The sequence below is a fragment of the Ambystoma mexicanum genome, chromosome 1p (genome assembly GCF_040938575.1).
Source record: "Ambystoma mexicanum isolate Mex_15411 chromosome 1p, UKY_AmexF1_1, whole genome shotgun sequence".
Lineage (NCBI taxonomy): Eukaryota > Metazoa > Chordata > Amphibia > Caudata > Ambystomatidae > Ambystoma > Ambystoma mexicanum.
The window spans coordinates 1,267,150,100-1,268,057,754 of NC_090921.1; the positions used below are offsets into that span (position 1 = coordinate 1,267,150,100).

The following is a 907,655-nucleotide window of genomic DNA, read 5'->3' on the forward strand; positions in this document are numbered from 1 at the left end:
GAGGAGGATAGAATGCCGGAAGAACAACCTTCTGGGCCAAATGAAATCATGTCACTACCTTCGGAAGAAAAGAAGGATGGACTCTAAGGACAACCCTGTCCTTATGGAAAACAGTGAAGGGAGGCTTAACTGAAAGTGCCTGTAACTCACTCACTCTGCGAGCAGAAGTGACCGCAACTAAAAATACAGTTTTAAGAGTCAACAGTCTCAAAGGACAAGAGTGCAAAGGCTCAAAGGGAGCACCCGTTAGAAACCTGAGAACAAGGTTCAAATCCCAACCGGGCATCAGGAAAAGCAAAGGAGGGAACACATTAGTGAGCCCTTTCAGAAACTGTGAAATTAAAGGGATTTTAAAGTAGGAACACTCTTCAGACGAGCACTTAAAGATGGACAGCGCCGCCAGGTAACCTTTAATGGTACCCACTTGCAAGCCCCTGTGGGCCAAAGAAAGTAAAAAGGACAGAACCATGAGGGTCGCATGCAAAAGGATCCACATTCTGAACTCTGCACCAGTCACAGAACTTACGCCAACGGTACAGAGACTTTGTTGCTGGCCGTCGGGCCGAGAGCAACACCTCCATCACGTCTTCAGGGAGGTCCCAATCCTTATACCTCCACCTTTCAGAAGCCAAGCGTGAAGGTTGAGGGATCTGACCTCTGGATGGAGAACCTGTCTGGATGGAGAACCTGACCCCCCTGCAGTGAGAGTAGATCGTCTCGGTAGGGAAGACGACGTGGAGGGCAGATGGACAAGTCGAGAAGGTCCGGGTACCACGTTCTCCGAGCCCACGTCGGAGCAATGAGGATCATCCGGGAACCGAACTTCCGTAACCTCCGCAACACTTGCGGGATGACGGGGACTGGAGGAAACGGGTACGGCAGTGGGAATGACCACTCCACCACAAATGCGTCTCCTAAGGCTCCTTTTGGAGGAAATTCCCGCGAGCAGAACCTCTCGCACTTCCCGTTGACACTGGAGGTGAAGAGATCCACTTGAGGGGTCCCCCAAAGGGCGAAGATCTCCAGGAGAATCTCCTGAGCCAACTCCCACTCGTGAGAGATCGTGCTCTGCCTGCTCAGAGCATCCGCCGTCACGTTTTCGTCTCCGGCCAGATGAACTGCCGAGATCGAAACTTCCTGCTGGATGGGCCAGAACTAGAGCTGCATCGCCTCCCTGCACAGAGGAAGTGACCCTGCCCCCCCTTTTTGTTGCGGTAGTGCGTGGCCACTGTGTTGTCCGTCAGGATCAGGACATTCTTTCCTCGCACAGTCGGCAGAAAAGCCTTCAGGGCTAGCTTGACGGCCCTCAGCTCCAACAGATTGATATGGAGTCTGGACTCCGACGGAGACCAACGACCACTGACTGTCAGCTCGTTGGCATGAGCTCCCCATCCCGTGAGGGATGCATCCGTCACGATCGTCACCTCCGGCCAGGGAAGCCAAAACGGAGCCCCCTTCATCAAGTTGCCTTCGACGGCCCACCACAGAAGGTCCTGGGCGACCGAGGGCGGCCCCTGAACCGGGTCCGACATCCTGCCGGAGGACTGGGACCATTGCATCTTGAGTGCCCACTGCAAAGATCTGATCCGCAGGCGAGCCTCTGGCCCCAGAAGAATGCAGGATGCCATGAGGCCGAGCAACCTCAAGAACTCGAACGCTGGGAGCGTCTGGGCATGCTGAAACCTGTGCACCATCCTGTATGTGAAGAGCCCTCACCTGGGGAGGAAAACACTGCCCCAGGGAAGTGTCGAGCACTGCTCCGATGTACTGGAGCCACTGTGTTGGCGTCAAATGGAGGGAGAAGCCCAGCCTGTGAAGGGAGTGGCAGGCAACTGACAGATGATCCAGGACCTGCTCGGAGAGAGCGCGCCCTGATCAACCAATCGTCCAGGTAGGGGTAGACGTGAATCCCCCCCTTGCCTGAGATGCGCTGCCACCACCACCATGAGCTTGGTGAAAACCCTTGGGGCGGAGGTCAATCCGAACGGCAGGACCCGAAACTGAAAGTGCGAGTCGCCAACCGCGAACCTCAGGTACTTCTTGTGCTTGGGATGGACCGGCACATGGAAGTAAGCATCCTTGAGGTCGAGAGACACCAACCAGTCCTGAAGCTGAAGGGCCTGGAGGACTTGAGAGAGAGTAACCATCTTGAACTTGTCCTTCCTGAGGAGTTTGTTCAAACCGCGCAAGTCCATGATGGGTCTCAATCCCCCGTCTTTCTTCGAAATCAAAAAATAAGGGGAATACTATCCCTTGCTCCTCTCCGCTACAGGCACCAGTTCTATGGCGCCTTTCTCCAGCAGGGCTTGAATTTCCTGCGCAAGGAGCGGATCCGGACTCTTCAAAGAGAGGTTCCCTGGTGGATTGTCGTGAGGCCTCTGCCGAAAGGGCAGACAGTAGCCGTGGGTTATGATCTCCAGAACCCACACATCTGAAGTAATGGCACCCCACTCTACAAGATGCTGCGCCAGCCTTCCCCCAACAGGCGAACCATGGGACATGGCCTCATGACTGAGTGGTAGCGGCTGCGGCGTTACCTGAGGGCAAAGAGGCAACTGCCCGAGCGGCCTTGGCACCACGGGTACCCTGTCGTCCACCTCTGGTACCCCTGCGTTGGCCTCTTTGACTGCCAGCTCCTCTCGCTTTACCAAAGGAGGAGTAATAACAAAAGGAACCACCCCTCCATTGCTGTCCCCTAGGACGAACAAGCTGAGGTTGCCTTACTGCAGCACCTAACGATTTGGCTGCAGCTTTAGAGGTCTGCAACCTCTCAAGGCTCTCGTCAGCCTTGCTGCCAAAAAGGTGTTCACCGTCAAAGGGCATATTGAGGAGCCGGGATTGCACATCAGGAGCAAAACCCGACTTCTGCAACCACGCAAACCTGCGTATCACGGTGCTCGCCGCCATGGACCTGCTGACGCATTCAGCCATGTCCAAACCCGACTGAACGGACTCACACATGGCATCCTTATCATCCTGGACCATAGCAAGGAAACCATCCCGTTCGTCCCCTTCGGGAATATGTTCAGCCGCTAACGCAACACAGTTCCACAGAGTGTGTGTGAAACGAGACAAGGCACATATGGAGTTGGCCGCCTGAAGCGCAATACCACCCGAAAAAACCCTTTCTTCGCCCAGCCATCAAAACGTTTGTCGTCCCTATCAGGAGGGATGGTAGGGTACGACGCCTGCTTTGCCGTGGCCGCCTGCACCACCAAACTCTCCGGAGTGGGGTGCCTGGTCAAGTAGCAGGGGTTGCTACTGGCTGGATGGTATTTTCGCGACAAGGACCTGCCCACTGCCGGGAGACTCTCCGGAGCAATCCAAGCCGCTGCCACCCTTCTCTGTAGAGCCATATGAAACGGCAGTACCGGGTCAGTTGGGGGACCAACATCAAGGATGTCCGTGAGATCATCCTGCACAAACTCCCCTGGGGGAGCAGACCATCCCAAGTACTCGGGAGACCCTAGCCATAAGGCGCCGGTACGAGGAATCGGCATGAGAGCCAGGCTCAGGCCTACAAAACTCCACCTCCGGAGAGGTGTCCAGTCCACTGGCATCATGCAGTGACTGCCTCAAATTGTCAAATTGGCTATGGCCCGAGACCATCTCATCTGGAACCTGACTAGGAACCAGGCCATCAGAGTCCTCATCCACCTCCGAAATATATTCCAGGTGGTGAAAAGAAGGCACTCGAGAGTGCTTGCTCTTAGCCATAGCCTTTCTAGGGGGTTCCCCCGTGCCACGGGGTACCTCCGACACCCCGGCCTCGAAAGGCGTCAAGTGAAACGGTGCCGGCGTCGAGAGAACAGGCATCGGCACCGAGAGGATCGGCGTCGACGTCAGATGCAGCGTCGCCAGCATCGACGACGTCGACACAGTCCTCGAAGCCGGAGCTCCGAGCGTGTCTTTCGACGACCTGAGCGTCGTCGGCTTCGACGACTTCCTCGGAGCCGGAGCCTCGAGAAAGCCTGTCGACGCTCTCGACGCCTCAGGCGTCGATGTCTTCCTCAAAGACATCACAGGTGCACACGGTCTCGAGCGCGTCGAGGACCGGGACCTGGAACGGGTACGTCGAGAACGAGTCCCCTTGTCCGAACGGGACCTCTCCCGTGACTCGTGCCTACCACTCTTGCGAGCGGCCTCTGGTGACTCGGGGGCGCGGACGGCTTAGTACCCTGCGACTCGAGAATCACCAGCATTTTCTTCCCGAAGGAAGCCCATTTCTCCGGCGTCGCACGGTTGGTGGGGTAAGCGACATGCCGGGCAGAGTCCTCAGAAGAGGACCTGGAAGACGACCGCTGTCGGCGCTTCCGAGAATGCCTCGAAGAGGCCGAGGAGTGACGAGACCGACTCCTAGAAGGAGACCCACGAGACTTCCGACGACGACGCTGAGAGTCACCTCTCGAATCATCCGTCGAAAGCCCCGCAGACTTAGACTTCCGGGGCTTGGACACCCGACCTACCGACAACTTCTTACGTTCCCGTAAGGCTTTGGACGTGAGCGACTGGCAGTCGATACAGTCATCCGTGTCGTGGGCCTCCCCGAGGCACCAGAGGCAGGCGTCGTGCGAGTCCGTCACCGACATCTTGGACCCACACTCCCCGCACTTCTTGAAGCCCGGACGCGGGGTCGAAGACGAAGTAGAAGACATCTTCTTACGAAGGATTTTCTCACAAAACCGAACAGGTTCGAAGAACCGAGAAGAACAGAACTCCAAAGAGTCGAGGCGTAACCGAGATTCACAAAGCAACACGTTCGCGGAAAAAACGGAATTGAGGCTACGGGCGTCGTGCGTCCTACTTATCACATCGGATGACGTCGGAGGAGGTCCTCGACGACGGCGCATCGACGCAGACGCCGAAAAAAGTTTCCGAAGCAGCACAGCTGTGGTGATTACCTGTCATAGATATGGAATACGTCGGAGGACCCAATCCCCTCGAAATAACTTTTCCTGACAAATGACAGTCTCTCCTTCCAGCACGTTTCCATGAAAAAAAGGAACAGAGGAAAGTCCCGCCATCGGCTGTCTGCAAGCACGGCGACTACAAAGTTGGGGTACGAAATAGTCGATAAGATGAACAGAGTAGAGGACAGAGCAGATAGGTGCCCCCTTGTAGCTTACTAAACGTTTTTCAGAGCAGACTGTCGACTAGCTATTTCAGAAGATGGCGAGTAAGTGGGAGGAATGTGTCCATTAGAAGGATGAGGATTGAAACCCTTTGTAGAAGAAAATCTAGTCGACAGATGCGTTTGACCTTTAAAAATAAACTATGCCCAGTGAGTTCAAAAGAGAACACATTGGACATTGTTTGTGGCTATCGGAACAAGCGAAAGGATGATTTTATACACGCAGCAAAAGCACTATTTGAAAACATACCACCATCCAATTGAAGTTCCAATAATCCATGTACCTTCAAGATTAAACTGCTTATCTACATATTCAGATGATTTACTAGGGCAGCGCCAAAACACAATTGAAGCTCAGAATAGTACAACACTTAGATGCACACCCAATCACAACATATGGTCACCAGTTGCTATGCACTTTGCTGCCTTACACCAAGCCAACACCTTGGCATTGGCATTTTTTAGCTACTGAAAGAATCAAAAACAGCTCATGCGGAAGCAATTGAGAGATTAAAATTGACGAGGAGAAGCCAGATGGCCCTTTTTCCTTCACTGCATGGTCTCAACCCAGACCGGGAACTCATGAATTTCCCTTTACAATTCTGATCTCCTTTTTGCCAATTCAGGAAGCAATCTGTTCCCATTTGGGTTAATTTTCTGGTTGATTCCATTTCAATCTTCCTTTAATCCCACTCGCTCTTCCCTTTTTTCATTTGATCATACAGAAAAGGCTTACCCCTGTAGCACTCCCTAATTTGCTCTAGAATTTCTAACTGGCTGTCCCACAGTGGGTTCACCTTTAATCCCACTCGCTCTTCCCTTTTTTCATTTGATCATACAGAAAAAGCTTACCCCTGTAGCACTCCCTAATTTGCTCTAGAATTTCTAACTGGCTGTCCCACAGTGGGTTCACACTGCCCGTTTATTTCACTCTTGTCTTCTGTAGGTTTGTCTTCTGATGGGTATAGCACTAAATCCAATACTTGGTACCACATTTCACTATTGTAACGTGCCATAATTGCAGACACATTTGCAGTCCTAAGTGATGCTGTGGGAGAAACCTTACTCATTTTGTCCAATTTGATTCCTTCAATATCTGAGCAATCATTATGGTGACCTGGGACAGGCACAATTCTGTACATTGTTACTGTCATGGCCAAGCCCCGGTTTGGTGTGACGTCGCATAGTGGAGTCAAGTTTGTTGCCTTGTAATTTTTCCTCCAGCATCACCAGCTCTGGCGTTAATGTGAGGGGGGTTGGGATACTTCAGTAGGCGGCTGCCTGTTTCTGAGGTTTCATCCGGAATATGAAACACCCTTGTGATCCTCCTCTTTTCTAGGCTTTGACAGATTTATTTTCTTCAGTTTGAACTTTTAGGTAAAAAAAGACTGCTGCCTTGCCGGTCATGTGATGAAAGGCAGCAATAATGTATGGCAAGGGGTCTTCTGCTGCTTTTCAGCTGTGTAGTCATCCCACTTGTCGCAATCAGGCTGTGGGATTTCACCTTCCTCTTGTGAAAACCGATCACCTTGGCTATTGGGTACATCATCATAGTCACCCGACTGTCTGGAGCTTGATACCTTCTTCACAGAACTTTCAGTTCTGGAAAATCCTTCCTGAAAATATTGTATATGTTTTTGGAACCTTCTATGTTAGTGAGGCTGTCAAGTATTCTTGTCCCAGCATAATCAAAAGACAGGATCTGCCTTTCACCCTTGACATTTGTGGAAATGGACTTTTAAAGGCTACTGCTCTTCTGAAGAGGAATCTTTGCCCAATTCTTGTAGAGGGTCGTGCCCAATTCTTGCAGAGGGTCCCACACATTTTCTTTGAACCACTGTCTGAGTCACTTCTCTTCTTTCATTTTGAGTGGTCACATGGTACCACAATTCTTTGAAGAGATTGCAATGATTGGGGGTTTATCCTAGTCTTTTTAAGATGAACTTTTCTGTGACATGTGGCTGTTCTGCTTCCTCGTCAGTTTTGATTGCTTCTTCAACCATGACGACCTTGGTAAGAACTTTCCTTTAAGGGACTGATATGTGTTCACTCTGCCTGATATGACTGACGAAATGTCAATTGCTCTGCAGCAGTACAGGGAGGAATAGTGAATAAAACACCCACTCAGCCCCACACCACAACTAAACTAGCAGTGATCCTAATCATAATGGTGAAACGGTAACAGCCCAGCAGGTATACCTCTTTCGCATCTGAGAATAGATAGCACAGACTGGGAGCAGGCCTAGCTGGTACAGCAGCAAACAAAAAAAAATGATATCAAAATAAGGGAATGACCAACCGAGGTGCTAGAAATAAGAGTTTTTTAAAATAAAATTGTATTTACATTTTGTTCAAAACAATGGCCATCCACAAAACTTTCCCCCCTTGTCCACATTTGACCAAACCCTGAAATACTTTGCCCCCCCCCAGCAGTCAAGTCCCAATGACTCCAGATAATTTAAACAGAGGTTGACACCCTTTTTCCGACCAAGTGTCTTTGAAGGTACGCTTGTCCAAGAACTGGGAGAGCACCTCCCAGAGTGCTCTTGGCTCATCCCTGGACAATGATCTCTACGTTACCATACCCAGGTCAGCTCTTGGTAATCCCTGCCTCCCCATCCTCCCCTTTCCCCCCTCAGGCACCTCAACCATACTTTTCAAAAAAGGGGAGCCATATGCCTTCAATGTCAGATCTAGACCCATCCAAGAGGTGAGTGAGGTATGCCATATCATATATAGCCCATGTTTTCAACACCCAATTCCTTTTCCCCAGGCACAACTGGGCCAGGCAGCACAAGGCCGAGACCAGCATAACCTGAAACATATGCCCCCTCTCTGACCCCTGCCAACCCTCGTCGTCCACCCCAAAAAGGAGGAGCCACAGTGAGAAATCCCTCTGTATTACATCAACCCCTTTTATCCAGGACAAAACCTCCCTCCAATACGCCTTCACCTTTGCACAGCCCCACCACGTGGCACTTCCAGCAGGTTGGATCATACCCCTCTCTTATTCTGGCGATTCTCACTGGGGCGTAGTGCTACCTATGAACTTCACCTATATTGGTGTGACAGTGTTGAATGGTTAGCCCTTCAACAGGGCCCATAGGGGGTCTCCAATATCCCTGTCTAGGTCCTGCCCCCACTTAATTCTGGATATCAGGGGGACATGTGGGGCCTCTAGTAGAAGCCTCTTATACACCCCGGCTATCAGCCCCCTAGAACCCCGCTGCGTCAGCAGAAAGTTCTCGAAGCTTGTCAGTTCCCTCCTCAGATTGGCCCTCTCACTGATCCACCAGTAGTACTCCCTTGAGTTGCAGGAATCAAAACGGTGACAAGTTACGGAGCCCCAGGAGTTCCTCCAACATCCCCAGAGATAAATGTGTCCCCCTCCCACATTTGGCCCGCTCTGCTCAAACTCGCCTCGTACCAGGACTGACAGGCCAGCGGCTATGTAATTCCATCTCTCAGCAGAGGGGCCCAGATACAACTCAGAGGCAACTGCCACGACGTGAGCATCTATTATCACTCTCCTCCCTCCATATTGACCATAGAACGCCTAGGACCGGGTGGTTTAAGACTCTCCTCGTGAGACGTGCCTTGGGAACCCACAACCATTCCTCCAAAGTAACTGGAGAAAAATGCAATAGAGCGCGACACGCAAGGGGGACCGTGTTTCCTCAGCAACATGTTTCCAGTACGCAGACCTCCGAGATCTTTTCCGTACGGGAGACTGGCTTGCTCGCTTAGATCTCAAAGATTTGTATCTAGCGATTCCAATAGCGACTGCCTTTCAAAGGTTTCTCCGATTCAGGTGGGAAGGAGAGATATGGCGCTTTACATGCCTCCCATTCGGCCTAGCGTCGGCCCCCTGGGCGTTCACCAAGTTGATGAAACCAGTGGCCGCAGCCATAAAGGAGCGGGGTATTCGCATTATCATCTATCTAGACGATATCCTCGTGATGGGATCCGACAAACAAACCCTGACAAGGGACGTGCAATGCATTTTCAGGCTTCTATCCTCGCTGGGCTTGCTAGTGAATCTGGAAAAGTCTCAGCTCGTACCAGTTCAGAAAGTAGAATTCTTGGGGTTCACTGTAGACACTGTGAAAGAAGTGCTAGAGCTCCCTGGTCTCAAAGTGAGAGCAATAAAGAAAGAACTCCGAGCAGTGATTACAAGAGAACTATTTCGCTTCGGAATCTCGCCAGAGAAGTGGGTCTACTAGCGGCCTCCATCCAAGCTATATTTACAGGGCCACTACATTATCGAGCACTGCAGAGGCTCAAAATCAAGCACCTTCGGGGAAGTATAGGTTACCATCAGCTAGTGAGTCTGGACCAGGAAGCCATTAACGAGCTTCGATGGTGGTTGCAAAATATGGAAGCCTGGAAAGGGCGAGCAATATTTGGAGACGTTCCAGATCTTATCATAGAGTCCTACGCAAGCAGGACAGGCTGAGGAGCCAGGTGCAACCAGATCCAAACAGGAGGAAAGTGGTCAAGCGAAGAGCTGAGCTTGCACATAAATTGTCTCAAGCTGCTAGCAGGCTCTTTCACAGTTTGGGCGTTCACAAAGGACAAGATAAGGTGCTGCTTGCTGCTGAAGATGGACAATAGATCAGCAGTACGTTACATAAACCAGTTAGGGGGAACAAAGTCCAAAATGCTAGAGGAGTTAGCAAAAGACTTTTGGCATTATTGCCTGCAGAGCAAGATCGCTGTCGCAGCACAGTACCTTCCGGGGATTCAGAACAGAGTAGCAGATTGGAACTCACAATGTCTTGTAGACTCCAGCAATTGGAGACTACATCCTCGGATTGTCAGACAGTTACAAGACTTATGGGGGCCTCTAGATACAGATTTATTTGCGTCCAGACTGAACGCTCACACGCAGAAGTACTTCAGCTGGAGGATCGACCCGGGTGCAGCGGGTACAGACGCCTTCCTGCAGCCGTGGAACGGAGCAGTGCATTATGCCTTCCCGCCATTTGTGATGATCACGAGAGCCTTAGCAAAAGTCCGAAGGGACAAGGCGGAAGTGGTTATGGTACTACCGTGTTGGAGATCCCAAGCCTGTTTTCCAGTAGCGATGGAACTTTCTACGGATTTCACGAGGATCGTTCCGAATCGCCCGGACCTTCTACTCGACCCTTTTAAACGGGAAATGATATTGTGCCTCCTTCCGTAATATAGATTGGCCTAAGCCCAGTCGCTCTGTGAAGAAAACCTTGTTTCAAATGTGCCGATTTTAGATCGACTTCGCCGCCATTTTGATTTCTGTTCAAATGTAACTCTGTGTTCTAAAATGGTGGACTGTGTTTCCAACTAGTAACCAAGCCTTCCCGAACCTTGCACTTTAGTTAATGTTTAGACTGTCCGTTGGCCGAATGTTTAGGCTGAGTAAAGAGACCTTGTCCCATGCCTGACTTGTGGTCTAAGGATTGTCTGCACCAATAAGCCTGATCCACGGACATACATCGACACAATGGAATGCAAATATCGAACGTGGACACTGGCTGAACTGCATTGTGAGGGACATGTGCTAAGGCTTGCTGCTAAACCTGGGAATACACTGTTTCCATTGTGACTTATTTGTATGTAAACTAAATGTAATCCGTGTGCATATTGTCGTACAAGCCATAAGTGAACTCGGCATGAACTCTAGAGCATGGATCATTAACTTGCAGTGGGGCTGGACATTATCACTGAAACTGTATAAATGTATGAATGTCTATGTCCAGTACCTCTCACTTCTCACACTGAAGGGCTGGTATTCACTGTGATGTACTGAGGGCCAGATAGCTATCCGATTTGTTTCTCTGTAAACTGCGCAGTAGTAATAAAGATCTCTGAATCTTTATAAGCCCGTGTTTGGTGTATTTCCTTTTGATGGTACTCCGCCTCGATATTTCCTTGCTTTTACAGATGGCGCCCGAATAGGGACCCTCAAGAGTGATGCCATCTCGTTGAAGGTTGACGCGGTTATCGGACCGGGATCGGACTGTGAAAAAGGGGGCCCCTTTCTTTGATGAGAAGCGATACCTCAACAGTATTGCACGACCCGATCACTGGACGGTGAGCCCGCGGTTCGAGACGGCATCTTGACGAGGGTCCATATATCGAGGCGGGCAGTTTTGCCGAAATCACCAACCACGTGGGTCCTTTGTGTCCTTAGAAATCCGATCGGACCTCCTTAGTACTTTGATCAGGTGAGTCGTGACCCGATTCTGAAGTATCCTGATCATTTGTTTTGGGGCATTGCACACGAGAGTACAATTATTGACCAGGTAACACCAGTAATCTGACATGCCTGATAAATTGTCTGCCTGTTTCAGGGCGTTATTCCGCAGTGACAGACAGTCTTTGGAATTTGGCTGACCGGCGCCAATGGAGGGGTGTACTGTAAGCACAGCATTGGTAGTATAGTGTTTAATGATATTTGGCACAGACAAACTAGACATACTTCCGAACTTCAGTGGCCAACCAATGGTAGTTTTGAAATTCCTCGTATAGAATACTTAGAGTCCATATAATTAAAGAAAAAGGCTAGACCTGCAGCATTTGATGTAATACAGAATTGGAAGAAAGAAGCTATGCAGCAACTTAAAAGTAGGGACAAACATGCGCGCCATCATATGTCCAATGCCGAAAAAGCATTGTTATACGATCAAAATAAACAGTTTGAGTCGGTTAGGAGTATGGATAGGGCTTTTTCACTTGGTATCCAGAAAACCTATCCGTCTAAAGACTTTCATGTGTCTGATGAGCTAATTGATAAACTTCTAAATGAACGAAGGTCTGTTGCCACTGCGCCTCCTCCGGAAGTACCTATTCCTGCTGTTTTTCCTCTTCCTTCTGCCGTTCCTCCTCCCGTAGTTGTTCCTGCTCCTCCCATCGTTCCTCTTAATGTTCCTCTTCCTCCGTCTGTTATTCCTCCTCCTAATTTTGCTTCGCTACTTGCTCCTCCACCTTTGCCTACTGTTATGGGCTTGGTAGATTTGGCTTCTGCACCAGTGAGAGCACCTTTGTTACCGATTGTACAAGATTTGTCTACTCTTCCTCTTTCGAGTGGTTCTGTCCAGCTTGTAGTTGATTAGGGAGCGGAATCAAATATTGTAACTCGTAATACTGTACCTAAAGAGAGAAAGCATGATTTGACTGCATGGGCTAGACAATGCATGGATAAGGGTGAACAAGCTGATGTTTTTGCCACACTCTAATCTAGCAAGTTTTCCTGAGAAAAACGTTTTTATTGAAGGGTTGGGAATTCATTTATGTGTAATGTGGAACAGACTAGATGATATAGATCGCCCACAAGGGTTGAGGGATCTGAATGTTTTAGCATATTCAAGAGATACTGCTGAGAAAGTACATGAGAACGTCGAGAGGGTTTTTGAGCATAGAAGGGAGTTAGAAAGGTTATGGAATGAAGAAATTGATGGTGATAGTTTGGACGCTATGTTTGTACAGAAACGGTTTCTTCCTTGTTGTAAGTCGATAAATGAGGAAACACGAATTTGCACAAAGGATGCGATTAGGTGGATTTCAGACATGTCGATATTTCCCGTAGAAGTATATGACACGCATAGTCAGTATACGCCAGAAATGCAGAGGAAAGTGATACAGGTAATGGTAGAATACCTGCAGGATGAATGCATAAAAAGAAAGATTTGTTGTCCCGCAGAATTATTGAATATCTACAAGAGAGCTTTTTCGTCTAATACTCCTTCAGCTGCTTAAGCGCTCGATTTAGCTCTGCTGCTCAGTAAGCGTTCGGAGTTTCCCATCTCTCAGTTGCCTATGAGAGAGGTTCCGCCGACATTTGTCCCAAAAGTTGAGATTCCAGCGGATCCTGCAACAGGTACTGCTGCGCAGGATATTCCTGCACATTATTTGTCGCAGTTTGTTCATGTCCCGTTCTCGAGACAGGAAGTGAACACCATTAAACAATCCATTCCCGATATTAGAAAGAATCCAACAGGGTTCTATAAAGAGATAGAATCTGTCTTGCAGTCATCAGTATTTACCTTGAGCGATATTGATTTATTTCCCGTGCACCTAACTGTTGATTTGTGGAAACAGATTGGGACTGTAGATGATGTACCAGGGTTAGGAGACACATGGGTTAATATAGTTCGATTAGATAGAGAAAGGCCAGCTGGCGAGAGACTGCCACAGGTAATACTGACTCTGCCTGTTAGAATAGTCACGAAACTAAAAGCCATAATTCCTGGAAGAAGGATTATTTGGAACAAACTTACTGTCTGTGTCCAAGGGAAATCTGAGGGTGCTACCGAATTCTTTAATCGGTTCGAACAAGTGTTTTCAGATTTCAGTGGACAAGATTTGAGCACAGAATCTGGAAAATGACTTTTTGTGGGCAAATTTGTGCGTGGATTGTTGCCTGACATCCAGTCGCAAATTATGTCTTCGAAGAACGCTTGGCAGGCTAAGTCTTAGTCTGAAGTATTGCATATGGCTCAGTACTATGAGAACCGAGTTAATAACGAGAATGAAAGAATCGAAAAGAGAAAGGGAGCCCTGAAAACTAAAGTACTATTACAGCAAATTGTTAGAGGCCCTAGAGGGGGTACTTCACAATTTAGGGGACAGTATGCTCCACAGGCAAATGCGCCGTTGGGTCCTGTAAACGTGAACCAGTGTGCTTATTGCAGACAAGAAGGTCATTGGCGTGCACAATGCCCGATCCTCCAGCAGAGGTCGAATAACGCATTTGGTAACATGGGTAGACGATCCAGAGGCTGCCCAGGAGCATGTGGTCCTGGTAGAAGTCAGTTTTCTCAAGATTCGCAACCCTTTTCACAGGATAATCAGGCACAGAGTGTGGATAATAGGAACATTTTTGATCATCCTTCTGCTGCATATATCTCTGAAGAACTTCCTTTTGATGACATTCTGTTTCGCTAGGATTGCCCGAAGCAGGGTTTGGAACCGATGCCTATTCCCGTTAATCAGAAAGGTCCCTACGTTGAGATGATAGTGGGAAATAGGAAACATCTATTCTTGATAGATACAGGAGCACAGAAGTGTTCCACTGACCATTCACGGGTTCCAAACATTCCACTGTCAGGGCAAACCAATGTTTCTGTAGGGTTTTCTGGTATGCCAGTAGTCTATCCGGTTTCTTCGCCAGTACCGATTACATTGGGTCCATTCACGGACCACTGTCCATTTCTTTTGATTACGTACTGTGGAGAGAATCTGTTGGGGTTGAATCTGTTAAAGAATTAAATGCGGTAATTCATTGTTCTCCTCCCACAAAAAGAGTGAAAAAGTGCTATACAAGGTTCCTCAATGTATCCATCGTGAAACTATCCTAAAATGGTTAAGAAAATAACAGCGTTTGCGTTTGACGATTTCACCACAGCAACTTTCTGTCGCTCAGATCTTGACTAGACCTTCGACGCCAGAATTTAGCGATGTTCCGGAGTGTTTGTGGGCAATTGATGACAATGATGTCGGTGTTCTGCAAATTGAGCCTGTTAAGACTATTTTGAAGCATGGAGTAAAGTTGCCACGCATTTCTCAGTATAAGATTTCAGTCGATGGTGAGCAAGCTTTGAAATGCATAGTCTCTGATTTTGTAAAATTGCAGGTAGTTTGTTCAATAGTCTGATTTGGCCTGTGTACAAGAAAGGCGATAATGAAATTTCTTTTCGTTTCATCATTGATTTACGTGCCATCAATAAGATTGTTGCTCCACAATTTCCTATTGTGCCTGATGTGACAACAATATTAACCATGATTCCGGCTTCTGCTACTTTCTTTAGTTATGTAGACCTTAAGAATGCTTTCTTCAGCATTCCTATACACAAGGATGCAGATATCTGTTCGTGTTCACCTTAGGGGGACGCTCGTTTACATTTACCTGTGCGCCGCAAGGTTACCCGGAAAGTCAGATTATCTATAGTAGGGCTTTGAAAGAGCAGCTTTACGCACTCGAGTTGCCTACCACTTGTACACTGCTCCAATATGTGGACGATCTACTTTTAGCTGCTGACTCAGAGAGTGTTACGCTCGCCTGGCTCCCACATGGGCGTCGATCTGACCTGGACAGCTGCGGTCTCCATCAATGTGACGCGTAGTGCCGAGATGACGGACTGGACTGGCCCACCTAGCTTTGTTTGCTTGGCCCGTAGGAATATTCTTCTGATGGTTTGGAAAGATGAGCTCTCCATCCTGCATAGAGAGCAGGGGCGCGTAGATAACCAGTTGCTTCACTGGCTCGAAGGAATTGGTGAGTTCCAGAACAATATTGACTCCGAGATTCCCGGCAAGACGCCGTAAGTATGTAGTTCGTAAGAGTTCAAATGTCTGACTTTCACTCTTGTCCGATTCCTTGCAGGTCGCAGCTTGACCCTAGCGAAGAGTTCCTCGTGGCAACCGGTAATATTCAGGTAAGGATTTGTATTATCCAATACAGTTCGATAAAATAATGTCAATATGTAACCTGTTGCTTTCTCCCTTGTTAAGGCGCTGAGAGAAAGTATGAAGTCTCAGGGAATAATGCCTCTGGCGGTAAAATCAGGTAAGTCTATTGTGGTGAGGAGGTTTCCCCTTGTTTGTCCCTTTGTTCACCTTGCTGTCCTTTTGTTTCCCCTTAGGGGCCGGGGTTTGGCGAAGATGCAGTGGAAGCTGCGCCGACCCGTGAAGAGGAATAGTACCCCCAGTGGTAAAATCAGGTAAGTCTATGGGGGGTAACTAATATTACCTCTGTGTATTCCCTTGGCTCACCTTGCTGTTCTTGTCTTCCCCTTAGGTGCCGGAGTAACATGCAGGTGGATGCGGTGGAATGTGAAGATGCTGTGAAGGCCGGTGAGTTCAGTGCGGCGCTGCAGCAGGCGAGGCGACGCGCATAAAATAACTTCTTTCTCCCAGCTCGAAGGCGCGATGGATCGGGAATTCAGGTAAGGATTAAAGGTATTTCTTTTGTTCTAACCTTTTCTCCTTCTTTCTCCATTTTTCTAGGAGCTCCAGAGTCGAGGCGGGCGTGGCAGAAGACTGGATGCAGGCACGGTGAGCGTTACGCTGCTGGATGCAGAATAACGCGAAGCGTGTGCTGCTCTTCGGTGTGGTTTAAATAGCCTCCAAAGTAGTCCCAGGTAAGTATTCCTCCCCAGCGCCACCCGAGTAAAAAATAGTCCCTAGGTAAAGTAGTCCCTTCCAAGCCTCCTTTGGCTTGGAGCTCTTGGAGCATGGTCTGCATCAGGTAAGTTTGCAGCATGGTCTGCATCAGGTAAATTTTAATCTATGAGCCTGGCGCCTATGGCGCCAGGACTGACTCTCCATATGAGCCTGGCGCCATAGACGCCAGGACTGCACCCAACTAGCCCCTAGCAGGGGTTGTTGGGCTTGCTTGGGATAATTTGATGCCTGCTTCCGGGGTTGCTGGACTTGGTCTGGGTCCCCGGGGGTAGGCATCATGACAGCGAGTGCCTGTAAGGAGGGGACTGTGTTGTTGCTTATTCATCTAGCAAAACATGGACACAAAGCTTCACTCAAAAAGTTTCAGTATTGTCGACAGGAGGTTGCCTATTTAGGCTATCTCCTGTCAAAGGAGGGAAGGTGGTAGACGCCTGAGCAGATCAAAATTATTTCTAGCATGTCTGTCCCAAATACACCGAAGGAAGTCCGAGCCTTGATAAGAATGGCTTCTTACTGTAGGCATTGGATCCCGAACTTCTCGTTGACGATTAAACCAATGTTGGCTTTGACAAAGAAGGGCATTTTTTTTGCCATTGCCATGGAACTTGGAACACCAGCAAGCGTTTGACCTGCTCAAGACTGCACTGTGTTCGGCACCAGTTTTAGGCACATCAAATTATGAAAAGGCCTTTGTGCTGTATGTGCATGAACATGATGGATGTGCTTTGACTGTATTAACGCAGTAACATGGAGGGAAGAATAGGCCCTGTGGCTACTTTTCTTCCGCCCTTGATCCTGTTGCATGCACTTTGCCAAGATGTTTGAGAGCGGTCAATGATGCTGCTGCGTCTGTAAAACAGAGAGAGGGAATGGTCTTAGGCCATGCTTTAACCCTGATGGTACCTCACTCTGTAGATGTTGTATTAAACACAACACAAACGCAACACCTCACCTCCGCACAATTAACAAGATACAAATTGATCTTGTTTGCTCCACACATTTAAAATTCAGAGGTGTTGCGTTCTGAATCTGGCTAAACTTTTACCTTTCCCACAAGGTACTGCTTGCAGTGACGAAGCGTCACATGACTGCCTTTACACCACAGAGCAATAGACTAAAGGCAGAATCGATCTGAAAGATACTCCTTTGAACAATCTAGAAGGGGAGCTGTTTTGTGATGGCTCCTGTTTCAAACTTCCGGATGGTACATCCACGGCTGCTTATGCAATCACCACATTTAGCACGATTGTGGAAACCAAGAGAATCATGCATAACTCCGCGCAGGCCGCAGAGATTATAGCATTGACTCGAGCTTGTGAACTTTCTGAAGGGCTTACAGTAAATATATATACTGATAGTCAGTATGCTTTTGGGGTGGTTCACAACTTTGGCAGACTTTGGGCAGAACAAGGTTTCTTGACCTCGCATGGAACTAAGATTCAGTACGGCTCCTCTATAGTATGGTTACTCTCAGCGCTTGCACTCCCCACTCAGTTAGCAAACATGAAATGCGCAGCGCCTCAGAAAATCATAGATGATGTGGGAAAAGGGAACACTTTCACTGACCAGATAGCCAAACAGACTGCCACTGATCTCTATTCAGAAATGCATACTTCAAGGGAAGCCACTAATGTTTGTACTTTGGATGAGGGTATCGAATCTATAGAGTATTCAAGCTGATGCCACATTAGAGGAATCTAAGAAATGGGCCGAGGGTTTGGCAAGACTGGATGATGACGGGTGTTGGGTGGACAAGTTGGAAGGGAAATGGTTGTTGCCAGACGCGTACATTACAATGATGGTCGCTATGGCCCATGGCCCCACATCTGTGCACGGAAGATTACCAAAATGTTACAAAATGTCTGTGTGAATGATAAAATCTCCAAAGTAGCTGAACGTTTAAGTTGTATGATTGGTTTGCAGCATAATATGGGAAAGGGCACATCGACTCCAAGGAGTAGTTTTGCTCCACCTTCTGTCCCCTTTGAGGTTATCCACTTTGATTTCATTGAAATGGAGCGTTGCAACAATTATAGGTATGTACTAGTTGTTATCTGCACCTTTAGTAAATGGGTTGAAGCCTTTCCTGTTAAGGATGCCACAGCAATGACAACGGCGAAGACCATGCTTAAGGAATATTTTTCTTAGGTTTGGTTTGCCAAGGGTCATCTGGTTGGATAATGGTCCACATTTGATTGTTGCTGTAATTCTGCAGATATGCGCGGGATTACAGATCGATAAACGGTTCAATTCGGCTAGACATGCTCAAAGTGCTGGTTTGGTAGAGAGACATAACAGAATCATAAAGAACAAGCTCGCTAAAACGTGTGCCGGCACCAAACAAATGGCCGGACCCCTTACCGATCGTGTTGTTGTCAGTGAGAACGACCCCACAGACTAAGACTGGGCTCTCCCCATTCGAGGTGGTTATGGGTAGGACAGCTAACATTTGGAACCTACCTAAACCCCAATCTTTGCGTGACATTGAACATGTACTTCTTTCCGACTAGTGTGGCCAGTTAACTAAAAATTTGTATTTGATTTATCAACAGGTACGAGAAGCCCTCCCCGTAAAGTACGAGGGCCCAGGTCACAGCATACGGCCTAGAAGCTGGGTTCTCGTCAAATCGTTTGAAAGAGCATCCTGCCTCGCACTGCGTTGGAGGGGCCAGCGCCAAGTTCTATTGGCCACACAGACCGCAGTACGAGTGTCTGGGCAAAAGCATTGGATCCATGCGTCACATATTAAGAGGATTCCCTTCCCTTTGCCACACGATACAGAAGACACAGAAGTCCTTACCTGCGCTGCACCCAACGATCACATAGCATCGAGCAGCAGAGAGTGCGTCGGAGACTCTCCCTGAGCCCGTGGGGCCTGGGGAAACAGCCGCTTTATCTCCACTCTCCTACAGATCCTTTTTCGCCATTGTCCGGGTCTGTCACAAATCCGCCACTTCCATCAGGAAGCAATGACACGTTGTTCGCAGATCACGCAGTACCAGGAGTCACAAGGTATGATCTGTGCCCAAGGAGTTAGACTTACTGCATGGTTCGGCTGTGTCACCAGGAAAAATCATCGGAGGGCTTGTCTTTTTGGCCCGTTCTTTTGTACGTAAGGAATTCTGTTGGCTGGGGTTAGGGAAGGACTAAGAAAATGCACGATCAGGAGATCGCCAGCAAACGAACTCTGGAGTATTCGTTTGAAGAAACAATGCCTGCAACCGCTCCCACTCGTACGGAACAAATAAAAGACTGTGGGCCTGATAGTAGTAATGAACAATCGAATGCGTGGGACCCGAAAACGTATTGTTGTCTTGTGATTATGTTAACCGGCTTCACAATAGTAATTGTCTTATGATTTTGGTATTAGGAGGAAGTAAATCCGCTTGAAATTTTGTTACCCACTGAAAATGTACCTATTGTTTCTACACCTTTTGTGCATCTGCACACTCTATCTCCTAGAGACTCTCAGCACAGACAGTTACCACAACAACACTTTATTACTCATAATGAATGCCACACATGCCATTTTTAATAGATCTAATTGTTGGGTCTGCTCGCATTTACCGCAACACAAGGGGTTGGGTTGGTATATTCATCCTTTACCTCCGACTACTGCATGCTATGCATCTTTAAGGGCACTATTCTTTGGTCGATGGAACGATAGCATCTCAGGGAACTTTGATAGAACTAATTTGAATGATTCTGAGAGACGAGTTCTAACGCCCCTGGGAGGCTCACTTTTTGCGAATAGGAGCAAGCTTAATGTTGCTTCTATTAGGCCTTCTGATAAACTGTCTCGTCCTTTTCAATCTCTGATCTCTTTCAAGATGGCTCCTATAGGCAATAGGGATGCCACGCCACCTTCCTACACTGTTAACCACAGCCCCGATTCAGTTTCTTTCTGCATACAGAGGAATGGTACTCAGTCAATGGGTGATTTCAAGGGTTGCGCCAACGTTGCAAATTTGACCATTGAGGACAGACCTTTGTATTTAGGCGAACCGGTCTGCTTTGTTTACGGTAATGAAGCTTTCCCTTGGTTACCTAGGAATTGGCAGGGAACCTGTTATTTAGGGATTCTGTTAGCCGGGGTATTCATAGCAAGCAACATAGAAATCTCGAAGGCTCATCCAAGGCGGGACGAGAATGGCGATACTTCAGCACAAGTTCTGAGTGACGTAGCTAAATTCTTTGTACCTTTTTGGGGGGAAATATTAAATTCTGAGGGTATATGAAGACTAGCGAGAGTACTGGAGAGGACCATCAACCGGACCACTGACATACTCTATAACATGACTTTAGAACAAAAAGCGATAAGGTTAGTGGCACTTCAGAACCAGATGCCCTTAGACGTCATCCTGGCTGAGCGTGGTGGAGTATGTAAATTAGTGGGGTCCGCTTGTTGCGTTTTCGTGGCAAATTCCTCCCCAACCATCTTTAAGGCAATACAAAATCTGCACGTCCTAAGTTCAGAAGTGCACATTCCCGAGGGAAACTGGGATCTTAGCGCTTGGTTCTGGGACTTCTTACGATCTTGAAGATGGAAGCTACTTTCAATCTTGCTGATCATTTTGGGTATAGTGTTGTTTTTCTGTTGCTGTATACAGTGTCTTCCTGGCATATGTTCGGTGTTAGGAGGATGTTGTGCGCAGGCGATGGGAACGTTAGGACAAAAGGTACGCGGCCCAGAGAAGATGACAAACGAATTTGTGTTGAAAGAAATATATGTTTCCGACCTCATGGCGATCGATATTTCTGATAGTGATTCAGGGTGTATGGACATTGAGACATGGAGTTACTCGTAAAGTGACTAGAAGTAGTTTAGCGCTTGGCTTAGGCCAAAAGGAGGGTTTGTTAAACGGGAAATCATATTATGCCTCCTTCTGTAATATATATTGGCCTAAGCCCAATCGCTCTGCGAAGAAAACCGCGTTTCAAATGTGCCGATTTAAGATCGACTTCACTGCCATTTTAGGATCATCCGCCATTTTGATTTCTGTTCAAATGTAACTCTGTGTTCTAAAATGGTGGACTTTGTTTCCAACTAGTAACCGAGCCGTTCCGAACCTTGCACTTAGTTAATGTTTAGACTGTCCGTTGGTCGAATATTTAGGCTAAGTAAAGAGACCTTGTCCCATGTCTGACTTGTGGTCTAAGGATTGTCTGCACCAATAAGCCTGATCCACGGACATACATCGACACAATGGAATGCAAATATCGAACGTGGACACTGGCTGAACTGCATTGTGAGGGACATGTGCTAAGGCTTACTGGTAAACCTGGGAATACACTGTTGCCATTGTGACTTATTTGTATGTAAACTAAATGTAATCCGTGTAAATATTGTCGTACAAGCCATAAGTGAACTCGGCACAAACTCTAGACCATGGATTATTAACTTGCAGGGGGGGCTGGACATTATCACTGAAACTGTATAAATGTACGAATGTCTAGATGTCCAGTACCTCTCACTTATCACACTGAAGTGCTGGTATTCACTGTGATGTACTGAGGGCCAGATAGCTATCTGATTTGTTTCTTTGTAACCTGCGCAGTAGTAATAAAGATCTGTGAATCTTTATAAGCCCGTGTTTGGTGTATTTCCTTTTGATGGTACTCAGCCTCGATATTTCCTTGCTTTTACAACCCGACCGAGCGAGTTCACCCATTGATACAGGCAGGCTCGCTGCATCTGATCGCCTGCAGGGTTTCAGGAGAAGATGGGAGTTGCTGGGAATTTCGGAACTCGCTGCAGACTGCATCAGAGACTCCTGGGCGCCTTCCGCTGCTAGGAGCTATAGTGCAGCTTGGAATGGTTGGTCTCTATGGTGTGCGTGATTCCGCTTGGATCCCGTTTCAGCCCCTTTAGTGCAAGTGTTGAATTTTACAGCCTCAAAGTTCCAAGAGGGCAACGCCTACAGAACCATAGGGGGTTTTCAGATCAGCAATCTCAGCCGTACACAATAGAGTGGAAGGTGGTGCTATCGGGGAACATCTAGCAGTTTTACATCTCCTTAAGGGTATGAAGTTAAAAAGGCCTCCAGAACCTAAATATGCGGTTTTATGGGATGTTAGAGATGCGTTTCATCTATTTGTAAGGTGGCCAGAAAATGCACATTTGTCCCGGTCGCAGCTGTCAGGGAAGCTAGCTATGTTATTGTGCTTGACAGTATGCCAGAGAGTATCGGATGTTAAAGCTCTAGCGGATGTTAAAGCTCTAGAGATAGATAGGAAAATCTAGCTTTTACTATCGCTTAAAGAACTAAGACCGATTCCAGAGTTATTTCAGACCCATACTTTACAGAGAATAAAAAGTTGTGCGTGGCGCAATGCATTAAAGATTATGAAGCAGCAACAGACCAGCTTAGGCCACAAGGAGTGACCCAGCTGCTAATAGCGCATAGAAAACCTCACCACACGGTAGCTACGGCGACTATTGCTAGATGGGTGAGGGAGATAATGCAATGGGCGGTGATAGACTTATCCTTATTCGGGGCGCATTCTGCTAGGTGGCAATGGCGTCTAGGGCTTTTGCTGCAGGAGTTTCTTTCCTAGATATTATGAAATCGGCAGACTGTTCCTCTGAGTCTTCCTTTAAGCCATTCTATTTCAAGACTGTTTCGGATATTCCTAATAGGGTGGTTGCAAGCTTTGAACAAGCATAATGCGAGCCTCCTGTCTTGTCATAGAATAAAGATTGCCCACGCTTACAGCTCAGGAAGTCTTCATTCTATTAAAGACGAGGAGGCGAGCATTATATCCCGCCCGGAATGGCAAAAGTTGATGACTGTTGTAACTTACTATGTGCTCATTTTTGATCACTCCCACCCTCATCTTAAATTCTCTATTTCTCACAGGAGATGACCAGAAAACGGCTTGAAAGGAAGAAGTGATGTATGGAAATTGCGTTCACTAGTTGTCCCTGTTGGACCATAAGTTTTCTCCTAGCAGAACAATCCTCTAATCTAGTTTGGATCCGGGTGTTGGAAAAGGACGATGCTCTTTTCGGATCAAGACCTACTGTGGCGAAGAGAGAGGAAAGAACCTGGTGGGGAGAGTAGATATACCCCAGGATGGACACTGATAGGTGGAAAGGAGAGGGTCAGGACTACAAAAGGACTGAAGTACCATGGGGGTCGTAGTGGTTACTTCATTGGTGGAACTGTACCGGATTCAAAAACTTTAACTTGAGATTTCATTTTTTCCGAGCTTACGCAGTTACAAAAAAATAAAAATGCGATGTTAAAGTTTGAGATTTAAAATGCTGAAATGGCAGTATTAAAGAAAGTTAAGCATAATGCTCACCTCCTCGTCTTTAATAGAATGAAGACTTCCTGAGCTGTATTCTTAGGTCTATACTACTTGCTGAAAAATATGTTTTCCTTTCCCACACAGACAGTTTTTTAGATTCACTACCTTGTGGTACTGGCGAGAATGCGGTTGTCTTAGAGCTTGCTGTTGCCTCCTGGATTACCAGGCTATCTGCCGAGGAGTGCAAGGTTAGAAACAACGAATCCCAGAGTCCTGCTCTGTTTCTGGGCAATATACTTATTCACAATAGGTGAGGAAACTGGCGTCCCCCAAACCAGTTTTTGGACATCTACCAGAGCCCCGCTAAAAGCTAGGACTGGTAGCTTTGGTTCCTAATGTTTTAAGAGGTATGTGATACAGTGCATAACTTCCTTCTGAACAAATGAAGGGTGTCCGTTGCCCTGGTTACCATTTCCCTGAAAGAGCCAACATTGTGACCAAGAACTATTCTAGGTTTAAGACCTTTTTCTGAGTCAGGGGATGTATGTAGCCCACTCGCCTCTTGGATGTCTTTTTGTAATTGTAAAAGTGAGTCCAAAGACTGAGTGTTTAAATGTTTGCTTCTCTGTGTGGTGGTCTTTTCCTAAACAAAAGAGACACAAGGAGTGCACAACCACCACAACAATAACCAATGACAGGTTTTACAGGCTGTGAAGCCCAATTATAGTTGAGACATTATGAGGAATAACTTTTCCTGACAAATGACCGTCTCTCCTTCCAGCACGTTGCCATGAAAAAAAGGAACAGAGGAAAGTCCCGCCATCGGCTATCTGCAAGCACGGCGACTACACACTTGGGGTACGAGATAGCCGATAAGATGAACAGAGTAGAGGACAGAACAGATAGGTGCCCCCTTGTCGCTTACTAAACATTTTTAAGAGCAGACTGTCGACTGGCTATTTCAGAAGATGGAGAGTAAGTGGCAGGAATGTGTCCATTACAAGGATGAGGATTTGAAACCCTTTGTAGAAGAAAATCTAGTCGACAGATACGTTTGACCTTTAAAAATAAACTATGCCCTGTGAGTTCAAAAGAGAACACATTGGACATTGTTTGTGGCTATCGGAACAAGCGAAAGGATGATTTTATACACACAGCAAAAGCACTATTTGAAGACATACCACCATCAAATTGAATTTCCAATAATCCATGTACCTTCAAAATTAACAACTGCTTATCTACATTTTATGTTCCTCTCTGATGATTGACTAGGGCAGCGCTAAAACACAATTGAAGCTCAGAATAGTACAACACTTAGCTGCACACCCAATCACAACATATGGTCACCAGCTGCTATGCACTTCGCTGCCTTACACTAAGCCAACACCTTGGCATTGGCATTTTTTAGCTACTGAAAGTATCAAAAACAGCTCATGAGGAAGAAATTGAGAGCTTAAAATTGAAGAACAGAAGCCAGATGGCCCTTTTTCCTTCATTGCATGGACCTAGGCCTCAACCCAGACCGGGAACTCATGAATTTCCCTTTACAATTCCGATCTCCTTTTTGCCAATTCAGGAGGCAATCTGTTCCCATTTGGGTTAATTTTCTGCTTGATTCTGTTTCAATCTTCCTTTAATCCCACTCACTCTTCCCTTTTTTCATTTGATCATACAGAAAAAGCTTACCCCTGAGGCACTCCCTAATTTGCTCTAGAATTTCTAACTGGCTGTCCCCCAGTGGGTTCACGCTGCCCTGCTACTATGCCATGCTAAGGTTGCCAGTTTCTAGGCCCTTCCTGATTGCTGTTTTTGTTCATGACTTTCCCATGCTCTGCTACATTGCTTCCATTTTGTTTTTGTAACGGTTGAACAATTTAATAGAAATTACTAGCTTGATATTTGTACTCTTACTCAGTTTATCATAGAATACATGCAGACAATTCCATTATTTTCAAACCCTGTCTCCGACACTCACTGGTGGATACATCGGTAGCTACATTCTACACACATTGAACATTGACTTTGTCTTCTTTACTTTCCTGTAATTCACACGTCTTGTTAGATTTCTCTTAATCGTTCTAAACAACCACTGCACACGCAACACATTAAATCAACATTGCTCTCTGAAGTTGTGTGTGGTTGCTTAATTTTATTTTTGCTAGCTGTAATAAGGCAGAGCAGATCTATTCACTGCAAATCAAGTGTGGATTTCACACGTGTTCGGCACAAACCATCTGAAGTATGGGGAATATGTTTTAACATGTTCCGTCCACAGTATCAGAAAAATCCAATTTCTGGACTCGTGGATATTGTAACACAAGCAGCCTTTAAGCTGGAACTTTGGTATGCATTTGTCCTCTTCATGAGAACAATAGAACACATTTTGGTACCAGACCTTTTGCGCACATCGAGGAAAACACAACGCTATTAGTCCTTTCGAGAAACTTAGACCAGGGCCTGGTATATTTAGAAGCCATTAAGGGCTGGACTATCAGCTCAGGGCTAGCAGGGACATCAGAATGTTTCTCAGTACTATGGGTGAAATCTTTGGCAGAATTGTGCTTTTGATGATAGAAGCACAAGACTTGGGGTACAACTAGTACATATGACTAGGATCATTTTAAGCTATAGGACCGTCACCAACCAGTAATACTGCAGTTTTTTTAAAATGTCCACCTGAGAAATGTATCAATCTGCTCTATAGTATGTTTGATGCTCTTTATATCAAAATGGAATTGAGTTTGCTTGAATTTGTACTATAAGTGCATGTAATATTTATTTTTATGTAAAGTTATCTTATGTGTTTCCAGAACATGTCTTGTCAGTGGCCATGATTCGCCATAAAATTGATATTTGAAGACAGCAGGTCAACCCCGTAAACATGCGAAGGTGGCAATCCTCACCATCAATCAGCCACTCTACTCATTAACAAAACAAATCCAGTTGAACTGGCCAACAATTCACAGCAAGGAGAACAGTATGGTAATGTATGGTGGGTTTCACATTGAGACAGCAGTTTAAGGTCCTTTACAATCTTCTGGGTGAAAATGGGCAGTACAGAGCTTGTTCTGGCTGGTGTTACCAAAGCTGGAAAAGTGGAAAGCAGAGTTATCAAAACATCCCATGTGACATGCACCCAAAGGGCTCAAACCACAGCCAGTAGTCTATGTACTTCTCCAGTAGGCCTCTAAAGAGTGCAACCAAGCTTTGACTACTATCTAGTCAAATAACATTGTTAGAAGGCTGGTGTAAGGAAAGAAGTGAATGTCCCCAGTTCCAATTTTGTTACATCATTCTACAGATGAAACTTCTCTTGATCATTTATGTTAGCGATATGAGCAAGAGATATCATGCTCTATGTAGATGACCTATTCAAGATTGTTTTATGGTCCTTTTTTTCAACCATAGTCAATATACATTCCTGCCCATATATGTGATACGATCTCACTTAAAGAGCATCATTGTAACACCCACAAAGAATTCATGCAAGAAAAATGTGTCAAAGTCAAAACATACACACTGTCCTCTTTCCATAGATCAGGCTCATGAGCACAGCAACACATCCATTAAAGATGATGGTCAGGCTGTGGGCCTGACACAAAATCCAGCAGCTCTGAGTTGTTGGAAGGTCTTTGGTCCTGAGATGACCTGGTTATTTGAAGAATTAACAATAGATGGGACATGGGTGAGCAACACCATGAGGTCAAAAAGCGTTCACAGATGGTGTATGCAGAAAGTGACTTTCAGCCGAGCAGTATACGATTTGGGAAATCCATTTAGTGAAACCTGCTGTGATCTTATTTTACTTGATAGTTAAAATATAGCACATCCAGAAGTGTCAGACCGTGAGCAAGCTTGAGAAATGTGGAGTTCAACAATATGTTAACCAAACTTATCACACCCTATAAACCAGAACAAGCACCATATCTTCAGCCGCACTTCTAGCAAAGAAAAGTCAAACTAACAGTTACAATTGATTACACTTAACAATGACTGCTCACTCTTTCCTAGGCTTTACATTGCATCCCAGATATGTAATGGGGACCTGGTTGACATCGTTCAGCATAAAAATAAGGCCTATCCTCCAGCACTTACAAAGATGGGGAGCCTGAAATCCTGTACAAGTCGGATTTACTGCACTACCTGGAAGAGCTCACATCTAGGAAAGAAGGTATTTCCAACCCTATGGGTTCAAGTTGCCATATTGAAGGGGCAGCCATCAACCTGCTGCAACCGATGCAAAAACACTCCAAGATGATGTGACTAATGTTTTCATGCTCTACATCAAATCACAGCTTCAATCTGTATCACAATTAGGCATTACCTCGGATGTGCATAAGCCTGAAGGATTGAAGAGTGATACATGAAGCAAAAGAGAACAGGGTTTTCGGAAGAAAATGGTGCCAACAAGTGCAGTTCAAAAAAACAGGCAAGAGTTTCTCTAAATTGAGGAAAACAAGAATGAACTGTTCTTCTTGGCAACAACACCTGCAGCCGCCATTGGCACAAACAGGTGATAACCACAAACTATACCAATGTGCTTTGTATCAATCATCAAGACTTCTTGATACTAGCCCCATGTTCACATGAAAAGGCGGGCATTTGTGTGATGCTGTGAGTAGGGGTATAATAAAGCCCTAATTACTTAGTTCAAGCCATAGCATCGGCATATCTGAATATTTAGACTTGGGAAGAACTTCAGGTTCTTTCCTACTCGGGTAATAAAGAGCTCTGGGTCTCGATTGCTGGATCGCTTGCAGGTGCTATCCACAAACCGGTGCAGCACTGTGCCCTTCTTTGGAGGAAGAGGCAAAAGGACTGGCTGGGACACCAGGAACACAAATGGAGATGTCACCTCAACATGCTGTACATTCATTGGCTGATAGGCCAACTCAACAGTCACCAGAAGAATCGCTCAAGCCAGAGTATTGCTATATAATCATACCAACAGCAAAGAGTATCACAAAAAGGTAAGAAAGCCGCTGTAAACACAAAAAGAACTGGCAATCTACTGCCTATACAGGATGTGCCCAATCGGCGTAGCAAAAGAACCGCACACCAGGCTGGTCACTACTGGGCCAAAATGATGATAGAATGACCGCAGCTCCCTGGTCGACTGATTGGGGTCTGAAGTGGCATATGGGCGGATGGGAGGACGGGAGATATGCAGGCGTATAGGTAACTCGCACCATTTGGTTGCAAGTAAGGCTGTGTGGGACATTAAAAACGCCAGAAGGCTGATCTACAGAGTACTGCAATTTGGAGCGCACTTCATACTGACTAAAATAAAGGAGAAACATAGCAGCCCAGTGTGTTTTGCTTTAAAATATGCATTTACTCTAGTATAGTCTGCTTAGAAATCGTTTTTTACATGGAAAAAACAGCAATCATACTTTATTTTTTCGCTACAATGCCTAATTATTGAAACCAATACAAGTCTATGTTATGGTATAAGACTGACAAATGTAATTTGCTCATATTTGCCATTAGACATGTTTACACTTCTAAGATCTGAATGAAGCTTCACAAGCATATATGCACGATCCTTCAAAAATAGAGGAAGTGTAACAGCAATTGGACAACATGTATTTATTTATTTATTGGACATTTGTATCGTACCTATACCTACTTTCCAGGCGCCACATGTCAAAGAAAAGGGTGGGGCAGGACTACATAGGAATAGTAAACAGTAACGGTCGTACTATGCCTTGTGACATTCTTACCGTGCAGGTATAGAGATGAAGAAGTGCAGAGGGAAGTAGGGGGGGGGAGGGCTGCTGGGAAGAGGGGAGGAATGGTGGGGGGTGAAGTGCTGGGCTCAGGGGGCTGAGCAAGTGTGGAGGGGAGCCGCAGAGGACAAGTGCCGGATGATAAGTGGGAGAGGGAGGACAAGTGCAGTGAACATGGTACACCAGATTTAAGCTAGTCCGGGAAGGGTGCCCAGAGGAAAGTGCTGGTTAGGGATGCTGGGGGAAACTGGTCAAAGGAGGGCCTGGCCCCTGAAGACTCATAAGGGACCAGACAACAGTCTCAATGGCAGAGGGGCATTAGCAAGGGAGGGCGAGAGGAAAGGAGAAGAAAAGGAAAGTCTTGGGAAGTTTACGGAACTTAGAAAGATCCGGCTCAAGACTGAGGGGGCAGGGCAGCCATTCAAGAGGGAGCTAGCACCCACTCCCGGCTCAGAGAAACGTCTGACCTGCAGAGATCTGGTGCTAGAGTACCAAAGGACTGTAGCAGGGAGGAATTTAGGGAGAGAAAGCTGGATGTGGAGAGGTCCCAGGTCCCAGACAGCCTTGTGGATGATGCAGAGGGTCTTGAATTTGATGCTTGCGGTCATCGGGAGCCATGGAGGTATTTTAGGGCTGGAGATGTGAGGTCCCTGGGCTTGAGGCCAAAGATAAGTCTTGCAGCCCTATTCTGGATTAGTTGCAGAGGGCAAATGGAGGATAGAGGCAGATTTAGGAGGAGGCTATTGCAGTAGTCCAGCTTAGCAAGATTCAGAGCTCTGGAGACATTGCGCTTCTGGGGGAAGTAAGGAAAGGGAGAAGGCCTCTGAGGAGGTGAAGCTGAAAGTTGGACTTCTTGGCAGGGTTGGTGATGTGCAGGGAATGGGACAGATGGGAGTCAAGGATGACCCCACGTTTTTAGCCTCACAAGAAGGTGAGGGGCCCAAGGAAGTAGGCCAGAGAGTGGGGGAGAAACATGGAGCAGACGTCCCAATGAGAAGGATCTCTGCCTTACTGGTGTTAAGGCAGAGATCATTAGCAGAGCACCACACCTGAATAACAGTCAGGTATGAGAGAGGAGGAAGAGGATGGAAGCATAAAGGAGAGCTGTGTGTCGTCAGCAAAGCACTGGAAGTGAGGGGAGAAGATGGCGATCAAGTGGGACAGAGGGGCAAGATAGATGTTCAAGAGCCATGGCGATAGGATAGAGCCCTGAGGGATGCCACATGTAGAGAATGAGGTGGAGGATAGGAAAGGGCCCAATTGCACTTGGGAAGGTAGGGTTGAGAGGAAGGAGGTTAGCCATGCCAGTCAGTGCCCCGTCTGTGATACCAAGGGTGTAATGGAGGCGATTTAAGATGATGGCATGATTGACTGTGTCAAAGGCAGAAGAAAGATCAAGGAGGATCAGAACAGAGGGGGGAGGAGTCCAGGTTTGAGATCAGGTCTTCACGGGTGTTAGGGAGAGCGGTTTCCGTGCCTCTGGATGCTTTAAAGCCAGACTAGTGGTCTTGGAGGCAGCCAGACGAGTCAGTGTGATGGGTCAGTTGGGGGGATGAACAGCTTCTCCATGAGTTTGCCCAAGAAAGGGGTGATCGAGATAAGGGGATAGTTAGCCGTGCATGAAGGTTCTGCAGAACGCATTTTCAGGAGAGGGTGCTCAAGAGTGGTTGTGGGAAACAGCCAGTGGCGAAGGAGTGATCACAGAGGCCAGCCAGGGAAGGGGCGAGAGAGGAGATGCTGTGTTTGATAGTTCTGGAAGAGCAGGGGAGCACCTGTTTGGAGGAGACTTGTCAGGTGCAATGGGAGAGGAGGAGGACAGAATGAGAATGGGGCAGGGGCTAGAGCGGGCTAAGCGAGGCAAGAGAAAGGGGGGTGAGGGGGAGTCTATGACAGTGAGTACAAGATGTCCTGAGATTTGGCGAGAAGTGGGTGACGTACAGTGCAGAGGCCTGGGAAGGAAGAGTAGAGGAGGAGACTGCAGTAGGATTGGCAAGTTCCTTGCAGATTTTGAAAAGTTCAGCCATGTTGTTGTTGGCCCCGGCGACGCAGGCTTGGACATGAGCCCGCTTCTTGGAGCAGATGGTGAGACGATACTGCCTTTGGAGCAGGTGGCAGGCCAGTTTGTCTGAGGATGTACTTATTCCAGCCACTTCCACTCAGCAGTCTTGCACTTGCATTTCAAAACTGCCAAGTCAGAATCATACCAAGAGTTGCATTTGGAGGCAGGCTTCATGCGGATCCTCATGAAAGGGGCAACGATGTCCAGAGGGTTAAAGATGGAGAGATGGAAGTTAGCCAGTGCAGAGTCGGTAGAAGAGTCAAAGGTAGGGGACGAGGAGGGATGAAGGAGGCAGCAAATGCAGCGACTGACACACGTATAACATAGTTAAAAAGAGCAGCCAGGGTTGTAGAGGAAAAACTCAGATGGCCTTATAGCCAAAAGTCCACAATATGGAATGGTCTAAAAGCATGCCAAAGGTCATGCTCCTATCAGAGGCGCAATTGTTTAACCTAGGTGCAGGATTATGGTAACAGTAATTGGGCACACCACAGTTGTTTACAGGGATGGTTCCTAATATGTACTGGGGAGGAATTGTTTAGAAACAACAGATATCTCAATCTACTATACTGTGAGTCTTCAGGATTCATTCGCTGGAGCTCCACTCACATTTTAATTTTTGGAAACTAAGCAAATAATGGATGGTCATAGCAAAATACTGAAACAAAAGAGCAGAGAGGCCAGGAGTTCTCTCACACTAGGAGCTGAAGGCATAAAGAGTACTGGCCAGCCTTAGAAAATTGCAACAGGAACACATCTTAAACCCAGGCAATAGTGGTGAAGGAAATTGGGATATGTTCTGAGGAGAGTCAGCAGGGTAAGGATAAACACCAAAATGTACACATGGAGAAAGAAAATGTTCCCGGCGAGTAGAATGAGAAGAAAAAGTTACTTACCAACTGGTAACGTTCTTTCGACTGGATTTTCCTCCAACGTATTCCACGTCTTTTACATGTAATGTCCACAGCTGTGCACTTCTGAAACTTTCGGCAGAGGGCGTCCTGCGTCAATGTCGTCTGGGCGATGTCCCTCAAAGGTTTCCGTCGAGGGCGACGTCACCGGATGTTATAAATAGGACGCACGGCGCCCGTATTCTCAGTTTATGTTTTTTTCCCCCAGAACGTGTGGCACCAGTCCAATGCCTGCTTGACTGGACATAGCCTTGCAGAAACGTAAACTGTAATAGTATAGGAAATTCTCTTGAGGGGCAGCCTGGGAGGGCGATGTGGAATACATTGAAGGAACATCCAGTAGAAAGAACGTTATCATTTGGTAAGTAACTTGTTCTTTGAATGGATTGTGTCCTCCAACGTATTCCACATTTTTGACAGACTCCCAAAGCAGTACCAGAAAATGGAGGAGGGAAAAGAATTTAGAGTACCCAATCAGATGGCGGAATAAAGAACCGCCTTACCAAAGGCCACATCCTGACCATGGATAGTATCCAGGGAGTAATGTTCAACAAAGGTGTGGATAGAAGCCCACGTGGCTGCATCACAAATGTTCCTGATAGGAACTCCCCGCTGCAGGGCTGTGGAAGTAGCCACGGCCCTAGTGGAATGAGCTTTCAACCCTTCAGGAGGGTCCTTACCCGCCAATCGGTAACACTCGGTAATAGTGAGTATAATCCACCTGGACAGGGTCTGTTCGCTAACAGCCTGGCCCAATTATGTCCAGCATATCCCGCAAAGAGTTGATCGTCCACTCTGACCCTGGAAATCCTAGAAATATAAAAGCTCAGAGCTCTCCTAGGATCCAACCTATGGAGTTGCTCCTCTTCCTTACCAGGATGAGGAGGATAGAAAGAAGGAAGAACCACTTTCAGACTCAAATGAAATTCAGATACTACCTTAGGTAGAAAGGAAGGACGTACCCTTAGTACAACCCTGTCCTTGTGGAACACAGTAAAGGGCGGTTTAGAGGAAAGTGTCTGCAATTCACTCACTCTGCGAGCGGATGTAACCGCAACCAAGAACACTGTCTTGAAGGACAATCTCAAGGGACAAGAGTGCAAAGGTTCAAATGGAGCACCCATGAGAAATTTTAAAACCAAATTCAGATCCCAAACCGGCACCTGGAAAGGAGACGGCAGGAACACATTAGTCTGTGGTTTAAGAAATTGAGAAATCAAAGGAATCTTAAAGTAAGAGCATTCTTCAGACGAGTGCTAAAAGATAGAGAGACAAAACCATAGGAATGGAGCACTGAAAAAGATCCACATTTCGTCCTCTGCACCAGTCGCAAAACCTACGCCAACGGTACAGGGACTTTGTTGATGGCCTGCTGGCCGACCGCAACACCTTCATCACATCATCCGGGAGGTCCCAATCCTTATATCTCAACCTTTCAGATACCAAGCGTGAAGGTTGAGAGTTCTGACCTCTGGATGGAGAACATGAACACCCTCTCGTGAGAGCTGATCCTCTTGGTAGGGAAGACGGTGTGGAGGGCAGATGGACATTTCTAGAAGGTCCGGGTACCACGCTCTCCTGGCCCATTTGGGATCCGAACCTCCGTAACACTTGAGGAATGACGGGGACTGGAGGAAATGCGTACAGCAGTGGGAATGACCAATCCACCACAAATGCGTCTCCTAAGGCTCCTCAGAGAAAATTCCCTCGAGCAGAATCTCTCGTTCTTCCGGTTGGCCCTGATGGCGAAGAGATCCACTTGTGGGGTTCCCCAAAGGGCGAAGATGTCCAGGAGGACTTCCTGAGCCAACTCCCACTCGTGAGCGATCGTGCTCTGCCTGCTCAGAGCGTTCGCCGACGCATTTTTTGTCTCCAGCCAGATGAACTGCCGAGATCAAAATTCCGTGCTGGATAGCCCAGAACCAGAGCTGCATTGCTTCCCTGCACAACGGGAGTGACCCTACCCCCCCTTTTTTTGTTGAGGTAATGCATGGCCACTGTGTTGTCCGTCATGATCAGGACACTCTTCCCCCACACAGATGGCAGAAAAGCTTTCAGGGCTAGCCTGATGGCCCTCAGCTGTAACAGATTGATGTGGAGTTTGGACTCCGACGGAGACCAAAAACCGCTGGCGGTCAATGCGTTGGCTTGAGCGGCCCATCCTGTGAGGGTAGCATCCGTCACTTCAGTCACCTCTGGCCATGATTGCCAAAACGGCTCCCCTTTCATCAGGTTCCCTTCGTCGGCCCACCAAAGAAGATCCTGGGAGACAGAGATATGAATCTGAACCATCTTGCCTGAGAACTGCGACCATTGCATCTTGAGGACCCATTGCAGGTATCTCATCCATAACCTGGCCTCTGGCACCAGAAACATGCAGGATGCAATGAGGCCGAGCAACCTTAAGAATTTGAAAGCCGGGAGACTCTGGGCGTGTTGAAACTTGTCCACCACCTGCACAATGTGATGAGCCATCACCTTGGGAGGCGAGCACTTCCCCAAGGACGTGTCCAACACAACCCCGATGTACTGGAGGCGTTGGGAAGGTGTCAGATGCGACAGGGAGAAGCCCAGCTTGTGGAGGGAGCGGCAGGTGAGGCCAAGGTGATCCAATGCCTGCTCGGGAAAATGCGCACGGATCAGCCAGTCGTCCAGGTAGGGGTAGACGTGAACCCCCCCCTTGCCTGAGATACGCTGCCACCACCACCATTAGTTTGGTGAAGACCCTCGGGCGGAGGTCAATCCGAAGGGCAGGACCCGAAACTGAAAGTGCGACTCGCCAGCCGCAAACCTCAGGTACTTTCTGTGCTTGGGATGGATCGGCACATGAAAGTAAGCATCCTGTAGGTCCAGAGACACCAACCAATCCTGAAGTTGAAGGGCCTGTAGGACTTGAGAAAGAGTGACCATCTTAAACTTGTCCTTCATGATAAGTTTGTTCAACCAACGCAAGTCCAGGATGGTTCTCAATCCCCTGTCTTTCTTTGGAATCAAAAAATAAGGGGAATACCATCCCTTGTTCCTCTGCGCTACAGGCACCAGTTCTATAGTGCCTTTCTCTAGCAGGGTCAAGATTTCCTGCACAAGGGGCGCATCCGGAAGCTTCAAAGAGATTCCCCGGTGGATTGTCGTAAGGCCGCTTTAGGAAGGGAAGACAGTAGCCGTGGGCGATAGCCTCTAGAACCCACACATCCAAAGTAATGGCTTGCCACTCTTTGAGATGTTGCGACAGTCTGCCCCCAACCGGCGAACCATGGGATATGGCCTCAACTGTTTTGGAGCGGCTATGGCAGTGCTCCTCATATATGTTATCCAGAGGGAGGTAAAAACCCTGCTTCGGGACAGAAGAGGGTCTGGAGTCCACCACTGGCGTCACAGACTTAGCAGTAACCTTCTTTGGAGGATCCACCATATCAGGGAACTCCAACAGCAAATTTCGGGCAAAAATCCCCAAAGGCGTCGAGGGTGCCGAAGGCTTCGACGCTGAGGGCGTCGAGAGCGCAGAAGGCTTAGGCGTCGACAATGGTGCAGATGGCACTGAGGGCTGATAAGGCAAAGTCTCGATGTCCGAGTAAGACAGACACGGCGCCGACGGAGGCTTCGAACCCTTAGCAGGTTTCTGCGGTCTCGCTGGGGATGAGGACCAAGACCTGGAAGCACATCTCTTGCGACTATCCTGAGCCTTGTCCGAACGGGACCTCGAAGGTTCCCGATGTGAGTCGCGTTGAAGACCCGAGCCTGAAGGCGTGCAAGCCACAGTACAAGACCGTTCCTTGCCGGCTTCATTAGAAGGCACGACCGGACCCGTGCCCTGCGATTGGAAAATCGCCAACATCTGCTCCTTAAAGGCAGCCCATTCCTCCCGAGTCGGGGACTTTGTCGGGCATGCCACTTTCCTCGCGGCACCATCCTCCGAGGAGGACGGGGAAGGCGATCGGTAATGGCGCTTCCTAGAATGCCGAGACGAGGAAGAAGAATGGCGGGAACCACTCCGGGACCAAGATCCCCGGGCCTCCTCCCGATGCGGAGAAACGCCTCTCGAGTCGTTGGTGGAAACCCCCTTGGACGATTTACATTTTCGGGACATAGAACCCCTATCCACCTGAAGCTTCCCCTTATGCTCCCGCAAGGTCTTGGCAGTCAGCGACTGGCATTTTGACAGTCAGTGATGTGACTCTCGCCCAAGCACCACAAACAAATGCGATGCGGGTCGGTGATCGACATTTTAGACTTGAAGTCCCGGCAAGTCTTGAAGCCAGACCACAGAGTCGGAGGGGTCGAAGAAGAAGACATCACTACGATGAAACACACAAGGCGCGCCGAGTTCTCAAAGCAAACACGTTTACGGAAAAAAAAGGAACAGAGGCTACGTGCGCCCCATTTATAACATCCGGTGACATCGCCCTCGACTGAGGCCTTCGGGGGACATCGACCTGATGTCGATGTCGCAGGACACCCTCCGCCGAAAAAGTTTCCCAAGTGCACAGCTGTGGACGTTACATGTCAAAGATGTGGAATACGTTGGAGGACAATTCTTTCGAAAAGGACTGCTGTACAGAGCGCCGACAGGCACACGAGGTGTCAACCTCAACCTATGATGTGCATGAAGGACTTGTAAACAATGATTTTTTTTAGGTTTTCTTACGGACGGAAACATAAGTGCTGCGCGACACAATAAGAGGCTGGAGAAAGGAACACCGGATGTACCAGCAATGTGTTAGTCAAAGAAAAAACAGACATATGTAACTCAGGTGCTGTGTCGATATCACTTTCCGGTCAGCTGAAAGGGAGAAAATGAGAGCACTGTATAAAGATGTGTAGGGTCAGATAGAAAGGACTGTTAACCAACTGTTTTAAAGATGCATGAACAGTTCCCAATGTGCCCAGGTGATGCAAGTGTCTCAAGTTGGAAACAGGGAAAACTTGACGACCAAGTACAAGCAGAAAAAGAGGAAATATCCCCCTTATGTACGAATGAAATTAAACACTACAGTTGAGCAAGATCCAGCACCGACTGATCAGTTGGAAAATAGGGACCAGGCGTGAGGCAGGCTTCCAATGCAAATAATCTGGGCAAAGGCATGTTTGCTGGTATTGTGTGCCCGCCAGCCCTTTTATTTTGATGAACACTGGAAGTCTGCTCCCACAGTCCTCTCCATAAGATGGGTAACTTTCCTGGCAACAAGGACTAAGCAGTAACAAAATATTCTGTCTATGCAGTACCAAAAGACATCACTATTCCCAAATGAACAGAAACAGATGCAATTCTTAAAATATAAATAGTTTATTTGCCAGATGAGATGTTTTATAATCAGTATTACTATTTCAGACAAAAAGCCTGGGGGCCACCAAACCCCAATAACATGGGTTTTATTTGGTGATTCTGTGACCTACAGTGATTCTATTTGACATTTTATGCAAATATTTAAAGCACTCCTATATTACAGTCGAAACATTCCTTTAAAACATGCATTAAACAATATAAATCAGAGATGGGTTTCATGTTTGCATTCATCTCTTTATGTCCTTTGTACACAATCTTTGGTTTCAGTTTAAATGACCTTCCAATTTAGGCCTCATGAAAGTATAGTTTCTCTCCCCACTGAAAGTTGAAAACCCCCTAGGGAAACGAAGGGTGCAAGGATGACATAACTAAAGGCAGATCCCTATTCACTTAGCACCAGGAGGGAAGACAGCATGACTGTAAACTAGGTCCATTTCATGCACATCACAGCTTCAAGATAGCTATCACACAGCTATCAAATTATGAACCAGGTTCCATTCCCTACGATACTGCAAATCAAAGGGATGGGGCACAAAAAGAAAAGCCTATGAAAAGTATACACCAATCATAGCCACCATACAAACCCGTAGATTGTTTGAACTGCATATTTCCACACTACAGACTTGTATCCAATGCAAGCCTCCACACTGAGGGAAATCCCAACCTATGTTTGGAGAATCCAGGAAACTGTGTTCAGATACAGCTGATGAGATGGTTGGACATGCTCACTCATCACTAAGAGGAAACTGATATTAAATTAGGTTTTATATGCTATTCCCCGACCAGTTTAGTAAAAAACGTGTTTTGCTGTCCTAAGCCTAAAGCGAACAGACCTGTATAATTCATTTGAACCCCTGACAGACCCACTCATTTACACCATGCATCATTTTAATTTTTTTTCCTCGCAGAAACAACTAGTGTGACATTTCATACCAAAAGGACCTTCTAGAAACACTTGTGTACAGGGGTGTTAAAAATTACTTATCTTGTCATATCATTCTAGGGCCACATATGAATTGACAGAAAATAATTTTGCTAGTATGGTGATGATGGTGCATTAACAGGGTCCCCCAGCAGTACCCCATGTATGCTTGTTAAATACTGCATTGTCCTCTGCAAAGCAGGGGGATGGTCTAATGCCAAGTGTTTCCATCAACCTATATTTTGATGCAAATGGATTTATTATTCAATGACCTTCCATCCCTTACCACCCACCAGAACGTATCTGTGGCAAGAGGTTGATGTTCCTTTTCTGAAGAAGATGTAGTCTGAAGATGTTATTGTGAATAAAGAATCACTAATCCAATGGTTTTGAAGATCTCGAGGTGAAAAACTGGAGGGAATTTTGCACCAAATCCATCAGTGGCGCAGCATAACAGACACATAGGTACTACAAGTCGTTCAGCGTGGGCACCTGCTAGAATTCACCATGCGACCAAAAGATAACCCTCCATTGAAATGTTCAACACTGCATCTAAGGCTACTCAGGCAAGAAGTAAAGCAAATGCTGGCAAAGAACACAATACAAAGGGTGCCATAGCATCTTCAGGGCAAGGGAGTTTACTACTTTGTAGTAAAGAAGCCAGATGGAAAGTGGCGCACGATACTCTACCTGCGTAAATTAATCAAATTCTTCAAAAAACACTAATTCAAGATGGTAACACTGCAGCAAGTCATACAAGCGGTACAAACACATGACTACCTGGCGTAGTTCGACTTGAAAGACACATACTTCCATATCCCAATACATCGGAAACACCGGAAGTATCTGCGTTTTGTGGTAGGCAACCAGCACTACCAGTTCAAGGTTCTCCCATTCGATCTGAAGTCTGTGTCTCGAACATTCATCAAATAGTTGCTGCAGCACTCAGAAAGAAAGGCCACCATGTCTATTCACAAGCACAGCAGTCCATCTTGGAAACCCAAATCCTACTTCAGCAGCTTGGCTTTACAGTGCACTTCAAGAAGTCTACATTAAAGCCACCAAATAAGCTTGAATTTCTTGGAGCACACTTCTCCACAGTCAAAGCTCTAGTCAGCCCCGCCCAAGACCGAGTGAAAACAGTCACATCGCTGATGCCCACTTTCAAGCCTTGAAGATGGATGCGAGGAAGTGCATGGGGCTGCTGCGGACCAGGTCTTCTTGCATCCTCCTCATCCCAAATTGCAGGCTGCATATGAGGCCCTTACAGAAGTTTCTCGCCAACAAACGGTCCCAAGTCACAGGATCCTGTGAAAACAAAATGCAAATCGAGCCCCATTTCACACGCAAGCTACAATTGTGGTCACGCACACAAAGCATAACCATAGGTTGCCCATTCCAGGAACCAGTACCACAGAATATTCTGGTGACAGATGCCTTGCTATCCGGCTGGGGAGCGCGCACGTGGCGGTTTCTCCACGTCAAAGGGCAGTGGACACCCGACAACACTACCCTGGACATAAATGTCCTGGAGCTAAGGGAGGTCGAATGGGCTCTCAAATTGTTCCTGCCAGCACTCCGGAAATCCATAGTCCGAGTCCTCACTGACAACACCACAACAATGTACTGCCTCAGAAAGCAGGGAGGAACAAGGTCGCCTACACTGTCCCAGGAGGCATAGCAGATATGGTGCTGGGCCATCACCAACAGGATTATGCTGCAAGCGCTTCACCTTCCGGGCGTTCAAAATTAAGTGTCAGACAGCCTCAGGAGAACGGGCACCCAATGTGGGAGCTAAACAACAGTTATCTCAGTATTGGCCCAATGGGGTCATCCCTCTGTGGACCTCTTTGCAAACAAACAAAAATGCAAAATGTGCAGAGTATGCGACCAGAACGCAGCAGAAGGGATCGATGGGAGATGCCTTCTATTTCCCATGGATGAAGCAATTTGCCTATGTCTTCCTGCTGATTCCAGTCATTCACAAAACAATTCAAATGATACGAGCGTACCCCTGCACAGTGATCCCGATAACACCCAACTGGCCGTGACAAACATGATTGTCGGACCTCCTGCTGCTGTCCCAATGCTGTCCAATTCACCTTCAAGGCCACGCCGATGTAATCTCCCAGATCAGAGGCACAGTACACCACGATCCACAGCGACTCAAATTGACGGTGTGGCTCCCGACTTTGCTGAATTGTGCCATCTGCCCATATTTCAAGAGTGTATGAACATCCTCGAGCAGCAAGGGCACCATCCACCAATGGCTCCTATCAGAGCAAGTGGAGGAGATTCCACCGGTGGTGTGCACAGCAACCCAACACACAACCTCTATCGGCATGCACGGAGAGCGTCTTGCCATATCTTCTATTGTTATCAAAAGGAGGCAATCAAGGTACACCTAACGGCCATCTCCAGATACACCAGGAGGAGAAGGGCTAAGCCCCTCTGCAGCGAAAGGTTACTCAACTGCAAGTGTTATTTCGATCATTTCCTCCAACAAAGAAAGTACCTTCACAATAGAGTCTCAATATAGTCCTTGCGGGACTCATGAAGTCACTGGTCGAGCCGTTGGCTACAGCTCACCCGAAATTCCTATCACAGAAGGCCGCTTTCTTAAACACCATTACATTGGCAATTAAGACTCTAGGAATAACAAGCACTTATGGTAACATAGCCATATCTCTGGTTCTACAAATATAAAAGGAGGTGCTTAGAACCAACTCTCACTTTATACCTAAAGTGACCTCAGAGTTCCATAAACATTTGACATTATAATGCCAATGTTCTTCAAATGCTTACAAACCCCAGCAGAAGTTGCACTGTACTCCCTGGACGTTCGGAGGGTACTCAAGTACTACCTGGACAGGACCAAGTCTTTCAGACATTCTACACAACTATTTCTCGCTTATGGACCTTCGAACAAAGGGAAGTGATTTCTAAACAAGGCATAGCCAGATGGATTTCCTCAGACATCTCCCTTTGTCACACAAAAGAGAACAAGCCCTTAAGCGGAGCAGATCATGCCCATTCAACAAGGGCAACTGAAGCATCCACAGCGATGTGGTCAGGGATTCCCCTGGCGGACACAGGCAGCCACCTGGACCGTCCCACACACGTTTACGAAACATTACTGCCTCCAGGAGCAGCATGCTGCAGACGTAAAAACAGGAAGAGGGGTCCTTCAGCGTCTATTTCAGTAAGGTATGCTTTTCCAATGATCTACCGCCAACTAAGTGTATAATGCTATATATTCTATTCACAGCATGTGGATCTATGAAAGATCCAATGCTGGAGAAGGGGTACGTTTCTTACCTGTAACTCATTGCTCCAACATTGGCATCTTTCATAGATTCACATGCACCCTCCAGTAAAAGCCTACTTCGAACAGATCAGGTACCAGCACGCACTGATTCTGAAGAGAGGCTGCAGGGGAGGGGCTTTATACTAGATGTCCCATTGTTGGGGATAGAAAAACTCATAAGGGGATTGATAGGCTATATAATATACACTTGATTTTTCATTTTTTAAATAAATTATTACTATTGAAAAAGGGTTAAAAAAGGATTCCCAGACTAACAACGGGAACATTCATAGCATGTGAATCTATGAAAGATCCAATGCTGGAGAAGGTCTAATGCCAAGAGTTTCTATCAACCTCTATTTTGGTGCGAATTGATTTATTGTTGAATGCTATATGCATGCCAAAAGAGTGATCAAGCAACGACTCTGATTTGAAGGCAGTGGGTAAACATGAAGGTCATGCTGTTATAGGTAACGGTGAAACTGGCTTTATACATCTTATTGGTATTGGTAGCGCTGAAAACCTTAGGGTTTAAATGTGGCCCAAACTGTTTAATTCCAGCGGTCATAAGAACATTGGAATGGAGAGCAAAAGGTTTGGTTCCAATATGCTGTTCTATTGTGGGAAGAGTGGTACTGAAAATCTAATTTTTACTTAACAATACATGGTCTTCAGAAAAGTTCGACTTTCATTAAGAAATCAAGGTGGAACAAACAGGCTGGCCTTGAAGAGAAGATGATGTAGAGGAGCACCAACAGCATAAGCAGCAGCCAGAGGTCAGTTTCAGTTTTAACAGATTACATAAGGTTTATTCGCTGGCAATGGTTGCTTTCGCTGTGCCTGTCAAGAAACTCCATATTCCTTCACAAGAACTGGATTGAATTTTCACCGAAAACAAAGCAACCCTTAAAAAAATTTTGAATAATAAAGGCTGTGAAAAAAATGTAACAAGCAAAAAAAAAGAAAAACAGGGTTCCTCTGATTGGGTAACCTGGGGTAGGCATCAGGATAACCGTTATATTCCTTTGTATCGTCTCGCTTGTTCTATGAACGTTTGCAGTTTTGTTTTGGCTTTTCTTTTTACCACAATGGGCTGAAACCCCCACACACTCCCTTCCACCCCAACCCACCTTACTATATGCCTTACCCAAACTTACCATCTTTAAGTTTGTACCATCTGTAAGTTTGTGTAAAGAAAAGTGTTACAAAATAGTCGGGAAAAGAAATTTGATGATTTGCCATTTGGCAAAAGTATGCAATACCGTCTCACATTCAAAGACAACAGATTATCCGGAAATAAGGGGTGAGGCAGGACAACCACATTAGCTAGCCACAATCAGGCCATCAAGAAATCATTTTCTTAAGGCCATCCTGGTAAACACAGTCCTTGTTAGAAGATGGATTTAGAGCTCAATGCCCAAATAAATGTATGTGTGTTTAACATAGCTGCTTTACACATGTCCCTTATTTTATTAAATATTTTTGCTTTTTTTAATTTTCATTTAAGCGCTCACAGGAATTGTTTGTTTTTTAGTTGCGTAATTGTTTTTCTTTTCCTTAGTTGCGTATTTATAACGTGCTTAAATACCCATAGGTTTCCAAGCGCGGACCCGGGGATCGAACCCGCGTTGCTTCGTGTCGTCTTGCTTCCAAGGCAAATACGTTGCTGCTGAGCTATCCTCCCGGGACAGGATTTATGGGCAAATGTCTAGAAAAAGATGCAGATGCCGGATTCGCACTGGCAGAGGAGGTCAGCACTTAACAAGAGAGAGATGAGTCAAAGTGCTAAGCAGTATTAACAAATATGAAACCTGTCTCATATCCCAATTGCAAAACATCTCAGTAGTGGAGGAAAGGAAATGTAAAAAAAAAAAACGACAGGAAGTCAAAGTTCCTCATTAACATAAATATCAGAAAAGTTGTTGGGCATATCAAAGGGCGAGTTCTAACTGTAACCCAAAAAAACTAATACAATTCTAAAAGCATTGAGGACATATAATTCACACATCTTTGGCAAAGAAGGATTAGCTATTTGGAAAGGTGTCATCTAAACAAGAAGCATAAGATCACAAAAACACAAAAAAAAACTTGCAGCTACAGAATTTAGTGCCTCATGTTTGTTGTGATTAGCGTGGCACAAGCTCCTACCCGGTGTTACTTTTGACTCTTGGCATTTTTTCAGGCGGCATAGGTGGCAAAAATAAACGTGTGACATTAAGCCTGTGTTTGGGAATTTGTATTGTGTTTCTTTTGGAAACCAACATAAGATGTAGCATAATACGTCACAGGCAACGGACAAAATGTTACAGTGTGTATTTTTATGTGCACGTTAGATTCACGGCACAAATGCATTAACTCCTAATTTTCGAGAGATAGCTTCTACTTACTGTTTGAGGCCAGATAATACAGCTTCCAGTTTAGCTCCTGCAATATTTAGTGATTCCCATCAAATAATTTACGCACGCAAGATCAGATCGAACTGGAGCAATGGGAAACCTTCTTAACCTGCAAAGGTAGTTTTCCAGCAAGGGTATAACTTGCTGTTTTTAAAAACTGCTCGGACAGACCCAGAACACTTTTTATACATATTTTAAAAAACAATGAAACAAGTGACAAAGTAGGCAGAGGCAGTGACACTCCAGCAGTTGGAATTCACTTTGTGACTAACTGAAAAGGATGTGGAAACAAGCATGACTAAACAAATAGAATTTAGCCGAGATATAGTAATTTGCATTATGTCTCCGGGTATTCCAAGGATTCACTAACAATTGCCATCATTTGCCCAGGACGTACCATCAATTGTCATAAATAATATGCTCTGGTCCCCTACGCCAAATATTACTATGATATACCAGGTAATGCCATCAAAGGGGCAGGTGTTCAGAGTTCTTCCAATGAAGAGAATTCTGAAGCTATACTCTAGATCTCGTTACATTCCAAAATGAACGATTTTGTGTTTGCTGTTTAAGCAGTGGTCTGCCTCATGTCATAAAGAGGAGGTTATCCCATACTTGTTACACCTTCAACAATAAGATGTTTAAAGCTACTTGCTGGGAGTTCCTCTATGTTAGGGTTTCTCAATCAATCTCCCCTGCATCCCCCAGACATCCTCATTACCCCCACATTCACCAACATCCCTTCCATGTTGCCATGGTGAAGAACGGGCTGGTGGTTAAGGCCATCCTGGACCCTGTCTGGGTTTCGCTGGCAGAGCGCTCTGGGGAGACGGTCATGAATGGAGCTGTCCATTAGTGCCAGGTCCTTATGTGATCACAGGACTCGGGCACACCTGCAAGCACTGAGGCACCTACTGCAGTGGTGCACCACATTCTGTAGCTCTACCAATGTGACGTATGTTGTCACCTCCTTGCAAACTCCCACTTTTGAGCATCGGCTCCCACACATCAAGGGAGGAAGCTGCCAAAGCACAGATGAGCCCTTGATGTGCAGCTGAGCCCACAAGACCGGTTTGCAAACTTTCTATTCAAGCAGTTCCATTTAAAATTGTGATTTACATCTTTTAATAGAGAAGGCGATTGTCCACTATGCTACACTTGGTGGCGATACCTCGTTCCACGTCGGCAGAATTTCCACAGATTTCACATACCCAAAGGTATTTATTCCAGCATACAAGATGTCTTACATTACTGGGCACACCACACTATACAGAAATTAGAGAAGGGAACTGGGGTGAGATAAGAAAAAAGGACAAGTGTAGATTCATTGCCTGCAAACCACCCGTTTCCCCACCCTCGCAGTGCCAGTGGTGGCAGCTCATGCCACAAGAGCTTGATGCTGGGAGAGAGAAGACTGAACACCATGTCTCTTCCCTTTTATAACACCATGATTAGTGCTCTAATAGTAGCACTGGGCCCAAGCAGGGCTAAATATTGCTAACCTTCCGAGTCAAAATAATAAGCCTACGCAGCTGCCCCCACTCATATTATTATCACCATTGCCTAAAGGCACAAGTTAGAAAAAAGGGGGCAGCCTTTGAGGAAGGTCAGGCGGTTTGGAAATGAGCTAACAGAGCAGAGCGAGTGATGTGAGAGAAGGAGGCAAGGGGAACGGGAGGAAGGAGCTGGAGGAAGTAAAGACCAGAAGAGTGAAGGAAAGGGGCTAGCCAAGGGTGAAGGAGCCGGAAAAAACAGGAGGATGAAGGAAAAAGGCAAGCAGGAGAAAGGAGACATTGGAGGATGGGAGTTTGGATCATAAGATCCAGAATGAGGAGGCAGGTAAAAAGATGTGGTGGCCAACAGGTCCATAGATGACACCCAGCACTGGCTAAGCCAAGGAGGACAGAGTATAGAGAGTGAGTGTCTATAATTATAATTGGTTATTTATAATGCGCCTACTACCCAGAGGTTTCTAAGTGCGGTCCCAGGGATCAAACCTGTGTTGCTCCACATCGTCTTGCTTCCAAGACGAGCATTTTCCCCCTGAGCTATCCTCCCGAGTCTAGAGATGGAAGGCAGAACTAGTGGAGCACAAATTGGAGAGATGGGCTGAGAACCTTGTTATTCTGAGGCTGGAGAGTTCTTTGCATATAAAAAAAGGTCCTCCCTATCCACATCTTCTATGAGGGATTTCCCTGCCTCAAAACTAGAGGAGTCTGTCAGAATGTCCGTCAAATTAATCTTCATAGTCCTGCGTCACAACCTACTTCTATCCCTCACACTAAAGGATAAAGTAACAGAAAGTTCCTTCATCAGGAGAACGGCTCTTCTTGGATAGTGTCCAAAAGATGCTCTCTTACAACAAAAATGCCATAACGAATCACTTTGTTGCCATGGCTTGCGGGTTTCACCCAGTCTTTATACAATATTACATCCCAGAGAATGGCTCCCTTCTCTCCTGCTGTAGATCTTTACAGTTCCCAATAAAACTAGGGGAATGACTCCCTTCTCCTGGTATTGCTTGGCACAGTTCACAACAAGGCCAGGGGTGGAATGATTTCCTTCTCCTGGCATCTTTAACAACTACTGGTTTGTTAGCAGGTGAATGACTCCCGTCTCCTGGTATTGCTTGGCACAGTTCTTTCTGACTTCTTTCAGCTTGATGTACACTTTGCCACATTGGTTTGTTGTTAGCAAAGTCCCAAATCGTGTTGGGGGTCCCAGACCAATCTCTGGTGGACAGTGGTTCTCCCTTTCCGACTTTGACGAGGAATATGTCCTCTAGTGCTTTCAGTATCTGCTTTCGGGTCCCACTCTTTTTTGGTTATACCAATTAGCGAGCTTCCCACTACTGAGGCGAGAGAGCGCTTCGTGAACCAGCCTCCCTTCTACCGTTGCATCCCCTCTGGGTCTCCCGTACCTCCCGTTACCTTGTGTGGTATGTCATTGGGACTTCCTAGGACCGCAGGTCTTCTCTCCGGCACTGCTAATTCACTGCAGTTGACAGACATCCTCTTCCCTCAGGTCATTTGGCAGCACCTGGATCTCCCACGCTGGTTTGCCTCCACACCTGCTGCCAGACCCGGTGGGGTTTGACACGGCCGAGCTTGACACATTTGATAGTCCTTTGTTCCTTTTTATACATTGTATCCAGTTCCTCTCATGCGGATTGTAAAAACATCTGTTAAGAACTTAATCCGCCTGTCTCCTCTGGGCCACCGCGTACCAATACTAACACAGTCAATGACCTTCATGTCTCCTGTGTTCTTCCTCGTCCTAGTACTTTTGGCTTATCTCCTATGTTGCAACAATACATAGGTTTGCCTTCAATGTAGTGGTTCTGACCAGTGGTGAGGGAATGTTGGGGGGTGAACCTTCAATGGGCTGTACCCCAGGTGATCGTCCCTGTCTCCAGAGGGGCAGTCACTCCCCATGAGGTCCTCCTGCATTCAACCATCCGTATACAGACTATTGGGTAGCAGCCATACCGCGCTAGCCTCATGGGAAAAGGCTCCCTCTTGGGAGAAGTGACCACACCTTGTGAATCATCAAGATACGCTAAAGATAATAAATTAGAAAACAAGAGGAAAAGGAAGAAAGTGTCGGAGTGGCTCAAATGACAGAATGGAGACGATAGGGAGGATAGCTCAGGGGCAATGAGTTTGTCTTGGAAGCAAGACAACGCATAGCAACACAGGTTCGAATCCTGGGCTCGCACTTAGAAACTGGTCCTCGGTATTAAGCGCATTATAAAAGAACAATTATATTTATAATTGTATATCAGAGCAAGAAATCCATCTGGAACGGGATGACGTGGCAAAGGTTTTGAAAACAAGTTAAGTTGAAAGAGGTGACTGATACAGACCATCAGTACTAGAGGAAACCGTAAATTAATTGGAAAAAAAGGTCAGGTATCATGGTTAGTAAATAATTTCTGGATTGTAAAGGACAATGGGCAATTATACAGGTCACTTTTTTAAGGAGCCCTTTTCTGTCTACACCATGGGTCTAATGCAGATGATGGCTATTTTTTAAGATCCAGAGGATGATGGTACAATGTGCAAACCTTATTTTATAACAGGGAACTTTAATATAGTGCTTACTCCTAAATGGGGCAAAGCAAAACTCCAGCAAATTGAACAGCTTTTCTAAGTCCAGAGATATTGCTTGTCAGCTAATTATGGACATGGGTCGAACAGCAATCTGGAGTGACAAAAATAAGCATAAGAGGGAAAACGTATATATACTTATTTATTCAGCGGTGCATCCACGTGTATCCAGACAGATCTCTTTTAATCATCAACGCAAGTAGAAGTTATGTTCTGGAGGCCACATATAATTTCAGACAATTTTAGACCACTTGGCATTAAATCCTGAAGCAAAGCTGTCTAGTACAAACGTGGGGACTAAGAGGTAGAGCATAAGCATCCCCTTTCTTGAATATAGTGGATTTCAGAGATTCATTACGGAGCTAACACACACATTGTGGCCCTAAAGAACGAAGTATGGACTTGGGGATTTTCTGGACCACATTTAATGTGGTATGCAGTAGTCTCAAAGTACAGCACCAAACGTAACAACATTATCAGGGCTATGGTAGGTGTGATCAAAGAGGGTAAATAGAATTCCCAATTAATGTATGAAATGTGGGAATCAATAATTGTTGCACTTACACAACTCTGAACCTGAATCATCATGGACATGTTAATGATGCCAACCTTTCCAAACTTCTTCCTCACTTCCGTCCGGCCATAGTAACATTTTAGTTAGCAGTTTTCCTTTCATAAACATGTCACAAACTTTCAACTGCTGATCTGAACCTTAGATAGTTCAGACACTGTGACTCTGAAGGTCACCACTGTTACAACTCTACCCATGCATGGAAAACCCCTAAGGCCCTTCCCTAATCTGCATTAGCACCCAAGGAGGGGGGGGGGTGACCAATCAGGTTGCTCCAATCGTGGGCTGAATCCCACAATCAAAGACTGCGTTCTGAGCAATCGGACAGCTGCTCCCCTCACCCTCCTGTCCCTTAATTTCCCTCTCCCTCTCACCCACACTTACCTGATTCAACGGCGCCCCTGCCACTGTTGCTGCCACTCAGTCTTCCTTCTGGCAGCCATGGAAATGGAAGAGGGTCTCCGCTTGGAGCCCAGTATTTCAACCTATGTGGTAGCCATTTTGAAACAGTCTTTTGAATTTATTTATTTTTACATTTGTATAGCGCACAAATAGCCCTTGGGCATCGAGGCGCTGTGACTTGTGAGGAACTTAGTTACAAGGAAATGGCAGTACAAGTTAGCTACTACAAGTTAGCTATATACATATAAACAATCATACATTCTTATCTCTCTGGTATAGGTCAGGCTTGCGGTGGTGTGGTGGATGGTGGTGCTTAGCTGAAAAGCAACGTTTGGACCGCTTTGCGGAATGCCAATTGCGAGTTTTCTGCTCGTAGGGGTGGTGGCAAGGCATTCCATTGCGGGGCTGGCGTCCTGTTCATTCATCCAAGAGACAGCTATCAGCACCCTCGGTGACCAGATTGGCAACCTGGGGTTTGAATAGCAATCACCCGTTCCACGGGCTGGAACGGGTAGTAACGGTCCGGGGCAGAGTTAAAGGCCAGAGAGTACAGGCAATTTATTGCTAAATTAACACACTGCACACTACTGAGCAGTTTAACTCTATCCCAGAAAAGCATTTCTTTTTGTTATGTTTAATAAGGTAAACTGGCTGAGTAACATTTTCTTTGTGCACTACCCACTTCACATTTTCATTCAACAGCCTGTTTTCAACCAGAGCAACAGATCTACTTGATGAAAGTCTTGTGACTGTGTTTGAGATAAGTTCCTATTTTAGAGATACTTACATCCTGCACATCTCGACATGTCATTTAAACCCTCCGACCGTCCATTCTAGTCTTAAACTATGGATGGCTGCAACATGTGCTGCTGTGATCCCCAATCCCTCCTTTGGTTCCTTTACCCATTTCCTCTTCGTTCATCAGTACATTTATCACACTGCCCCTTTTCTTGGAAATGCACAGGCACAAAGAATATTTATTCCGGTTGAATGTGCACATTGTCATTGTTAACAATTAAAATGTAAATGTTAACATTATGGAGTATCAATTCTGTGACCCCATAAAACAGTATTGATATGAGATTTTATTTATATCGTGCTCCTACACACGTTTCAGACACGTGTTGACGCAAACAGCTATATTTTCTCATGTATGAAAATGCAGGTACTTCCAGCTACCATATGCACTGCTGGATTTTACTGAGAAGCCAATATTGGCAACTTCCATGTTCCCTAAAACAAATTGCTGGCTCCAACATGCTCAGCAGCAGAAGTGGCCTTTCCCATATAACCCTTTGCCAGCAACCTCAACATCCACCCTGCCATAAGGGCCCCATCGCTGTGCTGGTGCTACCTCTGCTCATAGAGGCCTCAAGAGATAACTTACTTCCAGGCACTATATGGCACCTTTGAGCGCTAGCTAAAGGCTGGGACATCCTGAGCATGTGGCTGTAAAAGGGCATGCCCAGCTGTTGTCAATATGCAGGCCCCAGGCTGCACTCCTTACTGGTTCTACTTTCTGTGACTAAGATTGTATGGCGCACACATAGGGTCAAAATATTACCTAACAGCCAACTATGAAGTAGAGAATGCCAAATAGCCTGCAACCTAGTCCCTGGCAGCAGCCATCGAGCCAAAAGCGGATTATCATAGTCATGAGAGGCTATGGTACGGCCCGTCAGTAAAAGCATTACCACGGATACAGCTTGTTGGTGGCATACTGTAAAAAGCACTCACTTCTAGAAGCACACGTGCAAAATAGGCTTCCACCAAAAAGAGGATGCTTTTGGTGTGCACTGAAAACTGTCACAACATAATTTCTCCTAAATAGATTTTTTTTTTAACCAACTTTATTTCCTTCTCATGGACTCAAGTTACAAACATAAATGTAAGAAACAGTATACATTATTTTCGTCTTTGTTCTTGTTTTCAGTTCTCATTTCAGTCCTGTAGGAAGTCCATGAGTTTTAACATTTGTAACTCCCCCCCACTCTGTTTCTGCCATGGAACGAGTAACAATTGTCCCCTTTCATCCCTTCCTTCCCCCAACTGGGCTGGTTCCGTTTTTTACACCATTAGCCAATGCAGATGCAGTTCGGGCATTGTTGGCCTGTGTTAGCGATTGTTATGGGCCTATTCGAGCTTCTGTCCTTCCAGGCAGTTTTAGTTCAGGATTGTCCTCATCAAGTTTGGTCTATGAAAATAGGCTTCCTAGTCTATGAATAGGTCCCACACTTCCCTGAATTTCAAATATCTGTTGTATTTTATGGCTCCCACCTTATCCATTGCCAGTATGTGCCATATTTTAACCCACCAGCATGCGACCACTGGGCTCCCAGGGTGTTTCCATCCTTGGGCTAGTGTTATTTTTGCTGCATTTAGTATTTGCGTGATCAGGGATGCATTATTGCCTGTCTCTGCGTACACTCCTTCAACTGCAGTTCCCAACAGTATTACCTTTTGGTCGTATGGGAGTTGTCGCCCTGTGATGTCTTTTATATGTCCCAATATTTCCTTCCAGTATATTTCAGCTTTAGGGCAGGTCCACCGCATGTGGTATAGGTCCCCTCTGTTACCACATTGTCTCCAGCAGTTGGGGGGGGGGAGGTGGTATGCCGGATTCATTTTGTTTAATCTATGTGGGGTTAGGTACCATCGTGTGTATAGCTTATAAGAGGTCTCTCGAATTGTGGTGCATTTGGAAGCTTTCTGGGCTCTCTTCCAGATTTGCCCCCATTCCTCCTCCGTGATTGGGGCTCCCAGGTCTTTCTCCCAGTTGTCCCTATATGAAATTTGATCCTCAATTTGTGCGTTGTCTAGCAGCTTGTAAATTCTTGTTATTGGTTTGTGGGTCTGGCCTTCCTGTAGGGTGAGCTCCAATCCTGTGGGGGGGGTCCTGGTGGCTGCTTTCTTAACCCCTTCCTGGGAGATCCAGTGCCTAATTTGTATATATGTGTACCTATCTTTTTCCCCTATCCCGAATTTCCATTTGCATTCTTCGATTTGTAGTGGGGTTCCTTCCTGGTAAAAATGCTTACAATAACAACTGATTGTTAATTATGTACTCCCAAGACAGGAGGGTGTTTGAATGCAGAATTGTAATTTAAATAGAGCCTTCAGATTGTTTGTCCAAACTGCTCCCAAGCAGCTCTGGGAGCTCCAGTGCATATTTCTCTTCCTGCCAGGTGAAATCTATGAATCTGCATTTGGACCAATCTGAAGGCTTATCTCATATGATACAAGTAATTTATAACGCGCCTGTACACAAGTGTTTCTAGGCACGACAAAACAAGGTAGGGAGACATAGGGAGGACAAAGGGGTGCAAGCAACAACAGAAAAGCAGCACAATAACATGGAGTCCGTGAAAAGTCACAGGTCCCGTTAGGAATACTCACTGCACCGAACATAGGATCTCACGAGGCCTCAAGTACGGTTTGAGCGACTGCACCAATAGGCCCCCTGCATTATAATCTGCAAACAATTTCGTATCATCAATCCTACAACAGGATCAGCCCAAACAGATGTGTCGTTCCTCATGGCCTTTAAGACTCAGAAATTGGGATTGAGCCCCGGTCCCTGACATGGAGCCCTAGGCCGGCGAAACGTGAAGTTCTAAGGAACCACTTAAATTTAACTAATTCCCCAATTTGAGATCCGGTTAATTAGATCCTTCCACATTGGCTATAGGCTACAAGAATACTGATTAGGAAAATATTCGCCAAAACGAGACCCTGACACAATACTTAACTTCTGTTGGGTACTAGTTAGACCCTGATCTTTCTAGAATCAACAATAGGCACTGGATATACACAATTTGGTCAACTACATCCGAATTCTATCAATTACCCTTTAATGTTTCTCCCCAATTGGTCTTTTTATTGACTCTTTCATATCTTAGGTTATCTATATTTTATACTTTATGGTTCAAAATTATGATGAAACTTTATATCTCATCATTCAACTGTTCACTCTAAAAAAAGTTTTCTTTTTGACCTATTAATCCTTAAATTGTTCCTTTCATAAGTACTTGCCTCACTGTTATAACATTTGAGGCTATCAGAGCCACCATTGAGCATCACACACAACTACCGCTTTAATTGTACAAAATGTGACAATTGATTTCTCCTGATTAAGAATTGTTGTTTTTATGTCAGTGCAACTATTACTATGCAACTGGGATTCATATTATGTTTTCTCGTATTTAAATTACTTTCTTGTCAAATATTATGTAACTGATTCACAATCTATGTTCTCTTGTATCCAAAATACTTTTTGTGAAACAATAGACAAATAATGATGGTGGGTACCCATAGACCCCATTCGATGATCTCGAACTACAGAGACTCGACAATTTGATTTATCAATAGCCCAAAGAGTGGTCTATTGGGTGAGCTTCCTTTTTTCAGCGTTTGGAGAACTTAACAGAGATACATCTCCTACATGTTTATGAAGGCCCAAGTATCTCGGTTGATATGCCCCCCAATAACCATAGGTTTTTTTAAAAAATACATAACGATCTTACTAGGCCTTGTGCCATTCAGATCGTGCAAGTGAAGGGGCCAGGGGGAAGGAGAAATGCCAGGGGTAGGGGAAACAGAAGTGCAGTCAGGGCAGCATTTGCTCTAAGTAAGTGCAGCCTGGGGAGCCAGCTATGGGAACTGCAAGGGGGTGGGGTGGGACTGTTGGGTTGCATATACAGCCTCAAAGTGCGCAAGGCCCGGTGGCAGTGCAGGCTGCCTGCAGGTCGCAGAGGAAGCCTGGTGCCCGTTGAGTTCATAGGGTAGCCAGGCGACCAGCTAGCGTGGAAGACAGGTGGTCAGCAAGAGAGAAAGCGGAAGCAAAAAGGAAGGTCTTGAGTTGCTTCCCGAACCCGAGGTGGTCCTGCTCGAGTTTGAGATGGGCAGGGAGACCATTCCAGAGTGAGGCCCCTGCAGAGGAAAGGGATCTACCTCCAGCTTGATGCCTGGAGAAACGTCTGACCGTCAGAGTTGGAGGTAGCTGAAGGAAGATTTTAGGAAAAGAGTTGGATGTAATGTGGGGCCCTGGCACCAGATAGCCTTGTGTACAATGCAGAGGGTCTTGAACTTGATCATTGCAGCCAACGGCAGCCAGTGGAGAGATTTCAGGGCTGGAGAGATACGATCCCTGTGCTTGAGGCCAAGGACAAGTCTCGCAGTCCTGTTCTGGAAGTTGCAGAGGGCGGAGAGAAAAGGAAGGCAGGATGAGATGGAGGCTGTTGCAGGAGTCCAACCTAGAGAGAACCAGGCCTCTGAAGACGTTGAGCTTCTGGGGAAAGTGAGAAAAGGAAGAATACCTCTGAGGAGGTGCAGCTGATCGTTGGACTTGTTCAGGCGGTCCGTTTTGTAAGGGGAGAAGGAGAGAGTGGACTCGAAGGTGACCCCAAGGTTTTGTGCTAAACAGGAAGGCGAAAAGAGAGGGCCCAAGGATGTGGGCCAGAGTGAAAGCGGGAGCAGGAGTGCCAATGAGGACAATCTCTGACTTGCTGGCATTGAAGCAGAGATCGTTGCAGGCCCACCATTCCTGTCGCGGATAGAAAGTCAGGAATGGGCGAGAGAGGAGAAGAGGCAGAGGGGAGCCTGAAGGAGAGCCGAGTGTCATCCGCATAACACTGAATGTTAGAGGAGAAAGTTAGAGGGGCCATGTAGAGGTTGAAAAGCAGGGGAGAGAGGTTGGAGCCCTGGGTAACACCACATGTGGAGAGAGAGAGGTGGTAGAGAGAAAGAACCCCAGTTGGACCCGAGACGGAGGTTCCAGGTGGAAGGAAGTCAACCATATGAGGGCCTGATCTGTGATGCCTAGGTTGTCACAGAGACGATTGATCAGGATGGCATGGTTGACCGTGTTGAAAGCAGAGGAAAGATCAACGAGGACACAAGGAAGACTAGAATCAAGAATAGTGAGCAGGCCTTCACGGGTGTTCAGGAGAGAAGTTTCCGTGCCTCTGGCTGCTTTGAAGCCAGACTGATGGTCATGGAGACAACCAATAGATTCAGTGTGGAGAGTGAGCTGGTAGATGGCCAGCTTTTCCAAGAGTTTGCCCAAGAAAGAAGTGATAGAGATCTGGCAGTAGTTTGCCGGACAGGAAGGATCGGCGGAAGGTTTCTTCACGAGGGGATGCACAAGGGAGTGCTTAAGGGGGAGGAAATCAGCCGAGGGTGTGAATGTGGTCCTTGATGGTTCTGGAGGAGCAGGGGAGCACCTGCTTGGTTGACACTTTCATAGATCGGACGTGTCTAGAAACATCATCAGGAGTGATCACAGAAAAAGAGAAGGGAGGAGAGGGAGAGACAACCAGAGAGGGCCAGGAGAGGTAGCGGGAGAGGAAGAGGAATTACCAGGTTACTCACCGTAGTGACCACCTTACTCCTAGTCCATAGTCCCCTGATGCGCTGGGCAGAGCTGAGAAGCGCAGGGTTACGGCCGTATGCGGTACCCCGCATAATAAGAGAGGAAGGACACATTTTTGAAAAATTTGATGCTTTTTACAAAGTGCTCCGGGTCCCGTCCCACAGGATGGACGAGTGTCCCATAAGTATGGAGGAAAGGGGACGGGACGTAGGAGTAAGAGAGGAGGCGAGAGAGTACAGGATGCCCTGCGGAAAAATGGGAGGCCAGAGCCGTGCAGAGGGCCTGGGAGGGAACAGGAGAGGTGGAGACTGCAGCAGGATTCGCCAGCTCCTTGCAGTTTTTGAAGAGTACGGACGTGTTAGAGAGACGCAGGCTTGGATGTAGGCTCTCTTCTTGGACAGTACAGAGAGTCTGTATTGCCTTTGGAGCAGGCGACAGGCCAGTTTGTCAGAGGATGTGCCAGATGCCCTCCACTTCCTCTCAGCCACCCTGCAATTGCGTTTTAGGCTGGCGAGCTAGGAGTCATACCAAGAGTTGCACTTGGAGGCAAGCTTCAGGCGGATTCTCATTACGGGGGCAAGAACCTCGAGAGTGTTAGTGATAGAAAGATGCAGGCTAGACATGGCTGTGTCAGAGTGCGAGTCAGCCGCAGGAGTAGGAGGAGAGAAAGCAGCAGCAAAGGCCTCCACTGACATGTGCTTCATGGGCCGGATGACCGAGAAGGTTGGTGGCAGTGCTGGGGTAGGATGCACTTGGGGACAGAGTGTCATGGAGGAGGAGAGCAGAGTGGTCAGTCCAAGAGAGAGGAGTGGTGAGAGGGTTAGACAGAGGGATGTCAGAGGAGAAGGGGACATCCGAGGTGTGCCCATCAGAGTGTTTTGGCTCAGATGGTGGGTGGGAGGGGGTGGGGGAGGAGAGAGGGAGAGTTCTCCAAGTAGGAGAAGTTGAGAGGTAGAGGCACGGAAAGAAGAGAGGTCAGCCCATTCAAAGAGGAAGAGGGCAACCTGGCCAGGTGGCCTGTAGATGGTGGCCACAGTTAACAGAGGAGGGTGTTTGAGAGGTGGTGGAAGGAGTAGCAGGAGAAGGGAGGATGTTGATATGACACAGGAAACGCCTATTTAAAAGGAGGAGATTGGGCTGGTGTCCATGAACCAAGATGGTGCCATTCAGATGGATATTAATGATGGTCTTGGAGGAGTGGAAGGAGGCCAAGACCACCTAGTGCCACCATTAATGGGAGAGGAGGAAAATGGAGGGAAAACAGAGACCATATGAGGGTTACATAGGTCTGGAGAGGGAAAAATAAAGAGGATGTCGGTCTATCTGGAGGAAGCACTGGTGTAGGTATTAGCGATAGGGAGGCTTGGGTTAGAGACCAGGAGGTCCCTCTTGAATTTCTTCTTCTCAGACTTAGTGAGAGGGATAGGGGTCGGAAATGGAGTAGCAGTTAGAGAAGTTGGGAGAAACACAGAGAACCATAGGGGGTGAGAGGGAGGTAGTGGAGGTGAGAAGAGAGAGACGCACAGCCCAGTGCCACACAACTCAGAATGCGCAGGGGAGCGGTGGGTGAAGGGGCTGCCGTCTGCTTTCAGAGGAGTTGCAAAAACTTCATATTTGCACCATTTGCTTTCAAACTAGATCACCGTTCAGTCTGCAAACACAACCTCTCCATCAGGGGTCAAGTCATGAAGGGGGGGGCTCATTAACATGCAAACTGAATGTGGCGTCACCAGAAATTAGCATTTCAAGGTGCCCTCTGAAAAAGTGTGGGGACGCCTGAAAAAAGTGGGGGGACTCAGTCCACATGTGTGTACCCTTGACTTGAGCCCTGCTCTCCATCTCTCTCAGCATGCACTTAGAATTGGATTCTGCAAATGGTAGATGTGTGCCCTCTTTTGGAGTTTAATTTCTTAAGCATTAGCGATCAAGCCAAGACGTGTGCATCTTATGATCATCCTGGTAGATAAATCTCAAATTGCAGACTCACTGAAGATCTACTTGCTCGAATGGACGAAAGTGGACATTGTAGAACCATCTTTGGGCCTCCTTATCGGTTTGGCGGTGCAGGACGTAAGTGGTGATAAATTCTGTTACTGACACTTTTCTGCACCGTTAAATTATCATTTTGGCAGATTTACTGCAGAGTGGAGTTGCCATGAGGTAAATTACTCGATTTCCAGGGGTTAAGTGGCTTGTTGCTGGAGGTAAATCCTCCACTTTATTGGGACTTCATCTCTCAGCCATGTTCGCTTTGGCACACCCACTGACGCGTCATTTGCGTGCGAAGCGCTGACGCGACACCCATTTATGCCTGTTTGCAATGCTGCTGGTTTTGTATTGGAACTTGTTTTCTATTTTGGCTAACTGATGTTGTGCCCAGGAGCTGTCATTATGATGGGTCATTATTATGATGGCCCAACGTTACGAGAGTTGATCAATAATGAGGGTAAATTCTCTCTCCGAGCCCTTAATAAATTGTGTGCTTTAGGGATTTCAAATTGTATGTCGGGTGAAAGCCAGATTTCTCCTCTTGATCTTAATGGGCTAAAAAAGGATGGCTTGCTAAAACGTAGGTCTGCCATCGCCCATGCAACTGAAATGCACAATTTTATTGAGAAGCACGACATTGATATTTTATTTGTAAGAGACATGGCTTTCGGACAGCATCTTTTCCTCATGATTCCAGATGGTTTCTCAATACAATTCATCAATTAGGAGGGGATGAGAGGGGGGCGGTATAGCAGTGATTTATAGAACCTCACTGCAAATTTATCATCTAGATTTACTGGTTTGGGACGGGGTGTCAGAAGTTGGTCATTTGAGCCACTCCCACTTGCTCGGTCAAAGTTGTATTTGGTTTTAGACCCCCAGGCCCACCTAAAGCCCTTCCTGCAACAGTTCGATCTGTTTCTCTCCTCTAGTAGGAACAAACAGAAATAATCTTCTCTTAGGCGATTTTAACATATGGCTAGACGATCAGTCAACTTTAGATGCCAAGGACCGTTGGGAGGTCATTGATAGTAACGGAGATGAATACTGAAGAATGCCCCACAGTCACGTAATGAGGGACAGGAAATTCTCAAGTGAACAAGATAAAAGAGGAGACCTCAGAAAGAGAATCCATGACAAGGAAGGCCTTAAAAAGATCAAGACAAACCCAAATTAGGAAAGCCTGAATTGAAAGGCTGGGAAGAGTCTGACAAGAGTGTGAGAACATACCTGAAAGAAAGATATTTTAAGTACAAGGCCACAGAAAGCACAAAACCTCTGCATTTTGGAAGAGCTGCAAGAGTTGATCAAAGAGACTATCCAAGAAGGCTATGTTAAGAAACATCTTTACCAAGAAGAAACTTGTGTATAAAGAGACTACCAGAAGAGAAGACCAAGGGAAGAAATACATTCTCTTGGCCTATTTAATTTAGTATAAAAAAACGAATGAGCAAGGTCAGATCAATCTCTGCTGAAGAGTAACCACTGCTACACCCTGAGTGGGTGACCCCTTGTGTGGGTGGTCACAGAATTCTCATGAAACTGTTCTTCTGCACAAAAGGATTTTATTTTGAGGTGCAGTGGTGTAGTAATACACTGGTATTTTTCAAAAAACGTAGGACATTCACATTTGAGGACATACAAAGTGTAGTACCCAAGTACGAATGATCAAGTAGTCAATATTTGAGACATCTACTTGTACAGTTTGTTCATTCTCTATAGGTTCCTTGGGAAGGAAGCTTAGAGAATTCAGTGGAATCGTAAACAGGTGGTGGGCCCATAGAGTGTGGGCACAATCGAGAGTTGAACAACGACATATAATACATGTACCCTTCAGAATACTATTTAATTTAGTTATATATAGTGGTAGGGTCAGGTAGAATTTGTTTGGATGGAGGACATTTTTACTTTTGACTTCCTGACAATTGACAAGCACATATAGTTCCTTTAGCTAGGCACGGTATTTCCCTCTAGTAACAGGTAAAGATAGGTTTTATTTCTATAATGACATTACAGATAATTCGGAATGTCTTCTATGTGTCTGACTCCTTCCGACCCGCCAGAGTCCGAGACAGAGACTGGTGGCATAGTATTATTTGTATGGAAATAGAGAAATGATGGCCGTGGCCCTGTGAATGAATGTTCAGTAGGAAAAGATGCAGCGAAACATGCACATCTGGGAGAAACAACTTATGACTGTGGCTCAGATCTGCGGATCAAGAGTGAGTGTTGTCCATTGTGGCTCCAAATTCCTTACTGTGGTCGGTCGGATTGTGCAAGGGCCCATCTAGCTAGGCCAAGGAGCTGTGGTGGAGTTAGAACCCATGGTATTGCAGAAAATCAGTTCAGTTTGGCTAGGGCTGAGTTTAAGTCCATTTGCTGTAATCCACCTGGGAAAAGCAGTTTTTAATGTCTTCAGCGTTTGGTGATGGATGGGTCATAAATTGGTAAACTGTGTGTCAAACCGCACATTAGTAGCAGCAGATACCGGATCTATTGTAGAGGTCTAGTAGGGATGTCATGTAGATGTTGAAAAGGAGAGGTGAGATTGGGAATCCTTGGGGTACTCCACAGGTAGGTGTGTGATGTTTGGAATTGTAAAGGCTCAAGATAGTGGTTTTAGTTCTACCCGTGAGGAAGAAGCTGCTCAGTGTAAAGCGGTTTCTTTAATACCAATATCTTCCAATCTTTTAAGAAGGATCTTGCGATTGATGGTGTCAAAAGTGGCTGAGATGTCTAGCAGGATGCACACTCACAGTTTTCATCTGCATTGTTTTTTTGTGTATCCCAGAGCGGATTGTGTACTTCTAGAAAGTGTAAATCGATGAAGTGCATCATTCAGAAGGTGGTTTGTTTCAATGTAATCCCAGAGTTCACCATTTAGGATTCTTTTCCAGAAGGTTTGCAATCAAAGGTGTGTTTGATATAGGGTGATGCATGGCTCTGTCATATGGGTCTGCTCTGGGCTTCTTAAGCAGCGGTCGGATGTATGTACATGTCAACAGAGCTGGCACTCTTCCGGTGCTAATGGAGTCGTTGAGGAGGGATTGGAAGATGAGCGTTAAGTCTGGAGATTTCATGATGGTTTGGTAAAGATTGGGGGAACATGGATAATCAGCAGATCCTGATGGGTTGCATGTGTCAATGGTAGGTTGTAGGTCCTCTGCAGACAGAAAGACGATAGGGAGGTGGTAATGGGAAATGTTGGTGGTGTGCAAGTGCAAATGCCATTCACTGTTAAGGTGATCCTGGATGTTGAGGATCTTTTGGTTGTAGTGTGCAGCAATCTGGTCATCCAGTGTGGTTATTGATCCATCTGAGGCGGTGTGTTGATTTGGTTGCATTTAGTCTTTCTAGTAGTGAGTTGGTGTGTATTTCTTTCCATGGTGTGGTCATGGCTGATGGTTATTTTGATGGTACTGCAAGGCGTGGTGTCTGTGAATATTGTGAACAGAATAGATAAGTGATCTCCCCAGAAAATGTCATCTAGAGGTTGTCCGACTATGAGGGTTGGACCATTAACCATCTCTTTGAGGTGTATTGCAGCAAAGTTAATTCCAATTTACTTTGTAATAGCATTGTCTTCTTTCTTGAGCCAGATGTTGAAATCTCCAAGTATAGCTAGCAGTTGACGATCTGTAGCCAAGATGGCGATAGCATCAAGCTCGTCAGCAAACTGTGGGCTGTAGGAGAGAAGTCTGTAGATTAAGAGGAAGCTTAGTACAACTTTGGGAGAGATGAACAAGTTACTTACCAACTGTAACGTTCTTTCGACTGGATGTTCCTCCCACGTATTCCTCACCTTGTGATAATTCGTTATCTCCAGCTTCGCTGCTTCGGAAAAAAAAATTCTCGGCAGAGGGCGCTGTGCTCGAGGTGGTGGCGTCGATTGTCCCTCGACGTACTCCGTACTCTGTCGACGTCACTTCAGTTATTTTTTTTCGATGAAATATATATAGGAGGAACACCCAGGCGTGACCCATGACCAATACATTCTTCGTGAGAGGAAAGTGTAAGAAAACGTAAACTGTACTGTGGGGTAGGATGGGAGGGTCGATGAGGAACAACGTTACAGTTGGTAAGTAACTTGTTCTTCGAATGGCTTGTGTCCTCCCATGTATTCCTCATCTTGTGATAGGCTCCCATAGCAGTATCAATTTTTGGAGGCGGGAGTACTAATTTCAGTTTTCGTGGACAGAATGCAGAACCTCCTTGGCAAATAAACCCTCGTTAGAGGAGGCAGTATCAAACAATAATGTTTAACAAAAGTATGCACCGTTTTCCAGGTTGCAGCTGCACAAATATCTGCTGCTGGGACTCCCCTCTTTAGAGCAGCAGAAGTAGCCATTCCCCTTGTAGAATAGGCATGAAGCCCATCTGGTGGTTCTTTTCCCGCTAATCTGTAGCATTCAACCATGGCTAATATGATCCACCGGGAAATGGTCCGTTTTGTTACAGATAAGCCTAATTTATGACCAGTACAACCCACAAATAGTTGGTCATCTTGTCTCAATTTAGCCATCCTTGAGATGTAAAAACTAAGAGCCCTCTTGGGATCTAATCTGTGTAATCTCTCCTCTTCTTTGCCCAGATCAGGAGGAGGATAAAAGGTTGGTAGTACTATTTTTTGTGACAAATGGAAGTCCGAGATTACTTTTGGCAAGAACGAAGGTTTAACTTTAAGGACTACCTTATCCTTATAAAAAATAGTATATGGTGGTTTGCATGAGAGAGCCTGAAGTTTGCTAACCCTGCAGGCTGATGATAGGGCCACAAGGAGGACAGTTTTTAGAGTCAAAAGCCTCAATGGATATGAGTGCAGAGGCTCAAAAGGTATGGAAGTCAAGAATTTTAATACTAAATTTAAGTCCCAAGTTGGTACATGAAAAGGTACTGGAGGGTATACATTAGTAAGCCCTTTTAAGAATTGAATTATTAACGGTATTTTGAAATATGAAACCTCTTCCGAGGAGCGCTTGAAAATGGACAGCGCAGCAAGGTATCCTTTGATTGTTCCTATCTGGAGCCCCAGATTAGCTAGATGTAGTAGAAAAGAAAGCACCATTGGGGTGCCACACTGAAAAGGGTCCACATCCTTGTCTTTGCACCAGTTACTAAACCTGTTCCAGCGACATCGGTACAAAGATTTTGTTGCTGGTCTTCTGGCTGAAAGCAATATTTCCATTACGTCATCTGGAAGATCCCAATCCTTGTATCTCAACCTCTCAGAAACCATGCGTGAAGGTTGAGTGTCTTGACCTCTGGATGGAGAACTCGACCTTTCTCTTGCGAGAGAAGATCCTCTCTTTGCGGAAGACGTATTGGAGGGCAGATGGACATGTCCAGAAGGTCCGGGTACCACGTCCTCCTGGCCCAATCCGGGGCAATTAGGATCATGGTTTTCCTGAACTTTCTCAACCTCCTGATTACGTGAGGAATCACGGGGACTGGCGGGAAAAGCGTACAGCAGTGGAAACTTCCACTCCACTACGAATGCGTCTCCCAGAGCTCCTCTTTGAGGAAATTCCCGTGAGCAGTACTGATCGCACTTCCGGTTGATCGCGGTGGCAAACAGATCCACTTGAGGGGTTCCCCAAAGGGCGAAGATCTACAAAAGGACTTCCTGAGCCAGCTCCCACTCGTGAGAGGCCGTGCTCTGCCAGCTCAGAGCGTCTGCTGCCGTGTTCTTCTCTCTGGCTAGGTGAATTGCTGATAGAGAGATTCCTTCTCGTATTGCCCAGAACCAGAGCTGCATTGCCTCTCTGCACAGTGGCAGTGATCCTACTCCTCTTTTGTTGAGGTAGTACATGGCCACCGTGTTGTCCGTCATTATCAGGACATTCTTTCCCTGTACAGAGGGCAGAAAGGCCTTCAGAGCTAGTCTGATTGCCCTCAGCTCCAACAGGTTGATGTGTAGTTTGGACTCCGATGGAGACCAACGACCGCTGATTGTCAGATCGTTGGTGTGTGCTCCCCACCCCGTGAGTGAGGCATCCGTCACTACCGTTATCTCCGGCCATGGTTGCCAAAAAGACTCTGCCTTGCGAATGTTGTTGTTGCAAGCCCGCCATAGAAAATCCTGAGCAACTGCGCTGGGGACTTGCAGAAGATCCGACATATTCCCTGAGAACTGGGACCACTGAGTTCTGAGTGCCCATTGAAGGGATCTCATTCTCAACCTGGCTTCTAGCACTAGGAAAATGCAGGATGCCATGAGGCTGAGCAACCTGAGAAAATCGAAGGCCGGTAGACGTTGGGCATTCTGAAACTTTGTTGCCATCTGCTGGATGTGGAGAGCTCTCACTTCGGGAGGCGAGGCTTTTCCCGATGAAGTGTCCAAGACTGCTCCGATAAACTGGAGCTTCTGGGATGGTATCATGTGGGACTTCTTGAAATTGAAGGAGAAGCCCAATTTGTGGAAGAAGTGGCAGGTGATCGAAAGATGTTCCTGAGCTTGTTCTGGAGAACTTGCTCTGATCAACCAGTCGTCCAGGTAGGGATATATGTGAATACCTCCTCTCCTGAGACTTGCTGCCACAACCGCCAACAGTTTGGTGAAAACCCTCGGGCGGAGGTCAACCCGAATGGCAGAACTCGAAACTGATAATGAGAATTGGCAATCACGAACCTCAGGTACTTTCTGTGCTTTGGATGGATTGGCACATGAAAGTAAGCATCCTGAAGGTCCAATGATACCAACCAATCTTGGAGTTGGAGAGCCTGAAGGATCTGAGAAAGAGTCACCATCTTGAACTTGTCCTTCCTGAGGAACTTGTTCAAGTTTCCCAAGTCCAAGATGGGTCTCAGTCCTCCGTCCTTTTTTGGGATGAGAAAATATGGGGAGTACCAACCCCTGTTCCTCTCCGCTACAGGTACCAGTTCTATGGCACCTTTCTCTAGCAGGGTTAAAATTTCCTGCAACAGGAGCGGATGCGGAATTTTGGCGGAGTTGGCACCCGGTGGATGATTCTGAGGCCTTTTTAGAAAGGGGAGACAGTAACCTTGGGCTACTGTTTCCAGTGCCCAAGCATCTGAGGTAATGCCCCGCCATTCCTTCAGATGTTGAGAGATCCTGCCTCCCATTGGTGTTTTGTGTAACAAGGTCTCAGAGGGATTTGGAGGCGGCTGCAGGAGTGGCCGAGGGTACAGATGCCGCTCCTGAGGCTGATTTTGCACCTTTCCTTGTGCTCCACGAGGGAAGTTTCTTTTGCCCCTTTGAGAAGCTGGTCCTCTTCCTCTACCAGAAGAGGAGTAGTATCGAAAAGAACGACCCCTCCAGGAAGATGAGCCGGAATAGGGTTTTAGAGGCTGGCAAAAAAAAGAAGCCAAGTGATTTAGCTGCCGCTTTCGAGGTCTGAAGTTTTTCTAGGCTTTCATCAGCCTTTCTGCCAAAGAGCCTCGAGCCATCAAAGGGCACGTTGAGAAGTCCTCAACCACGCAAATCTGCGTAGCACAACGCTTACAGCCATGGATCTGCTGATACTATCAGCAGTATCCAGTCCAGACTGGAGACATTCTCCGATTGCCTCCTTCCCGTCTTTGACTATATTCAGGAAGCCTTCCCTTTCCTCGCCTTCCGGAATATGATCAGCCGCCGCCGAAATACAGTCCCTCAGGGTATGGGTAAACCTGGCTAGGGTACAGGTGACATTTGCCGACTTAAGTGCCATACTGCCTGACGTGAAAACTTTACGTGCCCAGGCATCAATTTTTTTATCCTCTCTAGCTGGAGGGATAGTTGGATAAGCAGTTTGTTTTGAAGTAGATGCTGCCTGAATGACTAAACTCTCTGGAGTCGGATGTTTATTCAAATATCAGCATCCGTTCCAGCCGGTCTATATTTTCTTGGAAAAGTGCTATCTGCAGCAGCAATAGTTTCTGGCTTCTCCCAGTTTTTCTCCACAGTCCTTTGGAGGGCTCTGTGGAAAGGGAGAACAGGATCTTTCTGAGGTCCCTTGATGATTATATCCGTCATGTCATCTTGTTAAAAAATGGGTGAAGTATTAGCCCAACCCATATATTCAACTACCCTGGTCATAAGACCCTTGTACCCAGCATCTGCATGCTCTGCAGGATCAGGTTTGGCGAACTCTAATTCTGGGGATGTGTCAACTCCACTGGCAGAATGTAGAGTATCACTCAGGTCTCTCATTCTAGATTCCTGGTCAATAAGTTCCTCAGGAACTTGTCTTGTACCATAAGTAACTCCCAAAGGAGTAACCTCGTCTTCTTCTGAAGCAGACTCTTCATAGTTTGCTGACATAGATTTGAAAAAGTCTGACCTGGGCAAAGGAGTGAATCTCCTTTCTTCCTCTTCCATCTGCTTCGAAGGAATTGGCAAATCCTTCGAAGTTGACTTTGATAATGGCGTCGAGGATGTTTTTTGCTTAGGAGTCGAAATTATCGACGTCGACGAAGTTGTCGAGGTCTTCCACGACTTGTGTTTCTTGTATGGCACTGGAGAAGTGCTCGACTCTCGAAGAGTCTTCAACGGTTTTACGTCGACTCGAGGTTTTTTGGATTCCTCGACGCTACCGGTCTTTGCCATGGTAGCCTTGGACTTCCCTTTGTCATCCAATTGAGCGACTTTAGGGATATGGCTTTTTCAAGGGTCTTTCGAGGGGGCCGGGGCCGCATTCTCGAAAACCTCCATCATCTTTTTGCAGAATTCTTCCCACTTACTGGAGAATCCGATTTAGTCAGACAACGAATTTCTTCGGTCGACTCTGAAGAAGATGATGATGATGAGGGGGATCTGTGTCTCTTCTTCATTTTTTTCGATGATGACGAAAAGTGTCTTGATCTACTTCTAGATCGAGATCTCTTCGAGTGCCTATGGTGATCCGATTCCTTAGAATCAGTCGCTTTCTTGTGTCTTTTTGACGAAACCTTTTTTGAGGTCTCCCTCCCCACCGACAGTTTACCTCTCCTCTCACGAAGAGCTTTTTCAGTCATAGATTGGCAGGACCCGCAGTCGTCGGTTCGGTGACTGGAACCGAGTCACCAGAGACAAATCCGGTGGGGATCGGTGAACGACATCTTAGATCCACAATCTGCACACTTCTTGAACCCAGTCCTGGGTGTCGAAGATGACATTTTCTTCACAGAAAATAGAAGCGCGCCATTCTCGATAGCGAAGCGATCGGAAAAACGGAACTGAAGCAACGGGCGCGGCTCGAGCTATTTATACCATCGGTGACGTCGACAGAGTACGGAGTACGTCGAGGGACAATCCACGCCACGACCTCGAGCACAGCGCCCTCTGCCGAGAAAAATGTTTTCCGAAGCAGCGAAGCTGGAGATAACGAATTATCACAAGATGAGGAATACGTGGGAGGACACAATCCATTCGAAGGATCAGGTCGATTTACAGTCTGGTATGAGTGTGTTGAGACTATGAAGGAGCCACTGTGCACCAGAGCTATGCCACCTAATCTCCGATTATTGTGATGAGTATAGACATTCTTGAAGCCGGATGGGATACTCTTGTGTATAACTAGCTACTGATCATTGTTGAGCCAAGTTTCTGTGATGAAGAGTAAGTCTAACTGGTCTTCAGAGAGAAGCTAAAACATGTCCGAGGGGTGTTTGGAGACAGATCGTGCATTGATCAGGAGGAATCTTGTGCCCGTCTTTTTTGGGTGGGTTTATCTGCTTAGACGAGAGACATTGGGTTGTTCAAGGTTACTTTTGTTAGTTTCCTAGGGCTCCACGTTAAGGCTTTCAGATTCAGAGGCTTAGCAAACTTTTCTTTGGGTATGGCATATCTAGAAGTTCCTGCTGCATGGTTGTGGTTGATGGTGCAGGGAGTGTAGTGATGAATGGACTAACCAGCATAGTTTCTTGTGGGTCTGGTCTTATAGTTGGTTGGATGGCTGTCTGGGTAGATGGAGGCAGGGGTGTTGGCGAGTCCTGTCTCTTCGATCAATGTTTGATCATAGTAATGTGATTCAGATTGGTGCTTCTGGAGGCATCATAAAAGCAGTCATAAAAATGGTAAGCCTATAGAGCAGGATTTGAAACCTTGGGCTCTCCAGATGTCACGGACTAACGATTCAAACAGCCCAAGCCAGCAAAGTCAATGGTAAGGGATCAGAGGAGATGAAGTCCAAAACATCTGGGGAGCCAAAGGTTGCAGACCCATGCTGTAGAGTCTTGGGATGACTAATCAGAATGGCTAGGGAGTCCTGCTTCTTAGTCTCTTTTTTTTTTTTTCCTCCTTTCTGATTCTGCTATATTTGTGTTTTCTAGGCATCTTGTTAACCAGTTCACCTGCAGTTGTTAAGAGTCGGGCAGAGGGTTTGATATGGTGGGGAGAGATGGGAGGGAGTGATATTTACCTTTTGCTTTTGTCTGGGCCTGCATTTGTGGATGGTTCATTTTAGAATTCCCTAATCCCTCTATGATGTTGGTTAGCTGGAAGATTATGGAACTGTTCTAGCAGTACTATAGACTAATTAGCCTTTAGGGTATACAGATGAGATGATTTATCAAGAGTCCGGTTATGTAAATGACTGCTTCAGTGTAGCAGTCTATGTGGCTATGGTTATAAAGACTACAGGATTTATGAGGAATTGTTTGCATCTGATACTCTATTTGTGAGGAGCTAGTTTCGTTGAGATAGGAATAGGTATGACAGATTGGAGGATTAATTGGTGTGTTGATTTAGCTTGGTGCCGCTTGTTTACGCAAATTTAGGGAATCCACCAGTTATGCATAGGGGTTTTAGACTAATACCATGAGCAATGGTGTTATTATGGGGCCACGACAAGGAGTTAAGGTCTGAAGGTGAATGGAATACAAAGGATTCACCTCTGTCTCCCTCCACACCTTCTGCAAATAATCTTGCTCTCTACTTTGCATCTAAAATGTCTACCATTCACAATACCCTTTCTGATTACCTTCTATCCCCTCCTCCTGCTCACCTTTCTCCATCACTCCTACCCTTCACTTTCACTGCTATGTCTTCCTTCACCGCCACCAACCCTGATGAGATGTTTGGCCTTACTCCTCAAGGCTAATCCTTCCTGTGCGCCCACCATCCCTGCAAATTGTGAAGCACACAGCTCCCAGTGTTGCTCCACATCTCACTTCCCTCTTTAACTCCTCACTTGACAATGCCACTTTCCCTCATACTATAAAACAGCTACTGTAATCCCTCTCCTTAAGAAACCTGGTCTAGATCCTAACTGTCCTGCCAACTTTCGCCACGTCTCACTTCTACCACACTATTCCAAAATCTTAGAGTGAGTAGTATTTAATCAACTTACTGAGTTCCTTGATTCCCACAACCTCGGGACCCTATTCAATCCGACCTCCAACCTCTGCATTCTACCAAGACATCTCTCCTCAATGTCAGCAACTTCATCTCTTCCGCTCGCCATGCAAACCTTTAATTTATTCTTATTATTTTCGACATCTCTGTTGCCTTTGATACTGTTGACCATTCTGACCTTCCCTCTACATTATCTTAACTTGACATCAGAGATAAGACCATTGCTTGGCTTGCTTCATATCTTGCCCCCGAACACTTTCAGGTGTCCTGGAACAGTCTTAACTCCACACTCAGCCCCCTTACTGTTGGGAGTCCCAAACTGTCTGTCCTTGGTCCGCTTCTCGTCACTCTCTATACTTCAGCTCTTGGTGCCCTGATCTCCTCTGACACCTTCCCCTATCAACTCTTCGCTGACGACACTCAAATCATCTTCTCCTTTCACTCCTTATCTGATGAGCTGTTGCCAACAATTTCAAACTGTCTCTCCACTATCAAATATTGGATGGCGTCTCCCTTTCTGCTCATGCTTAACTCCACAAAGACTGAGGCGCTCTACTTCCCAAACAAACATACTATAATACTATTCCAACTCTACCACTATTTAAAGCCAACCTCAAAGCTCACCTTTCTGAAGAACCCGTTTCCTAACACTCTATGCTACTGCCTCACCCTGTTTTTCACGCTCAATACCCTTGAAGGACAAACCTACAGCACATCCATCACCCCTTCATCTGTAATTCAGCACTTTCTCAACCATCCCGTTCCTGTCATCCCGCTCTATGCCGAGACACATTGCCTCACCCATTTTTAAAGGACTCATGAGCTTCGCTCTGTTATCAATGGCAAATTCTGTAAGAGTCTTTGTGCCAAAAATGCACTGCTTTCCCTGCGATTTTTTAACAATAATAAATGTGTTTGGTACATAGGCACAACTTAAAAGTAAACTCGTTATGTATTGGGTATAGAGGGGGCAGTAATAAGTCTGCAGTTAATGTGAAGGCACACTGATTCAATCTTCCTAAAAGCTATGTATGCAGGCACATGATGGAGCTATGCAGTAGATAAGCAGGTGCAAGATGGGTCAATCCCTTCATGCAGATGTTATGAGCAAAGCACTATGACACAGACCTGTAATGGATAAGGTATGCAGGGAAGTACAAAGCTTCAAATCCGGTTGTGTCCTGGGTGTTCAGTTATTGGTATCAAGTTAAACAATTGTTTTGTTATGGACGCATGTATAAGGGCAATTGAGTTAGATAATATAGCTATGTGCTAGGTAGCAGGCAACACTGAGTCAACTATGCAGTTATGGTCCCATATACATAGGTGGTAAAGATAACATACGCAGAGTCCTGAACTTAATTGAAATTACACAGCGAGACTCACGAAAATTGGCAGTCCTGGCCTTGGATGCGGCCAAGGCCTTCGATAAGGTGGACTGGTCGTTCCTCCGGCTCACCCTGGAGTCCTTTCACTTTGGTCCCACTTTCCAGAAATATATCCTAGCGAACTATCAATCTCCGAAAACTTTGCTGCGAGTCAATGGGCTTCTATCTAACCCGATACCCCTATCATGTGGAACCAGGCAAGGATGTCCCCTATCCCCCTGGCTGTTCGCTTTGTTCATGGAACCCCTGGCCCAACGAATCCGCCTTAACCCCAGAATCAAAGGCCCCCAAATAGGCCCCTCCCAACATAAGATAGCGTTATACGCGGACGACGTAATGCTAACCATAATGGACACCGCCCAATCGTTGAGGTCCTCCTTGGCAGAAATTCACGCTTTTGGCAAGGTGTCGGGATTTGCCATAAACTTTACGAAATCAGCAGCCCTAGGGGTGCGAATGGACCCGCATGATAAAACATCCTTCAGAACCCTCAGTTCGATCCAACTGTCGGAAGTGGCTATACCCTATTTGGGTGTCCGGATTCCAGCCCGCCCGGAAGACACTTATCGGACGAACTTTCAGCCGTTATTCAAGACCCTAGAGGAGGACCTAGAGCGCTGGCTCCCGCAGGAGATATCGCTGCTAGGCCGCATAACGGCATGTAAAATGAACCTCCTCCCACGACTTCTCTATGCTTGCTCAGCCCTCCCAATTATGATTCCCCGGCCCCCGCTTCAGCGCCTCCAGAGGAAGATTTTGCGGTTCATTTGGAGGGGGAAAAAAGCAAGGATCCCACTGAGAACGATGCTAACTAATTCCAACTTAGGAGGCCTAGGGGTCCCAGATCTCCAGAAGTATCAGATAGCGGCACAATTAGCCCGCACTCAAGCTTGGACTATTAGCTCGAACCGACCCCGATGGGCAGAGATTGAGCAGTCCCGCTTACCCCTCCCTCTCCGTTTCCTTCTGCATCTGCCCCCGGCCGCACAGAGAACATGGCCGACCATGCAATCCTCCACCAAGCATACCCTGAAAGCATGGGAATGGACTCGCAAGCACAGGGGTATCCCCCCGAGACATGAGCCCAGCAGCCCCAGTGTTTCATAACCCGACAGTCTCGCCGGGAGCCCACCCCGCAAACTTTGAGAACTGGATTGCAGGAGGCCTTAGCACTTTGGGTCAGCTCTATGAGGGGGATACACCACTCACCTTTGATCAATGCAAGAGCTCCTTTAGCTTACGGGAAACGGATAGATTTTCATATGCTCAACTGAGACATTGGTGCTCCCATCCATCTACTCGCACTGCAGCCACACGAGACCTGGACCCCACAGAGCTGACAATTGCAGATCCCCCACACCGAGGACGAATCTCAACGTTCTACAAACTGTTGCAGACAAGCGCCCTAGCGGTCAGGACAACATATATGGCCCAATGGGAAGCGGACCTGGGACACTCAATAGACGACCAGACGTGGATAGACATTTGGTCCTCCTCCTATTGTATCGCTAACCGAGAGTGCGCCCATAAACTACTTCTAAGATGGTACTATACGCCGCTCCGACTGCACTTCATTAACCAAGCCTTAGATCCCCGATGTTGGCGCCAATGTGGCCATCCGGGATCATATGGTCATGCCCTGTGGTCGCAAACTTCTGGTCTCAATGCATCCTGGCCATTGAGGACGTAACGAAGATAACATTACCCCTGGAGCCAGAACCAATCCTACTAGGAGCCCCGATCTCTGGCATATACCCAAGGTCTAGCAGAGTGGCTGCCCTCCTAACTCACTTGCTGCTAGCCGCTAAAATCACGGTGGCCCGAACGTGGAAATCTCCAGAAGGCCCCCTGATGATCCTATGGTGGCTGAAAATATGGGACATATTCATAGCACAGAAAATTACGGCGGCAAGCAGGGGTCTCCTTCACCGCTTCACGAACATTTGGGCTCCATTAATAGACTACGACAGGAGTTATCCAGCCCTAACATACAAGCCACGCTCGGTGGCAAACGCTCTAGCGGCCGAGTGCACGGACATGGTGCGGTGGGCGGGGGAGCGAGAGCTGGATCTAGACTGAGGGTTAAGGGGAGGGGGATTAGCCTAAAGTAAAGGGACTAATGGGCTGGACAATTGATGATGAGTTAATAACCTGTAATGTAGGATTCTCCTATGTGTCGACCAAAAATAAACATGTTTAAAAAAAAAAAAGAGTGGGACTTTTTTCTAAGCAAATTTAATTTTCTCTGAGGCTTTTTGTACCTATCTTATCATTTTTACTGCAAAATGGCAGGGAAGGGAGGGGCACAACCTTTGCCCCCCACCACCTTGTGCTCCCCTACACCCCCCGTCTATATACATTGTTCTAACTTACCATCTGCATGTCGGAGGTAAAAAGGTGCCAATAAACGCAACAAAAAACTTGGCGAAAGTGTAATTCAGTGAAAGTGGGAAATACCATGACCACAGGGGCCTGGTGCTGCCACCCGCTATGCAGGGCACAGGCTGGTATTGCAAGGATCCCCTGGCCTACCACCACTGTGCCACAGTCTATTGGCAGAGGCTTGTCACCTAGCAAAGGAAAATGTCCCTTTCCCTTTAAGAGGAACTCCAAGTTGGGGAAATACATCTAAACGTCAAACATACCCTGCGTATAAACATTCCCAAAAGTTGTTCCCTACAGCAAGTTAGGCAACCCCATCTCTGTAAGGTGTTTTTGCATGCTTGTCACTAACTCTTGCCTGGCTAACTATCGCCCAATCTCTATCACTTCCTTCCTGGGCAAGCTCCTGGAGAAGCTGGCCATCTCCCAGCTTAATCTCCATGCTGAATCTGTTGGTAGTCTTCACGACCATCAGTCTGGCTTCAGAGCTGCCAGAAGCACGGAAACTGCTCTCCTGAACATCCGTGAGGACCTGCTCTCGAACCTTGACTCTAATACTCCATGTGTTCTCATTTTACTTGATCTCTCTTCTGCCTTTGATACTGTCAATCATACCACCCTGCTCAACCGACTCCGTGATAACCTGGGTATCACTGGTCAGGCTCTGGCGTGGCTGACCTCTTTCCTCTCCAATCAACCCTCCCAGGTCCAACTGGGGTCCTTCCTCTCCGACATCTTTTTCTCTACCTGTGGTGTCCCCCAGGGATCTAACCTCTCTCCCTGGCTGTTTAACCAGTACCTGGCACTTCTTGCCCACCGCATCGCCGCTCTCTGCCCCAATTTTCAGTGCTATGCGGATGACAACCAGCTCATTTTCAGGCTACCCTCAGCCTCCTCTTCTCCTTCCCTCATCTCGGACTGTCTTTCTGCTATCCAGGAATGGTGTGCCGCCCATGACCTCTGCCTTAATGCCAGTAAGACTGAGATTTTGCTCATCGGCACACCCACTCCCTCCTTCCCTGCAGCTCTCTGACCAGCATCTCTTGGCCCTCTTCCTGCTCCTACCTGCAAGGCAAAAAACCTTGCGGTCATCTTCGACTCCACACTCTCCTTCTCTCCTCACATATCTGACGTCTCTAAGAAGTCACACTACCAGCTACACCTCCTCAGAGGTATCCTTCCTTTCCTCTCCTTCCCCCAGAAGCTCACTGTCTCTAGAGCCCTGGTTCTCTCGAAGCTGGACTACTGTAACAGCCTCTATCTAAATCGGCCTGCATCTACTCTCCGCCCTTTACAACTCATCCAGAACAGGACTGCGAGACTTGTCCTTGGCCTCAAGCCCAGGGACCGTATCTCTCCAGGACTGAAATCGCTACACTGGCTACCAGTGGCTGCGAGGATTAAGTTCAAAACCCTCTGCATTGTCCACAAGGCCTTCTGGGGCCAAAATACCTTCAACTCTCCCTTCCAAAGTATCTTCCTTCTCGAACTCTCCGCTCATCCGCCTCCAAATGCCTCAGGGTCAGCCGCTTCTCCAAGCAACGAGTTGGGGGTAGATCTCTCTCCGCAGCAGAGGCCTCCCTCTGGAACAGCCTTCCTGCCTCCCTGAAACTTGAGGCGAACCATCTCCGGTTCCGGAAGCACCTCAAAACCTTCCTCTTTGCCTCCGCTTTCTCTCCCCCTCTCCCCTGCTAAAATTACTGAAACTGCACTGAATCTGCTACTGGGCCATCCACCGAACTCGGTCCTTGGCCCAGCCACTCTCCCCTGCACTGCCTCCCTGGCAACCCCTGCACTGTGGGACTGTCTCTGTATCCCTACAGCTCCCCTTCCCAGCACTTGTCTACACTTACCTTGCACTTGCCACCAGCTGGCCCGTATTATTTATTTTTTGCTATTCTACTAACCATATACTGCACTTCCCCTCTCCCTTTCCCCCTTGCACTTTTCCCCTCCCCTCTACCCTTGCACTTGTGCGATCTGAATGACACCTGGCTTAGTAGGATCGTTGTCTGGCTCCCTTTGTTCCCGCCCCCGCCTCGTCGCACCTTGAAACACTTGTGTATAGGCGCGTTATAAATGCCATATCATATCAAGAGCACTGGGGCCATCAAGGAGGAAGGGGTTGACAAGTCCAGCAAATAAAGATAAGATTGTGCATTCTGCTTTTTTCATGCAAACAGTGTTTGTTGGCAGCCATGCGCCAAGAGGCTTTGGTTCTACTTCATCTACAGAGCTACACCACTATAGATACCACAGGCTTGCTGATAGGAAGGTGGGCGTTTGGAGGTAGAACAGGAAGTGAGGGAGGTGGTGAGGAGGAACATCAGAAGCTGAAAGGACGGTTGAGGGCGAGCTAAAAAATGAGAGGGAGGGGTATAGATGAGGTTGGAGGGGACATCAAGGGAAAATATGAATGAAGTGCTAAGAGGGATGCTGTGAAAGACATGGAGGATATTCAGAAGCACGATAGAGGAGACATTAGGAAAGAAGGAATACAGAGCAATAAGGAGAATGGGTGAAATATTTGGAGGTAGGATTTGGGGAGCATGGAAAAAAATTGATACGCCAGGTTAAGACAAGCATAAACGAAGTGGAAGAGGAGGAAGGTGGAGAGAAGGAAGAGAGGAACAGCAGAAAGGAGGTGAAGGTCTGGCAGGAAGGAATCTAGGAGGTGAGGCACGACAGGTCGTGAGAAGTGCACATTGGAGAGTAGAGGGTAGGAGGGAAAGGCAAGGTCTCCAGATATGAAACTGTTGTGACTCGTCTAAGGCAGGCGAAAACAGAGTGTGTGGAAATGGAGCCAGGACCCGGAGTCAAGCCTGTGAAGAGACTAAATTTGCCTTTTCTTTGCCGAGACTAAGGCGAGGAGTATAGTAGAGGATGAGAAGCAGAGTAAGTCAGTCTACAGATCAAAGAACCAAGCAAGACTGAGCATTTCATATAAAGAGGATATTCCACAAAGGTATTACTGGATAGACTAGTATGACTGGAGGTAAATCTCCAACTTTTCGCCCATTTTCGGGGCTATTACAGTGCCGAAAAACCCCAAAGACCTATGGAAACTAAATAAATGGGGAATTACAGCGCCACTGCAATTCGGGATTCAGCGCAAATTGCGCGGGACCGAGTTGCAGTAGCGCTGGTGGTATCCCGGCGCAGTTACCGCTGGGATACCACCAAGGTCCTGATGAGGCACACGGTCAGTAATATCTTGTTTATGTTTGCGGGAAAGCCCCAAGAAGATCTGTGCACCAACACTTCAGGGAGAATTCCTCCCAGGTCCTGACCAAATCTGGAGTGACTTGTGTCTCCAACCATGACAGGCCCTTGTGCCCTGAACTGATGAAAGAAAATGACTCCAAGAATAAAAGAACAGCATAAATACAGAATGTTAACATGCAACAATTTCCAACCACAGGTTGTGGGCTCTAATGGGCCTCTTTTTGATACTCATCTTGGCTAGGACGTTACATCTCTGAATGAGCAGAGAACGAGCACCTCAAGTGGCAGCAAGTTATTCTACTTCAACCACCATTTGAAGTCAATAAGCACTTTACTGGAAAGGCAGCTGAACGACTTGGATTCTTTTTTCTGGTCCCAAAGTCACACAAGATGAAGGAGCAGGTAGTGAAAATTATTTTGGCAAGGAAACAACCTGAAAATAGGAGGCCCCAAGGCTCAATGCCATGTGGCACTACCTTTCCTTTATGAAAGGACACTCTAGTTGACCACTCTAGGGCGTGAAATCTAACAAACGAAGATTGCACAGAACCCACACTTAAAGAGAACAGGAACATGAAATTGAGGGAGCGAATCAGTAAGGATATATGTAATCCCGACACAGACAATGTGATGTCGCTGGGGATAAACTAGAAGCAGGTGATCCCAACACGAGGGGGGTGGGGGGTTAGTCCAAGGGACTGGGTGAGAAATGCACCAGACAAGTAGAAAGGCACCAGACAAGGAATGTCTGTTGGCACAGAAATGTCACTGTAATACACAGGAGAAAAGCAAGAAGGAAACCTCAACCACAAAGAGATGACTGCTATTTATTGAATTCAAGTTTTTTATTTAGTGAGCAGCAGTGGAAGCAGTTTAATGGTATCAGACGACATATGGGTGCAGAAATGAGGAACATCTAACTCTTCAAATTCGTTTCTTATTTCTGTGGTCCAATTCTTAGACCAAAGAGTATTGAAAATCCATTAATTTGAAGGAACAAATACCTGTACATATAAGTACAACGCAGGTTTTTCTGACAACCTCGAGACATGAAGCCATTCATTTCTCAGGAATTCATGAAGGCGACACTTATAGATCAAGCTGTCGCATCCAGGGAATTCATCTTCTCCCCCTCAAGGGGGGAATCACCTCCTTTGGGACTGCCAAGCTTAACGACTCTAGGGACAGGGCAAGCAGGGTCCTAATGGGGGTGACCACTCCTTAGAGAACAGGCAATCACTATAGAGGAATAAGTTCCATCTTCCCTTGTCTCCAGAATCCCATTCAGTGTTTGGCTATGTAGGGATTGACCAATGTATAATGGGTTCTCAAGGCATGTATCTAAGAGTGGTGTGGTTTCGGACCCTCTGTAGGTACCGTACGGAAGAAAACCTCGAGAAGCAGTCATAAGCCATCCTCCTCGCTACAGTAAAAAGGAAGAGCCCATCCATGTTGTTGGCAGGAGAGAGAGGCCTGCAGAACCCGACGGAACAGCTTTTCCAAGAAGTGTAATAAAAATGTAAGTTCAACACGGTATGAAGGAACGCACTTAACAGGTGCGAGAGTAACACTGTAAAAGGGGAGGTGGCTCTTTCTGATATCTGTGAAATAAAATCCTTAATAAAAACGAACCCATATATACAGGAACACAGGTAAGTAAAATCAAACTTAGAGGTAGAACAAAAGACGTTAAATAGGCCTTAAAAGCCTGCTTTACTTTAAAGGTTTGCTAGCATTTTCGTGCACGACAAAGGCCGCTGTGTCTAGTGATTTAGTGCAGAGTCTGCAATCCCAGGCCAGGCCAGCGATGAGAGAAGTACAAAGTGGTTGTTATTTTTCGAGGTCACAGATTAGAGCTCACAGGTTTCGCCAACAAAAAAGTAATGCATGACCATTTTATAATTCGAAATACAATTTTCTAATGGAGTCGAAGAAATAAACTGTGGTTTCAAATTGCCCCACAGGATATTGTTCCTGGGAAACAGGTTACAGTGTACCCGATAAGCAACAATTTTATGTTAAAATGTCCATGATTCAAGGCTTTGATAGTGTCATGGTGCAGGCCCATTCTCATTTGAATTAGGATGAGGCGGCAAAGGCAGTTGAATAAAGTTCCGCTGGTCGCCTCAAATGTTTCAATGATTTAACTTTGTGCTGTGGGAATTGGGGGTGGATTGTGATGTCAGATGGAGTAAATGAGGGCAGTTTGGGAATGTCTGTGAAACCAATCATTGATTGCAATGTATGCTTTTCTATATGGGTTGTGCAAAGTCCAATCAAATGTGTGTGAGGAGATTTTTTCATGTTGCACGCTTACAAATAATGAAATACTTGCATTGTATAAACGTTCTAACCTTAGGGGCATTTCTTTGACAGCGCCTTTTCATGCAGTTCTGTTCTGCGATCTGTTTGAATTTGCTGTCCCAGCTGCATCTGGGGCCCTGAATAAAACTTATTTCTTGCACCGTCGTACACTCCATTTTGAGAACTTTTGTAATTTTTTGGTGAGTTCTACAAGGCAACCACAGATACAGAATCATGGCCCAATACTGAGAGAACACACATGACATGGTGTTTGTGACTGAGGTCGAAGCTTTGGAGTTCTCAGACGACGAGCTGCAAGCGAAAAGCAGATCTCACACAGGCAGTCCAATGGGGAATGTCGGAGTGTCCGGGATGAGAGGAGTTGCGATAGAGAACCCGCTAGACACCTGCGAGGAGGGAGCAGCCGCTCCAATGAATGCACAAGAAGACGACCAGACGAAGACCTCAAGAAAGGGTGAAAGCGAAAGCACCCCAAAGCGGGGTGAGAAACAGAGCCTGAAGGGGTTGGGGGGGGGGGGGTGAAAGACAAAACCTAACTAGGGTGAAAGCCAAATCACCCAGTGGTGGGCTGAGATGCAGACCCCACGAGGGGGTCAGAGAGGATAAAGATCTCACGAGGGGGTGAGAGAGAAATGACCCCAAGAAGGGGTGAGTTCAAAAAAAACCGAGGCGAGTTGAAGAAAAGACCCAGAGTGGGGATGAAGAGAAAACGGACCTAAAAGGGGCAAGACTCCCCTGAAACAGTAAAACCCAAGCGACCAAAAGGAGGGATAAGCAATCAACAAGCCCAATCCGGGACAAGAGAGACTCAGGTCTGAGTAGGCCCACAGAAATAGAAAACCCAATGTATGGGGGGAAGATCCAAGGCACAGCAAGAAGTAACCACCGCCAAGAGTGGGAAAGACATTCTGGGAACGTTTCCAGTATAAAACCCTGGAGGCAACCAGGAATTGGATTTACCAAAATAATCAAATACTTTGAACTGGTATCAAGTATACAAAGTTAAGACAGGAAAACCCAAGAGAGGGAAAAGACACCAAAACTGAAGAGAACTCTTTATCCAGTGCTGAGGAGGTGAAAGAGACGAGTTGACTGGACATTGGGCGAATGGAGCCCTCTCTGAAGCAAAGACAGGAAAGGGGGTCGGAAACCAATCACCATTCAGTCCTTGGGACAAGAAGCCATGTCTTTCTTTCTTTGATTATTCTTTTTTTCCTGCATTAGTGGTAGGGATAACCATCAGGGAAAAGTTAGGTTCTGGACAACGGACAAATCTTATGTCAGTGGACATACTGGTGTGAACCTTTTGACATATTTTCTCTCTTTGGGCTAAGGCAAAGACAGACAGGAAAGGAGGGGAGTCTGAATAAATAGATCAGTTATCAAACAGGTCATCTTGTCCGTCTCCCGATTTCGACTTGCAACAGAGTATAACTAGGAAAGTAGTCCAGTCTGAAATGTCTTGGCCCACTTTGAAAATAAATATTTTGTATGCGAAGGACTTAGAACTGCATTCTGACAGGACACACGTGTCAAACATTGTCCCTTGAAAGGTTGTGTTCAATGAAATTGAAAAATTCCAGGCGATTCAGCACTCATATTGAATGTTCTAGAAATATGGAGGTTAACCCATAAGATAAAGCCCCAGTAACCCAGACATAAAGGTAAAGGACATCTTGCTACTTTCTGTGCCTTTTTTAAGCCAGAAAAACTACCTTGAGTTGCCAGAGGACTTCACACTGCACTAGTACGTAAAAAAAATAAAATAAATTACTCTAGCCTGGTTTTCTATGTTTACAGCAGAAAAATATGCATTGGCCAACATTTTCCCATTGAATGCTGAAGAGGATGAGACTACCATAAATACGATGTTGAACTGCAATTCAAGATTAAGCATTGTGTATAGTATTTTCACAAGGAACGCACTGTCGTATTGTCTACTAGGGTGCAGTCAGCACACAGGGCAACCACCTCAGTCTTGTTAGACAGCAGAAAATGATCGTTAACAGTAGATTCTCAGGCAAAAGTATTCTCCTCCGATAAATAACCAATGAACAGCCCATTGTCCTGCAAGACCACAGAATACCAAATTACAAAAATTAATTTAGACTAGTGACTAAATAGAGAAATCTGTCCCAGATGGATCCCATATTTGGCGTCACAGCAGATATTCTGGTTCATTTAGCAACTGTTCTAGCAAAAAGTAACATCCCCAATATGGGTGAGGAGTGTGAAGCTTATGCATCTTGTCTGATGGCACTGTTCTATCCTCTTTGGATTCATGTCCTTTGCAAAGATTAGAGAGCAGTAACACACCCGGAGTTGTCTTGGTTGAGGATATTTGTTTAAAATAAATTAAGGGGCACTGTTTTGACTTAAACAAGCAAATCCCAAATGGGAGCCTAATTATCAACATTTTCAAAAATGATGGATAGATTTCACAGTAGTTGTATTGCAACTTTGACAAAGAGGTTTGGCGTAGCTGCATTTGCAGCTTACCCAGCCACACCTCCCTGACCACAGAAATGCGTGAATATAAACCGGCTCAGCTTGATCAGTGACAATGCAGTACACTTGATAAAATAAAGCATATGCTTCAACTCTGCTCCTGAAAGGTACATTGTAAATGACCGAAAACACCAATGTAACAATATTGGACTAAAACTCGCAGTAATCCATGAAGCCACTGCAGAAAAAAAAAAATGCTAAAGATCTGCAACACAGCAGTAGGCAATGCAGTTACAGAATGCACAAAGTCCATAGACATCGCTAGTGCGTGCCGTCAAACTCCAATAGTTGAAGGTTGGCCACCCGATCAAAATCAAAGTTGCCACAATCTTTCCCCGACTTACTCACAGCCCAAAATTGCTGAACCTAAAACAAGCTAAATAAACATCCCATTTATTCCTGCATGCCAACTATGCTTGGTGCTACAAGCCAACATGGAAATGCCTGTCTTTAAACAACTGAACACTGTTCGGACATTCATAGTAGACGGGCCAAATCTGTAGAAGGCATTATCATTCGCACTCAGGACAGAATTCAGGATTTTGGAAATCACTTCCATCACACCTTTATACCTAAAATTGAAAAAGCTTGTTCATTATAAATTAAAGTAAAAAGAATAACACATGCGTTCAGGGGTAGATAGGGCTTCTAAGGGCCCGTCAGCCTAAGTTAGGCCTGAGTGAAGTGAAGGACTATGCAAGGGGGTTGTTCGTGGTGGGGGGAAAAATCAACCAGGGGACCGGCTAGGAAAAAATGGCGGACCCGGGGGAGAGGCACAGAAGACTCAGAAAGAATGTGGGCGGTTACTGGCAGATTCCACATGCGTTCTCAACCTGATTGACCAGCACCTCTCCCTGGGTGCCAAAACTGGATCTCTTTGGGTCTCAGTGCTAGCAGAGACTACACCACAAATACAGAATCCCACAGGTATGCTGTCTATTTCTATGGCACTGTTCATGTTCATGCTGCCTTGCCAGATGGTGGGAGCACTGCTAAGGCAGTTTCATTTGCTTCTGTGATTGCAAGATGCGATGTTCCTGCTTAGAGAAACAGGAAATACCAAAAAACATTTATAACATCAGGAATACCTAACAAAACATTGACAGAGCTCAGCGTGCAGATAAAAGCAGAATCAAAATGCAGCAAGAAGGTGGTTCATCAAGATTCTCAGAGGGGCCCACACAATGTCAAGTACAAGTTTAAGGGTGGAAGAGGGCCCCTACATTGAATGGGTTGAAGCCATTCCCATTGCATTTTGCAGCAGACCAACAAGGATCCATGCTCAAGAGAAGAGGTAACTGGACCCTAGGTACCACCTTGATATGGGTATTTTGTTGTGTGGCTGCATTCGCTTTTGATTCTTCTTCAAGTGCCACTGGATTCGTTTCCCTTTCCATGACAGCCTCAAGAGTCATTGCACCAATCAGAAAATTACATCTTCCAAACCCTTTCCCACCTAACAAAACAGGATTTGAATCTGGGTCAGTTGTAGATCCAGCAAGAAAGACATTAATGTAACACAAGCTTATAGACTATGAAGAATGTTAAGGTCTTTTTTTTGTAAAAGAGCAGTAAAGTAAAGCACATAAGGCAGACAATAAAATACATGAAAAAATCAAAACTAAAATGAACAAATATGAAACCGATAGAAAAGAAAATATACTAACTTAAGAGAACTTCTCTAAAACAGTCTTCGTTCCACACTGGTAAAGAATGAATGGAGCCAATAAAGATGGTGCAGGGCATTTTCGAACATGTAATTCAGCAGAACCTAAAATTCTGAAACCATAGAGCTCTGCTGAAGTGCATATTTTAAGCAGGTGAATGGGAGAAAAGAGCTCATTTTGGAGTAACACATGCTTGAGTCAGAAAAGGGGAATCTAAAACAGAACAAAGACAAAATAAATTAGAACAATAATATTAAAAAATATATTACCCAGCTCATAGGTACTTAGCACTGTAGAAAAAAAAACACAAACCCATCAAAACCTAAAACATCTCAGAGGCAATGTGCAATCTGTTCTTTAACAGCAAATAAATAAACAGCTGGCTACTGGTGGTGCACCAATCTTTTAAGGTTTCAAAGGCTCAAACAACATGAAGGAACCAAATGATGTATGCAAGTTTGACAGTGTTCTGTGGATCATTAGGAAACAATTGGCAGCCAGGGTTGGGCCACGGCACTGCATGAGCAGTTTTTTCTTTTTATCAGGTTGCCTTTACAAAACGTTTGAACTGTTATTGCAGTTTTTGGTTATGCCATAAGGAGGTCAGTCATATCAAGTTTTTGATAAGTGGAAAGCTCGGACTTGGCAAATCTGCCAATGTGTCCACTTTCCCATTCTACGCAGTGAAACAAGAACATGTAATCTATTGCACTTATTCTAGCACCTTCTTGTTTTTCTAATAGAGACGTAAATGTGTTTGCAAAGCAATACTAAGAATTTCTTTGGTAAAGTCCTTACTATTGGTGGGGCCCAACCACTTTCCTCGGCAGTAACCTACAATCTCTCAAACAGATATGAGTTTCTCTCCACTCCCTCATTCAGCATGCCCACATGTATTCTGCTCCAGATTCTCAGACATTCAACGCATCCACACCTTTCCAGTCACTCCTTACAAATGGGCCAGAGACTTATTCATTCTATACATACTGGCATTTTCCACAAAACATGGGAGTCCAGTGCAACTATTCTCTTTTCAGACATGCAAAGGTATTCACATTTTTCATCAGACAAGAAGGGTGCATTCAATTCCTTTGATAAGTGCAAAAATATGCTCCTATACAGGCACTCCACAGAGGAGAGTAAGAGATGGAGAAAGAGAAAAAAGGGAAGTAGACATATTACCTCCTGCATCCACTTTTAAGTGTGCTCACTCTACTGTGTTAATGTATGCACAAACCTACGGTAACATCACAAAATATAGGCACACAAAATTAGACTCTGGCAAATACAAATGGGAAAAGAAGGCTTACAAAAGCACAAAGCACCAACAACCAATCAGACGTTCCGCTAAGAGGGATCAGAAATCAATCATACGAAGTGACACCATGGGGCCAAACAAAAGATGCCCCAGCCAATGTGCTTTAATGCCGAAGTAGAGGAAAGGAGATTGGCAATGGTCTGTTCTTGCAGTCACTAGCACGGAACTGGACGTTAATGGCCCGAAAAAACAGGTCTTAAACAACAAGCTGCCCCTCCCTTGGCCTGAGCTATATGGCATGTAGGGGAAGTGCATAGAGCTGGGGTCCTAATGGAGGAGTGCTACTTCCCCAGAGGCCACAGGATTTGAAGCATGATCTCTCGTTATGCCTAGCTCAGACAAAGCACTCCATTCAGGCACCAACAACAGGAAACGAGAGGCACAAATGTGAAGGCCCAGTGAGCTTTGCTTCAGAGAATAGAACGATTACCATTTAGAAAAATCAACATGTCCACATGCTCCGGTGTAAGTGCTGATCGCTTCTTGTAAACTGCTACACCAGTCTCTGTAAAGAGCCAGCTTGTAGGTACAGAGGTGGCAGGTATGGCCAGAAATTTACGAGCCGCTCGAGCCAACAATGGATACTGGGTATGATGCATCTTCCACCATTGCAGTGGATCCTGGCACAGTGAAGACGCCTCACTAGTCTGAAAGCTGCTGATCTCCTGTTCTGCCTGCTGGTTTATAGAATTGGAAGCAGAATTACGTACATTGCAGAGGTCTCCCAAGAGGAACTCAATTCCAGAGTCCTGCTTCACCTTCTTGGCAGGCGGCCCTTGACTTACAGGTTCTGGGCTACTGCTAACATTATCTGGGGAATGGGTCTTGGCTAAGCGCGATGCTTCTAGTTTCAGCAAGTGCAGAGTCTCCACTCGGTCAGGTTGACTGAGGAAGTCCAAGCCACGGAAACGGGGATCCAAGGCACAGGCCAGGTTGAGCACCTGGTTGACCTCAATGTCTGAATACCGGAAGCTCAGGTCCTCATGGATGGCTGACTTAATATGTCTTGAAAACTCAGAATCCCAGTCATTGGGTGCTAAATGCTTATAGAGGAGGCTTGTAATCACAGGTTTTACCAGGGATAGTCCTGCAAAATAATCTTTGGTGAAGGTAGAGGTAGCAATTGCTAATGGTTTCAGGATATCAACTACATCTTGGAGAACTGACCAATTGTCATGCTGCAGTGAAACGTCCTTCTCACTGAGTGACTCACTCAGGTCCATGAGGAATTTCGAGTGATCAACCATACCCTGCAGCAGGCTGTAGATACTGTACCACTTGAACCCATCTCGAAGAAACATTTTCAGGTGCACCTTCAAAACTGGCTCTCGAGTGGCCAGGTCCTCACTCTGTGGAGATAAAGAGAAAACTGTGGTCACCAGTCTCCGACATTTGTCCAGTGTGCCTTGAATAGTAGGATGCTGGAGTACTGCTTCGATGCATCCCTTTAACACTTGCCCAACGCAGGGAAGCGATTTCCACCCCAGCTTGGAAGTAGCAAGCCTCACAGTGGGGTTGTTGAGGCCTACCGCATAGGATGTGCACTCTCGTATTAGCCATTCATCTGTAATGTCCAGTAGGACCTTCTTCAAGCTTTCTACAGAGAGCTCATCTGACACTGCTCTACTAGACAAAACTTTGTTCCTTGAATCGAATGCTTCGTCCACATAGTGCACAGTTAATGTAAGGTAGGAAACAGTGCTGCTGTGTTTCCAAAGATCCAGGCTTACAGAGCACTGTTGTTGGACTTTTACCAATTCTACCACCTTAGCCTTGGCCTGAAGCTGCATGTCTTGCAGGATCGTGTGGGCCAGAAAGGAGGCAGCTGGAATTTTATAGCTGGGGTCCAAAATACCAAGCATCTGGTTAAAGCCTTCCCCTTCAATAACTTCCACTGGCATCAGGTCCCGGACAATGAAATCAGCCACTGCTCGAGTGGTCCTTCCAATGGTAGGAGTTGCTACAGCCCTCGCCGCCAAATCCCGGGAAGGAAGTGTTTCCACACTCTTCTGGGGATCCACGACAGCTCCCTGAGTGCCAACCAGCTCATTGTACTCTCGCCTGTGTTTGTATATTAGGTGCTGTCTCAGGTTAGTGGTATTTCCACTGTAAGAGAGACGGACACCACATAGCTTGCAAATGATCTTAGTTTTGTCGATAATACGGCCGTACGTATCACCTTGAAAACCAAAAAAGGTCCAGTATCTGCTTTGAGCTCTACCCAAGCTGACCAGATTCTGTGAGCCTTCCAGAAGTTGAAACCCTGAAGAGGAGTGACCCAGGTTTCCAATTGGGTAGGTTGACTTGTGAGATTGCATCAGGGAAGAGACCATATCGCTGCAGATATACGGACTACGGGATGTTACATGGTTTGGCAAGGTCTCCAAGGTTTTCAGGTGCAGGTCCTGGAAAAGCTTCATCAGCAGCTCTTTCTCTCCAAATTCATATTTGAAATGTTCTCCTAAAACGAAATAAAAAATCATTAACAATAATGCAGGCACACAAATCAAATAGTTATAGATACAGGGATTATACACAAAGGTGCATGTATATACATTCCAGTTATATAGCTTTTAACCAGACTTAAGAATCTGGGGATGAACCAAACACTGTACAGTGGGGAAAGCTCCAGAGCATGATATGTAGTCCCATAATGTAAAAAAGACAACCCTATCACGCAGCTTCTTAAGTATTGGTATCTTCCTTAGAAGCTTTCAAATGCACCTGCCCTTCCCAAGAGATGAGGTTATGCAGCACAGGACGAAAGCAGGTTCATTCTAATGCTTCCCATCATCGGTCAGCTTTTGTGCTGTAAATTATGACTTCTAAAGGATCTGGCAGAAAGTCTTGGTTTAAGGGCTTCAAAATACTTCTTTAACAGATAATAGTTCAAACGTCATGCATTTTCCACAGATTGTAACATCTTTTCAGTGCTTAGCAACCAGCTAGTCCCAGATAAGGAGATCTAAAATGGCCCTCACACTGAAGAATCAAGAGGTTAAGTGGCTGCAGTCTTTTCGTAAGAAATGTGGACCAGGAGCAGTTCCAGGAAGTAAAGAATGTTAACAATGGATACCCCGAGTTGTGTGCGAAACACAGTAATGAATGATGGTAGGCTAGGGGCACCCCAATAGTTTCTACAGAAGAATTATTACCCATACATACTTACTAATCCAGAATCCGCTGAGACAGCCACCTTAGCAGAGCAGGGGACTATATACTGTGTGAGACCCTGTGCCCAGACAAAAGGTGAAGATGTGGGAGTCTCACATGATTGCAAACAGGAGTGGACATGCTGAGTCTGCTTTGAACACTTCTGAGGGGGAGGTTTGTTGTGTGGCCATTATTGAAGGGGATGGCACTGATGGCACAAGTGAGGTTTTAGGGATGACTATTCTGTAAGGGAAGGACCCGATTCCAGTACAGGACTCGGAAGCCTGTAGCTGCATAAAGAAAAAGTTGTGCCAGTCATATGGCATACATTACTCACCGTAATCGTATTTCTGATGCTTGTATATGCTTACATTCAAATGCTGTGCATAGGCCGACATCTAGTGGAAGCTGCAGAGTATTACAGTTGTTTTCGAAACTCAAATAGGGCGTGCCAGTAATACTATCCCTGGTGTGACTTCGCCTGTACCCATGATCCCTCACGCGTGTAGGTCCCTCAGATTGTATTTTTCTGACATGAGATAGCATGAGGTGTAGCGCGAGTACAGTTGTATCCAAGCAGATATGATAGACAAGCTCATAAGCATCCATGCGCCTTCTCTCCGAGGGGAGGGAGGGCAGGTTGCATGTGAATCTAATGCTGTGCATAGATTAGTGAGCAGTGGGAGGAGGAGGAGGTGGGATGTGAGAAGGTTCATGAGCGAATAAATGTCTTAGAACTGCTTGTCCCACTTGTGTATCTGTCTTGGAATGGGTGTCAAGTGAAAGTATGTATAGAGCTCCATGTAGCTGCCTTTCAAATACTGTCTAAAGGGACATTTGCAATGAAAGCCAGAGTGGCTCCAGTACCTCTTGTGGAGTACGCCCTGGGCGTGAAAGGCAGTGTCTTATCTGATAGGGAATAGCACAGTTGGATACATCTGACTATCCACTTAGAGATGGCATTCTTAGAGATGCAGTCACATTCTTTGCCTGGCGCTATGGAGATAAACAGTTGATCTGTTTTTCTTAGCGGTCTGGTCTTGTCTACGTAGTAGAGGACCGCTCTTCTCACATCTAGTGTGTGGAGTTTTACCTCAGCTGAGCTTTGGGTTCCTGGAAGAAAGCTGGTAGCTCAATTGACTGGTTTACATGAAATTTGGAAATGGATATAGGGGAGAACCTAGGGTGAGTTCGTAAAACCAGCTTGTCTTTGTGTACAACAAAGAAAAGATCCTGCACTGACAAAGCTTGAATTTCACTGACTCTTCTTATGGAAGTGATAGCCACTAAGAAAGCAGTTTTATAAGTCAGGTGTTTGAGAGTAGACTTGTGCATAGGCTCGAAAGGGGGTCCCATGAGCTTAGCTAGTACTACATTGAGGTCCCACCCTGGCAGCGGGTTAGAAATTGGAGGGTGGAGTCTCTTTACTCCTTCCATAAAAGCTTTGATGACTGATACTTTCCACCATGAGACCTTATTGTGAGAGGTCGTGTAGGCTGACAAAGCCGCCAGGTGGACCTTTAGGGAGTTAAGTACTAACCCTGCATCTAGCAAATGGAGCATATAAATTAGAATGTGTGATGGAGTACATTCTATAGTGCTGATTTGTTTAGTCTGGCACCAAATTACGAATGTTCTCCATTTGTCAAATGAACAGTGCCTAGTGTTTGGTTTTCTTGATTCTTTCAAGATATCCATACATCTCTGTGGTAGATTGAGATGTCCGAACCCTATGACCTCAGGAGCCATGCTGCCAAGTTCATTGAGTGCGAGTTTGGGTGCACTGTTAGCCCCTCATGCTGGGTGAGTAGGTTGTACTGGCACGGGAGTTTGATGGGATCGCACATCTCCAGTTTGTGCAGATGTGGATACCATTGTTGTCTCGCCCACATCGGAGCAACTAGGATAAGCGGCATCGGTTCATTGTGTATTTTGTTGACCACCTTCCTCATTAGAGGTCGGTGGAAAAGCGTAGGCAAATATCCCTGATCAGTTCATCCATAGGGAGTTCCCCATGGAGCCTGGGTGAGGGAACCAGGACGCGAAGTCTGGGCATTGACTGTTTTCGCTTGTGGCGAATAGGTCTATTGTGGGGAAACCCCACTGAGAGAAGAGGTGTTCTACGACGTCTTCGTGTAGCCGTCATTCGTGTTCCTCTGGAAGGGGATCTTTGCTCAGAGAGTCTGCTAGTGAGTTGAGTTCCCCTGGAACATGTTGGGCTGACAGGTAAATCTTCCGTTTGAGTGCCCATTTTCAAATTTGTTGGGCAAGCTTGGACAGATTTAGAGAACGAGTGCCCCCCTGCTTGTTTATGTAAAACATGGCAGTTGTGCTGTCTGTAAGGATCTGCACTGACTGGTTCGATAAGAGGGGTTTGAATGCCCGAAGCGCTCTGAATACTGCTAGAAGTTCCAGCAGATTGAAATGGTTCTGAGCGACCTTGCGAGGCCAGAGACCCCGAGTTGTGTTGTGAAGGTAGTGAGCTCCCCACCCTGTTAACGAGGCGTCTGTTGTGACGATGGCCTGAACCTCTGGGTCGTAGAAGGGTGTTCCTTTCTTTAGATTCTCTCTCGCCCACCAGCGAAAATTCTGTACTAGTGTTGGCGAAACGACCACTAGATCGTCCCACTGACCACTTGCCCGAGACCACTGTTTCGCCAACCACTCCTGCATGGGTAGCATGCGCAGGCGGGTCTGGGGAACCAAGTAAATGCAAGACGCCATCATGCCTAGCAAACGCATAGCTTTGCGCACCTTTATTTGGCGACCGGCTTGATATAGAGGAATTAGCATCAACAAATTTCGAATTCTTTCCTCTGACGGAAAGGTCAACCCCTCTTGAGTAACTGGGACAACTCCTAGGAACTGTTTGGAGGTGTTTGGCACAAGCTTGACTTTCTCGTTGATGGAGAAACCCAATTGAAAGAGGAAGTTGATGGTTCCTTGGATGTTTTGTCTGCAAATTAGGGGGGAGGGGGGAACTCCCCTGTAATGAGCCAGTCGTCTAGGTAAGGGTACACACTGGGATTGCCTCCCAGCGCAGGTGCGCTGCCACCACCGCCAGTACCTTGATGAACACCCTTGGAGCCGAGGCTATTCCAAAGGGCAACACCTTGAATTGGTAGCGCGGTAGTGCTGGTTCACCATCTTAAAACGCAAGTATCTTCTGTGCTCTGGGAACATTGAAATATGAAAATAGGCATCTTTCATATCCAGTGTTCCCATGTAATCCCCCTTTCTTAGTAGGGGGATTACCTCTTGTAGTGTAGTCATGCAGAACTTTTGTGGATTGACATACTTGTTTGCAGGGCGTAAATCTAATACTGGGCGCATTGTGAGATCTTTCTTTGGCACAAGGAAGTAAGTTGAATAAATACCCCTGTTTACCTGATGTGCCGGGACGACCTCTATGGCGTCCTTTAACAGCAGAGTGGCAATCTCCTCGAGGAGGATCCGCTGGTGTTCCTGAGAGTGTACTTTTGTCGTGGAGGGTGGTCGTGGGGGCGCTTGAGTAATTTGATGCAGTAGCCGCCGATAATGTGGACAGTATCCATCTGTCCGAGGTGATTCCCTCCCATGCGTGGGTGAAGTTGGTAATGCGCCCCCCCCGTACTGGGGAAGCATGGGAGGGTACCTGAAGCGCAACGTCACTGTTTGGAAGGTGGCGTAGCACCTCTAGCGGGGCTGTCGCTTCCCCACCCACGACCCCTGCGCTGCCCTCTCGGGTAGCCTTGGGAAGATTGTGATTGGCTATTCCCCCATGATGAGCTTTGATTCTGGCTATAGCTAGACACTCTTTGGGAATTTGGGCCTCTAAAGCGGCAAAAATTACCGCTTCCCCTCTGTCCAGAGGGTTTGTTAGTGAGTTGACCAAGTCATCTTAAAGTGTAATACTCATCTTTTGCAGTTTTGAGTGCATCTTCGACAGCTTTGCCGAATAATACGTTAGGCTCGACCGGCATGTCTATTCGAGATGCCCGAGTCTCAGGCTTAAATCCTGATTGTCTCAGCCATGCATGCCTTTTAATGATCGTACCCTCAGCGATTATTCTACCGGCATTATCAGCTGCGTCGAAGTTAGTTTTAAGGAGGCAGCCAGACACTGCCCTTCCCTCAGCTGCCACTTGTGATAACTGGGTTTTTAAAGGTTCTGGTGTAGAGGTGAGTAAAGCAGAAACTTCCTCCCACTTGTGGCAATTATAGTTTGCCAAGAGGTGGCACTGTTGGCTATCCTAGCCTGATAAGCCACAGAGGAGGCGACTTTCCTACCAAGGCCATAAATCCTCTCGCTTTCTTTATCTGCTGGAGCCTCTGAGGAAGCAAGTGGGGTGCCCGCTTTTTTTTTATCGTGGTGGTGACAACTAGGGAATCTGGTTTTAAATTGTCCCCTGATATATAAAGGGTCAGAGGGAGCGGCACGAAACAACTTCTCGACATGCGGATTAACTGCACGTGTGAGGTTAGGGGTTTGTAGAGATGGCTGAATCTTGCGATGGATAGATTTTAGTAGCGGGATGGACTGAGTTACTGCCCTCTTGTCCCCCAGAATTAGCTCTGTGAAATCTTTGTCCCCGTGAACTTCCAGAGTATCGATTTGGAAGTGTTCAGCAGCCTTTGCCAACACCTCATTAAGGAGGGGTTGGTTATCGACTGGGGAATCATTCACAGGAGGGTCCTTAGGAATTGGTGAGTCTAAGGTGAAAGCGTCAGCCTCATCTTCAGCCTCCTGTTCCTCATCATCCCCGTAATAAGGGTCTGCATCCTGGTCCTCATAACATTGAGGGTCAGGGTCTTAATGGTATGAAGCGGAGTCATAAGGTTCCACAACAAAGGGGTCTATGAAGGGGGTCTCAGTTCGAGACATCTTAGGAGGGGGTTGAGGAGACACAGGAGTGGCTTTGGAACCAGACGGAGCTGAGGTGGGAGGGGTGCTCAGACAACTTTGAAAATTATTTGGGTCCTTTTCATAAAAGTTGGCCATAAATGTCATCCTTTTCATTACTTTGTCTGCAGAGCTCCATTCTTTGGAGCTTCGTATAGTAACATTTTGAGGGGTTTGGCCCATATACACATCTGTGGTAGGTATAACCTTGGTTTTAGGGGCGGGCTGCGGTTCTTTGGATCTTTTTGAAGCCTTGTCATCCCCATGCTTCTTTCTTATGGTGTTTACCCCTCCCCCATGGCCAGAAGTGGTCTCTCCAGATTGTTTGGGGCCTTCCGCCTGGTCTGACGCAGCGCGTTGTCTTTCAGAGGCGGGATGTGAAGCGGAGCGTCGAACTTCGGATATGGGATTAGATGCGGCGCGTCTAGATTCGGAAGTGGGTTGGGACACGGCATAGTCAGACGACTGGGTCTCGACGGTAGTTTGATGGGCGACACCTTTTCCGTCCGAGGACGGTTGGGCCCTGTCCTGAGGCAACCGCAAGCGGGAACGCCCAGAGTACAGAGATTCGGTGGACCGCTCCCTAGGTTTCGACCGTTGACGATCACGCGAAACACGTGTTGAGTCCCAGCCGGGGCTAGTGTGCTTGGTGGTGGGTTTACGTGTTGCGCTTTTGCCAGCGGGTGTGGTCCCAACAACATGGACGCCAGCCTGTCCTACGGGGTCGGGGGTCTGCGCCTGGGTAGCTGAAGCTGCCCTCACCGTCCGATTCGGCGGCGTTGCTGCCATCGCTGAAAGCGCCCTCTACGTCCATGTCTTCGAGCTGCCTGGTGTAGTGGGCCCAGCGCTTCGTGGAGCTTGAAGAGCCTACAGGCCCGACAAGATGCCTCGATATGATCTCGAGGGACACACAGATTACGAGTTAAATGTTTATCTACCCAAGGGAACTTTCTGTTACACTTGGGGTAGAATTTAAATGGAGTACTCTCCATATGGACATATTATGGCAGCGGAGCGGATAAAATGTAGAAAAGGGGATTATAATCTATATATGACGTCCCCCCACTCTCCCTACTGAATGGGCTGAGGCCCGGTGTGGCCTTCCAAGGCCAAGGGTCCGTTGCAGCAGTCTCAGATGGAAGTCTCTCCGATCCTCACCGCCGTCGTTCTTCATCGTTTGGTGGACAAAGGGTAGGAAGAAATCTAACGTAATTATTACAAGACAATGGCTTTACGCCGAAAGGAACTCCGCACACATGTGTCTTGACTATTATGGCGGAAAAGAACAATCTGAGGGACCTGCACGCGTGAGGAATCATGGGTACAGTGGACGTCACACTAGGGATAGTATTACTAGCACGCCCTGTCGACGTCCCTTTTTGAGTTTCGAAAACAACTGTAATACTCAGCAGCTTCCACTAGATGTCGGCCTATGGACAGCATGTGATCTAAGCAGATTCCACAAGCCTCAGAAATATATATATATTTTAACATCTGTTTATTGCCATTTTCAAATAAAACAGTAACAGTTGAATTCAAACCCCCCCGCCCCAATACCCTCCACCCTCGACCCCAATACCCCGCAGAGCCCTCCACTTCCCCACGCCGCAGGTGTAGATGGGCTTCTGGAGTGTACTGCCAACTAATTAATGTGGCAGAGTGTTAATTCCCAAGATGCGCTGTTTTTTGCAGATAGTAAGCTTTGCAATAGTCTTTGTGCAGGAAGGTTAGAACCACCCTCCATTCATCTGAGAACTTAGCGCCCTCCCCTTGAAGTGAGTATGTCAGCCACTCCAGAACTATGAAATGCCACTCTTTGACGTACCAGTCTTGTTAATTTGGAGGATCCTTCGCTTTCCTGTGCTGTGCGATCAACAAGAGAGCCACCAGGGTTAATATTGCATATGCCTTCCTCTGAGGTTTTGGCCAGGCTTTGTTTGCAGAGTCCCCCAGACCCAATATGCTTTCTTTTATGCCTCTCTTGGTCTGATTGCCAAACACCATCAACACATTGTTATTGACTGCTGCCCAGTATTTTATTTTGAGAGTTTTGGACAGTTCCACCAGATATGGTCCCAGTCTCCCCGTCCCACACATGCCCGCCAGCAGGTTGAAGCTGTGCTGGCGAGTAGTGCCATTGGGTCATAACCTTGTAACATAATTCCCTTGTTTGGATCACCCATGTGAGCTTCGGGATGCCCCTCCATAGCTGCTCCCACTCCTCCATATCTATATTCTCCGTCCCCCCCTTCCCCCATCCTGTGATCGTTCCCATTTGGCAATGTATGCATTAGGTGGTCTAGGGGTTCCATCAGCCAGGAGTTCATACATGTTGAAGGCTAGTTTCCTATCTCCAGTGCTGCTAGTGAGGTATTTCTCAAATGGTTTAAGGGACCTTGTCGCGGCTTCCTTGTTAGAGGGGGACCTTAACCAATGCCTGAGCTGCATATATTATAGCCTATCGTTTTCCCTCAGGTCCAACTCCCCCGTACACTGTCCGAACGATGTGAACTCCTGGCCCGGAAACATATCTCCCATCTTTGTGCACCCCATGGCCTTTGTAAGGAACTCATGGCGGCAACAGTAAAGACAGATACAAGTGATCACAGTTCAGGGGTGTTTATTAAACTTAATGCAGGGATGAGAAAAACACCTAAACTAAAAGCTAAGATGGGAGCAAGCAACGACCATCAAATAATAATAAGGCTGTCCTAGTAGTGTCTTGTCAAATAAAAAGGGCCTATACTAAAAAACCTATTGCCAATCCTTGACACTAAGTTACAAAAAGAGTGTGGGATAATGTTCACCAGAAAAGAAAGAAGTGTTCACAAAATGATAAGTCAGGATGGCATGGCGGGGTCTCCCTTTCCCCACGTTTTTAGCACGGGACAAGGCGGGATTCCTGAACGAACCTTCAAGGGTCAAGTCTCTTTCCTCAAAGTCCCTTGCCTTAGAAGGCCTGCTGGATCAAAATAACAAAAGGTTTCTTTGGTAGTCTTGCACCTTTGGGCCATTGCTCTTTGCTCCTAGGACCTCCAGCCGCCGGCTCGGATCCTCTTTGCAAAATGGGCCTCCTTCCATCAGGTTCACTACAGCCTTCTTTAACACAGTTCATGATTTGTTCATTTTCATCAGAAAGCGTGGGTTGCCTTCTACTAGCTTTCTTTCGGCATCCCTCTGTTGGGTTCACACTTGCCTTATTCCACAGTTCACAACCTTATCAGAAAGCTGGGGTTCCCTTGCCCTAGCTTTCTCTTACAATTGGTCACAGACTTTCAATTATACAAGGGATTTGACGTGACCCTTGTAGCACCACTCTGACATTTCACACCGCTCTTTTCTCAGGCCTTCTGGTACTTGCAGTTTCAACACGAAACAAAAGGGGCCAGCGAGAGTCCTTCGAATTATCACTCTTGTGGGGCCTGACCACTCTGCAGCTGGCCCAAGTTCAAACACACACACACACACACACACACGTTCTTTCTTCTCAAGTTCCTTGCGTTCATATAATGTTGCGACCTTGGGCTCAACACAGTTTGGTTTGCCATCAACTTCCTCTGACTCACCGGCTGTGTTGAACCCGTTGGCTTGTCTTTCTTCTGTATTCAAGGACGGTACCATGGTAGCCATTGTGTCTCCCCTCCTGCGTTATCATGCAGGAGGCCCACTTGCACCATGGACCACTGTTCCTCCACACGCCAGCTGTGACTCCCGATTTCCTTTTCGGAGGTTTCGCCGGTCTGAGTTGAAAAGGACAAGGACAGTTCTACCTTCATCGTCCGTCCAGGTCTAGCCGCCTTTCTCTTCCGTTTGAACTGCCAGTCTGGTACAGCTGTGTCTTTGTGCGCTCAGCCTTGCTCGTAGTGTGCTCTCGTGCTCTGCCTTTTATCCCTGTGGGAAAGGTAAAGGCCCTTAGGAGTACATGGTTATTGCCAATTGCCTGACTCTACCTGACATGTCCCAACACACGGATCAGGCAAACGGCTCTAGTGTTAGTTCGTTATCTGTTACGGTGTAAGAAAGTGTTTGTGTAGGAAAGGGGGTGGGGGGGAAATAGAGCTTCTAAATGTTCTACAGGGTAGGATGGGGAAATGGTGTTACAAGTAAGGGGTACCGCGCCTCGCCCGTCGTCGTCCCAAGTCCACTCCCTGAACTGGATCCAATAGCTACGGCCATGTCCTGGCCACCTGGATGAGAGATCTCTGGGGACTAGCGGGTGAGACACCGTCAGGTTTCTAATACCTTCCACCGAGCGAATGCTACCGGTTCCATCCCTGGGGCAAACTGGGGGTTTTGAAATAGTGGTGTGAAGCAAGATGGGAATGTGGTGGTGCCGCACTGGTGTGCCGTCTGATCCCAAATATCCAGCAGTAAGCCAGTGATGGTGCCTTTAGGCACATTTGGAGGTCTATTTCCTCTGCTTAGCCATAGAGGTGCCCGTCACCGATTTGTTAATTCGCAGCCAGATGTTTTCAGGGCTTCCCGTGAACTAGTCTTTAATATACCTCAACTGAGCTGCTTTGTAATAGAGAGAGAGGTTCGGCAGACCCAGCCCTCCCTTGTGTAGCGGGGGCATCATTGTGTGTAGGGCAACCCGCGGTGCCCTGTTACTCCACACGAATGCTGCTAGGATTTTATTTAACGCTCTGAAGAAGTGTTTGGGGATGAGGGGGTGTTAGAGAGCCCGACCAAGATGGCTGCGGACTCGTGGAACTCCTCAGCACCCTGTAGATCCGGTCTAATCTCTGGCGGTCTCCGCGATATCTAGGGAGAGCTGATTGCGTGACCTGATCCCCCGATCGCCGTGTGTCCTGTGGGGAGCAACTTTAGACGGAGTGTGTGTCGGTATTGGAGCGAGCAGTGGAGGGGAGCTGTGGCTGGCCTGGCGAGTGGACTGCGGTGGTGCCCGGCTCCTGTGTCGGGCATCGGGGGGGACATTGCAGAGCTCCGGCGGAGGAAGGTGGCGATTCAGAGCCTGTGGGCACTCTGAGGATAGTGCGATCCTCGGTGTTGTGCCAGACAAGCGGTGAGGAGCTGGTGTGTGGCCCGGGTGCTTGGAGGTGTGGACCAGGGCTCTGCTCCGGGGGGGGGGCCCTCTGCCGGACCTGGGGTGCCTGCCTGGCAGGCCGCTGGAGCGCCGGTAGTGGAGAAGGGAGGAGGGAGAGCCGGCGCCTGGAGGAGGGAGCGGGTCTGCGCTGGAGCGGCGCGGTCCTTAGCTGGAGGACCTGCGCCGGAGGAGGCTGGGGGCTCTGCCGGCTGTGGAGCTGTGCCGCGCACAGCGCGGTTCTGAGCGGACTTCGGCGGCACTCCGGGCCTGGGGACAGCGTTGGGCCCATGTTTGAGTAATTGCTCCCGAGTAGCGGGCAGGACCCACAGGCGAACTGGTGAGGGTACCCAGCGGCCGCACACCTGTGATTTTTGGGCAGTTGCTCCTCGCACAGCCCGGAGGATAACTTGAACATTCACAGCTAATTCATTACCATTGAGTGCGTTACGTGGAAGGCTGGCAACATTCCACTTCACTGGGCCCCAACCCTGAGGCATGCACTGATCCTCGGCCTGGAACGAACTGGGAGGGGGTGCGGTGTACTCATCGGTACTGCACCCTTTCTTGCTGGGGCGTATAATACCTCGCTCACCAGCAATTTCTACGGAGTAAGACCATTATTAAATTTGCCAGGTGAATGTTTTGAGAGGGGTGGGGCGAGTCTGTTGGCCCCTTCAGTCGCCCGCATCCAGGCTCTGGTCCAGGGGGTGACATGTCGGGGCGCACTGGATCTCTTCTAGCCCGCGGCCGGTCGTCGGGGCCCCTGTGTGTTTTCTGAGCACTCTCGGGCGCTGATGGTTGGGTGCCACCCCGCCTGGCCGGTGTGAATGGTCTGTGCCTAGCTGAGGAGCTCTGCAGTGTTATTGGTGGTGACTGGGCAGGGCGCCTCCGGCGGCTCTACGGGACTGTGCGGCGGTGCTGGTGTTGTGGGGGCCTGCACCCGCGCCCTACTGGGGGAAGGAGTGGGACGGTCCTAAACGCAAATTGTGCTTGGACTCTGCCGCTTTGCTCATCATGTCTAAATCTAGTAAAGGTGGGAAACAGCAGTCAAAGCTCAGTTTCGAGCCGTCTGGTCAGGTTAAAGGCGGCGGACCGGTGGAGGATTCAGTTGCTTCCCGGGCTTGGGGGATGGATTCGGACCCGGCGGCTGCCTTTCAGGATATTAAAGGCATGCTCTTGCAGCTGCAGTCCGGGATCCAATCGCTGGATGGGAAGCTTGACACATTGACGTGTAAGGTCGACCATATGCAGGTTCGCTTGGATAAACATGGGGATCGGCTGGATGAGGCGGAGGGGCGGATCTCCGGGGTCGAGGACACAAAGGCATCCATTTCAAGTGTAATGCCTGGAGTCAGGAAAGCTCTTAAAGAGCTCAGGGAGAAGCTGGATGATCTTGAATCCAGGTCGAGGAGAAACAATGTTCGGATTGTGGGCCTGTCCGAGTCGGGAGACCAGGGCAACTTGGAGAGACTGGTGGAAGAAATACTGCAAGAGACTCTGCGGTCGGACGGCTTCTCCCAATACTGTGTGGTGGAAAGGGCGCACAGAGTGCCGAGCGAGAGGAAACCGGTTCCAGGGGCGCCACCACGCCCTGTGATAGCCCGCCTGCTGAACTATCGAGACCGGGATACTATACTTCGGAAAGCCAGAGAGAAGGGGACAGTCTCATATAAGGGCAACGCCATTACATTTTTTCCAGACTTTTATGACAGGGTGCAGGCAAGCAGGAGAACATTCCTGGATGTTAAGAAGAGGCTCAGGGACAGAAATATTAAATATGCAATGTTGTTCCCTGCTAGGTTGCAGGTTGAACACGACGGCAAGACGCTGTTTTTTCAAACACCCGATGAGGCTGCTTTATTCCTGGATATGTTGCCGCGAGCCACTGGATCACGAGGGAACAATGAATGATTAGCTATCAGGTTACGCTTCGGCCATGATACAGATTCATCTCCATTTGTGTTTCGGTTTGTGTACTGATTGGGAGACAACACATTTATAGTGGTGCTGTGGAGGGTCGGGCTTGTAGCTACCCCTAGAGCGGAAGCTATGTTGCTTAGGGGGGTGATGGGGTTTTGTAGTTGGGGTTCTTTGGATGGGTGGGTTGGTGTTTCTTGTTGGGTGAGGGGGATGAAGGGAGGTTGTGGGTGGGATGATCGCCGACAGGTTAGGGGGTTGTTGGGGGATGGGGTGTCACTGGGGGCCGGGGAAGGAGGTGCAGCAGGGCGGTGGATGTGGGAATCCGTACTGTGAGAGATAATTGGGAGGTCCAGGGCGCAAGCGTTTTTTGATGGCAGCTCTAAATCTCATGTGTGGAATGCCAGGGGTCTTAACGGCCCACCTAAGTGTCAGAAAGTCTTGCAGTATCTAAGGCGACATCAGATAGGAGTGACGTTTCTCCAGGAGACCCATCTGACGGCTGAGAATGAGTCTAGATTCGGTAGGGGCTGGGGGTGCCACAGATATTTTTCCTCCTACTACTCCTATTCCAGGGGGGTGGCCATTATGATACACATTTCGGTGGGATTTCGACTGACCAGGGTCTGGAAGGATCAGGAGGGCCGGGCGCTGATAGTGCAGGGGATCATCCAGGTGAAACCATATACACTCATTTGTTATTATGGGCCCAATACGGATACCTTGGACTCGTTGCAGTGGGTGGAGAGGCAGTTGGGGGATATTTCAGAGGGGGAAATCCTGTGGGCCGGCGACTTTAACATGGTCCTAGATGTAACCCAGGATTGCACAGGCAGTGGCCGACATTCGGGCAGTAAGTGCTCAGGGAAAATACGAGGTATGCTGGAGGTGTGGGGGCTGGGGGACCCATGGCGGGTGAGACACCCCGGGATCCGCGGCTATACGCATTTTTCTGCTCCACATGGTTACGCAGCACAGTTGGACTTTATTTTAATATCTCAGGTGCTTTTGGGACAAGTCCGAGGGGCTGAACTTTTAGCTCGCACCCTGTCTGATAATGCTCCGGTTTTGGTGTCCATTCATATACAGGGGCGTACGGGGACACGGCCACCCTGGCGGTTTAGAAGCGAGGAGCTCACAGATGTTGTTTTCAGGGAGGAATTGTCGGCTGCCATAGACACATACTGTGCCGACAATGAGGGGTCAGTAGACTTGGTGGCCACCCTGTGGGAAGGATTTACGTATGTGATGCGAGGGGTGTGTATAGCTAAGGAATCTGGGATTATAAGGCGGATACAGAGGGAATTGGCGGACAAAGAGGAGGAGGTGCGCCTACTCCAGGAGGCAGCCCCCGCTCTTACGAGGCACCAGCAGGGGGAAATAATGCAGAAGCTTCAGGAATTTCAGGATCTGGCTCAGAGGGAGGTTAAGTATCTGTGGGACAGAGTAGCTCCTCGACGATATGGAGAAGGGCAGGCCCCGGGGCGGTCGCTCGCCAGGCCTATCCAGGCACGCGAGAGGGCGAACAGAGTGGTAGCAATCACTGATGAAGAGTGGAGGGATTGTTTTGAGGACGAGAAAATAGCCCTTGCATTTCATAAATACTATGGCGGTTTGTCCTCCTCTCATTCGCAGGCCACTCAGGCAGTGATAGAAGCTTACTTGGACGACGTGGGATTATATTGGTGCTCCGATGAGCAAAGGGAAGGGTTGAAAAGGCCACTGACTTTGAAAGAGGTAACTGGGGCCATTAAATTGCTGAAAGGGGGGGAAATCTCCGGGCCCGGACGGCTTTACAGCCGAATTTTATAAATGCTTTGCTGATAAGCTGGCACCGCACCTATTGAGGGTCTACCAGCATGCAGTATCTGAGGGGTGTCTCCCTGAGTCCCTACGGGAGGCGGTGGTGGTTGTGTTGTTGAAACCTGGGAAACCAGCCGACGATTGTTCCTCATATCGCCCGATTTCGTTGCTGAATCTTGATAATAAGATACTAGCCACAGTGCTGGCTGATAGGTATGCACCGTCGATGTCTATGATGGTTAGGGCCAATCAAGCAGGATTTATCCCGGGATGTTCCACGTCGTTCGGGTTGCAAAGAATGTTCGGTCTAATGGCGGCGCTACCCGCGGATGAGCCGGTGATAGCGGCCCTTTTGGATGCTAATAAAGTGTTCGATTCTGTAGAGTGGCCGTATCTCTTTTCGGTTCTAAGAAGGTTAGGGTTGGGGGAACATGTTTATTTCCTTTATATCCTTGCTATATAAAGAGCCAGTTGCTAGGCTTAGGGTGAATGGGCTGACTACTGAACCTATCTCACTGGCGCGTGGGACACGCCAGGGGTGCCCGCTGTTCCCACTGTTGTTCGCCCTGGCGATCGAGCCTTGGGCGGAGCGGGTGAGAGACCAACATATACACCGAGGTGTTAAGCTGTATACTCACCGGGTGGTAAATTCATTGTACGCGGACGATATGGTTTTGTTCATTCGTCAACCGGAGACCAACTTGGATCCGATTATGAGAGATGTTTTGCTGTTCGGGGCAGTATCTGGGCTTACAGTTAACACTAGCAAATCGGTTATTTTTCCGTTGACGGCGGCGGCGACCCAATTTTCTGATAATTGGGGGTTTCAGTGCGAGCTGGTTAGTACCCGATATCTGGGGATTGTAATAGCAAGGGAGGAAGGGGTGGTTTACCGTAGGAATTATCTGAGATGCTGGAGTTGGCTAAGACGGCACTGCTCAGGTGGGGTTCGCTTCCGCTTAACCTATATGGTAGGATTTCGGTGATTAAGATGGCCATCCTCCCTAGGTTTCTCTATGTATTCCTGAATGCTCCGATTCCGGTGCCTAAGAAATTCTTCCGGGATGTTCGGACGGCGATACTAAATTTTATATGGGCGGGTAAACAGGCCAGGGTCTACTGGAGACAGTTGGTGGCGCCGGTCCGGGAAGGTGGACTTGCACGGCCGGATTTTGAACTATATTATACGGTGGCGCAGACTAGTTATCTGCGCTATTGGTTCGGAATGGCGGCGGAGCGACGACATTTGTGGAAGTGGAGAGGGCGCTTGCGTCCCCCGCCTTACTGCGGGCCGTTATCCTTTTGGCACCAAGCCGGTCGGGCACACCCCGGGACATGGTCGCTCTGACATGCAGGTCCTGGTCCCGCCTGGAGTGGAAAACAAAGGGGGAGGTAATATACTCTCCAGAGCTACCGGTCATATTTATCCCGGGTATCCCCCTGACTAGTGAGACTAGTTATGTTACTTTGATGAAGAGGCTGGGAGTACACAAATTTGGGGACCTGTTTCCGGGCGGCCGGTTTATAACTCTTGATCAGCTGAAAGAGAGGGGGGTGCTCTCTGCACTGGGCATCTTTCTATATTTTAGGTTACGGGTGGTATTGAAGCAACTATTTCCGTTGTTCCCTGCACAACCTTGCATAACTGATATGTTGGATAAGCTGATACGAGGGGAGGTGGGACGCCGGGTGATATCTGAATTGTATACGGCGGCCGTCCAGAGTGAGCTGAGGGCTGTGACCACATCACGGGAGCGGTGGGAGCGGGAGCTGGGTAGGGAGATACCGGGGGGCGTATGGAGCTACTTCTGTGAAATGACTAGAAAGGGGGTGGTCTGCACTAGGTTTAAACTGATACACTAAGTTTTTGCATCAGTACTTTTACTCTCCTGTTCAACTGAAAAAATATTTTCCCCAGCGGTCTGATGCCTGTGTCAGGTGTGGGTCATCCACTGTGGGGTTTTTACATGTGGCATGGGAATGCGAAAGGCTACAGCGGTACTGGACTCATATCTTTGGTGTGCTCGGGGGCATAGTGGGGAGACCTGTATACCAAGCTGCTACGAGCTGGGACCAGGAAGCTGGTGGGCCTTCTCCTGATACTGGTGAAACGAAGAGTGGCTATGGAATGGGGCGGGGAGAACAGTCCTAAGGTGGTCTAGTGGGAAAAAGACGTTTTGTACTGTTATGATATGGACTCTAGGTGGGGTGCGATGCAACCTCAGCGGGGAAGGGACCACAAGATGTGGGACACATACTTCATACCTTCTTCGACAATCGACGGCGGTAACTGCCGGACTTTCCTCGCCATAGATCGCTGGCATAGCACCCTTCATGGGGGTGGTGGTCCTGACTGCGCCGGGGGGAGAGCGGGAGAACCTGAGAGAGTGGGAGAGACACACCAAGTCGGATGTTCTGCTGAGATGCGGGTGGTCGGGGTGTTCTCCGTGCACTTGGGGACCTGCAATTCAAACTGTATTGCTGCCATGTTCTTTAATCTGCTGCTTGTCAACCTCTTTCCATTGCTGTACCTTCAGAAAGTTACGGGAGGGTGGGAGGGGGAGAGGGGCGGGAGCGTTGGATTGTTATTTGAAATGTTAATAAAGAAAGTGTTTAAAAAAAAAAAAAAGAAGTGTTTGGGAATAGGGATTGTGAGTGCCTGGAAGTAGTTCTAGTAGTTTGGGCTAAATCACCATCTTGATGCCGCTAATTCTCCCAAGCCAAGATACTGAGAAGGGGCTCCGGGGGGTGGGAGGTCCCAGCGACGTATCTGGGTTTTGGTTGTCTCTAGCAGTGGTTTATAGTTTGCATCGTATAGCCCCGCCAAGGATCTGGTGATCGTTACCCCCAGTAGCCTTATGCCCTGCAGTGCCCACAGCCCGCTGCAGTGAGTCGCCTGGGAGCACCAAGTTCAGGATTTCATACTTTGCAATGTTAACTTTTAGTCCCGCCACTGCCCCGAATGCTTCTATCTCACGTACTATGGTCGGAAGGAAATGTCCTGGATCGGTGAGAGCGATGACCATGTCGCCCACGAACGCCATCACCTTGTGGTCCTCGTCCCCAAATGGTATCCCTCGAATCACCCCCCAGAGATCTGATTTTACTCAGAAATGGCTCTAAATGAATCGCATAGAGCAGCGGGGACAGGGGGAAGCCCTGCTTGGTTCCCCTTTTTAGCGGGATGGTCTTGGATAGATGTCCATTAACTGACAGTCTGTCGGGTTGCTATAGTTAGCCTGCACCTTCTGCAAAAATGACACCCCAACCCCATCAACTCCATCGTGCGGAACAAGAAGGACTACCCCAGGTGGTCAAATGCTTTTTCTGCATCAAGCGAAAGGAGTACTGATGGAGTGGTCTTTGCGGCTTTCTCAATTAGGTGGCACACCCACCTTATATTGTCAAACGATTGCAGTTGCTTGATGAAGCCAGATTGGTCTGGATGTATAAGTCTGGGGAGACCATCTATCTGGTTTGCCAGGACATTTGCATATAGCTTGGCATCTATATTAATTGGGGCAAAAGGTCGGATCCACAGCGCAGGATCTTTGGCTGGTTTCGGAAATAGGACCAACTTCGCCTCTTCCATTGTTGCGTTTATAGGGTCGGGGTTCCCGAATATGTTAAAAAGGCTAGTTAGTCTGGGGTGAGTTGCTTCTGGAAAGTTTTATAGAAAATGGACGGATAGCCGTCTGGGCAAGGGGATTTGTTGGGCGGAAAATCCCTAATTGTAACTCCTCAACAGAGATGTCTTTCGCTAGGTGTTCTCGCTCTCCTAGTGTAATCTTCTGAAAGGGAACTAAGTGTAGGAATGCGTCTTGAGAGGCGGGGTTGGGGCAGTCAGAAGCATATAGGGAGTTGTAATATGTACCAAATTGTTCAATAATGTCCTGTGTGGTAGTAGCTTTGAGCCCCCTGGGGGCTCGGTCTCGTATGGTCTACAATGCTGCCTTTTGTTACAGCAGTCCCTGCTCTGCCCTTTTTGTCTGGAGGAGTTCAAGCTTACCGCAAAGACCCCTATATGCTCTGCGAAGTTGCATCCCTGCATCGTCTCCATTTTGAAATGCATGAAGGCATGTTTCTCCCTTGCCACGTTCATTGTAGTAGGTCTTCCACGGAGGGTCGACTTGAAGGCGTCCCAGAGGCAGTGCTCTGTGGATTCTGGTGTGGCATTGATTAAAAAAAAAAAAAATCTATAATCTTTGATTCGATTTCTTTCCTCAACACCTGGTTCGCTAGTAGCCCCTGGGAGAATGACCAGTTCCAAAGTCCTCTCCTCATCCTCTGCAAGTGCAGCCTTACCGTCAATGGATTGTGATCGACCTTGGGACTATCCAGCTGTCTGATCTTCCTAATCGAGCCCAACAGGGTAGTCGAAGACCAGATATAGTCCATAAGGGAAAAGGATTTGTGGATATGTGAACAGAAGGTGTATCCCTTCTCCTTCCCCTTTCGGGGTATCCAAGAGTGTCAGGGCCAGTTGGTCCATCTTAGCATGAAGGGCCTGCGAGGGAGGGGGCTGCCCATGATACGTATGTGCATAGCTTCTATTTCTCCCGGGTCTCATGCCAGATTAAAATCCTCCATCAGGAGAAACTCCCCTTTCTCAAAGGCCTCTAAATCCGTTAGGACCATTCTAAGAAAGACACCCTGTCCTGAATTCGGGGCACAAATAGTTACCATTCTAAGTGTTGTTATACCCAGCTGAAGAATCAGGAGAAGCAACCTCCCCTGGCTATCCGCCTTCGAATCTAAGATCCGGGTGTCAGGATTCTAATGGAGAACTATAAGAACCCTGGCCACCTTACCCCAGGCATTAGATTGGTAGATGCTTGGGTAGTGACGCAAATTGAATCTGTGCATTTCCTAATATGTGTCTCTTGGAAGACAAAATCTTAGCCAAAAGAAAATTACTAGCTAGTAAAAGCTCATCTCTCCCACTCCTGGACACAGACCATGAAAACATAGTAACACAATTCAAATTTTCACAGGTCAGCCAAGATCAGGTCCTGGACACCATAGCTAGGCTAAAACCATGCAATTGCAAAGGAGATTGCTTCCCTGTCTAGCTAGTCAAACTTTGCGCACCTACACAAACTCCCATCATCACCAAATTTGTCAAGGCCTCTTTTTTCACTAATGTTGTCCCTGCCAGTATTAAAGAAGCATGGGTTACCCACTTCTCAAAAATCCATCGCTAGACCCTACCGCACCCACAAATTAGCGCCCCATAACCACAGTTCTTTTTGTTGAAAATAATCAATAAAATTGCCTATTCACAAATACAAAACCATCTTGAAAAGAACCACCTCCTAGGAGCTAGACAATCTGGCTTCCGGCCCAGCCATAGAAACCGAAACGGCTTTACTGGACCTTAAAATCCAGATGGACACCATAAGAGATGCCGGTAAACTGTGTATCCTACTTCTATTAGACCTGTCGGCCGCATTTGATTTGGTAGACCATGACAAACTTTGTAATACTCTGTCAGATAACTTCAACGTTTCGTATGAAGCCACCCTCTGGGTCAAATCCTTTCTCTCAGAACGTACCTCAAGAGTTTCAATAGGAAAGGAAGCCACTGACCCCATACCAGTCCCCATAGGGGTACCGCAAGGCTCATGCCTCTCGCCCACCCTACATAATGCCTACATTAAGCTGTTATTTGCAGCACTGGACGCCATGAGTGTCATCTACACAAAATTTGTGGATGATGCTCAGATTCTCATCGCCATCACTGGTAACCATGAGCAAGACAATCACTGTAAAAAAGATACATGCCATAATCTAAAACTGGATGGCTACCAACAGTCTATGCCTGAACGATGAAAACGCAGATTCTCACCCTGGGCTCCCCCGCCAAAATGAAATCTCTCCACCTCAATTATTCATCTATCACTATCGATGGAACACTCATAGCAGTCCTCAAGCAGGTCAAAACGCAGGGAGTTCACTTAGATACTAACCTAACACTGACCAAATGGGTCAATGCCCTTTCGTCAGCCACCTCCAAACATATTGTGTTAAGTCATCAATTTCTGACCCCACAAAACTGTATCGCACTTGGCTGTGCTCTCATTTTGTCTAAATTAGACTACTGCAACGTACTACTGCTAGGTTCCTCAAATACAAATCTGGCCAAACTCCAACCATTGCAAAATAAAGCGCTGCGAGCAGCCCTTGGCATACAAAAATCTGACCACATCTCCAAGACCAGGAGGGAAGTACACTGGCTTCCTCTTAAAGCAAGAATTGTCCATAAAACTCTCTGTATTACCCACTAATGCCTCACTAAAACGGCACCCATCTACCTTAACAATGCCATTACGGATAACAGGGCCACAAGAACATTGAGATCCAACAACAGTACCCAACTCCTTGTTCCACGATTCAAATTCAGAAGGGCAGGGGGAGCAGTTTCACAGTGATGGTGCCTAAAATCTGGAACTCCCTCCCCTTGCACACCAGAAACGAGCCTTCCCACAAGAGATTTAAGAAGTCGTTAAAAACTTGGCTTTATCAGTGGCAGGCACTCCAGCCTGACAAATCATACAACCCTGGCTACGCATGATCTATCCCCCTTACTTCCCCGACCTACCTGTATGTAACTATACTTGCGGTTTATACTTGCACTGGGAATTTAGCTGTTTCTATTTGTAATTATATCACTGTAACCAGAGATTCAAATGTGTAACCCATTATGTACTTTGTTTATCTAACCCTAACATATCTGTATGAAACGTAACTATTTTCTCACTGTAACCAGAGATTCAAGCCTTCTGTAACCTACACTGCGATACCCCCGGGATTGGGCGTACAACAAATGCAAATAATAAATAAATAAATTGAAGGCCACTACGTCCGGTTGCTCGCTCAGTAGAAATCGCTCTACTTTCTGTCGTTTCAATGGGGAATTTAAGCCCCTAACATTTAACGTCCGACATTTGAAAGTGGTCTGATTTATGTATAAGTGCTGTTGCCCCCCGCCCATTGTCTCGCGCTGCCTGTTGTACCCCTCTTGCCTATCTGCCCCCCCACCCCATAACACCCTCATCCATGCTCTCCTACACCTAACCCCAACCCAGCCTTCCACAAATCCTTAGAGCGGGCCAAAGTTCCTAAGGATTCCTCGGGCATGTTACCCGCAGATTTGACTTGCCAATGATTCCAGGATAAACTAGCAGGGTAGATCTATAACCCCTTGTGCGATTCTAAGTGGATTCCGTCAAGGTGGACTTCCGCCCCCACAGTCCCCATGCAGTGACTCTGACGCAAACTGCCGACATCCCGCTGTGTTGATCGGCATTATGTGGACGCAGGCTGCGTGTCATTTGTGGGGCGCATGTACCAGGGGCCAGCGCTCGGGCACCGGTTCTTTCTTCGTGGTCTTCTTACTTGCAACCCTTCCCAAGGCCTTCTTCTTACAGGTGCCTGCCTACCCACCGCCATATCTAGGTTGTGTATCCTCTCCGTTCAGCTGGAGAACATGGGCTCCATCAGCACAGGTGGTGATTCTGTGCTGGCGCCCTTCCTAGGTGAAGAGGAGGCCAAAGGGGAAGGCCCATTTATAATTGACCTGGTTCGCCTGTAGGGCCTTTACGACCGGACCCATCTCTCTGCGCTTCTGCAGTGTTTATTGGGCCAAGTCCTGGTATAAGCAAATTTCAGCCCTGTTGTATGTAATGGGATCGACCAGGTCGGCTGCTCTGAAGTGAGTTCCTTCTGGGGGTAGCTTGTTAGAGCTGCAAGTGTGTTTCTATGCCGCGCTCCCAGGTCTCGTCGCCTTAGGCCGGTCCTGTGTAGTCAGTCAATGAGCACCTCCTCCGCCAGCTCGTCCCCCAGGAGGTCTGTGTCCCCCACCTCCTCCGGTAGATTGCAGATACAAATGTTAGACCGTCGGGACCTGTTCTCCATGTCGCTGCATTGTAGATCTAAGTTGTGGGAAATCCTGACCAGGTCCTCGAAGGTTTCGTCTGTTTTTCGGTTGTCTTCCACTATCTCCTGTAGCACCCTTTCTGTAATGTCCATCCGCTCCTTCAGGCTCGCACCATCCTTTTTCAAGTCCTGGATCGCTTGTTTTACTTCCGAAGTGAATGTTGCAAACTGGGTTTGGAAAGGAGATGTGAGCTGGTTCTGGAAGTCTGAAGCACAGTTCCAGAACCTCCTCAAACAGGTGCTACTGTGGGGGTGTGCGTCTTCGAAGATCTGGTCCGGTGCAGGGGTGAGGGCAGCTTCAGATGCCCTTGCCCAGCACTGGCGGAGGGTGCCTTCATGCAGCGTGGGCTGTGGCGGTCGCTTGCTGGGAGTACTGTGCCCTTTATTTCCCGGCATTTGGGAGTCATGGGCACAGATCTGCAGGTGGTCTTATGGTGGAGGGTTGCAACTCTGTTGCTAGCACTTTGAGCTCGAGTTGTACCCTTCCCCGATCCGCCGATTGCCCCTGGGGACTGGGGCAGCCAGGAGCCAGGACTGTTGCTGCTGGAGGAGGGAGCAAGCCCTTAGTCTGCAATGCCGTTGGCCAGAGGTGGTTATAAGCACGCATGTGTAAACTGGTGGGGGGGGGCCTCTTCCAGGGGTTGCTCTTCCCCTCGATAGCCGAGTATTTGACAGGCTTGTGGGTGCTTTGTTCTCCTGTGGCCAGGAGTACCCGGGAATTTCTCTTTTCCCCTGTAGAGGTTTTGGGGCACTGTGCAGCGGGCGTCTGCTGTGCTAGGGCCCAGCCCTGGGACTTCCTCTTGGCTTCCTAGCCGTTCCCTCGGCAGGGCCTCCCCCATCAACGTTCAGGGACACCCCTCGTGCAACCAGGCCCGCATTGAGCGCTGAACGCTCTGGTGTCAAAAGCAGGTTGGCGGGGAGGAGGCCTGCCCAGCAGCGCACCCTGTGCTGGTCGGGGTTTGCCTTCCTTGTTAGCCTACAGCTCCACCTGTGGTTTCCCGGGCGGGCCCCTGCCGGGCTAGGCCGCTATAATTGACGGTTCCAGGCAGCACGCCCCTGTGAACCCTGTTCCAAGCCTTGGTCTTCCCAAGTCACGCACCTGGTGTGCCGGTTGCATCAGAGGCTCCCGTTCCTCGCCCTGCCTCCCAAGCGGGGCAGCCACTCCACTTCAGGGATTCCAATGTGACAGGGGCGGCTGATGTAGTCCGCCTCATGACGGGGCCTGGAGAGGCCGGCACAGTCTGCTCCCTGTTACTCCCGCACAGCGTTGAAATGGGGGCTCCTGGGATATTTCAAAGTCTCTGGCGGGTACGCTGCATTTGCAGAGGCTGTTGGATAATTTTCCACTCTCGACAGAGATATGGATGCCCGTTCTTAGCGCATTACTGTGGGGCTGTGGAGACGGAGCTCGCAGTCTCTCTTCCTTCCACAGTAAGATCCCATCTTGGAATCCCCATTTAAATATTAACAGTAATAAGTCCCTGAAAAAAACAAATCAGTGACATGCAGATCAGGTCCACCGAGGCACACTTCACCATCAGATGATCTGTTGCTGGAGGCACTGGAGAAAAACAGTATCAGGGGACAGTGAGGCCTGGAGAGACCGTGACAGTGAGCTGGCAAGCATTGCAATCCGGGCGTTGTGAACAGGCTCTTCCTTCTCTCACCCTTAAAAAGTGTCGCCTAAGCATACCTTGGGAGTCAGACAGGGGCAGAATGCTAATAAAGCATCAGGTATTGGGGCCAAAGAGTTGTAATGGGCATTTTATGTCCCCTCTTCATGGAAGCCAGAACATAAAAGCGAATTTCCAGTGTGTAGTTCAGAGCAATTTACAGAACTGACATTACACTTAGTTTGTGATTTTGCTGTATGACTCTTATAAGACTACCTTTTATTCATATACATCATAAATATAATAAATATAAATACAAAATATAAACATATATATATACTTGAAATTCAAGGAAAAAACTTTAGTGCAGTTATGGTGACTAAACACAAGGCAACAAAACACTTGAAATTCAGCGCAATGGGAAACTCAGGACCGGCTTAACTTGGCGCCTTCCTGTTGATCTCCCCCAAAATGCCATTTTGTATGGCATTATGAATCTCAGCTCTTATAATATACATGTACTATTGGCTTTGCAACGAGAACACGCCGAATTAAGCCGGTCTTGTGTTTACCAATGCGCTAAAAATGTCAAATCAGTAATGGGCCACTAGCCATGTCCTTCGGGCATGGCCACTATTTTTATCACTCCCTAGCCACGTCCTTCGGCCAAGCCCACTGTATTTTAAAAGTCAATCCCTGGCCACTAGCCCTGGCCTTCGCCCACAGCCTTTGGCTGTGCCCTCTTTCAATTTGTTTTTTTACACTGATAGGCCACTGGCCACGGCCTTCGGCCATACTTACTGTATATTTTACAACACTACCAGGCCTTCAGCCATTTAAAATGTTACCAAGCCACTGGCCATTGCCTTGGACCATGGGCAGTGATTTTTCACCCCAACCTCACTGAAGCTGTATGAAATTTGTTTTTATGGTGGACTTTTCCCCCATAACTGCGGCTATAATAACCATGTACTACATATAGCCACGATTATCGGTAGTTTCGGATAGCCGCGATTAGCGGCTAAAATGGCGAAAAAAAATAATGTTCCTCCGGACCCCCCACTCACTCACCAAGTGCCTTCTACTCATAGCAAGGATCCCCAACTCTCACTTGCCTCCCTATCCCTCTCCCATACCCCCTCAAACATTTGTTGTTCCGTGTGACTAGCTTTGATTTCTTGATCTCATTTTCTCCGGTAACCAAGTTTATTGGATCACTGCGGCTACGGGAAAACGTTTGTGCTGCAAACTCGGTCCCTAGCCCACCTCCTAGTCCCAAATTTCCCAATAATGTTTTAAGATAACCAAAAAAAGCACTTTCAGCATACCCCCCATATCAAAATATATTTATGCCATTCACAATATTGTTGCTGCTGTGAGATGGTGTCACAGATGAGGGACAATGTACCATGAGCTTTTTGAGTTTCATGAATAGAGGAATGGCAATGCAAAGAAAGATTGCATAATGTATAGTGCTTTGGACCCAGACATGCTGGTTTATTAGGCACTATGTTGCACAAAATGCTCTCATACCTCACAATTTACATACAAAAAACCATCCCACAGTAGCGACAATATTGTGAGTGCTCTAGACTCAGGCATGCTGTCGTATTAGCACTATGTTGCACAAAACACGCTCGTACCTCACTATTTACATACAAAACACCATAACACAGTAGTGATAATATTGTGAATGGTACATATATATTACATGGCCACGGTAGTGGTAGGAAGAGCACTTTTTGGGCGGCTTATAGGTCGGCTCCCCCTGGACGAATCCTCACCAAACTTTGCAAAAAAAAGTGTATGGGCAACTCTGATTTTTTTCGCAAAGTTTGGAGATGTTTGGGCCAGGGGGGCAAAGTTATAGGGGGGTCCCAAAACGTCTTTTTTTCCCATAGACTGAATGGGGGGAAAAACTTTGCGCACGGCTACAGGTGAAACTGCGGGACGGATTTTGACGAAATCTGCGGCAGGTGTAGGGGCTTGGTCCAGAAAGCTTTTGTAAATTTGGTCACCATACGTGCAGTATGTTTCTTTATAATTATGAAAAAGTACGTCTGAAATCATTAGTGATATCTATGTCGCTCTGCGGTCACACTTCCCTGTTCGGTCGACGAACAAGATACCGATTGGCTAAGGGGCTGGCGTCATGAGCGCGGACACGCGACGTCTCTGCTCATTGGCTGCTGCGAGACGTGTTCTGCGTCAGATGGTTTGGATGCGCCCGACATCTTGGATACGCGGAAAGCAGAGCAACAACCAGCGTACACATGCTTTTTTCATGAAACTATTTTGCTGTGCCACAGAGCATTGGGAAAGGTTCAGACAGTAAGAAATGGGTGATCTATGCATTTGTTCTTCGGTCGTCATGATGTAATTTCTATGGACACCTTGTACGTACAGTAAATGTGGGGTGTAATAAGGATAGCACTTCAGTCCATGTAGTGGACAGGAAATTTGTAACTGTTGAAAGCACACGCGTATAGGTAGGCAACATTGAAATTGACAACATGCTGTGAATGCATTATTTTTTCCAATGCCTATTATAATATTCATTATTACGCCGCCATGGGTGGCACATGCTACAGTGGTTGTGGCCAGGGCCTAGAGTCTTGGATGCATGGCCTCACTCCCAAGACTGTAGGCCCTGGCCACAACCACCGCCGCATGTGCCACACATGCATACACCCGTAGTGTTGCGTTTTGATTGGCAAGTTGTGGGGAGTGCGTGCAGTCTTGGGTGCATGGCCGAAGGCCATGTAACCAAGAACAAAGTGCTAAGTACTAGACTTGGAAGACAATGCACACCCATCCCATGTAAGATCTACAGACATACAGCTGGGAGGGAAGCCTCTGGGCAGAGGTACTGAAGGATAACACACCTATAGAATAACCCCCACTACCACACATCACTGAGGTGGTTGTGGAGAGACCCTGCACTCTTGGGTGCATGGCTAAAGCCCATGCACGCAAGACTGAAGTCATAAGCAGTGGAGTTACAAGTAAATATAGGTGTGGTGGAATGTGGTAGTTGTGTTGATGCCCTAGTGTCTTAACTTCATGGCTGCAGACGATGGTCCGAAAAGTAAATTTATAAGCAGCTAATTCACAAAGACCATGGTTTCCATTTTCAGTGATGGTTGTGGATAGGAACTATACTCCTTGTACCTTGGTTGCAAGGCGTAGGTGGTAGGTTAATCACCGAAGATGGAAGGGCAGCCTACAGGCACTGCAGCATATTAGTACCATAGATTAGACAAGTACATTCCCATGTGTAGAAAATGCCTGCCAATATACTTACTCCTTACTTTGTTCAGAATCCATATACTTTTTTTTAGTTGGATATCGTACATGGCGGAAGTATCACTTTTTCCATTTCTGTGATGAAAGAAAAAGGTGTGTTAGTGTTTGCATTTTTTTAATATGTACTACATTGCATAATAGACAGTTAACTTTTTTTTTGGACCCTCATATTTAGTTTACAAACCAGTGTACTGTGCTGCATTGCGCTCAGTTTATGTGCTTGCTTTTGTAATCCTTGGGTCTGGGGAAAAAAAATCCTTCTCGGATTAAAAAAAACCCTTCATTTCTTATGGTAGTAGGTACTTCATTTTTTCCTTTCAGTTTTTTCTTCATTTTTCTGATCAATGTTATGTTTGTTACCTTCCAGCCCATTTTTAACAACAGTTAGATACCTGTAGGCGTATTCTAACTGTGCATTTGTTCCTTCACATTTGTGATACTCCTTCATTTGTGTCGTCGTTATATCCGGTTTCCTTCATCTTTCCCATTAATGTTTTCTTTGTTGCCTTCCTGCTGATTTTTAACAACAGTTAGATACCTATATGCGTATTCTACCGGTGCATTTGTTTCCAACGATCTGTGTTAATCATTTATTTCTGTCATTCTTCCATCCTGTTGGGTAGTTAGATACCTGTGGGCGTATTCTAACTGTTTGCAGTCTTTCACATACTTTGTTGACAATCTTGAAGTACACATTATTTTGTAAATTTTGGCTTCATGAACATTAAATACACATTTGTTAGGTTAGCTGGGAAACTCTGCTTTAGAGTAATGGTGCTATCATTACATTCAAACCATCCAGAATCCTTTTTAATGTATGCAGTGTAGTGACCTGCATTGATTGTAGCTCCTGCATGATAGATTATTCCTACTGTTGTAAAGGTTTTCTTTCCAAGTGACACTTGACTGTGTGAATCCAGTCAGTTGGCAGTTGTTTTTGGTGCCATCTGCATTATAACGTAGAAGCATAAGTATTATGTAGGCACTATGTGATTGTATCAGTAAGGTGGAGCGATTGTCTGAATTGCAAATACTACATAATCTGCCATGGTTTGCATTTTGTACAAGTTGCTGAAATGAAATGCTGTCACTATTTGGTATGGAAACATACACAAATCGCTCATTTGGGATTTCTTCCTGTATCACTTTGCTACAGAGAGTGCATCTATGTTTCCACGTGTACGATATTTGGAAGATTTCATTTACAGGTATGCTTTTGTTTTCCAATACTAATAGTATGTACATTAAAAATTCTTGTGGATCTTCTTGCGAGTTCATAGTGAATCTCACCATTCCAGCACAGTCGTCCAATTGTTGCCTTACTCCATGAACACTGTATGTGTTGTCAGAATTGCTTGTTGCATTTCTATGCAGCATTAACATTTGCAAACACAATTGGTCTGTACTGTGCAGGTAAATATTGTTAACAATTGGTGGCAATTGAAATAGAATATTCATTGCTACATTTGCATAGCAACTTAACCCACTTTCATTTGTAAATTTGAATGGGCCAGCAAGTTCTGTATCTGAGTGCATTTTTCGGTTTTTCTGTTGCTTCTTTGCCGACGTGCCTGGTTTACATTCCCTAATAGGTTCTTCTATGTTTGCGGCAATTGATGAAACTTTAGCTTCTTGTCTTTGCGGAATTTGCTGTTGCATTCTTTTGAATTTCTGTTTCATTTACTTTTCTTTTACCATGTTTCACTTTATCTGGAACAGGGTATTGTTTCAGATGAGGGGTGTACAGTGAACGCAATCTATTGTATTCTAGAATGCAAGGAATATCAGCTTTGACTTTACTTGAATCAAAGTTTATTAGCAATAGACCGTCAAGTGTACGTAAGCGTGATAATGCTACGTAGCTCATGCCTTCCGTAAACACTGTTTCCTATATCTATCAATGCTTTCTCTAGGGTAAGACCTTGGGATTTATGAATGGTAACTGCATATGCAAGAGTCAGAGAAAATTGCTCTCTACGTACATACATGTCTTTGAAGAGAAGGAATCGAGCAATTGAGTGCCCTATCCTTTTCACTTCTGAAATTTTATCAAAGCGAATATTTACAAACTGAATGTTGCTATCATGTGGGTATGATTGAAAGCCAACAACTGAGCCCAGTGCTCCATTAACTAGCCCTTGCTCTACATCAAAGTTACGTTTAAGCATTACTCTACAATTTAATAATTTCAATATTTTTTCCAACCCAGCTGGTTGGAGATTGAATTTTCTAAACTATTTAGTCTTGTTGTGGCTTGTACACACATGGGTACTGTCATACCATGTACGTCTAGTTTGTCTGTGGCGCTATTTTCTATTATTGCTTGCATTTCTTTCTTTAACATTGTTTCATTGAATTTCAAACAGCTTGCAAGAGTTGGCAATTGACATTTTTGTGCGCCATTTGCTCCATAACATCAGTTGCACATGCATTATCGCCATAAAGTGCATGTATATGCCAGTTTTTCAATACAGCTTGTGCTTCTTGCGATAATACACCAACTCTAATACTTTTTAAGATGTTGGCATAAGTGCGATCTGCAGATTGCCGCATGTTCTCAGTTAATTCTCTGTATTGGAAATGTTGCCAAAGGTTAACATTACCTATGCTACCAACAGTTTTCGTGCAGAGTTAATGATATGATATGATATATGATATTTTATTGGTATCGCGCTCGTACACAAGTGTTTCAGAGCGCGAGTTTGTGGCCTAATGTTTTAAAAATCGGTTCACCTTTCACTGGTGTCAATTGTAGAAGATCTCCGAAAACCATAATGTGTTTTCCTGCCAGAGTTCTTCGTTATTATTTTAAGTACGTCTTGCAATCTGAGACGAATCAAAGCGAACATTAGGTTGGAGACCATGCTCACTTCATCTATTAGTAGCATTTTCATTTGTTTCAATACTCTACGTAATTCCATTTCAGCTTCTGCAGAAAGTTTGTAGTAATCTTAATTTATTTTGATGCTCTACTGGAAGCAGTAGTAATCGGTGTAAAGCTAAACCTGTAGGGGCTGTTACAACAGCTGACAGTTTGTTGTTTGTCAATTGTTGAAGGAACTTGCTGATGATTTTGATTAAGAATGTTTTCCCTGATCCAGCTTCACCACTGACGTACAGCAGTATAGGTTTGTAATTTTGGTAGGTACATTCTTTATTTTCGTGTTGTACACCATGTACAATTTATTTTGTTACGTCTTCAAAAATGGTGCGCTGATCGTTGTTAAGTTTTGCTTGTTGTACAGTTAAGTCTTGTGTATCTTCTTGATACTGATACATGGTGTTTTCTACTTCTGCCATAGCTACTTCAGCCTCATTTGCCATTAGTGGTTGTCCTAATGGTTCTGGACTTCCTGTTACAGAAGGTTGACTACTGTCGGAAGAGTCTTTATCTAGTTGGGCCTGAAGTTCTTCTTCCTGTTGCTGCTCATTGTGTAACATTGTTTTGTACTGCGTAAAGTTCACATTGATGATAGTGCTTTCATTTGCTTTGAAAGCATCTTCATAGCACTCATAATTATCTAGTATGTCTTCCTCTTTTCTCCATGGTTTGAAAAGTTGTAACAGACATGTAATATAGGTCTTTCTGTTGAGGAGTTTTTAATGACAATTTCACATGATTAATTAAGCTTTGTTTGTTAAGTTTCACTAAGCTCCCTTCACAATCGGTCACTCTATATCTACGTTTGCTTTCAACGGGTTTTACATTATTTTCGTATGCAAAGTTTTGCGCTATGTGGTATAGACACATGCTTTCCAGAGTGGTATTCCTGTTCGGATAGTATGTGCCCAGTAAATTGTTTTTTAGAATGTCTTGGCTGTTGGTATCATTTTTGGCAATTGTCTCTATGTCGTCATATGATTTTAGCACTCTTTTTCTAGATTTTGCAGGACCAAGACTGAGCCATATTATGTTGTCTGATTTTCCATACAAAGCAGTGCCAGTTAAACAATCTGCTGCTTCATAGGCCCCACATTCTCTATGAGAGAGCATTTTATGCCTAGGCTGTACATTTTCTGTGATAATGTTTTGTCTGATGCTAGGTCATCCCAGAGGTCTTGAAGCTCTGTTTTTTCTGCCTTTGTTAAGTAGGCTGTAACATATCGTGCAACAGCAGTTGAATTGTCTGTAATGTACTGCATATCTATGTTTGTATTCCATAATAAGGCAATGATTGCATTATAATCATTGATATATTTTGACTCTTCCCTTCTTTTTATGTAATACGTGTTTTTAGGTGATTTACCTTTACCACTATGTCGAACCGAAGACATGAAGTTGTTTACTTCACCCGTTTCTGTAACTGGTCTATGGAAACCAAAGCGGCATTTGGTGTAGTATTTATCTTTCTTTTTGTATTTGCGACGACAATATTTGCCACATTTGTGTCTTTGAAATTGTAAAATCTGCCCATGCAGCTCACTATGTGTCTGTTGTGAAGGGATTTCACATGTGACATATTTTTGGATTAACTGCAAAACAGTGCTATCACTGTCGTGCCCAAATTTCGGTGCACCTTTGATCCATAACAGCATGTGAATATGTGGTGCTCCTCTCGCATGATATTCTTTTCTCCAAAAGAAGTGTTGCACTTCTCCAAGGGGAGGAAAAGTTTTATTGCAAATAAAGTGTAGCATTGCAATGAAACGATGATGGAAATATCTTGAGACATTAACTGGATCTAGAGAGCAAAGTTCTCCAGTTGTTAATATATCCATGTTGTTTTTGTTGCTGTTTGCTATGCGTAGGAACTTATGTAAATCTTCCCATGCATATTCTGCACAACTTAGCGTAACAAACCAAGTTGGTGGTCCAAGGTTTCTGATCATGCAACGCACGTCTCCGTGCCGTCTGAGCCAGTATTCCTTTATACCACTCATGTTTGCAAACAAATTTGTTATACTTGATTGTAACACCTCATCTTTTTCTTGTACTTTTTGTATTAACTGCGTAGCTGACATATTTTGAAAGTGCGTTCCAGATTTAAGAATGTGTGCAACTCAATAACATAGGGCCTCATTACACGGAAGGCGGTGAATCCAGGGTGCTATTAGCACCCTGGACCATGCCGGTAAATTACCGGCACCGCCTTGGCGGTAAGGGGATTTACCGCCCCATTCCAAGGTCGGTGGGGCGGTAAATCCCCCTTCCGCCATTTCCCTTCCCCATTCCCATTTCTGCCCCATAGGGCTCTATGGGAATGGGGAAGGCGCTAATTACGGCACCGCAATTTTGCGGTGCCGTAATTAGCTCCGAGGTCCCTTAGCAGGTTGGTTTTTAACGCCTGCAAAAAGCAGGCGTTAGAGCACCAACCCGCTAAGGGACCCCGGAGTACGGCGGTAAGGGTTAACGGTCACCGTTGCCATTAACGGTGACCGTTAACCCTTACCGCCGTCCGTGTAATGAGGCCCATAGTGTTGCTAATTCACTTTCATAGAGTAGGTGGAATATGTATTCAACCTTTTGTCTAAATCTGGGATTTTGCAAATACATTCGTAATGAGCGGTATTCAGATGCCCCAATCTGAGTGGGTCTATCATCATAGTTTCCACCTTTGCCAGTAGGAAATATCAGTGGGAAAGCACGTGCTTCTATACTTTTTTCCCAAATACTCATTGGTGACCCTTTGGTTTGTCGCATTTGGTAAGTTTCTAGTGCATCATCTATGCTTTCATTGGAATGCAATGGATGGATTGTGTAATGGTCAAGAGTGGATACTGTAGCTGGATCCAGAAGTTCGAATTGTCCAGTTTCTGATGGCTCTTGAATTATTTCAGTTGTTTGCCTTAAGCTTTCATAAATATTTATTTCCTTGTAGTACTCATTATTGTCTTTTAGATATGGCAATGCTTGTCTAACTTTGTGTAAATCCACTAATTGTTGCCAAATTTTTTTGTCCTTTGTTGGTACTCCATTTACTAAGACTATTAAAGAATGCTCTATTGAACGTTCCACTCCTAGAGTGTGTACATTTTCCGTTAGATCTAATGGCAAGTAAACTACTTTGCCACGAATGCCTTTCACCAAATCAGAGGAAGGTAATTTTGCTGTTTTTGGATGAAGGCGTATAATTGCTTGAAATGGGTGAACTGTTTGAATTATTATGCTCTCATATAAATTGAGCTGTTGCAGGATTTTTGGTAATGGAAAGGATTCCAAATGATTTGTAATAGCACGTGAAGGCGTGTGGTTGTTGTCTAATTTTGCAGTACAGTAACTGCAACATATTAGGCGTTCAGTTATTTCATATTTGTTTTCAGCTAAAAGGTGCAAAGCTAATTCAAACCATTTAGAGTCTTCATTGTTTTCTATTTTGTATGCTATGTCCACATTTTTTGTGTTCCTTTTGTAAAACATTCTGCGGCAACACACACATGGTTTGGTACTTCAGCCGATGACCTTTTAAATTTTACTATTTCTTTTCTGTATGTGTGTAATAGAAGGTTACTATGTGCAGAATTTTCGCTACTATGTTCTAAAACTGTTGCATTTTCTAAGTGGCTCTCACTTCCAAAATACTTTTTCTGAATACGGCCCATTTCTTCTTGTAAGTATTTGGGTGTATCATGCAGAAGAGTGGTATTTAAATTGCCTAATTCTGAAGTTGGACTTTTTGCATAGTATATTTTATACACTAAATTTCTTACTTTGGAATGACGTACTGATATTCTTTTGATATCATGGAAGGTACTTTTGCAAATAGGCCCAGAAATGCAGGCTAATGAATGTCCTTTTAGTCCTGTCTCTTTCCGCACTGCACAAATATCCATATTTTGCAGCACTTTTATTTTACTTTTGTCTTTACCTTTTACATATTGATTGAGGAACTGACGTAAAGATTTGAAAGCTTTGTTTGGAATGGCATAAATTGATGTGCACGGCCATTTGTATACTGGACGGTGTGGTTCTGCTGAATCAAGAGGCAATTCTGAGTTTTCAGGAGATAGTATTGTAAGCAGTGTTTCTTGTTCCATGATGGTAGTATTGATTTTCTCATACCCTCGTCCACTGCTATGGGTGCTTGTAGAATTAACTTTCTACGGTACGTTTTAAGGGGCGAGGATAATTTTGGTCCTCTTCTTAGTAGATTCTGAAGGACTCTGCGACGAAACATTTTCTCTAAAATATTTTTTTTTACTATGGGTTCCTCTTACACTATCAGGATTATTAGGAACATTGTTAGCTGCACTGGCAGCCGTTTTTTTGACAACATTTCAGTGTTTTGTGACACTTTTTGATGGAGGAGGTACAGTTTCGGTAGTTGAGACTTCCTTTATTATGTTACCTAGCTGCATTAGCTGGTTTGTACCAAGATTCTCTACAAACTCTACAACGAGTGCATGCTTACATTGGGCTCCTTTATTTTTATTTGCTCTAATTCTGCGTTCCTTTCTACGGAGTTGCTTCTTGGTGGGCATTCTTTGGTGTCTGTTGAGAAAAAAAATACTTTGCTCTGTTGTCCAATGTATGTGTTCAGTGTGCATACGTTTGATGGGCAAGCTCTTTGGCATGGTGTATCAACGTACAGTGAACTGTAACAATTATTTGGTAAGGCTACTTTACTGTTTGTATACTACTACAATGTGCTTCAGATGAGAGTACAAAGTGCCCTACTTGTGACGAGAACCATTATTAATAACCGAAATGCCAAAAACTTGGTACAGTAACTTCTTTTCACAATCTAACCTTCTAAGGATTACCTATGTTATTCCAGTACCAAACACACAGGGATTTGTCAGCCATTCTGCCTGTTATTCTTTGTTCAATAAATGGATATTTGTAGATAGAATGGTTTACAAATCAATGCTTGCTTTGGTGCCCAAAATAAAGAAATAACCCACGCAGCCTCTTTAAGGAGTAGTTCCAATATAAAGGTTGTACTGTACTTACTTTTTTGTGCAAGATTACCAAGTTTCTTCGGATATGTCGTCTGCAGTGTAGATGCTGTTGATTCTCAGGAGTGTAGTCTTCACTGCGAATTAAAAAAACAATATCAATTACTTTGTGTGTTTGCAGCAGTGATGATACTGCAGACATTACGTGTGCTTCTTTCGTCAGAGGATTGAACTTTCATATTTCAACCCAGTGCAAGTGCACATTTCACTTCACTCTGTGCAGTCTTTGCCTAGTACTTTCAATATGGTACTTAAAAGTCCTTCAAAATAACAATCTTTTAAGGGTATGGAAATGCCTTGTTCTTTACAAAGTGTACTATGCATAGGAGAGAGGTTTGTAAGCGATAGGGCAAAGTACTATATGGGGAAACATTTTGTACTTGTTAATGAAAAGCACAATGTCGAAAAATCGGGAGACCCTCAGAAGGACGTGTCAGCACTACAATCGGGAGCGCTTACTATTCTCATACGATCACATTGCAAGTAGCATTACTGTAGGCAGTACAGAGTACAGAACTCCAACATTTTCACATACAAAATTGAGGTCTGCCCTAAATAGGCATGCTTGCAACATATGTACAGGTTATGCGGAAGACAGTAAGCAGTCGTGCGATTTGTGAATGACAAATCGGCAATCTTGCACTTTAAAGGGGGAGCGTTGTTATGTATTCCCTATGGACATTTAGCTGCATTATTTTGTCTATTTTAAATCATAAGGCTTCCACATGTTCTCTGATTAAAATATACAAATCGGCAATTGCAAGCTCCATCCAGCGCTTCACGCTCCCATCCCCTTGTTCATCAATCCATCCCTCGACCTTGCATAACAAGAGGGCACCCCCTATCTCTTAGCTCGGCTGCCCCAAACCAGCCTACCACCCAGGGCTTCCACCCCTGCACCCCCCTCCTTCTCTGACCGACCTTCTAAATGCCAACCCAACCACTCGGATCATGCTCATGTTCCCCATTATTAACGCAACATCACAAAATCCTTGTCTACATAACCCTGCTTTCCAATACTAGCTGTACCAATCCACGTACCCCACGCGGACCCTCGTCCACCCAGCAAGCAGTCACGGCAAGCTCTGCCCCGTGACACGCTCTACGTGGCCACCCAACCCGGGGGCTTTTCTCTATAGACCAATCAGATGGTTAACCCATTCAAGCAATGAAAATGAGGGTTACAAATTGTCAGGAAGTTCGGGACAGTCTATGCTGTCTCGGCTGGTGACAACTCGTCCAACGTCCTGCCTGCCGAACCGGGCATCGGTAAGCACTTACAGGATACGTCCTGACAAGGACATCTCCCTCCTTTCCTTCTTTCCTTTCATAGCACCGGCACTGCGACCTGACACCACCCTGGTCTCGTCCCTCACCCTTCTCACGAGTTCCAGACCGTCACCACATGTGCTCATTAGGCACCAGCCCACTCTCCATAGCACATGCTCGCGGGCACGACTCAGCTCACCGCCCTTCGACTCCATCCGTCCGCTCCGTCCGCTCCGAGATCAATGTTGCCTCATTTTCACCTCCACTCGCGGAGGCAATCCGCGCACCTCAATCAAGATCACAACCCTACCTCCAACCAATAGATAGGTGACCCACTCCGACCTTGACACAATTGTCCTTTTCCATTCAGGACCCACAATATAGCACTTCTAAGCCCATTATCATACTCCACTGTTTAGGCAACTTGCAGCCCACTACCGCTCGCATCGACAATACATCTTGGGACCTCCCCCTTGGTGGCTCCCTCTATTGTCACCTTGAACCGATTGCGTGATCCCATTCTCACCACCAATTACTTCTAAACCCAGCAAACCTCTCATCTATCGTTTCAGAACCGGCTATTCAGCCCCGCTGGAGCCCTGACCTGGGAGTACCAGACTACAACTCACCACGAGCCCACCCTCTAACTCAATTGGGTAAGACAGAACCAATTATTCTGTCTCCCCCCCCCCCTTTATTCTTATTGCCTTACAACTTTTCTTGGCCCTCATTCTTAACTAACCACTTGTTCTTCTTCCTCTTTCTCTTCCTTGGTACATTGTTCATGCCCTACTGCAACTATTGTTACAATGTCAATATGCTCAAATACAATTATCTAAACATATATACCTTGTAAATGTTATAACCACCACCACCACTCACTATCACCAATGTTTAATTGTCATCCTGCCATACTACGGTTCAACTATCATAACTACAACTACCATTTACTGTGTGTTTAATTTAATTTATGTTTGCCTATGTGGCACATATCTGTCTCAACCAATGTCACTGCACTGTGTGCATCACTTCTCCACCAACTCACAAATCACAGCCTTGAAAAAGACTTAGGTTGAAACGCGCGTCGGCTGTTTGCACTTAACCATGTTGAATACTTGGCAATCATTGCCACCAAGATGTTTTCTTTATCTTTGATCAAACCAAAAAATGTACAAAAAATAAAAAATAACATGCACCGAAAATCCCTGGTCTGTACCAGGATTAGAAACCACCAGCATAATTGCAACCTCGTGGACTAATATATCCAACCAGCGCCCACACTGATCCACGGATTTGTCAACCCTACCGATCTTTGAAACAATCGGGACCATGGAGTCGGTCCCCAGACAAACCAAGATCTAGGCTGCAGGAAGACTCTGTAACAAAGTTAATAGGAGGTGCGCAGGGGATAGGAAGCCCCGACATTAATAACTCCAATCAACAAATACCTTAAAATATACATATCTGTACTCTATACTGATGCTTCTGGACATGTATGGAGCTGTATGTAGAAATTCGCAATCCTTGCACAGTAGCTTGTAAAGTAGGTGCTTTGCAATCGTATGCGATTTCCATTAAGAATCATCGACAGTAATTTTGAAGTGCGCAATGTTGATGACGGAGTTGAAATTAGCGATGTTCTATGTGAGTGGTGGATGATTGTGCGACCGCTTAGTTGTGTCCAATGAGGGACTCGCTTTGGTACCGCTGTAGAAAGGGTGGAAGGACTGGGTAAGAGTTACGTGCCGCACGTAGCCAACGCTTGTCCGCTAGTAGGGCGTGTCACATACGGGTTTCTACAGCAAATCCTGCATGAAAAGGCGACTGTAGGCATCAGCTAATCAGATGTTCACAATACTCTTTTGTGTCGAAAGACGGTGCGCGCACTGAAGATGGCAGAGGTGGAGAGGGTCAGGGTTTTGATGCTTGGAGACATTTTTGTACTAGACTTACAACACTATGCCGAGAGTAGGCATGTGGCACACCATTTCAATGTGCGAGGAGTGGAGGTGGTGTGGTGCTCTGACACTGATGCCAATGCTGCGGCAATTCTGCAAGTTTGTAGAGATATGCGTAGAATGACCACTCCTCATGTGGTAATTTTGCACTACGGTGCTTGCCATTTGGGATACCTGACTTCACGTACTTTGTTGGCAGATTTGGCACAGTTGGTTGAAGCACTCATGACCATCTTCCCAACAACTAAAGTCATTTTTTCTGCTTTACTCCCGAGAGTACAATGGAACAACACTTCTGTTTTCTGTCTAGATCAAAGCATCGGGAGGTGTATCATCAATCGCGGCATGCGTGCATTCACGCTACGCTTTGGTATGTTTTTTTGTAGCCACAATAACATTGTTCCAAGCAATGCACTTTACTTTAAAGGAGATGGTGTTGCGCTATCTTCTTTGGCAAATGCAATGTTCTTTTTGGAACGTAGGATTGCTTTAGAGAAGGTTCTGTAATGTTTGCAAGAGTAAAGCAAGGACAAAAAATACCAAAAAAAATACATAAAATACCAGATGTCTGTACGGTATCTGGCCAAAATTTTTAAAAAACGGCCCTTTTCAGAGCCTACCTTAAAGGGGAAAAAGGGGAATAGCACTGTAATGTACCGTTGTCACGCTCTGATCCTGTACATGTCCGCGAACATGGCGGTAGTTAGCAGCCAGCACATATGACCACCGGGTACTCAAGGGTGGAGCCGCATGTAAATGAGAATGAGCGGAGCTAGGGATTGGTCCATAAAGTTCAGTAGATGTGCTCTGACCAACGTACTTTGGTAAGACCCTCTTCTCCCTCACAGGAGACCACACAGCCATGGCTTTCCATGCTCGAAAACAGATTATCTGGATTTTGGGAGACTCATGGATACATTGGTTGAAGGTGCATGCAGAAAGCTGCAGTTTATCTACAAATCTCGGATTTTCACATGCGGAAGTGCACTGGCATGGCGTGCATGGCATGAGATGGCTGGACTTGGTACCTCTTTGTGTTACTTTACTGACAGAGCCTCCTCCAGATATACTGATCATTCACTGTGGAGGAAACAGTTTAGGCCATGTGTCTGGAATTTCTTTGCAATTTGCAATGAAGGAAGGACTCGCGAAGCTCATGGACATGTTTCCAAATGGTCAAATACTTTTTTCCCATATTGCCCAAAGACAAATATGGCTGCGTTCTTCTGCATTTGGTCCACAAATGGAGAAAGCGAGACGCAATGTGAATAAGACTGTGTGCATTTTTAAGAGATGTTGACATGTCCTCTTTCCACAATGAAAACATTTCATTTCGCAGCACTGTCATTTTCCGCAGAGATGGAGTCCACCTCACATATTTTTTTTTTTTTTTAAAAAAGTTTATTGATTTTTCAACACAAACAACAATACAAACCAAACCGTAGTGCAATTAACAATATTACAATAAAGCATTTAATCATTAGTGCGCACTACCTCCCTGATCCCTCCCCCCTCGCGAGCCAGTTTCCATGTCACATTCCGTATCTGCCGCACATGAGCGGGCCTCGTTGTCATCCGACCCTCCCGAAGCCATCCCTGTCCCAAATATGCAAGATATCAAAGTCCTCCATGCCATCAAAGAGGCCAGTTCCTCCTCCCAAGACATACAACTCGCCTCCTGCCACACTGCTGTCTCGGCCTCCGCCCATTTCTGTAGGTCATTCCACCACACCTCAACCCGTGGCTTGCTACATTTTTTCCAGCCCATGGCTATTCTCCGTTTGGCCAGCACATACGCCAAGTCTTTCAGTTTACACACATGTTTCTGCTTCCTAGGTCTGGAAAACCCACCCAGCAGGCATGCCCAGGCGGTGTCTATGGCAAGCGTGACCCCTTTCTCTCCTAGCTTGCGCGCCACCTCCCTCCAGAACCCCTCGATCACTGGGCATGCCCAGAACATATGCGTCATGTCCGCATTTTCTTCGTCGCATTTAGGGCACGCCTGTCTGCCCGCATTCCGGAATTTGGATATCCGCAGTGGGGTCATATACGCTCTGTGCGTGACATATAGCTGTACCTGCTGCAGTCTGGCATTTCGAGATACTTTCCTGTGGTATCTTAGAGCCCGTTCCCACATCCCATCTCCCATCTGGGTCCCCACCTCGCACTCCCATTCCGATCGTAGGCCTGTCAATTCCTTCCCAACCTTCAACATCACCATCTCATACAACCTAGAGATCTCATGTCCCCCTTCCGTCGTGTCGTATATCCCTTCCAGCGTAACCTCCGATTCGTCTGCCAAGGTAAATTCAGGCCATAGTTCCCGAATTTTCCTCCCCAATCTGTGGTATGTTACATATTGGCCTCCATGTAATCCAACCTCCCCGCTAAGTTCCTCAAACGCTCTGATGGCACCCTCCTGCCACACATCACCCAATGTCACCAACCCCACAGATTCCCAATAGGTCCTAATAATCCCCCTCAGCTGTCCGTCTAGCCCCGCCAGGGCAACTAGTGGAATCTGCGGAGAACACGGGAGTGGGTCTCCCATCAGTTTGCATGCTCGTCTCCACATCTTCCATCCCAGCCTCACCATCGCCGGGTACTTTCTCGTAACAGTTTCTGGCAACCAAATGACTTCCTTCAGGAAAAATGGGGCACAATCATGCCCGAATAATCTAAGTTCTGGGGTCTCTTCGTCGGAAAGCCATTTGGATACAAACTGTAGTTGGCTCGCTATGTAATAAGCCTCAAAGTTTGGGAGTCTAACTCCCCCTTTTTCATGAGAGTTCTGCAACTTCCAGAGTGCTACCCTGTTTCGAGTGCCATGCCACAGGAACTCTCTGCAAACCCCATTTATTTTAGCAAAAAAACCCTTAGGGATCATATATGGGATGTTACTAAAGTAGTGTAGCAGCCTAGGCAGAACCACCATTTTAATCATTGCTCCACGCCCCATCATCGCCAGGGGCAACTTCTGCCAGAAACTCATGCATGCGCGTATCTTCTCAACAGCCATCTCAGTGTTACACTTATGTTCTTTCTCTACCGTGTGGTAGACATCTATTCCCAGGTAACGAAACGTGTTAACTGCCCAGGGCACCTGTAGCACCGGCAGCCTCTCTATGGGGACACCCGTATAGCAGCCCAATGGGAAAATGTTCGACTTCTGGGGGTTGACCGCTATGCCTGACAACCTCGCATATCTCCCCATCACGTCCAGGATATACTGTAAATTCTCCTCCGGATGACTCAGGTACAATAACAAGTCGTCCGCATACAGGGATATCAGATGCTTTTCCCTCCCAATCTCAATACCCACAATGTCGTACTGCTGCCGCAGGTACAGTGCCAGGGGTTCCAGGGCCAGGATATACAGCATCGGGGACCAAGGACACCCCTGTCTAGTGCCTCTGCTGAGTTGCCATCTCTCGGATATGATTGCCCCCGTCCGGACCCTGGCCAGTGGAGCACTATACAGCAGCTCCGCCCATCTAACGTATCTTGGACCCAGTCCGTATTCTCTCAAGGCCGTCAGCAGCCACCCCCAATTAACCGAATCGAAGGCCTTTACAGCATCCAACGACACTATCGCCATTTCCCCGTCGCTAATGGATCCCATCTCTATCACCCGGTGGAGGCGTCTGTGGTTTTGGGTAATATTCCTCCCCGGGACATACCCTGTTTGGTCCGGGTGTACCAGTTTGCCTATCACCCTCCGCAGTCTGTTTGCCAGGACAGCCGTTAGTATCTTGCTGTCCTGATTCAGCATAGATACTGGCCTGTACGACCCACAACTATGCCTGGGTTTATTGGGCTTAGGGAGCGGTACAATGACCGCCTCTCTGAGCGATTCCGGCAACCTCCCCGTCTCGAACGCCTCATTGAGCATATCAAGCATCGGGGGGAGCACTTCCGCTCCAAAGGTTTTGTAAAATTCGCTGGGCAGGCCGTCCGTCCCTGGGGTCTTACTAGTGGGTAGTTGCCGGACAACCGCCTCCAACTCCTCCAATGTTATCGGGGCATCTAATTCCTCTCTTTCTTCCGTGCTTATCCTGGGCAGCCCAATATCTTGCAGGGTCTCCAGCATATCCTCCCGGTCACCGCCACCCGGATCCCCGTACAATTCCCTATAGTAATTCACAAATTGTTCGTTTATGCCCTCTTGGGTATCTATCTGCTTCCCATCCTCTCTAGTAATCGTCCTAATCGGGGGTCTCGGGGTTTCTTTCTTATATAGCCATGCCAGGAGACGGCCCGTTTTGTCTCCTCCCGCGTGTTGTCTCTCAATATATTTTTTATAGTTTAGGTTACAGAGCCTCCCCCAATGTTCCGTACACTGCTGTTGCAGTTTAAGCACCAGCTCGTTGTCTATGGGCTCGCTCTTCAACGCCCGTTCCAACTGGCTTTCTGCCCTCTGTAAATCAACCAGGACCCCATTCTGCAAGCCTTTCGATTTGGCAATCGCCACCCCTCGCATCACAACCTTAAAAGCCTCCCACAGAGTTCCCGCCGAATCAACGCTGCCAGTATTGGTATCGAAATAACTAGCTATTTCCTCCCGCATATCTTCCCTGAAAACCTGGTCTTTAAGCGCCTCTGCGCGCAGACGCCACGTCGGGATCCGCGCTCTGGGGCGGCCATATTGCCAACCCACCACCAATGGCGAGTGGTCCGATAGGACCCTCGCTTTATATTCCGCCCTGGACACCTCTGTCAAGACATCCGATGTGGCAAAGATATAATCAAGCCTGGTGTGCAACTGCTGCGGGGCCGAGTAGTGTGAGTACTGTCTCACATTGGGGTGCTTAGTCCTCCACACATCCTCGAGCTCGAAGTCTCGCAGCAGCGTCCGCAGCGCCCGGGCTGCCGGGGCGGGCCTAGTCACTTTATCGTCGGATCTATCCATCCCCGGCTCCAACACACAGTTAAAATCCCCTCCCCAGAACACCGCACTCCCAACACACCAGCTCAGGCTGGCACTCATAGTCCGATAGTACTCTGCCGTGCCCTGGTTCGGGGCATACGTGTTCACTACACACATCTCTTTATTCTCGATTGCCCCTCTTACCATAGCCAGGCGCCCCTCAGTATCCAAGATTTCCTGCCTCAGTTGAAACGGGACATGTGGCGCCACCCAGATCAGTACACCTCTGGCATAAGCCGAGTACGTGGATCCCACCACCGTTCCACCCCACTTTTTCTTTACCAGCTCCAGTTTATCTCGGGTCAAATGCGTTTCTTGCAACAATGCGATGTCTATCTTTTGCCTTCTCAAGTATAGCATGACTTTATTCCGTTTTAGATAGCTATTGAGACCCCTGACGTTCCATGTTAGCAATTTTAGCTCCCCCATAATTCACTGGTATCCTGCCCACTCCCCCCCAACCCACCCCGCTCATCCGTGCCGTCCAGATATCTCATCCAAAATGTACTCCCAGGGCTCGCGGTCAAACTTAAACTCCCCAACGCTATGTACACCCCAACTTTCCCCGCACCCCCCATTCCCCCCACCCGTCCCCCCAACACCCTCCCCAACTGTTGCCCAGCTCCACCTCGGGAACTCAGGCCCCCCCACATCTAGTTCTGGCTGTTACACACAGAGCCCAGTAGGGTAAAGTCGCCCTAACGGCCACTTAACTAAAAAACACTAAATGGGGGTGAATGGACTAGCCCCGAAAGGCTCCTTCGTATAACCACAGGTACGGTGCAAACAGTGCATTGATCATTCAGTTCCAGGCCCGACCTCCCCCGGCCATAACAGTAACTATATTCAAGTCCCATAGTCTTCTGGCTGCACTCTTTATCGTCGTAGCGCACTTAACTCTTATTGCCACCTTCATCAGCCTGGACCTCCGGCTCCTGGGGGCTGCCCTGCATGTCCAACCAACCCATGGCTTCCTCAGGCGACTCGAAAAACAAGGATCTGTTGTTGTGGATCACCTTCAATTTGGCCGGGTAGAGGAGCATATACTTCTTCCCCGCCTCTCTAAGTCTCCTTTTGACCGCTGCAAAGTTCATCCGACTCCTCTGCACCATCATGGTGTAGTCTGGGTAGGCCGTTATGGTGGCCTCCCCCCTCTTGATGGTTCCTCCTTTGCGAAAATGCTCCAAAATCCTCTCTCTGTCTCGGTAGTTAAGGATTTTGGCTATCATTGGCCTGGGCGGACCGCCCGGCGGAGGCCTCCTGGCCAATGCTCTATGCGCTCGCTCCACCGCAAAACCCTGCGACAGCACTCCCCCAGTGATCTCTTGGAGCAACATATTCTCAATGAAGTCCGTGGGGTTGTGACCCTCCAATCCTTCCGGGATGCCCACTACACGGATATTATTCCTCCGGGCGCGCCCTTCTGCTTCTTCGGCCCTGTTCTCCAGGTTGCGCACTTTCTGTTCCAAGACATGCAGGTCGGCCTTGTGTGAGGCGCAATCTGCCGTGTTGGCGCTCCCCTCCTTTTCCAGGCTCTCCGTGCGCTCCGACAGAGTCCTCACATCTTGTCGAAGTAGGTTCACCTCCTCCCGAACTTCTCCCACTTTGAGGTCAAGCACTGTTTTCAGGTCCGCCACCACCATTTCGAGCTTGGCTTCCCAAGCGGTTTTCAAATCCGCTTTCAATTCTGCGAGCGCAACTAACACGTCCTGATTTGGGCTAGCGGCGGCCATGCCGCCTGCAGATGGCTTCTCCTTGCTCCGAGCACTTTCTGGGCCTGGTGGTGTCTTGGTAAACTCATCCAATGTGGGTTGTTTCACTTTCTGTCTGACGGATTTATTCGCCATTCCACCACCACTGTATGTCGCGGGTCCGTACACTCCCGCCTCACCCCCACCCCGGGAGAGAGGAGCCCACCTTCCGCTCGCAATGGAGCGAGTCGCTTCTCCCGCACCAAGTGTACCTCCGCAGTCACTCCTTCCGCCACTCGACTGGGTCCCTACCAGCGAGTTCCTACACAATGTGGGCCCTCCGTCCCAAGGCTGCCGCTTGACCAGCACGCGATGCTCCGGCACCCAAGGCGGGTGGTCAGCTCGGGTGGGTCCTAGTGCCGACCACTGACCGTCACTGTCCAAAGCCCGTGATAAGTAATCGGTGCCCACCGAGACTCGCCGGTTCTCTCCCAGAGGCCATTCTCACACTTCACAGCTTACTTTGCCACCGATCACTACGAGAATGCCTCTTCATCGCCCCGCATGTATCTCCTCCGTTGTCCGGCATGGCCGCCATCTTCCCTCCGTCCGGGCCGTGACTCCCGGATCTTCGATCGCAATTTTTCTGTTGTTGCCGGGCTTACGAAGGATTCAGCTCCTCAATATTTATGCAGCATACATTCATGGACGGGTTCCTTCGTTCCTGACTCGCGAAAGTTAGTCTCAATGCACTTTTACACAGGATAAATGCAGGATCTTCAGGAGCTCTTCCAAGAGCGCGTCCTCTCACATGGCTTCCAAGCCACGCCCCCGTCCACCTCACATATGCTGGCAATCAGATTTTTCTTCGCAATGTCCAAAATGCATTGCGCCCTCTTTTGCAATCACACTAACCTATCTGACAATCCGTTTTCCCCAATCCACTTTTTTTGACCAACACAACACACCACCGAAAGGCTCTTTTCAGAGCCGCCACTTACTCCCAACATACACTTTATTGCGTTTGCTCCACTTGCACCCTCACTTTTTTCCTCCACGACTGTCCGCAAACTTTTTCAGAACTCTGCAGGGGTCTACGGCCGGCACTTCATAGTTCTATTGTTATACTGAGAGAGGCGGCTGTGAAAAGAGCCTTTTCTGTAATTTTTGTTGTTTTTACTTTCATTGTTTAACAGCACACGACACACTAGGAGAAGAGGCGAAAGGAGGGTAAGGAAGGGACACCAGCCACCGGGATAAGAAAGGGCAACTGAACAGAGAAATATTTAGGGTGAGCTTTATTTAGGCAAGGAGCAGATCTTCTGGTGCTCGGTGACTGCAGCCTCAAAAGCACTTCGAAAACTCTCCCCCCTGCAGAGTACTGCGTCACAATATGTGCACACTACTGTCACCTTTGAAAGTTAAGGGTCAACAGCATTGCGAATGGCTTGTGAGGCAGCTGGAGGAAGGCACTCCCCCACAGGAGTGTCTCTTGTAGTGGGAGGATTGGATACCGAGGATGCTGTGGAGGAACTGAAATGACTACGCTCTTCAAATGGCACCACCTTGCGAATGTCCACAGTGTGGAACGATGTGAGGTGTCGCTTCATGGTTGTCGTACCAAAACTACGCTCCAAATCTCCCAGAACTCAACACCACCTCGCACTGGTTTCACTTCACCAGGTTTGCACGTGCTTTTGGTACATTCACATAAACGGAAAACAACCGCCACACCCACGACTCCTGCCGAGTGCTACTAGTGCGTAGTTCCTCCACTTCATTCTCTTCCTCCTCTTCTTCCTCGATCTCTACATTCTCACCCATATATTTCTCTGCAGGCCCTTGGTGAGGTGGTGGTGGTGGCGGGTTTGGGGGTGGTGCAGAGGCTAATGACCCAACAGCAGCCATGGAAGCCATACCGATTAGTTTCCTTTTGGTCACTACAGCAGTAAAGGCAACACACCTCAATCTGTTATATCTAGTCTAGAAGGACAATGAAGATGTGCTCGGGGGTATGACCTTTTGTAGGGGTGGAGGGGCGTGCCTCGTGACCGTCTTCATCCCTACAAAGCCGTCCACAAATTTTACCCAGCAAGTCCTCAGGTGGCCTATTGTTTGGGATGTGTGAAATTACATTTTTACACTCTACAATACTTTGCCTTGTGTCTACAAGGTCATTTGTATTGTTGCGGAAGCACACCAACTGCGGAAATTAGTCCCCACGCTCAGCTTAGGCGAGGTCACATGATGACGTCCTCAACACATCCACCCCAGTAATGAAAGTCTCCTGGACAGTAAATGCGAAGAATCAAATGTGAGCATGCGCACAAGTGTCCCACGGACAGTGTTCGGGTTCTCAAACTACTTCCAAGTGTGACACAAGACGGACAGTTAGGAACAGGCGTGATATTCGCAATACTTCCGTTTCTACTGCGCCTGTGCACGCATGCTATGTTCACTGTACAGACAGTTCCTCTGTCCTTAGGACAACTCCATTTTGTTTGCCTACGAACTTTCCGGCACCCGTGCCTGTTCTATGGACGACACCATTTTGGCTGCGCCCGATAGGGACCGCTATACTGTCCTTCACACACTCCCATTTTCCGCATTTACACCCATTCCGGACATCTGGTGCGATAGTACATGTCTACGAGCATGTACTATCTCGTTTCCAAGCGGTACGTCAAGGTAGTATATCCTTTGGACACCCCTTTCTGTTTATGTACGCACAATTTCAACAGATGGTGCAGTCACACATCACATCCATCTTACTTGACATTACACAGCACCCACATTCCATTCCTTGCGGATAGGTCGAACAGGCGCGCTGTTCGCGAACATTTTACGTCTTTTAAAAAAAAAAATCTACACAAACTTTTTCTCTACAACTACTGCACAAAAACATTTCAAACACACCCACACATCAATCGAAAGAAGTAGCAGGGGAAGCGGACACTGAAACAAATATGGGGGAATTAGGATTCAACATGGGCTGGTTATGAGGAGATTTGTGAGGGGAAGAAGGGATGGATATTTTGTCAAAACGTCTATTTTCCTGTTCAAGATTTGAGGATGGTTCACTAGGGAATGGAGAAGCAGGGCAGGTGCAGGTGGGGCAATGATAAACTTTTCCTCTCACACAGTCCTCCACAAACTCCCGTAAACTTTGAAAATTGGCGTTCAATATGTCCATTTTCTCCTCTATCCTCTTTATCCTGTCTTCTTCTGTCTCGTTTGTTACCCTTTCGTCTTTTTTTTCCTGGTCTGTTCAAAACAAAAATACATAAGTTTCATGCCTCTAAAATACTGGGCACTATTTTGCATATGCAGAGCAATGTGTACCATTATTGTCGCTGTCTTCAGACATTTCCCCATGTGGGAAATACTCCTCCTGCCACTCCAAAGTACTAGCCATTTCTGAGTCAAAACAACAGAAAGATTATTATTTATGCACCACATCCCAAAAGAAAAACCTCACGCATATAAAAATAATGATCTGCACTCACTCTTTTGCTGTAATCTCCCTTCGTCCTACTGCGTCCGTCCACTGTCGTTCCAGGCTGCCGAGTTTCTGTGAAGTGATTACGCTGGAGGCATCCTTTTTTTTTTTTTTTTTTAAAATGGTACGATCCACTTAATTCTACATGCTAATTAATTTTTTTTTTTCTTTTCCCAGCTTCAGGTTTCCATATTTACTTATTACTACTTATAATATCTTTATGTCCTTCTTTTACGTTGAACACTTTTTGTGTAAGACTATAGTAAATTTTCTACTATCCCCGCCTCTTTCGGTAATGTTGCTCCTGTCCAACCCCGTCCGCAAACATGCGCTCAGTCCGTTCCTTTCCAATATCAATAGGGAGGGGGTTCTGTATGTTCCATGTTAAATGTATGTCAAGTACGTAGATTATACTACATATCTCTCAAAATCACATGATTTCAGTGTATATTCTGCTCACCAACTTCATTGCCACAATTTCATGCTTACCTTCCAAAAACCTACCCACTTCCCTACAACAACAAATAAACGTGGCTAAGGGGACGTTATGGTTAAGTTGCCCTCCCAAAAACCAGTAAAATAATATATAACCAAAATAAGTGAGGTAAACATGTGATGTCATCAATGATATGTGTGATGTCATCTTTGATGTCCTGAGAGTTAGTCTTAGCAATGCACGTAGATGGTGCGAGTTATGGTTGCTTAGTTACTATAATGGGGGAATGTGCAGTGGTCTTTGGTTGCACTGTGAACTATAACATTCCTTTAGTGAAATTCTTTCACTGATTGTACATATATATGTATGGCAGGGAAGGAAAAAAAAGGGGCTAAACAAGTGATGTCGTCATTGATGTCAGCATTGACATTTGAGATGACATCTTTCATGGTCTGGGTGTTAGTGGTAGCAGTGCACAGGGGTGGTGGCAGGGTTGGGGGCTTAGTTTACCAGAAATGGCGAATTTCAGGGGTTTTTGGTTTTAATTTGAAGCATAAAGGGGAGGTGGAAAGTTTTTTTTAGTGAAGTGTACAGGTTTTTGTTAGGGCAACTTAACCATAACGTCCCCTCAACAAAGTTTTTTTTGTAGTGAATATATATCTATATATATATTTGTTATGGCAATAGAAAAGCCCTTAATAGCCACAGTTTCAAAGCTAGTGTTTTAGAACGGCAACTGTCATGCCCATCTCCCTTTCAAATGACTTGCATCCTTTCCCAGCCACCAGCTTCACCACCCACTCCCTATACTCCTCTCCCCACCTGGGCCTCTTCCTAAATCCAACCCAGTATCTGGGCTATATTCCCCTTTGGTCCTGTGCCAGTTGGTAAGACTTCCACGCATTTCTCTGCATTTTGTAATGCGATTTTCATTTGGTTGTGGAGGAATGAATGGACATACCTCTACATGGTGCCACACAGAACAATATATATATATATATATATGGGATACATTACTCACCGTAATCGTATTTCTGATGCTTGTATCTGCTTAGATTCACATGCTGTGCATAGGCCGACATCTAGTGGAAGCTGCGGAGTATTACAGTTTGTTTTTCGAAAATCGAAAAAGGGCGTCGACACAGGGCGTGCCAGTAATACTATCCCTAGTGTGACGTCCACTGTACCCATGATCCCTCACGCGTCTAGGATCCCCAGATTGTGTTTTTCCTGACATGAGGTAGCATGAGGAGTAGCGTGAGTACAGATAGTCCAAGCAGATAGACAGAAAGGTAAGAACTACAAGCAACCATGCGCCTTCTCTCGGAGGGGAGGAAGGGTGGGTCGCATGTGAATCTAAGCAGATACAAGCATCAGAAATACGATTACGGTGAGTAATGTATCCCTTCTGAGGCTTGTGGAATCTGCTTAGATCACATGCTGTGCATAGATTAGTGAGCAGTACCAGAAGCAGGAGGTGGGATGTGAGAAGGGTCATGAGCAAACAGGTGTCTTAGAACCGCTTGTCCCACTTGTGTATCTGTCTTGGAATGAGTGTCAATGCAGTAATGCTGAGTAAAAGTGTGAATAGAGCTCCAAGTAGCTGCTTTGCAAATGGTGTCGAGGGGAACATTTGCAATGAAAGCCAGAGTGGCCCCAATGCCTCTAGTAGAGTGGGCCCTTGGTGTAAACGGCAGAGTCTTTTTAGAAAGAGAGTAACACAGCTGTATACAGTTGATAATCCACTTAGAGATAGCGCCCTTAGAGACGCGATCCCCCTCTCTGCCTGTAGCTACGGAGACAAACAGTTGATCTGTTTTCCTTAGCGGTCTGGTTTTATTTACATAGTATAAGACCGCCCTACGCACATCTAGGGTGTGTAGTTTCACCTCAGCCGAGCTTTGTGGGTTTTGGAAGAAAGCCGGAAGCTCGATGGACTGGTTTACATGGAACTTGGATATGAATTTTGGTGAGAACCTAGGGTGTGTGCGTAAAACCAGTTTGTCCTTGTGGATAGTAAAGAAAGGATCTTGCACTGACAGAGCCTGAATTTCACTGACCCTTCTTATGGAGGTAATGGCTACTAAGAAGGCCGTTTTATAAGTCAGGTGTTTGAGACTACTTTTATGCATGGGTTCGAAGGGGGGCCCCATGAGCTTAGCTAGCACCACGTTGAGGTCCCATCCTGGCGGTGGGTTCGAAATAGGAGGGTGAAGTCTCTTTACTCCTTCCATGAAGGCTTTAACCACTGGTACTTTCCACCACGAGACCCTGTTATGGGATGTGGTGTAAGCCGAGAGGGCTGCCAGGTGTACTTTCAGAGAGTTAAAAACCAACCCTGCATCCAGCAGGTGGAGCATGTATGTTACAACGTTGGAAGGAGTGCAATCAACCGGGTTGATTTGTTTATTCTGGCACCAGATAACGAATCTTTTCCACTTGTCAAAGTAACAGTGTCTTGTATTTGGTTTCCTGGACTCTTTTAGAATGTCCATACACCTCTGTGGTAATTTGAGATGTCCAAACTCTATGACTTCAGGAGCCATGCTGCTAGGTTCATAGAGTTGGGTTCCTGATGCAGTGTTTGACCTTGTTGCTGGGACAGAAGGTTGTACCAGGCTGGGAGTCTGATGGGCTCGCACACCGCCATCCTGCGTAGGTGTGGAAACCATGGTTGTCTCGCCCACATGGGAGCAACTAGGATGAGCGTCATTGATTCCTTGTTCATCTTGTACACCACCTTCCTGATGAGAGGAGTTGGTGGAAAAGCGTACGCAAACATCCCTGACCAGTTCATCCACAGGGCATTCCCCTGGGAGTCCGTTTGGGGGAACCTGGATGCAAATCCTGGGCATTGTTTGTTTTCGCTTGTGGCGAATAGGTCTATAGTGGGGAAACCCCACTGAGAGAAGAGATCTTCTACTACGTCTCTGTGAAGGACCCATTCGTGTTCTTCTGGGAGGGGGTCTCTGCTTAGAGCATCCGCTAGGGAATTGAGCTCCCCTGGAACATGTTGCGATGACAGGAAGATGTTCCGTCTGAGTGCCCATATCCATATTTTCTGGGCAAGCTTGGACAGATTTGGCGAACGAGTCCCTCCTTGCTTGTTCAGATAGAACATGGCTGTCGTGCTGTCCGTCCTGATCTGCACCGACAAGTTCAGTAGATGGGGCTCGAACGCCTGCAGCGCACGGAATACTGCCAGAAGCTCTAGCAGATTGATGTGGTTCTTGGCTACTGAGTGAGACCAGAGACCCTGAGCTGTGTGGTGGAGATGGTGAGCTCCCCACCCAGTCAGGCATGCATCTGTAGTAACCACTGCCTGTACTTCGGGATCGTAAAAGGGTTTCCCCTTTGCGATATTCTCTCTTGTCCACCAGTGTAGGCTCTGTACGAGTGTTGGCGAAACGACCACTAGATCGTCCCACTGACCACTTGCCTGAGACCACTGTTTCGCCAACCATTCCTGCATGGGACGCATGCGCAGACGCGCGTGGGGGACCAGGTAAATGCATGACGCCATCATGCCCAGTAACCGCATAGCTTTGCGTACTGTTATCTGTTGACCTGACTGATAATGCGGAATTTGCAGAAGTATATTCCGAATTCTTTCTTCCGAAGGGAAGGTCAATTCTCTCTGAGTATCTAGGATAGCTCCTAGAAACTGTTTTGAGGTGCTTGGCACCAGACTTGACTTCTTCTCGTTGATAGAGAAGCCTAATTCGTGGAGGAGGTCGATAGTCCTCTGAATGTTTGATCTGCAGAATTGGTAGTGGCGACTGTCCACCTTGAAGCGCAAGTATTTTCTGTGCGCCGGGAGCATAGAAATATGAAAATAGGCATCTTTCATATCCAAGGTTGCCATGTAATCCCCCTTTTTTAGGAGTGGGATTACCTCTTGTAGCGTGGTCATACGGAATTTTTGGGGCTTGACATACTTGTTGGCAGGCCGTAAGTCCAATACTGGGCGCATTGTTAAATCTTTCTTTGGCACAAGGAAGTAAGTTGAATAGATACCCTTGTTTACCTGGTGTCCTGGGACGAGTTCTATCGCGTCCTTTAGGAGCAGATTGTAGACTTCCTCGAGGAGGATCTTTTGATGTTCTAAAGAGTGGACTTTTTGTCTTGGAGGGTGGTTTCGGGGACGTTGCAGTAGTTCTATACAGTACCCCTTGGATACTGTCGACAGCACCCATCTGTCGGATGTTATCCCTTCCCATGCCTGGGTGAAGCTGGATATTCGTCCCCCTACTGGGGTTGCATGGGAAGGGACCCTGAAATGAGCGTCACTGCTTTGGTGGAGGCGTGCCGCCTCCTTTACTGGGGCTGCCTCTGCCTCTACCACGTCCTCTTCTACTAGCCCTACCATACCCCTGGGTAGACTGTTGTGAGTTGGTGTTCCACTGTGTACCCTGGGTGTGGGAATAGCTATTTCCTCTACTGGAATTTTGGCCGCGGGGGCGACGAAAATTGGCGTTCCCTCTTTGGTTAGGTGGTTTTGTAGTTAACTGGCCAAGGGATTTGAGGGTGTCGAATTCCTCCTTAGCGTTTTTTAGTGCGTCCTCGACTGCCTTTCCAAACAGGAGATCACTTTCCACTGGTTTGTCTAAGAGTGCAGCTTGTGTTTCTGCTCTGAATCCCGACTGCCTCAACCAAGCATGTCTTTTGATGACAGTCCCCTCTGCTATAATTCTACTCGCATTGTCTGCGGCGTCTAAAGTTGCTTTTAAAATGCAGCCTGAGACGTTTCTTCCCTCTGCACAAATGCGAGATAGCTGGCTCTTAAGGGGTTCGGGAGCGGAATCTATTAGTGCTGCCACTTCTTCCCACTGATGGCAGTTGTAGCTGGCCAACAGTGTGGTGGAATTCGCGATTCTGGTTTGGTAGGCTGCCGTGGAAGCTACTTTTCTACCAAAACCATAGAGTTTCTTACTTTCTTTGTCGGGGGGAGCCTCCGAGGAAGATAATGGGGTTCCAGCTCTCTTGCGGGTGTTAGTTACGACTAGAGAGTCTGGCTTAAGTTGGCCTCTAATATATAGAGGGTCCGACTGGGCTGCTTTAAACAGCTTCTCTACTCTCGGGTTTACAGGTCTTGTCAAGTTTGGGTTGACAAGGGATGGTGCTATTCTGCGTTGAATAGATTTCAGGATGGGAATGGTCTGGGCTACTGTCTTCCTTTCCCCTATTAGTTCCTCCGCGAAGTCCCTCTCTTCTTGGACACCTTGTGTGTCTATGTGGAAGTGGTTAGCTGCCCGAGAGAGCAGTTCATTCAGGAGGGGCTGATTATCTATTGGGGAATCAGACACTGGGGCTTCCCTTTCGACTGGTGAGTCCATTCTGAAAATATCTGGGCTATTTTCTGGCTCATCCTCGTCTTCGTCCTCCCCGTAATAATCTGACACTGCGAGAACTTCTGGTGTGTCAAAATCCTGGCCCTCTATAAGGGAAGAGTCTCCTTGGCCTGTAGGGAAAAGGCAAGAATAGGGTTGGACCTCGAAGGGTTCTGAAGCCTTTACTGGTGTCTCGACCCGGGGCCTTTTATTTGAAGGGATAGGGTCCCTTGAACCTGAGGGAGAAGATTCCTGAGGGTTTAAAGCTAGTAGTTGGTCAGGGTGTCTTTCGAAGAAATTTGCTAAGGAGGACATCCTTGACATTACTCTGTCAATGTCCTCGCATGACCAGAGTTTTGAGCTTGGGGTGACCCTGCTGGAACTCTCTATGGACTGTCCCTGAGAAGACTTGGACGGGGAAGTCAGTTCTATTGTTGTGGGGGATTGCAAGGGTTGTTTCCTTTGTTGCTTACCCCCTTCCCCGTGGGTGGAAGTGTGTTTACCCTTTCCCTTATCTTTCGACGCCTGGCGTCGAGGATCGGAGGTGGAAACCCTGTGTTTCGAACTAGGCTTTGAAACTGGGCCCTCCTCACTCCCAAGTGATGTACCCTTTCCCTGGGGTGCAGGCTGGGGATGGAAGCCGTGTTCGTCTCCGGACGAGTGATCTTCCGTGATGTTAATGGGCGAGGCACTATGTGCAAGTGTGGAGGCTTGCCTGACGTCGTGCGGCGACCTCGACCGGGACCGCCCAGAGGACGTCCTTTCGGACCGCTCCTTTTGTGCCTCTTTCCGAGGTTTCGACGACGTCGAATCTCGGGTGGGTTTTTTGTGTTTAGCGTGTGTATGTGTAACGCTCTTGTCGCCGGGGGACTTCCCCATAGTCGCCGGGACGGACGACCTTCCGAGGCCGGGGACGTGCGTTAGGCTGTCTTTCGACGCCTTGGTGCCCTCGCCGTTCGAAAGTCCGGCGTCGCTGCCGTCGCTGAAGGTACCCTCCGCCTCCATAGCTGCTAGCTTGGCGTGGTGGGCCCAACGCTTGGTGGAGCGGTCCTTAAGAGTTTTTGTCTTAAACCTGCTACAGGCCCTGCAACCCGCCTCTGGGTGGTCTCTGGGCAGGCAAAGGTTGCACGTAGCGTGCTTGTCTACCCAAGGGTATTTTTTATTACACTTGGGGCAAAACTGAAAGGGCGTACCCTCCATACGCGCCTGTGGGCAGCGGGCAAGTGTGTGTAGGTAAGAAGGTGTTTCTAACCGAGTGTGGAAGTGTACCACCCCCCACTCTCCCTACTGTAGGGCCGAGGCCAGCGGCCCAGGCCCGAGCCGAGGCGGAAGCCTCAAGGCCCAATCCGTCGGGTTTCGACGTTGATCTCCTCCCCGGTTCGGCGTCGAGGTGAGAAATGGGGCAAATTAGAATTATTTTTAAGTGTAAATATGGCAAAGCCAGGGAACTCCGATGAAGTGCTTCCGACCAGAATGGCGGAAAAAAACAATCTGGGGATCCTAGACGCGTGAGGGATCATGGGTACAGTGGACGTCACACTAGGGATAGTATTACTGGCACGCCCTGTGTCGACGCCCTTTTTCGATTTTCGAAAAACAAACTGTAATACTCCGCAGCTTCCACTAGATGTCGGCCTATGCACAGCATGTGATCTAAGCAGATCCACAAGCCTCAGAAGGCATACATTACTCACCGTAATCGTATTTCTGATGCTTGTATCTGCTTAGAGTCACATGATATGTTTTTTATACAGGCTTAATACCCAGAGGTTTTTAAGCGGGGACCCGGGGATCGAACCTGTGGCGCTCCGTGTCATCTTGCTTCCAAGGCGAGCACGTTGCCCCTTGAGCTATACTCCCAAGACTATGTGTTATGCATAGGCCGACATCATGGGATCGCAGAGAATTATATGATTTGATTTTGAAACTCGAAAACGGACATCGACTGGGTGTGTTAGTAATACTATCCCTAGTGTGACGTCTACTGTATCCATGGTCCTTCATGCGTGGAGGTCCCGCCGATTGTTTTGTTTCTGACATTAGGGTGCACGAAGTGTAACGTGAGTACAATATACGTAAGCAGAAACGTAAGGAAAGAGAAGCAACTATGCACCTTCGAACTCCAGGAGGCGTGGAAGGGTGGGCGCATGAGAGTCTAAGCAGATACAAGCATCAGATATACAATTACGGTGAGTAATGTATGCCTTCTGAGGCTTGTGGATCTGCTTAGATTACATGCAATGCACAGATTAGCAAGCAGTACCTGGAGAAGGTCAGAAGGTACAGTGGCAAATAGATGTTTTAACACTGCTTGTCCCACATGTGAATCTGCTTTAGAGTGTGTGACAATGCAGTAGTGCTGAATAAGGTATGAATGGAACTCCAAGTAGCTGCCTCACAAATTGTATCTAAGGGAACATTTTCAAAAAATGCCAAAGTAGCTCCTGTACTTCGTGTAGTGTGAGCTATTGGTGTAAAAGTGAGTCTTTTTTGATAGTGGGTGTCAAAGTTGTATGCATTAGAGATTGCGTTTTTAAAAATATTATCTCCTCTGCCAGGTGCTATGGACACAAAGAAATGATCTGTTCTCCTTAGCGCTTTTGTTTTGTTTATGTAGTACAAGGCCACCCTCTTTACGTCTAGTGTATGCAGGTTTTTTTCAGCTGACTATGATGGTTTTTGGAAGAAAGAAGGAAGTTCAATGGATTGGTTAACATGGAACTGAGATATGAATTTTGGTGACAACCTATGATATGGCTTATCTTTGTGGATGATAATGAAAGTGTCTTGTACTGAGAGTACTTGTAGTTTAATGACTCGTCTTACCGAAGTGATAGCTACCAGAAAAGCAGTCTTGTAAATTAGCTCTTTTAGGCTGGCTTTGTGCATCGGCTCAAAGGGTGGACCCATGAGATTTTTGCGAGAACAACGTTAAGGTCCCAACCTGGTGGAGGATTTGAAAGGAGAGGGTATAGTCTTTTTACTCCTTCCATGAAAGCCTTGATAACTTGTACTTTCCGCCATGACACTTTGGTTTGAGACGTAGTGTAAGCAGACAGAGCCACTAAGAGTACTTTGATGGAATAAACTAAACCGGAGTCTAGTAGGTAAAACATACAGTGAAAAATGTGAGATGGTGAGCAGTCAATTGGAGTTTATGTTGTGTGATCTGCACCAAATGACACATCTTTTCCACTTGTTAAAATAACAGTGTCTAGTGTTGGGTTTCTGTGCTTCTTTGAGGATGTCCATACAAGTTTGTGGAAGATTAAAGTGCCCAGATTCTATGACTTCAGGAGCCAAGCTGTCAAGTTCATAGTTTGAGGTTATGGATGAAATTTTGTCCCTTTGTGTTGGGACAGTATGTTGAAAGGGCACGGAAGATTGATTGGTTTGAACATTGCTAGTTTGAGAAGGTGTGGAAGGAACAAGTTACTTATCTGTAACTGTTGTTCTCCAGCATGGGTCTGGCATGGATTCACATGCCCATAAACATTCCCCGTCATCAGGCTGGGAATCCTCAGTAAAGAAAAAAATCAGTTTCTGTTTCATTTCTGAACTGTCTTTCTACTAATAACCAATCACTGGTCTCTGGGTCATACTGCCCCCCGCCAATGACTGCCCTCTACCTAAGCCCCTCCTCTGGCACCCATCCTCAGATTTGGTAGCATGTAAAGTGGCAGTAGGACCAAGAGAAGAGCTGCAGAAAGGTTGGAGGGAGGGTTTGCATGTGAATCAATGCCAGACCCATGCTGGAGCACAACAGTTTCAGGTAAGTAACTTGTTCCTTCTCCAGCATGGGGTCTGGCATGGATTCACATGCTCATGAATGACAATGCATTACTTACCATAAAAGCATTTCTGATGGTTGTATCTGCTTAGATTCACATGCTGTGCATAGTGCGACATCCAGTGGTCACTGCGGAGTATTGCATTTTGTTTTTCGTAGTCGAAAAGGGGACGTCGGCAAGGCGTGTCTGTAACACTATCCCTATAGTAACTTGCAGTGTACCCACAATCCCTCACGCGTCGAGGTCCCTCTGTTTGTATTTTTTCTGCCCTGAGGGAACCTATCAGATGTGCGTGAGTACAGAAAAGAGAAATATAGAAGAAAGTCCATGTTCCTTCCATCCAAGCGGGGAGGAAGGGTGGGCGCATGTGAATCTAAGCAGATACAACCATCAGAAATGCTTTTACGGTAAATAAGGCATTGTGTTCTGATGTTTGTTAATCTGCTTAGAATCACATGCTGTGCATAGACTAGCGAGCAGTACCCGGAGTTGGAGGTGGGTTGTGAGAAGGAACAGTAGAGAAAAGATGTCTTAATACTGCTTGTCCCACCTGGGAATCAGATCTAGAGTGGGCATCTAGACAGTAGTGTTTTGTAAAGGTGTGAACAGAACTCCAGGTTGCCGCTTTGCAAATGGAATCAAGGGCGACATTTGCAATGAAAGCTATGGAAGCCCCGGTGCCTCGAGTGGAGTGTGCTCTTGGCTTGAAGGGTAGTTCTCTCTTAGCAAGAGTGTAACAGAGAGTGATGCATTGTACAATCCATCTAGAAATAGTGGATTTCGAAACTGCATCTCCTTCTCTTCCTGCTGCCACCGAGACAAAGAACTGATTAGTCTTTCTCAATGGTCTAGTTCTTTCCATATAAAACATCACTGCTCTGTGAACATCCAATGTATACAGGCTCTTCTCACCTAAGTTTGAAGGATTTTGAAAGAACGTTGGTAGTTCTATTGACTGGTTGACATGGAATTTAGAGATACATTTTGGTGCAAACCTAGGATGTATGCGTAGAACCACCTTATCCTTGTGAACTGTAAAAAAAAGGGGTCTAGTACAGAGAGCGCTTGTAGTTCACTTACTCTCCTAATGGAGGTGATAGCTATTAGAAAAGCAGTCTTAAGAGTGAGGTCTTTAAGTGTTGCTTTGTGCATGGGTTCAAAGGGAGACCCCATGAGCCTGGTTAGTACCACATTTAGGTCCCATCCGGGAGCGGGGTTAGCTATGGGAGGGTGGATCCTCTTCACTCCTTCCATGAAGGCTTTAATAACTGGGACTTTCCACCATGACACTTTAAGTTGGGAAGTGGTGTACATGGAAAGTACAGCTAAATGGACTTTAATAGAGTTAAACACCATGCCTGAGTCTAGTAGGTGAGTCAGGTACAGAACAATTTGTGTGGGAGAGGAGTCAACTGGGTTGATGCTCCTTCCCCTACACCAGATGACAAATCTCTTCCATTTGCTAGAATAACAGTGACGAGTGTTAGGCTTTCTAGCCTCCCTGAGAATGCCCATGCATCTCTGCGGGAGTTGTAAATGTCCACATTCTATAATCTCAGGAGCCAGGATTCTAAGTTCATGGTCTGAGGGCATGGATGTAGTGTCCTGCCCTTGTCCTGTGACAGCATGTTGTACGGGCAGGGAAGTTTCACTGGAGGAGATGGGGACATCTCCATCAAGTGAGCGAACCAAGGTTGTCTAGCCCACATAGGGGCCACCAGTATCATGGTAACTTGTTCCTGGTGCATCTTGTGCACTATCTTGTTGAGAAGGGGAGTCGGGGGGGGCATAAACAAATTTCCCTAACCATGGTATCGATAGACCGTTCCCCTTGGATTGGTTCTGGGGGTACCTGGAGGCGTAATCTTGGCATTGTGAGTTCTCCAGAGTTGCGAACAGATCTATTTCTGGGAATCCACATTGTGTGAAGACGTCGAAGACGATGTCTTCGTCTAACCGGCATTCGTACTCTGAGGGCAGAGGGAAGTCTCTGCTGAGTTCGTCTGCTAGCAGATTGAGTTCCCCTGGTACATGTTGTGACAGTAGGAACATGTCGTGTCTGAGAGCCCACTTCCAGATGTTCTGGGACAGCTTGGACAGTCCTGGAGAGTGAGTGCCCCCCTACTTGTTGAGGTAGTACATGGCTGTGGTGCTGTCCGTGAGGACCATCACTGTCTTCCCTTGTAGGTGTGCCTAGAAGGCTTATAGTGCCTTGAACACAGCTAGTAGCTCCAGTAAGTATATGTGTTTGGATGCTACGCTCGGAGTCCAGACTCCGTGAGAAGTCTGATGGGATAGGTGAGCCTCCCATCCTGTGAGGGATGTGTCTGTGGTTAGAGTGGCTTCCACTGCGGGGGTGGCGAATGGTTTCCCTATTAGCAGGTTTTCCTTCGACCACCACCGTAGCGAGAAAACCAAGGCCTGCAAGACCACCAGTAGATCGTCCCATTGTCCGCTGGCCTGACACCACTGGCTGTTGAGCCACTCTTGCATTGGGCGCATGCGCAGCTGCGCGTGAGGTACCAAATAAATACATGACGCCATCATTCCTAGTAAGCGCATTGCTTTGCGTACCATCACTTCTCGACCAGCCACATATTGAGGGATTTGAAACAGCATGTTTTGGACCCTCTCGTTGGCGGGGAAGACGAGGCCGTCCTTTGTTCGAATTAGAGCCCCTAGGAATTGTTTGATCTGGCTGGGGTCTAAGCTGGACTTCTTCTCGTTGATGGAGAAGCCCAGTTGAAGCAAAAGGTCTACAGTCTTTTGGGTATTTGAGAAGCATGCTTCGTAAGAATCCCCTGTTATGAGCCAATCGTCGAGGTTAGGGTATACCGGGATGGACAACCTGCGCAGGTGGGCCGCTGCCACTGCCAGTACCTTCGTGAATACTCTCGGCGCTGATGCTATGCCGCAGGGTAGCACACTGAACTGGTAGTGTTTGCCCTCTATCATGAACCTGAGGTATTTCCTGTGCGCTGGCAACATTAAAATATGAAAGTATGCATCTTTCGTGTCCAGTGTTGTCATGTAATCTCCCTGTGAAAGCAGGGGGATTACCTCCTGTAGAGTCACCATACGAAACTTTTGAGGTTTGACAAATTTGTTCTCTGGGCGCAAATCTAGTACAGGGCACATGGTTAAGTCCTTTTTGGGTACAAGGAAGTATACTGAATAAATACCTTCTGTTACCTGGGATAGAGGCATGACCTCTATAGCTCCTTTTTCTAGTAGTTGGTCCACTTCTTGAAGAAGGATGGCGAGGTGTTCTGGTGACAAGCGTCGTCCCCTTGGGGGTCTGTACGTAGGGGAACTGTTGAATTCTATACAGTAGCCGCGGGCTATGGTTGATAGTACCCAGCGGTCTGATGTTATACCCTCCCATGCAGAAAGGATGTTAACCGGCCCCCGACCGGCGAAGCATGGGAGGGGACCCGAATCTTTGAGTCATTTGGTGTTGGTGGCTTGGGAACCTCTAGGGGTGGGACCCCGACCTCTTCCCTTGCCACGACGTTGTCCTCTTTGGTTATATTGTCCACTGGTGCCTTGGTTAGAGGACCAGTTACCTGCAGAGTATTGCTGCTGATGTTGTTGCTGCTGGCGTTGGCCTAAAAAAAAAATGTTTGTTGCCATAACCACGTTTGTTGGGAGGCCTTGAAATTTGATCTACTGTCTTGATTGTGTCAAATTCCTTCTTTGCGGTCTCTAGTGCCTCATCCACCGCCTTACCAAAGAGGTTTGCATCTTCTATAGGTTTGTTAATAAGAGATGCTTGTGTTTCAGGTTTAAAGCCTGAATTACGTAGCCATACATGGCGTTTGAGTAGGATTCCTTGGACTAGGGAACGCCCAGCCGTCTCTGCAGCATCCAGAGTATTTTTAATGATGCTTTGGTTGACTAAGGTCCCTTCAGTCGCTGTAGCTAGAAGGCGAGTACGTAGGGGTTCCGGTACCTCCTCAATGTCCTTACGTAGTTTGCTCCATTGTGCATCTGTGTAACTTGCCAGCAAAGAGTTGTTGTTGGCAATTCTTGCGGAAAAGGCAGCCGAGGCTGTAATCCTCTTTCCTAGGACATACCATTTTTTACCCTCTTTATCTGGTGGTGCCTCGCTAGTTAACAGCGGGACCCCTGCTCTCTTCCTGGTATTTGTCACCACTAAGGAGTCTGGTACAGAGTGGCCCCTGATATATAACGGATCCGATGGAGAAGGACTAAATAATTTTTCTATCCTCGGGTTGACCCCCTCTGATCAGCACGGGAGTGGATAGTGAAGGAATAATTAATCTCTTTACTGAGGCGAGGACGGGAATGGTTTGGCTGACAGGGGGTTTCTCCTTAATGATCTTTTCTGCAAAGTCGATGTCAGGAGAAGTTTCCCCAGTCTCGATCTCGAAATGCGCTGCTGCCTTGTGTAGGAGTGCATTAAAGGTAGGTTGATCGTCTTTAGGAGATGTATTCCTAATAGGTGAGTCTTTGGGTGGGGACAGGTTTATGGCTTCAGGGTCTGAAAACGCTGATGGGGACTGCCAGGGCTGTGAAGCGCCTTCTTCTGGGTCTTCTCCGAAGCCCCCAACACCATTATCCGGGGTTGTCTTCAAAAACTTCCTCCTCTAGGTTTTGTTACCCTTCATTGCCTAAGAATTCGTCATCCTCCTGAAAGTGGGGGTCCTCTCCAGTGAGGTCATATAGATCTACATCCTCTTGGGGGGGATCAAACAGCCTGGGGTACTTGGCCCTGGGATCCTCCTGGGGTCCCTCTCTTGATCTCTTGGGTGTTTGAAGGTTCTGAGTCTCCATAAACCTCTCCATTTTTTCCATACAAAACTGGAGTCTCTCTAGGGTTTCTTGAGGTACCCCGGAGCGGTCAGGGGGAGAAAAGGGAGGGCCTTCCGTTAGAAAACACTTCGACCTATCCCATAATGTCGAAGAGAGGTTCCCCTCGCCTTCTAAAAAGCCTTCCGGTAGGCTAGGAGGCCCTCTCGACGGAGCGGGTGGTTCCTGCCTTCCTTCTGACCTTTTCGGCGTTTCCCGGGCCTTATGAGCGGTAACCAACATCTCTTTCGCCGTCAGTCTCTGGCTATCGGTGGAAATAATCCTCGCCAGGCTCTCGACAACTAAACTGTCTGTCGAAGGTACCTCCGGCGTCGATGTTACAGGCGTCGCTTGCTCTACGCTGACGGGCACTCTCTGCCGGTGCGCATCGTCTGGCGGTTTAGTGATAGCGCCCTTATCTGGGGGGTAGCCCAGTCGCTAGTCGCGTTTGCGAGGGGGGCTTCAGACTCTTACGGTCTGAGGAGGCCGCCGGTAGGACCTGCGTCTCCGTTGGTGCTAATGCCCTCTTCGTCTTCGACGAGGAAGAGCCGTGGGTTGTATGTTTATGGAAGTGTTTTCTGTGTGCGTCCTTGTCGCGGGGGTGTTCATCCCCATAAGCAGGGCGTGAGCCGAGCTTGTCGGGCCGGGGACGGATGACGAGGAGGAGCGTGAACGCTCCTTAGAGAGGTCTACGACTTCCGAAACAGACGTCGGGTTGTCACATTCCTTGTCACTTTCTGCGGTGGCGGGTGATGAATCAGACCTAGACATGGCGTAGGCTGCCCACCTCTTGACCCTACGGTCTACGGTTACACAGTTTATGTTCGTCTTTTCCAGGTAAATTTGCCTTTGCAACGCGGGCAAAACCTAAAGGGTGTCATCTCCATAGCTGAGGAACAGATTGCATGTGACAACAACCCCGAAGGAAAGGGAGGGGAAAGGGAAAGGCATTCTCAAAGAGAAACCATAAATGTCCGACGACCCCACTCTCCCTACTGTATTTGGCCTTCGAGGCCAGGCCACGTGTCCGGCGAACGCCGAACAACTGCCGTAGGAGATCTTGATCGGCGGTGAACAGCTTTGCAGCTACGACGCCGAAGGAGGGATGTAAGTAATAATATAAGTTAAGGGCGACCAAAGGTCGAATAAAGTTTCTTGCAATGTCTCTCGAGGAGCTCCGTGTATAGGCAACCAATATCTGGGCGTAAAAAAAACAATCTGAGGGACCTCGACGCGTGAGGAATTGTGGGTACACTGCACGTCACTATAGGGATAGTGTTACAGACACGCCTTGTCAACGTCCCCTTTTCGACTACGAAAAACAAAATGCAATACTCTGCAGTGACCACTGGATGTCGGACTATGCACAGCATGTGATTCTAAGCAGATTAACAAACATCAGAAACAAGAATACATAGCAGTACACACATGCACAACCACGGGAGGTGGCAAGGCTCAACATTAAGCATTTCAACAACTCAACATTAAGCATCTCTTACTCCTCACCAGGCTCACCTTCAAGCGAACAGGTTGCGCAGCACTGCTTGGCTGACTCTTGACTCCTCCCTGGAATCCTGATAGACGCAGTAGAATTTCCTGAAAGGTGTGCGTCGACATCCACGTAGCTGCCCTGCTGATGTCCAGCAGGGGCACACCAGACAGGAACACTGTAGTAGCAGCGGTCGCTCTGGTCGAATGGGCTCTCGGATGGCTGGCAATGGTCGGTTTGCCAACCGGTGACAGTGCATGATGCAGCCAGAGAGCCATCTGGAAATGGAAGCCTTGGAGAGGGCCTTTCCTTGGTTCATAGGGCCAAAGTTCACAAATAGCTGTGATGTCTTCCGAAAATTCTTTGTGCGGTCCACATAGAACTTCAGCGCTCTAGCCACATCCAGCGAGTGCAAAGTCCTCTCAGCCGGCGACGGGAAGAAAACAGGCAACACCAAGGGCTTGTTGAGATGGAAGACCGACGGCACCTTGGGTATGAAGGAGGGGTGCGTCCTCAGCACTGCCCTCGTCTGGTGGAATGTCAGGTACAGCGGCTTACAGGAGATGGCCTGGATCTCTCCCACACATCGTGCGGAGGCGATGGCCACAAGAAACGCAGTCTTACACGATAGGAATTTCAGCGGCGACGAATGCAAAGGCTCGAATGGTGGGCCCTTGCACCGGCGGGAAGGAGCGGAACAGTCCTTTCATGAACTCCTTTACCAGGCGATGGGACCACAGCGACAACTGCCCCGGAGTTCTGGTGTAGCGGGAGATAGCCGCCAGATGAATTTTGATGGAGGCATGCACCAGCCCCGCCTTGGCCAGCGACAGCAAGTACGGCGGCACTTGAGGGGCCGTAATCCATTGGGGGTTGATCTTCTGTGCACAGCACCAGACAGAGAACCTCTTCCATTTATGTCCATAGCACGTAAGAGTCGAGGAAGCCCTGGCCTTGGCAAGTACCTCCTTGCAGTCCGCCGGGATCTCCTAGCCTCCGAACTCTAGTGCTGCAGGAGCCAGGCCTGCAGGTTCAGAGATCCTGGGTCGTACTGCAGGATTGCGCCTCCTTCCCTGGTGAGCAGATCCGTGTCCGTCAGTAGCTTGACTGGAGGGGACGCTGACATGTCCAGAAGGTCCGGGAACCATATCTGCCTCGGCCACGCCGGTGCGACGAGGATCATCCTGCACCGGACCGGCTGAGTTCCAGGAGCAATGGCAACGGTGAGAACGCATAGAAGAACAGGGGAAAGAGAATGCATCCCCCATGCTCCCCGGCTGGGGAAACCTGCTGGCGAACCTCCGGCACTTGTTTGTCGCCGTCACGAACAGATCGATCTGGGGATTGCCCCATCGACGGTGTTCTTCACTCTTGCCAGGTGAAAGGGTACCAGGAACATCCCCTGGGCGACGGCTCAGTGCCACAGATCCTGTGCTTCCTTGGAGAGAGCTGGGGATCTGGTGCCCCCCTGCTTCCGGATGTAGAACATCATGGTAGTGTTGTCGGTGAAGACCCATACCACTTTGCCCTGGAGGGACGGAAGGAAGGACCTGAGGGCCCAAAACACCGCCCGGAGCTCCAGGGCGTTGAGGTGCAGTGACCTCTCCTCCGGGAGCCAAAGGCCTCTTGCGTGGAGATCTCTGGTGTGCACGCCCCATCCCTCCAGGGAGGCGTCCGTCGTCACCGTCTCCTGATGCGCTGGGGTCTGGAAGTCCATGCCCGCCGTGAGATGCACGCGGATGCCCCACCACCAGATCGCTTGACAGAAAGTCATGTTGAGGGAGATCTTGCCTTGAAGCTTCCAGCCACTTGTATCCACCGGGCGTCGAGGAACTCCTGCAGTGGCCGCATCCGTAACCTGCACAGTCGCACAAGGTAAATGCATGACGACATCATGCCGAGCAGGGACTTGATGGACCTCACCCTGGCTACTTCCATGGTCAACAGCTGTTGTACCTTGCCCAGGATGGCCTTTATCCTCTCCTCCGATGGTGAAGCCAGTCGCGCCGCCGTGTTGAGCCTGGCTCCCAGGAACAGGGCGTCCTGCGATGGCACCAAGCAGGACTTCAAAGTTTATCGAGAACCCCAGTTCCGTGAGCAGGCGGACGGTCCTCGCTGTGTGGTCGACGGCGAGTTCCCTTGACTGGTGCCAGGCACTTGGTAAAGACCCTTGGTGCTGACTTCAAACCGAAGGGCAGTGCCTTGAACTGATAGTGCCGCCCCTGGACCACGAAGCGTAGAAACTTTCAATGTCCTTTGTGTATGGGGATGTGGAAGTATGCATCCTCCAGGTCCAGCGACGACAGGAAGTCCCCTTCTTCCAGCTGTCCCAGCACGTGCTGAAGAGTGACCATCCAGAATTATTGGGATTTTATGTATTTGTTGAGGCGGAGGACGTCCAGGATAGGCCGCCAGCCGCCGGTCTTCTTTCAGACGAGGAAGTACCGCTAGTACACTCCGGAGTCCCAGAGGCTCTTCAGGACAAGCTCTATCGCGCCCATTGCCAGCATCGCTCGTACCTCCAGAAGTAGTTGTGGGATGTGGTCTTCTTTCCTGGCCACCAGTGGAAAGTTTGGGCACTTCCTTTGGAACTCGAGTGTGCCCATGGGCCGGGGCATCCAGCACCCAACGGTCGGTGGAGATGGATTCCCACACGCTGACGAATTTTGCCAGCCGGCCTCCCACTGTGGTGCTCGGGTGGGGGCCCGACGTAAAGGCCGGTTCAGTCCTGCTTCGCCGAGGCCTTGCCACCTTGGGCCCCTTGGCGACACTGTCCACCGGCCTTGTTGCAGCCTCTGTAGGCTTCCTGGGACGAAGAGCTGCCGCTGAATCCTTTGGAGGCATCTTGAGACTTGCCTACAAAGGTCAGAAAGGACGGCCTTTGCTGGTGTAGCGCGCCCAAGGCACGGGCCGTCTCGGTGTCTGCCTTGATGGCCTGCAGTGACTCGTCCACTGCCTTGCCAAACAGGTTGTTCCCGTCGAAGGGCATGTCCAGTACCCTGGTCTGTACGTCCTGACTGAAGTCGGTGGCCCTGAGCCAACCGAGCCGGCAAAGGCAAACGCTGTTGCTCATCTGGCGAAAACCGGTGTTGGCGATGTCCGTGGCTACCGTGATTGCGTGGTCCGACGCCACCACGCCCTCTTGCAGGATTTCATGGGCTTGCGCCCTCTTGCTGTCTGGAAGGAAGTCCAGGAGGGGGGCGATTTTGAACCACAGCTCCCTATCGTAGCGGGCCACGATTGCAAGAGCTTTGGCCGCCTTAATGGACGTCGCTGCCGATGAGATGACCCGACGTCCCATGGCGTCTAGCTTCTTCCCCTTGCCGTCTGGCGGAGAAGAACAAGTTACTTACCAACTGTAACGTTCTTTCGACTGGATGTTCCTCCCACGTATTCCTCATCTTGTGATAAATCGTTATCTCCAGCTTCACTGCTTTGGAAAAAAAAATTCTCGCCATGGGGCGCTGCGCTCGATGTTGTGGCGTCGATTGTCCCTCGACGTACTCCGTACTCTGTCGACGTCACCGATGGTATAAATAGCTCGAGCCGTACCCGTTGCTTCAGTTCTGTTTTTCCGATGAAATATATATGGGATACATTACTCACCGTAATCGTATTTCTGATGCTTGTATCTGCTTAGATTCACATGCTGTGCATAGGCCGACATCTAGTGGAAGCTGCGGAGTATTACAGTTTGTTTTTCGAAACTCGAAAATGGGCGTCGACACAGGCGTACCAGTAATACTATCCCTAGTGTGACGTCCACTGTACCCAAGATCCCTCACGCGTCTAGGATCCTCAGATTGTATTTTTTCTGACATGAGGAAGTATGAGGAGTAGCGTGAGTACAGATAATACAAGCAGATAGACAGAAAGGTAAGACTACAAGCAATCATGCGCCTTCTCTCGGAGGGGAGGAAGGGTGGGTCGCATGTGAATCTAAGCAGATACAAGCATCAGAAATACGATAACGGTGAGTAATGTATCCCTTCTGAGGCTTGTGGAATCTGCTTAGATCACATGCTGTGCATAGATTAGCGAGCAGTACCAGAAGAAGGAGGTGGGATGTGAGAAGGGTCATGAGCAAACAGGTGTCTTAGAACCGCTTGTCCCACTTGTGTATCTGTCTTGGAATGAGTGTCAATGCAGTAATGCTGAGTAAAAGTGTGAATAGAGCTCCAAGTAGCTGCTTTGCAAATGGTGTCGAGGGGAACATTTGCAATGAAAGCCAGAGTGGCCCCAATGCCTCTAGTAGAGTGGGCCCTTGGCGTAAAAGGCAGAGTCTTTTCAGAAAGAGAGTAACACAGCTGTATACAGTTGATAATCCACTTCGAGATAGCGCCTTTAGAGACGCGATCTCCCTCTCTGCCTGTCGCTACGGAGACAAACAGTTGATCTGTTTTCCTTAGCGGTCTGGTTTTATTTACATAGTAGAGGACCGCCCTACGCACATCTAGGGTGTGTAGTTTCACCTCAGCTGAGCTTTGCGGGTTCTGGAAGAAAGCCGGAAGCTCGATGGACTGGTTTACATGGAACTTTGATATAAATTTAGGTGAGAACCTAGGGTGCGTGCGTAAAACCAGTTTGTCCTTGTGGATAGTAAAGAAAGGATCCTGCACTGACAGAGCCTGAATTTCACTGACTCTTCTTATAGAGGTAATGGCTACTAAGAAGGCCGTTTTATAAGTCAGGTGTTTGAGACTACTTTTATGCATGGGTTCGAAAGGGGGGCCCATGAGCTTAGCTAGCACCACATTAAGGTCCCATCCTGGCGGTGGGTTCGAAATAGGAGGGTGAAGTCTCTTTACTCCTTCCATGAAGGCTTTAACTACTGGTACTTTCCACCACGACACCTTGTTATGGGATGTGGTGTAAGCCGAGAGGGCTGCCAGGTGTACTTTCAGAGAGTTAAAAACCAATCCTGCATCCAGCAGGTGGAGCATGTATGTCACAACGTTGGAAGGAGTGCAATCAACTGGGTTGATTTGTTTATTCTGGCACCAAATAACGAATCTCTTCCACTTGTCAAAATAACAGTGCCTTGTGTTTGGTTTCCTGGATTCTTTTAGGATGTCCATACACCTTTGTGGTAAATTGAGATGGCCAAACTCTATGACCTCAGGAGCCATGCTGCCAGGTTCATTGAGTTGGGTTCCTGGTGCACTGTTTGACCTTGTTGCTGGGACAGTAGGTTGTACCAGGCTGGGAGTTTGATGTGCTCGCACACCGCCATCCTGCGTAGGTGTGGAAACCATGGTTGTCTCGCCCACATGGGAGCAACTAGGATGAGCGTCATCGATTCCTTGTTCATCTTGTACACCACCTTCCTGATGAGAGGAGTTGGTGGAAAAGCGTACGCAAACATCCCTGACCAGTTCATCCACAGGGCGTTCCCTTGGGAGTCTGGCTGGGGGAACCTGGATGCAAATCCTGGGCATTGTTTGTTTTCGCTTGTGGCGAATAGGTCTATAGTGGGGAAACCCCAGTGAGAGAAGAGGTCTTCTACGATATCTCTGTGAAGGACCCATTCGTGTTCCTCTGGGAGGGAGTCTCTGCTTAGGGCATCCGCTAGGGAATTGAGCTCCCCTGGAACATGTTGTGATGATAGGAAGATGTTCCGTCTGAGTGCCCATATCCAGATGTTCTGGGCAAGCTTGGACAGATTTGGCGAACGAGTCCCTCCTTGTTTGTTCAAATAGAACAAGGCTGTCGTGCTGTCCGTCCGGATCTGCACCGACAAGTTTAGCAGATGGGGCTCGAACGCCCGAAGCGCTCGGAATACTGCCAGAAGCTCTAGCAGGTTGATGTGGTTCTTGGCTACTGAGTGAGACCAGAGACCCTGAGCTGTGTGGTGGAGATGGTGAGCTCCCCACCCAGTCAGGCATGCATCTGTAGTCACCACTGCCTGTACTTCGGGATCGTAAAAGGGTTTTCCCCTTGCGAGATTCTCTCTTGTCCACCAGTGTAAGCTCTGTACGAGTGTTGGTGAAACGACCACTAGATCGTCCCACTGACCACTTGCCTGAGACCACTGTTTCGCCAACCATTCCTGCATGGGACGCATGCGCAGACGCGCGTGGGGGACCAGGTAAATGCAAGACGCCATCATGCCCAGTAACCGCATTGCTTTGCGTACCGTTATTTGTTGACCTGACTGATAATGTGGAATTTGCAGTAGTATATTCCGAATTCTCTCTTCTGAAGGGAAGGTCAACCCTTTTTGAGAATCTAGGATTGCTCCTAGGAACTGTTTTGAGGTGCTTGGCACCAGACTTGACTTCTTCTCGTGGATAGAGAAGCCTAATTCGTGGAGGAGGTCGATAGTCCTCTGAATGTTTGACCTGCAAATTCCTGGGGTTTCCCCGGTTATGAGCCAGTCGTCCAGATAAGGGTACACTGGGATTGCCTCCCTGCGTAGGTGTGCAGCTGCCACCGCCAGTACCTTGGTGAACACCCTTGGTGCTGAAGCTATCCCGAAGGGCAGTACCTTGAATTGGTAGTGGCGACTGTCCACCTTGAAGCGCAAGTATTTTCTGTGGGCTGGGAGCATGGAAATATGAAAATAAGCATCTTTCATATCCAAGGTTGCTATGTAATCCCCCTTTTTTAGGAGGGGGATTACCTCTTGTAGCGTGGTCATACGGAATTTTTGGGGCTTGACATACTTGTTGGCAGGCCGTAAGTCCAATACTGGGCGCATTGTTAAATCTTTCTTTGGCACAAGGAAGTAAGTTGAATAGATACCCTTGTTTACCTGGTGTCCTGGGACGAGTTCTATCGCGTCCTTTTCTAGCAGAATGGCGATCTCCTCGAGGAGGATCTTCTGATGTTCTAAGGAGTGTACTCTTTGTCGTGGAGGGTGGTTCCGGGGACGCTGCAGTAATTCTATACAATATCCTGTGGACACTGTTGACAGCACCCATCTGTCTGAGGTGATCCCTTCCCAAGCCTGGGTGAAGTTGGAAATGCGTCCCCCTACTGGGGTTGCGTGAGAAGGGACCCTGAACTGAGCGTCACTGCTTTGGTGGAGGCGTGCCACCTCCCTTGTTGGGGCTGCCTCTGCCTCTTAAACGACCTCTTTTGTTACCCTTGCTGTAACTCTGGGTAGACTGCTGGTTGTTGTTCCATTGTGTACCCTGTCCTTGGGCATAGTTGCCTCTTTGTGAATTTTGGCCGCGTGGGCGACGAAAATTACTGTTCTCCCTCTGATTAGGGGGTTTGTTGGTAAGCTGGCCAAGGGATTTGAGAGTCTCGTACTCGTCCTTGGCATTCTTAAGTGCGTCTTCGACCGCTTTCCCAAACAATAGATCGGGTTCCACCGGCTTGTCTATTAATGAAGCCTGTGTTTCTGTTTTGAACCCCGACTGCCGTAACCACGCATGTCTTTTGATAACAGTACCTTCTGCTATCAATCTTCCTGCGTTGTCCGCGGCGTCGAAAGTTGCTTTTAATATGCAACCAGACACGGTTCTCCCTTCTGCCGAGATCCGAGCCAACTGGCCCTTTAACGGTTCAGGAGCAGAGGCTATGAGCGCCGCGACCTCTTCCCATTGATGGCAGTTGTAACTTGCCAATTGGGTGGTGGAGTTTGCAATCCTTGCTTGGTAGGCGGACGTTGAGGCTACCTTCCTGCCAAACCCGTATAGTCTTTTGCTCTCCTTGTCGGGAGGAGCTTCTGATGACGATAAGGGTGTCCCAGCCCTCTTCCGAGTGTTGGTAACCACTAGGGAGTCTGGTTTAAGCTGTCCTCTTATATAAAGAGGGTCAGACTGGGCTGCCCGAAAAAGTTTTTCGACTCTGGGGTTGACGGCTCTGGTGAGGTTTGGATTCACCAGGGATGGATCTATTCTACGTTGGATGGATTTAAGGATAGGGATGGTTTGAGCGACCGGCCTCCTTTCTCCCACCAACTCTTCTGCGAAGTCCCTTTCCTCCTGTACACCGTGGGTGTCGATGTGAAAATGTTCTGCCGCGCGAGCGAGAACTTCATTAAGGAGGGGCTGGTTATCAACTGGCGAGTCGGTAACTGGGGCTTCGCTTTCTACGGGGGAATCTACTCTGTATATTTCCTGCTCGTCTTCTACCTCCTCCAGGTCCTCATCATCCGCATAGTATTCAGTCCCGGTTTGTTCCTCCATAATTGTAAACTCCTGGTCCCCTTCAGGGAAAGGCTGTCCTTGGTATCTGGGGTGTGGAGTAGAATATGGAGTAGAGTAAGGCTGCACCTCGAAGGGTTCAGGTCTTTCGAACCGGGCCTTTTTACTTAGGGGGATAGGATCAGAGGAGCCTGAAGGTGTGGCCCATTGAGGGTCATACGAAAGGAAATGTTCTGGGTTCTTGTCATAAAAATCAGCTAAGGAAGACATCCTTGACATGACCCTGTCTATGTCTTCACTGGACCATTCTTTGGAACAGGGTATGGCTTTAGTAGGCAACTTAGAGGACTTATCAAGGGTAGCCTTGCTGGATGTTGATGTCCCAGTAGATTTATGTTTGACTGTCTGCTGGAAGGATGGTCTTACAGGAGTGGAAGGCTGTGCTTTCCGCTGTTTCCCCCCCTCCCCGTGCGTGGAAAAATGTTTTCCCTGCCCCTTGGAGGCCTCGGAGACTTTCGACGCCTGGCGTCGAGGGTCTGGAGAGGTACCTTGTTTTGAGCGTGGGGCCTCGCTGGTGTTAACTGCGGCCTCGGTCTCCTGGAGCGCGGCCTGGGGGTGGAAGTCGTCTTCGTCTTCCGACGATCGAACTTCCGTTAATCTAGGGAGCGAGGCACTCTTGGCAAGAGTGGATGATTGCCTTGCGTCATGCGGCGATCTCGATCGAGAGCGCCCAGAGGACACCGAGTCAGACCGTTCTATCTGTGCCTCTTTCCGAGAAGTCGACGTCGTCGAGGTTCGGTTGGACTTAGTGTGTGTAGGGTGTGTAGGGTGTGTAGCGCTTGCGTCGCCGGGGGTCTTCCCCATAGCCGCCCTGCCGGACAACCTTCCGAGGTCGGGGACCTGCGCTCGGCAGTCTTTCGACGCCGTAATGCCCTCGCCGTCCGAAAGTACGGCGTCGCTGCCATCGCTGAAGGCGCCCTCCGCTGCCATGGCTGCCTGCCTGGCGTGGTGGGCCCAACGCTTTGTCGAACGGTCCTTAAGTGTCTTAGGCTTAAACCTACTACACGCTCTGCAGTTCGCTTCGGGGTGGTCCCTCGGCAAGCAGAGATTGCACGTGGCGTGCCTGTCGACCCAAGGGTATTTGCGGTTGCACTTGGGGCAGAATTGGAAAGGGGTACCCTCCATACGCACCTTGAGGCAGCGGGCTGGTAAGTGTAGGAAATATATAAGGTGTACCTATATACTAAGAGTGAAGAGTATGTACCACCCCCCACTCTCCCTACTTGCAGGGCCGAGGCCAGCGGCCTACTAGGCCCGGGCCGAGGCCAGCGGCCTTCCGAGGCCCAGATCCGTCGTGCAGCAGCCGACGGTCGATGTCTTCTCCAGCCGTCGTCGAGTGTCGAGGGTCGACGTTGGGGTGGGGAAGGATGTCAATAAATAATTTTACTTCAATATTTAGCAAAAGTATGGCTAAGGCCAGGGAACTCCGCAAGATGCTTCCGACCAGTATGGCGGAAAAAAACAATCTGAGGATCCTAGACGCGTGAGGGATCTTGGGTACAGTGGACGTCACACTAGGGATAGTATTACTGGCACGCCTGTGTCGACGCCCATTTTCGAGTTTCGAAAAACAAACTGTAATACTCCGCAGCTTCCACTAGATGTCGGCCTATGCACAGCATGTGATCTAAGCAGATTCCACAAGCCTCAGAAATATATATATATAGGAGGAACACCCAGGCGTGTCCCATGACCGATACATTCTTCGTGAGAGGAAAGTGTAAGAAAACGTAAACTGTACTGTGGGGTAGGATGGGAGGGTCGATTAGCAATACGTGGGAGGAACATCCAGTAGAAAGAACGTTACAGTTGGTAAGTAACTTGTTCTTCGAATGGATTGTGTCCTACCACGTATTCCTCATCTTGTGATAGGCTCCCATAGCAGTATCAATTTTTTTGGAGGTGGGAGTACTAATTTCAGTTTTCGTGGACAGAATGCAGAACTGCCTTTGCGAATAAACCCTCGTTAGAGGAGGCAGTATCCAAACAATAATGTTTAACAAAAGTATGCATTGTTTTCCAGGTTGCAGCTGCACAAATATCTGCTGCTGGGACTCCCCTCTTTAGAGCCGCAGAAGAAGCCATTCCCCTTGTAGAATGGGCTTGAAGCCCATCTGGTGGTTCTTTTCCCGCTAATCTGTAGCATTCAGCTATGGCTAACATGATCCAGCGGGAAATGGTCTGTTTTGTTACAGATAAACCTAGTTTATGACCAGTATAACCCACAAAATCTTGTCTCAATTTAGCCATTCTTGAGATGTAAAAACTAAGAGCCCTCTTGGGATCCAATCTGTGTAATCTCTCCTCTTCTTTGCCCAGATGAGGAGGAGGATAAAAGGTTGGTGGTACTATTTTTTGTGACAAATGGAAGTCCGAGACTACTTTTGGCAAGAATGAAGGTTTAACTTTAAGGACTACCTTATCTTTATACAAAATAGTATATGGCGGTTTGCATGAGTGAGCCTGAAGTTCGCTAACCCTGCGGGCTGATGATAGGGCCACAAGGAGGACAGTTTTCAGAGTCAAAAGCCTCAATGGACATGAGTGCAGAGGCTCAAAAGATATACAAGTCAAGAATTTTAATTCTAAATTTAAGTCCCAAGTTGGTACATGAAAAGGTACTGGAGGGTATACATTAGTAAGCCCCTTTAAGAATTGAATTATTAGCGGTATTTTGAAATATGAAACCTCTTCCGAGGAGCGCTTGAAAATGGACAGCGCAGCAAGGTATCCTTTGTTCCTATCTGGAGCCCCAGATTAGCTAGATGTAGTAGAAAAGAGAGCACCATTGGGGTGTCACACTGAAAAGGGTCTATATCCTTGCCTTTGCACCAGTTACTAAACCTGTTCCAGCGACATCGGTACAAAGATTTTGTTGCTGGTCTTCTGGCCGAAAGCAAGATTTCCATTACGTCATCCGGAAGATCCCAATCCTTGTATCTCAACCTCTCAGAAACCATGCGTGAAGGTTGAGTGTCTTTACCTCTGATGGAAAACCCCGAACTTCCTCTTGCGAGAGAAGATCCTCTCTTTGCAGGAGACGATGGACTTGTTTAGAAGGTCCGGGTACCACGTCCTACTGGCCCAATCCGGGGCAATGAGGATCATGGTTTTCCTGAACTTTCTCAACCTCCTGATTACTTGAGGAATCACGGGGACTGGGGGAAACGCGTACAGCAGTGGAAACTTCCACTCCACTACAAATGCGTCTCCCAGAGCTCCTCTTTGAGGAAATTCCCTTGAGCAGTACTGATCGCACTTCCGGTTGATCGCGGTGGCAAACAAATCCACTTGAGGGGTTCCCCAAAGGGCGAAGATCTCCAGAAGGACTTCCTGAGCCAGCTCCCACTCGTGAGAGACCGTGCTCTGCCTGCTCAGAGCATCTGCCGCCGTGTTCTTCTCTCCGGCTAGGTGAATTGCCGATAGAGAGATTCCTTCTCGTATTGCCCAGAACCAGAGCTGCATTGCTTCTCTGCACCGTGGCAGTGACCCTACTCCTACTTTTTTGTTGAGGTAGTACATGGCCACCGTGTTGTCCGTCATTATCAGGATATTCTTTCCCTGTACAGAGGGCAGAAAGGCCTTCAGAGCTAGTCTGATTGCCCTCAGTTCCAACAGGTTGATGTGTAGTTTGGACTCGGATGGAGACCAACGACCGCCGATTGTCAGATCGTTGGTATGGGCTCCCCACCCCGTGAGTGAGGCGTCCGTCACTACCGTTATCTCCGGCCATGGTTGCCAAAAAGACTCTCCCTTGAGAATGTTGTAGTTGCAAGCCCACCATAGAAGATCCTGAGCAACTGCGCTCGGGACTTGCAGAAGATCCGACATATTCCCTGAGAACTGGGACCGCTGGGTTCTGAGTGCCCATTGAAGGGATCTCATTCTCAACCTGGCCTCTGGTACTAGGAAAATGCAGGATGCCATGAGGCCGAGCAACCTGAGAACATCGAAGGCCGGTAGACGTTGGGCATTCTGAAACTTTGTCACCATCTGCTGGATGTGGAGAGCTCTCACTTCGGGAGGCGAGGCTTTTCCCGATGAAGTGTCCAAGACTGCTCCGATAAACTGGAGTTTCTGGGATGGTATCATGTGGGACTTCTTGAAATTGAGGTAGAAGCCCAATTTGTGGAGGAAGTGGCAGGTGATCGAAAGATGTTCCTGAGCTTGTTCTGGAGAACTTGCCCTGATCAACCAGTCGTCCAGGTAGGGATATATGTGAATACCTCCTCTCCTGAGACTTGCTGCCACAACCGCCAACAGTTTGGTGAAAATCCTCGGGCCGGAGGTCAACCCGAATGGCAGAACTCGAAACTGATAATGAGAATTGCCAATTGCGAACCTCAGGTACTTTCTGTGCTTTGGATGGAATGGCACATGAAAGTAAGCATCCTGACGGTCCAATGATACCAACCAATCTTGGAGTTGGAGCACCCGAAGGATCTGAGAAAGAGTCACCATCTTGAACTTGTCCTTCCTGAGGAACTTGTTCAAGTTTCTCAAGTCCAAGATGGGTCTCAGTCCTCTGTCCTTTTTTGAGATGAGAAAATATGGGGAGTACCAACCCCTGTTCCTCTCCGCTACAGGTACCGGTTCTATAGCACCTTTCTCTAGCAGGGTTAAAATTTCCTGCAACAGGAGTGGATCTGGAAATTTGGCGGAGTTGGCTCCCGGTGGATGATTCTGAGGCCTTTTTAGAAAGGGGAGACAGTAACCTTGGGCTACTGTTTCCAGTGCCCAAGCATCTGAGGTAATGCCCCGCCATTCCTTGAGATGTTGAGAGATCCTGCCTCCCACTGATGTTTTGTGTAACAAGGTCTCAGAGGGATTTGGAGGCGGCTGCAGGAGTGGCTGAGGGTACAGATGCCGCTCCTGAGGCTGATTCTGCACCTCTTCCTCGTGTTCCACGAGGGAAGTTTCGTTTGCCCCTTTGAGAAGCCTGTCCTCTTCCTCTACCAAAAGAGTAGTATCGAAAAGAACGACCCCTCCAGGAAGATGAGCCGGAATAGGGTTTTAGAGGCTGGCGCAAAGAGGCGCTAAGTGATTTAGCTGCCGCTTTCGAGGTCTGAAGGTTTTCTAGGCTTTCATCAGCCTTTCTGCCAAAGAGCCTCGAGCCATCAAAGGGCATGTTGAGAAGTCTGGCTTGCACGTCCGGTGCAAACCCCGACTTCCTCAACCACGCAAATCTGCGTAGCACAATGCTTGCAGCCATGGATCTGCTGATACTATCAGCAGTCTCCAGTCCAGACTGGAGACATTCCCCCATTGCCTCCTTCCCGTCTTTGACTATATTCAGGAAGCCTTCCCTTTCCTCGCTTTCCGGAATATGATCAGCCGCCGCCGAAATACAGTCCCTCAGGGTATGGGTAAACCTGGCTAGGGTACAGGTGACATTTGCCGATTTAAGTGCCATACTGCCTGATGTGAAAACTTTACGTGCCCAGGTTTCAATTTTTCTATCCTCTCTATCTGTAGGGATAGTTGGATAAGCAGTTTGTTTTGAAGTAGATGCTGCCTGAATGACTAAACTTTCTGGAGTCGGATGCTTATTCAAATATTCAGGATCCGTTCCAGCCGGTCTATATTTTCTTGGAAAAGTACTATCTGCAGCAGCAATAGTTTCTGGCTTCTCCCAGTTTTTCTCCACAGTCCTTTGGAGGGCTCTGTGGAAAGGGAGAACAGGATCTTTCTGAGGTCCCTTGACAATTATATCCGTCATGTCATCTTGTTCAAAAATGGGTGAAGTATTACCCCAACCCATATATTCAACTACTCTGGTCATAAGACCCCTGTACCCAGCATCTGCATGCTCTGCAGGATCAGGTTTGGCGAACTCTAATTCTGGGGATGTGTCAACTCCACTGGCAGAATGTAGAGTATCACTCAGGTCTCTCATTCTAGATTCCTGGTCAATAAGTTCCTCAAGAACTTGTCTTGTACCATAAGTAACTCCCAAAGGAGTAACCTCATCTTCTTCTGAAGCAGACTCTTCATAGATTGCTGACATAGATTTAAAAAGTCTGACCTGGGCAAAGGAGTGAATCTCCTTTCTTCCTCTTCCATCTGCTTCAAAGGAATTGGCAAATCCCTCGGGGTCTTCGAAGTCTTCAAAGATGACTTTGATAATGGCGTCGAGGACGCTTTCGACTTTGGGGTCGAAATTATCGACGTCGAGGGCATCGACAAAGTCGTCGAAGTTGAGTTTCTTGTATGGCACTGGAGAAGTGCTCGACTCTCGAAGAGTCTTCGACGGTTTTACATCGACTCGAGGTTTTTTGGATTCCTCGACGTTACCGGTCTTAGCCATGGTAGCCTTGGACTTCCCTTTGTCGTCCAATGGGGCGACTTTAGGGGTATGGCTTTTTTGAGGGTCGGGGGTCGCGTTCTCGAAAACCTCCATCATCTTTTTGCGGAATTCTTCCCATTTACTGGGAGAATCCGATTTATTCGGACAACGAATTTCTTCGGTCGACTCTGAAGAAGAAGATGATGATGATGAGGGAGATCTAGGTCTCCTCTTCATTTTTTTCGATGATGACGTAGAGTGTCTCGATCTACTCCTAGATCGAGATCTCTTCAAGTGCCTATGGCGATCTGATTCCTTAGAATCAGTCGCTTTCTTGTGTCTTTTTGACGAAACCTTTTTTGAGGCCTCCCCTCCCCACCGACAGTGTACCTCTCCTCTCACGAAGAGCTTTTTCAGTCATAGATTTTCAGGACCCGCAGTCGTCGGTTCGGTGACTGGAACCGAGACACCAGAGACAAATACGGTGGGGATCGGTGATCGACATCTTAGATCCACAATCTGCACACTTCTTGAACCCAGTTCTGGGTGTCAAAGGTGTCGAAGATGACGACATTTTCTTCACAGAAATAGAAGCGCGCCGTTCTCGATAGCGAAGTGATCGGAAAAACGGAACTGAAGCAACGGGCGCAGCTCGAGCTATTTATACAATCGGTGACGTCGACAGAGTACGGAGTTTGTCGAGGGACAATCCACGCCACGACCTCGAGCGCAGCGCGCTCTTCCGTGAATTTTTTTTTTCTGAAGCAGCGAAGCTGGAGATAACGATTTATCACAAGATGAGGAATACGTGGGAGGACACAATCCATTCGAAGTGGAATTCGATGCCGTTGCCCCTGCCGATTTCTTCTTGGCTGCCGCGGAGACCACCGAGTCCGGGGACGGCTGTGCCCTGAGGCACATGGGTGCAGAGTTAGGGACCCAGTACTACTTCTCGTACCGGTCTCTCTTCGCAGAGGCCGTGGAGGGGTTCCACCGAAGGGACAGCCCTTCGTCCCAGATGTCGTCCAACAGTGGGACTGAGAGGACGGTCTTCCTCTTGGACTCTCCGTTGTTGATAAAGGAACCCCTCCTTCTGTTCTTCGGGGCATAGCTGGAAAAGTTCTGATACCCTGGCGATCATGGGGTGAAAGGAGCCAATTTCGTCGGGAGGGGCAGCCCGGGGAGGGGGCAATGGGAGATCTGTTCCGTCTTCTTCCCCGTCATCGCCGTCTCTGTCCCATCCCTCGGTCGAGGGGATGGAGGTGAAGGATGGAAGGGTGGGGGAGGATGGACTCGCCTCCACTTGGCTGCAGGGCTCCCTGACAGTCCAGGCGCCGCTGGATTGTCCGCTGGAGGCAAGGGCAATCTTGTCCTTATCTCTGTGCACAAGGTGTGCAGTGCCAGCAAAAGGTAATCTGACCTGCCCGTCGGCAGTGGTATCGGTTGCCACGGGAGCGTCGGCAGAGGCGTGGTGTCCGGTTCCTTGTCGATCTGCCGTTCTTCATTAGCTCCACTCTCGCTCTCCATGTCTGCCTCATCGGGATCCTTCCCGTAGGCCCTGACCTCGACAAACCTCTTGTCGAGGACTGCCTTGAGGCCAGACAGCTTGTCCTCGGAGAGGTAGCTGAGTCTGTTAGTTCTATCGCGCCCCACCCTTCTCAGCCCGGGGTTTCACAGGGGTCTTTTTCGATAGGTTGGAAAGACGATTCCCACCTGGATGGCAGGGAAACTCTAGGCCTGGAGATCGTCTCCACTGGGGTCGCCTCTGCGGGCTTTGCTAGGGCCGTCACGACTCCCTCAATTGAGACCTTAGCTGGGTGAATCTGGGCCTTCACGACTTTAGACGCGTCTGAGCTTGTCACTGTGGAGTGAGGGTCACCGTCTCGCTCCCCCTTGGCTTTCTCCGTCTGGGCCGACCGGGGCTTCTCCCAAAGCTTACCCGGGTTGTCTGACTTCCTCTTCGAGCCGGAGCGTTGGCTCATGGATGATGGCGTCAGCGATGTTGCGCCCGGCCTGGCAGCCGAGGAGCCCGAACCAACGGCGCTCCTGGTGCCCACGGACTCGGAGTGCTTTGCCTTTTGATGGGCCTTCGTCGCCGGAGCGCCCTCAAAGGTCTTAGAAGACCGCTCAGACTTCTTCTCACCTGCTGCTGGACTCTTCGCTTCCAGCCAGTTAGCGAGTCATGTACGACGGTCCTTCATGGTCCGGACTGACATGTTCTTGCAGAACGCAGTGTCCTCCTCCACGTGCGACTTGTCGGAGTGCAGGCAGTAGAGGCACCGGGAGTGCTCATCCTCCTTGAAGACTTTCTGTAGTCCACATCCTGGGCAGATCCTAAACAGCTTGGATCCAACGGGCGTCGAGTCCCCTTTGTCTTGGCCCATGTCCATGCGGGGTAGGCCTCAAAGATCTTCTGGAATCCTCCAAGAAGTGAAATTCGATGAAATTCGGCCCTTGAGGGGCGTAGAGATTTCCGAAACGGGTGCCCGTTGATCGGAAGATGAATCAGTGGAGCTTGAGGCTTTATTTGAATTCTTTTTACAATGCAATACGCAGTACAAGGTTGAGAGCTAAGCACGAGGACTCCGAACACTTGAACGTGCGGTAAACATCTGAAGATGGCTGCCAGAGGAGGGGCTTAGGTAGAGGGGAGTCATTGGCTGGGGGCAGCATGACCCAGAGATCAGTGATTCCTTTTTAGTAGAAAGACAGTTCAGAAACGAAACAAACTGATTTTTTCTTTACCGAGGATTCCCAGCCTGACGACGGTGAATATTCATGAGCATGTGAATCCATGCCAGACCCCATGCTGGAGAAACCATGGTTGTCGTGCCCACATTGGAAGGATTAGAGTGACTTGTTCCTGATGCATCTTTGTTGGGGAGTAGTATTGGTGGAAAAGCGTACGCAAATTTCCCTGACCAACTTATCGTACTGGGGGTTTCCCTTGGAATCTGGTTGGGGAAACGTGGATGTGAAGTCTGGGCAACGTGCGTTTTGCTTTGTTGCGAACAAGTCTAGAGGTGGATGCCCCCATTGGGTGAACATATAGTCTAAAATACCTGAATTAGCCACTGGTGTTTTGCGGCTAGTAGTGGACTTCAGCTCAGAGTGTCTGCTAGAGCATCGAGTTCCGCTGGAACGTGTTGTGTGAGATTAGGACCATGTTCCGTTTAAGCAACTACTTCCAAATCTTTTGGGATATCCTCGACAGACTTAGAGTGTGTGTCCCTCACTGTTTGTTTAGATAAAACATGGTATTGGTATTGTCTGTAAGGACTTGCAGTGTTTGACCCACTAGGTGTTGTTGAAAAGCTTCTAGTGCCCAGAGGACTGCTAGCCATTGTAGTAGGTTTATGTGATTTTTTGCGGCATGTGTCCACACGCCGTGTGCCGTACGATGAAGATAATGGGCTCCCCATCCTGAGAGTGAGGCATATGTTGTGAGAGTGGCTTTTATTGATGGGTTGAGAAAAGGTTTCCCTTTTAACATGTCTTTTGTCCACCAGTGTAATATTTGTACTAAGGTTAGCGAAACAACCACTAGATTGTCCCACTGAGCGCTTGCCTGAGACCATTGTTTTGCTAGCCGCTCGTGCAATGGGTGCATGCACAGCCGTGCGTGTGGAACCAGATAAATGCATGAGGACATCATCCAAAGCAGGCGCATTGCCGTGCGCATGGTTATCTGTCGACCGGCTAAGTATTAAGGTACTTGAAATAATATGTTTTCTACTCTCTCATTTGAGGGGAAGTCTTGCTCCTCTTGAGTCTTTATAATTGCTCCCAGGAATTGTTTTACTTTACTGCGGATGAGACTTGATTTTTTCTCGTTGATGGAAAACCCAGATTAAATGTTCTTTGGGTGTTGAGTTTGCATATTTGTGGTGTTTCTCCTGTTATTAGCCAGTTGTCCAGATAGGGGTACAGTGGGATTGATTCTCTGTGTAGGTGCGCCGCCACTACTGCTAATACTTTTGTGAACAACCTTGGAGCTGATGCAATTCCGAAGGGGACTGCCTTGAATTGGTAATGTTCTCCCGCTATTTTGAAGTGCAGGTATCTTCTGTGCGCTGGGAACATTGAAATATGAAAGTATGCATCTTTCATATTCAGTGTTGCCATGAAATCCCCCTGTTACAACAGTGGGATAACTTCCTGTAGTGTTGTCATCCAAAACATTTGAGGTTTGACATGTGTTTGTGGGGCGCAAGTCTAGTACAGGGTGCATAGTTAAGTCTTTCTTTGTGTCAAGACTTGATGGTCGTGTAGGCGATGATACCTCTGTCCCCAAGTTCCACTCGAGCAAACAATCAATATACTGCTCAAGCAGCCCTTGAGGCCACAGGTGGTGAATGTCGTCAGCCGGAACCAGGAATGCCGGAAGATGTTCCCCAGACCACTGTAAGGCAAACACGCGGGTTAGATAACAAATACACCCTGTACACAATCCTTAATGTTTATCTACAAGGGATCTTACCCTGAGTGGTTGTTTGGAAACCAATGTTGAGGTGGGGTGTTTGTCTGAGGGAGCCAGCAGGGTTGACGACAAGGTAGCAGCCTGGCAATGCACTTGAAGGATGGAATCACCACCTGATACGGAACCTGGTACTGTGAGCCAAACAGTATGGCACGTTATCCAGAGAGCAGAGTCTAAACCAAGGGGCAATCCAATTGTAGTCCAGGAGGAAAGCCGAGGTCGTGTCCAGGGGAAGCGGTTCAAGACAAGGTACCAAACAAGGGAAATCCAAGAAGCAGTCCGTGGGAGTAGCCGAGGTCAAAGCCAGAAGGAAGCAGGTCCAGGCGAGGTACAAAAGGGGAGGCGAGTCGGAATCCAAGGGCAAAATCCAAGATCAAGAAAAGCAGCGTCAAGTCTGTACTCCGTAGTCCAACCAAGATCAGCTGTGAAGCGCGGATGGGAGTTTGCGCGTCGCTTTTGAACGCTCGCTCCAGTGATCACGTGGCTCACACACGTGATTGGCGCACACGAAATTGGACACGTGGAGGAAGAGCGTCCAAGCGCCGGCAGCGGAGACGCGGAATGCCCGTGGCGCGTCTCCACGGCAACCGCCAATGCAGAAATGGAGAGCGAGGCAAAAACCAGCGCCGCTGAGTTCGGCCAGCCCCTTGTCGGCAAACCTGCAGGTGCGAATGTGCAATGGTGCGTGTGGGGACTTGCTGTGCTCTATGTCTCTGCAGTGTATTGATGGGAATACGGGGTGCAACAAGAGGGCTTGTGGATGTGGATGTGGATGGGGGCGTGACAGAGCCCCCCCTCAAAGGCCCACGACCCCGTGGGCTTGAAGGGTACTCCCTTTGGAACCGAGCCACCAACAACGGAGCATGGACGTCAGGAGACGGGACCCAGGACCGTTCCTCAGGACCATAGCCCAACCAGTCTACCAGGTACTGCAACTGCCCTCTAACAATCCGGGACCACAAAATAGCGCTAACCTCATAATCCTCCTGGGAGGCCAGTGGAACAGGACCGGGAGTGGGCGTCATGCGAGTGGCATCGAGGCAGGGTTTGAGAAGGGACGTGTGAAAAACAGGGTGCAGTCTCCATGAAGCGGGGACAGCGAGCCGGTAAGCTACCGGGTTCAGGACCTTGGAGACCCTATATGGGCCGACGAAACGGGGTAGTAGTTTACGTGAACCCGGTATGCGTAGGTGACGCGTAGACAACCACACCCGATCGCCCGGTGAGTATGAAGGGGCTACCTTTCTCCTTTTGTTAGCGGCCGTCCGCATCGACTCCTGTGCTTCCCGGAGATGGACCAGGGTTTGGGCGTGTATGGATGCGAGATCCCGGGCACAGTCATTTGCCGCAGGGGTCCTGGTCTGTAGTGCGGGGGTTTTGGCAAAGTCGGAATCAGAAAAAAGGAGAGTACGTGGATGTTGGCCGTAGAGTGAGTAGAAAGGGGAGAACCCGGTGGATGAATGCAGGGTGTTGTTATAGGCAAATTCTGCGGAATGTAGTGAATCAAGCCAGGTGTATTGGAACTGCAAGGCTAAACAACGTAGGTACTGTTCCAAGGCCTGATTCACTCTTTCGGTCTGGCCATCGCTTTCGGGATGGTAGGCCGACGAGAAGCGTGCGTCAATACCCAGTAGTTTGGTAAGGGCCACCCAGAAACGTGACGTGAACTGTGTTTCACGGTCTGACACAATGACACATGGCAGACCGAACAGACAGAAAACAGACCTGAAAAACATCCGGGCCAAGGAAGGAGCGGTGGGGATGCCTTTACATGGTACAAAGCGGGCCATTTTGGTGTACGAGTCCACTACTACCCAAACTGTCATAACCCCGAATACGTGGTAATTCTGTTATCAAATCCATGGACACCGTATGCCAAGGTCTCGGGGGTATGGGTAATGGCTGTAGTAATCCCAATGTACGGCCTCTCTGTGTTTTGCACTGTGCGCATGTAGAGCAGGTGTTGACATAAGTCTCCACATCTCGTCGCATCGATGGCCACCAGCACCAGCGTTTCAATAATTCCAGGGTTCGTCGTTGACCTGGGTGACCATTGATGAGAGCATTATGGGACAATTCCAAAGCCTGGTTACGAGTATCATTGGTGGGTAGGAATAATTTCCCTTGAACAAAAGGCAAGCCGTCTTGTATGTCAGGGTCCCAGGCAGCTAGTATCTGGGGATGTTGTGCAACGCATTGTCGAATAGCAGTCAACATAGGTGGGGGTGGAGTGCAAGCACAAACTACATGGCCTTCGCCTAGAAGCATTTCAGGATACGAAGGAAGGGGTATCCCCCCTGGTGAACGAGACAAGGCGTCAGCTTTTCCATGGATCGCCCCAGGTCTATGCTTGACAAGGAAATCATAGGCAGAAAAGAAGAGATGCCAACGAACCTGTCTACTGTTGACACACTTCAATGACGCTAGGTCCTGTAGGTTTTTGTGGTCAGTGTAGACTGTGGTCTGGTGCTTCGCCCCCAGGAGATGATGTCTCCAGACCAGAAACGCATCTCTGATTGCTAGGAGCTCTTTCTCAGTGACCGTATAGTGTGTCTCGGTCGGTGTGAATTTCCTGGAATGGTAGGCCACCGGGTGTAGTGCTCCGGTGGAGGGACATGGTTGGGACAGGATGGCCCCCAAAGCGAATGAAGAGGCATCTGCTTCCACGACATATGGGAGTTCTGGGTCCGGGTGTTGCAAGACAGGAGCCGTGGTGAACGAGGTTTTGAGGGTATCAAAGGCTACTTGATGTGTAGCGGTCCAGTCAAACAACACTGCGGGACTGGTCAATGCGGTTAGGGGTGCCACAATGGAAGAGAAATTCGCGATGAATCTCCGATAAAAGTTAGCGAACCCCAAGAAAGATTGCAGTTGTTTCACAGTGACAGGGATCGGCCAATCTATGATGGCTTGGACCTTGGACTGGTTCATAGTCAGCCCCCCAGGGGATATATGAAAACCCAGGAATTCGACTTCGGCTGTGTGAAATAGGCATTTCTCGGGTTTGGCATATAAGGAATGTTTTCTGAGTCGTGTGAGTACTTCCCTAACATGAAGGACATGCTCGGCCATAGTTTGGGAAAAGACTAGTATGTCATCCAGATATACTACGACATATATGTCCAGAATATCACTGAATATGTCGTTTACGAACCGTTGGAAAGTGGCGGGGGCATTGCAAAGGCCAAACGGCATCACCATATACTCATACAACCCCTGACGGGAGCAGAAGGCCGTTTTCCACTCGACACCAGAGCGCATACGGACCAGATTGTATGCTCCCCGGAGATCCAACTTGGTATATACAGAAGCATTAGTCAGCTTGTCTAGCAAGGTCGATATGAGTGGGAGAGGGTAGCGGTTTTTTATGGTGACCGCATTCAGGCGTCTGTAATCTACACAGGCACGGAGGTCACCCTCCTCCTTCGGAACAAAGAAAATGGGACTAGCCACAGGGGAAGAAGAAGGCCTGATGTGACCTAATTGAAGGGCATGACGTATGTTTTCCTTCAGGGCCATTTCTTCTGATGGTGATAGCGAATATATGCGCCCCTTGGGAAGCGTTGCCCCATCGATCAAATCAATGGCACAATCATACGGTCTGTGGGGTGGTAGTACTTCGGCAGAGGCTTTGTCAAAAACCGAATTCAAAACGTGGTATTCCGGGGGTACCCCTGACACAGTGGCTCCCACTGTGTGTGCCCCTTCGGGAGGACTCTCATCCACTATGCGTAGCCCCCCCGAGTGCCCTTGCGGGACTGATGAGGACATCGTCTTCCAGTAGGCAAAAATGTTGGCATACCTCTGATTCAAATGAGACCTGACCAGTACCCCAATCGATGAGAGGGTTATGCTTTTTCAACCAGGGAAGGCCCAAGATTATCCCGAACTGTGGTGTTGATATCAGATCAAAGGACAGTTGTTCCTTATGGTTGCCCTGGATGGTCACGTCCATTTGGGCGGTCTGTTGCTTGATCGGACTGGATACCAGGGAGGACCCGTCCACTGTCTGGACTGGTTCGGGATGTATCTTGGTTACCAGTGGAAAGTTCAGTGATTTGGCCAATGATATGTCGATGAAGCAACCGGTAGCTCCTGAATCAATGACGATGTGGACTTCATGTGAACACTCCCTGGCCGGTTGAAGAACCGCTTGAACAACTACTGGCCTTACTGGACCGAATGAAGGAACCCCGGGGTTATAAACTGAGCTCGCCTTGTCCCCCGTACTCAAGGGCGAGCTTACTGAAAACCCAAAGCCTTGTTCTTCGGGATTCGAGGGCACTCCTTGACAAAATGTCCACTGAGGCCACAATAGAAGCATGCGTTGTCGGTTCTCCGATGCTCTCTTTCGGTTTGGGTAATAGGGCTTCGTAGACCTCCTATTTGCATGGGTTCACCAGCACCATCTGGGGAAGAGGGCAAGGGTTTTACAGAAAGGCCTGACTCCATCCGGCGTTCGGACTTCCGAGCGTCTACCTGTAGGGCTAGGTCTACCAGATTAGAATAGGTGTCAGGAAGGGAAGGAACAACAGAAAGGGCGTCCTTCATAGTGTTACACAAACCTTTGTAGAACACCACGGCTTTCTTGTTTTCTGGCCATGAGGTTTCAGCCGACAACTGGTTGAAGTGTGTGATGTATTCTATCAAGGATTGTCTGCCTTGGGATAGCTCTAGCAGCTCCAGGTCCTGGGACTGGGCTTTATACCTGGTGTCAAATATTTTAGCCAACTCACTCACCAGGAGGTCGAAATCATAAGGGTGATCGTTTTCAAGGAAAGGATTAGCCCAAGTAGCGGCAACCCCGGACAGATGGGAAAGCAGAAAAGCGGCCTTTGTGGTGGAATCATGAAAGACTAAGGGCCGACAAAGGAAATTAAGCTTACACTGATTGATAAAGGTACGGTATTTTCTGGGGTCCCCCTGGAACTTCTCAGGGGATGCCAAAGGAAACTGGGTGGGCAATACCACGGGAGCAGGTGGTGTGAGAGGTGCAGAGGGGCCCGGGGTTGGTGGTGCCGGATCCCCAAATTCGGCATCTGGCGGTAAAGGGTTGCGATTGCTCTGGATGTTGTCTAAGCGATGATGAATCGCGGTTGTGGCAGCCGCCACTTCCGTTCTAAGGGATGCAACCGCTTGCATTAGAGCGGCCACGGGATCCCCGGCAGCGGGTTCCATCGCCTAAACGACCAGAAGGGGCTTCACAGTCTGTCAAGACTTGATGGTCGTGTAGGCGATGATACCTCTGTCCCCAAGTTCCACTCGAGCAAACAATCAATATACTCCTCAAGCAGCCCTTGAGGCCACAGGTGGTGAATGTCGTCAGCCGGAACCAGGAATGCCGGAAGATGTTCCCCAGACCACTGTAAGGCAAACACGCGGGTTAGATAACAAATACACCCTGTACACAATCCTTAATGTTTATCTACAAGGGAGCTTACCCTGAGTGGTTGTTGGGAAACCAATGTTGATGTGGGGTGTTTGTCTGAGGGAGCCAGCAGGGTTGACGACAAGGTAGCAGCCTGGCAATGCACTTGAAGGATGGATTCACCACCTGATACGGAACCTGGTACTGTGAGCCAAACAGTATGGCACGTGATCCAGAGAGCAGAGTCTAAACCAAGGGGCAATCCAATTGTAGTCCAGGAGGAAAGCCGAGGTCGTGTCCAGGGGAAGCGGTTCAAGACAAGGTACCAAACAAGGGAAATCCAAGAAGCAGTCCGTGGGAGTAGCCGAGGTCAAAGCCAGAAGGAAGCAAGTCCAGGCGAGGTACAAAAGGGGAGGCGAGTCGGAATCCAAGGGCAAAATCCAAGATCAAGAAAAGCAGCGTCAAGTCCGTAGTCCGTAGTCCAACCAAGATCAGCTGTGAAGCGCGGATGGGAGTTTGCGCGTCGCTTTTGAACGCTCGCTCCAGTGATCACGTGGCTCACACACGTGATTGGCGCACACGCGATTGGACGCGTGGAGGCAGAGGGTCCAAGCGCCGGCAGCGGAGACGCGGAATGCCCGTGGCGCGTCTCCACGGCAACCGCCAATGCAGAAATGGAGAGTGAGGCAAAAACCAGCGCTGCTGAGTTCGGCCAGCCCCTTGTCGGCAAACCTGCAGGTGCGAATGTGCAATGGTGCGTGTGGGGACTTGCTGTGCTCTATGTCTCTGCCGTGTATTGATGGGAATACGGGGTGCAACAGGAGGGCTTGTGGATGTGGATGGGGGCGTGACACTTTGGTACAAGGAAGTACGTTGGATAGATACCCTTGTTTACCTGGTTTGCTGGGACTAGCTCTATTGCGCCTTTTTCCAGTAGGGACATTACTTCATGTAGAAGAATTTGTTTTTTCTTGTGGGGTCATCTTCCGATGTTTTGGTGGATTAATTTATTTTTCCAGAAGCTTGATGCAGTATCCCCCAGCCACAGTGGACAACACACACTTGTCAGATGTGATCCCCTCCCCTGCGTGGGTGAATTGACAGATACAACCTCTGACTGCAGTTGTTTGGGAGGGAACCAGAACCGGGGCGTCATTGATTAGAGGCAGCAGAGCTTCTAGTGGTGGAGGCTCTACCACTACTTCTAGATCTTTTATACCCTCTTTGAAAGTTTCCCCACACGAACCCTGTGTGTTACCGTGGGATGGGGACTGGCCTCCTTGGTTACACCCCGTGGAATGTTGGGAACCGGGGTAGAATCGCTGGGTGTTAAACACCACTCGTTGGACAAAGGGCTTGGTAGTAATTTCGTTGGACAAAGGGCTTGGTAGTAATTTGACCAGGGATTTTAGAGTGTTATACTCTTCTTTAGCACTCTTTAGTGCATCCTCTACTGCTTTGCCAAATAATACATTTGGTTACATTGGCATATTTAGACGTTTGAAACCCGACTGTCTCAACCAGGCATGCCGTTTGATTAGGGTGCCCTCTGCTATAATGCATCCAGCATTTTCAGCTGCATCTAGATTATTTTTTAGGATGCAATTTGCAACCTATTTCCCTTCGGTGAGGGTTTTTAGAGAGCTGAGCTTATAAGGGCTCAGGGATGGCATCGATTTGCTGTTGGAGTGAATCCCACACATGGCAGTTATAGCTGGCCAATAAGATGGTGTTGTTTGCAATTCTTATCTGATATGCAGCAGAGGATGCAAACCTCCGGCTGAGTGTGTAGATTTTGTTTACTCTCCTTGTCTGGAGGTGTTCTGTGGAAGCTAGGGGTGTGAACGGGGTCTGTTGGTGCTGACATGAATATTTTTCCGATGTGAGGATTGACCTCTCGTAAGGTTAGGCGCAAGTAGAGATGTGGCTGGATTATTCTCTGCATTGACTGTAGAATAGGGATACATTGGGTTACTAATCTTTTGTCCCCTAGAATGTCATCCATAAAGTCTGTTATGTTGGACCTCCTGTCTGTCTTTTAAAATGTTGTGCAGCCTTGAGAAGCAGTTCATTGTATTGGAGCTCGTTGTCTATGGGGGAGTCAGCCACAGGCTGATCTAGGTTGTCCGGGGACGGCATGATGTAAATGTCAGGGTCGTCATCATAAAATTGATCTAGAATTTGATTGTACTGGTCATCTTGTGATCCTGGATCCTGCAGGATGGAAGGGTCAACAATATATAGGTTCTGTGAGGGGACTTTGCCGAGTGTAGCGAAGACTGTTTCAGTGGAAGTGCTGGGTTGAGAGCTATCCAGTCTTAACAACTTTGAAGGTGGTTCCCCAATAGTTCCGCCTCCATCCTGTGAAGTACCCTTGAGGGTGTCTAAACTACTCTGGATGGTGATCCATAAAGTCTACAAAGCAAGAGATTATTCTCATTACCGTGTCAAATTATTCTGGTGTCCATTATGTAGACCTTCGAAAGGGAGATGCTGAGGGTTCCTGAAAAGGAGTCTGCCTTTTATGGTGTAAAGCCCCTGAAGGGTATCCTCAGAGGGTGTATAGTCGGTCTCCTGTGTTGTGTGTGATTTTTGAGTTTTGTCCGTCGAATGAATAGAGTATTTTGACGCCTTGGCTTTAAAGCAGCGATTTAGGGACATGTTTATGAATAAGTAGAAGCATTTTTGACATGCCGGAAGAGTGCGTCAAAAGGTTTTTCTTTCAACGTGTGTTCTTCGGCGTGCAGAAGGAGGGGGGCCTTTTTGGGCACAGTGTCAGCGCCTATTTAAGCGATCTGTACTGAGGTGAATGGGAGCACAAGAGCCCAGAGGACAGAGTGGGTTTAAATGTGTACGTCTCCTTGGACACCGCATGGGCCGTGAACTGCCGACTGGAGTTCAGCTTTGGGTTGTGATTTTAGAAGTGTGTGTGCTCTTGCCGCCATGTGTCTTCTCCGTGGCAGGGCCGCTGGCCTGCTTATTGGAGTCAGGGGCTCGCACTCTCTGGTATTCTGTCAAACCTCGATCGTCTTCAGCGTCACTAATAACGTGGGCGCTATCGTTGGATTCACTCGTCACATCTATGGAGGCCTCGGCCTGCATGGTGTGGGCGGCCCAACGTTTTGTACGTCGATCTTTTAGGGTCTTAGGTCTGAAAAGCTTGCAGGACTTGCAATGCTTCTCGACATGATCCTGTGGAAGACAATGGTTGCATACCTGATGTGTGTCTTTCCAGGGATACTTTCGACCGCAAGAAGGTTAAAATTTAAAAGGTATATTTTCCATAGTGGAAGAGAAAGGCAGCACAACGATAAACGGGAAGGAAAGTTGGGGAAATAGGAATTCTCTAAGATAAAGAGCATAGGACCTCCCACCGCTCTCCCTACTGTAAATAGTCGAAGCCCAGTGAGGCCTGCGTAGGCCGCAGTCAATGCCTGTCGAACGAGGGCTTCTCTTCGATGTCCGTCGAGCACCATCAAAGAATTCTTGGAGGTGGAAGACGAAAGATCGATGAATATAGAAATATAATATTAAACTTGTAGTAATAAAAGGCATATAGCCAAAAGAACTCCACAACGCGTGACCGACGATGATGGTGGAAAAAAACAACCTGAGGGACCTCGACACATGAAGGACCATGGGTAAAATAGACGTCACATTAGGGATAATATTTACTTAGATGCCCAATCGATGTCCCTTTTTGAGTTTCGAAAACAAATCATGTAATACTCTGCGACTACCACTAGATGTCGGCCTATGCATAGCATGTGATCTAAGCAGATCCACAAGACACAGACACAGACACACACACATACACACACCAAACTTTAAACATTCAAATAAATTAGGCAACTTTGTATAGCATATTAATATGTTGATCTTTGTGGCACCATGTAGAGTTATAACCAGGTTACTCACCGTAGTGACCACCTTACTCCTAGTCCATAGTCCCCTTTCCTCCATACTTATGGGACATTCCTCCGTCCTGTGGGACGGGACCGGAGCACTTTGTAAAAAGTATCAACTTTTTCAAAAATGTGTCCTTCCTCTCTTTTTGCACAGGGTACCGCACATGACCGTAACCTCGCCCTTCTTAGCTCTGCCCAGCGCATCCCCCATCAGTCCTTTTCTATCGCCAGGTCAGAGACCTAAAAGCAATAATAGAGGAAGCTTATTAGAGGAGACAGCAGGCAGGCGTATGGAGAAAAGGGGACTATGTACTAGGAGTAAGGTGGTCACTACAGTGACTAATCTGGTTATACTGCTACGTCCCGTCCCCTTTCCTCATACTTATGGGAGATTCCCAAGCACTCCTCACAGGAACTACGGGTGGATGGAAACCCCCTTACTGAAAAAAGATTTTCAGCACAGCCTGGCCAAACTGAGGTTCAGATCTGGAGCTCAAGTCCAAGCAGTAATGTTTACAAAAAGCCGATGGGGAAGCCCAAGTAGCCGCTTTCACGATGGTCTCCCAGGAGAGATACTTTTGAAAGGCAACAGCAGCTGCCTTGCCCCGTACCAGATGTGCATGGATCCCTTTAGGAGACTGTAGACCCTGAATAGTGTAAGCCTCCGAAATACAGGCAGCAATCCATCTGGAGATAGTCGCTTTGGAGGCCTGCTTGCCCTGCGGGTTACCAAAGGTCACCAAAAGCTGATAAGAACTCCTAAGTTCCAAAGTTCTATCCAGATAGAACTTAAGAGCTCTTCTGACATCCAGGCAATGCAAACCCTGCTCAGTTTCCGAAGCCGGGTTTGGAAAGAAGACAGGCAGTGAGACTGACTGATTGAGATGGAAATCGGAACCCACCTTTGGTAAGAAAGAAGGATTTGTCCTAAGGACAAACTTATCCTTGTAGAAAACCAAGAAGGGATGCTCCACCGACAGAGCTTGGAGCTCACTCATACGCCTTGCCGAGGTAATGGCACCCAAGAAAGCCAACTTCCATGAAAAGTGCTTAAGACCTACCATAGCCATTGGTTCGAAAGGCTTATGGCACAAGGCCGTAAGAACCATGTTCAGATCCCACGTCGGATGCGGTTTGCGAAGAGGAGGGTAAAGACGCATTAGACCCGCAAAGTGCCGTTTAATCACTGGATTAGACAGTGAGAAAGAGCACTGGTCCTTGGATAGGTAGGCGGCCACAGCCGAAAGATAAGTCCAGCATGACGAGACATGAATACCCAATTCTGCTAGGTGAGAGACGAAGGACAACAGTGTCAATCGTAGCCACCTTGGGGTCCAACTGTTTGGCTAAGCACCAGTGACAGAACCAAAGCCACTTACTCCTATACTGAGACCTCATCGAGGGCTTCCTGGCTGCCTGAATAATGCACATGTTGTCAGCGGACAGATTTAGATGTCCTAAAGATCTGAACTCAGGCACCATGCCGCCAAGCTAAATGATTGTGGGAAGGGGTGCCACAGTGGCCGATCTCTCTGGTGAAGCAGATCGGAAACTAGCAGAAGCCTTATCGGTGCACACACAGACAGATGCTGAAGCTCTGAAAACCAGAACCTGGCCAGCCACCACAGAGCTATGAGCAGAGGAGAACAATTCACTGTGTTCTTCAGCTTGAAAATCGTCCAATGAATCAGAGGCAGAGGCGGGAAAGCATAGGCCCTCATGTTGTGCCATGGAATCTCGAGAGCATCTCCCAGCCCGTTCCTGGAGGCATACAAAGGACGTTTCTAGTTTGCCGATGTCGCGAAGAGGTCCACTTTCGGAGTGCCCCAACACAGGAATATCTTCAAGAGGACCTCCGCTTTCAATTCCCACTCGTAGCTGACCATTGTTTGTCGTCTGAGGGCATCCGCTGTGACGTTCAGATGGCCCGGGATGTGTACTGCTACCAGCCAAACACCATGCTGAACCACCCAATCCCAAATCTGAATGGCCAGATCTACAAGAGGCGGGGACTTGGTGCCCCCCTGCTTGTTGATGTAAAACATGGACACCACATTGTCCGTGCGAACACGCACTACTTTGTTGGCAATGACCGGACTGAACGCCTTGAGTGCCAGGAAGATCGCCAGAAGCTCCAGATGATTTATATGAAGGAACTTGTCTTGTGGCGACCAGAGGTCGGAGACCTGAAGAAGATCCAACGTTGCACCCCATCCCAGAAAGGATGAGTCCGTCGTAATCCTCACTGTCGGAGCGGGGTCTTGGAAACCCGCACCCACTGGCAGGTTGCTGAGAGACAACCATCACGCCAGGTCCACTCTCATGAAAGCCGGAATCTACATTATCTTGGAAGTCCGGACCCACAGCCTGATGCCAAGAACTTCGAAGAGCCATTTGCGTCCGCCTCATCTTGAGCCGCGCAAGGGGAAGAGCCAAAACGCACGAGGCCATGAGGCCCAGAAGCCTCTGGAACCAACAGGCCGACATGCTCTCCGACTGCACAAACATCTGACACATGGCCAACAGATCTGTCATTCTGTCCTCGGTCAGGTAAACTCTGCAGTCGTTCGTGTTCCAATGAAAACCCAGGAAAGTCAGGTCCTGAGAGACCATCATAGAAGATTTCCGTCAGTTCACCGACAGCCCAAGGTGAAACAGGAGCTGGAGGAGAGACTGAAGATTGATCGCGGCTTTCAGAGGACAAGGACTGCGCAGCAGTCAATCGTCCAAATACGGATACACATGGATACCCTGTAGCCGAAAATAAGCTGTGATAACCGACATCTTCGTAAAGACACGCAGTGATGAGCTGAGGCCAAAAGGAGCACTCGGAACTGGAAGTGCTCCTCCCCCACAGAAAACCGTAGGTATCTCCGATGCGGACTCCAGATCAGGATATGCATATACGCATCCTGGAGGTCCACCACGCTTAGCCAATCGCCCTTCTGTAAAAAGGACTTCATCTGACCGAGCGTGATCATCTTGAATTTCTCTTGGGGTAGAGAGAGATTGAACTGGGAAAGGTCTAGGATGGTGCGCAGGGAATAGAAGCCCTCCCCTCGCTCCCCTAGAGGAACGGGTTCCACCGCCCTGAGATCCAGAAACTTCTGAATCTCGGCTCTGAGGGAGGGCGATCCTGACTGCTGGAAGGGAGGATTGATGGGTGGGGTAGGGGGAAGGGGGAAGCAGAAGCCCGCCCGAGCGACTGACAAGACCCATCGGTCCTCGGTGATGGTCTGCCACGCCTCCCAATGAGACGCAATGCGTCCTCCCACCGGGGTCTCATGCAAGCGCAGAAAACCCTCCTTTTGCTGGTTTGTCGGTGGCAGCACCACCTAAGCATGAGGAAGAGGCTGAGGAGCGGGAGAAAAGCCGACTCCATTGCCGCCTTCGGCAGGAATTCCCCGAAGGAGTGCAACCCTGCGGATTTCCGATCTAAAAAACCCCTGAAACCAGAGGAAAGCCGAGTGTTTGACAACGATCTATGTGCCCTGAAAGGAGGTTTAACCAGGACAGACAAGGATTTGGTGGTCTGAGTGCTGTCCTTAGTTTTGATGAGCTCCACGTCTGTTGTAGAGTGAAAAAGCTCCTTGCCATCGAAAGGCAGGCCCAAAACCTTATCCTGCACCTCCTTGAAGAACTTGGTGGTGTGCAGCCAAGCTTGACGAGAGGTATCCACACCAAGCATAAGGCCTCGGGCCGAGGTGTCGACGTGGTGCGCCGCAGCCTCCAGGAGATCCTGTGCCAAGACTCTGGCATCCGACAAAACCGCTTTGAAATCTTCCAACTTTTCAGCAGGAATAAATTCCTCAAACTCCGACAGACCTTTCCACATTTTCATATTCGCCCCCCCGCTAACATCAGTTCTGCATTGGCTTGACGCAGCTGCAGAGCTGAGTTGGCGAAAATCTTCCTCCCAAGGGAATCAAGAAATGTATCTTCCTTGGCCAGAACCTGTGTAGCCATCGAAGAGGAGGATGACGCAGGTCTGGAGTGCAAAGTGGCTGCCGCCACTACCGTGGAGGAGGGGGGCGGACACGACACTAAGGCCACTTCTTCCAAAGAATGGAGCCTGTAACACGCGTCAATCTTCTTATTGACAAACAGTCCAGAGTGTGGCTTCTCCCAAATTTTACGGACCTCGGCCAAAACGTCCTTCTGTAAGAACAAGCCGGTACGCTCCAAAGGAGAGAAGGTGAACGCCCCCGAAAGCACGCCCTCCTGCGGAGCGGGTGCCTCAGGCACTGGAACATCCAACAGACACATGTCCAGCACCCGGTCATGAAAAGCTCCAACAGAGCGGGGCTGGTCTTTGCTGTCCTGCTCTCCCTGTAGATCGTCCGACAGGTCCGGATCAGGTTGAGTCACATCAGGCACCTCAACAGCCTTGTCCACTGGGGACAAGGGAGGCGGGGGTGGAAGAGTAGGGGGAGGCCCAGCCGGTAAAGGCGGTGCCGGTGGAGGCACAGGAACCGTAGTCGGGACAGTCGGCGCAGGCGGGCATTTCTCCCTGAACAAGGCTCGAAAGTACTCCTTCATGGGGTCGGAATGCATCAGTTTTTGAAACTTGCCGAAAAAGGCGTCCTCCGCCAATGACTTAGGCGTAACAGGAGGAGGTCTCTCATGAGGGGAGTAATTCCAGGGGTGTAAGGGATAGGGTTGCCAAGAGGGCCCTTCCCACTGTTGTCTACATAAATCAAGGGCGCAGATGCCGCTGGCAGCGAGACATTGTGCGGTAGAGCAGAGGCGGATCTAACGGTCGCCAGGCAGACCAATGGCGACCGGGCCCCTGTGCCAGGCCCTGCCCCCTTCACGGAGCACAGGGCCCTTTCTGTTGGTGTCTTGGACGTCACTCCAGAGTCCAGTCTCCTTTCTTTCTCCCTTCCAATCCTGGGCCAGTGTAGGCAGTGGTACCTGAGAGATGACCCTGACGTAGACACGTCTCGTGACGTCCCTACACTGGCCCAGGATTGGAAAGGAGAAAGAAAGGAGACCGTTAGATCCGCCTCTGCCAGGTGACTCAGTGTTATGTGCCGGTGTGGTGGTGCCACGAGGGGCCCACCTCGTTGCCTCTGTGTCTCTATCTGTGTTTGTTTCTCTGTCTTTCTTTCTCGTCCTGTCCGCCTTCTTCTCCCTTCCCCTCCATCTCGTTCATCTGTTTCTCTACAATCCTCTCACCTGCATTCTTATCTCACCCCATCACCCTTCCCCTTTACCCACGACTTCCTCTTCCATCCATGTTCTGTCTTTCTTTCTCTTAACTCATTTTATATAATCTTTCTCACTCCCTCTTTGACTCCCTGTTTTTCCTTATTCCTTTCTCCTTCGTACTCATCCCTCCATCCCACTTCTCACTTGCCCCTCTTGTTCCGCTTTCTCATCGCCCTTCTCTAGCACCCATCATTACCTTCCTGCCTTTCATCGTATTCCCCTCGTCCCCCCTCCCATCCGCCTCAAAAGCACTCTTTGTCCCCCTTTGTTTTTCTTTTTCTTTCCACCTAGCTTGCACTCTTTCACTCCTCACTCCACAGCCCCCTCCCCTTTCTTCCCCCATGGATCTTGCACCAATCTGGTTTGAAATGATTGGCACAAGACAAGCAATGCCATACCTGATATAACTAGAACACATCTCCCCTTTCTTCCCCCATGGATCCTGCACCAATATGCTGAATCTATCTGGTTTTAAATGATTGGCACGAGTCAAGCAATGCCACGCCTGATATAACTAGAACACATCTCACATATATATCTGTTGCAAAGAGCTAGAAGCTCAGAGGCTACAACCAAAAGGCTAGCTAGCCTCGAGTCCAGACAGTGCCGACATTAGCATAGCTCAGATCTTTTCCAAATCTAGCAACACCCCTGTCTGAAAGGGTGGACTTGTGGGGATAGATGGGCCTCTGTGAAACGTGACTATTTAGGGATCAAACACGTGACTTGCCACCCTAACTTGCTGTTGAGAATCAATGGGTGTACAAGGGCATCATGCGCATAGTGCAGCAGTTGCTACCCTGGGTTGCTGCTTGTCAACCCCTCACCCCCCCAATGAAGCATAATCGGGACACTGATAAACTAAAGAGAAATCTGCTTTTGTCTTTTTTCAAATGTTACTGTCTGTGGTCAAAGTTGAAAGTCATTAGTTTGAGCTTCAGGAGGGGTCCGAGAGAGATTCAAAGTTCTGAAAGGTAAAGCTCGACTGGAGCGTAACTGACCCCTAGGTAACTGTAATAAAGACAACTTCACAAAAAATAGCTTTCGTCCCTAAAGTTTGCCATTGTGCACTTGTTACCACAATTGACTCCGCCCACCCAAAGCTCCGCCCCCATGACCTGCCCACCTAGGGCCCTGTGTCAGGTGCTGCCCACGGGGCCCTTTGCCTTAAATCTGCCACTGCGGTAGAGGCATCCGAGCGTTCCAGTCATAAACTGGACGAAACGAATGTGCACAAGGAAACCTGAAAAAGCACCCCTTACACCTAGGGCCGATGGCGTAGTAGTAAAAGTTGTATTCAAAATGGCCGCCGTGGTCTTGGCGGGAACGGGCCGCAATTTTGTTGGCACCTGAGGAGAACTGCGACACGTGTGGAAGTCAAGCAGGAGTTACCACAGGTGGGTCAGGGGTCTTCATTTTAGCCTTAACACAAGGAACCTCGGCCGAGCCGGTACTTTGTGGCCTAGAATGTTTCTGACATCGTAACAGCCAAACTAGCCTTCAGAGGAAGAACCTTGGCACTGCCGGTAACGGAGGGATTACAGTCCAAAACCTCACTCCGTGCCCCCTCAACAGAACTGGGATCACCGCAAGAGTGGGAACGATGAGGAACACACCTCACTGACAAGACCTTAACAGGCCTCTCAGAACTGTTGGTCACCTTAGCCTCTACATGACGGGCCTCGAACCAGAGTCTGGTAAAAGCCTCCTCAGGAGGGGCCTCGAACTTTCGTTCTGTGTCAATAACCTCAACTGAGGTCTCAGGGCACACCCCAGTGATTTAACGGGAAGCTCCAGTGAAGGAGACCTCGGAGCAAGATCCGATACCCGATGCTTCAGTAGAACTGGGCCCACAAACAGCCCACACAGGAGGGGCCTCGGAATGCAATCCGGTGACAATAGGCCTCTTACGGAAGCCCTCAGAGAAAACTCTGGTAGAATTTTAAGGCCTGGAAGGCACCTCAGAGCTAGCCCTGGTAATAGAGCTATTGACGCTCCTCCCGGACCGGGAAGACCCTGGGAAAGCGTCCCCCAGCCGGGGTGCTCTAAAAAATAAACAAACTCACCGGGCGCTTCTTTTTTTTCGTCGATGAAAGTTTTAAAATGCGCTGGGGGAGTACGTTGAAAAACCTCCTTCCACCGCTCCAGACGACATTGAAGCGCCCGGACCGAAAGGGAGTCACAGTAAAAACACGAGTCCCACCGGTGGTCCGGACCCAAACACTCTAAGCACAGAGGATGGGGATCCACCCTAGCGAAGCATCGCTGACAAGAACAACAATTCGGAAAGTCTAGCTGAAACGGCATAGAGAGACTACCACGCGACCGCTAAGCCAGAGCAAGAGAGGAGGAACTGGAAGGAAAAAATCTTCCGAAGATGCAAGTGTGTCCATTCCTAGGCGAGCAGAGAAAAAGACTGATGGGCGATGCACTGGGCGGAGCTAAGAAGGGCGGGGTTACGGCCGTGTGCGGCACCCGCGTAAAAAGAGAGGAAGGACACATTTTTGAAAAATGTGATGCTTTTTACAAAGTGCTCCGGTCCTTTCCCGCCCCACAGGACGGAGGAATGTCCCATAAGTATGGAGGAAAGGGGATGGGACGTAGGAGTATGCCTATCACCAGAGTCCATTCATTCCTCCACAGCATCTCATTCGCCAACCTATATGTAAGGTGAAACCTTTTCACATAGTGTTCTCAAAATTCTCTCAACTATTGACCTGCGGGATGGATTTGGATGACATTTTACCAAAAAATGCTCTTCATGCCCCTCACCCCAAACTTGATATTTTAGGAATGATTTGTTAAAGAAATGAAGAAATTATTAAGAAAACAAAAAAACACTTATCGGCCTACTCCCATTCACTTTCCCATAGAGAAAAAGTGCATTTTGTGAACAGCCGTAGCACAAAAAACATTGGATGGATTTAGACCATACAAGATACAACTTGGGCACAAAGCGTTGACTAAATTTCCTTGACTGGCTTGGCCTAAATCGGTCCAGTAGTTTTTAAAATATTCGACAGAGAAGGGGGTGCCACCTGCTCCCAATTTGTTTCATATATTTCCCATAGGGCTAAGAAGCAGAGAGGCTTTTCAGAAATGAAAATACGCTTTTTTTTACTTGATGCAAGATATTCCCCGCAATAATTCCCAGAGGAAGCCAAAAACAAAAAGTGCTCAAAAATCTATTTGAAGGAGGAAAAATGATGCAATTGCATAAGGCTAGAGTTTTGGAGGGGGAAAGAGGACTCCATGTGAGGCTGGGCATGGTCTGGGGATACAGTTATAGTTAGAACAGTTTTGGCTTATCGGGTGAATACCAGGGGAATCTCACGAGATTACTGCAGCAATGCCACAAGATGCACTCATAAAAGAAACTATGTGACACGAACGAAGAGTGATAGGGGTATTGAGAGATGGTCAGGGAGGGGGAAAAAGCAAATGAGTGGAGTGGCGGGACCAAGGAAAGAGGAGGGGGGCACATGGCGAGTGCCTGTGAGGACAGCTAGCAGTTTTTAAGTTTCAAGTGTTATTGTGGGAATACTGTGGGAATCTCGAGAATCGGAAGACCGAAGACCATTACATTACCCTGGGAATCGGCATAAATCGGGAATAGAGCGTGAGAAGAAAAAATAAACCTGCAGTGATCACATCTACTAAGCAGGGGGGCAATGGGTTTTCATGCCACTGGCTATAGAGTTAAGGTGATCAGGTTTAACACAACAAAACCCCTGAAATTCAGCGGTTGTAGGAAGTCATGACCTTCTTAACTCAGCATCATCCCGTTGCAAAGCCAATCATACATTTCGGAAGAGAAATGAGTCACAATGACATAATTACATCAATGGGGGACATTGACCGAGGAACACAGTTAGGATGGTCATTACTACTATATTACACAGCAAGCGGTAGCAGCCGTGTAGTTATGGTTAAGTTGCTCATCTCACAGGCAAAGCACTTTTTGGGTTTTGGGAGGCTTATAACTTCGCTCCCCCTGGACGAATCTTCACCAAACTTTGCAAAAAAAGTATATGGCCCACTCTGAATAAACCACACGCCAAACATACGCAAACACCCCAACTGCAACCATATGAAAACGCAGGCAGCACACACACACACACACACTACAGCACACACTAAAAGTGCAGCACACTTTACCTTGAACAATGGTTATTGTGTTTTTAATAGTTTATAATTACAACACAGACAAAAGCAAAGCAGACCATCACTGCAATACATTGCATAGGCCTTCAATAATATTCCCTAAAAATAAAACAATTCTCCTCATTTGTTAAATGTACTCCAACTCTAAAAATGCCTGAATGTTTACTTTTGATGTTGTGGTGCCATATACAATATTGGCCATGTTGAAGCAAATATGTTGATCTATTTACAGTTTTATTCAAGATTTTATTTCTAGGAAAAGTACTAAATTTAGTCAGTCCCTTTGTATTTGTTGACCTAATTCCTCTCCTGTACACTAAATTATTTCCTCCAGCGTTTAACAACATTACATCAGGTATTTTGCCTCTTTCATGATAATTAACAAGATTGCTATACAAACACTTGTGTGCATGTGTACTGTGATCATGGTACACCAATAAAGTTAATACTAAAATTTTAAACGTGTTATTACTGAACAATAAAAGCAAATGTTAAAAGCATGCACAAAATTAACTAAAAACTAAATCAAACTTAAATTGTGTTAGTAAACAACTACGATAGTAATTATTTAACAAACAACTATCTACACATTGCTTATGTTTGTCCTTTTTCAAGAGTCTTCTGGTTACAGGTTTGCTTCATAGTCTACAAGTCCTTTAAAAGATTTAAAACAGGGGGGCGTGGCATGACCATTGAACATGGTGGTCGCAATCTGATCTAGCTCTGTGGAGCCCACTGGCAGAGGCAGCCGGCAAACAATATAATCCAGAGAAGAGTTGCTCAAAATACAGGGAAACAGTGCAGGAGCCCGGCAGTAGCTGTAAAGCCAGAATAAGGTTTAAGTTACTTACCTCTAACTATTGTTCTCCAGCATGGGTCTGACATGGATCCACATGCTCATGAATATTCCCAGTCGTGAGGCCGGGAATCCTTGGTGAAAGAAAAAAACGTTCATTTTCACTTTAAAACTGTATTTCTCCTGTAAACCAATCACTGACCTCTGGGCCATACTGCCCCCATCCAATGACAGTCCTCTCCATAAGCCCCGCCTCTGGCAGCTATCTTCAGATTGTGCAAGCATGCAAAGTGGCAGTATGACCAAGAAGAGCCGCAGAGGGGCCGGAGGGTGGATTTGCATGTGAATCTATCCATGCCAGACCCATGCTGGAGAACAATAGTTAAAGCTCAGTAACTTAAATTTCCTCCAGCATGGGGTCTGGCATGGATTCACATGCTCATGAACAACAAATACACAGCAGTACAACATTAAACAACCACGGGAGGTGGCAAGGCTCAACAGAAGCAATTAACACTTACCCCTGGAGCAGACTCAACTGAATCGAATAGGTTGCGTAGCACTGCCTGGACGACTGACTGACTCCTCCCTGCAATCCCTTTCGACACAGTAGAATTTCGTGAAGATATGCGTGGACCTCCATGTTGCAGCCCTGCAGATATCGAGCAGGGCACACCAGAAAGGAACGCTGTCACTGCAGCGATCGCTCTGGTTGAGTGGGCTCTCGGACGTCCGGCAGAGGCCGGTTAGCCAGCCGATGATCGTGCATGATGCAGCCGGAGAGCCATCTTCAGATGGAAGCCTTGGACAAGGCCTTGCTATGATTCACGGGTCCAAAGTGCACAAACAATTGAGAGGTCTTCCAGAAACTCTTCGTGCATGCCACGTAGAACTTCAAGGCACGAGCAACGTCCAGCAAATGCAAGGTCCTCTCCACCGGTGACGAAGGGGTCGCGAAGAAAACAGGCAACACCAAAGACTTGTTGAGGTGGAATTCCGACGGAACCTTCAGCATTAAAGTTGGGTGCCTACGCAGTACCACCATTGATTAGTGGAAAGTCACATACGGCTGTTTGCAGGATAGGGCCTGGATCTCACCCACCTGTCCGGCTGAGGTGATGGCCACAAGGAATGGAGTTTTCCATTGTGGGGCTTAATGCATAGGTTCGAAAGGGGCCCCCATGAGTCTTGTCAGGACCACATTGAGTTCCAATGCCGGGCCAGGCGCCTTTACCAGAGGGAAAGATCGAAAAAGCGCCTTCAGAAACTCCTGGACGAGTCTGTCGGACCACAGCGAGGATCTTCTTGGGATCTGGTGTAGCGTGAGATGGCCGCCAGATGTACCTTGATGGATGCGTGAGCCAGCCCAGCTTTTGCCAAGGAAAGAAAGTATGGACGAACATGTGGGGCTGTGACCCTCATATGAAAAATCTTCTGCGACCGGCACCACGTAGCAAAACACTTTCACTTATGGCCGTAGCACTTCAGAGTCGACAACGCCCTGGCTTTGGCTAGGACCTCCTGCAGTCCGCTGGCAACTCATAACCTCCAAACTCTAAGGCTGCAGGAGCCAATGCTTCAGGTTCAGAGATCCTGAGTCGTGATGAAGGATTGCGCCTCGCTCCCTGGTGAGCAGATCCAGAAGTCCTGGCAACGTGATGGGAGGCGACACTGACAGCCTGAGTAGGCCTGGATACCAAATCTGCCTCGGTCACGATCATTTTGCACCGACACTGTCCGAGTGCGTTGATCACACTTAGCAGGAGAGGAAACGGGGGAAATGCATACAGAAACAGACCTTCCCACGGGACGGAGAATGTGTTCCCCATGCTCCTCGGTTGGTGGAATCTGCTGGCAAACTTTTGCCATTTTGAGTTGGCCGATGTGGCAAAAAAATTGATCAGAGATCTGCCCCATTTGATGAAACGACAGTCCACCCGATGCTGCCAAAGTTCCCACTCACTGCAGGAGCGCAGATCCCCGCGGAGGGAATCGCTGATGGTGTTCTTGACGCCCGTCAGGTGGAATGGAACGAGGAACATCCCCTGTCCGATGGCCCAATGACAAATCCTGAGCTTCCTTGGAGAGTGCTGGGGATCAAGGGCTCCCTTGCTTCGCGATGTAGAACATGGTGGTGGTGCTGTCTGTGAAGATCCTCACCACGACTTGAGGGACCAGAACACCACCCGTAACTCCAGGATGTTCATGTGCAGATCTTTCTCCTCCAGGAGCCACAGACCTCCGGCGTGTAGATGTCTGGTGTGAGCTCCCCAACCTTCTAGATAGGGGTCTGTGGTGACCATCTCCTGGATATGGCAGGGTTTGAAATCCCATCCCCGATGTGGGCAAAGACTTGATGGCCCGACGAACTGTGGCCGTCTTCGCCGATGACAGCCGCTGTGTACCTTTCCCTTGAATGGCCGCTAGCCTCTCCTCCGATGGGGATGCCAGGAAAGCCACTGTGTTGAGTCAGGCGTCGAGGAATGGTTAGTTCTGCGATGGAATTAAGCAGGACTTTGGATAGTTCACAGAGAACCTCAGCTCTGTCAGTAGGCGGACGGTCTCCTTCGTGTGCTCATTGGCCAGTTCCCGGGAGCCGGCTTGTAACAGCCAATCGTCCAGGTACAGGTATACGTGCACTCCCTACAGATGCAGGTGGGCCACCACCAGGATCAGGAATTTTGTGAACACCCTTCGGGCCATGAACGGGTAGTGTTGGCCTTGTACCACGAACCGTAGGAACTTCCGATGTTTCCTGTGGATGGGGTAGTACGCATCCTCTAGGTCCATGACGTCAAGAAATCCCCTCCCTCCAGTTCGCCGAGCCTGTGTTGCAATGTGACCATCCTGAAATTTGGGGTTTTCAAGCACTTGTTTCGATGGTACAGTTCCAGGTCGGGTCTCCAAGCCCCCACCTCCTGCTTCTTTCTGACCAGAAAGTATCTGGAATAGACTCCGGAGCCTCCAGAGCCTTTCAGTAACATGGCCCGCACTTCTTCCAGGAGCTGAGGAATGTGCTGCCCCTGATGGGGAACTGGTGAGATACAGGGGCACCTGCGTTGGAACTCCAAGGTGTGTCCCTGGGTGAGAGCGTCCAGCATCCATCTGTCGGTGGTGATCTTCTTCCACTCCATGTCAAACCTAGTCAGCCGCCCGGTGCACGAGTGGCGGCCCAACTTCTTGGCTAGTTCAGGCTTGCTTGCGAGCCGGCACCCTGCCCTTTGGGCGACTGAGATGCGGACCTCTGCTACCGTAGGCCTGGGAGTGACCCCTGCAGGATTCCTGCGTGTAGGATTGGGGACATTGCCTGTTCGACGTGGAGTCTCATGGATGATCTGCTCGATTTTCCCCTGTAGGAGCGAAAAGATGCTTCTGCAGAGTGCCAAGGGAACGTGCCGTCTCCGTCTTTATGGCTTGAAGGTATTCGTTGTCAGCCTTCCCGAACAGATTTTCGCTGTTGAAAGGCATGCCCAGCACCTTTGCATCAACATCCTGGTGAAAGTTAGTGGCCTTCAACCATCCCTGCCGACGTCACCTCCCCTTCCTGAAAGAGGGCGAGAGCCTTTCCCCAACCAGGGTTGCCCGCAGCCTTCGCCACTGTCTCGGCAATCATGTTGTGCCTGGGAGGCAGGAATACTCTCTGCGCTGTAGGGACCACCCTTGTCGGGTCAATACCACCCGCCGTAACAGTCCCTCCAGAGGATGTGGACGTAGTCTTCGGTTGCACCTGATGAGCCTGCTGTGAGGCCGCCTTCTCTTCCTCCGGCCTTTGTTTCACTGATTTGTGCCTTAACTTGGCCGGGAACCCAATGGCAGGCTGGCTGATGAGGCAAATGGCGATTGCGGTTTATCCGACCTGGGACCCGCATCTGCGGTGAACCGAGTGGAATTGAATGGTCTTGGGTGAGGCATGACCCTGCTCGGAGCACGAGTCGTAGGCCTTGTTCGACTTGAGCCATGCCACCAGCCTGTTAATACCTGTCTTTCTTCGTTTTTTTCGACTTTGCACTCATCCTCGTTGTGGTCCGGGTGCAGGCAGTACATACACTTCTAATGTTTGTCCTCCACAAAGACGTTCCTTAGCCCACATTGGGTGCAGGGCCTGAAAACTGTCCTTCTCTCCTTTTTCTCCTCAGTCATGGTCGGTGGGCGCGAAGTAGGCCCAAGACGGCCTTCCAAAAACTTTGACGAACAACCGCCCTTGAGGGGTGTGCAACTCCACCGACAATGGATTTCAGTTACCGGCCGATGAAGATAGGAGCACACGGTCTCCGATGGAACAAAAATAGAACCTTTCCACGAAAAACCTGGAAAAAAAGTACAATAGCTCAGAGAGTAAATCGCGGACTCCCAACACTGAAGCATGCAATAAAAATCTGAAGACCGCTGCCAGAGGCAGGGCTTAGGGAGAGGACTGCCAATGGATGGGGGCAGTATTACCCAGAGGACAGTGATTGGTTTAGAGGAGAAGAACAAGTTACTTTCTTACCTGGTAATGCTCTTTCGATGGGATGTTCCTCCAGCGTATTCCACATCTATGACAGTAATCACCACAGCTGTGCTGCTTTGGAAAATGTTTCGCCGTCTGCGTCCTGCGTCGATGACGTCGATACGCTGTCCCTCGAGGGCCTCCATCAAGCACCGACGTCACCGGTGTTATATGTAGGACGCACAATGCCCGTAGCCTCAGTTGTAGTTTTTTTCCAGAACGTGTGGCACCAATCTTCTGCCAGTATGACTACAGAAAACCTTGCGGAAAAATTAAGCTGCAATCGCATAAGAAATTCTGTAGAGGGGCAGGCTGGGAGGGTGCAATGTGGAATACATTGGAGGAACATCCCGAAAGAACGTTACCAGGTAAGAAAGCAACTTGTTCTTCGAGGGGATTGTGTCCTCTGACGTATTCCACATCTATGACAGACTCTCAAAGCAGTACCAACGTATGGAGGTGGGAAAAGAATTTAGAATTTTAGAATGCCCAATCAAATTGCAGAAAAGAGGACCGCTTTACCAAAGGCTAAATCTTGCCCATGGATGGAATCCAGGGAATAGTGTCTGACAAAGGTATGGGCAGAGGCCCATGTGGCTGCTTCACAAATATTACAAATGGGAACACACCTCTGCAGAGCAGTGGAGGCAGCCACACCCATAGTAGAATGAGCCCATAAGCCCACAGCAGGGTCCTTACCCACCAGACGGTAGCATTCAGAGATTGTCAAGATGATCCAACGAGACAAGTTCTGCTTAGAAACAGCTTGACCTAAACGCCTTCCAGCGTATCCTACAAATAGCTGATCGTCCACTCTGACCCGGGACATGCGTGAGATGTCGAAACTTAAAGCTCTCCTAGGATCCAACCTATGGAGCCTCTCCTCTTCCTTACCAGGATGTGGAGGATAGAACGCCGGAAGAATTACCTTCTGGCTCAAATGAAATTCCGACACAACCTTCGGAAGAAAAGAAGGACGAACCCTAAGGACAACCCTGTCCTTATGGAACACTGCGAAAGGTGGCTTGGCGGATAGTGCTTGCAACTCACTCACTCTGCAAGTGGAAGTAACCGCAACTAAAAATACAGTCTTAAAGGACAACAGTCTCAATGGACAAGAATGTAAGGGCTCAAACGGAGCTCCCATCAGGAACTTTAAAACTAAGTTCAAATCCCAACCGGGCACCTGGAAAGGTGACGGAGGAAACACATTAGCTAGCCCTTTCAGAAACTGAGAAATAAAAGGAATCTTAACATAAGAACACTCCTCAGACGAGCGCTTAAATATGGACAGCGCCGCCAGGTAACCCTTAATGGTACCAACTTGCAGGCCCTTGTAGCTAAGGAAAGCAAAAAAGACAAAACCACAGGAATGGCACATGAAAAAGGATCCACATCCTTTACCCTGCACCAGTCGCAGAACTTTCTCAAACGGCAACAGTACAGGGATTTTGTTGCTGGCCTTCTGGCCGAGAGTAACACCTCCATCACATCTTCAGGGAGGTCCAATCCTTGTACCTCAACCTTTCAGAAAGCAAGCATGAAGGTTGAAAGACTTGACCTCTGGATGGAGAACCTCCGTGAGAGCAGATCGTCTCGGTAGGGAAGACGACATGTCAAGAAGGTACAGGTACCACGCTCTCCTGGCCCACGCCGGAGCAATGAGGATCATTCGGGAACCGAACCTCCACAGCACTTGCGGAACAACGGGGACTGCAGGAAACATATACAGCAGTGGGAAGGACCACTCCACTACGAACTCGTCCCCTAAGCCTCCTCTGGGAGGAAATTCCCACGAGCAGAATCTTTCGCACTTCCGGTTGACACTGGTGGCGAAGAGATCAACTTGTGGGGTCCCCCAAAGGGCGAAGATCTCCAAAAGAACTTCCTGAGCCAGCTCCCACTCGTGAGAGACTGTGCTCTGCCTGCTCAGAGCGTCCGCCGCCTCGTTTTCGTCTCTGGCCAGATGAACTGCAGAGATCAAAATTTCCTGCTGGATTGCCCAGAACCAGAGCTGCATCGCCTCTCTGCACAGTGGGAGAGACCCTGCCCCCCCCTTTTTGTTGAGGCAGTGAATGGCCACTGTATTGTCCGTCAGAATCAGGACATTCTTCCCCCGCATAGATGGCAGAAAAGCCTTCAGGGCTAGCCTGACGGTCCTCAGCTCCAACAGATTGATATGGAGTCTGGACTCCGACGGAGACCAACGACCACCGACTGTCAACTCGTTGGCATGAGCTCCCCATGCTGTGAGGGATGCGTCCGTCACGACAGTCACCTCCGACCAGGGAAGCCAAAATGGAGCCCCCTTCATCAGATTGCCTTCGACGGCCCACCACAGAAGATCCTGGGTGACCGAGGGCGGCACCTGAACGGGATCCGACATCCTGCCGGAGGACTGCGACCACTGCATCTTGAGAGCCCACTGCAGAGATCTCATCCGCAGCCTGGCCTCTGGCACCAGTAGAATACAGGATGCCATGAGTCTGAGCAACCTCAACAACTCGAATGCCGGGAGACTCTGGGCATGTTGAAACTTGTCCACCATCTGCAGAATGTGATGAGCCCTCACCTGGGGAGGCGAACACTGCCCCAGAGATGAGTCTAGCACTGCTCCAATGTACTGGAGCCGCTGGGTAGGTGTCAAGCGGGACTTCTTTAAGTTGAGGGAGAAGCCCAGCCTGTGAAGGGAGTGGCAGGTGACTGACAGATGATCCAGGACTTGCTCGGGAGAGTGCGCCCTGATCAACCAATCATCCAGGTAGGGGTAGACGTGAATCCCCCCTTTCCTGAGATACGCTGCCACCACCACCATTAGCTTGGTGAAGACCCTCGGGGAGGAGGTCAATCCGAACGGCAGGACCTGAAACTGAAAATGCGAGTCGCCAATCACGAACCTCAGGTACTTCCTGTGCTTGGGATAAATCGGCACATGAAAGTAAGCATCCTTGAGGTCGAGAGACACCAACCAGTCCTGAAGTTGAAGGGCCTGAAGGACTTTTGAGAGAGTAACCATCTTGAAATTGTCCTTCCTGAGGAGCTTGTTCAAACCACGCAAGTCCATGATAGGTCTCAATCCCCAGTCTTTTTTCGGGATCAAAAAATATGGGTAATACCATCCCTTATTCCTCTCTGCTACAGGCACCAGTTCTATGGGCACCTTTCTCCAGCAGGGATTTGATTTCCTGCGCAAGGAGCGGATCCAGACTCTTCAAAGACAGCTTCCCCGGTGGATTGTCGTGAGGCCTCTGCCGGAAAGGCCTCGAGGGCGTGGAGGACCTGGATCTGGCACGGCTAGTGCGAGCAACATTTTCCGATCGGGACCTCGACCGCTCCCGATGATCGCGCCGACCACCCGAGCCCGAAGGCGTGCGAGCGGTGGCCCTAGCGCGTTCCTTGCCGGCTTCTCTCGAAGGCGCAGACGGAACTGTTCCCTGCGATTCGAAAAAAATCGCCATCATCTCCTTGCAAAATGCGTCCCATTCCGCCGGAGATGAATGCTTGTTGGGACAAGCTACCTGCTGTCTGGCGGAGTCCTCGGACAAGGACTGCGACGGTGCTTCTGCGAATGTCTAGAAGAGGCAGAGGAATGGCGGGAACCATTCCGGGACCGAGACTCCCTGGACTTACGCCGACGCAGTGAGTCGCCCCTCGAATCGTCGGTCGAAAGCCCTGCGGATTTCGACTTACGGGGTTTAGAAACGCTACCTACAGACAACTTCTTCTTCCGCTCCCGCAAGGCCTTCGACGTCAAGGACTGGCATTCATCACAGTCACCGGTGGCGTGGCTGTCGCCGAGGCACCACAAACAGAGATCGTGCGGGTCCGTCAGGGACATCTTGGAACCGCAGTCCCGACACTTCTTGAAGCCCGACCGCGGGGTAGAAGACGAAGACATATTTCATAATATACCAAGTTAGAAGAACCGATTCAACAGGAGAAGAACCGAGGCGCGCCGAGATTCCGAAGCGAACACGTTCACGGAAAAAATGGAACTGAGGCTACGGGTGTCGTGCATCCTACATATAACATCCGGTGACATCAGCGCTCGACAGAGGCCCTCGAGGGACAGCGTATCGACGTCATCGACGCAGACGGCGAAAAATGTTCCCAAGCAGCACAGCTGTGGTGATTACTGTCATAGATGTGGAATACGTCGGGGGACACAATCCCCTCGAAATACAGTTTTAAAGTGAAAGTGAAACTGTTTTTTCTTTTACTGAGTATTCCCAGCCTGACGACGGGGAATATTCATGAGCATGTGAATCTATGCCCGACCCCATGCTAGAGAAATAAAATACAGCTCAAACAGTAATTGGAGCCCACCGAATGTGCTGGAGAGGTGGCGGAGGGCAGACTGATGGACACAGTGAGGGACACAGCCAGCGGGGACTGGACTCCGCTCTGCAGTGAGACAAAAGCACCTGTGGTGGAAAGCAGATAGAGCAGTGGAGGTATTCACAGTCCGCTGTAAGTGAGGTGAGATGCGCACCATGAAGTTGGAACTGACCGCACAGTGCTGAGGTGTGCTGGATCCACCTTGACTGGGATCGGTGATCGCGGCCGAGCACGAAAGTAGCAGTGGGAGTCGATGAACGAAGTCCAGCCGGCACAGATGATGTGGCATAGCCCAGGTTAGACCAGGGCCTGCTGAAACCGAGGACGACAGAGGGAGGAACGAAGGTAGACAAGATTGTAGACTGCTATAAGTAGGGTGATGGTAGGCTAGGCGGTAGAGTTGACAGTGCAGCGCTGAGGTGCACCGATCTCGCCTTGATCAATGCCCCGCCCATGTTGGACTGGAGGTGTTCGGGGGGCTGAAGCACTGCATAGTAGGGGCTAAGCCTAATAATTCAGTGGTCCTGGGCTGAAGTCTCACATGTCAGAAAGGAGAAAGGGAGACACTGCATTTTCCAAGTATGATTGATTGAGGTGCGGGCCCCACGCAACGCGAGAAACATCTGCATTGGCGAGTGGTGCACATGAAGCACACTAGTGAAAGTAGGACAATGCAGAGCACAAATCCTAAAGCACAGCTGTGCGCAACACCAAATCAACTGGGGCCACAATAACATCAACAACACAAAAGGGTCCTGCTATAATAACAGAAACCAAAGGACATACAGCTCCCCTTTTCCCTCACCTGAGCTGATAAGTATAGAGGGCAGACGCGCTTACATTAGTTGATTGGTTCTCAGCTCTCTCGTGCTAAGAGCGGGCCCTTCCAAGGAAAAAACCCTGATCACTGACAATGAGTCATCTGGCCTCACCTGTTACAACTACGCTGACGAAACATAAATAGTCTATAAGATAAAATACTCACAAGAAGAAAACTCAACACTAGAGAACTGCCTTTGTGAAATATACAACTGGGTGTACTCAAACTACCTCAAACTCAACCCAGGCCAAACAGAAATAAAGATCATCACAACAAACAGAGAAGATAACCTCTACATCCCATGGCCAACTGAACATGGTGAAACCCCTGCCCCATCATCGATTGTAAAAATACTTGGGAGTCCTGATGGATAATGAACTCACTATAGAGCCACAAGTAGACTCCCTAATCAAGAAATGCTTCTTTCTCCTGCGAGCTACTAAAAGGATCCTACCATTCCTCTCATTCACCAATAAAACTACTGTCATCGCTCTCATAATGTCCAGATTAGACTACGCCAATAGCTTATATCTAGGCATGCCTGAACGACTCCTAAATAAACGCCAAAGCATACAAAATGCAGCAGCCAGACTGCTCCTTAAACTACCTTAAAGAGAACACATCACATCAGCGCTGAAAACGCTATACTGGCTACCCATCAAACAGTGGATCAAGTTCAAATCAAAGTTCATAACGCACGGAGCAATCCACGATCAAGGCGCAGAGTTCCTTAGAAGAAAAATTAACTTACATCACACAACAAGGCCAGTCCGATCCAGTAGCGACATCCGTTTGGAACCCAAATCATACATCAAAAGAAAACTCAGAGGATCCTCTTTCTCCAACCTCGCACCAAAAACCTGGAAACATACGGAACACAAGAGATAACCTACAATTCAGGAAACTCCTCAAATCCTGGCTCTTCACCCCATAACTAGAAAGAATGCCCATAGGGGCATACACAGCGGAACTAGGCTAAGAGAGGACCCCATCTCCTATTCCCTAAGCCTTCGACCCTTAATAGAAGTAAGGATATACAGGTACACAACATACCGACTTATCAACTGAAAGATAGACCACCTAGAATCATATCAAAGAACGTCCACAGATCAATCGGAAACGGTGGCAAGGTATGAACTAGCAATAACACCTTGGCCCACATTGTAATCACAAGTAGCAATGGACCACCAACGGTAAATAGATAGGAAGGAGCAGGGGAATGATAATATAACACCACTAGCTAAGTAGGGGATAAAGCTCGCCCACCCGGCTGTACTTAGCTCAAATAACTACCTGTGAACCAGCCACGCCATCGCCCTAGAAACTAGGCAGTCAGGAAAGGTACCTACCAACGACCCACCAACAATAAATAGATAGGAAGGAGCGGGAAGTGATAATATAACACCACTATCTAAGTAGGGATAATGAACGGCCAACCAGGTGTACTAAACTCAAATAACTTAGCTGGGAACCAGCCACGCCATCGCCCTAGAAACTAGACAGTGAGAAAAAGAAAGAGAAAGAATATATGTACCCCGCATTACAACTGTATAAATAAAACAAAACTACAAGGATTAAGAGACATATAACCCACTAACCAAAACCTCAAATTTCTGCATCCTTAACTCACACAAAAACCAACACAACCCCTTCTCTCACAGCAAACTGCATGCACTTCACCACACCGCAACAACAATCAACACATAAATCGCAACAGCACATGAGGACTCACTTCGATCCCATATTCACACCCAAGCTCAGCGCACTGTGAAAACCAAACTGAGCTGCCAACAGGACACCACCTTCTCACTTTCTACGCCCACTTCACCCACTAACCCAACGCCACCTCTTTCTTTGCAGATCCGCCTGAGCGCATACAGACCAACTCTGTTGGTGACAGTGCGCTATATAAATACCTTTAACATTAACATCTGCCATGCACCATTTTTTTTTTATGTGATGAAAATTACAGGGAAAACATTGGCACAAATATGCTTACAAAATGTTTTAACATTGATTTACAGAGCGGAGGATCAGTGTCCTTAACAATGGGTGAGAGGATGTGGATATAACACCAGATAATACAGGGGAGGTAGAAACATGAACCAGGGAAAGGACAGTAGAGCATGATATAGGATAGGGGAGGAAGTGCTAAGTTTTAGGAAGAAGGGGTGAGGGATAAGTGCCATGGGAATGTAGGGGGAGAGAAGAGCAGGGGCGTGTGGGGGCACAGAATTCTAAGCAAGTGGTTCTTCAGAAAAGTGGACAGCTAGGTAAGGAAGCGGGAAGAGAGCAGAAATGAGAGGGAGCGGAAGGAGCACAAGAGGTGGTAAAGAGGTGAGAGTAGGGAGTGAGATGGGCCGATGGGTATGGTTTGAAGATGATGATGAAGAGTTTATACTTTGCCCTCTGTCTCATAGATAACCAGTCTGAAGATGGGCTGAAGGTGGTGGAGGCGAAGCGGGAAAGGCTGAAGAGTGTACGGACAGCACAGTTGGAGACTTTGTCGAGAGGTGAAAAAGCATAGTTGGGAGACTGGCACAGTAGTCAGATCGAGAGAGTACTAAAGAGGAGATCATGTGCTTAGCAGTGTTAAAGAAAGGGAAGAAGAGATCTAATTTTTCTGATTTTGAGGAGGTTAAGTCTGGCCGCAGTGGAAGATTTGGAGATGAAGAGGGAGAAGTCGTGGGAAGGGTTGAAGACAACACCAACGTCGTGAGTAGAAGCAGGGTATGGAAGGTAGTCAGGAGAGACTAATAAAAGGATGGAGAGATGGCCTGCTTGGATGGGAAGTAAAGAACTTCAGTCTGAGAGGAGTTGAGCAAGAGTAAGTGAGATGCCATCCAGAATTTTATGACAGACGGCTAGAAATTGACCATCGCTCGTCAGATAAGGCAGGAAAGGAGAGGAAGATCTGAGTGTCATCAGCTAAGAGTTGATAGAAGAAGCCATGGGAGGATATCAAGGTGCCAAGAGTAGAGGTATGTCGAGAGTGAACCCAGGACTGGCCCTTGGGGAACACCAAAGGGGCGTGAATGGGAAAGGAAGGCTTTTCCGGGACACCTGAAAATATCAGGGGGCAGGTGTGAAACAAACCAAGCAAGGTCATTGTCCCTGATACTTAGTAGAGAGTGTTGAGAGAAGTTCAGAATGCTTGACAGTATCGAAGTCAGTAGAGAGGTCGAGAAGAAGAATAAGAATAGATTAACTGTTGCATGACAAAGGGGAGAGTTGGAGTTGTTGGCATTGAGGAGAGCTGACTCAGAGTGCAGAGGTCAGAATCGAGGTCAAAGAGGATCCCAGAGGCTGTTTATGGCAATGAGTCAGTTGAAAACTACACGCTCTAGGATTTTGGAAGAAACACAGGATGAAAGTTGGCAGAACAGCTAAGATCTAGGCCATGTTTCCTAAGACGTAGCCGACTTGCAGGATGATGGAAAAGTGGCAATGTCAAGAGGGGTTGAAGAGGGAAGTAATATATGGAGCAACACTGGGAGCTATAAGTTTCACTATGTAGAAGGATGAGGATAGGGGGTTGATGGGGGCACATGAAAGGTTAGGCATAAGGAGAAGGTCAAACATCTCAAAGGTTAGTGGGGGCAAAGGGAGAGTGTCATAGGAGAGGAGGGTAGAGGTGGTGGAGAAGATAGAGCAGGTAGGGGGATAGTCATTTGTGAGCGATTTCAAATGTTGTAAATATTTGAAGCAATGTAGAGAGCTAGATCATTAGCAGAAAGTAGAGGAGAGGGAGGAGGGTTTAGGAGGTTAGAGAATTGAGTTGAGAGATTTTTGGAGGTGCTGAGGTTGAGAGGATTGAGACAAAATGAGAGATAGAAGTCACGTTTGGCAGAATCAAGAGCACAGGAGTAGTTTTGAAGAGCAATCGGGTAGAGTTGGAGATCCGAAATGGTGTTAAAATCTTTGCCAAGTGCAAAGGTTTTTCTTCATTATTGCTTTTAGTGTGTGGATGGTAGTTGTAACCCAAGGTCATAGAGGGGAGGGTTTAGGAGTAAATATAGTAAGAGGGAAGTGAGAGGAGAAGCAATTGTTAAGAGCAGCGTTAAAGTTAGTGAAGGCTTTATCAGTGGATGGAACTGTGAATTTTGTATTGCCGGAGAGAGAGTGGTGTAGGTAGGGGTAGATGGGGAATTTGGTGGAGGAAAACTTGTGCTTGGTAATGGAAGTGGTAGATGGAGAGCAAGGGGTGGAAGTAGGAGTGGAGATTGAGGCAAAGGTGAAATTATCAGAGGGAGAAGGAGAGGTGGAGATAATCGAGGCAGAGAGTTGAGAGGAGAGGAGAATAAGGTTAAGGGAGTTACCATTTGAATGGGTGGACAGAAGAGTGTGAGTGGTTAAGGAGAAGAGCTAATGTCAGTGGATAGAGGAGCAGAGGTTAAAGTTTACCTATCACATGAGGTGATAATGGGGAGCAAGTGAGTCAATTAGTTGTGAGAGGTGGTCAATAAACCGACCAGCTGATGCAACTGGCAGATAGAGAGATGTTATATGAATGCCATAGGGAGCAGTGATTATGGAGATGGTGGGCTTCATTACTACTTCGGCATTCCAGCTCCGGCAGACCCAGTAACTGTCCATTGCCGGGTGCTGCTAATTATTAGTCCCCATTCCCATTGAGCCCATTAGTGCTCAATGGGAATGGAGAGGCCGGATGCACCGGCACCATTCATGAATGGTGCCGGTGCATACGTCAATGTCTGCTTGCGGGTGCCGGTCCACCCGCCAGGTCAGACCTGGTGGGCTGAAAGGCACCCGAGAGCAGAACTCAGTTTGCTGGTTCGGTAACAACGGTACCAGCAAGCTTACCAGTACCGTTATTACCGGACCGGCAAACTAGTAATGAGGCCCAGTGTATTTGAAAGATGGAGAAATAATGGGAGTAGAAGAAATAGGAGGTTTGGAAAATGCGAACAGTCCTACACCACCACCCCTACCAGTTTGGCGGGTTGTGTGTGTGAAGGTGCAGGCAGGGTCGTGAAGGGCAGCAAGAGCTGAAGAGTCTGAGTGAGAAATCTAGATTTCTGAAAAGGTAATGAGGTTAGGAGAGAGAGAATGGGAAAGAAGGAAGTCTGAGGTAAAGGAAGTCTTGTTACAGACAGATTGTTCATTCCTAAGATAAATATAAGGAGAGTGAGATATAGAAGCATAAAGTAGAGAAGCTTTCGGGGTAGATGCTAGAAGAAGTCTGATGATGATAGGGTTGGACTTTTTGTGAAGAGAGAGAGTAGGTGAGGGAGAAGAGGCGTGGTGCCCTATCATATCAAGCCCTTCCAAGTGAGGCACCTGATGAGCAGGCAAAATGTTAAAGTTGACTTTAGTCAGTTATATTACAGCACTGGATCACCAACCCAAAAATGGAACAAGGAGATGGGAGGGAGCTAGCAGCAATTGAGTTAATAAGACATTATCCAAGAAGAGGGATGATATCAAAATGATATGCACTGTGCGAGGGAAACAGGGCGAGAAACACTCTTATATGAGAAAATGGCAAGAAAATCTGGGAGTGGAGTTTTCAGGTGGCACCTGGTCTTGGATATGGGCGAAGGCACAAAAGAGATCTAGTTGTACAACTGTAAAATAATGTGCATGTAAAATTCTAATAAGATTCTTCAGCCCTGTAATGCCTAAACTGACTTACAGTCGCACACCCACCACAATGATGGAGAGGGTGCACAGATATAGGCATAATGGGTCACATGGGGTAGGCATGAAATGAAATCCTTTTCAGAATGAGGGACATTACTGCAATACAGCTCCCATTAGACCTCTAAATTGTGAAACAGACCAAAAGGGCATGTGCGGGGTGTGTAGCTCATCAGCTGCGCTGATTAAACAACTTCTCAATGTAGCGAGGAGAACACTGGCGCAAGCATGGAAGAGGGCCTGCACATAGCAGTGTGGTGGGGCAATGTATGGGGGATTTGGGCCATGGGAAAGGTATTTGCTTGTGAAAACAATCAAATGTCTGAATACAATGCCATATGAGAACAGTTTGTTACCTACTGCCAAAGTACACTAACAAACGCATACAGACCTACTTCGTTAAAGTACTTCGCAATGGTTTGATGCAGAGACAGTTGGAGGGGTAAGGTAGTCATGAAATATGGAGCGAAACCTAGTATTAGGGAAATGCAATTGAATAAGCAATATCAAGGCATTGTACTTTGTGCGTTTAATAACCAGACTCTAATTGGAATGTAAATGATGGGTGATAATGAAGCCTGTTGCTTGATTATGGGCCTCATTACAAGTCTACCGGTTCCGGAATTAAGGGTGCCGGTAGCAGCATACCGGCACCCATTCCAGACCAGAAGACTACAACTGTGCCTGGCGGGGTCTCTGCGCCCGGCTGGTCTGACCTGGTGGGCGCATCTGCCCCTGTAGGCACATTTTTCACGGAAGCACCGGCACCGTTAGCAACAGTGCCGGTGCTTCAGTCTCCCCACTCCCATAGAGTTCTATGCGAAAGGGGACTTACGAGTTCTTCCGCCACAGATCCCAGGCCGCCGGGACTTTTAATGTCCTAGTGGCACCAAGATCTCAGGCTGCGGAAGCGGTATTACGGGGTTGGCGGACGCACTAGCGGGTTACCGCCAACCTCGTAATGAGGCCTGATATCGCTCTTCTTTTTAACATCTGTAATGAGTGCCTTACTGTTCATGAATGGTGCAAAACCTTTGTTTCCTCTTAAAAAAATAAAAATAAATTTGAGGAAAAAAAAGATTTAATTACTAACTAAAAATAGTAATATACTTGTAAATACTCCTAATGTTACTTTTGAGCCTGTCAGCACTGCACCGCATCAATCTGTTTCACCATGGCAAACACCTAAAATCAACAAATTTAAATGTATTAAAAAAAATCAGTCAAATCAAAATTACAATTTTGGAGTGTTTCAATAATCGAAACGGCTGCTATACAAGAAAATGAAAAAGTCAAATGACCTTGTACTGCAGCTAGTAATATCCCAACAGTCCAGTCATTCTGAAAAATAAAACAAGTACATTCCCCTTCTACTATTTCGAAGGTGCAAACGTCTGTTAGTGAGACCCCAAAAAAGATTTCTTGCCTACCACTATTAGTACTATTTCACTGATGCAAAGCCCCCTAAGTCCTAGTGCGGCTACTACATGTATTTCAAATGTTAAAACTCCCGTTATACATAAAAGCAAAACAACTAACCTAGTGCTATTGTAGCAGTGTAAACTCAGGTTACCTTGAAGAAAAAAGCGATTTAAAACACCTATATTTCTAACTAGTAGTATTTTGAGGTTTAACAGTTCTGGTGTCTAGAAAGGCAAAATAAATAATTACTGGTACTTGTTCTCGATGTACATCTGACGTTCACCTACAGAGAAAACACCAAAACAAACGTGCCCTTGTACTGACAGTAATACAAGCATTTTTACTGGTGTTATTAGTAAGAGCAAAAAACGACAAAGTGTAACAAACTCTGGAACAATTCCATTTGGCAACTTAAAATCTCATGTTTAGGACTACTTCGAAACTCTGCAGCCAGGTGATGTGCAAAACATCACTCAAGTAAGTTTCACCATCTGCAAAGCATATTTAAAAATGAGCAACCCAAATTAATATTCAGGAAATTCTGCATATCGTCTTATTGCGAAATAGACATGAGCAGATATGTCTCAACAATGTTTATAGAAATAAAATAAATGGACACAAACAAAAATGTCCAGTTCTACTGTAGTTAGTACAGGTAAAAAAAACACTACTAAAAAAAAATATGGAAAGTCTAACAATCCAAAAAGTATATGAACCTGTACCTTCAAAGGTTCCACAAAATAAATCAGATTTGTGATTCTGTGGTAGTTCTAACTTTACAAAACACTGATCCTGAATATACACTTCAATCTTTGAGTTCCAATATGGCCGAAATTAAATTATGCTTTATCGCAAAACTTTGTTACCCTCTCCGCCGCTGATCCTGAAGGAAATACATCAGGAAATAATGTCAGGATCGTGCAAAATGTTGTCGGATTGGTCACTAAGGATACAAACTTTGCTACACTGGGCGGGTAGTTCCAATGAGGAACTCGTCAACAATCCTGTAAAGGTAAAACAGCGTATTATAGAAAGAGACTGGATTGATACGCTGGACAAGGCTTCGACTACAAAACTGATACACGATTTACCTTTGATCTGGCCGAAAGTCAACTCTCTAAAACCTTACTTGTCAAAATGTCCTGACAAGAAAGTTCGAGAGTGTTTCCTGAGAATTCGGTTGAACATCATACACACAAAGGAAGTTTTGTCAAGATGGAAACAGTCTGAAGAAAAATTTTGCCGATTCGGCCAGCTCCGGGATGAGGTGGAAACCATCAAACACCTGCTGATGAATTGTCCAGGGGTGTTGGCTTCTCGCACATTACATCTCGGACCCTTGTTCAGAAATGTACATGCTTACGATGAAGATGAATGGTGGTGTCCACTAATCAGTGGAGAAAAGACGACTTGGGTCATCGCAGTGGTGGGCTTTTTCCGAGATATTGGATTAATAACTCAATAAGAAAGGGATAGTAAAAGCCCACACTGCTCACACTGTTTGCTTCTGTTGGAGACACCAAGAACATTGCATTCAAAAGAGACTTTGACTGAGAATCGAATAGGATTTTATTTTTCATGGTTTTATCCTCTCCTCCTGTTATTTAAGGGAACCAATCTTGTAAACATTGTTTTTAACAATTAAATCAAGTAACAAAAAAAACAAAAAAAAAAAACACTGATTGATCCTGAATATAACCACTCTTTTTTAAGCTGCATGAAATGTGGAACAAAAATTGCAGTAGGAGAAACAAGCGCTGCTACTCGTCTGCAACAATTAAAGTATCATCAATTCCGTGTCATGAGCGGAGGCGAGCATTATGCTTCAAACTTCTTTATTCTCACTCTCCAGTATTTTCACCACTTCTTAAAACTTTAGTACAATGTTTCCATTTATTTTCTTGCATCAATGCACTACAACTCCCTGTGTCCTGTCCTTGTTGTGTAATCCAATAGACCACGTCCTATCGGCGCCCATCATGTTACTTCCTGTACCGGTGCCTTCCTCTTCTTTTTTTGCTCTTCAGCAGGGAAAGTTGTTCTAATGAGTATATTCATCAGTGGAAAGTGGTACATGTTATGTTTTCATACAGCCAATTCTCCACACGCGAGGGCGGCGAGATTATGCACAGTACCCGGAGTGTTGGTCCCCGGACAGTTCAGCGCGGTCTGCGCACAGGGCTGCATCGTTCCCATGGTCAAACGGGGAAGCGCGATAGCTTGCAAGAGCAAGCGGGGTCTGTGAGCCACTCAGCCCACATTATGAGACCTGCTCGCCCTTTTGCATCACAATTACACTAGCGCAGATGCCGCGCAGGTCCCAGCAAAGCATCCGTACATCAGAGGCGCTGTACACAGAATGCGCACGCGCGACCACTAACAGGCGCTCACACCAGACTTGGACAGCGAAGAACGCTCACTAAGAGGTCTCAGCACGGCTTGCATGTGCAGTTGTAGAGTGTGTGCTCTTCTACCCGTGCACTACGAGATTGAACAGATTTGCTCAGCTGTTCAGGAACGTTGGTGACCAAATGAAATTACTGACTATTTGAGCAAGACAGCTGGAGTGAGGAAGGTGAGGACCAGGAGGTAGAAAGCAAATACCTGGCCCTAGCTTTAAAAGGGTGCTGGGGGACTACCTAGTCCAGGAAGTGGCCCAAGGGGTCAAGCCCCTGCAGGATAGGCTTGACTTGCTGGAGTCCCTGATTGGGAGCAGCGAACAGCTAAAGGCTAAAGGCTAAAGGCTGAAGGGAAGTGCACTCTCACATAGATATGTAAGAACAAGGGCGTACACAAGCTCGGAAGAGTAAACACTAACTCTCATGAGCCAAGCTAAAGGGGAAAGTGTGAGTACCCCAGAGGCGACTAGTGCATTTAAAAAGCTTAAACAGGCTTTGATGCAAAAGTCAATTGTGCCAAGCCTCCAACCCCCTTCCCCAGGGGAAGAGAATATGACAGACAGACAGCGACAACTCTGCCCCGGCCACGCCAGCAGACAACAGTCTGACCCAACCCCAAGATGCGGAGGAAGGAAAATAACACAGGGGACACGGATGCTGAAACGTCTCACATGTTCAACCCTGATTCAATAAGGCACCCACGATCCACAGAAGGGCAGCCTTGTCCTAGAGTGGCCAAGTTCATGGCGCAGAGGCTACGTAAGCCATTGGAAAAGGAGACCTAACTGAAGTCTGAATGTCTACATCCAGAACTCACAGGAAAAGTGGCAGAGACCCCAGAGCGCGACCCACGGATATCATTTGAAATAAAAAGATGTGCGCAAGGAATAGACAGGTATTGGAGGAACTGCCAGGAGAAGGACCTGGTAGGACCGATTGCAAAAATTATGGACCTGGCTGAAAGGTCCAAAGACACAGGGGAACCTGTGGATGTAGAAACACTGGGCAACTGGGCTCAGAGGGCAGTTTGCTTACCAGGCAACGCCAACTGCAGCCTATCCTCAGAGGGCAAAAGAGGCTTGCTGTTGAAAATTGCCAGCAAGCTAGGAGACCTCATGACGTACGAAGCTGGGGAGGGCGCAAAGGAGTTTTTGCTGGGACCAGCCTTTATAAAGGCTGTTTGGCACAGTTCCCAAAGCAGACCCCAGGACCACAGAGCCCAATATTGTAAGTTCTGGCAGCAGAACGCCATCTTCCCGGTGAGAGGGAGATCTGCCAGGAACAGCGGAGGACGTGGCTACACCAGATACCAGTCACCTCAACCAGGTGAGGACAGTAACAGGGTACCATCTGGTGGGTGGAAGGACAAGTATGTGTTTAAGCGCATGGCGCAAGCTATCAAGCGATGCAAGGGTCTTGCAGACAGCGGCAGGCTTCTGGCTAGAGTATATGGGCTAACCCGGACAGACAAGGGTGTCAACAGAGATTGTGCCATCTCAGAGGGAGGAGAGCATCTTCCAGGAGGAGCTTTAACACCTCATGCGCAAGGTAGCAATACAGCCGGCAGCGACAGGGGGCCTCACGTTTCCGAGACAACCTTTTCCTGGTACACAGGAAGGACAAGGACCAGTCATAAATCTAAAGAGCCTCAATGGGTGGATTCCCTACAAGCACTTCAAGATGGAGGGCATGCACACCCTCAGTGATATCCTCTGGAAAGGGGATTGGCTGGCGAGAATAGACTTGAAAGACACGTACCTCACTGTGCCGGTGGCACCGGAGGATCACCCCATTTTGAGCTTTCTGTGGAGGAACCGCGCATGGCAGTTTGGCACCATGGGTATTTACTAAGCTCATGAAGCCTGTGGCAACAGCGGCCAGAGGAACGGGTATTTCGATGATAATTTCCCTGGACGATACCCTGGTTCTGGCGGTGAAGAAAGAGATGCTAAAAGAGCAGACCTGGTGGTTGAGTCACATGCTAGATTCTCTAGGGTTCCTGATCTATTAGGAGAAGTCAGAATTAACCCCCAAGAAAAGAATAGTATTTCTGGCCTTCGCAGTAGATACCAGAAAAGCTATGCTGGAACTGCCAGCGCAAAAGATAAAACACCAAGAAGGAGATCAGGGAGTGTCTCAAGAATGAGATGATATCACTAAGGAATTTAGCGACATTACTAGGCCTCTTAGCGTCCTCCATTCAGACTACATTCCTGGGTCCCCTGCATTATAGGGCCCATCAAAGGTTCCAGGTACTGCACCTTCAACAGGGCTATGGTTATCGCCAGCTAGTTCCCCTGGGTAAGGAGAGCAGGAGAGAACTACACTGGTGGCTCCAGACCTTGGAGGCCTGGAACGGGTGAGCAATCTTCAGAGACGTTCCAGATCTAGTTATAGAGTCAGACGCCAACAGATCTGGCTGGCGTCCAGAAGAGTTGAGTCTTCATATTTACTGTCTTGAACGCTTAGTAAGATCATTCGTCGTCAAGACGTTCACAAGGGAAGAAATAAACTGCTGCATCCTCCTTAAAATGGACAATGTGTCCGCCGTAGGATATATAAATCACCTAAGGGGGGATGAGGTCTAGAAAGTAGGCGAAGGTAGCTAAAGACTTCTGGCATTGCTGCCTGATGAAGCAATTTTCAGTCACTGCAGAATATCTCCCGGGAGATCAGAATGTCGCTGCAGATAGTCCAGACACCTTCTGGGCTCCAGCGACTGGATGCTCCAGAGGGAGGTTTTCAGGAAGATTGCAATGCTTTGGGCCCACTGGACATCGATCTGTTTGCCTCCAGGCTGAATACTCCGTGTCCCAGGTTCTTCAGCTGGAGGTTGGATCTGGACACCCTGGGGGCGGATGCGTTTCTACATCACTGAAGGGGGGAAGCGAGACATTATGCATTTCCCCCGTTCGCAATGATAGCCAGGGTCTTGGCCAAGATACGCAAGGAGGAAGCAGAAGTAGTTATCGTTACCCCTGCCTGGAAATCGCATTCATGGTTTCCAGTTCTGATGGAAATTTATTCGGATTTCCTGCGGACTCTTCCTCAGAATCAGGACCTGCTACAGTACCAGACGGGTAAGTGTTATCCTCCAAGGATGACGGGCGCACTTCCGCTGCTTGCTTGAAGGGTATCAGGAGTAAGTGGAGCATGCCAGGCATTTCAGGACACGCTGCACAGCTCATCCAGGAGTCGGGCCGCCTCTACACTGAGGAGCTAAAGCACAGCAGGGTGCAAATGGGAGTTCTGGTGCCGCCAGCACAATTTTCATCCCATTTCTGCCCCTGTAGTGCAAGTTATGAATTATTTAGCAGCCTTAGCAGAGGAAGGCAGAGCCTTCTGAAGTCTGGAAGTGCATAGGTCAGTGATTTCAGCAGGTCACGGGATGGTGGACAGGAAGCCTGCAGGGGAATGACCTGCGGTGGTGCAGATTTGCTGAAAGGGATGAAATTTCGGGCGCTGCCAAAGTATGCTTATCTGTGGGACGTCAACAGGGTTCTGGAATTATTCCTACATCGGCAACGCAACAAGCATTTGTCCTTTGTACTTTCCTCAAAGCCAGCATACATAGGACAACAGCAACCCAAATCCAGCCTAAATAGGACAACAGCAACCCAAAGACAGAATGAGATACGACGCAACAACCTCCCTTACTCCAAGCATTGCGGTTTTATATAGAAAGCTTACATGTATCACAATAGAAAAGACCAGACACCACACAATGTAGTCAAGAAACAATGTTTCAGGTGAATGAACAATGTCTCAGCATACAGGTTTTAGGCAGAGGCTGCATGATCATGCTCAGGAAGGCATAATCAAGATGTAAGGCAAAGACTTTCACCAATCCACTGGAAGAGTCGGTGGTTGTTTTTCCATGACCTAACCAGTAAGGGTTGCGACCGATTACTCGCCCATGTGGCGTTTGGATTTTATGGAAGATTCCTTGAACTCACCCAGGTTTCAGAAACAATGCATCGGGTGAGTTTTGAGGAGCTTCACCATATTATATTGGTTGGTTACTGGTAGGTCAGGAACAATTGTCACTCTGTGAACAGCAATTGGCAGTGGGGTCTTTCAGTGCTGTTGTCGTACAGTGCCAGCAAGAGGGGGTTCATATTCCCCTTATATAATTTTAACTTTACATGATCTAGTTGAACTATACATGTTGTCTTAGAAACCACCTCCATGATATAGGCAGCATGCCATCTCGCCAGAAGTTTTTTGCCCTTGGTAGAAGGATCATTGCCTTATTCCCCACTTGACATGTTTTTAGTTTTGCCTTTCGGTTATATGATTTTTATTCTATTGCTTGAGTAGATTGGAGAGAAGGTCTCAAGAAAGCCCCGACTTTCTCCATGCATTCCCCGGTATTCTTTACCATGGGATGATCACTGGCGGTTATTCAGTTCTTCCCTTTCCTCCCGCTTTATGACAAGTACAGGTCTGGGCTTCCTCCCATTCACTAGTTGGAGAGGAAATAACCTTGTGGAGGCTTAGGGAGTCTTCTGTATGGTGGAAACTGCCTAGGGGATTACTTTGTCCCAGTTCTTCCCCTCCTCTTCCACTATTTTCAGCAAATCCTTTCCAAAGTTTTATTAAATCTCAAGTTGATCCCATGTGTCTGTGGATGATTGACTGATATCCATAGCGTCTTGATGCCCAGGAGCTCCTTCATCTCGCCCATCAATTTAGACATGAAGCAGATTCCTTGGTTGGTCAGAATCTCCTGACGGAATCCCAGCTGGGTGAAGAAAGGAATCAATATCATCAGGATGGCTTTGGGGGTATTTCTCCTTAGTGGGAAGGCCTCCGTTTACCTGGTTGATTAGTACATGAGAACCAAAATGTATCAGTTTCCCATTCTAGATGTTTCCAGGGGTCCTACAATGTCCATACCAATGCAATGGAATGGGATGCTGATGAGGAGGTGTGCAGCGGGGCTCTAGGCACAACTTCTAAAGACATCTTATGGCATACTGGACACACAGAGCATAACTTAATGTGGGAGTAAATTCCTGACCAAAAGAATTGACTAAGCACATTCTGTTGGATGACCTCCAGCCCCAGATGTCCTGCAGGAAGGTTTGCATGGGCCAGCATCACTCACCTTCTGGCAAGGTTCTGAACACAACAAGTTGATATAGGTTGATTATGTCCCCTTTGGTTGATTATGTCCCCTTTCAGGTTTACATTTACTCTGTACAGGGGTCTTCTTCTCTCGAAGTGTGTGGTCTGCCATGTCTGGCTCTACTCTTCAGAGATTAACACCTTCCAGGACTGCTCCAGCAAAGGGTCTGCCCACTAGGCTTATGCAAATTCCAAACAAGCGGGTCCTGGTACCCCCAGGTGAAGTTGGTTCTCTCTGGGCTTCGATCACTTCTCCAAATTCTACATCATCGCTCTCCGTCTGCTCTAGGTCCTCAGCTTCGGGACTATGATCTTCTAAAATATCACCACTGGTGCTATAGGTTTGACGGGTTTTATAAAATGGTTGTTTGTTTCACAAGCTGAAGAGGATGACCTTGATTTCTCCTCGGTAATCTCAGTTTATGACTCTGGCTCTCTTGTCTAAGGAGTGCTTATGTGCCGGCCCTGACTTCGGAGTGATTCTCCCATATGTACATTTGAAATTTCCCACACAGAGGCCCATCTTGACTAGTGCCTTCCCCCTCAGTAGAACCACACCACCAACTCTTCTTCTCTGTACAGGTCACAACTGGCCATTCTGGATGTAGCCATTGTTAGTAATCAGGTGGTCTTGGTGATTTGAGCCACTTTCAACATGCTCATTGGTTGTAGGTGGTCTCTGTATTATGGCCTGAATGGTCCCATAATGACACCACGTGTCATGGATAGCAGCACAAACTCCCAAACTTCAAAGGTCTTTATTTCACAAATCAAGAAAAATATAGCGGTGGTCAAGTTGCGGGACGGGTTCAGTAAAGGGCTTTGCTCTCTCAAAACTTCCCACAGGCCCCCTCAAACCTTGAACCGAGGTTTTCCAACTAGCGACCAGTAATACCTACTATGCAAGGCTTTATAGGGGGGGAGCCTAAATGCCAAGGCCTTATCTATCCGATTCCCTCGATGGTTCTTTTAATGGTTCCCTAACCTACCACTCACCGGGTCTTCTCAACAAGAATGGTGTGGTTCTTTGATTTTATGCCAATGACAGACACCCTGGTGCTTTTTGTTCTTCAGTGAGGCGTGAAGGATCACACCAATTGTTTTAACCTTTGCTGAGCTTTAATGGTATGGCCTGAAAGGGTAAAATCAATCCCCACAAATATTTACAAAGCAGGGATTGCTACCAGCAGATTTTAAGTTCTGCCTTTATAGAGGCCCAACCAGTTCTGTGCCATCCATTGCTCAACATGGGTAGAGATAGATTGGATCTGGTTGGTATTGGAGTCATGATCTACAGCAAGGTGCAAAATAATCTGTGTATCATAAATGTAGCAGACTGCACCTAGATTTATTAAAAGGTAATTCCATGGCTTTATGTAAATATTAAAAAGGTTGGGAGATGCACACAAACTTTGTGGTACTCCATATTTGCCAAGCTCAGTGTCAAGACAAGTTTACCAAATTTTAATATCAGACGTTTGAGTTCTTGCGTGGTCCAGGTGCCTCAAGAGAAATGTAATATTGGTGATGGGACAAAAGCTGGCATGGTCATCCAGGTCTTGGAAGGGCTTTTCAAATGAAGCGTTTGACCATGCTCGCTTCAGCGCGCCAGTGACAATACCATGCAGGGATGAGGAGGTAATCATTTTGCTGATCAGGTGGGATAGGGGGTCAGCACAGTCCTTACTTAATGACCTGGGCCCAAAAGGAGTTGCCATGACAATTACATGCTTTAAGAGACTTAAGAATAGTCTTGACATTGCTGGAGAAGATGGGGTGTATATTGAAAAACAGAGTTGCGATCTGCTGTCATGCAGTTTGAGGAGGCAGTAATAGAAGATATAGGATTAGAATGTTGGCTCAAAGTGTGTAACTGTCAGGTCTCTGGGAAGGTTACTTGCATGTTTAATCATAGTTAGGGTTCCCAAAATTATATGCATATTAGATCACATTCTCTTTACTGTACATTATTTACAATCTTTCTGTAAGTTACCTATTAGTTGGTTTGGGGCTTGGCTTAGATGGTCAGAGTGTTGGTGGGCTCCCTGGCCTAGATGGAGGAAAGGAACAGGATTCGTGATTGGAGGATGGAAGGTCAAAGGGCAAGGCAGAACATTCTAAATTGCCTTTTATTTTAGTTTGCTTGTGAGCAGGTCATGTTTTTTTTGTTCCTAAATTCCCCAGACAAACAAATTATTTTCAAAAAGAAGAATTATGTTTTGCTGAAGAGAAGAAGATTCGATATTGAAAGACATTTCATTTAAAGCTAAGTTACATTTTTAGCTGTTCATTTTGAAAGCCTCATCTGAACAATTTATTTAGAATGCTTTTGGGGAGACTCTTGTGAAATCATTTATCAGATTCAGTGTCTAAAGGGTATCGCCGGGTTGACTTTTATGCGTGCGAGTGTTTGAGCTGAGGAGATCTTATTGGCTGTGCGGTAACTTTTTCACTTGTACCTTTGTTCAGACGGCTTCTGAATTCACCGGAAGAGGTCAGAAGCTGTGTCACGGACAGCAGAGGGCATTGGAGGTGAGCAATTCAGGCAGCATTTTGTGATGGTGGCATGACTTCCGAGGTGAGATTAAGGCTTTTGAACTGGATGGTCTCCAGCCAGCCCTCTGACTCGGGATCTCCAAACAGCCCTTTAAGATGAGTAGCAGTACCCTCGAGATAGATGGGGATGCAGATTCATACTCGTGCATCAAATAACGATAACAACTCAATAGTTTGGCAAAGGTACTCTGTTTAATGACAAGTACATAAAACGGGGAATACAATGAACATCAGCAACCGCTCGATCTTCTCTCTCGCTTCCAACTCCAACTTAATTTCAGAAAAAACACAGTATTTATAGCAAAAACTTGTCATCACTGACGTGCAATCTTAAAAACCTAACATGCAACGTGATTGGTTATAGGAAGGTAACTTTATCATAGGTACTATATCTGTATGTAGTAACGGGGAGAGGGGATTGGATAATCAATGTCAGGTGGGGCAACTAAGCCCTTCCTTCAAAATATGTACATCACTAAAAGTACGACGTCCCATTGGCTCTACTCTCTATCGGACCCTAGATTACACAGTCCACTATGACTGGGTTGGCATCAACCCCACTCATACTTTTCCACTTATGTCTAGCAGCATGCAGAATGACCAGCCAGGTGCAGGGAGTTTGTCTGCACCCAGCTTCCTTCCCATGATGTTACAATCAATCATCACCTCAGTGGTCATGTGTCAATTACTGCTTTGTAGTTTGGCCTCGAGTCTGCTTCTTGGTCTGAGAACTTTTAAGGAGTATGGGCATGGCAGAGATCCATGTGTAGGTGTGAAAGTCTCACTCTTCCAGCCTGCCTTGTCACGTGACTAGGACACTCTGAAATCGCGCTCTTCTTCATGTATTTTCATGTATTTGATTTAATTCTACCATCTGTGGCTTATCTTGACCTTTCTGAACAGGATACTCTGTTCTTTTCTCCTTAATTGTATCTGTCAGCCTTTTCCAACCAGATACGACCTTGGCATCTTGGCATGGTTACCTTCAGCTGAGTTTCGCTCCGTCTTAATTCTTGATTTGTTTGCTGCAACACTCTCCCCTGGATACCTTTAGTAACATTTGTTCAATTCTGCTCATGTGCGTAGTGGAATTATACCATGTATAAAGTGCTTTTGAGGTATATATATGTATATATTGGTGCTTGCCGTAATCTATTTACTACTAAGCATAAGCAAGCTTCACGATTTCTTTGCTATTGCAGTTTCTTGCATCTGTACATGCTTAAACTAACTAAATATCTTCATCGTGTATATTAGTTTCTTCATCTTGGGTTCAAGATGTCATTTATCCATAGTATCTCCTTTTGACTTCGTTTTCCATCAACATTCTCTGGTCTTATATCAACTATGTGTGTGTTTGTCCAATGTCTTATGATGTCACCATTCGTCTTCCTTTATTATCTTCTCGGCTTCTTCGGGTATTCCATTTTGACAACAGTCATTTTTTCTTGACTATAGATATGGTTTTCTCAATGGGTACCTTACTGTCCAGGTTTTCTTAGGTGTCGGTACTTCAATAGGTGCTGTTACTCTAATAGGCAATGGGCAGAGCCCAACCGCTGCTCGTTGCTGGTTTATTTGTTCTTCATACGTCACATACTTTGGCGTGAAAGTACTGGGTACTACGAAGGGGGTGGCTGGAGTGTGGATGACACTTGGCACTTCCTTTTCACTTTCCAGACAGAGATCTCTGCTTTCTACAAAACTAAGGTGAGCTGAGCGGGTTTCCTTTTTTCAGCGCGGTGTGTAATATTTTCTCTCCTTTACGTTTGTTGCTCAGTGTGCGGGGTGACATGGGGGTGCCATGAAAATAAAATGGACAGGATTCGTTTTCTTTGTTTGAATGCACAGCAACAGAGGGGTATGCAGATTTCATTCAATACTGTGAGAACTTTGTTTAAAGGAAACAAACACATTTAAGAGTCAAGGCATACAACTACTGAGCACTTCATGATATTACCATGAGGTAAAGACGCTTGAATTCAGTGGCAAATCCATGGACAAAAACAGAGTTCAGCATCCGAAAGGATTAATTACTTTTTTAAAGCAATGGAAATTGCAGAGTTGATTTGTTTTAAAGGTTCTTTTGACAAAGAGAAAGCATTTTACTCTTTCTAGAACCAGATAGGGAATACTTCACATTAAATAGCATTTTAGGAGTTCAGGTTGTTTTCTAGTTTTGCAAGTTAAGAAAAAGACTGGGAACCTTTGTTGCAATAATAAAATAAAAGTTCTTAAGGAAAAGTAATTCCCACAGGGAGTCTACTATCATCTCCCATTTCAGTAGGAAAAGGTTTACCAGTTCCTCTGCGGTGGTGTTTCAGGTTCAGGAGCTGAATGTAATCCTCTAAGCTGCTGCAGAGGACTTTTCAGGTAATTAATCTTTAAAGGTTAAGAAATATATATTTAGGAAGGGAAGCTGTAGGATAAACATTGAATGCAATCTCTCATCCATGCAGAAAACAGGATGAATTTGGAGATCCAGTGTCTGAGTTTGTTATTTTATCCACTTCCCCTTCCCTCAGCAGCTACTGTGATATTCAGAAGATTGGACATGATGGAATGAAAGGCCCAATTAAATAGCTTCGCCTGAGCTAATACCCCCCCCCACCCCACCCAGAGACCACCATGGAAGCCTTGGGGGAAATGATTAAGGAATTAAGAGAGGAGCTGAGGGCGGCTCTAAATGAGAATCTGCTTCTTCATAAGAAAGTTGAAGAGATGAGAATTAAGGTGACTCATATCCAAAAGATTACGGAGGGAAGAGTTCTTGGTAAGAGAGTTGAACTCAATCAGGAAACCCCAGTGTTGGTTAGAGAGGATAAGAGGGAAGGACAGACAGTTTTGGGAGCAGTGGCAGGTTTGAGATCTAATTGTTCCTGTTCCATTGGCGCCTCCTGAACAAGTTCCACATTTTTTTAACTCAATGTAAATTACATTTTCTTAGTATACCTGTGAGTTTTCCTCCGATAGCTCTAAGATAACTTGTTATCTTTCCTTTCTGGGGAGGCGGCAAGCTGGGCAGGGATGTTTGTCAAACAAAAGGACCCGCCGTTGCATGATTTCAGTCTCTTTAAGGAGGGGTTCAGTAAATTATTTGACAGGTGTCAAGTTTATTTACAGATGGATGGAGAGTTAATAGAACTAAAACAGGGTAACCGGGATCTAGTTAGTTATATTACCCAGTTCAAGACTGTAGTGGTGGAAAGTCACTGGCCTGAGGAGACGAGAGCTTCACTATTTTACAGAGGGTTGAGAGATGAACTTAAAGATGCCTTGTCTGTTGTGGTTAGTAGACCTACTACTTATGCGGCTTTAATTGACTTGGTAGTACAGTTGGATTTTCGCCAGAGTGAAAGGAGATTGGATCGTAGAAGGGTATTTGGAGAAGGTAGACCTAATCCTAAAATTGATAGACCCCAGATGCAGTTTGGAAATAAGGATTTTAAGCCTAGGGCATCTGAGGCTTCAGAAATAGTAAGAGGACCTCTTTCAAAAGAAGAAAAGGAAAGACGACGTGGAAACAATCTGTCTTTGTTGTGGTAGGAGTGGTAATTTCCTTGGAAACTGCTGTTGTAGCCCAGAGAGATTCCAGTCATCTGAGAACAAAATACATCAATTCGCCAACACTCTCCTGGCGGCTGTTCCACATATTAAAGTAAATGTATCCTTTTTTCCCCCCAAAGAATTTAGTGGGAAGCGGTCCAGCGGTAATTGATTCAGGGGCAACTGGGAACTTTATGCACTGGGGGTGGCAAAGAGTTTATGCACACTGTTGGTTCAAAAGGTTTTGGTTGAGCAGGTTAGAGCACTTGATGGTTCGGTTTTAACCTCCGGACCTATTACCCATGAGACTTTGCCTTTGACTAGAATTATGGCAGGGGACCATGGAGAGGAATTAGTTTTTGAGCTCATTGATGCACCATAATTGAAAATGATCTTGTGTATACAATGGCTTACTTTTCATAACCCTATAATAGATTGGGGAAGACAGGTGATTGATTTGAATTCTGATTTTTGTAAGGAACACTGTTTGGGATCTCAAAACAAAGATAACCCTCAAGTACTAGAAGACTCAGTTGTTAAGAAGTTGGGGGAGGTAGGCAAACCTTTATCACCCACACACTATTGGGGGAGTTGTTGGGGAGTTACCTGAGTGTTATAAGGAGTTCATACATGTTTTCGATGAAGCGGTGGCTGGGGAATTTCCCCCTCACAGGCCTTTTGATTGCAAGATTGAGCTGCAGCCAGGCGCTAATTTACCTTGTAGCAGAGTATACACTCTGACTGAGAAGGAGAATGATTACCTTAAGGAATATTTGTCAGAATGTCTAGCTAAGGGGTTAATTAGAAACTCACAATCCCCGGTAGCGTCTCCTTTATTTTTTGTTCTTAAAAAGAAGGGCACTCTGTGAACTTGTATAGATTATCGCGCTCTCTACATGGTAACTGTAAAGAATCGATATCAACTTCCATTAATTTCAGTAATGCTTAATCAGATTCAGGGGGCAGAAATCTTTTCTAAATTGGATCTCCCAGGTGCATACCACCTTGTTAGGGTAAAAAAAAGGAGATGAATGGAAGACAGCTTTCAAGACTCGATACAGATTATATGAATACCAGGTGATGCCTTTTGGCCTTTGCAACGCCCCAGCTGCAATTCAGTACTTCCTTAGCAAAGTCCTCTGTGAATTTCTAGACAATTTTTGGCGTGGTCTACATTGACACCATTACATACTAATCTATTCACAGAACTCTGAACAACAGGATCATGTCGGGTTAGTTCTTAAGAAGTTAAGAGAACCATTTGTTGGCTAAATTGGAGAAAAGTCAGCTCCATACAGAGACTGTGGAATTTCTTGGATTCGTGATTTCACAAAGAGGCCTGGAGATGGATTCGAACAAGGTTCAGGCAGTTAGGGACCAGCCTTCTCCATGAAAGTGAAAGAGATGCAGAGTCTTCTAGGTTTTGCAAACTTTTATAGAAGATTTGTCGAAGGCTTCTCGCAGATCATAACTCTGATTACTAAACTTCTCAGAAAAGGAGAAAGGCTTGTCTGGCGTACTGAGGCAGAAGAACAAGTTACTTTCTTACCTGGTAACGTTCTTTCGATGGGATGCTCCGACGACGTATTCCATATCTATGACATGTAATCACCACAGCTGTGCTGCTTCGGAAACTTTTTCGGCGTCTGCGTCCTGCGTCGATGACGTCGATACGCCGTCGTCGAGGACCTCCTCCGACGTCCGACGTCATCCGATGTGATAAGTAGGACGCACGACGCCCATAGCCTCAGTTGTAGTTTTTTCCCCCAGAACGTGTGACATAAGTCAACTGCCAGTCAGACACAAAGCCTTGCGGAACGTAAGCTGCAATCGCAAAAGAAATTCTGCAGCGGGGAAGGCCGGGCGGGAGCGATATGGAATACGTCGTCGGACCATCCCATCGAAAGAACGTTACCAGGTAAGAAAGTAACTTGTTCTTCGAGGGGATTGGGTCCTCCGACGTATTCCATATCTATGACAGACTCCCAAAGCAGTACCAAAGCAAGGAGGAGGGAAAGAATTTAGAATCAAAATGTAGAATAGCCAATCAAATAGCAGAGCAAAGGACCGCCTTGCCAAAGGCCAGATCCTGTGCCCGGATGGAATCAAGGGAATAGTGACGTACAAATGTATGTACTGAAGCCCAGGTGGCTGCATCACAGATGTTGCGAATAGGAACACCCCTCTGCAGGGCAGTAGACGCAGCCATACCCCTGGTAGAATGGGCCCGCAAACCAGCCGGTGGGTCCTTACCCGCCAAACGGTAGCACTCCGAGATGGCCAAAACAATCCAGCGAGACAAAGTCTGTTTCGTCACAGCTTGCCCCAAACGCTTTCCAGCGTAACCAATAAAGAGTTGATCATCCACTCTGACCCGGGACATGCGCGAAACATAAAAGCTTAAAGCTCTCCTAGGATCAAGCCTATGGAGCCTCTCCTCTTCCTTACCAGGATGCGGAGGAGGATAGAATGCCGGAAGAACAACCTTCTGGGCCAAATGAAATTCCGTCACTACCTTCGGAAGAAAAGAAGGACGAACTCTAAGGACAACCCTGTCCTTGTGAAATACAGTGAAGGGAGGCTTAACTGAAAGTGCCTGTAACTCACTCACTCTGCGAGCAGAAGTAACCGCAACTAAAAACACAGTTTTCAGAGTTAACAACCTCAAAGGGCAAGAATGTAAAGGCTCAAACGGAGCACCCATAAGAAACTTAAGAACCAAGTTTAAATCCCAACCGGGCACCAGGAAAGGTGACGGAGGGAACACATTAGTGAGCCCTTTCAGGAACTGTGAAATCAAAGGGATTTTAAAGTAAGAACACTCTTCAGACGAGCGCTTAAAGATGGACAGCGCCGCCAGGTAACCCTTAATGGTACCCACTTGCAAGCCCCTGTGGGCCAAAGAAAGTAAAAAGGACAGAACCATGGGGATGTCACATGCAAAAGGATCCACATTCTGAACTCTGCACCAGTCGCAGAACTTACGCCAACGGCAACGGTACAGAGACTTTGTCGCCGGCCTTCGGGCCGAAAGCAACACCTCCATCACGTCCGCAGGGAGGTCCCAGTCCTTATACCTCAACCTTTCAGAAGCCAAGCGTGAAGGTTGAGGGATCTGACCTCTGGATGGAGAACCTGACCCCCCTCCCGTGAGAGCAGATCGTCTCGGTAGGGAAGACGACGTGGAGGGCAGATGGATAAGTCGAGAAGGTCCGGGTACCACGTCCTCCGAGCCCACGCCGGGGCAATGAGGATCATCCGGGAACCGAACTTCCGTAACCTCCGCAGCACTTGCGGGATGACGGGGACTGGAGGAAACGCGTACAGCAGCGGGAATGACCACTCCACCACGAACGCGTCTCCTAAGGCTCCTTCTGGAGGAAATTCCCGCGAGCAAAACCTTTCGCACTTCCGGTTGACACTGGAGGCGAAGAGGTCCACTTGAGGGGTCCCCCAAAGGGCGAAGATCTCCAGGAGAATCTCCTGAGCCAACTCCCACTCGTGAGAGATTGCGCACTGCCTGCTCAGAGCGTCCGCCGTCACGTTTTCGGCTCCGGCCAGATGAACTGCCGAGATCGAAACTTCCTGCTGGATGGCCCAGAACTCGAGCTGCATCGCCTCTCTGCACAGAGGAAGTGACCCTGCCCCCCCGTTTTTGTTGAGGTGGTGCATGGCCACTGTGTTGTCCGTCAGGATCAGGACATTCTTCCCTCGCACAGACGGCAGAAAAGCCTTCAGGGCTAGCCTGACGGCCCTCAGCTCCAACAGATTGATATGGAGTCTGGACTCCGACGGAGACCAACGACCGCTGACTGTCAGCCCGCTGGCATGAGCTCCCCATCCCGTCACGACCGTCACCTCCGGCCAGGGAAGCCAAAATGGAGCCCCCTTCATCAAGTTGCCTTCGACGGCCCACCACAGAAGGTCCCGGGCGACCGAGGACGGCACCTGAATCGAGTCCGACATCCTGCCGGAGGACTGCGACCATTGCGTCTTGAGTGCCCACTGCAAAGATCTCATCCGCAGGCGAGCCTCTGGCACCAGAAGAATGCAGGATGCCATGAGGCCGAGCAACCTCAAGAACTCGAACGCTGGGAGCGTCTGGGCATGCTGAAACTTGTGCACCATCTGCTGAATGTGAAGAGCCCTCACCTGGGGAGGAAAACACTGCCCCAGGGAAGTGTCGAGCACTGCTCCGATGTACTGGAGCCGCTGTGTTGGTGTCAAATGGGACTTCTTGAAATTGAGGGAGAAGCCCAGCCTGTGAAGGGAGCGACAGGCGATCGATAGATGATCCAGGACTTGCTCGGGAGAGCTCCCCCTGATCAACCAATCGTCCAGGTAGGGGTAGACGTGAATCCCCCCTTGCCTGAGATGCGCTGCCACCACCACCATGAGCTTGGTGAAAACCCTCGGGGCGGAGGTCAATCCGAACGGCAGGACCCGAAACTGAAAGTGCGAGTCGCCAACCGCGAACCTCAGGTACTTCTTGTGCTTGGGATGGATCGGCACATGGAAGTAAGCATCCTTGAGGTCGAGTGACACCAACCAGTCCTGAAGCTGAAGGGCCTGGAGAACTTGAGAGAGAGTAACCATCTTGAACTTGTCCTTCCTGAGGAGTTTGTTCAAACCGCGCAAGTCCATGATGGGTCTCAATCACCCGTCTTTCTTCGAAACCAAAAAATAAGGGGAATACCATCCCTTGTTCCTCTCCGCTACAGGCACCAGTTCTATGGCGCCTTTCTCCAGCAGGGCTTGAATTTCCTGCGCAAGGAGCGGATCCGGACTCTGCAAAGAGAGGTTCCCCGGTGGATTGTCGCGAGGCCTGTGCCGAAAAGGAAGACAGTAGCCGTGGGTTATGATCTCCAGAACCCACACATCTGAAGTAATGGCTTGCCACTCTACAAGATGCTGCGCCAGCCTTCCCCCAACCGGCGAACCATGGGACATGGCCTCACGACTGAGAGGGAGCGGCTGCGGCGTTACCTGAGGGCAAAGAGGCAACTGCCCGAGCGGCCTTGGCACCACGGGTACCCTGTCGTCCACCTCTGGTACCCCTGCGTTGGCCTCTTTGACTGCCAGCTCCTCTCGCTTTACTGAAGGATGAGTAATAGCGAAAGGAACCACCCCTCCACTGCTGTCCCCTAGGACGAAAAGGCGGAGGTTGGCGAACTGCAGCGCCCAACGACTTCGCTGCAGCTTTTGAGGTCTGCAACCTCTCAAGGCTCTCGTCAGCCTTGCTGCCAAAAAGGTGTTCACCATCAAAGGGCATGTTGAGGAGCCGGGACTGCACATCAGGAGCAAACCCCGACTTCCGCAACCACGCAAACCTGCGTATCACGGTGCTCGCCGCCATGGACCCACTGACGCATTCAGCCAAGTCCAGACCCGACTGAACTGACTCACACATGGCATCCTTACCATCCTGGACCATAGAAAGGAAACCATCCCGTTCATCCCCTTCGGGAATACGTTCAGCCGCTAACGCAACACAGTTCCACAGAGTGTGCGTGAAACGTGACAAGGCACAAATGGAGTTGGCCGCCTGAAGCGCCATACCACCAGAAGAAAACACTTTCTTCGCCCAGCCATCAAAACGCTTGTCGTCCCTATCAGGAGGGATGGTAGGGTACGACGCCTGCTTTCCCGGGGCCGTGGCCGCCTGCACCACCAAACTTTCCGGAGTGGGGTGCCTGGTCAAGTAGCAGGGGTCGCTACTGGCTGGACGGTATTTACGCGACAAGGATCTGCCCACCGCCGGGAGACTCTCCGGAGCAGTCCAAGCCGCCGCCACCCTTCTCTGTAAAGCCATATGGAACGGCAGTACCAGGTCAGTTGGGGGACCAACATCAAGGATGTCCGTCAGATCATCCTGCACAAACTCCCCTGGGGGAGCAGACCATCCCAGATACTCAGACACCCTAGCCATAAGGCGCCGGTACGAGGAATCGGCATGGGAGCCAGGCTCAGGCCTACAAAATTCCACCTCCGGAGAGGTGTCCAGTCCACTGGCATCATGCAGTGACTGCCTCAAATCGTCAAACTGACTATGGCCCGAGACAATTTCATCTGGCACCAGACTAGGAACCAGGCCATCAGAATCCTCATCCGCCTCCGAAATATATTCCAGGTGGCGAAAAGGCACCCGAGAGTGCTTGCTCTTAACCAGAGCCTTCCTAGGGGGCACACCCGTGACACGGGGCACCTCCGACACGAAAGGCGTCGATGGCGTCGAGCGAATCGGCAACGGCGCCGAGAGGATCGGCGAAATCGGCGTCGACGTCAGATGCAGCGCCTCCAGTATCGGCGGCGTCGACACAGCCCTCGAGGCCGGAGCCCCGAGCGTGTCCCTCGACGACCTGATCGTCGACGGCCTCGACGACGTCCTCGAAGCCGGAGCCTCGAGAAAGCCTGTCGACGCCCTCGACGCCTCAGACGTCGATGTCTTCCTCGAAGACTTCACAGGAGCACACGGTCTCGAACTCGTCGAGGACCGGGACCTGGAACGGGTACGGCGAGAACGAGCCTCCTTGTCCGAACGGGACCGCTCCCGTGACTCGTGCCGACCACTCTTGCGAGCGGTGTCTCTCGACCTCACACTGCCGACCCCACTCGGGGGCGCGGACGGCTGAGTACCCTGCGACTCAAGAATCGCCAACATTTTCTTCCGGAAGGAAGCCCATTCCTCCGGCGTCGCACGGCCGGTGGGGCAACCGACGTGCCGTGCAGAATCCTCGGAAGAGGACCTGGAAGGCGACCGGTGACGGCGCTTCCGAGAATGCCTCGAAGAGGCTGAGGAGTGGCGAGACCCACTCCTAGAAGAAGACCGACGAGACTTCCGACGATGACGCGGAGAGTCACCCCTCGAATCATCCGTCGAAAGCCCCGCCGACTTCGACTTCCGGGGCTAGGACACCCGACCTACCGACAACTTCTTCTTACGTTCGCGTAAGGCCTTGGACGTGAGCGACTGGCAGTCGATACAGTCATCCGTGTCGTGGGCCTCCCCGAGGCACCAGAGGCAGGCGTCGTGCGAGTCAGTCACCGACATCTTGGATCCACACTCCCCGCACTTCTTAAAGCCCGGACGCGGGGTTGAAGACGAAGTGGAAGACATCGCCGAAGGAAATTCACAAACGAACAGGTTCGAAGAACCAGAAAGAACAGAACTCCAAAGAGTCGAGGCTTAGAACCTAGAAACACGAAGCAACACGTTCGCGGAAAAAACGGAACTGAGGCTATGGGCGTCGTGCGTCCTACTTATCACATCGGATGACGTCGGACGTCGGAGGAGGTCCTCGACGACGGCGTATCGACGTCATCGACGCAGACGCCGAAAAAGTTTCCGAAGCAGCACAGCTGTGGTGATTACATGTCATAGATATGGAATACGTCGGAGGACCCAATCCCCTCGAAATTGCATTTCGATTTCTCAAGGATCGTTTTACTTCAGGTCTGATATTGCTTCAATCCAGACCCTTCTAAACCATTCTTTGTGGAAGCTGATGCTTCTAACCTTGCAATGTGAGCGGTTTTAGCACAAAGACATCAGGCTACCGGGCAATTGCATCCAGTGGTGCATTTCTTACAAAAAATGTCTTCGGCTGAAGTAAACCATACCATCATGGACGGAGAGCTCTTTGCGATAAAGTCAGCTTTTGAGGAATGGTGCCATTATCTAAACGGAGCGAGACAGACTGACAGTTTTGACGGACCACCGTATTCTGCTTTTTTGAAAGTCAGCAAAGACATTAACACCTAGACAGTTGAGATGGTCTGTTTTTCGCAGATTATGATTGTGTTGTGACGTTTAAACCCGGAATATTAAATGGGAAGGCAGATGCATTATCCCATCTATTGCCTGGTTGTGAACAAGAAAAGGAAATTGATCAGCAGCCTCCGATTTCTCCAGAACGTTTCATTTTGGCTGGAACATTTGATGGAAGTCTTTCCAAGGAGATTTAAAGTTGTATGACCCAAGACAGATGGAACGTTGAATGCGACAGGATCTGGTCAGGAGGATTAAGGAAGAAGAACAAGTTACTTTCTTACCTGGTAACGTTCTTTCGATGGGATGGTCCGACGACGTATTCCATATCAATGACATGTAATCACCACAGCTGTGCTGCTTCGGAAACTTTTTCGGCGTCTGCGTCGATGACCCGCCGTCGAGGACCTCCTCCGACGTCCGACGTCATCCGATGTGATAAGTAGGACGCACGACGCCAGTAGCCTCAGTTGTAGTTTTTTCCCCCAGAACGTGTGACATTAGTCAACTGCCAGTCCGACACAAAGCCTTGCGGAACGTAAGCTGCAATCGCAACAGAAATTCTGCAGCGGGGAAGGCAGGGTGGGAGCGATATGGAATACGTCGTCGGACCATCCCATCGAAAGAACGTTACCAGGTAAGAAAGTAACTTGTTCTTCGAGGGGATTGGGTCCTCCGACGTATTCCATATCAATGACAGACTCCCAAAGCAGTACCAAATCAAGGAGGAGGGAAAGAATTTAGAAACAAAATTTAGAATAGCCAATCAAATAGCAGAGCAAAGGACCGCCTTGCCAAAGGCCAGATCCTGCCCTCTGATGGAATCGAGGGAATAATGCCGTACAAATGTATGTACTGAAGCCCAGGTGGCAGCATCACAGATGTTGCGAATAGGAACACCCCTCTGCAGGGCAGTAGATGCAGCCACGCCCCTGGTAGAATGGGCCCGCAAGCCAGCCGCTGGGTCCTTACCCGCCAAGCGGTAACACTCCGAGATGGCCAAAATAATCCAGCGTGACAAAGTCTGTTTCGTCACAGCTTGCCCCAAGCGCTTACCAGCGTAACCAATAAAGAGTTGATCGTCCACTCTGACCCGGGACATGCGAGAAACATAAAAGCTCAAAGCTCTCCTAGGATCAAGCCTATGGAGCCTCTCCTCTTCCTTACCAGGATGCGGAGGAGGATAGAAAGCCGGAAGAACAATCTTCTGGGCCAAATGAAATTCCGTCACTACCTTTGGAAGAAAAGAAGGACGAACTCGAAGGACAACCCTGTCCTTGTGAAATACAGTGAAGGGTGGCTTAACAGAAAGTGCCTGTAACTCACTCACTCTGCGAGCGGAAGTAACCGCAACTAGAAACGCAGTTTTCAAAGTCAACAGTCTCAAAGGGCAAGAATGTAAAGGCTCAAACGGAGCACCCATAAGAAACCTAAGAACAAGGTTTAAATCCCAACCGGGCACCAGGAAAGGCGACGGAGGGAACACATTAGTGAGCCCTTTCAGAAACTGTGAAATTAAAGGGATTTTAAAGTAAGAACATTCTTCAGATGAGCGCTTAAAGATGGACAGCGCCGCCAGGTAACCTTTAATGGTACCCACTTGCAAGCCCCTGTGGGCCAAAGAAAGCAAAAAGGACAGAACCATGGGGATGTCACATGCAAAAGGATCCACATTCTGAACTCTGCACCAGTCGCAGAACTTACGCCAACGGCAACGTTACAGAGACTTAGTTGCGGGCCTTCGGGCCGAAAGCAACACCTCCATCACGTCTTCAGGGAGGTCCCAATCCTTATACCTCAACCTTTCAGAAGCCAAGCGTGAAGGTTGAGGGATCCGACCTCTGGATGGAGAACCGGACCCCCCTCCCGTGAGAGCAGATCGTCTCGGTAGGGAAGACGACGTGGAGGGCAGATGGACAAGTCGAGAAGGTCCGGGTACCACGTCCTCCGAGCCCACGCCGGAGCAATGAGGATCATCCGGGAACCGAACTTCCGCAACCTCCGCAGCACTTGCGGGATGACGGGGACTGGAGGAAACGCGTACAGCAGTGGGAATGACCACTCCACCACAAACGCGTCGCCTAAGGCTCCTTTCGGAGGAAATTCCCGCGAGCAAAACCTCTCGCACTTCCGGTTGACACTGGAGGCGAAGAGATCCACTTGAGGGGTCCCCCAAAGGGCGAAGATCTCCAGGAGAATCTCCTGAGCCAACTCCCACTCGTGAGAGATCGCGCTCTGCCTGCTCAGAGCGTCCGCCGTCACGTTTTCGTCTCCGGCCAGATGAACTGCCGAGATCGAAACTTCCTGCCGGATGGCCCAGAACTCGAGCTGCATCGCCTCCCTGCACAGAGGAAGTGACCCTGCCCCCCCCTTTTTGTTGAGGTAGTGCATGGCCACAGTGTTGTCCGTCATGATCAGGACAGCCTTTCCTCGCACAGTCGGCAGAAAAGCCTTCAGGGCTAGCCTGACGGCCCTCAGCTCCAACAGATTGATATGGAGTCTGGACTCCGACGGAGACCAACGACCGCTGACTGTCAGCCCGTTGGCATGAGCTCCCCATCCCGTGAGGGATGCATCCGTCACGATCGTCACCTCCGGCCAGGGTAGCCAAAACGGAGCCCCCTTCATCAAGTTGCCTTCGACAGCCCACCACAGAAGGTCCCGGGCGACCGAGGGCGGCACCTGAACCGGGTCCGACATCCTGCCGGAGGACTGCGACCATTGCGTCTTGAGTGCCCACTGCAAAGATCTCATCCGCAGGCGAGCCTCTGGCACCAGAAGAATGCAGGATGCCATGAGGCCGAGCAACCTCAAGAACTCGAACGCCGGGAGCGTCTGGGCATGCTGAAACTTGTGCACCATCTGCTGAATGTGAAGAGCCCCCACCTGGGGAGGAAAACACTGCCCCAGGGAAGTGTCGAGCACTGCTCCGATGTACTGGAGCCTCTGTGTTGGCGTCAAATGGGACTTCATTAAATTGAGGGAGAAGCCCAGCCTGTGAAGGGAGTGGCAGGCGACGGACAGATGATCCAGGACTTGCTCGGGAGAGCTCCCCCTGATCAACCAATCGTCCAGGTAGGGGTAGACGTGAAACCCCCCTTGCCTGAGATGCGCTGCCACCACCACCATGAGCTTGGTGAAAACCCTCGGGGCGGAGGCCAAACCGAACGGCAGGACCCGAAACTGAAAGTGCGAGTCGCCAACCGCGAACCTCAGGTACTTCTTGTGCTTGGGATGGATCGGCACATGGAAGTAAGCATCCTTGAGGTCGAGTGACACCAACCAGTCCTGAAGCTGAAGGGCCTGGAGGACTTGAGAGAGAGTAACCATCTTGAACTTGTCCTTCCTGAGGAGTTTGTTCAAACCGCGCAAGTCCATGATGGGTCTCAAACCCCCGTCTTTCTTCGAAACCAAAAAATAAGGGGAATACCATCCCTTGTTCCTCTCCGCTACAGGCACCAGTTCTATGGCGCCTTTCTCCAGCAGGGCTTGAATTTCCTGCGCAAGGAGCGGATCCGGACTCTTCAAAGAGAGGTTCCCCGGTGGATTGTCGCGAGGCCTGTGCCGAAAGGGAAGACAGTAGCCGTGGGAAATGATCTCCAGAACCCACACATCTGAAGTAATGGCACGCCACTCTACAAGATGCTGCGCCAGCCTTCCCCCAACCGGCGAACCATGGTACATGGCCTCATGACTGAGTAGGAGCGGCTGCGGCGTTACCTGAGGGCAAAGAGGCAACTGCCCGAGCGGCCTTGGCACCACGGGTACCTTGTCGTCCACCTCTGGTACCCCTGCGTTGGCCCCTTTGACTGCCAGCTCCTCTCGCTCTACCAAAGGACGAGTAATAGCGAAAGGAGCCACCCCTCCACTGCTGTCCCCTAGGACGAAAAAGCGGAGGTTGGCGAACTGCAGCGCCCAACGACTTCGCTGCAGCTTTTGAGGTCTGCAACCTCTCAAGGCTCTCGTCAGCCTTGCTGCCAAAAAGATGTTCACCATCAAAGGGCATGTTGAGGAGCCGGGACTGCACATCAGGAGCAAACCCCGACTTCCGCAACCACGCAAACCTGCGTATCACGGTGCTCGCCGCCATGGACCTACTGACGCATTCAGCCAAGTCCAAACCCGACTGAACGGACTCACACATGGCATCCTTACCATCCTGGACCATAGCAAGGAAACCATCCCGTTCGACCCCTTCGGGAATATGTTCAGCCGCTAACGCAACACAGTTCCACAGAGTGTGCGTGAAACGCGACAAGGCACAAACGGAGTTGGCCGCCTGAAGCGCCATACCACCAGAAGAAAACACCTTCTTCGCCCAGCCATCAAAACGTTTGTCGTCCCTATCAGGAGGGATGGTAGGGTACGACGCCTGCTTTGCCGGGGCCGTGGCCGCCTGCACCACCAAACTTTCCGGAGTGGGGTGCCTGGTCAAGTAGCAGGGGTCGCCACTGGCTGGACGGTATTTTCGCGACAAGGATCTGCCCACTGCCGGGAGACTCTCCGGAGCAGTCCAAGCCGCCGCCACCCTACGCTGTAAAGCCATATGGAACGGCAGTACCGGGTCAGTTGGGGGACCAACATCAAGGATGTCCGTCAGATCATCCTGCACAAACTCACCTGGGGGAGCAGACCATCCCAGATACTCAGACACCCTAGCCCTAAGGCGCCGGTATGAGGAATCGGCATGGGAGCCAGGCTCAGGCCGACCAAATTCCACCTCCGGAGAGGTGTCCAGTCCACTGGCATCATGCAGCGACTGCCTCAAATCGTCAAATTGACTATGGCCCGAGACAATGTCATCCGGCACCTGACTAGGAACCAGGCCATCCGAATCCTCATCCGCCTCCGAAATATAATCCAAGTGGTGGAAAGGCACCCGAGAGTGCCTGCTCTTAACCAGAGCCTTCCTAGGGGGAACACCCGAGACACGGGGCACCTCCGACACGAAAGGCGTCGATGGCGTCGAGCGAATCGGCGCCGACGTCGAGAAAACCGGCAACGGCGCCGAGAGGATCGGCGTCGACGTCGAGGAAATCGGCGTCGACGTCAGATGCAGCGCCTCCAGTATCGGCGGCGTCGACACAGCCCTCGAAGCCGGAGCTCCGAGCGTGTCCCTCGACGACCTGACCGTCGACGGCTTCGACGACTTCCTCGGAGCCGGAGCCTCGAGAAAGCCTGTCGACGCCCTCGACGCCTCAGACGTCGATGTCTTCCTCGAAGACATCACAGGTGCACACGGTCTCGATCGCGTCGAGGACCGGGACCTGGAACGGGTACGGCGAGAACGAGCCCCCTTGTCCGAACGGGACCTCTCCCGTGACTCGCGCCGACCACTCTTGCGAGCGGTGGCTCTCGACCTCTCACGGCCGACCCCACTCGGGGGCGCGGACGGTTGAGTACCCTGCGACTCAAGAATCGCCAACATCTTCTTCCCGAAGGAAGCCCATTCCTCCGGCGTCGCACGGCTGGTGGGGTAACCGACGTGCCGGGCAGAGTCCTCTGAAGAGGACCTGGAAGGCGACCGGTGTCGGCGCTTCCGAGAATGCCTCGAAGAGGCCGAGGAGTGGCGAGACCGACTCCTAGAAGAAGACCGACGAGACTTCCGACGATGACGCGGAGAGTCACCCCTCGAATCATCCGTCGAAAGCCCCGCCGACTTCGACTTCCGGGGCTTGGACACCCGACCTACCGACAATTTCTTCTTACGTTCGCGTAAGGCCTTGGACGTGAGCGACAGGCAGTCGACACAGTCATCCGTGTCGTGGGCCTCCCCGAGGCACCAGAGGCAGGCATCGTGCGAGTCAGCCACCGACATCTTGGACCCACACTCCCCGCACTTCTTGAAGCCCGGACGCGGGGTTGAAGACGAAGTGGAAGACATCGTCGAAGGAACAATTCACAAACGAACAGGTTCGAAGAACCGGAAAGAACAGAACTCTAATGAGTCGAGGCTAGAACCGAGAAACACGAAGCAACACGTTCGCGGAAAAAACGGAACTGAGGCTACTGGCGTCGTGCGTCCTACTTATCACATCGGATGACGTCGGACGTCGGAGGAGGTCCTCGACGGCGGCGCATCGACGTCATCGACGCAGGACGCAGACGCCGAAAAAGTTTCCGAAGCAGCACAGCTGTGGTGATTACATGTCATTGATATGGAATACGTCGGAGGACCCAATCCCCTCGAATTACCCTATCTGGATACAAAACTATTCCTACCCGCAGAAAAACTTAATAAAAGGGTGTTGATGGAACGTCATGAGTCCATCTTGTCAGGTCATCCTGGTTTTAGAAAGACTCTAGAATTGGTCAGGAGGGACTTCTGGTGGGATACCATAAGGGTGCATACTTTGAATTTTGTAAAAATGCGTGAAGTCTGTGTGAGAAAAGTCTCAAGTTGGTAAGCCTCTTCCCATTCCACCCCATCTCTGATCGATTGGAGTCAATGCGGACTATCGGCAGTTGTTTTTTGTTTTCTTTAAAATGCCTGGATATTATTAGGCCATAGCAGAGGATAAAATGGGGGTGGTGGTGTTGTGGTGTTCCAGTTTGTGAGATTGTTTAATACAGTACAATTCCTTACAAGAAATAGATGCAGACTCATTAGAATGTGCAAAGAAGCATTTCTTGGTTTCACTGACTGCTGATGTATAAACTGATCTGGCATCTTCAAAGATTCCCAGTGAACCAGTAGAGGAGCAAGAAGCATCACAACAAAGAAAGAGTGATTCTGTGACTCCAATGGGTGACATTTAAAGCTTCACATACAAATTACGGTCTGTTGAAATAGTAGCATGTTAAAAGTTTGGTTATCACAGTCTATTTGTTCTTACTGTGTGGCTATTATCTCGCTTCACCATTGGTTAATATTGCATGCTTCATTTCCTTTTCATACTTTAGGGCTCCATGAAGTACATTTTTAGTGTTGCCTGGATGTCTGGTCCTGTTCATTCACTTGCACATTGGCTTGTCTGCAATGCAGATTGCCAAGGTGTGGGAACAGGATGCTGTTCTAAACACATATGCGACTGACTCATATGGGGCAGTGCACTCGGTTGATGCCTGCAACTGTTGTAGCTATAAAGATCGTGTTTTGGCGGGGCAGGAAGTAATTGCATTTATTCCCACTTCACTTGGGGCGTAGTTGGAGGGGTAATCCTAATAATCTCAATACCAATCTGAAACTTGGCAGATCAGTTTATACATTGGCGGTCACTGAAGCCAGAAAATGCTTCTTTGCACATTCTATTGAGTGTGCATCTATTTTCTTGTAGGAACTCCTCAGAATATTAATTCTCAGAAACTGGAACACCTCCTCCATTCTGTCCTTTGCTGTGGCCTAATAAAAACCATATGGAATACAAATGTCTGCAGAATTAGGACACTCAGTAATGCCTCACCCCCTGCCAAACTCCTGACTGCACTTCATGTGCTGTGGAAACAGACATATTCACTCTTGTAACTAATTAGCCAACTGTTGGGAGGCAGATGAAGAAGTCATCCATAGTTTCTGCCCCTCCCCCAGCCCAATACCACACAGGTGAAACACCTTAATAAGACACCTGTACCGCCCTTATACCAGGGAGGTGCAGCAGGACACAGACAATTCTAACTGAAAATGGCAAAGGTAGTCAAACTAACTTTATAATCTTAAACGTGCATGCATTAGACACAATGCAAATGTGCACTCAACACGAAAAACACAAACAATAGGTAATCTATCCACTAGGCATGAAGAAGACTAAAACAACCGATGTATAAGGTGAATGCAACATGAAAGACACACAAATACCGTTAATTGACATAGAAAAACAGGTATAGTCGGGCAGCCATCTTCTCTAAAATGGAAGCCACAGCATGCTTTTAAATAAACAAAGGCCCCAAAACTTCTAGAGAACTCAAAATGCTAAATGCACAGAAATACAGATTTGTGCATAACTCAGGCAGTAGTTAACAATCCGAGCCAAGGTTACAGTGGAATAAGGGAGGATAGGAACAGCAGAGAGAAGGTATGAGATACCCAGGACGCAAGCAGTATACTGCCAGATTAATGTTTATAAAAAGGCACAACACGACACTTACAATATTAGCTAAATTCTCAATAAATACAGGCTAAATCTATTCCCAACCCGGTGCCATTGCACGTGACCCATATATGGAGAACACTGTCTATTCATTAGAAGTGAATACAGAAGGGAGACCTGCCGTACTCTCTAAACGTACACACAGACATGAAAGATTGCACAAGGCCAAGTGCAAAGAGATCACGCTGGCTCATGGCCTAAGAATAAGGGATGGCAACTTTCTTTTTTTTTTTAAACTTTATTTTCCAGCTGACAAACAGAAAATTAGCAACAGTAATCGCTTAATACAAAGCAGTAGTTAGTTAAACAGTTCAGACAAACGTTATCAATCAGTTCTTAAGGTCGATGTCCCTATGCTCGGGGATCGGATCTGACCACATCATTGGTATTTTGTGTTGTGGCGTTCAGGTATCGCCTCAAGGGGGCACATATGTCTCTTGGTCGGCTTGTGGGGATAATGCCTCTTGCGTACGATTCTTCGCATTCGGATGTGTCTATTAGGTTGTGGAGCCAGGCTTGAATTGTGGGTGGTGTTTTAGCTTTCCATTGTCTAAGAATGTTGCGCTTGGCAACCGCTGTTGCTACCGAACAAAGTCTGCGTTTCCTGACTGGAGCCTTGCCAATGTCGCCCAGGAGGTACTTTAGTGGTGTGGCTGGTATGTGAATTTTCAGTATATCACTGATGCAGGCTGCCGCCTTTCCCCATAATTGCTTCGTTGGTGGGTATTCCCAGTACATATAGAATGAGTTGGCCTCACGTAGGCTACATTTGGGGCAGAGGGACTGCGTGGTGCGATCATATTTGGCAGTTTTAGCGGGGGTGATGTGTAGATGGTTTAACATTTTGTATTGGACAAGTCTGGGGTTGGCGTTTAATGACACCGACTTGGTGTATTGGCAGTATCTGCACCATTGCGTGTCATCAATCGGTGTATTGGCAGTAGCTGCACCATTGCGTGTCATCAATCGCAGTTACCAAGTCTCTTTCCCATTTAGCTTTCATGGTGTTTTGTGAGGGGGTGTGAGATTGGACTTTGCTATAAATTTGTAAGACGCTGCCTTTGAAGCTTCCCTGACCCATTATCTCAAGTATGAAGGGATGTGCCTGCGGCTCTGCAGGCAATGATGGGCAGTTATGCTTGAGCGTTGCCTTCAGTCGATAATATTGCAGAGTGACCATGAGGCCTTGACCATATCTACTGTGAGCTTCATCTAAATGTAAGAACTCACCATTTGGAAACATGTCTCCCGGTGCCAGGGTTTTATCTGAGTCCCACAGCAATTGCATCGCTGTGTCTTGAGCGTGGGCAAGTCTATGTGGTGCCATAGCGGGGTGTGAGACCAGTATGGGTATGTGCTCCCCACCCTATGATGCAACTCTGCCCATGCATGGACAGTACAGGTCACTAGGTTAAGGCCTGCCGGCTTCATGCGTGATCTGGTGAATATCATGGAATGTATGTCGTTGGGGGCTGCCAATTGTTTCTCGACTTGTATGTGGGCATATGCTTCGGTGTCAGAGAACCAGAATTTGGCATAGTGTGCCTGTGCCGCATAGTAATATAGGATGAAGTCTGGTGCAGCCAAGCCTCCAGCATCGAAATTCTCACATAGTTTAGCCCACGACTGTCTGACCGGACCCCCACCCCATATACATTTGGACGCCATTTTCTGTAGCTTTTCAAAGAGGGCCCTACCTGGCCATATATGGACATTGCTAAAAAGGTAGAGTAGCTTAGGGACCACCACCATTTTGAGGAGCGCTATGCGTCCGTATATTGAAATGGAGAGCTTATTTCATAATGCTAGCTTAGTTTCTAACTGTGCTATGCAAGGACCATAGTTGGTCTCGTATAACTTATTTCTTTCCGTGGCTATGAGAATACCCAGGTATCGGGCGGAATCGGATGACCACGGGAATTGAGCCATGGCTGGCAAGAATTTGGCTCGCGGTGTGAGAGGGATGATTTCAGATTTGGCTTGACTTATCTTATACCCCGAGAACTTGGAAAATTCTGTGACGTCTTGTATGAACAGCAACAGGTTAGTTTCTGGGTCTAGCAGGTACAACAGGGTATCATATGCATAAAGTGAGATGAGTTTGGGATATCCACAAGTTTGAATACCCCGGTGTGTATGTTTGTGGCGCAGATATGCTGCTAGTCCCTCTATCATGAGAGCAAAAATTAGGGAGGGATAGGGGGCACCCCTGCCGCGTGCCTCTGTGTAGGGTGAAGGCCGGGGACAAGTTACAATTAGTGCGTACTTTGGCTTTGGGGTCTTTACATAATGTTAGGGAGAATTCTCTGTTAAGGCTAATTTCCCAAACCTAGTGAGTCCACCAGCAGCTTTGCTGAATTTTTGGGGTTTATTTTTTTCTCCTGCTAAGAGTGAGACTCTTGGGGAATGATCTAAGAAGTCTATGAGTAGTATCCAGTACCCCCAGGCCTCCCAGTATGGAGACCCAAAACCAAACCAAATTGGCTAGAGAGGCCACCTTAAGGAACCACTCTAAGCCTGGGGGAACCTCTACTGAGAGCCCCACTACAAGCCCTGGTGTTGGTAAGTTGACCTCTGACACAGGCAAATTTCAGGCTAAAAATGTTAGGGAAATGGGAGCCCGAACCAAGATCCATCATTATTCCCCCAGTTTTAGAGTCTGTGACTCCCCCTGCTTCTGAAGAAGAGGTGGATAGACCAATTGGACCCCTAACTAGGCCTAAGAGAACTGGTAATTCTCGGTGCTGGTGGAAAACCAGAAAAGAAAAGTCTAAGCCCAAAAACCTTCAGACTGTTGGACCTTCTACTGAAAACCCCAACTCAAATCCTAGTCTTGGGAATAAAACTCCTAAAGTAGGTAGGTAAGGGTAGATCTAAGAGGAAGGAGAAGCATGTACCTTGCTTATCTCCATCCCCTCCAACCAAGAGGCCCAAACCCCAACCTTCTCCCAACAGAGAGATGGTGAGGAACTCTGGAGGCCCCTCTAGATCTAAGGGAATCCTTTATAAGGGCTCCTTGAAAAAGCCTAACAGGTTCAGAAGTTGTACCAACTTCTGAGGGACTAATCACCCAGATCCCCTATAGTTTTAAAAAGACTGATGTTCCTCAAAGGGTTTGTAGGTCATATAGCTTACAAAGAAAAACCTTTGATTTGACCATAGAACATAGGTCAGGGTGTCACCACCAAAATGCTGATGGTCTCTCTAGGATGTATGTCATCGACTAGAGGTATGAGATTCATCCAGGAGTGGATTAAATCCTCCTGTCCCTTAGTCTGGGGGGTGGGAGGGCGAGTGTTAGGGAGAATCCTCTGTTAAGGCTAATTTCCCAAACCTAGTGAGTCCCCCAGCAGCTTTGCTGGATTACTGGGGTTTATTTTTTTCTCCTGCCAAGAGTGAGACTCTTTCTCTCACACTCTTAGGCATGATTTGAGAATGTCCTTTGACTATGTAATGTGTTTTATGGGCTATGGGGTCTTTTACTCCATAGGGCTTCATGTGTTTTTGGTAAGTGTGTTACACAGCACCCTCAGTGCAGTAACACAGGGGTGTCATAGTGACCCCCAAACATAGACTCCATACCCTGGGACTGACTACTGTCTCCCAGGGCATGTAAAGTCACCATTGGCTTTACTAGTCTTAAATTGTGAACAGAACCAGTACAAACCATCATATTGTGGAAGTACTGGTAGGGGTAATTCGATTGCCCCAGGGTCTGTTTTCCAAGGGGGGGCACTGTCCAGTCCCCCCTTGTCGAGTTTCTGGCTGGTGGCAGTGGATACCACGCAAAATATTCCACCGGAATATTTCCTATGGGATTTTACCATTCATTTTAAACGCACCACTTTTTGGTGCAATGTTAAAGATACCGCCGGGTTATTTATTTAATATTTATTCCCCGGTTGGGTCTTTTTGCCAGGACTCGGTTTTAAAATGGCTTTGTGTTCGCCTCTGAAACTCCAACCCAAGTCGAGCCCTTTGTTCCACTTTTGCCGGGCTTCTGCACAGAAGCCTCCCCAAGTGGTGCCACTCTGTCTGGGTCTACAGGATGTGTGGGAGCGGGGAATAGGCACCCTGGACTGAGTTGCCTTGGCAACTCAAGTCGCACTCTTGTGTGATTGGCCCAGTGGTGAGCCGCCCCGGCTCACCACTTAGCAGGTTTGATTGACAGCTAGGCGATGAATGGGGGTTTTCTGCATAAAAGCAGGGCTTTGGGGACTGGAACTTCAGACGTCGCCACAGGACCTAAAGAATCCGAAGAGGGGAGAAGCTGAGCCATCTACAACACCACCACCGGTGGAGCCCTGCTGTACGAAACTCACCACTTTCCCGACGACAGAGAAGATCTTCTTCCAGGAGAGTCTTCTTCCCTTTGAGCTGGTGGGACCAACCAGTTCGCCTTTTTCGGCTTCCTGGATCGTCTCGTGGTCGAATCGCCCGTGCCAAGCACCCTGGTGCCAGGATAGCCACGCTTCACTACCGCGAATAAAAAGGGTAGTACCTTTTAACCGGGAAACTCCGCGGCTGGTTTCTTCCCTGGCAGAGCAACAACCTCCAGCTTTACTCCACATCCAGATCTTCTCTTCCCCTGGACGAAGCCCCGACTTGCACCGCTGCCAGGAACAACTGCCCCCGCTGGAGCTTTCTCACCATTTCAGGTACTGTGTCCCGCCTGGTCTCCCTTGCAACAGACTGTCCAAGGTGTCCCGTAAATCCTTGACTCTCTATCCTGGGGTGACCTCGGACCTGTTAACATTACCTTTCTAACTTGATCCAACCTCGTTTTGACTTTCCTGCAAAGACTTCGAGTGCATTTCCACTGTGTGATCTTGGGCACATTCCGCCTTGCTCTCTCCAAGAGTGGTCCTGAACTATGACATTTTTGCTCTACAGTAGACCCTGCCTTTCTTGACTTGATGGGGTGTCTTAAAAGCGTTGGTACTGTGTGATTTTCCTATTCTGCCTTTTCTCTCCTTTTTTTTTTTAACAAATTATTGGAGTGCCATCTATGGTTAGGCGCTCACCTATGTTTTGCTAAATAAGTGGTGTCTTAACCTAGACTGGTCAAATAATTAATTAGGGAGGTGTATATATTCCTAGTGACTGTGTTTGAACTTGCTTGACATATTAGTGCCAGTGTATTCTTACAAGTGTGTTTTTAAATAAATAATTATATACTTTTATACCAAAGCTCTGGTCAGTGTTTGCTTGTGCTACTGTATTTTTAGCCCTATTGTGTATACTCTATGTACTGCCTAACTCTTCTTGAGAGAAGTCTGACTGCTCAGCCACAGCTACCAGGTAAATCTGGGTGGTACAGACTGCTACCAATTGGCTTTACTGCTAAAACCTGTAGTCTTAAACTTTTTGCAGTGGTCCCTAAGGGAACTGCACAGGTTTCTGCCTAACACACAACAGCTGAATACATCTTCGCAAATGCGGGCCAAATCCCATGTGTTTTAGTATTGAATACATGTATGCCCAGGACACAGAGTCAAATGCTTTTTCGTCGTCGAGCAACACAGCTACTGCATCTGCGTTCGGGTCAAGCTGTGCAAAGAGTCTCCTAAGGTTCAGGGATGTAGATCTGGTAGGTATGAAACCCGATTGGTCCGGGTGTATCAGTTTGTTCATGTGAGGGAGTAGACTATTCGCTATGACTTTCGCCTACATTTTCGTGCCAGTATTGATGAGTGATAAGGGACGGTATGACTTGGGATCCTGCGGGAGTTTATGGAGTTTTAGTAGTAAAGTTATAGTGGCTTCTCACATAGATTCAGGGAGTATGCCAGTTGACAAGGATGTTTCCCATATCTCGAGTATTTTTGGGGCTAGTTCAGCTAGAAGCATTTTTTAGAAGTCCGCCGGGAGGTCGTCCGGGCCCCTCTCTGCAGTCAACTCCTTGATTGCTCGGACAATTTCTTCTAGCGTGAAGGGGGTTTCAAGGACCTCCGCCTCAGCGTGTTATAGCCCGGACAATGGGAATGAGGACATGTATTGGTCTAATTCTGGTGCCGACACGTGATCGGTGTTCCTATACAGCTCGGAGTAAAAATCTGAAGATTTCATTGATTTTGTCTGGTTTCGTGTGTATTGATTGACCCATCCCTGCCTGTGATGGATGTGAAACCCCGCTCCAGTTTTATTAGGGATGCCAACATCTTTCCGGCTTTGTTACCCTCACAGTATCTACTAGCTCTGGAAGGTTGTGCTGTGTATTTAATCTCCCTTTCTGCAAGGGCCCTGAACTTCTCAATCTGCTCCTGTAGCGGTTTAAGGGTCCCTCTGCCAGGTGATCATGTATGTGCAATTTCTAACGAGCGTAGAGTATTTTCATCTTGATTGAGGTCGTTTCTAATGGATTTAAGAGTGCCCACTGTTTTGGAAACAAGATTCCCTCTCGTCCAAACTTTGAATGTCTCCCAGATTGTGGCCGGTGAGCAGACAGACCGTGTGTTGTGCTAAAAAAGAACAAGTTACTCTCTTACCTGGTAACGTTCTTTCGATGTGATAGTCCGACGACTTATTCCATATCTATGACAGTAATCACCACAGCTGTGCTGCTTCGGAAAATCTTTCGGCGTCTGCGTCGATGACGTTGATACGCCGCCCTCGAGGACCCCCTCCGACGGCCGACTTCACTGGATGTTATAAGTAGGACGCACGATGCCCGTAGCCTCAGTTGTAGTTTTTTCCCCAGAACGTGTGGCACCAGTCTGACCACCCAAAGCCTTGCGGAAACGTAAGCTGCAATCGCAAAAGAAATTCTGTAGCGGGGAAGGCAGGGAGGGAGCGATATGGAATACATCGTCGGACCATCCCATCGAAAGAACGTTACCAGGTAAGAGAGTAACTTGTTCTTCGAGGGGATTGGGTCCTCTGATGTATTCCATATCTATGACAGACTCCTAAAGCAGTACCAATGCATGGAGGTGGGAAAAGAATTTAGAATACAGAAATTTGGAATGCCCAATCAAATTGTGTAGCAAAGGATCGCCTTGCCAAAGGCCAGATCCTGCCCACGGATGGAATCGAGGGAGTAGTGACGTACAAAAGTATGGACCGAAGACAAGGTGGCTGCATCACAGATGTTACGAATCGGAACACCCCTCTGTAGGGCAGTACAGGCAGCTATACCACTGGTAGAATGGGCCCGGAAGCCGACCGGTGGGTCCTTAACCGCCAAGCGGTAACACTCAGAAATAGCCTGAATAATCCAGCGAGACAAAGTCTGCTTAGTCACAGCTTGTCCCAAACGCTTTCCAGCGTAACCAATGAAGAGTTGATCGTCCACTCTGACCCGGGACATTCGTGAAATATAAAAGCTTAAAGCTCTCCTAGGATCGAGCCTATGGAGCCTCTCCTCTTCCTTACCAGGATGTGGAGGAGGATGAAATGCCGGAAGAACAACCTTCTGGCCTAAATCAAATTCCGACACCACCTTCGGAAGAAAGGAAGGAAGAAAGGAAGGACTGTTATGCACGATAGGTCAGTCACACACCCACACAACACCCTGCATGACACTCCGATACAAAATACTGTCAGGCTCCCCGGTTCACCGCCCAACCCTCCTCATGTCCCATCACCTAGGGTGCAGGGGAGTCGCCATCACCGATGGTTGCGGATCACACGAAGAGGACAGTGTGGTCTGTTTCCTCGTCTCCAATGGCAACTGCCATGGAGATTGCGATCGGGCTGGAACAGCCGATCGCGATCGCTTCCTGGTTGCACATCAACTTCCCGATCACGTGCACGGAGCTCCACTCACGTGATCGGGAGGCGGCTCGCATAAAAGCCGGGAGCTTTGAAACACTCGCCGCTTCACAGCTGTTCTCCAACACTGTTCGGCGTTCTTGACTCTCGTTTTTGACCTCATCGGATTTCGACCTCAGGCTTACTCTCACGGATTTGATTAACTCTTGCTCCTTGGATACGGTTGCAGATACTCTGCACGGATACTGGTACTTTGGACCCTTTTACGCTTAACGGACTGCTTTGGATTTTCCCTGTCTGTTCACTTGCTACAACCTGGATTTCGACCCTGTGAAGGTTCAAGACCTTCCTTCTGTGCAGTCTTGGAAACCATTACGGATTACTGGTGGTCAGCTCGTACCCACCTCCAGGTACTTGCCGGTTTGAATCATCGGCGCTCCCTTGCACCAATTCCTCAGGCTCCCTTCCATTGAACATAGGTAAGAAAGTATCCTTTCTTTCCTCTTTACTAAAGCACTGTTTTTGCCTGTATTAACCCCGACTTCCTTCCAACAGCCTCTGGAGTCCTCGGCGCCACCTGATTCTACAACCAACAAACCACCTGTGGCCTCAAAGCTCGCACAGGGAGTGTTTATCTCTCTCTCCCTGTGGGTGATTTGTGGACAGAGGCTCAATACACTTCACTACGCGGCAAGTCTCGACAGACTGTGAAGCCACGCGTTGTGTTGAGTATGGAGCCTGTAGCCGAGGACCCCGTGGCTGCATTGATACAGGCACTCACAGTTTTGAGGGCAGACATGACAGCCGCCAACGCGGCTATACATCAGAGGTTAGATTTAATCCAAAGTGTACAACACCCATTACCCGCTGATGTAGAGTTTGGGGAAGCTGCTGCCCAACCCCCGGTTGTCCAACCTATTACTCCCCCTGTAGCGGCACAAATTCCTGTACTCATGCCTACGCCTTTTCCCTTGGCAGCTCCAGAAAGATTCCACGGAGACCCCAGAAAGTTCCGCACTTTTGTGAATCAATGCAAGCTACATTTTCTTTGTAGACCTCAGGCCTTTCCCAACTCCACCACAAAGGCAGCCTTCACCTTGTCCCATCTGGCCGGCACTGCGGCAGCATGGGCCAATCCCCTACTGGAAAACAATAGCCCTGTCCTATATGATTTCGAGTTATTGGTCACAGAAATGTCTCATGTATTCGACACCCGTCACAAAGCCCAATCCCGGGATCTTGAATTGTTGGATCTAACTCAAGGAAAGGGGTCACTCATAGAGTACATTGCCCGATTTAACCAATTGGCTGCTGAAACATCTTGGCCTGAACCCAAAAGGGCAGTTGTGTTTTACCGGGGGCTTAATAGTACCATGAAGGATGCTATGTCCGTTGTTCCTTCTTTGCCCACATCTCATACTGACTTAGTGGATCTCGCCCTACAGATCGATGCGAGGCGTTCCGAACGCAGGTTCGAAACAGGGTTCCCTACTCCTAGTTTATCCTCCCCCTCCTCTGATACCGGTGGTGAACCTATGCAAATAGGCGGTATTCGTAGCCCGATCACACAACTAGAAAGGGACCGCAGAAGAACCGACCATGCCTGCTTCTATTGTGGCCTGAGTGGGCATTTCATAAAGTCCTGTCCCAGACGCCCCAAGTTAAAAAATCCGGTTTTTCGGAATGCTCGACCCTAGATCCGGGGGCCGGATCGAGCATTCCTTCAACTCCCTCGGACAGGTTCCCCACATTTGGCAGGATCAGGCCGGTGATGGTAAAGGCTACGTTAAAACCCACACCCGACATCGTTCATGTTGTATCGATCTATATCGATTCTGGTGCCACTGGCAATTATGTCGATATAAACCTGGCCGGATCATTGAATCTGCCCCTGATTACCAAACAACGTCCGGAACCAGTACAGGCGGTGGATGGCACAGCACTGATTTCTGGCCCAATTCGACAACAAACTGCCCCGATCTCCCTAACTATACAGAAAATACATCTGGAAGTCATATCCTTTGATTTGATTACGATGCCCCAATTCGGGATTATACTAGGGCTCCCATGGTTACATCAACACAACCCTTTAATCGACTGGAAGTCTGGGCAGGTTCACTTTGAATCGGAAATCTGCCAGAATTTTTGCCTCACCGCACCTGACGACACCGAATCTCCTTCACGTGCCTTGGGGGCCGTCGCACAACTTACCCTACACGAGGAAGTGTCCACGTCCTTGGAGTCTCACGTAGTGGGGGTGGTGGCGACAAATATCCCTATGGAATATAAGGACTTTCATGAGGTCTTTGACAAGGGTTCTTCGGAGGTACTACCACCACACCGTTCTTACGATTGCCCTATTGATTTCATCCCTGATTCCAGCATTCCCTCAGGACGTATTTACTCCCTGTCCCCCTCAGAGGAACAGGCATTGAAAGAATACATTCAAGTGGCTCTAAAGGTTGGCCATATACGTCCTTCCACCTCTCCGGCAGCTAGCCCTATTTTTTTTGTCCCCAAGAAGGAGGGCGACTTACGTCCTTGTGTGGACTACCGACGCTTGAATGCTATCACCATAAAGAACCGGTATCCTATTCCCCTGATTACACCATTGTTGGACAGATTGAGTCACGCCAACATCTTCACGAAACTCGATCTCCGCGGAGCCTATAATTTAATCAGAATTCGGCCCGGAGACGAGTGGAAAACGGCTTTTTGCACTCGTTACGGACTGTTTGAGTACGTAGTCATGCCCTTCGGGCTTTGTAACGCCCCTGCCACGTTTCAGCGTTTCATGAATGAGATTTTTCATGATTTGTTGGACATCTGTGTAGCGGTATATCTCGACGACATCCTAATATTTTCACAGGACCTGAAAGAACACGTACTACATGTCCGCGAGGTATTATCTCGGCTTCGCCATTTTTCACTCTATGCAAAACCAGAAAAATGTCAGTTCCATACTGGAAGTGTGGAGTTCTTGGGATTCCACATTACCCCTGGGGGTTTAGCAATGAATCAATCCAAGGTTCGTGCAGTTTTGGACTGGCCAAAACCCTGTAACGTTAAGGCATTACAATCATTCCTTGGGTTTTCGAATTTTTACAGGCGCTTTATCCAGGATTTCTCGTCTCTTGTATCGCCTCTTACTGCCTTGACCAGCCCCAAGTTGCCTTTTATCTGGTTGGAACAACACCAAAAGGCTTTTGATGCGCTAAAAGCTGCATTTACTACCGCTCCTGTACTGAAGCATCCCGACCCGGAACTCCCCTTCATTGTAGAGGCGGATGCATCCTCCTTTGCTCTTGGAGCGGTATTATCCCAACATTGTCCTTGTTCCGGTCGGCTACACCCGGTGGCGTTTCACTCTCGAAAGTTTACCCCTACAGAAACGCACTATACGGTCACGGAGAAGGAATTGTTGGCCATCAAGGATGCCTTTCAGGTCTGGCGGCATCACCTGTTGGGAGCAAGACATGCGGTCACGGTATACACGGACCATCGTAACCTTCAAGATTTAGCCTCACTCAAGTGTGTCAATAGTCGGCAGGTGCGGTGGCATTTATTCTTTGCAGCCTTTGACTTCCAGATTAAACACCGGTCGGGTCTGTCCCACGGGAAGGCGGACGCTCTATCGCGTTCTCCTGGTGGGGTATCCTTGCCTGTTTTTCCTGAAAAACTATTAGATCAGCATGTCATTTGCCTCTGTACTCCTCCTTTACCGCTTCTAGAGTCCATTCGCGCATGGGTTTCGTTACATCCCGAACAGACCTCTGAGTGGGATCCGGTGTTACATGATGGGCTGCCGTTCATACAAAACAAATTATGGTTACCGACATCCGACACTCGTAATCTTGCACTAGAATGGTCCCACGACAGTGCCATTAATGGTCATCCTGGACAGAAGCGCACGCTGGACCTCCTCAGGCGATGGTGTTGGTGGCCCTCCATGAAGCGCGATGTTGAAGGGTATGTCAAAACGTGCGCCGTGTGTGCCCAATGTAAACATCGCCGGGGACGTCCGGTGGGGCTCTTACTTCCCTTGCCTATACCTCCTAGGCCCTGGCACACAGTGTCGATGGATTTAGTGACAGACCTACCTCGAACCAAGGGCTTCGACACCATTTGGGTAGTGGTCGATTCTTTCTCTAAAATGGCCCGTTTTGTTCCCTGTTCTGGCATCCCATCAGCACCGGCTCTGGCCGACCTTTTCTTTAGATCAATCTTCTGTCTTTTCGGGTTACCCACTATCATAATCTCGGACAGGGGACCCCAGTTCACTTCTCGGTTCTGGCGGGCGCTCACAGGCCTCTTGGGCATTGATTCCCGTTTTTCCTCCGCATATCACCCAGAGACAGACGGCCAGACGGAGAGGGTGAACCAGGCCATGGAGCAATATTTACGTTGCCTCATTCTACAGCACCAACAGTCCTGGCTGAGTGTACTTCATCTCGCTGAATTCTCGTATAATAATGCTCTGCATTCTTCTACTGGCTTTTCTCCCTTTTTTGTCTTATATGGCCAACACCCCCGCACCTTACCTGTTCCAGACCTTACACATTCCATTAACCCTGCTGCTGTTTCCTGTGCACGTGACCTATCGGCCGTTCATGCCCGGACTCTCGCTCACCTTCGTGAGTCCCAAGCCTCTGCTAAATCCGCGGCTGACCGGCGGAGGGCCGTTGCACCTTCCTATGTTGTGGGGGACAGGGTGTGGCTTTCCTCTCGTCACCTCCGGCTGCCCGGTTGTCGCAAGTTGCTACCCCGTTTTGTGGGTCCGTACAGGATATCTGCTGTGATCAACCCGGTGGCTTATCGCCTTTCAGTTCCCGCCTCCTGGCGCCTTCACCCTGTATTCCATACATCTCTGCTAAAGCCTTGTCCTGCTCCTACTCGCCTTAGGTCTACACCTGGCCCTGTGTCTGTGGGTGACTCTGTGGAATATGAGGTGTCGGGTGTACTGGGTTCTCGTATGGTTCGTGGTTGTCTCCAGTATTTGGTGGACTGGGTGGGTTATGGTCCGGAGGAGCGGTGTTGGGTCCCCGCGAGTGACGTCCATGCTCCGAGGCTTGTCTCCCGTTTTCATTTGGACCATCCCACCTGCCCACGCGGTCGTGGGCCGTTGAGGGGGGGCTCTGTTATGCACGATAGGTCAGTCACACACCCACACAACACCCTGCATGACACTCCGATACAAAATACTGTCAGGCTCCCCGGTTCACCGCCCAACCCTCCTCATGTCCCATCACCTAGGGTGCAGGGGAGTCGCCATCACCGATGGTTGCGGATCACACGAAGAGGACAGTGTGGTCTGTTTCCTCGTCTCCAATGGCAACTGCCATGGAGATTGCGATCGGGCTGGAACAGCCGATCGCGATCGCTTCCTGGTTGCACATCAACTTCCCGATCACGTGCACGGAGCTCCACTCACGTGATCGGGAGGCGGCTCGCATAAAAGCCGGGAGCTTTGAAACACTCGCCGCTTCACAGCTGTTCTCCAACACTGTTCGGCGTTCTTGACTCTCGTTTTTGACCTCATCGGATTTCGACCTCAGGCTTACTCTCACGGATTTGATTAACTCTTGCTCCTTGGATACGGTTGCCGATACTCTGCACGGATACTGGTACTTTGGACCCTTTTACGCTTAACGGACTGCTTTGGATTTTCCCTGTCTGTTCACTTGCTACAACCTGGATTTCGACCCTGTGAAGGTTCAAGACCTTCCTTCTGTGCAGTCTTGGAAACCATTACGGATTACTGGTGGTCAGCTCGTACCCACCTCCAGGTACTTGCCGGTTTGAATCATCGGCGCTCCCTTGCACCAATTCCTCAGGCTCCCTTCCATTGAACATAGGTAAGAAAGTATCCTTTCTTTCCTCTTTACTAAAGCACTGTTTTTGCCTGTATTAACCCCGACTTCCTTCCAACAGCCTCTGGAGTCCTCGGCGCCACCTGATTCTACAACCAACAAACCACCTGTGGCCTCAAAGCTCGCACAGGGAGTGTTTATCTCTCTCTCCCTGTGGGTGATTTGTGGACAGAGGCTCAATACACTTCACTACGCGGCAAGTCTCGACAAGGACGAACTCAAAGGACAACCCTGTCCTTCTGAAATACAGTGAAGGGTGGCTTAACTGAAAGTGCCTGTAACTCACTCACTCTGCGAGCGGAAGTGACCGCAACCAAAAATACAGTTTTAAGAGTTAACAGTCTCAAAGGGCATGAATGCAAAGGCTCAAACGGAGCACCCATCAGAAACTTGAGGACAAGGTTCAAATCCCAATCGGGCACCTGGAAAGGTGACGGAGGGAACACATTAGTGAGCCCTTTTAGAAACTGAGAAATTAAAGGAATTTTAAAATAAGAACAGTCTTCAGATGAGCGCTTAAATATGGACAGCGCCACCAGGTAACCTTTGATGGTACCCACTTACAGGCCCCTGTAGGCCAAAGAAAGCAAAAAAGACAGAACCATAGGAATGTCACATGAAAAAAGATCCACATTCTTAACCCTGCACCAGTCGCAGAACTTTCTCCAATGGCAACGGTACAGGGACTTAGTTGCAGGCCTTCTGGCCGAAAGCAACACCTCCATCACGTCTTCAGGGAGGTCCCACTCCTTATACCTCAACCTTTCAGAAACCAAGCGTGAAGGTTGAGGGATCTGACCTCTGGATGGAGAACCTGATCAGAGCAGATCGTCTTGGTAGGGAAGACGACGTGGAGGGCAGATGGACAAATCGAGAAGGTCCGGGTACCACGTCCTCTGGGCCCACGCCGGAGCAATGAGGATCATCCAGGAACCGAACCTCCGTAAACTCCGCAGCACTTGCGGAATGACAGGGACTGGAGGAAACGCGTGCAGCAGTGGGAATGACCACTCGACCACGAACGCATCTCCTAAGGCTCCTCTTCGAGGAAATTCCTGCGAGCAGAACCTTTCGTACTTTCGGTTGACACTGGAGGCAAATAGATTCACTTGAGGGGTCCCCTAAAGGGCGAAGATCTCCAGGAGAATCTCCTGAGCCAGCTCCCACTCGTGAGAGATCGTGCTCTGCCTGTTCAGAGCGTCCGCAGTCTCGTTTTCGTCTCCGGCCAGCCGAAATCGAAATTTCCTGCTGGATGGCCCAGAACCAGAGCTGCATCGCCTCCCTGCACAGAGGAAGTGACCCTGCCCCCCCCCCCTTTTGTTGAGGTAGTGCATGGCCACTGTGTTGTCCGTCAGAATCGGGACATTCTTTCCTCGCACAGTCGGCAGAAAAGCCTTCAGGGCAAGCCTGACAGCCCTCAGCTCCAACAGATTGATATGGAGTCTGGACTCCAACGGAGACCAACGACCACGGACTGTCAACTCGTTCACATGAGCTCCCCATCCCGTGAGGGATGCGTCCAACGCGAACGTCACCTCCAGCCAGGGTAGCCAAAAAGGAGCCCCCTTCATCAGGTTTACTTCGACGGCCCACCACAGAAGGTCCTGGGCGACCGAGGACGGCACCTGAACCGGGTCCGACATCCTGCCGGAGGACTGAGACCACTGAAGCTTGAGTGCCCATTGCAAAGATCTCATCCGCAACCTGGCCTCTGGCACCAGAAGAATGCAGGATGCCATGAGGCTGAGCAATCTCAAGAACTCGAACACTGGGAGACTCTCGGCAAGCTGAAACTTGTGCACCATCTGCTGAATGTGATGAGCCCTCACCTGGGGAGGAAAACACTGCCCCAGGGACGTGTCGAGCACTGCTCCGATGTACTGGAGCCTCTGAGTTGGTGTCAAATGGGACTTCTTTAAGTTGAGGGAGAAGCCCAGCTTGTGGAGGGAGTGGCAGGTGACTGAGATGATCCAGGACTTGCTCGGGAGAGTGCGCCCTGATCAACCAATCGTTCAGGTAGGGGTAGACGTGAATCCCCCTTTCCTGAAATGCGCTGCCACCACTACCATGAGCTTGGTGAAGACCCATGGGGCGAAGGTCAATCCGAACGGCAGGACCCGAAACTGAAAGTGCGAGTCGCCAACCGCGAACCTCAAGTAATTCTTGTGCTTTGGATGGATCGGCACATGAAAATAAGCGTCCTTGAGGTCGAGAGACACCAACCACTCCTGAAGTTGAAGGGCCTGGAAGACTTGAGAGAGAGTAACCATCTTGAACTTGTCCTTCCTGAGGAGTTTGTTCAAACCGTGCAAGTCCATGATGGGTCTCAATCCCCTGTCTTTCTTGGAAATCAAAAAATAAGGGGAATACCATCCCTTGTTCCTCTCCACTACAGGCCCCAGTTCTATGGTGCCTTTCTCCAGCAGGGATTGAATTTCCTGCGCAAGGAGCGGATCCGGACTCTTCAAAGAGAGATTCCCCGGTGGATTGTCGTGAGGCTTCTGCCGGAAAGGAAGACGGTAGCCGTGGGCTATGATCTCCAGAACCCACACATCTGAAGTAATGGCACGCCACTCTACAAGATGCTGCGCCAGCCATCCCCCAACCGGCGAACCATGGGACATGGCCTCATGACTGAGCTGAAGCGGCATTGCCTGAGGGCAAAGCGGCAACTGCCCGAGCGGCCTTGGCACCTCGAGTACCTTGTTTTCCACCTCTGGCACTCCTACGGTGGCCCCTTTGACTGGCAGCTCCTCTCGCTTTACCAAAGGATGAGTAATAACGAAAGGAACCTCCCCTCCATTGCTGTCCCCTAGGACGAAAAGGCAGAGGTTGTCGAACTGCAGCACCCAACAACTTCACTGCAGCTTTGGAGGTCTGCAACCTCTCAAGGCTCTTGTCAGCCTTGCTGCCAAAAAGATGTTCCCCATCAAAGGGCATGTTGAGGAGCCGGGCCTGCACATCAGGAGCAAATCCCGACTTCCGCAACCACGCAAACCTGCATATCACGGTGCTCGCCGCCATGGACTGGCTGACGCAATCTGCCATGTCCAAACCCGACTGAACGGCCTCACACATGGCATCCTTGCCATCCTAGACCATAGCAAGGAAACCATCCCGTTCGTCCCCTTCGGGAATAAGTTCAGCCGCTAAGGAAACAGTTCCACAGAGTGTGCGTGAAACGAGACAAGGCACACACGGAGTTGGCCGCCTGAAGCGCCATACCTCCCGAAGAAAACACTTTCTTCGCCCAACCATCAAAACGTTTGTCATCCATATCAGGAGGGATGGTAGGATACGACACCTGCTTTGCTGCGGCCGTAGCCGCCTGCACCACCAAACTCTCCGGAGTGGGGTGCTTGGTCAAGTAGCAGGGGTCGCTACTGGCTGGGCGGTATTTTCGCGGCAAAGACTTGCCCACTGCCGGGAGACTCTCCGGAGCAGTCCAAGCCGCCGCCACCACCCTCCTCTGTAGAGCCATATGGAACGACAGTACCGGGTCAAGTGGTGGACCGTGGTCGAGGATATCTAAGGTCATCCTGAAGAAAATCCCCTGGGGGAGCAGACCACCCCAAGTACTCTGTGACCCTAGACATAAGGCGCTGAGTCGGCATGAGTGCCAGTCTCAGGCCTACAAAACTCCAACACCAGAGAGGTTTCCAGACCACTGGCATCGTGCAGGGACTGACGCAGGTCCTCAAATTGACTATGGCCCGAGAGAATCTCATCTGGCACCGTATCAGGAACCATGCCATCATCAGAGCCCTCATCCACCTCCGAAATAAACTCAAGATGGCGGTAAGAAGGCACAGAATGTGGAGCAAAGCCCTGCTTGACTGACACCACAGCCCCGAAAGGCATCAAGGGCGTCGAGTGAAACGGCGTCGACATCGAGCGCGGCGCCGACAGCATTGACGGCTCCGACACAGGCCTCGAGGGCTGAGCCCAGAGCGTGTCCTTCGACAGCCTGGGCGCCAATGGCGTCAATGACTTCTTCGGAGGCGGAGCTTCGAAAGAGTCAGTCGACGATCTCGGCGCCACAGGCGTCGACGTCTTCCTCGAAGACATCACAGGTGCACACGGTCTCGAGAGCGTCGAGGACCGGGACCTGGCGAGAACGATTCCCCTTGTCCGAGCGGGACCTTTCCCGTGAATCGTGCCGACCACCTGAGCCCGAAGGCGTACGAGCAGTGCCTCTCGACCGATCACGACCTACCCCACTCGGAGGCGCAGACGGACCAGTGCTCGAGAATCGCTGCATTTTCTTACCGAAGGAAGCCCATTCCTCCGGCGTCGCATGCTTGGTGGGATAAGCGACCTGCCGACGGGCAGAGTCCTCGGATGAGGACGGGGAAGGCGACCGATGGCGAGTGACCTACTCCGGGACCTAGACCCACTAGCCTTCCAATGACGATGCGGCGAGTCGCCCCTCGAATCGTCCGTCGAAATCCCCGCAGACCTCGACTTCCGTGGCTTGGACACCTTACCTACCGACAGCTTCTTCTTGCGCTCCCGCAAGGCTTTGGACGTAAGTGACTATCATCCGTGTCATGGGCCTCCCCGAGGCACCAGAGGCAGGCGTTGTGCGAGTCTGTCACCGACATCTTGGACCCGCAGTCTCCGCACTTCTTAAAGCCCGGACACGGGGTGGAAGACGAGGTAGACATCATGAAGGATAACTTCACAAATTAACAGGTTTGAAGAACCGATAAAGAACAGGAACTCCAAAGTGTCGAGGCGCGCCGAGATCTCCGAAGTGAACACATTCGCGGAAAAAACGGAACTGAGGCTATGGGCGTCATGCGTCCTACATATAACATCCAGCGACGTTGGCCGTCGGAGGAGGTCCTCGAGGGCGGCGTATCGACGCAGGACGCAAACGCCAAAAGATTTTCCGAAGCAGCACAGCTGTGGTGATTACTGTCATAGATATGGAATATGTCCGAGGACCCAAACCCCTCGAAACTCCTTTATTTCCGCACTCAGGGATTCGATGATTGTTTCGTCTCGCAGGAGGGACGGCGGCATATGCCAAATTCGTTGTGTTCTTTCCTCGTCTGGTTTGTGCAGCTCGATGAGAACCGGCAAATGATCTTATAGTGTTCGTGGGAGACTGGAACAGCTGCACACCTGCGGGACCAGGTCGGGTGAAACTAGCCAATAGTCTATGAGGGAGCTTGAGGAGTGCACTGGGGAGTGGAAAGTGATTTCCTCTACTGCTGGGTGAAGTGCTTGCCATACGTCCACCAGCGGCATCTCTGACATACACTGAATAATTGCTCTGGCGGCTTTGGAGAGGGGTCTGGGAGCTTTGGATGACCAGTCTTTTTGGAGATCTAGGACTGTATTGAAATCTCCTCCCCTCGCCAGTGGGTGTCACCAATGATATGACTCGCAAGTAGAAGTCTGGCGTGTCGATGTTGGGACAGTACGTATTGATTAGGATTAGGTCTTGGTTCCGTAGAGTGCCCCAGATGATCACGTATCACCCCTTGGGATACAGAAGCGATTTTGATCATTGGAACCCTGTCCTAGTATGGATGATGGTCAATACACCTCTGCATTGTGAAGAGTATCCTGTGCCCACCCTCAGAGGGCCCCATTCACATGCAAACGAGTTGACTACCCTGGTTGTTGCGTGCATCTCTTGTAGGAATAGGATGTCTATTTTATGTCTTTTAGCGTACGCTAGTATTTTCCTGCCTTTTATCAGGTTTGCCAAGCCCCGGATGTTCCATGATAGGAGATTCAGTTTACTAGGTGGATCTCTCGGAGCCATGTATGTTCAGTGGGTATGGAGTTGTTTTGTCTGTTGCCTTTTCTGCAGAAAACAGTTTCCAACTTGTCAGCTTTTTCAATTGTAACCCGCTTCCCTTGCCCGCCTCCCTTCCCTCCCTCACCATCCCCCCAACTGGACAGTGTAATACCTTTGTTAACATAACCAACTATCGTAGTGGGTGGCTTTGTGTGGCCATTGTGTATCACCTAAGGTCCCATGGCTTCCGGGGGTCGCAACCCCCTACCTTGGCGGAGCATTTGCCTTAGTTTCATGCTGATGGTGCGCAGTTCTTACTTGTGCTTGTGAGGGGTTGCTTTTTTGCCCAGGTGGTTTACTTTAGCCTTTGTTGGGGGCAACCGGAATGTGTATTCTATGCGTGAAGGTGCCCCTGGTTTTGGGGGTCAGGGGCTAGGGACCTGTGTGCCCTCTCCACCAGGAACTGTTTCGAGAATTGCGCTTCCGGGAACAGCGAATGGAGGACTTCTTCCAAACATTGCTCCTTCGGTACGTTGACAGATTTTTTGGCCAATCCGACCACCCTGATGTTATTGCGGCGCAATCTGGATTCAAGATCCTTGCATTTAACTCCGACGGATTTCAGGTTTTCTGGATTTCGTCTATCACTTTGCCATGAGTGATTGTTGTGTCCTCCAAAGTGCTCACTCTGTCCTCAGCCGCCAAGACCCTGGTGTTAACTTTTTGGATGCCGGATCTGATGGAGGCGATGTTTCCAATATCATCAAGCTGCTTGTTGTTGATGGCTGCGAACCCACTTTGGAGTGCTACCATGTGTGGGTTCGTTATTGGTTCTGGTTGTGACTGAGGACCCTGCCGGTATGTGGTCAGAGGACTGTGGGGCCGCGCTGGTGTAGGCATCCATTGGGCCTTTCTTGTTTCTGCTGCCTCTTGCCCCTCTAGTCATGCCCTGGTTGGGTGGATGAAGCACTGTACTTGGAGTAGATCAGTGGTGACCCCTCGTTTGTGTTTTTCGTCTGTGGTAGCAGCCTTGTTGCCCAATTGCCAGTTAGCGAGGGTAGTAATCACTCATGGTTGCTATCCTGAGCGTTATACCTCCAAGATGGGCTTTGTTGTGGCTTTTCGGATGATCTTTGAACTAGTTATGTTCCCCCACAGCCCTACAGTCTGATGACATTGCCCAGGGGTGTATGGAGATGGGGCTCAGCCTGCGAGAGTGTGGGTTACCACCGAGAAGGTCCAGTGGGTATGCAGCCAATACAGTCCCCCCACCTTCAAGGCACACCTCCAGACCACAAGTCTCCTGCTTAAAACCCACGGGAGAGCTGGCCTCCCAATCCCCGCTGACTGCCACCCGATCCCTGATCGCGGCGTTGGGAGAAGGAGTTTCTTGTTGGGCAGGCCGTTGATATTTGCCACTGTAAAATGTTCAAGCCGAGGGTTTACTATGCTCGGTCTGGAGGGAGTTTGAATATCCCTGTTGGGTGCCAGGATGTTGCAGTTACATAGTCACCACTATATGGGGTATGCAGTGCGGAGACAGTCGCCGGCTCCCCTACCCCCCAACTGTCAGGGATGCGTCCCGTGGGTCCTACTCCACACTGAGGATCCGCATGCACAAAGAGATGGTGCTCCCTGCCCCCACCGTGGGACGTACCTTGTATGGTGAGGAGGCCACCCTCGCTCCCTCAGGAGTATGACAACAGCACAGGCTTCACAGTCCATCTCAGCCCCGCCGAATCTCGGTTTCTCAGCTCTCTCCCACGTTGGCCGGTGGCTTGAGCTCAGTGCCGAAGCCGAGGCGCAGGAAGCAGTTTAGGGGTTGGCCCGCCCTCTTACACCCAGGTCGTGGTGAAGATCAGGATGCTGGACGGGATCCGAGTAGCGGGCATGACCGGGAGGCCCGATTACCCGCTACCACTCGCTCCCGCTGTCTCCGGCAGCAGCAGGGGGGGGGGGTTCACACCTCCGAACCGACAGACACCATGCATCTCGGCACCTGACGGGTAAGCACAAGTCTCGTCTCCCTTGCGGTCCTCCAGCTCTGCATCCATGGGCAGCCTCGTAAGAGGGCACCAGCTGCAGTCAGGGTGGGCCGGGGACGGAAGGATTTTGGCGTGGGGGCACGGGCGGTCTCCTCTGCCCAGCGACCCTTCACAGCTCCGGCATCAGAGTCAGGCCGTCCAGTTCACCTCCGATTTTGCTCCTGTGGTGCCTGGATGAGTCTTGCACACCTCACAGTCTTCGGGTACAGCAACTGTGGCTCTGCAGGATTTTAGTTAAAGGATCTAATGGGTTGCGGAGCACCAGGATCAGGCGGCCATCTTCGTTGGCGTACAAGAGCGCCCCCCAGGGATGGTAACTTTTTTAATTGAAAGAAAAGCAATCCGTGGACCTCTCTCCCCCCCACTCCGTGTCTGGCTCATGTCTTGACGACGTGTCATTTGTCCAAGCTTGAAAGCCAACCTATCAGAGTCCCTGGTTTTATGCCGCCCATCAGGTTATATAACAAACCAACTAATTTATCTATATAGGGGTGGTCTCAGAAGGAGCCATCAGACCAGTATAACCGAATTAGATATTTGAACCCATAGAGTGTATATGTAGCAACCACCCCTAACCAATCCCAATTTCCAGTAGGTTTTTGTAAACTGATAAAATGTGATGTCATTTATGACAAAGTTTTACTACTTCAATCGTGTGTAATTTTTTAAATTTTTTTATTTATAGTGTTATTGGCCTGAAAGCCTGAAAAACTTGTAAAAATCTATCCTATAATAATAATTCAAAATTTGATCAACAGTACATCTAGTTAATTGGCACAGCAGTGAATATCACATAATTAATTACAGTTGCAAATTCAAATACATCTACAAAATTTAAAACCTCCACAAAAATGTCTAAGGTTCAAATTATAAATACGAATATAGTCTTACACTATTAAAAATGATATCTTAAAATAAATGGACTAGAGACACATAGCTCCAACGGTATATTCAGTCAGACTCTTCTCCGATGGTCGAAATGAAAATCAATTTAACATCTATTTAAAACAAGAATCAGGGGGTACTTTACTCTGATATTACAGTGGTTACTGCCCACTTTTTCACAATCTCTTTCCATATATAGTAGGCAGCACTAGCATACATAAGAGGGGTAGCCATGTAGATACTTGACCAAAACTGATCTGTTGTTATCATTCTTAAATCGCTTGTTAGATCATTACAACCTCTGTAGTATACCTCTGATAACTTATCACAGTTCGTTAGCAAATGTCCAATCATTTCCACCTCGTTATAACACAGTCTACAGACTCTTAACTCTAGGTATACCTGTCCAGCCTCCCACATACTCTAGCAAGGCAAAAGATTGAATCTCAATAACATAATAAACCTAGACAATTCCCCATTAGCTACCTTAATAAGGTAGCTTCTAGGTTTGGAAACCTCTGTTCCTTGTAGGCAATATTCAGTAAATCATTTATTACCAACTAGATCTAGGTTCTTACAGATGTCCCACTGGATTGCTTTTCTTTTCAAGTTTTTAAATAACTATTTTCTTACAATGTCTTTTGCGATGTAATCTGCGTTTATGTCCTTGAGATTGGCCTGAGGGTTCCTCATTATCTATTTCGGTCGCATTATTAATTTTTAATGCTAACACTTTAACAGCAATAACTGTTTTATCTGCTTTGTTGCAGCTCAATTCTACAATTGCTTCATTTGCCAAAATACATAATTCACTCAACTCTCCCCTTTGTTCAGCAATGGGACCATTTTCATCAGCTAAATTCTTAAATTTTTGCCATTCCATGGGGATCACATTAGTCAGATCTTTGATATTTTCATTTACCAGAATCCACTATTTGTTGCTCATTTATAACCTTTGTACAGATGCCCAACAATATGTCTACTGTGACAACCATCGATTCCAGGTTTCCTCATGTCTAGCATGTTATCAGCTATCTCAGAATCATTCCAAGAGCAATTAATGTCATCTTGGACCGATATAGAAATATCATCCCGAGCCAGCTTTTCCAAATCTGGTGCGATACATTTGTGCCAATAATGTTATTCATACTGCTGGTTACTTCGGCACTTTTCTCAAGCTGTAGTGGAATAGAGCCCTTTGGGAGGCCCACAGAGTGGCATTGGAAGTCATGGCAAAGCTTTAATAGGGAATTATTATCATATAACTATTTCCAGGCGTGGGTATAATATTTCCCTTGGAAAAGTCTTTGGCCAGATCTATTTTAGTCACAAATTCGGATATTTTAGGCTGCTCCAGAGTCGTATTATCTTTTTTACATCTGGTATCTTTCAGAGCCAGAGTATTGGCTCTAGAGGTAATAGTAGTATAATTATTTGTAATGCCCTTCTTTCCATTTTTATTTGATCTCAGTTTAGGAGCCATTTCCCAGTAGTAAAATGGTAACCAAAATCCGAGATCAAGTATTAAAAAAAAATAATGGTTTTAATAATTCAGAATACAAAGAATGGGACACGATAGGTCTACTAGCCTATAAAAGAAACTAGCTTTGCTGTGAGCCTTATAATATCTGAGATGGTTAAAGGCCACCTATTTAAAAATGATCACAAGAAACAAGACCAATAATTATATATATATATATACATATATATATATATATAATGACAATAATTAAAAATTGAGGTATTTAACATCCTAAAAATGTATATGCCGATTTCAATGTTCTATATGCTATGCAAAATGTAGAAAAGGTAATCTCAGTCTATAATAGATCTATAAATATACATGATCCTATTAAATACGTGTTCCAATGAGAACTGTTCAAAGATACAATAATGTTATGATTAAGCCACACGACCACTATCGGTCAAATGTAAAATGCTCCAATAGAGAAAAGAGCAACAATAGGGTCTCAAACAGCAAAGTAGTCAATTTTTAAAATCACTGACGAGAAAAATCAGGGGGAGGGGGGAGAGGATACCTCGCAACCCCCCACTGTTGCATAAATCTAAAAAAGATTTTATATACAAAAAGCCAGTTGCATAGATGAGTTGGGGTACAACTTTATAACACTCAAGCAGCAAACACTAACAGGGCGAGGAACGCCCAGCAGCTCAAGGAGCTGCCAGAGTCCGTCTCTCCCACTCCCGCCCTGTGGAGTTCCAACAGAAGGATAGATCAGAGTTTTATAGTCACTTCGCAATTCCACGTGATGGGTGCGGGAAAATAGTCCCAACGCCCTTCTCAATGAACCAGGCTTAACCCGTTGTGTGTAATGAATGCACCGAGCGCAGAGAGATTTTAATGTTTGTATGCTGTGTCTGCTTTATTTGACTGATGATAGAGCTGGATTTTGCATCACACTTTCCAGTTTGGATTGACTACAGGTGCTCCGGGTTATTAGGGACTTTTTTTGGGCTAACACAACAGATCTCTCATTCTAGAGCTAGTGCCCTAATCCTGTGCAGTGCAAATAGACACCAAAGGACCACTCCAGTCAGCCCGGGGAAGCGACTGCACTCTCATCAGACATCACATACCACTAAGTTCTGTAAAGCAAGGCCAGCGCAACTAAAGTCCACCGATCTTTGCTGAGCATGTTGGAGTCACTCCTCTTATACCCTATTGTCAGGAACTACCCCCAAGGCATCCAAATTTGTTGGGTGAAGACACGACATGCGCTCAGTCCAAAAGAACGCATGTCAAAATGCTGTCTAATTTTAACTTCTCAGTTGGGATTTAGTATTGGGCACACGCACCACTGGGTCAATATTAACAGAAGTGAACAGTAGCACAAAAGTCAGTTTTTCCTTACATATATATGCTCAGTTATACACTACAGTAGTCCTGGAACTCCGGCTCCTCCACGGCTGTGATGAATCCTACAGAGTCCTCACAAAGACCCTACCTAAAGTCTCCCCACAGGTGGCCAGTTAAAGGCAGATGCGTTCTGATCCTGACCTTGGGGGTGGTGTTCTGTGGGAGGATCATCTGGGAGGAGAAAGGGCCCAGAGGAATACAAGGTGAGACGCTGTATTTGCCTTCCATTAGGGAAGACATTGTTACAAAGTTGATGGTCGTGCAGAGTATGGGCTATCCCTCTGTCCCCAAATATCAAACTGACATCCACAGTACTACCTGTCAGAATGAATGTTAGGGCCAAAGATGGTAGTCCGTGGAGTCAGGACGCAGGAACAACCGGAAGAACCCCTGGAGAGCTGTAAGGGAAGGTATATGGTTATGTACTGTTACAGAATGCAGTATCTGAGTATAAACACCTGAACCACTGAAATACCTGTGAGTGTTGGAGCGTGGACCCAGGGAGGTTCTAAGGACAACAGGTCCGGGTGAAGCTTGATAAAGTCCTGGCAGGCAACCACCTAAGGCAGGACCGAGGTCCAAAACAAATAAGGGCTATACACAAGGCAGTCCGTAGAGCAGCGTGGAGGTCGGCAACAGATGATCAAAGTTCCAAGGCAAGTAAGGGCAAGACACGAGGCAGTCCGTTATGGAAAAACAGTTCGGCAGCCAAATATATCCAAAGTTCCAAAGTTGACAGGGTTTAGACGAAGAATAATCCGTAGTACAAAAAGCCGTGGTCCAAAGTGAAAATAGTCCTGAACGAAGCGCGAGCAACACGTGATCCCAAAAGAACAGCTGTAAAGCAAGGCTGTTAGTAACTGGACTCCTTTTATCCGACGTAGGGAAACACGTGACAACGGTCACGTGACGCAAGTTACCAAAGCGTTGCAGTATTGCTAGGCAACTAGTCACGTGATCCGCGCCGTGTTGTGTCGGACAGTCCTCCGTGAACAGTGTGGTTGTTTGTGATGAAGGAGCCTCCAATTAATCTGCCACAAACGTGAAGGGCGATAAACTCCAGTTTTGTCAAGCGTGCCAGGTCGTGCCCTACAGTGTGGAACCTGTTGCGGCAGTAAGGTACCTCTGTTGGGATGTGTGGATTTGAGTGCTGCTTGGGAGGAGGACATAGAGGGTCGTGTCTTTCGTGCGGGGGGCGGTGTGACAGAATCCCCCCTCAAAGGCCCCCGACCACGTGGGCTGGCCGGGTTGTCCCTATGAAACTGCGACACCAAAAGTGGTGCCTGGACATCACGGGAACAAACCCAAGAGCGGTCCTCGGGGCCATAACCCAGCCAGTCCACCAGGTACTGGAGGCGACCCCTATGGAAACGTGATCCAAGGATGGCACTGACCTCAAACACGTCCTGGGAGGACACAGGGACAGGGGCGGGACGAACAAGGACACGAGTGGAAGCAAGGTAAGGCTTGAGGAGGGATACATGGAAGACCGGATGGATCCGCCAAGTATTTGGAACAGACAATCGCAGGGCCACGGGATTTAGGATTTTAATGATCCGATAGGGACCCACAAAACGAGGCAACAATTTGCGACAACCAGGGATTCGCAGGTGCCTGGTCGATAACCACACCCGATCGCCCACCTGATACACCGGTGCCTCAGCCCGCCTACGGTCCGCCTTAACCTTCATCACGGACTGCGCTTCACGGAGATGGACCAGGGTTTGTGCATGAACACCAGCTAGATCACGTACGCAGGCGTTGGCGGCAGGTGTGGCAGATGAGAAATCAGGGAGAGGAAGGACGCGTGGATGTTGCCCATACAAAGAATAAAAGGGGGAAAACCCAGTGGCTGAATGACGAGAGTTGTTGTATGCAAACTCAGCAAGGTAGAGCAGTTTGGGCCAGGAGTCCTGGAACTGAAGGGACAGACACCGCAGGTATTGCTCTAGGGCTTGGTTAACCCTCTCGGTTTGCCCGTCACTTTCGGGGTGGTACGCCGACGAGAAGCGAGCATCAATACCCAAGAGTTTGGTAAGAGCACGCCAAAAGCAGGACGTAAACTGGGATCCCCGGTCTGATACAATGACTTGTGGTAACCCGAACAGACAAAAAACCGTCTTGAAAAACAGGCGAGCCAGTGCTGGGGCCGATGGTATGCCTGTGCAGGGAATGAAACGGGCCATTTTTGTATATGAATCGACAATAACCCATATGGTATTGTAACCTTGCCTACGGGGTAAATCAGTGATAAGATCCATAGAGATGGTGTGCCATGGCCTGGGAGGTATGGGTAACGGCAGAAGCAACCCTAATGGTCGTCCTCTGCGTGTTTTGCATTGTGCACATACAGAACATGTGTTTACGTAGTATTCTACGTCTCTTCTCATGGATGGCCACCAGCACCAGCGATGTAATAATTCAAGGGTGCGTTGTTGCCCGGGATGGCCGTTTATGGCAGCATCATGCGACCAGGCAAGCGCCTGATTGCGTACCTCGCAGGTAGGAAGAAACAGCTTGTCCTGGACAAACGGCAGCCCGTCTCGGAGTATAATGTCCCATTCAGTGAGTGCATGAGGATGTTGAGCAACCCATTGTCTGATAGCAGTGAGCATGGTTGGCGAGGGTGTACACATACAAACAACGTGGCTTTTCCCTAATAACGTGTCTGGAAACGAGACTAATGAATCCCCACCGGGAGATCGGGACAAAGCGTCAGCCTTGCCGTGGATGGAGCCTGGTCGGTGTTTCACAACAAAGTCGAAGGCAGCAAAGAACAAGTGCCATCGTACTTGCCGGCTGTTGCTGCATTTCAAGGAAGCCAGATCTTGTAGGTTCTTGTGGTCAGTATAGACCACTGTTTGATGCTTGGCCCCCAAAAGATGGTGTCGCCAGGTCTGGAGGGCATCCTTGATGGCCAGCAGCTCTTTCTCGGTTACCGTGTAATGAGTTTCGGCTGCCGAGAATTTACGAGAGTGATAGGCCACTGGATGCAAACTACCCGTGGTTGGACACGGCTGGGACAATACAGCGCCCAGAGCAAACGATGAGGCATCTGCCTCCAGAACGTAGGGTAGGTCGGAGTCGGGGTGTTGTAGGACAGGGGCAGAAGCAAACCTGGACTTAAGTGCCTCGAATGCCTTTTGATGTGTAGGGTTCCATATGTAGGGAACCCGAGGACTAGTCAAAGCGGTCAGCGGAGAAACAATGGAAGAAAAGCCTGCGATGAACCGTCGGTAAAAATTAGCGAAACCAAGAAAAGATTGGAGTTGTTTGATGTTAACCGGTGTCGGCCATCCCATAACAGCACGAACCTTAGACTGATTCATGGACAAACCCCCGGGGGAGATGAAAAAACCTAGGAATTCCACTTCTTTTGAATGGAAAGTACATTTCTCAGGCTTGGCGAAAAGGGCGTTCGCCTTGAGGCGAGAAAGAACCTCTCTGACATGACAGACGTGTTCCTCCAACGAGGATGAAAAAACCAAGATGTCGTCCAGATATACCACCACGAACGTATCCAGAATGTCAAAGAACACGTCGTTGATAAATCGTTGGAAAGTAGCGGGAGCGTTACAAAGCCCAAAGGGCATTACGGTATACTCATACAGTCCCTGCTTGGAGCAGAAGGCCGTCTTCCACTCGTCCCCAGGCCTCATACGGATCAGGTTGTATGCCCCTCTTAGGTCCAGTTTGGTAAAAACCGTAGCCCTTGTCAGCCTGTCCAGTAGGGTGGAGATGAGCGGTAGAGGGTACCTGTTTTTAATAGTAATGGCATTCAACCTCCTATAGTCTACACACGGCCGCAAGTCGCCTTCCTTTTTTGGCACGAAAAATATCGGGCTGGCAGCCGGGGAACACGATGGACGGATGTGTCCTAATTGTAAAGCCTGACGAATGTATACTTTGAGGGCCTGTTCTTCTGGGTGTGACAACGAGTAGATCTTACCCCTGGGTATAGGAGCGTCTGGAACCAGATCAATCGGACAATCGTATGGTCTGTGTGGGGGTAGACCTTCCGCAGTGGCTTTATCAAAAACCATGTGGAAATCATGATATTCGGCGGGAATGTTCGCCAGGATGGCCCCCACGGTATGCGAATGCCTAGTGTCTGGTGTAATGTCATCAATGTGAGTAGCTGCCAGGGCACCAAGGATTGTGGCCGGAGAGGAGAGCGACTCATTTTCCACAAGACAGAACTGTTGACACACTTCAGATTCGAACATGACTTGTCCCGTTCCCCAATTAATCAACGGGTTGTGTTGCCGTAACCAAGGTATACCCACTATAATGCCGAATTGGGGTGTAGTGATAAGGTCAAATGACATGACTTCCCTATGGGTACTCTGGATCAATACTTCCAAGGGAGCGGTCTGGAACTGGATGGGACCGGAAGACAAAGATGTGCCATCGACCGCATGTACGGGTTCTGGATGTTCTTTTCTGACCAGGGGTAGGTTGAGACGATGGGCCAAGTCTATATCGATGTAACATCCGGTAGCCCCTGAATCAATGACAATATGTACCACATGTGTGACCTCCCTAGTGGGTTTCATAAGGGCATGGACTACTACCGGTCTGACGGGGCCAAAGGCGGGTTCAGAGGGATTCGTGGATAGGCTCGCCGGTGCCCCCTGAATCATGGGCGAGCCCTCTGAAAACCCCGGGGTTTTGTTCTTAGGACGTCGGGGGCATTCCCTTACATAGTGTCCGTTCAACCCACAATAGAAACAGGCATTATCCGTTCTCCGACGTTCTCGTTCGGTTGATGTTATCGGGCTTCGGATACCACCTATCTGCATGGGTTCGGAAGAGGTAGAGGAGGCTGGACCGGACTGGCTAGTGAACGTTGTTTCTGTCTTTCTCTCGGATCTCCTTGCGTCGATCTGTAAAGCAAGATCCACTAGATCCGAAAACACCGAGGGAAGAGCAGGAACCACTGAAAGCGCATCCTTCATGGTGTTGCACAAGCCACGGTAGAACACAATTGCCTTTTTCTCCTCATGCCAAGAAGTCTCAGCGGCAAGTTGGTTATACCGAGCGATGTATTCTATCAGTGATAGTTTACCCTGTGTTAGGTCTAGGAGTTCCAGGTCCCTTGATTGAGCCTTATGGCGTGTATCGAAGACTTTGGCCATTTCCGCTATGAGAAGATCAAAATCATACAAGGCGGGATGATTGTTTTCCAACATTGGATTCGCCCATGTAGCCGCTACCCCAGATAAATGTGAGAGAAGAAACGCGGCCTTTGTGACTGAATCGGGAAAAGCCAAGGGTCTGCACAAAAAATGAAGCTTACATTGGTTAATGAAAGTACGGTATTTCCGAGGATCCCCCTGGAAACGTTCTGGAGCAGCAAGAGGAACAGGGTTTGGGAGTAACACAGGAGTGGGTGTAGGGGCTGGAACAGGGGCTGGCTGATTGGGGGGAACGGTATCCCCGAATTCGGCATCTGGGGGCAATGGGTAATGTGTGCTTTGTAGGGCATCAAGTCGGTTATGTATGGCGGTCGTGGCGGCGGCCATGTCAGTCCTGAGGGACGCCACTGCCTGTATCAAAGCCGTCACTGGGTCCCCGGTGGAGGGATTCATGCTCTGGACGACCAAAAATAGGCTTCACAGTCTGTTACAAAGTTGATGGTCGTGCAGAGTATGGGCTATCCCTCTGTCCCCAAATATCAAACTGACATCCACAGTACTACCTGTCAGAATGAATGTTAGGGCCAAAGATGGTAGTCTGTGGAGTCAGGACGCAGGAACAACCGGAAGAACCCCTGGAGAGCTGTAAGGGAAGGTATATGGTTATGTACTGTTACAGAATGCAGTATCTGAGTATAAACACCTGAACCACTGAAATACCTGTGAGTGTTGGAGCGTGGACCCAGGGAGGTTCTAAGGACAACAGGTCCGGGTGAAGCTTGATAAAGTCCTGGCAGGCAACCACCTAAGGCAGGACCGAGGTCCAAAACAAATAAGGGCTATACACAAGGCAGTCCGTAGAGCAGCGTGGAGGTCGGCAACAGATGATCAAAGTTCCAAGGCAAGTAAGGGCAAGACACGAGGCAGTCCGTTATGGAAAAACAGTTCGGCAGCCAAATATATCCAAAGTTCCAAAGTTGACAGGGTTTAGACGAAGAATAATCCGTAGTACAAAAAGCCGTGGTCCAAAGTGAAAATAGTCCTGAACGAAGCGCGAGCAACACGTGATCCCAAAAGAACAGCTGTGAAGCAAGGCTGTTAGTAACTGGACTCCTTTTATCCGACGTAGGGAAACACGTGACAACGGTCACGTGACGCAAGTTACCAAAGCGTTGCAGTATTGCTAGGCAACTAGTCACGTGATCCGCGCCGTGTTGTGTCGGACAGTCCTCCGTGAACAGTGTGGTTGTTTGTGATGAAGGAGCCTCCAATTAATCTGCCACAAACGTGAAGGGCGATAAACTCCAGTTTTGTCAAGCGTGCCAGGTCGTGCCCTACAGTGTGGAACCTGTTGCGGCAGTAAGGTACCTCTGTTGGGATGTGTGGATTTGAGTGCTGCTTGGGAGGAGGACATAGAGGGTCGTGTCTTTCGTGCGGGGGGCGGTGTGACAGACATCTCCTCAATGCCGAAGTATTTAATGGCTTGTCAGAATAATCTTTTAACTCCCCAAGTTGAACATATTAATATGGGTAAAAACCCTTATAAACCCTTAAGCATTACGAGAAATGAAAACCCTTCTAAAACCATGGAGACGTATAGAGCTAGAAGCTCCCCAACTCCTAAAGGTACAGTGAAAAGGAGTCTGAATAATAACTTCAACTCTAAAAATCTTTATTTCTCTATAAAATCAAGACTTGTGATGGATCCTTATGATACTCCTATAGAGAATATTATAGGGAACAGAAATAAGTTTCAAATCAGAAATCAAGCTATAAAGACTTCAAGACCCATAATCATCGAAGTACTGGGACGAAGAAGAGGAACAAAACTGCAAAGTGCAGCTTGTTAATGGGATTGACCCGCACCTGAGGGAGACTGAGGGGCTTAAAAGGCCCATTCAGGTGCAAGCCATTAGAGAGAAGAAGGAGCAGAGAAGTAGTCGTAGGTGGAGGAGTTGTGAACTCCCCACGTTGCAACCGAAGCAGAGACTGGAGGAGGAAGACGCCGGGACCACTGTCGAGAGGCGAGCAGTAGCTGGTCCTGAGAGGGTCTTTGCCTCCAGAAGCCTTAATTGCAGAGGTTACATAGTGGAAAGCATCAGAGAAGGAAGCTGTCCTCCCCACAAGGCTATCTCCGGTGGCAGGCGAGCACTGGAGAGCCTTTTGAGCAAAGGAAGATCTATGTGCAAGTGGCACGGGTGGCAGCAGACTGAAACCAGCAGATTTTGCAAGATCACAGGGAGAAGCTGAAGCGAAGAACCTGTGACCAGCGAGGGAAATGGACACACATGGCATTCCCTATGAATTCACCATGTAACTGACATCGCAGCACTCCATGACCGCTCACTTTCTCTATGCAGATACTTTAATATTGAAAGCAATCGCGTAGGTGTGAAAGAAATAAGGCAATTTTTAATACCGACCTTGCAGAAAACAGAGAAAACATTATGCAATGCAAGGGTACACCTGCTAGTTATTATATAAAACCAAATGACTGAGACTATGGAACAAGTTACTTACCTGTAACTGTTGTTCTCCAGCATGGGTCTGGCATGGATTCACATGCTCATGAATATTCCCCGTCGTCAGGCTGGGAATCCTCGGTAAAGAAAAAACCAGTATCAGTTTCGTTTCTGATCTGTCTTTCGTAATAATATCCAATCACTGGTCTCTGCGTCATACTGACCACAGCCAATGACTGCCCTCTACCTAAGCACCGCCTCTGGCAGCCATCTTCAGATTTGGAAGCACGTGAAGTGGCAGTATGACCAAGTGAAGAGCCGCAGAGGGGTAGGCGGGAGGGTTCGCATGTGAATCCATGCCAGACCCATGCTGGAGAACAACAGTTACAGGTAAGTAACTTGTTCCTTCTCCAGCATGGGGTCTGGCATGGATTCACATGCTCATGAATAAAGAATACATAGCAGTACACACATGCACAACCACGGGAGGTGGCAAAGGCTCAACATTAAGCAGTACATCCAACTCAACATTAAGCATCTTACCTCCTCACCAGGCTCACCTCAGGCGAACAGGTTGCGCAGCACTGCTTGGCCGACCCTGGACTCCTCCCTGGAATCCCGATCGACGCAGTAGAATTTCGTGAAGGTGTGCGTCGACCTCCACGTAGCAGCCCTGCATATGTCCAGCAGGGGCACACCAGAAAGGAACGCCGTGGTAGCTGCGATCGCTCTGGTGGAATGGGCTCTCGGACGGCCAGGCAGCGGTCGGTTTGCCAACCGATGACAGTACATGATACAGCCGGAGAGCCATCTGGAAATGGAAGCCTTCGATAGAGCCTTCCCCTGATTGACAGGTCCAAAGTTCACAAAGAGTTGTGACGTCTTCCGAAAACACTTCGTGCGGTCCACGTAGAACTTCAGCACTCTAGCCACATCCAGCAAATGCAAAGTCCTCTCAGCCGGCGACGAAGGCGACGGGAAGAACACAGGTAACACCAAGGGTTCGTTGAGATGGAAGTCCGACGGTACCTTGGGCATGAAGGAGGGGTGCGTCCTGAGCACTACCCTCGTGTCGTGAAAAGTCAAGTACGGGGCCTTGCATGAAAGGGCCTGGATCTCTCCCACCCGTCGTGCGGAGGTGATGGCCACAAGAAACGCTGTTTTCCACGACAGAAACTTCAACGGGGCCGAGTGCAGAGGCTCGAACGGAGGTCACATGAGCTTGGTCAGCACCACGTTGAGCTCCCACGCCGGGGCCGGAGCCTTCACCGGCGGGAACGATCTGAACAGTCCCTTCATGAACTCCTTCACCAGACGATGAGACCACAAGGACGTCCGGCCCGTGGTTCTGGTGTATCGGGAGATCGCAGCAAGATGAATCTTGATGGACGCGTGTGCCAGTCCAGCTTTGGCCAGCGTCAGCAGGTACGGCAGTACCTGGGGAGCCGTAATCCGTAGAGGGTTAATCTTCTGTGCGTGGCACCAGACAGAGAACCTCTTCCATTTGTGTCCGTAGCATTTAAGAGTCGAGGACGCCCTGGCCTTTGCAAGAACCTCTCTGCAGTCGGCCGGTATGTCGTATCCTCCAAACTCTAGCGCTGCAGGAGCCAGGCCTGCAAGTTCAGCGATTTCGGGTCGTGGTGGAGGATGGCGCCTCCTTCCCTGGAGAGAAGATCCGCGTCCACCGGCAGCTTGATTGGCGGGGACGCTGACAAGTCCAGAAGGTCCGGGAACCATATCTGCCTCGGCCACGCAGGTGCGACGAGGATCATCCTGCACCGTGACCTCTTGAGCTGGTTGACGAGCCGGATTAGCAGTGGCAAAGGAGGGAACGCGTAGAGGAACAGGCCCTCCCAGGGGAACGAGAAGGCATCGCCCATGCTCCTCGCCTGGGGAAACCTGCTGGCGAACCTCCGGCACTTGGAGTTTGTCGCCGTCGCGAACAGGTCGATCTGGGGTGTGCCCCACCGTCGGAAGAGGCGATCCACTAGATCCTGCCGTAGTTCCCACTCGTGGCACGAGCGCAGCTCCCTGCTGAGTGAGTCGGCGATGGTGTTTTTTATCCCTGCCAGATGAAACGGCACCAGAAACATCCTTTGGGCGACGGCCCAATGCCACAGGTCCTGCGCCTCCTTGGACAGCGCTGGGGACCTGGTTCCGCCCTGTTTCCTGATGTAAAACATGGTGGTGGTGTTGTCGGTGAAAATCCTCACCACCTTGCCCTTGAGGGACGGAAGGAAGGACCTGAGGGCCCAGAACACTGCACGGAGCTCCAGGACGTTGATATGGAGGGACTTCTCCGTCGGGAGCCAAAGGCCTCTCGCGTGCAGATTTTCGTGGTGCGCTCCCCACCCTTCCAGGGAGGCATCGGTGGTCACTGTCTCCTGGTGATCTGGGGTCTGGAAGTCCATGCCCGCCGTCAGATGCGTGCGGTTGCCCCACCACCGGACCGCTCGGCGGAAACTCTCGTCGAGTGTGATCCTCTCCTCGAAGCTGCCCGTCGTTTGGATCCAGCGCACGTCCAGGAACTCCTGCAACGAGCGCATCCGGAGCCTGCACATGGGAATGAGGTAGATGCAGGAAGACATCATTCCGAGGAGGGACTTGATGGACCTCACCTTGGCCACGTCGGAAACCAACATCCGCTGTACCTTGCCCAGGATGGACCTGGTCCTTTCCTCCGACGGGGAGGCCAGAAGAGACACTGTGTCGAGCTTCGCTCCCAGAAACAGTGCGTTTTGCGCGGGTACCAGGTGAGACTTGGCGTAGTTCACGGAGAATCCCAAGTCCGTGAGAAGTCGGACGGTCCTTGCCGTGTGATCCAGGGCGAGCTCCCTCGACTTGGCTCGGATGAGCCAGTCGTCCAGGTAGGGGTAGACGTGGATCCCCTCGCGGCGCGGCTGCGCCGCCACCGGTGCAAGGCAATTGGTGAATACCCTGGGGGCCGACCGTAGTCCGAAGGGGAGGGCTTTGAACTGGTAGTGACGCCCTTGGACCACAAACCTGATGAATTTTCGGTGCCCCTTTAGGATGGGAATATGGAAGTAGGCATCCTCCAAATCCAACGACGACAGGAAGTCTCCTTCCTCCAGCTGACCCAGGACGTGCTGGAGGGTGACCATCCGGAACTTTTGCGCCTTGATGAACTTGTTCAGACGTCGCAGGTCCAGGATGGGGCGCCATCCCCCCGTCTTCTTCTTCACGAGGAAGTATCTCGAGTAAACTCCGGAGCCCCGAAGTCTCTTTGGGACGAGTTTGATGGCGCCCTTCCTCAGCATCGCCTTTACCTCCAGGAGAAGTTGAGGGACGTGAAGTTCTTTCCTGGCCACGGGGGGGACGCGCGGACACCTTCTTTGAAATTCGAGCGCGTGGCCCCGGGCCAAGGCGTCCAGCACCCAACGGTCGGTGGAGATGGACTCCCACACGCTGACGAATCTCGCCAGCCGGCCTCCCACCGGGGTGCTTCGGTGGGGGCCCGACCCCACGGTCGGTTCAATCCTGCTTCGACGAGGCTTTGCCGCCTTGACCTCCTTGGCGACGACGGCGGGGTCCGCCAGACTTGCCTCGTCCTCTGTAGGCCTCCTGAGCCGACGAGCGGGCCGCTTGACGGTAGGTGGAGAAACCGCCGCCTGAACCTTTGGAGGCGCCCTTGCCTCCGCTGCTCCGAAAGGGCGTCCGTCGTTGTTGGAGAACTCCAAGGGCCCGGGCCGTCTCGGTGTCCGCTTTAATGGCCTGAAGGGAATCGTCCACTGTTTTCCCAAACAGGTTGTTCCCATCGAAGGGCATGTCCAGGACTCTGGTCTGAACGTCTTGACGGAAGTCCGTAGCCTTGAGCCATCCACGCCGCCTAAGGCAAACGCCGTTGCCCAACTGGCGGAACCCGGTGTCGGCGATGTCCGTCGCAACGGTAATGGCGTGGTCCGAAGCCACCTCACCTTCCTGCAGGATCTCCAGGGCCTCTGCCCTCTTGTCGTCCGGCAAGAAGTCCAGTAGGGGAGCCAGTTTGTACCAGAGCTCCCTGTCGTAGCGGGCCACGATAGCCAAGGCGTTGGCCGCTTTAATCGTCGTCGCCGCAGACGAGATGACTCTGCGTCCCATAGCGTCCAATTTCTTTCCCTCGCCGTCCGGTGGGGAAGTCGATGTGGAGGCCGCACCCCCCCCCGCTTTTTTCCTGGCTGCCGCGGAGACGACGGAGTCCGGGGTAGGCTGCGCCCGGAGGCACAGGGGGGCCGTGTCCGGGACCCGGTACTTCTTCTCGTACCGATCCCTTCTAGCTGGCGTCGTGGAAGGGTTCTTGAGGAGGGTGAGGCCCTCATCCCAAATGTCGTCCAATAGAGGCACTGAGAGGACCGTCTTCCTCTTGGCCTCGCGCCGCTGATAAAGGAAACCTTCCTTCTTCTTCTCCTCAGGGCAGAGTTGGAAAAGCTCGGATGCCCTGGTGATCATGGAGTGGAACGATCCAATCTCGTCGGGCGGAGAAGCCCTGGTGGGAGGCGACGACGGTACATCCTCGTCGTATACCTCGTCGTCCGTACCCGTCGCTGCCGTGTCAGTCCCCGTATCATCCCCTCGGGTGGACGGGGAGGAGGGCTGGAAGGGGCGCGACGGCTGAAAAGGAGGCGGAGGGTGGATCCTTCTTTTCTTGGTAGGGGGAACACCAGAAGGTCCCGGTTCTGGGTCCCCCGACGGGAGAGGTTCCGTCGGCAACGGTAGTCTCGTCCTTATCTCTGAGCATAAGGACTGTATAGCCAACAAAATGGCCGCCGAGCTGTCTCGCGGCGCTGGCAGAGGGGAATCCGACGGGCAATCAGGGGCCCCGTCGGTACCCTCGATGATGTCGTCGTCGCCTGCGTCGGGATCCATCCCGACGGGCCGGTCTTCTTCCATGCCGAGACCGTGGCTTAAGACTTCGACCAGCTCCTCCTCCGAGGTTGAGGCCGAATCTACGACGACGCCCTGCCCCCCCTTTTTCTTCCCCACGGGGGATTTCACGGGGGCCCTATCGATGGGCACAAAAGAGGACTCCCTCCGAGGTGGCAGGGAGACTCTGAGCCCCGAGGTCGCCACCACTGGTGTAGCCCCCACAGGCTGAGCCAGGGCCGCCGCGACAGTTTCGATAGAGGGCTTGGCCGGATGGATTAAGGCCTTCACCACCTTAGGTGCGCTCACCGCCTTATCCTTGAGGGGGGGGACACTGCCTCGCTCCCCCTCCGATGGGGCCTTCGAGCTCGACCGGGGCCTCTCCAGGAGCTTCGCCGGGTGCTCGGCCTTCCTCTTACCCGACCCAGAGCGTTGGCTCGTGGTTGATGGTGCCGGGGAGGGTGCGCCCTGCCTGGCGCCCATAGAGCCCGACCGTTCGGCGCTCCCGGTGCCAGCGGACTCGCGGTGCTTTGCCTTGTGTTGGACCCCCGTCGCCGGGGCGTCCTCAAAGGTCTTAGAAGACCGCTCGGATTTCTTCTTCTTCTTCTCGCCCGACGGGCTCTTACCTTCCAGCCAGTTGGCGAGACGTTGGTGGCGGTCCTTCATGGTCCGCTCCGACATGTTGCCGCAAAACGCACAGTCCTTCTCCACGTGCGTCTTGTCCTCATGTAAGCAGTAGAGACAAAAGGAGTGTTCGTCCTCCTTAAAGACGTTCTGCAGCTGGCATCCAGGGCAGACCCTGAACAGCTTTCCGGGCGTCGAGCATCCCTTCTCCTGGGCCATGTCCGGGCCTGAGAAACTTCTGGAGTCCTCCAAAAGCGTAGCTCGACGAAATCTTCACCCTTGAGGGGCGTAGACGAATCCGACACGGGTCCCCGTTGATCGGATGGAGAGTCGGTGGAGCTTGAGGCTCTTTTGACCGAAAAAACAAAGTTTTTTGAGAAAAAACGTGAAAAAATAGCACTAACGCTCGAGAGCAATAGCATGAGGATCCCAACACATGAACGTGCGGTAAAAATCTGAAGATGGCTGCTAGAGGCGGTGCTTAGGTAGAGGGCAGTCATTGGCTGTGGTCAGTATGACGCAGAGACCAGTGATTGGATATTATTACGAAAGACAGATCAGAAACGAAACTGATACTGGTTTTTTCTTTACCGAGGATTCCCAGCCTGACGACGGGGAATATTCATGAGCATGTGAATCCATGCCAGACCCCATGCTGGAGAAGTTATGTTACGTTTATTTATAGAGCGCCCTTTCACCCAAAACCATCTTGGCGCTGGGAGGAGGAGAGAGCTACAAGCATAAAGGCACAGAAGCTTAGGGAAACATCAGAGTTAAAAAAGACAGGTTTTAAGAGCCTTCGGAAAGACTAGGTGATTGGACAGCGACTTCAGAGTCAGTGGGAGACTGTTCCACAGTTGAGTCGCTGCAACAGAGAAAGCCTGTCCTCCCAGTCGCGCACAGCGAAAGGGGGATTCCAAGGGTAGACAAGCTGAATCTGAGCGCAAAGAGCGGTTAGGAACGTACCGCTCAAATTTAACACAAAGATACTGTGCCCCGTGGCCATGCAGGGCCCGGTGAACAATGCACAGCGCCTTGAATTGAACTTGCAGTGCCACCAGGAGCCAAAGGAGAGAACAGAGTACAGGGGACATGTGCGACCCGTAAGGAGTACCCGTTGCCAGCCTGGCTGCCAGATTCTGGAGGTGCTGTAATCTGCCAATCAGTCCTTTAGGCTGTGCAAGATACAAAGAATTAAAGTAGTCCAACCTGCTAAGAATCATTGCTGCTACAACAGATGGACGCAGCAGGGGAGAGATCAAGTGGAGCACTTTACTAAGAATTTTCAACTGGAAATGCCCCTGCTGACATACCGAGGAAACTTGGAGGCCCAGAGACAAGTTGGCTGACATAATAACGCCAAGATTTAGCATGCACGTTTATTTAAAACCCAGCAACAAGATGGGTCAGTACTTCCAGAACTTAATGCAAGCAACCATTACCCAAATGAAAGTCCCAAAGTTCATCATGCTTATTGCCCATGGTTGAAGCAGTATTTCACAAAAGCTGGTTTAAACAACCCACATTGCCAAAGCCAAGGAAGAAGCAGAATAAAACCTTATTGTCGGTTTTGGTTAATGAAGAAGTGGAGAAACAAAAGTGGCAAGAAGGCTGCCCTTCTGGTAAAGGCTATTCAGAAGGAGGGGAGGATAACTTCGAGGTTCTGGAAATCACAAAAGTGTCTTAAAGAGCACCAATGTGAATCTTGCCTCCCCTAATGAATTGCTTAAAACCTGATGTTGTAAAGTAAGTAGCAATACGAAGTTGTTGAAAGCTGAACTTAACCACAGAGGCACTTGTTTGAAAATGACTGACCTGGCAGGGAAGTATATCAGATCAGAGGTTGTGATAACTCTTTATACTGTTCAGGGAGGGGAGTATACCTGAAAAGCAAACTTTGAAGTAGTAGGCCTGCCATGGAAGTAAACCAGGTGGAAGTTGATGAAGTGCTGTAAAGAGGGGTTGACAAATTATCCTGACAAACTTTCATTGCTGAAGCAAGAACTGTATAAAACGTCTGCAGAAGTGTTTTATATCCTCAAAATTATTATTTTGTTATAGAAGCATCCAGACAAAAACAATTTATGTTAATACAGACAAACTAAGGAAATATTCTTGGTTTATACGAAGATTATTTCGAGTCTTGCGATTACAAGTGGAAGAGAAAGAACCTTTGTTGAACAATTCTAGAGTGTTGGAACTTTTTGTATTCTATGTCATATTTCCGCATTTTAAAGACCGAACACAAAAAAGACAGATTATTTTCAGCCATCTGTGTCGGCTTTAAAATGCCGAAATATGACATTCCCCCAGCCCCATCTATTCCTGCTAGTTATTTTCTTAATCAGGGATTTAATCTACCTTCCGCCGCCCACCACCCCCTTCCCAGCATAACACACACACACACACACACACACACACACACACACACCTCAACTTACCCCATTTCACCCGAACTTCCGGCCTGGCCCTACCTGTCAACCCCTGCACGCACTTGTGTGTGGCGGGGGCATGACAGATCGATTTAGAAAGATCACTCGAAGAGGTCACAGAGCAGTCTTTCTAAATCAATCTTTTTGTTGGTTGTTTTTAAAAATAAAAAAAGCCTTTCGATCTAATAGCATGTTTTGCTGTCGAGTTGCAGTCACAAAGAACTGTGTTGGAATTTTGTTATAAAGCCAGGATTTCCTTATGTCTTTTGGAACAGTGGAATAGACTCCTGCTTTTAACTGGGGAAGGGAAAATCACCCAAATTATAAAGAGAGCCTGTGATTATACTGTGAATTTACAATTATATTCTGCTGCTTTTGAACTGCCTTGCATTACCTTGTTGAGTTACTGCATGTATAAGTGTGAGGGACAGAGACTTGTTTTTAGAGTGTTTCCTTTAGTTTATTTTAGGCAGGGAAGTCCTCATCGGGGTAGGGGTAGTGAGGCATTTATCCAACCTTTTCAGTTAATAAAAGGACATCTTTTGACAAATCTTCACAAAGTTGTCCGACTCACATTTCTGACCCCTCACACTGCAGATAAGCTACCTGCCTAGGCATGGCAGAAAGCCCTAACAGACTACTTTTGTTAGTAAATTAAGGCACCGCCAGTCGTTAACTTGGGTCACAGATTCTGGGACTATTGTTCACAAATGTTCACTGAGCTTACTTCAACATTTCGCTATGCAGTGGCAGGGAAATGTTCAATGCGTGAAGCAGGCTGCAACATTCAGCTGCCCCAAACACTGGGAGAGAGCATTAAAGTTATAATGGGGGCATTTCCCGATTGTGGCCCTTTTTCTGCCCTCTGTGGATCACTCCCCATCGACATGTGGGAATTTTCATTCCCTCTAAAGATGTACCCTTGCGCCTCGCTAGGTTCAGAAACTTTAGTGTTCACGGAAGTGGACATTAGAATAAGTACCTGTATATAGAGTTTTGCCAGGGGGGGGGGTGTGAGGGTGCATAGCCTGGGCAGACATCCCACAAAGCCTTGCTGAGAGTGCCAAGAGCAGTGCAAGAAGTCTGCAGTGTGGGGTGAACGAGTGCAGGTTGAGGTATAGCGAATCGCAAACACTGTTAGACATATGCAGTGCATGGCTGAGGGTGTACAGTCTGAAGAGTTTGGTGAACATGTACAGAGCAGCATGTGTAGAATGTGGCTTTGGAAGCATGCAGCGTAGTGGGTCTGCACCATGTATTGAACTATGGCAGAGAAACAGTGGTTTAGGGTTTGAAAAACAACAAAACACAATGTTAGACCCAGGACAATACTATAATATAGTCCTCCTTGTGGGCTCCAAAAATAGAAGTGCAAGGAGCTTGCTGGCTTTACCAGGTAATAAGGTTTTAAATGAGTCACAATACATGCACAATACATTTTCAATTTTCATTACAGAAATATATGCAGAGACAAATGGGGTCCAAGACTCGGGATGGTCCCTGTAACCTTTCCCTCGTCCTCAAAAGGGGATCCACTTCCAAAGCCCAGGCTCGCTATTCCTCTAGGTCTGGTGACAGTACAGCTGATGGAACAAGTTACTTACCTGTAACTGTTGTTCTCCAGCATGGATCTGGCATGGATTCAAATGCTCATGAATATATTTCCCGTCGTCAGGATGGGAATCCTCGGTAAAGAAAAAATCAGTATCAGTTTCATTTCTGATCTGTCTTTCTTAGTAGTAACCAATCACTGGTCTCTGGGTCATACTGCCCCCAGCCAATGACTGCCCTCTCCCTAAGCCCCGCCCCTGGCAGCCATCCTCAGATTTGGTAGCACGAAAAGTGGCAGTATGACCAAGTGTAGAGCCGCAGAGGGGTAGGAGGGAGGGTTCGCATGTGAATCCGTGCCAGAGCCATGCTGGAGAACAACAGTTACAGGTAAGTAACTTGTTCCTTCTCCAGCATGGGGTCTGGCATGGATTCACATGTTCATGAATATAAGAATACATAGCAGTACACACATGCACAACCACGGGAGGTGGCAAAGGCTCAATATTGAGCATCACATAAACTCAACATTAAGCAACTCTTACCTCCTCACCAGGCCCACCTTCAGGCAAACAGGTTGCGCAGCACTGCTTGGCCAACTCTGGACTCCTCCCTGGAATCTAAGTCGACGCAGTAGAATCTCGTGAAGGTGTGTGTTGACCTCCACGTAGCAGCCCTGCAGATGTCCAGTAGGGGCACACCAGACAAAAACGCTATGGTAGCAGCGATCGCTCTGGTCGAATGGGCACTCGGACGGCCGGGCAAAGGTCGGTTTGCCAACCGGTGACAGTGCATGATGCAGCCAGAGAGCCATCTTGAAATGGAAGCCTTCGAGAGAGCCTTCCCTTGGTTCACAGGTCCAAAGTTCACAAACTGCTGTGGCGTCTCGTGCGGTCCACGTAGAACTTCAGCGCCCTCGCTACATCCAGCGAGTGCAGAGTCCTCTCGGCCGGTGACGAAGGCAACGGGAAAAAGACTGGCAACAACAAGGGCTCGTTGAGGTGGAAGTCCGACGGCACCTTGGGCATGAAGGAGGGGTGCGTCCTCTGCACCAGCCTCGTTTCGTGAAAGGTCAAGTATGGGGCTTTGCAGGATAGGGCCTGGATCTCTCCCACTCGTTGTGCGGAGGTGATGGCCACAAGAAATGCTGTCTTACACGACAGGAACTTCAACGGTGCCGAATGCAGAGGCTCGAATGACGACCCCATGAGCCTGGTCAGCACCACGTTGCTCCCACGCCGGGGCCGGAGCCTACACCGGCAGGAACGATCGGAACAGTCCTTTCATAAATTCCTTCACCAGGCGATGAGACCACAGGGATGGCCGTCCTGTAGTTCTGGTGTATCGGAAAATCGCTGCCAAGTGTATCTTGATGGAAGCATGTGCTAGCCCCGCCTTGGCCAGCGACAGTAGGTACGGTAGCACTTGAGGGGCCGTAATCCGTAGAGGGTTAATCTTCTGTGCACGGCACCAGACAGAGGACCTCCTCCACTTATGTCCATAGCACGTGAGAGCTGAGGACGCCCTGGCCTTTGCAAGAACCTCCTTGCAGTCTGCCGGGATATCCTACCCTCCAAACTCTAGTGCTGCAGGAGCCAGGCCTGCAAGTTCAGCGACTCCGGGTTGTGATGAAGAATGGCGCCTCCTTCTATGGAGAGAAGATCCGCGTCCGTCGCCAGCTTGACTGGTGGGGACGCTGACAAGTCCAGAAGGTCCGGGAACCAGATCTGTTCGGCCACGCCGGTGCGACGAGGATCATCCTGCACCGGGACCTCTCGAGTTGGTTGATGAGTCTGAGCAGCAACGGCAATGGAGGGAACGCATACAGGAACAGGCCGTCCCAGGGGAACGAGAAAGCATCGCCCATGCTCCTCGGCTGGGGAAACCTGCTGGCGAACCTCTGGCGTTCATCGCCGTCGCGAACAGGTCGATTTGGGATTTGCCCCATCGCTGGAAGAGTCGATCCTCTTGATCCTGGCATAGTTCCCACTCATGGCATGAGCGCAGCTCCCTGCTGAATGAGTCGGCGATGGTGTTTTTTATCCCTGCCAGATGAAAAGGTACCAGAAACATCCCCTGGGCAACGGCCCAATGCCACAGGTCCTGGGCTTCCTTGGATAGGGCTGGGGATCTGGTTCCTCCCTGCTTCCGGATGTAGAACATTGTGGTGGTGTTGTCAGTGAAGATCCTCACCACCTTGCCCTTGAGGGACGGGAGGAATGACCTGAGGGCCCAAAACACTGCTCGGAGCTCCAGTATGTTGATGTGGAGCGGCCTCTCCTCCGGGAGCCAAAGGCCTCTCACGTGAAGATCTCCTGTGTGCGCTCCCCACCCTTCCAGGGAGGCATCCGTCATCACCGTTACCTGGTATGCTGGGGTATGAAAGTTAGTGCCTGCTGCGAGATGCGTGCGGTTGCCCCACCACCGAATTGCTTGGCGGAAAACCTCGTCGAGCGAGATCTTGTCCTCGAAACTGCCCGTCGCTTGCATCCAACGGGCGTCGAGGAATTCCTGTAGCGGACGCATCCGAAGCCTGCACAGGCGCACCAGATAGATGCATGAGGACATCATCCCGAGAAGGGACTTGATGGACCTCACCCCGGCCACGTCCGTGGCCAGCAGACGCTGTACCTTGCCCAGGATGGCCTGCGTCCTTTCCTCCGACGGCGAGGCCAATTGCGCTACTGTTTCGAGTTTGGCCCCCAGAAACAGCGCAACCTGCGACGGCACCAGGTGTGATTTGGGGAAGTTGATGGAGAATCCCAGGTCCGTGAGCAGCCGGATGGTCTTCGCTGTGTGTTTGACGGCGAGTTCCCTTGTCCTTGCTCGGATGAGCCAGTCGTCCAGGTAGGGGTAGACGTGGATCCCCTGCAGGAGCAGCCGCGCCGTCACTGGTGCTAGGCACTTGGTGAACACCCTGGATGCTGACTTCAATCCGAATGGGAGGGCCTTGAAATGGTAGTGCCGCCCTTGGACCACGAACCTGAGAAACTTTCGGGGTTCTCTTAGAATGGGGATGTGAAAGTACGCATCCTCCAAATCCAACGACGATAGGAAGTCGCCTTCCTCCAGCTGGCTCAGTACGTGCTGGAGGGTGACCATCCGGAACTTCTGTGCCTTGATGTATTTGTTTAGTCGACGCAGGTCCAGGATGGGACGCCATCCTCCTGTCCTCTTTCTGACGAGGAAGTATCTTGAGTATACCCCGGAGCCCCGGAGTCTCTTTGGGACGAGCTCGATGGCCCCTTTTTTGAGCATCGCCCTTACCTCTAACAGCAGTTGAGGGATGTGGTTTTCCTTCCTGGCCACGGGAGGAATGCAGGGACACTTCTTTAGAAATTCGAGTGTGTGCCCGTGGGCCAGGGCATCCAGCACCCAATGGTCGGTGAAGATGGACTCCCACACGCTGACGAACTTCGCCAGCCGGCCTCCCACCGGGGTGCTCCGATGGGGGCCCAACGCGATGGCCGGTTCAATCCTGCTCGGAGGCGGCCTTGCCGCCTTGGCCTCTTTGGCGACGACGGCGAGATCCACTTGATTTGCCTCGTCCCCTGTAGGCTTCTTGCGACGTGGAGCGGGCCGCCTGACGGTACGTCGAGGAGCCGCCGACGAATCCCTTGGAGGCACCTTGCTTGCCTCCGTAGTTCCGAAAGGGTGGCCGTCGTTGCTGCAGAACTCCCAAGGCCCGAGCCGTCTCCATGTCGGTTTTGATGGCCTGGATTGACTCATCCATTGTCTTCCCAAACAGATTGTTCCCGTCGAAGGGCATGTCCAAAACTTTGGCCTGTACGTCTTGGCGGAAATCCGTCGCCTTGAGCCACCCCTCCGTCGAAGGCAAACACCGTTGCCCAACTGGAGGAAACCGGTGTCGGCAATGTCCGTGGCCACTGTTATGGCGTGGTCTGACGCCACCTCACCTTCCTGCAGGAACACCAGTGCCCCTGCCCTCTTGTCGTCCGGGAGGAAGTCCAACAGGGGAGCGATCTTGTCCCACAACTCCCTGTCGTAGCGGTCCACTATCGCTCGGGCGTTGGCAGCCTTAATCGTCGTCGCCGCAGACCAGATGACTCGTCCCATGGCATCCAGTTTCTTTCCCTCGCCATCCGGCGAGCCGATGCCCACCCCCCCCCGCTTTCTTCTTGGCCGCTGCTGAGATGACCGAATCTGGGGTCGGCTGTGCCCTAAGGCACAACGGGGCGGCATTGGGGACCCGGTACTTCTTCTCGTACCGGTCCCTCTTGGCAGGCGTCGTGGACGGGTTCTTCAGGAGGGCAAGTCCCTCGTCCCAGATGTCATCCAGCAACTGCACCGCGAGGACCGTCTTCCTCTAGGCCTCGCGCCGTTGGTAGAGGAAGCCTTCCTTCTTCTCTTCGGGGCAGAGCTGAAAAAGCTCGGACGCCCTGGCAATCATGGCGTGGAAGGTGCCAATTTTGTCGGGTGGGGACGCCCGAGGAATCGGAGACGGGAGGTCAGTCCCGTCGTCACCGCCATCGGTCCCCGTCGTGGCGGTGTATGTTCCCGTGTCATCCCTCGGGACCGGGGAAGGCGACAAAGGCTGAGAAGGCCGTGACGGCTGAAAGGGCGCTGGATGAATTCTCCTCCTCTTGTTTGGAGGGCGTCCCGACGGACCTGGTCAGCTGGGTCGTCCGTCGGGTGTAGGGGCAGTCTCATCCTCATCTCCGTGCATAAGGCTTGGATATCCGTCAAAATGGCCGCCGAGTCATCCTGCGGCTCGGGCTGCGACGGGCGTGACTAGCGCGACGGTTGCTCCTCCTCCACGGGAACCTCGTCGCCACCCTCGCTCTCGTCGTCCGCTTCTTTGGGATTCCTCCCGTGGGACCAGGCCTCTTCCAAATTCTTGTTGAGTCCCTCTTTGAATTCGACAAGTTCCTCCTCGGATGTTGTGTCTGTGTCCGTAACGGCCACCGCCCCCCACACCCCTCTTTTTCCACCGGGGTCTTCACGGGGGTCTTCTCGATGGGCTTAAAAGAGGATTCCCTCTGCGGAGGCAGGGAAACTCTGGGCCCCGAGGTCGCCTCCACTGGGGTAGCCTCCACAGGCTTCGCCAGGGCCGCAGCGACTCCCTCAATCGAGGTCTTTGCCGGGATCAATGCCTTCACCACCTTGGGCCCGCTTGAGGCCTTCACCTTAGGGGGGAGGGTAACCGCCCCGCCTCTCTCCCCTTCAGCCAGTTCCTCTCCAGAAGCTTAGTCGGGTTCTCGGATTTTCTCTTCCCCGAGCCAGAGCGTTGGCTCGTGGTTGATGCCGTCGATGATGGTGCGCCCTGTCTGGCAGCTGAGGAGCCCGACCGTTCAGCGCTCCTGGTGCCCGCGATGCTTTGCCTTCTGTTGGGCCCCTGTCGCCGGGCGCCCTCACAGGACTTAGAAGACCACTCGGACTACTACTTCTTCTCATCTGCTGGGCTTTTGCCTTCCAGCCAGTTGGAGAGACGGGTCTGACGATCCCTCATAGTCCGATCCGACATGTTCATGCAAAACGCACAGTCCTTCTCCATGTGCGTTTTGTCCTCATGGAGGCAGTATAGGCATTTCGAATGCTTGTCCTCCTTGAACACATTCTGTAGATTGCATCCAGGGCAGATCCTGAACAGTTTGCCGGGAGTTGAGCTTCCCTTCTCCTGGGCCATGTTCCTCTTGTCCGCGAGGTAAGCCTCAGAAAACTTCTGGAATTCTCCAAGAAGCGTAACTTGACGAAAACTTCACCCTTGAGGGGCGTAGAAAAATCCGAAACGGGTCCCCGTTGATCGGAAGCAGAAACGGTGGAGCTTGAGGCTCGATGAAACCAAAAAAATGAGATAAATCTCTTTGAAAAAACACAGTAAAAGCTTGAGAGATATAGCACAAGGACTCCCAACACTTGAACGTGCGGTAAAAATCTGAGGATGGCAGCAAGGGGCGGGGTTTACGGAGAGGGCAGTCATTGGCTGGGCGCAGTATGACCCAGAGACCAGTGATTGGTTACTACTAAGAAAGACAGATTAGAAACGAAACTGATACTGATTTTATCTTTACCGAGGATTCCCAGCCTGACGACGGGGAATATATTCATGAGCATGTGAATCCATGCCAGATCCCATGCTGGAGAACTGTAGTCATGTGACCCCAGCTGTCTAGGCTGTCCTTATTTTAGGGCGGCCTAACGGCTGTAGCCTTATCTAACTCCTTAAGGGTCTCCGAAGGTGGCCTAGTGTGGTTAGACTGATTGCCCTTGCACATTTTTCCATTTTTTATTTGAGCATAAGTCTCAGATTTAAAATAGTTCAACAAAGGCTTGCATACCAACAGTGTTACAAAAGTGCTAAGACAAATTGCAATGCAAATTACATTGCAATTTTAGACCCTGACTACTCGCAAAATAAATTTAGCGACTTTTAATTATTGCGTCTCATTTTCTGTCTTTCACCATTGGAATTATGTATAACCACTGTACTTCGCATTACAATTTGTCCTAGCACTTTTGTAACACTGTCGGTATGCAAGCCTCTGTTGAACTATTTTAAATCTGTGTACAAGTATGCACTATGATGAATGAGACTTATGCTCAAATTACAAATAAATAAAATGCTTGCTTGAATCAAGGGACATATAGTACACCTAACAATCTCCCATTTCTTGAATGAGATGGCAATATGTGTTTAATTGAATTTGTACAAAGAAATGGCTTAAAAGATATTTAATTAATATTAATTACTGGTAGGTACACCTCTCTTTCTGTATCAGTTATTCTCCTCAGTACATACCAGCGTAGGGGATACCCTTCCTGTACCCTATGTCCGAATTATCATCTTGGGGGCTACGTCTTCCGCCCGGAAGTGTTCATAAGGACTACTCTAGCCACACACCATTTCAGTCTCCATCTTTGCTATGCGGTCAATATGGTAAATTACTCTTGTACCTCTCTTGGACCAAGCAAGTCCTTCTTTACAAAGATTTTGGGGAGCCCTCCTATGTCTCCCGAAGTTCTGGAAAGACCCTGCTGGGTCCAGCTCCTATGCTGCTGCTTTTCTGCTCGCATGTCTCATAGTAGGATAGCCTGGGTGGGAGATGGTCGGTGAACTTGTGGCCCTGCTGATCCCGCTTAACCTAACTGCCACTTCTGTAGATTGTGCTGTCGGTGGACAGAAAGATTCTTGCTTGGTCGATACTGGAGCTTCGCGCTCCGCACTGAAAGCTTCAGAGTTTCCTCATGCCAGTTTTTCTAATTAAGTTATTGATGCTGTTGATTTTGGGGTACCCCAATAACCCATCATGTTTCTTTCCCTTTGACGGTTACTTAGGACCCATCTCTGAAGATAAAAGCCTTTCTGTTGAGTAGAGAGGTAACGGTATAACGGTATACTGTTAAAGATACCGTGAACAGCTTCATTGAACAATAATAACCGTCACATTGTTTATACCGGTATACCATTTATACTGTTAAGTGTGCTTTTCAATCTGATTTGGAAAGGCTGCAGTAAGTAAGTGCTGCGCAATCTTGGTCTTGTACTGTTGGATGTGCCGCCTGCCAAGGGGGCCTTGTTTGGCAGACAAGAGCATAGGGAAAGTGAGGGCACATTAGTAAATGCAGCTTTGCTGCTGTGACAGCTCATTCTCTGTGATCAGTATAGTCGGGTCAAAGATCAGCTGACTTTGCGCAAATTGTGTTGAAAGCTGCACCGTGCCTGAACCTTTGTGTTCCCCATGAAAAGCTGGTAATGATGAGCTGACTGGCTCTATGCGCATACCTGAGACTCCAATTCATAGACTCTGCCAGACCTGGATTTCATGGGCAAACTAGAACAAGGTTATTTTGTTTCAGGCATTATTTATTTTAAAGGCAGCATACAGATTTTAAACGTTTTCACAAAGTCATGCTCTGCGCTACAGGTCAGATCTTCTATGGTGATTGTCATGATTTTCAATTTGCAATTAGCAAGACCACAGGGACATCACGAAGGTGAGCTGAGGGCCTGAACTGAAAGTGATCATTTTATTTTTCCTTTTGTTTGTATGAAAACAAATGTAATACAATGTTCAGTGACTTGCAAAACAGTGGAGCCAGGAGCACTTTGCTTAGCAGCCACTCAGCCAGCAGGAGCAGAAATGTATTGATTCAGCCTGGCCAGGCATCATGTGCCATTAGTTCAGTAAGTTAAGGTCCTACTGCACTTAGCAAACACACATTGGAACAGCTCTTGCTCTGGCTGCGCAAATTGTAAAAAAAAGGACGGCCAGTGAAGTCATGCATATCGAATTACTCTCCCCAAGGTTTAGATTCAAGGAACTTAAGTTTCTCTTGGTCATGGATCGGACAGCCATCCAGTTGTTTTAGCTTAGAATTCTGGAATTTGTAGTTTTACCACCAATTTGAAAGATGGGGACCTAACATCCCAGAATTCAAAGGAGAATGAACTGGATGCCCTTCTGATGCATGTCCACAAGCAACTTTGGCTCTGTAGACCAGGCATGGACTGGCCTTTAGGGCAATAGGCCCATGGCCGAACTAAAAATGCGAAATGCTTGTGTGGGCCAGTTTTTTGGGTCAAAGTGGGCCACTTTTTTTGGCCAAAGTGGGCCAGCTTGATGAGTGACTTCACTATGCGGCTAATAGTTTTGACGACTGTTGCTATAATATTCTTTTAAATGTACAATTTGCATCACATTTTATCAAAAATCTCCCCCTTGGGTACTATTCAAATAGTGTTCCAAAAGGAATGAATTCCCATTTGCAACTGTGGGCCACTTTTATGTTGGTTCCCGAGACAATTTTATGCCCCAGTCCGACCCTGCTGTAGACTGTGTGAACACTGGGCCCATCAGTGCTTTCAGCTAGTAAATAAACTGCCCCCCCCCCTTGTCCTCTGTGTAGATTTGCACATTGGCACTAGAGTTGTTGCTTCGCTTCATCCTTCACCTACCTACCTTCTGCATATGGCATTGGACTCAAGCAGGCAGGACAGATTCTACATTCAATTTGAATTATCCAGAGCAATGAGGGCAAAATATTTCTTAGGTCTATTCTCAATTTGTGACACCACTCATGAAAGCATTCCTCCCATTGAACTCGCATCACAAGGGTCCTAATGCACTCAGACCTGGGGAAAACGGTAATGATGGGGCTCTGGTGAGGTCGTGGTCTAGGCCATATTTGTGCCGATATTTATTTTAACTTTGTCATTTTCAAAGTTTTTTTTTGCCACTATCTTTAAGAAGGTAAATGAGCATGTATTGAAAGAAATCAACAGCGCCCACTGAACGCTGTCCCTTTAGGATTACATGGTCAGTGGTGACTCCGACATAAGACCTTCATAATACACCAGGCACATGATAAACAAGCTATAGTGATTAGATCACTATGCAACCTTTCGGTGTGTCTGTGTTGGGTATGACATTTTGACAAAAGAAACGCAATGACATGGGTTTTCAGACCGCGTATGAGTGACTTTTCTCCCTTTTAATGGGATAACGAGTTGTCAAAACAAACTTTTTGTCGCAGCGAGGGGTCATGATACCCATGCCATGTGGTTCCAAAAAAAAGCAAGTCGAGGCCAATTTTCAAAGCGATGACCTGTGACTGAGCAGTAAGCTCACTGCTCAAAATGTGCATTATAACACTTCCACTAGTCACTTTCATTCAAGGCGATCAACGAGTTAGCACCATCAAAGAGCAATTCTGCAGCCGCCTTAGATGCCTGGAGGATCAGCTGAATATGTGCAGAGACAAGTTTCAAAATGCTACCTTGCTACAGCTGGAAAATCCTGCCTGCGTATTTGTAAGTTAACTAAAAAGCATTGACTTAATGGTAAGTTAAAGAACTTCAAATGCAAAAAGGTCATGTAAAAAAAAAAAAGTTCTTGACACAAAATCAATATGTTAGCAATAGGAAGAATAAATACAGTGTCAAGAAGGAAAAGGATTTACTTTGGGTTGGCGGCTTTGGGGTTTATATATTTATAATGGATAATGTTTTCTAAATATAGGACAATGGGGGATTTCCCTGGTTCTATCATTGAATTTACATATAATAAGTCACACTGCGAAACTCACTCATCTCTGTGGGTATTCCCTGCTGCCATACCAAAGGGTAACATGTCAGTGATTACTGAACACCTTTTGGCCCTCAAGTAAATTAAAGGCTGTAACGTAGAGAGAAAGAGAGAGAGAGAGAGAGGGAGAGAGAGAGAGAGAGTGAGAGAGAGCGCGAGAGCGTGTGTGTGTGTGCATGCGCACAAGCGCATACTACAATCAGCATCCATTGATCTGTGGCATGCAGATTATCAATATGGCAACATGTTCATCTTCACCAGTAGCCAGTGGGGGAGCTAAAAGCCTAAATGACCACTTAAGAAAAGCTATTAAGTATTAAGTTTGCTTTGCCAGTTGAAGCAGGCCCCCCACCCCCTCCTCTCTACACGTATGTTTGTGTTGTTTGGTGGAAGCAAGGGGTGGCATTTCAGTGGAAAGTATGTTGAAAAGCCCAATTCTGGCCCTGGGTGCTTGGTTTTGTTTGTGATGATAAATCTGACAATTATGACCTTTTTAAGAAAACTTTTGTTAAGAAATAGTTAGCCCCACCCGCTATACCGCGATAACCATGATATACCGTCATTTGGCAAGAAGGTTATCGTACCGCCATAAAACTAATACCGTGACACCCCTACTGTTGAGTCCTTACACCTGTGTTACCCTGCTGGGTTTGAATTTACTGTGCAAAATGAATTTTTCCATTTATTGTTCCCCCAGTGGCATTTTTCTTGATATTGCTGCACATTAGGCTCTGGCAGTGTTACATGACACACATTTGAACTTGGAACACCGGAATGGCCCTCCTTTGTTGCAACAGGAACTGTTAGACTGGGTTCCAGCCAAATGATGGTCCTCGCATGCAAATGATGTTGGGTGCATGCTGAATGTCTCAACCTATGAAAATGATCTTGAATCCAGCCAAACTTCTACCGTGCATTCGAGATTACCAGATTTCTAAACAAGCTGCAGAAGGTATCCGTCCTGTTATAGATTCATTACTCAAATAGGGGCTCATTGTACTCACAGGAAGTCCATGTTATAACCTTAGCAATTCTTCTGGGGGGCGTGGCAAGCAGCCAATGGAGTAAGATGGCTCCTTGCACTGCTCCCGCCTGATCAGTTATGATCCGGAAGAAAGACAAGCTGCAAAGTGTATATATGCCCATCAAACAACGGGGAAAGTGTGGGAACACTTCAAGAGTGCCCAGCAAACCGAGAGGGCTTTGAGGCTGCGAGGAGAAGGAGAAACGCGACACGAAACAGAGGAACCCTCTGCCGGTGCCAGGAGTCAAGATGGTGCAGCCACAACAAAGGAGGCAACCGAAAAGAGGAGCAGAGTAAGGCACCCAGTGAGACCAGCTGATCCGGAGCAAGAACAGTGCACAAGGACGAGATCACCGGAGTGGTGCCAGGAAAAAGAGAAGAGGTGAAGCCCTGCAGGAGATTGTGGCGTCCAGCAGGGCAACGAAGGGTGTGAGGGACAAAGGTGGACTGCCGGAGCCACGCAAGATGGCAGCTGGGAGAGTAAAGGCTGCACGGGGTCTGCCGGAGTACCGGATCCCCTCCAGAGCAATGGACGCCCAACCAGATGTGCGCCTGCCCAAACGGGCAACAAAGAGAGGACCCAGAGATGCAGTCAGCCACTCTGCAGGTACGGGGAAGCGAGGAGGGAGCTCCATTGATTGCTGCCTTCTTTTATTGAAAGTGGAGAGCACCAAAGTTGAGAGGGGAAGTCCTGAGGGATATTGGAGAACCTGGGCCGCAGCAGTTAACACATGTAGACGGCCCCTGCTCAAGGGATCCATGTGATAATTTCGCCGCAAAAATATCGCCATATTTTTGCGGCGAAATTCACAATGGACCCTGCGGGGACACCCCCAAAACCCCCGCTCCCACATAATATCCCCAATAAAAATATCGCCTTTGGCGAACCAAACGGCCATATTTACAGCGATATTTTTGTTGGGGATATTATTACCCGATACCTGCTCAAGCGGGCTACCGGCTAAATCATAAGGTGCAAATAAGCATCTGGCTAAGAACTGCTAGGGGAAACAACATACAGCACCCCAGGCCGGGCGTTGAAGCAACAGGAGGGGACTCCGTCGTACATAGCCTGCAGTGGCCATGTGTGAAGGCACCACACCAGCAGCCAATAGTAACCACGGCAGGGGAACACTCCCATAACCCAGCCCGTGAGATGGAAATTGAAACATAGCCTAATGAAGGACGGGGCAGCAGCCTGAAGTCTGCCTGTTGGTGGGCTGCAAAAAAGGGTCATACAGACAGTGAGCAGCGGGCTGTACGGGGAGGTCGGCAATACAGGCTATCAGCAGGAAAGCATCGAGGAGTCCACACGAACCAGAGGACTAGGGTGAGCACCCCCTTTTTGAAGATATTGTAGGTGGGTCTCCGCTTAGTAGAACAGCGATGCCGAAGAACTTAATATTGTATGGGCAGCTGGGCTGGGCGCCACAGGCAGGCCATACCGAGAGGCTCCTGAAGAACCGCTGTCCTAGCAAAAAAACAATGGTGGCCGAGTGCGAAAGTAGAAGCAAGATTGATGCCTAACAAGTCGACTAAAGCCAAGGCAAACTAGCCGACTTTGGACAGCTTTACCATGCCCAAGCAGCAAGACCCAGGAAGAAATATGAACTCAGCAGAGGAGAAAGAAGGGGGTGGCAAAGAGTTTCACAATCAAGTGATGCTGGCCATAGCGGATTTAAAAGCTACATTGGGAACGCAGATTGCAGCAGTGCAACTGGACGTTGGTCTGTTGCGACAAGGCGTGCAGAACCTAGCAGAGCGCACTACTAAACTGGAGACACAGGTGAAGGAGAACACAGGTGGGCTCTGCAACACACATGCGGATGTCCATGTGCTGCAGCAAAAAGGTCAGTCTGTTGGAGAACAGAGTGGAAGAGACAGAAGGACAGGCACAAAGGAATAACATTCGCATAGTAGGCCTGCCTGAAGGGAAGGAAGGTGCGGACCCGATAGCGTTTGCAGAAAATCTGCTGCTCCAGGCGATTGGGCCCGGGCACCTTACACAGGTCTTCACAATTGAGAGAGCGCATAGAGCACTAACCGGGCGGCCCCCTCCCGGAACGCCCCCAAGACCGATTATTGCAAAGGTCCTGAATTACAAGGAGACGGAAAGAATGAACAAGTTACTTCTTACCTAGTAATGTTCTTTCGATGGGATGTTCCTCCGACGTATTTCTTATCTTGATAGATCATCTCCAGCTTGCTGGCCTCGGAAATTTGTTTTCAGTAGAGGGCACTGCACGTCGACGTCCCTCGAGCCGATGTCCCTCGACAGCCTCCGTATCGGCGCCGACGGCATCATGCGAATAAATAGACTCAGTCAAGCGTCCGTTGCTCAGTTCCTTTTTGACGTTTAACGGTTGCTTTACATGAATTGGTTATTGACCCTGAAGGAGCGTAAGCTGTAACCACAGGGGAAGTTTTACTGAGGGGATGGATGGGCGGGGCCATAAGGAATACGTCGGAGGAACATCCCATCGAAAGAATGTTACCAGGTAAGAAGTAACTTGTTCTTCGAAGGGATTGTGCCCTCTGACGTATTCCTTATCTTGATAGACTCCCATAGCAGTGATGTGTAACTGGAGGTGGGAGTAAAATTGCCATGTTTCCCTTCAATAATGAACAGAGTGCAACACAGCTTTGCCAAATCTAGTCTCTTGGCTAGAGGAGGAATCCAGGTTGTAAAATTTTGTGAAGGTATGTGCAGACGACCATGTGGCAGCCGCACATATGTCTCGAATCGGTACCCCTCTTTGGAGGGCCGAAGAGGCTGCGATACCCCTGGTTGAATGAGCCCTAAGATTTTGAGGAGGCTCTTTCCCTGCCAGTTTGTAACATTCCAGAATGGCCAAAATAATCCATCTGAAATGGTCGGTTTTGTTATTGGTAATCCCAATTTGTGCCCTGAATAACCTACGAACAGTTGGTCTGCTTGCCTAATCGAAGCAAGTCTGCTGATGTAAAAGCTCAAAGCCCGCCTTGGGTCCAGCCTATGTAGCCTTTCTTCCTCTTTCCCCGGATGGGGAGGGGAAATAGAATTCAGAAATCACCTTTGGGAGGAAATTAGGCTTCACTTGTAGGACAACTTTGTCTTTATGAACAATTGTATGAGGGGGTTTACAAGATAGAGCTTGTAATTCGCTCACCCTCCTAGCAGATGTCAATGCCACTAATAAGACAGTTTTAAGGGAGAGAAATCTTAGCGAACAAGAGTGGAGTGGTTCAAAAGGAGTACCCATCAGGAAAGACTAAATTTAAGTCCCATAAGGGAACGTGGAATGGTCTTGGAGGATAGACATTGGTTAATCCCTTTAGAAATTGTATTACTAAGGGTAACTTGAAATACAATGGTTCCTCTGCAGTGTGCTTGAAGATCGATAGCGCTGCGAGATAGCCCTCGATAGTGCCAACCTGAAGGCCCGAATTTGCCAAATAGAGTAGAAAAGATAACACCGTTGGTGTACCACATGAAAAGGGATCGATATTCTTTTCTCTACACCAGCTGCAAAATGTGTTCCACCGGCAGCGGTATAAAGTCTTTGTTGCTGGCCTTCTGGCCGAAAGCAACACCTCCATGACATCATCTGGGAGGTCCCAATCCTTGTATCTCAACCTTTCAGATACCAAGCGTGAAGGTTGAGGGTTCTGATGTCTGCATGGAGAACCTGACCTCCCTTCTGCGAGAGAAGATTCTCCTTGAGTGGAAGACGAATTGGAGGGCAGATGGACATGTCCAGAAGGTTCGGGTACCACGTTCTCCTGGCCCAGTCCGGGGCAATTAGGATCATGGCCTTCCGGAACCTTCTCAACCGCCTGATCATTTGAGGAATGACAGGGACTGGAGGAAACACGTACAGAAGTGGAAACTCCCTGTCCACTACGAACGCGTCCCCTAGAGCTCCTCTCGGGGGAAATTCCCTTGAACAAAACTGATCGCACTTCCTGTTGATGCTGGTGGCGAACAGATCCACTTGAGGGGTTCCCCAAAGGGTGAAGATCTGTTGAAGGACTTCCTGAGCTAGTTCCCACTCGTGGGAGACTGTACTCTGCCTGCTCAGAGCGTCCGCCGTCAAGTTTTTCTCTCCGGCTAAGTGAACTGCCGATAGAGAGATTCCTTCTTGGATTGCCAAAAACCAGAGCTGCATCGCCTCTCTGCACAGAGGCAGTGATCCTACGCCTCCTCTTTTGTTGAGGTAGTGCATGGCCACTTTCTTGTCTGTCATTATCAGGACATTTTTCCCCTGTACAGATGGCAGAAAAGCCTTCAGCGCTAGTCTGAATGCTCTCAGCTCTAACAGGTTGATATGTAGTCTGGACTCCGATGGAGACTAACGACCGCTGATGGTCAAGTCGTTGGCATGAGCTCCCCACCCCGTGAGTGAGGCATCTGTGACTAATGTTATCTCCGGCCATGGTTGCCAAAACAGTTCTCCTTTCAAAATGTTCTCCTGACAGGCCCACCACTGAAGGTCTCGAGCCACCTTGTCCGGAACCTGAAGGAGATCTGTCATTCTCCCTGAGAATTGCGACCACTGAGTTCTTAGTGCCCACTGAAGAGATCTCATTTTCAGACGAGCCTCTGGCACAAGGAAGATGCAGGATGCCATGAGGCCTAGCAACCTCAAAATGTCGAAGGCTGGGAGACGTTGGGCATTTTGAAACTTGGTGACCATCTGCAGAATATCTTGAGCCCTCACCTTTGGTGGCGAGGCTTTTCCTAGGGAAGTTTCCAGGATCGCTCTAATGAACTGGAGTCTCTGTGATGGTATCATCTGTGACTTCTTTAAATTGAGGGAGAAGCCCAATTTGTGAAGGAAGTGGCAGACATAATCTAGTTGGATCTGAGCTTGTTCCGGAGATACAGCTCTGATCAGCCAATCGTCCAGGTAGGGGTAGACGTGAATCCCTTTCCTCCTTAGACTTGCAGCCACTGCCAACATTAGCTTGGTGAAGACCCTCGGTGCGGAGGTCAGCCTAAATGGCAGAACTCGAAATTGATAATGAGAGCCGCCAATTGCGAACCTCAGGTATTTCCTGTGTTTGAGATGGATTGGCACATGGAAATAAGCATCCTGAAGGTCCAGAGATACCAGCCAGTCCTGGAGCTGGAGGGTCTGTAGGATCTGAGGGAGAGTTACCATCTTGAACTTGTCCTTCCTGAGGTAAGTCCAAGATAGGTGTCAGTCCTCTGTCTTCTTCGGTATTAGGAAGTAGGGGGAGTACCACCCCTTGTTCCTCTCCGCTACAGGTACCGGTTCTATGGCACCTTTCTCCAGCAGGTCTACAATTTCCTGCAAGAGGAGCGGATCTGGAACTTTCAGAGAGCTGTTCCCCGGTGGATGACTGAGGAATGCGAAGAAAAGGCAGGCAGTAATCTTGGGCAACTGTCTCCAATGCCCATGCATCTGACGTAATAGCCTGCCATTCCGTCAGATGTTGAGTTAGCCTGCCCCCTACTGGTGTCTTGTGAGGAGAGTCCTCAGAGTGATTTAGAGGCGGCTGATGCAGATGCCGAGGGTAAAGAGGCACCTGCTGCTGCTTTTGTATTTTTACCCCGTCCACCTCGGGTGAATCTTTTTTGACCTCTTTGAACCGACTGTCCTCTGCCTTTTCCGAATGCGGAATAAAAGCAAAAGGACTTACCTCTCCAAGAGGTTCCTGAGGGGCGATATGGCGTTTGACGGATTGCAGCTCCCAGGGATTTTGCTGCTGCTTTGGAAGTCTAACTTTTCTAGACTGTCATCCGCCTTCTTACCAAACAAAGAAGAGCCGTCAAAGGGAATATTTAAAAGTCTGGCTTGTACATCTAAAGCAAACCCAGACTTTCGCAAACACGCAAATCTGCGGGTTGTAGTACTTGCCGCCATGGCCCTACTGATACTGTCAGCAGAATCAATGCCAGTTTGAAGGGATTTGCACATTGCGTCTTTACCATCCTTAATGATGTTTAGAAATGCTTCCCTTTCTTCTCCCTCTGGCAGGCAGTCAGCCGCTGATGAAGCACACTCCCAAAGTGTGTGGCTGAACTTTGAGAGTGTACAAGTAGTGTTAATAGATTTCAATGCCATGCTACATGCAGAAAAGACTTTCTTAGCCATAGAGTCGTATCTTTTGTCATCCCTGTCCTGTGGAACAGTAGGGTATGCCGATCTACTGCCCGATGCAGTTGCTGCTTGAACAACCACACTCTCTGGAGTTGGATGTTTAGACAAAAATTCAGGGTCAGTAGCAGATTCCCTATATTTGGCTGATAATTTCTTGTTAACCGCCGGGATAACCTCAGGAATTTCCCAGTTACCCAATATTTTTCTTTGTAATGCAGCGTGAAATGGAACCACAGGATCCTCCTGTGGGCCTTTAACTAAAATGTCTGTAAGGTCATCTTGTTGGAATGCAGTTGAAGGTGTAGACCAACCCATGAATTCTATAATCCTTGCCATTAAAATTCTGTAAGGGGTCTCGGCATGTTCCCCTGGGTCTGGTTTGGCAAATTCTATTTCTGGGGAAGTATCTAACCCACTTGCCTCATGTAAGGATTCTCGAAGGTCCTTTAACCTATTTTCCTCACAGGTAAATTCCTCTGGTTCAGGTGTTGTAGTTCTCTGCAACCCAAAGGGTCTTTCTTGATCTGAATCCTCCCCTTCTTCATAAAGTGAAGACAAAGGTCTGAAATTATCAAACCTTGGAAATGGCTTAAATCCCATTTCCAGAGCAGAAGGGGCCAAATTTGTCATAATTGGTTGAGAAAACGTCGACGCGGACGTTAAAGGCTTCGAAAACACCAAAAAAGGCGTCGAGAAGATCGGAAGAGGCCTCGAAGAGCTCGAGAGGATCGGAATACTACTCGAGGTTGTCGATGACATTCTCGAAGTCGTGTTAGAGGCCCTGGGTATGACCACTGGCTGTGAGGTAGTGACGGCCGTGGGTTTGTTCTTTTTCGGCGTCGAAGACGGTGTCGATTCGATCGACCTATGCGTCGATGAGCCCTTCGATAATGGCGTCGAAGACGCAGATTTATGCGTCGAAGGGACTTTCGACAATGGCGTCTGTGGCACAGTGCCTTTGCTCGAGGGTTTGTGACGCTCTTGAGTAGTTTCTTTCGCCGGGTGCATCGACTCGCTGCGTTTCGATTTTTCGGGTCTTTCACCCAGGGTATCACCTTCAGCTGTCTTCGAGGCCGCTTTCTCCAAGACGCTAAGCATCCTTTTACAGAATTCCTCCCACTCAGCCTGAGAGCTATGTTTTGTGGGGTAGGTGACTCTTTCCGGGGAAACAGAAGATGCGGAAGGGGATCTTCGACGTCTCTTACTCGAAAGCTTGGCTCTCGAAGAGTGTTGGGAACTGCTTCGAGACCTAGAACGAGAATGTTTCCTGTGTCGGCAAGGAGACGAATGTCTCAACTCTGCCGAGTAAACTTTCGAAGGGGTTTTAACTGTCTTACCTCTCTCAAGCTTCCCCTTACGCCCCTTCAAGGCTTTCGCCGTCATGGACATGCAGTCCTCGCACTCCGAACATTGGTGCTCCGATCCCAGGCACCACAAACAGATCCTATGAGGATCTGTCAACGACATTTTCTTTCCACAGTCTCGACATTTTTTGAAGCCGGACCGTGGAGTCGTCGGTTCGGATGAGGAAGCCATCAAGTAAGAGTTGGTATTCTCGAGGAATAATGAAGAATATATCTGACTAACGAACTGAGCAACGCGATTCCGAGGCCGACGAAGCGCGGGAAAACGGAACTGAGTAACGGACGCTGCGCGAGTCTATTTATACGCATGATGACGTCGGCGCCGATACGGAGGCTGTCGAGGGACATCGGCTCGAGGGACGTCGACGCGCAGCGCCCTCTACTGAAAAAAGAATTCCGAGGCCAGCAAGCTGGAGATGATCTATCAAGTTAAGAAATACGTCGGAGGACACAATCCCTTCGAAATTGGCTTACTCCAGACAAGGAGGTGAATTGAGAAGGGCCTCTGCAGACATGGCGGTCTACCCTGACTACACATTTCAAGTCCAGAAGAACAGGGCACAATTCGTAGCAGTCCAAGAAAGACTCAGAGAGGCTGGGCTGAAATACATGTTGACATACCCAGCCCGATTTAAGGTCATATATAAAAAGTTGTGGTTTTTCGACCTCCCGGAAGAAGCACAGGCATGGATGGACAGAGAGAGGATAGGGCCTGGTGGAAAGGAGGAAGAAGACAACAGAGGTAGATGCAAAGAGAGCACTACCCAATCCGAGGCCAGAGATAATTGAGGTACTTTGGACTGTAAAATTTGCACAGAGGAGTGTGCCGGCAGAACTGTACAAGGACGGAATCCTAGCCCAGTGGGCTTTAATGAAATGTTGTTACGTACCCGGCATATGGGTCATAGACGCTTGTAAACGTTTTTTTTAATAGGGCGGGGTCTATTAGCAGTTAAGCTATGCAGGGAACAGGAGCCTGTACCCATGGCTACGCCCGCCACACCCTTCAAGTTTTTTCTTTTGGGTGCACTTGTTGTTGTGCCCAAACGTTGTGCACCAGCCACAGGCCTGACAGTTTGGGGGGGATGCGAGAAGCGGATAAGCCTGAACAAGGGCAACAAAGCTGGGCAGTTGTTTCTAGTTGGGGAAGTTTATGGGAAGAAAGGGTTGCCTGCACCTAAGTTGAAAGGGATGAACAGCACTGTATTTTGCGGGGAAGCGCAGAGAGGATGGAGGAAGATGCTCACGACACTATTAAGGAGGGGTGGCCGAAAAGAAGGGAATAGAAGCACATGGCGGGAACTATAAATGTACTTACCTGGAACGTAAGAGGCCTGAATGCTTATTTAAAGAGTTAGAGTATTTACATTTCTCATAAGAAAGAAGGTGGAAATCACCTTCCTACAGGCGCGTATTCTGCTTATGCTTGCAGGGTATTGATATGGATAGCACCTTCTGTATCGTTCAAAGTTAGACACATTAAAACGGACACCAAGGGTAGGATGGTGCTAGTACAAGGCCTCCTGGAACAGGTAGACACATGGCTAGTCAACACATATGCTCCTAACCATAGCGCTGCTAAGTTTCTTCAGACCTTATACCCACGTTTAGGTCCATATCGGGATGGTAATATGTTATGGGGATTTTCCAATTGCATGTTGAACCCAACCCTAGACAGATCAGACACCAAATACACTAAACCTGCTCATACTGCCAGGGCTCTGCGGACGCTCCTAGATTCCTTTGCCTTAGAAGACGCTTGGCGAGTTCTCCATCCAAACACTACACATTATTCACACCTTTCTGCGCTGCACGCAGTACGCACAAGAATAGATCATTTTTCTGTAGGGAAAGAATTGGTTCATCAAAATACGCAAGCCCAGTATGAAGGCAGAGTATTGTCAGACCATCCTCCACTCAGGTTGCAATGGCAATATGTGCCCCCTAGGGCCGCTATACCTACGTGGAGGCTTAGGAGTGAAGCGTTGAGTGATGCCCCATTTCGCGATAACATTAAAGACTATTACAGACTCTGTGGCGCATAACCTGAGCATTGTACCACGAGCTGGTACCTTCTAGGAAGCATTGAAAGTGGTGGTCAGAGGGGCCGCTATAGCGGGGTCTAGAGGGGTCCAAGCAACCATAAATAGGGAATTCACTTCTGCGGAGGAACAACTGGGGGAACTGGAGCAGTCCCAGGAACATCACCTGGACTGTAATGCAGAAACTAGGGAACTGAAGTTGAAATGCATGGAATGCTGGGAGAGACTGGGCAAGCACAATTTTGCCATATGGATAGAGAAGCAGCATAAAGAGGGGGATAAGCTGGGCCGACTGCTGGCATGGTTATACAAGAATGAAGGGCGTAAGGGCCCCATACACTCTGTAAACTTGGGACAGGGGAACCTATGCTATACTCAGAATGGGGTCAATGAGGAATTCCGGGAATTATACCAGCAACTATACCAAGAGGGGCCCCCGGACCCAGCCAAATGGATGTGTTGAACGAGATTGAGCTCCCTGGATTAACCCAAGAGGAGAGAGAGAACCTAGAAGAGGCCATTACTCTGGAAGATATCAAAATCACAATTAGGGGTTTGCCGACAGGTAAAACGCCAGGGTCATATGGACTACCTGGTGAAATTCTATAAAGAATACACAAAATAATTGGGCCATTTGCTAAGCACCTTCAACAATTCATATGAAGAGGCAGTACTCCCACTCAGCCTGAGGGAATCTATTATTATACCCCTACTAAAACCCCATAAAATCCTGACAGAATGCAGTTCCTATAGGCCTCTCTCGATGCTGAGCCAGGATAACAAGATATTGACGTCAATACTAGCGACTAAAATGAAAAGAGTGATACACAGGTTAGAGCAGCCGGATCAGACGGGTTTTGTCCCAGGCCAAAGTATGGCCTGGAACTTGAGGAGATTACATCATGTGATCGACAGGACAGCATCCTGGGACACCCCGTGCGCCATAGCTTCATTGGATGCAGTAAAAGCATTTGATTCAGTGAGTTGGAATTGGCTATACGCAGTATTGCGTAGATTCGGATTTGGGCCGGCATACATTAAGTGGGTGAAACTGGTGTACACCAGACGATGGCTAGGGTTAAAACGGGTAGATGTATTTTGGGAGCGTGGGAACTAGGGAAAGGCACAAAGCAAGACTGCTCTTTATCACCACTGTTTTATGTCCTCGCTATGGAGCCGCTTGCTCGGTATCTCAGGACAGAATACAGGGATGCTGGTAATGAAATAGATGGGGCCAGACACTTGATATTCTTATACGCAGAGGAAAAACTATTATATATTCAGAATCCGGAAGATAATTTGGAGCTGCTGCTGGAGGCTGTGGCTCTTTTTGAGAAACTGAAAGAGATCACAAATCAGCATTATATCCGATAGCAGGGCTGTGCAAAATAAAGCGAGGCGTGCAGCAAGTGCTGGCCCTGCAGTGGAAAGAGTGCCCATTTAAGTACTAGGGTGTTAATGTATATCATGATCCGGAGGAAGAGCTCATACCCTCCATGCCTGAAAGGTGTTGTATATCAAGAACTCCACAAGGTTTTGGACCAAATTGCCGCTGTCAATGATGGGGAGGGCGGCCATATTGAAGATGGTGGCATTGCTTAGACTATTGCTTTGTTTCGTGAATGTCCCTTTTTGCATACCTAGGTCCTTCCTTAAGAAATTGGAAGGCATCAGCAGAAGCTTCCTGTGGCACAATTTGAGAATTAGGATAGTGCCGACATCACTATATAGACTGCACGCGGAAGGGGTCCTGCACTTCGAATTATACTACATAGCAGGGAAAATGCAATTTGTGGTGGATTGGCTCGCTAAAGACCCCACACCTGACACACAGATTTTGCAAACTACAGAGCTGCGTTATTATTTAAAGGAGATATTGTGGATGGGGAAACCGCGGGGGTCCCGGTGGTCACATCTAGTGTCTCTAGGGGTAAACATGTGGGACAGAGCTCTGGCAGTGATGGGGCTAACACACCCAATATCAGTACAGACTCTTTTGATCTCAGGAATGTCATTAGGCCACATGCAAATAAGGGTATACATAGATATTGGGAATCCTGCGGAGTGGCTACCATAGGGGATTTGCTGCAGGACACCGTTTTCGTATCCTTCTTAGAGTTGGCAAGGCAGACCGGCATACATACAGGCCAATACATGCTACATGGCACCATTAAGAGAAAGAGAACATGCTGATGACCAGCATACAGTGAATTAATGGAGAAACAGTAGATAGTGGATATCCTGTATGACATAGCTGAGGGAGGGCATACCATGTCGCGAATATAAGACCTCACGTCTAATGGGCCTGCTTCCCTCTGGCAATAAGGGGTAAATGGGAAAGGCATCTGGGGGTCACCTTCACTGAAGCAGAATCGGGGAGGGTACTGGGATACCACAAGAAGGTGTCCCGAAATGCAAGACTACAGCTCATACAACTGTTGATGATGCACAGAGTGTACAGGACACCTCAGCGGATTTCCAGGTGAAATCGAACAAAGATGCCCAAAGTGTAATGCTGCGGAAGCGGGAATGCTACATATGTTTTGGGCATGCCCAGTGCTGGTATTATATTGGTGGGACGTGGCAAACAGATTATTGAAAGTGGGAGTAGAACTCAATGTGCTTAGCCAGGGTGCATGTTTGCAGGGATGTTTTCCACGCCCCAAAGGTCAGAAGCATGTTGTCAAGCTGAAGGACCTGGCATGTATTCTGGCTAAACGTAGAATTGTTTTGGCATGGAAATCATCCAAAGGTCCTGGAATAGAGGAATGGTGGAGAGACCTGCATAGGTTAGGGGGCAGAGGGCGGCATAGACAACGGCATGGAAGGGGGCGGTGCAGCGAGACTGGGAGGAAACAGTGAATGGGAAGTCTTATTACTAACCCTGTTTGCCAAGGAACCCACTGAAGAAGCAGGAGCGGAAGGACCAGAGTGAAAGTATATGTTGCTCCTATCTGACAACATGCAGAGTGGTTGTAGAATGAGTGGAATGCAGGCAAGCCGGGGGGTTTGGGGGTGGAGTTGAGTGGGTGCGGGAGGAAACGGGGGGTTGGAGGGGAGTGTTTATGACATGCTGTACAGTTGAGGTTATTGATATGGTATATGATAACAGTGTGTTACGTTTTTGTTTGTGTTTTTTTTTAAATCAAAACAATTTAACAAAAAAAAGAAACCAATCAATTCTTCTGATGAAGTCTGGTAAAGAGGTCTCGTGTTTTGTTCAGGACTTGCACACAATTAATGCTACTGTGTGGCCCACCATCCCCTGTTGACCCAAACACAGCCTACATCTTGTCATGTCTCCCTGCTACAGCCACTCACTTTATGGTTGCCGATTTGTGTTCTGCGATCTTCTCGATACCGGTACAATGGGACAAACAGTATTTGGTTACGTATAAAACCTTGCAATTCACTTTCACCAAGCTTTCCATGGGGTACGTAAAAAACTCCACCTTTTTTCTCACATGCCGAAAAGAGATCTTGACTCGCTTGAGTCCAAAGGAGGGTCCGTTAAGTGGCAGTATGTGGATGATCTTCTGTTACCTTTGCCCTCCTTGAAAGCTTGCAAACAGGTTTCTCTTGATTTATTGACAGCTCTTGCCCATAAGGGTCACAAGGCCCCTAGAGAAAAATTACAATTCTGCTTGCACAGTGTGCGATATTTAGGCCATGATTTTTCCACTGCCCAAAGACATTTGTCTCAAGATCGCATTGAGGTGCTCAAGCCCCAGATCAATAAACAAATGAGGGGATTTCTCTGGATGATCAGTTACTGCCGAGAGGGGATACTGGGATATGCCACCATAGTTAGGCCGCTTCAAACTTATCATTCGGTCACTGAAGCCCTTCCATGGTCTAAAGGAAGCCGATGAAGCTTTTGTCACAATAAGGGAAGAGCTCTAAAAAAGAAGGGCGTTAGGATTGCCAGACTATCAGATATCCTTTCTCTCGCTTTATGACTGTGATGGGTTTGCCCAAGGTGTGTTGACATGAATGCATGGTGACAAGCACCGTCCAATCTCCTACCACAGCATGGCGTTCGATCCTGTGGCAGCTGGTCTGATGGCATGTCTGTGTACTGTTGCTACAACTTCCCTATTGGTAGAAAAAGGTCTATGTTTGTTCAGTGCCCCAATTCAGTACTCACCCTTTTGCTAAATGGAAAAATTCAACATATCTCCAATTCCTGACTAACCAGGTATGAGAAGCTTCTAATATCGACAGCCAGTGTTGTTCTATTTGTCGATGTTCTATTTGGAATCCTGCTTCTTTACCCCCGACTTCCTATGATGGGGAGACACATAATTGCCTGATATTGGTGAAACAAGATGACTCAGAGCAGATTCAAAAGATGTTCCTTTGCTAAATCCAGAAGGTATTCTCTTTATGGATGGTTCTTGTTTACATGACAATGAGATGGGGGGTGCTTGTTTTCTGTATATTCGGCGTGCTCTCCTTACAATGTGCTCAGAGCTCATCAATTGTCAAATATCCAATCTGACCAAGTAGCCGAATTAACTGCCATTACCTGAGCATGCACTCTGAGATGTCTGGCCTCATCTATACTGTTGTGCTCATTGGATGGTTCACAGATTTGGAGGCCTCTGGCAGCAGAGAGGTTATTTGACCTCGACTGGTACCCCTATTGGAAATGGGAACAGTGTCTGCTTTACTGCAACCTTCGTTACTCCCTTCTGCCCTGGATATTGTCAAGTACAGAGGGCACGAACCATCAAAATCCTTTACTGCAGTGGGAAACTCTAGCCGACATAGCCACTCAAAATGCAGCCATTCTTGGGCGATAGCTCCTAATGATGTCCTTTTTTGTGTTTGAGTTCAACAGTCACTGATTGCCTCTCTTTTCAGTCTGGCTGTGCTTTAAGATCAAGCACCTGAGCCGGAGACGGAGATCTAATCGAAAAACTATTGTGATCTGTTCCCCGACTCAAGTTGGCACTCCCCTGATGGCCACCTTTTAGTGTCTAAAGTACTCCTACCTTACCTGGACAGGCTGGCACATTGTTGCTCATTTAGATAAAGGGGCTCTCATTGATATTGTGACTGTTTGCCCCCTGTTTTTCTATTGTGCCTCTGACTTATGGTGGAAATTGTTCGGTGTGTCTAGCTCACTATGTGGGAGTAGCAGTGAAAATGAGAATCTGCACATCCGGTACCGGAAAGCCTGTTCTGAATGTGCAGATTGACTTTGTGCAGCTCTCCCGAAACATGAACTATGAATTTGGTTTGACTGTGGTTGATATTTTCCCAGGCTGGCTAGAACCCTACCTTTACCAAAAATCGGATGTTATCACAGTTGCAAAAAAGTTCCTACTTTAATTCACTCACCGATGGTCACAATTTACCAGTCAGGTCATCCGGGGCGTTTGTAAAGCCTTTAACATTTCTCAACAGTTTCACTACGCCTACCACCCACAATCTAGGAACACAGTAGAACGTCAAAATGGCATGGGATAAGATTTGCCATGAAACCTGGCTGAAATGGGCTAAAGCTCTGCCGCTAGCCCAGTTATACATGTACAATAACCCGCACCATATACATTGTCGGTCTCCTCATGAGAACTCACAGGGCGCCCAATGCACAAGAGGACCTCACCACCTGGGCCTACCCAGTGTAAGAATCTGCCTCTCTAAAATTAGAAGGTCTTGAATTACTGTCGGGCTCTAGTAAAAATGCTTGTTCTCTCCAGTCCCAGGTGACAGCTGCCTTACCTGTACCAGAGACTGGTCCCTGCCACCCTCTGCAACCGGGAGACCTGGTCTACATTTGGGTGAACCACTGAAAGTCAGCACTGCATCACCACTGTTGTGGTCCTCATCTGGTCCTGCCAACGTCAGAGACTGTGGACAAGTGCAAAGGAGTTCCGTCCTAGACACATGCTCCCTTCTGTAATAAGATACAATCCTATGGCCCCGGCCTTGGAGCAGAGAGTCCCAGAGTCCTCCCCGCTCCTGGAACTAATCAGTGTTAGGCAGAAACCTGTGCAGTTCCCTTATGGACCACTGCAAAAGGCTTAGGACTACAGGTGTTGGCAGTAAACCCAATTGGTAGCAGTCTGTACCACCCAGATTTACCTGGTAGCTGTGGCTGAGCAGCCAGACTTCTCTCAAGAAGAGTTAGACAGTATATAGAGTATGCAAGATAGGTACAGTAGCGCAAGCAAACACTGACCAGAGCTTGGGTATAAAAGTATATAATTATTTATTTAAAAACACACTTTGTAAAATACACTAACACTAATATGGCAAGCAAGTTCAAACACAGTCACCATCAATATATATACATCCCTGATTACTTATTGAACAAGTCTTAGTTAAAACACCACTTATTTGCAGACAAAGGTGAGCGCTTAACCTAAGGTGGCACTCCAATAAGTTAGTTAAAAAGGGAGGGAAAAAGGCAGAATTAGGAAAATACACAATACCAACACTTTAAGAGAACCAGAGCAAGTCAGAAAAGCCAGAGTCTACTGAGGAACAAGAAAGTCATAGGCCAGGCCCACTCTTGGAGAGAGCAAGGCGGAATGTGTCCAAGATCACACAGTTGAATATTACTTTAAAAAGTCTTTGCAGATAGTTCAAAGAAAGGGTTGGATCAGTTCAGGAAAAGTTAGTTAGCAGGTCCCAAGTCACCCCAGGATAGAAAGTCAAGGATTTACGGGACACCTTGAACAGTCTGTTGCAAGGGAGACCAGGCGGGACACAGTACCTGAAATGATGAGAAAGCTCCAGCGGGGGCAGTTGCTCCTGGCAGCGGGTGCAAGTCGGTGCTTCGTCCAGGGGAAGAGAAGATCTAGATGTGGAGGAAAGCTGGAGGTCGTTGCACTGCCAGGGAAGAAACCAGCCGCGGAGTTTCCCGGTTAAAAGGTACTACCCTTTTATTCGCGGTAGTGGTGAAGCGTGGCTATCCGGCTGTAGGGGTGCTTGGCACGGGCGATTCGACCACGAGACGATCCACGGAGGCGAAAAAGAGGGCGAACTGGTTATCCCCACCAGTTCAGAGGAAAAAGACTCTCCGGGATGAAGATCTTCTCTGTCGTTGGGAAGTGGTGAGACGGTTAAGCAGGGCTCCACCTGTGGTGTCGTCGTTGCAGGTCGGTTCAGCTTCTCCTTCTTCGGATTCTTTGGTCCTGTGGCGACTTCTGAAGTTCCAGTCCCCAAAGCCCTGCTTTTATGCAGAAAACCCCCATTCATCAGTCCTAGCTGTCACTCAAACATGCTAAGTGGTGAACCGGGCGGCTCACCACTGGGCCAATCACACAAGAGTGCGACTTGAGTTGCCGAGGTAACTCCGTCCAGGGTGCCTAAACCCCCCTCTCACACATCCTGTAGAACCAGACAGAGTGGCACCACTTTTGGAGGCTTATGTGCAGAAGCCCGCCAAAAAGTGGAACAAAGGGCTTGACTTGGGTTGGAGGTACAGAGGCGAACACAAACGCCATTTTAAAACAGAGTCCTGGCAAAAAGACCCAACCGGGGAATAAATATTAAATAAATAACCCGGGGGTATCTTTAACATTGCACCAAAAAAAGTGGTGCGTTTAAAACGAATGGGAAAATCCCATAGGAAATATTCTGGTGGAATATTTCGCGTGGTAACCACTGCCACCAGCCAAAAACTCGACGAGGGGGGACTGCACAGTACCCCCTCGAAAAACAGACCCAGAGGCAATCTAATTACCCCTACCAGTACTTCCACAATTTGATGGTTTGTACTGGTTCTGTTCACAATTTAAGACTAGTAAAGTCAATGGTGGCTTTACATGCCCTGGGAAACAGTAGTCAGTCCCAGGGTATGGAGTCTATGTTTGGGGGTCACTATGACACCCCTGTGTTACTGCACTGAGGGTGCTGTGTAACACACTTACCAAAAATACATGAACCCCTATGGAGTAAAAGACCCCATAGCCCATAAAACACCTTACAAAGTCGAAGGATATCTCAAATCATGTCTAAGAGTGGGAGAAAAAGTGTCTCACACTCTTAGCAGGAGAAAAAAAATAAACCCCAAAAATCCAGCAAAGCTGCTGGGGGACTCACTAGGTTTGGAAAATTAGCCTTAACAGAGAATTCTCCCTAACAATCAGTCAGGAACTAAACACGGCCAGAATAGTCCCCTCAAGACCTGAGAATCCAGAGACTACACTACCACAGTTCATGCCGCTCCTACAAGCTATTCTGGAACAAGGGCGAAGGCCGGGTCCACAGCCACCACTTTACCTCTATGCTCAGGCCCAGGGAGCGATAACTGGTGTTCCTGAAAAGTAAGGGAACGGTGTACCCTTAGACCTCTGGCCAGTGCACAGGCAAGACCAGCACTCCCTGAAACTTCCATTGCACATGCTCACAGCATAGGCCCAGGGAGCGATAACTGATGTTCCTGAAAAGTAAGGGAACGGTGTACCCTTAGACCTCTGGCCAGTGCACAGGCAAGACCAGCACTCCCCTGAAACTTCCATTGCACATGCTCACAGCATAGCTTGCAAGTCCTCTTCATTTTAGTGAGGCTAACAGGAATTATTTAAAGGACTCGGGCTGAAGGTACAGTCTACCTTACATATTCCGCCAGTGAATGGAAGGCCAGGAGTTCCAAGAGGGAAGCAAGATCCCTCCTCTAACCATCTCCCAGGGAGCAGAGGGTGATACCAGACTCAGAGGACCCATCCAGCAGCTCCAGAACCGGTACCCAGCCAGCATACAGCATGCCCTGCTAGGTTCTGCCAGCAAGCTTCTGAGGTGGGAAGTGCCAGAGAGTCTCTGGACCAGAGGTCGCCAAACAGTCGATCGCGGGCGACTAGTAGCTCGCCTGAGCCTTTTCAGTCGTCCGCGCTGAAGATACCGAAAAATAAACATTTATCCTAAATTATATTATTTAATGGTGCTTTATGCAGCCATGTTCCGTGTTCAGGATCTCCGAACCCTAGTCAGCCCAATTGCAGGCAGAGAGCTTGGCTACTGTGCCACTTGGAACTGCTTGTAAATCCACTGACAAATGTCAGTATCACGTTATGCTTCTACAGGCCGCCTGTAGTACCACAGTTGGCCTTGTGCGCCCCCACCACAGTCTTTCTTAAGCAAGCTGCTCTTGTTTGCCAGAGATGTTGGAGGGGCTGGGGCAGGATCAGGATCATTGTGACCACGCAATAAAAATATCACAGTAGCACTGCTGCTCGCCTGGAAATGTTCAAAATAATATTTTAAAAATGGTGCAATTTCTTTCCAAATTCCACAGCGTACATTTCCACTTTAAATCACTTCCATGACACAAGTACACCCACTTTTAGTACATTAAGCAATCCATAGACATGCTGTACAGTAGAAGCCTACCAGGGTAGTTCAGCAGGTTGACAGACCGATGCTGAGATGTTATATATTCAAAACTACAGGTTGTTAATCGTATGACTTTTTGCAATGCATTATAAAAAAAGTGCTATACAATGTGTTTGGCCAGAGTATGGGTTGGGCTGGTTGCTTGCTTATATTCAGGGCTGAGGTGGGGATATTTCTGCCCCTGTGAAAATCAAAAGTTGGCACCCATGAACCCACAGTTTAATTTCCTAAAAACTGCTGTCACCATAACAGAAGCATTTGTGATTAACCAGTTTGACAAGCATATAACATCTTTATAAATATAACTTGTGCTAAAACACAGAGGGGCACACAAATAATAATGATGTGTTATTTATATAGCGCCTTAATCCAAAGCGCTTTACAGAGCACATATTTACATGCAATATCACCCAACTGAAATTGGTACTCATGTATCGACCTCAGAAGGATGAAAGGCTGAGTTGGCATTGCTGGGATTTTAACCTGCGACCTGCAGATCACGCTCAGATCGCAGCAGCGAGCGCTCAACCCGCTGAGCTATCTTACTGGCAAATAACAGAGTATGTGTGGTGTCTGACAAAAAAAAAACATTTCAAAGAATACTTTTTTTTTTTTAAATATATTTTTATTTTATATAAACCAAACAACAATACAACAGGACATAAATAAACACATTTAACAACAAAAGCACTGCAATCCCCATCCCTCCCCCCTATGAGCCTGTATGGTGTCCGCCATCGATATCCGCTGCGAGCGGAGGGGCGTCATCGCTCTCAGATTCAATTTGAGCTGACCCTGTTCCAAACAGCTCGGCTATCATCAATTTCCATGCCGCGAGGGAGCACATTTCCTCCTCCTCCTCCCCTGCAATACTGGTATCCCGCCACACCGCCGTCTCGGCCTCCGCCCATTTTTGGAGATCCCTCCACCAGACCTCCACTCGTGGCTTATGACACTCCTTCCATCCCATGGCAATCCTACGTTTAGCAAGCACATAAGCCAAATCTTTCAATTTCTCAACATGTCTGAGTTTACGCGCTCTGGGATATCCCCCCAGTAGGCAGGCCCAGGCTGAATCCACTTTGAGCGTGATACCCTTTCCTGCCAGCTTCTGCGCCACTTCGCACCAGTAGCCTGCAATTACTGGGCACGCCCAGAACATGTGTATCATGTCTGCATTCTCCTCGTCACACTTGGGGCACGCCTGGCGTCCAGTGTCCCGAAATTTGGATATTCTCAAGGGGGTCATGTATGCCCTGTGCGTTATATAAAGCTGCATTTGCTTAAACCTGGCATTCCTCGATACTTTTTTATGATACCCCAAGGCACGCTCCCACAACCCATCTGCCATCGGGGCCCCCAACTCTGTTTCCCATTCCAGTCTCAAGTGCACTAAATCACTCCCAACCTTTGTCATCAACATCTCGTACAACCTAGAGACTTCATGCCCGCCCTCCGATGTGTCGTATAGTATCTCCACCGTGGCGTCCGGTTCATCGGCCAAGGTAGTTTCAGGCCACCTACTCCGGATCTCCTGCACTATCCTGTGATATGTTACATATTGACCCCTGTGCAATCCCGACACTGCCTCTAGTTCTTCGAACTCCATGATGGTCCCATCCTGCCAAATATCTCCCATGGTGACCAACCCCACTGACTCCCAGTATGTCCGGATGATTGCTCTGAGCTGCCCGTCTCCTTTCGCCAGTGCGACCAGTGGTAACTGCGGCACACACGGCAAAGGGTTACCCATCATCCGGCAGGCCCGTCGCCACATGTTCCGTCCCAAAGTTAGCATTCTAGGACGTTCCCTCATGCATGCATTAGTCACCCAGATCACCTCCCGCAGATAAAAAGGGGAACAGTCCCTCCCAAACAGCCTGTGTTCAGGGGTCTCGTCGTCAGAGAGCCACCTGGACACATATTGCAGCTGCGCTGCCACATAATAGGCCTCAAAGTTCGGCAGTTTAACTCCGCCCTTCTCGTAGAAGTTCTGCAGCTTCCACAGTGCGACTCTGTTACGCGTGCCGTGCCACAGGAATTCCCTGCAAACACTATGTAGCCTCACAAAAAACTTCTTAGGTATCATATAAGGGATGTTGTTAAAATAGTGCAAAAGCCTGGGCAGTACCACCATTTTAAGCATAGCTCCCCGGCCCATCATCGCTAATGGCAATCTTTCCCAGAACCTCATGCATTTCTCGATCTTCCCCACGGCAAGTTCAGTGTTGTGCTTGTGTTCTTCCTCAGTCGTGTGATACACGTCTATTCCCAGGTATCGGAAAGAGCTCGTCGCCCACAGGATCTGCAACACTGGCAACCTCTCCACCGGAGTCCCCACATAGCCACCCAGCGGAAATAGAGTGGATTTCTGGGGGTTTACTGCTATACCGGACAACCAGGCATACCTCCCCATCACCTCTAAGACATACTGCAAATTTTCTTCTGGATATCTCAGGTATAGCAGCATATCATCTGCGTACAGGGATATAAGGTGACACTCTCCTCCTACATCGATGCCGACTGGGTCATATTGCTGCCGGAGGTAAATTGCTAAGGGTTCAAGGGCCAGGATGTACAACATTGGGGACCAGGGACACCCCTGCCTAGTGCCTCTGCCCAACTGCCATCTCTCTGACACCACTGCACCCGTGCGGACCCTAGCCAGTGGTGCACTGTATAGCATCTCGGCCCACCTAATGTAACCTGGTCCCATCCCATACCGTCCCAGAGCCGCCAGCAGCCACGGCCACCGAACAGAGTCGAACGCTTTAACCGCGTCCAGTGCCACTATCGCCATTTCGCCGTCGTCACTACGTCCCCATTCGACCACCCTGTGGAGGCGTCTGTGGTTGTGAGTAATGTTCCTGTTTGGGACATAGCCCGTCTGGTCAGGGTGGATCAACTTGCCGATCACTCTCCGCATTCTAGTAGCCAGGACAGCTGTCAGGATCTTGCTGTCCTGGTTCAGCATCGACAAGGGCCTGTAGGAGCCACAATCGTGTCCCGGTTTATTTGGCTTGGGGAGCGGTATTATAATCGCCTCCCTGAGTGACTCCGGCAGCCGTCCCACCTCGTACGCTTCGTTGAGCATTTCCAGCATGGGCGGGAGCACTTCCTCTGCATATACTTTATAAAATTCACTGGGGAACCCATCCGCCCCTGGGGCTTTGCTGGTGGGTAACTGCCTCACAATCTCCTTCAACTCTTCCAGGGTGATCGGAGCATCCAGCTCCTCTCGCTCCTCGTCACTGACCCTGGGCAGGCCTACGTCTTCCAGCACTTCGTCTATCTCCTCCTGGCTGCCCCCCTCACAATCTTCGTATAAGACCTTATAGTATTCCACGAATGCCCTGTTTACGCCTTCTTGGGTGTCCGCCTCCTCACCCTTTTCATTGATTACCAATCTGATCGGGGATCGTGGGGTCTCGCTCTTGTACAGCTAAGCTAGAAGTCGGCCCGTTTTGTCTCCTCCCCGCATGCAGTCTCTCAATATACTTCCTATAGTTCAGATTACAGAGCCTGTCCCAATGTTCCGCACACTTCTGTTGCAATTTGGAGACCGCCTCCGTATCTATCCCACCACCTTCCAGCTCCTCCTCCAGCTCAGTCTCAGCTCTATGCAGATCCGCTAGGACTCCCCCCATCAATCCCTTGGACTTCGCAATGGCGATCCCCCGCATTACGACCTTAAAGGCCTCCCATAAGGTGCCAGCCGACTTAACGCTACCTGTGTTCACCTCAAAATAAGCAGTTATCTCCTCCCTCATATCCTCTCTGAAGGCAGGGTCCTTGAGCGCCTCCGCCCTGAGGCGCCATGTTGGTATACGCGCACGTGGGGGGTAAAGCTGCCATCGCATGACCAGGGGCGAGTGGTCAGAGAGGACTCTCGCCCTGTAGTCTATATGGTCGCACTCCGCGACTATGTCCGGCGTGGCGAAGAAGTAATCAAGCCTCGTGTGCAGTTGATGCGGGGCCGAATAATGCGAGTATTGCCTCCTGCCCGGGTGTTTCGCTCTCCACACATCTACCAGGCCAAGATCCGCCAGCAGCGTCTGCAATACCTTGGCCGCCGGGCTGGGCTTAGCCATCTTGTCATCCGACCTATCCTCCCTGGGATTCAATACACAATTGAAATCGCCGCCCCAAATCACCGTACCCCCCATCCCGACACTGAGTTTGGTGCACAGCGTCCTAAAGTATGTCGCCGTGTCCTGGTTAGGCGCATATGTGTTTACAATGCACACTACTTTGTTCTCTACCAGCCCCCTCACCATAACCAACCTCCCATCCACCTCCACAACCTCCTCAATTAGCTTAAATGGGACATGTGGCGCCACCCACACCAGCACTCCTCTGGCATAGGCGGAGTACGTTGTTCCCACCACTGTCCCCTTCCACTTCCTCCCTACCAGCTCCAGTTTCTCTCGCTTTAGATGCGTCTCCTGTAACAGGGCTACGTCTATCTTTTGCCTTTTAAGATACAACATAACTTTATTTCGCTTCAGATAACTGTTAAGCCCTCTAACGTTCCACGTTAATATCCTAAGGTCCCCCATGGTCTATCAGTAGTTTCCTCCCCCCATCCGAGGCAATCCCTCCCCACTATGCAGACACCCAATCCCGATTTCACTCCCAGGCTCATACAAAAACTAAAACACCCCAAACCCCTAACCCAAACAACTGCCCAGCTCCATCCCTGGATCTCAGGCATCCCTGTGTTCGGTCCTCTCTGGGAAACCCAAGTAGAGAACCCGACAGGGTGTCACCCCACTAACAGTGACTAAACTAAACACAAAAAAGGGGGTGTAAAGAGTGGCCTTTGGAGGCTCCTCTCCCTCGCAGCCATGTCCGTGCTCACGGACCACGTTTCATAACCACTGACGCGCACATGTTCTCCAGCGAGTTCAATGACTATATTCAAGTCCCAATGTTCGTAACCCGACCGGGCCCACAGCGTTACTTATCTCGTCTTTTTTTCGCCAGCCGTCTGAACATCTGGCTCCTGAGGGCAGATTTGCGCATCCAGCCACTCCATGGCATCCTCCGGAGTGTCAAAGAACAGCAGCTTGCTCTTAAAGAAAACCTTCAGTTTGGCCGGATAGAGCAACATGTATTTATACCCCGCTTCCCGCAATCTCCTCTTTACCGATCCAAAGTTCATACGACTGCGCTGTACCTGCAGGGTATAATCGGGATAGGCAGTTATGTTCGCCGCTCCTCGTATTGTGCCTCCCTTGCGGAAGTGTTCGAGGATCCTTTCCCGGTCCCGGTAATTAAGGATCTTGGCGATCACCGGCCTGGGCGGGTTTCCCGGCGGTGGCTTCCTAGTTAAGGCCCTGTGCGCTCTCTCCACCGCAAAACCCTGCGACAGGGTGCCTCCTGTGATCTCCTGCAGTAGCATGTTCTCGATAAATTCCGTGGGATTATGGCCCTCAGCTCCCTCCGGCAGGCCCACGATACGGATGTTGTTCCTCCGGGCGCGTCCTTCCGCCTCCTCCGCCCTACTCTCTAAATTGCCCACTCGTTGCACCAGGGCATGGAGTTCACGCTTTTGCACGGCGCAGTCCGCCGCAGTAGGGCCCATTTCTTTTTCCAAAGTCTCTGTGCGCTCTGCCACAGCACGCACGTCCTGCCTTAGGAGGTTCACGTCTTCCTGCACCGCCCCAACCTGGAGTTCCATTGCGGTCTTCAGTTCAGCCACAGCGAGCTGGAGCTTAGTCGCCCAGGTCGCTTTCAGGTCCGCGATCGCAGCGAGGACCTCCTGGTTCGCACCCCCGGCGGCCATTTCCTTGGCCTGAGTTTTATCTTTGCTTCTGGCTCCGTCTGTGCCGGGCGGCGTCTTAGCGTATTCGTCGAGCGTGGGCTGTTTGTTCTTCGCTCTTAGGGGCTTATTAGACATATCTCCCGTCCTTCTGTCCCCGCTCGGATCTGGGGCAGGGTGTCACAGTGCGCTCTTCGGGTGTCCCCTCGCTATCGCCACATCTCCGACACAAAGTTCCTTTGTCCTCCGGCTCCCCCGGCCATCTTATCTACTGCATTTGTCTTTCGCTGGCCCAAGATAGGCCAGGTCGCGTCTCACCCTTTGAAGCGCACTTTAGGCCATGAAGAGTCAGGGGCACAGTTTCAGGTCACATCGCACGGTCCCCTGCTATCCGCACGTCCGGTTACCTTCGGCTAGGCCCTGCTCCCTTTCCAGGTCCACGCCGTCGGCCTCGCGGGCCCGGGTGTCCTTAATGACCACGATGCACCCGAGTCATGCTCCTTCACTACCACCACGCTCCAGTGCGATCGTCAGGCGCCCAGATCAGTCACTCCTTTGTTCCTTCGTTGAGCGGCGGCGGCCATTTTCTCGTTCATCGCACTCTCTCTTCCAAGTCTTCTCTTAGCTTCTTGTTGCGCTTTCACGGTGCGGGCCCGTATCAAAATGTGTCCACACGTGCACCCGAGATTCATGTACGCAGCCATCTCAGTCTCAGCCAAATTACATCGGTCCTTGCACGGTTTTGGGTCGGATAATGTACGGATCTGCGGGAGCCCCCGTACAGACACGTCCTTTCACATGGCTTCCTAGCCACGCCCCACATTTCAAAGAATACTTGTGAACGCAAGCAACATTTTTCAATTTGGAAATTACTTTTTTTTTATTTGGAAAATAATAGTGTGCCTAGCATGTAGAAAGCCTGCATAAAACGCAAAGGAAGGGGCACAAAAATTACAGGATATTTGTGTGGTAGTCCAACAAATATCTGTCTTTTTGAGACAGCTACTAATAAATAATAATACAACAAAGAGGTTTTTGAAGTTCTTAATATATTCGTGAAGGCATATGTTATTCCACATGTTTATAGAGGGGAAATAATCGAGCCAAAAAAATATTGGTAAAAATTCCGAGGCTTATTAATATCCCCACCCCGATATCGCCCGCTAGTAGCTCTGCACTGTTGGCCTCCACTACAAGTAGCTCTAGCTAACGTAAAGGTTGGAGACCCCTGCTCTGGACAAAGGACTCTTTTGAGACAGTCGAGCCCTCGAACCGCGTCTGGCTGCACCGCAGACTGTTGTCACGCCGCAGTCACCAGAGCCGCCCGAGACACTTCAACCAGCATTCCAGATCCGCCAACCAGCACAGAGACAACGATTCTTGGCCCTGAGCTGCCACGCCGGTCAGCCTGCAGACATCCGTCCAGCCTTACTTGGTGAACTGCCTGCCGCCTGAACCCACAGCTATCACCCGCCACTAACTATCTCAAGGGCTGCGAAGTGCCCTGGAACCGCCTCAGCACTGTCGAGCACCAAGAACTTCTTCAGCACCAGGTACATTGGATTCTGCCTGCTTGGTCCTTCTCCGAAGGCCCCTAGAGAGAGTTACAAACCTTTGCCCCCTTGGTGCTGGAACCGAATAACCTTGAACAGTAAGACTGATTACTTTACCAACTACCCTTCTGTCAGTATCCAGAGTGCATCCCTTTCCTTCGTGAAACTGTCTGTCCTCTGTGTTCCTTTACAGGGTGGGTCATATTTGTAGTGTGGTAGAACGGTCTGTTGTAGTAATAATAAAGTAGATATTTTTATACAACCTGGACTGGACAGTACCTTTTATCATTGGGTAATAATTGTATTTTCGCTGTGTTGCAACTAACCAATGGCCCACCTCCTTGCCGTTTCGTCCACGTTACCAAAATTGGACATGGTGGTCTTATAATTCACTTGTATTACAATCTGTTCGAATCCCTTCTTGTGTACTAGAGGTGAGGGCCTGATTGATTGTTTAGAAACATATATTCATCTGTGGACCACTGGTGCCCCGGAAGTTCATTCGTCACAAACTCTCTGATGAGAGCACCTGAAGTGTACTTCTCATGCATGCAAATGAAATGAGAGGAGTCAAGTCCACAGACTCCATGGGCTTGAAGAGATCTTGCATGAGAGCTGAAACAACCACATTTAGACCCCTTGCATGGTGAGCATGGTGAGGTGACTTCATTTGTGGGAAGAGACACTTCCAAGTCCTTGAAATGAAGCTTCACTACTGATCTGAAAGTGAAAAATCACACTACCCTGAAGCCCAGTAAGCACTAATAGCTGACAAATATGTTCTCCAAGAGTCCAGCTTCATAGCCAGGTCAGGCATGAAAAATAAAATGCTTTCCAGAGAGGGAGACAATGGATTAATCTCCCTACAGAGGCACCCATGGCAGACTCTTACCCATTTACTTGAATAAGGATTCTTGGAGGGTACTTTCCTAGCCGCCTTTAGAACATCTAGATTCTGCTGTGACAATTTAAAGTGACCAACGTTAGTACGGGATTGATGCCAAGCTCCATGATTGAGGGCCTGGGACAGAGCACTAGCGCATCCTGCTGAAACAGATGCTTGTGAGGTGGCAGAGGCAATCTAGGGCAGCAAGCAAACTCCAAAAGTTCTGAAAACAAAATCCTGCCTAATCACAGTGGGAACAACAATATCATCTGGGTGTTGCACAATCTCTTCAACAAGTGCTCCTCTTTAATTAACACAGATAGAAAGGAAAAGCATACAGGAACTGCACATCGCAAGGAAGCCTGAAGTCATCCTCCCAGGGCTCCTTTGCCCCCGAACTCACTATGAATCAAAGAGGACACTTCATGCTGGATTTTGCTGCAAAAGGATTAATCTACAGGAAACTGCAGTTTTTTAAGATGAGGTGCTTACTGTGAGAAACCTGAAAGCGTCCCTCTAGCTAGTCCCCGGGGATCTGTCATCCAGGTGGCCAGGACACGGCCATCGCTATTGGATCCAGTTCCTGGGGGTGGACTAGTGAGGGAGGATCACCTGGAGGGGAGTCCTCGGGAAGGGGAGTGGGACACCGACTGATGAGACGTGGTATTCCCCCTTCCTTTGCCAACTTTTCCCCATCCTCTCACATAGGATATTCAAAACCACTGCCCCCCCCCTTTCCAACATGAACACTTTCGCACAACACAAAGGACAATGGACTAACACCAGAGCCGTTTACTTGACATGTCCCAATACAAAGGCAATTAATCAGAATCACACACACCTGACGACCCTTTCCCTTCCCTACAGGGATAAAAGGTGGAGCCCAAGAGCACAGGACGAGCATGCAGACAGCACGACGAGATGGCTAATCAGGCGTCGCTGTTCAAGAGAAGGAGGAAGGCAGCAGGAATCGAGAGGGGGCAAGGAGAGAAGTGACCTTGCCCTTTTCATCCCAGACCCATGGTACCTTTGAGGACGAACGCCTTAGACCGCAAACAATAGCCCAAGTGTCTTGCAGCATATGTCAACGGTACACAGGGCAAGCCTACGTCGAAAAGCAGCAGCTAGGGAAGCTCCCGCGAACATATACCAACAAGATCAGGAACCTGGGATGTATATGGCAATCGAATCTTAGCACCGAGGCTCAGGTGGGGCCCAAACTTTAAGCAGTTTTCTACGCAATTCGGGTGCTGCGTACTGTACTCCCTTTCATTCCGGTGGAAGACCACGCGGTAGTGGCGAGTGCTATGACTAGCCCCCATCTAGACTATTGTAACAGCCTGTTAGCAGGAGCCCCAGCTAAACAGATAGCATAGCCAGATTGCAGCGAGCTCAAAACACAGCAGTCAGGCTAATTGGACAGCTGAACAGAAGGGATCACATATCTGCCTTTCGAAAATCCCTACAATGGCTCAAGGTAGAGGACAGAATCAAATTCAAAGTGGCATGTCCTGTATACAAGTGTTTGAACTAACTTGCTCCGGGATAGCCTGTGGACAGGAATATTCGCTAATGCCCACGCAGAGACCTCCGCTCTAGAGGCCAATCTCTAATCTGTGTGCCAAGGTCTAATCTGGTCTTTGGGTGAGATAGAAGATTTGGTGTGTTTGGTCCGAAATTATGGAACCAACTACCATTAGAGATCAGGTCCTCTAAATCTCTAACACTATTCAGCAAGAGCCTGAAAACCTTTCCTTTTAGATAGGATGCGTTCATATTTACATAATGCACTCTGAATCGATACCCTGAAATTGCATCTAATAGTTTACATTTGCGCCCGTATATAGTTATTCTGTCTGGTGCGCACTAGAAATAATCAAAATCAAAATCACGGTACAGGCCTTGACTCCAGAGAAGCTGAAAGCCAAGCGGTTCATCACAGCCAGTGAGTTGAGGGGAGAACCGATAAGAACCGGGCCGTGTTAATTGAGGATCGCAAAGTGGCAAGTTTCAACCAAGTTCAATGAACTATCCAAGAACTGTAAAGGTGTTAAGGCGAGACCAGCTGCAGAGGGAAAGTGGTACCACATGGGTGCTAACTCAAGAGACTGTGGTCGATCCCCATCTGACGAAATAACAGAAACCAAGAGGCTGTAGGAGGGCCACTGAAATAGGTCAAAGTGGTTATACTGAGAGTCAAGCAAAATCCCTGTACAATCGAAAGACTTTGATCTACAATCTGTTTGAGAGAAAAGGAAGGGAATTCCAGAGTGAGAGAAAACGAGGGAAGCGAATCCCAAGAGGGGCAAAGTCTAAAATCCGAAGAAACAGCGCGTTGACAGACATGAACCCGGCCGAGGGATGTCCACTGGAACTGTTTAAAAAGACATTAAGATTTGTGAAGAAGGAAAAGCCATAGTAAACCCGACCAAGGGAGGCTTAGATCAAGAGGGGTCAGCGCCCAGAAGAGGGGGGACCCAAGAGTTGAGAATTCTCACCCTAAGTGAAAAGAAGAAACAAGCTTTCATTTGTTGAAGGAACTTTTATTGTACTATTTTGAAAAAATCAGGTCTTCGAGGGCAAGAGACTTTCAAGTGAAACGAGACTTGGCCATCGACGGCCCTGACAGCTGAAAACTGAACTGTCATCTCGTGCTGGGAAAGCTCGAGAGTCTGCTGTGCTCCACGATCGCACCTTACCCCGTGCTCAAAACGTGGGGAAGGGAGACCCAGGCTACTGCATCCTTACGTATTATTTGAGAACACTTCTTTCTTTTCTTGAGAACTATCCCACACCCATTTTTGTATTAATTGTAAGGTTTGGCAATAGGTTTCTTAGTATAGGCCCTTTTATTTGTCAACACCACTAGGACTCTTATTTTTCATTTGGTGGTTGACGCTTGCTCCCATCTTAGATTTAGTTTTAGATTAGGCGTTTTTCCAACCTGCATACAGCATTCATTGTTCTGTGCCATTCTGCATAGAAGAACAACTTACTTAACCATGGTAACGTTCTTTCGACTGGATGTTCCTCCCACGTATTCCTCATCTTTGATATATCCAAGTCTGCTTGCAGCTTGCTTTGGAAATTTCTTTTTTATCGGGTCGAGCCCCGAGCAGCGTTGAGTCTTGGTCTTCGACGGCCTCCGTAGTGTCCCTCATGACGTTGATGCTGGAATATGAATCATGTGCGCTGACCATTACCTCAGTTCTGTTTTTTTTCTCCTTTAATTTGCGTGCATTGTCACAGGAGGAGACAATCTTGACGTTGCAAGAAAGGAAGGTCTAAGACACTGAAATTCTGGGCAAGCAAGACTGGGTGGATGGGAGGGCGATGAACAAATGGGCGGAAATCCAGTCGAAAAAACTTTACCACGGGTAAGTAACTTGTTTTTCGAATGGATTGTGTCCTCCCACGTATTCCTAACAAAGGAGTTTGTCTTAGGGGGTGGGTGCCAAGAATGTTCTTATTTGTTGATATTAAAGAGGACAGCTTTGCAATATTTGACCTCCTCTCCTGACAGAGTCTATACAGTAATATTTAATACAAGTATGAAGGGGCGACTAGGTTGCCGCTCTGCAAATGTCTTCCACTGGCACACCTCTTTCCAGAGCTGAGGAAGCAGCCACCCCTCTTAGTCGAATGCGCCCTCAAACCTTTGGGCAAACCTTTGCCTGCCAGAGAGTAGTATTGTGTTATGCACACGACAATCCATCTAGAGGTATTTTGTTTTGTGACAGCAAAGCCTAATCTTTGCCTAGTGTAACCAATGAAAAGCTGGTCATCCTGATGAACATTAGCTGTCTGTGTAATGTAGTGACTCCATACCCTTTTAGGGTCCAGGTGATGTAGTCTCTTCCTCCTCTTTTGACGGATGAGGAGGATAAAAAGTTGGCAACACTATACGTTGCGCAAGGTGAAACTCTTGACACAACTTTCGGAAGGATGATTGAACTCTCAGAACTACCTTATCCTTGAAAAAGGATGTGAAAGGTGGCTTAGAAGACAGGGCTTGTAGCTCACTTATCCAGAGGGCAGATGTGATGGCTACTAAAAAGGCTGTTTTCATATTAAGCATTCTTTTTTTTTTCCAACATTGTTTTTATTGTTTTGGCATAACAAGTTATACATATTACGAGCATTACTTGAATTTACACTTGTTATAATGTTTAAGAGAAGAAAGGCAACAAAAGAAAACATCAAGAAACATAACTGAGATATCGTCAATCATGAGATTTCATTGGAGTTAAAGTCCAACGTAACAACTAGGGGGGGGGGAGAGACGGGGTCGGCCAGGAGTGACGGGGGGAGGGGGGAGGGGGAGACTGCTCTATTCCGCGTTGGTGAAGCGTCAAGGTTTCGAAAATCCCTATGTAGCTGGGTGTAGGATGGGTTCCTTCTGTGGCGACTCTACTGGGTTCGTGACTCCAGTCTATTTAGTCTGTAGTGACTTGGGGGTGCTCAAGGGTCTGTTCCACTTCTCGGCCCTCGATTCTGTTCCCTACTTTTCAGTCCTGGACTTCCATCCAGCGCAGCGTCGGGGCTGTCTCGCCAAACCAGGGAATTGCTGCACGAAGTCTGGGAAGGGGGCCCAGGTACGTTCAAATTTAGGCTTGTTACCAAGTCTAACAGCCGTCACTTTCTCGGCTGCCACAATGTCCCAGCATTCGGACAGCCACATTTGCGTGGATGGGCCCCCCGGGTTTTTCCAGAGTCTGGCGATGGAAATTTTAGCGGCAGTGAGGAGGTGGGAGCAGAGATCCGCCAGGGCGCCTGTCAGGGGGAATCGGCTGTCTCCGGTCGCCCCCAGCAACACGATTCCTAGGTCCCAGGGGATGGAAAGTCCAGTAATTGCCTTGATCTGATCCAGGACCTTTTCCCAGAAGTGGGTCCCTTTCGGACAAGTCCAAAAGAGATGGAACAGGGTTCCTCGGTCCGGGCATCCCCTCCAACACTGGGCAGGGATGGCTGCGTTGCATTTGTTTAGAATTTCGGGGCTACGGTACCATCTGTAGCAAACTTTAAGTCACGCACTTTGAGCTCTTTTGTGCGCGGGACCAGATGTGCTGCCATTCTTCAGATGCAATCGGTCTGCCAATGTCTTCTTTCCATTTAAGCATTTAGGGCTCTTTTATCGAGGGATCAGTCCTGTCCAGAATTTTGTACAGGTTGGAGAGTGTGCTCTAGTGCCGAAAGCTCTCTGCTGCCGTGCTTCCTGACTTGCTCGTTCGACAACCAGTGCCTTAGTTGTGTGTACCGGAACCTTTCGGTTTCTGGGATTTTGAACTTTACTTTGCACTCCTCGAAGTTTAGTGGGCGACCATTCTCGTAGAGGTTTGCTATGGTCTCCAGGCCCCCGGCTCTCCACTCCGCAAATTGGTTTGGTGCGATTCCTGGGGAGAAGTCAGGGTTGTCCCAGACCGGAGTAAGGGGACCCATTGTGCTCCTACATTTCCACCGGCGGGCTGCCTTTCTCCAACTGGCTACCGTATTTCTGGTTGATGGTAGTGGGTCCTCATTTAGGGGGCCCTCGAGTTCTTTGCTGTGGGGCAGCCATTCAATCAGGGTTTTGCTCCAGTCTTCTTCAAGCTGCAGCCACCAGGGCGGTTGGTTTGAAACTTCCAGGAGAAGGCTGGGGCCAGCTGGGCTGCCAAGCAGTACCCCGCCACGTCGGGGACCCCCAGACCTCCCAGGGCAGCACTCCGGAGCATGATGCGTTTTGGGATTCTTGACTTCTTTCCTTCCCAGACGAGGTTCAGCACCTCCCCTTGCAGCTTACGCAGAGCTTTCTCCCGGATCGCCACTGGAAGTGCCTGAGCGAAATATAGCAGCCGTGGGGTTAAGTTCATTTTTATCGCCGTGATCCAGCCAAACCACGAGATCTCCAGCGTCCGATGTTTTTTTTCAATTCTTTAAAGAGTGCCGGGAAGTTTGACTTATACACCTTCTCGGTTTTGTTGGGGAGCTGGACTCCCAGGTAGTTGATACTGCTTTTTGCCCAGGGGATCTGGAGCTCGGCTTCCAGTGTGGTTTTGATCTTCTTTGGGATGTTGATGCCCATGGCTACAGATTTGTGGATATTTACTGTGAACCCCGCGGCTGCTCGGAATTCCTCGAGGGACTGCCAAAGTGCTCTTATAGATTCCGTGGTTCGGGAGAGCGTGAGCAGCACGTCGTCCGCATATAATGCTATTTTGTATGACTCCTCTTTGACCCTAAGCCCGTGTATTGATGGGTTCAGACGGATCCTGTCCGCGAATGGCTCCATTGATAGGGCAAAGATAAGGGGGGGAGAGTGGACATCCCTGCCTTGTGCCTCTGGTTATTTTGATTTTGTCGGATTTGACTCCGTTTAGTCGCAGTCTCGTGTGGGGATTTTAGTAAATGGCAAGGACCCACTTTGCAAAATTTGGGCCGAAGCCGAAATGTCTTAGAACTTCCTTCAGGTACCCCCAATCCACCATGTCGAAAGCCTTGTGCGCATCCAGGGAGAGGACTGTCATCTTTGAGCCCATCCTATTTGCTGAGTCTATGATGTTGATGGTTCTACGGATGTTGTCTAGGGTTCCCCGCCCCGGAATGAAGCCTGCTTGGTCCGGGTTGATGATCTCTGGAAGGAGCGGGGCCAGCCTGTTCGCCAGGATTTTGGCAAAAATCTTCGCGTCGTTAGGAGAGATATGGGCCTGTATGATGCACACTGCGTAGGTCTTTCCCAGGTTTCGGGATAAGCACTGTTATGGATTTTTTCATGGATGCAGAAGTGGAGCCGGTGAAGAGGAACGAATTGTATAGACTTGCCAGGTGGGATGGCAGCAGGTGAGCAAACTTCTTATAGAATTTTGTGGTCTGCCCATCAGGCCCGGGTGTGGTGTTCTTCAGCTGGCGGATTGTTTCGCTGACTTCTTCCGCCGATATTGGGCCCTCCAGGTGGGACATTAGGGGGGGAAGGTTGCGGCTTTGGGATTGGGGCTAGGAACTGAGCGATGGAGGGGCCTGGCGTTTGGGGTCCCGCCATGATTTCCTCGTGGTGTTGGACCATTATCTCAAGCTTTTCCGGGTCTAGGTGGTGTAGGGAGCCGTTTTCATCCAGCAGGGCTTGGATAAGGTTCCTGGTTTGGAGCTTTTTCAGTTTGTGAGCTAGGAGCCAGTTCGCTTTGTTGTTATTGAGATAGTAAAATTGTTTCGTATAGGTTAATGTTCTGGCGGCCCGGTCTGCTAGGTGCATCTCCAGTTCTCTCTTTGCTTTTTTTAGTTTGCGGTTCGTTGTTTTTGTGTAGCGATGTTTAAGTTTGTTTTCCAGTTCGACTAGCTGCTCCTCCAGCTTTCGTTGCTTCAGCAGGTTTTGCCGCCTGAGTCTGCCTGTGGCGTCCATTGCCACCCCTCGGATCACCGGTTTTATGGCATCCCACACTGTTGCCGTTGAGGAGTCTGGGGTTGTGTTCTCAGCGAAATAGTTTTGGATCGCCTCGGTGAGGTCAGAGCTAGCCGCTATGTCGGCCAAGATATGGTCCTGTAATTTCCATTGCCGCTGGGTGGGTTCTGGGGCTCCGTGTAGGAGCAGGGTCATCGTGACCGGCGCGTGGTCTGAAATTGCAATGTGACCAATTTGGGTTTCTTCCATGCAGGGAGCAATGGGGCTAGCGACTAGTAAGAGGTCACTCCGCGAATACTCACTGTGGACATGTAAGAAGAAGTTATAGTCTTTCTCCCTGGTTGCGCAGTCTCCAGATGTCTATAGTTTCGGTTTCCCGGAGGAATTCGGCCATGGCTAGGGATCTGCTGAAGTCTTCCCTAGAGGCTGGGAGCGTCTTATCCATGCTAGGATCTGGAGGGTGGTTAAAGTCTCCCCCAATTAGTAGGTGTCCAGTGGAGAAGGCGGTGATGGTAGGGAGGAGGTTGCGGAGGAATTGGCCTTGGTCTTTGTTTGGACCATAGAGTGCTACTAGGGTGATTGGCAGTTCGACTAGGAGGCCTTTTAGGAGCAGGAATCTCCCTTCAGGGTCTCTTTTGACGGTAATCCGGGTTAGCGGCAGGTCTTGGTTTAGCAGGATTGCGACTCCTCTTTTTTTCTGTATGGCTGAGGCGAAGTAGCATTTCGGGTAGCGTTGAAAGTGGATCCACTTTTCATCTTCTCCGATAAGGTGGGTTTCCTGGAGGAAGACAACATCGGCTGCAAGCTGGTCCAGTCTGTGTTCTACCGACTTCCGTTTTCTTGGCGTGTTGAGACCCTGAACATTCCAAGTCGTGATGAGGAGTGATTTATTTAATGAACCCATCCTTTGAAACCAGAGTAGTTCAGCTCATGGTCTTCCCCAGAGGTTGAATGATTCGAGTTTCTCGGTGCCTTCATATAACAGTCCCCCCCTCCCCAAATGGGGCTCCGCCTTTTCCTCCCCCCGCCCACCAAACAAAAACAAGGTTTCCGGACCAGCCTTCAACCAACGGGGCACTTGGCCGGACCAGTGTAACAGCTTCGATGGAGGCATGGCATGCCTCTTCCGTTGACCGGTAAAATACAGGTTGAAGATATTCGGCCTTCCTCCAAGGGAGGGGATGGAGCTCTGTCTCTGGCTTCGTGAGAGTGGTTCCCCTCAGTTTAGGAAGGCAGATGAGCCGCCTGGGAGGTCAAGCTTGAGGGGCATGAGCCAGTAATTAGTTCGTTCGGAGGAGCAACTCGGGTAAGTTCGGTTCTATTACCCTCTGGGTCAGTAAACAGTTCCGGGGGGAGCGGCGAGCCTGCTCCCTGTATCAAGGCTGTGACTGGATTCTTCCTTATAGATTGTCGTCCCTTTTTGTTTTGCTCGGCGGACCTCGGGGTCTGTGGCGGCCCGATACCCTGGCCCATGACCTGGGGGGGCTCTGTGGGGTCTCCCCGAGGTTTCCCTAGCCCCTTCGGGGGTCTCCCCCCTCGGTATCCGGGATCATAAAGCGCTCGGCTTCCTTGAGGGAGGGGATTAGTCGCGGCTTGCCCTCCAAGTTGAAAATAAGGGATGTGGGGAACCCCCAGAGGTAGGTCGTTTTCCTGACCCGTAGCCATTCGGTGAGTGGTCTGAGGGCTTTTCTTTTGGCGAGTGTGGCTGCTGACAGGTCCTGGTACAAGGATATTTCAGCATCTCTGAAGCTGATGCGGGCTGAGCTTCTAGCTTGCCTCATGATTTCTTCCTTGACCTTGTAGAAATGGACTCTTGCTAGGACGTCTGGCGGGGAGGTTGTGTTTTGTCTGGCTCTGAACCTGTGAACCCTGTCCAATTCCAGAGGGGCTCCGTCTGGGAGCGCAAGTATGAAGCGGAATAAATCGTTGACATAGTGGTCGAGTTCTTCTTTGGGGACGGAGCACAGGATTCCTCTCAGACGGATGTTGTTGCGCCTGGATCTATTTTCGGCTTCTTCTTGCTTGTTTTCCAAGGCTTCGCATCTGGCCTCCAGTGCAGCGAGTCTGTCCGCCCGCTCTCCAATCTGAAAGTTTTGCTCGAGGGTTGTTTCTTTTTCTTCTGTCCTGGTTTCGACTTCCCCAACTCTCCTGTCTAGGGACGATATTTTGCCTTTCAATTCTTCTGTCCCTTTTTGGTATTCCTTGGTTATGGCAGATAGAAGCTCCTGGAGGTCTGCTTTGGTGACAGTTTGAGCTGGCATTTCCGTATTGGAGTCGGGAGGTGCTCCTGCCATGTCGTGACGCTCTCCTTTCTTCATCTTCTCCCCCGCGGGGGTAGTTAGCAGGGTTGCTATGTCGGTGTGTTTGGGTTCCTGGACATTGTGCTTTGTTTGTGTAGCGGGGGAACAGGGCTACCCCCCCACCTCCGAGGGCTGTTTTTAGTTGTTCACCAGGGGGGCCCTGGGGGCGAGCCAGCCCGCCCCGTGGCTCTGCTGTTGGGAGCTTCGGTTGATTGGGCCCTTAGGTGTGTTCTTTAGTTATTGCCTGGGGGCCCTGGCGGAGAGCTGTCGGGCTGCCAGTCCTGTCCAGCCTGCCCCACCTCCTCCAGGGGCCAGGCAGAAGCTCCGGGTTGCAGGGCTAAGGTGTGCTGAGGTCCGCGGCGCCAGATGAGGGAGGAGGGGCACCGCCTCCCATGTGGGTTCGGGTGAGAGGCCCGCTTCTGTGGTGGATCGCTGTGGCCAGGGCACCGCGCGCCCACCCTTGGGAGCTGGAGATGAGAGGCAAGGGCCCCTGGCCGGCTTTAGTGATTGCGCAAGTGCCGCCCTACCTTGCTCCGGCTCGGGCCCTGGCCCGTGTAGAATCTGGGGTTAACTCCTCCCCGGCCCTGGAGCTCTGCCGACCCCGGATTGTGTAGGGATGGCTGCTCCCTGCGTCCCCAGCCTGCCCGCGGGGGCCTGCCAGGAGGGGGAGAGGAGGCGGAGGAGACCCGCACCGTCACTCTCTGTGGCGGACCTTCTTCCGTCGCTGCAGGGCCGACTCCGCGCTGGGTCTTTCAGCGCTGCTGTGCCCCCAGTTGGGAGCAGCTCCCACGCTGCTCTCGTTGCTGGCTGGACCAGCCGCCGCCCACCAATATGCTGCTCCCCCGCGGGGGGTTAACTAGTTGCTGCTCCGTTCCCTCGGCGGGAGGCTGTGCCCTCACAGAAGCGGACGGCTCCTTGTTGCTGCCAGGGGTTGAGGAAATCAGAAGGGGGCCGCTGGACACCACGCTGGTTATCTCCATGGTGGGGGTTCATCCATAGCTGGTAGCTAGGCCCGCTCACGGGCTCTCGATGCGGCGCTGCCTGCTTGGGACCCTCTGGTGGGTTCCCGTGGGGGAAGGTGGGACACCGCTAGGTCCTATTGCTGGGAAAGTGCCAGAGGAGCCCCTCCGCTCCACGCCTCGGAGGAGTCACTCGCTGCAGGCTCTCGGGCGTACTACCGCGGCTCCCGCTCCGATCAGGCCATCTTCTGGAGGAGGGTCGGGCCACGTAGCACAGCGGGCCGCCATCTTGGGGGTCGCTTTGTTGCCGCGTTTTCTTGCCGGGCCGCCTCGGCAGAACTCGGTCCCCAGCCGGGTTAGGACATCGATTTCGGAGCAATAGCTGGAGCAGCCCCCAATCTCTGCCAGGCGCCGATTTTGCTTCCTGGAAACTGGATTTTACCGGGGCATTTTTGGTTTACACGCAGTCGCGGCCGGGAGCTCTCACCGGACCAAACCGCTCACCATGGCGACAAGCCACACCCCCAAAACACCCATATTAAGCATTCTTATCAGTGTAAGGGCTCAAAAGGAGCTACCATAAGACACTTTAATACTAGGTTCAAGTCTCATGTTGGCACAATGAAGTTATTAGGCGGAAACAAATGTGTTAGGCCCTTAAGGAACTGTATCACAGTCGGCACTTTAAAGTACGATCCCTCATCCGGAGTTCTCTTAAAAATGTACACTGCTGCCAAGTAGCACTTCACTGTGGCCCCTTGCAACTCAGAATGGGTCAAGTGGAGCAAGAAAGCTAGAACATGAGGGAGTTTACATGTGAAAGGATCAGGTTTCTTTTCCCTGCACCAGCTGCTAAACCTATTCCAATGACAGCGGTACAAGATTTAGTTGCTGGTCTTCTAGCCGAAAGCACCACCACCATCACGTCTTCCGGAAGATCTCCCCCTTTCAGACACCAGGCGTGAAGATTGAGAGTACCGATCTCAAGGTTAAGAATGTGACCTCCCTCTTGTGAGAGTAGGTCATCTCTTTGGGGAATACGAACTGGAGGGCACATGGCCATTTCGAGAAGGTCCGGGTACCACGTCCTGCTGGCCCAGTCCGGAGCAATGAGTATCATGTTTTTCCCGAACTTCAACCTCCTGATCACGCGATGAATGACAGGGACTGGTGGGAACGTGTACAAAAGTGGAAATTCCCAGTCTGCTACAAACCCGTCCCCTAGAGCTCCTCTTTGAGGAAATTCCCTGGAGCAGAACAGATTCCGAAGATCGCCAGAAGGACTTCCTGTACTAGTTCTCACCCGTGGGAGATTGTGCTCTGCCTACTCAGAGCATCCGCCGCCGTGTTTTCATTTCCGGCTAGCTAAACTGCCAGAAGAGTTATTCCTTGTCTTAGTGCCCAGAACCAGAGCTGCACTGCCTCCCTGCACATGGGCAGTGACCCCACACCCCCTCTCTTGTTGAGGTAATGCATGGCCACTGTGTTGTCTGTCAGTATCAAACACTCCCCCCGTCCCCCCTATTTAGGGAAGAAATGCCATCAGCGCTAGTCTGATTGCCCTCGGCTCTAAAAGCTCGATATCGACTCTGGACTCTGAGACCAGTGTCCGCTTAATGAAAGATCTCTCATGTGCACTGCCCATCCTGTGAAAGAGTAGTCTGTCACAACCGTCATCTCTGGCCATGATTGCCAAAAGGATTCACCATCACATTCTCTCGGCTTCACAGGAGATCCTGGGCAACCTTTGTCGGGACCTGTAGAAGGTCTGTCATTCTGCTGGAGAATTGAGACCACTGGGATTGGAGAGCCCATTGAAGGGATCTCATTCTCAGACGGGCTTCAGGCACCAGAGAAATGCAGGATACCATGAGGCCGAGCAACCTCAGGAAGTCCTAGGCTGGGAGACATTGGGCACTCTGAAACTTTTGGACCATCTGCAAGGGATGTTGAGCCCTCATCTCGGGAAGCGAAGCTTTTCCTGAGACTGAATCCAGGACTTCGCCAATAAATGTAAATGTCAGTGAGGTTGTCAAGTGAGACTTCTTGAAGATTAGGGAGAAGCCCAGTTTGTGGAGGAAGTGGCAGGTGACTGGAGAACAAGCCCTGAACACCGAGTCATCTAGGTACGGATAGATGTGAATCCCTTCCCTCCTTATGCTCGCTGCCACCACTGCCATAAGCTTGGTGAAGGACTCTCGGGGCCGAGTGGCAGAACCTGAAACTGATCATGAGAACCGTCAACTGCAAACCTCAAGTACTTTCTGTGCTTTTGATGGATGGGCAACATGAAAGTAAGCACCCTGAAGGTCCAATGACACCAACCAATCCTGTAGTCGAAGGGCCTGAAGGATCTGTGAAAGAGTTACCATCTTGAACCTGTTCTTCCTGAGGAACATGTTCAAGCACCTCAAGTCCAAGACAGGTCACACACCTCTGTCCTTCATGGAAATTAGGAAGTATGGAGAGTACCAACCCAAGTTTCTCTAAACCACAGGTACCAGTTCTATTGCACCTTTCTCCAACGGGATGAGAATCTCCTGTTGAAGGAGTGGATCTGGAACTAAGGAAGAACTGGCTTTTCGAGGGGGCAATCAGGAGGTTTCTTTAGAAATAGAAGGCAGCAACCGTCTGCTATGGTTTTTAGCACCCGTGCAGCCGAAGATATGCTTTGCCAAATCCGGAGATGATTTGACAGTCTGGCTCATACTACAGACTTGTGGGTGAGGGAGGCAATTTGCTGATCCACCTGCAGCTGAGGCTTACTCTGCTGGTGTTGCCTGGGGAGTACTACCCCTCTTCCTATGCCTCCACAAGGAGTTCTCCTCTGACCCCTTTGTGAGAATTGCCCTTTTCCTCTAGAGATGGATGAATAGAAACGAAAAGAATGTACTTGCCATCCTTACCCTGAGGGTTGTGGTCGCCCGATTGCCGCCCCTAAAGATGTTGCTGCTGCTCTGGAAGCATGCTGCTTCTCCACGCTGTTGTCGGCCTTTTCACAAAATCGAAAAGTTCAATCAAAATGGAATGTCCAATTAACGTGCCTGGACAACCACAGAAAAACCTGACTTTCTCAGCCATAACATGTGCCTAAGCACAGTACTGGCAGCCATGGACCTACTTACGGAATTCAATGTATCCAGGCTGGACTGCAAAGATTGCCTCATAGCATCTTATCCATCTTGGACTTGGCTTAAAAAGCTTTCCCTTTCCACTCCCTCTGGTATATGTTCTGCTGCAAGGGCAGCTATACCCCAAAGGGTGTGTGTGTATTTTGCTGAGGCATTTGTAGCATTGGCCAATTTCAATACCATGATTCCTGCACTAAACACATTCTCTTTTCCAAAGAGTCACCCTTCCTATCTTCTTTGTCGGCCGGAGAAAAAACTGTCGCCGCTTGAACAACCAGGCGCTCTCTGGTTGGTGTAGGATGCCTGTTAAGGAAAGAACGGTCTACAGAAGCTGTTCTGGACTTTTTTTTGTTAAGAGTTTATTTACAGGGAAAATGGAATCCACCTTCAGCCAAGTTTCCAGAACCCTTACCCCTAAGGCAGCATGAAAAGATGGTATAGCCTCCTCAACCAGACAAATATCCAAAAAGTCTGTTAGGTCATCAGTTTCTATAGTAGCTGTGGGTGTAGACCACCCCGGATATTCAGAACTTTACAAATCAGTGATCTGTATGAAGAATATCCAGCCACCTCTGGGGTCCCAAAATCACTTTCAGGAGTGGTATTCCAACTGCTGGCTTCTTTAACTGTCTCAACCACATTTTGCATCTTGGACTCTGGAGAAATGTGTTCTTCTGGAACATTGGGTGTTCCAAACTCATAACCAAAAAGGGGCGTGATCCTCCTCCTCCTCCTCTTCCTCAAAGATGGAACCCATAGACCTGAAGAAATCAGGTCAAGGAAGGGGTTTGAATGACTTGGTCGGTTCAACAACTGGTTTTACAGTCTTCAGGAGGCACTGAATTCTCCGATGGGGTCGAAAACGCGGAGGGATTCAACGACTTTCCCAAAGCGGTCCGCGAATGAGCAGAGGGTTTTGAATGCTTCAATGGTTTCAAATGGATAACATGCCTTAAAGGTTCAGGCGACATACTCGATGGCTTCAATACCTTCAAAGAAGGCTTAGAGATTGGAGAAGAAGGCTTCGACAGGGTAAGACATTGGCTTGTTCTTATGTGTCGATGAAGCCTCCGACTTGCGTGAAGGAGCCTCTCTTCCCTGGCTCTGAAGCACGCAAGAAGAAGACACATGAAACTCCCTTCTGGTCTTCTCAGACGCAGAGGGGTGGCTTAGTTTCTCGGGCTCCTTTAGAGGGGGAACTTGGAGGAGTTTGCCTCTGAAAAACATCAAGCATTTTTAAGCAGAAGCTTTCCCATTCCGCCGGAGTCAAAGTTTTCTTAGGGAAAGACACTTTTCCGGGAGACGAGGAAGATGACGACGGAGACTTGCAACACTGTTTCCTACTCTTCTTGTGAGAAGACTATGAACAGCGTTGTGATCTCTACCTCAATTGTCTCCAATGTTTCAGATGTTTTCTCTCGGGGGAAACATCCATTAATTCGGAGGATGAGTTTCTTTTGGACAGGGTAATGGATGGGTATTTGGGAGAGGGCTTGCTTGCATCAAGTTTGCCCTTGCTTTCCCGCAAGTCCATGATAGTCATGATTGACATGAGCTACAGTTGTCCACCTTGTAGCCTGTCCTCAAACACCACAGACAGACACAGTGAGGGTCTGCTATGGACATTATTGCCCCACAGTCTGCACACCGTTTGAAACCGGTCTTCAGTGTCAGTACATGTTCGAAGGAGTATCGGATCGACTTAATTGAAGAATAAACGCAATCGAAATTTTGCTACTATATGGTCCAGGATTTCTTGGAATACAGCTTATGTACTGATATTATTTTGCTGCTGAAACTAAAGTAGAGATTGAGAAGCATAGTACGCAACTCCAGGTCTGCCAAGGAATTTTGATGAAGAAACACTCTTGTAAAGAAAAAATAAATGCATAAAAAGGATGTGTTCTCGTAACAATTTTTAAACAAGAAAAGAAAAACATTCACTGTTTCGTTTTTAAACAGCCTTTATGGTAGCAGCACCATGAACTTAATACAGTTTGGACAGTTCAGATGCAGGTGCAGCCATGTTCTCATTTCAAACACTGCTCTTACCCAATTTTAAGCCAAGAGTTCTGGCATACTCCTCCCCAGTTCGCACATACGCTGATGATGCATCCAGCATGCCAACAGGTCTACCTTAAGAAAAGCAGGGAGAAGGCGCACCCCCAACGGGCCCGTGGGAGGAGTGACCACCACTAACCACAGTCAACTTGACATACTACCTGGTCAGGCAATCATGGTGCCTGGTCAGGTACATCTCCAGGATCAAAATCATTGTCGGAGATTGGTGATGGAGGCTCCCGAAGGTGAAGAACTGCCTGGAGACCTGATGGTCCAACGCACACTTATCAGTGATACTGGCCCAGGCGTGACCCACATTAGAGTCCCTATCGCTGTTAAAACTGCATCTACCCGGGGGCCTGACCATCACACAGCTTCATGTTGCTGACCCAGTGGCATAGACGACTGGAACCAGAAGCTTACATCCTCCCCTGGATGTGGGCAAGATAAACTTTGGAGACTCCCAGTTATCAGAACGCGAGAAGAATCATCTACGCGACCAGCTGGCACTGAGAGCAGATGTATTTTCAACCAGCGACTGGGATTTTGGCAAAGCCAAGGGAGTGCAGCTCTGGATTGGCCTGAATGACACCACCCCCTTAAGAGAAAGATCCCGAAGGTTGGCACCTGCTGATGTGGAGGATGTCCAGCGGCATCTTGAAGAATTGCTGCATGCTGGTGTAATACAAGAGTCCAGAAGCCTGTATCCCTCCCCCATAGTGGTCGCACGAAAGAAGAATCAGGATGTTTGGCTGTGCATCGACTACAGGCGGCTGAAAATCAGAACTGTGCCAGACCAATATACCACTCCTCGAGTGGACGAGGCCCTCGACTGCCTGGCTGGGAGCCAGTGGTTTTCAGTATTAGATCTCCAAAGTGGGTACTACCAGAGCCCCATGTAATCGGAGGATAAGGAGAAGACTGCTTTCATCTTACCATTAGCATTCTACCAGTTTACTCGAATGCCACAGGGGATCTCGGGAGTGCCAGCTACATTTCAGCGTTTGATGGAACGAACAGTGGGGGACATGAACCTACTTGAGGTGTTGGTTTACCTAGATGATGTGATTGTGTTGGGCGGAACCAGGAACAACATCACCAGAGGTTACTGAAGGTTCAAGATCGACTCGAGCAGCAAGGGTTGAAAGTATCTCTAGAAAAATGCCAGTTTTGCCGCACCAGTGCTAAGTATTTTGGCCATGTAGTGTCCGCGGAAGGAGTGAGGGTGGACCCCCGCCGAGATGGAAGCACTTGATAATTGGCCCCGGCCGCAGAACCTGCGAGAGATGAGAAGCTTTCTGGGGTTCTGCAATTACTACCGATTGTTTGTACCAGGTTTCGCCAGACTAGCTCAACCGCTCACTGACCTGACAAAGGGTTATCCAGCACCACAGAAGACGGCGACTAGAGAGGGAAAGCAGTCCCCGCCCCTGTATCATCCCAAAGAAAACATTGGACTGCGATGGAGTGAGAAGTGTGAACAAGCCTTTATCCAGTTAAAAAAAACTCTTACCGAAGCACCCGTGCTGGCCTATGCTGATCCCCACCTGCCTTACATCCTACACATGGATGCCAGCTCTGATGGCTTGAGCTTCGTACTCTATCAAGAGCAACAGGGATCTGCTCAAACCGTGGCATTCGCCAGACGGTGGCTGTACCCCTCTGAATTAAACTACCCCACCCTCAAGCTGGAGTTTTTGTCACTGAAGTGGGCAGTGTTAGAACAACTGCATGACTACCTGTCCTGAAGACCCCACACTGACGACCACTCCGAGACCCTCCCTATCTAGATGGTTTTGGTGGCTGCAATGAAAGCCATTTTCCAAAAAGGAACTACTCAGACCACTGAACCAGCATGTTGTAGCGACTGCCTATGAGGGACTGAGAAAGGGCTTCCAGTGAGCTATTGTGACGTGACCAGTTTGATGGCCCCTGAACTGCCACACCTGAATCAGGCCGATCTTAGACAAAAACAACTGCAAGACCTGGAGCTACGGGAAGTACTGCAAAGCAGAGAAAACGGCGCCAGAGGGCCACCGGAAAACAGAAACCTGCCCAACTTCCAGATCTATCGTAAAGATTAGAAAACGTTAGTGATGAAAGGAGAACTGTAAAAGGAGAGTCAAATCCAAGGGCGTACGATACACCGCCTGGTGTTGCCATGCTCCTTATGCCTGCTGGCTCTCTGGGCTCTGCATGAGCATTATGGGCACCTAGGGAGTGAACGGACAATTGAGTTGGCACGCAATCGGTTCTACTGGCCTCGTTTAGTGCCTGACATGGACAAGTATTGCCACACCTGTGATCTTTGCATTGCCCGAAAAACTGTCATCCGGCAGCAGCACTCGAGCATCTGCAGAGCTCTGGACCTATGGATTTGGTTTGTGAGGACTTCCTGAGTCTTGAGACTGACAACGGAGGGATTCAGAACATCTTGGTAGTGACTGATCATGTCAATCGATATGGCCAAGTATATCCTACCAGGGACCAGAAGGCAATTACCATAGCAAAATTGCTCTGGGACATTATGGCTGGCCTGCTCGCCTACATTCCGATCAGGGAAGAGACTTTGAATCGAAACTCATCAGAGAACTTATGCAGTTAATCGGGGTATAGAAAACCAGAACATCCCCTTACCATCCTCAAGGGAATGCTCAAGCTAAACGCTTCAATCGTACACTGTTGGGTACGCTGGGGACACTGAGTGCCAAAGAAAAGCTGACGTGGAGCCAACATGTGGCCAACCTAGTCCACGCCTACAACCGTATCAGCTAATATTCGGAAGGGATGCCCGGCAACCCATAAGTTTTGGTGTCTCCTCTGATGGGACAGGAGTAGAAAACTACCGCAAGTATGTGAGGGACCTTCAAGATCAATTGTCACAAGCTTTTCAATGAGCTCAAGCCTTTGCAGAACTTAAATGCACAACAGAACAAGAAGAGGTATGATGAGAAGGTCCGGTTCCACAACCTGCAACCTGGGGATCGGGTGCTCATCAGGAGTTTAGGAAAGAGAGGGAGAAACAAGCTGGGAGACCGATGTGAATCGCTGCCCTATTTGATTGAGCGACAACTGACACGGTTGCTGGTGTTCAGACTGAGAAGGGAGGGCTTCCAGAAAGATGTGAAGACCCTCCACAGGAATCATTTCCTGCCCATAGAGGATGGTGTGGAAATGGATCCGATGGTGGCTGAAGTTCATCTTTCCCCCAGTAAAAGGAGCGCCAGATGTTTTCCAACGGAGTCCCCCCTACACCCACACCAAAAAGGGAAATTTCACCACCGGCCAGCCAATGTACTGTACCGTGTGTAGCCTCCAAGTCAAGAGAGCAAAGAAATAAAGAGGATCAAGAGTCGTCAACTACTGAAATAGCCCAAAGGCCCTCAGACATTTTGGCTGAGCCAGGAGGAAGAGGAAGAGGATGAGAGTACTGAGGGTCTAGCCATAGTCTATTGGTATGGAAGCGAAAACACGCCGCCTGGTCCCGCAGCACAGTCTGAGACCCAAAGCAAAGAATCTGGGTCTAGGAACTCTGGCACATGCTCCCCAACACAAGAGGAGCACATCCCAAGGTCAGATGCTGTGACCAGTGATAGACCGTCTGCCTCAATAGACTTTCAAGGAACAGCGTCCGAGGATACTTTGGAAGTCATTAATGAGCTCCGGCGGTCTCAACGAGAGATCAGACCGGTCAGAATATTGAGCTACGATGCACCAGGAGACCAAATTGAAACTATCAGGAGGGGACTACCTGTTCACACTATGGCATGTACAGGAGTGTATAATAATGAACCATTGAGTTGTTCTGAACAATGGTGGACTGTGCCATTGCTACAGAGTGAAAAATGTCATATTGTATTGTATGTCCTTCGGGACAAAAGAAACCCTTAGGGGCAAGGGTTTCAAAGGAGGAGGGGTTGAGTGTAAACCCGCATTTCTTGTGGGTTTCTGCGAGTGTGGGATGTGTGACACGTTGTGGTGTTGTAAGGTTTGTTTACCCTTGCGTTTCACTGTAATGTCATATGAGGGTCTCCCACCCCCCCTTCCTTTTGGCGCGCAGAGATGGTTTAGAACAAAGTTGGTAGGCACCACCAGCAGGGGGTGCTGGGTTGTCTGTGAGGTGATTTCACCTCCGGACTCCCGTGGGCCCCCCCTGCTGGCGAGATACAGTGAGCATCCTCACAGAGGATAAGGGCCTGGAGGGGATCGCTTCAGGGGGAGAGCGGAAGAAAGGCGAACGAAGTCAGGAGCTCGAGTCTGCCACTGAGGGCATCCCAGCCCTCTGTGTCCAGTGATGGTCCCTCCCTTGTCAGGCCGCCCGTCTGGCATATGGCAGTCTCTCTCCCCCACCCAGGGGTCGAGGGAGTGTGCCGGAAGTCGAATGTGAGAGAGTGAGAGAGTGAGAGAGTGAGAGAGTGAGAGAGTGAGAGAGTGTGAGAGTGTGAGAGTGTGAGAGTGTGAGAGTGTGAGAGTGTGAGAGTGTGAGAGTGTGAGAGTGTGAGAGTGTGAGAGAGTGAGAGAGTGAGAGAGTGAGAGAGTGAGAGAGAGAGAGAGAGAGAGAGAGAGAGAGAGAGAGGATCCCGAGCCCCGTGTTAGCCAGCCTCTGCTTTACAAGTGGGCCGTGGAGTGCCCCGACGGAGGATTATTTTCTCCTCTCTCGTCCCGAACAAGACACAGGGAGACGTTTTTTAAGTCAACCAACGCTCAGTAGAACAAGGGATGTGGCCTACTTTTGGCGACACTGGAAAAGGCGGTGTGGAGGCCGGAAAGGGGGTGGGGGTTGAGCCCACCCGGGTAGTTGGAGAATCCCTCTCACTTGTCACGCGGCCAGCCTAGGCCCATGCTGCTTTAGTGGGTATTGATCAGGGGCCTAGTGCCATATCATCTCTGAGGGGAACGTGCGCTATTGACCTGGCCATCATATTACACTTCACCCGCCATGTGGGGTGGGGGGCAAGAGGAGAACTTTATAAATCCTGCCGGGATGTCTTCCGAGGGTTTTTTTCCAAATGTTGTACGAATATCTATTTAACCAATGTGAATGTGCATGTTATCTGGTGATCCACATAACGTATTTGAATATTTATGGACCAAAATGTGAATGCGCACTTCCTCAGGGGACCACTGTGATGGGTACTGATATGCATTTAACCAATGTGAATGTGCACGTTATCTGGTGACTCACATAACATATTTGAATATTTAGTTAACCCAAGGTGAATGCGCACTTCCTCAGGGGACCACACTGATGGGTACAAATATGTATTCAACCAATGTGAATGCGCACGTTATCTTGTGACCCACATAACATTTGAATATTTATGGACCAAAGGTGAACGCAAAATTTCTCAGGGGATCACTCTGATGGGTACGGATATGTATTCAACCAATGTGAATGCGCACGTTATCAGGGGACCTCTCTGGGGTAGGCAAATAGTTATTTAACCAATGTGAAGGTGCACAGTCCCCTGAAGCCTACAGGACATAAGTGAGTTTCAGTTAGCCAAAGGTGAATTCACAATATCCCTGGTGCCAACAATGAACTATATGAATAGTTATTTAACAAAATGGGAATGAATAGGGTCCAACTGGTCTCACAGGACCCCCTGAGGAGACACTAAAGCAGAAAATGTGTAAGGAACAAGTTACTTACCTGTAACTGTTGTTCTCCAGCATGGGTCTGGCATGGATTCACATGCTCATGAATATTCCCCGTCGTCAGGCTGGGAATCCTCGGTAAAGAAAAAATCAGTATCAGTTTCGTTTCTGATCTGTCCTTCGTAGTAGTAACCAATCACTGATCTCTGCGTCATACTGACCACAGCCAATGACTGCCCTCTCCCTAAGCCCCGCCTCTGGCAGCCATCTTCAGATTTGGTAGCACGTGAAGTGGCAGTATGGCCAAGTGAAGAGCCGCAGAGGGGTAGGCGGGAGGGTTCGCATGTGAATCCATGCCAGACCCATGCTGGAGAACAACAGTTACAGGTAGTAACTTGTTCCTTCTCCAGCATGGGGTCTGGCATGGATTCACATGCTCATGAATAAAGAATACATAGCAGTACACACATGCACAACCACAGGAGGTGGCAAAGGCTCACCATTAAGCATAACATCAAACTCAACATTAAGCAATTCTTACCTCCTCACCAGGCTCACCTTAGGCGAACAGGTTGCGCAGCACTGCTTGGCCGACCCTGGACTCCTCCCTGGAATCCCGATCGACGCAGTAGAATTTCGTGAAGGTGTGCGTCGACCTCCACGTAGCAGCCCTGCAGATGTCCAGCAAGGGCACACCAGATAGGAACGCAGTGGTAGCTGCGATCGCTCTGGTGGAATGGGCTCTCGGACGGCCAGGCAGCGGTCGGTTTGCCAACCGATGACAGTACATGATACAGCCGGAGAGCCATCTGGAAATGGAGGCCTTCGAGAGAGCCTTCCCCTGATTGACAGGTCCAAAGTTCAGAAAAAGTTGTGACGTCATCCGAAAACACTTCGTGCGGTCCACGTAGAACTTCAGCGCTCTAGCCACATCCAGCGAGTGCAAAGTCCTTTCAGCCGGCGACGAAGGCGACGGGAAGAAAACAGGCAACACCAAGGGTTCGTTGAGGTGGAAGTCCGACGGTACCTTGGGCATGAAGGAGGGGTGCGTCCTGAGCACTACCCTCGTGTCGTGAAAAGTCAAGTACGGGGGCTTGCAGGAAAGGGCCTGGATCTCTCCCACCCGTCGTGCGGAGGTGATGGCCACAAGAAACGCTGTTTCCCACGACAAGAACTTCAACGGAGCCGAGTGCAGAGGCTCAAACGGAGGTCCCATGAGCGTGGTCAGCACCACGTTGAGCTCCCACGCCGGGGCCGGAGCCTTCACTGGCGGGAACGATCTGAACAGTCCCTTAATGAATTCTTTCACTAGACGATGAGACCACAAAGACGTTCGCCCTGTGGTTCTGGTGTATCGGGAGATCGCAGCAAGATGAATCTTGATGGACGCGTGCGCCAGTCCAGCCTTGGCCAGCGTCAGAAGGTACAGCAGTACCTGGGGAGCCGTAATCCGTAGAGGGTTAATCTTCTGTGCGTGGCACCAGACAGAGAACCTCTTCCATTTGTGTCCATAGCATTTAAGAGTTGAGGACGCCCTGGCCTTTGCAAGAACCTCTCTGCAGTCGGCCGGTATGTCGTAGCCTCCAAACTCTAACGCTGCAGGAGCCAGGCCTGCAAGTTCAGCGTCTTCGGGTCGTGATGGAGGATGGCGCCTCCTTCCCTGGAGAGAAGATCCGCGTCCACTGGCAGCTTGATTGACGGTGACACTGACAAGTCCAGAAGGTCCGGGAACCATATCTGCCTCGGCCACGCAGGTGCGACGAGGATCATCCTGCACCGTGACCTCTTGAGCTGGTTGATGAGCCGGATCAGCAACGGCAATGGAGGGAACGCGTATAGAAACAGGCCCTCCCAGGGGAACGAGAAAGCATCGCCCATGCTCCTCGGCTGGGGAAACCTGCTGGCGAACCTCCGGCACTTGGAGTTCGTCGCCGTCGCGAACAGATCGATCTGGGGTGTGCCCCACCGTCGGAAGAGGCGGTCCACTAGATCCTGTCGTAGTTCCCACTCGTGGCACGAGCGCAGCTCTCTGCTGAGCGAGTCGGCGATGGTGTTTTTTATCCCTGCCAGATGAAACGGCACCAGAAACATCCCTTGGGCGACGGCCCAATGCCACAGATCCTGCGCCTCCTTGGACAGGGCTGGGGATCTGGTACCGCCCTGCTCCCTGATGTAGAACATGGTGGTGGTGTTGTCGGTGAAGATCCTCACCACCTTGCCCTTGAGGGACGGAAGAAAGGACCTGAGGGCCCAAAACACTGCACGGAGCTCCGGGACGTTGATATGGAGGGACTTCTCCGTCGGAAGCCAAAGGCCTCTCGCGTGCAGATTTTTGGTGTGCGCTCTCCACCCTTCCAAGGAGGCATCCGTGGTCACTGTCTCCTGGTGGCCGGGGGTCTGGAAGTCCATGCCCGCCGTCAGATGCGCGCGGGTGCCCCACCACTGGATCGCTCGTCGGAAACTCTCGTCGAGTGTGATCCTCTCCTCGAAGCTGCCCGTCGTCTGGATCCAGCGCGCGTCCAGGAACTCTTGCAAAGGGCGCACCTGGAGCCTGCACAGGCGGATGAGATAAATGCAAGAAGACATCATTCCGAGGAGGGACTTGATGGACCTCACCCTGGCCGCGTCCGCAACCAGCATCCGCTGTACCTTGCCCAAGATGGCCCTCGTCCTTTCCTCCGACGGAGAGGCCAGAAGCGACACTGTGTCGAGCTTCGCTCCCAGAAACAGTGCGTCTTGTGCGGGCACCAGGTGGGACTTGGCGTAGTTTATGGAGAATCCCAGGTCCGTGAGTAGTTGGACGGTCCTTGCCGTGTGCTCCACGGCGAGCTCCTTCGTCTTTGCTCAGAGGAGCCAGTCGTCCAGGTAGGGGTAGACGTGGATCCCTTCTCTGCGCAGATGCGCCGCCACCGGTGCGAGGCACTTGGTGAACACCCTGTGTGCCGACCTCAATCCGAAGGGAAGGGCTCTGAACTGGTAGTGACGCCCTTGGACCACGAACCTGAGAAACTTTCGGTGTCCCTTTAGGATGGGAATATGGAAGTAGGCATCCTCCAAATCCAACGACGACAGGAAATCGCCCTCCTCCAGTTGACCCAGGACGTGTTGGAGGGTGACCATCCGGAACTTCTGTGCCTTGATGAATTTGTTCAGTCGTGGTAGGTCCAGGATGGGACGCCATCCTCCCGTCTTCTTCTTCACGAGGAAGTATCTTGAGTAAACTCCGGAGCCCCGAAGCCTCTTTGGGACGAGCTCGATTGCGCCCTTCTTGAGCATCGCCTTTACCTCCAAGAGAAGTTGAGGGACGTGATGTTCTTTCCTGGCCACAAGGGGGACGCGCGGGCACCTCTTTAGAAACTCGAGCGCGTGACCCTGAGCCAGGGCGTCCAGCACCCAACGGTCGGTGGAGATGGACTCCCACGCGCTGACGAAGCTCGCCAGCCGGCCTCCCACCGGGGTGCTATGGTGAGGGCCCGACCCCACGGCCGGTTCAGTCCTGCTTCGACGAGGCTTTGCCGCCTTGTCCTCCTTGGCGACGACAGCGGGGTCCGCCTGACTTGCCTCGTCCCCTGTAAGCTTCCTGTGACGACGAACGGGCCGCTTGACGGTAGGTGGAAAATCCGCCGCTGGAACCTTTGGAGGCACCATGTTTGCCTCTGCGGCTCCGAAAGGGCGGCCGCCGTTGCTGGAGAACCCCAAGAGCCCGGGCCGTCTCCGTGTCCGCCTTGATGGCTTGAAGGGAATCGTCCACTGTTTTCCCAAACAGGTTGTTTCCGTCGAACGGCATGTCCAAGACTCTGGTCTGCACGTCCTGACGGAAGTCAGTAGCCTTGAGCCATCCACGCCGCCTAAGGCACACGCCGTTGCCCAACTGGCGAAATCCAGTGTCAGCGATGTCCGTCGCAATCGTAATGGCGTGGTCCGACGCTACCTCTCCTTCCTGCAAGATCTCTAGGGCTTCCGCCCTCTTGTCGTCTGGTAGGAAGTCCAGCAGGGGGGCCAGTTTGTACCACAACTCCCTGTCGTAGCGGGCTACGATAGCCAAGGCGTTGGCCGCCTTAATCGTCGTCGCTGCCGACGAGATGACTCTGCGTCCCATCGTGTCTAATTTCTTTCCCTCGCCGTCCGGCGGGGAGGTAGACGTAGAGGCCGCGCCCCCCCCGCTTTCTTCCTGGCCGCCGCGGAGACGACCGAGTCCGGGGTCGGCTGTGCCCGAAGGCACAAGGGGGCCGCGTCCGGGACCCGGTACTTCTTCTCGTACCGATCCCTTCTAGCCGGCGTCGTGGATGGGTTCTTGAGGAGGGCAAGGCCCTCATCCCAAATATCGTCTAGTAGAGGTACAGCGAGGACCGTCTTTCTCTTGGTCTCGCGCCGTTGATAAAGGAAACCTTCCTTCTTCTCTTCCGGGCAGAGCTGGAAAAGCTTGGATGCCCTGGCGATCATGGAGTGAAACGATCCAATCTCGTCGGGCGGGGAAGCCCGGGTGGGAGGTGATGACGGGAGATCCTCGTCGTAAACCTCGTCATCTGTATCCGTTGCGGCCGTGTCAGTCCCCGTATCATCCCCACGTGTCGTGGACGGAGAGGAAGGCTGAGCCGGGCGCGATGGCTGAAAAGGAGGTGGAGGATGAATCCTTCTTCTCTTAGGGGGAGGGCTCCCAGAAGGGCCTGGCTCCGGGTCCCCCGTCGGGAGCGGTTCCTCCGTTGGTGGTAACGGCAGTCTCGTCCTTATCTCCGAGCATAAGGACTGTATAGCCAACAAAATGGCCGCCGAGTTGTCTTGCGGCACTGGTTGAGGGAGTTCCGACGGGCTATCAGGAGCCCCGTCGGCACTTTCGACGCCCTCGTCGTCTTTCACGTCGGGGTCCCTCCCGACAGGATGGCCTTCTTCCACGCCAGAGCCGTGGCCTAAGACTTCGATCAGCTCCTCCTCAGAGGTTGAGGCCGAGTCCACGACGACCTCCTGCCCCCCCTTTTTCTTCTCCGTTGGAGGTTTCACGGGGGTCCTGTCGATGGGCATGAAAGAGGACTCCCTCCGCGATGGCAGGGAGATTCTGGGCCCCGGGGTCGCCACCACTGGTGTAGCCTCCACAGGCTGAGCCAGGGCCGCCGCGACTGTCTCGAAAGAGGCCTTGGCCGGATGGATCAAGGCTTTCACCACCTTAGGTGCGCTCACCGCCTTCTCCTTGGGGGGAGGGTCACCACCTCGCTCCCCCTCCGATGGGGCCTTAGGGCACGACCGGGGTCTCTCCAGGAGTTTCGCCGGGTGCTCGGCCTTCCTCTTACCCGAGCCAGAGCGTTGGCTCGTGGTTGATGGAGCCGGGGAGGATGTGCCCTGCCTGGCACCCGTAGAGCCCGACCGTTCGGCGCTCCCGATGCCAGCGGACTCGCAGTGCTTGGCCTTCTGTTGGACCCCCGTCGCTGGGGCGCCCTCAAAGGTCTTAGAAGACAGCTCGGACTTCTTCTTCTTCTTCTCGCCTGACGGGCTCTTTCCTTCCAGCCAGTTGGCGAGACGTTGATGGCGGTCCTTCATGGTCCGCTCCGACATATTGCTGCAAAACGCACAGTCCTTCTCCACGTGCGTCTTGTCCTCATGTAGGCAGTGAAGGCAAAGGGAGTGTTCGTCCTCCTTAAAGACATTCTTAAGCTGGCATCCAGGGCAGACCCTGAACAGCTTTCCGGGCGTTGAGCTTCCCTTCTCCTGGGCCATGCTCGAGAAGGGCCTGAGAAACTTCTGGAATCCTCCAAAAGCGTGCTCGACCAAATCTTCACCCTTGAGGGGCGTAGACGAATCCAACACGGGTCCTGTTGATCGGATGAAGGAACGGTGGAGCTTGAGGCTCTTTTGACCGAAAAAAGAGAAATTTTTCTGAGAAAAAACGCGAAAAAATGCACTAACGCTTGTTATGCTTAATGTTGAGCCTTTGCCACCTCCCGTGGTTGTGCATGTGTGTACTGCTATGTATTCTTTATTCATGAGCATGTGAATCCATGCCAGACCCCATGCTGGAGAAATAATGATACTGTGATGTTGATGAAATGAAGCTAGTGGACATTGTTAATTTACAGTATTATCCAAGATAGAGACTCAGAAAGGAGTTCAGAAATGTAAAATGATCTATGTGTAACAAGGACTGGTTTTGACTAATTCAAATATATAAAGAAAAGCGGTACATGCATGTTACATTAAGCCAAGCTGTGTCTGTTTATTTAACCAGGGGGGCACCGGTGTTGTCTCTCATATGGATGGACTTTCCCCCTGGGTACTTCTGTTAGGCGCATGTGTGCAGTGAGGTGTTAGACTCCCTAGCTCAGGTCTCCTACAGGTTGCAGTTCACTCTTACATATTAGAAAACAGTTAAATAAGGGAGAAACACCTTACATGTCCATCTGATGTTCTTCTTGCCAATGGTGTGGAAGCAGCAACATGGGGTTTTGGCTTCCAATTGTAGACAAATGCTCTCATACTCGTGTTCATAATTCCCTTATTGTACTTCCTATATGAGTTCACACACGCATATTATTGTGTATACTACATATTTCGATCTACAGTTTAGGGTCTCCTTTATCGTCATTCTTTTGCCATGCTTGTCTTGAAATGTGTTTGTACTTGCGTGAGCATGTTTGCACAGTATGCAAGTTCTGTATTTCCTGAAGCCTATCCATCCGTTCTTGTGGATAACAATTTACATTCTTCTTCAAAATTAGACTGATCTGGGCAGTTTCTGCGTGCCCGTATAAGTTCTCCAGTTGGTATGTTCGTGGTGGCAACGTTTAGGTCCTGTAATGTGTTAATCATTTCAAATGATTCTGGTTCATCTATTGATCTCAATAAATGATTGTCTTCAATTTGCTCAATTGTGAATGGACTTGTCTCCGTTCGAAGTGGAGGATTATAAGGCCTGGAAACTTGTTTCAAATTTGTTTTCGAGTTTTAGCTTTCGTACAAACTTGAACAAGTACCATAGAGTATGTCAAAAATAGAATTTAAGACTAAATCTAAATTTACACCGCAGCGGTCACTAGACAATATGATTGATGCTTTTTGTAAATCGGTGACAAGGGACATCAACAACTTATCAGACAAACGCAGAAAGTATATATCCAAAGGGAACCTAACCAGAGAATAAAAACAAGCACTTAAGCATCTAAAAGAAGACACAAGTATTGTTATCAAAGAAGCGGATAAAGGCGGAAACAGAGACGATTACATTACCATTGCAAAAAAACATTTAACAATTCCCCAATGTTATGAGAAATTGCATAGTAACCCGAAAAAAGAAATAATTCACCAACTGCAAGAATTGATCACTAATTGGCACAGAAAAGGACTCCTAAGTGATGATGAAAAAAAGTATCTTTACATCAGTCAACCAGTTCAGATCATTTTCTTACCCAATGTACACAAACCATTTCAACATATCCCAGAAGGATGGCCCATTCTAAGTGGCATAGGATGGGCCACCGAAAGGATGTCAGAATACATTGATAACATCTTACGACCAAAAGTATCCAAAATGTAAAGCATATCTGAAGGATACTACAGACACAATCAAGATTCTACAACAAATTAAATGGCAACCTAATTACATATTGACCACCTTGGACGTACGTGCATTGTACACGTCAATCAAACATGAACTTGCAATACAAACAATAGATTACGTGCTCAAAGGAAACTCTGCCTCACATTATCATCAAGTGTCGATACTGAAAGAAATGCTTAAGGCAACCCTAGATCACAATATTTTTCAGTTTGACGGCAACTTTTATCGTCAAAAAAAGGGAGTGGCGATGTGCACGAAATATGCCCCTGCTTTGGGAAACCTCTTTATCGGGATGTTCAATGACTAAGTTTTGTATGCAGATGAATCATTTACAGAAAAAGTTGTTTTATGGGCACGTTACATCGATGATGTAATAATGATTTGGAAAGGAACGTCACAAGAAGTAGAAGAATTCACAGGACGATTGAATCACAATGAAGTTGAAATTGAATTTACTGCACAAAGTAGCCAAACCAGCATCAATTTTTTGGATCTGACAATCTATGCAGCGAAAGAACAACTGTTCACTAAAACATACCGCAAAGAAACAGAGGTCAACTCTACCCTGTAAACGACAAGTTGCTACCACAAACCTGTCAAACACAACATACCAACTGGAGAATGTATACGGGCATGCAGAATCTGGTCAGACCATTCTAAATTTGAAGAAGAATGTGAATTGTTAGACACGGGATTTAAACAAAGAGGATACCAATGGAAACATATTAAACAAGCCCGGGCCAAGGCGAGGAAACTAACACGAGAACAAACCCTAATCCAAAGGGATAAATCAGGACAGAAACAGGAAAAGGTCTTCTTTATAACTAAATTTTGTCACGACAATTACAATATTAAGAAAATCCTACAAAAAAAATTGAGCCTTTTGAAGTTGGACTCACACATATCCAGATTCGTGGAAGAAGGTCCCACAATAATCTACAAGAGGGCCAAGACTCTCAGAAACTATTTGAGTCCATCTCTACTCCCTGAAGTTCGAAACATTCCAACACAAACTTGGTTAAGAACGGATGCTATAGGCTTCAGGAAATGTGGAACATGCACACTATGCAAATATGCTCACGCAAGTACAAGCACATTTCAAGACAAGCATGGCAAAAGAATGAAGATAAAGGAGACTATAAACCGTAGATCGGAATATGTAGTACATGCAATAATATGCGTGTGTGAACTCATTTATATAGGAAGTACAATAAGGGAATTACTAACACGAATAAGAGCATTTGTCTGCAATTGGGAGCCAAAACCCCATGTTGCCAATAGCACACCATTGGCAAGAAGATCATCAGATGGACAGAAAACCGGACATAAAATGTACTGGATTACAAAGAGTTACCCTTGGCAGGAGGGGTGGGAACAGAGCGAATGTACTCCGCCAAACAGAGCAGGACTAATTTGTAAATTCAGGACTCTAGAATTTGGTCTTAACAAAGATAATGAGATGGCTTCTTTTTTGTAATGGGAACAGTAACATGATGTATGTATTCGAAATATATAGGGTGATTAATGTCTATTTTACAAATCAGAATGTTCAGCAACCTTAACTTATAAGTCACACATGACCGGTAGAGACAAGAACAGGAACCCGGGGGGGCGTGGCCGACTGCGCGATGCAGTAGACGTGTGCCTTCGGAGCTCCCGCGACCGCTGCCTAACATCCTGTTTAAACGACCACCTGGAAATATCTGGTGACCCCCAAAGTAGGACCCCCCGGTGCCTGACATCCCAGGGCACGTCTGTGGCGAATTCCAGCCTGTAACTCGCAGGGGCTCTGGCACTAGGAGCGAGAGTAAACTACGCCAGCTCGGCTCGACGACGAACCAAGATGGCCGCCGGACCATCGGGTGCGCACTGAGTGGGGACCGATACATCCATACATCCAGCGGCGACCGCAAAGTAGGCGGATCGAGGCTCCTGGAGGAATCTGAGCGAGACCAGGAAGGACGGGTGGGAACGACAGACCATCATATCAGAGCGGTGCGCCGCTACGGAGACCCGTAGGCGGCCCTGCCGGCGTGGACCCCACCCTCCTCCCCCCGTGTGACCACCTTCAGGGCTGTTGGAACTGGCAAACACCCCCGGCACGTCGCAGCAAAAATCCCAGCGCCCGGCGGCTGGGCCCACATGCCCAACTTTGCGGATTCACTATCTGGCTCTGGGCTCAAACTCACAGGGCACCGGCGGCGCTTCCACTGTGACTGAGCTGCTGCGTAACAGGACTGTACCCAAGATACGGGGCCTGACGGCGGACATGGGGAAAGACAAAATTAGAAGGCCCACTACGCAAAACAGAATCGACCAATATACGATCCCTCCTTCGCAAGCTCCTGATTTCCAACCGGTACCATCGGAAGAAGTGGATCCAGCACCTGGGCTCTCCCTAAAGGACGTCATGGCGGCCATAGCAGACTCCCGCTCGTCGATGGAGCAGAAGATGGATGGAATCAGCCTGGATGTGTCCCTCCTCCGACACGACCTGCAGAAACTCTCGGCACGTACGACCGAGGCGGAACAGCGCATTTCCAATACGGAGGATGGGGTACACGCAATACAGCAGGAACTCCAAGGAGTCTCCGCCAAACTTAAAAGCCTGGAGGCCAGGGTCGAGGAGGGGGAGGGCAGATCCAGGCGCAACAACATTCGAATCCTCGGTATCCATGAGAAAGCCGAAGGTCCCTGTATGGAACTCTTTTTGGAACAGTGGCTGATGGACCTCTTCGACCAACGATCCTTTTCGAAATTCTTCTCGATAGAGAGAGCACACCGAATGCCCTCTGGTAGACCACTGCCAGGAGCCTCGCCGCGCACGGTGATAGCAAGGTTACTAAATTATCGGGACCGAGACACGCTGCTGCACCTCGCAAGAACCAAAGGTACGACCACCTTTAATGGCTCCAAGATCGCCTTCTTCCCCGATTACACGCGGGAGGTCCAGAAGGCGAGGCAATCCTTCGAAAGACTTAAAAGACAGCTTCAAGGGATGGGAGTCAAGTACGGCCTGCTCTTCCCTGCCCAGCTGAAAATATACCACAAGGGCACAACGGTCCACTTTAATGACCCGAAGGAGGCCTGGCGATGGGCAGAACAACACATTGAAGGGGACTGGTCGGCGCACCGACCCAACAGGGGCAGAAATCCTAGGCCCCCGCCGGATCATCCTCGAGACCCGGACAGGCCACCCTCGCCGAATCGGCAGGCGGAGGCTGGAGACTGAACATGAATGCTCCTTGTGGACGGGCCTGGGCCCTCGTGCAGGGGCGCTCCAAACGGTTGTTACAGAAGGCCCGTACTGTGAGTCGTCTATGTTATTAATAATGCGGTTTGCGGGGGCATATCTCCACCGCACCGGCCAAGGCAACAGGGCCCCCCCACCAACTTTCAATTTCTAATCTGTTTAGTCTTATTGTGTATGAGAGTTTGTAAGGCTGACACGTAACACGTGTTGAAAGTTATGATGTTGGGGCTACAGGTACTTCGTGTTGGGGTGGAGTATGGGGAGGGGGAGGGAAGGGAATGTTCTAATAAGTTTCTTGTTACCCTAGGAGCACCGCGTCGCCGCGGGCTCCGAAATATGTTGAGGCTCAAGATAGGACGAGGCCACAGACGATCCAGGCAACACAATCTTCGACACTTTAGACACACACCGCAGTACACTACTATTGGCAGGGACCCCTTGCCTGTAAAACACCCGCTCAACTACTTACCCCACTCTCTGGATGGCACCCCCACAACCCCAATTGACTCCGACTGAACGCCCCAAATCCCTCAAGGTGCTCACCTGGAACGTAAACGGGATGGGCTCTCCGATCAAGAGGCGCCTGATTAAACAAACACTTAGTAGACACTCCCCCGATGTGGCCCTGCTATCCGAAACACACCTAGCAGGTCTGAATTGCTCTTACTTCCAACGCACTAACTACAGGTCTGCTTTCCACGCGGGATATACAATGGGGTCTAGGGGCACTCTCATACTTATCCACAAACGTGTTCCTTTCACCCTCCAATGCTCGGAACACGACCCACGAGGTCGCTACATACTGGTCCTTGGTACGTTGTGGAGTGAGAGGGTCGCCTTCGTCTCGGTATACTCCCCGCCCGGACTGGGGCAGGAACTCCTGGACGAGTTAACTGCCCTCATAGGTAAACACCAACCTGATAAGCTGTTTCTAGGGGGAGATTTCAACGACGTCATGTGCAATTCCACTGACCGCACACATCTCAGACAACGTAACCCAGACACCCCCACAAGACTATCTAACTTTGTGTCCGCCCTGGGCTTGGGCGATGTATGGCGGGAACTGCACCCGGATGCTAGGGGGTACTCCTTCCACTCCGGTGCCCATGGCTCCCTCTCCAGGATCGACTATCTTCTTGTTCCACACACGGACCTCCACAGGGTACTTTCGGCGGATTTCCTTCCCTGGGGCATTTCCGACCATTCGCCTCTGCTCGTGGAGGTCCGTGTACAAGGCGCTTCCCCCCCTGGGACATGGCGATTGAACACTTACTACTTGGGTTTCCCTGAACTTGTTGACCACCTCACTGAAGTCTCCACCGAGTACTTCGAAATCAACGATAATGGAGAACAAGATCCGGTGGTGGTCTGGGAGGCCTATAAGTCCGTTTTACGGGGGGCCTTAATCTCCTGGGTGGCAAATAGAAGGCGGGAGAGACTCCGGGACATAACAAGAGCGGAAGATGAGCTGACCCAATGTGAGAACGAGCACATCCTCGGCCCATCCCTGCAGACCCAACTCTCCCTTAAACGTGCCACTGAACGGCTCCGTAATCTTTCATTAGACAATGCGAAACAAGCCCATTGGGACTCCAGAGCCAGAATCTACGAGCATGGAGACAAGGCTGGTCGGTTGCTGGCTTGGTTGGAGAAGAGGGACGAGGGTCAACGGTGTGTTCGTGAGATTGTCACTCCACAGGGTGAGAGGTTCGAATCGGACGCGGAGATAGCTGAAGCCTTTGCCCAATATTATGAAGCGCTCTACCGGGCCCCGACCTCGCGGTTGGACCCAACCCTCCTAAACGGCATAATATTCCCAACTCTCTCTGTGCAACAAAAGGCGTGCTTGGACTCCGCCCTCTTAGAGACTGAGGTGGCTGAAGCACTAGCTCAATTGCAGACCGGGAAAACACCGGGCCCGAACGGGTTCCCAATTGAAACTTGGCAGAAGTTGGGGGGAACCAACATAACATCCTCCCTCCATAAAATGCTACTTACGGCCCGGGAACAAGGCGCTCTCCCGCAGGATCTATGTAAAGCTACCATCGTCGTCATCCCTAAACCTGACAAACCCCAGGAGCAGTGTGCCTCCTACAGACCGATCTCGCTGATCAATGGCGAAGCCAAAGTCCTTGCCAAGGTCCTGGCCAATAGGTTACAACTGGTGGTTGATACATTAATACACCCGGACCAATGCGGCTTTATGCCACACAAATCGACCAGAATGAACTTACGCCGACTTCACTTGGCGTTGGAGAGGGCCCCTATCGTTGACACTTCGCTTGCCCTCCTGGCAATCGACTTCGAGAAGGCCTTCGACTCGGTTCGATGGGATGGCCTCTGGGAGATCATGGCACGGATGGGCTTTGGGGAGGGGTTCCTGGGGTGGGTGAAGCTACTATACACGAACATCTGGGCGGAAGTCAAGGTGAATGGGTGGACGTCTCGCTCCTTCCGACTGGGCAGGGGCACACGGCAGGGATGCCCCCTCTCCCCCCTCCTTTTCGCTCTGGCGATAGAGCCATTGGCCATTTGGCTTCGCCAAAGCACATCCTGGGTGGGATTTAGATGGCCGGAGGGCCACGAGGATCGGATCTCCCTTTACGCTGACGACCTCCTGATATACCTGGGAGACCCCACCCAAACTTGCCCCATAGTGACCCAGATTCTTGTCCTATATGGGGAATTCAGCGGTCTAAGGATCAACTGGAAGAAATCTGTTTTCTTCGCGGTGAAGGGAAGGGGACAGCCCGACCCGAGGGAATGCCCATACCGAATAGAACAATCTGGTTTCCGATATCTCGGGATCTGGATAACGACGGACCTGACCAGTTATAGCAAGCATAATCTTCAACCAATCTTGGACCGATTCTCTAACGACGTACAACATTGGAAGCTTCTCCCCCTGACCCTCATGGGTAGAGCCGCTCTCTTCAAGATGCTGGCCCTCCCGCGATTCCTCTACGCCCTTCAAAATGCCCCTCTGCAGATCCCGGGGGCTGAATTTGACCGGGCGGAAACCCTCCTTAGGCAACTCTTGTGGGGTGGAGGGCAGGCGCGCATAGCACTGGCCACACTCCAGAGGTCAGTATGGGAGGGTGGGATCGGAGTGCCCCGCCTTCAAACCTACTACTGGGCCTCACAACTTGCGGTGATCAATGACCTACTACACGGGGACCGGGAACTACCCCATATCAAAGCCGAAGTGGCTCCCATGCACGACACCGACCCAATACAGCTACTATACCAAGCCCCCCTCAGACCATCCCCATCAACTACAAGAGCACATATTACCACCATCTGGAAGAATGCACATAAATTTGTGGGTTGGGGAAACAAGATATCAGCGGCGCAGCCCCTATGGCGTAATGCCAACTTGAGAGAAATTGCAAGGTTTGAACCTTGGCCATCCTGGGTGAGAGCGGGGATCCATAAGGTGGGGGATGTCCTGAAAGACGGGAATCTTGCGCCGTTTGCGGACCTACAACACAGGTTTCGACTCCCGGACACTGAAAGATATCATCACTTGCAAATGTCCCACGCCCTAAGAGTCCACATAGCGATAGAAGATGACACCCCGGAATATTCACCTATAGAACGCAACATTTTCCCCGAACTTATCCCCTCCAAATGCACATCCATCCTTTATAATGCCATCACATCCTTCGCAACCCCTGAATTGACCAGTCTAAAAACCAAGTGGGAAACAGATGTAGGGGATATTGACCCCGAGGACTGGATACGGGTATTAATGTACCCGCGGGAAACTGCCATCTCCTCAAGACTCAGACTGGTGCAACTTAAAGTACTGCACAGAGTGTACTATCCTAGGACGGCACTGTTTGGGTGGAAGAAAGCACTGAATCCGAACTGTCTCAGGTGTGGGGGCGAGGAAGGGACCTTCTTCCACACTCTGTGGTCCTGCCCCCGCATCCAAACTTTTTGGGAGGCCTGTTGTCGGGAGCTGGCCCGGATACTTTCTAAAACAATTGATTATGACCCGAGGGTCCTGCTCCTGGGAGTCCCAGGGGAGCACGAACTGAATAAATGGGAGGAACTGTTGCTGCACACGGCGACTGCCCTAATGAAGCGAAACATTGCACAGAAATGGGGTGTACCGGAACCTCCGACAATGGAGCAGTGGACGCTGGACATGGACACATGTGCAATGCTCGAAAGACGGATATACAATGCAAGGGGCTGTCCTAACAAGGCTTCTAAAATTTGGGCGGCATGGGAGGAAGGAGGGCCCTGAAAGACATTGAAAGACATTGAAAGGGTTTGGGAGAAATTGCCCTGGGGACGCTAACCAGAACTTTTACATTGTGTATTGTGGCTCTGTCCCGTAAGAATGGTGACCTGTGACTTATTATCGTTAATACTGCTTAATGAGCTGTGTCGGCCTCAATTGATGTCGTTGCCTCTTTTTCTTTTGTTCCTTGGTTTTGGTTGTTTTGACTATGTTATGACTAATTGAAAATAAAAAATGTCTTATCAAAAAAAAAAAGAACAGGAACCCGGTCACATTAGGGTCAATTAATGACATTCCAATTAACACAAAAATGGTACAAGTCCAAATAGAAAGGCAACAACTAGAGAGACAACATGGTTTTGTTTTGGGGCATACATGTGGTTTTAAGATCATCAACATTAGAAGAATGAGACATAACCGCTCAGCAATGCAGGAAAATGCCAATAAAAATATGTGAAAATAAATAAATAAATATGGCTGAAAAACGGGCTTAAATAGTATATTTAAGAGACAGAAGTAACATTCATATATCATATATAAGGTAAGGTCAGTTGGTTTTTCCACTTAGCACGTAACTGCAAATTATAATGTATCTGTAATCAATCTAATGCTAAATCAGTACTATCCGGGTTGAACAGTAAATTATGTAATCAAGAACGTGGGGTAATTTTCACTTTTATTTAGTGGTTCATTTTCAAGGTCCACAGGCACCTTCCCCACACGTGATGCATGAGCAAATGAGGCTGGGAATATTAGAGATAATGTACTTAGATGTGCTAGTTCCCAAAATATGGCGGCCGGCAAGAACGGACCATGGAAAGCGAAAACGGCTCTGCCGGGGTACCATGGCAACCGAAGTAAACAATTGTGACACAGTTTGGCTTACGGACCGAATGTTCGACTGGTAAGCCGGCTCCATTTAACAAAGCAATAATGGAAATCTATGCTGAGTCAAAGTTTATAAATATAATTCAGACCAGGCATTATAATTAATGTGCACGCGACATATATAGGAACGTGTACCAGTAACAGAACGAGGCAAAATTACGAGACACAGTAACTCATTGTGAGATCTTATAGACAGAAGCTCCGCGCATTCATTTGTAAATATAGTTCTGGGCATGTTTAGCAGCCCTCATGAAACAAAATAAAGCAAATCCATTGTCGGTACAACTTTTTTCACAACGACGACAAGGCGCATTCCATTTCAGGTGGGATTAACCCATAATACGTGAGGCAAACATGAGAGTGACTATCACATTAGGTATGACAAAGGTATTATTTGAATTAGTCAAACAATATGGCAAACTGGTTATTACATGTTAGGTAAGACAAAAGTATTTTTTGAAGAACTATGGTTTGAACTGGTGAAATAATATGGCAAATTGGTGAACTACAAGATAAGACCACTTTGGCAACACTTTTGTTTGAAGCTCATTTAAACCGAATGGGGATCTAGTGGTTTTGGAGAATAGCACATATAACATGGATGCTCAGACTCCGAAAAAAAATATTTCATTGTAAGAATTGTTCTGGACTTAATGCAATGCCCTAGACTGCGTAATTTAGGCACTCAGCTATGATAAGACAACCTATTTGGGCAGAGGCGAATATACATATTCTAAACGCTATTGTATGAATGATACAGCAAGAACCAAACAATGATCTTATGCTGTTTTTTTTTTGTCCTTTTCTTTTTATGTTTTGTTTTATGTTTTGTTCATTTTAATGCATTTTAAACCTTAACAATCCTCCCCTACACCACTCCTATTTTTCTGTCTTATTTTGAACTCATATTGATATGTCACAACCAATATGTTGAATTAATTGAAAAGTATGAAGCAAGCAATGCCCTTGATTTGAAAAAGGCACTAGGTGTGCCGAAACACATGTCATCAGAGGGCCTCTCCTAAGGGAGCAGTAACTGTTTCGCTAAAAATAAATATTTTTCAAACTCCACTTATATTGTGGCGCAATTCATTGATGAGGATCTAATACTATTCCCATATGAAAACATACAGTTATTGAGCAGAAGGTAAAATCCGAATTATCTGGAAGAAAGTAGCAAAGAGGAGCGATCTTAGTTAGGAAATAAGTTCATCAGGGACTACTATCTACCAGATTGGCCCACCAATGCATGTGACCCAAAGACAAACCTATTGTTTCAAATAAATCTAACTACTATATAGTCCAGGATTTCTTGGAATATAGCTTATGTACTGATATTATTTTGCTGCTGAAACTAAAGTACAGATTGAGAAACATAGTACGCAACTCTGTGTCTGCCAAGGAATTTAGATGAAGAAACACACTCTTGTAAAGAGAAAATAAATGCATAAAAAGGATGTGTTCTCGTAACAATTTTTAAACAAGAAAAGAAAAACATTCACTGTATCGTTTTTAAACAGCCTTTATGGTAGCAGCACCATGAAATTAATACAGTTTGGACATGTCAGATGCAGGTGCAGCCATGTTCTCATTTCAAACACTGCTCTTACCCAATTTTAAGCCAAGAGTTCTGGCATACTCCTCCCCAATCCACACAAGGAGTTCAGCACCTGAAGGAATCACCTGGCATGCACGATAATAAATCTTTCCACGGTACTGAAAGGCAGTCAGATTATGTTCTTCATCAGTCGAAGCACAGGCTACATACCTTTAGACAAAATTAGGACAAGTAACACAAGTTATAACATAATAAAAGAAACCGAGAAGATGATAAAGTGAATCTACTTGGAATGTGGATGGATATTTGGCACAGCAGATGGAGAAAGAAAAAAGCATAGATAGTATAACGAAGGAAAAGCAAGAGATAAAAATAGGCAGTACAACTTGTATTTCCTGAAACAATAGCATGGGATCACTCATAAATGTGTATTCTCTGAAAAGACACACCCTTCCACCCCCCCCCCCCCGCCCACCAAATGCACTAATGACAGGGAGTACATTTCAGGACACTTTCAGACATCACATTTAGTCTTTTGACCTTATTAGGGGTAGTCCATATGGTCAAGTCCCTTTTGCAGTGCAATGTTCCACAATTCTTAGATCTTGCAGCACCATTTTAGTTCTCTTTTTGAGCAGGTACGAAATATACAAGGACATATTAAAATATAAATATAAATTAACTTGAGGTAATGTGGTTGCCAATTGCCAATTTATAGAATAAACGATTATCACAGGTAATTCAAAAAAGGTCTGCAGGTTCCTCTACCGAAAACGAACATTGTCAAGTAACCTGTTCTGTGGGAAGGTGGAAATATGCCTATGTACTCGGCATGCATAGCTCCTGAAAAGCAGAGCAGATGCGGATATATACTGTCCGTATCAAAAGCAGTAGAGACACCTGTGATAGTTGTAGAATAATATAGTTATGCAGGAGTTCGTTTGTACTTTTTTCATGGAAGGAATGTTTGCTACCCTAGGTGAGGAAGACAAAAATAGTCTCACGCATAAACATGGATTTAAAGACTAAAGATATTTTGTGAAACGGGCCTACTCTACACCTTACTGAACTTACCCATAGTTTATGGAATCTCTGCCTTTCTTTAACTCCACCAATTGACGAAAACATGAGAATCAGGTGGCCATTTTGAGATTATAGTTTTGTTTGAGTACGACCTGAACTGACCACTTGTGTAGTTAAAATGTCTGCCAGATAACCACTGCAGCCATGTTTAAAGTACAAATAGCTACCAGATAATTATGGGTGGCATACTGATGGTGCAACTGATTGCTGGATGAATGCGGGCAGCCTTATTGAGTAGTGTCAGAACTGGCTGGGTTAGTAACAGGAAGAGTAACAGGAACTGGCTGGGTTAGTAACAGGAAGAGTAACAGGAAGAGTTTGTACATAGAATTAACATTGTGCTTGCCCAAGTCAAGATGGAGAGAAAGAAACTTAGTCTGATTGGTTAAAGGAACAATGATATGTTTGGTTTGCCTGATTGGTGGAAAGGACAATGGGTTTGATTCTTGGGAGGTGAGCAAGATTCTAAACTGCCTTTCATCCATAGAAATTCAGTGGCTGGTTGTACATTAGTTAAGCTCCTTAAGTAAGGCCCTTTCAGAGTTCAGAAAATTTACCAAAGTAGTAAGAATATCGTTTGCTGATCCTGTATGAACAAGAAGACATCAGGTGGGATCGTTCTTTTAAAGATTTTAAGATTTTCACAGTGAACTTTCATTTTCTTTTATAAGAAAACTTAAAGAGTTAACAAGTTTCAAAATTAATTGAGAAAAGAGACATTTACAGTTAAATTACTATAAGGAAACAAGTTTGAAGATTGTGCGTTGAAGTTTAAAGTTATAAACTGCGTGTAATGTACTTCAAGACTGTTTAATGTGTGCGCGAGTTCGCGTGTCGTCGTTTACGTGTTTTTGGAAGCGCGCGGGTATTCAGAGCGATAGAGCACGTGCCCAAATGAATTGCGCGAGTGAATTTTAGCGCGTGTACATTTTTAACGTGAGAGACGTTTCATAAGAAAGCGAGTGTTGGGTTGCGATAGAGCGCGAGTCCATTTTAATTAAGCGCGAGTTGTTTTTAACGCGTGAACTATTTTACGTGAATTACGTTTTGTTTCTCCGCGTGTGTTTGGTAGCGATAGAGCGCAAGTCCATTTTAACTAGCGTGTGTTATTTTTTATCGCGTTTACGTATTTTTTCACACGTGCGTATTTTGTTAAGATGCGCGTGTCTATTTTAAACGCGAGGACAATTCTTCACATCTTCTGATTTCACGTGTTTAACGCATACGCTTATCAAGAAAGAAACTATACGTTTTTATGTGGAAATAAGGAAACAATTCACACGCAGAAGGAAAGCAGCATTCCAGAAAGTTAAAGAGTATCTATTTAATGTAACTTATGCAAATGGAATTCAATACTTCAGAAAAAGACTGCATTTTATAAAAGCATTAAAAACTACATAGCGTGAAAAGAACTTTAAAGCAAGAAGAATATTTAAGTCTGTAAGGTGTTTGCAATGGTCATCCCTTTAGGATTCTAAAGAGACTTGAGTGGCTTGAAATATATGCACTAAGCAAGATATTATTTTACAAGATATTCCACACAGATAATTAGCCTCTAAGTCTTTTACTGAGGTTTAAGAGGTAAAGAGTGTAAAGTTTGTTTAGAATAATTTTAGAAAGGAAGTTTATATTATCATATAAGTAACCAAGTGTATTTGTTTACTAAAGATACCAGAGCCTACTAGAAGGTTGCAGGGCTGCAGTGTCTCCGTTGTTATTTTCTCCAAATTCCCCTTTCCCTTTCTTGGGGTTTTCAGATCAGCTTATACTTAAGGGTTGAGAGATGAACTCCTGGTGAGGGTCTGTGGGGCCAGCATCAGCTCCTGTGGAATTCAGTCAAGCCAGACCCTGACAGGATGAAAGGCCCACGATCATTTTTTCCACCTGAGCTGATATGGATCCCACAGAAGCACTAGCAAGTTCCATTAGGGACATGTTTTCAGAGTTAAGGGAGGAAATGAGGGCAGTGCGAAAAGAAAACCAGGAATTACAAGTCAAGTTTGAAGAGTTAAACTCTAAGGTTACCCGTAAGGATGAGGAAATTTCTTTGGAGTCAAGAGATTCAGAGAATACTAGTAGAGAATTACCAGTGTTAATTAGAGAGGATTTGGGTGAAGGAACGAGTTCTCAGGGAAGAAGTAGGGGAAGTTTGAATATACCTATAGGTCCAGTCCCCTTAGCACCTCCAGAACGTTTTGGGGGAGATGCCAAGAAATGCCAAATTTTCCTTACACAGTGTGAACTTCATTTCCTTTGTAGGCCTGAAGCTTTTAATACAGATGCTGCTAAAATAGCTTTTATGCTGTCTTACCTTACTGGTGAGGCGGCAACTTGGTCAGTATTATTAGTTGGTCAAGAGAATCCTATACTAAAGAACTTTTTAGCCTTCAAGTTACAATTTAAAAAGATGTTTGACGGACGCCAATTATCTCAAGAAGTTGATGGAGAACTATTAGAGTTAAAACAGGGAACAAAGATTTAGGGGGTAATTCATAGAATTTAGCGCACAAGTGGCGCACGCGGCTGGCGCACAGTGTGCGCGTGCGAATCCCTGCGCCAGCCGCGTGCGCCAAAACGCATTTCCGCACACAGCGTATTCATGGATTCCAGCTACCAAAACCAGCCGTGGCGCACAGTGGTGCAGCGACCCTGCAGCAGCGCCAGTTACGCCCCCAAGAACGCCTCTCGCGCAGGGAAAATCCATCAAAATCCCCAATCCAGCGCAAAGGGCTGCGCTAACCCTGTACCAGCACGGCAAGCGGGCTACGTGTATCACTGGGGTGCGCGGGAAGTACCTCACGTCATTTCAGCTGGGTACGTGTATTTCAGGGGTGCGCTTGAAGTTCCACACGCGAATGTCCTGGCTACGTGTATTTCGGGGTGCGCGGGAAGTTCCACACGCGATATCAGCAGGGTACATGTATATCAGGGGTGCGCGGGAAGTTCCACATGCGAATGTCCTGGCTAAGTGTATTTCGGGGTGCGCTGGAAGTTCCACACGCGATATCAGCAGGGTACATGTATATCAGGGGTGCGCGGGAAGTTCCACACGCGAATGTCCTGGCTACGTGTATTTCGGGGTGCGTGGGAAGTTTCACACGCAAATGTCCTGGGTATGTGTATCCTGGGGTGCGCGGGAAGTTTCACACGCAAAATCAGCAGGGTACGTGTATTACAGGGGTGCGCGGGGAGCACCACACGTGAATTGCACGTGTGGGTCCTCCCAGGTGTTCCCTCTACACCCTCCACGGCCCCTGCAGGTGGCCCACACCACAGGGGCCTACCCTGCAAATGTCCTGCAGGCACCCCATCCACCATGGCCATGCCCCCCAGCCAACCCACATGTCAACTTGCACTATTGCCCACCAACGCATGTCCCCCTGCAGCCCCAGCCACCAGGGGCAGCCTCCACCAGGCCCCCACCCATGTCCAACTCATGTTCCCCTGCACCCCCACCCCCCAGCAGTGCAGGGGCAGCCTCCACCAGGCCCCCACTCCTGTCCCCTATCCCCCCACCCCCCAGCACTGTGGGGCACCTGCCAGCAGGCCCCCACCCATGTCCAACTCATGTTCCCCTATCACCCCCACCCTCCAGCACTGTGGGGCACCTGCCAGCATGCCCCCACCCATGTCCAACTCATGTTCCCCTATCACCCCCACCCCCCAGCACTGTGGGGCACCTGCCAGCAGGCCCCCACCCATGTCCAACTCATGTTCCCCTGCACCCCCACCCCCCAGCACTGTGGGGCACCTGCCAGCAGGCCCCCACTCCTGTCCCCTATCACCCCCACCCCCCAGCACTGTGGGGCACCTGCCAGCAGGCCCCCACCCATGTCCAACTCATGTTCCCCTATCACCCCCACCCCCCAGGACTGTGGGGCACCTGCCAGCAGGCCCCCACCCATGTCCAACTCGTGTTCCCCTGTACCCCACCCCCCAGCACTGTGGGGCACCTGCCAGCAGGCCCCCACTCCTGTCCCCTATCACCCCCACCCCCCAGCACTGTGGGGCACCTGCCAGCAGACCCCCACTCCTGTCCAACTCATGTTCCCCTATCACCCCCACCCCCCAGCACTGTGGGGCACCTGCCAGCAGGCCCCCACCCATGTCCAACTCATGTTCCCCTATCACCCCCACCCCCCAGCACTGTGGGGCACCTGCCAGCAGGCCCCCACTCCTGTCCCCTATCACCTCCACCTCCCAGCACTGTGGGGCACCTGCCAGCAGGCCCCCACTCCTGTCCCCTATCACCCCCACCCCCCAGCACTGTGGGGCACCTGCCAGCAGGCCCCTATCACCCCCACCCCCCAGGACTGTGGGGCACCTGCCAGCAGGCCCCCACCCATGTCCCCTATCACCCCCACCCCCCAGCACTGTGGGGCACCTGCCAGCAGGCCCCCACCCATGCCCAACTCATGTTCCCCTGCACCCCCACCCCCCAACACTGTGGGGCACCTGCCAGCAAGCCCCCACTCCTGTCCCCTATTACCCCCACCCCCCAGGACTGTGGGGCACCTGCCAGCAGGCCCCCACCCATGTCCAACTCATGTTCCCCAGCCAACATGTCATCACAATCTAGATCCCTGGTCCCTATGGTCAGCCTCCAAATGCAAAACACCCACCCGAGTATTGCATCCACCCACTCAAAAATGGCAATAACATGACAGACCACCAATTGCAAGTTTGGAAACAAACACATGTCCCTCACATACACCCAATGGTTGTCAGTGAATCTCAAAACCCATATCATGATATGCATTAAACCAATGAGATGATACTACACATTGAAGTTCGATCAAAAAATATGTATTAAAGGAAACATAAATTGAATCAAAAATAAAGAAACAGAAATGGGAATGTACACAGTCCACAAAAGAAAATCCAATGGAAAATTATAATTGAAAGCCATTGCTCCACGGGTAAATTGAGAAAGAAAAAGAAAATCCAACAGTGAACTATGTACAGACGAACAAGCCAGGGTCCATTATCCCAACAAAAGAAATGAAACCTATCTAACAACACTAACTAATAAAAAAAAACTATATACAAAAATGTGGCCCATTGTCCAAAAGGTCCAAAATAAATTCAAAACAAAGGAAACCTAACACTAACTACATAACTATGTACAAGGGCAGCGGGCTAGTCTGATGGCTCACTTTTGGATGTCCCGGGCCAGGGCATCATCAAACTCCTGCTCAATGTCCCGGAGGCGGTCCTCCTCCATGGCCCCGAGGGTCCGCAGGGCCGTCGACGTGTCCACCTCCAACCCCCTGCGGATTGCCTCGAGGCATTCGGCCCGCCTCAGGGCCCTCCGCATGGAGTTCTCCGCCCTGACCATTGTGAGCCGTGCCTCTTCTGCCCGCTGCCGCTCCGCATCTATGGCGTGGCCCAACCACTGACACACGGAAGACACTCTCTGTCCTGGGTCCTCCTGCCCTCCGGCCGATGCCTGCCCCTCCGATGTTGAAGGCCCCGAGCCTTCATGGCTCCCACCACGTTGCTGCTGCTGCTGTGCCTCTGCCCGTGCACTGCCTCCTGCTGCCTGCACGTCCTCCACTGGCTGGGGTGCAGTCGTTGATGTGGCCACCCCTGCTGGACGTCCGACTCCCGACTGTGGCAGGGATGCCTCCTCCACCAGCCTGGCCGCACCGTCAGAGGCAGCTCCACAGGGCACCCAGGTGACTGATGGGTGGGAAGATGGCACGGAGGACGACTGGCGCATTGGGGGTTCAGTTGAGGAGGGGGTCGTAGCAAGCCCCATCAAACGGAGGAATCCGGCCTGGGTGACCTGTCCCAGTAGGCCGACGCGGTCAACGAGCCATTCGAGATGACGTGCAGTCTCCTCATGAAAAGACTGCAGGTCACCTCGCGTGGCCCGTTGACGCAACGCCACACCAGTCAGGACAGGCTCAACAAGGGCCCGGATAGCCACGTCCGCAGGCAGAGGAAGGCCAGTTGTCGTTAGCTCATCCCCTGCCTGAAAACGGGTCTGGAAGTAGGCATCCCTGCTGGTGCAAGATGATGCAGGGACAGGATCAGGGACAGGATTGCACACAGGCACCTCCGAGGCGGCCTGTGCTGCCTCCTGTCCCTGGTCCTGCACTGCACCACTAGCACCAGTGGGATCCCCACCTCCAGACCCAGTCTCTGTTGCTTGCACGGCCTCCTCCTCCACCAAACCCCCCACCAACCTGGATGACTCTGTGCCATCTTCCCCCGTTGGGCCCTGTGGGGTCCCAGCGGCCCCTTCTGCGGCCGAGGAGTCCAACTCCAACCTCCTCCTCTTGGACCTCCCCCCGGCAGCTGCGGCCTGGGACGCGGCACCGGACTCCTAACTCCCCGACGAGATGACATGGGAGGGGAGCCGGGCCTTGCGTCTCCGGCTGGCGGTGGGATCCCCGCCGCTGTGCTCCACAGCACCTTCTCCGCCCTCTTCATCAGTTGACGCTGCAGACAGGGAGAAATAAAACACAGGCATCAGGGCACTGTACAATGGACACATACACACATGACAGTTGTACATGAGTGGCATTGGCAAACCTCAGACATGCCATCACAATCCCCAACACACATGTCATTTCAACTCGCACACATGAGCCATACCACAGCCATATCGCAACTGCCAGCACCATCCATACACATACAACAGCATGAGCAGGCAAAGCTGAGCCAGACATCACATGCAACACAGGAAGTGCACTACACATGTACACACACCACCACACTTGCATGCATGTGTACACCTCTGCCAAGTGTCGCAGTGTTGAGATGGGCATCCATGTCACATCTGCCAATCAGGCTTCCACATCCCACTGTCACATGCATCCATGTTGCATCACTGTTGCACCCTTGTCAAATACACACAAATGCACATGTACACAGTGCTGATACATGCAGCCGAAAACAACATACATGGGTGACATCACGAACATGTCTACTTACATACACATTCATACAAACATGTGTGCCCACACAACTGCATTTGGCATGCAAGCCTACACACACAAGCACCATCCATGTCTCACACATTACAGCCCTCGCATGTGTTAGCCTCACGGCCCTGTACACCCCGACCCATACTCGACCCCATACAAACAGATGTGCAACCTGCACACTACTGAAACATCACCACACGCACAGCTCACAATCATGATGCATGTACACTTACCGCTGGACTCCAGACGGGTCTGCCTCTCAAGGACCTGGACGTGGAGCGCTGGGGATATGCGTTCCAGGACCCTCATCTGATCTTCCGACAAGTGGCCCCGGCGCCCCTTAGCATCCGCTGCCTTCAAGAGGCGCCGGGCCTTGTTCAGGGTCCTGGACCTGAAGTCCTCCCAGCGCTTCTTGACATGTTGGAAGTCGCGGACTGCCACCCCCTCCGCGTTGATGGCAGTCACGATGTCAGTCCAGATCCGAGTCTGTCCTTCCTTGTCGGCGCGGGAACTTCCAAAGAGGGCATCATACTGCCCCAGGACTTGCTCCACCAGGACACCAACTTCCCTGGCACTGAAGCTGGTGCCCCTCTGCCTCTCTGGCCGGGGGTTGTCAGTGGTGCCAGATGTTGCAGTGCCTGACATGACAACCCCAGAGGCAGGAGTGGGTGGGTAACTGGGTCCTGGGGCTGGGCTGTGGAGCGATGGAATCCCAGTCGGGAGTCTTCGGTTCCAGCAGGGGTGGTCACAGCAACAGCACCCCTGGCTGATGTGCAGGCAGCAAATGGCAGGGCACGTGGGCAGCAGGCAGTCAGGCAGCAGCAGATGGCAGGTGAGAGCGTGCTCGGGGCTCTGGGGGGCAGTAATTCGGCCTTCTGGGCAGGAGCGTGGTCTTCCGTGTGCTTACGCGTGGCCAGCTTGATACGGAGTGATTTGGCATGTGAAAATTCTGCACGTCAGCATGTAATTCGAGGAAAGGCCCTTAGCGCGTAAGCGCGTCTGCACGCATGCGCAATTTCATTGGACAGAAGGCCCCTCAAGCGCAAGGGCCCCTGTGACGTGACGCGCACAGGCGTGCATGGGCATTTCAGCGCGCGTGAAAAACTGCACGTCCGCGTGTAATACGAGGAAAGGGCCCATGCGCGTAAGTGACGTGACGCACGCGTTTCCCTCAGCACGGGTTAAAGGTGAGCGGGCCCAGCAGTTCGCTGTACGTGCCTTTCGTGGAGACCGACGTGTGTTGCTGCTTCCTGTTTCGCGCGCCATCACAACTTCACAGCTATCAAGGACGTATCTCTTCTTTTGGCGGGGGTATTGGCTACGCGTGTTTTTCTGCATCGCGCTAGTCAGACGGTGAGTCGCACACGCTCTTTTTCCCACTGCGGGTGCCCCTGTGTATCGCACCCATTTTCGATGTCATAGTAGCCTGCGTGTCCCATGCGTACGCGTTATTCGTATTACTGGGTGCCACCGCGTACTGCGGGAGGTTGAATCCACGCACGTAGGCTGCAGGGTTGTGTGCACGGTTTTACTGCAGTTTTGGGGTGCCTGAGCGTTGCGTGACCCGTCACTACATCACCGGGGTCACATACAGCCTTGCAGGGGGGCTGTTAACATCTTGCTTCCCACCCCCTTTACCCCAATTGCCCAGGTCAATTGTGGTGTACACCTCCCATTGGCACCACTCCATCTGTGCCGGCACTACTACATCTGTGCCATGGTTGGGAGGCCACCAAAGGTGAGGGGCGCCTCAGCTGGGCGTCCTCCTCGTGGCGGGCGTGGTCGGGGACGTGGCCGTGGTGACCAGGGAGTAGGGGGGACTCCAGGGTGTCCAGGGCGGCCACAGAGGGGGAAGAGGCAGGGGTGCGCCACTTGAGCACAACGTTGTGCCATGTGTCGGTACAGTCATGCCACCACCCCCTGTGGTTCCGGGGGATGCAGCTTCTGCATCTGGCACCGGTGCCCGTGTGACCCGCCAGTCCGTTCCATCGACTGCCACGGGCCCAAGGGTAGTGGTAGCTGCAGGTGCAGCTGTGGACACCGCCACCCAGGCTCGGGGTCTGCCAGCACAGGCTGCGTTGGCACTTGAGGAGCCCTTGGTAGATCTCCAACAGGCCAGGAGGGAAACCATAGGGGCAGGCCGGGCTGCTCAGGCCAAGACATGTGTCCCTGGGGCAGTCATGTCATCTGCTGCCCCGAACAGCCGGGTGTTGGCAAGTGCAGGGGCAGATGCACCCAACAGCACCCCGGTTGTGAGTCTGCCAACCAGGACCGTTGCGGTCAATGACCCTGCCACAGCTGATGTTGCTGCACAGGGTCCATTAGTGGGCACCCAGCTGCCACTGACACAAGTCAGGCCTTTGGTCATCCCTCCACCTGCCACTCCCTTGGCTCAATCCACCGAACCCACTGGCCATACTGGTCAGGGCGGCATTAGCCAGCCAGGGTCTGCGCCACAGTCCAAGAGGAGGAAGGTTGCACCTGCAGCACAGGCTGGGACCCCACACACAGCCACGACCTGCACGTCGAGGAAGAAGCCTTTCTGTAAGCAGGAACTGGACTTCCTCGTAGACTACCTGCGAGGCCACAGCCGTGACATGCTAGTGGGTGCCAATAGTCAGACTATGGCTGCCCAATGTGACACCCACTGGAAGCATGTTGCGGAACATGTCAGTTCATTCGGCCATGAGGTGCGCACGGCGCAAGAGTGCAAAAAGCGTTGGAATGACATCAAACGCAGCACTAAGGCTAAGCGTGCCTCTAATTACAACTTGACTCTGGTGACTGGCGGTGGGCCTGCACCAGAGGAGGAAGAGCTCACTCCGCATGGGGCACTCGTTGCGGAGTTCATACGACCTGAATTGGTCGAAGGAGTGGGAGAGATGCTGGACTTTGATGCCCAGTCCAGTGAGTGTTGATGCGTGTTTGTTGAGGACGTGTGTGTTTCACTTGTGGGATGTGTTGAGCATGATTGCCGCTACATGTGACGTGTACATGGTTCTGATGTGTAAGTAATGCAATGCTTCCGTCATGCATGTCTCCTCTGCCTGCATGCGGGGACTCCATGTAGGCATGCTCCCTTGCCCCTCCTCTGCCACTCTGCACCCCAGTTCCACCTTTGCACTGGTGTTCTTCAATCTTGCCAATGTATACTTTCTTGTTCATGCGTCCTGTGTAGATGCTAACTTCCAGCGTAGAATCTGCAAAACATATGCCGTGTGGTACAGCCTTAGTACTTGATGCAGGGTATCTCACTTGTACTGTGCATAGGTCCGATGTCCCACAGGGACATGAGTGCCCATTCATGCTCAATGTGCATTGCACGCATGCCCCTATGTGTCCTTGACTGGATGATCACTGTAATACAAGTCCTTGGTTGCATACATTGCCTGCCATCTCATCAGCCTTCCCATGTCAACTGTGGCTCAGTCCTGCGTTGCACACATGTTTAGGGTATGACAATCTGTGTGGCTCACAGGCCTCAGCCTGTTCAATGGCCAATGACTCTGTCCGACTGTTGTTGTGTCTTCTTCACACATGGGCGGAATCCAGAGTTTTCATCATGTGTCCTGCTTACTGTCCCAGCATCATTTGCAGTGTTGTCACTTGAATCACATTAAGCTGTTGATGCCAGTCAACACTGCCTGTCAATACACAGGTGTATGGTCAGCCTTTTGATACCATGCTAGGCATCCCTGCTTTGGTACTGGGGTGGAGGGGTGCTTGGCTTCTAGATATGGTACACATTGAATGCACAATGCACGTGATATCTGAATTTGACATTGCACTGCCTTCACATTTCCTGGCACACACCATGGAGTCCTTGTACATGTAGGTAGTGAGTGGCATACACATTTTCTGCACTGCATAGACCCACTTCCATGTAAACTGCCACCAGTTGACCCAGCATGCATGCCAGGTTATATGTTGTGTGTCACATGTCTGCCTGATGCGTTTGCTGTCATTGTGTGTGTGTGTGTTGTGTGCTTCTGACATGTGTAGTGACCTTTTTTCTCTCTATTTTTCAGGTGATGACGCAATGGAGGCGTAGGATGGTGTTGTCATGCCAGACACAGGGTTGTTACCACTACATCAACCCGGCACTAGTGGGGGTCGTGGGGTGGTAGGCCACGAAAACCCCCAAGTGCTACAGTCCATCTTGTCTCTGGCTGCCTATGAGTCCAGCCTTCATGACGACTCTGACGTCTATGTTGAGTTGGATGAGCATCAAGTCCATGTGTCAGGGGTGAGTGATTCTGATGTGGACACTCCTCTGTCTGCGACCCCTGCACTGAGGGATCAGACAGTCTTGGTTCCTCCGCCCGTGGTGGATCGGGACGCAGGGTCACCCTCCACACCAGTCACTGATGTGCCTGGGACATCACGTCGACGGGGGCATGTAGTCGTGCAGCCGCGGGCGGTGCCAACACAGCGAGGACTCCCGGTCCTTGGGTCCCGCAGGGGTCAAGCCTGGCAACGCGGTCGCCGCGCGCAACCGCAGTATACTGAGTGGGAGCAAGACATGACTGCCAATTCAGAACGGCAGGGGGCAGCAATGGAGAACATCGCTGAGAGCATGGAGCGTGTGGCCCGATCTGTGCTACCCCCTGCTAGGCAGGTGCTTCTCCAGCAGCAGGCGGCACGGTCCACGGCCCGCTCGCTCAGGCTTGGCATGGCGGCCTCAGACAGGGCACGCCAGGCTGAAATGTCGTCTCTGCATCAAGCAATTGCTGCTCACGCAGAGGCGCACATGGATGCCCTGAGGGAGGAGTATGCTTCCCTCAGATCCACTCTGGGTGTCCTTATGATGTCCCAGAGGCAGCAGGCAGAGGAGAGGTTTGCACAGCTTGAGCGTACCATCTCGGCTGAGCTACAGGCTTGCCGGGAGGTGCAGCGGTTGTCCAGCCAGGCCTTGCAGAAGGAACTCCGTGTTACACGTGCTACCTTGCAAGAGGAAGCACGTGTATCACGTGAGGTTCTGCATGCAGACCTACGTCACATCGCCACACAGAACCAGGCTCACCCGTCCGGCAGACTTGCTGCCGACGAGGGGCAAGCTGCGGCTAGGCGTGGCCAGGCTACTGTGCCATGTCCTCCTTTACAGGATGAGCCAGACTCGGACGACCATCTATCTCCCACTTAGGTCGGGCTGTGGAGGCGTTGAGCCCATGGAGGTTTTTTTTTTGGCTCAGCATCATCGCATGTGGATGTTGAGCAGCACCCTGTACCTCCCCTCCCTGGGTGCCTCCCCTCCCCCCCGGGTCGTATGTGGCCATTTTTGATTTTTCTTTTAGTTTAGTTAGTTAAGTTTCTGTTTGATAGTTAGTTTAATTAGGTAATGTAGGTTTTCCATAGTTAGTGTAATTAGTTAATATAGTTTAAAATTGCTTGTCTATTGTGCTTTCATGTGACAGTGCGGTGCTTTGTGGCTTTTGAAGGCATCCACTGTCTGTTCCAGCTGGGCCCTTCAGGCTTGTCTTGTGTATGGGTTTGCTGCTTGGGGTCCTTGACTCACATATGCCACTCCTGCCTCCCTTATCCATGGGCTCGCAAGGATGGTTCGGTGTCACAAACTTTTACACAAGGGCTTTGGACTGTCATATCTGTGGCATGTCTGGTGCTGTGTGACTTGTGTTTACACCCCTAGTGGGGATGATTTTGGTGTTATTGTCCACTGTTCAGCTGTTGCTAGATGGGGTGTTTCATGATTAATGTGTACATTAATTGCTATGCATTGTGTAGTATGTTTCTTATCTTTACTGTACACGTGCTTGTTGCAATTCATGCTGTAGAAAGTGTTCCACACTTTGGATGTGAAAGACGGACTGATGGTGTGATTTCTGATGTGACTCTCTGACATGGTCAAGTAATGAGATGCCTGAAGAGACACACACAGATGACTTTGAAGCATTAATCATGTGTTTCATGCCCTTTCTGCAGGGGGATGAGCCTCCAGAGCACCTTTGCCAGCAGACATGGCCCATTGTACGACAGAATTCTGGACACGTTTGTTGGTGCCCACATGCACATGTGTGCACAAGCAGAGGCACAGGGATTGCAGACCTACATCCTAGAACTGCTGACGTGTTCCAAGGAACTCCAGGCAAGGTGAGCAGCACAGGGGGGCCACAACACAGCAAAGCTTGCACCAGGCGAGTTGCACATGCAGGCTTAGTCACAGCACTGAGGGTGAGCTTGGACGAATATTGGTGTTGAAGCACACAATGCAGCTCAGATGTGTTGGTGGACTGATGGCTGTTGATTGTGAGGTTGTCTGGGACACCTGCAGGGGCAGTGGCACATACCCTCCGGTACACCAAGGTCCATCGAGGCACTTGTATCAACCATGTAGCCTTCAGAGACATGGAAAGGGGCAGCTCACAGGGACATACAGCAAGGGACATACTCGGGTGCAGTGCATTTCATTTCCATGTACTTTATGATGAATGCACTGCCAAATTTGTTTCGGTCATGGTGGTACGCAACTTGCTCTGAAGTCATGGCTTGCTATATGGGTCTGTCTGCTTACTCAGGGAACATTGCATGCTGTGTGAATTGTGACACATTGGTGTTCCGTTTGCCACGCACCCACCGGCGGCTGACTTACTGCATTGACTGTGTATGACCCGTCACAGGGGTAATGTTATATATGGGTACGGAGCATCTACACCAGATTGTTTGTCTGTAGAGTAGTTTGTTGCTATGGGGCATGTTTGGTGGTGTGTTTTTGTGTAATTGGCACGTACAGGTTGTTGACTGTGGCTCTCTTTGCAGCATTGCAGTGCTCCTGTAACCGGACCTGAGAGTGCACAGGCAGGAGGCCAGCACTCAAAACCAGAGCTAAGTGTCTTGTTGTTTTTCTTTCAAACTGCTCTGCATAGGCTTGCTGGGGGGTGCACTAATGCATGGATGTATGTGTGATTCAATTTGGTATGTTTTTTTCCCCCTAATCACCCGGAATCCTATGCAATTTTGAACCCTGTACCCTCTACCCGGTGTTCCTGCTTCCCGTACCTATCCAAGCAACGTTCCCTAACCCGCTTTCCCCGCTGGGGTTGCGGATGCCTGTGTAAGCCCCGAACCTGCAGGCGCCAAAACCCTAGAGGGGGTGGTTGGTTCGTACCACTCCTAAGCCTGGACTGCAGAAGGCCATGACAATGATGTCCAAGTTTGTTTGGATTGTGTATGTGTTCATGCAGGTAGTACATTTTCGTGCATTCCCTACTTTCATGTGTCATTCCTCCTCCCCTCTCCTGCCACTCATTCCAAATATCCAGTGTGCCAACACCTGTCCCGACTGCATATCCCTGAACCTCCTTCCCAACCAGGGTCTCAGGGGCCTGTGTGAGTTTGACCTTGCAGGCACCCGGGACACAGTGGGGGTGGTTGTTTCGTGACACTCCCGCGCCTGTACACGGGACCTGTGACAGTACACATCCGTTCATGGTGCATCATCCTATGTTATGTCCACACATGGTTCACATCCTGTTGTGACATTGTTTTACTGTGCTACCTTGGTTGTTGCATCATTGTGGTAATAATTGGCCTTTGTGAGGTACTGCTACGTCAAGTCTTCTACTGGAGGGTGTTCTGTTTCGTTTTTATGGCTTGGATTTTGTGATTTTGGAAATGAGTGTGGATTCTGAGGGTGCAGGCACCTTTTTACACACAAGGTGGGAGATGGTGACGAAGGGTAAAGGTGATCCTGTGGCCAGGTGGAATTGAGGGTTGAAGGCTCCATGACCCAGGTGCAGTTGTTCAGTGGGTCATGGTCATTTGTGAGGGAGGGGGGGTTGTTGTTGATAGTTGCCTTGCCCTGCAGTGTGATGGGAACCCTGACATTGTAATGGTGGTATCCTATGTACATGTTGTGTTCTGCTGATCAATGCCTGTTCATGTGTTGTGTTTACCTTTCAGGTGCAAGGGGATAGTTATGGTTTGACATGCTGGGGTGTACACATGGTGAATGTTCACATGTGATGTGTAGAGAACACTGATGGTCACTTGATTGCACATGCATATGTTGAGTGCATGTCCTTGCTGACCCACACACTTGCACTCTGATGCACTACATGTACTCCCACCCTTGCATATCCACGTGTACACTGTTTGCCTTCTGGTGCCCACTGTGTCCCTGCAGCACATGTTCTGTGACCAATTATGTATCCTGTACATGCCTAATTTGCTTTTTGATGTGGTCTGTCGCTTAGATGTGATGCTCAGGGTGTGCATCACACACAATGGCTGTTCACTGTGCTGTGCGCTGATCAGTGTGTTGCAGGAGTAGGACACAGCACACAGAAGCTGCAGTGTTGATTTTGCAATGCACAATGTGCATGTAGACAGGCATTCATTGTTATGTTACGTCTACAACTCTTGTAATGCATTTGGAAATGACTTATTTTGGGTGGGAGGTTGTTGGTCTGTCATTTCATCTGATTCCAGGTCAGGCATCATTGTCTGATGCCACTGTACATTTTGGACATGGCAATGTGTACCTTATTGTTACTGTGTTGGTGTATGGGTATTGCTTGCCATGTCATGGTTTGGGAGGGTTTGAGTGACATAACAGTGATGGCCACGACCTGTTTTGCAGGTGTGTGTGATGCACACCTTGCATGTCAGGGTCATCCGCTTCTCAGAGCAACTAGCTAGGGGTAGATCTCTCTCCGCGGCAGGGCCCTCCCTCTGGAACAGCCTTCCTGCCTCACTGGAACTTGAGGGGAACCATCTCTGGTTCGGGAAGCACCTCAAGACCTTCCTCTTTGCTTCTGCTTTCTCTATGCCTCTCCCTTGCAAAATTCTTCGCTGGAACTGCATTGGATCTGCAACTGGGCCACTCTCACCGACCTCAGTCCCTGGACCAGCCACTCTCCACTTGCACTGCCTGCCTGGCAACCCCTGCACTGCGGTACTGTCTCTATCCCTACAGCCCCCCCTTCCCAGCACTTGTCTGCACTTACCTTTGCAGTTGCCACCAGCTGGCCTATGTATTTGTTTTTTGGTCTACTTCCCCTGTACTGCACGAACCCCCCTCCCCTTCCCCTTGCACTTTTCCCTTCCCCCTACCCCTGCACTTGCACAATCTCAATGACACCTGGCCTAGTAGTACCGTTGTCTGTCTTCCCTTGTTCCCCCCTCCCTGCCTCATCGCACCTTGAAATACTTGTGTATAGGCCATATCATGTCATGTCATATGTGTGCCTTTTGGTCACACAGGAGAGCCTGTGTTTAAGTAGCTAGGGATGCAGACGATGTGGCACTTCCATGGCAACTATCTCAGGGTGGTAGGGTTGTGACAGTTGACTGTCTCTTTGTCATCATCGATTGTCACCTGGTATGTGCCAGGCCTGTGTGCACTCCGCAGGGGTGGGAGTTTAGGTGAAAAATGTGGCCACAAGCTGGGTCTGGGCTTCCTCGCCACGTGCCCTGTCCCCTCCCATGGGCAGCGCCTGTGCCTGTGGTTGGGGATGTGGGGGCACCACCATGTCCACCGGGACGCCCTGCCTTGTTGCAACATTGTGCAGGACATATGCTGCCCCAATGATCCTGCACACTACTGGTGGTGCATAGAGTAGCTGCCCGCCAGAGCGGTCAAGGGAGCGGAAACGTGACTTGAGCACTCCGAATGTGCGCTCCACTATGGCCCTGGTGCAATATGGGCGGCGTTGTATCTTACCTGGGGTGGTGTGGTGGGGTTCCGGATTGGCGTCATCATGTGGTTGCTCAGAGGGTAGGCACTGTCCCCTGGGGAGGTGTAAATGGTTGTGATTATTGTGGTTTGTTTATTTGTGTGTGTGTGTGACATGCATGCATGTGCAAGGGCATTTGTACTCACCTAGGAGCCATGTGTCGCCATGCTGCCCAGCTTCCAGGGCCCGGCTCAGGGCGGACATTCTGTATATGAAACTGTCATGGGTGGAGCCAGGGTAGTTTGCATAGACAGAGGTGATGATTCCCTTTGCATCACATACCACCTGTACATTGATGGAATGCCAGTGCTTGCGGTTTCGGTAGATGTGCTCAGTGGCCCTAGGTGGACGTAGGGCCACATGGGTGCAATCTATGGCACCGAGCACTTTGGGGAAGTGTGCCACCCTGGAAAAATCCAGGACAACGGCCTGCCTTTCTGCGGGTGTTCTGGGCATGTATATGTGCCTGCGGAATGAGGGGCGCGCTGTCATGATTGCCAGTACCTGGTGTAGGCAGCGTGACTGCGTGGCCTGTGAGACCCCCCCCACTATGGCAGTAGTCCGCTGAAATGACCCAGTGGCCAAAAACTGCAGGACATTGAGCAGCTTCTCCAAGGGGCTCAATGCTTGGGAGCAAAGGGTGGGGGATGTAAGGTCATCTTCCCACTCCCTGACCAGGTCTAGGATGATGTGGGGTGGAAACTTATACCTGCCATAGACCTGGTCATCAGGCATCCCAAAAAGGCTTGTCCGTGGTGCGAAAATGCGTGCCCTGGCTATTCTCCTCCTCCTGCGGTGTCCCACAATCAGTGCTGCGACAAATGGGGCATTCATCGTAGCTGTATATATGTGTTTGTTGTTTGCGCGCACTTTTATACTGTGTGCGGGGACGCTTCCGCCTGCCTTCGTGTGGCGGACACGTTGACGCCTGTGTGCGTCTTTTGCCGTGCGCGGGTTTCCCGTATTCGGATCCATGAATACGGGTTGTTCACGTGCGTGTGGGCGTTCCGTGTAGTTCCCTGCAGTACACCCCAGTTACGCCTTCTTTTTCACGCATTATTCCCCATTCCGCGTGCTACGCCCACTGTTCCGCCCACTTTGGTTGTTTGCGCCGTGCTATGAGCGCTTTTGCTGTGCACGTAGCGCACGCCGTGTATGCCTGCGTGCGCCATGGCTGGATTGGGCGCACGGACAGCGGGAAACACGCGCAGCATCTTCCTTGAATCGCACACGTGCGCGTGCGCTGCGTTTCTCGCGCTTGCGCTACCTTGCGCCTGCTTGCGCATGGATTTTCGGCGCACATTTGTTCCATGAATCGGCCCCTTAGTGTCTTACATCACACAGTTCAGATCTTTAGTATTAGAGAGCAATTGGCCAGAAGAGAAGCAATCCTCTTTGTTCTATAGAGGCTTGAAGGAGGAGTTGAAAGATGCCTTATCTACAATTGTTAATAGACCCACTTCATGTGAAGATTTAATTAATCTAGTCATACAAATTGACTATAGATTAGGGGAACGCAAGGCTGAGCGTAGAAGAGGAGGAGTTGAGCAACCCAGAGTTTTCCCTAGAGTAGATAAAAGGAAGATTAGAATTTGTAAATAAAGAATTGAGAACTGGGAATGCAGAGAGAGTAAATAAAAAGAGAGGTCCTTTAACTAAGGATGAGAAGGATAGGTGAAGACAGAATAATTTATGTTTATATTGTGAGAAATCAGGACATTTTGTTGGAAATTGCCCTTGGTGTCCAAAAACTTCTTCATCTACTAACAGCTCCAGAAATCAACAAGTGGCAAATACAATCCAAGCAGCGGTACCACATATTACATTGAATGTATCCTTGTATATTAAAGAGGAATTAAAGGGAAGTGGTCCAGTAGTAATAGATTCTGGAGCCACTGGTAACTTCATGGATTGGAATGTGGTTAAAGATATGAATGTGCCTTACATTGTAAAAAATATACCAGAGTATGTGAGAGCGGTGGATGGGTCTCAACTGTCATCAGGTTTAATTACACACGAAACAATCCAATTGGAAATGGAAATTGGAGGACACTGGGAGGAAATTTTGTTTGAATTAATTGACACTCCACAGTTGAAAATAATTTTGGGAATGCCTTGGTTGACGTATCATAACCCTCAGATTGATTGGGGAAGAAGAGTGGTGAAATTGGATTCTGCTTTTTGTGTTACAAATTGTTGTAAAGAAGTAGTTCAGGAAAATGCTTCTTGTAGTAATTGTTCAGAAGTAGTGGAAGGTTTGGTGAACTTGGGAACCATAGTACATTCTATAGGGGATGTAATAGGAGAATTACCAAAGTGTTACCATGATTTCAATGATGTGTTTAGTGAAAAGGAAGCTAATGAATTACCTCCTCATAGAGAGTATGACTGTAAAATTGATTTAGAACCAGGGGCCCACATTCCTTGCAGTCGCATTTATGCCTTAACAGAAAAAGAGAATCAACATTTGAAAGATTACATCCAAGAAAATCTGAATAAGGGGTTCATCAGGCACTCTCAATCGCCAGCAGCTTCTCCACTATTTTTTGTTCCCAAAAAGGAAGGCACTTTACGGACATGCATAGATTATAGGGCATTGAATAAGATAACAATTAAAAACAGATATCCTCTGCCCTTAATATCAGTAATGTTAGACCAGATTCAAGGAGCCTCAGTATTTACCAAACTAGATCTTCGTGGTGCATATCATTTGGTGCGGGTACGTCAAGGTGATGAATGGAAAACAGCATTTAGAACAAAATTTGGTCTTTTCGAATATCAAGTAATGCCATTCGGATTGTGTAACGGTCCCGCGGCCTTTCAATTTTTTATAAATGAGGTATTGAGAGATTTTATTGACGTCTTTGTAGTAGTATACATAGATGACATTCTCATTTACTCAAAGGATCTACTGCAACATGAAGAACATGTAAAGAAAGTGTTACAGCAACTAAGGGAGAATAAACTATTTGCCAAGTTAGAAAAGAGCCAATTTCATACCATGGAAGTGGAATTTATAAGTTTTATGATTTCTCCCAAAGGTTTGGAAATGGATATGAAGAAAATTAATGCGTTGAACAGTGGCCAACTCCAACTTGTGTTAAAGATATCCAAAGCTTCCTGGGTTTTGCAAATTTTTACAGGAGATTCATTAAAAATTTCTCTCAACTGTTTCTCCTATCACCAAATTATTGAAGAAAGGAATTAAATTTGAGAGGAAAGATGAAGCGGATCAATCTTTCAAAAAATTGTAACTGTTTTACATCTGGACCGATTTTATTACACCCAGATCCTTCACAACCATTTTTTTGTGGAGGCAGATGCTTCTAATGTTGCAATTGGAGCTGTGCTTTCTCAACGGCATCCTGAAACTGGACAGTTGCATCCGGTGCCTATCTATCTAAGAAATTGCTTCCAGCAGAAGTGAACTACACGATTACTGACAGAGAACTCCTGGCAATCAAGAAGGCATTTCAGGAATGGAGGCATTATCTGTTAGGAGCAAGCTTCACAGTAACAATTTTAACCGATCATAGAAATCTTCTGTTTTTGAAATCAGCTCGAACACTATCACCTCGACAACTTAGGTGGTCACTCTTATTTTCAGAATACGATTTTGTGATAACATTCAAGCTTGCGTGGTTAAACGGTAAAGTGGATGCTTTATCGCGACAAGGTTCTTCGGAAAAAGTTGAAAATCAATTATTACCAGAACCAGTGATTGCAGAAGATAGATTTATTCTAAGTACTACAAAGGAAGAGAATCTGCTTCTTAAGAAAATTCAAAAGGAATTACCAGAAGAGGCGATTCAATCTTGGTTAGCGGAGGATTCTGGAAGACATTTAGTTGAAGGATTTCCATGTGTCCATTCTAAAATTTACCTTCCAAGTAAGGAACTGCAAAAGCAAATTATGCAAGAATGTCATGAAGAGTTGGTGGTTCACCCTGGAATTCGTAAGACAAATGAACTGGTTGAAAGGACGTTCTGGTAGAAAGAAATGAAATATTGAGGACTATGTGAAAACATGTGAAGTGTGTGCTCGAGTGAAGTCAGGAGGAGGAAAACCACCTGGGTTACTAAATCCGTTACCAGTACCCCCTAGTCCTTGGTTTACAATAGCTATGGATTATATTGTAGATCTTCCTACACTACAGTATTAGTAGTTGTGGATTTACTAACTAAAGCTGGGCATTTCATTCCCATGAAAGGAGAGGCTTCTGCAAGGAATCTGGCAAAAAGTTTTTTGCAAGAAGTGGTACGATTGCATGGTCTACCAACACAAATTGTATCAGATAGTGGGTCTCAGTTCATTTCTAAGTTTTGGCAAGCCTTCTGTACAGAGTTGGGAATTGAGGTAAAGCTTTCTTCAGGTTATCATCCACAGACCAACGGCCAAACAGAGCGAGTAAATCAGGAGTTAGAAAAATATATTAGAGCTTTTTGGCAAGAAAGAGGAAGTTGGGTAGATCTTCTTTGGCTAGCAGAGTTTAGCTATAACAATTCTGTCAAGGATTCTACTAAGTATTCTCCATTTTTTAGCAATTATGGTTTCCATCTACGATTTTTGAAAGAAGTGTTGCCATCTGAGTATTCCAATCCAGAGGTTGAGCAGCGATTGACTTGTATTAGAGATGGTTTAGTGAAAGCTAAAGAAACTTTAGAGAAAAATAAATTAAGATTTAAGACATTTGCTGATAGAAAACGTCGAAAAGCACCACATTATCAGGTGGGTCAAAAAGTTTGGTTGTCCACAAAAAACCTACGTTTAAAGGGAAGAACTAAATTTAGTCCGAGATTTATTGGTCCATTTGAAATAGAAAGAATAATAAATCCCGTAGCAATCAGACTGAAATTACCCGCAAGTATCAAAAGTCACCCTACATTTCATGTCAGCTTAGTGAAACCTTGTGTGTCAGGAACTAGATTGGGAAAACCACCACCAGCAGTTTACACAGAGGAAAATGACGAAGAGTTTGAAGTTAAGAAAATCTTAGATTCCAGGATTGTTAGAGGTACCTTGCAGTATCTTATTGACTGGAAGGGATACGGGCCTGAGGAAAGATCTTGGGAGGATCAAACTGATGTACATGCCCCTCAATTGATAAGATAGTTTCACAAAAAGTTCTCTGCTAAACCAGGCCCTGGGACAGGGCTTTGAAGAGGGGGTACTGTCAGGACTGGCTGGGTTAGTAACAGGAAGAGTAACAGGAACTGGCTGGGTTAGTAACAGGAAGAGTAACAGGAAGAGTTTGTACATAGAATTAACATTGTGCTTGCCCAAGTCAAGATGGAGAGAAAGAAACTTAGTCTGATTGGTTAAAGGAACAATTATATGTTTGGTTTGCCTGATTGGTGGACAATGGGTTTGATTCTTGGGAGGTGAGCAAGATTCTAAACTGCCTTTCATCCATAGAAATTCAGTGGCTGGTTGTACATTAGTTAAGCTCCTTAAGTAAGGCCCTTTCAGAGTTCAGAAAATTTACCAAAGTAGTAAGAATATCGTTTGCTGATCCTGTATGAACAAGAAGACATCAGGTGGGATCGTTCTTTTAAAGATTTTAAGATTTTCACAGTGAACTTTCATTTTCTTTTATAAGAAAACTTAAAGAGTTAACAAGTTTCAAAATTAATTGAGAAAAGAGACATTTACAGTTAAGTTACTATAAGGAAACAAGTTTGAAGATTGTGCGTTGAAGTTTACAGTTATAAACTGCGTGTAATGTACTTCAAGACTGTTTAATGTGTGCGCGAGTTCGCGTGTCGTCGTTTACGTGTTTTTGGAAGCGCGCGGGTATTCAGAGCGATAGAGCGCGTGCCCAAATGAATTACGTGAGTGAATTTTAGCGCGTGTACATTTTTAACGTGAGAGACGTTTCATAAGAAAGCGAGTGTTGGGTTGCGATAGAGCACGAGTCCATTTTAATTAAGCGCGAGTTGTTTTTAACGCGTGAACTATTTTATGTGAATTACGTTTCGTTTCTCCGCGTGTGTTTGGTAGCGATAGAGCGCGTGTCCATTTTAACTAGCGTGTGTTATTTTTTATCGCGTTTACGTATTTTTTCACACGTGCGTGTTTTGTTAAGATGCGCGTGTGTATTTTAAACGCGAGGACAATTCTTCACGTCTTCTGATTTCACGTGTTTAACGCATACGCTTATCAAGAAAGAAACTATACGTTTTTATGTGGAAATAAGGAAACAATTCACACGCAGAAGGAAAGCAGCATTCCAGAAAGTTAAAGAGTATCTATTTAATGTAACTTATGCAAATGGAATTCAATACTTCAGAAAAAGACTGCATTTTATAAAAGCATTAAAAACTACATAGCGTGAAAAGAACTTTAAAGCAAGAAGAATATCTAAGTCTGTAAGGTGTTTGCAATGGTCATCACTTTAGGATTCTAAAGAGACTTGAGTGGCTTGAACTATATGCACTAAGCAAGATATTATTTTACAAGATATTCCACACAGATAATTAGCCTCTAAGTCTTTTACTGATGTTTAAGAGGTAAAGAGTTTAAAGTTTGTTTAGAATAATTTTAGAAAGGAAGTTTATATTATCATATAAGTAACCAAGTGTATTTGTTTACTACAGATACCAGAGCCTACCAGAAGGTTGCAGGGTTGCAGTGTCTCCATTGTTATTTTCTCCAAATTCCCCTTTCCCTTTCTTGTGGTTTTCAGCTCAGCTTATACTTAAGGGTTGAGAGGTGAACTCCTGGTGAGGGTCTGTGGGGCCAGCATCAGCTCCTGTGGAATTCAGTCAAGCCAGACCCTGACAAGTAGAAAGGGTAACCAGATTAATGCAGGTGGCCGTATTGAGAATGGAAATGGATGCCAGATGAATGCAGATGGCTATATTGAGATTAGAAATGGCTGCTGAATAAATTTGGGTCTGCCATATTGAAAGTAGAAATGGCTGCTCTTTATGAACTTCAGACTCCCCAGAAGCTTAAAGGAAGAAGCTTTTGGAAGCTTCAGCATCAAGTGAGAAAGGCCATCTATGTACTTGGTTTCTGGTAAGATCTTATTATAGAATCTGAGAGTTTTAGACCTTTTGAAAGTTAACAGGTTTTTCTGATAACCCGTTTATTGATCCGGTGGCAATTGTTGAAAACATGTTTTCAGAAAATAGTTCTGTGCCTGTTAAATAAAATGAGACAAACCCTTCTTTTACCCTTTTCTTCAGCCGGGTTAATCTAAATAAATAGATTCTATCTCAAACACTAGATCTTTTCTGGGAACTGCCAACAATCAGATTACGAAATCCCCATTCGTTGACTACTCTTTAGAATGCATGATTCCATTTTTAAATCTATGATTTCTTGGCAATTACGTCATACTCTAAGGTCAGAGTGGCTAATTATCTTATATGCTTTGTGGTACGGACAGTCAAGGACTGCAGCGTATTTCTTTCAATTAGTTGCTCTATACTGTGAGTGGTCAGCAATGAGAGGCAGACCCAAATTCAAAGTAGTCTCAATGTTTTCCATGTTTATTCAAATATAAAGGGGTTTGGAAAAAGGCCTATCTTGCCTTAACCAAAGAACAATGTCCCTTCCTACAGAAACCAAACTAAAATAAGTTGACCCTGTGTCCAATTGCATCTATCCCTCCCACTAACATACAAACAGAAATAAATAGGTAAATCATAGTTTCTTTCATCAATTCAATTAGATTGTGCAAAACATCACATATATATATATATATACACAGTTTCAACAAAACAACCCTTGTTTCCAGGTTCAGTTTCCCTTCCCCGTTTTTTGTTTTAGGAAAGGAAAATCCCAAATACTATGTTTCACCAAAGTTCCATTAAGGAAATAATGAAAGTGTCTTTTCTCTGGATATGTTTCACAAGATGACAAAGCAAAAATGTTCTCTACACTAATAGTGTGGAAATACATGGAAAGACAGTCTTTTATACTTTGCAGGATGGCTAAAGTAATATTGTTCAATTTCAACAAGAGCAATCTTGTTACACCAAAAAGTTATTTTCCAACAAACTTAACAAAACCTTTGAACTTCCAGGTCTACTCCCTTGCCAGGAACTCCTTCAACTGAAATGTTCAATTTCATATAAGGCTCAACCAACAACATTTCTTGTTCTCCCTTTGGTTCCCAAAGATCCCCTGGTGTACTCTCCAGTCAGGAATCTCTAAACCAGAATATCCAAAGCATATTGCTGAAATTTCTTTGGGAAGAGATACCCGGCAGGAGTGTACACCAGAATATCCAAAGCATATTGTTGAACTTTCTTTGGGCGCCAGAAATATGCCCCTTTTGACTCAACAGATCTCGTGGTTTACTTTCCTGCCAGGTTGCTTTTCAAAAAGGTAACAATGTCTTTCAACTCTTGGCAATTCTTTTTCAAATTTCCCCCAACCAACATCTCATTTTAGTAGAGTTGCACACTTCCTGCCTCTTTCTTTCTCTTCACAATCATATGGTTTAAGGCAATGCTGGTAACATGTTTTCCCCAATTGACCTCTCTTGTCAAGGAAGTTGTACCATATCTGCCCTCTTTCTTTCTCTTCACAATATCCTTTCAGTTGATATTTGAAACATTCACTTTCATGTCCACTCACCCGTCGGAACGCCCTGAAGTCACCAATACCAAATGGCCAACTCACTGGTTTCCCTTGGCGTCACGACCCATCAATTGTGGCAATATTAAAGTTCTGCTTTGGGTGTGACTTCCATGATTAGCCAGACTTCCCTTTCATGTTCTCGGATGTCTTTGTAGTACCTCGCCGGCCCGGATACTCCTTCGCTTCGCATGTAGCGCTGGGAACAACCTGCCTGTGGTTGCCAGCACCTCTGCGGCCCCTGCCCGGAATCTGTTACCTTTCCTTGGGTTTCCCGCCACTCCGGTACTTTGGAATAGAGAGGCAGATAAGGAGCACCTTGTCTTGTCACTCCGGTGCACACCTGCACGTCTGCCCTTCGCAACGGCTCTGCTTCCTGCTTCGCTTGCTTTGCAGTCCGACCTGGCTTCTCTTTTTCTTCCTTGTTCCCATTCTGCAGGTCTTCCTTCTCATTCTCTCTACTGGCATTGCTCTCTTGCTCATTGATTTTCCCTCTTTTAAAAGTCCTGCGCATATAATTAAAGGGACAACTAGACCACACGTTCCCATTGGTCATGTTGGGAATCCTCCTCAAATCTTTACTCCTCTTCTTGGTACCAGTACTTAGAGAATTCTGGGAGTTCAAGTCCTAAGGATAAGAATAGTGTTCTAAGTTTTGGTGCGGTAAATGTTTACCTAAATTAAAATCATCATTAACATTGGTTCGATGTTCATTTATCGCCCGTTTTTTCTTTTTTCTTTTTTTAGCAGCCGATTTTTCACCACAAACACTCATTGAAAAATATGGGGTTTGGGCATATAAGGAGTAGGGAGGTGTGGGGACTGGGTTGTAAATAGCTGTGAAGAGGGTTGGGGTGACCCACCCCTGCAAAAAATTTTTTTTTTTTTTTTAAATTGAGTTTTTGCGGAAGAAATAATTAACTAAATAAATCAGTGGCAAAAAATGTGCGGAAAAAAAAATGGACGATGGAATGAAATAAAACCTTAACATTAGATATCAAAGAAGTTTGGAAGAGGCTATTCATGTGTAACGGAGGAATCACGTTCTGCTTAGAGTGTTTAACAGCAATAGGTTTTAACACTTCAGAAGTAAATGGTTCTGCATTATGGCAGCAGGGCATTGGAAACTTTAGAATTATAGTTTCTTCTTTATTATCAAGAGAATACCACCATCTCTCCCATGGGAGTCACCCCCTGTCCCCGATAGCCATCTCCTCCCATGTGATCGACCCTCAGAATACCACCCCCATGGTCAGGATAAGGTAGCGGCTACCTTGCCCTGGCCACACGTTCAGTGAGAACAGCGGAGGTAGCAGAATAAAATCATGTTGGGAGTTTCAAACCGATGAAAGGAGTCTTTCATCGTTACTTTAGCTGTGCCCATTTCCTGCATTTGGAAGTCCCTCCTACCTTTTCACACATTTATGTAGTGTGGACATTGTCCATTTGAGAAAACAAAGGCCCTTAATAGTTTCGCCCAAGTCAACTGCGTCATTCTGCGAGGAGATGCCATATACCCCCCTCTACACATTACCTCAATCTCTCATCACAGAGAGGCACATTTGAATACATGAAAAGAGTAGACAAAATTGTTCTATTCATACCACTGCACATTCATTTGGGTATATAATGCTTTATATTTAGTTCTAGGGCACTGCCACCTTATAGGACATAATAAATGCAGGCCTAATGGTTGTTTAACTTGGTCTTTTGTTTTGAAAATTAACCTCTTTGTGCCAAGGCAAAGTGTTGGGGGCCAACCAGTCATCTGGATTGACATCATACCTTCCCTGACAGAAAATGGTTGTTCTAATAACCTCATGGGTAGCATATATATTGAATCCTCAACAATTTAGTGCCCTGGAAACACTGAAAAATGACCATACGATCGTTATCCGACCATCTGAGAAAGGTGGTAGTATAGTGGTCATGGACAGCAGCTGCTCTACCAAGGAAACTACTAGGCAATTGGGGAATACATCATAGTATGAAAAAGGTTCACAAATCTATCCTTGACACTACAAATCAGGAATATTTCACATTAGTACACAACTGGTATGAATTAGACCTCATAAATGAGGTTGAATACTACTTCTTGAAAAAACTTATCCCATCACACCTCTTATATATTTCTATCCTAAAATACGTAAGAGTCTCATAGACTACCCCCCCCACCCCCAAGACGCCCTATTGTGTCCTCTATTGGGAGTCTATTAGAAAATACCTCGAGATTCTTAGACTACTTCCTACAACCATTCGTGCTGAGTCTGAGCTCTTACATACAAGATACTTCAGATCTCCTTATGAAACTGAGTAATGCAAATTGGGAATCTAACTTCTTTTTGGTCTCTCTAGACGTGGCTTTACTTTATACGTCAATACACCACCAATATGGGTCAGAAGCCTGTAGACATTTTTTTTAAAGTAGATCTGTCAGCGATCGCCAACACAATTATATGCTTCTGGACATGCTCAAATTCTGCTTGGAGCATAACTACTTTCTGTATGAAAACAGTATCTACAGACAAACCCAGGAGACTGCCATTGGGTCATGCACGGCACCCGCATACGTTAATTTGTATATGGGGTGGTCTTTAACTGACCGGCACTATCAGTAAAAGAGAGTTGGAATTCTTGGATGTTAAGTTCAGAGTTGATAACAATAAATTAACATCTAGTTTGTACAGAAAAGAAACAAGCCCTAACTCTACTTTTCATGCATTTAGTCACCACCCAACAGCACTCAAGAAATCAATACCGTACAGTGAATTTCTGAGAGCTAAGCCTGTCTGCAGTACAGATGAGGACTTCCAAGCAGAAGCCAAACATATTGGCAATAGGTTTGTTACCAGAGGCTATTCTAAAAGCACCAACTAAATGTTTTGGCAAAGCTGACCAACTTCTGAGAAGTGATTTGTTTAAATCTAAAATGAAACCTAAAGATTAAACTATCAAATTTATTACAGGCTTCAACCATCAAGCACAAAATATCAGAAATAATGCATATGCATTGGAAAATCTTAACAGATAGAGATGCAAGGTATTGGAATCGAGGCCCAGTGTCACCTTTCAAAAAGTTCCCACATTGAAAAATATTCTAGCTCCAAGCATGGTTGTAACCAATATTGAACAACAGAGTTGGCTTCATGGAAACAACAAGAATATTGGTTTTAAAAAATGTGTTAATTGCAAAATGTGCAACTTGTCTCAAAGAATCCATTCACTAATGTAGAAGGAGAACAGTGGAAATGTAAACATAGAACAACATGCATCACCAAATGTGTGGTCTACGTTATAACATGCACTTGTGGGCTACATCATATAGGTTCAACAATAGGCCCCTTAAAAATACGGATTTTACAACATGATAGGGCCATTAAAAATGGTGATCAAACATATCCACTGACACTACATTTTGCTGAGAGACATGGAAACAATGTAAAAGACATGACCTTTCTGGGACTGGCACATGTACCACAACATAAGGGGCTTGGCAATAAGAACTGAAGTTGCGCCAGCTGGAAGCTAAATTAATTTGTAAATATGACACCTTGAAACCGAAAGGCCTCAACATTGACTCAGAACTATATGTCTTTCTACATGAATGAAAACTACATGAACGCTCACAGCTGTACATCTTGATGGTTTTGAATGACATTTGTTCTTTCTGTGAAATCATTCTTATGTGATATAACATCATGAAGCTTTTTAAAATATTGAGTTGTAACTCCCAATTGTACATTTGTTGGCCGACGCCAGGAGCAATAGGTATTGATATATGGATGCACTTGCACTTTAGAGATTATAGGCACTATTGCACTTTATAACATCTTGCATAGATGGGGATGATTTGTTTAAGATAACTGTGTTTTGCACATTAGTGAATATTAATTGTCGTATGGTGTTTTCGATTCGTAAATTGTTATTGCAGCTTCATTTTTCCAATGCTGACTTCCAAATAGGAACACAAAGAACAAGTTACTTTCTAACCTGGTAACGTTCTTTCGATGGTTCCATGTGATAAAATCGCAGCAAAATTGCTGTGATTACAAAATATCGCGGCAAAAATGCCGTGGTTTTTGCACCGCAATCGATGTAAAGGATACGGGGGACAACCCCGCAACCCCCGGAACCATTATACCATTTAATGGGAGCGGGTGACACCCCGCAGCCCCCGCTCCCTTTAAATGGTATAATGGGGCATACCTTTACCGGTCAAACCACAGCATTTTTGCCACAATCTTTTTTTACCGCAACATTTTTGCCGCAATTTTATTACCCGATACCCTTTCGATGGGATGTTCCTCTGACGTATTCCACATCTATGACAGTAATCACCACAGCTGTGCTGCTTCGGAAACATTTTTCAGCGTCTGCGTCATGCGTCGATGACGTCGATACGCTGTCCCTCGAGGGCCTCCGTGCAGCGCCAACGTCACCCGATGTTACATGTAGGACGCACGACGCCCGTAGCCGCAGTTGTAGTTTTTTCCTCTGAACGGGTGGCACCAATCTTCTGCCAGGATGACTACAGAAAGCCTTGCGGAAACGTAAGCTGCAATCGCATAAGAAATTCTGTAGAGGGGTAGGCTGGGAGGGTGCGATGTGGAATACGTCGGAGGAACATCCCATCGAAAGAATGTTACCAGGTAAGAAAATAACTTGTTCTTCGAAGGGATTGTGTCCTCCGACGTATTCCACATCTATGACAGACTCTCTAAGCAGTACCAACGTATGGAGGAGGGAAAAGAATTTAGAATTTTAGAATGCCCAATCAAATTGCAGAATAGAGGACCGCCTTAAAAAAGGCTAAATCTTGCCCATGGATGGAATCCAGGGAATAATGCTTGACAAAAGTATGGACAGAGGCCCATGTGGCTGCTTCACAAATATTACGAATGTGAACACCCCTCTGCAGAGCAGTGGAGGCGGCCACACCCCTAGTAGAATGAGCCCATAAGCCCACCGCAGGGTCCTTATCCGCCAGATGGTAGCATTCAGAGATTGTCAAGATGATCCAACGGGACAAGGTCTGCTTAGAAACAGCTTGACCTAAACCCCTTCCAGTGTATCCTACAAATAGCTGATCGTCCACTCTGACCCGGGACATGCGTGAGATGTAGAAACTTAAAGCTCTCCAAGGATCCAACCTATGGAGCCTCTCCTCTTCCTTACCAGGATGTGGAGGAGGATAAAACGCCAGAAGAATTACCTTCTGGCTCAAATGAAAGTCCGACACAACCGTCGGAAGAAAAGATGGACGAACCCTAAGGACAACCCTGTCCTTATGGAACACTGTGAAAGGTGGCTTGGCGGATAGTGCCTGCAACTCACTCACACTGCGAGCGGAAGTAAACACAACTAAAAATAGAGTCTTAAAGGAGAACAGTATCAATGGACAAGAATGTAATGGCTCAAATGGAGCTCCCATCAGGAACTTTAAAACCAAGTGGAAATCCCAACCCGAAAGGTGACGGAGGAAACACATTAGTTAGCCCTTTCAGAAACTGAGAAATCAAAGGAATCTTAAAATAGGAACACTCCTCAGAGGAGCGCTTAAATATGGACAGCGCCACCAGGTAACCCTTAATGGTACAAACTTGCAGGCCCTTATGGGCTAAGGAAAGCAAAAAAGACAAAACCACAGGAATGGCACATGAAAAAGGATCCACATTCTTTACCCTGCACCAGTCGCAGAACTTTCTCCAACGGCAACGGTACAGAGATTTTGTTGCTGGCCTTCTGGCAGAAAGCAACACCTCCATCACGTCTTCAAGGAGGTCCCAATCCTTGTACCTCAATCTTTCAGAAACCAAGCATGAAGGTTGAGAGACTTTACCCATCTTTACCTATGGATGGAGAACCCAACCCCCCCTCCCGTGAGAGCAAATCGTCTCGGTAGGGAAGACGGCGTGGAGGGCAGATGGACATATCGGGAAGGTCCGGGTACCACGCTCTCCTGGCTCATGCCAGAGCAATGAGGATCATTCGGGAACCGAACCTCCGTAATCTCCGCAGCACTTGCGGAATGACAGGGACTGGAGGGAACGTGTAGAGCAGTGGGAAGGACCACTCCACTACGAACGCGTCCCCTAAGGCTCCTCTTGGAGGAAATTCCTGCGAGCAGAATCTTTCGCACTTCCGGTTGACACTGGTGGCGAAGAGATCCACTTGTGGGGTCCCCCAAAGGGCGAAGATCTCCAAAAGAACTTCCTGAGCCAGCTCCCACTCGTGAGAGACCGTGCTCTGCCTGCTCAGAGCGTCCGCCGCCCCGTTTTCGTCTCCGGCCAGATGAACTGTCAAGATCAAAATGTCCTGCTGGATGGCCCAGAACCAGAGCTGCATCGCCTCTCTGCGCAGTGGGAGAGACCATGCCCCCCCCCTTTTTGTTGAGGTAGTGCATGGCCACTGTGTTGTCCATCAGAATCGGGACATTCTCCCCCCGCACAGACGGCAGAAAAGCCTTCAGGGCTAGCATGACAGCCCTCAGCTCCTACAGACTGATATGGAGTCTGGACTCTGACACAGAGCAACGACCGCTGTCAGCTCGTTGGCATGAGCTCCCCATCCCGTGAGGGATGCGACTGTCAGGATTGTCGCCTCTGGCTAGGGTAGCCAAAATGGAGCCCCCTTCATCAGATTGCCTTCGACGGCCCACCACAGAAGATCCTGGGCGACCGAGGTTGGCACCTGAACGGGACGACATCCTGCCGGAGGACTGCGACCACTGCATCTTGAGGGCCCACTGCATAGATCTCATCCGCAGCCTGGCCTCTGGCACCAGTAGAATGCAGGATGCCATGAGGCCGAGCAACCTCAAGAACTCAAACGCCAGGAGACTCTGGGAATGTTGAAACTTGTCCACCATCTGCAGAATGTGATGAGCCCTCACCTGGGGAGGCGAACACTGCCCCAGGGATGTGTCGAGCACTTCTCTGATGTACTGGAGCCGCTGGGTAGGTGTCAAGTGGGACTTCTTTAAGTTGAGGGAGAAGCCCAGCCTGTGAAGGGAGTGGCAGGTGACTGACAGATGATCCAGGACTTGCTCGGGAGAGCGCGCCCATTTCAACCAATCGTGCAAGTAGGGGTAGACGTGAATCCCCCCTTTTCTGAGATACGCTGCCACCACCACCATTAGCTTGGTGAAGACTCTCGGGGCGGAAGTAAATCCGAACGGCAGGACCCGAAACTGAAAATGCGAGTCGCCAACTGCGTACCTCAGGTACTACCTGTGCTTGAGATGAATCGGCACATGAAAGTAAGCATCCTTGAGGTCGAGAGACACCAACCAGTCCTGAAGTTGAAGGGCCTGGAGGACTTGAGAGAGAGTAACCATCTTGAACTTGTCCTTCCTGAGGAGCTTGTTCAAACCACGCAAGTCCAGGATGGGTCTCAATCCACCGTCTTTTTTCGGGATAGGAAGACAGTAGCCGTGGGCTATGATCCCCAGAACCCACACATCTGAAGTAATGGCACGCCATTCTACAAGATGCTGCGCCAGCCTTCCCCCAACCGGCGAACCATGGGACATGGCCTCATGACTGAGCGGAAGCGGCTGCGGCAGTGCCTGAGGGCAAACAGGCAACTGCCCACGCGGCTTTGGCGCCTCGAGCACCTTGTTTTCCACTTCTGGTACTCCTACGTTGGCCCCATTGACTGGCAGCGCCCCTCGATCTACCAAAGGAAGAGTAGCATCGAAAGGAACCTCCCCTCCATTGCTGTCCCCCAGGACGAAAAGGCAGAGGTTGACGTACTGCAGCGCTCAACGACTTCACTGCAGCTTTGGAAGTCTGAAACCTCTCAAGGCTCTCGTCAGCCTTGCTGCCAAAAAGATGGACACCATCAAAGGGCATGTTGAGAAGCCGGGACTGTACATCATGAGCAAATCCCGACTTCCGCAACCACGCAAACCTGCGCATCACGGTGCTTGCCGCCATGGACTGGCTGACACAGTCTGCCACGTCCAGACCCGACTGAACGGATTCACACATGGCATACATGCCATCCAGAACAAGGGCACGAAAACCATCCCGTTCCTCCCCTTCGGGAATATGTTCAGCCGCCAAAGATACACAGTTCCACGGAGTGTGAGTGAATCTTGCCAAGGCACAGACAGAGTTGGCTGCCTTTAAAGCCATATCCCCAGATGAAAACACTTTCTTCGCCCAACCCTCAAAGCGCTTGTCATCCCTATCCAGAGGGATGGTAGGGTACGCAGCCTGATTTGCTGGGGCCGTTGCCGCCTGCACCACCAAACTCTCCGGAGTGGGGTGAGTAGACAAGTAGCAGGGGTCGCCACTTGCTGGACTGTATTTTTTCAGTAGCAACTTATTCACTGCCGGGAGTCTCTCCGGAGCAGTCCAAGCCACTGCCACCTTCTTTGTAAGGCCATATGAAATGGCAGCACTGGGTCAGTGGGTGAACCTTGGTCCAAAATATCTGTCAGGTCATCCTGCAGAAAATCCACAGGTGGAGCAGACCACCCCAAGTACTCCGTCACCCTCGACATGAGACGCCTGTACGACGACTCAGCGTGTGTACCAGGCTCAGGCCTGCAAAACTCAACCTCCGGAGAGGTGTCCAGACCACTGGCGTCATGTAAGGATTGACGCAGGTCTTCCATCTGGCTATGACCCGATAACAGGTCATCAGGAACCTCAGGAGGAACAAACCCCTCCACATCTGACCCTTCATCCACCTCTGACATGTAATCCAAAGGCTGGAATAAATCCCTGGATGAGGGTACAGAAAAAGGCTCAAACACAGGCCTCACTGATTTACTCGGGGCCTTCCTCAGAGTTTCCACCGGCCTCTGGGGCACCTCCGATAAAGCCTCCTCAAAAGGCGTCAAGGGCGTCAACTGAATCAGCGTCGAGCGAGGTGCCGATGACGTCGACAACGGCTTCGAGGCCGGAGCCCTGAGCGTGTCCTTAGACGGCCTCGGCGCCAATGGCGTCGACAACTTTCTCGGAGGCGGAGCCTCGAGAGAGTCCCTCGACGGACATGGCGCTGACGGCGTCAATGCCTTCTTAAAAGGCCTCACAGGCTCCAACGGTCTCGAGGGCGCCGAGGACCGGGACCTGGCACGGCTAGTGCGATCAACCTTTTCCGATCGGGACCTCGACGGCTCTCGATGATTGCGCCGACCGCTCGAGCCCAAAGGCGTGCGAGCGGTGGCCCTAGCACGTTCCTTGCCGGCTTCTCTCGAAAGGCGCGGACGAAACGGTGCCCTGCGATTCGAAAAACCCCATCATCTCCTTACGAAATACATCCCATTCCGAAGGAGAGGAATGCTTGTTGGGACGGGGAAGGCGACCGGTGAGGGCGCTTCCGTGAGTGCCTCGAAGAGGCAGAGGAATGGCGGGAGCCACTCTGGGACCGAGACCCCCCCTGGACTTGCGCCGACGGACAAAGTCGCCCCTCGAATCGTCGGTCGAAAGCCCAGCGGATTTCGACTTTTGGGGTTTAGAAACCCTACCTACAGATAGCTTCTTCTGCTCCCGCAAGGCCTTTGACGTCAAAGACTGGCAATCGTCACAGTCATCGGTGGCGTGCTCCTCGCCGAGGCACCAGAGGCAGATGTCGTGCGGGTCTGTAAGCAGTCCCAACACTTCTTGAATCCCGACCGCGAGGTAGAAGAAGACGAAGACATGATATCTTCGCAAATAACAAGTTCAAAGACCCGATAGAAATCAGAAGAACCGAGACGCGCCGAGATCTCCGAAGCGAACACAATTGCGGAAAAAACAGAACTGAGGCTATGGGCGTCGTGCGTCCTACTTATAACATCCGGTGACGTCGGCTCGACGGAGGCCCTCGAGGACAGCGCATCGACGCAGAAAATTTTCCGAAGCAGCACAGCTGTGGTGATTACCTGTCATAGGTGCGGAAAACGTCGGAGGAACCAATCCCCTCGAAATATATGTTTCAGTGAGGAGAAGTGGTTGGCAAAATCCTGTGCGGCAGATTGCACGTATTTTTTCAGCTTTATAACAGAAAGCTTTTCCATGTTTATTAAATGGAAATAGGAGTGCTATTGTACACTACAAGATGGCGGGTCTGTTATTTGCAGGGGCCATAGAGTTGCAAGATGATTTGTACATCGCGTTACACACGTGATGTGCACTGCCCAGCAGGGTGGAGCCAGTCGCCCGCCTCACGATAGCTATAAATACACGAATAAACAATAGCACAGAATACTTATAAGGCTGAGGAAGCTCGCGAGTCAAGCGGAACGCGTGGTGGTTTCCACCCGCTGTGGGTGAGTGTTGCAGTACCCCCGGTCTGCTCAATTTTGGTAACATGTATGTTGCTTTTGAACTATGCACTTTTTTTGAATTAATAAAATGATTTTTAGAATACAGCTTGATCGAGAGTGCTTGGGCAATGTTTTGTTCACAGTGAATCTAACATATCGGACTGTGCACTAACCCATTTCCCCTCTTTTTTCTACATACACACACACACACATATTTAACTATCAATAACAAAAAAAAAACCTGTTAAAGGGACATTATGGTTAAGTTGCACTAGTACACATCTATGCAATACACCCCCAAAAACATTGTTTAAAGGGACGTTATGGGTAAATTCCACTGCTAAAACCCTATGCCATTCACTGAGAAAACACCTTCTTAAAGGGACACTATGTTTCAGTTGCTCTCGGGAAAACCTATCAAATTCAGTGCAACAACTACTTGGTAGGAACATTACACTTACTTTGCACTAAGGTTACAAGTGAAACCAACAAAAAAACAGAAATTTGCCAGTTTTGGTAACCTAAGCAACCATAACTCGCGTCACCACTGTGCACTGCTAAGACTACCACCCATGACATCAAAGATGACTAACAAAAAACATTGTTAAAGGGACGTCTTGGTTAAGTTGTACTACTAAAAACCTATCCCCTTTACTGAAAACACTATGCTAAAGCAACATTCCCGTTACAGTGCCCTACTCAAAACCTATGAAATTCACTAACAAAAAACATAAAAGGGACGTTATGGTTAAGTTGCGCTACTAAAAACCTATCCCCTTTATTGAAAAAACTACACTAAAGGAAGGTTCTGGTTACAGTGCCCTACTAAAAACCTATCAAATTCAGTGCAAAAACGTTGGCAAAGGGACGTTATGCTTCAGTAGGCCTAAGAACAAACTAGCAAATTCAGTGCAAAAACTTTTGTTACAGGGACGTTACAGTTACTTTGCACTAACAACAACCTATCCATACTATGGTTACAAGTAAAACCGAAAAACCCCACAAATTCATCAGTTATGGTAAGCTAAGCAACCATATCTCTCGCCACCACTGTGCACTGCTAAGACTAACACCAAAGACATCAAAGATAACATCACAAATGTCATTGACTACATCACTGATGACATCAGATCTGCGTTTGGGCCGCCCACCCACCTCCTACAGGTAGCCATACACAAGCTACACCCTACAAACACAATTAATCAGTCCAGAAGTGGCAATGGTGTGCATCGGACACCCATGCACATGCACACAACGTATTCTGCCCAAAACCCGTCCTGCGGACAGCCGTCCCGAGCGAGACCAGTGGCGACGTCACGAGGCGACCGCACCCACGCTGCACGTGAGCCCTTATTTCGGGTACACAATCCTGACCCCCCCCCCAACAGCGGAATAGTACAGTGTTGTGCAATGAACAGAGTATTTTTCGGAAAGTACACGCTTACAAACACGCCACAATGTGCCATTGCACATGTATATATGTTTTTGAACAATGTAGGCCTGTTTTCCGGGGGCAAGGTCTCCACAGCAGCACTACAAAAGGCTGCACCCCAGAGCTGCTCCGCAATCTGTTTATAGTTTTTCAGAACATAGTAGCAGGCCACACAGGTTTGACCTGTAATTGATGTTGGACCGAATCTGCTTGCTACACTGCCTTTGCAAGTAATGGCAACCATGTCAGCCCGGCTCCCTACGCACAGTAATGGAGAAAAGTATTAATGGGCCTTCCTGTGAACCACACCCTCAGTTGCGATAGTCCCCACTGTCCCATTCCCATGGGTAGCATGCTGAAAACGGTACTATGTGGCACGTGCGTTTTCCCAAGTACGGGGAGGGCCGTGCCCCAATAAAGCAGAAACATTCCTTCTTCCCTTTCCACTTTCTTCTTTCCAGCACGCCATCATTGGGTACTGTTAGAATGTTCCGCATGCATCCACCAATCACATTGAAGAGCTCTCCATGTAACAGTATCAGTTCTGTAAAGCAGTCCTCTGCGTACAAAACACACCCAGAAACAGAATTGTGCAATACCTCAGCCTGCACAGTCCCATTTCCATGCTGAAAATCCCCAGATGTGGATTTCGTGCTACGTGCAGGCGTGGGGGAATAAATTGGAACCAGGGTAGGGGAGTTCATTTTTAGGGGTGGCCCTGAAAAGAGCCTTTTTTTGTAGGTGGCACTAGTGAAACACCACCTTTTGAGTTTTTATTCGATTTTGTGTTTTCGTGTGCTCGAAATGTTACAATAAACTCTTCACCGCATCATGTAGACGGGCAAACAAAACCAATGGGCAACAACAAAATGCCATTTGCTTAGAAAAACTCTGCATTTCCACAACTAATGAGGTAATTGTTGCAGAAGAACATCCCACAAGTGGACAAAAAAGTATATATGCTTCTGTTGATGAGACACCTTCCAACCTCTGGCTAGGAACAACTTCCAGGAGCATTTTCCCATACTCTTCTTGGTGTTATGGATGAGAAAAGCACCTTGGCAGTGGAAAAAAGCCTCTTCACTACATTCAGCAACCTCTTCAGTCGACGGAAGAAACCTAAACAAGCCACGTAACCCATATGCATGCCGCCGTAGTGGATGACTAACATCGGCAGTAGCAAAAGTGGCCAGATCTTTGCAACGTGCATGCCTATCGGCGAAACTGCGCTCAGACAGCGTTGCACAATGTGTCCACTCCTTCCAAACCAAAATTGCCATGTCTTTCCAGGGAATACTTGTGCAGATCTATCACAAAGGCATCAACCAAAGTCACATAATGCGTTTCGCCATGTCAGTCAGCCTCACTACGCAGAGTACTGTACAACAGTAGGACTGCCCTTGCCCCTTCCTGTGAACCACACCCACATTACCTGATTGGATTAGCCCCACAGTCCCATTTCCATTGGCCAGCATGGAAAGAAGCGAATAATGTGGCATGTTTGCTTCCCAAAGTACTGCGCGGGCTGCGCTCCACTAAAGCAGGAGCAGTCCTTCACTTCCCACTATTTATTCTCCAACACTGCCTCATTGGGTACGGGTAAATGGTCACACACGCATCCACCAATACCATCCAAGATGTTAGCATCCAACACTGGCAGTTCTGCACAACCCTTCATATGTACCGTTGCAAAGTCAGCCTGCAAGGGTCCTGTCATTCGAAAGCGCTTTCAGTAGAAAGTTCAGTAAAAGAGTGAAAGATGTGTGCATCCACATGAGCACCCATCACCACAAAATGGAGGTATGAAAACTTTTTCTGCAGTATGTTTACAACTGCTTTATAAGTGCCTCTACGCATGGTATCTCGCAGTGAGCATCCATTATGTTCTTTAAAAGCATACTGTTTTTTTCCCCCATCCCCTAACATGAAGTGGCACTTCAATGGTATGTGCTTGCAACATTTTCATTTACCCATATCATACATTGTAATAGCGAAACAGGAACTGTCTGCTTTCCTTCCTACAATGCACCCAATTATTTTCCCCACTAATTCATCTTCTACATAAATCGTAAAAATATGTCACCAAAAGCAGCACTGAATCCTTACCAACCTAAGGCAAGGTCCCAAAAGGTCACTGTCTGCATAGCTGTGCTTCTGTCTAGCCTGGACTATTGAAACCGGCTCTTTTTAAATCTGGCCGCTTCTACTCTCTGCCCTGGACTATGCGACTTGGTCTCGGCCTCAAGCACAGGGATGGTATGGCTCCTACACTGAAATGTCTGCAATAGGTCCCAGTGGCTAAAAGGAATAAGGTGAAAACCCTCTATATTATGCACAAGGCCTTCGGGCCCTGGGACCTCAATACCTTCAACTGTCACTTCCTAGATATCTCCCTGCTCGAGCTCTTCCCTCATCCGCCTCCAACTCGCTCAGGGTCAGTCGCTTCTGCAAGCAACCAGTTGGTGGTCTTTTTTCGGCTGGGGCCTCCCTCTGCATCAGCCTCCCTGCCTCCCTGAAAATTGAGGAGAACCATCCCCAGGTCCAGAAGCACCTAAAAGCCTTTCTCTTTGCGTCTGATTTTTCTCGGTGTGATGCAGGCCTTGGCTTTTGTGCCATGCACCCAATAGTCTAGGCCTTAGCGACACCCAACACAGCAATGCAGTTTTGACTGCATTTCCGAATCCAGAATCATCCAAACTGGCACCAGTCACGCCTTTGACCATGGACACAAGAGTCTACTGCTTGCCCACACCCATCACAACATAATGGAGCTATGCATGCGAATATGTGCCCAGAAACTACAATCCACAAATGTAACATAGGCAGCAGCACTTCTACCCAACCCCAGCACCATAACACAGCGATGCATACAATCATGTAACAGTTAGGAGATTCCACAAACATACCACTGCTTCCACCACCAGTACCCACTTCCATTCACAAAGCATTATGTCACAAGCACCCAAACCACACAATCTTCACAACATTGGGGCTACTCTCAGGAAGCTCCAGAAACCAGAATATCCAGAGACATAGGAGATTCACTTCAACCCTACCCTCTTCTATACTGACAGAGTTACAACACGGCACCCAGTGGGCACACTTCAAGACGTTGATACACAATCTCCAGCCGTACACTAGAAAACCAAAGGATGTTCGAACAATGACTGCACCCATGGAACCAACAATATATGCATGTCAGTGCACTTCTGGTGCTCTATGCAGAGTAAAATGTGCTCCACAACCATTATGTAAAGGTGACCACCCTCAGAGATGCAGTGAAAACTGCATTGCTGCGGTGGTTGTGGTGAAGGCCTTGGATTTTGGGTGCATGGCCTACGGCCTTTGGCCATGCACCCAATAGTCTAGGCCTTGCCCACACTCACTGCAACGTAATCCAGCCATGCATGGCAACATGTCACCAAGTACCACAATCCACACATGTACCACAGCCACCGGCACTCCTACCCAACCTCTGCACCGTTATACAGGTATGCATAGAAAGATGCACCTTTTAGCAGAATCTACAAACTTAACACAGACTCTGCCACCCATACCCACTGCCATGCACATAGTATAGCTCCCAGCATTGTATTCAGTACACAAATTCAGAGCGGGCTATATACTTTTTTTGCAAAGTTTGGTAAGGATTCCTCCAGGGGGAGCAAAGTTATAAGCTGCCGAAAAAGTGGTCTTCCTATGGGTTTAGCAACTTAACCATAACTCTACACGGCCGCTACCGCGGGCCGTGTCAAATATATATATTGAGGTCACTAGTATTTTTACAGCAGTTCATTGTCTCGCCTGTCCAACGGATGTTTGCCAATTTAAAGGAAGGAATTATGTATCTGGCTCTTCGGTCTTGAAACCGGCATAAAACAACAAAATGTATCACAGTCTTGCCTTGAGCTACACACACACTGGGCAGACATTGTTATTAGAACAGGACCAGTTCTTTGTAAAACTAGCCACTTTCAAGGCATTTGTCCTAAATTCACTATCAAGTGCAAGTGCATTATGAGAGACTAATAATGTACAGGTACTCCTCAAACACATAGTTGTGTTTAGATCTCAAATAAATCAGGCCGCTACTAAGCTTAGTGCAAGCTTCTTCAATGGTATGTTTCGAATACTCAAAGACCGCTTTCTTCACTAGCTCTTAGTTTTTGGTCATATTAGAAGTCCAAAGGTCATCCAGATTCAAATGATCAAGGCTGTGGTTCAAATGCATGTACCATGGGAGAGATCAACTTCGCTCCAAGGACAGAATACGTCTCAACACATCTGTATACTTGGACAGGCCCAGAGTTGTCAAAATCCTCACCCAACAGAGGAGGGGTTTCAAGCTGATAGGATCTTCTATGGGGCATAGATCACACTCCATGTGCAGCATGGCAATGGGGACACTCTTTGATTGCAATAACAGGGATTTTACAAATGTATTTTCTGCTGTGCCCAAAGCCTGGGTACGTGTGTGCCCCCAGATCTCGGCAGCATACAAGGCTGATGGTATAGCTCGTAGCCTGTAAATCTGGATAACTGGTGTGACTGCACCCCCAGCATGATCTGCAGAGAATCTCCTAATGCAACTGCTATGCTTTTCTAGGGTCCCCATAGCTTTGTTCAATTGTTGCATCCAGATGCCATCTTCAGTAACTAGTGCCCAGATAATCATAGGCATTCACCTGGCCGAGTTTAAAACCTTTGATTTCAATATTCAGGTTGATATGCTTTGAGTCGGTCTATGCCTAAAAACCATAGTTTTGGTTTTATCTGTATTAATGCGCAGGCATAACTCTTTACATTTACTAGTGAAAATGGCAATGGTGTGCTTTATTACAACCTTTCCTATTTACAGATACAGATTCTAAAAAAAGTCTACTTTATCCTATAACGCACTCTGCCTCACTCAGTACCGCCATGACTAGTTATTCCAGAATGCATTTTGATCAGAGATAGGCTGTAAACCCCAGATGAAATCGTGACCTCTGCAACCCTGCCCATCAAATCAGACTTTTATAAAGTGAGATTTTGGGATGGATTGGACTTATGGGGAGGCTTGGCACAGTTGCACAAAAGCGGACACATTGAAAAAGGCAGGAGAAAGCACATGAGCAGGAACAGTAGAGAGGCCATTGTTGGCATCTTCCTAACTTGCCACATAATTTAAACGACTCTTTAATGAAAGGAGACAAATTGAAAAGATAAAAACAGATACACCTTCTGGCAAGGTATAACATAAGCAGTGCTGCATAGCAGTTTTTTATGCAATTCTGTAGGCTTGCTACAAACTAGAAGTAATCAGAATGATACTTTTATTAAGCTAACAATATCCTGTCTGGCAAAGACCAGTATGTGTTAACTTTATTTTTTAACAGACAGTCATGCAATTCCATTCCTAAAAATGTGAGTTGTTACAAGGCATTGATGCAGTATTGCTACTGTAAACCACTGCATTGTCTCGATGCTTCACAATCAAGTTTATGTTAGTATATCTAAATCTCATAGCGTCAACTATATCTCATTAAGAAGAGGAAGGTGCATCATTTTTTAACACTTTTGAAAATGTACATGATCCCACTGCCAAATGCTTTTTATGGCAAACCTAGTTATGTGACCTGCCGGTTGCATTCTTCTGTGCAACTGGTGTTCAACCCATGAGCTGATCCCGTACTCCTTGACATTCTACCTCATCTCCCTGTTGCTTTATACCAGATACCCTGAAAGTGAAATGGGCGCAAACTACAATATTCCACCTAGTTCGCCCTGTTCTCTACCTGCTACACCATCCACACTGCTTACTCTTACTTTCTTTCATTTTACATAATGAATACACACCACTAATTAGATGTTTACGCAAAGTAGTGATCATTATTTTCATTCAGTTTATACATCTGCAGATCTACTGCAATTCCATACACTATTGGTAGCCTGCAGAGCTCACTTTACTCGGATTACGATTGCCATATATATTAGCTCCTGCGGAAGAGAGATGCCAGACTGTTTTGAGATGCTTTTTTATCATATCTATTTATTTGTGTGTGTCCATTTATGTAGCTAACCTTTTACATTTTACAGACACTCCTCCAGGGCTGGCCAAGTCTGTTCGCCCACTTGCATAGTTGAGTAGATTTTATGAAGGGTAGGTACCATTTGCAGGGGATGTTTGAACTTTAAAAGACTATATTTTATTTGCAGTAAATGTCAAATAAAAGTGTGAATGTGCATGGCTGGCCTCTGCATGGCAGCAGTGTGCCAAACATAGTGGGTTGCTCATGATATGCACCATTTTACAGAAAGCACATTTACATTTGTAGTCATCCGTTGTCATGGGTCTAGTATATTTCACTTAGGTTGAGAAATTAAACTAAGTTACTCTACTTGCAGGTCAAGCAGAATTTTAAAGAATTTGCAAGGCCTGATTCATATCACTAATGTCTTACTTCAGCGATAAACAAAACTTCTGTATTGTTGATCATTTTATGTCTTGGGTACAAATAACTTCTGATGACATTTAAAATAGAAAATGTTTATTAGCAAACTCTGCTAATCAATTTTTGAAAACAAATGTATGCCTTGTTCTGGTAATGTGCAAGTGTATTTTGGCACACCAGAGCATTTATTTCCTAACAATACTTCTAGTTTTTCATGTTTTAAATCCAAAATACATTTGAAGTCTTTACAGGGTGGTTAGGCTCAACGTAACATACTGCCTTTTCATTATTGAGATGGGCAACAGTTGTGGCAACATTTAGAAAGGCATTTTGTGTTGCAACTCCTGGAATGTAATAAACTCAGCAGACAAAACTTTTCTTGTATCCTTAACGAGACAGGGAATGAAAGAACACTCAGTAAATTGGCAAATGATTGATGGTTAGTGAAAGACAGAATGTGTTCTACCCAACTGCCGAGGCATAATATAATGAAGCATTCAATATCTTCTGCATGCCACATCCTCCATCCCTTCGGTCTTAAGGCCTCGACATACTTTTGGAGAAGCTTAAGTGATACGCATTAGGTAAAACGAAAATGTCTTTCCTGGTCCAACCTACTTCTAATTACAAATAAGTTGGAATGGTGAAACAACATGAAAGCCAGCACAAAGTACATTTTAGTTTCGTTCTTTTCACAGGGGCATTTTTAAAGAGCTTGCACGCCTTTGTCAAGATGATTTACTTATGTTCCTTTGTTCTGCTCGCATTCCATGTGCCTCCATTTTGCATGTGTCCGCTTCAGTCTGAATCCCAATCCAGCTTTTCACTGTAGTGTGTGGCTTACATACTGTGGCGAACCAGAAGACGTGCTTGGATGATTATGAATTAAGGTTCAAGAGTTTTATTGAAGATAAAAAGATCAAAACACCTAACTTGCCCCAATTCTATGAGGGAAGTTCCCTACCTAGCAAAACAAAAACTAATGATGTAGCTTTAAGTCATGTAATCAGAATCCTACCCAACTAACCTCTCCTACCACTTCAGAAAACACCTAACTAAAAGGGAAAAGGGGATGCTTTATACACCATCCTCAGCAAGGCTTCTGTATGGCCCAGTTTAGGCTTGACTTGTTCTCAGTCTTCAAATGTCCTTTTCACAGCTGGATATTCTTCCCAGCTTTAATACTAGGTTAAGAATTTCAGTCTCTCCTTGTTATTAAAAGAAAACTATTTCTTGAAGCAAACAATCACATTCCTAGAAGTTTGCTGAGAAAATAAAACGTTTGTCTTTTCTTCCTTTGAAGCAATGGGACTCCCCCAAAGTACCACAATCCTCAGGCCTTTTGCATTTTTCTACATAAGGGACATATATATTTATTTTATTTATTGTACATTTGTAAGGCGCTTATACATCAAGAAATTGTGTTTCAAAGTGTCCGCAGGGCAAGAGAGGGGAAATGGGTCCAAAGGTATTAGGATACAATGATGGAGCAGGATAGAGGCGGTCGTACTAGGCCTTGTGAGCATTTGGAGCATGCAAGTGCAAAAAGAAACAAGGGAAGGGGTCAGTGCTGGGAATTACACAGAGGGGGACGTGCCAGGGAGTGAGTTGCCGGGAAACGGTAAGTGCCTGACAGGGGTCACATAGTAAATAGTCGTCACCTGCCAATGAAATAAGTGCAGTACTATGAGGGAGTTTGTATATATACACATATAGGGTGGTAGGTTCACCCAGGGCTGTTCCAAGTTCAACATTTCTCTCAGGCTTCATTAGCCTCACTTCAAAAGTCTTTATGTTTCTTTTCTTCCCACTTTCTAGGACATTTGCGCACTTGGGTTGCTCAGGCTCCCGTAACCAAGGTAGCTTCCCTGCTGTTATTCACAGAATTTGTCTTACTCTCACCCCCCAATTTCTAGAGTTTTTCCACTCTCTGGTTTCTCAGGTTCCTGTAACCTAGATATCTTTCCCAATCGTATTTGCAATGCTTTTATTTCTCTCAATCCCCTTTTTCATCGTGTTTTTCCGCTCTCGGGTTTCTGAGGCTCCCGTAACCTTGATATGTTTCCCAATCATTATATACAATGCTTTCATTTCTCTCATTTCCCTTTTCCTAGGGTTTTCGCACTCTTCAGTTTCTCAATATCTCGTAACCGTGATATGTTTTCCAATCGTAATTTACAGTGTTCGTACCTTGTAGCTGTATGTTTCCTGTCAGGTTTCTCAGGATCCTGAAACCTCATCGCCTTTGCCCGTGGCTACATGTCTCTGCAACCAAGTTACGACGTGCGAACAAGCTTGGGGATCCAAGCTCCCTCGTATGGGCTGGTCTTGGTGTCGGATGCCAGCCTTGCAGGCCACCACAATTTCTTTGTGGTCGCGCTACCAAATCGGGGCCGAACTGGGCTGCTCGGCCAGATAAAACGGCAACCTGCAGGCATTCGGTTAGCATCTTCCTCCTCTTTGTTGCTTCTAATGGCCCAACGGTATCACAACCCCTCCAGGACATCACAACTGCAGAGGTTCACCTCTGCGTAGTAGTTCACCTACCTCCGTGGGAGTTCCCTGCTGATTTACAATCCACCCACATTCAAACTCTTGCACGTGCACAAACACTTCATAACACTCTGTAGACACACACACACACACACACACACACACACTTGCCTGCATGTTCCCCTGGAGTACAGGCTCTTTAGGGGCTTCATAATCCAGAAGCACTGCTTGGCAGAGAGAAGCATGTGAGGCCGGCCAAGAGTTCAGAACCTGGTTGCCAAGCCACACCCCCACCCCCATCCCACATCTGTCTTAGCTCCAGTCATTGCAATAGGCCCAATTCACTCCAGGGCTCGATAGGTGGGCTGCAGGGTTGGGGACAGGAGAGCACCAGGACATGTAGAAGGAGCTGGATGGGAGGTAACTGCTTACTCACCCCTACAACTCATCATGGACTACGTTTTCACAAAGTGCCCTGACAGACCGAGACAGCCGAGACTCTGAATCCCCAGGCATGAAGTTGCATCTCAATGTGAGCACTCTCAAGATAGGCAAATGATCTTGGCCTGAAGTACAAGTTAAGGACTGTGCGGACTCTTGTAGTGGAAATAAAAGAACCTCTCCCTACAAACTCTTGGGACAGCCGAGGCTGAGGAACGGGAGAAAAACCTGCCCTGTTGTTGCCCTTGGCGGGAATTTCCTGATGGGAGTATCGACCCTATGGGACTTCTGATTCAGAAATCCCCTAAAACCAGAGGAAGACCGAGGCTACAAAGACATTCTCTGTGCCCTGAAAGGCCGTTTCAACAAGACAGACAAGGACTTGGTGGGTCTGGGTGCTGTCCTTAGTCTTAGTCAGTTCAACATCTGTCGTTGAGTGAAAAAGCTCCTTGCCATCAAATGGCAGGTCGAGAACTTTATCCTGTACCTCTTTAGTGAACTTGGTAGCGTGCAGCCAAGCCTGACGAGAGGTGGCCACGCCAAGCATAAGGCCCCGGGCTGAGGTGTCGACATGATACGTCGCGCCCTCCAGGATATCCTGCGCCAGGGCCCTGGCATCTGACAATCCTGCTTTAAAATCCTCTAGTTTATTAGCGGGAATGAATTCCTCAAACTCTGACGGACCTTTCCACATTTTCATATTTGCCCCCGCTAATACCAGTTCCGCGTTAGCTTGAGGCAACTGCAGGGCTGAATTAGCAAAAATGTTCCTCCCCAAAGAGTCAAGAAGTTTATCCTCTTTGGCCAGAACCTGCGTTGTCGCTGTAGAAGATGATGAAGCGGGTCTGGATTGTAATGTAGCAGCAGCCACCACCGTGGAGGAAGGGGGCAGACACGACTCTAAGGCCACTTCTTCCAAAGAATGGAGCCTGTAACGAGCGTCAATCTTTTTGTTAACAAACAGTCCAGAGTGTGGTTTCTCCCAGACTTTACGGACCTCGGCTAAAACGTCTTTTTGCAAGAACAAGCCGGTGCTCTCCAAGCACCCCTTACTGTGGAACGGGTGCCTCGGGCACTGGAACATCCAAGACACATCATGTCCAGCATCCAGTAGTGAAAAGCTCTAACAGAGCGTGGCTGGTCCTCGCTGTCCTGATCCCCCTGTGCGTCGTCCGACACATCCGGATCAAGCTGCGCAACATCTGGCACTGCTGGAGATTTGTCCACTGGAGGCAAGGGAGGGCTGGTGGGGGCCCAGCCGGTAGAGGCAGCGCTGGCGGAATCACTGGTGCCAAAATCGGGGCCGACGGCGCAGGAGGGCATATCTCCCTAAACAAGCCTCAAAAATACTCCTTCATGGAGTCGGAGCGCATTAGCTTTTGAAATTTGTTGAAAAAAGCATCCTCCCCCACCGACGATTTAGGGCCCTTCTCTGCTGTTATCAACATAGATCAAGGGCGCAGATGCCGCAGGGAGCGAGACGCTGTGTGGTAGGGGCATCCAAGCGTTCCAGTCAAAAACTGGACTAAAAAGGGATGCGCACAAGGAAACACTTCCTCCCACCGCTCTAAACGATGTTGAAGCGCCCAGACCGAAAGGGAATCGCAGTAAAAACACGAGTCCCACCAGTGGTCTGGACCCAAACACTCTAAACAAAGAGGATGGGGATCCGCCCTAGCGAAGCGTCGCTCACAGGAAGAACAAACAGGAAAGTCTAACTGAAAATGCATTGACAGACTGCCACACGACCGCTAAGCCGAGGCAGGAGAGGACGACACTGGAAGGAAAAAATCCTCCAAAGATGCAAGTGCGTCCAGTCCCGATTGAGCGGAAAAAAGGACTGATGGGTGATGCGCTGGGCGGAGCTAAGGAGGGCGGGGATACAGCCGTTTGCGGTACCCCGCGTAAAAAGAGAGGAAGGACACATTTGTGAAAAATGTGATGCTTTTTACAAAGTGCTCCGGTCCCGTCCCTCAGGACAGAGGAATGTCCCATAAGTATGGAGGAAAGGGGACAGGACGTAGGAGTAACTGGCATTTCTTTTATACTCATTCCTATCAAACCACGGTTTGCTTTAAAAAAATAAATTATCACAAACTGTAAAACTGGTTCACACATACAGAGATGTCCTCAAACAGCTACAATAACAAATATGTGGGGGCTACCCCCGATTTTGGTCCACCATAGATGTGGCAATTCTTCAGTCTGAGCGATGCCTTCAATTTTTCGGTGAAAGAACGGTATCAACCATACAATCCCAAACGGACAAGATGAGGGAGGACCTGTTGGGGTAGTGAAGGGGGAAGCGCTAAAGGTAGTGAAGGTGGACCTGCGCACGCTGGAAGCAAGAGTGGACACGAACGAGCGGCACTGCAGGACATGGCAGACGACACGAATAAGATGGAAGACTTTTTGGGACAATCCAATCGGAGGACCTGGAGAATAGGACGAGGAGAGTGAACATCAGGGTCAAGTCACTTCCAGAAGCAGAGGGTGAAGCGGATCTCCCCCTCACGATCAAACAAATATTCGCAGACCTGGCATCGTCACTAGACCCCGCAGAGATCCGGGTAGATCGAGTACACAGGGCGGGGCCAAAAAGAAACCGGGGGCTCACCCTCGGAATGTCCTGGTAGCCATGCATGATTACGCCCAGAAAGAGAAAATCCTGGTGACAGCTAGACATGAGAAAGAGATAAATTACAACGTGCCCCCGTGCAGCTCTATCAGGATATCTTCCTGGTCACCCTCACAAACAGAAGAATTAAGCGCCCGGTCACACAAGAACTGACGAAAAGGAGGACTAGATACAGATGGACTTTTCCATTCAGACTACCCTTCGAGCACGAAGGAAAGCAAAGGAGAACAACAACAGTAGAGGAGGGAGTGGCCCTCCTGGGGTTCGAAGCCGGCGAGGCTAACAACGAAGATCGGGGCCCACCAAAAGCCAGCCCCAAAAAGTCATGGGAATGGACCACTCCGGGTTAAAAAAAAAAAAAGAAAAACATTTGCGTGGGCCAAAGGGGAAAGGAGGAACTCCTGGGAGGATCCTAGAAGAGGAATCTCCACAGGAATAAGCTTGAATACCAAAGCTACCCGTGGAGGGGTCATGCAACGTTAGCCGGAGGGGTATAGGGGGACACACCGAAGGGGAATTCTTGGGAGCAAAGGTATGGGTTGAGGGGGACCTGCAAGGGGACGTGCTGGGAGAGGAAGTGATCCCAATAAGTGAGGAGGCAATACAGGAGGGCGGGGGGGTTAGAGGCCAGTGGGGTCACACTAGCGAGGGGGGAGAGGAGGAGCAAGGAGAGGAGAGGAAGATGACGGGGAGGCTAGGAGGGGGAAAGGGGAGGGGGTGAGGCACAGGTCCAAACCCGGACTAATGCATCATCACTTGACTGTGAGAATGCGCGTACCCCCAATAGATGGCTAAGCTGAATACACTAAATGTACTATAACTGAATATCAAGGGCCTTTTCTTAAAAAAGAAAAACTGGACCACTTCCTAAAGAGAGAAAATCCAGATGTGGTCAACCGGCATTAGACACACACATAACAGGGACATACTTAAGATGAAAATTCAGGGCTACAGAAAACTGCTGCAATCCAAAGACGCTGCCAGAAAAGGGGGGAGTCCTTACAGCAATAAAAAACAACCTGGACCTCACAGTGATAGACCATATCAACGATAACAGGGGGAGATATTCCTAGCACTAACTCTCCAGGGTAGAGGGGAAGTCTTCACACTGGCTACCCTTTACGCCTCCAACACGGGTCAGGAACGGATACAATCCACACTACAGAAACTGGAGGTATTTGCAAAAGGGAAAATAATCCTCACAGGCGACTTTAACCTAGCATGGGACCCTGACAGGGACTGGAGCGCAGGATTCTCATATTCCCAAAATAGGCCCTTTAAAGAGAAAATCGAGTCCCTGGTACTCGTGGACGCTTGGAGAGAGAGAGAAGAGGGGAGAAGCAAGGGTTACACATTCTACTCCCATGTACACAAAACTGCCTCGAGAATAGATTATATGTGGGTTTCGTGCTCCCTAGTTGACTAATTGTAGACCTAGAAGTGGGGGCAATAACTATCAGATCACGCTCCCATAACGCTGAAGACCAGAAGGAGGGCAGGCCCCTACCAGGGCTCTGGAAGTGGAAATTTCCTGCATACATATTCAGGGATGAGAAGCTGAGAGAGGAGCCAGGGGAGGAAATTGAGGAATTTTTCCAAAATAATGAAAGTCCCGACTGCACAGTCTGGGAAGCGTATAAAGCTACAGTCCGAGGGAAAATGATAGCTATCAAGGTCAGGAGAGACAGGGAGTATAGACTCATGGAGGTGGATCTATAGTCCAAACTGAAAATGGTAAGGCTAAAAATGGCCTCGAGAACAAGTGGAGAAATCAGAAGCGAGTATAGAGCGATTAGGGGCCAACTGGAAACCTTGCAGGCCAGGCGAGCAGAACGTTAGTTAGCTTACCTTCGGCAAAGGTACTGTGTGAAGGCGAACAAAGCCGACACCTTATTAGCTAGAATGCTGAGAAAGGAAGAAAAGGAGATGACAATTCTAAAAATAAAAAAGGCAAGGGGGGGACGAATGCTCTGATATTCCGGAAATCATTAAGGCATTCACAGCATTCTACTCCGCCCTATATAAGTCGGATGAGCCCCCCTCCAGGGTCCAACTAGAATATTTGAAGGGATGCAACCTACCAAGACTGTCAGGGTCCGGCTTGACTGAATTCCGCAGGAGCTATGCTGGCCCCACAGACCCTCACCAGGAGTTCACCTCTCAAACCTTAAGTATAAGCTGAGCTGAAAACCCCAAGAAAGGGAAAGGGGAATTTGGAGAAAATAACAACGGAGACACTGCAGCCCTGCAACCTTCTGGTAGGCTCTGGTATCTGTAGTAAACAAATACACCAGGTTACTTATATGATAATATAAACTTCTTTTCTAAAATTATTCTAAACAAACTCTAAACTCTGTACCTCTTAAACCTCAGTAAAAGACTTGGAGGCTAATTATCTGTGTGGAATATCTTGTAAATAATATCTTGTTTAGTGCATATAGTTCAAGCCACTCAAGTCTCTTTAGAATCCTAAAGTGATGACTCTTGCAAACACCTTACAGACTTAGATATTCTTCTTGCTTTAAAGTTCTTTTCACTCTATGTAGTTTTTAATACTTTTATAAAATGCAGTCTTTCTCTGAAGTATTGAATTCCATTTGCATAAATTACATTAAATAGATACTCTTTAACTTTCTGGAATGCTGCTTTCCTTCTGCGTGTGAATTGTTTCCTTAGTTTCACATAAAAACGTATAGTTTCTTTCTTGATAAGCGTGTGCGTTAAACACGTGAAATCAGAAGACGTGAAGAATTGTCCTCGCGTTTAAAATACACACGCGCATCTTAACAAAACACGCACGTGTGAAAAAATACGTAAACGCGATAAAAATAACACGCGCTAGTTAAAATGGACTCGCGCTCTATCGCTACCGAACACACGCGGAGAAACGAAACGTAATTCACGTAAAATTGTTCACGCGTTAAAAACAACTCGCGCTTAATTAAAATGGACTCGCGCTCTATCGCAACCCAACACGCGTTTTCTTATAAAACGTCTCTCACGTTAAAAATGTACACGCGCTAAAATTCACTCGCGCAATTCGTTTGGGCACGCGCTCTATCGCTCTGAATACCCGCGCGCTTCCAAAAACACGTAAACGACGACACGCGAACTCGCGCACACATTAAACAGTCTTGAAGTACATTACACGCAGTTAATAAACTTTAAACTTCTATGCACAATCTTCAAACTTGTTTCCTTATAGTAACTTAACTATAAATGTCTCTTATCAAATAATTTTGAAACTTGTTAACTCTAAGTTTTCTTATAAAAGAAAATGAAAGTTCACTGTGAAAATCTTGAAATCTTTAAAAGAACGATCCCACCTGATGTCTTCTTGTTCATACAGGATCAGCAAACGATATTCTTACTTCTTTGGTAAATTTTCTGAACTCTGAAAGGGCCTTACTTAAGGAGCTTAACTAATGTACAACCAGCCACTGAATTTCTATGGATGAAAGGCAGTTTAGAATCTTGCTCACCTCCCAAGAATCAAACCCATTGTTCTTTCCACCAATCAGGCAAACCAAACATATCGTTCCTTTAACCAATTAGATTAAGTTTCTTTCTCTCCATCTTGACTTTGGCAGGCACAATGTTTATTCTATGTACAAACTCTTCCTGTTACTAACCCAGCCAGCTCTGAAAGTACAATGTTAATTCTATGTACAAACTCTTCCTGTTACTCTTCCTGTTACTAACCCAGCCAGTCCTGACAGACTGTCGCCCCAGGAAAGAGCAGATCTGGAGAAACCCATCACTCTAGAAGAGGTAAAGAAAGCTATCTCGTCACTCCCAACCACAAAGATTTCAGCAAACAGACTGGAACACCTAATAGGATACCTGGTGGACCCCGACCAATCGGGCTTCATCAAAGGCGGGCAGACACTCCACAACACCCATAGCATCACCTACCTGATAGAAAAAAAGTCAACAAAACCTGCACTTCCACTCTGCTAGTAGCGCTGGACGCAGAGAAAGCTTTTGACGGGGTGGAGTGGTGATTCCTACAACAGACTATGGAAAAATGGGCTTTGGGTAGGCATTCTTAGCAAAAATATTCACTAATTACTGTAACCCCTCCCAGCGCCTCCTAGTCAACAGGGAACTTCGGCTCCGTTAAGGGTCATGAGGGGAACCAAACAGGGATGCCCATTGTCCCCACTTCTCAATGCACTCCACTTAAAACCGCTGCTAAGCGAAATAAGAGACACAAAAGAAATAGAAGGAATCCTGTTCGGCAATAAGGATTATAAGGTTGCAGCATTCGCAGATGCCATGCTGCTAACAGTAACGTCCCCAGAGAAGTCCCTTAGAGCCATAGACGAGACACTGTCCTTCTTTGGAGAGGTCGCAGGCCTGAAAGTAGGAACAAATCGGGAGATCCTGAACCTCTCTGTCCCCCAGGACAGGGAAAAAGAACAGAGGGGGGACATTCCCCTACGCCTGGGCACCTAATATCAAACATCTAGGAATAAGAATCCCCAAAAGAATAGCCAACTACCCCCCTCTTTTGGACACCATTAAGAACTTGTTAACCTCCTGGGCCCTGTTGGCGATCTCATGGATAAGAAGAATCAATGTCGTGAAAATGTAAATTTTTACCAAAACTACTATACATCTTCATGGCTCTCTGTGATAGGGAAGTAGTGGCGGCTGCCCAAGAGCATGTGAGAAGAGAGGTGGTCACGGAACAGAGCAGCAAGGAGGGGTAAGCCAACAATCCTGCCGGACAAAATGATGGTAGCCTCGAGTGAAGCGGGAAACCTGACATCAATTGTACGAAAAACCCTACGGACTACATATCCCAGGATGCCCCACGAAATACGGCATTAGTATAAAAGCAAAACAATGGGAAAAGAGAATAAACAAGAGAGATGGAAAACCGCGTTTCCATATGTAATCAGACCCACACTTATAGAAACTAAGTCCAAGTGTAGCACAGCGAGGGCTGAACAGGGAGGAGGGGAATCCTCATCAGGTGTGGGGCAACCGTTGCTGGGATCACCTGGGGTTAATGACTGGGGAGGGGCGGCGCATGGGTTAAAAGCAGCACCAAACCATTCTGAGGGGGTCTTGTCTTGCAGAAGCGGAAGGGGGCTGACAGCACGGCCCCGGAGTGGAGTGAGACCAATCCATAGTATCGGTGGGGATACTAAGGAAGAAAGGAAGAACAGCAGGAAAAAGCCTTACCTCATCGGAATGCAAAGACGGCTGCACACCGGAGAAAAGCACCTGGCGAAAAGTGAGCCTTCAGGAGTGTGAGGACTGACACTTGGTTTTGTTTGTTTTCTTTTACAGATTTTCCCCGGCCAGCCAACGGGCTGATTTGCTGGAGAGCCTTCAGCCGCAAGCCTGGGGAACGGGTGAACGATTTATTGGACATTTTGCCTAAACAGACGAGTGTGTGTATTTAACGCTCGACAAAGCTACGAACTGTGAGCTGCCTATAAGGGAATGGAGTCCCAGTAATCCTTGGTTTGCATTAAAGATAACATGCCTTATGCTGAGCTGAAAAATAAACCTTTGTTAAAATAACGTGTTGGCTGCAGCTGACTACTTTACACTCTCCCCGTAAAAATCCCCCAAGCACACTTCAGGGCCATTCGGAGCATTACCAATACATTCATCTGGGTTCACCAAACGCCAATAATATTGGGCGTAATTGTGAGGCTACTGAGGTACATGGGAGCAATGGGGAACCAGACCTCATGGCATACTACTACGGAGCACAGAACAAAGTAATCAGGGACTGGTATAGAGATGATAGAGGGAAGATATGGAGAGAGATGGACAGAGCAGTGATGGGGGAAATTCTGGGTAACGCCCTCTGGCTACCAAGGGAAGACAGGCCCACTAACATGTAGAGCAGCGAAATAGAGAGGTTAGTGGTCAACACATGGGATACAGTGGTTAAGAGATCCGACCTGACTACCCTTCCCTTCACCCCGATTTTTGGAAACCTACAGTTCACACCGGGACTTCACAGTCACAATTACCGTAAATGGCTAGAGTGGGGGTGCCACAGAATCCGGGATACATTCAAGGGTGGGGAGATAAAACCCTTCAACCAGTGCAAAAGTGACTTTAGGGTGGGGGAGGGGGGGAAAGGTATCAATACATCCAGTTAAGACACTGGTTAGTACAACCCAAGGTAAAAGAAGCGGCATCCCGAGAGCTAACCCCTTTCGAAAAATTAATCACACCTAATACAGGTTACAGTCACTTGATGCAGAAAGTATATGGGCTAATCAAAGAAGGGGAAAAGCTGGGAACTAAACGCTTCATGGCCAACTCAGAAAGGGAAGGGAAGGGGGGCAACCCATCAAGGAAGACCAATGGAGGGGGCTATGGGCGAACTGCCCCAAACTAGCTAAATCGCTACAATTACAGGAATCCTGGATGAAACTGATGTATCAATGGCATATCACCCCAGTAAGGATGGCAGCTTTCTCTCGCTCCAACTCTATGCAGTGCTGGAGGGGTTGGGGGTGAGGGGAGGGGCTGGAGGCACATATGATGGCAATGCCCAAAGCTCAAACGTTTCTGGGGGCTGTGGTAGCTATACGGGGAGTGACTCGGGGGACGAGCATAGGCATCTTTATCCTGGGGGTGGGAGGAGAGCTGGAGAATTTACCCACGAAGGCCCAACACAAAGTATATGTGACTCTGGTATTGGCAGGGGCCCTGCTAATAGCCCAGAAGTAGAAGTCCAACGATGCACCCACGTACCACAAATGTATAGGCAAAGTTTGGAGCTTAGTGACCAAGGAACATGGAATGGGTCTCATACTCACTCATGGAGGACCAGCATACATTCTGCATGGATTGGGACCTTGTGATGAGATTTCTTATGCAAGATGCTAAAAGAGATTGGAGCCCAAAGAGGGTGCAATTACTGGGCCTGATCTCTGAGGAATCAGGCTTTGCCTCCTCCCCTGCCCCCCCCTTAAGTACAAGATTGGGGGAAAGGCTGGTAGCCCAAAGCAAAAATGGACACGACTCATGAGTCTCAGTGGAAAAAGAGAACGGTTGGATCAGGATCAAGGAAGGGAGGGGCTTCTAATCAAAAGGTGTCATACATTACTTTTGTTTGACTTAAATGGCAATAAAAATGTAAAGGAAAAATAATTAATATTTTGTGTTTCATTTATTGCTGCACGTTATGTTAATATGCTCTTCTACTGTGCAAGATCATCCCCAGCAATAGTATAAGAGCACTTAGGCTAGTCCGTAGAGTAGCTTAGTTGCCCCAGTTGAGTATCCTGACCTTCACTGATGGGTAATCGATGCTACAAACAGAGGGTGGGAGGCAAGCAGCAGGGGGAGAATGTTTTGCAATAGCGTGGATGGATATTAGTCCATAGTTATGAAAAAGAGAGGCATCAGATAAGTCCTAAAATGTTGCAGTAATTGGGTTCTTTTTCCAGAGCTGATTTGTGGGATTGTAGGTTAGTATGCAATCTAACATTGGAAGCACGAAAGGTTTAAATGTGTGCTCAGGCAATACTGGTGGCTTATTTTCCAGGGCTATCCCTATACGTTGTAACCCAAGTCAATGTCAGAAATGCAATGCGGCCATGGTTTCTATGGCAACACTAGCATTTACGACACATCGTCGACTGCTTTTGCCCCATCTAAGATGATTCCAAGTACAGACATACCGACACCCAACACAACGTGGGCCTTCCCAAGATGACGGATGGCATGGCAGAGGTGCCTGGAAACCTTGTGCAACTCCCCCATCTGCATTTAAGCCACAGAAACTTTGTACTCGAAGTGTCACTATGTTCTGATGAGCCCTTGACCCTGCTCTTTGCTTTTCTGCCTTCTGTTCAGTCCTTTCCATTGTTTCCTTCTCGTTTCACCTCCCTCCTCCGGCTTGATTGCTTGCTTCAGTCCCGTCTTTCCTGACCTCGCACTTCAAACACTTCCCTTCAGTGTTTGGACTTCTATCCAGTCGTACTTAGTTTTTTGGCTTGTCACTCATCAGTATTGGTTCTACTCCCCTCAAGGGTTTTCTTCCAACAAGGACGATTCTTCTTTGGGAATACTGCCTGCCTGTACTTGCCATACATGTGGTTGTGCCGTCATATGGAGTTCACCCATATCCACTTAGCCCCTGTAACTACCTGAACCTGAAATTGAAGACAGTCAGCCTACTACTGCTGAAGGTTAGTGCCAGTCAAGATAATTATGCAAAGCGTTTAAGCTAACTGATGAGTGGCGGTTGCAGTTGGTTTGTTGAATTGCACACCTTGAAAAAAACATGGACCCCAGTGTTTGAAGGTTCCCGAACTAGACAAGGGGGTAGCTGGATTTTCGAACCCCCTAAGGAGCAAAATGAACGGGAGGCGTACTCTGCTTCCTCCCCAGATAAAAGGCTAGGAGAGGCCAAGCCCGAACATGTACTGCAGAGAAGAGGCACAGAGGACCCCAGCCAAGATTCTCTATAAGGTAGCTATGGTCGAGCAATCAAGGCCTAGCGTCTCAGGAGGTGATGCAGGCTGGTTCTTAAGTACAGTGTAGTCCCCAAGCACCCACAAAGAAATGTCCACACACTGTATTAGTTAAAACACAGTCTTCATATAAATAAAGGTACAATATTATATACACTATCACGATAATACTCTTTGTGCTCCGACAATTCTAAAATGGTAAATATATACAGTTCTAGGGGGTACTACTATTACTCTGATTCCATTAAAATGCATCAACATTACTCAGTTCAAACAGCATATGAATCAATACAGCAAAACAATATCAACCATAGACTTGGGAGGAAGATAAGTTGGTTAGACAATTGGCAGAATACTGAGCCCCTACCGTCAGCCTTTTGTAGGTCTGTCTACCAGGGAGCTTTGGCAAAGATCAGCTGGTGCACGATGGTCCCTCGTAGCTCAGGGAGAGGTCTCCTTACCAGGTCCTCTCTTGGATCAGTTATTGAAGACACAGCAGCTTTCAGATTACACGGAAGGGAACAGCAGTTCACCTTCTTCTTCCGGCTTGGCTTTGAGAACAAGTATCAACTTCAGCTTCTGAACGATTTCAAGCAGTGAGAGGCCCCCAGATATACTGTTGATCCCCCATTCACTCTGCTGGGTCACACTTAGGCAACCAATCACTCAGAAGGGCATTCATGCAGTCAGGCAGCCAATCAGGTGCACAGTGCATTCAGGCCATTCTTCTCCATCCAGACACTCACAACACAGAATGTGGATTCGGACAAGTACTCTGCCATTCAGCACTACACACTGCATTCATACCAGTTTCGGGCAGGGCTGCCTCAGTCATTGTGTCAAACACCAGATACTAGACATCCATACAACAGAATTCGTATTCGTCACACACTGCATTCGCCCAGGTAACACCCCACGAGCATACGCACAACATACGGTCGTTGAGAAGGCTCCAGCTACCATATGGAACTTCCACTCAACAGCCAGTCAGGGGGGAAGGAACAGAGTCAGGGCTTCCCGGGACTTTGGAAAAACCAAGGTAACGGGTGATGGACGGCAAGAGGCCACGGGGGCCATCCTGTCTCCATCAGGAATCCACTGATTTCAATGACAGGGCATGGGCATCCCAAAATGGAGGACGCTCAGGGCACATGTCAATTCAGCACAAAGCTGCCAACAGCCCGTACCCTGCTCTGTGGGCCACACACAGGTGCTCAAAAACATAAACTAGGCGTACAGGGTCGTACTCCCACCCATGGGTGCCATAAGGGTATCCCAAAGGTCTGTTCACCAAACCAAATACAGGAAGAGCTGCACCGCCAGGAGTCCCACATGAACTCCTGTGTGGAAAAAAGTCAGAACACATGATAACAAGCAATAAAGGACAAGGATTCAGAGGCCCTGTCCCTCTGATGCATTTCCAGCATCACAAGGGGTAGATGCAGTGACCCTAGAAATGTCCTTGAGGACCGACTGGTATTAAGTTTCTGCAACTGTTTTGCTTGAAAACATTTTTTATTTGTTATTTTGCAGCCCACTCTATTTTATGTATTGAGTTTTTATAATGCGCTTATACACAATGTGTTTCAAGACGCAACAAGACAAGGTGGTGGGGCGGGGGAACAGGGATGACAAAACAAAAACAGTCCTACTAGGTCTTGTGACATTCAGATCGTGCAAGTGCAGTAAGCAGAAGTGCCGGGGAACAGGGGATTTGGGGGGAGTGCCGGAGAGTTAAGTGAGTGCCAGGGGAGGCCAGGTGGACAGAGCCCAGGGAGAAGAGTGCAGGGGCCGAGGGTCCATGTGCTAAAGTGAGAGGAAATGGGTCTGGAAGGGCTCAGGGGGTGCAGGCCCAGCCAGACTAGTGAAGGGGGCGAGAGCCTATAAGGGTATGAGACCAAGTGCAGGGATAGATTGGTCGGGGAGGGCCAGATGCCCTGTAAGAATCTGAAGGAACCAGGCAGCCAGTCAAGAGGCAGAGGGGGTACATTAGCTGGGGAGGGGAGAGGTAAGTGGGAGCAGGAAGAAGGAAGAGAAAAGAACGGTCTTGAGAAGCTTCCGAAATTTAAGGAGTTACGGCTCAAGTCTGAGAGGGGCAGGGAGGCCCTTCCAGAGCAAAGCACCTGAGGAGGAGAGCGGCGATCTACCCCCACTCTCGTTGTCTGATCTGCAGAGGATTGGAGCTAGAAGAGCTAAGGGCTCTAGCAGGGAGGTATTTAGGGTGAGAGAGTTGGATGTAGCAGGGACCCAGAACCCCGAAAGCCTTGTGGATGATGCAGAGGGTTTTGAACTTGATCCTGGCAGCAACCGGAAACCAGTGGAGAGATTTTAGGGCTGGAGCGTTGCGGTCCCTGGGCTTGAGGCCATGGATACGTCTTGCAGTCCTATTCTGGATTAGTTGAAGATGCGAAGAGCTTGGTAGGTTGGGGAAGAGGCTGTTGCAGTAGACCAGCCTGGAGAGGACCGGAGGTCTGGAGACAATGAGTTTCTGGGGGAAGGTGAGGAAAGGGAGAAAGCCTCTGAGGATGTGCAGCTGAAAGTGGGCTTTCATGGTGAGAAGAGAAGGAGAGAGAGAGAGAGTGAGAGGAGTTGAATATGACACCAAGGTTTTTGCCTCACAGGAGGGTGAGGGGAGGGCGCACAGAGTGCAGGAAGGAAGGAGGGAGCTTCAGTCACAATGAGAAGGATCTCAGTCTTAATAGCAGACAGACATTCAGGAATGAGAGGGGAAGAGGAGGAGGCAGATGAGGGAAGCTTGAAGGAGAGTTGCGTGCCGTCCGTCTAACACGAAGTTGGGAGAGAAGGCAGAGATCAAATGGGAAAGGTAGATGTTGAAAAGCCAAGGTGAGAGAATAGAGCCCCGAGGGACACCAGAGTGAGCTGGAGGAGAGAAACGGGCCCAGTTGAACCTGGGAAGGTCATTCAGAGAGGAAGGAGGTCAGCCAGTCCAGAGGCAGGTCTGTGATGCGAAGGGTATCACAGGGCTGATTTATAAGGGTGGCATGATTGACCATATCAAAAGGCAGAGAAAAGATCAAGAAGGATGAGAACGGAAGGAGAGTTGGAATCAAGATTAAAGTGCAAGTATTCACGGATGTTCAGGCGTGCAGTTTTCGTGCCTCTTGCAGCTCTGAAGGCAGACTGGTGGTTGTGGAAACAAACAGATTTACGGAGGTAAATAAGCTGGGAGATGGGCAGCTTCTCCAAGAGTTTGCCCAGGAAGGGGGTAATGGAGATAGAGTCATAGTTAGCCGGACAGGAAGGGTCGGCAGAAGGCCTTTTGAGGAGAGAGTGCACAAGGGAGTGCTTGAGGAGTAACAGGAAGGATCCAGTGGCAAATGAGTGATTGCAGAAATCAGCCAAGGCTGGAGAAAGGGAGACAATGTTGTCCTTGATAGTTCTGCAGAAGCAGGGGAGCACCTGTTTGGATGTGACTATCATAGAGCGGACTAGTCTAGAAACCTAATCAAGTGATATGGGAGAAAAAGAGGAGAGTATGAGGGAAGGAGATACGGGAGACAAGGGAGACCTGAGAGGGTGTGAGAGAGAAGGGTGTGGTGTAGAGGAGAGGGGGAGGACAGGATGTCCTGAGTTTTAGTAATGAAGTGAGAAGCCAGAGAAGTGCAGAGGGCCAGGAAAGGCAGCAGAGAAATGGAGACTGCAGTAGGATTGGCGAGTTCCTTGCAGATTTTGACATGTTCACCCGTGTTGTTAGGGCTAAGAGAAACTGCACTACTAAAGAAGAATTTAAAAAACACGTGTCAAAAACCATTGATAACTTCAAACAAAGAGGATACAGTCAGAATCACTTGGAAAAAAGCTACCAAAAAACCACAATCAAGTCAAAAATAGATCATCAATACCAAAAAATAAGGTTCATCACAACCTACAGCACAAATACTATCATCATCAAAAGAATGCTAGTGAAAAATTGGAACATTTTGAAAGTAGATCCGGACCTTCAAACAATACTGGATGATCGCCCGAATATACATTTTTGCAAAACCAAGAATTTGAAGGACAAGTTTAGCCCCTCTCATTTTCAGCAAAAAGATTCCCCACCAGTAATATCAGAAACACAGTGGCTAAAATCTCCATTACAAGGGAGCTACAAATGTGGCCAATGCCAAATCTGCAAATACTCGGACAATGCCAAAACCACAGTACAAATGCAAAAAATGGAACAGAAGTAGCAATCAAGCAATTAATTGCAATAGCAAATATGTTATTTATGCTATAAAATGTGTGTGCAATCGACATTATACAGGCCTTACAATCAGGACATTAAAAATCAGGATAGGAGAACATATTAGAGCTATTGCCAAAAAAGATCTTAGATCTCCTCTTGCTACACATTTTCAAGAACACCACAAACAGGAACAACTTTCTTAGAGAACAGTGCAACTTTCGCTTTCCCAGGACTAGAGAGGGAGGAGGCCAATTACATTCAGGTGTGCTTCTCCAGGTGCTGCTAATTAGCCTATTTCAGCACAGGGCAGGTCAGTATTTAAGCAGCTGCCTGCAGGAGCACAGGTCTCTTGCATTGAGCTTTCTACCAGCCCTTTGTTGCCTTGTTCCTTGGAAATTTGCTGTGTCCTGTGGTTTCCAGTTCCTGCTCTTGTTCCAGAGCCCTGTGCTTCCTGCCTTGCAGCCCTGCTTCTCAGCCTTCTCTCCCCTGCCTTTTGCCTGCACCTCTGTGCTTCCCATACTGCAGCCCTGCTTCCTTGTTTGCAGCCCTCTGTTCCCTTGCTACAACTCCCTTGCTCTCTTCCTTGCTTGCAGCCCTCTGTTTCCTGGCTACACCCACTTTGCTTTCTCCCATCAATTATCTTGTTCCTTGTCGTGTGCTGTGCCCTGGCCTTAGCTTCCTTGAGTCTTCATTTCTCCCCTTTTTTCATTCACTTATGTAGTACTGTTTCCTTGTTTTCTCTCAAATAGCTTACAATTGTTTTTCCAGCCCTGGGTTACTGTTCTCGATTCCCGTGTACAGTTTCCGGTCGCCGTTCCCTGCATTTAGATACTAGTTTCTGCCCTTCTTTTCTTCCGGTTCTCTGTCCTGAACCTTGCTCTTTTTGACTTCCTTTTCCCCTGGATATTTCTGTTCTTGTCTTCACTTGTGCTTTATCTAATTCCTATGTTCAGAGTTTGGCTGCCATTTTCACTAAGAACCATATCACAGCAATCGTACCACAGGACAAGAACGATTGAGGACACAAACCGATCTCAAAGGTAAGCGCAGAATGTGAGCCTATTTGTCTAAATCATTAGTTTGCTGATAATTGAGACCTATAATAAGTAATTATCATATTCTGAACATGATTTCCAATATTTATCTCCAAACATAGGGAAACTGCAAAGATCCATTAGAATTTCCGCCAAAATAACTATTGGAAAATCAAGCCCAACTGATTCTCTTTCTATACAAGAATTTGACTGCAAGTACAATTATCTCTTTATATTAGGGGACTCAAAAAATATATTGATTAGAAAAACATGAAATTTACTGTAACGCTCACCTGATATCCACGGGGACGCCACTCAGCCGGTCCACACTTCCGACCACTTCGAACCCTTCCCTGAACTTGCTCAACCAATCACTGGGCCTGAAACACAGTATTATCAGAGGCCAATTCCCTCTTGGTCTTGCTTGTCTGGCCTCCCTTTTTCTTCCCTGGGTCCCAACCTTCCCCCGGACCTTTCCTCACCTTGTTTTTTTGACGTGGGGCGCTCTCCGTCCTGCCTTCGATGCAGGGGTGCGTTGGGTGATGCAGGCTGGAGGGTGCCTAGTTGCTTCACTGGCACGGGCCCGGCGGATGGGGCTTGCTGCGGCTTCAGCCCGACCGGTAATTGGAATGAGTCTTACAAAAGTTCTGATGACTCTAGTCCCTTTAATACCGTGTCTTTCTTTCCTTAGATGATGAAGGTCTTGAGGATGGTGATGCGCTGCTGAAGTAAATAGGAATGCGGAGCGTGATGCTTATTGGCTTCCTTAGCACTAACCAATGTTCGTCTTTTCCGTGTCCTTTTAGGTGCCACAGTAACCCAGCATGGAAGCGAGCTGAGGAGATGAGTTGCAGTGAGAAAGCGTGATGTGCGGCGCCTCTTAAATGTTTTGTGCTAACCTGATGTGTCTTTTCCCCTTTTTCAGATCGGCGGGATGCTCTGGAGCAGAAGTTGTCTGATCGACGGGAGTTCGGGTAAGGGTTAAACTCTATCTGCAAATTGGAGAGAGCTAAGTATAGCAGAATGCTTACTAACGTCTTTTCTTCTATTCTTCTCCCCTTTGGTAGGGCGCAGCATGCCGAGATGGAGATGAGACTGCCGTAGGAATCCGCAAGACTGGGAAGAGCTGGACAGAAGTTGGATGCTCTTCGAGGTGAGTATTGGCAACAAAGTTCTTATTCTTGCTGGCGCTGAAGAAAGAAGTGGGCCTCTTCAGGAGATCCGAGCACGGTGAGTGTCAAGCTGCAGGTGCAGAGAAACGCAAAGCATGTTTCTCAGGCCGGGTGTGGTTTAAATAGTCTGTAGGTATCCCAGGTATCCCTGGGCGGAGCCACACCCGAAAGACTAGACCGCTCATCCAGTTCAAGGAACTGGATTACATGGGGGCATCCATTGCCCCATAATACATTGCAAGTCCAATACTAAGTGGATCTCAGGACTGTGTGTGAACTTGGTGCCAAAGGTGCCAAGTCTGAGTCCAAGTAGGTGTCTGGAGAGATGGAGAGGCCCTTAGGGGCCGACTAGGTGGCCGTGCCCTGGCTCCAGCCTGATATGCCAGGGGGCGGGGGGCAGGAATCGTGACATTTACACTATATTCCTGATCTTGATTTGTCTTGGTTTTCTAGGACCAACGTCTATTACTTAAAGCAAAATGCAATACCCCCTGAAGAACCGCTAAAATCATTGGCGGGGAAACACGTGTTGGGGCAAGGGGCAAATTGAACAAGACCCACAATTTGTTTATTCTTTACTTTTGTACCAAAGGGAACTAAAACGAGGCAAGGGGCAAACTGATTAAGACCCACAACTTGCTTATTCTTTATATATTTGTGCACCAAAAGGAACTGATCCAATGCATCTTTTCTGTTGAATGAAGATATAAATACTCTAAATTTGAATCCAATCTATTTTTTCTGTTGAATGGAGAAAATCCAATAGAATGTATAACTATTTTTGAGAAAAAAAATCTATAAAAATACAATACAGAACTCAAGACAACAGCATCTCGATGTATGATTGAATCTAAAGAAATCAGGTGTAAGCGCAACCAAGGACTTTATACAAATATATAACCGTGTTATTAGTGGCCCCAAAGATGCTGGCTTGGATGAAGGCCCTCTTCTTCAAGCAGATGGAAAGTCTGTATTTTCTTTGGAGCAGGTGGCAGGCCAGTTTGTCAGAGGATGTGCTCGAAACCTGCCACCTCTGCTCAGCTGCTCTGCACTTGCATTTCAAAGCGGCCAGGTCAGAGTCATAGCAAGCGTTGCACTTGGAGGCAGGTTTCATGTGGATCCTCATGTCCAGAGTGTTGGAAATGGAGATTGAAGGATAGTAGGGGCTGTCTCAGAGTGAGAGTCAGTGGCAGGAGGAGAAGAAGGGGGAGTGAAGGTGGCGGCAAAAGCAACAACTGATACTCGCTTCATAGGTCACATGATCGAGAAGGAGACTGGCAGTGCGGGCAGGGGCTTGGCCAGGGGACCCCGAAAGTCCAGGTGAGGACAGGAGAGCATGATCAGACCAGGAGAGAGGAGTAATGAGAGGGTTGGAGATGGGGATGTATGCAGAGATGGGAGCATCCAAGGTGTGTCCGGCTGAGTGTGTCGGGTGGAGGTAAGAATGGAGAGGGAAAGAGATCACAGAGGTTTCGGAACAGTCCAGTGGCTGCCTCAGGGGAGTTGAGGTGAATATTGAAGTCTCTGAGAGGAGATCCTTGGAGGTGGAGGCCAGAAACGAAGAAGCAAGGTCAGGCCCCTCAGAGAGGAAAAGGGAGACCTGGCCAGGGGGGCCTGAAGATGGTGACCAGAGTCAGAGAGGACACGAGAGACACCAAGCCTGCAGATGAGGCATTAGAAAAAGGAGTAGGCTTGAGTGGATTTGATAGTAGCAGGGATCCACTCAGGGAAGATCCGGGCCAGTTTTACCCCTGCTGTCTATGTTGTGGGGTTAAGGCAAGTCTCAGGACCTGAGAACTCTCCATGTCAGTCGCGTTTTGGTGAGGCAACGTTTTGTTTATTAGATCAGTTTGCATGAGTCATTGCAGTGTCTGGATCAACCTAGTTGATTTCACCTAGTCAGTGCTAAATTTTTTAACTTGAGAGTCCACTCTAAATAGTGTTTTCTCTGGATCAGTCAGTAATGTCGAGTGGTGTTTGTCATCAAAGTTAACCAAAGCATTCAAGTGAAAATTCAGCACTATAATCGTGTTTGCACCCATGTGAGGAACATCGTGAGACAAAAAGTGGGGCGAACGTGGTAACAAGGGTCTAATTACCTGTGTTTCAATTAGTAGGGGAAAACCACCATAATCAGTGAGTTCACACCAATGTATTAAATGGAGGCAAGTCTGTAGGACTAAACAAAGAAGAACCATAAGATGGTCCAATACCGCAGGCAACACAGAACCTTGCTGCTGAACAACCTCCAAAGTTACAACTCTGGGCCCTACTGCATGTCAAGTCGGGTCTTACAAGTTTAAAAGTAGTTGGTGATTTTATGCAACTTCAATTTCTGCAGTTTAGATTGCCCCAAGTTCACAGGAACTGATTCAATTGACAGTGATGGTGTTTTAGGGGCTGGAGTAACGTTAAAAAGATCTGTAGTTTAATTTTGCTTCTTAACTTGTACATTAAGGTGAACTAATAAGCAGAGTATAGGCGCACATGGCTGAACAGCCACCCACACCAACCCGCTCCAACTGCTTTCCATTGCAGCACTCTGCAGAAACATTTTGTGCATTCCGCTGGGTTAAATATCCTCTGCTGTGCAGAGACTCCTTGCCTCCAAGTCTGCAAGCACAAAGAACGGGGAAATCACCACCATGCTGCTTTCAACTCCAGCACTCTTCAGTAGCACTCCTTTACTTTTACTTTTTACTTTACAGTATTTATATAGCGCGCTGTTGACCCTGGGGCATGAAGGCGCTGACATTGTTACATAGAGATTAACTTACAATGTAAACAGTACAGTAAAGTTGTCATCATTAGCATGCTATATACAGGGATAGAGATTCAGGCAAAGAGGAGAGTTTTTAAATCTTTTTTAAAAATCTGCAATGAGCTTTGGAGTCTCAACGCAAGGGGAAGCTGGTTCAAAATTTTTGGGGCTACAAAATGGAAAGCGCCTTTCTCCATCTTTGAGGTTCTGCTCCTAGGAATCTTAAGAAGGTTCTGCCCCGAGGATCTCAATTCTCTGCAGCCCGTTTTTTCAATGATAACATTCTGCAAATAAGATGGCATAATGCCCTGTCTGCATTTAAAGGTGATTGTTAGAATTCGATATTTAAAGCGTGCTTCTACTGGGAACCTGTGAAGTGAGCGCCTTTCCTCCGTTACCTGGTCTCTTCGAGACAGCCCCAGAACCACTCTGACTGCCCTCTTCTGCATTGTCTCTAGTATTTGAGTGTCTCCCTTTTTAAACCTACTAGTAGACTGCCGCAGTATTCTATATTTGCCCCAAGTATGGCTCTGGCAATAGTTTCTGAATTTGCCTGTGTAATAAGCGGTCTACGATGGTGTAGTAGCTTGATGTAGTATGCTGATGCCGAGAATACACTAGGTACATGGTGTGACATGGACAATGATTGATCTAAGTTAACTCCTAGAATCTTAAGTTTTGATACTGGCTTAATATAGTTCGATCCAAGCTTAAAGGATTGATATTTGCTTTCCAGTTTACTAATAGCAATAGAGCTTCCAATAATCATTAGTTCCGTTTTGCTTTTGTTCAATGCCAGGTCATTATTAAGCAACCAGGTTTCAATTAAATTAAAGATTCTGTTTAACTCTGCTTCGTCTTGCGAGTGGCAGCCTGAGAGCGGGACGACACATTGAGTGTCGTCCGCATAGTTAGAAAATAATATCCCCTCTGTCTCTAATTCCGTGAAGAATGGTACCATAAAAAGATTGTATATGCTCAGAGATATACTAGCCCCATGAGGGACCCCGAACAAAACCGGTATGGAAGTGGCTACTGCTATATCTGAGCAGACTCTACTATGTCTGTTCTCCAAGAATGGCATTGTCCATGCGACAGCCAGAGGTGAGAAATTGGCTATTTCAGCTAATCTAGATTTCAATATCCGGTGGTCGACCAAGTCGATTGCTGCAGATTGATCCAGGTATACTAGAAGAGAAAGAGAACTTTTGTCTAAACCAGGGGTGCACAACTGATTTTGACAGAGGGCCGAAAGTACCTTACATGAGGGTTATAGTGGGCCGAAAAGTAAATGTGGGCGGGGCGGTAGGCGGGGCGTGGCAGGAGGCTTTTTAAACCCCCAATTTGTACTAAACACATGGAAAAAGAATGTTTTTGAGGGGTAACGATTTTTATTTGCATTTCAAACTTACATTTTGTAATACACATTTTCCATTGTTATAATTTATTTCTATTTAGTTATTGTATATCGCCTGTTTAATTGACTTATATATATTTTATTGACCCTAGATTGAACATGCCGTTATTTTGGACTGCTACAGTTTGCCATTTGGGTTGCCCAAGAGGAGTATGGCCTTCGTTGAGTCAGGTTTCCTCAAAAAGCCAAAGATGAACATCTCCTAACTGTGCCTGTTTTAGCTTTATTATTGGGTTCACTCTTGGAGTGCAACACTATGCCCAATGGCCCCCTCACCCCCAACCAAACACTATGCCCCATGGCCCCCTTACACCCAACCAAACAATGCCCTATGGCCCCCTCACCCCCAACCAAACACTATGCCCCATGGCCCCCTCACCCCCAACCAAACACTATGCCCCATGTCCCTCACCCCAACCAAACACTATGCCCCATGTCCCTCACCCCCAACCAAACACTATGCCCCATGGCCCCCTTACACCCAACCAAACATTAAGCCCCATGGCACCCTCACCCCCAACCAAACACTATGCCCCATGGCCCCCTTACCCCCAACCAAACACTATGCCCCATGGCCCCCTCACCCCCAACCAAACACTATGCCCCATGGCCCCCTCGCCCCCAACCAAACACTATGCCCCATGGCACCCTCACCCCCAACCAAACACTATGCCCCATGGCCCCCTTACCCCCAACCAAACACTATGCCCCATGGCCCCCTCACCCCCAACCAAACATTATGCCCCATGTCCCTCACCCCCAACCAAACACTATGCCCCATGTCCCTCACCCCCAACCAAACACTATGCCCCATGGCCCCCTTACACCCAACCAAACATTATGCCCCATGGCACCCTCACCCCCAACCAAACACTATGCCCCATGGCCCTCTTACCCCCAACCAAACACTATGCCCCATGGCCCCCTTACCCCCAACCAAACATTATGCCCCATGTCCCTCACCCCCAACCAATCACTATGCCCCATGGCCCCCTTACACCCAACCAAACATTATGCCCCATGGCCCCCTCACCCCCAACCAAACACTATGCCCCATGGCCCCCTCACCCCCAACCAAACATTATGCCCCATGTCCCTCACCCCCAACCAAACACTATGCCCCAGGGCACCCTAACCCCCAAAAAGCAGTATGCCCCATGGCCCCCTCACACCCAACCAAACACAATGCCCCATGGCCCCCTCACACCCAACCAAACACTATGCCCCATGGCACCCTCACCCCTAACCAAACACTATGCCCCATGGCACCCTCACCCCCAACCAAACCCCCCACCCCATGGCCCCCTCACACCCAACCAAACCCCCCCATCCCCCAAATCAGCACCAATACAGACCCGAACCCCCACCCCCCAACTCGGCACACACTCTCTCAAGCATGCACCCATACAGACCCGAACCCCCCACCCCCCCAACTCCGCACACTCTCAAACAAGCACCCATACAGACCCGAACCCCCACCCCCCAACCAGCATCTCAACATACACACAAAAAACATTAAAATCCAAACATTCATACACATCCGACACACCCCCCACCCCCGCATCTCAACATACACACAAAATACATTCAAATCCAAACATTCATACACATCCAACACACCCCCCTACCCCTGCATCTCAACATACACACAAAATACATTCAAATCCAAACATTCATACACATCCGACACCCCCCCACCCCCGCATCTCAACATACACACAAAATACATTCAAATTCATACATGGTCTTTTCTTTTCTTTTTTTTTTAAAACATCCCCCTCTTCTTTCCGACACCCCTGCAGTCCCATAATGTCGATCAAATGGAGAAGCGCACAACCCCCCCCCCCCGCTCCTCAACCCCTGCTCCCCGTGATCGCCATGGGAATTTAGTTATTTTTCCTACTCCGAATTCAGCATTTTTGTCAATTTGTTTTCTTTTTTCTTCGTTTATTTCTACGGATACCATTTTACACCAGAAGTATTACTCCTGGAAAACTGACCGTACACCAATGTCGCTCCAGACATGTAAGACCCTTATAAAGGAATATAAAACAGCTGTTCTGGTTGCGAAGAGCAATTTTCATAACTCTCGTATTATATATGCCACATCGGACGTAAGGAAAATGTTTAAAATCCTAAAAGAACAGGAAGTAACTCCCTCACCTGATGACCACATTGTGATTAGAGACTCCACTTGGTGCCAGCACATACAAGACTGGATGCAAGATAAATTGCTGGGAATAAGAACAGGGATGCTCGAAAGAAAGAAACTATTAGCATCTAAAGCACCAAAGCCACAGCAGTGATCTTTGAACACAGGGGTAACAGCAGCTGAATTTAATTTTCAGCCTATCTAAGAGAATACACTTCAACTCATCACTGAAAAACTAACACCCTCCAGCTGCAAAGGGGACTTGTGTGCTTCATTAATCATAAAAACTTGTCCCCCGTTGCTCATTAAAGCCATTTTCATGTTTAACACATCTCTAAGAGAGGGTAAGGTCCCTGATGACCTAAAGCATACAATGGTAACACCCATTCTTAAAAAAGTAGGTTTGGTTATGGATAATCCTTTGAAATATCGTCCCATCTCCAATACACATTTTTATAAAAAAATTCCTGATAAGGTGGCTTATACACAGATTGCAGAACATCTCACTAAATATACTATTCTGAATGCTCACCAATCTGGTTTTAGGCAAATCTTCAGAACGGAGACCTCGATCCTTGACCTTAAGTCAAAACTCTTAGATCGTTTAGACCATGGGTGCACAACATACGGCCCGCGGGCCAGTTGCGGCCCGCCATGCTCTTTTGTCCGGCCCGCGAGGCACAAAGACTTTCCTAATAGAGGGCGGCCCGCGGCCGCCCTCCATTAGGAAAGTCTTTGTTGTCTTCCGGGCCGGACAAAACACTGGCTCTCATTGGCTCAGCACACACACACACCACGTCGCTCCTACGAGCCACGTAATGCATGTGTGCTGCACCAATGGAGTGCCAGCACTACGGCTGGCGTGGTCCATAAGGCTTGATACCGGAAGGCATTTCAGCCTTGGACCACGCCAGCCGTAGTACGATTCCAGCGTTCCAGCTTACCTGCCGCTTACCTGCCTGCCTTCCAGCACGTCTCTGGTAAGTGGTCTGTTTGTGTTTGTGTGTCGGGTTTGTTTTGCTTTATGTTTGTGTGTGTATGTTGCGATGGGGGGGTGGGGGGTTGTGTCGGATGTGTATGAATGTTTGGATTTGAAGGTTTTTTGTGTGTATGTTGAGATGCGGGGGTGGGGTGGGGTGTGTCGGATGTGTATGAATGTTTGGATTTGAATGTATTTTGTGTGTATGTTGAGATGCGGGGGTGGGGGGGTGTCGGATATGTATGAATGTTTGGATTTGAATGTATTTTGTGTGTATGTTGAGATGCGGGGGGGTGTGTCGGATGTGTATGAATGTTTGGATTTGAATGTATTTTGTGTGTATGTTGAGATGCGGGGTGTCGGATGTGTATGAATGTATGAATTTGAATGTATTTTGTGTGTATGTGAAGGGAACCGGCGTTGCAGAGGAATGGAGGATTCGGCAGCACACAGCGAAGTATACCGCCAAAAGGTAAGTATGGGGTGGGGGTTAACAGAAATGTCAGCGGGAGACAAAACTGAGTCATTTTCGTTTAAATGACTTGTTTTTTTTCTCCCTCTGATATTCTGGATACGATAAATGCATGGACAATCGTGTAAAATAGATATCCAGCTGGAATAACCAAGTACAAAGTTACAAAATGCTACCTTGCCCATGCAAGAGGTATAGTCATCAATAGCATGCCTGCGTGCACAAAGAAAACTATACAAAATTGAGGCTCAGTGTTTAGCTTTATGTCCTTAACAGGTAGCCGGTATAATAGAGATAGTGCAAAGTAAAGCTATTGCAGTGACAAATGATGAAACCGTCTCCCATTATTAATCAGTATGACCATTATATGACAAATTTAGGAGCAGATGGTTTAAACCATTATGCCCTTCCTGGGGGCATTTCGGTCAGCCAGTTGCACCGTCTTCAAGTTGCCCAAAATACGGCTATCAGATTCTCTACAGCGTTCCAAGATCTTTGTCGATATCTCTCTCCCAGTACAACAGAGGACCATTTTTAAGACCCTCAGTTTGGTCTTTAAGTGCTTCCATGGATAAGCTCCCAGTTCTCTTTTCTCTAAAATGTCTCTCCTTTGTCCAGCTCGTTTACTCCGATCCGCGGATCAAAATCTCTTGACGATTCTCTCCCCTCACTTTGGACATCGCAAAGGGTAGATGCTTTTCTACATGTGGACCGCAAGGCTGGAATCTGCTGATCTCTAGAAAATCTATCCTCTATCTTTATTCAGGAAGAAGCTGAAAACGTATCTCTTCCTATAACCTTACTCTCTGACCACATGGTTCCTCCCGTTTGCCACGTCATTTGATACCTGCACCTAGATGCAGTTCCTGCAATTCAATACTGACAGAACATACTGGAAAAGCCACACTCTAAATAATACATGGCATTGCCATAACCCTTTTGACTGCAGACCAGTTTTAATGATCTGTTATACTTGTGCACACATCAGTAAAAGTTAATGAATGGTTGTATATATCCTAGATCTTCCAAGGTTTCAAGCTTTTTTCCTTCATTATGGCCTGCTGAAGTGTGGCATGAATCTATATTGAAGCACGCAGATGGGGAGCAGGTGCAAGTGGACCTAGGTCACGTGGCCAAAGACCTGCCCACCTGGTGCCTTCCAGGTTGCCACTCTTTTCTCCACTTAGCAAACCCTCTCACCTGGTGCATTCCAGGTTGCCGCTCTTTTTCCCCTACTTAAGGAGCCCTCCAGCCTCTTTTCCTTTGCAGATGGGGAGCAGGTACAAGTGGACATAGGTCACCTTGCTGTCTGTCCTGATACATTCTGGTTTTACCATCACCGTCTTGTGGCCAACGCCGGATTTGACTTTTATGGGCTTCATTGATTCTCGGTGCGTCACCCTTTCTCAACTCTCATGCTGGACTTCCTTTGCATCTTGTACTCGTAGTGGCACTAAATCATGCTGTTCCCATCTTCATCTTGTATCCTGGCTTGCAACATTATGTGTTACTACTGACATCTGCAATTGTATTCGCTCTCCCCTCATGCTTCTCCACTCTTTTGGACTGCTTACTCTGTGTTCTCTCCTCCTCTCCCTTTTCCTATCTCCTCCGTCCCCTCCCCTTACTTCTTGTCCCCAGCAGTATCTGAAATGTCGTCAGGCCCAGTGCGATAGTCGCTTGTTTTGTTCCTTCCCTCCATTTCTGGACCCCTCTCTCTCACCTTTTTTTTTCTCTGGCTCTACCAGGAATGTCGCCAGGCCTAGTACATTAGTTGCACTCTCCCCCCTCCCTTATCCATGTCTTAGCTCTTGCACTATCTGAAATGTCGTCAGGCCAAGTATGATAGTTAATTTCACATCCTTACTGTTCATGGCCTATAAGAATGTCGTATTATCCCTTGTTCCCTCCCTTGCCTTGAAGCGCTTTGAAACACATTGTGTATAGGCGCTTATAAATAAACTATCATATCATATCATGCCTTTTAGAAGTTGCACTGGTGAAATAAGCATGATTAATTGCACTGTAAAAGAAAGCAGGCGAGCAAGATCGAAAGAAAAGAGTGAAATGGATAAGATGTGAGAAAGAGCCAGAGCGGTGGAAATGAAAGGAGAGAGAGAGAGGAAGAAAGAGAAATGTATTTGAACAGAAAATGTGTGAAAAGACTAGTTAAATTCTTGTGGTAGCAGGAAGATAAAAGGCAAATAGTAAAAGAGGGGTAACAAGCTGAACCTTGGATTTTGTTTCCTCACCTCATCCAGCTCGATTTTGAATCATCTGACGCATCAATGTAAAAGTAAGCTCCATTTTCTCTTACCTGGTAAAGGGGAAAATACAAGCTATAACAATTTCAATAGCAAACGAAAAATAATTAAAAACTGCACATGTAAATTGAGAACAGTCAAATTCCAAATTTAGATAAACAAGTACCCCTAAATATGTTAATGGTATTTGTTTAGTCAGTTATTTAAACACATAGTTGACAATATTAGGGCTTGCATCTCAGTCTTTTTCACAAAATATAGACAAACGTGATGGGCTTAAAACTGCAAAGAAATAAGTAAAGCAAAAAGTGTGGTTAATCTACACATCTCCTAGAATTATGCTATAGTGCAGGGGTCTGCAACATGCAGCTCTCCAGGTGTTTAGGACTACAACCCCCATGATTATTCTCCATTGATCTTTCTGGCTGGGTTGATGGTAGTTTAAGTCCAGAAACATCTGGAGAGCCAAAGGTTGTAGACCTCTGCCATAGTGGGAAGACAAGTTAATTATACTAGAAAACTTAGATTTGAAAAACATTGTTAAACAATGTTTTACAAAACAAAGATTTACATTTGGGACAAAAATCGAATTTGACAGCAAAATTGCAAGTGGCAATATTTCTGCAGAAAATTACTGTCTCGACTTTGGTAGAGGTCCACTTATTAAAAATATAAATGGAAAATAATGTGGGATGGAGTGAACAGACAGTGAAATGTAAAGAACATCTTCCTAGGTTAAACACTAGGAAAACAAACACCCAGAAATTTCCCTCACCCATCAAATAGATTTGTTACCCCTCCCAAAAAAGAAGCAAGACATTGAAGACAAAGATGTTAAATAACAATGTAAAGTACATTGATGGTTTCGCAAACAAAATGTGGAAATTGATCTGAATTTGAAATACTACAGACAGGATCACCAGTTATGGTCTACATATAATGCCCCTCGGGTTCCCATGGGACAAAAAAGAATCAAATGAGCAATTAGAATAGGCTATAAACGTGCAAGTCAGGCACACAGCGTGATCTTACCGCCCATGAGTACACGGTGCACCCATTTCTGTCCACTAGGATGTCCCCTTCGTATGGGCCAAAGATGCAGCCCCGTGGAATAACTGGGATGGTGCACCAGACCCCAAACCCTCCCTGAGGTCTCTCCTTGACCACTAGCCCCTCTGGTAGAGAAAGGAGAGCTCGGGATGGCACATTCTCTGGAACCGATGTGTCCAATATAAAGGTTGGTGCCCCGTGCTGTGGGCAGGAGTCTCTGAAGTACAAGCGACAGTCCTCACAAACTGGGGAAAGAGGTAAAGAAGATAGGTGTGAAAGCAGAATCAGAGTACAAGAACTAGAGCATACAAAGCAGACAGGACAGAAATCTAAGGATAACGTAAGAAATGATCAGATCTGCAAAATTGCAGATCATCCATTGAAATGAAAAACAGAACAGGTTAAGAATGAATATGTGAATCGATAAAATAGTGCAGGGACCAACCCTGCAACAAAGCCAACCTGAATAGGGTAGGGCAATCAAAAAATTAAATGGGACATCTAGAAGTACACCCGCAATCACCAATGCAGGAAGATCATCGGAAAGCACAAATAAAACAGTAGGAAAAAAAACGCCAGTAACTATGAACAATACAGACCTTTGAGGAAACACCTCACTTACCGGCAACAGAGAAGACAAAATAAGCTATCATCAGGAGGACAGAAATACGATCAGTTACCTCCACCAGTACAGGAAATTAATAATAAAATAGCAACATCCAACAAAACAGGGCAGGAATCAAGATGGCACTGTTCTTTTGCTATTGCTGGATAGCAGAATATCTGCAACTACCAACGGGACAGGGATACGATTTTTGCATTTTCCAAAATGCAGAGTGTTAGAAGACCTACTACAAACAGTACAAGGAATTCATCATAACATCTGCAATTCCCATCAGTGCAGGCAGGAAGATTTACATTAGTAACTACTGGTAGCAAAAGTCAGGAATGAAAACATCAGGAAGGACCAAAACAGAGAGGAGACATTAATCTCAATTTTACTTTAACAGCAGGAACTAAGCTAGATACAGGACCAGCTGTGGGATGGAATAAAATGTTTACTGGAGTACACTGTTAAAGATGCAGAGAACGATGGTGGTTAAGGAAAGAGGGGGCTCCAGGTATAGGGAAAATACTGTAGAGAAAAGTAGCAAATGAGGAGTTCATTATGTCACCAAAAAACTAACGTCAATCACTAACGTTGATGCTTAGTGAAGAATTTCTTCCAACACGGGAAGCCCAAATACAGACATTTACTGTAAGGGGCAGTCACCCTCCAGAGATCGAAGGGTTTGAAGGGAGACCAGAAAGTTAGTTAAGATTTATGAGTTAATGAAAGTTTGACTACGATTTGAGCCACAAGACTGGTGATCACAGGAGCTTTTTTGTTCCTGAAATGAGGTGGAAAGCAGCATGAATGATATCCTGGAAAGGCTTCCTGCAGATTAGGATTACAGGATTACAGGCTAGCGAGGACTAGTGATTGAACAATGATGCTGAGGTTAATTGTTTAATTGGCCAGTTGCGGTAGGTGTCAAAGACATGACTGTGTACTAGGAATATGAAAGAGGAGAGAGATTTGAGAAGGAAGCAAATGGATTTTTCAGAGGATAGAAGTGTGTTAAATATTCCACAGAGACAAGATTGTATGAAGTCTAGTATTTGAAATGAAGGTGAGATGGAGCCAGAAAGGAGTGTACGAATTACGTTTTTTCTCTGACATTTTCAGCAACTGAGTGGACATCCAGCTCTCAATGCTAGAGAACACTTTTGGTAGAATATAATGCCGCCATAGTACAGCTGGGTGTGATCATAATACCTGTGTATGGAATGCTTTGTGCAGTTCAGCAGTAGATCACCTATAAAATAAAACTTGAAGATGCAGGGTCAAACTGAAGATATCATGAGCAGAAGCTAAAGCAAGCTCCTAGGTATCAGGCATCACCTAGTAGGTAGGAACAGCCTGTAGACAACTACGAGCTAGTACGTAGCATGCCCCAAATCTAAAGTGGAGCTAAAATGCACACTTTATTCCATTATAGATAATTCATTATGCATTAAAGGTCTTCTAGATGTCTCTAATGGTTCTTTATACATATTCCCAGACACAAAGTTAATGCCAAATAGATGTGTGAATGGCAACAGTTTGCCTTGGGAGCCAAAAGTAGTTCCTGGTAGCTGTTGAGCTAACCAGGCGCTAAATAGCTTCCAGCTCCCAGCAATTTCGAATCCTGAGAGGGGTGTCACAGTAAAGGTATGAGACCTGCTAAACATATGAACTAGAGAGGGCTCTAGATTCAATGTATCTAGATGAAATGTGCTCCATCAAGAAGGATGTGTTGAACCACTGCATGACATTAAACTTCAAAACACATCGACATTGTGGACAGGACAATCAACAGGTTGATTATTCTGAAAGTCGCTGTACAATCTGAAGAACAGCAGGGACGACTACACAGAATACAGCATGTTTAGATAAACGTCAACTGAAAGATTCAGTATTGGCGAAATAATATCCAGCAGGTTGTGTGAGGAAACAGAACATTCAATTTCAATGGCACCACACCTTGTTAGGTTAGTAGTTTTGGTTTCCCCTTTTTTATTTAGCCAATTGTTTATTTATTTATTTGCATTTGTAGAGCGCACCTACAGCCCGGGGGCATCGTGGCGCTTGTTACAGGAGTTTTCAAGAAATTTTCAGTAGGCAGGTTACATCTGACCGAAAGGTGTCTTAGTAACAAGTACAGTATTCATAACATTTTTAGTAGACATAAGACGCAGCTTGTTGGTTAGATGAAGAGTTGTGTTTTGAGTGCTTTGCGGAAAGCTAGGTGGGACTGAATCATTCTAAGGTTAGGCGGGAGGGCATTCCACTGTGTGGCTGCGATCGTGAGGAAGCTGGATCCTCCTGCACAGGCCTTTTTGGTTTTGGGCACCAGGATGAGGTTAGAGTATCCCTCCCTAAGGGGTCTTGTAGCGGTGTGTTTGATGTACGGAGGGGCAGCATCATGGAGGCATTTGTGTGCCAGTGAGAGAGTTTTGAAAATGATTCTCTGTTTAACCGGGAGCCAGTGGACATGTTTCCTGATTGTGTTCTTTCCTTGAAGTCCCAGTGGCTGCCCTGAGGGCATTGTTTTGCACTAGTTGCAGTTTAGAGAGGTTTTTGCATGACATCCCGGATAGTAGGGCGTTGCAATAGTCTAGTCTAGAGCCAATGATGGCTCTGGCTATGGTGAGACAGTTCTGTTGTGAAAGAAATGGTCTGGCTGCATTGATGATTTTAGCGTAGTAGGTTGATGTGGAGATGGCATTCACTTGTCTGTCCATGGTGAGGTTTGAGTCTAGGTAGACGCCCAGTGTTTTGACATGGTCAGACACTTTGATGGGTGTATTGTCAATAGTGAAGGAGTATTCCTGACTGAGGTTACCCAGGGTGGTGGGTGAGCCGATGAGCAGGAGTTCTGTTTTTTCGCTGTTTAAGCAGAGCCAGTTGTCAGCCATCCACGATTGGATAGTTGAGTATATAGCCGTAAAATTAGACATGTCAGTCTTGTAGTCACCTGTGAGTCGGATTAACACCTGCATATCATCCGCATAATTGGTGTATGATAGGCCCATGGCATCCAGGATGCTAAACAGTGGCCTGGTGAAAAGGTCATAGAGCGTTGGTGCTATACATGACCCTTGTGGGACTCCACATTTAAGGAGGCTCAGGGTGGTAGAGGCTGAGTCCGAGAAAACTTTCATAGCCCTGTCTTGGAGAAAGGAAGTGATCCAGTCGCGTGCTTTGGGGGGGAAGTTACCCGCAGAGGCAAGGTGACGGTACAGCGTGTTGTGGTCGATCAGGTCGAAGGCAGCTGATAAGTCGAGTAGGAGAAGTGCAGGTTTGCCTAAGTCTCTCAAGTCGTCCATTTGGTTCTTTAAATCGAGGAGGGCTGATTCAGTGCCATTTCTTGGGCGGAAGCCTGATTGCCGTAGGCCTAAAAGTTGGTTCTCCTCCAGGAATTTTTGGACTTGCATATAAGCAGCTTTGTAGAGAATTTTTAGCAGGAATGGGACTGCGGTGATTGGCCTGTAGTTTCCGGGGACAGTGGGGTCAAGTGATGGCTTTTTGATTAATGGGCATACCCAGGCTTCTTTGAGATCTTTGGGGACAAGACCTGACCTGAAGGAAGCATTGATGAAGGCAGTGAGGAAGGGAGCCAGGGAGGGAGAAGAGTATTTGATAAATTGGGCAGGACAGGCATCACCCTTGCAATTGGAGGGTTTAATATATTTGAGCAGGGTAATGGCCTCTGATTCAGTGATGTCTCTGAATTCGAATGTGGGAAATCACACAGAAATCACACAGCGTGCATTGAACCAAAGAGTGTTTAGCAAACAGAAAAGCGAAAGGGATCTTAAAGCTGCCTGGTGAATTTGAAGGCAATTTGGTTATTGTGGTAGACAGGTGGTTGCAATTTGGTACAATTTATGTCAAAAGGGAAAAGGGGTGTGTGCATCTTTATGGGATGAAAAGCGGTTACACAGGTTTTGGGGCATTATGTGATCTGGCATCAATGTAACCATTTATTTATTTGTTTAAAGAAAGTGATATTTGTAGACAGCGAATGGGGAGGGGCCAGCGAACGAATGGTAGAAAGCTTTTAAAGATGTGAAGACCTGTGCATACTTACTTTGCAGATAAAGGATCTAATTTGAACGATGCTCTCTTCTAGGCTAAAATGTGTCAATTTAGTTGAGCGAGCACCTTTATCAACTGCTGGTGTTGGCTCCAAGGTTTTTCCATTGAGGGATGCTGTATCCATCACTGGATCTATGTGATCACCACGAAAAAAAAAAGTTTTTTCAAACATTTACCCGCAGGCCCCCTGCATACTCCATTTATATTTTTTATAACTAAACACATCTCCCCCCACAGATCCCTCTATAATTGCAGGGAAATGTGCCCCTCGCAATTCGTCATTTCCATGTCAGGCATTTTTTGCCACACAGTGATGACATGATATATCAGAGTACAGGAAAGTGCCTGGATCAGATGGTTTGAATATTGTAACCGATGTATGCCCTGGATTTCCCACATTTATTTTTTTCCCAGTTGACTTTGATTATCCAACATGTGGCTACCACATGTCATATCTATGTTTGTGGCAGGGTTCGGACTTTATGAATGTCTCAACCTCCACAGACATAACAGAGTCCCCTCTATGAAGGCACCCTTTCAAAGTAAAATCCAAGATGACATGTCCCAGGTTTTTGTTGATATGGTTGCCTGTGCAGCAGAATGCATCAACCACCCAGCAAAAACAGAATTCATGACTAATATTGGCTGTTGCTTGAGAGGATTCAGAGATATTGAACCCTACTGATTTGGCTTTGTTAACCGAGAAGCCAGAGCCAGATTTAAACACTCCCAACTAAACGGCAGAAAGGTAGTGTAGACTAAAGGCAGGACATATAGCACAAGATATCGTCTGCACACAGTGGCACCATATGAATGCCACCTGTCCCCACCTCACACCCTCAATACCTCTATCCCCGCGGATCCTACAAGTGAATGGCTGGATTGACTCTTTGGAATTATTTTGCCTAACTTGAAGGGTCCCCTACTCATTTTGCTGGATAACTTTGGTTGTTTATCCCTTTTCCTCCAAGCCAGGCTTAATCAAAAGGGTGGCTTTGTCTATATGTTCTCTTCTTTAAGGATCCTTATGGCTCCTAAGGGAGGGGTACCCAAAAGGTAACCCATAGTGTACCAGAGAGAATATCCTTTTTGTTAATCACATGGCTAGCATTGTGACGGAGTCCTTTTTGACCTCTGCCCTTATTCACCAAAATGGAAATTGTCTTTGTTTGCATCAAAGATCTGTGGGGTCACAGGATTATCCCTTGTCCCGCTGTGTACGCATAAGTGACCATCTTGGCCGACTGGATGCCTTGTATCTAAGAACAGTGTGCTGTAGTCATCCAAAAGAATAGTTCCAACTGGCATATTTCTGTCTGGGATAGTGCAAACCAATTCCTTTGTGTCAGAGACCCTTCTAAAATGTAAGTGTGTGCTTGGCTTCTTGGAAGAAAGGTCTGCCATTGGCCAACCATCCCTTTGTTTTAATGATGCATGGTGTGTGATTGGGTGCTGTGTTCACGCACTGACTCTCAAGGTAGGTTGAAACATACCCCCTGATCCACTCACCTTGTCCACTGCTGGAACTCTATACACCTGCATCACTCAAAGGCCTGTCCGCTCGAGAAAGGACCAAAAGCTCTGCACCAGTTCCTTTGACTGGTCCAAAGAATCAGACATTGAAGCTCTGTCTCTGCAAGCAATCAGAAGGAATCCTCAGCAGCACTTCTTTGCGTTGATCCTGTAAGGGACAACTGGATCACAGCCAAACTAACCAGAGAACTTTCATCACAGGAGTTATTGCAAGGGCTGTGGTTCCTTCACTCCCAACTCAGAAGCTCCAAGGGCCTTTGTTCCTGCAACCACACCACCAAACTCGCTTTCCTGGCCCTTCTTCCATGCCAGACTCCTCTCCAGTGAGACTTCTTCAATCCTTCAATATTCTTTCATCCTTGGGGGGGGGGGGGTGTCTCTCCAACCCAAGCCCATCCTCAGAAGTAGAATCCTGTGCCAGAGGGCAACTTTGGAACCCTGCTTTGGTGACTATTGACTACAACAGCAGACTCTTCTATCACGTTTCTGGTTCTAACACACAACATGTGAATTTGCAAATCTTCAATAATTGTCCCTCGTAAGGGTCGAGGAGTCCCTCCTGCACTGGTGTCTCGTCAATGGAGCCTTCGGTGGTCACTGAACAACATTCACAGCAAGGGTTTGAAATTAAGTTCGCTGAGCAGTAGCCAAAACCAGCTCCTGGCTGTCAGGCATCTTTCCAGTAGGCAGGAGCCATCACTGGGTAATCAGTTGTGAGTACACCATGCACTGCAAATCCACTTTCCACATGAGATGTACACTTTAACCTTTTGCCCATTATGTTTCATGATATTTGAATGTGCCCCAGATGTGTCCTAAACCTTCTTTACTTACATTCGTAAATACTCAAACTTTTTGTCATAATTGCATGTTTTGAAGGCACACGTTGGACTGGCGAGGTAAATGTAGCTGCTGGTAACTGTTGGTTTTAAGCTAACCAGGCTCTCTTTGGCTAGAAGCAAGAGCTAAATTGTGGACAGCTCTCAGCAATTTCAACCTTGAACCACCTCTGAAAACTGCAGACTGCCTGCTGTAGAACGGATTTTTTGGTCCCAGTGTATTGCTCCATCGACTCTCGGGCACTGCTGGCAAGTCTTTTCTGTGTGCATTTCTTCATCATCAAGGGCCTCCTGTAGGACTCCCTCTGTATTTCTGAAACAGTGAATTATGACACTTGCACACAAAGGTAACACTTTTCTGGCAAAGACAGCCCCTACTCTCACTACTGGTCTTCCTTAGTTTCTCTAAACTCGCTGGCCAAAAAAAGAAAACATAACAAACCGGTCACTGAATTTTCTTTTCCAGGAAGAACTCTTCTTGAAACTTGTTTTTAATTGTTAAATTGTGGCATCCTTTATATTTTACAATGTTTATGATGATTCTATTTCTAAAAAATAGTGTGTGGGCCTTCTCTCATTGGGTATAAATGAAACCCGAGTACTGTATCTGTTAACACCCCACCCATACGCCACCTCTGAAGAGTTAGGCCTGGACTGCTCTGTCGAAACTACCACTTTGACAGCCTGGTCACTAACCGTTACTAACACCAGCAGTTACTAAATGGGGAAGATCCACCTAAAGACATTGACCACAGGGCTTAAGGAAAATCTCCCTAACCGGCCCGTTCAAATAAATACGTATGGTTGAATGCTGAAAGTTAGCCACAAGAAAAGAGAAGACTTGTAGGCCATAAGCAAATGTTTTAAGTGCAAGATCTATGTAATTCCACTATACCCATCCAGAGCATTTACTGGCTTCAAACAGCAAAATATCCATGGCCTTTGTCAATTTCCGGCTCATTTGTATCAAATTCCAGGACTCCATATTATCGTGGGCAATACAAACAAACATAAAGCAAGTTGGATCAGGGTCTATAAGCCAGGCAAGGTGCTTTATGAGACATTTGCCTAAAACCTTTAGAATATATTGGTGCAACAACATTGATATAACAAAATAGGTCTTTGTATGAACAACAATTCCGTAGCCTCTTTGCCCAGTTTCCATAGAAAAGTCGGGTTAGATTCAGACACAAGTTGGGAAGTGTGGTATCAATTGACACATGCCATATGACCCAGAAGGATGGATTTAAACGTTCTGAAGAATAGTGGCATGAAGCAGTCAGGTCATGGAGCTTTGTTATTCATTAAAGAAGTGATTGCTTGATCTAACACCTCTTCTTCAGAAATAAGGCATTGTGGAACCGAGTGAGCCTGTGCGCCTCCAAATGGGGGAGCTAAGATGTGCTTATATAGGGTTGTTAGGCAGCTGGGTAAAAGTCCTTCCTTGACATAAGCGTGCTATAATGGGTTAAAAGGATTTTTGTCTTTTCACCATCCATAATGACTATTCCATTCCTTAGGTGGTAAGCTGGTAAGCACAAGATATCATTTCTGGTGTTTGCCATCCCCAAGTCACATGCCAATATCTGATTGGCTTTACTCCCTTGAGAGCAGTAAAGTGGTTACTTTCTTAAAAGGAATTGAGCAGTTTTGTCTGCCAAATTAACCTCCGATTTAGTCATAGCTAGTGGCAGATTTCAAAAGCCTCAGCGTACCAAATATTGGGGGCAGATTCTCCCTAACCTAGTTTGTGAGGATCTCAGTTATACTCTTGCGGATGGCAAGTCCTGAATGATTGGATCATACAATGCCCATAGGGGGGTCTCAGAAAAGAGGGGGGCATTTTAACAATGTAAATTTAAGCAGTAACTGGTGAATGATCTCACAATACTCTGGCAACAATGTCCACCTTAGAGAAGTACAGTATTAAAGTTGATGAGAACAGAGGTAAACCAATGCAAGAAAAGCCCCTTTGGACAAATAAAAAATGTGAATAACCTCTTTCAAAAGGGTGCAAACCCCACCACACCTCCATAAACCCCTGCTCAAGCAACATCCTTACAGGCTCTATCGCCTTTTAAGTTTTGGGTGGGAGTGTCTTGTCCTCAATGGGCATTGGTACGAAATTGAAAGATCCAGTTTTTGATTGAGGCAGAAATAGAAGTAAATGTTAACAAGTAGTCAAGTAACAGTCCCTGCAGCAAAACCTATCTATCCAGGGGCTCCGAAGGACCACTCATTTTGTAAACGAGATGTCCCTAGCAATGTAAATGGTAGTACAGTATTTCTTTTCCTCACTGGAGGCAAAATACTATAAAGACAACCTTTTATGTTTCAGCCAAATCTCATTGAGTGCAGATGAGTCTCCTGGAGTATGGGAAATATTATAACCATATCAGGCAACAGTTTTAGCATAGTTTTCCTCTTTATTGACGGATAGACACTAAACAGCCAGGGTGATTAGCTTTGCCTCACATGTGCGATATTAAAAAGAAAGAACAGTCTCCAAGAAACGCTCACATTTCAATCCTTATTTATTTTTCCGACATGCCAACAAACTATTCCTGAACAGTTAATAAACTTTCTCTCCAGAAAACATCCTTCCTCCTACCAACCCTTTAACTTGAAGGGTGCAAACAAGCCTAATCACCAACATGGTTCGTGGGGTGTTTCCAAACTATTTTGAGCATTAAAGCCTCTCAACAGAGATCTAGCAGACCTTGATATAATTGTCTAAAGTATTAATGATTCAGTCTCTCTCATAGTGCTAAGTCAGAAAGTCTGGCCCCAATTGTGTAAACCTGCAGGCATCAACCTGTCTCTCCTCTAAATCCATGTCACCAATTAAATAATGTTTGCAGGCAGTGCTCCAGTTCAGATTGTGAAGTATGAGTATTTTACTTGGAGTAAAAAAGTAAGTCCAGTTCCAAATGGGAGTATTTTATAAGCAATTAAAAATGCTTTAACTGGAAAACGGATATGTTTTTGTATTAATTCATTTGGACCTAGTTATTTATGCACATGAAAAGATACAGGTTTACTTCTTTCAATAAGACAATAAAAGTAGCTTCTTTCGGTTGCACTACATGCACTACTGGTCCAAACATATGCATGGAGCTGTGTGGATGAGAGCAGGGGTACAGGGTCCTAGGTTTCTGTTTCCTATTATTTGTTGGTAGTATTTTTATTCACAATTTTTATTTTTTGGGAGCATTTGCCTATTGTTAGGGAGCAAAAGTGGCGGGTTCACCCCTTACCTGTAGGGCTGCTTGCTTGGATTGAAACAAGGATCAGATGAGCTGGACATAAAAACAGCTTATGGGTTACCGGCACCTCCCTGTAAGTAGGACCTGCCACTAAGGAGCTACTATATAGTGTGCTGCATATCCAACTTGCATTTGTTATGCCAACTATAACCTTTCTTACATTATATGAGCTCCATTGGGCTTTAAACGTCTTCTAGTTGTGTCATAATGCTCCTTTATGCACCTCTCCATACAGAGATAGGTATGTGTGTACAGCACCAGTCGGATTGGGGAGTAAAAGATCTCGAAAGCGGTTGGTGTCAATCCAAGCAGGCTCTCCTAGGTTATAACCAGCAGCAAAATGGCTCGTGAAATTTTCAAACCTTGTGCTTGGGTAGCTTTCTTCTCCTAAATATCAGAAAAATAACAACTAAACTGAGTGCGGGGCAAATCCTCAAGTCATTGTAAGCCGCCACAGCTCTTTCCTTCAACAAAAGTGGCAGCATAAATGTACCTAATGTAGAAAAAAAACAACAATAACCCAGGCCATGTGCAGTTAACATTCCTCTTTACCAATTTCAGTTTACCTTCTCCCATCCCTTTCTTTCCCGAGTGCCCCCCCATCCCGCCCGCCCACCCTTTGTCCAGCCTCTGCATTGTGGTTTTGGGCCCATATATAGATCCTCTCCCCTCGAAGGACCTGAAAATGGATAGATTCAAAAGTGGACCTGCCTCATTCACATTGGAAATGGGCCAGCTTCAATCCTCTTAGCTTAAATTCAGGGAGCAGGGAAGACCAAACAATATTTTAGTACATTGCTGCTTAACAAGGTAGTAATCATTTGCAGGGCTTTCATTTTGGTGAGGGTGGCAGGAGCAATGTCCTGAACATTTTTTACAAGAGCATCTAACAATGCTAAGTCCTATGACTGTGGTTCTACTCCCATTGTTTTCTTTGACACTGCAAAACAAAGTACAGATAAGGACACGAGGAAGCAACTGCTTTTATAGTTGCATCATCGGGTACACTTGATGTGTTCGATCAAGCTTCATATCTATCACCTCAGAGCTTCAGAAGGCTTGGAAACAGATACTGTAAAAAAACCTTTTAGATCACCATCAGTAACATGTTCAGAGATTACTTTAATGTATGTTATATCTTAACCTCTTTTCGCCATGCTCCTGCCTCTGGTGCAGATCTTCACACAGTGCTTCTAAGAGGCTCCATTATTTAGCCAGCTCTGATAGTTAACAACCCTGCACACAGATCAAGTTCTCAATGTCTACAAAGCTGTATTCAGATGCAACATCCCGTTTTATTTAGAGGTGAGGCTTTGTCGGATTAATCTGGAATACTTCCTTTCATCGCTTTCTTAATATTTACTGAAAGTTGTTGTAAATCATTTAGAGCGGCTGGGGCATCCATCTCTCCATCGAATAGTGGCAATGTATATACCTGTTCAACTCTCGCAGAGCCTTCGGGTTGCACATTTTCTTCAACATTACAGAGTGCAAGGAACTCCTCCTCTTTTGGGGGTCTAGAAGTATTTATTTTCCATCAGTTTTCATTCAAGCTAGGATGAGTCATAAAAAGGGCCAGATGATGAGTTATGTAGTCACAGTTCAAATGCACGATCAAGTTTAGACAGCACTGCTAAAGAAATCTTCCATAGTCAAACCAGTTTGTCAGTGCTCAGTAGGGTTGCAGCTACTAAAGTCGTTCAGAGTTGCAAGTGTTAGGCCTGTCTATATGTTGACTAAAGAAAGCAAGTGGCTCTAAATCATGTTTGGGAAACAAAAGGAAAAAGGAGCACCTAGAAGACATTTATACAAAACTTTCCACAAAAGAACCACGCCAATGCCCCATCCAGAGATGAATTCACTCTCATTGCTCATGTTGCTTCACTGCCAGTCATCACTGATTTATCTTAACTTGCAGGGGTGGGCTCACAATCTGCACCATGAGCTGGAATAGGGACAACAGGGAAAGGGTTACGTTACTTACCTGTAACTCTTGCTCTCCAGCATTGGGATCTTTCATAGATTTACATGCAGTTGAATATTCCCCGCCAGGCTGGGAATCTTTGATAATATTAAGCAGTTTCAAAGAAATACAAGAACCTGCATTCACTTTAGTGTACCCTTAGTTCTGTTTTGGATCATTTACCCTTGAGCCAAAAGGCAGTGCATCCCCCTCGACCCCAGAAGGCCATCTTCAGTTTCGTATAGCGCACAGAATAGTGCAAAGATTAGCCACATGTGGGATAGAAGAGAGGGTAGTGTGGGAATCTATCAAAGGTAATAATGCTGGAGAAGAACAAGTTACTTATCAATAGTAACGTTCTTTCGATTAGATATTCCTCCCAGGTATTCCACACCTTTACATAGATATCTTGCCTTCCAGCGTCAGCTGCTTCGGAGTGGATTTTTTTCTTCAGCAGAGGGCACTGTGTGTTGTCGCGGTCGACTTAATGTCCCTCGAAGGGCCTCCATCTCGAGGTCGACATCATCCCAGGAATAAATAGCACGTGCAGCGCCAATTATCTTCAGTTCCGTTTTGTCATCTTCTTTCCACAGGAGACAGTATGAGATGCTGAAGTAACGCAAGGTGTAATGCAGCAAAAATCTACTGCGGGGTAGGGTGGGTAGGGGCGATGAGGAATATCCAGGGATAAGTAACTTGTTCTTCAAATGGTTTTTGTCCTCCCACATATTCCTTATCTTTAGATAGAATCTAAAAGCATTGTACGGTTTGGAGGAGGGAATAAGAAGTTTTGTATCATAAAAATAATTCTCAGGTTTTGTCATGGATAGAATGCAGAACGAAACGCCTTTACAAATCCTCCCTCCTGGCCTGAAGCAGAGTCCAGGCAGTAGTGTTTTGTGAAGGTATGAAGGGCAGACCATGTGGCTGCCATACCAAATGTTATTAATCAGTACCCCCTCTTTGCAAGGCAGAAGACGTAGCCATGCCCCTTGTGGAGTGAGCCCTCATGCCTTCTCGGGGATCCTTTCCTGCATGCCTGCAGCATTCTGTGATGCATAGGATTATCCATCTGATTAATGTTTGTTTAGTGACCAGCAGACCCAATTTGTGTCCGGTGTACCCTACAAAAAGTTGGCCATTCTGGTCTTATTTTAGCCATTTGTGATATGTAAAAACAAAGTGCCCTTTTTGGGTCTAACCTGTGTAGCCTTTCTTCCTCCTTACTAGGGTGTGGCAGTTATGTTGGCAAAACAACCTTCTAAGAGATGTGAAAGTCTGATACTATTTTCAGAAGAAAATTAGGCTGAACACTCAAGACAACTTTGTCCTTATAAAAGGTTGTAAATGGTGGTTTACTTGATAAGGCTTATAACTCGCTCAACTTGCGGGCAGATGTCAAAGTGACTAATAAGATGGTATTAAAAGTCAACAGTCTCAACGGACATGAGTGAAGCGGATCAAAGGGAGCACACAACACATTTTAGTACTAGATTTAAATCCCAAACTGGGACCAGAAATGGGACTGGCGGGAACACATTTGTGAACCCTTGAAATATGAGGATTCTTCCGGCGTGCGCTTAAGGATTGAAAGCACTACCAAGCACCCCTTGATGGTTCCAATCTGGAGCCCCAGAATAGCTAGATGTAACAAGACAACATCATAGGTGTATCACACTGAAAAGGGTCCACATTATTTTCCCTGCACCAGCTGCAGAATTTGTTACAACGTCAGTGATATAGGGACTTCATTGCTGGCCTTCTGGCTGAAAGCAAAATATCCATTACATCTTCTGGGAGATCCAAATCCTTGTACATCAACCTCTCAGAAACCATGTATGAAGGTTGAGTGTCTTGACCTCTGGATGGAGAGCCCGACCCTCCTCTCGCGAGAGAAAGTGCTCTCTTGGTGGAAGACATATTGGAGGGCAGATGGACATGTCCAGAAGGTCTGGGTACCACGTCCTCCTGGCCCAATCCAGAGCAAATAAAGATCATGGATTTCCCGAACTTTCTCAACCTCTTGATTACTTGAGAAATGACAGGGACTGAAGGGAATGCGTAAAGGAGTGGAAACTCCCAGTCCACTACGAACACGTCCTCTAGAGTTCCTGCTGGGGGAAATTCCCTGGAGCATAACAGTTTGCATTTCCGGTTGACACTGGTCGCAAACAGATCTACTTGAAGGGTTCCTAAAAAAGGTTGAATATACCTTGATGGACTTCCTGAGCTAGTTTCCACTCGTCGGGGTGTGTTGCTCTGCCTGCTCAGAGCATCCGCCGCCATGCTCTCCGGCCAGGTGAACAGCTGTTAGGGAGATTCTTTCTTGAATTGCTCAGAACCACAGCTGCATTGCCACTCTGCGAAGTGGTAGTGACCTTACACCACCTCCTTTGTTGAGGTAGTACATGGCCACTGTGTTGTCCTTCATTATCAGGGCATTATTTCCTCGTACTCAGGGCAGAAAGGCCTTCAGAGCTAGTCTGATTGCCATCAACTCCAAAATGGAGACCAACGACCGCTGACTGTCAGATCGTTGGCATGGGCTCCCCACTCCCTGAGTGAATTGTCTAACTACTGTTATCTCCTGCCATGGTTGCCAAAAAGGTTCTCCCTTTAGACTGTTGTCCTCGCAGGCCAACCACAGGAGATCCTGCACGACCCGGCTCAGAACCTGAAGCAGATCTGACGTCTTGCCCAAGAACAGAGAGCCCATTGGAGGGATCTCATTCTTAGGCAAGCCTCTGGCACCAGGAAAATGCAGGATGGCATCAGACTGAGCAACCTCAAAGAAATCAAAGGCCGGAAGACACTGGCCACACTGGACTTTGTTGACCATCTGCAGAATGTGTTGTGTCCTCACCTCGGATGGAGACGCTTTTCCCAAGGACGCATCCAGGACTGCTCCGAAGAACTGGAGCCTTTGAGATGGTATCATTTGGGACTTCTTGAAATTGAGGGAGAAGCCCAGTTTGTGGAGAGAGTCATAGGTTATGCTAATATGTTTCAGGACCCGTTTGGGAAAACGGCTCTGATCAACAAATCGTCCAGGTAGGGGTAGATGTGAACCCCCCCCCTCTCCTGAGACTTGCTGCCACCAGTGCTATCAACTTGAAACCCTCAGGCAGAGGTGCCACGCACCCATGCCGCACGCGTGCTGCAGTGCCCCTTCACCTCCCACCCAAGCCACACTTAGTGCCCCGATTTACCTGTCGGCGCTCAGTCTCCTGGCACCTGCATCCACATTGCCGCTTGTCTTCCCGGCATGGACACCCCCATCCTGTTACCACTTCTATGTGCGCCGCCATGACTAACGTATCACGCAGGAGCCCGGCAGAATCTGCCAACCAGACACAGGGAAGCCTCTCCTTCGTGCCATGGGCTTATGTAAGCCCTCGGTCAAGGCGGCAAGATGTGTCTTATTGCACTCCAGTAGACAACTAGGTTGCCTCTGTTCCCTTTGGGTTTTTTCTTGCCTTGGTCTGCTTTTGCTGCCCGTTGCCTTTGTCCTGCCCGGCCTTCTCCTTGGTCTTCCTGCCGCCTTCCTTTGCCCGACCTCTCATGATGGCCTCCCCTGCTTGCCTTCCTCCTGCCTGTTCGCTTGTCAGTCTCTGACTGCTCCTGCATTCCCTACCTGAATGCCTGCCTGCCGGTCTTCCTCCTCTCCTGGCCACGGGATTCCCCACTGTTGACTGTGCCTGGAGGTTTCCAGCCATCAGACCTTGCTACTCTTGCTGTGCCTCCCCAGTCAGTGTTCGAAAATACAGGGGAGGTGACTACGTGGTGTGGGAAGTTGGGTTGGCAACGCTAGGTGTCATATTACAGGAGTTTTGTCAAGCCAATCTCCAGCATCACAGAGGCAACTCGTCTGACAACACTTTGTCGCAACGGATCACCACTGCAAATCATGTACGCAAATCCGGCGGGTTGTCGTCCTTGACAGAATAGGACACCTACAATCAAACATGGAATCAATCCAGGAACTCCGGGATAAATTACAAAATCTGCTAGTGGAAGTGGCCACCTTATGGCAAGAGAATACCACACTGAAACAGATAGTCGCCCAAGGTGCCACATCCACATACACAGAAAGTGCAGTGGCTCATGGCTCCTCAATTAAATAAAATGGTGATCCTCGTAAGCTTATGGAGTTTTGCAATCGCTGATGGATACATGTCCCTTACCATCTGATGCATTTCCATCAGGATATGGCCAAAACAGGGTATATCCTGAGCAACTTGACAGGTAATGCCCTCTCCTGGGCTTCTCCTTATGTGGCCGCCAAAAGTCCCCTGTTGGACAGCTTCTCCCACGTTGAAAAGGCATTTATGGAGGTTTTTCAATTGCCCAAACTAGTCTACTCCGCTCAGAACCAGATGATGGATACATGCACTTAGTTGCCTAGCCTGGTCATTTTCGTCTGCTAGCTGCGGAAGCTCAGTGTCCAGAGGTAACCTAGAAAACATTATTCAAACGTGGTTTACGGGAAGAAATAAAAGACAAACGGGTACATAATCCGGAACCGGACACTTTGCAGGCTTTAAATGAACTGGTTCTACGCATTGATCTCTGCCTCACAGAGGAGGAATGAACGCAAGAAATCAGAACGATTCTCCTTCCCTCGTTCCACAACTATGACTCCTGCAACACCCACATCAAGTAGTAACAGCCCTCAAGATAAGGGGTGTATTAGGCCTTTTTACGCACAGAATTCTTGTCGATATGGCCCTTTTAATTCTTCCTTTTGTACAGTTTACACATGCTATTTATAGCAGCACCCCCATAAATCTTGGGAAGTCACTGCTGACAGGCTGGCCAGCAGCAGCTTGCAAGCCCACTCTTTACTTTAGTAATCCAAACAGTTCCTTGAAAGAAGCAACTGCGATGAGTCCTGTTCTATTTTCTTTTAACACTCTGTTAATAATTCTAACAAGATTATACTTTGAGTAATTTAGAAGGGAATTTGTGTTTTGTTCACTGCCTGCATTTTGTAGGTTACAGTGTTATTGAAGCATTTTGAATCATGATCATGCTTTTCACATTGCTTTAGGACACATGTAGCATTGTTTAAAATGAAAATTGTCTTAAACTTGCGCTGCATTTCTGCTTCATTTTCCACTGCTTTAATAGAAGCAGCGCAGTTGCAGTCTTAGTTTTCTTTTGATCATCGAAGCATATCAATTGCGTTTGATGTCTCGAAGTTTTAGAAGAGCCTCCCAGCAAGCAGTCATTTGGCATTTGTGAAAAGGAAAAGCTTTTTTTAGTCTCAAGCTTGTATGTGTCCGTGTGCATGAATGAAAGGGCATTGTACATAGTTTGTTGTCTTAGAGAGCAAGTAAAAAAATGGGCATGTAGTCTGAACTTTACTTTAACTCCCTTTCTGACCACCCGCCCACCGCAAGCGTGTATAATGGATGCAGGTAGAAGCAGTGCTGTATATATATTTTCAGTGGCACAGATTGTACAGGTACCTCTGAACAGGACTGTTATATATTGAGTCAAAGTAGCCTAATTTATCAGCAGAGCTGCTATACGCATGTCATGGCACAGTGCAAAGTATTCACAGCAGGGCTGATTGCATAATGCCCACATTTCTTAGCAGGACTGCTATGTTTTGGGTCAGTACCTGAATTTCTTAAAAGAGCTGCTGTAATGACAAAGTACGAATACGTGTTGGCATTTTCTACAGTGAGCTAAAGTACTGAGCAACAACAATGTCTGAGCTCTTCCCACCGGTTTCACTACAAAATTCTCGAATCCCATTATTGCGGTGTAGAAAACAATGCATGGAAAACAAAAGATTTCCCCCAAAGAATAGATGGGGAGGGGCGTTGGGTAAGGGTATTTAATAAAGTGGGTGGATGTGGTGGTGGTGCTGCGAGCAGTCTCCCCCTGCATTAAAAATACAGAAAGTGTTTTTCATGCAGGATTTTCGACCATGCAGAAAAAAATGTGGTATTTTCACATAGATCCTTCCCACTACCCTCCTGAGCTGATGTGATGCACACTGGTGGACAGTGTGAGAAGATGGCAGTGCTGTCATACTTCTTCCCTCCAACTCTGCCTTGCACTTTTCAAAACTTCTGCTTCCCCCAGGTCACATTACGGAGTCCCACTACCAAAAATCTAGCACATTTCAAAGCCTCATTATGAATCTACTGACTCATGTAGGATAGTCCAAACAGGCTGAGAGATTTTGACAATCCAGTTATGTCAGGCAAGCCTCACATGGAACTTCCAGTGCCCTAACTCTGTGTGCCTTTCCAAGTCAACAGCCTGTTGGGAAAGGTAGCTCAATGGGTCAATAACCCTGCTGCAGATTTAACTGTGTAACCTGTTATTTCAAATCCTGTTGCTAGGTGAGTTAATGAGTCTGCATCAGAGGTATGTGTTTAATATGCAGGTAACATTCAGTTGTAGTTGTAACAGAGCTGACTTGGTGTTTGACTTATTAAAAGGACTACTAAATGTTCAGTGATTCCAGAACACACACCTCTCATCGGGATCATACAATTAATGCGCTTTTTTACAGCAACCACTGAAAAGGACTTATTTTGACCCCATATATATGTGGGGGATGGGTACAGTATATACTGAATTTGGGGCAGCAGGGGGTGCATGGGGTCTCCCCCCTGCATATATATGGGGTGAAAAGGGTGTTGAATATATTATTTTTTTTTATTTTTATTTTTTTAAATCAGCATTTTCGGTGGTCGCAGTAAAAACAGCACAGTGATCATCACATAGATCCCCTCTCATCAGGCCTGCCATACATGGAATGGCTCGGAAAACACACATCTCATCAGGGCTTCTATACCTATAATGGTTCGGAACAGACACATTCAATCAGGGCTGCTATACCTGTAATGGCTCAGAAGCAGCAAATCCCATGAGGGCTGCTAAACTTTTAATGGCTCAGAACACACATCTCATCTGGGCCCTTATACTTGTAATGGTATTCAGTGCTGGTAAAGCATCTGCATTCAAGAAGGGAGTAGTTTCTTACCTGTAACTCCATTTCTCCAGCATTGGTATCTTTCATGGATTCACATGCCTAGAATATTCCCAGTCTGACGACGGGGAATATTCTAAGCATGTGAATCCATGAAAGATCCAATGCTGGAGAAAGTACTGCATCTGGTGAGACACGCCTCTAATGCCCAACCTAATGGCCAAAAGGAGGTTTGCATACATCTAAAAAAAAAAAAGGAGCACCCAATCGTAAAGCTGCACTAGATTTGTAAATAGAAAAGGCTTTTTTTATATTTATTGGTGCAACGTCAAAAGACAAAAAAGGAGAGAAAGAGCAACTCTGAACCTAAGCAATACAGTCCAACAGAGTGAGGGGTGGGGGAGAGGCCGCAAGAACAAAGAATGTATTGGACAATCCAAAAACGGAATTCGAGCAACAGGAAGAGAGACCAATGAGCTACACAAGAGAGCAACAAAGAAAGCGAGAAGGGAAACAGAGGAAAATAATAGGACACACACAATAGGAGTGAGGGATGGAAGCAGAGCAAAAGAGATATATAGAGACAGTAAAATAAGAAAACTGATCAACAGCAGACGAGGAGATCTGGAAATAGAAATCCAGATTAGAGAAAGGCAGGACAATAACATAAGAGGCAGTGCAATAAAGAATCAAAAGGAGTAGCAACCACAACAGGGAAAATGAAAAAACAGACATAGCCAGAGTAATGACATCAGAGAGGAAGAGGAGTTATATCAACCGCACAATGTAGGAGGGACACAGCAATAATAGAATGCAGAGAAGGGAGAGGAAGTGTGACAGACTGCAAAACGTGGCATGGCAACACAAGAGGCAGAGCATCAGAAAGTGAGAGATGGGGGAAAGAGTAGCAAAGGAAAGGAGAGATGGGGCAGAAACATGGAGGGGCTGTCAAGGAGGTAGTGCCAGGCAGCAACAGTAGGCCCGAGAGGCAAAGAAGTGATGCTGATAGAGTGAGGGACTTGATTTATGATGCAACTAGCTGGCATCTGTAGTAGTTCTTAACAGAGTTTTGTTGTGCAAGTATAATGAAGATGAAGCTGGGTAGCACGCATTGACATGTTCTTTGTCACTAATATTTTTGAACACTGTTTTAATTTTACACACAAATTGGATATTTGTTGGACACTTTCATACTCTTGCGACAGAAGAAACTCATTTTTACTCTTGAAATTGGATTTACTCTCCAATTCTAAAAACTGCGAGTAAAATACCCTCACGCCAAAATCCTATCTGGAGCACTGAGTAGCAACGCACCAGAACCGATCCAGTTGAGGGTTATGCGCGGGCCGCTGACAGAGAAGAACGGAAACTAAGACGTCAAAACCGTTTATCTATGTACTGTGGAGGCAAGGGACATTTTCTTTGCAATTGTCCTTTGAGACCACTGAAACCGATGGAAAACTAGATTGCTCGTTGTGTGAAGAGAGGGTATCAACAGGCCCACCCAATCCAACCCTCCAGAAAAAGGAACTGATGCCGGCTGCTGCACTGTTTGTTTTAAAGATTCTATTGACTTGGAACAGCAAATCCTTTCCCACAAAAGCGCTTGTGGACTCCAGGGTATCCAGGAATTACATTGATTGCAACATGGCCGGAAGGGTCGGTATTCCTATTATCAATAAAGCTATCGCCACACCGGTAGAAGTCATTGATGGTACACTCTTGGCCTCAGGTCCTGTTAGACAACATAAGCATCGTTATTGTTGCCTATCGCAGACCATCAGGAAGCCATTTCTCTGGACACAATTCAATCACCTTCCTACACTGTGGTGTTGGGTCTTCCAAGGTTAACCAGACAAAGCCCCTACTTCAATTGGGAAACACATACCATCACTTTCTGCTCCACCCTATGTACCACCGTCTGTTCTAAACCTACCCTGGAAAAATTACACACCAGTACTGTTGATTCCCAGACAAATGGTAATATGCATATCTGTTCTTGCTCCTTGGTCCCTACTGTTCATCAGGATTTGGATGTTGTTTTTTCGGAAACCGAAGACATTCCGTTACCACCTCACAAGTCTTACGATTGTGAAATCACCTTGTTACCCGACAGATACCCCAGGGAAGGATTTACTTTGTCACAGTGCATGAAAGGGATGTGCCACAGAAGTATATACAAGAAAGCCTGGAAAAGGGCTACATTGTGCCCTCCAGATCTCCAGCCGGGGCTCCTCTCTTTGTCCCCAAGAAAGCAGGAACTCTAGGACCATGTGTGGACTACCGTGATATCAATGAAATAACCAAGAAAGACTGCTACTCATTGCCGTTGATTTGTGATATTATGGAATCATTACGTGAGGCAAGAATTTTCACTTATCTCGACCTGAGGGGCGCATATCATTTTGTCAGGATCAAAGGAGATGAGTGGAAGACGGCATTCAAGTCACCATTGGGGTATTTGGAGTATAGGGTTATGCCCTTCGGCCTGTGCAATGCCCCGGCCTTTTTCCAACGGTTTATTGACCATGCGTTCTCAGACATAATTGGATTGACGGTTTGGGTATACCTGGACGACATCCTCATCTTCTCTACCACTCTTGACCAATATGTGCTGCAGGTCTGCAGCGTCTTACAACAGTTAATTGACCATCACCTATACGCCAAAGCAGAAAAATGACAGTTCCAATCACAGATCGAGTTCCTGGGATACCGCATCAATCAAAACAGCATCCGGATGGATCAAAACAAGATCAGGGCAATCATGAATTGGAAGAGTACACATGACATCAAAGCCACCCAGCGGTTTTTGTGATTCGCCAATTTCTATAGGTGCTCTATACCAGGATTTGCCCATTTTACCCTGCACCTGACCCGCTTATTGAGCACAAAGACCAAATTCCTGTGGGACGCCCAAACGGACCAAGCCTTCCAGCATCTCAAGCAATTCTTTGCATCAGCTCCTATATTGTGTCATCCAGATGACACTCTGCCATTCGTCGTGGAAACTGATAATTCACATCGAGCCTTTGGGGCCGTGCTTTTCAATCAGCACATGACAAAGAAGAACATCCCATGGCCTACTATTCCAGAAAGTTAACTTGCAACCAGTAAAACTATTCAGTTATAGGAAATGAACTGTAGGCTATAAAGGAAGCCTTTGACAAGTGCTGCCATCATTTACAGGGAGGTCTGTTTCCGGTAGAAGATAGGACCGATCACAATACCTCTGTTCTTTACAATGCCGAAACAACATACAGGCCAGATGGGCTTTCTTCCTTGACCATTACGATTTTCCCATTGCGTACATCGCTGGTACGCTGAACTAGAAGGATGATGCCTTGTCTCGATCTCTGGACGATCAACCTGGGGATAGGGATATTGGCACATTAGGACTTTTGGACCAGTTAAAACACTTCTTAGGAGCGGTAATACCCTAGTGCATACGTCAGGATCTAGCTGTTGATCCAGCGATGGAAGAACTAACCAGTACACCAGGGATTGAATTCATGAATTGCCTCGTCTTCAGTCACGGCAAAATGTACGTTCCACCCGCAGAGCACCATACTGTTGTGATGGTGTGTTTCCATGACTCCCGGGTGGGAGGTCACAGGGGAGAAAAAAAAGCCACATTGGAACCGATGACAAGACAGTTTTGGTGGGCCAAAATGGCTCAACACGTCCAACAATACACCTCAAGTTGTCCGGTATGTGCTCAAAACAAAAGCAGTAAGATCAAACCTGTCGGATTGCTACAACCCCTGAACAGCCTCTGTATCCTTGGCACACCATCTCCACTGATTTTATCGTGGAACTCCGTGCCTCCGACGGATTTACTTGCATTATGGTTGTGGTCGGCTGTTTCTGTAAAATGGTCCATTTCATTTCTCTTCCCGGACGCCCTACTGCTACTCACATGGCACATATACCGTTTACACGGCCTCCCAGAGAAGAACAAGTTACTTACCAATTAACGTTCTTTCGACTGGATGTTCCTCCCACATATTCCTTGTGTTTGATATTTCCCAATATCAAGCTTGCTGTTTTCGGAAAAATATTTTCAGTAGAGGGTGCTGTGCGTCAAAGCCTTATCGAGTCGATGTCCCTCGAGGTTTCCGTCTCGACGTCACTGCAGGTTTAAGTAGCATGCGCATCGCCTGTTGGCCTCAGTTCCATTTTGACGAGTGAAGCACTGTCTTGTTGTTAGACAGTTACTCCCCCTGAGATAGCGCAGACTGCAATACGCAAGAGAAGTTTTATTTCGGGGTGGGTAGGTTGGAGGGGCGATAAGGAATATGTGGGTGGAACATCAAGTCGAAAGAATGTTAACATGGGTAAGTAACTTGTTCTTCGAATGGATTGTGGGCTCCGACTTATTCCTCATCTTTGATAAACTCCCAAAGAAGTTTATATAATTTGGAGGAGGGAGTCAAATTTAATGTGATAAAGTATGTACAGTATGCAATACTGCTTTTCCAAAAGCAGAATCTTGGCTCATGGAGACATCTAGACTGTAGTATTTAGTAGGGGTGTGCACAGATGACCATGTGGTAGCTGCCCATATATTCTTTATCGGAACACCCCTCTGCAAAGCAGACGAAGTTGCAACACCCCTGGTCGAATGAGCTCATAGATGTTCTGGAGGGTCTTTACCGGCCAGTCTGTAACATTTCAATATAGTTAAAATAATCCATCTGTTGATGGTTTGTTTGGTGTTGGGTAGACCCATTTTGTGACCTGAATAGCCCACAAATAACTGGTCATTCTGCCGCAGTTTCGCCAATCTGGAAATATAAAAACTCAGTGCACGTCTAGGATCGAGTCGGTGAAGTCTTTCTTCCTCCTTCCCCGGATTTGGTGGAGGATAAAAAGATGGTAATGTAATTTTTTTAGTAATATGAAACTCAGAAACCACCTTTGGGAGAAAGGTAGGATTCACCTTTAGAACCACTGTCTTTATGAAAAACAGTATGAGGGGGCTTGCAGGATAAAGCCTGTAACTCACTCACCCTTTGGGCTGATGTTATTGCCACTTAGAAAACAATGTTCAAGGTAAGAAGTCTTAATGGACAAGAATGTAGAGAATGTAGAGGATCGAAAGGAGCATCCATTAGAAAGTAGAAAACCCAAGTTGAGATCCCACAGTGGGACTTGAAAGGGGGTCGAAGGGTAAATTAGTTAATCCCTTTAAGAATTGTATTACCAGAGGAATCTTAAAGTAGGAGACTTCCTCTGAAGTGCGCTTAAAAATAGAAAACGCTGCCAGGTATCCCTTGATGGTACCAATCTGGAGCCCCAGATTTTCCAGATGTAATAGAAAGGATAACACCATCAGTGTATTTATTACATGAGATAAGGGTCAACATTCTTATCTCTGTACCAGCTGCAGAACTTATTCCAGCGGCAGCGGTATAAAGATTTGGTTGCTGGCTTTCTGGCCGAAAGCAACACCTCCATTACGTCGCCCTGGAGGTCCCAATCCTTGCATCTCAGCCTCTCAGAAACCATGTGTGAACGCTGACAGTCCCGACATCCGGATGGAGAACCCAACTCTACTCTCGTGAGAGAAGGTCCTTTCTTTGTGGCAGACGAATCGGAGGGCAGATGGACATGTCCAGAAGGTCCGGGTACCACGGCCACCTTGCCCAGTCCGGGACGATTAGGATCATGGATTTCTTGAACCTTCTCAACCTCCTGATTACGTGAGGAATCACGGGGACTGGAGGAAACACTTACAGGAGTGGAAATTCCCAGTCCACCACAAACACATCTCCCAGAGCTCCTCTTGGGGGGGGGGGGGATTCCCTTGAGCAGTACAGTGCACACTTCCTGTTGGCACTGGTCGTGAACGGATCAACTTGAGGGGTTTTCCAAAGGGTGAAGATCTCTTGAAGGACTTCCTGAGCTAGTTCCCACTCATGGGAGACTGTGCTCTGCCGGCTCAAAGCGTCTGCCGTTGTGTTCTTCTATCCGGCTAGGTAAACTGCCGATAGAGACATTCCTTCTTGTATTGCCCAAAACCAGTGCTGCATTGCCTCTCTGCACAGTGTTAGTGACCCTACACCTCTGCTTTTGTTGAGGTAGTACATAGCCACTGTGTTGTCTGTCATTATCAGGACATTCTATCCCCGTACAGATGGCAGGAAGGCCTTCAGCGCTAGTCTGATTGCCCTCAGCTCTAAAAGATAGATATGTAGTTTGGACTCTGATGGAGACCAATGACCGCTGATAGTCAAATCGTTGGTATGGGCTCCCCACCCCGTGCGTGAGGCGTCCGTCACAACGGTCATCTCCGGCCAAAAAGGTTATCCTTTCAGAATGTTCTCTTGACAGGCCCACCACTGAAGATTCAGTGAGACTGTTTGGGATTTGTAGGAAATCTGACATCCTTCCTGAGAATTGTGACCACTGGGTCCTGAGAGCCCACTGGAGAGATCTCATTCTCAGGCGCGCCTCTGACACCAGAAAAATGCAGGATGCCATGAGACAGAGTAACTGTCAGGGTCCGGCTTGACTGAATTCCACAGGAGCTGATGCTGGCCCCACAGACCCTCACCAGGAGTTCACCTCTCAACCCATAAATATAAGCTGAGCTGAAAACCCCAAGAAAGGGAAAGGGGAATTTAGAGAAAATAACAACGGAGACACTGCTGCCCTTCAACCGTCTGGTAGGCTCTGGTATCTGTGGTAAACAAATACACCTGGTTACTTATATAATAAGAAAACTTCTTTTCTAAACTTATGCTAAATAAACTCTACTCTTTACCTCTTAAACCTCAGTAAAGACTTAGAGGTTAGTAATCTTTATGGAATATCTTGTAAATATATCTTGTGTTGTGCAAATAGTTCAAGCTAATCTAGTCTCTTTAGAATCCTAAAGTGATGGCCTTTGCAACATCTTTTCAGAATTAGATATTCTTCTTACTTCAAAGTTCTTTTGACCTTATGTAGTTTTCAATGCTTACATAAATTGCAGTCTTTCTCTGAAAACATTGAGTTCTATTTGCATAGATTACTTTAAATTATATTCTTTAACTTCCTGGAATACTGCTTTCTTTCTGCGTGTGAATTGTTTTCCTTATTTACACAAGGAACGTGTGCGATAAACACGTGAAATCAGAAGACGTGAAGAATTGTCTTCGCGTGTAAAATACACACGCGATTATTTTACAAAACCCGCGCGCGTAAAAAATACATAAACGCGATAAAAATAACACGCGCTGATAAAAATGGACTCGCGCTCTATCGCAACCCAACACGCGCTTTCTCTTGAGACGTATTTCGCGTAAGAAAATGTACACGCGCTAAAGTTAACTTGCGCAATTCTTTTGGGCACGCGCTCTATCGCAAAACCACACGCGCTTTCTCAGGAAACGTCTTTCACGTGAAAAATGTACACGCGCTAAAATTCACACGCGCAATTCTTTTTGGCACGCGCTCTATCGCAAACCACACGTGCTTTCTCAGGAAACGTCTTTCACGTAAAAAATGTACACGCGCTTTAAAAAGAACACGCAAACGACAACTTGCGAGCTCGCGCACACATTAAACAGTCTTGAAGAACATTACACGCAGTTAATCAACTTTCAAATCCTACGCACAATCTTCAAGCTTGATTTCCTTATAATAACTTTAACTGTAAATGTCTCTTTTCTCAAATGAACTTGAAACTTGTTTACTCTTTAAGTTTTCTTATAAAAGAAAATGAAAGTTCACTGTGACAATCTCAAAATCTTTAAAAGAACGATCCCACCTGATGACTTCTTGTTCAAATTGGATCAGCAAACGATATTCTTACTTCTTTGGTAGATTTTCTGAGCTCTGGAAAGGCCTTACTTAAGGAGCTTAACTAATATACAACCAGCCACTGAATTTCTCTGGATGAAAGGCAGTTTAGAATCTTGCTCATCTCCCAAGAATCAAACCCATTGTCCTCTCCACCAATCAGGCAACCAAACATATCATTGTTTCTTTAACCAATCAGATTAAGTTTCTTTCGCTCCATCTTGACTTGGGCAAGCACAATGTTAATTCTATGAACAAACTCTTCCTGTTACTAACCCAGCCAGTTCTGAAAGCACAACTAACCCAGCCAGCTCTAAAGGCACAATGTTAATCTTGTTACTCTTCCTGTTATTAAACTAGCCAGTCCTGACAGTACCCCCCTCTTCAAAGCCCTGTCCCAGGGCCTGGTTTAGCAGGGAACCTCTTGTGAAACTGTTTTATCAATTGAGGGGCATGTACATCTACTTGATCCTCCCAAGATCTTTCCTCAGGACCGTATCCCTTCCAGTCAATAAGATATTGTAAAGTACCTCTAACAATCCTGGAATCTAAGATTTTCTTAACTTCAAACTCTTCGTCATTTTCCTCTGTGTAAACTGCTGGTGGTGGTTTTCCTAATCTAGTTCCTGACACACAAGGTTTCACTAAGCTGACATGAAATGTAGGGTGACTTTTGATACTTGCGGGTAATTTCAGTTTGATTGCTACGGGATTTATTATTCTTTCTATTTCAAATGGACCAATAAATCTCGGACTAAATTTAGTTCTTCCCTTTAAACGTAGGTTTTTTGTGGACAGCCAAACTTTTTGATCCACCTGATAATGTGGTGCTTTACGACGTTTCTTATCAGCAAATGTCTTAAATCTTAGCTTACTTTTTTCTAAGGTTTCTTTAGCTTTCCCTAAAGCATCTCTAATACAAGTCAATCGCTGCTCAACCTCTGGATTGGAATACTCAGATGGCAACACTTCTTTCAAAAATCGTGGGTGGAAACCATAGTTGCTAAAAAATGGAGAATACTTAGTAGAATCCTTGACAGAATTGTTATAACTAAACTCTGCTAGCCAAAGAAGATCTACCCAACTTCCTCTTTCTAGCCAAAAAGCTCTAATATATTTTTCCAATTCTTGATTTACTCGCTCTGTTTGGCCGTTGGTCTGTGGGTGATAACCTGAAGAAAGCTTTACCTCAATTCCCAACTCTGTACAGAAAGCTCGCCAAAACTTAGAAATGAACTGAGACCCTCGATCTGATACAATTTGTGTTGGTAGACCATGTAATCGTACTACTTCTTGCAAAAAACTTTTTGCCAGATTCCTTGCAGAAGCCTCTCCTTTCATGGGAATGAAATGCCCAGCTTTCGTTAGTAAATCCACAACTACTAATACTGTAGTGTAACCTTGATCTTTGGGAAGATCTACAATATAATCCATAGAGATTGTAAACCAAGGACTAGGGGGTACTGGTAATGGATTTAATAACCCAGATGGTTTTCCTCCTCCTGACTTTACTCCAGCAGAGACTTCACATGTTTTCACATAGTTTTCAATATCTTTTTTCATTTCTTTCCACCAAAACTTTCTCTCAACCAGTTCAATAGTCTTACGAATTCCAGGGTGACCTACCAACTTGGATTCATGACATTCTTGCATAATTTCCTTTTGCAGTTCCTTGCTTGGAAGTTAAATTTTAGAGTGGACACATGGAAATCCTTCAATTAAATGTCTTCCAGAATCCTCCGCTAACCAAGATTGAATTTCATCTTTTGGTAATTCCTTTAGAATCTTTTTAAGAAGCTGATTCTCTTCCTTTGTAGCACTTAGAATAAATTTTTCTTCTGCAATCACTGGTTCTGGTAATAATTGATTTTCAACTTCTCCCCCAAAACGCTCTGGAGGTGCTAAGGGGACTGGACCTACAGGTATATTCAAACTTCCCCTTCGTCTTTCTTGAGAACTCGTTCCTTCACCCAAATCCTCTCTAATTAACACTGGTAATTCTCTACTAGTATCCTCTGAATCTCTTGACTCCAAAGAAATTTCTTCACCCTTACGGGTAACCTTGGAGTTTAACTCTTCAAACTTGACTTGTAATTCCTGATTTTCTTTTCGCACAGCCCTCATTTCCTCCCTTAACTCTGAAAACATGTCCCTTATGGAACTAGCTAGTGCCTCTGTGGGATCCATATCAGCTCAGGTGGAAAATATTATCGTGGGCCTTTCATCCTGTCAGGGTCCGGCTTGACTGAATTCCACAGGAGCTGATGCTGGCCCCACAGACCCTCACCAGGAGTTCACCTCTCAACCCTTAAATATAAGCTGAGCTGAAAACCCCAAGAAAGGGAAAGGGGAATTTGGAGAAAATAACAACGGAGACACTGCTGCCCTTCAACCGTCTGGTAGGCTCTGGTATCTGTGGTAAACAAATACACCTGGTTACTTATATAATAAGAAAACTTCTTTTCTAAACTTATGCTAAATAAACTCGAAACTCTTTACCTCTTAAACCTCAGTAAAGACTTAGAGGTTAGTAATCTTTATGGAATATCTTGTAAATATATCTTGTGTTGTGCAAATAGTTCAAGCCAATCTAGTCTCTTTAGAATCCTAAAGTGATGGCCTTTGCAACATCTTTTCAGAATTAGATATTCTTCTTACTTCAAAGTTCTTTTGACCTTATGTAGTTTTCAATGCTTACATAAATTGCAGTCTTTCTCTGAAAACATTGAGTTCTATTTGCATAGATTACTTTAAATTATATTCTTTAACTTCCTGGAATACTGCTTTCTTTCTGCATGTGAATTGTTTTCCTTATTTACACATTTACATAAGGAACGTGTGCGATAAACACGTGAAATCAGAAGACGTGAAGAATTGTCTTCGCGTGTAAAATACACTCGCGATTATTTTACAAAACCCGCGCGCGTAAAAAATACGTAAACGCGATAAAAATAACACGCGCTGATAAAAATGGACTCGCGCTCTATCGCAACCCAACACGCGCTTTCTCTTGAGACGTATTTCGCGTAAGAAAATGTACACGCGCTAAAGTTAACTTGCGCAATTCTTTTGGGCATGCGCTCTATCGCAAAACTACACGCGCTTTCTCAGGAAACGTCTTTCACGTGAAAAATGTACACGCGCTAAAATTCACACGCGCAATTCTTTTTGGCACGCGCTCTATCGCAAACCACACGCGCTTTCTCAGGAAACGTCTTTCACGTAAAAAATGTACACGCGCTTTAAAAAAAACACGCAAACGACAACTTGCGAGCTCGCGCACACATTAAACAGTCTTGAAGAACATTACACGCAGTTAATCAACTTTCAAATCCTACGCACAATCTTCAAGCTTGATTTCCTTATAATAACTTTAACTGTAAATGTCTCTTTTCTCAAATGAACTTGAAACTTGTTTACTCTTTAAGTTTTCTTATAAAAGAAAATGAAAGTTCACTGTGACAATCTCAAAATCTTTAAAAGAACGATCCCACCTGATGACTTCTTGTTCAAATTGGATCAGCAAACGATATTCTTACTTCTTTGATAGATTTTCTGAGCTCTGGAAAGGCCTTACTTAAGGAGCTTAACTAATATACAACCAGCCACTGAATTTCTCTGGATGAAAGGCAGTTTAGAATCTTGCTCATCTCCCAAGAATCAAACCCATTGTCCTCTCCACCAATCAGGCAACCAAACATATCATTGTTTCTTTAACCAATCAGATTAAGTTTCTTTCGCTCCATCTTGACTTGGGCAAGCACAATGTTAATTCTATGAACAAACTCTTCCTGTTACTAACCCAGCCAGTTCTGAAAGCACAACTAACCCAGCCAGCTCTAAAGGCACAATGTTAATCTTGTTACTCTTCCTGTTATTAAACTAGCCAGTCCTGACAGTAACCTCCGAAAATTGAAGGCCAGTAGATGGTGGGCATTCTGGAACGTTGTCACCATCTGCAGAATGTCTTGAGCCCTCTCCTCTGATGGCTTTTCCCAGGGATGCATCCAGGACTGCTTTGGAGTCTTTGAGATGGTATCATGTGGGACTTCTTGAAGTTGAGGGAGAAGCCCAGCTTGTGAAGGGAGTGACCAGTGGTGCTGAGATGTTCCAAGGCTTGTTCCGGGGGACTGGCCCCGGTCAACCAATCGTCCAGGTCGGGCTAGACGTGAGCCACCCCTCTCCCGATACTCGCTGCCACAAATGCCATTAGCTTGGTGAAAACCCTCAGGTCGTAGGCCAGCCCAAATGGCAGAATCCAAAATGGATTCTGAGAACCGCCAACGGCAAACCTCAGGTACTGTCTGTGCTTGTGATGGATTGGCACATGAAAGTAAGCATCCTGGAGGTCCAATGATACCATCCAATCCTGAAGCCGGAGGGCCTGAAGGATCTGAGAAAGGGTTACCATCTTTAACTTGTACTTCCTGAGGAACTTGTCCAAGTCTCTAAAGTCCAAGATGGGTCTAAATCATCCTTCTTGGGGATTAGAAAATATGGGGAGTACCATCCCTTGCTCCTCTCTGCTACAGGTACTGGTTCTATCGCACCTTTCCCTAGCAAGGTTAATATTGCATAAGGATTGGATCTGGAACTTTGAAAGAGTTGTTCCATGGTGGATGACTGAGGTTTTTGCAGGAAAGGTAGGCAGTAACCTTGGGTAATTGTTTCCAATGCCTAAGCATCTGTATTAATAGACTGCCATTCTATCAGATGTTGTGACAAGCTGCCTCCTACTGCAGTCTTGTGTTCGAAGACCTCAGAGAGGTTTAGGGGCAGCTGACGCATTGGCTGAAGGTAAGGCAGCCGCTGCTGTTGTAGTCCTCGTTCTCTCCCCTGTCCACCACGGGGGAATATTTTATGTCCTCTTTGAGCTGACTGTGTTCTGCCCCTTCCGAAATGCGGAATAATAGCAAAAGGACCTACCCTTCCAGGGCACACCTGTGGGGCAGTTTGGAGTTTGCCTTATTGCAGCTCCAAGGGATTTGGCCACCGCCTTGGAAGTTGGCAGCTTCTCCAAACTCTCATCAGCTTATTTCCAAATAGATGTGTGCCGTCAAAGGGCATGTTGAGAAGTCTGGATTGTACGTCTGTGTCCAGGTCATATCTTGCCTTCGGTAGGAGCTGCTGAACCCCACAGTCCCTCACCCGCTGCTCAGAACGTCACTTTCAGTTTACAGTGGGGGTCAGGTCAGCTGGAGGGGGAAAAGGGACAAAATAAAAAACACAGGAGCTCTTCTGCAGGTGCCTGCACCTGCATGAGGATTAGAAATGGTTAACATTCAATTTGCACAAAAATACTTTCTGAAATCCACTTTAGAGCAATTTTACCTGTGACTCCTCCGCACACAGCCTGGAGGAGGATTAAATATGTGCTTCCACAGGCTTCTCACTAGAGGCTTCTCTGTCTTGACACACCCTCTTCGAACTAAATTCTTGGCTTCTCAAGAGGATTGTCATAACCATGAACTGAACCTTTTACATCTCATTAGTTTTCAGTTTCATCAAAATGCTCATTAGTTACTCGACTGTGGCTTGTTTCTTTAAGCAGCTTTGCCTACATAAGGCTGAAAACAAACCCAGCTAATTTTGAAATTAAATGATTGCCTTATGACTGACCTTGAAACTCTTCCTTCTGCCTAAGGTGTGCACCTCTAACTACATTTTCCAAACTGCTTAGCTGCTAGACTGCTTTCCGACCTAATGCACATGCGTGCCTTCCAGGAATCACTAACGAATGAGGCCGACAAAATAATTTGCTTTTCGCTGCGAACGTGGATTGATCTTTACTCTGCTTCATTTACTAGAAGTTGAGGTAATTACTGCTCTCCCCAAGTCTCTCCAGTCTTTCTAAGTGAGCGCAGGCAAAATTCGCCTTCGCCTAAGCACGTTAACTGAAGGTAACACTGTGCTCAGGCAAAGCTCGGATTCTTTACCTGTATGCACGAACACCAAAGAATGTCCCTTTAGTTCACAACACGTGAGGTGTCCCGCAGATTGTCCCACAAACGTTTCTCTTCCCAAACGGAAAACTGCTTGTCATAAATAACTGAGCTTTCAGTCTCATGAGAACAAGTTTCAAGTCTCGCTCCACTGCTTGCTACATAAACAATGCTTCCGCTCTCTTTCAATCGACTTCATTGTGCGTACTACGCATCTGTTTAAAAACCTCTTGTGCTTTCTTTTCCTCTCCACTGTTCAAGAAAGAATTTCTCTCCAGCTGTGCATATTTTATTAAACTACTTCCCAACGTTGCTGCGCTTCCTCTCCAGATTCAAAACTCGATTTACTAAATTCTAATTTACTAGCTACAATACAGAAATGGATCAAAAGCTGCACTCCCACCGGTAGACTGCAGGCAGTCGATTTCTTCAAACGTGCTTAACTCTGCAGGTCTCCAGGGTCCAAAATGGGGCAGGCCTAAGGGGAACTAAAATAACATGAGTAGCTTGTCTATGAGAAAACGATGAAAGGCAGTTTAGAATGATTTGCCTCACACAAGCTGCCTTCAACATTCCAATTTAAATTGCTGCTGTGTGCTGCCCCCATCTTGGTCTGGGTTAGAGCCCAATCCTCCATTTTGTGAAAACAACTCTGTAGCTCTCTGGGAACATACATTAAGGAAAACAGACATCCGTTTAACATGGCGCTTAGAGCTAAACCCCCCCCCCCAATTTATATGTTCCACAGACTCTCCGCCCCCTAATGCCCATGACAGTCTAGGGCAAATCCAGACTTGCGCAACCATGAAAATCTGTGGATCACTGTACTAGCCGCCATAGCTCTGCTGATGCTGTCAACAGAGTCGAAAACAGTCCTGAGGGATTCGCACATAGCGCCTTTCCCATCCTTGACGATGTTAAGGAAACCGTCTTGTTCCTCCCCTTCAGGGATATGGTCAGCCGCCTTAGAAATGCACTCCCAAAGGGTGTGGGTAAAAACCTTGCTAGTAGATTTTAAAGCCATACTGCCGGCCGAGAAAACCTTCTTGGCCATGGCATCATAGCGTTCATCATCCCTGTCCTGCGGTATCGTGGGATAGGAATTTTGTCTACCCGAGGAAGTGGCTGCCTTCAATACCAGGCTTTCTGGTGTAGGATGCTTTGAGAGGTACAGTAGGTCAGAACTAGAAGCTCTGTATGTGGCGGTTAGCTTTTTATTTACGGACGGGACAACCTCGGGTGTTTCCAAATTAGAAGTCACTCTTCTCTGCAAAACCTGATGGAAAGGGACAATTGGGTCCTCTTGTGGCCCTTTGTCTAATGTATCAGTTCATAAACAAGCGTGGGTCTGGCCCACCCAATATACTCCATGACTCGTGTCATGAGCCGTCTATACATTCCTTCAGCATGGTCCCCAAGATCTGCCCTTCCAAAGTCCATTTCAGGAGAAGTATCAATACCACTCGCCTCATGAAGACAAGCTTGCAAATTCTTCATGCGAGATTCTTCGGATATAAATTCCTCTCGCACAGATGGTGTCCAATATTGCAACCCAAAAGATCTTAAATCCTCAGAGGACTCCTCTGGGTCTTCATAAATTGAAGACAGTGTTTTAAAGTACTCTGTACGTGGTTGTGGTGTACATGTTTTTTCAAATGAAGTAGGCGTTCTGGAAGTCATAACGGGAGCCGAAAATGTTGAAATCGTCGATGTCGTTGGTCTCGACACAAGTGCCGATAGTTTCGATAGGATCGATGATGGTGTCGATGTCTTCATCGTTATCGTCGATGTCTTCAACAATTGTGTCCAAGGGATTGACATATGCAGTGCCGAGGAGGTCAACACTCGAGTCGTCGATGGCTTCTCCATCAGTACCGGCACTGACGGCGCCGAAGAAGCACCCTTCGGACATGGTGTATACATTTCCTTCGGCATCGATGATTTATGTTTTGAGGAGGCTTTCTCTCGACTCGAGGGATGAGATCGCTCTCGAGGAGGTTTGACGGCCGGGTCCAAAGATGCACTGCTCTTGTGCTTCTGTGATCTTTCGACTGGAGCTAGTTGTTGTAGAGGGGGGCAAGGCTGCATTCTAACCTTCATCATAAGGAGTCTAAAGTCCTCCCACTGAGCCGGGGTACTAGATTTCCAAGGGGAAACAACACGTTCGGGTGAACTAGATGATTAAGTGGACGGCGACCTATGGTGCCTGTTTTGCCATACCTGGAAGAAGAGGAATGATGCGAACCACTTCTCGAAGGGGAACGGGAGCATTTAGACCTCTTACAATGAGGAAACGTTGGTCTTGGCCTGTCTGATTTATGTTTAGAAGAGGTACAAGGGGATTTTTTAGGCTTACCTCTCTCCAACTTCCCTCTGCACGCTCTCAAGGCCTTGGCCGTCATCGACAGACGGTCCTCACACTCCGAACACGTATGTTCTGACCCTAGACACTAAAGGCAGATCCTGTGAGGGTCCGTCACTGACATTTTAGCACTGCAGCCCCGGCACGTCTTAAATCCGGACCGAGGAGTGGATGGTGCCGATGATTAAGCCATATCGCATCGAAAACTATGAATTTTTGAAGAAACTTGAAGTTAAATTTCTGACTAGGAACTAGGTGTTACGTTACCGAAGCTGTGAAGCGCGGAAAAACAGAACTGAGGCCAATAGGCGCTGTGTGTGCTACTTATACATGCAATGCCGTTGACATCAAGACGGAGGACTCTGAGGGACATCAACTCGATAAGGCTTCAATGCAGAGCGCCCTCTTCTGAAAAAAATAATTCCAAAGACAGTAAGCTGGATATTGGGAAATATCAAAGGTAAGGAATACGTGGGAGGACAATCCATTCGAAGGTAATGTCTAATAGAGGATCTCACTATATCTCACACTTTTGGAAAGCTCTATGCCGACATCGTCAAATCCATCGTGCCCTCAGTTCCGGTTACCACCTGCAAACTAACGGCCAAACGAATGCACTAACCAGACATTGGAGCAATACTTGCACGGTTATACCAACGCCACGCAAAACAACTGGGCAGAACAGCTAGATGTGGCTGAAGTGGCCTAAAAAAATGCCCTTCATTCCGCCAACGGACGTAGTCCTTTTTTGTCTATGGACGGCATCCAAAGATTGCTCCTATGGACAGCCCTACGAACAGTGCAGTTCCTTTTGCAGGTGCCTTGATGGCTCAAATCCAGGAGCAACACCGTTTGGCAGAATCCACCCTCTATCATACCAAACTGAGCGATAAGCAACATGCAGACAAGCACACAGGACTCCCTAGTGTGACTTCCGGATGGGCGATGAGGTTTGGCTTTCCTCAAAGAATCTGCCTCTCTAATCTACCCACCAAGTCGGCAGCGTGCTTTTTGGGTCCTTCTCCCATCACACATCGTGTGGGTCTGGTTTCTTTCCATCTCCAGTTGCCGCATTCTTGGCGGGTGCATCCTGTCTTTCATGTTTCATTGCTAAAACCTCATCTGCCGACCCTTTCGGGCGCGTGCCCCCTCTGCCTCTTCCCGTTAAGTGTGGTGCTAAACAGGAATATGTTGTATGTGAGATACGCGACTTGTATCAGGAGGGGACGGTTGTACTATCTGGTGGACTGGGAGGGCTATTCTCCGTGTGATTGCTCCTGGGGACCGGCTTCTTTTGTTCATGCCCCTCGCTTTATACAGGCCTTTCAACAGCGGTTTCCTTGAAAGCCTGGTGTCCCTGGGCTCTCCAGGAGGGGCCATAGTGTCACGCACCCATGCCTAACGCGTGCTACAGCGCGCCTTCACCTCCCGCCTAAGCAACACATAGTGCCACCACTTACCTGTCGGCGCCCGGTCTCCTGGCACCAGTATCTGCGTTGGTCTTCCCGGCATGGACTACACCCATCCTGGTACCGGCGGTTGCACTTCTATGTGCACCGCCATGACTATCGTACCGTGTATGAGCGGGAGCCCAGCTCCTGCATTTCGCGCATGCGCACTGTGGCGGCAATGCCACTGGTTGGCAGTCTCTGCCAACCAGATACAGGGAAGCCACTCTTTCATGCCCCAGCTCATTTAAGCCCTTGGTCACACCGGCAAATTGCGTCTTATTGCGCTGCAGCAGACAACTAGGTTGCTGATGTTCCCCTTGAGTTTTTTCCTGCCTTGCTCCGCTTTTGCCGCCTGTTGCCTTTGTCTGCCCCGCTTTCTCCTAGATCTTCCTGCATGCCTTCCTTTGCCTGACTTCTCGTCTGCCTCCCTTGCTTGCCTTCCTCCTGCCTTTCAGCTGGTCAGTGTCTGCCTGCTCCTGCATTCCTTGCCGGATTGCCTGCCTGTTGGTGGTGGTCTTCCTGCTCCTCTCCTGGACACGGGATTCCCAGTTGTGGACTGTGCCTTGAAGTTTCCAGCTATCAGACCTGGCTACTCTTGCTGTGCCTCCCCAGACAAGCGCTTGCACTGTCCCAACACCACAAAAATACAGGGGATGTGACTACATGGTGTGGGGAGTTGGATTGGCAACGCTAGGTATCATATTCCTGGAGTTTTGTAAAGCCAATTTCCCGCATCACAGAGGCAACACATCTGACAACACTTCGTCGCAACGGATCAGCACGCCAAATCAGGTACGCAACTCCAGTGGGACGCCGCCCTTGACAGGAGGTTAGCCTGAATGGAAGAATTCAAAACTGATCATGAGAACCGCCAATGGCGAACCTCAGGTACTTTCTGTGCTTGTGATGGATAGGCACATGAAAGTAAGCATCCTGAAAGTCCAATGACACCATCCAATCCTGAAGCTGGAGAGCCTGAAGGATCTGAGAAAGGATGGTCATCTTGAACTTCTCCTTCCTGGGGAACATGTTCAAGCATCTCAAGTCCAAGATGGGTCTCAATTCTCCGTCCTTGGTGATTAGGAAATAGTACCAACCCTTGCTCGTCACCGTCAAAGGTACTGTTTCTATAGCACCTTTCTCTAGCAGGCACAAAAGTTCCTGCTAAAGGAATGGATCCTGAACTTGTGCCTTTTCGGTGGATGATCCCAAGGCTTTCTTAAAAAAGGGAGGCAGTAACACCCTGTGCTTCTGTTTATAACGCACATGCATCTGAAGTAATGCCTCGCCATTCTTGCAGATGCGGAGTCAGCCTGCCTCCCCCACTGGGGTCATGTGGGTTAAGGCCTCAGATTTTGGAGGTGGCTGAAGCAGCGACTGAGGGTAAAGCAGCGTTGCTTGGACTGACTTAGCACCTCTTCCCCGTCCACCATGAGGGAATTTTCTTTGGCCCCTTTGACCAGCCAGTCCTCTTGGTAGACCAAATGAGTAGCAAATGTACCTACCCCTCCAAGCGTGGCTGTCTGATAGCTGCACGGAGTGATTTGGCTGCCACCTCTGAGCTCTGCAGCTTCTCCAGGCTCTCGTCAGTCTTGCTGCCACACAGCCGAGTGCCGTCAAATGGCATGCTGAGAAGCCTGGAAAGCACATCTGGTGCAAATCCTGACTTCCACAACCACGCAGTTCTGCATATCAATGTGCTCGCCGCCATGGCTCTACAGATGCTGTCTGCAGCTGCAGAGTCCAAACCCGACTGGAGAGACTCACACATCACTTCCTTTCTATCTCTCACAATGTTAAGGAAGCCGTATCCCTCCGGAATTGTTCAGCCGCCATGAAGATATAGTCCCACAAGGTGAATGAGAATTTTGCAAGTGGCATTTGCTGGTTTTAACGCCATACTCCTGGCAGAGACGACCTTTTTCGCCATTGCGTCGAAACGCTCATCGTCTCTATCTGGCGGTATGCGGTTTATTTCGCTGCTTGGGTTACCAGCTTTCTGGTGTTGGATGTCTGGATACGTACTCAGGATCACTACTTGAAGGCCTATATTTTTTTGGTGAGATTTTTGTTGACAGTCAGACTTGTACCCGGCGCCTCCCAATTTGCCTTAACCCTCTTTTGCAGGGCTATGTGAAATGGCAACACAGGTTCCTTTTGTGGTCCCTTGTCCAAGATGTCAGTCAAATCATCTTGTTGAAACTGAGGGGCTGGCCTGCCCCATTCCCAACGATTCAATAACTTTAGACATTAACTCTCTATAGGATGCATCCTCATGTTTAGCTGGATCTGGCTTGCCAAATTCCAGCTCTGGCGATGTATCAATGCCACTTGCAGCCTGTATGTTTTCAGAGGTCCTTCATTCTAGACTCCTCCAAAATTAGGGCCTCAGGAACATTAGGTGTTCCATATTCAAGCCCGACGGGTGGTGTATCCTGGTCCGATGGCTCATGTTCTTCAAATATAGAAGATAAGGACTCAAAGAAATCCTTTTAAGGGGAGGTTTTAAGGTTTTTTCAATTTCCTTCGACGGAATCAAAGGTTTTGACGCTGTCAGCATCGATGGAGTCCTCAAAGGACTCGACCCCTGACTCGATGGAGTTTGATGGATGAGAACTGGGCCTGTCGTCGAGTCGAGACCTCAAAGGTTGTTGAGGGGGTCGAAGGATTCTCTCCCAGGCTCGAGGGCGTTCCGGCGAGGAGTGTGAGGAAGGGGACCTATGGCACATTTTCTTCATCTTCGTAGATGAGGCTGAGGAGTACTATGAGCCGCTTTGGGAGCAAGAGCATTTTTGACCTCTTCCTCCGCGGAGCGTCGGCCTCTCGACTCGTCCGACGAGCACCTTTTCGACAGTGTCGTTGATGGAGATTTCATGAGGGGCCTACCCGCTGCCAATTTTCAGTTGCGTTCCTTCAACGCTTTACTTGTCATGGAGTGGCATGACCTGCAGTGCACCGTCCTGTGCTCGACACAAGACAGACCCTACGTGGATCTGTTATCCTTGGCTTCGCAAGTATGACACTTCATAATCCCAGTCTTTGAGGTTCAAGTCGTTGAAGAGGCAATTTTCCCTGAGTTGTCGCAGTTTCGTGAGGAAACCGAAAGCATGCTGTAATCTTCGAAGCATAAGCTATCACGGAAAAACAGAACTGAAGATAACTGGTGCTACGAATGCTATTTATACCTGCGATGACGTCGACCTCGACACGGAGGCACTTTAGCAACAGTGAGTCGACTGCGACGACGCCCAGAACCCTCTTTTCCGAATAAGAAATTGTTTATTTACAGTATTTTACAGTTAACACAAATGCACTTTTAATACCCTTCGCTCCAACTACAATCACTAAGCACCCATGTAATCCAGTTTGAACATAAAAGTTTTCTTCAATGTACAACAATGGTTAAAATATACATAATCCTCTTCCATAGGAGAGTTAAATAAACAATGCAAGGTTCATTCACTCATTCATAAAAAGTGAGCAAAGTTAATTTCCTCAGAGAGTCACTTGCTGGCTGGCTGATCTCAAAGATGCCTCTCGTAGTTTTACCATTGAAGAGCAGAATGTGAATAGATGCTTTGCCGTTTCCAATTCTTGGTCTCCACAGAATCTGCAAAATCTGGCACACCTAGGAATACCCACATATGTTCCTTGGATTTCCAAAGTCCTGACAACGTTAAATTTAATCTGAAGGTAGTCCTACACCAGAGAATTACCCAAAAAGTGAGACATGTAAACTGGACGAGATTCTCTTTCTTGAATGTATTCCATGTAGTGGGTGGCATTACTTTTACTGGCCAGGTCCACAGTTATGTGTGCCATAACAGTGCTATAGATGATGGATTTCATGGTGTTTTTAAACTGGTAAAGAGGCATTTCTAGAACATTTTCTGGAGCACGTGCCACCCATTTGATTGCAGTGGACTGAAGAATATTTTTGATGCAGCTCGGGGTCATACAACTGGCTCTGGACATGATGACTCCATGTAATAAATTATTCAGGGGATCATTGGGTGAATTAGCAATTCTCCAGTTTACAATAAGGAGGATGAGTAAATTAAGTACCTATATGGGGACCAAATCCAATTCAAGGTAGATTTCTCAACAGCTGCATAAGTAGGTAATCTAAGGAGTCTTTTTAGTATAGCCGACTCAAGTTTAATAAGATCACTCTGTGTTAGATGCGCTCAGATCCATAGACGAAAATGGGCAGCAGCTTCACGTGATAAAGTTTGAGTAAGGAAGAAACCGAATAACCTCTACCTCTGTGGGCAAAAGATCCAATTGAACAGGCGATATGGGAGATCTTAACTTTAGTTCTATCAAAATGATTAAATATGCCTAAATATTTATAATCAGTGACGACTTCAATCCGCGTTCCCCTCAGGAGCCAGTTGGTACCGCAAGGCTGCTTCTTCCTTGGGTCAAATATCAATCTTAATTTTAGTAATATTCAGTTTTCATCAGAGTAAATCTGCAGCACATTAAGCAAAGCCAAAAGAAATTCCGAAGCAGCCAACGCTGGACGAGAAGATATCCATCTAAAGATAAGTAATATGTGGGAGGACACAATCCATTCGAACAGGAGTTACAGGTAAGTGACTTATTCCTTCTCCAGCAATGAATACTTCATATATTCACATGCTGTTGAATAGATAGCAAAGCAGTACAAATTCATTTATATCAAATACATGTATGTAAGAAGGAGGGAAATGGCTCACCTTAGACGAACATGGTTGGAAGGACAGGTTGTCCTTGGTAAAATTTAGTGAAGGTGTGCGTAGACCTTCAAATATCACCTCAGCAGACATCCGACGGTGGCATTCCTGCTAGACGAGCAGTAACAGATGAAACTACTCTCATAGAATGTGCATGGGGCTGACCAAAAAGCAGCCGGTTAGGAAGTTGATGACAGAAAGCAATATAAGCAGACAGCCATCTGGAAGTGGAAGCTTTAGAAAGACCATTGCCAACAGCAGCAGGCCCAAAGGCAACAAAAAGTTGCAAACCATTTCCGAAAAGTCTTGGCACGATCAACATAGTATTTGAGCACCATCATGACATCTAAAGAGTGAAAAGAGCATTGAGCGGGTGTTGTTAAGCAGTGAAGATCGGCAAGACCAAGGGCTCTTTGAGCTGAAAGAAGGTACACCTTGGGCATCAAAGATGTGGGGGGGAGGTCAGTAATGTGAGGTGGACAACTGTTTGATGATTCATCAACGTATGCCATTTTATTCTTAAAATAAATATATGTTCGAAATGCCTCACTAGCCCCTACTCTGCTGAGGATTTTCCTGCCTAACCAAGGCTAAGGGGAAACCCTTACACATGATATCTGGCCCTCACACTAAGCAACAAATACACAAAGAAAATATATAGCAATACAACGTAACATACACAACATTCACAGTCTCTGAATAACCTACTAATGTTCTGGGTGATTTCCCTTTCCCAGGATTCAAGGTCAATTCTGTTAATGTTCAACCAAAGGAAGAAATGTCTCAAATCAGTTCTTGATGTTTCAAAGTCAATGTAAATGTGTGTTAACCAACGTTCCATATGATATGATATTTTATTTATATTTCGCTCGTACACAGGTGTTTCAGAGCGCGACCAGGCAAAGGAAGGGGAACAGGGGAGAAAACAAAAACAACGATCTTACTAGGTCCAGTGACATTGAGCACGCGCAAGTGCATGGGGGAAGGGAAAAGGGGGAAAGTGCATGGGAGAGGGGAGAAATTGGAAAGTGCAGAGCATAGGAGAAAACAAGATTAAAAAGTAAATAAATAAGGTGATCAGAAACAGTGGTAGTGCAGCCTGTTTGTGGTAAAGTGAAGGTTAGTCTGATAGGGTGTATCTGATAAGTGCAGAAGAAGAGTGGGGGGGCTGTATGGGTACAGATACAGGACTCACTGCAAGGGCTAGCCAGGAGGCAGCGCAGGAGGGTGGCAGGGTGAGCAGGTACCTGGGCCCGAAGGACAGAGGGTGGTGTTAGGCGATCCTCTGCACACCGATCCACTGCACACCAGAATACTGCTCACATTTCCCCAACACCTCCCTCCAGGGTTCGAGGCTCATGTGATTCGGTTTACCCCAAGGACCGAAAGCTCCATACCAGGTATGATTTACGGGCTCGATTCCAACCCTTCCTGCACTGGCAGTTGCCATGGAGAACATACAGCAGAAGGGGCGGCGTTACATCTCCACGCCGATCACGTGATCCAGAGTGGCGTTCCTCACATGACCTTGGTGGACGTAACATGACCCCGAAACGAACAGTATATAAGGCTTGAGACACGGAACACTCATTGCTTCTCAGCTGTCTTCAGACCCTGTTTGGCATTACGTTTTGGTTTGCTTTTCTGGTTTACCTTGATCTTGGAACTCTCTCTTGGACTCCTTCGGACTACCCCTTTGTACCTTTGCTTGGAACTGTTTACCTGTTGCTGAATTTCGGACACGAACCTGACTTGCCTTCGGATCATCCCTTGGTACCTTGTTGAACTTCTACGCCATTTCCCTTTTTTGGGATTCAAGTCACGTCTTCAGTCTTACAGGTGGTTTATCCTGCATCCACACTTGTCTGCGGTCCTCATGTTCTAGGGACCGCCTCATCTGAGTCTCGAACCTCCCTCCTAGGTTTCCTGGGTTTTCCAAACACCGTATAGGTAAGGCTTTTCAGATTCTTTGGTTATTGTGCTTATATACTGTAATTGCCTTGTACTTAACCTCGTTCTTTTTGACAGCAGCATTGGTGTTCCAGAGGTTCCGTGGATCCGGGAAGTAACATCTCCCACCTGTGGCCCCAAAGGTCGCACAGCGGGTTTCTTTTAGTTCCCCTGTGCGTCACTTGAGGACGGAGGTTTCAACGGTCTACACGACAATCAAGTCAGAACAGGTGGCCAGGTGCAACAGTGCAGAGAGAGAAAGCAGATCAGCAGGGAAGAAGAGGGGCAAAGGCAGAGGCGAAGAGGAAGGTCTTGAGGAGCTTCCGGAAGCGTAGATGGTTCTCCTCAAGTTTCAAGGTGGCAGGGAGGCAGTTCCAAAGGGAGACTCCAGCCGAGGACAGAAGTCTACCCCCAGCTCGTTTCTTTGAAAAACGAGTGACCCTGAGGGAGTTAAGAGGTAGAGGAGCGAAAGGCTCGAGGGGGGAGGTATTTACAGAGGGATAGTTGAAGGTATTTTGAACCCTGGCCCCAGAAAGCCTTGTGGACAATGCAAAGGGTTTTTATGTAATCCTTGCATCCAGTGGGAGCCAATGGAGGGATTTCAGAGCTGGGGAGATACGATCCCAGGGCTTGAGGCCAAGGACAAGTCTCACAGTCCTGTTCTGGATTAGTTGTAAAGGGCGGAGAGTGGAGGCAGGTAGTTTTAGAAAGAGGCTGTTAGAGTAATCCAACCTAGAGAGAATCAGAGCTTGGGTGACAGTGAACTTTTGAGGGAAGGAGAGGAAAGGAAGAGTTCCTCTAAGGAGGTACAGTAAGAAGTTTGACTTTTTAGAGATGTCAGAGATGTGTGCGGAGAAGGAAAGTGTGGAGTGAAATATGACCCTGGGGTTCTTAGCTTCGCTGGTAGGGGCAGGAGGAGGGCCAAGGGAGGCTGCCCAGAGAGTGAGGGGAAAGGATTGAGAGGGTGTACCAATGAGGAGGATCTCAGTCTTGTTGGCATTTAAACAAAGATCATTGGCGGCACACCAATTTTGAATGGCGTTTAGACAGTCAGAGATGAGGGAAGGAGAGGAGGTGGCTGAAGGAAGCCTGAAAATGAGTTGGATGTCGTCAGCACAGCACTGGAAATTTGAGCAGAAAATGGAAATGCAGTAGGCGAGTGTTGCCAGGTATTGGTTGAAAAGCCAGGGCGAGAGGTTATGTAAATGTTTGTTAAGCAAGTCTCTTTTCCAAAATAGCACAAATGGTAATCCCAGCCACAATGCTTTGTCTCCTCTTCAAGGAGTCTTGCCACAGTTCAAAATAAATGCAACATCCACAGCTGCCAGTGATACACAGTTCTTGGTTAACAGTATTTTCTTAGTTACAGTTTTAGAGTTCACAATGGTTTGTCAGATGACTTCTCGGCGCTGCTGCTTCCACTTCAACAACTTCACTTCTACTTGATTCACTATGTGAACAGTCACCTTTGTCTCGCAGTACTCCACTTTGTTTAGCTTTCTACAATGTAGCATCTACTGACAACCAGATATACCACCACAGCTTCAGTACAGTTGCACTAATTCCACAGTTTCAGTGATTTGTACGTCTAGGCAGGCTCCGACAAGATATACTTCAAAGTACACCAACACCTTCAAGTAGTCGAGGCGCTCTTCCTCTGAATTACTCTTTTGAAAAGGGGCAGCCTCTTTGCCTCTTGTGTCTGTCTGTCACAATAACAACCTAGGGTTGCCTTTAAGACTCACTTCCACAGTCTCTGGCACTACAGATTGTGTCAACTTCAAAACCGTTTTATTTTTTACAAGCAGCCAGTTTCCCTTCCCCAACTTTGCCTGCACCTTTCTGTCAATTATCAACCCCTGAAATTACCCAGAAGCCTTGGATCCACTCTCTTAACTTCAGGTAATACATGCACACTTGTATCTTAGGCCAATTGAATGGTTATTAACTTCTAAGTACGGTGAGATTGCTTATATGCTTTGAAAAGGGGTTGTTTCACTGTTAATATGGGGAGACTCTTGGCTTGGCTAATGCTCTTTCGCTTCTTCAGTGATATAGAGACTTTTTCTTATTTATGCTGCATTAGAACAAAGAAAAGAATTCAGTCTTTCTTTAGGAATCACAATTACGCATACACAACAACTCTTTGATGTAGTTCTTAAAGTTTAAAGACTTGAAATTGTATTCCCGTGAAGGATAGAGCTCAGTCCTCCTTTGGGAATCAGAATTAGGCACACACGACCACTTCTTAATGTAGTTTTCACAAGTTAAGGTTTCACCAATGGCGTTATCAAGGTTAGGTATTCGGTAATGGTCTTTGTTATGTTCACACCTCTTTCAAAGATTGAACAATGGGTTTAAGCAGCGTTAGCTTCTCACGTTATACGCGATTGCTACATTTGCATTGTTCGGTTATTTCAGCTTCAAGAAACAACTTCTACTCTGATTAAATCTTACGTGAGGGAACTGGATACTTTGGGTGGCAATGCTCTCAACAGACCATGCTCGAACCTTCGGTATGATTGATAAACCCTGTCAGTGGACGGGGTTGCAGTTGCAATGTCCAGGTGTGCCCAGAGGAATAACTTCCATTGAAACTGAATCATAGAGGACTTCTTTTAATTAGGAGAACCTAATGATGTTAGATAGGCTTCCAAGGCCCTCGTGTGTAGCGGGCATCATTTGAGGGATGGTGCTCTGATCAGCCTGTCTAAATACGAGTAGATGTAGATCCCAGACTTGCTGAGATGTGCAGCAGCTGGGGTAAGGCATTTCATAAACACCCTTGGGGCAGACTTGCAGCAAAAGGGAGGACATTGAATTGAAAGTGGTGGCCTGCTACCACAAAACGCAGGAATTTTCAATGGCTATAGTGAATGGGGATGTGGCAATAGGTGTCCATGTTCAAGACCTATAGAAAGTCTCCCTTGGACAGGCTGACTGAGAATATTTTGTAGCATAACCATTTTAAAGGACTGAGCAGAAGAATTTGTTTAGATCTAGGGTAGGTCTCCACCCACCCAGCTTTTTGCAGCCAAGGAAATAGTGTGAGTAGATGCCCCGATTCCTATAGAGCTCTTTTGGACAGGAGCGATAGCACTTCTATTTTAAGTGCATGAAGATGTATTTCCGTCTTGCCGGAAGGGGAATTTATTGATGACATTTGTACATATTTGAAGACGTAGACCACTAAATGATCTATTTAGTCGATCACACACTTTTGGCAGTAAGATTGATCGAAGTAGGTAAATGTGCCCCCTATGCTGCTTCCTGGTTTAAATCATTTCTTGCACCAAGAACTGCTAATGTGGTCAAAGGGAATGCCCAATCACGAAGAACGTCTCTCACATGTGGAGTCCCACAGGGTTCCTGTCTATCGTCTTCACTTTTTAACATATACTCTAGTCCTCTATATGATGATGTTTCTTTGGGGGTACAGTTTGCAAATTATGCAGACAATACCCAGATTGTTTTGAAGCTCTCTGGTTCTTATATCAACGATTATGAAAGAGCCAATTAAGTCTTTTTAGCCATACAAACATGGTTGGTTGTGACTTTTTTTTTGGCGTGAATAATTCGATTCTTGGCACACAACAAAAAATGAAAAAAACTAGACTCCCAATAATATGGCTTCTTAATTGCCGGTAATGCAATTGATGTCTCCGACTGTTAGAAAACTGTGGGGTGGGGAGGTTCGACTCCTATTTATCCTTCAAGAAACATGTTTCTTACCTTAAATTCTCTTGTTCCTACTTTGTGCATCTGTTGTGGCCGATTCGCCCCTACATCTCTGAGGTAAATCGAGCCTTGATTGCTGCTGCTAATTGGAACACAAAACTAGATTATTGCAACAGCTTGTTGGTAGGGACCTCGCAGACTAACATAGGTAAGTTGCAGATAACACATAATGCCCACTTGCCCTGGTCTTACAATCCTTCTTGCAATAACGAACCTCAATGTCTTTTCAAACAATTCACTGTGGACATCCTTCCGTCGGGATCATCCCCGTCAACACACTATTCATGGGACTTCAGCCTTCGTCGCTTCTTGCTAGCATCCCTCCGCCAGGTTCACTTTCGCCAATCTGTGCCATGCACTGTTCACATACGTATTTCACCATGCAGGATTCATTTCCCTTAGCATTCACAATCATCTGTCGGTCAACGACTTTCGATGGTACAGAGGATTTTACAAGACCCCTGTATGACCACTTTGACCTCTCTTTGCCTCTTCCTAAGGCCTTCTGGTTACAGTAGTCTCTACCATCGGGTAATCGCCCAGAGTTTCCTGCGGGAGCAACCACGTGGTGCCGGACGCCTCTGTTGCTGTGGTTTTCCCCCTCTTTCATCAATTATCTCTTTAAACCTTTCAAAGTTCAAATTATCCGTTTTCTATTTTCAAAACTTTATAGACTCTCCCTTCGACTCACCTGCCATGACGAACCGCTTGGCTTTCTTTTTCTTTGAAGTCAAGGTTGGTACCTCCGAGACAAGCGCCTCTCCACGGCTTGGTAATCAGCAGAAGAGGGTCTCGTGTACTGCTGACACCTGCTGCAACACACACTGGCTATTGTTTGCAGTGTTATTCTTCTGTCGGCAGAGGTTTCACAGGTCTTGATCAGAAAGGGCAAGGTCGCTTCTCTCCTTGTCACCCTCGCGGTATGCGCCGTCAAACACCTCATCTTGAACTGCCGTGCTGGGTTGGCTCTCACGTCGTGTGTTCTGCCTTGCTCGTTCTGTCCTCTTGTGCTCCACCTTTTATCCCTGTGGGGAAGGGGAAGGGCGGTCAAATGTGTGCGATTCTGGTCAATTGCCTGACCCTTGTATTGGGACATTGCTCTGGTGTTAGTCCGTTGTCTTTCGTGTTGGAAAAAGGGGAGGGGGGCAGCTTTTCGTAATATCCTACGTGGTAAAGGTGTTGAAAGAAGGGGGATACCACATCTCACCCGTCAGTGTCCCACTCCCCAAGGACCCGCGCCCCATCCAGGTGATCCTCCCTCACTGATCCACCCCCAGGAACTGGATTCAATAGTGATGGCCGTGTCCTGGTCACCTGGATGACAGATCTGCAGGGACTAGCTAGGGAACCACAGTCCAGTTTCTCACATTTGTGGTTGATCAACTAATTCAGTGTCTCTGGGATGAACCACCTTTTTATCTTTCTTCTAGAGTAAATAAAATTCCATTTAGACTTATTTTACGTTCTAACACTATTAGACTTCACCAACCGCAAGTCATTCTCAAATAAATTGGTGGTGCGAATTTCAATGCTTGGGCACCAGCCCTGTGGAATGTGTGTGTCAAGTGCTCATTTAAAGAAACATCTAAAGACATTCCTCTTTGAAAGAGAAATAGGTTAAATATCTTGTTGCCTCTCTGCTCCATCTCCAGGTTGACCCTCCTTTTTCCTTGTTTGCTTGTCTTGTGAGCACCCCGAGGCCTTTAGGCGAGTGGCGCAATATAAAATTAAATAGATACACTATCGAACACACCCAATTGTCCAATGTTATTTGCCTCCATTGATGTTGGAACGAAGAAAGGCACCCTACTATCTGGGTGCTGGAAGAGAAGGGTTGCGTTGGCCAGGAGTCAAGCCTACTTGTTGAAATGGCTCTTGGGCTGAGAAGAGGTGCAGCACCTATTGACACCTCTGTAAGGTTGCAATTGAGCCTTTCACTGCTAGCATGAGGCATATGACATCCCCCTATAGGACTGGGTGGTCTCTGCCAGGTCTGGAGAAGCAGTGTTGCGTAAAGCAAAAGGACTGAAAGGGATACCTTTGCTTCAGAGTGCCAAGGGACCTGGCCATGTCCGTCTGTCTTAATGACTTGTAGAGTATAATCAACTTTGACAAAAAGGTCTTCCCCGTCGAATGGCTGATCAAAGACCTTTTCCTGCACATCTGGCCTAAAATGTGTAGCCTTCAGCAAACCTTGGGTGTCTCAGGGCTGAACCAGTGCCCATTTTGTGGAATCCCTCATCAGTAATATAGACAGCCTGTCAAGCACCAGCATCCACGTTGGTTGTTATGGCAACGTTGGAAGCTGCGTATCCGTTACACATACTTCACATCCCATACAAAGATGGTTGCCGTCTTTCCCACATCAATACAATACCTTTGCACTGACATTCTTATCGCCAACCCGGAAGGAGGAGTAAAATGTAGCCAGAAGCACAACACTCTGCGGCACAACAACTTGATAGGTCTACCTTGAAGTTCTGTGTTTCCCATTTCTCTTGCCTTCCTCAGGTGCCCCATCTAACACTCTGCCTGCAAGTCTTTCTGTTGCTTCTCATCTCTTCTAACCATGCTACCTTAGGATTTTCCGCTTGTTCCAACGCCGGTCTCCTATGAATCCGCTTTCCGGCAAACACTCCACTTTACTTCATACTTCCAACTATCTGCTTGTCCCTGGCGGCTGCGTTTCATCCTTAAGTTCCTCCGTTTCTGGCGGACATATCCCTTCAACATCGCTGTATTTTGAAGCTTCCATCCTCCTATTACCAGCATCTGCAGCCTCCAGAATCCAATCAAAGACTGGCTTCTGTAAAAAAAATTAAAAAAAATAAACAGCAAGGTTTCTTTTCCCCCCTTTCATGGCAATTGCCCGAGCACATGCCTCCCCTTCCAATGTTTGTTTCACGGTAGGATCCGCCTGTATTTTGGCTTCTGCTACCCCTTGCAAAATAAGAAAAAAAAGGTATATGATTCCAAATTGTGCATGCATGATACAGCCACTGAGATGGCATGGTTGGAGGCAGATTCGCCTTTTCGAAGCAGCGCAAAAGTCTCTATTTCTTGTCGTCTGGGTGGAACTTGAGGATGGCACAGATTTTGAACCAGTTCCTGGTCATATCTCACCAGCATGGTGAGCGAGTTGGCAGCCTGGATTGTAGCTGCCGCTGTGGAGATAACTCACTTGCCCAAAGCATCCAGCTGCCTGCCATCCTTGTCAAGGTGGATTGCATAGGGTAAAGACGAGTTAGCCGATATTTCCATAGCTGCCGCAGACACAATGGAGTCGGAGCTAGGCTGAGGGGGCATGTATTTTGGGGTATTGTCCAGTGCCCTGTTTTTTTTTTTAATTGAATCAGTCTTTCTTCGATGGCGCTGTGAAAGTATTTGTCATGGCATCTAGCCGGTCTTCCCTAATGTCAAAGATATGAAAGGACACCACTGTCCTTTATGACTTCTCATTTCATTCATTAAAGAAACAACCTTTCCTTTGGGAGTAGGTCTAATGTTTTTGCTGCATTTGACATGGTAGAATGGAAATCTCCAATTTCATCCGGTCCTGAATCTCTTGGCGGAAGCTACTCCGACTCAGCATCAAGAGGAACAAGATCATCAAACTTGTCCATACAGGAGGAGTTAGTGGAAGGTGTACCCAGATGCATTTCATCTTGGGAATCCGTGTATGAAGAGACCTCTATGGGTTGTGAGGTTAGATAGTTTTACCTCTGACGGAGGTGGTCGTGGGTGGTGACGATGAGCCAAAGGATGGGGAAGCAAATCGGGTGCTGGGTTCTGTGGATGAGGAATAATTGGCACTGCGTCCTTGGAGCTGAGACACCAGAGTTTGCAAGGCGCAAAAAATGCCCATGGGACAGGTAATTAATGGTGGTCAGTCATAATTTCGAAAAAAAATGTCGAAAAAAAATGTCGAATTATGTTTTTTTTAAATTATATATTTATTTTGGGGTCCGGGGGTAAAAAAAAAAGGGGTAAAACAAAAAATAAGTAAAATAAAAAAAAAGTGGGCTTGGGGGGGAGCCCCCCCATTTCGAAAAAAAAACGTATTGAAAAAAAATTAGACATTTTTTTTTGACATTTTTTCTCTCGAAATAATGACTTTCGACATTTTTGTTTTCGAAATTATCACTATAAACCGTAATTAATGTTGGGCTGTGGTTGTGAGGGGCTTGGCAAATCCATGGGATGTGGTGCTGATTTTGGAAGCACTGATGGAGGCAACCCAGATAACTCATTCACAGAAAAAAAATAACTTCTGGGCTCTCAAAGGCAGTATCAATGGTGTATTCCAAGAGGTACTCCAGAGGAAAATTGGAAGGTTCTAACAGAGTGGGCAGAGCAAAAGGCTGGAGTGTGAAAAGGGTGCGTGTAGGCGTTGTAGGTGACCTGATCTGTGGGTAGACATTGTCGAGGATTTAGTCGGCGAGGCAGATGGTTTGTGCGATGAAGAAGCAGAAGCAGACTAGTCAGACATTGCAGGTCTATCTCAACCTTGTTGTTTTTTTTTTATTATTTTTATTGGTTTAAAAACAAACCTTTAAAAAAAATGTACTAACATCAATCCCATCAAATTATAATTCATTAAGTCCTCTCACTCCTGCCGAACACTTGTCGACTCTTACATCTTTTTCATAAGTCAATCAGTAAGGTTGAGTTGAGTCTGCTTTCAACAAGCTTTTGAGTGGAAGGAGGGGACATTCAAGACCCCCCCCCCCCACCTTATTCCTGTGCTTCCCAGGTGGGCCCAGTCGTGGCTGCTTCGAGTCCAGGGCCCCGGACCTGAGGCACTCATGCGGGAACACCTCAGGTACCATCACCCCTTTCGTACAACCACATCCATGGCCGCTGCCATATCCCCATATATACTTTTGTATAGTAAAATCCATTTTGTAACATACAGACTCCACCTTACAAACAAGCGAGAAGCCATCCAGATTTCACCCCAACCTGCAATCGTCTTTGTTGAAGCGCACAGCCAGCGTAACCCCTTCTCCTGCCCCCGCCACCTCCTCTATGCCGTCCACATAATTGCCTGGTTCCCATGAGAAGGCAGAGCAGAGTCAACAACGAAAGAGCTTTAAATCAGTGAATATGTTTTCCCTTCCGACTTGTACGTGCAAAAGAAGGCCCTCTCATAGTGTGAAGAGTTCATATAAACCCGCTGACACCTTAAGCGAGTTGATGGGCAAAGCAGTGTAAATACATATACATGTGTTATTAAAAGCTCTTAGGCTAGTCTGTTATAATGATGGTAGAGTGTATGCTGACATAAAACTGAAATATGTACACGATTAATCGTACTCCCATAATAAGCAAACAGACCTTAGACCTATGCAAGCTCGCACAATGCTACCTCACTATCGATAATGTAGGATGTAATTGCATGCATATCGTTAAACAATGTCAAGTGAACCGTCGGTCATACTCAGCTATTCATGTCGTGTGATTAAGTGTCAGCTGTTCCTCTCTTACTACCCCCTGTCTTAGTGTTTATGATATTGCTCAACTTGTATGAAGAGTGAACAATGCTATATGTATATTTCTCCCAAATAAGGCTAAAATGCATATGAGGCAGTAACCCACTACGTGTAAATGCAAAAGACCCCAGCCATTATGTGGCAGGAGACCAACAACCATGAAAGGGGGGGGCCTAAGCCCATCCATGAACACCCTGGCCCAATAGTGAGTTATGTTGTTTGGACACCTAATCAGTGAAACCCCTCCAAGGAAGGGCACGTCTAAAATGAAATGTATTTCTTGAAATCCAGTCGCAACAACCATATACCACCACCTCCCCTTGTCAATATTGAACAAATACCCCCAACCCAATATCCGAATGTGTTTGGACATGAAAGCGATATCCTTGATAAAGACATAAGTGATGTTCAATAATGGAGAATCATGCCTTGTTTTTACATGTGCGACCTACTGGCCTTGATGCCAAAAGAAACAATCAAATGTATGAATGGATGGGAATGTGTGGCCACAAGGGCAAAATGTGACAGTACCAGGATATTAATGTATCTACTCATCGGATGTCGGACAGATGAGCCCAGCTGAACTGCTGACCCCATGTACTATATCGTGACATCAACTCACCACGCACCCGTGGACCAAATCAGCCATTACCGACCATACAGCACCCATACATGCCTCCTGTTAGAAACCAATCCCGATCCTTCATGTGCCCCGTAGGTCTTCCCACAGTTGATGACGTTTTTTCTGTATATAACTGAATTGTACCATGTTTCCTGCAGAGTGCTCTCGGCGTGAGCAGAGTAGATTCCGTTTGCCCTAACTTTAGATAAAAAAGCCTTTAACCGCACTCTCACTTGGTCTTCGTCTTATTCCCTCCTGGGATGTACCTTTATTGACTCTGTTGGTAGTTCACCAGCAGGCCTGTGGGGGCTCTCGCCTTCACTTTCAATCTCTATTAAAAATATTTAAAAAGACGTTAATGGGAGTATCAGCTTCATATCAATCCCATTAAACATTTTCTCCCACCATTCGTCGGCACACAGTGAAGGATGTTTCACAGTCCATGGGCCCAGATGGGTTGATCGCACATTTCTCAATTTGCCACAAAACAGTACCAGATGTTTGAGGGTCTCCACGTCACAAGTACAGAATCTGCATGCTGTGTCTAAGGATGTGTTACTTTCCCATACTTTAAGACGCTCTTTAGTTTTAAAGGTGTTCAATCTAAACAGCAGCAACACGCTCCTTACATTCGCGCTCTGAAACAGACCTATGTACTTTTGAAGTTCATTGAAACCCCTTGCTTCACTCGGTTCAGCAACCATCAGGGTATTGGCAGTTCTTTGGGCACAGGTCACCTCCCAATCAGCACGCCAGATTTTTTGCTTTGCAGCATTGGGATTGTCGTGCAATATTTCCAAATTGATGTCAAGTTCCACGAGAAGGTCTTCACAGCGTTTGAACCACATTGAGACCATGTTGTTTGCGTCGGAGGATGTGTCATACAAGATTTGAAATTGCGGATTTTTCTCACGTGTTTGTGTTTTGCGATATAAAGATAGACGGTTCCAACAAATTCTAGCATACAAGGAGGTTAAAGTCAGTTCATACCTTATACATGCTGTGGACACTCCCCTTTGGTAAGCTCAACACTTTGGACCAAAACGTGTTTTCCAGTGTAGACCACAAGGAATAAGGGCAACCCAGCGTGTTTTCGGCTCCGTACGTTAGAATTGGAGACACTTTTTGTTGGTAGAAATTTCGTATTGGGATTAGAGAGAACCTTCGAAATCTTTTATTCAAAAGGAGTGCTTGATTGGCAAGTTGATGACATTTCCTCTTAATTTCAATGATCCATAGGCCGTCATATATGCTAGAGCTTATCCGCATACCCAGGTATTTTACACTACTTGACAAGCCCAAGGATTCTTGGCCCAACTTCCATGTAGCTTTACGTCCGTATTTATTTCGCACTGTTCTCAAGTTGTTAAACACCATGATTTCATATTTGGAGGTATTGATCTCAAATTGGTTCATGGTCACATATTTTTGCACTGCGTCCAACTTTCTTTGAATTCCAATAGGTGTTACATCTAATACAATCAAATCATCCGCGTATAGCAACCAACTAATGTGGGACATATGGAGATTTGGCGGGAATGATCACACAGAATTTATGGCATCGCCAATGTCTGATATGAAGAGGCTAAAGATTGCCGCGCCCAATGGACATCCCTGCTTCACCCCCTTAAGCGTCTTAATCTCTTTGGACAGCGTTCCAGCTTGGTCTAAATAGATTCAGATCGAGGTTTCCGTGTGTAGATATTTAATTGTGTTTAGCAGACCAGCTGGGCAGCCCCATAATCGCAGCTTATTCCAAAGGATTTCGGGGTTGATAGTATCAAACGCGTGGCAGAAGTCGATAAAAGCAAGGTAAACTTTTGTGTTGGTACGTATGGCCTCCATCTTCAGCAAGTTTAATATAAGGAGATTCAGAGAGCATCCAACATTTTTAACAAACCAAGCTTGTCTTATGTCTACCCGGTTTGCCTTTGTAGACCATTCAATCAGTTTTCTTTGTAGCACTGTTGCATACATTTTGGCAAGAACATCCAGCAGTGCCACTGGACGATAATTTTTGGGACAAGCTCTATTCCCTTTCTTGAAAATATGTACAATTATAGCAGATTTCGAGGACATAGGTGTCTGAGGTTTTAACCTTATCCTTTCAAAGAATTCCAGACACACATCGGCCCAGAGATCAGGATGTTGTTTGATTGTAAAGTTCGTTAGGCTGTCTGGTCCAGGTGCCCTGGAATTGTTTGATTTTTTTATTATCGCCATGATGTCCTCTTTTGAAGATGTGTCCCAAGATGATTCAGTTAAGGCAGATGGAATTGGGGTGACATTAGCTTTACTATACAAGGTCTCAAAATGTGTCTGCCATTCTGCTTCTGTCACCATACAGGCTCCGAGTGCCGTTTGTGGTGCATCAAGGTTGTTGATAATACGCCAAAAAGCTCCACTGTTTTTATTTTTTAAGCACATTAACATCTCCTCTGCGTCGTGCTGTAACAAAAGAGGTTTATGTCCTTTAAGCCAATTTTTGTAATTTTGTTGCACCAGCTGGTTTCTGGCTGTTCTTACCTGGCTCGGCAGCATTTTGTTTTTACGGATCATTGATCGCATCAGATGCTTCCTCTTCAGAACTTCTAAGTCAAAGCAATGAGTCTTTTTGAATGACTGATTTTTGAGCCCTGTATTTTTTTTGCTTTGAACTCGGACAACAGCAGTGCATATTCTACTGTGGAGCCTTCCACATTAAATTGTTCCGATAGATACGCAACCTCGGTTGTGTCCAACCGCAATCTAATTCTACTTGCTTCCACAATGACCTGCGTTGACCACTTGAAGCCTGGCTTGGAAATAGTCGTTAGGAGCTCCATTTTTAGCATCTCATGATCGCTGTTGTGCATTTGAATGACCTTTAGAGATTTAACTTGTGAGTGGAGGGCGTCCGATGTAAAGATGTAATCAATGGTGGATGATTGGTCGCCACGCTGCCATGTTGGGCTGGGTGGAATATCTCCTTGGGTGCAGCCATTTAGCATCCGGAGGTCCCGTGCTTTTAGTTCTTCAAGCCATTCTTTTGCAAATCTTGCTTTTTGTGATTTTAAGGGCTTAAAGTAGTCTATGTTGAAGTCGCCACAAATTATTACGTTTAAAGGTTGTGCAGATTCAATCAGATCATCAATGATTGTTGATATTTGGTCTATGAAGGAAAACGTTCCTGCCCTCTCATGGTTCCAATACAAATGTATTATATCTATGAGGTCCGAACAAAGCCTTGAGGAGTCAAGTTTCCCAATATCAGACACTTGAATGTAGTAAGGTGAATGGTTTGTGGACTTTAATAGGCAGTAGCCCGAGGATCACCTAATAAGCGTTACCAAACCCGCCATAGGGCGACCCTTCTCCAATATGATGGCAGGGTTAAGTGCACATTAAAATTCTGAGACCACAGGTAGGTTACTCATCCAGGTTTCTTGCAAGCAAGCAACGTGGATTCCATGCAGCCAATTCGAATTAAGCAAATGTACGAAGCCTCTCGTATTCCATGATATAAATGTACATGAAAGATTACTTTCCTCAGTCTGGAATTAGCTTTGTCTGTTATTCAGCGATTTTGCAAGCCAGTTCCAGTTACCCGTTTGATCCTTAATGACGGGGCTACTTGATGGTATGTTCACAGTAGTATCACAGCTATTTCTACCATTTATGGTAATTCTGATGTTATCCATCTTGCTGATCATGACCTCAGGTTAAGTATCAGCGAACAAGACTTTCAGCTAGCCGGGTTTTAAGATTCCATGTCGTTTCTGAGAGTGTGAGCTGCCTTCTTGATGTTAATTGAGCGATCAGAATGATCTTTCGAGAACAGAGAGGGAGACGTACCATCACACGTATGTGCGGATCGATCGGGTGTCGTAATCTCATTCGGCTTTTTGAAAATGGTCTCCTTAATGCTGTAGGTATCGAATCCCAATGACAGTAAGGCGTCTGATACTCCAAGATCGTACCTGCAATTATATTTGAGGCTAAATGCAGAATCACTTTGTCATTCCGCCTTTCGTCAGGGAACTCTACGATTTTTACATCCTGAGAACCCAAGGCTCGTAAATGGGGACTGTGATGTAATAGTTTTATTGCATTAGTGCGATTCAGGATCAAATTATCGCAGGAGTCAATTCTCTCTAGCAAGATCCTGGGTACAAAATTATTATCTTCATGAGGTTTGTCTTTATAAGTCTCTGTTGTTTCCTTAGAGTTATCAACTGAATTCATGGAGTGTTTATCCTTATTTCGTTGTGTTGGATTCTTTGGTGATGACATTGAAACATTTATATGGTTCTTGTCATGCTCGGCACGTACAACCACGGATAACAGTTGGTTAGTCTTCAAAGTAGACGAGGAGGTTCTTTGTAGATTACCCCCTAACGAGTCTCTTTTTTCTTGTAAGGTGAGGAACACAGGGCTCAAAGGCGCCGATTCAATTGCCATAACAGCGATGTTCTCAGCAATTATTGAGCAAGTTCTGTCACTGTTGCATGCAACTCTGTCCTTCCTCAACCCTTCAGAGGAAGGAAGCATGCTTGTCGTAGGTCGCTCACCAGTACTGTCGGAAGACATCGTAGGAATAACATTTCTCAAGATTTCAGGAGATTTAGACACGCCTGATTTTATTATTCTCTACGGACATGGCAGTCGGCCTCTCACTGTCGTCACATTCTGAATTGTTGTAAACAGACAAGTACAAGAGGGCAGCCGAACTATCCTGCACAGCGTCAATCTGTATGACTTCCTCCTCAGGTAATTTAATTTGGTGGAGCATCAGTTGTTGTCTTGTTCTCGAGCGCCTGCAATAAGGGGCGCGTGTGGCTCGTATCCACCTTCTCTACAATCTGAATCACTTTAATGTTCCTTAGGAATTTCCGAGCCTCAGATGCTTGTACCCTCTTCCGCCCTGGAAGATTTTTAGGTTTCTTTGTTTGGAGTTTGGGCTGCTGTATCTGTTTCGTTGGTTTCTGAGGAGTTTGAGTTCCACCATTAAAGATATCAAACACTCCTGACGTTTTAAGATTGGCGGACACACCAGCCACTTCCTCAGTGATAGTCGTTGGCACAGGGTTGTGCAGTAATTAAGATCCCGCCACTTGGTCATTGAGTTGTGCCAGGTTGCTGATACTTCTTGCATGGAGAAAGGTACTATTGAAAGAGGTCTCAGCCACATTTCCCGGCGAGACGTTGCCACTTGCACTATCAAGAGCAATACTGCCATTGCTCATGGCCGGGGGGCAATCAACAGATGGTTTTCTCTTTTTCATTGTTGCTCCCCAGGGTTCGGGTTATTACTTCCTCGCTCGTTTGCACCGGTCTATTAACATCGTTTGACAGCTGACTGGCTGCAAGCAAAACGGGGTTGAGTTTTGAGGCGTCAGAATCCAAGCCCAGATCGATGACTATCGACTCAACATACGTCAGAGGATGAGTTGGTTCTTGAAGGTCTATGTCTGGAAGAGTTGGACAGAGGTTGTAGTCTCGATGGTACGTTCCTGTGGTTATTTCGGAATAAAACCAGAGCCTCTTTTGCGACTTCCGCAAGTAACTTTTTATCAAGGGCGTCATTTAGTTTTTGGTCGTTCACAGATGAAAGTAGTGTCGTCAATTTATGAGTAACCTCATCTTGTTTGTTGGTTTGTCTAGACTGCAGCTCTTCCAGATGTATCAGCTTGGAGTTCATTAGTGCTACCAAGGTCGTTAAGTCCTTAGTACTGTCATTAATGGACTCGTATAATTTGGTAAACGGCACCAATGAAATAGCCATTGAAGAAGTTAGCAGTGCTTGCAATTCATTAAATGGCACATGGTCGCATGAAGGCAGTGGAACCCCTAAACAGTGAGTGGAGTCTTTGTTGGCATGTTTATGCTGAAAGATGGCCATGTTTGACCTCCTTATTTTCGAAATTGGAAGATCCACAAATGAGGAATCTGATGTTGACGTATCATCTGAGATCGAATTGACACTTAACCTCAAATATGATGTGTTTAGTGCACGATGTTGATTTTGTACTTGAGTAATCAGGGTGCTGTTAGTTCTTTTTTGTGAGTCAAGCACAGTCGATGGGGAGGTCTGAGCTGACTCACGGTTATGCTGCCCCTCATTTAATCTTGGGCGTTTGTATGCAACACTCGCCCAGATATCCTCGTTAAAATTTGAGAGTTTGGTGCTATTTCCCTTTAAAGACGTTCTGGCATTGGACTCATTTTCTGGAATTGGGTCGTGAAGTTGTTTCGGTATACAGGCTTTATTTATTTGAAGCAGGTTTTGTAGTACCTTATTTACCACTTCTAAAGAGTTTCTCGCATCTGCACTTGCTTCAACTGATAATGTGGTGCCCTGCAGCAAAGCAGAACTAAAGACTGCAGAGGCACAATTAGGTGTCCTCTGTGAGTTATTACTAGATACATTGCAGTAATCCTGAATAGAAGCCATACCAAAGGCTTCCTCTTGAGGCTCCTGGTCTTTACAATTACCAAACACTTGGAGCCGCGGCGATGAGACAGAACTCACCGCCATATTCCGACATCCAGGATCAAATGGGGCATCGCCTTCAGCGCAAGCAGTGAACGTGACCGTGCTACCAGTTGATAGAACAGCCTCGACACTGCCCCGCATGCTACTGCCCCCTGGCGAATTGCAGACCGAGGCCGGATGGCACAGCCCGCACACGTCATCAGACGCTGCAGGCTGCTCAGCTGATCCGCGGTTAGAATCTGTAAACACGCCCGATGCGAGCCTCGCCTCTCCCGCGCTGGCTGCCGCGGAATCGCCACGCACACCAGCAAAGGCAGCCACCCGTGCCGCCAGGACCCGCAGAAAGTCCGGCGCCGCTCCACCACAGACATCGCGTGGGACCGGAGAAACACCCGACTCCCCCGAAAAACCAAAACTGGGCTCCAACGGCGGCAGGGACACACTCGACTCAGTCGCCACCTCAGTTCCCATGGTAAATCGAGTAGTTTCAATACATGTAGTATCCATGTTCATCTCGTGAAAAACATTTAAGTCAGTGCCAAGAGCAGTAATATGTTTCAAATTAGAAGCTGGAATATTGCAATGATGTACCTGTATAATCAGCTCTTCTGAGTCTGAAACACAGAATAATAGCGACTTGCTTGGGATTGTCTAGATCGCTCCGCCATGACATCCTCATTCCTGGCGCAGCGTTTTGTTTGCGCCCGAGTCCGTGGGGAAGTAAACGTGGTAGTAGCAGGAATCATCATAAGTTTGCAGGTCAAGGAGATGTCGTAAACTTTGCCTCGTCCCCGCCACTCGCCAAACAGGATCACCTCGCCCTTTCGCCTGAGGGCTTACGCCGCAAGGGCGGTCAAGGCAGCCTTTTCTAGTCAGCAGACTGCTGATCCTTAAGGGCACACGCACCTTGAAGTGAACAATGGTAGGAAATGGCAGTCTGAGGCTTCTTTCTGCAGGTCCACTCGGCACAGCCAAACCGGATCACCGTGGCCTTTCGCCTGAGGGCGGACCTTGTGAGCCTGAGTGGAATAATTCTCCTCAACCTTTTACCACAGGACGCCTCGTCATGAGATGTCAACCTCTTAAAAGGAGGAACTATGTCTAGGGACACGGTGAAGCACAGCTCCTCAGTGAAGCAGAGTTCAAAGGCAGTGTGCCTTCATTGAGCCAAGCCACCAGTCTTCAGTGGCTATCTTTCAGTGTCCTATTGGAGAAAGACTGTCAAACTGAGCAGGAATCCAGATTATGATCTTGGCAATCAAGGAATTCCTGAGGTTTATCCTCCACAAACATTTTATAGTTTATAGGCAGAACTTGAAAAGTCTCTTTTTGACCTTGGTAATAGCCATGGTGCGTAGAGGCAGAGACACTTCACTGTGCTCAACCCTGGAAGGACACAGATCCAAATTATGTCTCCTGTAGGGGGGCACCAAATGAGTGCAGGAACTTCATAACCCCAGAAGAGTAAGAACTTATTTTAAGCTTTCAAACCCTGTCAAATGTTAAGAGGAATGATGAAGATTCTTGGAGAAAAGGTTGAATAAAGTGAGAACTTTGAAGAGGACTCCAGCTGCAGACAAGCGTTAAGGAATCTGAAGACGGCCTTCAGCGGTGGAGCCAATGGAGGCACTGCCTATTGGCTGAAGGGTTAATGGCCCTACCAACACTTAAAGTGTAGTTTCTTGTAGTTCTTTAAAACTGCTTAATGCTACTGAGGATTCCCAGCCTGACAAGGAATATTCAACAGCATGCGACTATGAAAGACCAGTGCTGAAGAAGTGCATTGTATCGACACTCACAGTGGTCTCCAAGAGGGCCCTGTATGGCAGCTCCCCATGGCGGCTTTGGAAGTATTCTTTCATGATGCATTTACACCAGGGAAGCCATGGTTACCATGGCTCCCGTGGCTAGCATCCTGTTTAGTTCCAGTCGTGTGTAGGTGCCATCTTGGCGCCCAGCTTGATTTCGGAGGGTGCAATTACACTACTCACATGAATCTCTAAATCAGTTGTTGGTCTCCCTGCATGCAAAAGTGCTTTTAAATATGTTGCCACTTCTCCACTGAAAAAGCAAAGGGAGACACTGCGCTTACCGCCCACCAAAGTCCTAGGCTATACAGAGACCGATAGAATCATCTTTCAAGTAGCCCCTGTAAGCTGTGCCCCACTCTTTGTGCTTTGAATATGACTAATGTGAAGCTGTATACTTCTGGCTCATAATCATTTAGTAGAAACTGCCAGAGGCTACCGTAAGCATATAATCATGAGCACCATCAGCTCAGTTGATAAACAACCAATGTCAAGCTGTCTAATTTTGCAAACAGTGCCTTTTTAGACCCTTGAAAGACCTACACATAACTTTTGTTTTTTGGATTGTAGGTTTCAAACCCAGGCAAAGCACGGTTCTCAGAATAAACAAATGACAAGTTAAATCAATATTATTTTATGGCAAACATTGTTATGCAACTATTGCAAAGCATTATGGATAATCGCACACAAGCGGAAAAGCCAAGTAATGCCTAAAGTGGACGCTGATAATTAAGCAATGTTTAGAATGGAGTATGTTGCTTACCTGTTACTCCTGTTCTCCGGCATTGGTATCTTTCATGGATCCACATGCTTTGAATAGTCCCCGCCGATAGGCTGAGAATCCTCTGTAACCTTAGTATTATAATATAGTAGAACTTTTAGGCTCCCTTTAGAACCCCGTCACTATTCTTGTGGGTGTATTGAGGCACAGCCAATGTCAAGTATCTAGGTCAACGCAGGAGGCCATCTTCAGATTCTAACCGGGGGGAGATGAGAGTCGCCGTATTGCAGCCTTACTCCCTACGGGGTGACTGGTGGGCACATGTGAATCCATGAAAGATACCAATGCTGGAGAACAGGATTAAAGATAAGCAACATACACCTAAAGCATTCGATCTTTCATGGATGCACATGCTTTGAATAGAGTACACAGCCGTTTTCAGCAATGAACAGGAGGTGGGGAGAAAGGCATACCTTATTGAACTAGGCACTGAAGTATGGCTCTCACAACACTTGCCTCTGCTTCCCCTTGTCCCTCAATGCATTAATGCTTTACAGAGGTGTGCGGTACTGCCCAGGTAGCTGCACAGCAGATGTCCGGAAGGGGGATTCCTGCCCACAATGCCGCAAATGATCCCACTGCTCGGGTAGAATGTGCTCATATAGGATCTTACAAGGCCCTGCTGGTCTGCGAATGTGCCGTGGCAATCGTCGAAGTGACCCATTGTGTGATGCCTCGCTTGGAAATGGGTTGTCCCCTTTTGGGGGCTCCAAAGGCTATGAACAGTTGCGATGTTCATCAAAACCCTTAGTTAGGGCCTATAGAACTTTAACGCTCTTCGAAGATCCGAGTGAAGTGCCTGCTCTGCTGGTGTAGTAGATTTTGCAAAGAAAGCTGGTAAGATTACTTCAGATTGTAGGTGGAACTCAGAGTACCTTGGGAACGATGCTTGGATTTGGCTTCAATACTATTTTTTGTGTCAAAGCATAGGTAAGGTGGCTTGATGGATAATGCGTGTATTTCTGACATGCGCCCAAGGACGTGACTGCTACCAGAAACGCGGTCTTCCACGATGCATATTTTATGTCAGTAGTAGCCACTGGCTCAAATGCTGCCTTCATTAGTGCTGAAAGGACAGTATTCGGGCCCCACTGTACAGGCATTTTCTTTTGCAGAGGTTAGCTGTGGAAAAGACCCCTCATGAAATGCTTAACTATGCCAGACCTGAAAAGGGGTGATGCGCTTTCTTTGCTGTTTAACCTGGAGATTGCTGTTAAATGTACCCTTATGAGTAATGACAGACCATCTTGGCTAGCTTGAGCAAATATGGAAGTCCACGAGGGGCTGTGTTGAGAGGGTCTAGTTGCTGTCAGACACATCACTTGCAAAAGCGGTCCCACTTGTATCCATACAATTTCTTTGTCGATTCAGCCCCGTCTGCCATCAGAATGTTTCTGCAGTCATGTGAAATCGGAGCATGGCCGAATTCTATGAAGTCAGGAGCCAGGCCTCCAAGTCCAGTGACCCTGGGGCGTGATGCAGAACCTGATGGTTGCACATTGAGAGTAGGTGGGGATCCTTCCCTAGAGGAATTTGATGGTCTTGAGATAGATGAATGAGGTCTGAGAACCAAGGCTGTGTCGCCCACGTCGGAGCTACTAGGCTGATTGTGCATATGTACAGTGTGATCCTCTGTAGGACTTTGCGTATCACAGGAATTGGAGGAAATGCATATGCAAACATCCCTTCCCACGATAGTGTGAAGGCGTCCCCCCAGCGACTGTTTGTGTGGATACCTGCTTGCAAATTGTGTTCATTTTTTGTTCTCCCATGTCGTGAACAGTCGATGGGCGGTGTTGCCTATTGTTGGAATATTTTGTTGAGTTGTATGCTCGCCAGTTGCCACTTGTGGGACTGGTTGCCGGCCCTACCGAGTTGGTCTGTCTCGTTTTGTTTTCCCGGCAGGTGGGATGCGTGGAGTTGTATGTGGTTTTGGTTCGCCCACTGCCACAATTGTTGTGCTTCTACTGACAATGTCCTGGACCTTGTGCCCCCTTGCTTTCGTATGTAGTACATAGTGATTTTGTTGTCTGGTAACCTGACCACCTTGTTCTTGAGTACTGACTGGAATGAGTGGAGAGCTTGGGACACAGCTTTGAGCTGCAGGACATTGATATGAAGCTTGGACTTTTGGGTATTCCTGAGGCCTTTGATGGATAGGTGGGTTACGTGAGCACCCCAACATTTGCTTACACAACTGTTTTGGTTATGTGTTCCGAGTTTTTACGGCTAATAATTTTCTGGTTGCTGGACGCATTCTTTTTACACTCTTGCTGAGGTAACCTTTTACTCTTACCATTCCATTTTACATTCTCATTATTAAAACAGTATAAAATACTCTCACCTCAAAACCTAATCTGGGGCCTGGATGAGCATGCAATGTTTAACTTAAACAAATGGCCAGCGGCAGAAGGAACCAGGCTCAAAAGGTGAGGGATGATCATTACAGCAATCACAGGAGTGTCAGCCTCTTTCAAATCTTCAAGACTACGCTTAAAACATTCAAAACCAGACTCTGCAGCCAGTGCAAGCGCTGTTAAACAATGAAATGGTTGCATTTGCAAATGAAATACAAACTTAGCAAAATCTGCCTGTAGTGGTAATGCTGATAGGCATTTACAAAATACGTAACGCTTTTTGCAGTATTCCTTCAACTTCTAATTATAAGCACTGTGATTGCTATTAGCTCAGTCGATAGTCAGTGTACTGACAAATGAAGGATGCAAGGCGAACTCGTGCCATCCAACATCTGGCCATGAGGTTAGATACAGCATTGAGGACTTGCCTCTCTGTGCCTTTGTATCACAACACTGGCATAACATTAGGCAGTACTAGTTCCAGTAAATTAGCACTTTCATTAATCATCAACAATTCTGCTATTAAACCTCAAAAACACATAAAACAAATGATGTTTGCTTTAGAGTGTAATTGGTCATTTGTGAGAATGTGTTTATTCTACTATACACTGTGCTTTGGTTGTTAAATGCGAAAGAAACCTGCCCTTTAGTCATGATGTGGACTGCTGCCGCATGATACTGATTTCCATAACGTTTGAATGTTTCGCACGTGTCCACTAGATGTCACATACCAATTACCCAATTTTAGGAAGAAAAAAAAAACGATCGAAGTGCACATTTGAACGATTTAGGCAAGTACCATTCGGTCGATTTTTAAAATACCGGACATGTGAAGCGGGGGTGTCCCCCCTCTCCCCATGTTCTGTGTTTTGGGGGTTAGGGGGTTGCGGGGGTGTCCCCCTCTTCCTCAACATTGGAGGCGGGGGTCCGAAGAAAAAAAAAAAAGGGACCAGCGACCTTGGATCAGACCCACGTTAGCGGGACGGATCCGATGCTGCATGGGTGCAGAAGATATGGAGGGGAGGGGGGGTTTTCTCCAGTCCCTCGCATTGTGCCACACATACACACACACACATTCGGTCATGCACCCACCTACCTCTAATTTGGCCATACATTCCAGCACACGCTACATGCAGGGTGTTCGAGCTGTGTATGGTATGGCACTCAGCCAATCAGGATGGGTGGGTGTACTCCATTTTCTACTGGGGAAAAAAGATACAAATTCCTATTTACAAATAAAAATAAGACTAGACAGGCTACTAGCACACTGACATGGGGCAGCTTGGGAAACCTCCCTAAAATGACTGCGTCATTGGAAATTGCCCCCAGTTTAATTAACTTATATTTCTATTTGGCACCTATTCTATACCCAAAAATAGATTTAAAAATGCTAAAATGGTCAGGTAGTTGTATTCCTACCAAGGGGAATCGGACTAAAGCTACTGGACCCCAGCCAGGCTCCAGCAGACAAGCACGGGCTTTAACATCCTATGTGCTGCAAACATCTCCACATATTAGTCGCTGGATGACCATATTGGACCCTCATTTCTGTAAAGGAGTGTACTGTACCAATTCATTGAACTCGATATTCCCACTGTCACAAAGTGCCTTTGTGATGCAGAGTACCACCTATGAGACAGATTTAAAAAAAATGGCAACATCTTGTACTGTGCCCCAACAGGGGAATATTGTATGAACACAGTGCAAAAACAAAAGAAAATGTGTCTATTCACTATACACACGGTCGCTTATCAAGGCCACATAAGTTTACAAGTTGTGTGCGTGTTCTTTAAATTGCTCACACATATTTTGCCAATATACTCAATGCACTCCACTTAACCTATTAGGTTAATGTTTTTACAGTTGGACTCTCACAAATCGCCCCTATCCTGAACTGGCATGCACTGCAATCCCAGTACGAGTCATCTAAGGTGCTCCAACAATGCGCCTCTCGTCAGGTAGCCCATTAACTGCTATCCCACTACCCAAGCTTGCATCATGAACCGCACCCCAAGGGCTACGGTGACGTAAAAAGGCCCTCCATACTCGTATCATATACCAATATTCCGGTAATGAGACACCTAAACCAATTTAGCCACCCAGGGTTGTAAACGTATAAAACGATGCTAATTTAGAGTATGCACCAATATCGAAGTACTCAGAATTATGAAGAACGTGTATATAGCACCCTACCTGCCATGACGTACAGAATTCACCACTCTAAATACAGTATTCAAATACTCGCAATGCATCTCTATTTTGATCGGCACCGTACAGAGGCTCTGTGCCATTATGCAGAACGAGTGCATCGTGGTGGAAGCTGCTTTTTTTAATCAACTGATTCTTAGACGCCATTTCAACTGTGTAGTGAGTTAACCCATATTGCTTTAAAGAGTTTATCATTCTGCTCATTATTTTCTTTTTTTGCTGCATTACATAAGTTTTGCTATTCATTTTCTTTATGCTGCTTGGTACGCCAATATTTTTTGCTATTTTTCATTAATAGAACTTGTCTTTTATTTGTCGAACTGCCCGTTGTTTGACAGGTTAAGGAAAATAATGACTAATGCCCATCATTATCGGTGTGGAGGGGGGTTCGATTATCTTAAACGCAAGGAGCCGACTATTATGCTTTATTATTCTTTATCTACTCATCCAACAGTTAAGGAAACAAGCATTGGCAATGCCAAAATGTTTGGCTTTTGTGTAGGCACCGACGTAGTAGTTTAACTGGCCATTTATGGTAGCAGCTGCAAAATGGCACGACTACGTGGGCATCTAATAGCAGTGCCTGGCAAATGCCTAATCCTTATACAAAGCCAAAACGGTTGGCTTTGCCAAAGCTTGTTTTTAACAGGTCTTTGAAATAATGGAAGACTACTCGTAAGGTAAGCACCATCATGCTTTAATGTCCATTGGTCTGCTTAGCACTCCAGCTTCGTAGGTACATAGGTAAGAAGGTAGGGAACACAAGACAGGAACATATGTATGGTGAACACTGGTCTCCCACAGCCATCCAGCCAGCTACTCTCAAATCAACTGCCCCAACAGTAACATTCAGAACCTGAGCACATTAACATTCTAGCCACCATAACCTAGGATGTCACCCACTGCACACAGACACATTAATACAGACTTCAGTGAAGGACATACATATTGCTTGCAAATCAGTTGCTGAAGACAGACCTGGTTAAGACATGTTTTACACCAGCAACCTTTTACAGCTCCAGTAGCTCTCAGAAGACTGCTTTGCAAAATCAGTGGCAGGCACTTCATGGTAAGGCTCCTGGGTAAGGCTCGATTAAAGCGAGTTCAAAAAGGTTCCCCAGATGGGGAGTTATGGCGGGTAGGAGCAGGAACTGGATGGGAATGGCTATAGAGATTAGCATGGCCTGTTAATGGGTGGACAAATAACTAAACACCACCTACAGCTTTGTGTTCCTCCTCGTATGCCATTTCTCCCTAGCTGTACTCCAATTCAATCGTTTCGGCTTATGGATGGCGTTAAAGCACCACCCAATAGCCCAAACTAAAAAAGGGCATGTGTCCAAGTACTGAAGATTTAAGAAACATGGGAAATTCCGGGCAGAGAATAATATGATACTCACTGGACAAAAGACACCCTCGACCAGACAGGTGCAGATGAAAGCAGGCATCGAAGGAGATGAACCCTTCGGATACAGAACATATTCCCAAAGGCTCTAGAATGTATGACAACACAAAGCATCCATGGTAACCAACCAAGCCTCGCACAGCCAGACTAGTCCCAGTGAAGTATTGACTCACATAGTATTGCAGATAAATTGGTTTATTTAAGATCCATAGATAAACCCACCGCTCCACTACAGCTAACTGTTCCTCTTTCAGTTCACTCAGATCAGCATCCTTTCTCCTGGGTTGCACATTCTATATTCCCTCTTCTATTACATCACTGTCCCACAATTACATATAAAGGTGTTAACTAAATGCATGTTCATGTACTAAAATATTACACACCTCCCTTTCTTACACAACTTTTTTTTTTAACGCTTCAATGAACAATAAAAAATAGAATAAACATAAAATGACACTTCCTATTTCAATGTAGGTTTACATACAATAACAGTATTGATACAAACATTAATTACACTCCTACTTCACATAGTCTTGCAAATACACAGGTCTCCTGCTGACCCGTTTAGAGTGTGTATGGTGTTCATCACCACAACTTGTTTTGCCACTTTACTCTTTAGAATTTCCCACACAAAACTTTTACTAACATTACCCACTTCACTCTGTTTATATTCCAGACCCTTCCATCTGAAGCTTTCACTGCTCCATGGAATCTTTCCACAACTTTTATCACAGGTGAGCATTTCACCAAATTACCTGTGGAAGCTAGTTTTATTCTCACTAAATCACCTACCTTCACTTCACAAACTTTCACCGCTCTTCTCACATCATAGCGTTCCTTGGTGGCTAATTGCTTATTCATAATCTTCCTTTCAATCTCCTTGAAATCAAGCTCCTTTTTGCACGCTCTGCCCAACCATGGTGGACAAATCCTTGTATTGGGCTTTCTACCGCTAAGCATCACAAACAGGGATATCCCTGTAGTTGTATGAGGTGTGAATCTGTGTGCAACTATAGTGTCTTCAACTGCTTTCTTCCAATCAGTTTTATCCTTCAAGGCACACAGAATACTATTTTTGATGACCTTATTGAACCTTTCCAAAAGTCCATTTGTTTGTGAATGATAAATGGAACTGGTTTTGTGCCCAACCCCATTTTCTTTAAAAAAATGTGTCATTTCTTGTGATATCAATTGTACCCCATTATCCGTAATGATGGTAGTAGAATACCCTTCACTCTTGAATATGTCATTTAAAAATATAATAATATCTCTGGAGCAGATATTGGTTACCTATTTCACTTCCACCCACCTGGAAAGCATATCAATTAAAACAATGCAATATTTCAAGTTACCATTGCTCCTTAGTGGTCCCACAATGTCCAGATCCACCCTCTCCCAAGGTATGGTAGGTACATACATTAATGTCATGGGCTCCTGCCTAATAATGTATCCCTTTGCAGAATCATCACATGCACAGCACTCTGATTGCTCTTTCTATTTCAATGGCCATGCCAGGCCACCAATAGTCTTGTCTTACCAACTGTTTCGTTTTTGTCATACCCTGTTGCCCTTCGCGTGCTATCTCCAAAATTATACATCACACTTGTGGGTGGAAACAATTTGTCACATCTCATTACAAATTTGTCATTCATATGAAATTCATCATACACTTGTCTGACCGCTTCCGGTAAATACCCTTTCCTGACTGCACTACTTTTGACTCCCTCACAAATGCATGTTTTCAATCTGCATAAAACTTCATCTAATTCCATTACCTTTTCCCACTCATCTTCAGATACCACTTCTTGAGTCACGTTAAGTACTTCTTCATCATCATTATTACATTCATCAGAGTCTACATAAATTGTTAACCTAGATAAACAATCTGCGCACTTATTTTTAACTCCTGGAAGATATTCAACATCCCAATTGTATTCCTGCAAATTTGTGACCCATTTCCTAATACTGGCCGACACTTTATCTAAACCTTTGATTGTTAAAATTTCTTTGAGCGGTTTGTGATCTGTCCGCACCAAAAATTTGGTGCCCCACAAAAAGGATCTTAATTTTTCAATGGACCATTGCATAGCTAGTATCTCCTTTTCTATTGTAGAATAATTGCATTCTGCCGGTTTGAGTACTCTGGAAGCAAAACAAAATGAGATTTCACTTCCCCCTTCAACCTCTGATAATACTGCACCTAAACATTGATTGCTTGCATCAGTGGTGAGAATGCTACCTTTATTGGGATTGAAAGACTTCAAAGTGGGTGCAGTATTGAGATTCTTCTTGATCTTTTTGAATTCCAACTCACATTCTTCATCCCATACAAACTTTATATTTTTATTTGCTAACTTCCCCATATTGAAACTCTTTCTAGCTAAGTCTGGAATAAATTTGGCATAATATTCTGCCATTCCTAAAAATTATATGACTATCTTTTGTGTCTGGACTGGGAAAACCTACGAAAGTATTAACCAAATCTTGTTTGGGCTTTATGCCTGTCTCAGAAATTTCAGGTCCCAAATACTGTATCTGATCCGTATCTGATCCGTTGAATTTGCATTTCTCCTTACTGAGCGTAAGACCAGCTTCTGGAAAAATATTTAACACTGTACAATCTATCATCATGTTCCTTTTTGTCCTTCCCATAAACTAAAACATCATCCTGAAAGCATAGGACACCTTCCATATGATGGAATAAATTGTACATTACACATTGAAACGCTGCAGAGATTAACCCAAAGGGCATTCTCCTACATTGAAACAAACCTTCACTTGTAGTAAAAGCTGTTACATTCTTAGACTTAGGGTGCAACACAATTTGATGATACACAGACTTGAGGTCAAGCGTGCTCATGACCTTTGGATCCCTAATTGAACCCAACATTTCTGCTATATTTGGCAAAGGATGTCTATCAGGAACTATGCATTTATTTACTGACCTAAGATCAATACAAAGCCTAAGTTTCCCATTAGGTTTATGGACTACAACCAGAGGCGACACCCATTCAGAAGATTCAACTCTCTCAATGACACCTTGCTCTACCATCTTTTCCAATTCCTCTTTTACAGCACTCCTGATGGCCATTGGCACTGGTCTTACTTTATGTACAACAGGAACATCATTGCATTTCATTCTTATTTCATGTCTAAAGTTTCTTAAACTTCCCAGTTCTTCCCTGAAAACTGGATGATGTTCAAGATGTTCAAATTGTACCTCTTGATCTATAGCATACACATTTAATCTGCACTGGGGTCTAGTATTTTTAATCTACTCTGATGAGATCAGCTCAACAAAGGATGAAGACCCCTTTTTGACACGTATACTTTTCCCTTTGCTGTTCTGTCTTTAAATTTCATGGTCAACCAAAACCAGCCTTCTAATTCAATTTGTTTACCGCCATAGGCAACCGGCTTCACATCAATATCTGTTAATGCAACACTATCTTTGAAATGTCTATCAAATATTATTCTTGGTAACAATGTATACTTGGCACCAGAGCCAATGAGCATCTTAACAACTGAATTGTGTTGTAATGTCTGTCTTGTGCTGAAATGGAATTCTATCTCGTAGAATTCCACTCCTGCTCGGAGCCACGTTTACATTCCTTGAGGGTGCCGGATCCAAGTGTTGTGTAGGCTGGGCGCTGCTGAGCTCAGGCTGGTTACCAATAAAGGACATTCACTTACCTCCCGTGTATGCCTCTTTACTACACTGGCGACGAAGGTAACCAGCTTTGACCCACGTTGCTTCCTCGACCGCCCAGCAGTTGCCTACACTCCTTCCAGCGGCCCGATCCTGTGAACCAACGGTCGTTGCCTCCGCATACCAGTCGTCGCACCAGACTGGGTGCCTGCACCGTTGGTACGGCTCTGCGTTCGCGGTCAGCAGAGTTGGATGACCCGTGGGTAGCTGGGCCCTCCCCTGCCGACGCCGTCCGCGTCGAGCGACCTGCTCCGAGAGCTACTGGGAGAGGCTTTGCTGCCGGCACCTTCATCGTTCCCCGGAGAGGAGAATCTTCTGTGAGGCCGGCTGAGAGCCAGCACTGCGAGCAGGAGGGGCCGAGAGAAACACACCTTGTGTTCATTTGGAGAGACGTCGACAGTCTGCGCAGTTGGGAGTCGTCTGCGCAGTGCTACGGAGTGGAGGAAGTCGTGGAGAGGCAGGCCTGCAGTCCTATTTCAGCTCCTCCTCCTCGCACTGTCGATTGGTGCCTGCTGTAAGGAGGAGGGCCAAGGGGAGGATCACTTCCTCTGACGCTGCCGGGATTGTCTCCTCGCAACTTGATCCCCCTTTTCGTCTATCGGAGGAGAGGCCACTACGCAAGTCTGTACCGGAGTCTACGTATCCACAGCTGGCGCTCCCCAGTCGGCTGCTTCTGCTGTGAGAGGTGAGGAGGGGCAGGGGGTGGAGAAGGATCTGGGAAGCCCGTTTTCTGGCAAGCATCCCCGTCTGCACTTTTGAAGGGGGACATTGTTGTGCGTTCCCGGCCCAAAAGCCAGTTGACCCCCTGCCATTCACTGCCCAAGAACTGTGAGTGACTTGTGCATCCAGGAATTTGTTTTACGAACTTAGTGGAGGTACATTAAAGTGACTGCAGTTGACTGTCCCCTAGTTGGTTTACCCCAAACATGCAGCACAACAATGCACGTCCGGCCCCAGCGTTTTTGGCCACCCCTGGTAAGCCGGCCATTGCATGGGACTTGTGGGTGGACACCTTCAAGGTGTACCTCAGGGCGGCAGGTGGCTCCAAATTTACAGATGATGAAAAGGAAGCAGCCCTGCTAAATTGTTTGGGAACGGAAGGTCTTAGAGTATTCGGACATCTCCCTGGCCCCAACGTGCACGCTGCTCCCACTGCACCTGCAGAAGGTAGCGAGGGTGGTGACGCTGTTCCTGGAGTAGTGTTGGCTTATGAGACAGCTTTAGGAAAGCTGGAAGCACGATTTGGCAAGAGAACATTGTACTTGAAAGGTATCATTTTTTTCTCAAGGGCTCAGGGCTCCTGTGAGGGCATAGACGCCTATGTGACTGCCCTACGCACCTTGATTGCCACGTGCAAATTCACTGGTACCAATGACGAGTATATCCGGGATCAAGTTATGATGCGGACTTCGGATGTACGTGTAAGGGAGAGACTGTGGATAGAAAAGAATCCGCCCCTGGAAAAAGTCATTGAGATTGCCCGTGCTATTGAAGAGTCCAGGAAAAATGCTAGGGAATTAGCGGACAAAGGGGAAGCGGTGCATGCAGTGACTCCCCGCAGAACTTTTGATGCTAAGACTAGAAACAAAGATAGCAGGGTGATACCCTCGTCAAGAGAACAGTGCAAGAGATGTGGTTGGCGTGGCCACGTGGCAGGTGCAAAGGAATGTCCTGCTTCCAACGTGGAGTGTAGAAGATGCAAGTCCAGGGGGCATTATGCCCGCATGTGCAAGAGTGGCGTGTTTGCCAAAGAATCCATGAACATGGTAGAGCCTTGTGATGATGCAGAAGAAGTGACCATTGTGGGGTACATGGATTGTTCAGACAAGAGAAAATGTGGTGTGTCTGAAGGTTCACTGTTGAGTGTGGGGAGCTGTATGAAAAGAGCTTGGGCGACGCTCGTGGTCAATGGTGTCCCACTGGAGATGATGGTGGACACGGGCTCTCCATATACTATGATTTCCCCTGAGCTGTAGGAGTCCAAGTTCCACAAGAGTGTCAGATTTGGTTGCGCCCGACATAAACCCATGTGCCTACGGGCGAGTACCCATCAAGGTTCGAGGGAGCCAATATAGAGTTTGAGGGTCGGGTGGCCAAGGGAAAGTTGTACGTGGCCCATATGGGTGACCCTGTGCTGGGGTGGGACGAGCAGGCCGCCCTAGAGCTGCAGATTAGACCAGGGAGACCAGTCCCTGTCATGAGTGTATCTGATGAGAACGGGGGTGCTGAATCGCCTGTGGGAATTACGGCAGAAATCCTGGAGTGTAAGTTCCCCTCGGTCTTCACCTCTAAGTTAGGCAAGTTGAAAGGCTTTGCTCACAAGATTGTTCTCAAGAAAGGTTCGGTGCCTGTTGTCTACAAGGTCAGAAGGGTCCCAGTTATGGCTCGTGATGCTTTAAAGGAAGAGCTTGCCAAACTTAAAGAATCTGGGGTCATTGAAGAGGTAGAAAGTTCGGAATGGTTGGCCCCGGTGGTTTTGGCACGTAAGAGTGATGGAGGCATGAGGATGTGCGTAGATCTCAGGGATCTTAATTCTTGTATATGGGTTGACAGACACCCTTTGCCCAATATCAATGAAATGCTTTCCTTGGTGTGTGGTGCTTCCTGTTTTTCCACCTTTGACCTGTCGTCTGCCTATCATCAGAGAGATTTACATGTAGAGTCACACCCCCTTACATCTTTTGTTACCCCCTTTGGGGAATTTCGTTTTTGTAGGATGCCCTTTGGGTTGGCCTCTGCTGCGGCTGTTTTTCAGAGGATAATGCAGAAACTTTTTGCAGGTCTTTCTGGTGTAGAATGTTTCCAAGATGACATTCTTGTGTGGGGTACATCTCGTGTTGAGCATGATGCCAGGGTTCTGGAAGTGATGGGCGTCCTGAAAGCCAGCTGACTTGCTGTTAAACTCAGTAAATGTAAAGTAGGTGTTCCGAATGTGACGTACTTGGGTCATTCCCTGGACGTTAAGGGTATTCATCTCAAGAGCGAGTTGGTGGAGACGTTGAGCGATGCTCCGGCTCCAGCTAGCAAGGACCAGTTGAGATCCTTCAGGGTCTTGTAGAGTACTATAGCAGGTTTGTGCCATCGTATGCCGATAAGACTGTCGGTTTGAGGTCCTTACTGAGGAGGGGTGCGCATTTTACATGGTCCGACCAGTGCCAGGCAGAGTTCCTCAGGTTGAAGGAGGAGATTAGTCGAGCCCCATCCTTGATTTCCTTTTCCCCGTCCAGGAGAACTTTCCCAACTGTGGACGCAAGTGAGTACGGCATAGGTGCGGTGTTGGAGCAAAGGGTCGATGGTGAGCTTCGTCCCATTGCCTTCGCTTCCAGGGCTCTCAGGGAGGCTGAGGGTAGGTATGCTGTCATAGGGAGAGAAGCTCTTGCTGCTGTCTGGACTTCCAAATATTTTAGGACCTTCTTGTGGGGGTATTGAGTACACCCTGCGTACCGACCACAAACCCTTAGTACATGTCATGACGACGAAAGGGTTGTCTCATGCATCCTCAAGGATCATGAGATGGATGGCAGACATGGCCGAGTATAATTTCAAAGTGGAGTATGTACCGGGTGTGAGAAACGCAGTGGCGGATTGTCTGTCTCGGTTTCCAAGCCCAAGTGGCATCGAGGAGGACCATGGAGAGGTGGGGGACGATTGCACCTTGGTTGCCAATCTAGCGCCTGCGGTGTTGGAATGTGAGTGGAGTACGGAGTGTGCGGTGGATCCCGAGTTGATTGGAGTGAGGGCGGCCCTCACTAGTGGTGTTCCTGATGCAGCTGTGTCCAAGTCTTACGGTCATGTTTGGAAAGAGTTGTCTGTTGGCCCATGGGGTGTGGCGAGAGGTATGAGGCTAATTCCCCCTTGTTCCCTTAGGGGGAAGCGTGTTGGTTTGGCACATGAAGGGCATCTAGGCAGATCCAGGACCAAAAGGAGGCTGAGGGGAGATTATTGGTGGCCCCGCATGGATGCTGACGTGGAGGCAGTAGTGAAGGATTGTGCGGCTTGTTCCGCAAGCGATAAAAGTAAATTTCTTTCCCTGCAGCCTGTTTATCCGGTGGAGGTGCCCGGTGAAGTATGGTCTAAGGTGGCGCTTGACATTATGGGGCCCATGGACTCATTGGGAGTAGATCTGAAGTTTGTTGTGGTATTGGTGGACTATACGTCGAGGTGGGTCTAGGCCATTGTTATGTCAACTGTTACAGCTGAGAAAATTGTAGATTTCCTCTCTGCGGTGTTCGACAAGGAAGGTGTGCCTGCTGGATTAGTGACTGACAATGGGTCTCAGTTTGTGTCAGGACACATGCAAAAATTCTTGGATGGGCTTGGTGTGCGTCACCACAAGGCTGCATTGTACAACCCACAGGCCAACGGTCTTGTCGAGCGCATGAACCGTTTTGTCAAGGGGGCTATTCAACTGGCTCTTGCCAACAGTCTTCCCTGGGCGAGGGTGTTGTCGGAGTCGCTCAAAGCTTACAGGCTAACCCCTTCGGTTTTCACTGGCCACTGTCCTTTCAAGTTGATGCGAGGGAGGAAACCTGGATCAAAGTTGAGCGTACCTGCGCTAGGTGGTGGTGTCCACTCGCAAGTGGATATGCGAGAAGTTTTGAATCGTGTACGGGCTGGACAACAGCGTTTGCTGAATGAGCAATTGGCCCGTAGGAAACCCTTGCCTGTTAAGGTTGGTGATTGGGTGCAGGTCAAGAATCCCAGGTTTGTAGCTAAGGGATTGAGCAAGTTTATGCTACCCTGTGTGGTCACCAAATGTGGTCATGGGTATGTTAAACTCGATGACGGGTCCAGGTGGAGTCTCAGGCGGGTGGTGGTGGTTGATAAGGACAAGTTTGTCCCTGCTGGTGGTGAATTGGGGGGTCTGGTGGTGACATGAATGATGCCGTGATCTTGGATGCCCTTTGCGGGGGGAGGGGCCTTCCATGTTGAATTCCCCACTTGACCCCGCTGCCAACGACGTGGTTGTTGACTTTAGTGCAGGGGTTACCGGCTCGGGGGGTGACAATGGTATTGCCGTCTCTGGGGTGGCTGAGCAGGTCGGGGGTTTTGCCCTTCCTTTCAGGGAGAGGAAGGTTCCCTCTAAGTACAAGGACTTTGTCCTGGGAGCCATAGTTCAATAGGTCTCGTTTTTAGATTTGTCCAGGGGGGCATGGTTCAATGGCCTTTGTTCTATCCTTTCCCTTCCTCATGCGGGGGTGTGGGGGGTGTGTGTGTGTGTGTGTGTGTGTGTGTGTGTGTGCGCCCATGTGGAATCTAGATGAAATTCTTCCTTTTATGTGTTTCTGGGGAAAGGGGGGGGAGAAGTGTTGTAATGTCTGTCTTGTGCTGGAATGGAATTCTACCTCGTAGAATTCCACTCCTGCTCGGAGCCATGTTTACATTCCTTGAGGGTGCCGGATTCTAAAACGGTTGAGAGGTGTTGAAGTGTTGTGTAGGCTGGGCGCTGCTGGGCTCAGGCTGGTAACCAATAAAGGCCATTCACTTACCTCCCTTGTATGCCTCTTTACTACAAATTGCAAATCTGTATGTCAGCCATAGGTTTTTCTAAATCCGCATCACAATCTTCCACTATATTGATATCGGAATTCTAAATCATAAAGGTACATTCTTCAAAATCATCACATAACTCATCAACAAATTCAATGTTTTCTGCTTTGGTTTTGCAACAATTCGTAAATTGTCCTTTCCTATTACACCTTTTGCACTTTTAACGCTGGACACTTATCACTGCTAGCAATATGATATATGCTACCACATCTAAAACATTTCCTCTTATGATCGTTCACATACTTTTTTTCATCTCTTCTTTCCTTGAATTTCGGCCCTTTTTTTCTTTCATATACTTGATCTTTCTGGTTTGTTTCCTTCTAGTAGTTTTACTGTTGACTTCTTGTGTATACAGTACTACTGGAACATTAGTCATATTTAGTTTATCAGTTTCTTCTCTTTTTTCCAGTTCCTTTACACATCTGTTTGTATGTTTCACTTCCTTTGCAATCCTGAGAACTTCATCCATCTTACTTTACTGTCCTTACATTCCAACATAAACTGATCACGGAGGCGCTCTTCCAAATTGGATCTAAAATCGCATGTAGTGGCTAAACCGCGTAGTGCAGTGATGAATTGTTCTACTGTTCCTCCATTTTCTTGTTTTCGTTTCCCGAAATGGTATCTTTCAAGGACGACACTAATGGACTTTTCATAATGTAGATCAAGCATTTTTATACACTTGTCATAGTCCGTCAACCCCACAGACTCCTGATCAGATAGTGCAGGCAGGTTCTCAAACTGTTCCTGACCATAGTTTCCCAAACAATGAATAAGTAGAGATCTCTTCTTCTCACTGGAGAAATTGAGACCATGCGCTGCTAACACATAATGATCAAAACGCTTCTTCCACCATTTCCATGGTGCAGGAGGTTCACCTTTGGTGTCTAAAAAGTAATTAGGAGGCGGTATGCCTTGCATGACATGACTGGCAGAAGTTGCTGATAACAATTGTTTAAATGAGGTTTGAGAAAAATCTTTATATAGTATATCTGTTTATATTATGTAAGATGCGTGGTCCTTCTTGATCCTTTATATTCTTGCAATGAAATGTTGCCTCTATTAGTGGAACAGATGCGATGTTCCCAATATATTTGCGTTTTCTCTTTCTTGTAATTTTGTTATGTGGCTGACTGTAATGATATAATTGATAATATGATGGTGATGGAAGTGTTTTTGTTTCTTTATTAATTGCTCCGTACAATTTGGAAGCCCAATCACCTTTAAAAACAACTAGAAACACGTTGCTCAAATATTATTAGATTATATATGCAAGTGTTAAATTACAATCATCCGCTCATGTTCCCAATTAGTTCTATTATCCCACTTTGAATATAGATAAAATTCCCCCCGGATTGTACTGCTGAGCAAGCGTTGGTCTATTGAAGACAGTTATATATCCAAGTAAACTTCCTTGGCCTTTTTAAAAAAAAAAAAAAGTGGCACTTGTGATTGCAGACTCCTGGCCTTCATTAATTATGTTCTGTACTTGATCCTTCACACAGGTATTGTGATAGTTTCTGCTCTTCAGTCTTTTGACTTCACTATCTGTTCAATTGTGGTTTCCTGGAGTTCAGTTTATTCCAGTTGGTGACCAATGTTACCTGGCTTGCAGGTAGTGGTAAATCCAGTGTGAATGAACATCTACTCGGTGGGTTAGCTGTTCTAAGCCAAATAACATCCCATCCTCGTCCCCACTGAAGTATTGACTCACACAGTATTGTAGATAAATTGGTTTAAGATCCATAGATAAACCCACCGGCTCCACCACAGCTAACAGTTCCTCTCTCATTTCACTCAGATCAGCATCCTTTCTCCTGGGTTCCACATTCTACATTCCCTCTTTTATTACATCACTTCCCACAATTACATATAAAGGTGTTAACTAAATGCATGTTCATGTACTAAGATATTACACCCAGCCCCAATAATACCTACTTCTAGGCACATTGCAGCTCAAGGTGCATTTTAGCCCGAAGCCCTCTGTGAGATGCCATAAGGGGAACAGGTCTTGCAGTCTCTGCATGTGCTGTAAGGCATGTTTAGATGTAGAGCTTATTAGTGGGCCGAAGGAAGACTTGACAAATTTTACGGGAATTCCCATCTTTTGAAAAGGTGCGAGTTGAAGGGGTCGCTGTGGGAGCCCAGTCATATGGGAAGTGTGGGTGCTCATTAGGACCTTAGGAAGAGCTTTGGTTTTGGAGGCACTGCGACGAAGCCATTACCCTCCTTGTCATGTCGGCACTCCATTATTTGCTGCAGGACTCCCAGAGATTTCCTTTAAGATGGATCTGGGTATTGCAGGCATTCATGTGGAAGCTGAATCTTAATGCCTATTGTCACTGGGGGCCATTAGTCAATGAAAAGACAGAGGTGACGAGCAAGGACCTATTTGCACTTCCCACAGATTGACGAGAATCTCTGCAGACATGGGAGCATCCCACAGATGCATCTTGATGTACCAAAGCACCGATCCCGGTCAGGATAATCCGCACCAGGTCCGAGTACCACAGCCTGGCTCGCCAGTCCGGAGCCACAAGAATCGTGCGACAATGGGTTGTGTCTAGAAACCTCTGCAGACTTCACCTAGCCAATCAAGAAATGTTCTTGTTGTGCTCTGCTTGCAAAGGAACCTTCAAGTGCATTGCAGTTTATTGCCCCCCAGAAACCAGAGGTAACACAGGCCCCCACTGCAGCATTTCTTGAGCAAATTACCCAAGAGACCTTTATAGTTCACACCACTAGAAAGCATAAAGATGCAAAGAAGAGATTAGTTTTCTACATCATAGCACACTTACTGCAAACTGCAGATGACAGGTTTACCAAGGGCAACCTGAAACAAGCCCTGGGGTCAAACAATGGTAGTAAATTGGTCCACAAACCACTCAAACAGACCAGGTTCGAGAAGACTAACAATGTGTTGGGTGATGATGCAGAATGCTCTCCCACAAAAACTCAAACTGGAACCAAACCTTCTTAAATCCAGCAAACCACTAAAAGCTCTACCATTCGCGTAACCGGCACAGAGCCCAGAATCTGCTGTACCCACAGAGGTTTAAAATCTTTAAAGTATGTTTTTCCATGCATCTTCTTCCTTTTCCCCCCTCCCTTTCAACTTACGTGTTCTGCAGTATCCTGCTGTACACTAGCAGTGCTTTAAAAAATAAATTGTGATTCTGCCAGACCACCAATGCATTGGAACCCTTGGTTTAAGGAGAACATTCAAAACTTGCCCAACATAAAACAATAACCGTAGATGAGGGAAAGCTTTCTAATTAATTTGTAATAATAATTGTATTTATTTAAATAATTCATAGGATGCTTCGTTCAGTGCCCACATCGCAAGGCAACCACTTTACAGTATGCAGGTGACACGAATAGAGAAGATGTCCATTAAAGCTCCTGGCTATTGGAGTTACCGACCTAAAGATGCAGCTGGGCCGCCAAGAGGTAAACCAGGGTTTGGTCCCGCCGATTTGGGAAGAGAAGGAAAAGGTTGAGCATTAACCTCTTTTCAGGTTAATTTTGAAGCTCGACAGCTTGGGTGAAGCACTTAGCTGGGATTGAAGAGTTCTAGAGGTGAGGCTCTGCACACTCCAGGTTTCGCCGCAGCACTTGTTCCATAGAAACCTAGGTTGATGCTAAATGACTGCCAATGATGGACCTGAACCTGAAGTTCAAGGATTTGGAGATCATCAGGGCAAGTCTTGCAGGCTCTCGACCTAAAGTATAAGATAATGCATTTAATGCATGGTTCAACTGGGAACAAATGTAGGACTTTCATGAGGAGGGTGGATCAGCTGAGTTTTCCTCAGGTTCTTGCAGATTCGGGTTACTTGGTTCTGGAGTACCTGCAGTTACCATGCTGTCCATTTCACACAGGACAGACTGACTGACAGGGGGCTGCATGATTACGCCTTGATTAAATACTGATGCCTGAGAAATGGTGTACAACGTTCATTCTTCGCCCTTTTATTTCTCCACTGATTTTTTTACCGAAACAGAAAAAAACTCATCGAAAATATGGAGGGGGGGTAAGGGCAAATAAGGGGTATGGGTGGTAGGAGGATAGAGAATAAATGAAAGGGAAGAGGGGGTTTGCGGAGGGAAGCCCCCCCCTAAATAAAACAAAAATAGAAATTCGATGAGTTTTGTTGGCAAAAAAAATGCAGACAAAAAACTCTGAAAGAAAATCGGGGGATGAATGAACATAGAACCCTGAGAAATACTGTTGCTCTGATACCATATCCCAAGATGGGGGGCAGATGGTGCTCTGCCAGTAACAAGTCAAGGAAACGGTGGAGTCAGAGAAGCCATTCAGGCGGGATCACCTTCGCAGGTCTCTTCATGTTATTGTGCCAGAAGGGTTGCCCCCTCACCCCCAAGGCATCACCTATACAGAGAGCATTGATACCCTCTCTCCCAAGTCCTTTTTCTGAACAGAAAGGGGAATGGATCATAAGTATTGTTTACCAGAAGCATGCATAGCCCAGGCCTGGCTGAAGATGTGTGTGGGGGACGGGGGGAATTTCACCATGATGGTTGGGGGCCCCTACTGAGAGCGAAAACAGTCTGAGACACCCATAGGGTGCATACATTACAACAGCGACAAAGATAATGTTAATAGCTGCTGATTATCACAAGAAGGCCAGCCAGCAGGAAGCTTAAACACTAAATGCCCACAGAAGAGCTCTAATTCCTTCTTTGTCAGCAAGGGGCTAGTGTGGAGGAACCATTGCTAGAAGGCAATGAGCTGATAACACTTCAGTATATCCTTTCGGAAGAGAAAATGCTGCTTGTAATGCGAGTGCTGCAAAGCACACATTTTAAGCCCCAGAAAGAAAATAGAGAAATTAATATATTGCTGTGTTACAAAGTGCTTACTGGAAACATGGGGGCAGTTGCTTGGGGCCCCCACATGAGGCTCGAGGCCCCTTTCATTTGAAAAAGTGGAAAGGCCCTGACACTGTCCCTCCACAGCCCCTTGGGTCCAGGTGTGTAGATCAGCAGCACACCAAGCATGCAGGAGACAAGTCATGCAATGTGTAGACAGGCCTACTGTTATGGATTAGAAGTCAGTCGGTTGGCCTCTGGCACTAAAGTACATTAATTCACAATTAATTGTATCCATTGATCTTGTTTATGTATGCAAGAAAGGTGTTAGGAGGGTTCACTACTTAAATGTTCAGGTCCTACCGCCAGTCAAATCAATATGTGGAGACACTCTGTACATTCTGAGGGTCCGGCACATGTTTATTTCCATTTCACAACGGACCAGGGCGGAGATACCTTTATAACTCATAGCCCCTGTGGACTCCTGTTATGCCCAGGTAGCAAAGGGGGTTGCACACGGACCATCCAACAACTAACACACAGTATGCAATCAACTACATCTCATCCACAGCAGTGACACTGAAGCAGGTTAGGGACCATCCGATTTCATATATTCAGCATGCATTTTATAACAACCATTTGTACATGAGACGTGTAGGGAGCTAAGTGTCCTCTGGCGACGGATCGTAGCGTTAGGAGAGATTACAGCCTAGTTCGACCTGACTCTCACAATGACGAGCATGAGCTTTAGGGAGATTTTTCAAATGTCCTTTGATGACGGCTTATAAACACTAACCTGTAGGGTAAGGTAGGTTTTCCACTAGCGTACCGGCCGTGGCTCACACAATGGCAACGTGGAGGGCAGCCAAGCTTCACTTGCGAGCATACCTGCCTAACTTTCGGATTTTTCCCGGAGACTCAGGAATTTAAACCATTTCTCCGGGAAAGACCCTGCAATCTCAGGAATCTTGGTGTTCTTTTTACGAGGTGATAGAAGTAGAACGTGTGAAGAAATTGGCATGCTTTATTTTGCCCCCTCGTGTTTCAGTTGGCAAACTTTAAGCTGTTCTAGATGATAGCTAATTTCCCTTATGAATACAGAGCCGTGGCAAAAGTTCTCTTCACAATAGTGCAGTACTTTGCAAATATCTGCCCAAAGTGCAGGATTCGATATAAGAGGGCATTCCACTGACAGGTGGGTGGGATGTGTGGGCGGAGCTATGTGCAAATGGGCAGGGTCTTGTGCGGCTGTGGGCGGGGCCTCAATCTCAGGAATTTTGATTTTCAAATGTAGGCACGTATGCTTGTGAGAGTTGATTAGGGTATGAAAAGACAAATGGGTAAGAAAAGACAAATGGCGGAAGTTCACAGCTCAACAAAAAACACAATTACGAATCTTTAGGAGTGTTAGGGTGCAAACTAGGTCACAGCTTTATATAGCTATCTGTAGTAAATGAAAGTGACGAGACCTGTCATGGAAGCACAAGTAACTTTATTAGGAACCCAGCGCTCCGCCTGCATCCGCATTCACCCAACCACTCTCTGTGCTCCCCAACTCTCCTCCCGCTCCACGAGCACTCTCCCTTCAAACCCAAACATTCCACAACATCCAAGCATGCGGATGCAAGGCATTACATCTCGAAGTCATGACAACACATTAGAACACAACACCACCCCACTAAAAATAAAGAATAACAAAATCACAATACGCTACTACAAACCCTAAAGACATTTCATAACCAATAACATAGAATAACATCCAGAGAAATGTGCTTATCATATAGTCCTTAGACCACCCAGGAGGTATTTTAATCCTTCCTCTTTGTAAGAAAGAATCATCTGAACACATCATTGTTTCTTTCGCTTCCTTCCTGTGTATGACATGTATACGTCGTTACATCCCTTTGCACATTTACCACACCTTCTACTTCGTCGATAACATCACTGACATTCCCCTCTCCTGAATTACCTTGAGTATCTTCATCAAACAACTCAAAAGGCTCTTCTCCTTTCAATTCCTCCCTCAGCACGGTCACTTCCCGACCATCTCCACATTATCTATGTTCCAAACAGTACCATCCTGAATTCTGACTGCATGTCTGAACACCTCCTTAACTTTACCAGGTCAGAATATTTGGATTCTCCCTTCCTTACTACACACCCCTTTCTTTATTCTCACCAAATCACCTGGAATAACTTTCAACTTGTTGTCTTGCAATTGTCTATCATTCCTCTAATAGTATTTCTTCCTCCTTCTGTAATTAACCCAACCAGGATTCAATAAAGTATTAGGAAATCTGCCTCTCATCAACTCAAAAGGGGATTTGCCTGATTCTCCCCTAATAGTAACCCTGCTGCTCCATATCCCATCTCTCAAGGCATCTTCTACAGACATGTTGCGCAAAGCCAATTCTATAGTTTCTACCACAACACTATCACATCTCTCGACCATCCCATTAGTCTGGGGATGGTACAACGATGAAAATTTCCAATCAATACCCAAATGTTTTGCAAAATCCAACATCTCTTTGCTTTTAAATTGTACTCCATTATCACTTATCATACATTTGGGAAAGCCTTCCCTTCTAAAAACTTGCAATAAGAATTTTATTAGCTCTGCCGTGTCAACTTTATCCACCAGCTTCACCTCCATCCACTTAGAATAGTAGTCCACTAGCAAGATTACACATTTCTTTCCTTGTATGAAATTCCCATATGGTCCTACTATATCAATACCCAATTTCTCCCACAGATTCTCCACTTCAGGTATTTTGATGGGCACACTCTTAAAACACTTACAACTTTTATCGCTATTCTGGCATGGCCAACAATCTCTTACAAATCTCTCTACTGCCAAATCCACCCCTGGCCACCAATATTTGGTTCTAACATTGACTTTTGTACGCGAAATGCCAGGATGCCCCTAATGTGCCTTTTCTGTTAACTCCATCCGCAATACTAGTGGGGGAATTAATTTGTCATTCCTTAAAAATAGCTCCTCATCCACTGAATACTCATCTCTCACTTCCCAAAATTTCAAACACTCTTCATCTAACCTTTTCCTTTCCGACCAACCTGACCTGGTATATTCAATTACTTTAGACAAAACTTGATCTTTCCCCAGTTCATCCAACCATACTTTAGAGGTCACTTCAAATGCAGTAGCTACTGTTTCTGTTTCTTCACTCGTCTCCTTTCTGGAGTTTGCGAAAGGCAACCTTGACAAGAAATCTGCTACTACATTCCTTTTCCCAGGGAAATATCTCACCAAGAAATTGTAATCTTGTAACTTCAAACTCAGTCTAGCCAGTCTTGGGGATGCCTTGCACATGCCCTTAACTGATAAAACCTCTATTAGTGGTTTGTGATCAGTTTGTACCAAAAATGTGTTCCCCCACAAATACTTTCTCAAGTATCTGTTACGCTCACCTGGTCTCTGCGGAGGCGTTGGGGCATGGTTGAAGCCCTCCCTGAACTCGAATCACCCCTTCAGGCCTCTCCCTTAGTAGAAAAGCTGTGAGCGGGGTACGTGCTGATACTGCTCCTGCGTGGAGATAAGAGTGTGGGAGTGCGCCAATCTGTGATTGTTGTACCTCTCGAACCCTTCACCCCAAAGTACGGTTTCTGTGAGCATACGCCAGCCCATAAAGCTCACCTGTGAACTATGGAAGATAAGCTCTCCGTCCTGCTACTTCTGGAAGGGGCGCGTCGAATGGGATCTAGTTCCTTCACTGATCCCTGATAAGGATTAGTACAGTCCAGCTGCGACTATGCTTCTCCTTATGATTGGTAAGTCTTAGCTCTTGTGCTGCTGTTCATTCTGTTTAATGTCTTTATATTTTGCTCGTATTTATGCCAGCAATAATGTCTCTCTTCTGTTTTCTTCCCTTAAATGGAAATGCGGCCTCAATGCAGCTGCGAGACGCGAGACGCGGCCGGATGCAAGATGGATGCTACCGCAATGTTCAACAGCAGGTAAGTGATGGTTTAAGGAAAAGCGTGAAGTATGGAGAAGCGCAACCTTAAACTGACTGTTTTTTCTATGTCTAACCTTGTCTTCTGATTTTCCTTGGAGGCGCTGCTGAAGATGGAGCGTGTCGTGCTGCGGTGCCAAGATGAAGATTTCGGCGTTCCAGAAAGCGTAAAGATGAATACTTGGTTCTCCGAAGAGATGTACAGGTAAGAACAGCTTCCCCCAGTTGGTAAGTATGCTGGCAGGAAGCAGGATGTCCAGGAAGCAGGATCTTCAAAAGGTAAGTCTGACCTCAGGCGACGGTGAGCGTTACGCTGCTTGCAAGTGCAGAATAACGCAAAGCGTCTGTCTTGAGGATCGGGGTAGCTTATATAGCTGAGATCGTGGGCATGCCCATTTGGGCCGGCTTACCTGCCCCTCCTAGAGAGTGAGCAGGTGCAAAGGCAATCCATTAGCAGCCACACCCAGGAATGTTCAAGGTTAATACATCCTGCTTAATGGATGGAATGTTCAAGGTTAATGCATCTGAAGTACTATGTTTATAATAAAAGCTTTTTGGTGTTAAATGGACGTTCTTGTTTACTTTTGTTCAAGAGCCTGGCGCCAAAGGAGCCAGGACAGTGTCCACCCAGGCCTCCTGTGCATGCGACCCCTACATGCCTGTGCCCCTGACTTCAGGACCATGACAGCATCCTATTGCCCAAACACATGCTAGCAATTCTCTTTCAATGACTGAATATCTACTTTCCGTATCTGTAACAGCACGAGATGCATAACTAATTACCTTTTCTTGTCCCAATTCAGAAATTTGGGATAATACTGCACCTAATCCATTTCCACTAGCATCCACAGTAAGCTTGGTTCGCCTACCAAACACAAAACCTCCTAATTCACTGATACTTTTCTTTGTGAAATTTGCTGCATCTTTGCATTGCTCATCCCATGTAAATCTCACATCCTTTTTCATCAATCTCCTTAACGGTTCAGTAATACTAGCGAAATTTTGAACAAATCTATTGTAATATTCGCACAAACCCAATCATGACCTTAACTCCTCTTTATTACTTGCGTCAGGAGACTCTCCGATAGCTTTCATAGCCTCTACTTTGGGTTTGTATCCCTCACCATTCACTACATGTCTCAAATATTCAACCTTGTTAACCTTAAATCTGCACTTTTGTTTTTCAACAGTCAGACCCTTGGCACACAATTTGTCCAATACCTCACTTAATATAGGATCATGTTCTTCAGCACCTTTACCATAAACAATGATATCACCTTGATATACTAGTGTCCCTTTCAGACCCTTCAAAATATGTGCCATAGTTCTTTGAAAAACAGCTGCCGCAGATACCAATCCAAATGGCATCCGCTTGTAACGATATAATCCAAAAGGCATGATAAAAGCTGTGATGTCTCTGCAGTCCTCCATCGGTGCTATTTGATGATAGGCATTCGATAAATCCAATGTTGAAAAAGTATCGGCAACTTCAATGCAATTTAGCATCTCGGAAATAATGGGCAAAGGATGTGTGTCTACAATAACATTCTTATTAACATCTCTTAGATCCACACATTCTCAATTTACCATTTTTCTTCAAGGATACTACAATGGGACTTATCCAATTTGATGATTCAACCTACTCTATTATGTCTTCATTTTCAAGCCTTTGCAATTCTCCTTCCACTCTGTCAATTAAAGCAAATGGTATGGCTCTGGCTCTCTTGTGAGCAACTGGTATCGCATCTCTTTTCGGTTTTATTTGTGCGTAACATTTCTAAGTAATCCCAATTTTGTTTAGAATACACTTCCCTTGACTTTTCCTATTTCGTTTGCTGTTCATCACTGCTTTTCACCAGTAGTACAGCCTCCTCCTCACGTGGATCCAGCCTAATTCGTAGCGCCGCTTGATCTCTCCATCCAATAATGTTCACTCCCTTTTCTGAAACATATACTTTTATCTGAGCCTGGCGATCCTTGAATGTCACAATACTGGTGAACCATCCTTTTATCAGAATGTTACATCCTTCATATCCTCCTGTATTCTTGATATCTGGGTTTCTGAAAGTACTCTTTAGTCCTTCACTCACTAGTTTTTTCCAAGTTCCTTTAGTAGTAATTGTGTATGGCGAACAACTATCTAGCATAACTTATCTTCCAATTATCTAGAATAATTTCACAACGTGGGCATTTTAGCTCTCCACCTGGAGGTTCACGGATTACTATTACCCTTTCCTCATCCGATTCTACCTCTTCCTATACGACTGATATTCTTTTCTTACGTCTACACACCACTGCAAAATGTCCCTTAAATCCACAATTTCAGCATTTCTGTCCAATTGCTGGACAATTTCTGGAATTTGTGTAGTGGCCCAGCCTTCCAGAGTTGAAGCACCCATCCCCATCTCTGGTTTGTGCTGAATACGTTTGAGTCCCCTTTTATCCACGGCTTCCTGAGATTTCCTTTAGTTTCTTTGTACTTGTGTACCGAACTCCAGTTCTTGGTCATATTGAATTTGCTCTCATCTGTTTTCTCCTTGGCATGTACTACACTTACTGCTCCTTGATCTTCATTTTCTATAGTCTGTTTTATATTGCATTATGTAGTATGTAGTATAACCAGGTTACTCACTGTAGTGACCACCTTACTCCTAAGTCCATAGTCCCCTTTCCTCCATACTTATGGGACATCTCTCCGCACTGTGGGACGGGACCGGAGCGCTTTGTAAAAGCCTCTAAACATTTCAAAAAATAATTTTCTTTTGGCCATCCTCTCTTTCTACGCGGGGCCCGGCACACGGCCGTAACCCCGCCCATCTCGGCTCCGCCCAGCGCATCGCCCATCAGTCCTTTTTTATCGCCGGGTCAGAGACCCTTTAACAATAACAGAAGAACCTTATTAGAGGGGACGGCGGGCGGGCGAATGGAGGAAAGGGGACTATGGACTAGGAGTAAGGTGGTCACTATGGTGAGTAACCTGGTTATACTCCTACGTCCCGTCCCCTTTCCTCCATACTTAAGGGAGCACTCCTTACAGGAACTATGGGTGGATGGAAAAAAAAACCTTACTGGAACAGGTTCTTCAGCACATCCTGACCAAACTGGGCATCAGCTCTTGAACTCAGGTCTAGACAATGTTTACAAAAAGCCGACGAGGAGGCCCAAGTAGCCGCCTTTGCGATGGTCTCCAAGGGACATATTTCTGAAAGGCAACTGCGGCTGCCTTGCCCCGCACCAGGTGTGCATGCATACCTTTAGGAGGCTTTAGCCCTTGAATGGTGTAAGACTCCGTAATGCAGGCCGCGATCCATCAGGAGATGGGCGCCTTAGAGGCCTGCTTGCCTTGTGGATTACCAAAAGTGGCAAACAGTTGAGAAGAGCTCCTAAACTCGGAAGTCCTGTCGAGATAGAACTTAAGAGCCCTTCTAACATCCAGACAGTGTAGAACCCTTTCCTCCTCTGAAGCAGGGTTCGGAAAAAAGTCCGGCAAGGTAATCGATGAAATTCAGAAACCACCTTCGGCAAGAAAGCGTGGTTTGTCCGTAGGATCACCTTATCCTTGTGAAAAGCCAAGAAGGGATGTTCCACCGACAAAGCTTGGAGTTCGCTCACGCGCCTTGCCGAAGGGATGGCCACCAAAAAGGACACCCTCCATGAGAGGTGCTTGAGGTCCACCTTGGCCATTGGTTCGAAAGGCTTATGGCACAACGCCGTCAGGACCACCTTTAGATACCACGCGGGGTGCGGACTGCGAATCGGAGGAAAGAGGCGCATCAAGCCTGCAAAATGTCTCTTAACCACTGGGTTAGCCAGAGTAAGAACATTGGTCTGAAGATAGATAGGCGGAAACCGCTGAAAGGTAAGTTCTACATGATAAAACATGAACTCCCGACTCTGCTAGGTGGGATACAAAGGACAGTACCGTGTCAACTGTAGCCCGCCTTGGGTCCATCTGCTTATTTAAACACCAATGACAGAACCTAAGCCATTTGCTTTTGTACTGGGACCTAGTCAAAGGTTTTCTGGCTGCGTGGATAATGCGCATGTTATCCGCGGACAGGCCAAGATGCTCTAAAGACCTGAACTCAGGCACCACGCCATCAAGCTGAGCAATTGTAGGGAGGGGTGCCACAGTTGTTCCCCCTGGTGAAGAAGATCGGGGGTCACCGGTAATCTGATCGGCGGATACACTGACAGGTGTTGAAGTTCTGAGAATCAAAAACTGGCCGGCCACCACGGGGCAATGAGCAGGAGAGAACAGTTCACTGAGTTCTTCAATTTGCAAATCGTCCGATGAACTAGAGGTAGAGGCGGGAGGGCATAAGCCCTCAAGTTGTGCCATTGAATCTCAAGAGCATCCCCAAAAGAGGAGGCTCCTAGCCTGTTTCTGGAGGCATAGCGAAGAGGTCCACTTCTGGAGTGCCCCAGTGCAGGAAAATCCATGAAAGGACCTCTGTCTTCAGTTCCCACTCGTAGCGGACTATCGTCCGCCGACTGAGGGCATCTGCCGTGCTATTCAGCTGGCTCGGAATGTGTACTGCCAGTAGCAAAACTCCATGTTACACCGCCCATTCCAAAATCTGGATGGACAGTTCTACGAGCGGGAGAGACTTGGTGCCCCCTTGCTTGTTGATGTAAAACATCGACACTGCATTGTCCGTGCGAATCGGGACCACTTTGTTGGCTATGATCGTTCTGAACGCTTTGAGCGCTAGGAAGATTGCCAGGAGTTCCAGATGATTTATGTGGAGGAGCTTGTCCTGAGGCGACCAAAGATCCGAGACCTGAAGAAGATCCAAGGTCGCACCAAACCCGAGAACGGAGGAGTCCGTCGTGACCGTTACCGTCGGAGTTGGGTCCTGAAACCCCACCCCAACCGACAGGTTGCTGAGCGACGATGACCAGTCCAGGTCCACTCTCATGGAAGCCGGAATTGTTATCAACTTGGAGTCCAGATCCACAGCCTGAAGCCAAGAACTCCGAAGAGCCATCTGAGTCCGCCTCATCTTAAGGCGAGCAAGAGGAAGCGCCAAAACACACTAGGCCATGAGGCCCAGAAGCCTCTGGAACCACCAGGCCAACATGCTCTCCGACTGCGCAAACATTTGACACGTGGCCAACAGATCTGCCATTCTGTCCCTGGTCAGTTACACTCTGTTAGGGAGAATTCTCTCTTTAGGCTGAATTTCCTAACCTAGTGAGTCCCCCAGCAGCTTTGCTGGATTTCTGGAGTTTGCTTTTTTCCTCCAGCCAAGAGTGAGACTCTTTTCCTCCCCCTCTTGGACATGATTAATGGTATTCCTTTGACTGGTAATGTGTTTTCTGGGCTATGGGGTCCTTTACTCCATAGGGTCTCATGTGGTTTTCCTATGTGTGTTACACAGTACCCTCCGTGCAGTAACACAGGGGTGTCATAGTGACGCCCCACCATAGACTCCATACCCTGGGACTGACTACTGTCTCCCAGGGCATGTAAAGTCACCATTGGCTTTGCTAGTCCCAAATTATTAACAGAAACCAGTACAAACCATCATTGTGGACCTACTGGTCGGGGCAATTCGATTGCCCTGGGGTCTGTTAGTCGAGGGGGCACGTCTCCGTCCCCCCTGTTCGAGTTTTGGCTGGTGGCAGTGGAAACTACTTTTTATATTCGACCGCAAATATTTTCCCATTGTTCGAGGCTACCAACTTTAATTATTTAATTCTCATAGCCTCGAACATACCGCCAGTTTATTTAATGAATATTAATTCTCCGGTTGGTATTTTTTGCCAAGACTCGATTCTAAAATGGCGTTTGTGTTCTCTTCTGTGACTCCAACCCAAGTCGAGCCCCTTGTTCCACTTTTTTGCCGGGCTTCTCCACAGAAGCCTCCAAAAGTGGTGCCACCCTGTCTGGGTACCACAGGGGGTGTGGGAGGGGGGTTTAGGCACCCTGGACCGAGTTACCTTGGTAACTCAGGTCGCACTCTTGTGTGATTGGCCCAAGTGGTGAGCCGGCCGGCTCACCACTTAGCATGTTTGAGTGACAGCTAGGCTGAGTGAATGGGGGTTTGCTGCATAAAAGCAGGGCTTTGGGGACTGGAACTTCAGAAGTCGCCACAGGACCTGAGAATCCGACGAGGGAGAAGCTGAGCCGACCTACCACGACACCACCGGTGGAGCCCTGCTGAACCGACTCACCACTTCCCGACGACAGAGAAGATCTCCCGGATGGAGAGGCTTCTTCCCCTGACTGGTGGGCACAACCAGTTTACCTTTCTTTCTTCGCACCCCAGCCTGGTTTGTGGTCGAACTGCCCGTGCCAAGCACCCCGGCGGCCAGATAGCCACTCACCACTGAACCGCGAATCACCGGACCACTCCTTGTACCTGAGAAACTCCGCGGATGGTTTCTTCCCTGGCAGTGCAACGGACTCCTGTCTTCCTCCATGACGAGACCCTCTCTTCCCCCGGACGAAGCACCGACTTGCACCCGCTGCCAGGAACAACTGCCCCCGCTGGAGCGTTCTCACCACTTTAAGGTACGTGTCCGCCAGGCCTCCCTTTCTAAAGATTGCAACAAGGTAATAATAACTCCTTAACCTTCTGGACTGGACTGGCCACCTTGACCCTCTAACTGGTCCCTTTCTCTGATCCAATTCCTTTTTGAACCATTACAAGACTTTTGTGCACTGCAACCGTGTGACCTTGACAAATTTCGTTTTGATCCTCTTAAAGCGGATCCGGCCTACTGACTCTGAATTCACGGTTTTACTTTGCCTTCCTCTCTTGTTATGTTCTTGTAAAAGTGTTGCGATCTGTTTCAATTTGTTCTCTGCTTTTCTCTCCCTTTTTAAAACGAACTATTAGAGTGCCATCTACGTTAAGCGCTCACCGCTGTCTGAAAATAAGTGGGGCTTTACCCAAGACTTGTCTAATATTCTTTTAAGGGAGTGTATATCTTTTAGTGACCGTGTTTTTGAATTGCTTACTATTAGTGCCTGTGTGTTTTTCTAGATGTGGTTTTAAATAAATAATTATATCTCTTTTACACCAAGCGCTGGTCGGTGTTTACTTGTTCTATTGTGTGCTCTTGACCCATTGTGAATACTCTGTATACTGCCTGACTCTTCTTGAGGGAAGTCTGACTGCTCAGCCACAGCTACCAAGTGAATCTGTGTGGTACAGACTGCTACCAATTGGGTTTACTGCCAAACACCTGTAGTCCTTAATCTTTTGCAGTGGTCCCAGAGGGAACTGCACAGGTTTCTGCCTAACACACTCTGCAGTCGATCGTGTTCCAGCGAAAACCCAGGAAGATCAAGTCCTGGAAGATTTCCGCCAGTTCACCGACAGCCCGCGGTAGAACAGGAGCTGGAGGAGAGACTGAAGATTGCAGGCAGCTTCCATTGGACAAGGGCTGCACAAGAGCCAGTCGTCCAAATAGGATATACATGGATACCCTGCAGACGAAGATAGGCCGCGATCACAGACATAATTTTCGTAAAAGACACGCGGTGCCGAGCTTAGGCCAAAAGGAAGCACTCAAAACTGGAAGTGCTCCTTTCCCACAGAGAAACAGATATCTCCTGTGTGGACCCCATATCAGGATATGCATGTAGGCGTCCTGAAGATCCACCATGCTGAGCCAGTCGCCCATCTGCAAGGAGGACCGAAACTGGCCGGGCGTGATCATCTTGAAATTCTCTTGGGGTAGGAAAAGATTGAACTGGGAAAGGTATAGGATGGTGTGCAGGCCGGCCTGGTTGGGTTTGGGCACCGTAAACACCCGGGAGTAGAAGCCCTCCCCTCGCTCCCCCAGGGGAACGGGTTCCACAGCTCTGAGGTCCAGCAGTTTCTGCACCTCTACCTTTATTAAGGAGGACGATCCCGACAGCTGGAAAGGAGGGTTGAAAGGTGGGGTAGGGGTAAGCGGAAGCCCGCCCGAGCAATTGACAAGACCCATCTGTCCACAGTGATGGTCTGCCACGCCTCCCAATGAGACGCAATGCGTCCTACCACCGGGGTCTCGTACGAGCGAGGAAAACCCTCATTTGGCAGGCTTTTCAATGGTGTAACCACCTGAACCTGAAGAAGAGGCTGAGGAGCGGGAGAAAAACCAGAGTCTGTTGCTGCCTCTGGCAGTTATTACCCGAAGGGGTATCTACTCTCCGAGATTTCCGGTCGAGGAAGCCCCTGAAACCAGAGGCGGCCCGGTGCTGCGACAGCGGTCTCTGGGTCCTGAAAGGGTTTTTAACCAGGACGGACAAGGACTTAGCTGTCTGTGTGCTGTCCTTCATTTTGGTGAGCTCCACATCCATTGTGGAATGAAAAAGCTCCTTACCGTCAAACGGCAGGTTCAACACCTTGTCCTGCACCTCTTTCGAGAACTTGGTGGCATGCAGCCACACCTGTCGAGAGGTGTCAACACCCAGCATAAGGCCCCGAGCCGACGTGTCGACGTGATGAGCTGCAGCCTCAAGCAGATCCTGAGCCAAGACTCTGGCGTCAGATAAACCCGCCTTAAAGTCTTCCAGCTTCTCGACCGGAATGAATTCCTCGAACTCTGACAGACCTTTCCACATCTTCATGTTGGCCCCCGCCAACACTAGTTCTGCGTTCGCCTGCCGGAGCTGCAAGGCCAAGTCAGCGATATCTTCCTCCCAAGGGAGTCCAAGAGTTTGTCCTCTTTCCCCAGTCCCTGAGTCGCCGTCGTAGAAGAGGACGCTGCAGGCCTGGACTGCAAAGTGGCCGCGGCCACCACTGTGGAGGAGGGGGACGGACAAGATGACAGGGCCACCTCTTCCGAAGAGTGCAGCCTGTAACGCGCGTCAATTTTCTTATTGACAAAAAGTCCAGAGTGTGGCTTTTCCCAGACCCTGCGGACCTCAGCCAAAACGTCCTTTTGCAAGAACAGGCTGGTACGCTCCAAAGGAGACAAAGTGAACACCCCCGAGCGCACACCCTCCTGCGGGGCAGGTCCCTCGGGCACTGGCACATCCAATAGGCACATCATGTCCAGTACCCGGTCATAAAAGGCTCTGATAGAGCGGGGCTGGTCTTAGCTGTCCTGCTCGCCCTGCGCATCATCCGACAGGTCAGGATCCTGCTGAACCATGTCAGGCACCGTCTTGTCCACGGGGGAGAATAGGGGCAATGGCGGAAGGGTCGGAGGAGGCACCGTAAGCAAGGGCGGTGCTGGCGGAACCACTGGTAGAGCAGGTGGAGCCGGAGGCGCTGGCGGACATATCTCCCGAAAAAGACCCTTGAAATACTCTCTAATGGGTCGGTACGCATGAGCGTCTGAAATTTTACAAAAAAGGCGTCCTCCTCCGGAGACGGTTTTGGAGCCGCCGGAGAAGGTCTCTCATGAGGAGGATAATTCCAGGGACGCAGCAGGGACGGTTGCCACATAGGCCCATCCCCCGAAGTGTCCTCAAAAATCAAAGGTGCTGAACCAACAGGCAATGAGACATTGTGCGGGAGGGGCATCCGGGCGTTCCAATCATAAACTGGATGAAACGGATGCGTACAATGAACTGTATGTTCACCCGCGGAACCAACTCCTACACCTGAGGCCGATGGCGTAGTTGTAGGGTGAGCACCCAAAATGGCCGCCGTGGTGGGAACGGCCGCCATTTTGCCATCAACTGAGGGGAACTGCGGCACGTGTGGAAGTGAGGCAGGGGTCCCCATCGGTGGGTCAGGGGTCTTAATCTTAGCCTTTACATAAGGAACCTCGGCCGAGCCGGTACTATGAGTCCTGGAATGTTTCTGCGACATACCAATAGCCAAACTAGCCTTCACAAGAAGGACCTCGGCACTGCCGTTAAGGGGAGAACTTCCACTCCTTGCCCCCTCAACAGTTCTGGCGTCGCCACAAGAGCGGGAACGGTGAGGAACAACCTTCATCGATAAGGCCTTGGCAAGCCTCTCAGAAATGTTGGTCGCTTTAGCCTCTGCGCGAGGGACCTCGGACCCAGGTCCGGTAACAGCCTTACTAGCGTGGGCCTCGAACATCCGTTCGGTAACACCAAGCCCAGCCGAGGCCTCAGGGTGCACACCGGTACTTTTGATTGAAGCCGATAACGAGGCCTCAGAGCGAGCTCCGGTACCCCAAGATTCAGTAGAACAGGGTCTACAGGTAGCCCCACAGGAGGGGCCTCGGAGCCTGCTCCGGTATCCACAGGCCCCTTACAGAGACCCTCAGAGAAAACTCTGGTACAATTACAAGGCCCAGAAGGCACCTCGGAGCAATCCCCGGTGACAGAGCGATCAACGCTCCTCCCGGCGCGGCAAGAGCCCGGAAAGGTATCTCCCAGCCGGGGTGCTCTGAAAAGTAAAGAACTTACCGGGCGTTTCTTCTTTTCGTCGATAAACACCTGAAAATGCAAAGGAGGAGTACGTCGAAACACCTCCTCCCACCGCTCCAACCGACGTTGAAGTGCCCGGACCGAAAGGGAGTCACAATAAAAACAGGAGTCCCAACATTGATCCGGACCCAAACACTCTAAACAAAGAGGGTGGGGATACGCCCTCGCGAAGCGTCGGTGACACGATGAACAATCTGGAAAGTCTAGTTTGAACGACATAGACAGACTAGTAAATGATCGCTAGCAAGAGCCAGAGAGGAGGAAAAGGGAAGATCTTCCGAGGATGCAAGCATGTCCAGTCCAAATAGAGCGGAGAAAAGGACTGATGGTCGATGCGCGGGGCAGAGCCGAGATGGGCGGGGTACCGGCTGCGTGCCATGCCCCACATAGAAAGAGAGGAAGGACAAAAGAAAATGTTCTTTTCTGAAATGTTTGGATGCTTTTACAAAGAGCTCCGGTACCCCGTCCCACAGGACGGAGAGATGTGCCATAAGTATGGAGGAAAGGGGACGGGACGTAGGAGTATTCCTTTGAACACAATTGACTATGTTGTACTCTTTTTGCTATCGCTAGAGTCTTGTGTAATGATTGATTCCCTATCATCCATAACCTATCTTGAATTAATGGATCCCTGGCATGAATTATAATTTCATCTCTTAGCAACTCTTTCAGAGTAATACCATTCCCAAATTGACATGTTCTAGATAACGTCTTTAATGCTGCCACGTATTCTTCAATGCTTTCATGATCTTTTTGTGCTCTGGTGTAAAAATGATATCTGTTAATAGCTACATTGATCTCAGGCGTGTAATATTGATCCAATTGTCTTAATGCCTTCTCGTGCACATCACTATCTCCTGCTTCACCAATAGTTCATTCAGGAAGTTCTCTATACTTCCTTTGGCCCTCTAATCCTAAAGCATGTATTAACAGTAGTTTTTTCTTTTGAGTTGTTAATCCTTCCAGTTCAACAGTTTTTGTATAATTCACCTAGCATTCTCTCCATTCTGCCCATGTTACTACTGGTTGGCCCGGGCCAGGTAGGAAGTTTGCAGGCAGTTGTATGCTTATTCCTTGCATTATCTTAAATTAAATATGGCTATATTTCTTATAACCTCTCCTTATAATTTTTCCTTTAAACTACTTTCCTCAATTTCAAAATCCTTATAATGTTGAAAGGCTCACATTGAATGTTCTACAATGCGAATTGAGACATTTTTTTTTCATTCACTGTGATGAGTAGGAGGGGGATCGTGAAGTCTTCTTACTCACTTCCTGACTTCAACGTGTATCCTGGCGTGTATCACGTGACTCCGTATGTGTGTTTATGTCCTTTCCTCTATTTTTGATGATGCAAGTTAATGGCCCCCTCCCCTCTCACCGTTCTCCTCTGCTACTGGCTGCTGATCCGTGAAGTCTCTGAATGACTCCAATATATTTAAATTCGATCTGCACAGAGGAACAGCACCAATGTCCCTCCGGAGCTCCTGCTCTCGATTCCTCTGCATGGGTGCTGCGCTAGGTATCCTTGTCGCCAAATGTAGTAAATGAAAGTGATGAGACTTGTCATGGAAGCACAGGTAACTATTAGGAACCCAGCGCTCCGCCTGCATCCGCATTCAGCTAACCACTCTCTCTGCTCCCCAACACTCCTCCCGCTTCACGAGCACTCTCCCTTCAAACCCAAACATTCCACAACATCCAAGCATGCGGATGCAAGGCATTACATCTCGAAGTCATGACAACACATTAGAACAGAACACAACACTATCACAGCTATAGAGCTCCCTAATAAAACCAGCAATGGCAAATGGGCAACATGGAGAGCCGAAAGTGCTTCAGTTTTTGTACAACTACGAAGGTTTAATTCTAACTGGTCTGCTAGAAAAAGGTTTAACTAGAGGTGGTATTAAATTGAAATGTAAAGTGGAAATCAGCAGTGCTGGTCTGTTACGGGTAAGAAAGCATTACGTATTTGGAAGACACCTCAAACCTGGAAATTCTAGCTGATGCGTTTAAAATGGTGTCTCCGTCATCTAGCTGTGGCACTTGTGGTTTTGGAAACGGGGCTAAAAGTGAACATACAAAAAACAGTAAGTCTACCGGTTAAATAAAAATCCCAACTGAAAACCTAGTGACAGCATTAGACACCAAATACCAGGTGCATGAAACAGCTGGATTTGTTCCATAGCAGCCACGATCTACCCACACAACCGTAGCAACTGGACTCAGTAGACACGATTTGTAACTAATCCAACAGGAATTTCCACCGTGGCTCTTCCTGGAAAGTCATTCAGTAATTCATATGCTGTCGCGTTTGTTTTGCTTGCTATGCAAATGCTGACACTGTTAGCCATGCTTATGCCATACTGTATTACTCACATTCACGAATAAGAATGCATTCTGACTTCTTTTCTGGCAAACAAGACATATTTACTAAACACACATTACTTCATTAATGGAACAATTTGTAGGTTGCAAATATCTGTGCGACTGCCTGGGAATTATTTAATTATGCGTTTTGGCAACCACAAGACAAGCCGTTATCTGATTGTCAGGGGCATGCCATTCATTCGTTCACAAGCTTAATGTCGCCGGGTTGATTTGATGGTAGTGTGGGGGGTGTCGAGGATGTGGCATCGTTTGCTACATGTTCCTTTTAACACACTTGTTAGGTTATACTTGTGGCTGCAGAGGAGGTAACTGTTGGGCATTGTCCTATGAAGCACCGCTGTTTTAGATCTTTGCACTGAGCTGGGACTCGGGGAGACGCGTCTGTCTCAATGGTTGTTAACTTGTGCTGGGAGCTGTGGAAAATCAGCCGTGTCTGGTTAAACCGTTAAGGTGCCGCCTGGTGTGATTAATCTGACAATCGAGCCACATTAAAGGCTGTGGAATAATAATCGCTCTCCACCTCGCGCGCTGTACGCCGCTGCAGCCATCATTTGCAGGGATATAATTCACACACAAGCCCCCCAAATTGGCTTTATCGCTTCCTTTGTGGAGGCCACGTTTCCCAGGAATGAATTAAAATTCTCGTTGTCTAACTCCTGCTACGATGGGAAATGCTACTTCTACAACACCGAGTGTAGACTCTGAATTAGCAAAACTAGAGATGTAGTCAAATGAAAATAAAACTTCCGAGAAACAGACTGCACTACCTCTCTCTTCCAAGATCTAAACAACAACAAAAATGGCTACCCTGTTCAAACACGAACAGATTCCACAGCCAATGAAAACATTCTCAGGTACTGCCTACATCAGAAAATACTAGAGCAACAAACAAGGTAATCGACATTTTCACAGCCATTGTAGCCCAAAACGTATCTATAACAGTAACTTGTTTAATTTTAATAAAAATGAAATTAAAATATATTACATATCTTAAAAGCCTTAGTACAGTAATATATTTTTAAAGCATCAAACAAGTCAAGTCAAATTACTTTGGCGGCTGCCATTTTGGAAAGAAAAATGGCTGACAAATTCACCACACATTACAAATTCAACCAAAGAGTGCAACAGGAGGTGTGGTTGGAGGGAAAATGGGAGGGAATGGAAGGAAAATCCTATAGATTTCTCTTAGCAATGGGCGTCAAATGGGTGGGACACATAGCCAAACAACATACACCCATCCTGATTTGTCTATTGCATTGAAAGCATTACAAACCTACATTAAGAAACCGACTTTAATAAATTACTAAAAACATGGCTGTTCAATAGATTTTGTCATCTCCTGTAAGCGACACCCTAGCCTAAGACTTGAGTATTCTGATCTTGCTGTATATATTGCAACCTCACAAACTGTGACATGACTCCATCCATGATGTTTTTATTATATCCTCCTTGTACATATTGTAACCTTTTTATAACTATATTTTAGCTGCTTGTACCCAACTCCATTTTATTGATATTCTGTATTGAGTAAGAAGTTTTTACCTTTGTAACCAGCATGTCTTGCCTTCTTCCTGTAACCTACGCCGTGATACCTCCGGGTTTGGGCGTATTAACAAATACAAAAAATAAATGAATACATTTAAAGCCCCTATTTCAAGCTCTCACGTTGAAGCTCTTATTTTAATGACAATCATTTTGGCTTTAAAGGTAGTGCTTTCAGCGCCACCTAATAGCCAAAACCAAAAAGGGTGGGTCGGTGCAAGGTACAAACGAAACTATGAGTCTTAGCTTCAGCACCCAGCATGTAGCTAAGTGACATTAGCAAGATCTCAGTTACAGGGAATAGTGGGAATAGTGGAATGGGTAGAAAAAATGACACGTTTTAATATAGCTCATTGAAGTGGGAGATTACCACACAAAGTGCCATGACCAATACAGTTTGCTACTATTACTAATAGAAATTAGGGACTAAAGTGGAAGAACTGGAGAAATGTCAACAGACCAATATCTTGCTATCATTAGGAAAAGGGGCACACAATATCTGTGAAGCAAAAAGCATAACGAAAATAAATATTTATTTCTGGGTGAAAGATGATGAAATGCAAATCACTGATAAGTGATGTTTAATCATTGTTTGTAAAGACTGAATGCTATTGTGTAAAATAATTGAATGAATCATACCTCCCTACTGTAAAGTAAGGACACAGTTGTCACAGGAAGTTTAATCTTAAATGGGGTAAACGTTCCAAGCATCACAACAAAATAAAAAAGGGCGTTTTTAAGGTTTTCTGTTGGTAAAGCAAGAAAAGCATTTATCTACCAGACCCGCAGTACTGAGAATGGTAAACACGTGTTACCTAATCTGAGAGGATCCGGACGACCAATAGCAGGGTACATATTCTATTCCTCTTGGAAATCCAAAGGAGTAAGATACATCTTCTAAATAAGACACTGGATGGGCATCAACCTACAAAGGGATGAACATGAGCAAACATTTAGTATCAGGTCGAGGGATAACCCTAGCTAGGGTGGGGTGAAGGGCATACAACAGTAACCCAAATCAAACACTAGAAGACCGTTTACACAAACAGAAGGAGGAGACATATCAGAGGTATCCTCTCTAGCTACCAGAGTACACAAAAGAGAACAACCTGCCCACTTATGAGTATGTGATGAAATCAATGTATCTAGACCAAAACAATTTTTTTTAAAGTAAGGAGCCATGCCCAGCCAGTCTGATTGGATAGTCTGCATTGAAAGCAGCTACGGAAACCTTGAGGTGAGTATTTGTTAGGAGAATACATATTACTGAAGAAAAAAGACTGAAATACACTCCAATCTGTGCTCTACATTGTACATAGTCAGCACATAGTTAATCCTCAAAGAACAAATCCTTCACTGGAATCATTAGATTACTGCTACCAACAAAGGCTGTGGCTATAGCTTATGGGTACAAAGCGAGAAACCTTTTTTGACTCTTATCCTTCCATCTCCACATGGACCCCTATCTGCATACAGGTCTATTATGTGATCAGAGATAGCACTGTAGGTTTCTTGTTACAGAGTAACGTTGAATCACCCCATTACTATGCTAATACTTCCCCTACTTCCATAAAACACCCTAGAGACAGGGTTGACTGAGGACACAAGAGCATCATTCTGAGAAAAAACATTAATTGCAAGGACTAATACCAGTGCCGGGTATTTGCTAAAGGAAACATTTATAAATGTCCACCTTATGCCCGAGAGAAAAAGAGGCAGGGAGCAGAGTTTATTTTATACTGATTTTCCTGCACCATCAGAGTCTAATCATACAGAGTGACTTGAGTGAAAAATGAAGAAATTGTCCTTTTGAAAGAAATGGTGGAAAACACTGCTAACATTACCCCAGTGAGATAGATCTATTACGAAAGCTGTAAGCTTGGAAGGGTTATTTTGCGACATGGGTTAATATTACCTCAACAACCAGTTATCCCTAATCTCACTAATCTCAGCAACACCCCAAAAGGATGTAAACAGATGCTGTGACACTGGGGAGGGATAATGCCTGCTGCTGTGTCCTTGATAACATCTAAATCCATCTCTAACGAAAGTTAGGGTGTATAGGCATTCTATGTCATGACTGAGGCATCCTATTATGCAAGCGCATAGCAATTCTGCAATGTCGTATGTAACGTGGTGGGAGGGGGTGAGTGGGGAGCAGCAGGTAGGCTAGAGCGCAACTCGTGCTTCAACATTATGTCTCATGACAGGGATGACAATATGAACAGAACAAGTGCTGTAAGGCCTGGGGAAGTCAACCCAGAAATTGCTTGGAGCATCGTCCTTGAGAGGAGAACGAACATCTACAGTTGACAGTCATGGCGACATTGTTCGCTATTGGCAAAATATTTAGGGACAGACAACTGGGGGCGGTGAGTAGGGGGCAACCACACATCCGGCTACCCCTGCCAGTTCCATGGCACTTCAGACTGGAAAACAGGAATACAATATTGTGATGTAACCAACATTTGTGATGAGAAATGAGTGTAGCGAGTGCAGCAAGCAGCAAGCACATCGTCACTACGTCGCACATTGCAGATACCAATTAGAAAATGGGAAGTTCCTGGGCCAGCTGTATTCTAAACCAAGCCAAACAATAGGTGCTAAAAACCCATTTAACATTCAGGTCAATTAACTTTATTTCAGGACAATGTCGCATAAAGGTTTACAATTAAAATGTGCAAATGCAATACAAATAAAATCATCATTATTACAATTCATCATCACGTAATGTAAACAGTCTCTGGGCCATTCTAATCTAATGTGCCGCTGGTCAATTTGGAGGCTATTCAAGCTGTATGGCTCGTAAAATCCGTGTAAAACCAAATGAGCAAATGAGGGGAAGCCTCGCCATTCCCTCGCTGCGCTGGCGGCATGGCTCTCAGCAGTAAGCCCCCACTGCCAGCCATACTTCAGTGGCCAAGAGATGTTATGTTACTTTGCATTTGTATAGCACCTTATGTATCATTGGTATGATCTCAAAGCGCTGGTAGGATGAACGCCCTCGCGATGGGGGAAGGGAATAACACATTTTTCTCCTCTTATTTCTCGCATGCCAGAGGGGCTGCAATATTTATACATACATCTTTAAAACTTAATCTGGCACAGAGGTGATTGGAGAGATTGCAGAGCCAACATTTTTTCATTATTATTATTACATATGCCCGAACAGGGATAATCCCCCACTTTTTTGAAAATACTGCAGGATTACGTGCTAAATGGCTGGAACTTCCGATCACATGGGTAGGAGACTTCAACTTGATCTGGGACCCATGTAAATGTTGCACCAGAGGACAATCCAGGCCTACATTGTGATCAGTCATTCTAGAGAAGAAACTGATAGACTATTACAGTTTAATAGCAAATTGAGGTTCATGCACCCGGAAAGAATGGATTATACAGAGTCTGGTATACGATTCATTTGCTTTTATACAACATAATTAAATGTCAAATGCAATGCTACGATGTACTAAAGAAGGTGTGAAATTAAGTATGTAAGTGACTTGATCAAAACGCTATGCGAAATGAGAGAGACATACTGTTCCATTGATGCCAGCAGTGTGGGGAGCCTTTAAGACGTACTTTAGGATCCTCACCACCACTCAGGCTGAATGAGCTTGCAACAATACAGTAGATCCCACGACACAAGAATATGGAAGCCCTTACCAAAATTGAACAATTCAAAGACAACTGACTCAGAAATAACATTTCTAAATAGATCCATCAGTGCATAGGGAGAAATCGCTTGTGTGGTTATTGAAAAGAGGAGAAATAGCTGATATGGTACATGCCCTGAGTTTAATTTATCAATCTTTGAATTAAAAAAAAATGTTCTTCGTAATAATCAGAATTTTGCTAATCAGTTTGCTTTTACACACTGTGGGATGTTTATTTTATAACAAAAATAAAACTGCTTGAGATGGCCCCCTATCACTTAAATAGGTACCGCTGTGATTCGAATTGCAAAATGCAAGTCTTTTGGCCCCGATGAACTGACAGCTGAATTTTTATAAAACATAAGTAGAGGTACTAGCACCATATTTGCCGATCATGTACAGTAAGGCATATCTTACTGGAAAGGTGCTAAACCTAGCCAATACTATTGTTTTATTAAAACCCAAAAACTGCACAGAATCCAGTTGGTTCTTACAGACCATTATCCATGTTGAATATGGACGGGATATTCATAAAGTAATTGAAAATTGCCTATTACCACATCTACTTAAATTAATAAAGTTGGATCTATATGGCTGTGTGCGGGGGAGGATCACAAAGTCAGATATTCACTGAATGTTCAACCCAACAGCTTCCCTGGCAACCGATGATGCAGGAATTGCATTTTGGGATTCAGAAAAAGCATTTCACTATGTAAAATGGGACTACATTTGGGCAGTCTATGACGATTCAGAATTTGGGGCAACTATCCTACAGTCGATAGGATTAATTTATAGGGAATCCAAAGACTAGATTATTACTAATCGCGACTCATCAGTATTTATTTCACTTGGCAGGGGAACACAGCAAGGGTACTTTAGCCCCTGGCTTTGACAATTAGTACTATCTGCATAGGGCTATACAAACGTCGAGCCATACTTCTTTGGTCTTTTCAATGCAGATGATATGGCTCTTTATATCAATGAGACACAAAACAACCTGAAACTGGTGTTAGATGTGTTAACTACATTTGGAGTGCTAGGGTGCTTAACTGGATCAAGCCCAAAATATTAACACCGAAACTACAGGTAGTACCTCAATGAAGTGCGTTTAGGTGGTATCCATTGACAGTTGTGTATTTTGGGATTAAACTGAGTATAAATCAAACAACACTGTATACCATGAATTATGTTCCAACAATAAAACCGTATGGAATCTTAAATAGATAAATGGGTCACGTTGCAGTTGTCAATGGATAGCCCTGTAACAGTTATTCAAATGTCAATTTTACACAAACTACTGTATCTGTACGGTGATTTACCGATAATGCTGACTTTAGACTCATTCAAGAAATTAACATGCATTTAGATTAAAAGGTTGGTGAGGTAAAAACCCTCATATCAACTCGAAAATAATTAGCTGGGCATACACAAAGTGTGAATTTGCATTACTAGATATGTGGATATACCATCTAGTAGTCTAAAGACATTTTGCAAAATATTGGTTTCGTAAAAAGGACAGGTTATCCACATGCCACAGTGGAACTAGAAGATTGGACTATGGAAACAATGTAACTTTTTGGTGCCTTACCAGGTAGAAAGGCCATCATCAAAGGTCTAACCTATACACAACATGAAGCAGGCTGGATGGCAAATATGCAAACCCCTCGAGGATGCATATCTCTTTAAGCCTGACCTGAATATATGGGGGGGACCCTGTTCTGGACAATGGTACATGTGGTGCCATGGCACAAATACTACCAAGTATGATTAATAATGCAAAAGTAATGCTGCAGTATTACAGGATGAAGGTTAATCTTAAAACATTCTGGCAACAATTTCTGAAACCTCCAGACACTTTTTTGTGTCTGCTGTTAGGATTATTGCCCCTAAACAATAGGAGAACTGACATTATGCTAAAATACAAGATTGCTGGCCAGCAACTGCATGTGAAGAATTGAGTAAACAGAAACTGGACTTGGCAGCAGAAATAGATTAACGTAAGGAAATCTGCACCAAAATATGTATTGTCTCCCTTAGCGCCTGTGAAAAACCTAAAAGTGTTTCATGAGTCAGTCCCCGGGGATCCCTTATTCAGGTGGCAAGGGAAGGGCTATACCTATTGGATCCCGACCCTGGGGCAGGAGACACCAGAAGGTGAGACATGATAACCCCCATATTCCCTCTACATTTAAGGGATCCTACAACTCGCATAACTCCACTACTTTCCTCATCAGCCCAACTACTGAGACGAGGAAGATTGCCACTAGTAACATGCACTGGCCTTGTCCCACTAATAAGGCCAGGCAGGGTCAGGCACTCAGTCCCAATCTCACACACCCGAAACCCATGGACCGTTTTCCAAACTATAAAAGGTGGAGCACAGAAAGACACAGGGAGCGAGACAGGGGCCAAGAAGGAAGGCAAACTGGATGGCGAGACGGAGGAGCTGCTGAGAGAGAGCTGCCGAGAACCAGACCAGTGAGAACGGGACGCAGAGATGCTGACAGGCTGCAAGTTGAGGCAGGAGAAAGCGTGGCGTGGGAGCTGTGTCTCCAAGAAGCCGGAAGTTTGGAGAAGGGAGCCGAGGGGCCGGCCAATCCCTTTCCTCCATGCACCAGCAAACTGCTAGTTTCCTCCCCAGGCCGCGAGACCGCCCAAGGGTGTCTGAGGGGCAGATGGGCAAGACCGGTACCTCGACGAGCTGAAAATCAAAGAACGCGCAATAGCAATCATAGCCGGTGTGTTCAAAGAAAGGGAGAGCCCGGTTTGTGATTCATGCAATTGTGGAAAGCTACAGTGTTACACGCAAGGCTACGTGTTGAAAGATAAAGACAACAAACTGAAAACTTGAATGTATTTAGCCAGCAGGGGAGCCGATGAGAAACAAACTAATGGAGCAGTGCCATGTGAGAAGGCACGTTGTTAAACGCTTCTTGAAAAATAACAGGACAGTGAATAATGAAAGCAAATGTGTTGAAAGCCATTGATGGAAAGGGTACGAGGTAAAGAGCGTGCAGAGATCCCGAAAGGCTAAAGTGAAAGTGAACTGAAAGTTCTGTGAACCGAGGAACAGAGTCACTGTGGGTCCTTCCTAATGAACTATATGCTTTTGTGAAATAAGGAACAGAGTGGCCGAGGGCCCGTTCTGCGAAACCAAGTGCAAGTGGCACGGACATTGAGAAGTCAACCTTATTGTCTGAGCGATCAAGCATACGGGTGAGAGTACTGTGCGTTTGCAAAAGTCTCTGGCAAGGCGATAATGATAAGGAGCCTGCTGTCGGAGTGGTCACGCATCGGGGAGGTGATAATACAGTACGGGTGCAAAGGTCTGACAGGTGAACATTGTGAAAGAAAAGTACAAAGATGGGGGAAGGGAGTCCTCCCCGAGCTCTGTGAAGCAGAGCGGTTTAGCTGGAAAGTGTTTCAGCCATGTTTAAGTGTTTGAAGACGGGCACAAGCAGCCTGTGAAAGTAACTAAGAAGGAATTTTATGAATATCTATTTTTTTGAGAATTGTGAAGCCGGGTAAGGGAAGCCCGAAAGAATCCTTTGAAGAGAACTGTGAAGCATGTTCAACTGACATTGAAATTGGCGAGGGAAACCTAACAGATTTATGGGAAATCTTTGAACTGTGCATACTATCCACCTTGAAGCAACTTTGTAAGAACCCCAGTGAACTGAACTTGAGGGGAGTGGCGAGACACTTTCATTGCCATTCTGACATTCTTTTGATACACTCTTTATTTTCATACATATTCTCACATGTTGTTGTGAAGCGTGAGGGCAAGTATAGGTTTCCGATACAGACTTTTCCTTTGACTGGCTGACTTCAACCATTTTATTTTGCTTTGATGGTCGAGACTACTCCCATTATAGAATTGGGTCCAGCTAGGAAATATCCAACCCCCAGTCAAACTTTATAAAGGTGTTGAAACGTGTACCTTTTGTGTCTGTGTCCTCACTTGTTCACACCCCCGACGTTTCTCTAGTGCATTGCAGATATGTTCATTGATTAGATCACATATTGCAATCTCTAAACAAAATTGACTCCACTAGACTGAAAACGTTTTTGACGACTGGTTTTGCCCTCATGGCATGGTTTTGCGATTCCGTATGAGCAGTGAGGAGCTGTGGTGAATGAACTAGGAAAGATAATAAAACGATCCATGCCTATGTCACAAGCAAGGTATCTTTAGGCAGCCTTCCAGATTATCAGACTCTTAATGTGTACATTTATATGGCTGGGCCCCTCTATTAAACATAGCTTATCTTTAAATTGGTGGGGCAAAACATTTCCACGCATGAAGGTTTGGATGTTGGGTATGGTAACTGTAAAGGAATTAGAAAGACACTCCTGTAGCCTACAACATCCATGCTCAAGACCGAAAGGCACATGTACGAATTTACGCATAATGCTAAGCACTCTGCAAGAAGATACTCTTTCTCCAGAGAATGTGGTATCAAGAGTAACCAGAATTGACACCTTGTAATGAGGATTTATCATGTTTCCAACTGGATATAGTAGTATTATACGTCTGATCCACAAACATCGGCAAGGAGTTCACTGGAAATATGTGGCATCACAAACCAAAGGGAATGGGGGAACGGGTGGTGCGTTTAAATAGTTATATAGAATATTGTTGGTTTTGTCCACGAGAAGGCTACAATAAGCAAAATCGATGGGTGCCATATGTGAATTATCTAGATGTCTTAATGGTGTAATCAAAATACACCTAAACAAACTGAAGATTTCACACAGCAAAAGACTGGAGGGTCATTGGCTAACATTAAATAATAAAAAGCTGTTCTGCAATGTCTAAAATTCATATTCCACATCAATGGCAATAATAATCTTTGTAAATCCATGCACCATTCACACACAAAAATTAAGAATGCTTCTCTCTGTTTCTGAGCAATCACATTTACAAACAGGATAAAGATGAGCCGGCCATGCAGTACAATAAGCCCCAAGAGGCAACTGAAATAGGAGGAGTTTAGTGATCTGTATTCTTCCATGGTTGTAGACATAGTTTAGGAACTTAAACATACAATTACCAAATTGCAAGTAGGGAAAGCAGATTTCAACACATTTTGCATGTATAGACTGAACACATTTTACATCACCTCAATAATTTGTTGCTTTAATAATTACAGATGTAGCAACCCTTCACAAATATATATAATTATTCAAACAGTCACTCAATCCCCAAAGAATTGAAGGTGGATTTAATAATTCTAACCACTAAGAGGAGTCCGCTCTTTCAGAACCCAAGTCTGTAAGTATCAATTGAGAATTGCACAATCATTTGACCAAATTGAGATCCATAAAAGTGCTGGTGCAATTTGTAATTTAGTTCAAAGTGGTTCCAACTGTGATTCCAAACAGAGTAGCTCCTCAGCTTGGCAGTCGCAAGCCTTGCAATGATTTCAAGAATGTAGGTTTCACTTTAGCCATTGGATCCAGAGAAGCAATGGCCCAAACAGCTGAAGCATATTTTTCTAACCCACAGGATTCGGCCTCAAACTTTCATCGCCGGCAGGACAGCATGCCCACACAATTGATCTGAAAAGCGCAAGCTAGCTCCATTTGATTGAGAGGAATGCATAGCTACTGCGCCAACGTGCTTTCTCCAATTGAATCTCACCCCTAAGCAACCAAAATCAGTAGAGGCAATCAAGTATTTTCCTTTCTAAATTTGTTAACATTTTCAAGCATCTTTGTAAACATTGCATAAGATTTAGAGGAATTCACTGCCATTTTTCATAGAATTATAAAGCACTCATATCCATGTAAGGTTTGAAATGTCTTCGAACTGGGAGCTATTTGGCTCCTGCTTCTAGCCTGGGAGATCGACGTTAGTTTATAACAAACTGTGGCCAGGGGCTACTTTTTACTCCTCTGGTTAATTGGTGTCTTACAAACATACATATCTGATAATAAACTGAGTACTTCAGAAAGTTAATAAAGAAGAATTAGACCACATCTAGTATACACTGAAACATAATGGATGCTCAAAAATGGGCAAACACTCTCAAGTTTGCCACTCATTTGGAAGTTAGCTTTGTGGTACGCTGTGGGCTTGCTCCTGGTCCCCAGCATTCACTCCTGCTTACTGGTTGATGGCTGACACCCAGGAGCTGGTTTTAGCTACTCATTGAATCTTAAATTCGAACCCTGCTATGTAACAATTTCTGCAAAATGCCACAGGAGTCCCATCTATCAGAACGAGGACATCAACATAGGAGAGACAGGGTATCAACCTGCCCCATTTCTGGGATGTTCCTGGTACAGATAACAGGGTGGCTTTCTAAAACATTTAAACAATGGTTGAATAAGAGTGGAGCAATAGCGCAGCCTTCTTTTATCCAATGAACTATTGCAAAACTATTAGTGCAATAGCCCGACCTTCCACAAGTTACAGATTTTCGGGAATAGCTGAACAATGATACTAAAAACTAAAATCAGTGTCAACCTCCATATTGTTCGGAATTTCCAATAATAAGGAGTGGTCCATTTTGTGGAAGGCTAAAGACAAATCCATGAAGGCCAGGTAGATATCAGATCGCCCAAACTCATGGTATTTGTAAACAAACTGACAAATTCAACCATTGCTCAATTGCCCAAAGACCTGCTAGGAACACTAGCTGCGTTATGAAGATATATTCTCATCCTCAAACCATTCAAGTAGCTTTTTCTGCAGGAATCAGACATTTATTGTGAAATACCACTCATTTCAATAGGCCGGGTCACTCCTGTTGCCCTTTTTAAAGAAACGAAAAATAGATGCCAAAAGTCACAGTCCTGTTAATTTTCTGTTCAGTGAAACACTCCAGTGCAAGGCAAGGCAAGGCACACAAAAATAAGGACAACATTTAAACAGGTCACATGGAACCCACATGGGAAATAGAAGAAGCCACTTTCTCCCCAATGTCATTAAGCCAGAGCAACTAAACTCTGCCACAGAAGTCCTTGAGAGTCATCTCTAATGGTGTTCTGGACATAGAGGGTTGTGTTGTGGACATAGAGGGTTGCAAAGTCATCAAACCATAGCAATAAAAAAACAAACATTATTATTTATAATAGCTTCATGAATTGAGTTTTCTGTAGAAACGCTTCAATTAATGACCACTATTGTAGATTCTTTCATATTTCATAAGGCAACTTGGCTTAAACAGCAACCAGGATTTCTGTTCACAAGCATTTCGGACCATTGCAATGTTAAACATAACGATAATGTGCTACATTTCTATATGATCTAGTGACATCTGGATTCATAAGGAGGTTCCAGCAGCTACATTTTGGGGTTTTGAAGCCTTTATCAAACGAAGCATGCTTTTTACTGTATGATTTTAAAGGTCCATCAGTTGACAGAAGAACGATTTTGATGACATTGACTATCAAATGCTTTGATCACAATAGTTTTATTATTGAATGATAAGCATCTGTTGATAGAATCAAAGACTTTTCTCATTACTGACATCATTGGCTTCTGACCACTTCAGTTTCATTCTTTTATTCAGTGGAGTTGGTGCTGAGTTGTTAATATGATCAGAGCATTTAAATCTAAGTGGGAGTATTTTACTCCCAACTTTAAATTGGCAGTCAAATTATTTTTAAGGAGTAAAAATGTAAATCCCATTCCCAATGGGAGTATTTAATAAGGGAAAAAAATGTGTGCCAACTATAAAACAAACATTTTCATAATACATATTTCTATACACCTAATTATTCAGGCACGTTAAGAGATACAGGTTTACCTCTTTGGATCAGGCAGTAACAATAGCGATTTCTTGCTATGGCATTACATGTGGGACTGTTCCAAACATATCCATGGAACTGTGTTGGTAAAAGCACTGTGACAAGCTCTTATGAGCCAATTTCCTATTTTTTGTTGGTAGTATTTTTACTCCCCGTTTTTCAACTTTTAGGGAGTACCAATAGCCTATAAACCCTTTATCTGTAAGGCTTGCTGGTCGAACAATAAATTAATCTTTACCCCCGATTTATAAAATCAGATTGTAGCGTCATAGGACTCATGCTTCCTATTCACTGTTAAGGCACTTTTTGTACAACTCTCAGGAGGACGCTACAACCACTAACCCTAAGAGGGTGTTTACACCAGACAAGAAAGTGAAGCTAAACCTCTAAAACGTAAGTCACTTGGATAGAGTGTCAAGTCTCAACTCTCGGGTAGGAATAGCATGCTGACACAAAAGGTAGACTTAATCCACACACCCATCAATAGAAATATACACCACACTGATGTACTGAACAACAGATTCACTTAAAATGTCACACATATAGCTCAACTAAGTAATTAAGCTTATAATACACAACATTAGAAAATACTCAGTATATGTATAAAAACAGTAATGTCTTTGAGGACACCCCTCGCCCCAATACTTCAATGTGTGTCCACCATCACAGACAGTCACACAACATAAATCACATGTGGGGGAAAAGCATACATTTCAACACTAATGTAAAAAAATCCCTATGCCTGCACAACACAGTACAGTGTCCTAAATACACAGCCCACTCTAGGTAGTATGTACTGGTGATGAGCACACAACATATATAGACCTGGGTGGAAAGAAAAGGGCACCAGCCATTTTACCAATCTGCAAATACATAGCCATAAAGGCCCCATAAACCAACACTGACCCCCAACATTAATTATGGCCCTCTAAGGCATTGATTTTGAGCAATTTAAATGCACACATTAAAGTGGTAGAGGGTGGAATTAAGTCTTTCACACAGCCAAAGGCCTACTGAAATCAGGATACATTTGAGATAAAATTACCAGTGCAATACACTTCAGGGGAAAATAGTGTTCCCAAAATTAGCTTCAGTGTAAACACACATTCACAGTTCTAGAAGAGGACAGCAATTTTTTATTTTTTTTATTTTTTATTAGCTCTTTGGTTTACACAAAAAAGGAAAACCTTTGGCTATTCTCACACTGAAGAATTAAACTGAACAAAATCAATAAAACAAATCGATCAGTTAATAAGAAACAAAAATAATATAAGAACAAACTAACAATGAGAAACCAAGAAAAAAATATAAAAGTAAGAATTAGCGTTAAAAAAAACGGCGAAATTTACACTTAGGATCTACAATTCTAAAAATACACTAAAATGTCAATAGAAATTTGTACAAGGGCAACATAGTTTCTTTTCTCTTTCTGTTCTTTTACATTGCTAATGCTTATAAATAAGTGAGTCCGCTATGCTTCGAAACCTTGTCGTCATCCTGAGTTTGAATCTTCTCCCTCGATTTTCTCAAAGATAACCAGCATAAATTTTATTACCGCAAGGTTATTTGAAATCTTGTCTCCTTCCAGAAAGTGTGACCACCAGAGATCAATTTCCTTAAATCTGTAGTCGTGCCAGATATGACCTAGATAGGTTTGTCGTTCCCGTCTCAAGATTGGGCATTCCAGCAACAGGTGTTTCAGGGATTCCACCGTCTTTGCATTTTTGCATAATCTACATTCCTTTGGTTCTTCTTTCCCTCTCTTTCTGTAGTGGTTTGTTCTACTTGGCCAGAGTTTAAGGCGTAGTTTTAAGAAGCCTGTTCTCAAGAACCAATTAGGGAATAGTGTTAGATATTTCGGTAGCCTGTTCAATTTTCGGGGAACTTCCCAGAAATCTTCATAGCCTTGATATTTATATAGGTCTTCCAGTGTTTCAATCCAATCTCTGGTGTACATTTTTTTTTCACTTGGTCCGGATTGCTTAGTAGAGACTCTTCCGTTTCGTTCAGGTTAAGGAGGATTATCTGACATGTCTTAGACCATTCAGCTAGTATCGGTTCCGACATCTCAGCCATTGCTTTTTTTACAGCTGCAAACCCCCAACCCCCTTTGTTGATGGTTCCAGGCATTTCCTGAAGAAAGACATTATCTTCCACTCTGCGATGACTTTCAAAGAGGATAGTGCCAGTTCTCTTCAAATTATTTGAATTGGGAAAGATTTTAGCAGTCCCAAGGTTGTTCTCCAGAATTTGCCTTCTAGACGGGACCATATGTTGGCGACTAAAAGAAGAGAGGTTTGCGATCTGTAGGTGAGGATTGCCACCACTTTTGCTCGATAGAAGTCTATCAGGGGTTTCAAGGAGAATCCTCGCCAATAGGATCTTCACTTGTCCCGTCAGATTTCTGAGTTTGTTTCTCAGATCTTGACATCTTGGGGCTTCATTTCTGTCAGTGTTAACGCAGACCCCCAGGTACGTAATGTTAGACACTTCCGTTATCTTTTTGTTATTTAAGTACCATTGAGCGCGTTTTGTATTTTTACCCTTTTTAGTGTTGGCGAATGTCAAGATCCTGGATTTTTCCGGGTTGATGGTCATTTTATTTTTGGCTACATATAGCTCTAAAGCTCCTAGTTGATGTTGAAGGCCTATTGGAGTCTGATCAATTAGGACCATGTCGTCCGCATAAATTAGTCTTCCAATTGATACATTAGCGAGTTTTGCAGGAAAGATTCTTGAGTCCGCAAAGGCATCTTCCATGTCTGAGGAATACAGGTTGTATAGTTCTGGAGCCAAAGGGCAACCTTGCTTGAGCCCGATTGTCGTGGGAATTGTCTCAGACAGGAGGCCAGCTTTATTTAGCCTCACTTTGATAGAAGTGTTTGTATGTAGCTCCTTTATGTTATAGAGGAGAACTTCCGGGCAGTTCCATTTTTTAAATTTTCTCCACATCCCCTCTCTATCTACTGTGTCGAAAGCCTTGGATAGATCTATAAAGGCCATGTAGAATTTCGCCTCTTTGTTTCTAAGGGTTTGCGCTTTTAGTAGGTTTAAGATGAAGATGTTTAATGGGGTGCCTTGTCCCTTTACGAAACCTGATTTCCATTCATCTTTGCGGCCAGCTTGTGTTGCCCATTTAGTCAAAGATTTTAGTAATATGGTGGCAAAGATTTTCCCTGCCACGTCTAGTAGGGCGATGGGCCTGTAATTTTCTGGATCAGTTCTTAGGCCCTTTTTGAAAATTGGCACCACGACACATCTTCCATGAACTTGGTATTTTTTCTGATTGCAAGATGTATTTGAACAATTGGTGTAAGTTTTTTGCCCATTCCACTGCAGCCTTTTTCAATCCTTCATTCGTCAAACCATCGGGTCCCGGTGCTCTTTAATTCTTTAGTTTTCTGATAAGTTCTTCTAAGGTCAAACTGTCTATGTCCAGCAAGTTTTCATCCATTCTCGCTGGAATCCATTTGTTTGATAGAGGTTCGAATATCGGTTGTCTTTGTTTAAAATGTGCTTTCCATTGTTTCCCTGGGACTGGGTTGGATGTTAAAGCATCTTGAAGCATCTCCTTACTGTTTATCAAGGCCCACGTGTCTGCTGTGTTTCTCTTGCATATCGTGTTTATCATAGCCTGCGAGTCGTGGTTTAGCATTGATTTCTTATGCATCTTTATCCAATTGTGAAATGTTTGTTTTATTTTCTGTTTCTCCTCGGTTTTATTCGCCTTATTTCAATGCTTTAGATGTTTTAGGTGTTTTCTCAAAGTTCTTTTCTTCACAACCACGGCTCAGTCATATACGTGCCGGTGTGACATTATTGGTTTTGCACTTCCAGGCTTGCTTGAAATGTAAAATGTTTTAACAATGGAACGTAATCGATGACCTGCAGAACTGCAATTCATTTATCATTGTTGACAGATTTCCATTCAACGTTGGCAGTTTCGCTCGATGCATTCTTAGTTTATTTCTCCCTGAATTGATTTCCAGGTTGAATGGATACATTTCCATTTCCTTTTTCACGGAAAGACTTAAACATGTAAGTTTGACCGGGTTGTGGTCACTTGACTGCGTGGTTTGTACTCAAGTTTTTGGATAAATGTTGACAAGTTAGATGAAATTGTGACATAGTCTAGGGTGGCTTCCGATTTTATGGCTTCGCCATGTAGGTTTCCCCGGGATATCCCCTGGTGTGGCTCCATTTAAAATTATACAATCCCTAGATTGAAGGGTAGACCTCCAGCTGACTCCTCTTTTTTGTTTCATTGTCGCCATTTAAGGTACGTCTCTAAGTGCGTTATTGTTTTCGTCAAAACAAGTGCAGTTGAGATCACCCACCAATATTATCCAAGGGTCATGCCATTTGGCTTTCAGGTCGTCAATTGCGGTTGCAACATCCTTCGGGGGTGATTTATTTGCTTTGGCTCCCGGCAACCAGTATATGTTCATCAGCAATACGTGCTGTGAATGGTGATAATCTGGACTTGCAGGCATTTCCACAACTAGGACTTGAATATATGGTGACAAATTCAATGAATGGATCACGTTCCAATTTAGTTCCTTTTTTATTGCTATCAGCAAACCCGCCATTGGTCTTCCTTTTTCCCCTTTCTTTGCTGGATTTATATTTACTGAATAGCCTTCAATCAGGGGAGTTTCTCTCAACCAAGTTTCTTGCAGGCATAATATGTCTGGCATGTTTTTTTCAAATTCATTTTTGGTTAGGTGGTTGAGTCCCCTTGTATTTCATGTAATAAGGGTCCAAGTTTCCTTTCGGCACTATAGGGTCTTCATTTTTCCAGCTGCTAAGTTAGCCAGCCATACCCATCTCTCCTGTTCTCCGTCCTGGTGTTGAGTTACTTGGGATGGTTTCATGGCTTTTTTGTGCGTATCGTACGCCTCTTGAAATTGGGCTTTCTTTGAAAGAATTTCTTGTTCGAGTACGTCCGGTTCCACTACTTTATTATTTTTTTCAGTTATCTTAAATCCCATGCTCCATATAGTCCTTTCTTCCGATAGGAATAACTGGTGGATGACTTGTGAGCAAGTTGAGACCCGTATTCTGTCCATATACGTTTTGTCGGGAAATTCAATCAGGGATATGTCACTGGAGCTAATTAGTCTCAATGTTGGTATGTGGTGGAACAATCTTAGTACATTGGCCCGATTTAGAATGAGTCCATCATTTGTATGTACTAGTCTTTCCAGGAGGAGTCCTCTACCCGACTTTTCAGGGTTTAGCCTTCGTTTTGGTAATCTCAGGGGACTAATCAAGAATTTTTCATTTCCCATGTTGTGATCGCTTTCTTCTGTGTTGTAATCCTTGATCTTCAATGCAAGCGGGATACTATTTTTGCTTTGGCTTTCCGGCATCAATGTTGTAATTTTAGCTGGAGTACTTTAGCCTCCTATCGCCGTTATTTTTGGTTTTTTCTTTTGACCGCCCTCTGTATTGTTACAGACTAGCTTATTTACGAGTCCGGAGACAATTGTGCTGCTTTTCTTTTTTGCTACTTCAGATTTATTTGAGTTCTGCTCGTTTATCCCATTTCCTTCCTGCAATGTTTTTGATTTAGGTTGTTCTGGTTGTTCTGTCTCTGCTTGTTCCTCATTTGCTTGTTCGGGTTCATCATCTTCTGAGTCACTAGAGGTCGAATTGTTTTCATCCGAGATGGAGTACGTGGACAAGCCCATTAGCTCCAGCTCTGAATCACCGATTGTTGCTGCCTCTTCGTCCTCTTGACTCGTTTTTACCTGCGTGTTAGCCTTTTTCAGACTACAGGTGTTTTGATTGACTGTAGTTGTCGCTGTTCCCTTTGGCATAGTCAAACATTTGAAAAATGTTTTACTTTTGTTTGATGTCCGTTACCTCTGGGGGGGATTGATTTTTAGTTTTTTTAACTAACTGTACTGTTTGCGTGGGTCTGACTTTCTGTTCGGTAATGGTGGTTGCCCCCTTTGACCGAACCAAGGCATTCACCACCTTCTGGGTTTTTTTTTTTTGAAGATTTCACACAGCTTCAGATTCTGATTGTCAACCTTGGGTAATTCATTTTCCCTTTCTGGTTGTGAAGTATCCAAGGTTATTAGTTGTGTTTGTTGTCCTATCTTGGTGTTTTGTTTTGCTTTTTCTTGAGGATCGTTATTCGGTGTCTCCCTTTCCTGTACTTCGTTAGATGGGAAAGTTTTGGAAATGTTTGATGTTGGGTCACTATCTTCATTTTTTTGTTCGCTGCCATTCACCGTCAGCGGCAGGGCTTCATTAATCCGTCCTTCCACCGAAGATATAATTGGGTGCTCGATCAAATTTTTTGGCCCTTCTAAATTCCTCTCTTTGATGGCTTTTTGAGGACGCTCTTCCGATTGCTCTTTGTTGGGATTTTTCTCTGTTTGTGGTTGTTCTTTCGCTAGTTCCTTCAGTTGTATTGCGGAAAAATCAGGACCTCCTAGTGAATCTCTTCTGGGGTTTTTCCACCGATTTTCCCTCTCTTTCAGAATAGGTTCCAGTATAGTGCGCTACATATCAGAGATTCTTTGCTCGATGTTTTGCATGTTCTTTTGTATGGCCGTTATAAATCCTTCAATAAAGATGGTCTTCGAGTGTACCATTGCTAACAAAGTGTTATGGTCTTTTAAGGTGTCCGTGGCATCTTTGTGTAGTTTCATATAAAGGGCCAATATTGCTGCCATTGTAGAGATCATCAGGAAGTGGTCCTTTTCGAGTTTTTCTCCCATTGGCCCGGGATTGAGATCCGGCTCCCCCAGTGTTTGAGGGGGTTCCGTTGTTGATGGTGGCACTGTCAATTCTGGCTCCTGCCCATTGTCAGTTTGATTTGACTGGTTTTTCATTACCCCTTCCGTAGTTTGTATTGCCATCTCTGCGGACTGAGAGTCTTTGTCCATTAAAGCTGAGTTTTCCAACATTAATGCATCGGGGATTTCGTTTAGCGTAATGTTTTTAAGGGGCTTTTTTTTGGGTGTATGGTTGGCGGTGCCCCTACCCCAATTTATTAGAGATTGATTTCCAGAGAAATGACTGTTTCTGTCTTGGGCGTCTCCTGAGGATAATGTTCGAGGTTTCCATATTTTTTTTTTTTCTAAGTCCGCGTATCTGATGAAGTCCATTCTAATTGATTTGGGAGTTGTTGTTCTGCCATTTGTTGCACTATAGATTCCATTTACTGCTTTAGTAGGCTGTTTACCCAAGGCATTAGGTTCTGTCCTTGGGTTTTCTTCTGGTAGTTAATTTAATTCACTTTCCTTAAGTGTGTTTTCTGCTGGTTCGTTTAGCCTTGCTTCTGATTCGATTAATGGGTTACCTAACGCACCTTCCTTTGGATAGTCATCCTTCCTTATTGATTCTGACTCTTGTTTGTTTGTATCAGGTACTTTGTTTGACTTGGGTGAGGAGGCTCCCCTTCTTTTTTCTTGAGTCAGCGTTGCTTTCCTGGGTCTGAAGTAGTTGCTCGAACTCGATCGTGTTATCTGTGGGATGGATTGTGTAATTATCCGTGCCAAGGTTTATCCCTTCCTTCCCGGGATTTTGGAGTGTGTCTTCCTGTGGCAAACTCAACCCAGTTTGCTTACCGATCTTCACCTCTATCGTGAACGGCGGGGGTTACTACCCCCTGGTTAAGGTCTTTAATTTCAGAACTCGGATTTGTGGTTTGCACAACTTGAGCAACCTCGTTGTAATTAGCTAATGTAATGTCTTCAATGTACTCCTTTGTTAGTGGTCGAACCCCTTGTATAGCAGCCAGTATTGGGTCTACGTTTGGCTGTTGTGGGGTCATGTGTTTGTTGTGGCTGCACGTCGGTGTGAAATCTTCAAGTGGAGTTATCATTTCAGGCCGTTCGTGCTTTACTTATTGTGTTACTTTCTGATTTCAGTTACTGTTTATCTAATTTGTTTGCGGGGCGCACTCCAGTTGGTCAACAATTATATCAGATTTGATTTGCCCCTTTTATGAGTTTTGCTGCCTTATAATGGCAATAGCGTCGGTTGACGGGACCAAAGGGGTCAAGCCCCGACAGTCTCCCTGACCCCAGTTTCAGGGCCAATAATGGCGAGTGGATCTACGTGATTATCAGGTTGTATAAGTGTACTAAAACGTTACTTAGTTTAGATTCACCTGCAGCAGTGAAACAAACTTACAGGGTCTAACCCACCCGATTCCCGGTACTCACGTTGGTTACAGGTTGATGCATCTGGGTGATTTTTGATCTTTTGGGCGTCCTGCCGTCCAGCCGAAACAGCCAAACAGCTCCATACAGCAGCGCCCTTGTCCTCACAGCGGGCTTTTCCACAACACAATAATGTATATCTTGAAATGCCAGAGTTCTTTAGGATTTAGCCCAGTCTGTCTGGAGTTACTCAAAACAAGTTGCATTCTTACGCCAGCAATACATTTACAATCTCTGATAAATACTCAAAATCTAGTTCTTGCCCATCCCCCAAAATCACATTTGAGTGCCAGCGAAAGTTCTTTAAAAGTTGTGATTATCCTTCCCTTTTATGAAGTCCTTTGGGGTCCATGCCATGTGTCCAAGTAAAGCTCGGACAGAGTGGTAGCATATTTTTGGGTACAGACTTTTATTAATCAAGAAAGGGTTAGAAAAGGGCCTTTTTATCCCTGAAGAGCAGTTCCCTGCCTCAAAGAAAACGAGTGAAATCATCAGGATGTCCAAAACCAAAAAGACAGTCAATGTCGTGTCTCAAAAGCCTACTCCTAACCCTAAAAACTTAAACCAACTGTGCAAGAATGATCTCTTCGCAAAGTAAAGTGTTCCTGGTAGTTCCAATGAAAGAAGAGTTCCAAGTCTCTGAGGTAATCAAAAGTAATGAAATAAACAATGTTAATAAATATAGGTTTCCAAGGCTGGGGTTGTGCTCCTTTCCGTCTTCCACTTTCATTCCTTTTTGGGCTTGTGAGCCCTGTATCCTTTTAAGTAAAATGTCATCAAATAATTCACATGTATATACTTCTTAGATTCACTCTTTTATCCTACCAACTTGGCAGACATCCCTACCAAGCATAGGATTATGTCCTTTTCACATTTCCAAGGTCCTGGACACCCTTGTTTTCTACTTCTTATGTGGGTGCTTGTCCCAGACTCTGAAGGAGCTGAACAGCTTGGTTAACTCTCCTGCCAAGCCGTTGTACTCTCATGATCTCTCTTTCTCTTACAGGGTCCCAGACCCTCTTGTTACATCAGGTCTTTGCCTTTTACATGGGTGCGGGTCCCAGACTCGCAATATAGGATTCTATCTGCTTGGTTTACTCTCCTGCCAAGCGTACCATTTCCCCCCCCCCCCCCCCCCCCCGTTTGCTCCTTTTTCACTCAGGGTCCCAGGTCCCTCTTATTCTTAGCTTCTCATATGGGTGCAGGTCTCAGACTCACACTTCGTTGTCGTAGATGGTTGGTTCACTCTCCTGCCAAACATACGATTCCGCTCTCTTGCTTATTCTCGGGGTCCCAGACCCTTTTATACTTTGGCTTTCATATGCTAGCGGGTCCCAGACACAGAGTCCCTTCTCAGGGTCCCAGACCTGCTTGCTTCAGCTTCTGTTTTCACCCCCTTGCTTCCCCAGACCAACGCCTCTCGGGTAACCTACGTACCTGTTAGTTTCTTGGCGGTAAGTACCAGCGTTTCCCAAGCAGCTGCGTTGTTCCTTGAGAATCCAGTAGCATTCAGTTATGCGGCAAGCTCTGCCGCGGCCTTGTAGTCATCCGACTCTGCCTGGCTACACGCCCTTCCTCTCAGGTGCTACGCCAGGGCCTCGAGTGCCCAGAGGTTCATCACGGTACAAGGAGGTTAGACCAGGTTTGCATTCCCCCTTTACTCGGTTCACGGATTCCCTTTTGGCACTCGTCTGCTAATACGGTGCATGGCTCCCACAGTTCCTCCTCTGAGGATTGTTGAACTTCTGTGCCCCCGCTGAGCTAATTGCGCTGGTTTGTTGATTTCGGTTAGGCCAATGACATTCTGTGAGAAGCCAGACCGCTCACGCTGATCCTTCAAAGTGATCTTCGTACTCTCAGTCCTCTTCTTCAAAGTACTTCTTTTAGAACTAGATGTAAAATACTTGGTTGGTATTTCAGTCTTGTCCGGTATATTAGTTTGACTAATTAAACAATAGCATGCATTGGCTCTGGCTATGGGGGAGGGGAGGACTTGGTAATGGAGAAGGGGTTAATGGCACTGAAGCGGGAGCAAACCGATTCTCCCAAGAATAGTCATCCCCAATCCCAAAGACGGTTTCACTCCCCATGTTATCTTACCTCGATGCACCGCCGCCCAGAGGTATTATTGTACTGTGGACACACCGCCATGGCCCCATCGGAAAGGTCTACCCCCAGGGCTCAGATTCGTCACAATTCTTACTGGGCTGCTCCTTTTACATGCCTCTGTTGTATTTCATCCCTCCTCCCATTCCTGCTCTCTAGTTGCTGAGAATTTCATCATTCTCTCTTACCTGCTCTCATAACCATTTTAATTTTATTTATTTTATTTTTTACATTTGTATAGCGCACAAACAGCCCTTGGGCTTCGAGGCGCTGTTACTTGCGAGAAACTTAGTTACATGGGAGGAGTACAGGTTAGACATATATATACATTCATACATTGTATATTTATACAGTCTAGGTAGTCGGGGAGTAAAACTTCCCAGCATAGTTCACAGAGTTGTAATGATGTGGTGAGGAGGTGATTAGGTGAAGAGCAGCGTTTTCACAGCTTTGCGGAATGCCATGTGTGACCTTTCAGTTTGTAGGTGTGGTGGCAGAGCATTCCACTGAAGAGCTGCTAGGTATGGGAAGCTGGATCCTCCTGCTCTCACTCTCTTAATGATGGCACTGTGAGCATGTTTGTGTAGGGCGTTCTGGTCGGTCTGGTGGAGGTGGAGGTGGAAGGGTGTATACCTTGGGAGAAGTAAGGTGGTGCAGTTTGTTGAATACATTTGTGGATCAGTGCCAGGGCTTTAAAGAGTATTCGCACAGCTATCCTGCTGTGTCCTCTTTTCTTCCCCTTTTTTCTAAAGGACTTTCAAATGCTTGTTCCGTTTGCAATAAATCACCTTCAATTATTGATCTCTGTTTCAGGATTAACCTTCAATTCCTCTGTCTCACTGAAAACTGGATGATTACCTCTTCAAATATTTCTACTCCAGGATTTCTTTCCATCCCTTCTCCCAGTTAGTCCCATACTCCCAGTTTTAGTGGCAAGGGCGGTGGACCTGGTATAATCCATCATTCTTATCGGGTTCCCTCTCCTTCTCCTGTTACTCTTCCTTTGAGCATCACTTTTTTTCTCCTCACCCTTTTTCTCTATCACCCTTTCTTACTATTTTAAAGGCCACATGGTCCTCTTTCAAGCTTTCATGATGATCTGGATGCTCTTGTCTCACCTCCCTCTATCCTCAGTCTTCTTTCCTCTTGACAACTTGAATCTTCATCCAAGTACTACTCATTCCGCCTCTCCTCCTCAACCTTTTCTTTACTCAGATCACCTTAATCAAATCCCTTCTCTCCCTTCCCATGTTTGAGGTTCACCTCTCAATCTTATCTTCCACTACATGTGTTCTGATACCTCAGTCTGCGCACACCCTATATATATCCCCGTGATCACTTTCTCCTTTTTATACTTCAATTCCTTCTACGTCTGCTTCTCTACCTGCTTCTACACCTTCCTCATCCCCATTTACTAGTCGTGACCTAAATAGTTTTAAACTCTCTTCCTTCCTTTCCTCTGAATTTCATCCTCTTACCTGTCAACCTTTATTCATTCTGCTCTCCTCAGGCCAAGTAACATCTACTCTCATACCTTCTTCTTTACACTCTACTCTCTTCATCCTTTCTCTGCCCTTTTATCCCCATCGTAAACCCCACACAACCTTGGATAGCCCCTTCTCTTTTCTCTTTAAGATCCTCTTAGCAAAGCAGAACAACGCTACAAGAAAACCCAATCCCCTATTGTTCTTGCTGCTCTCTCTAAACGCCAATTCTTATGATCCATCCCTTCTTGAAGATAAGAAAAAACAACCACACTACTTCTCATCTCTTAATGTGTCTCTTTCTCATCATTCCAGTCGCCTGTCCCAGCTTCTTTATAAAATTGTGTGTTCTGTTTAAACGTCTATGCCCTCCCTCTTCACTCTTCATCTATGACTTTTTTGACTAGTCCATTTCTAAAATCTCAACTGTTTGCTCTTCTTTCAGCCCCACTCCTCCCACCACAAACACTTTTATACTTCTGCAATCCCATGTCCTGCTAAGTCCCTCATTCTCTTTTTCTCTCCTTACTGGTTCGGATACTACAACCTATGTTGTGCCACCCCCCCCCCCGGCCGCTCTTCTGGACCTTATTCTGATCTCCAATTCCAACTGTTTATCCTCACATTCCTTACATTATTTCCATTCTCAACCCCTTCTGCTTCTTCCTTCCCATCTCTTTTAAACATGCAACCATCATCTCCATTTTGAAAACACCTTCACTGGACCCTTCCCTCCCTCCTATTTTTCATCCCATCTCCCTTCTCCCCACCTAAACTATTTGAAAGAGTAGTGTAATCCCTAGTACTGCAATGGTCTACCTTCAGAAAGACATTACTCCCTCATTCTCTCTGCAAATCTTTTTTTCCTTTCTGAAAGCTCATCTTCCCACCTCTTTCTGAAAACTAAGCTTATTTCTTTGTCCTGGAATTGCCGTTTTATACGTTTGTACAGTGATTTGGCAAAAGCATTTTATAAATATCAATCAAATACAATGCAACAAGTCAGTAGGCCATGCACATGAACACTGAGAATTAAGGTAAGACTCTTTTACACATAAGTGCAGATTCCGTGGCACACAACCCCAGGCAGGAAAGAGGAGACCACAATGAAGAGATTCAGAGGTCAGATGAAGAACCAGAAGCACCAGAAGAAGTTGCAGCAAAGTAAGAGGACACTCAATGTTAGTCAATGGGAAATGAGGTTGAGATTGCCTTCCAGAGAATATTGACCCCGGACCAAAGGCTAACCTCAAGGTTGGCATCTCTAAATATCTGGTATCTTTCCTCCCTCTAATTTCCCTATCTCTCTCCATGCTCGTACCTTAGGCGTTCACTTTGACTCCTCTCTCTCCTTCTCCCAACATATTTCTCTCACTTCTCGCACCTGTCGCTACCACCTCTTCAATATTCGTAAAATCCGTCCCTCTCTCACCTTCCATGCTACCAAACTCTCTCCTCCCTCATCTTCTCCCGCCTCTTCTACTGCTCATCCCTACTCTTTGGACTACCTAGTTCTCATCTTGCTCCCCTCAAATCCATCTACCACTCTGCTGTTCGTACCCTCTGTCTCCTGACCTCCCGCGACTCCATCTCTACTTCCCTCTCTTCCCTTGGCTGGCTTCCATTTCACCCCCAACTTAAATGAAACTTTCTCTGCCTTGTCTTCAAATCTCTCCATAGTCTCGCTCCCCCTTATCTCTCCTCCCTCCTCTCTTTCTACTCGCCCTCCCGTTCCCTTCGGTCCACTGACCATTTCCTTCTCACTGTACCTCCGTCCCCCTGTGCCTCCTCCCGTTTCCGCTCCTTTCAACTCCTAGCCCCCCTGCACCGGAACTCCCTTCCTCTTGCAATCCACTCTACCCCCACCTTCTCCTCATTCCACACTTCCCTTAAATCTCTCCTCCTCCATTCTCCTCCTTGAAACCCCTTCCCCCTTCTGCATCCCCTCCATCCTTTATCCTTCCCCTTGACTATCTCCCTCCCCTCCCACACCTCCCCACTCTCACCTTTCCCCTTCCCTCCTCCTAATCACCTCCCCTCCACCCAGTCCTACTCCACTATTCTCCCCATCTCCCTCAGTAAATTGCTCTTCTCACTGTTTTGTTGTTTGATTCATATTGTAATTTTGCTTCTACCGTTATATTGTTTGTTTTCATGTATTAAGTTCTTCAATTGTACAGCACTTTGGTGTAAAGCGCTCTATAAATCAATAAAAAGAAAATCAAATATCACCCACCCACTTAGTTAAGTACTTAATTCAGTCGTTTTTGCAAAAATGGCTCCAGCAAGGGGAAATAACTCCGATAAGTACAGGCGTCCTCCTGGGTTGGGTGTACAGTGATCTGCTGCATCTGGACCTCAACCCTCAGGCCTTCCCACAATGCACCCAGTCAAGCCAGCAGAGAAAACACTGGTGAGGAAGACTCAAAAAAATAGACTAGGGAACTTGTAAAGATAGATTCTGGTGGCTTGTTGGACAAAAGGAAGGTGGTACAGCCACAGAAGACAATCCCACGAGAAGGACGGAGGTGGAGGTGACCCAGTACAGACGAAGGAGCAGTTGAGATAAGGTAGTGAGTTTCCTCTACCCATCATGGTGCCGATAGATACTGGCACCAAGGCAGGAGACCCTGGAGAAAAACTGCGAGCAGAGGCTGTAGAACAGCTTGGAGACTGTTTCAGCAAGGAAGGCTTGGCCCAGTACTGAAGTAGGCAGGAGGATGTAGGAAACTTGGCCTAGACTTCCAGGACACGGAAACCCGGTGCCCAAGCCACTACCACCAACCAGTATAGCCAGATGAGAGCCTAAAAATGTACAACATGGCGGGAAACTCCTCCACTGTATAGGTACGGTTAATTACTAGTTAGTTAATCATGTAGTCATATATAACCCAAACAACCTTCCAACCATACTAACTGTGCCCTAATGGTGCTGTATGTCCCTAGATGCCGGTGGTGAGCCGCCTATCTAGGGTGAGGGTACAGAAAGAGGCTTGCCCAATCGCTAGTAGAAGCAAGTTGTAAAAACATTTGAGGACACTTTGCGATGTGCCACAGAGTGCTAAAGTTCTAGCAGGTGACCCAATTGCTTTAATTTCCCTGATTTTTGAACTGATAATCAATTAAATCGAATAAAACAAACATTCACAAACTTGTGCGCTTAATATTGTACACACAAACACTTGTAGGGAATCCCTAGGTTAGTGGAAAAACCCCAGAAAAAATGGACTGCCTACGAGTGTTTGTGTGTACAAGATTAAGCAGTGGGAGGGGGATCCCTCAAATAACACTGCCATAAAGGGTTGGCCACAGAAAGCCCACCAATTACTAGGGGGGCTAGGGAGGAAGGAACCATTTGGCCAACCATTCTTTTTGGCAGTCTGGATGGCCACTCGGCTCAAACCACCTCAATAGGAAGAGCATGAGATCAGGGACTTAGGCCGGTATAAACCAGTTAGAACCAATATGGGGGCTGTCATAAGCTCAAAAAGAGCCTTCCTGATCAAAACAGCCATTTTTGGACTACCTCATTGTTGGCAACAAAAGACGCCCTTACAAAGCAGGACTCAACAAAACACATTTGTACTCCAATACAATTGTTCTCCATTTGTTCTTCTCTTTGATAGACGCTTCCCACGTCTCATCAATTTCCTTTCTTCTCCCGCTGTCCCTTCACTCTCTTCCTCTGCTTCCTTGCCTCCACCCCTCTGCCTCCTCCTTGGCTACCTTGCCCTCTCCTCCTTCCTCTCCTGCCTCCACCTAGGGCTCCGTCTACACTTCCTTCTACACCTTAACAGGGCGTACCTCTTATCTGCACCCCTCACAGGAAGTCTTTCAAGGTTGGCAACCTTCTCCATTATTGCCACTCTCAACTCTCGCTCAGCGATCAAACACTCCTCTGACATCTGCCGCCTCCTGGAAGAACTTGACCTTGATGTCAGTGTCACCAAGACATGGTTCACGGCCAGCTCTGTCACGAGTTTTGACACTCTCCACCCTGATGGCTACAAGATCCTCTCTGCACCCAGATCCACACGGTCCGGAGGAGGTGTAGCCCTGATCAACCCGGAATAGATTCCTGCCTCTGTCATTCCTACGCAGACCTACTCCTCGTTCGAATGCCTTGTCTGCAGGCTCTCTCTCCTGGCTATTCCCTTACCGTGGCTACTATCCATCGGCCACCTGGTCAGATCACCGCCTTCCTCTCTGAGTGGGCAGACCTCTCCTCCTCCCTCCTGGCCTACACCACTGAACTCCTCCTCCTTGTAGACCTCAACATCCATCTGGATGCTCCCTGTTCCTTCTCTGTGCTCTTTCGCGACCTCTGCAATTCTCGCTTTCTATTCTCCACTCTGGCCCGACTCATTCTGCAGGGCACACGCTTGATGTTTTGATCTCCTCCGACCTCCCACTTTCCATCCCTCTGACCACTCCTCTCTCCTGGAGTGATCACTCCCTCCTTTCCTCCCATCTCTCCCTCTCTACCCACCCCAGGCCAAGCACATCATCACTGCCACCTACCTTCTCGGTCATTTGGCCCATGAACCATGCGTCAGTCGAGGCTTTCGGAGCCATTTTCTCTCCCCCCTCCTCTGGCTGACTCACATCCCGATGCAGCCCTTTCCATGCTCTACTCTTCAATCTCCGATACTCTTGATGCTCTTGCCCCTGTCATGAGGATCCGCTTGAAGCCCCAAGCCAAGTGCAACTCTTGGTATGACTCCGACCTAGCTACCCTTAAACGCGGGTGTAGGGTGGCTGAGAGGAAATGGTGGGCTTCTTGTACATCCTCTGACAAACTGGCCTGTAGCTTGCTCCAAAGGTAATACCAGCTCCTTGTTCGAATTAAGAAGAGAGTCCATATCCAAGCTCACGTCTCTGGAGCTGGCCAACCCTGATGCAGTTTCTACCTCTCCTTTCGCCTCCCAGGCCCTTTGCACGGCACTTGGCTCTCATTTGATCTAAAAAAAACAGGTGATTCTGTCCACCCTCTCGTACTCTCCTCTTCTTCCTCCTTCTACATCCGTTACCTCTGGCCCTCCTACAGCCGCCCCCCACCCTCTTTCCTCTTCCTTTCCTCTGTTCTCTCCTGACGAGATTTCCAGACAAGTCTGATCTATGAAAGTCACGTCAAACCCGGCTCTTCCCTGTTTGTCCAAAATCATCAAGGACCACATTGACACGCTGGCTCCTGCCCTGGCCAACTTCTGCAACCTCTCCTTTGCCTCTGGAGCCTTCCCCTCCCCTTTCGCACTCTCTTGTGCACCCTCTTCTCAAGAAACCCTCAGCCCACCCCTCATGCCAGGCTAACTATCGCATGATCTCCATCACTCCTTTCCTCAGTAGACTCCTGGAAAAGCTGGCCATCTCCCAGCTTAATCTCCACAATGATTCTGTTGGTCGTCTCCAAGACCATGAGTCTGGCTTCAGAGCTGCCAGAAGCACAGAAACTGCTCTCCTGAACATCCGTGAAGATCTTCTATCCAATCTTGACGAACATTCCTTCTGTCCTCATCCTACTCGATCTCTCTTCTGCCTTTGACACAGTAAACCATGCCACCCTGCTCCACCGTCTGTGATAACCTGGTTATCACCGACCAGGCCCTGGCCTGGCTGACCTCTTTCCTCTCTAATCGACCCTACAAGGTCCAAATTCGGTCCTTCTTTTCCTCTATCTCACTCTCTACTTGTGGTGTTCCCCTGGGGTCTAACATCTCTCCCTGTTTTTTCAACCAATACCTGGCACCCCTTGCCCACTGCATTGCCACTCTCTGCTCCAACTTTCACCGCTATGCGAATGTCACTCAGCTCATTTTCAGGCTTCCCTCTGCCACCTTTTCTTCTCTCATCTGCAACTGTGTCTGCTATCCAGGAGTGGTGTGCCGCCAATGATCTCTGCCTCAATGCCAGTAAGACAGAGATTCTCCTCATCAGCACACCTGCACCCTCCTTTCCTGTTACTCTCTGACCGCCTCCCTTGGCTCTCTTCCTGCTCCCACTTGTGAGGCTAAGAACCTTGGGGTCATCTTCGACTCCCCACTCGTCTTTTCTCCTCACATCTCGGACGTCTCTAAGAAGTCAAACTACCAACTGCACCTCCTCAGAAGTATTCTTCCTTTCCTCTCCTTCCCCCAGAAGCTCACTGTCCCTAGAGCTCTAGTTTTTTCCAGGCGGGACTACTGCAACAGCCTCTTTATAAATCTGCCTTCTACTCTCCACCCTCTGCAACACATCCCGAACAGGACTGCAAGACTTGTCCTTAAATCCTGGGATTGTATCTCGCCAGCACTGAAATGTCTCTTCATTGGCTCCCAGTGGCTGCAAGGATTAAATTCAAAACCCTTTACATTGTCCACAAGGATTTCTGGGGCCCGGTGTCACGACCCTCGCCCAAAACCCCCTCTGGCAAACCCATTGGCCAGGTGGAGTCAGGACTCGGGCCTCTAGAGCCTGGCATCCTATTCAAAAGCCCTCCTGGGGCCAGTCCTGGCAACTATGGCGCAAGGCTCACACACCATGAAAAACATGTGCTTGGGAACTACTTTATTGTGTTGTCAGCCAACATGGAGGCATCCACAAAGCTTGGTTCCTAGGAACCAAGCTATGCGGTCCAGTTTTTGGGTGTGGTAGCCTAGGGACTACTTTTCATGGACTATTTTGTTGGGGCTATTTAAACCGCACCTGAGCAAGACAACACGCTTCACGTTACTTTGCAGTTTGCAACGTGACTCTCACCGTGTCCAGCTATACCCACGAACCTCGGAGAAGCAGAACCTGCAAGGAGACAAAAGGAACATCATTAGCAGCAGCATCTTACCTGCAGTCTTCATCTTTAGCTACTCGCAGCTCCTGAGAACAGCTTCCTTGAATCTGCACGCCTCCCGGACTGAACGACCTGAAAGAGGAAGATAGAGGCAACATTAAAGAAAGCATAAGAGACATAGCAAATTACAAACTGCTCTAAAGGCTTACCTGGCTAGTCGCTTTTCGTCTGGCACCACTCCGGAAATTCCACAAGCGCTGAGGAACACTGGACCTACAAGGAAAGAAGGAAAAAACAGGTTAGCAAAGGCAAGACATCGCAGCGCTGCGCATAGCACTTACTTACCGCATCATAGCGCTCTTAATGCGCCATCATTTACCAGCGAGGCTCAACCAAGCCAGTTCGCCGCGCTGAAGCTCCGCATACCTAAGGGAGAAAAAGAGACATTATTAAACAAAGAAAGGCATGCAGGATAGCAACAATACTAAAGAACAGCAATAAAACCTACCTGTACGATATCAAACACTGCTAGAAGTTCCAGCGGGTTGATGTGGTGCTGTGCTGTGATGTGAGTCCACAGACCATGTGCTGGGAGATGAGGGTTATGTGCCCACCACCCGGAGAGTGACGTGTCTGTAGTTGCCAATGCTTGCACCGCCGGATTGTGGAAGGGTTTTCCCTTCAGCTTCTCCTTCGTCCATCCACCAGCGTAAGGCTTGTACTAGTGTTGGCGAAAGGACCACTACATCGTCCCACTGACCACTTGCCTGAGACCGATGTTTCGCCAACCAATCCTGTATGGGGTGTATGCGCAATCGTGTGTGGGACCAAGTAAATGCAAGATGCCATCAGGCCTAGCAAATGCATAGCTTTGCATACACTTATCTGGTGACAGGCCTGATATTGAGGTATTTGCAGCAGTACGTTTTGGATTCTTTCCATTGATGGAACGACTAGCCATTCTTCTGTTTTTATGACAGCTCCTAAGAACTGTTTTGTCGTGTTTGGGATGAGGTTTGATTTTTTCTTGTTTTTCGAGAAGCCCAATTGAAAAAGTGATCTTTCTTTGTGTATCTTGCTTGGAAATTTGGGTTGTTTCCCCCGTGATCAACAGTCGTCCAGGTATGTGTACAATGGTATTGCTTCCCTGCAGAGGTGCGCTGCCACCACCGCCAGTACCTTGTTGAATACCCTTGGAGCCGAAGCTATGCCAAAGGATAGCACCTTTGATTAGTAGTGCTGGTTTGCTATCTTGAAACGCAAGAATTTTCTGTGTGCTAAGAACATTGAAATACGAAAATAAGCATCTTTCATATCCAAGGTTGCCGTGTAGTCTCCCTGCTTTAACAGTGGGATTACTTCTTGCAGCATTGTCATGCGCAATTTTTGTGGCTTGACATCGGTGTTTGCAGAACGCAGATCTAATACAGGGCGCATTGTTAGATCTTTTTTGGGCACAAGGAGTACGTTGAATCCTCAACAGCAGCACTGAGACCTCTTCCAGGAATATGCGCTGTTCCTCCCGGTGGTGGCTCTTTGTCGCGAGGGGAGTGGAAGAAGGGTTGTTGCAGTAGTTCTATGCAATAACCACTCGCTACGGTATAAACCACCCACTTGTCCGAGGTGATTCCCTCCCATGCGTGTGTAAAGTGTGTTATTCGTCCTCCTACTGGAGTGACATGGGAGGGGACCTGAAGCCGGGGGTCATTGCTTTGGGGGTGTGGACCCACCCCTGGACGAGGACGATCTAGCCCCATCTGCGAGATCTTCGCTGGCCCCTCTGGAAACCTTGAAATGATGGTCCTTGATTGGAACCCCAGGATGAACCTTGACGTTGGTTGTATCCGGATCCCCCTGTGATTTTTGGCCCCTGAAGCAACAAATATTATTTCCGCCCCTTTGGCCAGAGGGCTTGTTGGTGAGATTTTAAAGCGTCATACTCTTTAACGCATCTTCTACTGCTTTGCCGAAAAGTACATTAGGTGCTACCAGCATATTGAGGAGGGTTGCCTGCGTCTCCAATTTGAATCCTGACTGGCGCAGCCATGCATGACATTTTATAATTGTTCCCTCTGCTATAATTCTGCCTGCGTTGTCAGCTGCATCTAAATAATTTTTTAAGATACAGTTAGATACAGCCTTCCTCTCTGCTACTGCAAGGGATAATTGTCATTTTAATGGCTAAGGGGCAGAGGCCATTAGGGTGGCAATTTCCTCCCACCTGTGGCAGTTGTAAATGGTCAGCAGAGTGGTGTTGTTGGCAATTCTTGTTTGAAAAGCTGCAGAGGTGGCCACTTTCCTTTCCGAAAGTGTATATTTTATTACTCTCTTTATCAGGGTGTGCTTCCGATGAAGCGAGTGGTGTACCCGCCCTTTTCCTTGTCATGGTTAACTACCAATTAATCTGGTTTTAATTGCCCACTTATGTAGAGGGGGTCTGCTGGGGCTGGGCAGAACATCTCAATTCACGAGTTTACTGCCCGCGCGAGGTTAGGGGTTTCTAGAGAGGTTTGAATCCTTCTTTGTACAGATTTTAATAATGGGATAAATTGGGTTACTTGTTTTTTTTAATCGCCCAATATGTCCTCGACAAAGTCCTTGTCGATCTCCGTTTCCTGTGTTTGAATTTGAAAATGCTCTGCTGTCTTTAACAGCATGTCATTGAACTGAAGTTGGTTGTCCACTGGTGAATCCGCCACTGGTAGTTCTACATGATCTGGAGAGGGTAGGACCTAGACGTCTTCTTCATCGTCATCAAAATAATGATCAACCTCCCCTATGTTCTCTTGATCCTCAGAATCTGTATCGGGGTCATAGTGATCAAAATGGTTTGGGTCTTTCTGAGGGGTCTCTTGAAAGGTGTCTGGCCAGGCTCTTTTTGCTGAGGGTTGAGAAATTGTTACCCCGGTAGCTGATGATGTGTTCTGAAGAGATTACCTCTAGATTGAGGGTTTTTCTCAAAAAATAAATAAATAAATAAATTCAGCCATAAAAGACATACGTCTCATCACTCAGTCTACATCCTCAGCAGACCACTGTGAGGAACTTGGGATAGTGACTGGAGTAGGGGGTAGTTCTGGTGTAGGCTGCTTCATGTGTTTCATAGTTGCAGACATAGTACCCTCCCCCTGGGAAACACTATCCTTTACCCTATGGGATGCACTCTCTTTCTCCCTATTTGATGCACTATCTTTTTCCCTATGGGGTTTGTGGCTCTTCGAAGTATGGCGTTTTAAAGTCTGCCGTTTCTTGACCAAGTGCAACAATATTGATGTCTGCAGGTGTTTTGACGTTATAGAGGTTTGTCATTTTTCGGCAGATGGGTGAGCCGCGTATATCAACTCTCAGTCTTCGGCAGCAGTATTGGGCACTGAGTCCAAGTCAGATGTATCTCTCGACCTTGAAGGCCTGTCGTGCGGTGAGCATGATTGCAAATGCCCAGAGGACAGGGAGCTAGGGGACCTTGCCCTCGACACCGTGAAGACTGTGTTGTTGTCGACTTCTGGCTTTGGGTAGTGTATTTTGCGTGGGATGACATGTATTTGCTAATGCCACTGGTTGTCGTCCCTGTAACAGTGCCACCGGCCTGTTTGTTGGGGTTGGAGGCTTGCACGTGGGAATCCAAAGGTTCCCCATCGCCTTAGACGTCCGAAAAGATGCTGATGCTGCTGTTGCTTGAAGCACCCTCCCAGTCTATGGCGTCTTCGGTCTGCATAGAGTGGTGGGCCCAGCGCTTTGTCTTTCGGTCCTTTAGGGTATTGGGTTTAAAAAGATTACAAGCTTTACAATGACCCTTGTTGTGATCCCTCAGAAGGTAGAGGTTGCACACCCGGTTGAGAGAATTTAAAGGTTGTATTCTCCATGATTAATTGGAAGGGCAGCCTGGCGATTATAAAGGGGAGAAGGGGGAAAAAACATTCTCTTAGTAGGCTAAAATGTGTACCACCCACCCACCCACTCTCCCTACTGTCTGGGCCGAGTACCGGAGAAGCCTTGTAAGGCCGTAGGATCGTCGAGTCAAGTTCCTCGTCTGACGATATTTGTCCTCAAAAACCTTAGTCAATGTTGTCGAGGAGCGGCTTCAAAAAGGATAGAGAGAACTAGCTCATTTTTTTGTAAATAAATGGCGTTAGCCAAAAGGGAACTCCGCGTTTAGCGTCCGACAATGATGGCGGGAAAAAACAATCTGAGGGACGTGTTTTGACGTTATAGAGGTTTGTCGTGTGAAGGACCATGGGTACTGTGGACGTCACACTAGGGATAGTATTACTGGCACGCCCTGTCGACGTCCCTTTTCGAGTTTCGAAAACAACTGTAATACTCTGCAGCTTCCACTAGATGTCGGCCTATGCATAGCATGTGATCCAAGCAGATTCCAGATTTATAGATAGATCTATCGATATATATAGATATATAGATGACACGGCCACGATAGTGGCTGTGTAGTTATGGTTAAGTTGCTGTTTCCTTAGGAAGAGTACTTTTTGGGCGGCTTATAACTGCGCTCTCCCTGGACGAATCCTCACCAAACTTTGCAATAAAAAGTATATGGACCACTCTGAATTCTTTTGCAAAGTTTGGTGATGTTTGGTCCAGGGGGAGTAAAGTTATGGGGGGGGTCCCAAAACGTCTTTTTTTCCCCTATAGACTGAATGGGGGAAAAAACTTTGCGCACGCCTACAGGTCAAACCGTTGAACTGATTTTCACCAAATTTGCGGCAGGGACTTTGTCCCGAAAGCATGCTTCTGTAAATTTTGTGACAATCCGTCCAGTAGTTTTCTTTAAAACGACCAACGAATATGTCTAAAAAAATTAGTGATATCTATGTCCACTCTGTGGTCACACTTCCCTGTTAGCTCCGCGGACAAGGTACCAATTGGCCAGGGGGGTGGCGTCATGACCGCAGACACGCGACGTCTTCGTTGATTGGCTCCAGAAAGCCATGATGTGCGTCAGAATGTGTGGCTGCGCCCAACATCTTGGACCCAAAGACAGCGCGGTCACCACCAGAGGCGAAATGCTGTTACGGAAACTGTTTTGCTGTCCTACAGTGCATGGGGAGGTTCACAGAGTAAGAGATGGGTTAAATAGTGTTCTTGTTTGGGCCGCAGTTGTTGATGATGTATTCGCCATGTGAAGTGCTGGTTCGGAAACTACTTTGATGTGCTACAGTGCTTGGGAAGGTTCAGAGAGTATGAGATGTGTGAAATAATGTACTTGTTTGGGCGGCAGGTGTCAATGATGCATTGTCTATGCCCGCCTTGTTCGGGATGTTTGTACGTGCAGAAAATGAGGGGTCTCGTAAGGGTAGTATTTCAGTCCGTGCTGTGTACAGGCACCTTGAAACTGTTCTAAGGACACGCGTGGTGTTAGCGACCATTGAAATTGAGTAAATGTCGTTATTATATTATTTTGGCCTATGGATGTGCCATTGATTAGGACGCCGCCATGGGTGTGACATGCTGCGGTGTTGTGGCCAGGGCCTAGAGTCTTGGATGCATGGCCGTAGGCTGAAGGCCATACTTCCAAGACTCTAGGCCCTGGCCCCAACAACTGCAGCATGTCACACCCATGGCTACACCTGTACTATTAATTGTTGATTAGATGGTTGTGGGGAGTGTGTACAGTCTTGGGTGCATGGCCAAAGGCCATGCACCCAAAAACTAAGCTATAAGCACTGGAGGTATAAGCCACTCCACACCCACATATTTTAATATCCATGCATTTACAGCTAAGAGTCTAGCCTCTGGCCAGAACAAGTGAGGCACCTATGGATATAACCGTACTTACACACATCACTCAGGTGGTTGTGGGCAGGATGCAGAGTTTTGGATGCATGGCTGCAGGCGTAAGCCATACGCCTTACTCCTAAAACTGTAGACCCTGCCCAGAATCACCACATCATATTACAGGAATGCATTCACCCCGTACTATAGCTTAGTAGTCCGATGGTTCTGGGGAGGGTGTACAGTCTTGGGTGCTTGCCCGAAGGCCATGCACCCAGAAACGACCTTGTAAGCAGTGCAGTTATAAGCCAATTACACCCTTCAAATATGTATGGACATATATCGAAATCTCTAGGTCCTGCGCACAACCACTGCAGCATATCACACAGGCACGTTAATGGCTGTGTGAAGGTGAAGTTGCTGTTTCTATAGGAAGAGCACTTTTTGGGTGCCTTACAACTGCGCTCCCCTTGGATGATTCCTCACCAAAGTTTGCAAAAGAAATATATCGGACACTTTATATTTCTTTGGAACGTTTGTTGATGTTTAGGCCAGGGGTGGGGGAAACTATAAGGGCAGTGGGGTTCTCAAAACGTCTCTTTTCTCCTTAGACTGAATGGGAGAAAAAGTTTGTGCCCACTATCATGTGCCACTTTCCAACATTGGTTGTGAAACAGCGTCAAGTACGTCAGCTTTGTTCGGTCCCCCTGCTATCTTTTATTAATGTTTTGGTGTACGCGGATATCGCCAGAACCACATACAAAACAATGCAGCATTGCACTGGTCACACTTATGTAATAATACTTCAGAAGGTTACCTTTCAGAGGGTTGGCATGGGATGTGGGAGCACAAACTGAAAAAGTGAAGTTTTCTTGTCTCCAAACTCATACGTTTAAATGCAAGTTTGTGTTCACTGTAAGACTACCAATTGGTGCGCATGGGTTGAAATGTTTTTGGAATAATATTGCCGTCAGACTGGCGTTATAAGTTTTGAAAACTAAGGCCACCATCTGCACGGTTTGCTGGCGACTCTGCAGGTGTATGCGAGTAGCGGTTCTCATAATTGGATTTCAATAGGTTGTTGCAAACTAGGAATTTTTGTGCCTTCTGAGCGAAGGTCACATGGGTTGCTTTTTTGATTGGACGCTCAAAACACCCACGTATCTGAGTGACTGTATAAGGGGCTTTTGTTTTTTGACCTTAAACGAAACTGAAACCTTACAAGAAATTCAAGGAATGAAAGGGTCGAAAAAAATAGCAATTGATAAGGTTATGTTTTAAAAAGTTTGTTAGGGACATGCAATATCAGTCCACAAGGATTCTTTGATGCGAATACATTGCGGTCTGACTTACAGAAACAGAATGAAGGCAGTAAATATTATGTAAGTTTACTTTTGCCCACTCTACATCGAACCGCCCTTTATTTTTACATTACCAAAACTTTAATTGTGCCCATATAACCGCCGTATTATGTTTCTGCACTGTTACATTTTTCCTCTAATATTGCCAAGTGAACAGGTTTCCCATTTGTAGGTTATGAGTACACTCATCCTTGTTTAGCATTACTATTTATTAGTTGCAACGTTATGTTTGTGCATCATTTTGCACGTTCTTGTGGTCTTGTTTGCAATCACGATACGTAATTTTTCTTACACTGTACATTATTTTTGCTTTCATAACTACACTATCGTCTTTCTGTGTAGTTTCTATTTTTTTCTCTTACGGCGCATGCAGATTTTCGCCGTTTGTACACTGTTCCTATAGTTACACATGGTCATTAGAAACATTTCAGTAAAATGTCATGTTTCAACACTTACATTTCTGTATTACTTTGGCAATTTTTTGTGTCTTTTTTGAAATATTTTTGGTAAAGGTTGGTTACTGACATGTAATTTTTGTTACGTTTGCCCCCCAGGTACATATTGCCGTATTGTCCGTTCCATGGCTTTCAGATGCCGAGAGGGCTTTTTCGGCCGTCAAATACAACTGCTCGTGAGCGGTTTCCTGTGCATAACAATTATGTGGGAAGATACCCTAAGCCCGCTTTGTCCGTACGCTGAACTCGCTACTTGAAGAAACATTACATCATTTATGGTGCTGTAGGCTCAAGGTTATGACGCCTTCTTGGAAATAACTGTGGAAACAAAGCGCCTGCTTTATCAAAGAACTCAATTTTTATATGCAAAAAAAACCAATGTGTTCTTCATCTTTAACATTTGCAATGCCGCTCTTCCAACCATTGATAACATTGCATTGAAAATGGGATTACTCCGATGATCTCTGACAGTTTGTTGTAAAATAAACCTACTTTACAAACTCTAAAATGTTTGTTTTCTTTTACAATCCATTCTATTATTTGCAAATGTAACATATTAGTTTGTACGTCGCTGTATGTTTATTTACAGGTTCTGCGTCACGTCATGTATTTGTGTTTTTTGCCGACTACCATGGAAAGGGAAGAGGGAGTATGTATGAAATAACCGCGTTCCCTTTCTATGGTGGCCATCTTGAAAAAAGATTTTCTTTTGTAATCTGACCCGACAAAGCCGCCCCGGATTATAACAAGTAATCCTCCTTTTTAGTAGCACTCGTTACTGCATTGCAAATTTAGACTATTACTGGCAAACATTATTGTGTCTATCTATTTTACTGACAAATATGCAGTACTTGGAGTGTATGCAATTTTTTTGTTTATAAATTTATTTACACAGTGAAAGGTCGCTATTAACGCAATGTTTACTTTGTGTACGGGTGGCTTTCCTTTTTGAAACGGCAGATAAGGCAATTTGCAAACAGCAATAAACAAAGAGCCAACCAACGGTAATATGGGTCGGCAGATGTACAGCGACAAATTTTATGCGTTTCTTATTTGCAAGGCAGCGGCACTGTTTCTTATGCTTCTTCATTACAGCAGTGACATTCAGTACAACATTTTTTTATTCCCAAGACGTTATACATAAAATGTCATACTAAAAACCTGTAAAATTCACTCAAAAAAACTTTGTTAAGGGAACGTTATGGTTAAATTGCCCTACCAAAAACATGTGCACTTTACTAAAAAAAAACTTTTCAACCGTGCCATTATGGTTCACAGTAAAACCAAAAAAAAAACTTAAATTTGCCAGTTATGGTAGGCTGAGCAACCATAACTGCCCGCATCACTGTGCACTGCTAACACTAACACCCAGGACATCAAAGATGACATCACAAATGTCATGTGTAGCCCCTTCATTTTTGCTCACTGCCACATCTAGGCCAGGCGGTTTTATTTACTGACAGTCGGAAACGTAACTTTCAAAAGCTATTACATTTATACATATTGCTATTCTCAATTTTTTTTTGCAATACTTTCCCTACCCTTTAATCACATCTTATGATGTACATAAAAAGGGGAAGAAGCAGGTCTGATACAAAGCTATCATTTTTGTGCGTGCATACAATCATGTACATTATACACAGTTGCTAATGATACTGCCTTTTGTTTGCTTACTATACTCTCCATATATAAGCCCCATATTTGTATGATTTGTAGTCTATTTATGTTTTGTGTGTATTACTAGAAATATGTAGTAAGTGATGCATTATTAGCAACTTGGTACATGTTTCACAAACCAGAAAAGTGTGATACAGAAGCATTCATCGTTTTACTATACAAATTTGCAAAGTGCAAATTTAGCACCTCTATGGGGTATGCTGCAACCAATACCTACATTTCTGTATGCGTAGGTTCCTGTACTAGAAAGAACACTGTAAAGGAATTTTATTTACAACTCTACATTGCGTGATGAAGTATGTAGTTTATTAGATATGTCCTGATTACCCCTGATATTTTTTTGCCAAAATTATATTCACAACCCCTTGTCTGTAAAGTAATTACACGTGTGATGTCATCAATGACATTTGTGATGTCATCTTTGATGTCCTGGGCGTTAGTGTTAGCAGTGCACAGTGATACTGGCAGTAATGGTTGCTTAGCCTACCATAACTGGCGAATTTCAGGTTTTTTTGGTTTTACTGTGAACCATAATGGCACGGTTGAAACGTTTTTTTAGTAAAGTGCACAGGTTTTTGGTAGGGCAACTTAACCATAACGTTCCCTTAAAGTTTTTTTGAGTGAGATATGGGATACATTACTCACCGTAATCGTATTTCTGATGCTTGTATCTGCTTAGATTCACATGCTGTGCCTAGGCCGACATCTAGTGGAAGCTGCGGAGTATTAGTTTGTTTTTCGAAAATCGAAAAAGGGCGTCGACACAGGGCGTGCCAGTAATACTATCCCTAGTGTGACGTCCACTGTACCCATGATCCCTCACGCGTCTAGGATCCCCAGATTGTGTTTTTCCTGACATGAGGTAGCATGAGGAGTAGCGTGAGTACAGATAGTCCAAGCAGATAGACAGAAAGGTAAGAACTACAAGCAACCATGCGCCTTCTCTCGGAGGGGAGGAAGGGTGGGTCGCATGTGAATCTAAGCAGATACAAGCATCAGAAATACGATTACGGTGAGTAATGTAGCCCTTCTGAGGCTTGTGGAATCTGCTTAGATCACATGCTGTGCATAGATTAGCGAGCAGTACCAGAAGCAGGAGGTGGGAGGTGAGAAGGGTCATGAGCAAACAGGTGTCTTAGAACCGCTTGTCCCACTTGTGTATCTGTCTTGGAATGAGTGTCAATGCAGTAATGCTGAGTAAAAGTGTGAATAGAGCTCCAAGTAGCTGCTTTGCAAATGGTGTCGAGGGGAACATTTGCAATGAAAGCCAGAGTGGCCCCAATGCCTCTAGTAGAGTGGGCCCTTGGTGTAAACGGCAGAGTCTTTTTAGAAAGAGAGTAACACAGCTGTATACAGTTGATAATCCACTTAGAGATAGCGCCCTTAGAGACGCGATCCCCCTCTCTGCCTGTAGCTACGGAGACAAACAGTTGATCTGTTTTCCTTAGCGGTCTGGTTTTATTTACATAGTATAAGACCGCCCTACGCACATCTAGGGTGTGTAGTTTCACCTCAGCCGAGCTTTGTGGGTTTTGGAAGAAAGCCGGAAGCTCGATGGACTGGTTTACATGGAACTTGGATATGAATTTTGGTGAGAACCTAGGGTGTGTGCGTAAAACCAGTTTGTCCTTGTGGATAGTAAAGAAAGGATCTTGCACTGACAGAGCCTGAATTTCACTGACCCTTCTTATGGAGGTAATGGCTACTAAGAAGGCCGTTTTATAAGTCAGGTGTTTGAGACTACTTTTATGCATGGGTTCGAAGGGGGGCCCCATGAGCTTAGCTAGCACCACGTTGAGGTCCCATCCTGGCGGTGGGTTCGAAATAGGAGGGTGAAGTCTCTTTACTCCTTCCATGAAGGCTTTAACCACTGGTACTTTCCACCACGAGACCCTGTTATGGGATGTGGTGTAAGCCGAGAGGGCTGCCAGGTGTACTTTCAGAGAGTTAAAAACCAACCCTGCATCCAGCAGGTGGAGCATGTATGTTACAACGTTGGAAGGAGTGCAATCAACCGGGTTGATTTGTTTATTCTGACACCAGATAACGAATATTTTCCACTTGTCAAAGTAACAGTGTCTTGTATTTGGTTTCCTGGACTCTTTTAGAATGTCCATACACCTCTGTGGTAATTTGAGATGTCCAAACTCTATGACTTCAGGAGCCATGCTGCTAGGTTCATAGAGTTGGGTTCCTGATGCAGTGTTTGACCTTGTTGCTGGGACAGAAGGTTGTACCAGGCTGGGAGTCTGATGGGCTCGCACACCGCCATCCTGCGTAGGTGTGGAAACCATGGTTGTCTCGCCCACATGGGAGCAACTAGGATGAGCGTCATTGATTCCTTGTTCATCTTGTACACCACCTTCCTGATGAGGAGTTGGTGGAAAAGCGTACGCAAACATCCCTGACCAGTTCATCCACAGGGCATTCCCCTGGGAGTCCGTTTGGGGGAACCTGGATGCAAATCCTGGGCATTGTTTGTTTTCGCTTGTGGCGAATAGGTCTATAGTGGGGAAACCCCACTGAGAGAAGAGATCTTCTACTACGTCTCTGTGAAGGACCCATTCGTGTTCTTCTGGGAGGGGGTCTCTGCTTAGAGCATCCGCTAGGGAATTGAGCTCCCCTGGAACATGTTGCGATGACAGGAAGATGTTCCGTCTGAGTGCCCATATCCATATTTTCTGGGCAAGCTTGGACAGATTTGGCGAACGAGTCCCTCCTTGCTTGTTCAGATAGAACATGGCTGTCGTGCTGTCCGTCCTGATCTGCACCGACAAGTTCAGTAGATGGGGCTCGAACGCCTGCAGCGCACGGAATACTGCCAGAAGCTCTAGCAGATTGATGTGGTTCTTGGCTACTGAGTGAGACCAGAGACCCTGAGCTGTGTGGTGGAGATGGTGAGCTCCCCACCCAGTCAGGCATGCATCTGTAGTAACCACTGCCTGTACTTCGGGATCGTAAAAGGGTTTCCCCTTTGCGATATTCTCTCTTGTCCACCAGTGTAGGCTCTGTACGAGTGTTGGCGAAACGACCACTAGATCGTCCCACTGACCACTTGCCTGAGACCACTGTTTCGCCAACCATTCCTGCATGGGACGCATGCGCAGACGCGCGTGGGGGACCAGGTAAATGCATGACGCCATCATGCCCAGTAACCGCATAGCTTTGCGTACTGTTATCTGTTGACCTGACTGATAATGCGGAATTTGCAGAAGTATATTCCGAATTCTTTCTTCCGAAGGGAAGGTCAATTCTCTCTGAGTATCTAGGATAGCTCCTAGAAACTGTTTTGAGGTGCTTGGCACCAGACTTGACTTCTTCTCGTTGATAGAGAAGCCTAATTCGTGGAGGAGGTCGATAGTCCTCTGAATGTTTGATCTGCAGATTCCTGGGGTTTCCCCCGTTATGAGCCAGTCGTCTAGATAAGGGTACACTGGGATTGCCTCCCTGCGTAGGTGTGCAGCTGCCACCGCCAGTACCTTGGTGAATACCCTTGGTGCTGAAGCTATCCCGAAGGGCAGTACCTTGAATTGGTAGTGGCGACTGTCCACCTTGAAGCGCAAGTATTTTCTGTGCGCCGGGAGCATAGAAATATGAAAATAGGCATCTTTCATATCCAAGGTTGCCATGTAATCCCCCTTTTTTAGGAGTGGGATTACCTCTTGTAGCGTGGTCATACGGAATTTTTGGGGCTTGACATACTTGTTGGCAGGCCGTAAGTCCAATACTGGGCGCATTGTTAAATCTTTCTTTGGCACAAGGAAGTAAGTTGAATAGATACCCTTGTTTACCTGGTGTCCTGGGACGAGTTCTATCGCGTCCTTTAGGAGCAGATTGTAGACTTCCTCGAGGAGGATCTTTTGATGTTCTAAAGAGTGGACTTTTTGTCTTGGAGGGTGGTTTCGGGGACGTTGCAGTAGTTTTATACAGTACCCCTTGGATACTGTCGACAGCACCCATCTGTCGGATGTTATCCCTTCCCATGCCTGGGTGAAGCTGGATATTCGTCCCCCTACTGGGGTTGCATGGGAAGGGACCCAGAAATGAGCGTCACTGCTTTGGTGGAGGCGTGCCGCCTCCTTTACTGGGGCTGCCTCTGCCTCTACCACGTCCTCTTCTACTAGCCCTACCATACCCCTGGGTAGACTGTTGTGAGTTGGTGTTCCACTGTGTACCCTGGGTGTGGGAATAGCTATTTCCTCTATTGGAATTTTGGCCGCGGGGGCGACGAAAATTGGCGTTCCCTCTTTGGTTAGGTGGTTTTGTAGTTAACTGGCCAAGGGATTTGAGGGTGTCGAATTCCTCCTTAGCGTTTTTTAGTGCGTCCTCGACTGCCTTTCCAAACAGGAGATCACTTTCCACTGGTTTGTCTAAGAGTGCAGCTTGTGTTTCTGCTCTGAATCCCGACTGCCTCAACCAAGCATGTCTTTTGATGACAGTCCCCTCTGCTATAATTCTACCCGCATTGTCTGCGGCGTCTAAAGTTGCTTTTAAAATGCAGCCTGAGACGTTTCTTCCCTCTGCACAATGCGAGATAGCTGGCTCTTAAGGGGTTCGGGAGCGGAATCTATTAGTGCTGCCACTTCTTCCCACTGATGGCAGTTGTAGCTGGCCAACAGTGTGGTGGAATTCGCGATTCTGGTTTGGTAGGCTGCCGTGGAAGCTACTTTTCTACCAAAACCATAGAGTTTCTTACTTTCTTTGTCGGGGGGAGCCTCCGAGGAAGATAATGGGGTTCCAGCTCTCTTGCGGGTGTTAGTTACGACTAGAGAGTCTGGCTTAAGTTGGCCTCTAATATATAGAGGGTCCGACTGGGCTGCTTTAAACAGCTTCTCTACTCTCGGGTTTACAGGTCTTGTCAAGTTTGGGTTGACAAGGGATGGTGCTATTCTGCGTTGAATAGATTTCAGGATGGGAATGGTCTGGGCTACTGTCTTCCTTTCCCCTATTAGTTCCTCCGCGAAGTCCCTCTCTTCTTGGACACCTTGTGTGTCTATGTGGAAGTGGTTAGCTGCCCGAGAGAGCAGTTCATTCAGGAGGGGCTGATTATCTATTGGGGAATCAGACACTGGGGCTTCCCTTTCGACTGGTGAGTCCATTCTGAAAATATCTGGGCTATTTTCTGGCTCATCCTCGTCTTCGTCCTCCCCGTAATAATCTGACACTGCGAGATCTTCTGGTGTGTCAAAATCCTGGCCCTCTATAAGGGAAGAGTCTCCTTGGCCTGTAGGGAAAAGGCAAGAATAGGGTTGGACCTCGAAGGGTTCTGAAGCCTTTACTGGTGTCTCGACCCGGGGCCTTTTATTTGAAGGGATAGGGTCCCTTGAACCTGAGGGAGAAGATTCCTGAGGGTTTAAAGCTAGTAGTTGGTCAGGGTGTCTTTCGAAGAAATTTGCTAAGGAGGACATCCTTGACATTACTCTGTCAATGTCCTCGCATGACCAGAGTTTTGAGCTTGGGGTGACCCTGCTGGAACTCTCTATGGACTGTCCCTGAGAAGACTTGGACGGGGAAGTCAGTTCTATTGTTGTGGGGGATTGCAAGGGTTGTTTCCTTTGTTGCTTACCCCCTTCCCCGTGGGTGGAAGTGTGTTTATCCTTTCCCTTATCTTTCGACGCCTGGCGTCGAGGATCGGAGGTGGAAACCCTGTGTTTCGAACTAGGCTTTGAAACTGGGCCCTCCTCACTCCCAAGTGATGTACCCTTTCCCTGGGGTGCAGGCTGGGGATGGAAGCCGTGTTCGTCTCCGGACGAGTGATCTTCCGTGATGTTAATGGGCGAGGCACTATGTGCAAGTGTGGAGGCTTGCCTGACGTCGTGCGGCGACCTCGACCGGGACCGCCCAGAGGACGTCCTTTCGGACCGCTCCTTTTGTGCCTCTTTCCGAGGTTTCGACGACGTCGAATCTCGGGTGGGTTTTTTGTGTTTAGCGTGTGTATGTGTAACGCTCTTGTCGCCGGGGGACTTCCCCATAGTCGCCGGGACGGACGACCTTCCGAGGCCGGGGACGTGCGTTAGGCTGTCTTTCGACGCCTTGGTGCCCTCGCCGTCCGAAAGTCCGGCGTCGCTGCCGTCGCTGAAGGTACCCTCCGCCTCCATAGCTGCTAGCTTGGCGTGGTGGGCCCAACGCTTGGTGGAGCGGTCCTTAAGAGTTTTTGTCTTAAACCTGCTACAGGCCCTGCAACCCGCCTCGGGGTGGTCTCTGGGCAGGCAAAGGTTGCACGTAGCGTGCTTGTCTACCCAAGGGTATTTTTTATTACACTTGGGGCAAAACGGAAAGGGCGTACCCTCCATACGCGCCTGTGGGCAGCGGGCAAGTGTGTGTAGGTAAGAAGGTGTTTCTAACCGAGTGTGGAAGTGTACCACCCCCCACTCTCCCTACTGTAGGGCCGAGGCCAGCGGCCCAGGCCCGAGCCGAGGCGGAAGCCTCAAGGCCCAATCCGTCGGGTTTCGACGTTGATCTCCTCCCCGGTTCGGCGTCGAGGTGAGAAATGGGGCAAATTAGAATTATTTTTAAGTGTAAATATGGCAAAGCCAGGGAACTCCGATGAAGTGCTTCCGACCAGAATGGCGGAAAAAAACAATCTGGGGATCCTAGACGCGTGAGGGATCATGGGTACAGTGGACGTCACACTAGGGATAGTATTACTGGCACGCCCTGTGTCGACGCCCTTTTTCGATTTTCGAAAAACAAACTGTAATACTCCGCAGCTTCCACTAGATGTCGGCCTATGCACAGCATGTGATCTAAGCAGATTCCACAAGCCTCAGAAATATATATATAGATATACATACAAATATCTCAATGCCAACGATATTGTCTAATCCTACGTTGCTTTTGAAAATATATCTATTTATCTCCAAAACTCGATATATATCGCCCAGACCTGCTCACGGTGCCACGGTTCTATAAACCTTTTCCCACCGTGCCAAGCAGCTACCAGACATCCCCAGGAAAAGCAATTACACACATTGCAGGACTTCCATGCATGATCTTCTCCCAAATAGGAGAGGCAAAATCTGCGCAGGTCAGCGTAAGGTTCCTGAATCACCCACAGAGTGACGGAACCAGTTGGCCATGTGCCAGGCGGTATATGCCCCAAATGTAGGCACAACAAGGTGCAGCTGCTGTGGGACTGACTGTTGGGTGGGCCATACAAGAGAGGGGCCTTGTGACAGTCAAACCGGTACACAAAAGTTCTGGAACAATCTAGTATACAACAGGCTCCGGTCTAGTCCCAACAGTATGGATGAAAAATGACAGGATGTAAGAGTATTAACATTTATGAGCCAGCTTCTTTGAAATAGAGATGAAAATAGTGTTACAATCTTGGGAAACGCCAGGTTTGCTTGAATGTTGAGAATGAAGAGTTGACCTATAACCCAGAAAATTGCCAATCCTCTTCCAAGTAAAGTAAAACAACAGAGTCCCTAGTAATGAATTTCTAGACGGTAAACAGGAGGCAGAATCTACTTCAGTTGCTTCTTGGAATATTGGAGCAGGAAAATAACATAAGCATTCAGATGTAAAAAATGAATTAGCTGCTTATATGATTATATTCCACTATGAAACAGTGTTTAAATGATCAATTTCTGCATAATTATTTCTGTTCTAACAAACTGGCCATGGAAGTCCAAAATGGTGCAATCGAAAGGAGGCCCGTCGACCTTGAATAATATGACCATTATAAAGAATCATATTTGCATCCCAAATGATTGCCTAATTGTAAGAACCATTACAATAGAAGTTTGGACTCATTAATGACAAGTACAGATCTACTCCTGGGAAACTGCACATAGAAAATCTAAATAGAATAAGAGGAAAAAAATGAAGATATTCTAAAACAATTTCCCAATGATTAAGAGATATTCCAGTATGGCCACCCATGAAATATAGCAGATATTTGTTCCTAAACTGGTGTACATTTTAGGATTCATACTTTTTAAATGGATGCCCTTATCAAGATTTAGCCGCTAGACATACTCCTAGAAAGACAACTACTTTAAATGTTCTTCTTTCAATTGTGAATTATGTAATTATGCGTATTGTGAGGCGACAAAGGTATCGTTTTCAGACATGTTTATTAAACAGAAAAGATAGGCCGGGAGGATAGCTCAGGGGCAACAGGTATGTCTTGGAAGCAAGACAATGCATTGCAACACAGGTTCGAATCCCTGGCTTGCGTTTACAAACCGGCTCCAGTATTAAGCACGATATAAAAGCAATTATAAAAGAATAATTATTATTTAAAAAAATGGGTTGGGTGAACGCCTCTCTATCCCTATCCTAAGGAGAGTTTTTCTGCCTAGGAAACAAAAAAATCAGTATGTGTCGTCATTAAACTTATTAAAACTATCCTTGCGCCCAAAACATTCTAATCTGGCCCTCATACTAGAAATGAACTAAGTGTTTAAGGAAATGTTTCTGACTTAGTTGGCAAAAAAGTGTTCATAATGAAATGCAAATGAGTAACTCAAACAGAAAAGTATTTTCCAACGAGAAACCCTTGGATCCAGAGGGTGGTTCTTGCCCATGGATTTTTAAAAGGAATGGCAAAAGTGTCTTTCAAACAACAATCTCCTTGGATCTGTGAATTTGATTCAGAAAGTTCTTGTCCAAATAATACATTCCATAATATTCAACTCTCCCTTGTTTTCTATATACTAGGTTCACAAGTTTTCTTTTTAAGATGATACATTTCACATTAAGCTTCCCTTTTACAGCTTTGGTGGATCTCCTGGTATAATGCCCTGTCAGGAATCTTCTTATGCATTCTTCATATACCCTGGTGTACTCTCCTGCCAGGTACCCTCCTACAAAGCTTAAAAGGTTGCATTCAATTTCAAAGTGCCTGGAACATTTGTTTACCAGGACTTCCTTTATGGACTTCTCAGATCACTTGGTATGCTCCCCTGCCAGGTATCTTGCCACTGTTTTACAACTTTCTATACTTTTGGTGGATTGCCTGGTACACTCTGCTGCCAGGAATACTTCTCTGGGGTCCTGCAGATCCCATGGTATACTTTTCTGCCATGTCTCTTCTCCCAAATGTCACCTGCCTGGTGCACTTCTTTCACCAGAGCTTTTCTCAATTGCGCTGTCCTTTAAGTATGCCACAGTTGTAACACTGCTGTGTTTCTATCTGCTTGCTTATGGCAATGCATGTTCCAACTTCCCCCACATTGGCATCTCATACATGGGGACTTCAAGTTTTGTCGTTGCACTTTATCTTGTCGGTATGCAAATGTTCTTAATTCATTTACTTTGTTACATGTCTGTTGGTAAACCCCAGGGTCCCCAATGCCTCTGGGCATACTAACCGGTACTTTGCAGTGCTGCCGACCCATGACGTGTCTCTGCAAGGAAGCTTTCTCTCTGGGACGGCCGTGTGCACTGGAGATCTTCCTTCAGCATTTGTTTCAGCTCTGTGCTCTCCCCCCCGGCATCTCACTGTGACCTGGACTAATGCTGTTTTTCAGCACAGCTGTATCTGCGAGAGCTCCTCCGCTGCTCCAAGTATTCAGACGGGCCTCCAAAAGGATCCCGTTGGGCCTCTCCTCCCTTCTCAGCAAGCCGGTATGTGATTCTAGCGTTTGCGAGCTGCCACATAGATGTGCCTGTTCTCTCGACTTCTTTCGGCCACAGTCTTCTCTCGTTCCGCTTTCACTTTGAGTGCGGATGCCATTCTTAAACGTCCCGCACACTTGTGATTGTGATTTGACCAAACAACAAGTCTAAGCACCCAACTTTGGGTTTCTTTCAATCTGCATCAACTCCTTCCTCCTCTTCCTCATCTTAGTACTTGGAGATTTATGGGAGTTGAAGTCCATAAAGTTTAGGGGATTTCTAAAATAATGTTGTTTAGGTGTTGTACTTATAAAAATAAAATCAGAAAAAGGTGATGTTAGTGTAAGTGTTGGAGTTATGAATGGGGTTTTGACTAGAATGGCAGCATGCCATCAGAGGTTTGGGTGTCATAGGGTTTTCAGGAGAAAGGGGGAAATACTGCATCTGTTCCAGTAGAGTCACCACCTCCCCCCAGCAGTCGTCTTCTCCTACATGATCTTCGCTCATATTACCACCCGTGGGTCATGATCAGCGGTTGCCGTCCCCAGGCCACTTGGGACAAGGTCATAGCTGGGGAGTCCAAACAGTATCACGATTCATTTCAAGTCCTTACTACTAAGGAAAGTGATCATAAACATTGTATGTGTCTTAAAAAATGGACTATTAACCCGGAATAAAGGAACTACCGAACAGGATGATAATATGCATCAAATAGAGGAACTATAAATGGTGATCATTAATGACTGGATCCCTCCATAAAAGAAAATATATTTAATGAAGACTTATGAAAATATTGTCCTTCAGATGGTGAATTACATAAAATCTTCAACGAGAGAAAGAAAATAAGATCATCAATAGGGGTACTGTGTTCTGGTTATCAGGAGAACAAAACAGGACATCCCTGCATATTAATACCAAACAAATAAAAATAAAAATTAACCCCTGATGGAGATTTCTAAATAAAGAAATTGGAACAGTCGCACAAGAACAATAATAAAACAACAAAAAACTTGCTCAGAGTGAAAAGAATTGGTCTCATCTAATGGAGGTAGCCAGCAAGATGAACCAGAAATTGTTCTAGAAAGTGCTGAATACCAGTTTGGGTGATCCAAAACAGTTATGCTCCACGAATATACAAGACCAAGGTGGGAGAGCCCATGTAAAAAAACGTTATAAGGCAGATAGTGGGGTTTGATACATTTCTCCATGAACATAAAAGAGGACACACATGTATTTATTACTGAGGAACAAATTAGGTGTCAAACAATGAAATGTTTGAGCTTGTGCTCATGAGGAATCACAAATGAAACTTATTTGATTTAATTTGGTATTATGTGAAACACATTTTGATGCAGTATTTAAATTTGGTCTTAAGTTTTGAGGATACCAAATAATTTTAAAGCTTCCATCTTGATTCCCATTTAAAAGAAGTAAAGCAAGGGATTGCCCAGAAATGATCAAATAATGGCCTTAGTAAATGAAGGCGTAAACACTTAACAAGCTAATATAACACTGTTTAATCAAACTTGTTTCAAAAAGGGTTCAGCTACTGATGACAATTTGGGATTGCTTATTTGATTACGAATTATACAAATTATATCTCTAGTCTGAGTTTATAGATGTATCAAAAGCACTCAAAGTAGATCAGACTGTATTATGGAGCCACCAGATTAATATGGCGATACCTTGCACAGTGTTGGATTTATTGATTGCTTTACAAACAGATAAATGGACAAGAACCAGGCCTTTGGACTGGCTAACTATCCACTACAATAAAGTTACAACAGTCTAGCCCTTACAAATAAAATAAAGTTTAATATATTTAATGGTAGATGTAAAAAATGTAAATGTTCCTGGTCATCAAACGAAGACCGAGGTGATAAATCATATCATATAAAGGTTGAGTCTCATTAGAAAATCAATTTAATTTGAAAACATAGGAAAGCTTTAAAAGGGAAGGTTTTCTACATGATTGAAAAGGTAGTTCAATTTGAAGGAGGATATGCGTTGAAATCTTGGCATGCTCTATTGAAAAATACCTTTGCCTAGGTATGGTATGATTGCCTTTTTAAACAAACACACAACAGAAAACCAGGCCTAAAAAATAAGTAAAAATTACCTTAGAAAATGCGTCTCCCAGAGGGATTGAGGCTTATTTTAAATGCGTCTTAGTAAAACTCAGTGTCTTTTGTAACTTTTACAGACAGATTGGATTATGCCAAAAGCAACTCCTTGAGGTTTAAAGTACATGAAGCTTTCCTGAAATTAAATAATCCTAGAGGTGCTAACAGATAGATTTGAAAAAAGATGTGGTAAGACATAGGCCATACGCAATGATAAATGATCTTGTGTGGATGAATATGAATAGTTGTACAATTAGAATTCGAAGGATCTAGAAATATCTCATTTTAAGAATTACGTAAAAATATGAGACTTTTTTTTTTAAATGTACCCTCCTTTTGGGCAGGAGAAGTAGGTTGCAATGAATTGACTCTGGAAAATAAATGGCAATTATTTGCAAATGCTTTGAAACTGAAATTTATATTTTTTTTGCATTGTATGATATTGATCAAACTAAGGATGAAATTGCTCCGAGATTGACTAATTCTTAATTTTCATAAATCTGATAAAGATGCAATATACTTTTTTTTTTATAAAAAGGTATAACCAATTCTATGTGAATTAATTTACATAATTTATTTTTAGCCAATAATCTGTTCCTTGGGATAAGTGTTTATATTTATGTAATTGTAATGTACTTGTACAGTTCACATTTTAAATCTGCAAACATTTAAATAAAAAATATTATAGAGGGAAGAGAGAAGCAGATACAAGCATCAGAAATACGATTACGGTGAGTAATGTATCCCTTCTGAGGCTTATGGAATCTGCTTAGATCACATGCTGTGCATAGATTAGCGAGCAGTGTTCGAAGGAGGTGGGATGTGAGAAGGGTCATGCGCAGATAAATGTCTTAGAACCGCTTGTCCCACTCGAGTATCTGTCTTGGAATGAGTGTCAATGCAGTAGTGCTGAGTAAAGGTGTGAATAGAGCTCCATGTAGCTGCTTTGCAAATGCTGTCAAGGGGTACATTTGCAATGAAAGCCAGAGTGGCTCCAGTACCTCTTGTATAGTGGGCGCTTGGTGTAAAAGGCTGAGTCTTGTCTGTAAGGGAATAGCACAGTTGGATACATCAGACTATCCATTTTGAGATGGCATTCTTAGAGACGCGATCTCCCTCTCTGCCAGGAGCTGTGGAGACGAACAGCTGATCTGTTTTTCTTAGCGGTCTGGTCTTGTCCACATAGTAGAGGACTGCCCTCCTCACATCTAGTGTGTGGAGTTTCACCTAAGCAGAGCTCTTGGGTTCTTAGAAGAAGGCCGGTAGCTCAATAGACTGGTTAACATGGAATTCGGAAATGAACTTAGGTGAGAACTTAGGGTGAGTGCGCAACACCAGTTTATCCTTATGAATAGTAAAGAAAGGATCCTGCACTGATAGAACTTGAATTTCACTGACCCTTCTTATGGAGGTGATGGCTACTAAGAAGGCAGTTTTATAAGTCAGATGTTTGATACTAGATTTGTGCATGGGTTCAAAGGGAGGTCCTATGAGTTTAGCAAGTACCACATTAAGGTCCCAACCTGGTGGTGGGTTAGAAATTGGAGGGTGGAGTCTCTTTACCCCTTCCATAAATGCTTTGACAACTGGCACTTTCCACCATGACACCTTGTTATGGGAAGTGGAGTAGGCTGATAAAGCTGCCAGGTGCACTTTAAGTGAGTTAAACACTAACCCTGCATCCAGTAGGTGGAGCATATAGGTGACAACATTAGAAGGAGTACAATTAGCTGGGTTGATTTTCTTATTCTGGCACCAAATTATGAATCGTTTCCATTTGTCATAGTAACAGTGCCCCGTATTAGGTTTTCTTGACTTTTCCATACATCTTTGGGGTAAATTGAGATGTCCGAACTCTATGACTCTATGACTTCAGGAGCCATGCTGCAAAGTTCATCGTTTTGGGCTGAGGATGCACTGTTAGTCCCTCGTGCTGGGAGAGTAGGTTGTACTGGCACGGGAGCTTGATGGGGGTCGCACATCGCCATTTTGCGTAGGTGTGGATACCATGGTTGTCTCGCCCTCATAGGAGCAACCAGGATGAGCGTCATTGGTTCCCTGTGGATCTTGTTCACCACCTTCTTCATCAGAGGGGTTGGTAGAAAAGCATAGGCAAATATCCCTGACCAATTCATCCATAGGGCGTTCCCCTTGGAGCCTGGCTGGGGGAACCTGGGAGCAAAGTCTGGGCATTGTGTGTTTTCGCTTGTGGAGAATAGATCTACAATGGGGAAACCCCACTGAGAGAAGAGGTCTCCTACAACCTCTTCGTGTAGCCGCCACTCGTGTTCCTTTGGGAGGGAATCTATCTCTGCTCAGAGCATCTGCTAGCGAGTTGAGTTCCCCTGGAACATGTTGGGATGATAAGTAAATGTTCCGTCTGAGTGCCCATTTTCCAAATTTTCTGGGCAAGCTTGGCCCCCTTGTTTGTTTAGGTAAAACATTGCAGTCGTGCTATCTATTAGGATCTGCACTGACTGGTTGGATAGGAGCGGTTCGAATGCCCGAAGCGCTCTGAAGATTGCCAGAAATTCTAGCAGATTGATGTGGTTCTGAGACACTGCGTGAGACCAGAGACCCAGAGCTGTATGGTGCAGGTAGTGGGCTCCCCACCCTGCTAGCGAGGCGTCTGTTGTCACAACGGCCTGTATCTCTGGATCATAGAAGGGTTCCCCCTTCGTAAGATTCTCTTTTGTCCACCAGTGAAGACTTTGTACTAGTGTTGGCGAAACTACCACTATATCATCCCACTGACCACTTGCTTGAGACCACCGTTTCGCCAACCATTCCTGCATGGGTTGCATGCGCAGGCGCGCTTGGGGAGCCAGGTAAATGCAAGAGGCCATCATGCCTAGCAAACGCATCGCTTTGCGCACCCTTATTTTTCGACCAGACTGATATTGAGGAATTTGCAGCAACAGGTTCCAAATTCTTTCCTCTGACAGAAAGGTCAACCCCTCTTGGGTGTTTAGGACAGCTCCTAGGAACTGTTTTGAGGTGCTTTGCACCAGGCTTCATGTTTTCTCGTTGATTGAGAAGCCCAATTGGAAGAGGAGGTTGATTGTTCTTTGAATATTTAGTTTGCAAATTAAGGGGGTTTCCCCTGTGATGAGCCAGTCGTCCAGGTAAGGATACACTGGGATTGCCTCCCTGTGTAGGTGCACCGCCAGTACCTTGGTGAATACCCTTGGAGCCGAGGCTATACCGAAGGGCAGCACCTTGAACTGGTAGTGGTGGTTGTTTATTTTGAAACGTAATGTAATCCCCCTTTTTAAGTAGGGAGATTACCTCTTGGAGTGTAGTTATGCAGAATTTTTTTGGCTTGACATACTTGTTTGCAGGTCGCAAATCTAATACTGGGCGCATTGTTAGATTTTTTTTTGGCACAAGATAGTAGGTTGAATAAATACCCCTGTTTACCTGGTTGTCCGGGACGAGTTCTATGGCGTCCTTTGCAAGTAGAATGACAAACTCCTCGAGAAAGATTTTCTGGTGCTCCAACAAGTGTACCTTCTGTCTTGGAGGATGGTCGTGGGGGCGGGCTAATATTTCAATACAGTATCCTGCGGACACTGTGGACAGCACCCATCTGTCCGAAGTGATTCCCCTCCCATGCGTGGGTGAAGGTGGAAATGCGCCCCCCTATTGGGGATGCATGGGAGAGGACCCGAAGCGGAACATCACTGTTTACTAGGTGACGTACCACCTATGGCGGGGCTGGCTCTACCCCTATTACGGCCCCTGCGCTGGCCTCTAGTGAATCCCTGTGCTTTTTGGAACTGATTGTTGCCCCATGAGGTTCCTTGATTTTGATAATAGTTGGAACCCCTCTGGGAGCTTTGGCCGCAAAAGCGACGAAAATTATTATTTCCCCTCTGACCTGGGGGTTTATTTGTGAGTTGGCCGAGAGATTTTAGGGTCTCGTACTCCTCTTTAGCTGTCTTTAGTGCCTCTTCCACTGCCCTGCCGAACAGAACGTTCGGCTCTACCGGCATGTCTATGAGCGTGGCTTGGGTCTCGGGTTTGAACCCCGACTGCCTTAGCCAAGCGTGGCGTTTTATTACTGTGCCTTCGGCTATCAATCGTCCAGCATTATCTGCTGCATCAAAATTTGTTTTAAGGATGCATCCAGATACAGACCTTCCGTCTGCTGCAAGTTGGGCCAACTAGCCTTTTAGTGGTGCAGAGACTACTAGAATAGCTACTTGTTCCCACTGATGGCAGTTATAGCTTGCTAAAAGAGTGGTACTGTTAGCAATACGTGCCCGATAGGCTGACGTGGAGGCAACTTTCCTACCCAGACCATATATTCTTTTGCTCTCCTTATCGGGAGGTGCTTCTGAAGAAGCAAGTGGTGTACCTGCCCTCTTTCTGGTGGTTACTACTACCAGGGAGTCGTGTTTTAAGTGACCCCTTAACCCCTTATGTACATGGGATCGGAGGGTGCGGCCCAGAATAATTTTTCCACTCGTGGATTCACTGCACGAGTAAGATTTGGGGTTACCAGCGAGGGATCAATTCTACGCTGGATTGATTTTAATATTGGGATAGCTTGGGTAATGGCTCTCTTGTCCCTTAGGATTTCTTCGAGAAATCCCTATCTTCTTGGACACCCTTTGTGTCTATCTGAAAATTAGCTGCTGCTTAAGCCAGTACCTCATTGAGGAGTGGCTGATTATCAATCGGTGAGTCATGCACCGGGGGGTCCTTAGGAATTGGGCAGTCAAGATTGTAGGCTTGCGCCTCATCCTCCTCTTCCTCTTCCTGGTCCTCGTCATCCCCATAATAAGAAACCCCTGTCTGGTCTTCCAGCATATGCGTTTGTCTCCTCTCCATATGACTGTGGATGGTAAGAGTCAATTAGCAAAGGGTCTGAAACCAATACCTGCGCCGGAGCCTCAGAGCAGAGCCTTTTAGTAGGGGGTTGAGAGTCCTTGGATCCCGAGGGGAAGAAGTAGCTGGTGTGTTGGCATAGCTATGGAAATAATTAGGGTCTTTTTCATAGAAGTCTGCAAAAAAAGACATCCTTCTCATCACACTATCAATATCCGCCGAGTTCCATTCCCTGGAACTGGGAATAAACCTCTCCTGTTCTGGTTACTCATCCATGCCCATATCATGAGGAGTGGGAGGGACAATTTTATTCTTAGGAGTAGTGTCAGGGACCTTGGACTTCTCTATCCCTTTAGGAGCCTTCTGTTTTTCTTTATGGTGTTCTGAAGGTTTCTTGTGTTATTTATCCCCTTTCCCGTGACTAGAGGAATGTTTTCCGGAGGTTCTAGGGGTTTCTGAGGGTTTCGACGCTTCGCGGCGAGGTTCAGGGGTATTAGAAGGAGGGTGCTGAATCTCGGGAGTAGACACTACACGGCTTGACTTGGGAGCATAGAGGTCGGAATCATCTTCTGACGATCAAGCCTCTGGAACTATTGGGAGTGTGGCACCTTTTCCAACCGCGGACGGTTGGTCTTTGTCATGTGACGATAACGAACGGGAACGTCCAGAGGACACAGAATCGTCGGACCGCTCTCTCGGTGCCTTCCGTTGCCGATTGCTCGACACGTGTGTCGAGTCACGGCTGGGGCTGATGTGTTTAGAGGAAGTGGTGTGGGTTGCGATTTTGCCGCCGGGTGTTGTCCCCATAACTGGGCCGCTGGCCAGTCCTCCGAGGTCGGGGGTTTGCGCATGGGTATCTGAAGTAACCCCTCGCCATCCGATACGGCGGCGTTGCTGCCATCGCTGAATGACCCTTCGACGTCCATGGCCTCTAGCTACCTGGCGTAGTGGGCCCAGCGCTTCATCGAGCCGTCCTTAAGTGTTTTTGGCTTGAAGAGCTTACAAGCTCGACACATTGCCTCGGGATGGTCTCTTGGGAGACACAGATTGCACGTATTGTGCTTATCTACCCAGGGAAACTTCCTGTTACACTGGCAGAATTTGAAAGGAGTACTCTCCATATGTGTAAATCTGGCAGCGGGCTGTGTATATGTAGGAAATAAATGTGGGAAAATTATGACCACCCCCCACTCTCCCTACTTGTACAGGGCCGAGGCCAGAGGCCTTCCAAGGCCAGGTCCGAGGCCAGAGGCCTTCCAAGGCCCCAAGGTCCGTCGTGTAGTTTTCAACGGCTGTTTCCCTCGATCTTTGGTGACGTCTATCTTCGGCGTAGGATGGAAGATAAAGGGGAAAATGTTTAACAATATTGAGGTACAATTGGCAAATGCCAAGGGAACTCCGCAACATGCGTCCAACTAGTATGGCAGAAAAAAACAATCTGAGGGTCCCACACGCGAGGGACGTCACACTAGGGATAGTATCACTGGCACGCCCTAGTTTGACGCCCCTTTTAGAGTTTCGAAAAACAAACTAGTTTGACGCCCCTTTTAGAGTTTCGAAAAACAAACTGTAATACTCTGCAGCTTCCACTAGATGTCGGCCTATGCACAGCATGTGATCTAAGCAGATTCCACAAGCCTCAGATAGATATATATATATATATGAAAAAACAAAGTAGCCAATATAGTGCACTGCCTAACTCGTAGCTGGTGCTAGGGAAGGGAACTTTAGCTAACCTCCTAAATGTATAAAAAACACATGTAAATGGTGGGTTGTAGCACTACAAAAAAAAAACCACAAAACATGCCACAGGATTTCCCAGCACTCAAGACCAAAAACACCTTCTTACAAAAATACTTTGTTTTTACTCATTATAAAAACAAACAACCAACTGTGCAAATATGCAATAAAGGGCAGGTATAAATCAAAAACCTCCCCATGGCATACAGGTTAAGCAACACTCACCCGGCATACAGGTTAAGCAACACTCACCCCCCCTCCCGGATTGAAAATCGCCACGCGTTCCGCCTGGATATACCAAGCTTCCTCAGGCTGATCAAACTCCACATTCGTGAAAACACAACCCATTTAAAACATAAGGAAAGTAACCCGAGCAAGCAGCTACTCCCCCTACTCATCTCTGATCACGTGATCGCGTAATACCACATGGATAGTCACGTAAAGCGGGCCGCCATGATGGAATGACTATGTTGTCATTGTGTTCACTGTGAACACAGAACGCTGGCCACAAATTAAATGCCAGCAAAATATGTGAGTGTTGGGGGAAAAGAGCTATTCGCTCCACACTGCATTTCCTTAATTCAAATCCTAAATTTCTTTACACATTTCCTTGCGTCTAATTGCGCCAGTGCGCTTTTTCATACCATGGGTAGACCTCATCAACCTTGACGAGAGTCTCCCCCTTACGACCCTGGGTTTGTAGTGATGCAAGCTAAAACACGGCACGGCAACAAGCTTCATTAAGAACCAGAGCTCTCCTTTGTATATACAGGACACAGTGCCCTCTAGTGGAGAAAAACGATAGTTGTTTCAATCCAGATTGCAGCATAGTGCTAAACCATGCTAGGAATAATTTCCACTATGGTAGCATTTTACCTGTACAGTGCATTTCTATTTCGATGGTCAATCCTATTTCTGTTTAATACATGTATTCACCACAACAGGCATCATTTCAAAACGTGACTCGTGCATATTCATATAGAAAACATATGATTAATGATCTCATATACCTGGCGGCAAGACCACCGCAGAACCTTGGCAAAATGCAAATACTAAAGGTTTTTACATATCAACATGATGTTAGATAATAAAGTGCAAGTGCAATCAACCCTGAGTTGTAATTAAGTGCTACACAGCTGTAGTTAGTCTAGCCCATTGAACTAAACCATTCCTTCATGTTGAAGAGACAGCACCAAAGAGATATAACAAAAATCTCAACTGGGTTCCAATTATTCCATACACATTCATAGACATAGATCAAATCTATTGGAGAAATACAAACATCTCTGGATCAATATTGAGTTCATTAGGTCTTAAAGTGTCAAATTTACAAATTAGAGATGCCTCTAATTGCCGAGTTTCAGTTCTCAGTTTCCCAATCTCTTATGTTTGGGAACATGGGCAAGACCAACAAATGACATTTCCATCACATTGCCACCATGTTTCTCTATAAAGTGTCCTGTCAAAGGGTTGGTTACATCTCCATTCTTAATGGCTCTATAGTGTTGGAGGATCCTGAGCTTGAGCATTCCTATGGTCGATCCGATGTAATGAAGACCACAGGTACAAGTAATGGCATATACTGAAAATTTCGTCAAGCAAGACACCATTTACATGTGTTTTTTATACATTTAGGAGCTTAGCCAAAGTTCCCTTCCCTAGCACCAGCTATGAGTTAGGCTGTGCACTATATTGGCTACTTTGTTTTTTCATATATAGTCATTAGATGCCGCCTCCCATGGCTTAAGACATTCAGTCTGTGTAAATGCAAAAACGTATTTTGACATTTCATTTTGCTATAGTGTAGCCCCCTAATTTTCTTCGATGAAATTCCAGATTTATGAAGAGGAAACAAACTTTTTGGAGACAATTAAACTGGAATTGGGGAGACCAACTGAGCGCACCTCAGCGGCGTGAAGCGGAGTGAGAGTGTACATAGTGGAGAGTGATTTTTTCAGCTCCTACTTGCTCAGTTTTTCTGTAGAAATACCACCTTCTTTACAAACCAACCAAGAGGGAAGATCAGGTTGAAGCAAAGAGACGAGCAGCAGCACAAACTCTTTTTAACCATGATAAAGCAGCCACAGCAGACGTGACAGATGGAAGCTTACCAGCAAGCTTAACCGTGCAGCAGAAACTAGACAAATTGGAAAAAATAAAGAAAAAGGAAATCTCTAAGTGGTGGGAGGCGATGACGCTCCAAACATATTTAGAAGTCCGACGCATCCCAAGAGGTCTAAGAATTCTAACTATTCCCACGTTTGAGGATATAGACCCTAGACTAATAGAGGAATGGACGCAACATACCAACGAGTGTTCCTTTAAAATGATTGAGAGCCTCATCAAATATGCCAAAACTGACAGACTCAAGCTCATAAAAGATATTGAGGAGATGGAAGAACAACGGTTAACCTCTGAAGATGGGGATGAATGTAAGAAAACGTATGCCAAGAGTGAATGAAAACCTTGAAAGACACGAGGGTAAAATTAGAATAAGAAAACAACAAAAATTCAAAAGAGATCGTTTGGATTATGAACCGGGCAGAATATATACATTCGCCAAACATTTCGATGCCCCCGTCAAACAAAGACTTGAGCAAATGGCAACCAATATTCAACCTCCTGCTGCAGGGTCAGAAGAACCTAGCAGTTCAGAGATAGACACCTCGGATACGGATAGAGCTATATCAAAAAGGCTACATTTTTTAGAGGAATTCAAACTACTGCATCTAGACCGCAAAATGGACAAGAGGGGAAAGGGTCAATATTCCGGAAAAGGAAGAGATGCAGCTGGAAAAACAGGAAAAAGAGGACGAGGCGGGGACGCCAGCACAAGCGATGCATCGAGCATGATCACACAATCTGGCAACAATCCGAGGGGGAGACCGAGAGGCAGGAAGACTTACAGTTAAAGATTTTTAACATATCTTCTAGAAGACTTACCCTAGGAGAAAACTCAGTATTATCCCTAGGCCTATCCTCCAGCCCCACATACCTCTATGACTATACATCTACGAGGGTGGATCTCTTCAAATTCCTTAGAAAGTTAAAATTAACTAAATTTCATGCAACGAAGGTTAATGAAGGAACTAGAAACAGAGAAATATCCAGTAGAGAGATATCTTCCCCTCACAGACAAGGACATGACAAGCCTAATTTGTCTTTCGAATATGGGATCACAACCTGAATCTGAATGGGAGTTAGCGTCAACATTGGACAATGCAACATTGGAAAGAGAATTTGGGATACCCACAGACATTACCTGCCCTAGCAAGTTTAAACCTAAATCGATCCTTTGTCAGAACATCATGTGTGGCCCTATTGACACCTTTGAAAGTCTGGTTATGAAAGACTTGAAGAAATTGCCAATGAAGATACCTCCATCACTACTTGCAATATAAGGCATTAGAGAATCTAAGAGACAACCACACCATAGTCATACGCCCCTCGGATAAAGGGGGTGGTATAGTGATCTTGGACAGCGATCAATACAACATGGAAGCAATGAGTCACCAGTAACTACATATTGGTAGAAAATAGTGTACTGTTGGAAACCAACTTATAATATTACTCAATGTTACGAAAGTGGTGTGACCTGGAATTGATAAGTGATGAGTACTGGTTCTTAAAAAATCCTTTTCCAGTTACTCCACTAATCTATTTTAATCCTAAAATCCACAAGAGCCTTACTGATCCACCTGGTCGCCCTATAGTCTCCTCTATAGGGAGTCTACTTGAAAATACCTCTAAATTCCCAGATCATTTCCCACAACCGTTTGTTGTCAGTCTCAGCTCACATATTCGAGACACTTCTGACCTGCTGACCAAAGTAGACAACGTCAATTGGGAACCACAATACATCCTAGTTTCCCTTGATGTTGTCTCGCTGTATACATCCATTATACATAAAGCGGGTATTGAAGCATGTAAATACTATTTAGAATTTAGATCCATTAGTCATCGTCAGCACAACAAAATATTATTGGAAATGCTCCAATTTTGCTTGGAACACAACTATTTCCTACATGTTACCTCCATTTACAAACAAACTCAGGGAACGGCCATGGGGTCCTGTATGGCCCGACCTAAGCCAATCTCTATATGGGTTGGTGGGAGACACAGATAGCTTGGAGAGAAGAGATGGAAGAATTCACAAAGCACATAGTTGTCTGGTACCGTTTCATAGAGGACTTGTTCATCATATGGGACGGTACCGAAATTCAGCTACTCAACTATGTCCATACTCTCAATTTGGAATTAACATGTATACACAGTAAAAAAGAACTGTTTTTTCTGGATGTGTTATTCAATGTGGAAAATAACAGTTTAACATCTAGGTTATTCAGGAAAGAAACGAGTTCGAATTCCACTCTGCATGCTAAAAGCCACCACCCTATTCCATTAAAAAATTCAATTCCCTAAGGAGAGTTCCTTAGAGCCAAAAGAGCTTGTAGTAAGGAACTAGATTATCAGGCAGAAGCCAAGCAGATTGGTAGAAGATTTGTGAAACGAGGCTACAACAAAAATGTAGTCACAGACTGCTTTAACAAAGCAGAAGTCAAAAAAAGATCGGAATTGTTTGGGGCACAGGTCAATAAGAAAAAGAAAAAGATAAGATTCATAACAGGGTACAATCATCAAGCCAATAATGTTTAACTTATTATGAAAAAACATTGGAATGTGCCCCTGACAGATCCAGATCTTAAAAAGGTGCTAGATGAAGTCCCTAATGTGACATACCGTAAAGCGCCTACTCTTAGGAATATACTATCACCGAGTATGGTAGTCACAGAAGCCACCAAGTCAGGTCACTTTATGACACAGGGTCTGGGAAGTTTCTGTAAATGTGCAAATTGCAAAATGTGCAGTTTTGTATCCAAAACTCCATTTGTGAGTTCTAATGGTTTGCTATGGAGATACAAACACAAAATGACTTGCTTGACGAAATTTGCAGTATATGCCATTACTTGTACCTGTGGTCTTCATTACATCGGATCGACCATAGGAATGCTCAAGCTCAGGATCCTTCAACACTATAGAGCCATTAAGAATGGAGATGTAACCAACCCTTTGACAGGACACTTTATAGAGAAACATGGTGGCAATGTGATGGAAATGTCATTTGTTGGTCTTGCCCATGTTCCCAAACATGAGAGATTGGGAAACCGAGAACTGAAACTCAGGCAATTAGAGGCATCTTTAATTTGTAAATTTGACACTTTAAGACCTAATGGACTCAATATTGATCAAGGGATGTTTGTATTTCTTCAATAGATTTGATCTATGTCTATGAATGTGTATGGAATAATGGGAACCCAGTTGAGATTCTTGTTATATCTCTTTGGTGCTGGCTCTTCAACATGAAGGAATGGTTTAGTTCAATGGGCTAGACTAACTACAGCTATGTAGCACTTAATTACAACTCAGAGTTGATTGCCCTTGCACTTTATTATCCAACATCATGTTGATATGTAAAAACCTGTAGTATTTGCATTTTGCCAAGGTTCTGCGGTGGTCTTGCCGCCAGGTATACGAGATCATTAATCATATGTTTTCTATATGAATATGCACGAGTCACGTTTTGAAATCATGCCTGTTGTAGTGAATACATGTATTAAACAGAAATAAGATTGACCATCGAAATAGAAATGCACTTTACAGGTAAAATGCTACCATAGTGGAAATTATTCCTAGCATGGTTTAGCACTATGCTGCAATCTGGATTGAAACAACTATCGTTTTTCTCCACTAGAGGGCACTGTGTCCTATATATACAAAAGAGAGCTCTGGTTCTTAATGAAGCTTGTTGCCGTGCCATGTTTTAGCTTGCATCACTACAAACCCAGGGTCGTAATGGGGAGACTCTCGTCAAGGTTGATGAGGTCTACCCATGGTATGAAAAAGCGCACTGGCGCAATTAGACACAAGGAAATGTGTAAAGAAATTTAGGATTTGAATTAAGGAAATGCAGTGTGGAGCGAATAGCTCTTTTCTCCAACACTCACATATTTTGCTGGCATTTAATTTATGGCCAGCGTTCTGTATTCACAGTGAACACAATGACAACATAGTCATTCCATCATGGCGGCCCGCTTTACGTGACTATCCATGCGGTATTACGCGATCAGAGATGATGAGTAGGGGGAGGAGCTGCTCGCTCGAGTTGCTTTCCTTATGTTTTAAATGTGTTGTGTTTTCACGAATGTGGAGTTTGGTCAGCCTGAGGAAGCTTGGTATATCCAGGTGGAACGTGCGGCGATTTTCCACCCTGGGGGGGTGAGTGTTGCTTAACCTGTATGCCATGGGGAGGTTTTTGATTTATACCTGCCCTTTATTGCATATTTGCACAGTTGGTTGTTTGTTTTTATAATTAATAAAAACAAAGTATTTTTGTAAGAAGGTGTTTTTGGTCTTGAGTGCTGGGAAATCCTGTGGCATGTTTTGTGGGGGGTTTTTGTAGTGCTACAACCCACCATTTACATGTGTTATATATATATATATCCTTCACCAAAGCAGAAACTGAAAGAAGCCTAGAATACACGTATGCAGCTTGCACATGCTTAATTGCAACCAACATGGAAAGCCAGAAGCACAAGGATGGAAGCTATAGGTACTGTGAGAAACCAAAGGGTGTCTCACTATCTAGACCCCGGGGATCCATTGCTCAGGTGGCCAGGGCACAGCCATCGCCGTTGGATTCATACCCTTGGGGTGGACAAGTGCGGGAGCATCCCCTGGGTGAGGGGTCCTCTGGGAGTGGGGGCAAGACATCCGATGGCAAGACGCGGTATCCCCCTCTTCACAACACCCTTACCCAACACTTCCTCCACCTTTAAAGGTTGTTGTAAGTCTTGTCTCGTTGCCCCCTCCCCAATTCCAACAGGTACCCACATCAAGGGGAGGCAGAGGAGAACACCCTATATCTGAACAACAAAATCGTTCCATCTTCTGAGGATATTTTTACTACCTCTTGAAAAAACCACAACTCCCACAATTCCTACCTACACTCTAGAAATCCCATTTACCAAACCACTGGGAAGAAGGAGAGAGGGAGCTATGAAGATTACCCATAGAAACCAATGCACCAGGGATTCCTATGGGCAGTCGCCACCTTGTCCCAGTAATGAGGCCAGGCAAGGTCAAGCCACCCTTTACAATCATTCCCACCTGAAACCTGTTAACTCTCAGAGGAACACACAGACACTTTGAGCGAGCTGGGTATGCTGGATGGTGCACAGAGGCTGAGAGGAGAGAGTTCGAGCTGGAGAGACCCTGGAAGTCCTGGAGGAAGAAAAACTGCCTAACTGCTGGGCTTGAGAGCACAGGGGAGGCTTCAGTGTGGAGAAGGAGTTCTAACTCCAGGGACCCAAACCAGGGGCAGTTGGCGGTTACCTGGCAGTGCCCACACCAGAGCTCCTCCCCTGAGCTAAACAGGAAAACCCAGGCTTTTGAAGGGCAGGTGGCGACCTCCTGCAGCTCCCAAAACCCCAGAATGCTGTATAGGGGAGCTGACCAAGTGGGAGCGAAATAAGAAAAGTGCATTCTGGAACGTGAAGTCCAAAGACTTTAAAACTTTGCAAATTAGGAGTGGTCTGAGGGAGATCTGTGTAAGAAACTTTAGGGAGGGGTCCGAGCTTGTTTGAGGGAGACCCCCCCCCCCCGAGAGGATAGAGCAAAAGAGAACAGTGCCTCCAACATTGCATTCGAAAAACACCAGCCGCAGCTGTAGCATTGTCCTTGGCTCCCAAATCAAGGATGCGAACAAAGAAACCAACACAGCCGGTAAGTTGAAGCGAGCAAGTGACGAGTAATAGCGATACAGTGTAACAGAGTGGTCCGGCATAGTGACAGTGCCCAGTCAAAAATCTCTGTTGAGCGAGTTCTGATGTGAGCCTAAAGGATATGAACAGTGTTTGGTTTCAAGGCAGGAAACGCCTGAGGAAAGTGAGAGGTCCAAGCCCGGCAGAGGGAGACTGTATCGAACTTTGAGAAAGTTGAAGTGGTCCTGCCGAGATCTATAGTAAAAGCCTTGAACATTCAAAAGTCTCCGACATCATTAAAATGTCCGAGCCCGACAGAGGGAGACCTACATGAACCTTTTGTTGAACTGTGAAAGAAATTTTGGAATGCTAGAAAAGTGGCTAACGTGGAAGGACAGGTAGGCCGCGATAGAGTAGCTGAACTCTCCCGAGTTCCAGACCGGCCTACCTAAAGGAAACAATATAAAACCTTGCAGAGATGACATAGATGGACCGTAACACCCCCTGAGACAGCAAGAGATACCCCCATCCAGTAGCAGCAGGCAACGGGCGTGGAAGCTCTGAATTGAGAGACGAGCAAGGGAGAAGAGCTGCTCGAGCATAGTACCGCAGCAGGAACGGGACCGCCAGCTGGAGGTGCCATTCGCCCCCGCAGAGACTGGATAAGCCCGATCGGACATGGCGAAGAAGCAAAGCAAATCCTGACCGGCTTCGAAATTGAGCCCCCCGCAGTGTGCAGCAGACTGGGACCCGAGGAACCTCACCGGACAAAGAGGTGTGCAGCGGACAAGCAGGCCATCCACCCAAGGGCAAAGAGGGGTGAGGAGAGGCACCGGGGGAGTGAGGGAGCGTGTGGAGACATCGTGGAGAGGGGCAGACCTAGACGGAAGCCCCAGGACCACGGGAGTCAGCTGAGAGGCACGGCCTAGAAGGAGAGGAGCCACGGAGCACGGGAGCTCTTGAACTCAAATAGGGGAGGCCGCAAGCGAGGCAACGGACCTGCGAAAAGAGAAGAAGGGAAGGCACTTTGGGTAAGAGGAGACACTGGAGGGCATCCCAGGCTTAAGCACACAGGAACCTATATGCCAAAGCCCACCACAGGTTGGACTACGGAGGAAGCATCAGAGCAGGCACAAAATGCTCAGCAACCCCTGTCTATTTAGGGGGACACCGCAGCACAGACCCTTACCAGCAACTCCCCAATAAGGCTAATGGGCCCATAAGAGACTAAGGCATAAAGAGCAACGCAACCCAGCAGTGACATTATACTCCCCAACAGGGGCATAGCCAAAGAAAAGGCACAGGCCTGGATGGCAGGGCGTCTAGGATGACGGAAGCTCGCAGCAATGCACACCGATCACGCATCAAGATAAGCACCAGACCCACGCACAGGAGGGGCAGGACAAGTAGACACCTATACCCCCCAAAATGTGTGCTTGAGAGCTACAAGGACAGCGCAAATAAAAATAAAAAATAAAAAGATTTAAGAAGCCACCCAGAAGGGGGTGGTGGCCTAGGGCCATTTACAGCTGCATCTCCTTATCCAAGACTGTACAAAACATTGGAAGACAGCACAGAGCCGCATAACATATTCAGATGCCAAGACCTAAAGGGAAGCACTCCTCAACAACGCGTGGACCCACCAAAGGGACAAAATGAGGCCCGCTGGAAAACTAATGGCAGCAGAATACGGAAGGAGTGCCACCGAATGTGACAGCAACAAGCCAGCAGGAAACAGAAAACCCAAGGGAGAACGGAAGCATAGCCTTCAGTATAGAGGAGCTGCAGGAATGTCTCAAGGGCATGGAAGATGGAATGAAGACATCCCTCCAAGAACAAATGTTAAATCTAAAGGAAGACCTAAAAAACTCCTTAAAAGAAATCACACAGGAGATTAACACCCTGGGCAACAGGGTAGACCTCACAGAACAGGGACTCTCTGAAGTGGGCAGCAAAGTCCGCCAAAACTCAGAACTACTGGAACAAATTGCTAATGGCGACATTATCTGGAAATTCAAGCAGAAGTGCTCGAGAAATGCAGTACCAGAAGCTAGGACGTCAACAGGGAAAAGGGACACACTGGGAGCAAACAGCAACACAAAGAGGCAACAGCAAGAGTAAGGCACACACAAACAACACCTAGCAGGAAGGGTAATAGCAGCAAACAGGGGCCTCATTGGGTTAAGTGGAAAGAGGGACATGGAGAAAGGCCCCTGCAGAGCATAATCCATGGCAGGGAATAGACCACTGAATATACTCACACATAACATACAGGACTTAAACATCCAGAGAAAGTGGAAGAAACTAGAAGCACAAATCAGAAAAGGGGCTGCAGACAGTACTTCTGCAAGAGACCCATATCAAAAAGGGAGGTGATACCAGATTACACATACAGCAATTACCACACATATATCAGGCGAACGCCAAAAATAAAACAGCAGGAGTCCAGATAGGGTTTAGAAAAGGGCTGGGAGCCAAGGTAGTTGATGTCCTGGGCGATCCCAACGGCAGATACCTATTTTTGTGAATTTGCCTTTGAGGGAAAATATCTCACGATAAGTACCCTATATGCCCCCAATTCAGCACAAGTGTCTTTCATATATCAGGCGCCAGGGAAACTGGAAAAGTTTGCGGTGGGAGAAGTCATTTTGACACAGGACTTCAATACTGCATGGGATCCAGATAGAGACCGCAGCAACCTAAGACCTAACAGGGGAAGCAGCCCATCCGGTGCCTTAAAGAGGAAATTCACAGATCTAGCACTAAGAGACCTATGGAGAGCTAAAAAAGGGGAAGAGACAGGATACACATGCTTCTCACATGTACACCACACATTTTCCAGAATAGACTACATATGGGGAATTCCAGCGATACTGGGTGCACTGGTGGGGATAAGGATCGACTCAATACATTTATCTGACCATTACCCCTTATGGGCACAGTTAAGGTACACGACACTGCAAAGACAGGTGTGGTCTTAGAAAATGCCTAGTCACATACTATATGACAATATAGCACAGGAGGCGCTGGGGGAGAAATCTAGGTGCTTCTTTCAACTAAATGACATACCAGAACTCCACTAGATGTAGTATGGGATGCCTTCAAGGCGGTGATCAGGGGAGAGATAATCTCTCTTAATGTGCAAAGGAGAAAAGAGAAGGAAAGGCTAGAAAAAGACATGGAGAAAGAACTGAAGGAAGCGCAGAAGGAATTAGCAGAAAAGAAAAACAAGCAAAACTGTAATAGGGTTAACGAGTGCATGAGACAACTGGATTTGTTACGAACAAGCAGGACAGAGAAAGCTTTATTAAATGTGAAATATATAGTACTATATTAAGGCCAACAAAGCCGATGGAATGTTGCCGAGACTGTTAAAACAACAGACGAGTAAAAGCAACGAGACATAAATTAGTTTTCAAAAATTGATTAACAGAGTTTGCTAATTACATTATTTTTGATTAGAAAACAAGCTCATTTGATTAGCAATTTTGTGCTAATATTGTTAATGCCACCAGAGGTTATTTGTACCCGAGACATGTAAAAAGCCACAATACAGCAGTTTTGCGCACTGCTGAAATAAGACATTAGTGAGAGGAGTCAGGCCTTGCAAATTCTTAACTTAAACTAGACCTACAGGTCGGGTAACTTAGTTTACCTATTCAACCTAAACATTTAAAATGTAATTTCATTAAAATTGTGCATGTCCCTACAAACCCACTTTGTTTGGCACACTGCTTCCACCCAGAAGCCAGCCATGCACAGTGAAACTTTTATTTGACATTTTTTCTGCATGAATGTTAAATAAAAGTTCCAAACATCTCTTGCAAATGCTACTCACCCTTTATAAAAATCTACTTGACTATGCAAGTGGATGAAAAGACTTTGCGAGCCATAGATGAGGGTCTGTAAAATGTAAGAGGTTAGCTGCATGAATGGACACAAATAAAGCGATATGATAAAAAGGCTCTGAAAACAGTTTGGCCAGCTGTCTCCTGCAGGTGGTAATATATAATTCAATCATAAAACAAAGCTTTCTCTGGAGGCAAACCGTGTTTAGTATTGCAGTAGATTGTAGATGTGCAGACTGGATGGCACTATTGATCATTACTTTGCGTAAGCATCTAGTTCGCATTGTGTATTCATTATGTAAGAGGTAAAAAAGAGACTAGACAGAGTGGATTGTTTAGCAGACATAGAACTGGGAAAACTCAGTGGAATATTGTAGTTTGTGGTCATCTCACTTTCAGGGTACCTGGTATAAAGCAACAGTGATGATACAGAATCTCAAGGAATATGGGTTTGCTCATGGGTTGAGCACCAATTATAAGATGTATGCAATGTGCAGGTTACAGAACTAGGTTTGCCATCAAAAGCGTTTGATCATGTACATTTTCAGAAGTGTTCACTTGTCAATATTACTATCTTTCCCAACAAAATAAAATACAGTGGACACTATGAAATTTAAATACACTAACCTAAACGTTACTGTAAAGCATGAGATGATGCAATATGTTACAGTATCAATACTGTAATTATGCATTATGTAACAACTTACATTTTTGGAATGGAATTGCATGACTATTTTTATATAAATATAAAGTTGACACATACTGGTCTTTGCAAGACAGTATATACAAAGCTTAATAAAAGTATCATCCCTATTACTTCTGGTTTGCAATTATTAGAAAAAGACATTCTTGCCTAGCACTCCCACACATGCCTTTGGCACTTGAGTGGACAAGATGATTACTGCTGCACTTTCTCTCCATTAGCACTTGAAGTGAACAGAGGAAATAGGGTGAAGAGAGCACCATGGGCAAGAGGAATGCAGGGCGAGCTGTGCGTTCATTGAAGAGGTCAACTTAAATAGCTAACTTTGCTACACAAGTGTCCATTTGATTAGCAAACCTACAGAATTGCATAGCAAATTGCTATGCGACACCGCTTATTTTATGCCTTGAAGCAATATAGATAGTATCAAATGGCCGGACAGCACAATGGCCACAGAGGCAGGAGACATTAGACATTCTTTCTCAACTTTCAACACTCAACTATACTCCTCGGAGACCCGACCAGCTAAGCATACAGGGCTTCCATGATGGGGTTCAGCTGCAGAAGGTCTCCCAAGAAGTTAGAGATACCCTTGAAAAAGAAATAACAGAGGAGAAGTGGGTAGAGTGATCAAAGCCCTCTCCGGTAACAAAGAGCTAGATCCGGATGGATTCCCTGCATTTTTCTATAAGACATTGAGCAAGGACCTCATTCCATTTCTAGCAAGGCTATTCAACTCTTTATCACAAGCAGGTGGCATAACACGCTCAATGTCTGAAGCAAAGGTTGTGCTTTTTGGGAAACCGAATAAAGACTTGCCGAATTGCGGCTCATACCGGCCCATAGCACTACTCAACATAGATTCTAAAATATATACAGGGATCCTAGCGGATAGAATAAAACACGTCCTGCCGACAATTATAGGTCAGGATCAATCAGGTTTCATTGCCGGCAGGCAAACATGGGAAAATATAAGTAGTGTCATCCATCAGATTGAAAAAATTGAAATTAGACAGATCTCGGCGGTACTAATATAACTCGATGCTAAAAAGGCCTTTGATACGGTGGAATGGCCATATCTTTTCCAAGTAATGAAACATATGGGGTTCGAGCCCGAGTGTATCCAAATGGTGGAAGCAAATTATATAGATTTATCACTCAGACTCTCCATCAACACACAAACCTCAAATTGAATTTGAATAGAACGGGCACGAGGCAAGGTTGCCCCCCCCCCTCTCCCCATCACCCCACTTACAAGATATTTTTCTTCAACACTTGTTAGCCCAAATTAGAGCAGATCCTACTATAAAAGGGATCCGATTTGGCGGCAAAACCCATAAGACACCGGCACACACAGACGACATGCTATTGACGCTATTGGAACCCAAAAAATCAATTCCAGCCCTGGTTAAAGTACAATCTGGGACTTTAAGTAGGAACTCTCCCTTCAAAGTAGCGGTAGGGAAGATCTCTTATCTAGGGGCGACTCTGACCAATAAGATATCATCCATGTAGAAGGCCAACTACTCCTATTTAATAAGGAAAACTCAGGAAGATTTCTCGAGATGGACCCCTCTATGCATCTCTTAGCTGGGATGCACAATGACGGTCAAGATGGTAACGCTCCCAAGATTGCTGTAGACAGTTCAGGCTCTTCCGATCACGGTCCCTCAATCATTCTTTACGGCAATGAATAGGTTGGTCTCAAAGTTCATTTGGAAGAACAAAGGCCCCAGAGTGGCCATCAAACTGTTAATGACCCAGAAGCAGGGAGGGGGACTGGGACTACCAAGTATGAGAAGATACTACAAAGCGGCCCAATTAAGAGTAGTGCGAGAATGGCTTACTGTGGATAGGGAGAAGGTCTGGGGCAGGATGGACAGAGCAGTTGCCTGGTGTCCTCTAGCGGGAGTACTCTTGAATCCAGTTATAGGCAGGCCCCCAAGTGCCAGACATAGCATGATCATACGTACTACGTGCAATGTCTGGGCCAAATGGTTAATTAAAGGGACATCTGTCCCCTTCACCCAAGCATTTGAGAACCCAAATTTTACTCAGGGGACAGAAAAGAACAAAAACTGGTAGTGGCGGAAACATGGGTGCAGAAAGATTGGAGACATGGTATCGGAACGAGAGATGGCGTCATTTGAAGAATGCAAGACAAATTTAGGAGTGAAGGAAGCCAAAAAAGGGAATACATACAACTAAGACATTGGTTAAGGCAACCAGAGATCCGGAGTGCAGGGCTACGACAGTTGACGGAATTTGAAAACTATATAACCACACACTCGGGAGAAAAACAATTAACCGCGAGCATCCATGCCATTCTTCAGGGCAGCTCAGTAAGAGAGATATGGCCATATAAGATTGCATGGGAAGGAACGGCAGGTTCAGAGATCTCAGTGGAACGTTGGGAGGGCTTATGGAGGAACATAACAAGGCTAACTAGGTACATTCAATTAAGGGAGTCCTGGTACAAGATGATGGTACAATGGCACTATACACCCAGTAAACTTCACAAAATGTATAAAACAACATCCCAAGAGTGCTGGAGGGGCTGTAAGGGACTAGGGGATTGGAAGCACATTTGGTGGGATTGCCCTAGGATATGGGAATTCTGGGAAGAAGCGACTACACAGAATAAAAAGCACTATGCCAGAACTTCCCATAGAAGTAAAATTATGCAGACTTCCAGACCCGGAATGGCACTCAATTTCGAAGCCCCATAAAAAAGCGATGATGACAACTAATTGCCTCCTGGCTTGTAATAGCAAAGACCTGGAAACAAAAAGACCCTCCCACAAAGATAGATTGGAAATGCAAAACGTGGGACATATTAGTGATGGAGTGTATTACCCACTGGTTACAAGGAGACGCAGGAACATTTAAGACAGATTGGGGAGAGCGGCTGGAATACCTACAGAGTGACTACCTGCAACAACGGTGCCCACAAACTAAGGTGATTCCCCAGGTAAGGACCATTAGACATAAGAACAGAGTGGGAAGAGAAGACTCATGGGACAATCTAAAGCCAGACACTGCAGACCCAGGGGAGGAAGCAGTGGGGGTCAGGGGGGGGAATGTCGGGGTGCAAATGTTGTAAAAATTCTAATAAAGAACAAGTTACTCTCTTACCTGGTAACGTTCTTTCGATGGGATGGTCCGACGACATATTCCATATCTATGACAGTAATCACCACAGCTGTGCCGCTTCTGAAAATCTTCGGCGTCTGCGTCCTGCGTCGATGACGTCGATACGCCGCCCTCGAGGACCTCCTCCGACAGCCGACGTCACTGGATGTTATAAGTAGGACGCACGACGCCCGTAGCCTCAGTTGTAGTTTTTTCCCAGAACATGTGCCACCAGTCTTCTGCCAGTCTGACACGCAAAGCCTTGCGGAAACATAAGCTGCAATCGCATAAGAAATTCTCTAGCGGGGAAGGTAGGGAGGGAGCAATATGGAATACGTCGTCGGACCATCCCATCGATAGAACGTTACCAGGTAAGAGAGTAACTTGTTCTTAGAGGGGATTGGTTCCTCCAACGTATTCCAGAACTATGACAGACTCCCAAAACAGTACCAATGCAAGGAGGTGGGAAATGAATTTAGAAAACAGAAATTTAGCATGCCCAATCAAACTGCGGAGTAAAGGACCGCCTTGCCAAAGGACAGATCCTGCCCCCGGATGGAATCGAGGGAATAGTGACGTACAAAAGTATGTACCGAAGCCCAGGTGGCTGCATCACAGATGTTGCGAATAGGAACACCCCTCTGCAGGGCAGAAGAGGCAGCCATACCCCTGGTAGAATGGGCCCGTAAGCCGAACGGTGGGTCCTTACCCGCCAAGCGGTAACACTCAGAGATAGCCAAAATAATCCAGCGAGACAAAGTCTGTTTCGTCACAGCCTGTCCCAAACGCTTTCCAGCGTAACCAATAAAGAGCTGATCGTCCATTCTGACCCGGGACATGCGTGAAATATGAAAGCTTAACGCTCTCCTAGGATCAAGCCTATGGAGCCTCTCCTCTTTCTTACCAGGATGTGGAGGAGGATAAAATGCTGGAAGAACAACCTTCTGGCCTAAATGAAATTCCGACACCACCTTCGGAAGAAAAGAAGGACGAACTCTAAGGACAACCCTGTCCTTATGAAACACAGTGAAGGGTGGCTTAACTGAAAGTGCCTGTAACTCACTCACTCTGCGAGCAGAAGTGACCGCAACTAAAAATACAGTTTTCAGAGCTAACAGTCTCAAAGGGCATGAATGCAAAGGCTCAAACGGAGCACCCATCAGAAACTTGATAACAAGGTTCAAATCCCAACCGGGCACCTGGAAAGGTGACGGAGGGAACACATTAGTGAGCCCTTTCAGAAACTGAGAAATTAAAGGATTTTAAAATAGGAACACTCTTCAGACGAGCGATTAAATATGGACAGTGCCGCCAGGTAACCTTTAATGGTACCCACTTGAAGGCCCCTGTGGGCCAAAGAAAGAAAAAAAGACAGAACCATGGGAATTTCACATGCAAAAGCATCCACATTCTTAACCCTGCACCAATCGCAGAACTTTCTCCAACGGCAACGGTACAGGGACTTCGTTGCGGGCCTTCTGGCTGAAAGCAACACCTCCATCACATCTTCAGGGATGTCCCAATCCTTATACCTCAACCTTTCAGAAACCAAGCGTGAAGGTTGAGGGACCTGACCACTGGATGGAGAACCTGACCTCCCCTCCCGTGAGAGCAGATCGTCTCGGTAGGGAAGACGACGTGGAGGGCAGATGGACAAGTCGAGAAGGTCCGGGTACCACGTCCTCCGGGCCCATGCCGGAGCAATGAGGATCACCCGGGAACCGAACCTCCGTAACCTCCGCAGTACTTGCGGGATGACGGGGACTGGAGGAATTGCATACAGCAGTGGGAATGACCACTCCACCACGAACGCGTCTCCTACTAAGGCTCCGTTTGGAGGAAATTCCTGCGAGCAGAACCTCTCGCACTTCCGGTTGACACTGGAGGCGAAGAGATCCACTTGAGGGGTCCCCCAAAGGGCGAAGATCTCCAGGAGAATCTCCTGAGCCAACTCCCACTCGTGAGAGATCGCGCTCTGCCTGCTCAGAGCGTCCGCCGTCTCGTTTTCGTCTCCTGCCAGATGAACTGCTGAGATCAAAACTTCCTGCTGGACTGCCCAGAACCAGAGCTGCATGGCCTCCCTGCACAGAGGAAGTGACCCTGCCCCCCCCCTTTTTGTTGAGGTAGTGCATGGCCACCTGTTGTCCTTCAGGATCAGGACATTCTTTCCTCGCATAGTCGGCAGAAAAGCCTTCAGGGCTAGCCTGACGGCCCTCAGCTCCAACAGATTGATATGGAGTCTGGACTCCGACGGAGACCAACGACCGCTGACTGTCAACTCGTTGGCATGAGCTCCCCATCCCGCGAGGGATGCGTCCGTCACGATCGTCACCTCCGGCCAGGGAAGCCAAAATGGAGCCCCCCTCATGAGATTGCCTTCGTCAGCCCACCACAGAAGATCCTGGGCGACCGAAGACGGCACCTGAACAGGGTCCGACATCCTGCCGGAGGACTGAGACCACTGGAGCTTGAGTGCCCATTGCAAAGATCTCATCCGCAACCTGGCCTCTGGCACCAGAAGAATGCAGGAAGCAATGAGGCCAAGCAGTCTCAAGAACTCGAACGCTGGGAGAGTCTGGGCAAGCTGAAACTTGTGCACCATCTGCTGAATGTGATGAGCCCTCACCTGGGGAGGAAAACACTGCCCCAGGGACGTGTTGAGCATCGCTCCGATGTACTGGAGCCTCTGAGTTGGTTTCAAATGGGACTTCTTTAAGTTGAGGGAGAAGCCCAGCCTGTGGAGGGAGTGGCAGGTGACTGACAGATGATCCAGGACTTGCTCGGGAGAGCGCGCCCTGATCAACCAATCGTCCAGGTAGGGGTAGACGTGAATCCCCCCTTTCCTGAGGTGCGCTACCACCACTACCATGAGCTTGGTGAAGACCCTCGGGGCGGAGGTCAATCCGAACGGCAGGACCCGAAACTGAAAGTGCGAGTCGCCAACCGCAAACCTCAGGTACTTCTTGTGCTTCGGATGGATCGGCACATGAAAATAAGCGTCCTTGAGGTCGAGAGACATCAACCAGTCCTGAAGTTGAAGGGCCTGGAGGACTTGAGAAAGAGTAACCACCTTGAACTTGTCCTTCCTAAGGAGTTTGTTCAAACCGCGCAAGTCCATGATGGGTCTCAATCCCCCGTCTTTCTTGGAAATCAAAAAATAAGGGGAATACCATCCCTTGTTCCTCTCTGTTCCTCTCTGCTACAGGCACCAGTTCTATGGCGCCTTTCTCCAGCAGCGATTGAATTTCCTGCGCAAGGAGCGGATCCGGACTCTTCAAAGAGAGATTTCCCGGTGGATTGTCTTGAGGCCTCTGCCGGAAAGGAAGACAGTAGCAGTGGGTTATGATCTCCAGAACCCACACATCTGAAGTAATGGTGCGCCACTCTGCAAGATGCTGCGCCAGCCTTCCCCCAAACGGCGAACCATGGGACATGGCCTCATGACTGAGCTGAAGCAGCTGCAGCGTTGCCTGAGGGCAAAGAGGCAACAGCCCGAGCGGCCTTGGCACCTCGAGTACCTTGTTTTCCACCTCTGGCACTCCTATGGTTGCCCCTTTGACTGGCAGCTCCTCTTGCTTTACCAAAGGATGTGAAATAACTAAAGGAACCTCCCCTCCATTGCTGTCCCCTAGGACGAAAAGGCGGAGGTTGTCGAACTGCAGCGCCCAACGACTTCGCTGCAGCTTTTGAGGTCTGCAAACTCTCAAGGCTCTCGTCAGCCTTGCTGCCAAAAAGATGTTCCCCGTCAAAGGGCATGTTGAGGAGCCGGGCCTGCACATCAGGAGCAAACCCCGACTTCCGCAACCACGCAAACCTGCGTTGCACGGTGCTCGCCGCCATGGACCAGCTGATTCAATCTGCCATGTCCAAACCCGACTGAACGGCCTCACACAAAGCATCCTTGCCATCCTGAACCATAGCAAGGAAACCATCCCGTTCATCCCCTTCGGGAATATGTTCAGCCGCCAAGGAAACACAGTTCCACAGAGTGTGCGTGAAACGAGACAAGGCACAAATGAAGTTGACCGCCTGAAGCGCCATATCCCCTGCAGAAAACACTTTCTTCGCCCAGCCGTCAAAACGCTTGTCGTCCCTATCAGGAGGGATGGTAGGTTACGACGCCTGCTTTGCCAGGGCCGTAGCCCCTGCACCACCAAACTCTCCGGAGTAGGGTTATTGGACAAGCAGCAGGGATCACTACTGGCTGGGCGGTATTTTTGCGGCAAAGACTTGCTCACTGCCGGGAGACTCTCCAGAGCAGTCCAAGCCGCCGCCACCCTCCTCTGTAGAGCCATATGAAACGGCAGTACCGGGTCAATTGGTGGACCAATCCTGAACAAACTCCCCTGGGGGAGCAGACCAACCTAAGTACTTGGAGACCCCTGACATAAGGCGCCGGTACGAAGAATCGGCATGAGTGCCAGGCTCAGGCCTACAAAACTCCACCTCCGGAGAGGTGTCCAGCCCACAAGCATCATGCAGGAACTGCCTCAGGTCCTCAAACTGGCTATAGCCCGAGAGAATCTCGTCAGGCACCGTGTCAGGCACCATGCCATCATCGGAGCCCTCATCCACCTCTGAAATGAACTCCAGATGGCGGTAAGAAGGCACAGAACTGGAACCAAAGCCATGCTTGACCTTGGCCAGAACCTTTCTAGGTGGTTCCCCCGAGCCACGGGGTACCCCCATCGACACAGCCCCGAAAGGCGCTGAGTGAATCGGCGCTGGTGTCGACGACAGACGCAGCGCCGACAGCATCGACGGCGTCGACACAGGCCTCCAAGGCGGAGCCCTGAGCGTGTCCCTCGGCATCCTGGGCGCCGACGGCGTCGACTACTTCCTCGGAGGCGGAGCCTCGAGAGAGTCTGTTGACAACCTCGGCGCCACAGGCATCGATGTCTTCCCCGAAGACTTCACAGGTTCACGCGGTCTCGAGCGCGTCGAGGACCGGGACCTGGACCGGACATGCTGAGAACGATTCCCCTTGTCCGAGCGGGATCTTTCCCATGAATCGTGACGACCCCCCGAACCCGAACGCGTGCGAGCGGCGTCTCTCGGCTGATCACGACTGACCCCACTCGGAGGCGCGGACGGACCAGTGCCCTGCGATTCGAGAATCGCCAACATTTTCTTCCCGAAGGAAGCCCATTCCTCCGGTGTCGCATGCTTGGTGGGGTAAGCGACCCGCCGACGGGCTGAGTCCTCGGATGAGGACGGGGAAGGCGACCGATGACGGCACTTCCGGGAGTGCCTCGAAGAGGCAGAGGAGTGGCGAGACCGACTCCGGGACCGAGACCCACTGGACTTCCGACGTCGACGCGGAGGGTCGCCCCTCGAGTCGTCCGTCGAAAGCCCCGCAGACCTCGACTTCCAGGGCTTGGACACCTTACCTACCGAACTTCTTCTTGCGCACCCGCAAGGCTTTTGACGTGAGCGACTGGCAGTCGAAATAGTCATCCGTGTCATGGGACCCACAGTCCCCGCACTTCTTAAAGCCTGGACGCGGTGTCGAAGACGAGGTAGACATCTTCACAAAGAAATCGTATACTAACAGGTTCGAAGAACCGAGAAAGCAACCGAAACTCTAAAGAGTCGAGGTGCGCCGAGATTCCCGAAGCGAACAAGTTCGCGGAAAAAAATGGAACTGAGGCTACGGGCGTCATGCGTCCTACTTATAACATCCAGTGACGTTGGCCATCGGAGGAGGTCCTCGAGGGCGGCGTATCGATGTCATTGACGCAGGACGCAGACGCCAAAGATTTTCTGAAGCAGCACAGCTGTGGTGATTACTGCCATAGATATGGAATACGTCGGAGGACCCCATCCCCTCAAATATTTTTTAAATAAAGAAACTGAATGTACTCTCTCAGGCTTAGGTGAACAGAGATGGCAACATGATGGAACACACATCACCTCTGTGTTCGTGCCCATCGCCTTGAAAAGGTCCAACCAGCCTGGTGGCTCTCCAAGGTCCCAAGGCTGGCTCGGAAGACACGTTCTATCCAATCCTCAGTCACTTTTCATATAATGTTGCAGTGGCCAATAGCTTCTTTACTTTCCTGCAACTTTTTATTTGTTGTAGGTAGAGGTGGTCCTAGAAGGAGTCACCAAATATGGCGATCCAATAATCATACTTACACATATACACTGCATATATAGTTTCCCTAAACTGACCAATCGACATCCCCGATAGGCTTTGTGGACCCAGTTTGTATTTGCGACATCACACATGATTAAAACGGTCTGACATACATTAAGAGGACGAGAGCTCTGGAAACTCTATGCTATTCTAGTGTGATCCCTGGCATTTTTGTAGGATGTGCGCCCTGAGGCCTACAGGCATGTTGGCGCTTTATAAGAATTAAAATAAAATAAATAAAAAATAAATAATAAAGACAGTACATTTTGCCCTATGGTTGAGTCTTGCGTTCTTGCGGCAAGCATTTTGCTGCATTTTTTTAACAAAATGGTTACTTATACTCTGGGCGTCAGCTTGGTTTATAGATGAAAAACTAAAAATAAAAATTCCCTGTGAGTTAGGCAGTTTAGCATGGTTCATGGATGATTATGTATGGTTACCTGTGTATAGGTATTAGCGGAAGAAGCTAGCTTATATCATGGAAGGTGGTTTCCCAATGTATCTCTTGGAGAGGTATTCCCATAGATGGCAGTATGAAAGAGGGACCACATGATTTTGAGGATACCCTATTAGGCAGGTAGACGGCCGTGTGTTGCGTCACATTTCGTAATTGCGTTTGTGATCAAAGCGGACGTATATAGTGAAGTATTAAGGGTTTTACCCTCTATGCAATTGGTGACGTCATCCGTGAGGTTGTTCAATAGGATCTAAGGCGTGCAAAAGGTTGTGGATTTTATCTGTCGAACGGTTGCTTGAATCGATTAAGTGTTATGCAATTTGGGCACATGAATGGAATTGTGGTTTGGGCCTTGAGAACACAGAGTGGGTGGTGTGGGGAGCACGCTCTTGTTGATGGTGGTGAGCCGAAGAGGCTGTTGAAGAGCCTTTGTATTGCCATGGTCTTTAGAAATGTGATTAAAAAGTGGTATTAATTATGTAAATTGTGAATTGACAAGGTAAATTGGATGTGTTGAAATCCCGATTTGAAGTAAAGTAAGTATTGACAAGTATTAAATAACGTGACAAAATGAGAAATAAACCCATTCAGCATCTGTGCAAGTCCCACCCGTGATATCAAGACAGAATACGCAAGTATAGCGCGGAATGGACTTGAGATAGATAACAAGGCAAATTGGCGAAGGCATTGCCCAAAGACGGAAGTTTTTCCAAATGTGTGCATCAACATATGACCACGTATTTACATGCAGCTTATAAGGGGAAGAGATTAAGTAACCGGTTGGCTATATTAGAGCTGTGGAAGATGTTTCAGGAGGAAGGGGCTCCTCCTCCTCAAACCGCAAACGTAGACCCAAAAGCAGAAAGTCAGGGATTTTAACTCTTTAAGGAATTGAAAGTAGCATCAGCATACACCAATCCTACCTTTGCACCTCCAGCGTATAGCAGCGAAGGCACACTTAGTGGTGCAAGGCAAGCAGATAAAGCGCAAGATAGCAGTGGCAAATGCAAGGAGCGCAGAAAATTTCAAACAAGACTGAAAGAAAATGATTTGCGGAAGACAGGACACAGCGGAGGTCATGAAGCGATAATCCCGCCGAATGAGTGGCTAGGCGGAGAGATATTGTTTAAACTGGATGGGAAGGCCACAAGCGAGATGGGGCTTATAAGAGATCAATTCAAAATGGGTCTTTCACACAGAAACTGCGCCACTGTTTGTAAAAAGAAACCTTTTCCTCGGGTAATTTTGCACTTTATTTTTAAAGCTTGGCCCTAGGTGACACTGTTAGGCAGAATCATATGCAGTACTCTTTGGGAACATCACACACAATTAAGACTACAAGTGACAGTACAAATTCACCTTTGGTACAAGCCTCTACTACACAGTAAAGTGGTAGCGATGGCTGAGCAGCCAGACTTATCTCAAGAGTAAAGTGAGCAATACCAATAGTTACACAAAGGACAGCCATTACTATAGTTCAAACAAACACTAACTCAAGGTTTCTGAGTAAAAGAATATACATTTATTTACACATCAGTTGTAAAACAATTCACCAAAGTAAAGCAGTAGAAGAATCACACTCTTAATACACTACACCACACACAAGTTAAGCTCAAAATGAAGTGTGAGCAAACTGGCACTTCAGCAATTTAAAAGGGAGGTAAAGACAAGGTTAGACAAAAGTTGAGCAGCACCAACTAGTAAGTAAGCAGGGCAATATAGAAAAAGTAACTACAGTGAGGAAATCAAATCAAGAGGCCTGGGCCAAAGTCAATTGACCAGAGTCTTTGCAGAGGATCACACAGTTCAGGGTATTTCGCGGTTAAGTCTTTGCCAAGAGTTTAGAACGAAGTTGGTCGGACGAAAATTTACTTTAAAGAATAGAGAAGGACAGGCCCTCGGATTGGCAAAAGGTTTCAAACACTTTCACCGCGGTCGGACGAAACGAACAACCCGATTTGAACAGTACCTTAAATGAAGAAGAAGGCTGTAGCTGAGGCAGACATTCCTGGCAGGTCCTGCAGGCTCACGGTTCCTGAAGCGATAGTCGGAATGACACAAAGTAGGAAGACTGGAGGGTACTGCACTTCCCAGGGAAGAAACCAACAGCAGAGCAAAGCAACGAATAAAAGGTGTGCTCCTTAAAAAAACAAGCAGGGTCAGGTCCTCCTGGCTATCCGGTTCACCGTAGCTGTGCACAGCAAATTCGGCCAGAGGAGGGAGGCCCGACTTGCAGTTTGGCGAACTGGTCGGTCCCACCAGCTCAAGGGGAGAAGATTCCTTGCAGATCTTCCCTGTCATCGAAGTTGGAGATTCGGACCCGCAGCAGGTATTCACCGGGAGGTTCAGTCGTGGTAGAGGTCCTCTTATGTCAGCTTCTCTTCGGTTCTCTCGATCCAGTGGCGACTCTGCCTTCTCAGTCCCAGAGACCTGCTTTTTATGCAGTTTTCCCCATTCACACAGCCTGGCTGTAATCACACAGCAGGGTGGCTGTCCCGGCGGGACAGTCACCACAGCCAATCATACAGAGTGCGACATGGGTCTCCAAGGAGACCCTCTGCAGGGTGTCTCAAACCCCTCCCTCACATCCTGTCCCCCTCAGACATTCAGGCACCTAAGGAGGGCAGAAGCCCGCCAAAGGACAGCGAACAAAGGAACCAAACCTGGTTTGGCTCGCAGAGTAAAACAAGAGAAAGACCTTTACAAAAAGAAATGTCAAATAAATCCAGCCGGAACCAAATAAAAGTAAATGGGGTCCAGCGGGTTTAAGTTCGAGGCTACAAATCCTAAAACAGTACCAAGGCTATTTCAATGGACCGCGGTAGGAAAAATATGGTAGATACCACTGCCACAAGCAAAGTCTTAAAGAAAGGGGAACAAAATAATGTTCCATGGGAGACAGAAAAAAAAGGATAAATATTAATCCTTTCCAGAACTCTATCCAAGGTAGTTTGTACTGGGTCTGTGAATTTAAAAAAGACTAATACAGACAATGGCAACATTACAGGTTCTGGGAGACAGTAGTCAGACCCAGAAAATGGAGTTTAAAGTGGAAAGTCTGAAAAAAGACAACCGTGTCACTGCACTAAAGGTGCTGTGTAACACACAGTAAAAAGGCTCCACGGTCTATGAACACAAAAATGTTAAACACACACAGCAAATCACATGTAAGAGTGGGGAAAAAAATAAATCCTAGAAATCCAGCAAAGCTGCTGAGGGATTCAGTAGTTAAGGGAAATTAGCCATTCTGGAGAATTCTCCCTAACAGAGACACGTGTTTCAGCACCTCATGTGCCTTCTTCAAATCAGGGCAATGTCTGTTACACTATATGTTACATTGTCGCATATTCTGATTGCCAAAATAGACTGTAGAATTAGGCAATTGTTACCATTAAATACAATGTATCAGAAAAAATAACCATTGTGGCAAAAAGCCAAATCATAAATATCCATAAATCAAAATACAGCAGAACAAAATAAAAAATGAAATAAAACCACAGAGATGAGAGGATGGGGATCGGGTAGGATGTTGTAGGGCCAATTGAAAAGATCAAGCAAGAGGAAAGAAGTCAGAGTATTCATATCAAAATTGACCTATATACAAGATCTACCAGATCAATCCATTTAATTGCATCTCACTCGAGAGTGATTTACTTAATTTACATTCTATAGATAAGGATATATATTCATTAACAAAAACAAAAAACCTTGTTAAAAAGGGACGTTATGGTTAAGTTGCACTACTAAAAAACCTGTGAAATTAAAAAGGAAAAACGTTGTTACAGGAACGTTATGGTTACAGGTAAAACCGAAAAACCCAAGAAATTCACCAGCTATGGTAAGGTAAGCAAGCATAACTTGCGCTACCACTGTGCTGTGCAAGGACTACCACCAATGACCTCAAAGATGACATCACAAATGTCATTGACCCTTTAGTGGTTCCGGTGCAGAGTCGAGAGCAGCTACCTGCTCCCACTGGTGGCAATTATAGCTTGCCAGCAGAGTGGTGGTATTGGCGATTCTTGCCTGGTAAGCGGATGTGGAGGCCACGTTCCTTCCTAACCCATAAATCCTCTTGCTCTTCTTGTCTGGGGGAGCCTCAGATGCTGATAGAGGTGTCCCCGCTCTTTTCCTGGTGTTAGTGACAACCAACGAGTCAGGCTTAAGTTGACCCCTTATGTAAAGTGGGTCTGACTGGGCGGTCCTAAACATCTTTTCAATTCTGGGGTTTACAGCCCTGGTGAGATTAGGGGTGAGGAGGGAAGGATCAATTCTGCATTGGATGGACTTCAGAATTGGAATGGCTTGGGCAATGGGTTTTTTGTCCCGCATGATCTCCTCTGCAAAGTCCCTCTCTTCTTGCGCCCCCCGAGTTTCTATGTGGAAGTGCTCTGCAGCTCTAGCTAAGACCTCATTTAGAAGGGGCTGGTTATCTACTGGAGAGTCAGTAACTTGTGGTTCTTTGCGAACAGGAGAGTCTATATTGTAGACTTCTGCCTCCTCGTCCTCCTCCCCATCTTGGCCCTCGTCATCTCCATAATAATTGACTCCTGTTTGGTCGTCCAACATCTCTATGTCTGGACCCTCACCATACTGCTGGTAAGGTTGGATGTAGTAAGGGTCTGAAATCAGGCCCTGAGCTCGAGTCTCAAACCGAGGTCTTTTACTAGGAGGCTGAGGGTCCTTAGATCCTGAAGGAGTAGCATTGTCAGGGTTACTCTGATAACTGAGGAAATGCTGTTTTCTTTTCCTAGAAATCAGCCAAGGAAGACATTCTTTTCATTACCCGATCTATGTCTTCAGTGCTCCATTCTCTGGAACTGGGGATGACAACCTCCTGTTGATGTTCCTCTTCTATTCCCATAGCCTGAGGAGTGGGAGGGATAAGCCTGGGTGTAGTGACAGGGACAGGGGTCTTCGATCTATACTTATCAGAAAACCTGTGTCTGTCCTTGTGTACCTGGGGTGCAGAAGTTGAGTGTGATTACTTTTTCTGCTATTTGTCCCCTTCCCCTTGAGTAGAAGAGTGTTTCCCTGATGTTTTGACCTTCTCTGAACCTTTCGATGCCTGGCGTCGAGATTCGGGGGTGTGTAGGGTACTCTGAGCGTTTCGAGTGTGCACGTCGACTTTCGGAGACAGACGCCGAAAGGGCTGCCGGAGCCGACTCTAAGCGTGCAGCTTGGGGGTGGAGGTCGGATTAGTCATCTGACGACCATACCTCTGTGACTTTGGGGAGCGAGGCACTCTTCGCAACTGTGGAAGGTTGCCATGTGTTGTGAGGCGATCTCAACCTGGAACGGCCAGAGGACACCGATTCTGTGGACCGCTCTCTATGTGCCTCCTTCTTCCGAGAACTCGACACGCGTGTCGAGTCTCGGCTGGGTTTAATGTGTTTAGGTGTAGTAATCTGGGTAGCACTCGTGTGGCCGGGTGTGTTCCCCATAACTGCCCCGCCGGACAATCCACCGAGGTCGGGGACTAGCGCTTGGGTGTCTTTCGACGCCCCTGTGCCCTCGCCGTCCGAAATGGCGGCGTTGCTGCCATCACTGAAGGATCCCACCGCTTCCATGGCCTCGAGCTGCCTGGCGTGATGGGCCCAACGTTTAGTGGAGTGGTCCTTTAGTGTCTTTGCCTTAAAAAGGCTACACGCTCTGCTGTTAGCCTCGGTGTGGTCCCTAGACAAACAGAGATTACAGGTGGCGTATTTGTCAACCCAAGGGTACTTGCGGTTGCACTTGGGGCTAAATTTAAATGGAGTACTCTCCATATGTCACCTTATAGCAGCGGGCTAGTGTATGTAGGAAATAATAAGGAGTGTGAGTATGTTTCCAGCCCCCACTCTCCATACTTGCAGGGCCGAGGCCAGAGGCCTTCCGAGGCCCAAAGTTCGTCGTGCAGTCGTGACGGTTATTTGTTCTTCTGACCGGCGTCGATCTTCGGGATCTCGACGTGGGGGTGAAAGAACTGGGAAATTTAAATGTTTTTTAGCAAAATGGCAGAAAGCCAGGGAACTCCGCAACAATGCTTCCGACAAGTATGGCGGAAAAAAACAATCTGAGGGTCCTAAACGCATGAGGGATCATGGGTACAGTGGACGTCAGACTAGGGATAGTATTACTGGCATGCCCTGTGTCGACACCCATTTTCGAGTTTCGAAAAACAAACTAATACTTTGCAGCTTCCACTAGATGTCGGCCTATGCACAGCATGTGATCTAAGCAGATTCCACAAGCCTCAGAAATATATATATAGTAAGCTAAGCAACCATAACTGGCGCCAGCACCTTGCACTGCTAAGACTAACACCCAGGACATGAAAGATGACATCAGAAATGTGATTGATGACATCAGATGTGAAATTAATTTTCATGATTTGTCCCTACAAGGGTTTCTGTTTATAATGTTGATAACAAGATGTCAGGGGTGATCGGGAGACCTATCATGAACTACTTCATCTAAACAACATGGTATTGGAGAGTTGTAGTTAATACATGAACCTAATCGTACAGAAACATAGGCAATGGCTGCAGCATGCACCATAGAAGAACAACATTTATAATCTTTAATTTTTGATTGTACAATAATGAATGCTAGCTTATCAGAGCAATGTAAAGAATGTAATACCTATATAAGAATTGAAGATTTACTACACACTTGTGGTAGTACGAACAATACATATGAACACCCAAAATGCATACAAATCAATGGCACTTACAGGGATAGTAAAATAAGAAACAAATAGCATCATCAGAAAATGTGATTAACAAAATTTATCTTCGGGTATACAAAGGAATAGTGTGTTTGAGGCCTGCTTATTGGCCCATGTAAGTGCAGCTTGAGCTAAGAGGAAACCCTAAGGAAAGTACTTTAATAAGATATGAAAAGGTTACCGTCTAGATATATAACAGTTTTTGAAAGGTAATACTGTGAGTCTCACTGAATAAAAGCAAGTGGGCCAGATATGTGATGTTAGCAGTGATGTCATCAATCACATTTCTGAGGTCATCTTTCATGTCCTGGGTGTTAGTCTTGGCAGTGCAGTGGTGGTGCGAGTTACGGTTGCCTAGCTTATCATATTAGATGGCCTGTGGTAGCGGCCATGTAGTTATGGTTAAGTTGCTACACCCATAGGAAGAGCACTTTTTGGGCGGCTTATAACTTGACTCCCCTTGAATCCTCACCAAAATTTGCACAAAAAAAAAGTATATGGCCCACTGAATTTTTGCAAAGATTGGTGAGGTTTGGTCAGGGGGGCGGACAAAGTTATAGGGGGGTCCCAAAATGTATTTTTTTCCCATAGACTGAATGGAGAAAAAACTTTGCTCACGCCTACAGCCCAAACAGCTGGGCTGATCTTCACCAAATTTGCAGCAGGAGTGGTCCCGAAAGCGTGCTTTTGTAAATTTGGTGGAAATCCGTCCAGTCTTTTTTTTTAAAAACAACCAAAAAATGTGTGATATCTATGTCCACTCCGCGGACACACTACCCTGTTCGCTCAGCGGACAGGACACCGATTGGCTTATGTCATGTCCGCGGACAGAAGTCGTGTTCGCTGATTGGTTGGAGTGCAGCGTGAGGTGCGTCACATTTTCTCAATGCGCCCGCCATCTTGGATTCACGGACAGAGGCTGCTGTCCGTGGACATCGCTGTAAAAACATATTAAAAAACACAACTTTGCACTTTTCAAACTTATCAAATAATCTCTGGGGAGGTGAGGGGTGATGAGGATGGGATGGGATATAGCTGCAAGAAACAGGTGTTTTTTGCTGCGAAAGTGTGAGAACGGACCGGATGTTCGCGAACAGTCCGTCAAGATCGCGGACACCTCTGCATTACAGGGCTGGTGAAAAGCAGTTCTTGAATGGCTTAGAACTTTGGCGCCACTTAATGAAACTGCATGAAATTTTGCATTTATATTCTTAACCCAATTGCGAATGGGTCTGCAAAGTTTAGTGGGATTCTGTTAAAAGGGGGCAAAATTAGAAGGGACGGGTCCCAGAATATTGTAAAGGCTTATAAATGAAGGTTTGCAAAAGGATTTTAGGTCTAGATATAAATGGTTTTGTAAAGTCTGAATGGATTTTGTCAAGTGGGGCCGAAACTAGAGGGAGTGGGTCACTAAATATTGTAAAGGCTTATAAATGAGCTGCCATTTGACGAATCTACACTTACGTTGGCAAAATGCTTATAGATCAAGGTATAAATGTTTTTGCAAAGTTTGGTGGGCTTCTATCAAGAGGGGGGTCCCAAAATATTGTCAAGGCTTATACATGTGGTGCCATTTGACGATTCTACACAAAGGTTTGCTAAACGATTATAGATCTAGATATTTATGTTCTTGAAAAGTTTGGTGGGGTTCTGTCAAGAGGGGGCAAAATAAGAGGGGGGGTCCCAAAATATTGTAAAGGCATTCCAAGATGGCCGCCGGACTGTGTGGACGTACTCCTCGAGTCCTCCGTGCAGGTCGAGAAAATAAATGGTGAAAACTGCGGCTGATGAAGCTCTAAGCAACCCAAAGGCGAAGCTCAGTATGCGCGGATCGAGCTCCCAGACAGCACACACCGGAGCGAGGGATCCGATGCGGGCGTAGGCGCTCACAACATCCAGGCGCGCACTCAGCGGGGAGAGTGCCAGCCCCCCGCCAAAGGCCGTGGAGAGGCGCAGGAAGACCGCGACCGGCAGACCCACACGCCCGGTCGCGAACGCCCAGAGGAGACACCCTGCCCCCGCCCCAGGACAACGAAGCCCAAGCTCCGTCTGGAGCCACGCTTGAGGCAACTAAAGGGGAACGGTGGGGGGGGGATCCCCTCCCCCCGCCCTGCAGCGCTCCTCGGTGGTGCGGCGGAGCCCGCGAAGCGCCCGCTGGAAACCTCGGAGGGAGGCAGGTGTCGAGCAGCCCAGCACGCCCTGGTGCGGTCTACCAGGGAGGCAGGCGGCCCCGAGACAGCAGCGACAGGCAGCCCCAAGCCCCTAAGCAAAGCAGAAGAGGCATAGCACACGTGGACCGAACACCCGGATAGCGTGTGCAGGGGCGGGCGCCGGAGCCTGCATCATCCAGGCGTACACCGAGCGGTAAGGGCGAGCTCAGCCCCGCCAGAGGCCGGAAAAAGAGGAAGGAAGATCAGGACCGACAACTCCACGCACCCGGGTCAGTAGCGACGGGCACTCCTGCACGCCCATATGTGGTCGACCGTTGCCCCGACCCCCATTAAGCGCGCTCCCTGAAGCAGAGGCAGGTGAGTGGTGGGGGGGTGAGGGGGGACTCTTTTCATCCCCCAGCCTGACAACGGGCCACTACGGTGCGGAGCCCGTGAGGTGCCAGCGGCTTCAGCAAAAGGAGCCCCAGTGGAGTGGGGAGAGACACGAATGGAGAGGGGAGCGGCAGACGCTGGGGGGGGGGGGTTCTTCTCATCCCCCAGCTCGACAACGGACAACTTCCGTGCAGAGCCCGCGAGGTGCCGGCGGCTCCAGCAAAAGGTGCCCCAGTGGAGCGGGGAGAGACATAGGTGCGGACGGAGAGGGGAGCGGTAGACGTTGGGGGAAGACCTGTGACACGGAACCGGACAGCTATGGCGGTGGAGGAGAGAGGAAGCGCCGCTGGGGTGGGGTACACCCCTCCCACGGAAAGCCAAGAAGGTCGGATTTGGACCAGCGGGGGCCACACATTACGAGGTGTCGCGAGGTGGGCGACCCCCTCCAAAGGTTTTACACGTGGAGCGCAGGCCGGAGGTGATGCGGCAAGCAGAGCACATTTGGAAGAGTTAAAGGTGCCCCATAGGCCTGAGCTGAGCTAGCAGCCCAGTAGCTGACCACTGGAGCCCTGAGGGGCACAGAAGATCCTGCCTCCCGTGGGGGCGGGAGGAACAGGGCGCCCATAATGAACAGTGATCCGAACCCATAACCCGCAATCTAGCAATGGACACCTAAAACGAGGAAAGGCAACGACCGTGTCTGCAAAACACTCACGGCCTCGGTCAACCCAATTGCCGACAGCAGCTGACCACCCCAGATGCCGAATACCAAAACCAAAACGGGCCCATCAAGAGCACGGACCCCGGCCAGGCCCCAGGAGGGGCAGATAGAGAAGTGCTGGCGACAAAGAGGCCTCACGCAGGGGGACTCACCTTCCCCTCCACCAGCGCCACACGCCGAAACACAGGCACACCCAACTAGCAACATGGCAACCGACAAAGACGAACTCTTAAATTGCCTGAAAGGTATGGAAGCCAGAATGACGAAAGCCTTCCATACTCAAATGGAACAACTTAGGGAGGACCTGAAATCGTCCCTCCAGGAGGTAAACAAGGATATGGCGGAGATGGGGGAGAGAGTAGATATTGTAGAAAGAGGCCTCTCGAACGTTGCGGAGGAAACTAATCAAAACAGCCTACTCCTAGACCAGTTGTCTACCGCAACAAACAATTTGGAGCTCCAGGCGGAGGATCTGGAAAACCGCTCGAGAAGATCAAACATCAGGGTCAAGGGCCTGGCGGAATCAGTACTGGATAAGGACTTAAGAGACACAATGCAACTCTGCTTTAGCAGCATACTGGCCGATGCCCAACCTGAAGCTATCGGCTTCGACAGGATTCATCGAGTTGGCCCGACACGTAGCGAACCAGGTTCGCGTCCCAGAGATGTCTTAATAGCAATGACATTGTATGGTCTGAAGGAAGAAGTGCTACACACGGCAAGGACAAACGGGGACCTCACGATCAACGGGTCCCGTATACAGCTATACCAAGACCTCGCCTGGATCACTCTTCATAAAAGGTGCCTAATGCAACCAGTCACAAAAGCCCGTCGGAAACACCAAGTCAGATATAGATGGTTGCACCCGTTTGGCCTGTCATTCACATGGGAAGGCAAACAGAGGAATATTAGGAACTGTGCAGAAGGTCTAGCTCTACTACATCTGGAGGACGAACAACAGGAGGCTCCCGAACGCCCTCGGCCGAACGCACCAGGCCAGCCAAGCAAACCATGGGAATGGTCGACGGGGCGAAGGCAAAGACGAGGGAGAAGCGGTAGGTCGGGCAGCACCCAACTGGTTCAAGTTCGCGAACCAAAAAGCCCACCAGATCCGAATGCAGTCAAGCACACAGACTTTGAGTGAAGCGCGACTTAAAAGTAAGAATGCCGCAAAAGAACTTTGAAGCGCCTGCACGGAGGTAGGAGGTCATTAATCTTGGAACCAGGGTCGGAGTTATACTACTTCTGACCTACGTGAACTGGGGGGAATCTAGAGGCCTTACATCCATTGGTTCAGCGGAGGAGCCTATTGGGGGCCCAGGCCTCATACTCTCCCAGGATTGGGGGGGGAGGGAAGGGGAGGAGGCAAGGGGGGGGAGCATTCGAAGTACAGGAAAACAAGGAACCCAAAAACTATGAGCAAAGAGGGGCCACCTCCACAACCGGGTTTGATGCGATGAAAACAAAAGGAAATAAATTCCGGAGCAGGACACTGGGTCCATATACTGAATCCCATCTCCTAGGAGCCAATGGCTGAAGTGAACATAATCTCGCTTAATGTCCAGGGCCTAAATTCCCCTGCTAAAAGACGATCGATCCTAGGCAGGCTGGAAGCCATGCAAACGAAAATAGCGATCCTACAGGAGACACACCTGCTCCAGCAAGACGAGAACGATGCACAGCAGAGCATTCCCTCTCCACTTTTTCGCCTCAAGTCAGTCTAAAACGAAAGGGGTGGCAATCTTATGTAGCAGGGACTTGGGATTCCACAAACAAAATATCATGAGGGATCGGGAGGGCAGATACCTGGGGGTGAAAGGCACCATCAATGGCCAAATGTACACGATTTTTGCAGTATATGTCCCCAACGATAAACAGGACCAGTATATTCCCAAACTACTTCAGAAGATCGGAGGATGGTGTGAGGGCAGAGTGATAATAGGAGGTGACTTTAACTGTGTCATGGACCCAAAGTTAGATAAATCACTCCCCGCCGACGACTGCAGACCAGCGAAATAGACAAGCCCTGGGTAAACTCTTCAGAAACCTGGAGGTGATAGAGACATGGCGGTTCTTCCACCCAGATTGCAAGGAATACACACACTACTCGGCGGTACACAAGGGATACTCTAGAATCGACATGATCCTATTGTCCTCCTCCCTGATCCCCTATGTCAAGAAAATAGAAATCGGAGTCCAATATCTCTCAGATCACGCCACAGTGGTAACCTGCATAGAACTGCTGGAAAACACGAGTAGGCCCCGTCCACAATGGAGGCTGAATGAAACAATCCTGCGAGACGTAGCGCTTAGGGCACACATGGAGGAAGTCATAAGTAATTATTTCCAGGAAAATGACAATGGGGAGGTGGACTGGCGGGTAGTATGGGACGCGGGGAAGGCAGTTGTTAGAGGTGAATTCATAGCCCAAGCAACGCATTACTACAGGGAGAAAGCCCTTATAACGCATAAACTAGAGGAAGAGGTGAGAAAAACGCTGAAAAGCTCCATAAGACCCGTCAGACACCCAGAGCCTGGCGAGACCTCAAAAAAGCTAGATCCAAACTTGAAAACCATATGGCGGACAAAACAGCGCAATTACTACTAAACGCTAAACAGTCATATTAAATACACGGGGGGGGAAGCGAGCAAATTCTTGGCAGCCAAATTACGCAAACAGAAAGTGCGCAACCCCCACTACTGTTTCTCAACCTTACCCGGTTGAGAAACAGTAGTGGGGTTCTGCAAACGGGACATAATGAGTAACTAGAAACGATGGTCCACTTCCACAAAAACCTGCTGTCTAATGGGAACCTGAACGCAGCAGAACAAGTATCCTATTGGTTGGCCATAAAACTGCCACAGATTTCCGTTCAGCAGAAAGAACAATTAGGAGCCCCATTCACAACACAAGAGGTGGGGGACGCAATAGCAGCATTACCCAGGGGGAAAGCACCCGGCCCATACGGTTTGGGGAACGGGTACTACAAAGTGTTCCTTACCCAGTTGTCAACCCCACTCACTCGCCTTTTCAACCTAATTAGGGATAAAGGAGCAGTCTCAAAGGATATGGGTCACTCGGTCACAATTCTCCCCCTAAAGCCGGGGAAAGACCCGGTGGAATGCTCCAGCTACCGCCCTATAGCCCTCCTCAATACTGACGCAAAACTGTATGCCAAAATTCTAGCAAACCGGTTGGCAACAGTACTGCCCAAGATAATACATACAGACCAGGCGGGCTTCGTACAGGGTAGACACACTCAAGATAATGTTAGGCGGGTAATTGATATCAGACTGGGGCACTAGGAGCGCCCTGAAATTCGCTATTGCTGCACTTGATGCCACACGTTCGTTCGACAGCATTGACTGGAAATACATAAGCCTGGTACTAGATGGCTTCGGCTGTGGGCCGTCATTTACTAAAATGGTCCTGGCTAATGACCAGTTCCCATCCACACACCTAATTGTAAACGGCTACACATCAGAAAGAATATCCGGAGAGGTACTCGGCAGGGGTATCCCCTCTCCCCCCTTATATTCGCCATGGCAATAGAGCCATTTGCCCATAGGATCAGGGAGGACCCGGGTATTAGTGGGGTACGAATAGGGGAGACCCACCCAACATAAGATAGCCTTATATGCAGACGATGTTATGCTTTACATGGCAGACCAAAGCACACACTACCCAACATAATTAAAGAACTGCAGAGATTCGAAAATACATCAGGGTTCACAATAAATTACGCCAAATCCAAAGCACTGAATGTAACCGAGGATAGAAGGAACATAACATACCTAGAGAAACGCTACCCCCTACAGTGGGAAAAACAATCCCTGGAATACCTAGGAATTTACATCACCAGGTCCACAAAAAACCTGCTCAAGGCTAACATCAATCCTCTTTGGAAGCGCCTGCTAGGAGACTTGCAGAGATGGGACCTCCAGGAACTTGCTTGGTTTGCTAGGATAGCGGCGACAAAAATGACCTTGCTACCCAGACTGCTGTACGTGGTAAGCTCCACCCCGGTAGTAATCCCCCCGAAAATGATTCAGCAACTCCAAAATGCCGTGTTCAAATTTATCTGGGGGAATAACAAGCCAAGAATCCAAAAAAAGATCATGATGCGCTCAACACTTCTGGGGGGTCTGGGAGTGCCGGATATAGGGAAATAGTTCTAGCGGCCCAATTGGCGCCAGCACTGAAATGGTCGGGTAGTGACCCCCCTCCCAGGGTGGGGGGAAATAGAACAGTTCGCAACCGACACCCCATTACGTGTGCTCCCATTTCTTAAACCAAAGTCACGAGAGAGGGGAGGCAACCTATTGGAAGCGACAAAGACGACACTTCACACCTGGGATATGGCGATCCATCGCAGAAGGATTAAACCAGGTCTGGGCCCGATGTCCCCTATTACACACAATCCAGATTTCTCGCCTGGGCTCCAACTGAGGTTCTGGGATGGCTGGCAGGGAGCAGACATAGCGTCCTTACGAGACTTGTACCAAGATGATGCCCCACTCTCCTTTGATTTATGCAAACAAAGATTTGGCATCACCGAACAGCACAGATTTAAATATATACAAGTGCGCCACTGGATCTCGCACCCTGCAGTAAAAAGGGCCGGACTACGCCCCCCAGTAGGTTTAGAACTCATGATACGGGAGGGGGCACAGAGAAAAGAGATCACCAGATTGTACAAGTTATTAGATAAATTGCAAGCAGATGAAACCCTCCAATACATGAAAGATTGGGAGCGGGACATGGGGGAGGAGATCACTCAGGAAGAATGGTGCCAAATCTGGAGGAGGGCTCACAAACTTTCCAAGTCCACTGCAATCAAAGAATCAGCATATAAGCTATGCTATCGTTGGTATCTGCCCCCAAGTAGAATCCATAAAATGAACCCCACGTACCCTTCAGACTGTTGGCGCCGGTGTGGTGAAAAAGGTGACCTATTCCATATGTGGTGGACATGTCCAAAGATAAAAGGTGTACTGGAAAGAAGTTCTGAATCTAATCAAAGACATAACAGGTGCAGACCTATCTCAATCCCCCAAGGTCATCCGGTTGGGGGCAGTGGCAGAAGGGACATACGTAGCCTCAGGGAACAGAGCGGCCCTCATCACCCACCTGCTGGCGGCAGCAAGGATGACAGTCGCCCAACGATGAAAAACAGTGGAAGGCCCTACAACCCCATGGTGGTGGATGAAAGTGTGGGGAGTGATGGCGATGGAGAACATTTGCGCCACAAAATCAGGGACATACCTGAAATTCCTAGCCATATGGGATCCACTTCAGGACTACGTGGGGGAGAGGGAGGCCCAATTCTTTAAACCCAGGATTTTAAGAAACATTCACATAAGATAATGACAACAGAAGACACCGAGGAGGGACGGGCTCAGGAAACTGCCTTGCTCTGGTTATAACCTTGACTCAGTTTGGTTCAGTATTTTCTAAAGGTAGAGGGTGGGATAGGGCGGGTGGGGGCACTGGAGGGGGGAAAGTTGGAAGACAATAGTTTCAAGGCCAAAGTTCGGGGAAGTCAAACATTTGGTTCACACAGACGTTAATTTCTGTAATACTGCTGTAACCGAAAGCTAATTGTTGTCTTACAGTTAAAAATGAAAGAAAATAAAGTTGGTTAAAAAAAAATATATATATATTGTAAAGGCTTATACATGTGGTGCAATTTGACAAATCTACACAAACGTTTGCAAAAAGATGTTAGATCTAGAGCTAAATGTTTTTGTAAAGTCTGAATCGATTTTGCCAAGTAGGGGCTAAGTTATATGACTATTGCATGTGCATGCATCTGACACTTTTTATTTTTTCAAATGTAGTGAATTTCCAGAAAACTTGCATAAGGAGTATTGGCAAGGACATTAAAGCATGGTTTTGCAAATGTGCCAGTGTTTTATTTTTTGACAAGTGTCATAATGTAGGTACAAAAATAGTGATAGACCTTTGGTGACTGAGGTATAGCCTGTGGCCATGGGCAGCGGGCAGATTGTCCCGGTCATGGTATAAGGTCATGATGCAAACAATCTGGCTACTGGCTATGACCGCCAGGGACGAAAAATGGTGTTAAAGTGGCCATGTCTACCTGGGACCGGCTATGTGGTAAAGTTATTCGAAGGTAGGATAGGTTTGAAAGGGAAAAAAAGTGCTTGTGGCAATATGTTCATAGGGTTTTGCAGGCTACCATGGCAAGGGAAGAGGAGCTGTGTACGGAGCCCCGCCTTCTCTTTCCATGTTGGCTGTCTTGGAAAAGGATTTTCCATCCTAAGGATAATCCTTCCTTCTTACAGCGGGACGCCAGAGGCGTCCCGCTATAGGAAGAACAATCTATGTTTTAGCTCCCTGGGTTCCCTGTTTGGGAACCAGGGGTGCTAATGGCCTTTATCCTCCCCATTTCAGGGGCTGCAATGAACGATAATGGTCCGGAGCCCTCCTTATTTATTTATTCATTTATTTATTTATAGCACGCCGAAAACCGCAGACATCAGGCTGTGTGGTTACAGTATTTGTTGAGGAAGATGAGGTGGAGGAAGACCGCTTACTACTTGCTGAGAAAGGAACAACCTTTCTGAGAGCACTGCGGTCATTGGATTTGGTGTGGCGGCGCATGGATGTGGTCCCGTAAGAGTACTGTCCAGGTAGTCTGCGACTGAGTATGTACTCGGTGCATTTCACTTTGGTAGCTTTAGCCATTGGTACAATCCCAACAGTAGTAAAGAACTGGCACACCCATGATTCGATCTTGGTGCTAGAAGTAGGTACTTCCTCTACCTCATCTTCTTGGTCCTCTTCATTGTCTTTGGAAGTACTGCGCTTTTTTTGTGGTGAAGGTCCTTCAGCTGGTGGTGGTGGCTCTTGGGGAGGAAGGATGGCAATAACTGATGATATTAAGATAAATAGCAGTTTTGATAAAATGTTTCTAAGTATGTACTGTGTACCAGATTGTTAATGGATAATTAGTACGAAAAGGTGTAGATGGTGTGCAAGGAAAATTTTGAAGTTGAAAGTTCCTAGATCAGTAGAAAATGCAGTTCCGAACTGTATTCGAAGCACGGACCCGATCACGAAGTGCAGACGCCTTCGCGTACACGTCACCATGCCGCGTGCATGCGTATGGTCACGTGGCACTGTCCAAAAGGTCTGTGATGAAGTCAGACGTTCCCGGACATCTACGGATGCAAAATTATTTCAAAAAGTAGCAAAAAGTGTATAGAGTGTTAAAAATAATGCTACAAGGTGGGAAAAAGGTTTAAGGTGAAACTTTGTAAATTGGAGTATGATATTAGTAAGTTGTAGGAAAATAGCATGCACTGGTAAAAACCCATGAAATGGTTCAGTTCACTAATAAAAACCTATGAAATTCAATGAAAAAACATTGTTACAGGGACGTTATGGTTACAGGTAAAACCGTAAAACCTCAGAAATTCGCCAGTTATGGTAAGCTAAGCAACCATAATTCGCGCCACCACTGTGCACTGCTAAGACTAACACCCAGGACACCAAATATGACATCACAAATGTGCCTTCCTGCAGTCTGTATATTGCAGCCCTACGCTCCTGAGAGCATGGCCTACAGCCTACGGGCTTCGGCCATGCACCCAATAGTGTAATCCTTCCACAGACCCACAGCACATTCAATCACCCATGCATGCCGCCATGTGCCCAACTACTGCATTCCATCCGCCCCGCACCGTCACCCGCGCTCACACCCAACCTATGTCATTTGCAAATCACTCCCCATGTGCAATTGACCTGCCACCACTCACCACAAACACAGTTCACCGCAAACAGGTGGCGGCAGAAGCTATGGGACCGTTACAGCAGCTGCCTCCAATCACCACAGAAAATACTCGCCTACATATGTTGCATGACCCACTTCTCACTACCTCAGCCATTCCCTCCCGTATTGCCGCCAACACAATGCGTACGGTACATTTTCCAGACTCTTCCGCCGCTGCGCTATCCTCCGAAACACCATGGCGGCTTTCCCAAAAAATGTTGACGCACAGCGCTCTTCCCTCTAGCCAACCACCGACCGTGTCCAAACTTCTCCGACACCACGCCGTACCGCAATCCCATGAGACTTCTGTCCGCGGAGCAAACAGGGAAATGAGTCCACTGAGCGGACCCAGATATCACAAATTTTTTGGAAATGCATGTCAGTATTTCCACCAAACACACAAAAGCACGCTTTCTGGCCCAAGCCCCAGCTCCTGGCGCAAATTTGCTGAAAACCCGTCCAGCCTTCGGGCCGTAGCCGTGCGCAATGTTTTTCCCCATTCAGTCTATGGGGAAAACAATTTTTGTGCCTCCCCCCCTACGAAAACTCACCCAACTTGGGGAAAAAACTCAGAGCCGGCCATATACCGCGGGCCGCGTAAAATATATATACTCCCATAATTGTATCCTTGCGTTTATTATTGCCACTCTGTACCAATTCGTTCATTCACTCTATTCCATCTACATTCGTAAAAACCTCCCCTTCAAGAATTTGCTTACGTAGTGACCTAGTGCAAATAAAAGCAACATCGGTCATCCGTTTTGGTCTAAACCATTGGATTGATTATACTCCTCCTACCCTTTCTTTTCTCGAGTTGTTATTCGTCTTGTCTGTCGTGTGTCCCGGGTTTAATCCCTCCTAGAATGTGCTATGACCGCTTTAAATTAGGCTTTGGCACGCCGTTTTGTTGGGTTGGTAAACGAAACTAATAAACACATACACGGTCATCCAGCTAGTTGCAGCCCATTGTTTAAATTGTTTGTCATCAAGATGTTATATTCTAAACCTTAAATGGCCTCTCTGCCATGTGTGTCCATAATGGCAATAAGTAATTTCTCATGACGTTATTGTATTAATGTTATTCTGTGGCCTCTAAGCCGCGTATGTCCATAAGTATAAAGGTTGTTCGCTCTTATGCCCAACTTATAACAGTCCCTGCTGCAAAACAAAGTCACTTAACTTAATCAACTGGATATTCATTTTACAATTTAAATGGCTACTGTGCCATGTGTGAGAGGTGAGGTTGCTCGAGCGAGCTTCCATTATAAAGCCACTCTGGGGGCCTCGTGGAATATTTTATTGTATTCAGTGTATTTTTAACATTGTGTTCTACTTTTAACAATTTGTTGCTTAACGTTACCTTGTAAGCGTTCTACATTTTCTTACTGGACTATTTTTCACCGCATTCGCGGCCAGTCCTCTTTTGCTTTCACGAGGGACGGGCTTATTGCTCTCTCCCACGGTACAACCACTACTAATGTGTGTAGGAAACCGTCCGTGCAGTGGACGGGCGCAGCGGGCATGCCGTCAGCGTGCCAAAGGCACGTTGAAGGCAAGCCCGTCTCTGCCCATCCGTGCCAGATATATTACTCCAGGACTGATCTCCTGGAGCTACGCCCACCTGTGCCCCTTTTCCCTGCAGCCCGCTGCGATTTCCCCATCAATCTAGCCCCGCCAGAACCAGCATTTCAACCCAAATCTACATCAGCCATAGCAGACAGGCCCAAACTCTTGTCCTCGATGCTCCTCAACACGCCATCACTGCCCGCGCATGCAGAGGAAGTTTACTATCTTATCGACGCCCAGCCATTATGTGTCTCACCTCTGCCCCCTCTCTGGTTCAAGCAATCCCTCCGGGCTATCTTATTACCCATATGGACCGCACTCCCCCCCCCCCCCACATCGGGGAGGTGGGATTGCATTAATTTATAAGGACGAATTTACTGTTACCCAGCTGAATTGTCCCCACAACTTGGTACTGGAAGCCCTCCTAGTTAGGTGCAATGTTTCACCCACTAGGACCCATCACCTACTACCAATAGATCACCCTCCTGCCCCCCCCCCCCTCCCCAGGCAAGTTCCTCAAAGCTTTCCCTGATCTGATAGCTCAATTGCAAATACAGCACAATCATCCGATTGTTTTGGGAGACTTTAATATTAAATTTAATCAGCCTATGCCGCCTGTACTCAAACTATTTTTTGACAGCCTGTACGATTTAGATTTACATCAGCATGTTAATACTGCTACACAGACTACGTAATACCCTAGGTCTGATTTTTGCTAATAAAATGATACTGTCAGCAGTGCACACGGAACCAGTATTATGGTCGGACCATCTACTGGTATACGCTTCTCTGGATGCATCAGGGCAGCTGCCTAAGGCTCCTGTAGCTAAAATCTGTCAACGCTCGTGGTGCGCTGTCGATACCCAGAGTATGGCCTCTGATAGCAATATTAAATGCATGTCTGACTCTCCTATGTCACGGTCTTCTCTATCCCAGGTACTTGTGGAAGCTACCAATATGGTCGCTCCCCTTCGACTGATCCAACCACAGACTACCATCAGAACCCTGGTTTTCTGACCAACTTAAAGCCGCACGGCTTAAAGTTAGACAATCCAAATGTTACTCTATAGGGCCTGTTCTAAATAATACTCAGCAGCTATCAAAACTGCCAAAGCTGCCTATATTGCCAAAGAAATTTAATCCTCCCTGGGACAATCCAGAGCTCCGTTTGCGGCAGTAAATTCACTGATAGACAGAAAAACTCTCCCCCAAAGTTATTCCTACCCAGGAACTGTGTGACGCTTTGTCCCAGTATTTTATTACAAAAATCAACACTATTTGCCAAAATATCGCAGCGTCCCTGACCATTTCCACCCCTGTGGATAAACCCCTCCCGCCTATTAGGGTGGTCAGTGTTTCCTATGTTCACTGAGGAATTGGTTTTAACGGCAATTCTAAAAATCAAATCTTGCTCCCCTTCACATGCTATCCCGTTAGCTGTGATGAAGCAAATTACCCCTGCCCTTCTTACTGTTGTCACAGCAGCGATTAATAATTCCTGCCAAACAGGGTTAGTACCTCAGGAATTAAAGGCAGCTACAGTGAAGAGTGAAACTGTCCCTCGACCCTGGTACTCTGTCCAATTTCCACCCTATTTCTCTTCTACCTTTCTTGGCTAAACTGCTAGAATCACTGGTGTCACCTCTACTTTCTAACTTTCTACATTTCTGGAATCTTCTTGCTTGCTTGATCCTGTTCAATCGGGGTTTCATCCAGGCAGAGGCACAGAGTGTGCCGGTTGCCGTCCAGGACGGCATGGCCAGGCTGGTGGACGCAAGTGGAGTGGGAGCTCTGATACTATTAGATCTCTCAGCAGCTTTCGACACGGTCGACCACTCCATCCTGCTGTCTCGCCTTGCCCAGTTGGGTATATCTGGGCAGGTGCTAGCCTAGTTCACCTCCTTTCTGGCGGATAGCACCCACACCGTCTCTATGCCTCCTTTTCTTTCTGCCCCTTGTCACCTCAGCTGTAGTGTCCCACAAGGCTCCTCTTGGTCTCCCATTCTGTTCAATATATACATCTGGGCCCTTGTGTGTCTCATCCGCTCCTTTGGCATCGGATGTTACTCGTATGCAGACGACACTCAGATCCTGATCTGGCTGGATCTTGATCGGGATGAGATGTCTTGCCTGCAGGGATGTCTGGTGGCTGTGTGAGATTGGATGGACCACAAATGGCTCACACTGAACGGGGACAAAACTGAGGTGATGGTGGTGGGTTGTCCCCCTGATCCCTCACTTTGGGTGTCTTCATTCTGGCCTCCCTCCCTAGGTCCCCTGCCCACCCCAGCAGACAAGGTTAAAATCCTTGGGGTTATACTATCTGCTTCATTGTCTATGAACAAGCAAGTAAAAGCCGTATGGCAAGCTGGTCACTTTCAACTCAAGACACTTAGAAAGGTACTCCCTATGATCCCTGCCCCTCTTCGCCCTCCTGCAGTGCTGGCTTTGGTGATCTCACGGCTGGACTATTGTAACTCCCTTTATTTGGGTCAACCCAAGGGAGTTATCGGCCGGCTTCATGGGCTTCAAAATCTGGCCGCCAGGGTTGCCACCGGCTCCCCTTATGGAGCCCATATATCTCCGGTACTTCAAGCCCTGAAATTGGCTTCCGGTAAACCAACACATTATTTTTAAGTCACTATGCATTGTGCACCGGGCCATGCATGGCCAAGGAGCTGAATATCTTCAGGAGAAATTCTCGCCATATGTACCTCTTCCGGCCCTCCGCTCTGCCTCGGTTGACCTAATGGTGCCCAGTGGTAACAGACCAGGGTCAGAGAACGTGCCTTTTCTGTGGCTGCGGCAGTATTGTGGAATGGCCTTCCGATGATTATAAAGGAAATTCATAGCTACTTAGCGTTCAAGAAGCCCATAAAAACTCTTCTTTTCTAGGTCTCCGTGGCTTCACTAGGATCCTCTCACCTCAGCGCCATGATACCTTTGGGTGACCGCGCGCTTTACAAGTTGGATTAGCATAACATAACATAACAATGTGTGAAACGTATTCTGTCACTCACTCGTGCTGGGCATATTGACAAAGGTATGAGGTCTGTCACATCTGATAATTAACGATGTTGCGCTATGTCATAACCGCTGAGGCCTTTTCAGTCTGACAGCAGTTAAGGGCTTACCTGAAAAGTATCTGTTTCCTGGTCCTACGCGTCAGCTCTCCGATAGTAATGGAGACACTGAGTCGTACTTCGCTTGTATATAGAGGTTGCCATAGTTACTCGTGGTCCTTTCTCTATCTCATGGGTCTGGCTTGTAACGGCGGCCATGTTTTGGGAATGGTTAGTGGTACCAGTCTTGCAAAATCGCGTGTTCCTTCCCATACTCTTGTCTACAAGAGATATTTGCTTGTTAGAAGTACATGATATTGCATGTATCAATTATCTGAATAGCACCCATCATGTGGTATTGCCACAGAATTCTAAGTTAATTGCAGCACATTCACGCCGTGTTAGTAATTGTTATGATTAGATAGAATTCTTCATTGTTGCAGCATATTTGGTCAGTATTAATTAATGATGAATTTAAACATAGTTCAGTGTGTTCCTACCCATACTCATGTCTGAATAAAATATTTGCTCATTTGGGCTCTGAAATGTCCCAGTCATATGGTAAAGCCATAGAAATCTAATTAAATAGCAGCTCATTTTCTATGTCTTAGTGATCTTTAAAAATGAAATTGTTGCAGCACATTTGCTCCATGCTAGTTGTGGATGAAAATCAAAGTAGTTCATCATAACCTTATGATGGATAATTTGGGGTGAAAAATAGGGTTTATGGCTGCCTTCCGCTTGGTGCGTTACAAATTGGGCCATGCGCTATTGCGCATGCCCTTAGTATCATTAAGTCACGTTCCCACTAACTTACCAATTTCCTAAACCTTAACAGTCTAAATAATGATGCTTTTATTAATGTTATTACTTCAGTGTTTAGGACAGTGTGTCTCTGGAATTGTCTAACGTATTGGGTGACATTTTCGGTCATCCGTTTCAATTTTAATTTACTCCGTTGGTTCTCTTGATGTTAGTTTACTTACGTCACCTCAATCGTCTTCTTAAATATGAATGTTCACTTGTCCGTCCAATAGTAAGTCTCCATGTGTGGTACATTAAACTATTTCAACTTGTACAAGTTAAAGATTTCTTTTCAGAAAAAAAGATAAAGGAATTGATTATATCCCCCAATTTGGGTACTGCCCAAAGAAAAATTCCCCCCAAATCACAATCATAACAGACAAATTTGTATTCACAGTCTTCAATACCCCCTTGATTGTCTTCCAAATTTAATAAATGGTCCCCTAAAATGCTGTATTGAGGCATCAGTGGGTAAACCCAATCTAAATTTGCAGACTATACAGGAATGATGCCATTTCATTGTCCGTGTTCAGTACGAATTCTACTGATCGGAATCTACAGATCAACCGTGCTTCTTGTCTCAAAAGCAGTTCCCTGTTGCCACCGCTACGATCTAGGGTGACCTTCTATAAGCCTATGAATCTGATCTCTTTCTTATCGTTCATTTGATGGTTTTGTTGCCAGTGTTGTGCGAGGGGGGAGTGTCGCATCCTGACTCCCGATCAATGATAAGTGTTCCCGGATACGAGTTCTCAGCTACCGTATGGTACTACCTATGTAAGTAAGTTTGCAGGTGCACAGTATTGTGTAGACCACACATTTTGATCTGTAGTTAATGTTCTCTTTGATCTTGAACTGTGCCACGTTCAAATCTTTGAATCTGTCCATGCTGTTGTGTGCGTATCTGTGCATAGTACATGTGCCGCATTTCCTGAAACCAGTCCCCTTCTTTTGCTGCCATAGAGTTGTCGATTGCTTGTTGTCCTCTGGGAGTAGTGACGGGCTCAGTAAATTCCAGTTTCTTTTGAGGATCTTTCTAATCACATGATTGTTGCAAAACCTAGTTATAAATTTAACTTGCTCTGTTTCTTTTGTACCTTTCTGCTTTGTTTGAATTAATGTCCATTCTGTTGTTATTTTTTTGGCTTTTTCACATGCCACTTTGATGCATTTGTTGGTTTAACCCCTCTCTCTGAACCTTGTAAATAGTAGATCACATTCTTTTTAAAAAACCTTCGGGTCACCACAATTTCTCCGTGCCCTAATGAATTCACCTGTTGGAATGTTCAGTTTCACCGGTTCGTAGCGACAACTGGTTGCGGAAAGTGTTGAGTTCACTTACGTCTCTTTGCGATATGTCTTAGTCATCAGGTGATCATCCAAAACGTAGATTGTTAAGTCCAAAAAGTTAACACTCTTTCGGCTGTTTGTCCCAGTAAATACTATTATTCCTGCCATGTTCCGATTTACTCTTGTCATGAAGTCATCCAGTTCCACAGGCGTTCCCTTCCAAATCAAAAACACGTCATCTATGTAGTGTGCTCATAGGACGTCATTTTCTGTGTACACATACTGATCTTCGAACATGCCCATAAACAGGTTTGCTAGAGCTGGGGCATATTTTGTTCCCATTGCTACTCCCCTTTTTTGTCTGTAGAATTTGTTATCAAATGTGAAAACAAATGATTACAAAGTGGTAGTGGGAGGTGGAGTCCTCTTTGAAAACATAATCAATAGTTGCCATTGCTGAATCATATCTGATTGAGGTGTACAGGGCTTTTACATCTCAAGTGGCCAATAAGAAATCCGGTTGCCAGTTTATCTTTTCCACAATTTTGATGGCATCTGTTGTCTTAAGTATGCTTTTACTATGGGCACTCTTGTTCTTAGTGCATTGTCGATATATTCGGCAATCCTTTCCGTGGCCCACCCAATACCGCTGAGTATCGTTCTGCCCTCAGGTACATGATCAAAAGGTTTGTGCACCTTAGGTAAAAAGTATATTGTTGGCAGAACGGGTTGTTTTATGAATAGGTATCTTTTCTCGTCATCCGTTAGTAGTCCCTTTCTATGCCAACCTTTAATTAGATCTTCTAGATCCTTGATCATTTCTTGCCTTGGGTTATTGAGCAGTGTTTCATTGCAATCAGGTGTACAGAGAGGATTGTTGGCCATCGTTATGTAACCCCTCCTGTTCATGATTAGGATGTTCATGGCTTTTTTCAGCTTCCTTGATGACTATTCCTTTGTCTTGTTTTAGGTCTCTTAGTGCCAGATATTCCCTGGTCGTCAAGCCCCGTCCTAGGGACAGGTCACACAGTACCTGCAACGAAATTACCCCGTATGCGAAGAGGCTCAGAACCCTGCCAGGATGGAAACGGACAGATGACAAGAGCGTTCATAGCCACTAAAGACATAGGTTGACGTGGCGGAGGGATGGCACTGACACAGTTTCCTTTGTTGTAGAAGGGTGGTGGGCGACCTTAGTATATACTGTGGCAACAGACGGTTAAGCATCATTTAATATGTAAGCTTCCTTCGTTGACTGTAGGGCCTGGGAAATAGATTTACGAACTCAAATGTCTGACAGCAAGGACGACACTAGCAGTGGGCAACATGAAGAACCTACTTTCAGCCATTGTCGGGAAGGTAGCTGACGATGTTTGGAAAAGAGCATGTTACCCCTGAGTGAAAACACAAAACAAGGCGTATAATGGTGCACCATTTAATAAATGCAGAGCAGCCGTATGGCAAGCTCTAAGAGTACAGTATACAGACACATCAGACATTAGCGAGATTTTGACATTGTAAAATTCAGGAAGATGAAGACCCACTTCAATAAATTCAGGACATTCAAGGAGTTGGCGTCTCGAGACAAGAGAACCGTGGGATAAAACAGTCTGGTCATTTGACCACATATTATGCCATGGGTTGCCAGAGCAGGTACAGAAACAGCTGAAGAAGTTGGTGAGTATGGAGGCTAAGCCATGGTTAGCAATCTAACTAACTATAGTGCACTACTATCAGTTAATGCAAGAGAATGCAAGGAAGAAGCGCAAGAGAGAAAGCAAGAAGCAGCAAAGTTAGTGCAGAAAACATTATCAAAATACACAATGGAAGGGGAGATGCTGTCAAGTGGAGAGGGAGTAGTCACCCAGAATACACAAAATGGACCGCAGGCATGGGGGGAGGTTTCGCAGGTAGGGGTGAAACAAACCATTGGCCACAGGAAGGAATGCCCCGAGTAGTGGATTCAGGCATCCAATGCAGCAGGGCACAGATGGATTCAATGGGGGACAGCCAAGACTGATGGGGGGGGGGGGGGTTCCATACAATGTCGGCTATGTAGAAGGATAGGTCACATAGTTCAAATGTGCAGAAGCAGAGGCGGAATGCAACAGAATGGGGGTATGCAGCATCAACAGACATATCAGATAGAGCAAACAGACTATCAAGCCTAGGATCACACGCAAGCACAGGCAACAACCGGCGCACACAAAACATGCAAATGCAGCCATATCAGCCCATGACACATGTATCGCTGGCACAGGAATACATGCAGTCATCTCAAACAACACAGCAAGCACCGACAGAACATCGTAGCAACGTCACACACAGACTCCACAATGCAGACTTCCGTGCGATAGCTGGGAAGAGTAACTGTAGTGGGGGGCAATCCATTTACCGGGATGGGAATGTCATATCCACAATAGGATAGGCCACAGACAAACCCGATGTGTTTGATCCTATCCATTACACTCATCCCCAACGAGAAACCACATATAGGGGTGACAAGACGTTCTCCTTGCTCATAGATACGGGGGCGACGATCCTGTATTGGGGATGGAAGATACCCAATTTCAGGCAGTGCCATGAATGCGCGGGGATTCTCTTGGGCTACAGATTTCGTTCTTTTTACTGACTAGCTCTTCTGTGGGAGAACATGACCCGATTATGCCATTGTTATATTCTCAACAGACACCAGTGAACATAAAGGGGAGGGACATAAGCCGACTTAACATGACCATTTCATTCACAGACCAAGGTATAGTGTGCGTGACACCAGGAATTCACTACATGAACGTGAGGGAACTCATTCAAGCATATTGTGGACAGACTGTACAGAGGGGGGCGCCAGCAGACCTCGAGCTGTTCCAATATGGGCTGGAAGTGCTGAGAGCATGGCTTCCAGGGATACAAAGTAGGCTATTATGCATACCTAACGAGTTCTTGTTTAGGCCAGCGATTCCTCTAGATGAGAAGGAAGGGCAAGTAATATCAATAGAACTGGAAGAGCTCATAGTGAAAGACGAGAGAATAGTGTTGCATGGGACTGACGACGCGGCCGGTCATGGAGGACAGTAATCGCAGTAGGGGAATGGTACAGGCTGACTGATGTGACAGATGAACTGTTACGAGACAATCGTTCCCATCATAAAACAGTGTTTTTCATGCGCATTACACATTGGGTGAGGATACATTGCAGGGAAGTTCCATAGAGAATGGTTCTGTTGCAAAAAGGCACCACCGCCATTTCTCTAGGAAGACTTGGGGCAAGTGCCTAGTATTCTATAGACCAATAGTCCACATGACGTGGGCCTGTTAAAAGGGATAAGAGCGGTCAAAATAAAGCTTGAGCCAGGGGCTATTTTACCGAGGGTGAGACAATATTCCCCTATCAAAAGAAGCAGACAAGGGTTTTTAGGAGACCATCAAGGCGTTAATATTCTGGTACCTTCTGAGCCACAGTGCAACACAGATGTGTACCCGGTGAAGAAGGCGACAGGAGGATCATGGCATTTTATTCAGAATTTGCATCTTTTAAATCACATTGTCGAGGCAGAATGTCTGCTAGTTCCCAATCCAGCAACAATACTATGTAACATCCGGCCGGAAGCTACCCATTTCACAGTAATAGATTGGAAGAACGCCATCTTTTCTATACCACTTCATGAAGAGTAACAGGACTCTACTTCCTTTCTACATAGAAACCGAAAGTGGAAACACACAAGATTACCAACGGGGCACTGCGAGTCACCCTCTATCTTTAATATGGTCCTCCAGATGGACCTCAGCAACATACAGATGGAGAGTACCATCCTTCAGTACGTAGACACTTTGATTTGCAGCAAGTCGGAGGAGCAATGTTGCTATGACTTAGTATCCTTGTTCACAGTATTTGTATTTTGTATTTGTTTTACAGTAATATGTTTACAGTAACAGCATATTAACCGTCTTTCTAATTACATATATTACATAAGTTACAGTGCCACTGGATTAACAGAGGGTAAAATCAGAGGAGGCAGGTCAAAGTATGTCAGGCAGAGACGCGGAGCATGTCTTAGTGCTGGTCAAAGAGCCAGGATTTGGTTTTGGTCTTGAAGGTGTTGAAAGAGTCTTCAGCTCTGATAGTAGCGGGAAGGGTGTTCCATAGTTTGGAAGCTAAGACCGGGAAGCTGGTGCCCCCCGCTTTTTGCAGCTTAAACCTGGGGATCGATAGACAATGAGTCTGGGCAGTTCTAAGTGGTCGGGAGGTAGAGTGGCGGGATAGCCGACTGCAGAGGTAGATCGGGGCTTTGTAAGCCAGGCATTTGTGTGTAAGGGCAAGTGTTTTTAAGGAAATTCTCTGCTTGACAGGTAACCACTTTAGGTCGGTTCTGGATTCTGAGATGTGGTGGTTGCGGGGAATGTTGAAGGAGCGCTTGAATGGCATTATTCTGGGTAGTTTGGAGTTTGTTCAGGTTCTCTTGGCTGGTACCTAAGTAAAGAGCACTGCAGTAATCAATTTTTGCCATAATGAGGGTTCTAGCCAGTGTGACACTGTTGGGGGTAGTGAGAAATGGTCTGCAGGCTGCAATAAGTTTGCACATGTAAGCAGAGGCAGACCTGACAGCATTTATTTGTCTCGATAAGGCTAGGGTGGCGTCAAGGTAAAAGCCTAGCGTTTTGGTGTCTTTCGAGACTCGGATAACATTACCGTCTATGGTGAAAGACTGATAAGATGGCTCAAGTTTGCTCAGGCGTTGTGGGGTACCCAAGATAAGGAGCTCCGTCTTATCGTCATTTAGACATAGCTGGTGTTGGGCCATCGAGGCTTGGATGACCAGGTAGATGTCATTGAGGGCCTTGGTGTCAGCAAGATAATCACCTGAGATGGGGATGAGTATCTGGGTGTCATCTGCATAGTTAGTGTAGGAGACACCCAGACAGTCAAGCACATCAAAAAGTGGTTTCGTAAAAATATTGTAAAGTGTGGGTGACGCGCAGGAACCCTGAGGTACGCCGCAGTGAATAGGGGAGGGGTCCGCGGCTGCGGATGGAGCAAAGACCCTCATGGATCTGTTGCTCAAGAAGGATTTGATCCATGCCGCAGCGGAAGATGAGAAGTTTGCAGCAGAGTGGAGGTGCCTGCAAAGGATCTGGTGGTTGACCAAATCAAATGCGGCGGAGAGGTCAAGGAGCAATAGCATTGCTAGTTTGCCCTTGTCCTTCAATACTTCAATCTGGGTTTTTAGGTCTATTAGAGCAGTTTCGGTCCCGTTTCTGGGCCGGAAACCGGATTGTCGTAGACCTAGCAGATAGTTAGATTCCAAGTAGTCTTGGATCTGAAGGTAAGCTGCGCGGTCCAGAATCTTGAGCAGAAACGGTACTGTAGTGATAGGTCGGAAGTTCGTAGGTATGCTTGGGTCTAGGGAAGGTTTTTTGAGTAACGGGATTACCCACGCGTCCTTGAGGTTGTCCGGGACAATACCGGTTTTACAGGAGGAGTTGATGAAGGCCGTAATGAAGGGGGCTAGATCATGGGCAGAGTCCTTAACAATGGGAGCTGGGCAAGGGTCACCTTGGCAGTTGGATGGTTCAATTCTGCGGATGATATTTTCAACCTCAGTAACGGTGAGCGGTGAGAAGGCGAAAGGTGTTGGTAGTGTCAAAGGGGGGGACCTGGCAGGGGAGAGTGAGCGGTTGTCCGACTTCAGGCTGTCCTGCTGGTCTTTAATTTTGGATTGAAGCGTGGAGATTTTGTTTAGTAAGGCTGCGTGAATGTTAGCACACCATTTACTATCTTTCGTGCATGTGTCTGGAGGGGGGACTGGAGTTTCGAGCTCTTTTAGAATTCTAAAGAGTTCCTTGGAGTTTGAGTCAGCTTGCAAAATACGATTGTTGAGCGACTCTTTTTTAGCAGTGATGATGGCGTCTTTGTAGGTAAGGGAGGCAAGAAGGAAGCCATCTTTATGCTCATCAGACGGGTAGCTTTTCCAGCGGTTTTCCGCACAGCGTTTAACTTTGCGGAGGATTCTTAAAGGCATGGTCTAGTAAAAAATGTTATTGTCCCTACGGGTCGGCCATGTTTTTTTAAGCCTAAGAGGCTCGATTTTAGAAAACTTTCCTATGGACCTTACCCGAGTTTTCGTCCATTAAACGCACGCGAAAACAAGCACCAGGGAGCCGCCATTTTCTGATAATCCTATCTTTTCCCCCCATCGCCCTGGCTGACCTGCTTTTGCGGCACTAAATCAATTCCCCCGCCCGTGAGCCTGACATTATCAAAACATTCATATTCCCCGCCTCTCTCCGTGACGTTACTGTGCTGCGTAGGCAAACGCGCCCAGTCGTCTTCTACGCGACTCCACACAGAACCCGGAAACCAACACAGACCATTTCACAACACAGCGCGCCACAATTCGGAATATGAAACTGTACTTTAAAATCAAACAGCAACACGGTACATTTGGTAAAGTACATTTATTTTACATTAAATGTTTAGAGAATATTCAGCAATTGCCATATGAACTCCGAAAGCCATTTATTTTATCTGTATCCGCCATGGTACACAGGGTGTTGCTTTTCGTTAAAAGAAGCACTTTGGAAGCACGGTGAACCGCAAGGCTGTTCCATCAACTAGGCACTAGTCCATCGTAAAGGTTGATATGTTGCTTCTAGCCACTAGTACAGCGTAAGGGCATGTGGGCCCTTGGCGATCATCCCATAAAATTGTTAGTATGCTCCAGTTGTTCACACGAAGCTGCAGGTGTCTACTGTAAAAGCCATCTGCTGGTGTCTCAAACCGATGGCAGTAGCAGAAGGGGAGCAAATACCTGTTATGAAAACAAAAAAATTATAATTAGTCTCGCCAGCCGATCTTCATTAATATTACTTATTTTATTTATTACAGCCGATCAGAAACTATTTGCTTGCAAGGATAGTTCAATGGAGTATGTTCGGCTCTAAAATCAATGCGAAAAGTAACAAAATAAATCGAGGCCAACACACAATGATAAACGACAGTTAGTCTACATGCGTGAGGAATGATATGATATATGATATGGCATTTGTAATGCACCTATACTCAAGTGTTTCTAGGCATGACGAGGCAGGTGGGGAACAAGGGCAGACAGACAACGATCCTACTAGGCCAGGTGTCTTTCTGATCGCGCATGGGGAAGGGCTGTACATGGTTAGTTGAATACAAATGAAATAATAGGTCCAGCTGGTGGCAAGTGCAAGGTAAATGCCGGGAGAAGGGGCTGAACGATACAGAGACAGTCCCGTAGTGCAGGTAGGCAGTGCAGGGAAATGTGGCTGGGCCAAGGACCGAGATCGGTGAGACCAGTGGACCTGCATGCCCATGTGCCCACTACGAACACGTTTTACTTGCTTTTCCTAGCTCTTCATTCATTCATTTATTCATGCATCCATTCATTAAATCTTCATTCCGGTATAAAAGCATGTAAAGATTTGCTTACATTATATTTGAAATTTCCATTGTGTCTTTATAATGCAGTCTGTAAAACGGACCGTGCTTTTGACAACGATTTTTCGTATACTGGACTAAAATGAAACTCGGTCTAGTTTCTGAATTTTCTGCCTTATCGTCTCTTACATTATTGCGCACCCCCTTCAAATGTAGTTCTTTTGGCATGGTCCCTGTCTCAAGGTCAAAAAACAATAGACCCTTATACTTCCAGTGCGACTTGTGGGCCTCATCTGGGCGCTGTCCTTCGCATTCTTTATTTGCAACATCACGTAGTATAGGCATCTGTGAGAACTTGAAGTTTAGAATCCGTCTATGTAGTGCGCCTCGATGTGCAAATGCGAACTGGCTTCTCTCCCAAATGCCACGGCCCGCTTGGCTGGCGCGTTCTAAGTACCCCAATTTTGTCCCCGTTGTCTGCAAGCTTTGCAGCCCAAATTGAGACATTTAATTTTTGGCGGAAGGTCAGGGAAAGTATAAAGTACCACAGGAGTTGAGTTAAAAGTGAGATGTATTGTTTGTTTTATTATATGCAATACGCAAGCCTCCCCTCCGTTAACAGTGCACAGCATTTACATTTACATGAGATGAGACATGAGAAAAATATATACATAGACATTTGTGAGGTGAATAGAGAGAATTCAAAGATGACACCAGCTTGTTCGCCACCCATGATGGTGAAGGTAGGGGTTAGGTTTACAGGTACACTGTACAATAACATTTATTTACAAAAAGACAATCGTATTGCAATTATTTAAACCGGGATTTGTACTTCACAATCAGCTGTGCTTCGGGTGGGCATGGCACAGTCGCAATGTTCGGTGGCAATGGATCACTGCTCTGCACAGAAACGTCCAAAATTCCATATCTGTGCTTCTCTAACACAGCAACAATAAGGCCTTTCACAAAGTCGAACTGCATTTCATCATAGACTGGTTTGATCACCCATTGCTTACTTCGTTTTGAAAACACCTTAGCGTAGCGAGGCATCCTTATGTTACTCACCGGAATGGAGAGTATGTAAACAGGCCGGACCTCTATTGCTGGGAAGTTGCTTGAAGGAGCTAGGGTTGGAGCCTCCTACCCAAGCCTCCTCTCTGTGAGGGAATGAGCTCTTTAAACCGATATGACCACCTGCTGAACTGTACAGACAAGGGGACCGATCGATCAAAAAAGCGGGGAGAACAGACCGTCTCAAACCCAGGCTGTAAAGGAAAGGATAACAAGTTAATAATCTGCCAATAATGAAACTGGTTTATTTCCAAGACTATTCCCCTTTAGTAGTACCTGGTTTAATCTCCCCTTAAGCCAAAGGAACCGGAGTAACCTATAAAGTAGAGAGGTCTTAGTATATGGCTAATGTATAATTCTGCAGTATGGAAAAACCAAGAGAAACTATACTTTACCCCTGATGGAAATAGGATTGACGTAAAGAGTCCTGGGAAACAACGAAAGTATAAAATAAAAAATAGGGAGGTTAGTAGGGTAGCTATCCCCGAACGGAACGAGGGTCGCACTGGTTTCGGGATGGTGCACCACAGCAAAGCGTTCAAAAGATGCACTTAGGAATGAAGTCGAATTCCACAGAATAAGGGATTCCAAATAGTGTCTTTCTTACCGGAGTAGTTACTATCTCAGAGTCCAGGAAGCAGGCAGGGGTCTGGTACACAGGCGGTCACGAAACACAGCAGAATCAGTGTCCAAGAGTTCCGGAAAGCAGGCAAGGGGTCTGGTACACGGGTGGTCAGAAACACAGCAGAATCAGTGTCCAAGAGTTCCGGAAAGCAGGCAAGGGGTCTGGTACACAGGTGGTCAGAAAACAGTTCAATCGGGAATTCAGAAGAAGGAGTCCGTGTGCAGGCAGGGTCGGTACATGGGAAAAACAAGGACTTCACAATTCAAGATACAGGGAGAGCACTTCGGAAAGTATGCCGGTTGTAACTTTAAACAGAAGCAGCGTTCTGTATGCCGCTGTGGAATAAATAACAACAAGAGGCGTATCGTTTGAAAATGAGGCTCCCCTCTCAACGCCGAGAACTACAACGTAGCAGGTTTTCTGGATGCTGTAGTTCGTGTAGAAATTTGCCATGGCAGCTGCCAGCACGATAAGAAGGGCGCGTGCCGGCGCCGTAACCCTTTATGAAGGGCGATCACTTTCCTGTCCCTTATTTTAGTTTTAACCGGAATTCCCCAATTGTTCTTGCTCATACGAGAGCAACGAGGCAGAACCCTGGAAACGTGGCGCGGCCGAGGGCGAGGTGTAACACCTTACTTTACCCCTAGTCCTAGATTGTTCACGTCCGACATTGCTGTTATTGGCCAAGACCGCTAGTAGAGTGCTATGTTTCATGCCCCGAAAGCTAAAATGCAAGCGCTTTGGCCTGTACTTTAGGCACATATTGTGGAACACCTCCAAATCTCCTGTGTGACAGAATTCTGTCAGTCCTCTCAAATCTCTTGATAGTTTTGTCGAAAACCATCTTCTCAATGGCTTTGTGCGTCGGTGAAGATGGAATCAACCACTTCTTCTTCCGTGCCTCCTCTGGGGACAAAGGGCCATGTTCACATTGGTGGAAATGTTGATTTGCTGTCCAGCGGTGAACGTTGGTACAGTGGTGCATCAGTGACCGCCATTTTTCAAGTAGTATTTCCACTGACCCCTCACAAGTTTTTGAGCTCCACCAAAGATGGTTGGTGATAGAATGTGACCACTGCAAAATACTTTCAAAACCTTTTTTTTCCCTGCAGCCGAGATTTTCTTATTGATTGATTTAGCAAGATGCCATACGTCAAATTGATGTTTAATATGTGGGAACTGCTCTCTCATTGTCTTGGCAATTGAAACGTGTCTATCCGTGGCTATGAGGTCGATGTGCATTCCCCTTGATTGTAGATATTCCACTGATTTTATAAATCCTAGTTTCTCCCTGGCCACTGACGATGTACATTGTGTTACCTGCACGACCACCGAACTCACAATTTTCTTACTATCCATGTCCTGAAAGTGGTAGGTGCAGTACTTGGCAGAAAATCCAGGGCTGTCACACTGTCCATCGCCAGCTAGCCTGAATCGTTTGCCTTCGAATGTACTTGCTAGAGACAATTGTTCAATTTTCCAAGCATCACTAATGGCCGGAAACAGATAATCACGTTGGTATATGTAGTACAGCGCTTTAGAAATTAAATGGAGTCCCACAAACTGAAAGAAAGCCTCTAACTTTCTAAAACTGGAGCCACTAAAAAGTGATGCAGCTGCACACAGTAGATTGCCTGCTGGCAGTTTCCCCAGCATCGCTTGTGCAGACCATGAGAACCTATGATTTAATCTACAGGCGGCATTTATTTTGACGTTACTGCCTTTTATTTGACGAGTCACATTAATCAATGGCTTTTCACATACTTTCCCTCTAATGGAATGCACACATTTCAGCATACTTATAATTTCCATCAAACAACTGTCGAATACAATGTATTTGCTCTCTTTCATTAGACTGTCATCCTGCGTCAACGTTGTTTCGGCCTGTGACGTTGTGGAGATTTCAACACATTGGAAAGTAATATCGCTGATATCAAGTTCTGATGCGTCTATGGATGCTGCGGCTGGTTCATTCACTGTCATTTCGACATCTATTACTTCAACATTGATGGGAGAACACAACAATGTCGACATGTTTTTTGGTGGCAAATTTTTGGCGGGTGTAGATTGTGTGAATTGATCTGCAACTACTTCAGAGCTATCTTCAATACATTCAATAACATCTTCTTGTGGTGGTGTGGTCGCACTGTAGCTATGGTCCAATGCAACTTTGCTGTAGTCTCCAAACACAGTTAATTCATGTTCTGGCCATTGGACATGAGCATTTCGAGCCTGAACACACCTCGCCTCAATTAATAGTTCCTCCATAGTGTACACTGTCTGGCAAGCCACATCTCTCATTCGCTTCACTGTCTGTGTATGTATATTTCTGACACCCACGGGTAACTGGAGGAGAGATTGGAAAAGGGATGTTCAGTTTAAACACAAGATGGAGTGTAGTAGAATTGACTGGAAAAAAACATAAAATAGTCCCCAGCACAAACATTTTTTTAAAGTTATGAACTGTTTGTAACTTACCTTTTTTGTTTTTTTTTCTTTGCAACTTTTTTGACTCGACCTTCAACATCTGCACGCTGTAGCTCCGATTTGTTTCCGCATGTCCTCCCTTCCTCTTGCGCTGCAACGACTATATTTTCTGTATCTGTATAGACAGCACGGAATGAGGCTCCATCGTCTCCCTGAAACATAGTACTTTCATTACTATGTATCAAAATATTGTTAGCATAAAACACACGTGAGGACAAACACACAGGTACATCTCAATAGCCAAACACGATTTAAACATTGTGTGCAACAATCAAACGACAAGTATTCGACCAGTGATGATCTATTTCGATGGAACTGTCAGTATCCATACCTCTGGCTCTGCATGGACTGCCATGAATGGTTGTATTGGAGAGGAGGCATCCGCATCTCCCTGAAACACAGTACTTGCATTAGTATGCTTTTCAATATTGGAAACACAACACACACTTAGGGTCGACGGCACAGGTACATATAAAGAGATAACAGCAAATGATGCATTGTCCAAAAGAATCAAGGAAAATCTAAATATGATCACATTTCATCGACTTATTTCTCTGATTCCTTTACATCTGCATCATCTAAATGAGATGTTGTGATTGTGGTGGAAGCTCCGTCGTCTCCCTGAAACACAGTACTTGGATTAGTATGGTTTTCAATATTGGAAACATAACACACACTTGGGGTCGAACGCACAGGTACATATAAAGAGATAACAGCAAATGATGCATTGTCCAAAAGAATCAAGGAAAATCTAAATATGATCACATTTCATCGACTTATTTCTCTGATTCCTTTACATCTGCATCATCTAAATGAGATGTTGTGATTGTGGTGGAAGCTCCGTCGTCTCCCTGAAACACAGCACTTGCGTTAATAGGGAAGAAAGTATAGCAAATGGAATCACGTTATATGATCACGCATGATGGAGCTGTCATTATCCATACCTCGTGCTGCTGAAGAATATCTATGGATGTTGCAAATGTAGTGCGCACTTCCGAAAGCTGTTGCGCCGATTCGTATACGCATGGTCCCGCTTCCACTTCCCCTTCCCCTGGAATTACTTGAATGTCAGGCTCTGCATCAAGTGCAGGGGTTGACGCTCCATCAAGTGCCTGAAACATAGTACTTGCATTAGTGAGGATTACAATAGTGAAAACATAACACACACCTGGGGTCGACAGCACAGGTACATATCAACGGCTAACCACGAATGAAACATTGTGTAGAACAATCAAACGACAAGAATTCCAGCTCTGATGATGACGCTCGATGGAGCTGTCAGTATCCATACCTCCTGCTGGTGAAGAACACCTAGAAATGTAGATGTGGCAGACGCTTCAGCATCTCCCTGAAAGACAGTACTTGCATTAGTGTGGATAACACTAATTATAACTGAAAACAAACACCAGTGGACGATAACTAAGGTGTATATCAATTGGAATGCACTAACCAAACATTTGGTAAAATAATTACACGATAAAATAAAACTATTACTTGACATGCATAAAACAAGTCTGTAGCGGATTAGCCTAGTAAGATTACCTGATACGCGCTAGAAGTGGTTGATAACTGCGACCACGTCAAGGATGTAGAATGTTCTTGCTTCAGATTCAAGGGATAGTCAAGAAGTTATAAAGGTAAATTAATGATTGATAATGAAATGCCAATATTAAAAATAGCCATGTAAGGCGACAGAATACTTGAAAAATGCTCAATACAGCACAGTTCCCTGTTCCCATATATATACATTGCGTTTGTGGGTTATGAAATCGAAAAAGAATATATTGATAGGTGTCATTATTCAAAAAACTATACACTCATATCAATATCGAAATTATTACAAGGGATAGAACACCTACAATATCAATTAATCCGTTTGGCTACCTACAAACTACCGCAAGGCCTAAAGCTAAATCCGGACACTTGACTCACCGGTGGCGGAATGTGGACGAATAGAGTGGGAATAGCGTTTGAGCAATTTCCGTGTCGTTCGCTGTTTATTCTTCTTTGTTACCCAAGATGTTGTGTACATGTCCAAGCAAAAGTGCCGGCTGCAGATGCGGTATCGATCACCCCTCTTGTCCTGTAAGACTTGTTGGACTCTACTTTCCAGCTCATCCAGTGGATATCCGCAATGTCTGACCCATTCTCTTATTCGATCAACAGTTTTCGGGAATACATGCATTTTAGTGCCTTCAGATTTCGCATGGGTCTTCGAAGGGCAACCGCTAATCGAACAGGCAGGCATTGTTGATAAATCTGAAAAGTAAATATCGACATTATTATACAATCTTCAAGAATAAAGATTTGATACAAAAGTAAATGAATCATACAATGATCAATGCAAGGTTTGTTTTGGTCGCAGGAACTATACCAGTTCATTATGTGCGGCTTAGTATTTGCATAAGTTGCAGAAATGTATAAATGATGTGACTAAAAACTGAACATGTGATCATCCCTTGGATGTTCTGTATTGCACGAGAAGGAAACATGCTTACATTATAGACTGGACCCCCGAAGGGTGCAATTCGATGACAATAGACACAGATGAAAATAAATAGATCTATTGATAGCATAGCAATGGAACCTCAAGTCAATAGCAATGAACCTAGCACTATTGTGTACTCAACTCGCAAATAGATAGAAATTTAAAAATCTGCGAAATATGACTAGGATACATGGCCTTACCTTGACCAACAAACAGTTGGATTCAGCAAGCAGAGCAGTATGTTGCAGGAGAATAGGTGGGTGGCCACAGGTAGCACACTGATGGGTTTGCTCTAAGCGGTCACAGAAGTTCACGGATAGCACGACGACGAGCATATTAGCGTAGATCTCAGTGGTTGCCAGGTAACACGTTCAGGAGTTGACTTGCAAAGCACAAAGATGTTCTCATGAGACATATCAAGTGGTTTATAAAGTATTAGAAACAGGGGTGTGTTTGTGAATGAATGACGTATGTATGTCGTGGTCTTAGGGGGGCGGCCTGCTTGAAGGGGAGGCCTGGCTGGAGACACGGGGTCTGAGGAGGCCATGTGACCGATGGCCCCTTGGCGTGGGATACCTTTTGAAGTGTACATGTACTTTGGCACCTTGGCCTTTCGCGCCCCTGACAGCCCCCCATGCCAGCGCGCATCCACTGGCGCAAACCGCCTTTGATACAGGGGGGTGGGATGGATGGGCCTGGGGTGTGCAGATAAGGCACAGGAAGACTGCTGAATGGAGACACACTTATGTGGATTGCAGGGGGGCGGCCTGCTTCAAGGGGAGGCCTGGCTGGAGACACAGGGTCTGAGGAGGCCATGTGACCGATGGCCCCTTGGCGTGGGATACCTTTTGAAGTGTACATGTACTTTGGCACCTTGGCCTTTCGCGCCCGACAGCCCCCCATGCCAGCGCGCATCCACTGGCGCGAACCGCCTTTATATCAATATATAGTATATTGTCTTTAAATCAATGATAGTATATCGTTGCTTATTGATAACAAATGCCACATACCAGAGATTCTTGTGAGCACAGACCCACACTTCAACCGGTGTATTATAGTGGTCAAGACCCTAAGGCCTGTATAATCCAATGGTAATTGTTAGTATAGATATATGTGTGACTTTTATAGAGACATAACCCACTGAAAGACTTTGAACAAGTGTTATTTAGTGCATGCATTATCGAGAATATGTTATGTTAGCTTAGCTAGATAGTGACCACCCTGCTTCACAGCGACCAGACCTTCACCCATTCGGAGCACAGATGTCGGACGTCCATCCTTGAATGGAGACACACTTGATTCATTTACAAAATCGAAACAACCGTTGTTAAAATATATGTGGTGTTTTATTTTGTATCTTATTTTCATGACACAAAAATACAAGACTTTAAAGATTATACAGGTCAGGTTGCAGCACAGCGAGAGAAAGTCCCCTGTACTGACAGCTGTCACTCGGGAACGTTTCTCTAATGGCACGAACGGCACAGGCGGGTATCACTCTTCGAACGCGGTGTCCAAGCCTCCCGTGGAGCCACCATGTAAAGGAACGATAGGCCACCAGCCTATACCACCTGTGAAAAAGAATGAAACAAACTGTTTTTAAATGAGTTAAGTTTAATAAACGTTTGTTGTCAATGACAATTCTTGTAACTAATGGCATTCTGCACGGACAAATGCTATCTTGACAATGCACACTATTGAACGACTTACATGCGTTACAATGATATGTAGATGTAATTTTGGATATAGTAGAAGAACATGAAATAGGAGTGGCATGACAAGCAGAGTATATTTACTCGTTACTCGGATTACGAGGACGAACAGTTGCGCGAAGTTCGAGCATAAGCACCATCATTATTCTCAACACGGCCCGTGTGAGGCAGGCTGCCCTGAAGTCTGGCAGCTCATTGCGGTCGTGGCTCGCCTTCCGAAATGTAGGCCAGGCATCCCGAGTTTTCTCGGCAGCAGCAGTTCTCGTCCTCAGTTGGCATTAGCTCGCACCGATTGCATGTGCACCAGGTGGAGACGCCGTCCATTCGACTAGGCCCAGGCTCTTCATCTGTTGATTTGTCCTGCCAACTGCCGTCCGAATCCCCATCGTTTTCGCGTGCTTCCCTTTCCAGTAGTTCCTCCTCGGTATACTCGGGCTCGTACATGTAGGGCATTATTGTGGCCATTGTGTGTTAAACAAACTAAAATAATTTATAGCGGTGGTACTGGTATCTGTTCACACGGGCTACAAGCGGCGAAGGTAGCTGACCAGAGCACTGAAACGAGTCACTGAATACTCAAAGTAACACAGAGAGGGGAATGGAATCGAAAATCTGCTGCTGTGTGTTGTGAAACAGTCTGTTTATACTTATTGAGGAAAGAGGCGTCCTGCCATTTCCATGGCGACACGTCATTAGCTGAAGCGCAGCGAATGTTGACACAAGACATGCTTTGGCGTTGGGAAATGGGCGGTACGAGTCTGCTGATGACAGGCTTCGGGGCGGGGGATTTGATTTAGTGCCGCAAAAGCAGGTCAGCCAGGGCGATGGGGGAAAAGATAGGATTATCAGAAAATGGCGGCTCCCTGGTGCTTGTTTTCGCGTGTGTTTAATGGACGAAAACTTGGGTAAGGTCCATAGGAAAGTTTTCTAAAATCGAGCCACTTAGGCTTAAAAAAACATGGCCGACCCGTAGGGACAATAAAAATGTTTACTAGACCATGCCTTTAACTGTGGAGTGAACCATGAGTTGAGATGTGCTCGTGGTTTGGCCTTCCTAAGTTTGATGGGTGCTATGGTGTCTATAGCCGTGAGCATGGTTTGGTTATAGGTGTCCGCTAAGGAGGTGGGGTCAGAGCATGCGTTGGTAGCCGCGTTGAGGGCAGGGAGTAACAGAGGGAGGAGTTGTTCCTTGGTTATGTTTTTTTTACTACGAGTGGGGAGTGCTGGGGCTATCGGTGTCGGGGCTCGTGGGATAGCTTCGATATTAAAAGTTATGATATGATGGTCAGACCATAAGCATGGGGTATTCTTGAGGACCTGGATATTGCAATTGGAACCAGCTAACCAATCAATGGTCCTGCCTTTGATGTGGGTCGGTTCTTGGATGTACAAGGTGAGGCCAAGGTCTGTTAGAACATTCTCCAAGTCAGTTGCCACGGGATCTTTTGAGTCACCACGACCTAGATTGAGGTCACCTAGGATGATGGTTTGTGTATTGTTTTTCGTTTTGTCGAGGAGGAGAGTAGAAATTTCACTGACAAAGGTGGGTGCCGGGCCAGGGGGCCTATAGATAAGGTGAAGGGTAGCCGTTTGGTTGGGCGTTAGTAGTAGTTTGATTGACAGCAGTTCAGCTGATTCGAGTTTGGAATTGGAGACCACTCTTAGGTCAAGGGAGTTTTTATGGATGAAGGCCACGCCACCGCCTCTGGATTGGGCAGAGGCGCGGTCACAACGTGTGATGCCGTAGTCGGGCGGTAAAGCCAGGGATAGAGCGGGGCCAGATGCGGCATGTAGCCAAGTTTCAGATATGGCAATGAAATCAAGGTCAGCAGTGGTGATGAGGTCGGCTATGTCTAGAGCGTGTGCTGTGAGAGATCTAGCATTGATCAGAGCGCCCTTGAACACAGGCAGTTTAACCCCTGTGGTAATGGTTTTGCATATAACGGTGGATGAAGGTGAGCAGGGTGGAGTATGTGGGATTTGCTTAGTAATCTGTGAGATTTGCTTAGTGGCATTGGTGCGGGAATGTCGTAGGCGGAATCTGGTGCCAAGTCTCTTGTTTCTAAGAATAAGGGGGCAAGGTTGGTTGGGAGTGAGTTTCATGGCAAAGTGTTCCAACCAGAGAGCTGGGTCATTAAGGTATTGGTTAAAGTGGTTGCTGGGGAGGTGGGCGCCTGTGGTGCTGCAGGACTCATAAGGTTCGTTATAGGGGTCATAGTTGGTAGAGCTAAATGGTATAGGTTCAGGCAGGCTTGGATTCTGTTGCAGGCCAGATTATTAAGTGGCAGATCAGGTTTAACCCCAAGGGCAGGTGTGGTTGCCGTAGGTAATTGAGTGACTTGGGCAGCGTGTGGGGCTAGAACGTGGTGCAGTAGAAGGATTACACTGAGGTGCATGATGGTAGTGATAGCTACCTGGGTGGGATACCTATGTAGTTGTTCGCAAGAGACAAAATTGGGTCTCATTAGATGGGGCAGAGGTGTCCCCGTGGCTGAGAGGCACAGACAGGGCAACATCTAGATATGACTGAACATAAATGGCTGAGAGCACAGGCAGGGCAACATCTAGATTTGACTGAACACAAATGGCTTAGAAGGCACGGGCAGGGCAACATCTAGATTTGACTGATCACAAATGGCTTAGAAGGCACAGGCAGGGCAACATCTAGATTTGACTGAACACAAATGGCTTAGAAGGCACGGGCAGGGCAACATCTAGATGTGACTGAACACAAATGGCTTAGAAGGCACAGGCAGGGCAACATCTAGATTTGACTGAACACAAATGGCTTAGAAGGCACGGGCAGGGCAACATCTAGATTTGACTGAACACAAATGGCTTAGAAGGCACAGGCAGGGCAACATCTAGATTTGACTGAACACAAATGGCTTAGAAGGCACGGGCAGGGCAACATCTAGATTTGACTGATCACAAATGGCTGAGAGCCCAGGGAGGGCAACATCTAGATTTGACTGATCACAAATGGCTGAGAGCACAGGCAGGGCAACATCTAGATTTGACTGAACACAAAAGCTAAAATGCAAAGACAAGAGTAACATACACCTTGACTAGATGGACGAGGCAAAGATAGAGAGGCGATAATATTCAATTAGCAGATATGGACTGTCGGCTGATCAGGACGTTGTAAGGTAGGATTACTCAACATACAAATGAATAGAACGTCTGAGCAACATTGCTGATTGAGTGGCGTTCAGGGAGGGGGGGCAGTGTTGCAGATCACACCTGTAGCGGATGTCTATGTATGACTAGGAAGCATAAGGATAGTCTTTGCGGAGTTCCACATAAATGTCAAAATGTAGTCTGAGAGGCAAGGTGCATAGAGGCACTTCCCCCGAAAGGTCTTAGCAGTATGGCTGAAGTCGGGCAGCGTTTCTGGCCCCTGGCTCCTCCGGCTCATGACAGGCTCCAGACAGGAAGCCTTCGTGGGTGGGCCGTCGATTCGCCTGCCGGCGATGATTGGCCGGTAAATGGAGACAAGGGGCCAATCACACGTGCCCTGGTCCGTGGGGGTGGTGAGCACCGAAGAGGTGTTGCAGGTGGCCATCTTGGAGTTGTGGTGTCCTCGAGGAGGCCAATGGCGGCGAGCACAAATGAACGAAAAAACACTGCTGCCGTTGCGCGGGTGGGGAAAATGCCCTCACGAGGCACTTCCCGTAGAAAAATGGCACACAAAGCAGATTTCACATCCGATTGTGCCGGAGGTGTGCGGACGTAGTGCGGCGGTCAGTGCAGCAAGGGGGCCCTCCCAAGTCTCACCTGGGGGTGCTGGCAACACTGCTCCTGCAGTGGGGGCCCTGTGCCCGATGCCGCACGGGATCTGGATGGAGTGAAGACTCCAACTATTAGCAGAGAAGGGTTAATTGCAATATTGCCAGAAGGAAGTGTTGTACATAGGACAGCTGATATCGCAGGAAGGCCGAAGGGTAACTGCAGAAAGGCAGAAGTGATCTTCAGGACACCGAGGCCCAAGACAGTGAGAGAAATGCAGAAATTCTTAGGCCTTTGTAATTATTGCAGAGCCTGGGTACTTGACTATGGCAAGAACACAAGATCCCTATTAAGTGGGCTCTGTGAAGCACATAGATGGGATGGTAATCTATTATAGACACACAAAATGAATAAAGCATTTTAGGAGCTGAAGTGCACAGCTCGAGTGTCAGCGATTCCTGAATACCATTACACATTTTATTTGTTCTCACACTCCAACGAAGTAGTGATGCCTGCGGTACTCACACAGAAGACAACCTTAGGATATAAGCCAATGGCTTACTAAAGTGGACGTTTAGACCCGGTGATGAGAGGACATTACCCATGTGAACAAGCTCTGGCTGTTGCTGTATTTGCAGTAGAAAGATGGTAATTATCACAATGGGAGGGCAACACCACGCTTTAAACGGAGCATGTCCTCTTCGCAATCCTCGAAAAACTCAAAAGCATGCCTGGATATGAGGCAATTACCTCGAATCCACTGATAAAGGTAGTAAGGTGCAGAATTGAAAAACCAGCGACATTTCTAACTGAACCAGTGTAGGAGGGATACCATGTGCATGACTGTACTACATACATGGAACAAATAGAACTACATTCCAAAGTGGGGGAGAATGCCCTTGAGGGGGGAGAAGTACTTTATATTGACGGGTCCTCGACGATGGATCAGGCGACAGGGGAAAGGCATACTGGGACGGCAATGGTAAAAATGAAATCTGTCGGAACGACTGAAATAGTAACGGGCGCAAGATTGCCTTCACACTTTTCAGCGCAAGTGGCAGAATTAGTGCCTCTTCAAACGACAATAGAAGCACACAGGTATCAGGAAGTCGCAGTGTATTCCGATTCGGCCCACGTGACGTCTAATGTACACGTTGGACTGTCACAATGGCATAGGTAGGGCTTCCAAAGTGCTGACGGCACACCAGTGCAACACGCGCCCCTACTGGGCAAGCTCACAGACGCACTGCAACGCCCATCAGCCATTTCAGTCGTAAAATGCCAAGCACACACAAAGGGGGGGGACTTAATCTCATTTTCCCCTTTCAAGTCAATTGTACCTCATTCTTTCAATGTGCAAATTAGCCGTTGGCTACTTTTCGTTCAACACAGTTTGGTTTCTTATCGATTCTCCCCTCGACTCACCGGCTGCGATGAAACGCTTGCTTTTCTTTTTCCTTGGAGTCAAGGTTGGTACCACAAGACCAGCGTCCTTCCCCGGCTTGGTTATCAGCGGAGGAGGGTCTCACGTACCATAGACATCTGCAGCAACTCAGCCTGGCTACTGTTTGCGGTCTTGCGATTCCTTCTGTGGAGGATTCATGGGCCTTGGTCGGAAAGGGCAATGGTCGCTTCTCTCCTGGTCCCCCTCTCGGTAAGTGCCGTCTTTCCACGTCGAGTTAGCTCGCACGTTATGCGCTCTGCCTTGCTCATCCTGTGCTTTCGTGTTCCACCTTTTATCCCCGAGCGGAAGGCAAAGGGCTGTCAGGTGTGTGCTTCTGGTCAATTTCCTGTATTTGCCTGACCCTTGTATTGGGACATGTCAGGTAAATTGGCTCTGGTGTTAGTCCTTTGTCTTCCCTGTTGTGCGAAAGCGTTAGTATCGGGGGGGAGGGGTGGGGTTTCAGCGCTTTGGGATATCCTACATGGTAGGATGAGAAAAAGGTGTTGAAAGAAGGGGGATACCGCATCTCAGCCATCAGTGTCCCACTCCCCAAGGACCCCGCCATCCATGTGATCCTCCCTCACTGGTTCATCGATCCAATATCGATTGCCGTGTCCTGGCCACCTGGATGACAGATCACTCAAAAGGTAGGGACGTACTTGCCGCACACATTGGGGAAGAGTGGTTCAATCCAAAAATGGCAGAGCATATAGCTGCATTTAAGGAAAACTATTGTTTGCAAGAAATTTAATGCAGGCCATACTACGTGTAGTGCAAGGAGCAATACCCTGCCCAAGCAGGCCTTTCCACACCTCCATATAGATTATGTTGACACGATCCAAGTACGTCAAGGCTACCACTATATGATAGTGGTTATATGCCCATTTACGCGGTGGATCGAAGCCGGTCCCTGTTCACATCCTGATGCTCTCAGGAGCAGCAAAATATTCCTGATTAAAGAGGTATTCCCACAGTGGGGGAGAGTGGCGCCAATTAAGATGGTGGTAATGCCTCGCCTATCATTACTTTACTAATATGTTCCTTATCCCACAATCATTCTTTAAGACCTAGGATTCTCTTATCAAAGGGTTTCTCTGGAGTCGGAAGAGACAGAGTTGCATTGCCAGTGTTGCGCTTGAGGTATGTAGATGGGGTCCAACTACCATGGGTTGAACTCTATTACTTGACTGCACAATCGCAGTACCGGGCATGGTGACTGGCGGATAATGGGACGCTGGACGCCACCATGATGCCTGGAGCAATAACAACGGTTGTGCTCAAGGAGCCTTTATGGATTGCGGATGGATGCTTTCGAGATAGACCCTACTTTTTGACTCTGGGGAGGGAGATATGGAGTAGACTAATGAAGATTCTTTGCTCTGGAAAGTAGTACTCAGCGCATGTTCCCTTGTCTGCAAGCACAAATTCTAAATGTACACAAATCTTTAGGAAATGGGAGGAACCTGGTCTTGCAGGATGCAGGGTTCAGAGACTTCTCAAAAATAGTTGATTATGGGATACATAATGGGCAATTTGTAAGATATATTAAGCTTACCAAAACTGCATGGGCAAGATTACCGGAGTGGCCTAAAGGACCTAAGCATAGTGACACTTTATCCCTTTTATATGAGTTTGAGAATGACTGGAAACCAGTGTAAAGGATATAGCAAGATCTAATACCTGGAACTAGTATTAGGGGATTGCGGATCAAGATGGCATGGGAAGGGGATTTGGGTTAGGAGCTGGAGGATAAGCAAAGGTATTGCGCATTAGTGTTTCTGAAACAGGTTTCCGGTAAAGCACATTTCCGACTGGTACAATTAAATGTACTCTACAGAACCTAGATGACCCAGCATAAACTTAAAAAATTCAATAGACAAGCATCCCCAAATTGCCCATGGTGTGGTAGAGAACCCACAGATTTCTACATATGTTTTGGGAATGCCCGACTGTAAAAACCTTTTGGCAGCAGACGAGACAGTTGATGGGAGGGGATTTACCTGGGTAATAAAGTGGAATTCTGGTAATTTTACTTGCCTTAAAATTCACATGCCTTGGAGTGCTGGTCTAAAACAGAAAACAGGTTCTGCACAGGACTTTTCCACGTAATCAGAGCTACAGCGACCACGACAGTTTACATTAGAACAATCTTCGGGACGAAAAAGAGTTTAGCCATGGACATTTTATACTTTGAGTGTAAAGACTTCGAGATGACCAGATTTTTTATTGGGGCTGCACTAATTGTTGATCACCTGTTCCATAGTAGAAAGCTCCAGTAACAGGGGTTTATTAGGATTTGCTGGAGTTAGCCTTAAAATAAAATGGCGAAGTTGCTGGCATTTCCTGAGTTTAGTCCTCTAGAGCATGGATGGCTTTTGACATTGGTTTGAAAGATCAGTGTGTAATAGATATTTTCCGCCCTCTGTGTCTCGGGGGACAAGGGGATTGTGGGAGTGAGGGGAGTCCACAGTAAGACATTTCAACATGGACTGGAGTCTGTGGCAGGGCAGGCTGGAGTCTCTGAGTTAACTTTAAATGACAAAACATCCAGAAAGAGTTCTGAGAGAATAAGTTCTGAGAGAATAGACGGCAAAGCTGCTTTCGTAATACTTTTAACAGCTCTGGCATTAAAGGGCCCAAATGGATTCTTCTTCCATACTGGCCATTGGGACAGTGGAAGAGATTACTAGATCCAGATTGTTGAAACAAGGCACTGAGGGCGCAGTAGTATTTTTACGGTGTTATGGTACAACACTTATGCCGGGGAACTGCAAGTTCAAACAATTCCTACGAAAAGGGCCTATGGAATAGAAGGAAAACGTTCTTTTGAGGAGGACTGTCGAATAGGAGAATTTTCTTTCCACAGAGGAGTCCCAAAAATCTCTTGAGAAGGTACAGCAGAGAACCTCAAAGGGTTAAATGAGTCCCCTTCAGTGTCAGAGAAGAGAATAGACTCGAAGGAGGAATTACAATCGGTAGCCTCTGGGGTGAGGGGTTGAATGGATCATGGCATTTGTGTTCGTGTTTCCTGGGTTTGTGATCAACAGAATCATAAGTTGGTACACAACCTAGAGCTAAATAAGGTCAATGCACCTATTTTGGGGGATCCGAAGAATTGCTAAATTTGAGAGTTGTAGGTTCTTGGTATAGAACAATCTGACATAATTGGCTTCAATAATGATGGTTTATCAGTACCGAAACCCCAGAGGGAGTTTTCCCTCAATCTCTGAAAGAAGAGTGGCAGCATCTAGCACCTTATGGGATTTGTGGTCCAGAATGTGTTATTTTCCTTTTTGGGAACGTGTAGAGAATGGAGCACTCCTCTGTGGTACGGACTGCAACTTTTCTGAAATTTAAAGGTTCTCTGGTTCTGCAGAATAAGCCTTATGGCTTGGTCCTTTTGCTTCCGCAGGTACGCGCAAATGCGTGTGCACTAAGTGAATACCTGTCAGGGCAGTGAGGACCCTTTGCATCAAAGGGGGTGTTCTTACGCACCTTGAAACACTTGTGTATGGGCATGCTATAAATAAAATATTTCATATTACCACCCGTACAAATATTCAATGTAACTCTCAAACCATGAGAGGTTTTGACCAAACATGAAAAATTTTCAGAGCGACAAATAATATTAACAGGACATTTTATTATGGCGTGGGATCCATCGGTGGATAGGAGTGCGTCCGGACAACCCTCTCAGAGGGGTCGTACACAATTGTTGACGTCACGCATGGCTCAACTAGCATTAGTGGATTCCTGGAAAGAAACTCGGAGGGGAACGAGAGGGTACACGTTTTACTCTTATGTTCATCGCTGATTTTCTAGGATCGATTACATCTGGGTGTCCGCCACCTTGCTGGGTCAGATACAGAAAATGGACCTAGGCCCCATCAGCATATCAGACCATGCACCCATAACAATAGATATATGTCAGGAAATAGAAGGGTTGGGGTTGTGGCGCTGGAAATTTCCAGATCATCTACTGAGGGACCCGGTCACGTACAATGAGATACGGAGTAGCATTGGGGAATATTTTGAAAAAAATAGGACCCTGGGAATACAGGAAAGGACGGTGTAGGATGCAAAATGATCTAGAAGCTCGACTGAAGGGGGTAATGAGCAAAATGGAAACTAACAGGGGAGTAACATTAAGGAAAGAATGTAGGCTTCTCAAAGGACAATTAGATCTATTGCAGACTAAGCATGCTGAGAAATATTTGCTTTTTTTAAAGACAGCAGTATTACATTAAGGCCAATAAAGCTGACCGTATGTTGGCACGGGAGGTGAGGATGAAGGAGGAAGCAAGGGTCATCCTCCGTAGACAGAGCACGATTAGCTGCTCTTCAGAAAACATACTATGGGTAGTCACAGAATATTATTCCGCACTATATAATACTGATTTTCCGGATGGAGAAGCTCAGGTTAATTATTTGAAGCAGTGCAACTGAATAAAATTGTGGTTGGTGAAAGAATAATTGGAAGGGAAGATCACTCCTGAGGAAGTACGGGGAGCTATATTGGCATTACCAGTTAACAAGGCCCCGGGACCGTATGGTTTTCCAGCACTGTGTTACAAAACCTATAAAGATTTCTTAATTCCAACAATGACCTCTCTAACTCATTCATTGAAGATGGTTGTATTACACAGACTATGGAAGAGGCAACGGTAGTTCTATTACCTAAACCAGGCAAAGACAGGACTCAATGTGGGTCGTACTGACCCATAGCGCTCATCAATATTGATGCAAAAATATATAATGAAATATTAGCATCAAGACTGGGAAAAATGATACAGAGGCTTATCCACCCAGATCAGTCTGGTTTTGTTATGGGAAGGCAGACGTTTGATAATATATGAAGGGCAAGTCATCTGATTGAGAAGGTTAATAAATCCGGCCTTTCCGCAGGTGTAATAACATTAGATGCTGAAAAAGCAGTTAACCGGGTGGAGTGGTCTTTTTTGTTTCGCACCATGGAAGCTATGGGGTTTGAACCAAGATTTTTGCAAATGGTCCAGACAAATTATCAATCGCATTTATTACGGCTCGCAATTAATGGGCATCTTTCACAGGGAATCAGGGTATCTATGGGAACTAAACAGGGATGCCAGTTATCCCCGGTGCTGTAAGATTCACCTGGAACAATATTTTTTCCATGATTCGGGAAGAGAAGTATGTTAGAGTTATAATGTTTGGGGACAAGGAACACAAAGTGATGGCATTTGCCAGCGATTTACTCTCGACAGTGACAGATTTAACTAGTTCATTAACTGCTTTCACAAAAGAATTGGCAAAAGTTGGTGAAGTGGCGGGCCTGAAAATTAACATCCATAAATTGGAAATGATGTTACAAGGGGGAATGGCACCACAGGAAAGGAATATGGATATCGGTTAGTTTATGAGGACCGACAGGGGTCTACAATATACGGGAGTGCGGACAACTAATTCCTTGGAATCCATGTATCTAGCAAATTATCTCCCTTTATTAGATTCAATTAAAAAATGGTTGAAGATTTGCAACTCTCCGCCAAATTACAGCTTTGATAGGGGATGTGTTGGATACAGTGCTCCGGCGGTCGGGTAGCGCTACATTGCCCACCCCTTTTTCGCAATCCTCAGTTCACACCGGGATTGGAGCAGGAAGCCTTTAGGCGTTGGGAGAAAACAGGTTGCCTAAAGATGGATGATATGGTGGAGGGTCAAGAGATCAAGACATTACAACAATGTAAACAGGTATTCTCTATATGTGAAGATGAGAGGTTTAGGCATGTACAGTTGCAACATTGTTTACTCGCCATAGAAAAAAACACTTGGCAATAAGGGACTTTACCCACTTTGAAATGTTGATTACAAAGTCAGGCGACATACATATCGTAGGTGCAGTATATAAGTTTATTGGGGATGTCCCACGTCAACCAAGTTGGAGGTACAAGAATCAATGGGAAAAAGTTTTAATTAGTCCTATAACAGAACAGCAATGGCAGGAAGTCTGGAAGGAAATCCAAAACTCATGGTAATGTGTGTCAAGGTAATGGTGCAATGGTATAGGTTTCATCCAAACACCTCAGGGGAATGTTGGCGAGGATGCAAATTTACTGGAACATAGGGATACATATGGTGGGAGTGCCCAATTCTGAAACCATATAGGAATGGAGTAAATGCAGCGATGAAAGATATAGTTGGGTCCCAGATTCGTAGAGACATTGGGGAAGCAATGTTGGGTTTGGGTGATGTTCTGGATTTCTTATCAACGAGATCCCATCTAAAGGCATACATGATTCTAAGCGTAGCAGCTTTGTCGCTTATTGCTCAAAAATGGAAATGGTCTTTGCCACCCACAGAACAAGAATGGATAATGAAGATCTGGCACCATGTCTCGTTGGAATGGGTGACGTATGTGGTTCGGGGAGGAAGGGGGAATCGAATCAGAGGAAGTTTGAGGATTGGGATTTGGTATTGGACTTCCTCCACAATGACATTCAAGTGAATTGGTGTCCGCAAAGAATTCACTTATTGGATTTGTTTTGTTGACTCAATATGGTGCGCTGAGGAGTAATGGTTGGTCGCTGAACAATGGGTGGCAGCTGTCTGGGGAAGGGTGGAGGGCAGAGGTGGTAGTGCCAGGGCGGGCGTTGTTAATGTTTATATATGAAAATGCGAATAAAACACTTTAAAAAAAGAAAGTGAAAAGAAGAGTGGGGGTTGAGGGGAGGTAGAGAAGGGGACACGTATGGTTGGTGAACCTCCCACCCCAACCTCCCAATTTTAAATACAGGTCAAAAAAATTATCCTCAAAAAAGAAAAAAGAAATTAAGGACAAATATAGCCATTCTGATTAAAGGTGAATTTGAATTTGTGTATGGTAGGAAACAAACTAGACTGAATAAAAAAAAAATCATGAAACGAAAAACTAAAATGTCATCTTCTTAGTATAAAAGATTTGCAGGAAATCTCCCAAGGCACTAAAGAATTGTTCTACCAGATTGTGTGATGCACTAGAATGCCATTTGCTGGTGGCAGAATGTGTTGCCACAGAGCTCACATTGACAGGCTTGAAAGTTAAAACGACTACGTTTTTCCTTTAACAACTCATCTTTGAGAAGGTCGAGAGTGCTAGTTCGATAGGAGCAAACAACGTTGATCGCTATTTTACCCATCTATGTATTGCATCACCAAAAACCAACAAACAGATTATCTTATCAATGAGAACATTCAGATAAAGAGTAAAGTGGTTTCAATTTTCAAAATAGCCGTTTTAAACGCATCCCACTCCTCTGTATTTTAACTAAGATTTACACTCTGGCATTTCCAACTTGAACTTTCAAGGAAATGGCTCTGCCCCCTTTCCCTCAATAGGTTTGCAGTAGACACAGACCAAGTGGCTCATACCTAAGCAAAAATTAAATGGTTAAGTAAAAACATACACAGCAACTCGTCTTCCAACTGCGCGCAGGCCTCCTCCGCAACCTGCATCTCTCACCCACGTTCCACCTTTAATGAACTCGAGGACTCTCCGAGCTGTAAAGAAGACAATACACATGATCATAAAAAGAATATGCAAAAGGTTTAATTTTCCACATCACAATTCAAATGCTGGGGTTTGAATTTAAACAATTTATACCAAACTGCCAATATACACATTAATTGAACTCAATTACATGGAATAAAATGTGTAAATTGAAAGTAAAAGGGTGTAACTGGGACAAACAGATGTTGACAGTGACTGTATACTAATTGTATCCAGTATGTTTTTCTATTTGATTAAGAAGTACAATTCCAGAAACGAGTTTAGCAATGGTTTTAGGAAAACCGGAATGGGATTTCCCAAACATCGTGGAATTGAGGAACTGTAAGGGATCATGGCTGGGACACGGTAAGGGGAGGGAGTGTATCTCAGTACTTAGTTAGTGCTCTGGAAGAAATGGGAAATCAACATATTATATCAAGAAGGAAAAGTGGCAGTTTCTCTACAAGTGCGTACGGCGGTCACTCAAATATATTTCTAATAGACGTACACACAAATTGTCACTTCAAACAAGACACTCTGTGAATGGTACTTTTTGTGGCCTCGAGGGTTCTGTACAACATCTAAACAACATTTGCCAAGAAAGATGACAAATAACTCATCACTGTTCAAAAGCTTAAATTACCCACAAAGTCTGAAAAATAGGTGAGAATATTCCTGAGGAGTGCTGGAGACTTGTGGAGTTTGGATTCATGCTTCAGGCATACCAACTCCAATACAAAATGTAATCAAAAGCCTGACAGAAGACAAGGCAGCTCTCCCCTGAAAAGCACAATGGCTCAGGACAGCTCAACTAGCCTTCCGTCATATAAGTAGTAATCCTCAGTTCTTTTTGGTTTTGGGGTATTTTGGTAGCGTAGCCACCAACATATTGCCAACATCATTGCTACAGAGAAGAGAATAAAGGGGTGCCAGAAATCTGACTTTGTGGTTGGCATGACAACTGGAAATGTGTCATAATCGGCCAACACACTAAATGTTATTTCTTGTTCTATTTCGCCAATGTAATCCACTAGTGGCTTGTTGAACTAATTTTCTCACCAAATCAGAAGTACTGTAACATGTCACTTGTCTTTCACGTTCAAAGCTAGGACAGCGCAGTGATCTTTCTTTTCACCACAGCACAGCCTATCTCCGTGCATGGTTACTAGAGTGGGCTATTTCCAGCACAACTGGGCTACTCAAAACCATTTGTGCGGCAAACCACAAGTGTGTGCGCTTTTGGGCTACTTTAGGCACAGTTCTTTGAAAATGTAATGTTTATACATACATAGATACATCAGACCATCTCCCAGGAGTTAAATAGCTGCCCAGCCAGCCAGCCAGCCAGCCAGCCAGCCAGCCAGCCAGCCAGCCGGGAGGTGAAACGCTAGGTCCACTGAAAAGCTATTATCTTCTTTGTGAGCACGGGGCTGATGTAGAATAAAACAGCCAGGGGGAGTTGGGCTGTATTTGGACTACTATGTCAGTTTCCCTTTCAGGATACAATGTTTTGGAGCGGTGCAGTCCCACTGACAACATACAGGTGTCCTTGTAGGAAATCCCATTGAGATCAAAACTACAATGAAGGACAACTACGATCCAAGGCTGCAATTATACATACAACCAACAGCTGTCACTCCTCACTTGTGCTGTTGCTCCTTCCCCTCCCCACCCCCCCTTGTGCTGTGCCTGCTCTCTGTAGGGGAGGTTGGTATCACAAGTATGACACTGACACAATGAATACAATTTGTAAAAACCTTTATTGAAATAGTTGGGGTTGGAGAAACTAAGATGGGAGTAGTCTCGACCATCAAATGATAAATAACTAAGTCCTAGTGGAGTCTGTCAAATCAAAATGGCCTATGCTAACAAAAGCTAATGCCTACCCCATCTCTTGTACAAAAAAGAGAAAAATCAGTGTTAAAATCAATTAATGTGGTTGAACCAGCGCTCCTCCCCACGTTAGACCTCACTGAGTAAGGCTGTCCCTGTTGGCAGGATGATCCCACTCTGGCTAGGTATCCAACACAATAAAGTTGGAACACGTGGTTCGAGGCCCGTCTGGCCTTCCACATTCAAGTCTCTTTTCTTGACTTCCAAAATAATGTTTCAACTAAAACGATCACAAAAGGTGCCCCTCGGTCAGGCTCAGACCTTTCTCCACACAGTTCTTGTAGGTCCCCCCCTCTGCCGGGCTCAGACCTCTCACGATTAAGTTCAACACAAACTTGCAAGGGGGCTACCTTCCCCAAGTTAATTTCACTTCGGGTCTCCCTCTGTCAGGCTAGGACCCCTTTCTGATGTCAAAGGCTTTCAAACGTGCATGACTTTCCTTACAGACCACTGCAGGACCACTTTGACTCAAAGTTTACAGTTTAACTTTCGCTTTCCCCTTCTCTAGGAGTTAAACTTCTTTATTTCACTTTTGCTGTTCATACGCTTTATCGCTTCAAACAATTTACTTTTCAATGAGACTTTCGAGGGGGCTACTTTCTTTCGCCGGACCACTCAGTTACTTAGTATTGCTGTTTTTGCAGCTGACTTTTACTTCAAACTTAATTCACGGGTCTGCCTTTCCTCGCGTCTCATTCACACGCGTGCAGCCTTCACTTGCAATATAATATTCCTACTGCAAACTTTAACACACACCGGTCTTTCAGGTCGCTTGCCAACTCACCAACTGTGTGCGTCTCTTCTTGGTTTTGTGATTCCCTATTCATGAGCCAACTCTGCCGTTCACCCAGGAGGGTCGCTGGCGTCTTTGAAACACAATGCAATCTTCACTAGTGGTATCTGGCCTTCTCCACGTGTCTTTCGCGGCCTGTCGGAGGCAACGACCTCCAGTAAGGAACTCTTGGGGCTTTCAACACACTGCTCTCGGCCCTTGGTCCGTTGCCATCGTCCTGGAAGCCCTGCTCGTACTGGTGTTCCACCTTTCTCACTGTGTGTCTATGGGGTCTGCCTTTTATTCATGTGAGGAGAGCTAATTGTTATCAGTTGTATGCAATTTGAATCAAGTGCCCGATTAGCAGGACATGTCCAGTACGATATGTGAAAGTTAATGTTGTTACCCTCAGTCACACTCTTCCTCGGCCCAGTGGTTGTGTAAAAGGGGAGGCGGAGGGAGGAGTTGGGACCTCTGAGCACCCTAAAACATAGGATGGGCTGGATAACCAAAATAGAGGGGGAAATACCGCATCTCACCATCGGCTGCCTCACCCCCACTCTCTGAAGAACCCTCACCCAGGTGATCCTCCTGCACTGGTCCATCCCCAGGGTCTGGATCCAAAGGCGATGGCTGTGCCCTGGCCACCTGAAAGAGATCCCCAGGGACTAGCGAGTGGGACACCCTCCGATTTCCCACATCTCCCATGTGCTGTCTGTTAGGAAAGATTTCCCTTATGTGCAATTTTCCCACCATCTATGGACCCCCCATACCTTTTACTTTTGTTTGGCTTACCTAACCTGACTTTTTCCAGTGGAGCACAGCTAGCTTTTGCTCATTTGTTATGGTGAAACTGACACGTCCTTCAGGCTGTCAGTACTAGGGAAACTGTGTTACCCTTAGTCTTCAACTATGTTGCCGCTTCTTGTTAACTTTTGATCTATGTGCCAAATACCTTACAGTACCGCGCATAGGGGTCCTTTTGTTTTATGGCCCTTGCCACCCTCTAAAGATTTTTTGGTGTTTGTACAAATATGCACAAAGTCTTTATTTCTGTCCATTGGCCATTTTGCTCCTCTGCCTTCCAGGTCGAGAGACCCAGGTATTCCTTATTTAGGCATGCAGCCTCCCGCGAAAACAGCATTTTATCGTGGGCTCCTGCATACACTTGTGCTAGTGCCCAGGAAGAGGGTTGGGACTGTCTGGTCCCAATCCACACTACTGGTGCCCGTATGTCTGGCATGCCTGAATGACTGGAACCACAGTGGGCCACGATTGGTCCACGCCTGGCGTGCATGCAAGAGAGCAGATCTTCTATTGGTTATCCTAGATTTGAGTACAAAACAAATCTTGGATACGAGAAGGGGCTGTGCATCCATTCCAGGTCGATCACCTGAAGTTCACACCAAACTACAGATGAAGCAGAGTATTCAAGAGCAAACTCGTGGAACTGCCAGAGACGTGCTGGAAGGTTTGCCACCCTGACATCGATGTTGTCCCGTCGGACCCCTGTTTTTGCATCGTACCAAGAAGGCCTGCAAGGGCACTTCGACCCTTTGGTGTAGTGAGACCAACTACTCTCAGCACCTCCTGCTTACCCTCTCAAAGAGCCTCTTCTGAAGTGTTCCAGGGCCATCCAGCGAACTGACCAGCTCGAACCCGCCGTATCATACAGGAGCGCTGCCGTCTCCTGAGTTGAGACGCGAGACGTTGGGAATCACTTACTTGTGGTCCTGGGCCCTCTACCACCAAAACTCGTTGTCCTGGCTCCACTGGGTCACAAATTATGAGAGTGTGCCAGGCTGCAAGCATTTGCGGTCCCTAGGTCGCCCCGCTTTGGTGACTGTCGCTGTAAGTGCCTGCAGTCCTGTTCCCCCGATCTGTGTCCTGAGACATGCTGCACTACTGTCCCACCACGGACGATTGTCCCGTCCCACAGCCACTGAGAGCGCAGCATCCTATAACTGCAGGAGTGAAACCTACTAGCGAATTGGTCTAAACTGGCAAAGTTTGGTCTGGACTGTGTCGAGGGTCGGTGAGTACTTGCATCACTTACCATTTCTTATGCCCAAGAATCCCCGAAAAGATACTCACCTTAGCTGGGCTAGCCTGCGCTCCCCAGCTATTCCTGAACTCCGAAAGTCGCTCTATCTGCAAGGGTAGACTATCTTCAAGGAGTAGGGCTTTATTCTTCATCGCTTCAACCCCCTTCCTGAACAGCTAGAGCTCCCTGAAGAGAACCTGCTTTTCACTTTACGCACGGCTGCGCGTGGTTAACGCACTGCTGTACTTTGAGCATAAGGCTCCTCACTTCTTAGGGCTGGACTGCATAAAATAGGGATTAACTTCGAAGAACTGTCTAATGCGATATCTGTGTTTAACTTACCTCTTCTGGTTGTGGTTATTTTCTCCCTTTTCATCATCATTAGGCTAAACGCTTTTTGTATACATGTTATAGTTAAAATCGTGTGTCGTAACAGTTTTATTATTACTGTTGTTTATTCGTGTTTTGTTATAAAGGCCTATAATAAATATACATCTGTCTAAGAGTAATCTGTGGAGTTTTACTGTGTGTGCGAATGGTGGGCTTCCGATCACTCTCACCCCTCCTGAGACTTAGTCTTGACCGCCTGCCAAGCTACAGCATATATGTTTTCCCTTCTCCCCCTTGCAAGGGGCCGATTTCCCTCCTCCTTCCGCCGTCCCACCTTCCCTGACTTGCGCTGTCGATACTCCTCCCCCCTTGCGTTGTTGATGTGCCCCCCCATTGTGCTGTCGCTCCACCCACCATTGTGCTTTCGCTCCACCCCCTTTGTGCTGTTGATTCTTCCCCTTTTGTGCTGTCACTCAGCCCCCACCTTTGTGATGTCACTTCCAACATTTGCCCTGTCACTGCACCCGCCCCCTTTGCACAGTCACTTCTTCCTTCCAATGTTGTACAATTCTACTGTGTACTGTTGGCTTTCATCTATTGGATTTGTGTGTTCCTCCTCGTGTTGCCATTTGTTTCTTATTCCTTCCTGTGAGAAACCTGCAGGTGTCTCCCTAGCTAGTCCCCAGGGAGCTGTCATCCAGGTGGCCTGGACAAGGCCATCGCTATTGGATCCAGGTGAGACGTGGTATCCCCCCTTTCAGCAACTTTTACCCATCCTACCACGTAGGATATTCCAAAACACTGCCCCCCGCATTTTCCGACACAAACACTTTCGCACAACACGAACGACGACAGACTAACACCAGAGCTGTTTATCTGACATGTCCCAATACAAAGGTCAGGTAGTCAGGCAAATGACCAGAATCACACACACCTGATGGCCCTTCCCCACAGGGATAAAAGGTGGAGCACTAAAGCATACAACGAGCAAGGCAGACCGCACAATGTGAGAACTAACCCAGCACGGCAGTTCATGAGGAGGAGAAAGACGGTGCATACCGAGAGGGTGACGAGGAGAGATGCGACCTTGCCATTTCCGACCAAGGCCAGTGAAACCTCTGCAGATGGAATCATAAGACTGCGAACAATAGCCAGCATGTGTTGCAGCAGATGTCAACGGTACACGAGAGCCTCCTCCACCGATTACCAAGCCACGGAGAGATGATGGTCTCTGTGGTACTAACCTTGACTCCAAAGAGAAAGAAAGCCAAGCGGTTCATCACAGTCGGTGAGACAAGGGGAGAGTCGATAAGAAACGAACGAAAAGTAGCAAATGGCTAATCTGAACTGTGAAAAGACTAAAGAAAGTATTGATGAAAAAGAGGAGAAAACCAGCAACAGAGGAGTCCGGCACCACATGAGTGCTGGGCGATTACCCGATGGTAGAAATTACTGTAACCAGAAGGCCTTGGGAAAAGTCGAAAAGAGGTCAAAGTGGTAATACAGGGGCCTTGTAAAATCCTCTGTACTGTCGAAAGTCTTTGACCGACAAAGGATTGTGAAGCAAAGGGAAATTAATCCCACTTGGTGAAATTAACACATGAACAGTGTGTTGCAAAGGTTGCCAAGAGTGAACCTGGCAGAGGGATAATAACAAGAAGGGGCGACGACTGAAGTCCCATCAACAGTGTGTTGACAGGAGTGAACCCGACCGAGGGATGTCCACAGTGAATTGTTTGAAAAGACATTAAGATTCATGAAAGCAAGTAGAATTGTAAGACCAGAGGAAGTGAATTGTCCCACTTGTCATTTGTTCAAGCCCGACCAAGGGTGATCCAGGGGTGAAAAGTCAAAACCCAAAAAGCTCATTTGGAAAGGAACTCTGCGTTTTTTGTTGAATACATCAGGCCCTCGAAGACAAGAGACTTTTTTATTTTTAAAGAGACTTAACCATCGAAAAACCTGATAGCTGTCGGCTCGTGCTGGGAAAGCTTGTGTGTGCTGTGCTCAGAAGATCCACTTTGTCCTGTGCTCAAAACGTGGGGAAGGGAGACCCCTGGCAATCACACACTGACTTATCATTTGTCAACACTTCTTTCTGTATTGTAAACCCTATCTCACACTCTTTCTGTAATTGGTTGTAAGGATTTAGCAATATTTTCTTTTAGTATAGGCCTTTTACTTTGACAAGACGCCACAAGGACTACCTTATTTTTAATTTTACGGTTGAAGCTTGCTCCCATCTTACAATTTAGGTTAGGTGCGTTTTCAAAACTACATTTACAGTTTAATAAAACACCTTTGAACTATGATCAGTTGTGTTTGTCTTTACTACTGCCACCATGAGTTCCTTATATTCCCCACAGTGCTTTCCTCACCCCACCCCCACTGCTGCCCTATTCCCTCCCATGCTGTCATTTCTTCCATACTGTGCTAGCCTTCCTCATTCCTACCCTCCACGTCCAATGTAAAATGCAATAAACTACAAGCACCAAACCTATTGTTGTAGCCAATGCTGGTTTCATCTGGTGGTTGAGGAGCTGCTCTGTCCCTCAAATGAGTTTAGTGCTAGCAGCAGGATTGTTGTCTTAGGTGCCAGAATGGGACTGATGGTCAGGTTTATGTCATCCAACTTGAGTATTGTGACGGGGTACGGGACTGAACCCTGTTGGGGAGTGTGTGTGGGCAGGTTCCAGACCTGGGGCAGAAGGCCAACTAAGGCAAAGACCAGAGCCAGGCCTGTTCCAGAGTGGGAAGGAGTTGGGAGGACACAAGTCCCTGAAACCTGCTCACATGCCTTGAATGTTAATGAGGGAACTAGCCTGTGTCACACGGTGCATCTCAGTACTTGTTCTGGCAAGAGTTCTCGTCTTAAAGAAAAACAATACCCAAAACCAACTGAGCGCAATCAAGAGGATCTGGACCGGAACCAGGGGAATGGAATCGATAACACAAATAGAATGTACTGGGATTTATCTTACCAAACAGAGATGAGGACCCCCCCCCCCCACCACCAACACTCAGACAATGATTGATCTTCACATGTCATACTATGTCTTTTTTTCCAAGTAATCATGGGCACACAAATTTCATGACTTGTGGCGGGCTGCTGGAGGGCGGTCATCTATGAGGTACTGCTATCTGTTCACGGTACTTTCCTAGGGATTTCCAATTGTATTACATTGAGTTATGGGTCCCATCGTCAAGTTGGGGAAGATGATGTGGGAGGGGGGGGTGAAGGTGACTGTGAGCCACAGGGGTTCATGTGGCACAAGTTTTGTTTTAATGTTTTAGAACTCAAAGTTTGAAAACAGTGCAGACTGCTCCTCGACCACATACTACGAATCTACCTTAGGTTACGCCCTTCAATGCTTGGGCCCTAATTTGCTGCGGTCAAGCCATGACAGAAAATAATACGTTTATGTCATGGAACTTTCATGGGCTCAATCACCCTATTAAATCACGAAAGGTGGTGGCATACATGAACGGCCAAGCCCCAAAAGTGGTGATGCTGCAGGAGACGCATGCTATGGTGGCCTTTAATGAAGGATTTGCTGCAGCATGGGGACCTCAGCGAGGCTGTACTAACTACTACTCACAATCCCGAGGGGTGATGACACGGATACATCGATCCATTCCTTTTCAAGAAACTAAACGTAGCATAGACCCACAAGGCAGATATGTCATCATCTGCGGCAAATTGGCAGGTATCGCCACAACCTTAGTAAATACATGTGGCCCAAATGTTGATAACCCAGAGTTCCATTGTCATGTGCTGGACGCCATAATAGAAGGAGCACACACATGTATTATATGGGGGAGGGGAGGTGACTAAGATATTAGACGGTGTACTGGACAGATCCAGATCCAAGCAACCAGAATTGACTAATGCAGGCCGCATAGTGTGAAACATAATGCAACATTTTGATCTAACGGATGTGTGGCGTGGCTAAAACCCCAATTCACGTGAATATAAATACTATTTGTCGGTCCAAGATGCCCATTCTAGAAGAGATATAGAGGGGAGTTGGGAGCAGAGGTGGCGAGCAGTCTGCAGCAGTCCAAATCCTTGTGCAGGAAGTCGGCTATATCAGCCCAAATACACTGCGGAGCGGTGAGCGGAGTTGGGAGCAGAGCAGTCTGCAGCAGTCCGCTGCAGACCCGCAGTAAGAGTTTAATGGAGCCCGAAGTAAGTCTTAAAGGGAGACCCTCTAGGAAGCCGAGTGTGCCTGGTACGCAATCCGACAAAGAGTTAGACGCGAGCTCGGCCACAGCCACGTCAATAAGTAAAAGAACAAAGATCTCCGTGAACACTGAACCGATCGCCTCTACCTCGCAAAACAAAAACTCAAATGCAATAGAAAGCGAAACGGAACTTACCGCGGCCCCGTCAACAGCAACAGCGGCTCCTGCTCCGGAGCTGGCCACCGCGATGCCGCTGCCGCTGCAGCTGATCTCAAGCGGCTCAAGCGGCTCCAACGGTGGAGAGGCTGGAGCGTCACCTGGCGCCGCGGAGAGCACAGCTCGGGAGCAGACTGAAACTGGAATGGAGAATGGAGAGGTGAGCGAAAATCAGCCGTCTTCCCCGCCCGCGGCCACGAGCAGTCCGCCAGTACGGCGAGTGCTTCCAGCGCGAGAGCTGTTGCAGGACGGCTCTCTCCTGAAGCAAAGCGGAACACTGGTGGCTGGGTGGGACAATGCAGTGAAGAAGAAGAGCCTACAGTTTTGAATTGGAAAGTCGGCGATGCCCAGAATCTCAGACAGGCGCGTGCAGGGCATCTACACCATCCACCGACGGCTTGTACTGAAAAAACACTCAGTGCCGGGCTCCCCTCCCCAAAAGTACATGTAGTGGGGCCCAAGAGCCCAGACGCGTGCAGGCAGTCGGAGGCAAGCACACGTGAAAAAAGGACAGAACGAACTGGAACACTGCCAGTTCTGAAACTAAGCAACATGGAACAGATACAGAAGTGTATTAAGATAAAGGCAATGATCCACCAGCCTGACAAGGCCAACGATGAAATCATATTGTCTACAAAGTACGTGTCCACCGTGAACCAGCCTGGAAAAAAGGCGGGGGCATGTACAAACGAGCGGGTCAAAAATCTGGATAACAATTGCGTGACTGATAGTCCGTTTATGGACGGAGACATAAATCCTCCAGAGAGAGATACAGTCAACGAACTGGAAAATTCAACTAGGGAATCAGAGGGAGAACTTTCAAAACTAATACCAAGAGCCTTAAAGAAAAAAAGAACGAAAACAAAAAAAGACCCAAAACCGAAAAAAAACATAACAAAAGATTGGGAAAGGAGGCAAAAGAAGTTAAATCTATACCAAAAGAGATTGAAGTTGTAAAAGTGATCAAAAGGAGAAGCACTTCCACCAAAATCCTACCCAATGCACTTCTATCGTGTCCCCTCAAGGCATTTTTCACACAACAGTATAAAAGAAAATTGACCACGGAAATTCAAGTCTCAGACGCAGAGATGCTGGAAGTAGCACACAACCTCCCTCCAGGGTCAAAGCAGAGAAAAACGGACTCAATCTGGTGCCAAGCACCTAAACCAACCATGGCAGCTGTAGAGTCCCAGATAAATGAAAATAACAGTACTACGGAGCAAACTATAAATAAGAAGGATACAAGGGGGGGGGTCAGCCAAAAGGCCCTGAAACAAGCGCAAAACAATACCGTACCGGAGAATAATGAAGAAAAGGATAACCCCAAAAAAATGAAAGTGCCGGCGCAGATGCAGTCAGCAGCCGAAAAGCCAAGTGAGGAAGATTTAACAAGGGAAGGCCCCATTTTAACGCAACAACCGCAAGATGATCCAGGCCGAAGCTCCTCTTTGGCTGAAAAGGAGCGGAGGTATGCATGGACAAAGCCCCATCTGGAGACAGGCATACTTAAGACACCTTTCGGTTTGACTTCGGACGGAGAGGGGCGTATGCGTGCCTTCGAAGTACCAAAACAAAGAATCTCAAATGGCCGAATAATAATAGACCAAGATCTAAGTGTGCTGATGGAACGTTCGGCCCTAGATTCACCGGTACCACAAAGACACGAGAAAAGCCAAACATCCCCAAAAAAAATCGCCGGCTCAGCGATATAGAAGCAGGAATGCACAATGTCTCCCCTAACAAGAAACCGGACATGATCGCAATTATGTCTGCAATGTCAGTCGTACTTGCACCATTCTGCAAATTGTACGAAGCTATCAAAGAAGAAATCCGCGACAATACGGCAATTTTGACAAAAATGATCACGAAGGTTTCACACGTGGAAAGCTATATAACAGCGGTAGAAGATCTGAAAAGTATTCACCACCAAACCAGGGATAGCAAAATTGAAGATCTAGGAAGAAAGATCGAAGACCTGGTGCGACAGAACGGTGCTCACACTGAGGCTCAAACCGGCCCATCACTGAGGCCTCTCGAAGATGGGCTGCGGACAGTAAAAAACAACATACCTTCCCCGGACGTGGCTACTGACCCAAAGCTGGTAAAATCAGCTCAAAATAAAAACAGAGACCCGCCAAAGACAAAAATAAATAAATTTTTTTTTTTTTTTTTGTTTGTTTTTAAAAAATGAGTACAGCCGGTCCTAACACTTAAGAAACCGGCACCTCCCCCTGAAGAGAGGATAGCTCCAGCAGAGGATGAACCAGTAGAACCCACCAAAACAAGATCTCCAAGAACAGCAGAGGAGTTCATGACAGACCCGGTCCTAATGAATTTATCTCAACACTGGGAACGCAATGACTAACAGCAACAAGGACGACAACATGCCATCGAGCAAGAGCAAAGAGAGGATCAAGACAGGTGATCCGATTAATGCTACGCTAGAGAAAGATTAACCCGCAAGAGACCAGGGCGCAGGCCAAGAAAGGCAACACGAAAACTCGCCCAGAAAAAAAAAAAATGACGCCAAAGCGAGTACCAAGATAAAATGTCACCGCGGAAAACAAGATGGAGAAGTAGGACTGAGCTTCAACATCAAAAAATGAGATCCGTCTATTCAAAATAGAACAAGATGCAAAAAAAGATTTCCTCATATTAAACCGACCTACTGTTGTCCAGATAATGAAGAAAACAAATTATTTATGGAAATTCAGAAGCGAAGATCTGAACTTAGTAGAACCGTACCACAGTGGGAAAATAGCAAAGGCATACCTACACGTAAAAGCAGAAGGCATCAAATACATCGAGCAATCAGCCTTTGAGGAACTTGAGCTGATGGGCTTTCTACTAACTGAAATAAAAAAATGGGAAAGAAAGGAGAGAGTAAGCGGAACAAACATCACACAAGACAAAAAAAAAATACCAACAAACAGAGAAGGAACAGCAAGGTAAAGATGAAACTCCCGTGTATCAAAAGAAGAGCGGGGACTATACGGAGACAAACCAGTGACATGGGCTTGGGGTCAAACTCAAAGAAGGGCCTAGAATTTGGACAACGCCAAGCAGTCCCAGGAAACAGAGACAACCGTCTGAGAGGGTGGATAAGAAAAATACAGTGAAAGATCGGACCCGTGTATTCAAGTTAGAACAACTGGACCCAAAGAAAGATCATGTGCCATTAAATCGGCTGACAATCCTCCAGATAATGAAGAGATCGAAATTTCTAAACCATTTAAGATCCGAAGACCTGAAGTTGGTGGAACCATTTCACAGCGATAAAAGAGACAAAGCCTACATACATATCAAAGCAGAAGGAAGGAAGGAAATTGAACAGTCGGCATTCAAAGAATTGGAGCAGATGAGTCTCCTTTTCACAGAAATAAACAAACTGGAAAGGAACGAATGCGAGAGTTTCAGCGATACTGCAAGAAAACAGGTAACCCATTCCGATCGCTGTGAGCAGGGTCAACAACAAGCTAGAAGCCGGAGTTCAAAAGAGTTTCACCGCTGACCACGCAGTGACCCCTCCTCGAACTCTGATACGCCGAAATATACGGAAAAGGCCTTCAAACTGGGTCAACTGAAAGGCCCTTGGAATTGGCTGACATCAACATGGAATAAGAAAAGCAACAAATAGCAGCGAGATAGGCCGGCCCTCGACAATTCCCCCGTAGTAGCCTTCGGAGAGGAACGGCCCGCAAAGGAGTTTTTCTGTTCAGGATCTTGGAACACTCGCGGGCACTCACATTTAACGATGGTTGGAGATGTGAACCTGGGCAGATTCGACGTTTTATACCTACAAGAGACGTGGCTGATGGCAAAACCGGCGCTTGATGGCTTCACCGTAGAAATCTCTGCAGCTGAGAAAGGTCTGCTAGGAAGACCGTCAGCGGGCTTACTAACAGCAATTAAAACGGGACTAGGCCTCGCGGAACCACGAAAGTGGAAGGAAGCATATGAGATGCTGGTGATTCTGCCAACTTGGTCCCAACGTGACATAAAAAAGGGAGGAGATCACACGAATCTGTTAGCTATAATAAATTGCTATTGGAACCCGCAGCGCATGTCAACCAAATCATTCTGCTTGAATGGGAGTACCACGATCAATCAGATATATGAAGAGTTCGAAGATATAGAAATCATCATATGCGGAGATCTTAACGCAAACTGTAATAATCTGACTCGAGTAAACCCTATTAGCAACCAACACCTTGTAACATCGGACCAAACCAGGGAGCGAGGGAAAGCATGGAAGGACCTCATCTCCACAAGAAACATTCAAAACATAAGACACATTGTTCCCAAACTAAATAAACATCCCAACCTGGGAACGCGGGGCGTCAAAAGCAACTTTAGATTACATCTGCATCTCAGCTGGGCTAATAGATTGCATGGAGAATTTTCAAGTTGAAAGAACTATTAACAGCGATCACAACTTGTTGACATGCACATGGCAAGGAACGAGACCAGTAAAAACTGGATATCCGCTGGAAACGGAAACAAATAGTCAACGAACACGGCTAAGGCTAACTGAAGCCGACATTTTGAAAGTCAAAAATGCATAGGACCGGAAAGTCCTGTCCAACAGGCTGAACAAGCTAGATGAAAGGCCAGACTATATACCGTTACTATTGCCATACAATAAACCACTGAAGGGAAGAGATGCAAATGCTGACCATCCAAAACATGCTTTCAACAAAGAGTTGGTAGAACAAAGAAAACTGCCCTTTTTTTCAAGCGGCGTCCCAAAGAAAACTAATACTAATGAGGACTGGGCAAAATGGCACTGAGAAATAAAAAGGTATCAAAACTGGCAAAAACAACAAAGGGCAATCCCATATCAACGGGATGCTGAGGACATGATGAAAAGATTAGCATCCAAGAAATCAAGTGAATTCTGCTCACTGATATAAAGCACAGCATCGACACAAAACGTGCCGCTGAGTAACGCAGTCTCGGAGTCCAAATGGATACAGTATCTAACGTCAGAATTTGGAGAGTTAAAGGAACGACCGTCGGTGAAGGTGTGCAACCCGAAATCCTCCTGGGTTAATCTGTCGAATCCGGAAGACATTGAAGTCAAAATCAAGAAGCTAAAAACATCAAGAGCTCCAGGCCCTGACGGTCTGACAAACGTGTTACTCAAACAATTTCCAAAAGAGTGGTCAATTGTGATCAGCAAGATATTTGCCCAATGTGAGGCTAAACAAATAATCCCAGAATCTTGGCAGAAAGCAGTGATCGTCCCGATCTACAATAGGGGGAGCTGTGAGGACCCGGAAAACTACAAGCCAATTGCCTTGCTCGATATTATAGGCAAAATATACACAACCCTTCTGTTAGACCATCTTAGAGATTGGGAAAAAAGCAGCCCGGCGAAGGATAACCTCCAAACGGTTTTCCAAAAAAATGGAAATACCTCAATTAACATCATGATCATCAACATCTTAAAAGCTAAAGTGAAGGAAGGTGCCCCAAAGATCCACCTAGCTTTCATTGATTTATCCAAAGCTTTTGATAAAATTGATCGAAATATGCTGTGGTCCAAACTACACTCATGGAACTGCCCCCAATCGGTGCTTGATCCAATCAAAGCGTTACACTCACAAAACACAGTAAAAGTGAAATTAAGCCAGCAATGATTGTTATCTGAGGAAATTGAGGTAAACAGAGGAGTCAAACAAGGTTGCCCTCTGGCACCAGCCTTATTCATCGCTTTCTTGGGCGACTTTCAACATTCTGAAGTGGAAGTTAGAAGCTTCCCACCAAAAATGGGTAAAACTACCATCCCAAGACTGTTAAATGCAGATGACGTTATCCTAATCGACCAGACAAAAATTGGATTACAACGAAAACTAACTAATCTGGCGAAATACATCAATGAAAACTGTCTTGAAATCAACAAAAACAAAACTAAAGTTCTGACAATTGAGAAAGCTCCGAACAAAAAACCTAAACAGCTGTCCTGGTTCCTTGATAATGTCAAAATTGAATCAGTCAAAAACATCAGATATTTGGGCGTTGAAATCGACAGTTCGGGAACAGACATGGCTAGGCAAAACATACTTTGTGTCAAAGTTGAAAGACTAACATCACAAATGAGAGTCATTGATAAAAAATTCAGAAAGTTCTCACTAATCCCTGCAATAAACTTCTACAAGGGAAAAGTGGTTCCAGCACTAGTGTATGGAATGGAGGTCTCACTGTTTACACCAACCGCGATCTGGAGCAGACTGGAGGGGCTGGTCTGGAAGGCAGTCCTAGGAGTCCCTAAATCAACATCGATGGCGGCCATTAGAAAGAAGAGAACTGGGCCTAGTATCCCTAGCATCCATGGTAGACCAAAGAGCCATGAGCTTTTTCAGGAAAACAATCCTGGCTGAGAAGTTGTCGGCTGTTAACATCATTAAGGACGAAATGGAAAGTGGCAAATGTGCAGCTTTGAACAGTTGGGTGGAAAAGAGGAAAGACAAACTACAGGAAATAGCTTGCACAGAAAAAGAGCTGAAAGAGAATCCAGACAGAATTAAACAAAAAATGGAAATGATGGATTGGATACAGACACTTGAGTCAGCCGCAGAGAACAAATTATTAGCCCATCACCCCGCCACGTTCAACAAAGTGAAATCCCCGCTAAAGTACTGCGTCAAATTCCCAGAAAAAAGAAAAAGAATGTTGTTCATGAAATCGAGATTGAATTTACTGTTGACACAGGAAATCCTAACCATCAAGGGTGTTTCTGCCAAAAAAGAATGCCGGTTGTGCAAAAAGATGGAGGTGAAGGAAACTCTGAAACATCTAGTTATAGAGTGTCCTAACACCAAACAAAACCGAGCCGTGCACCTACTACCGCTGATCGAGAATCCGTGGATGATCCGTGAAAACGAGGTTAATATCGGGTGAAACCACAAGATGGACTGTGGCAATCGTGAATTTAATTGACGCAATTTTCCGACAGATTAGGGAGACAACACCACCTCTCTAGGAGGACTCTGGAGTCATACACTGTTATTAGAAGCAAAAAGGCGAATCATTTGAACGATGAGTCAAAAGAGCTTCAAAAGCTTTAAAAGGCAACAATGTTTTCATAAATTTGTTCAGGGTTTTCCTGAATAAAAAAGTCAATAAAAAAAAAATTACTGGTTGATACCTACCTCACTCATGACACGAGTGAAAGATTGCAGGATTCTTCCACGCACAATTTCCGACCACTCCCATATCATTAAGACGTTGATGTGGGATGGACAGTCCGTCCTGCGTCCCCCATGGCGCATACCCTCGGCATGCATGTCAGAACCAATACTTCTTGAGACGTTACATGGTGGGGCAGTGGAATTTTTCCAAAGGAACGGTACAACATCATGGCTTGGTCTGGGAGGCCTTTAAGGTATGGGTAAAAGGGGAGGTTATTTCTATAGCTCCGGGAGCATTGAAAGACACTAGACAGCAGCTGGGTAGGGTTGAAATTGATCTTAAGAAACTAAAAGATGAATATGCTCAAACACAAGACCGAGCCCTACTGGGCTGCATTAAGGGTAATCTTTTGAAGTTCAGGGAATTGGAGGATAGGGAGGTCCAACTGCTGTACTACCCCATGCAAGCATGACAATACTGGGAGATTGATAGACCTGGCCGTCTACATCCAACGCAGTTAGATCAGAGAAAGGTTTGCAAGATACCACGGCGATAAGGGGCTCCACGGGACTCACTCTTACTACCCCAGAGGCAATCAATGGTGAATGTCATAGATTCTATGAATCTCTCTATACTAGAGTGGATGGTCGCTCCGCTGCTGATCTAGAGAACTATCTAGATGAGATTCTGCTTGCAGAATTACCATTGGAAGCCTACAGTCTATTAATCAACCACTGACCCCCAAGGAGATCACCGACGCCATCATGTCACTTCTGGCAAAGCTCCTGGACCAGATGGTCTGGGTATTGAGTTCTATAAGGAACTATGTACCACCCATGTCCCTAACCTCTTGTGTATATGGAACAAGTCACTCCAGCTGGGCTGGCTTCCCCTTCTCTTTCTGAGGCGGTAATCACAGTACTGCTGGAACCAAAACAGACCCGCTGCTGACATGGGCTCATACAGGCCACTATCCCTGATCAACTCGGTCACAAATGTTTGCCAAATTGCTATCCACAAGGCTCCTCCCATACATGACAACGCTGGTTCACCCAGACCAGTCAGGGTTTATTCACCGTCAGTCGATGGCGTCCAATCTGCAAAGGTTATTTGGCAACATCTCACAATCTTAGGTGGCAGCCTCTTTGGATCAGGAGAAGGCTTTCTACTGGGTGTCATAGCTGTTCCTTTTTTCTGTGCTACGCCGGATGGGACTGGGGGAATACTTTATTCAATGTGTCCGCTTACTGTACGCTTCCCCGGCGCTCATGGTCTGCACTGGGGTCACACACTCTCCTGTGTTTTTACTTGGGCGCGGCACATCACAGGGCTGTCCGCTGTCCCCTCTGCTGTTTGCACTCACCATAGAACCCCTGGCTTGTGTTATGCGCCTCAAACACATCCATCGAGGCTTACATATGACAGGTCCAACACAAATGATTTGCCTCTATGCAGACGACTCTCTTCTATGCATAAGAAACCCGGCTTCGAATCTCGTCCCAATACTGGACGAGGTGCGTAAGTTCGCCACCTACTCGGGATACCCTATCAACAAAGCTAAATCAGAGCTTTTTCCTTTGAACGATGCCACTAATGCCCTGCCGGATTTGGCTGGGCTTAGGTGAGTCCCAGATAAAATTAAATACCTAGGCATAGTGATTACGTGTAAGCATCATTCCCTATTGGCTGAAAATCATGAAAAATACCTACAAACATTGGCGGGCCAGGCTTCCCATCTCACTGTACGGCAGACTCTCTTTTAAAGATGATTTTGGTTCCCAAATTGCTGTATTACTTCACTAATAGCCCAGTCTGGCCTGGCTGTGCGTTTTTTGATAGGTTAAGATCATTGGCAACTGGTTTTACTTGGGACACTGGTACGCCACGGATGAGATGGGAGGGCATGACTAGGCCGTATGAGCAGGGTGGACTGCAGGCCCCAGATTTCAAATTCTATTATGAGGTATCGCAAGCACAGTTCGCCGGATGCTGGTACACACCAGTGGACCGGCTGATTCATGCGACACTAGAAAGGTACAGTGCCTCCCCGTCGAATATTTGTGCCATGGTCCTAGCCAATCACCATGCTGACACATGCACATTTGATCCGGTCCCCACAACGGTGAATGCGTGGGCCAGAATATTCAAGAGGATCGGTGCATCCACACCCTATGTCGGTGCGCTGCCACTCTGGAACTGCCTGCCACTTCCCCCAACATATGATAGGGACATAGAAAGAGTGTGGGATCCATGACACTGCATGATCTTTCCCCCCCAATGGCTTTTTCATTACTCATACAGACTTCTCTGAGAAACTGGGCAATAGTCTGATCAAATCATTAAAGTGTTATAGGATTAGAGCGGCGGTCAGAGGGTGCTGGTCATCGTTCCCGGCTGAGCCCACCGAATGCGACATATTAGGGTATGTGGTAACAGGTTGCAATCCCAGAGGGCTGATATCCAGGCTGTACAGGGAATGTCAAGAAGCACAAACTCAGACTCAGAATGGGAGGCATACTTAAACAGGTCGGTCGACAACGCTCAGTGGCTCTGCTGGTCTTGCCTAACCAAAGAGGTATCTCAATGCCAGACAAAGGCTTATACAATTTAAGATACTTAATAGGTTGCATTACACCCTGGCAAAAATTGCTAGGTTCGCCCCCACGGCTGATAGTGGCTTCCGTCAAATGTGGCGCTGATGTGGCCGACTCATTTCAGAGACATAGGAAAGGTATCGGGCAAAATACATCGCCTCTTCAATCTTGGGATTTTGATTGCCAAAAAATGTATTCTGTATCATTGGAAACAAAGGCTGTCCCAAACTTTAAAATGTGAATTAAAGAAATGACCTATGCAAATTGTTATCACCAAGTTGTAGACCTAAGGACATTTGGGAACCTTTCCGAGAATACTTACGGAAGCAGAAAACGACCCAGTAGAGGGCCATGACAGAATGTTTAAAGTAATAAAAGTTCTCTGCAATGATGTCTGTATAATGGTACACAAGCATGTTTAATACCGGAAGTGATATATATGTATGTTTTGGAGGATGTAGGTCTTGCACTGCCCTAAACAAAGGTTACCAAAAAAAGTGTAGGAGCAGTTGAAACTTGCACTTTCAATGCACTACATTGAAGGTTCCCTTAAACAGCAGCACCTGCTGTTTGTCGACCTACATGTGTTTTCGGGTTTGTATTGTGTGTAGGAGGGGGGTGTGGGGAGTGGGTGTAGGTCAATAGGGAACATAGTTCCACTACTTCTATTTGTACACTTGAACCACTGTTGATAACACAGACTGGCCTTGGAGGTGCAGTCTGTCTTCGCTGCTTTCACTCTTTTCACTTTTCTTTTTTCCCCAATCAAAAACGCTGCGGACGGCGGAGCTGAGGCGGAGTGAGGCAGAGTGACTGTGTGGCCGGAGACGGCTGGAGATTGCTGGAGGTGCAGTCAGTCTTTGCTGCTTTCAATCTTTTTCACTTTTTTTTCCCATCAAAAACACTGCAGACAGCAGAGCCGAGGCGCAGTGAGGCAGAGTGACTGTGTGCAAGGATGCACGGTCACTGGCCGCCCGCTTAACCGCTCAGCTGCTCACCTGTGCTTACCTGTGGCTTCCGAGTGATCAGCTGTCAGCTGTCGGGTACCAGCAGAGTGCCAAAGGAGTCCCAAAGGATCAGGATATTGCTCTGGAAGTCCACAACGTCTAAAGGAAAATCCGAGGGATGCAGAGGCAGAAGCAGACCAATGCTGACTCATGACCTTCACTATGGCTCCAAGACCTAGATCCAGGTACTGTAGCCTTCCAGGGTGCGGAGCATGGTGTTGAGCAGCGCGTGAATGAGTAAAGTCCAATTTATGAGGATGTGGTGGATGTGGCGGATGTGCCAGATCATTCCGGCAAACCTGACACGTCGATCGACACGCAAAATGCAAATAAAGGAGACACATATGACAATTTTGACAATGAGCAATCCTGGGGGAAACAGACTGCAAGGGGTCATTAACATCCTGAAGGCTCAAGTTGAAAGAGGGAAGGACAAGAAGCTTTACATGGCCTGTGTAGAAGTCCCACAGCACAAAACTCTAGGGTAAAAAACAGTGCTGGGGTTGCCCCGACGAAATAACTGAAGCTATTGTTAGGCAGAATTGCAGGCAGTTCTCTGGGACCACTAAACACAATTAGGACAACAGGTGTTAGCCAAACCAACCTTTGGTACAAGTCTGTACCACACAGTTTTTGGTAGCGAGCTGAGCAGCTAGGCTTATCTCAAAAGTGAATGTGAGCAGTACAAGTAGTTACATAGAGGACTTTCAATCACACTGGTTCAAGTACACAAATACTCAAGGTTTCTTGGTAAAAACACTTAGTAATTTATTACACAATAATTTAGAAAACATTTCACTATAAGAAGACAATATTATATACCAATACACTTCAATACCAAACTGTAAACTTTTGAGACAGTTTGAGCTCCCCTGGAATACGAGCCAAATGGCAGTTCAGTTACTTAGCAGTGAGCAAAAAGGACAAAAATAAGTAGAATACATCACATATACTTTCTAGGTAGTGCAAATAGTTTCCGTTCACCAGAAGAGTTTAATTCAAGTCAATAGGCCAGGCCAAAGTCAATGACCTAGAGTTCTGGATAGGAAAGAGCAGTTCTGGTATCAAACGGTAAAGTCTGCAAAAGTTCTCAGAAGTAGTTTAGACGAAAAAGGATCATTTGTCGGGTCGCAAGCTGATTAGGCCTGCAAGTTGGGAAAGTTTCACAAACTTTCACCACAAGAGTGGCGTTCTCTCAATCGGGTTGGCACAGTACCTTTGTATGAAGAAACAAATGTTGCTGAAGTCGTGGTTCCTGGCAGGTCCTGCAGAGCTTGCTGTTCCTGAGCGTCAGTCGTTGGGACAAGAGGGAGGACGTCAGGGGACTCCTGCACTGCACGGGATCGTTGAAGAAAGCAAAAAAGATGGAGTCACTTCAGTTCCAGTAGCTGTAGATTCAAGAACTTAAACTGGTGTCCCTCTCCCTGGTTAATCCAAACCAGCCTTGTGAATGGTATCTAGGTGTCACTGTCTTATGAGTTGATTGGTCCCACTAACTCAAAGGAAGAAGCCGTCCTTGAAGGAGCTTCTCTGTCTAATGGAGTTTGGCAATTTGGAACTGCAGCAGGGCTTCACCGGGCAAACCAACGGTCCAGGAGTTGCAGCAGCCGTCCTCTTACAGCTCGTCTTTGGCTCTTAAACAGTTTTCTCCCTTTCATTCCAGCCTAGCTGTCAATCACCCAGCAGGGTGGCTGTCCTTGCCGGGCAGTCAGCCAGCCAATCACGCCAGAGTGCATTTGGGTCTCCTAGGAGACTAAGCACAGGGAGTTTCGGACACCTCCCTCACTTCCTGCCCACCCCAGAGACTCAGACGCCAGAGGTGGACTTCAGTCTTAAAGCCCGCCAAAAGGCACACAAACAAAGGGACCAAACCTGGTTTGGCGCGCAGAGACATACACTAGAAGGACCTTTCCAAAAAGAAACGGCGAAAAAAGAAGACCAGGACCTGCTTAAACAAAGGGGCTTAAGGCGCCAACTTGAAAAATATGGCTCCCGTGATTTTTAGCTACCGGTGTTTGCGATCGAGAAAAATCATGGTAGTTAGTTGTAAAACCACTGCCACCAGCCTTTTCAATAGGAAAGGGTAGCATTTGACTGCTACATGAGTGTTTAGAAACAGGGGATACTAGGTAACCCCTCCAGCACTCCATTGTAAGATGGTGTGTGCTGGGTCTATGAATTTGGAAAGACTAGTAAAGTCAATTTCACTTTACATTCTCTGGGAAACAGAAAGACATCCCTGTGTCACTGCACTGAAGGTGCTGTGTAACACACATGAAAAGATGATGCCTATGGAGTTATCCTAAAACTCCATAACCAAAGAAAATAAACACAGAAAACAAACAGAATTTCAAAAAAGACAGAGTCCCAAAGTTCAGCAAAAGAGCTGGAGGTCTCTAAAATAGAGAGGAAGAGAGGAATTAGCACATTTTGAGAATTCCTCCTAACACTGTCCAAGACCTCTATTCGGATTAATCAATAAGCATCAGACTGGATAGATTGGGCCTCCTTACAAAAGAAATCGTGACCAACAAAGGGCTCAAACAGGGCTGCCCACTGGCACCCAAACTTTTCAATCTATAAATTTCAGATTTGGAAGAGGCATTTCTGGATATAAGATGCTTTCCACCTAAGAGCGACCAACAGACGATTAGTCGACTTTTGTATGCAGACGATGTAGTCCTACTGGACCAGACTCCAGTGGGCCTACAAAGACAAATAATCCATCTTAATCAATGGTCTTCGTCTTTGAATGTGGGACGAAGAGAGCCACCAAAGAAAGTACTATCTGGCACCTACTGGGAAGCAGAATCCCAGAAGTAAAATCGCCGATATACCTGGGAGTATGCCTTAATACAAGCGCAAGAGACATTCCAAGGCTTGAGCTACTAAAATCAAAAGAACCTAGCTAGCCAAGGGGGAATACTTCTGAAGAGATTTTGTGGATTTACACTTACCACACTAATCTTCTACTGCATGAAGGTCCTACCCATATTGACTTATGGAGCAGAAACTTTGTTCTCATTCCAGGCGGAAAACTGGGTAAGGATTGAAGGGTTAATTTGGTAGAGTTCTTCGGCTACCAAAAAGCACCCCCATCCAAGCCATACGCATGGAATTAGGGCTAACGTCCATGAAAACCATTGTTATCTGGAAATCCCTGTGTTTGTATAGAAAACGTCTTGACAATTCAAAGACAGGGGGATTCGCAGTTATCAAAGAAGCCCTCGGTAAGAGTAATGACGTCAAATAGTCTGTATGGGGTTCGATATGGCAAGCACTTATTGGCCATAGACGAATCAGATACAATGTTGTGGAACAATCCAGATAAAATGAAAAGGAAGTTGTACACCTAAGACTGGATTGACACACAGGAGGAACGCCAGACTTTGAAATACTTTGAAATACTATGGCAAACCAATTCAAGAAGCAAGAAAGCTAAACTCCTTGCCTAAATATCTTGTATTGTTCCCGAAATGGAACTTTAGGGACCAATTCGTGAGATTTTGCCTGAACTTATTTCCAACCAGAGAGATCCTGAGCATTAGAAAACGTAGCAAGTGTGGAACAACATGCAGATTGTATCAAGAGAAACCGGCAGTGCAAACACTAAAACATCTGATACTTGTTTGCCCTGCAATGAGGGAAACCAGACTAGTTTTAATGTCAGAAGTCACAAAGAACTACGGCCCACGTTTATCGGATGAGTGAAGGTTATAACTGCTGTCGGTTAATCGAATCCCATTTACGTTGGCACTGGTCAAACCTTTGGACAAAATATTGCTAAAAATAAGAGAAAGGAACGCAGAAGTACAGTAACAGAAGACGATTACTAATGTTTGCGAATAGTCTGACATGAAGGAATATTGAATTGTATGCATTATGCTGGCAAAAGGTTAACTATTTTGTGTAACCGGATAAAGCCAATTAAAACATTTTTTTTTAAAAATATTGTCCAAGTGCAGACCCAATAGCCACAATTACGTGCATGGCCACGACCACAGCCTCCTGCCGTGTCTGCCAGAGGCTGACTAGCAGATCAAGGTGGTCTACTGTAACTGTAAACCAGGGCAACGGAAGGTGGTGAAGGGCAAGGAATGGGTTTGGTATGATGGGCAATTAAAGGGCGTGAGTGTCAAGGAATTGGTAACAGAGCAATTCTAGCAAGGGAAGGAGGTGCATGCAAGGTAAGGGAAAGAGGATTGAGGTAATAGTTATAGGGTGGAACAAAAGGGAAAGGACCTCTGAAAGTAAAAAATGTAAAAAAACAGGGACTCATTGAGAATGTGGTGCAAGAGAAATTCCCCGGAGGATGATGGGTAAAGAAGATAGGGTAAATGAGATGGGTAAATTGACTTGACTGCCTGTTGGTCAAGCTTGATTTCTGCCCTCTTCCCTCCACCTTAGTTTGCTGTGGAAAGTGGACATGAAATCAGAAGTCATATTTATGATAATGGGTGCCCCAGGAGTTTGTCCTAGCGCTTGGGACAGTCTTCCTGAGTATTCGCGCCCCTCCGCATAATTAACAAAAATACAGCCAGGAAATAAGTTCCTTTGGACTCAGAAAGACACCATTACGAAGCATTACTCAAAAATAGGAAGCAGACACTGAGGATAACAGGTTCATATATTTTTTATATTGCAGCTACTTTCTACAAGCTCTAATTTGCATTGCCCACACTATAATAAAAGCAACTATGACATAGCACATCACCATGTATATGAGAACAACTGTGGTGTAAGCTAAGAGCATGCTTTACATGAATAGAGAGAAGAAAAAGTAATCATTTTAGTTTAGCAACTGTGAGTGACATGGGATTTGTATTTTGTTGATCTGTGATATGGTGTAACATACCAACGTGTAACATACCAGACTCCTTTAGTCTCAAACTGCACACAGCACGACTTACACATTTAAATGCACTTTTAGGGCAAGCTGTGCTGCATACAAATCGACCACGGGTTTCCGTCAGTTGGGCCTGCGTCTTCCTGTGCTCTGGGACCTTTGATGCTCAATCTCTTCCCAGCCCCCAGTGCTTGAGTTCTGCCGATTGTGTTGCCTACCCTCTGCCCATTTAGCTCGCCTTTTATATGTAAAAAGGGATCAGCGGAATATCCTGCCATATGGGAGCTTAAAACCTAGCGCTTAAGCACGTTCCTTTGCTTTGCTTGCACATACATTTCTATGCGCAAACCTGAGAAAATAGGTCAGTCTGTGGCCACTGGTTATCTTAGAGTGACTAGGCTTCTGCTCAGAAAACAAGCAAAGAGTGTCATTTGGTCCTACACAACTTCAAACTCCATTATCGTAACTGAGCTTCTGAAGAGGTAAAGAGGGACACTTGCTTTCACACACTCTTAACCGTGTGCATGCATTAGGTGTCTTTGGTGCTTCCTGTCTTAGGAGATCCAACTGGTGTAACGGAAGAAAGGCATCTCTTGAACTCCGTTTAAAACAGGAAGCTTCCACTTGTGGTTAGGTTTCTTCTGCTAGAAAGAGGAAGCTACCATTTCCGCCTTTCACTACAGCCCAGTAGCAGGTTATGTATGTGTTCTTTGCTGGCCAAACCTTCGTTATTAAAGGAACCTATATTATCTGAAGCATGCGTCTATGCTTGTCCCTTGAAAGCAGCTCCTGCATTATGTTAAGCGTGTGCTTTCTGCTCAACAAACATTTGTAGTCTCTTACTATTGTGTTGCTAAAGGTCGCCTGATCTGAGCCAAATTGTCTTCTCAGACTCATTATCCTTAACTTCCCCCTCAAGGCAAAACCTACTGGGAGCTATATTTACATAAAGATTGCCTATATTGGTGGCAAAAAAAGAGAAAATGTACACATTCATAGTTTAGCAAATATCTCCTGCATGCCAACATTAACATGAGTTGCTTGATAATTGCTGAGCGCCTCGAAGCATATCATGTGTGCTATACAAAAAAAAAAGAAAGAAAATCAAATCAATGGCTGCATCACATTTCAAATAGTTTGCACAGCACAAAAAAAAAAATCAAATAGTTTGCACTACTTGCCAACAGCATAAATGAATATATGTATGCAACATTGAGGTATTCAGAATGAGTACACTACGTTGTAAATGGAAGTAGCGGAGGATGCATGAATGAGTGCATGTATTCACTGTGATGTAATTATGTTAACTGAAAATCACTACTGGCAATAGCTTCAAGATACGACACAGGATCCTTTGAGAATCCATTAGCAATTAACAAACAGCATAGCTTAGCTCGTGGTTTCTTCACCCAATGCGCTGTGGATTGTGTAATCCTGAGCACGTGCTGACATGCATTAAGAGTTAATAGTTTGAATCAGTGTCCTTGAAAGTAAACCAGTATGCGAGTGCCTTTGTTACCCACAGAGATTAGCACATGCAGGTCATCCACTTCGTATGTTTGTTTTGCACTCAGACTTGCATCTTGAGGTGATCAGATATATTTTCAGTTCTTTAATCCCTGATTGAGCTGCCAACTCAGGTGAATTTTGTAGAATTTCAGGCATTCTGAACTCCGGATTAGCAGCAAACCTTTTTCTGAGGTGTGTTAAGAAACGCAGAGGGGACAAAAACAGGATTCATATCGTCATTTTTTTTTATTGGCCTGGGTATCGTTTCCTTGTGCCATGTACTCTGGGAACGGGAGGAATCCATCACTTGTCTCGCCCGTTTCCCCAGGTCCCTGGGGGTCAGGGTTTGCGAGTAGGCATTGATCATCTTGTGGCTGGCTTGTGTCCGGCTTTGCGACAAGAGGGTCCAGCCGCTTCCTTGGTTGTGGCGTTGGGGGTACGGGACGCATTTGGCAATAGTCTGAGCTGCTTTCATCATTTCCTGAGCTGTTTATCTTGCTCTGGCATGATCCCATGACAAGGCGTGGTTCAGGAGGACTTTCAATGAATTTACAGCAAAAACTTGCAGGAAGTGCCTTTGGATTCCACAAATGTTTATGCACAGATAATGTTATGACAAGTCTGCTGCGCCACAGTGCAAGTCTTGGCGGTGATACTTCGACTCCCACGTTCTTGGCAAGAAATGATTCTTCGGCACAAAGTCTGCATCTAGCAATGGCTGACACTGTAGACTTCTTCCTGATCAATGACAAAATGTAATGTTTTTGAAATTGAGAACACCATTAGTATCCAAGAAGTCTGCAAAGCTCTGCTCTGTACCGGAAATGGGTTGCTTCAAGGCCCTTCATATTGCGACTTGTCATGATTTAGTGTCTGCAGCAAAATATGAGACAAATTCCAAGTATTATCAACAGCCAGCAGTACCACGCACTCAACGAGGTCACTGTTCTAATGACTGTGTCCCAGGCAATTAACCCTTTATGTAGGGCACTTGTGGCTGCTGTCACCACAGAAAGACCAGTATTGAACCCACTGAACTGTGAACTGTCAAAGAGTGCATGCTTCCTGCATCGTATGTTCGGAGCCTAGCAAAGATGCAATCTGTTTGACCACAGCAAAGTGTGCTTGGAGATATGCATCTGCAGTGCTTTGCACCTCCAAACACATTTTTTAACAGCTTGCTGTGTATAAGCTCAATTTAGGGTACTCTAATTGTTGTAACGTGAAGCTGGGCCAATGTGACGATCTCAGTTGAACCAATCTCGGCGGCTTCAAAATTAAACCACAACATTTAATTTGTGCATCGACAGTGATCAGAGTTGACATTTCCACTGTGATATGACAACACTATTGATTAACCTCTTAACTGCCAAGGGTTTCCCCACCCCAAGTGCCAAGGCCTTTTTTGGTGATTTTGGTATGTCGCCATTCAATCCCTTTTGACTGTTTTGCTACATGAGATATCTCAGCCAAATTTGTCCCCTTTTCTTCCCACGTGTAGGCAGTCCTAGTTTGCTGTAGGGGGTGAGAGAAAATAACCAAAAAGGGAGCACATTTTGGTTTTGTTCAGAAAATGCCAATAAAATGATGTACAAAGAATCTTGTGGTTTCTTCATTGAAAGAGCTAGGAACAAATAATGTGCTGTGCTGAATTCGCCATTTTCCAGGCTTTCAAGAACAGGTCGAGTGGAAATCAAAAAAACATATTTTGATATGGTTACCAGCCTTTTGTGAGAGGAAGGCAATTTTGGCCTTTTTTCCCAATAGGACATGCGTGGACAGAAAGGAGGAGAGGGCAGGAAAGCTGAATGGGAAGACAGAAAGGCATAGATTTCTGAAAAGTAGACAAAATTCCAAGTTTAGGAAGGGGTGATTTGCGCATGTCAGGCAACAACTATGTACAGAAGAATTCCATAGTCTGGGGAAAAATCGGGAAAATGACGGATAAAAAAGGTATGTGGTGGACATGGTTGGCCCAGTAAGGCAATGGCTTCTGTGAATTTTGAGAAAAGCAATGCCCCGCTACATTCCCCCCGACACTTCCAGTTAGGAAATCACACATTTTTCATAATGTTTCACAAAACAAGCAGTACCACAAGCCAAAAACGGACCCATGGTACACAGTTTTTTTTATGCTTACGGCCTAAACAGACGTACTTAGCATGTGTAAGTAAGGAAAACAATGTGGTGAGGAATGGCACGCATACATTTTTTTGAAAGAGCACAGGCAGACGAAGGGTAGGTGACTTGTGCAGTTTACAAAAGTGTATAGAGCCTAAAGCAGCCACTAAATGTAGGTCACATTTGGAAAATGAAAGGGTTGTGTGACAAAGTGCAGCAGCAAATGTTCAAAAACGTTATGAAAACCAGGCAAACACAACAAAATATGTCCTACCTTCCCGCGTTCCTACAGGTGTCCCGACGAAAACGATACCTCACATGTGTGGGTGCACCTCCCTGGGCGCAAAGGGAAAAGGCTAAACCACTGGTAACCCCAAGTCTTTCGTCATAGCAGATTTTGCGGGGTTTTGATCTTGTGGACAACCTACAGATTTGGGCCTAGGGTGTCGAAGCCACCAGGGAAAACAGGGAACCCCATGCATTTCCGAAAAGAAGACACCTTTGGGAATCCACAGAGGTGTGACATGTGAGAATATCGCCCCAGAAGGTATTACCCACAATCCTTAGCAAAGTCTGAAATTTGGCGAACATTTTTTTCAGACATTTCCCTCCGCCCACCCACCGAAACACACGCCGCCAACACCACATGTCCTAGCTTCCTGTGTTCCCACAGGTGTCCGGATGAAAACAGTACCTCACATGTCTGGGTGCGCCTACCTTCCATAAGTCCAAAGGAGCCCCGGCAGGGTCCGCGCCCATTCCCCGAGGGAAATTCTGTAATGCTGCCTAATCGGAGCTCCAGGATGGTCGGGGTGATGTCTCTGGCCTTGGGCGGTTGTCCCTCATATGGGTTGACAGTCTACAAGTCCAGCGGCGGTTTCAGGGAGCTTCGGCGGGCTCCCCGTCCTTTCCCAGAGGGAGAAGCCTGGAGCTCTGGCTGGGCTGCGTTACAGCTTCTCCCTTGGGGAAAGGTCGGGGACACTGCTGGGGCTCCCTGGAACCGCTGCTGGGCTTGGGGTTTGTCGACCCACATGGGAGACGGGTGCCCAAGTCCAGGGACATCACCCCCGACCATCCTGGATGTCTGGCTGGGATGCGTTACAGAATTTACCTCTGGGAAAGGAGGGGGACCCTGCCGGGGCTCCCTGGGAATGACTGTGCTTGGGGATGGTACACCCACATGGTAAACGGATGTCCAAGGCCGGGGACATCTCCTCCAACCATTCTGGAGTGCTGGGTGGCCTGTGTTACAGCTTTTCCCCAACAGGGAGCCCTGGCAGTGTGCCAATACCTCCCCGAAGGGAAAAGCTGCCCCCAGGGAGGGCTACATGAGGTGTCCCCCATCAACTTAGGGTGGGGGGACGAGGGCCACCCCCATTTCATTATTAAAAAAAATCCTGGTGGTCTAGTGGCCCCCACCCAAATTTTTTGTTGGCGCCTTCCCTAGGGGCACCCATCTGCCCCCATGGGAGCCAATACGTGTGGCCCCATGCTTTGGGGGCTGGGGGGAATATGGCCGCTTACACAGTAAGCAGCCCCCTCTACCCCCCCCCCCACTTCACAAACAGATCCCTGGTGGTCTAGTGGCATTGCTGGGCACAGATCGAGCATTCTGCACCCGACCCGCGCCAAGCAATAATTCAAAAAAGGTGTCTAAAATCTCCGTCTTCCAACAACCCTCCCTCGATCTGAACGGCACAATAATGCTGCAGATCGAGAGAGAAAAAGAAGGAAACTTACTTTCTGTTTTCACTGCAGCAGCCGAAATGGCCGAAAGGAACCTCCTCCTCACATAGCCCAGGGGTTGGATGTCACATTTGTGCGATCCCAAAAGAACGTGCCAAAAAGGACATGCTATGTCGTCCTTGGCAACAAATAGGTAGGGTAGGAAGAAAGAACATGGCATGATAACCTGTTCTGAGATGAGAGTTTGCAGCACACGCTTTTTGCTCACTGTACCTTTCACAGATGGGAAATATCCATTTGCATATCAGTCTTTGTCCCGCCCACATGGGCAGTCCAGCACCGAAATGCTATGGCAATTCCTCTCTGAACAAGAGTACCAACAGCAACCCCATACACATGTTTCAGCCTTGTTGGGCATCATCAGTGAGGTGAAGCTGCGCCTCTCTAAGCACAGTGAGCAGGGAGTCCACGTCTGGTTGCCTCACTGTGCTTAGAGAGGCTCATGCCATGTTCTTTCTGGAGAGGAGCACCTGCTCCCTTTTTTGAAATCTTTGGCATATTTATCGGCCAATGCATTGCCAGTGCTATGAATGTCCCCTTTGGTATGTGCTCTTGTGTGCATCACCCATAGAAAAGGGCAAGTCTGTTTAAAATCCCAAACCTGCTCCCAGAGTTGCCTGGAAGCAATAGTTTTATGCCTAATGTCTCTGAAGTCATTTTGAATCCACCAATGCAAATCCATGTTATAAAACCTGACAATGTGACCTTAATCTGAGACTACTAGTGTGGGCTTCCCTGAATCTACCTGACGCAAAGCAAGCAGTAATCCATGCAATTCAGCAGTCTGGGCAGACATGGCTCGCAGATGCTTTGTTGCAATATCAGTGTGCATAAGTGCTTCTTCATGTGTGAAGTGTCCTACGACTGCTGTGCACGTGCCAGCGTAATTGGACCGTGTCCCTTCCGCTGGTATCCCAGACCGATTGCAGTAAATTACCTGGAAACAAATCAAACGATGGCACGTCAGGCCGTGAGGTGTCAGGCTCTGTGTCCATTGTCCAACTCAATCCACTCAGTCTTTGTAATTCTAGTTATAATGGTACTTTACATCTGGAGCATGTTGAGATGCTGACCATTGAATCCATCTAGTACAGAGGTCGCCAAACAGTCGATCGCGGGCGACTAGTAGCTCGCCTGAGCCTTTTCAGTCGCCCGCGCTGAAGATACCAAAAAATAAACATTTTCCTAAGTTATATTATTTAATGGTGCGCTTTGCAGTTATTTTCCGTGTTCAGGATCTGAACCCTGGTTGTCCGAATTGCGGGCGGAAAGCTTTGCTGCTGTGCCACTTGGAGCTGCTTGTGAATCCACTGACAGATGTCAGCATCACGTTCTGCTTCTGCAGGCCGCTTGTAGTACCACAGTTGGCCTTGTGCGCCCCCACGACACTGTCTTGCTTAAGCAAGCTGCTCTTGATTGCCAGAGATGTTGGAGGGGCTGGGGCAGGATCAGGATCAGGATCATTGGGACCACGTAATGAAAATATCACAGCAGCACTGCCGCTCGCCTGGAAATGTTCAAAATAATATTTATAAAATGGTGCAATTTCTTTCATGTGGCTTCTTTCCAAATTCCACACTGTACATTTCCACTTTAAATCACTTCCATGACACAGGTACACCCACTTTTAGTACATTAATCGATCCATAGACACGCTGTACAGTAGAAGCTTACCAGGGTAGCTCAGCAGGTTGACAGACCGATGCTGAGATGTTATATATTCAAAACTACAGGTTGTTATTCGTATGACTTTTTGCAATGCCTTATAAAAAAAAAAGTGCAATACCATGTGTTTGGCCAGGGTATGGGTTGGGCTGGTTGCTTGCTTATATTTCAGGGCTGAGGTGGGGATATTTCTGCCCCTGTAGTGAAAATCAAAATTTGGCACACATGAACCCACGGTTTAATTTCCTAAAAACTGCTGTCAGCATAACAGAAGCATTTATTTGTGATCAACCAGTTTGACAAGCATATAACATCTTTATAAATATAACTTGTGCTAACACACAGAGGGGCACACAAATAATGATGTGTTATTTATATAGCGCCTTAATCCAAAGCGCTTTACAGAGCACATATTTACATGCAATATCACCCAACCGAAATTGGTACTCTTATCGACCTCAGAAGGATGAAAGGCTGAGTTGGCCTTGCCAGGATTCGAACCTGCAACCTGCAGATCACGCTCAGATTGCAGCAGCGAGCGCTCAACCCGCTGAGCTATCTTACCGGCAAATAACGGAGTATGTGTGGTGTCGGACAAAAAAAAATGTCAAAGAAAACTCGTGAACGCAAGCAGCATTTTTCAATTAGGAAATTACTTTATTTTTATTTTTTATTTTTTTTGGAAGTGTGAAATGCACATTTGTAAAACAATAGTGTACCTAGCATGTAGAAAGCCTGCATAAAATGCAAAGGAAGGGGCACAAAAATTACAAGATATTTGTGTGGTAGTCCAACAAATATCTGTCTTTTTGAGACAGCTACTAATAAATAATAATGCAACAGAGGTTTTTCAAGTTCTTAATATATCCGTGAAGGCATATGTTAGTTAGTCCATCTGTTTATAGAGGGGAAATAATCGAGCCAAAAAAATATTGGTAAAAATTCTGAGGTTTATAAATATCCCCACCCAGATATCGCCCGCTAGTAGCTCCCCACTGTTGGCCTCTGCTACAAGTAGCTCTAGCTAACGTAAAGGTTGGAGACCCCTGATCTAGGATGTAATGCCTTTGCATATGGCACGCCAGCTTTTGTGGCAGCTTCAAGTTGAGCTAGAGGTGTGTTTGTGTGTATAGTTCCATTTGCTTCCAGTGGCCGTTCTTTCTGAATAATCATCTGTGAAGCCAGAATTTTCTCCTCAGGTGTATACATGTGACTTATATATAATTGGTTTAGTCTCCCCAGATTGCACACTGTGCATGTGAAAGCATTGTCTCCTACCACCATGTTTATTTCTAATTGTTTATTTGTATTTCTGTCCTGCAAAGGACCAGTTTTAGTCATTAATAAATACACATGGTGCAGAACGTGTGTTCCGATAGCCAGTGAGCTGCCTTGAAATTCAGTTTTATCAAAGCATACAATGGTTTCACCAGCTCAGCAAAATTAGAGACAAATGATCTGCCAAAATGCAACAGACCTAGAATGGCCTGCAATTGCCTAAGCGTGTTAGGTGGTCGTATCCTGGCACAATTTACAAGACAATCTGCTGACAAACCTCTGACCTCATCTGAAAGAATGAATCCTAGAAATGTAACCTCACGATGAGCTATTCTTGATTTTTTGAAGTTATCGGGTATCCTTTTGCAACTAATGTGTGAATGACTGTCTACTTGTTGCAAGTGTTCAATGAGAGTCTATCATCTACATTCTGCCAACAATTAGGAATGTCTGCGAGTAAGCTCTGTATTCTACTTGAGAATGTGCTAGGTGAGTTTTTATACCCCTGCATTATTCTAGTGAACTGGAAAGGTGTCCTCTTAAACGTGAATGCAGTGAATTTCTGGCTCTCTACACTTAAGGGTTGTGGGAAATACCCATTGCCTAGATCAAGGTTTGTTTTATATTTACATCTGTGTAAATTGGCTAGCAATCCAGAATTGTGCTGGTTCTGGACTGCCTCCGTCTTACAATGTGGATTTAAAATTCGAAAATCCACAATAAAACGATAAGTACCATCAGGCTTTAAAACTGGGAGCACTGGACTATATGGGCTAGCTTGCTTTATGATTACCCCCTAGTCCATTAGCTGGTCTACTATGGTTTGCATGTGGGCAATTGCCTGTGGTTTAACTGGATACTGCCTTTGTGGCGGGGTGGTTTCAGTACTGGAATAACATGCCCTGGACATTCCTTACCATGCCCTACTTGATTTTTAAACAGCTGCACCACTGCCAACGCTGACCAATTTCTTGCCTATTTTTGCATTAGTTCCCCACTCACTTCACTTGAAAAAGCAGGCCTTACCACCTCTTCACCCCTGGGTACTTGTCGCAGATACAATGTGGCCAGTCTTGAAATGCTAACAGTCCTTTATATTGAATGTGTAACTGTGGACAAAATAGTGCATCAATCTTTTTTGGCTGCTCGCCTTCCAGCTGAATAGTTACAAAATACACTTCATTATGTGCGAATGTCTGCCCAGTGGGAGTAGTGATCTGTGCATTCCTGTGAGTGCCTTGTGGCTGCATTCAAATATGGAAATATCAGACCCAGAGTCCAATAGGACCTCGATCCAATCCGTGTGTCGCTTAGTCTTGGGAACGATGCAATGAGTGCGTTGACTCTGCATTCTGTGAAACCTGTAGGGCTGCCATGTGATTTTTCTCAACCTTCACTTCCTTCCCCTCGGTCTTAGAACGATATGGTGTCCTTGCCTGTGGGGAAGGAGAATGACCCTCATCAGTGTATTTTTGCGGACTCTTCATGTGTCTCCTATTTCTAAAATCATAGTCAGTAGGTCTGAAATGGAACTGTCATCTACCCCGTGGTTGCCTTGCCACTGCGTGGCCTGCCCTTCTCCTGTAGCCTTCTTATTTTTAGGCCCGTGCTAATGATATTTTTCTTCCTCTATTGGCGATAATTGGCGCCTCTGGTTTGCTGCCTTTTTTACCATGGACCAATCCTCGCCCTTACGAGGGCCTCCCTTCGTGGTGGGTTTCCTTATCTGGCGTAACATCTTTGTTAACCTTTTTCTATGTCTCTGCAGGTCTCCTGCCTAGGTGATCCCTGCCTACCGATTGTTAAGTGGATGTCACTATGTCTCCAAATTGCTCCCTTTTTTCATGTTCATTCAATTGGGACAATTCCCTATGGACTTCTATCCTTGCAGGCTCTCCTTTCAATAAGGGTAGAATTATGCTCTCAACCATTTGATAATTATTAGATGCTATGGACAGGCCTAAATTCATGGCTGCGGCCGCGCCTTGTGTTCCCATGATGTCTGCTAGTATCAGTGCTAGTGATGTGATGGATGGCGTGCCTATCAGCTGCAAACAAAGCCAGCTATAGATTGAGATCCAGCTGTCACAGCTCACTAAAGGCGGTGTGCAGCCAGATGGAAGGAACATGGCTAGAGCCCTATGTCTGTGCTGGGGGGGGTAACCTGGGGATAGGCTGCTTGCAATTGCCCTAGTTTCTCTGAATACACCTGGGTATGTCTTCATTTCTGGACAGACAAGATCCCAATATGAGTCTCAATGTCTGTAGTTGTACCCCACCTGCATCCAGCTGTCCTTGAGGTTGTTGAGCAGGTGCTATACCTTGCTGAGCTGCATAATGTTGCGCACGGTGTCAAAATGGGTGGCTAGCAATTGGTAGTTCTGCAGATATGGGCCTCCACGGTTTGGATGAAACCGGGCCAAGAATTCTAGTGACAGATTGGGTGTGGCTAATAGGCCATGCCTTGCACTTGTTTGTGGGTAAACTAGATAACCTCCAAACCAGTTGACAAGATTTGCATGTGTTAACGCCAATTCAGGAAACTGGTATGGGCGATACTGGATGTAGTCTCCCTTGCATATACATTTTTTGTCTTTTTGGCTGGGGTCTTAAAGAGCGATTCTGCTGGCAATCCACCAAGTTGCACTACTGCGACTGTGAAATTGGTATTCACTGCCTGACAGTGCGCTGATCGAAGCCATTCATATAGCGCCATTCTACAATGGATGGGAATATTGATTTCCTGGTGAGCCATCTCCTGTACTCACTCTAACCTCTTATTTTAAAAAAGCTTTTTAGAAAAAAATGTTTTTGCCCTGTCCTTTTATCGTGACTGGGACCTGAGGGTGCCATTAGTAATGCTATGGTGATCTCGAAGACGTTGCATCCGTTATGGGTGCCACCTGACGCGATTGCTTGTTGGTCAAGTTTGATTTCTGCCCTCTTCCCAGCTCCACCTGTTGGCTGTGGAAAGTCGACATGAAATCAGAATTTATGATAATGGGTGCCCCAGGAGTTTGGCCTAGCGCTTGGGACAGTCTTTCCGAGTGTTTGCATCCCTTAGCATAATTAACAAAAATACAGCCAGGACATTTTGTGAAGTTCTTTTGGACTCAGAGAGACACCATTATGAAGCATAACTCAAAAATGTGCAGCCGACACTGAGGATAGCAGGTTAATATATTTTTCATATCGCAGCTACTTCCTACAAGCTCTAATTTGCATTGCACACGCTATAACAAAAGCAACTATGACATAGCACATCACCATACATATGCGAAGAACTGTGGTGTAAACTAAGAGCATGGTTTACATTAATAGAGAGAAGAACAAGTAATCATTTTAGTTTATGCAAATGTGAATGACATGGGATTTATGTTATGTTGATCTATGCTATGGTATGGTATGGTGTAACACACCAAAGTGTAACATTCCAAACGCTTTTAGTCTCAAACTGCACACAGCAAGGCTTCCACATTTAAACTCATGCTTTAGGACAAGTTGTGCTGCATACAAATCGACTACGGCTTCCTGTGCTCTGGGGCCTGCGATGCTCAATCTTTTCCCAGTCGCCAGTGCTTGAGTTCTGCTGATTGCGGTGCCTACCCTCTGCCCATTTAGCTCGTCTTTTATATGTAAAATAGGTATCAGACTTGAGCGTCATATCCTGCCACATGGGAGCTTAAAACCTAGGCCTTAAGAGCGTTCCATTGCTTTGCTTGCACATACTGCATTCCTATGTGCAAACCTAAGAAAATTGGAGCCGTCTGTGACCACCGGTTGTCTCCCTTCGAGTGACTGGGCTTCTGCTCGGGAAATGAGCAAAGCACGTCATTTGCTCCTACAAAACTTCAAACTCCATTATAGTAACTGAGCTTCTGAAGAGGTAAAGAGGGACACTTGCTTTCACACAGGTGTCTATTGGTGCTTCCTGTCTTAGGAGATCCAACTGGTGTAACACTTGAACTCCATTTAAGACAGGAAGCTTCCACTTGTGGTTAGGTTTCTTCTGCTGGAAAGACGAAGCTACCATTTCCTGTTCCTCGCCTTTTGCTACAGCCCAGCAGCAGGTTATGTGTGTGTTCTTCGCTGGCCACACATTTGTTTTTATTAAAAGGAACCTATATTATCTGAAGCATGGGTCTACGCTTGTCCCTTGAAAGCAGCTCCTGCATTATGTGTAAGCGTGTGCTTTCTGCTCAACAAACATTTGTAGTCTTACTGTTGTGTTGCTAAAAGTCGCCTGATTTGACCCAAATTGTCTTCTCAGACTCATTAGCCTTAACAAAATGAGACGGAGGTACTCATATGGAATGTTAGGTCAGTAGGTTGACTGTTGCTGGGATCTATATCTGACCTGCATGTCACTGCACCCGATTATGTGACTGGCTTGACCCCCTTTTTCTGACTTAACTGATTCATGCTTGCTTTATGAGCATATGTCTCAATTACTACTGCTCATATATTTTTTCAGGTGGCTTTATCAAGTGACTTGGTGTGTTGATAGTACACACAATTGTACAGAATAAGATTAAAGTTTTCATTATACTCTTAGTCTGTTTCTCAGATGCATTTGCCTCAGGCCTAAGAATAGGCTTCCCCCTCGTACATACATTGGTGCTTTGATAGCCAGATTTACTGAGGCAATATTAATCGAGACGATGGCCCGACCCGGTCGGTTAGCGGCCCGCCGCCCAAGTTAAGAGCCCACGTGAAGTGAGGATCCCTTAACGAGGGCAGTGGTGCCGTTAACGACAGGGTCGGCCTGCCGCCTTGGTTAATATCGGCATTAGCACCTGTGTAGTTTCCTAAACGTGAAAGGTGTTTTTTTGTTGGGGCGGGGGGGTTAATAAAGAAAGAAGCGTACCTTTGTTATGTGACGTAGCACCGCGCAGTGCTGCGGTCAGTGTAGTCCATTTTCCATGTTGATCACTATGAGGTCATCAACATGGAAAAGGGACTTCGCTGATAGCAGTACTGCGTGGTGGCGGGCTGTATAACAAAGGCCTGTCTTTTTTTTTTCCTTGAAAAAAAATAAAAATGAATAAGAGACCTTGTTAGCATCCGTGTAGAAAACCGACACGGTTGCCAAGTGGTGAAGGGGCCGCTGGCTACCTAGGCAGCTTGGAGCACGGGCTTGCACCATACAGTAAAGCCTGCTTTCCGAGCCTCCTAATTGGCCAGCGCCCATCCCAGGGTGCTAATGAACAGTATACTAGTTTAGCCCTTGAATAACTTTGCAAACATTTCTTTTTCTAATATTGAAGATGGAATAGGAGAAGATCAACCAGGAAGGCAGTGCTCAAATCCCCACTTTCCACACTTCATAAATTATGCGATCCTTATGTGATCCTGAGCAAATCACCTTTCAACACTGTGCCTTACTTTCCTTAACTGGCTGTAGAAAAAGCCTCACTCACATGGCATTACACTCTTACACTCTATAGCATGAATCATACTGGTGATGAGACAGGATGACAAGTGAGGGTCTTATGTTGTGTGGGTGGGTACTAAGGGTACAGGTATGGGTTTTGTGTTATGGGCTGGGGAGGCAGGAAACCAGGTATGGGTATTTTGCCATGCCAGCTCATATTTGGTTCAGAGAGCAAACCCAGACGCTCCGATTCAGCAATGGCTCTGCTCTAACAATGATTTCTCTAGCTTTGCCACCTCTTCAGATGGTTCTAAAACTAAAAATGAGATGGGGTAAGATGCAGCCTGCTGTCAAATTACAAACTAAAACATTGGAAACTAGGCTCAACTCCCAGTTTACCAATTATATTATCCTGATGAAATAATGTTACTATGTTTGGTAAGTGGGAGACTTTCCAGAGATCCGGATCTCTAAGAAACCACAAACATAACTGACCAAATTTGTTGAATAGAATAATACCAATAAAGTCCACTATATATACTTGAGACTGTCTGGTATTGACTTTAATTGATCTGGAAGTTGGGGGGTGCTGCACTGGAGGTGTGGGCCATTGCATTATTGGCCAGAAAAGTAAATTTGCAATTTTGCCCGTCGTCCTCTGACCACAAGCCTCCTGGGTAATGTAGTTCTATGTGGAAAACAGAAAAAGACTGGGCAAACTTGTGCACAACAGTTATGGAGCAAGAAAAGTTGGCATCCAGTTCCCTTAGAGAGGGACAGGTAGACTGGACAGAAATGGCGGCCCTCCCAACTGCCACAGCTCACCTCTGGGGCAGGGCATGCTCTGGGAAATCCTGTGGTAGGCCTCCTGTCCCAAGTTGAGAAGCGTCCCCATCCCTTTACAAAGAGGGTCAGGTTTCTGACCCAGTCACCTTTGTTCGATATTGATGCTGCCGGGGGAAGATAAACAGGACAGATAGAGGGTCAGGCGGTCATCATGTGTCTTAGGGCAATGCTTCAGTAGACACTTCACAATGAACCACCCTACCCCTACCCCTACCATCATCAGCTTCTTTTAAAGTACTTTTTCGTTATGCCTGCCTCCCCCTTGCTACCCTTTTCTCCACAATGCAGTCACACCTGACAGAGTGCAAAGTCCTACTAGCAAGCTATCAGGGTCAATTAAGGAGACTTTGTGGCACGGCCTTATAACCCCTTCGCCTGTGGAGTGCAATTCGATGACCAATCATCCCAGTAACCCCCCCCCCCCCAAGGGTCCCCAATATTCTATCATAGACACTGCCCAAATGAGCCAACTGTTTCTGTTTCCCCAGTCATGACAACCTCTCCCAAACTAAAGACCCCAGAACGAGTACATACTTGTTACAGCATTTCTTTAAAAAAAGTGCAACATCTTTAAGAAGCAATATCTGCAAATGGACATAAAAAAAAACAAGAACTGCTAAGATATGAAAACTATCAATGCTCTTTCAGCCTCCAAACAACCCAGAGATTGAAGAACTGGTTGAGAAAGGATGTTGTGATGCTGGAAATGCAGAGGGACAGGGCCTCCAAATCCTTGTACTCTATTGCTTTTTATCATGTGTTCTGACTTTTTTTCCACGCAGGAGTTCATGTGGGCCTCCTGTCGGTGAGGCTCTTCACCCTTGGGATACCCTTATGGCACCCATGGGTGGGAGTAGGACCCTGTACTCCTAGTGTATGTTTTTGGGCAGATGTGTGGCCCACAGAGCAGGGTACGGGCTGGTGGCAGATCCGTGCTGAATTGACAGGTGCCCCGAGCGTCGTCCATTTTGGGAAGCCCAGGCCCAGTCATTGGAATCGGTGGATTCCTGATAGGAAACAAGATGGCGCCTGTGGCCTCTTGCTTTTTAATGCCTGTTACCTTCTTTTCCCGAAGACCCGGGAAGCCCCGACTCTGTGTCCCTTCCCCTTGACTGGCTGTTGGGTGGAAGTTCAATATATGGTGTTGAGGGGGAAGTCCAGGCCAGACTGGCTGGAGCCTTCCCAATGACTGTATGTTGTGGGTACTCCCGTGGGGTGGGACCTGGGTGAATGGAGTGTGTAACGAATACGCATTCTGTGTTATGGGTGTCTAGTATCTGGTGTTTGACACAATGACCGAGACAGCCCTGCCCGAAACTGATATGAATGCAGTGTGTAGTGCTGAATGGCAGAGTGCTTGTCCGAATCCACATTCTGTGTTGCGAGTGTCTGGATGGAGAAGAATGGCCTGAATGCACAGTGTGCCTGATTGGCTGACTGACTGCCCTTCTGAATGATTGGTTGCCTGAGTGTGATCCAGCAGAGTGAATGAAAGTTCAACAGTATATCTGGGGGCCTCTCTCCGAGCTACGAGGGACCATCGTGCACTAGCGGATCTTTGCCAAAGCTCTCTGGTAGACAGACCTACGAAAGGCTGCCGACCGGGGAAGGGGACCACAGAGGAGAACGAAGAGAAGCACTGGGCAGCCGTCCACCGTCGGCGACCGGAGCCGCCGTGTTCCTTTGCCTAAGAAAATTTGATACAAGGACTCGTTAATCACTGTCGACCGCTTTCATCCTGCCGGAGAAATGCAAGGTTGACGACGACCAAGGAAAATCCAGCGATGGGTTTCACGCCGAAGACCTCAGAGACGCCAACGAAGCTAATGAAGCCAGCCGTGGTCACGTCCCGTTTGCCAACGCCAGACGCCGACGACTCAATGCCATTGCTGGGCCAAAGTTCTTTACTAACTCTTCGCAGCAACGAACATTCGTTGTCGAGGTGCACCGCACGCCTCTTCACAGGACATCCACAAGCTTTCATCAACGAGCACCACAAAGATAGAAGCTGCTCCCTCAACGGCCACCGTTCACCTTTTTCTTCATCTCGGAAGTTCGCCGACCCGTGGCTGCCGCTTGAAAGGGAGCGCATTCAAGAAGAGCCTGTCGATTCCCCGACGAAGGACTCTACAATGCAAGGAAAGAGAGATATAAGGGGGACCCTCTTTTTTGTAAGGGGGCTTGACTCAAGAGGGTGGGAGATACTGTAAGTGAGAAAGAGAGTCGAAGCTACCCTAACCAAAGGCGTGACATAGGGTCACCAGGTTTTGCAGAGGAGCTAGGTAACTGCTAGCTCAATAGACAAAAAACCCACGGATGCGGGAATGACAACAAATGGGTTTTTTATTTTACACTAACAGAGAACAAAACAAATATACAAGCTGCGCCGGGGCGCTGAATATATGCATTATTGAGCATATTTTTGTCTGCGTTTTTGTGAGTTAGTAGGCAGAGTGACAAACAGTATAAATTTCAAGTATTGTTTTAAATGACAATACATTCAACATTGTTTAACATTGTCGTCGACACACAATTTTGTGTTTCTGGTTCGGTATAGATTGGAGAGAAGCAGTGGCTGTAAAACTTGTAGCAGCGCTGCTGTGAAAGTACCGAACGGTCTTCAGGACAATGATTTCAAGTCGGGTCAATGTTAATAGAAGGGCGTCCACCTATGAATGATAGGGGACTGGGTTAGTTCAGAGAGTGATGTCTAGGAAACCATGTTAAAACTGCAAAAAGAGGGGACCTACCATGTGCGGGTAAGTAGCCGCCTTGGTCGTGTTCAAGTTTGTCCAGCAAATGAATTGTCTGGGCCTGATGCTAAAGTAAAAAACATTGAATGTTATTTATCATGGGGTGGCGGAAAGGCCACAAAGATGCGAAAGGAATGGTGGGAGGCCCTGAGCCAGAATCGTGTTGAGAGGACACGGACGGCCTATGAGGGTGCCTTTGGTCTAGGAGGTGATGGTCCTGCTGGATTACCGGTAAGTCCTACGTGTGAACTGTGCATAGCAGAAGCCAATCAAGCAATTGAGAGCACAGATGGAAAATGAAGGTGTCGGGTGAGAAGCAAGATCTTAGCGTGCATGGTGTCAATTTTAAACTATGACATGCGGGCCGACATAACGAGATAGTGTGACAGATGCTCGTGGGGGGGGGGGGGTGACTAAAAGCCAAAACTCGATTAGTGGTCCCGTGTGGGAACGAGAAAATATGAGGTAATACTTGCAGGGCGGGAGTGGCGGCCGCTGCTCTGCTGAACAGTGAGAAAGGAGCTGTATCTTTGCGTGCATGGTGTTCATGCGGTTAGGGTAGCTTCGACTCTCTTTCACTCTACAACGCAAGGTACATTTGGGTTGCAGAACTATAGAAAAAGATAAGACCTTAATAGAAAATATATGGACTGGGCTTGTACGATATATCTTTATCTTTATTTACAGGTGGGGGGATCCTCATACGGAACTGTGCCTAGTGGTAGGGGCTCAGTATTCTGCCAATTTTCTAATCAGCTTGTCTTCCTCCTAAGTCTATGGTTGATATAATTTTGCTGTGTTCATTCGTATTCTATTTGAACTGAGTACAGTTGATGCCTTTTAATGGAATCAGGGTAATCGTGGTAGCACCTAGAACTGTATATATTTACCATTTTAGAATTGTCAGAGCACAAAGTGTATTATCGTAATTGTGTATATAACCTTGAACCTTATTTATATAAAGAATGTGTTTTAATTAACATAGTGTGTAGACATTCCTTTGTGGGGGCTTGGGGACTACACTGTACTTAAGAACTAGCCCGCATAACCTCCTGAGAAGCTCGGCCTTGCTTGCTCGACCATAGCTACTGTTATTGAGAATCTTGGCTGGGGTCCTCTGTGCCTCTCCTCTACCATATAGAGAGCAGGAGTACAGACACCCCCCTCCGGTCCTTCACAGATGCAACCATAGCTTTAACAGACCTGGGTCCCCAACAAACCCCCTGCTATTTTGACGATGTCTTGACTATTCAGCACAAAACACAATCAAAGCTTTATTTTACGCCACCCCATAAACGAAACTCTCTATTAATCAGGACCTAAATTGGCAGTAACAGTTCTGGTTAAGAGCATGCTGGATAAAAGAGCAAACAGGCCCGGAGGTTCGGCTGTCAGGCCTGTTTATTTTCTCATCTGGCTTCAACAACTGACAGTTGGTTACCCAGAATGTAGGTTCCCATTGGTACCATACAATCAAGGTTTTACTATAATCAATAGAAATGGAACCAAGGGCACATGAGGTGGAACAGTGCTAATCCATTCAGAGAGCAACAGCTATTATAGAGAGAAACCCTAACAGTCTGACACAGTGTCTTTTGGTCACCGACAAGGAAGGTTCCTGCTTACCTGCTCCGAATCCTGCTGAGACACTTAGTGCAATTTTGCCCTCAATTTTGTCCTCTTTCTACTGCTATAATCAGCTACTCAAAATACCCAGCAACCCGCGGAGCGGCCGCGGAGTCTGACGCAGTGTCTTTTGGTCTTTGGGTTCTGCAGGCTCCACGGCCCCACTCCCGGAGTCCGCTCTCCCAAAATCCTCGCGACCCCTTGGAACATTACTAGAACGCTACCGCGGTGCTTACAACACCTCAACAAAGCACCATCTACCAAAGGGCAAAGGTAAGCCTACTCGCCCCCTGCCTGCTTGCCACCTGAAAATACTGCAGATTCCACTCCCCCACCCCACCCTGCCCCTTACCCTGCTGTCCTCCCCCTCTGCTGCTGCCGACCACACGCTGCCACCCTGCCCCGGTTGAAACGTTGTTTCGTATGTACCTACAGTTAAAGAAAAAAGTGTAAAGCAACTTTGTGTCGCCAATGGAAGCAAACAAAGAAGGAAACATCAACATAATAGCAACTGTTTAAACCCTGCACAGAAGCCCCATCATTCCACCTACAAACTCCCTGGGTCTGCCTGCCAACGAACCTGAGCCCCGGCATCTGTGCTGCTCCCTCCGTCGCGTCCGCCTGCCACACTGACGCAGGCTGGGAGACCGAAGCTGCCACATATTCACAGGAAACGACTAAAATTGGATGTCTGCGATCCCCACAGCCATCGTGCACCCCCGAGGTGCTAGGGACGCGGATTGGATCACCCGCCCGACTACAGCACATCCCCCTTCTTGGACGAGATCAGAGGGTCAGAGAGACCTGAATGCAGAATTCAATCTACCGTAGCTGGAAGAGCCGACTGGCAGGCTGATTCAGGACAGAAAGGGCACACCCTTGGACTTTGCCTTCACTACCCTCGTACACTACACACAGCTGAGAATTCAGCATGAATTGCCCACATTCTTGAAAACCAAAAGGAACCAATACTTACACACCAGACCCTAGAGAAGAAAAACACGTGGAGAATAAAACACAGTGCTTTCGCTAGAGAGCACCTTACAGCTGCCCGCCCACAGGACCCTACCGCTGCCTCTACAATCAGCACACTTGCACTCTGGGCGTTCGGACGACCAAAAGGGTCCGTCCCTTGGAGCCCGCCCGCCCCATCAAACTACCTCAGCCAGACTTAGTGTGGATGGGAGAAGCTCTTGCCACCAAGAACTGATCTACCCTAGCGCAAATGACCACAGCTTAACAAGAACCTAATAGGAAGCCGAAAGGACCATCCCACTAGATCCGGAACTACAACAATTCGGCTAGTTCTAGCCCATTACCTATCGGAGAACGAAAGGGCTTGTCCCTTGGATCCCGCCTGTCCTGCTGTAAACCACCATAGACCTGCCACAATCAGATGGGAGACCGAAAGGGCTTCCTCCTTGGATCCCGCACCGGTCAACCTCAAACCACTGCAGTCCGACTACTTTTTACACATAACTTGACAGGAGACCGAGAGGGCACGTCCCTTGGATCCCGTGCATCTTTGAATCCTGACATTCAACGACAAACAACTTTGATCCAGAAGAAAACACTATCTGCCTGAGCGAAGACCACAACCAACCAACATGTCAGCGAACAATCAGAACAGACAATCCAACACGGGAGGCCTCAAAACCAGACTACGAGGAAAAGCAGGTTCACCTCCTTCAACCCTGCCTCCGTCGAACATTCTCCAGCTAACACTGGAACAATCATTGCTGAGACCAAAGTCAAAACAAACTGTCCATGAACCGTCTAACCTCAAGCCTGACCTCAACTTGAACAAACTGCAACAGTCTACAAGCTCTACTCAGCTGCCTGCATCCCCTCCGCCGAGACACAACAGACCTCTACTCGACTCGAGCCAGGCATCTTCATCAACTTAGACCTCACCACCCACTGACCTGAAAGACACTAACCCCGACAAACTGAATACACAGAATGGCATCCCTGCTGACTCACGTCGGGATACTGCAGTGTCGCCTCATGTTGAGCAAATCCCACACCAGACCACCCCCCTGCCCACCCGGACATTTGACAAAAGGCCCCAAGAGGCTAAACAACTGAATACTGACACCAAGCAGCCTCAGAGAATCCAGCACAGCTCCAAAGTTGCATGTCAACCTGGGAACAAGATTCAGAAAGACCAAATGGACCAACAACTCATTTACTGGAAGATCAGATAACCCAGCACATAGAAAAACCTCAAAAACCAAGACTCTCGAACGGCGATTACCCCTATTCGACTAATCCCTCATTGCCCATAACAAAAAAAGAAAAAGCAAGACTTGCAAAACTAGCCTGGTTGCAAACCCATAAACCTGGAAAAACAACATACCAATGTACTCCGGAACAATCAATAAGAGAAGCAACGAAAGTCGCCCGACTCTCCATGGACATAACAGAAATAGAATCTATCAAGACTAATGCAGAAAGAAGGAAAGAAGTATTCGGCACCTCCACCCACATGGAACAACCAAACTCGACCTCTACCCCACTAACAAATCCGACCAATCTATACAACCATCCAAAACCCCATGTCAAAGTAGAAAAAAAAAAAAGGCACGTCAACTTTCACAACCATCAGACAACTTCTTTAACTACGAATCAGATGAATCCTTTCACACTCCCTACCTCTCAACTGACAAGCATCAAACATTACCGGCTCTACAGCCCCAGATAACAATAGTAGTACAACACCGGAAAACCTGTGCCCCGACGACCAAAACAATGCTAGGATTCCAACTACCATGCTGGACTTGCAAAATACGCTGATCTCAACAATTTCCCAATCCAAGATACCATTTCTAAAACTCCAAGAAAATATGAAAGACAACATTTGCGACCATGCAAGCTTACTGGCTAGGATTCATTCGAAGCAAATCCATACTGAAAACTTCATCACCACCGTTCAAAATCGCCTGAATACAGAAGCAGAACAATCGAATCTCTGGCAACAAAGACTGTTCGAAATTGCCAGAAGCGGTCGGAACGAAAAATCCCAGCTAACGTCTGAGGTAATGTCTCTACTGAAAGCTCACCACCAACAGCAGGTGACGACCACCACCGCTCAAACAGTTCTACAACCCAACCTGGGTACCTTGATTGTAACTTTAGCCCAGGAACCTCCAATTCCAGAAATACCTACTTCGTGCCAATTTACAAAAGATTCTATCGTCAACTTTTCTATTATCCACCCGACAACCTCAAACCCAACAACCAAGATTTCTGCAGACTCCTACCAGATATTTACCCAGAGGAAAAAGCTTTCGGATCCTAAAGTAAAAACAGCAAAAAAGCCTACTAAGAAACAGAATGGATCTAGGGCCTTTCTACGTTACATAACACACCCGGAAACTAAACCGCCATCGATACAAAAACAGCAGGAAAAAAAGGCTCCACACAGATCCCAAGAAAACCTCCTTGTGGCCATCGCGAGTGAGACCACCAAAAAAGACAGCTATCACTGTAGCAGAAGCCACCTCACCCACTACTGAAGCCCTACTTAATTTAAACACCCACACCTCTATACTCTTACAACAAAAAAACGAGTCAAGTCTTATAGTCATTGACGAATATTGCATCAGCAGTCCATCTTCAGAGTCATACAGCTACGAAGAAATCTCGGATGCCTCCATGCGAACTGAGATTTCAAGCTTAAACAACTCTATAACATACGACCAAATTTCTAACGACGCCCTAGACTACTCAACTGTCAGCAACGACAGCCTTATCCTACAAAGTTTGTCAATCCCCTCACCCAAAGAAAAATCAATGCATTGTGGATAGAAAACATCGTCACCAGACCAACACCAATAATCTTGAACAGGGCCAACGTACTGAGTCTCCTTCAAGCGATTCCGCAGCTATCTTCGATCTGCACCAGAGATAACAACCTCGTTACGTTCGAAGACGTTCTTCAGCTGGACAGAATCTCTATACAACTTCACGACCCAATTAACCTAGAACAAATTTTATCAATGCGACACACTCTTTTTAAATTAGGCTTCGACTGCTGGCGGATAAAAGAAAATACATACTTCCATGAACGAAACCAACAACCTTCCAGACATGAAGCACTGCACCAAGAAAACTGCCCGACATCAATTGAAAAATTACCATCAACCGGGTGCACAAATCCTACAGCTTGCTAGACTCAACCTCTCATCCAGCCCCGTGCACAATCTATAGAAAATACCCATCAACAAGACCAGCCAATCAGAAGAGACTGCGACTCATATTCTTCATACACAAGCTCTTCAATCACCAACTCATAATCATTAACAGAGACAGACGACACTTGGTCGCTCTGCTCATGGAATAGAAGGGGACACTCCAACTTTTCTCTCACCTCCCACCAGAACTCGACACCTACCACTGTTTACAAGAAACCTGGCTTAGTACAATGCCCTGCTGTGACGGATTCATCACCTACCTAAACCCAGCAATCGTCAAGAGCCAAGGAAGACCGGCCTGCGGACTCCTCACTTTAATCAAAAACAACTCAGAGTGGAGTATAATCAACACAGAGAACATCAACCCGTGTATTCAAATTACGATAATAAAAATTAAAAGAACTTTGACCATCGAACAACATAAGACTCCATCTCCTGCGACAGAAAGAAACATTGCGATCTTTAACCTATATTGGAAACCGGCAGCCATAACAAACGAAAAATTAATTGACAGAGTATTCCTAACAATTGACAAACTGATTGCCAAAAATCACGAAATTGAATTCATACTATGTGGAGACTAAAACATCCAAGTCTAGACCTAAGAGGGCGCACTCCTAAACCAAACCAAACTGTCCATGCATGCCAGAAAATGGCTGAAAGAAATAAAACATCCGCAACCTTAAGCAACAGCCCATCGACGCAACCAAAATATTTACTCCGACCTGGTCTAGAGGAAACTCAACTGCCATAATTGACTACATATTTCTAACAGCCGAACTACATACATCAATATTGAAAGTACAAACTCTGATCTCTGATAAAAGCGACCACAACCGATTAGTAATACACAGCTGCGGCCTGAGGAAAACATCACGGATACAACCACGAATCCATCTCGAACTGACAAGCACAACAGCCAGACTACAAATACCACAGAAAGCAATGTCTGCCATGTCAAATGCCTTTCAAACTTCAGATCTGAAAGACACGGACAAGCTAAACTATCAATGGATGCTCATTCCATTCCAAAAAGTGTCCCGCCCAACTATACCCAAACAACACTGTCACGCATACAACAAAGAAACAGCAACAAAAAAACAAAACTACTCAAACTGGAGAAAATCCCAACAACAAATACTCCAGCAGCTTGACGCCGAAGATATCATGAAAACGTACAAATGTCACAATACAAGAGAATTATGGAACCTATTAAACAATAACGCGGAGACCCAAAATAAACTCACGGCCAATGTAACCGAAGAAAGATGGATCCTCCACTTCTCTGACATTTACAAAGCGCGCCTCACTGACCCACCCGCCGCAAACTCACAGGAAACAAAAAAACAAAAAAAAAAGGCAAATAAAGGCAAACTACGACGACATAATCCTGATGATCCAAAAACTAAATTCCTCAAGGGCCCCTGGCCCTGACGGAACCTCCAACGCAACTATCAAGCAGGACCCTCCAACCTGGGCAACAATCATGTGCAATCTCCATCATCTGATTAACACCTTAACCAGATTCCGAATTTATGGCGGACAGCCATCATAGTGCCCATATACAAACAAGGCCCACGTGACGATCCAGCAAACTTCCGGCCAATCGCCCTCCTAGACCCTCTTGGAAAACTATTTGCTTCAATTCTACTCAAACAACTTACAAATTGGGCAACAAATGCGGGCAGATTTTCCGTCACACAAACAGGATTTATGCCAAACGTTGGAACTAACATCAATCTCCTCCTGACTAACTTAATCAAACACGAAGCCATCAAAACCCATACCACAGTATATGCGGCCTTCATGGACCTACACATGGCCTTCGATGCCATATCAAGGCACAAACTATGGACAAAATTACAGACATGGAAATGTCCAAAAAACATCTTAGAACCAATCAAACTTCTCTACTCCGGAACATTGATTGCAGTCAGACTAACAAAAGCAGATGCAACAACATCAACCATCCAGACGACAAATGGTCTAAAACAGGTCTGCACTCTCGCCGCAACCCTGTATAATCTATTCACGGCTGACATTGATGAACATCTAGTGAGCACTGCAACAAACCCCCCCCACCTCCCCGCAAGATCAATTCCATTCCTCTTCAAGTGATGCTCTATGCAGACGACATCATCCTTCTTGACAAGACCACAACAGGACTACAATCCAGCCTCGCTTTTCTAAGTGCATACATGAAAACAAACGAACTGTCCATTAACATCAACAAAACGAAGGTAATGTCACTTGCTAAGATCCCATTAAAAAAGGAAAAAGATCTATGGTATTCCCCTAGAAACTGTTGCAACCTTCAAATTCCAATAAACGGTATCAGGTAATATTATCCCCATATATATGTCGCCGTAAATAATATCGCCGGGAAAAGGTTGCAGCGATATTATATGGGTGACCATATATATGGGGACAGGGTCCCAAAAAAAAAAGTAAAAAAAAAAATAAACAAAAAAAAAAAGTTTGGGGGTTGCAGGGGTGTCCCCCGCATGTTCCATGCAATAATGTCGCCACAAAAAACGGCAATTTTTCGGCGATATTTTTGCATGGCGAGATTTTTGTGGCAACATTATTACATGTAACCCAATAAACCAGTCTAAGACGGAAACCCAATGGCTCGGAAAAATCGAACAGAAAGCACAAACCCTGGCCAGGCAAGGCTGTGTACTTATCGAAAATACGGAAAATTCTCTTTCAAACCCATCATAGACTACTACAGACACAAATTCATACCAATCATTTCCTATGGAACAGATGCAATGATCAATGCAGCAACCGTAAACTGGACAAAATACGAGGCAATATTCTGGCGCAAAATTCTACATCTGCCTCCATCATACCCCATCCCGAGAATAAGACATGAGATGGCGACGCAATCACTGGAGTCCATTGTACTATGGAAACTGCTGGACATATTTCGCAAAATCTTAACGGATCACAGAACACCGGCCATACAAATCCCAGAGGGCCCACACAGACACATTCAACAATGCGGTCTTGAAAGACTGGAAACTCAAATTCTACAAGAAATGTCCAAAGAAGATATCTCTGAGAAACTCTTAACTCTACACCCGCCGCACGCCAAAATCAAACTAATGAACAATGACTGGCTAAAGACGATCCAACTCAAAAAAACCTATCGACAGAATCTCGATTGCATCACAGACATCCGAGCAATTCATGAACTACCGAAATACCTCAGCATCTTTCCCGATATTAATATCAGAACAATCTTCTTAAAAATACGATTAAATACAATTCCAACAAGAGCAAATCTTGCAATTGCGAGAGTGATACCTTTTACCGAACAGTACTGTCGATTTTGCAAAGACAAATCAGAAACTTTATATCATCTCGTCGTGGAATGTACCCTACTCTCAAACCAAAGAGAACCCTTTGGTGCCTTTTTTTACCTTTCATCCCGACAAACGGACCCTGAAGAAAGATGGACTACTTTATTGAATGGGCAAAACAACAAATACATCTATACAATTGCCCCGTTTCTTCAAAACATCCTTGAATTTCAGTCTCACTGAAAAACCTAAATGCTTTTTAATTCTATTATGCTCACTTGCTCACTGTAAGATAAATGAAAGTTTATAAATAAAATACCTCATTTAAAAAAAAAAAAATAATTAAAAAAAAAAAAAATAGAGAGAAACCCTAACAGGCACTCCGAAATATAGTGCTCACCATTCCAGAAGAAGTCTCACTAACATAAGAAAGGAAGAAAAGTTCCAAACTGGGAGGGTTGGGGGTCCCAGACTTGCAGGCCTACAGGGTGGCAGCTCAATTGGCACAGGTTCAGGCATGGCAAAATATAACAAACTGCCCTTGATGGGTAGAGCTGGAACAATCACAAGTGCCCCTACCCTTACGATTTCTGCCACACATCCCGCCCCCCCTCAGAACACAGTGGGGAGATCTCCTATCAACCAAACACACCCTTAGCTCCTGGGACTGGGCGCTAAAACGAAAGGGAGTGCCAAGAGGACTGAGCCCACGCTCCCCGGTCTTCCATAATCCAACGTTCTCACCTGGAACGAACCCTCGCAACTTTCGGAACTGGATAAAGGGCGGGCTGGAGACCACAGACCAGCTATATATGGGGGGGGGAGACATCTCACATTCGACCAATGCAAGGAGAAATTCCAACTCCAGGAAAGGGACAGATTCACCTATATCCAATTACACCACTGGTGCTCGCACCCCCAAACTCTGCAAGCAGCGACACGCCCTCCCACCGCCCTAGAACTCACACTGGGAGACCTTCCAACCCGCGGCAGAGTATCCACCCTATATAGGCGCTTCCTAAGCGACTTCCTGACCACAAAGTCCCGCTCCATGGCCCAATGGGAGGCGGACCTAGGTCATCCAATAGAGGATCAAACCTGGGTGGACATATGGACCAGAACACACACCTCATCCACCTGCATTACCAACAGGGAATGTGTGTACAAGATTACGCTGCGGTGGTATTACCCGCCCCTCCGACTTCACCATATGAAACCTCAAGTGGATCATTCCTGTTGGAGAGGATGTGGCCACCCAGGGTCCTTCTTCCATATGTGGTGGGCTTGCCCAAAGATCCAACAATTCTGAAGACATGCCTGGGGACCATCACACGAATTACCGGAACGACGATTCCCCTGGAACCAGAACCAGTCTTGCTGGGAGCTCCGATCCCCGCGATCTACCCGCGCTCCGGGACCAGATCGAAATTTCTGACTCACTGCCTACTAGCAGGGAAAACGGTGGTGGCCTGAGCTTGGAAATCCCCGGAAGGCCCTCACATAGCCCAATGGTGGACTAAACTTTGGGACATTCTGATTGCGGAGAAGGTGACGGCAGCACAAGCGGGAACTCCATCGTTTCCAGAATATTTGGGCCCCAGTGCTGAAATACGACCAGCGCTTCCCCGCCCTGACCTATAAACCTATCCAGGCTGGATCCTGAAAAACCAAGAGATCCCTGAGGAAGACACAGACGCTGAGGCGCAAACTGGGCAGCCCAGGAGGGAAGATTCCACCTCCAAAGACTAGGGGGCAGAGGGGCCAGAGGGAGGTGAGAGGGAGGAAACCTAGGGGGGAATAAAGGACTGGGGATCAACATGCCTGAAGAATCATTGCTTATAATGTTTGTAATTGTCATCCTGCCTTGATTTAAAATAAACAAAGTTAAAAAAAGAAAGGAGGAAAACAGGGTGGATGACTCATTCATTTTTTCTCTTTGAGAGAACAGCCCTTAACACATACCCCTGGGGTGTCTATGTGCACAGACTCCACGCAAACACAGACTCCACGCGAACAATCTGTGTGCATGCCTGCCCCTAACCCGCTTCAGAGACAGATGTAGGACAGGTCCCAAGATCGTGTTATTCTGTAGATCGATTCAGACAACATTGTGTTATTCTGTAGATCGATTCAGACCCTGTTCTTGCCGACTGTTGGGGTGCCAGAGATCCTGCAGAACACCAGAAAGGCTATGTGAGACAGGTATCTGCCAAAGTAAGGTTGAAGTGTTCGCTTATGCCAGCATTCAGGACATTGGAGGTGCACCTGTGGTCCTTGCTAGAGAGCATGATCCACGTGAGCAGGCTGTTCATAAAAGACGGGCCAAACCACTGAGAGCATGTCTGAGATGGAGAGGCAAAGCGCCACCACAGACAAGGGCTTGAGGCTCCCACTTATGCCAGTTTCAGTATCATTTTATGGCACACATGCTCCTTGCCCCCCCAAGTGAAAGGCAGACACTGATCTAGCCCCTTTCAAGTTCAAAGATCGGCAGTTGGAGAGGGGTAGTTATGGCCAGGACCAGCCAGTCGGGCAAGGTGTTCAGAGAGCACACACAGAAGTGCCTCTCAAATCTATAATTGTGTGGAAGACTTTGAATGAAATTGATCGCAATCTAGCGCCTCTGTTTTTTCAAGTCCATTTTCTAAGTTTGCCTTCTGAAGATCAGACGAGAATCCTTTGACAAGTGGCACATGCAAACAGACAAATGTTCATGTGATTTTCGCTTTATTTTAGGTTGTAGTTAGCACCCCCCTTGATCATGGCATGTTGTCATAGGTATATGAGCAGAGATACAGCTACTTTCTCACTATCACACCATTTTGGTGATATGAGGAAGCCGGTTTAGAATTAATGCCTCCAGGTTTTAAGCTCTACATCTATTTCAAAATCAGATCAACACAAAAATAAATTGCTCCAGGCAAATCAAGCAAACACAATGCTAGCCCTCCCCCCAAAGTGTATGTATTGTGCATTACATCATGGTTGGTGCTAGGACTACAGCGGTTTATTACTGTTGAGATTTGGTGGACATGCTATCAGTCTCATGTCGCACTAATTACCATCCAATCTCAAATCACCTATTTTCGAAGTAATATCTGGTGAGTGAAGTCTTCTGCCAACTCCATAATTATGTGGAAACCAACAACTTTCTCTGCGACCATCTCTTAGGATTCAGGCCATTCAGACGTACAGAATCTACCTCAATTATCATTGGGGGTAACTTCATGTCGTTGCAAACAAGGTCCAACCAGAGGTTTGCGTCCTCGTTAACCATTCAATGGCAGAAACCTAGTTGATTTCTCGGTTCTATTGGACCAACTGATGTTGACGAGAGTTTTAGGCTGCGCATTACAATGGATACAGCTCTCATTTACTGGTTCCACCATCTCAGAAATGGTTTCTCAATTTTATTGATGAAAGATCTCCTCCTGCAGCCCCAAAGACTCATCTTTGCTGCCACAAGTGTTAACGATAGCTGAGATAAACACCCAACAATAGTGCAGTTTTAGGGATATGCTGGCAAAATGCAGCAATACCTCCAACTAGAGTAAAATCTAAAATAAAGGACATCCGTCAAAGAATGAAGAATAGCTACCTGTGCCCAAATGGATTAAAAGCCCCAGACCTTGGAAAGAATAGCACATAGCACAAACACCACCCATGGCACATTCTCTTGACTTCAACAATTGAGGAAACTCTTACACCTTAACGGAAAGCTACAAATCCGAGTCTCTGCCCTCTCCTTCTCATTGTCCTTGTCCAACTACCTCTCATTCTCATTGTCCAACTAATGTTGCTGAGACAGGCTTACAAACAACATTTGATTATGCTCACTGGGGGCCGTGTATTCGGTTGTAATGTGACGAATTGCGGGATTCAGTCACTTCTCGCCAGGTGGGGGGTGGAAGTGAGCCTTTCCTTATGCGGCTAGGGAGGTGAGCCTGCTATGCGATATCCTCCATAGGGGTAGAGGCATGTGCGACCTCACCGCAAGAGACTCCCCCTTTAGGGACAAGGACTACTGGTTCGAAGAGGAACTCCCCAGTCACTCACTCACAACCCACCATTTGCAAGAACAGAAGAACAAACTGCTGTGTTTATTGTGGTAAAGAAACCTTGTTTCATAATAAGGAAAAGTACTTGTACTACCGAGAAGAGTGCCCGAGTGATACAGACCACTCGGGCAACAGAGATAATGGATTATGAGGCTATGCTGGGGAAGTACAAGCCATACATCATAAAATGCCTGGGAGTTTCAAGTCAGCTGTGATGCGAGAGCGGAGACCGGGACGCGCAGCGTGTCAGCGTGGGTGAAAGCTGGTGTGTCAAGGAGACGTGAGAGAAGCTGGAAGCAGGAGACGCTGGGGGTAGGGAACCCTAAAGATTACATCAAACCATGTGTGGTGGCATGACCGAGTCTTGGTGGACTGTGCAGACAAGCAACAACACAGTGACCACAGAGCCTCTCACTTTGTGGAAAAGATATCGAGCGAAAGAAGCAGCAGCAGGGAAAACCCGTGCCAACCCGAGAAGAGTTTCCCATCCTGCAGACGGGCCTGGTGACACTGACCCCAGTGAATAGTGGTAACAGGAAATGCGAGTGACCTGGGAATGATAACAAACATAACAAGTGCATGTATCATACTCGTCCCAGTAAAAGTGAAGAGTGGAAATCAAGTGCAACTTAAAGGCCAACGCACACAAATCTAACATTGTGGTGTCTTCGAGATCTATAAAAGTTAAAATTCTGACTTGGTCTCTGGGCCCCAAACGAATTGAACGCACCATGAACATGTGTTACTTGGGGTACAACTTGTGTAATTTGGCTTCTGTCAAAATGTGGAAAGAATCACTTGCCAGCAAAGTGCGACCCTTGGTGTCACAGATGAAATGCCTTCATAACAAGCTTTGCAAATGTACTATGCTGCCAGAAATCAAGTACTATGTCTTCAAGGTTGAACCCATCCTACCATATGGGTTAGACATGTGTCTTCTTGATCTGGGGGATTACCTGAATAGTCTGCATGGTCGACTGTGGAAAGAAGTGCTGGGTTTCTCCTATTCGTTACCAAATGCCATAACAAGACAATAGCTGGGTCTGGTATCTTTATCATTCCGACTGCTCTGGAGACTTTTACTTAATTACTCTAAAATGCTAAATCCTCCAGTTAATTCCTTATATCTTCAAGTATAGGTAAAGAATGCAATACCAATTATTCAATATGGACGCAACCAAAGAGAACTTAATAGTCGTCCGGAGAGTGTCAAAAGGAAACTTTTCAACTACAACTATTGAGTGGCTATAAGCTTCCTAAAGAGTATGCATGTTTTACTCATAAAAGGGAATATTTAAGTCCCTATCTACTGCGTTTCCCTTGCAAATATGCACAAGCACTTCACCTGAGTTTTAAATTGAATCACTTCGCAACCAGAGAACGTACAAAAGATTGGGTTCTAAGTAGGGCTCAAGGAGAGACGTTGTACTGCCGATTTTGTCACAGTTCTCATATTCTGGAAACTCTGAGACACCTTGTAACCAGATGTCCTCATTTAGAATCCAATAGGATAGGTATATTTGGATGTGACAAGCTTGGAAAATCAGAGTTTTCAAGAATGGTGTTCTGGTTGCGTCTTATGTGGGGTGAAAATGAAACCTTAGTTACAGCCGTCACACATTTTTTTAGGCACAATTAACGCACAACTGTAAGATTTTCTTATCAAGCCAACTTTAATTTTAAGAATTGTATTATGATAATGTCAAGAAAATTGTTATTGATTGTGTTTAAGAATCTTTACGTATTTGTACTGTTCCAATTTCTGTGAAGATTTCTCTCTTTTGTAAAATAACAAATAAAAAACAAGTGACAATCATTACTGTAACACTCATACTCGTCCTAGTAAGACTGAACAGTGGAATGTATGTGAGAATCATTAATGGAACATTCATACTCGTCCCAGTAAGAGTGAAGAAGTGAAATCAAGTCAGCATCAGTACTGGAACAGTCAAACTCGTCTCAGTAAACCTAAAGAGGTGGAAACAAGAAAAAAGCCCCACTGGGATTTTCCCATCAGACCCAGTAGGATATAAAACAGTACTTTTGAGAGGGCATCTAACTGGCCCATCCAGGGGAAAGAGTGGACTTTGTGGCAAGGAAAAATAACAAAACTGATAAATCAAGAGAGATAAAAGGACTCTCAGAGGGGAAAAGCAAGGGGTCAATGACACAGTAGAAAAGATGAAGAACCCCATTTCCGAACTGTATTAACTGGTGAAAGTAGTTGCCAAGAACTACCTACAAATAGGTTTCTAAGGTGACAGTGCGGAAAAGCAGACCACAGAAAGGAGTAATTTTCCTGTGCCTTATTTCTTTTTGATAGTGGCAGGGACAGAGTAGGTTACTTTTGGACAGAGGACAGATTTTCCTTTTGGACTCACCGAAGAGCACCCTAGTAAGTTTGTGTTAGGCAGGGAAACCCCATAATTGAGGGAGAGTTCGTTTATTTCATTTCGTTCACACAAAACCCTTAAGATGCAAAGTAACAGTTTGTGCCCTTTTTCTGCCCCACCACACTAGACTATTGTAATTTAGTCTGAATTCGAGCCCCAAAGGAGGAAATGTCAACATCCAAGCGGATTAAAAACAGGTAGACAGCCTTTATAAGAACATTCAAACCACATCATTCAAACCACATCATTCAGTTTCCAAAGCAGCTCTGCTGGTTTCTCACTGTAACACTGCATAAAAATTAAGACACTTTGTAAAGTGTATACAATATTCAGTGGTAAGAGCTTAATATCTGCACATCACATCCTGGTAGAAGCCTCTGAACAGGAACTGTAGTGTTAAATCTGTTGTCCGAACTCAATTTCATACATTCAAACCTGAGAGGCAAACCCATAAGAGGACAGTGATGTGCCTCAGATTACTCCCCCAACCCTACTCCCATACCCCACTTAAGGCCTTTCTAACAAGATAGCCTGGGGGAAAAACCTGCTTCAAAAGAAACCTTTAACATTCACATTTCCTCAACTGAGACTACACCCTTCACAAAATCACTATTCCCATCCAATGTGATCCTATCACAAAGTTTGAGCAGGCCTACAAACCCATTTTCGAAGACATTTGCATAGGTCTATTTCTGACCAATGCTCCCAGCACCAAGAGAAGTTTAGCCAGATTTGCTCGTCTTTTGGAAATGTGGGAAATGTAGGTTACTTTGTTTAGTAAAGAGAGTGTAATGAAGGGGGTATGTTCTAGTCACTCAAAGTATACCTCAATTTGCATCACTTCATATTGTATTAACCAGATCATGTTCAGCTGAACGGTCCACTGGAGCTCACCTAACATCACTCGTACCTCCTTGAAATTTCAAGTGCTCGGAACAAGAAAAATATGTCGGGTGTTTCAAGAGAAGTGGCTGCCTGGGTGGCAACGGCCAAGGACAGTCACTAAAACGTCCTGATGGGTGTACAGCCACTCAACATGAACATCCAACAGGACATTTCTACAGAGGCGAGCTTCATCAGCATGCATATTTCTATGTCAGTCAATGCTTGGGCAAGGGAACACAACAGCAGCTGCAGGGTTCCAAATTGGTGGGAGCTGGGAGCTATTTAGCTCCTGCTTCTACCCTAGGAGAGCCTGGTTAGCTTATAACTAACAGTTAAGATATTTTTGGCTCCCCAGGCCAACTGGTGCCTTACATGCATGCATGTGACAGTAACCTGAAGTGTTTTAAAAGAGGTAGGACACATCTAGAACACATTTAAATGTAATGGATCATACATAATGGGTAAAATATTAAAGTGTGCGTCTTCTGTGAAAGTTAGATTTGCAGTGTTCGCAATACTCACTCCTGGTTCCCTAGTGGTAGCTCCTGCCTGCTGGCTGATGCAGGACACCCAGGATCTGGTTTTAAATCCTGTCCATCGAATCTACGTTTTCAGCCCTGCAAACACACTGATGCTGTTAGTCTCAACATGCAAATTGCTCCAGGAACAGATACATAACCCAGGGATCGAAATAGAAATTTAGAGAACAGGAGCTGGAAGTAGCTTCTGGCTATGATGAATTTACTATTACCAGAAGCTATTAAAGTTTCATGAAGGATTTCTCAGGATGGTGTACACTATGACTAATCTGTGCTAGAGATAATTTTAAAAATGCAGACATTGGAAAAAATACTACTTTTGTTTAGTAATTTAAAATGTGGAGATGGACACGTTACAGTAGCCAAAATAAGTGGCAGAAAGATGGTGAAACTTACATTTTTCCCCAACACACTGGAACGCACCCAAAAACACAAATGTCATAAACCCCTCTTTCTATTGCTATGTGGCAGGCTGTTTCTGTTGATTACTCTCTTGCTTGCTGCTGGCACTCATTGTGTCACTACTTAACTTTGCCGCGTTCTGTTACTGCATCAATCTCATTTGCAGGTCTCTTTACGGGCACAGGTATTTTATCTTTAGTGCCACCTCTTGTCCTATAATGGCACCCCAGTCACCCTCTTTCTCTCTGCTGCAGGAGAGTTTCTAATAAATAATGTGCTGCAATTGTAACTTACTTCACTGTGAGATGCAAAATACACTTGGTGTCTAGTACATTTGACTATCATGTTTTAAAAGTGTTCTACAGGTTTCCCAGAACACCTTTCTCGCAAATCCACACACATAAAATTAATGTTAGATGTGCATCTGTGTGTGCCTCCAGTGGGCCTGGAGAGATAAAAGTAGCTCCTGGTATTAAGCTAACCAGGCTGTACCCAAGAGCTAAATAGCTCCTTGCAATTTCGAACCTGGACAGAGTTCATACGAGACTGTGAATTTAATAATTTGTGTTATACCAAGTAAGAGTGGGAATGGATTGAAACGTGGCCACTATACATAAAGAACTTACCATGCTGTTAAATGGGCCATATCCCTTTTTACACAATTATCAGTGACCCAGTAACTACCGATAAATAAATTGTGTGATGTGTGTAAATAAATCCCATTCTCGCTTGGTACAAGCAATTTAAACAGCAAGTAGAACACCTTCATTCTATAAATAAATGAACCACTGTGCTTAACAGCTTTTCTTAAGTGCTCATTTATTTAAGGGCTCAGCTTCCTGCCTGTCCAGTGATATTCTGTACCCATTAACTCTCCGTCTCTATTGTGTTATCTAGGGGTTTGCCACAGTTTGAAGTGCAAAGAAAAGGTGAAAGTAGATATGCCCTAGGGCAGCACAAATCTTCGCAACTAAAAGGCTATGTCACTTTAAATGTGCTTTTGCTGGGCGAAGTAAGGCCTCGTTTAAAATGTGTTAAATTACCACTATAACCTCGTTTCTGCTCTTTGGTGTGAAGCAGGGAGTATGCTTGGGGAATAATGACGCTCAAGGTGCGGCTCAAGTTATGCTCCCTCAAGTATAAAGCTAGGAGAATTACCCATTGGAGTCTGCATCACGAAGCATATGCATAATATATGCACCGCACAACTGCCAGGAGGGGAATTGGGGGGGATGTAATACATGTGCGATAAATGAGCTAAACAACATGGTGCCGGTGCGCTGCCATTTTGGACATTCACTTCCAAACCGCAATGAAAGTCTACGTTTCTGTGGGCTCGGTTAGCAGGCATGCCACGGCTGCGATATTACATTTTGAAGCAGATGAGCTCACTGTGGAGGATAGATGGTGCATTGTTCGATCGAGGACGTGCCAAGAAGGCAGTCAGAGTTGTGCAGGTGCAGTGATAAGGGGTGCTGGGGACGAGCACGCAGGAGACAAACTGGGTTTCACTCTGTGCGCCCCATGCTTGCCGTCGGTCCTTCGGCCGGGGACGGTTGGCAACCTGAGGTGGGCAGGGATTTTTTCCCCCATAAGAGAAGAGGTATCCTGGTGGTAGAGAGAGAGTTGGAACTCTGGGTGATGAAGTCTCACTGAGAGGGAGGACGCTTCGCTCCAGATCCTGTTAGCATGTGTGATCTCTCTGCCTACCTGCCTTGGGACTGAGTAGTGTTGTAGTGGCCAAGATGAAGCTTTCCCCTTCAACTGCCCTAACAGTGATGTCGTTTTTGTTTGTAGCTACCCTTGTGTGTATATGTCTATGTATAACCACTTTTATTTACTCAAAGAGTCATTCATATGCTTATATCTGGTTTAAATAAAAGTGCCTGTAAAGAGGGGATTATATTTCAATTATTGGCCTAAGTGTGCTTTATTGCCTCACTGAGTCCAATAACTTTCGGTCTGTGTAATAAAGGTAAGTGGTTGTAGGGCCATTACACATGACAGAAAAGCCAAACAGGGGACCACCACAAGCCCTCGTCCATGTTTATCTTCCCCTGCCCTGAAATCACCACCCATGAGAAAACAACAATATAAAGCAAGAAATACCAACCCACTCCAGGGTACCTCAGGACATCTCCTCAAATGCCTTTCCCGAGAGTCACCAGTGATGGTACATCGACTTGGCAGAGCCAAATGAATGCTTTTGGTGGTCCACGAGGCTCCCTAATAGGCGCCTCAGTCTCTACTCTCAAACATACTACTAAGCCACTCGCACACAGCAATTGAATAACCCTCCCATTAGGCAAAGAAGATATTACAATCAACTTGCATATCACAGTCCTGGCGAATTAATCCTACAACAGGTGGGCATGCCAGGCTTCCCTCTGGACAGAAATACCTCCAGGCTCTCGACACAGCACACCTAGAAACAGACCTGCATTATGAGCTCATTATACTTCCAGTGCGCATGCAACTGCAACACAACAGCAAAGCCATCTTGCCTTTCCCCCTCTCACTCTTAAATCTTGGCAGAGCATCTGGAGACTTTGAAAATACCAGAGGTATGCTGTAAAAACCCCACTAACAAAACATAAGTGAATAGGGGGGCGTGGCCAGCAGTGCAATGGGAAAGACGTGAGTCTCTTCGGCTCCCGCGACCGCCAAACACATCCTGATTAAATTGCCTGATTCCTGCATGCTATAGAGGCATAAACACTCTGGACGGGTGCCGGTCCCCCCCCCCGGGCTAAAGTGAGCCGGAAAGCAGCTGAAACCGCAGCTCTATCACGGAGCTACGGGTGAGAAGAAATCAGAACGGGTGCCAACCGGCCCGACTTCAAGATGGCCGCCGGGGGTGAGCGCTAACTCTGTGCCCGAGAAGCGGAGCTGTACGGCAGGGGGACTCGGCTTGCCGCCTGCCCGCCGTCGACATCGAGGGCAGGCGAAGCTCCGACTTGTATGCAACAACTGACCAGCCTGTCTGAAGAACTACAATCCTGCGCACCTCCGCTGGGGAAGACACCCCGAGCAAAGGCGGCCTTGATACGCGGCCCACGCCAGTGGAAGGGGGATGCAAGCCTGCCGTCGTAGTGAGCGGCTGCACTCGCTCAACCACAGGCCAGGAGGGTCAACGACGAGCGGAAATAGAGGTGCCCACCGGGGGCTGGCCGGGGCAGAGTCCCAAAGCACAGCAGCAAGCACACCAGCACAAAGGACACCGACGGCACCTCCCCCCCCAACCCAAGAACAGTGCGCCGCACCGCCTTGCAGCCTACTGGAAAGCTGTGAATCCAACGCTCCTCCGCTGGTGGGGGGTAACCGGGGCTGGGGCGGCACTGGACTGCGGGAGGCCACTCGCAGCAAGGGCCCTAAGCACAGCAGCACACTCACCGCCAAGAGTACGGGGCCCTGAGGCCTGCATTGAGGATTCCAGGAGAGCTGCACTACACAAGACCAACAACTGCATCGCCTGTGGCGAGGGCGTGGGCACCCCGAGAAGAAGCTACATCTCAGAAACAGGCGAGCGGCATTGGAGAGCAGACGTGAGTAGCAGTCTCGCAGCCCCACCACTTGCATCGGCCAGGGCAACTGGCCAACAATCCGCCGGGGCAAGGGGGTAAAGGCGCGAAGCGGACTCGCCAGGCTGTGAGGCAGCCATCACACGCTCCTCCACCCCGCAGATAGCAACGGTGCGTGGCCCCCGGGACCGAAGTGGTGGAACTCACTGGGGCCGGATTGGGCGGGCAATCCATGACCAGTCCCGATGCCGGAGCAGGCCAGTACGCAACACAGAGGCAACAGCTTAGTCCGCAGTCCGGTTGCTGCATGGCGATTTCCACGCAAAATCCAGACCCACTAGGCGCAGTAAGAAACATGGGGAAAAGACAGATCTAGAAGACTGCCCACGCAAAGCAGCATGGACCAATACACAATTCCTCCTCCACAAGCTCCCGACCTCCACTCGTTGTCCTCGGAGGGGGTGGAGACAGACAATTTGATCTCCCTCAACAGACATAATGACCGCCATAGCGGAATCCCGCACGTCCATGGAGCAGAAAATGGACGGAATAAGCATGGACGTTTCCCTCCTCAGACATGACCTCCAAAAGCTAACGGCACGCACGGGAGAGGCCGAACAACGTATCTCGAACACAGAAGATGGGATTCACAACATGAGACAACAACTCCAGAGTGTCACGTCCAAGCTCAAGGTGCTGGTGGATAGAATTGAAGATGGAGAGGGGAGATTTAGACGCAATAATGTGCGAATACTTGGTATCCCAGAGATAGCAGAAGGCGCCTGCATGGAACTGTTTTTGGAGCAGCTGCTCGCTGACCTGTTCGACCCGGACTCATTCTCCAAGTTCTTCTCTATAGAGCGAGCGCACAGAGTGCCCACCGGCAGACCAACGCCTGGGGCTCCCCCGCGCACAGTAATTGCAAAGTTTCTAAACTTCAGGGACCAAGACGCATTACTGCAAAATGCACGTGCCAAGGGCACGATTACCTTTAATGGTTCCAGGATCGCCCTTTTCCCTGACTACACTAGGGAAGTGCAGAGGGCAAGACAATGCTTTGACCACCTCAAGAAGCAACTACAATCAATGGGAGTGAAGTATGGGCTGCTCTTTCCCCCGCAATTAAAGAACTACCACAAGGGAACCACGGTCCACTTTAATGACCCCAAAGAAGCATGGCGCTGGGCTGAACAGCATATAGAGGGCAACTGGTCATCTTCGCGCGGCAGAGGGAGAAGGAACCCCGTGCTCCTGCCTGCCCAACAGCGCAAGGCCCGTCAGCCTCCAGCACAAGACCCACCGGAAGACATAGGTGGCTGACCCACGCCTAAACCTCTATCCAGTGCCCCGGTACTCAACAGTAAGCTCGAACTGTAATATGGCACCGTATGCGACATACCGCAATACCCATCTTAAGGTAACACACACTTGAATGTCGCGGTTGCGGGAATGTCTCACACACGCGCTTTGTAGGCCCCCGCCCCCTCGGCTAGTATGTTTCAAGTTAAGCGCTAAAGGTGTCACCCTCCCCCCCAGTCATAGTTTGTAGGGGGGGCCACCTGAGCCTTAGGCTGCGATTGTCTTATGTAAGCTGTCCAGTTGACAGCCGGTAGTGTTAAAGTTTGGGTGACCGATGCTTCTAGTTGGGAGAAGTATAGGGAGGGTGGGGTTGGGATTGTTGAGTTTAGTTAGGGGAAGGACCAGTCTAGCACATAACACACTAAAATCACATAAGAGGGTTATAACACGGAGGCGCGCGATTGCCGGGTACCTGGCGTCGTTATCAGCAGCACACACTCCATTAGCCACGGATAGATATGGCATCACGTAATACAAACACAACCAGAACACCGAAATGTACGACCTGGAACGTCAATGGCCTCGGCAATGCAATCAAACAGCGATTGGTGGGGCAATACCTGAACAGGCACGCACCGGACGTCGCTTTCCTGTCCGAAACACACCTTGCAGGCACAGAATGCTCCCTATTCAGACGCACAAATGATAGACGCGCAGTCCACGCAGGCTTCACAATGGGTCAAGGGGGGGTCATGGTACTGATACACAAGAATCTCCCTTTCCACCTGAACACAGTAACCCAGGACACTGGAGGAAGATACGTATATGTGGCTGGCACACTCTGGTAGCACTCTGTCATACTACTAGCGATTTACGCACCGCCCACTTTGTTGTCACTGCTACTCGCCGACATTTCCCCCCTGATTACCGCAGACACCTCTAACATCATGATAATAGGAGGGAACTTCAACGAAGTCATGGACATATCCCGGGATCGCTCACACCTTCGAAATAGAAACCCCAGCGTGCCTACCAAACTTGCAACGTTCACGAACGCCATGGGCCTGTGTGACGTGTGGAGAGAACTCCACCCTAATATCAGGGAATACTCCTTCCAATCGGGGGCTCACGCCTCGCTCTCCAGATTGGACTACTTCTTTCTCCCAGCAACTGACCTACACAGGGCACATGAAGCATGCCTACTCCCCAGAGGCATCTCCGACCACTCCCCACTGGTGATGAAAATCACAACATCCAGGCCGACTCCCCTGCCCAGCTGGCGCCTGAATAATTACTACCTGGGCAATCCAGACCTGGTGGTCAGGCTCCAAGAGACAACGCAGACATACTTTGAGCTGAACACAGTCTGCATCAGACCCAGTGTCACTATGGGAGGCCTACAAGGCAGTACTGAGGGGTGAACTCATCTCATGGACGACCGCACAGAGGAAACAATGCCTACTCAAGGTACACGAAGCGGAACAGGTGAAACAAGCAGAGGTAGCGCACATAACCCAGAACACGCCCAACACAAACCGGGCCCTGCTCCTGGCACAAAAGCAGCTCCAGAACACTGCACTGGATAATGCCAGACATGCACACTCGACAATGCGTGCAAGAGTTTATGAAACGGGCGATAAAGCCGGGAAAACGCTAGCGTGGCTAGAAAGCAAGGAGCAGGGTCGCAGCCATGTCCAGCAGCTACAGACAGAGGGCACAACCCCCCTTGTGGCAGATCAGGACATCACGAGGGGCTTCACAAATTACTATGCTGAACTGTATAAGTCACCCAACACCCCCGCAAATACCTCAATCATAGAGGAAATTAACTTCCCCACCTTGAGCATAACACAACATGAATTGTTGGAAAGAGACAACAGAGGATGAGGTGTTGAATGCCATGTCCGGCCTCCAAGCTGGCAAGTCCCCAGGTCCAAACGGCTTCCCGATTGAGCTGTGGCGGAAAGTGGGAACCAACGTGATTTCTCCACACCTACCGCAAATGTTCCAACATGCAAGAGAACAGGGCACCCTTTCCCCAGATCTTAGGGAAGCCACAATAATAGTAATACCCAAACCGGACAAACCCCCTGAACACTGCAGCTCTTACAGGCCCATTTCACTTGTAAACAGCGAAACCAAAATACTTGCGAAGATCCTGGCAACCCGGCTACAACAAGTCATCCCCTCCCTGGTCCACCCTGACCAATGCGGCTTCATGCCCGAGAGATCGACACACATGAATCTCTACAGGTTGCACTCAGCACTAGAAAAAGCCGGCAGCATACAGGGTCTGCTGGCTTTGTTGGCAATAGACTTTGAAAAAGCTTTTGATTCGGTGAGGTGGGAGGCCATCTGGGACATAATGAGGCACATGGGTTTTGGCGCAAACTTTATCGGCTGGGTGCAACTACTATACGAATGTCCAATAGCCAGAACTAAGGTCAACGGCTGGCAATCAGACCCTGTCAGATTGGGCAGAGGAACGAGGCAAGGCTGTCCCCTGTCCGCCATGATTTTTGCACTTGCCATCGAACCACTGGCCATCCTTTTATGAAATACCGCACTCTGGGAGGGCTTCCGGTGGTCAGAAACATGGGAGGATAGAATGTCCCTCTAAGCAGATGACTTGCTTATCTACTTGAAAAAACCACGCAACTCCTGCCAAAATGTTACTCAAATGCTGAAAAGATACGGAGCCTTCAGTGGCCTACGCGTGAACTGGTCAAAATCCATCCTATTTCCCATAGGAAGCATAGCTGCCACTTGCCCCATAGACTGCCCCTATCAAATTGTTACTGATCAGTTAAAATACCTAGGGGTGAAAATCACGAAGCACCTCACAGACTACACAGCTCTGAATCTACAACCAGTCGTGACGAGATTCGCTGAGGACACTCGCCATTGGAGCTCTCTGCCGCTGACACTGATGGGCAGAGCTGCCCTATTCAAAATGATCGCCCTTCCCAAGTTCCTATATGTTCTGCAAAATGCACCGCTGCATATCCCGCACCAGGAATTCCTCAAAATAGACTGTATCCTCCGGAAACTGCTTTGGAGTGGAGGGCCCCCGCGGATCGCTCTTTCCACCCTTCAGAGATCTGTCCGGGAGGGGGAGGAAATCGGGCTTCACAGGCTGCAAACTTACTACTGGGCCAGCCAGATGGCGGTGGTGAATGACATGCTCCATGGGGAAAGGAACCTGCTGCATATCAGAAGGTTTAACACCAACAGCAGCATAACACCCCTGGAACTTCTATACTGTGGCATGGGCCGCACATCAGCTCATACCATGGAAACGCACATCACACGAATCTGGACGGAAGCACACCGGCATGTAGGCTGGGAATCGAAACTGACGCTGTCCCAACCATTGTGGAACAACAGGCTTCTCCCCGAGTTACAGAAGCTGCCGAAATGGCCCGCCTGGGCCCAAGGTGACATCACCAAAGTAGGAGACGTAATAAAAGAGGAGAAATTGGTCCCCTTTGAAACACTACGTTCGGAATTCGCCCTCCCATCCTCGGAAGGATACCATTATACGCAACTGAAACACGCACTGCACGCCCATCAACAGATCATCAGTGACACGCTAGAATGTACCCCGCTGGAGCGTAACATAGTCTAGGACCAAATAAAAAGAAAAGTCACTTCAACCAAGTATAACGCAATCACATCATTTGCTACACCCGAGCTCGTCAGCTTGAGGGATAGGTGGGAGCGAGACGTTGGCCCTCTACAATCGGAAGACTGGATGGAAGCCTTGATGTACCCTCGTGAGGCGACCATTTAATTGAGGCTCCGACTGGTCCAACTCAAGATCCTACATCGTATTTACTATCCGAGAGTGGCACCCTTCCGGTGGGGCAGGGTCTCGGACCCGCGATGCATACGATGCATGCACAAGGAAGGAACCTTCTTCCACATCATATGGGAATGCGATGAAATACAGCAACTATGGCGGAAATGCTGTGACAAACTGTCTTGGGCAAGCCAATACAAAGGGGACCAAAACAACTCCTGTTAGGGTTCTCCGATGAATGTGACCTGACCCGGTATGAGAAACTGCTCTGGTCAACCGCTACAGCGATACTGAGAAGGAACATTGCACAGCTATGGGGATCGGAAAGAACACCTAGTTATGATCAATGGATCACGGACATGGACATCTGTGTAACAATGGAGCGCAGGGTATACGCAGCAAGGGGATGCCCGTAGAAAGCGAGCAAAATCTGGCAGATATGGGAAGACGATGGCTAAGCCCCCGAAGCAGCGTCACTGGCAATGGGAGCGTTAAGAGCAAGGTGCCCAATGGACTGGCAGGCCTGGCGCACGGGGACTGTGTCCTGTGTTCCCTCATCAAAGACTAGATGGTCCAAGGGGCAGAGGCCCCTCCCCAATTTTGTTTTGACCCCCCCCCCCTTATGGTTTACCCTGTGTTTCTTCTTTCCCCTGCAATGCACAGTGTTATGTGTAATGTTTATGTATGTGTGGAAAATTGAATAAAAATGTTTTGATCAACAAAAAAAAACATAAGTGAATAGTGCATCACGGTTTGTTGCATGAATAAAAAGAGAACATGGAACACCCAAAATCGATTGCAGTATATCACAAATTCAATAAGGACATGGTCTATAGCGGTTTCCTCAAACAATGGAGAAGGCGCACTGGGGCTTGTTTCATATTCTACACCACCAGCAGAGAACCCCTCCTCCTCTGTGGAGACTTTCACAAGTAAGCCGGTTATAGTACTTAACTGTCAAGTATTGAAAATAGCGCTGCTTGATGATGGCCCCTTCGCTCTCCCTTTTATCTCACTTTGTATCAGTGGCATACCAAGCAGGGCTGTGGGGGGCAGTTTGCTCCTCCCCAGTGGCTCTTTGCAGAGCCAGACCGGGACAATGATATGTTATGTTAAGTTAAAGGTACTTATATAGCGCACTGTCACCAACGGAATTGGTCCCCAGGTGCTCTGGCGGATCTGTAAACGGGAAGGACGGGTATGGTTAGTCTGGAGGAGGGGAGCAGGAGAATGGGAGAAGTGATGTGCTGTTGGCAGCTTCCGTTCGGTATACACCGAGTGCTGGGCTTTGGTGCTAGTATCGGATCTGGCGAGACCTTGAATGCTGTAGGTGATGTTTATGTGTTGTTGATGCAGTATGGTAAAGTGCGTGCAGATTGCTGGGAGAGAGATGGTTGTGTGGCTTTGTGTGTTTAAGTATGCAGAAGATAGAGGGTTGGGTTAGTGGGGTCTGTGTCCTGATTCAGGTACTTTCTGATTCCGTTAGAGTTGTATCCATGTGGGTTGGGTTGATGCTGGTTCCTCATGGGCCGACTCGCTTTGTTAGTGCTGCGCTGACCCCGCTGTATCATAGGGAGTATTGTTTGGATTGATAGGTGCGTCTGAACCTTTCTTCTGGTGTGGGACTGGGTTGGTAATATCTCTATTCTCTTGTTATCTGGTGTGACACTGGTCAGTTGAGGTTTTGAATGGTTCAGGGTCGGAGTGGTGTTGATGTGGCGTTCTAGTGCTTCCATCTTGGTGAGCCTGCGTATTCAGTCATTTGTTTCCTCCCGTCATGACTGTCTTTCCGTTGGTTCATTGGTTTCTCTGGGGTGAACATCCTTGGGGATGTTTTTAGTTGTACTTTGTGTGTGATGGGGTATTGTGCTTCCCACTGTGTGGTAGGTGGACAGTGTGTAATGATGCAACATTCTGTTTCTCACCCACAGGGTTGGGGCTCGTGGTGTAGCGCTTCCTTTCCCTCTCTGTCTATTGTCCTTAGGTCTGTTGGGAATGGCTATGGTTTAAGGTCATGGTCTTCTTGATGATTCATCCTAGTGTTTCTGTCTTTGTCTTGCTATGTATACGGTCTTTGGTCGTATTGCGTCTGTCTCCCGGTTAGTCGTTTAGTATGTTGTGGGATATTTTCCTGAGGGTTTTCCCCCCCCCAATCGATTGCTTGGTGTGGATCCGGGTCTCTCTCTATGTTCATAGATGTTTTAGTTGTGTGTGTGCCCCTGTGGCTGTTCTTTCTAGTTACAACGTAAAGAGCCAGGTTTTGAGTAGTTTCCTGAATAGTAGGTGGTTTCTTGTGTTACGCATGTACTTTGGAAGGTTGTTCCAGGTTTTTGGGGCTTGGTGAGAGAAGGAGGATCCTCCAAGTTTTCTTTTGTTGTAGGGCTTCGGTTCCAGGCGTTGTCAATGCTTGATCTGAGCGTTCTTGTTGGTTGATGTAGATGCAGTTTGTCTCTCAGGAACTCAGCGCCTTCGTTGTGTACCGTTGGTGCGCGATGCACATTGTTTTGAATTTTATCCGTTGTTTTATTGGTAGCCAATGTAGTGTTTTCAGTGCTGGTATTGTGTGCTCTCTTCGGGGTAGTTTCAGAAGCAGTCTGGCTGCCGTGTTTTGAATGCGTTGCAGTTTTTCTTTTAAAGTCATTCCGGCATGCCTAAGTAAAGGCTGTTGGCATAGTCTACTCTGCACATGACTAGGGCGATGATGGTGGTTGTTTTGTTGGCGAACGATAGGAATGGTAGGATCCTCTTGGCCGCTCGCAGTAGGAAGAAGCTTTTCTTGAGAAGGGCGTTTACTTGTGGCTCTAGCGTGAGATTATTGTCCATCAGGATATATTTATATAGCGCCTATACACAATGTGTTTCAAAGCACTTCACAGCGAGGGAGGGAACAAGGGAAAAATACAATGACATTCTTACAGGCCACGAACAACAAGAATATGAATGTAACTATCGTACTCAGCCTGGTGACATTTCAGATAGAGCAAGTGCAAAGACACAATGCGGGTGCCGAGTAGGAACACTGTGTTCCTCTGCCAGGACGATGTCCCAAAATGACAGATCGGTCCTGAGCTCTACAGACCCCTTCAGTGGGACGGCAAAAGTACCGCTTTTGCTTCGGGCTGCATGTGAGGGGTCTGCAGGACACGGGACCCACCCTGCCAATTCAGCCTTTCCAAGGCTCACAACTTCATGCGGCTCTCCCAGGGAACTGACACCTTGCTCTGTGTCAACAGAGCATTACAATGGGAGCCATTAGGCACTGATTCTATTAGCAGGGACTTTTGTCCCTTAAGAAATGGGGGTGATCGGAAGTGAGAAGGGTGCACAATGCTGCATGCTTTATGAAATAATCAGTATGGCTTTAAAACCCAAGGAGGAATTGTTAGGCTCACATTAATCTGCATGATGCTAGTGTGACTTTACATGCTGGACGGGGAGAATAAAACTAAAGCCATGCTCTTATTGCTCAACCCATTTCTATGAAGATGTATGTAGTGTAACGTTAGTTTATAATGAAAGGCTCATTTATTAAGTAACGTGGTTTGCTTCCAAGGCATTGCTGTAATTGAAGTATTACTTAAGCACATGAACTCAAAGCAAAACCTTCATAAATATCTTAATCAACTAAGTGTACTGATTGAGTTGATTGGTGTATTCAACAGAATTTCTGGAAACAAGATCAATTGGGCCAAATCGGAAGCATTGCCAGCATCGACCTCATGCACTATTTTGAAAATGAGGAATTTTGCCTTCAAATGGTGTCCGAGTAAGATGAGATACCTTGGGATTTGGTTGACTAGTGATATCTCAAAAATTATGGATGTCAACCTTGTTAGTATCGTTCAATCCCTGGAGCTTGATTTGAAGAGATGGAGTGAACTTAAATTGAGTCTATGGGGGAGAGTGAATGCCATCAAAATGACTTCCACGCCACGTGTCAATTATGTGCTAAGTATCATCCCCTTGGAAGTGAAAAAGAGCTTTTGGAAGAAAATTGAGGGTTTAATCGAATCTTTTCTCTGGGAAAATAGGCAAGCGCGCCTCAAATTGTGGAAATTGCAGCTGCCCCAGGACTGTGGACGTTTGGGGGTTCCGGACTTCGTAAATTATAATTTGGCTTTTGGAGCCAGACATCTGGTTCCATTTGTTGACAATTCAAATGATGTCTGGACGCTGGCGGAATCAAGCTGTTCATTTCCATTACCGCCTAGGGCTATACTGTCCACGGTGGATGGATCTGGTTATCGGTCATTTCCGCAAACAAAATTTCTGAGAACGTGTTGGAAGGAGCTGTGGAAGAAGAGTAATCGCAGAGTTTGGGATTATGATTTTATCCCGATCTGGTTGAATCCAGGAATACTGGTGAATGGAAGGCCGCTACTGTGGTTGAACTGGCTTCTAAGTGGTGTAATATGGCTGAGTGATTTGTTTGAAGATGGCAAATGGCTCAGTTTTAAAAGACTTGCACGAGTTAAAGATCTCAGTGACTGTACAATGGGAGAATACAGGAAATTGAGGAGAATCCTGCGGAATGAGGGTGCAGTTGATGGCAGATTTGGTTTTCTGCGTATAAGGCAGAGGGAAGTAGGACGTCTAAGGTATACAAGAATCTGGCCCAACGTCATGTACCGGCAGAGGGATTACTATCGAAGTGGTCTGAGATACTTGGTTGAGATATGTCTGAGGACCGATGAAGGTGTATTTGTAAAAATGTGTCTCTCACTTCCATTAATCTGGGAGAGCAAAGCTGACAAATCAAATTCTTAACAGTGTTTTGGACTCCCCAAAGACTTCATGCAAGAGGAATGATTGATTCAGAGGCTTGCTGGAGGTGTAAACATGCAGTTGGCTCTTTTGAACATATGATCTGGGATTGTTATGAATTGAGGACATTTTGGGGGAGGGTCACTGAGAAGATTAATGAGGTTCTAATGTTGCAGGAAGATTTTGACTACATTACTGTCATTTTGGGTGAGGATGACAAGGTGGAAGAACTTACTTACCCACAGAGATGTCGGTTTTTCAGGGCAGCAAATTCAGCCAAGAAAATAGTTTTGAGGAAATGGAAATGTGATGAGAGGCCGACCTTTTCAGAGTGGATGGAGGACTTAAGGCAGGTTTCCAGAATTGAGAAGGTTGTTCTCCGCAGAAACAAAAAAATGAAATTGTTTCATGAAATGTGGGGTAGATTTTTGGATGAGTTGTAATGATATTTTAGATCGATTTATGTTATGTAGGGTAGGGGATGGTGGTATGTGGGAAGATTAATTGTGATGAATTCTATATTTATAGCGCTGATGAATCTAATGCTCTGCATGTTTTTCTGTAAAGTTCAATAAACTTAATAATAAAAAAAAAAACTAAGCGTGGGAAGATGTGTTCAGTTGCTTAAATTGTCCACATCCCAGTTTTACCAAAGTGTATGATCCTGGGCAAATCATTTAATCGCACTTTGTCTTATTGGAAGATCTGTTTGTTTGTTTGTTTTATTATTTGTAATGCGTAAATAATAAAACAAACAAACAAACAGATCTGCCAATAAAAAACAGTGTGATTCTGTAAGTGATTCACTTTTTAGCTTATGTTAATATATATCATGTTATAATAAATAAAAGCCTAATGACTATAGAGTTGCTCCATATATAAGAATAGTGCAATGTAGGTGTTAATTTAGGTCTTTTGCAGCACAAAGTTATTTGCCACTTTGCTTACTTATGGCAACTTATTCTATAGTCACTTCCATGGTGCCTCCAAGTATCAATGACTGCTGATGCTCCTTGCAATGTCCCTTTCTGTGAAGTCACTTCTGTTGGTGCAATCCATACGCAAATTAGGAGGTTTGCATGTATGGTATGTGTTGTTAATTGGATAGACTGGCATTTGGGGCAGTCAGTATAGCTCTTTCTTACTGTGGCATGCCTTTTCTTCTGGGAATCCTGTCTGGGACAGCAGTGTTTCTGTGTGCCCCTACTCGGCCTGGCTGCCAGTAGAACAGCTGTCTGGAGCAGGACACGGACAGCAGTGTGGCCATATACTCCTCTGCACCATCCGTGCACAATGGGGGAGCACAGCAGGAGCACGCTCCGTGTCCCACTCGAGGCTGTTGACTGCACTGCAGGCCCAATAAGGGGCAGAGCCAGATGGAGAGCAGGAGCACACAGCTCCATGTGCCACTCTTGTCTGAATGTTGCAAAGAGAGGGTACAGAGTCAAGTCATCATTTGTGGGGCAGGCACAATTGTGTGTCAGTTTAGCATTAATTTTCCATGGTGCATTTGGGGTGGGGGGGGCGTAGCAGAACTTTGTGGGTTGCCACCCAACCCCCACTCTTGCAATGCTGGATACTCCCCTGCTTCGTATGAAATATGTTACTCTCTTCGCTTGGGCCAGAGTCGCGCAGTCAGTACCTCTATATTGACTCCCCCACACCCAATATGCTGAACCTCAGGGATCACTGCATCCACTCGCTGGCTCTTAACGACTAAAGCCACTAAGACCATAGAGCATCACTGATGGACCTTGGCTCGGACACACTTTAGCAGCCCTGCATTCCTTTCTTCATACACAATAAGCAGTGGCACAACACCACTGAGCTGATTGGGCTCTAGCCCCTCCAACCCCCCCACCCCGAAATGTTGGGCTATGCTGACTCAACTTGGCTGACCTACAGAGCCGTGGCAGGACAGAACAGACAATAAACAGTGCTTCAGACTGCACAGTTAACAAAGGCCCTGCAATTACTAACGTACAGCATTTCATTGTTAGCATCTTTATTCTTATGCAAGCATTTTTATGCAATTGAAATCGTGATGTGGGGTTAGCATTTGCATGCCAGGAGAGTGATTGGAAGGGTATAGAGGAGAGAGAGGTAGGAGACCACTCATTCTTACAGCAGTCCTTAAGTGGGTGCTTTCAGAGGTAAAGGGCAGAGTTAACTGCTTGTAACATTGAAGCATCACCAGAATAGTCTCATTGGAATGTGTGAAGTTAGGTGCCCACATACAAGTACATTTGCACCTTCCCCACAGTCTCTGAAGTTAGCCCTCACCCAACATTTAAAAGGGTTAACTCCCTCCTCCCTCGAAATGTTAGCCTAGGTGCACCCCTGGAAGGGGCTGAGGTACACGCTTGCTATTGGCAGAGAGGTGAGGAGGGGAGCCTTTCCTGAAACTGGCGGCATTAAAGTGTTACTGTGTTTGTGCAGATGCAGAAAAATGAACTTACACTAACGCAGTAAAACTTTAAAGCTGCTGCTTTCAAGACTTCCATCGCCCCTCGCTCAGCAAAATGAAATGTTCACGCCATACCCCCCTGCCATCCCTACGGATGCGAGCCAACATATAACCACATCATGTGTACTTTCACATCCGAGGGTAGGTGGCTTATGTGCCCAATTGCTTTTTCTTAGGCATGTGTGTTATATGGCTGGAATAACATTTTGGTGCAGTCAGTCTAGTCACTTATTACTGTGGCATGACCTTATATTTATTCTTTTAATGGGCAGCTATAATAAAGTAGGCACGGCACCTGGTATTAGATGGCTACACTGGCATTTTGGTGAACCAGTCTAGTCATGTATTATGTGGCGTGACCATATATGTGCAAGTGTTATGGTGTACAATCTACTTTTTTTCCTCAAGGATATTTTTCAAAAGTTGCTGTCCATGGCATATACAAATTATCAAAGCAACAACATATGTATATTGTCTTTAAATCCAATAATATGTGCATTCTTACTGGCATATTGTGCTTTAAAACGTACCATTTGATACCTGGTACCCACTCAAAAAGACCCTTGGGGGTAGAACAGAGGGTACAGACTCCAAGTTAGTCTCGCCCAATTTCTGAGGTGGCCCCTCCCATCAGCAGTAGCCCTCCCGGAATATAGGTTTCTTTGCGCTCTTGACCATAAGCCTCATTTGCTAGACATCGGCCTACCCCCATTGTGAGCATTCAAACCTCACCAAAGTGTCAGCTTCCAGAAAGCCTCAAATCCCCTCACATCCGCTACTCGCCTTCAGGGTGCCCCCCAACTCGTCCCCCAGTTAACACCGGGCACTTCGGGTGTGCACTGCCTGCCCTCCTATCCCCTTTGCCCCGCACATACACAACCTCTGTACTGGCCTTCAGAAGCCCGATTGGTGTCAACCCTCTGACGCACCCCCGCTCCCAGCCCTTAGACAACCTCTGCTAGACTCCGGTCTTGACCATGCCTTACATTCCTCATTTCGGCAGCCCCATAACCAATCACCAGACTACCTGAGGGCATATGCATACCGTTTAATAACCACAAGACCAATCCTCCCTAGACAACATTCAATTGAAACACCCAGGTACCTGTTCTGTACTCACTCTGCAGCCGGGTGATTCACTATTGTCCCGCTGCCTTTTTGATACCGAGATGCAATTCCTCCCTGCGACCTTTCCAGGGTCCGTTTTTTTTCAGCGGACCAGGTCGCTGGACCGCTGGGCACAAATAGATACAACCCACCCAGGCAAGACGTCTGCCTTTCTGTCTCCTAACTCGTTTCGGAGCAATCCGAACCCTCCCCATCTGCTGCGCAGGACGTACACAACCATACGTGATTCGGCGTGCCGTACGCGTAGCGCGCGCACCGTTGCTAGGGGGCACAGTTCACTTCCGTTTGTCAGTCAGTTCATGGCGGGTGCGTCTGCTCTGCTCTGCTATCTGGGGTGCGCCACCGCTCTTGTCGGGTACAGGATGCAGCATTGCTTACTGAATCTGGACCAATGGATAACCGGGAGCCTGCGCTCGGCGTCCTCCTGTTTCGCTCACTGAGTGCTTAACCCTGCAACCAATGGCAAATAGTGTACAATGTCTGCTATTCATCTGGACAAAGAAGAGTCATAGATTTTACTATTGATCAGGGTGCCATGGTAACAGCCATGGAGATAGTCTTAGAGCGAGCTAGCAGTTCCCAATGTACTGGTAAATGGGTTTAACAAGAACAATGCTAAATAGTGCTGAATTTCTATTTCCAGTGACAAAAGCCATGTATCTATTTACCAGGACAAGTGGTAAATGGATCATTGTCCCTACTATTTACAGGGACAAAGGTTAAATAGTGCACATTTTCTACAATTAACCAAGATGCCATGGAACCAGCCTTTAGAGGATCTTGGAGAGGATCTAGTAATCAATATCCACTGTAAATAATGAAGCTTTGCCACTATAACATGACACCCAGCAAATCGTGCACATAATCTACTAATGCGGAAACCACTCTAAAATAGAGAGGGAAGCCTGCCAAAAGTGCCCGTCTACCCTGCAAATAAGCGGTCTACTGGTTTGTTTTACTCTTTAAAGTTAGGCAAAGACTTTAATAAATACAAAAAAGCATAATAGGCAAGTGTCTACCCCACGTTGACGACATCACTGCTGTGCTGATGTATTCAGACTAGAAGAATTAACATATACTACAAAGAAGACCTCTACTATTGTGCTATCTGATTTGAAAGCCTGTAATATAAACAGATCTTAAATTATTATGTAGCCAGATGTTTTGATTAAACAGGCGTGTTTGTCTCCATGTGCTATGGTTTCAGGGAGACCTTAATTTTCTCTTCTGCAAGGAATAACACATGCAACTTAACATTTCAAGGGGTTGTGCAGTATAAGGAGACCTTTATCTGTTACCTTTCACATCTAAATCTTTGAAACAATCATTCTGAGAAATAGGCCAACCTTGGAACCGAGAGCCAATAAGAAATATGCAATATTGCTGTGTGCTTTACTTTTTATTAAATTTCAGTTTTTCTGGTTTGTTACATCACCAATAGGTTTACTGTTCATTATTCAGGTTGAACATTGCACAATTGCTCAAGTGATTTTTGATGTTCATGTTGCACAATTCTTGTTTGGACAATAATAATAATAATAATAATAATTTGGCATTTATATAGCGCTACGAACCCTGAGGTATCTGAGCGCTGCTTATTATTACCCACGGTGTGTGGTGCTCATTTATCGACCTCGGAAGGATGAAACGCTGAGTTTGGCGCTGCCGGGATTCGAACCTGCATTCGCAGGCTCTGCACTGATGTCAAAGCGAGCGCTCTACTCGCTGTGCCACTTGACCGGCCCGCATGTGGCCCGCAACATTGACTCGGGTTTGCTGAATTACTAATACCCCACCTAACTCTTCTACACTTAACTACTTTTCTCCTACCGAATGAGCACCTATCCTTTGCACCACCAACCCATGTTGCTTTCCTATTGGCAGTTTGCTCATCAATCAAAAATGTATTCTCAATCACCTGCCCATATCTCTCTCTGCACTCTTTAACCTCTCTCTTTCCACTGGACTCTTCCCTGCATCCTTAAAATATGCAGCTGTCCTACCCCTTTTGAAGAAACCCTCTGCTGACCCAAACATCCTGACTAACTATCCCCCAATTTCCCCCTTCCCCATTATTGAAAGATTCTTGAATGGGTGATCTTCAATTGAATCATTAAGTACCTTGAGGAAAATGGCCTTTGAGATCCATTTCAATTGTCCTTTGGCAGTAAGCACTTTACCAAGACTGCACTGATGTACGTCACCAACTCTCTCTCTTTTTCTGATGCGCACCACTCAAAGATCTTATTTTATATCTTCTATACTTATCCTTTTGAACTTCTCTGCGTCTTTCAACACTATGGAGCACTCCCCCTAACTCTGCAGGACCTTGGGTTTCACATATCTCTCTTCTGGACCGTCTCCTACATGGAAGGCCACTCCTTTAAAATCTGCTGGAACTTGGAAACCTTTGACCCCCACCCTTCTTCCGGTCGGCGTTCCGCCCAAGGATCACTCCTTAAACCTCTGTTCTTCACCCTCTATGCCTCTACCCCCAGGAAGGCTTGTCTCGTCCTTTGGCTTTCTCTGTCACCTCTTTGCTGATGAAACAGAAGTATTTTCTCATTCACCCCAGCCCCCTCGGAATGTATTACTAACCCATTGCAATCTGTCACTGAATGACTCTTTGTTGCCTCATGCTAAACTCTTCAAAAATAAACGTTTTCTTTAGTTGAGCTTGCAGTGCCATCCCTACACCTGTCCTTGCTATCCCGCCCTAGGCTTGCAACTTTGGGGTCCTCTTCGATAATGTAATTGATTTATTTGTTCTATTTTGAATATTCATTGTGCAGAGATACACCTACTGATCTAGCACCCCCTGCTACAGCAATCCCACCCCAAAACTCTGAAAAATGCAGGCTGTTTTTCATCAGAATAGTCTTCTATTTAAAATTATAAATAAAAATATAAGGTAGTCCCCTAACTTTATGCTGGGGAAACCACCCACCATATTCCATACAAATACTTGCAGCTTGCCTACAGAATAATTAAAACCTGCCTGCTATTCTCTCTCTAACAATTACATCTACAATACACACACATCTTCAGATAAAGAAATTCTGTATTACTGTTCTAAACAAAATATATCAAAGTAAACATTCAAAGTATCGCCGCTTTTTGGCATCATATTTTAAGGACAAACATTTTGATATTATTATAAATTTACTATATACATTTTGCTTAGTTTTCTCGAATGCCATTGACCATGTTGACATGAGCAAAAAAAGTAATAATATACATTTCACTTAATTTCCTCGAACATCATCGACAATTGATGGCATCAGAGAAAAACATACATTGAAATCACATTAAACTTTCTTATTGTAGGGATAATTCTACTCCAGATATATTGTATGTTGGTTTCTGTTTTTGGCATCTATGTAAAATACATGGTGTAGTATTTTGGACTGTTTAGTGTATAGGCTTGGGGTCAAGGATAGAAGCTTTAATTTTGGAGTGCATAAAATATAGGTCATTTAACGTGTCACACAAGCATAAGAGAATAACTTTGAGATAGAACAGAGGGGCGTGGCCAACTGGCCATGTAGAAAGTCAGGTTGCTCTGAAGCTCCATAGGATCCTACAAAATCCTTTGACTGCCCGTCGGACAGATGAACGAACGATGCACCCAAAGAGACCTACAGCTGTGTGAAGGTACAGTGCACACGATATGCAGACTGAGATCCCAAACCATATTGCAAAATAAATGTTATGCACCAAGAAACAAGACGCGGCTCGGATGAAAGTCCAGGCAAGATGGCCACCTAGGAGAACAAAGGGGCACTCAGTGCGAACCACGACGCGGAAAACGATTGTGCCGATAAAGGACCATATTGATCTGGCGTAGCACTGCCAGGCAACGGAGACCGACACCAACCAGCTCCAAATGAACAATGCATCAGCGGAGCACTGAGAACCTCCAGGGAACACCCTCGGAAATGTGAGCTTGGGAATGAGCAGCTGAGGCAAATTGCGGGGGAGGGACGGGAGGGCGCCTGGTGAAACGGTCGCCAAGAACGGAGAGAGGAACTTTGAGAACGCGGCGGGGGGTCATGGAGCATAAAAACTAATGAAGGAGGCCGCATGTGAAGCAGAGCGGAAGCAACATCAGTCGTGGGGCGCACACAGAGAAGTGCAGCACCCGCCTGCTGAAGCGTGACTATGAGAAACATCTCGCCCCTGGGCAGCTGCGAGGCGCACACAGAGATGCGGGCACCCGCATACTGAAGTGTTGCTCCAAAATAACATTGCGCCCTTGGGCTGCCACGGGGCGCACAGAGAGAAGTGTGGCACACACCTGCCAGAGTGCAGCCGCAATCAACATCTCGCCCCTGGGCGGCTGTGGGGCACGCACCGAGACACGCGACACCCGCCTGCCGAAGTGTGCCTAAAAACAACATTGCACCCCTGGACGGCCGTGGGCCCACACAGAAGTGCGGCAACCGCCTGCTGAAGAGTGGCCACAACTAGCACCTCGCCCTCGGGAGGCCGCGGGGCGCACACAGAGACACGCGACATCCTTCCATTGAAGCGTGCCCCAAATAACATTGCACCCTTGGGAGACCGCGGGCGCACATAGTGAGGTGCGGCACCCGCCGGCTGGAGTGCAGCGACAACGAACAACTCACCCATGGGCAGCCTCGGGGCGCACACAGAGACGTGCGGCACCCGCCTGCCTGAGTGCAGGTTCAAGTACAGGATACTGCAAGAGAAGCAACGCGGTGGAAAACCGCAGGAGGCGCGCGTAGGGCTACGCGGGCGGCTGCACATGCCCCAAGGAGGCCGGAGCCCATCGCAGCCTCCCTGAGACTGGCACCATAGCACAGCCTGGGAGCCATTGCAGGCTTGGGGAGTAGAGGGAAAGTAATCATGGAGCGGACAGCCCCCAGATACGGTGGACGGGGCCAAGGCCGAATAAGTGACACGCAAGACACCTGATATAGTGCAGACAAGTCTGCTGCAGAACCGTGCGGTCAATTATCTACGAACTGCACACGGGACGGACAGCCTAACACCGTGAGCATTCGCTGGAGCAGGTGAAGAGGAGTGCCTACCGGCACTCACGATAGTAGCTTAACAACTACTCCAACTGCGCGCATGCCTTCGTGAAGACATACTGGAGTTAGACCAGCCCCAGGCCCCGCACACAGCAAACAGCAACTGGCTCAGCCTCCGGCGAGCGTACGTGAGGGCCCGAATCCCACTGAGGGGATGAGGACTGCCACGCCACTAAAAACCATGCACACCTGGACAGACACCCCAGCTAGCACGTGCATCAACAGAAGCCCCTACGAGCAAAAGCCTAGAAGTGTGGACTCAACGCAGACAGCACAACTAACACCTGCGTTCCAAAGAACATATAGAGCTACTCCATCCGTCACCAAAATGGCATCCAAACCTCCCAAATCGAAAGGAAAGCAGCCTACTATGGATGAATACACCAGGACATCCCAGGCCACGGATGGCGCCTGCAACAAAGAGAAAAGCCCACAGACAGACACAGGGCCGACGAGGAGTGAGAGACAGATCCTAGAGGCAATAGCGGACTTAAAAGTCACGTGGGAAACTAAGCTGGAAGCGGCAATGGCAAACCTCAAGACATCTCTCGAATTCAAGATCTACGCAGTCCAAGTGGACATCAACCTATTGCGGCAAGATGTCAAAGCGATAGCCGAACGTACAAGCGAGCTAGAAAAAGAAGTCCAATCAAACACAACTACCTGCAAGGCGAATGCCACTGAAATCCATAAACTGCGTCAGCAAGTAAGCAACCTAGAAAACCGGGCGAACGAGGCGGAAGGACGTCCCGAAGAAACAACGTACGCATAATTGGACTCCCAGAAGGAGAAGAAGGATCTAACGCCACGGACTACATAGAAACCATGCTGCTACAGGAGATCGAAGGGGAGGTGCTGACCCAAGGATTCGCGGTCGAGAGAGCTCACCGTGCACTGACACAGATGCCAGCCCCGGGTGCACCACCGAGGCCAATCATTGCCAAAATACTAAACTACCGTGACAGGGCGAGAATCCTGGAATACTTTCGCAAAGGGGGCACAATCAAAAGAGCATCGGCGACAATAACAGCATACCCGGACTACACGCTCCAGGTGCAAAGACGAAGGCTGAACTTCGGAGCAGCTAAAAGGAGATTGCGCATAGCAGGATTTAAATACATGCTGATGTATCCAGCAAAACTTAAAGTCTTCCACAAAAATAAGACAGTGTTCTTCGAGACCCCAGAAGACGCCATGGACTGGCTGGATATACAGAATGTCCCGCAAGAAGTGGAGGAGCAGCGTGAGAGCAGAGACGAGAAATGAAGCATCGGCCCTTTAAAATGAGGTGCTGTATATAAAAGGACAATGGGACTTGAATATAGCGCTGCATTGCGTTAAGAGCAATCAAGAGATATATACGCAGCGGGCAGGGAACACAAACTAAATGCGGGAAGCACAAGGGACCCAACTCGCACCCCACTAGACAGACTAGTTAGGCTGCCGGTAGATCGGCAACCTCCTGCTGGGTCCCTAGCACCGATATACAGGCTAGGACTAGATGCGGGAAAGCCCGAGATCCAGGGATGGAGCTGGGCTGAAGTTGGGGATGGGGAGGGAGGCGGGAGGGGGGAAAGTTGAGGTGTTTGTAGTGTATAGGGGTAGGGTTGCAGAGGAAGTTGTTGGGGAACGAGCTTACACTTACGTGCCTCAGCGCACGAACTAAGCCAGATATACTCGGACTGGAATAAAGAGAAGGAAGAAAAAGGGATGGGATATGGTTGACAATGGGGGACCTTAGAATTATAACATGGAATGTCAGGGGGCTCAACAGTTACCTGAAAAGGAATAAGGTGATGATGTACCTGAGAAGGCAAAGAGTGGACATAGCTCTACTGCAAGAAACTCACCTCACCAAAGAGAAACTAGAAGTGGTAAAAAAAAGAGGAGAGGGATCACCATGGGAGCAAAGTACTCGGCATATGCCAGGGGAGTAATCATCTGGGTGGCACCACATGTGCCCTTCCAGACGCTTCAGGCTACGGCGGAGCCAGATGGGAGGATGTTAGCGGTCCGGGGGCTGCTAGAGAACAGAGAACTGTGCATCATAAACACATATGCCCCTAACCATAACACTGTGGCCTACTTTAAGACTCTATACAGTAAAATCAGTCCCTACGTAGGAAGTGCGGTAGTGTGGGGTGGGGATTTCAACTGTACGCTGAACCCCAGATTAGACAAGTGAGACACAAAGGTGGAGAAATCCACCCACGCAGCGAAAAAGCTACAACTCCTGCTAAGAGACTTCGGTCTGGAGGATGTATGGAGGCAGCAACACCCAGATGACAGGCACTATTCACACTATACTGCCCCACACAACCTATACACTAGATTGGATTACATGTTCGCCACCCCAGAACTGGTCCGGGAAATGATAAGCTCAGAATATAAGGCAAAGATACTATCGGACCACTCCCCCCTGGTCCTGACGTGGCAACATCAGCCCCCTAGAGCTAAGATCCCAACATGGAGACTTAGAGCTGAGGCTTTGAAGGATACCACATTCCGGGTGGACCTAAGGGAGGAGATAATCGGGTATTTCGAAAACAACACGAGAAGTGTAGAGTCAGAGGGAACCTTATGGGAGGCCTTTAAAGTGGTAATAAGAGGGGTGGCCATATCTAAGTCTAGAGGGCTTCAAGGAGGAATAGAGAGAGAGCTGCAAGAGGCTGAAAAGAAACTAGAAGTAATTATGAAAATAGGACGCACCTCACAGGAAGACGCTGAACAAACAAGTCAACTACAACAGGCTTGTGGCAGGCTCTGGGAGAGGCTATGTAATAAGAATTACAAAAAATATATTGAGAGGCAACATGCGGGAGGAGACAAACCGGGGAGGCTGCTTGCATTGCTATGCAATTATAAGATGCCAAGACCGGCGATCAGAGAGATTACGGGAGAGGATGGCCAGACCTGGAACACCCAGGAGAGTGTGAACGAGGAATTCCTTAGATTTTACAAACGCCTCTATGAAGATGCCGAGGAAATGTCAGAACGAGAAACCCTACAGACTCTAGAAGATATAGGACTACCCAAACTAAACGAGGAAGACAAGGAGACCCTAGATGTCCCAATCACAACAGAAGAATTAGAGACAGTGGTAATGCATTTGCCCACGAGCAAAGCCCCAGGGATGGACGGGCTCCCTAGCGAATTCTACAAAACATTTAGACAAGAAGTGCTCCTCCCCGATGCTGGCAATGCTAAATGAGGCCTTTGAGGGAGGAAGACTGCTGGAATCCCTAAGGGAGGCGGTAATCATTCCGCGCCTCAAACCTGACAAGCCAAGCACAGAGTGCGGGTTATACAGACCCCTATCCATGCTGAACCAAGACAGCAAAATACTCACGGCCGTGCTGGCGAACAGACTAAAGAGGGTAATAAACAAACTCATACACCCCGATCAAACAGGATATGTCCCAGGCAGAAGCATATTCGACAACCACAAGAGGCTCCATCGTATCATGGAACAGGCAGAGGATGATCCGAGCGAAAAGGCGATAGTCTTGTTAGACGCAGTGAAAGCTTTCGACTCCGTAAGGTGGCCTTGAATGGTGGTAGCCCTGAAAGAATATGGGATGGGGCCTGGGTACCTGTGATGGGTAAAAATGGTGTATAGCTCCCCAATGGCCAGAGTCCAAACAGGAGCGACAATCTCTGATAAATGGCAACTTAGTTGGGGCACCTCGCATTTGAACCACTAGCCATGTATCTAAGGCAACAGTATGGAGAAATAGGGGTCTATGCTAAAGGTGGTCCGCACCTGATATCACTGTACGCGGATGATATGCTGCTATACCTGCGATACCCGGAGCAACACTTACAATACATCCTGGAGGTGATGGAGCGCTACGCGACTCTTTCAGGCATAGCAGTGAACCCCAAAAAATCAAGCATGTTCCCCCTGGGGAGGTACAGAGGAATCCCGCAGGGAAACTTACCCACCTTACAGATAGCCTGGCAGACCAGAACTTTCAGATACCTGGGCATTAACATATACCACACGATCATAGACGAGCACAAATATAACACGGAAAGGGCAGTGGAAGGTATCAGGAACAGTATGAGGTTCTGGGCAAACCTCCCATTGGCCATGGTGGGGAGGGTGGCCTTGCTCAAGATGGTGGTCCTTCCTAGGTTGCTACACTTTTTTGCTAATATCCCATACATGGTCCCCAAACGCTTCTTTACTAAACTCCAAAGCCTATGTAGAGGATTCCTGTGGCACAACTTCAGAAACAGAGTGGCCCTGTGGAAACTACAGAATACGCCCGATAGAGGGGTCATAAATCTGCCGAACTTTGAAATATATCATTTAGCAGGGCAGCTACAATATGTCGCCAGGTGGCTGTCGGAGGACGAGACAGCAGAATCTAGATTGCTGAGGGGCGAATGTGACCCTTACTTTCTAAAAGAACTGATATGGCTCCCCAAATCAGAACTGCGGGGGCGATCCAGATTGCTGGACCTGGGCTGGCAGATATGGCGCAAAGCGTGCAAGCTGTGGGAAACCCGGCCCCATGCTCCCCGCAGGCGCCACTCGTGGCGCTATGCGGGATGGATGAGCAACTGAGAAAAGGGATCCGCAAACATTGGGAGCCGGTAGGCCTAGCGACCCTGGGAGATATTTGGCAAGAAGGAAAGGCACTGGATTTCCAAAGGATAGTGGACGAAACTGGGGTACACATGGAGCAATATATCACATTTACTAGAATAATCAGAAGGGTGAAGGAGATGTGGTCCGAGATAGCACTAACAGAACAACCTGACATCACCATAGAAACAATGTACGATGTCTCGGAAGGTGGGCCTGAAATATCCCGATTATACGAACTGGTGAAGGATAGGGTGGGTAAGGAGCCACTCCAATTAAGACGGGACTGGGAGGAGGAAGTAGGAGAATCTATGAAAGACGGACAATGGGAGAGAGCCCAGAGATACCACAAAAAGATATCTAGAAACACAAGGCTGCAGCAGATCCAGTTATATGCCACCCACAGGGCGTACATGAACCCCCAAAGAATTGCCAAAATTGGAAGTGCAGAAGTACAAAAATGCTCCAATTCCAGGGAGGTGGAGGCCGGGATGATACATATGTTTTGGGCGTGCCCGTAGGTGGGTAAATTCTGGGAGGAAGTCAAGCTACAACTATCGGGAAAGGGAATCAAGCTAGAGGTGGAATCCGTATGGGCATGCATGTTGGGAGGATTTGCCAGACCACGGAACTTGAAACATGTATGCAAACTAAAGGACCTGTCCTACATTCTGGCCAAAAGAAGGATAGCTATGAGCTGGAAAGCAGCTCAGAGACCCAGGCTAGAGATATGGTGCAACGACCTCCTGAAATGGGCAGATGCCGAGACTGTAGCATGGTACAAGGCAGCCAGCAGAGGGGAGGGAGATGAAGTGGGACCCTTGATAGCATGGAGACAAATGGTAGACACATTGTCCAAACCAGCCCAAGGCAATTCCAGCGAACAGGACACATCCGAGAACGGGGAAGGGGATTAACCCCAAATGGAAAGTAAATCCAAAATAAAAAGATAAAAAATAAAACAAAATAAAAACTTTGAGATAGAACAGCAATCAACACTTCATTTCTACTTGGGATTAAGCGTAACCTTAAGACAGAGTCTTTTCTTTTCTGTGCAATGTTATTTGGGGAAAATTACATTTGTTATTTAAATTGATATTACCTTCTTAGCCATAAAGCAAACAAACTAACCTCCTTTCTATTCCACTTTAAAGGGCATAGCTCCACTCAAGATTTCTCTTTTTATGTAAATGATTGTTTCCAAAGGTCAAGAACTTGTAACAATTAATATAAATTTGTGAAATGTTGTACACCATGTCACAAATTTGGGCATAAAGTGTCCCTGTGAAAACTCAGAAATCCCTTTATTGGGTTCCTGTCAGAGAATATTATGTGCCCTGCGCAATCATACATTCTGTAGAATAAGATTTTCTTTTTCTCATATAGATTTATATTGGAATTTTTCTTAGATGTAAAACACTTATTTTCAACTCACCCCGCCATGTAAGCCCCCCTCCTCTGCCAACACGCCTCCCCAACCACTGAACGTCTCCAGATCCCATATGTTGAATCGTCCAGAGTCCCATATAGTCCAATCTCCTTTTCAGCCAACTATTTCTCTTCTCACCCCCCTCTCCCCTTCCTCAAAGGTGATGCCCTCTTGACAGCCCCAAACGTTTCATCTTCCTTGGGCACCAAACACGTCTAGAGTCCTTCTGTAGGAACTCCATCACTAAATCCCAGTCCGACACAAAACCCCCATGATCTCCTTGGAGGGAATAAGATACCCATTCCAATGCCACACCTTTCCCACCCATTCGTGTTCCGTCGGCGGTTCCTTCGATTTCCACTTTTGTGCAATCACCAATGCCTCTGCCATCATTAGGGCCACATACAACTTTAGCTGGGTTTTCGGAGCCAACTTCCAAAGCGACCCTCCTACCCCCAAGATAGCCAAGCCTCTACTTAATCCCCCAAATGTCCTCTATAGCCTCTCAAATTTTATCTCAGAACTATAAGGTATGCAGACACTGCCACCAAATATGCTTCCACAACCCTTCCACCCCACAAACTCTCCAACATTCCTTGGATACCTCTAAAAAAACAGATTCAGTCCCCCCACGGTGAGATTCCACTGATACATCAGCTTTACCCATATCTCCTGCAGCTGGACAAATCTCGTGAGTTTGGGAATATTTACCCATAATTGTGCCCACTCCGCCTCCTCAATCGGCAAGCCTACCGATACCTCCAATAGCCCCATCTAGCGTTGGAATCCTGCCTCCTCATTCTGTTTAATATATTTATAAATTGTACCCACCATATGTTTGTATTTGTATTTATTACATTTATAGAGCACTTTACGCCAAAGCGCTTAACAATACAACAACAGAATACATTAGAAAAAATTGGAAGCATAAATGCAAAACATGAGACAAACCATCAATAACAACATGAAGAACAATTTACAGAGGACTGTGGAAGAGAGGTAGGGCAGAGGAAGAGTGGGAGGGAAGTGATGAGGTAAACATGACGGGGGATGAAGAAGATAAGATTTCAAGGAGGAACGGAAGGAGGGGTAATAGGAAATGGAGTGGATAGAGAGAGGTAGAGAGTTCCAGTGTAGGGGGGCAAGGAGCTCAAAGCATCGGAAATGAGGAGGGGCACAAGGAGACGGGGGAACAGTGAGTAGGAAGAGATCAGTGGATCTGAGGGCGCCGGAGGGAGTGTAGAACGAGAGGAGAGAGGAAAAGTAAGGGGGGTGACGTCATGAAGAGATTTAAAGATGAGACAGAGGAAGTTAAATTTAAGTTGAGAATGAAAATGAAGCCAGCCAAGATAAGAGAGCGAAGAGGTAATGGAAGACAAAGGGTACGGATAGCAGAGTGATAGAGGGATTTGAGGGGAGCAAGATGAGATGCAGGGAGGCCAAAGAGGAGAGTAGAGCAATAGAAAAGATGAGAGAAGTTGAGGGAAGAGATTAGGATTTTGGTAGCATGGAAGGTAAGGGAGGAACGGATTTTACGAACATTAAAGAGGTCATAGCGACAGGCGCGGTAGAGAAGAGAAATATGGTGGGTAAAGGAGAGGGAGGAGTCGAAATGGAGGCCAAGATTGCGAGCATGGGCAGAGATGGGGAGATTAGAAGGGGGAAAGAGAATGAAAGGAGGGTGAGATGGAGGGGCAAGTGTGTTACAGGGAAAGAATAAGACTTCAGTCTTATCAGTGTTGAGGGAGAGAAAGTGGGAAGACATCCAGTTTTTGAACGCCGTGAGGCAGGAAGAAAGATTGAGGTGGATATCAAGATGTCCCCCGAGTTTGATACCAATAGTTTTTCAAAGGGTGTTAGGGATCTTATTGCTGCCTCCTTAATCATTGGGTTCATCCCCCAGTGCCTTATTTGCGTATATAGAAATCTCTCCCCCTCCCTCAATGACAAGTCAAGTTTACACTGGTTGCAGGATTTAATCTCCTCCCCCTCAAACATGTCCTGTACCTTAAGACATCCACCCTTTTCCCAAACTCTAAAACTGTAAACTCTCGTTCCAGAGAGAATTGCGGATTGTGAATTATTGGAGTAAATGGTGAGGGATACATAGTAAATCCTGCTCTGGCTACTAATTCATCCCAAGAGTCACCCACCAACGACCCTATCTTACTGTAATACATATTATCTGGTCTATCTCTTTTAGGTTTCCACAGCACCTCCTTAAGATGACCCCCAACTTCTGCTTCGTCCATTTGTCTCCAAATCTTCTGCCTATCGTCTTTTAGACAGTACCTAAGCACCTTAGTCTGTGCCGGCAAGTAATATGCCTGAACATCTGGCTCTCCCATCCCACCCCTATTTCTTGGCATAGTCATTACTGAACGTGCAACTCCAGGTTTCTTATTATTCCATATACATTTCCCAGTTTGCCTTTGGATGGCTCGGAAGAAGGACTTGGGCACCCTCGTTGGGAGCGTCTTAAAATAGTGCAATAGTTTTGGTAGGATGACCATTTTCAAAACATTCATCCTTTCTATCCATGATATAGTCAGTGGGCCCCACTCAAGTAACCTTTTCCCAATTTCCCCAACTAAAGGGGGTTAGTTTGCTGTGAATAATGAATCAATATCTTTAGTGATATTAACCCCAAAGTATCTTATGGCCTTAACAGCCCAGTTATACCTAAAGGACTTTTTGAGTCCTGTTCCTTCCCCAGCGGACTTGTCAGGTTAATTTTTAACCCTGTTACTGACCCAAATTTACTCAATTCCCTATCCAAAGCCCCAATAGAGCTTTCCGGATCTGTAAATGTTAACAGTATGTCGTCCACAAATGGGGCTACTTGGTGAGTCCTTCCTCCAAATGGTATCCCTGCAATATCGGCCGACTCCCTTATTGTGGCCATTAGCGGTTCCAAGTGAATCGCATAGAGTAATGGGGACAGGGGGCACCCCTGTTTAGTACCAGTAGACACCCTAACTGCGCCTGATAACTGCCCATTAACCAACAATCGCAGTGTTGAATTTGAGTAATTTGCCTTTATCCTCTAAATAAATTTGGACCTGAAGCCCATTTTCTCCATAGTATGAAATAGGAACTGCCACTCCATTCTATTGAACGCTTTTTCAGCGTCCAAAGCAATCATGAGACCCGGATGTTCTTTTTTTTTTTACCTTTTCTAATAAGTGCATTATTCCTCTGGTATTATTTCCCGTTTGTCTGCCCTTTAGAAATCCTGATTAGGTGGTACTAATGAGTTTCAGAAGGAGATGCTCTAACCGATAAGCTAATATTTTGTATACATTTTTGCACCTACATTAATAAGTGCAATAGGTCTGTAAGATTTACAATTTCCGGATCTTTCCCAGGTTTTCGGGAATAACACCACTTTCGCCTCTTCCATCGTTGGGGTAATCTTCCCCGCTACCACAAAGCCATTAAACATCAGAACCAAGTGTGGCATTAGTTGTTCCTTAAATGTTTTATAAAAAGCGACCGTAAACCCATCCGGCTCTGGTGATTTGTTGATAGGCAATATGCAATGGCCCTACGAACCTCCTTCAGTGTTCTATCTTGTTCTAGTTCCAGTTTCTCTTGCTCAGATATTACTTGAAGGTCACACCCCGCCAAAATATTTCAATTGCGTCTGCTCCACAGGATTATCAGATTTATATAGATCCATATAGCCAGACGAAAATTCCTGGATGATATCCCATCCCTCTGAACTCATCCATCCCACTTTCTTTTGAATTTTTAATATGGTTCTTGCTTTTTCATCCTTCCTTAACCTAGCTAGCAACTTATCTGATTTATTTGCCTTCACATAATAATTCTGTTTCCGGTACAACAATGCTTGTTCTGCTTCCCTTGTTTGTAGGATTTCCAATTGACCCCTTATGGCCCTATATTATCTCTGGAATTTCCCATTAGCTCCCAAACCCATGTTGGCCATAACCTGCTTCAATTTCTATTTTTTATTTTATATGGTTTATTACAAACCTTTAAAAATTAATCATTATAGAATCGATAAAAATAAGTAAAATAAAGAAAAAAGGTAAATGTAAATATTTTTTTTTATTGTTTAACAAAACAAAAAGACAATACAATATCTCAAATAATACACTTAAGTCATAGCAGACACAATCCATCACATAGTAAAAATTAAATAGCATCACTGCATAATATAGTTCCATAAAATATAAGAACAATTGCTTACACATCAACATCACAAATAGCAGAAAGCCAACTTAGTCTATAGTTAGACATCACTATCTCACATAAATAAAGCTATAAGGTTCACTAGATGGACCTTAGTAGAAATATAATCCTCAATTAATTTTATATTGTACATAATCGCCAATAGGAAACGCAACATTTACTTAAGCATTCTACTTTAGGATGTGCTGCCCAAGCTTCCACAAAAGTTTAAGACAATCATAATAGTCCTCTTTAGAGGCAAACTTAACATGCAATTCATGGTAATTGATCAGGTGCAATTAGTAGCTTTTCAGATAGTTTTTGCTCAAGAATTATTAAAAAATGTGTTAAACAAATAATGAGACTTTGGTTTGTACCTGCCATGCATCTTTGCCAAAGGGACTCTCTGCTTAGGCTAGATACTGTATAGAGGTATTTACCAAGTATGTGGGTTCTGATGGGTTCAAAAAACGAACAGTAGACTGTAAGATGTTTCAGTGTTTCCATAGTATTATTACCATTACAGAATCTACATTGACCATTGTTAAATGAGTTATTATAGAGTTTCCAGGACATCAGTCGCTCATTCGTAAGTAACTGGTTCAAACGAAATCTCAGATACGTCTTCCTGGCTCGTTCACAAGGAAAGATGGTCTGGTACTTCGGTCGATGTCCCCACTGCCATGTAAATTTTGCATATTCACCAAAGGTTTGGTATTCATTGATTTTATCAATCAATAGACACCAATGGTATCTACAGTATTTAAGTTTGCACGAAGGCAAGCGCAGTACCAGATCATCCCGAGGGATCATGGCACTAGCTAACAACTCCTCCAGTTAGTCCTAAATTTTAGAAACGACGGAGGGTATCCTTTCTTTATCATAATTTCAAGATCTTCATAAAGTGAATCTTTAGGGGGGGCTAGCATATTTCCATAGTGCATAAGAAGTCGCCAGTGCCATTTCACCGATAATGGTAATAAACCCAGTTCATGACACACAATAGCATTCGGGGTGGAAAGGGCCAAACCCAATACAGTTTTCAACATTTTACCTTGAATCACATCAAGCATAGATTCCACATCCAGCAAACATATATCTAGAGAATACAATAAAATTGGTTCAATCTTTTGAGCATAAAATTTCATAATAGGGATCATTGAGTATTTCCCCAGACGATGATGAATCATTTTCATCTCCGTTGTTAGCATTTTTGCCTTATTAGACAAAATTGTCTTCCACCACTCTAAAGAATATGAACTAGCAAGTTGATAACCTAAGTAGCGGATGGCAGTAGATGTAGGAATAGCAATACCATTCAGACCCCAATCAAATTTAATAATTTTTTTCGGACCTTCAATAAATGTTATTATGAAGGATTTTTTGAGATTGATCTCTAGATTGTGTTTACTTGCAAAGGCATGAAATAAGGCCAATTTTGTCTGTAGCCCAAACGGTGTCCTGTCAAAAAATAATAAGTCATCTGCAAAGCTCAACCAATTAATCACAGTTACCCCCAGTTTAACAGGGAAAATAATGGAATCCTTCCATTGCTCGTCCAAGTCTAATAAGTATAAGTTAAATAGGACAGCAGCAAGGTTACATCCTTGTTTGAGGCCGATCTCGGTGGAAATTGTATCGGTGAATGCCCCATTTCTTGTCAAATGAATACGATAAGTGGTTTGTTTATGTAGAGCAGTAATGATAGCAACAAGCTGCTCTGGAAAACCAAATTTGATCAGTTTTGTCCATAAAATATGTCTAATTACGGAGTCGAATGCAGCGGTAAGATCCAGTGACACCATGTATACCGGGCCTGCCTTATGAGATTTCGTCTGTTGATATACATGAGCAATAAGCGTCGCATTAACTTGACATCCCATATGACGTCGAAAACCAGTCTGATATTTCGATAAAAGATTGATTTTTGTGATGTGCTGGTTAATATGTTGAAGTAACAAGCTAGTAAAGATCTTCGCTGCAGCATCCATCAAAGCTATCGGCCTATAATTGGCCGGTTCATTCAATTGGCCCTTTTTGTAAATTGGGATGATATTGGCCATACACCACGAATTTGGAATGTAGCCCAGGGAGTAAATTGCATCAAATTTTATTTTAAGAATCCTTGCCCACAAATCCGGGTTAAGTTTAATCAGGCAAGGAGGAATCCCATCCGGAACTGGGGCTCTAGATCCTTTAGAATTCTTAATGATCGTAGTTATATCTTCTGTCGTCCAAGGACAACCACATGGGGTTGGCCTAAAAATTAAGATATCCACATAACCACAAAACGCAGTTGGTTTGGTAAATTTAGCCTTGATATACACCATCCAAACTACTGCAGATATTGCTGATTCTCCAATTGACTCAGTATTATCAAACAGGGTACGCATGGTGGCCCACACCTGTCTAGTGTTGTTCTTTAGTGATAGAGTAATTAGATGCTGATTATCCCTATTTATCAGGTCATACCTCATCATTTTTAGTTGTCTTTTATAGGTCATATTGATTTGAGCTTTGCTTTGATTAAATTCACTAGTTGTAAAATTAGTTTTGGCAAGTTGTCTAAGCAGTAGCCGTTTCTCTTTCCTCAATGCAACTACTTTTAGATTAAACTGATGATGATGTGTAAATGTAGGCTTAATGGCCTTAGATTTACAAGCCATGTGAAGTGCAACTCTAATGGAGTTCTGGATCTCAGCGATGACACACGAGATTCCACTAGACACACAACTCCTATTAATCAAGGTATCGTTATCAATTTTGTTGGTAACTTCATTGCAAGTGCTAGAAGTCCACTTAAGAGTGGCACCTACGCGATCAAATTCAATGGCATCAAGCATAGGTATGTTGTCGAAAATCATAACATTTAATCTAAGCTTAGAATTCAAGGATAAATGATCTTCCCTCCCAAGATTGTGAATTGCTATAGGGTCCATTAGTTCTAATAGCCCCGTTGAAACAAAGATGTAATCAATAAGTGACACACAAGTACCTCTAGCCCAGGTATACTGGGAGCTTCCCATTTTAAAATCAACACATTGAATGTCCCATGAGAGAAGGAATTCCAACCACTTTAAGCCATTTACCTGGGATTTTATTTTCAAATCATGCGTAGCATATTTCCCATTCTTATCTATGAATACACAAGTGGAATTGAAATCCCCACTGATTATTACATTCAACATTAATTTATGCATCAAAGCCTTTTCAAAGATATAGTTCAGTCGATTAGTAATTGTTTCAAAGGAAACAATGACCTCATTCCAATATAAATCAACAATCAGAAGCTCTTGCCCTACTAGATCATTGCATGCAATTCCCACCACCAATAAAGCTTCATCAGCCCACACAATAGAAGATTCTAATTTTAACTGCTTATCAATCAGTATGGCAAGGCCTCCAGCTGGACGGCCTTGATCACCTCTTCTAGCCGGCTGTTGATAAGCATCAAACCCTTCTAGGACTAGATTTCCCATGGACATAGTTTCTTGTATTAAACAGATCCCTGGGCGACTGTCCCTATCCAAAGACTCATTCCATAACCTTAAATTAGCACTGCCGCATGAGTTCCAGGAAAGTATCCCAATCCCCAGATTTTCATCCTATTTGTCTCCCAATTTTGTGTGCGGGGCAGATGGAGTCAACGCCCCCATACTCATCATACCCGTAAGGGATTCTGCTAAGTTCATAAATTGCTTCAGCACTTCCTCATTAATCAGTGGTTGAGAACCCACTGCATTAGGTATTTGCAGGGATTCAGGAATAGTTGCAATGAAAATTTCCGCGAGTTCACTGGTATTAAAGAGACAAGGATGTAGTCCCAATAATTCCAGATCTTCTCGCTGAGCCCAAATCAGTCTTGTGATGATAAGTGACTGATAGCCACATATCATCCGTGTAGGATTGTTGTGTGCCAAACGAACCCAATCAATATTGTTGCTTCTGATAGTATGTAATGCTGGGATTTCTTGAAAGGTCTTTAGCATTGCAGACCGATTTAGGCTCGTTTTTGGAAAATGTAGTTGTTTGCTTTCCCATCCCATGATAGGTGGCATCTCGGGGGTTAGGAACATTCCGTCTTTTTTTGCCATTTGATCATTAGGATAGGATTCAGAGTAGACCTCATAAGTCTGGCTTGGGGGTTCTATTTTAGAAGTATTCAGGTCCATGTTTGTAGTATGCTTGCCTGGCAAGTCACCCAGCTCTTCAACTACCTCCCCATTGTCAGTGACTACTTTATATGCACGATCTTTAATGCCACTAAGCAAGTGTCCCACCCTAGGGGGGGAGTGAGTCATCAATGGCTTATCCAAATTTGCCTGTCCATTATTGGTTATCTTGGAATTGTTCAGAGTAGATTATTTGCAACTATTTTTTTCATGGTTTTATTGGTGGCTGCAACCTTGATTTTATTGGAGGCCTTCTTCATGTATAGAGCAGGAAAGAACATTATCAAGTCTGTTTGTTTTTGTTTGGGCGAACAACCATGCTCTCCCATAGCAATCCCCCCCAAGTCTCTTCCTGTTTTGTTTTTAATCTGTGACATCTGAGAGTCGCCAGGACTGTGTGTTACATCAATATTCAATACTGCCCTTGACTCTTTATTCAATTGCAATAGATCAATCCTCTCTTCTTCATGGGACAAGTTCTTTGGCTCGACTTTCAATGAGTCTAAAGTAACTTTAGGGAGAGTTTGATGATTCTTTAATTTTATGTTTTTTGCTTGATTAATTTTACATTTTGTTGCTCTCAGCAGCATTTTTTTCTGCTTCCTTGACAGGACATGTTCATATACCTGTTCCTCATTCGTGAGCGTTTTCAAATCGTGCTGACATAACTGAGCCTCATCTTCCAAATCAATCAAGTTGGTTAAAGCTCAGGGACTATCCAAAAGTTCCTCATTTGCTAACTTAGGTATCACTAAGATCGGAGTGGCGATCACATCATCACTAGTCATCTGAGCATCCACGGGTAGTGCACTTGGACTGCTCCTTGTTATAGTGGCTAGTATCTGTTGTATGGCCGCTGCATTAGCCGATACCATCTCAGTGAGATGTTTAGTTTCTGCTGCAGCTGGTGTATCATTTTTGGTATGATCACCAGCAGTAACTGCTGCAAAGGTAGTTGTCGCCATAGGTCCCAATCGTGGGTCAGCGGGCGTTTGAGAAGCTTTGTTCTTCGGTAAGGGGCTCTCCCTTTGTTTACCATTAGAGAGGGCCGCTACCATGTCACAAGTGAACAATAACCCCTCTATTCTGTTGACCTTAGTAAGCAGGTCAGTTAGCATGCTGTGTGAATTTCCAAGTTGGATATGAGTCTGGCCATGTCCTTTATCTAGTAAATTAAGGATCCTAGACAATACCGGAAACTCAGCTCCGATATCGGAGGACTCAATTAGGTTACGTTCTGCTTCACCTTCTAGAACCGATAAAGTTATTTGTGGTTCAACAGGGGAGGGTACCAGTGCTGGAGGAAATCCCGACATCCTAGGAGTCCCTTCAGAAGGAATTTCTACTTCTGAGGGAGAGCTAGTCTCTGACTTTTTGAATTCCTTATTCACATCATTATTACCAATTTGGTCATCGCAAAGAGTATGCCCCTGGGCCTTCATATGAGGTACTAGATCCGAGTCAATGTGCACATGTACATCCTCCATGCAGTACTTATTGGCATTAATTGGGGTGGAGGGCCCTCTAGAAAAACGCATCCTCCTATCCAAAAATGCCTCAATAGCAAGAGCAATGTTTGATACATCGGAGAATCTAGGCTTTGTGGTAGTGATACCCATTTTCGTTAGTAATTCATCTTTCCCATACTCTCGTAAGGTTTCACCCAGAACCCCATCATCAGAATCATGGTTCATTGCTTTGAGCTTAAAGGTCTCTAGTGCCGATTCAGAATTATTCTCGGGAGTGCTTTCCACTGATGTCTCAGGCAGCGTTATTTTGCCAGACATATCCCCCTGGGTTTCTACACACGGCGACGTTCCCACCTTGATAGATAAATCATTCTCTTCACTCTCAAAGTCCCCCATTTCCTCATTCTCTGCGTGTGTTATCATGGTATCATTGATATCATTACTCATCTTACTATATATTTTTCGCCCACTACGTAGACCATTCACCATGATCAGTCAACAAGGAATTTGGTGATTACCCTGTACTCAAGTAACCAATTCAACGCCTCGAGTTTACTATTAATACACTCAGCCCAACTTACCTCCCAGCAGCCAGCCCACCGCACACTGCACAGTGAACAGTAAACAGTACTTCCTCTGTACTTCCCACGGTGCGCGCGCAAGTGCGCTGGCTGCTGTGTACAAGTAGGAGGTTGCCAAGAGGAATGGGCGTCACAGAGGGCGGAGCCCTGCCAAATCAGTCCTTTCAGAGAAGGAGACAAAACAAAAGAGCCAATCAGTAAACTAAGATTTCAATCCACAAAGACACAGCGATAATGCACTTCTCGCGTGCACGAAGGCGCCACTAGACAGACAGGCTAGGCTAGGCACACACTGCACTCTAAGTATACACGGTTCACGCGTGCATGATGGCACGCCAAGCTCGCCTGTTATGCGCACAGGAAGTTATAAAGTCACCTTTTTCTAGTGCCACTAGATCAGGCAGTCCAAGGTGTTCAGCAGAAAGACTTCCTCCTGCCGTAATGCCAATTGAAGCACGTAATTCCGTATGAGCAGCGAATGGAGAAAAATGCTTGATATCAATCCAAAGCAATCCCAACACAGCACGGCACGCCAGTAAACAGTACTTCCTCTGTACTTCCCACGGTGCGCGCGGGCTGGCTGCTTGGTACAAGTAGGAGGTTGCCAAGAGGAATGGGCGTCACAGAGGGCGGAGCCCAGCCAAATCAGTCCTTTTCCTAGTGCCACTAGATCAGGCAGTCCAAGGTGTTCAGCAGAAAGACTTCCTCCTGCCGTAATGCCAATTGAAGCACGTAATTCCGTATGAGCAGCGAATGGAGAAAAATGCTCGATATCAATCCAAAGCAATCCCAACACAGCACGGCACGCCAGTAAACAGTACTTCCTCTGTACTTCCCACGGTGCGAAATGTAAATATTCAACCTACACTCTGAAATAAATCACACATATTTTCAGATTTTAAACATTAATCTAAATAATGTTGGTATTGTCTTTAACATCTGCTGATCGCTTTAACAAATCCTAAAAAAAAAAGTCAAAGCAATTGTTAATTTTCAATCAGATTCGTCAAATAGCACTTGCCACCATTCCTCGGCACGCAAGGACTGCCTTTCTGCAACAAATGGTCCCATGCGATTTGTTCTTTCTGAGCATAGGGCAGGGCAAAATAGTGTGAGATGTTTCAAAGTTTCGTCTTGTTGATTACATAGCCTGCAAGTTTGATTCGTAGCAGTGTTCTTAGTCCATGAGCTTGTTGTCTCCTTGGTTTTGAACAGATTGAGACAACATTTCATGTATAGCAATCTGAGATGACGAACTGGAAATTTTGCCAAATACTTTTAGGTTTTATTCAGTGCCTTTGATTCACTCGGTGCAAGTTGCATTCTCTTGTGATTCGATCTTTGTTTGCCAGAAGCAATCCAATCTTGAAGCCACAGTATTTTTTGGCTGTTTGGATTGGTCTCAAGCATGATGATGTCGATGTCAATATCATTTAATATTTCTCTGCAGCGATCAGCCCACCTCGACAATGTGCAATGTTTGTCTCCACTAGCTGGATTATGCAAGACTTTGAATTATGGTAAGACATTTTCCATAGATATCTTGCGGTAAAGTGAAATCATGTTCCAGCAAAGTCTTGCATTCATTGATAAAAGATTTAGTTCGTAACGAATGCATGCATTCGGTGTTCCTTTAGGGAGCCATAGAACCTTTGACCAAAAGATGTTTTCTAAAGTGGCCCAAAGAGCATAGGAACATCCCAACTTGCACTCCACACCATAAATCAAGGCAGGAACAGCTTTTTCTTTGTAAATGTCAATCACTGGTTTGAGGGAAAACTTCCCTTATTTCTTATTTAACACCAATGCTTGGATTGCTAGTTGTCGACATTTGTTTTTGGCATTTTCAGCCCAAGGTGCGTCGTTCAAATTGTAGCTGATCTTCATATGCAGATATTTTGTTTGTACTACAATCTTTAAGGTTTATTTCCCCAACATCCATTGAAATTTTGTGTTCGATTGTGATTTATTTTTCCTTAGATCTTGTAATGTTAGTACTTTAGATTTGCTTGTGTTGATGCACAAACCGTTGATGTTGACATATTCTTTGAGCGCATACAGCTTTCGCTGGAGCCCTATTGGTGTGACATCAAGCAGTACTAAGTCATCTGCGTACAGGATCCAACTTAAGTGGGACCCATGAATTTTTGGTGGAAATGAGGGGACTCTTTCAATGGTATCGCCAATGCTTCAATTTCTCTTCCAGCTCTCTTTCCAAACCTCTCCTCTCTTTATCTTGTCGGAACTTAACTGCAAAAATCCTGGCTCTAATTGTAGCTTTAAATACCTCGCCCGCATGCGTTGGTTCATATCCCCCAGTTTATCATCCAGAAATAATTCTTATATACCCTTTTGTATCTCCTCCCTCAGTACTTCATCCTTAAATATATTTTCAGGATATTTCCACTTCCATAACCCGGGTGAGGAATTTTCCCTCCCCCCTTTCAGAGTCAGGGGTGGGGGGGCATGATCCGATAATGCCATAGCACCCACCCCTATTTCTAGGACCAGACGCAACAAATTCCACGATACCCAAATGTAGTCTATTCTAGAGGATGTCCTATGAACATGAGAGTAGAAAGTATATCCTTTAGTATCACCCCTCTTTTCCCTCCAAGCGTCCACCAATGAAAGCGTATCTATTTTCTATCTATTTTCTCACACAATTCTCTCGAGGTGCTACCTTGAGTTCCCACCCTTCCCTCGCTCCTGTCCGCCCCCAGATCCCAAGCTATATTGAAATCGCCTGACAACATAATATGTCTCTTAACAAGTCTTTCCATCTTATTCATAATTTTCTGTATAAATCCATCCTGGCCCGAGTTGGGTGCATTCATGGTGGCTAGCGTATACAATTCCCCCTTCCCCTGTAGAGTAACCGCCACATATTTCCCATTGGTGTCTTTTTCCCAATCCCCAATGGTAATGTCTAAATTATTCCGCACAGCTATCAACACCCCTCTTTTTTTATCCATGCTGTTAGATTGGAAGATTTGGAGATACTCCTGTATTCTTATTTTGTGTTTGTCACTAGCTTGCAAATGTTTTCCTGCAGAGTCAAGCGGTCTGGTTTTTCCCTTTGAAGAAATCTTTCCAACGTCTTCCTTTTCGGGGGCGAGTTCATCCCATTAATGTTCAGTGACATCATTCCTAAATTATTGGTCTTAGCCATCTACTGAGCCGACCATAAGTCTATCTCTACATTCAGTGGCTTCTCGATTGGGGCCACTCCCTCTCCCACAACTGTCCCATCCCCTTAGCCCCCCTCGCTGAGTGGGTTCAACCAGCCTTTAGCCCCTCCCGATCCGCCCTCACAGGGATTGAGACCAGGCACCAACCAAGCCTCTATATGTGCAGAAACACCCAAGCCCATATTTCGATTCCCAAATCCCACCACCCCCCTGCCCCCGACACCTATATACTAAAACACTTGCCCTCCCTGGGCTACCTTATATAGACAGTCTTCATAGTTATAGCACTTATCACCTAACTTCAAAGTCCTTGGGGGTGATCCTTTAGTCCTCCGTTTCCAGTACCAGAGCCCCTTCTTATCTCCCGGTATACCTTTCCTCTTAGTGTTTCTCCGCAGTCCACTCCCATCTCTTCCTTCTGACCCGCGTTTCCTTTGTCGGCACACTGGTCCCTGCTTCTTCTTCCTCTAGGCCTAGTAAACTCATACCTTTGTCGCAGGATGGAATCCGATGTTGCCTGCCATCCCATTTGAATACCAGGCTGAAAGGAAATGTCCAACAGTATTGAATATCCTTTTCGCGAAGAAAGCTCACCACCGGATCCATTTTTTTCCTCTTGATCAAAATATCTTGGAAAAGTTGTAGGTCTGATCCATTATATGACAACTGTTTCACTTTCCTTGCTGCCCCCAATATTCTTTCCTTATGACTCTATTCCTGTAGGGCCACCAACACATCTCTCGGTCTTACGCCCGGTTCTTTTCTCAACGGACCCACTCTATGTACTCGATCCAGTTTATTTGGCTTCGCCATCCATTTCTACCAGGTCAGTGAAAATTTGCAACATTACAGCCTTGAGATCTTTGTCCTCTATTTCCTCAGACAGCCCCTTTACCCTTATATTCGATCTCCTGGACCCGTTTTCAAGCTCGTCAGTTTGTGGCTCCAAGTTATGTGTTGCCTGCGCTAAGTATTCTACCAGTTAATCCGATTTCCGTGCATCATTTGCAAGTTCTTGGAGCGCTGTCTCATTCGTATCCACTCTTTCCTCTAATTTGCTCACATCTCATTTTATCTTGTGCAATGTTGATGCCAACTCCTCATGCATCTTATCCAGCTGTGCCTGAACTGTCCCAGCAATTGTATCCCCAAAGTCCTGAAAGTATTGTTTAAGAATGACTGCCTGGTCATCATCTTGACTTCTCAGATATTCCTGTTTTTCTGGACTTCCTTCACCCTCAGGAGCAGTTTCCATGTCTCTTCTCCACATCTTTTGGATGGGGCCTTCATGGGGTATCTTTGAACCTTTTGATACAGTTTGTATCTCCTTCCCGCTATTTTTAGACATACTCATATTTTTTACTCTTTTGCCCAAAAAATAGTCCTCCGAACCTGGAAAGTAATTTCCAATAGAATATCAAGCTCAGCTTGGTGTGTGTATAAGATCAGAGCTACTCGTGCCTTTCCCACCAATGCAGTATTCCGGGATCAGTCTCTTCGTGTAGGCCTGTTTCACCTCCCCCTTTCGTGCACACTCACTCGCCTCACTCTGGTTGCTGCGGCCTGGTTCACTTGGCAGCACTGGAGCACTGCTTTCCCGGGGTCTCAACTCAGTAGCATAATTATTTTCTCCTGATTATTACCAGACGTATGGCTACGTAGAGAGTAACTTTGCTGCTCTTGCACCTGGTCCTCCTCACCACGCTCGCGTGCGGCAGTGCCACGCTGCCAAAGAATCTCAGTCACCTTTGGAAGGGTGTGAAGGGGGGCCTCTCCAGCAGTGTCACTACCCGAGTTCCCTCGTGACAGGTGGAGGAGCCAGAAAGGAAACAAACGCTCCAAGTCCTTTCTTTCTTTATCACTGCTCTCTGAAGAGTCCCTTTAGGTCTCCATTCCGGGCCGCTCACGCTTTTGGTCAGATGCCGCTGGGAGCCATCACCCTCTTCCTAGGCAGTACCTCATGCCTCCACACCCTCGCCGACCAGCCGTTCTGTCCTCCCTTGCTCACCACCACCTGCGCCAAATGATCCCTGCTCTTTCCGCAATGCGTGACCCTGCCTTCTCGAGAGCTCTTCCTTGGTCTCCTTAGGCAGTTCGGGAAGCTTCCTGCTCCTCCTCCGAGTACTGCTGTCCCACATGGGATTCCCCTGCTGGTTCTGCAGGGTCCCCCAGGTCCGCTCCTCTTCTCTCGCCTCTCCCTTGTCCCGGTAGTCTGGGAACAATGGCGGACCTGTTCTTATTGCTACTACTCCGTCTTCCGTGGTGATACCATCCATGCCAATCCTCCTGTATTTGGCCCCAAAGTCAGGCCAAAATCATCCCCTCATATAGTCAGCGTCCGCTACTCTCGTTTTCCTGCACCTGGGGAGGGTATTCACACACGAAACAGCTTAAAGAACATGTCGGTAGGCAGGAGAGCTACAATTTACAGAGCCCTCCTGTTGGTGGCCATTTTGGAATCTGGAATAATATTTTTGAATATATTTCCACAAAGTTTCCCTTTCAGGCAAGACCACATTCAGTGGTACTGTCACACACTCTGTCACGCACTCCTTACCACAGCACTCCATGTCCCAGAATGCCCCAGCTTTACACGCAAATTGCGGTACCGTTATTAGCTCCATCCCCATTCCCATTGAGCCCTGTGGGGGCTCGAATGGGAATGGGGAATGGTTCCCGGAATCGGGATTTACCGGGTCCTCCAAGGTTGGAATGACCCGGTAAGTCCCTATTTCGGGAACCCGGACCCGGAATGCGGTAAGGGGGTAGCCATGGTGCTAATAGCACCATGGCTACCTCCTATCGCGTAATGAGACCCATAGTTGCTCTTGTTACCTTGAAAAGGTACACCTCAAGCTTTGAACCATTTCAAATCCCAGGCCTGGGGACATCAGCTCTAGCCAACCACAGTTCAGTATCTTAGGGGTGGGTAGTAATGGGAAAGAACCAATGGTAAGACCTTCACACTGCAACATTGTGTGGAATTAGATAATAGGGGATGGGCCAGGCCAGCCACCTAACATGCGAGAGCCAGTGAACTAACATGTATAGTGTCCACTATAAGTGAACTATCACTCAATGGCCAATCCCACAGGGCGATAGTTTTTCTGGAGTAGGGCCCAAGTTGGGACGTCACTATGATGTGATTCTAGATCAAAACCGGCCTGTGAGCCAGGGAAAGACGAGACGTCCACGGATTGTCCTTTATCCCTGTACTGATCCCTGTTGGTTTTGGCTGTAATAAACCGCAGTTGAACTCGCTGTCTGTCTGGGCCTGCGTTCCTTTTTGGGAGGAAGGTGTTGGCCCTTCCATGAGTTCTTGAGTCTGCAAACTCCTAGTAGACCCAAACCTGGGAGTTCATTCCCGACAAGTTGTTAGCAGAGGGATGGTTGCCTGCACCAGCCCGGCACTGAGCTGACTTCTTCGCAGCCGGCCCCGAGATGCTGTGGGATCCTCGCATATTTAGAGAAGATGGGAATACGCATGCCAGTTTAAAGGTCGATGGGAGCCATTTTGGAAATCATCCCACCAGAGATCGGCGAGTTGTCCAGGCTGACCAGGATGGGGATGCGAGCGCCTTGATGGGGATTCGGCAGCCGAGCAGTGGCAGCGTGACACGGAAAGTAAGTATTGGTCCAGACTAACAGCAATTGTGGGTGTGAGGGAGGGCATTGAGTATTGTGGGGCATCATCTAGTATTGTTGAGTACTGACAGAGCATGGTCTAGTATTGTCAAAGTATTGTCTAGTATGGTTGTAGTGAGTAGGGACAAGGAGCGGAGGAAGAAGTCCCTTTTTGTCATGACCCTCGCCCAAAACTCCCTCGGGCAAACCCATTGGCCAGGTGGAGTCAGGACTCGGGCCTCTAGAGCCTGGCATCCTCTTCAAAAGCCCTCCTGCGGCCAGTCCGGGCGCCTATGGCGCCAGGCTCATACACCATGAAAAACAATGTGCTTGGGAACTACTTTATTGTATTGTCAGCCAACATGGAGGCATCCACATAGCTTGGTTCCTAAGAACCAAGCTATGCGGTCTAGTGTTTCGGGTGTGGTAGCCTAGGGACTTACTTTACCTGGACTATTTTTTTGGGGCTATTTAAACCACGCCCGAGCAAGACAACACGCTTCGCGTTACTTTGCAGCTTGTAACGTGACGCTCACCGTGTCCAGCTATTCCCTCAAACCTCGGAGAAGCAGAACCTGCTAGGAGACAAAAGGAACATCATTAGCAGCAGCATCTTACCTGCAGTCTTCATCTTTAAACACTGGCAGCTACTGAGAACAGCTTCCTCGAATCTGCATGCCTCCTGGACAGAACGACCTGAAAGAGGAAGATAGAGGCAACATTAAAGAAAGCAGTACAGACATTTACAAATTACGAACTGCTCAAAAGGCTTACCTGGCTGGTCGCCTCTCGGCTGGCACCACTCCGGACATTCCACTCGCGCTGAAGAACACCGCGACCTACAAGGAAGGAAAACACAGGTTAGCAAAGGCAAGACTTTGCAGCGGTGCGCATAGCGCTTACTTACCGCATCATAGCGCTCTTAATGAGCCATCATTTACCAGCGGGGCTCAACCAAGCCAGTTCGCCGTGCTGAAGCTCTGCATACCTAAGGGAGAAAAAAGAGACATTTTAAACAAAGAAAGGATAGCAGCAAAACTAAAGAACAGCAATAAGACCTACCTGAACAATATCAAACAAGCCGGCGTCAGTGAAGTAACTGGACCGCACTCGCCCATGAAAGACAATGCGCCCCTGCAAAGAAGGCAGGACGGAGAGCACGCCTAATTCTACCACAAGGTGAGGAGAGGGCACCAGAGGGACTGAAATCATACAGGGGTGGAGGGAGGATACTTACCCCAGTCGGTCAGTCTTGAACACAGTCCTCCTGTATTTTCAGGCAGAACCTTCCCCGCAGACCACATCAGGGCAAAGCTGAGAAGCATACCAGAGAGTAACCCGGCTCGGTGGCGTCCCTGTGGATACCAGCTGAGCGTAACAGAACGCAAAGCCTACCATAACAAATCCACCTGGGCGCCATGGAGACATCAGAAATGGACCAATTGGCCCAATTACTAGGAGAGCTTCGTGCTGAGGTTTATTCTGCCCGACAAGAGACTAATGCCCTCCGGAGAGACCTAATAGTGACCAAAGAACGCACTGAAGAGATTAGCAGGAAATACTTGCAATCACAGGCAGGACAGACGTCTCTACCTGGAAGCAATCCAACGATGCAAAACCCCGCCATACCACCCACTCCGGTACAGATCACGTTACCTGGAACAGTGCCCCTGGCACCACCAGAAAGGTTCTCAGGCGACCCATGGAAGTATGCGGCATTCATCAATCAGTGCCACCTTCATTTTCTTTGTAGGCCTGGAGCATTTCCAAACGACCAAGCTCGGGTAGCTTTTGTCTTATCATACTTGAGTGGTAGTGCAGCAGATTGGTCGGTGCTGTTGGTAACCAATGACGATCCTCTATTACATGACTTTGGGGGGTTCCAGAGAGAAATGGAAAAACATTTTGCTCGCCATACCCAGGAACAAGCAGTAGACAATGAACTCTTGTCCTTCCGACAGGGGAATCAGGACTTGTTAACGTGCATTGCTACCTTCAACAGACTAGTTGCTGAAGCTAGGTGGCCAGAAAACAAAAGAACCACGTTATTCCATCGAGGTTTACAAGGCGAATTAAAGGACGTCTTAGCCCAGGTGGTTGATCCACCCAGAGACTGTGCAGAATTCATAAATCTGGTCATGCAGCTAGACCACCGGTTGCAGGACCGAAAGGCAGACTGGTCTACGACGGACCCTCGGACCGTGTATGTTCGACCAAGGGAAAACGCACTCCGTGTACCTGAAAATGTTGTAGAACTCATGCAGATTGGAGGGATATGGCCTCCATTAACAAAACAAGAGCGGGACAAAAGAAGACAACAACAGCTTTGTTTGTATTGTGGGAAACCAGGACATTTCCTGAAGGACTGTCCAGTAAAACCCCCAAGAAGAACAGTCGGGGCCACAGAGAAGGAGGAAGCTAAGGAATCGGAAAACTACCAAGCTCGACAAACGTAGAGGTCAGTTTGTCGAGTGAGAAGAAAGAGTTGCTGACTTTGCACTTTGCAATATCAGTGATCTTAATTAACCACCAACAGTCGTCAAGAATGCATGCCGTTGAAGCATACATCAATAGGGGAGCAGTTGGAAATTATATTGCTCAAGAACTGGCAGCAGAGATGAGGCTTCCTTTGTGTTCTAAGCCAACTATGGACAAGGTAACCACCGTGGACGGGACAGAAATCGCTTCCGGACCAGTTACCCAGTGCACAGCCAGGGTAACCTGGCTGTGCCAGGGCGGACATCGGGGGTCTATTTCATTCGATCTCATCAAGGCACCTCAGTTCAGGCTAATACTAGGGATGCCATGGTTGGTTGCTCACAACCCTTTGATAGACTGGCGGGCACGAAAATTAACCTTCCCCGGTGACTGCTCCCCTGCCTGCTATTACCAAGAGTAGAAACCCGACGTCCGTATCCCCATGACTCCCGGAGCAACAGTATCAACCCTGGGAGCAACTAATACCTTGCCACGTGAATACCATGATTTCCAGGATGTTTTCCGAAAGGACCAAGCCAATACATTGCTGCCGCACAGGCCCTATGACTGTCAGATCGACCTTGTTCCTGGTGCACAAATCCCTTGCGGTAGGATCTACGCTCTCACAGAACCAGAAAACCTTCATTTGAAATCCTATTTAGACCAGTACCTTGCAAACGGATTTATCCATCCTTCGAAGTCCCCCACAGCCAGTCCTTTGTTCGTACCGAAAAGGAAGGAGACTTGAGAACCTGTATTGACTACCGCTCATTGAACCAGATCATCGTGAAGAACCGCTACCACTTGCCACCTATCCCTGAGATGCTAGACCAAGTTAAAGATGCCCAGATTTACATCAAATTGGACCTTCGAGGAGCGTACCACCTGGTCCGAGTCAGAAAAGGAGATGAATGGAAAACCGCCTTCCGTACTAAGTACGGCTTGTTTGAATATCAAGTCATGCCCTTTGGGTTATGCAACCCTCCTGCGGCATTCCAATATTTTATGAATGACGTCTTAAGGGAGTTAATTGACGTTTGCGCCTTAGTTCACATAGACGACATCTTAGTATACTCAGCCTCGGAACAAGATCATGTCAGGCACGTTCGTTCAGTCCTCACCAAGCTCTGTCAACATCGCTTGTTTGCAAAGCTTGAAAAATGCTTTTTTCACGTCACCGAAGTAGAATTTCTTGGTTTTATCCTTACTCCAGGAGGCATCAGAATGGACATGCACAAGGTAGATGCCATTCTGAAATGGCCTTCACCGACGTCTCTGAAAGGGGTACAAAGCATGTTGGGCTTTGCGAACTTCTACCGCTGGTTCATCCCAGACTTCTCTCAAGTTGTGCACCCAATCACAGTACTATTACGAAAAAACAATAAAAAGTTTGCTTGGACCGAAGAAGCAGAAGAAGCTTTTCAGGAACTTAAACAAAGGTTTACCTCCGCTCCAATCCTGCGACATCCTCGTCCAGACCTCCCTTATGTCGTTGAAACTGATGCGTCCAGTCTCGCAATGGGGGCTGTCCTTTCACAGAGAGACCCGGAAACCGGCCAGCTACATCCTGTGGCCTTCTGGTCGAAAATGTTCTCACCTCCAGAGATTAAGTATGCCATAACGGACAAGGAACTCCTGGCTATCAAATCCGCCTTTAAAGCCTGGAGGCACTACCTTCTGGGGGCCAGACACACCATAACAGTCATCACAGACCACCGAAACCTGCAATATCTCAAAACAGCTAAGGCCCAGGCCTCGCGCCAATTACGGTGGGCCCTTTTCTTTGCCGAACATGATTATGTAATCACATTTCGACCAGGAGTCAGAAACGGAAAGGCGGATGCCTTATCTCGCATGGGCATATATGAAATAGTATATACAACTCCAGACCCAGTACCTATTATACCTGAAGACAAACTCTTGGGTATCACAACAGCCTTAACACAAGCAGAACTACGAAAAGAAATCCAACGTACAATGAATCCTGATGCCTACTTCGCATGGCAAACTCAAGGAGAACAATATACCATCAAGGACCATCTACCCTTTTGTAGGGATCGCCTATATGTACCCAAGAAGCAATTACAACAGCATATTATTTCAAACTATCACGATTCACGAAGGGCATCCTGGGATCGCCAAAACCCTAGCTAAGGTGAAAGAGAACTTTTGGTGGCCTACCTGGCGTAAGGACATCATTCTGTATATTCAGTCCTGTGGTGTCTGCGCGCAAAATAAATCACAGAAACAAAAACCATCTGGTCTCCTACAACCATTGGACATTCCTCCAGTTCCATGGCACACTCTTTCCCTTGACTTCATCACTGATCTACCTCCAAGCCAAGGGTTCAACACCATCCTTGTAGTTGTGGACTTATTCTCGAAGATGGCCCCTTTTATTCCCCTCAAATGCCTCCCAGACGCAGCCACTTTAGCAAAAGTGTTCCTGGAGGGCGTGGTTAAGCTACATGGCTTCCCTTCGGTTCTGGTCTCTGATCGAGGGAGCCAGTTTGTTTCAAACTTCTGGAAAAAATGTTGTGCAATGGCGCAGATCGATGTTCGGCTATCTACCAGTCACCTTCCCCAAACGGACGGCCAAACCGAGAGAACCAATCAGACACTCGAACAATTTTTACGGTGCATGCTGCACCACGAACAAAGGAATTGGAAAGACTTACTATGGATAGCCGAATATGCATATAACAATTCTTTGCATTCAAGCACGGGATAAACGCCCTTCTATACCCTTTATGGCAGACATCCACGTACCTCTGAACTAGACATTCCAGCCAGCTTGGAAATGTCAGTGGTTAAGACTCTACACACAACCATTACTCAGGCTTTCAAAAGGGCAAAGGAACACCTTATTCATGCCAAAGAAAAACAAAAGAGATTTGCCGACCAACACTGGAAAAAGGCCCCTGATCATCAAGTAGGAGACAAAGTTTGGATAGCCGCTAAATTTGTACCCATCAAGGGAACCCGGACCTTTCATCCCAGATTCTTAGGACCCTATACCATTAAGGCAATTATCAACCCAGCAGCCGTGAAACTGGATTTACCACCTAATCTACACATCCACCCGGTATTCCATGTTTCCCTCCTGAAACCAATGCAACCCGGCACAACGTTTGGGACACCACCTAAGCCCATACTTGTTGACGGAGAACCAGAATTCGAAGTCAAAGATATTTTGGACTCTAAATACTCTAGGAGCAAGCTATATCATCTCGTCGATTGGAAAGGATTTGGACTGCAAGATAGATCGTGGGAACCCAGTGAGAATATCCACGCACCATGTCTAATTAGGAAATTCCATCAGAACTTCCCAACCAAACCTGGGCCAGACAGAAGGAACACCATGGGAGGGGCCTTAGGGGGGAGTGCTGTCATGACCCTCGCCCAAAACCCCCTCTGGCAAACCCATTGGCCAGGTGGAGTCAGGACTCGGGCCTCTAGAGCCTGGCATCCTCTTCAAAAGCCCTCATACACCATGAAAAACAATGTGCTTGGGAACTACTTTATTGTATTGTCAGCCAACATGGAGGCATCCACATAGCTTGGTTCCTGAGAACCAAGCTATGCGGTCTAGTGTTTTGGGTGTGGTAGCCTAGGGACTACTTTACCTGGACTATTTTGTTGGGGCTATTTAAACCAAACCCGAGCAAGACAACACGCTTTGCGTTACTTTGCAGCTTGCAACGTGACGCTCACCGTGTCCAGCTATTCCCTCGAACCTCGGAGAAGCAGAACCTGCAAGGAGACAAAAGGAACATCATTAGCAGCAGCATCTTACCTGCAGTCTTCATCTTTAAACACTCGCAGCTACTGAGAACAGCTTCCTCGAATCTGCATGCCTCCCTGACAGAACGACCTGAAAGAGGAAGATAGAGGCAACATTAAAGAAAGCAGTAGAGACATTTACAAATTACGAACTGCTCAAAAGGCTTACCCGGCTGGTCGCCTCTCGGCTGGCACCACTCCGAACATTCCACTCGCGCTGAAGAAAACCGCAACCTACAAGGAAGGAAAACACAGGTTAGCAAAGGCAAGACTTCGCAGCGCTGCGCATAGCGCTTACTTACCACATCATAGCCCTCTTAATGCACCATCATTTACCAGCGGTGCTCAACCAAGCCAGTTTGCCGCGCTGAAGCTCTGCATACCTAGGGGAGAACAAAGAGACATTTTAAACAAAGAAAGGCATGCAGGATAGCAACAAAACTAAAGAACAGCAATAAGACCTACCTGAACAATATCAAACGGGCCGGCGTCAGTGAAGTAACTGGACCGCGCTCGCCCATGAAAGACAATGCGTCCCAGCAAAGAAGGCAGGATAGAGAGCACGCCTAATTCTACTACAAGGTGAGGAGAGGGCGCCAGAGGGACTGAAATCATACGTGGGTGGAGGGAGGATACTTACCCCAGTTGGTCAGTCTTGAACACAGTCCTCCTGTATTTTCAGGCAGAACCTTCCCGGCAGACCACATCAGGGCAAAGCTGAGAAGCATACCAGCGAGTAACCCTGCTGGGTGGTGTCCCTGTGGATACCAGGTGAGCGTAACACTCTTCTATGTCAGGGTATATTCCGTCTTCAAGGCAAAAAGGTTCTGATGAGCAGCATGAGTAGCTGAGAGGATTAGGATGACAAGAGTTTTGTAACTAAGTATTCCTGTGGGTTGTGCGTTTTAGCTCAGGTCATAGATGATGGTATTCCTGTAAGAGTTAGCTGGAGCTATCCTAGATTGCGGAAGGTGAGTCGACTAGTTAAGTCTCCTGGAGAGAGACGTTTCCCACGTTGGGCGACGCAAAGGGTGCAGTTCGATCACAAAAGAATATTGGTATACTCTTTACTGGAGAGCAGGAAGACAGCCGTTGGGTTTGTGTGGGGTTGGAGTAACGGGTCATTATTGTGTGTGCATGATTGTCCATCTACTTGTATTGTGAATTTGGTGACGTCACCCTTAGGTTGGTGCATAGGACAGAGAGTTTTGACAGTGAGGAGCTAGCAGTGTGAACTTGGGATTGGCAGATGAGGTGAACAAGTGACGGTGCACGGAAGGCGCATGCACAGGATTGTGGTTGTGTGCCTGAGGAGTCAGCGATTGCAAGGGCAGGGCGGTGTGCGGAGCACGCCTAATAAGGTGCAGAGCCAGAGAGGCTTGTAGAAAATGAAAAGTATTATTGGTGGCTTGTAACCCCTTTATTTTGAACAGCGGATTATTGCAACCCTCAACTTGAGGTCAGGTAAACAGTATTGAAATGTATCAGGGTACTAGCAGGGGAACCACCCCCCTTCAGCACTTATGTAAAACGTTACCACCGTATAAAGAAAAGCTTTGCAAGTATAGTATAGAATGGTCCAAAAGTATGGAAGGTAAATTGACAAAGCCATGGGCACACAATCGCTATTGACACACATACAGGGCGCTTACAAGGGGAAGAAATTGACTAAATGTAGGGCCATATTTGAGTTGTGGGGCATGTTTCAAGAGGGAGGGGGGACACCGTGAGGCATCTAAGCGGCAGGGAGTGAAGGCCCCAGAAGCCCATCCCTCCACACGTCCCCCTGCCCCTCCAAGTGTAGTATCTGATGACATAGACGATGACCAGGGAATATATCCAATGAGAGAACTAAGGGCAGCAGAGGGGTATTAAAATCTGACATATAAGCAACCACCAAGTAGCAAGGGAGCGAGCAGCGAGTTACAGCAGTGCGCGAAGGAGGATTTTGAGAACGTAAGCACGAGTGAATGGATAGCAGCGCAGGTGCTTTTAAAACTTAAGGGGAAGACGGGTGGGGAGGCAGAAGGGTCGACAGATGCCATTCAGAAACTGGGGAGGGAGAGCAGGACTACCGACTGGGCAGAACTAATGGAGGAGAAAGTAAAAGGGAAAAGCACAAGGAGGTGAGATTAAAACGAGAGGAAAGAGAGCAAAGGAGAAGCTGGAGAGCGAAGAAAGGGAACAGAGAAGGGAAGAGGAGAGGGAGCATTTGGAACGGGAATGAGAAGAAAGGATAGAATGGGATCTCAAGGAAAGGAAGAGAACAGAAAGAGAAATGAGGGAGATAGAACTAGAGAAGGCAGAGAGGCAAAGGGAGATAGCAGAGCAAGACAAATGCAAGTTAGCAGAGAGGGAGCAGAAGAAGTTGCAAGTGGACATACTGTCAAGAGAGCAAGCATGCAGGGAAGAAGATGAGAGAGCAAGACGGGCAGCACAGGCGCAGGCAGCGCTGGATAGGAACAGGAATAGAGGCGAGGAGAACAAACAGAATGAGCCAGACAGCATGTGTTCACGAGGCAGAAGCGTGACCGAGGGAAGTAGAACGAGCCTAGAGGGCTGGCCAGGAGGCAGCAGGTATAACTTAGTGGATATCAATCTCAGCACAAAGCATAACGCAGACTCAACATCGAGGAAGTTAAGTTTTTCTGACGACTTTTGTGGCAACATGGAGACAGAATCTAACAATGACGACAAGCATAGTGGGAACGAGAGAGAATGCCAGGCGGAGTCACAGGCCGGGGACAGAAAAATGGGCATCATGGGAAGCTCGGGCCGACAGACAAAGAGAAGGATGGGAGGACTCAGGGGAGCGAGCGCAGCAAATGGGCATGTGTACCACACACAACACATATGTTAACAGACTAAGGTATCTGCCAGGACGCAGGAAGGGGGAGACTGCATTGGCATGTTCACAGGGAAGACTGTTTAGGGCTTATGATGACAGCAAAAGGGTACCGGCATAAGAACTAATAGATGTATGCACAGACATTGAGGATGAGAGAGGGCCCTGACAAATTAGACTATACCGAAGAACACCAGAGGAGAGGGCAGCTTATTTGCAAATGGCCTTACTTGAAAGAGGGGGATCAAGACCTCAGTATGTGCCATGGAAGTACCCCCATCAAAGAGAATGTGAAGTGTAGGTTACCATGATTGACTGCGGGAGCAGGGAAATGGATTTATGAGATGGAGACGACGACAGCGGGTCACCGACTGGCAGTGGATGACGTAAATGGGCTCTTGGTGTCCATACTGGGAGACGCAGGTGACGATGAATGGAAGAGGGCGGGATTCCCAGGGGTGACGAGTCGACACAGAACACAATGGGGCACCTTTCGCAACATGCAGGGCAGTATTGTGGCAAACATTACGAACACATTACCCAGACACGTCAGACATTGGGGCGATTACATCAAGCAAAATGAGGGATGGGGAAGACCCCGTGAAGTACATTCAGGGGATTCAAGATCTTTGGCTCCTCGAAACTCGAGATCCTTGGGACAAAACCATAGCAATATTTTATCACATTTTAGTGCAGGGACTACCGGACCCAGTACAGAAGAGCTTGAAGAAATTGGTATGGATGGAAGCAAAGGGATGGGCAGAAATACAGCTCACACTAGTGCACCATTGCAGATTGTGGCAGGAGAAGGTTAAACAAAAGGCAGAAGACAGGAAGGCAGATGAGGCAAAATGAGTGCAGAAGAAGCTATCAAAGTACGCGATGGAAGGTGCGGTTGGTTATAACCAGCCCCATCCCACCAGCACAGCAGCAGTATCAACAGCCACCACCGTTTGTACAACCCATGGGAGGAGGGTATATGGGGCGGGGCAATCCACAGCATGGGTTCCAGGGAAGGGGAGGTTTACCTAGGGGGCGTGGCTTTGGGCCACAGATGCACCACAACCAAGGGGGATTTCGGGGTTATGGACAACAGATGCCGCAAAATACACTTCATTATGTGCTAATGTCTGCCCAGTGGGAGTAGTGATCTGTGCACTCATGTGTGCCCTTGTGTGCTCCAATAGTGCCTTATGGCTGCATTCAAATATGGAAATGTCAGACCCAGAGTCTAATAAGACCTCGATCCAATCCGTGTGCCGCTTAGTCTTGGGAACAATGCAATGAGTGTGTGGACTCTGCATTCTGTGAAACCTGTAGGGCTGCCGTGTGTTTTTTCTCAACCTTCACTTCCTTCTCCTTAGAATGATCTGGTGTCCTTGCCTGTGGGGAAGGAGATGGACCATCATCAGTGTATTTTTGTGGACTCTTCAGGTGTCTCCTATCTCTAAAATCATAGTCAGTAGGTCTGAAATGGGACTGTCCCCCAGGCTTACCCCATGATCGTCTATCCCTGTGTTTGCCTTGCCACTACGGGGCCTTCCTATCACCTGTAGTTTTCTCATTTTTAGGCCTGTGCTCAGGATATTTTTTTTCCTCGATTGGCGATAATTGCTGCCTCAGTGGTTTGTTGCCCTTTTTAGCATGGAACAATCCTCGTCCTTTCGAGGGCCTTCCTTTGTGGTGTTTTTCCTTGTCTGGCTTAACATCTTTGTTAACCTTTTTCTGTGTCTCGGCAGGTCTTCTGCCTAAGTGATCACTGGCTAGAAATTGATAAGTGGATGTCACTGTGTCCCCAAATTGATCCCTTATTTCTTGTTTATTCAATTGGGACAATTTCCTATGGACTTCTATCCTTGCAGGCTCTCCTTTTAATAAGGGTAGAATTATGCTCTCAACCATTTGATAATCATTAGATGCTATGGACAGGCCTAAATTCATGGCTGTGACCGCGACTTGTGTACCCATGATGTCTGCTAGTATCAGTGCTAGTGATATGATGGACGGCGTGCCTATTAGCTGTAAATAAAGCCAGCTATAGATTGAGATCCAGCTATCACAACTCGCTAAAGGCGGTGTGCAGCCAGATGGAAGGAACATGGCCAGTGCCCTATGTCTGTGCTGGGGGGTAACTTAGGCTTAGGCTGCTTGCAATTTCCCTAGTTTATTTGAATACCACTTGGGTATGTCTTAATTTCTGGACAGACAAGATCCCAATATGAATCTCAAGTCTGTTGTTGTACCCAACCTGCATCCAGCTGTCCCTGAGGTTGCTGAGCAGGTGCTTCACCCTGCTGTGCTGCATATTGTATAGCAATATTGCACACTGTGTCAAAATGGGTGGCTAGCAATTGGTAGTCAGCCTGCAGATATAGGCCTCCACAGCATGGACGTCATTTCACTAAATTGCCTGGGGTAGTGGAAGTGACATCACATGACCCTTGACCTTGATGACATCACAGGAAGTAATGTCATTTGACCTCACCCCGAAGTGATATCGCAGGAAGCGATGGAACATGACCTTTCACTCCTTGACAAAACAGGAAGTGGCATCACATAGCATTGTTCCTAAGTACACGACGGAAAATATGGTTATGATATCACTATAATGTGATGTACATTTCATACAAGAACAGATCGCCATATGTATCGTTAAGATCAGTGTGTATAGGCCCAAATTACTGTGAATGCAAGTAGACATCAATGACCAAATGATAATAATGTGTAATTATATAGCACTTACGCTTAAGTGCTTGATATAGAAAAAATATACACTCAATATCCCCCAATCTGTGTTGGTATTCATTTATTGACCTCAGAAGGATGAAAGGCTGAGTTGAGGTGTTTAAGAACAGACTAAATCAGTGATTCACCCACTGAAGTGAGCCTGAAATAAACATTTAATGAGTCTAGCAATTATTGTATAGAATTCTAGAAAGACAAATTATTTGGTATTCCTATTCTTTCTTGTTTAGGGTCACTGCTGAAAGTGTTAGACCCTGTTCTTTTTTTTTCTATTTTTTTAAGAGACCTGACCAAGAAAAGCAGCCCCTCCAGAAGTATAGAGCCACATGGTGCTGGCCACAGCCCAGGAGCTTGCATTACAAAAAAAAAAAAACTTTTTTTAAATTATTTTTTTTAGGGGTAGCAAGGGAGACCTCAGAGGTCGCAGTTGCGACCTCTGGCGACCCCAAAATGACATCCCTGCTCCACGGCTTGGATGAAACTGGGCCAAGAATTCTAGTGACAGATTGGGTGTGGCTAATAGGCCATGCCTTGCACTTGTTTGTGGGTAAACTAGATTACCTCCAAACTAGTTGACATGATTTGTATGCATTGAAGCCAATTCAGGAAACTGGTATGGGCGGTACTGGACGGTGTCCAAGTCTCCCCTCACCAGGAGAGTTCCATATACATTATTTGTCTTATTGGCTGGGGTCTTTAAGTAAGTAAAGAGCGATTCTGCTGGCAATCGACCAAGTTGTGCTAATGCGACTGTGAAGTTAGTATTCCCTGCTTGACAGTGTGCTGATCAAAGCCATTCATATAGCGCCATTCTACAATGGATGGGAATATTGATTTCCTGGTGCGCCATCTCCTGTATGCACTCTAACCTCTTATTTAAAAAAGCTTTTTTTTTTTTTAGAAAAAACGAAATGTTCCCTGTCCTTTTACCATGACTGGGACATGAGGTTATTTAATTATTAGTAATGCTCTGGTCGTCTCTAAGACATCGCATCTGTTACCGGTGCCACCTGACTCAATTGTCTGTGATCAAGCGTGATTTCTGCCCTCCCCTCTCCACCTCACTTGAGGCTGTGAGGAGTGGATATGGAATCAGAAGTCCTATTTTATGATGATGGGTACCCCAGGAGTTGACCTAGCGCCTGTACAACCGTCCTGAGGGGGTCATTATGACCTTGGCGGTAAGGGGTTAATGGCGCCGGGAATGGCCAACCCCTTACCGCCCCATTACGAGTCTGCTCGCGGTACCCGCAAAGGGTGCCTGGTAAAACCAGGTGCCCTTAGCCGAGCCCGCTAGCAGTCCAGGGAGCTAACAACGGGCCCGTTATCAACGGACCCGTTGTTAGCTACCTCCCCATTCCCATTGAACCCTATGGGGGCTCAAATGGGAATGAGGATGTACCAGGTCCGGTTTCCTTGAATGAGGAATTGCCGGGTCCTCCAAGGTTGGAATGGCCCGGTAATTCCTCATTCAAGGAGCCCGGACCCGGTACCCGGTAAGGGGGTAACCATGCCGCAAATTGCGGCATGGTTTCTTCCAATGTCGTAATGACCCCCTGAGTGTTTGCACCCATTAACATAAATTAACATAACACAGCCAGGACATTTGTGTGAAGTTCTTTTGGACTCAGAGAGACACCATTCTGAATTATTACTCAGAAATATGAAACTAAACGGACACTGAGGATAGCAGGTTAATATATTTTTAATATTACAGCTATATCCTACAAGCTCTAATTTGCATTGTGCAAGCTATAACAAAGGCAACTGTAACATAGCGCATTACCATACATATGAAAAGCAATGTTGTGTACGGTAGGAGCATGGTTTACATTGATAGAGAAAAGAACAAGTAATCATTTTAGTTCAGCTGCTTTGAGTGACATGGGATTTATAGTATCTTGATCTATGCTATGCTATGGTATGGTGTAACATACCGACGTGTAACATACCAAATGCCTGTATTCTCAAGATGCACACAGCAAGACTTGCACATTTAAACTCACGCTTTAGGACACGCTGTGCTGCATACGAATTGACCACGGCTTCCTGTCAGTTGGACCTGCGTCTTCTGCTGCTCTGGGACCTGGGATGCTCAATCTCCCCGCCCCCACGACTTGAGCTCTGCTGGTTTGCTGAGTGAACTTCTCCCCTCCCTCGTCGGCTTGCACTTTTTATCTTAAGATGGGACTTGGTCCGTCTAGCATGTGTGCGTCATTTCCACCCCCTAGAAGGTTAAAGCTTAGTGCTTAAGATTTGTTCATTTGCTTTGACCATACGACATATGTGCAAACTCATGAGACAGGCATTGTCTGTCTCATCTAGTTCTTTCTACCATAGTAATTGGGCTTCTGTTTATTGACGAGGCAAAACGTGTCACTTGCTTCCACACCGCTTCAACTCCATTATATTAAGTGTGCTTCTGAAGAGGTAAAGCACATCACTTGTCTCTACACACTTTAACTGTGCGCGTGTATTTTGGTGTCATGCTTCCTGTTCTTGGCTTCTTATCAGATATGAATGGTGCGAAAAAGCTTTTCTTGAATTTGCTACGAGCCCGTTTAAGACAGGAAGCTGCCACCTGTGTTAGGTTTCTTTGCTGAGAAGGGGAAGCTACAACTTCTTGCTCATTGTATGCAGCTGAAGCCAAACGGCAAGTGTATGTACGTGTTCCTAGCTTACAAGCATGTGCATTATTTAGTCACTTAAGTTATATTATCAGAGGCTAGTGTCTGTTCTTATCCCTTGTAAAAAGGTTGTACATTGTTCGACAGTATGTGCATTTTTATATATGTGACTGTTATCTCTGCACCATGCAAAGTCGCTTGATGTGAGCCAAACTGTCTTGTCTGACTCATTATTCTTAGCAGGACACCTGACGTACAGAAAGGAGAGAGGCAGAGCTAGCACAAACCGACACGCCTGAGAGTTTGAAATTCACTTTAAGTTGGAACCTGAGAGGAGAACTGGAGAGAGACATCCTGGGACGCCAGACCCAGGGCACGGGCCAGACAAAAAACGCAGAGAGGGGAACCAAGTTGAGAGAAGCTGGAATGCCATACCGAGGGCACCAGCAGAGTATATGAGAAATCCAGAGAAGGGAAGTGAAGGAGATGCTGAAAAGTCATACCCAGGGCGCCAGTACACACAAGAAACACAGAGAGGGGAAGCTGGGAGAGAGAAAATGCTCAGACGCCAAAACCAAAGTGCCAGCTGAGCACGAGAAATCCGAGGGACAGGAGCCTGACTGTAGGTGGTGGCGAGACCATGGGAACACTGTGGTTTACAGTCAGCCCCATTAAAGTCGCCATTACCACTGAGCATCAGCGGGCACGTGGTGTCCAACACCTTGTCAGCTGACAAGGATACCGTACAGAGTAAAAGGAAATGAAGGAGAAGCAGGACACCGAACTGCAGACTACGACGGCAGAAGAATGGAGTAGACGTCCCAAAGCAACAAGGCTCCGGCGTACGTTCCCCCACATACTTGAAGGTAACGGGTTAACAAATATAATAGCCTGTCAAAAAGCAATCAGTATGTTAAACAAATCATTTGTCTCAGTAGAAATCCTGAGATAAAATTCCCCTTTTGAAGAAATAACTTTAAAATATAGGGAGAAAAGAGGAAACAATAACATAAGAGAAAAGAATAATATCAGAGAAACCAATTGTCGATAACAATATCCTGGGAGACAGGCACAGTCACCAACCAAGTTATAACAGAGGAATAGAATATAAATAGGGGACATTACAGTAAAAACAAATTTAGAGAAATCAGACAAGAGAAGACAAACATGAGTTCAATATGCCAACGTAAAATAAACTTCAATTGGCCAAGAAGAAACGGCAGTTCTGACAATAGAAGTAGAAAAGGAAACTCTGAAGATAAGGGAAAACTATCATCCTTGAAGAGTTACAGAGCCTGATGCAAAGCATCCAAAGAGATTAATTTTGGAATTCTTGCTAGTGAAGAATCCTACAGACTGGTACTAGAAGTACCCTAAGAAGAAGGGAGTCATTCTCCACCTATAAGTTAGTTTGCCTAGTGCTAGGGTCAGTTATGGTAGTTTTGGACAGCAGACGTTTTTCCTTTTGGACCTTTGACCACAGACGAGCATCTTAGTTAGAAAATAGCTGGGGGCCACCCATAGTCATAGGGAAGCTAAGCCTTCTATCTTTATTTTAATAAGTAAGTCTAAATGTCCTTTAAAAGTCCCTGTCCTTCTTCGGACTTGCCACACCTTGAAAATTATTGCATTATAATAGTGAGGAGATACGGCAAACTGTCATGTTTAAACACTATTTCTTGCTTGCGCAAGGTGAGGCTTTAGGCTTTATTGCGCATGTCTCTGTGACAAAGGCTCTTCGCCTGCAGTTTAACTATGCTCGCCTTCACATCTCTCGCTTCTGACGTGCTTCCCTTTTGGCATATTCAAGCGTTCTAGGCTCATGCTTTCTTAGGAAAAGCACATTACTAGATGGAAGTCATCATGCTGTAAGCGTTCTCAGCTGCCTCAGTGGGTGCGTAAATCTTTGAGGAGTATATTCAACTTCACTAAATGTAACACACTATGCTATCCTCTCAGATAACACTGTATAACATGCAGCTGGTATCAAAAGACTTTTATAGTGGGGCTTTGTTCCCTGTTTGCAACATTGTTTCAGTAGGATTCCTTGCCCTGTCTGGTTCACCCCTTCCATTGAAATGCATGTGCTCTTTTGGGTATAAGAGACGGTGCTAGGAGGGAGGGGGCTTTCTCACTTGCGCCGAAGTCTAGTGCTGTCATTGATATGTTTTGTTCTGCTTTTGCTAATAGATTGTTCACCAATCCACCAGAATCGTCAGTGATCGGTTTTCCACAACAACAACATAATTAGACATGCTGTGGAAAACAGAGAGTGCCTTTTTTATTTTTTAAATCAAAATGACAAAATCAAGTTTCCAGATCACATTATCTAGCACATCCATTAAATTGTCTGCAATTAGAGGATATTAGGCAATTTCATTCCTACTTCCCTTTTGTGGGTGTGCGAGGAGTGAGGAAGAGACGTATTGAGATTTAAGAGGTTTTACATCATTACCACTATTATATCAAACCATTTTAGCATGACCGCTACTTCAGATCATGTTTAGTTTAGTTTATTTATTTGTACCGCGCACCGAACCCTGGGGTAGCTGGGCGCCGGAGACTTAAAAACAGTTACAGCATGGCAAAAATATACAGTACAGATTGTGAAAAAACAACAACGGCTTAGTAGACCGGGTTACAGGTGGTCAACAGAGGCAAGCAGAGAGAAAGTGCATTAAACGGCATTTTTGTTGGAAAGCCATGTGCAATTAATTGACATATTTAGGTGGTGCATGAGCTCTCTTAGCAAACTACTGCACATTTACATGCACAAAAATATAATTGCATAATTGACGCCTCCTGGGTAATCTACTTACTGCCAATAATCTTTGACAAGTCTAGACCCCCTCTTTATGCATTCATTACTCCATTCCAAAGCTTTGTACCTTCTTCGCTTGCTGAGGTAAAGCCATTTCTCACGATATCAAAAACTGAAAGTCCTTTGCATTGACCAGAACTTTACATTCACTCTTTGTACAAAACAGGCCTTTTTATGCTGTGGCTATCTGCCTACTCCTCCTTATCTTCCAGCATATATTCTCTGCCTTTCGCTCTGAGTGGATGGGTTGATCACCAAATTCTGGTATTCCATCAAATGTGTCTCTTCCAGAATGTTACAAATAACATAGTCTGGGATAAGTCTCTTTCTTCCCCCATTTGATCAACATCCACTTGAACAAAGCACAGTCAATCTGGTTGATCAGTGTCCAATAAGTGGTTTGGTTTCTTAATTCTGGATTGGGTCGGTGTCACTTCAACACAATAGTTTCATCATTCACTTGAATAGGTCTTCCCACAACCCTGCACTTAAATTTCTCTTGTGTAGTTCCCTCCAGGACCTTGATTATCAGCTTTTCTGTGGAAAGGTCTCTCCATGACCAGGATAATCTGCATTTGTTCGGACAGGTCACACCATGCTCAGGTGTCAGCATTCACTTGACCAAGTCTCTCTACGAGGCTGGTGGGAAGGAAGGCAGCCAGGAGCAGAACTGACTCCCCAACGGTGCGCAGATAAAGGCCTGGATCCCTGATTATTTGTTTGACAGTGGCTGGATCCCCGAAGCAAGCAGAGATGGCATCGCCGAAGGAACAAGGACTGCATCAGAACCAGTGAGTGTAGAGGGATAGTGTGGACCAACACAGGGATAAGGAGGGGTGGAACAGAAGCTGCTGCTGCTGCCGCAGACGCCAGGACAAATGAGGTGGCAGCCCTGACATTGATGGTGCTTGATGGATGGTGTCTATTCATGTGGAAGGCCAGGACCTATCAGAGGGAGGGGTGGAAGAAAAAAAAGAGGCCACCTTCTGAATGATGGTGTCATTTGCCTTTCAGAATTTGAAGTACAAGGAAGACAATACAATAGCATATGCCTGGGCATATTGACAGGAAGAAGCTAGAAATAAACAAAACCTGCTTAGACACAGACATGGTGTGACAACAAGATACATTTTTGCACATTACGTCACAATGAAGTAATTGTGACAAGGCTGGAGAATGTAATACAAGGAGTTTACAGTCTCCACTTCACAGTGTGTGGTGATCTTTGAGGTACCAACCCCGTCACAGGCGCCAGCCTTTTTTTATCCCCAAAAGGACAGAGAATGAGCTCCAGGCCTTTGTGGACTATAGACAGTTTAATGCAATTGCCATAACATATCCATACCATTGATATAACCATTGCTAGATCAGGCCCAAGATCTACACTAAGCCAGACTGAAAGAGGGCCTATAATTTGTTCGTTGTCCAGACATTTGGTCGACCTAAAACTGGTCGAATGACATTTGGTTGACGCAATTTGGTCGAAAACCAAATGGGCGAATTTTTTTTAAATTATATATTTATTTTTCGGGTTTTCGTTTTTTACAAAAATGGGTTTTTAGAAAAAAAAGGGGGTTGGGGGACCCCCCCCCAAAAAAAAAAAAAAAAGGTGAAAATAAAAAAAAATAAAAAATTCGACCATTTGGTTTTCGACCAAATTGGTCCGACCGTTTGTCTAGTCGACCAATTTTTTTCGACCAAATGTCTGGTAACCATTTGTTCTGCATGTTCCTAAGGATAAGTGGAAGATGGCTTTTCATACTCAGTTTGGGCCTTTCGAATACCTGGTGATGCTTTGTGGGCTGTGCAATGGGCCCACCTCCTTCCAACACTTCCTAAATGATGTCTTTTAAGACATCCTGGCTGCCTATGTGGTCTTTTTCCTCGACAACATTCTAGTATTTTCTCCATCCTACATGTTCCATGTCAGTCAGGTTCAGGAAGAGCTTCATTGACAATGGGGAAACCATTTTTATGCTAAACTGTTCAAGCATTCTTTCTCCAGGAAAGGATCTCGTTTTTGGGTTACACTCTGGGGGTGGGTGAGGACCTTCATAAAATCTCAGCCGTGGTGGACTGGTTCACCCCCCAGAATGTCAAGAAGTTGCAGCGATTCCTTGGAATTGCAAACTTTTAAAGGAGTTTCATTCCAGGTATTCCAAGATATTTATTCTTCTTGCCCAACTCCTTAAGAAGGGCACACTCTTTCTTTAGAATGGAAACACTCACGAGGCATTCAATTCTCTTTTACCATCGCTCCTGCATTATTTCTCCCTAGCCCCATAACTCTGTAAATAGTTATTTATTTATTTATTCACATTTGTTGAGTGCAAGGCAGACCGAAGGCATCGTGGCGCTTGTTACAGTGTTGCTTATACTTAGTTACATACAATTCACGTCCCTAGGAGTTACAATGGACGATATTGTTCTTTTGTTACATACATACATTGAGGGACAGGTAACTAGGAGAGCGAGGTTAGTTGAAAAGGGTAGTTTTTAGTTTTTTTGCAGAAGGAGAAGAGAGATGTTTCAGCTCTGAGGTCAGTGGGGAAGAGAGTTCCAGAGCTTAGGTGCGAGGAAGGGGAAGCCTATACCTCCTGCTTTTGTCCTGTTGATACAAGGTATTGTTAGTTGATTGGTGTATTGTAATCTGGTCAGCTGGTGGATATGCATAGGGTATCAGATAGGTATGATAGTGCTGAGAGGTTGATGCATTTATGAGTGGTTGTGAGAATTTTGAAGGAGATGCAGTCCTTGACTGGGAGCCAGTGGGCTGTCTTCCTGGCTTGAGTGATGTGGTCCCTTTTTGGTATGCTGAGGGCTGCTCTAAGAGTGTTGTTTTGAGTTGTTTGGAGCCTCGATAGTTTTTTTTTTGGAGGTGCCGGCTAGGAGTGTGTTACAGTAATCTAGTTTGGCTCCTATGGTTGCTCTAGCTATGGAGAGGAAGTTATCCTTAGTTAGGAATGGTTTTATTGCATTGATGAGTTTAGTACTCAGTGCGGAGGCCGAGACTATGGCGCTGACTTGTTTGTCCATAGATAGGGTAGCATCTATGTGAACCCCTAATGTTTTGACTGAAGAGAATACTGGAAGACACAATTATCTATGTTGAAATTGAGGTACAGTGGGTTGAGGTTGGAGAGAGTGGATTTCTGGCCTAGAATGAGGATTTCGGTCTTGTCCCCGTTCAGGCAGAGGTCATTGGTGGCCATCCACGCTTGTATGGTGGTGTAGATTTGCTGTAGGGTCGTGGCGTCTTGATGATAATGTCCCGTAAGGGGAAGGAGAACCTGAGTGTCATCAGCGTAATTTGTGTATGTCATCCCAAGTGCGTCCAGTTTATCAAAGAGGGGCTTGGTAAAAAGATTATAGAGCGTGGGGGCAGTACGAGCCTTGTGGGACACCACAGTGGATGATGGAGGGTGCTGCATGAGCTGTGTTAGAGAACACTTTCATAGCTCTGCCCTCTAGGAAAGAGGTCACCCAGGATGCTGCGTCCTTAGAGAAGTGCGCTATATGCGTCAGATGACTGGTAAGTGTGATGTGGTCTACTAGGTCAAACGCTGCTGAAAGGCCAAGGAGAAGAGCAGGCTTGCCTTTGTCAAGGATGTTAGTGATTTCGTTTTTTAGGTCTAGAAGGACGGTTTCGGTTCCGTGCCCCTTGCGAAACCCAGATTGTCTTTTTCCTAGGATTGCGTTTGATTCAAGGTATAGTTGAATCTGTTTGTGGGCGTCCTTGTCTAGTATTTTTAGGAGGAATGGAACAGTTGTTATAAGTCAGTAGTTATTGGGGTTAGCGGGGTCTAACGTTGGTTTTTTTTAAAAGAGGGCGCACCCAGGACTCTTTAAGGCTGTCTGGGACTATGCCCGTTTTGAATGAAGCATTGATGAATGCAGTGAGAATAGGGGCGAGTGGTTCAGCGCATCCCTTGATGATTTTAGGGGGGCACACATCACCTTTACATTGTTAAGGTTTGAGGTGTCTGAGGATGTCAATGACATCGGCTTCAGAGATTTCAGTGAAAGAGAATTTAGGCATGTTGTTTGTTTTTACATTTGGTTGTGACTGTACATGAGGGCTTTGCTTAGGAAGAGTTTTGTAGTGGTGAGATATCTTGTTTTGGAGGAGGTTTATTTTTGTAAGCATGGCTGATTCTATGCCTGTGTACAATTCAGTTAATTCTTTGAAGATACTGAAGAGTTCTTTGGAGTGGGAGTTGGCAGCGGAGATACGGTGGTTGTAAGTTTCAGATTTAGCAATGAAGATGGTGTCATTGTATTTTTTGGCTATGGATTTGAAGTTATCTTTTGTGGAGTCACAGGGATTGCACTGCCAATTTTTGAGCGCCTGGCATTTGTCTTTGCGCAGAGTCTGGAGTTCCTCTGTGAACCAGGAATTGGAGTGGAAGGATTTTTTCTCTTTTTTGTTTTCCAGTGGGGCAACGGTGTTGACAGCCATGGTAATGGTGTCTTTGAATATATCTGCGAGGATGCTGGGGTCTGAGGAGAACGGGGGCGCTAGGCATGGCAGGTTAAGGTATGCACTGAAGTTGTCCGCAGTGAGTTTTTTGGCACTTCTGGCTAAGGTCACCGGTGCTGTGGTAGGCACTTTGGTGCATATTGAGACTGGGATGTCGAATTGAAGAAGGTTGTGGTCTGTCCATGGGAGGCTAGGATTGGAGGTTATGGTTGTGTTACAATTATGGTCTAAGATCCAACCTAGGATGCGTCCTTTTGCGTGGGTGGGTGAAGTGATTTTTTTAGAGAAACCTAGGTCGTGGAGGTCTTTGGCTAGAGAAATAGCAGTTTTGTCCTTGGGATCGTTGAATCCTAGGTTAAGGTCTCCTATAAGTAGTGATTTGGTGGCTTTCTTAATATTGTTTCCTAAGAGGTGATTGACTTGACCTGTGAAGTTGGCGGTGGGGCCAGGCGGACGGTATATGATATGAATATTTATTGTACGGTTTGGTGAGAGTGCTAGTTTGACTGATAGAATGTCAACATTCCCTTCCTCTTGTGGGTATGGTTCTGATAGATAGTGTTTCTTTGTGAATAAGGGCTACCCCCTCCTGATTTGGCGGTCCTGTCTTGTCTAACGATGGTGTATCCTTGCGGTAAGGCTAGTGTGATGGCTGGGTCGGAAGCTTCGTTGAGCCAGGTCTCTGTGATAGCGAGTATGTCTAGGTCTTGGGTGGTTATTAAGTCATTTACTTCTAGGGCGTGGGCATTGAGAGACCGTGCATTGATTTAAGCGCACTTGTATAGCGTAGGGCACAGGTTCTTAATAGGTATGGTGGGAGAGTCTGACTTGGGTACGGCTGTAAGTTGAGTGTAGGAGTTGCTGCTAGGTGTGATATGAGTGGTGAGTGGGGTGGCAAGGTGTTGGAAGTGGAGGGTGCGGGCTCTGAGTCTGACCAATCTCAGGTTAAGGTTAGGCTGAGGCCTCAGATTACAACCGTGGGTACTTACTCATACATCCCCATAGCAGTTGGCTGAAGCAGTCAGATATCCCTGGCCTTTTATTTGGGAGTTTGGGGCCTTCTTGGAGGGATCTTCCTATGTTTTCTGAAAATCATATTTTATTGGCATTTTTAGGTTATCACATTATGCATTGTGTTTCAACATTATTCACCTTCAGAACATTACAACAATAACCCTTACCCCCAGCCCTCCCCCCACCCCCACCCTCAGCCATGGATCGAGCAATGGTATCTAATTCGGCCGAAAGAGCTCACGGAGAACGTTTCAAGGCACAGTCTATCAGTCCCTTGCACACTGGTGTCTTGGGCTCGGCTTTTTGCAGCCCCTGTAGGGCATTATTTGTGTGGCGTCTCGTGCATGTGGGGTATCATTCCTGACGGCCATTGATGTCTGGGTTGGTCCCAGGGGGTGCTATTGTCACTTCAGGCCAGGCTGCCCATACGTCTCAAAAATTCCTATGTTTTTAATTTTGATTTCTAGCCTGTTTTGTTAATCTGGACTGCTCTTAGAGGGCCTTGTGTTTGTGGCCTAGTCTTTTGTTTCCAGCCTTTTTCCTCCCTCCCTCCACCACTCTCCATTTCTTAAACACTGCTCTTAGGACACCCACTGCCCAGGCAGCCAGACGAAGGGCACAGGCTAAAGGTGCCTTTCCACCCCGTTTGACTGGTGCCCTAGCCCTGTGTGACACCCCTAGACCTCTGTCTACAACTACCTTCAGGTAAGAGATGCCGATTGTGCCCTTGTTGATGCTGTACAGCGGCAATAAGGCACTCTGCTGTGTCTGACCAGGCCAATTAACCCCACCATTAATGTGGTAACGCCCTGCCTCGCCAATATTCGGACATCTCTATGCCTCTTCTGTCTGCTCCCCTTCCAAGCTAGTGGGCCACAGAGTTTGTTACACAGTTAGCCTAAACTCTGAAAACTGTATAGACTAGTCTACCAGTTTCACACTCCTGCCTTCCGAGACAAATCCTACGAAGTCATCACTGATCCCCAGCCTAAAGTATCCTCCCATGTGGCCAGGGGAAGGCAGCCGCTACCTGATACTGACCCTGCGGGTGGTATTCTGAGGGTTAATCACATGGGAGGAGATGGCTGTCACGGGACAGTGGTGACTCCACAGGGTGAAAAGCAGTACCATTCTCTTTGTTGTGAAGAAAATCCCTAATTCCAGAGTTCTTGATGGGTTGCTACCATCACTCATAACCATCCGATTGTAAAACTAGGAAAACCACGTTTAAACAGAATCCTCTTCAATCTCTATATGTCCATGATAAACATAGAGTATATGAAATGCATGATACCTTTAATGATTGTATTTCAAATACAATTGTTCAAAAATGTGATGCAAAATCATTTGTAACTTAAGGCGGCTCCAAGTCCCAGAAAGCTCTGGGACGATGAGGAGGCACAAGGAGTTCATATGGAGGAAATGTGCAGTCTAGTTGTTGTCAGCCCAGTCAAATACACTGGATATTTAAATACCCCTATCAGCTGTTGAAATGGAGACGACAGAGAGAATATCCGGAATGAAGAAAGAGAGAGAAAGAAGTCTGTAGAGTGTGCCGAGCGGGAAGCGTGACCAGTGGCTGAAGTAGACCTACGAAGGACCGTGGGGAGAACGAGACACGTCCAGGCCGTAGCAGTTTGGCGTCACTTAGGACAGGAGGAGAGCTCCGGTACAGTGAGAGCAGACAACGCGCTGCAGGACTGTGAGCGACGCGGCCCTGCGAGGCTGTGCAGGTCTCAGCAGCAGAAGCCAGGAGGCCCAATGCAGTGACCCAGAGAGACTATGTCCACACAGGGAAGCTGGCTCCAAGTGAGCACATCTCAGCCGCTGCACGGTTAACCCGTGAGTCAGCCTGATAGTGCAGGGGACCCGGGACGTGCCAACATGCTAAACAGCATTGTGAAAGTACTTATGATTACCGATCAAATATAATTGAACAGAAAAGGCGAATATGGTGGAATTGTCCTGAAATTAAATGTCATTTGGTGGAACCCTGTGAACAGCATTGAAGCCAAAAGGCATTGCCCAAAGAACAACAGGCGCAAATATAATGCAAATCTCCTAATCTAAGAGGTCAGTTGGGAGAAACCTGGAACCAACATTGCCAAGAGCCAAAAGAGATTCCAAGAGTAATAAAGAGACAACATTTGTACAATTCTCCTGACATGAGATGTCAGTTGGAGGAGACGTTGAGCAAGCATTGTCAAGAGACTAAGTCAACAAGGGTTATGTCACTGGGGAGGTGTAACTGTAAGAATATTTAAGAAGAGAGAGTGAATGTTACAGAGAAGCCTGATAAGGGTATCGGGTAGTGACAACTTTTTGGAAGGAGATACCTGGCAGGAGCGTACACCACGGGATCCAAGTGAACCAAAAGGGGGATATTCATGGCAGAAGAGTATACCAGGATATCAAGTTTCTCAGTTGAAGTTGAGACGTTTCCTGGCAGGATATTGTACAGCAAAACCTATTTTGAGTTGGTGTTTTAAGAAGAGACTTAGCCATATTTTGTTAACCAGAAACTTTGAAAAGAAAGACATGCCTTTTGCCATGCTTGAATCATTGTTCTGAAAAAGACATTTGCTTTCCCATTCTGAAAAGCAGTAAAGACTTTTCCTTGCATTGTCTGAATAAGTGTGATGAAAAGAACATTATTTTGTCATCCTTAGGAAATTATTAGGTGGAAAAGACATTTGTAATGTCTTTAAGAGATTGGTCTTGACACATGAACATTGTTAATATCTTACGTGAAGTAATCCAGGGAAAGGGAGTCAACCCTGGATACAAGAAGTATTTGTGTTGAAATGATATGTTTGAGTTGTTGCGCTTTTATATTAAGTTGAATTTTGAAACATTTACCTTGCACTGTTTGCTTGTATATGTTAGTTTGAGGGTGAGGTTGAATTTGGACACAAGGTCATCCTGTTTTCGTTTTGATTTCATAGGAAGGGGCATTTACATCACGATAGGGAAAGTTCGGCTTTTATCCATACCCCTTTCTCTGTAATAAAATGACTAATATTGAGAAAAGTATCTCTTTATGTCTGCCTCTCTTTGCTGACCCCTCAGACTACACTGTGACACTTTTAATCTCTGCCACTGTGAGAGATTACGGCTTGGAGCTCTGCTGATTTGAATCATTACCGCTGCTAGCTTTGCAACACACCGTTTTCTGAAGCTTGGAATTGCCACTGCTGTAGGTTCCTGCACCACTTTGGGTTTTGATGCTTTGGTGTTCTACCGCTTTTGAGTTTGGCCGCTGTGAGGTCTCTACCACACTTACTTCTTGCCTCCTTTAGGTTTTGCAAGGGGAGTTTGCCAAATATAGTTTTCTCACTGTTAGATTTTGCCACACCCATACTCTGCCACTGGGAAGTTACCAGAGTTGTGCTTTGCCTTTTTGAATCTTGCCACTGTGATATTTGCCACACTTGCATTTCCCCACTTTGGGTTTCCCAATGTATGTTTTGCCACTTTGAAACTCGTTACTGTTATACTTTGCCTCACTTGCATTTTCCCTCTGAGATCCAAATGTAAGCTTTGCCACTTTGAACTTTGCCACTGTGACATTTGTCACACTTGCATTTCTCCTCTTACTGTTTCCCAACCAAGGTTTTGCTACTCTGAACCATGCCATGGTATTTGCCACACCTACACCTTGGCACGCCTGACTTCACCCATCATTAATTTTGCCACCTTGAAACTTGTCCCTGAGATTTTACCACACTTGCATTTTAACTACAAGTTTTGCCAATGCAAGTAGATGTGTATCCCTGAGATTCAACCCTGGATGACGGCCAATCACCTGTTACTCAATCCAGGCAAAACAGAGATCATCCTATGTGGGAAAACCACCCTCTTCCTCAACCCACCTCATGGTTCACCTAGGCCCTCCTCCAACACAGTCAAAAATCTTAAGTGCATTATGGACGTGGACTTGACCCCTTCACATCACATCGACACTGTGGTAGAAAAGCCGTTTCCTCCACATATGCATCCTTAGCCGCCTCTTCCCTTTCCTGACCTTCCCACAAAGTCACTGCAATCGTCCTTTCACAACTAGATTATGCCAACGCAATTTACTTAGGGGCCACCTCACAGTTGAGAAAACTTCATCGATTACAAAACACTGCTGCGAGAATCCTCCTAGCCCTAAGCCCCAGAGAACACATCTCCCCCATCCTCTGTGTCCTCCACTGACTTTCGATCAGGCGGCGATCCTCTTTCAAGGCGATGCGCATCACCCATCGAGCCTTTTACAACAAAGGACCTGAGTACCTGCAGCAAAATGTACCTGCTGCAGGTCTAACGGAAACCTCGGATCAGACTGAGCACCCCTACTCCAGTGACCAACTCAACTCATATGGGGAGTTCCCCCTTCTCAGTTCAAACACCCAAAATCTGGAACTTCCTCCCAGTATCCATCTGATGCATAGAGGACCGTCTCGCCTTCAGGAAGGCAAACCTACTCCCCCCCATGCCTCCCAGCGCCCTGGCATACATAATCCGGACCTCTTGCCCCACACAACTTCCTACCCCTCCACAATCCTCCCTCGCAGGGAATAGCACATCCAGGGTACACTTTTTGGTAGTGCATCGTGCAGGATAGCGTGCGGTCTCCCTCGCGAGATCTGGATACTCCCATGAGACGGGCAATAACACAGACATCAAGCTCGATCCTTCGTAGGTGACTACGCAATATCACCTTGATGCATAAACCCAAGATAGTTTCTACTCAATATGAAGACGGTAATGACAAATGGAAAAGGACGTTGGCCATCAGTTTCCACCCTATATTTGTGTCTGTAACTGCATGTCGTCTTCTTGTATGCCATAGAGGTAGGCTGTCCGGCACACTACAGGCAGCAAAGCCCACACTCAGTTGTTCTATGGACGGATGGGCTTCTTACTTAGCCCACCCCCCTCACTTGTGCTGCGATCAATAGAATACAGTCCCATGTAAAATTCAGCCCAGTTGTCACATAGCCTCTGACCTAGCGCTCCTCCCCATGCTTTTGCAATATGCGCTGCATGACAAACTATTGCATTAGACCAACATCACCTTTGCATGCTGCGACCCATAGAGTACAGCAGAGTCCCACGATAAAAATGTGGTCCAGCTGTCACATAGACTCTGAAACAGAACACTTCCTCACGCCCCTGCAACATGCGCTGCTGCTTGAAACCAAGCCATCCCCTGCCTATCCCCGATTTGGCAATAAATGCATGCATGAATTGTACCGCTTTCTTTCATTTACAGGCCTGCTCAGACTACGTTCTTCCTAAGGGTGTTCATCCACCTCAGCGCTTTGTGGCCATACCAGTGGCAGTAGACGCTGCTATACAAATATCCCCTAACATAACATACAGAGAGACTTAGTTCCCAAGGCTTTACATCCTGTAATATACCACTCACATATTGTGGCGTTGAGGAAGCAGGAGACTGAGCAAAAGAAGGCATGTTTTACAATGTTTTTATTGTTACACAAAGAAAACACCCATCTATCCCTATCGTGACAAAAGATAAACTGGGGCAGTCAGGTCAGTAGAGTTCTTAAAATAAACACTCCTGGTCAACAACCTGCTCTCCCTAATGCTACAGCAATACCTAACATAAATATAGGATCCCCTGTGCTCCAAGGGGGATGACTCCCTCCCCTTAGCAAAATGGACATTTTATTGGGATAAAGAAAAAGTCTCAAAACAAAGTTCAGATAAACGAGGGAGGATGTCGCCCTCCTCCCAGCAGACTCCTATTAGAAAAAAACTGTGCTTCTTGTGATGAAATAAAAACTTCCAAAGTAAAGTAAGGCTCAAAGTGTTTTTGTGTAGCAAACAAAGTTGAACGAAAATGTTCCAAAGCAAACAAACTCAAAAGTCTATGTGGTCTCACCTTTCACCGCATTGCTGCTGAAGAAGACGAAATTAGCCTGCTCCTGCCTGCATCATCCATCTGAAGTCACTGGGGTAAGCCTGGTGAAATTTGAGACACGCACAGTGGTGCATGTGTTTTTTTCAAGATTGTGTATTTTTAAAAGCAAACTGAATGCGTACGTCGAGTTCTGCTGTGAATCTTCACTACTAAGGGGTTTTGCTTTGTTTGCCCTCCTCTGTACCATCTTCCTGGGTACATTATACTTTGCAAATTGGCTTGCTGGCCTTTCAGCCTGCTTTCCTGAGCCTGGCCCTGCCCCCCCTGCCATTGGTTGCATGTGTCTCCTGAGCCAATCGGAGCAACCGGGAGGTGGGAGCCGGTCCACTGAACCAAGGCCCACGACAAAGGCCCCTGTCTGCCCCCTGTCCGCTACAGGCACGCTACCTACTCCTCTGGTCGCCTGTGATGTTGTGTGTGTCCCCCATTGGTCACCTGTGATGTTGTGTGTGACCCCCCACCCCTCTTACTGTACTTGCAGCCCTCCCTGACCCCCCACCCCTCTTACTGCCCTTGCGGCCCTCCCGTATTCCCCCCTCATCCCTCTCTTCATAGCCTAATAATGCTCTTATTTAATTTTTGTATTGTATTTACATGCTGCCGCTGCCCTGCAACATGGGGCAGGCACCATGTATTTGCCCACTGATTTGACTTTTGCATCTGTGAGCTTTTGCCACCCTGCAACATGGGGCAAGCACCATGTATTTGCCTATTGCTGGACTTTCACATGTGTGTGCTGCTGCCGTCATGCAACCTGGGGTAGGCATCATGTATTTGCCCACTGATTTGACATTACATCTGTGTGTTGCTGCCGCCCTGTAACATGGGGCCAGTGTTAGGATTTAAGTATTAAGTATATGGGAACACCAAAAGGATACAATATACTTTGATATATTGGAACACCAGAAAAGGATACGCTGGTATACAAAAGGATACAAGTTGGGTTGTCCGGATGACTCGGAGCAAATTGCCTTTAGTTGATTACAGACCTTCCAACTAATGTCACTCTTAGACTATTAATATACACAGTCAAAGAGAGTAATCAGTGGAAAAGGCGAGTTATGGTAGGGATACACCAGCCTGTTGAACAACCACAAAGGAGTTTTAGTAACTGCCCCCTAACTAGCAGACTAATTATAGGTCTAATTAGAGATACACTGACCTGCTTTGAGGGACTGAAGGACCATAACACAGGAAATCCAAAGGAAAAAACAAAGAAACAACGATACGAAAAGGAATGTTAGTAGGGAAACTAACCCGAACGGAACGAGGGCCACACTAGAGTCGGGTTGGTGCACACTGGGTAGCGTCCATGAAGTTCAGTGCACTGTTCTTGTAACAAAGTAGTAGAGGAAGCAGACCCAGGTAAGGATTTTACAGTTGTAATGTATTCCGTAGATCCGAGGAGTCCAGGTTAGGCAAAGACTGGCAAGTCCCTTTTAGTGTGAGTTGTTGACTGGATAAACAGACAAGAGGGAGTCAGAGAACCACCCCAAAATACCACTCGCATCTGTGAAGTTCCCTCTGGTGGGAAAAAATGCATAACTGAATAGGGTGGAACGCTCATGTAGCAAAATAAGGTCGTAGATCCAGAACGTGGTATATTGGATAAGCAACTGGAGGACAGCGGATAGATCCGCTTTGGATTGCAGAGTAAGCCGGGAAAACTGCAGCTATGGGGTTAGCTAAGGCAACTGAAGGAAAGCGGGATGAACCGTTCTTAACTGCTGAGTAAGCCAGGAAATCGGTGGTTTGGGGTAGCTGGAGTTTCTGCCGTAGACGCGGCACGGTCCCAGCAGCGACCGCCAATGGAAAGGAACAGCTTGAAAAGACCACTGGAAAGAGTGGTACGGAAGGATTCCGAGCTCCGGAACGAAGACCACAGGAACAACGATCAGAAGCGTCGTACTACGGAAGGCTTCTGATTAAATACCAGTCAGCTGATGAGATCGCGTGGGTAGTGCGATGACGTCAGGTCATGTGCCATTCGCGTATATTCGTAAAATGTTATCGGAAGTACGCGAAATAAAGGAATGATGTTCGTTACCTGAGGTAGAATAACGAGAATGTAAAAAGGTCAGACAATGTTTATAAAAAGCGTTTGCCAGGGAGCTTTCCCCAGAGTCGCCACCGTGTATAAAAAGGTCTGGCAGATCTCTGGGCTGTGTGTGCAGGGTGCCGAGCACACGTGCTTTTGGCAGGCATGACAGTGTCATCCCCCAAAGGGTGCATTACCCCTCTGGAAGCGTGAAAACGGCGCAAGAGCAAAGGAGCATGGATGTTCGACAGCGGCTCCCAGGAGCAGTCCTCCGGACCGTAGCCCTTCCAATCAATGAGGTAATAAGGCACTCCAGCCCGCATCTTCATGTCCAATATCGCCTGTACTTCATACTCATCGGAACCTTTCATAGAAATCGCCAACGGCCGAACAGGCAGCCGGGTACCGGCTACAAATGGTTTCACTAGGGAGACATGAAACACTGGATGCACTCTCCAATGTGTGGGAAGGTTGAGACGTACAGCTACAGGATTCAATAACTTGATGATCTTGTATGGCCCTACAAAACGGGGTAGAAGTTTCCTTTTACCTGGTATTCTCAGGTTTTTTGTAGATAACCAGACTGATGTACCCACCTTATAAGGTGGAGATACCTGTCAGGTTTTGTCCGCATAATGTTTACAACTGATCTGTGCCTTCTCCAGATTTCTTTTGATCTTGGCATGAAAGGATGTTATTTCCCTCAACTTGTCGTCAGTCCTAGGGACCACCCCCAGATAGTTCTAGATCTACTGGAATGGACCTAGGATGGTGGCCATATAGAGCAAAGAACAGAGAAACTCCAGTTGAAGAATGCACCGAATTATTGTATGCAAACTCTGCTGCGGGCAATACCGCCAGCCAGGTTGATTGGTACTGTAATGTCAAACACCGTAGATATTGTTTCATTGTGCCGTTTACCCGTTCAGTCTGGCCATCCGTCTGAGGGTGATAGGAACTGGACAGTCGTTCATCAATCAGAAGGGCTGATGTCAACGCCCTCCAGAAACGAGATGCAAATTGCGACCCCCCTGTCTGTGATAATCACAGATGGTAACCCGAAGAATCCGAATACGTGTTTCAGAAACAGGTCGGCTAGGATACTAGCTGTAGGAATGCCCTGACAAGGCAAGAACAGTGCCATTTTAGTGAAATAATCCACCACGACCCACACTGTGTCGAATTCTTGGATGGGGGGTAATTCGACCACAAAATCCATGGATACCATGTGCCAGGGCTTGTGAGGTACGGGTAATGGATGCAATAAACCCATCGGTTTCCTAGGTGATCCCTTGCCTTGAGCGCATATAGAACAAGAGGTGACGTAGTCTATTAAGTCCTTTGACATGCTCGGCCACCAGCTCCATCTCCAGATTAAATCCAGCGTCTTTTTCTGACCAGGATGGGCCGCCACTAATGAGTCATAACCCCAATGTAATGCCTTGGCACAGGATTTTTCTGTGGGTAGATACAAAAGCCCATTGTAGTAAGGGAGTCCACCATTGATGTCTAGATTCAGGTGCAGCACCTCTTGAGGATTCTTGGAAACCCATTCCGCTATCTCTTGTTTCAAAGATGGTTGTAGAGAACAACAACAAATAGCCTGCTCTGCCAATAAGGTCGGCTTCTTTGTGTCATCTTCAGTAGTATGTATATGAAAACGGGATAGAGCGTCTGCTTTGGTGTGTTCTCTGGCAGGGCGGTATGTGATCCGGAAATCAAATTGGGCAAAAAATGAATGCCATCGAGCCTGACGTGCGGTCAAACATTTCATAGTCTTGATGGCTTGGAGATTTCGGTGGTCTGAATACACACACATCGGATACTTTGCCCCAAGGAGATGATGTCGCCAAGTCAGGAACGCATCTTTAACAGCCAATAGTTCCTTCTCCGTGACAGTATAATTCCTTTCATAAGGAGCGAGTTTACGGGAGAAGAACGTGACAGGATGTTCTACCCCGGTGGATGCGCATACTTGGGAAAGGATAGCGCCAATGGCAATATTGGAGGCATCTGCCTCTACTATGAATGGTGAATCAGTGTCAGGATGTTGCAGAACTGGCGCTGAGGTGAATGTTTCTTTCAGCAGATCAAAAGCCTTTTGGGCCTCGGTTGTCCAGAGAAACGCCACCTTGGGACTTGTTAAAGCTGTGAGGTGGTACCGTTTTAGAGAAGGAGCGAATGAACCGCCGATAGAAACTCGCGAAACCAAGAAATGACTGCAAAGATTTTTCTTTTTTTAATTTTTTTTTAAAAACCTTTATTTTTGGTTTTCTAAACACAATACAACTTCTCACCCACATTAGGGTGGAATTAACTTGCACCATTCCCATTCCCCACTTCCCGCACCCCACCCCGCGCCCCCCATCATGGTGTTCGGTTTCAATGGCGGCACACTCTGCACCAAGCCAGCTCCTCATCATAGGGTGCCACCGAGTGTTGGGCTTAAGTGTTAACAACGTCGCAGTCAATAACTAATGAGTGCTGGCAGGGGAGACTGGGGCATCCTCGGCCTCCTTCATCAGGAACAGCGTCAGTGGGCCACATATGTCAGGAGGACGGGCGTAGAGAGGCAGCAGTTTGACAAAGTCAGTTTCAACATCTTGGCAATAGAGGATGTCTTTACGCCAGGCGGAGACTGTGGGGGGCGGACCTCGGCCCCATGCCATGGCGATCCTTCTCCGGGCAAGTGTTAACAGTAGGCCAGCCAGTCTTCTTGTTGGTGCTGATAGCTTTGTCAGTCCCAGTAGGGCTGCCATGTGGGCAGGTTGAATAGCTTCTCCGATGATTGCTCCAGTAGTATCTAGAACCTTGTTCCAAAACGTGGTCAGTCTGGGACAGTCCCAAGCGAGATGGACAAAGTCGGCTGGTGCTGCTCCACATCGCTCGCATCTTGAGGGAGTTTCAGGATGGTGTTTATTGGTTTTTGCTGGTGTGTGATAGGTTTGATGAAGGAAGTTAAAGTGGATTAATTTGAGGCGTGTGTTGAGTGCAATTTTTTGCGTTTGCTTGAGGATTAACGACCAGTCTTCTTCAGAGATGGTTGTACCAAGGGACTTCTCCCATCTGATTTTTGCTCTGGAGTTGTTGGAGGTTGTGTTGGTGATGATGGCTTTGTATAATTGTGAGACCAGTCTACCTTCTCCTTGTGATTGTATTACGTTATGTAGAAGTTGCCAGGTCGGAGGTTGGTGAGGGAAGTCGTGTAGGAGCGCTTGAAATGTGTAGCGAGTTCTGAAATAGATAAAGATGTCGAGCGCTGTGGTCCCGCCTCTCATTTTCGCCTGTTCTGGAGTCAGGAAGGTATCATCGGCGAACAGGTCTCCTATAGAATTTATTTTAAGTTTTTCCACCCACTGATGGAAAACTGTTTCAGACGTCAGCGGGATTCCGGGTATGAATTTGACGGGGAGGAGTGGAGAGTATCTCGATCGTACTTCACATTTTTGTGCGAGTTTCTTCCAGATTTTATATGTCGAGAGTACAACATTCATGGTATTGTTGGTGACCGGGATCTGGCTGAAGATAACCGCCCTCAATAAGTTGGGTGTCACTAGGGCTCGCTCCACCTGGAAGTGGGGTCTGACTGCTTGTGTCGAGTTCCAATGGCCAAGAAATTGCGCCTGTGTTACCCAGAAGTATTTCTCCAGGTCTGGCAGAGCCAGGCCCCCGTTCGTCACTGGAAGAGTCAGTATTGAGTGCGCCACTCTGGCTGGTTTGCCCGCCCATAGTAGATTGAGGACCATACTTTTCAATTTTTTCAGGAAGGATTGCGGCAATAATAAGGGAATGTTTGTGAATAAGTACAGCATCTTAGGTAAGATCACCATTTTAACTAGGGAGGCTCTTCCCCAGAAGGTTAGCGGTAAGGTTTGCCAACGAGCCACCTTCTCCTGTAGTGATTTGGCGACTACTTCGTAGTTGTCGTGGAACACTTCTTGGTGATTTCGTGACAGTTGTATTCCAAGGTACCGGACTTTAGATGTCTTCCATGTGAGCTTGAAGTCATCTGCAAAGGGTTTGGTCGCTGAGGTCAGTGGGAATACTATGGATTTTGACTGGTTGACTTTCAGCCCAGACGCTGCGCCAAATTTGGTCACCTCCCTCATGACTGGGTTCTGGATCTCGTACAAATAGCATGACATCGTCTGCATACAGTGAAATGATGAGTTTATGTGGGCCAATGATGAGTCCTATATGTTGTCGCTGTTCCCGCAGGTTAGAGGCGAGTGGTTCCATTACCAAGGCAAATAAAAGGGCTGACAACGGGCAGCCCTGCCTGGTACCTCGCCGCAGATTGATGGTAGCTGACTTTGCTGACCCCACTATGATGTTGGCTTGTGAATTGGTATATAACAGGGATACTAGTTTAATGAAGCGGGCTCCCAGTCCCATCCTGGTGAGCACTGCAAACAGAAATGGCCACTCCACCGAATCAAACGCTTTTTCAGCATCGAGCAGGACGGCGATTGCTTGCTGGGATGGGTCCAACGCTCCATGACGGCGAACAGCCGTCTGATTCCAAAGGTTGTGTTGCGACCTGGTATGAACCCTGCTTGGTCAGCAAGTAACAGGGCGGGCATCAGTGGCATCAGCCTGCTCGTGAGAACCTTCGCTAGTATTTTATTGTCTAGGTTTAACAAGGAGATGGGACGGTAGGATGCGCATTGCTCTGGAGGTTTGTCTTGTTTATGCAAGAGGACAACATTGGCTTCGCAGGTAGACTGTGGGAGAGTGCCTTTTTCTAGGGCTTCCTCATACACAGCTGCTAGGAGAGGGGCCAGAGTATTCGCAAAGGCTTTATAGAATTCTCCGGTGAGGCCGTCCGGACCAGGGGCTTTGGAAGAGATTTGATAGCTTCAAGGATTTCTTCTTGTGGGATAGGTTCGTTGAGAGGCTCCCGTAGCTGACTTTCGACCCAAATCAATTCTGTGTCTTCTAAATACTCGAGTGGTAGATCTGAGTTTCCATTCTGTTGGGTGTTATAGAGGTCTTGGTAGTAGAGTCTAAATTCTTCTGCCATTTCCTCATCTTTGTAAATTAGCGCTCCCTGTTCCTCATCTTTGTAAATTAGCGCTCCCTGCGTATTGCGGATGCATTCGATTGGAGTTAGCTTGCGGTCGGCTTTTATTAATTCTGCTAGTAGGGCACCGGGTTTTTGACCTTCGCCGTACTGTCTGATTTGGTAGCCGCGGTTTTGGAATTTTATTTCTCGCTCTGCCGTGGCGTTGAATTTCTGTAGTTTCTCTCTCAGATCCGCTTTTACTCTCGGGTCGTCTGAGCTCGTGTCCTGGCGTTCGAGGTTTTTGAGTAGGTCCTCACTGGCTGCCAGCTCTCGTCTAATGAGTTTGAGGATGCTGTTTTCCTTGGCTTGACACACTCCCCTTAGATTCCCAGATCGTGCTGGCAGAGGGGACTGAGCCAATATTGGTTTCTAAGAATGTGTCAATCTCCTCTTTCAGTTCGGTAGCGAACACCTCGTCTTGCATGGAACCGGTTTTGAAGCACCAGCGTTGCAGTGTGGATTTAGGATGACAGGGTTTGAGGTTTAGGATAACCGGGGAGTGGTCGGAGAGAGTACTTGGGAGTATGTGGCAAGGACCAGACTTTAGAGGGCCATTTGCTGAGATGAACAGATAATCGATTCTTGAGCTCGAGTTGTGTACAGTCGAGTGGAATGTGTAGTCACGCCTTTCTCCGTTGTCCGCTTTCCAAGCGTCTTTTAAATCGAATGCACTGCATATTTCAGCTATTTGTAGGCTGGCTTTAGATTTAGGTTGAGGTATGGCTCTCGATCTATCTGTAATTGGATCGAGAACCGTATTCATGTCTCCACCCCATATTATTGTAGACGGTTCTTGTGAGGAGAGTTGTGACAGAACCCAGCCAAAATTATTCGGGCCGTCTACATTAGGTGCGTAAGAGTTGACAAAGGTTATTCTCTTGCCTGCTATAATGCCACTCACCAGGATGGTTCTGCCTTCTGAGTCTTTTGTTGTGTTGATTAGGCGAAAGTTAGTCCTCTTGTGAATTAGGATAGCGACTCCCCTGGAGTAGGACGAGTAAGATGAGAAGTATCTGTGGCAGCCCCAGGACTTGGCCCATGTGTGGTCTTTGCCAGGGATTAGATGCGTTTCTTGGACCATAGCCACATCTACCTCATGTCTCCTCAGATACTGTAGGATTTTCCGTGTTTTGGACGGGATGTTACCCCCCCCCTTATGTTCCAAGTTGCAACTTTGAATGGAGCGGGTTAAGGTATATCGAGCCATTTGATTGGCCTATATGGACCAGGAGCGCCGAAGTCAACCTTGAATTGATCGCCTTGGTTACTGTTTGTGAGGTTCTTGTTGTATGGTGAAGTAGTGCCAATGATGAGATGGGAGATGGCGGGGTGACAATCGGCAGCGGGTGGGTGGTGCAGCTTCCCCCCTCTGCTTTTGGTGAACTGTCTTTGTGAGCAACCCCCAACTGGCCCGTAAACGAACTGACGCCGGAGACTTTCCTTGGGGTCTCCGGGCTGCCTGTAGCGGTCTTCCCCCCTGTAACCATAGAACTTTTCCCATCACGCGGACAACCCCCAACTTGTCCGTCGGGACCCCTCCCAACTTGAATTAAGTAAAAAATACTGTGTAAGGGGCGCTTGGGGCCTCCCAATTGTCCCTGCCCCGCTTTCTTCCATCTTATTCTTGTTCCGGTGGGTTTGTTGTGGTCCATTAGGGTGTGTTGGTCTCTGGTTCTTTAAGGAGGGTTTCTAGGATTTCTCTCTCTTTGGGGACGGGGTTGACAAGGGTGTTGGTCAGGGCATCCGTTCTGGTCGAGGTATGTGTGGGCCTCTTCAGGAGATTGGAAGAAATAGATCCTTCCGTTGTGTTGCACTCTGAGCCGTGCTGGGAACAGCATTGAGTAGGCTATCTGGTTGTCCCTGAGCCTTTGTCTGACATTGGTAAATGCCCTTCTCTGTGTTTGGACTGCCGGAGAGAAGTCGGGGTAGAGGTGGGTTTTGTCCCCGTCGTGTAGCAGCTCTCCCTTTTCTCTAGCCAGCCGGAGGATGGTGTCCCGGTCTCTGTAATTAAGTAATTTCGCAATAATCGGTCTGGGAGGAGCTCCAGGGGCCGGTCTGGCAGATGGGATTCTGTGCGCTCTCTCCACTATGAACAGATGGGAGAGGTTTTCTCGACCAAAGAGAGATGCACAGAGTGACTCAACCCATTCTTCCATCTTCGACTGGGATTCTTGCTCTCTCACTCCGATGATGCGGATATTATTCCTTCTAGATCGGCCCTCCAAGTCTTCACATTTGGCCAGAGTTGTGGCCATTTGGCTCTCCAGTCTGGATACCTTGCTCGACAGGGAGGCCGCGCCATCGTCCAAGTCTGAGACTCGCTGTTCGACTTCGTTTAGGCGCTCTGTGTGGGTGTCGATGCAGCGTTGTAATTGGTCCACTTTAGAGGATAGGCCGTCCATTTTACTGTTCAGGCTGCCGATGCCCACCTTCAGTTCAAGGAGGAGTTCTTTTATTTCTAGCGAATTGTTCCCTTGTTCCGTTTGCTGTGAGCTTCTTGGTGTGGGATCGTCATCGTCTTGTAGGCAGGGTGTTGTTGCTGCTGTGCCATTGTCAAAGTTCAGCTTCCTTTGCATTTTATCGGTTTTCCCCATCGTGATTTGTTGAATGGGTGTAGGTCGTAGACTTTGACTGGAGGTCTGCTGTGAAGTGGGTTCTCTGTGGAGCCCTTAGAGGGGGCAAGAGCCACGATAGAAGCCAAGGGTGGTGGCAGATGAGGATGCCTTCTAAAATGGCGCCGTCTGGTGTGGATGCGAGGATTTTGCAGTGAGTGTGCGGTCGTGCCGGGCCCGTTCCGTCGGTAGGGAAAAGGACAAGCGGGGGCCAGCTCGCTTTCAGTCTAAAAGTTGGCCGCTATGTGATAGTTGTGGTGAGTTTGCGGGAGCCCTGGTTGGTGGATTCCCTCCGGCAGCGCCATCTCCTCCGCTGTACCTCCATCTGCTCTGTCCAGGCAAATTGATTTTATGGGGGGTAGCAGGTGGATTGTATTAGTCCTGGGTTCCTAGGGTCGCGGGGCCCCTTCTGTTGTGGCGCCGGAGGGCAGGGCCGCCGGGAGCAGACGGGGCCGCTGGGGTTCGACTCCGGGGCGGAGAGGGCCTAATGAAGCAGGATGTTAAGAATGATGAGACACCTTTCCCCGCTCCCGCCTCGAGCCACTCGTACCTCAGTCTTGGCACCGGTCCGGGCTTCACTCCACCGTCGCCTCTCTTCTGGTTTCCTCGATACGGGCCACCTCAGCTCTCCGTCGCGTCGGGCATCGAAGTGCGCCTGCCTTCCGGAGCGCGGCTCACCGCCTCCGTCTAAGGGCAGGAGCGGGCGACGGGGAGGCGGGGCCGCTGAGATTTCGTTGGGGGCTCGCACCGATGGTCTGCCTCCGTTCACGCTCCGGGCAGCGCCGCCGCACTGGGGCCTGGGACACCTGGAACGACCGCCTCACAGGAGTGGCTTGCACACCGGAGCGGCCCGCCAGGCCCACGTGACTCGCCGGGCCCCAGCACTTGATGGGTCGCAGCGGCGCGTAGGAGAGCCGATTTTCTTCTGAATTTGGAGGGGAGACCAGGAGTTCACGAGCCGGGGACACAACTTGGTTGAGAAAAACCAACTCTGGAACAGCAGGATTCTTCTGGATTAATCCGGGGCAGCGCGGGAGCTCAAGCCTTGGCGTCCATCTTGGGTGGCCCTCTAGCGTCTTCTTGACTGCAAAGATTTAACGGAGGTTGGTACAGGCCAGTTCGGAATGGCTTTGACTTTAGATTGGCTCATTCTTACCCCCTGACTGGTAATGTCATAACCCAGAAACTCCACGTCTGGAGTATGGAAGACGCATTTCTCGGCTTTCACGAACAGGTGGTTTTCTCTCAGCCTTTGTAGGACTTTGGTGACATGTTTGATATGATCCTCGAGGGAGGCAGAATAAATCAGTATGTCGTCAAGGTAGACAACTATGAATTGATCGATGTAATCACTGAAAATATTATTCATAAAATATTGGAAGGTTGCGGGGGCATTGCATAGGCCAAAAGGCATGACAAGGTATTCGAAGAGACCATACCGAGTCTTAAAAGCGGTTTTCCATTCGTCGCCTTGCCGAATGCGTACTAGATTGTATGCCCCCCGCAAATCCAGTTTTGTGAAGATGACAGAAGCACCCAACTGATCCAACAGGACATTGATTAAGGGCAAGGGATATTGATTCTTGATGGTTATAGCATTGAGGGCCCTATTATCGATGCAGGGTCTTAGATTCCCCCTCCTTTTTTGGGACAAAGAACAAGGGAGAGGCCACCGGTGATTGCGAAGGGCGAATAAACCCATTAGGGAGGGCTTTGTCGATACATTCTTTTAGTACTTCGTCCTCCTTTTGAGTGAGAGAGTATACGTGTCCCGTTGGTATTTTGGCACCGGCCATTAATTCGATAGGACAATCGTATGGCCTGTGTGGTGGTAATGCCTCTGCCTTACCTTTATCGAACACGTCGGAATAAGTGTTGTATTCCATAGGCACCAATGCATTGTTTGAACGGAGCGCCCCAATACCAGGAGACCGATCAATGAAAGCGAGCGTGGGTGTGGATACCACTTTTGGTTCAAGGAAGCAATTTTCATTGCAATGTTCTGATGGGTATTGGATGTGACCGGTTACCCAATCAATGACAGGATTGTGCAATTTGAGCCATGACAGCCCCAATATCAACGGGTATTGAGGTGCAGCAATCACATCGAAAACCAGATATTCTGTATGACCATCAGGCAGAATTACCTTAATGGGTATTGTTTCTTCTGTTACTAAACCAGAAGACAAAGCTGATCCGTCAATGGTATTGAATGATTCTGGTACTGGTTTTGTGACCATTGGTATAGCAGACTGTGTAGCAAAAGTGATGTCAATGTAACTATTGGAGGCACCGGAGTCTAACATCGCTTTGGTGTGGACTGTGTTTCCGTTAAACTCCAAAGACACGGTTACCATTATGGAAGAAGCCGAATATAAAGGGGAGTCCTGTTTGGTACTCGACAGAGGGACCCCTGCTATTGCCGAGTTTTGGCGTTTCCCGCCTTTTTTACCGGCTTCTTGGGGCATGAAACCAATAGATGTTCTGCTGAACCACAAGACATACACAAATTGTTCTTGCGACGATTTTCGCGTTCAGCGGATGACAGGCGGCCACGTATAGCACCTATCTGCATGGGGTCAGGTTCACTAGGAATGGGTTGAGATACATCGGAGCGACCAGGAGCTGATGTAAAGGGTTTCTTCTCCCCTTTCCTCGCGGATCGTTGTGCATCTATCTGAAGGACTAGATCCAAAAAGTCTGAAAAACCAGCAGGAACCACAGCTACCGTCGATAAGGCATCTTTTAACTCTTCTGACAGCCCTTTATAGAAAATTGCCGTTTTCTTGTCTTCTGGCCATTGGGTTTCTGCTGTAAGTTGATTGAAACGAGCGAGATAGGCCAACAATGTCTGGTTGCCCTGCTGCAGATTCAATAACTCTAAATCTGTGGCCTGGGTAGCGTATCTCATATCGAAAACCTTGCTCATTGCAGACAATAGAGCGTCACAATCATATAGTAATGGACTGTTTGACTCCAATAGTGGGTTTGCCCAGGCTGCGGCAGAACCACCCAAATGTGACAGTACGAAAGCTGCTTTGGTGGTCAAATCTGGAAAAGAGCTGGGCCTACATAGAAAATGCAGGCGACACTGGTTTACGAAGGTACGATAACATTTGGGGTCCCCCATAAACCTCTCGGGTGGGGCCAATGGAAACTGGGTAGGCCCGAGGACCTGAACGGCCTCTCTTGGCGGAGGAAGAAGACCTGAACCGGAAGCAACTGGTTCCCCGCCTGTTGCTCCTTGTGGCGAAGCGTGCATGGCGTCTTGCAACACGTCCATGCGATGGCGCAGGGTATCCTGAGCGGTAATCATTTCCTGCATTTAATCAGCAATAAGCTGAGTAAGGATAGTTAAGGGGTCGGAGCCCTCCATTTTAGGCTTCTGATTCTGTTAGGATTTAAGTATTAAGTATATGGGAACACCAAAAGGATACGCTGGTATACAAAAGGATACAAGTTGGGTTGTCTGGATGACTCGGAGCAAATTGCCTTTAGTTGATTACAGACCTTCCAACTAATGTCACTCTTAGACTATTAATATACATAGTCAAAGAGAGTAATCAGTAGAAAGGGCACGTTATGGTAGGGATACACCAGTCTGTTGAACAAACACACAGGAGTTTTAGTAACTGCCCCCTAACTAGCAGACTAATTATAGGTGTAATTAGAGATACACTGACCTGCTTTGAGGGACTGAAGGACCATAACCCAGGAAATTCAAAGGAAAAAACAAAGAAACAACGATAGAAAAAGGAATGTTAGTAGGGAAACTGACCCGAACGGAACGAGGGCCACACTAGAGTCGGGTTGGTGCACACTGGGTAGTGTCCATGAAGTTCAGTGCACTGTTCTTGTAACAAAAAAGTAGAGGAAGCTGACCCAGGTAAGGATTTTACAGTTGTAATGTATTCCGTAGATCAGAGCAGTCCAGGTTAGGCAAAGACTGGCAAGTCCCTTTTAGTGTGAGTTGTTGACTGGATAAACAGACAAGAGGGAGTCAGAGAACCACCCCAGAATACCACTCGCATCTGTGACGTTCCCTCTGGTGGGAAGAAATGCGTAACTGAATAGGGTGGAACGCTCATGTAGCAAAATAAGGTCGTAGATCCATAACGTGTTACATTGGATAAGCAACTGGAGGACAGCGGATAGATCTGCTTTGGATTGCAGAGTAAGCCGGGAAAACCGCAGCTACGGGATTAGCTAAGGCAACTGGAGGAAAGCGGGATGACCAGCTCTTAACTGCTGAGTAAGCCAGGAAATCGGTGGCTTTGGGTAGCTGGAGTTTCTGCCGTTGATGCGGCACGGTCCCAGCAGCGACCGCCAATGGAAAGGAACAGCTCGAAAAGACCGCTGCAAAGAGCGGTACAGAAGGATTCCGAGCTCCGGAACGAAGACCACAGGAACAACGATCAGAAGCGCCGTACTACGGAAGGCTTCTGATTAAATACCAGTCAGCTGATGAGATCGCGTAGGTAGCACGATGACGTCAGGTCATCTGCCATTCGCGTATATTCGTAAAATGGTATCGGAAGTACGCAAAATAAAGAAATGATGTTCGTTACCTGAGGTAGAATACCGAGAACGCAAAAAGGTCAGACAATGTTTATAAAAAGCGTTTTCCAGGGAGCTTTCCCCAGAGTCGCCACCGTGTATAAAAAGGTCTGGCAGATCTCTGGGCTGTGTGTGCAGGGTGCCGAGCACACGTGGTTTTGGCAGGCATGACAGCCAGGCTCAATGGATGTGATCACCTTGTACCTATATTTTGCACTTTGCGTATGATGTATTACCTTTGCACGTTCCACAATGTTGTAATTCACCTCTTACGCTTCCTTTTCTGTAACCTGAAGCACTGAAACTAAATGTCAGCGCCTAGATACCTCAGGGTTTTGCGTGCTATATAAATAAACAAGCAAACAAATAAGGACAATAAGGATTTTAGTAGCGGTGGATCTTCCGCCAGTCCCTCAAGTATTATCTCCTTGTGGCACTGGCCAGGTATTTGAGACCAAAGGTATTCCATACTACGGGGTATTTGATGGTTAGGTTCTGACTTTAGCGTCTCCCAAGTACCTTGATTCGAGGAGTTCTTCACCAGTTCTTCCTCAGGTCTCGAAAACCGCAAGTCTACACAAGGTTCTTCTTCTCAGTCTTTAACAATTTGGTGCTCGTCGCCTGGAGGCCGATGTTGGTGATAGGGTTGCGGTCTGCTTTCAACCCTTATAGGCCACTCTTGCCTTCCTGCTGCTCAATGTTGGAAGACGTGGCTTCGGCAGCGTCTTCAGACCGCACAGTCTACCCTCTTCCTCGCGTCCCGCAGTTGCGCATTATTTGCCTTTGGTCAGCCCTCATCTGGACCTCTCTTCGGTGGGTCGCCTGCTCACTGGGTTCACAGGTATCCCTGCTTGCTGGTTCTATAGGCAAGCAGGGGCCGATAAGATTATGGCAACTGGAGTGAAAGCACAAACTTGGGAAATCCTCCTGGGGCTCGTTCGTATTTCTCCTCTCATGCCCCTCTGATTACAAGCACAGCTCCATGCTAGCGAACCTCGTCCTTCTTTGCTTTCAGGTGTAATTAGGAAGTCTGGCGTTTGCGTAGTATCAGTCACCTGACTTCCAGGTATATCACTGTTGTTGTGCCTTAATTGTTGGCCTTGTTGTTTCTGCCTCATCCTGGTGGTTGAGGAAGTAAGGTTTTTAAAGGTTTTACAAAAACATAGTTTCTACTACATTGCCCACTGAGGAGGAAAAGGGGAAGGGTTTTAGGTCACAGCGTTGATGTTTCAGGTCCCCTTGTATAGGCCTACTCCACTTTCCACAAGAGGGACATCCTCCTGCATGCACCGTCACCAGGGGGATTGTTGGGTAGCGGCTACACCGCCCCGGCCTCATGAGGAGAGGGATCCCTCCATGAAGAAATTACGCTATCTGTAAGATCGTCACGATACATTTAATTCAGTGGAATGCAATTACAACATTTTCAAGAAAGATTTGTTGGCTACCAAGGAGGCATGTGTGAACTGATGATAATTCCTTGAAACTTGAAGGGGGCCAACATCCAATCTGTGTTTTTGCCTAAACTGCTAAGGATCCATTTTTGTCCCCATTTTGATTTTACAGTCGTGCTTGGTCCTGGGACTCAGAAAATGAAGGCATATTCCTTGTCCCAGGCTTACCCAGATGATTGGGGTGATATTGCTGGGAGTCCCTTCTTTGACGCAGAAAAGATCATAGCTGCAAATATTCTTCCACAAAATACCTATGAGGAACTCTTGCATTTTTATTCCTCTAAAATGAGACAAGCCTTTCTGACCACAAATCCCATGTATCACAAATAACAAAGCCTGTAGTTTCATAGCCAGAGACAGCGCCTGTCCACAGCGGCCAGTCAGAACAGGCTACATTGCTGTCATGACGTCCCAGAAGACTGGCCACTATGGGTTATGGAAGATGCTCTACAAACTAAAGCAATATTTGTGGTGGGAATCCATGCACAGGAACATAGCGGACTACATCAATGATTGGAACTTATGTGCCCGGGCAAGACCCCTAGGGCATAGCCTGTGGGGTTACTAAAACCGTTACCTGTTCATGAAATGCCATGCAAGATTTGCTCCATGGATTTTATAAGTGGCCTACCCAAGATCAAGGACCATTCCGTCATCTTGACCATTGTGGGCATATTCAGAAATGCTACATACTTCATTGTGTTAGTAGCAATACCGTGAAACCCTATATTGGCTCAGGCCTTTGTGACGCATGTATTCTGTCTTCATGGCCTTCCTGAGAGGATTATCACAGAGAGGTGTTCCAAGTTTGTGTTCTCATTCCGTAGAGAGAGGTGAGCCATCTTTTCAGGGTCTAATTGAATTACACCTCTGCGTACCACCTCCAAACTGAGGGATAGCCCAAATGGATGAACCAGACCATAGTTCAATACCTCTGGTGTTATGCCATGGTTCAACAGCCCATCTGACTATATTCGTTACTGACTGAAGAAAGTGCATACAACTCCTTTCACACCACCCTAACAGACACTCCTTTTCACATTTCCCACAAATTTCATCGAAATTCGATCCATTTGCATGGCCTGATCTACAATTTAGTAGCTGCAGACACAAAATTGGTAGCACCCATACAAGAAGGGTTCCAGAATGCCACCAAACATCTCATCCATCTCCACCCCAAGACAAATGCATATACTTACAAGAAGAGAAGACAACCTCTAGCCTGTCTAGTTCATAACCTGAAATGGTTGTCCGCTGCTCATTTAAAGTACCCTGTCTTGTGGGTGAAAATGTAAGCCCTGAAGCATTGTTCTGTTCACAAATGAAAAGATCATTAGCCCCATTTCAATGAAACTTAATCTCTCGAACACCTACCGTTTTCATCCAGTGTTCTCAGTCACCCTCTGGAATCCCACATGCTTTTCCAAGACGTACTGTACATGCCGCACCCTAGATCCCCCCGCCCCCTGTATGGGACCGCAAGATTAGTATAAAATCCAACACATCTTGGACCCACGTTGGTTCAGATGCTTGCTGCAGTATTTACTACACCGAAAAAGGGTATGTTCCGGAGGAGAGTTCCTGCGTCAGTGCTAACTATTTATGTACACTTTGTCTGGTCACATGGTTACACAATAGGTTTCCAGGAAATCCATGACCCCTTGCCACTGTCTTCCATTAGTGGCAGGGGGAAAGCCGTTAGCGCTCCCAAATGCATTCCCACTGAGGGCACCCAGGAACACACCAAAAATAATGTGTTCCAATGTGGGGATAAGAGGCAACAAGCTGGCACTAGGGAAGGAGAGGCAGTCAACCAGAGTTCGCTGCTAGCCTTTTCTCCCACAGACTAGTTCTTCACTCAAAGACAAGCGTGAGCATGTGTAGAGGGGTGGACGCACCCTCCACCTGGAAGCATTGTATAAAAGCAAGACACCAGGGACAGCGCTCTCAAAAACAATTGCTTCCTGTCCATTTACTAACTTTGCTGAGGATCAGGTTTGGAGAACTTGTTGGGACTTGATTTGGAAGTCTTGTTGGGCCTGCACTTAGAAGCCTGCCTCAAATTTTTCTATTTTTGTTCAACTGTCATGGCTCCCAAGGACTTCAGCATAGGTGGAGATTCCTATAGATCACCATTGGCACTTCGCTCCTTCAAGATGATTGACAGACTTGAGCGTTGACCTCTTTTGCTTTCCATCAGGAGGGTCTGCAAAGAGAAGGAACCCGATGCCTAGGTTCTGTTGCGTCACAACAGGTTCAGATTGCTTGCTGTCCTGATGCGTGTTTCTGTTCCCCTGTCTCCTGCTGTCACTGTTCCACCTCCTGCTCTCTTCCATGGCTCCCTAGTCCTCTTCTGTCCTTCAGTGCCTAGATCGGCTTCCTCTGCAGACTCACAGTGAACCCCTTCTCAGTTCACAGCATGCTTGCCTTTTCTGCACTGTACCCCCCTAGCCCGCCTTCTCCAATTGTTTCCATACACATAGGCCTATTCCTTCTGCAAAGATTCCTGTGAGACCGCCTGCATTACTCCACTCTCCAACCAGTCCCCAGAAGGCAGACTCATTCCATCTCCAGCCATCTGCTGTTGCCACTCAAAAAGGTTTCTCCTGTAGTGGTTTCCTCTTCCAGTCTCCCCTGCTTAGACCCCGTTTAATTTGTGGCCGGCATGGTTGCGACTGGAACGGGCACATCGTACCTCCCGACCCCCAGGTCATTCAAGAAGCAGGTAAGCAGGTAAGGAAGGCAGTTCCTGCGACTATCCCAAGGACATATCTGGTGCTGGAACTGGAATGCTGGCGAGAGGCTTGCCATGGATGCACCTAGGATTTCAAGGCTGCTCCTGTGAGGTTAATGCCAGGCCAGGGATATGCCAAAGGGAGACTTTTGCCCTTATGTCATATGCGTGGGGAGGGGTATCCGGGTATCCAGGTATCAGACAGTAACAATGTTTTAGTCTCTCCCATCTCTGCTGTAGTGGCATTCAGTAGTTCTTCAGAGGTGAAGAGTCAAACCACCCTGGCCTTCTGGGTAATTGCCTCACTCTTGTGTGTCTCAGTGACAAAATAACTACTGCTCTGCAGGCGTAAGGAGATGAGTAGTGAATAAAACGCCTACTCAGCCCAACACCACTACTAAAACAGCAGAGATTCTGATCACTAAAAGTGCACCAGGCACAGCCCTACAGGTATACATCATTCACCTGCTAGGTGATCGCAGCTCAGGGCAGGTATACTCTTCAGGAGGGTTGCATGCTCATACAGAATTAAGCAGAACAAAAATAGTACTGGGGTATCAAAATAAAAAATGTTCAACCAACAACACGGTAAATTAACAATACAAAACACTAATCAAAAACACTAACTCGCCCCTGTAGTGGAAAACACAGAGGGCCTCATCATGAGTTGGGCGGTAACGCCGGCGCTATTAGCACCAGCAATAATAGCCCTACCGCCAACCCCCCCGGTGCTAATAGCGCCGGATCACGGGTTTGGCGGAACGGGCATTGACCATTCCCCACTGAGCCCATTCGGGAATTCCCCATTCCCCATTGGGCTCAATGGGGAATTTTCACGCTCTTACCGCTGGCGGATATTTGATTTGGCGGACCCTTAAATGTGGCAGTAATAGCGCTACCACCGCATTTAAGGGTTACCGCCAAACTCGTGATGAGGCCCAGAGAATGCAGACTTAAGAATAAAGTTGGCGCTTTGGGTTTGAAGACAAGGGTGCATAGGCAATGATTAGAGCAGCACTTGTCAGTTACTGAAGATAGACTATTGCAATGCCCTTCCACACACCGCCTGCAGCTGCTGCAAAATCTTGCTGCTCGGGTGGCTACTAACTCTCCTTCCGGTGGCCAGATCAGCCCTGTGCTTTGCTCACTTCACTGGCTCCCTGTGGCCCAAAGGATCACGTTTAAAGCCTTGTGTCTGGTTCACTTGCTTTTGGTAGTGAGCCTGCTCAACACAATGCTGTGGTACTGCGGCGGTGATGGCTTGGGCCACTCAGAAGCTGGTAACCATCCTGGGAGTGTTGAGTTGTGGATGCTAGAAGACTTGGTGGGTCTCGGATGTGAAGACAGCGCAAAACTCAGATGCGTGAGAAGGTCAAGCGTCAAGGTTGAAAATTACTCTGGTGGGCCCCTTGCAGAAGTTAGGACAATGTGCTCAAACTGGTGTGAAAGCAGTTCAGAGATGCAGGGAGAACCTGTAACAGGGTTTAAATTTGCTGTCCGGTGGATTTGGGGTCTTTGGCCAGCTCATTGGAGGCCGCTCAACATAAAAACAAAAAAAGTATGGCTTTTGTAGGCAGACTTAGAGTGGCCTCCAAAAAAACAGGCAATGGAGTATATATCTATCATAAGAATAACTCACAAAGTCACTGTCAAAGAACATATAAGAGACTGTCCCTGTTCAGAAGCACACCCTAACCCTGCCAGAGCAAGCTCTCCCTAGAAAGACCGGTGGTGTGCGGCCTATCTAATAGGGATAGCCAGAAATCTGTCCCTCGTCTAGAGACAACAGACATGAATCACCAATAACTAAAAAAACACCAGTACAGGTATGGGTAGAGAAAGTTAGAATTAGATCATATCTCTATTTTGTTATTTTGTATGTGAGGTTACTTCGCGTAGGAATCTATACTGTTAATCACTGATTGAGACGGAACCTACCCAACAACAGACCTAGAACTGGATCATTGAAACATCAAACATCCACAGAGGATGTGGAAGCCCCTAGTAGCAATGGGCCCTACTAAGGCAACTTATTGTTCTGGCGTGTTTAATTTGACTTATTGGAACATCGTCATGGTCATGAGGAGGCTCATGAACCTATGGTTGACCGGTTTCGATGACCACTCCAATTAAGGTCATCTTCTTCAGGACAAGGGGATTTATATCTTGGGCATTGCTCCATGCAAAGTCTGCTATGTCGGAACAGGCGGTGCCTCCGTCTTCTGGGGAGAGAAGAGAGGTGAGGAACTGAGGTTAATTCCCAGTTTCTGGACACTCTTCTTGTGTCAGACTGTTTTATGTGCAATCTCTAGGTTTGTTATTTGTTTAGCCATTACATTTTAGCACTGTCCACTGGATAAGGCTTCCCTAATGCCCAGCAGTGGATAAAGGACTGGAAGGGGAGGGACGGGTGTGTGGAGAAAGGTGCAGACCCAGAGTCCCCAGAAATATTTCATTAGGAAAAAGGGGCCACCTTAAAAGTGTTTCATTGAGTGACCCGTACGGTATTATCATGGCGCTATGCCACCTACCAGTGCTCTATGAATTAATGTGGCTCTGGGAGGCGGCTGTCATCTGCCAGGCGTTGCAAGCAATATTTATCATTAGCAGCTTGCTGGTCCCTTACCTATAGCGTGCTACAAAATGATGTGTGTGTGCATTTAAGAATCTGTCTGGCTTCTTTTCTGTCCTATCTGTAATGAAAATAGAGGTGTCGGAAGGACCGCTCTCTCGCTAGTGTCTGAGGGCAAGTCTCGGTTCCCTGTTTCTTCTTACCTTAAGGAATCCCGAAAGTAGTTCCTCTAACACCACGCTGTGCGTGTAGTCACTCGCTGGAGCCTGCTTGCGAATCCATATTAGTTGTAGGTATCGCGTATCCGCATTCATCACAAAGTGGACGTGAGTCTACTTGTGCCTGCATTGTGTAATGTTATTGTGGTAGACAACTTTGCACGGACGTGAACCTGCTTGTTATGAGAGGAAACAAACTGTATTGCATCCCATTCCAAGGGTGCACCAAATGCGGCAACTGTCCTAGCGCACTGAATCTAACCCAAAATGCTGGACAGAACTATCAAGGTACCTACGGCAGCAGATCTTTAGAGTAAAAATATATCCCACTGCCAAGATACATGTCTCATAACAGCGGGCCAATGAGGTTCTATATGGAATTTAATTGGCTTGGCGGCAATTAGTTACCAGATCTCAGAACTGGCTTTAGAGGGTTACATACCGGCCCTATGGTGCAAGTAATGTACAAAATTGTGGCAAAATATCCTAGGACTCTCAGTCTAGAGTGAGTCCTGGACTGAACTGTAACCTTACACACAGCAGCTAGTTCTTAGAGTGAAACTATCCGAAGTGCATATCTCATCAAGGCAAATGCGGGCCAATGAAGTCCTGTATGGGATTTAATGGGCTACATTGGGTCAGCGTTGTCGCTGACTGTAATTCTGATGGATAAATTGCATCTAGGATTGTTAAATGATCTATGAATATAAATGAGCCAAGTAGACAGTTGAACTATTTGTCTAGGGATATAAAGGCTGTGTTTGATCTGCTCAGCCCATCTGTTTCAATATTAGGTGTGAATCTCATCCTGTATTTTCAGCGTGGGACAGTGGCCAATTCATGGCACTGTATAGCTGTGTTCAATCCTGTATTCTGTGTATAAAGTCTAAAAATCCATTGGTGTTCCCTCCGCGGAAGCAAGTTATGATAGTTGGCTCTCCTTCTTGGCGGGTGGATTCATTCAATAATGGTCCAGGTAAACTGCTCCGGGCTGTGTCCCTCTGCCAAAAAATGGGGCTCTAATGGTGCCATCAGTTTTGTGGTCATTACACAAGATCTGTGCTCAATCTTTCTTTTTTTGACTGCTCTTATCGTCATCCCGACGTATTTCAAATTACAGGGACATGTGATCAAATAAATGACACCTGAGCTATTGCAATTCGTAAACGTCTTTTTTTACCCCCTGGGTCTTCCACCCAATGTCTATCTGTACACTCTATCTTGTTTGTGTGCACATGGAACACTGTCCACAAGGAGAGTGACCCGTTGGTGGCATACTCGTCCATAAGGTGGATTGGGGGTTATGGTTGCATGCATTTTGTTCAGGCAGTGTTTTGACTAATCTATCTCTCAAGTTTTGTCTCTGTTTAAGAGCAACGAAGGGCATTTGAAGGGGGTGGTCTTCTGTATTCAAAATAGGCCATAGTCTGTTAATCTCTTTTTTGATTCTGTTAAATAATGGGGAGTAACTGAACACTGCAGTGATGTTTTCTCTAGTGGGAGCTTATGGGTGTTGTTGAAGCGCGATTTCTCTCGGAATATTGTGTGCCCGCTTGTATGTAGTATTCATTGTGTTTAGGATATCTGCGGTTGGTCAGTTGTGTTTTTAACATTTTGCCCTGGGCCATATAGTCTGAGGTGTTCATACATAGCCGTCAGTATCGCAAAAACTGGCCAAAAGGGAGATTGTCTTTTAAGGCTTGTGGGCGATAGCTCAAATAAGCTAACAGAGAATTACGGTCTGTTTGTTTTTTATATACTTTTGAGCATAATCTCAGAGCTGGTGGTTATTTGGAGATCCAGAAACTTTATGTTTCTTTATCTGGTTCCAGGGTGAATTTAAGGTGGGGATTACAGTTGTTAATCCACTGGTGGAAAGATCTCAATTCCTGCTCAGTGCCTTGGAATATCAAACACATCATCGATGTACCCCCGCCAGATTTTTATCTGGTTCAAAAAAGGGTTGCTGGTATGGTAAGGGAGTAGTTTCTTACCTGGAACTCCATTTCTCCAGCATTGGTATCTTTCATGGATTCACATGCTGTGAATATTCCCCAATATTCCCCATCATCAAGCTGGGAACCTCGGTCATTTCAACTTAGCGTTTTCCTATGGAAAACTTCGACACTTCAGTGTCCTATCAACGTCCTTTTTGGGTGCTTTTGTCACAACCAATAGGACGTAGGGTATAAATAGCCCCGCGGCTTCCCTTCAGATTTTAACCTCCAAAGTAGAGGCAACCTGAACCAGGTTTGCATGCAGGGGCGGCCGGTGGGTGCATGTGAATCCATGAAAGATACCAATGCTGGAGAAATGGAGTTACAGGTAAGAAACTACCCCCTTCTCCAGCATTGGATCTTTCATGGATTCACATGCTGTGAATAGATTATATAGCAGTACCCATCATGCATGGCTGAGTGTAAATGCAAACCAATATTGAAACAGAAACATGAGACAAAGAAACCCATCCAGTGATCAAGTTGAAACAAATACCCGAAAGCTGCGGGGCTTACCTTATTGAAACAGGCGTTTCAGGACAGCCCGTCCCACCTGCACATCGTCACCATGCTGCTGCTCCAGACAGTAATGTCGAGTAAAGATATGCGGCACTGCCCAGGAGGCTGTCTGGCAAGTGTCCACCAGCGGAATCCCTGACCATAATGCCGCAGACGAAGCCGTAGACCTCGTCGAGTGTGCCCTCGGATTCCTCTCCAAAGGCTTCCCAGCTTTAGCGTGGCAGAACGAGATAGCAGATGACACCCAACGAGAAAGTCCTTGCTTTGAGATTGCCTGTCCCTTGACGGACGGTCCATAAGCCACAAACAGCTGTTTAGAAAGTCTGAACTCCTGAGTACGATTCAAATAAAACTACAACGCCCTCTTCACATCCAGCAAATGCAAAGCCCGCTCTGCAGGCGTGGAGGCTGAAGCAAAGAACGAGGGCAACACAATAGAAGAGAGTTAATGAAATGTGGTTGGCACTTTTGGGATAAAGTGCGGATTAGTACTCACCACCACCTTGTCCTTGAAAAACCTCAAGTATGGAGGGTCCACAAAGCTTGCAACTCAGACATCCTTCTGGCCGAAGTAATGGCCACCAGAAAAGCCACCTTCCAAGACAAAAACTGCGAAGGAGTTGACGACACCGGTTCAAACGGTGGTCTCATCAGACCTGACAGAACCTTGTTAAGGCTCCACACTGGCAAAAACTTCTTGACTGGAGGAAAAGTACGAAACAACCCCTTCAAGAAATGCTTGATGAGACGATCAGTAAACAGAGGCACTGCATGCCGCCTCCTAGTAAATCTAGAAATTGCTGCCAAGTGTACCTTTATGGAGGATAACGCCAGACCCTTTTCCGCCAACTGCAACAAGTAGGGCAGAACTTGCTCCGGTGAAATTTTCAAAGAGTCCACTCCAGGTTGGCCCTTACACCACACACACAATCTTTTCCATTTACAAGCATCGGAGACATTCGTGGACGGAGGTCTTTGCCCCTCCAAAAAGCCCCGACAGTCACCGGAAAGTTTTAGCAGGCCAAACTCAGAAGTCAGGAGCCAAGCTGTCAGGCTGAGAGATCCCAGATTGTGGTGCCAGACAGCGCCCTTGACCTGAGACAGAATGTCTGGCGTCACTTCCAACCAAATCGGCTCTGCTACGGACAGATGAAGGAGATCCGAGAACCACAGCTGCCTGGCCCAGCAGGTAGCCACCAGAATCACATGGCCTGGGTATCTCCGAATCCACTGGACGGTCTGTCGAATGAGCTGAAATGGAGGAAATGCATAAGTGAACCGGTCTGTCCACGGGAATGAGAACGCATCCCCTATAGACTTGGGGTGAGCCCACCTGCTGGCAAACTCCTTGCACTGTTTGTTCTCCCTCATTGCGAAGAGATCCAACAGAGGACGGCCCCATTTTTGGAAGATCATGGACACCTGTTGCTCCTTCAGCTGCCATTCGTGGAGCTGGCCTACATCCCTGCTGAGCGCGTCTGCCTGCACATTCAACACTCCCGGCAGATGAAACGCCACAATGCCAATGTCATGCGACAGAGCCCAATGCCAAAGTTCTTGTGCTTCTTTCGACAGCACCCTGGAATGCATGCCCCCCTGTTTCTTGAGATAAAACATTGTGGTGGTATTGTCCGTCAACACCCTCACCACCGAACCACGTATGCGCGGCAGAAACGATTTCAGGGCCCAATGTACCGCTCTCAACACAAGCACATTGATGTGGAACCGAGACTCCACCAGAGACCACAGACCATGAACCTGTGAACCCTCGAGATGCGCCACCCATCCTGTCTGAGAGGCATCTGCCACAACTGTAAATTGGAACTCCGGTTCCAGCAAAGGCATGCCCCGTGCCAGATTGTCCGAGCACTGCCACCATCGAAGAGCTTCCACCATAGCGCCTTCGATCACCACCGTGTCGGACCACGAGCCGCGACTCTGGAGCCCACCATGCGGTGAAGAACTACTGCACCGGCCTCATGAAGAGACGGCAGATTTTCACCAGCGGAATGCAAGACGCCATGACCCCAGCAGTGACATGTAGGTCCAGACCGACACCCTTGTACTGATCCTCCACTCTGCCGCCCTTTGCCGGAGCTTCAGAACCCTCTCGCCCGAGGGCTTCACAAGTCCCAGATGAGTCTGAAACTCTGCCCCCAGAAACACCAAGTCCTTGGAAGGCGACAGAAAAGACTTCTCGACGTTCACGGCGATGCATAGCCGTTGCAACAGCTGCATGGTAGCGCCGAGACTCCCCTGCGCCTCCCCCGGCGATGAACCGCATACCAGCCAGTCGTCCAGGTATGGGTAGACGTGATGACCCTCCCGTCGGAGCCACGCCGCCAAACATTTTGTAAACGTCCTGGCAGACGACTTTAACCCGAACTGAGTACCCAAAACTGGTAATGATCTTCTCCTATGACAAACCGCAGAAACTTGCAGTGCCGTCGACGCATGGGAATGTGGAAATATGCGTCCTGTAAATCCAACGAGGCCAGAAACTCGTCCAGCTGTACAGACCGAATGACTTCCTGAAGCGTGAGCATCTTAAACTTCAGGCGTTGCAGAGTCTTGTTCAACGCCCGAAGATCCAGAATGGGTCTCCACTTGCCGTTGGGTTTCTTCACCACAAAGTAACTGGAATAAACCCCTTTGCCTTTCTTGGCCACCAAAACCAATTCTGTAGCCCCTTTCTGTAGCATAAGTACAACCTCCTGCCACAGGATGTGAAGGTGAGGTTGCACAGTATACACTGGAGGAATGGGAACCGGGGAACACTTGAACTCCAGCGAGTGGCCCAGACGCACCGTGTCCAACACCCAACGGTCCGACGTAATCTTGCTCCACTCATCCACGTGCAGTGCAACCCTGCCCCCCGCAGATTTCCCTGAAGACAGTCATTGCTGTGGCTTAGCCTGTCTCCCCTTGGAGGAAGAGGTCTGCGTACCTCTTTTTCTGGAGCCCTGAAAGTCCGGACTCTTCTGTGCCGACTGCCCCGACCTCCTATACCCCTGGGAGAGGTAACCAGATCGACCGTAACCCCGGTCTATGGAGGAAGTAAACCGGGCATTTCCTGACGCCCCATGGACGAAATGAGCGAAAAGAGCGCCCACTCTGCAAAGCTCCGAACGATTTAGCAGTCTCTGAGACTGTCAGTCCAGAAAAACCAAGCACCCCTTGAGGGTCTGGAAATGAATGATAATTGGCTGGCCGAAGACCAACCGCCTCATTCACAGTGTAAGAATATATATTCATTAGTCATTAGTTATTACGTAGCTATTAGTTTAACTAGAGTGAAGCCATTTTAAGATGACCAGAATCGCCATTTTGTTTTCTCTCTCTGCTCTCTCTAACGTTGCCACTTTGCCTCATGTAAAACTGCTTTGCGGTAGATATTATTTTGCTTCAATGGTCCAAGGCTAAGAAACATGTTGAAACATTACACTGGAGAGCCAGACAGGAATGCCCTATTCCCTCCCTCATGTATCCTTGAAGACAGGGAGCAAAGCATTTAATCAGTACACGAATGCCAGCGAGTCGCCTGAAAGAATAGCAATGTACGAAACTAGCATTTAAAGAGTTGAATTATGATCTTCTTTACGGCCTCCCTTTCTGAGCCCAGTGAGGCCCCGGAGAGCGGGCTGACTTCTAGAGCGAGAATCGAAACTTAGAGATAGTGAGGCCTGGTATGTGCCAGTCTCCTACGCGCAGCTTGCCCATGAAAAACAGAAACGTTGTGTTCTCGCAAACAAAGAATGGTGTCTGTAACATTGGAGATTGCAAACTGTTACTAAATATGGTGGTCTAAGGTGTCATATTTGTCACAATGGTCAATCATCGCCTCTAATTCAAAGGGAAATGAATTGGGGGCGGCATCAAATGTGTCATTACTGATTGTAAGATGCTCCCTTCATATATATGTAACTGATGTACGTTTCACGCTCTCTTGCGTCCCCCGAGGTCTGTTAGACACACATCGCGGGGCGTGGGACCACTTAGCCAACTGGGACTATTTTGTATTGCAATAAACCCTAGATTTTGGGAACAGAACCTCCTGTCTGGCATATCTATTTGTGTGTGGTGACTGTGCCTTGTTTCCACATCCGAGGGTCCCTCAGGGGCCCCTTCAAGATGGCGCCCGAACAGGGACCCTCCCCCATTTGTTCCTTGTGTACGTTGCAAAATAAGGAAGGCGGTAAGAACGGCGAGGACGGGAGCGATTGAGCCGGGATCAAGAAGTGTTTGGGGCGCCCTGCGTAAGTTATGAGATTCCTTGCTGCAGATCTGCACACAGCTGATCCCTGATCGACGTCCCTGGCCAGTGAACAAGGAGGCGAGGGTCCCAAAACAAGGCAGAGCCGAGATACGCAGACACAACGTCATTGGTTGCCTCAGTATACGGACGAATTGTGTCTTGAAAAGACAAATTGACTAATCAGGTGAGTCGTGCCCCGATTCGTAAGTGATCCTGATATTGGTTGAGAGTTGATTTTGCAAAATCAAACACCCAGAGTAAGTTTGATTAGCCAAGGGGAAGGTTAAAACATGCCTGGGGTATTGTCCACCTTAGGGGGATTTTTCCGCTGCGGTGAACAATCTTTGGAAACTGGCCAGGAAGCACCTCCGGCTTATGATATGTGGGAGCGATAATGTTTTGTGAAACTTGGCATAAGCAAACCAGAAAACAGGAAAATCTTCAGTGGCCGAGGGATGGGAGTTTTGAGATGGAACGTATAGATAACCTGGAAAAGGTGTTGATAAGTAAAAGAGAACGACCTGGAGCACTTGATAGCCTCAGGGACTGGAGGAGGGAAGCAATGCTCCGATTTAGAAGTAGAGAGAAACATGTGCGCAGGCATAAGTCAAAGACGGAGAAAGCTGAGGAGAAGGATGAGGCGGAGTGGAGTAATAGCTTGAGAAAGGCGAGACGGCGCGGTGAATTAAACATAGAAAAAATATATCCACAAAGAGAGCTACACTCATCGGACGAATTAATAAACAGAATCTTAACTGAAACAAAACAGGGCCCAAGGAGTGAAACTAAAAAGACTATGGCAGTAGCCGCCGCTCAACCCCCTCCCGTTGCTCAGCCCCCCCAACACCAGCACAGCCACAGGCTACATCAGACACTGCACTGCCCACTAGCCAGCCAGCCCAGAGTGTTTCGCAATTACCATGGCCCCAGCAGACGGATCCCACTCTCACTGTCCCGACTGCCCCTCCCATGAGTGGAATTGAGCAGAATGAATGTACGAGAGTAACTCGCAGCTCGATCAGTAAGGAGAGAAAGCGTGAGCTGCAAGAACAGGCGGAAATGTATATAGACGATAATGATGAGGTATCCACGCTAGCGTCCCTATATGACTTCAGAAGAAACAACGAAAGACAGGTATTGTTGGAATGCATGGGGGAATATTTGTCAGAACAATGGATTGTTGGATTTAAATGCATTAGCCTGTTGTAGAGGGAAAGATGAAGAAATAGAAGAGCATGTGAAGCGACTGTTTGAAATAAAGAATTAATTGGATGAAGAGTATTCTGAAGTACTCGCCACACCGGGGAATAAGAGAAAGAATATTGAGAGGGGTAGAAAGCAGCGATTTGCATCACCAGCAGCGCAAATTGGTGCGGAGCTAAAAGTATGTATACGGGAGGCACAAAAATGGATTTCAGATCCCAGTATTCCCACAATGGAAATACATGGAATATTTGATGAATACACTTTAGCAATGAAAAGGAGAGCGTTACAAACGATGGTTGAATATTTGATAAAGAAAGATATAAGCGAGGAGAAGGTGAGCCCTCCTGAATTGTTGGTGGTATATAGGAGAGCGATGGAACGGGGAAAAGGAGAGACAGCCTTATCCCTTGACTTGGGAATATTGTTGAATATGAGAGAGGGGGGAGGAATAGTGAGTGTGGCTTTCCCCATGAGAGAAGTGCCCCCTACCTTTGTACCGATGGTAGAGACTCTCGGGGCAGGCAATGCGCCACCTGTGGTAATCCCAGCACATTACACAGCCCAATATGTGCACGTTCCCTTCTCTAGACAGGAAGTGAATAATATAAAACAGACAATCCCTGATATATGAAAAAATTCATCAGGTTTTTATAAAGAAGTGGAGTCTTTATTGCAATCTTCAGTGTTCACGATGGGTGATCTAGATCTAATATTCCCCGTAATTTTGCCAGCGGACATATGGAAACGAATAAGAAAGGTAGATGATGAGACGGCCTATGGCGCCACGTGGGCAAATTTAATACTGGAAGATAAAAATAAAGCAGTGGGTGCACAGCCAAGGGCGAATATGTTAGCATTACCAGCACGAATAGTACAGAAGTTAAAATAATTGGTCCCAGAGAAAAGAATTCAATGGGACAAGATGACGGCGTGTGTTCAAGGTAAAGACGAGTTGTCCACAGATTATTTCAACAGATTCAAAGAGATATTTAAAGATTTCAGTGGACAGGATGTGAGTACAGAAGCAGGGAAAAGGCTATTTGTGGATAAATATGTGAGGGGATTAATACTTGAGATTCAAAATTTGATAATGACTTCAGAAAGTGCATGCCAAGCAAAAACGCTAGGGGAAGTATTACATATGGCCCAATATTATGAGAACCGGGTAAATACCGAGAAGGAAAGAGAGGCAAAGGATAGAACGAACTTAAAAACACGGGTGTTACTCCAGCAGATAGCAGGACCCCACAGGGGAAGGGGAAATGCACAGAGTAGGGGAAATTCAAATATGCATGGAGGGCCTTTGGGATTAAATCGATGTGCACACTGCAGAGAGGAAGGACACTGGCGGGCACAATGTCCGCATTTGCAAAATAGAGGCGGATATAGTCAGAGAAGGCCTCACAAAGGGCACATGGGAACAAATGGTCACAACAGAAATCATATGCAGCAGCATCAGAATGATCAAGGGAATGGTGCACAGAATCAAGGCCAGGCTGCGAATCAAACTATTCAGAGTCAAAATCAGCAAGGTGCACAAATGGGAAACAGAGGGAGAGGGGGGAACATTTTTGATAACCAGACAGGTGCATACTATAATAACAGTGGTGACTACACATCGGATGACGTGTTGTTACCCCAATAGGACAGCCCAGGACAGGGGTCGGAACCAGTGTCAATTCTCATGAACCAGAAAGGACCCTATGTAGAGATGAAAATCGGGAATGAATAGCATAGATTCCTCGTAGATACGGGGGCACAAAAGTGCTCGATAGATCATCACTTGGTTCCAGACATAGCTCTGTCAGGGCAACAAAATATCTCAGTAGGGTTCGCAGGTACCCCAGTAATAAACCCCAATTCCAAATCAGTGGCAGTGACAATAGGGCCTTTTACTGAACATTGTCCATTTCTTTTAACAGAGCATTGTGGGGAGAATCTTTTAGGATTGAATCTATTGAAAAAACTAAGCGCAGTTATCCATTGTACACCAGATGGGGTATTTTTGACCATTTCTCCCCAGACTATGCTGACTTCTGAATTTATGGCAGAACCCTTAACAGGGGAATTGAGTACAGTGCCAACTTGCATTTGGGCCGTGAATGACAATGATGTGGGATGTTTGAAAATAGAGCCAGTAAAAATTACATTGAAAGAAGGAATAACGCTACCGCGTATTCCGCAGTATAAAATTTCAGCAGAAGGAGAAAAAAGGATTGAAAAGTATTGTTTCTGATTTGGTGAAATTGGGAATGATTGAAGAGACTACAGGTAGTGTATGTAACAGCCCCATTCTTCCCGTGTACAAGAAAGGGGGTATCGAGGTACCGTACCGTTTCATAATTGATCTCTGTGCACTGAACAAAGTGGTAGATCCCCAATTCCCGTTAGTGCCAGACGTCACTACGATCTTGACAATGATCCCTGCTTCGGTGTTATTGATTTGAAAAACGCTTTCTTCAGCATTCCAGTACACAAATAAAGCATGTATTTATTTGCCTTCACTTTAGGAGGACGATCATTCACATTCACATTCAGTATAGCCTTGTGGAATGCGTGTGAAAGTCCGAGCATATACAGTACAGCGTTGAAAGAGCAGTTGGACATGTTAGAATTACCAGCAGACTGTGTATTGTTACAATACATTGACGATTTACTAATCGCTGCTGACACGGAGGAGATATGTAAAGAAGGTACTGTTCTATTATTGACTCATCTAGCCACGCATGGCCATAAAGCAAGCCTAAAGAAATTCCAGTACTGTCAGAAAGAAGTAGCTTATTTGGGTTACCTACTCTCAAAGGAAGGGAGAAGATTAACACCAGAGAGAATTAAGAGTATTTCTGGCATGCCTATTGCAACAACACAGAAAGGTGTGAGAGCGATAATAGGGATGGCTTCTTATTGTCGTCAATGGGTTATGAACTTCGCTTTAATTGTGAAACCAATGGTGGAATTAACAAAGAAGGATGCTGTGATGCCTTTGCAGTGGAATGAAGAATGTCAAAAAGCATTTGATTCGCTAAAAACCATTTTGAGTTCTGCTCCAGTTTTGGGCACACCGAATTATGAAAAGGTTTTTAGGCTATTTGTGCATGAGAACGAAGGATGCGCGTTGTCTGTCTTAACACAGGAACAAGGTGGAAGAAATAGGCCGTGCGGCTATTTTTCTTCTGCGCTGGACACTGTAGCACGCACACTACCACGATGTTTGCGAGCTGTTGCAGCGGCTGCTGCGTCAGTAAAACAAACAGAAGGGATGGTTTTGGGGCACACTTTAATTTTGATGGTGCAACATGCGATAGATGTTCTACTCAATAGAACACAGACGCAACACCTCACCTCTGCTAGATTGACTAGATATGAAATTGTATTGTTCGCGCCCAACATCCAAATTATGAGGTGTAGTGCTTTGAATCCAGCAGAATTAATGCCAATGCCCGGGGAAAATAGTGGTGGGACTGAATTGCCTCCCCATGATTGCCTAATGGTTACTGAGGAAGAAACAAAAGGGAGAATTGATTTGAGTGACACACCACTAAAAGAACCAGATGGGGAACTGTTTTGTGACGGCTCCTGTTTTAAACTACCTGACGGCACATCAACTGCCGCATATGCTGTTACGACATTAAAAAGTGTTGTGGAGAGTAAAAGAATTCCTTATAACTCCGCCCAAGCAGCAGAGATAATTGCTTTAACAGGAGCTTGTGAAATTTCGGAGCACTTGAGCGTAAATATCTATACTGATAGCCAGTACGCCTTTGGCGTAGTTAATAATTTTGGCCGATTCTGGGCCGAGAGAGGTTTCTTGACATCCCATGGGGCTAGAATTCAACATGGCCTTCTGATTGTGCGATTACTGTCTGCACTTACGTGTCCAAAGCACCTGGCAATAGTGAAATGCGAGGCGCATAAAAAAGTAACATGTAAAGTGGGAGAGGGAAACGCATTTGCAGACAAGATTGCGAAACAGACTGCTACTGATTTGAGTACAAAAATATTGACAGTACAATCGGAAGTGCCCTGCATGATAGAAAATGGAATTGTGACTGTTAAAGAAATGCAGGCAGTAGCTACCGCTGACGAAATACAGGGATGGGCCAAGGGCACTGCAGATCTGGATTTGGAGGGTTGCTGGGTGGACAAAAAAAAAAATGGGAATTGGATGTTGCCAAATGCATATGTAAACACAATGGTTACAATGGCTCATAGTCCCACACACATCTGTGCGAAGAAAATAGTCCAACATTTAGCCACAGTCTGGGAAAATCCACGCATAAAAAAGAATGCAGAGAGGCTGGTGCAAAACTGCATCACGTGCCAAAATCTGAGATACGTTCTGGTGATCATATGTGCATTCAGCAAATGGGTAGAAGCATATCCCTTGAAAGATTGCACAGCCATGAGCACGGCAAAGGTAATGCTCGCTTTGGTCTGCCCCGTGTCATATGGTCGGACAATGGTCCGCACTTTGTAGGTGCAGTCATAATGCAGATTTGTGCAGGATTGCAGATCGATAAGCGATTCCATTGTTCGAGACATCCGAGTTCGGCTGGTTTTATAGAACGCCATAATGGAATTTTGAAACCCAAAATCAGTAAGTTCTGTGCAGGTAGCAAATTACGCTGGGTAGATGCATTACCAATAGCGTTACTGTGCATGCGAACATCAGTGCAGGCCAGAACTGGGCTCTCCTCCTATGAGATTATAATGGGGAGACCGGCGAATGTGTGGTGCGCACCTCAGCCTACGAAAATGTGCGAGGTAGAATACCCTGTACTCAGCATTTATTGTAATTTGTTAGTAAAAAAACTGCGTTTGATTCATCAGCAGGTGCAGGAGGCATTACTGGTGCGGTATACTGGCCCAGGACATGCATTGGAGCCAGGAACCTGGGTGCTCATCAGAAACTATGAGCGGAAAACATCGCTGGCACCCAGGTGGCGTGGGCCCTACCAGGTACTTTTAACCACGCAGACAGCATTACGCGTGGATGGACGCAAGGCGTGGATTCATGCCACGCACGCCAAGAAAGTCCCATCGCCATTCGACACGTCAACTGATCGGGACAAAGACCAGAAAGAGATAGCAGCGGTTCCAGAAACAAAAAATGCCATTGCCAGTCCCTTGCCACAGAAACTGCCTGATGCTGAAACAAAGCCTGATGAGATTGCCATAAAAACGGAAGAGCAAAGAGTGCCTCAACGTTGTCCAGCAGATTCTGCATCTCTGCTGGCCGACATCAAGCGCATACCTCTGTGGCGCCCACCATCTTCTGTTGCGCCACAGCCTGGATTGTCGCCTGGGCACCCATCATCATCTGCCATTGTGCCCCAGGCTGACTCCAAGCTCGAGACCGGAAGTGCACCAGCACTATTTGTTGATCACACGATACCAGGAGCAAATCGGTACAACCTGCGGAGCAGAAAGAAAGAGTGATCACATTTTTCATCTCTTGGTGAATTTCTTGCCTCTGTTTCCTATTTTCGGATGACGTGGGAACCGGAGGCCTAGAGGGTGGCATAAGAGTTGTGCAAATTAGACAGCTGACAAAACGCAACTCCTCGTGCTAAATCCATGTGTGAGGAACCCGAGTGAACAAGAGGGGCGCACGTGGTACAAAGGAAGCTGCTCTGAAATTGTAGAGCGATGTGCAAAATACACAGAGGCCTTGCCAGATGAATAGGCAATCCAGGCAGACAGAAAACTGGCATAAAAAGATTGTAGACATTGAACTATTTAAACATCCGGAGAAGCACAAGAGCAAACAATATTCACGACGAGCACAGCGGAAGAAGAAGGACGAGAGAAGAATGTCGGAACCAGCAAATGCCTCCTCTTGCACCAATGCTGATAGCGAGTTAAACATAGTACATAATAAGGTGAAAAAAGTACATGGTAAAAAGAATTGTATGCTGGGTCTAACCATAGTAATATGCATAATGAGTATATTAGCCCCAGTGTTGACCATAACAGTGTTATGGTACCTAGAGGAAATACACCCTCTTGAATTTTTTTTCCCCCATGATGAACATTTCCACAACGGAAAGTCCAGTCCATGTGATTTCCTATACCCTGTCCCCAATGGAAGAGAAACATAGGGAAGGATATGGGAACAACACATTGCTGTTAATAATAAATATGACACTTAATCCTAAGAAAAAATAATTGTTGGGTTTGTGCCCACCTGCCACAGCATGGTGGTCGGGGAATAGGATGGTATGTACAGGCCCTGCCCTTAACTTCTGCATGTTATGCTTCTCCGAGTCCCCTTTATTATGGGAAATGGAACGAAAGTGAAACTGGTCAACTAGATAAAACAAATATGAATGAATTCGAGGAAGTGATTATGAAACCGGTGGGTTGCTCCGTGTTCCAAAAAAAGACGATTAATTACACCAGCAATAATGCCACAAGATAGATTGTCTGTACCTTATAAAACCTCTGTGATCACGTTCCACATGAACCCACATGGGAATAAGGATGCGGAACCCCCTTCATATACAGTGAATTATAATCCTCATTCTGTCCCATTCTGTCTAAAGAAAAAGGGTTCTTTCCAGGTAGGAAAGTTTACCAGATGCAGGAATATAGCATTCCTTGATAAAGAAGTGGAACCAATATGTGTGGGAGATCCTGTGTATTTCATATGTGGAGAAAAAGCATATCCTTGGTTATCTAGAAACTGGGGAGGTACGTGTTATTTGGGATTTCTATTCCCTGGGGTGTTTCTTTTAAAAACATCAGACATAACCAAATTGACTAGGTTACGACCTCGCCGTAATATTGAAGACAGGTTGATTGTAGAGGACATAGCAAAATCATTCATACCATTTTGGGGCCAGGCGATAAACTCTTATAACATTAGGCGACTGTCTAGGATATTAGAAGAAACAATAAATGGAACCACTGATATATTATATAATAGGACTCTTGAAGAAAAAGGAATTAGATTAATGTCACTACAAAATAGAATGGCCCTTGATATAATCTTAGTCGATCGCGGCAGTGTTTTCAAAATCGTGGGATCAGCGTGCTGCGTATTTGTAAGTGACTCCTCCCTCACGATTTTTGAGGCGATAAGAAAATTGCACGTGTTAAGTTCCAATCTTTATCCCCCTGAAGGCGGTTGGCAATCGAACATAAGCTCCTGGTTCTGGGAAGTGTTGCGATCCTGGGGATGGAAACTGTTTGCAATCCTAGGAATATTCGTGACATGTTGTTGTTGCATACATTGTCTCCCTATAATATGTACTGAAATCAGCGAAGAGTGTGTACCAATGATGAAACGAAAGAACATTACTAAATCAAGTACTCACCATAGTAACGAGTCTGAAACCATTAAAGGATTCATGGCAAAATAATGGAGTGGGCTACGTCAGTCAAGGTGTAACCAATAATCTTCTCTGGTCAATGTCGGGTATGCCATGTGTAGAATTCCAGGTGTAGGTTATAGGAGAGTGTAACCGGAACAGGAGTGTAGGAATAAGGTTTGTTGTATCGATATGCGTGTTTCTGTACCCTAACTTTCCTTTGTCAATCCATCCCCTTTCCCTAACTCCTTCTTCCCCCCCATTGGCTACCACGTGGTTCCCTGTATTGTTAATATCAGGCACCCGTGCCAACCACGGTGGGAGGGTCAATCTATTCGGCTTCTGTGGTTCGGGAGAGGGGATTGAAACCCTCATCCCTTTTGAGTACTTTGTGACAGAATCAACAGCCCCCGATTTCGGGATTATTGAACCACCCAGGCCAAATGGAGAACCCTCCCTCATTAGCAGATGTGTTAAAAGCCTTACACGACATTCAAGTGGAATTAGGACAGGTCAGACAGGAATCAGTTACACTAAAGACCCAAGTGCAGGGGTTGGTAGCGCAAGGTATTCCTTTGGAGGAAGCAGGGTCCTTTTCGGGAAGGACACCAGGTACGGCCCCTACTGTAATTGTTCAACCTCCGAGTAGTGTGCCTCTGGCGGCACCAGAAAGATTTTCAGGGGATCCCAAGAAATATATGATGTTCTTGACACAGTGCAGATTAGACTTTTTGTGTAAACCATCAGCTTTTGAAACGATTCAGGCCAGTACTGCATTTGCCATATTGTATTTAACGGGGCATGCCGCTGCTTGGGCAATGCCATTGGTGCATAAAGATGACCCGTTACTATACCATTGGGACAACTTTTTGGCTGAATTTGGTCAATTGTTTGATCGCCGTGAGGTATCGTTAGCACTAGACAAAGAATTATTGGCTTTAAAACAGGGTACACGTGATTTGGTGCCTTATGTAACCCAATTCAATAGGTTAGTAATCGAAACAGACTGGCCAGAAAATAAAAAAACGGTGTTATTTTATCAAGGACTAAGAGAAGAGTTAAAAGATGCCATGGCTCAGGTAGATCCACAGCCCAGTACATGTACGGTGATGATTGATTTGGCTCTAAGAATGGATCATCGTATGAATGAGCGTAAGGGAGACAGAACAAAGCCTGAGGTGGTACCTTTTGTCAGACTGGATAGGGGAAAAATAAACAGAAGTAATGACGGGGAACCCATGGAGATTGGAGGAGTCAGAGGCCCTTTATCAGTAGCAGAAAAGGAGCAACGGAAAGCGAATAATTTGTGTTTGTATTGTGGACAGCCAGGTAATTATATTCGGACTTGTCCGAACACCCCAAGGAAGAATGCAGGTGGAGAGAGGAATAAAGGGGAGTCGGGAAAAGGATTGGGTCGGCCTGAAGGGGAACTCGGGTGTCAGACCCAATGGAAAAAAGGTTCCCCACTTGGGTAGCAAATACTACACACAAGATTAATTCCCATTTGTACATTTTGGTGACTTTATTTTTTGCATGTACTAAGCAGATGGTGTCAGCTATGGTGGATTCAGGGGCCACAGGAAATTTTATTGATATTAGTTTGGCCAAAAGATTGGGTTTACCTTTGAGAGACAAGACACAGTTGGAAGGGGTACAGTCGGTGGATGGGTCCCCTTTGATTTCCGGGCCCATTTGTCAGCAGACTCAACCAATAAGAATGAGGTGCGACTCGGGACATGTGGAAGAGATTTTATTGGATTTGATAGCGGCACCTCAGTTTGGACTCATTTTAGGCATTCTGTGGTTAACCCAACATAACCCGAGAATTGATTGGGTTTCTAGAGAAGTTTTTTTTGAAGGACAGGAATGTAGAGGTCATATGGAGGAGGAGTTGGGCCCCACTTTGTTTTTGGCAGACCAGACAGTGGCACCCCATGTAGTGGGTGTGGTGGGATTATCAGTTCCTTATCAGTATCATGATTTTGTTAGTGTTTTTGATAAAGGAGGTGCAGAAAAGTTACCACCCCACAGACCCTATGATTGCATAATTGAGCTGGAACCCAGTGCTAAATTGCCCTGTAGTAGAATATATGCTTCGACAGAAATGGAAAACCAACATTTACGGGAGCATTTGGATGACATGTTGAAAAAAGGGCTTATTAGACATTCCACATCACCAGTATCATCCCCTTTATTTTTTTGTTCCCAAGAAGGAAGGTACACTGAGAACATGCATTATCGTGCTTTGAATAAGGTGACCGTAAAAATAGATATCCTTTGCCATTAATTTCAGGACTATTAGATCAAGTAAAAACAGCAATGATTTATACTAAACTTGATTTGCGAGGAGCATATCATTTGATTTGGGTAAAAGCAGGGGATGAGTGGAAGACTGCATTCCGGACTAAGTTTGGGTTATTTGAATATTTGGTTATGCCTTTTGGTTTATGCAATGCCCCTGCAGCATTTCAGTATTTTATGCAGGAGGTATTGAGTGAATTTTTGGACATTTTTGTTATTGTTTACATTGATGATATTTTGATTTATTCCTCTTCCGAGGATTAGCATGTAGGCCATGTCAGAGTGGTATTGAAGAAGTTTCAAGACTATCAGTTATATGTGAAATTAGAAAAATGTGCTTTCCATACTACAAGGGTGGAGTTTCTGGGGTTTATACTAACTCCGGAAGGAATAATAATGGACAGGAGGAAGGTACAAGCCGTGCTGGATTGGCCCACACCCCAATGTGTTAAGGATATACAGTCTTTTTTAGGTTTTGCAAATTTTTATAGAAGATTTATTTCTAATTTCTCACAGACTGTGACACCTATTACTAAACTATTAAGAAAGGCCACAAGTTTTTGTTGGAATCAGGAGGCAGACAGTGCGTTTCAAGAAATGAAAAAGGCTTTCACTTCAGCACTGGTATTGAGATACCCAAATCCGGAAAAAGTGTTCCAAGTAGAGACTGATGCATCAAATGTAGCGGTGGGAGCTATGTTGTCTCAAAAAGATCCAGCGGGGATTTGGCACCCAGTGGCTTATTATTCTCAGAAACTCACAAACTGTGAGCAAAATTATTCCATCACAGATAAAGAACTGTTAGCGATTCGGGCTGCCTTTTTGGAGTGGAGGCACTAATTATTGGGAGCCAAACACCAGGTATTGGTGGTTACTGACCATAAGAACTTACAGTATTTCAAAACAGCCCATACTTTGAGTCCCCGGCAATTGAGGTGGTCACAGTATTTCAATGAATTCAATTTTTTGGTAACATTCCGGCCGGGTAAAAGAAATGGGAAAGCTGATGCTTTATCTCGCCAACAAAATTTAGAGAATGCAGTGACGGAGGTCAGGCCCATAATTCCAGCTGAAAAGATGGTAGGAGCAGTAGTGACTAAATTGTTGAATCAAGTGAAACAAGAAATGAGGAAGCAAAAGAATTTGAATTGGGGCATGAAGGACCCTTTAGAAACCTTTCGGGAGAAGCTTCCTTATTATGATGGACGATTATATTTGCCTACATGTGAATTACAAGAAAAAGAAATGCATTGGTGTCATAATTCACCGTTGCAGGTCATTCAGGAAGTAGAAAGACACAGGATATGCTAGAAAGATATTTTTGGTGGCCAAATTTGAGACAAGATGTCCACAAGTATGTACAGATATGTGAAACATGTGTACGAAGTAAAACAGACCATACCAAGAACGCAGGCTTGCTAAAACCCTTACCTACGCCTGAGAAGGTGTGGACACACATATCCATGGATTTTATTACGGATTTACCTCCAGATGATCAGTATGATACGATATGGGTGGTGGTGGACTACTTGTCTAAACAAGCTCATTTTGTGCCCTGTAGAGGAATTCCGGGAGCAGGAAGATTGGTAGAACTATTCTTGCAACATGTGGTTAGGCTACATGGATTACCCTGTAGTATTCTATCAGACAGAGGTCCGCAATTTACATCTAAATTCTGGTGGGCCTTCTGTCAGATGTTGGGGATCAATTGTGCCTTGTCCACCAGTTACCATCCTCAGACAGATGGACAAACGGAAAGAGTAAATCAGACATTGGAGCAATATTTGCGATGTTATATACATGAAGGCATAGAGTCATGGGTACGGGCTTTATGGTTAGCTGAGTTCACGTACAACAATACGGAGCATGCATCTCTGGGTATGGCTCCTAATGAGTGTTTATATGGACAAGTGCAAGAAATGTTGCCTGAACAATTACCTGAGGTGTCCAATCTTCCTGTGCTGCAGGAAAGGAAACAGTTGCTTTTGAACATCAGACAGAAGGCTCGAGCCAATTTAGAACAGGCAAAAGAACAATACAAGATGTATGCGGATAGGAAAAGAAGGCAAGCTCCACAATATAAAGTGGGGGATAAAGTATGGTTGTCCACACGAAATTTGCCCTTAATTGGTTCACGTAAATTTGCCCCTAAATTTATTGGACCTTATGAAATTGTTAAATGTGTCTCAGAAGTGTCAATGAAATTATGATTGCCTCAAACTTTACGGATACATCCAGTGTTCCATGTGTGTTTGCTTAAACACGCAGTGCCCGGAACACGAGTGCAGAGACCACCAGCTATTCGTAAAGAAGGTCAGGAGGAATATGAGGTGAATAAGATATTGGACTCAAGAAGACGAAGGCAAGAACTGTGGTACCCGATTCAATGGGCAGCGTATGGCCTGGAAGACTGTTCCTGGGAACCCGCCAGTTCTATGAATGCCCCGCGTGTGGTAAGATTATTTCATGCACAAAATCCGGAAAAGGCAGGCTCTGGGAAGAGCCCTGAGAGAGGAGGTACTGTCAGAATGAAGGGTTATGTAACTAGAAGGCGCGCTATGTGGAAACGATGAGCAAAAAACTACATTTCCCAGTAGGCAATGGGATATTGTAGTTCAGTTTTCGCGCCGGCCCTCAGCTGTAGATAATCAAGGGGTGGGGTTATAGCCGCCAACCGCCATCGCTCCGGTGCTGTTGATTGAAGTTATGAAGCACGGGCGGCGGCAGCTGGGAGAACGGACGAGGTGGTGAGGCGCACGTGGCAGGATCACTCCTTGGACCTTGTAGGAGACTCCGTGTGTGAGGAGCCGTGCTGGAGATTGCCCGGGTCACGGTGGTGAGGAACAGAGGCGGCCGGGTTCACCGCTACATCTCTTCGAGCTCGGATGGCCTCACGAGGCGTCCGAGCACTGAGATAAGTGCTCATTTGCATTTTGGTTGCTAACATTTTCGCATTGCATAGAACCTGGATCGCGGCAGTGATTAGGAGCGACCAGGCACACAAAGCTGCATGTTTTCATTCTCGGATGACTTTATGAAGCGTTCGAGCATTCGGTTAAGTGTTGAGTAATATAATTGCCACAGTATATGTATCAAGTGGACTGACTGGTGATTTAGGGTTCTGGCCCATTAAGTTTACGGAAGCTGCTGAATAATGCTTACAATATATGGTGTTCTGAGATATGCACAAGTACACAAGTGATTCCCCAATGGCCAGCTCAATCTCCTATAGCATATGGAATGGTGATTCAGAAACTTTATGTGAAGTGTAATACATTTCTGTCCTTGTGTTGTGGCTTACGCTTGCCCATTTTGAGGCCATGTGTCTATGTTTACATCATGACAGGGAATTCCCTTGTTTGTGCCATTCTGCTTCTGCACTTTCTGTCTAGGATGAGTGGGTGGAGTGGGCTACGTCAGTCAAGGTGTAACCAATAATCTTCTTTGGTCAATGTTGGGTATGCCATGTGTAGAATTCCAGGTGTAGGTTATAGGAGAGTGTAACCGGAACAGGAGTGTAGGAATAAGGTTTGTTGTATCGATATGCATGTTTCTCTACCCTAACTTTCCTTTGTCAATCCATCCCCTTCCCTAAGTCAGTCTTCCCCCCATTGGCTGCCACGTGGTTCCCTGCATTGTTAATATCAGGCACCTGTGCCAACCATGGTGGGAGGGTCGATCTATTCGGCTTCTGTGGTTCGGGAGAGGGGATTGAAACCCTTGTCCCTTTTGAATACTTTGACACTAAAGCACCCAAAAAGGACATCGATAGAACACTGAAGTATCGAAGTTTTCCATAGGGAAATGCTAAGTTAACCCTTTAAGTGCCATGGGTATTTACCCCCAGTGCCAAGGCCTTTTTGGTGATTTCGGTATGTGGCCATTCAATGCCTTGTATCCTTTTTGTTACATGAGATATCTCGGCCAAATTTGGCTCCTTTTTTTCCCACATGTAGGCGGTCGTAATTCCACCCAGGAGTCCTAGGTTGCTGTAGGGGGGTGGGAGACAATAACCAAAAAGCGCAAACATTTTGTGTTTTTTCAAATAATGCGAATAAAATGATGTACAAAGAAGCCTGTGTTTTTTTCCTTGTAAGAACTAGGAACAAATGGTTTGCTGTGCTGAATTCCCAAATATCCTGGCTTTCAAGCACAGGTTGAGTGTAAATGAAAAAACATTATTTTGATGTGGTTATCAACCGTTTTGTGAGAGGTAGGCGATTTTGGCCATTTTTGCCAATTGGACATGCATGGACGGAATGGAAGAAAAGGGTAGGAAAGCCGAATCGGAGGACAAAAAGCATATATTTCTGAAAAGTAGACAAAATTCCAAGTTTCAGAAGGGGTGATTTGCATAGGTCGGGCAACAACTAGGTAGGGGAAAATGCCATAGATTGGGGGGAAAAGCAGGAAAATGACCGAAAAAAAGGTATGTGGTGGACATGGTTGGCTTGGTATGGCAATGTGTTCTATGAATTTTGAGAAAAACAATGCTCCGCTACATTCCCCCGACTCTTGCAGTTAGGAAAGCACAGATTTTTTGTAGTGTTTCACAAAACAAGCAATACCACAAGCCAAACACTGAGCCATGGTACACAGGAGTTTTATGCTTATGGCCTGAATAGACGTACTTAGCATGTGTAAATCAGGAAAACCAATGTGGTGAGGAATGGCAAGCATACATTTTTTGAAAGAGCACAGGCAGACCTTTTCAAGGGTAGATGACTTGTGCAGGTTACAGAAGTTTATGGTGCCTAAGCAGCGACTAAATGTAGGGCACATTTGGAAAATGAAAGGGGTGTGTGACAAAGGGCACCAGGAAATGGGTCAAAACTTTATGAAAACTACACAAACACAACAAAATGTCATACCTTCCCGCGTTCCCACACATGTCCCGATGAAAACGGTACCTCACGTGTGTGGGTGCACCTACCTGTGTGCCAAGGGGAAAGCCAAACACACCCCTAACCCCAAGTCTTTTCCGACATCTGAATTTCACGATTTTTCCAGATGGGCACACCATACAGATATGGGCCTCGGCCGGGTGTCCAAGCCACCAAGGAAAACAGGGAACCCCATGCATTTCCGAAAAGAGGACACCCGTGGGAATCTGCAGAGGTCTGACTTGTGCAAATCGGCCCACAATTTATTACCCAGACACCCCGGCAAAGTCCGAAATGTGGCAAAAAAACCACATTTTCTGCACATATCACCCGGCTCACCCACCGAAACACGCCGCCAACAACACATGGTCTACCGTCCCGCGTTCCCACAGGTGTCCCGATGAAAATGGTACCTCACATGTGTGGGTGCACCTACCTGGGCGCCAAGGGGAAAGCCTAAAACACAGGTAACCCCAAGTCTGTTCTGACAGCTGAATTTCACACTTTTTCCAGATGGGCACACCATACAGATATGGGCCTTGGGTGTCCAAGCCACCAAGGAAAACAGGGAACCCCATGCATTTCTGAAAAGAGGACACCCGTGGGAGTCCGCAGAGGTCTGACTTGCGCAAATCGGCCCAGGATTTATTACCCAGAAAACCTGACAACGTCCGAAATTAGGTGAAAAAACACCAATTTTCCGCACATTTCACTTGGCTCACCCACCGAAACACGCCGCCAACAACACATGGCCTACAGTCACGCATTCCCACAGGTGTTCCAATGAAAACGGTACTTCACGTGTGGGTGCACCTACCTGCACGCCAAGGGGAAAGCCTAAAACACAGGTAACCCCAAGTCTGTTCTGACAGCTGAATTTCACAATTTTTCCAGACGGGCACACCATACATATATGGGCCTCGGGTGTCCAAGCCACCAAGGAAAACAGGGAACCCCATGCATTTCCGAAAAGAGGACACCCGTGGGAATCCGCAGAGGTCTGACTTGCGCAAATCGGCCCAGAATGTATTACCCAGAAAACCCAGCAAAGTCCGAAATTAGGTGAAAAAACACTAATTTTCTGCACATTTCACTCGGCTCACCCACCGAAACACGCCGCCATCAACACATGGCCTACCGTCCCGCGTTCCCACAGGTGTCCCGATGAAAACGATACCTCACATGTGTGGGTGCACCTACCTGGGCGCCAAGGAGAAAGCCTAAAACGCTCGTAACCCCAACTCTTTTCGCACAGCAGGATTTTGACTAATGTGCATACCATACAGATTTGGGCCTAGGGTGTCAAAGCCACCAAGGAAAACTCGGAACACCATGCATTTCTGAAAAGAGGACACCCATGGGAATGCACTGAGGTCTGACTTGCACGAAGTAGCCCAGAATGTATTAGCCACAATCCCCGACAAAGTGTGATGTTTGGTGTGGAAAAAACACAATTTTCACTTTGTCAGGGATTCTGGGTAATAAATTCTGGCCCGCTTCGCGCAAGTCAGCCCTCTGTGTATTCCCACGGGTGCCCTCTTTTCAGAAATGCATGGGGTTCCGAGTTTTCCTTGGTGGCTTGGACACCCTAGGCCCAAATCTGTATGGTGTGCACATTACTCAAAATCCTGCAATCCTGTTGTGCGAAAAAAGTTGGGGTTACCAGTGTTTTAGGCTTTCCCCTTGGCGCCCAGGTAGGTGCACACACACATGTGAGGTACCGTTTTCATCGGGACACCTGTGGGAACTCGGTACGGTAGGCCATGTGTTGGTGTCGACGTGTTTCAGTGGGTGAGCCGAGTGAAATGTGCGGAAAATGAATTATTTTTGCCACATTTCTGACTTTGCCGGGGTGTCTGGGTAATAAATTGTGGGCCGATTTGCCATTACTGTTTCCTCTCTGTTTCCCTCAGAACTGCTTAAACGGTGAAGTCTAGGGGCTAGAGCCAAGAAAGACAACAACTTTTTTTTGTTTGTTGTGCTCTCTCCTCTTATAGAAACCTCTGCAACTGCGACGCAGTTACACCCTTAGCCTCCTCACAGAAGTAAGGTCGCCAACGTTGGAGCCAATGTTCACCAGCCGAGTCAGCTCCTTCCTTCGAGTACCTACTGGAGGGTAAGCGTTTCTTTCTTTTTGGGACACCGGCAACACACATTCGCTGCACGCCGGAGACGGTGGAAAGTGCCCTTAGGAAAAATGACACCACAATGTTACGAGTCTCTCGATATACCATCCCACTTTAACCCGTTAGAGATAAACGTGAATAGGATTAGTGCCTTAGTATTTGTATTTTGTTCTAAATTCTCTTAAAGCTCTTTGAGCTTGCCTTAGTGTTAATTTAGATACACTTACCTTAGCCATGCCAGGATCACATAACAAAACTGGAACTTTTAATTAAGTATAACAGCATTTGGCTAGACATATGGACAATGTTCCTTATTGTCCTCCTTTCTCTTTCCTTTTTGGGTAACACGTGGAAACACAAGGTGTTGCGTCGTTGACGCGGATTCAACTTGACATTATTAGCATTTGTTGATAGTGTGCTCTTTTGCTTTTTTTTGCTGATTGTCAGAAGTGTTTCATACAAGCAGCCATTAGACGGGCAGCGTATGTGTTGTGATGCAGTTTTGTTGATGCTTACTGCTCTTTACAGTGTATACTGACTATCTGACTACCCTGGACAGTTCCCTGACAAATTTCCCTGTACTTATTGTTCACCCTTTTTTTTGTTTGTTGAAAAGAAACATGTTGGATGAGTTGTGTTGAGAGTATGTGTAAGAAATGGTCATGGTGAGAATGAGTGAAATGTTGTATGGAAAACTCTGTTTTTAACTAATTCCGTATTTGCACAAGCATATGACACTTTCTATTGACTCCATTGACATTAGAGGGCGGCACATATGGTAAGCCCTGTATACCAACTATACTACTGTCTCTGTGTAGTCTAACACTGTTGTTTACTGTTTTTTGGATTAATACTTTTTTTGTGTACATTAATAAAAACTGTAGATTTATATTTTTCAATAAGTTGTTGTACTGCCTGGTGATTTAATGCAACAGGAGGCAGTTCCCTTTACAAGTACTTTGGTTTTTCTGCAGTGTTACCAATTCAAATTGGAGATTGGTGCCCACCTAACCCTTATGTGTTGTATTAAAGGTTTTTGACCTTTTTGAGGGTAGGTTAGTAGTGGGCTGTTCTTTCCCTCCACCTCTCTTGTGTTGTTGGCCGATTTGCACAAGTCAGACCTCTGCGGATTCCCACGGGTGTCCTCTTTTTGGAAATGCATTGGTTTGCCTGTTTTCCTTGGTGGCTTGGACACCCTAGGCCCATATCTGTAGGTTGTCTCCCCAAACCCTTTGGTGGTTACAAGGGGTGTAGCTTTTTTCCTTTTGTGCCCCGGTAGGTGCACCCACACATGTGAGGTACCGTTTTCGTCGGGACACGTGTGGGAATGCGGGAAGGTATGACATCTGTTGTTGGCGGCGTGTTTCGGTGGGTGAGCAGATTGAAATGTCTGAAATTTGTGTTTTTTACCCCCATATTTGGACTTTGCCAGGGGTTCTGGGTATTAGATTCTGGGCCAATTTGCGCAAGTCAGAACTCTGTGGATTCCCACGGGTGTCCTCTTTTCAGAAATGCATGGGGTTCCCTGTTTTCCTTGCTGGCTTCGACACACTAGGCCCAGATCTGTAGGTGCCCACATGAACAAAATGTGCTGTGCCGAAAGGCTTGGAGTTACCAGTGGGTTACCTTTTCCTTTTGCGCCCCGGTAAGTGCACCCACACATGTGAGGTACCGTTTTCGTTGGGACACCTGTGGGAACGCGGGAAGGTACGACATCTGTTGTTGGCGACATGTTTCGGTGAGTGGACAGAGGGAAATGTCTCTGAAATTGGCTGGAAATAAAGACAATTCTCAGACATTTTGTTCTGGCCACCCACCGAAACACGTCTCCAACAACACATGGCCTACCTTCCCACGTCCCCACACATGTCTCGATCAAAACGGTACCTCACATGTGTGGGTGCACCTACCGGGGGCGCAACAGGAAAAGGGTAACCCACTGGTAACCCCTAGCCTTTCGGCATAGCACATTTTGTTCATGTGGGCAACCTACATATTTGGGCCCAGGGTGTCGAAGCCAGCAAGGAAAATGGGGAACCCCATGTATTCTGAAAAGAGGTCTGCCTTGCGCAAATTGCCCCCAGTTTTTATTAGCCACAATCCCCGACAAAGTGTGATATATCGTGGGGGAAAAACACAATGTTCACTTCGTCTGAGGTTCTGGATAGTAAATTCTGGGCTGCTGCGCACAAGTCAGACCTCTGTGCATTCCCACGGGTGTCCTCTTTTCGGAAATGCATGGGGTTCCCCGTTTTCCTTGCTGGCTTCGACTCCCTAGGCCCAAATCTGTAGGTTGCCCACGTGAACAAAGTCTGCTGTGCCGAAAGGCTTGGGGTTACCAGTGGGTTACCCTTTTCCTTTTGCGCACCGGTAGGTGCACCCACACATGTGAGGTACCGTTTTCGTCGGGACACCTGTGGGAACGCGGGAAGGTATGACATCTGTTGTTGGCGACATGTTTCGGTGAGTGGACAGAGGGAAATGTCTCTGAAATTGGCTGGACATGAAGACAATTCTCAGACATTTCGCTCTGGCCACCCACCGAAACACACCGCCAACACATGGCCTACCTTCCCGCGTCTCCACACATGTCCCGATGAAAACGGTACCTCACAGGTGTGGGTGTACCTACCGGGGGCGCAAAAGGAAAAGGGTAATCCACTGCTAACCCCAAGCTTTTCGGCACAGCACATTTTGTTCATGTGGGCAACCTAGAGATTTAGACCTACAATGTCGAAGCCAGCAAGGAAAACAGGGAACCCCATGCATTTCTGAAAAGAAGATACGCGTGGGAATCCACAGGTCTGACTTACGCAAATCGGCACAGAATTTATTACCCAGAACCCCCGGCAAAAACCCACATGGGAGAAGGGTGCCCAAGGCCAGGGATATTACCGCCGACTTTGCTGGAGCCCTGACTGCCCTGCGTTACAGCTTCTCCCCACCAAGGAGTCCCAGCAGTGTGCCAATACCTCCCCAAAGGGAAAAGCTGTAATGCAGCCCAGCCACAACTCCAGGACGGTTGGAGGTGATGTCCCTGGCCTTGGATATCCATGTACCATGTGGGTGTACCATCCCCTAAGCACAGCAGCAGCTCCAGGGAGCACCGGCAGGATCCCCATTCCTCCCCGGAGGTGACATCTGTAACATAGCACAGCCAGAGGTGGAGCCTGGGCTTGCAGACAGACAACCCACATGGGAGGGATCTGCTCCCAGGGAAACACCAATGTTCTGCTGGCAAGGGGGGCAATTTGTGTCCTGGCCCTGCAATTGTGTCCCAGCCCACCAACATATCTGCCCAGACAGCCCATTCCTACCCACATCACCAACAATCCAGCCCCAGTCTCACCCACCCCACTGACAGTGGGCCCTAGCCATAGAATAATAAAAAAAAGTACTCAAATAACGTTGCAGCTGCTCGCGTAGAAAAAGCTGTAAACAAAACAAAAAACATGTGTTACCTATGGTCACACCAGCAAAAACAAATGAATCATTTTCAAACATGCCCCCCCCTTGCAAGCCATCCCTGGTGGTCTACTGTACCTCACCTCACTGGGGTGTCCAAACCTTACCGCCCCACCCACTGGGGGGGCCTGTCCCACAATTTTTGGGGGCCCTCTCCCCACTCACCCCAAATGGTTGGTGGGGGCACCTCATGCAGGCCTCCCTGGGCCTCCTACAAACGGCTCTGTGAGGTACACCCCCCTCCATTTGGGGTGGGGGGGAGAGGGCCCCCAAAAATTGTGAGACGGGCCCCCAGTGGGTGGGGCAGTAAGGTTTGGGCACCCTGGGGCCAGATTGGCACACCAATGTACCCCTCTGCGCCTAGGCAAGTTTAGTAAACAAAGAAAATAATTCAAAATGGCAGGCTGCCCTTTAGCGGGGGCTGAGGGGCCCCCTACACTGCCGGGGAATTTTCTAATGTGAAGCGGGGTGCACCTCTCCACCCCTCCAATTGGAGGGGTGGCGCATCTCATGTAGCCCTCCCCGGGGGCAGATAAGGGAGGGCGCTGTCCTGCACCCCTCCCTGGGCTCAGGCGTCCCTTCCTAGGAGCAGATATCTGGCCCCAGGGAGGGCTGCATGACATGGCACCCACTCCATTACGGGTGGGGGCTGGAGGGGTCAACACCCCATCCCATTAGAAAATTCTCCGTCCCTTTGGGGTGCCCCACAGCCCCCCCTAAAATGCGTTCCACCATTTTCACTTTTTTCCTTTGGTAACCCAACTCCCCTTGGCGCAGAGGGGCACATTGGTGTGCCAATCTGGCCCTGGGGTGCCCAAACCTTACTGCCCCACCCACTGGGGGGCCTGTCCCACAATTTTTGATGGCCCTCTCCCCCCTCACTCTAAATGGGTGGCGGGGGCACATGCAGGCCTCCATGGGCCTCCTACAAATGGCTGCGTGAGGTACACCCCCCCTCCATTTGGGGTGGGGAGGGAGAGGTCCACCAAAAATGTGTGGGACAGGCCACCCGGTGGGTGAGACAGTAAGGTTTGGGCAGTCTGGGGCCACATTGGCACAACAATGTGCCCCTCTGCGCCAAGGCAAGATCCGTAAAAAAAGGCATCACTGGAGCCCCGGGTGTTCCTCCTTGTCTGTTATTGTTCAATTGTACTAGCCATCCATTTCTGATATCATCATCAGAGCTGTTACTGGACAGAGTTGAGGACAGTGTTCTTTGACTTGTCATGCCCCTCTGCATATTCTGGAACCTGAGTTGTGCCGCATCATGTCTTGTCTGTTTAGCGTCCTCAGAAAAATGGTCTTTTCCCATGTAGGGATATACTTTTTTGTGGGAAAAGACAGATGGGTCTTTCTTGAGTTTGAGGATCTTTCTGCTCAGATTGGTATCTCTGAAGTCTTTCAGTGATGTTTCAAGCGCACTCCGCTTGTTGTTGTAGATCTCTAATTATATTTTAAGTTTTAGAGCATCACTCTTATCACTTAGTTCTTTTAGTAATTGTTCTGTTACTGTCTTAACGGTATTGATAATTAAAATCAACCAATCCCTGGTGTATTTATTTGCTATACACGAACAGTCCTTTCTGAACTTTAGGTTTTCCAGAAATATCCGGTGCTCAATATGGATAATTAAACCATTGGGCGCTGATCTTTTTCTTTATAATTTCTATCTCGTTCCAATCATCAGTGTTGGTTGTGATGTTGGTTCCAAGATCTATTCCAAGCAAAGAAGAGTTGGCAAGGAGGCCCTCCATTAATTCCTCTGCAAAAGCTAGGTAGTTGGTTTCAGCCATTTTAAGACCTAATGGACGGCTGCTGATCTGGAGGGCAAGTGTGCCCTAAGAGCCTGTTGGAGCCTGTTAAGGCGTCTGAAATATTCGAGTACGCCGGGAGCGGAGGGGAAGCCGGCTACAAGCTGGCTCCAGCGAGTGACTACACACACGGCACGGTGTTAGAGGACCCATTTTCCGGATTCCTTAAGGTAAGAACGAACCAGGTCTTTCCCTCGGACACTAGCGAGAGGCTGGTCTTTTTGACCCCTCTATTTTTGTTACAGATACGACAGAAAAGAAGCCGGACAGATTTTTAGACACGCACACACATCATTTTGTAGCACGCTAAAGGTAAGGGACAAGCAAGCCACTAATGAATGAAAAAAATAGAGCTCACGTATTCAGTCATGATTGCAGTCCTCTGTACTCTTGCACAGACAGAACGTGCCATGAGGACTAAATATTGCCTGCAACGCCTGGCAGATGACAGCCGCCTTCCAGAGCCACATTCATTTATAGTGCACTGGTAGGTGGCATAGCGCCATGATAATACTGTACGGGTCACTAAATGAAACACTTTTAAGGTGGCCCCTTTTTGCTAATGAAATATTTCCGGGGACTCTGGGTCTGGAACTTTCTCCACACTCTCTTCCCTCCCCTCCCAGTCTTTTATCCACTGCTGGGCATTAAGGAAGCCCTATCCAGTGGTCAGTGCTAACATGTAATGGCTAAGCAAATAAACAGAGACTGCACATAAAACAGTCTGACACAAGAAGAGTGTCCAGAAACTGGGAATTAACCCAAGTTCCCCACCTCACTCTTCTCTCCCCAGAAGATGGAGACACCGCCTGTTCCACCATAGCAGACTTTTCATGGAGCAACGCCCAAGATAAACCACCTAGGCCTGAAGAAGATGACTTTAATTGGAGTGGTCATGGAAACTGGTCGACCATAGGTTCATGAGGATCCTCATGACCATGACGATGTTCCAATGAGTCAAAATGAACACGCCAGAACAATAAGTTGCCTTAGTAGTTCGTAGGGCCCATTGTTACTAGGGGCTTCCACATCCTCTGTGGATGGTTGATGTTTTAACGATCCAGTACTAGGTCTGTTGTTGGGTAGGTTCCATCTCAATTGGTGATTAAACAGCCTAGAGAAATTCCTACGAGAAGTAACCTCCCATACAAAATAACAAAATAGAGATATGATCTAATTCTAATTTTCTCTACCTGTACCTGTACTGGTGTTTTTTTAATTATTGGTGATTAATGTCTTGTCTCTAGACGAGGGACAGATTTATTGCTCTCTATGAGATAGGCGACACACCACCTTTTTTTCTAGGGAGAGCTTGCCCTGGCAGGGTCAGGGTGTGCTTCTGAACAGGGAAAGTCTTATAAATTCTTTGACAGTGACTTTGTGAGTTATTGTTATTGTAGATATATACTCCATTGCCCGTTTTTTTGTGTTAAAATATTTTGACCTTTACGGGAGAAATGTAATAGAAGTGTATTACGCTTGTAGTGTTTTGCCCTAGGTGTTTTTTGTTTGGAGTGGCCTCCAGCAGGTGGGATTCTGGTGCCCATCAGTGCTATGCACCCCGCTCATTCCCCATGGCATATTGCTCCACCCCCCCTGCCACATTCATTCCTTTATTTTGTCTCCTCATGGTTTCACACATGAACCTGTATGCGCAGTTTCTCTACCATGTCCTAACCATTGTGCCCACCCGCCCACCGAAAACCTGGCCCCCTTACGCCACCATGATCCACTCCCTCCCTGTCGCGATGCCATCGCTCCCATCCCAGGTCCCCTCACCCACTTATCTCCCTCCCCTCCGGCCCACGACTTCCTGTGTCTGGGCTGCTGCAGGCAGGTTCTGGTGCAGCATGCGATCTTCTCTGGTAGGTGTTTCCCATGTGGTCTCTTTTAGATGCAACCCAGGACTGCATTCCATCCAAGGTCTCCAGAGGTAAGGCCTTTCTTCTGCACTTCCCAGCCAGGGACATTTTAGAGAGCACTTGCAGGGTCCTGTCACCCCCAGTGAGCAGGTTCCTGGGTACCACTGGTCTGAGCTGCAGTCTGCCTCGTCCAGCCAACGGCTCATCCCAAAGTTTCACTAGGTATGGTTAGGGCAAGAGCTTGCCTTGTCCTTGGAAATCTTGGCCTTCATTTATATGGCTAAGGGCTTTAGAGCCGACTGTACTCTCAACCAGGCTTCAGATGAATCCTTCAAGTGCCCAAAGATGAAATTGATCAACTAAGGGGAAGGTCTCTGTAAGGATGTGAGGGTGGACGGAGAGCGGGACGCACGGCCAGAGGAGCCCGCTGTATCGCGGGCATGTGCGATGCTGAGGGCGGGCGCCGGGGAGACGTCCCTGTTAAAGGGAGGCCTTGTCGGCGTCCCGCGGCCGTGCCGGCGTTGCAGCCGCAGTGCCGCGTGTGCCGCGTGTGCCCACGAGGACCCGGTCCACTGGCGCTGCGGCTGGGAGACCCGCGAACACAGCGTAGCTCGGCGGCCTCCGGCGGCGAGGCTCGGGAATTAGAGAGCCCGGCTCGTGCCGACCGCTCGGCGTCGGAGGTGCGCCAGACAGCTGGGCAGGAACCCAACAGGGGGAACAAAACAGAACCCCCTCCTTACCTCAAGCAGGGCAGACCCCTAGCAGCAGCATGGGGCCTCGAGCAGGACAGGCCTCTGGGAAGCATGCCTCAAGGGAGACACCATGTTGGGGGGGCGGGGCCGATGGAGAGGGTGTGGCTGGTAACAGGGAGGGGGAGCCGGAACCAGGCAGCCAGAGTAAAGGAGGAGGAGGGGAGGAGGCAGCTCTATTCATAGAGGGTGGGTGCCTAGAGTCCCCACCAATCGGAAAGGGGGGGAGGGAAGTTGTCCCTGATTGGCCCTTTTTCCCCTCCAAGCACCAGGTATAAAAGGGACTGGCCTAATGGCATTTTGGTTGCTTTTTGCAGGGAGAAGGAGAGGAGAGTGAGAGCAACTGGTGGGCCTATCCGGGTCCGTGAGAGTAGGAGACACTTCAAGAGAAGAGGAACTCCTGGTGCCCTTTACTCACAGTGAAGTAACTGTGGGGTCAACCTGGAGTCCAACTACCGTGGTTAAGACATTACATTTAACCAGTGTGTAATAAAGGTCTACAAAACTCCACATCGGCTACTGTCCTGATTTCTACAAGTGGCGTATTCGGCAGGATAAAAGAGAACGCGATGGAGAAAATAATACAGACACTGTCAGAGGGGCAACAACAGTTACAACAGCTCTTCCAACTTCAGGCCCAGCAGGCGGCCGCTGATCGCCAAGCCTTTCAGCAGGCAATACAATTGCAGGGTACCCTGCAGTCCACCTCTCAGGACAAACATCAAGAGACGATAAAACACCTGACGGATGCTGTCACCGGCACCCGAAACCAGCCCATGGTCCCTTCCGCAGTGTTGCAGAAATTCAAGGAAGGCGAAGACCCGGCTTTCTTTTTCACCACCTTCGAGAGGATCGCCCGAAACGCTCAGTGGCCGGTGGACCGCTGGGGCCAGTATGTTGCTCCCCTTTTGTCTGGCATCATGCAAGGTGCCTACCAGGCCGTTAACCCAAACGGAACCACGCCTTACGCTGAAATCAAAAAGGCAGTATTGGACCGGTTGGGACTTGACGAAGAGGCCTACAGAATGAGGCTGCGCGACACTAAACTCAAACCGGGGGAGAACCCCCGACAACTCTTCTACCGGGTTAAAGACCTCACCGAGAAGTGGTTACAAGTACCGGGAACAGGCCTCCAAGATGTCTTAGATAAGGTCACCCTCGAGCAGTTCATTGAGGCCCTACCCCCTCCGATGCAAAGATGGGTCCGACAACATCACAGGCCCACCTTATCTGAGGCTGTGGACATACCGTCGGCCTACCAAAAGGCAGGGGGAGCGGGTAAACCCTTTGGAGTCGGATCTCCCATTCGCAACCCGATGCCACCGTTGGAACCCCTCACAACCAAGAGCCTGCGAGTAGGGCCTCCCAAATGGAGAGCAATGGAAGGACGCCCTTCTGGATCCGAGGAGAAGAGGAGCGGTCCCGACCCGCGGTCCACCCAGTTGTCCACGGGATACCGGCAACTGCAATGTTATGACTGTGGCGAGTGGGGCCATATAGCCCGGTTTTGTCCCCGGAAGAGAGGCACCGAGCCGATGGAGATAGGATTCATGAGGACCGAGCAAGTTCCACGATGCCAAGGTCTCTACGAGATGGACGTCCGGATAGACAGGAACCAAGCCAGGGCCCTACTCGACAGTGGAAGTCGGCAGACGGCGGTACTACCAACCGTAAGTGATTCTCCTTACCTCACCAATGTTAGTATCCCAATTCGATGTATACATGGGGATGTGAGGACCTACCCCATGAAATCCATCACAGTAGAGGTGGGCCCTAACATTGCAGAGATGAGAGCTGCCGTCCTCCCCTCCTTACCTGCCCCAGTGGTGATTAGGACCGATCTGCCCCACTTCCACCAGACTATCAAAGCCCTAGACCAGGGATGGTGGGAAGAAGCACCCTTTGCCAGGGAGCCCATCCCCCCGAACACCCAGGGACGAGAGAGACCCGCTAGGAAAAGAAGGGAAGCTCGCCTTGCTCAGTGCGCATCCATGTATGCCACCCAACGGATAGCCTGGAACCCGGAGGACCATGAGGATTCCATCCGGGGAGAAACCTTGACGGACCCTACCTTAACATTGGCCCGCGAAAGGGCCATCACAAACGGGGACCCAGACCTGACCAAGGGAGCCGGTTTTACATCTAGACAGGGCCTGCTCTATCGGGTCTACCAAGAGGAGGGAGGAGCACGGAGGGAACAACTACTCCTGCCCAAAACACACAGGGGCATTGTCCTCCAGTTGGCATATAATCACCCGTGTGGCGGCCACATGGCCTCCCTAAAGACACAGCAAAACATTCTAAAACATTTCTACTGGCCAGGGGTCTATGGGGAGGTGGCGAAATTCTGTAAGGAATGCAAAATCTGCCAGTTGACGAGTGGGGAAAAGCCAGCCAAGGCGCCTCTTCAGCGGATGCCCTTGATCACCATACCCTTTCAAAGGATAGGTATAGATCTGGTAGGCCCGCTCGAGCCAGTCAGTCGTGGATATCGATACCAATTGTGGATTATGCCACCCGGTACCCCGAGGCCTTCCCCCTAAAGGGGACGTCGGCTAACCAGATATGTGACCAACTCATCCCCTACTTCGCACGGGTAGGCCTACCCACCGAAATCCTCACCGATCAGGGTACAAACGTCATGTCGGCTGTCATGCGACAAGTCTGTGAAAGACTACAGATCAGCCGGCTGCGTACCTCAGTCTACCACCCCCAAACGGATGGGTTGGTGGAGAGGTACAACCAAACGATAAAGAAAATGATGAAGAGGGTAACAGGCCCAGAGGGGAAGGACTGGGATAGAGTCATACCCCTGATCCTAATGGTATTAAGGGACACCCCCCAGTCCTCGACAGGATTCTCCCCATTCGAGCTGCTGTTTGGAAGACAGCCCAGAACAATCCTAGATCTGGTTAAGGAGGACTGGGAAAACACTAAGGAAACGTCCCTCACCGAGTACGCTGAGGACCTTAAGAACCATCTGTCTACTTTGAGGGGACTAGCAGAATCCCATCTAAGTATAGCCCAAGACCGGCAGGAGAAGACATACAACAAGGGCTGTCGCCTAAGAAAGCTAGAACTAGGGGATAAGGTACTGGTGTTACTACCCACCAGTACGAACAAAATGTTGGCTCGGTGGAGAGGTCCTTATGTGGTGAAGGACGTGGTGGGACCAGTGAATTACCGGATATACCAACTTGACCGAAGCCCATCACATAAGGTCTACCATATAAACCTGCTGAAGAAATGGACCGAGCCTGCCCCGGTCGATATTCTAGCCACCCAGGATACGGGGGTGTTCCACGCAACCGGCCAATTGGATGCGGTGCAGTGGGGTGAAACACTCACTGAACACATGAAGAACGAGATCCTGGAGACGCTCAAACCACACCGCAACACCTTCTCCCATTTACCTGGAAGGACCGGCCTAATGGAGCATTGTGTCGAAACCCTAAACGGACAGATAGTCCGGCTGAGACCCTACAGGATCCCAGAGGCCCGAAGGTTGATCATTAAGAAGGAGATCGAAGAAATTATTAGGTTGGATATTATTGAACCATCAACCAGTGCGTGGTGTTCTCCAATCGTACTCGTACCCAAGCCAGACGGGGCTGTACGATTTTGTATGGACTTTAGGCAACTCAACATGATATCCCACTACGAAGCCTATCCCATGGCCAGGATGGATGAACTGCTGGAAAGGCTGGGTGCTGCCCGTTACCTCAGTACCTTGGACCTCACCAAGGGATACTGGCAGATCCCACTACGGGAATCTGACAAAGAAAAAACCGCATTTGCTACACCCCAGGGGCTCTTTCAGTATAAAGTACTACCATTCGGGTTGCATGGGGCTCCGGCCACCTTTCAGAGGCTGATGGACGTCCTCCTACAGCCCCACGACCAGTACGCTGCAGCCTACCTGGACGACATTGTGATATACAGCGCATCATGGAATGACCACCTAACCCATCTACGCGAGGTGGTCGGCACCCTGACCCAGGCCGGACTCCACATCAACCCAGCGAAATCGGTACTAGGGACCCAGGAAACCAAGTACCTCGGACATATAGTCGGTGGCGGAGTGATTCGGCCACAGGTGTCCAAAATCGAGGCTATTCAGGGGATCCCAGTACCAACTAACAGAAAACAAATTAGGGCCTTCTTGGGGTTTATAGGGTACTATAGGCGCTTTATTCCCGGTTTTTCTTCCCTGGCTGCGCCACTGACCGAGGCGTTGAAAATCGGGGGTTCCCCGGACCTGTCAACCAATCACGCAGCCATACTGGCCGTCGAGGGGCTGAAGCGCAGCATATCATCCCACCCGGTGTTGGTATGCCCGGACTTCCGGAAGCATTTCTTCCTGCAGACGGATGCCTCTGGCATGGGGATGGGGGCGGTCCTGACGCAGGAGGTAGACGGGTTCCTACGACCGATCTGTTTTGTGAGTCGGAAGCTCCTTCCGCATGAGTTAGCGTATTCCACTATCGAAAAGGAATGTCTCGCCATTAAATGGGCGGTGGACTCTTTGCGATACTACCTACTGGGGAGGAAGTTTACGTTATATACCGACCATGCACCACTGCAGTGGTTGGCGAGACACAAGGACACCAACCAACGAGTTCTGCGATGGTTCCGGTCCCTCCAGCCCTTCGACTTCGTTACCTTACATAGACCTGCCAGCTTTCAGCTGGTGGCGGATTACTTGTCCAGGAGTTTGATCCGGCCCGACCGGCCTGGATCTGTGGTGGGGGTATGTGAGGATGTGAGGGTGGACGGAGAGCGGGACGCACGGCCAGAGGAGCCCGCTGTACCGCGGGCGTGTGCGACGCTGAGGGCGGGCGCCAGGGAGGCGTCCCTGTTAAAGGGAGAGCCTTGTCGGCGTCCCGCGACAGTGCCGGCGTTGCAGCCGCAGCGCCGCGGGTGCCCACAGCCGCAGCGCCGCATGTGCCCACGAGGACCCGGTCCACTGGCGCTGCGGCTGGGAGACCCGCGAACACAGCGTAGCTCGGCGGCCTCCGGCGGCGAGCGGCGGTGAGGCTCGGGAATTAGAGAGCCCGGCTCGTGCCGACCGCTCGGCATCGGAGGTGCGCCAGACAGCTGGGCAGGAACCCGACAGGGGGAACAAAACAGAACCCCCTCCTTACCTCAAGCAGGGCAGACCCCTAGCAGCAGCATGGGGCCTCGAGCAGGACGGGCCTCCGGGAAGCATGCCTCAAGGGAGACACCATGTTGGGGGGGCGGGGCCGATGGAGAGGGCGTGGCTGACAACAGGGAGGGGGAGCCGGAACCAGGCAGCCAGAGTAAAGGAGGAGGAGGGGAGGAGGCAGCTCTATTCATAGAGGGTGGGTGCCTAGAGTCCCCACCAATCGGAAAGGGGGGGAGGGAAGTTGTCCCTGATTGGCCCTTTTTCCCTCCAAGCACCAGGTATAAAAGGGACTGGCCTAATGGCATTTTGGTTGCAGGAGAGGAGAGTGAGAGCAACTGGTGGGCCTATCCGGGTCCGTGAGAGTAGGAGACACTTCAAGAGAAGAGGAACTCCTGGTGCCTTTTACTCACAGTGAAGTAACTGTGGGGTCAACCTGGAGTCCAACTACCGTGGTTAAGACATTACATTTAACCAGTGTGTAATAAAGGTCTACAAAACTCCACATCGGCTACTGTCCTGATTTCTACAGTCTCCCACTCAGCCCCTCCTTATATAGGCAAATATCGTACAGCGGATTGGTTCCTTTCTAGCCTTCTGGAAGGGGTCCAATCTGGACTATGGTTTCATAATCTTCTTGCCTGGTGATGTCATAACCGAAGTGCTTTCTCTGAAGCAAGTGTGCAAGGGAGCAGGAAATTTAGGAGGCCAGGAATATACAAGATGGTGGATCCCTTCCCCAACTGGAAAGTCCTCAACTGCGCTACGCTACTCTGCTTCCTGCTCTTTCTGCTTACATCAAAAGGTCTCTCTTAATTAACACACAAAGATTGTCAGAACCTCACCAGTGTCGGCTCCACCTTAGTAAACACTACTGTCAATTCAAACAAAGTTTAAATAAAGCTCATAAATGCTCTTCCATCTTCTTGTCTGTGTATTTATTTATGTAATGGCCATTTGTATGGTGCCTATACACAAGTGTTTCCAGGTCCCACAAGACAAAATAAAAAAAGGAGGGGGTGGGGGACATGGGATTAAAAAAAAATGTAACAGTCCTACTAGGTCTTGTGACATTCTTACTGTGTAAGTGCAAAGACAACAAGTGCAAGGGAGGGTAGAAATAGGGGGTAGTGGGGGAAGACAGGAGCGGGTTGGAGTGAGGGGGAGAAGTGCAGGAGTAGGGGGCGCATGGTCGCTGAGAAAATGCTAGGAGGATCCACGAAGGGAGAGTGCAGGGCAAGGGAGAACCGGCTAGTCCAGGGAATTAAGTGATTCGCCCGCGGCTGAAACTACTGCGGGCAAAACGTTTGCATGAGAAAGGTGCAAACTACCAAAAGATCGCACCTTTCTCATGCGAACACACATACATACTCATACATACTCACACACACCACACACCCATAACACCCCCCCACCCACACCCTCAGCACACCCCCAACATAAACAAACCCCACTTACCTTCATCTTCACACTGGGTTCCTGCAGTGCCAGTTCCCTTTCACTTCTGTGGTTGGGAACCGGCACCGCAGGGTCCATTTTTTTTTTTTTTTTTTTTAACGGAAGGCTGCCGGGGTTTCCCCCGCAATCCCTGCTCACTATACCATTAAGTATAGTGAGCGGGGCGATGCGGAAGACACCCCTGCGACCCCTGTTTTTTTTTGGGAAAATCTTCCTATACCTAGTCCAGGAAGGTGACCCGAAGGCCAGTGCTGGTTACGAATGCTGGGGGGAGGGAACAGGTCAAGGGAGTCTGGCCACTGGAGATTCATAAGGGGCCAGGCACCAGTTGCAGCAGCAGGGGAACATTGGTACAGGAGGGGGAGAAGAAAGGAGGAGGAGAAAAGGAAAGCCTTGAGGAGTTTCCGGTTACAATATACATTGATTATGCAGCTAGAGCCAAGAGCACTTCCCATCTGGTACCACCATTAATAGGAGAAAAAGAGAAAGGGGAGAAGACATGGACCGTATGGGTAGTCCATAGGTTAGGAGAAGGTGTAGCATCTATATTTGGATAGCTTCTTCACCATGTGTAAGGGCGTGGCAGAAACAGTAGCCAATGCATTTCAGACCAACGTCCTTCATCAGGGCAATGTATGGCATCAAGTGGAGCTTATATTTATTGTACCTTCAGTTCCCTATAATATATGCCCCCCACATTGTTTTGATTCCAACCCTTTACCTAGAGGTACTCTGCTCTTTACAGGAACTAACATTTCTGTTAGCACTTTCCTTGAACGGCACACATGTGCATGTTTTTTTGCAGTGCAGGCCTGAAAAGACTTGGGTCACTGCGAGTGTTGCAGGCCGTTTCTGACGCTCCTTTTACACACACTGTCCTAAAGTGAAGTGCAGTTAGGATACTTTGTATCCTTTTAACTTTTTCTATAATGGATTTTTGGTAACTTTTACAATGCGCCTAGGATGAGCTGTGACAGCAGATGAAATACATTACTCATCGTAATTGTATTTCTGGTACTTGTATCTGCTTAGATTCACATGCTGTGCATATAGTTTGACATTTAGTGGTAATCGCAGAGTACTGCATCTTTTTTTCGAAGATCGAAAAGGGATGTCGACCTGGGCGTGCCTGTAACACTATCCCTACCATCACCTAGGACATCTGGTGTACACATAATCCCTCACGTGTCGAGGTCCCCCCGGGTTGTTTTTGTTCTGCCATGAAGGAGCCTGAGGAGAATGCATGAGTGAGTACAGAAGAAAAGAAGGTGTAAGATGTCTATGTTCCTTCAACACCAAGAGGGGAGGAAGGGTGGCCGCATGTGAATCTAAGCAGATACAAGTACCAGAAATATGATTGCAGTGAGTAATGTATGTCTGTATGTTTGAAGGAAATCCAGAATTGGGTGGAACACGAGGGCATCCTGGATAGATACGAGAGTGGATTTCAACCCGACTACTCCACCTCCCATAATCTACGGCTTTTGGACTTTCTAGTCGAACAAGCACATGGCAAAAATGCACCTCCTTTATATGCCCTATTCATAGATTTTAAATCCGCTTTTGACACAGTCAGTAGGGACCCTTTGTGGCATTGACTCGAACTTCTGGGCTGCCCTCAGGGTATTCTCTACTACATCAAACGATTGCATAAGAAAACCACCTCTCAATTGTTGTTATTAGGGGATTTTAACTTAGGATTCAATGACAAAACAGATGTGCATGCCGCGACCATTTCCCAAGCTATTAACTCTCTAGGGTTCTCCCAAAAAGTCAACAACCCTACCCATACGAAAGGTAGAATATTAGACTGGGTCGCTGACTCTAACTGTACTACAGTCATCTCCTCTATCTCAGCTTTATCATGGTCTGACCACTCATTAGTGTCCTTTGACCTCCTAACCTCCCAACCATCCTCTACAGTCGTCCCCATGGCACCCTCATGCCCCACAAGAAACAAAAAGAATATGACAATAGATAATGTCATACCCGCTATTCTTCCAACCTTAAACGCCTTGCCTGACAATTTAGACCCCGGCACTTTAGTTCACGAGTATAACAAAATTATGACTGACACTTTGGACAAAATTGCCCCACTTAAAATGCGTACAAGTAAACCCAAAGCCCATCTAAATAAATGGTTCACGCCCGAACTCAAGGCTTTACGTCTCACCAAGAGAAAATATGAATCCAACTGGAAAATATGTGCAACTGCTGAGAACAAGGCTAACCTAATATCTATCTCCCGTCAATACAAAAACGCAGTCTGTCTGGCTAAGAAAAACTCATACAACGACCGCATCGCCAACTCCAAATCAAGCATGAAGGAACTCTTCTCCATCCTAAAGGAACTTGAGTCACCTATTGCCATACCAGACACCTGCACTAAAGATCAGACCTGGTGTTCTGACATCCAATATGCTCTAACTAATAAAATTACTACCCTCCAAAACAAAATTCAACTTAAAAAAGACTCGCTTAAACTCCCTACACTGTCACCACCTAAGGCGATCCACATGCCTCAACATACCAAATTCTCCTTCACCAAAACCTCCACACTCGAGATTGAAAAAATCATCCTCACCCTCAAACCATCCAACTGCAAAGGTGACATCTGCCCAGCACAGCTAATAAAAGACGCTGCCAGAGACTTATCACCATTTATCTCCAAACTTGTCAATGCATCCTTCTCCACAGGTATCATCCCAGCTAACCTAAAACAATCCTGGGTGCTCCCGTTGCTTAAAAAGCAAACTTTAGATCCTCTCATCCCCACCAATTACCGTCCAATCACCACAGTTCCGTTTCTGCTAAAGATCTTGGACAAAGTGGCCTATATACAGATTCAAAACTACCTTGAACAGCACAAACTACTAGGATCTAGACAATCTGGCTTCCGCCCACTACACGGAACGGAAACAGCCCTGATTGACTTAAAGGCCCAAATAGACGAACTGAGAGATCAGGGTAAGACAGCCCTCCTCCTCCTACTAGATCTCTCAGCTGCGTTTGATCTTGTGGACCACAAAGTCCTCTGCAAACACCTGGACGTTGCCGCTCACTTCTCCACCCAAGCCATCAGTTGGATAGAATCCTTTCTGAGTGAGAGAACTATGAGAGTCTTTTCCCCTTCGGCAGCAGCTAACCCTATACCCATTACTTGTGGTGTCCCTCAGGGATCCTGCGTCTCTCCGACCCTTTACAATATATTCACCAAACCTCTGTTTGATGATTTGGACAATCTCGGTATCACCTACACTAACTATGCAGATGATACACAGATTCTCTTCCCACTTTCTGGGGATCACAGTGAGGATGGGGAGTTGGTGAATAGAGTGTATCTCATCATTCAGGCATGGATGGCCACTCACGGTCTTTGCCTGAATGATGATAAGACAGAGTTGATCATTCTGGGCACACAAGCCAATATTAACAAATTGGGCCCAGATTACTCAGCCTTCAGCATAGACGGAAATGTCATTAAAGTCTCGAGGGAAGTAAAAACACTTGGTTTTTATCTCGACTCTACCCTGTCCTTCACTAAACAGGTAAACTCCTTAGCCTCCACCACTGCTTACACCTGTAAATTGATCAGAGCAGGCAAGCCCTTCCTGTCCAATACCAGCTGTCTAATCCTGGCTAGAGCCTTAATTCTTTCCCGACTTGATTACTGTAATGCCCTATACAGTAGCGCCAATAAAGCCACTACCCTAAGACTTCAAACTCTACAAAATAATGCTCTCAGAGCTGCATTAGGAATAAGAAAGAGGGAGCATATCTCCTCGACTAGGCGGCAACATAAATGGCTTTCTACTGAGAATAAAATCCAGCTAAAAATGATCTCATTAACCCATAAGGCCTTAAATAATGCTGCTCCTAGCTACTTGATGGACAAAATAAAAAGAAAAACTTCCAATAGACCCATGAGACTCGCCAACTCCAATTGTCTGGCAGTACCTAGATTCAGATTTGCCAAAATTGGCGGCGTTTGCTTCCCTGTGAAAGCTGCTAACCTGTGGAACGCCCTGCCACCTAACCTTAGAGCTGACCAACCCTTCCCCCATTTCAGAAGGAACCTTATCAAACACATTATCGCCAACAATGACTTAACACCCGAACACTCACAAGCGTAGTCCTACCTAATGCACCCCGACGCGACATCAACCTTTATGTTTATTACTGCTAATCATGTATATTGTCAACTGTACATTCATGTAAATACGGCAACTCTTTATCTGTACATTCTAGTAATTTGTGTAATATGGCTATGTTTATTACTGCTAATCATGTATATTGTTAACTGTACATTCATGTAAATACGGCAACTCTTTATCTGTACATTCTAGTAATTTGTGTAATATGGCGTAATATTGTAAATTCATTTATATAACATTGTAACATTGTAAGCTTCGCATATACTTGTTGCTGCGCCCGGTAACCTAAGGGTCTGGTGCGCAATATAAATAAATAAACAAACAAACAAACAAACACTGTGTGTCTGTGACTCGACGCTGGGGGGTCCATGACTGTCCCGATAACCCAGTGTAGTGTGGTCAAACAGGGCTGCTTTACGGCACCCCTATTATACAATCTGTATGTCTCGGATCGTCCTCATTTCTTGTGCCAAAGTAGAGGTTGTCCCCCTGAAATTGACAAGACACACCGCACGGTATTGGCATATATGGATGATCTTGTACTCTTAGATCACATCTTTAGTGGAATGCAACGCATAGCCAATGCTCTTTGGTTTTATGCGGATATAAATGGACTGATTATCAACAGGGACAAGACCCAGATCATACCATTTATTGCTAAGCATATAGCCAGGCCTAGACTATTTGCCCTGGACATTGAAATCACTGACACTGCCCTTTACGAATACCTGGGGGAGGAATTTGACGCAAGACCTGGTTATAAAACCTACATAGAGGTCCGTACTAGTAAGGCACCTCAGCTAACGTCGCTAATTGCACAATTCACCAAAAGAAGGGGTGGCTACATGCTTGCAGGAGCAAGATGGTTATACCTACAATGTCTGGTCCCGGCAGTCACTTATAGTTTGGAGAGCCTAGTCGACCTTGACTTGAAATGGCTCCAGTTGGCCAAAGGCAGATTCTGGAGGAAGCTACTGGGACTACCCAATTATGTCCCAATGGCGATAATACGATTGGAACTCGGGATTATGTCCCCTAAGGCCATGGTCTTGAAAAAAGAACAATCATGTACATTAAAATGTTTAGTGGGCCCTTCAACCCCTTGCTCCAGAGCCTAGGCAACGCCGAGAGCAGGCTAGAACCAAAGTCTATCTTTAGCAGAAACATGAAAGTCCTATTCAAAGACATAGGGTGGACCCCCAACTGGGGGGACGATTTCCCCATCCTTAGGTACTCACTTGAAAAGCACCTGGAACTGTGGGATTGGAATGAAACCTTTGTGAATTTAAGTTTGTTAAAAAGTGATTCCTTTGTGTCTGACGTTCTATATATGTACAAGAAGGCCCAGCCATATTTGGACATATGCCCCTCTACACACTTGCATAGATTTGTTCTTTTACTGCGCATACATCGCCTGCCTGTTTTGAGTGCCATGGGCCCATCAATGTCACTGCTTGAACAGGAACCTTATTGCAGTATCTGCCTTAATAAAACAAAGCTGGAAACAGCTAAACATGTCATGACAGAATGCCCAAATATGGTTACTGTGTATATGAATCAATTGGGCAAATATGTGCACCATCTAGAGTCCATCAAGGACCCTCTATTTTGGAATCAATTAATCAATACCAACAATAGGGGGCTCCACATAGCCCTGTTTAGAGTATGGAAGGTTGTGGTTAAGTTATTGGCACTGACACATGGCAATGAGGCACACAAACAAGCGGCATCGGTCCTGTGTGATCTGGGGACTTAATCTCAACCCCTCTCTGTTTAGCACGAAACTTTCAGGCTATGTGACTATGCAAATCTCTTAATATTGGATACCAACAATTCTGCGATAGCCAGTACAACCACAATGTGAAATCTTCTTTTCATTTGCGATGGATGATGGATATGATGAATTTTGACATCAATGGAATGAAATTGTTTTTATTGCTCCTACCTCATAGCTCTTAACAGCCACGAATAGCTGTGATTATGTTTAATTTGTTAACTCTTCTATATGTGATTGGTTTTATGAGTACAATGTAATGCAATGTATATTTAAGACATTTATTGTATGTGTGTAAAGTTGTATGCTAAAACTATATCACATTAAACACATAATAATAATGTATGTCTTCTGATGCTTGTAAATCTGCTTAGAATCACATGCTGTGCATAGACTAGCAAGCAGTACTAGGAAATGGTGGTGGGATGTGAAAAGGAACAGCAGAGAAGAGATGTCTGAACACTATGACCCACCTTAGAATCAGTCTTGGAATGTGTATATAAGCAGTAATGTTGAGTAAAAGTGTGAACAGAACTCCAGGTAGCTGCTTTCCAAATAGAATCAAGAGGAATATTTTCAATTAAAGCAATTGTAGCTCTTGTGCCTCTAGTAGAATGTGCTCTAGGCATAAAGGGTAAATCGCTCTTAGCCAGAGAATAACACATTTGGATGAAATTAACAATCCATTTAGAGATTGCCGACTTCGAGACAGGGTCCCCTTCTCTACCAGTAGCAACAGAGAAAGAATTGATCTGTCTTTCATAATGGTTTTGTCTTATCCTAACATCTAGTGTATGGCAGCGTCTTTCAGCTGAGTAAGTGGGATGCTGAAAGAAAGTAGGAGGTTCAATGGGCTTGTTTACATAGAACTTGGAAATGAATGTATGCACAAAGCGTGGGTATGTGCGCAAATCCAGTTTGTCTTTATGAATAGTAACAAATGGGTCTTGAGCTGAGAAAGCCGGCAGTTCACTAACTCTCCTACTGGAAGTAATAGCCACAAGAAAAGCAGTCTTATATGTGAGAGCTTTTTAAGACTAGCTTTTTCGCATTGGCTGAAAAGGAGGGGGTCATACGTTTAATAAGGACCACATTCAAGTCCTATCCGGGAGTTGGATTGGAAATGGGTGGGTGAAGGCTTTCCACTCCTTACATGAAAGCCTGGATTACTTGGACTTTCCACCAGGAAATCTTGCTTTGAAAGGTGGTGTAAGCAGAGAGGGCAGCAAGGTGGACTTTCAGCGAGTTAAAAACGAGTCCGGAGTCTAAGAGGTGAGTTAGATAAAGGACTATGGGCCTCATTACGAGTCCATTGCAGTTGTGTCTGAAAGGCTTTCAGGGCTTTGAATACAGCAAGTAGCTCCAACAGGATGAGGTGTTTGTTCGCTGATTGTGACCACGTGCTGTGCAGTGTCTAGTTTAGAAGGTGAGCCCCCCCCAGCACGACAGGGATGCATCCGTGGCGAGAGTGGCTTCTACTACGGGGAAGGTGAATGATTTTCCCTTCAGAAGGTTGTCCTTCAACCACCACTGCAGGGTACGAACAAGGGCTTTCGAGAGAACCAATAGCTCGTCCCACTGACCGGTTGCTTGACACCATTGGCACGAGAGCCACTCCTGCATAGGACTGATGCGCAGACAGGCGTGTGGAACCAGGAAAATGCAGGTATGCAGCCGGTTATCTGACGACCGGCTACATTTCCTGTGTGCTGGCAACATTGAAATATGCAAGTATGCATCTTTCATATCTAAGGTGGCCATGCAATCCATGTGCTTCAGCAGCAAAATTACCTCCTGCAGAGTAGTCATTCTGAACCTCTGAAACTTGACATACTTATTTGCAGGGCGCAGGTCCAATACAGGACGCATGGTTTGGTCATTTTTGGGTCTAAGGAACTATTTTGAATAGATAACCTTGTTTACCTGATTATCTGGGACAAGTTTGATCGCTCCCTTTTGCAGCAGGACCTCCACCTCTTCTTGAAGGATGAGGAGATGGTCTGGAGACAGTGGTCTGGTCTTTGGTGGGTGGTAGAGGTGTTTGAAGAAATTCGATGCAGTAACCTTCACCTACAATCTTGAGCACCCACTTGTCTGAAGTGATTCCCTCCTATGCATGGGTGAAGCATGTTATCCGACCCCCTACTGGAGATGCATGGGAGTGGACCTGAATCTGAGAGTCCTTTGTTGGCAAAGGAGCATTTGGCAGCTGCATTTCTACCCCATCCTTTGCCACGCCAAAATCACTGCTGTTGAGGGGTCTTTTAGGCGCTGGTCGTTCCCTGGCCAGAGTACCAGGGTGATCCACTTATACCTTAGCAACGCTGAGCAGTGCGAGAGGACTGCCCATGAAAGGAGCAGCAGGGATTAAAAACTCTGCTTTGTACAAATGGCCTGCTAGAGATTTGGCTTAGAGATGTTAGTGTCTCATGCTCTTTCCTTGCAGTATCAAGAGCATCGTCCACTGCTTTGCCAAAGAGAGCTGACTCGCAATCGATTTATTGATGAGTGAGGGCTGCGTTTCGATTGTAAACTCAGTTTTTAAGCCAGGAATGGCGTTTTAAGAGTGCCCTCTGCGAACACTCTGCCAGACCTCCCCGCAGCCTTGCGGGACCTGACGTCCTACTTGGAAGATCCCAAGTAGGTTCGATTTAATTGATTCAGCAACATTTTGAAGTCCATCATGTACCAGGCCCACCTGGACATCACTGAAGCTGGCCAGCAGAGTGGTAGTATTGGACATGTGGGCACTGTAGGATGCAGAACAAGTAATTCACTTGCCCAAGGTGTAGAGTTTCTTAAAGCCTTTATCAGGAGGAGACGCGGATGAAGACGGGAACGCTTGCATGTTTCCTAATTGTGGCGACTACCAGGGAGTTCGGAATGGAGTGTCTCCAAATATAAAGTGGACCAAAGGGTGCAGTTGGAAATATTTTTTAAATGTGCTGACTCACAGTCCGAGTAAGGGACAGCGTAAGTAAAAGGGGGCACTATGCTTCTTAATGGAGTTGAGACGGGGGATAGCCTGGCTGACAGGAACTTTTTCTTTGAGGACGTCTGCTACAAAATCGGAGTCAGGCACCTCCTCCTGAGTGACAATTTTTATAAATGGTCCACTTCCTTCCGACAAATGTTATTGAAAAGCAGCTAGTCATTAATAGGGACGGCTTCCCTGGGATATTATCAGGCTCTGCCTCATGAGCAGGACTATTGGGCCAGTTTCCCTGGTCATTCGTATTAAGTCACGCGCCTGGATCGTGAGAAATAGGGTCCTGGGATCATGATCCGGAACATAGAAGATGTCATCCCCCTAATCATAAAGATAATCCTGAAAAATGTCTTCAAAAGGTATCAGGTAGCTTTAGTCCAAGAGAGGCAGGGTGGGCCATGGGGTATTGAAGCCTAGGAAACTTGCAGGGCCTTGAGATCTCCTTGAAGGAATGAAACCTTAAGAATTTCATCAAATTTTGTTGAAAAAAAACTAATTCAGAGACCTTGACCATTCTTTCCGCAAACCTTTCCCTAGTCTAGGAGGTAGTGGCTGGGCTTTCTGGAAGTGGAAAAGCTAACTCTGCTTGAACAGGACCTTTGGGGCCCTGTAAGGACTGTGACAATAGAGAGGAGGACTGTGTATAACCTTGCGGCAGAGAAGAGGGTGCCTGGGGACGAAAACCATGTGAAAGGGGGTTAGTGTGCTTTTCCCTTAATTAAGGGTCAGTTTTGCCTAAAGAAACATGTCTCGGCCTGTCGTTCGATACGGTTAATACAGGTGTCGAAACTTAACGGGAGACACCCTGGGTAGCAGAAGATTTGGTAGCATGTGTCATACGTGACAGTGAAGGCGCAGCAGGCCCGGAACCCTCAGGATCACCAGGCCCCGGCAAAACCTTTGACAGACCTGCGTGTGCCAGAGGCCTTTTCGACGATAACATCGAAGGAGCCCGATGGGTTGTGTGCTTAGCTTTGGTGATGAGGGAATCTGAGCCCTTGCTGCCAGGTGGTGGTTTCCCCATAGCAGTGCATTTGGCATGCCTAGTGGGTCTGGGGACGGGCATGTGGGAGTCAGCCGACTCTACAACAAGGTCTTTGGCATCCAAACTGGTGCCGTGGCTGCTCGAGGAATCCTCATCCGAGGCACCGGAAGAAGAATGGTACTCGGCCTGCATGGCATAGGCTGCCCACCACTTTGTGCGCCTTTCTTTAAGCATTTTGGGCCTAAAGAGTTGACAGACTCGCCGTGGTCAGCAATTATTACACTCCCTACTGTCCTTCCACGGAAACCTCCTACTACAGGAATGGCAAAATTGAAATGGGGTTCTCTCCATCGTAAAGTCGAAAAAGAGCAGCCAAAAAAAGGGAAGAAGAGGAGGGAAAGGAAAGAAAAGACTTTTATCTAAAGAGAAATGTCAAGAATAAGGGTCCTCACTCTCCCTACTGTAAAGGCTGAAGGTGAAGGCCGTCAGCAGCAGTCGAGTATTCAATCGAAGAACTGCAGAGCGGCAAACAGGAACAGTCGAAGAAATTGTCGAAAGATGCGTCAAAGACATATGGAAACAGCAATAAACTCATGAACATGAGCGCCGCATGAAAGCAACAGACAAGAATAGCGCGGGAAAAAAACAATCTGGGGGGGACCTCAACTTGTGAGGGATAATGGGTACCCTACACGTCACGATAGGGATAGTGTAACAGGCACACCCAGGTCGATGTCCCTTTTCGATATTTGAAAAAAAGACAATACTCTGCGATTACCACTAGATGTTGGACTATATGCACAGCATTTGATTCTAAACTGATCCACAAGCATCCGAAATTAGTCTCCCATGTTTTTAACTTTTTACTCATACACTTTTTCCATTACTGCAAATGGCCATTAATGGTGCCTACTGTCATTAGATGGCCATGCCACAAGGTATTTGCTTGTCCTTACATCTTCTTCCTGCCTTCTCGGGTCAGATAATGCCATATATGCAATGCCCTTTCCTGTGGAATCTGCTGCTTTCGTGGGTAAAGAGGCAGTCAGTGAGAGAGTCCGGATGCGGGTCCAGGGCCCAGCTCTTGGATAAAAGGAGAACTCATGCAGCCATTCTTCAGATCATCATTGAAGCAAAGTCCTCTACGAAAAAGAGGAGCCTGTCAACAACCCCTGCAATTGACCAACTGCAATGAACTACAGGTGAAGCTCTACTCCTCTGCTTGATCTCAAGAAGACCCTTGTAAGTGCTTCAAACACTGAACTGGTGGCAACAACCAGTCTCGACCCGTGCTTGAGGACCTGGGCCTTGGGATGTGTTCCTGGACCAACCAGTGGACTCACCTGCTACCTTGCTGAAGCTGTTGCTGTTCCGAGTGCATTCTTGGAACTTCAAGGATCTTCTATGTGTACAAGAAACCTACTTCTGCATTTTCAACCTTCTTGTGTCAACAGAAGTGGTGCAGGACACGGTCCTTTTTCGCCCCTGGAAATCGCAGGTCGATGCCTGACCGGGGTGACTCTCATTTCAATCAGTCTTCTTTGCTTCCTGCAAGGTGTCCGCAGGTCGCTAGCTCTGCACAAGCCTTCTTTGTTTGGTTGATCAGTTGGATGGGGCCCAAAAGTGACTTCTGCATCCATGACCACTAGGTCTTCCCTCGACTGGAAAAATATCAGGACACCGCGTCCCCAAGGGATTTTGGAACCTCAGCAGTGTTCTCTGGAGAAATTAGAGTCGGGCGGGGGGTTAAAATACCTGTTCTCGATAAGGTTACATGGGCATAAATTCCTGTCCCTACCTAATCTACTCTTTCTTGACTTTGGCTGGTGGAGGCCTGGTCAAGGACCTAGGCCTAGCGGCTGGGATTGAGTTGGTTTACTTTCCTTTTTCACTTTTGAATCATAACCACTGACATTGTCCAAATCTCATAATAAGACTGCCTGAAATGTATAACTTTGAAACTGATGACTTTAGGGCACAAAGCTCCAACATTAAGTGTTAGGGAAACGGTTTTGTGGTTACTCTGAAGTGACTTTACTGAACGTTCTGCATCTGAGAAATGACCTGCGTTTCACTGGTTATTGAATCATATGCTTTCTTTTTTTCTCCTAAAGTTGAATGTATACATCTGTTTTATAGTAAGTGTGTGACAATATTTAACTATAGAATTTCCTTGATTAGTGTGCATATTTTAAAGGTAAAATAAGACATACATTACTCACCATAATCATATTTCTGATTATTGTATCAGCTTAGATTCACGTGCTGTGCATATAGTACAACATCCAGTGATAATTGTAGAGTATGGCATTTTATTTTCTTAGAAGATTGAAAAAGGACATTGACAGGGGCGTGACTAACACTATAGCTAAGTGACGTGTAGTGTACCCAAAATCCTACAGGCGTTGAGGTCCCACTGGTTGTTTCTGTTCTGTTTTGAGCGAGCCTTACACTGTGTGTGAGTGCAGAAAAAAGAAGGTGTAAGATGTCTATGTTCCTTCTACTCCAAGAGGGGAGGAAGGGTGGGCACATGTGAATCTAAACAGATACAATAATCTGAAATACAACTACAGTGAGTAATGTAGGTCTTCTGATGATTGTGAATCTGCTTAGAATCATATGGTGTGCATGGACTAGCCAGCAGTATCCGGAGATGGTGGAAGGAACAGCAGCAAAGATGTCATAGCACTGCTTGTTCCAACATTTGCAATTAATGCTTTGGTAGCCCCTGTGCCCCAAGTAGAGTGAGCTCTAGGCGTAAAGGGTAGGTCTCTCTTGGTAAGAGAGTAACACAGTGTGATGCATTTAACAATCCATTTGGAAACAGCAGATTCTACCAGCTGCCACAGAGACAAATAATTGTTTTGTCTTTCTCAGTGGCTTAGTCTTTTCAAGACAGTATATCACTGCCCTCCTAACATAGTGTATGGATGCTTCTTTCCGCTGGGTTAGTTGGGTTTTGAAAGAAAGTGGGAAGTTTGATTGACTGATTCACATGGAATTTCGAGATGAATTTAGGCACGAAAACGTGGGTATGTGCGCAATGCCACCTTATCTTTGTGAATAGTCACAAATGGGTTCCGAACTGAGAGGGCCTGCAGTTCACAAACTCTCCTTATCGAGGTAATGGCCACCACAAAGGCAGTCTTACAGGTGAAGGCCTTAAGGCTAGCCTTGTGCATGGGTTCGAAAGGAGGTCCCATTAATCTTGTGAGAACAACATTCAAGTCCCACCCGGGAGTTGGGTTGGAAAAAGAAGGGTGAAGTCACTTTGAAGGCTATAATCACAGAAATCTTTCACCATGAAACCTTGCTCTGAGATGTGGTATAAGTAGGGTTTCTGGATTTTGGAGAATACCGAAATAAATCTGATATTTGTCCTCCCACACCCTGTTTCTGGGGACTCAGATAAGCCCTGGTATTTCATAATAATTGCCATTCAGTTTCAAAGTGCGGGAGCGGGAGAAACCGTGTTGTCTTGTTTCCAAGACAGAAGCGTTGCCAATGAGCTATCTTCGCAGCTCTGCTTGTGAGTTGTCTGTTGGAACTAACATTGCTACAATTGTAGAAGTCTCAAATGTTTATCCACTATTGCCACTATGTGGCAGAAGGTTGAATTGACCGTATAATCCACCACATAGATGGATTTTACTTTTTTTTTTTTAAACTCCTGCTCTAGCATTCAGACAGCTTTTTGCGGGCAGTGCCACCGCAGTGGAAGCTTGGCAGGATATTGTTAGATGTATAAATGACATGATGCCGAGCACTGCATTAGACATACTTTCCATTTCTTTTATCCCGCGCGTCCATTTTGATCTTCCTGCTCTTGTGGTGCTGGTTGCCCAAGACCGCCCAGGCTCATTCCTTTATTGCTAGTAAAATGAATGATAGAGGGGCCTCATCTGGTGCAGCCGAGGTGCTTCCCTTACTTCCCGGCAGACAGTGCAAGTCAAAGGCAGTGATCAAGAGGGAGCCCTGCTCATCTTGATTGCAGGGGGGAAAGCTTGGTGGCTGTGCCCAGACAAGGTGCTTGCAGCTTTCTTGACAGATGTCAGTTTCATTGAAGGCTTCCGATGCTCCCTGCAGCACCGCAGCTGTCTTTATGCGCCCCCACACGTAAATGCTTTGCTTGTCCCTGCTCGTTCCGATTCCCTGCAGACAACTCGGACCCAATTGGTGAAATAGTCTCCCTTGCTCTGACAGAAGCAAGACATGCAGAAGGCGGCCCCAGCTGATTTCACTCAAGCTGTAGAAAAAAAAGTCACTGAAGATGCGATCCTGGGCGCATTTTCTTTTCAGCGCCATGCTTTTGGCTTCTGCCACATTGCTTCTGCGAAGGGAACGACACGTCCCTAGTTTGATTGTCCAAGGAGCACAGTGGAGCTATGCATTTTGTTTTCTTTTCAAGAGCTATTCAGGTATGCAGTAGCTGTCAGTGCATACACACTGCTCATCCATCGTTGTGGGGCCCACACTTTGTGTGGGAATATGAATGAAGTTTGCATAGCCTATTTCTATTTGGTAGGAGCAGCAAAGTAAATCACTATGGTGGTGAATCAGTTCCTCGTGCCCACTTATGATATTCTGCGCAGTCTATGCTTACAGTCAACCCAAGCCGCTGTCAAAAGCTTTGTGGTGACAGGGGCATTGGGCGTCTGTCTATCAAACCACTGTGCACCATAACCATTCTTTTATTCTGTTCCCCACAACCAAAAATACATGTAGAATGCTGCAATCCACTGGAGACACTCTTCTCTATTTTCCTGTTCTTTTAGGTAAAGTGATCTAGACCTAGGGGAGCTGCAGAGGGGTGACAGCTGGAGCAATGCTTATCGCCAGGCTCATAAAGTGCTCCCAGATTTAAATTTTTCCTGTTTTTACAAAAGCTTCATTCTTTCTTTGCATGAAGAACTGAACTGAAGATGGCAAAATCTTGCAAATAAATCACTTTGTTTGCCTAATTAATTGGATCAACGCTTTTTCTATTACCCATTGCCAGCACGGCACAAGCAAGAAGGGTTGACACGGTTTCAACACCATTCATGATGGCAGCATTATGTCCAGACCTACGGAGCATGTGCCAAAGCTGGCAGTCCACAGATATCCAGCAGAACTCCAATATCCCATTCTCACCCCCCCTAGTCTTTGGCATACTGTATTAATGGATTTCCTAAAATACATTTGCACTGGAAAAAGCAGTAATCTGTGATTTTTTTCGATGGGGGCAAACAGGAAAACACAGATTCTGAATTTTTGAAAACACTGGAAAAACACCCCCAGAAGTAAAAAATAAATAAAAATAAACCCCATACATAGGAAACCCTAGGTTCAAGCAGAGAGAACAGCAATGTGGACCTTTAGGGAATTGAAAACAAGTCCTGAGTCTAAAAGGTATGTTAGATAAAGGACTATATCGTTAGAAGAACAGTGAATAGGACTGATGCTCTTAGTATTGCACCAGATGACAAAACCTCTCCACTTATTGGTGTAACAAGGTCCGGTGTTGGGTTTCCGTGCCTCTAAGTAGACTCATACATCTCTGAAGGAGTTGGAGATGCCCAAACTCTCCGACGTCAGGAGCCAAGCTGCCAAGTTGAGTGTTTGGGGGCACAGATGTAGGCGTTTCCCCCCGCTCTTGCGACAGAATGTTGTACGGGCATGGCAGTTTCCTGGGAGGGGAGACTGACATTCTCATGAGATGAGAACCATGGCTGCCGAGCACACATGGTGCCACCAGGATCAATGTGACTTGTTCTTGGTGCATCTTGTGCACTACCCTGTTGAGGAGGGCAATCGGGGAGCCAGGGGGGAGGTGGAAGAGACATGCAAGCACATTTCCGGGACCATGTTATCTAGAGACCGTTCCATTTGGACCGTAATCTGGGCATTGGGTGCTCTCCAAAGTTGGGAAAAAGTAAAGCCCCATTCTACAAAGACATTGAGTAGAATGTGCTCTTGCAAGCGCCCCTCATGCTCTACGGGTAGGTGCAAGTCACTGCTGAGCACGTCTCCGAGAAGATTGTTCTCTCCTGGAACATGTTGTGAGAGGAGGAACATGTGTTTGAGTGCTCACTTCCAGATGTTCTGGGACATTTTGGATAACCTTAGAGAGTGAGTGCCCCCGTTTATTCAGGTAGTACATTGCTGTGGTACTGTCTGTAAAGACAAGAACGGTCTTCCCCTGTAGATGTGATCTGAAGGCGTTAGGACTTTGAACACTGCAAGCAGTTCCAACACATTTATGTGATTGGATGCTACTGACGGGGACCACACACCGTGCGCTATCTGCTGAAGAATGTGAGCTCCTCACCTTGACAGAGATGAGTCTGTGGTGAGAGTGCTTCTACTGTGGGGGTGATAAAGGTTTTTCCCTGCTGAAGGTTTTCCCTGGACAACCACTGCAGAGACTGAACGATGGCTGTCGAGACAACCACTAGATTGTCCCACTGGCCGCACACCATAGGCTCAAGAGCCACTACTGCATGGAGCACAGGCGAGCTTGTGGAACTAGGAAGACGCAGGATGCCATCATCTCCAAAAGCCGCATGGCCTTGCGTACGGTTACCCGGTGAATGGCTACATAATGAGGAATCTGGAACAGCATGTTTTGAACCCTTTCATTGGAGGGGAAGACGAGCCCATCGCCTGTGCAAATTAGGGCCCCCAGAAACTGTTTGACTTGGCTGAGGACCAGACTTTATTTCTTCTCGTTGATAGAGAACCCTAGAGTGAAAATAAGATCTACTGTTCTCTGGATATTCCCCAGACATGTTCCGTACAGGTCTCTGGTTATAAGCCAGTCGCCGAGGTAAGGATACACAGGGATGGTCTGCCTGCATAGGTGAGCCGCCGCTACCGCTTGTACCTTTGTAAACACCCTCGGGCTGAGGCAAAGCCGAAGGGGAGAACCTTGAACTGACAGGGAGTGTCCTCTATCTTGATCCTGAGGTACTTTGTGCACTGGCAACATTGAAATATGAAAGTATGCATCTTTCCTGTCGTCCAATGTGGCCATGTAATCCCCTAATGCAGCATCGTCATTGTGAACTTTTGTGGTTTGACATATTTGTTCGCAGATCTAAAACACGGTGCATGGTTCGATCCCTTTTGGGCATAAGTAAGTATATTGAATAAATACCTTTGTTTTCCTAGAGATGAGGGATGACCTGGGACAGTCCTCTGCTTTCGGTCAGATCGGTGCGGAGTGGCTGGAGGAATTTGATGCAGTACCTGTGGGTGTCTGTCTTAAGTACCCACTGATGTGATTCCTTCCCACGCATGGGAAGAACAAGTTACTTTCTTACCTGGTAAGGTTCTTTCGATGGGATGGTCCGAATAGAAACACCCCTCTGCAGGGCAGTAGACGCAGCCATACCCCTGGTAGAATGGGCCCGCAAGCCAGCCGGTGGGTCCTTACCCGCCAAGCGGTAGCACTCAGAGATGGCCAAAATAATCCAGCGAGACAAAGTCTGTTTCGTCACAGCTTGCCCCAAACGCTTTCCAGCGTAACCAATAAAGAGTTGATCGTCCACTCTGACCCGGGACATGCGTGAAACATAAAAGCTTAAAGCTCTCCTAGGATCAAGCCTATTGGATCAAGCCTATTGAGCCTCTCCTCTTCCTTACCAGGATGCGGAGGAGGATAGAATGCCGGAAGAACAACCTTCTGGGCCAAATGAAATTCCGTCACTACCTTCGGAAGAAAAGAAGGACGAACTCTAAGGACAACCCTGTTCTTGTGAAATACAGTGAAGGGAGGCTTAACTGAAAGTGCCTGTAACTCACTCACTCTGCGAGCGGAAGTTACCGCAACTAAAAACAGTTTTCAGAGTTAACAGCCTCAAAGGGCAAGAATGTAAAGGCTCAAACGGAGCACCCATAAGAAACCTAAGAACAAGGTTTAAATCCCAACCGGGCACCAGGAAAGGTGACGGAGGGAACACATTAGTGAGCCCTTTCAGAAACTGTGAAATCAAAGGGATTTTAAAGTAAGAACACTCTTCAGACGAGCGCTTAAAGATGGACAGCGCCGCCAGGTAACCTTTAACGGTACCCACTTGCAAGCCCCTGTGGGCCAAAGAAAGTAAAAAGGACAGAACCATGGGGATGTCACATGCAAAAGGATCCACATTCTGAACTCTGCACCAGTCGCAGAACTTACGCCAACGGTACAGAGACTTTGTTGCTGGCCTTCGGGCCGAAAGCAACACCTCCATCACGTCCTCAGGGAGGTCCCAATCCTTATACCTCAACCTTTCAGAAGCCAAGCGTGAAGGTTGAGGGATCTGACCTCTGGATGGAGAACCTGACCCCCCTCTCGTGAGAACAGATCGTCTCGGTAGGGAAGACGATGTGGAGGGCAGATGGATAAGTCGAGAAGGTCCGGGTACCACGTCCTCCGAGCCCACGCCGGGGCAATGAGGATCATCCGGGAACCGAACTTCCATAACCTCCGCAGCACTTGCGGGATGACGGGGACTGGAGGAAACGCGTACAGCAGCGGGAATGACCACTCCACCACGAACGCGTCTCCTAAGGCTCCTTTTGGAGGAAATTCCCGCGAGCAAAACCTTTCGCACTTCCGGTTGACACTGGAGGCGAAGAGATCCACTTGAGGGGTCCCCCAAAGGGCGAAGATCTCCAGGAGAATCTCCTGAGCCACCTCCCACTCGTGAGAGATTGCGCTCTGCCTGCTCAGAGCGTCCGCCGTCACGTTCTCGTCTCCGGACAGAGGAACTGCCGAGATCGAAACTTCCTGCTGGATGGCCCAGAACTCGAGCTGCATCGCCTCCCTGCACAGAGGAAGTGACCCTGCCCCCCCCCTTTTTGTTGAGGTAGTGCATGGCCACTGTATTGTCCGTCAGGATCAGGACACTCTTTCCTCGCACAGTCGGCAGAAAAGCCTTCAGGGCTAGCCTGATGGCCCTCAGCTCCAAAAGATTGATATGGAGTCTGGACTCCGACGGAGACCAACGACCGCTGACTGTCAGCCCGTTGGCATGAGCTCCCCATCCCGTGAGGGATGCATCCGTCACGATCGTCACCTCCGGCCAGGGAAGCCAAAATGGAGCCCCCTTCATCAAGTTGCCTTCGACGGCCCACCACAGAAGATCCCGGGCGACCGAGGGCGGCACCTGAACCGGGTCCGACATCCTGCCGGAGGACTGCGACCATTGCGTCTTGAGTGCCCACTGCAAAGATCTCATCCGCAGGCGAGCCTCTGGCACCAGAAGAATGCAGGATGCCATGAGGCCGAGCAACCTCAAGAACTCGAACGCAGGGAGCGTCTGGGCATGCTGAAACTTGTGCACCATCTGCTGAATGTGAAGAGCCCTCACCTGGGGAGGAAAACACAGCCCCAGGGAAGTGTCGAGCACCGCTCTGATGTACTGGAGCCGCTGTGTTGGCGTCAAATGGGACTTCTTTAAATTGAGGGAGAAGCCCAGCCTGTGAAGGGAGCGGCAGGTGACGGACAGATGATACAGGACTTACTCGGGAGAGCTCCCCCTGACCAACCAATCGTCCAGGTAGGGGTAGACGTGAATCCCCCCTTGCCTGAGATGCGCTGCCACCACCACCATGAGCTTGGTGAAAACCCTCGGGGCGGAGGTCTATCCGAACGACAGGACCCGAAACTGAAAGTGCGAGTCGCCAACCGCGAACCTCAGGTACTTCTTGTGCTTGGGATGGATCGGCACATGGAAGTAAGCATCCTTGAGGTCGAGTGACACCAACCAGTCCTGAAGCTGAAGGGCCTGGAGGACTTGAGAGAGAGTAACCATCTTGAACTTGTCCTTCCTGAGGAGTTTGTTCAAACCGCGCAAGTCCATGATGGGTCTCAATCCCCCGTCTTTCTTCGAAATCAAAAAATAAGGGGAATACCATCCCTTGTTCCTCTCCGCTACAGGCACCAGTTCGATGGCGCCTTTCTCCAGCAGGGCATGAATTTCCTGCGCAAGGAGCAGATCCGGACTCTGCAAAGAGAGGTTCCCCGGTGGATTGTCACGAGGCCTGTGCCGAAAGGGAAGACAGTAGCCGTGGGTTATGATCTCCAGAACCCACACATCTGAAGTAATGGCTTGCCACTTTACAAGATGCTGCGCCAGCCTTCCCCCAACCGGCGAACCATGGGACATGGCCTCACGACTGAGTGGGAGCGGCTGCAGCGTTACCTGAGGGCAAAGAGGCAACTGCCCGAGCGGCCTTGGCACCACGGGTACCCTGTCGTCCACCTCTGGTACCCCTGCGATGGCCTCTTTGACTGCCAGCTCCTCTCGCTTTACTGAAGGATGAGTAATAGCGAAAGGAACCACCCCTCCACTGCTGTCCCCTAGGACGAAAAGGCGGAGGTTGGCGAACTGCAGCGCCCAACGACTTCGCTGCAGCTTTTGAGGTCTGCAACCTCTCAAGGCTCTCGTCAGCCTTGCTGCCAAAAAGGTGTTCACCGTCAAAGGGCATGTTGAGGAGCCGGGACTGCACATCAGGAGCAAACCCCGACTTCCGCAACCACGCAAACCTGCGTATCACGGTGCTCGCCGCCATGGACCTACTGACGCATTCAGCTAAATCCAAACCCGACTGAACGGACTCACACATGGCATCCTTACCATCCTGGACCATAGCAAGGAAACCATCCCGTTCGTCCCCGTAGGGAATATGTTCAGCCGCCAACGCAACACAGTTCCACAGAGTGTGAGTGAAACGAGGCAAGGCACAAATGGAGATGGCCGCCTGAAGCGCCATACCACCAGAAGAAAACACTTTCTTCGCCCAGCCATCAAAACGTTTGTCGTCCCTATCAGGAGGGATGGTGGGGTACGACGCCTGCTTTGCCGGGGCCGTGGCCGCTTGCACCACCAAACTCTCCGGAGTGGGGTGCCTGGTCAAGTAGCAGGGGTCGCTACTGGCTGGACGGTATTTTCGCGACAAGGATCTGCCCACCGCCGGGAGACTCTCTGGAGCAGTCAAAGCTGCCGCCACCCTTCTCTGTAAAGCCATATGGTACGGCAGTACCGGGTCAGTTGGGGGACCAACATCAAGGATGTCCGTCAGATCATCCTGCACAAACTCCCCTGGGGGAGCAGACCATCCCAAGTACTCAGAAACCCTAGCCATAAGGCGCCGGTACGAGGAATCGGCATGAGAGCCAGGCTCAGGCCTACAAAACTCCACCTCCGGAGAGGTGTCCAGTCCACTGGCATCATGCAGTGACTGTCTCAAATCGTCAAACTGACTATAGCCCGAGACAATTTCATCTGGAACCTGACTAGGAACCAGGCCATCAGAATCCTCATCCGCCTCTGAAACATAGTCCAGGTGGCGAAAAGAAGGCACCCGAGAGTGCTTGCTCTTAACCAGAGCCTTCCTAGGGGGTTCTCCCGTGCCACGGGGTACCTCCGACACGAAAGGCGTCGAGCGAATCGGCACCGGCGTCCAGAGAACCGGCATCGGCGCCGAGAGGATCGGCGCCGAGGAAATCGGCGTCGACGTCAGACGCAGCGCCTCCAGCATCGGCGGCGTCGACACAGCCCTCGAGGCCGGAGCCCCGAGAGTGTCCCTCGACGACCCGAGCGTCGACGGCCTCGACGACTTCCTCGAAGCCGGAGCCTCGAGAAAGCCTGTTGACGCCCTCGACGCCTCAGACGTCAATGTCTTCCTCGAAGACTCCACAGGTGCACACGGTCTCGAACGCGTCGAGGACCGGGACCTGGAACGGGTACGGCGAGAACGAGTCTCCTTGTCCGAACGGGACCTCTCCCGTGACTCGTGCCGACCACTCATGCGAGCGGTGTCTCTCGACCTCACACGACCAACCCCACTCGGGGGCGCGGACGGCTTAGTACCCTGCGACTCAAGAATCGCCAGCATTTTCTTCCCGAAGGAAGCCCATTCCTCCGGCGTCGCACGGCTGGTGGGGTAAGCGACGTGCCGGGCAGAGTCCTCCGAGGAGGACCTGGAAGACGACCGGTGTCGGCGCTTCCGAGAACGCCTCGAAGAGGCTGAGGAGTGGCGAGACCGACTCCTAGAAGGAGACCCACGAGACTTCCGACGATGACGCGGAGAGTCACCCCTCGAATCATCCGTCGAAAGCCCCGCAGACTTCGACTTCCTGGGCTTGGACACCCGACCTACCGACAACTTCTTCTTACGTTCGCGTAAGGCTTTGGACGTGAGCGACTGGCAGTCGATACAGTCATCCGTGTCATGGGCCTCCCCGAGGCACCAGAGGCAGGCGTCGTGCGAGTCCGTCACCGACATCTTGGACCCACACTCCCCGCACTTCTTGAAACCCGGACGCGGGGTCGAAGACGAAGTAGAAAACATCTTCACACGAAGGATTTGCACAAAACGAACAGGTTCGAAGAACCGAGAAGAACAGAACTCCAAAGAGTCGAGGCGTGAACCGAGAATCACGAAGCAACACGTTCGCGGAAAAAACGGAACTGAGGCTACGGGCGTCGTGCGTCCTACTTATCACATCGGATGACGTCGGAGGAGGCCTTCGACGACGGCGCATCGACGCAGGACGCAGACGCCGAAAAAAGTTTCCGAAGCAGCACAGCTGTGGTGATTACATGTCATAGATATGGAATACGTTGGAGGACCCAATCCCCTCGAAAAAGATGTTAGATGTGCCCCCGACTGGGGAAGTGTGGGAAGGTACCCGCACTGCGGAGTCATTTGGAGGTGGAGGCTGGGGAGCTTATGGAAGCAGAGTTTCTACCTCTCCCTTTCCCTTGTCGAAACCTTCTTTGTTGTGGAGACTGAAAACCACCGGACAAGCCCTGCCCGGAGGCCCAGTGGGTTCCTCCCGAGCCATACTGTCCTTGGGGAGAGCAGGAGAAGGACTGCCCATGAAAAGGCCGGCGGGTGTTGAAAACTTCTCGCTGGATGAAGGGCTTGGCTAAGTGATTTTAAGGTCTCATACTCCTCCTTGGTGGTTTCCAAAGCCTCATCGACCACCTTACAGAAAAGGGCGGCATCCTCCACTGGTTTGAGGGAAGCCTGGGTTTCTGACTTAAAGCCTGAATTCTTCAGCCAGGTAAGGACCAGTCCCGCAGTTTCGGGTCTAGGGCAGAGGTAATCAAACTGTGGCGCATATTCCGGGGGGAGGGGTGGGATGGGTCAGAGGAGGGGCGCAGGACCCCAGATTGAAATGTAACAAAATACTTTTTTTTTTCAGGGAGGATAGAAAAAGCAGGGCAGGGAGAGCCCTTGGTAGGCAAGGCTCATCCATAGTAGGTGAGGGGGCATCGACCCAGTGGGCCCTTCACCCATTAGAAAGAAATAGAAAGCCCAGCTAATAGCATATCTGTGGTCTAGTTTGCATTTAGAAAGTCCAGCTAATAGTATTTATGTGGTGTAGTTGCATTTAGAGGTCTGCCTAATAGCATATCTGTGGTGTAGTTGCATTTAGAATGTCCACCAAATAGCACATATGTGGTGTAGTTGCATTTAGAAAGTCCAGCTAATAGCATATATGTGGTCTAGTTGCATTTAGAAAGTGTGCCAAATAACATATCTGTAGTATAATTGCATTTAGAAAGTGTGCCGAATAAAATATTGGTGGTGTAATGGCTGTTAGAAAGTGTGCCTAATACCATGTCTGTGGTCTAGTTGCATTTAGAAAGTCTGCCTAATAACATATCTGTGAAATAGTTGCATTTTGAAAGTCCTCCTAATACATAACCGTCACCTAGTAGAATTCAGAAACTCAACCGAATAGCACATCAGTGGTTTAGTTGCATCTAGAAAGTCTGCCTAATAGCATATCTGTGTCTAGTTGCATTTAGAATGTCAGCCTAATAGCTTATCAGTGGTTTAGTTGCATTTAGAAAGTCTACATTAAAACACATCAATAGTTTAGTTGCATTTAGAAAGTCTGCCCTATAGCATATCCGTGGTCTAGTTGCATTTAGAAAGTCTGCTAATAGCATATCTGTGTTTTAGTTGCACTCAGAAAATCTGCCTAATAGCATATCTGTGGTTTAGTTCCATTTAGAAAGTCTGCCTAATAGCATATCCGTGGTTTAGTTGCATTTAGTAAGTTGTTCAATTAGCATATCTGTGGTCTAGTTGCACTTTGAAAGTCTAAATAGAAACTGTGATACAGTTGTACTAAGAAACGGTGAATAATCTCACCCTGTGGTATAGTTGTACCTAGAAACTGTGTATAATATAACCCTGTGATATAGTTGAATTTAGAAACTGAATAATCTCACCTTGTGTTATAGTTGAATTGAGAATCAGTGAATAATCTGACCCGGTGGTATAGTTGAATTTAGAAACTGTGAACAATCTCACCCTATAGTATAGTTGAATTTTAAAACTGTGATTAATCTCACCCCATGGTATAGTTGAACTTAGAAATATTCAGTGAATAATATCACCCTATGGTATAGTTGAACTTAGAATATATGAATAATATCACCCTGTGGTTTAGTTAAAATGTAGCAACTGTGAATAATCTCACCCGGTGGTATAGTTGAACTTAGAAAGTGCGAATTATCGCTGTGGTACAGCGGTAGTACAGTTAATCATAGAGTGTGTACAACTAACATCCGGTGGTATAGTTGAAGTGGGAAGGTGCGAACGAAATCATCCAATGCCAACTATAACACAGCTCAAACTAACCCAAACCATGAGTCCACCCAACCCACCAAGGTCTGCCGAAAATGACCCCCTCGCGCCAGCCTCCATTCCCACCCGCCCTACCTCCCACCCCCACCTCCCCCATCCATCCTGCCCTCCACCACATTCCCTACCCATCCCCTATCCAAACACCAAGCCAGAGGGGCACGATGGCCAGCCTAGCCTCCCACGCACATCCAGCCCCGCTACTGTAGGGGAGGACTGGTCCAAGAAGACCCCCCTCGCCTACGCTTTCTCCCCAGGTGAGGACTATGGCTCTCTTGGGCGCCCCCTCATGCCACCCGGGCCCAGGTGGTGGAGGGTTCACCCACTGGAGACATTGCCCGCACGTATTAATTGCCCACACGTATTAAAATTTAGCTAGGCCTAGAAACCATTTTGTCTAGTAAAGATGGTGTGAGCTCAGCGCACTGTAGCGCGGCCCCCACCCTTGGAGGGTTTCAGTCATCCTTGTTGCCGCAGCACCCTGGCAGATCCGCTGCGAGCACGTTCCCACGAACAAGACAGACATGAGCTAGTATAATACATTAACATTGTAACAGTTCACCTCCCGCAGTGTATCATCGCTCCCAGCATGACCCGGCCAGCAGGCCTAGGCAAATGAAAAGAACAGTAAAATGGTCGATTATATGCCAGACAATCTTTGTATATTAATGCTGAGACTACTTGCAAAGGATGCTTTTCTCTCATAAAACCCCTTATATTACAAAAGCCTGTAGGATGTATAATTACAAGAGATCATGCCCCCATGATATAAGCGATGGTGAGCATATACCATTGCAGTTGGGTACTAATAATAACGGCACGCACCAGGAATCTGTTTGTTACGTGTATGACTGGAAAACGTACACCCCATGGGCTCGTGCCATAACTGAACTAATGCTGCTAGAGGACACAAGAAAACGAATGTAAACCATACAAAGGGCCCATGTGAAGAATGCATGAGAAGGTGCATGTCTAGGCCCCACATGCGCCACCACCGTCACGAACAAGTGGCGGGTTACTTTCTATGTTCTCCACCAACCCTAACTCTACCTCACTTACTGCAAATATATATGCATATAACTAAATACTGCACGTGTTAAAACATAATGTATGAATAAGGTACTCAGACTGGGTATAATCAAGACACATCCAGCAAAGTTTAAATGCATGTTTTGTAATGTTTTAAATAAGTATTATAGAGTGTTCAAATGTTTGTGATGTCTTTACCTAAATCGGCAACACACGAGGGAGATACCTTTGTGAAATACGCGCAAGGCCATTCCCCCTCCCACCCTGCGAGGGCTGCCAAGGCATGAGAGCAGAGACCGCGCCGCGCTGCTTTACCTCCCCCAACCAGACTGGAGCCGCTTCAAAGACTTGTAACCCCCTCTGTAGCACCCAAGGCCGCCACCCGCCACCTGCATTATTTACAGCGCAGCAGTAAACCTCTGCCTGAACACACGCGCCCCCTCGTAAACCTCGCAACCCACCGGACCATCCTAGACTTATGGCCCTGTGCAATCAGGACACCCAACACTTTGACAACACACAGCGAAACATACATTACAACTTCTAACAAGGCAGTAAGACATGTACCGCCCGTCCCAGGCCCTGAAGCTTAGCCCCTCGACCTATGGCCCAGGTCAACAGGACACTGGTAACCATGTCCTGACGTATTACCTCCAGACCCCTTACAAGGTACATTCCTCCTGTGTTGCATTAACCTGTAGTATAACCTATTGGAAGATTTACTAAAGAAGATAATACTGAAACGAGTGAATGACTGCGGTGTGCATGGCCTAGGGCAAATAAGTCAGGAAAGGACATTCATCTCTGACATTGGCCGCGAAGGCACGACAACACCAGCCGGATGAACTCCGCCACCCTGCCAGGCCCAGCCCAACCCACGAGGCTGACCAGTGACGTCTTCCAGCCAAAGCCAACCACATCACAGCAGCACCTATAGTTAGTCGTCGCCACCCAATCCCCTTGAACTTGTGCCCCCTATAGTATGTAGGTTCTTATGACGTTTTTTGTAAATATATACGCCTGTCTTTGCTATTGTCAGACAGAGCGCTCTCGGAGTTTGCAGAGTTCTTTGCATGCCCTATTCTGATTGATAAACTCCCATTTACGCTCACCCGCACTCTGTCTTGGCCTTATTCCCATCTTGGGAGAGTCCTTCATTGTCTCTCATTGCGGGGAGGATCGTGCTGTGTGGGGACGCTTGCCTTCAGTGGTGACCCCGACGTGATATTATTTCTTCCTAAAAACTCGTTATAACCGTCCCCTTTTGGCACGAGAATCTCCGGTCGAAAAGGGATACGCACGGTGAGCCGGCTCCGGGAGGCTGCCCGCCAACGGCGACCGGTACACTAAGAAGTGCGCACTCAATAGAGAAAGGGTACGGGATCCCGGTTGAAAAATCCCCTTTGAGTACCGCTCGCCGGAGTCGGGGCTGACTGTTGAGCTGACGGCGACACTGCCTGGACGGACCCAGTTTCGGAGACTATCGGTTCAAGACGGGCACGTGAGTACTGAGTGTGAGCGATTGTAAAGGGAGCGGGGAGAGAAGTGTAGGACAGGGAACGAAAAGGGGGTACGAAGATATACTAAAGATCATTCTAAAATTTCCTTTCTTTTTCTTTGCATATGGCCATTAGGATTACGAGGTGAATAAGAGATAGAAGTGACGGGAACCTAGCTCCGAAAGGGGGTGGAAGGCGGCGCCGCATAGTGCTATATTGACTAGTGCTGGGAATATATGACGAAGTGAAATATAAGATAAAAGTGTTCAGCAAAAGGGGGCACTGAGAATATATTAGTGATCGCTATTACTTCTTTCTTTTCTTTTTCTTTAAGGGTAGGGGGAGAATAAAAACCAAGATTGGCACGAAACGGGGAAAAAAGTAAGAGAAAAGGGGGCCTACTAGAAGGGGGAGAGCAGGTTAAAACATATAAATATATGCATATGCGCATTCATCTATCTAAGTAAGACAGACAGGGACAGCCGGCTAGGGAGGAAAGGGAGGGCAGCGTGAATGGTGTACTGAGTGTTACCAAGAGGTGTGTGCATCTCGTATGTGTCAGGGGACAATTTGAGGTTGCGAATGTGTAAAACAGCTATAAATGTATAATTGTCAAATGGTCATGGTAAGTGTGACCGGATGAAACTTTTTTTTAAGGCAACGGTGATACAGTGACGTGAGTGGGTACCTTTTTGATTTCCGGGTTGCTATTGTTAAAATAAATGATGGGTTGCTCTTGTATGTGTCCCCCAAACAAAACAAAGTAGAAATTGTGTACAGTCAGTTTTGTATTGTGCAGCCAAGGGAGGGAAAGCCCAACCGAGCGTAACATTGAATGTGAAGTAGAACACGAAAAATAATATTGATACTACATTCACATTGGAGTTGCAGACACATAGAGACACATAAGCACTAGGAGGGCACACAGAAATGGGGGCTGAAACACCCTTATCGCATATTTGTAAAAGTCTTCCAGGGTACACGGAGCGGATTAAAAAATATCACGACCAATGGGTAACTGAGTTGAAGGGAGAGGGGCTACCCCAGATATGGCCAGAGGGAGGGTCATTTGACAAAAGCGTTCTAGATATGGTGATGACATGCATTTTCTTGAAGTACCGAGGGAAGCAGCTGCAGAATAGGAGGGAAATACTAGATCTTTGGCGGTTATTTGAAGAAGTACCACCGCCTAAAGCGCCAGCACCAAATCCTGATCTCCCATCCACTACAGACAATCCACTGATGATACATAAAGATATCAAAGAAGTGCCAGGTGTAGCGCCACCAGTAGAAGTAATAAGTTTATATCCGATATTAAAGAAACCTGTACCCGCAGAAGGATACAGTGATCCAACGTATGTACCTCCCCCGACAACTACTACACCCCACCGGCCCACTGCACCCCCACCATATGAAAGCACAAGGGAGCGAGGCCAGGCGAGTACACAAAGGGTGGACATAGAGAAACTCACAGATGATTTACAGTCAAGACTCTCAATAGCGAAAGATGAGCTCTCAAGGATAAAAGACATGTGCGGACAAACAGCACTTAATGCGACTAGATCAGGGCGCACGTCTAGAGCGCCAGGCGAGACAAGAAGACCAGAAGAGGGGTGGAAGAAAGGTGAGATACTGTTCAGAATTGAGGAAGAACCCACACGAATAATTGAAATAGAGACACGTGAGGGAGATACTGACAATGATGAAGGGCCTATGGGGGATAGAGAGGAATTACTATGCGACATAAGGGACGAATTAGAAGAAAGTGACAGGTTGAGCATGGCTGTGGGAGGGGGAAGCGAAGGAGGGGATGGCACATGTTCAGTGAGAACACTAGACGACGAGTGGTCGGGACGACTAAGGAACAGAGTGGGAAAAATGGCATCACTAGAAACATCAGCATCCAAATCGGGTCCGGGTGCTATACAGAAAGGAAAGCTACAGCTTCCATTGATACACAGAGGAGGAGGGAGACCTAACTATATCCCATGGGCACAAATGGACAAAGCTAACTTATTAAAGCTATTGCCCCCGTTATCAGGAGGGGCAAGTAAGTGGATATACGCCTTTGAAAAACATACTGCTGGGGTACCCCTAGCTGTAGGAGATGTGAAAAGTCTGCTCGTATCAGCGGTGGGCGATCAGGCTGAAAGAGTATGGGTTAAAGCCGGGTTCCCAGGAGTTACGTTAGATGGTGACCGCCATGATGGGGCCTCCTTAACACAGTGCGGGCTAGGGTGTGGGACGCCTTGCGCGAAACATTCCCAGATACGCCGGACTTGCAGTCGGTGATGCAATGTACCATGAATGAGGGGGAGGAGGCTATGGATTACATTTTTCGGGTTCAAGAGATGTGGAGAGCGGAGACGGGCACGCCCTGGTATCAATCGACATCTTTATTTTACTTCATTATAAAAAGAGGGCTCCCCAAGGAAGTGCAGAAAGCGCTTGACAAAATTGCAGGCGTTGAAGCGAAGGGATGGCCAGAAATCCAAAGCATAATAATACACCATTGTAAAAGAATAAAGGAGAGAGAGAGAAGGAGGTGGCACAGAAAAGGTTGGCAGACGAGGCAAAGTTAGTACAGACAAAATTGGTGAAGGTCGCAGCAGCAGTAGCTGCACTCCCACACAGCAGGGAGGGAGACGATGAGGAGGAGGGGCCGATAGCAATACAAGGAAGGATGGCAGCTAATTGGGCGGGAGCAGGACAGCGGCAGTGGAATGAGCAAGAGCAAGGTGGAGGTCCGCAGTGGCAAGAGTGGACCCCTCGAGGGGGACGAGGTGGGTACAGGGGCCGAAGAGGAGGCGGAACGGGGTATGGGGGAATGGGAGGAAATGGATGGCAGGGCCCTAGAGGTGCACAAGGAAGTTGCTGGAACTGCGGGCGATGGGGCCACTATTCTAGAGAGTGCAGAAGCAGACCCAATAATGGGTTCCAAGAGGTAGAACAATATGGCCATCCCCACCCGGGAAGCCCATATGGCCTCCCAATGGGGCAACAACAATTAAGAAACCCAAGCAAAGGCAATGCCGGCCAGCAACAGGGACCCCAGTACAGAACACAGAACCACACACAAAACATGCCTAACAACGACAGCATGCAATATACACCAGGCAACCCTTTCGTGACAGCAGCAAACGGGGCCCCCGCACCAGCACCTTACAACGGCATGTCAGTGGTCTCAGGTAACGTATTCAATGAAGGGGGGGCGATGAGACACCCCGCATAGGACAGCCCACAGAGAACACTTGCGTGTCCAGTTCTATCTACCACTCACAGTGCAGCAGAGGAACCATTGGTAGGGGCGCAGATAGGAGACAGGCAATTTGTATTCATGGTTGATTCGGGAGCAGAGAAATCATGTGTCAGGGAGGGCCGGTTCCCGTTATCTAACAGGAAGTTAGAGACGCAGGGGTTCTCTGGGGCTGTAATTGAAGTTCCTTACACAGAAGTTTTGGATGTAACCGTAGGGGGCAAGACTGTAAAGGCACCCTTACTGTATTATGAACAATCCCCGATAAATTTGCTGGGGAGGGACCTTATGAGTAAACTTAACATGACCATATCATTTACCGAAGGAGGAATAGTGTGTTCTACACCCGGGATATGCCCCTTGCGTGCAATGTTGGTAGTGCAAGCCTACACAACCCCACAGGAAATACGAGGGCTGCCACAAAATGAAGAGATGTTTATTGAAGGGCTAAAGACTTTGGCCCTTATAGTTCCAGAGCTAAAAAGCATGGATTGGAGGATTCCAGCAGAATTCCTCTTCCGCCCCATAGTGTGCCCAAATGCAGCACCAGGATCAGTGGTATCGTTGGATTTGCACGCTGTGCAGGTATCAACGAAACGGATCGCTGTGATTGGAATGGACAGAGAGGGATGTGAGTGGCGCACCGTGCTGTGTACAAACGCCAACCTCGCCCTACGCGAGGTAACAGATGAGGATCTCTTTCTAGACACAGAAGCAGATGGTGAGATAGTAATGGAAATAGCGATGCCCTGCGACATTTTGATCCAAGCCAGAGAGATCCCCGCCCAATTGATGGCAGTGGTAGGAACACCACCGTCATTTTTTGATGACGACATGAGGTTAGTACCAAACAAATTATGGACAACAGGCCCCCATGATGTAGGGCTGTTGCGTGGAGTACAACCTGTGATAATAAAACTAAAACAAGGAGCTATCTTACCCCGAGTCAAACAGTATCCATTGTCCCATGAGGCTGAAGAAGGGATAAAAGAAACGATAAACGCACTACTAGTACAAGGGATAATAGTGCCTTCAAACTCACCATGTAACACATGTATTTATCCAATCAAAAAAGCGAAAGGGGGGTCTTGGAGGATGATACAGGACTTACGCCCCCTCAATGATGTAATACAGAAAGAGTTCCCTCTAGTCCCGAACCCTGCATCAATACTATGCAGTATCCCAAAAGCAGCATCACATTTTACAGTAGTGGACTTGAAAAACGCATTTTTCTCAATACCCCTGGCTGAAGAGAGTAGATATCTAACAGCGTTCACACTGGGGGGAAAAAGATATGAACACTGCAGACTGCCACAGGGATACTGTGAGAGCCCGAGCATATTCAACCGCATATTGCATGAAGACTTGGGAAACCTATCAGTAGAGAGTACGATTATTCAGTACGTAGATGATTTATTGGTGTGTGCACAAGACGAAGCAACATGTAGAAAAGATTCAACAACGCTCCTGACTTTACTGGCCAACCAAGGATACAAGGTAGACAAGGAGAAGCTACAGTATTGCCTGACTGAGGTCCTATACCTGGGACAGCTCATATCAAAAGATGGAAAGAGAATAATTCCCGACAGGGTGGAGGCAATAAGGTCAGTAGGAGAGCCCACGACAGTGAAGGACATGCAGAAATTTTTGGGTATGTGCAATTATTGCCGAGCATGGATACTAGACTATGCAGCATACACCAGGCCCCTCCTACAAGCACTAAAAGAAGCACAACAGGAGAATGGAAAAATAAAATGGTCAGAAGAAATGAGCATATCGTTTCAATCACTGAAAGAGCTAATTTCAAGCGCTCCAGTACTAGCAAACCCTGATTATGGACACGAATTTTACCTATTTTCCCATTGCAAAGGCACACTTATGACCGCAGTACTGACACAAAAAACATCCTTAGGACAGAAGCCCCTGGCGTACTATAGTGGTACTTTGGATGCCGTGATGCAGGGTCATTTCGCGTGCGAACAATCGCTCGCAGCAGCCGCATTCGCTATTGAGAAAAGTGCCACAATAGTAATGGGATGCTCTGTGACATTGTTTGTGGAACACTCATTATTTGCAATCCTTGAAAGATCGAAAAGCACACTGACCACACAGCGGGCAACAGCATACGAGATCATATTGTCCAGCGCCAACATCCACATAGTGAGATGTAAAACAGTGAACCCCGCCACATTCATCACAGAAGCGTGCACATTAGAGGATATGCAAAATCACGACTGCGCAACCCACACAGGAGAAGGAGGGGAAGACACAGTGGTGTGTGAAAACGCTCTCAGCGAGGGGGAAGTGTACTTTGTGGATGGGTCCGCATCAATTGATATGGACACAGGAGAAAAACACGTTGGCCTGGCGGTAGTGAGATTAGAGGAAGGTGAGTTTGAAACATTAGTACAGTACCGCCTCCCGTCGCATTACTCTGCACAGGCAGCAGAACTGATTGCGCTCATAGAAGCACTACATGCAGCAAAAGGATGTGCAGTAACAATATACACAGACTCAGCTTACATGACGACAACAGTACATGGAGGTCTAGCAAGATGGGGCCGTAGGGGATTCAGAAGGGCAGACGGAACACCAGTGCAGCATGCAGAATTGTTAAAAGAATTAATAGAGGCCCTACAAAACCCTACTGCTGTAGCAATAGTGAAGTGCCAGGCCCATACATCCAACACAGACGTTGTGTCTTTAGGGAACGCGGCAGCGGACGCTGCCGCCAAGGAGGCTTCCTATTTTCAGAAATACGACACAGGTGAGTTCATGATCAAGAACACAACAACCGAAGAACTGTCAGAAGGGTACAACATGATGTCCTTATCACAAATACTAGAATTGCAGGAAGGAGCTAGTGGAGAAGAAAAACTAACGTGGACGAAACGGGGATGCAGCCAATCAGGAACAGACCTATTATGGCGGCAAAATAACTCAGGGAAAGTGGTAATGCCACTACAGTTACTAGAAGTAGCATTTCAACAGCTACACTTCCCTGCACACAATACCAAACAACACATCGCAGCAGAAATACAGGAAGAATGGTTTGTGCCCTGTCTCCAGGAGCATGTGTCTAGATTAGCACTGGAATGTACAACATGCCAAATATACAACTCAGGAATGACATTACGCACACTCCGGGGAACAATTCCAAAACCCATCGGCCCCTTCAGAGAACTACATATAGATTATGCAGACATGGGAGAAAGGTGTAATGGCGCGCGGTACATGATCGTGGTTGTGTGCCCATTTTCAAGGTGGGTGGAAGGAGGACCCTGTGCGCGACCTGATGCCAAAAGCGCCGCCAAGTTCCTAGTAAGGGAAGTGTTCCCGCGCTGGGGAATTTGTGACGTGATTCGCTCAGACAACGGCTCTCACTTTGTGAATGAACTCTTCAAGGAAGTGACCACATTACTGGGTATAAAACACAAATTATGTTCGATTCATCATCCCCAAAGTAATGGCGTAGTGGAAAAGATGAACGGCCTGTTAAAGGGCAGGTTATCAAAACTATGCTTCTCATTGAAGAAAAATTGGATTTACTGTCTACCCCTGGCGCTATTTGAACTAAGAAATCAGCCAAGCAAAGACCACCATTTGTCCCCGCACGAGATCGTGACTGGGAGACGAATGAGCACAGCACACTCTCCACTGCGCGAACACTCAGATGCTCACAGAAGCGCCGCAATATTGGGAGATGAGTTCACAGACTATCTAAGAAAATTAACAAGGGCAGCGCGCGCAATATCAAAGCAACTCTCCCCACCCTTCACTAGAGAAGAGGGAAACATAACAGGACCTGTCACGGAACCAGAGCAACAGCTACAGCTGATGCCAGGGGACTCAATTTATGTCAGAAGCTTTGTACGTCGGTGGAATGCACCACGATTCCATGGTCCATACGAGGTAGTATTTTGCACGCCCACAGCAGTGAAGGTAAAGGGCTTGCGGTACTGGGTGCACTTGACCGACGTACGAAAAGCATACAGCAATGTACAAGAGGAGATAGATGAGGAGGCACAGACAACAGCAAACGATGCAAATGAGTAAGATGTCTAAATACCGACTTGTGTGTGTGTGTGTCAGCACTGGACTTCAATGGAATAATGACTGACAAGGATATTACAAAAAAAAAAAAAAAAAAAAAAAAGAAAAAAAGGGGAAAAAAATTGTGTGTGCGTGTGCTTTCTTTTTTTTTTTATCTTGTTGAGTGGTATGTAATTAATGAAATAATAATATTATAACGTGTATATACCCTTGTCTGTGAATACCCCTCCCCCACATCCCCACCCGCTTCCATTCCCCGTCAAATGTATTGGCACAGATGGTGCCAGCAAAACGTTTACATGCATGCACTTAATGCACTTTTATATCTCAAACAGGAGCTTCCATGGCATCTAACGGGCAGCCTGCAACGGATAGAATTAGTAGAATGAGAGAATTAGTATATGAGAGATGTAGATATTCGTATGAGTGTGGATTATCAATATGCATTACATTGTTTTTTATGATAATGTTCGGCTTGGTTACATATTGGTTTATAGCGTTCATCTCTATCGAGATGTACGAGGGGGGAGGGAGTAACAACACTACTGGACCAAGAAAAAAAAAAGAAAAGCCACAAGGTGGAATGCAGAGCAACACAGTGTCTCCACCAGGGGTATCCACTTACAATGCCCACAGTCTCAATGACCGAAACCCGTCTGCCATATCATGGTTATATAACACCCCCACCAGCTAGCTTGCCCCCACCCCAGAAAACAATCTGCCAGATAACGTCAGGAAAGAAAACGATAAGCTACTAGCAATGCACGAAATATTATATGATGAATGGGCCAAGGGGGGCGGGAATGAGAGAGGGGGGTCTAGTTTGTCCACTGCACAGGGGGGTGGGAAGTACATGAGTAACAAGAACAACAGACGAAAGAGAGAAGCAGGGAGGAGAAAGTACGATGAGTACTATGGGCTAGGTCTAGATGAGATGGAAGACCCACGACACCCCCATCAAACAAATAAGTGGTATGCAGACATGAGTGCCACAGCTAAACAGACAACAAACGAGAGCTGTTATGTCTGTTCCCTCATCCCCCATGCATCAGGTACACCCAAAGTGTTGTTACCCAAAGAGTTGCCTATTGTGGATGCCCAATGTCTCCTTCATCTTACACTGTGCAGGATTAAGAACACCTTCCAGGCACACGAAGTGACTTTTCAAATGCTGCAGAACGAGAAAACGTGTTACCCAAAAACGGCAGGAGTGGTATGTTTGAAAGAACCATTTTTTGTAATAGAAGGGACACTTTTTCCGACAACAAGCGGAAGGATGAAGAAGTACTGTGCAAAGCGGAAGCACTAAGAGGTGTGGCGCCGGATAAATTGCAGTGGATAGAGGAGACATGTACACCAGTATGGAGAGAACACATTTCAAAACTAACTTGGGTAACTGCCATTGAAAAACCGTTCAAACTGCAAAGCGAAATGGACTACAAACTGTGCTTTAAAGGAGAAGGGAGAACCCCCATGGGAACAAACAAGAACTGCAACAAGACCCTCACCATCCCAGACCTAAGGAAAGGGACAGCGGCCCTGATGGACACGTACTGGGTGTGCGGCAAACAGGCATATCTACACCTCCCCCAGTCATGGAGTGGCAGCTGCTCAATGGCCACTCTACACTCAGCCCTAATGGTGATACCAGAAAGCCATGTCGATGGGACACAGGAACGCATGCAGAGTGTGGCTCAACCAACTGCAGAGACACAAATATATGTCCTGTCTTCTGGAAGCAAGGGAGAAGTGCTGACCCGTAACAAACGAGCATCAAATTACATATCAAAGGCATCATCAGAACTATTGGCTCAGATCCCAGACAAATATCGATTATTCAGCTCAGCAGAAACATTTTTTGCCTCACTCGTCTCAAGTGTCCAAGCAAGGGCAAACGCAAAATGGCTCCAGATAACACGTTGGGAATTGATTCAGCTGGCAAACGACACTGAAGAAGGATTCAATATCATTAAAGTGGAACTAAGAGCTTTACGACTAATGACCATGCAAAACAGGTATGTCTTGGACCTGTTGACGGCGATGGACGGTGGTGTTTGCCGAAAAATAGGAAGTGCCTGCTGCACTTTCGTACCTTCTGAAGACGCAGAGAATGGCTCCCTATCCCATGTGATCGAAGCAGTCCACAACCTAGGAGAAAAAATGAAAATGGAAGGCGGAGCAGAAGCGAGTACATGGTTCGACAACCTCTTCTCCTGGGTTCCCTCATGGCTTGGAACAACTGTGAAATTTTTAATACCAGCTGTTGTGTTCCTCCTCCTACTTTTTTGCCTGTGCCAGGTGGGTCTTCGAGTTTGTGCTAACGCAGTACCAAATGGTGCAATGATGATGGTGACAATGGGCAACTCACACGGTACAATAAAAACGATGCAAGAAGCACAAGTACAAACAGGGATAGATAACTCGCCCAGATACCAACTGGTGCCTATATACCACGATAAAGATATTGTAGATAAGTTGTGGCACACCACCATCAAAGAGCCCCGTATACTAGAATGGTATGAGGAAGTTTGGGTAGATTTGGAAGGAGATGGTGGGTGCATATATCTAATGTGTACCCCAGATGAATATGCCCAGAGAGGTGAGAGTTTAAGGGGGGTGTGCAGAGCATGGATGCCCATCAAAGGAACTCCTGCATGGGATGAGGCGGTGATGGACGAAGCAGAATGTAGGAGGATAGAAGATTTAAAGAATTCGTTACTTTAGTAACGAAAGGGGGGAAATGTAGGGGAGGACTGGTCCAAGAAGACCCCCCTCGCCTACGCTTTCTCCCCAGGTGAGGACTATGGCTCTCTTGGGCGCCCCCTCATGCCACCCGGGCCCAGGTGGTGGAGGGTTCACCCACTGGAGACATTGCCCGCACGTATTAATTGCCCACACGTATTAAAATTTAGCTAGGCCTAGAAACCATTTTATCTAGTAAAGATGGTGTGAGCTCAGCGCACTGTAGCGCGGCCCCCACCCTTGGAGGGTTTCAGTCATCCTTGTTGCCGCAGCACCCTGGCAGATCCGCTGCGAGCACGTTCCCACGAACAAGACGGACATGAGCTAGTATAATACATTAACATTGTAACAGTTCACCTCCCGCAGTGTATCATCGCTCCCAGCATGACCCGGCCAGCAGGCCTAGGCAAATGAAAAGAACAGTAAAATGGTCGATTATATGCCAGACAATCTTTGTATATTAATGCTGAGACTACTTGCAAAGGATGCTTTTCTCTCATAAAACCCCTTATATTACAAAAGCCTGTAGGATGTATAATTACAAGAGATCATGCCCCCATGATATAAGCGATGGTGAGCATATACCATTGCAGTTGGGTACTAATAATAACGGCACGCACCAGGAATCTGTTAGTTACGTGTATGACTGGAAAACGTACACCCCATGGGCTCGTGCCATAACTGAACTAATGCTGCTAGAGGACACAAGAAAACGAATGTAAACCATACAAAGGGCCCATGTGAAGAATGCATGAGAAGGTGCATGTCTAGGCCCCACATGCGCCACCACCGTCACGAACAAGTGGCGGGTTACTTTCTATGTTCTCCACCAACCCTAACTCTACCTCACTTACTGCAAATATATATGCATATAACTAAATACTGCACGTGTTAAAACATAATGTATGAATAAGGTACTCAGACTGGGTATAATCAAGACACATCCAGCAAAGTTTAAATACATGTTTTGTAATGTTTTAAATAAGTATTATAGAGCGTTCAAATGTTTGTGATGTCTTTACCTAAATCGGCAACACACGAGGGAGATACCTTTGTGAAATACGCGCAAGGCCATTCCCCCTCCCACCCTGCGAGGGCTGCCAAGGCATGAGAGCAGAGACCGCGCCGCGCTGCTTTACCTCCCCCAACCAGACTGGAGCCGCTTCAAAGACTTGTAACCCCCTCTGTAGCACCCAAGGCCGCCACCCGCCACCTGCATTATTTACAGCGCAGCAGTAAACCTCTGCCTGAACACACGCGCCCCCTCGTAAACCTCGCAACCCACCGGACCATCCTAGACTTATGGCCCTGTGCAATCAGGACACCCAACACTTTGACAACACACAGCGAAACATACATTACAACTTCTAACAAGGCAGTAAGACATGTACCGCCCGTCCCAGGCCCTGAAGCTTAGCCCCTCGACCTATGGCCCAGGTCAACAGGACACTGGTAACCATGTCCTGACGTATTACCTCCAGACCCCTTACAAGGTACATTCCTCCTGTGTTGCATTAACCTGTAGTATAACCTATTGGAAGATTTACTAAAGAAGATAATACTGAAACGAGTGAATGACTGCGGTGTGCATGGCCTAGGGCAAATAAGTCAGGAAAGGACATTCATCTCTGACATTGGCCGCGATGGCACGACAACACCAGCCGGATGAACTCCGCCACCCTGCCAGGCCCAGCCCAACCCACGAGGCTGACCAGTAACGTCTTCCAGCCAAAGCCAACCACATCACAGCAGCACCTATAGTTAGTCGTCGCCACCCAATCCCCTTGAACTTGTGCCCCCTATAGTATGTAGGTTCTTATGACGTTTTTTGTAAATATATACGCCCGTCTTTGCTATTGTCAGACAGAGCGCTCTCGGAGTTTGCAGAGTTCTTTGCATGCCCTATTCTGATTGATAAACTCCCATTTACGCTCACCCGCACTCTGTCTTGGCCTTATTCCCATCTTGGGAGAGTCCTTCATTGTCTCTCATTGCGGGGAGGATCGTGCTGTGTGGGGACGCTTGCCTTCACTACCATCCACCCCCTACTCTCCTCATCAACTCCCACCATCATCCCCCCGACCCCACTCCTTCCCCTCCCCAAAAAAAGTTGCACGCCTCGCTCTGGCAAGAACAGTAGCCGCTTCCCTTAACCCCTCCGACCCCATACCCTCTCTCTCACACCAACCGCAACAAAAAAGAGAAAACGTACTTTGTCTCCCTCAACCTCTCAGTACTCATCGCCACTCCTGTCTCGACCCACCTCCTCATCCTCCCAATCTCTATCATCACCACCCTCCTCCCTGCCTCACCCTACCTGAAACCCCTCTCCCTCAAATTCTCACCGACTGCATCTGAAACTCCTAACCTCCCAACCCCACACCCCACCTTCAAACCCTCTGATCCAAATCCAATCAACCCGTCTCACCAGTCCAACCCCTCACCCCCCAACTCAACTGCCTGCCTACTCTTCCCACTGACCACCAAGCACCCCCCTCCACTAGCTCCCCATTTTCCTCCTCTCCCCTCCCCCTCCCACCTCTGCAACTCCCTCATCATCCTCCTGTACCAAAGTAAATTGCATCCTTTTTAATGCCCGATCTTTAGCAAAAATCAGACAAAGCATCTTTGACCTCCTCGCCTCTGACAAACCGGACCTGGTCTTTATCACGGAAACCTGGTTCTTCGACGACTTCGCCCGTATCGCCAATGAAGCCTTTCCTCCAGACTACTCCCTCATCCCACTGAACCGTCCCTCTAGAGGAGGAGGAATAGCAATCGCCTTCAAGTCTCACTTCTACGCCTCAATCATCGACAACCAGCCATCCATTCCCTCCTGCGAATCACTCCTCATAAAAATATACCTCCCCTCTTCGTTCTCGCACAGCTTCCTAATCATCTACAGACCCTCTGGCTATGATAGACAATTCTCTCTAACAACCTCTGCGACTCTATTGCCACCCTCCAACTAAACCATCCCACCTTCACCCTTCTAGGAGACTTCAACATATGGCTTGACATCCCCACCAACCCTATGACCCACTCTCTGGTTGACGGCCTAGACGCGATTAACCTCCATACCCACATAAACGGGCCGACTCAGTATAAAGGACATACACTTGATGCCCTCTTCAGCTCCCACAACCTGATACATCTAAACCCCCCCCACCCCTATCATCTGGTCCGATCACTTCATTGTTTCTTTTGCCATTCGCTCACCCATCCCGCTCCCATTACCCGAACCAGAACCTCCGAATCTAAGCAAATGCTGGAAGAAACAAAAAATCCTTGCCGACCTAGCAGATGCACTCCTTCAGTCTCCTCCCCCCTACCTGCCTTCCCAATGAACTCCTTACCTCCGACGCCTTTGACTCATGGCTCAACACCTCACTAATCCCGCTCACCCCCTATTGCAAACCTTCAGCTCGCCATGGCCTTTTTCCTAGATGGTTCACACCTGAACTGAAGACCACTAAACAGCTATATAAATCCCTAGAACGCAAATGGTGGAAAGACAAAACAGCCCTGAGCAGATCCTCCTTGGCCCGGCACCATCGCCACTACAAGGTCGAAATCCGGAAAGCTAAAAAAGTCCATTACAACTCCCGAATCCTAAACTGTAAAAACCCCAGCAAAGAACTTCACAAAATCATGGCCAAATTCACCAAACCATCATGTACCACCACCCTTCCCACACCCTCACAATCACTGTGCGACTCACTCTCTCTACACTTTTACACCACAGCTCTCGAAAGAACAAACTCTCTAACCAACAAACTAGCTCTCTTACACCCACCACGCAATCCACCCACCCTACCTGCCATCCCACCGACTTTTGACTCCTTCACTCCAATATCAACTGACCAATTTGTCAAACTTCTCTCTGCCCGCAAATCATCCGGCTCCCCGCTCGACCCCTGCCCAGCCACAACCCTCTAAGAAATGTTCGCATCTACCTTCGCAGGAGAACACGCAAGAACCATCATAAACAACTCCCGCTCCTCGGGAATTTTTCCCGACGTGTTCAAAACTGCTCATGTCAAGCCTCTTCTAAAAAACCTTCACTCGACCCCAAAAACTACCGCCCCATCTCAAACACCAGGTTCCTCGCCAAACTCATTGACTGAACCGCCTACTCCCAGATAAATGCCTTTGTCGAAGCCAACAATCTCCTAGACTCCGCTCAATCAGGTTTCAGAGCCAGACACAGAACCAAAACTACCCTAACTTCAATATGGGATGACCTTAAAAACAGTGCTTATTCTGCGGGATGCGCCGCGCCGCACTAATCCTTCTTGACCTATCTGCCGCTTTCGACACAATCAACCACTCAATCCTCCTTGACCGCCTCCACTCCCTGGGAATCCGTGGAAACGCTCTCAAATGGATAGGATCCTTCCTCGACAATAGGAACCAAATAACCCTACTCTCCACCTATGCTTCCCATGCCCGACCAGTCAACACTGGCGTTCCACAAGGAGCATGCCTATCAGCCCTCCTGTTTAACCTCTATATGTCCACCCTCCCACGAATTATCGGCTTGCACAATATCCTGTGCTATAACCACGCCGATGACACACAACTAATCCTAAAACTCCTGAATTCAAAACCCAACTGCCAACCCGACCTCGCTTCCTGCCTCCTCGACATAGATCACTGGATGACCACAAACCATCTCTTGCTAAACCCCTCCAAAATGAAATCATGGTATGTGGCAACAGCGAACTTCTTCCGCATCCGCTACCCTGGCCATCTGCCATGGGCAATTCCCTGACACCGTCAAATTCAGTAAAAATCCTTGGATGCACCCTAAACTCAGACCTAACCCTCTCGCTCCAAGTTAACAACATCTCCAAGTCCTGCCACTACCACCTTAAAACTCTAAGGCAGATTTTTCCATACCTCTCCTTTCCCAACAGACTCTCTGCGGTCCAATCAATTGTTATGTCAAGACTGGACTATGCTAACCCCCTCTACCTCAGAGTCCACGCGTACCAACTGACTAAACTACAAAGAGCACAAACCGCAGCAGCCAAACTGCTACTAGCACCTGGCCCAAGAGATCACATCTCCCCAGCCCTCAAAACTCTGCACTGGCTTCCGGTTGCCCGAAGGGTGACCTTCAAAGCCTTATGCATCTCCCGCCGAGCAATGCATAAAACCGGACCTCAATATCTTCAAGACAAACTAAAGCCCTACCATCCTCCATGCACTCTAGGAACCCAGTCAGGTTAGGTGGATCATCATTCTCAGCCCTGGCCCCCACTCTGTGGAACGCACTTCCACCCCACATCCGACTCACCGAGGACCTCATGTCTTTCCGCAAATTACAACTTACCGCCAATGTAAATTAAAACGGATAATCTAAATATAACGAGTGAAGTGGATGAAAGTAGTGAAGTGGATGAAAGGAATAAACTGGACCAAAGCAGTGAAGTGGATAAAACTAAGGAAAGGGATGACATCAATGAAATGGAAGAGAGGAACGAAGTGGACGAGAGGAATAAAGTGGTCGAGGGGGTGGAAAGGATGAGTACATGAAACGGATGGAGCGCACGGAATAGAGTGCATGGAACGGATAGATGGCATGGAATGACAGAGTGCATGGAATGAACAGAACTAATGGTATAGATGAATCAAGTGCATGACACGGATGGAGTGCGTGGGGCGGATGGAGTGCGTGGGGCGGATGGAGTGCGGATGGAGTGCGTGGGGCGGACGGAGAGTGTGTAACAGATGGAATGCATGGATCAGACAAAGTGCATGAAACTGATTGAACAGATAGAGTACATAGAGCTGAGTGAGTACATGCGACGGATGGAATGCATGGAACAGATAGAGGGCATGGAATGGACAACGTGCAAGAATGGTTGGAGTGCACGGAACGGTTGGAGTCTGAAGACGCTCGGTCTGAAGCACCTACTGAAACCCACCATATCACATCACCACGCTAACTCTCTCCACCACCACTCACCTAGAACACAGTGATACTATGACACATTCGGTATAGCTGTTCTCATACCAACATCTGCCACATACTCCCCATCATCCTAACTAAGCACAGCTGGCTGCACACCCGCCAGCCTAGGCGTTCTCCTCAGGCCTAACGCAGCCAGAATCAGTCTGGTATCACCCTGCCAGAACGAACACATTCCTGATCTCCCAACCACCACACCTACCGCTAAGAAGCAGCTATCATACGAGTGCCACACCTGCTGCACACATATCCGGTGCACACACGCACCTTATGACTCTCTCTCTGCTGACTTGAACTACGGTTCCCGAGGGCGTTCAACCTATCAACGCCTTGAGATCATACCAATGGTACATAAGGCACTATATAAATGCAAAGTAACATAACATAACGGAGGAGTGGAGAAGCCAGCCCAGTGAAACACAGAGTGCTCTCTCAGCTGCTTTTTCCAGCTGATGGAGTGCTCCTGGGCTGGCCGAACTGTCAAGGGAAACAGTTTCACTTTGACAGTTCAGTTCCCCAGCCACACATGCTCAAATAAGCCATGCAAGACTGGGGGCGCTTTGCTTTGCCAGCCTTGCATAGCTCATTGCTAATGCTGTCTGGGGAATTGCATGTTTGTATGCGCGAGGGGGAGCTCCTCCTAAAAATGCATTAGTTGCACAATCCCCACCCGCCAAAATCAGCTCTCTTTCTGATGTGCTGTGGAGCCCAGGGGACAGGGATGGTATTTTTTTACTGGACATATATCAAAAGAGGTCCAGTTAAAAAAATAAATTAAAAAAAATAAAATAAATAAAAACCACGCTTTACCCCTGGACCCGCAGCGCCTTGCATACACACAATCGCTTTGATTGTATGCGTGTGTTAGGCATTGTGAGGCCCAGGGGACAGGGATGACATTCTACTGAACATCTATCATAGATGTCAGGTAAGGTTTAAGTTACTTACCTGTAACTATTGTTCTCCAGCAAGGGTCTGGCATGGATTCACATGCTCATACTCCCCGTCACCAGGCTGGGAATCCTCGGTAAAAGGAAAAAACAGTTTCACTTTAGCTTTTTTTTAAATAAATTTGCTTTCATTGGTTTTATCATATGCAACAAAGAAAAGAAACAAAACAAAAAAACAACAAAGAGAAATCAGGATACATATCAAATAATGCACCGGTTGTCACATTTAGTTACAAAACCAGAAACAAAAAGCTTAATGTCAGCTCACAGTGCCATACAGTTATCTCGGTTCCCAATTAAGGTGCATTTCCTGATATTCGAAAAGAAAAAGAAAAAGAAAAAAACAACTCCCCTCCCCCCCCCCCCTCCCTTAATTTAGAACCAATCCTTTTTTCGCAATTAGAGCGCCGAAAAGTTGATAGGGCAATGTTCCTGACTCCAGTGTCTGATCACACAGTGCTCGATTGTATCAAGAGATTTTTCTCTTTTTTTTCTTCAATCACTGCTACCTGAGACTTGGATTTCCATTAGGTCTCCTCAGGTTCGTCTGATAGAGACTCATTATCTGGCGTTAGGTGTCGACTTTTAAAGTCCATCCATAGGGTTTCACATTGGGCTGCCCTTCCGTGCAGAGCGGCCGTTATGGTTTCCATCAGATAGATGTTCGTGGCTAGAGCAATCCATTCACTCTTCCTAGGGACTGTACCGGATTTCCATTTGATCGCCAGGAGAGCCCTGGCGGCAAGGAGTAGATAGGGTGTCAAGCCATTCCCTCTGTTACATTCGTACATTCTAGGGCAAAGAGCACCAGATAGGGGTCAGCATCTCTCGGAATACCATCAATTTCCTTGATCCACCCCAGTACTTCGTTCCAGAATACTTTGATGCGTGGGCAACCCCACCACATATGCCAATAGTTAGCCGTTTCACCACATTTCCTCCAGCATGTGGGGCTCATTGACTGAGACATTTTGGACACTTTAGCTTTAAAACTGTAGTTCTCCTATAAACCAATCACTGTCCTCTGGGTCATACTGCTCCCAAACAATGACAGTCCTCTCCCTAAGCTCCACCCCTGCTGGCCATCTTCAGATTTGGTAAGCATGTAAAGTGGCAGTATGAACCAAGAAGAGCCACAGAGGGAAAGGAGGGAGGATTCACATGTGAATCCATGCCAGACCATGCTGGAGAATAGTTACAGATAAATAAACTTAAATCTTCTCCAGCATGGGGTCTGCAATGGATTCACATGCTCATGAATAACTATTACACAACAGTACATATACACAACTACATATACACACCACAGGAGGTGGTGAGGCTCAACAGAAGCAATAAACACTCACCTTTGGAACAGACGCACCTCAAATGAGCAGGTTGCGTAGCACTGCTTGGCGACCCGGGACTCCTCCCTGGAATCCCTGTCGACGCAGTAGAACCTCGTGAAGGTGTGCGTGGACTTCCACGCAGCAGTCTTGCAGATTATTTAGCAGGGGCACACCAGAGAGAAATGCCGTTGTTGCTGAGATGACTCTGGTGGAGTGGGCTCTCGGCCGGCCCAGCAGCAGCCCATTAGCCAGACGATGACAGTGCATGATGCAGCCGGAGAGCCACCTGGAGATGGAAGCCTTCAACAAGGCCTTTCCATGATTTACAGGCCGAAAGGTGACAAACAGCTGAAAAGTCTTCCGAAAGATCTTGGTGAATGCCACGTAAAAGTTCAAGGCATGAGCAATATTTGCTTCAAACGTGAGGCCCTATCTGATGGCGACGACGGATTCGGGAAGAAGGCAGTCAACACCAAAGGCTTGTTGAGGTGGCACTCCGACGGCACCTTCAGTATAAAAGGTGGGGTGTGTACGCAATACCACCCTTGAAGCGTGGAAGGACATGTACGGCTGCTTGCAAGATGGGGTTTGGATCTCCTGTAAGCCGTCTTCCACGATAGAAACCTGAGCGGGCCTCGATGCATTGGCTTAAAGGGCGCCCCTAAGGGCTTAGTCAAGACCACATTGAGTTCCAGAGCTGGGGCAGGAGCCTTCACCGGTGGAAAAGTCCTGAAGAGTCCTCTGGGGAACTCCTTGACGAGCCTGTGTGACCACAGTGAAGGCCTACCAGGTGCTCTGGTGTAACGGGATATGGCGGCCAGGTGCACCTTGATAGAGGCGTGAGCCAGTCCTCCAGCCAAGGAAAGCAGGTATGGAAGGAGCTGGACTGTAACTGTAAAACGCAGAGGAACAATCTTCTGAGCCCAGCACCACACAGAGAAACGCTTTCACTTATGGCCGTAGCACATAAAGGTTGAAGAGGCTCTGGCCTTGGCCAGGATGTCCTTACACTCTGCAGGTAAAGAATAATGTCCAAATTCTAGGGCTGCAGGAGCTAGGCACTGAGGTTCAGGGACACTGGGTCGCGATGGAGAATCGCCTCACCCTCTCTGGAGAGAAGATCGGGAAGTAGTGGCATCCTGATGGACGGAGCCGTCGACAGATGTAGTAGATTATGGATACCAGATTTGTCACGCCCACGCCAGAGCAATATTCTGCAGAGACACTGTCTGAGTGCGTTGATCACTGAGAAACAGGTCCTGCCGAATAGCTCAGGCCACAGATTCTGGGCCTCCCTGGAGAGAGCCGGAGAGAGCATCCCGCACTGCTTCCTGATGGAGAACATGGTGATGTTGTCCATGAAGATCCTCACCACCTTGCCCCTCAGAGACGGCTGGAAGGACTTGAGGGCCCAAAAGACAACCCAAAGCTGCCGGTCATTGATGTGAAGGGACTTTTCTTCTGGTAGCCAGAAGCCGCTGACGTGCAATTGCCCGGGGTGGGCTCTCCAATCTTCCAGAGAAGCATACGTGGTGACGGTTTTTTCATAAGGAGGGACTTGAAATGGAGCCCCTTGTGTGAGATGAGGGGGCTGGCCCCAACACTATCGCCTGGCGTAACTTCCCAAGGAGGGCGATCTTGTCCGTCCAGGACCCAGAAACTTGTAGCCACCTCGCATCCAGAAATTCCTGCAGAGGTCTCATTTGAAGTCTGCAAAGGCGGACGAGGTTGATGCAGGACATCATGCCCAGCAGCGCTGTGACGGCTTGCACCGTAGCCGACCTCGCTGATGACAGGCACTGCACCTTTCTGAGGATGGCTCCTACCCTCTCTTCCGAGGGAGACACCAGACAAGGGACTCTTTAGTCGGCCACCCAGAAACAGAGCGTTCTGCGATGACTCCAAGCAGAACTTCAGATAATTTAAGGAGAACCCCCAGATCCGTCAGCTGACGCATGGTCCTTGCCGTGTGCTGGCTCACCAGAGCATGGGAGCCGGATCGGACTAGCCAATCGTCCAGGAGAGGGCAGACGTGGATGACCTCGAGACGAATATTACCCGCCACATGCACCAAGCACTTTGTGAAGACCCTTGGGCTGACTTCAGAACGAAGGATAACGCCTTGAACTGATATTGTCGCCCCTGGACCACGAACCGCAGGAACGTCCGGTGCTTCCAATGGATGGGGACATGGAGTAGGTGTCCTTCAGGTCCAGTGATGCCAGGAAGTAGTCGTCCTCCAGTTGGCCGAGCACATGCTGCAACATGACCATCCTGAACTACTGGAACTTCAAGTACTTGTTGAGGCACCTTAGGTCCAGGATCGGCCTCTATCCTCCTGACCAGAAAGTATCTGGAGTACACTCCAGAGCCCCAGAGACGCTGGGGGACCGGCTCTACCACCCCCCTTTTTTAACATGGCGTGGACCTCCTGCAGCAGCTGCGCCACGTGCGGTTCTTGTCGAGGGCACCTGCGTTAGAACTCCCACGTGTTCCCCTGTTCAAGAGCATCCAGCACCCATCCGTCAGTGGTGATGGGTCTTCCATGCGCGGACGAACCTCGCCAGTTGACCTTCCACTGGAGTGCACACGTGGAGACCAGAGCCCACGGGCAGTTCAGGCCAGTTTCGGTGTCGGAGCCCAGCCCTGCGGGCGCTGCCCGCCACTGCTGTATGCCTGCGAGCGACCTCTGTATGCCTCTTGCGTTGAGGAGCGGGAAGGCTGCGGATAAGGGGTGGTGTAGCCCTTGGGAGGACCTGCCGGGCTTTCCGCTCGAGGAACAAAAGGACGACTGACGTGTCCCTCTTGATGATTTGAGAGACTCGTCGACCATCTTGCCAAATAGGTTTTCTCCATCAAATGGCATGTCCAACACCTTAGACTGAACGTCTGGCCGGATGTTGGTGGCTTTCAGCCAACCCTGCCGATGAAGGGACACTCAGTTGCCCATCTGATGAAATCCTGGGTCCTCACTGTCCATCACCACTGTGATGGCGTGGCCCGAGGCCACTTTCCCCTTCTGAAACAGCTCAAGGGCTTCTGCCTTCTTCTAGTCAGGTAGGAAGTCCAACATAGGACCCAGTTTATACCACATTTCTGGTCGTAGTGGGAAAAGTTTGCCAGGGTATTAGCAGCCTTAATGGTGCTGGCAGCCGTATAGATAATCTTCCCCATAGCCTCCAGCTCCTTCCCCTCTTGGTCCGGAGGCACCATGGACAAGGGTGACTGGTTCGAAAAACGTTTCCTGGCAGTGACAGACCACAAAGTCAGGTGAAGGCTGGTACCTCAGGCACTTTGCGGTCAAGTCCAGTACTCTACATTTCTTCTCGAGCCTGTCCCGCGCCTCGGTGGAGCGGTGCTTGGACTCTTCAACAGGGCTAGGCCTTCTTCCAAGATATCATCCAGCAAGGGGATGGACAGGATGGTCTTCCGTCTGGACTTACAATGTTAATAAAGGAACCCTTCCTTTTTCGTCTCCTCAGGTACCAGTTGGAAAAGTTCAGAGGCCCTGGATATAAGAGTGGAAGAAGCCAACCTCATCCGGCGGAGAGGTCCTGCACGGATCATCCACGCCTGCTGGTTGCCTGTCAGCGGGCACAAAGTCATCGGCTTTGTCGGTGTCCACCGCAGTAGCCACCGTATCTGTGCCTGAATTCGCAGTCAGGCTCAAGTCCCACGGTGGAGGTGGTGTCGGTTGACGCCCTGGACCAGCAGGGTCCTTTGACCTGCGCTTACTCTGAGAAGGACTTGGGGGTCTCCTAGACGGAACAGACCCGGTATGGGCAGCAGTCCTTGTTGAATTTCGAACACTAGCGTGTGCAGCGTGGTCAGAATGTCCAAAGACATGTCCCTGGGTGTGGAAGAAATGAGAGGAAGTGGCTTCGGGATGGTGCACCTCTTCTGGCGAGGTAGACAGGGTTCGCCTCGCGGTGACCTAACTATACATAAGGGTCCGTGGCCCCCTTCGTAGTCCATATAGTAGCCCTCAAGTAAGTAGTCATCGCCCTCATCGGAGCTAGTAGAAATTCTTGGCCTCCCCGGTTCAGCCCTTTGTCTTGCACCTTTCCTAGGGGTCGTATGAGCCTTACTCTTTCCCCTCTCTGGAAGGTTTGGGGGTGCCTCCTGCCATGCCGGTCGGGACACATGCAGAGCAGTCGTCGCCACAAATGTACACCACACTCTTGGTCTGTCACCCTTTTGAAGACGAAGAAGTAGTCAACGTGGATGTAGACGGAATAGTCGCTGGGGTGGAAACAGAAGTCGTTGTATAGGGTCGGTCGTGGATGTTGATGATGTTGTCTTGGCTGATTGAGACGCTGATGACATCGCCGAGGGAAGCATCGAAGGGCCAACTTCCAATCTCTCCTTCGCTGCCTTGTCCACCAATGGCAAGCAGAGTTTCGAAGGTGTCAAGGACTTTCTCTTAGAAGGTGCGCCCCTCACCGATAGGCTCACTGTGGAAGTGGTCGTGACAGTGACCTTGTCCTTCCCAAGCTGTGACCCGCAGCAGCGGCGAACCCAGTGGGATCAGTGGCGTGTGGCCTTGCCTTCTTATGGACCCCCGAGGGCGGGCGGCCTCCCTCAAAGGACCTTGTCCTCTTTTCTGAGGGAGTTGGTGGGACCGGCCAGTCCTGGGGGAAGAATGACCATGCCCAGAGGCCTTACACGATTTCAACCACGCTGCCAGCCTGCTGTAGCAATCCTAACCATGTTAGACCTTGTATCCCTCCTCATCGTGGTCCAGATGAAGGCAATACAGACATTTGTGGTGTTGATGCTCCACGTCCACGTTCCTTAGACCACATTTTGTGCAGAGTTTGAAGAGGTATCTCCTCTCCTCGGTCATGGTGGAAAGGCAC

At 47.2% G+C, this 907,655-nt stretch overlaps 1 protein-coding gene and 1 long non-coding RNA gene across 4 annotated transcripts; one reads left to right on the forward strand and one right to left on the reverse strand.

Moving 5' to 3' along the window:
* Positions 1–82,606: 82,606 nt before the first annotated feature.
* LOC138452785 (E3 SUMO-protein ligase ZBED1-like) lies at positions 82,607–740,238 on the reverse strand. 3 transcript variants are annotated; one of them, XM_069605127.1, is made up of 6 exons: positions 740,039–740,238; positions 663,263–663,356; positions 430,216–430,478; positions 429,172–429,236; positions 354,342–354,499; positions 82,607–86,146 (listed from the first exon to the last, which is right to left on the reverse strand). In XM_069605127.1, the coding sequence occupies exons 2-6, from the start codon at positions 663,309–663,311 to the stop codon at positions 84,096–84,098; spliced, it is 2,586 nt and encodes an 861-aa protein (XP_069461228.1). In that variant the 5' UTR covers positions 663,312–663,356; positions 740,039–740,238; the 3' UTR covers positions 82,607–84,095. The 3 variants fall into 3 exon arrangements, with proteins under 3 accessions (XP_069461228.1, XP_069461230.1, XP_069461232.1); XM_069605129.1 differs by having other exon boundaries at positions 740,024–740,238; XM_069605131.1 differs by lacking the exon at positions 430,216–430,478.
* LOC138452790 (uncharacterized) lies at positions 528,345–568,918 on the forward strand. The gene is made up of 2 exons (XR_011260314.1): positions 528,345–528,561; positions 568,510–568,918. It is a non-coding gene; the product is annotated as an uncharacterized lncRNA (long non-coding RNA).
* Positions 740,239–907,655: the final 167,417 nt, after the last annotated feature.

What these genes read in the sequence shown, in the direction of transcription:
- LOC138452785 (XM_069605127.1), bottom strand. Translation starts at nt 663,311, where the DNA reads ATGCAGGTTGCGGAGGAGGCCTGCGCGCAGTTGGAAGACGAGTTGCTG. An exon ending in GTTGGAAGACGAGTTGCTGT is followed by an intron (nt 430,479 to 663,262) that starts GTATGTTTTTAC and finishes CTCTTTCCCCAG; the next exon opens with TTTGTGAGGACTGTCGCTTG. An exon ending in AACTCTTGGCTTAAAATTGG is followed by an intron (nt 86,147 to 354,341) that starts GTAAGAGCAGTG and finishes ATTTCGTTTTAG; the next exon opens with GAGAACATTTCAAATATGAA.